Source organism: Ischnura elegans, chromosome 4 (assembly GCF_921293095.1).
Source record: "Ischnura elegans chromosome 4, ioIscEleg1.1, whole genome shotgun sequence".
Classification (NCBI taxonomy): domain Eukaryota; kingdom Metazoa; phylum Arthropoda; class Insecta; order Odonata; family Coenagrionidae; genus Ischnura; species Ischnura elegans.
The window spans coordinates 74,896,524-76,049,956 of NC_060249.1; the positions used below are offsets into that span (position 1 = coordinate 74,896,524).

The following is a 1,153,433-nucleotide window of genomic DNA, read 5'->3' on the forward strand; positions in this document are numbered from 1 at the left end:
ATCAAGATGGGTTCATAAGGGTAATCTTGTATAAAATATACACCTAACCATACTACTTATAAAATAACTATCATTTTAAAAATTATTTGATCCTTCGGTTTTCGTTTGCACTAAGTTTTTGCCGCAATAAATTTAAATTCTCGGTTTGTCAGGGGGGAAAATTTTTGAAAAACAAATGCGACTAAGCAATGCGTTTTAAACTAATTTTAGCGCTTATTATAATAGAAAAACTTCAATTGTTAAAGTGTACTTTAAATCCAATAAAAACCACGGGAAATCTCAGAAAGAAAATAACCTCTTTAATTATGGCTTTTTATTCGCACCCACAGCGTACCAAATGCTATGTAGGATTTAAGAATTTTAAAACCTAAACAGGCGATGCATTTTATATCGCGAGTTAGGTACATTCATGTGTTAAAATAACTGCACTTTTTTAAATTTAAAAGTTTAGTCATCAGTACCATGGCTGCGTCAACTGTGAAATTCAACTGTGATAGAAATTCCATAATTTGAAGGAAATTTTCTCATGAAAAGAAAAAAAAACGTGCTTTTGGAGAAATAGTAATTTGAATTTTTCTTCATTCATTCGTGATAATAAACTTAGGTGCATAATTATGTATAGGAATGCTCTAGCTATTGGTTTCAAAATAATGGTGACAGTGGTGTAGCCAGAATTTCGTTCGGGGGAGGGTGGGGGGTCCAAAACCCAAAATCGAAAATTAAAAAAAACAGGGTACTAAGTAATGCGTTTTAAACTAATTTAAACACTTTTTATAATAGAAAAACGTCAATTGTTAAAGAAATATTTTGTTAACTCATGATTTTTCAATATTTTGTTTTCTTTTATGAAGGAAAATAATTAATCGTGTTTTTATATTTCGGGTGGTGGGGAGGGTCTTCCCCCATGGCTACGCCACTGAACGGTGATGTTGTTGTTTTAAATTTTTGGTTTCAACTCTTTCAAAAGAGTCGGTGTTTATGCCTCCTTTGAGTTTTCTATGGGAATTCACCATTTTCACCATACCCTCCAATATAAATGACGGTTCCTTCATTAGAGAATGTTTTTTATTTGCATATTTTTCATCAACTTTAAATTTTAATAATTGGACCTTTATTCCAATAAGAATAAATATAAATATGAGCGATTTTCCACTTTTCCACGAGGGACCAAGATTAAAATGCCAAAATCCGGTATTACGTTTTGGGTCTGAATGGCTGCACCCCTCGAAAACGTTTGTTTTCAAGTTATTCATGTCAATTTGAAATTTTCTTTCCTTCAAATTCATTATGCGGGGCAGGATGAGGCAGCTGCCCCCTCCTACCCCGCCCATAATCGGAAGTATTTCATTCCCGAACTTGATACGTTTCCCACAATTATATTGGGGTTAGGGTTTCAATGGTGGCAACTGCTTTTGGGTATTGTAAGGCTCTCCGATTTTCGCATTCGTGGTTGCGTATTTTTTTCATATGTTTTCCACGATTTATACTATTCTTGGCGCTATTTGCGATAGATTTTCCACGGTTTTGGAAAGTGTTTGGATCACCGCCGCATTCAGAGACTGCGAGCTTCAATGATATTGCGAGAATCGGTATTGCTCAGCCACCTTGAGTGCTCTTGTGCATGACGCGGTAATGTTGGAAGGCGATGGTGTACTGGGAAAGCAGTGCCACTCCGCCAAACGAAAACGTAGCTCCCCTCAAATCCCCCCCCCCCCCCCCACGGCCTCGCTAGGACAATGCCCCGATTGCTCTGGCGCGCGGCAGTCAACTGCCCCATTCAACTGCCGTACTCTCCATTGCCTTCCTGTACCGGTACGGCGCGACCTATTAGACTCTCAACAACGGCCAGCCAGGCGCTACATGACACTCGGAAGGCTAGGCTGCCGCTGCATTTACCGATTATTCTGCAACTGCCTGGCGTGGACGAAGGACGCGACGTTTCCTGCCGTCTTACCAAGCAACTGGAGAGTGTTCTCGCCGCTGTCAGCGATTTCATCGAGTAGGAGTCGGACCGAGGAGAGTGTTGGTGCTCGGAAGATTCCGGTGAGTTGACAACTATTTTCTTTTCGGTGTATGTCGAAGGGGAGAGGCAACTCGTAGAAGACTTCATAGTTAAACTTAAATAGAATTCTGCCCCCTTTGCTGCATTTTTCATCTCTGAGTGATGAGTCGTGGTGATTTTCAGGCCCTACTGGCGTACTTACTTCCTTTTCGCTGGTGCTCATTTCCCTGCGTCAATGACTATGGGGATATAAACCCGGTTGTTGAGGATGTGAAGCCAAACTATAGGCGTTCTGAGCGATTTATATAGTCGGCATTATGTATATACAGAAAATAATCAAAAACATACCGTGTTTTAAACTTTATCGCTAGTCGGTTCGGAGGCTTCACGGTGATTAAGTGGATAAATGTTTTCCGGGTTAATGCCGCACTGACTTATTTTTGCGGATCAAGTCAGGCGCGCGCTGAATTGATCGTTTTGAACCAGATTGTTGGAAGAGCCGTTTGAAAGAAGCAGTAGAATAGCCGTCCTCCCTGTTGAAATTCTCCACTTGATTTTCTATTTCTATTGTCTCCCTTACCAGCCGAGGGAAATATTTATTTTCTCTGGCGATGATTTTTGATTCTTGGAATTTTATTACGAGTCCAGGGGCCGTATTCTGTAACTCCAAACCGATCGGTGCGGTACCGATTCGTCGGGTGCGACGTCACACCGACTCCCGGTAAGAAGTCGTGCGATTCTGTACGAACCCGGTCGGTGCGGCACCGACGAGAGGACGGGAGATCGTCGGTAGCCGTACCGACAGCAAAGAGGTGTCGGTACGGCCACCGACTAGTGGGTTTCATGAATTCCCCGGTGCGCATTGTACGTTTTATTTTGTTTTTACCTCATCACCGAGTAAATAATGAGGTTTTCTCCAATGTTATCTTTTTCTGCCCCTTCGAATACGCCTCTATAATTCACTGTGTCATCATCTATATTAATTACCTTGACAGAAATATAAGATAATGGTTAATAAAAATGAGGTTTGCTAACATATAATGACTTTCTCTCATTTATGTTACCGCACTTTCACTCGCTTGTAATAGGCTTTATTTCTCTCTATCATCATTTATTTGCTCCTTTGGCATAAAAAAGATATTTTTGATTAAATATGATTTTTGCCGCAATGTTATCACTTTATATACTCTGAATAGGCGACTGTATTTTCACTCGATCATCAATTTGGCGTTTCTCTCGGCATAGAAATAAGATCTTTTTATTTAAGTATGAAGTTTGCCACAACGGTATCAGTTTCTTTCATTTGTAACGGGCAACTATATTTCATTTCATCGTCAGCCATTGATTCCCTTGACGATAAAAGAAGATATTTGTTAATAAGTATGAGGTTTACCGCAATATTATAATTTTCTCTCACTTGGAATGCGCAACTTATATATATGTATTTCACCCAGTCACAATTTATTTACTTCCTCGTCATTACACTTCTTTTAATTGCACCCAGCTCCATATTTTTATAACAATTTCCTAACTTGTTCCTCTAATATTACATTTGCATTTGAATCCTACGTTCACGTTCCATGGTATGCTATTTTCGTCTGCTACGGTGCCAATGGCATAACCTTCCGTTGATAACATTTATACGGAACTTACTTAATGACAACTATATTACCAAATCATGAATAAATAGCATTATACGGAACCAATATTTAAAAAAAGAAACTACGATCTCAAGGATAGTTTCAATAATTCATTCCAGCAACAACAATCTCCATCACATACAAACTTTATTGTGATGTTGTAATATTGTTTCCTTCGATTCTGTAGGTACTGCATTACTACCACACATTATATAAGCATTATTAACAACTTATCTAATATCGTTTATCTTAATCTAGCAATAAGTCGTAATTTCCGCAAATAAAAAGATTGAGAATGACGACAACAAACTGTGCCAATGAGTCTTCTCTTGTTTTTACCCTTCTTTCATTGGTGGAGACACGTGAAACTTCGGATATAGTCGGATTTTCCCTGTTTGGGAAGGAGAGGGAATCGTACCGACTGGTTTGAAACCGACGACCTTACAGAATCGCTGAAAGTGTCGTCGTCGGTGCGGAATCCGTTGTCGGTACGGTTTGATGTCCAGTCGGTGGGCTTGAAAGGGAAACCGACCGGTGCGGCACCGACGAAATACAGAATACGGCCCCAGGTTCTGGCCATTAATGCTTCGTAACCGTGGAAAGGCGAGCATTTTTCTTTTCGACTGCCTTCACGATGTTCTTCTTTTTTGCATTCACGGGATCGCCCGATGTTCGTCCGATGTCAGATTGACCACAGGTGCACGAAATTTTATACCCTCCTTCGTACACGTCAGATTGGTGACGATCCTTTTCCCTTCGAGGGAGTTAAGAGGTTTTCTTTACGCTTTAGAATCTCGTCAAGATGTCGTGTTTGGCGAGAACTCTTGCGATCCTCTCCGCATCTTGCGAAGTTCCTGCGAAGTACGGCAAGAGAACCTGTGCCTTTACGTTCTGCTGGTCTTCTCTTTTGTAGTGTTCAAGGCCACATCACGTTTCTCTTCTTCCTTGCGCGGATTTTCCGAATCAATTCCTGGTCAGGGGCCGTATTCTGTATTTCGTCGGTACCGCACCGGTCGGTTTCCCTTCCCAGCCCACCGACGGCACATCAACCCGTACCGACGACGGTTTCCTTACCGACGACGGTAAATTCAGCGATTCAGTATGGTCGTCGGTATCAAACCAGTCGGTACGGTTCCCCCTCCTTCCCAAAAAGGGAAAAGCCGAATACACCCGAAGTTAGAAGTTATTTGACGTGTCTCCACCAATGAAAGGTAAGTGTGGAAAAAAGTGAAGACTGAAAATGTTCAATTCCCGCTAAAACTACAAAAAATGGAGGGAGTCGGTACGTACTTTTTCGTCATTTTATTAATCTTTTTATTTGTGGAAGGTGTTACTTAGATGAAGATAATTGATATTGTATAACTTGTTAAATATCTTGTATAATATGTGGCAGTAGTGCTCAGCCTACAAAAGCGAAGGAAACAATATTACAACATCGGATATAGTTCGCATATGATGGAGATTGTTGTTGTTGGAATGAATTAATTCAATTATCCTTTATGACGTATTGTCATGTATACATATTGGTACCGGATGCTGCTATACCATAATACCTATGTAATGTAGTTGTCATTAAGAAAGTTCCTTCTGAATTATATCAATGAACGCAAGAACGGATTCAGAATTTTTTCTGGAGGGTCACAAGGGTCTGACAGACAAACGGTCTCCTCATATTGGAGATTAAAAAAAACATGCAGCAATTACTGCGAAAATTATTATCTGTATTTTAATTTGAAAGTTATTTGTGAGGAATTAAATATTTAATTGAGGCTCCGTCCCAGACAGCACAACATTTTGTGTTGCATCAATAATACACGAAAAACACATGACCAAAAACATATGTATAAGATGGAATACGATCGTATTGCCTCTGTTTATGTCATGTAAAAGTGCTTCAAAATTCCCTCAGGATGTATGTATATGCGCATATCACAAATTAGAAATCTGAATACCCATACGTGAAATATACATTTATATCTACAGGCCCTCGTACATGAATTACAAATATTGATTTTCTGGACCACGAATCCACTTAATATACTATTCATAATAAGGTGCGCCTATGCAAAATGTAAAAGTTACACAAGTTATTTTTTTAAATTCAGAGGGAATTTTATTCTGTTCAAAAGTGCTGAGAAAAGTAAGCTCAATGAACATTTATAGAAATTAGGTACTTAATAGCATTAATATAGGATGAATAAATTTAAGGAAACCACAACATATACATAGCAATATGTTTATTCAAAGAGACAAAATACAATAATTCACACAAAGAACAAGTGTGGCCATGAAAATTGCTTACAAGCATTAAGGGCCAGCAAACAGGAGATGAGAATATAGCACAAAGATACATCAAGTACAAACAATTGTTTGAGTTGGGAATTAGCAAAAATGTTAACATGGAACAAGCGTTGCAACCCAGTGTACAAGATGAAACCTGAATTCAGGAAACCAAGTCTGCATCATCAGCCACTTCCTGACAGGAGAAAAGAAGAGTTCAAATTTAAAAGTCATGCAAAAATATATCCTTTTGTAAGAGCTGAATAGAGCTCCCAGCCTTTCAATTTGAACATGATTTATATAGGTAGTCAGTCTTCTGTGAAATCTGTAGTTTTAATACAAATTCTAGTAAGTAATACAAATGAACGTCGAGGACAGAAGGGCAAAAGGATAATTCCTTTCATAGCCATTCTACTCCAGCCTACTTTACTTTCATACATATCCTATTCGTAGAACATAGATTAGGAATTATATTGTACTCAAGGGCTTTGTGAGGATTGGTGACTCCTTAAGGTTAGCACAAACTCCTTATTTCTAAGTTTCTACCCATTTAATTTCTTCCACTTGATGCGTTTTTCAGGTGCTGAGAAGATATCACTCAATCAGAGGGAGTTAATGCTCCCAATTTATGCTGGCGCATTTAGACCTGGCTCGTGGCCGAATCAGTGGGCCGCAGGCAGGATTGAGGAGGTCTGAGTTGTGGAGGGAGCTCACAGATCTCCTCAATTCCTGCCCCACTGGAGGGAGCAAAACCCCGGAAAAGTGGTCAAGGGTTAACTTCAACACTGCATTAATCGAACTGTGGTTCTATCACCACGTAAAGGTATTTAAATGGTATTTCCCGTTTTATCATAGTCATGGATGGACTGGAGATCAGACACTAAGCAGAAGGCCATGAAAATCAGGAGGTCGGCCCAGCAGACAGGGGGAGGGCCATCTACTGTCGTGCCACTGACTGCCCTCGAAGAAAAGCTAATTGCTTTTATCGGGGAAACGGCAGTCAGTGGCATTCCGGGAATTGTAGACCCCCTAGAGGTGAGGCACCATGTCATTTATCGTAGCAGTGAAGGACAGTGGCGGTTTGCCCATAAGGACTCTCGGACGCCGCCCCTCCCAAATATTTGAAAAAGTAAAAATAATAAAAATCTATTAATTTATAATTATACATCTGATTAATCAAAGTGTTTTTTCAGTCCCATACATCGAAAGTGTTGGAAAAACACGAAAAGAAATAGCGCGAGAAGTTCGTATTTGTAGCCGTGGGGCGCTGGCCAGAACGTCCCAATCCATCCCCATGCAGTCATATGGAGAGTGGTAGTGGTGGGGGCCGCTGGTGCTATGACGCGTCTAACGTTGTGTCTTATGGAAGTCTTGGGACGTTGTCCGAAAATGCGCAGAGCGACGTGTGAGTTGACATCGCTGCGCAGGCCGGCGGGCGTATAATCTGGCGTCTACTTGGTGCTGCCACAGAAAAGGGACGTACGGAATCAGAATGATCACTGTACTGGGTGTAGTTATACGATTTTAATTTTTAATTACTGGTAGGTATTGCTACAGAAAATAAATTATCCCATTATGCTTGCGTTTTTTGGTGTTTGAATTCCGGAACACATAAAATCCAACCAGTTAAAGGCCGTATTGATGTTGGAAAACCATTCTCGAGTATTTGCCACAGTTCTATTATGATTACGGATTTCAAGAACCTTGGGGAAACTAATATTATAATGTTTAGGCCTGAACAATGTATTCATATCTTCCCGATGTTTAGAAATGCGGTACCTATTTTTCAGATAAATTTATCAAAAGACCTGCAGTATTAGAAAAAATCAGTTAACATTCCCCACTGATTTATAATTTAAGAAATAGGCGCGTGCGTGATAGGGTGAAGGATTAAACATGATTTAACCCGTAAAACGTGACTTTAAATAGTCATTCAATGACTGTCAAGAAGTGCCGCGTACAACGCACCCTTTGTGTGTAGGTTCATCATTTTTCTAGCCGTCCTTGTTTTTTTAGTTCATGTTCACCTAATTCCTCAGCGGCAGAGCGGTAGCTATCTGACGGAAAATGTCCACTTCGGTCTGATTTAAATGGCTTCGAAGAGTTCATATCAGTGCGGAGATCCTTACAACTCCTATCTGTGGCTCAGAGTCGTCGTCTTTTACGATCTAGAATTTATATTCTATTATATCATGGCAATGATTTCGAAGACATGGTTATTCCAAATGCGACCCGTTGGCGTCTCGTGTGTTTGCCACATATGAATCTTAGACTCAAGGAGATGGTCCGTGACGTCCTTGTTTGTTTAAATGCCTTTGCTGACCTTAAATTCGTTCGTCAGCTGAATCAGCATTAGTTGACCACGACTTCTATCTCCCTTGAGTCGTCCTTATAGTAACGGCAAGACTCTCGGAAGGAACGGAGTGAAATGAGTTCAGACATCATTTTCGAGGAGTTAACTGTGCGTAATTGCCGATTAAGAAGTTTCTTAGCGCTGTGTGTACATTCAAGAAGACAATTTTGAATTAATCAACAGTGCTCGTTTTTTTTAGGGAAATATAGGGAAAAATTGTCACAATTCTGTGTCCAGGCACCTTGTTCTTTTTGGTCGTATTTTTCGTCGGCCTATTTTGTGTCGTCCCTTGTTTATTTATAGACTAGTGCCCTTGCCATGCGTTCAATGGGAAAGAAATTGTTGTCCGGCGCTGATTTCAACGAACTTGTAATTGATCACTTTGCTGGACAAAAGGAAAGAAGGATGGACTTCTGCAATATAACTAAAGGCATGTGAGTATTTCAGATTATGTTAAAAATGTGTGAGAAATGTTTAATTGTTGATTTTAAATCATACTGTATTCAAGAAACAACGCGAACACCGCCATCAAAGTGTACATCTGCAATAGCAAAGCGCGCGCATTCTAGTAGTGTTTTTTGCCTAGTGGAAGTCTGTGACACTCCCCTCCCTCCTCAGGTGTTATAAGTGTCATTATTACCTAAATCATTGCAAATGTTGTATAGATTTGACAAATAACGCATTATGATTGCAAAGCGAACAACAGAAGTGTATTGCGGGCATATCCGCACGAAGAATGTAGGCGCTAAAACGTATTTTCGTTTGTATTTGCATAATATCGCAGCAAATATATTTTTATTCTTCAAGATCATTGATCAGTATAATCGAGAGTCCGGACTAAGCCGATCCGTATGACCGAGAGTCTTCTGCATTTAGTATTAATTAATCAAGCCTTATTAGGAGAACTAGGTATTTTTGTTGAAAAAAACGGAACATATGGCATCACAAAATTTAATTCCTAGATTGCCGTAAAAACTTAATAAAATACACGAAATATTAAAAAATTATGACCCCCCGGTGGAGTGCGCCCCCCCTAGCATTTGACTCATGAGCCGCCACTGATGAAGCTAATATCCAATTGATAAATTATGGTGTAAGTTTGCTTACTTTATCGCATTTCAGATTGTGACAGTTATGCCCGATGGGAGCTTGCCCTTTTTCATTGAGGAGGGAGAGGCATCATCATCAGCTTCCACCGTAGATGGTTCTACCCCTTCCACCTCGGGAATGCCTCCTCCTGCAAAAAAGAGGAGGATTTGTGGTGAGTGATGGTTCAATCGTCAGTATAAAGACTTCTAAAATTTATGTCATGTACCATAATATTGATACCCATTGATTAGAGTCAATATTTGGGCAAATTACCTGACAGCAGCTTCAGTGATAAGGTTGCTCATGTGAGAATTTTATTTTCCTTCTCTTTAGACGCGGATCTCGATGAAAAGGAGGAGAGGGCCCTGGCTGCAAGCGAGGCTATGGCAGATGCTATTCAAAGAATAGCATCTGCTGTAGAGGTTGTAGCCAGGAACTCTGAGGAGACGAGGAGAACATTGGAGATCCTCACAGCATCTGTGACAGAGATGAAGGAAATGTAAGTAGTGCAGTTAGACTGCTAAACAACCTTTCATAGAAACAAAACTTACCTAATATTGAAGGCGTCTGATAATGTCTCCCCTCACCGCTCTTGCTTCTAGAAGCAGGGCCCTAGCCCCTTGTTCCACTGGCGGTGGTCTATCAATTTCATCCTCCATATGGAATTCATCATCTCCATATGGAACTCCACCCAGCATACACATGTTGTGCAGGACGCTGCAGGCATTGACAAATTGGCATACTTTGCTAGGGTCATACTCCATTTTCCTGGCTTGGAGAAGGCATCTAAACCTTCCCTTCAACAATCCAATGCATCGTTCCACTGCTGAATGTGCCTTCACATGAAGGCGAGTGAAACGTGCCTCGGGTGTGCCCTCTGCTGCATCCAAAATTGGGGTATGGAGCCATGGCTCATGTGGATAACCAGAATCACCTATGGAATTATTTAACACAGAAATTAGAGATTCATTTTTGAAGAAATTTTCATGACAAACTTAATTTAAGAAATACTAACCTAGCAACCAACATCTCTCACCTGTAGCCCAAAATTCTGCCAGCTTCTGGCGAATGGCGGAATTAGCCCACACAAAAGAGTCATGGCTGCTACCCGGGTATCTCGCCAAAATATTATAAATTTTGAGATCTGAGTTGCTAACCTGAAAGTGGAGGATGTTCCACATATGACATAAGTCAGCCAACCATGCACGATAACATGTTCATTTGTCTATTGCAAAATGATGTAACTTACTATTTGCACATTAATTGAATGGAATAGCTTTCTGTTCACATATAAGTGCTCTTCCTCCCTTGGAGCTTTTATGGCTATATGGGTGCCATCAACATACCCCAAAACACCAGGCATCCCTGCATTTTGGTAGTTCCTGGAAATGTGGAAACCCTTTTTATTAATGAATGCTCTTTTATCTTTTCAGGTTAAAACAACATCTTAGGAAGTAGGTTTTTTTAATTGTATCATTTGCTGAAGTAAGCACATTTTTTTAAAACGTATCATTTGCTGAGGTAAGCACACATTTTTTTTAAACGTATCATTTGCTGAAGTAAGCACACATTATTTATTTTAACGTATCATTTGCTGAGGGAAGCAAGCATTATTTATTTTAACTTATCATTTGCTAAAGTAAGCTAGTCATTCTTTGTTTTAAAGTAATATATGCCAAAGTAAGCTAGTTATTCCTTGTTTTAAAGTAATATATGCCAAAGTAAGCTAGTCATTCTTTGTTTCAAAGTAATATATGCCAAAGTAAGCTACTCATTCTTTGTTTTAAAGTAATATTTGCGAAGTAAGCTACTCATTCTTTGTTTTAAAGTAATATTTGCCAAATTAAGCTAGTCATTCTTTGTTTTAAAGTAATATTTGCCAAAGTAAGCTAGTCATTCTTTGTTTTAAAGTAATACTTGCTAAAATAAGCTAATGAAATGAAATCAAGGAGATGACTGTGGGTGTCAATATCCTGGAAAAAAAATCAGTGTGCTGCTATTTGCTGATGGCATAGCACTCATAGACGAGACTGAGAAGGATTTGAAGAAGACTTTGACAAATATGGAAAGGACAATGACCAGATATCAGCTGAAAATCAAAAAAAAAATAAGACTAAGGTATTAGTACGCAGTAAAAGAGAGGAGGTTAAGGCAAAAATTAACCTGGAGAAGCATAAGCTTGAAAAGGTGAGAGAGTTTTCTTAACTGGGAAGCCAAATTACCTTCGATGGATGAAGTAAGAAGGAAATACTCAGTAGAATAGTGCAGGAAAAGAGAGCTTCTATGAAAAGAAGAATCTTCTTACAGATAAAAATAAAAGCATAGAAGCAAGGGAACAATTCATCAGATGCTATACATGGAGCATGTTTCTCAATGGAAGCGAGGCTTGGACGATGACAGCAGCAGAGAAGTCAAGAGTGGAAGCATTTGAAATGTGGTGCTACCGAAGAATGATGAATATAAAATGTATAGACTGCAAGTAACAAGGAACTGCTAAGAAGAGTGGGATAAAATAGAAGTCTTCTAAAATCCTTAAGCAGAGGACGGAACAACTTAGTTGACCACATTCTGAGACATGATGGCCTGATGAAAACAATCCTAAAATGGCAGGTGGAAACCAGAAAATTTGTGGATGAAATCATACAACAAATGTTTTCTACACCACTCCATGTGCTTCAAATTTTGTAGGCCAGTATTTGAAGATCTGAAATTACTGTCTCATCCGTGAGTGTACATAGTGTGTATACTTTTCCTCATTTGGGAAAAATGGATAAATTGTATGAAAATTTTCATTTCCATGAATAAAATTATAGAACTTTAAATGATATTTATCTTTATTACATTTGCAAAGGGACAGCAGAAGGGCCTAACCAAATTGGTGTTAGGCTTTTTAACCATCTCCCACAAAATTTAAAGTTATTTCTGTACTTCTTTTAAAAATATGATTAATGAATTTCTATGGGGTGAACTGTGATATTCAATTGAGGAATTTCTGAGAAAATCAGTTGATGATTGTTGTAAATCAAACAATCAAAGTTACTTTAATGGAGACAACTCCATATTTGTTAATTAAAATTGTGTATAAGTATTAATTATGACACACTAATCAACTTCCTTGGCATAACTATCACTTCCAGTGGAACGCTGGTAGCTGCCTTGCCCATAAAAATGTAGGGCACACAGGACCTATAAAGGTAATCTGGCATTAATATGGTATATTTCCAACTTCAATAATTATATTACCTCGTGTAAAATGATATTACCTTGGTTTCCAATGGGATATGGGTCACACGTTGACCAGCAGGAAGGACTGGTCGCAATTCTTCAATGAGGACTCTTGCCATGTCCTGAGTTAGGCGGTATAATTTGCGAAAAAGTTCCTCGCTTGTTTGAAAAGGGTCAGAGGTATCCCGCAGGTGCCTAAGGTTGGTGCGGACATCCCTCAGAAGCCTAAGGCGCCTTTCTCTCCTCCATCTGCGGAGATGCCGCAAAGCGCCCACAGGGTCCATCAGGCTAAAGTTTTGGTTGTCAAAAACGTACAATGTTGAAAAAATTTCACTTATAATTCTCAGAAAGTACCACATTCTCATAATTATTAAGATGCAAGATCCAAGTTGATATATATGGGATATTCAATGAGTGACATTATCTGATCAACCAAATAGTTGAACCTTTCAGTGTAAGACATCGATTCTTCCCAAATTTATTGATGAATACATTCTTAAAATGAAATTTTCACTTTGAAAATGATGAATTTACTGATTTTCACTCACCAGAAGTCAATGAAGGTAGAGGTGGTCAAGATGTCAATTCCCGGAGAGAATTCAAGAAGGGCGAGAGGTCAATGCAGGGTACGTGGTGGTTTTCCAGGGAGTGCGTAGGTCGATGATATATAGTTGCGGGTAGTCCAGGAGGTGCAGATGTCAAAATGTCAAAATCAAGTACATATATGTAGAATGGAAGACACACGTAGCTCGCCAACACTCAACTAGTGAATGACGTGATGCGTTAAGTGTTGACAAGTGGTGTTGAGTGGAAAACAAAAAAACACGTACAATGCGCACGGTGGAATTCATGAAACCCACAAGTCGGTAGCCTTACCGACACCTTTTTGCTGTCGGTACGGCTACCGACGATCTCCCGTCCTCTCGTCGGTGCCGCACCGACCGGGTTCGTACAGAATCGCACGACTTCTTACCGGTAGTCGGTGTGACGTCGCACCCGACGAATCGGTGCCGCACCGATCGGTTTGGAGTTACAGAATACGGCCCCAGAGCCGTCCCCTTGGAGTGTGGCGAGGAGGTGTTGTTTTCTCTAAGGAGCGAATCGGCATTTGAGGTGGCATATGCCCAATAATGTAGGGTTTTAACGATTGATGCTTTTTGTCTAGAATGATGGCGGCATTTGGCATTTACATAGTATGATCAGTATTCTTGCTTTAATTATTTACAAAGCTGGGTCAATATGAGTTTTATTACCATAAACTCAATATCCTAACATCCCATCAGCTTTCTTTGTGAGGAGAACGTCCAAGAAGGGAAGTCTGTTATTATTATTTTATTTCCATCATGAATGTAATTGAAGTATTTTGGCTGTTAAGGTGTGCTAGGATTTATTCAGTTCAGGGGCGTAGCCAGGAATTTCGTTCGGGGGGGTCCAAAACCAGGGCGGAAAATTTTTGAAAAACAGGTTACTATGGAATGGGTTCTAAACTAATTTAACTAATTTTAACACTTTTAATAATAGAAAAAACTTCATTTGCTAAGTAAATATTTTTAAATTCACGATTTTTCAATATTTCGTTTTCTTTTATGAAGGAAAATAATTGTGTTTTTATATTTTTGAGGGGGGGAGGTCCAGACCCCCCCCTCTGATTCAGTTCATCAATGATGAAGGTACCGTTGAAAATTTCCTTACGTAGGTGGCAGTTATGTCTGAAGGCCGTTTTACACGGTACACGCAATTGCGCATTCTGACGTACGTGCGAAGGTGCAATCAAAATTGCGCCGTGTAAAGCGGTGAATTGCTAGAACACATGCGAGAATGCGTGGATGCAAGACGGAAAAATAGCCCCTGTTCTAATTTCGTTCATGCATTCGCGCAATTCCACGCCATTTTAGTAATTAATGCAGCTCCAACCTGCGCAATTCCGTGCCCCGTGTAAAACAGCCTTGAGAATGGCTGCAGGCTATAGGCTAGATACTTTGCGAGCTTGTGTTTTGGTGAATCAATTGCACAATTTCAATGGGCCGGAGTGGTATCCCATCCGTATGAATTTTAGGCAGGCCATAAAGTCATGAATGTTTGGGAGCGGCTGGAGTAGTGGTCATCTCTCTTCTTGAGGTATTGACGAATGTTTCAGTAGTTCGTTGATGTTCCTATAGATTTTTGCAGTTGGATCTGACTTCAGTTCTCTATAGGTTGGGTCGTCTAGCAAACTGCAAACCTTGTTTTGGCAGTCTTCCTTTGAGACGATTACAGCTGCATTCCCAACGTCGCGCTTCCTAACCCAACCCAACCTCCTGTACCACAAAACATGAGAAATATCACCCTTTCTAATTGCAAATGCAGTATCAACCGATGAAGGCTGTCGAACATCTAATTTAAATACACCTTCAGACAAAGTACCAAAATAATCAGCTTTACCCTCAATTTTACAGCTTCCATGGTCGTATTTTTTTACAGCCATCATGACCAAATACCACTATAAAACCTTTCCTCATCAACTACGAAACTGATAAGTAATTGGTAGCTAACCCTGGCACTAATGTAACCTCTTTGAGTGGTTAAATACCTTGGTTAGGGAATTTCGCTAGCACATTGCCTTTCCCTGTGGTCATCAGATTGGTATCATTAGCGCATCGAACACTGCCCTTTGCTCTGCAGCTTAAAATCATGCATCAGAACTTTGTGCGCGGTCATGTAAGCTGATGCGCCTGAACCTATGATCCAGTCATCTTTAGTGAATGGGACACAACAAGAGTACACAATGAAGAGGAATCCTTTTTCACCTCATTTATGGGACATTCAGACTTATAATGGCCCACCTGCCAGCACTTAAAGCAGTTTACCTTCCTTTAATCTGGCCTCCTGAAATTTTATGGCTTTGATATTGATTTCCTCTCCTTCGGCAGCTTACCTGAAGACTGTTGACCCTTCAGGTTCCTAGTGAATAGAATGGAATCCTCCTCCACATTCTCCAACTTGAGGTAGTCATCCAGGCCAGTGGCGCTACAAGGGGGGGTTTTGGGGGATAAAACCCCCCCCAGAGCTCAGAGAAATTTTTAAGTTTAATCCATTTTACTTATTTGGATCAGTATTACTTATAGAATAGTGTTAGGATTTATCAAATATCCCCAGAAAGCCGTAAAAATTACCATTTTGAACCATCATTCTTCAAATTTTTCTGGAGGAGGGTCCCAGCAACTTCTGCTTACCCTAGTGGGTATGCAATACCCCCACACCCGTAAGTATTAGTTGCGCCGAAAACTCCCCCTAGCCTTAATTCCTAGCTGCGTCCCTGATCCAGGCTGCCATTGAGAATCTTCTCTATGATTTTGCAGGTGGTGAAATCCTTGTCAGGAGTTATCACCTCCGTTCCTACGGGATATGGCAAGCACCCTTCAGGCACACTCCTGAGCATGATTAATAATAATAATAATAGATTTATTGGTCGTTAAGTAAATAATTTACACTTGACCTCGTCAGTTCAGTGTTAATACATATAATTACAGTTTGCATACTTCAATAAAGAACAGGATTATTCAGAAAACCATATCTGCTTCCTGAGTAAAAAACTCATTTACGGAGTACAGTGCTTTAGATGCTAGCCAGGAGTGTACAACAGATTTAAATTTAGTACTGTTGCTTCGTCTTGCAGACGCAGGTAAGTGATTGAAGAGCTTAATACCCATGTTTGAGAAGGATTTTTGTGTTATATTTAGTCTCATTTGACCTGCAAATAGGTGATTAGAGCAACCATGCCATCATCTGCAGGCTTCCCCATGCTTGTCAACTTATTTGATTATAAGAGTCTTTAAATTTCTAATTATTACCTGTTAAACTTAGAGAACATATGTCTTATGATATATTGAACACCTTTTGCTCCCAACCTCTGAGTACATGAGTTCCCTAATAAGTAGCCGATTGGCATCTTAACTCCTTCCATTCATTCAGATTTTGATATCACTGTCACCCACTTGAGTCTTAGTATCACCTGAGATATCAAATACCTCCAAGATTGAAATCCTTCTCAACCATCTCACCTTCTCCATCCATGTCTATTCCCATACAATCAGAAAGAGGGGACTGTTTGCAGCCATCTTTCAATGAAAGATGAATGAAAGATTCTTTCATAGTACATTTTATGGTATTGTACAATGTCTCAATCAGTATCAATTCTCCAATATCTATTCTACTCTCCTATGCATTGGTTACTTAATGCAAGTACCTGCACAAATAAAATTTTACCTGCTTTTTTTTGATGTTGTTACATGAAGGACCTTGAAGGTATATGTGTGCACTGTGCATGGAGTCACCTTTGAAATTGTGTTATGTGAATACCTCAATGTCCGCATAAAACCCCTTTTATAGATTACAAGCTTTCTTTCTGCTATTCATTCATCTAGTAGTGTAACTAGGAATATGATTTGGGGGGCCAAGAAATTGCGACTTCCCCCATGCAACGAGGGATCCGGGGGCGTAGTCACCATTCGGTCACCATGTCTCACTACCATGATATTATTAAATGATCTTTAACTTTAAGCAGATGCAGTTGGTATATGTCAATGCCCTAGAAAATATTTTTAAATATTTTTTAATCTCTTTGAGGCTTTCGGGGGGAAATGTCCCCCTCATTTCCCCCCATAGTTACCACACTGCATTCATCCATCTATCCAACCGGTTCATTCAGCATGCAACCAGCTTTTCTTAATGTGTATGTAGGGGATCTTGTTGTTTTGGTAGCTAGTGTTGACTTCCCTCTTCCTGGGTCTGGGATCAAGTCCTAGTAGTTTCAGAGACTATCTCTCTGCTCTCTCAGAGATTATCTCTGCTTTGGTGCTTTTTGGTGGGTGGATCAAGTGCAGCACATCGTCTGTTAGATGGGGCTTTAAGCCATAGTCTCCTTTATGCCTACATCACAAGAGCAAGCTGCAGCCAATGTCAAGTCTTGTTTTACACTTTCTCCTCTACCATTCATTATTGTGCAAATGAACTAAGCTTTCAGTTGCATCCTCCCAATACTTACTCCACATTTTTGTGATTAACTTTTGCTACTTGTTCCTTTTCATCCAATTTCAGTATTTACTGAAGTGACCATTTCCCTCCAATCGATTCATATAGTAAATCAATTGTTCTACTGAGTCAACTTTGTTACTTCTAGCCTTCAAACTTTGATTTGGTTTCTTTGCTTAGAAATTGTATGCATACTAGAATCTCAGTGAGAATTTCATGAGGAATTAGTTTTAATATTTGAAGGTGTATTTCCAGGGAGGGATCCAGGATTTTTTTCTGGGGGGGGGGGGGGGGGGGGGGGGGAGGACTCAAGGGTCTGACAAGTCTTCTCATATTTGAGATTAAAAACAAAATACAGCAATTACTGTAGAATTTATTCTATTTATTTTGATATGAAAGTTACCAATATTAAATTAAATGATTGAGGCTCCATAATGCACAAAATTAAATGAACCTAATGATTAAAAATCTTGTCTATTTTTTTTAAGCACCTGGGGAGGCACGTGCCCCCATGCCCCCCCTAAATCCGCTTATCTGTATTCCAGTTGTCTGCCGAGCCAAGAGTACCTTTCCTGTCCTTTACCTCAACTGGCTGGCAATCTTTCACTTGATATCACAGGAATTTTAATATGAACTATGGAAGTTGGAAAGATTGTGTTTAACCTTTAATTTATGTGCATGTCCCCATGGACTCTGGGACTCAAAAGCCTATATGAGCCCAAAATATTTAAGAGATGTAATTAAATCCAGAAATAAGTGGTATCCATCAGGCATTTATATCAGGTGACCAAAAGTTAATAAATATAAGAACAAGTTATTAATACAAAATTTATTTTTTATTTTATATAATGCGTGGACACATACATAATACCAATTTCATCTCTTCAAAGTTGAGTAAAATTCAGTCTGAACCCTTAATGAAAAAGTAATGAATATAAACCAATTTTTCATTTCATCATAAGTATTTTAAAGACTAAAATTTTTAATAAATTTCATGTTATTAAGTCACCAATTAATAGTATCACAGTAGAGCTTCAATTATCCATAGTTTGACTAAGGGGTATACAGCAATCCCCTTCCCATCCAGTTCCTGCATACAATCCAGTTTCCTTCTTCTCCTTCCAACCCTCCTTTATTCTTCCTTTCCTGTTCTCCTGATCCTCAAAATAACTATTTTTCAAGTCAGTGGGAGCAAAGTAAGTATGGAAAGGATAAATTGGAAGCCAAAGTTAACTCAGAAGAGAAAATTATCATCAATTGATAATTTTTTTATTTTTTCCATCTGTTTTGGCTTTTACCTCTAATAGGATGGATAATCGAAGCTCTACAGAACAAACTAATGCACTTTCATCACAACTTTCAAGAGTTAAAATTCTACAATTAAATAAATTTGACAGTTACATAATTTTCTTAACCTGTTGGCAATCCTCGAACACATAGTTATCACTTGATGTTATACCATCTCCAGAGACTAGGCTTTTTAAAATTTCTACATAATGCCAGTAAATTCATGAACATTATCATTGATTTATGAAAACATTGAACAGACTTGATTATAGACCCTGGAAAGGTTTACTAAAGTTTCAATATTTGATGATATTAAATGATGTTAATAGCTGGCGCACACATATTGAAGCATTTCTATACAAAAGCAATAATGCTTAGTGCAAACACAATAGGTAATCCTCAGGTTTTTTGATGTTGTGCCCTGGGGCACTAGCACCACAAAATAGACAATTTCCATGCCTGAAACAAGTAGGTACCTAGATAATCTTAAGGGTGAAAATAGAGTTAGAACTAGCATTTTTGGTTCACATTTATATACACACACACAAGTCAACTGAAATACATTAGTTTTCATCTAACCTGAACAAACATTCTCATGCATATTATCTGCACATCAGGAACCTCCCTTGTAGAGATTCCTTGGAAAATTATATTGCTATGTGGTGGAGACAAAAAAGCAATATGTAAATGCACTATTTCAAATTAGCATTTTCAGTTCAATGTACAGAGCTGTTATGATGTAATTGATGACGCAGCACAAATATTGACTTGTGCATGCGTTACTTATCATGTTTGTTGGAAAAATATCTTAATCCTGCAGTTTCACTCACTCATATAGACACAACAATTCACACTTATGCACAAAATATGTAGTTTCTTAATGGGTTCGGTGGATCATTCCCATTGAGTATTCAGTTCACCTTCCAGCGAGCACTATTTTGTTTTTGAAAGCATAGTGCTCCTCCTTTGGTATTCTCATTGAAAACATGAGATTGCACACTGCACTCCTTGCTAGCCTCAGGCCAATGCAAAAAATCAGCAAAATAAAGGCTGGAATGGCTTGCACAAAATTTGCATGAGATAATCCAGGGTAATCAATCATTTTCAATCACCTTTCTGCCAATTCATTACCCTTCCGCGATTCCTCAACTTTTCTTCATCAAATTTTTATCATTCCTCTAGAGAGATAGCCTTACATTAAGCATTAAAATTGGGTTTGTGTTACAGGAAAGTTTTTCAGACTGGAGAAATTGATGGTAATAATTAATAAGGTACATTTTTTCTAGAGCAAACCAAAAATTAGTTTCATACTCCTAATTATTCTCTTTACTTGGCTGTAAGAAATACAATTCAAACCATTTTCATGGAAAATCTTAAGCCAAAGAGAGTCAATAACTGCAGATAAGAATGGCTTGTCCACTTGACTTTATAGTTATTCAGTTTTCAATGACAAATATGTTTTTAAGGTAAAGATAGAAGCATTAAGAAAGGAATGACAATTTTATCGCAGCTTCCTATGATGTAAAATTAATACAGGAAGGTCATGAACTACCTCTGGAGTTAAAAATGATAAACATAATGATTTGATGGCAGCATGATTTTTTTACATGCTCATTATTTTATTTATACTCATCCATTGTGTATCGCTGCCAAGCAGCAAATTTCTCTCGCTTCCTTGGGCAACGTCCTGCTCTCCTTATGTAGGAGCCAAATTCACATGTAGGAGGAAGGCATTCCTCACTCTGTATACAGCTGTTTGAAAATGAAAAAAATCAATAAGCTAGTGAAAAACATAACAGAAAAAGAGAGTAAGAAAATGTACAACTCGAAGATGGAAGTAAATATGTAGGTACAAATATAACTCTGTTCTATATAATATAGATTCCACTTAAGTATATATTTTTATTCATTGCTCTTAGAATCTACTATTTTCTATGATGTCAAAAGATATAATGATGCTTGGAATATGGTAGATGGAAGATGAAAAGAGACGTGCAATTTCATGTTTAGAGGTAGACCATGTTATAATAGGCAACAATTGGCATTTGGATGTTACTTTAAAAGTTCAATCATATAAATACCTAACTTTAGCAAAAATGTTGAAAGAACTTAATAGCTTTAAAAGTACTTATGATTCATTCTCTTTGCAGACATCAGGGCAAGGCTGCAGGAAGAGGGGTGATCGAGGGGATCAATACGCTTTAGTAATTTTGGAAGGATACCTTTCGGATAGTATTTGGTGTGAACTCTCTCTTTGAACTCCCCCAAAATACATTTCCGCCTCTAAATCCCCCAAAAATCAGTTCTGGCTATAAAAAATCGAAATTGGAAGCTATGACATGGCAGAAGAGCTCCATAATAGCATTCGAGAGACTTGTGACTTCAACATTTTATTTAACATAGAACGAACGGTTTCGGCTGTCAAGGCATTTTCAAGTGCAATTAACAAAGTCTCTTGATTGCTATTCTATGTATGGTATTGCTACAGTTCTATGAGGAATCCAGGTCATTCCATTAGGCCACTTATGGCGTGAAATGGCAAGCATTACTGGAACATTGGACATTACCACAAAATATAATGAGAGCTCATATACTCCCAAAAACCAACAAGGGTCACAACAACCAAGCAAAAGTTACTGTGCAATTTATCCTGCCTTGGTGGAAAGGGAAAATAATATTTGTCAGATATTGATACTTGTATACTTACAGCCTATCGGGCAAGGAGAAATACTCCTTTCCCCTTTTAGCTCTTATACACTCTCGTTGTTTGTCAAAACAGTCACAAGAGCAGGATCCACTACTGCCACTTGGTGGGTATCTCACAGAATATAGACTGGGACATCGGCAACTGAAAAAAAATCATTCAAACATCTCAATCCGGTTACCTAGTCATTTATTCACTAATTCCTATTCATTTAGACAATTGGCCATTAAAGATTTCCCGAAACAAATTTAGTAGGAAATGATAACTTTAACGATTACATAGTGTGATGCAGGGGCAGATTTTAGGATAAAATTTTTGGGGGGGAGGAATCATGACCTGAGTCCGAGGAGTATGGAATATCCCATGGGAAAGAGTAAAGTTATTCGGGGTAAATTTTATGAGAATATCAATTTTTTACACATTTTGGAGCCTAAAATTTCATTTGCATTCCTAACAACAGATGTACCTAATTGAACAATTTCAGACATTTAAGGATACAAAAACAATTAAAATAATAAAACTTAAAACTTTAATGTAAAATTTGGGTGAGGGGGGCATGTCCCCTGTGACCCCCCCTTTACATTCGTCCCTGGTGTGACAAAGACGAAACCCAGGTTTCAAAAATTTATTGTCATCATCAGGCTCTGTCATGGTAGTGCAAATCTCTTGTCTACGATACATTTGCAGAATCTTGGAGAGTTTTGTGAAATAGAAACCTCTAAATAACACATGACAGAGTTTCTTTGAATTCTCAAAAATCAAAAAGAAGATAGCAAGGAAAGGGAAAGGCTGCAGGGAGCAGATTAGCAGCAAGTAACTTTAAGAAATTTCTGCCTTTGCCCATGAATTTCTACTCATTGTCATAATTTTTCCTCCCTTCCCTGTAAAGAACCTTGACCAGCAAAGTTTCACAATTTTAATACCTTGAAAAATAAATCAATTCACTTTATTATCATGCTCTATCAGACTTAGTAATGAAAATGTATTTCTGAACTCTATCAAGAACTGTTTGTAACTGAGCTATCATGCACTGTTCATTGGTATATGTAGGTAACACATTGTTAACTATTTTGACATCTATCATGATTATCAAACATTGCTCATCTTTAAGAATATTACAGTTCATATAAGAGATTTCTGGCTACATACTTCCATGCAGGTGGTTGCTCAGGTGTCCTGTCAGGCCTGTAACTGGTGAGGGGGGTCCATCGCCGAGTGTTTTCTGATCGTAGCCCTCCGCTAGAATGCCTGAAGTGCCTCACCATCACATCAGTAGCTTTCCCAGTGTCCCTCGGCATCATTTCCTCCATTTTGTCCTGGCATTCACATTCAGTGTGGTTGTAGAAAACAAGTTTCTCCACCACACTTCTGTGGGAACTGCCTAGTGTTGTAGTCTGGAATGGTATAAAAATGGCAATTAAGAAATAGAACATTTCAATGTGGTCATTTGGGAAAGAACTAAAATAAATCACAGCTCACCACCAAATGATAATTGGGCATAAAAAAGTGAATTAATTGCAAGATAGAGAGGTATAAATCCAAGGGCCCACACCAATAATAAATATAATTATTGTAAAATTAATACACATATAACTATACCCAGTTCATTAAGTGATAGGCAGCAGAGCCGGCCTTAGGGCGGGGCGCTCGGGGCGACTGCCCCGAGCCCCGCGCTTTGGGGGGCCCCGCGTTCGTGAAAAAAATTCAAATATACGATAGTTTGAAAACGCAATTTCAACTATTACTGTATTGTTAAGTCCGTGCTAGCCAAAAAATAATATTATGAAATAGGAATAATAATGCAGTAATTTAAAGTAAAAAGTGCGCTTTTTATGTTTATTTTACGTTATAATTTTATGAATAAATATAATTATAAATTTAATTTGTATTATACTATTTTGAACTCAAATGCGTGATGGTATCATAACGGCGTAATTACGAAATCTGAATTTGGGAGGGGAACACATACTTAGCCAGAGAGTGGTAGGGATTCAAAATGCTCGAGTTTGTAGATGGGGTATAGAGTTTAATATTTTAAGTGAAGGGCCCCGCACTGAAGGTTCGCCCCTAGCCCCACACCTGCTAGCGCCGTCACTGATAGGCAGTACACACTATGGAAGATGGTCAATTTTTTTCATTTCCACACTTTTCACATAAAACGGAGTAGCACTATTTTTTCTGTTTTTAATTGCGTTAATGATTTAGGAAGTTTCTTTTTTTTACAAAAGCTAGACCTTAACCCTTTCAGTGCCAGCCTCCTTTTTGAAGTGCACTCTTAGAAAGTCAGGCTATGTAATTTTGCCAATTTGTAGGATTTTTCATAGAATTTTCTGAAATCCCAACATTATTGCATGGATCCTTTTTTCATTTACAGTTCAAATACTTACATTATTGATAAATAACTTCACCTGTCATAATCTGCTCAGTAAAACTCGTGAAAAATATTTGATTTATAATTAATTAATAACACATAGCCTATGGATTGTCCTGTGGGGTCTTTGCACTTACTCTTTGAGCTAATAGATCAGTCGGCTCGCTCCAAGTGAACCCCCCAAAATACATTCCTCCAGAACATGATAGGTGAGTGACTTAGCCATGAGTGCAATGATCATTATATTCCTCATATTTAAGCTTTTTATGAGTTACCAGGTGGATTTTTCTAAATTTTGTTCAACAATGCCAATTGGAACTTGTGTCAATGATTTTTTATTTTCACTCAATGTGAGCAAATATTTGGTTGTGACATGTGTAAATCCTTGTTGATTCTTCCAAATTTTTACAAATAAACTTTCATTGCTAGAAGGAAAATTTGAAATGTGATTTGAAGCAAAAATTCAGAAATTGCACTTTTTAGGGACACCCTAATGGTTGCTGCATGCTTTGACACCTCATTGAACACTAAAAATATATTTAATAATGGGATTTCCTTATTTGAAATGAGTTAACCTAACTGTACATTAATCTAGGCCCCCACGTTTATCGATCTATCATTTTAAATCACTTCTAAGCACTGTTAGTACGTGCAAGAGATAAAGAGAGCCAATCTTAATGGGGTGAAATTGCATAACTTTTATTTGATGAATATTTCTGAAGAGCCTTGACCCGGTGCGTTCACTTCTCGTTGTTAAGGTTATACTCTGCAGTGAAGTAAACTAATTTCTGGTGTTGTTAACACCAATGAGAACCCAAGGGTTCTTTCAGGGTTCTTTCTTCAAGGGTTCTTTCAGGGCCACAATGCACCGGGACCAGGAACCGAGTCAGAGACTTATACGCCCGCGCTCCCGGGGAGGGGTTTGGAAAGGAAGGAAAAAGGCGCCGCCGCGATAGGAGCCCGATGACGACTCTGGGGTTTTCCTATAAATAAAAAAAATCCATCCATCAAATCGTAGGATGGTGTTGCTAACAGTCATCTCCTTTGGGGCGATTATAAGGGAGCATTAAGATACCTCTGCCTTATTGAGGGGGGGGGTTCTAGGGTCTATGTACGCCACAGCCTCAAATAGTCAGATATTTGCTCGATTACCTATCAGTTAACTTCAGAATCCGTTCGAATACGTAAAAATGATCTGAATATTTGATTACCTGCAATAAAGTACATTTTGCACCGAGCAATATCAAGGGTGATTAGGGGAAGGAGATTTTACGCTGAGGGGAAAGGGGTGCGTCTCTCATTCCTCTTCCCGTCTCCTGGATGGATTAGCCCCTGCGATGGACATGATCATTGGAAAGTGTAATATTTAAATCTTGCCGCGTGATCAGCGGTGAAATTTACATAAATTGCCAGGAGTAAAATGACCTTAGACCAGGAATCGAACCATGGGTATGGACAGCGAATTGGTTTGCGCAGTGGCCCTGAAAGCCAAGGGTCTATGAATGATTGTTGTAACCAATACCACTTATGACGTGAATTTTTCAATGAGATGACAGCGTCGGTACTCTTTGATCGCGTCAAATGGGACTTATGAATCGAATGTTTCATTCATTGAAAGGGCAACCAGTTCCATTACTCCATCCCTCGGTTGACTGATGGAATGGCTGTGTGCCAAAGATAACGACATGTCCCGAGTCTCATGCCTTTCGCTTGGGTGACCAACCAATTATCTGAGCTGCCCCGGGAGCATGTTTTCGTCGGTCCTCTTGAATTAAGGCGGGGTCGGATATGAATCACGAGTTAACGTGTGCCATTGGGGAAGCAGATGGGTCATTCGCTGGATATTGACCCAGGCCACCGAGGATAACCAAAACGATTGAGAAGACAGTCGCAAAAAGGGCGACTCCACAACCATCGTCCGATTCTCAAATCATGCATCGTTGGTGGTCAATCCCGTATAGCCTCCCCCTCTGGACCGAAGCCCTCATTCAAAAATAAATTAGTTATAATGCGAAATATTTCCATGCATTTTAGTTTTTTGTATCCATCCTATATTTTATGTGGATTAAATTAATCTTCTGTACATGCAAGAAATAAAATCTTCACTGATTGATACTGAGGGGCTAGATTTACCATAATTCTAATTTTGAGGAGACATACTTACCTACATTGAACCAATTTTTTCCCGGATTTATATTATGCCTGATCGTAAGGATAAATGATTAAGCTCTTCAGATATTGAAAATTAAGATTTTTTGTGGAAATCATTGATCCATAAAATTGTATAAAATATTTTATATTTCTTTGAACGATATTTCTCATCAAAGAAATTCGCTAAGTTCGCTTTCATTTCCTGCTGTATAAAAATATAATACATTGTTTTTAGCACGAATTAAAGGCGTAAGTAGCGGATACGAATTACATAAATAGGTGTAATAAAAAAAAGACGTACCTACTTTTGCAAATGTTTTGGGCTAGTGACGGGCCCGTATTTTAGGCGTAGCACTATAGGAATTCCCAAAATATAGTTATAAGTTTATTCACTGTATCGTTAAAAACAGTACTCATTTCACGCACGGTTTGTCAACATACGCTGATGGAGCCCGAAAATACTGGATTCAACGCCGCGGAAATGTGCGAATCAACAGCACTACTCTTTGCCTTTGGGTCCTGTGGGAAGGAAGGAAGTCCCCCACCCCTAAACCCATTCCTTTGGATGAGGTATCACCAAATTCCCTTAATATGATTTTCGGATGCTATTCGGATTTATAAATTTGTCTCATATAGTATCGTCACTGCTTAGTAATTGATTATAGTATTTTATGTTTCAGGAGAAGATCAACGATTTCTTGAATAGCATTTTATTTTTGAAAAATATCTTCGTCCGTAAGCAATCAAACATTTGTTCTTCGAGGGTGCCCGATTTGATTTGGCATGGTAACTATGCATAACGCATATGAGTAGCATGAACACCATTTAGAATTAATTTTATTTTTGATTGACCCCATACTAGCCTCGATTGACTTTATCCGATGTGGAAATTGGTGAACATAGTGTCAAACGACAAGATCAGGGGTTCAACGTGGACATTACGATGGGTAGCTTAAACAGATGTGCTAGTGGTTCATTTAATAACCATATAGTCAGCGCTTCGGTCCGAAGGTTAGTTTGGATCGATGAGGGCAGAGCACACCCCAAGATTGGCCACCGGGGTGCGATTTGTGGAGCCTACGGATATTTTTACTGGTGGCGACTAAAAGCTTCCATATAAACCAGAGGCTTTTTGATGAAAGACCATACGCTTTACGCGCCAGCATCACGCTCCTCCTCCAATAAATTGCGTTTTTAGAGTCTTATTGCAAGTTTCTATAGCTGCTAGAGAGCTGTTAGGGGAACTTCGCCGTTCCTTGTCCTCAATACGGAAAAGACGGAAAGGAGACAGGAATTTCGGAAAATGAAGGAATTTTAAAGGTGCGAGAAAATGAGTAGCGTTCTAAAACGAAGGATATTTGATTTTATTCGGAACGTCAGAGGTGATCCAAAAAAAGTTGATGCACGCTTGTTGATGAAGTTTTTTTTCCGTAATAATTAGTGAATTCAAGTTACCCATCAGCTATCATAGAGCACCACAATCGAAGATCCGTGTGCATGGGTTCTAGATAAATTCAGAGGAGTTGTCTACTTGTACTCTAGTGAGATGATATTTGACATTCAGACTGAAAAAAATAAACCCGTGTATGCATTTAGTTGAGCCATTGCATGTATCCAAAAATTGTTAAATGTAGTTACCCACTTGTTTCATTGCTAAAATATATCAAATTAAAAATAATCCTGGTCTAACTCATATTTAATTGTTTTGAAAAGGTAGTTGAGCAGAAATCAATGACGCATTTTCGAATGATTGCCTTGGAGTGGAATTAGTTGAAGTTTTAAAATAATAATGGCAGTTATGAAAAAAATTTGGATACGAATCCAAAGCCGTAATTTCTTGATTGCGGATTTTACTATGAGATAAATCATAAACAATTCGCGATCTTTCATTCTTTCGAAAAAAAAATCGTATGTTTGTGATGGCAGAACCGGTGGTCAACTTTCGATTTCACTGGAAAATGATGAACTCCGGCTTCTCCCGTAACGAACTTGTCGGCTGCTCTCGCGCCAAAGACGAACGAAGGAACGCAGATAGGTAGCTGAGGGACGGAACGGATTCGAAATCGCGTGCGCTTGGATGAGATGTGGGTTTGGGCGGGAGAGATTGCGTCCGACGGCCACCCACGGCGCTGGGGTGGAGGGTTGAAGGCGGGCAGCGCGTAATTGGATGGCGGAGCGGGAAGGAGGGGCTCCCCGCGGGCCTTAACCTCATTACGGCACCGGTGCCCTTCGGGAACATAAACACAGGGAAGGGAGGGGCGGACGCTGATTAAGGTGATGCGAGCAATAAGACTTTTCGGAAACGAGACGGAGAGTTTTTTTGCGCGCGATTTCGGTAGCGGAAAATTTACCGTGACTCATTCTGATCATAAATTAATAGAGACTGCAGTCAATTTTTTGCTGACGGAATCATGGCAGGAGGAGGAAAATGTTCTTCCATGACTGAATTTTTCATAATTTCATGTATTCGGTGCCCAGATTATTGCCTGGGTAGTAGATGCCTTTATTTGTTAATTAGTGCCTGGTGTGGGATCCTGGTTAGAAATCAGGTCAAGGAAAATTACGTATTTACGCTGTTGTTTCCTATAAAATTATCATGAAGTACATCTTACTAAAAAATGATGTCAAATCCTCTCTAGGTGTGAGGTATTTCACTATCGTTTGGCTAAGCGCCAATGTAAACTAATGCTGATGGCCCGGTGCACGGGCAGTCAGTGAGACTAAGGCTAAGATATTTAAAGATATCTCACTAACTAAAGGAAAAGGTAACCTATAGTTAGACTATCTAAAGCTATATCGCAGCATGTTAAACCATAGAATCTAGTAAGGTCATTTTAGTAAGAATCAATGCTTTAATAATATGTTGATGTGCTTCTTATTTATTGACGGTAATGACATGCTCTCCGTGGTCTGGTTAGTGGCATTTGTGCGATACGTCCTCTGACGAAAAAAACACAAAACTATTTGGTGATGTCTTATTTTAATCTCGAGTTGAAAAGTCGTGTCTTCACTTGGGTGACAATTACCACATTCCATTATTTTTTGTGATGTTCGATGTAAATATAGACTAAGTTATAATTTGCTTAAAGGAGCAATGGCGTAGCTCGCAAAATTGTCACATTTTATTGTAAGATGCAGGGAAGTTTTGAAAATGGCGCGCGCCATGAAGCCCGAAAATTCCAAAATGATAGCTATTGTTTTAAATAAGCAATACGTGACGAAATTAATAAAGGCCTATTGAGCGAGTGCTATTTCAATCCCGCCGCGTGAACGGCGGTAAAAATTCTCACGAATTCTCATGGAAATTCTACAAATTCGCATTCTTATTCTCATGGCAATTTCACAAAGCGTGATTGATGATTCCTCTTAACCTCGCCGCTACCTAGACCTGTGGTTGTTATTCCCGCCATTAGATTAATCTCTTCACGAAGCATATAAAGCACGAATTCCTAGTTAGTTTTCTTATCCCCTCTTCCTTAATCTTCTGCATGCGATTTGATGAGAGATTTGTGATTCCTTCTCAGTTATGCTTACAGCTCTCGTGCAAGTCGAAAACGAAAAGAAGACGGATGGAGACTTCAATGAAGAATGCTCTGCTGTAGCTGCACATCAGCCACATGCTATGCAGTGTAACAGGTACTCTATATTTTCTCTTGCTCATGAAATATACACATGCAGGGATCTCCATCCTGGTGGCATCCCTTCTCGTAGCACTTAGAAGATACAGCGTTCAGTCCTAGCGAAAGGTCGTTGTAGCGTTGCCTAGTATAACATTGTGAGACTGAAAAAGGCGATTCTCCACAAACCGGATGTCGTGGGTGGAAGGAAAGCTCTGGTGGTTCCTTTAAGATTTAGATTATATGTACACCAAATCAACTCAACCTATTAAGTATAATTAAACGTTTGAACTCTAATTGACATTCATCAAATACATGAGCGTACCCAGCGAGGGGCAGGAGGGGGCAGCTGCCCCCCTAGAAGCAAAAACGCAAATGTCTTTAAGGAAAATAATATTTTTTTCAAGCAAATAATTTTAAAAACTAATTAAGAACTGTTACAGTTTCCTTAAAATGTTGATTTCATTCACCTTTTCCATTCTTAAATCTTACCCATAACTTGAACAACCATGGCTTGCCCCCCCCCACCCCCAGTTTTGATACTGGGTACGCCCTTGCCTTGAAAATAGAGTAGAGATTTAATGTTCCCGAACTGTTCAATTCCCATGGCTCAACCACTCGCCGTCTTAAATGGCAGGATTGTAATGCAATTTTTATATTTATCCTTGTGCCCCGAGAGCGACTAGTAACTAAAATCATCAAGTACAGGCGAAGTATAAGTATTTTTTAAAAGACATTTACGGATATTTCTCAGAGTTTAATGAGGAACTTAAAGTTGGACGGATAAACACCTTGGTACTCCAAGCGCTCGAGTTCAGAAAAACGAAAGGCAATACTATCATCTTCACTTTTTCTCTTTTTTCCCAAATTCTCTTCAGAGTTGTCTGAAATAGAGGGCCATCTCCACCTGTCAAAACAGCGGACGAAAGTGAACGCGTGACTGTATTGACGAGAGACGGCTTGGTGGGAGTTCCTGGGTCATCATCGTCAGCGCTGTCGTTTTTTTTTTAATTCTTCTTTTACCTCGTGCGGCTATGTGGGCTTCTTTGACGCAGGGGGAAAGGGATTCACTTTCATCAACCCTTTTCACGCCTGACCCTCAAGTGGCTGCGTGACGATTGGAGGTGAGAAAACATCCCACGGAGTCATTATGTGGCGGAATCATATTCAACCATTCAGTGTGTTATTGTATGTATCCTGTCGTATACAGCCGCAGGGGTAGTTGTGTGGGAGGGAAGCATTTGGTCACGCGAGAAAAAACAAATGGTGTTTAAAAATCAGATACACTTTTTCAAGGGTTTCAGAATGTTTTATTTACTCATGTATTCGGACTCATACTTCATAGTACCTCTCGCATTTTAAAGTTTTTATTTGAAACTCTTTTAAAAGTCCGTTTGAACTGCGACGGAGCACCAACTGCTTCCTTGAAATATGCTTAACATGTGCTTAATCATCCATATCCAAATGATTTAGCGGGTTACTACGTTGAACTTGAAGCCTGCTTTGAACTCATCAAATTTGCTTAGTTAATTAGAACTTCATCGCTTCAATCGGTGCCTCAACTGCTTTGATATCCATTGAAACTTACTTTTGGAACAGTTCGATATTTCTTTTAACCACAAATTTTAAAGGAATTTCATTTTAGATCTAATTATAATTGCATTTCAATTTAAACCTGCCAGGTAATTTGAGTTTGAACATATTCATTCTGAAATGATCACTAAAGCAAAAAGTGTCACCCATATTTTAGAAAGAATCCAGTGCAACGCAGCTAGATAGCGTTCCAAGGTTTTCATAAATATTCTTTTGCTTTCATAAATGAATATTTTTATAAGCGTAGGACTAAAAATCATGGCAAGTTATTCCTACTGCAACTTCTAGGGAATTTTGTGGAACTCTATGGAAACTGTCAAAGAAATCTGCAGAGCTTCCACAGACAGTGGCGCAACGAGAGGGGGTTTTGGGGGATAAACCCCCCTCCCCAGAGCTCAGAGAAACTTTTAAGTTTCATCCATTTTACTTAATTTGATGAATGTACTTATAGAAAAGTGTAAGGATTAGTAAAATATTCCTCAGAAAGCCATAAAACTCACAATTTTGAACCATTTATTTTAAAAAATTTCTGGGGGAGGGCCCCTGCACCTCCCGCTTATCCTGGCGTGTATACCACACAACCCAGGACTAGTTGCGCCTGAAACTCCCACTAGTCTTAATTCCTAGCTGCGCCCCTGTCTACAGAAACTATAAAATAACGTAGAAGTTCGTTAAAAAGTAAGCCAATATTTTTGAAGACTATGTAACTGCCTAGGGAATTCTCAATTTATCTTCATCACCCAGAAAAAAGCAAAACCACTACACATATTTGGGATGAAAGTTGAAAGGAAGGATAAATAGAAAAAATGGATGATTCTCTGTTGAATTGGTAAAAATTATTCAAATTATAGCAATAAACTTAATTAATGCCACTGAAATAAAATTTGTTTCGACCAGGTTCCATGCATCGGAAGGTAGGTTTATAACATGTAACTATGGACGAACACTAAAATCCATGCCCTGCATGGGGACAACCTACCTAGGTGGCCTTCGGGTGGGCAGGCAATGGTTTTACCCCGCCGCCGCTAAGAAACATTTGAAGGCTTCCTCAAGAATTTTCGGACAGGGATTTGTGATTTGACCGTAATGACACGCTTTTTAAATCTGTGGATAGCTGTATGTAATTGATCAAGTTTACTGATTTTTCAGAAGAATGAGTTGAAAGACGAACGCATGAGGGAAATGTTAACGCCGTAATACAAGGGGCACGTAATTGCACAATCTGACGTGTGTACGAGGGTGCACTCAAAATTGTGTCATGTAAAGCGGTGAATCGCTAGAACGCATGCGAAAATGCATGGACTTGAGATGGAAAAAAGCCCCTATTCGAATTTCGTTCGTTCATTCGCGCAATTGCACACCATAGTGAGAAATTAATGCAGTTATAACCTGCGCAATTATATGCCCCGTGTAAAACGGCCTTTATGCAAGATTTTGACCCACCTCTGCCTGCCTAGGCTCCATATGAAGTCCTTGTGAGTTTTTTTTATCCTCCTCCTTCGAGAAGGTTGTAACTTGAAGGTTTTGACAAGGTGTAGCACGTGGGAGAAAGAGAATGGGTGGTCCGGAGAGGAGGAAAAAAGGTTGTTACGAGCATAATTTCGAGATACCTCCACGGGCATGTTCAAATTATTTGGTGATTCTCTTGGCGCCGTCCTGAGCTCACAGGTCGGTGGAGCGGAATGGAGCAAGGCATTATGCCACTCCGTCGGTTGATTCAGCCAGTATTCAAATTTTCCTTGACGGTCGCCATAAACCTTAAAGGTATTCTCGTCGCCCTCCTAGGAGAGTGCGGAGAGGAGGTCGGGAAAAGCAGACAGTCGAAGGAGCCCGGTTGATTTTATTTACGTCGCCAGGTTTGCCATAAAAATGGACGTGATGGGACTGACAAAAAAATTCGTCTTTTCAAGAATACGCAATATTAAATACGCAGATGGCAGAGGTCCGACTCATGAATAAGGATGAGTAGACAGTAGCCGGTCATGGCATAAAAGCGGAAGAATAGGCCATCGCGTAACAATGATACCTTTTGGAGCACAGGTTTCCGATTTCTTTGAATGCGGAGAAGAAATCGATTTCTCATCGCGGGAAAAGACCGCCACGATAGGGGGACAATGCAATCAATGGCTAAAGGCTATGAAAACAAAGTACGTAAAGATCTTTATCTCTTCGGACTTCATAAAAAAACATTGCATCATTCGCTTTTCAGATGTAAATCTCTTTATAGTAAACTTAAGATTAGGTATAAGGGCCCATAAAGTTTGTCAACAGATAAAGGAAATCGGCCATTAACGGTACTAAAGAGTCGATTTGCAGCGCTCGCGCTTCAGAAATGTTTACATTCTCATTTTGAGTTCTGAACGCACGAACGGAAATAACAAAAGCTCAGTTTTTAATGCATCGAACTCAAAGTTTATACTCGCCGTTACAAGGGGTCGTAATCAACCGAAGTGGTAACTTTTACTCTCGTCGTAAATTGGAGACGAAGAAAAATTGAACGCGGGTTGATATTGGGGTTTTAAGCTTTCTTCTCTTAGCTCCGTGATTTGCTTCCGGCTGGACTCGATGGTATCGTACTCTAACTTAGGGCAGAATGGTATCCTCCTAATTTTCAGCTGGGCTCTTGTACGGGTTAAACAAAAAACCAAATCGTAAAGTTGTTATATGAGTGAATTAGCAACTATGATATTCCCCTAAACTTATTTACTCAAACGTTTAAGGGCTCATTACTACCGCGCGACTGATGATTTTTTGTCAAAAATTTATCAGTTAAAACTTCGGCTATCATCTGTAAATTTTGAGTAGGGTACGTAGATTAGACTCAAGTCTTTATTTGGCAATATCCCAAATTTGAATATTTTACCTCTATATTGAGTCTGAATATCTTGAGACAGCCCAACCTTCCCAGTGTAAGTTGGTGCTGGGAAAGGAATTAACCTGAATGCGTGGAATTCGTACAGTTGTGGTTTAATTATGGTCGAAATCAACCCTAATCTATCTTAAACACACTTTGGAATGAAACACAGTCTGTGAAGGTGATGATTTACGCGTTAGCACCAGTTCCAGCACCAGAGTATATTCCACCGGAAGATAATGCTAATTGTCCCTTAAACGTTATTGGTATATAAATATAGGTTCAGGGATGCAGCCAATATACTCTACTTAATTCCGATCATTAAAGAATGAAAAGAAACAACTCAGCCACCGTGATAACATCACAAGCTCCACTGTTGATTTTCATTCCGTGACATGACCTGTAAATTCCACAACGTGCAAAAGCTCGCGAAATATTGAAGACATGTTAGAAATTCCCAGCATGCGCCTGGAACAATAAGAGGAAGGGCCCGCTGCGAATTACGGCTCATGACGACATTGCCTCGCTAAAGGAGACGTTCCATTGTGGACCCTGAATTATTTCTCCCAAAAAAAAAGAACCCGCATTAAATCCACGGCAATAACTTTCAACCCTCGGGGTGAGGTTGAAAAAAAAAAAACAAGAGAGTTACGAAGTTGCGGCGGCGCACGTGCTTGCTTTCATGGCAGTCCGTGGCGCCCTCCCTCGAGAGAGTAAAAAAAGATGCTGCTTAATCGTCTTCCTCAATCATAGGAGGCGTTGACCCGGCGGTATAGCGTCTCTCGGCCGACAAGTTTGGGAGTGGAGCCGCATCTAGGAATGACTCTGGTGGAAAAGCTCGCCTACGCGATTGTAGAGTGCAACCTAGGCGCAGACAACACCTCCGTCCGCCTCGGAAGAGCGTCACGGAATCCAGCGTACGAATCATTTTTCTTTTCGGCGCACTAACCCTTTGCTATGGTATCTCTCGTGCGCATCTTGGTTTGTTTTTTTTCTCACGGCGCATTCTGAATGAAAACCCCACCTACCTGCTCAGTGAGTTTTTTTTTTCTGTTTTTATTAGTTTAGAGCACTGAACTTTATTCTCTTTTTCACAAGTGGCGTAGCTATAGCGGGGGTGTGGTTCTTAAGAAGACTCATCACTCAAGAGGTCAAATTTTGTATTGATTTGTCAAAGTACTACTTCTTTAAAACCATTCCGGCCTCGATAGAGGTGAGGTGTTCAGTGTACGGGTTATATTTACTTGAGCAGAATACACTTGGCTGCCAAACCGAAGGTCGCGGCGTCAAGTCTCGCATGGAAGTGGGCATTTTTAAATTTGTTGTCCAAATATGTTACAATGACCTTAACTGTGGGGAACTGTGATAGTTAAAAAACATTTTTGTTATTATTTATATTAATTAGATTTTTCATTATTCATAGCGGCAGCCCATGTCAATTATTATGATCTGAAGTATGAAAATTTTACGTCTGTTATAGTAATTCGGTTAAACTGTCATGATAAAGACAAAGGTGATTCCTAATAAAAGTTTCCAGTAGGTGTACACTTGAGATGAAACCGCAATTTTTTTACTACGCGATAGTCGAGTGCGACCATTGCGGAGGACGACACCTCAGAGAAGCGTCAAGGAATCGAGCGTACGAATATTTTTTTTTCGGCCCCACCCCTTTGCTGCATGGTATCTCTCGTGCGCATCTTCCTTTCTTACTTTCACGGCGCGTTCTGAATGGAAACCCCACCTTCCTGTTCACTGAGTTTTTATTTCTGTTTTTAGCAGTTGAGAGCATTGAGCTTTATCTTTTATTTCAAAAGTGGCGTAGTTAGGCCGGGGGCGTGGTTATTAAGAGGACGCATCAGAGGAGCTTAAGAGCTCGCGCTCGAAAGGTTACGTTCTATCTCGATTTGATGAAGTATTTATTACTTAAAACTCAAGAAATCTCCCAGAATTTTTTAGTGGAAATAGGGGTTGATCAATCATTAATCGTCTGACGTCAAACATTAAGAGTTTGTCTCATTACAAGTACGACGGAGAATTTTCTTATCAAAAGTCGGTTTTGCTTGACCATAGTGGACTATATTTTATTACCCCTGAAGATTTCTATATTATGGCGCAATTTCATTAAATTGTTTCGTCAAGGAATGAAAGAATAAAGATGAAATACGGCTGGTCAAGGGGAAGTGATATTAATTCTGATTACGGAATGCAATATACATGAAAGAAGGATATTCATGTTTTCAAGAAAACCTTATCTTTAAATTATTTATCTTGTAGCCAAATATTTGTTAAGCGTGACGTATTGTTTTATAGTTTGTTTCATCTTTGCTCCATCCATTCGGTTTCTTTCATCATTCACACGTTGCCTTTACACTGTACGATAATCTGGAAGAGCCATTAATAAACCCTTTTTCTTCAGACAAAAATATAGTGTTTCCTAAATATAGTATTTATTGCCGATACCTCTTACGCTGAGGCTAGATCGAGGAGTATATTAAGATTATTAAATTTTTAAGAATATAATGAAACAAACGTTAAAATAACTATATTCAAGTTATGTAATAGTACGCCTGATATTTTTGGTATACACAATCTTATTTTTATGAATAAACTTCAACTGGTGTGATGTAAACAAGACAAAATGATCTCTTTCGAAATGCCCCTAAACGCAGTGGCGGATACAGATGGGGGGCGCAGGGGGCGCGCGCCCCCCCCTTGCGGGTCCGCCTTTATTGCCGAACATTGCAAAACCACAATTGTAACTTTTTATATCATAAGATGGCATTGTGTTTTACATGTTTATAATCACTTTAAATAAAATTTTCATATACTTTGCCTGTGACTTGATCATCTTTTATTACGATAAAAGTAAAGACAACTCAAGATATGTTGCGCCCCCCCCTTGAGTTTTTTCTGTATCCGCCCCTGCCTAAACGTCAGAGTCGTTTCCTGGTTATGCCACTGCTTTACTACAAGAATGCTGTTTTTTATGATTTCCCGTGTAGTTGACGTTCCCTATGGGTATACTTATATTTTTATATAAAGAGGTCTTTAATGTCACTATTAACGTGAATAGCCCGGCTGGTATAAAAAACGCCTATCTGTGAAAAGGAGACGATGACTTTCAAACGTAATGAGGGACAACTTTACTTTGAATAAGCTATTTAGTTATATTTTATGATAAAACCGTGGAATTAAATAAGACATGTATGCAGTTGCGGTAGGGTGTGGACTATATTTATACAATGTTTTATTTTTAAATGAACGTTCAAGTAAATACAATTAATATATCCATTGTATAAGTGACCGGCCAGAAAATATTTTCCAGCTGATTCCTAAAATGTCTAGCAGATTTGAATAAATCATGGAGTAAATGTTCGGAATGTCGGTAAATGTTGAGTTTAAAATGTTCAGCGATAACCGATAAGTATCGTGTAAAATGAATGCATAACAGAAAGGATACAGAGTTTGCTACTTAGAGTAGGTACGTATGGTTTCTTTCAGAATATCTAAATCTACTTACATGCTACCCCACAAGCCGCATAAATACTCGTTTGCCAAGGGGTGTTAGGACACCAACCGTCCACATATAAAAGCAAATGCCCAAACAAGATTACGACTAGCATTTATTGAAACCTTTGCCGACCTTTTTGGTTCGTTAGGTTTGGTTCGTTTTGCAGAGGATGTTATGTTAAAAAATGAGTCTCATGGACGTATCAAGAGGAGGGTTTGAAGGTTGTCACTTACCCATAGTTAGTAACATTTAGAACGTTTTGAGAACTTGGACATGGAAAAAGCAATATCCAAGGGAATTTTAAGACTAAGAAAACCTTCCAAAGGTCATTTTATGATATTTAATTTTCAAAATCTCCAGACCCTCTGGTTTTCAATGGGGGTAAAGACACTTCAGACGCCTTCAGACGCTTGTGGGGCACGCCTAGACGCCTAGGGTATCCATTGTAATTTCCTACGTTATAAACGCACTAATTCACTTCGTGTTTCAGCATTTAATCCTCCTCATCTGTAGGAGATTCAGTCTCTTCAGATGTGTGAATCAATTCCGTGGAGAATTGAGATAGACAATGGAAATCGTCGTTAGGCCGTCGTCAACGAAGCCGACGAGGAAGTGCAAGGGCACCTTTTTTCGTTGGTAAATAAAATGCATCATTTGACGCTCAGGCGAATCCACAGCTTGAGAATCCTCAGCCCCTCCCCTCTGTCACTTCGGGATCCTTTCGGCGCGCCGAGAGGCCTATTCTTAGAGGGAATTTCACCCGTCATCGAGGCAGACACATCTTCCGCGAGGAATACCTAATTGATGGCGCCACGCCTCACGTCGCGGGCCAAAGACGCCTCTCCAGGCCACTCCCACCACCGAAAAAACTCCCTTCACGCCCCCACTCCCGTTTTCTACCCTGCACCGGGCCTTGCAGAAACAGTGTATCTTTCAAATTAATCTAAAGTCTAATATTCCTTAGAGCATCTGGCTGTATAAAGGTTTTTCATAGTACTCCTATCCAGTGGCGGATCCAGGATAGGGACAAGGGGGGCTAAGTGATGGTCGGAAAAATTACTATTCTATCTAGTGTAAATTGGACACCCGGGGGGGGGGGGGGGGGGGGGCTTTAGTCCCCTTAGCCCCCCCATCGATCCACCACTGCTCCTATCCAAAGTTTAGCATACTGCAGCCTTTGATATCTCCCTTTTCTCAGGCGGTGTCTTCATGCTTAAGGGCAGTAAGCCAAATTACGTTGAAGAATGAATTTCACATTCATAAAGAAATTATGAGCAATGATAACTTCCCTCTTCTCCTTGTTGGGAAATTACCATTAATATGCATTTCATTGAGGACAAGTTCCCTCAGTTCGTCTATGTTATTTTTCCATGTGCTCTCTTTTATTATTCCTATCACTAAAAAAATGAAATAGCTAAACAGCTCAGCTGGAGGTTTGAGGATGGACCTTATTAAGATTCTGCTGTCGACGCCAATGGGTGGAGTTAATTCTAGAGCTCGGATTGCCATTGTAGTCTGTACGGCAGATCCGACAATGTCATTGATATTACACGGAGGCACTTAGGAACAGTTTTGACAACGGGCATTAACGTGCTGGAGAGATGGAATTCGAAGCAATATACATGCGGAAGGCGCAAGTTTCTCCCCCTTAAAGCATTCTTCGGTCAAGTAAGCTATACATACGCTGCCAGAGTTAGAAATTAAACTTTTACTAAGATGTGGAGGATGTCGTCAGAGCGTATTTTAAATTTGATGAACGCTTAGCGTGACATGTTGGGCATCATATCACCAAGTGACATTTAAAGTCCTCGGTCATCTATTTTAAAACACATTAGAAAACCACATCCGACACGTTCAAATATCTTTAGATATATCATTAATTATTTTCTAGTTGTCTCTATATCGTTGAGAAAGAAGCCATTGTCTTCGAAAGCTCCGAATATTTAAAAATATTTCTTGTGCAAGTGTTTTATTTAATAAGTAGTGAGAGACTTAAGTGCTAGTGACTTGGTGTTTTATTATTATGTGCTACACGCATCATGGATATGCACAGTGCATAAATATTTCACTTAGTTTACGTGACAAATGGGATATTCGCTCTGCTCGAAAAATTTTGCCTTAATGAAATTTTTGAAATGATCGTGACCATGATGACATGGCAACTCCAAAAATTATTTTCGAAAACTCTAACTTATGATAATGATTTTTGAAAGAAGTGAATCAATAACATATGAGGGCGTGAGAAGCCAAGGGGTACAAGTGATGTTTTTCGTAACAGAGCTAGGTCAAGTTCATTGTTAGAAGATGTACGCAAAAGCTTGGTTGCCAAGGGATACAAGTGAGTCTCAGTTCTGTGCTGACATCGAGTGGAAAATGAAATGCACTACCAAATATCTAATTGATCTCGTTTGTTTTCTTTACCTAATTTCTGTACCTAGCTCTGTTCGGAAAAAAGAAATCACTTGTACCCCTTAGCTTCCAACCTACTCAAATATTTTCCGCAAAAAGTCTTACACCCCGGTTTTTCGCATCAATGTGAGAGGTTGGCACGCAGAAACATCGTTAGAGCTAGTAAGCTATTAAGTGATAGAGCTTTCAAAGGAGCTAGGAGTGTAGTAAGGAGCTAGTAAGTGATAGAGCTTTCAAATATCACCATTTTACAATCACCGGAACACCTAGGTTCACAGATTGATCAGGATACTGAGGACGATTAGCCAGTTGGATAGCCGAAGTCCACGTGTGCTCGCTAACCGCTTGTCCTCTTACCGCAGGGACGTGACCAAGATCAGATCGCACGAAACACACTTCTCTGATCGTCAGAAGGCCAGGCGATGCGCTTTTATGCGAAGGAAGGCTATGTTTTGTTTCTGAATGAATCGCCAACGAAATGCCAAAAGGTCAAGGGCAGTGTGGCAAGGTGATGGAATGCTGGAGAAAGAAATGCTAAGAAAAGAATGCAAGAGATCAGGCACAGATGCTACTGCTGCACTTTGATCAATGAAAGAGGCATCGTTGGAAACGCTCGGAAAATACATAAAATCAACCTAAATCAGTGGTTCGCAACCCGTAGAAAACTTATAATTTTTTAAGAACTATATTAATTTAATTTAGAATTAAATTTCTGCGATCTCAATCACTGAACATCGATTCCATCCGATTTTATGGTAATCTTTTTTATTTATCGTGTAGGCCATTGTCTAGGGTCTGCTAACTGACCACGGACCATCGGTTAACAACCACTGCTCTAAAATGATGCATTTTTCATAAATAAATATTCCCTTTTTGAATGTAGAATTTACCAAGTGATCGAATATATTATTAGATTGCATAGTCATTCTAAGCTGTGCCGAATTTTAAAAAGATGCTGAAATTTTATATTCATTGCATTTTTTATAAATGAGGTTATCTTTGATCAGATGGTTGAGATCAAGTCATTAAATTTAGATAGGTGAGAGGGTGAGATTTATAGTTGGCAGGTATCAACATTTTCAGCTGTTATTGGACTTAAATGCGAAGGGAAAAGAAAAATGGCGTTGGTATTAACGAAGGATTTATTTCATATCGTATGAAAGTTATCACGCGTCCCATGAAATTTAATCCCACTGTTAGGATCAAGAATGTTTGGCATGCTATGCAAACGAAAGTTTCACTGGATTTGAGGCCGCAAATTGCGTCTCTGAATCAATCTACCAAATCATTAGCTGGTATCACTTTGTTGAAAGCCACAGAAAACCACAAATAAGATGCTAACGAAAGGTTGCTCATTCACTTATGTAAGAATAAAATATTGAGTAGCAAATTAGATCGGCATTATAAACAGTTACTCACTCCACAAATTCCAAAAACTTAGCAAAGTGTCATTAATAGTTTCAAATCACCAAAACGTGTATCAGACATGCGACGTGTGGGAATCGAAGCTCTTAGTGGGTTTGTACTTGCTCTTCTCCCGATTGATAATAACCTCCACAATCAGAAAATGAGTTCGGAGATATTTCTCCTTACAAATTAAAATTGAACTTGGATATTCTTTCTATGGGCACATTCACCTGAAGTCAGGGATGCCGACTTACAAAAAATATTGGGGGGGGGGGGGGGCAAACTGGTAATTTGCCCCTGGAAATTTTATAAGTCGTGAGTTTTAAGTTTTTTAAGCATTTTAGAATAGTCATATGATCAACATTAGAACCCTGATAACTCGAATCTCGATATCTGGACACACCGGAGAAAATCCACAAGCCTGACACATTTTTTCCCCACACCCATAACGAATATTTGAGGGGGCTCGGGCCCCCTCAGGCCCCATGGAGTCGGCGCCACTTCCTGAAGTAGCGATTCAGATATTTAAAATTGCTGCACAAAAGTGTACATGCCGCAAATTATATTTACGTTAAATACTTGCTTGGTTAAATAGCTCCGTCCAACTTAGCAATAATAAGTTTGCATACACTTTTCTTAATATATTCTCATTTCAGCTGGCAACTACAATATATTCTTTCGCAAGAGTTGATTTTCAACAAAGTAATTAGCGTTATTTAATTTTAGGTTATTTTATTGGAAGATTTTTAGCTTTTATTTGGTTATAATAATATTTTCTCGCAGAAATGCTCATCGTAGATGCAATGAGCCTTGTTATTGTTGCCAACTTTAGAGAGGCATAAGAATTATCATTGTCGCGTCCGAGTGATATATCGCGATCTTCAAGGATAACAGCAGAATTACGAGATTTCATTTAAGCATTTGTATCCGAGTGATATCTGGCTAGCGTAGGTGTGGAAAGAATTTGCTCCTCAGTAGTGCCTGCAATCTTAGTCGGAGATGACGTCAGCCCTGCGTTTACCTAAAGTTATACCCACAATCCTGGAAAAAATAAAGGTATTTCGAACCCTGAGCTAGATCATTTTTCATAGAAACTGATTTGAACTAATTCTCGTTGGAGAAGCAGTTTCACACTTCTACGCATGTATAGACTTATTTATGTTGATAATTTTTTGAGGTGGTTATGTTCAGGTGATTCATTTAACAGCGAGGAATTTTAAATAGATGACAGATTTTCTCAAGGGAGAAAAATAAAAAAAAATCGTTCAAAAATGGCATGTAACCTCTAAAAATCACCTCTCAAGCTCTCAAACGGCTTTGCTTTACACCAACACATTTTTAGGGTTTTCATTTACGATTGATGTCGATATAATTTGGGTATGATTTCTTAACTAGTATTTGACTAATAGTAAAGGAACAGTCCATCATTGGTATCATATATGCTTCTTGAGATTAATAAAATTTCATCTTCTCTGCAGGCACATTTACGGACTGCATTAGTTGAATGGGTTAGTAGCTTTTAATACGCGGTAATGGTACCGGTCCCAATTCATTCAAATTAACCGTAATGCGCAGCTCATGCTTACAATGTATTTTATCCTCTCGGAAAGCCTTCGGTTGGAAATATGCAGACCCAACTGCTCACCCAAGTCATGGAGATACGATAGAGGAGAAAGATTTCGATCCCGTCTGCTCCCATTCCGCCCCCTCCTCATCACGAGGGGATTACGAGGGGTAAAGTGGACGGCTGGGAGGCACCCTCATCAACCTCCCCTGATGCTCCTTCCAAGCGAGAGGAGACGATGGGTCAGAAGAACCCCTTGGCCGCAAAGGAGGATAGGGTGAGGGGCAAGGAAACCGTCGCAGGGTAGGCTTACTGAAGGAAAGGGTTGGGTGCGGTTGAAGGGAGGCAGTCAACATCTTTTCGCCGAGAAGAAAAGTGTCTGTGTGGCGACCGTTTTACACGGGGCACGCACTTGCACAATCTGATGTGTGTACGAAGGCGCAATCAAAATTGCGTCGTGTGAAGCAGTGAATTGCTAGAACACATGCGAGAATTCGTCGACGTGAGATGGCAAAATTGCCCCTGTTCTATTTTCGTTCATGCATTCGCGCAATAGGGTAGTTTCCTTCATCAAAGAAAACGAAATGCATTGATTGCTATTCGTTACCCATCATTAGGGTTTTCATAATATACAAATTATTTGGTTTTAGAAATCCCAGTTTAAACGAATGGCAATGGTCAATTTTAACCTCATTTGAAAAAGGTCAGATTGGCGCCCATGCGATTCCACTCCACGTGATGTCACAGGGACCTAGTTTATACACGAGAGGATAGGAGTTTTACATCGTCTGAGACTACCAATGCATGCATGAGTTTCAGAGCTCAGGGAAACATCTCTTAATAATCACTTATTAAAATTTTCTAAGGTCGGAAAGTTTCCTTGGTTTGATAAGGTAGTAATAATCCATATTTAAGCAAAGCGCTACCTGCTATCAGGGTACTCTGCTACCAGTTAGCAGCCTGCGTCGTATCAGCGCTAAAGGCTTGCCTCAAGGTCACCTCACAGGGCGGCAGCGGGAACCAGAACGACGTCACATGGACTTTTTCCATCATTCCTTCTTAGCCGTCGCGTTTTCGCGCGCTTGAAAATTTTCACTTTTCGTTTAGTCGCGAAAAATATATATCGTCATTTGAAAATCTAAAAGCGTGAAATACATACTCCTTGAGTAGTAATATTTCGATTCAGGCAATAAAAAAATAATAGTAAACTACCGTATTCAACGCCACAAAGAGAAATTGACGCAATTCTAACCTGCGCGATTCCGTTCCCCGTGTCAAACGGGCTTGAGGAAACGGGAAGGCCATTTAAAATGGATTGTAAAAGTTCAATTCAACAACTTGTTATTCCAAAGGCAGCAACAGATATGCAAAAAATGAAAATAGCAACACCTAAAGAGCCCGTTTAGGCTTACCCCTCTTCGAATAATACTGGAGATTCAGAGTGGCACGGGAGTGCTATCGTCCCGGCATTCACCTGAGGGCAACGGGAATAGGGTAGTTTCCTTCATCGAAGAAAACGAAAGGCGAATAGCGAATCATTACCTGCCATTAGTGTATTCATATTATACAAATTATTTGGTTTTAGAAATCCCAGTTTATACGAATGTTAATGGTCAATTTTAACCTCATTTGAAAAAGGCCAGATTGGCGCCCATGCGATGCCACTCCACGTGACGTCACAGGGACCTAGTTTCTATACGAGAAGATAGGAGTTATACATCGTCTGAGGTTACCAATGCATGCATGAGGCACAGAGCTCAGGGAAACATCTCTTAATAATCACCTATTAAAATTGCCTATGGTCGGAAAGTTTCCTTCGTTTGATAGGGTATTAATAATCCTTATTTAAGGCAAGCGCTGCCTGCTTTAAGCCTGCATCGTAGTGGCGCTATTAGCCACGCACCAAGGTGGCCTCACACGGCGGCAGTCGGAACCAGAATGACGTCACACGGGTTTTTCCCAGCATTCATACTTAGCCGTTGAGTTTTCGCGCGCTTTAAAATTTCATTTAATCACGAAAAATAGATATCGTCATTTAAAAACCTAAAAACGTGAAATACGTACTCCAGGAGTAATTATCGTTCGATCTAGGAAACAAAAAAATAGGAAACCACCCTATTTCTTAAAACCGCTTCTAGGCCTCCACAGAAACAATATTTAAATTGAAAGTATACGAAACCTCAGGTGCCTAACATCACTAACTTACTGCGGAAGTTTGTTTTAAATAGAACACGAAGGCCTTCATGGTCTTTGCTGTTTGCAACGAAGATGAAATTCATCATAAAAAACTTATTTGCTTAAGCGGGTCTTGCACCCCAATCTCCCGGCGAACTACCAGTTCCACAAACAAGCTATCTAATAATTGGAGAATTTCAGATTAAGTATTCCGGCAAGTTGTCTCAAACTCAAGCTAGGGTATGAAATTTCATACTTGACTAACACCTATTGAAACCTTAAAACCATATAAGTATTACGAATATTGTTGGGAGCCCTGCGAAACTATTGCGATACTACGATCAACAAAAAATAATAAGCGATTAGAGCATTGCTCCAAGGAGGCTTACCACACAATGCTGTATTAAGAAATTATATTATAATTTATTCAATTTAACACCAGCTGTTAAGGATGGGTTTCTGCGATGTAAAGCGTGGGATTTTTTTTTCTCGTGAGCTTCGTACTATGCATAGAGTGAGAATGAGCTGCAATCACGTTTATAAACGGAATTCCATGCTAACAGTGATACGAGAGAAATTTTGGGACGAGGTTGATGGAACAAGAGGAAGTTGGTAAGGCGAACCATCTCGTAAAATAGGAAAATTGTGACCGCGGAACTTAATCTCGCAATTAAATCTTCACCTTGTACGCCGTGGTATAAATAATTGTTGACCCCGGACCTGCGGTTTCTATTACGAAACATTAAACGTTACGTCTAGATGAATGTATCCAAATGGGCCGACATGCATGTAAGTTACAGTTATGGGGGGGGGGGGTTAATTGACGACATGATGGACGTAAGGGAGGTTCAAGCTCACGAATACTTCGTGTGTGGTATTTTAGCCCCCTTTATTTAGATTTCATCGGCCAATTGATATCATTAGCGTCGAGAATGACGTATGAAAATTCGTTCAAAAGGAATGGCAATGCACCTAAATTTGAGGGGAAACTATGTACAGGTATGTTGTTCTATAGACTTGGGAAAATATAGCTCACCCTTATAATCGATTCACAACGGTTTGCATGTAAATGCTCTCTATCAATAGTATGTATGGATTTTAAGCCGTTAATCGTGAATCTGAAAACAGCACAAGCGCTTTTGTATCCATGAAAAAATCGTTTCATTTTTCCATTTCCTGAAGTTCCCATAGTAATTTGGGCCGGGTAAATACCTAAGGTGAAGGGTAGTTATTAACAAGTATTTTTTTATGGACTTGACAATTAAGCGTATTTGGATATTTGTCGTAACAAGCTATTTGCATGGAGTTGAAGAAGACGCATCCCTCCTAATCGACCGTCTCTTGTCGAAAGTATTTAAAGCAAGTAAGCTCTTTTAGCATGGATGGCATCATGTTGAAATTTGTCAAAGGATATATATATTGTCAATATTGGACTCTCGTCAGTATTTAATTGCGTCTCAAATTCGATAGTTTCACTTCAGTACTTTCACTATTGTGAAAATTTCATATTTGACATAAGTACAGTAAAATGTAGTAAAAGGTATATTTAGATGATTTCACGATGATAACGCAAGTTTTGAATAAATAATTCATCACGAAAAGAGGCAAAATAAGACCATTTTAGAGGAAGTGATACACTCCTTTACATATTATGATTATATTCATAAGATATAGATGAATAGACGAAACAGATAGATTAGACAGATTTTTGTTTTCCTCCTATGGGATTCTTTCTTACTCTATGTTTGAAGTGAAAATCATCGATCATCACTTCCCGTAAGCTGTTTAAATAACCGGGTATTTTACCAAACTAATGCCATTCCTAGACGTAGATATAGACGTGTAGATTAAAGTGGTAATCGAAAAAGGGAAGAGAGAGGTCATAGATATTGAAGATAGAAGGAAAGGGGTGGAGAGTCTCCCAGATCGATAAGTATTGGCGTGGCGTAACCACGCGCCATCCCACGGATCTAATCTCAAATGCGCACGCCAGGGATCGCTTTATTGCCTCAGTCGGCGTATGCGCTCACCAACTCCAGCCACAACACACCACGGACGCCTCAAAGAATCAACAATGAGCGTTGGCAATTGCACGGGGAGCGTAGTGCCTGTCGAAGGATTGACGGGGTTTCTATAGTCACCCGGGGTACCTCCCTGTTGCGTGCTATGCCGTAACCGCTCGTAGGAAGCGTCGACGAGATAAGGAGGATCTTTAAGGTAGCCGGAAGCTGTAACGGACTGCTGACTCACCGCCGACCGGTGCCAATATTGCCTGTGCACAGGATTCCTTTCTCGAATGACTTAGGGAGATGTGCGTGAATTTGTTATAATGTTTAATTGAATTGACACCAAAGTAGTAAGGAAACAATCCATCAAATGCTACATATGGAGCATGTTTCTCAATGGAAGCGAGGATTGGATGTTGACTGCAGCAGAGAAGTCAAGAGCGGAATCATTTGAAATGTGGTGATACCCAAGAATGATGAAGATAAAATGAATCCACCAAATAAGTAATGAGGAAGTGCTAAGAAGAGTGGGAGAAAAGAGTCGAATCTTTTAAAAATCTTAAAAAGAAGACGGGACAACTTAGTTGTCCACATTATGAGTCATGATGGCCTGATTAAAACAGTCATAGAAGGACAAGTGGATAAGAAGAAAGGCTAGGGACGGCCCCGAATGAGTTACATAGGACAGGTAATAAAAGATGCAAAAGAGAAGAAATACGTCGCTATGAAAAGGCTGGCGAATAGGAAAAAGGAATGGAGAGCAACGTCAAACAAATCTTAGGATTGTTGACTAAAGATGATGATCAAAAATCTATGAGGTCATTCACGCTGTTTTATTTGCAGTTAGATTGACGGAGAATTTTATTTGTGAAAGCATTTAAAAGTATTCTACTGCAAAGGCAAGCTAACGTGTAGCATTTTGCGAGCTGTCCTTGCTTGTAACCCCTCGCATACTGGACTTCCCTATTCAATTCCCAGACCATTCCATTTAATTCTATCTAGAATGCTACTCTCCCGCCGCTTACCTACCATTCTTCCCTTTGAACTCAGTTTTTAGTATCTCCTCCCCGCTCTGCACATGTTCCATCCAAACCCTCTACATCCTCAGTGTTCCCTCGAGAAGTTTTCTCTCCTCGCTCATCATGCCTAGTCTTACATCTTTCATTTTCCATAATTTGAGAAATTGAGAAGGGGATTCTCGTCCCATAAAGTGATAAAACACACAATTTATATCTATTTGTAGTATTAATTCTAAAAAATACTGAAGATAAACTTCTTTTAATACTGTGTAACCATATCATGTTCTAAAATACTTACCAAGGAAAATGAAATGCACAGATAGAATAGCATATTACTATACCAGCTGATCTATTTAAGAATTTGCAGAAACACTATCAGTAAATGGAATTCATGCCTAATTGAGTTTTCTTTGGAAAAAATATTTCCAGTGTAGAGGAAATTAAAAAGAGGCATTCCAGTCTACAGATGTTAATTAGTTTGAAAACAGTTAAGCTTGCTGTTCGAAATTTCGTCTCTCAGCTATATCATTGAGCATGAAAATATGTACTTTTCATGGTTGGAAAGGGAAATATTTCATTGAAAAATATTCTCAACCAAGACAGTGCAACTATGTTGAAGTCGCATGACATACCACATGAAGGTCATAGAAGTAACATTAATTCATCAACTTGATTAGAGGTTATTACTTAACTCCACATTGGAGTTAAGCGAGGCATAAGAGTAACTGACCGCATATATTATGGTCGTATCGTAAATGATTAATTTTATATCGATGAGAGTTCAGTGGACCAGATTGAAAAAGAATCATTTCCACTAGAGATAGATACACAAATTAGATGGTGAGGGATTATAAAAAAATAATGGCAAAAGAGACCGCTAATGGGCTCTAAATTAAATTGGGCTTTAAGTTTTTTGTCAATGTATCGCTTGTAAGTAATATTTTGAAAATTAGCACTGAGGAATTGTCATTGTATTTTATAAAAACAGTAAAAGAAAAGAACGAGAATCATCGCAGACTATGATGATTATTTTGCGAAAAAATCTTCTCGATAAATACGTATACCGACTGTATAGATAATTTGGGCAGCGGGAACTTTATGAGGAATGTGATACTAAGGGCTAAGCGCGATAACTATTAACCATAAGCATTGTTTCGTAAATATGGAGGAAAGGTCTTGCCATTGAGAGACGTAATCGGCTTCTGATACTAGAGTTGTTTTTTGTGTACTTCGGAAATGCTCACATGAAAGATAATTACCGTCTATCATTACGGTAAATCGTTCATCGCCGCAGGTAATGATGGGATACACGAGGTATATCTATAGGCTGCATCAAATCGAAACTGTAGAAAGTGAAAGTAGGCACTCCTGATGACTGGGCTTTCTTCTCATGGCGACCAATTAGTCTATCTTTCCTCTGACATGTAGTAATCGAGAATCCATTGATGTGTCTTCATGTTAAAATTTATTTTTTTGTATCAGTGCTGCTTCAGAGCGGGTATAACAGGCAATCGATAAGGCCTCATAATTGATGAGGAGAGCAGTTAAATGGATTCATTATCTTGAGATAACTAAAGAAGAAAGCCAAGTTATGAAAGATGATTCCAGAAAGCATAAGGAAATATGATGAAAATTAGGAAATTGTGACTTGTTGGATAAAAATGTAACCTGGGTAAATCACTCTTATGACGGCTTTGATCAAGGAAAATTCATAATAAGGAATTTTCCTGTACGAGAAAATGCTGCCAAACAGTTAAATAATATTTAAAATTTTTTGGAATAGAGGAATAAAATGAGTATTTTTTCAAATTAATCTCTTATACTTCCTTTTAGTTGTGCTATGAAATCTCCTGGTAGGTACTTAATAGGTACGCATAAATTTTACAGATTCTACGCATGTAAGACATGTATATTTCGCTTTCATATGCCCCTTGAATGAACATGTTACGCATGTACGATAAATAAATTCCTTTTACACCGTAAAAAGCAATTCTTCACAAACGTGTGCCTCTGTGAAGTTCCGTAGGTCATCCAATGCAGCTGGAAGCATAGGCAGATTTAGGGGGGGAGGCACGGGGTCACGTGCCTCCTCCAGGCGCATAAAAATAGACAAGATTTTTAGCACGGTAATAATTAAGTTCGTTTTATTTAGTGTGCTACGGAGCCTCAGTAATGTAATTTAATATTAATAACTTTCATAACGAAACAAATAATATTTTCTGCACTGATTGTTGTATTTTGTTTTTAATCTAAAATATGAGAAGACCGGTCAAGGCCTTGTGCTCCACCCAGAAAAAAATTCTGGACCCACCCCTGGCTGGAAGGGTACCTAATGAGACAAAAAATAAACTCTTTCGAACGGTACATTGCGGTTACCGAGGAGTATATATTGAGTAATAATTTGTATATTTTAAAATTCAGTTAATTATCTTTTTGGATCACCTATGGTTTGTCTATTACATGTGTTATTTCCTATTAGACTATGTTTATCGTTCGTAGACCAAATTTCTTCCTTAAGATATAATAGGAAGTGGATGGGCCAAATATTGGAGTGGTTCGTTATAATACGTCCTAATACGCCGGTAAAATATGCGTGGATTTAAAGGATACAACTCTGACTGGCATTTTCCGTGAATTGACAGTGGTGGGAACCTTCCTCAGGTATTCTTGTGCACCTTTCGAAGGAATAAGAATCGACGCCCTTTCAATCGCCTGTGCCTGACTCGGCATATTAAGCAATGGCCGAGAATCAAAATTCTACCTTATATCTTTTTCCTGTCGCACCTATGCCCACTACGGGTTGTATCTCCATTGGGAAACGAAGGGAAGCTCAGCGTCTGGCCTAAAAAGGTCTTCAAAGATTTGAATATTCTTCGGATAAATGGATGGAATGCATTAGGGGAGCATGAAGTTCAATTCTTTAGGAAAGCGTATGGAAACGCAAGGGAAAAAAATTGGTCGAATCCCCAGAGAGATAAAAAATGTAAATATCGAAACCAGGTTGAATTGGGAGGCGGATTGTGATTTCGAAGAATGATTAATGGATTGCATGCCTCGAATTTTCTCAATCGTTGGAATAAAAGCAGTTTTTTGCGTTGATCATGCAGTATTTACCCAGTGTCAATCACTCATTAAGCACACCTACAAAGCATTGATTGATCTCTTCACGTTGTCGAATTCCGAGGCAATGAATAATTCTGGCTGCTCACCGTGACACGTTAAATTACATTGGAGGTGACTCCTCCTATTTGTGTAGGATATTCAAGGATTTGAAATGGAGAGTGCGGTTTAAGGAAAATAAAGTGTGGCCAAATAATGCGCGATAGCTAATTTTAAAGAATTTCGTGCCAATCGTAATTTTTACAGTTCGGATTGCTTGATTGCGCTTGTTCTAATTAGCTTTTTGTTGGCGACTGCTCAGTCTCGTGAAAATTCATAGGTAGTGCAATGTGAGCTACATGATGTCCATAAATTGTATAAGAAAACAGGGTTATCAAGTGCTCAATTGATATTCCTCCTCTAAATAGTGAATTGTGGAAGCTCGTGATTTTATTTAGCTGTCAGTAGTCGAGAAATTGAAATAGCACTAAAATGGAATCTAAACCACGTATCTTAAAATTTTTGAAAACGCAACTAGCAAATCTGCGTCGCTTTATCGTTTTACGCACGAAAGAACCTCATTTATCTGTAAATAATGTTCATAACACATGTATCGAAAGAAACATTTATTATTCACGGATATATACATGTCACATAGGGTAGCATAGTAGATATATTTCAGTCCATAAAACCGTTTGGATATGAGATAGTCTTATGACGTTGTTGAAATGATTCAGTATGGTAGAAATAGTGGAAAATATGGAGTATTTAGGTTCTCCATTTGCATCGAAACAAGATTGAAGCCACGCGCTAATTAGTAACGGAAAGTGATTTCCATCCAAGGGCTATTGAGGATGGTGTCAAAAACTGGTGTTTACATCCAAGCGTACATACCCCAAATGAACTAGTTTTTATGAATTACATGATAATAGTAAACTCCACCCGTAAGAGCTACGAGGAGGGATAAAAATGTTTGTGATTGTATTCAAAGGAACCTTCAAAAGGGAGGACACTCATACTTGTCATTACTTTTTATTTCAAAACGCAATTAGCGAATTTTTTTTTTTTAAGATAATGGACGTTATACTGAAAGCCCTTACGAGATAAATACTGTATTTATGTGGAGGTACATTTGAAAAATCTAATTGTTAGTGCCTAAGGTAATAGAATCGTAAATACCCTCATTTCGTGAATTTAAACAGACCGTAAGAGGGAACAATTTATAAATATACCATTGAGAGGTAATTTACCAAGTCTACATCACAAAAATTAATAAAAATATGTAACAAAGATCAGCGCGCGTATTTTCGGCAGGCTAGCTCAGAATATCAAACATGTCTCCGGCGATTTATAACTTGTTACTTTCGCTAATTGTAATGCGATCTCACTTCAGGCAATCCGCGTGACTGATGGTTATGACATGACGCCATCGCTGCCGCCGATAATTGATGATCACGCGTCATAACCCCTCCGCACATGAATTACGATAAATGGGTGACAAGATAGATTAGGATATATGATGCCTTCCGTGCGGGCGAGAAGCAACAAGTCCTCCAAATGCCTAGATTTGCCTGGGAATCCCATATGAGCAGAAAAATGGGGAATAAACGAGATTGCAGGCTGAATCTGACGCTGAGAGATTTATAATAGAGGATGAAAAATGATGTTTAGAGAAAAAAAGAATGGAGCAAAACAAATGAATATGTAGAGGAAAGAAGAGGAATGGAATTCAAAAAATGCAAGTACCATAAACTGGGGTATCTTTAGTACTGGTGGGGTAAAATTGGAACAGCGACACTACCATGTGGTTTTTAATGTCCTGCGGTCACCACTTGTGAGACAGCGTGCTTCTTATGAGATCTATCGATACTTTGTTCTTTGCTGCCATCTGGAGGCTATATCCAGGATCTCTGTGAATAACCTGGTAAACAACAGCCATTTTTACTTTGGTGTCAGTTTTAATAAGTTCCAAGTGTGCTGCAAACTTTCACGAACTACATTTGGACCACGACAGATAAGTAACTACAGAAAATTGCATATGCTTCTGCTATCATTTCTGTGAATGTAGAACCAAATAACCTAAAATTACTAACTAGTTTGCTTATGTCTGTCAATAATGAGACTCACGTGGGGAAGCCTTGGGACAGTCCCAAAGTTACTCCGCAAAAACATTTTCACTAATTATTATCTTTCTTATTTTAGGAACCCTGAAAGTATAATACGGGAATATATACGAGCCCTAGGGTCGAGAAAATAATATCAACGAGAAATATAAAAATTATATCAACGAGAGTTTGGAACAGGCTATTAACGTGATTAAGACTAAAGCCCTAACAGGGGCGCCGACATAAAAAAATATTGGGGGGGGCCATATCGGATGTCTTGCCCCGGGAAGAGCTTAAATTCAAAGTGTGTCGCAGCACCGAAACACTACCATGATTTACACCACTTGATTCAGTTAATCTGCTTAACCATATAATTATTTGTTTCAACACACATTGTTGAATTTATTTTAAAAGGTAACTATCGTCAAACATGGGAAATAAAAATAATAAATATATTTATGTGATTTCACAAAGCATAATATAACTTAATTATTTTCTTGAATTATTGAGGGGGCTCCGCCCCCCCAAACGAATCTTTGAGGGGGCTCGGGCCCCCTCAGGCCCCATGGAGTCGGCGCCACTGAGCCCTAACGTACTGGCAGACGCACGAAGATGAACTTTATCTGGCTCAGAACACTAAAGCAGCAATGAAGGGATTCATGATTTCCTCCACGGCAAATTCTAGAAATAAGTGGAGGGGCCCCGGAAAGAAGACCTTTTAGAATATCCTTCTGAGGATGTCGTCCAAATAATCAGCCTACCCGAGCAATTTGGTCGTCGAGGTGTTTTTTCATGTTAAGGAACTTAGGCAGTGTGCGCATGACTGAATTTTATCCATCATCCTTTATTTTGCTGATTTTCAGGATTTTTTACTATTCATATATGAAGTCTTTATTGAGAAAACTCGCCGGTCAATTCTTTAATGTTTTTAATATTTTAAATTTTCCATAGCTTTTATGCTATTATTCACAATTTCAACACGGCAGTGGAGGAAATACTGGTTTGTATCACGTTTTACCAATCAAAAATTGGTACAATTATTTTTTTCCGTTGATTTTAGTCGCAAAACTGATTTGTCTCAAAGTTACCCCAACCGATGGGGTAAAGTTGGGACGAAGTCAGGTGGGAGGATAACTCGACAAGGAACGGTCCTAGGACAAGATGCGCTTCTTATTTATGAATAGGAAGGTTAAATCTATCAAAATCACTTGAATTTGTTCATTTAATACGCTAAGATTTTTCAGAAATCCAGAAAAACTATGAACTCTGTCCGAAAGTTACCCTTGTTTACGGTAGCTCCTCAGATGACATTTGGTGACCAGTGGCCGGTTATCGCTAATTATTTCGCATTTTTCATAGATGTTTGGAAAAGTTTTGTTGAGAATATTTGTAATCCTTAAAGCTGTACCACACAATAACTGACATTGTATTGAAAGTCTGCGCTTCATGGGTTGAGGATTTCCCTTCTACGGACCGAACCTAAAATGCTAAAAACTGTCTTAGGAGCTATTACTGGTTGCTCAAACTTCTGCAAGGTTCGTATCATATGGTATTCTCTACTTATAATGAATTCTGTTTATGCTTTTGTGGATAAAGTGCTGCGGCTCAGACTATTTCTTATGAAGTAAGTTTAACTTTAATTTTAATGTCTTTTATTTTTATACGGAAGAACTGAAATAAAATTGGCTTTTTTTGGGGGTAAATTGCAAAGAAAAACATTGAAGGGTTGTGGGCATTCGGAAGAATTAATATGCTCGTACATCATTAAGGTAATCGTTCAGTTTCAAAACTAAGTCTTTTAAACTGAGACAAGCGAAAATAATGTTTCTAAGAAATATGGAGTTTGCTGGTTGGGATGATTATTAAAACTAATTATGTTTTACGCTCAGTTGTTCGCGAAATAATTTTGAAAATGCTGTGGAAATTTGCGTTGAGGAAGAATCGTTTAAAAAAACACGAGAAAATAGATATACGTACTCGCATGGCTTGAAGGGAATGTGCGAGAATGCATCAACTCCATGCCGAGACTTCGGAAAATTCCGCGAAAAAAAGGTCGCCAGCTGGGAATACCATATCGGCTTCGTCGGCGGCCTAAAGTCGACTTCTGGCAATCGATTTGAGAAACGTCGATAAGTGGACTCATTGTTCGTATCCATCTAAGCACGTGGACGCCGTCGTGGGAAGGGAAAGGAAGACGAGATAAAAGTCTTTGATGGGAAATAAAACAATGGCAAATTCTCACGCTGTTTAATAAGCATATTTTAAAATTCTTTGGAGAAACCTGATTTCATCTTGAACGAAAATCGTAAAAATCGGGATGTGCGATATTATTACGATTTGCGTAGTATCGTAAGGTGTGAAGAGATCTAAGAAGATGGTTGAGTAAGATTTTCGTAGCCGCATAAGATTTCCGTAGACGATTTCTGTGAATTTTTTATGAAAAAGGCGGTATGGCGGCCCAGCCCTTTAGGGGATATATATATATAAATAAGAGCGTTCATGGAGGCGGCGGCATAACCAAAAGCCGAAGCCAACATTGAACCCTCAAAGTATAATCTTCGATGCTATTTGCGAAATTCCAGAGAGCAAAATTCATTCGTCTTGACCGGGATTTGAACCGATTTCCTAGCCGAGTGGTCTAGCTTGTTGAGCAACCGAGGCGTCAATCTTCTCCGTGGAAATTTGTAAAATTTCCTGAAATTAGAATTAAATTGAAACTAGAAGCTTGCATGCGGTGGAAGGGTTCCAGATTAGTAATGAAAAACACTTCGCTATTTCCGCAATGACGAAGTAGCGATGAGATTTTAGTTGCTAATACGAAAGTTGGAATAAAAACTTAAACAAAGAAAATTCTTATTCATCAATTTCTATTAATCCTAATACATATTCTTGAGTATTAAATTTAATGGATGAAAAAATTTACAGTCGAAATAAGCATCGTGTAAAAAAAGCTACGTTGGACCATGAGGCCCATCATGTGATCTTGAGTTTTGCCATTTCCATCTTGTCGGCATAGAACTATAAGCTGACAATAGATCTTTTTCATTGGTATCTTTAGTTGCTACCAATCGGTGCACGGCAACTGTTTTTTTAGAAAATAGACTTCCAGTACCAAAATCGTGTACTAAGAAACGCCGCGCCGTAAGCTTTAGACCGGAATGTAAATTAGGGCGGATCGGAAAAAAATCGATTTTTTTCAAATCCATCTGGCCCAATGAAAAAGAGCTGTGGGAATGATCAAATATAAAGCCAAAAAAATTGAGGCCTCTGGGTGAACCCCTAAACCTCTTCCAACGGCCATGGGGGATCACAGATACGCCAAAATGCGCGAAAGTTTTGTCTCAAGACCGTAACCGGCGAGTAAGTCGGCAAAATATATTTAGAATGGCCATAAAATATTAAAATTTTCTATTTTTGACCCTCCCCTCCATAAATTGCCGTTGAGCGATGGTCAAGTTTTCACCTATTATTATTTAAGTATTTTACCGATTGTGGTAGGTTTCCATGGAGTGCTTAAGGAGAATTCCGTGAACCTTCCCTTCCATCATGCACTTCCCTCTTCATTGCACAATAAGACTATTCATGCTATCTATAAAATCCCATTCTTTTCCTTCCTTTCCCTCGTTTGCCAGTCATTCTACCCCCTAACACTGTTTTCAACATCCCCACCTAGAAGTCTCAAAATTTCTGGTCTTACATTTGATTAGTCCTACAACATTTTTTATTGGGCCAGATGAATTTGAAAAAATTGAATTTTCCGATCCACCCTATTGTACATCTGCACTCGGGGGCATGCATTGGCACTGACGCTGTACCCATTTTTCATCGGGATGGGAATTTTTTTTCGCGCTGGCACGGATGCAAGTATGCAAGCAAGAAGGGTCGCGAGCCGCGAGACTCTTTCGCATCCACCGCTCGGCCTGAGGTCGCCAATGCGCAATCCTGCCCGCGTCCACACGTCGTGCATATTTGCTGGATACCTTTTGTTCTCGAGGCATTTTTGATCCTTCCGTCGTTTGAGAAATAGACGCAGAAGGAAGGTGGGCGTGAGAAATCTCGTGACTCTCAGGGTGAGAGCATTATCGAGTCTCTTTTCCGTGGCCGCGTCTTGGAGATTAGAGATCGATTTCTCAGAAAACCTTACATGTGCACTTTTGCCAGATTGATCAAAAGATTTCCTTGAGGGAGGGCGCCAGGATAATAAAGAAATCAATGGCTCCAGGACAGAATTTTCGTATTTTTTCGGCGGAATAACGTGATTTCGGTCAATTTCCTCCTCCATGATTTAAAGTAGCCAAAGATGGAGACTGTGTCAAAAGATTGCGCCGCAATTTTGCAAATAAAATTACATCTTTGTACGATCTCAAAGAAATTAAATTCTAAGAATTCTATAATCTCAAACAACCTCTGATGGAACGATTTTCTGGCGTTTTACTGTAAGAGGTGTTTCAGATGGAATCTACATCACTCTTGATTTTAATGAGGCATTTTGTTCCAGAGGTATGTTTTCGGATAAATTATGTATTATGTGAAGTTAAATTAGCCTTTAAAACCAATTATTTAGGTGGTAAATTCCTATGCAAGCGCGCAAAAATTCACAGTAAAAATGCCATTTACATTACCTAACCTAGAATCGAGATGCCCCTTATTGAGAGTAATTTAGACATCTGGACGTCGCTGAAAAATTTCTCTATCCCCCAGGATACGAACAAAAACGATTTGAATGAGACACTACGACAAATCAGACCTCGAAATTTGCTGTTTGATCTCCGAAGACTTTCTTGTAGCTTATGTTTTACTAATTTTGGACATTGTATCGAGAAATCTACGTAAAATAATAAAAAAAATAGTGTGAAATCAGCTTACAAGTCATCATCTCCATTATGAGTGTGATTTTAGTGTAAATATTTACTTCTTTCACTACGGAGAAATCCATTTTAGACTTTAACTTGATTTGAAACAGCAGCACAATGATAAGCGTTCTAGCCTCTTCCAACTAGGCCAACACCACGTCCACAGCTCGCCCTTGATCAACAGGGGAGTTTTAGTCAGTGGTGGCTCTACTAGGAATCGACTCCTACAGAACTCTATCATTATTTTGTTAATGAAAATACCAGGACAGCATCGCCGCTTTCCACACTTGCCCTCAAGATCTTTGGAAATTTAATGTCCCCACCTTTGTCGAACTCACGCGTCGCTCCCTTTCACTCTGGAGATAAACTCCCCTCCACGAACCAGTCCTTAAAACTCGCCGACATCCTCGTAGAGGCAGAGATGTGGAGGTATAAAAAGGCTGACTAATTATCCGCCTGAATGGAGGAGACCATGGATAAGTTTATCTAGAGGACTGGAGGAATGAGGCTCGTTTTTACCTCGTCGCTGATTGATAGCCTGGAACCACGGGAAGAGCGACCGCGTGGCCAAAAGGCGAACTCACAAAGCGGTGGTTGGGCAATCCTCGCGTGGTTGTTAAATGAAATGGAGAACCGGGACGGTGAAAGAGGGAGTAGGATAGAGGAAGAGAAGACGTTGAAATGATCAAAGTGTCCTCTAAATCAAACTAGACGCACTGCAATGGCAGAGCAGTAGTTAATTTTATTTATTAGCCTGTGCTTGTTAGTTATTTAGGCAAGGGAGTGTGATTTTTAATCGGCATTAACCACATACTACCTGACAAGTCTGATTGATACGATTCGCTTAATTTATTTGATACGATTATTCGCTGTTATTTTACTTAGTTGTTCTTTTGCCTTCAATTATCACTAAAAAAGCTAAAAATAGGCAGTTATCTAAATCTGTTGAAAACTCGAAAAAATTCTTCATAGTCAATTTTTTGCTAATAAATTCAACAAATTGTCTTCAAAACCGTGTTCATGATCTGTGGTTATTCTGAAAAGGAATAGTAAGAAGAAATATACAATTTTTAATTCACCATGAGGCTGAACATTTGCCTCATTTCATAATTAGTGTGCATTTATTTACTCTCTATTTAATGATTCGGTATCGTCAGAAATAGTTTTGAAAATCATTTAAATATCAATACCGTTGTATCAATATCTGTATAGCATTAGAGCAAACAAAGTCGTGAGAAACCTCTTAAAGCCTATCATGACGTGATTAAAAATACACAAAGAAATCGAAACTGTTTCACAAGGAACAAACATATGCAAATGGTAGACTTTCCTTAAAAGCTTTTTGTGGTTCGAAGACAGCTGCAAAATAGTAGTTATATTACTGCGAACGAGAGATTGACGCGATCAAAGCGACAGGGTTGAGGCCAGACATGTGAGGGAAAGTTCGACAGCGGGAAATGTCATCGTTGGTGATTCGATAGATGGAATCCTACGGACGATACCGGCTGGACTGGAAGGGTGTGTTTCGACAAGATGAATTGACTTTCTCTTCAAAATGCTTGACTCTTCTCCAAGCGGGACGTATTTCGCACGTGCTCGGTAATTCAAATTATTTTCAAAGAACAGCGACTGAGCGGAAATGGAGAATAAAACAATCATATGTAGGGAACACTGATAGGTTATAGCACTGTGCAGAGTTGCGGATTGAATAACTGGAGGGTATTTTCGGGGAACCACTAAATTATTGCGGAGATGTCCTGCCGATTAGGATAGGTTGACGTTGACGTTGAAGTCGACTCAGCGGTGCCTGTATTCATAACTGACAGCTAAGCTGGTATTTCTCTTCTCTTAACGATAAAATTCATATTACCCGTAAACACTTGTGTCACTAAAAAATGACTTCATGGGAGAGATAAAAGTTCTTCAGCAATGATCACCGCGCATCAAACAATTGTAATGAGAAATGTTGCAAACTAAATGATATTAGGTAGATAATAACTTTAAAATAAACTATCTTTGATATTAAATATCACTTTTTAAAAGTATCTCTTTACCTTGGTCTAACTTCTCTACTATTTGGATCGAAATAACTATTTTCTGAAAATTCGTTTAACACCCTGTCCACCATAAGTACACAGCGTAAGCAGTGGCTCAGCGAGGGGGGAGTTTGGGGGATACACCCCCCCCCCAGAACTCAGAGAAATTTCAGAATCGAATCCATTTTAATTAATTGGATAACTATTACATATAGAATGGTGGAAGGATTAATGAAATATTCCCCAGAAAGCCGTAAAACTCACCATTTTTCTTAAACATTTTCGTTGGGAGAGCTCCTGCAACTACCGTATTCCATACCCCCAGTATTAGTTGCTCCTTAAACCCTCCAAGCCTTAATTATTAACTGCGCGACTGATAAGTGTATTACACCTTTAGCTACCTCGATTTAGTGAGCCTCGATGGGTCTACCTACCTAGTGAGTCTTCCTTCCACTGCCGTGGTTGTTTTGACAAGTTGTCAATTTGTTGGAATAATAGATTGAAATTGATGCTTACGAAACTAAATCGTGAAATTTTAAGCGGTCCCATTCGTGAAATGAACTTTGATTAATATAACCAAACATACTAGTGATACTGTAAAAGACTTAAGCGTAATTTTTCATGGGAAAGTGTCTTCTGAGACTACCCTTCTTTTCCGCTGATATCCATCCACTCGTACCATGGACATCGTCGCTTGCTCTAACCGTAAAAATTTTCGCTGCTTCTACGGTACCCCAAACTCTTAAGACATTGACAGTTCGACGCACGACTCATAGTGATGCTATCGTCCGCTTTTTTTTAAGTGCTCGCCGTGACCAATAAGTCTTTTAACCCTTCTTTTCGTGATTCGCACTCAAACGCACGCCCACGTAAGACTCCACTTGAGTGCGTCACGTCACGACGCCCGACGCACAGTAAGATGAAATCAAAATGCCGGATCAATTTTTCATCATTCTAAATTTCTTTTGAAACTTATGGTCACAAATGATCGAAAAAAATTATGTACACATTTACACGAGTAATTACCGTTGTAGAGATACAGGGTCTCAAACATGACACAAATTCCGATGATAGCCCTTTGTTGATAGTTGCCAGTTTTCATTGGAAGTCTGAAAAAATAAATAATTGGGAATACCATGGAAATGATTTTATGGCATTTAAACTGCATCATATATTGAGATGATACTTTTTCTTTAATGAAAATTTGTTTCAGAAATTTAATACCACTTTTTTGTGCCCTAAGATGGCGAAAATATTAATCCTAAGAAAAATAAAGTTTTGCTTTTGTTTGTTTGCGACGTCGAAACCTAAGTCAATGCCGACCTGTGGCGACGGCGTGAAGTCCTCGCCCGCCAAACAAGACGTCGCGGGTTCGAGTCCCGCCTGGGTAGTTCGTGCATGTGTAATTGTTAAATCTGTTGAGCATTCCGATGTAAAATGGCCAATATGTGTTGAATGTATGGGAATAAATAAATATTTCGAACGCGCGTCCCGGGGTCGCCGATGTGCGCTGCGCCGGGAAGCTTCGGAGTTGACGGCGACGTCAGCGGAAGTTGTGTGACATGGGCAAGCGAAAAGACAGAAGACACGTACCACCTTCTGCCCGTATCCACACCCACGGCTCAGTTTAGGGAGGTCCATCCGCAAATCGCTTATCCCTACATCTGTAGTCAGGGTATGTCTCAGCAGTAGAGAGAAATCAATCGCCTCGGAGCGGGACATATAGCACTCCTTCCCCATAAAAAAAACCGTTCATGATTCTCATCAGGGACCGAAATATATTCTGGCGAGTCCCTCGGATGGCATGTATAGTTGGAAGTATTGCATCACTGCTGGGCTTGGCTGTAATACTTAAGTAGGCAGATCAAACATGCTCATAAAATGGGATAACTTACCAAGTAATTCAATGTTTGCCTTCTCAAGGAGGTTATACTGTGGCTATGTTGTCGAAGCAAATAATTATTTCCGAATTTTATTTACAGAGTGCGTTACTTCCTCTCGACTGGTCGCATTTTTCTTTTCCTGGTGACGTATTGTCCGTTCGAAATTCAAATTACCATCTTGTTAGTATATAGAATTGATCTGGTCAAAAATTGCCTGTTCCTCAAATATAATTTATAATTCTCTATGCCGGAGAAAGTACCGAGGTTAAAATTAGCAAATTCGGCACAAGGGCAAATTTTGAAAAGAATGTACTTAATGATGTGCTCATAAGAGGCTATTGAAAATTGATGATATATAATAGGTTGAATTATTGGAAAAAACATAATATTCACCACGAATTTATTGCATTGCAGCACGGATAGTTAAATTTTCAATTTTTACGACGTTGAAGTTTCCTTCATTTGCGGATGAATACTCCTTGAGCGCTCTTTTTCAAAGATTTAGGTACGCTCCTACGATAAACTCCATTTAAATATCGGAGTCGATCTCTTTTGATTTTGGCCCTTAATCTTATTCTATGTCAGGGTTAGTTTGGCGGATAAAATATTGGCTTCTTGTCTCGGGGGCATGGGTTCATATCCATGCAACGGAGAAATATTTTCAGGGAAAATCTGAACCTTATGTGGTTGCTCTGTGGTAGGCTCTCGATTACAGCGCTGCGTCCGTCAGATGGGACGTTAAATGATCAACTTGGCGCTTTTCGCTTCGAGGAGTTGAACGCTGACGCCAGGTTTCTCTCCATCCATCTCTCCCGTGATATGGACTGAGCGAAGTTACACATCTCTTCTACTTTTCCAATTTTCATAAGCACTTCCTCACCTCACCGACATGCTTCAGTTTTATGCAAATCAGGGCGATTGTGCCAAGGGAAAGTGGCAATGCAGGAATCCACCTCGGAACGTATCCAACATATCTCACGTCACTCGCTAAGAATGAAACTTGAGAAACTTCCAAATTGGGAACCAATCAAAGAAGTAATACCCGCTCCGGTCACGACTTGGTACGTGGTGGTGATGCGTGGGGGAAACCCTTTTGTTCGAGACAATGAGAAAATGTCCAGCGGAAAGGAAATGGGGAATAAAGATTCGTCTTAATAAGATGTCTATTTCGCGCTCATTGGATTGAGGGAAGAGGAAGCAATTGATTGAAGCCGCCTCCGACTATGGGAGACCAGCCGACGAGACGGTAGACGTATTTGGAATGAGCGATTCCGCGAATCTGACCGATTCAGAGATAAGACCACGTTCACTTGAAGGAGGGGAACTAAGTAATAAAGCATGCAATGAAGGCAATACGACGGAGATGTATGTGGTCGAGACTGATTGATATGCATCGTCGGACGCTGAAATAAACGTTAAGGGTAAATGGTTAGACATTAGATTTATCACTGAATGGAATAATAATTCTCCCAACTTAATTAAGACAAGGAAATATCTCGTGCTTCGCCGGTGAAAAATTAACTGGTATTATTATTGATTTTCTGGTATCGCTTCGTGTGTCGGTGCCAATGGTAGATAAAGTTCGAATTGAAAACGCCTCCTTGAACAGAAGAGAAAACCATGGCCATGGTGTCGGAGGACCATGGAGACCCATGAGACAAACACACGTAACAGCACTGTTAAATCAAGAAGAATGCTCAGAGACCACGGCGGAAACTTTCGTTGAAAAATTGCATGGCATTGTCTCGGAATTTAAGCCATGGGAGCCAGTATATAATACCCGAAATTTCAGGAACCGATGTTTCTCGTCATAAGTTCGACTATGGATGTATTTTGGCTGGGCTGTTTTTCTACCTGTTATGGTTTCTTACTTGGTACGTACCCAGGATGTATGGTTATACTTATTCTGTATTTGTACTCCTGCTGAATGACTTAAATATTAAGCGAATCACCACGGAATGAGGGAATATATGTATATTATCTATTTCCTCTTTCAATTTTGGACCTCGAAATGTCACATCGGATACCATGAATCAACTCAATCGGTTGACAATTCATTTCATCAAGTAGAATTTTATAAATAAGTTTCAATTCATCCTCGTTTGTTACAACAATGCACTATTGTCTATTCAGCCTTATAATTTTGACCAGAGGCACTAGAAAAGAAAATCTGGAGTCAGGAAATGATCCTCTTACGCATTATCTTTCTGGAAAAACGGCGGGAAAATGAGTATTTATTTTGAGTAATGAATATTTAATTAGCCCAGTACATTAGCTTTTAGGACTAGCTCTTCGAAAAGAAACGATGAAAAATGAGAAATGGAAAAAACAATGGGCTTTTGGTGGAGAACTTTAAAGACGAACTAAATGGCCAAAATTTTTTACAATAAAAATTATTAGCTTTCTGCGAATTTAATTCCGTAACTTCTTTTAGCCTAGGTTTCGTGATTAACCACGAATAAAGATGAAACAGAAAATATTTTCCTCTATTTCATTTTGATTGATTTAAAGGCTCAATAATGAAATTCATTATAAGTGTAAGTAGAGCATAAGTATATAAATGTACATCCCAGGTCTACGAAAAGTTGATCGCAATGGCTGACAGGGGCGGAGGAATGTCATAGTTTTTCGTAAGGGGATCATAATTTATGGTGACACCTCTCATACAGAATGCTTCTCAGGACTAATGCATAGTCCAGTGGCTTTTAAATGCTCAACAATTTTTAAAAATTGCTTGTCAATCTGAAAAAGGTCAAAAACCCCCTTTCCTTTGTAAACATGCAAGGGAAATGATATTCATCGGGGCTCGGAATAAGAGATAGGAATACCAAATGAGTATGAAAGGGAAAGGTTAAAGAAAAACTTTCATAGGTGAGCCACCTTAAATTTTACCATCTTTTAAAATATTTCCCGGAAGTACTGGAAGGGGTAGGTATAAAAAACAGCATATCTAATGTAATTATTTTAAATTGATTAAAGAACGTTCCCGACTAAAAATAAATGATGATTTTGCTCAAACCTATTGGGTAGCTCACATGTTAATATGCAAGTAACTGCAGGAGTATAAAAGGAGGGACGATAATGTGGAAGAAAAATTTCATTGTCAATTATTGAAATAAATGAATTGGTATCTATACATTGGATTCAAGTTTTTACTAGATGTAGCAATAAGCAGTAATTTACTTAGGCTTGTATGATAAGGTGAAGGAAAAAAATGTGAATATATCATTTATTTTCTTTATAAATACTTATTTCTTTTCTGTGATTGAATTTACGTAAAATTTATTGAGCCAAAAATAGTCGGATATTTTAAATAGATGTGTAACCCTTGACGTATAAGCTCGTGAGCGACATTTGCCGTCGTTGGATATTCAGTCTGACATTATTCATTCGTGGCATTAGCTTCGGGTCGTTTCGAACGAGATATCCGTTAAACCAATAACCTCCCCTGTAGCCGTAAGCAAGAAGGGCTTCACAGCGAAAGTACTTTGAGCTGAACCCCTGCTTTATCCATTCATACCCCGTTCGGGACTTGTACGGACCACCCCTCCAGGATAATATGCCGTATACTCACTATGCTACGTCATTCTCCCTCCTTCCCTCTCGCACTTTTTAGTCATTCCTCGCAACGCTTCTCTCTCAATCACGATTATGACGTGAGGACATGCACTTGTCACGCGGGGATCGAGAAATCTCGCCAGCGGAGCCAGAAATAAAACGGTGACTCAAAACTGAATCGAACATCAAACTTACCGGCCATCATAAATATTAAGATAGCGAATTCCTACTCACTGTGTTTGTAAACGTCGTTCAATTACTTAATGGTATTCCTATCTTTTATTGTAAGCCGCCGTGAATGCCCATTTCTCCGAGTATGTGTGCAAAAGAAGCGGGGTTGTCGACCTAGCCGGAATAGTGGTTCTCCATTTTCTTAGCCATAAAATGACCGTAAGTGTTAACTTTCTTGTAAAAAATAAAGTGAAGGCGGTTGCTAACTGTCTAATAATCATTATTATAAATGAAAATATACATCTACATAGTACCCTGCGAGCAACTGTAGGGTGTTTGGCAGGGGATGATCAATCACCTTGGTTCGCGAATGATCGTAATAATATGGTGGCTGGGGCTAGTGTACTGGCTCTCTATTTTTGAGATCTGGGTTGAAATTCAATGGTAGGAGCCATCTCCGCTTGAAAGCTCTGTGGAGGACATCTCAAGAGCAGCACTCCGTCCGTCGAAAAGGACGTTAAGTTACACATCCTTTGGCACCTTTTGTTACGGGGAGGCAGTCACTCTTGCCGGCTTTCTCTCCAATCTTCCATCAATCGAAGAAATAGCCACATGGTACTCACCTCTTAATGCTATTTAGTAAAGAAATATAGTATATCAAGGCAAACAAGCCCTACAATTTTGGTGTACATGGGCGAAGGTTAAGCTCCACCATGACTATAGGCCTGGTAATACTTTACTTGAACGAGTTCATGTGCGTTTGCATGAACGGTTTTGACGTAAGTGCAGTGGAACCGTGAATTCTTGCGTTCAATTTTTGAGATCATGCATTCACACATAAACTCAAACAGTCCCCGTGAATGTTAAAAGCATTGCTCAGTGGACGATTGTGGAGTCGGAAGAGGGTATTCTATAAAACCTAGTGGACGTGGGCGGGTTGGTAGCAACGGTGGGGTAACTTTGACTATTTGCGTTGCCAATTATGAAATATGTTTTAAATGGTCACAACAACTAGCTTCTGCAAATTATGGAATTATTATATCTCTCATCTCTCCTACATATTACACGCATAGATCCGCGAATCAAGAGAATGAAATTTTTCACGAGGACTGTATAAGTGTATACACTATACATAATCAGGTATCGTTCTGATAGGACTTAAGTCATAGACCTCAAAGGATCGTCATTACTCCACAAATTTAGTGATTTAACCCGGAGGTTGGTTTTGATAGTTTATTTAAGTTTTTAACCTCTCCACACGTATGTCAAACGTAATGGGTCGAGACAATTCCCTCTTATCCCTCTCCACTCAACTTTTGGTATCGAGACTTAACTATTAGCAGCGGAGTTTCGTTTAATTTAGTTTCATTCTCGGGAGTAAAGTTTCGTCCTGTGTCGAAACTAAATGTCCTTGGTGATTTTAATTTCGTGCGGGAACGAAACTAAACCTAAGCCTCGTATTTTCGTTTTCCTCCGGGTCGGAACGAAACATTTTCGTTTCCCATTACAAATAAACATTCTCCCCGAAAGTTTTGGCGGCCATGCCGTCTCGGAGCCAGATGGAGGTGAATGGGCCGAACGTCTTAAGCGCGAATATTGCAAAAGAGGATCCTCAAGTCGGCCTCCAAATGCGTTCTCACCCTCCGCGTATTTTAATGGGTTTACAAAATTCGCCACTCGCGTCGCTGACGGACAAATTGATCCGAGTTTCGAGAGGAAATGTGGTAAAATTAGGGGTGTTTGCCGAAATTTATGCACACAATGATTTTGATCTATCAACTTCATAACTTTTCTACTACATAACTATTCCTCGCAATTACAAACACTGCACTGCAAAATATTGGGATAAATTGGATCGCATTGCACACATCACCGCGTCGCGGACATTTTTGTGAAAACCGATTAAAATGCGACTGAAGTGGCAACAGAAATCATCCTTTTACGGGATGGAATTTGGCCTCCTCTATACAGATCCCTTTAGCTTCACTGTGGATTTGAGTCAGCGACCCTTAGGTCTAATTTAAGCGATCATTCTCGCGTTCATGCATCCTCACATTAACTTGAATATTCCCCTCGCAGGCTATAGCGACTATGCCGCCTCGGAGCCAAAATGAGTTGAATGGGCCGAAGATCTTACGTCGATCTTATGCCCCATTCATTTATTACCTCGCGCCCTCACTCGACCGTTGCATGATGGGAACGGAGGGACGATCCTGAAAGAGACATGCCCACGCCCGGCCATTCTTCCCAGAAGAGGATTTTTATGCGACTATGGGCTGGGCTCAGCCGTGTCCCATTAACATGGACATGCCGAGGGGATGGGCATCTCCCATCCCACATAACTGCCTATCTCTCCTCCCCCTCCTCGTCCTCCCTAGACCTCCCATTCCCTTTCCCACACCTGCCCACGCTCAAAGGTGACCACCTCACGTCGGCTACCTCACAGCCCGCTCGCTCTTCGTCCGCTTAGGACGAGGCCAACTGTTTGTGTCACTAATGTGTGAATTTTAAACATTATAAAAGAACTAAACTCTCTCCTTAGATGATAAATGAAATCTTAAAATAAGGTTGTGGAATTATAAGCGTCAAATTTTAAGCATTTTTACGGTTCTTAATACGAAAGATACCGTACTAACTTGTTTAAGGTAAAAAATTAATTTTGTTATAAACTGATTCTTTAATGGTGTTCAATGACTGGTAGTTGTAATTTAAGGCAAATTTCCTAGAAGATTCAAACAGTAGTTTTAAAAGGAAATAGAAGATTTTCTGTCTTGGATTTAATAATTTCAGGGGGATTCTTTGGTAACTTTGTGTGGTGGTGGGGAACTTTGAATATTAAAATATCAATTTAGGACATGTAAATTAATTTTTCCCAAATTCTTGTTGAATTTTTAGCAGTTAGATGCAGCAAAACATCCTTCAATCTCAAACCATGCTCCGTAAAAGCGTTTTTATTATTTTTGTTTTCATTATTTTCGCTCTTTTTTATTTGGTGATAATCATACAGCACTGTATGAGGAAGTATCCAGTATCTACTAAATGAGTGAGCTATTTATACATCATGTTAAATATAATAACTGCCTCTGTTTTAGTTCACATACAGTGTTAGCTAATTGCTTAATGTTAGTATTTGTAATGTCAAGTGAGTAAAATACTGTGAAGTAATTAGTATATTTTCTCTCAATGTTTTTGTTATTTGGGATAGTTTTGACGGAATTATTTTATAGTAAGTATATACCTATGTTTTCTAATTTTGAGTAAGGCATGAAATATTTTCTATTCATAATTTCAATATCCTATTTTCTAGCTGTAAACACGAACTGAATGCTTTCCCAGAGCAAAAATACCTATCCGGTGCAATATTCATCCATCAAAGTTACTTTTCTTCTACTACTACTACTACTACTACTTTTCTGCTACTTTCGTGGTAGAAGTCGTCCAACGGTGGTAACGCACCGGCGCGACGGAGAAAGAAAATTTAACGGAGAAGCTTTTATTTTCATAATTTGTAAGTAAAGAGAAAACAAAAGACCTCTGTTATTATGTGCTTAACTTAAGGAGGTCTTAATGATGTGAATGTTAGGGGAGCTAATTTTTTGGCATTTAGCTGCGGCCGAAGAAAATTTGATGAGATATTAGTAGTTACAAATTCAGCAAATAAGATGCATTAGGCTAAGAATAAATTATGGTCACCACATAATTGGGAACATATTTTTAGTGGAATAAAATATATCTTATATCCGTTAAGTTTCGTAAAAAAATAACAAGATAGATATTTTCATCCGTTGGTTCGGAAAAGCACCGATCAAGTCTGTATCAAAGCCATAAATTCGGCCTGAAATGAATACGCTTCATTAAGGGATCCATGCTGGGTAACTCGCATTATTTATGCCAAAGGTATTAAAATTCTCATTCGCGTAAGTAGGACCTCACAAAGCGAGGGCGATATTTTCATCATTTCAGCTTGGTAAGTGGACAACTTCTTTTAAGTATCCAGGTCCATTGCCCTAAATCAAACTCGTAAGATGATGAAGGAGACATTATATACGACTTGCTTTGCAAATTATCCTCCTCTTTTTTATACCTGCTTAGCGTGAAGATAAGGTCTGAAAATTTTCTCCCAATCCAGTTGGCCCTCCAGCCCAACAGATAGGCACGATGTTCTGCTATCTGATTTGTCCCAACCATAACTTTCTCTGCTTTCCCCGATGTAGACTTGTTTGATAGCTTGATAAATGGTATAGATCGTCGATGAATTCGGGCCTAAAACTTATTTGTTCTCATGGTATTTATGCATAATAATATGTTATTATAAGTCTTATTGGTGAAACGATACTCAATTTTGCAAGCAAGGACATGCCTCCCTAGTTTACTTTTGGTTGCACGGCATCGATGCATTGGCGATGGCCAAGATATAAATAAAAAAAAAACGATTACCGTCTATCCATTATACACTCCACATATCAAACTTTGACGTCCGTTGGCAAATGACGGCCATAGGAAATTAAAACCATAAAATGTTATCGATTGACTACCTACCAACTCGCGTTATGATTAAAAAAATTAAGAAGGATCACATGCATTAACTTATGCCAATTCCGGTGTACCTAAGCCAATCATCGCACATAGAATGACGTCTATCATTCGTTTTAATTAATTTAAAGTATGTTTCGAAATTTACGGTGGCCATGAATGTAAAGTGAAAGCGAATTGAGGAAATCAGTGATTCTCGACAATTAATAGTCCTCGTGCAACTACAATTGACTATCATTGAAGATAAAAAAATCGCTTACCATGAATTGAGTAAGTACATCCTCATTTAAAATCCTAATTAAGTGGCTTTCAAATTAATAGAGTAGAATGACGATACCTCCTCTCCGATTGAAGAAATAGCCCATTCGGCCATCTGTGGAAGGATCTTCGAGAATTGAACTCTACATGATTGCATGGAACTTTGAATTTTATTCAGCCCATATTATTGAGATTTAGATGATAGATTACTGAGATCCCAAGTTACAGCTTTACCGCTTCAAATAGCGTTATACTAACATTCAAATTTTGCCAACTTTTCCTTAAAAACTACACTTGACGTTGAAAATGTTGAGACACACTGTTCTAGCTTCAGCTTATCTACATGCTGTTCCTCAAGCCGCATCAATGCATATGTAGCGGCGAATGTTAGGACATCAGCCTAAAAGAATGAGAAGGTGCGCGCGCTAAGAAATTTGGCTGCTTGAGCCTGATTTAGTATTTATTGAGGACCTTATTTGCTCGGGGGAGAAAGAAAGTATCACACTTATCCGGTAATCAAATTATCTCTAATTTCATCGTTTCTGTCGGGCCTTGAAATATAGTGTACTTCTAAGATGATGTCCAATGTGTTTCTCTGAAAGATTGCTTAATTAATCTAAGCCCAGCGTTTAGCGTCCAAACATCTAGCGGCTCCCATCCTAATCCCGGGCGCGATCATCGGCGATCGGTCATTATTCAAATTGTATGAGTTCAGTATTCAGAGGTCACACTCAATATCGGAAGCCACCGCCTAATTATAGTAAAAAATCGATGAGTGACGATAATTGAGAACCATTAATTTGTTGTGTGTTAGATTTTTCGATGTCCAATGACGATATTGAGATGCATCTATCAATTTTCCCTCTTAAAGGTTTGTTAAAAAATCCAATATATCGTCCATCGAACAATTCTACCTTTAAGAATAACTTGTGTATCGCTCCATCCCTCCCTTATCCATGTATGACTCCACTCAAATTGACTTCCCTATATTGCTCCAGTCATACCACGCGCCGCGTACGAAGGCAGCTTTCTTTCCTCGGGACGGCAGTTAAAAAAATTGAAACCACGGGTCTGGCTCGCTACGCTCATGCCGGTGCCCCGTAAAAAATAAAGTTTCGCATGAGACGCCGTAAAAAATACCGCGCCGACTTTTATAGCAAAGAGGGTGGTTGGTTGGGAGTGGCAGAGGGACATCGTGGGATACAGGCGTCGGGTGCCGTGTTAACAGGCGTCTGCGGCTTCGGAGTCCAGACTTCGTTACGAACTCAATGGGTGGTGTGGGAGAAGGTCGTTTTCGGGGACTTCCCTCAGGTCCCCGCTTAAGTTTCAAGTCGACTTCTTTTTTTATTCCAGCCGGCGAATGAACGGTAATTTCCAGACCCACAGAAGGAATTCGGTCATAATCGGTACTCTTTTTACACATTCCTATCGTCAAGGGCAACTTTTAAGAGGACACGCACAAAATTCATGTGGAGATATGTCTCGTGAAAAATCCTCGAAGGGTTTTTAAATGTGCATGCTACTCCATAAGGAATAAGCTGACTGTCGTAATTTATCTTGATCCGCAAGGCATGAATATCATCATGAATGTAATAAAGTAAAACGTACTCGGTAACTACATGGTCGAGAGCTCAGAGTAAATATGTAAAGGGGAAGGGCAATTAACAAGAGCAGAGACCAGCATCGATCCCCCAACCTCAGCAGTACCATGAGAATTTGGAATAAGCTACCAAAATGAAATACCTATATTTTATCAAAAATACCGATATTTCTCCTTTTTTTCACGATCATTCATGTAAGTAAATTTGCCAATCGAAATAAGGAAAAGCGATCGCTATTAGTCAATTTTTCAGCCAGTCAAGAAACCCAACAGACCCTTCATCTGATGCTGGATTTTTCCATTTAAATCTTTGTCCGCTGCGCATGAGCTGAAAATCGCTATCGTACATATTTACTTTGAGGTAGAGACCTTGAATTTTAAAGCTTGAGGTACTAGTAACAGAGCATAAAATTAAGATTTTCTCGGAGAGTTTTAAGCGCGTTCAGATTTACTTTCCCTGTATTATACAGCAGTAACAAACATCAAAACATCAGCCGCTATAATTAGAAACAGATATTAGTTTCGAATCACGAGAGAAAGCTTACTTTAAAAGAATATTATTTATTACCTTTGATTAAAGATTCATGGCATGAATTAGCTTTTGTAGGAAGCTCTGAGAATTGATCATGCTTAAGCTTTGTGAGTGAATAGGAATAGCGAAATATTTGTCAATTGTTATCTTAAAATAATTATTGTAGGCTAACGTATGAGCATATAAAATTCAGTATGAAATGCGGAGATGGAAGGAGAATGATACACAGTATAACAATAAAAGAGATAAAAGTTAGACTCCCTTCGCAAATTTTGAGGTCGATGTCTTCATGGCAAAACAGTGTAGGAAAGGATTACAACGGTGGCTCGAAATTTCGCGAAAGCGTGTTTTTATTATTTTTCCTGTTAACCCGCTTCTTATGCCTCCACGTTTGCGCTTGTTACCGAATAATCGCGTCGTCCAAGTGAACAAAATTACATGCAAATGTACTCCTCTAAATTAGGTCATGAGCTTGTAAAGCTTGTTGGTACGTTTTATGGGCATCTTTAAAGATATTAAACTACTCTCACGACCAGCCATTTACCCTTGCCAAAGACCATTTTGAAAAGGTCACGCGCTGATCGGCGAAACTTCCGCTCTCTCCTTACTTGGCATATCAAATCAATTAGGATTGGAAGAATAATGATTCTCATTAACATGAATTGTTGATCAATAGGAGGAGAAAATCATTCTGTTAAACAGTTACATGAATAAAATTAAATTAAGAGAAGCATTTAGCTCATAAATATTTGTCAATTAAGGTCAAATGTCAAATATTCCAACAAGTATATTAAAGAAATGAAACGATTAAATTAAAAATTTAAGGTAAAATTTCCCGAGGTCAATTGACATAACAAGTCAATGTTGGTGCTCCTTCGCGGAATAACCAAGCGTGAGTATGACCTTAAGATTAAGTACATGCGAGAGACTCCCGGTGAATGCGTAGTATTCCAAAGAGACTAATTTTTAAAATCCAACGCATCATACGGGAAATGGAAAAAATAGCAAAAGTAATTACGCGCTGATATCTTTTATTGAAATACTAATACTATTTTATCTTTATGAGTATTAAAATTAATGAGAATAAAATTCGTAATCGCAATGAGGAGCATGAACACAAACGATGTTCCTGTAGTTAGCCGCTTAGATCCATCACACGATCTCGGATTTTGACAATCGTGGTCCGATGCGCAAATGATGACAATTGATCTTTTTAATATTTATTCGGAGGCCTTAGTCAAGGCCGTTATCACTCACAGCTGCAAAACAGGTACCACTGCTTGCAGCGGATGCAATGTACACAGTCGGTGCTGGCACTGAGGCCGTCAACGGCAGCGGCTTTGCTGTGTGGGCGTGAAAACGGTCTAAACGATTTTCTCAGTGGAGTGGACGGAGGGGCTGAGTGAGCTTCACATGAGCGTAAGGGAGTGTAGGGAGTGTAGCGAGTGGAGCGCCGAGTGATCATTTTACATCTCGGGAACGGTACTGGAATAGGATACGCCTAGCCTTCCTTGTCAACGCGATTATCTCCATAAAATCATGAAAATAATCGGCACTTCAAAGAATTTGGGCGTAAAATAAAATCATTTAATTCCACAAAATCAAGGTAGAAGAATTTACGATAGATATCACATATTATATCATATAGATATCATATGACATAGAATAATTCCTAAGTATTAGTTGCCTGGTCTTTCCTTTGCAAGCAAGGCATGAGGTTTATAAGCTCTTATAAAGCTATAATTCTAAAACAGAAAAATGGAAAAGTGTGATAGCATTGAAAGAATGTTCACGCAAATGCGACATGAACTTTGTAAAAGACGCTGAGAAAAGATATTTCAATTTTCTTGAGTTTTGGTCACATATAGGTGATTCACCTTTTCGTACATTTTTTTCACCCAGATTCATACATAGCACTACGACAAATTCTTTCTTAAATTAGCGACATGTATGAGCAAAATATATTAAATGCATTTATATTCCTGAAAATATTTAAATTCAGATGAAGCATTTTTTTTAAAAAGACATTGAAAAAATCTCGGCGTTAATTAATTATATTGATATGAAATCATTTTTTACACCAAATGATGAATTTCGCCATGAAAAAATATTTGACTTATCCGGGATTCGAACTTGGATCTCCCGATTTCATCCTTTGGTGTATTTAACTTTGCACCCGTGCGCGTGACTGCGTACAAAGTCACTTGTTTCTGCAGTGTTATGAAATTATTAATTAAGGCACTAGATAAAGACATAAAAATGAACGACCCTTGTGGAAAATTTAAGACTCAATAGAACTCTCTCGTTAAAAAAAAACGAAATTGGAGGTCTCGATCGAACAATTACGATGCATTCGTAGGTTTTGCAAATATTTTTTCTCCTATAAGACAGTTTTTTACGGGAGGGAGACATTAAAAAGGTTCCATAGTTGGTGCAAAAATGTGAATATTCGCACTAGTCAAAACTCATTCGACGATTGTCTTCTCTTTCGCTGTATAATATTTTCTCAGCTGTTTGCTGCATATTTGGAAACACATCGCGAAATAGCTTTGGGATATTTCACCAAATATTTTGGTACAATCTGGGCCGTACAAAAATATTTGGTGAAATAAAAATATAAATGGCCGGAGTATAAATGCCTCAAAGAAGTTACACTCCGGCCACATAGCGCTCAACATATTGGCTCATCTCGCTTCCCGGTAAAAGTGAAGCAATCTTTCTTTATGAGCAAAAAATCTTCTTCCTCTCACCAATTTCGGCTGCAATCCGAAACGACACTGACATCAAGGGACTGCGGGCTCTTGTTAAGCCTTCCTATTCCTTCTCAATCAAGGGTGAGAATCCTCGCTTTGTAGCTCGCCTCTCTCTAGAAAGGGGGTGTTATAAATGTGTCGCCGAATGCAAATGACCGCGCCAAGGGTTCTCGGGCGCCTCACGGTCGTGCCGGCAGAGGGCAGGGACGTCGAGGTATCTGCGCGCCGAATCTCACGAGCGCCACCTTCATTAACTGCAACACGTCCTCCCTCAAACCCTCCTCCAATTTCCTCGCTTTCGCCCTCGACGCGATCTTACCTGGAAGAGTGCTCTGAACCCAAACCATCCTTCGACCCAGCAATGCGCCTCCATCACGTGTAATTTTTCAACGTCCATTCAGGGCGAAAATATGCCCTGGAATTGCTAACCAGCTGCTGATGTTTTCGTTGCATCAATCTTAAAAAAAAGGAATAGGGTTTAACCACAATTCTTATTTTTTCACAAGTATTTATCTTTTATAATCTGGGGTTAGTTTCACCGTTAAGGGAAATTTAAAATCCAGCATCATTACGATCATGAATAGATAGTACACCGCATCAGAAAATGATAGGTAATGGTGTAAGAAGGCGCGGGTAGGTTTGGGAGAGTGCGAGACGCTGAGAGGGTCTGGGTTCGAGTCTAAGTCAGGCAACGTTTTGACCTACTGATTTCCGAATTCCCCCATTTGCCACTTCTCTGGTGCACTCGTCTATTTTATGCTAGGCGTTCCTATCCTTTTCTTCACCCTTATTTCAATTTGCATTTATTATTTTTTTGCCGTTATGGCGTCATGTAAATGGATTTTTGTATTACATATGAAATACGTGCATATAGATACAATGCAATTGATAGATGCTGGTTGGTATGAAATCAGATTGAATTAAAACTCTACTTACTCTTATGAATGAATAACTATTTATCTAGAGTTGGTTGAAAATAAATCCTCATCGAGTCTATTGAATGCGACTACTCTCTTAAGAACCATTGGGTCGAGGATCTCCTTGTTAATTTCACGATACTATGGTGAAGGAAACCAATGAAGTCATGAAACTATTGCATCTCCGTCGATTTTAATGATGTGGTACGAATGAAAAGCAATCCTAAGATTTATAGAGGTAGGTGCTCCACATATTCTGCAGCCGCAAACTCAAAAGACATGGCTAAATCCTAAATTGCATTGCAATTTCCCAGCCAATGAGTAATTACTCGCAGTAAACATCTCAGAGAGAGATCGTGAGTGGAAGTAATCCGCGTAAACGTTTGAACGCAATCAGTAGTACCAAGCCGGTCAGAACAAAGTTGCTTCCATGTATTTTGCCTCCGCACTGCTGATACATTTATCCTTGCATTTTGCACTCACGAGTAAACAAACAACCCCGGTATGAATAAAGCTGGAATTGAGCAATTACAAGCAGCGCGATTGGGTTCGCTTCGAGGAGCTACAATTAAAATTTTGATGCTCAGCTGTCCGCATTGAGGAAATTGTCCGAGAACATGAATTGATAGTCACTGGGCGGACGTTTATGTCTTCTGGATTGAAAATGATGGACGCTATAAAGAGGTCGCGGAAGACAACCAGAAAATGAGGAAGGGGAGTGTTTATGAGTTACCAGAGACCAGAAAAAAATCCATCGTTTCGGAGGGTAGACCAGGCCTATTACCAACAGGTGGCCGTGGTACTCCATGTCTCGGAAGATTTTCACTGTATCGGGGAAGTGGAAAATAACTGGGTAGAATTAGGTAGTCTTCTCATTCGAAGCGTATTACCTTTATATTGGATAAGCTGTTGTGCAAATCCATGTCGAATCAAATATAATCGAGTGCTGGAAATGGTAGTGCAGAACCAGAAAGTGAAGTTTAGTGAGCCAAGACATTTAGCCCTGAAGATGGAGTATGACTCGTACCTAGAAACGTCGGCAGCCATGGAGTAGATTACGCGATGTAGCACCCGCGCAGCTTTCATCACCAGTTTTCATACCACTTGGCACTGTCCCTCAGCCGCCGGTGGAAAGGACAGAGGACTCGGAGCGGAGGACGCCGATTGCACTGAATTAATTCCCAGTTGCGAATGCGGAATGTGAGGGCGCCAAGAGATAACTAACGATCATTGGTCGCTCCGTATGTGGCCCTTATCCCATGTAGCCAGACGCCGGCGTTTTGGCCAGCAAGGAGCCTCTGAAATTTACGGGCTCTGAGTAAGAACAGGGCAGTCGTCTTGAAAAATTGTGTAGGCGTTCAAGCAGGCGGCCGAATCAGTCGCCTCTAGAAGTAGCCCTCTTTCTTTTTTTATCACTTTGAACCATGTGCAACTGGTGTCAAAGAATCCTTTGAAATCCGCCGAGCGCCTCGTAAAGGAAGTAGAAGTTCGCTCATTTGACCACACGGCCCAATTTGGTGGGCATGCAAAATGTCAACCCTGTTGAGAGTTGTGCGATTTTTTACGAGCGGTTTTACGCCATCAGCGCCTCTGATTTGTAGGACGATATTCGGTTAAGCGCGGGCACTTCCACCGATTTGGCGCCGAAAGGGCCCCAATTGGTTAAATTTCTTGCATGAGACCAAGATCTGTTTTTAAACACCGATATGGCAGTTTTTAATCAATTTAGATGGACTCTTGAGTGTCGAACGATCCTTAAAAAGGTTTGAGAAGGTCCACACGGACGTTTGATGCTTATAGAGATGAATAAATGGTTGGTTAACTATGTTATTTCATCTCGTCGTCCATAATTTACAATTAAATATTCAAGATTAACAAAGTGGACGTCTTCATCGATATGATATTTATTTCTCTGAAATTTTTATCAATAAAATAAAACGAAGAATCGCGGACATAATTTTCACGTCGATTATATAATGATAACATGGAAGGAAGTAATTGCAATGCAAAATAAGACTTTCCGGTACATTTTTTTAGTTTTTCATGCAAAATTAACTTGTATGAACTTAGCTGTTCTTCTGGAGAGCATGAATTCAATGCCGATTAGGAAACTAAATCAAATTTCTGAAACATGCTTCAGGAAATTAAGCAAAATGGAAAGAAAATTTCGAACTTGCTTCTTTACACAATAATTTACGTAAATTCCAAAATTTAGGTTTCCAGATCATTAACTGTAATTAGTACTTGGAGGGCTCAATTTATTACCCATTACTCTCTCATAAGCAGTAAATAAATAAAAAAGGGGCAGTTTGAAATATGAATTACAAAGAAGGGTGTAAAGAGGTGGTCAGGAGAGGAATTAGGGTTCAAAGCCATGCGGAAAATAAGCTGTTTACTGTTGCGAGAATTGAATATGGAGGTATACTTAACTAAATAGTGAATGGTCTTGAAAACTATTAAAGCCTAATATTTACTCTTAGAAAATAATTTATTGGAGGATTTATTATAGTTTTTTCTAGAGGAACTCCGCTTTTCCTTAAGTAAAAAATATATTCAGCGCCTTGTCGTGAGCGGAATGGCGTACTTCTCTGCGATATTCATGCATGAGATATATCTTTGAGCAAAGCGATTGCATAAATTGCATGCCTGAGCCAATCCGCAAATTAGAATCTAGCAAAGACAAGAGAGAGTAATAAAGGCTGTCTGTTTCCTCTAATTGTTTTCTGACTTGTGACTGAAGCATGACCTTGGCATAACTTCCTTGAACTTCTTGACATTACGCCGGTGCTAATAGAAATTAAGAGTGAATTTATCACCCTCCCGGTCTTCTCAACAAAGTGCTGAGAAAATTATCCCTCTTGGCGTGCACACTTAATTTTCCTTCCTTTGAACCCGTATTTACCGTAGCTGGTACCTATTTTACGCAAACTTGCTGCTCTCACAAACTCGGTGATGAAGGAGAAACAGCTTTCAGCGAGAGGATAAACTTGAATTATCGTATATAAATTTGGCGCTCTCAAATTTCCTGTGCTTAATCATGACCTTATAAGTCTAATGAAATGGATGGGTATGTAACACTTTCAAAATAGTTGAAAAAAGCTTGGTTATATTTCCATGTCCTAAAGTAACGGTAGAAATGAATGTGATGGATTTATGAATTCAAAAAGGAATTGGAACACCATTTGAAGGGGTAAGTATTCACCTATTTTAACGTGGCCCTTGTAATATGTAGGTGAAATTTTGTAGACCATTTCCTCCTTCAATGACAAACGCGTGGAAGTTAGCCATCATCAAAATCCCTCGAAGAAGAATATTTTTGACATATTTTACTCTCTAAAAACACCTGATATTATGCTAATGTTTTTATTTTACGATCAAATCCGGCCAAGATAATCATTTGCCATCAACGAAAAGGTGGCAGTTTGTCAAGGGAAAAAATACAAGGAAGAAAATTGGTCCAAAGAGGGGACAATTGTCTTTAAAAATAAAATATTTGAATTCTTATCACATGGTCGTTCAATCAAATCATCATTTTTCTACGAAGGATGGACAATAAGATTGATTATTTATGTTGACGCACCTGTATGGGAATTAACAAAAAGGCAGCCGGTCCGTTCACCCGTCAACGCTTAGTACCAACTGCAAGTGATAAAAATGAAAAGAAATTGATAACACGTTCTTTTTAAATCACCAATGTTGACCTTCAATCCCTAAAGAAATGTATGAAATGTCGCGCAAATGTTCATTAAATTTAATTATTATGATGGATTTCATTCATAATATTGCATATATTTATTCCCAGGTTACTTGAAGAATGAACTGGGATTCAAGTTCAATTGATTTCCTTTTGAAATATGATTTTGTTAAAAAATAGCACTTTTGCACTTAAATCTACGATGATTTTATCTTTTCTCTTTGACAATAGAATGTTTTGAGCATTAAAGTGGAGAATTTTCATGGTTGGCGCAAATTAGGGTTGCGTAGCCTTGTTACGGTGTAAAAATAAACCTCGTTTTTGAACTAACTACTGAGTATTTAACCAATAATTTGTAAATGAATCGTCAAGAATTACATGCCTTCCCAGACCCGATTTTTTTACGTCCCCCTTAAAAGTGTCTATTGAAAATCGATGGCCATCAAAATTTAAGTCTATTGTTAAATCCATCGATGGCAATTTTTGACCAGCCAAAATCCATGGTCACATTTTAAGTGATGAATTTAATTTATCAAGCAAATAAAACCTTGAAGTTGCGTAAACGTTTTCGTACATCCACCACATGCTTAGCAAAGAATCGACTGAAGTGATGCGTTGAAAATTAGCTTTGAAATCCTATATCGATATTAATGCCCATTGTTAATTTTTAGCCGTGCTATCTTGATTTCTAATATTGTTTATAGAATGAAAATAACCAAGAAGGTGTAAACTGGTCCGAGTTCACAGTTCATCGTCATTGTTTGCAGAGGACGATAGAAAATCGGTGGGGTCAGCGAGGTCAAATTGACCACCGATAGCGAGGGCCAAACTTGGTAATGAATGGTCCAGACGGGCCATTTGGTTCCCTTCACTCTTTTCACCCCCTCGAGAGTCGAGGGCCAACGGCTGACCGAGTATATTAATTTAAAGGGACGAGAAGTCGAGAGATATTCGGTGATTCCAGGAATTTCGTGAGTGGCTTTAGTGCCGAAAGGCTGACCGCACACCGTGAGCGTGAATATCTATGGGCGGGTGGAATGCTTCGCGGAAAGCTTATGGAGACCGGGTAAGTGATTTTTCATGTGCGGGTATTCGGGCGGTTGTGAGGTCGAAAGTGTGGACATCCGATAAGGGGGCGTGCCCCGTTTGGCGATTTAGGTTGAATTTTCCATCAAATGCGTGACCAATGCAACAAGACTTCCCTGATATGCAATCACTCTTGATACCCTGGTAAATTGGCTCTCGAAAATTTGGAAACGATACGATTATGGGTCTAGAATTTGACCCAGAGGATACTGACCTCAAGTGACCGCGGTTGAAATTGATTCCATTTCAGAAGAAATGACTTTCATTCTTCCCATGCGATGAAACACTTCAGAACACTGTTTATAATACCTTACTTTTATTTTAGTGTATTTCAAAAATGACTATGTCTTCCTCGTTAGCAAAAAATGTTTTTCTACCCTTGTAGTGAGAGTGGTGAAGTATTAAAATTATCTATGCAAAATGGAAATAAATGAGCAAAAATTTTGAAAATACCTAAAAATGTAACTTTACATTTAAGGTTGGATGTGGTACAAAAATAGGTACATATTACGGATTAATTTCATTGGCAACTGTCGCCCATTGTTATTACTACGGCTTTCTCCTAACCTACGAATAAAAGGTAAGAAAAACCCAGTTCACCGAAAATCAAATATAAAACATAATTAAACCCTTGTCATACAGCGGTTACCTTTTTCGCTCAGAGTTACGAATCGAGAATAATCCTCATTGAGGCTATGGAGGGTATTTATTTTCTCGCTGTCACGGAGGTTAGTTTCTTTGTTTAAAATATCTGCCCAACATACTAACTTATGGATATATATCCATGTAAACAGATTTTTTTCTCAAAACGGGTAATAAAGCAAGTCCTGTAGTTGGGCGCAGCAAAAATGAAATACCACATGGAGGAAGCTGAAGATTATTTCGCCAACTTATGAGGCAAACTTCGTAAATTAAAATATTTATAGGTTTCAATTTAATAAAATCCAAGTCACTAGCGCCAGAATTATTGAAAACCTTCTATAGTCTTTTCCAAACTATTAGGAGAAGGGTTATATAAAGATAAATCTACCATTTTGAAAATTTTGAGAGTTCTGATTAGGTTCATTTTCTTACCATGTCATGTTCAAATAATGGCATATATATGGCTACGAATAGCGAGAGTAACTCCAGCAAGATTAATTTTATCCAAGATAATATTAGTGGAGAGATAAATTATTAAAATACGTGCATATCATTCCGCATTATGCAATAGTGAATACAATTGTGACTGTCGTATCACCTATAAAGAAAAGTCAATCAAGGCATGAGAAAGCAATCGATTACTGCCGTGATCGAATGAACGCATCGTTGATCAAATTTACGTAGTCGTCAAACCTGATAGACATGTGTCCCTTGCAAGGGAGATATTCGTTGTTGTTTTGGAAAACGTGTTTTAAAAGTAAGGCATCCCTTTCGCTCCCTGATGATGGGATACCTCAATATGTCTCTCCTATCTCCTACCTGAAATCACTTAAACAGTGCATTTTACCATGACGTACACTTTTCAAAAATAAAGCGCAGTGTTGAAACCAGGGTGAAAACTCTATAATGACGGATTATTATCAACACCATTCCTCCTATTTTTGCATCCTTACTCAGCATAATATCCCGACAAGAGTGTTTTTGGTCCATCGTAATCGTTGCTATCAATTTTAATGGACACCTGGGAAGCCATCGCCTTGAATGAATACAAGCGATGCGTTTTTCCGAGAAATGCGATCAGTTCGTATTCAATTCTCACCTAATACTCACGTGCACTGTTATGGATACGCCCCGCAATCACTGCAACAGCTGATCATGGTAAGCGGTTTGCCCATAAATGGGAACAGCGGATGATGGCAACAGCTGTTATTATGAATTTTCCGGTGGATCCTTCGCATGAGAATGCACAAGGAATACTAAAAATTAGCTTAAAATACCACAGAATGGAAAAATTTCATTAAATATTACGTATATTTGACAATAGGTTCGTTTTTGTGGTTAAGAATTCAAGATGTAATGAGTAAAAATTGAGTTTCTCTCTTACGTGAGCAGAATTAATTTATTTTGGACTCTAAACCGAAAGTAGACTTGTTTTTCACCATGAAATACCATAAAATATTAGGAATATTAATTGCAATTATTTTTTTTACTTCACTGATGCTATTCTGGCATGAAATAAATTGTTTGAAAATATTAGACATTAAATACTAAACAATGGCTTATTTTTTAGTTTATATTCATATCTCGTTATGTAGCCTTTGAAGATGAACTAGTAAAACTGGTGCCTTTTTTGTTCAATTATGATGACTAAGGTGAATACTTTGTTTTTTTGCTGATATTCAACACCTTGGCCAGGGTTGTCGCGTATTGAAAACTGGGTTGGTGAGGTTATGCAATTTTATAGATTAACACGAAAATGGATGTCTTCTGTCTCATTTTTAGACCCAACATAGGTCTTAAATTCGAATGTATGGTTTAATTCTGTATGAATCAGCTGATTAAAACGGAACCACCACAAGTCCAATGCATTAGTACAAAAGCCGACGGCCTGGAGACGGCTGTTCCGGTGCACCTTGTCACTTTTCACCAAAGACCGTCTTATTGTTGAAGAATAAAAAAAGCACTATCACTGACAAAGTGGAATGGATTCCACTCGCAGCTTAAAGAATCCTCCTAGGTTTCCTGAGCTGCCATTCGGCGAGAGTTGAAATCTCCGCACGGCTTGCACTACGACTACTCCACGCTAGCCTTCCATCGCAATCACGACACGAGTATGCATCCGAGGGTACGGGGCGGGGGAGGGCATGAGAAATACGTTCCATCCCTTGGTTTTCTTCCTTGCTGACGGAGACTTAATAGCGGCTCTTCCGTCTCCGATGGAAAAAGCCAATCCCACCCTTTCCCTCGCTATTCCTTCACTAATCTCTTTCTATCTCCTCGTGCCGCGCCTCGGATTGTTTCTCGGTTCGACGACAACATCACGAAGGGGAATATGATATTTTTTTACCATTGTCAAGTATTGCAACCCTCGCGTAAATTTTCTCCGAAGGCCAAGTTGTATTACCTACGGGTAGGTGCTTAATCACTGTCGTTGACGCGCTTTTCGCAAGACCACAAATGGAATTACGAGTCTTAGTTTCAGCGCCATCTTGTGCTTTAGAAAATCCCGTTTTGCCAATAATTTCTGGAAGAATATTCTCACTCATTCAAAAGTCACCATTTCTCGTTAGTATTACTTGTTAGTTTAACATTTTTTCTAAAGCATTTCAATATTTAAAAAAAAATATTTGTTTTAATGTTTCCCTGAAGACAACAAAAATACCACTCGATCACTCCGGTCGAAAAAAAACAAACAATACTAATGTTATTGGAAAAAATACGAAACTTCGAGTACAATATTTTTCAGAATATATTTATCAATTGAATTGCGATGCATTCTTGTAATATCAGTTCAGTTGTTCAATTATGATGACTAAGGTGAATACTTTGTTTTTTTGCTGATATTCAACACCTTGGCCAGGGTTGTCGCGTATTGAAAACTGGGTTGGTGAGGTTATGCAATTTTATAGATTAACACGAAAATGGATGTCTTCTGTCTCATTTTTAGACCCAACATAGGTCTTAAATTTAATTTAAACGGTAAGTATTACTAACTCCGTGAAAAATATCACGAGTCAAAACATGAGTTATCCTTTTGTAAACGTGTTCATTCCTACGCAATGTCTGCAAACTCGACGATTCATTAACCCTAATTGGAGTTGAAGAAAAGGATTTCGTAGTTCTTAGACAAAGAATCAACTTCTTTCGTGTTTCAACATATATTCGTCATCTCGTTACGGTTGTCCTGCATTTCAGCAGGGATTATCAGGTGTAGATCGTGTTTATGCCGTTATTACTTAAAAGACCTATCACCCCAGATGGATTGGTTGAGAACTTCAATTTTGTACACCAATTAGGAGTGAGATGTTATCAAAACGTCTCCTATCGGTAAAGTGAAGTTAATAGCTCCTTCTCCGATCGAAGTTACTAGATCATTGCTAATTGCCATTGCCCTTCGAAAAAGTCTTAGCCTTGTGTTGAAAAGATGAAAAGTATTTATTGAATAGGCAAGCACGTAATAAGCACGTCACAAAACAACGTTACGAATTCTCAGTGTGTAGGAATACAACTATAAAATTATACCAAGTCAAGGGGACCAAATGTATGTGGGGGTCAAATATTTCACGAAAAGTATCGATAATCATCTATTAGAGATAAATGCGCATGAATGCCAAGAATTAGTGGGCAGTGTTATCCCTCACATAATTATTAGTCTGGCTTGGAAAAGTTTAGTCTTTCGTATTGATTAGCTAACAAAGTTCAAGCCATTGAGGGGAAATATTTTAAAAGCATTGCAAAAGAAGCAAAACATGATATCGGGGAAATATTAACAATTCACTTCAGATTCCCACGCTCGGCCGTGTCGTGAGCCTTACTTCCCCGGTTTGACGACATCCAGCCGTATAATGTACCATTTCAAAATGATCGTATGGGCACACCGTCTCCGCAAATTGCTAAGAATACCCTATAGAGTATATCCCATTCAATCTCTACCCTTCCCGCGCAATTTATCTTTGCGCACGGAAACGCTTCGCATGACCCTTGATTATTTTGGTCTTCCCATGAGCTATTGCGTTTTCCCATTGATTCTAAGAAATTCTGTCCCAATCATCAAAAATATTTTATTCTCTCGTAGTTTCCGTGCGCGAAAAGTACTTGCGAAAGATTTCGAGTCAGGATGCATTCTGGTTTATCAAGAAAGATATATCCGGATGTATCCGGAAGTCACAAAACAGGCAACGTAGGTGTGCAATACTTAATCAAAATCCATTGAAAAATAGGAAATCCATATTTTATGATTAACTAATGTTAAAGAAATATTCTTCGGTGAAGTTAATCAATATTAATTACTTTCTGTATAGCTATTTTGGTAGTTAGGTAATTTTTTTACAAGTAATCCATAAATTTGAATCCGATTGAAAATCTGTACACCTTCACCCCAAGGAATTTAGGATTTACCTCCACATTCATGTACCTATAAACTATCTCAACTAACTTTCAGCAGAAGCAAGCTAGGGCCGAGAAATAGAAAGGAGACACACAGTTGCGTAACTAATCATCATTGAGTGCATAGGCTGCCCTCTCAATAATCTCTCAGTAAATTTTCAGAGACTGTAATCAACATAAACTATGACGCAATTTCGAACTTCCTCGTTTCTATGAGTATCACAAAAACTAGGCGTGATTATTGTGATTTTGCTGTCTCAAAATTGAGCTAAATGATCGCGACGAGCAGATATTACCTAACGTATGCAATAGCAAATCGCTGTGACATTTACTTTCATCGCTGTTGATTGCAATCGAGAATGACAGGGATAGAAGATTTAAGTTCCTTTAAAACTCCCTTGAGAGTCGGACTACTATTTTTCAGCTCTTCTAACCATTTTCCCACTCGCCTGAGCCCATTACTCGCTCATTTCGACTCATCAACCGCTCGAAATCAACGCGTTTTATTGAAACGGCGTAAAAAGAAACAAAATGAAGGATCGAAAGTTTTCTTCCCTTTTTCATCCCTCGCTACACTGGAAGCCAAGGACGATGGGGTAGTGTCCTTGGGAGATGACGTCATAGCCTTGCTTTATATTATGACGGGCCCCGCGGTTTTTTCACCTCGGTCATTTTATTACCGCTGTTGGCTTTAATATCGGAGAGTGAAATGAGGGCGGATATGGAATGAGTAAAGTGACTGTCAGGTGGGGTTTGGTGGAAAATGGCGGGAAATGCACGCGAGTTCAAGTATTCAGATATCCAGCGGGCACTCGAGTACTGAGACAAGTAATAGAGTTCTAAGACGAATACTTTGATACTTAGAAGGGTGCAAAATATATCCCGACCAGAGGAGTCAACTTGAATTTCCCCTAGACCACTTGGTGAAGTAGGTACCTCGGCACATGCAAAATGGGTGCCTGAGTTACTTCGGCCACTTGATAATAAGCAATATGATTTTCGGAGGAACCGGGCGAATGGATAGTTATATGAGTGTCTGCGTGGATATCCGGTTACCTATATGGGTAATTAAGAACTTATCTGAGCCTAAAAAGAATTCGAAGACCAATTCATGAACACCAAAGTACATGTCTTATTATCCTTGAACGCATGTAGACATGCGATATCCTACAGCTTTATCTTTTCTCCTCGAGTAAGCATCACGAAAGCCTCCGCTTGAAATATCCTCTCGATGCATCATACGGACTTGTTCGGATAACCTTTTCTTCCCAGCATTCCCTAAATTCGTCTTAAACTCAGATAGGAAACTGTCCGCGAGTAATTTTATTTTACTCCTGATTCTTCTCCTGCTACATGAGCATTTAATTTACTGCAAATAAAATTTGTAATCGAAGCGAAAAACACGTACACAAACGCAATCGTCGTAATCAGCCAATCAGGACCATCAGATCCATCATGTGATCTCGGATTTTGCCATCATATCTTTGTCACATTTGCAGTAGCAGATAATCGATGTGAAGTATTTTTATCTTCTGTGGAGGAAAAAGGGAAGGAAAGTTTACACGATGGCAATTGGAAAACTGCCGTTATTTCATTTTGTTGTCTTCATCTTCAAACTTCATTTTTTGCCTTCTGTTCCTGCACTTCTACAAATATGAATGGAGTCAATGTCGCAGGAAATTTTGCTAAGGTTTCAAATTTTTCGATTACCCTTTCCATAACTTAAACCAAATAATATTGTGCATGAAAAGTGCAAAAAATATTAAATTTGGGATTAAAAATAAACGTGCTATAAATTTTATTTGGAAACCTCCAATTCGTATTTATAAGCAAAAAATACCCGTGGCTATTGAAAGTCATCTCTCCAACACAATTTCAGAGCTTGATGCAGGAATTATTCTCGGATTTTCCACCGGGTCAGGTTTCCTTGACCGACGATTCAATGCTTGACTCTTGTAACGTCACAAGAGTAGATGAGTTTCATCACTAATCTGCCCTGCATCACAGATTTATCACCTATCCGCCCTGAAAACAATGCCTGAGTCGAAACGTCGAGACGTGGGCCAGGGAAAAACCTGACCCTGTGGAGAACTAAAAAAGAAATCCTGTAACTTCTTTGCAGGGATAGGCTATGCTCCTGTTTCATTCAGATCTAATTCATTTTTATTTGTAATCCTTTTTTAAACTCTTTTTACAACTTCCTTACTTTGTCTCTCTGTCGTTTTGTGGACTCAAATCTTAGAATCGATTTTTCGCTCTCTTCTGCACGTGCTACAGCTTTGAATGTTGGCATGATAACAGAGTTAAGATCACATGACAAAATTGAAAAAAAATTAATCTAGATCTTTCCAAAACCGAATAAATTAATATCAAAATGTCTTCCTTATGAAATGGATATACGAGACTATACTATGTAATGTATATTATTGTAACCCTGGTTGCTTGGTCTATAGTCTATAGCTGATGATAAGGGCAGAAAAGAGGGTGGTTCTGGGACACCCATTCGTCTTTATTCGCCCGACCTCTTCGCCTTAGCCACAGCCGTTACATATATTCCCCGCAGCGGCCCACCTGTGGCTCCGGAGACGGCTCTATACAGCCGTGGCCTCCGGCACCTTCTTCTCCCCTACGAGCGTCCGACACCCATACCACCGATCAAACCGCCTCAATCCCCCTCACCCGACTCCCCCATCTACTGGGATTCCCCGCCCTTCCATTGTTGCAGGCTTGAATCTGGTGAACAGGAAATGCTTCTGCCTTTCTTTTACTTTTTAATATCAGCGGATTCATTCGGACAATGCATTGAGCTCCGTTATTTTTACGCTTTGCATTTTAGTGTATAACACCATCGGATACGTAAATTTTACCACTTACATCGAGTGTGTGAATGATTTGATATATGATACTAAAATCATCTTCAAATACAAAAAAGTTGCGTCAAGACACTTTCTATGTTTATAAACAAACCATAATGATATTGTGAGTTTTAACCAATAAATCTTGAGGGAAATTAGTGTGCCTTAACTGACTGAGTATGGAAGAAAATTTTTGGTAGCAGCTTACGCGAAAAGTAGGGATTTGCTTGAATTATGGAGACAGGAGAAAGCCTACTAAATATTCCAGAAAATCACAATAATTTTCTTTGAGTAGTAAAAATCAGGAGTCATTGTCAGCATATGGGGTCGCCTATAAATGATTCATATAGATCGCTTCTATAAAGGACGCATCAATTCCTCTCGACTGATCGTATTTTGTAATTTTTCGTGACGAAAAACTCGCTCAAAACTTGAAATATTCTCTTGGAAATATTAGTAACATGTAGAGTGGATTAAAAAAACATCTCATATAAAAATGTGTAAATTAAACTGCTGATATTTTACCATGGCTGCATTTTCAAGTTATACGTACAGGCAAATTTTAACAAGCGTTTATTCGGCTCAGCCGTACTCCGCACATTTTACCTGCCTCGGTACATAAGGACGTCCGTTTGCCGCACAGTGCCCAAAACTGCCTTGATCGCAAGTTTTCATATTCCACACATTACCCCTTACCTCACCCTTACCCAACTTTCCTGACTCGAGCGTCCAAACTTTGCATATTGCTGCTATGCCAACGGCATTGGGTCGTATCCCGGATCTTAAGTAGGTATGCAGTTATATATATTTTAGGTACTTATAGACAGAAAACAACTTTAGCTAACATCATCTAATCTGTTAACTGATCAAGATATGTATATTAGAAATAGCTGACCAAACCGAAAACCAACTGCACACGCTCCAGCTCGATGATTAAACCAATCTTATTAGGATCCCAGAAATCGGCAGCGCACTCGGAGGTGTCCCAAATGAAAAGTAGCCCGTCTCTCTTTCTTAGCCTTAGCTTTTCCCGAGAATTCTATTAACAAAACGAACAACCAACTACTGGTTATCTGCGGACACACGGATTAGTGGACCTTTTTTCGACCCTTTTTGACGGTCATAAAATGTGCGGAATACGGATGCGGTCGGTCTATTCTATATACCATAACCTGTCAAGATAAATGGTTAAGTTTTAAATGAGTAATACGAATAAAAAAGAAAAATGGTTGAGTGGAAATGAAGCATCCTCTTAATTTTGCTCTGCCAATGTGCGTGGTACCTCCAAGCCTGTCTGTTTTCATATAAGCTTTACTTTCCCTCATCCTACCCATTCCACCGGCTTCTTCCACGAAGACTCCCGTGATCGTCCTCAAAAACACCGCCTTGGCCATCTGCCTTTCCGCCCTGCTCCTAATTCGCCATTCCTCCTCACGCAAAACTCGAGCGGCGAGAGTGAAAAATCCCTTGTTTGTTTTCGGACCTTCTGGAGCCTCTGTCATTCCTTTGGGGGGTGAATCCCTTGCCCCTCCCCATCCCTTACGCCCGACGACCTACACAATTTAGTTCCTCTTCACGTTTCCCACCTCCTGTCCTAGATCCACCGAAAGAAGAACTAACACAACTTAAGGGCACTGTGGTTGTGTTGTGTACTATTAATCGTATTAGGCTTTTGTTAATGAGATGATTTAATCTCTGCGTGCTTGCGGTTTTTATTTGCCGTACGTTACCACAAATAACATATTCGGTGACAGAGAGTACTCATTATCGCAAACATCTTATCAACAGCGCCACGGACAACTTCACGATCAAGGTCATTAGGCACCTTGAGCTCTTATATGTTGGGTGAAATTTGGTCATTCGAAGATTTTGAATTTTCATTCACGTAACTTATATATTGATCACCTCCATCCATGTTTATGCCGACACTGGGGATCAAACTGTTGTAAGGTGCCATACGATGAGGTATATTCATAGTGTGCAATCACAATCATTGAATTCTGAAGGGAGTACGTTCCGGAAAACCACGTGAATCACTGCATGGATAACTTTAATCAATTGTTAAATGCAATATTTTTCCAAATAATTTTTTAAGGGAAAAAACTCGATGTTTTTCATTCGAAAACTCAGGTGAATGGGAACTAAGCTAAACATTCATATGGTCTCGGAGGAATAACTTTCAAACCCCACCTCCTTCATTTCGCCACTGATGTTCTGACGCGTTATTTTTCGGAATACCCAAGTTTCACGAAGCACCTATGCAAATGAATTTCATTTCCAATTCCTTCTCTACTTCAGTGAAGATCTTAAAAAGTCAGATCTCTTTAATTACATAGATCTCCTAAAAAAAACCATAATATGGACATGGCTACCCTGTAATTGAGAAAATTTTAACTTGTAGAATGAGGCTGTGTATGTTTTCACCGATATATCTATTTTATAGGTATTTCTATGCCTGAATGATATAAGTGCACTCACTGAAAAAAACGGTCAAAACGTTGAAAAATTGGTGGAAAACAGTCTGAAATACTGAAATAAAGGTTAATCTTAAACAATCTTAAAGATGTAAATTTTAAATTATTATTTTTAAGGTTAACCTTTCTTTCAGTGGGATTGTATCGATCATTATTCAATTTTACACCTGAATCTCTTTTACGGCACTATCTGATTCATGGTGGTATGGTGCGATATCAGAAAGCACGAAACAGCTTTTTTGGCGAAGCGCAGTGTAATAATTCGTATTTAGGAAGTTTTTTTAGCCTGGAAATAAAATGCTCTGAATGTGTAAGGGAAGGAATAGGTGACGAATACCGTACTTGTAATTATCTCTAATTTATTTATTTGGACCATGAATAAGGCCTAAATCCCCTTGGTATAGAAAAAAAGTCTCACCATTCTTGGAAAAAATTTAAAAAGGGTAAAATTAAAATTACACGGATTTGGTAGCCATAAATTTAAATCACTTTTTGTCATGTAGTTCTTTTACAGCCCTAAATCAAGGTGATTTTTTCATTTTCTAGCAAATGGCGGAGAGAAAATTTTCTGGGCAGAGAATTTGCCTTAATGCGTGCATAAGAGCCAAGGTAACAGTTCAAAGAGGCAGTGGTAGTGGGATTCACATGGTTGAATGGCGCAAAATTCGGATTAGTTCCTCAAATAAGTCGTTAATAGTTGGACTTGTCGTTAGTCAATTTAATGGACTGAAGAGAGATTAATTTTGGTCTGCACTACTCTATTTCATACTAAATGGAATATTGAGATAAAGTGGTTCCAGTTAAAATAAAGGCCCTTGGAAATGCGTGAATAAAATGTTAGAAATGAAATGGTCGAAGAAAATATCACCTGAAGCTCAAGATTGATGAGATATTAGAATTATATGTCCACTATTACCTTGCTACTAACGCGCCCCTCGGTTTTTTCCTTAACCTCAAAGTGAACACAAATCTGCAAGGAATTTTATACTGGCGTTACATGAGATAAATGAGAAAGACTTCAGGACAGTAATCAATTTATTGGCCTTTGAATTATTTCAATTAGAATATAAATTGAACTGCTGTAAAAGTCTTGGCAATAGAATATTCTTAATTCTGCTGAATGGGTTGGCGATCAATCGTAGTGACCTTAGGAAGCCGCAGCGTTAAAGACGCGGTAAAAATATTGGCAAAAAAATGAGGAGTGGTGAATAAAATATGCAATGAGTTCGCGATTATACCGAGGTCAAGTGCCTGCTGAGGCGTGGCTATGTTCCGATTAGCGAAAACCAGAGTGGATGAGGTGGGATAGCCTTTGGAGAACTGCGAATCCAACACCGGAGAGGAAACGTCCGACTTCTCGGCGGGGAGAAGAATAGGGAATTAGGCTTCGAGGGATAAGAGTGAGGAGGGGGCGAAAAAATCCGTAGTGTTTGTTGTCTGATGGGCACTTCACAGGTGGCTTCCCCAGGAAGATGGTTTGAGGGAAAGAATGCCAGGTGGGCTTTTGCGGTCAGGCAAACCCGTTGACGGGGGCGTTAAAGGAAAAAAACCTCTGTATCTTTTTCTCTTTTTGCCCCCCCCATCCATCCTCTGCGGGACTGTTTTATTCATTTCTCATTCCGCACTTGCCGAGGGGGGATTGAGGGGCACTTGAGGATTGAAGGCAATCATTTTTCTCTTCCTCCTGCTTGAAAGTCACGTTGGTGAACGGCTGCCAAAAATTTCACAAGTAGGTGAAAATATTAATTTTTAAAATAGATAATCAATACACAATATTCATTTTAGTGATTTTTTATTCGGGAGAGACGTTTGATTGGAGCTTGAAGAGCTTAAGGTTTCTCATACTTTTGGTTTCTGATTCATGCCGTTTCCATTATCCCTTAGTAGTGCATATTCTTGGGTAGGCAAAGGAGGATAAAATGAAGTCTTTAGCATGTAATGGCCTTCATAGGCGGATCCAGGATTGGGACAAGGAGGGGGCTAAGTCGCGGGCCACCTCCCAGCAGTAGTGGGGGTCCGAACGAAATACCATTATATCGTATGTAAATTGCATATCCAAGGGGGGGCTATAACCCCCTTGCCCCCCCCCGATAGATAGATCCGCCACTGATGACCTTCCGATCAAGATCCACTCATGATTAATTAGCAACTGCCATCTTTAATCAATAGCAGAAGTAGTGCATTATTTAAATCATTAAGCTTTCCAACACTTAACCACAAGAAAATTAAAAGTATTTTTAATGCGATGAGTATGACCTAAAACACTAATGGCACTATTATGCGTACGATTTGAAATATCTGTGGCACTTAAATGGTTTCTCACACATTATGGCAAGTGGACAAAAAATCTCCACGACCCCCAGATCCTAACTCGAGCTCTCATGAAGAGGAGGCAGTACCAAGTGCCAAGGCGAGCGATATTCCAGTTCCATTTCAGCTGCTATATCTCTCCTTATCGTTACTCCTTGCCGGTAAACGAGAGAGATATGCGTGAGCATTGGAGACCTTGCCACTCTTCCTCCATCCTCTGACATACAAAAAATAAAAAAAAAATGAAATAAAACCACCGGGTCCCCCGTACCTCTCTGCTTAGCCACATCTTGGGAAATATCCCCCGGGGGGACAATGTCTCCAGGGAAGCCACTGGAAGAAAAAAAAAGAATGCGGGAACGCGTTACAGCGTCCGAGGAAAGCGAGACCGAGCGCTCTATATACCTACAACGTTCCAGGGTTACATCCTCCGTGGACCAGACCGGCCGAAAAACATTCAGAGTCGTGGAATGAGTCGGCGAGGTTGAAGGAGGCCCTCATCCTCATCACTCCCAGTTCTCTCACGGGGAGGGAGAGAAAAAAAAAAGAAAATGGTATTTTTTTTGGTCGAAAATAGTTTTTTGTTCTTCCACTCGTCGTGTATCCGAGTGGAATCGGAGCTCCACTTTTGATTTCATGCGAGGAATGTTGTAGCTCTTCGAGAGGAGGAATCGGAATGGACGCTATCAATTTAGACGCTATTCAATTTGAATGCGTGCCTCAACGGCTCAAGACGATAATCTGATCCCAATCGCTAAAAAAATTACTCAATTTCATACTCGCAATAGATATTGGCTTCCAATTACCACTTCGGTGGTTACTATATTTTTGAACCATGCGGCTATTAATGCAAAATGTCCATGCGTAATTCCCAGAAAAATCGACTTAATTCGTCTTATAAAGGCAATAGAAGGTAATTTGAAGGTAAAGTTGAATTTTCCACAGTACATCAAATCAGCTGACGCGGGTTTTGGCTCATTACACCTATTTTCTTACTGCTACGCAGGAAATGCAAGCCAATAGAGCAAAAAGCAAAGCCGTAAAAAGAAAAAAATAACTTAAGGTTTTCATGTGTCGAGGAAAACCTACGTTAAGGTATAGAAATGATACCGCCATATTTATAAATATGGATAAGGAACCTAATTTTGGTTATTAATCGGTATTATACTTGTAAAGCCGTAGATACATAAAGGCTTTACAATCTTCCAGCAGGACATAATTGCTTTGAATCGATTGAATTTTACGATGAAATTTTGAAGACTAGAATATTCAATAATTTAAGTATAGTTAGATTAATTAAAGGAAGTATTTATATAGTTATCATAAAAAATTGAAGATTCAAAGGATAAATTTACGAAAATATAAGTATTTTTGATAAAAACTGAGCACGCAACTGTGAAGTATAGAACATAAGTAACATTAATAATTTTTTCATAGAAAAAAATTAATCCAATTGGAAGATAAACACGCTAAATATATTACTTACATAAGTGCTGAAAGTATTAATTTTTATTGACGGCTGGTGTGCTAACACGCCTTACAACCATTGAGGGTGCTTGAAAGCGCTCTTTATTTTGCATCTACAAGTGGATGTTGGCGTGCTCAAAAGAGTAACCTGAGCTCTTATTAAATACACTAACAAGTGAAAAAGGAAAAATTCAGGCACAAAAATATTCAAGGATAATCAAGGCGACAGTTTAAGGATAAGTGTATGATCAACGCTTTGGAAAATGAGTATCATTTGTGAGAAAATAATTTTTTTCAAGTATGCTTTTCATTCTGTAATCCAGGAGCGAAAAATGGGTTAGCCCGGCTGCTGGCGGAAATGCCGAGCGGAGAACTGATTCAGTTACCAGGTGGGAGGAACACCAGACATGGCCGCAGGGAGGCGAATAGTTGTAATGAGCCGAGGCTAACCTCATAAATACCAACTAATTCCGTCATTTCTGTGAATATTTCTCCCCATTTCCAAGGCGATTTTGGATGACTAGCTGCGAGTCTAAAGGGCCCACGTGAGTTGCTTTACTGAGACCATATGGAAACATAAAAAAAGGATCACTGAAGACTATCAAATCACTTACATACTCATCAAAATATTCCAGAAGCAATAAGCTAACCAGGATAATATTATGTTAGGAGTCCTAGAATCTTCATACGGCAAAACAAAATGAATTTTTTAAAATATTCTGATGCTGAAAACGACGTAATATTGAGTATAATTTCTGATAATTGGTAAAGCGGAATTTTGGAAAGAAATTGGAAAATGAAAGTTAAATCTGTTATGAAGCGTATTAAAATACTAAACAAAAATTTTTCCAAACAACACTTTTTCAAATATCCGGTGAGAGCTTTACAATGATAATCATTTAAAGAAACGGAGATACGATTAATTCGTACAGCTTTTAGAATTAATGAGAAATGTTTTCACAAAATTTCCATTTAATAATCAATAGGATTGTATGGCTATTGAAATTAATGCTATTATATTATTAAATATAAAATTAACATTTAAATCGTTTTCAGTAGTTCAACACATATGCACCGTCCAGGGCATGGATGCATATGTGATTGTCAAACAAGTTAATTGTAAGAGAGGACTTTGTAGTCCTTAATTCATATGTGAAATAAAGACAACATTATTATTGAGATGTGTGACATATTCTCACATTATGGTTTCAATTTGATCAAATTTTATTTATAATTTTATTTATAAAATTTGAGAAAATTATTTTAATACATGTTTTAATTATTAAGATAGAGCATTACGATAAACATCCCACCTTCTTGAATAAGGTTTCAGATTTTTTTTACAATTACGGTGTTTCTTCCATGCAAATGAAACAAATATCATGGAAAATATATAGGTTATTTATAGAATAAAATCAAAATCATTCAAAAATGAAAAAAATCCTGAGTCCCTAAGTTCAAGCATTAATCAAAATTGTTTGCGAAGTTAATGATTTATTTTACCGTTTTGAAACTGGATTCAGCTTACCCTTACCTTTATAACTCAATCGGAAACTAATTTGGTTAAGTGTCTAGCCCCCTTAACTCATTTAAAAAGCTATCTTTTCATCGAAGCTATCAATGCAGATCAATTAATCAGCATTCTAAATAAGGAGAAACCTAATTTTCGATCAATTTTTTCCTTATCATTGGGGAGTCATTTGATGGATCGCTAACCTGTTTTTTTTGTGGCCCTCAGAATAGAAATTAGGTGAACCGTTCACTAAAATTTTGCATAGGGTGGAAATGATTGATAATCTATGAATACCACTGGTTCCATACTTACGCTTTGATTAGGAAAAATGAGATCTGGAAGGCATATGGAGCTGTAAATAAGGTAAATATATAGGAGTAACCCAAAGATAATTATAACGAATATCATCCTAATTTCGCAAAGTGGCAGAAACCTAAGGCAATCAAGATCGACATTTAATCGAGGAAGATCAGAGGAGAGTTAATGCCTGCCAGGAGATTGAAATAATCGATGCTACCTAAATGGTCACCGTAGTAATACCTAGAGAAAATTTATCAGTTACTGCTTCACCGTTAGGTTGCTATGGAATCTGGTGGAAACTTGAAATTAATTATTAAAACCTGAAAATATTCACAATCATTATTGAAACATGAAAACCGGTGGCGTTCTTGAAATTTGCAGTGAAATAAAAAATATGTGTACCACAAGCTAGACCCTGAATAAGAAACTCGTACGTCAAGATTAGGAAAGAATTGCGATACGTTCAAATAAGGGTTCATTTTCTACTTATGTACCCAGCTCAAAGAGCAATTGGGTCATGCTAATTAAATTAATTCGGCAGTTGAAATATAATGAGTAGTAATTTCAACATATTGGCGCTTTCGTCTTCGACTTATTGTGTCATATTTTAGAAAAGTTGAACCAAAGATCTAAAACTGCACCTCCCGCCTGGCTGTGCATTATTCAAATCTAATGATTAATTTCATTATTGGTATTTATAGTATTGTTTAAATTTTCATCAGTGCACACATCAATAAAATTGATGAGGCTCTTCATTAAATTAGGATAACCCAATTAGCTGGAATAAAATGTTAAATATATTTCCTATTCGCAAAGACATCGCATTTTTTCAAAATAATATCGAGATAATTCTTCGTTCTACAGATTTTGTAAACATATATTATTAAAATTGTGATTCACCATTTCCTAAACATGGTAGGAAATCACAATAATTTCATGTAAAGAAACTAAACTTTATGCAGTAAATTTATAGGACCAGGAGTACATTACATAGGAGCGAATACTTTTCCTTATATTCACCACGGAAATTTTTGACAAAGAATAAAAAATATAAAAGATTAGCCATTGCTTCGTCAAAAAAGAAACGTTCAACTATAGGATTGAGGAATTAGTGCCAAAATACGAAAATATATTGTCATAAAATCAAGTGTAATAAACCAGTGAAAATACGACAAAAATTATTTTTCTCGATATAACGCATTAGAAATACTGTACCTAAACTCATCTCACAGGAATGAAGGCTGTGATGGATGAATGAGGAAAATTATTATTTATTTAAATTCAATAGTTTAAAGGACGTGTGAAAGCTTCAGAGGATAGCTGCGTCAAGTGCGAGGCTAATTTTTCACCGAGTCGTGAGCTAAGATCATGGCGGGCGAGACGTGGGCTCACGGGACAGCATCCACGAGATGTACCGAAATGTTTGCAACTTAAGTCACCCGTGAGAACGTGTCACGCTGCAGTCAAGAGCATCAGTGAGTGATCATCAATCTCCATCTTCAGACCAAGGCCATCCTTTGCTCCTCCAGCTTTCTCCACCACCGTGTATCGTAAAAACTAAACTCGCAAGCTAGCGCTTCCGGCAATGTTCCTTTATACAATCGGCTCCAAGGACGCATTTCATCGCCCCCAAGTTAACATTAAGTATTTTCTCGGCAATGAGGGCTTCATATTTCCCATCAGAATCTCATCGTCCGAAATCAGAGTGAATATAGACGAGAACATTACGCAAGTTACCAAAAGCGGAGGCAAGCCTTGAAACCCGAACATGGTGCAAAAAGGAGTTTACATACATACGTGGAAGTGGATGCAAATAAAATATGATACTCTTCCTTTTTGGGAGTGTAATTTTTAATTCCAAACTTTCCGTTGTTTTTTCAATCAGATAATTCTAGGTGGAATGACGTGTCTATTGTTATAAATAATACTTCTCTGTTAGATTTTCACCGGATAGGGAGCATAAAGACAGCCAAGCTCATGGTTTTACGTTACATATGCGAAATTTTGATTCATGGTGACAGATATTGCAGCAAATGTATCGAGTATAATGACTTTCGTTGATTCCAAACAGTTAATTCATGATAAGTGTACCCGCTGATATCTCTCGAAAACTGTTTACTTGGAATATTCTTTCCTTTCCTTCGCAATCTTGGTGACCATCTCATCGGGACTACCTTTCTCCCATGTGACCCAAAGTCTTCCACGGTAAAGATTACCGCTGCTGGGTGATATCAGATATCCGGTTATTAGTTCAACATGGTGAATACCCAAAATTAATCATGAAAAGTGTATTAACGCTTATTAGCTCGTGATAACCCTCATAACCCTTACAGTAATAACGGAACAAACTCATAGAGATAGCGCTGAGAGCTATATTGACGGCGCTTGCGTTCAAAGGGTTTTCCGAGGACTGTTATTGTAAAAATGGCAAGCTTTCATGTAAGAATAGCCAGAAAATAGTCCTGTTGAAGACAAAATCATTTTAGTCTCTTTCTGATTAATCTACCAGTAAAACAGTAAATAAGTACAGATTAAAGCCAAAGCTTGTAAAATTTATAAATAATCTCACTATAAATAATTACCCAGGATTTGGGTATATACCCTTGCATAGATACCCTACTACCCGAGTATCTTCCCAGCCCAAATAGGTTTACCGCCACATGTGTTGTGAACTGATTCTGGAGCTGAAAGTCAAAATCCAATAAGAAATAGGTATCAGTCGTCATGTATTTACTCCAGTGCTTAAGTGTTCTCAAATCCGTAAAAGGAAAATGTCATAAAAATAAAATACCCGAAAATCAGATCTATTGATGTCAACCAGAAAAAAATTAACAATTTTTTTCCAACCCCCGTAAAAATAAAATATAGTTTTTCCTGGAAAGTAAGCGCATTGTGGCACCTGGCTATAGAGGGAAAATGCCTCCCTGCGGATAGGAGATATCCGCAGAACTCGCACGTTTTGTGCTGGAAAGTCGTAATTTCTACGTTTGCACCGCTCATCCGGAAAGGTAACGACGCGCGAGGTATCGCGGAAAATGCCCGTCTCTATGGGTGTAGGCGTTCGCAAACTCCGGCCGCAAACACAATGGGGCGAGGAAAAGGCGTATAGCGTACACAGATATTCAGTAAAAATTATTGGGAGTCGTAAGGAGAGATGGAATTGACGGCTTGGTAAAAAAGGAGGATGAAACGCTTGGGGAGAGAAAGGTGGTTTGTTCGGTATGCGTCGAGCTCGAGGTGGCTTCCAATTGGCAGCCTTCATTGCTGCGGGTGAGTATTACGCGGGGAGACAAGCGTGCAAGGAGGAGAGATATATATGGGGAAGCATGCTTTTCCTTATTCTCCACGGTCTTCAATAGGTGGATTGATTTGTAGCTTCTCTTCACATGCATCGTTGTTTTTCCGCTTCGTTTCTAAATAGGGCTGACAATGGAGTCATATATTTTCTGTTTTATAAATGCAGTCTTGGTTTTCCTCTGCGACTTCTTCTCTAGATTTAGCTTTTTGGTTTAGTGTTCACAACTTCTTAATTCATTCCTTCACAGTACTGCAATTATTAGATTAAAATTCTACAGCCCCCAATCATCCTTTTACCAATCTATCTGTATCAGTTTTCTGATGTTCTTTTTCCTTGTGCCCTTCTTTTGCTGCTCAAAGGGAACTTTTGGTTCAAAATTTCCCTCCATTATATTTTTTATGTACTAGGGCTTATGACATGGTCAATCTCATCATGGCCTATATATCTCCGGAATATCAGGGATCTGAAGGAACCATCTTGGAAAAGGGATAAACGATGGCTGCAAAATACTAATCTTAATATTTCAGTACTATAATGAATGAATGAATGAAGAATTTGCTAAAAGTACACTAGAAAGCTATATATTGGATTTCTCCTCTGGCATATGATGCTACGCAATTTCCTGCCTCCTCGTTGCACTGTATCTCGTTGCACTTCCCCGTTTCTTACCCCATTCGTCCATTTGATCTTTCATGTAAATATCGTTCTACAGTTCCTTAATGGCGCAGAATGTGAGCGATAAGCTTGCATTTTATTTTCACGAAGTATTACCATATTTTCCTTGTTTATTCGTTTCTTTTGAGAACCTCTTGAACCTTTGAATCTGATAGGTCTTCGATATTTTCAGCATTTTCTTGAAACCACATTTCTATCGAATCGAGCCTTGCTTGTCTTACCATTTCGAGCCTTGTTTGTTATGGTCCATGTTTCGCATATGTAAATTATTAATTAGCTAATCCTAATTTTCTGGTCAATTACTTTGAAAAACAGCAACTTTAATTTATCGTTGAGAGAGGAGAAATGAACGGGAAGCATGCATTTACGACGGTATCCTCTAGACAGAGAGGAGTCGGCCAGTGGACGGGAGAGCCCTGCGGCTGAACTTTCTATTCAGACTCGCCACACGCGCTGGCGGTATATTCTTTCCCTTTATTCGTTTCGCCGCACGGAATGGACCCCAATAGACGTTCCACGATATGACTATCTCGATGGAGAATATTATCGAATTAGAGCGGAAACTCATCTCGAGAAAAAAAAATTGAAAAATCGATGGACGAAGATCCAATTCACTCCAGGCCACGCATTTTGTTTTTTTTTCTTCTGTTTATCCAGTTTTTTTTTTCGTTCTATTGAGAAACATAGATTTTTTCACGGTTGTTCACCAGTGTGATTTCAGTAAGAGTTTTTATAATTTTATTTTGAATTCAGCACCTTATGAAATCCGTGCTAGTCAGTTGCACTTTATTGGAATCTAGAAGCAGTTGTAGCCTTGAATAGACTTTTGACAACGATCGGATTCTTAGGCAGGTGCATGATACGTAAAAAAATATTGCTCACTAACTAAAAAAATATTACTATTTTTATTAAAGTATAAAAATATTAATTTTTTTCGTAAATCAAATTCTGAAAGGATATCAATAATGAAGTTAGTCCTGTTAATTTTTTTGTTTTCAATTGTTGCGGGCAAATTTCAAAATAAACTTCTCTATGGCGTAAAAAGAAGCAAGGGATTAGCTCTTGCTGACTTATCATGGTAATTATTTCCATTTAATGCGTTTTTAGTATATAACTTAATTATACATTTTGTGCAATTTCCTAGGAAAGTTAATGAAAAAACTTTAGCCCCCCCTTTCCGTCGGATAGATCCGCCACTGATTCCCCGCAAAAACAAGTCGTATAACTTTGCTTCTCGAATATATTATACAATGACTATCACTTTTTTTCTTAGTTCACACATTCACGGCTCACAGAAAATATTCGCCGCCTACCATCGGAAACGGGAAGGTACCATAAATCACTATTCAGTTTTTATCACATCACAGCACTTCAGACGATGATTGATAAAATCAGCAGGATCAACAGCATATCATTGGAAGTACGAAAATGCGCAAATGGAGATAACATGGGAGCCAACCATTTTGGCCAATGTAATTTCGCTTAAGTCCCAATAATTTTACATTCGGGTGCACACTACCTTTTCTGCCGCTTCCAAAACCGCGTCACTAGAGACCACTTCAATCATCGATCAACGGCGTTCGTGAAATTTTTGCTTTCGTGACCAAAAGGAAGAGCAAAAGTAAGGTTGTGATTGAGCGGGTGTACGCCGCTCCCACCTTGACCTTCTACCTTGACTCTGCTCACCGGCAAAGACGTCCACCTTCACTTTCATTGTTCCGACTTCGGGTGTTACGTTGGCCCAAGTGCCCGAGGGTCCTCTTCAGAGAACAGCGTGCAATTCTCGTTAGACCTTCCATCTCCTGATTTTGTATGCCACGTCCACATCAAAACGAAAAATCTTTTTCAATCTGATTGTTTATCTATAGTGATTTAAAATACACCGGATATACGTATAAAGGTTCACGAAGAGGCAAATATTCATCTCACATTAATCTCTAACTGCAAAGCCTTGAAAGCCATAAATATTGTGGCTAGTGCAGCGCAATACTTCTGAGGATACTTCAAGAAATGAATATTCTTCATCAAAGGATTTTCTACCCCATAAATTAGGAGATAAAAATAGTTTTAAACACCACGAGGGAGATTTTTAGGTAATTTTGTGAGTATTATAATATAAGTTAGATTAAATTCCATAAACTCTTAGTTTGGTTATCCTCATCATAATTGTCACATCTAAAATGTCAAAGCATATTTTAGACAATCTTAAGCATGTCTCATCTTGAATGAAAGATATTTTACAAACTTAACTTATAAGTTTACATTTCTAAATCTCATGTATTGATGATAGAGCGTTTTCGCAATATCCCACCCATAACAACCAATTTTGAATCACTTTTCAAGCCAGTAGAAAACTTCAATGTTAGGGAAATTCATTCTGTAGTAAAATCACACGTGAAAGTGCTGATATTTTTGCCAAAAAGTCATACCTTTTCCTTATCCAATTAAAATAAGCTATTTTCCTTCGAGAATCTCCATCCCTCATTCACTACTTCACAGGAAAATATTACAAATACAACAAAAGAACAATCTATTTATTAATTTCATGCTACTCTTAAAGGACTGATATAATCACTAAACAATCACCATTTCTCTTTATTATTTTGTTTCTTGCTATTTTTCTGCTTCTTCTTCTCAATCACTCTCGCAATCTTAAAACCTCACAACATATTCTAGATTTTTTAAACGGTTTTCATCAGCGTTAAAGCCAGTAATTGATACTTTTTCTGGAATTTGTTTGATAGGCTAATAGCTGGTATTTTGGCCAAAACCATGTTTTTGATCCTATGAATACTGCTATTTTCCTTCGCAATTCTCTATCACCCTCTCCCTCAATTCAACTTTTCGTGCCCTCGTTATGATCCAACCCCTTATCTCCATCCGAAGGCGGATCCTTTAATCATGGGAAAGAGCCCGTCCAAGGAGGCGAGGGTGGCCATTTCCCGTTTTGGCAATAAATAATTACCTCGCCCTCGAAAGGGGGATGAACGCGCAAGAGGCATCGGCCCAGACCTTGAGAGTTTCTTTCCCTCACCCCCTTTCCTCCCTCTCCATCATTCAGACGGAGAAAAGAGCCGTGCCGAGGTTCAACACTTTTCGAGAGTATCAGCATGGGCGGAAAACTTAAGCGAGGCGCTTTGTAAAAGGACGTCCGCCGACGAGCGGTGTGCAAATCGTTTTCAATCGCCGCGTTACATTTCGCAGTGCGCGGGGGAAACATAGCAAAAAAAAAGAACAAAATCAATTCAGGTGCGTCCGTGAGAAATTATTGGTGGAGAGAACCAATTCTTTCTCGTTTCTCGTGACTCCATTTCTCAAAACCACAAGACTACCGCTTACAATTCGTTCTCCGTTCGAAAAAACAATACGTTGTCTGCTCTGGTTTGATGTTATTTTCTTGCACATGAAGTCAATCGCGAAGAAATTGCGTACCTACTTGTTATATTTCTCGGACTGAGGACAGGCTTCACTGACTTGCATAGCCACATCCACCAAATGATTCCTGGAATGAGCCGACTTCTCTTTCCACCTTTTTTAATAAAAGATCTAAGAAATGGTAGGAATGCACTAACCGTGAAACTTACTCGTATTACACTCTCGTAGCTATTTTAGAAGATAAACGGAAAAAGTGGGAAGTAAGTTCAGGAATGGGCTATTAGGAGACAGCGTCACTGTCTTTTGGCCCAGCTGTGATAACAGCGGAAGTTTTATTTTCTAAGGTAAGGAGAATTATCCGTTCCCAAGCAGGCACTCGACCTAAGATTGCTGATTATAGTGTCCATATGAACTAAGCATCGACGACAAAACTTGGAAGTCAAAATTTTTGAGCCTGAATGAACTAAGTTAGCTATGGGAAAATAAAAATAAGAGATACAATTGAATTTTCTATATCGAAAATTGTTGTCTATTATTATAACTTGTCTAAAAATATATTTCTGTCATGAAATATCTAGTAGAGATTGTATCCATCGTATAAAGTAACAGCGGCTATAATGACAGGAGTCACGAAAAATCGCAGGTTTTAAACATGGTTAGAATTTAAAAATAGTTTAAATAGGGAAGTAACTAATTACTTACGTTTTTTAGTTAATATTATGAAGATGACGCAGTGAATCCGTTGTCGAAAGCTATTTTATGTTTTGATCCTGATTTCCACGGATACGGGAATCAAACAGCAGGTAATAAGTTCTCTATCACTATTCACATTCTGTGGCCTGTGGCCTTTCTTTTTGAGAAATAGGGGAATGACAGTTTATGAATATTGAAATAAGCGATGTGCATTTATAAATAATTTTAGAAAACATTTTTCATTAATTCCACGCGTATCGGATACTTTTCGTGCTCTAGGAATTGCTTATAACTATTTTTTTGTGATTCGGAATCACGGCCTGGTTTAGGCTAAATAGGGCTGTGAGCATTTAGAAAAACACTTTTTAAGTCCAACTATTTTATATCAGGGCCTAATTTAATTTTCGGGTACCTTATGGGTTGAGCTGAAATACATTTAATAAGTACCTACCTTTATAGTGAAGTAATAAATCTTTAAATTAAAATCAGTATCGGACGTGCGGCATTCGGACGATTAATGCTGGAGCGTAATTTTGTGCAGAAGACAATTGCTCTTCCGAGTATTATCTTTGGCGAGGGGTGGGGGAAGAAAGTGAGGGCCCTCAGCTATAGCTTCCGTAGCTTATTCTTAATTCTTGTACTTTCGATAAGTAACGTGTTTGCAAAGCTCACTCATCCGAAAGTAGCGATACAGGCCGAGATATCGCCACACTCGCTACTAGATTTGTGCAAAGTGACTTTACAGCCGATCATTCCTCAACGTCGATGCTACATGAGCTGTTCCTTTCCCGATGGCAATTAGCGATGGAATTCTCTGGATGCATATCGCTGCGGAGGATTCACTTTCCTTCGTGAGTGCTTGCAGCCGATCCGTCTCACTTACTCCATTCACTAGACCTTATCGCAAGACCCCAACACGCAATTCTCTCTCATTGGGCAGGAAAAAAGAGACTAACCTCAAATTCCAGTTATCCATGCAACGCGCGAGGCAGAAATGACAGATAATCCGTCTACCACGTCATTTTGCCATATCTGTGCTTAGTGACACTCGCGACAGCTGCTATCGTAGGTTTCTGTTAATGATCTAGGAATTACATTTCCTGAATGAAGATATTTATTTCCCGCAATTTTGACAAGGAAATACGTTAATTTTAATCTAAACAGTCCATAACCACAGCTCTCTACAATAAATGTTTACTTAGAACCATTCACCCCTTCTGACCCTGGACGATAATAGCACAATATTTGTATGCTCCTGGAGACTGTTCCATCAAATACTTTCTGACAAATATTATTAAAATTGGTTATAAGTGACATCTGAATATACATAATTTATTTTTAAAAATTACTCTGATATTTTATTCGAATTGATAAGAGAAGAGATAGCAATGCGAACTTTTTTTCTCTCCCTGAACAATAAACCTTTGTTTTCCATAGTTAATGCTGTATCAGGCTGTATATGCGACGTAATAATTTTTAAATATCGAATGCATGCCGATTAAAACATTTTCCATGAATCATCTTCCGTAAATATCATAACTACGCAAGTATGGATCAGTTAGAAATGTATTCTTGTTTACACGAATTTCCCCGAAATTTAAGGTGCACAAAGATAGAATATGTTTAGTGTGGAGGAAGCATTTAACCAATAATACGTAGGTAGTGATTTTTCCGGGTTTCCTTCCGCGTTCATCAATTTTTATGAATATTTCTACATCGGCACATCGGAGGACCTGTGAAAGCTAACTTTAACGTTGACGAAATATTGTCGAGAAATGGATCAACGCGGAAAGAAACCCGGAAAAATCGCTACGTATTGTCAAAATCTCCGCAGAAGCCTACATGAAAACCTACAACTTAAAAATGTAGATATGCGTCTAAGTAGTTGTAGAATATAAATAAAAATAGATGAAGTTTCGAAAACATCAATAAAACAAATATAAAATTAAAAGAATTAATTTATAAAAATGTCTACACTATTCGTGAGCGGTATTAAAATTGCATTTTATTTTCATGATATGGAAAATGCCTGATCGGTAATGAAAGGTTTGTCTATGAATAATATATAAAGTGCAGCAACAATTCAAGAGGAAACTCATAATAATGTTTATTGACAGCTGCTTGTTTGTTTAATTAACTTTGAAAGCTACTTATATGAATTAGCACTTGTCACAATCATGAGTTTTCTGGTGTAAAAACTGAAGGCCAATCCCCTCTAGTAGTCCAATTAAGGCTATAATAGTATTCACCACGACTAGATAGAAGTTCAGACGCTCGACATAAATTCTATGCGAAGGCTAGCACTGGACCGGCGGAATAAAATCATTTCTTATTCCAAGTGACGTGAATGCAGCTTTCCCCGCATTAAAATACTATTTCAATAAAAGAATAGCATCTTCCTCGGTTCTCCGAGGCATGGGGATGCAATCAACGGCAATTAAAGTCAAGGAATGCTTCCTCGGAGCAAAAAATGCACGACCGGGAGTATTTCTGAGAGGAGAGAGTGTTTTTTTTCCCCTCCAACACATTCAAGGGCGATGAGGAGTCAAGCGAGCGCAGTGAAAGACCACCAGACGGAATATCTTCTTGCTTCCTCATCCTCACGATTCACAGAGAGGGAAAGTGAGGACGGGTAAGGGAGTTAGTCAGGTAAAAGGCTTTCCTCGAGATGATTTTCCTTTCATTGCCCTCTCAAAATTCTTAAGGATAGCGGAAACATCTTTGATGAGATGGGGTTGTAAAATTATAGCATAGAGTGGCATTAAAATTGACAAGGACTTTGTGATTGGATTAGGAATATTTTTTAGCCTTCTTTGTGCCGCGAGCTTTTTCTTCTCATGTTAGCCGAAAAGTGCGACGAGTCGAAATATCGGCTTTGAGATAGTTAATTGTTCAAATTTATAAGTATGGAGCAACTAAAATCTTATATATAATATCGGTGTTAATTATACAATTAAAATTTAATATAATGAGGTGAACATAAAAACAATGATATAACGTAAATTTTTCTAAATGTGTCAACGTCTTTAAATATTCAATATTAGCAGAGTGACCTTTGATGATATATCAGATATTTTCAGGCCAAAAAAACTTGGATAGGTAAAAGTTTATCTCAGGTCATATTAAAGAGTAAAGTTTACGACAGTAAAATAGTCGGCGTAATTTTTCTTTTGCAATTTATTCGATTTGAAACTTGCTTTGTAACATGGCAAAAAATTGATGAATTCCTTAATTGATGGATTAATTTAGTTATTGAATGAAAAAATATAACGCAGCTTTTCTGAGGCAAAATGTAACTCAGCCATCCTCCGTTAATTAAGCCAGAATGTGATTCGTTTGGGATTAATGTCATTTCAGACTCGTCTCGCAAGTATATGCGCAGGAGAGGCAGTTAAATTAGCTCTGCTAAGAGGAAATGCGTCGCTAAGGTAACAATCAAGGTATTTGAAAGAACTAAAAGGGAGTAGCTTCGTCGGATCACATGAGAAACGGAGGCTCGTTGCAATCAAGAGGAGATAAATAAAGGTCAAAATGATTGAAGATTTAAACGCAGAAGCTTCCAGAGGTGATTTTTTATTCACTATATACTCAACTATAATCTCCCGTGGACATTTTCGCTTTGCCTTCATATTTTTCCGTCGTAATCGATAACTGCGAGGGGAAAGAGCAAGGCTACTGGCATTTCAGTCATGAAATCTGGTTGACGGGTGCGAAAATATGTGGATGATCGGACAGTCGGAACAGAGCAAGAGAAAGGTATATATGGGTTTAAGTTGAGAGTGAATTGCCTCATTGGATAACTCTAGAATCTTGACATCAGTCATTGGTTTCTACGGACAATGAGTTCGGATATTTTTTGACCGCGGTTCAATAAATAGTACTATAAGGTGACCGGTAATATTCGCATATAATTTTCACTCGTTCCATTATTTGTATCTATAATGTATTTGGTGGGAAAGCAGTATGTTTAGGATTGCTCAAAATAAAATGGAAGCGTTATTTAACGTGAAATGTGCCCGTGATGGATCAAGCAACCGTGTGACTACGTTCTCGAAAAATCTATGAATTACATCAGAGTAATACTCTCCCCTTATATCATGTGCACAAAGATATTTATTACATCGAATGACTGTAGTGTAACTGTAAAAATGGTATTTAGTGCGCGAAAAATTAAAAAGATTATCCAGAAAAAGAAAAAAAATATATCCTGGGGCAAAAGACGGTGTAAATAATTGCAATATCGTATGATAATCTGCATTAAAATTGCATAAAATCATTTTCAAATAGCAATGAAATGACTTAGGCTGGGGTTCACATCCGTTAGATAAAATACGGCTGCCGAGATCTTTACTCTACCAGGAGAGATTTCATGCATTTTTATTGCGTTTTTTACGCTTATTTTACGTACGATTCTTTCCAGATCCAAGAACATACTAACGAGTAAGTCACATTAGCATATCACCGACAAATTTCGCACAAGCTGGCGAATCATGCCAAATGTTTGAGTAAATCGCTGAAATGTGTGTACTCAACGCATACACGCGAGTTGAAGGTACTTAGAAGTCATAAAAGTGAGAAAGGAGCATTTCTCTGTTACCGCAGGAAAGGAAATGGCGTACAGGTTAGCGGGAAAATCCATAATTTTTCTGCGAAACGAAATGATGACAAAAAATGAAAGTTAAATTGGATACTCATTTTATAAAGGTAGAAATGTAATAGAATTTTTAAGTAATACTGAGTTGATAGCTATGAATTGAATATACTTACAGACAAGTACTTTGCAAATGGAAACGGGAGCATGCTTCTCGCTATGAATACTGGCTCCAGAAAATGACTAAAAAACAATAATAACTAACTCTATGGTGTCTAGCTAACATTATTTACTGGATTTTCTTGTCACTAGGCACCCAATACTGTGAAGAAGGTGGAGTATCTTGCGACAGCGACAAGGACATATTCAGTAGTATGTTTAAAAAGAGTAGGTGTCTGATGATGACAATTTTGCATTAGAACTATTCTCTTCAGTCAAAATTCTTATTGTTTTTATAGCTGATGGCTTCACTCTATAAAAAGGAGTAGAATAATTAGCTCCAGTATTTTAGACTTTAGTTCCAATGACGATTCATGAATTAAATAGTCTGATATCCAAACATTTTTCTGGAATGATAAAAAACATAAGGAATGAAAAGTTAATACACTTACTCTATCAAGGTTTTATTGACGAATTGACCGATACTGCAATTCTCTTAAACCCAAGACAAACGATTTTTGGCTTATTATTAACTTGCCAGTTCTAGATTTGGTGTCCTGTATTTTAAATAGGCGTAGGTGAGGAGTGATTCGTGAAAGAGTTGAAAAATTGTATGCACTAGTACCTGTATTCGGATAAATTAGCGCCACAGAGGTTGGCCGTAGATGGATGGGGTAGGTAAATGTTTGAGAAAATTTGAATAAATCTTCAGAATCGTATCGTAAAAAGGCATTTTGAGGAAAGGAAATTGTTGGATGGTATTGGGTGGAGATAAATTCTATGCAAGGGTTATTTTTTTAATCAAAAGATTTGTCTAAGTTTTCCGCAAAAAAAGAGCAAATTAGTTAACCCTCTACAACGTGAGACCACCCTGGGTAGACGTTTATTACCCTCTCAATTACACCCTTGGACAATTGCCGCGTCATGCCGCCCGGATCACTCAACGTTTGCAAGGGAACGCGACGGGCGTCTTCTGTCAGAAATTTAATAGCTCACGAAGGATTTGCTCACATCCTCCCACCCCAACGCAGCGTGGGCAGGCAATTTCTGCGCATTATTAACGCCCATCATTCGACACCCGACTAGAATCGGAGGAAAAGCAGACCCTCGGATATTTTCTCTTGAGGTTGTGAAATAGGAGAAAGATATTTGCGTGCCTGCAATGAACCGATGAAAGCGATTCCCTGAGAGAATTCTAGGGTTGTTTACGTTGATATTATCATCGCTGAATGAGAAGTTTTGACGTATACTTCGTACATCGATACCTCCACTTCACAAACGCTTGAAAATCACCCACCGAAATCCGCTCATGTAGTATCCCAACAGTACGAATCCGCTCAGCTGGCAGAAGTCGGAGCATAAGCAATTCAAGCTTCAGAGGTGAGCGTTTGAGCTCCGGCTACTGCTAGCTGAGCGGATACGTATTGTTGGGCTACTACATGAGCGGATTTGATTTGGTGGGCAATTTTTGAGAGTTTTTGCACTGGAGGTGTCGATATATTATAAATATTTGCGTTTATTTGACCACTACGTAAGAAATGTGATCATCATCACAGGTAAACAATCCTAAGATTGGTTCACTCATCACTCAATTCTTGTATCAGCTAATCTGTTCACCGCGAAGCATCTCTTTTAAATTCTTATTTACCTGTTCCATATATTTCATTCGCGGTTTTCCTTTTCCCTTCTTGCTGTCTACTTGTCCCTTGTCAATTGTCTTCATCACGTAAAGTAATGTGGGGACGATAAATAAGAGAGATAATTTGCCAGAAGAATGAGTATAAGATTTTTCTTCGAATAGTGCATCGCAAGTAAATGCTGGGTCGAGCATCTGCAATAAAAATTTCCGTCCAAACGCACCTTAAATTTTTAGGGTTCTCTTTCAGTTTTAACGGCCGGTAACCTTACACCAATTGTCGCCCGCTTATTGCCACACACTTGCTAAGTAGTGCATTGAATTAAAAGAAGATAGATAAATACTCTGATATGCTATTCAAGGTGAACAAAATCGGAAAATGTGAAAGAGATATTGAAAATATAATTGCCAATGATTTTTGTATCGAAGCAATAAGGGGTTGACGTAAACAAAAATTTTGCGAGTTTATTATTGGATTAATTCGACCAAAATCATTTGCAATTATAATTGTATTTTAAAACTTTTTTGTGTATGATGTAATTCTCTACCGAAAATATTTTTCGTGAAGTCTTTTCGGGATTTACATAGGTTTAAATCATTTTGCAGTACGGAGAAAAATTGTCACGAAATTTCAACCCTGGATAGAAGATATCAGTAGGACACGAAATTTCTCATAATGCTTCGGTCGAAAACGTACCATTTTTAAACTACAGAAATCTCAGCCAAGCGCTCCCATTGGCTGCGAGTTTGTCCTGTTGCCGAAAGCTCTGGACAGCTCATGACTTCGAATGGTTTTCCTGCATTTGCCTTAGCCCTTGTCCAAAGAATCCGGCAACAGAGCAAACTAGCGACCAACCGAAGGCCTTGGCTCAAAGTTTCTGTAGTCTAGAATGGTGCGTTTTCCACCTGAACATCATTAGTTATTTTGGTTTCTACTGAAATCATCTATCCAGAGTTAAAATATTTAGACACGATTTTTCTCCACGATCTATATCACCAAAATTTTAACAATAAACTCGTCCATCGTCGTGAGAATCAGTGAATTTGTTTGAGTGTTTCATCCATCAGTCACTAATTCACTCATGTCAGCCTGATGACAATGGACGAGTCGTTAATGAAAACCTCGGTAATGTGTAATGATTTAAACCTGTGAAAATCCCGAGAAGTCCTCACGAAAAACTCTGATATATCCTTCAATTAACCCATATGGGCGATACCCTAGTATTCCTATTCATGGCCATTCAGTTACCGAATATTGACATTCCTCTGTATCGTTTGAGAGTCAGTATAGGACTGCAATTTCCCGCCACGGGGTGTTGAACTGCCGATTCGGTCGCACTTTGAGAGAGATTTGCAATCCTCCGTCAGCGGATCGTGGGAGCGTGGGACCCTCGGAGCCACACACCGCAAATCACGAATCCTTGAGCAGGTCACGGCTCTCTGCACTGCCTGCACCCACTTCCCCTTCCGCGCACCTCCCCTCGCATTACCGCGCCTCTTGCCGTCTACGCCGCGTCTGCTGCGCCTTCCCCCTCCCACACCCTCCCCTTCCCCGCTCCCCCCTCGCGTCTATTTGCGTAGGCCCTCCTCCCCTCACAGCTGTCCCGCGTCGCGTGGTCACTGCCCCTTGATTCTCCGTACGAGATTTAATTCGCACGTTCTGGCGGAAATTGACGTGGATAGTTGTAGCGGACGGGGATGCGAGGTAAATATCGGTATATCGTCTCATTCGGTGGCGGCGCGGCGGGGTAAAGTCCTCGCCTGCCAAAGCAAAGGTTCGAGTCCCACCTGGGTAAGTTACCCTTACCCAGGGAATAGATGTTTGTGCACGCTTGATTGTTAAATGTTATCAACCCCGATGTAAAAGGCCGAACAGTGATGTTTTCTGTGGTGTGTGAAATAAATAAATTCGGTCTATTTTTCCTACACTCTATATACATCGTTACATTTTTTGGTCAATGCACTCACTCAAATACGTTGCCTTTTTAACACCTGTTCTTTGTATTGTTGGAGGAAACGCCTGCTGTTTCACCTTTCAAATTCTTCCTCAAACTGTTTTCTTTGATTGTTTTGAGTCGAAGACAATGAATGCACTGAGTTAGTAATTACTCGTAGCAGAGGACTAATAATTTTGTTAAAACCAATCACTGAAATCTCTTCTTACCCCCCCCCCCACCTGTAGCTTATGCTTGATAATCACTAGTCACTTCATTATTTGTTTAAAAAATCTGCATTACAGCGTAAAATATCTCGGAAACAATGCATAAATGGAAAAAATTATATTACCAGTATTTAAGTATTTGGTCTTGCCAATCCGCTTTGGCTGGTTTTCAGGATCCGTCAAATTTGCCTTGGCCCAAAATCCTAAAGGAGTATTAATCGCTGTATTGTTCATGCACTTTAAGACGATTTCATGGGATCCAAGAGACCCCATCCTGAGTGGCGGACGATTTTGGTATGCTTGAAATAGATGAGCTGGTAATCGCATTGATTTGTTGTTCGTTCGTGCGTGACAAGCTCGCATACTTTCTTCGTTGGTACAAATCATGGACATGGTGGTTGGACTGCTCAAATCGTTTTTAGAACATAACGCAGACTAGGAAATGGATGTAAGTAGGCCTTCGAGATTAAACTGCAGACAATAAGTTAGTTGACTCTTGCAGAATTTCGAAAACAACTCTAGGTTAGGTATTCTACCGTAGACCTTGTTGGCTATCTTATCTGTTAGTTATTCCTCGCGGCTCCATTAAGGTAATCGGCTTTGAAAATAGTGGAATAGTTCTAGACTGATTTAGTGAATCAACGATGGTATGACCTAATTATGCACCATTGGCCTTTCGGAATTATTCCGTACTGGAATCGGTTTCGATTACCCTCCTGGAAGAGTGATTGTATGAATCCTGGTTACGCCGCGCCCTAGGGAAAGTCTGAATTCGAAGCTTTGGTATAGTAAGAATCGTATTTTCTATTTTGGAATTTTGGAGAGTTCTCTATTTTGCTAGCTGTGCAAGAGAAGTATATATTATTCAAATATTTAATTTTTTACGTCGATCCTAATTTTTTAAGCAGCCAAAAAATAGAAATAGCATTTATGAGTACCATTATGGAAGATGACTTAAAGATGTTTGCATCTTATACAACTTTTATCTCTAATTCTAATACCTTTTATTCAGAAATGTGAAAATGTTTTCCTGCGTCCTATGCAAACTGTTGTGATTCTTTTTCAACTTTTAGAAATTTATCTTTGATCATGTGGAGCAATTATTTTGAAGAGGTCGAACAAAGCCATTGAGAGGATGGAATACATTAAGTTGTCACTGGGCACTCCTGCAGTCTAAAAGTTGAAAGAGGATCACAACAGTTTGCTCAGTATGAAAGAGAGCATTTTGACATTTCTGAATATAAAGGTTTCAAATTTAAGTTTAATCGATGGAGTTTACCAGAAAAATTTCTCCAAACAAGGAAGAGAAGAAGAAGAGGAGAAGAGGAATGATTGGAATGAGTGTTTACCCCTTGCGTCAAAGGAAATGATTCTCTTTCATGACGCAACTTGGGTATAAAGGAAGAGAAATGTTTTTATCAAAGCCCATTAGGTAACATATGGTAAAAAGATGTTTAAGAATCTCTGATGTATTTGAAGAGCAATTTGCAAAAGGAATTTTTAAGAAAGGAGATGTTTTCTTTATTTTTAATCTTCTTTGAAAATTTAACGAGGAAGGCCGATGGAGCCATCTAACTATCATATATACAAAGGCTTAGTAATTACATTTTACTTACATTTTTTTGGGTATTTTCGTTGTGTTTAATAATTTGTAGGTCGAATGACCACAATTTTTCCCAAGTAGTCAATTTAGAGATCTTCACGACTATTTTTTCTTGTGGTTATTACTGAAATGTCAATACGAAAAGCAGTAGTTCAAATTTTGCAAAAATTAACTTTGTAAGCTTTTCCAACAACATAAAATTTTATCTTTGCTGAAAACTAAATTAAAATTCGTATACTTTTCCCTAGATTTGCAAGCAAATCCGAGTGATCGAATGGAATGACGTGACAGGTGACCTAGCTCGTTTATTTGACTTCTGACCTGTTCATTACTTCTTACAATTTTGGGGATCAACTTTATAAAGACGCGTACATTGATGACACGTAGTTTCAATATTATCAACGACTTTCGATCACTAAGAAGCCAAACCAAATTCTGTTGCTTTAATACTGACTTGAGTCACATTAATTTTCACAAGGATAAAAAGATGCCAAATGAGATCACATTAGATGATTGATTAGGTAGAATCAAAGGTTATAAAGGCAAAATAGCCGCATAAATGCATCTTAAATGTTTATTATACCAAGCCCTCGCCTGTGAAAACTTTAGCGAGTCATTCTTGTTGATGCAAGAGTGAATAATCTTGCTGAGAAATTGAGGAGGCTGCCTTAAGAGGCACTTGGCTCGCAAGAGTTTCAAAATAGTAGTCGAGGGACTTGAGCTTTGGAACATTATCCGTTTATTTTGTGCCTCGACAAGAATTGGGCTCGAGGAGGCTGGGATAAATATTCGGAGAGACCACAAAGTCGGATACAGCTACGGGAGTGGAAAAAGTACAAATGCAAGCTAATGTGGCGACGGACAGGCGGGCAGAAAACTTGACTTCTCTCCTCAAACGCTGTCGCCGAGTTGAAACCAACAACCGTTCCGGCCGTAGTGTGAACGACCGTACCTGTTTCTACATCTCCCGAGAGAAACATGGCAGCGTCAAAACATTTTTCAGCTCAGCGCTCAGCTTTTTGACTTCTCCGCTTCTTTGGTGCCAAGAGATGGTGGCTGGCGCCTGGTCGCCGTATCACGTTCTCACTCTGTGCAGTATCGTCTTCATCCCAGCCACCTATGCAACCGTCAAACATTCATTTTATGTATTTATAAAGAAGGAGCTCTTAAAGAGTGTCTCCTAACTTGCTGGGAATGGAGTGACTTCTCGGGAAAAACTCCCGAAGGAAAAGTTGGCTAGGAAAGTCACTCCCTCACTTCTGGTTGAAAAACGAGGAAGAAACTTCCTTCCGTTTCACGATTTGGACGTTTCCTTAAGTTCAAAGAGAATCTATTATTATCTTAATCATCGGTGGCCCCAACTTTGCGGGAATCTGAGAGTTAAAGAACCGCCGTTTAGTAACCGAGTGATCGTGATCCTATATTTAGGCCATCATTTTTCCCATTCTCCTCCACCCCACTCATGCCATACTCAACTTACTGATGTGGAAAATATGATGATTGCTTCAATGGATGGTGAACATTGTTTCACCTCTGAAAATTTTTCGCCTCGATCTATTTAATAAATTTAAAAAAATCGATCCGGGCTCAAAAATTGATAAAAATGAACGATGGGAAACACGAGATCGAGCAATTTGGTAAGAATTAATACAACCCGCCGTTTTTTGCTGCATCTAACGATAGTTCGACCCGTCTGATACTGCCTTCATCTTTCTTAACGCGAGTAATTTAGACGATCGCACTTTTTATCTTCGAGATGGCCACTGGACACGCGCACGGAAATTTCTCTTTCGGGAAATAACTTTTTTTTGTTACATTTATAGAGGTCTTTTGAGGTTTCAGTCGTTTTTTGCCGGAGTTAACCATAAAATGGCCTTGAAATTACTGGAGACGCAGTTTAACGAAATAATTCCAAATACCTAACCAATTTACCGTAAATTGAACAGATACCGCGGGAAAAATACATGATCATAAAAAATATAACCCTACCAAGTTAGGTCAGAGTTTTTTGTGGCAGCAAATTGCGCATTTTAATACATAGCAAAAAAATTTCTTAAGTAATATGGGAGACAGTTGCAGTGGCGTCCATAATATATGTCTTCGGGGAAGGAGGCAAGATAGTTGTTGAGGTGGATAATTTTTAACCAGCATTCATCATGGCATTTTATAATAAATATGAAATTAAAAATACGTTTCGGAGGAGCAGTGAAAATATGTTGGCTCTTAGTTTTCCGCAGCGTACTGGATTCATGAATCTCTCCATCTTACGGGTTTTTGCTTTTTTGTTTGTTACAGGTTGACGACTGTTTCGCCGGGATTAAACCTAAGCCAGGCCTCTTCAGGTCGAAGTGAAGACGCCTGGTGTAATCCCGACGAAACTGTCGTCAACCTGTGACAATCAACGCGAAGAAAACCCGGAAGATGGCGAGATACACTAAAGCAAGAAAATAGTAAATTAATAGCAATTACTGTGGTCACTTTAAGCGGCGGGCAGTAGGTAGTTTAAACGCTGAAATATTCCCTCGTTCGGGGGGACTGGGCCCCCATTTTTTCTACGCCCCTGAGAGGTCCATTTGCGTTATTATCGGAAAATATTATACAGAAGACCAATATCATGTAGGGCTGTGGAAGCGGTAGCTCACTAAAAATCTCAACGCCATTGATCCCGGAATTGATTTTCTCAACAAGTCTACGCAATATTTCTTCGGTGATTCTTATTTATCCCCGCATGACCGCTCATTAAAGGTGCAACAGGATGTGGGTGAATGGCGATGGTTTACGACTCCAGGGGGCTGTTGATGTGGCCTTCTCGTCGGCTATCATAAATTCGGCAACATCTGAGGGAAGGAGCAACCGATCACGTACGGGCGATGCGCTCATCCTAGGAAATACGAGGCGCAAGTGAGAAAGGGGAGACACTACTTGAAATTGCCGGTTCGAGTTCGCAGATTATCTCGCCCGCTCTTAGTATATCCCCTCTTTTCACGGATAATTTGGAGTCTGGAAGATATTCTTGTGCCTCTCCCAACTCTCCTCGGTAACCGGTCGTTATCACTTCTTCCAACGAAGGTAATCTTGTGGGTGGCAAATGCTCGCCCGCTTTCAATCGAGACATGCTTGACCGCTTGGGCGAACCCATACATCCTTCTATAATGGTAATGTTTCGTGGCGGATAACGCACTTAAATAATACTATATGCTATCAACTTTATGTTTCGAGTATTTAAAATAAAAATACCGTTTTTCAATATTTTCCTGCAACTCTAATGTGATCTTATCTTTCTTACCTTAAGATTTTAATATTAATACTACCTTTTAATTATTTTTCTTGGATGCATTTTGTTCAAATTTTAAATACAGAAAAATGTTGAAAACGGCCTACTCTCCTCTGCAGAGGAAGCATTGTGTCCCTTTGACAGGTGGATTCCTTTTTTCCTTGGAATCCTGACGCATTGTTTGCTTAAAGTTTATGATTTCATCTTGAAAATTTCAAGGTGCATGGAGGGAACCCTCAGAATAATTATAAAAATGATCATTTTAAGCTACTGCTCATGCTTCCAATGTTAAAGTAGTGAAATTCAGATCATGTGAAATAGCCAATTACACCCCTGATCGGTATTAATGACTTTTTCTGACGATGGCATATGCTTTCATATGGTTCGTAACATTAGAAATTTTTATAAATGTGTTTCAAATTAATTTAATTCTCATCGAGAAAGAGAAGTAATATACTTTTAATAACATTCATTTTATGTAAGAATAAAACACAATATTGGGAAACTTTGTGGTACTCCATCACAAACTTTATTAGGTGAGGAAGCTTTTACTAAACCACATAAATAAAAACTAGAACACGACCCGGGTTTCAACGTCTTAGCGTCATTATCAGGTGGTTGATCTAGTTTTTATTTATGTGGTTTAGTAAAACTTTCCTCACCTAATAAAGTTCGTTTTATGTGTTGGATTTTCTGAATTTTCCAAAAATAAAGTTAAAGTTGAGGGATTTCAATTAGCCCTGAGCTTTTTGCTCATTTGAAGCTGTATTTAGAGCGTTGTTTTTATACACACCGTAAATTTATTGTAATTTCGACAATTGGCAAAAACTGCCTGTGTCTCAAGTGGGAACGTTTTGTAGAAAATTGTGAGGTAAAATTGTTTTATTCGAGATAAATAAACTATTAACAACGTTGGTATGATATCGTAAGGCATGATAGCCTAGGGAAGGAAATCTTCGTGGGGGAAGTGGACGGAAAGACGTTAAAGAAAAGCCTCGAATAAGTTTCCGTGGACAAGATATTGAGAATTTTAAATAAGACTCAAATCCTTAGTTGAAAATATTCTCAAAATGTGTCCCTCCACCTTCTCTCACATTTATTTCCATTATGGACAGTCTTGTGCGAGATTAATATCCCGGAATGAATGTGAGCAAGTGTATTCTTCCAATTTCATGGCCAGAATAACGGCCAATCCTCTCTGGCACCGGGAAATAGCCAAGGTTGAAAATGTGAGTGACGTCGATCTGACACCGTAACAATAGTGTAGGTCATTCAGGCGTCCACACGGAGGGAGGGATGATGGGCTTTTGGATTTCATTTGGGGCATGTGTGAAGGACAGGGGATTATACGGAGTCAGATGGTCTGAGGGGATTATTGTGTGAAAGGGAAAGTGAAGGCATGAAAGTGGCGCGAGGAATTTTGCACGAAGGGCAAGGTGAGAGCCTTGCAAGGTAGGTGACGGGTAAATATCACAAGGAACAGCCCTGGGTCAAAATCTCATTAGAACTGATGAACCTTCAAGCATTCATCTTACCCGGAAACAATTAATATTTCACGAAACGTATTGAAAACGTGTTCTTTTTCTTGTATATTTGTTTTAAAGATTTTGGTTTAAGTTTTATGATTAAACAGCCAAACATTAATGAGTTTTTATTACAAAAAGCTGCGTAATTTATCATGTGATCACTAGTTGAGACAATAGGCTTACTTTGATAAGAATTAACAATTAAAGAAAAATTGGCGAAAGCAGTTTTTTAAAGAATTTTTCGACGAAGCCTCGTTAGAAATTGACGAAAGTTTATTCGACTTCTAATTTTCCAATCGGGCTAACAGTCTATATCAATGAAAAAATCTCACATTATTACCGTGGCTGTATAAAAAAGCTGAAAAAATAAGGTACACGTGTTGATAAACTGCGATTTGTAATTCCAAGGATGAAACCTGCAAATGCGTTACAAAACTAACTCGAGTAGGTACTAGGTTTGAGTGTGTTGGTTCATTCATCCCTTTCCACGTTTCCCTGATGCAAGAGTAATGCATTATATTTTCCTTGCATTCCCCGTCGAACCTTCAATTGCCACCTTTGCTTGGTCCATTACTTGTTCGGCTTCCACGTTCTGCGCCATCCATCATGAAGGGCAAACTGCGGCTCGACGACTGGTCATTACTTCCTCCGGTTTGGCGAGGGCTTGCAAGGTGGCTTCCGACCGAAGCCCACTACTCTCTCTACCATTTCAAAATAATGGTTTTCCAGCAACAGCGTTGCCATCTTTTTTCAATCCGTCCTCACAAATTGAGGGGCGAACGTAGAAAGCGGTAGTCAGAGGCGTACCCAGGTATACATTTTGGGAGGGTAAATTTTTATACTCCTAGACGTCAAAACAAAGTTAGGTGGTACTGTGTAGTTTAAGCTCTTCAAACGACAAATTTCTTATTTTTCAATAGCTTTTGCATTTGTTTCCCAATAGAGACTATTTGGGAATATATGGCGCGTCATATGGCTCGTGCTGGAGTTCAAACTCTTGATGTATCAGCAATCGGAAAAGAAAACGTTTTCTCTTAAATAAGAGGGAAGTGAAGACGAAAATTCCTCCTACCCCCATGAAGTCACCTCTGTATACACTGGATAAGCTTACGTATCTTCACGAATGAGCTAATTTTTCAAAGCAAAATGTATTTTTTATGACTCTGTACAGCATACTCCAAGTTTCCAGTTAATTTTTGGAGTAAGGGAGATTAGGTTGTTCTCGTTTTGAGAAGAAGCGATTGATTTTACGTCATGTAATTCTCACTTTAATCTTATCATTACGGATCAAATGATGACGATAGTTCCGTGAAAAAGACAAATTTCCAACTACAGTTGTTGGCCTACAAAATAAAAAGCGAACGTCTCACCGTTACGTGACTGAATACGAGAAAAATTGACCTTCTGGCAACTAGCTGCCGTGGAGGCGATTGGCTAATTAAGCTGTCCAAGGAATCTTATGGAAAGGTAGCTGCGTGGTCATTTCAGTGTCCGAGCGGCAAAGATAATCAATCACCATCACTGTCGCTGGAGACAATCAAAACGATCGCCTAGATAGAAAAGCTGAAATTTACTCAGAAATTGAGTATTTATGCTAAAGTTTGCGCAAAACAATCAAATAATCGGGACATTTAGCAAGCTTAATTTTCCCAACCCTCATGAATGATGAAATATACAGGGTGTTTCAAAAAGGACTTTACAACTTTGAAAATTCATATAAATTTTATTAAACAAGGTACTGAGCTGGTTTTGGTGTTATTTTAAAGAAAAAAACTTCAATTTGTTTTTACTATAAACTAAAGATGTTCTATGTGGCTTCCGTTGGTTATTCTGCAGACACCCCATTGGTTGTAGATTTCTTCCCAGACTCTCACTAGCATTTCAGGCGTAACTTGCTCAGCAGCAGCGTAAATTCTTGCTCTAAGTTCAGCTAGAGTGGCCGGCAAAGGAGGTACGTACACCATATCTTTTATGAAACCCCAGAAGAAAAAATCGAGTGGTGTCAGGTCTGGGGAATGGGGGGGGGGCATGCAATTGGCGCATCACGGCCAATCCATTGACCTGGGAAGCGGTCATTTAGAAAATCCCGGACATCAGTCAGATAGTGTGGTGGTGCGCCCATCTTGCATAAAGAAAACATTTCGTTCTCGGTCATCCTCATCAATCTGTGGTATTAAAAATTGTGGTTGTAAAGTCCTTTTTGAAACACCCTGTATAATTCGTAGTAGTTAATCATAAGAAGAGTGATCATAAGAATTGCAATAGGTATTGCTCCTGTGAATTTCCTTGATGAAAATTTCCTGAGTAATCCGCTAACGTATATTTGGGTAATAAAATTATCCTGCTTAAGTATTTTATTTGAGAAATAGTTTCTAAACATGTCTGAATTTCCATTCCTATCGGCCGAAGTAACAAGATAACATTCGATTTTATCGAATAGAGAACACGATAGTTGCTCAACGGTATGCTAAGGAAAAACTCAGTATTTACGCCGCAATACTTAATGTCTTCATTATCCACCTTTATGTCGTGGAGTACCGCATAAAGAGGAACTCGATTTTCTCGTTTGGATAAAATTTTCTCATTTTTACGCCGTAGATAGACCGCAAATGCAACTAATGAGGATAATGAATGATTACGTATTCTAAAAAATGGACAGAAGTAAATACAATTTTCCTTTCATTATCGATTTGGCATTGCGGAACACCACGTATAATGTCTTGCCATAAATTTCACTCTCCTTAATTGGAGAATGAGGTAGACGAGAAGTTCCTTCATGTCCTTGTAAATGATCACGCGTTACAGCTGAGCAATTGGCGTTCATTTTTCTCATGGCCTCAATGTCTTAACTTAACACTTTCTCCATCTCTCTCCCATCAACTTTATACGCGATTGAAGCAATTTAAATATTCTCGTGGTGCCAACTCATTCTCTGTTTACTCTTTGTTTGCAACATTATCTGCTATTTTTCTCAATCATAGCTTCGGAATAATACACTATAATATAGCTCGTTAATTTAATGAATTTTCAAATTGGACATTCGGTACTGCTCACATTCATGGTAAAATACAAAATAAGGCGAAGGATAAATTACAGTATTTGATCTGATTTTGTTTTCTTCAGCGAATGACATGGGATATATTTTCGCGTTTTTTTGAGCGCGTCATAAGATGGTTCTCGTGAATCCAGGCTCACGATCAGTTGTGGAGTCTTCCGTGAAATTTATTTTCTCCGTCATTCTCATGACATTGAATTATGATTTTATATGTTGGTGTGAGTGGAAGGAAAACATGACATTACTTGTGCTTCTCTTTTATGATATTATATGCCTGCCTATTCATTCGCACAAAAGACAGAATCGCAAAAATTCCCATCTTTAATGAAATTTTTATTAGAATCATCGAAAAATAAGGAGCACACAGTCTAAATCTATGGGCAAACCTGGAATGCAACGAAATATTTCTTTGAACATGCGATACAGGGAATCGATTAGTTATTGTAAAACTGCAGCAAAAATCAACGTCACGATTTCATTTCACCGAGGATTTACGTACAAACAAATTTTGCCAAATAAATGGTCTCTTGGTGGCCAAATAATTTTCCTCCAGCTGGTAAAAGTGGCTGTATTGCGTACTAAAATGCCAGGGAGTTAGTCATCATGTAAAACCCGTGGCTAGTGAACTTAGTGCGTATAATTTATGAATAAATATCGATTTAGGATGACGTTGTTTGAAATTTTCTATTAAACATCTGCTATTAGACACCTTCACCATACTTCTGGTTATAAGGATTGAGTCAAAATTTTTTGATAAGCAATTTATTCCATTTATCGTAGAATCTGAACTAAAAATCAAAGGACTTCCAAACAGGCAAAAACGAAGGAGCTACGGTATGAAATTATGAATGAGAAGGATAGATAATTTTGTTGGCATTGTGTCTTCTTTGTCCTCTTTCACTTTTCTCCATCTCATCGAATCACTATCGCGTTCACTCTCTTTCATACCTCTCAACGCAGGCGCAAGTCTCACTATAAGGAATATGTTATCGTTATTCTTGGAGCAAATATGGTATATACAAGTGAATAATCATTGCTTTCCCCACCGTTTAGCTTCAGAGCAGCGCCGGCCTCTCACTGGGATCATTTCAAAACGCATTAAATGCAAATTGATCCCTCCATGGTGCGCCGATTACCTTGTTTCCCTCTGCCTAAGGTCAAGAGCCATAATATTCACCATATGAAATCTATTTCGACACGGCACGAGTAAGGCAAAAGTAGAAGCCGCAGCATATCTGACTCCCTAAATGAGATCCTGGTTTGGTGATTTGAGACGAGCAATGTTTCCTTGACGCTTAAACAGCTTGGTAGCACGTTCAAAATCGGCTACTGAACGGCCTAAGGTATCTATCTCCTTCCGAAGAAGATGACCGGAGGCACCTTTTGGAATGGCAAATGGAGGCATTTAGGGAAATCTGCGGAATTCATTACCTCCGTACGGGCGAAACAAGCGATATCTGAATAATGGTAGTAAAGGTTGCTCGGGTGCCTTCTTCACCGAAACCACTTACGCCTGGACGGCCACCTCTTAATTTATTGGTACTCACCCACTGGCAATGCAAATTTCTCCCGGTTTCTGTGATAATTATTGACTTGAAATCATTTGATCCAGGATTAGAACTTCAAAGTGAATGTATTTTTATGTTTCATCAAGCGTCCCAGTAAAGAAGGCTGGTTAACGTAGCTGAGTCTTATACTAAGCTTAAACACGTAAATACGACGACCGTTCAATACATGATCAAGGGATACGGAGGAAAGTTTATCATTGCTCTTTGTGACAATTTTTATACATGGACACTAGTGTCGTTAATTGACTATTTCCTCGAATTATTTTATCTTGCAAAAAAAATTAAGACTTGTTCCTAGTGATGAAAAAATTAACGAACCAAATATTTGCTGACAGTGGAAAAGAACAGAGAGGATAATTTCTAATAACGAATTTTTCCGAACTAACATAATGCTTTTGTATCTTTACTGTATCGTATCTTTCTCGCCTGGTAATGAAAGCAATATCAGCAAGAAAAAATGTCATTTCAACTTTTTTGCCAACATTGATGAGGCATAGGACGCAATATAGGCTGAGTTCCATGAAGATTAATATATAATATAGAATAGATAGAAGAGTAGTTTTATATATTAGAGCATGTCGCTAGGTTTTCCCTGTCACACCATAACATGAAATATGGATTTATCACTTGTTGTCGAAATGTTATCATCGTTACCATAACATGAAATATGGAGTTATCACTCGTTGTCAAAATGTTATCATCTTTCCTCATGCTTATACGTAAAAAACCTACGGCAGAGTCACTTCCACGCCATAATAACCAAATAAAATCTATTCGAAATGCATCCGAGGATTTAGTAATAAGCGTAGCCTAAGGAACGACATATTTTGTTTCAGGAAAACGTGGGCATTTGTGATTTTAGTGACATTCTTTTTTCTTTCTAAATTGCCTGAAATCTAAAGATGGCTAAAAAACAAACGCGCCACAGTTTCCACAATATTGCAACGATGGCATATCTAACGAAAAATTTAGCACTAACACATAATGCACTCAACCTCTTTTATTAGACAAAAACTGCTGAGTATTTCTTTGGTCTCCTGAGTATCTCTTGAGCTTTTCTTGAAGAAACAATAGTTGGAAATAATATTCCTCTGAAGACTCAATTACAAGCAAATATTATTGAAGTGAAATACAACTACAGTTGGCGGCATACGCAAAGCCAATATCGTAATAAATTTTCTTTCTGGAGCCCTTGCAAACTTGCGATTTCAGTGTGATGTGGCATTTCCTCATGAAATCACCTGAGGTCTCGTGATAATTGCGAAAAAGACAAATTTTATTGGAAAGCAACCGCGTGATAAGCAATAAATGAGTTAAATGCAGAGAGTAGAGTTGTGGGCACTCACGTAGAAGTAGAGCTCAATCCTTTTGGTCTTGCGGGGAACACAGGAGAGGGTCTCATGTCGGCAGCATCCGGTGTCGTCTCCGCACTGGTGCAGGATGGTGCAGTGAGGCAGGTAAGTCTTGGCCGGGTGCGGGTACACGTCCTTCACCTGCACCACTTTGGGGTGCGGCACCTTGCACAGTCCCTCGCGCGAAACTTTGAGGTTATGCTGAACCGCCTCCTGAACCTCATTATCTGCGGAAAAATAAAAAAATAAAGAAATGGCAAATTAAAATTTTGCATCTCTGGTGAATCATGAGTTTCAAACATCTTTTTTTGAAAAACTGAAGAGTAATTGGGGATTGATATGCAAATGGGGAGCTACGATAAAAAAAACTCTTTCCCGAGCAAATACGTTGCACAGTTTTTTAATAAAGCATAAATTAATTAAAAGTTTCTATCAATTAACTACATAATGTTTTACAGCCAATAACTTAGTCGGAATTTTATTCAACCTATTCTTAATCACGCTATACTATTTTGGCTCTATTGTTAATAGTAATTACAAAATTTATGAATGATATTTACAGATTTTTCCTCTGTAATATTTTTTCTTATCAATAATGAACGAGGGAAAAGTTAGTTGGCATTAAATGAGAAATTGAATATCCTATTGGCAGAAGGCCTCGGGTACGATACGAGCGGCGAGCGGCGGGCGGCGAGCGGCAAGCGGGGTGAGCGGCGCCGCTCTGACATCGAGCCTCATTTAGTTGCGAGTAAATCTGTTGAGGGTGGCTACAATGTGTTTGAGCGGCGAGCGACAGTGAGCGGCGCCGCCCAGTGCCGCTCATGGTTCCAAGTCCCGACCGATTTCTTTTCCACTGCCGCTCGCCGCTCTGTAGATTCATCCTTCAGTGTAGTTCAAAAAGTAAGCGGAGAAACATCAAAGTAGTGAGAATACGGCCAAACAAAGGGAGACTGAAGTTAGAAAAGGTGAGCGGCAGCGGTGACTACAATACGAGCGGCACCGCTCAGGTTGCCGCTCGCCGCTTGCCACTCGTCGCCTGCCGCTCGTATCGTACCCGAGGCCGAAGAGTTTCTCATTACAATGTCGTTTCAACGAACTCGGGAAAGAAAGCAATCACACCAACGGACTTTTTTGAGAATAAAGAGTCTTGCCTATTTCCTCTGTGGCCATTGTAGCTCATAAAAGTAATAGTACATATCTTGACATGACATACGGCTCTTAAAAGAAATGCTGAAAAATAAAAAATAAAATATTCTGTCACTGTGCGTGTGAGACTGCATGGCAACATGGCATGGTTTACAATTTCCTTTTAACAGGGAATGTTAAAAGAAAACAAATTTTTTTAGCAGTATAATTTCACGAATTAATAATGATGAGAACACCAGTAATGATATTGCTTGCTTATTTCTTGAATTCATGTAAAACTAAAATTATGAATTGTTTTTTAATTAAAAATGAAAGGACTTAATTCGTATACACTTAAACTTGGCTTGTGGTAGCATCTATTTATAGAATAAAACGCGTTAAGGTCAATGACCGAAGCTGGAAGCATTTCTTTTTTTTAACACGCAAGAACCCACTCTAAAAGAGCATTTGATTTTGGTCAGCTTTGGATATCTACCTGTCAAAATGGAAAAACTTTTGAAAGGTTCTAGTGGGTTTTATCGGAAGCCTCTCCGCAGCAGCGTGAATAATTTACAAATAGAAAAGTGGAGATCTCTTCTACTCGTCTCTGGAGGGTCTCCGTCAATTTCCCAGCCACTCCTCAGCCGAGAAGAAGCGATTCGGAAGAGGCAGAAAAATGCATTCGAACGACGAAATAAGATTAGATCCGCTACTTTCATGTGCAAAAGATGAAGCGCAGGAGAGGAGCTCCCACCAAATCTCTTCTTCCCTTGCTGCAGCTATTTAAAACATTTTTCAGAGTGCGAGAAAGCATATTCACAGAATTGGACGAGAGATTACAGTAAAAGATATTCAGAAATCATAAATACATGGCTAAAACGCATGGCGATAATTATAACTCAATAATACGGTATATTGAAACTTTATTTCAAGAGATAAACAATTAATTTCGTCTGAGTTGGCAAAAGTTATTAATAATGAACTGCACCCATAAATAAGCTATTTAATGCTGCAAACCAAGTTGATGTTGCTAATTCATTTTTTATATTTTACCCTGCCCTCTATTTGGAAAATTTATGATGCTGAACCATCCCTGATAGTAATTGGTGTATTTGAAGTTAGGTATTATTTATGTTCATAATAAAACTTTGTAAATGTGTTGTGGGCCACGTTTTTCTATTCTTGGCGCGGAAAAATAATAGGATTGCTAGCTACTCAAAAGACATTTGTGTCAATCAATGAGTTATCCCAAAAAGTTTTGGGATAACTCATTGATTTACTTAGCTCTTAATTTTTTCTATAAGCATGTAATTTCCGTGTGAACTATGGAATGCATTTGTCCTCTAGCCGTACAAAAACATAAGAAGCGCAATTAGACAAAAATGAACCAATTACCTACTCACAATCAGAAATATCTGGTTCAGCAAATTCCAATTAGCTACGAGTATTGGATTGCATTTGAGAGAACGATAAAAAATTTAATTCTTTATTGATGGAAAGTTTCGGAATAAGGTTTTATTAAAACTTAAAAATAAACTAAGGGTATTCGTGAGTGTCAGAATTTTCATCGAGCGTAATATTTTGATGCGGTAGTATTTTTGTATCGAAGAAAATTACACCTTATCATTTTTTTAATCGATATTTTATGTTTTTAAATTATTTTCAGGGTGAACTAACTGCGTTCCTGCAGATGCTAGGCTTGGTCCATGAGTCTTCTCTCTACAGAAATTTTCCACTGCAGCATATTCAACCTTGAGGATCTGGGCATCTAATTTGATGTGGTAAGTTCAAATTCACGTTATTTTCGACTTGATTATATACAAAGGTCAAAATTGAAGGTCAAAATCGTAAAATTTTGCTTACGCTCAACAAAACTTAGGATCTTACCCCATAAGTATGCGAATTTTCATGAATATTGCTCGATGCAAAGTTACTAACATTAGAGGTTAAAAATGACACACGACCTGTGGGACAGTCGGTATTTCCCAATATGCATTTCTGTTGAAATGCGGAAAAACCGAATGATTTGAGTTTTTGTGAGATAACATACATGGCCATACACACGGATTAGTGTAACCTAAAAAAACTTGCTAGACTCATTAGTTTTCACCCGATTTTTAAGTTTAAGCCGCGTTTTTAAAGGGTTTTTTTCGATGTAAGGAACACCGTAATCCATCATGTAGACTGCAGGTAGACTTCAAAAAGCTATTGTTTGTAAAAAAAATCTTATTCACGAATGGGATCTGTACCATCAAGTAACCACATTGCATGCGACACGTTAAAGGCCTAAGTCAATAACTGGCTATTATTCGTTAATGCCTTAGTTTATATGAGTTTAGGGTGTAATTTACATACTAGTTAAAACTCTAGGGAATTCACCATAAGTAGTAAATATGCTAATATAATCGTACTACAATATACCTAAAATATTTTTTATCACATGATTATCATCTCATCGTTTAAAGCCCTTTTCATGAAAGGTTTTTTTTTCTATTTCAATGCCGACGCAAGCGATGCGCGGTAAGCCGCAATGTGATGATCAGTCAAATCCGGGGCCCCTGAGAGAATGTGCGTTAGGATAGGCGTTCCCGTCACGGTCGTTCCAGCCTTGTCACGTCTCTTCGCCGTAGAGGAGTTCTTCTCAAAGCTCACCCTGTGGATTCCGCCGAAGGTATTACCCATCCTATCGCCAATGAGCATATCCCTAATAAGGACTGACTCTGGTCGGTGATGTCATACATTTCGAATACCGTCCATTACCGCTCACTCGGAAAATCCGCAGTGATTTATGCTTTGCGTGAGATAAACCCGGTCGACGGGTCGCTTTGAGATTGGAAAAAGGAAAAAAAATGATGGAATGCGAAAAAGAGGCGGGCCTAAACCGCGGTCCTTGCAAGGATTAAGTTCGACACGCTGCCGTATTCTCGGCACCTTTCATGAAATTTTCGTGCTCTGCCTCACATTGGCTTGGTTGACTTGCTCACTTGAGAAGCGACCTTGAGCATGGCGCTCTTTGGAAAAACTTTGAGATTTGGCTATTCCATGAAACTTACGAGAACCTGGGACCTGTAAAAAATGTGGAGCCTAATCTCTTATATACAGGGATGGCAATCAAAACGAAACCAAAGTCAAAACCAGAAAAATTTCAATAGTTTCGTTCCCGGGAGCGAAATTTAGAAACGAAACGAAAAAGAATTAAACGCGGGGAGCTAAACTCAGGCTCGAAACGAAATAGAAGTCAAAACTACTTCGGGTCGAAACTAAACTAAACCTCTGGGACGAAACGAACATTGATTACATTTCGCACCGGAGGGACGTGCTTCACCTTCGAACAGTTAGTTTCGACCCACACACCGAGTACGGAGTATGGTTGAATGGAGTAGAGGTTCACCCTACCGCCTCTAGATGCATGGGTCAATTTTCAATTCATATTCGCAACGCAGTATTCAGTCGCAATGAGCCGTCTACTGAGGCTCCGATCCGAGAACAACCCATTGTAAGCAGTGGGAGTACGACCTCACCGCGGGGCGTAGGCCGAGTTTTCGGACTAGCCCTAGCCGGTCGACTCCCAGTCCGTCGCTGCGGAAGGAATCTAATTGCGGGCTCCCTATATATTTGGGAGAGCAAGAAGATCCGGGCCTTTTTTTGGGATTCGCCCGTTGTGGCATGTCGTGCCCTCTCACCTCATCGCCGCTCCGGGGCTGCCTCGCCGCCGGATTCGCCAAACTACGTAAGCTTGGGAGCCCTTTCTTTTCCATTTTCCAAATTATTCCCTTCACCACTTCTCCTTTGTTCCGTGTGCCGTGGTCGACTTTTTGGCAGGGTTTGTGGTTTGCCTTAAGTTCATTTTGTGACAATAAATTGCATTTTTTTTAAATGTATTACTGCCTGCTTACTGCCACCCACCTTCACCAATAGTTCAGCAATATGACGAAACTAAATGTTTACCCTCTCTACATTCTGTCATGAAATAGGTCGAAACTATTCCCTTATTTCCCTTTCACTCAACATCTGGGATCGAAAAATGAGCAGCGGAGTTTCGTTTAATTTAGTTCCGTTCCTGGGAATAAAGATTCATCCCGGTTCGAAACCTAACTCCTTGATGATTTTAACATCGGGCGGGAACGAAACTTAACCCAGGCTTCGTATTTCCGTTTCCCGTCGGCTCGAAACAAAACATTGTCGTTTCATTTCACTCGCCAACTCTGCTTGTATATTTGCACAACGGCACTAAGACTGAATTACTAATTAATAATAAATCCATGCAATGTTTCTTGGAATCATTCTCTCATCATTATACAATATCAGCAAAGTATATCATCAGTACATCAAAGTATAACATTCTAATTCTGTCAAATTGTAGCTTTGTTCGGAAATCAACTTGGGGGTGAATGGCGATATTTGGTGGAAACGCGTAACATCAAAATAATCGCAGATACACTAATATTCTATAAACTATGCCAATCTTAGAGGTCTCAAAGGTTCTTTGAAACCTCTAAGAGAATGACAAAGTAAAGTGTTGGAACCTCGATCAGACTAATAATCACCTTTTTTTTTGGACTCCGAATTTGAGGTTATTGAATAAAAAGTCGTGTTGCAAAATTGCGGAAGCGGCAAAAAAGTTATTTTTTTTTTTACCTTTTTCGGCTCTTTTTATTGTGATTCGGAAGTTGTAAACTGCCCGAAACTCATATTCCTACTCACAAGAAACATTGGTGAACACTTTACAGCGATATTTTTTGCATTGAGATGAATATCAGAAACAATTAACCAGGAGCCCTCATCATTGCACGCAGGTAGTAAGTGCCGATAAGATGAAAAATAACGCTCTTTAAAACTGATAATCCGTAATCACTGAGAGACAGGTCTGGGAGTCTTCGTCACTAACGAGAACGAACCCTGGCCTTCGGAAGCTTGTTCTTCAGGGAAAACGAACCGGATTTCCACCTTGCAGTACTTATCTAGCCTCCTCCTACATTTCCTGTCCCTTATTTTTTTTCCTCGTAGAGTTAGCGTCCTCTGCATCCCTTAGCAGTCCGCTTGCTCCGCGAGCATCGTAAAAGGAGCGCTCGCAGTTCCTCAATGAATGTGCTGGCTCCGAGTAAGAAGGCACGACCGCTCCTCCCAGCATCGCTTTTACGCCAATTCTCACCTTCGTGTTCTCCTCTCTTTTATTGCGTCTCTTGAATCGAGAATATAGGAGAAGGAAAGGCCGCCACTTAGCTCTCGGTGCATAATACTGGAGACGGTAAGAGTAAGACGTTAAGAGCCAATTCTGCTTTCGTGCTGAAAATGCTACATAACAGTCTTTAGGGAATTCAAAAATTTGGCAAAAATTGCAATAAAAACTATTAACAGAAATCGGTGATGAAAACTACAATCGGGCAAAGATGATACGTTTATGCATTAGGTAAAGTGATCAGAATATATCCGTTTAGAATGTGCGAACGAGGGGACCTTTTGGAAGTGAAAAAGTTAGACAAAAGGTCAGGGCAGAGAATTGGGACGCGACAATATACTGTTTGAAGGCCTGGTGTTGGAAGATGGTACTTATTGAAGATTAAATTATGGCTTTATATTAGTAAGAAGGAAGATTACAAAGTAAGGAAAGACAGTTACCTAACTGTGGAACACCATAATCTTAAGAAGAACACGTCGAGTTGGCTAAGATGTGAGATCAATCAATTACGAGTGAAGCATAATAAAAGGAAAACTGAGGTAATAGTAAAATACGGGAAAAATGGCCAGTTCCTGGGTGTTCATTCGTGTACTTTCGTCGCAAAGGGTTAGATACAGCTAGCATCATGTAGTCATAAGGAGATAAAACTAAAAGCATGGCGATATCAAATAATTTCTTCGCTATCTTGAGTTCACAATCCCCAATTATAACCAAAGTAAACGCCCTAGAGTCGGCCGTCTGTGAACGCCAGGATAACATCTTGAGGCAATTAGCAATACCAGTAATTTCAAATTTTTTGTTTACTAACTGCTCAAGGAAATATGGTAGAACTTAAATTTAGTAAATTTTTATAAATTAATATGGTATTTAACACCACATACAAATGCAGCCTTTTAGGCCGAACATATCTATGCCCAATCGAAAGACGACCTCTATAAGAAAACCAAGAGACAAGTGTCATGCATGATGTTAGGCACGATGTGATGGAATTTATTGATATAAGTAAAATTGGACATTGCAATATTTCCATTGAGTTTTATTTTGTCACTACGCGTTTCGTTGCTACAAACAACATTGCGTGTGTCAACAATTTATATCAAGTGTGTTAACTCAGTGGAAATATTGCCATGTCCAATTTTCCTTATAACATATATATAAGAGACAAGTACTTGAGAAAGTCACGAAGGACTCGAATAAGATGAACCATGAAAAATGAAAGGAACTGGAATGGGATAGGGGTAGTAGGAGGATTACAATCCTACAATTATATAATTCTAAGGTGCAATATTTAGCCTCTTCTAAAGGCCCCAATCAATGCCTTTCGCCAGCCTTCTTCGCTTCTTCCGTCCGCAACTCCCAGCTGACTGTCCGTGACGGGGAAGAGAAGGAAGAAACAAAAAGACAAGCCCGATTTCTCTCTCTCTCTCGTGGGCCGCGGCGAAACATCCCGGCGACCCTCTTGCTCTTATCTCGGGAGAATATCAAATGGGAGAAGATTTACGGCCAGACTGGTTACTCTGGTTCGCCCCACTCCCCCACCTGAAGCCCACACCCCACCCACTCTTCCATACGCTCCCTCCGAGCCTCCCTCCTCTTCTGCACGTTGCCCTTCCCCACAAACCCTCATCACGATGGCTGATTGACGCTGGGGTCCTCTCACTGGAAGGAAATCGGCCAGGGACACTAGGGTCAACGAAGTCCCAAGTTGCGGACGTTCGAAAAATCCCGCGCATGCCCTATTTTTTAAATTCGTTTCTGGCGTCCGGTAGGAATTTGTGAGAATAATTATAAATTTCCTTCTTTTTAAGGAATAGAAACATTTTATGGCAATGGTACGTTGAAATAAAAAAATGATCATAATTTGGCGTGAATTTTTTGCTTAAATTATAAAACGAGGCTAAAATATAGGGTGATAGGTCGGCTACAGTCCACCATACACTCGCTTCATTTAAATTTTTCTTTCTGCGTTTAATTTAAATAAATGCAGAAAGCTTACACATGATCTCATGTATTTCGTGTTCTCCTTTCATACCTTTTTATACTTACGGTATGCGATATAATTTTGGCTCATGCGCGACGGGAATGTGGGAGATGAGGAAGAATGATGAGAAATGGCTGATAAAGAATAATGGATATGAAATTTTCTTTGGGAACGGCAGATAAAATGATTACTAGCTTGAACTGCAAAACCATACCAAAATCCATCAGTTTCATGACATCACAATGTATATAGCTGACACATGATCACGTAATATTGAGAATATATCGGGTTTGGCTTTTCTACCTTTTCATACTGACGAGTGCGACTCAATATTGGCTCATGCACTGCGGAAATGTGTTAGATGAGGAAGGATGATGAGAGATCACTGATAAAGAATAATGGATGTTAAATTTTCTTTAGGAAAGATAGACCCAAGGATTACCAGTTTGAACAGATATGCCCTATCAAAATCCACCAGTTACTCGGAATTACAATCTCAATAGCTGACTGTGATAAGCATCCGGGTATAAGAATACGAAGCTCAACTGATTGGCTACAGTCCACCATAATTTGCTTTATTCAGATTTTAATTTATGCGTTTGATTTAGGCAATGTAGAAATATTACACATGATGGTGGAATATTGAATGTATTTCGGGTTCTCCTTTCATACCTTTTCATACGTATGTGATATAATTTTGGCTCTTGGAACCCGGAAATGTGGAATTTAGGACGGATGATGAGAGATGACTGATAACGAAAAATGGATATTTATTTCAACTCCCCGTAAAAAAGCACATAACGGCCTTTTACAACGAGGGCACCTAACATTAACAAAGCCATCAAATATCCATGCGCTGGGTAGGGATCGACCCAGGCGGGATTCGAACCCAGGACCTACGGTTTGGTAGGCGAGGACTTTAAACCACCGCCACTGAGGCCGGCCGGATATGAAATTTTCTTTAGAAAAGAAAGATCCTATGGTTACTAGCTTCAATAATCAATGCCATATTAAAATTTACCAGTTACTCGTGTTATAATCTCTGTAGCTGACTGTGCTCCAGCCTTCGGGCACGTGAATGCGAAACTCGAGTCTCTCTCACTGTCTCCACACTGTCTGACGGGGTTTACGAATTCCGCGGATCGCAATGGGAACGGCTGATGCACTTCGTCTCTCTTCCGTCACCAACCCATCCCCAAACGATCCGTAGGTATGCAGTCACAGTCTCAGAAACTTCCCTCCTTCCATGCTGTTTTAATTGGCTTCCGAGAGAGGCGCTGATTGAAGGGAATCCCGCAAGAGTCCGTCTTAGACTTGCGAGGGATCCCTTTGGAGTGGATTAGCGAGGAGGAAGTCGATGCGCGGTGAGTGTTGTTTTGCTTCCATTTGTCGGATTGGCACTGGATGGTACACGCATTCGAAATGCTGCCTACGCCTTCACTAACTCTGATGCTTGCTACTAATTACCTCGGAGTGTTTTTGCGGTCCCGGGAAAACGCGCAGCATGATGTTTGCGAAGTGTTATCCTCCACCCGAGTCCGCTTATTGCTAAAAAATAATCTCTCGATCATGTGCAGCGCAGCACAGTCCTGTGATCACTGGTGTGGATTGACGGAAAGTACGAAAGGCTACGCTTATGAATCCTAGACGATGATTCTTCCTCAACTGCTAACCTACAGAATTAACCCAGAGATAGAAACCTACAAACTAAAGCTATACATATTAATAGTAAAAAACTTAGATATCACGAGAAAGCTAGAGACGTGCATGCAAGATGCCACAATTAAACTCAAAAGTGGAAAATAAAAGAATTATTAGATTTTGACAGCATTCGGAAAAGGTAGACTGTATGAAAAGAATAATGCGTATAAGAAAGTTGTGTATAGGCATGTGATATGGCAATGGATCAAAATGTTTTCTGGCATCTTATATAAACCTTTTCTTCAACCTGAGAGATGAGAACATAGTATCCGTTGGCATGAAATATCATTTTCAAAGAGATTTCAGCATCGTGATCGTACCCACATCTTATTCATTAATCACATGTTTTCCTATGCCGTACTAAATCGCACTATTGGTCAGGAAGGTGTAAATTAACTTTGTTTAAAAATAGTAAATAAAGTAACTTTTGAAGTTTGGAAGCATTGATTATATTCAATGGTTCTTAAGGGGAGAATCGCAATAATTTTCAAGATAAATACTTCGTTTTTAATTTTAGAAACCATCTTGGTTAACTATACATATTTTAAAAATATCAAGATAACTTTTGTCTTCCTTTATTATACGAATAAAATTTGTCAATAGTGATCTAACATTAAGATTTCATGCTGGGACAAGAAAATAAGAGAATAGGACGGTAATTGTACATATTTAACCAATTAATGCCTGATATTATCAAAATTTCATATCTATAATGTAAAATGAATGAATTTTAATTCTTAACTCAAACTATATTTGTTGAAGTCATGATTTGCATTAACTGATCATTACATACACCATTGTATTCAATTTGCGCACACTTTCTGCTAAAATAGGAATACTATGGGTCAAAATCAGGGATTTGATACCAAGATACCAGATAGGGGCAAAAACCGTTTATTGATATACAACCACGTATTAGGATGTGAAAAGAGTTTTAGTGCATCCAAAAAAAAATGAGAACTTCAAAGCACTTTGAGAGAGAGACTTTGCTGTCATTATTATGCATGGTGAACTCAACGAAAAGGGGTTGGTCAATCAGAAAGCACTCAGAAGCCCTTAGAAAAAACTAAAGCTTAATAGTAGCGTTACAACCTTAGAGCATCGTAATATCTGCGGGAGAGCTATTTTTTTCATCCTGGATATATCATCTCAAGCGTCTTCCGGTATCCGAGGCATTTCCGGGACTTTCCGTAGATTATGCATGCAGATGGATGTTCACCCCTCAAAGGAAATTCGGATGATCGTTTCAATGCAAAATAATAACCATTCCGAATTCAAATGAGCCATTGTGAGCATTGTTACCTTGCTGAACTAAGGTTTTGTATCCATGGTTAGCATATATCACGAGATTTAGAGTAGGAGGAATAGCTTAGAATACAGGGCAGAGGTAGTCCTGTAGGGTCGTATGAAATTTGAAACATGTTATTCAGAAAAAAATGGAGAAGTAAAGTTAACATTTCAAGGATACAGGTAATTTCAATAGCATCATCCTAATTATATAATACATTTTAATTATCTGGCAAAATAATTTAATTGATTTTTACTTGCGTAGTAGAAATCTAAAAATTTAAATGAAACAAGCCTTTTCATGCAATGATAAAACCTAAAGTGGATTTAAAATCCTTATTCTACAGTAATTTGCGATAGGGAACGATTTTTACTAACGAACGAAAATTTAGCTTGTTTATTTTTTGGTACCTTAAAACAACAACTGGGGGTTGAAACATGGATAAAAATATCTCATATTAAAGATAGCGTAAATACTCCCGAAAATGTAAATCCTGTCAAATTTACTGTTTTTTTTACTGCGGCTCAATTTGCCTGCCGTCCTTGTACTCATTTGGCCAATGAAATTATAGCGTGGTAAAGTTGATGTAGACTTCTCACATTGATAAACATTTAGAGTACTAAAGTTGAATCAAAGAGCTCATAAATATTTTAGTTCTACATCAGTAACATGTTTTTAATATATCAGATGACTAACAAGTTACTATTTGCCCACGAGGAAGAGACCAATGGATGGCATTCAGAACAGAGGTTTATCTCAGAGGGTCATCTTTTGGCATCGCTTCCGCAGTTGGGAAGATGATTCGGCCGAGAGCTGTTGATTCATTTCCCCCATCGATCTCCTGTTAACCATGAAACGGGGGTTTGAAAAAGGGGGAGACAAGTTGATTTCTTGAAATATTACGGCGTTCAGTAGACGCAAAAGAATATAATTTTTGAAGATATGAATATCATGACACTGATATATACAATAGGATCAGGGAAAGGGATTCTTAAGTGCAAAAAATCGGCAATAACTATAATTAGTCCTGATTGGTGTTACTTAACTTATAAACAACACTAATCTGGACGAGATATAGTTATTGCCGCTTGCGCAGTACCTTTTTTCGCACTTAAAAAAATCGCTTACCCCGTTCCACACCGCCACCTCGTTCCGCCCCGAGTTCTCCTATATGTAAATAAAACATTAAAAATATTTTCTGCGCAAAATTAAGTGTTCCGTTTGGTTAAAAAAATTTCAAGTGCTGTAAACAGAATAAAACGTGCTGTGTGTGAATAATAAACTCGTCGAAAAACGTTTGCTGTGTCTTGAACATAAACAGCGTTTGTAACCTCCATCCCATCACGCCATAAAAAGCCAGTGACAAATAACAGTCAAAAATAGTGTGCAATCGTTACCTTCCAGTTAATTATCTGTAATCTCTCGAATTAAAAAAATTAAAATTATGTGAGTGCACTTCGTAAATGATGTGTAGGGAAGGAATAGCAGCAAATTGAGTTCCCAAAATTTTATTGAAATCTAATACACGACATGTATTTATATTGCAATCAAGTGCAGGGAAAAGTAATTAAAAAGTCGTACGCTTAAATCGCCTCCGAGGTCGTACATTCGATTAACAGAAAACTTTTGCTATTATCCGCTCGTATAGCATACGTTTTCTCGGGCTTGCTGCTAAATCAAAAAAGTCACTTACCTCTACGTTCCTCATCTAATGCTAAGTATATCTATGTTAATCTTGGCAAAAATCCTTGTGTCATATGCTTGGATTTCTCAAAGACATTGCACAAATAAATTTTTGATGAATAAAATGTAACATATTGATACATATTGCACTGTTTTTTATTTCTGGTAGAGATGTTTATTATCTCTGATGAACTGTATTATTGGATTAATGCTGGTATCGGGTTATGCATGAGATTACTTTGTGGAAACCACATCTTAAATAGCACTGAATATTCCAAAACACTTTGGAGTTATCAAAAAACAAAAAATAGGATGCAGAAGGATAATTCTATCAACGGAATTCAACTAAAAGATAAGAATATGTACTTAAAAGTTATATTTGAGATGAGTACAATGTTGTACATCGGCATTCAATTCAATTACACTGCACCCGCGATTAAATGTTGCATAAAATTTATAGATTTAAATGCTGCATTGTGTGTACTTTGTTCAATGACAGTTATGCAAAATAACATATATTTGATATCCATTCAAATGATAGAAAATGCTCAATATCTTGTTTTCTAGCAAGAGATAAGAATGTCTCATCACAATACACTGATGACAGGATATTCTAATGCAGAAAAGAAAGTAAATGTTTGCTTTTGGAAATGAGTAAATGTTTACTTTTGGAAAAAATATATTGGGTTCGATGACTAGTGGATATAATTAATGGGATCTAACACAATCTTGACTTTTACCGCTATTTTCGAACCCTTCCCATAACTCATCGGGGGTATTTATATTTCTTCCGAGGAGTCAAGAAACCCATGACGCATATTTTAACGGGGCAATAAAAGTCCCGGATCGTTTTTGGAGTTTGCTCTCACGGCGGAAAGCATCCGGGAAGTGATTTTTCCCGTTGAGAGAAAAAAACCCTGGCCAATATCTCTATCAAAAAACCATCTCCTCTTTGGATGGGAGGAAAAAAAGACGACACCCCGACACCTACCACATGGCCGAAAGATATCGCAACCCAATACTCTCTCGATCCTAGTCGAAAAAAAAGATGCGGCCGTGAATTCCACATCAAGTCCCCCTCTCTACTTCCACCATCCTTCTTGCAAGCGTTCGCCCAAAAATAAGGGAGGGAAAAGGCATGCTTAGGGGAAAAAATATCCGTTCCTTGAGGAACACTTTTGTCCGAAACTAGTTCCATAAGTCAACTGTAGGCGGCTGACTCTTCCCTAAAAATCCCAGACGCGCAGACTATCCCACACCGTTTCCGCGAACGTTTCCGAGTTCTCATTCCCTAAAAAAGGAGGTGGGGAATAGGAAGGGAAGTGAGAGGAAGGGGGCGGCGTGATACTCTATGAGGAGCCTGTGATAGTAGGACAGAGACGAAGGGTATATGGCAGGGGTTTCCAAACCTTTCAGTTCAATGGTGATCTTAACTATCATCTACCTACGCATATATATAAAAGAATATGTCTGTTTGTCTGTTCGCTATGGGTTTATATACGGCTGCATGGATTGCGGCCAAAGTAAGTACATAGATGCATCTTATGCTCCCGAAGCCAGTACTGCTACTTTCGTCTTTTCGCCCTTGCGTCTACTTACAAATTCTAGAGTTTTAGCGTATTTTAAAAAGTTCCTGAATAAAGGTAATTGCAAAATTGATACACACGAATGATGTTTTCGTTGGAGTAGCCGGAAAAATATGCGCTTGTAAAACGCAGTGGTAATCTAATGCTATTGCCAATGAAGGGGTTGTGAGAGGTATACCATTGAAGCATATCATTACGTTTATCACCAACAAACTGTGAAATTAATAACTTTAAAACTAATTTTAAACTAATTAATAATTGTTGAATGAACTGTGGTTAAAGTGTGAAATAATGGCTCGTTAATCGGTCGTTCGTCAATGGTTCGTTCGTAATCGCTAGTTGTACGAAAATGTGTAAATATTTTCCAGTTGATAAATATATCTTTGAAGTTTTTTATTACAAACTACATGTTAAACCTTTTTTCCCATTTCATTTAATAATGGAAAAGTATCGAAACTCTTCCCTGCCAACGTTACTCAAGCGCTACACGCCTCAGATTATTTTCTCCTTAAGTTATGGAGTCATTCGTTTTTTTTGGAGACGCACCCTTTGCCCGAATTCCCTCCCGTTCCAGCGCCAAATTGTCTTGTCTCCCTCACGCCCGAAATTCCACCTCCATCTGCACGCGAGTAAATTTCATTTCCATCCCCACTACATCGACTTCACTACTCCCTCCATGCCTCTTTAATTCTGCCTTTCCCTCGGGGAAACAAGACTCGGCAGGTCTGATAAACGAGAAGAGAGGAGACTTGATAGCCCAAAAAAATCTCCAATACAAGTGAAACATGTCTGGCGCTGTCAAATGTTAGACCCTGTAGAATCCGAACCCATTCAGAAATCAGAACGTAAGGAGAGGAGACTACTTTGGCGAGATATTCGCAAAAGATAATCATCTCAAAGAAATATGGCATTAGAGTCATGTATGGGAACTTATGGACTCAGTGCTTTTGGTATTTGCTACAGTTTCTTATGATGTCAATATACAAGCAATGATGATAGATTTTGATCAAAATAAAATTATTTCGTAGATCTCATAGAAGTGCTTGACCAGAATCTTAATTCATGTGCCGAGATACGTTCTTTGAAACCTTTCTATTGTTCGTCTTTTTTTGAAAAGATAGAATAGGTTCGTTTACAAAATATTTATACAGCTTTTTATCAGTGTTTTAAAAGCAAAATGGTCCATCTTTTTGATTTTTTCTATGTTTTGAGTCATCGGCGGTAAAGGTGGAAGTCGATATTCCTTTTACGGGAAGGAAGAACGAAATTTCTCGCGTCACTCATTGTTTTGTTTGTATCAGCATAAATTATACTCAAAATTTCACCTAACCCGCTTTACACTGATCACTGATTGGGTACTGGAATGAATTTTTATTGGTCTCTTCGCCTTTCTGTGAGGTATGAGTTTTACCTTTTTTGATGACTATTTTTTTTTTAAAGTACTTAAAAAATAAGGGAATTACTTAATCAGAGGTTATGTTTTCCGACAAAAAATATTTATTCCAGTCAATCTTCTGAATCGATGCATGAGGTTTGCTGCTTCAAGTAAGAGAAAATGAACGTATCACAGAATAATGGCTTTAATGTAGCCAATGTATTGCTATTTAGCCAAATACGTAAAATTCCATGGTGTTCTCGATTGAAAATGTAGAGGGTCATTTTTAATATTGAGACTACTCAATTTCAATGATTCTGTGACAGCATACATATTCACTGCCAATTTCTGCAAGAATGTAAACCAGATTTTAGTGGGATTTCAGTGATCTAAGTAAAATTCTTCTTTAGGTAATTTCCCAATCGAGAATTGCTTGTAAAAAATGGACAAATGATTACAATTCTATTATTTTGATTGATAATGAATTATTTCCGGACCGTGGATTTTTTCCCAATCCAGGAGAGATAGTTATGAGCAGTACTTGAAGGGCTAAATTGATGTCAGCAAAAAACTTCCACATATATAAAACTCAAAGTGAGTCAAGCCAAGGTTATAGTGAGCTGGGAGTAGGTTTAAGTTGAAACCCACCAGAAATAATTTGTGGCAGACTTTTAGTCAACTCATCAAAATTTTTGCTGTCTTAGTTCTTTCTCAACTCAACGCCTTATTTCAGTTCCAAAGAGATTTTTTTTACTCTGGCATGAGGGGATGACTTCAGTTCCCTTCGCAAATGAACCTCCTCCGTGTTCTAGCAAAATTTTCTTGCTACGACCTTAAGCATCCCATCGCACGGTCTCTTTCTGTTGGATCGCTCGCTTAAGTTAAGTGAAGTACTGTGGAGGCAAGGGGCAGGAGGAGGTGGAGATAACTTTGGTGTTTGGGACCTATCAGTGGGCAGAAAACCAGTTGATGATGACTCCCTTGCAGATTATTATTTTAACTTGGAATTTAAAAGGTGCATAAAATATATCTTATTTACCTGTGTCTTAACTTTGAAAATTTGACCCCCATATTTTCTCAGATTTTTTTGTGCTCGAAAAACAACCAAATGTTAAAAAGGTGTGATTAGAATGACAATGGAAATTAGTGGATCGGGTTGATTTGGTGGCTAGAGTGATGGCTTCCCAACCAGTCGATCGGGGTTTCCAATCCCGGCGGTAGCGGAGATTTTTCAGAGGCTACCCGATCCCTGATTGATTTCCTTGTGAGGAGCACTTATAGTGCAGCACTCCGTCCGTCGGATGGGACGTTAATCTGTGGTCCCGATGGCGCATTTCATTAGGAGTAAGCTAATACCGACGCCAGGTTTCTCTTCTCCCTTCCTTCTCTTTCCTTTCCTCGTGGCGCAAATCGCCCAAGGTGTCGGTCGCCTCCTCCAAATACCATACTGTTGTGTTCAAGTAATGATCATGAGTTTTAAAGAATTAAAACCTCATCAAAAAAGCGCAAAATACAAGCGGTCGAGGGGGAGGTCATTGTGAAGCTGGTCAGCTGAATCTCCTGGGCCCAAGGCAACCCGCTCTTCTTCTACGCATGGATGAGGGAGCGGGTTGGCTGCCAAAGGAGAAGGGAATCTCCGCTGTGATTGCGAGGCTATTTCACGACAGTTGACTCTAGCTCCGTGCTACTGTATCCCAAAGGAATGCATTGAGTAAGGGTAAATTAAAGCATCAAGGAGGAAGAATCAGAGGCTCTTGGCTAGAAAGACAGAATAAACAAATAATTTTGTGTGCTAGTTTTTAATTTGACAAATTGTATGGTTCCTATGGTTATAGTTTTCGTGAGCACGATCACGTCTTTTTAGGTTTTTCATACTCTGGACGTAGTTATGTCCTCATTAATAATGGACTGAATCAGGGAAAGGAGCACTTATCATTCAACTCCTTCTTGAGGACATATCTATTAATTTTTGCGTCAGAACATAAAAATAGATTATATTTACTACACTTTAGAAAAAAAACTAAGAAAAAAATCTTCGATGGAAAATTACCAAGTTAGTTGAAGCCATTATTTCAAAAGAAGAATAAAAATACAAACCAAATAAAATGATATACTATTCAAGAACAAAATTTTTGATTATTATAATAAAAAAAGAGGTACAGTAGGAAATAAATTGATTAGAGTAATTGTTTTTTTTATATTTTTGTGACGACTTTTTATTGTTTCAGATCAAAAAAACAATTTAAATCACATTTAATGGCAAATAATTGTCTTTTGCTGAAACTTGTAAATGAATGAAGCTAAAGTATTTTGTTTTGCTTTTAAAGAGTAATGCTTGAAATACCATGATCAGTTGAAATAGCAAATTCAAGCAGACTACGACGGCAAGTGGACAATGGTATATACTTTTAGTTTTATGAATAATTTGAAAATAATGAAGAATAGTATCTAAGGAGCTATAATTTTTCTGGATGATGGCGGCCATAATACGTTTATTTTTACAAAACTTCGTCTATGTTGCCTCTAATTTTTGAAAAATCCTATGAAATGCCCTGCAAATGCATTTTTTTGTATGGAGGATATGGAGGTGCATATTATGCGGAGTTTGCTCATTATTAAGGGTTTCTCCAAACCTATTTTAAAATAACCCAAGAGTTTTGGCAAGACTTTATATTTTCCCAAGTACGTATTTAACTCGAGGAGGACTCCGGTGAAAATATTTCCACTCTACCTCAAGTGGCCAGTTTGGGGAGTGAGCTCAAACGATGTCTAGGAAATTGCCCAGCGTGGAGAGCCGGGAGCAGATAAAGTGGCTACACGTAAGTGTGCCCCGCTGCTTTATGCAAGGCGAAGAGTGGTCTCCTCGGCCAGGACAGAGTTCAAGTAGGAAGTGTGTTAGGGAACTCGGGAGATAAGGAGCTAGGTATATACAAGGATAAGGAGAGGGCAGATAAGGGCACGAGAGACAGTCCAGGGAGGAGAGAGAATGGAGGCAGATGCTGAGATTCGAGAAGTGAAGGAGCTTCTTCGTGGAAGGCTTGTAAGGAATTCTTGTGCGGAGAAAAACAGGTGGAGATAGAGAGTAGGATGGGAAGGAAATGTACTTATAGTATTTTGTGGTATGCTGTATAATCACGCAACGTGTCTACCTGTATTACCAAATATTTTTTTGACAATTATTTTATTATTTAATTTTACAATTACAATTTTACTATAGTTTTCAAAAATTTCCAAAAAAAAACAGTTTAATCCCTTGCGCTGAAATGATGGGTCTAGCTCGTCATGAACTTCTGATGCCAACTCTCGCAATGACGAGTGTAGCTCGTCATCAGATTTTGATGATTGGCTCTATTTAGGGGAACGATATAAATATTATGAAAGTTTAACAATTTTGAAACATCCATAATTTACATAAAGAATTCATATTTATTGAAGTATGATACATTGGAAGGAATAAAATGATTTTATACGAGTAGCGACAGCTGTTTTCTCGATGCTTAAAATTTTTTTTATTTCACTGTTATACGTTGATTACAAACTATAAAATATCATTTCATCACCTACCATTACATTGAAACAGAACCAGAGAAAAAATAAATAGAGAACAGGAGCTAATAAATTGAAGTTAAGTAATTAGCGCTTACCTATGTCGCAATGTATAGGTAATAAATGATTGGTTCTTCTTATCGGCAATCTTTTTCAATTGTAAATGAAACCAAGTAAATTTAAAAAGATTACATTGCTAAGTTTTAAAACGGAACCAAGGAAATTGGTCCAAATTTTCAGATATAGATAATTTTGAGCCATTAAAAAAATTGGGTTGTGAATGTGAGAAAAGAGTAACCGCAAAAATATATGCGGAATAAATCTCTTGAATTGTTGCGAAAATAATGTGCGATGCTTACGCATTTACCCTGATGAATAAAATTTTATGTTGGGAGTAAAATTTTACGAACAGAAAATAACCTATTGCCTTTGTTTTAATAAATGTGTACATTTATATAGAAGTTTAGATTTTTTGAGCCAGGTAGAGAATCCTATGGTCGTTTGGTCCCGCGTGTTTCCACAAACTTAATCCGAACAAGAGGAACATATTGCTTGAATCGCATTCGGAGCCGCTACAACTTGACCACGTCTTGGGAAACATCGACAGGCTTCGCGGAAAGATACAACGTGATGTGTCTGTTAAACTACTCCGCGCGTCCATAAACTTAATCGAGTGTCGGTGAGATATTTAAAGAGCACTTGGGTGCGTGGGATTTCCGGTCTTCACTGAGTGCGAGCAAGATGGGTGGAGGGTATATCAGGGCGAATAAAATTAACTCGTGCGAAGCAATTAAGATTACGTTTCGAGAACCGCTTTCTGTCGTCTCGATTTTGAGCGTGGGCGAACCCCGAGAAGCAGTCTCCTTGCCGGATTTGAACGTTCAAATGAACTCAGCAGGATGTCAGAGAAAGGGACAAGAAGGGGAAAGTGTGTGGAGATGAATTAAGAAGCGGCGGGACTAGAGATGGGAATAAAGCGGAGGTTTTCCCGGAATCCAGTGTCCAGCTTAAATATGAATCACACGATCATTTTGTCCATCCCATTTGAAGGGGAAGTTCCAGCGATCGCTCCATTAAGATATTTCCTTTTCATGCAACCTATTGAGAGAGAAGACACCTTTACATGTCGTTTGTCGTTTGAGAATAGTTTTTGTGGTTGGAGTTTTGTGGAGGTTTGTGTGAAGTTGATATATTTCAGAATTATTTTGTTTGAACAACACCGCGATGCGTTATTTTCGAGTTGGAGGTTAAAAATATTAAGAATTCTTAGCGCTTCCAATATGTGAAGCTACACGCATGGAAAAATGATATTGACCGATTGTACAGGAACAATTTATGAAATTCAGAATATTTACGGTTTAAATTAGCTGACACATTTTCTGTACATTATATCTGTTACATAGAATGACGGAATATGTAGTCCAGTCACCATGGCAGCTTCTGGATTTGACACGAGGTTATTTTAAAATCTTTCTTTTCAGTTCTTATTTTGGCAGGAATCGTTTCTTGTGTATTTTACTCGTTAATGTCACAATTTAGATGCCAATAATTTTGGGAAATATAATTTATTATATCATTTTAAAGTAGTATCCTTGCTTATCTATTTTTAAGATCTCGAGTACTAGAAATTATTATAGAAAGTAAAAGAATGAAACCCAGTCAGGTTCACTTATATATTTAAAAAGGTACGACCAGGGTTTCATAGCATGGAAGAAAAACGTTGAAAGAATTTGAATCGCTCAGTAAGGATTATATTGGCCTCCTTATATGGTGGAATTATAAAAATACGCCAAAAGCAGTTATTTATATCTTCGGATACCTAAATATATGATGAAGTAACAATTTTATGAAACCCAGGTCGTGTCTTTTTAAATGTATTAGTGAAACTAACAGAGTTTCATTATTTCAGTGTCAATAATGAAAAGGTTTTACACAGTTAAGCCTGAAGTTATATAATAATTTCTAAATATATTTCCTTAATATTTCTAAAAATGACCAGAAGCGTTTGCAATTTGGTACACGCGTTGAAACATACCGATAAATCCTTTGCGGCAGATTTGTACCCAAACCCCGTCCACGTCAACTCATGCGGAAACTTCCGCGCGTAAAGAATTTCTCGCCGGGAAATCGGAAAGGATGAAGAGGAAATATTCATGGGCGAGACTTCCGATGAACGAGGAAGGTTTTTAAGAGAGACCAAGTGGAAGAGGGGAGGGGGATTGGGGGGAGGGGATGCAGTGAGATCCGTTACTTTATGAACCCTCTTCGGCCGAGCACCCGTCGCCGATGGGTACTAGAGGTTCATGCAAATAATGACGTGGCCTTTCTCTCGATCGACGCGCCCATCCAAGATAGTGGCTGTGCGATTCGAGTGTTATTTCTGGAATCCCCTCCTCGCCTCTGGAGATGGTAGCATAGATTCATGCTCGCAGGATCTAGACCGAGGGGAGTCGCTTCTCACTTGGTGAATGGGGTTCTTCCCCCCAGAGATGTCTTCATACCGGGCGACGGACGTACCGACTTTGGAAACGGGTTATATTGCGGGTTCTTAAGCTGTTGAGTTGAGTGTACGAAAAAGCTCATTTAAATGCACTTCATCCATCGTCGAACCCAATATTATGCATTTTACGGCGCTACGTTCAAAATTCGATCGTGAGCCTTAAACTGCTGAACATGGGGAATTATGGGAAAATCCAGCATGAGTCGGATAGATACACCTCCCTGAAGAAGTGTATTTGACTGTGGCTTGCATTATTTAGATTGATTGCCATAACGCGCGCTTGATTCCGAGTGGTAGTTAACACGATAGGAATTTTGTTTGTGAGACATATTTAATGTAGGTGACTATTTGCATTTAACAAAAACTTATCTGGTAGTGGGAATGTCGAATTTTACCCTCTTGCGTGGATACAGCAGAAGCATAGGTCGAGTTCTAGTCATTTTTAGAGTAATTACGAAACGTTTTCATTTTTCACCTTGTCTTAGGATGGAATGCCACTAAGTGAACCTTGCAAAAGTGGTGATCCCTTTTTACGACCCGAACACGACTCTACTCGCATGTGGGATCAAAGATGGAGCGCCCTGGAAAGGAAAGGTCAAATCATCCGCCCCCTTTACTTAGTTCGTATCCTGTCTGGTTAAAATATTGCTGCACGAACGAACTAAGGAAACGAGCCGGATCGCGGACCTATCGATAGCAACTACACTAGCGTCCCCACCGTGAGCCCGCGCTTGAGCGTGACAGTTAAGGTTACCGTGTACTTAGTCAATCTATCAGAGTAAATGCAAAGAAGAGCGCCCAAGTTGCTGTATAGTAAGTGAAAGCTGAGGCCAACATTAGAATCCCAATTCCAGTTTGACCAAAGGAAAAAAGAAAAATTGAGCAAAGCAAACAGTTATAAATATATTTTATTAAAATCATAATGCTTCTCCATCCCTGACTGCATTAAATTAAATTTCCAATCAAAATAAATTGCATCAATAGGAACTATTGTTGTATTCAGGCCTTCACAGCCATCTGATCAATCTCAAGATCTAGTTATTTGCCATTTTTATCTTGTTCGCATAAGCAGACGCTCATAAACCCTCTTGTTTGTATTTACTCATTGGCAGGAATAGACTGAGGTCGAACCCTCCGCTTCCAGCACTTAGTACGTCCTCTGCCTGATGTAAAAACAAATATTTCAATTGAGTGTTCTCCAGTTTTCACTAGATGTGTGTTCATCCAGCGCGCAAAGTAGGTTTACAAATTTAGCCATTCGCGTCGCAAAGTCTAACGCTCTGCACTATAAAGCAATACTGCACTACGGACATATTTGAAAACAGATCCAATCCAAGCGATAGCATAAATGATGCATAAATCGATTGGGGATTCTTTTTTGCAGTTCACACGGATATCATTACATAGCATCATCCATTCAGCTACTAAATGTGTTGTCCACTGCGAATTTAAATTGGCTAAATATAGTTCTCATTCGCGACGCTGAAAAAAATCAATCCGAATTTCCGGGAGAAATTAGATATAATTTGCGCTATTTGCCTGAATTTATATTTGAGGCGGAGTGATTCATCGAATCCATAACTTTTCAGTTCTGTTCATTGTGAGTGCAAGTACTCTATCGTAAATACTGGAAAAAAATGGGTTGCTTTGCACAAATCGCTGCAGAACCGATATGCTTTAAAATTGTTAAAATGGATGATTAAAATATTATTACAATTGTTATTATTAAATTGTTAAAAGTAGGCCATTGGACTGATGATGACATCAGCATAGGAACAAAACAATTGAAAAAATATAACAAACCCTTGAAACCTAGTTATATAACCGATTGTAAAAAATAAGTAACTTTTTCGGGTTGAGCTCAACTATTTTTGCTGGTAGGATGGTAGGTACATATTGAAAAAATAAAGTGGCAAAACAAATCAAGTCGGACAGGGTCCTACTCTAAGTAGTCTCATTGGTAGTCCCCATGGGTAAAAATATGTCCGCACGAACGGACTGAAGAACTCCGCGGATGTCCTATCGAGCCTCGACCCGTAAGAGCCTTCCACCTCGTAGGGGTGCTCTTGAACGTGACAGTTGAGGGCAGCCGAGCACTAAGTCACTCACACTGAGCCACCCAAGGGGTCGGCTCTGCACGAGGGACGGGCAAAAGTGGTGGCAGGAGATGTAGAACGGTTTCGAAGCACGAGTTCACTTGCTCACCCGCATCTCTGATGGGAGGCACACGAGGAGATGCCGAGAACTGCCCTTTACCAGACACCGCCGCCGCGAAGTAAATAGATATGAGATCGATTTTCGGCTTCTGCGCACATGACCAAGATTGAGAGGCTATTGAAAATTTAAAATAATGGGCACGCCCTGAAAATCTGTGATCATGTGATGGGGTTGATGAGCCTGATTGGCTGAATCCGACGATAGTGTTTGTTTTCATGTCGTTAATTTCAATTAGAATTTTATTACCAGAAATATTAATAATTAATAGGTGAAGTTTAATAATAATAGATTTATTTACTTTTTTACGTATTAATGTGAATTTATTATTATTTAAATCAGATCATTAATAAAATAATGACCTCCTTTCTGCGCTTCGATAATTTATGTATATATGTATGCCCTGATAGTTAAAATCAAATGGATTATTACACCAAATTAATACTGACGAACAAGGAGAAGTATCTGGTTTTAATAAATGGAGAGATAACGAAAACGCCGGCAAATGTTAACAGAGATCAAGGCTACCACCTGCATAATGCATGGAAAAGGATTCTCCAATCACCAACCAATGGGAGGCCAGCAATGATAGATGGACAACCACCGACCAATGAGAGAGCAGCAACCGGATGAAAAGGCCTATATATGGCGGAAAATTTCCGAGTTACTTCACCTTCGACCTGAAGACACTTTCTGCAATGTCATCGAAACTGTTGTCGCTAAAAGCCAACGGAAGCGATGAAAACCCGAAGAGAATACATAGATCACTAATAAGCACTATTTCAGTTGCTAGCTACTTACATCAGGTTCTCATAATAATTTTGTACTCGGGGATTTAAATGTTGGCCTTGGATTTTGGCTACTGCTTAGAAACACCCTACTTCCATAGGGTTACAATCAAAGGAACACACGCAGTCAATGGTGGGGTCTGGCAAAAACATATGAAAAGCTTCAGCGAAAACCTCGCAACGTAGGATGATGACCCGTCGGAGAGAATTAGCCTTTCTTGATATGTAAAATTTTGACACCTGTGGCATAGTCTAGAGTGGGCTCAAACCATAATATTTTTGGGGACTTTACATTTTTTCAAAGGTCACTTGAAGGACTTAAACTGTAACCCACGCCATTGATATGGAATCTACACTCAAGCTTGATTTCTATCCAGGGGCGCCGACTTATAAAAAATATTGGGGGGCCCATATCCGAGGTCTTGCCCCGGGAAGAGGTTAAATTCAAAGTGTGTAGCAGCACCGAAACACTATCATGATTCACACCACCTGATTCAGTCAACCTGCTTCATCTTATAATTATTTGTTTTAACACATTGTTGAATTTATTTTAAAAGGTAGCTATCGTCAAACATGGGAAAATAAAAATTACCAATATATTTTTGTGATTTCAAAATGCATAATATAACTTCATTATTTTCTTGAAATATTGAGGGGGCTCCGCCCCCCCAAACGAATCTTTGAGGGGGCTCGGGCCCCCTCAGGCCCCATGGAGTCGGCGCCACTGTTTCTATCTATGACCTTTTAGTAGGAGAGAAGTTAACCCTGCTTTTAGAGAACCCAATGTATGCTGCTTTCAAAATTGGTTACCAATCTGAAGCTAAACGATCCTGAATGTGAATATGAGAAGTGGTGCCATGGCTCAATAAGAATATCTTTGGACCCTGGGGCCTAAGTTTAAATTATGAAAAGGCTGAGGTCACCTCAACCAACAATTTTTTCGTGGATAATTCCAAATTATATGAGAGAATTTTAATTTTCCAACACCCAGTGCAAACTCAGTGATAAAATTCCAGATAATAGTAATTCGATAGAAAAACTAGTAACGGAAAAATACGATAAAAGTGCTCCTAAAAAATAAAGAAAATATAGGAGCACTTAGGGCTTCCGGTATTTAGGAGAATTTATTCTAATAAACCGTTAAAATGCTGTTGGACTGTAAGCCTCATATTCAATTCTGCTGTTTTGATCACTCGGTGCTTTAATTCTAAGACTGGTTTCCATTGGTTTGGATAGTTCTCACTCCGAAAATAGCAAATTGCGTGTGAGTTTCTCTCTTTCAGGGCCTTTCTCTGTGCCGCGTCATCTAGTGAAGTCTTTTTTTGCAAATACCACTGAAATAATTAACTGGGACTTGAGCACGGGATACTACGGAAAGATTACGAACATTTCAACAGTTAGGTCTCTGCGGTTATAGATGGATGAAGCTTTTTTTTGCCGTGTAACTTCTTATCCGCTTATTTTCCAGGAAAAAACGGTAAACGATTTTCAGAGAAACTTTTTAGTTGGAAGCTACTTATTCGTAAATGATATTTTCTTTACTGTATTCCCTAGTGCAGAATTCGCCTGAAGTTCCGCCCCTACGCCTAAAAATCGACTCGATGTGAGTTTGCAATTCCACTGAATGCAGTAAATTTATTCCATATTTGCTGGAGAGGTTAAGTTAGTGCCAGTCTTTTAGTTTAAGATGATGAAAGAAATTTTCTCGCATATGAAGACCCTAAGCTTTAGGTAAATTATCAGCCATAAGCTGAGAATGCGTGAAAAAAATTTACGATCGAAGATACGGCTGAAAACATTTTGGCACGTTTTTAACTCTTCGGTACATTCAATATCCTCTTCCGGGGGTGAAAGAAGAAACTCTCTTTGTTAGTGAAGAAAAAAAGTCATACGGGCGCACCCCTGTGTGAATGAAGACCCAAAAAACCGTTAAGGGTTCAATTGGCAGTGCAAACTCTCCCGCAATTTTACCGTCGGCGCGTTTTCGCACTTTGCGAGCGGGCTTTCGAATCATTCACCCGTGCCGAACGTGTTCACCGTTCACTTCGTTAGTTAGTTGTCCGAGTGAACGGTGACGACTGTGGTGGGCATCCACCAGAAAAATCCGATGAAATTCAGCATGCTGTGGTGGACTATAAAATACCTAGCGAATGCACGTCAGCAAAGAGGAATAACAGACTGTAAAATTACGCATAAAATTATAGTAAAACCTGATGAATCTAGTTAGATGAAATGAAATTTGTCCGTATTGGAATAACAAGTAGCAATTCTCCATAAAAAATATATAAATCGACCAGGGTTTCAATGCTACCACACGATTTCAGAGTACAAATAATGTTAAAGCAGCCAATTTATACATATTTTGTGCAAACTTCATATGTTCCAGAGGGTACTATCCTACGACAATCAACTTAATATTATTATTTGAACAATGTTAGGTGTAGTAAATTTATACATATTTTGTGTAAATGCATACTTCATATGTTCTATAGGATACTATCCTACGACAATAAACTTATTATCATTATTTAAATTATGTTAGGTGCAGCAAATTTATACATATTTTGTGTAAATGCTTACTCCATATGTTCTAGAGGATATTATCCTACGAAAATAAACATATTATTATTAATTTAGAGGATGAAGTGGAGAAAAGAGAGATGGGATGATGTGTAGGTGATGGGAAAGACGGAATAATACAGGGATGGGGATAAGTGAAGAGCGATTAATGCGGGCTCTGAAGTTGGTTGAGGGTAGAGGGGGAATTGTGATGTTAGAAAAAACCGAGGGAGGTGACAAGGACGAATAAAAGGAGAGGAAATGGTATAATTTGACATGTATTGGACGGCTTAACATGATGCATCAGTATTTCTACCTGTGATATTTTGTCTGTTTTGACTAATTACTCCCTTAAAATTTATGTCATCATCTTGAAATTCGCGGAGTGTGTAGAAGAGACATTTGTTTAACATTTATCAAAACATTTTACTCAAAATATTCTCTTCTGGGATTTTATATATGCAAAATTGACAACTCTGAGGTACGGAAAAGAGGTTACACAGGTCTAATCTATATACCTTGAACGTATAAAGTTGATAGCTCAAGTTTTAAATGAATTTTAAGTCAAGGAAACAGGTGGACCGAGCCAGAATCATACCTTCTTCTGAAAGTTATTCTCAAGGTAATTGCATTTATATGGAATTCACATTTGCTAAGGGGGATTTGGTTAAATTTGGTGGGTCGGGGAAAAAACTGGACTGAATTTGGCATTAAAAAATAAACAATATCTGCAAAGTTGCGCGTATCATTTGATGTGAATCGTTGAGTGATTGATGAAACTAATTACCTGTTTTATATGTAGCATTGGGGGCCACGATGTTTGAATTACCCCAGATCCAACAATGGATTATCGATTCAGGTCACAAAATTTAGGTTTGAGCAAGTAAAAATTGAGGAAAAATTACAATTGGGGACTCTGTAGCGGCGGAATTGATGACTACGTCTTCTGTTCCATAGGTCACGAGTTCCACACCCGCCTGAGTCTTTGTTCATCAATTATGAAGTTAGAGTTGAATTTCTGTTCTTTTCTGTCCCTAAGAGAGCTGGGAACGTAAAAAGTGTGATTGCAATGGGCAGAAAATGACCTGTGATAACTTAAATTATATATATAGACCAACGTCGCTTTAGGCCAATTTGTTTTGATATTACCACGTGAAATAAGTCACATCTTTAAAATCGGCCTACTTAGAAGTAAAATTGTATTGTAGAAATCATAGATTTATAATTCTCATGACTCTGATTTCATCTATCTGTTTATGATAATGTTAAGGATAAATATATTAGCTGAAAGTAGTGACAGGAAGTTAAATCAAACGTTCCAATATGTCACAGTTTCAATATAATCCCTATTTAAAGTTCTTAGACACCCAGTTCTATTCATTGATTCCACGTCTATCTTAGTGTCATCTGCAATATAACACTCGTACCCACATTTATCCTTCCTTCTTACTGTTTCTTCCTGTTCCATGTTACCTAAGCATCCTTCGCTCTATCACAAGCATAATTCTCCCCTTGTTCCTTCAATATAACGTCATATACTCCCTCTTTATCCCTCTTTTAACGGTTTTGTCTTATCAACTCTCTAGCACGTCTTTCTTTCCATACTGCATGAATGGAGTGATAGAGTAGAAGGTAACTGGAATATGGTCGGAAACGAATATAGAATTCGATGACGGCTGGCATGAATTGCTGTACAAGTCAGGATAATTCTGACAACTTCGTAATTTTGTGCACCATTGTGCATATTATTTCTCATTAGAAATTCAGTGTTTGATTGAGTTTCTTAACAGTTGCGGGAGACTCGGATAAAGTTTCTCCGAGCCTTGGAATTTCCTTCGGAGACAATCACTGCTCAGCTCGTGTGAAGGGCTTAATCAGGACATCTAATTTCGTAAACGCTAACACCTTTTTCTTATCTCCCGCTAATGAATTTCTGCATCGAGGGCATGGGGGCAAAAGACAATCTTTATGAAAAAGAAAGAGCGGGGTCTGGGCGACTAATTGGAACCAAAATTTGAATTCATAAGTCACACTGCTTGGAAGTGGAGGCTAGGTCAAAATTAGAAGGTGAACAAAACTTATGGCAAACTTTATACTTAGCTGGCATTCAATCTGTAAAGAACTGGACTATCTACAATGCTCAGTTTAATTTCTAAAGTCAATTTGTCAAGTCTGTCGAGAGGAAGAAAAATTTAATGAGAACATGATTATCCTGAGAAAACTTAATTTGGAAAATGTCGTTATTTTACCTTTTTTTTTTTAATATCCTATTATGATCAAAATTACTCTTTGATGGCTTAAAGTAACATATTTTGAAATAAAACTAATATTTTAAGGTTTCTTTGGCACACTTACGCTTTTGCGCAAATATTTTTACGAAACTAAAATAAACGCATACCTTGATCTCTACTACCTGTTAAATTTCCATTGCTTATAAGATTCATTCAGCAAAATAGTAAACAAATTTCATTTGCCAAAAATAGTGAACAAGAGTGTTCATTGGAATATAATAATACTATTTTCAACTTTCTTGGTTTCCCTCACCTACCGCTATACTGAACGAGCTTCTAAAGCAGTAAAAACACGGACTCAAGAGCGAGATGAAATACTTTTTTCCGGCGAAGAAATGTGGGACCTACTACTTCCTTGAAGACATAGACTTCGCAATGCAAAGCCAATAAATAATATCCATCTTAGATATAAATTTATGATACCGTCTCAATTTCAACGGCTGAATGTGGTCTTCAGTAGAGACTATAAAGGGTTCACATTTGTTGAGCAAGATTATGTGCTGAGGTATCCTGAAACATAAAGTAACATTAATGGCAATATCTATTTTGCGCGGAATAAAATTGGTACAGCTTTCAAGCCGATTTCTCCATCATTCACATAAATCTGCAGCCACTCGAGATCAGTTCGAAAGTATTGAAAGGGTCAGCCAAAGGCCATTGTCCTAGTCTCTACATAGAGGCCAATTTTACCCATCCAGCCTTAACGATGAGAAAGAGACAATGCTATATCCTCATCCTTTCTCATAGTGATACGAACCTTGTGCTTCATACCTGATGCATAAAGAGTATATGAGAATTATTCGGAGCTTAGAACAAGGAGTCATAATGGGTCAGGGAAATAACATAGACTTAAGATTTAACGTATTATGTAAATGTATTATTTGAATAATGGTAATAACTGGTGTACTATAATCCTCACCTTAAAAATCTCAAAAAAAGTCTATCGCAGTTCCAAAAAAGTGAACACATAGTGGCTAGATCATATGCTAAATATGGCGCTTTTCATCACGTTGTAATGAGACATTCATTGAGGTTATTCTTCCTGTAATCGAAGGATTGAATGGAAAAATACAGTGGAAGGTGAACAAAGAGAAGTGGGAACTTAAATTGGGAAAAGTCTCCCAATAATCCTAGTGAAGATTAAATGTCGGTCAGAAAAGACGGAGGTGAAAATATAATTGCTTAATAGAATAATGGAGGTAGTAAAACCTATCTGCAGAACAATTTGAACCATTGCCTTTTTTATCAAGTAAATGTGTAAAAATATGAGCCAGTATTCATTCATGAAATTTGTATATCCAAATTTTATTCTTCCAAACAATTAGATTGCAATAACTGTGTGGTATGAGACATTATTTCCCGCTAGTTTTAGGCGTTAAATTTTAGATAGTAGAGCTACTTGTAAAATATTTTTTCTGAAGACGAAATAAGCTAGAGGCACCTTCTTCGCTGAATAGAATACCTTATGGATTCACCCTCTATACTTCGGACATTTATATGCAATTTTTTCTCTAACCCCTGTGTCTAGTATTACATCCACCGTCATCACTTGCAAACACGATGATGTCTTATTGAAAGACAACCAGCAACAACAAACAGAAATTAACATTCTTTTTTATTTAAGGGAAGCTGAGGACAATTTATTGCGGCGTATACAGCGATTTTATCGGAAAATTCGGGTGTTTCAAAGAGTATATACGCATTTCAAAGTATTATTTCGTTGCGCCTCGGTTGTTTCCGATGCTGCGCGAAGGCAACTTCATTTTTGAACAAGACGGGGCATCCCCTCACTGGAGTCACCAAGAGGGTGAATATCTGAATGAAACTCTACTGAACCGATAGAATGGTCGTCAAGGAGCTAGTCAAGGTGCTAGGTTGTCAAGCATGCACCAGCTGGGCTCCCTGGTCACCGAATTTGACACCCTGAGATTTCTTCCTGTGGGGTTTCGTTAAAGACATCGCGTTTCATCGCGACTCGAACATAGGTCCTCCTCGGCTAAATTGAAATGCTAGGTGCCTCTAAGCAATCGGATGACGACGAGGTGCTTGATGACGATAGACGTTACTCGATTGTAGTAATTCCGCGTCACATTTTTGCATGCATTTTTCTCTGGAATCCGGGTCTATGTAAAAGAATGACACGACACTTTTTCTACATTTAATGTGTAGTTTCTGAAAATAACGTGGGCATTCCGATCCCGTACATCACTTTCGCGATATTTCCTTTTTAGGATGCGTATGCCGCAGATGCTATATTTCGGACAAACAAGTAAAATTAATTATTTTCAGCAATATTTGTTTAATTATCATTCCCCAAAATAGTTATGTACCACCACTTCCACGGAACCCGGTAGAATCGAAGAGCCGGATCCGTAGTGCGATAACATCATTGACGAAGGATATGGTTGCCAGAGTATGTGAGGAATTTGAGTACCGATGTGATTTTGATCATGTCTCTGATGGAGGATGTATTGAACATCTCTAATCTAAACTTGAAGGGCACGTAAGTATGTGTGTAAAATTTCACATTTGTATGTCTTAAAGTTTAATTAAATATATGCATTCGAAATACGTATATTCTATTTCAAACACCCCGTAAAATCAAAAAGTGAGGATTATTTTCTAAAAAAGTTCTTGTACATGTTATGATTAAAGTGACCTTAAAGATTTATAAATTCACAGCTTGGTGGGTGTGGATAAAGTATTGAGGTATTGTACGAGTGGTCAGGGGTTCTAAGGTAGCCTTCTAACATACTTGGTAAGAATCCTCACGGAGACGGGCGGTAGGAACTGGTCTCTGTACACTGTACAGTGTACAGCGAATGTGCGAAATTCACACTCCCGTTACATTGTCTCATTGATCTCGTTCCTTTTTTGAGCCCTACCCTCATTTTTTTGGAACTGCTGACGACCTGAGATCAGAATTATGCAATAAAAATGATGAAATTGTAATAATCTTACGATAAATTAAAAACGTTAGTAACTTCGAAAGCTATTTTGCGACACGGCACTGTTCCGTAAGCGTCGACATAAATAATGCAGCGCGGAGGGAGTCATACTTATTGAAGCATTCATAAAGTGTCGGAGCGGAGAATTTCTCTCGCCTTTGATCTCGACGGATGGAATGCCGATTGATGCCAAAGATATCTCTCCACGTCGCGACGCCCCGCGGCTCTGGATTCGACTCCCGTCCTGTCCCTTCGAATGCATGACCGGCATTCGAGGCGGCGAGAGAAAGAGAGAAGCTCGGCATGTGACAGAGAGGAGCAGGAAGGTAACGGATCAATCGAAGCCGTGTGCTCACAATCATATCTGCCACGCCAATTAGCACGTGAGGGCGTGCCAAAAACGACGCGCCCGAGGGCGAGCCTCAGTTGACTCTGGCCTCCGTGGGAAGGAGGGGCATTGACAAGGGGGCTGCATGGAGAAGGCCCAATTCAATTCCATAGAAGGCTGGTTTCTTTTGCCGCTTCGAGCTCATTTTAATTGGTCAAAAATGTCCGCGGCGCGGCGATGAGTGCAATGCAATCCAATTTTATCCAATATTTTTTAGTATAATTTTTGTCATTGAGAGGAATAGCATTGGATAAATCTCGTGCGAAAAATCCACAGAGGAAAAACCATTCGCCTTGACCGGGATTCGAAGCCGGATCCCTCGATATCCGGCCGAGTGTTTTAGCCAGTTAAGCTACCTAGGCGTCATTCTCCCATGGATAAGCACTCGGCCGGAAATCGAGGGATCCGTGTTCGAATCCCGGTCAAGGCGAATGATTTTTCCTCTGTGAATTTTTAGCACGATTTGTGCATTGCGGGTGACTCAGTAAAAGTTATCACCGTGGTAAGTCCCGGTATATTTAAACTTGATAAATCTCATCATCATGTGTATAAATTTTGGTCAATACTCTGAATTGTGCCTTAAATGCGCGATGGGTGACAACATATTCAAAGGCCAACTTGAGGCTCTTCTTTTGTAAAACCGTTTTACACGGGGGGGGGGGGGGGGGGTATTACGTACTTGCACAATCTGACGTGTGTATGAAGGCGCAGCCAAAATTGCGTCTTGTAAGGCGGTGAATTAATTGAACACGTGAGAGAATGTGTGGAAGTGAGATAGCAAAATAGCCCCTGTTCTAATTTCGTTCATGTATTCGTGCAATTCCACGCATTTTAGAAATTACCTAATGCAGTCCTAACCTGCGCAATTCCGTACCCCGTGTAAAACGGCCTTAATATTTGTGGGCATAGAGATGGAAAAGTGTCGGTCGAAATCGATTTTGAGGGCAATTGATTTTAATCGATTTTTATTCGAAATGAAAACCTCAGTTTTTCAAGAAAAACCGAAATTTAAACCAAAACATTAATCAATCGAAAAAATGACGTTAAGTCTGTGAAATCTAGTTGTAGATTAATTGTTAAAAAATAGCTGTTACCTATAAATACATTTATTATCATTTATAAATATATTTTTTTACGGAATCGAAAAAAAAAAAAAACGATTTGACTCTTGGTCCTAAACTTCAGAAAATATGAGAGCATTAATCCTGTGGACAATTCGAATAGCCTTCATTGTTGATGGTGGTTCCTTCTTTAAAGGAAGTAAACTCGTGTTGATAATGGGTGCAAGGAGCGGAGTGGAAGGCTAGCGTCTATTTGTCCCTCCGCAGATCAATCACTTCCAATGAAATAAGAATGGTTATGCATACATGAATTTGAAACGTAAAGCAGAAATCCTCAGATTACGGTGAAAAAGAATCTACAGGCAATTTTTAATATAATACTTAAATTGAAAGTGGGTTTTGTACACCGTACATATATAGATCAATTTTGACTACGGGTATTGTAAATCCATTTAATATCTCATAATTCCACGGTACTCAATGTTAAATAAGTGGTGCATTTCGATGGACTTATGAGAATGCTGGGAAAGGAATCGGGGATTCCGTTTGTATTCCAGAAGATGTGGGATAGTCTTTCGCTCCGGCAAGAACGCTTAAATGTGAATTGTTCACACAAGTATTCCTTATGGTGATTAGTAGTTAATTAAGTTAGAGTACTAGGCCGGAAAATAGGGTTGCCTAATTCGATTACAGGTTAAGAAGGATATTTTTTCCCCTCAGTGATATTTTAGCACTCATAGATGATGCTGTTTTAATCTAAGCAATGCGACTGGTTTAAAAATTTGTTTCAAAGCTATTTCTAATTTTAGCTTAGCCGACAAAGGAGTACCTTTTTATAAGAATTACATTTGGTTTGGAGATATTACCCAGAGACAATTCATCCCTTCCGGGGTAGATAGCAATAAGTACCTACGAGCCATCAGCTTTTGTTGGCAAAGATTCCTCGGAGAGTGCACTGCCACGGAAAAGTATATCGGGGCAAAACTTCCCCAGTCAAAAGCGTAGAATAAACAAGCGAGAGGCAAAATCGAGGTTCAAGCATTTCCACTGAAAGAATTCCGCCGCTGGCGTCGCTCCGTAATTTATGCAACGGTGCTCTTAGAAATACACCCGAGAAGAAGAAGTCGGACGATAGGGGAATAATGGAAGGAAGACGATAGCCGTATTGAGTGAGGACTCTGATCTTTGCTTTGGAGAGACGAAAGGAATTTCTCCTCTCATCTCACAGGTGGCGGATTTGCCGTCTGTCCACATTCTACGATTGTACTCCAAGCGTTGACCCACCTCCCCGCTTTCCTGCGACCTCACGAGGAAAAGCTCGCGAAGGAAGCTTAAAAAGGTCAAGTGGCATGTACGTTCCTGGCGTGTCTGAAACCTTTTTTTTCGTCTTTGACGCTTCCTCTATGGTAGAGTAATTGATTCTGCTCTAAATCTGTCCTCGGCTGTCTTTCTCCCCTATCGGTATTTCTACTGTCCCCGGCCTTCTGAGATGAAAGAGCGGGATGTGTTGGTAAAAGAGCGGCTAGGAATGGCTGTAATGGCATTAAGGAATTTCCAGAAAGGAGCTAACGCTCTATCGAGAGACAATAATGGATATATCGACTGTCTGTGGGAGCCAAAACTAATTTAACCCCCAGTCGCGATGGAATTATTCCTCCCGATTACTTCCGGTCAATGGGGTAGTCATGGAGAAGTTTTAATCCCAACCCTAATTTTTATTTTTGAAGCATCGGAATTTTTTTTTAATCCTGGTGGAAATAATTTTGTTAGACCTAAGTGTATTTAAACTCTCCGGAAAAAAATGGTCGTGATATAGCCAGTCTAGTGACCTCAAGAAAGAGTTGTCGTAGTGCATACTCTCAAGGGTAACTGATTAAGTTCTATCGATTTACAATTAAAATCTCTACTGCTTGTCTTGGACGTTCGTTATATCGTTCAGGGCCAAGTTATTATTGCATGCACGGTAATCAGATAAATTTCCTAATTGACAAAGTCTCGTTCTCAAATAATATTACGATATGAAAAAATGTGGCGATTGATTTGTAATGAGTCTCTTGGTACCTATGCATGGTGTGTAATTATTTCTCACTGTGTCGAATACCTCGGCATTCCGCGACGCAAGTAATCTAGTTGATGTAAGAATAAAGAATGGAACTTAAGGTTGAAAATTTATGGCTCCATTTATAAAGATGAATAAATTTAGATAAGAGAATAAACAGCTTTTCTTAACATGAAACTGAGGCGAGGCGACGTTAGCTCGTATGAATGAGTCTGAGCGCATGGAACAGATTTTTTATTCACATTTTTAATTATTTACAAGTAGGGGTGCAAGAAATGAACGGAATTGGCCGTTAAAATTGCTTCTTTGTTTGTCATTACTACTTGAAAGAAATAGGGAACGTGAATGAACAATTCAGCTACATGACGAGAATGGTAAAGGATCAGAGATAAGTCATAAATTCCTTATGCGTGATGTGAAAGTGTGGTAGTATTCTTTGTCCTTCCTCCAATGTCTTTAATAAATGTCAAGCAAAAATTCTTCTGTCGGAGGACAAGACAAAGAGGTAATAAAACCTGTAATTTTGCAAATAAATCACCTGTGAGAATATATCAGTTGCTGCTGCAACAATTAAATGTCATCAGTTGCGGGAAGGACAAAAGATACTTTCAAAAGCCAAAGAGTAGCAAATTTTCCGGTTTCAGGCGTGAAAAAAATCCACATACAGGAGTAATTTTTGATAAAAATCACCAGATTTTATCTTAAAGTCAAGGATGATTGGTGGAACACTTCACTCCATCTCCTTTCGAGTTCCTAAGAAGGTAAGTACTTGTAGAAAAGAAAATAATGAAATCTCTGAGCAAATCTGGTGAAACAGCGTGAAAAAAACACTTATTAGATCTAGAATGCCAACAAATGCATGTTTAGCACGCACAAAAATAATAAATTTTCTTCGCAGGCATCGATTTTAAATTTTGCGTAGAAGGCATTATGCTTAAAACGAAAGCTTCCGGCATCCTTCGCGAGAAATTTTGAATTTCTTAGAATTATTATAAAATGGAATCAAGGCCCGGAAAAAATAGGGAAGGAAGATATGATGCACCCTTTCATTCTAGAAGAGCAACATTTAATTTGTTTCGCATTTTCCTCCACTCTTCAAGGAATGATTATTTTAATTCGTATTTATTTCAATGCGCGTACGTGTAGAAAACTCATTCCTTTAGACTTCAATCAGAATCTTCTATATTATTTCTACTGTATAGATACCTTTTTCTCAACTTATACGCAGCAAAACTCTACAAATGAGGTACTAAAATCCACAGAATTTATCAGAGAACATGCGACGGCATATATTACTTCCTAAATATTGCTATTGTCTCCTAAAATTGGTTTTTAAATAATAAAAAAAAACAAAAAAAACAAAAACCGGTAAATATTCCTGACGTTAACGGCGCACAAACTGATACATTTGTTCATTTGCAACAATATCTCGCATTCTTTAAATAATTTTTATTAAAATGCGGCTGATTCCACATTCAAGTCTCCTGTTGATACGTAAGTATGAGTCTTCATGTGCGTTTAACAGAGGATAGTGTAATTATTTCCAATGTTGTGTTTAAAGAGGTCCTCTGACCTCAATTGGTACGTGAACATTCCAACTAAATTTGTACATAAGACCCTGCCTTTTTTTTCCTCCTACATTTTAAAATTAGAAACGCGCCCATCCCTCTATGGACCTACATTGAAAAGAGCGGGGGAAGCGCAGCGCGCTCGTACTATAAAATACCAAAGGACAACGAAACGTTTTGCTTTGTGGAGGTTATATGGGTAAATTTGATAATATATTATCGGCAAGAAATAGTTTTTTAGAATTACTAGTTTTTATTTATGCTCCTCCTCTATTTCGAAGTACAGACATGTGGTATAAAAAAGGGTTGACAGAAAACGATTCAAGGGGAAGTTGAATGAGATACTCTATGATGCTCATTCATTCCAAATAAACTCTTAAAGGCTCAGTGGTATAATTTGATATAAAAAATAAATGAGAGCTCTAAAATAAATTTAAACACTAATTTATATGTGAACCACTGTATTTACCTCAATAGGGTAGTTTCCTTCATCAAAGAAAACGGAAGGCATTGATTGCGATTCGTTACCCACCATTAGTGTATTCATAATACAATAATTATTTGCTTTTTGAAATACCGGTTTAGACGAATGGTAAGGGTCAAATTTTATCCTCATTTGAAAAAGGCCAGATTGGCGACCATGCGATTCCACTCCGCATGACGTCACAGGGACCTAGTTTCTACACGAGAGGATAGGAGTTATACATCGTCTGAGGTTACCAATGCATGCATGATGCACAGAGCTCAGGGAAACATGTCTTAATAATCACCTATTAAAACTGGCTAAGTTCGGAAAGTTTTCTTCGTTTGATAAGGTATTAATAAACCTTTTTTAAGCCAAGCGCTACAATCCAGCAAGGTACTCAGCTATCCGCTAGCATCCTGCGACGTATCAGCGCTAAGCCTCGCCTCAAGGTCCCCTCACCGGGCGGGAGGGGGAACCAGAAATACGACGTACGGAGATATTTCCCGGCATTCATACTTAAGCGTCGCGTTTTCGCGCGCTTGAAAATTTTCACTTTTCATTTAATCGCGAAAAATAGATGTTGTCATTTAAAAATCTAAAAGCGTGAAATACGTACTCCAGGAGTAATAATCTTTCGATCAAAGCAATAAAAAAATAATAGGAAACCACCTATTGGACGTCAAAGTCACCCGAACTTTTCAAACACTCATGTTCGCTCTGGTAGGATTTTGGCATAGAAATCCTCGATTACTACGCCATTGACTTACACACAAATCTGCATATTTTATTCTTTATCGTTTGGAAATATGTATAATGTGAAATATGTAATAACATTTTTTACAAATTACAGAATGTCCAAAAATTATTGTTCGTGGAAGAACACCTGAGGGTAAAATATTATGAAAATTAAAATCCTCGAGTTGAATGACGCTTGGAAGTTTAATTGCCTTATGTGTTCAGAATTAAACTATGGAACCCAACCCGTGTGAGATCATGTTGACGCGCATAATTTTTTCGGATAAGTTTCTGAAATAATTGCGGATATGTTGCAAAAGTAATTAATTTTAAGCTCTGGGAAGTTTTCTGTTTAAAAAAAATGTGATTCATATAATAATTGAAAGCAAAAATTACTTAACTGAATACCGGCAGTTATCAATCAAAAAATAAATAAATTAGATTCGTACCTTCGAAATTCCATAGCGAATGTCTATAAGTATAAATAATAATATAATATATTTTCCAAAATGTACAATTCCAAGAAATATTTAACGAAAATTTACAATGTATATGCACAATAATCAAGTATGTAATAATTACTTGATCTTACTATTCATTTTGACATTCATAGCAATTATGCTGAAAATGCAAGAAAAAAATTGTTCTGTTCCAGAGGAAGCATCGCATTTAACACTTCCACTTCCATCGGTATTGTACAAAGTTTCCTGTCGGCTTAATGTGGATTATAGGTTCCACAAAGTCACGCCGGATACAATGCTACTTTTAATGAAAAGATATTTTCAACATGAAAATTGAGGACCCTTGAAGCTAAGGGGGATAAGTGCATTTTTTTATTTTTAAAGATAAGTGTACAAAATGGTTGGTGGGATACATGATATTATTGCGTAAAAGGATGCAATGGAATAACTGATAAGCATATACATATAGATTTATTGATTTACATGTCTATTTTTTCCAACAATATTGTTGTCTCTCACTAAACACATACTGCAATTATCGAAAAAATTGCACTTATCCCCCTAGGCTTCCAAGGTCCTCAATTATCAGAAAAAAATTTTTCTTTAATATAGTACAGTGAGGCACGTAAACTTACCAGACGCCATTTATTCAGGCCCAATGTGAAGTAAATGCTCAGTTGAATGGCATCCGAACGAGCTTCTTTTTCTCCCATCAATCACTCGCTCATAGGGATCGAGCGTGTACGTTAGACATCGTCTCGGAGCCGTATTTCACAATCCACCGGTAAAGGCTGGAAAATCAGTTCGCTTACGATGCCGAAAGGAAACTGAGATGGCTTTAGAATAACAAGCGATACATCTGATACAGTGTTCCATTGTTCTACCACCGACGGACTCCTAAGGATGAAAAATACCCCACATTGCAGCAATGAAATGCTGCTTCACGTAAACTCCTCGCTGAATATTCAAATGGAAGACATCAGTTCCGGTGGGAAGCAGAATTGTATGTGCTTCACGATTAATGGAATTCCTGAGTATGCGTTGAAAATTGCACTTAATTTGGATACATTAAGTTATTTTTTGCTCCTTTGGAATGAAAGAATTTCTCTTTCCCCTAGCAGGTTTCTGCATTAAGTACGGCTCATTACATCTCCATTCAACAAACTTTTCAACCCAAAGATTCCAGATTTTGATCAATATTTCTGTACAGACGTATCAATGTTTCTGTATGGATCTCAAACTATATCGCGCAAGACCAATCACGGAAAGTGAGGACAATTAATGTATATTTTAATTTATTCAAGTTTTTTTCCGAAATAAAAAAAACTCGTGAATAACATTAATACTCTTATATATGCTCATAATCGTCAGAGAGCCATAACTTTTGGCTACTTTAAAAAATTTGTGGCCTTCTCCGTAAAAAATTAAAACAATACTCGCACTAGAATTTTATAATATCATGCCGATACTCACAATTCTTGCCATAACGACAGAGATTCAATGAAGTGGCAATAATATTTCCTCGGAGTCTACATTTTGACCAACACCCTTTTGACATTACTTTCTTCCCTTTGGTTCATGGGCGGACTTTTATGTTGGGGGAGCCAGCAATCATGCCGAAGGTTTAAATATTATGGAACTATGGATGCCATTTCTAAAGGTTTCGTAATTTTCCCGGACAAATTACAATTTTACGTTGGTAAAGGGGCAGGCTTCCCCTTAACCCCACCAAAACTCCGCCCATGCTTTGACTATTGCAAAAGAGGAGGATTTATATATTGTAGGAGTGGGAAGTAGTAGAGAAACGTTTGCTATTTCTAAGGCGTAGGATCGAACTGCATGGAATTACACAAAGGCCGATGGCACGAGAGGGAGTCGAAGGATGACACGGGCTTACTCTGTGAACTTCAAAGAGCCAAGCAGAGACGCGGAGAGTGATCAGAAATGGAAATGACAGTGTAGCGCACTCAGCAGTGCGTGTCAGCGTTGAAGCCAAGGAGCTGGAGGAAATGAAAAGAAGCTATATCGTGTGTTCCTGTTCATCGAAGAATCAAAAAGGCCTGGAAAATGAGGGCAGTTATTTTGACGCGTGCAAATTTTGTGCATGCATAAAGGGATGCAATTCCAATGTGCAGTATTTGTTTCCTCGTCATACGCTCTATTAGGCTTCATAGGGAACAGGTCTCATGGAAATGCATCCAGGAAAAATAGACATTTGCATTTCATCTAGTTGGATTCCCATATGAATGCTTACTCGTTGAAGACAAATATTTTTCGAGATGACATGAATTGAATAGCCAATACCAAGATTGTGATTCGAAAAAAAGTACTTTAGGCACACGCATTGTATATTTTTATAAACGGCGTGCCGCGGCGTTGCTTAATGATCAGTTTTATGTGTAATAACTAATGTAAAAGCTCTGAAGAACGGGGTTGGCAAAGAACTAAACAGTGCATATACAGCTGATAACTCGTAAAGTAAGCAATTGATCAGAGTATGGAAAAATACAAGCCTGCTCCATATTTTACTTTTGCACGAAATAATACTTGGATAGCTTGAGCATATTCTCACCCTTCTCCTTTGCCATAAAAAGAATAGACTGGATTTACGTATCAAATTACTTGAATTTAATATGATCGATATTATTGCAGTTATGGCTCATTTATAAACGAAGTTAACTGACTAAGGGCGAGATAAAGATGGTGAGAAGGAAATGCGTATCAAGTAAAATCTAGTTATAAAAAGGCCTAGAAGTCTCAATTATTCTTTTTCCGAAAACAGAATTTTTGTCCTTAATTGTTCCTCTTCCCGTCAAACATGGATATCCTCAGAACAAATCAAGGTAAAACTCAAAGCGAAAAAAATTTAACCTCAGCTCAGCGAGATATAATCCTTCAGAATGAAGAGATAATTTCCCTCATGGGTGATAACCATGAAATGAGAGAAAGCTCCCGACTCATTTCCCGGAAAAATAAATTGCGAGATTCCCCACCTCCTTCGCGAAACGTTTTTTCTTTCTCCCGCTACATTCTTAGTTAGCAGCGGCGTCGGTCCAGTGGACGGGGGAATCTGCAACAGGCGCGCAAAAACAGCGAACTCGTTGAGGAATTACGCTCGGCTCAGAATAAGTCATAACTCAAGTCAATCTTCTTCTCGGAGCTTAAGGGAAGAAGTGGTGGTTGGCAATTAGTCAAATGGTGAATAGAGTGGAATACAGTGTTTGCCCATCCGTGGCCGACTCGTCACTCCTCGCCTTAAATTGGGTGTGGCAATGGACTGATATGGAAGGGAGTGTTCGGGAAGGAGTTGGGGGGAGAATGGCGGGGTCGAATGGGGGAGGTTTGTCTCGTTGAATGGGGTGGAAGAGAAAAAAACAGCAGAAGTATGTTTCCTTCTTGCCTGAGGGAAGGAAGCAGCAAGTGAGACACGACGACTTTCATTGGGATAGGAGCGAAGAATCCTCAAGCCGCGGCGCGACACATTTGTCAAACGAAGATCCTGATGAGCTCGTGTACAGAGGAAATGTGCTAAAAAGGCAAGAATTTCGCACACCGAAAACAAGAGCTGCTCTGTCTTTATTTCGCACATTGCGTTTGAGTTCCACCGCTGCTCATTTGCAGGAAACGAAAAAAAAAATAATGGAGATAATTTTTGGGGAGAATTCTTGAGGAAGAGTAATTTAGCCGACATCAACTAACCAGCTGGAACACAACGAGCTGAAATTATTATATTGCTGCTTCCCCCAAAGATCGTTTTAATGAATTTAGAAGTTTAATGACGATTCTTATTTTTACAAAAATTTAAATAATTAAGAGAAATCCCTCGTTGAAATCCATATTCCAACTGTACACTGATTTATACAATTAATTTGAATTCGGAATAGTTACTGGTTCATTTTTAGCTAGCACTATAACAAACTAATGAATACGAATCTCTCCGGAATAAAATTTGATTAACAGTTTTATTGGGTAGAATATCACTAAACGAGGGAGAAGACAAGAATTAGATTTACCTACCTTCCTTCCCTTTACATACCTTCAAAAGTGCTTTTAGTGTAGTATGGCACAAAACTTAAAAGTGAAATTCAGGTCTTACACGCTTAAAATGGAAATTATGGTGGAGTTTGCTGAATAATCCATATTAACTCGTCAAATATTTTTTTGTTATCCAGAAAGTGGAATTTATATCCAGGAATAAGAGATTAGCTCAAAGTTTAAATAATATTTTTCTAATGCGCCGTTCTCATTTCAGTTCTACATCTTGGAATGGAATTACCTTTGCCTTAACCCTTCGCGGTCCATTTTTTATTAAAGAAGTCCGGTTAAATTTAACTTTTAGGAAAAAAATAAATAATTTATTGGACCTTTTGATTTTTTACTTTTTAATTTTTGACCTTTAAAATGTTGTAATATAATTTTTTACAGTTAAACCCACATGTTTAAATATTGAGCGTGTTTCAAAGAGTTTATTATTTGAAAATTTCCATTCGGGGTATTTCTTGAAATATTGCCACACTGGGCCTGTCAAAACGGCCTCGACGTTGGACCGCAAAGTGTTGGCGACCGAAATTTAAAGCTGTGCTGGCCCGCGTCAGTCACTTGACGTAGCGCCAGATCTTCATTATCCATGGGCTTGAATCTGTTTCCAGGCAAGGTCAATAATTAGCCTGAGGAATGTATACTCGTGCGATTTAGATCCAGCCTTGATATTTGGGTTGTATAAAGAAGAGGAAACCGCTTCTCTTTAACCTTTTGGCTGTCCTCGAGAAATGAATTTTTCAATAGCGTCATGAGAAGGGATACGCACAGAGAGGAATATCCCTTCGCTTCTCGCTATTCATATCCTTTCCGGTCCATAATCTAGGGCGCTTGCATGTTTTGCCTTCGGGGAGGCTGTGGCTGTACTTTAATATAGTCCATTCCTACTCCTTGTTTCTTCACGCCCCAGCCATTCGACCTTCACCTCTCTGAGCGAGCGTGCCGAATAGAGTATCTTGTTTAAAGGAAACCGTCACGAAACCGAGTCCCTTTACACTCCTCAAGGCTATTCAACTATTACAGCGGACCAGGCAGACAACAGCGTCGACCCTGCCGTGCATAATAGTGTGGCATTGGGCCTATGCCAACGTTATATCTCAGGGACGTTTCAACTGATAGAAAATCATTATTATTTTTTCTGTCCTTATGAAGACTGACTACCCTACAAGAGGGATTCCCTACCTAAAACTTAATAAATGATAATTACATAGTATACTCGATAAATGTGTGTATAGTTAATTAAAAAATTATTTTTAAGATAAAATCATTTTTTTTCTCTATCGCTCTTCAAGCTAATAACTTCAAGGTAAAAACTTTTGGTGTAGGATTAGCGCCATCGATATCATCGAAGTCCTTTGGAGTGAGGTGATTGCTCGCGTGTTGAAAAAGCGTATATGAGATGTTCTTGATTAAGTCCCTCCTTACCTGTTCAATTCAAAGCAAAGGCTTGTTCTATCTGTCAGCACATTGACCTGAGGTTCAGTTTGGATAAGCGAGGGTATATCTTACTCTAAAGGTAAATCGCGCCGCGCCGTAAGGATACCAGGAGACGTTCGGGGTAGAGAGGAAGTCTTCCCAGACTAAAGCCGCATTCGCGACAACTTAAGCTGGCGTAACTCGTCTTATTGAGAACCGAACTAGTGAATGACATATTCCCACTAATACAGTACATAGCGCTCATCAATCGTAGAAACAATTTTAGAGAACTCATGATTAAAATATATTATGTATTTAGAGGGACAAAACGATATTCCTTGCTATAGGTAAATTTCAGGAGATATTAGAGCTTTCCTCATCTAATGGCTACCGAATTCGAGATAGTGAACCAAAAGCCACTCTTAGATATGCATGCCAAATTCGGTGTTTGTGAAAGTTTTTTTTCTTATTTATTTTTTCCCCCAAATCCAACCATAAATACATCAATAACCTCTTTTACAGGAAAAAAAATGCCATACTACCATCCACATTGAAATGTATTTAAAACAAAGGAGCGAAAATTAACAAAAAATCGTTAAAAAAGAACTTTACTAACTAACCACACATTACACGGCCTTATCTCGCAAAATTTCTTAGAAAAGGGGAATTAACGATGACGATGCGATATCATACCACCATGTTCAGCGTGCGATCCGACCAGAGGGAGCGTTTATTTTCTCCACGCGAGGACCAAGCTGTGTATTGCGCCTCGCAGATGGAGAAGGGCAAGAAAGAGAAAAAGAGAGACATCTAGGGTCACGAGGGGAAACCGGAGAGCAAAAGAGACAAGAAGAAGAAGAGAAGAGACGTTTATATTGAAGAGAGGAAGGGCTCTTTGGGAAGAAATGGTCGGGAGAAGGAAGAAGGGTTAAGTATGACGAGCAAAAGGGGACTCCTCGTTATAAGGGCACAAATGAAGACGGGGAGAATATATACACAAGATGCGGGGGAGGGGAATAAGTGGCTGTAGAGGTCGAGGATAGGGGGTGGAGTCTCTTCCCCGCCCTTTCATGCGAAACGAGTGTTTACTCTATGGGAAATGCTAGCGGCAAGGGCTCATGGGAAGGAGGAGGAGGAGATTCGCTGAAAAGGAAGGAGAAAAGAGCGAATATATACTATTATATGAGAGTTTGTGATGAAAGGGTAGGTGGATGGAGAAAAAGAGAGAAGGGCATTGGGGGTTTAAGGTTTCTTCCACAATTGTTTTCATTCACAAAAGATTATTCATAATAAACAATTTAAAATTTTCCTGGTGAATTATACTGAGGATTACTTCTCGGGTTCTCAACCTGGTTTATTCAGTTGTATCGACTGACGTTTCGGAAAACGATTTGTCTTCCATTTTTAAGGTGTGTTACTCAATGAATATCCAATTTCACACACTTCAAATTGGAAATGCAGTGAGTAATGCGCCTTGAAAGGGGAAGACAAGCCGTTTTCTGAAACGTCAGCCAATACGACTTAATTAACCCGGTTGAGACCCCGAAAAGAATTCCTCAAGATTATCCATATATTGCAAAATAATACATTTGCGAAGGGAAACAAATAATACGGAGCTACGGTCGCTCAGTGAAATACACGTGTATCAAGGACGTATATCGTATTTTATCACATCAACAGTAGTAATTAAGGTGTCGTAATACGATTAGCCAAAAAAATAATGATATACTGTTAGTATCACATCGCACACTTTCTTTGCAACAAGATATGCTTGGAATTCATAATATTGTATAATTAAGGTGCTGCAACATTTTACCGCTACGGAAATATATAGAACTTATTTATTAATCGGAACAAATCGGACAAATTTGGAATGTTTTACTGAAACAATTAATATTTATGCTTTAGTAACGGCAAGAATTTGGCGGCCAATTCTCTTGGCTTACATGGCGGTGTACAAAAAGCGAAGATTGCGACGGAAAGCTTCTCATTTTCACTCTTTTTTCACTGAAAAGAAAGGAGAGAGAGTAGAGCGAATATAAATATGAGCGTTGATGATGAAAGGGTACAAGGAGACAGAGAAGGGAATTGGGGTTTCAGGTTTCTTCCATTACTGTTTTCATTCCCAACAGATTATTCATACATTGTGAAGTTATACATGTGCGAAGTTAAAAAAAAAAGAATTCGGAGCCACGGTCATCCATGCCCTGATTCACATTTAGAATGAAGTTGGCCGGGTACATATCGTACCGTCCGCTTCAGAGCCGGAGAGTACGGCGGGATATTATTTGCGGGTCAGCGGAATTATTGAGCTCCGTTCACGATCCAGTATCTCGAGAAGGCGGTAAATTAGTGCAAGCCTCACATCATATGGTTGAAATATCGGTTAATTGCAGTAGCGGAGTGTTCGGAATACAATGGTGAGAGAGGTCCCGTTGCAGTAAAATAGGAATTCAAATCGTCCGATGAAATATTTTCCTTTAAGGATACATTTACATTTTGCTTAAAAAAAGAGAAAATTCTTTAAATACCAAAATTTAGGTTTCGTTGTCAATTCATCACAAGGTAAAAATGAATGCACGAGTACTCTTTTCTAAGATTATGAAAACGAGAGAAGGGATGAGATTTCTTCCTACCCTTTTATTCTGAATGCAATGATTCTGAAATCTTGTTCAGAGTACTTTCCGTAGACGGTATTGTACACTTTTATTTTCATTTACAGTTGTCAGTTTTATGATTTTTACTTACACGAATCGTCTCCATATCACATGAATTATGTATACTTCTTGTCAATATATGTTGCATAATTAACACCCAATGATTTTATAAGTAACAACTATGGGAATAGAAAATTGAGTAGGAGTTTATCACTTTCAGCGGTAAACTGAATGATTATTTAATTCATATTTTTTGGATTGCATGAGAACTTTATCAATTCTAGAGGTAAACTGAGTAGTGCTTTAATTCTTCATTAGTGGCTCGAATGAAATATCATTCTATAAAATACAGATGTAACAAGGAAGTGCATCTTATTTCTCTTTACAGTAACAATACTAGTAACAACATACAGTACTTTGAGTACCGTACACCGTATACGAGGTTTTCATACATTACTTTTGGTACCGTAATAAGGCGTATCAATCCTTTTGCAAATAAATTGTGGTATACTGTTAACATCACACTTGGTTTACGGCACGACATGCTAGAAATTCTTAATATTGCATACGTAAGGCGTGGAAAAAATTTTCTGCAGCATAAAGATTTCTTACTAATTAAATTATTAAACAGTTTTGCTAATTTTCATTGAAACAGTTCACTTCTATGATTTGGTAACGGAATGAAATCGGGGACCAATTCTCTTTACTCATGTGACGGTGTATAAAAAATTAAAATTACGAAAGATAGCCATTCATTTTCCATTTTTTATTTCCTTTTTGCAAAATAGAGCGTCTCATTCTTTAAAATAATTTGAACAATATATTCGTTTGTATGCATACTCATGCTGGATGTTTATGACTCTTGTTTGGTATTTAATCGTATCCTTCATCGCCCTCCACAAGCAAATCCTTGCAAACCTGTTTTGATAGTTGATGAAAAAAGAAGACATTACGGAAGCACCTTTGAAGCTTGAGGAGTCACAATGAGAAACTAAGTGTGAAGCCAAGGGGAAACAAAGGCGTCGAGAAGATAAAAGACCTTCCTTTAATCCTTTCCTACTTCACAATGTGTTTAGTCTCGTATTTCCTTCTACGTCTGAAAGCTAGTTGGCTACCCCGAACGTCTGCTCAGCCTAAATTAAAAAGAGAAGTGGTCCATTACCCTATTTTATGATTCCTTTATTTTTATTTACAAAGGTATCTTGTCCAATACGCCTATATTACTCTGAAATATTTGAATTCCAGGTCATATTTTGAAAACAGAACTACAGCTGCCAGGTTTTATCACCGTTCCTAAAACAAAGGATCCCTTGGTGATTCACGCCATTGGGGACCCTGCTAAAATACATGAAAATAAAAAAGGTAAATATTTTTATCTTTGGAAAACAAAGAGCGGCATGTTATCCTGAATTTCACACTTGAACACATTATTCTAGATATTGCAGACTAAGCGACTATTTCCAGAACTCCCTTGGGAATAAAGATAAATGTTCTTATTATGGTGATCAGCGAAATAAAATTATTCGGACTATTTTTCAGCCGTAAGAACGTGGTTTATCAACTGAGTAATCAGGTGTAAATATATGGATTCATTCACATCTCCTTAAATGGAAACTCCTCCAACAGAATATGAACGATTACAACTCATGGTATTAAAAAAAAGTACTATTTCTGGGCTATTTGTGTGAAATGTCTCCTCAATTAGGTAGAATCTGACGATAACAAAGTGTCGTAATCGTTAAGTCATCAAAAAATTAGTAAATGGTGAAATTCTCAAAATTCCTCGAATGCGGATGGATGTTATAGTTCGCTTCTCCGTGGAACATCTTTGAATCGCATTCGAAACAGCAAACGTTAGAGGATGAAGATAGATCGCTACCGTTACGTGGCGTGGTCTACCTTCTCTACGATAACGTTTCAGTTTTAGCGTGACTTGGTCGTGATGGAATATCGTGCGATGTATCTCCCGTATCATGAGCCGGCCACCCACGCGATGGACAGCATTTGATGGCGTGGCCTCTTCATTTTGCGTCGCGGATGCCAGGAAAGGCAAGGGCGGGACCCTTCCCTTATTTAATACCCCTAGACGAGAATTTACGGCGTGCAGTGGCGGATAGTGGCGCCGTTGAGGGCAGAAGGAAAGAAGCCTTCGTGAATAAGGGCAATCAGATGTACAAGGCTAAAAAGAAGTAGATGCGAAAGATGATGAAATGGGTAGTTAAGAGGATTCATCACTCTCGCTCGAACGATCGTCTCTTGTCCTTAGTATATGGCGTATATCTTGTTAATAATACACGGTATCATCTAGAAATATTCAGACTATACAGAATGGACCACTTTCGGTTGTCAACTATGTCTCGAATTTGAACATCTTACCTCAGAGAAAAAAGCGGAGTAAGCTATGTGTTTTACACAGTTATTAATTTATTCTCAGCAACTATTTCAAAATTAAGAACAAATTTAGATACAGCATTATTTAAAATTTTGATGTAATTTCATTTTTAATAGCGATGAAAAGGCAGAAACCCTAGCGTAAAAATAGCTGAAAAAACTCTGACAGCCGCAATGAGCCAGTCGTCTGTATTGTCAAATCTGTCTAGTATTAAACCATTTCCATGGATAGTTAATTCAGAGGTAGGCTAAAAGTCAGGGTAGAGAGTCATTTTCAAAAGCTGGTTAGTCATTCAACGGCTTGGGCATCCTGTATTGGATTACTCGCATCAACTAACGGCGAGTTTTAGCAGATGTGCAGGAACTAACAGTGAGTTTTAGCTGTCTGAAACAATAAATCTCAAAATGAGTGAGATTGTGCAATCGTATGGTTGATGCACGCGCTAAGCTCGTGTTTGATTGACCTCAAAGATTAATTATTTCAGACAATTATTATCACACCTTTTCGTCCAACCTTAATTACTTAATCACGTTAAAAATCCAAAGGATTAAAAAAAAATGTCGAAAAGGCTGGCTAGGCACCAACCCAAGAAAAACCGTTTTCATGGAAACTGCAAAATCCACGGAAAATGTTTGCGTTACCATGGATCAATAACTACGGAGTTTGATCCCCGTGTTTATGGACAAGAAATGCTTTAAATTGTCTCCCCTACCACCTCTTTACGTATTTCGGTTCCTCCGGAAACACCCTGTATAATAAAATGGGCCGTCCTTCTGCAGGCCGCAGTTCGCTTACCGGAATGTGAGAGCCGTCCAAGTCGCCTCCTCCGCATCTCATCCATGGCGGTCCTGTTGCCCAGTACGTCCCATTTGAACTCGCTGAAGGAAGAGCCCGTGCCCGTGGCCCTATGTCCACCCACGTCGCCGAGGCCGCCGCCAGCCGTCCCTAGGCCTCCGATGCCCGTCGACGGCTGCTGGCGCTGGTAGTTGGCGTCCTCGCTCAGTTTCAAATCCTAATATGAGAAGGAAAATAATTTATTAATATTATTACACATATATATTTTCACTAACAATAATTAGAGATACGGAAATAATTCAATAAAATTGAGGGTTTTCCTAGAGGCGGAATAAATATTTGGCCAAAACGTGGCGTCAAATTCATGTTGCTTTCGCCGAAAGGATTACATCATTCATTAACTAATACAGAAAACCTTGATATTAGTCAACGTAGTAGTGACTTCAGTTAACTTTGCGCTGATTCACTTCTAAGCTTGCGAAAGACATTTCACAAAATAAACCTTTTACAGCATGTCTTATGTGTAAAAACGCGATTGCGAGTTTTCATTACGGAGTGGTAGGACGTCGAAATGGATGAGTTTCATTATATCAGGGAATGTTTATATAGTTTAAAGGCCCTGGGATACTCATATTTCTAAAATAGCTCATGTCAGTTCAAAAAAATTTACATCTTCCATCCATCAAAAATCTTTTGTCATAGGAATTGCCGATGTACTTTGATGGGAGCGGATAACAATCATGTGAGCCGGATAAGTGGAACTTTCACTAGCAAGTGGTTTCAAAACTTTCCTTCTCACTTCCCCTTTGATCCATATCTCTCGCCTCAATAGCCTTATTAGACAATTAACGATGAGATTACTGCGGAAATTTTTGTGGCGCCAAGTCAAGAAACGGGTGGGGCCGCGGTGAATCTTTCCGCAATATATGTCGAACTTGAAAATTTGTTGCCTTTATGTGCAGAGTGAGTATTTAGCTCTGAATTCTCAGAAGATAAATTTAATGAATAAAACGAAAACAATAAACGTATCAAGCATTCTTAGTGACCTGCTTAGTTTTAAGTACCTACACTCTTTCTTGTGTTTCTATTTCTCATGTTTAATTCGAAATACATCGTCCTAATTCCTCTTAGAGTATCAATTTACGCATAACGTCACCATATTTAATTAAAAAAACTTTTGTAGTGTTTGATATCTCAGGGCATTATTGTCTCCTAATATCCTGACTCTAGCGTGCGTTCCTGAAGGATTTTTTTTTTAAATCTTACAACTCATTACTTGGGAAAGATATCATTTCCATTCTTGAAAAAAGCAGCGAAATTTGAGCGTTTCTACGCGTCACTGACTGACCGTTACACCCAGTTTTTGTTCATATATTTCCTCTTTGACTTAATACAAATCAATTTAGGAACTTTCTGGAGGATTCCACCAAAAACAAGTTAGTGGAAGCATACACTGGATTTGGTACCACCCTGTGACCCCAGTAGAACCGGAGATTTTAAACTTCAAAGTCGTCGTCACTGACTGACAAAAATGAAACTCCATTTTGTGACGTTGTCACATTTCTTCGCATTGCTCTGAAATTATGCAAGACAAAGAAAATCCACGAAATACGTAAAATAGTTCTAAGTGTTGTCCAAACGTGTGCAAAATCGTGACTTTGTGTAAGTAATGGTTTCCTCTCTTTGGCCATAAAAATGGAGCGTCACTGACTGACGGGAATTGTCACTGACTGACACATGTGATTTGAAGCGTGTTAGCTTTTGTTTTTCATGGAATGAGCATTGCAAAATATATCTATATTGAACACAGAAATTTATATAAAAGAAACATTACAGTTGCATAGCCAGGGGGTATGTCCAGGGTGTCCGGACCCCGCCCCGAAATATAAAAACATAATTATTTTCCTTCAGAAAAAAGTGTTAAAATTAGTTTAGAACCCTCTACCTAGTACCCTGTTTTTAAAACATTTTCCCCCTGTGTTAGACCCCCCTGAACGAAATTCCTGGCTACCCCACTGAAAACATAAGCACATAGTATGTATTTTATCCAGTAATTTTGCTTCGATTTTTATATTCTCGCTTAAAATTGTGAGTACTCCTAGCACTATGATCTATTGCGCAAGGAGACATCTTAATTATATTTATAGCAACTAACTCCATATGGTGAAGAAAGAGTCTGTTCCGTATGGGTGAAATGCCATGCCACTGTTAGTCTAGCATTTCATTGGAGGCAGAAATGCCGTGTACAGGGCTCTCTGCAAATTTTATTTTCATGCTGTTTTAATTACACACTCACACTGCATTTATTACAGGAGAACCCGACTTTAAAGCTTCCCAGATCATGTTTCTGCCTTTGCCTCCAACTACATCATTACCACCCTTGCCATGATCTGTTACGACTTCATTGCCGCTCTCTATTCTTCCTGTTTAATTCCTCGCATTCACCTCTTTGCCTTTTCCTCTCACGATGCTCGCGCTGTCTCTCTGTTCCCGTCTTTGCCATCTTAATAAATCCTAACATATGTTACAATTTAGGATTTCAGATCTCAACAATCATTCTGCTCCTATGTCCCGCTTTCACAACAAACGTACCGAAGCGACGCGACGACAATGAAGGTGACGGCGATACGCGGCATGCCGAAGTCAACAATTGGCAAAAAAATAAAATACTCCGCTGCATAAGCAAACAATTTACCAAGAACAATGAAACTGATATAACATTATTACTCGAGGAACATATTATGCCACGAATTTAGTATACCAGTCGGGGCCAATGAAGCGCACGCACCAAAATTTGAAACTTGAGCAATACCAAAGGTTAAAATGTCAGTCAGTGACGGCCCTCAGGAACAAAAACGGTGAATGCTGGGGAATTTTTTAATTCTGATATTTCATCCTTGGGATGGACTTGATTTGGATACGAAACGATTTATCTCCCGCATCCCTCGATTTTGGTCAGCGGGAAAAATGTATGTCAATCGTCACTGACTGACGCCAAAACGACGCACTGTTGCGTTACATTCCTCTGCGTGAACATGTGACTTTCCAGTATTGATGAAATGGATTGGTAAGACACAGTCATGATTGAGGAGAATGGTTAACTGGAAATTTTCATAGAAAAATCTTATCTTAGTTGCGAAATCTTCAGTAATAGAATGGCTCTGTAAACGGAATCATTTGCTCATATGATACGAGAGCTCAATTCCGCGGCGTTTTCGTAAAAAATGGTTGGATTATGGGGAGAAACAGGTACGGATTATTAAAATTTGGAATATTTACACCATGTCAGGACTTTGAACGGTCCATTTACCTCAAATTGAATTTTTGAACCCTAGTATGACAGTTACGTAGAAACGCTCATTTCTACTGGTAACTTATAATTTATGCCTTAAATAGCGTGTCTTCACTTTCTAAACCCAATAGAGGCTGTATTTCTACTGTTGATAAAATGAAAATCCGTTCCATCTCTCTACATGATAATGTGTCGAGATCCAAATTCTTTTGGTTTTTCGTGGATATAACAGAAGGGATTATGAACTGCTAGAGAAAAATATGAGAACTTTGAAACGAGAAAAGAGTTGAATGCCTATGTTAAATCAAGTTTGATGACATCAATAAAAAATGTAGGTGAATCAGGCTGAAAGAGAAAAGATGGCGTTCTAAGCACGGGGGATATTAAAGGTTCTTGGGCTTCGTACGGCATCCGGGAGATGAAATGATTGTATGAATATAAGGGGCCTGTTGTGGTCACATTGAGGCGTAAATCATCGAGTTGATTCAAAATGACAAATGCGTTATGCCTGTCCCATTTTCGGGACCCATATTTAGAACCGGGCCATGCACACATCGTTAAATATTGGTATCCACATAAAAATATAACGCCTAACCTACCCGCCACAGTATTTTTGTTGTTCGCTACAAAGTTTCCATTTTATTGAACGATTTTAACGGTTTTACCGCAGGAGTAAATTACTTTCAGTGTTCTAGACGTGAGTTTTAGACAAGGCTTCATAAGCGGCTCAGAAATCGACGTTAAAATATCAATATATGGCTTTAATGATGAATAAAATGGGAGGAAAATGCAGTCATTAGTCTGTAATAATATATTTTTATTTAGAAACTGTTCTGGGTATCGGGGGAATTGATTTTTCTTGACCCTTAGCACGGAAATCATTTCTCATCCGCGCACCTTTGAGGTCCAAAGGAAAATAAGGAGGGAGAAGCGCTTTGGTAAGTGGGCCGTAAATAATAACCGGCGTGCTTTCTAAAGGCCGTTGCATCTCAGGGGGGGGGGGGGGGCTGGGAGGGATTTTAAAGACCTTATAAAAAGGGGCCCTTGGGGGAGGGGATAAGGAAGGGGGCGTGGTCCATCTTGGCACAGGGAGCGAACCATTCCTGCCGGAATGCGTGTTCTCAGGTATAGGCAACGCGCGTGCCTTTGGTAGTGTGTATATTGTAGAATAAGCTGTTCCTAACCACAAAAGCCGAACTTAAGCCTCGTTCAATACTAGGTGTGACTTCGGATGAAGACTTGATAATGAGGTCTGCTGATTCGCATAAACTTACATTGGCGTGACTCGACTAGGCATATCCATAGCTTAAGTGAATCTTAACTTTCTCTAACTTATATAGCAACTAAGATAGTAAGGAAAATGTTTATCGATAACCATAAGACAATCGAAAGTTCAAATAAAAAACATTTAATAGCAGGCGCGCGTTAAATGGTATGAATTATGAATTACTTCATTGCAGCTGTTCTGAGTCATTGAGTCAGTGTGCCAAATTGACTAGTAAAGAACAAGACTGTCCTATCTTTCAGCTAAATATATGTTGGTTCATGGAAAAATTTGCCGAGTAATTGATGCTGAAGGGTAATTGATGACAATCATTCCGTAGAGTGAAAGAGAATTTACTGATACCGCTGAATTTTATTTTAACTTCCGCCTGCGGTTCGACGCAGATTCACGTAATCATAATGTAGATTAAATGAGAATAGCAAGTCTTTCATGCAAAGGCAATACGCTAGTTTACGTGGAGCTTTCTTTAATGTACAAGCAAGCTTCCTAAATTTAAAGATATAATATAAAGATGGTATAAATTAATATCAAAATCCAGGTCGGATTCAAATTAAATCAAAAACGCCTTTGATGCAAATGTAACAGGTGATGATGTCCTACGTCGACACTATGTCATACAGTAATAAATGTATGTGGAATTACAAATTTTTCTGCACTTCATTATGATAAGTCGATTCCATGAAGTCACGCCTGAGACAATGAATTATAACTATCGCAAAAATTGTCATTTTCGTCATCCAATGATGGCATATCACCTAAGCGAAATCAAAAGAGTCTATGGCTTAACCTGAAGTGAACCTCACCAAGACCCTCACCCAACCAAACCAACCTTCGAGTAGAAGCACTAAATGAGTGGGCAATATTAAGGCTTATCTATCCCTTTTAAATCGTCCCGTGTATCCACCGTCGATTATGAGACGACTTACAAATAAATGGCTGAACGAAGTGGTGTTAGTATGTTGTGGCCTCGTAGCTTAGATACGACCCGGCCAATCAAGAAATGAAACCCCGGAGGCTTAAATGGAAGAATGCAGCCGACTCAAGAGGTGTTTCCCATCCCCGCATACGAAACCTTTTTCACGCCTAGACCTAGTTGAAGATTCGGCCTCCTCTCGACCGAAATGAGCTCTACCTATGACGCTCTTGAGCACCTTGTCTTTACACCTTGTTCAAACGAAATACACGCGTGACTCCGGGTTGATTCACGCCTTCGGGCATAAATCAACACGAAGCAGCCGGAGCTGGAGGAGGAAGGCAGCCGTCGGGATTTGTTTGCTCTTGGCTCTAGACGAATTCCACCGCCGAGAGAGAATACCTTCCGGGGTCTCAGAAAGTAGGTTCTCCCTCGACAAGGCTACTTCGTCGGCAAATGCCAGTGGCTCAGATTAGACTGCTTCATTAATTAAATGCGTCGTTGGTCTTCATCATCCTAGATTCTTACATGTGGTTATTGTTTTAGTGAGTGTTGGATCCTTAAAGGGTCATCACTTCGGCTGAATGAGTAAATTTCATGGCATATTTCTCGTTTAAAAATTATTCAATGATCTTGAAATAACAGAGTATTTTAATTATAGTTTATACTAAATACATAATTATCCTTGGAAGACTGTTCCTATTTTGAAACTTTAGCCTTATTATTTTAATTTGGGAAATTTAATGTCCTTATGACATACCAGTAGTTCTTTATGTCTTAATAGTTGATAAAAATGACTGCATTTAAGCATTTAGAAATTTTTAATCAAGAAGCACAAACTACGACTCGTCAAGCATCATTGGCCCAGCCCTAAAAGTATGTGAAAAATTACTCGCAAACAGTGCTCAGCGACTTAATTCTAAGGATGAGCGTATAAATATGGAAACTATTATCCCTTTGGTAATAGAGGTAGGCCACCGAGCAAAATTTCCATGATTTAGTATGGTGAAAGAATTGTCATTTTATATAGTCAAATCTCCGAAGTGGTTACAGTTAATTAGGCTGGCTTGAAATTGGCCTTAAATTCTCCGTTGTAAGTTGCACAAGTATCTCTTACTTTTTGACAGATTTTTACTCATATTAACGTAATAAAACCGATGATAATAGTTCAATGGCAAAATTCATTGGTCATGGTGAAATGGTGAAACAAAACCCAGTACTATTCCACAAACTTTTATCTTGAGTCATAGGCGGATCCAGGGGGGGGGGGGGCACGGGGGCACGGGGGCACGTGCCCCCCCCAGACCCTCAAAAATATGCAAGATTTTTAATACGGTTCCATTATCATTGCATTCGTTTTGTATTACGAGGTATCCTTGTGCCCCTCCCAGAACAAAATCCTGGATACGGCCTTGCTTGTGCCCCCCCCAGAATGAAATCCTGGATCCGCCCCTGTCTTGAGGAATAGTAATGGGTTTTACCATGAACATTTCATCGTTCGACCAAGTAACGCCAAATCAGTTGAAATTCATTGGCTTTATGTGGTCTGTTTGCTGCTGAGTAGTCTTTGGTATCTGCGTATTTTTTAAATGTTGGAGCATTTTTTGAAACATGAAAGTTTGTAAAAGGATTGTTAGTATCGTTTTCGAGTTATAAATCTTCGTCAAAACTTAATGAATTTAGCAGGAGGTTTGAGTAATTACCAGTTACTACATCATCGCTTTCTGATATTAAAATGTACTAAATGAAGTACTCAAGGTAAGAATAGCTTCACATATTTAAAACAGGTATGAAAAAAAACGTGGTTTCTAATGGCCTTTATATTTCCAATCAGAACAGAATATTATACGGAAGTATCACTTCATCATATGCGCAATCACCAATCGTAGCCCGTTAAGCGACAGAAACTAATATAAGGCGTTTAGGTCAATATTTAATCAATCATAATTTCGGTTCCACTAAAATTATTTAATTGAACCAGTGAGAATTGCTGTTTATGTGAGACTTCAATTAAATGAACCATCCCACGGCCGTCTAATACGATTAATTCCTCAGGGTCCTGGCAACACCTACTATCATCCATACTAGGCACCGTAAAAAATTAATTCCATATTTATTCACGCCTGGGCGTGAATGGAAATTTTAATTTTTTTCCAATCTTAAACGAAATCACAGGTAACGCAGCTGTGCAATCACTAGTCTATTTACCCAGATCTTAACCCTTTTCGAGAAAGATGATGGAAAAAAACGACTTTGACGTCGGTTCATAAAAAAATAGGCGTGGAACTCAAAACTCCATAGCTTGTAAGTCGTTAGTGGACCAAAATCACGCTCCCCACACGCCTCTAGGGTGTGAGCCGCAATAAATCAGTGAGATAACAGCTTCATCCCGGTTCGGATCCTTGGTAAACAAGGGACCACCGACGCGTTTTCAATACGGGCGAGCCTTGGTCTGAGCCGCGGGTTCACAAAAACTCGAGTCGCGGTAGACGCCGCCGCCGCAGAGCGGTATGGGGGCGAGGAAGGCCTGGGGGAATGGCTCTCCAGATTCCCTCCACTTCTCTCCTCTTAGGTTGGTCAAGGCAGGACGAATTAAACTCTGGTAAAGCGATGTCCTGGCTAATAGAAACCCTTAAACGCATTGCCAGTGGAATCGTGGACTAGTCGGAGGAATGTGAAATGGCATAAAAATGTAGATTCGGCCCATTGCAAGATACGTTTAAGGATTAAATACCAAAAAAGTATAACAAGTGGCTTTTTTTACTGCTACTCTTAGAAGTTGTAACTACTTAAAAGTGAAAATTATAGTTCTTACGCAATTTTTTTAGCGTAAAAAGTAGACTAATATCACAACCTTAATGGTAATTTTCTGAGATTTCAAGTTGGAGGCATCAATTAAATGGGAATTTTCTTTTTAACTAGTATTTAAACTCAATTCATTCAACACACCCAGAAAACTGAACGAATTTAAAAAAGAGCTTACTGTTCTACCTGTAATTTTTTTTCACTGTAGATAGAATTCGAAAACAAGAAGATTCAGAGGAGAATCTTCCAAAAGTTTTTGTGATATATCTTGAAGGATGCTGATTACTTACAGCCACAAATAGATAGCTATGACAGATAATACTTTTTGAAATGTAATGATTACAGATAAAATGCAACAACAAATGAGGAAGGTCTCCGTAGCATGATAGATCCCTTCGAGGCCTATAATTGCAGTGGTCTACTAAATATCTAATGGACACACTGAATGAGAAAAGAAGGATGTACAAAATATGGTAATAAGGGAAATTTAAGAATGTAGTCTTTACCTCGGAAAAACTCAATGAATTGACCAAATCATCATAGCCATTGCGGGAAATCGTTGAAAAAGAACTCGAACTTGGTCCTGAAGATCAAGAGACTAGTTAATAGCCGTAGTAAATAAAAATATGGGGGAAACCACAGAAAATGAAAGAAATTGTGCGGTATGAGGAGTAATAGGAAGCTGCAGTTTGCTAATTTTAGGTTTATGACACATGCATTTTTCGGCAAATAAAACGTAGTATTCATAATGCAGTGGTTCGTGCAATGGTGGCGTGAGCGGCGTTCTTATCTGAAGGAAAGTGAAGGATGCTGGACGAAGTCGTTTCCTTTCTCCCGAGATACTTTTGATGGGTCCCGACTCACTCAACACATTTGCCCCCGAGGGTGAACTTCACGCCTCGGCAACATAATTTGGTGGTCCGCTTAAGCGGTCGCATTAAAAGGGTTGTTCCCAACCGTCTAGCCGTGCGGAGGGGGTAGAATTTTTAAGCCCCTCACCCCTTGCTCTAGATATATAAAAAACCCTTCCTCGACCTCCTCCTTGTGGGACCGTCTTCACTTATCTGCTAACGCGCAGACAGGCATCCATCCATCATCGTCTTTTTCCCAAAACTAAGACAGTAAGAATCCTATACGAGTATCACATTGTGGACCACAATTATTAGCCTTCTATGTGTTACTTTCTGTTTGCGGTAACAGCGAGTAATTAAATACAATTCACCACCACATAAGTTGCATTGAAATGCTGTTACTAGGAGTCACTGGAAAATAAAATAGAATATTTCTTCAGCATTAAATAAATATTTGAGATATTAGGCACTTGGTTTTTAAAAATAGAAAAATATTTCATCCATAAGTATTTTTACTAATTCAAAAATGCATCTACTACGGTTTACTTGACTTTCAAACAATCTCGTATCAGTAACAACAATTTTCTGTGCCGTTCGCTATTTTTTAGCTGGGGCACCTCAGAGAAAATATATCATCGGTGCGTGCATTCATTTTTTATCTATCAGATCTATTTTATCGACCAGCCCTAAGGAGTGGGCAGTTATATTACGGTATCATATATGTACACGGAATGGCAGCGCCACAATTTTTTTATGCAAAGCCCATCAATACTTATAGGTACCGATTAAGATAACATGCTGCAGTGTTTAAAGCAATAAAGCCATAAAATGTCCTATTACACTTCAGCACAAGATGGATTAAGAGGACGAAGTTGGAAGGTGATAAGTATGCAATTTGATGCTCATGAAGCTAGAATTAAAAATGGATCATAAACTCACTGCAAGTTGCTGTTCCTAATTTGTGCAAAAAGTAACCGAAAGCTACCATTGTCGGTGAATGATTTTTATGTTGATATTTCAGGTATTTTTATTATCAGTTTTCTGACAATCATTTTCATTACCATTTGCTGACGATCGCCAAAGTGACACTTTTCTGGGTGGCACGTGAAATGAAAAAAAATTCTATGAATAAGGTAAAGGTTTCACTTGGGAACTGCCTGGTAAAGGAAGGTAATGAATTTTTTTTGAATCTTTAAAAATGGAGGCTTTAAGATAACAATCCTTCCTATCACATCTATGGTTGATTCATTATGCATTACTTCCTTAAAGTTATTGTGCAGTAGAACAATTCTTACCCCAAAAAAATCTGCTTATGCGTATCCAGCTTTTACAGCCATTAATATTATATTTCTTTCTTTGTGTGTTCCAAGGACAAAGCACATCTGCATGGCATTTAGGAGAGCGCGACGCAATATAGAGCTGCGGAAGCCGTATTTGGATTTAGGAAGGAGGAAATAATATTTAACAGCACATGAATCACTAGATAACCAAGGAAATATATGTAAGGTAGAGTATACCTCGGCGAGATACTATGAGATCGAATAGAGATAGAAATAGACAGCCGAGACCTTGACTATGCATTCCTTTGAGCTGACCTACATCCGGCATAACTATCTGAACGAGGTAGTGATTTACCGTCAAAAAAATCTCGATAATAGGAAGGACTACCGTAGCCTTTAACCAAAAGATAGAACGCAGATTCAGGCCTCTTCGTGACTTGATTTTATCCGCAAACTTGAAAGATATCATGTTTACTTATGCATTATACGTGTATGACATTTCGCATTCATCCCAGATTTCAAAAGTCTCGAGAAAGGAATAATGTCAAACAGGAAATAATCACTTATGGTACAGTTCTAAATGTGGAGAATAACAAAGTTTTAGCCTTATAAAATAATATTGATGATATACCAAGACTCCCTAATTATCAAAATACTTTATAATTTATTAAAGGATTGGAATTAGTTTAAAATGCACCTATTGCGACTATCTATACGACCGCAAAAATTCGTACTAATTGATACTGAAATTGAAATATACTCATTTGCCTACTTAGAGAAACGATAAACCAAATTATATTTTTTGTTTTATCGCTTTTATGATTCGGTAAGCAAAGTCTTTGCTTACCGAATACCATAAAAGCGTACGCGATCTAAAAGAGATTTGGAAATAATATTTTTTTTACATATAAAAAGTGCATTTCTCCATCTAAACTAAATACGTATATTAAAATGTGAATTATTTCGCATCAATGGTCTGAGATGCAGTTTTTTTTAAAAACAAGGATGAACTTTATTTTGTAGAAAAATTATATTTCTTCAACAATTATTGTACTTTAGCCACACCCATTTAACCCCACCCCACCCAATGGGCATAAAACATCATAAAATAAAAGAACTCTATGAATGTAGTGTATGCGTTTGGAAGCGTAAGCGTTTTCATTGAAAAGAAAGTGACAAAATCAAAGGGATGTGTCTTCAGAAATAGCCTCTCTTACACAAATTGAGGTAATACTAACAACCAATAAAACGAGAAAGATGAACTCTTCAACCCATTCGATAAATCTCTTCCATAAATTCAATCAGTAAAAGCTTCCTAGTAATGCTTATACAGTTGGGCATAGTAAAAAAATTGAAATATCTACTTTGGAGATCTTAATTGCCACTGATCAATTTCTAATGTTATTTTGTGTGGTGAAAGTTATTGATAATTGTAAATGAGCCGTACAGGACTTCGGAGAACATATTTAATGAAACAGAACGATTGAAACTAGGTGAGAAGCTAAACATTTTTAATATAAAAAGCGAGCAAAATGGCAGGACGCATCCATCGATTGATTGTTGTTCTTTCCCGTTAGCATCGGTCATTCAATAACGGAGCTGTCTTCTATTGATTAATGACGGCGAAAGACCCTTAAATAAATGCTAAGCCGTGAATGAAAGCACCAACAAGCACCACTTCCAACAAGGGACGCTATTATTTTGATGAGGAGCATTATCCCCGCGGGGTGTTGTTGGGCGATTTCCTTCGAGAAAGCATCACCCTTTGGATTGGTGTTCACTCAGTGGTAGTGGAGCCTAGGACCGCCTAAGCAGAGGGCGACAAGTGTTAACCCGACTCGTTGAGCGTCTTCGAAATATCGTTAATGGGAGCCTTATATTTCTTTGAGCCTCCCGACGTACGCATCTCCGGGTTAGAATCGCTCCAAACTGACGAGGTGTGATTGATTGAACTGCCTGGGCGAGAACATTCAATTTATTAATGATGAGCCCTACTTCTGACTTACTAGTTTGGCCTATTAAAGCCTTACATTATATCTACTCCACCTTCATTGTGATTTATCAAATTTTTGAGAGCAGCGAAGTAACCTAACGAATCAAAGGAAAAAATTCACCTAGTCACCACCTGGTAAATCCGTTGAATCCATCGAAACTTCTTCCGTAATTTTATCTTTTAGCCATGGAAGGACATATTTTTTCTCAAATGATAAAGTTTGACTTTCAGTTATTAATGGATTTATGACATCTATAATCACTTTATTCAGTGAATTATTTCCTTCCGCCAGAAATTATGTCATCTATAAACTGCATTCTTCAAAATTATTTGGCCACGGGTACTCTTAATAGAACCTAATGATAAATACAAAGACGGCATTGGCTTGCTCTGATGACTTGGTCATAGTCATCCATATAAGCTTCCATCGGAATTAATGAAAAAAGAAATCCTGTGTGCTAAAAGAACAACGAGAAAAGGTTCTCAAGTCATTCACAGAGATATTGCATTAATTGATAATTTTCAGTCATGATTTGTTGTGGTAAGTCACATTTCTTTCTCATTATCAAAATCAATTGCGTACTGTTCACACGGAAAAATAGCCCGTAAAATTAGCCCGTACGAGTTAATGCCTAAATGTTTCAACTAGTGAATGAACTCGAAAATGCAACGAGTAACTACCCAACTTGTGCGAATGCATGCACAGATAATAGAACGTGTTCTAATTTGGTTCGTGCATTCGTACATGTTCCGTTCCACAAAATCGTTCATAAAAAATACATTAACTCGCACGTGTTAATGCTCTGTGTAAGCAGGCCTATAGAGTTAACAATATCAATCGTGGCCAGGGACATCCCAACGGTAATTGGATTTAAATCATCTTGTAAATATAGACACCCCTACGCAAAACGCCGTCCGCAACATATAAGACGCATTCAGCGGATAGGTTTACGGGACTTACACGTCTGTCCATCTGTGTAGAAGACAGTTTCGCCCGCATTGCAGCTGGCTTCTTCAGAGACTTAGATTTCAGTAACGTGGAGAAACCAGCTGGATATTCGGCGAATCTGTCGTCTACCCAGAAGGACACACGCGGTATTAATCCCTTTAACCTCTCCGTTGAATCTTCGCTACACCGCGAAAGCATTGTCGTAACTATTGGGGGGGGGGGGGGAGAGGGGACATATCCCCCCCAAAGCCTCAGTGAAATAAAAAAAAATATTTAAAACTATTGTCTAGTTTTGATAGATAATAACTTTTAACCTAACCTAATAATGAAACTCAAATTTTTAGTGTCAAAATGATTTAAAATGTATTTCCAGACATCATTTTTCAAAAATATTCCTGGACCCCCGTTGCCAGGGATGGTCGCCCCCCAAGGCTCCTTATCCCCCCCGAAAGCATATCCCTAGCTGCGCCTGTGCGCGAAAGCCTACCCAAGGAATATTAGACACATGCCTGCTGCAGCCCTGTGATAACGGTGGACTCTTTCTGACAGCCGGAAATATCCGGGAATAATTGTTAACAAAAAAATAAAATAATTCTTCCGCCACATCCATCTTGAGGAGAGCGAGTGGATCCGTCGAATCATTGCGTAAACACGAGGGCAAAAGCGTCGCCGCCCTAGCGGAAAGAGCGAGCATTACGGCTCATCACGGTCCCCTGCTTTCGGCCCGCGCTCCTGCGATTTATGGCCCACACGGAGCGACTGATTCACGGCTATTGTCATTCCCACGCTCTGCTCTGGTCTACCACCCAATTCCAACTGGGGGTTTTCCTCCCTTGAGGACTCATGAATCCACACACCCGCTATGTAAACAAAGCGAAAGGAGATATTAGACTGGAGGAGAAGAGGTTATAGGATTAGGAGCGCATAAATAACACAAAACGAGCCGAGGAATGGTCTCGGAAATCTGGAATTATTGATTATTATTTGGTGTGCGTCTTGAGGAACAGGCGAGGATATTGAGGACGTCAGCCTGGGTTGGCGTGGGGAGAAAATTGGTAATTGTTTTACCGGTGATGATTGAAAAAAAGACTTATAGCCTCGTAAACCATCAAATCCTCCCACATGTGGCTGTTCACTAAGAATGAGAATGGCACCTTGTTTGAGATCCTTTTCTAATCTCAGGCAATGATATTTATGAAAATAAGCTAGGCGATGATATGTTCTCATGTCGGCGCATGCTATCATCAATTTTCTAGGCCTCTTCCAGCTACTTTCCTCCATTCATTCATAGTCTAGCTGCTTTTGAATGCCCATTCTTTCAGGCTATTCAAACACAAGACTATTCCATCGGGATTTCCAATGCCGTAGACGTAATCCCAATGTTGAAAGCGCTTCATTTTGATCACAGCCCCATCCTAATTTCATCTGAAAGGGGATTTTATCGACACTCGGTTCGAAGCATCTTTTTTTTTCTACCTTGAGGAAGATTGTAGAGTTAAATAGGTCACAAGTTTGGTTCCCACAATCATGAGAATAAATTCGACGGTTGTTGTGGCACATTATTTAGAACAAGAAAGAGGGATACTGGTTTAGATATGCTGGAACGAATAATTGATTCCTGTTTCGACTGTATCATATCAAACGAAAGGATAAATATGACTTAATGACTAAGAAGTAATAAAGAAGTGCAACTGGGCACTGGTTCGTCTCCCTTGATTGCTCAGAAGAATATTTTCTTTTGGATTTTATCTAATGGAAGAATCATTACGGAGATGAAGTTTCGTAGAGCCAAAGCAAATACGACCTTGATGGCAAAAAAAGCCGCTACTCTCCTCCAGGAACATAAAACTGGAGACAAATAAAAAGGAAACAAAAATATTTGGGTTGGAAGTGGCTGTTTTCGGACCAGAGACATGGATAATTAGAAAAGCTGATGATAAAAGAAGAGACGTTTTATAGATTTTGTTCTGGCAACGGATGCTGATGATCAAATGGATAGATAGGGAGAGATATGAGGTTTACCGAAGAAGAGGTGATGATTGGGAACCTTGAAGGAACGCCATACGCCATAGTAGGACCCAGCGATTTTGCCATACCAAATGAAACTGTGATTGCGCAAGAAGAAAAGTTTACCAGATGAATAGGCCAAGAGAAAAGTACTTGGGGCCGATCAACAAGATCACGAGGAAGAAGAACATCACAGAAGTGAAGAAATTGGGAAAGGGAGAAATGTTGGACTTGAGTATACCAAAGAATATTATGACTGTAATGCCACGAGAATGGTATGGTATTTGGAAGAGGCGAACGACAGATGATGCCATCTCTTCCTCATCGCAAAGGATGCTGTGGGTGAGAGAAAGGATACCCAGCGTCGGCTTTAGCCTAATCTAAACAGTCAAGGCACCAAAAGAACGGCGGATATAAGCCAAAACATGAGGAAAGAGTACTGAATTTGAATTTCTTGGTACACGTAGCCCAAGTACGAATTGTCGTTTCTTTAATAAGTCACGGATACCACTGGGGCTTTGATCTGGGAAACAAACAGCAACAATACTAATCCCATATCGGTATGTAAGGGGAAAGAGAGATGTTTGACCTTGCTGTCATATCCGGATAGTAAATTTCCTAGGTTCTACGTCAACAACACGTGACATGGAATAACTATTACATTATTATATTCATTGCATAGTTAAATAAAACGTGCTGATTAAGACGCGATACCATAGCTTGATAGGTGACTTTCGCATAAGGTAGCGCGGACGAAAATAAATGGGCTAATCATTGAGAGAGACAATCTTGGTGCAATATGCATAGAGCTATAAAATCTATTCTCAAATATCCTTGGATAACAATTGCTTCGTGAAATATCGGATGGTGATCGGACACTAGCTTTCACTTGTGTACCTATTTGGGCGTTCGTTAGACGTACATTGGTGATAAAGTGTGTTTTTAGCGCATAAATAAGGCGTAAAATATATCTCGTATTTAATCGTTAAATCTCCGTTTCTGGGAAGTTGTGAATGTAAATTTAAGCACGCACAGAGTTTCTTGTAAATCCGACCTAACGAACGAATAGATCTAATGAATTGTAAAATGATATAATAACTTGTCATAGGTTATTTCACCGTATGAAAACCGAAGTGTGTTGTAGATAAAACGTAGCCATACTTATCGATAATATATGCATAAAATCCTGATTACTTGAAAATCGACTTAATATTCAACTTGTTAGTCACCAAAAATTTATCTATGTTGTAGATCTCCTCTTAATTGAACTCTCATCTTGGCCTCTCCCATTTTTATAATATTTGAATGAGATGACGGAGAGCTGAAGTGTTGTAATTTTTGCCGAGATGGAGGGGAAGAAAAAAAAGGGTGGAGAAAGACTAGTATCGGCATTAGCCTTCTTTGATGAAAGAAATCAATTCACAAAGCAAGGACTACTTACAGAGTATTCACGAAGTGCAAATTCCGATTTAGTAGAAAATTTCTTACGGTAAGTTCAAGATGTACACTATAAATTTTGTATCTACACAATACGTACATATCCTTTATCTTATAGCGTCCAAATTAAGATATCGCTTATATTTCCTAAAATCTGAAGAGGAATATTTTTAATTGATCACTTTTTTCGATTATATGTGGAGTGTCAAGAATTAAATGTTGTATCCCAGGAACATGACAACTTATTTTTTTGAAATGTTATGCTTGAAATGAACAATGTACCACGAAATAAGATTGGTAGAGCGGAAGTGATGCTTCCTTTTAGAAGGTCCTAAACAGGTAACCAGATTGGGAATCGGACTTCCTCTGAAAAATTTCTGCCTCTACTAAGGTATAAATCTGGACCAGTAGGATGGAATGTCAACACTCTGGCCAGAAGACTACACGTATAATCTCAGCGATCGCTAAATTACTCGCGGATGAATGAATCAGATTCTATAGATGACGATGACACACACGACGGAGAATGAAATTGACAAAGGAGTAATCAAATGTCCCTTCATCTCATTTTACCGTTATCTCCACCTTTGATAAATAAGGAAATCCTTTGAATCATACCCGAACTTTAATTACTTTTTTTTCTTTATACCACCGCGTAGTCATGGTTCTGATCAGCAGTCCTTGAAATTGGAATGTCAAACGGCGCAAGGAAGGGAACGGTTGCCAGAGCAATTAAAGTCCCATTGTGATGGGAGATTAATTACCCTTTGCGCACTTCGGATCTCAATTGACCATCACTGCCACTTTGTCAACCTTTCCAATCTGTTCAAAGATATTTCACTCGCGGTGTCCAAATGAAGGCTTCCGTCCAACATCACCAATTGCCCAGAGATCCAACAACTGTTCTTCTTTTGCAACCAAGCCAGTAAAGGGAAACTACACTACCCTTAGGAACCCAAAACAAATGATCGTGACGATTTTGGCAGTTAAGTGGATGCATCGCTTTCCCTCTCCCCATTGTACCTTGTTCCCTTACATACTACTAGTAAAAACCTTACACCCTAATCTAGAAATTGTCAGCTTGCATACAGTTGACCCTTATCAAATAAACACTGGTCTAATTTTGTTTCTTTAATGATACATTACTACTTTCAGAGTTATGTTATCATAATTTTAATTATTAGGAAATGATGAAGTAAAGTGTTCCTATTTATAGTACAGGAACGTTTTAATGAGGGTCTATCTAATATTAACTGGAAATTTCAACGTAATGACGTAGGCTTCAGTGAGTACCCAAGACTTGGTTTCTAAAGGTTTGCTTATAACTGTCCATAAACACGTTCGAGTAAATGTGTGAATGAATTTTTGTGGATCGGAATGGAATATATACAAATACATGAACCCATTTAGAATAGGCTCTTTTTTCTGGTAATTCTTACGCCCAAGTTGGGTGGTTGGGTGATGTATGTTCGTGATAATTATCACGTTCATGCATTAACTTGTATTAATTAATTAATTAATCGCGAAGCATTTGGTGCAGGGGAATCGAGAATTTCGAATAAAGTTGCAATAATGGAAAATTCGTAAGCGTGTAGGAAGGAAACATCTACACCTGATGAGCTGGTCCTTATTCAACCACGAGGTATATGAAACCCTATTTAAAAGCAATACTCTCGATACATTAAGGAGCTCGCTTAAGTTCTCCCCTTATGTACACAAGACAACGAAGAATATTGCCTTTCCAAAACTTAGCCTAATAGTAAAATGGCCCCTCTTGTGGAGCTGACTTTTAACATATATACAAGTATTAATGTCACAGCTTCACTCTTTAAAATTATAGGAGCAAATACGCAGTTCCTCTAATTACATGGATGAAGTTTGGTTAAAAAATAATCGCTTTGCAAAAGTGATTAATTAGTGATTTACGTCCTCATAAACACGTATTGGCTTTTAATGGCACATAAAGGAACGCAAGTTACTGTTTACGATACGCCCTCTCACTACTCGACCTCGGGATCATTTTCTTCTTACCGCAAAAATCGTGCCAATCGTCTCCTTGGTTATTATGATGACAATAATTCACCTTCGGTGCCGGAATTTATGAAACACAATGGTCTCCAGTGAGTGCGAATGTTTCACCTCGCCACGAACTGGCTGCGAGCCAAATGGGTGAGGTAGGCCTCCGTGAGCTGTGATTGATAAGAAAATGCTGTTCATGATCGGTAGCGATAGGTTTTTACTTTTCGAAAATAATGTATGGAACATAGCTGATTTACTTCAAACCTTGAGGACATATTCAGCGTTGGATAGACTGGGAAATTTGCATTTCAATGGCGTTCTTGATACAAATAATATATCGTTAAAGGCAAGCAATTATGAGGCTCAAATTAAAAATTTGCTCTTTTGCAGGAAAGAAAACGAGAATAGCCAAATGCGTGGAAGAAGTCAAGGTCTGCCCTTTTTGAGAGTTGAAACACTCATTTTCCTATTTAGAGATTATTTTCCTGTACGATTCCCAAGATTCAAAGATAGGAGAGTAATGAATTCTCACAGGAATCTTACTTAAAAGAGGCTTTTGCTACAGAGCCCTAAACTACCGATGAAGTACTGGCGTTCAGATGGGATGACCGACTGAATTAATAAGTCATTGGGGATAGGAAGGAAGGCTGGCGATAAATCCGGAGTCCTGTCGATGTAAGCCTGCTTCTAATATTCTGTGGACTCTGCTACGCTGGATAGCTGTACTTAGAGTGCCCTTAACTCACAGCAGCATTTTACCGGGAATCAAGCTACTCCTAAAGGATATTTAGATTAATCCAACCCTTCGCATTTCCTGGGGGCCTGCTGACTAATTCATTATTTTTTATATGATCAACTACAAGATAAACACCTTGTACCATGAGCCTCGGTACAATTGCCATGGAAATTAAAGAACCTGGATAGCATAGTGATCTGCGCAGTGGCCCGGAAAGCCAAATGTCCGTTGTACGATTCCCGGTCCAGGGGAATTTTTTCTCATGGCAATTCTTGTATACGAGATCAATATTTCGTATCGTCAAAATTATCCCGTTATAAACGTGATAATTCTGATTCCTTATTCTACCGCAGTGAAAATTAAATAACTTTCATATAAGTATGTTTGAAAGTGTAAGCCGACAAGAATATTTAGGTCAGTAATGGTTCAGTTTTCAAATCTGTTAAACTAATGAGGAATAATTAGGTGGGAAGTGTTAACGATTTATTTTTGGAATCACTAGGTAGGACGTACCAGCAGATGCCGTGCGACGGTAATGATGCTTGTTACCCGGACAAGAAAGTGTGGAAAAGTACAATTGGTTCTTTTCAAAATGGATATAAGTTACTTGCACGAAGTGAAGGCTTAAAGCATCGATCGTAATCCTATTCAAGGTAGGTAATTTTTACGGTGTGCATTAATGTCATTGGAGAGCACTTAGTTACGTTCAGCGTAATTTAATTTTGCACTCGAGGGTGGGTCCGTGAAGATTCTTCGCTGGCCACGCTTGTTTTGGTTTAAAAAAAAAGAAATCAGTCTCGGATGTCGTGTTGTGCCGCAGTATTTTTCACCTGAGCATCGCGCTAACGGTACACCAAGACGTGCGCTTTTCGAAGCACCTCTCCGGAACTCGAAAAAGCAATTAATACAAACACCGAACTGACACCGCCTTTCGCAGTCCGTGCGACGGGGATCCTTGGTTTGACTCGCCACCGCTTGCAGGTCGGGGAAAACGAATTGGTCGGGGGACTGCACGGTCCAGGATTACGTCACGTCTCAGCCGCAGTGAAATACATTCCTGCACGCACGCGGCGTAGGAGAGGCAGGACAGGGGGAGGGATTTTCTCACATATCCCCAGAGGCTACCCGTCCCATCCATCGGCGGAGCTGACTGCAATGTGTCACACTGCGAGGGGAAGGGTTACTTTGCACCGGCTATTGGTTCAGGGGACACCGCAGAGGGCAACTCAGTGTAACAAACACCGATTGAAGACACCCTGTATGTGCAGGATATCCTGATTAACATTTCTTTGTCTTTACTGGGACCGCTTTAATGGTACCTAAATCAAACTTTTAGATAGAAACTTGGAGACCATGTAAATATAATACTCTAATACTGCTAAAGGGTCCTGAGTTTAAATACAGGGCGAATCATTTTGGCACTCTCAGGAATCCCACAGACATGTCCCACAAGGAAGCGTAATCGACCCACTTTTCTTCATCATATACATTAATGACTTCTGCTCCCGAATTAGCGGTAAAATTCGTTATTTATTGACGACGCTATCATTTATCGGGAAATTGATGATCAACCTTACTTTGAAATTCTATCATCGGATTTAAACTACGCTCATGTGTTGAGACGAGGGTGGTGATTATAACTTGATGTGAGCAAATCAACTGCGGTGCATTTCTGGCGAAGGTGGTCCAACTATCCCCATATATATGTTGTGGATAGAGTCTTCATTATGACGACAAATGAAGTATGTGAGAGTCACGATAAATGTGAACCTACCGCGGGGAACACATAGAAGAAATATTTTTGGTACTGAAAAAGCTAGGATTCGTCGTGCGTGTTGTAGGAAGATTTTCGGATTCAAAAGTAATTACTTGAATGTGTGAACTCACACGCCTGAGGCTCAGTTTGTGACGAGTCCGGGGCTAGCTCTAACCTTACTTACCCAAACTAACCTACTGGCCAGACTAAAACCATAACATTCCTCGCGTAAATGACGTTTATTTTCTCTATTGACTGCGATATTTGACGACTCTTTTCATATGTTATCACAATAGCGTGCAGTAGGAAGATTTTTGGATGTAAAAATAATTGCCTGAGTGTGTGAACTCGCATCCTGTGTCTCAGTTTCTGGCATGTCTAGAGCGAGCTCTAACCCCATCTATCCAAACCTACCTTCGGATGAGAGTGAAACCATAACTTCCTTCGCATAAATGACGTTTATTTAATGATATCTGACGACTCTATACGCATTTTATCGCAATAAAATCTTGCACTTCGACGCAATGGGCCTGTATGAATATCACAGCCGGCACACATGACTACAGCACAGGGCAGGCGGGGGAGAAGAAGGTGGGGTGGGTGGGAATAAATTCAGCTCGCAGTGGGGTGGGGGTACAGGGAGGGTGGGGTGGCTTTTTCAACCGGTCGCTCCTTCCGCTCGTCTGAATGCATCCAGAGAAATGCCGCCGCGGGGAAAGAATGAAAGATTTTCTTTTTTTTCTTAGACGCGGCTGCAATATTTCCTTGCCAACTCAAAGGGGGGAAGGGAACTAGGCACTGCTGTTCATTTTTTCAGGGTGTGGTGGCTAGGGAGGCAACGTCAGTGTGACTTCGCTTGGAAAAAAATCGGGAACGGCGAGGGTTCACCAACCTGTCCTCTTAAACATTATGACCCAACCAACCGACATGCCTGAATTCCTATTGCATTGTGACACTGCAGTTTATACTGCGATTCTTGAGAAAAAAGTTGTGAGGGGACTAAATTTACCTGTATCACTATGAATGCCGCGTACAATTTCTTTGTCACACAATTTCTAGTTCGAGAGAAAGCGTTCCGTGATATCGTTGGGGAAATAACATTTGCTACTGCACAAGAAATCCGAATGTATTATTATTTTTGTCCAAGGTTTTTAAATTTATGATAAAACTTTAGCTCTGTCGCAACCATAATATACAGTAACCATGGCAATAATACTGTTTAACAACGAATGCCATCGTGAATACACTGAATGTCGTAATAATCTTTTACTTGTTACCTGATTTTAATGAACTGTATTGGGGATAACCAACATTAAAACGTATCAAAAAGATAAGTATTTTGATTATTCTTATGCAACTCAGCCATCTGAATAAAGTATCAGCATTTCTGGAAAAAAATTATCAATATTTTCACAAATACCAGAATTAGGTATAAAAGTTAATTTTCCCAAAGAATCTCGCAATGATGTGGTTAAGCTGTTTCGATGAGGTATTTTTCCAAATATACGTTTTACATAACTTAATAATATGACCCTATGATAATTTAAATAGAATAAACCCTGAAAACTTTAATTATTGGTGACACATCAACTGAAAAAAAATGCTATTAGAGCAGTTATTATTCCTGCTGTTAGCCATGACAACATTTTTGAAGGGCAGAACCCAATAAATTAAAATCTATCACGTATTTGTAGCCAGATAAATACTTTCTATATTAAAACACGCCGATTCAATCACTGCCAATGTTACTATTACACACCATTCTAAAATCGTTTTGGGAGTAAAAAAAAACACGTATAAAAAACGTTACAATTCACAAAATATATTTGGACCGGGGGTAATAATACTGGAGTGCACTGGCACGTACTTCCGTGAATTCTGGAATGGGATCCCATTGGCTAAGAAGGATTTCGGGTCGAGGAGAGTTCTCGAATGCGGAACAGCTTCCATCACCTAAGTCTTATGTCTCGGAGCCGAGTGCGATGAAAGCCGTGACTGTGGTCGAGCACGCGCGGTTTTAGCACCGGAGCCAAATAGCGAGAGAATGGAGCGAAAGACTGCTGCGGCTGCGAAGAGAATAAGCCCCGTCATAATCCGTCGATATTCTTGACTCGCTCCCTTAAAAATAGGGAGCCTTGGACGACCCTGATCTCATTCGCAGGCTCGGATGCAAGTTGTCCTTCGGGGGATAAATACGCTTTAATATAGATGCTTAATTTTTGGGATTGGGTTGGTGTAGTGGCTAGAGTATTGGCTTCCCGCCCTGCGGGTCTGGGTTGAAATCCTGGCGACAGTAGCACCGGATCTTCAGGATTTTCAGAGGGCGCCGAATCCCTACGTGAGTGCTTCAGAGAGTGAACTTCTGAGTTAAAGTTTGCAACATTCAATGAGGAAAACCGAAATTTTATTGTAAAAATATAACTATTGCAATAAAACGGATTAAATAATGGGTTCTCACCCATTCTCCATCGAAATCTAAATTTCGCTAATTGTACCCGCTGTACCATTTTCTTTAAACATACTGAAGACAGCACAGAAGCCATCGGATGGTACGTTAAACCGTGGTCCCTTTAGCATCTTCCACGAAGAGCAGGGAAACGCCGATACAGGGTTTCCCTCCACTTTTCCCTCCCTACTCTTGAAGTTGATGGTTTGAGGCGTAACTTTATGGAATTTATTCATATTGAATGAAAATTAAACTGTTTTTTTCCACATAAAATAATTATTAGATCACTACCATTGTTTCAACGCACTGCGTCATCCTCAGGCGAGGAGTACATTGATTGATCATCTTAAATACCTGCATGTATAAGGAGTGGGGGGGGAGACTGTAGAGATAGGGGGAGGTTGGGAGGGTGGAAGGGGAGGGTGGAAGGGGAGGGGTTGGGTCTTCCCCTGGTTGTAAAAGCCAAGGGGATGTGAGAGGATGGGGAGGTAGGACTCCCTATTTTTCCCTCATGTTACAAATGAACTCAGCTGATGGTTACCAAATTTTTATCATTCGGATGGTTTTTGCGGCTAGAATCAGGGTTCAAGGACCGGTATTCAATAAATACTTGATATGGTGGAATCCAGAAAATGTTGAGTGCTTTACGTATCGGCTTGTCATTTTTACAGAAAGCACAACTCTCGCCCGATCGGTATTTTTTCATGACGTAAAACTTGTTTAAATTTTATGCTTTCATCTTGAAATATTTTGGTTGAAGACAGTAGGTAAATACCATTTTTATGTCTAACAAAGTTGAAAATTTATGTCGACATTTCCTCAGATGCATCATTCTTACATTTGAGATAAAGGAAAATGTGGACATAGTAAGCCACTTGTTTATTCAAAATGCCACAATAATAATGCTTGTTTTCAGCGAGTGTTTCGAAGCAAACAAGGCAAAAAAATGAGTTAATTACAGATGTCTGCCATCTATACATGTATAAAAGTATATATTTAGTATAGTCAGGTATATAGAGTTCCTTAGATATTCTAGTGTAATGCTAGGAATTCATTGAATTGTCTATTGCATGGAATTTTTTTACTTTCGGTATTAATTTTCATTGCTGTTTAAGTAGCTTAATGTAAAGAAAATGTAAGTCTGGAAACAAGCCATAAACTGAGATTGAATAATTCATAACTGAAGCTTGGAACAAAAATTCTCCAAATGACATATAGGATGCTTCATTTAATTTTAAAATTTGCTAGTTTGGAATTTTGCAAGAAACAAAAAGTGCGAGAACAGATGCTGGATACTCAGTTTACACGCTCGTTTATTTTTACAACGCTCACATATTTGACTGTCGGGTATAAGCTTTCAGAAATTTAAAGAATATAAAAACACATGTGAATTAATGTCTAAGGGGATATGAAAACTACAATCAATTTTCCGAAATCTTTTTGTGCCTTTTTCATCATTTCCGCATTAAGGAAAGTCATATAAGATGGGACTGTTATAAATATTACGCATATACTCACAATACTATGGTTAGACTGAAATCATTCAACACAGGTAATGCTCAACCATATACATGTATTGTTTTTTCTCAAATTCGTTTCCATTTCTCGAAATCTTTCCTCTAGTTATCGGTGGCATCATAATATATTTTTCTCTAGAACATCTGCGAAATTAATTACCGGGTAATGTGCTCCGACGTTTCACCGACTTGCATGTCATTCCACTAATAGAAATCGGAGCAGTTAAGATATGAGGTCATGAAGCAGTTTTATTTTTAATTAGTCTACTGACATTTCTTTTCTTGGATTCGCACCAAATTATCATTTATGGCTGTGACACACCTTTGAGCAAATGGGACTGCCTTAAATATTTGTTGGAAAGCGCGTTTGAAGTGTCTTTTTGGTCCCCATCGCTGCGTCATCCCCGCAAGTGGTTAATCTCTATCAGCCAACCAAGTGTTTTCCCGCTCATAAATCCCGGGAGACCCTCTGCCGCCCCACCCCCTCCCTAGCCGTCACTCCTCCGTGCGGAAGCTGAAGCTCCTGACGCCGGGACCCCGCGTCGAATCGCCCTCCCGGCCCCACGTCAAGTTCGGAAGCAGTGCTGTTCCATCACCTCTCCTTCCTCCCCTGCTCCAACCTCCAATCCTACCAACTAACCATTCAACCCTTTACATTTCAATGCAGTAGCGTAGCCAGTATTTTGAAATTGGGGGGGGGGGGGGGGGGGGAGGTTACCGGAGATTTCGTATAAAATTATCCTTTTTTATATGCATAAATAATCAGGTCGCATTTTTACCCTCTGATCTCTGCCTTTTTTCCATTTACCACAGCACCGTTGTTCTCGTCCTTTTTCTATTATATGTTCCTATTCCTTTATTTCCTTGCCTGTGAATTTATTTGTATGTTTGCGCTTAAGGCGTCGTGTGAATGAATGAAGTGGTTTATATAAATTATAGTATATGGACTCTTTTACATTCTCTATGAGGGACTGTAACCCGGAAAACTCCCTCCGTGGCTACGTCACTGTTTTGCTGTACCCTAGATATATTGAATCTGGATTAACCATAAAATGCAGAGGTTTCCAAAATATTTTACATCTTTGGATCCTAAATTATATTGCCCATTGCCCTCGTATTCAAGAACTCTACAGGGCAAGTGAATTTATACGCAGTCACGCACAGGGGTGCAATGTTGTACAAGTATTTTTCTGTGAATGAGATAAAATATTTTCACCAGGTTAAGTCGCAGGCTAAATTGCGAGTCCACAATTAATAAATTGACAGAGCTCAGGAAGTGGGGAGTGGAAAATCACGCGGGAAGAGATCACTTATTACTAGGATGGATTAAAAACAGTTTCTATTTCGAAATCGCGCTCAAACTTTGTGAGTAAAAGTTTATTTAATGTTGTATTATTATTATAATATTATTATAATAGAATAATATGATTATATCCTTAAGCTGCACTTTTAGTCAAGAATTTGAAATTCATACGAAAGTTAAGCTAAAATATAAAAGATTACAGTATAAAATCCATTAACAAGTAAAAAACCTTTTCATTTCTTGGAGAGTATTGTGTATGTGGGTGATGAATAGACAAAGTAGATGTGAGTGAAGAAGACTGATGGGTGAATAAGGACTGGCTCGAATTTTTAGTATGTAAACCTAATGAGTACCCACGCTTTGTTCTCCATGTAATAAGAGGCTTATTTTTTTATTAAAGCATATTATACTCTTTCGAAAGAAGCGTATTTTTAAAATTCTTTTTATATGATTTTAATTTTCTACTCTTTAGTGGTGAATCATATAATCGATTAAACTAGAACTTGGAAGAATTTTATGCCAAAAAGTTTATAATAACGCCAACTATTGAGAAAATTTAAAACTATTTTTCCATATTAGAAATAGTATATTAATTATTGCACAATGCAACAAAATTTCATATGTCTGATTATTGAATATTGTATTGCCCTAATCAAGTGTGCCAAAATTCAAGCCCAGCCGACGACGAGAAGTGAGCTGAAGTCAATTACAAGATTCCATCGATGAAACACTAAGAAACAAAGCAAGTTAAGAAGAAAGCGGGTAATATAAAAACTCGAATTCTTCTGATGGTTTGAGATGTACCAAGAGCGATGTTGCATAATATAACATTATTTCCTGATTCACAAACCTCAAATTCAAATATGAGTAATTTTTCACCATAGGTTGTTTTAAGTACTTTGCTATAAAATCAACATCGGAACATCTCTAAAAAATCAGGAAAAATTGCGATTTTTAACTTTAAAATTTAATTTTTTACTAAAAATATTTTTAACTTGAAAAATTACATTTTTTTTACTTAAAAGCGCAGCTGGAACATATAATCCGATCGCGTTGAAATTTTTCTGACCACCAACCACAAACTGTGAGACCTAGCAGCAGCAGATTGATAAAAAAATAAACACCGCCACCTTGCTTCCATCCACCATGCTTCCATCCACCTTGCTTATTACCCTCTTGGCTTGTGTGAGTCACGCTGAGATCGCCACTTGGCGTCGTCGGAAAAGTAAGTCCCTAGCGCGACGCCCCCACCCCCTCAAACGCTGAGAGAGGTAAACGGGTACACTTTTAGACCGCGTCCACCTCATTCCCACCAGAACCTCATCCGCCTCCTCTCCTCCGCTCTTAAAGCATCTCTAAATTCGGTCGAGGCAAAACTGCAGCGGAACACATTTTGGTTATTTCGGTGTTGTCCGTGCTTCATTGCACGGAAGCCAATATTTCTTTCCCTCACCTCCTTCCTCGTGAAAAGTGCTACACACCCGAAGCTGTGGGCGCTGGAATAAGCATGCAGTATTTTCACCCGTTCCCTTTCACTGGCTGCCGTAGCCAAGGAACGAAAATTAGAATGCCGAGAATATTGTGGTTTTTCAATTGTGACACTCGTCGACTGCAAGGTGCCAACGGTGTCAATATCTGGCATTTGGAGCAAAAACAAATCTCCGAAAGACATGAGTAACATTTCAGTTCACTTTGATACATGCTCATTTAGACTTTCGTAAGTAATGTGAAATGCGATAACAGATGCTGGATACTCATCTTACATGAGCGTTTATTAGTACAATGCTCGGGTCTTTGACTGTCGGGTATGTCAAGGTACTTTTAAAAATCTAATAAAAGAGAAAAATTAACCTAAATCAACGCATAACTAAGTATAGAAATTATGATTTAATTTCGGATTGTTTTGATTTTTTATCATTTATTTATAAAACACTTCAACGAGAAGGAAACGCTTTTAATATTGCGCACATACATGACTAAGGTCAGGCTGAAAACATTCTACGCAGGTAATGTTAAACCGTACACATGTATTATTCCGCTTCAATTTCGTTGTTCGTTACTTTAGATTTTTCTATCGTTATCAGTGTATTTTCATTTTTTAGAACATCTACGAAACGAATAAGCGATTAATGTTCTTCCGGAACTATTACGCGTTTCACCGACTAGGATGTCATTTTAGGATAGGAATTAGAGCAGTTTCGATATGATGTCATTTTATTATTAAAATTTCATTATGGGATTTAAGAATTTTATCCTATTTTTCGTGAAAAGTGCAACAGCATACTTGAACTGCTGACGCTGGAATTTGCCTGCAGTAATTTCATTCGTTCTCATCCCAGAGGAGTTTTCTCGGCGATTGGTATCACTTATTGTGTACGTAAATTGTTTGGGATTTTCGTATACAAGAAAGCAAGAGTATCCTTGTCGGGAGGGACATAATGAACAAAGAATTTTGATGGTTAAATTTAAAATGTGTACTCAGTGCACTAAAAATCTAATACCGAAAAGATGGCAACTTTTACTTAACTTTTAGTATTTGTCGATTGCCTATGGACATCTGCTGTCTATGTTTCTGGAGTCTTTTTTTTTTTTGCTTTTTGCAATCATTTTTCTCCTATAAATTGAAAAAATTCGCGGAGACGCATCTAAATGTGTCTTCTGAGTATAATATGGCGGTCATCACATTCGGAAAATGAATATCCGCCAAATAAAACTTTTGAAAAATATTCATATTTAAATAATGATGTGGAAGTGTTCTGATACTTTCCATTCATTTAGTAATTTCATAAAAGGAATCGAATTATTTTAAATTTTTGTTTAAAATTATTAAAATAAATTTTGTAGATATTATAAATTGTTGTTTTTTCACTAGCGAATTAAAATATCGGAACTTGGCCTGTCGCCTCTTCTGCACGCTCAGCATGCTCTCTAACCTGGCTCCAAGAGAATGGTTGAGGAAAAACAGCAGCGGAACACATTTCTGTTAACTTGAACCAGTCCGTACTTTTATTATTATTAGTTATTATGTTATTTACGACAGCGCTGTGTGTAACAACCTTGACTGAATATTGTTATTACTTATTAGCATCACTTAAGGAAAAGTATGAAGAATAATAAAATATAATCTCATATATCTACAAATATAATTTATGTGTAAAATCATGAATGGAGTTTCTAAGGACAATTACTATTCAGTTATACTTATAAAACATTGATTAGTTGGCATTGCATTGTGTGTTCAACCTTCACACATTATCTTCGTGTGTGCATCTCTCCAACTTTATCTCCGTAGAGCTAGTTCATCATAACCATTCATTCTCAAGAAATCAGATATACATCACATATTCTTTATACAGAACTTCTGTTGCGTAGGAAACATTCCTGCGATCATAATATTTTATTCCGAATGAATTTCAACTTTCATGCCTAAAATTATTACGATGTTTTTCGTTTCTTGTTAGAAAATATTTTTTTTTAATCCAAGACTGAGTTTTTGGCTGGACAAATTCTATTCAAATGCTTCAATGCAGTCCAAGGCTGAAGGGTGCCATTAATTCCAGAGTTTATCTTTTAATAAAGTAAAGAAATTAAGCATACGTTTTAAGGAACTTTTGTCCCCGGCGATTTCCTTGGTACCAAATATTTTTTAATTTAAAGTGCTTTCGCGCGACCCGCCTTAAAAGGCACTGGTTCATTTATTTGGCTTCTAACGAATTGCCAAAACATTCGTAGAAAATGTGCCTACAATTTACACATGATAAGGTAAGATATAAGTTGCTGTGCGCCGCTTAACCACGGACTGGTAAGGGCGAGCAATGAGGCTGTAGTTTGAATTTATAGCTCGGTAAGGAGGGTAACTAATTAGAAGGAAATTAGTAATCAATTTTATAATCGTGGAAAATTGCGAGCATTTATTTCAACATGGAAAAATTCCACTTCATCATGCTTGAATCTTCGGATTTTATTAGAAGGAAATGCTTAAAGATTTTGAAGCAGTATGGGATGAAAGAACAATATTCGCTTCCTATTTCATATTATGCCTCCATATTCCAAGCATGTATTTTGGTCCCAGTAACGTAATATATCCGCTGATTTTGAAACACATTGATGCATATTGTAAAATTTTGGTTCCGGCAAACTCCTTTTGCACGAGGCATGTTCAGAAAGTAAGAGTACTGTTGAGATCTCGCGCCGTGGGAATGTTGTTTCAACAATTGTTTTCACTGTCAGATTTTCATCTAATCAACTTCCTGAAGACACACATGGGTTGAAAAAATATTTCAACCAATATATCCGCTGCGGTGAAACAAGTTTGTAAGTTGACGGAGGGGATGGCGGAGGAGTTCCATGAGGAGGGTAAAAAAAAACTTAAGGAACTTATGTCTCGGCTTAAAACCTGCGTGGTACAGGCAGGCAAATACGTGGAAAAATATGCAACAGATGTACCTTCAATATCGTTTCATTTTTTTAATGAATTATTTTTTATAAAATATAAAAATAATTGGTATTCTAACTTTATTGATATCACTCATAGTTTACGCCGGCCATTCAGGAGAATTCAAGTTGTAGGAACTCTTGGTGGGTAAGGGTAAGAGGGAATCAAAAAACTTATGTCACGGCTTATAAATTGCATAGAATGGGTTGGCAACAATGAGGAAAATATTTATTATCTTCAGTACCATGTATTTTTTAATTAATCATTTCTTATGAAAAAAAATAGTAATACCCTTACTTCCCTCGTAGTTTACGTCGGCCATTCAGGGGGATCCAAACTGTAGACGCTTTTGGTAGGGAAGTATAAGAAGCAAAGAGTTCCATGTCGTGTCGAGAGATTTATCCTTGGCAATCCCTTCTCCCTGCCACCGATGTCACTCAACGGACGTTCTGATCCCCCCCCCTTTTTGGCCTTCCCTCTCCGTAGCGAGAGATTCGACCTGGATGACCCCTTGATTGCGACCTCGACCTCGGAGGGAGAGGAGCTTTCACCGTCTGGATACCCTCCTCGTCTCTTTCACATTACGTTTCGTCTCCCCGCTGCCAAGCCCTCTCTCAGGCCAGTTAGGTTTCTTGTTTTTTCAACACGGAGTCATCCGGTCTAGAAGAAGTGAATCTCTCTCATTGACTAGCTATGCACCGTTTGCTACTGCTTTAGTCTATGAGTCTCGGTTTAACCCAATATGACCCCATGTTGTTTCCATGTAACATCAAAAGAGTATAGATTTTCACCTCTATTCAGGGAAAATTTAAAATACGCGTTCTCTAATGCTGTAAAGTGTAATAGCGAAATATGTAGCTTCCTCAATAATTATGAATAAGCAGAAGCAGCTCTGGTAGAAATTAAATTTTAAGACTTCTTATTTTAAAAATTTGAATATTTTTTGCTCAATCATAGTTAATGTGGCAGCTTTATGTTTCGCCATTAAACTTTACAGCACAAGATAAAATGTAGCTTAAATCTTTCTCGAACATAGCTGAAAATGTATAAATTTACGTAAGCAAACGAGAAAAGATATAGAGAAAAATTAGGCTAAAATAAAATTTGTGTATTGCGGGTGACTCCCATAAAGGTATCCCCGTGGCTCGTCCCAGTGTGCTAAAATTAGCTTATAATATTCCAAACTTTAAAATGTTATGTGATTTTTGACTTCAATGATCATTTTCAAGTTATTTCATTTAGTTTTTTAAAGGATTTAAGTTGAAAAGTTGAAAAGAAAGGGTTTAAGTTCTTGAAAATTATTGCAAATTTAGTGAAAACTTCGGTCGGAATTGGAATTTTTAAGAGTGGAATATACAAAGTTAATATTTCGTCACATCTGTGACTGCACGTCACTAAGTTATGCCTTCACCCATCAATTTTCATCGCGGAGCGGAGGGTTGATGATTCCGTTTTGTAGGTGTTTTTTGAGAATTCCTTGTAATTCATTAACGTTTTTTTCAACATATTACCTGTATATCTTCAAGTTAATTTAAGTATTGCGTTTAGAGGTTGTCTTTTATTGAAATATAGTTTTTTACGAAGGAAATCTATTAAACCCGTCTCTCACTACACAGACATTTCGTAGCTTCCGTTACTCTGCAACTTAGCAGTAACTACCTACTGTATTAAATAAGAAGAGAAAATTAGACCGAGATTACAAGTTGAGCTGTATTTACTTTTCTTAGTTAATAGGGACAAGTGTTGAATTACACTCTATTATTGTCATCTCAAATACGATTGTCCGTGTGACTTTGAGGTTTAGTATTGCCAAGCTCCAAAAACGATTTTTGAAGTGTGACAGGTTGAACTTTTTCTGTCTCAAAAATTTAATTTTGATTCAAAATTAATTCTCTGCAACTTGAAAGGCAATTTGTAGGAAAATGATTTCACTCAGGTATTATCCGCCAAAAGTAACTTAACATAACAGATAATATCTAAAATACTATGTTTCCAAAGCAGCAACTGAAAACTATATTTATGCTTTAGCTATAATTAAACAAGTTCTTAAGCCATATTTCGGAATGCGACCGTAAAAACATGGAGATTTTAAGATGATCAGAATCAAAAGCAGTGACACAAGTCTGACGAGTAAACGTGTTGAAATTAGACGTTTTGAAAATCAATTTCATTTTTTAAAGTTAAAATATTATAAAGAGGATTGATAGAGTTATGTTGATTTACTAAAATGAGTGGGGGAGATCGAGTCTTCTGAAAACCCTGAGGGGAAGACAGGATAATATAATTTGTCAAGTTATGAGATTCTTTGGTTTAATGAAAGCAGTGATAGAAAGACGAGTGGTTGGGAAGAATAGCGAAGGAAGGTCTAGTATGGGATACGTTGAGCCAGCATTAACGAATAAAATAAAAGATATTCGCTAGTGTGAAATAATTGGCTGATGGATTGATTGGCTCTTTGGTATCGTTTATGGGGATATTTTTAACCATAAAACCAACATTAATTCATTAGAACTTTTTTTATTCCACGCAACTTGGGCGTTTTAAATCATTGACGAAGTAGAACCGTTTTATTCATTGCTGCAGTTCCTGCATGTCCACAAAATTCATGAACTTCTAGTTGACGATGAGATTTTATGAATTTTGATACCACCATCATGTTTGAAGCCGTTTGTTTTCCACGATGCCCAAATTTTACTACATTCTACAAGACAAATAGAGGGGGATTGATGACCACTCGTTGTTTTTACACCTGAGGATCATTATGCCTGTATTTTTTATGTAAAAATACAGAGTTGTGAATGACCCAATTCGGAGTGAGGTTGACGACCTATTGACGCAATCCGCGTGGAAAATTTGAGTCTTATTTCAAGTGGAGTGGGAGTGCGGTGACTTCACGTGAACGTAATACCCGCGCCACGGGCAGGTGTCGTCGAAAGGGTTGGTGTACACCGAGGGAATGTCGTTGGATTGGATGGCTAAGTAGAGTGAAGGGGATGGTGGAGATCTTTACGAGAGCAGGGGGAATTCCGGAAGGGGGATGAATCTTCGCCAGGCAGACGGAGTAGAAGTGGGAGAAAAAAGGTGGATGGGAGGAGTAATCCATGCGTAGAGTTAAGGATCTGCAAGCCTTGAACAGTCGAAAATAAATCTGTGAAACTTTTGCTAGAGGAATGGTTTATTTTATTAGCGATGCAATTCGTAAATAGCAATAAAGATCATGTGAATAAAGGTACACAATCTTTGTAAATTTTCACAGATTTTTAAATTTCATCGATATAAATTAATCGGATCGGATAATAAAACCTATGAAAATTTCCAAAAGTTGCGTAATTTTATCCAGCATGAATTTTCACCGTGTGAAAGCCGAATTAATCGATTTCAAAGCCCATGTGAGTAATTCCACCTCACAAATCAACAAACAGATTTGTCACTTTGATGTTATATTTACATTTAAATTTCTGCATGGGCTCATCACCTTAATATGACTGCCCCGAGACCTATTGGTGAAAAACAGCGTTGCAAAATGATTGTTTTTACATTTTTGCAATAAAAATGTGCTCTGAATATAAATCTTGAATTTTCTCTTCAAAATTGTCGAAAAGCCATGGTCTATGGCTTATTCAAAAGCTAAGTATTTGCGTAAGGCATTAAATCAGTGAAAAAAGGTGATAAAATTCCCTTTCCAAATTGTGTAATTTTATGACGTACAAGACGTGCCTCTCTACGGCATATTCACCCTCGCCACAGCAGTAAGAAAAATATTGAGGAAGGTGTGTGGAGGGAGTGGATTGCGGGCTGGGGAGTCACGTAGTGCAGGAGACGGGTTGGTTGGGTGCCACCGGAGTAGGTGCAGCGCGGAGGCATCAGCGCCCATTCATCTAACCCTCCTTACCTCCCTCCATCCCTTGCATCTCTCCTCGAAATACAACCCCAATGCTGCACATCAATCACCCTGGGGATCCACCTGGGGACGAAGCCAGCGCTCAGATTGTCTCCCGCCGCTGCTTGCCAAACTGCGCTTGGAATATTATTGAATTTAAGCATGGGTGGCTGGGTGGTATCATGGGGTGTGAGAAATAGGAAGATAATTACGTCCATCGCCAAGTGTGTTCGGTAATTGGCAAGAACCTTCAGCTGACGCAAGTAATTACTTTGATCAGCCGAGCAAACTGTCAGAATTACACGTAAGTAATGAAAATCCATAAAGCTGCAGAGCAAACTTTTTAGCAGGAGATAAGGTAATTAATAAATAAATGCAGGTATACTCATTTGATTAACAATTAATACGGAAGTTTTACTCATAGTTTTATCACGTGGAAGTTTTTCCCTCAATTTCAATGGAGTCCTTGTTATTTTAGCTCTAAACTGCTAAAAAGAGCTTATTTGTGTGTAAAATAGCATATGTGTGAGTCATTATTTATTTTCAAACTCCGTTACAACGAGCCTCATCAGCAAAGCCGATTACATACCCCGCGGATCTTAAGCCATCTCGCATTATCCTTTTTACAGCATGCAGCGATCTCATGACCGCGACTGCAATGAATAAAATCAAAGAGTAAGTATACTTACTCTATGATAAAATACTAGGCTCTGCCAAAAGAATTGTGACTTAGTCACGGTAACTTTTCTACGCACAGCGAACGAGTATCCCTGCATCCATCAACCTATTAATAAAGATATTGTAAAAAAAGTTAAAACCACTAGAAGCATAAATTGTCCGTCGAATTTTAGTCGATTTTCAAAGATATAACTCAGATTACAACATTTAAAGTTATTTCCAGTCACCATCTTTCTATTATTTAGATAATACACGTACACTCGAATAATCTCCCATTTATGAAATTACTGAATCATGCATAGGATTAATGAAAATCAAACGCATAAATGTCAAATAATATGACCATATTCACACAAACTAGTTGATAACAATAAATCTCTATATTTTAACTCGTCATTATCAAGGGAAAGCTTCCATGAACTGCGGTGCAAGGATTTGGGCCGAAAAATAATACACCAGGCGATCAACCCCAATGTTTTAACTCGTCATTTCAAATCCAAACTTCCGTGAACTCCGTACGCGAGAGTTCAAGCTATCAAAACAATTCCAAGGGTTAAAGGTTATGCACACCCCATGCTGAGAGAGGAAATGCGTATGGAGATATGGGTGCAATGCCAATATTGAAGCCCCCTGCCAATCACCGTTTCCGTTGCTCAGGCCTTTGATTGAAAAATCCCCTTCCTTTTCCACACGCCTCGCACGCCCAATCCAATACAAACCCCGCGACTCCAAAACCGTTTTGCGCCACGCTGTTTATTGACTGCAGCGATCGTTCAACTGCATTTTGCTTCCGGGAGAACGTCAACAAGTGAATGGAGACAATGCACCCTCGGTCGCGGCGGTGCGCGTTGCAATAGGCGACGTACGACCAAACAGCCACTTCAACCTCCCCTCCATAGATCCAAAGATTCGTTTAACCAAAGGGGAGGGTAATTGTTTCCTCTGCTACTCTCTTCGACAGATCGTTGGCACATTGACGCGAGCAAGCACGTGTCAGAACTTAAATCTTAATGCCATTCGGTTCTCTAAATTGTAGTTTTATTTAATGAATTTTTATTAAGAGTGTTATTGCGGTTGAATATTCAAGACCATCTATGCAATATCCATTCTTAGGAAAAAAAGAAGTGACAACACTCATATCCTCCAAGGTGAGCATAAATTACAGAGGTGAGGATAAAAACAGTGCATCTAAAATAATAGCCAAGTGGAAGTTAAATCTTAATTCCATTCGGTTCCCCAGATTATATTATTATTTAATATATTTTTATGAAGAGTGTGAAGTGCTAACCCACATACCCTCCCAGGTTTGCATAAAAACTGAACATCCAATATATACGTCAAGTGGACTTACGCTGTTTTGGGATTCACGACTGTAATACCTAATTTCTCTTGGGCTTGAAGCAAATAAGATCCTCCTTCTTCCATGAAAATACAGGCAGGTCTCTTGCCACTAGATTTTACGACACATTTAAATAATATAGTGGGAGTTTGGATAGATTTATAGGAGCTCGGGAAACGGAAATAAAGCGAAAAAGTATCCAATTGGGCTGCTACTAAAAAAAGTCGACGCACTAATTGCTCATAGGGACGGAACAAACTATGATGTCTGTAATAACTCTTTTTTAGCCAGATAAGACTTCATTTTCTTCGCACTGGTAAAATCCTTTGCCTTTGAATATGAGATCTCGTATTCCAGAGTGGCACTAGTCTATGCTACATCGTGGTTAACCGCGTCATGATAGACGATTATTAATCTTCAGGAAACTCCGAAGTTGTTAGCGTATTGCGTAAAGCCATCATTTCTTCGAAGTCAGACCAAATAGGAATGATTTCTTATGAAGGCTTATGCTTCTTAAAATTCGAAGGTATTTATAAAAACAATATTGAAGGAAAAACACCTAATGAAAGAAACCCACATAATAGCAAAATTTCATTATTCACTTAGGAAATCTTTCCCCTGTAAAAATGGAATTTCAAATGTCCTAGTATAACGTCATGATTTTAAAATACAATGCTTATCGTGCATATTATTCTCGGGCAAAGAATGCTACTTGTGTTACTTGTCTTTAACGGCTTCAAAATATATTTGCTGCATGTTGGTTTGTTGGTTTAAAGGAGACATTTTGCTTTTGAAAATTTGATCTATACATCTCATTAACAGAAGTATATTTCATGAAAAAAATGTCTTAAAAACTAATTGCCTGTTCAAAAGCATGGGCTTTTTCGAAAGATAAGCTGACTTAAATTTGTACTCCCAATATAGGAGCATCAGCAAAATGCTGATAGTTGCCAAGGAAGAGAAATGGAATAAATAATTCTTGATGGATGAACGTGGGATGATGCACTCATAACAAAACCGCGTTTGAATTGGACATGTTTTCTGTAATGAAATCGCTCATCAGCTGATCATTGTTGAAAAACCTCATTATGATTCCACGGATAAAACTTATTGGACGATTACATAACGAGGCACATATATACTTTCTTTATACTATGATGAGCTAAGATAAGATGAACTGGTAACGAGAAAAATTACACTGGTAACGAGAAGAATTACAACTGGTAACAAGACGAATTACGGAGTAGAAATTATTCTTCTCGTTACCAGTTCATCTTATGTAAAGAAAGTAGATATGTTCCTCGTTATGTAATCATCCAATAAATTTTATCCATAGAATCCTAATTGGGTTTTTGACGTAGGACTACATGCATGGCGGAGATATATTTGTCATTGATTAACCGATTTTCAGATGAAAGCAAATTCCGAGAATGCTATTTTTTCAAGGGGGTTCTCTGATGAATCAACAGCTTAGCAGACAAAAAAAATAGCTGTATACCGGCGGTAGACCTTAATCTCCTTCCTCAGCATTTAAGAGCCATTTCGATACCCTCACAAAGAGATTTTTAAAACCAATTTCAAGCCTGCATTCGTGACCAGTGAGCATTAACTTTTTGACTTTTACTCTTCCACTCTCTTTTACCCCCTCTAGCAGCCAAATTAAATTCTAACCCTTCACCCTCACCGAGAGAGAAGAAGAGGAAGAGCCAGGCCTCTTCAATTTAACCCCACATCCCCGCACATTAATTAATTGGCTCTCGCAAAACCCCTCCGCCCGTTTATGACGTAATTACCCTCGCCAAAAACCGCAATTGGCATCGGACCAACTATACATATCCCATCTCCTTACCCCCCTTTCATCTAATCCTTTTCTCCCTCCCTTTGAGTCCTCACATGAAGCACTGCACTCGTCGGGATACAAGACACTTGTGACCTCTCTCTTTCTCTTTATCCCTTTTACTCTGGCGAGCGGGTAACTTAGAGTGGGGAGGGGGCGGAAGAAGTTGGTTGGAAGGGGTAGGCTCTGGGGTAAAAGCGGAGAGCGCACAAACTTGTCCAACGCGTGTCCCAGACCACTCGACTGTTTATACACGGCGGCTGTGACTCACCCACAGGGGGGTACCTAATACACACACTCTCTGTCTTCCCTTCTTCTCAAAACCGGCCCCTCTCCAACTTTTCCTCTTCTACTCCCTCCACTGGTCGCTGTACCCCTTATTTCTTGCACCCAGAACCTCAACTACAACTAGGAATAAAAACCCTATGTTTATACCCGGTTAAATACCCTTTCGTAATACATTGCCTGAGAAGTAAGGATTAACTTCCCAATAAACATAATCCGTAATGTGTTTTTGTCGTAATTGTCGGAGCGAGAGATGAAATCCCATGGGTAATGCGGGTAATTTTTTTTAAGGAATGGGGGGTTATCATTAATGAATGACTGTTTATCTGAGAAATGGAGGAGAAATTTGGAAAAGGATAGTGATAAGGAATAACTTTCGGGTTTTCCACTAGGTGTGGTTTGGGTAACTAATACAAACGTTTCAAAAACTGAGTCTGCTCAAAACTACACCCGGCAGAAAGGCCGAGAACTATTTCTTCAGGCTATACGCCCGGGAAAACTCATATTCTACAGGGATATTAATGTTATATTTAAAATCAATTTTTTATCAATGATTAAAATGAACCTTGAAAAAACTTATTCAGCAATAATATACTCATAAAACCTGACGAAAATAACCTCCATTTACGAATTTCCAAGCTGTGATTTAATACCCAATGATGAATACGATGCCCACTTGTTACCACTATGGTATGAACATTTATTATCATATTTTGTATGCGTCAGGTCTATGCGTCGTATGGTCTATATGTCGTATGGTTTATGCGTCAGGCGAAAGTAGCGCCCAGTGATCTATAGGGGTGAACTGCCTTCTTCCCCTTCCCGATTTCCAGAGCAGCACTTCCCACTTTTCCTCCCATTCCCTGTCGCTGTACCCCGCCCGCCAAGACCTCATTTCCAACGGGGGCCAATTCTATCTGAAACGTTCCAAGCTCGTTTAAGACTTCGCTTCAGCCGTCTCCCTACTGGGTGGTGGAAAGGCGGCCTTTTGAAACACTCAATCCACCTACCTACGTTTCCTACATGCTACTCTGATCAAATTTTCAAACACGTTTTACCAACCACCAATTCCTTAGTCAGATTTTTGCCCAGCAACGGCAACATATCATGCTACTGTTCTCTATGTTTTGTAAAAATTAATGCACAACTGATTTATTTGGAGAATTCAGTAAGTAACTATGATAAATATATTGTGGCTGGCCTTATTAACTATTTTACCTAACAGTTTTTTTTCTGGCTCATCTAAAATTTAAAATAAAAAATAAGCGCGCAAATTTTTCTATATTGTTTAGAACTTTTCCTTTTACCAACGGCGAGACATTTGAAATTTACTTGAAATTTCCCCGATAGGGTAGTGTTGAATAGTTTATGTCATTCTTTCCTGCCCTTAAATAACCTAGTGCACAGGTCCCCATTTTTAAACACTACGGATTGCTTTTGAACTTCAGTTTACACTGCTGACTTTCCGAAAAAACCGGCATCTTTCGATTTCCATTTTTTTCTAAGTGCGTGAATAGTTAGATTTTTGTTAATGCTCTTTTTTAACCAAAAATGTGTTCTAGTGAAAAGAAAAAAATTATGTTACTAATCGTGTTACTAATTCATGATTTAAATTGCGGATACAAGCCAGAATGAATGATCTTCTTAGTTTATTTACGACCCAAACTGTTTTGTTTCTAACCAAAGAAGTTAATTAATCGAAACAAACCCTGAATTCAAATCTATTTGATCATCGGGGAAGCGTGGTAGTCTAGCTGGTAGAACGCTGGGATTCTAATCGGAAGGTCTCGAATTTAAGTCCAGGATGAAGCCTTCTGAATATAAGTGGCCTAAGGAAAAATCAACCTCCCAACCTGAATATGTTACCTCGATCACCAGAGGTTTAGTCCGGTTAGAGCTCCACCCTGGCATGTACGAAGCAACCCTCTGGTTGAATCTCTTGTTGAATGAAATTATATTATATTACCAGGACAATGCTCGTTTTCCCCCTGTTTACTGAAGAAAGTGCCTACTTCTGTTGAAAAATTATTCTATGCTTAACATCGTACAATCTTTTTACTAATTAAACTTGAAACTCAACAATTTACACCCACAAAATCACCTGTTATTTCTCTAAGAGGACGTAACACTCTCGATCAACCGTTCTTTTCTCGTGGTGTATTACTTGTCCCAAACTTCACACACACACACAAGAAAATGTTTGAATACAGCGTACGTGATTGTTAACATTTGATTGTATTTCAAATTTTAAATTTTGTAAGTTTTTTGTCTTATTGAGCATCTTATTATTTTAGATACAGCCAAATATTGACCGGGGTTTACCCTCTCTAAGCTGAAATTTCAGGTTGAAAGTTTACGTTTAAAACTTTCAGACCCGACGTATAATATGTTGGTCACGTATTTTCAGCCTTCATGTGGGTCTCCATGATTTTTAATGAATGATCTTTAAATCACACTTCTGCCAGTGACAAATGTCAAAATAATGTTTTCCTCTTTCAAAATTGAGTCAGGTATGGAAAGGTTAATGCGTTACGAATGAAGAAAATGGCCAAATAAAGCGGGAATCATACGTAATATTAATTTATTCAGTGGATGATTGCCGCAAAACGGGCCACTACAGGGAATTTTGGTTTTACGAGGCGGAGACGAATTTCATTTTTTTCTCCCCGCATGGACCACACACAATTTACTCAACAGAGGACGAGACGAGTATGGAGGGACTGAGGTTGGATGTAGCAGAGGGCGGTAATAACCTCGAGGGACGGAGCTCATATGGTACACAACCCTTTATGACTGGGGTGAAAGGAGCGGCCGCAGGTGCGTTTGAGAACTGCGGTGTACTTTTCTCTAGGAGATGTTGTCGAGACAAAGGGTAAGGAGATACCTACCCTGGAGTCAAAGTCCGCAGGCGAGGACTCCGAAAAGGTGGTGCATGAGATAGGGATATAAAACGGGCAGGTGTTTTTTTATTTCTACGATATTTGATCTGCAGCATAATGCTGCCCAGGTTTCGGGGATAATATAAATATCATTTTTCCACAACCCTAATGATGTTATCGGAAAAATGATAAGGAAAAAATGGAATTTTTTTCGTCATGATTCCAGCTTCGGTATCGATCTTTTTGTAGATTAGGGAGTCGTTAGATGTGAAACCCTTAGGCTTTATAATACCCTTGAATGCAACATCTAGGGTTTATATATCCTGCAATTGATCTGACGAAGTGCCACTGAAACATTTACCCTCTCAGGCTGTTTTGGTAAAACTCCACTTCTTCTTCAATTGCAATTTAGCCTGTGGCCGTATTAATAAAAATGCATACTCTACCCTTTCGATAGAAAGCAACCTTTGGGATGGTACACTGAGTGAGTGAGAAATAATTTCAGCATTAAAAATGCTTTGCTCATTGTCTTTCCAGATTCACCACCATGCGTTGGTTTTATCTCAGGTAGAAATAATATACCTCGGCTAAAGCAATTTTAATCCGCGGTCAACAGAGAGTAAATAAGGATAACGTATATTCCTTAGAAGGTTTCAATTTTATAAAAAAGAGATTGGCCAAGTTTAGCATTATAAATGAAGCGATGAAAAATTCACTAGACATGAAATATACGGGAGAGGCTTTGTATAGGCACACCCAAAGTAATAAAAATGGAGAAACGACGTGAAAGAATGAAGCTAAACATAGCGCACAACTTCCGATGACTTCATTCCCTCCTAGGGAGACTGTTGATTACGCACAATGGCTATTTTTCATGCACCGCGTCCTTCGTTGAATTTTATCGCTCTGGCGTCTCATATCTTTCCCTTTCACCAGTAGTCGAAGGTATATGCGTTGTCTTATTGGCATTTTGCTGTCGCATCAGAGGGTGTCGGCTTTGATATCTTCATATCTCATTCGCGCCAAAATTATAAATGTTCAATATACGTCGTAAAGAAGAGAAAAACGAAATTCGCATCTGGGAATTTGATACATATAATGTGCTTTGTAAAATACATACAGTATTAAAAGCCGGAGTAGTATAGTAGAAAAAAGTAGCATTCACATATCTACCTATAGTTTTTTTAGTAAAATTAATAGGAATATACGAGAGATAGTATGTTGTTGTATTGTATTGTATATACGTTGTATTGTGATATCTTCAAAACTGCTAATTATAAATATACTGCTCGCGCATTATTCAGCGTTTTCGTGCAATAAAGTCATTTTGATGGAATCGTTCAATTTAACGATTGCTTATTTAATTTTTCCTTCCACTAAATAGATTAAAATTTTTGTTATGCAGCTAAATTGAGCCTCTACAATCGTTTCATTTTACTTAAGTCAGTCGATTCAATAAGAGTCTTACCCATGAATATGAAAAATAACTATATTTTTAGTTTATCCTAGCGGAAAATATAAATATGATAGTTTTTTTTGCATTTTCGATTGATATCTTGCGAACGTCTTGATAGCGAAGTACCTCGACAGATTGAGGCGGCTTTCATCGAAATGTTGCACACGCCTTAGCACCCTAAGAATCGGAGATGCCCTTTTCCTGCTTCCATGAAACGGCTGAGTTTCAATACATATTTCCCGCATTTTTTACAATCGGTATGGGGAAAGTCTCTTCGATGTTTTCAAAATTAGGTCCGAGGAAGAAAGGTATCAATCACGGTGCGAATTTAAAAAAACAATATCGCATCCATCGTTTTTCTCATTCACTGCCATAATTTGCCGATTGGACCTTTCTATTAAGAGTTGCTCGTTAAGTACTCTTCATCACGACGTCCAATTAAATTCATCCGCCATTTAAAAATAATTACATCAACATCACCTTTAGCAGTAAGGGGAACGCTGCACAACTGGTGCGCTAAGTGTTGCTCATATCAGGATGCATTCCGTTGTACTGGAAGTTAATTTTTGCGCCATAAGTATCTGGAAGTGCATAGTGGTATTTTAGATTGAACGACTTCTTATAAAACTTTTAGAACTCGTATTTGCTAAGTTTGAGGTTGTTTTATAAGAAATGTAGAAAATGAAATGGAAACATTGAGAATGGAGAAATTTCCTTATCCACGTAAACACACCTAAACATCTATGGTTAAAATATTCATTCAACAGTGGTTGGTCTATTTAATGCAACTCAGCTATTAATTTAATTTTAATTTTAAATTCATCACACCGATACCAGCACCATAGGGCCTTTACATGGAGGGGGGGGGTGATCAAAAAATGTCAATGGACTATCACAAATATCCGTTCCCAGGATTGGTGCAAGCAAACAAGGTGGGACTCGAACGCGCGAGATTTGGTTTGGTTTGGAAACATTTAAGGTAATAAAACACCTATTCAAGGATTCGAACCTGTAATTTTCTGTTCCCTAAGCAGACGCGTGAACCTTTTGTGCCTGATGACACATAGAATAGGCTTGGTTGCTAAAAACTTCTTAATTATTTGAGCAAGAACTGCATCCTAGATAATGAAGGAAAAAAGTCCGAAGCCAAAACCGCCCGATACCCAGATAGCTCCCGGATGTGGCCCAAAAATATGCTTCAGTGTTTTCCATCATCCAGTCTAATTACGATGGGGAAAACCCTTTCCAAAATTTTCAAAATCAAGTCCAGCGAAGAGATAGAGAAAAGGGTTTCTCAATCGCGGCGTTCAAAAATCACCCTAGCATCACATGGATACCCCCGCTCGCTTCCACATCTTCACCACCGGACCGTACTGTTAGGAGTTACTCACGCATTAATCTTCATCACCTTCGCTCTCCACTTATTTCCTATTCATTCTTTTTCTAATCCGTCCGCTGAAGGGAAGTGAGAGGGACTCTCGCATCATTTGAAACTTTCCGAGCGAATCCGTCGTGTGAGGTCTGCGTGATGTGTTGTCTGCGAGCTACAGAGAAGTCTCGTCTCGGAGGGAAGAGTGGTAAAGGCACATCTCTTCGTTCTCGCACGCAGCTGCCCGCTGGACCTCTTTTCCTTCGCCTATCCCTCCCCACACCAACACCATCTCCCGCGCGGCATAACACCCGGAGATGAATAGCCAGCGAAGAAAATTAGAACGAGGAAGTCTTTCTAGAAAAGACCTAGCGAGTGCGTGTATCAGTAGCAGGCAGAAATCCCTGGAGAGTAGTGTTCCGGACGCGTGTATGCACCATCTTTCCCGAGCAAGCGGGGATTAGCTCTTGTGTGTATACTTTGGGTATTTCGCGAAGTATTAAAAACCCATTATACGTAAGTATCCTGGAAATTGTGGCTTTGGCAGTAAAAATAATCTGCCATGGACTGACCTCTCCCACCCGTTGATCATAAACCTCTTGTGTTCGTCCTCCAGAACGTTGTTTATAACAACAAATAAAAATAAAATCTGAGGATTCAAGCATGATGGAGTGAAATTTCTCCATATTGAAAAATAGTTGGAAATTTTCACGATTATATAATTTATTAAGGCTCAGGTTTCAATGTTACTACACCTGAGAATTTCAATAAACCCTGAGTATTTTTATGGAAATTTACACAAATAATTAATATCATTAAAAAAATTCATTAATAAAAAGATAAGGTGGACTGAAAATTAGACGTACGTAGTGATGAACTAAACTATCCCTACCATTGACACTGCACCACTGGGATGCAGCTCATGGGGTGGTTCACTCATTGCCTCAATTTTCGTCCTTCGTTCCGTGCCTGAAGTTTTAACGCATGTTGCACGTTGAAATACTGATGCGAGACACAAACCTTTTGTTTTAAAATGTCTTACTTAACAAGCACTCGAGTAAAATATTTCTTTCCCAATAATTTACAGGGAAGTAATCCACTTCATTAGACCCTTGTATATATTTTAGAAAACTTATCATTTATTTTCGGAGGGTGAATATTAGACCCAATTGCTTCACCCTAAAAAATTCTTTTGCCTGTTTTTTTTTCAGGGAGTAAAAAGAATGCCGGGTTTTTCTCGTATTAGAGTATATTCATGTAGATTATGTAATCATGTAAGTGAATTCATCGCCGTTAAGTCAAATAGAACTGAAAAAGAGAACCAAAACTTTCTTGAAACATGTTCCCATTTAAACAAATCAACAAGAGAAAAACCCAAATAAAGAAAAAATGTCAATATCAGGATTTTGCACCATCAATGATTATGATTTCCAGTGATTGTTGCAAAAATTACGAAAACTCTGGAAATTCATTTCCCAGCTTCTTCAAAGGCCATCTCTCCGCATACCGTCTCAACCGCCTTGCGATCTAACACCCGGAGATGAGTCGCCACAGAAGAAAATTAGAACGAGGAAGTCTTCGAGAGAAGAAGGTCTAGCGAGTGCGTGTGTCAGTAACATACAGGAGTCCGGGGAGAGCAGTGGTCCAGACGCGTATATATGTACGATCACTCCCGCACGATGATGAGTGGGGAGGGTTCGCTGGTAGCCTCCACGTCCGTCGCTCGTCTTGCGCGCGTGGGGTGTCAGGCAATCGTGGGATACAGTAGCCACCATTCATCTTGGCGCCAGCTCAATAATCTCCATCTTCGATTCACAGAGAAAGATTCTCCCTATCTGCATCTCGAGAGAGATGATCCGTGCGCAGTTAACAGTGTGTGTGTGACGGGATCGGACTAAGGAATAACATTTTAAAGGATTCAACCGGATGGAAATGCACATGTAAACAAGCCGTGAAGCTTGTATAGATTTTTGAATAATTTTTATTTATATTCGGAGGGTTTTTCTCATAATTTACCACACATCCATGTATTTTGCAGTGGAATGTGTCCATCCAGAAATAGCTTCATTCACTAACAATAGTTAAATTAATTATTTTAGTTTACAATACTTTATTATTCTTCCTAGTTTTAACGCAAGAGACTCTTTGGAATTATTGAAACATCTGAACATAAATATTTTAACGCTCTCCATGCTGAATATTTTCGTTCCAGTTAATAATTTATAAGCAGCAAACATAAATGGAAACAAAAATGAAACTAGATTAAAGCTTTTTTGGTTTCTTTGCTAACCTTATTAGTATCATGAAACCCTTTACCATCCAGGTAAAGGATATTGACCGCTTCCCTTAATTGGCGATCTATTTGACAGAATATTTTGGGATAGGCAACGTATACAAAGTAATTATCAAATTAGGAAAAAATATCACGGATTGCAGAAACATTAACTCTATCCGAATCCGCTGAGTGTAAGGAAAAAAGATAATTACAAATTGTACACAACTTCCGTCCTCAGTAACTTTCTCACGAAATGTGATTGGCATTTGAGTGGGGTTAAAATATTTTCGGATTCATATAAGCGTCACCTGAGTTCTTATCAGGTTTCATTTTCGAGAAAAAGATTTGCTTTCGGATCTTCAGAAAGAATACTTATATGACCCTTGGAATTACTTCTAACAGCTGCCTTCTGTCATTTAACGGATTTCGTTGAGTGCCCTCTTGCTACGGAACGACTGGGTGGAAAATGTCCCGATTATCTCAAGTTCTCCATAGTCCAAAAGGCTTCCGGGTACACAGTAAATTGCAGATGGAGCACTCGACGAGTTTCTTCGAAATAACACTCAAATAAAGGCCCATAAGTGGGGTTAGCTCTTGAGAATATATCTTAAAGGCTTACAGGGGAAGTTGTGTGAGGGGGAATAACCATTTCTCGAGTCAAAAAATATGATCAACAATCATTACGTATCTCTAAATAAAAATCATCGGATTTGAGTAACTTTATCATAAAAATATATTTGGCGTGTATTTGCGGAGATGCACCATATTCATAGCCAAGGAATGAAATCCAACACAAAATTAAGCAATCAATACTATTTAGAAATTGCCATGTTATTTGTTATGCCAACAATGACTGAGGAAGTAATAGGAAAAACAACTGAGAGCCTAGGTTAATTTATAGTTTTTATAGATTTTGTGTTTTTCCAATAAAAAAACTAAACTTAATTTCATATAAATATATTTTTAACTTCTCGATCAAAGAAAAATACCTTCGTTAACAGCTCCAGAATTTTTATTCTCACTTTTAAATCTTGCGTTAAGTCTGGAAATTTTTGCGCTGATTTCTACAAACTGCTTCAACACTTTTTATTTCATATTTGTTGGTTAGAAGTATCGTCCTTTCCAATTACCTTATTTTATTCCCACCAGAGCGTTCTCTGTAAAGTTATTGTTTATTTTTGTGATGCGGATTACGGATATGAATCAATGTAGGCTTAAAATGAATGGAATTAAAATGGAAATAATGTATTTTACATGGGTCTCCTCTTTATATGTAATCTCAACCGATGCCTAAAGACTTGTACCTTGAGGGAAGGATGAGCGTTACAGTAAAAATTCTTCAAATAAATTTGGTATCTTTATAAATGCCAGGATGATGTTCTATCATATAGCCTTCTCTACGTGACGATTCCCAGATTTAATCTCAGATTATTTTTTTTTTACTTTCGTAAACCTATTATTGACTTCCTCTAAGATTAATACTTAAGTTTCTGCCCATTTCCAACAGCTGAGTTCGAATTCACTTCTTTCTATCGGCAGTCATCATCATTTACGTCGAACAAATATTATTTTTTTCGTTCCGTATGTCAACCATTGGTGCTCTTCTCACCATTATTATTTTAAGTAGAGTGCCTTCTGAACCCTCAAATCATTATTTGCATGTGGTAATAGAACAGCGTCACTCAGTCTGATTCTGAACTATCCTTGTATTCCTCAGCTACGCAGTCGGAAAACATTTCCAGGTTCTCACGCCTTACTGACGAGTCAAAAGAATCCGGCTGCGAAAAAGATGAGGATCGAGGTGACTCGTCTTTTCTGCGAATTGGAACTAATCTCTGGAGAGGGAGTATTGGGGTTCTGTCTGGATGCGGGTCGTCCTAGCGAAAAGTTTTTCGAGCTCTCCGGAGATCAAAAGATTTCCCCATTGATATAAAAGCAGACTGACAATGAGGCGAAGGGTTCGTGAGGATTTGGATGAGAGGTTGACTTTTCGCTGTGTCGGGAGGTCAACGGATTATAGAAGTGAGATGAACGTCTCAATGCCGAATTTTCGCAGCTCTTTTGGCCTTGCGATCACACATCCTTTCTATCTTCCCGTCGCTCCTCCAGAATATCTCAGTCAAATTCCGGATTTGCATAATGGATGCATGGGAAGATAGATGATTTATCAGTCCATCAAGGTAAGATCACAATTCAACAAGAGGGTTTCTCTAGAGAGATCGTCGTAATATACTATTTCCGACTTCTATATTCATAATTTGATCATATTTTCATTTGAATATTGATTTACTTTAAGTATTTATTAAAAATCTCCGTGACTTTATGCTCAAACCCACCATCGAGGATTTGAAATTATTTCGAATGTGTAATTTGAACCTTTAATTAATTTTGGGCATATAGCTGTAGCTTTAAAAGAACATTGTACCATTTCATAGATTATTTATTTGTGTACTTGCTTTTCTACTTACATTGAATTCTTCTTCACTCGATTTTTGCCAATTATTTTGTACATCATTAACCAAAAATGAAAATATTTTTGATTGCATATTGCTCACAGAGTGATGGAAACTCAACTAGGTTAGACTGCATTCATGGTACGAACTGTCTCAAATTAGGACACTAAACCAAAAACTTACCAGAACATGTATTCAAGTTAAAATATAAGGGCTCATTCACACAAATTTTATTCTGATATTTTTAAAACAGTCTAACAAATATTTTGGAGAAAACGTTCTATAGTTTATAAAGTATTATACAGTACATGTACTTAGGAAAATAAGCTTGTAAGCCTTATGCTATCTGAGAAAGACAATTTTTATGTATTCATAATTTAACGTCCTTTCATAACACTTCACAAATTAAATATTTTTTTCCAACATCTATAAGATAGAATGTATCTTCATATATTTTTTTCTGAGAATCGATTTTCAAATATTTGCAGTCGAAATGAATGAATTCGTAGTTTAAAAGGAAAGCCAATATTTAATCCCGAAAAGAATTTCCACCGGGATGTTTGAGCTCCTGCGATCTTAATTATTCCTTGGATTGCAGGTCCATTTCAAGGAAAAGGTTGCTCTCTAGCTTAAATAGAACACCATCCTTTTCTGTAATGAATAACCTTGCGTGACCCAATTAAGAACTTGTGTTCCGAAATGGTCTAAGTGATTAAAGTGCACCTAAACCTACCTTCATAATAGTCGTAGTATTTTTCCTTTCTACCTTTTATTGCTTCATTCAGTGTTTTTGCCGTGCTTCGAACGAAATAATATTTTTTAAGAAGTCCGCAAAAATAATTATTAATTCGATAGTATAATCAAGAATTGGAATGGAAACATAAAAATTAGCGTTGAAAAATTATTTGAAGCATACTTTTTGACCTTCCCTGCAGTTTTTTCAAAATCAATAAAATAATTTTTACACAATTGCACACAGAAATTATGACAATCTTAACCAACCAGTTTACACAAACTTTTATGTAACTTTTACCATGTAACAATTAAGGTGAATTGTGCATGATGATTACCAAAAAAGTCATAAAAATCGAAGAAGAAGAGAGAGAGATATTATCCAAATAAAGGTTATCACTTATTTATTTTCGATGATCCAGAGACGACGTGTTTCTTGAAATACTAACCTTACACCATCATTGACGTGATTGCATTCCTTGATTTATTTTTCTCGGCTGGGCAAACACTGAGGAGTTGAAGCGGAATACAAAAGTGATTTCGGGAAGGTGCTGAGAATCCGGCTTTCAACATTAAAGGACTAAAGGAAACGGGCCCGGAGGAATCCAATCCAACTGATGGACTCACGGCGAAGTGGATTTATTCAAATGAATCCGGGTAGAAAATTCAAGTTGATATAAAAAAAATAAATTAAAAATTCACTTCACCATTGTGAATGGTAGATGGGCGGAGAGTTCTTTTGAGTGAGGGGAGGAATAACCGGTATGGACGCCTTTTCAACTCGAACGCAGTCCAAAAAGGACGGAGCAGAGAGTGGTCGAGCGGAGGAGATAGCCGAGGAAAGAATGACGGAAAAGGATAAGATTAAAGTCGGAAGATTTAGGGAAGGAGACGGAATTTGTGACGCTGATTGAGAATTATGACTTTTGCTACCGTGTGGCGCCTTGAATGATCTCCTTGAAGCGAAACAGAGACGACTGAATTTTTTTTTTATCAATCTACCACCCGCCCCTCCATCAATAGCTCCTTTTTACCGCCTTCGACTTTACAAATGGTATCTAATTCTTCCGACAGCTCTCCAATTCGTGACTTAATAGACAGATAGATCCTCTTACATTAGAACACCGTTTACACGACTATGAGCCTCGCTGATCCACCTCTGCATAATTTATTCGCACTTATCCTTATTTTATCTCTAAAATAGTCTCAAATCCGAGTGCCTACATATGCTTGACATTTTATTTGTAAGGCGTGTGTCTAGATTCGATTTTTGTGGAGAGGAAAATGCGTAAATAGGAGAAATTTATACCTAATGTCATTTATTGAAACCAGAACTTCCATCGTATATATCGGATAAAATAGTTTGTATAGTAGAGTAACGGTACCTGGTAATATCAGTTTTTCCATCAGTTCGAAGAAATTTTTTTGTCGCCATTCGCATGTAATGATAGTCTTAGTCATTATTCTGCCTGAACATGAATTCAACATTTTATGGTTCGCTATTTTACTATTAATCTCAATCTCACTGTTAAACGGAAAACGCCAAAGGGAGTCATTGAATCATAGGCTGGCATACTTATATGGATATGTTTGTAACCTACAGCTCACACACATCATTCCGAAAATTTGAGAGCCTGATCAGGTTTTCACGAGCTCTAACTTGGTACTATTAAATCCCCACTAGCTCTAAAATGGAATGCAGAATAACATAAAAGTCATCAGTTCTCGGAATGAAATTGCAAAAGGGCCTAGAATGACGTCAAAAATACTGAACCAAACGAACTACTTGAGTTGAGCTGAAACTTTTCACCACTGCCTTTAAACGAGAGGATAAGTGCGGGGGATTTCAGTTGAGGAGATAGGGTGGGTAAATAAAGGATGAAGTAGACCTACCATGAAATTGAAGAGGAGAGAGAAACTGTGTCTGAGTACCTTCGGGGTACAGGCGGAAGGGAAACGATATGGTAATTCATAGAATCTGTTGAAGTTAAATTGAGTAGCACGTAGAGAGAATGAAATGAATAGAGTAATTTAATTCCCCTGTCGTGGGCATTGGCGGAAGCGATCACCGAACCTAAAAATGTAGGTACTGACTAGTAATTGATCTTCATACGGCTGTTGTAGTTTCATTCTTATTTTACTTGTAACTCTACTCGAAATTTTGACCTAGAACCCCAAAATCGTGTTGCATACTCAAAGTACCGTGTAACTGGAGTAAAGCAGCACCTAGTTAATGGATTTTCGTGCGATGACCTTTCTACGATACGTGGTTAGTATTATCAAGGAACATATGAAATACACCTCTCTGAATGTAGCGTGGTCTGGGAATGAGGATATACCCTGAGGGTACTAATCTCATCAAGCTTATTCATCTTTGTATTTTGATAGGATTATCAAAAAGTTATTAGGGGTATTTGAGAGCATACGAAGATCTGTTTCATTGGATTAACTTCCCATTACCTGTGTTGCACTAATGAATAAATCACAGTGACTTATGTCAGAAGGGTCTTCCATTTCTGTTTCTCACGAATTTAATTATTTTCTTTCATCATACACGTAATGCCGTTAATTTGATGAAAATTAATACTACATGGATACTTTAAGTGCATGTATGCTACCATTGTGATAGTTATACGGTCTTATTAATTGTATTTTGTATACAACCTTATTGAGGAGAAGATATAAGGAAGAATGCCATTAAATACATTGCTACAATTTATACGATGTTTACGAAATCTTTGCTTTTAAATTATTAAAGCAAGGAAATCGCCCTTGATAATCTCCGTAAGCAAACCAACTCTAGTGAGCTCATGATATTCATTTGATAGCCCGTTTTTTTTATCGAGCCTTCGGTTCACTTTTCACTCAAGCATATGGTAGTGTATTACAATTACTCGCAACTTCGGTCGATTTGTTTCTCGCAAGAGAACGATGGTGCCAATAGGGTGGCTTCCTTCATCGAAGAAAACGAAAGGCATTGATTGTGATTCGTTACTCAACATTAGCGTATTCATAACATAGGTACAAATTATTTCGTTTTAGAAATCCGAGTTTTACGAATGTTAATGGTTAATTTTAACCTCATTTGAAAATGTCCAGATTTCCGGCCATACGATGCCACTCCACGTGACGTCACAGGGGCCCAGATGCTATACGAGTAGTCAGGAGTTTTACATCGTCTGAGAAAATCAATGCATGCATGCGGCACAGAGCTCAGGGAAACATTTCTTAATAATCACCCATTAAAATTGCCTATGGTGGGAAAGTTTCCTTCGTTTGATAGGGTATTAATAATCATTTAAGTCAAGCGCTTCCTGCTAGCAGCCTGCATCGTATCGGTGCTCATAGCCTCGCACCAAGGTGGCCTCACGCGGCGGCTACTGGAACCGAATGACGTCACACGGAATTTTCCGAGCATTCATATTTGGCCGTCGCGTTTTCGCGCGCTCTAATAGGATACCACTCTATTGGAAATGAGTTGTTACCTAACTGTACAATTCGTTTAGAGATAGTGATCAGGATTATTCATAATCAGTGATCCCGAATTTCTGTCTTAGGTATTTTCAAGAAGAAATTTCTGCTCTTGTATATACCTAGAGGGGAAGAAACTTAAGATTCCATCATGGAAGAAAATTTTATCTGAAGAATTTCTTCCTAAAATTCACCTTCAACAAAGTCAGAGAACTTAAACTCTTCTACGAGAAAAATGGCCAGAAAAACGATCATCATTTGGCTAAAAAAGCTAAAGCCGATGTCGTGCTCATGAAATGTCCGTGGAGGTCAGTGTGAAAAACAAATAGCTAAATGGGAATATATTTTTTTTAGCTAGCAAGCCCATAAATATCGTAGATAAGGACGAGGAAATCGTTTGGATTCCCCAAATGTTTCTACTCTCACGAGGGAAAGTAGCTCTGACATTTTTGTAAAATAGCCACGTCTCGTTGAGATAAACGATTTGGCCGAATTCTCAGTCGACGATCTGCTCATTTGCAGGCGAGATTTCCCAGGGTCACGTAAGATTCGATGCTATCTCGAAATATCCCAATAGAGGTTCGTGAAGCTTTTTTATCCTTTTGGATTTATCATAGTCCCAAGCAATCATTTTATCTTGTCGCCTTGAGTTTCCGTGTCGTATTTGATTTCATCTTGCACGGAATGTATGTACCTACCTAATAACCTCCTCTGGAGTCTTATCGGGCCCGCATTGATTGATTTTTTTCTGGTTCAAGATCTAGAGAGACTTATTTTTTTCAACTGTAATTTGTTGAACTGTAGTAGAACACAAAAGTTAAGCCAGTGACAAGAAATCAAACTCTAATAAAATAATCAATAATTGAGTGCCACCATGCTTTGAATAATTTTTGTGTTGTCAATTTTCATTACAATAAGTTGTCAATTTATCGCTTCAAATTTATTTATTCCCAGAACAATAAACACAATGTTTACAGCCATGTATTGATCGTTTATCTGGCACAGAAAGCTCAAGTACATTATTCTATTGATTATTGGGTAAAAATAGGAATTTCATTAAATGTGGAATGCATTGACGATTCATTGTCATGCTTAATCCCCCCTTTCGCAGGAACGGAAAAATGAAAAGATTCTTTCCTTGATACTCATATCTACAGTACGACAGTATGGTTATAAAGCAGGTTTACATTCACTTAGTGAGCAATTAATTGATAATAATTTGGTTTTTGATTATGATTACGATAAATTGATTATAGCTCATTAATTTTAAGTTAAAAATGAGAAAATGATCGCATTTTCTGAAATGGTTTTTGGGAACAAATCTTGACAAACGTTTAAATTATTATTGACCAATAAAAAAATCCTTGGCAATGAAAATCTTCCTTCGAACATACATTCATTTTTGGATGGGAGTGAAAGGATTGCTACAAGTAATGGCTTTCAAAAGCTCCAAAATTTAAGGACTCCATCAGTCCACAGGATTACCGAGGTAGCGCAATAAATCATGTGTATGATTAAAACGAAAAATGATGCATCATGCGATTCATTTCAATTCCACGCAAGAAAATTGTTCTTCAACTCACGTGGCAGAACGTAACCTTTGAAGCAGATTGCATTAACGGAATAAAGAAAGTCAATTGAACCTTGCCTGCATGAAGACCTCAATAAACACGAAAGCAATAAATCTATTTTCTCTGTACTTAACGATGCGCAGTGGGCATCCTTGCTGAATGAAGGAGATGAGTACTGGCGGTTTCCTACGTAAGTATAAAGGACGTAAAAAGGTGCCATATTTTTGTGGTAGCATGATAGATATATTTTAGAACATCAATGTGTTGATTTCCATATTATCCATAAAAGCAAGGAAATGTGAATGCTTCTTTAATGTGATTTTTTTCACGTAAAAGTTTTCCAAGAAAACAGAAAACTGCCGACGTTCCCAAGGTAGTTTTGTCATATTTGCATTCCTGTATCTAGACATCGGTTAGTGTGCAATGGCAACAGGCATGCCATTCATTGGCAACGAAACATTTTGAAATATTTTTGCGAGGTTTCTAGTTCCTATCTCGTCACTGTCTAACCTTGTCCAGATTTGTTTTGCATTTCAGCCCACGATGGGACGTTAATCACTGATAAGTTGTGGTAAATAATTCTTAAATAATTTTGCGGCATCCGAACACAGTCACGAGAAAAGAAAGCTTCCTTAATGATTCGAACTCTCCTTCGCTCGTCCAAACGCAGTTGGGGCACGCCTTAACATGACCTATCTTGACCTCTCCTCAGACCTCTCTACCTCCGTCCCGGAATGTCTTGGGCACGATCCATTGCCAGTCGAGGCAGTGGTCAGAGGGTTCTTCAACTTGCTTCTCCTCTCCATTACTTTCATTTCGAATCTCACGCTTGACTGTGCATTCGCTCAAGGGATCAACTACGGATTATAATCCCTTCGCAAATCTCACAACCTGCTTGGGTGTCAGGCAAGGATTCTGTGAGCGTCGGAAGAACGCTCTTTGAGTGCGCCGTCAGCACCCTTTTGAGCCTAAGCCTCATGCTGATGGCCACGGTTGGTACATCGTTGGCATTCAAAGTCGGAAGAGAGGGATTAATACGCGAAAAGTCAAATTGAAATGGAAAATCATAATCATTTCATTAAGATCACATGAAGCGCAAGCGCTGGAAAAGCCAGTCTTAAGCGTTGTAGAATCTGAAGAACAGCATTGTCCATACCACAGTAAAGCACTATAAATGGCCAATTACCACCAACTATGAACTCAGCGACTAACTACTTATCCCGTGTGCAATGTGAAGTGTACATTACGTACGCTGCGCTGTGGAAAACAAATGGGTTTGACTTAAGTAGAATATGTTCAAAAAAATATTTCATTCGCATGGTTAAGTATATAATTGGGCAATATGTTCAATTCAGTATTAAAACATCCCACATGTGCATACATGTATAACATATTGATAGAATATACATTTCTCATTCAGATTTATGTAGAATAAATAATGAACATGATAAAAACAATGAAAACTATCGAAAAATAGGGTAAATAAATTTTATGATCCGGTTGAAGTACAGTGTTGCATTTTGCAAGTACAATACCATTGCCCTCAGCTCCATGCAATCTTGCAATCGTATAACATATTAATATGCAATTTGATTAGTATTGACCTATGAAGGACCAAATTTAAACTTAAAGCGGCAAAACAGCTACATACTTCCTCTTTTCTCATAAAGTCGGCGTAAAGGAAGTTCTGTCATTTTGGTTGTTACCAGTAATAGTAAGTTAGAGATATCTGAAAATATTTTTGTGCTCATATCAGAAATGAGAAACTAATTTTAGAAATATGGAAAATATAAGCAATTTAATGAGACCTTAGCCCCTTTAGAATACACGGAGGTAATTACATACTCTAAGCATGAATAAACACTCTTTAGTGTACAATCGGGACAGTACAGCGCCCAAAGTGATCCTATAATAAAAAACTATAAGCTCTTTTGAAGGCAAAAAGGGTTATGATTATGTTGTGATGAAGCCTACGATGAAAACAAGGTATGGGTTACTTATAACAATATACTCAAAGTAGAAGTATGGAAATGTATAATGTCGCCATTATTAAGAATCCTTGATTTAACCTCCATCCTAACATTTAGATAAACAGCAAGCCTAAACAATGGATGATAGGTATGAAAAGAGAAATTACTATTGTTCATTTTATTTGCACAGTAACGTTAATTGATGAAACGGATCCATGTTCCCCATGTTAAGTGATTCGTTTGAATAACTGTGATTTTTGTTTCATTGAATTCATTCCATTTCAGTGAAAACCTGGCCAACTAGGATGCATCGATCAAATGAACGTAGAGAACTACTCCTTAGTTATTGCCAGAATCTGACTCTCCTCTATGCAAACAAGACATCTCATTTGGTGACGTAGATGCATTAAAAGTATGCCAACTCATTGTTGACCCACATCAAGGAGAACAACGCCCCAAAAATACTCGAGACATCAGAGGTTTAGGTCTATTTTTATTTTTCAAATTTCACGGATCGTCAATGGCCGTAATTACCATTTTAAAACTACCTCATTCTCCATACGATGGCAGTTTTTAATGACCCTAAGAATGCTTGATTAGTGTCACTGAACCCAACGTACAAAGGCATCGAGATAAAAGATGCCAAGAGGCGAAGCTGAAGAGGAGAAAGAATGAAGGGTGATCCTCTTCTGGCCAAAGGAGATGGATGACTGGAATTTACAATGAGCACCTGGTTGAAGAGCTATTGGGAGCAGGCCATGCTTACGAAAAAAATATAAATATCTAATTATTTTAGACTTTTATTTTAGAATGCTCTATTCTTATACAATAGAGATGATGCGAGACTTCTTTAAGCACAGATTCAATATGTTTTATTTCAAGAAAGAAATTGTTTCATAAATAGGAAAAAAAGCTTCATTTGAGTTACAATTCCGTTTTTTTATTGTAATATGACGAAATTACTCGATCGCAAGGGACATATTCTTAAAAAAATAGTTAAACAAAACTGCCGTAGGAGGCAAATGTGAACCCCCCACTATTTTTTTTTTGGAATTCCAATTATTTAATTGTTAAAACTTCATTCTCGTGTCGATGGAGAGTGTAACACGGACGAACAGAGCATTATCATGATCTCAAACATATCATGTGATAAATGTCTGAAAATCCCGTCTCTTCCAAACTTCTTTATTAAAACACAATGAGGAACATCGTTTTCGGAGATAAATCGAAAGATCCATGACGATCAATTCAAGACAAAGCTAACATTCCTCCCTAACCCTAATATTTTGAGCCTGATCTCTCTGACTCCATGCCCACTTCCTCTATGATGAATACTTCACCTGGATTGGTGGAAAACAATTGTGGCTGATTTCACTATTTAGCGCTTAATTGAATTATTAAAAAAATCTTCCAAGTGCGAGGTGGCACAGGGAATGGAACCAATCCCTTTGTCCAGTTTGGGTGAAATTCACACACTCTTGGCTTAGTTCGGGGAGAGTTCTACCTTATATAAATCAACCATCTGGTTGAATACCGATTGAGGTCCCTTTTTTGAGGGAAATTCGCAGGTTATCCTTGGAGTATTCGTTTCAAGGTCACGGAGTTTCCCTAAACATTAACCAAGAATTATTGCCGAGTGTTACCAAAACGTAAATCAAAATTTCTACTATTTATCGAGATAATTTGGAGCTACATGATAATTCAATTAGAATAAAACATTTTACTATTATCCACTTTTCAATAGCGATTTTTTATTCTCCACGCAATTCTAAGAATAAAGTCAACATCAGGTCAATGGAATAATGGCAAAGATATTGGTACAAATCTTTTCCATACCTAAAGTTTAGTGAGCGGGAGATGAGGAGAATTGGACGGAAATGCACTCTTTCTCGTGTTTTCGTGTTGGTGCATTTCACGCTTGGTCGTTTCATATGCACGCCCACTGGTTGCCACGCGCTGACAGGAGAAAGAAACTCACTCATTCACAAGTGAAAGAGTGGAGAGCAGCGGTGAAAACTTAACGATTCTTGACGCTTCAATACGCCCATTGATTTGCATACGACAAGGGAAGTATAAACAGTGACGTACCTATGCAAAGGAGGGACCACTGTGTATCGCATAGAATCGTTGCTGCGAACGGAACTGACTTTCACAATGATAGGCACACATTGCGGACAAATGCATGCTTGATCTTTGAAGCAGGAGGACAAATTAACTCTACCTCCAATTTTTTCCAAGTATGGTACCATGTAACATTCCTATAAGGAGTACAATGTAACATACTACTACATATTAACTAGGTAGAGTTAATTTGTCCTCCTGCTTCAAAGATCAGAAAATACAAGAGATGGCTCATGTAACATTGTTACATGAGCCATCTCTTGTATTAATAAAAATAGTGTCTATTTCCTAATTCAGATTAATTGTTTTTAATAAATTAACTTTTCAAATTTTAAATAGTAGTTGTATTCAAAGCCATCTAACAGGCATTTATGGAAGACCCACCATCGGTTAACCTCCTACTACTGTTGAATTTCTCTGGAGAAAATTATCCTTCTAGTTTGGGTATATTCAAATAGACTGTGTAATAAATCAAATAGAAATAAAAGCCTCCCATAAAATCGTTTTTATTTTACAATTAAATAAGGGAAAACATTCTTTTAATGTTGATGAGAAAATGAAGGAAGGAAATGAAATATAAATTAAAAGACATGAGAATCATTGATATTCAAATTGTATTCAAATTTGAAAATATGAATGAATCTTCCTCATATAATTATCATAAAGTAAACATTTTTCAAAGCAGCTGACACGAATCTAAGAGGCCAACTCCCGAAAGTTAGAATCTCATTACCATACTTTTGGATGCATCATTCCCATTATGTTAGAAAATGTGTCATTACCAAAACTGACATACCAGTTGACAGGCATTTGAGAAGTAAATTTATTAATAAACATTACTTCTGATGGAAGGAATTGACACTATAGAAAATAAAAAAATGCAAGAAAAAATTATATGCAGCAAAAGCTGGACCAGGAATAGCTCTTTGTGCTGGCGTACTTTTTTGTTTTCTAAATTTATGTGAGGAAAAACAAAAGCATCGTAAACTTAACTCGGTGCAGATTTTCCTCGCTCTCCCCTGCGTAACTACGTATTAGCAATCTGGCAATTCATTAAACGTGCCACGTGACATATTTCATATGCTTCGATAAATTTACGACAATGGCAATGTTTCGACCGTTTTATTTTTCACCGTGGGAGGCGGATGGGTGCGTGCACTCGATACTATGCGATGGTGTGTTTTACGGCCGTGGAATCTTCGTCGCTTGGACCGTGCGAGGCAGACAGAGCACGTGTGGAGGACACCCACGCACCACCGCGTGGGTGTCGATACGGCCGAAGATGCAGGGAAGCGGAGTGGCACGGGGAGATGCAGTAAAAGAGAGAAGGATAGGAGGTGGGGGACCATGAGGTTGGACTTCCCGTTGCGGGCGGACTCGTAGAAGTGAAGGAAGATGGGAATACACAAGAAAAATGCGAAAAAATCGAAGAATCGAAGTATTCGGTTTTCAGAAAAGCAGCAGGAACACAAAAAACAGAATCGTTCGACCCTCGCACCAGAAGCACACCAAATGTGTAAGTGCATTTCATTAGAAAAAAGAGAATATGCCTACGAAAATATCAGCAAAAAACCACTCGCGTGTGCCTAGTCTGTAGACCTTTAAATAGGCTTGGGAGGCTGAGAAGTGGAGGCCATGGAACATGGATAGCTTTTGCTTTGAAAGATAATTTGTTTGCTAATACAAGAGTCCGTTTCCCTACGTTAAGCACACGATGTAAGTCCATTCTTTGTAGTAGTTATGGAATTCCCTCTAAGAAAGAAGCCTTTCAGTGCACTTCTTGCAGTGCCCAGCGATTGCATTATAAGTGTCATTCGTAGCAATATTTATTAATTTTTCTTTCTGGTGATTATTATCTATCACTATTTTATCAATTATCCGGATATTAAAGTGAGTGTGACCATATCGCAAACACACGCTTGCCGCATCGCTCAAAAAAATCGTTTTTGAGGTTGTGGCCAGCTGTTTTCGATTCTTGCCCACTGGTCGTCGTTTTAAATTTGTTCAACTTTGAGGCCATGTAATTTGTTTGAAAAAGTAACCAATGAAAAACGGTTTGTGTCAAAACATGCCCTTATGTATTTACAAAAGCTTTGGAAAGTTTCGAATTCCGCACTCAAATAACCCATTTTTGAGCTTATGTCCAGCTTTTTTTTTCGATTTTAGCCCACTGTGCGGCGTCAACCCCAATAGTTTCTCAAAAGAAAATTGGTCATATGAGATAAAAATGGAGTTCCAAGGATTATTATTAAAGTATGCGACTAGTTAAGGTGGGTTCACATGGAGTATTTTACGAATGAACCCGACCGTTCTATACTCCAAGATTGGACAACGTCCGATGGACATCCCTTTGCAATCCACCCTCAGGTCAATTATTCCCTATAATTCTGTCTATAAGTCCCATTATCTTCGGTTCACTTCCTGGTTTTCGTTAAATTTTCCGTAACCAGAAACAAATCTCAGCATAATTTTGTTTTTGCGCATCAAAATCTATTTTTTAAGATCAAGATTTTGTATACACTTAAGTAATATTTGTTTCATATGCATTTATCATTTGTGAGAATTATTCTATTTATATGTAATAGTAATGTAAAATTTTATTCGCCGCCCTCGATGGGGAACAACTGACAATCTCACAAGCAATTCCATGGCCATAGGTTCGCGTCCCATCATGGTCTTTCTGTCCTCAGTGTTTTTACCGACAATAATCACTCTGGTTGAAGCCCCGATTTACTTTATTTCTGAGTAAAATTACGCAAAAGAATCATAACAGGCTTGACGCATTTTTAGCAACATTTTTCTGAGGAAATTCAAGCAACTTTGTTTCAAGTATAATACCGCCATATAGGTGCGTGAAAAATGGAGATACTATTCACAGGACTTTATTTACAATAGAAACATCAAATAAATAATAGAAACTGTTTTAAAATAGTTTATGAAAACTGAATCCAATGAAAAATGAATGCATCATACACTTGGGAGTAATTTTATCCTTCTGACGACAGAAAACGCTTAACTAGTACGAATAGGTTGAACTTTTCCTGATAAAAATCTGTGGATTCTCCCGCAGCTTACTGAGGAGTAAATACCTCGGTAGATGCTCACTTAGCTTCTTGACCCATCTTCGTGTAGACTAATTAAATGAAGTCATCCAAACTTCGAGCATTGCTGACGAGCATTGTATCTTTTTTGTTCCAAAAATAGACGCTTTTCACGAATTCAATTGGAAAATTGATGGTTTCGGATTAGAGTAAGGTTTCCTGGGGTTACTCCGAGGATGTGAAACGGCAACGGGAGGGAAGACAAACCGTTTTCGCTCTGTATGGAAGAGTGATGCAATGGTTAAAAGCGTGGTGCCAAGTGCGGAAGCAGTTGGAGTCTCGTCCTTCGTCAATTACAATTGTAGAGGGGCGTGTTGACTGCTTGAAGAGATGCGAAGAAATATATATGGAAGGCGCCGGGATACGTTGACGCAAAAAATGAAGACAAAAAAAAAGGGAAAGGGAAAGTGAATGAAACCTCAAGCTTTTAAATTCCGAGTGGACACGAAAATATTTTTTAAAAATTGTATTCAGCATTTAAACCCATAATTTTCGAACTCCTTACGTCAACTAATATTTAATAACATTAATCTATGGAGAGCGTGGTAGCTTAGTGCTCTGAGATTAAGGGTGATGATCGCAGGGTACCAGGTGTAGGGAGGGAGAGTGTTTGGCAAGGGGTGTCTAAATCACCATACGATAATTCCCAGCTTATTTTGTAGCCAGCGGGAACTCCAGACGCCATGTATGCATTTTTCTCGATGAATCAGACGAATTTGATGGCGATGGAATTTTCAGTATCCATTTAACAGGCAATCCCTGCTTATAATTTCGCTTGATGTACGCCAATCCCGACGTCTGTCCGCTCATTTCTAACACTCAGTGCAAAAGCACCAGCAGGAGGGAATCTATTAAATTTAGGGCAAATGATACAGCTTACGGGTGTGAATAACATACAATCCAAGATATTTTCCCGAATTGCGCACAGTCTAAATTCAGAGTGTCTAAAAGATAAGCCACAAGAAAAAAATACGGAAGGGTAAGGGGCGATGTGGTCGAAAAAAATAATCTGAAAATGGGAGAAAAAAATTCTAGGAAGAAAAAATATGGAGGGCGAAGAAAAGTTTGTCAGCAGCTTTCGGAGGGTTTGGTTGTAGCGGATGTCAGGCATTGTATCCGTGAGATGGGCGAAGAGGAAAAATAGGGGAAGGCATGACATATTACGGGGTCCAAAATGTCTCAATACGAAAACAATCGCAGGGACTGAATCGAAAACGTGGTGCGGAGAGAGGCGGGGTGTGCTGGGCCCCTCCTCAGAAGGCGAGCGCCGTAATTCATTTGTCATCCACATGGCAACCGCCCTCAAGATCTCTTTTGTGCCGACCGAGGGATGGATATGGGTGTCGAGTTCCTTAAGAGTGAATTGAATGCAACGAGTAATATAGAGGAAGATATTTTGGATCCAAAGAACTTCATTATGCGCGCCTCACGACGATTCACGATACAAATTAGTGCTGTCCTTTCAACGATTCGACCCGAAGGTCGATTTGGATAGGTGAGGGTAGAGCTGAAACTAGAGTAATCCTAATATGTGTGAATTATACTGTATGGACGGCAGTGCTTGTCACCGGGACCACTTTAATCTGCCAGTTTATTTTAGTTTTTCTTTTGCTTTTGGGGGCATTAATTATTATTTAAACTGTCTCTATTTCATGGAGCAATTAGATAACATGGATTCATTATCTGTGTTTCAAAGCCAAAGGAGGGGCGATTGCGGTTTACTTATCCGTCGCCGCCAGCAAATAAACGTATTTTACTGCTAATTCGTTAGTTAAGAAGACGAATTACTTCCGATCGACTGGTCGTGTCACCTTCTTTGTCACTTACGGCTTGTTAGATTTACGCTACCATCTTGTAATTTTTAGGGTTAATACTTAAGTCCCTATCAATTCTCACCTGTATTTCCAACGCAAATGGTTTACATTTCAAGAAATACTAGTGAAGTAGTTGGATGATTTAGATAAATATGTTGGAAGGGGTTTAATGTACACATATAAAATTTAAATGATAATAGCGTAAGTTATTTAAAAAATCCACCCAATGAAATTATAATCTATAGAGTGGGAATGTTACGTTCCCTTAAAACCCGTTCTCTTGAAATAATAAAAAAATCTCATTCTAAGAAAGCATAGACGGCCTTGGATGGTTTCAGTATCAAATTGGGGCATAGAGATCGGCATGCAATAACTCCTCCAGATAATCCGTTAACGCCTAGCAGCACCATATGCTATCGGCTGGTAGAGTTTTAAACTGATAGGCATAGGTAGGTTATTATAATAACGTTTTCAGAAAAATTTGCCTTTTTAAGCAAGATTTGGCATTTTTGAATAATTTTAGATGAAAATGAATCTTTTTTTTTGCGAAAAATAGAAAATATTTAACGATTTTTGCATTAAAATGCGAAATTTTATATGTTTATTTATTTTCTATTTTTTGACGCCTTAAGGTATTAAAAGTATTAAATTAGCACCTAATTAATCAGAATTTAATTGATTTTAAAATTGAATATTGAGAAAAAGTTCGGATGAAATTTTTAATTCTGGTGTTACCGGGTTAATAGACATTTCTGAAAATTTCGGTAGGCCGGTCTAAAAAATCCATCTTCTGTATTTGTTTCCGTGCTGGTATCTTTGTCAACTCGAGGCAACTACACTGAAATTCCTGCAGTTAGGAGAGACCATTTCTTCCTATCACAACATGTGACGTAGAAATCGTAGAAATAACCGTGTACCTTCTATTCAATCTACAGTAGTCATTTGCCACTATTTTCTTTCCAAACTTCCAGAAATCTATTTGTTAAATAGTTACAATAATGAATCACTGAAAACCGTCCTGCAAAATATGCCTTTCCTTGAAATGATTTAAAGAAATATATTTCGAGGGCACTCATTCACCTTGAGCAAAGCAGCGCAAGAAACACAAAGACGAAGCATTTATGGTATATATTTAGAGAATAAAGCAGTATCTATCAGAAGGACTTGCGGAAGAATGTAGACCTGTAGCATTCCCCTCTCGGTGCAACCCCTGCAACAGAATTAGAAAATACGTATTTGAAAATTTAGGGTGGAAGTCAGCATGCTCTATTTTATTCAAGCATCAACTTTTACGACAGAAAAAACGTCAGTCCGGTGTACATGGGAAACATTTTTCTGCAAAGGGAAATGAGATCTCATTTACCGAAAATAATTAATTTAAGGCAAGGAATAGCGGTTAACACCATTAAAATGGGAGCGTGGTAGCCTCGTGGACCTCGTGGACGTACTTGGTGGAGTCCAGAGATTAAGTCCCGGTTGAAACCTATGGGCACCTAATAAAATCCTCGAAGTACCTACTAGGTCGGCCAGGGAAAAGAACTGACTCCCCTTGCGTGAAATTGTTATATCATACGCCTTTAGTTTAGTCTGGGTTGAGCTTTACTCTCACCTATCCGAGTCAACCGGTTTCCTAACGAATCACTGAGTGAGTGATCATTTTAAATGCGATAGGTTAGGTTTGTACCATTTGCGGTAGCAATGGAGTCTGACGGTGATAACGACCCCTATCCGAGAAAAGAGGGCCAGGATATCAGCTTTCCTCGTAATTATTTCTTGACTGAAGCTCATTATAATTACTAAACTCCGAGGAGATAAAATAAACAAATCAATTTCCGCGTTGCGTTTTTATCGACGTTATCTAAAAAGTTATAGAAAATTACTCGGTTATTATGCCGTCGAGGATAAACATTTCGAAGTAATTAGGACGATGAGACCGAAGGAGCATACTTTATCGGCGAATCAAATTCCTGCCTCGGCTTCTCTTCACAATACCGCGAATATTGTTATGCAGGACCATAACGCACTTGGCCCAAGGCACATTCTCGGAAACATGTTGAAGTACGCGCATATCGCATCCCTCTTCTTTGAAATACTCCTCTCTTTCCCCTCCATTTACCGCTGAAAACATCCACCGTCTCGGAAGAGTTACATCATCCCTAAAAAGACTCTTTAGCTAACCTCCCTCCCCCCGTCCCCAAACAACAACGCTCATCCCGCCCTGCAATCGTGTTGCAAGCAAAAAACGTGGACGTGTAATCGCCGAAACGCAAAACCTCATCAAGAAGTGCGGAAAGAAAAATTCCAACCCTCCCCTCTCCGTCAAAGAATGGGGCTGGAATTGGCGCCACAATGCTCGGGAGGGTGTGGGGGTCGCAGCGCCCCCTTCCTCTTGTTGTTCCTCCCTCTTGGCATCCCTGCTCCTTCCACAACCCCTCCTCTCAAACTCTGCAACAATAGTCCACCCCCCCAACCATCCTTATCCTTACAACCCATCCTACTATTCTTCATGAGGGAACCATTTTTGAACCGTCCACCGCAGCTATTCAAAATTTTGAAAAGGTTTCCCATTCAGATTATTCTTGAGAGAGGCTAATATTTATTCAAAGCGAGGTAAAAATGGTGAAAATAACGTTGAGTGCTTCCGCTAAGTCCATGGTAGTTGGGAGACAGCGCCCTTTCAATTCCATAAGACACCGGAGAAGCAAGACAAAATTAGTTTAGAACTAAAATTTGCGTAGATAGTTACCTTTTGTATGTCACCTGGTTTTTTTTTCGTTTCGTAAATACGTCACCATAACCGTAACGGCTGTAATACAAATGAAAATAGAGTATATACGCAAAGAACAGTGCGATGATATCTTGACAGTCGTACCAATTAATATTCAAAGGGCGAAGTAAATTCGGTTTAACTCTGTTTATGCTCACATGTAAATTAAAAATGACACGAAAACATTTCTTTATTTTTTTGTTACGTCAATTTCATAAATTTCCTTTTTTGTCAATAACCTTTGGAACAAAATGGTACTGAATCAAACTTAAGATGTCTTCTGGAGCTGGGGAATTTCAGCAATTCTTGCTTGTACGCAAGACTATGAGATTTTATGATGGATATATCAAATTATGACACCAGGCTACGATTTAAATCGACATGCAAAGAGGGCGTGGCACCCAGAAATGCAAAAATTGAGATTATAAAATCACAACCTTGTGGGCGGACACCAAGAAACACGGGATTTCTTGAGCACGCGAACCGCTGATAAATCCGAATGGGAGAGGAAGAAAAAGTAGCGACCTCGGGCGGAAGACAAACGACGATTTAACTTTCACACGTGGAGTCACGTTCCTTCCACTCATCTCAGCCCAATATCTACCGAAGGCATGCCGCTGCTCCCTTCGGCGTGCGCTGTGCCAGCCCAACCCCGAAAAGGGTCGCGAATAAACCACCCTACCGATTGTGTTGATCTTTTATTTACGTTTCCCTCCTGCATTTGTTGACAATCGAAGTATTTTTTCCAGCACGTTCCCCTTTCGACTGGTTGCGTGGTGTTTACAAATACGACTTCCGATTCAAAACTCTTCTCCCTATTTTATGACCATTGAAAATCGTAACTTCCTACTTATCAGGTTTAGTTTTGCGTGAGTTAAAAAGATTCAAGATTCCAATAATTGTGAAATATTTTTTCCCAAGTAATTTGTAGATTTTTCTACAAGTCGAGTGAGTTTAAGACAACTTAATTTTGAGCGAAGGATATTTTAAGTAGTTTTACTGATATGTAGAAATTTGACAAGTTTTGGTAGTAAACTTTGACATGAACGTTAACTAATAAACTCATATTACTCATATAAGAACCATAATAATAACCATCAATTGTAAAATAAAATCCGCTAGTAACTTACGGCATAATATTTTGGGCTATTAGTGAGAAATTTGGAGCAATTTCTTATTTCCAAGTGTTGGACCAAATATGAGGGAAAATTAACTTCGAATAGCATTTGCTTGCTACTCAGTTTTTCATCAATTCCCTCCCTCAACCTCGTTAAATGTCATCGATGCTTTTGGCGCCCTTCACCTTATCAATGAACTTCTCTGGTACTTTTTTTAAACATTCGAATCTAATGAATTTCTTTTTTTTTAGTTTTAGGACTACGCTTTAAATGTAAGTGTCCACTGCCCACATTCCTACTTATCCAAATATGAAGTTCTCAAGTGTATTCCAGAGAGTATTCTTTAACCCTGTGGAATGGAATTTGTTACCGCCCTAAGGATATCCTTTGAAGTGGTGTCTTGCGTGCAAGGCTACAATATTTTTATCGAATCACTAGTAAAAGAATTCATAGATTTAATAGTTTTTCCAGTGAAATACGTCTCGGAATAATCCTCGGAAAATATGTCTCGGTTGTTGAGTAGATGTTCATTCATGAAAGTCGTTTGGAATTACTTAAAATATATCATGCAATCCTTAGCTTTTTTACAATATAATTTAGCAGGAAATCATATCATTCCCTGGTCCACGGGTCAACTATCATTTGAATGTATGACTATTTTTTTACGAAGGATATTATTTAAGCTTAATTTAATAGAGTTGTCGCACTGCAAAGATGGCTGATTGCAGCGTAGAAGTAAATGACTACTCAGTTTTATTGTTTAAACTGGCTGGGGGTGAGGCGCAACAGACAAGTTGGTAAGAGTTGGTCACAAAAGGAAGAATAGGGGAGAGAGGGGGGCGTTTCGGTGTCTTAAACCGCGCGGGAGTTCCACCCTTTGTTTCTGAGAGGGAGGCCTGGAGATCCTCGGAGTCTCCTCCGTGTTTTATGGTCCCTCTGTCTTGCGATTCCACCCTAGCCACACTCGGCGGCCTCTCCCCCAACTAGCGTTCTAATCCTTTCGAGCCGCGACGCTGTAGGGTAAAGGTGTGCAAGAAATAATACCTAATTATTATTCGAGTACCTTAAAGATTACTATGAATCTCAAAAAATTACTCTAGTACTTGAACAAATGCATAATAACGAAAGTAATTATGATTATCAAAATGCTGTTATACCCTAACTTAGGCTACGAATTTGCATTAGAAATCGTAATTGAATTCGGATTTTGATTTCCCCGTGACGGTTTGTTTCCGAGGCAACCGCTATGTACCCTCGGATCAGATCCATCCGAAGTCCTGAAAAAAGCAGGTTTCGTATTTTTTTGGATGTGATGTTTTCGGACATTTTTGCAAAGAAAAATTCATGTGTTCGTCTATTACATACCCTACTTGCCTTCTCAAGGGAGTGTGGCTGCGGGTGTGTATCCTACAAACATTAACTAGGCTAAATGTTACTGCTACTGCAGTTACACATGGACATGCAATATGCAGGGGCTAGCATTCATTCTGTTACAGCATCACTCAGGCTTAGAGCAGCGCGCAGGGCAAACCGAGGACATGCAAAACAACCTACGCATATATCTAACCATCAGCACCACTTAGCACACGCTACGGCGATATATAGAGGGAGCACAACTAATTGATTTTCCAAGGCTGACGAAAGATCGGTATTTAAGTAGTGCTAACTTATTATTTATTTTGATACATGAATAACAATGACTGGTTACTTTTGGCACACCCTTTGACTCCAGAAAAGTAAGGACACAGTTCCAAACCCTTACAGCACAATCCCCTATCGTTCATAATCACTCCCCTCCACTTTCCCTGCGAAGAATCGGGGGGGGGGGGGGGGAGGGGAGAGTGAAGGGTGAAGTATCTCCACGTGGATCGGCCTGAAACTCTAAAACTCCCTTCCCTAGATGGGGAACAGGGAAATAAATATCGGACGAGTATCTTTGTAAGGGAAATAGGAGGCTTCAGGGGGGTGGTGAGCTATAGGTTCGAATAGGGGAGGGGCTTGCAAAAAAAAAACCCTTCGGCACGTGTAAGGAAATCTCTTTTCCTGCTTCCCTTGCACTGGGTCCTGGGAGAAATGGCTATTATAATGATTTTAGGCTGTAGTACACTCACAGAAGTAAATAGCCATAGTAGCTTGTTACAAGTTAAAATTTTGATGATGCATTTATACTTTTTTCAATTATCGTAACTCTCAATCAAACTCTTTTGAGAAGCGAGATTAGGATTGTTAGTACGAGTTCTATCGGTGAAAATTTTCAAGGAATCAGTCTTTTATTCCACTTTTGTTTTATAAATTCAAGGAAAAGTTATTTTAAATACAAATACTGTCATATAGAAGTTTTTTGTCAATTAATTTTCTCTCTTAAATTAAGAAAGAAGAACTTTGTACTTTCACATTAATATTTAATCACGACCATGGTTTCAACGTTAGACGTCATCGACGTCTAACGTTGAAACCATGGTCGTGATTAAATATTAATGTGAAAGTACAAAGTTCTTCTTTCTTAATTTAATTATGAATCGCTTTCACCAAGTTACGCCTCAAACAATTAATTTTCTCTCTTTTAAAAATGGTGGAGTTTATAAAATCATTAATATGTATTATCATTTTGGGTATATGGAATTGTACTTACTCGGGAATATTCGTTAAAAATTTCGAAGTTGCAACGAAAATCTAACATATTAGAAAATTGAAATACGATTTTCAATAATTTTTCGGTAATCGAATGTCAAAGAACGAAAGCGCCACGACATGTTAAGCGAATTGGGCTGGGAGCCGCTGGAGACTCGGAGGCTGCGCGCAAGGGTTAGATTGCTTGAACAATTGAGAATGGATACATTTAAGAGCAAAACGGAGGGCATAATATTAGGTATATTTCCAGGTCCGACATATGCGATGAATTAAGAGAGATATTTTACCGAACGGATAGATATGGGAATCCGTTTGTCCCTCGAACTATAAGGACTTTAGTAAATGATATTCGTAATTTCCTTAGAGCGCTTCCTTTTTATTTGTAAACGGCTGGTGTCCTGAAACTCCTGCCACACGCCTTTTAGGCGGCTTGTGGGGTATTATGTAGAATTCGTCAGCAGGTCCAAAAAATCATTAAAACCACGGCAACAGCATTTTAGGAAATATGTACCATCTTCCAGTCCCAAGATAGCAACACCATAAGCTTTTGCGAGGACTGACTATCTCACTCTGCTCATTGACTGGTCGTTTGTCCAGATAATAAGTCTACTTGAAATTTATGCAACAATAATCTCTCCCTAATCTAAACTAATAAACTCCCCCTAATCTGAACTTTATAATGCCGTAACAAAAGAATATATTTACGTATTCAGCGATACGGATCGTATTTGCACCGGTAACTGGGGGAAACTCGCTTTTTTATAATTTGGTTCAAATGCGCATTGGGTAACAGATTTAACCTAATACGAGCATTGTTTAGAAGCGCAATCGGTGATCATCTTCGCTGTGCCAGTGACTGCACACTAAAAGGGCTCATTTACGCGGGAACTGTTCATTTCCACCAAGTCATTGCTGTTACCTAGAGCAATGAATGGCTCACTGAACGGATCAAATTTAGATGAAGACAGCTCTCGAAATGTGTTCATTTTCAACCGAAGTTACCTATGAACCCTTTTAGAAACTTTACTCCGGCAGCCACCCTTGCGGGGCGAAGTTCGAAGATGTAATTTTTCCGCATCAGCATCCCGGCAACAAACTACCTCCCAGGAGTGAGCGATATCCCACCGGGGACATAAAAAATATTCTTGACGGTCTTCCAAGCGGCGGTTAGCGGTCCGGAGGAGTGGTCGTGTTTTGCCGCGTGGCTCTTTCATGCAATGCCAGATAAATCGGTCGGCGACACCCATTCTAGCGCTCGCTAGAGAACGGGATTCCCCATCAAAGGGGGAGATAGTGGCGATGAGTGTCCACGCTCACATACACACACAAAACCGAAAGCCCTCTCTCGTCGAGGAACTTGAGCCAAAAAAGTTTTTACGGCTCGGGAGAGGTTAAAAGCCGCCACTCACGGAATGGGAAGCTAAGCGCCAAACCTGATCCTCTCTCGGAGGGGAAGGAGCGATTACTAACTCAGATAGCACATGAGCAATATTGATGATCGGCTTCAGCGCATGTGACTGAGATGGGTATGGCCAAATCCTAATGTCATTTACGGACGATTATTACGATCACGAATATTGCAGAAGAGGTTACTCGAGTCGTCCTCGAAATATTTTGTCACCCACCGCGCATTGAAATGGGTTTACAGAAGTCGCCACTTAACGGGCAAATTGATCCGATTTCAACAATAAATAAGGTTTAATTAGGAGTTTTAATCTAAATTTATAAAAAAAACCATGATGATATATATTAGATTTATAATTTTTTTATGCTATTCCTCGCATTTACAAAAAATACTGTGCAAAATATCGGAAAGAATCAGATCGCATTGCACTCATCACCGCGCCGCGGGCATTTTTGAAAAACCGATTAAAAGGCGACCGAAATGGCAACAGAAATCAACCTGATATGTGACGGAATTGTGCTTCATTGAGAGAGAAGCTTAGGAGAGAAAAGAGCGATGGCTAACTCACAGAGTATATGAGCAATATTGACGGTCGAGTTCTGCGCGTGTGACTGAGATAATAATGTCATCTTTATTTCAAGCAAATTTTGGACTGTTTAGTCCTTTCTTAAAATTTAATTGCTTAACAATAACATATATCAATGCCCTAGATGGTGGTTATCCCACCCAGGCGGGATTCGAACCGGCGACCTCTAGGTGGGCAGTCGAGAATATTACCCCGGCGCCACCTAGGTCGGCTATGGCCGAGATGGGTATGGTCAAATCCTAATGTCATTTACGGATGATTATTACGAACATTGCCTGCTAATGGGGCTTCATATTTCTTTATTTGCATTTATTTACGTAGTGGACATAATATTTATTACGGTTCAGATAAATATACGTTTTCGGAGCTTCAAATTAACTTTTGCTAAAAACACATCATTTGTAATTTTATTTCCACGGGTGTGTTGAAAATTGAGCATTGTCACACAAAAATTTATTTCTAAAAAATAGTATTTCTCAAAAACTTTTTAATAAATGTCAATTATCTATCTATCAATATTCTATATCAATTATATATCAAAAATGTAATAATTTTCAAATAAGTATTTCTCAAAAACTGAACGGTTCGAGGTGTGGGTTGAGGGGTGGGAAGAGAAATTGCCTGTGGCTGGGTTAGGCCAAGGAGGTGGGGAATAGGTTTAAGAACATAGAGACAAGGAGGAAGAAAGAATTACGAAATTTTGTTCTCACATTGGCCTGAAGAAAGGGAAGGTAACGGTGGTTTAGTTTCTCATTTGATTTCTGACGGCTCAAATTTTTTATCCATTGTCAGGTGCTGTCATCATACGCAGTATGAAAAGCTAGTTCAGAGGATACGTTTTACGGTTGGACGTTCGATACTACAATAGGGCTTCCTATGCCAAATTAAAATTATTTAGGAATAGATTAATAATTAGGTCTCTGAAAATGAAACTTTACACTTAAACGACCAGTGGCCATTGCTCAGAGACCTGGACAATGACAGCGTTGGATAAAGAAAGACTCAGAACCGTCGAAAGACATATCATTCGTAGAATATATGGCCCAGTATACGACTGGGGGATTGGAGGATTAGATATAATGAGGAAACAGAACAGCTGATCGAAGGAAAGCACATAGTAAAGTTCATCAAGGCACAGAGGATACGATAGATGGGACATGCTGAGAGAATGTCAGGAGATGAGATACCAAAACGGATAGTTAAAGAGAGGCTATTTAAATAAGATAGGGAAGACCCAAGAGCAGATGGATGGACCAAGTACAGATGGATGGACCAATTACAGTGTGACCTGGGCAAGATGCGAGTGAGAGGTTGGCGGGAGAAAACTGCCAATGGGACAGAATGGGGAGCAGTATTGCAGCAGGGGAAGGCTCACACTGGGCTCTAGTGTCACGAAGAAGTTCGATACTGCAGATGGCATTCCCTTTTGACCCTCAAATGGATGCCTTGCTGTACTTTCCGAATTTACAACATTTCCACGCTCCGATTAGACTAACCGTTGAGTGAAGAACTCGTTTTCCCGTCGTGATTCCTTCTCCAAACATAGCACAGCATTTAACGGCCTGTGCAAACGACCTCGGATAGTGTGTCAACAAGGCGAAAGGTGGCGACTGAAATGCTTGGCTTGTGAAAAAGTCAATCTAAAGTGATTACGATAGGGTCGAAGAAGCAACTCCCTCTACCGAAAACGGTGGAGGAAGCTTGAGATTATTCATAGCAGGGTTTAAACGATTTTGTTTGTTGACAAGCGTTGACAATGATGATGCTAATAAGTGGTGTTTATGGTCCTTCATCTTGAAATTAGACGGCTTTAAACGTTCCAGTGAATAAAATCAAGCCCTAGAAACTATGCTCAGCTCCAAAAGGATTATTTTCAAAATTGCTTTAATCAGCTGAAGCCTTCCGTACTCGCGAAGGACGTCAATTATGCCATACATAATAGATGCTATACATTAGAAATATTCTCCCAACTTCAGTAATAGATTTTATACGTGGAACTGAACTAAATCTTGTGAACACTAAAAAGAAATAATGTATTTATGTAGAAGAAAAACCCTCTTATATTTATTAATCCATTGAAGTGTGGTCTTATCTTGCCACAGACAGGAAGATTACGGATTAAAATGCGGCCAAAGCTTCCGAGCACCTTCCAAAAAACCCTAGAGATGCGATTTTTTACTTCTAAAAAAAGAGCCTCCCCTCTGAAAAATTGCCGACTGCATAGGGGTAGGCTTCCCTAAAACTACTGTTTGAAATATATAAGCCAAGAGTTTATATTGGGGCGAGTCCTACCCTCATCTTTTGGACAGGATCACGTATTGAGTGATCACAGTGAAGAATTTAATGGAAAGGAAAGCAATTGATAAATACATTGAAAGGTGTAATTTCTCCTAATGTCACTATAATAGCGTGGAAGGTAAATAACAAAAAAATCTAATTATCAGGTTAATTTCGAGTAAAAATTTCCATCATATCAACTCCATGAAAAAAAACGCACTTTTAGAGACAGGAATCGCGTTCACACCGCTTATTTCATTTCAAAGATTTCGGGAATAACACATTGGGTTTACAACAATCGAATGATGCAAAGATGCAATTACATCCAAAAACATTATTTCAATGCAACTCGAATAATCCAACTATTCTAATAGTTAATCTACTAAAAATTGCCTGATTACATTTATCTAATTATCAAGAGTTATATAGTTCCCTTATTTACGTACCATGAATGCAGTATTTGCAATTTTATTATTATTCTATAATGCAATATCTTATTAGGAATATCATTCAATCATTTAATGTACATTACCCATATACATATTATCTAAAACAGTCTATGTAATAGCTTATCAGCAGCCTGGAGTGTACAATAGCATCCCTAAGATGTTATTAAATTATTTACAAATTTTATATTCATATCTGAACGCTCGACAATGAATTGAACTGATTGAAAACAGATAGAACAGTTTGGAGATATCACATTATTCCCAGGCCAAACCGTCAGTACGAAGTCTCCGGGGGTCGAATGACTCAAAACTCGCTTTCCGCTATCCCGTAAGTTTTGATAATCGCGTAAATCAAAACTTTCCACAACGTTTCGTCAGTAGTTACTAACGATGTCATTAACCTTGGCAATAAGTTAAATCAACGATCAGACTTCCGTCAACCTTACTAATGTGACTATAATGAACTATGGTTCCAACGGCTTGAATTATTACTCAGAGTAGACAGCGACAGGCTATTTTTCCAGTGCAAATTAGACGGGCTCGTTTGGGATCCCATTTTGGCCGTGATTCAAAGTGGGGCATTAGTTCTGGGGACTCAGACGAGACAGTCGAAAACTGGATACTCATGAAAGACTACACCAAAACAGGAAATTGTTGAGCGCCTAAGTTGAGAGAGTCCTTATTCAGAGCATGCAATAATTAGTTAATTATTAATGGTGTGGGGGTGAGAGAATCAAGGGATGAATTAAATTTAATTACAATCTAAAACCTTAGTTCTTTGCATTATAAATGTATTGAAGAAAATGAAGGTATTCATACAGAAGTCAATACAACTTCGCTACTAAATTTGATGAAGTTGGTAGGGCACCAATCTAGACAAGTAACTCTGCCTCATTTTCCGCGATAGGTCCATCCATGCTAAAATACAAACTTCACAAACACACCTACGCCTCCAACTTTATATTCAAACGGAATCTAATTCGCTCACGACTAAATTCCACTTGAGGTCTATTGAAAATAATTATTAAGAGTGTTATAACCAAACTAAGTTATTGCATTGAAACGGTTTTTACTTGTTGGAAAATTTCTTCACATTATAGCTTTGTACAGAAAGAGAAATAAAATCCTCTACAGAAACTAAATTACCTTATTCCACGGTTAAAGAGTACGGCATATTGCAGCCATATTTGTCATCAAATACGCATTCATACATATCCTTGCAACGTCATTACTATACCTAAGGATAGCGTGAGATTTACCCGTGGGATTAATGCATGGTTAATTTTATTGAATTACGCTATAGAGGGTGAAAAATATTACATCAGATTTTTCTTCTTCATTGGACATGAAATGTTTTCTAATTATACTTCTCACTCGAGAAGCATATTTCTTTTGCCTGTTCTTTGATCGCATAACGAGATATTTGTTACGCTGGATTCGGTATCCCATGAAGGATGACGATGTTAAATGGAACATCTTGATTGCGAGGGCGTTAATTACCTGACAGCAGCTTAGTCACAAAGTCGCGGGTAGCATTGCATCCATGTCACGCTAAGGTGAAATAGAATGCTCAATCAACCTCAGTCAAGATTTAAAAAATAAAGATGCTTATATACGTCGAACTAATGACTAGAAATAAATAAAAGACATGAATGTCCCTCCCTGTATACGGAGCCCTCACTGGAGATTCTATCTAGAGGTATCTCGCCTGCCTTATATACTATGCTACCTAAATAATGGCAAGAGCTTTATAAAAATGATTCGAGAGCATATATTCATTTCTAATTTATTAATCTATTGCACATGCACCTGTAAATAATTCTGGAAAAATTTTATCCTGGACGAGTTTTAATAAGGTATTCACACTGCAAACTTTAATACTGTACATTTTAACATGATGCATGGACGTGACTAGGGAATTATCCAATTTTTATCTTGATTGATAAGACTTGCTACACTCAGGTAATGAGAGACTTGCTGTTATTTGATTGATATCCACCCTTTACAAAAAGTATTTATTTTCGACGTAAAAACATCTATTATTGACATTGTGTGCAAGGAGTACGTTGAAAACATCCGTAACATCCGTGAAATTATTTTGATTTTTATGGAATAATAACAAGTAAATTTTTACATATATATAACATATTACAAGTAGAAGCAGTACGATTTTGGATATGCCTCTCACACAAAAATAATTCATCACGAATTATGTTCACAATCCAAGAGTTATGCATTACTTAATGACAGCCTGTATTTTTTAAGCCTTTGATCTCAAATCTGGGACCAGGGCTGTATTCGAGTCCGACAAAAGGCCAGATTTGAAGATATTTTATATTAATAGATTTTTTTTTGTGAAAGATATTTGTTAAAGTTCACTTGACTGTAAACTGTTTATCTGACGTATATCCTTCGACGGTAGACTCGATTTTAGGTGGCCATTAACTTCAGTTTTCCCACAGGTTGATATTAATTGCTACCTTAGGAACAGGGACACAATCTTTACGCCTAAAATTATTCAGTATTGCTTAATACCTTTTGATTTTAGGTTTAAATCCGTGTGTTTTTCATCAGAATAAATGCATTTGTGTTGCTAAATCATCATTTTTTAGTGGAACTTGGATTAATTTGGTAGTGAGTACTGAAAAATGACACTTACCACCACCAAAGAGCTTTGATTAGTGAAGGAAGTCCTTTAAACAGCACTCACCTGAAAGAAAATACACGAATTATTAATGTATGCATTACATCGTAAAAATGGTGTGAATATTATTACAAAGACACGCTTTTGTTAATTTCAAAAATCTATTCCTGTCATTCACAGCATCCACATGAGAAGAGTATTTTTTGGAAATAGATGTTTTACGATCTTTGAAATCAATGGTAATCTATGTTAGCTGTCAAGGTGATGGGAAAGAACGAATTACTTTAAAAAATTCTTTTGTTGCACACTATCAGCTCAAATAAATTTGTGAGATAACTGCACAAAAGCGGCAAACTCTATGTCGGAAAACAAAAACGGAAATTTTTCCACTGTAATACTTTTAGTATGTTGTGGATACAGAGGTCAGAATAAATTCTCATAAAATTTTTCTCTCCTATAAAATAAGAACATGCGCACGATGATAAGACATCGGTATGGATACTGAGGATGAGGCATTCATTGATGTATGTGTGTTATTAACATTTTTGCATCAACTTCTCATTAGTCTTCGGTTCTTTAATGGCATATACTTCATTAACTTTCAAAGACGCTTCATTCCCTACAGAATAGGCATGTAATGGCTCATTCCTAACCCAATGAAATTAGCTATTAATAGAGGTCAGGGCTATGGCAGGGAAATCCTATGCTGTGCATAGGATTTCACAATCAAGGTTTACGTCATACACCATCACAAGCCGTTGATTAAAAAAATATTTTTCAATGATATGTAACTCAAATAAATAAATGTTTTTATGGTCTTATTAATTAAAATATTTATTCGCAAAATGATCATTCCATGAGAGCACAGAAATCATAAGAAATTTTTTTTATTCTATCATAAAAGTTAACTGTAATCAACAAATACACCTGAGTGGGAAAGCAAGCCCAAAGTATAGTGGTCCTTAACCCTAAAATCATACTAGAAAAAAGTCATTCATGCCATTCAATAATAAAGTGACAAAAGGAAGTTACTGGTACCCAACCTCTCCTTACCTACTACACTTGGCACTTTCACGTTCATTTTCTTCTAAAGATAGCAAATACTTCCAATATTCTACGCACTCAATCCCACCCCCACAACTCCATGAACCCTTCCTCTTTCTATAGAGCTCATTTCTCTGCACCATTTAACGCTTCAATTAACTTCAAACTCAAATATGTGTTCTTACTGTAAGGTGATGATATGATCTCATCATATAAAAGATTGAATCGCGAAAATACTAATCGGTAAGAAGCGATTGTTCCGTACTCCGAGTGGCCAGTCAAATATTCATGTGTAATTCTCTGAATTCTTCGAAATACATTAAATAATTTTATTAATATTAAGAATTTTTCTATAATATACATTTAGCGAAATATATTCTTGACTGGTGATAAAATCACGGTAAAGTGGTGTCGAGCAAAAAACCTTAAAACATAATTGGTAAAAAAACGCTTCAATGTTTCAAATTTACAAATATCAATCACACAAAGAACCCCAAACTAACCCGTGGAGCCCAACATCCATGACTTACATTTCTTCACACTTTTTAATTCTGTATAAATACATATATTTTCGTAAATCAATAATTTACTGTAAATAATTTCATAAAACTTAACATTCATATGTATTGAATGTGTTATAATGGAAGTTTTATTTAAACATTCTCATGCATTCTTAATTATCTATAACATTTCACGACTTGACTGGCTTTTCAAAAGTGTGACTACCCTATATGCTAGAGAAATGTATGAAAACGCTGGCGCAATGTTTTATACACATCTTTAGAAAGGAAAAAATCTCCGCAGCTACCAGAAGATCATTGGAGATGGGTAGCCTAGTGGGTAGAGCACTGGTAAACTGACCGCAGGGTCCCGATTTCAAATCCCGGTGGAAGCCTTTGAATACCGGAAAACAAATATGCTCCAAGTCTGAGGCTGCTCAGGCAGAGAAACTGCCTGTGATATATTGCTGTTGTGTTCAAATAAATTTGTAAGTTAACTGAAGAGAAGAGTCTAATTTTATGTTGGAAAAAGGAAAATATAAATATTATAATCTAACGTACATACACTTTTTCAGAAACTTCAACTGTGGAGAAGTGTAATTACGTTTATATTCAAATGCTTTCATCATTACCTCTGACATTTCATGACTTAACTGGCTTTTCAGAAGTGTGACCACCCTACATGATAGATATATTAATGAAAACACGTACACAAAGTCTCATAGAACATAAGAAGCCTTTGTAAAAAGAATAAAATCCCCCCCTTCCACCTTGATTGTGTGAAATACACTCGCCGAGGTTAATCTACTCAACAAATATCCTCCAAGTGTGAGGTTGCTCAGGCAGAGAAAATGCCTCTGATATATTGCTGTATATAGCATATTATCAACTTAAAATAAATAAATGAAACAAAATTAGAACAGAAAAGTAAAATTGGTTGGAAACTTTCCAGTGATGTGACCACCTTACATGCTAGATATATGAGATATGAAGTGAAACAATTTGCACTTTCCACATAAAAAGCAACAATGTTTTTATGTGGAAAGTGCAAAGTGTTTCACTTCAAATTTCATAATGGATCTCCACAAAGTATCTGCCTCATCCATCCAATTCATGCTAGATGCATGATTGAAAACGTATACGCAAAGTCTCATACAAATATTTGTAAAGTGAAAATAAAATCAAAGCAGCTTCCTCCCCCCACTCCCTCCTCGAATGCGCAAAATTCACTCGCCAGGGCATAAGTCAACCATCACCTATCCAGATCGAAATAGGTGTTTCAACCTTCGCGATAAGAAACCTAGTGAGTGTTCTAAAAGGAAACAAAAAAATTTGAGCTTTTTCTAAGGCGAAATGCACGTGGATCAAATCAACCCCTACTCCGACCCCTTGGCTTCTCCATTCTCCGCTCGTCAACTAGCGTCGCAGGCAGTCAGTCAACCCTTCACCGGACGCGGTATGAGCGACGCTGATACTATCTCTGGGGCATCCTGGCCTCGGACAGTGAATCGAGCTCATTATTTGAGGGGCCGGGATAAGACAGCGCATTGCGGAGGAAGGAAGGACGGATGAGACAGCAGACTTTTCCCCGTCTGGCGTGCGAGTGCTTGACAAAAAGAGTCACATTCTCTCTCTCTCTCTCGGGAGCTGCGCTGACATAAGGCTCAATGTAAATGAGGCACGTGAGGTTGATTCATGGAAAAACGCTGGAGAAAAGGTATGCTACGTGAATCCGTGGTTTCGAGGAATAATCGACCTGCATAGTGCTACTGCGAGGAGGGAAAAAAATAAGATGAAAGGGAAAAATACATTCAATCCCTCGATATTCGAAACTATGTGAAGGATTCCGGGAAGGTTTTTTTCCAACCACCAGAGGCCTCGGTACCTATCTTAATTTCACGCAACAGCAGTATTGAAATGCGTACTTATGCGCGGACAGTATGGACGGCATCTAGGAGGAAAAAGTAGTGCGACCTCAAGAGCTTCTTGTAATTCCCAATGCTTAAAATGAATCGTCGAAGGGGAAGCAATATGGAATGACGTCACACACAATGAAAAATTAAATTAGTATATACCATGCTTTAACAATTCATTTGTGACATAATTTTTGACAGTTTATCAATCATTTTCGAGTTTGGCACATTTACTGTACTTATGTTAGTATAACGTTTATGTATATTTACCAATGCATAATTTCATCATAACATTCATCTTACGTACATTAATTATTACCCCACATTATCTCGCGCAAATGGTAAATGCACTATGAAAATAATTGTTTTAACAAGTTAACCGATATCGGATATACGCTTTTTAAGTGCATAACATACTTAGTGAAATTATCATTATCCCTACTTACTCTACTGAGATTGTATGGCAAGCTCTTTCTATGCGGATTAAGTTTAAAAAGAAACTGCGAAGTAACGTATCCAGGGTATTCTTGTATGGATTGTCACAGAATAGAGAATTTTATCTACTCGTATAATTGCTCAGGCTCATGGCGAAGTTTTACAGCTTAGAGGGTCCACCTAAAAGATACCTCTAAACATAAGTTAGATATTTTAAGCATCTTATAATTGAAAAAGTTGCAATAAAATAATGCGAGAGAAAATCTCCACATCAGATAATCCCTTAAGGGCCCCTTCCACAAGAGACTTCCGCAAAACAACTAAATAGTTACTTTGTAAAAGTTGCCAGTGCGCGGGGGCCCCTATTCTAACCCAAAAATTACTGCAGCCCGGGCAACATGCATTTTTTCCACCACACATGCCAACCAGGTTTCTTTGTACATTTTATGGGCATACACTTTTTCGCGGAATCAATGGCATAAATAAGAAACGGCGAACGTCACATGTTTCCGCGAAATGGATTCTTTTCCTGAATTTACAGCCTGGTGACGCTCCTTTTGACTAATGGAGCCGTGATAAATATTAATAAGGCCTGATAGACAACCTGCGCACATTTATATAAGGCACTAGAGTGGGGAAACTTGGCAGTGAAGGAGAATAAGTTACTCGCTCCATTGAGAAGCCAAGAGGCTAGCTCGAGTCTCCGCATCATAGGCGGTGAGTAACAATTGACTGGCACGGCATGGGATCGAGGAGGTCGAGGTTGGCCTAGGAATGGTTAATGGGAAAGAGACGCTATGAGGAGAGCATGGCTGTAGAACCCTGACTGGGAGACTAAGTAGCCTTAAGAAATCAAAGTTGGCAAGAGTAAACAATTCACTCATTATGACTGCGCTAGGTACAGCCGGAAACGTTATACCACCTTGAAGCAGTGGCGTAGCTAGGGGGGAGGGATCCGGGGGGTCCGGATCCCCCTCCCGAAATGTAAAAACGCAATTATTTTCCTTCATAATAGGAAAAGAAATATTGAAAAATTATTGGATTTACAAATGAAGTTTTTTTGATTATGAGAAGTATTAAAGTTAGTTTAAAACCCTCTACTTTGTGCCCTGTTTTTCAAAAATTTCCCCTCTCCCCGGTTTTGAATCCTCCCCCCCTCGAACGAAATTACTGGATACCCCACTACCATTGAAGCATGTAGATTCACGCGAGAGTTTCAAGTCATCAAATCATTGTATGCAGCATGAATGCCAGCCTAAACTTCATTTAGTGAATGGCAGGAAGATATGCGTGAGTTCAGTGAGAATTTTTTTTTCTGAATGGAGAAAAAAAATTAAAATAATTTAGATATGGGATGGCAGCAAACAATAGAATTCCAGGTTATGGCCCAATTGTCGAGGAAAATGCTAGAATATCAAACGAGATCCATGAAAGAGCCTTTAGACTAATTTTTCATTGCGACAAAATCTCTGATTTCATATGAAAGAGAGCTTTATGGACAGTTTATAAGGGTCAAGGGCGAACTTAAATCGTTCTGGATTCAAGGAAAACATGGTAGGTAGTAAATATTCAAGTGTATTTAATCCAAAAAATCCCTGTTACACAAACTATGTATATGTTTACATACAAGTAAAATATGATCCATGAGTCTTCATGCCCTAGCAAAATAATCTATTATACCAAGGAAAATCTTTCTTTGACTAATGATAACAGTCACAGAGGTATAAATTTCTTATGAGGAAAATAAAAACCTCGGTAAAAAGTTGAGATGAATAAATTATCACGTAACGGCAACAATAATCCTAAATTAAGGCATGCTAGTATGCATTTCAACAGCAGAAAATCTCTATAAATGTACAACTTATCAGGCACCTACGATTTCAAATTATGTAAAAGTCAAATTTATATGATTGCGGTCGCGTTCACTTATTAAATATACGAAACACCTTACATTTATCTCGTAATATTTTTGCTCAAACAGTCCGGTATATTAAGCGCAACACATGAAATGCTCTTGCAGCTATAGTTTTTAAGCCTATATGGGTGACCATAAGTTTATATTTTCGTTTAGCAAATATTTCGGCACTCCTTTTTCGTACATATTTGACCGCGCATCTTCATTTGAAAATTGACGTGGGCACTCGTGATAATTTATCGCAAAAATAGCACTATATATCATGGATGTAGTAGAATGAAAGGATAAAGGGACTTTTTATGCTCCACGAACAGGGAAAAAGGTTAATTTTCTAATTATATTCACAAAGGACTACGCTAGTGAATTACTTTCACGAGGAATAAACCCGAACTTTTTATCAAAGATTCCTCGAGTAAAATACAATCATTAGCGTCGCAACTTCACAGCACTTTGTCCATCGGTCAACACTTTAGTGGCCCACTTAATCCCTGAGAGATCGTTCCAGCGTCACCATTATTTATAGACGCCGCCTAATTTCAAAGGGGTCGAAACCTTCGATTTGAGAGACCCTGAGTTCGTCCCTGGAGGCTCGGTCGAGCACGGACACTCTGCGGGTGAAATATGAGCGTTGGTGACAGCAGACTCGGAGGTGGGTGGACGGAGGTAATAAATGTATTCTCTGCAAAGTGCTGAACTCCCTAAGGGTGGGTCGCGAAGTTGCGGTATTCCGGGAAGCAGGACGCTCCATCGCAACATCTAAAGACAGCCGAAGCCGAGGGGGTTAGAGGTACAAGCCGCCAGGGTAAAGCGAAATGGGAAATTAATGGTACTAAGCAACGAGGGATGGAGAGGAAGTATCCATCATCGGAGAAAATACGGCTTAATTGTTTATTGTTTCTTTTGGCACCCCGGAAATCGTAGGGGATGCCGAATGTTATTGGTACTTTCAAATGGCGCGGCGTCCCTTCCACGGAGAAAGAAAGTTGAAGAGGTCACGGACTTTAACCATAAAGCAAAAATAAATTTCCTCATCCCTCACTCGTGGCTGGAGCAATATGGATGATAGATACTTTTATTGAAATAGGTGGTTGACCTTTGAATTAAGAAATATTTTCTGCGTGAAAAATATCGAAAAAAACTGACGAATATTATCAATAAAAATAAGAAATAAAAATGCCTTACCAAGAAAAGGAGAGATAATAGGGTTGGTGCAAATTATTGTTTCCACAGAATACACTACATTTGTTCTTTGCTGTTCGTGAGGAGAGAAAAAATTTCACTCTGTCATCTACCAAGTCACTTATCACTTCGATTCGACGATGGGAAATTTGTTTTCCGCAAAGATTTTGGGTTCTATCCAACCTTACACTTTGCTCACTCAGTTTTTGCAAAGCTGAGGATGCATTGAATAGATGAGGGTTCAGCCATTGACGGATCTAAGGGGGGGATAAGGGAACTATAGATTTTTATTATCATTGCTTATAGATTGTTGCTATTATGGATTATTGCTTATAGATTATTATATTATTTTCCTAGGTAATGAGGACTCAATGATCATATTTAAAGTGTATGCAAACATATACACAATTCGTGTAACAGGGATTTTGAGGAACAAATACACTTTAATATTTACTACCTACCATGTTTTTCTTGCCCCCCCTTGGGTATCTAATTTACACTACATAGAATTATAATTTTGCTCTGGCCCCACTACTGCTGGGAGATTACTCCCACTTAGCCCCCTCCCCCTTGTTGCTATCCTGGATCCGCCACTGGGTACAGCGAACCCCGAAAGGCGTTTGGGTTTCACTCATCTAAGGCATGGAGTTAGTTCCTTTACCTGAGTCACCTCTTACCGCGAGGTTTTTTCGGGTTCTCAAAGGCTTCTTCCAGGATATGGATCCCGAAACTTTGATCAGCAGCCAAATATGAGCCAGCACTTTGTCCTACTTACTTGGGGGCAATGCTTCCCTCATCACTCCATGTCGTCAATATACTTCAACCTTTCTCGCATGCAAGGGCGCAACAACCACCCAAATCGTGAGGGATTGTTGCACCTCTTCAACTCTCGTAGTTTGAGGAGGGGGGAATGCACTCCTTCCCCCCGATCTTGTGCCCCATTGGGAAAATATACTTTTTTCTTGAACTTCGTTCTATAAAGGCGGGAGTTTCATCGTCTCCGTTTAAATTATTGCTTCGGCGCGGTATTCAAAGTCAGAGCTCACAGTCGCTGAGGATGAAGATGCAAATAATTTGGAAAGTCGGGCAGTGTCCATTAAAAAAAGTCAGCTGCAGCATCTATTTTTCGGGGACTTACTCTCCCCCTCAATAATATATACCAAATATGACGACCAAAAATATTTGCGGCCTATGGAATAAAATGACTTCGAGAAGTTGTTGAGATAAGAGGGCAATGGCCCACCCCCGCGTGATTCATGTGTGGTCGTGTGGTTCCCTCCTTAGTAGCTTCTCGCCCACAAAATGGGACTTCACAGAAGAGATGTGGAGGGTGAATCCGGTGAAAAAAACGCGGAAATTGGCGCGGGGGAGATGCCGGAGGGGGAAAAATTGGTGGGAGGTCTCCGCCACCCGAATGGGGGAATGAAGGGGATAGATGAGTCGCGTAGCAAACGATCCGTGACAGCGGCGACAACGGCGGAGTGCATAAAACGCAGAGGCGGTGACACCGAACATGGCGATGGGAAGAAACCGAGGTGCGGGGGAATGCGGGAGGAGTGACTTGGTAGTATTTTTTTTAAAGAGCTACTGCGCGCTAGACTCGGGAGCTACTGCTATACGATGGAGTTAGTACCGGAGAAAGTGAAAGGGGCAAGTTTTAGAATCTATTTATTGACAAATCGAGTATTAGGCCGGTGATGAATGCAAGTTTTCTTTGTAGTATGATTCTTTTAGGGTAGCGAACGTTATCTCAGTTTCTTGTCAAAATCACATAACAATGGGAACATGGCGATGGGAATAAATTGTGGTGCGGGGGAATGTGGGAGGAGTGATTTAGTAGTATCCATTTTTTTTAGAAAATTAGGACATGTCTTAGAATGTATTTATTGATAAATCTAGAATTAGGCATGCGATGGATGTAGGTTTTTTTGTATCATGAGTTTTTTAGCGTAGCGAACGTTTTTTAGTTTGTTGTCAAAATCACATTAAATTCTCTTGCAATAAAAAGTTACTAAATTAGAAATGAGATGTATTAATCTAGATTAAAAATTGTAGTATGTAACTTTATGTGTTTTGGGTTATTCAAGAATAGAGGCAAGTTAGCTCCTTTCAATTAAGTTTTATCCGGCAAGACAATGAGAGAAGCGGACGAGAATGTCGCGGAGTACAAGTGCAGGAGATGAGTGGGCTAGTTAGAGGACAGTACAAGAGAGGCGGATACAGAAAAAACTCAAGGGGGGGGCGCAACATATCTTGAATTGTCTTTAATTTTATCGTAATAAAAGATGATCAAGTCACAGGCAGAGTATATGAAAATTTTATTTAAAGTGATTATAAACATGTAAAATACAATGCCATCTTATGATATAAAAAAGTTACAATTGTGGTTTTGCAATGTTCGGCAATACATGCGGACCCGCAAGGGGGGGGGCGCGCGCCCCCTGCGCCCCCCATCTGTATCCGCCACTGCAGTACAAGAGAGAGAGAGGGAGAGAGCGAACGAGCGCTCAGCGAGGTAACTTGACAGGTGTGCTAACAAGTTGCGTATTTGAGGGAATTTCCCTAGCGGCAAGTGCTGCGACTAAAATTTACGCAAGGTGCACATTTTAACCAAAAATTCGCAACATAATGCACATGTAACGTTATGTGGTTTTTGCTTTGGATTTCGAAGAAGTAACTCGTTGGCTATCATCTACCACTCTTCTAGTTAGCAAGGTAAAAAGATTGTATGGATAAAAGAATTTTACAGTTTAAATTACAGTTGATTTGTACATTCTCTATTTCATCTTCAATGAATTTGATTTTCGACTTCTATATTTTTATTATTATTAGTACTTTCACCCGAAAAGCATATATCTCCCTGTTTTCTTGTGGTGAATTTTTATATAACGCTTTGTGTTGATAATGACGCTCTATTTTGATTGCACTCGCAAAAATGGGAATAAGATAGGAAGGAGGTGAAGGATTGCAATTTGAACACGTGTGTCCGTTTATGAGAGTAGCGTGGAAAATATAAGACCAATGTTCATCTCGCTGATTTAAATTTCAAATACAAATTCAAATGTTACTATCAAATCCTCACATTGTTTTGCTAAATTTTGTAGCCGACTTAAGTCTCTAAAAAAACTGGCTTTCAGAACACCCAGAAGTTCCTATTGGGCAATCACAACAGATGACGCTTCATCATCCTGTCCTTCCCAAAACTCAGCCACTTGACGTGAATCGGGTAAACATATTATGGTGGATGATGATTTATCGTGATTTTTTATTATTTGAGATAAAAATATATAATTAACCAAGATACATAAGACAGTATTTTTTTCTTTTTTTGCGCGCTGTACCAAATTATAAAAGTATAAAACTTCAATGAAGCTCTTTAATAACTACGTATAATGTTCCGCTATTAGAAAATATAGAAAAACCCTTAAGCTGTTCCTACAAATATTAATTTTGATGATATGTAGTCATGAAATGTTGATTTATTAATAATAAAATTGTGAAACTTCATTCAACTCACGTTCTCTGCAAGATAATGGCGCTGCGTTGTTCTTAAAAAGCTGGCTGGACAAAAAGCTGACTGGGCAAAAAGCTAAATTCTAACTGAAAATATGAGGATCGAACTACCCACATTTTCTGAATTAGTGGCGTAACTACGGCGGGGGGGGGGGGGAGGGGGTGAGGGGATAGATCCCTCCAAAGCCTCACAGAAATTAAAAAAAAAAATAAATAAAAATATTGACTAGTTTCGACGCATAATAACAGCATCTGCCTAAAGTTAAATTTTAAGTAAAAAATGATGTAAAATGTATTTTCAGCAATGTCATTTTTCAATAATTTTCCCAGAACCCCCGTTGCCTGGGGGAGGGGGTCCCCACTCCAGGCCCTTTCATCCCTCCCCAAAATCATATTCCTAGTTACGTCACTGTTCTGAACAGTTATTTTAGATTTAAACCTCCATGGATGTCTTTAATTATGGGAAATCTTTCTAAACTCAACTTTTTTAAACAAAAAGTATCCTTTTGGAAGTCAGCAGTAGCGAACCTACCTCCTTAACGCACGTTCGTTCCCTGAAGTGAAGCGAGCATTCCTGTGTGGGTTTAGGTGAATAGGACCTTTAAGGCTCACGGGAATGAGCGTATGGAGTCGAGGGGCTGATATCTACCGATATTGAAGCACTCTTTCTTTTGTTCCCAATGTTTTTTTCATTTCAGTCTTTTTTCTCTTCTTCCCGCGTGCTGCATGCGTGTGTGGGTGGACATTGATGGAGGTCGATCCCTGTTATCGCGGACCTCCCCTGGCCAGCGTCGAACGCCAATGTAATTCTTCACCCCCTCCCATTCTTTCATAAGCAATCTCCTCCCACGCACCTTTACATACCTTACCTCTTTCTCCTTTCACATCTCAAGCTTGATTATGTGGTCGAACCACAGCACACAAAAACATTCCCCAGTACCAATGTAAAATATTCTTATGAAGTGGATGATTAGCCTTATAAAGTTAAGATTCTGAGTTTTATATAATTACTTCAGGTTCAAAGGTATGAAGGTGGTCTCGTCATACGATCCACCTTCTATTGATACTAAATAAAGCAAGAGATAGTATTGCGAAGGATTTGGTTTATGTGACGAGAAAACTCAGTCATTCATGTTCCCTCTTGGTCATATTTTATGCCACATATTTACTAACCCCTGAGCCTGATCTCAAATATCTATGGAACTTTATTGCCTAGCATATATAGAGGACCTTATAATAGGGATAATATTGCTAAGTTGAAAACTTATCCAAAATTGATTATCATTTAACTTTTTAGACTATTATATGCCAGCAGAAGGAATGTTTCTTCTTGTTCTATATTTCGTCCTCAACATCAAGTATAAATTACGATACCAACAGGTGCACGAATATATTAATGCAGCAGACCCAAAAAGTACTGAGAAATAGACTGTACACTGCTTTCAAAAAATTAAAACCATCCACGAACTCATGAAAAAGAAAATTACGAATGCTTGATAAGACGAAAAGTTGCATACATCCGGATGTCCGGATCGACAATGGTAATAGTTAAAGCTGTTATAATGAATATAAAAAAAGGCACTATGGAAACGTCCAGATCTTATTAAAACCAGGGATGGCAAGTGAAACGAAACGAAAATGTTTCGTTTCGACGCGGAGGGAAACGAAAATACGAGCTCTGGGTTTAGTTTCCTTCCCGCACGAAATTAAAATCACCAAGGAGTTTAGTTTCGACTTGGGACGAAACTACTCCTGGGAACGAAACTAAATGAATCTGAACTCCGCTGTCCATAGTTCAGTTTCGATCCCAGTAGTTGAGTGGAGGGGAAAAAGAGGGAATAGTTTCGACCCATCACGTTTGACATGCGTGTAGAAAGGTTAAAACGTCGAGCTTAAAATCGAATGGTCAGTTTTCCTTCACCGTTCTCCTGTTAGTGGCAAAGATAAGAGTGCCCCACGCATCTAATGTGGGTAGGCCGAACCTCTACTTCATTCAACCATACTTCGTACTCGTCGTGTGGGTCGAAACTAAACTGTTCGAAGGTGAAGCACGTGGTCCCTCCGGTGCGAAACGTTATCTAAGTTTCGTTTCGTCCCAGAGTTTTAGTTTAGTTTCGACCCGAAGTAGTTTTGCCTCCGATTTAGTTTTGACCCTGAGTTTAGCTCCCCGGGTTTAAATCCATTCCGTTTCGTTTCTACATTTCACTGCCGGGAACAAAACTATTTAAATTTTTCTGGTTTTGACTTTCATTTCGTTTTACATGCCATCCCTTACTAACACCCTACCGGAGGCATAGATACGTAAGGAATTATACAACCAAGAAAGTATGAAATCAATCACTGAAAGTACGAGGAAATGGGGTAATAGTTTAATAATATATACAGCAGTTTACAGAACATGTATTGGTGGAGAAAAAGTCTCTGATCATGCAGTAGCGGACATCATATTTCCGTTGTGAAAAATGTATGGGGCCAGCATCAGTTGAGTGAGGGTTGGAGTCTCCTCCGTTCGTGATATTGAGGCCATTCCTTTTGGGAAGGATCGTTAACTGACGTCACTCTCTTAGGGATGCTAAACTGCCTCTTAATAAATGACGGCCATCGGGAAGCCGCAAAAGGGGATGATGATATTGCCCACTGAATGCCACTCGCCACGTGCTCCATCACAATGGGGAGGCGCCCGCCACTGTTGCTCTTTTAACAGCGATCCTGACGCCGGCGGCGCGAAGCGGGCTGCTGTTAATCAGTGGGGATCACTTTAAAAGGAAACCGCCGACCCCGATGATACGTATACGTCCGAGCGAGTTACATATTCGATTTTTATGATAGGCTCCGAGGCAGCAGCGAAGTCAGGATTTTGAAATGGAGGGGAGTTTACAGGAGATTTCGGGGCCCTTCCAAGGTGTATGGAAAACATCCCAGGACAAAGTGGGATCCGGGGATTTTTGATGTTGAAACAGTGATTTTAATACACAAAAACGGTATTTTATAATAGTATTTATTAAAAAAGTATTTTTTTCATTCATTGAGGCTATCTCACTAGTTTTTGGCGCCTCTTATAAAGGCTCAAGGGGTTGGAAATAAACGAGTAAAAATTTGTCAGGTTCACTATTATATACTATAGTTATCCTGACCTGACAAAGTTTTACTAATTTATTTCCAATATGGAGAGGTTTCACAAAGTCAAACCTGAAGTTATCAGTTGTATCAAGTGGTTAGGGTTGTATCTTTTTTCATGGTTGTATCTCGGAAAATCCCACCGGTGCTATGCCACTTCCCCGAGGGCATCAAGTTATTTTTGCCTGATCAAATTGATATTCATCCATTTGCAGCCTGATTTTATGAAAAAGAGAGATGCAAATCTTCCAATAATGTTTGCGCGGAGAGGAAAGGCCGAAGACTGGCTTAAGAAATTGGAAATTGTGCAAGAAGGGGGTATTTATTTGATGAATTCGTGGGCCACTCTCACTCCTTACCATCCCATTCCCCAAGTACACTCCACCACTACCCAATGACACATCCCACTCACCTTCCTCATCCCACTCATCCGAACTACATAAATGCAGCTCGTGATTTTAACAATGTCACATTTTACTTGAAAACGACCTTACGGTCGAGACGCGTCGTATATTTCTAGTAATTTTGTGGAAAATTTTCCAGCTTTTTGTCATTATTTGTCAGAATTTGAGGTTCCTAACGCACAGAAGGCTGCCAGTTCGGAATCTCAAACGCGTTATTCAGCGAAATAGGTCCGCTCACAGAAGTGTTTTCATTTTAATCAGATTTTCTGCTGATTTATTCGCTACCATCATCTTTTTTCCGTGTAATTTCACTATGATGAGTTTTTCCTGGTAATTTCAAAACGACTAAAGCTATATCATAGGAAAAAAAATCTCCGAGGAAAACTTACACGTACTACGTGACATACCTATCGAAGAATTAATAAGTAAACATAAGTCTGCGCACCAGTTATATATCACCATATATATACCATTCATATCTTAAATAAAATCACGTCGGGCCTTAACCTGTTGGTAACCCCTCCGCAAGGTCTTAACCATGATCAAATCCGTAGTTTAATTGGCGAAAGGATGTTTAAAAATCGTTAGGAATTGCACAAGACTTGTTTTATAACACCTAAGATATTGCTTTCAAGATTTATATTTAAAATTGGTCGCTTTATTTTTATTTAAGACCTTTCCTGAGGCTTTTATGGGCCAGCGTGAGCGGTTAGGAACCAAAAGCCATTTGTGTTATTAGTAAAGATTGGAGAGAAATCCAGCTTCGGCAAGCCTGCTCATTACTGAAAACCGGGATCGAACCTCTGTACTTGAAATGGGAACGTGAACTTATTGTGTAAACCAAGTGATTCGATTTGAGTTTTGGAAAAAATATTGTTTGTACCTATATTAAAATCGATTTCCATGGTGCGATTTCAATTTTATCGATTCAAAAGCCCCGCGCACTCAATATACAAAGTCGGAAGCCATCTTTAAACCATTTTTAACCGTCTATTATGCTAGATGAAGTTCACACAATCAAGATTGGAGTAAGTTATATACTGCGGAATCCACCTGTGATCCTCCCTGAAGTTCTATGTTTTGTAAAATGGCCTGGAAGTAAGTACCTTTCGTTACACATGGAGACGTTTATCAGTTTCATTCGGGTTTGAATCCGAGCCCCATTAGTACATTATATATTTAACAATAACAATGAATTCAGAAGATAGGATGGTGGTATTTATAATTTCAGCAATGAAAAAAAAACGTTATAAATATCTTCTTTGGGTAACCAAGTTGGTTAATCTTGCTAATTGATATGTGTTCATTGCCTTACTTTGAGTTGGATATTTTTACGAAGGTAACGAAACTGTATTTATTTCGGATAGTTATTATAGATATATTCTATCACAGTAGTAGATTCATTTTAATCAGGTTTACGCTGTTTGCTTCGCTAGCATCACTTTTTTTTCAGAATGTCAGTTTGTGATGGTATTTTTCTTAGCAATTTCAAAAAAAATATAGCTACTTCATAGGAGAATAAAGATCCGATGGAAACCTATTTATCACAGTGAAGAATCATCAAGTATGTACTCCAAAAGATGTATTTGAGCAGGTAAATGTTATCATGATTACATGAATTGAAGCATTGAAGTTTACGTATCAACTCCATGTAATTACTTCGCAGGCACCATGAATAAATCAATGCGTATGCCTAGACCACTTTTTGTAAGACGACTTATACCAGCTTTGACATCATTCCAACCCTGTATGTGTATGTATCCAAAGGTTCATTGTCTTACCAGTAAGTTAAATAATCATAATCCTACGGTGAAAAGTTTGATATTTATTTAAATTTATGAAAGCATCTGAAATCTTGAATATTTCAACTGATTATATCCAGTTTCAATTTTTTATAAGTTTGTTCTGTTATCGGCGAAAAGCATGCTTGAAAGTATTGAACTTATGTCAAACCATGTTGTTGAAATACATGGTGACAGAAATTTTACATTGAATATTTAAATGGTTGAAACATTGCCATTCAACCAATCCTGAATTTATGTGGCAGTGAAATGAGCTTCTTAAATGTTATTTTTAATGAAAAAAATGTGAAATTCCCGCTTTGGCATTGAATTGATTGAACAGGAGAATTTTAAATACGAACTGGTGTGATGTTTACAACTTCATACATGTCCTATCGTAAAAAATCGTAATAAAAATGGGTAGAGAAACAGATCACAATTATATTTACAATCTGAAGAGATGGGCCCATTAGCTTAGTTTGTTATGTTTTCATTTAAATAACTGCAAGATTATGTGGTATAGCTTAAAATGAGTTTGAAAAGAAGAGTTTTACACTCAGCTATAAAACTCGGCAGTGAATATAAATATCTCTAAAACTTATTCTAATGATAGTTTGTATATATAAGAAGAGACACTCAGGATACCCACTCACGAGGCTCCAGTGGGTCGACAGCAGACAGTTAAAATGCGTAAAATATGAGAGAGAGAATGACTTCCTGCATAAATTTGTGGAGTGGTACGAATTCAGCGATCGGTCCGATTTGGCAAAGGTTGCCGGACATTTCCCGTCTCCCACAAAGTTCATCGTCGTAACTTAGGGGAATGTATCGCTTTTTAAAACTTCCCAAAACATTAAAAACATGAAGTAGAGACGGGTACAAAAATTACGAGATTTGCCGATTCCTAAAAATAATCAGAATAAAATCAAGGTCTCTGAGAAAGACAAACATTCGGACTATATAACTTAATACATGATTACTTATTTAAAACGCTTAGCGAGGTGTTACAAGTAATTACAAGTTTAATTGGAAGACTAATCACTGTAATATTTGCATACTTTTTCAAACGCTAAGTGCTTAACAGTATTCGAGAAAATTACGCCTTTGATCCCAAGGCATTCAAGCAGGTTGATGTTTCTAGTTAAACTTAATATTTGCCATCGTTGATTGAACAATAAACTTTTTCCCATTCTAATATAATTATTATAATCATATAATCGAAAAAATATAATTATTCTTAAATTATATTTTGGTCCCCATGAAAAAGTACTCCTATCAGTTTGCTCCTCTTGGTAGTGATGACGTGTTCATCTAACGGAATCTACCTCACCCTTGAAAATGAAAAAGAAATTTCACCCCTTAGTTGTATTAGAAAGAGATATTGAGTTCCCTGTCACTGAAGCTTAGGCGGATGAGTGGTGTAGACATTTCAACTTGACGCGCGACATGGTTAAGACCAGTCTTTGAGAATAGCCGATTTCAAACCCATCATCACTCCGCTTTTACCCATTAAACTCCGTCATTAAGGTGAAACAAGTTATTACTGGTCACAGTGAAAAAATATGTATTTAAATGTGTACATATTTTAAAACGGTAATTATTATATTGAGATAAGTAGGAGGCGGAGCTTTTGGATGGAATTAGTTCTGAGTCAGTACAGGATGCGAAAAATTGAGGAAAAGGAGGAATATTAGGTAATGGGGGAGGAAGGGAAAAGGATTCATAGATGGAATGAAAGGAAAAGAGCATACTGTACTTGAAAGGGCAACTCCAATTTTGGATGGACGACCGAAAGTTGCAATTCGTAAAATTCTACGTTTACACTTACCTACCTTAAGTGGTGGAATACTTTCATAATGAAGTATTACACACTCCTGAGAAAACCATCCGCCTCTGGTATTACATCACTGCAGCAGGCCGATATTTAAGATAAGCTAAGATTAGTATTCGTTGATGAAACTTTGCTCTGCCTTGCTCATGCAGAAAATAGTTCTTTTACGTTACTGATATCAAAGCCATTGTAGCAATTTACTCTCCAAGATGACAATTCAGAGTTCAGTAAACGAACACTTATTTACACTGTGAGAATTAAAAATAAACTTCACCCCCAAGTCATATGGAAAGAGATAATGAGCCCCAGCCCTTTGAAGCTTAGTCGGATGAGAAGCATGGACTTCTATACTTGACACAGACATGCTTAAACCCTCGTCTCTGAGAATTTGGAAGTCCCAGGCCCGGATGAACCTAGTTGACGCCGACCGTTAAGGAGATTCTTGATAGTCACCACATAAAAATTTGGGTTCTCATCTTTGACACGTATTCTTTAGGGTTTTAATTATATACGGAGGAACTATGTCTCGTAAACGAGGGAGTTAAAAAGGAAAAAAATAGAGCCAGTCAAATGCAAGAAGGAGACGGGTCTTCCGTTCATGAGAGACACTCGATGACTCGGCACAAGTCCACTTAGGTGCTGGGATCATTTCATAACGGTTGCCCATGACCTCTGCGTTGCCGGGTACAACGCCGTGGCGTCGATAGGCGCCTATGGTTGCGTGAACGTCAACACGTGTGAGTGGTTTTCAATTGAACCATCGACAATGTCACCAAGTTATCGTCGAAACTGTACGGATTTGATCTAAGTTGCATTTTGTGTTGTATATTGCTAAATTTCAAGATAAGAGTTTCAATGCTCAATCAGTGAGAATATCGCATAGTTGCTTGTTCACAGTTAAAAATGTGTTCTGAATCATTCTTTCAAACCAAGCTTCTAAGAGCTGAGAATTAGGTTAGCGGTAGTAGTTAAGTGGTAAGCGAGAATACAGGATCGAATCGATTTCGCTTCATATAACGTACTAGAGATAAAATATCTGAAACTGGTCACGATAAAATGTTTTATAAAATCATTGGTAGAAACTATAAATTTAATGAAAATAAACTTGATAACGATATATAGCCGACGTATAAAACAAATTTCGATAGCAAAGTTTTACACTATGGTGTTATCATGTCATATTTTTTCCGTGATTGATAGATTTTACTATGGGAAGATCTTGGGTAAATATATTGTTTACCCGGAAACCAAAATCCTATGCGTGCGAGATGACTCACGGAGGGGAATCGGCCCCCCACCCTGTACGGCTGATTTTCACACGCTCATGGCTTAGTCTGGGGTGAGCTTTACCCTCGACTCTGTAAACCAAGCTTAGGGTTGAATCGCTGAGTGAGTGAAATGAAATCACACTTTGTGGATTATTATAGCTATTCAAACCATCGAAGTTTGACATGATTTGGGAGAGTGATAAGAGACAACATATGCAACGATAGCTAGTACAGTATTCATTTTGAACTCTTTTGGTCCCTAAAAATTCGTAAAAAAATTTCCATAAATTTTACATTACGAAGGTCTCATTCCCCGATGTAAATTTGACGAGCATGTACATTGTGTACAATAATCAAAAGGCATCAGAGAAATGATCCATTAAGATTAATACAGAAAAATTTCCTCTACGATTTTACTCTTGAATACCCATCTGGTAAAGGTTTATCCATCTTCTTGGTTTCCAGAAAATAGAGCGTTACTTGCCAATTTTACAGGCATAATGGCATGAAGAGATATGATGACTTGATGAAGACAATCGTAATAAGACAGATGGAATGGAAGGAGGGTAAGGTACTTCCCCGAATTGTTTACAGGAGACAGATTATAAAGGATGTAAAAGAGAAGAAATTCTTTGCTTAAGAAAAGGCTAATGTTTAGAATAGCGTAATTGAAAGCAACATCAAACCAATCTTAGGAATGTTGTAAATCAATCTTAGGATTGTTGATGGTCAGTTGCCACTTTGTTATGCATAGGTGGAGGATAACAAATAAGGAGAGTAATGTGAAAATTTCCATAACACATCGCTTTTAGACATTCACAACGTTTGCTGGTAGAGCCAAGATCGCACCCACTATCTTCCTTCCTTCCACAGCGAGAAGAGGGGTAGTGGTGGGGGAGGGGGGAGCCCTTCCACCTCCCCTCCCCCTCTTTATTAACACGGAGGAGAGCAACCGGTATAATTCCCGCCTTTCGGAGCGTGTCCCGTGCAGAAAAAAAACTTGGCGTCATAATTTGCCGCTGCCGTGAGCGGAGGACGTGTCTCCGTGCCGCGCCTTGTCCCGTCCATGCTTTGAGCGCCCGCGAACACGCACGCAAACAAAAACGATACGGGCTTCTTTATCTCCGGCGGTGGATCGCCATCACGTGAATCGCCGCCGACACCCAAACATCTCATCTCCGCTCATCCTGTCTCCGCATCATTCAATACTCTGCCTATCCATCCCCCTGTGGTTCTTTCAATGCGAAAGATACCGTTGAGCCGCTAACATGTTGTGAGCAAATATCAGGTTCTATAATTTTTTTCCTCGGTTAACAATTGCAGTAAAGTTTTCTAGGGTTTTGCTCAGGGTCAGATTCTCCATATCTCCTTCCGACGTTTCGAAGAACAACTCGCCCATCGTCATCAGGGATTCTAATGTTCATCGAAACGTTGGAAGGAGATGTGGAGAACATGACCCGGGTGAGACCGGAGAAAACTTTACTGCTACCAGGGTCTAAGTTGATTTTTTTTATTTGAATAAACCTAATCGTCTCTTAATTTTTCATGGAAAATACGAACCTAAATCCCATTTTTTTTTCTTAAATTTCTCATTGAAATATTATTTTATACAATACGAAATTTTATGACATGATACATATATTTATATGTAATAGGATAATATTAGTCTTTTTGGTACGTACCTAATATTTAAATTTAATATGATATTTTTTCATTATTTAAAAACAATGCTAAAGTGCAACAATGGCAATAACACTTGTTTCGCTGGCTCTTTACCCTAAGGAAGATAGATACAGGCCGGCGAATCGCCGGCTATTTACACGACAGAGTTAAATTAACCTCTTCCCCCCCAGCTCTAAAATTGAAAATTTTGCCAAAGTGCTGGCAGAATTTTGTGGCGAAGGAAAGTTAACGGAGATATAGCCATTTTAAATTCTGAAATTTCAGCAAGTAGTAGTAATTAAGGATGGCAATTACGCTATGCGAAAAATCATTTTTCTGTCGGGATTAAATTTGACGAAGCAGAAAAGATGTGGCTTGACAACGCGGTGTTGAGAGATGTATCTTCACATTCGGGTAATTTTAATCAATGCCTCGAAAGTCACACAATGAAAAAAATTCGACAATGCAGGAGGAATTTGGAAACAAATGCCGCGGCGCGCCGATGGAGACAAACCATTTTAACTACTACGAAATCAGTATTAATCAAAGGTAAATTATCACCTCTTGCATTTTTACTAGCGAAATTCAAAAGACCATTTAATAAAGTCTAGCGTTTTACCATGCGTACGTAATAAAAAAATGTTTAGTTGATGTATTCCACCCACAAAATGCCCACAATATCTGCAGACATGTGAACTCTCCTCACACCTTGCCTTCGGAATCCGAATATACCACGATATGAATATTTTATCGAAAGATATTCCTTCAAATATGCTTCACAATAAAATGCACCCCAAGAAATTGATCCCGATAACGAAGCCTTAAAATCGTAGATTTTGGTGTAGAAACATACTTGATGATTTATTTCGATAAAATAAATATTTTGTTCATCCAGATAGCTCATGAGTGTAGCCTGAAAAACTCACTAATGAATTTACATCACTTCAACCGCCGGGTTGTTGGTGGTCCGGCAGCGCACTTTCTCCGTGGTTTGTAATCTAAGTGGATTGGTGTGTTGTGTCATCATCACCTAATGATGCATATATAATAAAAGCTGGGGAGTGTTGATTGTCTATTACATAAAAATTGATTACTTGTACATTGAAAATCCATTAGGCCAAATTATATCGTTTTTTTTTTACGGAAGGGAGTGAATAAAATTACCGCGATGCAAAAATATATGATTGGGAAACATAGTAGATAATTGCTTGGCAACCTTAGGTTGGGTATAAATGTGTAGATTTGATAATTTAGGGAACACCAATGCCATAAAATTGAAGGAAAATATTTAAAATGAATTTTAAAAGGTTGAAATATAATATGACGCTATTTTAGGTAAAATTTGTAATTAACTGAACTACTCGTTGTTCAAACTTACTTGATAATAAATGAGTTCAAAATGAAATGAATGGTAAAGTTGTACTAGAGAAGGTTTAAATTTAACGCCACTTATATTTTCATCAGTAATAATCATGTGATAACCATGAGCAGTAATAACAATTCGAAGTTTCCGTGCTTCACTGTGATATGAAATATAGTCATGAATACCCTTGAAAAGTTTATTACGACCGAATTAAAGGCCTCGATATGTTCAAAGGACATTTCTCATGGGTATTATGGCAAAAGTAGATCCTATGAAGCATATGACCGTTTCTCCAACGGGTGAAATCGTGCTTACTTTCACGGCGGGCTCCACGAAAAGAAATAAATATCGTAGAAAACCAGCATGGCTTTCTAAAGTATCAATTCATCCGTTAGTAAGAAACTAACTCAAGAAAAACCAAAATGATAAACTTATATTCCTAATTCATTTGAGACAGTCAAATTTGGCATTAAATAAAGCTAAAAGCTCATTTAATATTCAAACTCGCAAATTGAATAAGCCTTAAATGAAAAGTTATGGATTACATGGTTAATAAAATGGCCACGTCTCAAATTTACGACATCTTGTCCATTGGTGTTTCTTATGAAACATATCTCTAATAATTATGCCAAAATGCCATGATAATTCATAAAAACTGCATGAGATAACGCGGGATGAATGATAAATATCAGGGAAACTGTGCTGGAAACATAGCATTTGGTTAAGACTTAAGAGCTCGAACTGTTTGAAGAACACGGTTCACAGAGCAAATGGCAAAAAGGAGATCTCACTAAGCCTTGGATTATGTTTCCAGCTAGAGTATAGTAACTACCTACTCCTCGGAATCGGCTTCCCTCAAGCAATTATGAATGGATATAAATTTCTCGGAAAACGGGCATGTGACTCTTCTACGTCCCGGCAGGGGGGCAAAAATCGCCGTGTCGTGAGGGGCGTTGCTCATTTGCTTAGCGGAAGATAACATTTTATCTCCCACCGCTGGATGAGGACCGCAGTAATAATATACGAATAGGGCGGGGAAGATCTCAGAACGTTCCCTACTATGCCTGGCTCCGTGTGAACGACTCCTCGCGTACGAATACTTTCTGCCTTCGGATTATTAGCCATTCGAATCACACCCACTCATTTATATTCTGTGGGCAGAGGTCACGTACGCTACCGCAGTGGATAGTAGCTTACTCCCACTATATCCCCTTTGCCTCATAATCACTTCGTGTCAATGAGTCATTAAGCAGAGAGCCAAATAATGAAGGAGAATCAAAAGTGGTATAAAATGTATAATTACTTAGTTCCCGTCTTTATTTTACTAATAGTCATTACATCTAAATTCGACCAAATGATTGCACTAACCGATTACCGGGTAACCGATTTCGTTCCAACTTTGTCATTTGATCACTGGACGGAAACCCCTGTCCCATTTGAAATATCTATCTGCGATTGATGATACATAAAAATTAATAAAATAAACAAAATATAACGGCTCCGGAACAGTTATGTTGGTTTAACTAATCTTGTGAATGCTGACATATTGTAGTTGTTCGCAGCCATTTGAGATTATTTATTTTACATTGCAACTATGTCAATTTTACGTAAAGAATTGACATTATTACATTTAGAGATAATTATTATAAATTATATATTAATTTTGTTCTCCTTAATTATTCGGCTTTTTGCTTAATGAGTCATTACTTAATTGCCTTCTTTATTTAAGTAAGTGCCATGACAACTACATTCGCCCAATTGGTTTCCCTTTGGGTAACCGATTTCTACCCGATTTCGCTAATTTTCTAACTTAATTACAAAATGGAAACCCAAAAATCTTTTGGTAATTTTTTTTCGATGCTCCAGATACTAATAAAAATAAAATATACAAAATATAACGGCTACACTACAATGACATGCGAGTTTATCTATAGCTTGTGAATGCTGATATTGCTATTGAAGTTGCCCTCGGCCATTTTAGATTACTTATTTCACATATTTTGCATTGAAAGGACATAATTTTGCGCAAATAATTGACAATATTGCATTTGAAGATATACATTACCAATATCACTATGTTACGAATTGCGAGGCCACAAAAATATTTTTCTATAATATAAGTAGTTGTATTGTATTTTGACCTCCAAAGTTTTTACACAAAAAGCACACAATTCCATTTAGGGGCAATACAGTAATTGAAGTGTCCTTTTTAAATTCTAATTTTGGAACGGGATGTTATCGATATTGGCGGAGTATATTATTATTTCCATACTTGCGGGTGATATGATCCTTTGAGAATCGTTTTCTAATTCAAGAGACGGATATACACGACGATCACCGACCTTAGTGAAATACATTTTTTCACTGTTGCAGAGGTAATTAATCAGTAATTGTAATACTTGATAACTGAAAAGCAGATGGCCTCGATTGTATGCTATATGTATGAAAACTATAACGACTCGCATGTGAGAAAATAATTTCCCAATGCTTTAGTAAACGTATCAACCAATACATTTGTTGTGAGGAACATAAATGGAGAATATATAGGCGCATTTGTAAGCATCGGTATTTATGTGACGGATTACACCCGAAAATCTGGGCTTTATAATCATCCTGTGCTAAATTTAGATCTTGAAGCAACCTACGTTAATTTTAGGGTCAAAATCTCAAATTATCTCTTTTGCCTTTATTTGCCTGAAACAACGCATCTCGGTTGAATCCAGGAGATGAATGGAAATTGATCGTGGGTAAATAAATCTATGTTGATCAATGCTTGAGTACCGGTCTCCTCATAAGCATAACGCACATTTTTGAACATATTATGTGGTCTTCTTTAACATTTTAATTTTCTGAGACTTTTCACTAAACTGCGGCATCGTTAGGATATTAAATGTATCTTTTTTTTCAAATATACAATGTAATACCCTGATGATGGCGCAAGTTTGGAGAAGCACGACGGGAATAAAAAATTGAAGAAGACTGCATGATATTTCTATAGATGATCTTTGTCAATCCTTACGAAATTATCTCTAAGGCTGTTGTGCATAAATCGAATGCAGCTACAGCAATTATAGTTTTCCCGAGAAAATATGAGTGAAACGTCTTGAGTTTACTGAAGGATAAAATGAATTCGGCGGAGAATTATTTGTTGCATTTTTATGCTCGACAATGTAAGGAAATGATATTGATATTTTCAGTAGCTATTATAGATATTAATGATAAAATAATTCTTGGAGTGTATGACCAATACTCCAAGAATTATATTATCATTAATTAAATGAGGTCAAGATTAGAGGAAGAAAAAAATCTTATTACAAATATTATCAGCATTTCGGTGGTAAAATTTATCAGCAAATCGGGGGTTTTCCAGGTTACAAGCCCCTTTAGCATTTAAAAAAGGCACCAAATACGAGTGAGGCCTCAATAAATAACTTTATAGTAAATAATCGTACAAAATTACTGTTTTTGAGTCCTAAAATTGTCGTTTTTATCTTCAAATATGCAAAAAATTTCCAAAAGAGGACCCCATTTGCCCAGAGGTGTTTTCTATACTCCCCGGGAGGGCCCCAAATTTCTGGTGAACCCCCCCTCTCCATTTCAAAATCCTGGCTACGCCACTGTCCGCGAGTGTGGAATACCTTTCAAAGGGCAAAAATATCACGTTATCATTCGAAGAATATTACATATGGTGTTTTTAATACATCAAACTCACTCAATAACTTTAATTTCATTTTATTTGTAAATTAGAAGTTCAACCGTATAATCACAAATAATTGCATTAAATGTCTTAGAAAAAAATCTCCCGATGGACGATATTGAAGACGGTTAAGTGGTAAGGATGAAATATATTTTCTAATATAACGAGCAAGGAATTGCATCCAAGTTTGAAGTTTATGAAACCGTAAACTATTAAAAGTGAAACCGGTTCCATTTGAATTTATGTTTCCAATAAGCCTGGTAAAATAAAGTCTACAAACAGGCGGTATTTAAGGTTCAAGTGAATGAGAGAATACATATATTTATTGAATGATTCATAAAAGCACTGTTAAACTTCAGGACTAAAGTCGCCACTATAAATAACCTCCTCATAACCGTTGGGGAGGTGTAAGACTTTCAAAAATAATACGATGACATGCACTCGAGTGTTTCGAAATGGGGGGAATAGTTCTGAGGCCATTAATTCAAGAATCCGAGAATAAAATGCATACTTGCATGATGTAGGTAGCTTTCACTCCGAACGTTAATACCTAATTTTAATAATCCCCATTACACTCTGGGTTGCTGTTGAAAAGTTGATTTAACTGCTTCGAAAACTCTCCCAATGGCTTGTGAGGCATTTTAAAGCAGTAGCAAATATCAAGTTATTATAACCCGACGTATAATAAAGAGGGGACAACCACTTTAGCATATCTTGGGAACTCTGGCGGCACCCGTGATACTGGGGGTCATACATCGTGAACAACGCACCTTTCCTGTGCTACGTCGGCTACCGTAGCAGAAGCAAGAACATTCTAAAATCATGGATTGCAGATGAAGGGAATCAGTAGGCAACTAATCCCTAGAACTTATATTTTGATCATCAACATGAAATCGAAATAATAATGGCATAGGAAAAAAAATGCATGACCAAAATCGAGTTCGAAAATTTAAATTAATTATAGATCCCCTCTAATGGTTTTTAAAGATGATTATTTATTCACCGAAATTCATTCCATATCTGTTGCCATGGTGAAAGTGAAGCAAAGTGTTTAAAATGGAATGAATCAGTACGGCTTAGAAAGAACGTTTTAAGAATCACTATGGTCAGACCCCATTCATACACTTAGGGTTGCGTTCTTTCTTCAGTTCGATAGAACACTTATTTCACTCTTCATTCTATTCATGAAACCATTATTTTTACTCTTACTTTCTTGGTTACAAATACCCTCTCTATGTCACTGCATATTCTATACCCTAAACCCTTACTACTCTATCCAAGCCTTCCACCTATTCCTAATATCCTCTAATAGGTTCTCTTCTCGCCCGCCATACCTATAAATTTCTCCTAAATTTGTTCTTTCTGTCAAGTTCTCCCTCTATATTCTCTTCCACGCCCATATCTCTAACAATTTCAAACTTTTCTCACTCGTTTCCTCAGCGTCCACGTTTCAGACCTAACGCTCAATATCAGACTCCTTACCGGCATTTTCTGAATACACTTACAAAATGGAATTTCCTTTCTTAAAAGTCTCCCCTGCTAGCATTATACTGATTCAAGTCATATCGGTACTTATTAGATAAATACCAACCCAAAATAAATGTTGAATTAATGATAGGCTCCTCTGTAACTCAAAGTTAGAGAAATTTTATCTTGAAAAAAAGATTCATAAGTATTTCACAAGCAGTTCACACAACAAAATACACGAGAGGATCTGAAGATTTATGTTTAAGTAGGCTTTGGGAAAGCTGTGGCGAAGAGGGAGGTTCCGTGAGTTAAACCATGTATCCAATCAAGATATTTGTTACATAATGTTCTGTTAAGGAAAAAATCGTGTTGAATTGTAATTGAATATGTTAATAAATATGGTTTTAAAACTATTCATCTTCAGCATATTCCACAGATTTTAAATATTATCTTTCTTTGAACCAATAAAAGTGTTATAAATAATAGTGATGTAAATAATTGAAGCGATAAAAGACATCTGCAACAATCTTCACCCCACCCAGGGTCAAATTGACTGAGATAGGCGAGATGTAGTGGAAACGATATGTATCGGTTGAAGAAAACAAGAGAGCATCATCAGGATATGTGCCTGATGATGACTTAACCAGTTGAAAGACGCAGTGCCAAAGTAAAACATGCGAAAAAAGTGCTGTCTTGTTTTCTTCAACCACTTCCAGGGTCGTTCCATCGCTGTTTGTTCTAGTGTGAATCACCATAAATTAGGATGACTGAAGTTACTAAGTCCATTGGCGTGACCACGAATATTTAAATAGAGTATTAAAGTCGAGTAAAAGCAGGGAATGTATGGATCGCACTCCCCTTATCGCCGCGTTGTGGATATTTTTGAAAACATTAACATGAGCGCTTAGTAGCAATCACGGACTTCGAATAATCAGGTAGCAATGTATGGGCTAGCTTCAACGGGAAGGACTGGGACGTCCTCTACGCAGTCCCATCGGCCACCTCTATGGAAAAATACCAATCCTCGGTGAATTTAGGTTCAAACCGTGATTCGCGAAGTCAGAAGGGAGAAAAACTATGCGCAGTTCCGCGCTAACAGCCTCATAAAGCACTCAAGGCGGTCAGGAATGACCCCCATGATGGCTCCCTGCGAAAGAGACGTAGTAGAACTCGCTCGTGATGGATGGGGGGAATGTCTAGAGAGCTGAGCATCTCGTCGTGTAAAGGAAAATAAAAAGAGATCGTGCACGGGTTGATCGCACACACAAACAGGCTCTCGGTGGATATACATCGGGAGTTAACGAGTGCCAGCGAGGGGTCCGCCACCATCTCCACAGCGAGGGGGCCTTCGCAAATCTTTCCGTGAAGCAGTGGGGTCAAAGGTGCTCCTCTGAAATATCTCCATTGACCACAATCCCAGTCTCCCGTCTCCTCGTTCTTAGAACACCCTCCTAGCCTTTTCCCCCTACTCCCTCGGGACTCATTTGGGCTCTCGTGTGTAACACTTCGACCGCGGTTTTACACGCGGCAGAAAATCCCAGCAATAAGATTTTTTACAACGTAATTAGGATGTGTCCACCACATTGTGTATATTGAAACATTTTCACGAGAAAAACGTTGTTTTTTTATTGAAACATATTTTTATACTATGATATGATTGTTATTTCTTTCTAAGTTGCTCAAATATTTCGTTTATAAGTGCCAAAATATAAAATGTATAAATGTTTGCAAATACAGATTTTTATAAACTTTCTTTGTAGATTTGTTGTCTCCTCGGATTCAAACTATGCAACTCCATTTTACCCGATTTTCCGATTACCTATCAAGCTGAAATATTCAGACTCAGAGCCAGATGACAAAGTAATATTTTTACAATTTTATTATTATTGGAACTGCATATTGATTGTTATCCAGAATTTAACATTAAATATGGAGATTAGTTAAAAATCGTCACTAGTTTGTTGCTATAAATTGTCACTTTTCAGAATTTCTAGCCTAAAATCAGAAATTGAGGAGTGATTGACGGATATTTTGCGAGACAAAAAAATCACAATTGAAATCACTGCAGAAAAATAAATTGCGTTGATTAGAATCGAATGAGGAAGTACAATCTTTTCACGAGGTATTCTGCAAGTAAGACTGAGTAAGATTTAAAGTCATACTTTTTCTAAGGTTATTTTGTAAGGCGTTCACCCTTTTCGGGAATTTTGTAAACTGGTTTGGTATCTCGGTGATGAAAATAATATAGGTAATCTTCGTGAATTTCACCCTTTCCGTATGAATTCAAAAACACCTCTATGTTTAAAACTAAGCCATTGGGTGAAAAGGTAGAAAAAATATTAGCAGCTATATAAAAATGTTGGTGCCATTATTAAAACAAGATTGACCATGGAAGTAGCAAAGCGTACAAATAGTCGTTTGTTTTTTGCTAAGCTATAAAAATTGCAGGCGAAAACTTTGGGCTTCATTTTTCACAAGCCCGATAGGAAATCAATCTTAAAACGCTTCACATGTAGAGGTGCACTGGAAATCACCGAGAAAGCCGAGAATATCGCAGATATTAAGACCAGGATCATAAAGCCAGCTACATACCACGATGACTGACGGCGGATTATTAACAGAAGATTATCTCGGATATTAAGCATCTCAAGGCGTAAGAATATCCGTTGAATTCCACACATTTCTACCAGCAGATTAAAGTTGTGGCGAACAATTTGACTCAGAATGTATCATTCAGGTCGGTATATGGAGCTAGTAAGCCTTTAACGCGCAGAAATTCTCCTTCACTCTTTCATTTCCTTTCCTGCACAAGGCTATTAAGAGCCAGCAAGTGTTCAGGCTTTCTCCTGATACTAGAATCTTCTTTTTCGAGTGGCACTAGCGTGCTAACTGCCATTCCATCAAACCAGCGGTTATAAAATGACGAGAAAAAATATGGGAATTGCCTCTGATGATAAAACGTTAGTAGTACCTAACACGTCATTTTTCCCAGCCGGGAGTAAAACGGTCGTTATAACTTACAATTCTTTGCATTATTATGGGCAGTAAACAATTTTGGAATTATATTTATTGCTAGTGAACTTTTTATTAGCGAAACTGCGAAAGGCTAAGTCAGAAACAAATTAATGGTATTAACTCGAATATCGTATAATTATAGGAAAGCAAAGGATACTTACTACCTACCTAAAGTGGTACCTTATCGGTAAAGCGCTTGGTTGCTGATGGAAGTGACCCGGGCTCAAATCCCAGGTGAAGTCTTGGGAAATTCCTAATCAATATTCTCAATGGCTAAGTGGTCCCGGGAAAGGATATGGCCCCCTTACCCTTAATGTGTGAACTTCATACGCCTTTAACCAAGTCCAGAGTGAGCTCTACCCTCACCTAACCAAACTAACCTTCACGTTGAATCAGTGAGTGGGTTTACAGTGATGGTAGCTACGTTGAACATTCATGAGATGAAGTTACTTCAAGCATTCGAATTATTTTTTCTCAAAATGCACCAAATACACATACGACTGAGCTCAAACCGAACATTGTTCCAAGTCGGGGAGAGGCTGTACGTCTGAAACAGGATAGGACAGACAGGAAACGACCAGACAACCCAAAACAAAAAGGAAATGTCCCCTCTTCTCAGAATGCATGCAATTTTCACACCCCTCGAGCACTCTCCAACATTCAAACCTACATTTGGGATATCTCAGGGTGATCGTGTAAAGAAGTTTACGAGTTATTATAACTAGAGTGCCACCAGAAAGTACCTTACGATAGAGTTTAATCGAAAAAAAAACAGATTAAATATTTCCATCATTTTCCTTCCAAAATGGACGATATTTTACCTCCTTATGGAAGTGACTTCTTCGCCTACTTTTCCTATCTTCTTCTTTTTCTCCTCATTATCCTCTCGTCTGCGTCCCATTCTTCTTCCATTTTCTCTCTTTCACCTTGCCATATAAACTTTCCCACGTCCCATTCATGCGAGCGGAGCCTCCCTTTTGTTCCTCGCCGACTTTTCTGCTCGGCGCGATCTTGACCTCCGGTCAAAGGAGACCTTGCTCCCTTCGCCCTACCAGCCATACCATCCTTCTTCTTCTTTCACCCACCCCCCACCTTTCTCTTGTCCTCCTCCCATGTTGACCCGATCTCCGTCTAAAGCGTGACCGGAATCTAACCGGCCCACCAGGTCTCACTCCTCCGAAAAGAAGAAGGAAAAAAAGGCGAGAAAGAGAAGGAAAATGTATGCATGGGCACGAGGCGTCGAGTCTCTCGCTGAATAACCTTCCCTTCCATATTATACCTCCTCTCCCTTCGTACCTTTCACCTTGCATGGCCAGGAGTTCTACGAAGTGAATGTCATTTTCATGAGAATTTCGAAGTATGCTCCAGCACAGGGTATATTCTTTGTAGGATGTCTGACTATTCTTGCAAATTTTCTGATGCTAAAAATATCGGAATGTTTCTGCGTCTTTAGCGCTTTGGTTGTGAAATATTAGGGAAAATTATGGTACAAATAAAACCATTTTAATTCGAGACCAACCTATCCACTAAAGGTGCACACTGAACAATAATTTATCATCATACAATGTCGCCAGATGCATTTGTAGCACCGAAGGGACTACTGTCCTGGCTATTAGTAGAAAAAGTTATTTTCGCTGCGCTATGAATTGAGAATTTTTTAAATATATATTTTCAATTCATTTCCGGAAGTGATGTTAACACCATCCTTCTTCTTATCATTCCTAAGTTTGCTTTTCACTTTGTAAGTATATTGTGCCGTTGAAAGGAGAAACATATCTGTTACATCGGCACCATGATTTTGCGAACAGCCTTCGGTGAGACACGCGATATTTTTTGTGCTCATGCGGTGGTGACAGCGAAAAAATGGCAAATGGCATCAAACGGTCCCTAAACCAAGAATGATTATAAACGATACTTCTCTCCCTTTGGTGAGATGAAAATTTAGACGAGGTTGATGAAATCTTGATAAAAATCACTATGCAAATTTCATTTCGCCAAGCGAGGGTAGTAATTCAGAAACTGGATACGTCCTTAATTTCTCGAAATAAATGCAAAAGAAGGGGTCAAGGAGCAAGCTTGGTTTTTCCTTGGTTCCCTTGTAAGAATTGCTAACAGAAGGTAGAAGTATTCTCCCGCTACACTGGTCCTAACTTGTCATTTTTCGTGATGTAGTAATAGTTTTAAACGTAAGCCATCATCCTGGAATTTCCAAGTTATATTGACTAAACCCCGACGAGAGTAACCTGAGCAGTCATAGCCTAAAAGTTAAGCTATCATCCTGGAGTTTCCAGGGGTATTGAGTAGACCCCCAACAGTATTAAACTATGTACTACTGGTCTAAAACTTAACCCTAGAGTGGTGATGCCCGGTACCTCAGGCTGTCAGCTTGATCTTCCTGATAATGCGGAGAATGAGATGCTCCAGCCTGCATTCTTTAGTAGCTTCCTATTTCGAAGGACTCCGCTGTATGAGCTGAAAGTTTATCCTGCGTAAGCATTTTCATTCACAGAAAAACTTCCGGTCATAGACCAAGCGTACCATCTCCCATCTTTAATTTATCTGTGATTGGTAAAAATTGCAGCAATCAATGTTGGTGATAACAGGTCAAGCCAGTGCAAGTTAGGTTATTGTGAACGGCACTTCAGGATTGTTGACCGGCGATGATGTTCAATTTTCAATATGCAGCTTCAGTTTTTGTTTGAAGTTGACAATAAAAAAGAATTATACTAGCTGTGGAAAGAGGTAATCGTTAAGAAAACACTGAATTATTTATATCGTGATCACTATGCACCAACTCCGCTCAGAGTATCATGGAAACCATGCTAAACCATGAATAGAAATAAAGGAAGTAATGTAGAAGAAAAACCATATTGTAGTTAAAATGAATGCGTCCATTCTCAAAAAAGGCTAGAGAGCACATGAAACCAATTACGAATAAAATTAATTTCCATGCTCGTTTAAACATATTGTAGTTAAAATGGAAAGATCAATTCTTTAAAACTGATGCAAATGTCATGGAAAAGGAGAAGGCGATAAGAAACCATGGATTCGTTGGAGAACAAAATATCCCAAATCCGCGTGGATAACGATGGGAACTATACGATATACCTACTATTGAAATGTATCTCCTCACTCTCCTCTGCCACTCCTGTGAGACAGCATCGATTAATCAGGGACTCCGCCCATGTGGATCGCTGCGAGTTCGGACGACGCAGATCCGAACTCTTTTCCAGGAAAAACAAAAAAGAGACGAACTTTAAAACCACCTCTCGTCGAAGAGGTCGGGGGAAGCACTTGGCCTCACTGATGAGAGGCGTTGCACCCGAGCGGTTTGCAGCTGGGATAAAGTGCTTTTGAGGGCGAAAGGATCAGCAGTCCTAATTATAATCAGTACCCTTGATTTCATAATACGCAGTGAAACAATGGCTTCAATGTTTTTCACAACCAAGAGCAAAATATTCTATAAATGAGTGGAAAAGATGAGCGGTTATCCAAGTATGTAATACCAAGAACGACTCCCCCTTCTCAGCTCTGAATGGTCAAGTACACTATTTTATGAAAACATTTTGGGCAAATACGTGAGGTATGAAAGGAAATAAATTTTTTGCTATCCCTATTGAAATATGTAATACGTCTACGTCCCGTTATACACTACACAGGTAGCATTAGCACCTGATGATAACAAAAAGGATTGCGGAACCCTAGTTTTACGCATCAAATTGAAGCAGGGAGATAACCAATTTATTTTTAATCAGGTGAATACATATTGTTTCGCGAACGCATAAACATTGCTATCATAAACATTTATGTAAATACGTGTCTGGAAGTATTCGGATAGTCTGGAAATATTATGATTGCTTGCATGATGGTTTTCAGTTTCTTGAAGTAGGCAAACAATCTATAAATTGAAAATGCTACAATTTTACGTATAGCATAGCAACTATTGACAAGAATACAAGGGATACTCACACGCGGGTGAGCATATATACCTAAGAGGTTTCTCTAAAGATACGTAATACTTAGAGGTAGAGAAAACTTAAAAACTTTGAACGAAACCTCATTTTGGTTTAAAATGAGTGTACATAAGTATGCGACCGAAATTCTTCGCGTGAAAGTATTGGCTCACAACAAAAGATTGTGAAGAATTCCTTGGGGCGAAATAACTCACGCAAGTGAAATCATTGGAATAAGCATAAATCACATTCCGATTTGAATAGCAATTGTTTGGGATGGCATCGCTTTTACTTACCATTTGGGTGTGTTTTGACGTGTGCAATTGTATGAGAGAGAGAAACACACCGGTTCTCGGAGACTATCGAAGACGAAGCGAAACATTTTAAAGTTTCGATAAAGATATTTTCTCTCTCTCTATGTGAAAAATTGTGATGTGCCCACGCCTTTGTCGTGGAAACTCCGGGCATTTGTCAGGATTACGCTGTCACGATAGTCTTACTCGCGCGAAGCACTGTCAAAGCAATGTACTCATCTTACGCGCGAGTCTTAGGCTGTTTATTTCCCTGCAGCTGGATATAAATGAGAAAGTGAGGAAGTCGGAAGGGTAGCTATGAGAGACAGAGAAGATGGCTTTCTTCCCACTGACTGCGCCCTATCTGGCTGTTGCATCGGAAGTACATAAAATTTACTGCAGTCCTTTTCCATTTATTCTAGCAACGCTGCGTTTGGCTGTCGAAAATATGACTTCAGCTAAGTTAACATAAATTTGCAGTGACATTGAAATTGCGTCTAATGTTCCAAAACGACTAGAATAAACGTAACTTAGTTAGGCGAATCCTTGATTCATTTACCGAGGTTTGAATTATTGTGTGATTGAAATTATGCGAATGCGAATTATTCCATTTAAGAGCAATAATTAATCTGATCGTTATTGTGATCTGTCATGTTTTAGTGCTAATAAAACTATTTTCAAAATTGGGTTACGGCTGCGTAATGTTACGGTTATCAATGCAATAAAAATTATAAGTGTTACATGGTTTACCAAAATGACCCATTTTCAAATAAAAGGAAATCTCAAGCCGGTGCATATTTATTGGGCATGATATAAAAATGCATTCTCCGATGGTTAGCGTCCAATTTTGCGAGTCGTTCCCACATCCATGACTCAGCCCCGTTGCATCTCCGTAAAATGGTTCAAGCCTTATAATCCTCAGATTGATTATTGGTTTGTGAAGAATTAAATGCAGGTTGACTGTGTAAAATTGGAAAATGATGCAATGGTTTAGCATGTAACCTCTGCAAAACGGTAGTGGAATGGGGAGACAAGAGGAACCCAAAACGAGCTGGCTAGCATATTGAATTCTAAAATTTCTATAGGCGGATCCGCAACTTTTGTCATCCCGAAATACAGTATTGGCTCATTATCACAGCCGATCAGGCAAACGATTCGTTAAATCAATCAAGTACGCTATAAATCTGCAAAATACCTAAATGAATTGGGTAGAATATTTTGAAGTGAAAGCTATTTTACAGTTGATGATAGTTAAAAGCGTTAAAAGTTTGCATAAAAAAACTCTCTCTGGATTCTCAGGACTTGTGATGTGATTATAATTGCACTTTGACCTCAATTACTGCAAGGGTGGCTAGTGGGTTTAGCGCGACGAATCTGGATTAGGGGTCGTGTGTTCAAATCCTGGGTTAAGCGCTCTGAAACTCCTATGAAATTTGAATGAAAATTAAACTGTTTTTCCACATAAAATATTTATTAGAGCACTACCTTGGTTTCAACGCACTGCGTCATCCTCAGGCCTGAATGCGTCTACCTTACCTGAATGTGTGAATATCACGCACCTGTGACTTAGCGCGAAGTGATTTCTAGCCTCACGTATCTGATATAACCCTTTGGTTGAATCGCTGAGCGAGTACTACACTTAATATTTTTCAGTGAACATTTTTCCGAAAATATGCCATCCATTTCAGTAGTATTTTTGCCAAGGTTTGAACCACACTTGCATTTGACACAATTTAGAATCAATTCCAAATAAATTACAGGAGAGATACCAGGAAATGCAATCCTTTGTTTCAACATTGTATGGAAGATAGATAGTTTTCATAGTCCTCCCATGCATGTGGATTGTAACGTTTATTTTTTTGTCATTATTTTCAAATTTAAACGACGCCGAGCAATGCTGCTACGGACGTGGAAGGGGTTTTTATTCCTCGGATGTGACTCGGTAGAGGAACGATGCAGGGAGAATCTCATATGCTTTTGGTGGTCCTGTCTCGGCCGACGCGTTGTATACACAAACAAACATACCTACTTAAACACCTACTCGTACCGGATCCCTCTTGCGTTTGCTATCGAGTTACATCTGTCCTTAAGCCTGTTATTTTCTTCCGGCGTCGAATAAATTCGTTTCCTTCACGCCCCGCTGGGCGGGCCGCCTACCGCTTCAAGTGTTTCTGGAAGTGGGCCATCTAAGAGCGAGCATTGATGTTTTTCGAGGGTGTAAAATTGGAAATGCCGTGGATAGGCCACTTTAGTGTGTCATAAATTGGTGAGATATTTTCAGAGTGCAGTAGTAGGTACACATCTCTTTATTTGTCGATGCGGATAAAATATTCTCACTGATCGTTTTTAATTTTTTTCAGTGTGTATTTTTTCTCTTGGTGCCCGTTTCTGTCTCGATAGCTTTGGATATCATGTGCTATATTTACACGTACATATCTACGTTATTCTGAGTGTATTTTTTCAAATCGTTGCTGGGGTTGGTGCACAATTTACATATTTGGACCATGTAAGAGTCAGAGCTAGGGGAATAAATAAAAGAACAAAAATAGTTATTGAATATGAGTTTAAGTGGTATATTTTTTTAGCATCTGAGAAAGTTTTTATTTAATCCTTCTCTAAAAACGGTTTTAGCATAACTGCACGCATTGGTTTTTTTTTACATTATATGCAGCATTTTAGCTAGGTCGAAAATTATTTTTTCTACCATTTAAAAGTTATCTAGGAGTTTTTGCCTCGTTTTTGCGCTTTAAAATTCATACGGATAAAAGTTAAATTTTCTTCTTCCGATATGTCATTACAGGAAGCACTACATTACAAATTACAGGCCTTGATTATCTGGCGTAGCACTTGTTGTAACTGCCAGCAGCCTTAATATATTTCAGTATTGTCTTGCCAAAATTAAAATACCATATTCCCAGCTAGAATGATAATTTTAAAGAATAAAAAACAATTCAATCATTATTATGACATAATATAAACTATAGGACTTGCTGGCATGCACACAAAGGGGTAAGATTACTATCTCCAAGTTAAGCTTACTCTCAATAATTTATAAGTAGACTGTACTATTTAGCTAATAATTAGTTATTATTATCTACTGAATGCAAATAAATTAACGTTGCACTGGCCATTAATCACAGTGGTTGAGTGAATATGACTTTAATTTCCAAGACCAGCTGCTTTGTGAATACCAAATCCAACGGCGACCTGTCACTAGCAATGGGCACTGTGCTAAATAGCTCAAAAGAGGAAGTAATAATCTAAATACTTGCATATTCTAAACGAACTACTCCACTAATTAGTCACCTTAGAATATATTGATAATATGAAACGGATGACTGATCTGCAGTGTTTTGTTTGGATTTTATGCAAAAAATTGTTATTTTTGTGCCTTAAAATGCTCTAGCAAGTTTATCCTATGCTCATTTTCATTTTTACAGCCGTTATGTTGCCATGGATGTGTTCCTAAGAGAATTCTCTTAAATTCCCAAGCTATACTAACTCGGAGGAAGGCGGTTGTCTTGAAATGTGGAAGCAGGAAAATTTTAACCAGGTAAGTCTATTTATACTATCTTAAGTACAGAATGTTATTCACGAAATCACTTTTTACGCGCAAGTTCAGAATTAATGAAAATGGCTCTCCAGCGCCGTCATTCTGGCAATGACAGGCATATCTGCCACCTACTATCGTTTGCGCCGTGGCGTCGCATACTAATCCTAATACACAGAGTACTCTAATCAGTGCCTGGCAGGCAATGTGTAGCGGTTTGTTGTAATGTTTAGCAATGGCGAGAAATGGATAACGATTGCTTAAAAGCTGTCTTTATCCCTATCATCGAAATGTATACTTAATCCATTCCATCAATTCTGGGTGAAAATATTTCTAATATTTAGGATTAAAATATAAAAATCAGAAATGGAAATCGTAAATTCCTCCTGTGTTGGTACTCAAAGTAGGCTATTAAGTTTCGAGTACAGGCACTGACAATCAACTAGCACGTGATTTTCGGCGGAAAAAACGGAGAGCGAAATTTGTACACAAGTTACAAGATGTTCCTCCGAAATTCACGAGTCATATTTGAAAAAATTGCCTCCTTGAATGCCATAAAAATTTAAACATACATAATTGAAACATCTTAGACCGTAAGCCGTACCGCGGACGGTGTGAACCATATATTGTCTGTCCCGCTAGTCCTGGGTGAGCAGAAAGGACATATTAGTGGTTGAATATTAGCATAAAGCACTCACAAGGTGAAAAAGTAGTAAGGGAGCTAGCGATTTTTAACTTTTTACTCCCCCCGTGAATATACTTTGTGTAGGTAAAAAAATTCATGTTTCGCCGACGCGTTGACGCACAGGTGTTAAACAATTCACAGATAAAAAAAACTTTTAACGCCACTGTGAATCACATCGGATTAAGATTAACCGTTCTTGTAAAAATTACGCTCTTTTATCTCTTGCGTGCCCAGAAAATTGATATTTCCAAGTGAAATTTGTAACATTTGGTCTTTTCAAATAATTTTATTCTTACCGTGACAGAAAGTTAGGACTCCACCAATTTTGATGCGGAAACTACAACGTTATAATTAGTGCTATAGATTAATTAGCTATGTAATATTAACTCCTGTCCTATCCGAGCGTCGCGATATATTAATTACATGAATTTCTATTGCAGTAAATAAGTCTTACATTTTTACTCTCTCTTGTACATGTCTCATTACCGTTAAAATCCGTATATTACCACGAATTTCTTGCTACCAGCAATACTTTCATCTCTTTTCTTGTTATGGTCATGTTCATGACGAATTGTAGATCTGCCGACTTCACTAAATCGGTTTTGTATATTTTATTGAATAAAATATTGTGAATATATTTGTACGAGAAAAATGAAATAATTCCGCCTAAATCCATCATCCTGGTAAATTGTTGCAATGTTTGCTTCATTTATTATTCTCTATGGAACATTTATGACGAAATTAATTGAGCTCGCCTCATTTAAACCTCTCTCGAGTCGTTTTTCTTTCTTCAAGAATTGGGCTTATAAATATGGCAATTAATGGATGACAAAGTAAGCGTTGATAGTGCACAGTGTTAAGTTCCCGCGGCTCCATAAAGCCATAGTCGACCGGAAGATGGCAATATTTCACTCCGGGTCCCACGTGCTCAGGTCTCCTCCTTCGCATAGGCGGTGCCAAACGCCTTGGCAACCGGAGGCAAGGAAAACACACCCAATCTCGTCCGAACCAGCAATTCCAAGAAGGGAGGCAAACTACTGGAAACTGCAATTCAAATTAAGGGTCCAGTTGCGAGAGATGCAGGCCCCTTTTTATATTGCAAATGCTATCTCTGATACTTGCAAATTCGCAAATTGACACTGATGCCGTGAAGCAAGGTGGTCTATAGGATAATGTCCCGGATAAAGTCTTCGGTCACCCAAAACAATAATATAATTGAAGGAGGCCCAGAGAAAGGAACTGACCCGTCTACCCTAATTAATTGAAATTTCACACGGTTGAGGATAAGTCCGGAGTGAGCTCTACCCTCACCCATTCAAACTAACCTTAAGGTTGAATCACTGAGTGGCTCAAATATTCTCTTGCATTGCGTCATAGATAGTAGCGTTATATCATAGTAGTCGGTAGATGAGAATGGCCATTTCCAATTTTTTTCTGTATTCATAGGTAACATATCAAAGGATACTTTGAAGACAAGCAAAAGTTGTTATCAGCTTGATCTTGGCACTATGAGAGGGTCTGCAGGTACATGATGAAATACCATACGTTGCTTCTTGAATTAATTGTACTTCAATCGCATTGGTACAGGGGTGAAATTTTGGACTCATTTTTCAATGTAACTTTAAAATCAGATTCGGAACAAATGTAACTATACATAAACCACAGTCTCACTTGTTAACCTCACCCCTATCACTCAGTGGCTAAAACTGAAGGTTGGTTTGCATAAGTGAGGGTATAGCTCACGTAGGGCTTAGCTACTCTTGAGCGTATATCACCCTTTCAGTATACGGGGTTAGTTCATTTACCTCGACCACTTGGTAACACGATGATTTTATTTTGAGGTGTGCGAAGGTATCAACCGGAGTTTGACCCAAGGACCCTATGGTCTGTAGTCATGTGCTCCACTTGTAAGACAACCACTTTTAGTATTTCAATTTAATTATGTATTTTCTATCAAATATTTGAAATAAAACTCAATGTCATCTATTCTAATCAAATCGTAGCTATTCCCATATCTGTAAGTGTCAATATTGGTGGAAATAGCTCCTACCAGTAGCAGATTAATCAGAATTCCGAATACAGAAATGGCTGTTTGAGTAACTACACCTACATAATACCCCGCAAGCCGCCTAAAAGGCGTGTGGCAGGGGGTGTTAGGACACCAGCCGTTTACAGCAAAAAAAATGAAGTCCTCTAACGAGGTTGGGACTAGCGTTTATTAAAGTCCTTTATGGTTCGGGGGAAAAACGAATTCCCATATCTATCTATCCGTTCGGCAAAACATCTCTCTTAATTTATCGCTTCTATCGGACCTGGAAATGTAGTGTCCCACTAAATGCATAATGAGTTAGGGTGGTGTGGAACGCGAAAAATTTTCTTCTATCCTAGACAAAACATTTAAAGTCATCACACAATTTGAGTTGGCGGATGAAACAATTAAAATCGTGTCTCATGTGGCTAGAGGATATGACGAGCGCTTGTATCAATCTATGACGTGTGAGACGTTTTCACGAGTGACTGGAGGGAAATGAACTTCCTCTTCATGACGTAGGTGACGAAAAAGGCAGAATCATTGCCCACAAAAAAGTCACACTACGGATAAATGTGTATCTCTCGTTCTTCGAGGATTTCGCGGCAACAAAAATGTATCTGGATTTCAAAGTTTTTTTTGAGCGCTTGTCAGCTGATTGAATGTTTGTGGGTGAAGTCTTCAATTGAGAAAAATAACCTTACGGAGTAAGGAAGCCCACAGAAATGAAATGCCTCTACGGGGAATGAATGACCTTAACACGTCTGTGGCTAAGTCCGGGGTGACCTCTACCTTTACCTTACAAATTATCTTTAAATGACGGAGTTAAAGAGATTGAAATAGAACGGCTGGAAAGTAAATTTGAGAAACTAAACTCGATAAGTAGGACGGGAGCAATTTTTTAAGCATCTGTAAGTTGAATTTACAATTTTTTCTGAAGTCTTACCTCAGTATTTCCATTGAAGTAAAATTTTCGTGTTGAGGTACAGGAAAATTATGAAAAGAGCCTATTTCATACTTGAAATTTTTGATTTCATTTTATTATTGATAATTTGCATAAAGTGGTGTGAAGTAAAATAGTAAATGAGGAAAAAGAAGGCAAAATATTACCAGTTGACTGGGAATGTTGAACTTCCACGGAGAAAAGAATATCTAAATGCAAAAATATATGAATACTTGTTTCATAGGTAATCTTTTAGCCATATTTAAAGTATTTTTATCATTTTAATCCTTCTTAATACTGTTTTATGATAAATAATTGCCTATCTCCGCTCATCATTCTCTTCAAGTAAAAATCAATGATCAGCTATCTCCAGCTAGGGTAACATCCTCAATGAATTGATATTTTTATTGAATGTAACAATATGTGCATAAGGAGCAATTATCACCAATGATCTATAGTTTGATAGCATTTGATTTAGCCACGTAGGCGAACTTCCATTACGTAAATTATGACCAACTCCACGTAAAATATGAAAATTTACCTGCACTGGTTTAAGTTCGCACGCAAGTTGGCACGCAATTAAGTTCATTTTTTTACTTTTTAAGCAGTTAGATTGATGGAATGAGTTATGACGGTAATTAGTAATTATTATTAAATAAATTAGTTACAATAAGTAAGTTGTGAACATTCGAAAACATTTTATCACAATAGGGTAGTTTCCTTCATCAAAGAAAACGAAATGCATTGATTTCGATTCGTTACCCACCATTGCACTTCAAGTGTACATTTTTTATTTTTCAAAACATCGGGGGGCACTTTTCACCATCTTAACCGGCTAGACCCTTTACCATATTATTTGTATTACTACTACATAATTAGTGCAACATTCACTTAATGACAGAACGCATTGTTTTTTCAAATCGGAAACTCCAGAAGCTTCCCTCGTGTCACGTCCGATTGGGTTGGAATAGGCTCGAGGCTGCATTTTTTTTAAATCCAACTTGTTTTCATGTTCCGACTATAGGGTCGAATTCGAGTGCAGAGTCTCAGTCCCGCTTGTCATTACCTCAGTGGTTACACATTTGGCCTAGCCGGCGGAGATGACACAAGCTCGGAAAGTGGGTGGGGGAAATGGAAGGGGATGCAGGAGGTTTAAATATAAAGACAGCCGACTGGCTCGGAGCCCAGAACGCTCTCTTTCAGTTAGGGTGACAGGGGGGAGTGAAGGGGCGAGGGGGCTAACTTAGTGGACAAGCCGGTAAATGAAGGGCGTCGACGAAGTTCATGATTAGGTGGGACGGGCAGACGAGCGGGAGATAGCATGTGTCTCCGTACCCTGGGAGTTTATTAGACCGCACGTAAGCGTTGGGATTTAAAATAGAGGCAGTAGGGAAGGAAATAGAGTGTATCAGGAAAAGGGTAAATAAAAAATATAAGGATAGAAAGATGAAAATAGTAAGAAATACCATTTGCGCCAAGCATTTGGGGTAAAAAAAGCTGAAAACGATGAATAATGATTCATGTATAAAGTGGAAATACCTTTGCTAAGGGTTAATGTTATAGAGTGTCGCAAATATATCTCCAGCCGGTCTACTACGTCAAACGGAATTTTTTCCTTCTCAGATTTCCTCCTCAAGGTAGAAAGGAGGTAGAATGATATGATGCGTAAACATATCTTCATAAATATATCTTGCTGTAAATTTTTAATTAATTTGATCACCACCTTTATCATAAAAGTTTCCTTACACTTAGGACTATATTTCATTTAGCCATAAGCTATCGGTTTGCAAAATAAATCCTTGATTGGCAGCTACAACCCTCGCAGTATATTTTGGATTTTAGGATGCGCCACTTATGGTCTTCAGTACTGTTACATTTATTTTTTGTTCATAATTCCATGAAATACTCGCATAGTTAATAAAACACTGTTGTCAATTCGTAAGATCTGCTCTGATTTTAAGAATTTATTTTTTTGAATGGGTTTGAAGTCATGTATCAAAACGATTTTGATGTTTCAGCAACGAATATTTCAACGCTATTTACGAAATCTTACGGTAAACTTGAAGCCAAGAAACGAGGAACCGGATAACAGCTTGTATGGACATATGTTTTAGACACTCACATGGCAGACATAATTGGCGATGCGAGATATCGAGGTAGGAGTGGCAAATGTCAAAGTGCTGCCGCCATTGCCAGACACCAAAGATCATTCCCAAATGCCTACGGCACCAAACAAGGCCATTTTGCTAACAGCCTTGAGACCACCCAGATTACCATACCGGTGAGATTCCCTACACTTAGTGGATTCTTTTAGTACATTTGGTATCATTTAATGATCCGGATCTCTTTCCTCTTCTTATGGTTTCTACCGGGAATGAGATAAATTTCTCGAATTGACGAAATTGGAAGCGGTGATCTCATTTCCTGAAACTCTTCTCAGCGTCTAAAAGGTTATGGAGCCAACTTGAAAACACGAGGTAGAGTCTTACTTCTTGAAAGATAAGCATGTAAAAAAATAGTAAATATGCAGGATTTGGTACATTTTTACTTGGATGTTCTAAGTGGCACTTTAAGCGTCGTAAGATTTCGCGTAGGTCCGAAGGTGAAAATTCTGGATAGGTAGTTTTACTTGTGAGATGTGGAAGAATAATGTGTTTATATCAAATCACATTGCTCGATGAACTTTTATGGAAGTGGGATTTGGAAGCAGCAATTCATTACAGTCTTTTTGAATAGAGAGTAATCAATTAATATATTCAATGCTGGAAGTCTAATATATGTCCAATTCCTTACCTGCTCTTTTCTTTTCAAAACGAAGCTCCAGTGTTGTGTGCAAATCAAAAATTATTAAAATACCTCTCATTTTACGTGAATTATTCACGTTTTAATATCTCTTGCAGCAATGATTTACATGGAAAGGGAATGGAAAATATATTTTTGTAGATGGCACATTTTTGAAGATGGCATCTCAAAATATTTCCTCTATATCTCCATTTTTTAGCGATGTTTCTGTGACAGGTTAACAGTAATTGGAGAAAATTTTTATATGATTCTATATTGGTTAGAGGCTATCGCTAGCTGATAACGTGGATTAGGACTGGCTGTATTGATGATCTGCGTCATATAATGACCCGAACTCTTCAATGATGTGATTTCATATATATTCATTCATGAATTCATTACAGTCAATTGAAATAGAGGTCAACTAATTAATTCAAATGCATCATGTCATAGATGGAAATGGCGCTGAGAAGACTTAGTGATACGAGCAGGATGATTAAAAGCTTTCTTAAACTTAAGAGAGAAATGTCTCCATGAAACTAAGCAGATGTGGCGATCATTAATCGCCCCTGAAACGGATTTGCATTTCCAGACAAAGGCCATGAGCGGCTAATCTTTCAGGAAATGACTTAAGGCCGCCTTTGAATCAATTAAAACGGAGTGCGTATTAATCATAAAAATGGACTTGTCATTGCCGAAGTAATAAATTGATTTGCGGACGATATGACCGTTACCACCAGAGATATTCATTGGCATTGCACAAATTGATTAATGGTGATCTCATAACGTCAATCTCGCATATGAATTCAAATGTAGGAGGTATCTAAGCGTAATACGAGAGAATATAAAGGAGACGATCATTATCCTCAAATAATCTTGTGCATTTGAGTACATTTTACTATATTACCATTTAAAATAAGTAAGTTTAAGACGAGAGAATACGAATAAGGTGGTCGCTGTCCTCATATAATGTTGCAAAATTGAGTATATTTCATTATATAGGCATTTAGGATGTGGGAGTATCTCCCAACTGGTACATCATGGTTGTACATTTTTCTCGCGAGTCATGAATGACCATCTTTGATAAGAACGCCACGCTAAATATTAAAATTTATCAGGCAACTATATAATTTCAAAATAATTAGTTCTAGCTCAGTTATTTTATACGTATTTGAATGAATTAATAATTATATTCCCTGTAAAGAAACTTTTATGCCATATCCTTCTTCGGAAAACATACCTGTTTCTTAAGTATTTTTCCTTACGTCTTCGCAATCATGTGCGTAACTTGAAAAAATGTTATTTGTGAGACTTCATCAATGCTTAGGAAATAGTATCATTGAGTGGGTAAGTTTTTTAACTTCAAACATAATGGTTAGGATATTGCTGTGACTGAAAACAACATTAAAATTCCTCGTCTAATACTCTCATTGACCTATTTCGCACCTACTCGGCAGAATATAATGAGTCCATTTAATTTCTCTCAGACTGGCCCCACCCACTTCCTAGAACTTCATCCTCAGTCTATCTATCACACATTATAGGCCTAAATGGGGAACTAAAATAACCCAGCAAGAGGCTATAAGAGAGATGCATTCTTCCACGTGCCTCCCGTCCAATTCATCAACGGTTAATTGCTAACACACTAATTGCAAGAAAGTTGTGCCAGGGATACAATCCCGTAGAAGGTATGACCTTTTCATTCCACTCGAAAAGGGAAGAGTTGGATGCTATGTGCATCGTGACCAGATAAGGAACAAACGCAGTAAAATTCTGGATGCGTAGATATTACTACTCGTCTCGCTATGACGATGCTACCACCACCAGCAATTACCACGCAGTTCTTTAGATGCTCTTTGCCGCGTTAATCATTACTCAGGTACGGCATTTAGGGTTTAGCAAGGAGAATAGCGGAAAGTGAACATCAAAACGGGGAGGAATTATAAGGGTTTCTCCTCTTTGCAAAGAGAAACTCTCGAAATTGAGTATCAGTCAAGTAACACTAATGCATTATACCTGGAATCGTTCATCATGAAGAATCTACGCCCGGATATAAAATGTAAATCGAAAATGTAATTAATGTAATCGTCGGTTCAGTATAAACTAATTTTTATACTTTTTGTAGGACATTCACATGAAAGTAAATTAAAATGCCAATTTTCTGAAAATATTTCTACAAACTTGCTACTTGCAAAAACCCTTTTGATTACAAATGTGTCCATAGCACCCGGAAATATTTGCGATTAATAAAATGTTACAATTATCGTATTTAAAATTTGTAATGATTGTGAAACAAATAATGGAAAATATGCCTGGTAAAAATGGTACTTAAAAAGACAACAGCAAATCGAATGCATCAAATCAACTCCATCGATTGGTGACCTGAGATGAATATGATGGTAATAAAGGCATAGCAAATGGTTTTGGTTTTCTCGAGCACGCCTTTCCCCTTTTAGGAGCCAAGTAGTAATAACATATTTTATATTATGCGCAGTCTCTTTCTTCTATTCTTTCTACAATACATCTAGTTCGTCTTTGTGCTCGCCAAATTTGAATAGAACCCGCCCCACCCCGCGTTCCAGTTTTTCGAGAGCACAGAGCTGGAAAGGCGACGGAGAGCATCAGAGAGAGAAAACGGGGCGTGGAGCAATGGAACACCTGGGTGCCGAAACGTGAGACGATTCCCTGGGAACGAAATCTGTCAAAGGCGCAAAAGATGCGGCACTCTATAAGAACTTCCGCTTCCGATTTGGGTGACCTGCTTTTCGGGTCCTCGCACGACTATCATCGTGAGGTTTGCGTACCTAGGCACTTTGGTGGTTGTCAATATTTCGCAGACTCCATTTCGCTGTCACCTGCAAAGCAATTCCGCGAGCATTAGTTTTGTGATTCAGTCAGGATATATTGTGGATAAAATATGTAGGCAAATGGAGGTGATTTGGGAGAGGCACTAGAAGTTTTAGGTCATCTGCGTAAGATTTTATCCACATGTCATCCTAGTAGTGCATAATATATCATATCTCTTGATTTACGATATGTTGTTGCACTAGTAAGGAGTGGAATCTATAAAGTCTGCATATTATTAAGCTCTATTTGAATTATTTGGTAATATACCCAAGTAAAGCTAAGTACCTTAGTCATAACGAGAGATCAATTATCCTGTCATGTTGGTCAGCAATATTAGCTAAATACCCTACAATCCCTAGCTGACGGCAAGAGCAGGAAATGAGCGGTGGAGAGAAACCCAGCGCCGCGGCGCCAGCGGGGTGAACTTGCTCTTCACGGCAAGCGCATGGGGATTACACGTTACCCTCTAATGGACGCAGTGCTGTACATGAAGTTTTCTCCACAGAGCGCTCAAGCAGAAATCGGGCTGTCTCGAAAAAATGTTCGCCGTTGCCGAGATTTCAACCGGAGTTCATGGGGTAAAAATCCAATACCCTAGCCACTGCATCAGCCCGATCACCATTGAGACAAATTCATTAATATCATGAAAAAGTCTAGTGATATAATGTGTTTTTTCCCGGCGTGCAATGACAGTGAATACTTGTCAAGTTTCAAACCGGGAAACGTTGTAAAGAGATATGTAAAACCTCACCCGTTGCGAAACCAGATAATAATATTCAACGGTTTTGGAAAATTCATTTTTTGTCTGCTTTGCCCATCTTTACGAATGTCACGCTGTACAATAATCCTGTCAAAGGTCGTTGTGTGTTGTTGGCTGGAATTCGAAGCACTGTGATACTGGGTGTTATTTCTAATTCGGATGAAGCCTTGGGGCAACCCCAAAATAAAGTTCCCGAAAAGTCTGATGGCATAGGGAGAGTCACTTGCGCCGCGGCAATGAATGTGTAATATAGGCCAGTGTCGTGGGAGAGTTCGTTTCTCAAATATCCTAAATACTATTTAGGTTGATTCATGTAGTGAGTAAGTGACCATTGACCACCAAAACGATTCTGGCTCTGAATAAACATTCTGCCATCAGCTTCTTGCCAGAAATGGTTACACATCTTAATTTCATTTTTATTTCGAACAGAAGGGTGTCATAAGAGCATAGCCAATTTCACTTGAGGTACTTCAAAAGCAAGGACTTATTAATTATATCAATTGTAGCGTATAATTAGAATTTCAGCGGACTTTCAGGTATAACTGGTAGGGTTATAAACAGTTCGTTATATCTCATTTATTTTGGCTCTTAGTAAATGGCAGGGTAGATTTATGTATGACAAAAACAATATCTTCCACGTGCGGATACCATAGAACAAGAAAGACATTAAGAAATAAACGTGCATGGGAGATTAAAGCGTAAAATCACCATAAATAACTAACGAGTCACGATAAATAATAACCATTAGGGAAACGCTAAGATTTTATCTGCACGTCATCATACTTGTGCATTATATATCTCTCTTGATTACAAATACGTTGTTGCACTACCACTGAATGGATTATATAAAATTTGCATATTATTAAGCTCTATTTGAATAATTTGATAACAAAACTGCTAAGTGAAAATATCGGTATGCATGATGTTTGCTTTTGTGCTGCGGTGTTTCTTATTCGTAAACAGTGAACAATTAATGCTAAGTAACTTAATCATACTGAGAGATGAATTTATCACGTCATGTTGATCAGCCATTTAAGCTAAATGCTCTCTAATCTCTAGCTCACAGCAAAACATTAGGAAGATGCAACGGCCTCGATTTTTTCCTTTTATTTCTCCAAGGATTTCACAACAGGGCAAATAACGCTACTTGCAAAACGAATGTATTCACTTCCTGAACATTAGACTTCCGTTAAAGGCCATTGGGAAGGTAACTAATAGAGTAACTGTTATATTTGGATAAATAGTTCCAAAGGAGTTCCAATAGTTGATAAATAGTTCCACAGTAATTACCCTGCCTAATAAATCTTCCTCATGCGTTAGCATGAATTCTTTTCACATTCAGAAGGCCATTTTATTAATTAAATTTTCCATTACAGCAGTAGGTGGCATTATCTAGAGTAACTGCTCAAATAGGAAACAAAAAAATTAGAAACTAATGCATCATTAATGTAGAATTCGTCCTATTGAATGAGGAAAAATAAAATTTTGATTTAATTTTAAAGGAAAGGATGTGTGCCCTACTTCTGCCAGGAAATATTCAAATCTGTCCCGAAGAAGAATAGAAGGATAAACGATTCTCCTGAGCGAGCCAGGAAATGACCACTTTCTGTATTTAAAACTTAGATTAGCATGGTCTACTTCCATCACTCGCTTTGAACTTCTCTTACCTTCCTAATTATCAATTTAATACTCAGGCATTGCTAATTTAATTACTAACATTTATGTATCAGAGATATTCAAATATGTTACGTTCGTATTTTGAGGCATTTTTAAGAATAGCCATGAGTCCCAAGAATTCCTTTGTTTAATACTTACCGAGAGAAAATTTAAATTATACGTCGTCAGTAACAGTTCAAATTATTTATCTATTACTATACTGGAGGTAAAATTCCGAAGGCTGGCAAGGGTGTGAATGTTGAGTATCCCGATTATGGAACATCATAAAGATGAAAATATTTTATTTATTTATTTCAATCACCCGCGAATACAGCGAAATATGGTCTTTGAATCGGGAGTTTAAACAATCAACAATAGACGATCACACCCATGTCCTGGAAGGGGTAACAACCTATCCAGGCGAGACTTGAACCCGCGGCCTTCAGTATGGTAGGGGAGGACCTATCCCCGTCGCCACCGAGGCCAACCATAAAAAGTATATTGTACGAGGTAAAAATGCAAGTTATGAATTTTGAAAAATGTTCAGTATATGCTGACAATGGGAAGACATATATCGAAACCTCGGCGCTACCAATTTGCATTGAAATTAGCTTCAAGTTGCAAATCCTCATTAAAGACAATATCCTTTCAGTAGTACGAGAGTCAACACCTCCAATATATTCTATGCTAGAAGCTGTATTAGACAAATGTGGGAACTGCAATTACATTTTAGGTGATGCTTTTCGTTCTTCTTTTAAAAATCATAGATCAAGAAAAAGATATATGACAGCATTTTCATTTTCCCCAATATCTATCTGGAGATTGGTTCAGTTATTTGTTTGCAGTGTTAGTGTGAGTGAAGAAATAGGTTGATACTTCACAAACCAGTGACGGTTCAGATCCACGTTTATGATATAAAGGTTATTAGTGCAGTGCGGCATTATAAAAGCTGTTTGTCAAGGTAATTACGCATAAATTTTCATGACAAATACACTACTAATGATAAGTTTTTCTGGGAAGAAATAGGTCAAATTTCAAATATATGTTTCGTATCTTATCATGTTCCACTACTTTAGGCTAAACACGGGAGCCTACAACAAAAGTCAATATGTATCTAGGTCCATTGTTTCAGGAAAATGCTTGGTTCAATACAGGAATCACAGAGTACAATGACTCCTCTGGGTCGTCGGGCCAAGCAATAAAATTTATCAACACCAGACCGCCGATGGAATTCGGCGGTAACATCACTAGCTAAGATAAGCCTTGTAATTCACAATCTGTTATTAAGGATTTTGGGAGTTGGCAATCACTATATGGATGCCAAGTTGATATTCATATTTTAGTAAGACAAATTTTCAAACAATTTTCCGCAGATATATTTAAGGATTAGCGTCTCGCTAAATGTAATGTCTTTTATCCATTCGGGTATTTTTTTATGATTTGCATTTTTATGTGTTTCTCTCAATTGCGTTCGAGATATCATGGTAAGTATTATCATATTCACTGTAATTGAAAAAATATGAAAGACCTTGTAAAAAAGAAGCCTACAAAATGTGGGTGGGAAAAATTATGCATTGTCCAAAATAAAGAATTAATTACTTAAACGTTTTTCAATAATTTTCACAATATTGTTATAAGTATTTTTATACTTAAGATATTGAAAGGAGTAAATCACTATAAAAACCACGTTTTCCTGAAATAAATATTGTCAAACAGATGGGTAACGCTCTGAGGCTGTTTCACGTGCTAACGAGTAATTACGGTGGATTTATGGGTACACTACTATTGTTTTTTTTGTTGAAACATTCTTGTGGCCTCACTCTATTATACAGTTTCCTAAAATAGTTAATGAAAAAGGAGATGCTTTAAAAATTTGGAAAACGATTGCATAAATTTAATTGTTAAGCTGTCGCTCATAAGGTAACCCGCACTAACATTAATCACGGCAAAAAAAGTATCAATGCCATGGGCATATCTGTCGGAATTTTCCAGAGATAAATATTATCCTAGCAAAAACTTCTCTGAACGTCGATATTTTAAGGCCAAAACGGGTTGATGAACTATTAAATGGATTTAATGCTTATTCATCCCGTCCTTTCATTGAGTTTCAGTCATGGAGAGGCTACCAATCTTATTATTACGTTTTGTTGGGATTTCTAGCATAGAGACATAGAATTTACTAACATGATCATTAGCTCAATGTATGTCAGGAAACATTTGTTCCAGTTTTTTCCCGCTCTCATTAAAACCTTGGTAACGCATCGATATGAATAACATGTAATCCATTAATGTATAAAACCCACTTCCGACCATTCACTGATTTATACAAATTTTTGGGGTGAATGAGACGAGATACGACAAGAAGTCATATAGTCAACCCCGGCTGAAATCGTCCGAAAACCTATGGAACATTTTCTAAGCATTAAATTTTTATCTATTGCAATGTTGCCAACTACCTCAATGCCTTTACTTTTTGGAGGGGTAAAACATTCGACGATCATAAGGGATTTGAACATTATGCAGAAGGTTTTTGATGGCACCAAAGTCATTGTGGCAGCCATTAGTCCACACCTTGCAACGGCCAAAAGGCCTGTAAGCCAAGAACTGTATGGCATTCGTTGTATTAAATTGAAGTAGGATGGATATCGAAAAAAAAAGATCCGTGAGGAACAAACAGCTGCCAAAAATTGTAAGGACTGGCAGAGTGATCAGAAAAGGTAACTGGCCTATCCAACGAGTGAGAGTGAGTCCAGTAATATTTTACTCCACTCGTCCCATATTTTGCGAAAAAATGAAAATCAAGAATCGAATATTGTATATGGAATACCATTACGAGATAGGTGAATTTAAATGCTGAAAATAAGGTTTTAGATGGTCCCTAAGCAAAACAAGTCAATTTTCTTACCAAAATTATAGTTAATATGTGTAGGGGAAACCGGGGCGGAACGGTGTAAGCGATTTTTTTAAGTGCAAAAAAAGGTGCTAAGCAATCCGCAACAGCTATATATACTCCAGATTGGTGTTGCTTATAATTTAAGCAACACCAATCTGAACTAGTTAGAGTTATTGCCGTTTTTTTCGCACTTAAAAATCGCTTACCCCGTTTCGCCCCGGGTTCCCCTATAATAGTTTTTGCAAAGTCAATATGAGATAGAAATTGCTTAATCAATCGTAAAAATAATAGCAAAATTAATATGAAAACCTATTATTTATGAAAGTACTGCATAAAATTACATGAAAACAATCACAACATACAGAATTCTATTAAATAACGAGGGTAAGGTGGGAGTTAGCGCAGTGGCGGATCCAGGATAGGAACAAGGGGGCCATATTGGGAAGTAATCTCCCAGCAGTACTGTGGGTCCGAAAAAAATTACCATTCTATTTAGTACAAATTTGATACCCAAGGGGGAGCTAACCTCCCAGCTCTTCTCTGGATCCGCCGCTGGATTGTAATAAACCAAAAGCATGTAATATAGGCTCTAAATTTAGAGCTAATTAGTATTTCAATTCGTTTAAGTTGGCAAATATAACTGAATACTTGTGTGCAAAGTGGCTACCCCCAATAATTTCGATTTTATCTAGTGTGTGCTTCGACCCAATGGAAGAAGGGCTGTAGCTCCCAAAGCCCTCCCTTATGGATCTGCCACTGAGGTAGCGCGATTTCAGCTTATTTTGGATGGCTTTTAAAGAAGTTATATTAAAAAACGCAGCTTTAAAATATGGTTATTGATATATACATTGTAACTTGACTAGTAAAAATGAATGTGTATCTATTAAGCAGAAAGTAATAGCAGCCTTTCCCTCGTAGACCCTACTAGTTTGCTGAATTCATGTAATCCCTCTGTAATTCATGATAGAGTTATTTTATTCCTTTACAATTACTACTAAAAGATTTTTTCTCAAAATATCAAGGCTGTTACCAAAAGTTAAATTGAGTGTTTCCAATAATGTCCTTATTTAAATAAGCTATTGTTATCTCATAAGTCTGTGCTTAACGTAAAGAGAGCATCATGACTTTTTTCCCATAAACCTATTTTTAACTGTTACGATTTGTTTTGCGAATGCGAGTAAGATACCAATATCGTTGGTTGTTTAGGAAGTGTATTCACAACCCTTGTGAAGGTCAGAGTTCAATCACATACGAGGAGATAACGATTTGATGACTTAAATCTATATTGGATCAATGATGACAGCAGTAGGATTTGCTGAGAGATGTAAAATTTCCAGTCTTCTCGTAATAAAACTAAGTTTTCAAAAATGCATATTTCGAACATCCATTGTTGTGTAGCAGCTTTTAAACTTTTAACAATATTCAGAAATGCAAATATCAATTCAATTACAAATAAAACATTTCGTAGTGACCTTTGGTAATGAAGCAGTCCTCGTTTATTTCCAAGAAACTTGATTTTTAATAGCTATAGCATTAAGTATTTAAAATTGTATTACTGGCAGTAGAACGTAAAGACGGTCGAAGCCATCTCTGTGCACTTCATAAACCTGAAAAATCGAACTTCCATGGATGCAAAAGTGTCGTCTACGAAGATGAATACACACAAGGTATATCCCGAAAACCTCTCCAGTCCCCACTGAATCTAAACCACTCCGCTAAATCTTACTTAATGAACTTTCATGTTTATTGAATACTTTGCAGACATCAGATTTGGAAGTTTAGCACAATGAGTGGATACTGGTATTCAATATCATGATTTAAATTAAACATCACAAATTTAATAAACATTAGTACTATCGACCTCTGTCATTCACGCTTCAGAATCTTAAGGGGACAATGCTGAAGCCGATGCCTACTTAAGGCATGAATTCCACCGAGAAATAACCATTTTGGCACGTAATCTCTGTTTGAAGTTCACATTCCGTGGGGCAGTATCTAAACGGGAAGTTATTAAGTTTGACAAGAAGCATATATCGCTCAAGCTAAATTGTTTCAAATGGCGGTAATAAATTCAAACTTGTTCCAGAAACTGCATAAATTGCGGGTGATATAGAGAGAGATACGTATTGTATATCTAGGCCACCCGTGAGATGGAGGCGGTTTTGCCCTTTGTGGTCTCATCTGCGTCTTTGACACGAGCGCCCTCTTAAATCACCGATGTTATCGCCTTTCCTCGGGCTTCCTTTGTCACGACGCGGGAATTTGAGCGCGGCGTCGATATGGCGATGAGCGAAGTGGTGTCTTGAAATGTCCAGTCGACCGACACCAGTGTTGACAAGAGTACGTGAAGCGAGTGAAAAGGACTCATGCAAAATTCTATTCGCTGAGCCGTTAAGTCCCGTCAGCTGCTACCCGAACATGCCCGAACGATGACCTGAAGAAATATGGCCATCAGCTGGATCGTTCAAATTTTATTTTCTCTCGACGCCTCAGTCATTAGCCATATTCGCTATATATACTCACTTGACTGTAGCCTTTGCATGCATTATACACATCACGGATTATAATCATCGACAGAGATCTTTTCAATTCAGGAGGGAGCCGATTCGGAGCAGGAGATTAAATTTAGTGATGGGCAGGATGCTCTACTAGCAATATATTCAAAAGCGACTTCTGTGCAGCAGGAGCGCAGCCAGGAATTAAGAATAGGGGGGTGTTTAGGCGCAAATATTACTGTGGTCTGAGGGGTATGGGCTACCCGCCAGGTAAGCGCGAGGTGCGGGGGTCCTCCCCCAGAAAAATTTAAGATTTATGGCTCAATATGGTGAGTTTTACGGATTTATAAGGGATATTTTAATAATAATTTGACTACTTTATAACTACTTACACTACTTTATTCCAATTAAGTAAAATGGTTTAAAATTAAAAAGTTATCTGAGACCTGGGGGGTTTATCCCCCAAAACCCCCCCTCGCTGCGCCGCTGATGTGCAGTGATCTAAATTCTACAGAAATTTTCCCAGTGCATTAAATTTCCTAGGATTAAATCATTTCATCATCAGTATATTACCATAGTAGCTGTACCAACTTTTTCGGCCAAAGTATTATTTGAACTCCATCGTAAATTTGGTTATAAGAGTCTACGACAAAAAATTACCATCGTGATTTGATTCTGTGAAGTGCACGGTCCTTATCAATGATATCGGATGGTTTCAGAATACGAAGAAAGGGAATTGCTGACCTCTCGTGAGTTTTTTCTGAGAAATTGACTATTAGTGTCCTATGATAAAGCATTACCTTACTATTTTCTTCTAACTTTGAGAAAGTATACTTTGTAACAGTAATATTATCTTGTATCTCACTCCACATACCGTATAGTCATGCATAAGTAAATTCCACAGCATTTTTTATTATTATCATTAAATTGTTACAAGTAGGCCATTGGCAAGGTGGTAACATGAGCATACGATGCAAAACAATTGGAAACCTCATAAGAAACCATTGGCCCCTACTTCTTTAACCGCTTTTTAAAACTATGTGCTTGGGGAAAATGGTTGTGGCTCTACATCTATGTTGTGATGTTCTTCCTACGCATGCATTTACTGTGTTCACGCAGAGTACCACGGGCGTAGGCCGTACATGATAAGGAAGAATAAGCCTTTTTAATACTCACTTAGCAGTCCTTTGAAATTTTATGCCACCCCGAGTTGATTGTGGTGTTACATTGGTGATACGTGGATGTAGGAACCTCCACTAAAAATTTTACGGGACGCGATTGCGAACGAGGTATTAATTTTAATAGACCCTCTCCGCGGTCCTTATCAGGGACTCCAGAAGATTTCTGTGCGCTACTAGCACGCTCATCTAGGGCCTAATGTCCTCATTCGCGGTATACATCTCCTCCACTCGCCCGCTATCATAGCAGAGATCCATAATAAAAGTAGACAGAGTTTCATTTCGTGGGAGGAGGAAGAAAAAAAAACTTTACTGTGGATTTGGGGCATCAACTCCCGGGGAAGTGGTCCCTGTCCTTTGGAAGTGGGATCTCATTTAAGTTTATGACCTGGCTCTTTCCTCTCTTTCATCTTCACGTTTGACTCCGCAGGCTCAAGGCAGAGAGTATTTACAGGGAAGCAAAAAGCCAACCGAATGAATCGTGTGGAGTGAATATGTTTGTGAGAACGAGGGTATTTCACGCGGGCGATATTAGCCTAGAGAGCCTAGCATTTCTCCTATTAAAGATGCAGGTAGGAAGCCCCACGGTATAATTTAATTACTCTTGGACACATTATGTTTTGCTCTCGCCCAAAATGGCTGTGCTTACTTCTGGCCGCTAGCGCAGGGAACTACGGGGCTAACTGGCTCTATGGCTCACTAGAACGATGGAATGAGCCATTTTGGCTATGGCATGCCATCGTTTCTAGGAAAATATAATTTATTTTCTAAAAAAAATTTGCACGGCAGATACCTGACTGCAAAACCCTAAAGATCTTTAAAGTGGATTAATAGTCACATAAGGTTAAATTAAAAGAAATTGGTGAACAGGGTGGAGGTACAAATTTCTAAAGAAGGTAAAATTGGCTCGTTCTAGTGTTGGAGTACGAATGATGAAAACCACTACTATTACTGAAATCAATTTAAGCAAATATTAATAAGTCGCTACATTTGAGCGACCATCAACAATTTTTTTGGAATTTTTCTGCTATTATCAGTTTATAGCCATAAGAGTTTAGAGGACCTAAGGAGCTAAGTTGGAGTTAATGCTCATTTTAACGTAGGAAATGAGACTAAACTTGTCAATATGATGTGAGAATTATCATAAATACATAATTATAAAATTTAGCAATTAACTTCTGGTTCTTGGCATGAAAATGTTTCAAGGAAAGTAGCCTTGAAAGTATTGCAGCATTCGCCAAGGGAAGTTTGACGCCTCACATCGCTTTAATTCTCTCCTCACCTCGGAGTTGAAATAATTTACGTAGAGGGTTCACTCCGAATGATATAAGGGTAAGTACTCATCTAATATAGTAATCTGCAACAAAAAATAACGCTCGGAACTACGGATTTTCCAAGACACACGAAATACTGCAAAAACTAGACGTGTTTCACCTGTTTCCGAAGGATGTTTATAAAAGACAGTCGAAACGGAAAATCTCTTTGCACATCATTGACCTGAACAAGCCACTTGCAATGCAGGCGAAACAGTCGTCTACGAAGATGGATACATGCAGTGCATATCCCGTAAATTTCTCAGCTGGCTGGAAGTTCATTGATTTAAATTCAGTTACTAAAATTGAAATTTTTAAAATGTCATGATCTGGTGAGAAATTTAGATATTTAGTAATACAAGGATGTAATAATGAAATCCGGAGAAATGGCGGAATGAGGAATTCTAATTAATATTCATAGAAGCAGACGAGACAATTTTACGGCCTCATCATTGTTCAAGGCGATGTGATGAAGGCAATTATCGATGGATTAGATGATGGGAGGGACGCCAAACGATGCCTCATAAATAGTGGCATAGGGTGAGTTGCCAAGGCAGCGAAAATATAAGACTCACGTAAATATGAACAGGTAAGCCGACAGTTGAATTACGCAGGGATCTACGTCAAATGACTCCCAGGATGGTTGACTAATTATGATAAAGAAAATTCTTTTAAGGGATGATTTTATTGAAAACAATGGGAGATCATGTGACATTATGATTCATTTTGTGTTTTTCTCTAGAAAAAAAAAATAACTTGCTGAATTTTTAAGGGTAATATGTGACAGTAAATGGGAATATATGCTTCAATCACGAAGAAGAAAAGACTACTGGAAGGAGAATACGTTTAGCTTTCCCCATACTCATGCAATTTATTATATTCTCTGATATAATAAATTATCGATGTGAACATTCTTCTAACAATGTGAAAATTCAAGGTGAAGAATAGTAAAATTATGTAATCCAGCACGTAGGTATAGATAAATTGGAGTGGCTGAAAATAATTACGCATGGTCCTTAACATGCGTGAATGCGCATGTAATTTCAGCGATAGTTTCACTAGTACGCAAATAATGCAAATTTTGTGTGGACAAGTTTTCGACAGCTTTTTTGACACTTATACTGACTTATAAAGGATGGGCAGATGCATTGGGTACGAATGGTATCCGCAATTTCCATTACTTCTTTAATATTATGCTAGCATGCAATTCCATCTCAGCCTTGTGTTTTTCAACAGTATCCTTTGAAATCGTGACAAATGACTGCACTGAAATGAAGTGACGGAGAATCGAAAATTTGAAAATTCCACGAGAGAGACTTTATTTCTGGCCTTTTGATGCGAACATATTCCCAAATTCCAAACTCGGCGTGCCTATTCCCTTTGACTAGAATCCCAGTCGCCGCTCCACGCGCGTCTCTCAGACATTCCTGAAATAAAAAGTCTCTCCTTCGATAGATCGAATGCCTCTTGTCGCAGGAATCTCGCGGCATGCAAAAAAAAACCGGGAGTGTAAGTATCCCCGTGTGCTCGTGGGGTGACGGGAAAGAAAGGGATGGGTGCGTCACAAAGGCAGAATGATGAGGGGTTGGGGATCCCGAAGGGAGAAACGGTTTTCCTATAGAGGAAGCAAAGTACATGAAGGAGACCTAATGAACGTTTGAAGGGAAGAGAACAAAATAAATATAATGAAAGTAAAAAAACACGCTTTTCTCAAAAACATTCATAAAATGCACTTAAAAATAAAAATACCTGGAGGCTCCCAGTCCTCGGAGAATAAAGCTTGTGTGCTGATTAGGTGTATTAAAAATAAGAGCAGAGGATCCAGATAATTGAGTGAGGATTGACACGCAATGTTAATATATAACCCACGACTTATTCCCCCATAGATGAAAAGATTAATTTTTGCTTTTTAGTGCATTTTGTATTTTGTATGGAAAAAGCGTATTTGTTATGTCCTTTTATTAAAATTTTATTTTCTACTTTTTAGAGGTGTATCTTCTAAACGATTAAATAACAGGTATTAAAGTAACTTCTGTCAAAAAATATACTCGTCCTCTATACGTCACGTCTATTGAGAAAATGAAAAAGTATTTTTCCTTGTGGAAATTAATTGAGAGTTTAACTTCAAGGAGATGAGTCATTTTATTGGAGCAAAATGGGAATAAATTTCAGATGTCTGGTTATTAAATATTGTGTTTTCATCAGAGATATGCAAGTGTCCAGAATTTCAAACCGATCCGACTATGAGAAGTGGATCGAAAATGAATTACGAGATTCCATTGATGAAACAGACAAACCGACGAAGCAAGTTAAGAAAAAGCGTGTTAAAAAAGAGACGGTGCGATCAAACACGAAACTTACCTTTCCATCATCTTTTTATAGGGAATTAAATTTCCAAAAACTTTACGGAATTTCGGTGGATAAATACTTTTTCCAATTTTTCTTGAGTAGGCATAAATACCGAAAGAACAGATTACTTTTGAGGCACTATAGATTGTGTGCTTGATGTTATAGGCAATCAACGCATCATGAAATTATTTCAAAATACGGGTTATCCATCACTTTCTTGAATTTATTTGTTTTATAATATTTTCCTTTTCCTTAAATAATTCCTATAATAAATAGCTCTTATCTTCATGCTTCATCGACTGTCGAAAAAAATATTGGGACTTCAATGCTAAATTTTTTGGAAATTGCATTTGGAAATAGGACAACTTGTGAATATCTTTGTGTTCGTAGGCCTTACTAAAGCGTGGAGAAGTATTGATTTGAACGCGATTAAGACGTCGTTTTTTCGGAAAATTGACTAGGATATGTTGCACTGTTGCATAAAAAGCACATTGGCTATAATATTTTGATACTCTAACATTATTCATTCAAAAAAGCAAAGCTTAAAAAAATGGCAATAACTTCTTGTTATGAACTGCGAAGTTAAAGAGGACTCTCCCAAAAAATTGCATGCAAATCTCTCAAAGGAGAATCAATTGACTCAAGACGATTCTTGATGAGAAAAAGATAATTAAAAGAGATATCGTGCACGATGCTTACTTTTTCCTTCATTCTCTGGTAAGCAATTAAATCGTCAAAAGGTATGGAAGTCGTGCGTTGAGACGAAAATTAAGAGCTTTTTTGATTCCATCACTCGATGATTTACGGGTGAAGCCGGTCTCTTAATTTCTAATGACCGCTCCACATTCACATAATCTGGGAGACTATTTAAGGCCTGTTATTTCTAAAAGCAAGTACCAGCACAGATTTTACATGGTCATAATCCACTGCATTATCGTAAATGTAATCGTTTATATTCTAGTTCTCCGTTTTGTTTTTCCAATTTCTGAAATACTTTGTGGTAACATTTACTTAAAAATTTTATGGGCATCAATATTAGTTATAATTAATCCCATATAACGAACTGATGCGTACACAGAACTGAGTCTAATTTAGTAAGCATAACAAGAACGTTATTTTTCGTAAAAAGTCAGGATGATGCTGTATTATTACAAGTACAAGCTAACGAACATGACAACTCCCACCAAAAATAATATCAGCGGAAGTTTCACATTATAAAGGGCTTATAAAGTGTATTTTTTCCATTCCTTCAAAGTAATAACTTTTTTCATAGATTGCCCGGACCCTGCTTGAGGCCCTTGTGGAAGTGGAAGGCACTTCGAGTGTAGCACTCCGTCCGTCGGATGGGACGTTATGCCGTGGACCCCTTGGCGCCGTTCGATAAGGGGCTAATGCTGACGCCGGGTTTTTCTCCACCCTTTCCTCACTACCTCCCCTTATGGCGCAGAAGACCTTAGCTGCTGTCGCCTCCTACAAAAATTTGTATGTCAATCTCATGAGCCTGAAGTCATATTAATACTTCTTGGCCATCGTCAATTAGGGTTTAATTATTCTCCGATAGTTGAGCCATTCAATTGTGCCCTTACTCGGACTATTTAAAAAACGTTTTGTTCAAATCGTATGGAGGAATCAAATCCGGTTATTTCTTTTTTACTCACACGTACCCATCATTTCACGCTCTTGTGCACAACGTTCCTTATGTGTGTGAGGTTGACCGAAAAGAATGTTCGTGAATCATGACGCTGGGACTAGGGGTAGACATGAAAATGAACTCATTAGGGAAAAATATTCCCGGAATGTATATCCCCGACACGCTACAGATTCTTATCATTCTCGAAAGCCTCACTGGCGTTATTTTTGAAACACCCTATAGTTCCACCGCAGCATAACCTGCGCCGTGGACAGAAATGGTCTATTTCAGACATGTTGGCCTTCGGCCCGCTTTGGGCTAGGGTTTCATGGTTCAATTGATGTTCGTAACATTCCTTGCCACCGGAAGGATTCCTAATACGCAAGGGTGATTAATTTTGAAACAAATTCCCCCTATTATTCAATTTATTAAGACTACGAGAATTTCATCACCCAGAAAGCCTAAAAAACGAACAATTAGTTCCAGTTGAAATCCATCACAAAACCTATTTCTGAAGGAGCATTCCATTTTAAACAATAGAGATTTACGTATATGCTCAAATTCAAGAAGTAGCTATTGCAAGTAAATCAAGTACATCCTACACGAAATTCGACGATAAGCAGAACATCAGTCCTGCTTATTATCGAATTAATAACTTTATTTTTCACATGCGTTAAACTAGCTACCCCTCTGGCCAAATATGTCAACTCTCCGATAAAAGTGATCATATCCACCAATGTACTAAATGAATTTATGATACTTATTTTCCCTCACTCAAAACTTGAGTAGCCAGAAGCTTAGCCTGAGAAACCTCTACACAAAGGTCATAGTTTTCACATAAAAATTTTCTTTAGGCTTTTTTATTGCACTTGCAAGACTTATTTTCACAAATTTTCTGCATCTTAAAGAGTTTTTTTTCCAAATTGCACAAGTTAATTTTTATTTCAAAACTAAGCTGCATTAGGTATATAGTGTTTTTAGTCGTTTAGAACCTTTCTTGGCGAGTTAAATGAAAAATAGATTCCCTCGGGAAATAATTTTGAGCGGAAATCTGAGAATTTAAAGCGGCTATTCCGTAGACAATCTTTGGTTTTCCGATTAATTGTAAATTCTAATTGCACCACATATTTGAAGTCAGTGAAAAACAACTATTTGTCCTTAAACGAGCATCTAGGAGATCGTCGTTCCGGTTCCAAGTGGAGAGATTGATTGGCGCTCAAAGTGAAGCAAACAACTAGTTTTTCCTTCATAAGTCTCCAACTGTCATTATCTGATATCTACCGATTTGATCGATAGATTTTTCTTCCTCATAGGAAAATCTACTAAAATTGGTAGCATATTAATTGCGTATTGCTTGGCTTCGCTGATGGTAGGACCTGCCCGCCTTTGTGACGGTGCAGGATTCCTCGTCCCCTCCCCTTCTTCCCCGTCCTACCCCTGGAGGCGTCGTCGGGCTCTCATCGCGGCGGCGCCTCCTTTCCTTGTTCCTTCCCGTCCTTCCCCTCCTGGTGGCAGAGGAGAAAAGCTGATCGCTTATAGTCCCTGCTCCAGGAGTGTATCCTGCGAACCCGACCCAAGGGTTTCGTTCCTATTGTCATTATCTGATCTTATTTCCGGTTCTACAACTGCACTTGAATCACTTGCTACTCTCATCACTCTCAAGTATGTCCTTTCAATCTGTCTATCAATTCAGTGCAACCCGCAGGAAGATGGCCAGCAGAACAGAAAATTTATATGCCGTTGGAATTAACACGGAAGAGGTATGGTCTTATACTCTACGGAGGATATAATTTTTTTCAACCCCTTTTTATGCATCATTCGCAATGAGCTAAAATGCTATTAGCATTTTGGGTACCGGGCAGTTATGCTTATGTAATTCTAATATTTATCCTATTAATGAAGTTAATCGAAGAGTAAGGTTTCGAAACATAGGCCAACAGTAATCTTCTCAGGTGGAGATCACGAAATGACCTCATCCATATTATATTTCCTGGAATCTTTTATTAAATTATGTTTATTCATTTAGTTAATAGTTCACAAGCTCACTTTTTCATTCAGAATTCATAAACGTAATTTTCATTTCATGAAAATAACCATCCCGTGAAAGGAGGAAAGGCTGAATAAAAGAAGAAAAGCTCGTAGACCTGAAATTTATAGCATAGCAGCTACTGATTAATTTTGTGCATTCAATTAAATTATATAAAAAATACTGACATGTTCCAGTAAATACAGAAAATAGGTATTTGCTTAGAAACGGAACGGTACATTTATTAATATCCGTCGTGGTTAAACTTTTATTAATTTTATTGAATCTAATATATTTTCAACGTCCAGCTAGGGATAATCGCGCACTGTAGTCCGGCCTATAAAACTGCCTTCTATCGCGTTACAGCCAATTGACCCGCGGTCTAATGGCCATCCATGGGCATTGTGGGGAATTATACGGCGTGCACATCCGTAATAGTGAGGGTTAATCATCCGCAATAAAAATTAAATGCTCATTCGACCCAAGGAATGCAAATAAAACTGCTCAATTGTGTGATCAACACTTGGATGTATCTGTAATGTTTTAAAGATTCGAAAAAGATGTTCCGCGTCGCTTAAATGTTTCCGTTTACCTCAAGTGGTATTCAAAACTTATACTTCCTTAGTTAGAATAGAAAATTTCTCGGGTTGCCACGGATTACCAATCAAGTGAAAGACGTTAATATTAGATATCGTACCACTGACGATTCCAAGGCTAATAATTTCCAGCTATTCGTAAGAGTAAAAGGCAGAGAGTGGATAATTGTAAATGATGTGGGAAAATTTATTTGATCTTTGCTTGGAATTATACTCTACTCTTAAGCTTCAATAAAAATCTGTGTTATATTGAATGACATCACAGTAGCCTGCGTTTGAAAAATATAAATAGAATTAATTGATAATGGGGCATATGGCAAGAGGTAAAACCGCTTAGTGTATATCCTGTATTTTACAAGGCACGTAATTGCAAAACCTGATGCACAACGTACGTGGGTGACAAAATAAATTTAGTAAAGCAATATCTTGAAAGGATACTTGCGCTAATTTATAAACTCAAGGTGGCATAATAAAATGGCTCGTATACTAAAATAGTTGAGGTCTGAAGGTTTGAAGATGTTAGATGATATTTCGTTCCCTGTGCTAAAAGGCTATAACAGATGTGCTTGTGATTAAAACAAAAGTAGTCCAAGAAAATGTGTCGTACATACCTTTGCAATGCTCATTCAAATATCTCTACTTTGAATAAATTAGTTTGTTACAAACTGCAGTATTTCATAGCCATTTCAAGATTCGGTAAGTGTATTTCAAAAGTTCGAGTAGTTATTATAATAATTCTTTGTTACCTTTTGCTAAAAAGGAATAAGGAAAAATGAATTTTGATCCCAAGTTTTTCCTGCTGGAGAAATCCAAGCGCATGACTCCGTCCTCCGGGAATAATTCCAATAGGAGCATAGCATGGAACAGGCACGTTAATGCCCCTCACTTTCATCATGGATCAAAGGAAATGGATGCTGGACGGGAAAAATCTTGTTTCCCTCAAACCAAGTGATGTCCAATATTTTGAAGGATAGAGGTTAGGCTCCTTTATGTTATGTGTTCAAGTGGGATCGTCCACTTTCCGTTTTCCATGCATGATACATTTACGAGGAGATTGGGAGTAGAGTGTATATTTTCTCCTACCATGAGTTTCATCCCCAAAAAATTCTAAATTGAAAGGTGATCTTAGATGAGCTTTTTCAGCCACAGGGTCTCTATAGCGTTTGTTCTGACGGTGACCCAAATTTAAAAGAAAAAAATTATTTCAAAGAATGTTAGGGGGGCTCAGTCTTTGATAGCGGTATCACTGAGAATCGATCGGGGGTATAGAGCCACCGCCAACAAAAAAATACGTTTTCCTTTATTCGTGTTTTTTCGTATTTTTGTCTCAATATACAAAGATGCGGTTCATTTTAAATACAACGTAACCGTTCATACCAAACAAAATGGTAATATGATGACGGAAATCATCGAAGCATATGATGCTGATAGGAACAACAAAGAATTATCTCCAGTGAGATGTATATATTAGGTCATGAAGGGTGTTAAAGAGAAGAAATACGTAAAAATGAATAGTTAAAAGTTGAGAAAGTTGAGCAGAGATATGCGTCAAACGGATAACTAGATATTCGGTCAATGATGACGTACAAATGCAACCGCAGTATTCTGCATCATCTAGAGATAAAAAGTAAATGTGTATCATTATTGGGAATCGGGGTAGATTAGGGTACATGAGCAAAAGTTAGAGCCAGTGACCCTATTTCCCTTCATAAGCCTGTTTCGCTTTACGGGAATGCAACCATTTATAAATTTACGTAATCGCGTGACCTTTCCTTCAGCTTTGCAGTGCTTACTAACCCACTTCAAACAGAGAAAAATAAAGCGTTTATAGTTTTGCTGGAGAGCCAGATTTATCCTCCGTCGTGTTTCTCATAGATGACATGCGCCACTCGCAGATGACGTTGAGGTCCTGACATTAGTAAGTGAGGCTGACAGTTAAATTACTACAATCGTTTCCATTTCAACTACGCGAATTATCGTGGGAAACGTCAATATCTGCGAGAAGGGACAGTAATAAGCGAAATACACACCAATAAGAAACGCGTTGATCACTAAACTGATTCTCATTTCGCTCTTAATGAGTGACGTTCAATAAAATTTTATGACTGAAAAAACTGCAGTCAGTTCAAGCAGCCTATTCAATAGGAATATGCACTGAATAACCTAGTCAAGTCATATTGAAGCCATTTACTTCAGAAATGTTTTTCAGGCATTCGTTTTGTAAAGTGGCGTCCTATCGTTTAAATTGTTACGTGTACTACAGCAAGAGCACAGAATAAATAACTTATGTGAGACTCTGAAAAGCGTCTCTTAAATGAACCAAAAGGCTGACATGCTTGACCCGACGTCGGACACCTATCACTCATGTGAACCGATATGAACAGCTTTCAAAGCAAGAACTAGATTAAATAAAATAGACTTAGTGGACTATTAATCTTAAAGCGGAGTGATTCAGTGAGATCAATCACTAAACGCAGTCCATAATCTTGATTTTGACGCCATTGTAGAAGTATGCCATATGTTCTGTTTATCTAAAACGCTTTCTTATTTGAATGCAGTTGCCACAGAATGAAAAATAATTATGCTGATTTTAAAATATTATCCTAAGCATCCCGATGATTTTATCTTATTCCAAGTACGATAAGTAATTTATAGCAATTTAGATACTCATTGTGATAACTCACCATTACTCCCTTGTTTACCTTTCATGGTAACAAAGAAATACGTAAGTAAACTATGTTACGTACTATAACGTGGAAATTTTCCTCTTAAACCACCGGTATATTTACCATTTTCAACTGAGTGGAAATTTACCACCATAGTTTCTTAGTATCCCAAAATAGTGTCATTAAATATCCTCCAAGAGAAGCAAGCCTGAACGTCTTAATACCTTACTATGGCTTTGAAAAATGAGACTCTGAGCAGACCCCAATAGCGTGGCCGTATAAATTTGATGAACGGCGTTAACTCCTAAACTCTGATGTCAGATGAGAGAAGAGGTATTAAAAAAAATCTGGCGATGGAGCGTCGTAAAATGAGTCATAACTGATATATGCTATGCGTGTGCATCAGCTGCATCGCGCTAAGCCTTCTTCCTTCGGATAGAAAAACCTAGACTTCCGCATTGCCAAAATTCCTGCTCACGATTTTCCCCGCGTCTCCTCCGCTTAGCATGCCCATACATCATCGCTCCTTTAATCATCCTGTTCCCATTCATCCTCTAGCGTGCTTTCTCCGGCCTCCATCTTTTCTAGTCTCCGGTACTCTCGCGTAGCCGATGCCCCAGGTCATTTCTCCTCAACTTCAATGTCTAGCCTCACCAGTCTCCGATGGGCGATTGCTCCCTACGTGATTGAAGTGTATCTTATTCCGTTATCCGACTTTCTATCTCCACCCCTGACCTGTTCTATGGAAGGCATTGAAGTAGCGAGGGTGCTACTATGGTTCTTTGTGATGCAAATAATAATAGACAGGTGATAGTAGCTAATCTTTCTACCATCATCAGCCAGCACGAAGAGGTTGGTTTGACACAGCTCATCGTACTACTCCTCCATCGGCTTATGTTTTCATATTCAAGAAATAATTCTCTTTTATGCCTCTCATTGACTGCTCTCAGCATCAATATTCAAATTTGAGGCCTCCTTCAAACGTTTAATACTTGTCCACTAGTTGTCCTTCGACGAATCTTTTTTTCAGACCACCATGACCACCCAAGTACTATGCGGTTTAGTGAACAACTTTAAGAGTGTAAATTGATTTGGATTTTTCTTGACTTCAACACAAAAAATGCAATGACGAAAAATTTTGAAGCGGTTTATCGGAACTGATTGCTCCGTAGAAAAAGCTAAAATATAGTAAATAGGGTTTCTTCCGTATTGGTTGTTTTTATCACGACAATTTCGCTAGCTGTCCAACTGAAATATATCCTTATTCTGATGATGCGTGCAAAATAACTTAAGAAACTTTCTGCGCCAACTCAGGACACATGAATCCAAAATGCTAAATTCTTCTGTCAATGCCGCAAATGTCCTCATTAGCAGAGGAATATGAGATACAAGTCTTCATGAGAAAAGTGAGTGCCTGAACGCACTTAAGACACTGGGACACAACGAATCCACCAAAACGTGTCAAAATGAAGGTCAGCGTAGAACAAGGAGAATTTCGACCATCGAGGAGTATCGTAGATTTTATTTTAGATCAACCACTAAAAATAATGACACATACAATTCAGTCTTCTTTTAGTGTACGTCGCCAATAACTTAAATAGAAGTGAACTTCGTACTTAGCAATTTTAAGTTCAAAACTGTTAAATGATACCATAAGGATACCATAAGTACTAAGTGATACGTGTTATATCGAAAATTGGGAATTTATATGATGATGAATTAGATAAATGAGAACATTTTTAATCTTGTTACTCCCAACCTCCCACCTTGATAAGGCTGTTCATTTTATGGACCTACTTCTCACGAAATAAAAAGGCGCCAAGCAACGAAGAAGATTAACATACACTTTTTTTCGTTCCAAATGACAGCCGGGACTAAACTTGACAATCTAGGCGAGGATGATCTGGCGCCTTCACGCCTTGTCAATCGCCAACTTTGGAGACTGTAACCAATGCATTTCACGGCAACATGGACTTCTGCCATTCGCCTCGCAGGCGCCTAATCAAGTGAATTCAGAAGGTTCCACAGGTGGTCCCAGACCCATAAACTTTGATGCAGGTTCGCCGTGCCATATTCGGTTAATGAGAAACTCGTATTTTGGGTTGATGGATCAAAAAAAATCTTTAAATCATCCAAATTCTACTTGCATATGAAACCACGACTCTTTTCAAAATTTTACAACGGTTTTAACATAATTTATTATGATAGCCGGTAAAATATGCACCATCTACTTAATGGTAACGGAAGGTTTTCATCAAAGCACCACAAAAGGGCAGGTATTTTAAAATCTGAATATATTTTAGGAGAAAGGCATTTTAAGAAAATTCGATCCTAGTGTAATTTTTCCCGCGATTCCACGCGTGGCGAACGACTCGAAATTTTCAAGTGTTTTTTTTTCTCTCACCCGAGGCAGACCATCAAGCGCAGAGAAGAGCTGGACCATCCTCCCGGAGCACAATGGCATGATAGAGATATTAGCGGCATCACGGTCGATTTTCTGGTCACGAGTCGAACGGCGGCAAAAGGGATGGTAAGTTAGTCGACGGCATCTCAAGTTTATACCCGCGGCCTTACAGCTGCAACACTTTCACAATGAAGGAGATTTTTTTTCGGCTCGCCGCCCCCACCTTCCATTGTTACGGGAGTCTCGGGGAAATATATATTAGGGGCCCGAGGAGAGAGAGACCCACGTGCTGCACCGACCATTATTCCGCCGCGCCGCCCTCTTAAGACCTCCAGACATCGAACGAATGCGATGCTAAGCGAGGGAGCTACACTAACCACGTGTCCGTAATTCTCCCTATGGTGCATTGTTGACCTTTGTACTATTATGCTAAGCTATACGCACCGAAGCGAACTTTCAAGCTCTCGTTATTCCACGACACTTTATGACCTCCAACACAGACCAAAAGCGATGTTAATCGAGGGAGCTAACCTGGCTTTGAGTATTGAAAATTACCAAATGCACTGGGGTCGCAATAAATGAGAGCTACGATACGAACTTTCAAGGGCGTACTCAGGATCTAAATTAGAGGGGGGCAAGCCGTAATCGTTCAAGTTGTAAGAGTGAAAAGGTTATGAAACGAAAATTTCAAGAAAATTATGACCGCGCTTTAAAGGTTTTTTTAAATTTATTTGCTCTGAAAAATATTTGTATTTAATTACATGTTTAATACTAATATCACTTTTCTAGGACTAAAGAAAATTTGTTCAAAAATTTTGTTTTGAAATAAATTTACTATAAGTTCTAGGGGATAGGGGGCAGCCGCCCCCATCTGCCCCCGCTGGGTACTTTCATGCGAACTTTCTTATTCCACCACTTTTAAAGACCTTCAGCCCAGAACGAAAGCGATTGTAATTGAGGAGGATATTGTAGCTATTCATCTTGATATCTTCCAAACGCACGCCGTCTGACAATTGCAAACGCGAGCTATGCGAATTGATACGAACTTCCTGATTTCTATTCCCTAATGCTCGGCTAGAAATCTCTTACCCCTTATTACTTGACGGAGCATGCATCTTGCCACTTCTATAGAGACGCTTAAATTAAACGTGGCTGAATGAAGACTTAGGAGAAAGAATTAAATTGCTCTAAGTCTCAAAATTGCATATCAAATTAACGTTAAAAAGTTCCTGGAGTTTAGGCCAAGTGATGCAAAAGTGCTTTGCCGACGTTTCGGTTTATTTGTAAACCATCCTCAGGGCTTATTTTTGCAAACAACCCTTTGCAAAAATAATCCGTGATGATGGTTTACGGATAAACCGAAACGTCGTCAAAACACTTCAGCATCATTTGGCCTAAACTCCGGGAACTTTTGATCATTAATAAATAGAGGTCGAGACAAGAAAAAAATATCAAATTAACTCTCAACAGTCATAAAACGGTCTTATTAACTCGGTAATTATCATACACATGTCCTTATTAAGCATTAACATTATTTTAGGAGCCAAAAGGCTTACGTATTTGGACTACTTTACCTTCGCCACTGCTGCTGCGAGAATAGTTACCATGCATAGCATCTTATACGCTTTGCGCCGAAGCCTTCATTCTCTACCCATCCTCTCTCTCACTTCCTCTCACTTCCGTAAGGGGCGCTGCTGGGTGCGGGATGAGTGGCTATGGCAACCTCGGCCGGTGGTCCAGGGATTAAATGGGAAGGCCCTATAGCGGGCGGGCGTCGTCGTAAAAACTCGCACAAAATCGAGAGTTCTCCCAATCCCTTTCTCCGCCCTTAAGCCCGTCTTTCATAATCCTTACTTTCCTCCAAAGCAAGGACGCACCTGCTTCGCACATGCAGCCGGTATAAGCTTCTCCACATGGAAAATCGTACCACCAAAGTTATGGAGGAGAGGTAGACGTGTGTATACATGGACGTAGTAAGACGAAAACCTCAGACTGAGATGCATTTATTTGGCAAGGCCGTAGTCATCTGAGGGTAATGGTATTTTAAACACACCCACGAGCAAAATGGGTGTACGATTGAAGTATTATAAAGTTAATCAACAGCCGTGAGTAATTCGAGGTTCAAAATATCATCAAATGGTAAGTTCATAAAAGGTATTCATAGTTTAAAAACAATAGTTGTTGCAAAAAGAATGATTTCACTGCTTCACAAGCTCAAAAAAATCTCCCTTTGCTGCAGATCGTTTGCCATTGAGACTTTATGATTACTTAATTTTGACCAAACATGCCCAATTTTATGCACGATTCATAAAGTATACTACTTTTTTATGAAATTGTTTATTGGATTTTTATATGTGAACAAGAAGCCTAATTGGAAGCGACCCTTCTCCATTCATTAAAAAAAAATTAAAAGCAGCATTATACTCTAGCTGAAAAAATCCATTAATATCATCAAGAGTGGTAAACAATGTGTACCCCTTCGGTGAGTCATGAAATAGGGCGTGTTAGTATTTTCGGGTATATACGTGTGCAGGAGGCTATTAAGAAAAGAATAAAAACTTAAGCACTTTTCGCGCATATCCTCAAGATGTAAAAATAAAGCGGGGGGCACTTTTGAGACAATGAGGGTCTTTGGGAGGATCCGTCGGAGGAGTTAATGAATTTTTACTGCCAGTTAAAAAGTCCTCTCTCAATTTTTATGACTCTGCGGCCGCACTTCCTCCCTTCCTGCAACAGTTTCACAGCTCGCTCGCTCGAATATACTCGGCAGTATGCAGAGTCAAGTACGTCATATCGCTTAACTAAATGCGCTTTTGTTATGATGAGTTGGATACAAATTTGCTTGAATAGCTAGAAACAAGTAGGAAGAGCAGAGAAGGAAGGTCTCAGTTCAGATTTAAGAACTAGATAATGAAGGATGTAAAAGATAAGAAGTCGGTAAGTGTGAAAAATTGGTTAATAACGAAACTACATTGAAAGCTTTGAATCAACCCCAAGAATTATGACTTTAGGACGGTCAACTAATGCAATGAAGAAGGCATTTTCGTAGGAGATATCAATTTGATGAAGTTGTGACTCAAAATGAGTCGAAGAAAATGCCATAATCAGCGATGATAGGTGTATGCAAGGAAGTTGTCTTTTGGTGAAGTAACGTTACCGAAACTTAGAGCAAAAATTATGCTCGAAATTTTAAGTTAACTTAAAATATTGTTTATAGCTTCATTTTTTACAGTTTAAATATAATTAATTAATTTATTGATGGGAAGTATATTACATCATCATCCAGCCCTTCGAAATTCATAAGAGTTTCACAGTGATCTATTTCTTATAATATCTTTAGTAGCGTCTTGTGTTGAATGTGAACGGCATAGCAAAGCGATATGGCATATTTTATCATCTATGCATTTAGTAATTATGAAAAGGTGGTTTAACGAATATTCGCATTCTATACTAAGCACAGCCAATTAAAAACCGTACAGCACAGAAAATTAAGCACAGCTAATTCCATTTCTCACCGGAATAGTTTCAGTACAAGATATTACATCAGGTACTTGATTTCGGTAATTGATGAAGAGTTCTGGCACAGATTCTAGTGAGCTTTCTGTCAAAATTGAAGGCTTTACACCATAGCGATCATGTGTTCCGTGAAAACGGTGGGATTGTTCTCCATTCACGGCTGATTTGGGAGAGTTGTACATTAAATGACGTCTGTGAAAGGTAACATGATTAATTGATAGCTACTCAGCCCTACTTGGAGCTTTTTTCCCTTGGTTTAGTGCTTTATCAATTATGAATCCAAGTATCTCAGTTATGGTAACAATGATTACGGTCGCCAGTTACCACGTGTTTATATTTTCCATCTAGATGAATTAAACTTTCTTATGTGGTTCAAAATTGGAAATATATTATTCCATTATATTCTCGATCTTTTGCATGACCTGGTGTCGATTGAAATTAGTCTAATTACAGTCAGATAGTCTTGCCTCAAATCACCCGCTAGACTCACTTGCCAGAGTGGAGATAGACTGTTACGCCGATACCTGGATTTTGAGAAAAAAATATATGCCCGCCTCTGATATTGGGCGTATTTTTGGTCTGGAATTCGAACGCACAAATTTGTTAGCAGGCAAAGCTGGCTTCCTGAGGGGACAGCACTGTGATGTACCGTTAGGATGCAATCGAAAATTGGCCAACTCACTGCGTCCATTTTTTACTCGTTCCCCTACGGCGTGAAAGCATATGTTTACGTTCCGTCGATTTGCTTATTTATTTAGCTCTAACGGGAAGGAACGTGGTCGTTATAAGTGTTTAGATTGACGAAGGGGACGCGGATCAGCGCGACATATATAACATATAGGAGAGGCTTAAAAATAGCCTCATCATCCGCTTTCTTTCGCTATGATTTTCTACGACCTAGACTCCCGAGTATATGCTCGCAGCTATCACGCTTCAGCACTATATTCGGTCACCATGATGCGTGAACGTTTCGTACATTGAGATACGTGAATTTTTCCTGTGAAACCCGAGAGACTTAACTTTTGTTCACTCATTTTGCTTGCTAGGAATGGAAGAAAAAAGACAAAAATTATGATATTTTTTAGTTAGAAATATTTCAATTTCCCAGAATATTCCTGATTCCTGAGTCAAATTTGCCTCAAAAATGCCCTTAACTCTCAAATTACGGCGTTAATTACTTTGATATATTTTTACACTGATAAAAGCGTAATAGGTATCTATATTTGATGTTGACTAACTAACAGATTTTAGGGGGCCAAGGGTTCGGAGGATTAAAGGAAATTGGCCAAAAAATGGAAAGGAGAAAAACTTACTTCAGATCTTTTGCGTTACGTAGGTACTAGGAGGATATATTCTTCAATACAGGAACGCCAGCTTTTATAGAACTAAACTCATTCCATATCAATATAAATATGTTATATTCCTGATATATCAAATTGCGTTCACATAAAGCTGCTTAGATCACTATCAAAACAAAAATTCGAGGAAAAAAATACAATTCTCCACATTCATTAGACTTCACTATAATGGACAGCTGCCGAAATATCGTAGATGTGTATAGCGACTTTGGTCGTCGTCATTTCAAGAGAAAACTGTTTCATGTTCGTTAATGAAATCCAATAAGTGCTACTATTATGCATATGTACTAGCATACATAAAATCAAATTCGGATCATTATCCATCTTTAGGAGAAAACAAAAACATATTTCAGTCTCCAGCTTATTTTGGTTGAAAATATCTCCGACCCAGTAAATGCGAAAAACCCTGAGAGAAATTAGAAAGGATTAAATATCATCGAGCGTGGAGCTAAAGAGAGGCAGGACGCCAAATGTCACGCAAAAAGAGTTTTATAAAAGTGTCTCTTATTTTAGACCGTTTTCTGGGTTGTCTTGGAAACAAAATAAAATACCGATGGGAATTTCCAAGATGAAATCACTTCTTACTTTATCAGTTGTCCCTAAAATTCTATTTCAATGGCCACCTTTAATAGCTCCAACAATTCACTGCCTTATTTTAATTAGAACCCTACTTAACTGTATCGATACTGAAGGATATTATAAAAAAGATTTAATTCTTCTCAACCCTTGCTGTGGAGCTTCATTCAAGTACATGTCATGTAGTGAAAATGTTCAATTTCCTTTTTTAAGGCCACTTTGGTGCATCCTGGGTCGTTCTTTTTTCAAATATATTAGTAGCATCAAATATATTAGACAGCGTAGCGATCTTCATCGGTCAGTTATACATCATATTGATTGAACTATGCAACAGCTAACATAGTTACATCTTCAGTTGAACTATGCTACAGCTTACATAGTTACATCTTCTGGTGAACTATACTACAACTAACATAGTTACATCTTCAGGTAAACAACGTTATGAATCCCGGGTCGTGCTTTTTCAAATATATTAGTGAACCTAACACAGTTTTATTCTTTCATTTTCAATAATGGAAAAGTTTCATACAGTTGAGCCTGATGTTATCAGTTACATTTACTTGACGATCTTAAGGACTTAGGATAAGGGAATTATTCACCCCTATCGGCAGCGTAGCAATCTTCATCGTTCAGTTATGCGTCATATGTTTGCGTAATATTTCGGCGGTGACGAAAGTCCAGTGTTGATATTCGTGAACCACAAGATGGAACCGGGAGGGGCATTGCTCTCGTCCGCTAGCATGGCTCACGCATTTCCGCATCTATCGGGCGTTGGTTGGGATGTTGAAGAAGTGGGGGAGGCGGAGTGGGAGTGAATAGGTTTGACCACCTCTACGCAAGGACACGACAATCCAGAAAGCGTTTTGTGGAGGCACGGCGTGGAGAGAGAGAGAGTCGTGATGGCCTTTGAGCATGGAAGGATGGAGCTGGTAGGGGTCTAGTGGTGAGGATGATGAACTGACTTCTCTCCCTCGCTCACACACACAAGAGAGTATAGATTCGGTTGGTTCCAACCCCACTCACAACTGCCACCATCAAAATGCGGGCATCAAGGGTGAAATACTCACTTCCTTACTATCAGCTGTCAGTGTAGCGTTTCTGATGAGGAAAAATAGTCTAGTGTTGTGCCTTGTAATGCTGATATACATTCTCTGTAGTCGCATTCTATCCGAGAGAGAAGTTTGAGTCACGAATTTCATTCCGTAACTATTTGAGTCTATTCAAAATTACATCTGAAAAGTATAAACCCTGAAAGATTATTTAAAGCTTTTGTGGAATTAAATTCGGTAAGCTTGTCTGCGAAATCTCCTCTTCTACTGAAGAGTACAAAAATGGAAAAAATGAAATCATCGGAGAATCATAACATTTCTCGGTGACACTTGGTGGTATATTCAAGCTATTCCTAAATGTATTCAATTAATGTTTCGAATGAAATACTGCTTTTATGTATTCAATTACTAAAATAAAGAGTTATTTTAAACAAAATTTTATTTGCGCAAGTTTTCTATACGACCGATTACTAATAAGAATCATTTTAGCTATTATAATATTATGTTTTAATAAATTGTAAACAATGGTAAAGGATTGAAAGGTAGTTACTCAGCAGGCGCAAGAGAATTGGAATTCGAAATCTAATTCATTCGAGTCAAATCAAGAATGTATTTCTAGATTTAACTCGTCAGGGAATCAAAGGGCTCATGAAAAAACAGGAATTTATGAGTCTGCAAGATTCGTATTTGACTTCCAACTTCTCATTAAAATATAAAACAAATTTTATCAATGACATATCAGGAGCTGCAACGGGATCCAGGAATTTATACATACATGCATGTATTGCATTCTCTCATGTCAACTAATGAGATACGTACAAACTACCCAATGAACGGAGGAGAAGCAATATTTATCGTACGTAAATTTCCATTAAAGCCATATCTATGGCTGTAAAGCATTCAGCTCATACCGAGTACAAGAATTGCCCACTTCCGAATACCTCATAGACAGACAGATTGGCTGGCTCCCAAACACTGAGGTACATTCGAACATAAAACTCATCAGTATCTCAATCTCTGCAGCTACACGAAAAAAGGACACCGTGACTTTACCAAACGGTATTCAAGTGGGAATTGGTGGAAGTGAGAGGACAAGAAAGGGTCACACTACGGTCAACTGAACTAGGAGTGTTTTGTTTGTGTTGGTATCAAATCCGGCTTTGTGCATAGCTCCATTTGCCGTTTTTTACTTAGGTTTAATTTGCTATGTTTTTTTTTGTGATGAAATGAAAAAAAAATAATCGTTGAAATTAAAAAAAAAAATTATCTATATTTTGAATATCTATTTTGTAATCAATGTGTCAAAAGACGTACCCAGGATCAAAAAGGGTGGGAAAAGCTATGGCCGTTCAAGTTGTAATATTTTAGCATGGATGAGGTGAATGAAACCAACATTTTAAGAAAATTATAACAGGGCTTTACTTGTTTTTAAAATTATTTCCTTGAAAAAGAAATATTTTTATTTTAGTTACATGCATTATATTGATATCATTTTTTATGGGTTTAATTAAAATTTGTTGAAGTCTTTCGTTTCAATCCAGTCATGATTTTTCTGTAAGACTTCTGCGATTTTTCCTTTAAGGGTGCCCCCTCCTGCCCCTCGCTGGGTACGCCCATGAATGTGCCTGCAAACCGTGCTGTATTATTTTTTCTCATGGATATTTTTTCCTGAACAATAAATATTTTTCTATCATGCTATCTATCTCTCTCTCTCTCTTGGTTCAGAGATAGGAAAATATTACTTCCCACTCCTCCTCCAGCATCCTCTGCACATCCTCAGAATTCCACTCGCATATGGCCTTGGGGAGGGGAAGATGAACGAAATGATGCATCCATGAAGAAACCTAATCGCCCGCAACTGATAGACCCCGTGTTGTTAGCTTGCTTCCCTAAATAGCACCGCGGGGGAGTTGAGGAAAAAAAGGATCCCATAAAAACTTAATCCTTTTTTTTACATTGACTGACTCGGTTCAACGCTCTCTATCTCCTTCTCTAGAGGTTAACATTGCCTAGGCAAAATAGCAACGCTGATGGCCCTCTTGAATGGCTGAAAAGAACTTCCTTTTATAGGAGGCAGAATGGGAAGGACTTAGGAAAAAAATGCTAGGAAAACGTTGGCATAGCTATTTGGATGGCTCTGGGCGAAAGTATCCCGGTGACTTTCATGATCCTTTAAATTCTCAGCCTTCCGACATCTTCTTTTTGGGGCAACCTTCGACTTCCAGTTTGGTACATTTGCTCAAGCCTCTCCGTGGAATGATCAAAACTATTAATCGAACGTCGTAATATGCTTAGAAGTATATATTTTGCTCTTTAGTTCACCAGAAGTAAATTATATGCAATTGAATTTTTGATCATTCGAATCTTTGCTATGAATTCAACCTTGTACGAAAGCATGAAAGGGTCACCACGATTAAAATGTCAAAAAATATTATTAAAAAATGGTTGACTTACGCTCTGATGAAAAATAATTTTCTTTCTTTTTCTAAAATTTTCATCTAGCATCACTTACGAGAACTTATTTATGTCACATAAAAATTTCGATTACAACTTAAAACTTTGCATTTACTTTTAGTACGTAACTATAAATAGAAAATATGGAATAATTTGAAACTATTAAATTCTTGAATTCAAAAGCAAGAGAAAGGAGTTAAATCGTTTCATTTGACAGTTTGATTTTCATTTTGTGAAACTCCTTAAAAGCAGAATTTGGTAAGTTATCGTGTACTGTTCATGAATGAAGAAAACTAAGTTGTAATCCATACCAACTAGTTAAAGCCACCTAGGATCACCAAATCACCTGTCATTTCTATCTCAAAGACTGCACATATTAGAGAAATGTTTAACCGCTTAATGAAGATTTAAACTAGGTTTAACCTTGAATATCAATAAATAACATAAAGGCAGCCTCCGACATTACTGAGGTCAGTGTAGTCGATTCCTCACCGAAAACTTTTACGGGACTTATGCGGTACATGAACCAGATCCGAGGAGGTACGATGACACCGAGAAGTAATACGACGCCACAAATTGTGACCCACCGTCCCCTTTTCACCGAAAATGTGCAGCCGACCACCAAATCACCGAGAGAGCCTGTTCTCCGGCTAATAACATGGCAGCGATACAACTCCACAAAACCCACAAAAGCAATTACGACCGACTAACTACAGAACGGTGGTGGGGAGCGAACAAGGTTTCGGCCACCGACAGGATAATATAACAGGACCGAGGACTGCACCTTGTGGGACACCACCCCCGATCTCTCTCTGCGTCACTCGCTCCCTTCCCTTGAACCCTTCGCTGTCCATCCTACGTGGCAGATGGACTGGTGTACCGGACAACTCATCCTCTGTGGGGCAGACTGACCGCAGGGAGAGATGGAAAGGGTCACAAGGAGAAGCGGCAGTGGTCAGCAAAAGCAAAAGAGTTGACACAATAAAGGGAGAATGGAATGAAGGCCCCTCTGAGGGTTTTTGGAAGCGGTAAGATCGATTGCCAATAAGGGAACCTGACCCCGCTTTCCTTTCCCTGCTTTGTTTCCCCCGGGACCTTTCCTTTCTGGCCGCGGGGAAATAGCAGCGTGGCCGTCACTCCGTTTTCGCCGATGGAGACTGGAGAAGGGTCTCTTGATGGTCCATCGTTGGAGCCCTCTGCGTTAATGAACGTCCCATCAGGAGGGCGATTCAGAAGTGCGCGGTGAATCGGGAGAAATAAGGATTCTGCACGGGATTGATGCAAGGGTAACGGACCCTCATGAGTACCGGGAACATGAATGTATTCAGACGAAGAAGAAAAGAGACTGGCCATTGGTTAGTGCCGTAAACTCCTCTTACAAAATAGCCATCTCTCATTTCACGGTCATCACGTTACCAAACTTTGGATTTTGCACCAACCAGGCTTGTTTTGTTCCTGCAATGTATGTGAGCGTTGCGAATAAAACTTTTTGGGTTTAGCTAGTTAAAGATACAGGTTAGAATATTCTGAATGATTGAAGGAATGTTTTGATAGCGGTTAAAATATTCTGAATGAGTGAGTTTTTTTGATAGAAAAAAGCTTTCCTCGCACTCGCACGCACGTAAGTGGGCGAAAGTAATAGCTTGAAGGGCTCGTAAATGTATTCATGGGATGCAAAGAAGAGACTGACCATTAGTCTCTGGTCTGTTATAATTTCACGGCTACCATTTTATCATATTTTTGGAAATGTCAGAACCTGGCTTATTTTGCTTCTGTCAAGCCAGCGAATGTTTTTAATACAGCCTTATTGTGCTCGCTCGTCGAATACAGTGCATAAAATAACCTCATTCGGTCCATTCCTCCTCTAATTTTATCTCATCGCTCTTCTTGTATATTTTTATTTGTTTCTATTGTTCAATATCTACTCAGGAACGCGAGTGATTTCGAGACTACATGAGATTTCGGTCAAATTCCTCCTTATTTATCTATAATGTATTCCATTCTTCTATGCTCTTGAACGTTATATAAAAAATAACTTGTAATGGATTCGTTTACCAACAGAATAACGGAAAGGGGACATCAAGTATACTACAAAGCGACAGTAGCGACCAAGAGAAAAACATTTTCTCACAACTATGTGTGTGTCGTAATGCCACGAAAACAATTACATAAATCCAGAAAAGTAGCCTACATTACGAAATTATAAGGACTACACAGTTTGTTTCATTGTTTTTTGTGTAAAGAGAACATGAGCTGCGTTGAAGAGCAGAGAATATTTGCCGAGTTATCAAATGGTGTTTTCGTTATGGCTGCCTGACAGAAGCATAAAATATGGAAACAAAACACGGTCCATTTAACTTTAAGATAAAAACGAGCTCATTTTCGAAATTTATAGGTTTTTTTAGCTTCATTCATTGTAGTCAAAAGCTCGTGTTTTGGCTACAGCGTTACATTATTCCAGGTAGTTAATTACCTGATCGCAGCTTCATGATAAGAGAGTTATAGGAGAGTAGTGTGTATAGCTGAGATAACTCCAGTAAAATATCGCTCTCTAGAGGATACTGAAGAAATAGATGGTCTTGGTGGTTTAATTGTGGAATATGTTACGAAAATACATTTGAACTCCAATGAGTAGTAATTGCTTAGCAAACAAGTCCACTTTATGAAATAGTTCAAGCCACTGTTACGTTTTAAACTAATCAATTTGCCCCATAAAAAAGGAAAATTAATTAATTATTGACCAAAATTGGTGATATTTTCCCAATAGATCGTCTTCATTCTTCACTACCTACATATGGTGTCAAAATAATTCAATAAAAGAACCGCTCTGAATACGGTAAGACATGATGTAGAGACAAGGCTAGACAAGGCATTTCTAACATTTCGCCTAATAATAAATAGAGGCTTTGACCAATGTTTCCAGTACTATCTAATCACGGGAAATCTTGGACCACTTAAAAATGATACGTATCAAAAGCAAACGTTCACACGTTAATCATTATGTAACCCTAATTTGCTGTCCTGGAGTAACATTTCATGAATTTGAAGCGCAAAATAGAATCCCTATAGATGAGACTTACCGGTTCAATTGTCTTCGCGATGAATTTATCGTCATTTTTTTCAGTAGTCGCGTAGATAATAAAGATTTAATTATTTATTTTTACATAAGATCAGTGTGACCTGTGTGGATGTAGAGTATATCGCAATCAGAAGGCCGATAATCGCACACATTCGTACACAGCCCGATACTCATTCAAGAAAATCAGTAGGATTCAATGATAATCCTTTACATTGTACTTTACAATATTTGTAGTACATGATATTGTTGATGGCGGAATAGAGGATAATGGACTTCGCAATGATTAGAATCTGCTCATGAAAATGTTATTTAGTGATTTCTCGAGATTTTTTTCCTAAAACATCTTAATCAGATCACGTAGAGTTGATTTTGATGAATATATTTCCTTCTTAACGAAACTGATGAGACTATTTTACATGTATGTGTAGATAATATCGCAATGCCTTATAGAAGGTCGTATCACGTGCATAGCCCTACCCAGCCCATCGCAAAGACGGCCAGCCGCCAGCCCTCCGCCCACGTCCGCACAAATCGAGGGAAGCTGGAGTGTACCGAAGGGACCATGGGATTGTGTGCAGCGCAGATGTGCACAGATAAGAATCACGCCGCGTGTACTTACAAGAGGGCGAGGGTATTACCCACGGGGTTGGGGTGGGGAAGGATGCTATAGGGGTGTGGGGATTGAGAACAATAAGTGGATATCCGGCTGCATGAGCAACCGAGGTAGTAAGGTCATCCCAGCGCCCGCCCAAACTGCGCTAATGCACGTCAAATTCTTTCTCTTTACGCATTTCGCCTCTTTGTTGTCTCGGACAGGAAAGCTTCCGCAAAAAAGGCGGCTTTAGATTATATCCATCCTCCTAACTCATGGAGAATTCGTTTTGCGAGGCTTTTGAGGAGAAAAGGACTCGCTTGGATTATGTCTACCTTTAAAGGTATCCTGTTAATCTCTAACGAGATCCACTCATTGGAGCAACGCAAATGTTAGATGATAGAATAAAAAAAGATTTCTCTTCTTTTATTCAGTAGCCTTCTCTCGAATTACAGCCGCTCTCTGCTTAAAAAAATATTTTATTTACAATCGTGCGTCTGCGTACAACCCTTATCTCCAGTAATAGATTTAGTCCAGCAACGAGTCAGAGATAAAAAACGATAAAAAGCTGGAAAAAACTTTTAGAAGAGAAATAGGTTAAAAAAATTTCAGAGTATTCATTTTTTATAATCATGATCTAATGGATAGGTAGCTTTACTTACGAGCATGTTCTCTCACGCATCATACAAATTTAATCCAATTTCGGAAAAGTTCGAAATTAGAGGAAGAAATCGTTAGCTCCAAATTCGTTCTAATTCACAAATAAATATTTTACCTATCCCATGTGATTTAGTTAATAGTACCTATTATATAGTTCAAATAATCAACAAAAGTGAAACTTTAAAGTGACGAAATAAAAGTAAAACATTGTTACTGTCCTATTTCCGCTACTTATAGAGCTACAAAAATATTTTTAAGCAACGTAAGCACCTTTAACTTCAAAGCTTAGGGGAAAAGTTATAATAAATCTTGCTGCTATATATCTCTAATTCGTCAGACAATCCCTGAAGAACCTCCTTGACATGCGATATAGCTTCAAAGAAGTAACCTTCCATCCTGAAAATGTGATTTTCACACGGCTATGTTTTTTTCTGACCTGAGCACTACCCTCACCTTTCTGCTATAACTTTCGTTGATATGTGCAAGGATCTCGTTGATGGTTCACATGAATTGCCTTGGGAAAAAATTGTCCTGAATCAGAAATGGAACTACAGGCTTCGGGTTACACCCAGCTCTCTAAACCTCGGTAAAATATTCATAGATATCATGATAACTGGATAATCTAGTGGTCTGCACAGTGCCCCGGAGAGTCAAAGGTCCATTGTAAGTTTTTGCACTGCAATTAGTATGAATTTTATTGCCGTTTGTGGGACAGTTTTCACCCTAATATTTCTCATACTGTTTGTTTTGATTCTCAACTGACTTCTTTAAAAACCGTTACGACTGATATTATGGAAAAACACACTCGATCCACCAGGTGGAAAATCTAAAACGGTATTGGAAGATTCTAAACGATCTCAGTGTGTCCTCTTTTTTTATCTCTCTTCGCTTTAGCAATATTTTTTTCTCCAGCAGTCGCCGCGCCGGCTCCGTCGTCCATGAATTTCCATCTCCGGCCGTGTCGCGAGAATCGCACCCAATCAGCGAGGGCGTCCGGCGGGAGGAAGCTGGAGTTGGCAAGGCCGGAGGCAAAGGGGTGCAAAGTGGTGTCCCGTTTTCGAAGGCAGGGAAAGAGGAGAGAAATTGGAGAGGAAATTAAGGGACTCGGAAAGGGGAGCGTTCGGAAGCGGACTCGCTGGCTACGAATGCACGAGCGAAGTGGAGTTTGGAAATTTTTGAAGAGTTAATCGCTGTGAAAGATCATCCAACAATGGGGAACATGCATGGAATTTGTTCATCATCCTAGTTAGTCTCATTGAATAGAAATTTTTCTCGCGAGTCCAAATATATAAGCCAAAACTCTCCTAGTATTCCACAAACGTCAATAAATGCTAATTAAAAATGCTCGAATATCGCTTGAAGTCACGTGACCTGAAACGCCTTCTGACGTCATCGCACGGAACTTCATTCACTTCGCTAAGAGAGTAGAGTGTTAGAGGCTTGAATGCAAGATATTTAAAGTAAAAATTGCAATTATTATCGCCAAATTTGCATTTGAGCCCTCGTAGATCGATTTTCTATCCACTTCCTCAGTCTGTCATCAGTGGATGCCGTTCCGTGACGTCATGCTCCGATGACGTCGTGTTTTCAATCAGCCGATGAAGATCAATTTTTAAAGGCTCATAACTCAGCTAAAAAGCACTATTCATACGCGAAATTTTCGACGAGTACATTTGAGGTAGAGGCCTTCTTATTCCAGTACTTTAGAAAAATTGTGCATGTTCCCCACTGCGATTAATGGCGAATGTCACGCTGAACGAGATACCGCTGTTTAGTGGCGCCGCCGAATGAAATGCGAGCAGAACGGCAACACAAACGCTTAAACGCCATTTTCTTGGACATCCCTAAATCGAGTCCACTGGATATATTCTAATCATCCTTCAATTAGAGGTCTCACAACTTACACAAGAAACTTTCAAGCGGAGCAAGCAATGTGATAAATAAAATAGATCATTAGGTCTACTTTACATCCAAAAATTAGTAATCTCAGAGGAATATTTAAAATGGGGGTCAACAATGTGAGGAATAAAATGGATCATTAGGTCGAAATCGCACGTTAGGGAGAGAACGGTTTCATGACATTCACCAAATTTTTTTATTTAGAAACCAGATAAAGGTCGCTATATATTCCACTTTTTCAAGTCCAATCGTAGCATGTAGCAATGATTATTAAGCAAACGTAATGATAGTTTTGGATTAATACGCGCTTGTATTTTAATATGCTAACGTTTCCTCTCCATTGCCGGGTGGGCTTCATCAGGGCTGATTTGACCAAATTTCCTTTATCCTGTGACATTTTATGCCGCCAAGGCGCGCTGGTGCAAGCTACTTTTTCTGGTCCATTTCTACTAGAAGGTACTGCAAGAAGAGAGACTGGAAATTGTTATGCGTTTCTTACTTCTGGATCAAACTTTCACGTATTTTTTATGGTTCCCTTAAAGTTCACTTCGAGGAATGTGACGCGATGGAATCAAAAATATAACGGTAGTAATAAGTTTATTTTGGGATGAATTGAAATAAACACAATGTGGAATATATCAAAGTTTATTTTTGATTCTATCTTTTTTGGAAGAGGAATATTTTTCATCGAACTATCGAGTAAGCTTGTAGAGTACTTGCAGATAGCTATTTTGGCCACGTAAATTCCCAGTTAGTAGCGTAATTGCGAATTTCTATTTGCCTTAGTATAACTAATTGATTATAAAAATACCTAATGCGAGAGTAATTATGGTTGTATGAACTAATTAAGATCTTTGTGGTTGGTATGAAATTGTAGCGAACCGTAGATTGCATCTTTTCATTTCGTTATGTTTGTATAAAATTAAAAGATTACCAAAATTCACCAAATTTTATGGATTTTTGTTATTACCGTAGGAAATGTCCAGGGTATGAATTGCTAATTATAAACACCCGTATTTTTTATCCCTGCTTGCAGACAAGGAGGGATGACGGGCGAAATTGAGAGTCAGGGCATGAGCAGGTGAGATCGATCATGAAGGACGTCCTTTAATCGCTCGTGAATCGCACCGAAGCGCTACCAAGGTCGCGGGCAAGGTAACAATTATTACACAGGCTCGCAACCGTTCAGCCAGGAATGGAGCCATCCACTCAGACGCAAAGAGTGATCTATAATTAAGATGCCTACCGCTTGAGTCATTAGAAATGGCCAATCAAGGTCTGCGCAAAAAGTCGAAAAAATGATGGGTGCTTATTTAGCGCAAGTTTTTACATGCTCCCAGTTCGATGAGCAAACAATAACCCTCAAGATCAATAGATGCGGTAAATTCTTCCTCCTGCAAAAAGTCACGCCTATTAAAATCGGGTCGAAGTCTCTTTCGATGCGTTACCCCCTGTGTTCCGGAAAGGAAATGCCTTTCCCTATCTCAATCGAAAAACGCATGAATTCTAATGAAAATAAAAAGGAAAGTCGTACATCTCTGTGCAACAAGTAAAGGCACGGAGGAGAGAGCTATCCTCATGCACAGTGCCATTGCTGTAGGTTTAAAAAGGGTAGGGACAGATTCGCCTTTGTTTTTCGGGTGCACAATTTTTTCCGAGATAGGAGAAATGCTGAATGACAATTCAGGAGATAAAAAGTTTTTAACAGAGCAAATAATTGTTCGATGTGGTATTGCAAATTTCTTTTGACAGTTCTAAATGGTCAGGTACAAATCATCCATCCCTTTTAGTAAGATTTTCTTTTACGGCTTTCTTGTTAATTTTATATTTGAGAAAAAATGAGGCTGATGACGATAGATACAAGCAAATCAAAAATTTTTGTACACATACAGTCTGACAGCATATTTAACAGTAAGATACTTACTACGATTTTCTATTGTGTAGAAATATGCAGAAGAGTGAATGAATCGAAGCAATATTACACCGGTGAGGAAAAGATGAGTAGCTGTCTCAATGTAAGAACACAAGAAATGTCCAGTAAACAAACTAACACAAAAACTTCGTCTTTGATTCATTGAAATCCACTTAAATATACTCCTCGTGGGCAAAAACATGGAATATTTTTTCTCATCCTGCCCGTTTACAGATGGTGAGGGTACCTGTTCCTATAACATAGTGCCCGAGCTGGTACGGTGCTCAGTTGGACTTCAAGGAACGTATGATGGAAGAGAGAGAGAGAGAGAGAGAGAGGGGGGAGAGAATCTGTGGGTAGGGGTAAGAGCAGCAACTGAGAAGAGTTGAGAGAATCTCTCAACCAGTTTCTCCAATCTTGCCTTCCTCCCTCGTGACTCGGACCAATTTGAACATCCGGAGATCCTCCAGGTGAATTCTTCTCGCACGGTAAGATTTTCAAGCGAAATGAGGTTAAAAGGGAGGAAAAGTACCTACAAGGAAAATCTTTTGCCTAGGTTTTTGTGTTCGAGTTAACGAGAAGACCGCGAAGAGGGCAAAAAATCACTTACGTTAAAGGGAAGGAGGAGTGAGACAGACGGAGGCGAAGAATGCTGGGACAAATGAGAATCCTTTAAACTTTCAGGAGACACGGAGGAAGTTAGCGAGGGAACAAAAAATAAAACTTAGTGTTCAAACTCGACGGGAGTGCAACCGCAGCAGAAAGCGGGCGAAAAGGGGCATATGGGATGTTCAACTCAGACATGGAACTGCTTCGGGTCGAAGGATAGATGAAAGAGCTCAACTGTTTGTTTTGCATGCAACGAAGCTCTTTTGCGAGAAATAGTAGGGTGAGGGTTAGAGGAGTTCCTAAATTTCAGGAAGCACTCGATGTTTACAAAGATATGTGCATGACTAACTAAACGAAGAATCGAATACATTTTGAGAATTTGAAAGAAATACTTGCAATTTCCCACGATTATAAAATTTATTACGACCTAAATTTCATAGCCACTAAATCATCTTCGATGTAGTAGCGGTAATCAGCAGTAACGTTGAAACTTAAGTAGTAATTAATTTCATCATCAAGGAAAATTGCAAGTATTTATTTCAATATAGAAATAATCCACTCCATTACGCTTGTATCTTTGGATTTTAGGTATTTGAGAATTTGTTAGAAGCTACAAAAAATCCTAAAATAATTCTATTGGCACATCTGAATACAGATACAGAAAGTATATGATAACTAAATATAAATCATTTTACATATTTTCCGTCGATTTCTAAATTATTACTTCTTCCTTGAATCATTTAAAGCTGTAGCCAGAAAAAAATTTCTGGTGTCCTTCGTAGAACTTTTGGAGGATTGGGGGAAAATGTCCACTTACGGTGTACTTCCCAGGAATTTCGGGTGGGGGGTTTGAACCCCAAGATCTCAAATCCCTGACTATGGTATCGAAATCGTTTAAAGTTATAAAATATTTAGAACGGAATTGCTTTTAATCTATTATCGAGCTCGAGTTACGATGCTCCAATAGCAAAATCCTGATTTTTAGTGGTTCTATTTTTATCGTGTTATAAAAAATAAATAGTAACAGCGTTGTCCACAATTATATATTTTCTATATATAGGAAAGTATCTTCTGCAATATTACATCGGGGAACCTAAATTTCACATAATTCACTAATTACTCAGGTGTTCGGCTCTCTGCTTAGCTACCAAATGTAAGCAGTTTGTATGAGCTCCACATTTAGATTATGAGATTTGAAAAAAGGTTTTAGCTGTATAAGTAATAATGATAAAATAGTGCAAATTAATTTTTATTGAAGAGAGTTAATGGTATTTCTTCACGAACTTTAAAGATGAATAAATACTGGTATTTTAAGTGAGACAATTTTCTTTTCTGGGGGATTGGGATCGATCAAACGATAACGTGGTGCAGTGAAAGCCCTACGGGTGTATAAGAGTAATTTTACCCTAGACCTGGCTTATATTCCTTATTTTTTATCTCTATCACTATATCGCGCGATAAAATTTAAATGACAATTCAATTTAGCTCCTCACACATCAGTGACCAAAGTTTTGTAAAAAATACGTTACTGAAATACTTATGCCGTTATCATGTTTCAAAGTGCTGTAGATTGGCTGAATATTCACTGTAAAGAGGAAGATTGCTCTTTAACAAAAAAACTAAAACGTTTATCGTAATTAGAGATGTACTCAATCCGTATTTAAAACCATGATTTTCTAGAGCCAAGCAAAAGCTGAGGTGTTTCCAATGCATATTTTTGTGGCGCAAAATTAAATGAATATAGCTATTGCGGCCTACAGATAAGGAAGAACCTTGAAATCTAAATATAGGTAATAAATAATAACGCCACAACCTTTTTAAATTGCAGAAAATATTTAGGGAAAACTGAGTAAAATGGCTAGAGCATGAATGAATCGATAAATAAACACGGTATCACTTACGCTAATCATAAGTGTTACTCTAATATGTTTCTAAGCTGATTGAAATGGTTATACTCGTTTCATAAGAAAAATGTTTTCGTCGAGTGACTATAAGAGAGAAATTTTTAACTTTATATCATCTCGTGAATACTCGGGTATTAATTTCAAACGGCGTTTTACGCAAGTGGTTGAAAACATGAATATCGAGTTATTAGAAATCATCTTAATCGAGATAGAGCGAAATTCTAACTAGATGTCTTTGCGTGCAAACCATCATACTAGCTCCACCTTAATAGCTCCCGGCGACCGTCGGAATTGACGCCTGGCACTTAAAGCAAACGACTTTTCAGTATTCCTCCATCTCAAAGCCGAGGTGCGGCTGAGCCCATGCTGAGCTCAATTCGCAACGCCATTCAGGAAGCGAAAAAAATAACAGTGGCCGGACTTCTGCAATCCCAGTCTCTTATATGTAAATGCCTTAAAACGGGCGGGGTTAGGTATTATGCCGTGCGCATGTCTTATAGCAAAGGAACTTAACTGCATGCTTTTACAGGTCGAGTGGTAAGGGCCGAAGAAGGATTTCTGTCGCACGGCAAAGTAAACAAAAACTCTCCCTTGAAGAATGTTAGTGATTAAGAATTCATGAGAGAAGACTCTTTATGTACCAATGTGCTTCAGTTCGTCCGTAGATCTTTTAATGTGGCGACCAGAGGTGCATTTTTTCTTGCTAGATTCAAACCTGGATGGTATGCGGTCTGCATGCCTTTTACTCTATAATAAGTGTTATCTAAAAAGGATTATGTGCAAAGCACAAAAAATATGCAGATATTATGCCATTTGCATTCGTACCTCATTTTATCAGAATAATTAAAAGTGCCCAGCTGATGCGCAATGATAAATTCGTGGTGAAGCGAATAAAGTTTGACGATATTTTATCGAATATCATGGTAGTTACGCTAGTTCTACGTTTTTGTCACGGACAAAACATAAAGCATTCCAAAGTTATGTCTCTAGTCAGCTGAACTCCCTTTTATAGGTGCAAATCTCGGATTCCATTCTAAGCACAATAAAAATTGCCTAACGGATGCGCAATGATTAATTCGTTGTGTAACAAAAAAAGTATGATGATATTATACCGAATAGTATGGGGGTCACGCTAGTTCTACAACGTTTTTGCCACGGACAAAACGTAAATTATTCCAAAGCTATGCCTCTAGTAAGCGGAATACCGATTTATAACTGCAAATCGATGTTATTACGAGGAGGAAGGAGGGGCATAAATTTAGATATTATCAAATCATATGACGTGATTTGTGTTTGCCTTATCGCTCCCTCGCTACCTCTCAATTTAATGGTGCATCCTCGTCATGAATTTCAATTGCTGGGTGGGAAGCCACACAAGTTGAGTATTAAACCCTTAACCAGTGACGTGCAATTCTTGTTACACTACCAGTGACGTGCGGTCTGGGAGACCGTAATAAATCAAAAATTCATAAAATATTGCTACGCCATTTTTATTGTTTTGTTTAATTTTTCTTTGAATGCTTAACTATTTTAAAACTTATATCAAAATTGTTACACTCCCAATACGAACCAATTTGTCATAAAAAATTGTGATTTGATGCAGGATCAAAAAACTGATGCCAAAAACACTTGAGTTGTAATTATTATATTTATGTATCAATATTTCGCCAGATTCAAAAAAGGCCTTAAATGTTAAAGTTTGAAGGCTAAGTAGAAAGTAGCCATGAAATTTATCCCGCTTATTTCTTTTCTTGATGCATTCTTAGTAAGTGACGTGCGGTCTCACAGACCGCTAATCGAGTTCAATTGCAAATTTACAGAAATCAATAAAAGGAACGTTAAATTTTAAGATTGGGATGTCCTTGTTATGCAAAAATATGAAGCTAACGAGAATTATAGATATTTTGAGATCTTAATTTTGAAAATATTCATAATTTTAGAAACGCAGCGGCCTCTAAGACCGCACGTCACCGGTTAAGGGCTAATTCTCACTTGCACGTCTGGAAAGTATAAATCCACTTCTTTCCACAGATATGAATTATTTAGGTTCATGTAACCAGGAAGAATACCTCATAAAACAGAGAGACACTGCAAGAAAAACGGTGAAGTCGACGTTTTCATTCGGGCCATTTCTCGCCAAAAAAGCGGCCCATTTTGGCCCTGAATCTCCAAGGTTTTGTTGAAAATGGGTAAATATGGTGTTTATATATTGCATACTACGTAAGTTCCTCTTGTTAATTATCGATTTTTTCAATTTGGTCATTTGGTTTTTGGGCATATTTAAAAAAATTTTCGCTTGAAATATTTGAAAATAATGCTTTTAATTCAGTTTTGACGTATGCTATAGTACAAATATAGTTTGCATAAATTCTTAAAATTTTCAGTCCATTTTTCAAAAACACCGTCTCTAATTCGATAATTTTTAAATAAAAAAATTATTTCCGACGATAAATTATGAAATGAAACTGACATCCAAGTAATAAAGTAATGATGTAAAAACCGATAAAAGAGGTTGTAGTGAATCAAGTGGTCGTTAGCTAAAACATGCAGGATTCAAAAGTCCAAAGTTGCCTCTTATCAACGTGAAGACATGATCCTATGCAAATATACGCGTAAAGGACTACTTATGATAAGGTTATTAGTAATATTTCGTTGATCTCTTCTGACATTCAGATAATGAAGTTACAAAGCTACCAAACTTTGATGAAGTATTTATGCATTTATGTAAATATTGCGCCGAACTATATAGTTACATTAATTCCGATGATCATATGTTTTAAAAATTAATTGCAAGTTCCTCATCGTACTGGGACTTGGCACTGGTATGATATTTCAATTTTTTGGAACCTCGTGCTATGTAAAGCCAATTTCGCACTTACCTGTCAGCATTATAGAACTACGGTGAATGCCTTACTCCAGCTGAATAATAGGAAAAGTGGACTCACCTGAAATAAATAAGACGTATGAATTAAAAGATATTAACATTTAGGATCAAATTACCTACATAAAGTTAAAAAATGTCGGTAATATTAAATGCATGATGATGAAATGCATATCCTTCCATCAATGAAAGTTTAATAATAAAAGAAATTTTAAAGATTCACACATACAAAATGCACAATTTAAGCTGCACTTTTTATCATAAATTGTCCACTTTCGTAAGTCGGCTGGCAAGATCTAACTATAAGAAGCCTTTGCCGAAGAAGAGAACGGAAGCCACGAAATCAACCTCTGAATTGAAATTTTAAGAATTATTATTTGTTAACTTAGTACATAAGTGAAATGAGGAAAAACAATGAAGCTCATCTACGTATTTAGTCATAAATCATGAAAAGTAAAATTTTTAACATGCATAGGATATAATAATATTAACATATTTAAATAGAGGATTATTATCCGTGTGTAATTCTATTACTATGCGCATTTCAGAATCGAGAGGCATAATATGTAGAATTGCGTAAAAGCCATCCCGTGTGATTTTGAAGGTAATTTAAACAGACTTCCAGGATAACTCGGAAATCAGGGTTAACGTGCTTTCATGTTGATGAATTCGTACTTATAGGGTACTACTTGACAAACAATGCCCCTCCTACGTAGGGGTAGCCAATTTCATGACCTTAGTGGGTGACAGATTAACAAGGGAGGAGAGCGCGACTATATAATGCAGCGGGGATACGTCCTGAGGAGACCAATTTATGGACCCATCCGAAAGGAACTACTCCTGTCTCTGGCTGAAAGACTCAGGGCGTGATATACTATACCATGAGGACCATAGCTCAAGAGTGAACCGTGCTGCCGTGTGTTGAATGAAGTGCTTCCTAAATGGCTTCCCACGCTGACTGTCGTTGTTCGAATCTCTGCAGTGTTGATGCGGATACATTAATCTGGGGAATCCCATCCCCCCACCCATAAGATTTATGAGGATCACTTTAAGTTCAGTACTCCGTCTGTCGGATGATGTGCTAGATTTAGGATATGTTAGAACTTTAGATAAGATTTGGCCCATGATATAGCTAATTGTTCGGTCTCTTTTCTTTACCCCTTCAGGTATACGTCTTGTTCATGTATTCTCTACTTTTGTTAATATAAACACAGGAGCGTGAGAAAACCTAAATGTAGCATAGCTGAGCGGTGACTTAAGAATGATAATTAGAAAATAATAATTGATTTAATAAAAGGTATAAGCAAGGAAAAGGTTAAGCTATTTGTGCAGGAAAAAATGTATTCTATTCCTTAAACATATTTATTTTTCCCTTCTATGCGAACTTTATTTTTAAATCTTCAAAATATGGTAACAATAATGTTGTGCGCTTAATATAAATTTGGAACGATTGACCTTTTAGCAGCGTATTTTGCTTTGCGTCCTACATTCAGAAATAATCTAAAAAATATTACAATTTAAATTGATCTTAAAAAGACACTATGGATTACATGTAGAATGAGAGTTACACTATTGGAGACACAGAGACGATACACGATATTTTTCAGATACAATGAAAGTGGGCATAATTATCAGCCCGTGTACCACAAGTACAAGAGACTTCTTATTACTAGCCATTATTAACGAAGCTCATACTGATATTACAAAAGCCAGTACGTAGGCTAGAGTAGTCTTCATATCTCAAAATAAGTAAAACAGTGCACGTGACAGTGAATTTATGATCCTATATTAAATAAATGCAACGACGAGTATTTAAAAAAACTCTTAATTCCATAATTCCCTTTCAAATGCAACAAAAATTAAGTAATTTGTATTATCGTAGTGGAGTGAAAAGTCGTCCATATTTGTTTTTTTTCTTAAAAGAATTATGAATAGGCAACCGTGTCATATTTGAATCGCTTTCAACATATTTTGATTGAATACCAAAGTGCGATACTGGCATCGGATAGCATAGTAGAATTCTAACGTATCACTTTCATCTGCATAGGCTTCGCTTAGATTAATTTTTTGGGTGGTGCTTGAAAATCGACTTCGTCTATACGGCGCTAAGCGTATAATCACTTTGGTCTACGGCGTGAGCGTTATGTAGAAAAAATGAAGTTTTTTTATTCGCTAATTACTAAAGCGGAGGAATGATAATTACGCCATAATAGACGTGAGATGAAGCTAGAGTGAAATGCATACGTAAGGTGAAAAAGGCGCGTAAGAAGCGAAGAATAGTCTCGAGAAGGTCGTAAAAGAAAGCGAAAGGCATTTGAACGCGAGTCAAACGGGGGAGGACGGGTTCATTCCGCTGCGATAGCAGACGAGCACGGAAAAAAAAAGACTGCGGGTAGGTGAGACTGTCTAGGAGGAGAAAGAACTCGTGTAGCATCATCCAAGAGATGGAGGGAAAGAGAGTAACACAAAGAAAAAACAAAAAAAAGGGATTCGAAGCGCATGTGCGAAGGTATCTCGAAGGAATGAATATGCCTGCGACGCCGGACATGAGGCCGTAAAGGATCGGCTGACTTGCATGCTACCCTTCGCTGTCTCTCCGAGGGAAGAAGAGCGCGAGTTCCTCATAGCCACTCCTCCACAACCACGAACATCATTTGTTGACTCTCCGGACATTCTTGAGAGCTTCACAAAGTGAATCATGAGCCCTACCAAGGCATGATAAGGGTGCCCAATGAAATCAACGACCTGGATATATGGTTGACGTCATCGTGAGAGAGACCACGGTGGTATCTCAAGAGAAAATAAAAGTGAAACGGGTCAAGGTGCCTGGGCAGTGTGTAGCAGCCAATCTCCGAGGCCAGCATTGAAACCCTAACTTCTTAATTATTAGGTGAATTGGGCAAAGTTAAGCGAGATCGATACTTATAAATACATTTTAGTAATATTCTTATCCTTTTCAGTCTTCATGAGTCAAAACTTAGTTAAATAAAATTTGCAACCGAAACATACGACATCAAAACAATATATATCGTCATGTTCAGCATTAAACCAATTGGATGCATCGCGTGATATTGGATGTTGTCATTTCAATCTGGGTCCCATTCGGAGAATCAGTAAATCTATCTAGTTATTATTCACTTCGAGGCAAAATCGATGACCTTTCTATCAGATGGCGTGGAGTTGAACTCGGTGGTAGAAAACAGCTGTGACCAACAAAGAATCGCAAAAATTCTCATAAATCTTAGCCGCTCAAAAATTATACGTATTATTTACAGAACATTATGGCGTTTCTGTTGTCTTCCTGTACTTCAAAATAGCATGGCCTGTTTTAGTATTTTATAGCGATCAAACCAATATTAATTCCCGCAGCAGAGACTTATATATCCAAGTACTAAAACCCACGACTTTGGGGCTGGCAGAGATGGGCTTTCCCGCGAAGATCATAAGATTAAATATAATTTTGAGCATAAAACATTTGATTGCAGTGTTAAATTCTTTGGAAATATCATGAAGTTCATCATATAACGGACAAAACAAATCGAGGCTTACCTCGTAATAGGGGGCTGATAAAACTGTCGTCGCCTTTGGACAACACTACGCGGAGGAACGCCCAAAAGCCGTTACTAATTATTTTTGCATAATTTGACTGCTGGATGTCGCTTTTGGCTGATTTCTCATCCACAATCCTTGTTGAAATTCTGATCGCATTACCTTATCTCAGACGCTTCGCGTATTAGCCGGGGAATGAAATTTGTCGGTCATTTATTTCTTAAACAGCAAATTATATCTTGCAATCACGATTTATTTAAAAAGTAACTGGGCTATTTATTCTAGGAGAGGCTAGCTTATTCTGGACGAGAAGAGCTTATATGTTGACTAGTAAAGCAATTTATTCGATTAATATTTTTTCCAAAGGCTGAAAATGTATATTTTAATTAATATTGCCTCCACGCTAATTCATTTGCATTTAGTTCTTGGAAAAGGATTATTTCATTGCTACTTCGAAAGCTATGCATGAAGATGCTAGATTATTGGGAAAGCTTTACGCAGAAATGCTTCTATAAGAGACGGTGAAGGGCTTAATCAATATACATTAATGCATCTAACAGAGTTTTCGAAGAAAAAGTAGACTTTGATATTGATTTAAGAGCGTAAGTGTTTTCGTAAATTTTTAACATCGCCATCGCCGTCTTTCTTTTCACTATTCATATTGTGCAATAGCTGTTATTTAATAAAGAAACTGTGCCAACTTATCTCCTGAACCTTGAATAAAATTCTGTTTCATATATCTCTCTTATTTCTACGCAATAGGCAAGTTATTCCAATCCTGATATACTTTAAGCTTGGTGATGTACTCACTCAAAGGAAATTGTCCACTTTTCTGCAGGTGTTATTATTTCCTGCTGATGTCATTTCTAGATTTCGCCAATGCTCAATGCCACGCTTACTCATCTGATGCTATGTGACTCTATTACATGGAAGTATCGTACTTGGAGTCCTGGGCAAGTTTTTCTTTGATTCTAATCCAATGTTCATGAATTATGGTTTGATCCGCATCGATTCTAGATTGAATCCATTTTAACAGTAATTATTGGCCGCATTGGAATTCCTTCTTCTTTCATACAGTGAACAAGGTGGAAAAGTGTACACAATGACAATAACTCACTAGCTTTCAGGGTCATGTATCCATACTTTCTCTCTATTAACACGCCAGAACACTCGTGTAACGCTTCCTATAATGCTATACAGATGAATTGCGAGACGAAAAGGCATTAATGGTACCGCCCTTAGGGAAAATATTGTCTCAGGGTGATAGTGATTTGCGCCTGAAATTTGGTACGCCTGAAAAACATTCAGTGTTAAGGAAGAGAGAAGGTAACCCGTGAAAATATGTGATACGCATTGGAATATTCTAAAACATTAATGTAGTTGTGCGGCAGATAGTGCCATTTACCCTTTGAATATAGCGTAAGGAAAGACACTAAGCGGCTTCGGCCCATACTTTGGCCCCACTCGCCGCTATTTTTTTTTCATTTAAACAGAATTTGAAAGCATAAATCCAAATCGCCCATTATCCATGTGTATTCAGTATTCAATAATGCCGCAATATCCAAGATGTAAAGGTCTTTCTTGGTTGAAGGGAGTCTGAATGCGAGACCTTTGAGAATTACGACTCAACGGAACGCTTATAGTTGATCTGAACTAGAATTCACCGCAATGTTTTTATTATACAGAGATGCAAATGAAAGAGGGTCGTTCCTTATGCACTTATAATATCATGTATAATTTTTATATGATGCTCCACATCAAATTTAATTTAACTCATTCCATGAGGTTTGCAATGCATAGCTATTTATCATTTTAATTAGGTCATCTTCTTACACGCATGGTCATGGTGTTGTTACCATGACCAGGATTGGTTATAAAATGTAAAACAGCTTATATCTTGAGATGAATAATGTATCATATGATTTTAATCGTAGCTAAAGGTTTCATTCTGATGACTTTTAAAAATTTGCAGTTAATTTACATTTCAAAAGGTGATGAGTAAATTAATTTCCACGTGAATGCTATTTTACGTAGCACAAAGTTTTCTTTTGGTAAATTGTCTATTTACTCTATTCCATTGTGACATTGCATTCTACTGGATACGTGAATGTGTATAAAAATTATGAACCCAACTCTCTAAAAATTTTCAAGTGATATTTTTCATTTGAAAACATTTTCTACGTTCTAAAACTGAGTTTTGGATAATTACCTATTAATAAATTTTATCTAAATTCGGAATTTTCAGTTTTTACGCATAAGATTTTGATGGGATAACGTTCAACGTACATAATTACAATTGACAAGTCCAATTTAGTCTTTTCGACAGCATACCCAGTAAGTGCATCGTAAACTACATATATGTAACATAAGACGGACAATTTCGATGCATCGATACTTCAAACCTGAATACGCCAGTAGGATGGCTGGGGAAACTTGAGGGAAGTCCGAAAGCCGTTACAAATATACAAATACACCGCGGACACCTCAAATCCAACTATGCAATAATAAAATGACAACTCCTTTACCCCTCCCTTTTCGAATTCCTTCCCTCCATAAACCCATATAAATATACTCCGCAGACTACGATCCTTATTACCTAAGAAAAGGTGACCAGCAACGGCCTCGAAACGTTGGGCAGCAAACCGAATTAATACGAGAGGCACACCCGTAAAAACATCACCAACAGCTGTGATAGTAAATTCTCTAGAGAGAAAGTTAGCAGCAAAAAGTAGAAAAAAGTTACTTATGAAGTTCATACGAATGAGGCTGCTCCTAAATAATACTTTGAAAGCCACCGCAAGAATCTCTGCGAAGAACAGGCTTCAACCAACGACGTATTCAATTGGGGCGAAGGCTTCCGCGGAGTGCTGTTAATGTAGGCTGAATTTTCGGGGTTTCACCGCGTCGCCACTGCGATAGAGACAACAGTTTCTTCTGCATTCCAGCAGGCGTCTTCAGGTCGTAGCGCTTATGCCGTGTTTTGGCCGCCGTTATATAGGCAGCCCAATGGTGTATACTCTCCTTGAATGGTCGCCTTGCTGCCAGTAGGATGCGGGTATGGGGCGAAGAGTCTCTTCCACGTACTGTGGAGATGGTAGGTATCATCTCGATTGAAATTATGAGAAACTGTTGTCTCCAACACAACCACGACGCGGTGAAACCCGGAAATGCAGCCGACATTGACGTATTCAATTCTATGCTGTTGTAGAAAATATCATACGTACACGAATGTTCCGCTAGATATATCTCCCACGAAGCATACACTACGCATACATACTACATACCTCTTGGAATAGTACGACCACGTATATTGCAAAAGGGGATCCTGAAGTCGGCCTCCAAATGTGTTGTCACCCACCGCGCTTTAAAATGGATTTACAAAAGTCGCCACTTGCGTCGCTGACAGAGTGATCAGAGTTTCATTGGAAAATTTTAGGGGTGACAACATAAATTTACATACACGATTATGTGATCTGTGAAATTGATAACTTTTCACTGTTATTTAGCTCGCAATTAAAAACATTTTATCGCAATATATTGGAAACCGAGCGGATCGCATTGCACTCATCACAGAGCCGCGGACATTTTTCAAAACCGATTTAAATGTGACCGAGGAGGCAATAGAAATCAGCCTTGTATGAGATAGAATTGGGCCGCCTCTATGCAGTACCCTTGAGTAAGAAGAGAAACAGTCAGAATGCACTAGGCGATGCAAGAAATACTATTTGGACTATTTAAGTTTGTCAAACAGGCCAGGAATGCTTAGGTCGAGAAGTATAGCAATTTTACGCATGCATGACCTTAAGGCAAGAATTGACTACTTCTCCAAGGGAAGATGAGATGATTGGAGGGAAGAATGTGAAGATTATGATATTTACGGCACTTAAAAGAGCCGCACATCTAAAAGAGCCTATAGGGCATGGTACTCATCCGAAGCGCGAAGAGGGTAATTATGAGAGGCGCATAAGAAAAGCTGCACTCTGAGACTGTTATACAAGCCGCGAAGTCAACGAATGGATTCCAAAAAATGAATGGATTCGGATAGGAAAGTTATGGTCAATATAATTGATGATGATAGCTTAGTATGTGTGAAAAATGGAGATTCATTCATTTTTTTTCTTTCGCGGCTGAGGAAGTGAATGATGGCATTTGACTTCCTCCAGAGGGAAATGACTAAGGTGCTAGTTCAAAGGTGCGAAAAATAGAGCCCGTGAATGTATCATTTTATTAGGCTACATTAGTGAATCATTATTATTCGCTGACCCCACTTCTCTAAGAGAACGAGAAATTCCACTGAAATGAGAACATTCTGGTGATCTGCTGGGAATTAGTTCGTATACTGACAACATATTCATGACACTAACACATTGTTACAAGTCAGCTCGAAAAAATAATGGAGTGAGATTTTTTTGTAGCGATCATTCTCCAACCTTATATATGATGCACAGCTTATTGAAGGATTTCACGAATTTAATGAGTTGCCAAATTTGCATATATTTGGTAAGTCACACTTTCCCCTCATTTTAGCCGACCATATCCCTGATTTTCATTTTTTTACCAGAAACGCTTGGGGATTTTAAATGTTTCTCTAAGAATCACTTACTAATATATCCTACTTCAACCTTAATATTTTAAGTCGAATCCCATCTGATAGACCTCTTAGTCGAGAAAAACGTGACATTGTTACGATATTTTAAGAAAATATCTCTATTGAGAGCCATGTGGTGAAATAACCATTGCATCAACCACGGAATTGGTGGAATCTTCCAGAAAATCATTCTATAAAATGTACCGAATAGATAAAAATAAGGAGTAGCTCGGCCTGTGTTTCTAAGCATAATAACTTTCTAATACTCCATGATGTAATTACAACGGCTTCGGCTGCAATTACTTTAATAGTCGCGGCTTACCACTACAAGCACCTCAATATCTTGATTACAAATAAAATGATCGATATACTTTGATATCTCTCGTGTGTCTCATTTGATTTATACAGGTATATTTAATGCTGTACTTATTTTTAGGATTATATGAACCTTATCAAATATAATAGCAGCAATCTAGACTGAAAATCGGCTTCCTTGATCTTACCCTAAGGGAAATTTCTCAATAAGTGCGGCGCATTTTCAGCAACCACCGTGATCTTGCTGAATTTGCCTAGAGTGGCGGTAGACTGGTCGTCGGGATGAAGGCCAGTATAAGTTCCCGATTTCACGCCTAAGCAATAAATCACAGGGGTCACTGGAGCGTTCAATAGAACTGTATCAACTCGAATAATAACTTGGCTATCAACCCTCTACCGTTAAAACTGTCGGCTCAAGTAACGAAAAAGTTGAGCTTTTGACAAAGTACATGACGAAACGGTAGATTTGCTTTGAGCGGTAAGTCCCACGGAAAATTATATACATGGAAATCAACCACTTGGCTAGTATATCTCGCGAAAATATGTCGTTTGAAGTACTAAAAAATATCTCAGAAATCTAGGAATGGGTCACAAAGAAAGTACCAGCTTCAATACGGTCACACGAATCGGGCGATAGTATTGCTACAGTAGGAAGATTTGCATACAAATATACATGGGAAAAATTACAAATCACGGTACAGAACGATAAAAAATTGCTCACCTATTGAACACATGGGTAACACTTATACAGACATTTCTAATGAATGAAATATGCATCGGAGTATGCAGCGAGTACTAAGAATCATGAAATGACCCTCACTATGATGCTAAGAGCACTCAGCATTGTTGAGAAGAGCCATCACATGAAACGAGATGTGTCGTTTGGAATACTGCGGCGCTGGAATTCTAGTTCTGGGACTAAATAACTCTTACGTTTAAGGTAAGAAAATAACAGGGACGTGATAGCACATAGTAATAAGCAAGGGGACTGCATGGAAGAGGAAGAAGTTCATCCCATTGGATACCGATATATGTTGCCACTTCGGTCGCATTTTAATCGGCTTTTTTAATGTCTGCGGCGCGGTGACGAGTGCAATGCGATCCACTCTTTTTCCTACATTTTGCTGTATAATATTTTAATTGCGATTAATAAAATTGCAAAGGTATGAATTTGAACTGTGAACTCGGCACAAATAATTTCAGCACAACCAAAATTCGGTCATAAAAATATCGCATAGTGAAAATATAAGGCTAATTGAAACAAGTCATCCGAAATTTATAAGTTGAGCGCATAGCGATGGTCTAACTCAACGGACGGTCGTGTTGAAATTAGGAACATTATTCCTGGAAACCTTCTCGACTGTATGTCATTCCAGTGAGAACGGGGACATTTTCAAAAGCAAATTTGTAAATGAGTAGGGTTCCAATGGTACAAATCAAAAGGTCATCTGCATGAGACAAGCCTTTCATTCCCTCCCCTCCGACTCACTCAGAGACTAATCTTCCAACCCACTCCGAGTGTTCTGTTGTGCGGGGCAGAGAGGTTGGCCGCCGGTCGACCACCCACCCGCCTCCCCCTCCCACGGGGGACGACTCCCCCCTCTCCGGTGTGACATTTCTATGTTTACATGCTGGAGCCGTCGTCGGCTGCCGCGCCGATTGTTCAAACTGGGAATATGCGACGCAAGGGGAAGGAAGAAGGGTTTGGTTTGTCGCCGCGTTTTTAGCCACGGAACAGAGACAGAAGAGGAAATGGTTTGGAAGGTTCAGAGATGGTAGGGTGAGGAGTGACTCAATCTACGAGACGGATTTAGAGAGACAGACCGTGTGTCAACTGGCTTAAATCGCACCAACAGTGGTTCAAAGGTTTTTGGAAAACAAAAAAAAATGGCTCAGTTGAACGAGATAATTTAAAGGATTGATTTGGCTATCACTGCATTTTTCTCTAATTATACGCATTTAAAATGGTGTTCCCTCAAACATAATAAATCTCACAGTTGTGAAAACAGAGATTTCATCCGTTTAATCAATTAGTATTTGATTAAAATATAAGCTTTAAATTTCCTTTAACTTTGCATGATGCTTCATAGCATTCAATGGGTTCTCAAAGAGATGTAGATATCAAATTTAAGTATCGTGATTATTTGCTAATTACAGAGTGTAATTAAAAAATTATTATAATCTTGTTGATGGAGAGCTGGCCGCCTGTTGCCTGTAATTTTAAATTCTTGTGACTGTAAACAAACCAAATTCAATTGGGGCTATGATACTTCTGCTTCGGTGAAAGGTATGGCACTTTTTGTCACTAAAACCCTATAAATCACTAGGAAATCAATAAATTCCATGTTAAATAAGCTGCTTCACCTCTATCAATTTCCATTATTAAGCTTCAAGTAGTTAATAGCAAATTGCAAGCGAATACCTCGTAGAAGTAATGCCCGAAAACTCCACATAAAAATAGGATGCATGTTACCTGTGAAGCCATTATTGCGCAGAATCGCTCGGAAACTTTTCATACATTTCTATTAACTTGATGCGTAGTTTTCCGCGGCGTTGTCTAGATGATGTCTCCATGTTTCTATGAACTGACTAATTTAAATTATATCTGTTCTGTTTCTAAGGAGATTATGGCTATACCCATTCTCTCTTGTAACAACCCCAAGGAGTTATTAAAAGGGAGAAAGAAGAGGGGAACATTTCACCCCTCAAGTGGTGCTCAAGCCATTTTATTTGCTTCCGGCCTCTTTTTCGCTTCGACCGTGAAGTTCAAGGGGAAAAGGACGGATGAAAGTGAGTGAAGTACTGCACGTGGGTTTTGCGAGCGGTGAGAAGCGATAAAAGCAAGCTTCACGAGAATACGAGCGTGCCATACCTCTAGGAAACTTCAATACGGACCAATAGTAAACGTCACTCTCATAAATGTTTCAGTGTTACCCCCCGCTTTATCCTCCACCGAATGTCGTTCCATAGAATTTGACTTTCCACCCCAAAGTTTTCTTAGAATTGCATTTAAAATTCCGTTAATTCCTACGGAAGCTTACCAAGATGCTTATCGACGGGTAGAACATATTTTGACTAGGTACATGGGGTATGTGAATATAATTACGACGATTTAGCTATCTTCAAAATTTTATTGGCGTTTATGAAGTGCTTCTCGGTGAGACGAATAATTTAGATAACACTGATTAAATTAATTCAACATGACGATAAACTGATATTAGATGCGGAATTTGAATATTGATATTATGTTATTAAAATAAATAAGTATGTACAAAGTTGAGCCCTGAGGATGGTTTAAAATAGCCAGAAACGTTGGCTAAAACTTTTTTTGCATAGCATACATTGACCTACACTGCAAGAAATATTTTATCATGAATTAAACGAGGTCAAGATAAGGAAAAAAAATATATATTATGGCGATAAACAGATTATAAAAACGGCATATGTATATGCTTAAATCTCTGGAGGGACATCTTGTAGAAAAATGCAGATTTCAATTAGAATGAAATGTTGTTGTGACGATAAAACGACATTAGCGCGTCACAGTATTAGAGGTGTGATATAATGAAAAATGACCGCAGAATATTTTATGTGCTGTTGGAAAATCAATGCTGTAGCTGAATTAAAAATACGTTATTCAAATGAAAGTAGGGCTTTATTCATGAAATGATCTCAGTACGCTGTAATCGTACATTTCCTTTTCACATATAATAATTGTGTTTGAAAGCAAAATTTAAAATCGTTTACAAATTTATGAAATCGAGGCAATACATTCGTGAATCTCAGTATGGTTTCGTCCCATTCCATTCATTACGGTGATGCAAGAGATTTCGATCTTCAGACTCACAACGGCAAATTCCGCTCCTACAGGAATTCTCTGTTTCAAACTGCTGATGTGGATTAGTAAAACGAGAGGAAATGCCCAAGCAGAGCCTTAAGCATGACTCACTCGAAGGTTTTTGCTGATTGAAGGGCGGAGACCAGTGACGCAACGAATGGAAGTAAAAAAATGACTCACTAATTTGTGCTGTTTTATGGGGAAGCACCCAAGTTGGTGATTATCTCACTGGTGAAATGCTAAGTAAAATTTTAAATTTTCCCATAATATTGACAGTGTTATCGGAGTTAGGAAGAGTTTCCATTAATGTGCATTTATTTTGTTAGGTAAGCGATTACGCAAAGTATATATTTTTCAGAAAAGTAAATATTTGATTTTATAGGCGATATTGTGAAGTAGTCTTTTGATCAAATTTTGATGACAAAGCGATAAAAAAAGATCGAAAATGGATATTTTAATTCTTTAAAAAATTATCTTATTTACTTTGTTTTAGCAAAAACCAAAATTCCTGCATCACACCCTCCTCTTATGCTTACCTCTCGCGCCTTCGTGTTTAGACCGTTGTGTGCTCTCAATATCGTTTTTATCATAAGTACCCGTGTATTTACATAAGCAGTCTTAATGAATCTTTATTAATTCAATCTTAGTGATAAATATCTATAAATGGAGTATCAATAAACCTGTATACTTATGAGTATTTTTTTTCGGGGTTTGCTAGCCCAGAGCAATAAGTGCTGAAATTGAAATAAAGTAATTCTCGGATTCAGAACTGAGTGATACCAGAAACATTTGATGAAAATACGACAGGATCGTAATGTAATTATTGTAAATCATCAGTGGATTCACTACGGAAAATTGTGATTTCCGTGTACCCATGGCTTTACCTGTGCCACGAATATTACATTCAGGTTACCCACTGATTGGAGAATTTCAAGAACTATCGGGCTCTTGAAGATACTATATTAAAATATAATTCCCTATTCCACTATTCACTAATCACCCTATTCCAATATATCTTTTAGGTGAGAATGGAGTTTTCTACCAGGCGCCAGAAATGTCTCACTGTTATTATCATAAGGATGACTCTGTGTTTGTGATGGATCACATTCGTCACCAGAGAAATAGATAAGTCGGATTCCTCCTCGATTTCATGACTTGTACTGAATAGAACAGGTAGTTGAAACATGCATTCCATAGAAGTGTGATGGGAATACATATATGAAATTGCTTCCGCGCAAGCACAAAGACAAGTAAATCAAGGAGCAACAACCTGAGGTGAATTCGTATTTTATGCACCCTTCCTTGAAAATTAATAATAAAACGGGAAAACTTTCCTTCCCCGAAAGCTCATTATGTATTGAAATAAATGTGTAAAAAAACAATCCCCAGTCATTTTTGTGAAATAAAAGTACATTTGTGCACTTTAAATCCATGTAGGCAAAAGATCAGATTGCTAACAGTCTTATTCACCCAATTCATTTTGATTGAAATTGGAAATCTTCCTACCATTAAATCTCACATGTTGGTGTGGGCATCCTCTTGTATACTGCATGCTACTGATTGATCACCTCCTTCCAAATAGCCTAGAAGTGGCTCGCGAGGTATTATGTTGATGTTATTTTTTGGATAATCTTCAAAAGCCTTCAGCAATGCTAAAAATATTGCATGTTCTATTTTTAGACATCCGACTTCAAGTTAAACTTCGTGTAGAATTTAGCAACCAGAGGACTTGATAATAGATTTCGATTCTTTTGAATTTCTTTTATATTCTAGGTGACAATGACATTTCCCAAATAAAGCGTCATGTGATAGTATTTGTGAATTGAAAGTAAGGTATGCACTTTGAAACTACAGAGGAAAAATATGAGAATATTATCAGTATTTTTCACCCACTTCATTTTGATTGCAATTGAAAATCCACCTACCATTTATTATGTCTCAAAATTTTTCTCTATTTCTTGCTTCGTCAGTTTAATGATCGGAGAATGATGCAATATAGGTTAACTGTCAAGTGGTATCCGTTGGCAAATGGTCGTTGATTTGATTTTCGAAAAATATGCAGCAAGCTCCAACAAAAAATGAGTTTCTTGGTCTCAAGTTTGTGAGAAAAATTAACCAAGCGAATTCTTATATTATAAGGGGATCAAAACATTCTACAGGCTAAGGTGCCTTTAGATCAAATGTATATCATAGACCTACTCATAAAATATACTGATTTCGTCCGCAAAAAAATTCGAGTTATCTTACTTAACATAAGGGGGATGGAATAATATTCCCCAGGTACATTTTTGTCTCTGACATTGCCTGTTGACCTTATCCTCAACCTTTAGCGTGACCTTTTGCTCAACGACAGCTAATAAAATGCTACCTTATGAAACACTGGACATAGCCTGGAAGTCGCAATCATTTTTTCCTTTTTATCAGTTCGTATATACAAATGTGATTTGAACCTCAGGACAAGTAACAAGCTTTACTTTCTGAATAATAAGGGAAACGTGATATATTTGCGATTGGATTCATCTTTCAATGCGACCACGTTATCGCCAGTTTATTACCCAACACATGAACAGTAAGACTATTTGTGAAACTCATCCAAATATTAATTTTCAATCAAGTCACAACAGAAATTAAAGAAAAACTTAACTCCTCTTTATTTATTCGAAAATATAACGTGATCCATGTCCGATTTAAGTGATAAAATTGTTGCTGTATGAATTGTGACAGCAAATATTTTAGTCAACTGTACCAGAGTCGGTTTAATACGCAGGTATGAGCTTCATATTTTTTTAATAACAGATTAACAGATGCATAACCCATAGTTACCCTCTAATTTGAATCAAATACAGTTTTAATTACATTCATTTCAGAACCAGGGACGTAATTAGACGTGTTGGCAGTTGCCTAAAGTATCTGTGTACCCAATATAAAAAGTTAAATAACTATTGAATCTAGAACAGCGAGCAAAAAGATTTGAAGTACTAACATTGTAATGATAGGTATTTCATTTGAACCTAAGATTTAAAATTTCAGAGGAGAAAGATTTAAACGTCTTTTAGAAATATAGAAATTCTAAATTATGCATTTAAGTAAAAAAATACAATTGGTTCTAATATGTTTTTCTCCCTCCCCCAAAATATTTTCCGGGTGCGCTACTGGCTGGAATGGGCCGAGTAAGCGTCTATGTAGAATTGCAAAGATAATGATTCCGGAATGGAATGATAGTGGAATGCAAACAATCAGTCAATTCTTTGGTGAGCAGGACAATGACGTCATTGTACTCGGAATTTTATCGTGAATTTCCTCTCACCCCTGTTCACACCCTCAAATAGGTGACGGAGGCTTCTCACGGATTTTTCCACAAATGGTCATGCAAACGAGATTTAGTCTCAGTTGCTGTGTTGGGCTTTCATGAAAGTTTATTTATGTATTGCCTTAGTGAATGGCCATAATGGAGGGCACTAATGATCAGCTTCATTCAAAATAAACTACTTGTAAGATCTCGTGTTCAATTGAAAAGTGGAAGATACTTAAAAGTGGAAGATAATTAAAACAGATAATTTAGAAAAAGTGCCGGTCGGTCGGTCGACTAAATTTACCAGAGATTGATCTTTACTTTGCCGTTTTTTTTAGGCAAAATATTTAATCTTAAATAGTGCAGCATGCCGTGATATTCGCGTTCGCTTTGTTCAGTACATTTTTTAGGATTATGTTGTACACAGTGATCTAGTTTTGTGATATAATAACCTTAAATGATGGCCACACATTGCTTTTAAAACGACTGAAATTGCCATCTTGGAAAAATAACATTGGTTCACTTCATTTGCTACATTTATGGGGTCCCCTTACTGGTCACGATTATCGTGCAATTCAAATAGCTTAAAAAACCTGAAGTACTTACGAATTTTATCTACATACCATGAAAAGTATCACGAATTTTTACTTGAAGCAATAATAAACGGATAATTTAATGTAAGCCATATCACAAAGGTATTTTTTACGCCACGGGTTTAAATTTTTCTCAACTGTCTTCGTAGAAGTCGGGAAATGAAGAGGAATGCGGGAGGGATTGAACTGTCGTGTGTTATCTCCCAATGAGATCTCATCACTTTCCTCCACACGTGGAGGAGAAAGGGAGAGGGTGTGGAGGGCAAAGGAGAACGTCTGCTCCAATCTGAGGGGTGACAAATAGGCGTCAAGCCCTTAGGGGGCGTGGAGGAAAAATTGCTTTTTTCCGAGGCGCAGGAGTTGAAAAGAAAGGAAGGTGGGTACTGCAGAAGTGGAGGTCAAAATACTGTACATTACAATGAGGAGGTAAATGAACTTCATCCCGTGATTCCCATAAATTAAGCTCTAAAAGTGACCGATTGAATGAATAAATACATCTCAGTCAATCACGCATGGTTCTCATTCTGTTGTTGCCTTGATCTGCGTATCTTCATATCTATACTTTAAAGGAATGAGGGACTCTGAGGAATACATTTTCTTGAATTCTTCAGGGTGTCTCATTGTCTCAGGGTTGCCATTCAACTCTGCAAAGTTAAGAGTGTGTTATAACACAAAGTTTAAATCTATCACTTTTAAAGGAAAGTTTTGCCTAGAAGGCCACGGTAATCAAAAATATTTGTCGATATGTTCGACAAATAATACGAGTTAAGTTGAATATTAAATCTAACATCTATCTTTAGCTTCTACCGACCCTTAAATGTTTTCATTCGAATGTCGTACTATATAATATCCGTCCATAGATACGTATGTGAAAAATATTATCAACCAAACGTAATTTATAACATTTATGGTAATTGAAGTGATAAATCAGTAATTATTATTGGGGGTGCATGCCAGACAAACGGCTATTAATGAAATTAGGAAGAGTATACGTATTTGTTTTAACATAATAGAATGTGAAATTTTAATGAAAATAATCACTAAAATATCACTAAAAACGTGCATATTTAGAGCCTCCTTCATCTCTCTGTAACGAAGGCGCTTACCTTTCTTTTTGAATAGAATCCAAGAAAGTTAATAAAAGGCATAAATGGCTAATCATTTGAACTACCACTCCGAGTCTCAGTATTTTCACAATTTCATGAGGCATAACAATGTCATTCCCATTAACAATGTGCCCCGAATAGATTTCAACTCGGAGTGCTTTTCTTTGTCTGGATCGGTATTATAACTAGATTTTGTGCCCTTTTTGTAGGCATTCCTCCTCGTATAAATGTGGCCATTTGAGTGAAAGCTGATCAATCAGACTTTTTTGTTCGAGATCAGCTAGAATGCACTCTATTTACTCTTCACAAAATGCTATTGAGGGATTACAACACTATTCACTCGGTGTCATTTTTGGAGGGGTTTTGCGTTGTTTAGTTCAACTACGAGATCTCATGCACTCCTTTCCAATATTCACCGAGATTTTAAGCTCTCGAACGTGTTCCAAGGCTTCATTTAGGGCAACAACCTAGCACGCTTCGTTAAAGAGAACATAGTGTTACGCACAAGGCTACCGCGAATCCAATCTATAAAAAAATTCCAAAAAAAGCTTTTAGAATCAAAAAATCTTGTATATATAACATAAATAATTTTAAAACCGACCAGTTTCATCAGTTGCAATGTCATCCGGTCGAACGTCTTAAAGTAACGAAACTGGTCTATATTAACCTTTTATACGTGAAATCTACCAGGTTTTTTGATTCGACATGAAGAAATTTCATTAAGTCATGTCTCGAACTATCCGAAAAATTGTTATATTTTTTTCGGGACTCAATTGCAGTTAATTTGCAAACCCTTCTATAAGAAGAACGGCCCTTAGGTATTTGCAAGCATGGTATTCAAGGGTTTAGCTTAGCGGAAAACAGTAATTTGTATACGTATCCATCGGAGGATCCAACGCACATGAAAGGATTGAGGAAAATCATGGGCACTATCACGTACCCCGTGGGACGAATGCTGACGTTCCGCATGTGAATTGAAAGCATTAAGTGAGTGACCAGAACACGACTTTTGCATACCTCGCCAAATACGTGAATCGAATCCAGGCCCTCGCCGTGCGAGTCCATCACTTCTGCACTCCGATGGTCGTTCCGTCCCCATTGTGATTCCCTTGTCCAGGCGGAGCTCCGTGATGCGACTGAGGAAGGAGGTTGACCGCGGTGCCGAAAGAACTGAAAAACGGCGTGTTCCACCACCCACGACGCACGCCCACTGCTACAAGGAGAGTGGGAGCGGAAGCGATTTCGCCCAAACTCATGTCTCGAATTAATTATGAGCAAAAAAATCATAAAAATGACATCGAGTTAAAAATAGGCCTTTTAAAAATCTCAAAAAAGAGAAATTTTAAAATGACCGATTGTGATTGAGTTCGAAAAGTAAAAAGTTCCGTATTTTTCCGTTTTTCGATACGTCAACAACTTCTCGAGCTGTTCACAGCGCCAAAACAACGAAATTAACTCCATCTCCGATAATTTCATGACGTCACGAACTTGGCCTTGCGCTTGAGGCTCACATGGTTCGTTGTCGTTTAAACTTTTGTGAGCTATTACCTCTCTGAGGGTTCCCCAAAAGATGTGTATGAAAGGAGCTCTAATGACGTCAACAACTCATTGAAAGTGGTCAGTAATTTTTTGTTTTCTTATTTGAAAATTACGGGAAAATGCACAGTGAGGAACACATTTTACTTTTCGAGATATTCACGGCAATAAAACGACGGCATCATCTCTTTCTCCCATAAGTTCATGACGTCACGAACTCTTGACGAGCGGGTCACCACTAATTCGCTATGAATTGTCCTTGAGCATGAGTCTCGCGTGGTTCGTTGTTGTTTACACTCTTGTGAACGATTGCTCCTCTGATTGTACGGTCCTCCCTGAATAATTAAACGGATTGGTGATCTAGTGCCGTCACCAACTGATTCCTAGTGACCAGCTACTTTTTTGTTTACTTATTTCAAATTGACAGTAGAATGACTGATTAGGAATAGTTTTAATTCTCGAGCTATTCGCTGCAATAGAACGACGGAATTAACTCTTCCTACGGTAAGTCTATGACGTCTTGAACTCTTGCTGAGCGGGTCACCACTTATTCACTATTTCCTGCCTTGAGCTTGATGCTCGCATGATTCGCGGTTGTTTGCACTATTGTGAGGGACTTCTTATCTGATTTAAAGGTTTTATTTGAAGAAATAAATGAAACGGAGATCTTATGACGTCACAAACTCATTTAAAGTGACCAGAATATTTTTTTGTTTACTGAATTCAAACCTCCTGGAGAATGACTAATGAGGAACAGTTTTTGCTTCTCGAGCAATTCAAGGCGATGAAACATTGGCATTAACTATTTCTCCGGTTATTTCATGGCGTCACGAACTTTTGCCAAGCGGATTACCGCTTATTTGCTAATACTTGGCTAACAGTATGAGGCTCGCACTGTTTACACTTTTTGTTAACACTTTTGTGAGCGATTACTTCTCTAATGGTTCTCCCTGAAGAAGTGAATGAATCGGAGCTCTAATGACGTCAACAACTCATTAAAAGTGACCAGCAACCTTCTTCTTGCCTCAAACTTTCGGGAGAATTACAAATGAGTAAAAGTTTTTTTTCGCCGTAACTTATATTTCTCTTCCGTCTACCCTCTCTCATTGAACTGCGATTTCGGGTCAGAGTGAACGACCACATTGCTGAATGCATAGGCCATTTGGCGAATAAATATTTCTCCTCATGCCATACAACCCAGATGCCTTACTGAGTTTGTTCTCGTCTAACCTTGACGTCATCAGTTTAGGGATCTAATTTATGGCTGTGGACAACCTAAATATTGGGCAATTAATTTGATTGATCATCCATTTTTTTAGTAATCCAGAGAGCATCTATCATCAACTGCGACGCTCAGATTTGTAATGGGATCTCAAATACAGTGGCCTAACTATTTACAGGTTGACTGGCCTGTCGTCTCGTGAGCGCGAAAGGCATAATTATTTAGTGATTTATACGGAATAGTCCAAAGATTATCTATCATAAACTACCAGGCACACATTAGCAAGCTTTTGGACTCTGGTGTGGCTGCAGGGTACAAGATTCATCAGCTATGGAGTGAAAAATATTGTAAATTAGAGATTAATCTGATTAATTATCATTTTTTTGTAATTTGCTATACCAAAGTTGATCAAAATATGTCTATACTGCTCTACTCTGTTTGGTGTCTTCAACTTTTAAACAGGTGTTCTAATTGAGCGGCCTATTCTACCCGGCGTAGAATGTAGCTCTTCGCACCCTATTAGATACTAATTTGATAAGTTGTCTCTTTGACGATCTTAGAATAAGCTGCAAGTGAAATAGACTATAGAGTTCATCAGCTTACAGACAGCAATTTTTAGATTTTCCTCACAAACGTTCCTCCCTCGTGGACGTTCCAGCACACCACAAACCTATGATAATGTGGAAAAGTGAAAGAAATTATTATGAGCATATGGTCTAATGAATACTTAATATGGACTATTATTATTATTACGAAAACATCAAAGAAGACGAATAAATAATTTTTTTCAAAAAATTAAAATTCCCGTTTTTTTTTCTCAACACACATCGTGCGCATTTAACTCGATCGCTATAATACAAATTAAAATAGCTATACATTTCTATGGTGAAATTAAGTTACTGATACTGGTTTTATTAAATACTTTCGTTGCGTAGGTAACACAAGTTATTTTACAGTTACTTTTCAACAGGACTATTAGCATGCGTATCTACGGTTTCACCTCGACCAACATGGTCTCTTGCATGCAAAACAGGAGTTATCGGATTGCAATCAGATATGGATATCTTTTCATCATAATAAGAAGTGTGTTAAAGGATGCCGCTATAGTTGCGAGCATAGTGTAAACAACAGAAGTACATATGGAGATGGGAACGTTGAGAGAGATCGCTTTCATAGCATTTCATTTTTATATCGAAGAAAGAAAAACATAAATACGGGAGGCAGAACACAGGCTTCTTTTTCTCTCCTTGAAATGACATGAAATCTATCTCATGCATTGCAATCATCGCCTCGGAATTGCATCGCGCCTCATAAAACAGAGCACGCCTAAGAGTTGGCAGAGAAGGTATAGCAAACTCATTAACAATTCAAGAAAGATATTCAAGCCTATTTTTTCAAATATGTGGCATTCATTTCCACCTTACCTGTTGAAAAAATGATGAGTATATTACGTTTCCTTGCTAAATCGATGCATACGTCATGAACGAGAAAAAGAAAAGCCGTTAGGAACACCAAATTACGTATAAAAAGGTTATAATTATATTTGTTTATAGATATTTTACCAAATAAATATTCTCGGTCTTTGGGCTCTGAGGCTCTAGGACGGTATGAGGTGTTAGAGATTCAACGCACACTATATTTCCCGAGAAGGCACCGGCCTCAGTTTTTTTTACCTTTATTTGGCGAATCACTGTTTCTTAAAATACTAAAATAAATTCCTTGCATGTAACTTAATGCTTAGTAAAATTAATCTCTAGCTTCTCTGCATTTTTTTTTTAGAAAATGAGCGTTGAAAATAGGCTTCTGTAATGTGATTCGCTATGTCTACATTATCCTCGCGAAGACTTAGTACCTCACCATTGTCTTTGTATTTCTATTTTGGGCTCTCCCATGTCATTGGGAATTGTAAGTATTCAGCGGCGTTCAACCTCGGAGGACACATTTTGATGTGAACACATTATAGAGTTTAAGATGCTGAGAACAAAGGAATAAGGCTAGATTTAGATTCCAGTCACGCTAGCCCAGTAGGAAGAGTTTCGCGTAAGCAGAGCAATGGTGATGCAGCTGACTGCTTCTATTACTACACGCAAGTTTCAAATGGGCTAATTTTTTTCCAGCATTCAGAATCATTCTCCCTACGATTTCATCACTGTCAGCTAGACAATTGTCTCCAAAATCATCGCTATTTTACTTATTGTTAGATCCTCCAGCATACCATGACAAAGCGACAGTGTCGGGGTCAGGGAGTTTACTTCAAAGGAATTTTAAACATGAGAAACTCATTTATTAGCTTTATATCCTTATTTGGGGATTAATTGGGCTCTCATGAATTTTTTAAATTTTCGCCAAGGAAAAAACTTTCCTTTCCAGTTTTATAATCTTAGTGTTGAGCGTTTTGATGCACCTGTCTAAATTTCTAATTGAAACATAGTATCTAAATTAAATTCCATTTTTTCAGGCCATGTGCACCGGCTGGGGCCGAGCAAAATTTAGATGCTGTCAAGCATGGGTAAGTTTTATCTTTACTCTACTAAGATAGTAGTTTAGCACCAAAAATACTCCACTAACCTATACAACCTCCAATATAATTTCGCCGCCATATTTGAAAAGAGTAAACCTTATAAAAATGTTTACAGTATATTCCAGTTTATTAGGCCTGCGAATATTAGGGGTAACCTCCTATTTTGGAATATTCTATAAGATCAAAAATCAATGGAAAATTACGTAAAGTTTTCTTCGGTTGACTGGGGCATAAAGGTGTTTAAACGGGCCAAAGATTGGTTGAAAAAAATCGATTTTATTGAATCTCAAATTTCCCCAAAAATTATACGCATAAAGGCCGTTTGCAACACTGTGATAGATAGAAAATTTAGTGTTTCGGCAATATTTTTCTAAGCTTTTAGAGGAGATCGATTCTAATATCTTTGGCCGTATCTCAACCTCGTTTACTCCAAATATTTGTATGAGTGAGTGAGTGGCCCGAAGTGGGTTTAATAGTGCATATAGATTACCTAGAGGAGCACACATTTAAGTAAATATCTACAATAATGAACTCCGAGATATTGGAGGAAAACTGCTTCCATTTTCTTGGGGTTAATTTACTGTCTCTCCAAATGGTAGAATGGACTTCACAGTCACTTAACATCCGGAAAAAGGAGTGTCAAGGAAACGGTATGTGAGAAGTAATGCCACGCCGCTCAGAGACCAGCGGCAGCAATGAGATGCGTACTGGATCGCTCAGTGAGAGCAAGATTTTTATGGGTGTCGTTTTTCATGCCTCGAGGGTATGCCAAGAAATTGATGACGCAAGGAGTAGGCCTTAACTTTTAACATGCGGTTTTCTTTAAGATTTTTATGGGGTTCATGCACCAGAGTTGGCTGCTAAAATCTTACACGTGCCATCAATCATGTTTCTTTAATGGCAAGCAATAAAAGTGAGGGTTCAATCATCACAACCGAAATAAAAGCGTGCGAAAATTCCAAAGGAACAATTACTTTTTTCCTCTAGAGTTTTCACGCGTAATGTACACTTGTGGGTAGCTACTTCTGATTATTCTGGGTTGATATTTGTAATTAAAAAAAAACACGTTTTACGGTAATTTAAAAAAAGCACGTTATTCTACCCTTTTCAAAATAAAGCGTACTCGTTTAGAGTTTTTGCATGGTCTATCAAACCTCGATAATTAAATCAAATTTTAAAATTACTTTTATGCTAGCTCTCGGAACAGTAACTCTAACTCAATGATTCAAACCGAAGATTGATTTTGCTAGGTGAGGGTAGAGTTCACTCCGAGCTAGATCACAGGCATATAATTTTTTAACATTAAAGATTGCATTTCTTGAAGTTATATGGCTATGATGAGAATTGCGGGCAAAGAATTTGACGTTTAGCATTTGTAAATCGTCTGATTAAGGCAATATAATTTAAAAATACTGAATTTTAACTTAAAGTTAGAGGGGCATTAACTAAATAAGGAGGAAAGTTTCAACTTGTCTAGCAGCACATTCGAGGAAATCGGTCACAGGAGAAGAATGGAGGCTAAGAGAACGAAGAAGAAGAGGAGCAACGAAGTGCCAGTCATGGTGGGTGATGAAAGGAAACTTCATCAGAGGAAACTAAAGGGAAGGCTGTTTTGATGGAGAGAATAATAAATGAGCAGGGTTTGTTCAAAAACGGGGTAGAAGGGAAAGAACATGATAGATAGATAGATTTATAGGTATAATGAAAAGGAATAGATCTTACTTGTAATTGCAGAAGGAAGTTCAATTTAGAGATGAAAGATAGGCATGGTGATTCGTAACTGTTTATGTAAACCAACTATTAATATCCCGTTTAGGAAATTAAAAAAAAACAAGATATAAAAAAGAACACCTTGGTCTCAAGGACAAGAGCGTGAGCTCACGGGAAGTAGAATCGGCTTCTCCTAATTGTACCAACGATTTCTTCAACACGACCAAGAATTACTCCCCCGAATGGAATTTCCGGAATATGCAGATGTATTTTAATAGGTAACTCCACTAGTGCTCATGATCTCATCTGAGAATTCAGCTAGGGATGGGCAGCGCTTTGGGTTTTTTGCGCGAACATGGAGTCATCAGAGGAGGCCTGCTTCCAGTCATTGAGTGAGGGACCGCAGGGGTGATCCGAGTCCTCCATTTAATGAGGACGGCGAGATAGGACGCTTAAATGATTTGCGGTCTCCATGTTCGGAAGTCTGAGAGAAGATTGGAGCGAAATCTTTCGTTGAGGACTACATAGCGAGTTACAGTCTAAAGCTCCAGTAATACTGTAATAATTTAGAAGCTGCTCTAGTTATTAACATAGGTCTACTCCCTTAGGAGAACCTTGAAACCCCAACTTCTTCGTTATAACAGAAAAATAAAAAGTTCGTAAATAGAATACAAACAGGTATAAAAGGACAATATTAAAGTTATGATACTTCTCCTTCTTCATGTAATTAATAATTAACAAAAATTTACAATTCTTAGTCACCTTAGTCACATGTGCAAAAGTCGAAACTCGTTTTCGCTCGAATTAACTTGAATCCCCAAAAGGAATGTCACATAGAAGAATAGATAATGACACTATTAAGAAATATTAATTTAAGTTACCTCCCTGATCCCAATGACTGGTCCGGTCTGTGCCCTCATGCACCTTGAAAAAGAAACGAAAGAGGTAATTGGACATGATCCATATAGGTTCGCCTTTGAAATGTGAGGATAGAATCATTTACCTTCATCCGTATTCAAAACTGTATCCACTAATTCGTTGCGAGTTCTTTAAACAATTAAAACAGCCAATACTCCTCTTAAAGTTATGAAGGTTTGGAAGGATAAATCTGTATATTTCAGCAAAATTTGATTTCATTACGTGTTTCAAGGAACAAAATGCATCGTTTCCATCAGCAGTGTTCTCTCAAAAGAAGAAATCTTACAAATATGGACACTGTTATCTTCCCAGGTTTGGCCTTCCACTAACTGAACGATTTTTATCAAATAGCCAGCCTCTATGAAAGGAATTAATTAAGTTATTCACAATCTATATTTCCAATTAGGCACATATGGTGTTAACTCAGATTTTAATTCCATGATACTGCGAGCAAACGCAAGAAACATGATTTCACATTAATAAACTTCATGCTATATTTAATTCTGAGGCATGCAGTTGGATTTGATATGGGATGGGATGATTGTATAGTACAACACTGCCGTGCCATACTTCGAAATAGAAATTGAATCCAATCTCGGTTGTCAGTCATAATAGAATCTGCCTCGGTACTTTTAAAGAATTAAAGCCCTTATTTCCGACGTTTTCTGAGCTCTACTTCCTCGTACAGCATATTTTGATTGTGTTATCAGTCGGTAAATCAGTTCCAGAGTGACGTTTTCATTTTCAGCTGTTATAAGCGGAACTCCTTGGAAGTATGCGTTGTATATTTTTGCCCATGGCTAACACAGATGAGGAGCAGGATTGTATAAATAGAAACAGGCTCTAATGTCCCTCAAAGCCCTTGAAAAGATTTAATTTGTGCATTTTTAGAAGGAACTTCCTGGTTGACACGCTCTGAATAATTCGTAGACCTTTTTTTTTGCTCCTTTTCACTGGATGGCCACCAAGCTATTCGACGAATTCTTTTTGGAAGAAGCTGGACGACTTTTTTTTTCTTATTCTTCATTGTGAGTCAAGTGTATTTCCGCGACTTTAACATGCCTCCACTTTCTCGCTATTCAATGTTGGATATATATTTTGTCTCTAAATGGGCTTGTACACCAAATCTTATGTACAGGATGTTCGAGGAGAAATCAATAATACTTCAAGAGGTGGTAGGAGACACAGATTTGTTTGTCCGTTAACAGGGAATTGCTTTATTTTAAAGGACATTAAATCATTAAGGTTGAACGAAAATGTGAGATTACAATTGACTGAAACAACTAATCTCAGAATGGGTGAGATAGTGCAATCGTATTGTTGGCACTCACTCAAAGCTCTCGTTTAATGAAACTCAAATTCGTTGTTGAGAATTGTTCCAGACAATTATGATCGCACATTGCCGTCCAACCTTAAGTATATAATATACATAAAAACCCAGCATTAAATAAAATATCGAAAAGGCTGGATACACAAGAAAAACCGTTTTCATGGTAACTGCAAAGTGCATCAAAAATATGTTTGCGTTGCCATAGCTCAGTAACTAAGGAGTTGCGACCCCATATTTATGGAAAAAAACAATGCTTAAAATTGTTTCCCATACAACCTCCTGAAATATTGCAGCTTCCTCCTAAAGCACCGTGTATTGTCGATTATGACAGAGATTAAAAATAATGTATTCTTATTTTTACGTTTTCTCTCTCCGCTGTCGAGTTCTCGTGCAACTAGCGGCGAGGAATTATTGGCCCTTACCATTTCATAGTTGATTTAATGACGTCACGAGATGATGCCGAGAAGGTCACCACTTCTCGCCTACGCATCATATTCGCATGGTTCGTTGTAGTTTATGCTTTAGTGAGGGACTCTTCATCTCAGTGAGCGGTTCTCCGTAAAAGAGTTGATGAAACAATTCTGTAACGAAGTCACCAAAGAGGGCTGCAACTTACGCGTTTTATTCATTTCAAACTCCAAATAGAATGACTGAATAAAAACGTCATTTTTGCTATCCAAACCCATCTGTTCTTTCCATCCTACGAATTATTTCTATGAATTGCCTCATCGGGTCTATGAGAATGACCCAATGCCTAAACTTCTTTTATCTCCTCTTAACAGGAGGGCAAGGAAAATATTCGACAGTTTTTGAAGAGGCTTGAACGACTATTTTTTCTTTTCCTTCCTTGAGATTCATGTGTATTTCCATCGACCACGTGCTTACCCTCGCTATTTAATTCCGGCTCTGTTTCTTAATGTTTCTGGATTCTAACGAATGCTTTTCCGTCCGGCCCTTTTCACCACGCCCAGTCGACACGCCCTAAAAAATACTCTTCCTTTTCCATCCCATGCGGCATTTTCATTGCTTTTAATTTCCAAATGCGCGCAAGCCTACGGCATCTCGTAAATCGTGCTGAATCATTCCATCATTTTGGCTCTCGCCTTTCGTTGGTGGGGGACTTAAGGGCAAAGACTGACCGTGTCTACTCGCGGCACTTGCCAGGTTCCCGAGAGCGTGATGCATCGAGAATGACTCATTATCCGGGTGCTTTCTGGTTACCAAAAGGGCTTTAAGATGAAAAAGGGTAAATTTTTAAACTTCTGCCATTACGGATTTTAGAGTGGGCATCGTAACTCAATGACACATTCACGAATATTACAAAGGAGGATCCTCAATTCGGCGGTCTTTTGTTGTCACACACCGCGTATTTAAATGGGTTTACAAAAGCCGCCACTCGTGTCGCTGACGGACAAAGTGATCCGAGTTTCACGGGGAAATAAGGTATGATTAAGGGTTCCAACCGAAATTTATTTACGTGATGATGTGATCTATCAAATGCATCGCTTTCCGATGCTATTCCTCGTGATTGAAAACATTATATTGAAAAATATTGGATAAAGGAGGATCGCATTTCACTCATCTACGCGCCAAGGAAATTTTTGAAAACCGATCAAAATGCAACCTAAATGGCAACAGAAATCAGACACCTACGAGGTGGAATTGGCCTCCTCTATGCAGTCATCTTAGGCACATAATTCCTGATGAAGGACTACTACTTTAAACGCAACTTGTTATAGGCTAGAAATATTAATTCTCCTCGGCTGATTCTGAGAATTCGTAATTCTGGGTTGCAACGTCCGACAACATGTTATTTTATGTTGATACATTTGATGGAGGCGTATAAGTAGTAGTATTTGAAGACATGTAACTGATGTAAGTTGTATATTTTGTCGAGAGAACCCAGTAAATACAGCATAACTAAAAATTAATGCATGGTAATCTTTCCTTATGAAGAAAAAGTATCTCATACCACTGTGAGGTACTGTTCCAGGATTTAAAAAATTGTAATCCCAAGCACGGCAGTAGGATTTCGATGTCAGTTTTAAATTAAGATGGCACATCGATGCGTAAAAACGTATACTTTCACGATTATAATTTTTTTAATACTTTTTTGTTGCTTGGCGTCGATTTTTTCACCATTTATGATCTTCACAAGTAATACCCTCATTTGGAATACGGATATAATTATAGAAATAGCCTTGTTCACAAAAAAACTGACTTGACCCGCTATGAATTAGACTAATAAATTTCTTTCATCATGCTGCAAATCTAGCATTAATCGCGAAATCAATTATTGAGGCTTCACAATTCTTCTTAGGACCCCTGACTGACATAACTACCTTCCTTTAGAAGGGAAAATTTCAAGAAAAATTTGAGAATTTTTACTAGCTCCCATGGTGATTTCCGGCGTTTCAAGTTGTGAGCCAACTGACGCTGTGTTTGAATTTGCAACTCCAGAGCTATGCCAAGTTAACTTGAGGTAAATAACATTTTAATTGATGTCTTTGTAATACAAACTCGATTGAAGCTGTCCCGGTGAGTCCAATAACCAACCCCAACCATCCAGTTTACAATTGATTCGAATTTTTTGCGCAAATGTTCCCATGTTATAATACGGCTTCTTAAGGTCAAAATGTAAAGTGATGCCACAAAAAGGGAGGCATTTCGGCTGGAATACAGGAGGCTTCAAATCAAAATTTGTTGACCATTTTCACCAATAGCAAAACCAAATAAGAATTCAGACTTTTCTCTGTATGTATAATGCTTTCAGTTATAATCTCCATCATTTATTCTGGTTACAGTTGCTGTAAATTTCTTCTTCATAGATTTTTGTCTCCAAAATCAGCCTGAATTTTCGTAAAATTATAAAATTTACGGTTAGGGCGGCAGGGATTAATATTATCCGATATTTGGAAAAAAAATTGAGATATAAGTAAACAACTTTACGACTTAGGGAAAATTCGATCCGGAAAATAATTTTTCGGGTATAGTTTAATAAATTCTTCGGGTCACACCGAATTCCATGTTGTGTGCTGTCTAAGTTATTCCAATGAAATAGTTTATTTCTCAAATATGATGAGCCTGTCTTCAAAATTTCAGGAAATGTCTCGTTCCTCCAGCAATTTCATTGTTAGTCATGGATTTGAGGATGAGGCAGGTAACGTGCAAGGGTTCGTCAAGGCACCACACCTTACCCAGGAGTTCGACGACACTGCGGGTCCTAACCCATGCCGTTTGATCTTCCTCCGTGTCTCATTTCCCGTGATTTCCATCCGGCTCCCATTTCTCGCAAAAGCACGACTTGAGCGCAGTAAAACGGGAGAACCGCAGATGCGGGCGTCCTTGCTTCCCAAATCCGGGTATTCCCTCGCATCTCACGTCCCGGCCGAGGAAGTCATTGCTTGCCCATGATGCAAGCGCGCGAATATATATATATATTTGCCCGATTCCCTCATTTCATTCATTCCGTATTCCCCAGCGAAGCGGGATGAGGGAGAGAGAGCTTCCGCTTGCGAACCAGTAAAGGCGTGCGAGCGGCACGAAATGAAAATACGTGGTATCAGTCTAGAGGAGAAACAAGAATGATGCCAGATAGACTGAATGACAGGTTGTTCACCTACCGCAGATACGTACACCGGAGACGGTCTCTATCCTTCTATATACGGAAATAGGTATTCGCCTTGACTACTAGTCAGTGGCGGATACATATGGGGGCGCACCCCCCCTTGCGGGGCCGCTTTCATTGTCGAACATTGCAGAGCCACAATTGTAACTTTTTAATGTTTTAGGATAGCATTGTCTTGTATGTGTGTATAATTAGTTTAAATATAACTATCTTAAGATTTGTATGAAATATTTCCACTCAGTTTTATTTTGACACTACGCGTTTCGTTGTCACAAACAACATTATCAAGTGTGTGTGTTTGTCACAACGAAACGCGCAGAGTCAAAATAAAACTCAATGGAAATAATGCAAAGTCAAATTTTACTATTGTTAAGAACTTCCACCACATCGCGCCTCGCATCATACAAGATATTTGCATTTAACATCATTATTTTTCATTACGATAAAAGTATAGGTAGATCAAATTTTCTTTTGCGCGACCCCCTTGAGTGTTTTCTGTATAATAGTTTGAGGGAAGTGAGGGCATACGGAGAAGCCTATAGCTGCAGGAATCGAATTTTCCATGTTATCGGAGATAAGTTTTTCTGTTGTATTTGATAATAGTTATCGGAGATAAGTTTTTCTGTTGTATTTGATAATAATCAAGTGTTTCAACATGCATAACATATGTATATATTTTGCTACATACTGGTCATAGGTTTTCTCAGTTTTTCAACTTCTCGGTTCTAGGCCAAAAATTGAATTTAGAGTCTAGTATCACATTAACATTTGGAGAAATGAATCCCATTCCATTCATAATTGAAACTATGACCAGTGTTTCCATTGACAATTAATATTTTATGCCGCATATACGTTAGAAAAATCACCATTGTATACCCGTTAATGCTGATAGGTACATGATCTATGTACTAATTTTCTACATAAAAGCAAATATTTGTCCTGGAAATATTACTTTTTTGTCTAACTTACTCATTCTAGTTGAAAATACCTTGTTTTGGAACTAAGTACGTGTTATTTGCCAATAATAATCAATGCTATCAAATCTCGTAAAGAGTGATATATCAATAGCAATCCGGAACCATGTACAATTATAATTCTATATCATAACCAAGGGTACTTACTTGCTCTTTAAGCATCACAGTTACAAAATTATGTAAAAGATAAAAGCATTGATCGACATTGTAAGGTAGTGGCAGTCATATCAGTAGCATAAAACCAAATATATAATAAGAAAGCGAACCGAAGATATGATAATTTCTAATTTTTAGATGTTTTCCCAATACTATCAATACGGCTATAACAATTGAATAAATGATGTTTAAATTATGCATGGGAAACTTTAGAGGTAATTCGTTACAGTTAACCTGGCTCTATTTCTCTGACGTCACATGAAAATATTTCTTAGACAAGAAGGCCTTCATTAAATGGGGCCGGTGGAAATTGCGTGATCCAATTTGGCACCAATTCTTGACCAATATCAATAACGGTGGCGATGTTGTTGGAAGGAATGACATGAAACCGAAGAGAAACATCTCCATTAAAGCGAACCAGTTTGTAAATCGGAAACTAGTAAAGGATATTTACCCGCCCCCTCGTCGCCAACTTTCCCACATCAAGAAGATGATGATGGATGTATGGTCTGGACTCGTTTCACGAATAACCGATAACTATCCAATGGGAGGTGCTTTCTAAGCTGTAATTTCATTGAACATACTATAATTTTTTTCATTGAGAAATTATTTTTATAAATAACATGGATGTAACGATTTTCAGTACGATAATATACATGTGCGATAATTGAAATGAAATTCGATATCGGTCGGTTTTGTTGGCTATAAACTATCTAATCTTCATACTCATAAGTTGCAATGTCATTCATAACATAGTTCAATAAGATATTTTGGTTCATTGGATAATATTTAAATATATCTTCGTTCTTAGAACACTCGTATTGAAGAAAATCACTTAAATGTCGTTTCGACCGACTTTTTAAGCTAAAACCACTACTGAAAAATGCACGTACGTTGGTGAAAATCCATCATCATTTTGGTAATCATTAAAGAATAGAAAACATAAAAAACGTTACAAACCGTGCACGGTGGGTTAGCCGTATATGATCATTTTCTCAGATCGATTTAGAGCACTTATGTCCACCACGATGCCTAAACGGAAAATTGAAGTTACGAGGGATTATTTACAACCTGAAATATTTGTAATTGGCGCTTGTGAACAGTTTCAACCATTCATTCCCCACTGAAAGTTTATGACAAATTCCTCTCGGTGGCATAAAAAATCAATGGTAGCGCTTCTAACATAAACAGCTAGTAGCTTTCCGGATTTCGATATCTTTCTGTTCCCTGTGCCGCGACCAGCGGATTGAACTAATTGAACCATCCCCCATGTACGGTCTAATCCGGGCCTTGTCATGCCCGACGTGAAAGCAGGACGTTGTTACGGCAGATTTTTGCAATAAATCCTATTTGGACGCGTTGTCCATTTCCACATGAACCACTCTGGTTCTCCATCACTTAATTAGGGCGTCTAGGATCGACTAGGGACGAGTAGGGGGATCGTACATTCAACGAGGGGCTCCAATGAAAGTGCATCAAGTAGGAAAAATTTATTGGTAGAAATAATGGGATGTTTAAATAGTACATGCAATAGCTCTTTTGATTTAAATGGAGAAAGAGATTTAACCGCTACAGTGAATATATGATGTTATCTGTTGTTTCAGGCGTGACTTAATGGAATCGACTTAATATATTGAAATGTAAAAGCTTTTCAATTCCTCATAATTTTATTTGGAATTACAGAGTTTCCTTCACATTAATTGGCATTAATTTATGCGAATTTTCTATCTATATCTTTTATTATTATTTATTAAATTTCTGTAAATAAGTATTTCATATTTAGTTCCATAAATATACGTGGTACTGCAGAGCTATTTACGTTATGAACAGATGATGCCAAAATAATCCTTTAAAATACCGCAGGCATTATGAAATTTCACTCAGTTTAACTATAACTCATTCAGTGTCCAAACTCGAAGACAGCATTGTTAGATAAGGGTAGAACTCCATTATTATTCCATTATTCTGCTATTATTGGACCATGTTATTCCGATTACGGATACTCTAAAAGGATTTGTCATATTTCGTCATATTCAGGGTAATAAGGTTTTACTAACAAAGTAATTCAGTGCGATGGTTGGTTTCATCAGGTGAGGGTAGTACTCACCCCGGACTAAGCCACTGGCGTGTGATTATTCACATGAGCAGGGTAGGGTTTTAAGTTCCTTTCCCTAAGCCACCTCGTACTACGAGAATTTCTGTGGGGTTCCGAAGACTTCTCGCGGGATTCGAATTTAGGACCATTCGGTCGACAGGCAAGACCCACTAAAACAACAAGTATCTTTTACAAGCACGAGTAACAAGTACAAGTAACAAAGTATACGTAGGTATGCATTATAAAATGTATATAAATAACTAATAATATTGTCCATAAAAGATCCTTTGAATTCCTTTATTTAAAAAAAAAGTATAGAATTTCAATAAAACTGATCGAGAAAAACCCTATAGTTTTATGATTTTACGATATAGAAATTCTCACTAAGCGGTTTTGTTTTTCTTTCATGAAAAAGACGTGTCCTACACATCTCGACGAAACCTGTTGGATTACTCTTTTAAGAGCACGACAAGACACGAATATATTCGTTGTTTTCCGGCAATTAACCCATCGTCAAGATGGCAACAGGGAGAAGCAGATACCTACTTAAATTGATGTGTTTATTTTTCCATCGCAAGCATCATTGTTCTTATTTTTTTCTTTTCTTATCCGTCTCTCGCTTTATAGCTGGAGTTGGGGTGTGTAATTCGTTCCAATTCCCCTCTCAATTCATCTCCCATTTGCAAACGACTTTTTAACGCGATCGAGTTAACGTTCCAAGAAAAGAGAGCGAGAGAGATATATAAAGAGGATGCTCGTTTCATTTTGCGAATCACCATTTGTACCGGCAAACGAAAGACAGGCCGGGCCAGCTGATTTGCATTCGCGGAAATTGAAGCGGCGGCGCCCAAGTTATTTTGCTGGCGGAAGACTTCTCTGTCTTTATTCGCGCGACTCTCAAGTAATTTCTGGATCAGCGCTGATGGCTAAGGGAAACAAGTACCTACCTTTTTGCCTAGTTCTACGTATCTTTGTGGAGCGTAGGCGTAATTATTGAGCTGAGGACATGAGTATGGCTTATGCTAGGTCACAATAAATATATCCGTCCACTTGGAAGAGCTCAACAATCTTTTTAATGTAGATATTAGCACAGAAGATAGCGATGTTGCGATAGTATTAACTTTATCGTGAGTCCTCAAAATTTTATGATTGAAATTCTGGATGAATGGTCGTTATTTGAATACTTCAAACACCTATGGGCCATTATATGCCAGGTTACGCCAAGTCGAATCGTAAATGGGACCCCGAGTATTAAAATGGAATTCTGCAGTAATAAGATGCACGTTGTTGAGGCAATTACATCCGGATTATAAGGTTAAATTAGCCCCTGACTGAAAAACGTCTGTCTTATCAACTGACCCGAGACGCATATTCCTCAACTTCTTATAAATGTAACGAACTAGATGGAAATCAACACTCAAATCCATTATGAACGAGTAAAAATTCATGCTTCCTTAGCCGTTTAATGTAATTTTATTAATGAGATCTTAAAAAAATGCTTGTTTAGCACATTCAATTTCAGCAATGAGCGCATTTTTTCAACTACTATGTATTAATACTCAGCTTCTCACTTTAGATAGATAAATGGATAGAAAAATATTTGTTGTTCAGGAAAAATTCCGTTAGAACAAAAGTAACATTAAATTACATAAATAAATTACATTTTTCAGGCACATTACATTAAATACAATAAAATGACTAAAATGACAAATGATTAAAATTATATTCCATTTCATGACGTCACCGATGATAGAAAATGCATGAAATATAGTAAAAACGGCAGAATGAGCTGTTTTCCAAGCCGGATTTTATACAAACACAAACAAAAAGTCACATATTCTAAACTAAACAAAAACTTTAGGCGCAAAAGAAGAGTACTCAACACCTATTATCTCCCACTTTCCATATTTTATTCAACAGTACTTTCTGGTTGAAAGTTCTGACTCAACGCACAAGTGGAAAGGTTCTTTAACTGCTATCAATAGATGACGGAGTCTGTGAGGGTTCCGCCATGAAATGTCCCGCGCACCCCTTAGACGAAACGATGCATTTCGAGGGTTGGGTCCAAGTAGTTGGACATGCATTTGGGGGTAAACGGAGGGTGAAGCAGCCCTCTCTCCCCACACCATCTCAATAACCTACGGTGACCTTACAGAAATGGTCCAGCTCGTATTTCTCAATTTTTGTTGTCACCTCCGATTAACTGAAGAGATCTACTGACCGATGGGAAGCCTTTCAAGTAGGGTTCCAGGAGAAGCTAGTGAATATGAGGAGATTACTTACAGGGAAAGAGAGCGGTAGTTACGGCTGGGAAGGCTTTTACACGAATTACCCTGAGAGCTGCTACTGACTCGTAGGCTGCGTGATAGGCTTCGATTACTAGAGCAATTCAGAACAGATATCTTCCAGAGTGACATAGAGAACATCATCTTCAACCGCAGTATTTTCCAGATCTGTCAAAAACGATCAAATGAGAGAGAGATATTTTGCCAACCGGATAGTTCTGGGAATTCGTCTTTTCCTGGAAAACAAGGGGGTTAAATAAAGTTCAAACTCAAGCAATCAAGACCCCAGCCACTTAAACCTATATTTTTTTTGTATTCTCGCAGAGGCTTATAACTTACCTCCAATCATGCGCCCATTTAGGCAGCGTGGGGGGTAGTTGGTATATTAATGAATATTTAGTACAAAAATTGATGATTATCATTGAAAACGCACTCGTATTACTAATTGTAAGACAAAAAATCACTAAACCAAGTAACAATGCTTGGTGTATTTCTGAGGTGATCATTTGACTATTGAACATCCCAAATTTAAAAGCTTTCATGGGATTTTTACGAGGAATCGTAGAATTAAATATTATGACTCATCTTAGTCTCAACTATCGCTTCAAATGAACTCCTTGGAATAACTTGTAATTGCAGGGAATTCAAGGTAATGATTTCATTCCCATACTGGCCTGCAATTGAAGTTATTATTTTCTTACATATGCATTAATTTAATGACCACAACTATAGTTCTAAGGTACCTACCATTCGTATTCGTATTTATCTGTTACTCCTGAATGAACTAAAAGTGTACACTAAAATCTTAATTATTGAATAAAATATTGGAGTTATTGAATTAATCGGAATATTTTTGGTATCATCACTCTTTTTATACATGATAATTTAGGTTGTATGCAATTTTGATTTTTCCGTGGAAATGAATTCATTTCCAAGGAACTCCTTTCCCGTGCATAGCAAACTGACGATAAGTACATCTGTGCGATAATATGAACGAAATGGTACCGAGAATGACACTGCAATTTTACAAATCAAATTATCACTTTTTTCAGCAGGAAAGGTGTATATTTGCGTAATATGGAAGATGAAATGTTCTGTCTAATTAAGATCCCCGATGGATTGACCATGAATATACTGCTTCGAAGAAATAATATATCATTATCGAAGGAGCACTTCGCGCACTCAACCTTTCCGAGATTGAGAAAGCAGACGACGAGGAAACGAGGCCTAAGAAGATTTAAGATCTCCCGTGTATCGGACAATGTAAGGGAAAAGCAAGGCGCTGGCGAGATGATTGGTGGCATAGAGAAGGGAAAGGAATACATTCTACGGTTGGCGATGGCATGAAACGACCCCCTGGGGAAGAAAATCCACGTCGGAAATTGACAGCGAGGTGACAAATGAGATCACGAGTATGTTCGGTTTCATGTTTGACGTACGTACTACATGCCTCGTGCCGGGTGCTGCTCGAGACAGAAAGAATAAGTTATATCTTCCGACGCCTAAGGCGACCGTTACCGTTGGACTACCACGGCAGTTAGAGGATGAATGATGGACGTGCTCTAAAAAAGATCTCGAGCAATTCGCATGCATGCGATGAGATTTCCTCCTCGCGTTCTTTTACTTGGGCGCAAGCCGGAAGATCTTCAGTTTCTTAAGTTTCTTTAAGGAAGGTCGATACCTCATTTTGATGGTTATAATAAAAACGACCCAGAGTACTCGATCAACCAGCCGTATTTTATCTTCTTTGGAAATGAATCGTTTTTTTTTTTTAATTTAAGGCATTAACTTTCAAATTATGGTTTTGTAATATTTCGGTGAACACCATCATAAATCACGAAATAGTTCGAAAAAAAATGGTGAGTTCTGATTCCGCTTACAATATTTTGATACATAACTTTTTTAGAGCTTCGAGTACCAAGTATTTTTTCCATCCATCAGCAAACAAATAGTTGTAAAAGAGCTATTAAAGTCACAATTGGAATGGTATAATTCAAATTAATTTAACTGTAATCGTGGAGGCAATCAAAACAATGAGGAATTATGAAACAGCTAACGATCGATCTCATTGCGATGACAAGCTCATTAGTCGCATCGCTCCTTCCATGAAGACATATGAGATTTTCAACTTTTTAATTGGAATATTTATCCGATATTTATTTTAAAAAGGATAAATGTTTCAATGGATATATGGTCAATCCTACTGGAACGGTCATTTTTCATCATGCAACACTATTATGCGACTTGTGTATTCATTTTTACATTTTTATTTATTTTAGGTAGACCTTTTGGTAGACCCAGCATTTTCCTACATTTCAAATATGAAAATTTAACCTCGGAGAATGTTCTCAGTTAAAACTTTAAGCCTTATTAGCGACCATTTGAATAGTTTTCAACTATTTGAGGAATGTGGAAAGATTGAAGGAAATTTCTGTGTAAGCAATTCTGAATCATCTCCTTTAAGCATGTTGTTCCATTACTTGGAAAAGGTTCTGATGTTCCAGTCGTATATGAGCCACAACCCTTCTATATATACAGCTCGAAACTGATATTAGTAAAATTCACTTTACGTGAATTCTTGAGGAAAATATAAGGAATATGTAGTACCTTATTAACACAAAATCTGTGGTCATGATGCCATAAATAGTGCTGATTTATTTCATTTTTGGTGGTGTTGGCGATTCGCCCTTACACCCTTTGTATGAAATTACTCTTTTTTTATGTTTTACTTATTTCGTAATTATTGTATATTGAGCAGAATTTTATCCTCACTTATGTTGTTTGCTCATATTGATTTCCCAGAGAATAAATAAAACCATTCATTCATTCATTAATAAATCTAAAGTGAGGGTTCAAACACCGTTTGCTCAAGATTAATGCTTCATAGTTAGAACCTTGTCGAGGCAATGGAGCGATGGCACACCTAAGAAAGGATGCTGACTCCTCACTGCGCCTCGGTTAATCCGTCATCTCCCCACACAGTCTCCTCCTATCCAGACGACTCGACTCTTTTTCTATTTCTTTACACTGCGCTCCGTATCTCGCCCTCACTTCCGCCGGGACCTCCGCTGCCCGGTTACGCTAAACAAACAACCATAAACTCCGCGTCATCCCTTGCACGAACGATACTCCCATTCATTGCACCCTCCGCCTCGCATGTGCACACACATGCACGCCGAGGATGAAGCCCGGTGCACGGAGTGAGGGCGTCTGGCCAACACCACCAACTGCTTGCTCTCTATGCACGTGCGTCCCCTCTGGGGAGAAATACCACCGCAATGGTCCCTTTGGTCGATGTGCGATTTTCGTTTTCGAATGCTAATTAATTAATACTAAAATTAATCGGTATCGTTACCAATCTCATCGATATTAAAAATGTCTTCTTAGAGAAAATGTGAAAGACGGCCGAATCGATTGTCCCGGTGGTCATTGGGAAAATTTCATGACTATAATTAATCTGGGCTTTCCGATGTCGAATAACGGAGGACAATAATCGGATGCTGAATCAGTCATTGAAAGGCATCGATTTTTCCGCCATCGGAAGTAATTTACTGCGACACGGAGTATGGATGACGGGATGAGTCTCGTAGGGCGCCGTCAAAGTTGAAAATTTTGAAATCAAACAAATTCCGATTAAGTAGCAACCAGTCGCAATTTACCGCTCTTAATTGAGGTCGATTAGAAGAAAGATCCACGTGGTTGAAGGCAGATTTTTGTTATCGAATTCCCATAGCTAAAATTGCATTCTCTCAAGCGCATCCTAATAATAAAGAAGTTTAGACATTAATCGAAGACCACATAATCGATTCGAAATCGATTGTCAGTCATCATCAATTTTTCTCATAAATTACATATCGAACCACAATACTTCTTTTCTTAAGTTAACAGTTCCAACTTTTTTCAAGCTTCATTTTATGAAGGAAATAACATTATTTAATTGTCCATTTGATACTTTACATTTTAGTTTAGGTGGAATATTTGGTATAGTTCTTTAAAAGTAAATGCTGTAAAGCCACACCCGAAACCTAAACAAGTGCCAGAAGACTCGTCAAGCTTCGGTCAGTCTCTTCACCATAGGATAATTCCCATGGAGTCTTCCCGTAAGCCCTCAAGGGAGGAAAGAGGCAACTCAAGAGGACCAGACACGCGCCATCCCCGCTCCATGATTCCTCTAGGAAGAAGACTAACGGGAGCCCAGGGGCACGAAGGAGGTGAAGTGTTTGAAGGATTTCGAGGAAGGAGTGGAAGGGATATAGAGCGAAAGGAAATACTAGGCTACCAACATTGTCATATGTCCAGGATCTTAGAGAGGACACAACGAAGCCTCTTTCATAGCAACTACAAATCCATGAGGTCTTCATAGCCGCCTGGTCGTTTCGGAATGATAGGACGCAAGCCCGTTGCATGAAAAGGATTATATATTATTGAAATTATTGGTAGCATTCGTACAGAGTTTTATGAATGTTGCGTATAGGTGGGGCGGGGTAAAGTCCTCGCCTGCCAAGCAGGAGGTCAAGGGTTCGAGGTTCACCTGGGTAGGGTTTCTCTATCGTAGGAAAGGTTGTTAGTTAACGTTGAATTGCAAACTTTGTGAAAAAAGATGCCAAAGGCCAATAAGTACTGTTTTCGTAGGTAAAGGAACTAAAAAACTCCTTGACCACACCCTCAAAAAACGCACTTAAAAAACTCTTAGATTCCGATCGACTATTTTTCGTTTGTACCTGGCTTGGAAACATGGTATCCTTTAAGTCACATTTAAAGTTGCCTGGTCAATAGTGGTTATCATGGTTAGCAATATATCCGAATATATTGACGAGATGAGATGAGATACTCCCGAGCAGAAAATTACCCATAAAAGGGAGCATTTCAAAATTTTAAAAAATCTCTAAAATTAAAAAAGGCCACCCAACAATGTAAATAATTTATCATAGCATTTCAATATGACTTTCGCATTGCTTGCTGTTCGTGGAAGCCCTCCTGCCAAAATATTAGTATGGATCCGCCTCTGTTACCAAGAAAACCACGTGAAACTTCATTTTTTACTATTTCACTTCGTGTAATTTTTAAGTAATTGCTAAATAACTGAATTGTTATGGCCAGCTCTGCTATGTATGATAATGAGAAAGTGTGTTAAAAGGGTATGATATAGCCGCATTCTTAACTTGAGAATATTTGTAAGCTATTATTAGCAAAGTAATTGGGAATAGCATTTAGTCAAACACGTGACCTTAAACGTGAAAATTCTTCAGCTGCGGTTTTCACACTTTACAAAACTGTTAGTCCAATTTAATTTTGATACTATAAACCTTTTGATACTAGAACCCTTGACCTCCTTACTGTAATAATATTTAAGAGTATTAATAAAATCTACGCTTGAAATATCAAGACTCATTTATTAACAATAAATCCCGTGTGTCACTCGACGCCGGGGGTGGAAAGAAGTTTGTCTAGTTATACGACGTATTAATTTGTTGCGCTTTAGAATACAAGGAAGGGTTGTGAGGGGTATTTGCTTGTAATGGTGTGTGAGGGTGAAACAGGAGGAATTCCTCACGGTTCTCTCTGCTGGAGGGCTGCTGTTAGTACGGGGGAAGCAGTTGCGGCGATAATGGCCGCTTAAGAGCTACCGAAAGGAGGGAGGTTGGGGAGAAGATGCATTTGGGGATGGAAGGGGGATGACTGGGGTTAAGGGTGGGGTGAAATGAGAAAGGGCAGAGGGCCCCGAAACACATGGGTGGCCAAAGATTTTCCCTCGGTCAAACCCAAGCGGCTGAAATAGTGTGGAAAAAAAACCTTCAACCATGACGGCCGGCTACTGTATATGACTCAATCAAGGGACAGCCTCTCTCACGAAAATTAGGCTCTTGTTAAGAATAAAAATTGAGCGCTCATGTTCAGATGGGAAAAAAAAATAAGGGAAAATAATTTCCATGATGAGGAGATGATTACGATTCGTTTATCTACGGACATATTAAGCCTAGGAAAATATTTGATTGGAATTAGGGAATATGAGAATAGTTTTTTCCTCAAAAAGTCTCATTATACCTCTCATCCTCACATCCTAGTAAGGATGTGAGGATGAGAGGTATAATGAGACTTCCAATAGGCCTAAAATGTCTTATCCCCAATTTGTCCCCTGCTGCATTTTAGTAAATTACAGTTGTCTGCTCTTACTATTCATTGTGACTTGATATCCGATTACAAGAACTCACAGCGTTTACATACTTTATAGCAATCAAGACATTATTTTCAGAGTGACGAAGAATGTAGCATTTCGAATGGGAGAGCCGTTAATTTTGGGAAATATTTTTTTATGGAATAGGAAAATTGCCCTAACTTATTGAACATATTTTCTGATGATTACATTTTATTAACCTGCGTCGTACTATAGTCGTACGAAATATAGGGAAATTTATGAACCTGATAGACAGAAAAAACCCAGCAGTCTTTAAAATAACACATGGAGGGGGTTAGCACCACATAAAAAGAATAACTAATTAAATGTGAAACACATGCATAACGTCATTCTGGAGACAGGAGCTATAATTCAATGTATTTTCAACTTTTACCAAACCTAAAGGCAGTTTCACTCTGGGTTGATATTGAAAAAAACTGAAATCCATAAATTATTCTCGCAGTCAGGCTCATCAGAGAAACATTAGAGAACGGGCTATTATTTCGTTAGGTGTTCATGCAACTATGTATTTGTTGTCAAAATTTGTGTGAAACTGCTGATTCATTTTTATTGTCCTTAAGGACGTTCATCAGATAGTGTATCAACTTGATTCAATGAAAAAAGAGAGATCATATTTCCGCAAATTTATTTTAAAAAGTAGGACGCGTTACGACGGTAACAACAATGGTTTGACTATGAAATTGTACACAAGACATTGTTCATATGAGGGGTTGAGAAGCCAAGGGGTACAAGTGATTTTCTTTTCTAAGCAGAGTTAGGTGCAGAAAGTAGGTAAAGAAAACAAAAGAGATCAGCTAGATATTAAGTATTGCATTTGATTTTCCACTCGATGTCTTCGCCAAACAGAGACTCATTTGTATTCCTTGGCCACCAAGTTTTTGTGTATATCTTTTATCAATTTCTGTATCCAACTGCGTTAGTAAAAAATCACTTGTACCTGGCTTCTCAATCTCTCATATAACATTGTACTTGAGAATGATCTGACGGTTGAAACGTCTCGTACTTTGTTAAATAAATTTGTGGAAAATTTCCACTTCTTTTTCGTTGAATTATAATTTCATTCCACTATATCTCGCCTACCTTAATTACGTTCACTATTATTCCTCCTATAAAACGGCCTTTGCCACGTAGAGGGGCTAACGTAGAGAAATCAACACCAACGGTTGAAAGGGCATGGATCGGCGTTTATTGGATGAAAGAATGGATACTGGGAAATCGTGGGGCCGGAAAACTGTTCGATGGAAGAACAAGGGGAGACATGGGGAGTGGAGGGCCGTTGATTGACGGCTGTTTCCAGATACGGGGACAAGCGTTTACGGGGCGTGGAGGCAAGCGACAGGAGCCAACGCGTGGAAGCAGAGCTCTCCACGTTTCTTTCCACCGGCTACAGACACTGGGAGTACGTTTCCACGCGTGGAAGGACCTCTTAATTGAAAGGCTTTTAGCGATTAATCCACCTCGTATTTTCGAGTTTTACCGAAATGAAATCATGGGTTGAAAATGACTGTATTTTGCCAGATGACATGCCGTGATAAAATTAAGACCCGATTCAAGATAATTTTAAGAATCTTTGATTTGGTGCTTCGCTAATATAAACCCACCATTGATGTGCGTGTTTTAAAATGCTTTTAACGCAATATTTATGCATGCACTTGGCCAAATTAGGATTCACTTCAGGGAAGAATTTTGTCTCAATAGATAAACTTTGTATTTCTCTAAAACATAACTTCAATATATATTGGGATAAATTATCAACTATAAATAATGGAATTCGCTCCATATCCATACTAATGAGTGAGGCGATGCCAAATGCTGCCCATAAATATTTTGTATTGATATTGTGAAAATTTTCCGGGCGAAATAAGATATAATGTATAGTTCTGAGAATAGAAAAGCAGTGACTCTTAAGGAGTGTCTGTATCGAAAAATCGATACTATTGAGTCACGATGGGGTTCTTTAACGCTCTCTCCAATCCTTAATGTAGGCTATTTCTTGTATTTTGATCACAGATAAAACTTCACTCTCATTCGTGGCAAAGTTAGTGGTAATGCAGGGAAATTATTTAATGAGGAGATTGTGGAAGCAGCAAGACATGAAGGGAAATAATTAAAAAATAAAACGTGCCGCGACAGTGTTGGCGAGTTATATCGACGGTTTTGCAACTAGAAAAGGAGGTATCAAATAAAAATAGGGAAAGACAGGTCACCCAAAGTGGCCCAGCTATTACAATTAAAATTACAAAATATATTACTTGTCCTACAGAGAAATTAGATATCAGTAGAGAGATGTGTTACCCCTCATTCAGGCCCTTTTTTTGTCATTTTAACCTTTCATAAAATTGGACTCACTCAATCATTGAAAAAATAATATTGGTTCGAAATTTTGATTGATAAAGACACTGTAGCGATTCGGAGGGAAGGGTTTAGCAGTAATATGGTGAGAAAGGAAAAGAGATATCTGCGAAATCGGTGAAGTACTTCAGGCAGGATACGTGACGTTCATTGTAATTTCATTCTAAACTGACTGAAGCGACGTAATGAATTCCTAAAGGTGGCTTTCTTCATTTGAAGAAAACGATAGTAAGGGGAAAAGCAATAAACAGATCGCAAGTATTTTATTCCTTCTTGTACTACCCTCTACCCACGGGAGCGGTACCTTTCTCGAACAATCGTCGCGAAGAAAAAGGAGGTCGTTCAGCGTGTACCCTTGGTATTCCTGAAGGGTGAACATTGAGCTTTGTCATGCCCCAGAAAAACCTAATTCGCTCCGATTAGCCTATTTAAGGGGTCATTTTTCACTGTCATTTTAATGTGACAGTTTGTATGTGAGTCTTGTTGCATGTTAGAGGAGTGATGGATGGTCAAATTCCCATGCCATTGGAATTATTCTATTATATGCATTTGGAAAGACTCTGGGGTGTACACGGGCAAGTGCCTAGATACAACTGCATTCCTGGAAAACACCCGCAAGGTACCTCGCGGTTCGCACGTAATTTCGAATATATAAGTAATATATTTATGTATTATTCTTGTAAATGGAATTTGAATAATTTTGAACAGCATTGATAAGTAAATCCTCGATCCAAAGTTAAGGCAACCAGGAACGGAATTTCATCATTTCCACTACGGTATAATAGAGTCTCAATGGGCAACTAACTATGAATATTTCGTGATTTTCATTATAATACGTGAGGTATAATGTTGCATCGCATCGGATTTAAATTATTCCACCGTAAAATACATAATATTCCTATTTCAAGCGTTGGAAATCCCACATAAACTTGGATGCTAACTCAATCATCCTTTTTGTCGTCATATTCGCGAAGGAGAAACAATAAACTCATTGAGTATTTTTCTGGAGAAATCTATATGAAAAATGCGAGCTCTTTGGAGAAAATACTGACAAAGAAACAAATAGGTTCCTCAAAGTTTAATTAGGATATATGCCCATTCAAAGAATAAAAGAGCAGTTAAATTAAAACAATAAGATTTAATATTCCACAAACATTCCCTTCGATACTTCCAATGAATTTCATTACCTTCATCGAAAATCACTCCTTCAGGCCAGGAATCGCCTCGCAAAAATTAATCACAAAGCTTTCGGTCCCTGGACTGCTTTTAATCATATTTTATCTTTTAATACCGTCTGTTGTTGTATTTTTATCCTTTTTGTATTTATATGCGTTAACTATTTAGACTATATATAGGCTACTATAACTCCGCCTCAACATTAAGAAAGTAAAGAAGGATAATCGAGCAGCTGAAATTTTGAAATCAACTCGAGGCTGAACTTTGAGAGGTTTACGCATGAGATAAGTTATAATATAATAAGTTATACCTTGTAATATTCCTTACAATATTTTTTACTTCCAAACCGGTTTCAACTTTGGTTCGCCATAATCAAGGATCTCAAAATACTTTAAAGCTAACATTTTTCTCACCTCACATGCTATCAACTTCGGTTTAAACACATGCGACACATTCTCCGATAACATTGGAAGGTAGAAACAGAATCTAAGATAAAGGGACGGTAGATATTTCATGGCTAAATCCTGTCAGCTGACTAATGAGAGAGAAAGCCATCAGAAAGCGAAAAATATGCTCTACTGGGGCACTGGTCTCGTTCTGCTTCTGTAATCTCAGCCGGGAGAAGCGTAGAGTTTCCACTTCCCTCTCCTCCTTTTGTACATCTATTCAAGTTCAGAATGAATCGGGAGACACTCGCTGAGAGGGAAAAGGTAGTCAGTCTACTGCTTATCTACGAGAACAATCTACTCCACCTCCAATTCCATTTCTCTCCACCTTCTTTTTCCGCCTTGAGTACCAAGTGCTCCTGTATTCTTCCTTTTTCCCGACATACACCGGGAGGCAGGGGCAAGAAGCTGTAACCCGCTGGCTGGCGGAGTGGGAGGAGGATAGAGAGGAAAGCATGTAGGGCGACGCATGACCTTGTGTAACACGTTCTCGTGGAGGAATTGTACGACGAAGGATGCTCTTGAGAGAGTCAGAAATACGGTCATCTAAGGGAACTAATGTGTTCTCCCGCGGCGCTTGTCAGGAGTGCCCGCTGGACGTTAAAATTTTTGTCTCATCTCTTAGCTGCTCACGAGAGAGGTAAATGTTCCGTAGCTGCAAGGCATTTCGAAATTGACTCTTGTCACTCTGACATCTTTCCCCGTTTTCCCCCGAGCCACAAAGGACTTCAATAAATGTTAGTCATAATTTCCTTGGAGCACTTCGTATTTATGTGTTAATGGCTGGTGTCCTAACACCCCCTGCCACACGCCTTTTAGGCGGCGTGCAGGGTATAATGTAGATGTAGACATATAAAAATGTTCAAAATGCTTTCCAGTTTCATAATATTATATCTTTATATACTATAAGGATCTTTGTCTTGTTAAAAAGTGAATAGAACTATTCAAGTTAGCTTCCTATGGCATTCTTGACTCGGTTAAACCCCATTTCGTTAGAAACTTTATTTTCAAATTGAAAAGTCTTAATATAATTATTATTTCATAATCCGTTGTTTTAATGATATTTTTGCGCAATAAAATATCTTTTCGCAAACCTTCTCCATTTAAGCTTGTGACTTTTTCTGTGATTTCCCTATAAACAGATAAGATTTCTATTGCGTTTTCTACCGTTGTCAACGGAAGATAAATTTTTCGCAATTTAGGTTATTCGGAGTATTCAAGTGTATTTTTTCCCTCCTCCTTCCATCCGTTACATTTCCTCTCCCGTGTTTTATTATTTTTTTTCGAGCCAAATTTCTGAACCTGTTTTTTTGACCGTATCACTCCAGCATGTAATCGTACCTCCGACCCCAGTTTCTCGGATTCCTAAGTCCCTCGGCATAACATGGAGTCGACCTTTCAAAGACTGCCTCCTAGAAACACGGACCATCCCAAAAATATGCCATGGTTAATATTTTTTAATGGATCGAGGAATTTATTTTCAAGCCAGTAAATTTACAGTGTAAAATGCCGAGAGTTTGAGAGCCCATCTGAAAAAGATATTGGCCAGAGATGCTGTCCGTGTACCTTCATTAACACAGCTGATATTCCGAAAAACCAAGAACACACGTATACTTTGCCTTCATTCGCGAGCTAAAATTTCCATTCTCGTGAGAAAAATACATAACTACGGATATAAAATTGTACACGAAACACCATTGGATTTTCTCAAAGTAAAACTAAAACGCACTTTTCTACGGGACGAACACAAAGCATTTATTTTTCCAGGTAAAACTCCTGACAAACATTGGGCCTTGAGTTGTTCGACCTTGATTGTATATACCTTGATTCAAGATTGTTTCAAGAGCCGCGTTGTACTAGTCTGCACGAGAGGGATTAGATACCTTAGCAAGATAATTTTGCCGTGAAATAAACTGAGCTGATAAGTTATATGTATATCTGATATCCTACATTTATTACGGCCATTAGATACTATTTGTTTAGGGATAAAATACAAATAACTGAACTGATTTCTCTGGCAATCAGAAAAATTAATTGCCTCATTTTAAAGTGAATGAAAATGAAATAAATAGTGTTTTACTTTCGCAGTCCCGCAAAAGCAAACTTTATTGACGCCTTACGAATTATTTCGGATAGTTTTTTTTACTTATTCCCACCAGAGGATGGAAAAATGTATGTAGAAGTAGTTTTCATTTACGATTACTTGAACTTGTTTCAATTTTACCTCCCACAATCAGTCAAAATTTCCTCAACATCTCCACTGCAGGAAAAAATGCATTGCTTCTCCTAGTTCGCCACTTACGCTCGTCTCAACGAGAGTTTCTCCATGGTTTCTCGTATTTTTGCCATCCCGTCGTGAGGGAACCATTAGTGCAGGAAGTGACGTCAGCTTGACGGTGGCTGTGGTCTCGATCGGGAAGTTGGCGCCGTACTATTTCGACATTCCTTTCTTTCGTCACTCTCGCAGCCAACTACTGTACTAGTCCTTTGCCCCCCCCCAGTCCATAAACACTGCTTACTCCACCTATTTAACCCAGTTGTACTCGAATTCACTTCATTCAACAGCAAGGCCTAGGAGCTCGCGTGAAGTCTTTAAGCTAAATTCCCCAAGCGGGAAGCCATGATGGATGAGAGAGAACTCGTGGTCGAGCCTTCAATTGTAAGAAACCATGAACTTACTATGAAGCTGAAAATGATGGGGTTTTATACATCGTATAATGATGTAGTGTACCGAAATCATGATCTCGCGCTTTCCCGGCATATCAAATCGTGGAAGGTTACTCGGGAATTCCACCGGGTCAGGTTCTCCAACACCATCTCGGCCGGCGTTTCGATGAAAGAGTTATCCATCGTCAAACTTCCATGTAGGTATCGAAATCGATAAAGTAAAAATTTGATTCGGAAAAATTGTTTACATCTAAATTTTAGGAATTCTCACTACATAACATTTTTGTCAAGCCTTTTGATTTATAAATGATTTTTTCTACTGCCGTTAGGGAAATTGTAACTGAGGATCCAATTACGAGGAGGCGAAAACCCTATCCAACTGATTAATGAACACTTAATGATGATTTTCTTACTCATCACCTTATTCACTCTTCAATTAGATCACTTTTTTCAAATACCACCATATTTCCAACCTTGTAGCTATAAACGTTTACTCATTTAAACTTGATGAGCCCTTTTGCGTTCGTACGAAAAGTCAACGATGGATGGGACGTAAAAATTTCACGAATTTATTGGCGGCGGGAAAATTGATCAATAAGTTTTATTGCTCATGTATCATCAGACTGTCTGTCATAAACTCTAGTCTTCCAACAATGAGGGTAAAATTCATCGCTAGTTTCTTATCATTTTTAACGATACTATCCGTATCTCCACAGGAATACAAATCTGAGAGCCTGAGGTTATCTTGGGAATCATGCACACGAAACAAGAAAGCTTTCCTTCTTGAACATCATTTACCCCGATCCTGTGGCTATATTCCATAATTAAAACATATAATTTATAATCATGAATTAGGAGAGATCTAATATTTTGGAATGTGTTTATTTGTGTTGCACTCTTAACTTTTAGGATGCCTAAATAATAATACCGATAAATTCCAGCTATATATTCGTTCTCGGGTGATATATTTTTTAAGTCTACTCCCTAGTATCTCTTAGAATATATATTATTTGGAAGTTTATGATGCTGGATTTTATATTGTTCCTTGTATAAATTCGTTGCTAGATTGGTTGGTCAAGTATTTTGTTCATACATTAATTAATAAAAATACGCGGTAGAACGAATTGATTCATTATTCTATTCGAAACTAGTTCAAATCAGCTTTTTCTCTGGTGTTATCAACTCCTGCATTTTAACGGTTTGTTTGAGCCCACCTCACGTTAGTATTCTTTTAAATCTCCAATGGACTTGCTTAAAAATTTCTATTAATACGAGGAGGTACCATTAACTTCGTTATAAAACGATAAACGGCGAAGTACCGACCTATCATTTTTAAAAGTTCTTTGCTTCTCATGTTTACCTGCGTGTCGAACTATTCATTTCAGAAAAATGAAAACCCATTTTATCACTGCGTGAGTCACTGACTCTTATGTGCATCATCTAAGGATTGAGTTTAGAATTAACTCATAAAAAAAGTAGCCTGCTGATACCAATTTACTGCGAGATTCGGTAAAATGACTAGCTTAATGTACACCTGATTTTTTTGGTCTAAATTCTTTGATTAAGAGATAGCAGCTCACGAAAAAAAATAATGCATTAAAGTCAACACACAGAGCCACTAAGAGCCTGGTGATAGACTGGAGCCAGTTTCCCATCATAGCTGTGAAAAATTCCCATGAAATCGGAACTGATGCTTGCTTTTGTGACCGAAGCGAGATTAAAATAGGTCAAGAGTCTTCAAAAGTTTTGAAATCCTTCTTGGTAAGCGTGGGAAAGGAGGCAGGTCGGGAATAAAGTGTGCTTGATTTTGCACAGTATCCGACACCTACTTCCGCGTCGTTTTAATGTTGGGGTGGGTGGTGGTGGGAGCTAGGAAGGGGACAGAGGGCTGCGTTAGAAAACATTGTGTTAAACAATAGAAGAATAGAATAGTCCGCAAAATAAATAAACCGAGTGTCGTTATTATCCCAGATTTAAATTGTATTTAGTCACAAATGTCAACAAATTACCAACTGCGATTTTAAGAGAAATTAGTTTGCGGCACAACAAAATAATAATTCGTACTTAAAGGTCAGAGATTACAAGGTGTTTTTGACGGAGTTCTATTTTAAAATATTTTATTGGCGTTTCTTGGCATTTTTACTTATTTTAATATTATTCACAAAATTATTTTATTTGAAATTTTTAGATAAATTGAGTAGCAAATATTTCGATATTCTAATGCAAGAAATGATGGATAGAATTCTAAAAAGGCGATGAGATTCAATTATTTATTTCTATTTAAATCTAACCGCTCCCAGCTGTTAGATTACTTTTATAAAAATAATCCACTACAAGAGGATTGCAGGCAAATTGCTATGAATAAGCATATGAAAATATTCCCTAATATTTCACCAGGTAACGTATTAAAAAGGTGAAGTGGATCTATTAGCTATAAGTAGGCATGAACTCTAAAAGGAGTACTTTCAGTGGATGAAATGACTAAATCTCGGCAGAATGTAAAAAGAAGTCCATATACTCGTCAATTATTTGTAAACATTAGATAAGTCATTCGTATGCTCTATCGTTGCGTTAACGATAATGAAGTGAATACTCGAAGAGGCTGAAAATTTATTATTGGTAAAAAAAACTTCCTCAAAAATTGATAGTTGCATGCGATAAAAACACCTAACTAATTTCCAATGCGTAGGCAACTTTTATGCTATGTTATTTGGAGGAAGCAACCTGCAGCTATGGTCATTTTGGAAGGGTTGTTAAGGAAGGGTGGAGAGGAACCCGGCGTCAGGGCAAGCCTGCTCTCAACGAAAAAGCGTCAAGATGAACACAGCTTAACTTCCCATCCGACGGGCGCTGTGCAGTACTTGAATTATACTCCACTGAGGCAGACGGTACCAGTGGCATAACTATGGGAGGGGATGAGGGGATATATCACGCCCAAAGCCTCAGAGAAATAAATTTTTTTTAAACTATTGTCTAGATAAGATATAAAATAACTGCATCTGCTTTAAGTTGAATTTTAAGTGTCAAAATGAAGTGGATAAAATGTCTTTAATTTCCAGGCATATCATTTTTGAACAATTTTTGCCGGACTCCCCGTTCCCTTGGGGGAAGACCCCCTAGATCCCCACATCACCCCCAAAGCATATTCCTAGTTATGCCATTTGCCGGTACCACTGATTAATAATCCGAAACTGGAAGCAAGGAGTAAAAGATATAAGGGTTGGTGCGGCACTCTAGCCACGACATAAACCCGATCCTCGTTCTATCCTTTTACTACTTTTAGTCAGTTTCGGATTGAGTAGGTTGTACCGACTGTCTTGCGGGGAGAAGAACAGAGTTCCTCCCAGGGTGGACGCTGGCGGAAACTTACAAGGCCAGATAGGGGAAAAGGAAAATAAGACGAGGGGTCAGAAGGGGGTGGCTATAGATTTTCCGCTCAATGTCCCGCTTTAGTGTGCCGTGAAAATCTCTTCGCCCCCCCCCCCCTCAACCCTCCCTCCCCTTCACCCTCCTCGCTTTAAACACTCTTGCGCCATTGCACAAGCTTAGAAGCAAAAAAGTGCGCGTGGCGGAGCTGAGCAATTTAAGGAGAAAGGAAGAGGGTTGCCGTACCTCTGTTCCGGCCTTTCCTCATATAGTGAGGAAGCTGCGACCAGGAATGAAGTGTATGCCATTTTTATGAAAGTTTCAAAGTATTTTCTTCTAATTACGGTTCATCTGCTGACGGCAAAAAATTGGATTTCCATACTATACTTGAGGAAAATGTACGTTAGAATTTGCATTTTCACTCGTTATTTTATGGTGGTAGTTATCTAAGAGTAAGCAAAATTTTGATCGATCTTAGTACATGCGTGTAATTTGGACAAAAACATATTAAGTTTCTTATGCCGTTATAATTATTATAAACTTTGTAATAAGCCTCGTCACCGTACCACTTTTTGAGTAATTAGAGAATGAATGCTGTAATTAAAGTCTGATCACTTTTGCTTCATGAAAATGGCCCTACCGCTAGTAGTTTAAACGAATTTGAATCTAAAATATCATGATTGATTTCTATTCATTCTATTAAATCTTTACGTATTAAATATCAACGGCAATCATTCATGGTGGAAAACATTTTTACACATTTTACACAATAATTTTCTGCAAAAATTATCCTAAATTGTTTTAAATCGCACAGTCACGACCCCTTAAACACACTTACCTCACTCCACAAGGTTGGAAGCAGGAACGGGAGAAGCAGGAGGGGCCAAGTTCAGCAAGTTGTGGAGAAAGTGGGGGGAGGGTTGTCGGATGACTGCAACATACATCCCCCCCTCCCATATATTAACCGCACGAGCATCATGAGTACCCTTTTTCTGGAAAGGATCCCTTTACACTACCCCCACCGCAGACCTTGCACTTCCCTTTCAAGCCAGCCAATCTCTCTCTCTCTTTCTTTCTTCCACCGAGCACATAATACTTTTTTTCACCGCCTCTCGGTCAACCCTCCTTTTCAAGGAAGAAAGTTAAAGCTACCATCGCTGCCGTGAGTCACACACGGAGAGCGTCTCGCCCTTGGTTGAAGGTTCAGAGAGGAGGCTGGGGGCCCGAGGCATTACGCTGGGGAAAGAATGGGGTGATATTTGCTTAGCCCCAAACTCAACATCCTCGTCTAAAAAAGTCCCCTTCCCACATGTATATGCTATATCTCTTCCTGAATATGTAAGAAAAGTAGAAAAACTGCTGCCGACTATTGTTAGAAAGAAGAATATGTTCGACAAAGATTTATTAATTGCCTTTGGCAATCATGAACGGGGGGGACAACTGGTGCTAAGCGGTCGAGGGCTAGGTTAAGAGCGACTAAAGGCCGTTTTACACGGGGAACGTAATTGTGCAGGTTAGAACTGCATTTTTTCTCATTATGGCTAGAATTGCGCGAATGCACGCATTAAATTAGAATTTACTTAAATTGGGGCTATTTTGCCATCACCCTCACATCACATACTCGCATGCGTTGTAGCAATTCACCGTTTTACACGACGCAATTGTGACTGCGCCTTCCCACACTGGTCAGATTTTACAAGTACGTGCCCCGTGTAAAACAGCCTTAAGACTTTCGAAAAACCTATTTTTGAAATATTTTTTTCTTCTTGCTTTAATTTGAATTAAGATTTTGTTTTCCAACATATTCACTTATGCCAAATAGTGACTCGAATCAATTATTATCCATCTTTTATGCATCTATTTTTTTCATACACGTGATGCTAAAATTTTGCTACGTGAAGTTAACACTTTGCGTGCCATGGACGTAATATTACGTCCTGTTAATCCTTCTGAGAATAGCCATGGACGTAATATTACGCCTTTCTATTTAATTGGCTTTGCATGCGTGAAGCCGTAATATTTCGCCCGTGGTACTTTACCAGCTTACTGCTTAGTGGTTCTGTTATTTCAAAAATCACTGCTCAATGGAAAAAATAAAGAGTTCACTTTATGCCTTGAGGACGAAAAGTACTTTGTAGCTACCGGCATCCTTATCTTAGGCCACTTTGTGTGAAAATTCTTTGGGCCAATGAACCGTTCGTGACAGTGTGCAGTGACCCTTTTTGTCATCCAGGATTTATAATGCTTTGCTTGGAACAATGCTTTTTTACGATTTCCATGCTTTAAATAGTTCAAATTGAGCGTAATAAAAAAATATTATGCGTGTTATGGCGGTACATCATATGCTGCAACTTTTTTTATTTTTCAAAAACAGTAGGTTTTCATTGTTTAATTATATATATAAATTATTTAAAAATTAGCAGTAAATGTTATTCAACTCATTCATAAAGAAGAGCAAAGTCCATTTTTATTGAAATACACATCGATTTAAATATATTTTTGTTGCTAATGTTTTAAAAAATGTACGAATTTAGTAAAAATGGCTGGATTTTTCAGTAGGGCTTTACAATTAGCAGCCGGCACTCAAAGTGTTACATTGCGTGTGATTGGCAATGCGACACGAATTTTCGGTGCGGAGTCGTGGATAGAGAGGAAGGAGAGGGAGAAAAGGGCGGTAGCGTGCGAGACGTGGGTGTGTAGAAGAATCGAGAAGGTGAAGTAGACGGTAAGGGAGAGGAACGATCAAGTGCTGGAGCTGGTGGGCGAGGACAGGAAACTACCAGGTGAGATAAGGAGGTTTGGATGGAGGAAGTTCTTAGAGGGAATGCTAAATAATCGCCTTAGAGGGAAGAATGTTAGTTAAGCAGGAAAAAGAGAGAAAGACAATGGGATTTATTGTTAGAATGAAACTGAGTAGGTCTAATTAAGAATTGAAAAGGCCAGTTCAATTTGGGAGTGAAAACAGACCGGAGTGATTCGTAAAATCCCTGACACCTACTATCACTGATGAAATACTTTTAATGGAAACATTTATGAAAACGCGTTATTGGGTTAAAATCTGCTTCTATTTATCCTGTTGCATATCGTATGTCAAGTAGTAATACTCCACCTTCAGCCAGACATCCTTGGGGTGTCTTACTTGGTTTAGAAGCACCTCCAAGTCACTCCAGTGTTTTTAGCAAGAATGACCATTTCTATCTAAAACGCACTTCTACATTTTATATATCTTTATATTTTGCTACAATGAGAAGTATAACGTGTACTTATGTGCCTGATATACATTTTTGCTTAGCATTTAGCTTCAAGTATCTCACTAAACTGGGAAAACCCGTAAACAGCAACTGAATGCAGGTAAAAAAATAATTTCTTTCAAAGTATTATGGTTACCGGGCTTCTCATTAGGTAATAATTGATGAAGAAATCAACTGAGAAAAAACTCCATCTGGATAAATGAAGAGCTTTGAAAGCAAGGAGAATTCTTCATCAAATCATCATTAAAAAATAAATGGTGGTATTCTGCTATGTTTTTCAAATTTGTGACCATTTTCAAGTCAGCTATAAGGTTATCAAATCGTCGGGCGCATTGAGATCAATAGCTTAAATAGAGCTTGACTTTAGCAACCATTGACTGCCATGCGTGAAATGTACTCCGTCGGCCAATTTTTTTAAGTTCTTTTGATCTTCTCAGGTTGAAAGCCAAATGAACGTATTTTTTTTAGCAGCGACTGGTCCGCCGTACGCTACGCTGCATATATTATTTATACTAATCTTTTTTTGGTGAAACCTAAAGTGTTTAATCATTTTTAGAGTAATTGTGTATACAATAATTCAGCATGAGATAATTCCAACAGATGTTCATGTTCATATTGCCACAACGAAAAAATCGCTATTCTGACATAAAAATTTTAAGTTAGAAAGCCTGAAACTCCTGAACAGAATATTCTTCCGTAAAAAATGATTATGTTTAACCCATTCTATACTATTTATTCCAAAAACTTCAAATGAGAAAATAACGAAGCAGTTATTTGACTATTTTTAATTAAAAATGCGAAGAATAGAAGAAATCTGTATTCACTTTCTATAAATTCTATGCAATGTCACAGACTGATCTCTTCGAATTAAAATTATCCCTCTTTGCTAAATCTAATCTTCATAAAATTAACCCTATTGAATGGACAAAGAATATATAGAAGTGCTAAGAATTTTTTTCATGCATCCGTGGCTTCATAGTTTTATTAGTACAATTACGGACTGATATTCAAGTTAAATATTGTATACTTTATTGTGATTTGAATTGCACGGTTTCTTTTACTATGTCAAAGACACATATGTAAGTCTTTTATATAGAAACCGTTCCATCATATGAAGACTCATTTATTATGTTTCATTTTTTTTTACGCAAACCCTTGCGCGAGAGTCTAAACCTCCACTTTTCTATACCCTGGTTCCCCTTATTTTTCCCATGGGATATTAGTCATTCTCTTTCCACCCTTATCGGATTTCATAGTTAAGAATCCATGTCTCCCACCACTATGTCGAGTTATACATGGGTGCCGATCCATTAAAGATGCCATCCTCGGCAGTTTTTCCATGCAAATGGGGCCTTGATGGGAACTATTGGGGGTTGGATTGAGCGTCTAACCTCTTTCCCTATTGAAAAGGACTAAGATGCATGCTAATAGCACTCTAGGCTATGTGCTCTTGATGACTAAGTACCCCTATCATGGCCGAATCAAAGGGGGGATAACCGCTAGTTCCTCTACTATAGAGCCTTGGAAATACTTAATAGGGTTTTTTGAACTAGTGATTCATGTTCTCAATGAACTAGTGAGCTAGTTCATTGAGTACTAACATTCTTATATTTTTTATGATTTAAAATTTCAAAACTAATTTCGCGTTCATGTAGAAAAATTTAATTGAAATAAATTAGTTGCATTTATTCAGCTCTGTCACGCTATATGAAGGAGGTTGCCAGCAGCATTGTGGGCCATGATTAATGCATGGATACTTTTTTATAAACTCGCTTTGGTATTTGTCATCTTGCCCGGGTCAAATGTTGCAACTTAATTTTAACCCATTTTCCGATTAGCTATCCATCTGACATTTCCAGGATAACCCATAACCGGATCACAATGTAATATTTAAACATTTTTACTATGATATTAACTGTATCTCGATTGTTATTCATAATTATAAGATGAGATTAGTTCCAAATTCGATTACCTCCACAATCCGATTGCAGCACTGCTACCATTTAAAGGAATGAGAATGATCGAGAGCCATAATAACAAATTTGTTTATATCGAAGATGGTTCCAATAAAAACGTTGTTTTTATGAACATTTATCTCCATTTTGTATTATTTGAAATTACCCTTGAATTATACAGCTATCACTGAATTTTTTCATATGTAAGATCCCGTCCACTGATTCGAATTTTAATTTACGCCCCCCGCATTACCTCCCTCGCCACCTTGAATACAACAAGTATAAATTCCGTATTAAGTCCTAAGAGAGGTGAGGATCGAGTTTGGGTAGTGGCTAGAGTGTTGACTCCCCTCTCCGTGGGCTCGGGTTCTAATCCCGGCGGTGGTAGAGAATTTTCAGAGACTGACCGATCCCTACTTGAGTGTTATGCGGAGGGCATTTCAAGCGCAGCACTCTGTCCGTCGGATGGGACGTCAAGCTTTGGTCCCCTTGGCGCCTTTCTTTAAGATCAGGTAATGCCGATGCCGGGTTTCTGTTCCCCCTACCTTCCCCTACCCGTATCTCGTGGCTTAAATGGCCTTAGCTGTCGGTCACCTCCTCTAAATACCACCTAAGAGAGGTGGTGGGATGAAGCAATTTATGTAAAAAAACAGGCACTACATCGTCCATCAAAATAGAACTTAATTCTTAGAATGAGAGGTTCGCATGTAAGAATTTAAAGAAAAGGTAAGTGAAGAGTCTGATCTGGAGTGATGAGAGCGCTTTACGATGAAGAAACGTGGACATTTAGGAAGGAGGAAGATAGAAGACTGGAGGCAATCGAGATGTGAGTGTGGCGAAGAATGGAGAATGTGAAGTGGACGGAGAGGAGGAGGAACGACGAAGTGCTGGACATGGCGGGTGAGGAGAGGCAGATTTTAGATGAGATACAGAGGAGGCAGAAGGTATGGATGGAGCGAGTACTTAGCGGGGAGGGGATATTGAAAACAGTGTTAGAGGGTAGAATGTTAGGTAAACGAGGGAGAGGAAGGAAAAGGATAGGATTTTTAGAGAGAATGTAGGGGTAGGTCTTATTGTGAATTAAAGAGCGAAGTGGTTGATGGGGAGGGAGGATCCCAGGATTCTTCTCAAGTACTCCATGGAAACCTACCTTAATCGGTAGAATACTTTAATAATAATTCTTAGAATAGGCACGATTTTTTGTCACTAGGCATAATGTATAATCTGAAATTAATCGGTCACAATTTAAATCGACGGTTAAATACAGTATCACTATATCCTCCAAAAGGGAAAGAGATGTCTCTAATAAATCGGAAATCCTTCCCATTTATTTAAGTGCAACGATCTCCATTCTGGAGATATTAATGCGGAAAATCATGGTCCCGTAGATACTTTCTCCCGGTTGGATGAGCCAGCAAGCCTCACTTATGAGAAATAAGAAAGCGATTTGACTTTATTGGGGAATGTATATTGCTACCGTCATTCGAGTCGATATTTCTATCGGGTCAAGAGCCTTAAGTTGAGATTTTTTAATATCCACCAAAAGCCGGAGTGAAGGGAAAGGAGCAAAAACCTCTCAAGACGATGAATCTTGAAGCGCTCGAAACCCAGGAGGTTTTCTCCAAAAGCACGTCGTCCGAATCACCCAGGAGGACTGTAATTACAGGCTACGGTAGGGTGTGCTTGTAGCAGATGGAGAGAGAGAGACCCTATATACGAGAAGCCTTTTACAGGTCTGCCTCATTCCAAGAGTCCTCTAGGAAATATCCTGTCCGGCAAGTGCACTCAATTTGATGGGCTAGAGACGGGAATTTTAATCCCCAATTCCGTAGACTACCTTCTAAATGACGCTCCACCCCAGCAACCCTTTCCCAGTGGTCTCTCCAAGATTAGCATCAAGATGAGAGGAAGAGAATTTCTCAGCCGTGATTCTCAGATAGGCTGGAACGCTGAGTGGATGAAACAAATGGATATCGGCTTTAAATAGCATTAATTTTAGTTGACTAATATTTTAAATTAAATTTACTTATTTATCATCCATCTTGTACCCTTACACTTCTTATCCTTCTATCTTCAGGGATTAACCATGTATTTTCTTCAGAGTTATTTTTTTTATTTCGATAATTCTAGTCAAGTAATAATAATAATAATAATAGATAAAAATTATCATTCTGGCGTGTAGTTTGTCAGGAAAAAGTGACTAAAGCATCTTTGAAAAAAATCGTAAAATGATATTTAAGAGAATTTTTAAGCAAGAGCCACGTTTGGACGAGTGAAGGATAACATCAGTTAATATAATCGTTTTGTATTAGGTGGTGTTAGAATACGTTTGTTATGTGGACAATCAAATCAAAGCTTTTTCATTATAAATTTTGTACCTATCACAGCAATGAAAGGAAAATATTCAGCTCAGAAAATTGTGAGAAGACGGACGTATTGCGTAGTGACAGTAAAAACACTCTTTAGAATGGCATATCTTCCGAGACTCGTTAATAGTTTGAATTTCTTGTGCGAATTTATTTTCTCTCTCACGGTATGGTCCTATTTTTCTCTTCCTAATCCCGTACATGGTTTCTTTAGGATCGCTCAAGTTAATTGTCCACTCCTTTGTGAGCATTTGGAAAATACGCACTCATTGAAGCGGGATAATTACGCAAGCAATGGCCTTCCCTCTCAAATAACCCGGGGTATCAAAACTCAAACCTCGTTCAGCGGAGAGGAGTGCGAACATTTCACGACGCGTGTACTTGGCCTCGAAGGTCGTTTTTTTGTTCGTGTTCTTGGTCGAGGCATTTTTAGCCAGTTTAATTACGTCTGAGGTCTTACTTCTCCACGTTTACTTTGGCAGGTCAAAAGGAAACGGAAACTAAACCGAGGGAGTGATTGCAATGAGTGCGTGCAGCGGCGTAAACGGCCTGGTGGTATTTTTGACATTTCTTTCAGAGAGCAGTTCTTCAGAAGAATATTTTAATAGCCTACATTAGGCATCTCAAGGATAATGACTAGCATTTTCATGTCTTTCATTTTTCGAGAACTTGGGGGACAAACTTAAACTTTCATTAAAAATATTTTACTCGCCAATACTAAATTCTCATTCTTTGAGAAACTTCATATATTGAATGATGAAATGAAGTGCTGAATTTTCTCATGATAGTGAACTGAATGCTGAAGCCTGGCTTGGGAGTGTAAAATCTAAATACCTTTACAGGCCTCGAAAACATATGAATATATTCCATGGACAGATTGCAGTTGCTAACTTGATTGAAGATTCTCATATGACTTGAAGAATTTCAGCTTTTATGGCTTCAGTGAAAAACTTGATTATAACCTTAGTGCCTAGCAGAAATGGTACTTCAAGTGGAAATACATAGAAGAATTGATTGATCCTCTTTAACTTGATTCATTTACTCCCATTTAAATATTCGGTGATGAAACATACTGCTTTTATTTGTAAATAAATGCGTGTTGTGACTTGATTCCATTATTTCGAGGAAACTAAATCAGTAGAAAAGTAAAAATGAGCAAAAATACGATTGTTTTCATGCATGAAATATATGAAAATTCCTTTTCTTTGAATAGTAGTATATTTCTGAACTTATTGCTACAAAATTGATTTAAAAAAATAACTGTGTTAAAGGTTATTACCAAGATTACTAAAATTTGAAATCTTCATATTACAAAGTAAAGAAGAAGAAAAGTATGATCGTATGAAAATCGAAGGAAAAGGGACTTGCATATTGGAGAGGCAAGGTGGAGTGGCGTGCCGCGTTAACCGCAAGTCGTACTTATTGCAAAGTGAGCTGAATCAACCTCTAGTCACACGCTTTTAGCCTCAAGATATACAAAGCTTGCCCCCATAAAATTTACTCAGCGAAAAAGAAACTGGCGTCGATCTTAACGGAGACTACTTTCCACGCAATTTACCGCAATGCATACACATTTCACATCAATGAATTTCGAATTTTTCTCAATTCCCATGAATTTTTCCCATCCTCTCCATTGTGCATCCTGCCCTCGGAAACATTTGCATATCATTTTCTCCTCCCCAAATCTCCAATTTCACGTCCTTCTCTCTCACAGAAAGAGTTTGTTTGCTCCCCTCACAGACGTTTTTGGCTCCCGGCACAGTTATCTGTCATAATGTGGAAGAAGGCCCAGCGTAGCGGCGTTAAACCCTTCTCTACCCTGCCCCCATCCGGCCCATGAAACGAAACAAAAAGGAGTTGCAGGACTTTTTATTCGTGTGCGTACGCGGCGACCACTGTCAGATCTGCTCGCGTGCCAAGATACTCACTCGGCCCGACTCCAGGCAGTTATCTACCAACCCGGGAAATCCCGAATTAACCGGGAAAATACACAGAAAGTGGAAACAACCGAGGAAAATATAGAAAATTCCTAGCAATTGCTAATAATACACCAATTTAATTTTACTGTTGATAAAGTTTGAAAGATATGAATGCTCGTGGTTCCTCGATACTTTGATTTAGTAATTTATTACATTAAAAAAAATCAGAATGGCCATATTTTTGGTTAAAAGATGTCCGGTTGGTAATACATGAAGTGAAGTGATAATTGACGAGGAATAGTGAGTGCAAGTGACGCGTGTATCACGAAGCGACGTGTTTTTAAAACCTGTGTAGTTCTCATGAAATAAATACATAGAAAAACAATTCCAGCATATAATTCAACAAATGGGACATAATTAATGGTGAACGATGTCATCGCGCACTATGTTTGCAAGTCGTATGCCCCTTATAATGCTTGCTGTACTCAAAACGGTGCATTAGAAGTCATCATCACATTAATTTGGAAGTCCGCAACACGGATTTGAGTGATCTATTTCTATTTTAAATAATTCAATAAAAGCGTGCACTCCTGCCGAGGCCATCGAAGTCACGACAGCAAATTGTTGAAATTAGTTATAACTTGGCTTGACATCTTAGGTTACACGTGGAAACATTATGTAAGTAGCAAGTCCACTAATCGGAAAAATCAAATGTTTGCGTTAACAACGCAATTTGGGGAATTTGCATTAGCTCATCTACCTCATTAAATGTATATGAAAGAACTACATCCAATAAACAACACCATTGCTTAAAAATGAAGAGACGGACAGGATTATTTCGGGTAGTCCACCAGTTTGCCTCTTTTTGATTTCTTGGAATGAATTTGATCGGACATTTAACTTATACATTAAAGATTTTAATGAAAATATTCAGCATGGATTATGCTTCTCCATTCAAAAATATGGTCAATCGAAAAAATAAATGGCAATTTTATACTTTTTCCGAAATGTCTAAAGCTTGAGTTAAAATTTCAAACCAACAATTAGGAAAAAATATCATCCGTAAGATCGATAATAATTGGTAAGATTTTCCGGTTTTTATAACTCGCTTCGAGAAAGCAAAAAGAGGCACTCTGGAGGACACCTAAAATGACTCTTATCTCTCATTTTAAATTGGTTATGTTTTTATTGGATTTAGTTTTACCCGACGAACTAATGAGATACATGGGCTAAAACGAATACACCAAATTGTGTTGTTTATCAAGCAATTTTTAAATTTCAGGTCGATTCTTATCAGTTTTAAGGTTAAATTAGATGAAAAATTAGCCAAGAGTATGTTTTTAGGGCTTCACTTAGTAGTTATCTCCATAATGTGTAGCAAAGAATACGCAATACACACTTGGAAAAATGTTTGGAAAAAACTGAAAAAGTATATTCTCTGGTTACCGGGGAAATACTCGTGAATTATTTCTGTAACCGAGTGGCTACCCTGCATCTCGTAGCTACTGCGAATCTCCCACGCGCCCCCTCCGCCACTGTCTTTCTCTCCATGAAGTCTGCCAAATCGCGGCGCGCACTCCTTTCCCCTTCCCCCGGGAGTCTCCCTGCTCCACGTAGGATTCTCCCCACGCAGGGCAATTCCCCCAATCCATCTAGCTCTCGGCGACACGCACTTAGCCACCTCAGCTTCCCTTACGCATTCAAGCGGATGCAACTTGTCAGGGGCGTTGAAATTGAGAGGCACAGTGCATTGTAAGGTAAGTATGTCTGCACTCCACCACATACAGCAATAAATATCAACGTAAATAAGCCCTCATTTTTACAACATTTTTAAGTTATTTGTATTTATTACATGATTTATACTATATATTGGATTCATCCGCTATGTTCATACTTTCTTTCCTCCCTGCTGGAGGTTTCGTAAGAGCCACATGTGAGTTAGTGGATGAATCCGATGTAATCCCGGTGCGGGAGAGGAAATAAAGTTTTTAGGACGAGAAAACATTAACGCAACATTATATTCCCGATCCGATTTTCGCTTCATGTTGACTCCCTGACTAAATGTAAGCTTCAATATCTATTAATTGAAAGTTGGATGTTCATATGGATGAATAAAAAACTTAATAAAGGAAATAGTTATTCTTAGGAAAAATTATTTATCTAGCGTAACATGTGACTTGAAAATTGACACATTTCGAGTATTTTTGTATATATATAAATACTTATGAAATGTCATTATAATCTCACTAAAAATCAGTTTAAACTTATTTTTATCGAAAAAAAGCGAATTCTATATGAATAAAATTCAATTGAAATTTTTTTTTTTTGCATTTCTCAATAATGTTGCGTTTTCGCAACTTGTAAATTTGTACGATACTAGGGCCTTAAAGCTTCAGCCGGTTAGTAAATGGCCTCATGGGTCCATTACCGTCCGAGTGAACGATGTTAATGGAGTAACCAAGCTCGTGAAAATTTCTTAAAACTAATAACCTGTTTGCTTAGTGAATTTCCAATAGCTCACACCACCTGCCTGAATGCTCGCGTGTTTTACTTTTTTTGTAGCTACAATGTGCACAAGTAGCTCATTGCATGCTGGTGCATGCTCACTCCCTGCCAAAAACCTTTGAGGAGAACCACAGGACGTATCAATTGGTGCCATGATGATTTACATATTAAACGGAAAATAAGAAAAAAATTAATAAAAAATGGACGATGATGGCAATATTTCAAACGACTATGGTTTCGTCACGTTGAATCATCTTCCAACTAAATACAATATTTGAATGTCAGTCATGATAAAAGTAAAGTAACGGAAGGAAAGGAATAAAAGAATGGGTGGGGGAGAGGTCACTCTATAAGTATGTGCTGCTAAAGGAGTGGTGATAGAACGGGGTGACTTAGGTAGGGAGGTTAGTCATGAGGCGTGGGTTTTCGGAAATTCACGGCTGCTGAGGCCACCGCGAGAAGCAGGGCTTGGCTCAGCTAAGGTTGGCCGGAAGGGAGACGTTAAGGGAGTAGCGAGAGAACACTCATACTTTAGCACGATAGATGTATGCTACACTCAGCCAACTATGTTTCAATCTTATTTTGAGAAAATTGTGAGCTCAGAGTCGTTAGATATATTACTTTCTATATATATAGTCTTTGTATATAATTTTCCAGTCATAATATTTAACACAACAGTATCAAAGAAATCAACTGAAAGTGTTTTCTAGCTTGGCTCATTTTGGTCGAAATCTGAGTTCCATAGCTTTAGACGTTCAAATGAAAATTTTCATTGAAGGACAGGAGGAAGTCAAGAACGGTAGAGGTATACTACAGATGAGATGCATGAAGCGGGTGATGCAGGATATAAAGCAGTAGAATTATGCCGGCGTTAAAAGATTATCCGATACGAAAATTGAGTGGAAAGCTGTGCCAAACCAATTTTAGTACTGAAAACTGTTGACGATAAAGATGACGATAGCTTTTACTGTTGGAATCAGTGGTAAGAATGTCCGCACGAAGCTGTAATTTAATTCAATACCTACTGTCTTAGACATCTTCAAACGTTACATTATTATTTTAAAAAACACTCAAAGCGAGCTAGGTTGTTCATTATATATGGTTGATACACCATGTTCACTACTCGTTATAGAAAATCACACAAAAATCGTTGATTATTATTCCGCCAATTTAACGTCAACGTCAACTGATCTTAGAAGTATAATTCCTCAAATTCTCCCTGGTCATTTAAATTCCTCATATTAATTTCATTCTCTCCGTAAGAATTTAGCATTACGTTTGCAGCCAATGAGTAATGCCCTTCCGTTTATATTTTTACTTATTACATAAAAAATAGAAAAATAAACTGCTATTAACAAACTCGCATGCCATAATTACATAAGGGAACAGGGTAAGCGCTTTTTTAAAGTGCAAAAAAGGTGCTGCGCAAGCGGCAATAGCTATATCTGCTTTGTCTAAATTATGGTTTCTTATAATTTAAGCAACACCAATCTGGACTAGTTACAGTTATTGCAGCTTTTTTTCGCGCTTAAAAATCGCTTCACCCGTTCCGCCCTGCCATCCCGTTCCGCCCCGGGTTCCCCCATAGATTTTGTGGTATTTATTACATATTAATATACTATTAAACATACGCTCACCTGGTTTGTCTACATTTTAAACAGCATATCATTCCAAAACAGGGCGCGGAGGAGCCGCCTTTCGAGATTATAAACGCAATATTGAAGACGGAGTTGGACGCGGGGGCACAGAAGGGAAGCGTAGCCAACCGTTGGGGTTTCCCTCTTGGCACCTTTAATTCCAGGCATGAACTCATCGGCTAACTACATCGCAGACACACTGCCGTTTTTCTGGCAAGGTATGCTCGGGTTTGGAACTAGTAACATACTACCAAAAAACCAAGGTGAGAAGAAGAGTGTCTCTCTTAAGGGAACTCCGTCTAAACCAATGCTAAGGGAATGCATCACTCCTCAGTCCGTCTTTCTCGTCCTAACCCAAAACTTAGACCGTCATCAAGATATTTTCAGGCCATGTAGAGTAAACCATTGCGATGTGCCATTACCTCAAATTCATAAATTTTTCCTAAGCATTTTTCCGGGTGTAAATCTATCGCTCAGATGCAGTAAAATATTGTAAAGGGTTTATTCTGCCAACTATTATTTGTGAAAAATTACTTTTCAAAAATTTATCGGGCATCTTGAAATATTATGTGGAGAAGGTCCTTTTTTTATTTATATAAATTTATCCTTACCTCAAATTCAAAGTAACGTTTTTTGTTAGATGTACTATTTTTTATTTGAGATGAAATAAAAGGTTAAGAAAGTTCTATAGGATATGAAAATTTCAAGATCATTGCGTAAGTTTTTAAGTAGTATTAAGCCATGAAAACAGGCTATACGACCGGTCGTGTGGGGGTGATGCATCCTCTTATACCATTTCCGCTTACTGCTATTAGGCATCACCAAAAAGATTCCCTGACGGCACTACCCCTGACCCGTAGCCTCGGAAGTAGTGATGAGAATGCGCAGTGCCCAAGTGAAGGAGGAAGTAGCCTATTTTACACATTCCTGAGATATCGAGGACTGCCGCTCATTTCTCACCGCGGCGGTCCATTAGTCACGCCCCGAGCGTCATGAGTACCTCTCCCTTTTCTCCTGACGAGCCAAAGCTCTGAGGGAGGCGGGATGAAGATTCACTACTTGAAGTCGGCGGCGGACACTCACAAAAACCTTTCTCGCGTCCGCCGCGCGGGAATCTATCTTTAGTCAAACAAAACCGAATGTGACATGGGTGACACGGGGAGGGGTGGGATCGTGGAATTAACTAGGGTACTTGAGGAGGTTCCACCGACACTATTCGATTCAAAACAAATACGGACTGAGGAGGGTGCATATCTACTCCTTCGGTCTTTTTGATGATAAATTACCCGCGTAAAAATTGCTGTACCTAGGGTTGGCCCAAATACTTTAATAATGACTTTTTTGAAAACGATTTTTTTTCGAAATCAAATTAGCCCTGTTCGGTAAAGTTTTCTATTTATATCAAGGTTTAAATCTGATTTTTTTTTCAAAATTGGATAATACTAACCACGGCCCCTCGAGCCATTGAGTTAAAAATCTTGCAAAAATTCAGGTTGAATCTGGAGGCAAACACCTTTAGATAAGAAATCACTGCATGCTTTTCGGAGAAAAGTTTTTTAGCACTTATTTTTAACTAATTTCTTGAGCTTTCTTTGTTACATGATGTCGTGATATGGTGCATGTGAGGTCAAGAAGAAAATTACGACTAACTAGCGAGCTGTGCTTATTTTGAGGGCACCATTTCACAATTAATACTTTCTGCAGCTTTTTTAGCCACCAGACCTAGTTTTATCTAGACCAAGCTCAAAGATTTATTATTATTTTAATTCTTATTCCAATATCCAGGATTGCAGCATGAGAATTTATTGTTGGGGAAATTAAAATACACGGAATTATACAATAAATGAATAAATGGACGCGTCTATATGCATATTGTTCTCACTGATAATCTTACTGTGTCGACCGATATTTTTTATAGACCAAGGTGACTCACAAATACTATTATTGAAGTTCATCCAGATATCGTGTATGGAGGAGAAAACTAAGAAAAAATTGTTGTCAGGAATTTCCCGGCACGACGCAATACTTAGGAAAGTAAATGTATGAGTCACCTCACCCATGATGAGTAATACCCACTCTGGAGTTTTCTCTTGGCCTGGAGACTGTATGCTTACTATGCAAATATTTTATCTACGACACCGCAATCGGAAACTAAGCTCATTTTGTAGATGAAATTCAACACCACCGTTTTTACGTCGTCTGTCAGTGAGTTGATCGCGCGCTCAGTGAATATTCCAACGGTTACCGGAGGGCACACCCAATTTGGACCGGATTCAAAACAGCCATGAGTCAGCGAAGACAAGCATTTAACGCCCTTCCACAACTAAGTAATTCAGAAGTCAATCTAGGCAAAGAAGACTGCGACCATATGTTTGCCAGTTTTTCCTTTTCAAGATTCTCATTACTGGGGAACACTTTTGATTTCAGTATTCATTCCTTTCTTGATATTATATGCAAGTGCTAGGAAGTAATCAAGGGATATCATCGGGCTGGTAGGCATTTTATGTTTCTCACTTTTTGTGGGATAGATAACGATTTTTCCAGCGATGAAATTTGAATGACCACAATTTCTGAGCTCTGACATTGTGGCAAATGAATTTGATTTCATGTCAGCCTGATGATAATTTACTACCTTTAATTCTGCATATAGAGCAAACAATAAAAACTGGTACTTCTACTCGTCCATTTGGCAGTAAAACAGCATACAGGGCACGAGCTAACAAGTGTTCAATGGCATCTGGTTCAATCATGTGGAAGTTGACATTCACAAATAAAAAGTTGAGCCTGATACTATTGAACAAATTAGGCACGCAAGTATAGCGAGAAAGGCCAAACTGTACCGGACTACTTGAAAATGACCTCTATGCATCGAAACATGTCGTGCCAAAGAAATAAATCAGTGGAAGTCAGCGAAGTCTTCTTTTCATTTGTGACCTAACATGTGGCAGACAAAGGACTTGAAGTTCACAATATGCAGAGGAACTTGGTTATAACGTCATCAAAGGGACCAGAAGATTTTTAACGTTATATCCGAGTGACGTTATAAGAAAAGCAGCCTTAAATCTGAGTGAAAGGAAAAAGTAAAAACGCAAATGTTCTTCTTTATACAACACTATTTGTTGAAATCTACTCGTACATTGGTTATGTATATTAAAAAAACGTTAATAAAAAAATGATATTCACAATGAAATATTTTTTAGCCTAATAAAATCTTAATTTACTGTCGAAAAAAATCTGGGATCTTCTTTTGAACGGTCCTTTCAGAAATTGGTTGCTTTTGATGTTTCTACACATGGTTTCTATGAACTTTGGGACATAATGCATTCACACTACCACTTTTGCCTAAGAATCGCAAAATTTTTGACGCTATACCCGAGCGTCGCAATATTTGTTGACGATATAAACGGGTTTTCGTGCAACATAAAATGTTCAATTTTGGCTGGTCTGTATAAAATGTGACGTTAAACCCGAGTTGACGTTACAGCCGATGCCGTAATAACCAAGTTCCACTGTATACTGTTGTTTTGAGAAATGTTTTTAGGAAATTGGGACTAATTTATATATTCATCGAATAATGGAAAATGTGGGCCACGAGTCAGCAAAGATAAGTTGAAATTGTAATGATTGTTAAAGAAAATTAATGGGGATAGTAATAGTTTCAGAAACTTTTTGAAGGAGAAATTACACGAAGCCAAGGCTAGCATTAAAGGCTTGAGGGTTAAAATTTTAGCAGCAGTTACGCTAGGTCGCTAACAATAACCTTCTCATGTCAACCTCATTAGAATGAATTGGCAGTTGAGTATGGAAACCATGGTATGAGAGGAAAAGTCCCGAGTTGGTGCATCACCTTTATCCTGAAAAGTATTGGTGACAGATATGGCTCCATGATATTCAATTAAAATTATAACGGCTGCTTGCAAATTGCTTTGCGTCTGACAATATTTGTCAAAAAAAAATAAATGTAGCCCTTGCTATTTTTAAGTTGAACGAGAGGAATCCAAAAATGATTTCGAAAAAAATTGCTTTTATTGGGAAAAATTATTCCTGACATACTTTTCCGGCATTTTGGCGTTCGTTTTGTACATACCCAGCATAAACGCTGCTAAAATACAATACTCACACCCCAAATATTTTGTCCAACTCCAATCTATATATATTTTTTTAACGACCATGCAAGGAAACATTCCACTGCTGATATTGGTGGTGTCACCTCCAAAGTAGGCACCTACACTCTAAATGCTACAGCTGGAATCGATGAGTCGCCTTATATGGGAAAGTGATGGAAGGACTGGGAGGGTAGAGCCGGATTATGCCTGAAAGAAGAGACCATGGATATTGGGAAAAGTGTTGGTCGGCCCCTGAGCTGCCGATAAGAGGGAACCTTCCCTGGAGGCTTGGATGGGGCGGAAATATTAAAAGAGCGCTACGCGGACGAAAGGGACGCGACGATAGCGGCAGAAGAAGGAAGAAGTCAAGGATAAAGACGACTCAAGTGGATGCGTGAAGGTTGCCGAGGTCATAGTCGTATCCAAGGGGCGGTGTTCGAGAATTTAAATCCTCCATTGATAAAATAATCTTAAAATGATGTATTTACCACATTCATATCATATGATTTACACACCATGGAGTTACTTATGGAATTTCAAAGCTCCGAATGTCTTCAGTGCATTATTTAAAGATATATCGTACGCTATTCAATATTCCAGATACGTCATTTAGCGACTGGGTTGGTTCGGTGGCTAGGATATTGGGTTCCCACTCCGTAGGCGCGGGTTTCAAAAATCGGCGGAGATTTTTTTTTTAGACTCCCAGATTCCTGCTTGAGAGTTATGTTGAGGATGCTTCAACTACAGTACTCCGTCCGTCCGATGGGACTTTACGCCGTGGTGTCTTTCGATAGGTGCACGCCAATGATGGTGCCAGGTTTCTCTCCACCCTTTCTTCTCTACCCTCCTCTCATAGCCTTAGGTATCGGCCGTCTCCTCCGAATACCATATCAGAGCCGTTTTTTATATTGGTATTCAATACCCCATGGTGGTTACCTATTCACCTCAGCTCTGGTAGGTGAACCACCCTTTCTAACGCTTCTATACATTCCAATGGCTGAGATTAAATAAAATATCTATCAATCAAGAAGGGAGCATATGCCTGATAATGTGTGGTTCTCTTCTGGATTGATATATGCTGCCTAAGGGATCACATATGGATTTGTTTTCGTACACGCAAGAATTTCAGGCAATAAATCAGCTCGTTTAAGGAATTCCTTTAGAAAAGTAAATTGAACGTTATTTCCTTATTCTTGGCTGGGATAATGTGGTCTTAGTAGTCGTTGATGCATTAAGAGAGAGGCCAGGGGATGGCTGGGTTATATCTATGTAAAGTTTTTGTACACTCTCAAAGAAAATCATCTCTATTTAGTTTTATCCCCGTTAAGACTTAACCTTGAATTCTTGGTGGCCCATAGAAAAGATCTGACAGGTTCATAAATTAATCCACGAAATGCATATATGTTGGCCATAATTATTCCTCACATGCGGTATTGCCTGTTGTGGATTACACCACATCGATAGTTATACACTAATTACATTATATCATATTGCACAAATCCCAACACCCTTTAAAATGTGGTTATTAAAGAAATATTAGAGGTTGAGGAGATTCTTGTAACAACACTTACGTACCTAAGTGAGTTACTAGCAGCAAAAAATCAATTGAGATGTTGATTGAAGTGAACATCAGTTACAGCGTTTTACGATCAAAGATTGATAGCCTGAGCAAATGACGCTTAGGGAGCAACTTGAAAAATTATTCTCTCAATGCCCTCATTTGCTTTTTCAGCCATTTATCCTGAGGACGCGTTGACGTTGAGAAAAACACTGGCCTTGATATTTGCATAGAAGGAGTCGTTTGACGGTTGAATTTCAAGAGTTATGTTGCCTTTTTTTTGTTTGAGCGAAGAGAAATCGGCGATGGGCGAAATTGCACCTCGATAATCTTTCACCGATTGACATAACGAGCGTGTAAGGGAAGTTATTACGCTTACTGCCACAGTAGATGAGGTGAAAATGACTGAATTATCCTTCGAAGCGTCAGAGTGGAACATAGTGTGAGTTTAAATTGGACGAGATGTTCTCAGCCACGCGTAGCTAAGCTGGAGAGATAAAAAAATAACTTGTTTGCTGCCCAGTTTCGCCTGGAGGAAATAATTTGCCTTTTGATTGTACAGTATGATTGAGCTATTCGGAAAAATACCAATTTTCAGCTACAAAATAATCAAGTTAGTTCCCTGAGGGTACATTTGATATTATTTTTGGCCGATAGTATGAGCCAATTGATTCAATTTAGTATTTAGTTAACAGATCTCATAGATGGCCTTATTATTTCGGCAGTAAAAGGCATTTTTACCAACAGGTATATCAAATTGTCATTCCTGAGGCTCTTTAGCAATTGAGAATTGTTTTTTATTCGACTATTTACGTAGGAAAACAGCAAAATGTCTCATGATAATCGTAATTGGAATTCACAACTATTTCCAAATATCATATTTAATACTATTTTTGCCATTAAAAAATTCGTAAAGCGTTTTTGTAAATGCCGATTCATTGAGATAGTATCCAGAAGTTATTTTTAACCTAGAAACCTAAGTCCCATATAAAGAAGTTTATAATTATGATATAAATTCTTAAAATTCAAAACTCGATTGAAATATTTTTTAATTTAAGTAAACACGTAAGGTTTGCAAAAAAAATAGTGATCATATACTTGAAATGCAAAAAATAAACTTTTACCAATATGAGTGCGTATCTGTGGGAAAATTTACTCTATCATTACATTTAATTACAAGGGTAACGAAATATGAAAATATTGCTATAATAACACGCACTTACACATTCAACCTTGCTGGATGACGAATTCCTGTGGTCGGAATTGGTTTAAGTACAATAAATGGCTTCCGGGAAGAGGATTTAAAAGCTTGTTATCAAATCCTGTTGACCTATGTAATGCTTCAGCTTTACAGATTAGAGGAAACGGTTTTGGCAGCAGGAACATGGGTGGTATCCACTCCGCGAAAAAGATGGAAAGGATCGACAGAGGCATTTCAGATCCCACTGCGGCTATCTGTCCCGGGAGATGTTCGTTTGACCAGGGCACGAAGCGCCCAATCACCGGTTACGTTTCTAAATGTCACCCACCCGCTGTCTGGTTCGATTGCACTAGGATCCTGGAAGCTTTCCCATTTTCCGGAAAGGCCATCTCTGAGCTATAGGATTGCTTCATCTCCATTTGAGTAAAAGGGGAGGTAGTTAGCGGCTGCGTTGATGTTCCCGAAGCTCGTGATATGGAACCGATTGGTAGGGTTATTGGGCGTCAAGATAGACATCTGAAGGGGTAGAACTTCGTATAAAATTTAAAACGCGATACCTATAGCATTTAAAAGGCTTAATGTCTTAGGGGGAAGAAAAGGTTATGCCTCTGAAGATTACGCATTTGGACTCGTGAATACAATAATAAACATAACACTTTGAATAGGGGAAAATGTTGATCAGAGATTAGAGAAGACTTGTGTTTTAACAGGTATTTTGTGAATGATGGATGAATATATTTCTTAAAGAACTTTCAATTCTAGGATGGGACGTGTGATACTCTTCATTCCTATGGTAATAGAATATAATTAATATTTACAAAGGGATTCGAAAAAAATTACGGTGTTTTGAATAGATGAGCTTGGCTATCAACACAATCTTCAATAAATGAAACTTAATTATGTTTCCTACTATCGCCATTAAAATTTAGTTGTATTAGTGAATAATATGTAATTATCGATTTATCACATGGTGCTTGAGGATCATAAAAATTCAGGATCGTTGATTTATAGCTTTTAAAACGGCAAAAGTATGCTCACCGTAGCCCTTTGAAAATGTCCTGGTAAATTTAATTATTATTATAGTTAAAAATTACAAAGAATAATTACAAATTACACTTGTTAATTAATTTTTTATCGCGGCATCCAATAGCAAGGTATACTTAAGCAATGAGATATTTTCTCTTTTGCAAATGAAGCCGTCTATTAAAACTGACCATTGGTGAAACCTTGAAAGAATCTCTTTAATATTTGTTACATTCTTACACAGGCAATATCGTAGTTTTTATCCCCATTCAAACGATTACCTCGAATCTCATTGATCCGATTTAAAAGTGTATGCACGGTTCCTAGGGAATATAATCCACAGTGTAAGGCGATTGGTGGAAATGTTTTATATCCATGAAAATAAAATAAAATGGTAAACTTCCACACAATTTTATTTACAAAGTACCGACCCGGTTTCGACACGTAGTGTCATTATCAAGGTGTCATTTTCGAAACCGGGTCGGTACTTTGTACACTACGTGTCATTATCAAGGTGTCATTATCGAAACCGGGTCGGTACTTTGTAAATAAAATTGTGTGGAAGTTTAGCATTTTATTTTATTCTCATGGATATCCTAGGGAATAAATTTACATCAAGGTTCAATTTTTATTTTTTCCAATTTCCCCGTAAAGAGCACATAACTGCGTTTACAACGGGGTCCCAACATTAACAGTGCCCAACACTAGGCTCCTTTTTAGTCTATGAATCGGCGAGCACGCATCAATTAGACGATATTATTTAATTTTATGATGCTAACAAGTGGGGGTAGAAAGTCTACTATCAAAATTGATGAAAGCGATATTAAAATCGACAATCAAACTAAGGCATGGCATTTAAAGTTTAAAATGTTTCCATCATGCAGGGCAGTCGGATACCCGTTTCAGGAGCAGCAGCTCCTATTTAAATTAGGACATTCGTCCCTTTCGCCGTGGACCAGACAGTCAGGTATCATCAGTACAAACCGCCGGCATTGGGCCCGATTTCGTTTTCCCTTAACGGGAATCGTCTCGGCAGGAAGGCCGACCAATTAGTCCCCTCTGACAAAGGGACGGCGATGGAAATCGACGGCACTTAATAGCACCAATCAAAAACTCCCCCTCGTTACCCCCACCATTCTCCTTCGTAAGGCTACCTCTTCCTTTCCGCCACCCCCACTGACAAGCTCCGCCTAAAAAGGGCATCGAGAGACTAACTTGTCCCACACTACTCATCCCCCAAGCTTCCGAATTCCTATGGCATTTCCGATGGGAGAAAACATATCCGCGAGCTCAAAGAGTACTTATACTATTCCATAACTGTGATACCTTCTAATGAGAAATTGATGGCAAACAAAGGATTTCCTTATAGCTGACAACCTTTTGAAGGATACATGAGGGGAAATTATTTGTTTTTTCCAGGTTTTCTCTAATTCTCAACGACTTTATCGTAAGAACAGAGGTATATTATACCCAGTTAGGAGAGTTAATGCAAGAGTGAAAATAATTTTCGTGCCGGGAGAAAATTATAATGATAAGTAGAATAACAAAAATTCTAAGACTTATATTTTTGTGTTTTTAATGCTTATATCCGAAGGATAATTTACGATATGCAAAAACTGAACTCTTAATATACAGAATGAATGAAAAACCCCACATTGTATGAAATTATGCAATTGTGCAAACTCCTTTGATTAAACAGAATGTTAAACTAGCGTTACTTAAAATCCATTGCCAAACACATCAGTATTTTATTTGATAAAAATTATTGCTCAATATTTTTTGCTATACTCTTTATCCAGTGTCATTTGATATGATTGATTTATTATTCTGCATGTGCCGATTAATGTTTACTCATTAAAACCATATTTTAATAGGTTGGTATAAGGTTTTTGATGGAGGCTTAATAAATTTACCAAAAGAAAGCCATGAGATTATTCAATTAACTAATGAACATATTAAATTGTCTACTAGACAACTGTGCATTTAATCTAACGGAACCTTAGGACATTTAGCTAACATAACTTATGATCCAAATAATCGTTAAGACACAAAGTAAGTCTTTCAGTGTAGCCAGTATTTGACGGTATTGGAACCAGTTCAAAACGATGGAAGCCGAACAGAGACGAGATAGAAACAGACCTAAGAATCTAACTTTAAATTCTTTGTTTACTTTAAATATAGCTCCTGGAATGAGGAAGTAAAAATATGGATGCTTTCGAGAGCATTGAAATTTGCCTTTTTAAATGGGAGATGGCTCCACTTCGTCTGTCGAGGCTTTTTTTTATGACGGACGCACACTAGGATTGATCGTATATACATGCATACAAACAGGCTCCTTGTGAAATTCAATATGCTTCTGGAGAAGAGGAAAGAATGGCATGGAATGTATAAATGGAGAGGACTATTAGTAGGGCAAAGGAAAGTAGACAAGAGAACTGATCGCTGGTGACGCTGAAGATATATAGGTAGGATTGAGAGGGAAAATATACGTTTTAACTATCAACGGTGTTTACCTATCTCCCTTCGAACGTGCCAGCTGCTAATGTATGGTAGATCATCAGCCAATTATGGTGTCGCTCGAAGCTGAACCAAGCAATTATCAGGACATAACTTGGCGCTAAAACAGACGAAGTTTCGCCTCCACTCTGTGGGTGGCCATCGTAGATTTCTATTTTTACGGTCAGTGGCATAGACATTAAGTTTGGCACATCGGTTCTGTTGTGATCAAAGACCTGACGCACCCCATTACAGAGAAATGGTGGTATTTTTAAGGGTAAAATAATACTAATTCGTCTTTTCTAGTTGTCATATTAATTTAAAATGCAATGTTGTGACTGCAATATGCAATGAAGATAATATTTTATCGCAATTTAACAAAACATCTATGCAATAAAATTGAGCTGGTAGGTTCGCAGCCACGCTAATCAAATCAATTGCTTCATGTACATTTATTTATAAAAATGCCATAATATACCATATCCATCGATGATGCAAGCAAAAAAAGAGAAAAAAGAATGTGGATGATTTAGTACTTAATTTTTTCTGCGAAAACTTTTTCCGGCCGTGCTGATAATTCTGGCATTTTAATGGAACTACCGCGATTTAACTTCAGCTTTAATGTTCATTATCAAATAACTAAATAAGCTGTTTGGTGAAAAGCCTACGTTTTACATTTTTACGAATCTTTAAGTGTAGCGCGCTTTATAACAGTTAATTGAAAAATAAGTCACATATAATACAGCACTTTACAAAATTTTACATTTTTTTATTCTTATACCAATATCTCCATTAGAATCCGTGAAGAAGTGTGAAAACGCGAAATACCAAATGTAATTTCCTGAAAAATAACAGTTAGGAGTGCCTATTTTTTTGTGGCCATCAGTCAAAAAGTACAATTACTAGCCCGTGTTACGAAGTGCTCTTGAAAATTACATAATGTTCGTTTCTTAGACATTCCTCCATAAATATATCATTGCAACCTATTCTATATATTCTTCTCCAAGTAAAGTGAAACCATACAGTTACGCATCAAATTTGTATTAGACCCAAAGTAAACGATATCATTTTTGTAACAATTTTACCTAACATTTCTCCAGAATCAGCTTCTAACCAGCAAGCCAGGTTTAATACTTTAGGCTTCCTGGGACGAGTCAATCCCGTTGAACCGGTCCTTTTTCCATAATGTATTGCTTGTTTGAAAATTAATCTATCATAATTTGTACTCCGGGACTAGCCACAGTGATAACTTTACGGAGTCATCCGCAATGCACGCTATATCATCTTGAAATTCTATAGTGTATTAAATGCTTGCTAACGTTTGCCTGAGCATACAATTTGAAAATTTAACGCCGCCATTTTCTCAGATGGAATATTTTTGTATAATACGCACCGAAAATTTAAAAAAAAGATCTATTTTATGTAACCTGAAAATATATGCTAGGTTTAGATTCAAACGACTATTACGTCACAAAACAGTAAGTGTATAACACAGAGGAAGAGGTATTTAGAAATGTATATAAGCCAATAGCTATCTCTAACAATGGTTTCGAATACAAAACGTTTTCACACGACGCGGTAGCTTAGCGTCGGTAGCAAGAAATATTCACGCGCACTACAATTTTCTCCGTTGTAAGAGGAACTTGGCAATTCAACCCTTCGTGATGTTTCATTCAGCGCAGAGATCGACAAAAAAAGGTGTATACAGGCATCTTCTTTGTTGCTGTGTTCGACGGCATAGCAACGCTATGGACCACACACACAAACAGGGCCATGCGTATATAACACACCCCGTCACTCAAAAGAAGAAAAAAAGAAGAGTTCTTGAATGAAACCAATGGGCCACCCTGTCCACGTGAAAAAAAGTTCTATTCACTTGGAAATTAGAGCCTTCGCTCTCCCTTCGCCGAAATACCCTCACTTAAGACATGGCACCTGATTGGGGTGGTCCTACTTTTGAACTCCTTTTCTTCTCATTTCAGTGCAGGAGGGAGATTTAAGAACGTAAGAGTGTTGGCTTGTACGTCCTAAGAAACCCACCTGATGAAATGCTTAGTAGGTATATCCTCATAGCACCGGTAGCACTGCTGCCAGCGAAACTGTTGTCATCAAGAAACAATCAGACGCGGCAGCACCGGAATAATGGAGATTTTGGAACCTCGACACCGCGGAAACCTACGGAAACTAGTAGGAATACTTATGTGAGCCAACTTATCAGTATGTTGAAGGTATTACCCTTGCATAACGTAATGCAAAGTCTGAATGCGAAGGTACTCAGAGGATTTTATTTGTATATTTATATTCATCACTCGATATAGACTATTTGGCCTTCATAAAGGGGAGCCACAACAGGTAACAATGAACGGCCGCATAAAATCATGCCCTGGTAAGGGATTTCCCACATAGGCGAGACACGAACCCGCGACCTTCAGTTTAGCAGGTGAAGACTGCTCCCCGCCTCCACCGAGGTCGGTTGGTTACCTTATAAATACCTATATCAATAATGTAATAGTGCTAATCATGTGAGCCAACTTGCATAAATATGACGAAGGAATTACCTGGCACAATAACCCGTACGAGTTACTGTTTAAATGCATGAACGCGTAAATGAACACGATAATGCATCGTATAACCACTCAATTTGTGCAAATGCATGTACATAAAATAGAGTCTGTTCAAATGTGATCCATGCATTCTTCTACATTATCCGTTCCTATCCACAAAAATCGTTCATTCAAACATACATTACCTCCTGCGTGTTAACTGTATCGTGTGAACAGGCCATATGCAAAGCTTACATACGAAGCTATTCACAGGAGTTTGAAGCGGGCTCAATCCCTGAACCTTCTGAAACCCACGAGTACACTCTTGACCCTCATTTTTTTCCGCACTTAAACAAGCGCAAGACATGAGTGCAGCATAAACCAGTCCGCACCCATTCATTTCCGCGCCCAAGTCTGCGTTGCTCCCAATTCTTAACGTCTCAGTCTCTTCGTCATCTTCCCCGAAAAAGAATGAAAGTGTTTCTGGAAGGGGGAGGTAGAAAGAGGGAATACAAGAAAAAAACGGGGGCGAGGCCCGAAGACCTCGCGAGGAAGAATAAAAGAGACGGGAAAAGGGATGAAAGGGGTATTTTTCGTCCTCCCTAAAATACACGGCCCCCCATGTTATTATGCAGTAAAAAGGATCAGTTTTCTTGCCTGAGGCCTGTGTATACTTTTATAATAAGGTAGCCTTACAGTGGGATGACCGACCATCTTCAGTTCGGAAAGAAAGCAGAAAAGGGCTGAGGCTGGATTTTGGTAAGGGTGGGAGGATTGTGGAGGTCTGAAAGTGGTGGGATTGCCCGGTGTATGGAACGATGCGGCCCAATGCGTGTTGATGTTCTTTTTCACTGTTATGGTATGGTATTTGGAGGAGGCGGCCGACAGCTGAGGTCATTTGCGCCATGAAGGAAGGTTAAGTGTAGAAAATGAAGGGAAGGATGGAGAGAAACCCGGCGTCGGTGATAGCCCGCTCTCAATGTAAGGCGCCAAGGGGAACTCGGCTTAACGTCATCCGACGGACGGGCTACTGTACTCCTCCATAAGGCACTAAGGTAGGGATGGGACAGTTTCTGAAAGATCTCAGTCACCAGCGGGATTTGAATTAATCCTCACGGTGGAAAACCAATATTTTAGCCCCCTAACCGACTTTTTCCCTTCAAGCCCGAAAGGATATTTAAGTTAAGTAGCGCATTTTTTTTGGGTAACGTGAATGATATGCATTTCATTTCATTTTAATGAGTGGATGCGTGGATGAATTACAACCTACTGTCTTGGTAGAAAACCTCAATTCTATCCTAAATTGTATAAATAACTTTTAATTGTTGAAAACTCCTTAAAAAGGATGGCCGAGTTGGCTACCTGCCGGTCTCAATCCTTAGCCTTGGGATTTAGGTAACCAGCTAGGTATGTAAGGTATTGTGATTTTTTTTCCATACGGTTAGTGGTTACGGTGTCAATTGGAACCTTTGGAAAATTTCAGGGCGTGCCATGCAAAAGTTTAGACTTGTCCAAGTTGAGCTGATATACTCGCGAAATTTTCAATGCTCTTCAGAATACTATAGCCTTGATCTCACATTATAAACCTCAGGAATACATGTGATCCTTGTAGAAGAAATTGCCAGATCATAAACGTAGTAGATAGTAATACCAAATTATAATGAAACCTCAGGTTGCTGTTTCATACTGTTCCAGATTTCACTTCGAATTACAACTCATTTGGATTCCAGAGTGGGTTTTCTCCTTGAGAGAAAAAAAAACGTTTTCAGCCAAGGTTGGTTTGATGCATGGGGCTGGGGCCAGTGATCAAAAAGGTGTGAATATCACACTTTCAAGAGGGAGGGTGCCGTTCCATTTCCAAGACCTCTATCTATTTCTTATGAAGGTAGGGCAGAATACTGCGCCACTATTATTCCAATGTGAGGGGGTTTCGAAATATTTACCCATTTAAACACCCGGGAATAAGTATTTAAAAAATCAGAATATTTTATGGAGCTTGAAAACAAGAAAAATTAAAAACAATTCATTTATTCACAAGTGCAATAATGTATGCGTAAATGAGTAAAGGTAAGGCTATAGCTATGGTGCAGAAACCAGCCTTTTTGAAGTGAGTCGGTAATAAATTAAAGTGGCGGTGTTTTCAATCCAAAGTGGATTTCCACTAAGTTCCAGCCTAATTCTATTGTCCTCAAAATATTATATCCTTAGCACAAGAACGTTTGTATAAAGCCGATTTTATATGATGCTAGCAAGTTAGATTATAAAAAAGGAGCTTCAAACTAAAGCTATAAAAACCAGTAGAACCTTCATTAGCTCTATAATTATAGGGGTACTAAACTTTTTTATGGTTATTACTTACAAAATTACGATGGACTTCCGGTTATGAAATCAGCATTAGAGAAAAACGCATATACGAATACTCCAAGTTGCGAATGAGGCAAAGTTATACCGGAGATCGCAATTACAAGAGAAGACACGTCAAGACAATAAGAAATTATTGCATAAAATGGAAAAAATGGATATGTTCCATAGAATCTGAAATAAACTCCTCTTATATAAATAAAATATGGCAAACACTACTTTTAAAGCCATTGTCTGTTCGAGGTGAATGTGATTGAGAGTGCCAAATACGTTTAAATGATGATTACTTCACTTTATAAATATCGCTGTATGTTTTCCAATATCTTGCGGCCTAAAAAATTCAAAAATGCCACACATATAAAAAACTGTACATATGGTTATGTGTCATCATATCTGAGTAAATAGGTCAGTATTATCTGGTCGTGTGCGCTGTAATGATGTTTGTCACCTTTTCTGCTGCTAAACAAATACTGTCATTTATTAAAAACTCACTATGGCGCCAGTTATAGGGGGGCTCCTGGGTAGGCCATGAATGATCGTATTTTCTGCTAATGAGGCTTCGCATGGTATACTCTCGAAGAAGCATTTTGCGTGTTTCGCGCCAAGACTTACGCCCATGAAAAAGAAAATCGCCGAAGGTAACGCCCTTGGCACGAAAAAGGCGGGCGAAAAGCGAGAATGAGACAATCGTAATTACAATATTCAATGGAACATTTTGGGAGGTAGCTCATAATAGCTGGTGCCCATTGTATGACACGTATGTTTTGTACAGCTGAATCATCCAGTCTTTAGGTGATTTCGATGTGGAAAAAAGAAGGTGCTTTAGAACGCGGCGATCACCACAGAACTATTAGAGATATACAACAGTTCTCAAGGTGACTGCTCAAAAACTTAAAAATAAGGCGGTCTTCTTAATTATTTCAGAAATAAAAAAACGATTGCAAATTAAATGCTTAAAAATAGATTATATAGAACTATAAAATAGATTATAAAGATAAATGTTTGCAAATTAAATACTTAGTGATAGAATTTATTGAAATCATGATCCTTCGTTTTGAATATGGGATAAAATTTTTCGCCGAAATAAGCAGCATGAAAAAACGCTGTTGTCGTAGTCAGCCGATCAGACCCATCACGTGATCTCAGATTTTGCCAATTCAACCTTGATCCCATCTGCACAAGCCAAATATCGTTCTTGTTTTTATTTGAACACTACATCGGCATATATCGGACCGATGTAAGGAGTCTCGAGCGATGGAAGAGTAAATATTCAGTTACCATTTCAGAAGCCAGATAAGAACGCAGAACGTACCGTAGTCAAGTGAATTCCCACGAATTTCTCTTTCTTCGTTATCACCCTTAATTCTGATATATGTTAAAGTCGGAAGACGACCAATGCCAAAGAACATTTACGGAGACGTACAGATATGTAGATATGAAGAAAGACCTGAGGCTTTCCTGGCGTATGATGATGTTGAAGTTGTTTCGGGTTTACCACCGAGTGGAGCTCTCCATCTCTATCGACGTTTCGATAGCCGTGTCGACCATCGTCACGAGGGCTCTGGCCCTGGGCATCTGGGGGCATCAAGCCCTGATGACGATGGACGACACGGCCATCGAAACGTCGGCAGAGATGGAGATCCTCATCCGGTGGGAAACCCGAAAAAACTTCAACATATGTAGATATGTATATTGGGTCAAACTTTTTGTAAGAGAGACATCTATTTGCCTATGCCATGTTTGGTTTGTGACAGAATCCTGGTCATTATTTTCAGTTTTTTCATAATTTTCCGGCGTAAAGCTTGGACTGCTCTCTGTTTTTAAAAGGTATTTTATAATTCTCTGTATGAGTCTTCTACTGATGGTGAGCACAACTTGCATGGTGGCAAAGAGGAAAGTACACGATGTGGGTATATTAAAATAAACTGGATCAGTTTATTAGTTATAATATTAAATACAATCTTAACATGATGAAAAATCGTCGCTGAAACTGATGTAAGGAGAGAGAAAAGTTTGGAGTGGGACTGTAATAAAATATTTTCAATCAACTAAGATAGCAAAACACTTCGATTTTCACTTACCACTCTACTTCGACTACATTCGGCAGGATAGAGATTTATTTCCTTATTAATTGAACGTCTTCTTAACTGATCGTATTTTTACACTGATATCCTGAGATAATGTCGTAAACCTCTTAAACTGAATTTCATTTGCAACACACGGCGTATTCCGGGAACTTGAGGACCATTTTGTAGATAAATAAATTCGGAAAGACGGGAGTAACGATGCTCCGGTAGATTGATTCTCTCCCGCCCAGTAATTACGTCAGCAATTCTGCGAGCACTGAAAAACATTGTCCTCCTGCGACCTTACACATGTTTTTACGATATTTTTGTAGCCTGAGAGCCCTCTCATTATTTTCAAGGCCTGTACTGTTGCTATTGGATATTCACCAATTACCTGTCTCTCATTAGTCAAAAAGATTGCCTGAGGTCCACAGTGGCCAGAGAGTGATCTTTTCCAGCATTGGATTTGGGTCAAAAATTAATATTTAGTCTTATGAATTAATAACGCTCGTACGTATTTTGAAAATAGTTCCAATGAAATTGCAGCATATGCTAATGGGCATTCTTCCTCATCGAATTTGAGATGAAAATAAAAATAATTTAAATTCAAATCAAAATATTTTAATTGACTATCAGTAAGCAAGCAGTGCTTTAAGTTCTTCCTTAGCTATTTACTCAGCTCTACATATTCAGCCTAGAACCAATTCCATCACGTTTCAAATGGTAAGCTATGTAATGCATAATACAATCTTTCTTCGAAAGTAAAATTATGTGAGACATGCGAAGGATTGAATTGAATCTTCTTATTAAAAATTAATCTTTATATCCTTTCATCTATATATCTTGTTTATTTGTAGAGTCGTAGTAATTGAGCACTGATACCTTTGACACACCATTTGGTTTCAAATGCTGAATTTTTGGTTTTTGCCACCAGTAAAATTTTTGTGCTAGGACTTCATTTTTTGCTTTCCTGGAAGACATCTCTATTGATATTGATAGATTGAATATCCTATTGATGCCTGAAATTGAAAATTATTTTAAGCTTAAACCTCGTTTGGGAAGGTCGATAAATCAATCGCCAAACTCCTCGGGAGTTAAAACCAAAATCTGGTTGACTAGAAGAATAAAACAATTCTACTTACGATGTCCTCGAAAAAAGAGTCATTCTTGCTGATTTATAAAAGCTTAAGTCCAGGCACGTATTGCCAATAATGCTCCAATTGAAGAATGTAGTTAGACGGAAGACAATCTTTGCCACACTTAAGTCAAGCAGAGACAGCTGTTGAAGGATGTGTTCTAATCGGCAGTTAGACTCACCTGAAAATAAAATAAAATCATCATCAGTATTTTTAGTGGCAATAATTGTGAATTAAATTTGTCCACATATATCCATTTTAATTAATGTTGCAATTAGCTAGCCCTGTATTATAATGGGCAGTTAGAAATACTTGCATGGCTCCTTATGAAGGCCATGAGTCCGAGTGTAAAAATAAGCGTAGATGTTTCTCTTGTTCCATCATTGATACTGAATTTTAAGCTGCTATGCATTTACCCAAGAACAGGAATGACTTATATTGCTATGAAAGACTACTTTTTAACTTTATAAAATTACACAAGTTAGCGTGAATCGTTCATATAAAGTGTTTATCACTGATCAAGTTTTGGCATATTTTTCCACATCATGGAAACCATTTCCTCCACTTCGCTGGCAGACATTCCATGCGGTCATCAGCTAAAACTGCTTTATTAGCGCATGGAAGAGTCGAAATCCTTCCTAGCATTTACGCAAGGAGTTTAATGATAGTACTTCTAATTATCATCTGACATTTATCTTGTGGGAAAAATAAAATGAGCAAGTTGACAGATAACTTCCTTATCTGCAATACCCACTCCAGCGTAATGTGATTCAATACAGACTTCTGCCTCGATAAGGGAAGTTGGTGGAATTATATTTTTAAAGTTTATTAGCGTGGGGATTGCGCAATCCAAGACTCCAGTCATCCTTACTATTATTAGCGGTTAATTCATTCCATTTGGCCATTTGAACCCTCTCCTCTTTTTATTTTCCACTCCGATCGACTGAGACAAAGTCTCTTTGAAGAGGGTCTTTTTTGCCTCCCTTCCGTAAGATAGAAGCAGTCTTTGTGCAGTGCAGGGGCCAAATGGCTCGACGCCTTTTCGTGGTTTTTGCCGGCGCCGCGATACATAACCCATGACGACTGTTCAGTCCGGCGCCGCTCACGTAATTGGCGAGATTAGTTAAGGAGTGACCGTGTGACTCCTTGAAAGATGCCCCACCACCTGCTTGCTCTCAAGGGATTCCCTCTATGTATCCACTTCTATTCCGAGTCACTTCCAAACGGCTCGGTCGACGCTGACCTCATCATCAGAAAGTGAATCCGAAATAAATGCTCGCCGGTAGGTACGATATAGGGAGAGATCAGGGATTATTTGAAGGGAAGGTTTTGCTTACATTCCCCAATATATATTATAACCAGATAGTTATCAAAGGAATTTGAACTATATACTCTAAGATTATAACTTCATCCAACTGACAATGAGTTTACGTTAATGGTGGTTCAAACTAAAAAGAAGTCAAGTCAAAAAGGCCTATTCAAATATTGCAGTATTAAAAAATTGTTTTTCAAATGGCAATATAATTTATAGGTAGGTAATTGTTTCATTTATTTACAAATTGTGCATAGCAGAAGCTTTACTGGAAATATTTGGTAACTAAGTTACACTTTCTCTATTATCGGTAAGTCGCGCCTAGTAACCTTAACCTTAAGCCGCCTTAAAAATTCCAAATTTTTCGTAACAATATTTCACTTTGTTTTTTGAAGGAAGAAAGAAATCATTTATCCCTTTTATATTTTTGCTAATTACGTGGTAGAGACGTAGGCAAAAAGAGGAACAATTAGAAAATAGTTTCAAATGTGCGATTCACATAGAAAAAATTAAAATCTAACATTTTAATAATCCAAATTATACAAATAATTAATGAAATACTATTATCGAATAATCTGTTATGTTTATTGGGAAAAGGGCATTTTCTCACCGTTCCCCATTTCCCACTTTCCTGGAACCTCCCGATAAAAATCGAAATAAATATCTAAATTATCAATCCCCTACATATTAGATTTCGCAAACAATCTAACAATATAAAGCAGGATGTTTCGCTTGAAGTATGACGAAAGAAAACTAGCCGAAGTCAAATCTACATTATGGTTGTGTCGGTGGCATTTACACTCGTTTGTTTGCATTCAAATGATGGAAAGCACGATTAATATACGCATTTTTAAGTGATCCAATTCTTTTGTTTTAGCTTTGATGGATGCGCTGACTTGATAAAATAAAACAATTGATTAGGTTTCATAAGCTAAAAACTTGCTAAATAAATATCTGCAAACGTGGAACGCTACAAAACGCTTATTTTTTAAATGGAAGGTAAAGCAATTATTCATTTTTGTACAGCCAAGGAAACACAGGGGACAAAAATTGGCTAAAATTTTTACAGTGGTAGAAACTAAATTTTTTTAAATAAAATTACTTAGACTAATTATTTAGGTACCTTCTCTACGGTTTAAAGTATGCATGGACATCGCTCATCAATTTACCATGAAGCCTATTCTCTCTCTTTCTATCTATATCTCCCCTTCTCCTCTCCCCATTGTCCCGCCTAACAAATATTATTCGCTCTATAGCAGCTTTCAACAATCCCTTCCTCCCATTTCTCTATCCATCCAAACCCTCTATCTCCTCTGTATCTTATCTATAAGATTTCTCTCGCCGCCCACCACTACAAGGACTTCGTCATTCCTCTTCTTCTTCGTCCACTTAACTTCTCCCTCCTCCACCACACCCACATTACGAACGCTTCTGGTTTCTTCTCTCCGTCTTTCCTCAATTTCCACGTTTCCGCACTTTAAACAGCTATTTTCAGGATCAGACGTTTCTCTAGGCTTATTCTTAAAACTCTTACATATCATTTCCCTCATTACCTCTTTCCTGTTCATGAACGCCTTCATTGACCATGTGATTTTCCTCCTTGAATCCTTATTGCTGTATTTGTTTATGACTTGGAATAGACTCAGAAAACCCTTAGAAAAATTAATATTTCCCTTAATTTAGTCTAAGTGCAAAACAAATATTTCTTAACGCTGTTAACTGTATTTAATTTGATTTTCATCGTGCCACACAAAAACGTAGATTTTAGAGATAATTATTAGGCTTAAGTATTTGGAAGTCACGAATATTAATGAAGAATTGATTACGTAAACCTAATGCTAATTATTTCCTCATTCATTATAATAACTATGCTGAGCAACATATTAGCGGCCAAAGTCTAGAGAAATATTATTGCATCGATAGTTTCTATGTGGACCTACATTTTGTGTTGCTATGCAAACTTAAGCATCGTCCATTTTATGGTGAGGTAAATATGGTGGTAATGTTACAGTAAACACTTGATGGTTTGATATTTTCTTAAAATAACTTTATTGAAGAATCTACATTTTACACTTTTGTTTCATTTGGAAAAATAATATTTTCAGCAACAGAGATGTTGCCAAATAGCCTCTAAAAGAAAAGAACCTATTGACATGAACGGGAAAACAAATTTCAGTACAGTCAAAGCTATTTAAGTAAAACTCTTGTACCTATCAGGCATTTCCTCCGATCGATTCCATTTAGAAAACTAATTTCGTTTGATTTAAGTCTGTAATCACGGCATTAGAAAAGCCTAATGCGTAAATTTCTACCGTTCAGCTTATGACTTCAATTGAATTTTAAACATCTAAATCGTTTTAATGTTATAATTTGGCTCAATCATTTCAAATTATAGTAAAATTGCTTTACTGGCAACTACCAGTAATAAGTGGGTCATTCAGCACATCAAACGACTTCAGACGATCAATGATAAATATTCTGGCAAAAGAAATATAAGTGGACAGTAATTCGCAAAATTTATTATCCACCGCACCATCTGACTCTGTTACCCCTATCTCGTTTTGAATCCAATTTAATAATAAATGTATTTTTTCCTGGGTGTGTTTTCTTAATTGCAAAACGCCTAACGTCAGCGCACATGTGCTTCTACAATACTTTTATTAGGAAATTACCGGTGACTTTTAAGGCTCTTAATTATGTCTTTCCTGTTCTGGTTAAGATTCAATAAATTCCAACAACCACTTAAAACATTAAGCCTCAATAAAAATAACGATCACCAGTCATAAAAAGTGCTATAGTTACGCTCACTCGTGTCTTGTTAAAAGCGTGATATCGACTTCTTCCTGAGGAGCCCTGAATTTAAAAGGTAATCACGGAAATAAAATCGATTCTTGATTTGCAAGTTAACTCTGTACCGATAACCTATATTTTGTTGCCATTACGTTTTCGAACATTTGTTATTTTTAAGTATGCAAAATATAAATCAGTATCTACAGTTTTAAACACGGGATTTCTGACAAAGTAATTTTTTTAATGGCAAAACATTCCCTCGAAGAAGAAAAGTCCAAACACATGACGTGATCAAAATAAAATTGGTGCTTTCGAGTAAGAACATCATAATCTACCGAGATGAAAGCTGTCTCTATCGTAGGTCTAATACTTCATCACGAGAAATCTCAGGCTGCAGTTAAAAACGCGGCAGGATCAATGTACATCGCAAATACAGAAATATAAAACAAACAACTAATTTTCAACGCTTTCATGTACAATTCTGGATCGTGATATTTACTCAGAGTAGGTATAATTTTTATTTTGAGATGTAATTTCATCTTTCTGTTCTCGGAATATTTTAGGCGATGGATCAGAGACTACTGAGCAGCAATACATATTACAGCAACAGCAAGCATAAAATTAATATGCCTTTTGCTGAATCGAGCCCATTTTTAATGGCGTAAACAATTTCTAATATGAAACGACAAGCTTAACAACTAATATGGGTAGGTTTAAGACATTGTGAGTTGCGGACAGGGCTACATAAATAGCGTAGGATGAGATTTCGGCAGGTTCAAATGGATTCAAAGGATAAGGATTTGACAAATTCAAAAATGATAATTAGCCTCTTATTGAGGTACAGCCACAATCACCTCACACGATCTGCACCTCAACCTCGGGCCATACCGTGAATATATGACGTTTAAATCTTTGCCGTTCAGTCCAGTGACGGTTTCTTAGACAGCTAACATTCCACTTCCGGTGCCGAAGTCAAATTGGTTGTACAACTTTTAAACTGCTCGGATGTGAATGGCCTCAACTATAACGATGTTTCTTAACTGAAGCCATTCGGGGAACAATGAATTGAGAGTCTCATTATTTGGGTCGGGAATTAGAATTCATGCGTGCTTTGATTTCCTCACATAAAAATTGCACGACCAATGAACATTCCTGCTAAATGAATACAACCAACAGCATGGGGATTCACTTCGTAGAAGTCACCAAAATTCATTATAGAAACTTTTCAATGACTTAGCAAATGATTCAAGTATCCGATGATGCCACAAAGGAGCAAAACGCTTTGGACAAATAATAAAAATATTGTTGGAGAATACTATGTTTAATCTAAAATAAATGAAAACTAAATTGTTGTTTACTTCAATTAAACAAATCTAAGCCCGACATCGACCTAAAGACGCCGTTTGGAATACCGAAGAAACTGTCGTCGCAAAGAAAATCCACGCGGTGAAACCTAGAAGCATGAGACATCATCAAGACAACGCCGCGGAAAACTACGTATCAAAATCGAAGCAAATCTTGTGACGGGAAAATACCGTTAGTCTAGACTTTAGGCAACTAGAGAACCTGTAGTTGCATATCTACCCATCTATAACGTCTTGAGTACGTTTGCCGAAGCGTTAAATACTAAGCAAAGAATGCCGAACTGCATTTCTGGAAATAAGAATTGTCCTCTGTAGCATGCGTGCCTCCGAATAGTTTTATCGTCTTTAAGAATGCTCGGGAAGCGCATTTTCCCCCTCAATATTTTTCCATGCGACTTCCATTTTTCACTTACTTCCACGGGCAGGCCATGACCTATGCCAACAAACGCTGAGTAGGCGACCATGTGGAATTCTTACGCCGCAGAAAAAGAATATCCAGAGATTACTTCCGTGGATGTCTGCAAATTCCTGGTCTGTAAAACAGAAGCAGTGTCCACCTCGTATCCCCAGTGCGGTACAAGAGCTTAGTCATGTGCTTCGAAAGAAAAACATGAATTATACATCAAGTATGCAGAGCATGTTGCGAGAGCAGTAATAAAATCCTCACTAAGCCGAAGTACTACCCCAAGAACAATTTTTCTGTCATTCTATGATGTCTTCAAAGATCTATTTAAAAATATTAATACGTATTCAGAAGAAATGGTCTCGTTGGAAATGAAAATGAGCGCATTTCAATTCGAGACCAATGTATTTAAAACAGAATGTGAAGTGACAAAATATTTACCATTCCCATTTGAAGATAGCAATTTCCACAGTTTTCTTTCAATCCTACTTATTTTAACTGTGAACCGCTTTAAACGTGCTTGTTAAATCAATTATATAAATTTAATCGATAGTAAGTAAACTATTTGTAAGTTAACGGCCAGAATGTATAAGACTTTCGACTTTTTTATCGGAGAGAAAAATAATACGCTGCTTTTATGCGCCTAACTAACCTATCTTTATTAAAACAAATTATTAGGTACCATCTGGCTCATAGCTAATTCCAGGAAAATATTATTGGTCCTGTTTAAAGTAATATTGGAATGTTCCTCTAATATGACAGGGAATGTAATGGAAAAGGGAAGGTTTCTAGGTAAATGGGAACAAGCAAGGAATAATGAACTTTTTGAGGACGTACGTTTAGGTAGAGGAGATCAAGAATGAGAGTACAATTGCGTATGAAATGCTGAAGCTAGAAAAGACTCTTGCTATCAGAGCCTACAGCAGCACGTGGACTAATTATAAGAATAGTCCTCATTCATTACAATTTTTTGACTAATGGTTCAGCATTGCGACTCACATCTTGCTTATCCTCGCTCAATCCAGCCATGGTGGCATTTTATTATAATTTTTTCAATGAACGGTGGGCCGTGATTGAAATGTAGTCACCGTAAGTTTTATAGACAGCCTTAACGCTCTAAGTTTTCCTCCGATTTGAAAAACCTTACAAATTTGTAAACTTCCACGTAACGTTCATGAAACTTGATTAAAAATTCAAATTAAAATTAAATGATATTAAAGCAGTTCCAAGAAATGTTACGCGCAGCGATACAAAGTGTTTTAAACATGCTGAATACATTAACGTTCCGTAAAATAACGATTGAATCCTCAAACTTGATTTTTCATTATTTCGACACTCCAACCCCTATGAACGTCCCTGTTTATAATCTATTACCAATGAGAATGAAAGCCATTTTGCTGGATGCCCTAATTTCGAAATCGTCCCAGTGAAAATGGGGTGATAGGGCGAACTGAATCCACCCCGCTCAATGCAGACAGGATATGTCTCCGCTACGCACGCGACTGCACCCGGGTCCTCGTGTGTTTGCTTTCGCAAGCAGACAGACTCCTCGTGAGTCCCGTCAATGCGGCATCACCGATAACGGGGGCGCCTTTTGTAAACGATACGCGGCACGGGTGGGGGCGCAGATGCAATTCACACTGCGGGGGAGGCGTGGGTATACGGCGGCGGCGTGCGCGCGTGTCGACCCGCTCGTATAATGGATCGGTCGGGGAGGAGACTGACGAAGGATTAAGAGTACCGTGTCTAGGGAAAACGTCTAGGGCGTTCCTCAATCCTTTTCGCAGTCTATTGCATGGATAGGTCGCAGAGAAAATGCATACAATAGTAATAATAACTCCAAATTTCTGAAATTTACGACTTGGTGACAAAAATGAAGGAGCTTTAGTGGTTAAAACACCAACTCTAGTCACACCAAAACTTCGTTTATTCGCATTATAACAATTTTTTATTACATGCTTGTTTTAGGAACTGACAAATAAACTAAAGTATCACTCTTACACATTGAGATAACTTTTTTCTTTCTTTATAAAAGATCGCAGTACCATTGGGCCAGCAATTAAACGTCAACTTCTAGGAGAAATAAGTAGAGCAGGAAATAGAATGAGATATGTAATGGACAAAAAATAAAATATTTGATTAATATCCTGATATTTTCAGTCATCATGGGTGTTATACCGTCTAGCGCGTTCCTCAATTCTTGTCGCAGTCTGTTGCATTTATGGAGCGGAGAGTTTACTTGCATGCAAGAGCGCTGAAGGTGACTGAGCAGTTGGTATCCTACAATTGTTCGTGATCGATAAAAATAATTGACTACCCAGAATAAATAAATGGATCATCATCATCACTGGTCAACATCCTTGGATTGTTTTGACGCAACTCTCCACTCAGTTCTCCTATCAGCTAATCTTTTCACACCTACGTATTTCTTCTCTTTCACATCTCTCTTTACTTGTTCCATATATTTTGTTCGGGGTCTTCCTTTTCCATTCTTGCCTTCCACTTGTCCTTCGACGATTGTCTTCATCAGGCCATCATGTCTCAAGATGTGGCCTATAAGGTTGTTCCGTCTTCTTATTAAGGTTTTCATGAGGCTTCTCTTCTCTCCTACCCTTCTTAGGACTTCCTCGTTACTAACTCTGTCGATCCATTTGATTTTCATTATTCTTCTGTAGCACCACATTTCAAAGGCCTCTATCCTTGCTTTCTCCGCTGCGGTCATTGTCCATGCCTCACTTCCGTATAGGAGCATACTCCAGATGTAGGTTCTTATAAATTGTTTCTTTACTTCCATATTTAAGTTTCCCGCTGTAACCAGGTCTCTCTTTTGGTGGAATGCTCTCTTCGCCTGGGCTATTCTGCTGATAATTTTTTTCTTGCTTCTCCCGTCACTAGTTATCTTGCTTCCCAAATAACAGAATTGATCCACCTCTATCAGTTTTTGCCTCCCTATTTTAATGTTGGTCTTGACTTCTTCTCTTCTGCTGCATACTAAGATCTTGGTTTTCTTCGTGCTTATTTTCAGTTGATATCTACTCATTACCCTACCCATATTAACCAGAATATTTTTCAAATCCTTCTCTGTTTCTGCTACAACGGCTATGTCATCGGCAAATCTTAGCATGAAATAAATGCAAAAATAAGATTAATTATCAAATGCGCATTCTATTAAGAATTATATTCTGGGTGATTCACGAAAGTATTTCCAGCAGCCACTATCTCGGCGCCGAGGCGTGGCCTGGTTTGCAATGGCGGTACACACAACAGCATTAATTTTAGCCTACAGCATATGTGTACATTAGGGTGGGTCAAAAAACCTCATTTTCTCATTTTGAAATTATAATCGCGCGGAAAAGTTGCGAATTGTATGTTTAAAAAAAATAAATAAATAAAAATCGGTTGACTTCTTCCAGTCGCCCATTGGCCCTAATGTTTGACATAATCTGAAAAAAACTGTAATTTTGCGATTATTTTGTTAATTTTTGAATTGGATGATTCCGTAATGTAATAGTTTGTGACGCCTTAAAATGAAGCCTTAAAACAGAGTCCTTTAGATCAGTTGATATATTTCAGTCACGCATAGGCCCTAAAATTAGCCAAAATGTTGATAATTTCACATTTTTACAAGTTGTTTTGTATATCATTACACTGTAGATTGCATCAACCAGATTCTCCGACCTTGCCCTCGACAAGCAGCAAAGGGCGATGTAAATAAACCTTTTAAATTTAGGCACGACCATTTGAGTGGACTGCCTTTTCCTTTCTGGTGCATCCATTGTGTGCACCCGTCACTCCGACACCCTTTTACGGAAATACTATACGCAGCTAAAAGGGAAAAAAGCGAATAACCCGTAAATCCCATGAATAAATGGGCTGACGAAATCCCTATTATTTACCTTAAAACTTTTTTACTGGTGTGGCATCAAAGTGATCCCTGTTCTCTCTTATTATTTTTTTCTGGTTCATCTCAGGCGATAAAACTCGCCCGGAACGTGCGTGGAATATTTACACTTTTCCCTTCAAGTTCTTCCGCCGCATTCCTCCGCACAGAGAAAACGGGAGAGTGGACTCTCGGAGCCGATTGTTTCCGATGATTGGTGAACGTGGGGTTGGAGTGGACAATCGGCGCCTCATAAACAAGCCCCCAGGTAAATAAATACATGCATGTATAGCATGAATAGCATCAACCTGCCCACCTTTATACATATATTCCCCTGAGTCTCGGGAACCGGTGGGACTAGAAAATAAGAAAAAAAAGGGCGATAATTTCTCGTCGTTTCGCTCTTATTTTTTGACGACTGGTTCCCTTTTTTTTCGGTGCAATTACCGTTCGATTGTTATCCGTTTCTGGTTGACTCTAGGTTATTCGAATCCTTTTCAGCCGAAAGGAGCCGTCATCTCTAAGGGAACTCCCCAGCCTACTCCCTCTGACGCATTCGTGGATGTGCGGTGGCTTTTCACGATTACAATTCAGGACATCAAAGTTTCTAATCCTTAATTCTCCGTGTGCAGTTGGGGAAAGATCAGTGGCGTAGCCAGGAGGGGGAATGTCGGGGGGTCCGGACCCCCCCCCAAAACATAAAAACACAATTATTTTCCTTCATAAAAGACATCAAAAGATTTATAAATCATGTATTTACAAAATATTTCTTTGACAAATTAAGTTTTTTCGATTATGAAAAGTATTAAAATTTGTTGAAAACCCTCTTCTTAGTACCTTATTTTTCAAAAACTTTCCCCCCTGGTTTTGGACCCTCCCCCGAGCGGAATTCCTGGCTACGCCAATGGGGAAGATGGTCAGTGATAATGGAAGAAATATTAGTTGCACTTGGTGATTGAATTCTCATGTCAAACTTAATTCTTGCCATTCTCCAACTGCTCGTGTCAGCGGAAAATTTTCACCACATTACTAGTTTTGATTTAATATTTCACCTATAACTTAAAGCTTTTACTGAGATGAGGAGACTTTGGTAAATTCAGCACGATTTGGCGCAGCTATGAGGACTCTTTGGGCGCTATTCATCTTATTTACACTTAAGTCAAAGGTGATGTTCCATAGGCCTCATGGAAGGGAGTTTCGATGTGAAAAAGGCGCGATTTTCTTTAAATTTATTAAAATATAACAATGCCTATAAAGTCCACCTTATTTTTTATTTTGCCTTGCATTTTTTCTATAGAAATGATTCTCCTAGACAGCATTGATAATGACTCTCAGAATGATTGAAGAAACCTCCACTGAGTCATTTTGTGGAGTCGTTCTACTCTCCATGTTCTTCTTGGCCTTTTTCAATGCGTTTTTGTAGCCACTTGGAAGGTAACTACCTCATTACGGGAATTTATGACCCTCGTTAAAAATCGATGACGATGAAATTGCGAATGGTAATTAAGGAAAGAGATAAATAGGGGCGGTAAGGTAATTTTTGAGACCTTTTATTGACTGCCAGGTGCACAGGTGAAATTTTTATTTCAATTTTAGATAACGTGGACCAGACGAAAGTTTTCAATTCAGTTTCCCACATCTTGAGCTATTTTCCACAAGATAAGTGTAATTGCTATCGGCGATTGAAATTTATCTAACGACATGAATTTAAAGATAATCTGTGGATATATTTAGCAACATCAAGTCTGGGGTCAGTTAAAAGCAGGAATCGTGAAAATTGTAGCTTGAAGACTGTATCCGGAGATGAGTAAAGACTTCTCAAAATGATGACTCAAGTTGACGATGTAGAGAATGACGATCCGAGCGTTGACTGATGCGAATTATTGTGTTTCGTCGCCTGATTAGACGCGTCAATAGGTGAGAAAATGCATGCTGGTAGATGAGACGTTTGCGCAGTTTCATGGAGTAATTATTTGAGAGTAGTATCAGCGGTTGATTGGGACATTTTAAATTTTGATTTTTGAGTTGTCTTGTCAGTTTTTCTGCTATTAAAAAGGTGAATCAAAATAAATCATTAGAAAAAATAAATGTAGCAGTCGATTATTTGGAAATGAATAAAGATTTAAATTTCAGAATTACACTAATCATGCGAATTAGCTAAACTTTGCGTATAATTGGATGCGTTTCTAACGTTACCCCTAGTATTTTATCATATATGTTTCCGTTGCGTAAAAACATTGTAACCAATGCTTGGTGCAACAAAATTCGGCAAAACGATGAGTGTCCTTTAATAACCCTTGTTCTTTCGGGCGTGAGGAGTTCTCGTATGAATTGGGCACCACTTAAAGGTGAGATGGATGTAAAAGTCTCTCAAAATAACATGCAAATGAGACTGTGAGGGTCCATGATAAATATTGCGAGCGGCCAAGTATTCTTTTTATAGGGCGTGGAGGGAGAATCACGCCTATGCTGTTGCCTTAAGTAGGAGTGGTCTTGTAGTCATCGCGGGAGGGCTGGCGAGCCTCTACTGCTTAAATGGAAGAAGGACGGACATAATATGCCTTTGGTATGAGCGAGGGACACTCATGGACCGACAAAAAATTTCCAATCAAAGAACATATTTGGTCGGTAAGATAGGGAGAACCACGCCTGATATGAACTGGTGACAAATTAATATTGCCAATTTTTCTCACTGATCCGTCAATGGGCATTAACTTTGCAGCACATGAATATGACTGCGTTTATATGAAAAGGTTCACGGGTCCCTACTTCTTTCTTAATTGGAAAAATTCATAAGGAAAGAAATTATTTGTTCTTGCTGAAGTTTAGCTGGGATTAAAACTCAGATTAGTATTTTTCTTTTCATTTCTATATGATTCAGTTATTTTTAATGAAAATGACAAGTAATAAAAAAGTCTGTGAGTGAATTGGTTTGAAAAGCCACTTTTCGTAACTCAGAATACAAGAAAGACACAGTCACTAATCCTACATCATTGTCAACTCTCGTTTTTAATGTTCAGTTATCAACCAAATTGTTGTTAACCTTCTTGACGTATCACATACAAAAATAATAATCAAAGAAGCCTGGGCATCTGGTGAACTGAGGGTTAGTAATCTTTAGCCGTTTTCCAAACCTAGCGAAAATTTAGCACCTGGCCTTAAGTTCGTGAATAAAAAGTGTAATAAGGTCATGAAATTGAAAGTTTTTATTGAATAATTTTCTCTCAAAAATACTTCATCTCTGCCACTACTTTTTAACCCATATCTCTGTCACTATTCTCTACACCAAGCAAAACAATCTATCAACACAGAGGACGAAATGTAATATGAAAGACCAAGCGTATGGTGAACCAAAGCCAAAACGAAAGCCTTCGGACACCATACACATAATCCTCAAAGTACGAGGTGGCCCACGGATAAGAACTTGCTACGGTGAATATTTTAAACTACCACATCTGTGATTAATTCTGGGTTGAGCTCTGAAATCTCCTCTCTCCAATCCAACTTTCGAATAAAAAAAAACTGATTGAGTGATGGTAAATCAAGCAGACCATTGACTACTCATGTTTACATGTTGAAAAGGGCAAACTAACTGGTTTCAATGGTAAACGTTGATATTGTGATCAGATGTTGCAAGATTGATGACCACGTCAACGGGCAAACCGACTCGAATCAACTTCAGAGTCCGACAAAACAGGATTTCAAATCTTTAATCAAGAGAGGCAGAGAACACTGGTATTCCCGTTAGAATTATCATCGTTATCATGAAAACATAACATTCGCCATTGTTCTTCACTCCTTTGCCCCATCCTCTCCTTCTTCAATTTCTCCTATAAAATTCATTATTCAACTTTTCTCCACCATTTTAACTGCACATGAAACCTATGTTGTCCCCTTCTTTGAGAAATCTAAGGTGGTAAAACGTGGATAATGAATGGTAATGCTCGAAGGAAAGGAAGACTTTTATGATGATGGGAAAAACGGAAAATAATGTAGAGCAAATTAATTCATGGAATGATTCAGCCTAATTTTGGGACGCTTAGCAGAACATGGTATGGTAATTAAGCATAAGTGGTTTTGCTGGCAACAATTTCCTGTTTAATTGCAACGTCATTATTCCCTTAATTTGACGATGGCTACGTATTTGAAGCGCGTTATGACTAGATGTCAAACTTTTGAAAGATTAAGATGACTCTTTGGCGCTCAAATTCATTGTTTTTGTTATTGAAATAAGAATACCGACCTTTGTAGTTAAAAAAATGCTACACAAAAATTTAACGGATAAAATTTTTTCTTTGAGGAAAAGCAGAAGAAAAATACTTTGAAATTTGCGGATTGCAGGCCATATAGCATATCTCATTATCATTTAGGTAGTCAAAGACATCGTTTCCGATACTAAGAAGTGGAAGTACCGATGGAGCTAGTCCAAAATGTGTGCTAATACGAGTACGTAATATTCTAGAATGCAACTTATTGCTAATAAGAAGATTAAGCAAGAATAAAATTTTGAACCATTGTGTGATCGTATGATTGGCTCAACAAGCAATGGGTTGCCAGATGAAGCTATGAAGAGAATAGCTATGGGCCCTCCTTTTAGAAGCCGTCAAAGGGCTTCTATCTATATATAATAAAATCCCCTAACGACCACTCATTCATTCACTCACCTATACAAATGTTTGGGGTGAACGAGACGAGATACGGCAAAAAGTCTAATGAAGACCCCCTCTAAAATTGTCTGAAAGCCCAGGAAAAATTATGAAAACTCTAAATTTCCAATTATTTATCTGTCTATTCATATAAAATTGAGTTGAGAATTTAGTTCAAAAAATGGCCACCAAATTCCAATGGCGGCGCGGCAGTCATACAAACGAACGATCATAGCAACATATTTGTTTATGCAAACAAGAGGAGCTAAATTGGGAAAGAAGATACAGGAAATGAAACGAAAAACTGATAAATATAAGGTAGGAAATAAAGAAAGTAATAATTGAAGTGTCTATTTCTTTGCGTCTTCTTTCCGCAAGAACAAACATCTGTTTAAATCAAAGCGCATTCAAATCAAAAGCGGAGAAATGTAAGGTAAGAAATTAGTTGTTGTTTTTGGTATATTACATCGAGAGTGTGGTGGTTATTAATTTCAAAGTTAACTAGTGCTGTAAATGCCATATTAGAAATGTGATTCGTGCTGTTGACTATAGTTCGTATCTTGTTGGCGATACACGATTGTAGTAGAAAGACTTTTAAACAAGTCTTACATAATATAAGTTGGTAAAAATGATTTTATTATCGTGTTTTGTGATGGTGATAACTTTTTATTTTTGTTTACGTTCTTTTTTCCGTTAATTTCCTTTTTGATGTACAATGTTATCCGTGAGCTGCAGGAGTGAATAGCCAGTGAATAATACAATATGGAAGATAAGTGCAAATAAAGGTATTTCTTATTCAATTATTTGTCTTGCGAAAATCACGTTTCCTTGAGTGACTAAGTTATTCAACTGTGAAAATTATCGAAATCTTGACATTCACAATGTCTTGTACACCAAAGGCTGTGATCCGTTACTCACCAGATTTATTGCGCATTGCGTTGGATATTAAAGCTGAGATATTTGTGTATCCCGATTCATTAAAACTTTAAATAGATAACATTCTGAAGTGAAATCATTCGCGATCACGATCAATAATATTTCGATAAAATTCGTCATACTAGCCCCAATTCATGCTAAGGCGCATTTGTTTCTAGATATTGATATTCAGTCCCTACGTAATTCGCTTACGAAGCGGGGAACAGCTGTTACATCTTATTCGTATACGATATAAGAATTTGGTTGAGTTTTGTGGAAAATAATTAATAAACGTGTTTTTCATTGTAATACGTAAAGTCGTTATGTTATGATATTACGTATGCATTGGGTGTTACAGTGGAACGTGGTCTCAACGCTTTTTGTATTTGAATTGAATAAGTTAAAGAAACTCATAGAAATTTATTTTACTTTTTCAGCCCCTCAGAAAAACGTTTCTCTTTATAAATATTTACATTCATATTGTAGCCTACGTACCATGCGCTCGTTTTACGTGAAAGTGGAAATATTGCTTATACCTAAGCTAGCCAGCTTAAAAGTAAACGATCCTTTAGTAACAAGTAGCAAATTAAACGTGTAAGACCTCCCATGGTGAGCATAACAGGCCGCAGGCCTTTTTCGGGGGGGCCTAGGGGGGGCAGAGCCCCCCCAGCGAGCAAAGCGAGTAGAAGTCATAAAAACGTCCCTACGTGCAAAGTAGAAATGTTCATTACTAGTAGTTACAAAGGAGGATTGGGGTTTCACGCTCGGATAGGATTCGAATGCAAGTCTTCGCTCACTTCACTCTCTTCGTAATTTCACAATAACGTCGAAAAGGAAACAATGGAATAGAAAGCTCCGTTCGGGGACACCTGGCCATCGAATTGCTAACTCCCTTCATTAAAAAAATTCACTGCTCCCTCCTTATCCTCGTTGTCTTTCTCGCATAATTTTCTTACTGCGGAGAAATACTTCTCGGGGACAATGAAGAAATACATCTCGTATCGAATTAAGGACGCAAGTATTGTATTCGGTGATTATTGATGTGGGCGGGAAACTACCTTATTGCTCGTAGAAGGATTAAAAAAAAATATGTAATTGAAATAGGCTCGGGAAAATACTTTAAAAGAGGATATTAATGATTTCGTGAGATTTAAAATTAATACTGATAGCAGAATTTCTTAATTGTTTGATATTTTTCAATTAAAATCAGAAGAATTACGCGTGATGGAGTAAAAAAGGAAATTTTTCCATAAGAAAATGAACACTTGCAATTTTCCACGGTTATAAACTTTTATTCCGACTTAGGTTTCGATGTTACTACATCATACTCAAGATACAAAATGGTTCAAAATAGTGTGCTGTGTTTTCAATTTATACATTTTTGTTCAGTTCTTCTCTCCCACAATAGTAAAAAGAATGAAGAGATTGAATAAACTCCTGGCCATCGAATTGCTAACGCATTCATTAAAAAAATTCACAAATTCTTAAACAAGCCGCATCTTTTTAATTCTCACCGCTATATTTAAGTGAGCAGTCGATTACGGAGTAAGATTGAGTTGAAAGTCACAAGAGTATTTAATGTTTATGGTTTACGTACTCAAGAGTTATAAATCTCAACATACTTTTATGACTCTCCCACGTGAGCCTTCTCGATCAGTGAATTTAAAAAAATGAGTTGCCGTGACTGAAAAAATTATTGGCGGGAATTTCTATTTTGGTTACAAATTCTCATTTATTTGCGGATTTTGGGAACTTGACCTGTTTTTTAAGCCGACAGGTATTTTAAATAGCCTAAAATAAGCCTTTACAGAAGGATGCCTTGTTGGCTTCGACGCAAGAAAATGGGATTGAGAGTGGCCTTCGCCCTCATTCGATTTTTAATAGCCTTATGTATGCAAATCCAGTGAACAAGGGTCTTTATTCGAGTAACCAAATACGCCAAGTGAGAAAACCTCGACACTCACTCATGATCCCTAATTTGGACCAGAATGTGAAATGCATTACACCTGTGAAATTAAGTCCCGGCACCAATTTTCACCCGAATAACCTCACCTCAGTCGTTCGGCCAAACTGATGATTATCCTCGCTTGAGGGTGAGGCCAATAAATCAAAGATTATGCATACTCGCAAAAATGATCCATTCTCTTTACAGAATAATTCGATAGCCGAACGCTTTATTGAATCTATAATGAGGGGAATAATATTGAAGACCGAAATGGCTAGGTAACTTCCATACAGAGGGATGTTGTGGTCTAGCAATGAGTTTCAGCATGTTATTACTAATTAAATCTAGATTAAAAATAGTATCTTAGTGATTATATTTAATACTCGAGTTCAAAACTATCAAATCAAGTTTTATAACTCAACATTTGTTTATTAGTCACCCATTACATAGAATAAATCAGCCTTTGGCTTCTGACAAATACGATATTAAAGGACAAAAATAAATTTACAGAATTTTAAATAGATGCTTGAAAGGGGGATGCATCTTGGCGTGAGGAAATGGATTTAGAAATCGTTAAAAGTTATCACGCTCCATCAGAAATCCATTATTGCGCATGCCAAGAACACCTTAGGTGTTGTATTCCATCCGTAGCATTAGACTTTAAGCAATGTTCCTTGACGCGTTCGTCTTTGTAAGCTGATTCCTACTCGAATAATGCTTGCACCGTCCCTCATTCCATTGATGAGTTACTATCTAAATCATCATCATAAGTTAACAATTCTAATATTGGTTTGACTCAGCTCTCCATTTCTCTCCTCTATCCGCCAACCTTTTCATAGCTACATATTTCTTCTTTTTTATATCCTTTATCACCTGTCCTATGTAACTCATTCGGGGCCGTCCCTTGCCCTTTTTTCCTTCCACTTGTCCTTCAACGATTGTCTTCATCAGGCCATCGTGCCTCAAAATTTGGCCAACTAAGTTGTCCCGTCTTCTGCTTAAGGTTTTTAGGATCTTTTCTCCCACCCTTCTTAGCACTCCCTCGTTACTTACATGGTCAATCCATTTAATCTTCATCATTCTTCGGTGGCACCAAATTTCGAATGCTTACACTCTTGACTTCTGTGCTGCTGTCAACGTCGAAGCCTCGCTTGTTATATATTTATCTGCTTGTTATATATTTACTAGCTATATACTTATCTCAAATTAATGATAAAATTTTGTCTTTTGTATTTCTTTTAATATCATATAGATACGAAATTTGGGATCAGAGTGACTCTTGCCGACGAATAAATAGATGTAAGACTTCAGTAGGTGTAGATTCTGTTTCATCGCACAACATATATACATTAAAAAAGAGGCGTTACGTTTACCAAAAATTTACGCAGAAAGATATGCAGCAAAGAAGACGTAGGAAGGCATGTGTGGATCGTTACTATATGCGTTTTATGCCTTATCAATCAGCTTATTTTTTACATGATCAGTAGACTGCTCTATGTATTGAAAATATCATTCGTATCAATTCATTTGAATCCGGAATGGATTTCGGAAATTATATGTTTTGTTAGCTAATTGTTTGAATGAAAAAGAAAGGCATATCAATTTTTTCTACATGTGAGCATGCATTTTACGGAGAGATAACGTAAATCAAAGCAGAATAGCGGTGCCAGTCGATGAATACACTATCATTGGTTCAGAATATTAAAGAAATATTACAGTGGCAGCCTAAATATTAGGTATAATATAATTGTCCGGCACAAAAGCGATTTATGGTCTTTTCAAAGCTAACCATCCAATGAAGTTGCTCCAATAAGGTACCTACCTTTTGAACGACACCGGACAAAAAGTGAGAAAAAATCTCTACGCGATTATTATCCCGCAGAGACAAAGGTGCTAAATGGATTTATTCACTCTCGTATTTTTTCATGAATGGGTTGTTCATTCAATTTGGTGGATTAAATGCATGCCTTGTAAGATGATAAATCAAAACAGGGATAAAAATGAATCACTTAATACTTTCCGGGCAAATGAGATTAATTCATCCGGCCTGCATAAGGAGTGAGGATCAAGGGAACCTCTTTGGGTAGCGCTTTAATGTGACAGAGCTATCGATCACTGCCCACGCGGCAGAAAGCGGGTACCGTACAACCCTGGCTACCCACTCATATCCTCCGTTTTACACTCCCTGAAAAATTGGTCTGATTTTCCATTCACATCTTGCACAGCCGATTGCTATGGATCGCGGCCTGTGTTTGGATCTTGCTGGACCTATGCTAACCGTAAACACAATATAATTGCCATTTTATTTTATAAATTTTATTTTTTCAAAATAACCTGTCAATTTAGTTATTTGCGGAGTTTAATTAAAGGGCAGTTAAAGAGCTCTCTAGATATTTGACCAGCAAACATTTTCGCTAATACGCATTTTAATTTAAAAATTGGTTGCCTTCCACACCACCGATTTTTAAATGAACGAATAGATATCAGGGATTTGTGCATACTAATTGATATCTGGGATGTGTCGTCACGCTGATTTCGCACTTTTATGCCTGCATAGTTTCGGATTCCTGGCAGCCTATAATGCCTAAAAATAATAATAATATTAACCATCATAATCATCTCACTCCGGTATTGCCGTACATTAATAATTCTTTCCAGTTGTATCTACCGATGGTTGAGAATGTTTTCATGATCTATGCTTTATTATCGTTACTGATTCTAAGATATGTTCGTTGTTGAGGGATATCGTGCGCTTAGAGTACAACGGACTTTTATGAAAAATGCCATTGGATCATTTTTAGCACCAATATTTCATTCAACTAGTAGTTACCAGTTCAAAAACTTTCACCTTCACAGCGTTCATGGCCGAGAAAAGAAGTTATAATGAACGGAACATAATATACGGATAAGATACCTTTATGAAGATACGTCGGCACACAAAAACTCATTCATAACGAGATATATCTGCGGGAGATGTAGCAGGAACTCACGTATTCTTATCGTGGTTTATTTTTTTTTTTTAAGTAGAAAGACTCCTTGTTTCCGTGAACTGTGCCCTTGAGACATGGCCGAATGAAAGAGAAAGCCCTGCGATATAAAAGACATGCACCACAGGTCTTCGAGACGTCAAAACTTGTCTCTGCCAGCCATTGCGTAATATTATTCTCTCTTGAAAGAACTGTCGAGGAAATGAACGGTTTCGTTTTTCGCCGAACGGGTGCATCACCAGTCCAACACAGCGTTTGAAACGTCAAACTGTCCCTTTTACGATGCATACAAGGGGAAAGCGATTGCCACCATATGAACTTGGGTTGAATATCAATATGCCATCTCTTTAACGCCATATTTTTACTTTGTTTCCTTGGAAGAAGTTGATATGATGATGAGAACGAGTACTTTTGTTTTTCAGAATATTTGCCTTGCTTGAAAACTATTCCGTCACTCTTTCAAACCTATGCATACTTAAATAAGTAATTAACTTAACCAATTCTTGAATATAGATAATCGCATTGTGCTGCCAAAGCTAGCGTGAGTTTTTCTTTTAGTGACAGTAATAGAAGTTGTCCATTCATGCACAAACAGTAACTTCATTAGGTGCAGCTGAAGGTCCAACACCTGGACGTAATAGATGTAATAATATGCATGTACTTTTAGTATTGATAGTATCGAGAAAAATCTATTAAATAAAACCAAAACAATTATGAAAAGCCAGTGATAAATAATCATACGCAACAGGAAACAATTGGACGGTATTCCAAAGCACATTTTCTTCCGACACCATATTTTTTATTTGGAATTATGAAAGGCTTTTTATTTGTAACTCTTCTTTGGCGCAATGGTCGGACGATATGAAAAAATCCCCTCTTATCGACAATGATGCGCAAACCAATGCTTCGATGATCACAGATTTATCACGGAAATTTTGCCTTTAATAACGATGAACATTTATATGCAGCTCCCGCTGCTGGAGATATTGATCAGTTAAAATAAAAATTGTAAGAGGATCATAATCAGGCTACTTTACAAATCCCAACTCTAAGAGAGTATATAAAGAGAGATCAAATAGATATTTTTGATATTCAAGCGATACGAAATAAGAAAAATGAGTCCTCATATATGAAAAAACGCGCTAAAAGTTAAGCTTAATGGCATTAAGAAACCGGCTGGCGCTTTCTCCAAGGGAAATAACGAACATACATTTATGACGTCACAACATTCTATCAACATACAAAAAGAATGTACTCGGGCTATACTGTTATTCATTCTTAATATCTTCGTCAACATATTGAAAACAAAATTAAAATAAAATTTTCAACCGATTGTGAACGAATTCCCTCATTCATTTCACGAGGTCAGTTTTTTCACTACGCGCAATGCTACGAAGGTGGACTATGCGGAATTTCACGGAAAATATGCGCTGGACAACGATGTATGGCCAACCACTTCTCGATTCGATCAGGTACTACACCTACATCCAAGGACTAGCGAGATATATGCGAACCGCTTTTCAGCCACCTTGTATCGGGGTCCATGCGTAGGAGGCCTGAATTTTAATCACTGCATACCGTTTCTGGCCGAGGCAAAAGCTTGAAAGACACCGGTGTAATTTGCCATGGCCATATGAGACGTGGATGCATAAGATATTACTCAATGGACAAGGTTACATACTTTTTTCTCCGATTGCGAGAAGTGTGAAAGGTATGAGCCAAATTTCAGCCCTTACGCTTGTCAAATTTTTTAAAGTCCTACTGAATATGCATTGCTAAATTAACATTTCAAAATAATTAAGATTTTGTAAAGATATATTTTTTTCAGTTACATATTTATGACGAATTAATCATTTGAAATAAGCTGACCTTCTCATGATAATGTAATTTCGACCACAACGTAGAAATTTGGATATTGTAACTTGTTTATTCAGCACCTTTATAGTTGAATTGGTGAGGGTAGAACTCTCTCCGCACTAGTCCTGTGGTATGTAATTTACTAATCGAAAGTAGAGGGGCGCGCCTGTTCTTTTCCCTGTACCTCCTCATACTTCGGCGATTCTTGTTTAAAAGGTGTCAAAAAGTTTCACCAGGTTAAAATATTGACGTTCTTGTTATGTCGCAAAGCATTTAAGTGTTCAGTCTCTAAGCTGAAATGGAATAAATACTGCTTTAGCTTGAGAGTTTTTGAGAAATTAAGAGAGCCATTAGATTGGAAATACAGGACCCCGTCACCATTTCTTCAAGAGTCCAAAAAATTAGCTCAGGATAAACTTTTTCAGCACCTCATGTCTTAATCTATCAGCCAGAATCAAGAGGATAAGCACAATGTAGTTGGGTAAACAAGAGAAATTATATTTCGCGTGTGGAATACTTATGTGTACGTAATGGTATCTCTATGCCAAGGTGGTACTTAAATATATCGCTGCTGCATCTCGCGAAAGAGTTTGATTCAGAAGAGGTAACAGAGGAATTAGATAAAATAAAAATCATAGAGTTACTTTGGTTTGCTAAGGCTCTAGCAGCAAACTTGTAGTTTTGATAAAGTCTTTTGTTCTAGTTAAATGTATTATTTATGGCATAAAAATCAAATGCTGTTATTACTACATGCTTATTCATATTTAACTCCCATGGAATGAAGAAACTTGGATTTTTCAAGCAAATTATATTAACCCAATTTAGATTTAATTCATATATTTCACTTATTATTTACCTTGAATTTTAGAATTGAAAACAAAAACATAATTAGTTGTGACTCATTCTCTCACTGGCAACTACAGCACTATACGATTTATGAATTAACATTGTACCATATTTTTTTATTCATTAATTTGAATCTGATATTAAGTTTCTCTTCATCCGCTCACCTTTTCCCGCATTAGTTCCCTTTCCTTGCCGAACTTAGCCTTTTATCGGCGAGGGAATTTATCAAGTGTCAGATTTCCCCAAGATTGACGGACTAAATCAATGTAAGAGGCAGATTAGACCAATACATTCTTTTTGGACAGTGGATTAGTGAGACGGAAACACTGCCAATGCTTGTGATTACACTCAGGAAAATTATCGATTGAAAGGGAAGAATTGAGATCCGAAATTCAAGCCAAAATATAAAAATCATCAAAAGCCCCCCCGAGAAGAAAATTCTTAATTCCGTTTTCAATCGCATAAGGTCGATTTACTAACTTACAGATTCATTGTAACGAAGAAAAGGTTAAGTAAATCGATAGGTATCCACTTTATGTTTAATAGTGGGACCTCTAAAATATCTCATCCAAGTGAATAGCAGGAATAGAGTACAATGTTTACCACGAAAATCGTAAACGCTACACTGCCAATTCCTCCCTTTCGTCTGCGATAGTCAGTTCAAGATCTCCTAAATTCTTCTAGTCCCAGAATTGTTTGCTGAGCAGGGCTCTAATCTTTTTCTGGTAATATGCGACTCTAACCCATAGTTCCTTAAGATTTCCCAAATTCCTGACATTGCAATCGCTAACCTTCACCCCTTCCTCTCACCGCCAGTTTTTTTAAATCAGGATATAATGAACGGAATTAACTGTTTTTTCCGGTTTATGTGGATTACAGACGACCACGGTAAGTAGGCACATTATTCTGCCTTTGATTTCCTCAATGTTGTCTGCCTTTAATTATGATTGAAATTTTTAAATTAATACGAAACAGCTACCAAAGCACATGGTATCCACACAGAACTACCACGTATGCCTTTTTTATACCATTGAGTTGAATATCTCTTCAATAGAGCCGATAACTCTGGAGTCGGTCAGTTGTAAGGAAGGCAGCACGATAGAAAAATAGTAATAATAACCATAGAATTCACTTGAAATTAGTATAAAACAAACGCAAAGCGTAATTCAGTGTGCTAGCATGTTTTGAGGAGAAAAAATATTTATTCCATTCATAAAGAGATTGGTAAACGCTACTGACTTCCATTTAATATTGAGACGATATAAAACATGGCTTTATATTATAAGTGGTTCGACTTAGAATCTCGGAATTGAGATATTATACTCAACCTTGGAGGAAACAAACAAATAAAACGATTGGTTGAATTCCTTAGTCATTTGAAATGTGATGTCGGCCGGGCGCAACGAATTACTCAATTGGATAAATCCCAAATACAGTCAAAAACTTATTTCCCAGGAATTTCCTGTCAAGTTAACTGACCTTTAGTCCCTGTAGTTAATTTTTTTGCAGACTTTCTTCTATTTTTAGAAACAGCGCGTTTATTATCCATTATATTTCAAAAAAGTCCTAAAAAGTTCTTAAATACCTGTAATAGCCCAATCTAATAATTTAAGATTGTGAATAAAAAAAAGATATTTAGGCTGAATAAAAGTGATGTTCTGCAATTACCCTGAGATTTATGACTCGACTTTGAGGCGTGAATATTCGAAAAATTGCAAACGAATCAAATAATTACAGTAAAAACGGCTGTGATCAATTTTTCATCAGTTCGCCTCGTCCCATGGTTGCTTTTAAGATAAATTTGATGCCAATTAAATAATGCCTGAAGGTCGAAATCAGCCAATCAATGAAATGTATTCTAGATGAGCATAGATTGATCGTAAACTAACACAAAATTGAACACGGTAATCATTTACATAGGTGAGGTGATCACCTTCCTGCGATCACGTGGAGCTACAACCCCAAAGAAAGACTGAATTAGTGAGTAGTTGTAATTTTATATGATCACGTTTCGTCCATCTCGTTTCGACATGATCACATTGGTATTTCCTCGTTTCATTTGGGCTGTTAACATCCATGTAAAAGTTGGTTTTGATTGCTGATATTTTGTTGAAAATCTTTTTGGGACGCAATAAGATAATTTTGCGGCTTAAAAAATCAAATTATTTAAAAATAAAATAATCCACGGTGGAAATTAAATAAGTGACATGAAACCGTCAGTGAAAAATAAAATAAAATTATTATGCAATGTTGTTCGCTAAGTGAACTGGGAATTATTCAATAGTTAAACACTCAAAACGTAGATACTATTCTCAACTTGCTCTCAAGCTATATCTACATCTACATAATACCCAGCAAGCCGCCTAAAAGGCGTGTGGCAGGGGGTGTTAGGACACAAACTGTTTACAGCTAGAAAAAAAATGAAGTGCTCTAACGAGGTTGGGACTAGCGTTTGTTTAAGTCCTTTATAGCTCGGGGGAAAAATGAAGGGAGGGTTTGCCGAAGATACATATGAAATAATATGTTACATGAAATGAAAATAAGAACAAAATTTCCGCGTTTGAAACATGAATCACGTTAGATGAGAAACAGAAAAACTGGCCCTCTACTTCAAGGTTCATTCCGAATTAAGTAATAGCCGAGGAATGGCATTTGGAGAGCGGATAGATGAAACCATGAAAGTGAGGGAAGTGGAAGGGGTTAGTTTCCGGGGATTACGATGAGAGAAAAAGACAACGGAGGAAGTTTAAAACGGATGTCGGAGAGGCGAAGTGATAGAATTCTCAGGGCATAAGCGCATGATGGAAGTAAGAAGAAATGTTACCTTTGGCGGGAAAAGAACCTAAAAACATTTTTTGAGCTAAAAAATATTACACCATATGATCCAGCAATTATGCAATGACTCAAGAAGTCGAAATGATGGTCACGATAAGCTGTGCAAATAATTCAAGTTAAGCTGGAATTGTTGAAAGTGATTAACTGACAACAGGCTAGGAAAAAAACACGCACAATAGCCTTTACCCACTAGTTGAAAACCTACCTGTTGATTTTCACAAAATTCTCTGCCCAAAATAGGTACAAGTTGACAAGTGGAAACAGGTTTTAATCACAGTTCACAAAATATTAACTTTGCGTATCGTTGCTTATTGTGGCCCACTCACCCCATTAAATATTTCTCCACTCATTGGTCAGAAATTGTATAAATCATTGCATCTATTTTAGAAAACATTGAATAGTTCTAAGAGCTCTGGAAATACACTGCTATAAAACTTGTCACTCCTCTCTGCATTTTTTTAGCAATAATTGAAAGAAAGTTTAGCTTTTCTCAGAAACTAAAAACGCAAGGTTGAATTACACATTTTAAAGTTGTGCTGATCTGTTTAAATATTTTCCATTGGAATAACTATACAAGAAAAATTATGTCATATTATGTTAATATTGTTATTAAGCAGTAATATTATGTTCCGGTAAACCTTGAAAAGGAAATATCTTGAAAAATTCTCGTTCCGTAACGTTACCAACCTAAGATATACAGCTCACTTAGTTCCAAGCATTGTCCTGTATGGCACAGAACCAGTAAACACTCGTTTAAAAAATCCTCAAATCCCAATTCACACCGAAATAAACCAAAAGCCTTGAGAAGCAATCATACACTTTCGAGAAACCGAATTAATCGCTAATAGTTATCTGACTGATCGTCTTAGTAACTAATCCTGATCCATCCGTGTTACTCCACTTCAAGTTGCCGTTTTCAAGTAAACAATCTTATAAAATATTTTCGAAACTCCGAAGTTACGGCGAGTTAAGTTATGTTGTTAAGAACGAGGTTTTAACCATTATACAAGGCAAACTAACACATTAAAAGGACGCATCACTCCTGAAGGACTGGCTGATCTTGCCTAACTACCTTACGTTTTACTTGTTTAGATCTAACGCTATCCCGTTAAAATAGAAATAAGGGTGTATTTTGCATGATGAACAAGGAATTTTGGACCGACGTTTCGTCACCCGTTACTGGTCACTTAATCGTAATTTTTGGAAAAGTCCACTTCTTAAGGGAACTTGTAATATATTGCATAATGCGATAATCTGATAATTTAATTGTACAGATAGTAGTCCCTGCATATAAAAATATGTGGTTCTGCATGAGAGAAAGTTATACCTGACATAAAATATGGAGGCAAAACTATTATGCTTCGAAAACAGGTGGATGCAGAAAAGGGCCGGCTAAAACTAGTCTGGAATGTTACAACTCGGAACATAATATTGAGCCCGTAATACGTCTGAAAAGCGGGTAGGAGACTTGGGTAAAGGATGATAAAGAAAATTATTCAGAGATTGGACGCGGCTACGGAGCCCCTGATAAAATCCTCTGCACATCTGCTCCACACTCAGTCCTCTCTATTCGCACCCAATGCCACATGAAACACTCTCTCCACACCCATCCCGTCTGCATTACGCATCAACGATGTGAGTGAAAAAGAGGGCTTACACCCCCTCGGCATTGCCGCAACCTGGAGAGGAGGGTGTCTACCAGGGTGTAGAGATAGAAGAGCAGAGAGAGGGAGGGTAGGGTACTCATCAACAATTTGAGCACGAATATTGTAGTACAGGGACGCAGCTAGGAATCAAGGCTAGGGGGGGTTTCAGGCGTAACTAATACTGTGGGGTCTGGGGATGTGGTATACCCGCCAGGGTAAGCGGGAGGTGTGGAGGCCCTCCGCCAGAAAATAAAATTTACGATAAATAGTTCAAAATGTTGAGTTTTACGACCTTCTGAGAGATATTTTGTTAATCCTCACACATTTATATAAGTAATATTAATCCAATTAAGTAAAATAGATTTATCCTAAACATTTCTCTGAGTTCTGGGGGGGGGGTTTATCCCCCAAACCCCCCCTCGCTGCGCCACTGTTGTAATAGATGATTTCCCAGTCGGCCAAAAGATATGTTACCACCCACGGCGCATGTAAATGGATTTACTGAAGTCACTGGCGGTACCACCAATCTATACGATACAGAACCAGCAGACGCTCGGATCAAATTCTCAAGTCCCAGTTCACACCGATATTAACCAAGAAACGGTGTTGAAAAGCTTTCATAAGCTTTCAGAAAACCTATCCAATCGCTCTATATATTCTGACTCATGTAAGTAACTAGTACTGATCCGTCTGTGTTACTCCTCATAGCTAAACTACTGGCAACGCTGACGGTGAAGCGATCCGAAGCTCACAAGGAAATAAACTGTAGCTAGAACCTTAATAACGAAGCTTCACGCTGTTTACTGAATTTTATACTCGTGATGATACGAGCTATCGAATTCAGAACTTTCCAATGCTATTAGTTAAATGTTACATTGCAATATTTCCATAGGATTAATTTTAACACAACTCGTTTGGTCGCCACAAAACAGTGGCGTAACTAGGAATAGGCTTTGGGGGAGGTGGGGGGGGGGGGGGAAGGGCCTAGAGAGAGGACAGGCAACGGGTTTGCGGGAAAAGAATTTGAAAAATGTCATGCCTGGAGATACATTTTACAGCATTTTGGCACTTAAAATTTAACTCTGTGCAGATTCAGCTGCTACATGTCAAAACTAGACTATAGTTTTAATTTTTTTTCTATGAGACTGTTGGGGAGGGGGATCTATCCCCTCATCCCCCCCCCCACAGTTACGCCACTGTCACAAACAATATTATCAAGTGCACTTTTTTGTAAGTGCAAGTGTATAACAATATTATCAATATCAACACTGTAATTAAGTGCCAATAACGAAACGCGCCACGATAAAATACTAAATACTGTGGAAATATTGCAATGTCTCATTTAACTACTATTAAGAACTCCCAACGCATCGTGCCACATATCATAAAAGTTTTCCAAGTGCAAATTACAAATGCCTAATTTACAGAAAATATTAAGGATGAATGGATCGCTCTGCATTCATCGCCACGCTATGGATGTTTACGAAAACCTATTGAATGAAAAGTAAACTATGTTTTTCCACATAAAATAATTATTAGATCACTGCTATGGTTTCAACGCATTGCGTCATCCTCAGGCTTTTTGTGGAAATGTATATTTTATGTGGAAATGCATAGTTTAATTTTGAAGATACGTCTCTTTCGGGTAATACACCGCGTAGGTCCATTGTTCTCGGACAATGGACCCACGCGGTGTATTACCCGAAAGAGACGTATCTTCATACTCATCGACCCGCGGAAGCCTGCATAAGGAATAGTTTAATTTTCATTCAATATGAATAAATTCCATAAAGTATTGCCTCAAACCATCAACTTTATAAAAACCTATTAAAAATCGCAAAAAGGTGGTATAATTGAAGTTTTCACGGGACGGACTGGGGCCTCCTCAATGTAGCCCACTCGGATATGAGAAGTGGAGTTTGTGCACCCCTTGGGATAGCCGCAACGCAGAGAGGAGGGTGTGGACGAGACCATAGTGATAGAAGGACAGAGGAGGGGGAGTTGACCGGACGGCGGCATCCGCGAAGCTTTAAGAAGAGGGCGCGCGAAAGGGAATGGGAAATGTCGGTCGTAAATAAAGTCCTCCTTCGCCCCAGCCGTAGGGGAGAAAGGGTGGCCGGTATGGGTGCATGGGGAGCGTGGAACGTGAGCGGGCAAGAGTTGCGCGGATGGTATGGTCAAGCGAGGGGCGCTCTGTTGTTGGACGGGGGGCGGACGGTTTTGGCGTGGGAGGCTCGCGCTCACCACGGGGGAGAAGTGTGCAGGGTCGGAAACGCACAGAGATACGCCACAGTCGCACATTTGTTGGTGAAGGTTCACCCCCTGCGAAACCCCTCTTTAGGTGGCTTGGAGGGTAATATGTAGTTGCAGATGTTATTCATGTCTTTGCGATGGTTAACCCCCTGCAAAACACCTCTGTAACGCACAGAGCCACATTACAGCCACACATTTGCCATGTAACCACACGTCATTTGTTGGTGATGGTTAACCCTCTTCCAAACATTTCTGTAGGTGGTGGCTTGGAGGAAAATATGTAGATTTAATTCATGTCTTTGCGATATTCAGTGTTCAGGACCTCTATTACGGCACAAATAATGCCAATAATACCAGTAAAGAGTGCATTTAAAGGAGGGTAATCAGGTATTTTCGTCCTGATTTTGTCTGATAATGATAATCTTCTAGAGGATTTTGCTGAATTTCCATTCTCTTCCGTACTTGCGAGGGGCGCTATTAACCCTAGAAGTGCACACTTCTTTTTTCAATCATAAAGTGCACACTGGGGTCCAGCGGACCCCATAACTTTTAAATTTTTTAATTTCAACCCCCTGATATTTTTTTACTATTAATATAGTAAATATCAATAATAGAAGTGTTTCTTGCACAAATATGTAAATATAAGTTATTTAAACATAATAAAATGAAAGTAAAACAATATTTTTCATTCTAAAGACATAAAAATTCTTTAAGAAAGTCACCAATCCAACTTTAATTTACTCTTATGAACGTTATAGATGTACAGACAAATAGTTTTAGCAGCTTAAGTATTACATTGTGTAGTTCATGTAAAAAAATGTTTCATATTTTATCTTTCCATAAAACGTATTAATTTTAGCAATTGAAAACAACAAAATTTTCCTGTGTATTTTTTTTAAAATTTTTTTCACAAATTTCATTAGGACTTCCTATTGCTCCAAAATGTACGTTACTATTATTTATTTTGCACGTATAATATACATTTTTAGAAAAAAATGATTTGTTGTTAATTTCTCACTCCAGTACAGGTAGTACACAGATAACTTCGGTGATCGTCACACATCGGAGCGCGGCACGATGAGCATATAATTCTTGTTTTTCTGTCTCTATTCCTTGGGCATAAGCTACATCGTATTTTGCTTTGAAGGATTTCAGATTTATCAATTGCTGATATTTCAATTTTTAACATTTCCGGAATGGGATTCCTGATTGAAGAACGGAGGTTTTTTTTCAAAATCCGTTGATGCAAATGAGGTTTGATGAGTGACAAAGCATGTTTTTCAAAAATGTTATCCGGTTTATTTTTTCATTACTATCAATATGAGAGTAGAGAACCATTGCGTTTATACCAGCTTGGTCTAGCATGCCATAGAAAATCTGCATTGGCCATCGAAGGGTTTTTCTGGCTGTTGTACATTCATGACACAGTTGATCAAATGTGTCTGTTCCTCCTTTAGTGGCATTATACATGCAAATAATCTCGGGCTTTCCATTGTCTTCATTTATAGCTCCATCCAAATGAAAAGATGACAACAAAAGCACTATTTTATTTCTCTTCGGTGTGAAAGACACCAGGGTCATGTCAGGGTCAAAGGCAAATCGTGAAGACCGAACAACAGTACTTCTTGTAAAATCCACTGGAATTTGACGCTTTTTTTTAACGAATTTTCACCATCGTTATTGAATAATCTTTTAGCATCTTCTTTACAAGCTCAACAGAAGCAAACCAATTGTCGCACGTAATATTTCTATTCGAGTCATGAATTGGTATTGACAATGTCCGTACATAATATGTCGGAACAGTTTCATCTGGATTGGTAACTACTTTTCCTATGTAAGGACAGGCATTTACCATGTAAAACGTTTTTGTATCATTCATCATTACAATTTTTATGCCATACTTATCTGGCTTTCCTTTCATATATATCCGAAAGGGGCAACGGCCACGAAAACCGAGAAGTTGTTCATCTACAGTACAATACTCATGAGGAGTGTAATATATTTTGCAATTATGTACAAACCCTTCCCAAATTTCACGCAATGTCGCAAATTTATCGATCGTTCTGCGCAGCATTCTCGTGTCTTTATCATCAAAACGCAAGGTTGACAGCAAAAACAGGATCGGTGAAGAGAGATGGTGCATTGATACAACGTAGACCCAAACTCAGTTGACCACAGTTCATACAAATTTGTGTTGCACGTCTTCTGCACCCCAGAAAAACATAGAAGTTCAAAAAAAGCCTCAATCTCCTCAACATCTACATCACCGTGGTACGACTGAGGAATTGTGACATTTTGACGCTGCCGTTGTATTTCCTCATTTGTGTGCGTCATTATTTTATTTCGTAAAGTGCTATCCAACAGTAATTTCCAAGCTTGCCGGGGAGTTTTGACGTCGCGCACTGCTCCTTTTGGTCCAGGCAGATCCTAAACCAAATTTCGCTCTCTCTTTCGATCTCCAAATGATTTCAAACGTCAATGTTTGATGAATAGTTTACTATTATGAGTAATATATGTTCAAAACTATTGTTCTACAATCCATTCCATTGAAGTTTGTTCGTACGTGTTTCACTCCGAAATTCCTATATTATTTGCATAAGAGGAAACCAAGATATGTCACAAAAAAGTTGATGTCCTCAAATATCCCAAAGTGATAAAAAATGATAAATGGCATTTTAATTACTTTAAACGTATAAATACGATTATAACAAATGTATTTGCAACAAAAAATGCAATAAACAAATGTGTTAAATTTTTTTCGCAATTTCAAAAAAATTTCATGAAGTGCACACTGGGGTCCAATGGACCCCAGACCATTTTCAATATTAAATTATAAAGCAATAAGTGCGTTGAAAAAATCAACACACACTAGAAACTTTTACTAAGATGTAAAAGGAAATTTACATTGGTATGAGCTTTCAATATTTTGTGCATCACAAAAGTTACAGCAAATAAAAAAACTGCTGGGGTCCACCGGACCCCAGTGTGCCCTTCTAGGGTTAAGGGTAAACTCTGTAATGAAATAAAAAACCAGCATTTCATGTAGGTACCTTGCAACTAGTAGTTACACTCGCTAGTAATCAAAGACGCCCACCTCGGCATATTGCAAGTTTATATAAGGAGAATTACACAGAATGATGCGATTGTATAGATTGTAAGTGGAGGAAATATACCAATAAGGTCAGACATCCACCACCACTTGTACTTATTCCCGTCTTTAATCCAACAAAGTATTTGCAAAGATATTATGTCAACGCGTAACCGAGGTAACATATCGTGCAGAATCCCTCGATTCCCTCTCCTCTCATATTCTTCGGCACATCTTGTTTTTTAACTCTATCCGTCAATTTTATGCTCATGACCTACTACCAGCACCAGATCTATGAAGGCTTCAAGTTTTTCCTGGTCAGCTTTTCAAATGCTCAATGTTTTACCGGTAGAGAAGATTGAGACACGAATTTAAAATTGTGTCTCTGCATAAAATTCAGTTTTTCAAATCTCTCTCAGAATAAAAGAACCTCTATAAATTCAAAATTATAGACGCATAATAAGTGGAATCGGTAAAGTGGTAAGTACATGAATTACCAATTTCGATAATATGCCTTACAATTAACCGGGATATCTTACTAAAAAATATGCTAACTTCAAACCCAACCCAGATACGAGTATTTCATATATTGATCCGGTAAAAAACTTACAGACTTCCTTTAAAAAAATCCTACCACCCGGCACTTATGAGGCGAGCATCAGAATATTACCGAAGATACGTTCTTTTTTATTACGTTTCACAAACAACGCCCCTATCACACATTAAACCAAGTTACTGGCACCTCTTTCCAAGCTGTGAGATGCGCTGGAGTTTTTGCAGTCGTAAAGTTAGGCATGAGCAATCAATTCGAGTAAGCTTTTAAAGAGATTCGTCGGAGAGGAGCAGTCACTAAATTTCGCGCCATGTCAGTGGCCCATCGGCGATCAAATTTATATGATCTAGATGCCGCCATATATTACCAATATTCGTCGTCTTCCGCAATGAAATTCAACCCACGAAGTTATTGGCTTTATTCCGACCATTGAGAAATATTTTTTTTTTTCACTTTCTCTTCTTTTCGAAAATTGTTCCACAGCTTTCTCAGTGTCATTTGCTGATATAAATTTTTCCAAACATGACGACATAGCCTTTAATACAATTTTTACAAGGCTTGAAGACATTCATATGCTGCATTTGACAAAAACTTTAATGACAAGATTACAAGAGTAACTGAGTTATTGCAATTCATTGGCTCACCTATTTAGGGAAAATTTGTGAGAATTTATAACCTTATGGTTAATATGGTTTGCGATATGCAATAAACTCGCATTCTAATTGATATCAAAATATTATATAATCGTTGCACTACTTTGGTAATACTGGAATTTTACGCTACACCTCCAATTTTATTCAAATGATCGAACGAAACGAACGAAAGCATGACGAACCTTGTTTGATAGATCTATAAATACAGAGTCCAACTTTTTAAGCCCATTTTTATAATTATTTGCCAAGCACAGTGTGACTTCCCGTATAAGAATCATTTTTTAATACGTTAGAGATGAGTTTCAAATAAAAGTGCGGGTGCATCATTTCCTGCTCACCCATGGAACACTTCCTTAAAACAGCCGCGTATAATTTACTTCTAAAAAATGAGAATGTGGAAGAAAAAGCGTACCAGGAACCAAAAAGTTCAAACTATTACTTTAAAGTGTAAATTAAACTGCATAGGCTAATTGAAAGTCTTAATAAAACAGATTAAGGCAGTTTTTGACTAAGGTTTAATTAATATTCGTTTCGATTCTTTAGTATTGAAACATACAATTTTATCAAAGCCATTAGTAGTTAGTTATTGAACTTTATTTTGCAAAAAAATTGCCATTACATTTTCTTTGTTAGTTACCTTCCTCCAAATCAAGTCTATAAACACATTTAATATGCATTCAAAGTATAAAAATTACGGAATAAATTACAGCTAATTTTATCATTTTTCTTATTAAGTATCCTTATCTAAATCTATCCATATTAAACTTCATAAGGTTTTACAGAACCGTCATTAAGCCGAAAAAAGACCCGGTTCCCCAGTTATTCCTTTTCAGCAGTCAATTTTCACCTACTAACTTCACTCTTAGACGACGTATCTGTTGCGCAATTCTAGCTATATAAATATCTGGAATATCCATGCTATTCTTCATGCATACTTCAATAGTTTTTTTACGAAATAAAGAAATACCTCTCCCGCTATGTCTTAAATGCATTCCTTCATTCCTTTATCCCCTCCCACAACCTTAAGCCCTGAATCCCAGACACACGACGCCAGGCAGTGAGAGTAAGAAAGTTTTACGCTACTAATCAGCTATAGCCTTAAATGGGGCGTGTATCTGCAATCCTTTCCTCCTCTGAGTCCTCGCGCCGTGTCCCCAGCCGCACCTATGACGTAAATTGCTGCCTCGTCCCTTAGCAATACAACACCTGACGATAATCCTCCATCCTATCTCTTCCCCGCCTCCCTTCATTGCAGCCTATCCCACCCTGGGCCATCCCCTCCACTCCCGCTACTGCCACCCACCCTCCTACCGCCCTCTCCGTACTTCTTCTCACCTACACGCACTTATCGCAGCATCCCCGTTTCACAGCGTTGCCAATTTGCAATATTCCTGCTTTAGTATATCTTTCTGCATCAAAGCACTGCTCTGTACAAACTCGAGGTGTGAGCTGCCGACACGGAGAATTAGTTCACGCCGGGGCGCAGGCGCCTTGTCTACTGGGAATAAGATCGTCGATCTTCCAGAGTATTATCAGTGACAGGATGCATACTATCCATTACTAAATCATAGGTTTGCATATCGATGGCCAAGTGCTAACAACACGTATCTCAAATTCGGCCTGTTTGATACAGGTATCGTATAAAAAGCTTAATAACAGTAAAAAAATTAAATACAAGCAAAAAACAGCTATCTATTTGCAAATGAATGCTTCTTTTTCAATTTTATAAACTTTTGGTTTTTAATTTCAGTGTGCAAGTAACAAATATTAATCGTTTTTTTGCTCTCCTGAAAATCTGCTATTATTGAGATAGGTGTTGTTAGAACTTAGCCATCGATATATTTATTAGTGGAGTTCAATTTTTTTCATCACTTGAGACCAATCCGCGCCGTAGAGAAAATCGAGGCATACCGCACGACGGAAAAAATACTCTCGGATGTCGCCGCCGTAGAATTTTTACCGCCGGCGTGCATCAAATATCGACTAATAATAGAAATTACACTTCAGTCTTGATTGTACAACCTACGGGAGGGGCAAAGGTCGGCCCCACCCTAAGTCACAAAAAAAGCGAAATTAAAATCAAATTGAAAAGTTACGATCGCATCGTTGTAACAATTAGAAAAATAGGAAAACCTTATGGAATCATTTTTCCCTGGTATGACTGGGCCAAATATTAAGCAAGCATTTCTCCATATGTGCTGTGATACATAACCAACTTGATGTGCCCTTGGTTAGAGTGTAGAGCATTTTGTGTAGGGTTTAGAGCAGTTCAATTATAATTTCTGCCGAAATACGCTCATAATTTCTACGCTCAAAATCACCTCAATGACGATCAATGCGTTTAGAAACATGAGGTAGGAAATTTTAAGAGTAATCGCAAACTTGAGGGAGTTATCGCTGCCTTACCTCTATCCGAGTTTCTCATTTGGCAATTACGGATGAGAAACACGTTATTACTTGAACAATGGCTAATGTCGAAATGCACTTCGATATCATACTCTTGGCAGCGAAGGCGTGGACACGCGCAGTTGAGGAAACAATGTAATGTACTTCTGTTGGAGTCATTGGTAATATGATCCTCAGTTATATTATCTTAGCGGCAACGAGGAAGAAACTTACGAAATCAAAAATATAAAAAACAGTTTTAAAGATTTAATACTTTTCACAATCATAAGGCATTGTTACTACAGCAGTATCACAATCAAATATGCGTTAAAAATAAAAAGTCAAACTCGTGAGCAAGAAAATTTACGGTAACCGGCTGTAAAATGTGCAAAAAGGTTACGTATAAATGAATTTAGAAATTATACGAAACACATTCCCCACTGGCTGCATTTTCGTATGGTTTCTTTAAGGGTGGCAATTTTCATGTTCATGCTCTCTCTAATTATATTCCACTAATTGTAATTGGAAACAGGTTTGATACATCTACGTGCGGTTGTGTTCAATTCCATTTCCAATTTATGCAATCACTTCACTTGGTCACGAGTAATACTCGCATTCAATTCAAATCTTGATAAGCAAGGAAGCTACTCCGATGGTGCACATGAATAATGACATCAATCGTTGAATAATGGCTGTAGCTATCTGAGTTTTGAAATGAGAAAACCTCACTTTTTAATTTAAAATTATGAAATATTGAGAGATAATCATCCACCTGAATACATACCTTTTTTCTCGATAGGTACCTCAATAAAAAATTTGCCGCGAACACTTTTTGTACAACAAGCCGACACTCACTAAAACGTATTTAATACATAAGTAATAGTAAAAGTTGATTATTGACTTTATGAGACGAATATTGCTTGGATTAGTTTAATTTGAATATAATGTAATTTTCTAATAGTAAATATCAAGAATTTCCAAAATTATTGGAATATTCAGCGGGAGTGATGCATAATTACAGTTTTTTTAAGTTGTGCTAAGTTAAATTTTGGTCTGCTGGTGTCAACCCCATTTCATGAAATCATATACTCTCAAAGGGTGTTTCGTACGTGTCGTTGCAGCGATGCTGAATAATCTCACTCGAAAAATGTTACGGCATCTTAGACTGCCGCTTCGAGATCCAGACGATTCAAATTCGCACCTCTTTCGACCGCCTTTAATGTCCCCTGAAACCACCTGAGGAAGCTCCGCGAGAATATTTGTGAGCGGACCTACCCGGCAAGAATATGAGTGGAGATGTGGCAACGCTGCCCACCAATGATCTCCCTTTACTATCTTCACCCACCCACTTTTGCACAAAACCCGTTGATATATGCGCGCGTATTCGCACATGGCACTCTACTACGACCAACCCTTTCGATTAAGAGCCTCATCACACCCCATCCCCCGCTCAAAACCTCTCCAATCCTTAGATTATAGGAATAGGTTCAGTCTTAAGACGGAGACATGGTGCTCCGAGTCACACGATAGCATATGAAATTAGCGGAGTCGTTATAGTTCGTAATAGTCGATGATAGAATGTCAGACTATGCTCTTCGGCCTCGAAGTACCTATATAACTCGCGGGTACATCATAGAGCTATTTAAGAAGCTACCTACGTGATTTGAGATGAAATTACGACTTCAAAGGGCAATCACAGTCTAAGAAATAGTAATTAAGATAATCCAGCTTGGTGAAAACTATTTACTGGCGGTGATGCATCTGAAAGCAAGAAAAAATGGTACCACTTCTTCTGTTGTATAATATGCCTAAATGCCTTTAATGGTAACAGATAATGACTCGAAAGTAGTGTCGGTTTTTATTGAGTTTTTCAAAAAAAATGCGCGTTTTTTATTATAAAAAATATATAATTTCCAGGTAAACAGCTAAAATCATGACTTAGAAATACTCTTCATTAAGAAGCAAAAATGTTTATTTACCTGTGTGCAATGAAGAATGAAGTAAGGGCAGCACAGTTGTGAATAGCATTTGAGAACTTTACAGCCAGCTCAGGATGTTACAATAGTACTTACTTATTTTCATGATCCATTATTTAGCTAAGTGCTTTCTATGTTTGGCCCTATACCCATCCTTTTTTTAATTTATGGGAGGCCTATGCAGCAAAAAATATCGCAAGACATTCAAAAATCGATGGAGTATACATCAGTATTTTTTGCCTTGATTTCATTGTACAGTACTTGAAAGGACCGCATTTTTACGTCAAGAATAGCATACACGCCAGAAAAAAGACTCAATTGCGTTAACAATACTCCTACTATTAACATTTCTAATCGACTCCTTGGACATGAGGCAGCTAGCCCAAAGGATGCGAAATGACCCTCAGAAAGACTCCACTTCTCCACTCTCTTAAGAGCAAAGGAAGGATGAGACCACACCCACGGTTTTAAAAACCTTTCCACTGTCGGTCGGTCGTACGGAATGTAAAAAGGCAGGTCTATATTGCGGAGTAAAGGCGCGGGAGGTGTTCCAAAAAGCAAAGTTTGAATAAGAGGAGGGAAATAAAGAGGAGAATGAAATGCCTGTAATGGCCGACGGCCGAAATAGGACATAAATCATTTGCAATCTTCAAAGAAGGTGGATGGGCTAACTTGAGAAAGAAATATGGAGAGGAAAGGAAAAGAAGACTAAAGAGACTTTTAAATTACATATTCTCAAGCGTCATTTATTGTAACTGGTATATAATTTGACAAAATGAAGATGAGATTTAGTATAGTCTATAGATACGGTGCTCATTTTGTTGCCGGCCCTGGCGTGGGCTCCCCTGAAGTCGATGACGCCTTACAAGTGTTATAAATCCAAATCGGTGTTGAAGAGCATAAGAAAAGAAAAAAGTTAGTAAAATAACTTTTGCTTCGAGAAATTTATACTTTATTTTTAATTTGTTTGTATAGGATATATCTATATATACATGGAATTTCGTTGTAAAGTGTCGAAGACAACGGCTACCCTATACTCTGAATGTGAGTATCTCGCACCCTACTCTGGCTTAGTCTGGGTTGAAGTGTAACTTCACCTATAAAAATGAACGTCGGGCTTAAGTCACCGAATGAGTTATTGATACAACGGCTGATGTACTAGGTTATCCTGAGGGTCTTCAGATCAATATTCACCCCTCTCTCCAGAGTATTTCTATATTTATTAAAATAACAACAAATCTTCATACGCTCTCATGCAGCCTTAATGAAGGATAAGTATTACTAGAGGAATATACGTAATTTCGTTTTGAAAAACAAGAAGATATTATATGCGGTAATCATTATATAAGAGTTCTGATATGAGTAGGTCTTAAATACCTCACATATTTCAAGCAACATTTCGACAATTTGTTGAATTGAAGAATTAGAGAAATATACAATGAATAAAGCCAGATTCAACTAAATTAGCTCGCGGTAACGTTAACCTCAAGCAGGAGTGCAATTTGAAAATGTATGCACCATTTACTCTGAATGCCATACACCCTTTGCTCTTCCTCAGCTTCGAAGCATATCATCTATACAAGTCCAGACTTAAGTTTTAAATGTAAATTTTTTATTGAGAAATGATTTTTGGGACCTTTTTATACACAGACTGGAGAGATTGATTTTTAGAAGTTCATTTTATTTTTTTCCGAAAAAATAATTGAATAGCCGATGGAGAATATTTCCTTTAAATTTCAAATATGCAACTAATATTTCCGTTGTTCCAGCCAAAGTATGCATTGAAAAATGTATGAAGAAATTAAAGTTTTCGATGTTTTCTAGAAAAATTGTTATCCAATCAAATCATTCGTTGGAATACTTTATATTTAAGTTCATTATCCAGTAATACATATGGAAACCAAGTGATCTCTACATCAAGCTTCACATGTAGAACCTTCTTTTGTTATTGGTTGCTGAGGATACAATAAAGAATATTTTCCACGAAGCATATAAAAATTTGGAATCACTTATATTTTGAATCTCACTGCGGCAGCAAAGCGTCTATATCGGCAAGGAGGCATGGTTACTCCCTTCCGATCCAAGACAACTCTGGCGCCAATAGCGAGGCAAGGTGACTTGAGTTGACTGACCTTAAGTGGCTGCATTCATTCGAGAACAAGAAACGATATTGTCGTGGATTTCGTGGAGCGACACGTGTTTTTTTAACGAGTCGTTCTCTAAGTCACAGTTCTTACACAACCCTACCCTTGAATTACACTTGAAGCTAGCCCTGCAAAGATTCCACGGGAATCCCTCTGGTCGGAATGTAATAACGCTGAGACCACACTCTCTTGGTTTTTTCCTAATGTCTAACCGTCTTGCATTTTGCCATCGTTAGTCTTTCTCCAAGGCAAACGTACGAGCTATTTATTTGCGTTACAATAAAAGGAAGCTTCTGACTTACACTATGAGGATGCCGTTCATTTATCCGAGTGTCCCGGACTTCATACATGTAAAACATTAAAATGCCTGATTTTGTCGCATGTTTCCTTGTATGAAATCTTTGACAATCACAGCTTAATTTCATTTTAAGTAAATGACCTGGTTATGTTATATACTAATGGTGTTTGCTTAATCTCGCTAATAGAAATTATTATTTTTCGGTTTCGATTCATAGAAACCTGTTTGACCATCTTTAACAAAATTATCTGGGTAAGAAAAAAATCTGGGCTTCGACCATTCATCCTCCAGCACCAATGCACAGCAAATTTGTACGGTGTACTAGAAGAATGCACAGCAAATTAGTACACCGTACAAATTTGCTGTGCATTCTTTAATAATTCCTGCTTACTGTTTCTATATAAGGCAGACATCTACATGGAGCTAAAGTATGACAGTATTGGTATCAAAAGAATTTACGGAGATTAAATGACTCTACTGCTATTCCTCTATTTCGTCATTTTCCAGTGCAGGAAAATGATAGAATGGCCATGAATAACATTTGATAAAAGCTAATTATTATTGTTTCCGCTACATTATTATTATTATAACTCTTATTTTCAAAAGCGATTAATAACTTCATCAGAAAAGCCTGCATAAGAAAGTGAAACTAACGCTAATCATCCATAAGTGATTAGAAATACCCCAAACAAATGGATAATTCAGCTTTTTTTCCCGAACTAAGCTGAATTCAGGTGTAAAACGAGTGTATTATTGTAGACCTATAATGAAAGGGATAATTTCCCGATTATATTTTCCAAAAAATGTTAGTATTTTACTGAAATAACTTTATAAAACCATTATACATAACCGCGTAGTGACCTCTACGGGAGATGAAGAATAAAACCTTCATCAATATTTCGAAGCCAGTGAAGTACGAGAACTTATGCCCATTCCAAACCAATGAGCGTCGATGCCAAGCGTAAATCAAAGAAGGAATTAATCTTGCCTCGTGCCCGCTGCTCGTCATCTTCGACGACAAATACGGACCGCCCATCGAGAAGCTGAGCGCGGGAATTAAACTCTCGGAGATCCTTGGCGGGGTAATAAGCACCACTCGCCCCGAGGAAACGGGCCGCAAACCTAGAGACGGCCGAGAAATTTGCCTTTGTTCTACCCTTTTCTATTCCCCATTTTCTATTACTCCCTCCATTGAAATAAAGGCCGCAGACTGCCGCCAACGATGAATCGGTCAAGGGTAGCCCTCGCCATGGACACCAACGCTCTTATCGCTCGATTCTTTCGTCTCGGAAAAATATGCTCCCGCCAAAGTAGCTCATACTGTCTGGCGTAAATGAAAGGAAGGTTGGTTTTCTTTAATCAATAACTTTAAGCTTCATATCAAATATCACAGCTATTAATATAGGTTTTGCTAAGCCACTATTTACACGATCGCTTTTCCTTTCCATTTATGACGCGTGCTGATGGCGTCAAGAAATCAAGTGTAGCTAATCATTGCTTTCTAGTCAGATTCAAAATTTAAATCAATCCTATTTCGTTCCAGTTTTTTTTCCATTCCATTGTTCTTTACCATTCTGGTCAAACTGTTTCACAGAATAAAGAAGGAGTAATAGCATAGAGTAAGTATATTATATATAGAGTATATACTTACTCTATGGTAATAGCGAGTGAATAGTGGTTAAGGTGGCTATTCGATGCCCCTTTACATGGGAGGTTTTGGGTGGAACTGGGGAAAGGAATTATCTTCCTTTCGTAACACGGAGGGAGGGTGCCAAGAATAAAGTAACATAATTGGATAATATTGTTGTAAATCAACAAAAATACTTTATCATCACTTGTGTTTATTTTGGCTAAATTTGATTTTTAAATCCCATATCCATAAGCGACAAAAAATTCTTTTATTATCTAATCATTATTCAATTATTGAATTTATATGCCTTTTTCAGATTCAGTATATACAAAAATGGATTTCTTTCAATTCATTACAAGCAAATCACTATAACTGATGCAAAAATTCACATAAATTATCACATTTACTTTCGTCTGAGTAGCTTAAAAACTTATAACCATTCATCATCTCTTTGTGATGAGTTGATAGTATTTTGCACTGCTTACAATCGTATATCATACGTCATTTTTCGAGTATTTATTGGCGTCCTTTCTTTCCGATTTGCAATCGTATCGTTCAATTGGAGAACACTCATGCGAATAAGCACATATCAGAGGGCGTTTAAAGAGATATGATTCGACCAACTGCAATCCTTGGGCCCCTAGGGGTAGGGCAGTTCCAATACCAATCCCCAGCTCGCATAGTTATTATTATATATAAGCGGACGCGTGATAAATACTTATCCATAATCCGTTGGGTGGGATGCAAATCAGGGACTTTGGGAGCACGACGCTCCCCCTTCCTTAATATCCCGAGGAAGAATTCTCGTTAGCGCGAAATCCGGCCAATCTCACCCGCCATCTCTCCTGGCACGAATCCGCTCTGAGTGTAAAACGCTTTGGACGCGCGCGGGGCGTGACTGTTTTGTTTGCGAGCTTAGGACGACTCGCTACGAGAGGGCGTGCCGGCCTTCTTTCCCCCATCCTCAAGGTGATGGTTGGTACTTCATCAGTCTATTGAGAGGTCAACCATCCATGATAACAGAGGGGCACAGTTAGGGGATAAATTTCGAGGCCATAGCCAAAGCTGGTCCTGGAAAAAAAGAGATTCTCGCTGAAAAGAATTACTATGGAACAGTGTCGTAGCCTAGTCTTTTGTACTATAAGTCCTGATAATGCGATTTAATTGATGAAATCTAGTCGTAGTCAGTGGCGCAGCGAGGGGGGGGGTTTGGAGGATAATACCCCCCCAGAGCTTAGAAAAATTTTAAAATTTAATAATATAATCCATTTCACTTAATTTGATTAACATTACTTATAGAATAGTTTAAGGATCATAAATATAAAGCCTCAGAAAGCCGTAAAACTCATCATTTTGTGCTATTTATCTGAAAACTTTTCTAGGGGAGGGCCCTCCCATCTTCTGCTTACCCTAGCGGGTATTCCATCACCCTCAGACCCCCCAGTGTTAGTTGCGCCTAAATCCCCCCTAGCCCTGATTCCTGGCTGCACCCCTGGTCGTAGTCTATAATATAAGTCATGAGATATGTTCTTAACAGCGTTCAGCCATTCAACTTACCCTAAACTTGGTTGAATTTTATTTTTCATGCGGAGCATAGTATCTTTGTGGGTACAGCGACGGGCTTCTAATCGGTGCATCTCAAGTGAAGACTTCGGGTACCCTGAGGTAAAAATCCTCTAATTGCGATGTGACTCAGGGGAGATAACTTGCCCCCTACTATGCATATGTGTTTTTCACTCGCCTGCGGCGTAGACTGGGGAGAACTATTCAGTCGTCTATAAAAGCCTACCTTCGGATTGAATGATTGAGTAAGTGAATGACAGGTATGAAAATATTGCGGTTGAAGGGCATTGATCATTGCAGAAATCTAATTTGCGAATCTATCGACTAATTTGCGAACTCCCTGAAGTCACCTCTTAGTTTATCTCCTCAATTAGTCTCCATAGAGAATTGACATTTTTATCATAGCCCGTGAGAGCGTCATTGTTTTCCTGTTTTCTTCTAATCTAATTGTGGTGCGATTTTTTTAAATCTAGAAAGTCCCCATCTAATTTTGATAATATTATCTTTTAAAAAAATAATCTTCCCTAATAAGCGATTACGAATAATCTCTGAAAATTTTGACTTTTATACTGAACATACATTAAAACTATTCTACTATTGTATTCAAAAGAAAATAAATTCAGTTTCTTCTACTTCACTAAGAAAATATTTTGAGATAAGTTTCGTTTTAAAACTTTATTAGTGAATCGAAATTAATCGTTTCCATTAGAAATGGCAATATCTCTTTCGCAACGGATTAGCCATTTTCAGCGAATCCTTACACCCATTTATTTACGTTTCGCACCTACGATGCTTCTTCTCAGTAATTTTCATGTATCACAAAAAATGTGTGCTATAAATCCACCGTTACGATCACACCCATCCCAGCGCATTGACATCGGAACCCGAATTTCTGACTTAATTTTTTTACCAAAAAAAATATGGTCTCGAGCGCATTAAGGGTAAAGAGATGAAGGATAAAGGAACAGCGATAGGGCGAGCGAATAAAATACTTCAAAACGCTAAGGCTTCGAACACGAGAGCGTTGTGCAAAGGAGACCGTGGAGGCGGTATCACGAGGAAAGTCAAAGGAAACGCCAAAAGGAAGAAGCTGAACAAGGTATGGCCGGAAAGGAGGGAGAAAAAAAGATGTATGATTAACGCAAGGGGTCGGCAATACTTAGGCAAATGAAAGAAGAAAAAAATCGTGAAATGCTTTGAGCCAAGTTGGTAGGAAGAAAAAAGGTGCTAAAGGTGGAAGGCTCGGCTTGAAGTGGAAGGCATACACTATAGGCCAGCTTGGGGAAAAGCATGAAAAAATATATGTAGAAGAATAAAAGAGATAAAAAGAATCCATGCTGGCATCACGTCCTTTTGGCGATGCATAAAAGAGGAGTAGTAGGCGCTGTACTGCTAAAGAGGAATAGGGATATATTGCGAAAGGAAAAAACACGTTTTGGAGTGAAATTTATTTTTCTTTACCCCTACCCAATTTCCCTTCATTCTGGGAGAGGAGTCTTCGAAATAAACCTGAAAAATTACAATAAAAAATACCTCATGAAATATGGGAGGAGCCGCGTTTTTTCCCTGTGAGTAAAGTATTCGGAATATTTTAAGTTCAGATTCGGAAGAACACTTGTGCATCTCCATGGAACAAATCCGGCATTGAATGCTCTATTTAGTTTTTTTCCCTCTGCATAGATCCTCAATAACAAGTCCATGAATTGCTTTCAAATATGATTTTTTATATTCTTATGTCAGTGGGGTAGCTTAACATGGAGTGAACTCTACTTTCACCTATGTAAACCAAAGATAGTGCGAGCAAAATTTACTTCCATAATAAGACGCATCTCTCCCGCTTGATCAGTCACTTTTCGCAAATAATTACTTCTTTAACACATGCACTGTCATGACAGTTGCAACGCGTATACAGAAGACTCTAGTTAATATATACCTATACCTGAAACTTAAGAATTTTACCTCAGGCTTAAAACTTCATAATTACAGATACTGCTATAATTTTACCTTCGTATTACAATAAATTCAACATTTTTCCGGATAGATATCGTGGAACAATATATCAAATGATAAACAAAGGTGAAAAGGTAATCCAAACGCATATTGTGAGCTGTTGGGCTAGTGGGCAGAACGATATCTTTGTGTATCATTTTTTATTTGTCATAACTTATACCGAATTACCAACGGTGGACGAAACAAGAAAGAAATAGTCAGTAGAATAGCGCTGGCGAAGAGGGCTTTCTACGAAAAGAAGAATCTTCTTTCAGCTGAGAATACAAGCATAGAAGTAAGGAAACATTTCATCAAATGCTTCATGTTGAGCATGTTACTCTATAGAGCAAGGCATGGCCGTCTACAGCAGCAAAGAAATAAAACAAAATTTGGACTAGGCTCCACTCCATATTCCCCGAAAATACCAATATGATAGATGACAGTTTTTTAAATGCGCCAGGTCGAGAAGAGGTGATGCATCCTCTTAATTCATACCCTCTCGAGATCAAAGGCATTCTATAGAATAAGTGACACCGTAGATCGATGCACAGAAAGCGATCTCCTATTACCGCCACCGAGTAGATAAAAAAATAAAAAGATTGGCGGCAGTATTGTTGGGATGGGTATGGGAGATAAGAGAAGGTGGCGCTACGAGATGGAGACATCTATTGTTCCCAGTGTCCCCTTTTAATCCTTCCCTTCCTTCCTCCTCTAAGCCTTTCCACAATCCCCTTCTTCTCGACCTCAACCAGCCTTCCGAACCAAAGTCCTCCGCCCTCTTTCGATCCCTCCCTCTTGAAATCACCCTCGAAGCCCGGGCCTTAGAGAAGAGTTTTAAAAAAATCGAAAATAAAATTGGTGGCGGATTTATAAAAAAAGTCACCTCGTTTTTCGCCTACTAATGAGCAGGTTTAAGGGTAAAAGGAGACAGGGAGGAGTTGAGGCTTTCCCCCACTATCCACCGCAGAGTGTCTTGGGGCCTTTTTTTATTTCTTCCTTCTTTTTCTCTCTTCCAGCTCCACTTCATTCAGTTAATGACCTTGGGTCTAACCGACTGAAAAATCTCGCGCCGGCGAAACAGGTGATCTTTCGCTTGGGATGTATTGCCTTTCAGCGCGGCGACAAATCAGCGCCCAGACGTCGAAGCCCTTCAACCGTGAACCAGAGGACTCATGCCGATGGTCGTTAAAGACACGAGGGCAAGGAAAAATCGCTCGTTTCGGTTCAAATTATTTTTCAACCATATATATTTTTATAGAAATAAATAGTTAACTTCATATATTTGATATAAATATGGTCTAAAATCTCAAAATTTCAATGAACATATGCAAGCGATTGTAGGAGTTTTTTAAATAGACATAATTTTAACTTTATTAAGCGTTATTATGATTGTTTTGGGTATACATGTGCTAATAGTCATAGTCACTGAGACCTTGAAGATTAATTTTTGACCAAGATTAAGTATTGGGTGTTTTCTGAATTAGCGGATACACTCCTCATTAAAACTGCTCCGTAACTCGACCGATACTTTAAATATTAATATCAACACATGCTTAGAAATTCAAAGGCAATTTGAATCGTTTTCAGTCTGGAAACATATCTCTACATATTTTATTGCTTTAAATCTAATTAGTGATCATAATGCCAAATATTTTGCGATGCTTAAACTAATGTATTATTCACGTGCCTTGAAAGCTATTAGTGTAATTATGCTAATCCTAAAGGAAATTGAAGTTCTCGTATACCACCCATGAATAATTCTCTTGTAATTCCCAAAGTAGAGTATTCATCTAATTGGTAAAACTTAAAATATTACCACCGCATCATAAGTGGAAATTAGTGTATTAGAAAAATTACACCAATAGCCATGAAACGAGAAGTGAATAATGAAATTTGAAAAAAAAAATTCTGTGGTTTTAGTACATCGTTGTGTTTGTTTGCCTAGTTCCCGTCTCTGTAGAGAATTGATGCACTGCCATAATGCTCCGTTAGCTCCTTTCAAACAGCGTCCTCGCGACGCTGAATCGAGCTGTTTACGACAACGCGACCTTTGCCAACACCTATTGTCCTTGAAAAGTTTGCATCCAGCATCATACTCCTCACCGAGACTTCTTTAACTATTAACTCAATTAACGCCACGGCGTACTACAACCGCGTCAGCCGCTGAAATACAAATATTATCCAGGAAAATGCACGCCGCATACTCAATTCTTCCCTATTGTACTCTTCTTGTGATGCATGACGCAGCTATGACTTCTTCGCTAGCATGTGAAAATATCAAAAGCTTATGTAGACAAGAGCGATTTTAAGCGTCTTCAGATGGTAATGATGAAATCAAAGATTACATGATGGTCACATTTTTTTGGACTCACCAAGATATCCTCTGTTTTCAAGTTATAATTTTCAAGTGAAAATTATACTTCCATTTAATGTTAATGCCTACAAAAAAGGATAATCAATAAGATTTCAATGCATCTATTTAATATAACTATAATTGTTGATTATAACTAACAATTACTTGAATATAAGAATAAAATAACTATTTCAGTAATTCATTTGATAAATGTTTCCACTTCCAATATTAATATTAAAGTTGGAATTTGATTGTGGTCTCAGGTTTCGGTTACTTCCCATTCACCTCGAGTGATCCTGAGCATAAATATTCTGAGGCTAAAACTATGTTGTATAAAACAAACAAAACGCGTGTTTTCAACTGCCCTCGTCATATTCCCTTCTCTGTAAGCATCCCCTTATTCACATTCACGTCCTGCTCGGAGCGCAGTATTAATCTTCTTCCATTTCTCCTTCAACGGTCAGCGTCTGCGGATTACGTACTAGACGTATTTGCCTTCACTGCAAGATATTCCCATGCAAGTCCACTTTTGTGTGCACATCTCGTTTCGCCTCGGCTCAAATAAATAAACAAATGAACTGCGAGTCAGCTAGGTTTGTATTCAAGATGACGCTGGCCACGGTGGTGAATCACGGTAATGAATTCAGTTTCGCCCGTCGATTCTTGGATTTCAAGTTCCGATGTTCGCAATGCTGAGCTCTACCGATCGTTCGTTTGAGTGAATTTTAAGGTGAACTATCACTGTGCAGAAAATCCATAACTAGGAGACAAAAATTTCAATAAGTACAGTTATCACCACTAATCCCCTGAGCAGTAGCACACAGTTGTTACTTAAATATACTGCCGAAAAAATTACAGCTTCTAAAAAACTGCTCTAAAATAACTAATTTAAAGAAAATAACTATCAGTTATGCCTTTTATTCCCCTAGACAAATTTTCTTCTATCACATTATCCTGTTCTTAACACCCATAAACGTGAAAGCAATAACTTTTCACATTTATTTCTGCAAGTAGTCTCATTTTTCTTCCTAAGCACTAAATTTTTAATTCAGTTTATTTAGCTCTTCCGCAACAGAGATATTAACCCTCTGGTATTTATTTTTGTCAGATTATTCTTTTTAGATATATATATATGTGCAAGCAAATACTGCGCTAGAATAGATTACGATTCAAGATTCGACCAGCGACGGAGCATGAAATTAATAAATCATGGTTTTTTTTAGCCCAATGAATAATGTTTCTTTCCTTATACTACAATTACAGTGTCACTCATTGAATTTTATTTTCCGAAAATATCGTTTTACAATGCAGTTAAAGTAAACTATTAACTTAATTTACTTTTGAGTTTAAGTTGCCACTTGTAGGCAAATTTGATATCTAATGAAAATACCGAATTTTTTACTTACTTAGAGTTTGTATACTCTAACGTCCAAGTAATTTAAAGAGTCAAATTGTTTTGATCTGAGAAATTTTATTTGTTTAAAAAAAAATATAAACGGGTGACAGCTCAGGAAGTATGAATCATATATGAAAGAAAACTAAATGTATGTACTTAATGAGTTGGCATCGATTCAAAATCCATTCAAACTGAACGTCTATTTTCAATCTCAAATTTTATAGCATGGGAAAAACCGTATCTCTTACAGTGACGCTTCCGTGCCTGGAAATAGCCTTCAATGAAAGTAGTTAGCTTGACCTTGGCTTACTGGTGACTTTGCAGTCGTAGAAATAAAATGACAGAATGAGCCAAATGTTTGGTCAATTGAAAAGATCAAAGGCTGAGTGACTTGATCTACATGAACCGCCCTCTTTCAAATGGTCTATACTGTATCCTCAATGCACAAGCGGTTATGGAGCTTACCATTGCTCGTAGCCTTGTGCTTATTATTCGCTTTCAATGACGGTTGATTTTTGCACATTAAGATAAATTTTCAGCATCCATGTTTATTGCAAGATCAAATGGAGGTATGTTTTGGGATTTTTCCCACAGTCATTTTCCTCTTTGTGCATATTGTTGGTCTTAAAAGAGAGGGCAAACATTATTTCGTTACACCACTGTCTTCTCCTTTGGGTGCGATGATTGAGGAATATAATTCAGAGCAAACCCATATACGTAATTCAAGATGAAAACCATGGTGGTTTAGTGTCCAATCTTATACTATAATCCCTTTAAAATTTTATCGGGACATAGAGATCTGCGTTCAAGTGGTAAGTTAAAACTTTCAACTTATTGACGGGAACTCTTCGATACACTGTCCTTGAGGTGTCTATGGACACCAGAAAACTTGAATTCCATTCCTTTCAAAATTGAATTCCATTCCTTTCAAAATTGAATTCCATCAAAAAATTCCAAAATGGAGATATCATCCTCGTTTTGCGGACCAATAATATGCTTGATAGATGGGTGATTATTCGTTAGTTTTGATGCTCTCTGACAATAGAAATCAAGGCTTACATTGAGCCGTTGGCAACGTATATCATTAATCATTCACTCCATTAATTCAATCTTAATAAAGCTTTTTATAATGTGTTAATGACACTTTTTAACAAAATCTACGTTTTCTTGCGACAGAAATAAAATTATGTAATTTTTAATTTTCAAAATTGATTGCAAAATATCATTTGAGGATATGTGCCAGCCTCAGTGTATTAAGTAAACAAGAAAACATATCAATAACGTAAAAAAGACAAAAATAGGGCTGAAAACAATGCTAAAAGATAGATACAATCAAGGTATAATCATAAAATATTAAGTGAGCGAAGAAGGTGTTCATGAACAAGGAAAAGTTGATGAGGGGATCGTTGTGTAGGAGTTGAGAACACGTGTAGGTACGTTGAAAAAATTATTAACGAGAAGAATAACGGTTGAGCGTTGGAGGTTTAAGTAAATATTATTTTATAGGATAAATAAGCGGCTTTGCTGTTTTGTTTTTGAAGTTATAGTTTTGTGTAGGCAAACCTTTTTCTCTCGTTAGTCATCCAAGAGCCAAATTTCTACCCGTTCATTAGCAATTCAACTCGTAACCTTTGAGTAATGAGTCACTACTTGGCACTTAGTATTGAATTTTTCCAAATACACAGACGTGCATGTGTGGAAAAGATATAGCAGTTGTTTTGGAAGATATACCTCCATAACTATCTCACATACCACTCTATTCCTGTGGGAAGGGCTAGCGTACTTCACTTTTAATTGGAATTTTAATGCGTCTGAACTTTCATTGTAGGTGAAGTTTTGAATTTGTATTTTGAGTTTGAGTAAAATAACTATATAGGGTCATTGAGGATCAATTGTTAGTATTTAATCACTTCTAAGTGCTTTAAGGGTTCAGGGAGGGAGGGCAGCTCCCGAAGAGTGCGAATTAAGACGAGAGCGAGCGAGAAGGGTCAAATGTGGGTCTTCCTTGGACTACCTGGATCCATCCGCCATGATGGCTGAGACGGCATTAACTCTTTGTGATACTAATTTTTTTCTAATTGAAGTAAGACGTTAAAAGACGCGTCGAGTTATTAGACGCAAGTTGATTTGATGCCATGATTCGATCACTTTGACGCGGTAGAGTTACGTAAAGCTCAAAAGGGACTTTAAATCCTATCATATTCTTCCGAATACTAATCATTCATTCGTAATTCATATCATAATTCAGTAGCGTATATAATATTCAATAACGTATATATTCAATAATTAAATAACGTGTTATTATTCAGACGGATCGTATGTTTTGGTAAACTTTTAGATCATGGTAAGAAAATTAGGGCTAAAGTCGTGGTTCTTATGGCTGATTTATTGAACTCAAGATTTTTTTGCGTTGATTTGAAGAGTTTCCTCATACGTTTGAATTCATACGTCTGGTATAGAGAATTATGATATGAATCCCATGGTAACATTTTTTGCTTGCTACAGACATTCCCAAATAGAGTATTAAGTTGCTAAATTTTTGCATTGCATAAATTATTTAGCAATATTTGTTTCACTTTACATTTTCTCTTCTTTCTTGGAAAAATCACCCTGATTGTCAATTATTGACAGCCAAAAGGTTAAAAAAAGGTCATTAATTAAGTGCAGGAATTCATGAGTCTCCTGGGTATAAGGTTTGGCTACTCATAAAAGACCTACAACCTGGCTGCAATTACAAATCTATGAGCTATAATACGTCACTATCCTACTCAACAATCCGTAGAAGGATGTCAAGAACTGGAAATAAACGTACCAGATCAATCAGTAAATTATAAAAAGAAAATATATTATTGTGCATACTCATTGCAATATCGGCTAGATACGATCTGTCATGTTTCATTCATGCTCATTAGGCCGGCCTAGTTAGCATGGGCATTAGGCCGGCCCTTATTTTTCAGAATTGAGAAAAGGTATGTTTTCCTAGTCTCAAAATGATCCAAATGAGGTTCATATTCACGTGTTAAAATTTGGTTACTTTAAAATAATGGCAACCCGTGCCCCAAGGGCCCTAAGCACTGTGGACCCTCAATCGAAAATTTTGGGGCCGAAAAAGTGCTATTTTTATGTAAAACGTAAAAGTAAAGTCCTTTTGAGCCGATTTTTTGTTTGTTTTGACCTATCTCTAAGCGTTTACGATATATCGTCCGACGTAATGCAATCAACCCCCCAGGGCGCTACCCCGCACCGCGGCGCCGCTGAGGTACGGCCCGCACCACTTACTAGAGACTTCCCCTCCACCCCCTCCCCTCCCTCGGCAAAGACATTGCTCCTGATAGCAAGATGTAGTCTTTGAAGAAATGTGCTTACGTTAAAAAGAATTTAATTGCCATGACAATGCTTCCAATCAAAGTGATCAATTTACTCGTATTTTCACTTGTTCGTGAATTTCAGTGCATATTAGCCAAAACAAAATACATTTTCGTATTTCTAATCTTTCACTGACACCCCATATTTGGCATTTAAAGTGTATTTGCGCACGTTAGGGGCTGTGCTACGATGAAAATTCACATTTTTTTGTTAGTAATTAATTTTGAAAACTCTCTTTCTTCTACGTGACTGACTTAAAATCTTGAATTAGTTTCACCCCTCTCTCTGCACAAACATCTACCGCTTGAAGTCCCCGAATATTTTGCAAATCGTTATTGTAATCGGGATGTTCATACCATTCTTGCGTGGGCATATCAAAGAATGCAGTTCATTTTTGAAATTCTGAAAAATAAGGGCCGGCCTAATGCCCATGCTAACTAGGTGTGAAAAGCGAGAAGAGTTTTCCTGTCTCTCGAATGTCAGTCACTCTGTCAACTCGGTGAATTTCTCCGTTTTCGCAATACAACATATAATGCATTATTTCCGACACTAAGAATGGGATAATTAATCAGATAATCACATAGTCATTGCAATCGTAATACCCTTCCGATAAATATCAGGTAGAACCAAACGTTTATCAGAATAAATATTACGTTAACTATGATGATAAACTAACACGAAGACAAAAACTGAAACACTATCGTCACATGAAAGAAATGAGTTTACCATAGAATTTCACAGAGTCTAAAGAATTGAGACCGATTGACTGCATCACTGGATTTCCGATTAGTGGATTACCAATGGATTGAAAAACTCAGAATAGGGTTTTTAAATTTTGAAAAATCTAGTCGTTGGTATCATAGTTTCTAATTTTATTGCTACGTTAAGTTTTAACTTTCTTGGCACCTTTTTTTCTTTTAATACACAACGCTCACTTTGGAATAAAAATCCAAAAAGTAAGCAAGTACAAACTTACGTTTTGGTTAAATTCGTTACTTTTGCGTTAATTTCGATTTAGTTTTAAGTTAACTTCGTTTCGGTTTGTTTTTTTTTTTAACTACAGCCCAAGCAATCTAATTTTTAAATGAGAATAGATTACTTTGGGGGATAGATTTTTCTATATATTCATAATCATTTATTAATGGTTTACTACTCGGGGCATAATTAACGGGAGATAACCCTTTGCGGTATTATCAATATGCGTGGCTCAGAGAGTAAAGTCGATCCCCTACAAGTATAGCCAATGACATCTGGTAAACGTATATTAACCCCTTGACGAAAGCCACAGCAGACGTAACGCGAGTATGAATAGTAACATCCGTATTGAGTTGCAACCAGGGATTACGGCGACTTCTGGTGAAGTAATCTGACTCCCCTCCAGCTCTTAAGTTAAAAAAATAAACAAACAAAAGTAGAGCGGACGTTGAAGTCTCCAGAGCACGCAACAATAATTACTGTTGCCACGAACCAGAGACGAGGATTACATTTTTTCGTATTCCCTCGTAATCAGGTTTTGTGAGTGGTTGGTTAGTAAAAAATTATGACGCATATGAGAGTGAAGATCGTCTCATGAACTTACAATGATTGTAGAGCCAAAGGAGAGAGGGACTTCAGAGTGAGCTAACTTATGGTATAGAGCAGGGGTCGGCAACCTTTTGAGTCGGAAGAGCCAAAAATTACAATTTACAAAATTTCAAAGTTTTAAAGAGCCACAAAAATTTTTCTTGCCAACAATAAATAGCACTCGCATAAATATTTTTTTTATTAAAAAAACGAATCTATTTATTCATAAGAAAAATATCTAATTATTCTTATATCAGTAGTGTTTTTTACAACAAATTAGGTAATATATCAGGTGTGGGTAAAAGTCTTTACCGGATTTTTCGCAAAATAAAACACGTTATTTCAAGTATTTACTTAAAATTTATTTAATCAAAGTATTGACCATTTGATTCTATACATCTTACCATCTCTGAAGTAATTTATGGATAACATATTCTAAAAGAATTGTAACTCCTGTGAGTTAAACCATTAATTAACCCATTTTTTAACTTCTTTGAAATTGGCAAAGTGTTGCTCTGCAAGCACATGTCCTATCGATGTGAAAATAAAAACAAGCAATAACATACATTTCAAATATTTTAACTTTATTAAACAATGTAACTTGTACTTAAAAATAAAAACAAACAAATTCAATGGGAGCGTTGGCTTTGCATGGTTTTAGAAAGTTCGGATAAATTTGGCTCATAACTTGTTGTTTTAAGTTTCATAAACGACTCCAAATTTTCATTTGTTAGTTGGCTTTTTACTTTACTTTTAATTATATTCATGCAAGAGAACGCTTGCTCGCACGAATATGTCGATCCGAAGATTGTCAGTACTCCAAATGCCAACTTCTTCACCTCACTGTAGCAATCTGGAAGACTATTCCATGCGTCGAATATAAGTGCCTCAACTCGCGGCAATTCTTTTAAAGCTGTCCATTTTTGTTGCGTTACGTACATATACTTCTGGACCTCCAACTCTTCCAACTTGCTTTTCAACTCTGTAAATTTTCCACTCCACAAAGCTTTACTTTTTAAATCGATCAATTGCATTTCTAAAGATCCAGTATCAGCTCCAAATGGCTCAATGTGGATTTCGTCACTATTTGTGTTGAGAGGATTTACTATGAATGCTAGAGTGGTTTTGTTGGTTTTAAATTGCCGAAATCTGTCAGCAAATTCATCTTTAATTTTTTTATAACTGTGCTGGAGTAAATCGTGTCAACAGTTGCACTGGTTTTATTGCGATATTGCTTTAGAAATTGAAAATGAAGCAATTCACCGCTCTGAATATCTTATTCAAAAATAGTTAATTTTTCTTCGAAACAAACCAATTCTTCTACCAAAACATAGACTGGGTTTCCCTTTCCTTGCAGTTTTAGATTCAGCTCGTTTAATTTTGCCGTGAAATCTACCATGAAATAAAATTTTTGCAACCATTTGCCGTTCTCTAATTCAGGGTGATTAATGCCTTTTTCATTGAGGAATGTATTTATTTCATTTAAGCACAAAGCAAAACGCTTCAACACCTCACCTTTGGAAAGCCATCGCACTTTATTGTGAAGAAGGAGGTCGGAATACTGAGTCTCCATTTCATTTAAGAATTCTTTAAACTGACGATGGTAGAGTGGTTTTGACAAGATGCTGTTAACAATCTCGATTACCAAATTCATGACCTCAACTATTTCGGCCGGAAATGTTTGGACACAAAGCGCTTCTTTGTGTATTATGCAGTGAAACGTAAGAATTTCGTGATTTATTTTGCTCTGAAGAATCGTTGTTGTCCCTTTATTTTTCCTGTCATTCTTTTGGCTCCATCAGTTGCTATTGAAACGATTTTATTTAAATCAATCTTATTATCTTCGAGGCATTTTTGCACGGCATTTGCTATATATTCCCCTCTAGATTGTCCCGAGAGCAGTAGCAATCCTAGAAGTTCTTCTTTTGGTCCTTGGGAAGACATATACCTGACAAAAAGGGCAACTTGTGCCATGTCTTTTATGTCGCAAGACTCATCTATAGCAAGTGATAAGGCAGACGCCAGTTGAATGTCTTCCACCTGCAAATATGTCGCATTTGAAGACATTTTAGCTATTCTATCTTGGACTGTTTTAGCAGATAGTGGCAAATATTTGATTTTTTTCAGTCTTTGACATACTGACCATCTGTGAATGGTTTGCCTTTTTTGCAATTTCTAGTGATACCACGAAGCTTGCAAGATTAACATTACTTGTAGATTGCGTCCACTTACTTAACATGGAACTTGATTGCTTTGTTTTTTTTTGGAGCTCGTCGACAGCTTCTTTTCGTTCTTCGCCGGCTGGATATTTACTAGCAAACTCAGTATGTTTTGTAGTAAAGTGTCTCTCTAAATTTGATTTTTTATTGTGTGCGAGTTTTTCGTGGCAAATGAGACAAGCTGGAAGGCCAGCTGAGTTGCATATGAAAGTGAAAGACGCCGTCCAATCCCACTTCTTTCGCACATCCACAGCACAGCGGCGATGGCGTCATTCGAGAGCTTGCTTCTACCATACTGACGACAGTGACAACGCGTGTCACGGGGGAGAGTTGGAGTGAAAAGGGAGTACAATGGGCTGAGAGAGAGAAATGGTGCCCAATCCTCGTTAGTCGATTCAAAATCGTTTTTAAATTTTTTTTAAAATAAGTAATATTTGCGTATGGAACTAAAGAGCCGCAGTTTCATATCCAAAGAGCCGCATGTGGCTCGCGAGCCGCAGGTTGCCGACCCCTGGTATAGAGGATAGTGGATAGTAGAGAGGGAAGAAAATGAAAAGTTAAAGGATCAAAGGAAGAGCAATGAACACTAACTTTGGTGGGAGGTCTGCTGTTATCTATAGCACATGGCAAAGAGCCAGTCTGCGAGTATGTCTTAGAATAAAAGTACGGGGCCACTTCGGAGGTGATGTCATTGGTGATTGTGCCCACAACAAATAATTTTTAAATTCTGCACCACCTTCGGGGAAAGAGATTCGTAGAAGTTTAGCCAACCCTTCTTTAAAACAGAGCAATTGAATTTTCCCTGCGTTGCAACCATAGGTAGATCTAGGGGGGGGGGGCACAGGGGCAGGTGCCCCTCCCAGACCCTTAAAAAATATGCAACATTTTTTATACGGTCCAATTATCATTGCGTTCATTTTGTATCACCAGGTATCCTTGTGCCCCCCAGAACAAAATCCTGGATACGGCCTTGCTTGTGCCACCCCAGAAAGAAATCCTGTATCCGCCCCTGGTTGCAACACACGAAAGCAGTTACTGAAACTATATCTGCGCGGGGTTTCAATTATAAATTGGCTGAAATTAAATTGTTAAAATCAATTGTTTAATCGGTGATTCGTCGCATTGAAATGAATTATTGAGATACAAAATCATCGACTTATATGGATGCTAAAAGTTTTGATACCTCGCATTTAGAATTTCTTCATACATTAATTGCTATAACTGAACATAAGGAGTATAAAGGAAGTAAAGTATGTAAAAAGAGATCATTCTTGTGTGAAATTGTTTTCTTCCAATTCAAATCTCCAAGCAATGTATCACCCGGTATATAATTTCAAATATTTGCTATATTCAACATTTCATTGGAGTGTTGCAGGATTTGGGTGCAGAAAGAAATATATAATCAATCAATCCATTTTTTTCCTGCTATGAAGGTCATGTTAATATGCCGAGTGCCGTATAAATCAGGTCAAAAACATTTTTAAAAAGGAATAATTGGAAAACTCATTTAATTGGGTAAAAAATTTATCAAAGGAACCATGTCGCCAATGTAGGGAAAAAATATCCAATTTACTGTTTTTACCCCGCACGCCTTCACTGTTTCCGATGTGAGGCCGAAAAAAAATAGGAGATCTCGCACAGTTTTGCCGCGCTATTCATTCTTTTTGCGGCGGTCGGGAATAAGCGTCTATGCTGCCTGGAGCAGGCGACCCATTGGCGTGGCACAAGGGATTACGCCTTCTCCACCCACAGCAGCCCTTTGAAGAGCGTGCTTCTGTTTCGTGTTCCCCCGCCTCCGCCCGGATGAAAGCCCACTTCCCCGTTTCCAGAGCACCCGACCACTGCTGCAGGCATCTCTCGTCCTTGGCTGACTGGGAACACACGATCCCTAAATTGCGGCTATGTGCGCTTAATGTGAACTCGATATTGAATGTTTAGTGTAAGTAAGGAGCCAAAGCATGCACACAATGCATTGCGATACAATTTAGCATCCGATTCCGGATGAGTGCTAGAATACTTTCAATTTCATATATTGATATTTAAAAGATGGCTAATCCCGGACTATGCACAAGTAAATGTTGGAAAATTTAAATAAAATATATGGTTTATTTAATATTTGTCTTCGTTAAAATTAGCCATAAATAATGAAATGTAGTGGGGGAAAGTAAAATAATGTGGCTTTGTATGGTACTTTCTATAGAGGCTCATTCATGAATTACTTGTTTTACTTAAGAAAAGTAATAGTAGCCCTCATGAAAGCATTCAATGGCCTTTAAAATTTCTTTTTAGATTTATGCCTTTGAAAAAGTACCACCAATGATCAATACCCGAATGGTACCCTAATGCTCTGAATGGCAAATGCATGTTTAAAAGCTAACAACGCAATATCGGCCGGGCATTAATGACTTCATGTGTGCGAAAATCCAGAGAAAAATCATTCGCCTTGACCAGGATTCGAACCCGGATATCCCGACTTCTGGTGGAGTGCTTTAGCCAGGTAAGCTACCGAGGATCGAATCCTGGTCAAGGCGAATGATTTTTTTCTCTGTGGAGTTTTCGCAAAATCTGTGCTTTACGGGTCTGTCCCGTAAAAGTTATCACCGTGGCTAGTCCCGGTATACTAAAATTAGACATCTTGTGTATTTTCCTATCCCGCATTCTACTAACGCTTTAGAAGTAGCCGCAAGAGGTGAAATAAAGCAGGTTGCATAAGTTATAATAATATGGTAATAAATAAAATGGTAATAAATATAAAGTGGGTGTCATTCACGAATAACATCCTTGATTTCATATTTACGAAAAATTTGGTAAGATTTTCTTACAAGTGTATCTTGATTTACGTCAACCTGACCATTTGTGCTCCACCCTACTGCCATGTAACCGGCCCGCCTCTTTAATTGTCTGTAGACTCCAGCACGCTCAACCCGTCCCAAGAGAGTCCGCTGTTGCTCCCCGTGGTGGGAAGAGGGGCAGAGAATTCTTGAAAGAAAGAGCAACAGACTGGAGCCCTGAAAACCATCCATCAATGGATTGAAGGATGTTAAGGAAAGGAACGTGACCTCCGTGCGAGACAGAAGATGGGGATCGCTTTTTTGGAATTCACTGACAAACCTGCAGCGTGCCAACTTCGCCAGACCTCGTCCGTCTACGCCCGGCCGAAGGACTTGCGCTGTCTCGAGGTTTATTTATCGGTCAACCACAGCAACCCATCAGTCTCAGCATTTTGTTATGGCAACGCCAGAGGTAAGAAGTCCCCGTACTGTTCATTTTGGTTATTTCTTAATTTAGGGTTCGCTGTAGATAAGCTTAGACAGACATAAGAAGATAGAATGACAATCGTAATGAAGTCGCTAATTTCTAAGCTATTCTTTACTCCATCACTCCCGACCTTTTATTTTTGCATTTAATCATTTGTGAATACTATTGACGAACTCTTCTCGGGTTCTCAGCTAGGTTAATTCTGTCGTATAAGCCGACGTTTCGAGAGACGACTTATCTCCCATCTTCAAGGCTGTGTTACTCTTTGAAAGTCTAATTTCACACTGAAACCTTAACCTTAAATCTTAATCTGGCTGAGAACCCGAGAAGAATTAATCAATAGTATTCACCAGGAGAAATTAAAATCGTTTATTTTTGAATGCATTCCACAAAGACGATAGCGCCAACGATAAAAAATTCATGACGAAGATGTCGACGGCGTCTCGGCGCATGTTTTGCTGAGTCCACCCCAATAGTCAATACGGCGCGAATAGGTGCTAGGCAATTAAAAATTGTTTTTCATGAAATAAAACGCGCCAAACTAAGGTTAAATAACGAGTAAACATCCTCGAAATAACTATATTTTGGGAGATTCACGACCTTTATCAGCAGACTCGGCGGCGTCACCCGCAACATGACTATAGGCACAGCTATAGGTATAGGTACCAGATCTTTGATATACATCGTATATCAAAGATCTGGTAATCTGATATACAAAAGTAAATATTATTTATCTTCCACAAACAAGGCTGAGTAATAATGGAGTCCATAAATGAATGCAATTATTCCCAAGATAAATCACTAGAGACACTACGTCGTGTCAGTTTGACCATATTTTTGCCATCAGGAAAGAAAATTTAACGGTAGATGTTGGGTAAAACCATCGTCATCCGACAAAAATCCTGAAACAGGGCGGAAACAGTACTTTTTTCTCTTTTACTATCAGAAATTCTTATCATGAATATATATATGTATACTCTGTTTCAAATCGTGGATCAGATTTTCTATATTCTTGTAAGAGGCCTTCCTTTGCTTTTATTCTAGTCTCCCTTATAATCAGAATAAAACTAAAGTTAGATTTAGGAAGTGATTGAGTACAAGTTTATTCGAAATATAGAGTACGCTTGTAAGCGGTAAAAGCTTACCGTTCTGCTTCTCAGAATTTTTACGTAATTTTTTAGCAAACACATTAATCGATATCAATAACAATCGGGTTTAAATCTGGAACACACGAATGAACTATGTGCATGATGTGTATGATTTGCATAATATTAAAACTACCTGCGTCACTGATAGAGGTAAAATAAACTAATCACTAGCAACATCCAGTAGTTTCCCAGATCTTGGAGACTATTCCTGTAGGGTGCGATGATGCCCATGGTTTTTAACTTTTATCTCGCGGTGTTTCTTTGCTTCTTCCTAGAACATCCGCAAGGACTCCATACACTCATGGGATAATCTGTTACTAATGTGCTACGTGCTCTCCACCCTATAAAATTCGCAATCCCCTTGCTAGCAGTCTTCCGTTGTCGTGCAGTATGAATGTCAAGAAATATTTATCAGGAAATCATTTATAAACACCAGAGGTATTTTGTGCCTCTTATAAATACACGGAAGGATGACATTTGAACGAGCGCATAAAATTTGAATACGGTAATCGATTCTGATACATGATCCTTCAAATAAATGCGTCGCAGCAAACGCGTTCGTTATGATGTAGCGTAATTTGAATAGATGGTCGCCATTCTTGATCTTCCACAGTCAAAGCACATACACCATGGTACGATTTAAGAGCAATTTTGATGGGACATGTTAAATTCACTGACAGCCAGACATCTGAAAATATTACGCTCCAATAAAGCATATCTTTAATCAGTGCTTTTCTTAGAATGTCAACTTTTGAGCATGAAGAAATTTCTCAACGTCAATTAAAGCTGGAAGGAAAGGGGATTTTTCGCGAGAATAAATAATCGGTGTCAATCTTGGGCAATAAACATGGCTCGTGTGGCTTCAATATGGAAATCTGACTTCGATTCAAGTAAAAATACGGCTCAGCATGGTTATTAACTTTAACTGTTAACTCATTCCAAGAAATATGAAATTTTCTGCTCGTAATGGCAAGTTCTCTGCTTCAGGCTTAATCTGGTCGAACCAGATCATTGAGGACGTTAAGTGAGATCGTATAGTAGCAGTTTAATGAAATGCCATTGACTACTTATTATCAAGTTATTGCTTTGCCTGTTGACTGTTATAATGTTGATACATCGTACAAAACACCTAAAACCTTTTAGTTGTTATTTTTCCTAACCCAACCGACTAACTTAATATGCCTATCTAATTCTATTTATTTAAGGAAATTAACATTGACTAGGCAGCAGCGTACCTTTACAGAGTCACGTGAAAGTATTCACAAAGAGAAAAATAAACAGAAGAAAAAATTAAATTTGAATACGGTAATCGATTCTAATACCAGATCCTTCAAATAAATGCGTCGGAACGTGCAAGTTGGTTACGCAGTAGCGTAATTTGAATAGATTGTCCCCATTCCTGATCTTCCACAGCCAAGCACATTCCCATACCCAGGATTCGAATCTAAATCCCCCTGAACCCCCAATTCCTCAATTTCCTGAGGTAATGTTGGGGAACCAGTCCAAGAAAATGATCTTTCACTTTTGTTATTTTTGTAGAATTTAAAATTCAATGACTTTTGCCAGCATTTATCCTTATTTGCTACCCCGATGTGTTTTCTTAAGCTTAACATTAGAAGGTCGAGATGGGTCATTTAGACCCATAAGTATGCCATATTCAAAATCAAATTTTACTCTCATTTTCCCTCCTATCCCTCTGAAAATTCGCGTCTTAGTGTATAATTACTGATACTATGCTACCTTAAAAACAAAACTCCATTACTCGTACAAACATTTACGGTGGATATTATACGTGGAAGAACGTCTGTGGGTGCTATCGACCCCTAACCGGTTCTCCCCCATTAACTCTGATTGCAGCCCAGATATCCCTCAATTTCTTTCTTTACAACGGGAGTATTTATTTACGGATAAAATAACTCCACAAAATACGAAAAGAACAATATCTGAAACATTTTTATTTAATTGCAATGTTATTCTCCGATGATTAGGATAATATTGCTTTGCGGGTTGCTTAAATATCAGTAGTTACCGCATATCCTTGGTTCAACTAAAAATTCTCTCAGGAATTTTATTGATAACACGTTATTTCCTCTCTATCATTGGCTAATTTTCTCCGACTTACAAAGATATGCCGAAGATTTAGACTCATTGATAACAGAAATTTGCTTAATGTGCAAGAAAACTTTATGTGTGAAAATGACCAATGCCCGTCCTTATTGGTGGTAAAATGGATGGTTTGAGGCGTGACTTGGTGTAGGTAATTGCTTAATTTTGATTCTAAAAACCTTGTAAATTTCACATAAATAATTTTAATCTCTACCAGTTTCGTTTCTATGAGACATCGCCATGTGTAAATACTAGGAAGCATGACCTTATATACAAGGTCATGTATACGTACGTATATCAGGTGATGCTTTCCAGTATTTGCGCCTGACGGTTCGTACAGCGACGAAACTTGTAGATGTTAATATTATTTACTTACATGAAATCTCAAAGGTTTTTCGATTCGACTTCTAGGTAGGGGCAAACTCCCATCCTCGTAGTGTTGAACTCAGGATAGATCTCCCGCCTCAGCCACATTGACGGATGGACTCAAAACGCTCACGATATGACCACAGACACCCACTCTCCGATTTTTGACTCCCATACAAATTCCTCGTGGCTGCAAGAAAATCGGCGCTTTTAATCATCTCACGGGTCACATTAAAAGGTACGAAAAGGACGCGAGTTGCAACACGAGAAAATGGGATTGGCTCTCGCCACCTGAGAATATCCTTATGTTTGATACGTGGGAAGTTATAACCCGTTAAGACGCGTGTTCTGGGTGTGTTATCGTCGGAGAGCGCAACGCGACGAGCATTTGTTTCCTCTCAGTCCGCGCTCTTTTCCACGTGGGCGGCGCTAAAATCGCACTTACGAGAAAATGAAGACCCGCTCTTAGTGGGTGGCATAGAAAAAGAACGGCGACAGCGATTAATTTTTCACGTGGTAGTTTTAAAACAGATATGGCATGTGATTCGTGATAAAAGTTAACGGTATTTTCTTTATTTATCTAAGGCGAATTTTTAACTCCCCCGAACTTGAAGGGAGAATCAGAAAACATTTGTTGTTTTACTTAACATTAGAAGCTGGACGAATCAAATGAACCGCGAACTATATAGCAGCACATGTCGATTCAGTTATTGGTAAGCTTTAAAAATATCCAGTTATTCTTAACTTCTGAAAAGTAGGATTCTTATCATATCCATTGTCGACGCGTTTAATTTACTACACTTGTTAATTTATTTTTATAAGATAGAAACAGCGGAAGTAATTATTCGCAGTAATTTATTAGCTCAACCGGTTTGAGCGTTTACACGTCATTTTTAAGAGCTGTTTGTTATTGCGGTTGGCATTAATAAACAGAAAATAAAGCGATTAATTACTACGGTTACTTCTATCATACTGAGTTTTTATCAATTCAACTTTTAGCTATGCATTCATATATTAAACTATTTAATATCTATAAATGGAAGAGAATCGAAGCAACGGCTATGATGGCCCCAAATAAAAAAACTAATCATCCCAAATTACAAACGAGCACACTTGTACCGTTTTGGAAATCATGGCTTCAAATGCGCGCGTTAAAATTTTAGCTACGCCATGGTGGGAAGCATTTTTTGCGTTATAAATTTCAGGCTACAGGAGATCGTGGGAGAAATATTGCCGTACAAATTTTGTTTGCACGAAAAAAGACATCTTCTATACTATTGAATTTTAGTTACGCTATGATGGGAAAGACATTTGTCACATTATAAAAATCTCATCAATAGAAAGTCATGGGGAAAAATATTGCCATACATATTTTTCTTTCACGAAAAAAGGATACCTTCCATACTATAGAATTTTTTTTTTAATGTCTTCACTTTCACAAGGCTAGGTGCGGGTCATGGAAAGAAGTGGGAAAATGAAGTAACGAGGGCAGACAGTGAGCTGGGTTACGCTTAATAAAATCCTTGGTAACCTGCGCACCTGAGACGGGATCGCCCACATAACATTGGCGAAAGTGCGTAAGGCCGCACACGTGTTATTCTTCAAGGCAAGAGGAAGGTACGATACCCCTTTCCACTCGAATTCGATCGAGCGATGAGTTTAAGAAGAGAAATGTGTCAATGTGGGAGGTCCACTATGCGATCGCGCACACCTGTTCATTTTCACGCGGGACTTATTCGCGATGAAACCGGAGGGTATTGCGTATTTGCGGAACCATAAAATGACTCCAAACGATGAATGAATAGAGCCGGATGCATTGCACCTCGGATGATAGAAGTGACACAATCTAATCCTTTACTCCAGTGTGTCCCAAACATTTTGAACCTGAGGGTTCATCGTGTTAACTCGTCTGCGTCTGAGGTACTGGAGTCACAGGTCAGCTTAATATTACATTCGCAGATATATATGCAGAGTAAATTCTATGCAGTAGTTTTGTAAAGTCCACAAAATTAAAAGAGCAAAGAGTATGAATTTCACCGATGTTTGGTAGTTTTTATGTGTTGAAAAACTTTATGTACGGAACAAAAATTATAAGTTTTACTTATTGATAATGCCATTTCACAAATTTCAACTGATTCGATTGATTTCGAGGAAAAAAAGATTTTTTATCATCATGGCTATTTCAATATCTATTATTAATACCATAATACACACCTAATGACTGAGTGGTACGAATTTTAACTTCCTTATTGATGCATAATGTTTTAGCAATATCTTTTTACGCATCAGATTTTCTAAATCCAGGTGAATTCTGTTTATCATCACATTACTTCAAAAAATCAGAACAATTTAATAATACTCTGACCTTTGCGTAGAGTATTAATGCGTAGGATTTTACATAAAAATTCGTGATAAATTTATAATTACTAAGTTGACACAATGAATACTGTAATAAAGTCAAGGTATCTTCATGAAATCATTGTATTTGCGAACTCAAAATATTTTATTTCGAACATTTTCTTTGCGTTAGGCAATTTTAATTAGACCGTGTTCTTCACTAATTTTGCTTAAAACAGGTGATCGAATCCAATATTTTCAATAAATAAAATTACTCAATGACGCTCCTTCATTAACATCCTAAATAATTCACTAGGTTTCATGTGTATTTCTCTTGATACTTGCAATCCATTTCCGTGAAATTCTGGTGCGACATTTCTCTTCATCATAATTCTAAAGTAGTTGGCGGTCTCGTCTAAACAAGAATAAATCGTTTTCGCCTTCAAGCCTAAATCTTGGTAATCAACAATCACTAAGCGCCTTATGTGACAAAAATCGGATTGACTCTACTGGCTAATTATGTACTCGTCCTTTGGACATTAATTCCGGGATAATAAAAAATTAAATAGCATAAAAAGCTCAGGTTATGTAAGAAGCAATAAAAGAACACTTATAATCTATTTCGGGAATTTAATTTTAGATTTAAGCTGTCCTCAATATTTGGCTTTCCGTTTCTCTTTCAACCCTTAGCATGAAACCCGTCCTAGATTCTCCCTCAAAGAGTGTCACGTTCTCACTAATATGTCTGGAGGAAAAGATTTTGTAGTTGATCGGCTGACACTACACAAAGCTAAGAATTAGGAATCTCTCATAATATATTGCATATTCTCTGAATTAATATCTATTCTGTGTATAGTACACGCACTATACCAATAATAAATACTTCCTAAAGCGTTCAAAAAATTCTTCCTATAAACAAATCAAGTCTACTACACCATACACACACAGAAAATATCGAGTAAAAAATTAATGTAGCAATACATTTACAGCAAATGCTTAATTCCAAGATGTGTGGAAATGGAGGGGCATTTATTCCTATTCGCAAAAATATAATATTTCATTAAAATTATGAAAAAGGATAAATACTGAATGCGGTTTATCACACAGGTCATCTGTAATTAGAAAAACGATTTAAAACAGAATTATGACGACTAACCAGTGACGCAAGAACGGGGAGATAACATCACAGAACTTGGAGATCACGAGGTTCAAAGCTTCATATATCGTGAATACTATAATTTATTTACAACTTCCAACACGATTTGCCGATTTCCTGGATTTTGTAGAATATTTATCCCACTACCCGCAGTATTTGGGGTGATACATACAAGCTAATGAAATATATGTCTAACGATGAAACAAATGAGAATGGGCAATAGAGCTAGAGACTTAAACCCAATCTCTCATATTTTCAGCGTTCAAAATAAATGTTGGGCATTTACAGCGCGTAAATTTTAAATTACTTGAGTGATTGATTATTCCTACGTCGTTGAAATCCATTATCCTTAAAAAATTGAGTAATTTTTTCAAATCAAGGTTTATGAATTTTTTTATTAGTAAGGAAAATGTGTCAATTTTATTTAGAACCCATATGCGCATATTCTAAATTATAAATAAATGAATAAAAAGTTAAATTTAAATGAAAGTTGAACAAAAACACTTCCCCTTAAATTAATGTTTTCTGTAGATAATAATGGTCGCGAAATTCCTCTGTGAATAGGAAACCGTCAGCTGAATTGGAGATCCAATAAACTATGGAATTGCGAGCATCTAATTTATTGGTGTTTGGAATTGATATCTCATCCCTTAATCCATTGCTACCCATGCGAGGTCAAAGCAAACTTTATCTTCATTGCGGCACTTACTGATAACAATCCCAACGTTTCTTCGTGAATGAATTTTGAGTCATATGTATATAGCATCAGCTTTCCTTCCAGGCTCCATTAAATTTTTATTAACTCAATGCTTTAAGGCAATAAACTATTCACCCCGCTTAAATCTCTTTATGTCGCATATAAAATATAATTTCAATGCATTTAGACGCATGGAAGATAAAAACATTTTAAAGAATTGCTCCGAGACTACACGCACACGGACTGGAAATCAAGCCATCGATTTTGAGCTACTTGTCACGCATATTCAGGTCACAAAAACTTATGTACTCTTTACGGTCTTGTCATGAATTTAAGCAGCATTTTTCTTCCACCAACATTTCATTCAGCACCACTGTTCTCCTACCTGATAATAACTCGGAACGCGATTTGTAGCAAGTAAAATTCCATGGAAATTACTGAACGCGTTGGGCGAAATCAATCAAATACCTAATGAAAATGCAAGAGAAACCAATCTAATTATATTATGCGCAATCACGAGTGGAAAAGGAGGGTAATGGAAGCCTTCAAAGGTAAAATCGGGTCAAGCGAATGCCATAGCAGAGATGAGCTTAAACTTTAAGTCGTAAATGATTTGAATTATTAGCCGTGACGATTTCGAACCTGCACTTAAATCGCAATACATTTGCCATCAAAATTGATAAATTGGAGTAAAGCTGGGGCCCACTCAGTGATTCGGAAAGGCCAAGAGCAGAATCATTCCTTGGTCTGCGTGAATTTTTGCGAGAAAGAACCTGAAACGAGTAGTAGTCTGATTAACAGAAAATAGTCTGGATATACAGATACTGTTGTTTCTTTTTTTGGTCCGCGCGGAAATTTTAATTTTAGAGTCATAGGAAACATACTGGTCTGCATTGTGACAAATCTAATCCCAGGAAACGATTTTATATTTTCGGGAGAAGTGAATTTATTTACCTTGGAAAATTTATGCGAAAGCTAATTTACTTCGTTTCTGATTGTACTAACCGATTTCAAAGAAAAATGCCAATTTTGCATCTGTGTTGAAATTCAGCATCCATTACTAATTGAGCTATGCGAAGTTGAAGCATTAATCATTCCAGAGTATTTTCCTTCAATTTTGTTTTTCACTGTAAACAACTTGCTACAACGCATTTACATAAACCAATTAATTCTCGCAGCATCTTTACGGCTTGCATCATCATTTTAAAGCTAGTCCTGCACCTTATCATGGCTCTATGAGTCGTGATATTCACCATATACTATCCTCATTCGTAGAGCGTGAACCGTAGATGACTTAGTAGAGGGAGCTGGGCGTGAAGAGCCGCAATTTCAAGGAAAAAAATCGTATTCTGCGGACGGCGCAAGGTCATTTTTATCGCGAATGAATTCCTCATTTCTCCGGAGTGAATATCGGGCGCGATGAGTCCCGCGAAATTTATGTGCTGACGGCAGCGTAGTGGATCTCCTTCACGCGGCGTGACGTCACCGTTGGCTTGCCTTAGTATGCGAAGGGACCGATAATGTTCTGAGCGGAGCACATGCAACATTCCCCTTCGAGGCTCCCAACGCCCGTGCTTACTATGACCGTCAATCTCTCTCGTGCCATATCCCAAGACCACCGCAACGCATTGCCCCTGGGGCACGAAGATAAAAACCCGACGCGCATTATCGGGTCTCATCAAGCGGTCAGCCGGGGTTCGTCGAGATTGACTTCCCTCAATGGAAAATGCGAGCATGAAAATCTCGACCGAGGAAAATACGAGGAGTGATTTTTTCGTAAGTGCTGGGGTTGAAATTTAGACCGAAGGGTCACGTTGAGTGCATTCGAAGAAAAAATAGTGCGATAGAGTTAAGAAAACATAATATTCTGGCTCATCTGGTGGTATGTTGCCTCATTTCCTCATATTTATTTGTTTGTGAGGCTCGCCATGATCTTACATTTTCCATATACATTGAGTAGACATTTTCAGCATTTGCCTGTTCCCAGAACATGAGAATTTCACATCAGTGAAGGTACTCTTAAAATACTTCCAAATTTAGATACAGGTAGATATTGACAATGGTCTACTATATTTATATCCTGAAAATTTTTAGCTGATGGGGCAGTTTTTAAACTAGAAACATTGCCTTAAAAAAGACAGGTCTTGCAGGAGTGACCCACTCTCTATAGGTGGTTTCTACGAGGCAAACTAGCGGGCGCGATTTTTTTTCCAGTCAGTGCATTCAGAAGTATGTACTGAGGTGCAGTTTAAATCGCGTCCTGTTAACTTGCAATTAAAAAAATGCATTTTAAAAATCTATGCATGTGAACCGGGGGAGTAATCGCTCTTCTAAAATATCTTTGAGAAGATTCCATGAAGAATGACAGCGTGCACTAGTTGTGCACGTTTGTTTAACCGCAACTTGAAAAAGAACCATTTAAATACGAAGATGGTCATAAGATAATGTTTTGTCTATCCCAGCACTAGATGATACACATATTTGGGGTAAAATAAATTATTGAGGTAATTTTTTTGCATCATAGTTATGGTATAGTGTTACTTTTTATATTCCTTATACCCGTTCTTCCAAAGTTTCCCGGACTTATAGCCTTATTGTTCTAAATTTTCCATCACAATTTACTCATCATTACTGGAGAGTAAAAAATACTTTGAATAGTGATAACCATAAGAGTTAACCATAAGTGTCCTTAAACAAATTTAGACGATAAAAATTCTGCAGGCAATGATGAACAAAATTCTAATATGAAGAAGAATCATTTCTGAGTATTTTCTCCAATTTTTTTCATTTTATGCAACGAACAGCTAATTTCATGCGAACGAGAAAAATTACCACGACGTACAGGTGCCTATTTATATAGCTGAGTGTATTCATTCTTCCTTGGTCTTACGTTAATCCTTATAGGTGCAAATGATATCAGCATTAGCTCTTTTCCCCGAAAACCTAAAAAAAAATTCATGGAGCCCTTGGAGCACGTACTTATACCCAGTATTAACTTGATTAGACGCGCAAACGGCTGACGTAATGCGTGAGCGAGGAAAAAAAATGTCCAAAAATCACAAGCGTCCAAGACCAGTCACTAAGTTCTCGTGTCCAGCAAACTTTCTTTAGGGCCTGGTGGCCGCGATTTTTATTGCCCGGAAGATAATAAAGAAGTAACAGAGATTTTTACGTCTCTCCGCTGGAGCTCCGGACCGACATTCTCCCATCCATATCTGCGAGGCTTGCGGGAAGTGAAGGCAGGGCTGTGGACGCAATCAAATTTTCCTCCCTTTTAAGTGGTGTCAGCAGTATCGTTCGCTTTTTCTCTCTCTCTCTTTCTTCCGCGCACGCTCAATCCTTTTTTACGATGCCCACGGCTTCTTATCCGTTTCTCTAACACCGGCGAAAAAAATGTGTATGTGAAAATAAATCTCTGCCTATCTTTCGGATGGTGCCAACTTTGGCCGGATATTGGAGTCGAGCAACAAGTTACCGTTTGTTTGATATACATACACGCGTTGCTATGTGGAAGCGATGAGCAAGGATACCGGGAATGATTCCTTTGGGAATAAATGCAGTTTCTTGTGGGAGTTTTTCTTACATTTGACTGAATGAGTAGCAGTGGCGTTGCGAGGGGGGTCCGGACCCTCCTCCCGTGAAATATAAAAAAACAATTTATTTTATTCACAAAAGAAAACAAAATATTAAAAAATCATGAATTTACGAAAGTTTTCTTTGAAAAATAAATTATTTTTGATAGTGAAAATTGTGAAAATTAGTTCAAAACCCTCTGTTTCTAAAAAAATTTCCACCATGGTTTTGGACACCCGCCCCCCGAACGAAAGTCCTTGCTACGCCGCTGATGAGTAGCGTATTTTTATTCAGAAATCAACGTGAGCAATGTAGGAAAGTCGTAATAGAGTTCTAGGCATGAATTATATGGCGATTGAAAACTTTATTGGTTTCCTTGATATTTGGAAGGATTCAAATGAATGGGTAGGTAAATATTTCTATACTTAGGAACGCATTCTTCATTGTTTGTGTACGAGATATGTTAAACAAGAATTTAAAAACTTAGATACCTACTTATGATGCGGATATACATAAAAAGTCGCAAATGACAAGAACAAATGATAAATATTGCTTCTTTTATGCATGAATTGTACACATTTCTATAAATTAAGTCTAAATAGAATACTCACGCACGAAGAGAAAGTTAAAACCATCAAATTTTAACAAAAATGTAATAAGAAGTAGAAAATATATGGATAAGCCCAATCATTAAATAGTCAAAGGGGAAAGAATATAAATATTTCCAAATAAACCATTCAATATATTTGAATTTCAAAAGTCTGTTTGAAGGAAAAATAAACATTTAACATACGGTGAGAAAACGTGAGTTGTCTGTCGTATTTTGTTATTTATTTCAGAGTTATGATAAAATATAACTATTGAAAGATACTTATGCTGATAATTTTCCGAATTTTAAATAAGATTTCTGGAAAAAAGTCATAGAGAATTTACCATTTTAACCGGTATTCAAATAATTAAGAAACATAGGTTATAGGTATAATTATCCATCGATTAACTGTGGAAATGATAGTTACTTATTTTCGAGATAATCGCAAAATATCTAATGGGAAATCATGAAACGTTTTTGGATCCTGCAATTATTTTATATTGGAAAGATTCACAGTTTAACATAACTCTATAGCAGAATTTCTCAGGACCCCCAGAGTCAGCCCGATAAATTTTGTGAAACTATTGCGCCAGTAGAAAATGAAAAACAACTCAAAGACATTTCAACATGATATGACTATTAATAGAAACTCATGCAGATAATTTTCCGAATTTTAAATAAGATTTCAGGAAATATTCATGGAACATTTACCATTTTAACCGGTATTCAAATAATTAACAAACATAGATAGCTATTTTTAATATTCAGTAAATTCCTCCATAAACCTTCGTTTATGATGAATTTACTGAATACTAAAAATAGTCTGAATTAAAATTAAGGTCCCCCTCGCTATTAGTAATGGTTTCCTCCCCTAATATTTCTCAAAGCCACCGATTTGTCAGTCAGCCATTTGAAAGGAGTGATCCCGCATGCCATTAGTGTGACACAGTCCACCCCACCCCTTCCTCCATTTGGTATCTGTGCTTATGGCATCTCGGTCAACTGCAGCAGAAGGCCAGTATCAAGTTCCGATGTGACGACATGAATTGCTCGCGTATCATTCCTTGAGACATATTCCTGAAAGAATTAGAAGTGTAATTACAGCCGTTGCTTAGAAATGATCCCTCTCCTAGTATTCTGTCACATAAAGAATGAAAAATTAATTATATTAGGACCATTTATCATCCATATATCGTAGAAAAATGTGATTAATCACCAACATCTTGTTAAAATCGTGCGCAAGACGAAATAACTTCAAAACTTACGGGTTTATATTATAACTGAAGCTCGTACTAAGTAAAATGCGAAAATTTTAGCTTTGAACTTGGTACTTCACTTAAGCTGATCTTAATTTTGACGCAACGCATATAATCCACGGAACGCTGAATGGCCCGGGGATATTAAAAGCTCCTTCTGTTCCCTTAATGTATGAACTTCACATACCTGAGGCTTAGTGTGGGGTGAACTATACCCTGAGCCAGCCAAACCAGCCATCGCGTCGCATCAAAGTTTAGTGAGTATGAAATATAAATTTATTTAGAAAAATTACAGTTTTCTTGCCGAAATTTCAATAACATATACCTACACGTATGTGTTTGGCTCAACCTCAAACCTACCTAACAATAAATACAAATTATGCGAAACGCTCTCTATCCATTATTTTTTATTGGCAAAGGCAACTTGGAACGCGTTTTGAGGGATATCGTCAGCATCAGGGAAATTTTGATTTGTTTTCGGTGCGGCTAGCCTTTATATATCCGATACATACCCTTTACAGCCTTATATAGCCTTATAAACTTATACAGTATATACATCCTAAATATATAGGTAGCCTTTATCTATCCCAGTAGAGGGGTACTGAGAAAAAATGAGTACTTACTGCAACAGAATTTATTCTAAAGTTGACCTGATGATGACGCTATTCGTGAAAACGTAATATGAGCCGCCTTTGACCATGATTAAGAACGGAAAATATATTTTAAAATTGTTTTATTTCGATTTTATGTGTTAATCTGCCATAGTTCGCAAAAAAAACACTTGAGCTCGGCTACATTGAATCGGAGTTACCGCATGAAAAATTCTTATGACACGGAAAGGGTGAGGAGGCGTTAAGTTGATTTACGAGTGGTGGGGGGTGGGAGGCAAAAAGTGTGCCAGAGGGTCTCTCTTTGAATGTTCCCTCCGAGTGACGGACGCCGCGAATCAATCGCGTGTAATGCGTCGCCGAGTGAGCTAAGTGGATGATGAGAGCGCGGATGGAAGAGTGGGATCTCGGTTACGCACTTCATGCACTCGAGCGAACGCCCACTTGCACACCACCCACGCACTTACTACTGTTTGCATTCAAGCGTCAATTTTTTTCAAATCTCCCGGAAAACCTCAATCTTGGTATTAGCAATTGTAACACTTCGTGACGTTCAGATTGTATTTTAAATACTAATTTTTGAAATAAATTGTGGAGGATTTTTGAGACCCTCCACCACTTTCAAGCTTCTAGTTTCAATTAAAACTAAAACTCAATGATTCATTTTTTTCTGATAGGCAAATTATATCGTTCGTCGAATTGAATGTCAAATCAAGACAGTGGCGAATATATATTGATTTTTTGCATTAAATCGTCAATCAAAAAAATCTGGAATCCTCAATCTTCAACGATTTTTTTAAATTGTCAAATTGTCGTTTATTGAATTCAATGTCAAATCAAGACAGTGGCGAATATTGATTTATTTTTTTGCATTCGACCATCAATTCTTGTTTTTCAAAAAAATCTGGAATCCTCAATCTTCAACGAATCTTTTTTTATTGGAAAATTGTCGTTATGTCAAATGAAAACAGTGGCCAATATCGATTAAATTTTGTTTGCATTCAAGCTTCAATTTATTTTTTAAAAATCTGGAAAACTCAACCTTTAATGAATATTTCTTTTCTGATGGAAAAATTACGTCGTATTTCTAATCAATGCAGTGGCATATATGTATTGAATATCTTTTGTATTCATGCGTCAATTTTTTTAAAATCACTCTGGAAACCTCAATTTTCAATGATTCTATTTTTCTGATACAAAATCTCGGTGATCGAATTCAATTTCAACCAAGACAGTAGAGAATATAGATAGAATGTTTTTGTATTAAAGCGTCAATCGTTTTTCAAGTCGCTCCGAAAACCTCAATCTTCAATGAATATTTTTTTCGTATAGAAAAATTATGTCATTGATCGATTTCAATTTCAAATTAAGACATTGGTGATAATAGATTGAATGTTTTTTTGGTAACTTAAGATGAATAAAAGGCTAAGGTAAATAATTTAAAAAGGTGACGTCATGCTAATACGTATTTGCTATAAGTGTAACATTTAAAAATTTACATGCACTCAAAAATTCAGTCCCCCATTATAACAATTAAAATGCTGGTAATTTTTTTATTTTTATTTACTCATTTAAAGGGATAAACCCAGTGACCCACTTACTTTCTCCAATGACTTAGGAAAGCCGATATTTTGATCTAGTCCTTGTTTACTTCCTGGTTATTCATGCAGGAAAACAATTTTTTTCTTCTTGAATAACGATTTTAAAAAATTTCCTCTCAGTATGAACACGGTTAAGGACATACATTGATTTATTTTAATTTTCGTAATATTTAACTTAGAAGAGGTATTGAAGTACAGATTTAAATATTTCCATAATTGTATTTTACTCCTATTGAACCCCAAATATCCACTACCAGGGATAGTTTATGAAAAAATCTGAGTTTAGATATTCAATTTCATAGCAATTAATATAGTCTAGGAGTATAGGTCACACAGACCTATTTCCTCTACCTACTCAGAAAGACCAAAACTCCAAGACTATATTAATTACTATATAAATTGAGTTCATCAAAAATAAATCGATTTATTAAATTTTATAAATCCATATGCCAACTGTGAATGAAATGGAACTCTCTCCAGTGCAGGGACCAGTTGTAGAAATAAGCCTGTTATCAACCTCGTGTATCGATGTATGGAAGAAAAAATTAAGCGTTTTAAACCCGCAGCAAGCGGGAAATAATGGGAGACCCGGTAGCGGTTGTGGCGGCCCAAAGGATTTCGAGATGCGGGCTGTTCTTGTCGCTCCTTTTGATGTGCGGTCTAGATAAAAGAGTGCTCCTCATCTTCCAAAGGGAAGAATCGTGACGAGGACGAGCTCTTTCTGTTGTGCCGATTTAAATGCGGGACCACGTGTGGAATAGCAATATATCTCAAGATTGTGTCCTTTGACAGTTACAAGAATCATTTTAAAGCTGAAATCGTGACTTCCTCGTCGTAGGACCCCTTTACCATCTCCTTTAGACAAACTTAATATATATGTATTGCCGAAGAAAGAAGTTTCAAGCCCATTCCTGTGTAATTTTTATGATGATATGCATAAAAATCTTCAAGCTTATTTTCAGGGGTAAACTTCATGTTTTCGTGGCATTTGAAGCAAGAAAATTGAAATTTTCAGAAACAACTAATTTTTATCCTCCATCCTAGCCCCCATTTTTACTACGGTTTCGAGTTTTACTAGTTTTCAGGCTTCCAATGTTAATCATATGACTCTTCTAAAATACTTTAGAACTCACTTTTTATAAAATTTACCGGGGCAAGACCCCCAGTATGGCCCCAATATTTTTTAACTCGGCACCTCTGAACTTGAATGCAGTATTTTTTTCAGAAAATTAAATAAAAGGTTAATCCACGAATATTTCCTCGGATATTTCTTGTATTTCCACAAAAGTATGTCGCAAAGCGGTGAAACTCATCTAGTTTTAAACTATTAGTCATTCTCAAAAAGTGCATTCCTTATTTTATTCTACCTAAAGTAGCCACAAACAATTTTGGGTTGAAATTAGTGACTGAGTGAAATCTTGATTGAATTTTTATACGTGAATTATCCGATTCCATTAACTCGTCGTGCCGAGAGGGATAGGCATGGACAGATGTGAAGGCCTAGGTGTTTGGCCTCACCCCTCAATTCCATGGCATTGAGCCATGACAGATCGAGACTGAGGCATGGAGCAGATGTACAATCCACATACTAGCAGGGCCACCTGAGACCCAAACACCGGCAACGAACAGGGAGGGATTCCGACGATTGTTGGCAGCGATGGACGAACATTCCCATTTGGCCAAGCCCTTCGCCAAGGGAGCTCACCGGCTCCGGAGTCGCATATTGCATCCGACTCCCTCTTCAACTTGACCTCACGCCTCGAATGGGCGAAGACAAATCACACATGCACTATGCCACTGAGATGCCTAATGAACTTGGATCTCCCTCAGGTCACGGGTGAACGTCGAAAAGAATAAGACTTGTTCGTGGCATTGGGGGTGTATGAATTATACATGGCTGTTTTCGGTGAATTTTTAACCCGCAGATTAAATAATTAGAAGCAGTCTTCAACAAAAATAAATTTTATTTTGGTCCGTGCTAAATCATTATCACAATACAAATGGTGTTGACTTCAGCCAATGGAGACAGTGAGGGAAATCAGAGGAGAAAAGAGAGGAAATCCCCTTGCATCTGCAAAAATTTTTATAATGCTTATACGCAGCATCTTTTTTCATAATTTTAACCCCTTACCGCTTTCTTTGATAACAGCAATATGTACACGAACTTAAAATCTTGTGCCCCTGCATGCATTTTTAACTAATCACCCTTCCAACTGAAGCCACTAAAACTTTGCAGAACACAACGCTCATTCATGGGCTGATTTTATGGCTCTAGGTCTATAAAATTATTTTGTCGAATTTTTAAAACCGTTAGCGAAAACGTTTCGATATTCCCTTAATTTTTACCCAGCATTAACGTAATTTTTGTTGTGTTCGTTTAACGATTCTATGCCTTCAATTTAATATTTAATACGATACAATTCTAAATTCGGTTGCACTTCTTGGAAACTTCAAGATAAATAAGAAAATCAAGAATGTGTCCTAATTACAATTAGTCCAGCGCGTTGGTAAACAACCTAATTAAGTCTTACTTCGACATGAATATTCGAAATTGTTTAAACTTACTTTCCGAGTGCATCCTAGTGCTAGAGAATAACCCCGGCCGTTAAAGACTTTAAGTAGTGAGATCATTTATCCTTGTAAGCGGAAACAGCCTTGCAATGTTTGCACTTCTGCAGCTGGACGCGAACACCATTAGAACTAGCCTACATTGATGAAACCGCTGAGGGATGCTGAGAGAAAACAACCTTAACGAAGACTATGCAGCGTGTTTACTCTCCCCGAGCTACACACACCACTGCTGAGTAACATCCACAGATGAACCACGCAGACAGACGTCTTCAAAGGCAGTAAAATAATATGTGCATATGTTCCACCTTGATGCGTATGCCGATGCATCACAAAAATCCATAATGAGGACTTAAGGCAGTTTGTCTTCGGATATGAACGTACCAGCAGACTTTATCTTAGTTTGCGACAGTGAATCATTATTAAATAGTGTTGTTAAAGCTGGATTATTTAAATAAGGATTAAAAAGTCTTAGGAATTTTTCAATGGATTTAATAGTTAGCCGTCAGTCAATCGTTTACTCAGCATAACTTTGCTAAAGTGAAAGTTATACTTTGAAGTAGTGCTTTTCATTTGGATAGTGACCCTCATTGGTTGGATAATCAGCCGCTTAGTTAAGGTACTTCCATATCAGATACCGCAATGAGGCTCGTGCAACAGAGGATTGTAAATTTGAGTATAAAATGTTTACGGTGGATATGTCATCTATAGATAGGCGATATGTCATTATGACACAAATATCAAGGATAAGCAAAAACAAATTTAATCGAAAAAAGTCATTAAGTCGAAATTACACCGAATATTGAAGATATTACGAGAGAGAGAGGGGATCACTAATGAGGAATATATTGTGACTGTAACTACTCATACTACCAACAGTGTATAGCTAGAGTAATACACTATTCTCTTGATTGAGTGGAATGAAATCATGCAGGACAATGAATGCCTTTTTCAGATATCGCACAATTAAATTAATTGTTCTGGCGTATAAAAATTTATTGAATCAATGCTATGTTCAGGTGTAGGCTTCCGCCGAGTGTTCTTGAAGCGAGCATCAATTTTGGACCAACCTAATTTTGGATCAACCTAATTTTGGAACTGATTGACTTTGAAGATCTACAAAACTCGACTTTACTTCCTAAATTTTTGTGAATCTACCGAAATACCACCTGAAAGCACTTCACTCCCAATGAAAGTCATGTAAAAGTTTTCAAATACGATGAATGTAAAGTATTGAAATATTTTTTTCTACATTTGGATGAGTCATTTCCAGTGGCGCCGACTCAGAGGGTACAGAGGGGTCCCGAGCCCCCTCGAAAATTCGTTATGGGGGTGAGGAAAAAATGTGTCAGACTTGTCGATTTTCCCCGTAGTGTCCAGTTATCGCGAGTCGAGATTTCAGGATTCTAATTTTGGTCATATGACTCTTCTAAAATGCTTTAAAAACTTTAAAACTATTTATAAAATTTATCTGGGCAAGACCCCCGGTATGGACCCCCCAATATTTTTTATAACTCGGCACCCCTGGTCATTTGCAAGTATAAAAATGAAATGGGCGTGCCTAATTATTCTTCCGCTGCCTAAACGTTCACATACACTTCAAAAAATGGGGTCACGTTTCATTCGAGGTGAGTTGAGTGCATAATCCCTCTTTCTGAGCACAATTGAATATGGGAAGGGAACGTTTTTTAATCTTTTAAGTCCCTTGAGAGAAGTGCGGTGCCAGCATGAGATGCTCCACCGATTGCATACAAAGGCTATAAATTCTTATCGGAGCGAGATTGAGGTGACGAGTCAGAGCTAGCATTTCGACGTTCGTGACGAACAACATGTCGACAACCCGTCTTGGGGACGCCCACACGGAGTTTCCTGAGATGAGGGACCGGCCTCACGCCCCCTCCCGGAGCACGTTAGGACGAAATCGGAAAAACCTGGCTAAAATTTAAATATCCAATCGCTTCACTTCAGATTCTGAATTGATAATTTCACTCAACATTAGCAAATCATTGGAAATAAATGATTTTGGTTTCAATGTTCCAGTTGAATAAAATTTCTAAAAGTATCACGTTTTCATCATATGCCTTTTTTTCCCTGGGAAAACTAAAATGATAACTTGGAAGTTTAAAAATGAATATAAGCGCTAAATATTAACCATAAAATATATAAAAAAAGAATCAAGGACTCTGATTGGCTGATGGCCCGTATGACGTAGAACCTTTTGATAATATCTTCCACATCATGTCATGTAAGCTGTCAACAAAGTCATGTAAGCCCACCGCGGGCTGGATACAGGAACTTCAATATTATAAACATTCCAAAGGAATGCCTGAAAATAGTTTTCTTCAAAAATCTTCAAATTGACTGGTATCTCTATTACTGTGGCGAATATAAGAGGACCAGAAGCACCCTTTATGGGAATACAAAGGTCCAGGGTCTGCCTCAAAATGAGGATAATAAAGACGAATTCAAACACTATATGTAAACACTATATTAGCCACTCGCTCAGAGCTACCGTGTTACTTTTAATTCTTCTAATTGTACTATCATCATCATATATACGATAGTTAGTTAGCATCATATATACGATATCATTTTTCGGTATAAAAGTGTCCTTATTAAACATTAAAGCTAAAAATATACATTAATGTTGTCCCCCTGCCTAAAAGGCATACCTAATCTATATTCGCTACTTCTCGATTATAATATATATGGATTAAAGGGCCATAATCGATTATTATGCTGCTTTTTCGTTACTTGAAATATTTTTCATAAGTTTTCAACGGAAATAATTTCTTATAACTGAAAAAAATAGTCGCCGTTCATTTCAATGAATTTTATAGCATTAAACGGCATAAAACTAGGTTTTCTCAAAAACAATCCGAAGATTAAAGCGAGATGGAGTGGATTTGTCCATATTGAAATAAGTAATTGCAACTTTCCGCGATTATAAATGTATAATGACGACGATTTCATCGTTAACATAGGTCTTAATAAATTCAAACTTTATACTTCACGACCCCTTATTATATATATATGGTCTTAATAAATTTTATAATAGTGGAAAATTGTAAGAATTTGTTTCAATATTTCTCAAATACGTCATTCAATGATTTCCGATCAATTTTGGGTACTCATGTTAAGTTTTGAGTTCCTATCTCAAAGGTTTTTTTTATAACAGCCAGCCTTTTTCGATACCAGCTCACAGCATGCGACGAATTCCCCCAGGACCTACCGTCCGGGGACCGAGGGCGTCGTCCTCTGCAGCCGCCGACGACAGCGCCGACAGACAGATACCCGAAACGGTTTCACGCACCGTCGACTATGTGGAGAACTCGGCACTTAAGATGCACCGCAGATTATGGACAGTATTTGGACTAGTGCCGACGCCCATGGGTGGAGATGGTGACGAAAGAAACACGAGAATCAAAAGTTAGACGGGGTAAAATAATAGAGGAAAGAAATTAGCCCTGTATAGCACTAGATTTTTAATCCATAGTTTGCAATGCACTGGTATTTCTTCTTAATTTCAGCCTCGATAAGTCTCATTCTCCAACTAGCAATTTTAAGCACAAAAGTAATTTCAATGTAATGAGGTGTTTTTTCGCAAAGAATTGGAGTCGAATTTTTTTTTATTAGTAAATTTTATTCAAGCAGGATATAGATGCTTTCCTCAATACGTAGGGTAGTGTGTTATTTCGGTAAGGCCTGACAGAATAACTCTGTAATCGCATTGCTACTATTATCAATAGAGATTTAAAGTCAGCCTCATACCCTCGGCATGATCCACAAGACCGAGTGAAATCTAAAATTGTAATAATAACAGAGAGTAAGCTAGAAATTTAAGATATATATAGGAAAACATTGAAAACTTTGTACTACAAATACATGGTCAAAATAAAGAAAATCCATTTGTGAAAGAGTGTCATCTGAAAGATTGAGCAACTTATGAATGTACCCTTTCAACCTTTTATTAAAACTGGAAAAACATCGAGGATGAAACTTACCACTCCCTAAGGAACCAGAGAATCTGGACAAAAAGACTTATTATTACGGTACAATCACTCCTTGAAGTCGAATTTTCAGCTCAACAAAGGTGAAATCTCAAATTAGCGTACATCATGATGAGGAGACTCAGCAATTATATTCCTATTAGCACTAATTACGATCCATATGAGCACTTTGTAGATACAAAAAGTTTCTCTTTGTCACGACAAAGAGTCTTTTCTCCCATTATGTACATGTGCATGATTTAGTAAAGCAATAGAAAAGTTAGCAAAGGTTTTCTGTGTTTAAGATGCTAATTTTATTGACATCAGAGGCAAATACTAAGGAATTTTGCTGAAGAAACTAATGAGTTGGTCCACAGAAATTCATATCGTATTTGGAAAGGTAGAATTTAAAAGGAACACGGTGAACTGAAAGCGATAGAGAGAGGACTCAAAGATCCAACTCGTAGGTTTTGTTGATAAAAGAGATCAAATCTCAGTCCGAACATGCATTTTAAAATCTCCATGCCTTTATGTCGAATTTTGAAAGTGACCTCGAGCAGGAGTTTCAAAACAGAGGAAAAATGGTCTTCTCAGAATTCGATAAAATGACGGAGAGGATATTATCCGCGGCACAAAGAGCTATTCAAAGCCCAAACTCGACCACGGACGAAGCATATATTGTCTTATTTGGAGTCTGGCGAGACAAATAAGGGTCCAGAGAATTGGTGATTAAAACCCTACGGGACTTTCTCACTCTGCGCTCTCTCGCAAAAGGAATCTTGAGGACAATGAGGGCCTATAATTGCTCGCGACGGCGGCAAGCCAGGGTAAGCAGTGGTGAAATGGGAAAAAATGGACGCGATAATTAGAGGCTGGGCGGAGAGGCTGGGTGAGACGATGGTTGAGAAGGAAAAAATTTAAAAACTTGGAATTAAAAAAAGAAGGATTTTCTCAATATCTCAGAAAAGAGAGAAGCGTTATTTGAAATAAATTTATATAAGTCGCGTATTCATAACCTTAACGAGAACTTGATGGAGTTTCTTTTCGTAACTAAGACATCCGATTGGTCGAAAATTAAGGGCTTTGGCATTTGAAACTTTGCAAACGATAAGACCAAAAGCCCTCCTCTTTATTTCCGCAAAAACATATATCAGCATAAACATTATTTTAAGATTCATAGAATATTTATGCAATTATAACCAAAATAAAAATGACGAATAGCAAGAATGCTACTCGCTTCCGAGATTCAGCTTGAAAGAGGAGTAAATGGGATTTTCGTGTAATTTCTTAAGTATGTAACTTGTAAAGTAAATTATCTCCTACCCCACCGGCTGTTTCTGTGCAAATTAGGCTATTTAAATTACTTCTTTGGATGATACGTTCCTTAATAAATACGTAATCTTCCATAGGCCCGTTTCTCAACTGTTTCCGATGCGCTGAGAAATATCAGCTGCAGTATATTGTTGAATGTTGTTAGCCTGACACGTTCCCGAAAATAGCTTCATAATGTCATGAAATTTATTTTTTTCCAAGCCATCGACAATGTGAACCTAATCTTGATAAAACAAAATGTACTTTCAATGAATTACAGGAATGACCTTAAACTAAAACTAAACGGCAGTAATGGTACTTACTCGAAAGTAAGATGTTTGCCAAAATATTTTCATCATCCCAGAGAAATAAACCTTAAATAAATCAGGAAAAGTTTCCCGTCCACGTCTGAGAAATCAAGGTGTCTGAGGGAAATATTAATATATTTGAAGTAAAATTACTATGGTAAGGAATCCAAATTATACCTCACCAAGCTGACTCAGTGTCGCCTGCTCCTAGCATAATCACTTAAGTACATCAATATAATTTCTAAGTTATGATCGATTTTGAATTAGTGCAAAAGGTTTGAAAGGATAGCTTGCTCTACTTGTCAATATCTCTGGTAGTAATTTCACCAGCATTGGTCCCAATTGCGAATATATTAAGATTCTATCATTTTTTAATTAGTTCTGTAGGTGGAGGCAAAAATCTTTGCGATCAAGGCCATGAGTTCTTCACTTCTAACTTGATTGCGCCTGACTCTACCCCTTTAATTGGTGAGTCCCAAGAAAAACCGACAGATGTTCTTCCTCCCGAAAAAATCCGAGATGCTATTGTGTCAGTGCGTGATAATACGCAGAGTTAGATATAACATCTCTTTTTCGTAAAAATTATATGCGACTTAAAAAAATTCCTGGACTCGACGAAGAGAAAGCGAAAAAAAATTCATAAAATATTTTGGGAATCCGAACGCAAAAAAAATGAGTAAAACAAGGCGAGACAAGGGCAATGGATTTGGGACCTTTTTCAGGTATAGCACATGGGGAAGTGGGGCTGGAGGTTTGGGAGGTGAAGTCGGAGATCCTTCTGATGGTGGCCGGAGGGAGGGCTAACTGGAGACATTTTGAAGAAGGCGGAGGGGCAGGGAGGGTGGAAGTGGTCCGCAAAAGTTGCCAGACGCGTCGGGGGACACGTGGGAGAGAGGAGGAGAAGAAGTGGCGTGGACCGTCTCTACCGCCCCTGGTGCAAATGCCAAATTATTTGCCTCTTGTCCCCAACAAAAGGTTGAAATAAATAATTTTTTCCACGGTTATAAATTTTTAATACGACCTAGGTTAAAATGTTTCTACATCATATTCACCTTGACGATGATTCAGCACCATTTAAATCTAGGTCGTAATAAATTTTATAATCGTGGAAAATCGCAAGTATTTATTTTTTTATTTTCTTTTGAAAAGTCCACTCTATCACGCTTGAATTTTCGCATTTTATTTCCAGCAAAATGCAAGGATAATAATACGATGATATCATAAGGAAACCAAGGAGATTTTCCATTTTAAATTTTAAATCATTGAAAAATGACGCCTAATATTTCAGAATTTTTGTCGTAAATTAATGAATATAAAATAAATGATACCCTTGTGTAGGCTTTCGCGGTGTGGTGAGGATTCAGCGTGGAGGTTTTCGGGGTTACTACCGCGTGGATTCATCTCTGCAGACGACAGTTTCGCCGGCATTGCAGCAGGCATCTTCAGCTCAATGAAGTGGAGATGGTATAGCCCGTCTCTTATACACTCTGTCGGAGGCCGGTGTCTTCTCATTGGCTGGTTCAGGACGCCCGGGTGGCTTCTCATTGCATGGCACGGATCTCCACTTCATTGACCTGAAGAAGCCCGCTGCAGTGCCGGCAAAACTGTCGCCTGCAGAGATGAATCTACGCGGTAGTAACCCCGAAAATCTGCACGCTGAATAAAATAAATATTTAATATTTGATAAAAACAGAATTACCAAACCAAATTTTGGTTTATATTGAAAAACATAATTGATACCATGAAAGAACTGGTGATGGCGACAGCTCCATAATTTTTTCATGCAAAGAAATTATCTGTTGCATTATTTTTCAGGATAAAAGTAAAATATAAAACGGAATTTTGGTAGCGACCCCTATACAACTTCCTCTAATTACGCTAACAAGGAACGTTTGAATCTACAATGTACGGATTAATGAACCAGAGTACAGTCATCAAGCTGCTTGAGCCAAATTTGACACCTTTTCATTTACTTGACAATAACTTTAGTTACACAATAAATGTGCTAATTGCTCAAAATTAGCTTAATGAGCTTTGCATAATTTTACCGTGATCTTTATATTAGTCGGCATATCAATTATAATTTAATTCTATGACAATGATATTCTATGTTTCATCTTCGCATTGGAATTAAAAACCATAAAAGGCTATTAGTACCCACTCCCTCAGCTGCACCACAGATAAGGAGCCCCATGAGTAAGGAGAAGAATCAGAAAACAGGAAAATCAAAGCCTCGAATGTGGATGGAATCGACATTTGTGGAGCAGGTAAAGGAGCGATGACGAATGTGAAGATGAATCTCGAAGGATGCGTGGAAAATTTTAATTCCTCCCCACCTTCTCAAGTCTTTCCGTCCAAATAATCGCGTCGAGACAACATCTCGGGCGCATGAATGGGGTTTGGAGACCAAGATGGCAACGCGCCGAAACAAGACGACGAGGAAATCGAAAACAAAGGGGCTCCACGATTGTGTATACACAGTCGTAACGGACCGAATTCAATTTCGGAACCATGTCTCGTTTGGACTGTGGATCAACCTTGATTGACTCTCGCTCTCCCATTTTTGTTGTTCGGTAGGCCTCCTTAAATCCATACATAATGAAGTGACTCCTCTGTTTTCATTTACTGCGTAGTAAATTTTCGGGATCTGATTTTAAATGAGACAGCAATCCATCGGCGTAAAATATAACTGAAGCTTTTCATGGTTAAATAAAAAAAACACAGTACTATTCCACAACCTTATATTTTTGCAGTCTACTAGTTTCAAGACTAACTGAGAAAAGCATACAACATCCAGCCTTATTTATCCAACAATAGTGTGAGGGAAGGAGGAGGGGGGGGGGGAACTAAATGAGGAGGAGCATTGAGCAATGTTGGTTGAGCATTGTTGGTTGGATAGGAGGTTGCCCAACCAACAATGCCCAACCAACTTTGCTCAATGCTCCTCCTCATTTAGTTCCCCCCCCCTCCTCCTTCCCTCACACTATTGTTAGATAAATAAGGCTGGATGTTGTATGCTTTTCTCAGTTAGTCTGGATAATGACGTTGTAAACGTTGAAACTAGTAGACTGCAAAAATATAAGGTTGTGGAATAGTACTGTATTTTTATTTAACCATGAATATCTCATCGTTCCACCAAGTAACGCCTAAATCTGTTGATTTTATAACTGAAGCTGTTTTGAGTCCCATCTCTATCGTTTAAATACTCATTCGCTCATGGTACTACAATGCTGAAATCGGTACATTCTTCAACCCCTCTTTTCAAAGCTAGAACCTTTCGTTCCTTGATGTTCTTGTGCCTTTTTTGCGTCCTTCTTTTTGTGCCCAAAGAAATTATTTCTTGGCCCTACTGGTAAAAACTATCACGTGGCCGAGAGCTATTAAAGCTTTTCATTATAATAATATCTACTAATACTTTCTCATGCTCTCGTTTACAGTTTGTATGTTATAGTTTGCGGCAGACATTCATTGAAGGACATCCGATTTATTGAAATCAAATTATTATGATAATATATAAACAAGTTATGTGAGAAACGAGGTGTCTTGCCGAAGAATTGGAGTAGAAAGGATGTTCTATAGCACCATGTATTCTTGTAAAATCCAGTGGATAAGCCGTATTGTGGAGAGAAAAATCACGTTTGCATGAGAAAGTATAAAGCTCCTAGTAACAATGCCATATTCACTGAAATGACTGAATAGTCGAGAAAAATCGTCTGTTTAATGAACAAAAGAACGTTTTGTTTACCAAATAAAAGCATTAATTGTCCTGATATCTAAGAAATCTTCAATAAAAGCAATAATTTTCCTCTCTCAGTCACATGATCGTTTTTTATTTCGTAAAATATAGTAACTTTGCCATTCAAAATACTTACACTAAATTGACCTTGAACCAATGTAATGGCAAGAACTGTATCGAAAGCTATTAGGACCGAATACTTTTCTTCGGTGGGAGATTGGACGCACTTAGATCCATTACAGTCAATATAGTAAAAAGCAGCCCTCTTAAAATTAAATTTATTATAATTCCGAATCGATTCCCCATGCACAAACTGGGTGGTATGCTATGGGCAGGCTTTTATTAAGGAAAATAAATCAACAGAATTAAAAAAAACATGAATATAAATGATCGGAAAATTAGAAGAGATCAAAGTAAATAAGTAATGTGCACATGCGAGAAAAATATAACAGATTCTTGAAGGAGATAAAAAAGGGTGGTCGCGAGTATCGAGGCTTTAAGAGGGAGTAAATGTATCCAATGATGGAAAAGAATATTTGCATACCTAAGTGCCTGTACGGCATGGACGTCTGATGCGTTATCGCTTGATTTGTTTGCCAAGAAATAACTTGAATAGCCTCCAGTAGAGTTACGTATTTTCTTCAAGGAAACCTCGCTGTATAGAAAATTATTTGCTCCACCATTCCTTTCATCCGCTAGCACCAATCCATTGAGTGTGAAATACTTTCACGTTGAATCGCATTTATATCGCGTAAATACTATTTTATAATTGAATACTTTTATCAACTTGGATATCCGACCGTGTCGATATTAATTTTACTATTACTATTTTATTACTGCTCTTTAAAAATATTTAGAAAATCATCATTTATCGATTATAAATTTAAAGAATATGTTAGTAGCAGATAAATAGAAACAGAGTTTAACAAGAGCTACAAAATAGTAAAGGCAAGATATTAACACGTTGCTTAGCTCTCCTAAAAATGTAAGATAAGGAATCGAGGATGTGATTGACACCAGTAAGGGCAGTTGAGCAGAGAGTTGAGGAGTAGGTAACGAAAGACAAGAAGTGGAAAGGGCTTTCGGTGAGGGAAGGAAAGGTGAGACACGAGACGTGAACGAAAACGGCGAGGGGTCGTGTAGTGGGCGGTTCACGCCAGTCGGAGACCTCATTCTAGAAATCTCCTCTGGCAAGAGCCGAGAGGGTCGGCAGAAAACTTGAGCTGCCTCTCTGCCTCCCCAAGGAAGCCGGGCCACTGAATTCAGGTGTTGTGACAAAGGACGGAAAGATCGCTGCGGTGCCGGGAGTCGAACAAAACGAGAGCGTCTTGCTAGCTATCCCCTAAGACCCGATCGCCTTACGGCGAGTGAAACGAGGTTTGTCCGATGAGTAATGATCGACTTATTATGAGTGACTATGGATTTTCGATGATTAGTAATCGCTAAGAACCAGTGCCAGCAATCGGAAGAAAAAATTCGCCCGTTCTCGATATTTGTCAATGATTGCCAATATTCTATTCCGCTCCGATTGTTGCAAGTTAATATCCGTTGGCCGAAAAAAACCAGTGATCGAAAGTAGTAGCCGATTATCGCTGTTTTGCTGTCTTCAACCATCCATTTTTGATATCAGTAGTTTTTGTTAGATTATAAACATGGACTATTGATTGAACATCGAAAACTTCGATTCTCTAATGTCGTCAAGACCACAAAAAAGAATCCAATGCCTAAGATAGGTAAAGTAAGTCGTCGTTAAATAAGATATTCATAATATAAGACATTCAAATCTTGCACGGCAATTTACACTTTTTTCAGTCGGCTTCAATTCTTGTACAAGTGTATTGGGAAGTAAATAGGTTTATTACCTGGTGTTATGGGAGCAGTTCCCACTTTCAGCATACACCTGCTAAGTTTAATTTTTCCTACTTTATTGATCGTACAAATGTAAATATGTCATTAGTCCCATATTAGGTAGCGGTCATAACTCTCAACAATATAGGTGGTCGAAGTAGCCTGCAAAGGTAAAAGTAAAAAAGAAATACTTCGCACAAATCTCAATAATATTGAGAATTATCACATAACGCTAGTAAATATGTTTCAATGCATCACGAGGGCAGTTTTGGTGATGCTGCAGTTAAGTTTAACATTTTGACTCGTTAATTTAAATTTAAATTTAGTGAAGACGAAAGGTATTTCAAGTAAAGAGAATATTGACTGCAAGTGGTGATATTGTTTTATCCAACGCCACTGCCGTGAAAGCTAACTTTCGTACGTGCATATTCGCCTTCGGAGAAAATGCTGTCAATGGCAACGAATTGACACCACAATTGGAAGTAGGGACGAAAGAGAAGAAGGAGGCCAGACTCTAAAGATTGGGGAAGTGTGTTCGGAGCGGGAAGAAATCGCTTATCTGTGCTCTCGACTCTCTCCATCAAACCTATTGTGTCCCTCCCAGGCAGCGAAGCAGTGTGCGTCTTGGCTAAGTCAATGGGGTGAGAGGATACAATTGCGCCAAAAGAATTGAAAAAAATAGAGAAACGTGATGAATGGGTCGACCAAAATCCAAGCAAGCAAGGACGGATTGCGCACCCCCGTGTAGCACGCGTGCCTTGCCGAAAAAAAATGCGAGCGCGTGTCAAGATGATTATCGTCTCCGGGCGAGAGGAATTGTGGGGGCGCCTTCGTGAATAGACGGGCGGGATTCGAAGTGGTGGTAACGGTTCTCCTCCTTCCTTTTGCTTTCTCTGATTTCATTCTCTCGCGAAAACAGTGAATGGATTTCCGTCGTCACTTCTTCGCTGGCATGAGAGGAAACTTCCGAACCAGGGGTAGGACGGAGGCGCGTATAGAGCCTCACGGTGGACCACCGAGGATTTTGTAGACGCCCGAATTATAGACCATTCATTCATGCACAAAATATAATCATTCATCTCAAAAGATATTATGCAATGATAATTAAAACTTTGTAATTCTTCGTAAATTAAATAATTGACGACCTAGATTTTGAAGTCATCATCTGGTTACCATGATGACGTGCCGCACTTTTACTAGTTGTAAGTTAAGTTACTTTTCACTGTAGCCCACCGAAAAATTTGTGGGCACCAAAATTACAGACTATTCACATCGAAAGATATTATGCTATGATGAGTAAAACCATAGAGTTAGTACAGGCTTACTCCATGGTAAAACTATGCAATTATACATAAAGTTAAAATGGACGAATGAATGAATGAATAGTGACCCGCTGATGGCGTGCCACGTCAAAAGCTAGGTCTTCCATTGGTAAATTTACGTAAAACTATAAGTTTTACTTTTCATTATGCTAATAGGCACGTTCGAGGCAACGAGTTATATCAATAGAGATAGTGCCTCTCCAACCTTGCATCGAATTTTTCTGGTTGTTATCACCTATTTAGGGCGAGTTTTAGAAATAAAAATCCGAGGATATAATGGAAGGATCTCCATGATCCTCTGAGTAATTTTGCATGAGTACATTAAAATTATCGACGAAGTCACAAACGAAAACGAAGCCGAAAAAGCTAACCGTAAATATTGTGTACCCTTTACAACACTACAATACCCAGGAATGCTGGTATAGTATTTTATGGAGTATATCGGTTTGAATTGAGGATTTTAGGACTATAAGCAGAATTAAAAATAGGTATGTTTTGTCGAATCTATGAATTAAGTTAAAATTTAAACGCTCAGGGGATCAGCAGGAATAATTTTTGCTATTTATTTTTTTATCCTGAGGCTAAACTACAGACTATTCATCTCAAAAGACATTGATGCATCTCCAACCTGGGACTGGAATTTTTTGTAAACACCAACAAAGGGATAAATTTAGAAATAAAAATCAAGAGAAATACTGGAATGATCTCAGTAAATTATTAAGTAAATCGTTAGATACTGTAAATCAAAGCAGTATTATTTGGTGGTCTTTTAAGTAGAAATATATCTTGAAGCGATGATCCGTTGCAGTGGTGAAGAATATGCGAAAGATTCAAGAAAATACTATAGAATGCACCTTAAAACGTTATAAGACATACTTAAAAGTTCATATTGTAATGATAAACACAACAGATGCTTATCACGCTGTATAAACACTTAAACATATTACTGATGTCCCTTGTAAAACTTTGGTGCCTATTATTCCAACATCCTGAGGCATTGTCAAGGGTTTGATAGAATCTTCAAACTTGGCATATGTATTTTATCTATTGAATCTACGGGGAAAGTTTCCATCAGCGTAGATATGTTAATTTTTACTACACGGCTGTGAAAAGTGAATGAATATCCGTCACCCACTTCATCGATAAGTAGGGAACTCCTACCAAGTGGCTTCTGACGTGACGAAGGGAAAGAGTTGCTCTGAATGACCCACTGAGACATTTTGTGGAACCAACACTAATATTCCGCTGAAGAAGGAAGTCCATATACATTCAATCTATGGACCTAGTAGCAAGTGTGGGAAGAGAGTGAATGCAAGCCTTGTTAAAAGCACGTGGGAAGTTAGAATTCATTTTGCAAGGCTGTGGTCCTCGACAATACCCTTTCAATGTTCTGAAGCCGTGTGGAACAATTAGCATGGTTTTTTAGGTTATATAATGAGGTTACTTTTTTCCATGAAGGATTTTTTTACGTCATACACCCTTTAAATATTTTAATTCTCCTCCTTGGTAAGATTTTATTTGTTTTTTTTTCATTTTATCGTATTCGGACAAATATGTTTTACCTTTAAAACGATATCTTACTTACAACTTACGAAAACGACAACTTTAAAATTATGTCATTTCTTAAGTATGTATTTCATTATGAAATCTATTCTATAGGCTAACGACATAAATGTCCGCTACAAATCTCCCAAACATTCTGACTGAACACTCAGCCTGGGATGATGAGTATTGCATGTAATATTCTGCTCCTAAAAATACAATATCTACAGTATGATCGAAATCTATTATTTGATAAAGGAGGTTACATCCAACTAGTTTTGGTAAGTCAACTTTTCATTCAATTTTTTAACGGCCCACCTCGGTTTTTCATCCAATGGCAGGTAATCGATTGAATTCGCATTGGAATCAAAGCCCATATTTACATTACGGCTATGGAGATAACAGAATGAGGGTGGAAGAGAACAAAACGATCGCAAATTTATTAAATCAAAGTGATCACTGGGTATAAATACGGTGCTTTACCATGGTCTCTGATCATTCACATAATTGATAAAAAGTGACCCAGCAGTGACCTGCTTAAAAGAGTTACAATTAATGAATTCGGAAAACCCGGACGTTCGGGTCACATAAATTCAATCGGGTTGAACCAGAAAATCGTTCAATCAAATCCAATTAAGCCCCAGATTAGCGTTTTCGTTTACTCAATTAGTAGAACAGAGTTGGAAAGTCAATCGAATGAAAAGAAAAAACAATCGAATCGGCTTCTCTCGCAAATGAACATACAATCACGCTCAAAAACTAGGAGCGGGAATGGAGTAATCATGCAGAACTGTTTCCTCTACAAAAACATAAAGTAGACAATCGAATGAATAGTTCCTTTCGGTCGTTTAATGATAGAGCTTTTTGCTTTAGTCGGGGAGGGAGGATATTTGGACAACCCGTGGGTGATACTTTGACCCAGTTGCAACGAGGCAACCGTACGATTTAATTAGTGGGTAATCAATCTATTTTTTCTAGATTTTAAACTATAGGTATCATATTTAGATGCATCTTGACAGAGTATTCTTATAGTAGAAACAAAATGCAGCCGTTGCGTCCAGCGTTGATTGATTCTCACTGCGAAATGAAATGCTCTGAGAATGTTGTTCAACTTGTATCCAGTACCAATCGGTTTTGATTCTCCTCTCTTAATACGTGATTATTTATATTAAGCAAAAAGGTCAATCTACTGCGAAATAACAGCTATATGTATATCGTTGGGTTACCTACAAGCAGGGCCGGATTTAGAATGTGGGTAGCCCTCGGCTCATTTTGGTAGGAGGCCCACTTTTTGAAGGTGCTGCAGTTTGTCACGTAATTTTATGCCATCCTTTACCGAAAAATGTAATACTATTTTCAGAAAAATTATTAAAAATATATATAAACATATCTAACGGATACAGTTTTTTTGTAAGCAGCGTTAACCATTTATTTACGCCAATGTTGAGGACTACATGTTAACAAAAAATCAACCCAGCTTCACTTTGAATCCCCTCCTACATGATGGTTTAGTCTGTTTTTTCGATTTTTAAGATTTACCTAGATATATTAAGCGGAAGGCTCATGCTTAGTGGGTGGCCCTGAATGGTGAATGGTCAAAGGCCTGGGCCCCTTTAGACCCCTTAATCCGGCCTTGCCTACGAGAGGGTTCCAGGTTCGCGTCTAAATCAAGCATTTCGATAAATCCACCTAATAATATTCATTGAAACTTTCTTCCCTTGACAAACCGCCGATAGCCGCGGAGAATCAACCAATTTCGTTTAAGAAAGTACCAAATGCTCTTCATCACGTCAAAATCGCAGTATCGGTAGCAACTTCAGTGTTTTGGGTGTTACTGGTGACATTACTTTGAGAAAAATCACGACATCGACCAAAGAAATTGTTAAGATGTTATTTTCGATGATGTGATTTTGACATAATGTAAATTCCGCATTCGTAGTATGGAGGGCACCAGAATGTCACTGGCATTTTTAGAAATGGCCCAACTTTTCAATTAGATATATATGTATGTATTAAATTCACTCGATACTAGTTCGTACTGGTTGGGTGATGGAGAGATACCAAACGATTGGAATGAAATAGAATACCATAATATTGCATTTAAGGCATGGAACATATCAATAGAAAAATAGTCATGTAGGTTGTAAATTTAAGTTTTAGCCGATACATTTTTCAGTGCAAGTTTCCTCAACCCGAAATCATCACGTATCGATATCGTAACCTGCTCTCCTGCCAAGCCTGCTTTACTGCGCCATGCAACTATTTAATCTGGCGCACAAAACGACTCCCTTCACTGCGCCCTTTCTAGTTCAAGGCAGTGTGAATGGCCATGTCTGATTTTCATGCGTCTACTTGTTTCCTTTCCGCGTAGAGGGAGACAAAGGTGTCTCGCGGCCGTTCGCCTTCCGCAGCCGCGCAGTCAATGGACGGGGTCGTCCGCCTCTTGGCTTTGAGGGAAAAAAAGAGCTCAATGGACTTTTCATTATCGCCTCACTTAGCGAGTGAGAGCAAGAGAGACGCCAAAGTCGTTCCGGGAGTGGGAGGTGGCGAAAACAGGCGCGAGCGACAGAAACGATACGAAATGCGTGCCATCAAAGGCCAGAGAATACTGTGCCATGGTGCGAGTCTGGTTTCGCTCAAATCTCTTCCGATGCTTCCTTTCCAGAGTTGCCATGGTTTTATTTGTAAACGAATAAGGAAGGATGGCTACCGAGAAAAACTTAAATAAATTGATTAAAAGCCTCATGCTAGAGCGAGAATTCCCGGCTAATTATGTGGGTAAACTTTTCTCGGGATTCCCACCGGGTTAATTTTTCCATAATGGCCAACATTTCAAACTCCGACTCGGGGCTCATCCTCAGGACTGAATGTTGTTTTATTTGTTTGGGGTTGCTAAGTCTCATTGTTACAATAAATTTAGTTAAAATTAGTTAACTAAATTAGTTAATACATTTAGTAAACTAAATTTATTGTAACAATGAGGCTTAGAAACCACAAGCAAATGAAACAACATTCAGTCCTGTGGATGAGCCCCGAGTCGGAGCTTGAAACGCTGGTCATTATGGAAAAATTAACCCGGTGGGAATCCCGAGAAGAGTTTACTCACATCCGTACATTATGTTACTCTCAACCTCCTACTATGATGATATGTGAATCTCTGTATTGTATACTGGTGACCAAAATAAATTGCATATACTTCACGGTCGACGTTCATGAAAAATTATTGCCTTTCTCTGGGCAAGCATTGAAAACACAATTACAACTTATGGTATTGGTAAACCACTATGATTGATTTTTTTTATTCCTCGAATGTTTTTTTCAACGTCTAAAAAACATTGCACTAATTTTTTTGTGACTCGGTACTAAGCAAAATTTCAGTAACAGAAATGAGTGTCATATTTTACTTATTCTTAAACGTAACGATACATAATATTTTTTCCTTGATTGAATATTTAAGTGTAGGTCAAGCGATAAAAGGAATGATAAAACATGGTTTTGTTCCATTTTCCATAAATTCGGTGCGCTAAAAATCTTGATTCGAATTCATTGAATCCGGAGACAATGGGAACGGTGCCAGATTGTAAAAGACGTTGAGAGCAGGGAAGCCTTAGGAATCGCTGCAAGTTGTTTGAAAATAAAACTACCAAAATTCTATGGAAAGAGAAATACCTACTCCGAAAGCTATCATCACGTAGTCACGCTCACAATATTGGATTAAGACGAACCACCAATCTATAAGACTGCGTTCCTTTGGTTGGCTTCTTCGGAGCCATCGGTCGTTTCCGAGAGTCGGAAAAAATAGAAAAATCCGCGGATAACCTTAAGGGGGGGAGAAATTGTTCGCTAACAGCTGAGAGTCGCCAGCCGCTCTTGTTTCTCTCAAGCGAGTCACGGCGTACTCCTCGAGACCACAACAGACAATAGGGTCCTTGGAAGTTGTTCGGGTCACTCTGTCTCCTTTCAAGCGAGTGGCAAATAATTGGCCATCTCCATTTTTGGCAAACGAGTTGGCCATTCGGAGAACTTCCTTTCGTACTGGGTACCGTAAACCGTCGACTGAAAACATTGATTGTTATGAACGAATTGTGAAAAGCATTGATTTCTCCGTGACGTGAAAATTTTTATAATTAGTTCGTGAATGAAAAAATATTTTAAAAATCTGGAGACCCTAAGGAAGGAGATGTTTTTTTTGTAGAAATATGCTAGTGATAGCGGTTTCCATGTGCATAACTCTCTTACTCATTGATCAGCATAAACTTTTGAGTGAAAAAATTGCTAAGCATCAACAAAGTCTTCATTAAATTTACCTTTCATTTTCTTGAATCTCTCGCATTATTTATTACTTAAAAATATTTTTAAATATTAGAGAGCATCCGGGCATGAGTAAAATGTAAACAGTTGCTATAGATACGTGGCAGGGAAATCTGAACCACATTGGATCACATTGAAACAGATTTTTTCCATATGTTTCTTACTTACATCTGCCTTACCGAGACAACCTTGTGATTTATATTTCCCAATTATTTCCCAATATTTTTTTTCAAGGAGTAATGAAGAAGCACGACAGAGTTTGCTGCGAGGTTGAAGTAGGTAGCAGGAAAGAACAGATTACCATCGCATCATAAATATCGTTTAGGAAGGGAACAATCTTATCTTTCAAACGAGATATCTAGTAATCTTTCGTTAAATACGGTAGTGGATTTGAAAAACGTATCACTTTAACAAATAAATTTTGGGTGTTTATTTCGTAAGAAATAATCTTTAGCAAGTTAGGAATTTAAAATCATTTTACATACGAACATAGTCCTTCCACTTTGAAGAATCTACTTTCAAGTACTTAGGAGAGGCTGCCAGAAGCATATTCATCCCTGAGTATTTCTTTCAAGCAACAATTTACCATGTTAATCAGCAATAACATCGTTAATTGCTGACGGGCAAAGGATTCCGAAAAAAGTACTGGAAGATAGGATACTTATATAGAAAGTAAAAATAAATCAAATAATTTTAAAAGGTATCTGATCAATGATTAATATCCTTTGATCCTTCTTCTACGTAAATACAACAATGGGTAAATACCACCTTCTCATGTGATCTTTTGTGAAAAGGTAAAATTTAAAAGGGAAACCGCATTAACTTAGTCTATGAGCATTACAACTTAAATAATCAAAATTGGACGTAAAAACTTGAGGTATTTTCAATAGCGTCAATTAGATGCCGAAAACGTCACAGACGCCGAAGACGTCAAAACAGAGATGATATCGACAATCGGAAATCACGAATGTTTGAAGCGAGCACTTGTTAAGCCATAATTAGTGGGTATTACTCACGACTCTCAACCAGCCCACGATTTCATCGCTAAGTGAGGGTGCTTAAGCGTTTTTCCTCGATAAGAAAACAGAATTTCCATGAAAAAAAATTGGTTGACTAGACCGAAATTATCAGAGAAAAGGAATCTCAAGAGTTATTTTGTATAAAACTATCGTCACGATGCAAAAGAAAACTCACTGGATATTTCAATCTTGATCGTCATGTGACCTTTACAAAAGCAGCTATAGAAATCCATGTTAGAATCATTTATTCGTTTTGTTTGAAACTCCTAGATGTATCCTTACTTATTCAAGGAACAGATTTTTTTAATACTGCTTTGTTTGGACTTTAATTTGGCCACTATTAATGCCTACCTTATTGAAATATTATTTTTATCCATGCTGGGAAATTAAATTTTAAACCAATGGCAAATTTAGCTCTAGTGTAAAGGAAATAACGATAAAAATTAGGCTCAGACTCAAGAGCTAGAAGTGAGTCGTGAGGCAAAGTTAGGAAAAATATAAGAATCCAAAATAAATGGCTTTTTATGCCTAATATGTATAAATCAGCTCTCATGAGTTAATATACTGCTACAAATTCCAGCATATCAACTCTAGATTTTTTTACCTATTCCCGGAAAACTAGTAAATAATTAACTGAAAAAGACAGAAATGCAATTCGTCATAACATGCCATGCATATCAGCCGCCTATTTTTATATTGAAAATTACTTTTTTTCATAAACGTAAAATATTTTCTCTTACTTTAGTAGAAATAAATAATTTTATGATGTAACTAATGATTAATAAAACTTCTTCTACGTATATACCACATTGCATAAATACAACACTCTCATGTGATCTTGTATGAAAGGGTAAAATTTAAATTAGTCTCACAAATCTTGAGACTTAAAAAATAACAGTTAATTCTGATAAAATTATTTTCCCTCTCCGTGGAAGCAAAAAGAGGTTCAATAGAATTTACGAGGTGATATTTCAAGTGACGCACGGGAAAATTCAAGTCATTTGACGTCATGTACCCTGACTCATGATATAGGCGCCCTAATGTACTAATGAGAACCATCAAACATCGACTACTTGGCAACAACGGAAACTTCAGGACAGAGCGCAGCCTATTGTCCACCTCATGGGTGTGCACTACTATTACTTATCACTCGTGACCTCAGAATCAAGAAGTCAAAATCCTCGAATAATGAAGGGCCTGAGACAGTGTTAGGCAAATGCATGCTCCATAAGGCGATGGGGAGGGAGGGGGCTAACCACACCCATATATCCTTCCGCTGCACTTAGCCCCACCGAACGAGTAATCCTCTAGTCATCAGATGAAAACAGAGCGCCGCCTCTCCATAAATCCTTTCAGTACACATGCGGGCCCTTGATTGGGGCCTATTCTTCTCTCATTGCGGGGATAATCGCTTTAAGAAGCGAGAAAACGTCGCCAAGTTCCGTGTTCAAAATGGATGATGGGAGTAGAATTATTTGTCTCAACCATAAGTACCGTGTGCATCAAGTACTGTCATATAGAACTTAACGAGAGAAATTTTCTTTCAGATTATGACTCCACGGCATTCTCAATCGTAGTACCAAACATTACACAACATTCAGCCACCCAAGAGAACATTTGCATTTTAAATTACGACGAGAAATCTCTTTTTAAATCCAGGCGAATTTTAAATCTCTGTCGTTCCCAATTAAAATAGATAATTCTTTAGTTCAATTAAAGAGAAATAATGGTTCTAATTACATTAATATTCAATTTTGAATAATTAAGAGAACACATGCCTTAATTTTCATCTACTTCGTGCATAGCGGTATTTTTATGCAATTTAAATTGAATTGAAATTGATCCTCTATCCGATGGATAGGGTACTGCAATTATCCACAGGCCTCATACCTTAGTAGAAAGGTTTGGCTAAAATCTGAAAAACTAATATCTCTTCCGGCTTCCAAATTCGGTCTTCCAGCGTAGTAAGGAGGTATCCGTAACCCACCAAAATAAAAATTCCACACGGTGCTATATCCGAGGATATGAAGTTTTTGGTTGAAAAAAGAGAGCGTATCTTTCCGTTCTGATTACGAGCAATGTGAGGAATGGAAGGATATTTTTAATTTCCCTTTCCGTGGAATATATTTAACAACATGAAAATGTTACTCAAAATATTTTCACATTTATTTCCACTGAGCTAAATAACCATCAAAATTTTGCTTATGATAATATGATCCCAAGAATTGTACGACCTACATCGTTTGGAAAAACCGACATGACAAGCATTTTCATGCGTTACCTCTATTTCTATTAAAGATAAGTGTGCAGTTTTTTTAAAGCCTTTACATTAAAAGCATAAAATTAGGTATTTTTCCACGTATGAGTTGCAAAAATTGCATACGTATATACCTAATTCTTGACAGCTACATTATTCTCACAATATTACAGGATAATAAAAATATAATTTTCCCTTGTACTTTATGTTTTTACTATGGTTTTTACTCATTTTCTCTCCCCACTGTGGTAGAGTATCGCTCCAATGCTTCTGGATATTGACTGAAGTGTTTTTCTCTATTTTTTATACGCAACTTTCTGAAGATAGAGCATGAAAAATTATTTTCGATACTGAGTCAATTCATCGTTATGTTATCTATTCTACTTCTGCAGAAAATGACTCGAACTGACTACCGGCTACCCAGGTTGTTAACAATCTTTGAATATTTGGGCATTTTCTTAGTAAAATAAATAGAGATGGTCTCGCTAAATTACGAATATCATGCTCTTTAAAAACAGTATTAATAAAGTCATACATTCATTCATCAACATATTCCTCTTCGAAATTGTGGCGTTTAACGTTTAAGGGACTTCACTACTAAACAACCCCATGCTGTATCCTGTGTGCTAGAACTCGAGGGTCCATTAAAGCAATGTAGGTCAATGGCGCAGGTCAAATAATCCATCCAAATGCTATGTGCGCTGGAAGCTATGGCCGAATAAAGGTGATTATCCCATGGGTGTAAAATTGCATTCTCTGGCCCTCTCCGTATAATTTTATAGCTCCACAGTTGGCAGTTTTATGTACCAGTAAAACGTGCTAGCGTTTGACTCCTAAAAAGAAGAAATTTTAAAAGGGAAGGAATTAGCAGGAAAAAGTTAATGCTAAGAGACGCGATGTGTGGCCGGAGGGAAAATGCGGAAGAGTTAATGGTCAAAGACAGTTGAGTAATTCCTTAGGTGGGAAAGTTCCGCGATGCCGGATGAAACAAACTTCAAGGCATCAAAGCTTGGAAATGATAAGCAGATAAATTTCGGCGGTGGGTCAAGTTGTAAGTATACAGAAATAAAATCAATCAAGTATCAAAATACAATCCCATATAGCTACTTTATTCAAATAAATTGTTTTATCCAAACTACTAGAGAATCTAGCGCTAAAGTGAACACATGGGAATAACCTACAATGAAAAAGCTTGTGGTGAGATAAGAAAACCAAAATATGAACTGTTTTGAAATATGTAGACCAATTTAATTTAGATAAGTTGAAAAATCCTTCTCAACAGAAATATCATTAAATAATGTTCTCAGTGCCTGTGGCGTACGTAGAGTATATCTATGGGGTAAAGGTTAGGTATGATATTAGATTACGTTATAAATATGGCAATTGATTTTAAATAAACATATCCTGGATTTGTTATGCGTAAAATAATTGAATATTTAAAAAATAAGGAAGGAAAATAGTTAAAATATATCGATGGGAAGTGCCTATTGTAAACGTAACGAAAGCTGTAAGCGTCACGCAATAGAGAGCTTTAACACTAAAAAAATATCTTTATTTTACGGTTCAGCGGGCCCTTTTTGCTGCTATGAAAACCGGATCTTTTCAGAATGATATTTCCGACTGGGCGGCCGAACTCTGCTCAGAAAATGGTGAGAGTAATTTTCCTCCAAAGAGAGGGAGCAGTTCCGGAATGCGTCCCGCGAAATCAAGAGAGGAATTCCACGAAGGAAACATCTTCCCTTCATCGGCTTCCCTTAATAAAAACCCTCCCCGTCTTTTCGGAAGCGTTTAACAAACTCAGAGCGCCGTCGACGAGGTATATAGGCGTCTATATAAAACCCTCACCTCTTCCAACACTCTCTTCTCTCGCATCTCATCCGAATAAACTTAATTCTCGCCCCCATTACGCACCCCTTTCACCTCCCCGTCCCAAACCTTCTCCTCACCCCCATTGTTGGGCATAATCAACGACCATTCTTTCGGAGCAAGCCTCTCCGATCTCGGAGACTGGTGGAATGGGACGGAGAAACTGAACCTACCTCCCTTGCGTCTTGGTGGGGTTTCTTCTTTGTAACCCTTAGGAGTGCGTTGGCTTTGGCTGTCGGTGGGTTTTTTAAAAGGTTGTGAGGGCATTGGAGAAGTCAGATGGGAGGAAAACTAGCCGGTTTCGGTCGTTGAGACTTGTGGGGTCGTTCTTTGGGAAGACTGGGGTAAGATCGTACTGTGCCCCTATAAGTGAGAGAGGGTCATGGGAATGACGGAGAGGGTTGGACTGTGGCTCGAAGGGAGGTGATTTTATTCATTAAGTCAAAATGAACGTGTGCAATCAAGCATATGTTCCGGAGAATCACAAGGAAAGTTCTTATAAGTAATAAGAGCACATTTAGATTGATTAAAGGACTAATTCGTCTTCAACTAAAGCCACATGTGGCCCACGAAACAATTTCATGCGACCCGCATTACTATAAGCTATAAATTATTTCATCACTTAAATAAAAGATCGTAGGCATTTCCGGCGAACAATATTGATAACACCCTCTCGGGTTTGGCACCGCGTAAGGCTGTTTAAGATCGCTTTAGTTTAAGGTACTTATGGTAGGGGTGGATAGCTTGCATATTCTAGAGTTATTATTTATTCGTATAACTTATTCGTGCACGCTGTTTGATATTCGCGCCTTTTGTGGATTTTCTTTTTATGGCCAAAAGAGGGCAGTGAGGGATTTGCTCCTTAGCCTGACACCTGTCGGTAAATTTTTTTGTTATCTAATGTTTTCCTGGGTTAATGGGGCTACGAACCCGGCCTCACTCGATGACATACCGTGCTACGGGTAGCATCGTAATCTTCCAGACGCCTGACGCATGCTGAAGGTAAGTACAAGTAATACGAGCACTTGTAGATTGATTGAAGGACTAATTCGTCTCCGACTTAACCGTCATGTGGTTCACGAAACAACTTCATACGACCCGCATTATTATAGCCTGTAAATTATTTCATCCCTTTAATAAAAGATCGTAAGATTTACCGTATTTGCGATGCATTAAGATTTTAATGGATAAAGAGTGGCAGTATGGAAAACCAAAGATAAAGAGCCTATAGCCTAGGGTAAGTCCCTCAGTGCTCTCGGCCAATTATCTTTTTCAATACAGTCCACTTCTTGTTTTAATCATGAAATGTCCGGCATATCTATAGCTCTTTCGAGTTCCAGCCAAGTGCGGACGGAACGAGAGACATAACCAGTGGTATCGGCGGCCCATGTACAGCAATTAAATATGAGTATCATAAGGTTAAGGGTGAATGTAAATTTCAGTACATACATTGCCCTTAACCCTTAGTAATAGCTAGGACTTCTAGTATGCCATGGAAATACGGACCGATGTAATTGTCCGAGAAGCAAAAATTGTAGATATATCGCACTTCAAAAGACGAAAACCATAAAGTCAATTAAAACGTAAGAAGGGACTGGTAATTTAAGAGGTATAGCAGGATAAAAAGAAATTCCTGGGTAATGTACGTAAACACACTGGCGGTTGTCCACAAAATCACATAAATAGGAGGCTTAAATAGGTCTGCATTCTTATACCCACAAATATATTACTTTGCCTTTCCTAGTATTTTGCAGGAGAAACTGTGCACCTGCTATTGCAAATGCTTTGGCATTAGGATAGTGAGAAGGCAAAAAGATATAGCAATTTTTTTATTTGTACTAACCATTACCACTTCAATTGTGTGAAAAAATAATTTTGTAAGCAGATTCTACTCCTTATTTCCTTGAATTTGATAGTTATTCATCAATCTTTTTATTTTGAGGTTTCTGAGGCTGGAAAGCAATCGAGGAGGTAAAAAATGAAAATTAATGCATGTTTTGATAAACCAGTTTCTTATAATGTTTCCCTTCAAACACATACGGAACACATTCATGAATTTTGTATTTTAGTATCAAATTCTCCATTTTTTCTGCTGCTGCACTATCAGTTTTAATAAAATTAAATCATTATCAATGTTTTAAATTTCATGATGTTTGAATTATTATTATCAAATTGTTAAAACTAGGCCATTGGCCGGGTAAACCTACTCGCCAATGTAATATTCGAATCTACTTTCATCAAAAAAACAAGTCATGGTAACGTTGTCATATTTTAAATGTCCATAATACTGTTACTGCAGAATTCGTGCATTTTTTCGTATTTTATAAACTCAAATGGATTACATTTTCCTTCGCCAGTTCTAAGGAATGTTTGTGGTGAGCTGAATACGTGGTCTGACCACTGGGAGGACAAGCGTATATCAAATGAAGCGTCAAGAGTCGTGAAGCATGGGATCAGCGGGGGAGAGCGGGGACCGTAATGAAGAGATGTTCGGAGTGACATGGGGTGAGTACATTTTTTTCCTCCTTGGGTGTTCCTTTGGAAGATACTTACATATAGGAGTAGACACTACAACTCTTCCCCTTACCGAATCCGGAATCCACCGCAACGGTAGGTATGGACAATCAAAGGAAATTCATTCGTGTTAGGAATCGATTAGAATGCTGCTGGGTAATTAGGACTTCAGGGGTCTATCTCAGGAGGGTGTCTTATTCTAGGATAGTCGAGAACTATTGGTCTCTAGGACACAACCGTGAAATTGAATTCGTATTGATGATAAATCTTTGATTTTAACCGTTATACATTCTATCGCATGTTTTATAACCTATTTATCAAATGACCGGGACGTGAATATCTCCACAGCTAATGATCTTTGAGTGATTGACTGGTGACCGCAGCGAACCAATAGGGAAAGGTAATATTCAAGTGAGAAAGATAATAAAATCTCTTATGACAAGAACAGACAGTTATAAATGGATGGATTACCATCCTTTCTTAGTAGAGAAAAGCCTCACAAGTTGTCCTTGTTGATTGACCAATCACTAAGTACGTACATAAAGGATTAACTTCATTTGCTCTGAATCCGTTATACTTTTTACCATTTTAAGGCACAGAGCACATATTTTCCTTAGGCGTTATAGAAATATTATGTAACAACCTAAAATAATTAGCCATGAGAAAGAAATTGTGAAAAATAAATTATTAATTTAGTATCCTTTACTTCCTATTGATATTGTAACCCGCAATAATTATATATACACAACAAACCGCCGATCGTTATAACCCTCTACATTCGTACGGTAATATGAAGTAAGTCATACAGAATAATTAGAGTCAGATTTCTAGCCAAATTCTAAATTAAGTTGGATCTCAATTATTTCCAAGGTTTTTCTAGCACATATCTTCAAAATATTACGTAAATCAATTTTTTCTAGGCGTAGCTATTTGCGGTGCATTAAGATTTTATTGGATAACGAGTGACAGTATGTAAAACCAAAACAGTAGGCAACCTAATAAAGGATCTAGCCACAAATACATTGATATTTTTTATAATTCGTTATAACTACCCTAGTGAGTATGATCCACTCAACTGTTGAAACATATATGTCTTTCAAGCATATTATTCCGATTTCTTTGCATATTCTACTGGATATTTGATAATACGAAGCGAAAGTTTGCATGAAAGAAGAAACAGAGGAGCACATTTGCACTAAATAAATGAATTGCTATATCAAAAATTTGCGTCAATGCCCAGTGACAGGACGCCAATGAGATTGACTACCTTGCACCTGCACTGGTTGGATTATCAACCCGACCCATTCCAAAGAAGAGAAGCATAAAAAAGGACGAAATTTATTGCGAATAATTTATGCAACGTGACGCGAGATGCGAAAATACCTGAGCACGAAAGGCAAGCATGAGTACCTCCCTATCGGTCAAAGAGATTGCTCCGCTTTATCATCACGAGGCCACGGGTATAATTTAAAGGGGGTTTGTTTATCTTAAGAGGAATGAGAAGTGGTCAAGGGAAGTGGGAAAGCAAGCTTAGCCGCTAGCCGTGAGATTTCGATGGAGGCAGGGAGAAAGATGAGCGGGAATAACCAGGGAGGGGAACGGTCGGGCGTTGGGAGCCTTTTATCTTTGGATTGGAGCCAATGTCACCGCAGAGTTTCCCGACGCTAGCGATGCTTTAAGTGGCTAAAAACATCGAAAGGTCGATGTTTCGATCCATATAAAAGTACTCACCTCTCAAGCATTATATTTATCGACAGTGAAACATTAGTTTTTCGATTAATCTAATGCTTTATCCCTTCATGGAAAATCTCTGGTGAATCGCCTCTAATGTCTAATGATTAGAACTGTATGAAGAAGATCGTAAGTATTGGAGTATTAAAAGAAGAAAACATTATTGTGTTTTACATTAATTTATTATGCATGATTTAACACTTTCCCGGCGAAAAGAATGAATAAAGGTTCCTAGAATTTCCACGCGGTTAAGAAAATCTAAGGAGTCCGACGTTTTGGTTTCCGTCTCATTCCCCTTATGGGTGATATTTATTTTAATTACTATAAAATATTAATTTCCGTTGGTAAGCTTTCATTGGGTCAACTTCATATTTAAAAAATAGTACTTTCCTGATGACGGTTTAAAATCCGGAAACGGTAGTATTTTAAAATAATAAATACTTGAAAACATGTAGTTGCGTTCTTGTTTTAAATAGTTACCCCCGTCATGACGATTCTTTCCTCACTCTTTCTATCCCTTTCCTCGTACCGTTATACCCTTTGGAAGTCCTCTTCCACAATTTTCCTCCAGCTTTACTTATCTTTTGCTCTTCTCCTGTATCCTCCGATGATCATTAGCTGCTGGTTTTCAGGAACGCCATCAATCCATCTGTGTCTCGGTCTGGCTTTCTTCCCGAGAGTCAGACCTTTCCCATTTTTATTCTTCTAGGAAATATTTCCTCCAAATGGTCTAGTCACTTTCACATGCCTGACAATGTCTTCACCTTCAAATGCTAGATCCAATTCCGATTAAATGATTGTGCTAGTAAGTATTAAATTTGTTTTCGGTTTTAAATTCCTAAGAAACTTTATCCTATAACCTCGGGTGTTCACTTTTCTTAAATCAGATACCGCAGATAGAAATGTTTTCGTCATAGATTCATTTACTATTAGAATGATTTGAAAATTTTCTAATCATGGCATGCCAATACGTACCTTCGAGTCCGCGGATGCAAATATTCAGGACCGAGGCACAGAGTAAAAATATGCTCTTCGCCGTGTGCTGTTAACACGGTTTTCACAACTGGCAGAGAACAATTTGAATGAAGCACAGGAAAAAACGCATAAAATCGTTTCAGGCTTGACTTGGTTGAAATGCGAGATATCCATAATAAGAACTACAAATGGTAATTTCCCTAATTTAATACAAAACTCTAATACCGACCATAGTTTCGAAATTCTATGTCATTTTCAAGGTCGATAAAATAAATAAAAATGAAGGAAAAACCTTGAAAATGACAAAGAATGCCTAAACTATGGCCGCTATTAGAGTTTTATGACAAAGTGCGAGAATTACCATTTGTATTTTTTTTATCGCGGACACGAAGGAAAACTAGGAAGGACCTGTATTTCTATGAATGTACCAACAGAAAAACATCGATGTGAGACGGCATCTCTACCCCACACTCCCCCTACCACCTTTTCCCCTCGCGCCTCCATCCCTTACCAAATTCCCCCTCCAGCCGCTATCCCCTCCGGGCATCACTGAGGCGGGCCAGGCAACCGTCCGCCGCGATCTTTTATATGAGCCGCGTCGGACCCAAAAACGTTTCGTTTTGGAAGAGAGCGAGAAGAAAAAGATCAACGAAAACAAACTAACACGAACGGGAGAGATTTCGGAGGGAATATTTCTCTGAGAAGAGAAAAAAAAGAGACAAAGTGCCCACATACAGTCCGGGGAAAAAATGAAGAATTAAATAAAATCACAAGTGAGGCTTAAAATGATCCGCAGTGGGACGAATTTATGACGAGAGAAGACACTTTAGTTTTTCGTCAAAACATTTCGCCCTTGTGAAGGAAAATAAAAATTGCCGCCTCTTCTCCCACCTAGACATATTTTCCTGTTTGGCTTATAGTGAAGGTGTGAAAAGAAAACACAATTACAATATCTTCATATGTATTCACAACATCGACCCAAATTCCGGAGATTAGAAAAGGCCTTTATGACGGCATTATCACCGAATTTCAAATAATAGATAAAAAGTGAAAAATAATCTATATTTATTTTAGACCATAACATAAAATCATAACTACCAACTCAAATACATCCTCTTTAATCAGAGGGATCAATGAGGGTGGTAAATATAGAAAAAGAAAAAAAACAGAACTGAATTGAATGCAGGAATATATTCTTGACATTAAAAATTTTGTTTTCGACTGAAGAATCCCAAAAATGCTACGCCGCAATTATAATTGTAATTTTAGCCATGTTCTCACCAGAATGGACCTTCGGCTGTAAGGTCCTTTCTGTGAATGGTGATTGAAATTCTCATGGTATCCCTTCCCCGTAAATTATTTAATGAAAGCCTTGATTTTTCATACATGAGGTCGAGTTTTGCTCTAGAATTTAGAACTGGTAAAAACCAATAGTTTCATTTCTTCATTAATTCATTTGGGAAAAATTTTGCCATTACTGCAATAGGGCCAAAGAAAATATAGCACCCGTGTTCGCGACATTTTCTTAAGAAAATTTGGGTTCAGAGAGCTTTTAATTCACTTAATTTCTAAACCTATTAAAGTTAACATAAGACACGGTCTCCGGCATTACTGTGGAACTGCTTCATCATAAAATAAAATAAAAATATGTCGTACTATTTAAAATAAACTGTGGAATAGAACAAAGTATTGTTATTTTATTTTACTATTCAAGTTACCTTGACGCCATTAGCATTAATTACGATTACAACCGCATTAGTTCATTTATATGATAAACGACGGATTTACATGACGAAAAACTAGGATTTGTAATCATTATGGCTGTTGAACTCATTCGTTAGAGCAAAACTCTTTGAAACGATGCTTTAAAAATGCCCAAATTTATGTATGCCAAAACTTTTATAATAACTAGGGGATATAATTAAAATTATGAGCTGGAAGTATCGATTAAAAAATGCATAGACTTGTAAAAACAGGTCAATTAATTCAACCGAATAAATAAATCTGTTGAGCACGGAATTTTAAAAGCCTGCAAAATCACTCGGTTTAAAATAGTTTTTTAATAGACTGGGTATGATTGGGTATTTGTACTTTTAATGCTAATTACCGTGTGATACTAGACGAAATTTTTTTATGCATGAGAATTTAATCCGTCTGGAAGTCCTAATAAGGCGTTAAAATAGTTTTCTGAATGTAGAAAGTTTAAAATTATGAAGATGAAAAGATAGAGTTAGAAATTCTGAATACCGAAAATAGCCTTATACATACGTCATTCTAATCTATATTTGGGAATTAATATTTCAAGGAACTTTAATCATCGCTTTGGAAAAATTAGATAAAAATCATCCGTTTGTACTTTTTTCGGTGTTCTCAGGAATCGTATAGCTTCAATATAGAACCGTGTGTGGTCGGACTCTGACTTCCACAATTTTGAATATCTGGAAAAAATTAGCATTCAAACTCTCCATCCGGTCGGCCAGGAGATTATTCTTTTTATTTTCTCCATTACTATTCCCTGGCATCCGGCCAAATTCATCTCGCGACTCCCCACACGAACAAAGACAGCCGCATTTCGACCATAAAATATGCCCACGAGGCTGCGGGATGGAAATGAGATAGATAAAAGGAGAAAAGGATTCAAATCCTTTGTGTGTGTAACGGTAGCTGCAATCCCTTAGGGTCTGAACCTTTATTTGAACTAGCCGGAGATGCGTCCAGGTATGTTGGGCAACTAATGAGTATTTATACATGGGAATTTCCAACATATTCACTTATTAAGTTTTTAAATATCCAAAACTATTTTCTTTACTATTGAATGAAATTAATGAATACGCAACTGTGGCGTTAGTCACATTGACATAGGGCTCCCGGTTAGATCACAGAAGTAGGACATGCTGGGCAGTGTGGTTGGATGGGTAGCCATTAATACATAAGTTATAGGCAAAATGGCATACGATTGGCATAGGGTGGGAACAGTGAACCAAGAAAGGTCGAAGTGCCAGGGCATCAGACGAAGGTGTCCACGACCAAGGAATCCGCCAAACAATCCAAGGTCATTTCCATGAAAATGTCAACTTTTTCTCTCAAATTAAAATTTAGGCTGGAAATGCTTTATCTTGATAAATCAATGGCTACATCATCGAATTTTATGAAATCGGTATGTATTTGAAAAATTATTCAGAGCCTTATTAAAAGTTTTCAAATTATACTTCGTTCCACAGAGTTTTGAAGATGTTAGAAATCATTACACTTAGCAGGTTGACCTGGCAGTAATTTCGTCGCATGTCAATTTTGGGCAAATTCAGAAGGTATTTCGATAATTAATTCTGTTTCTGTTTATGAACATCACCTTTATAAATGTTCTTTGATCATGTACAGTTAGAAGTTTCGCATTTTTTTTTTGTATTTTACAATTTTATCGAAATGCCCTATGGCATGCGCCGGCCTCGGTGGCGGTGGGGTAATGTCCTCGCCTGCCAAACCGTAGGTCGTGGGTTCGAATCCCGCCTGGGTAGGTGATCCCTATCCAGGGCATGGATGTTTGTGCTGTACTTTGTTAATGTCGGAAACCCTCGTTGTAAAAGGCCATCATGTGATGTTTACGGGGAAGTTGATAATAAATAAATAAATAGTTTTCTCTAAAGGTAATTCCGTCACTGATGGAATTGCCCCTAAGCAAAGCCCTGATTATTTTAGGCATTGTCGATACATCAATCACAAAAAGATTTTGAATAGACCACATTATGTCTTAAAAACTCCTTTTTATTACCAATTACGAAATAAAAAGACAGCGAAATATCCTTAAATGGAAACTTATATCCAGCGGTCACATTCGGAAGCGGTTTTGTTCATGGTGAAATTCACGTTTTTTCCCATTTAAGTCAATGGAAATATTCCTATATTTCAAGAGAAGAGTTTTAAAGAGCGGCACGTATGGTTTGACCACCGGGGTTACCGCACAATAAATTATTTGCTGAGTAGGTATGCCCACCATTCTGACATTATCCACTTTGTAAATCCGTATGGCTATTTCTTTCGGCGCTCTTATTTATCGGTAAGGGTAGGCAACTCGAGAACCGCATACGTTCCGGAAGCTATTTCTTGTTGTCCTTACAACTGTTAGCCATCAATAACTTTATGCCAAAAATAAAGAAAATACGAGCGTGGAGGCCTTGTATATTAAGCGTTGGGCTACTGAACGGAGGGTTCTGGGAACAATCCCCATGTGACACCTTCGGACACCCTTAAACTAAAATATTTGATGCGCGAGGTGACCAAAGGAAATATCTGTTGTAATATTCCTGGTTTTGGGTCAGCGTACCCTCGTACAGTGGATTCACGCTAACTAGGATATATTTAGGATTCTCAAGTCGGCCACTGCATTTGATATCGCCCATTTGAATGATTAAACAAATGTCGTCATTCTATATGCTGACGGTGGAGCGATCCGAAACTAGCGAGGAAATAAGCTATAATTAGGGCAGTTAATCCTAGGATATGCCTGGCTTACTATCGCAAAATTTACTACTGATGGTTGGCTCCTTGGTCATGATGCTTCTAAATCTAAACCAACCAAAACGATATAATGGAATAGCGATAAGAAAATAATAAAAATTAGCGATAAGAAAAATGATGGGCAATGTGATTTACGCTATTATACTCAAAGGAAAATTCAACTATGAGGAAGCTCTTATTCCGAGGAATTCATATGATCCCAACCGACATGCCATTTGAGTTTAAGCGAATTCAATTTCCAATCCGTGTTGCATTCGCAATGACGATTAACAAAGCACAAGTGTTTGTGATCTGAATCTAGAAAACCCATGCTTTTTCTCACGGTTAATAATATGTGGCATATCCACGTGTGGGTAAACCATCCGCTTTATATGTTCTTGCACCGAATAAAAAAAACGTATATCAGAAGATGCTTGACACAAGAGAATAAAACCGAAAAAATGCCTTTCTGACAAGCCATCGGAATACTAACTTTTGTAGTTATTGATTTTTTTTCCTTATATCATTATAACATTTCGAATATTATTAAAATCGGCACAGTCATTCTCGATTTATGAATGGTGCAACTAAACTTTTCAATGATTGTTCGGCGGTACGAAGTTCGCAGAGTCAGCTAGTTGCATATAAATACCAGTGCCGAGCATATTCGGGGAGATGCATATCTTATTTTCAACTGAGTCGGCGGTGGCGCCCACCCCTTGCCCAGATGAATGCCAGGGCTGCTGGGCTCTTCCCACACCGCAAAGCCACACGCTTCATCTCGGTCAGCCGACAGTTTAGCCAAGCGGTCCGCCGCAACGCAGCGGCGCGTGCTGCGCGGGATTTTGTCGATCGGTCGTGTGGGGGAGCTTCGGTCGGCGGACCGCCTTTGCCCCGCGCGCCGTCCCGTCCCTTCAAGTGGAGTCAGGCAGCCTCTCGGGAGTGCTCTTGAAATGTGACGGCGATGCAGCCTTCCTGTTTCCCCTCACCGAAAGCCAATGACGCGTCCCGAAGCACACGCCCCCGTTCGGAACAAATAACTCTAATTTCTTCCTTCTGTCCGGGAGACATTTAAACAGGTTGATTAAGGGGATGTGATCATTCTTGTAACAACTCGTGCATAGCCAAGTGGCGCCACGATTTTTTCCCATTGTTTTAGGCCTAAAATTTACGTTTATCGATGAGTTTACCTTGAATCGTTTCCTGTGGAAATGAATAAAGAGTGTCGCTAATTTGGATCTTGTATTTTTCGCAGAAAATCACCGGACCATGTATGGCCAAATCAGTGAAGTTAGTGATGCATATTTCATGGACAATATTACTCTCTGCTCAATCCAAGCTTAACCAAGCGCTCAAATGAGACGAATCCGAATTTCTCAGTCGAAAATAATTGTACAAAATCTCTAGGCTGACCTTGTGCCTAAAGTCTATCAAAGGACTTAGTAGTAGCATCAATCGCAGCTATCCTCGGACTTTGGTTGCAATTATTCTCTCATCCTTCATTAAGAATCAATCAAGTACGCATGAACAAGCCACGTTCTGAAGTGAACCATTTTTTTTCTACCTGGTGCCTCTGTGGTTTCGAGAATCGATTTACACGAAAAATTGTACCCCATTTTTTAGTCAGATAAGCCCTCGCTTGACACCGTATGAATATGAGGAGAACCACTCTTTGGTTGAACCTAATTTCAAAATCTTTCTGACGAGACTACTGCTGGATCGATATTAGAATTTTTTCATCACCCTCACTGCCTTAATTCCTAATAATATTGGTATAATACTCACCCATGTGATTTATTTCGAACCTTGTGCGTGGACAGGGACGAAGTTAACATTTATTTCCATGAGAAAGACTTCACTGAGACGGGAATATAATGGTGACCCTTTGGCTCTCCGGGTCAATATGCAAAGCAACTGTTTCGCGAAGTGATCTGCACAGTGCGTAGTTTAATTTTCGGTCCCTGGGGAATTTTTTCTAATGCAAATGGCATGTCAACGCATGAAACAAGTAACTTTGTACAATATCACGCACACGAGTGCAAATTCACATACGCCAAAAATAAAATTCACCACGAAAAAATCATTTGGCTCAGACGAGATTCGAACCCATATGTCCCAATTGTAGATCAGGTATTAACCTAAAGACGCTAGGTGGAATCCCAACGAAACTGTTGTCAACTTCTCATAATCAACGTGGCGAAAAACCCGGAAAATGGAGAGCAAGGGCGTACCCAGATCAAAACTAGAGGGGGGCAAGTCGTGGTTGCTGGAGTTGTAGCACAGAAATGGTTAATGAAACCTAATTCTAAAAAAAATTATGACAGGGCTTTATTGATTTTAAAATAATTTTCACAAAATGTATATTTTAATTTTTATGACGTTTTATACTAATATTATTTTTTTGGATTGAAAGACTTTTTTTACAAAACTTCCGTTTTGAACTAAATTTACTTTGCTTCTGGATGGGCATCTGCCCCTCCCCCCCCCCCCCCCGCCCCTCCCCCGCTGGATACGCCCATGATGGAGACATCCACGAATCCAGAACGTCACGGAAAACAACGAGCCAATAGTGAAGGCCAGTTATTATATATCCCTGTCGACTCTTTCCGGTCTACGCTGCTCGAGTTTTTATTGGGAATTCCCACTTCCATTTTTGGCCGGATGTCTTTAGGATACCCGAGTTGCTTCGTCTTCCTGGAACCTGAGCCGCAAAAGAGCAGGTTTCAAATGAAGGAGGAAATATTCTCCCCTCCACCATGATTTCTAGCTAGGCATTATTTGAGGCCTATGCTTGTCACCTATGACTAATTCTAGGATTTTAAGGCTCTATTACCTGCTTTATCCCCCTTTTTTAGATTAGGTCATTAATTTTGTTTTTAAATCCGTCTTTGATCTAGTAAGTAGTCAATACGTTAGAAGTATTTTTGCAGATGATATCCATGAGTAAAATAATATATTACGCAATGTATTGGGCGGATCCAGGACAGGATCTGGGGGGGGGCTCAAGGGTCGTACAGGTGAACGATCTTCTCATACTTGAGATAAAATAAAGATGCAATAATTATTATACGAAATATTGTCTTTATTTTAATATGAAATTAAATTAAAGTTATTAGCATGAAACTAAATGATTGAGACTACGTAATACACAAAACAAAACGAACGTAATGATAACCGTATTAAAAATGTTGTCTATTTTTAAGCGTCTGTGGGGGGGAGGGCACGAGGACCCCCTAAATCCGCCTATGAGAGGAAGCATTGACCACACTCACAATTAGCGTGAATCAAAAACTTACTCTTGTACAGTGAATGCGTTGTTAGGGCAAAATACCAATTAGTCCCAGCGTCTTCATGAGGAGCTTCGCTGGACCACTATCGCCACGCACCTCGCGCTCCGCATGCACAACCAAAAATAACTATATCAATACCATGTCATGAATGGACTTCTCAGATGAAAATATAAACGGTATGACCTCGGTGGCCCGGGTGGTTGTGGAGATCGACTTTCCCAATGGAAAATGATATATAAATAAAAGGATATATATATTTCTGTGTATAATTGAGGAAATCCCCTAGAAAACCTTAAATATCTGCGGAATACAGTAAGGAACTACAGGCAGAACTCACCTTCAGCGGACACCAGCGCGGAAAAAATCCACGTCTCCGTTGGCAATTTGCTTGCAATCACTCTTCAAAGAGAAAGGCGAGGCTGACAAGTGAAAGGGAAGGGCGATTATGCCGGCGTGAGGACATAAAAGTGCCAACCGGTGAAGCGATGCTAGCAGGCTCACACCGAAGTGAACGCTTTTATGCATTAAGTAGACAGCGGTGTATTAGGTGATGGTAACGGTGGACGTTTTTCCACGGACGTAGGTACATTAGATGATTATTCGAATGCACACTTGCGGGAGGAGTAACGAGACTAATTTCCTTCATTCAAAAGTGCTCTAGCCATGCTCTTGAAAACGAGACAAAAAGTCCTGGATGAAATGTAGAAGGCAATCTAAGCGAGAGGTGAATGATAGGTAGGGAACAGTAATACTGGAAGTCGGTGGGGAAAAAATCATAAAATATATGATTCATCACCTCTCAAGGTTTTACCCGGAAGATCTTACGCTAATAAGGAGCTATTTTCAGAGAACGTCTAAAAAATGCACGTTTCCTGCTGCTCTTACATGTCCCAAGCAAAAACCACGTACCGAACAGGGAATTTCTATCAGAAATATTCTCTTAGACATTTTTGCGTTGTCGTGGATTACGGTGGGTATCCTTTATAACGACTTCGTGCTCTTGTCATGGCCCCTATGTACTCTGATATATTCCGTAGGAGCAATCATGAATTTGCATAGTTTACCGATTAAATATTTAATTCTCTAGCCTACGTTAATTCAATTTCATAGTTATCTTCATTGCTTAGTGGTATACCCTCCTGCGAAGAGGTAAATTATTCAATGACTTTCTTTTGGTTCTATCGTCGAGATCCTATTTACAAATTGTCTTCCATCATAACAAAAACGCAAATGAATTAAAGCTTAGAAAAAATCGTCATGATTTGGTAATTTTGTATAGTACTACCGGTATACATATACGGAAATGATTTATACGAGTAGCATCTGCCAAGTCATCATGAGTAGATAATTGAGTGCTCATTACGAGTGTAATTATTTTAACGGAGCAAAACATTAGAGTGTACTTCCATCACTGTAAATCATCCGGTTTCAATAAAAATAAAAGGCATGAAGCTCCCTTCCAGGCTTCGATTTCTTGAGCAATCTTGTTTAGATACCTTCCATACTCACACGGAGAGCATCGCCTAAAGGCCGCTATCCACGGTGAATGATAAGGCGAATGATCATGGCGAATGACCACGTGATCATTCACGGGATCATGCGGGCAAAATAGAACATGTTCTAATTTTTACTGAATGATCCTGCACATGACGGTAAATTCGCGAATTTTTCCGTTATACACGGCGAATGATTTCATTCGCGTGATCACTAAGCACGATCATTCGCATCATCATTCACCGTGAATGACAAGAGGACTTCATAAATGTACAGTTTGAACTCAGGTAGTCAAATTTCACATAAAAAGCACCTAATTTTAGTATTTACGCACAAATTAACGGATATTGTCCTAACACCGCCCATTGAGGCAGCTTGGGAGATGGTTTTCATATTTAGATTGCTTAAAATTAAAATGATTTGCGTAGTGACTGAATTGATGTAATGATAAATCTGTAATGCATTAATTACTCGGTTTCGCGTTAAATGGAACCCGAGGGTTGGTAAAAATTACTTTCAATTCATCTCTCTGGATGACAAATAGGGTAGCTTTCCACTAGAGTTTTGAGCCACCGAGCATATAGAAATATCCTGAAAAAGTTTCCAACCCGGATAAATATTACATAGACCTTTTTCTGTCCAAATTGATTAAGGCATTATGTCAGAATTTTTGCCTAGAGTTTCAAAATGTCGTTAACAAGCACCTAAATTATCTGTGTGAATCGAATGTTTCAAAAATAGTTTGATTTTTCTAACTAAAAACTTGCATTAAGAAAGTTAAACCATGCAGTCAACACAGGATCCTCCTCTCTCATTTCTTTTTGGTATACTAAATATTTATCTTATATGGTAACTATCTTATTTCATAAGGGCGTAAAGATCATATTTTTAAGTAAATAGGCGTCGGTTATTATGAGATTCAGGTACAAGTTATATAAAGGCACTTAGAATACGTTTCGTATCGGCGTAAAATTCTACGCTTACGAGGAAATCAAGGCCGTTGATATTTTTCCAGGAAATAGATATAAATTAAATGCCCAGGAAGCGAGTGTCTTAGAACCAGCCTTCAGGCGCACTTAGTAAGCTTCTTCACAAGTAATGTTGTCTCTCACTAAGGGCGCCCGCTGCGTTTCATGGCTAAAGAAACAGGGCGCAACCTCAATGAAAGTTCTCAGTTCATTGACTTCTGTTCTTTTGGTTATTTTATCATTCCGCCTGTATCGGCGAAAAAATAAACAAACGAGAGCGAAAGAATTTAACGCCCGGGCGAAATGTAAAACAACAAAAAGGAGATGGAGGAGCGGAATGAAATAAAAGAATGAAATGAGTGTCGCGCACGATGAAAGGAAATGCTCGTGCAGATTTTGTCTCCGGTCCAGCTGTCGTAAAGTGAAAATCGGCGCTCGTGATAATGACGAAACTTGCGGAAGACACGATCACACTCATGTTCTACGGGAATTCCTTAAGGAACTCGCGGAGCAGTAAAGAGAGCAATAGCACAAGGAAATAAATGAAAGATAAAGTCTGAAAACGAGCCACGTTCACGTCTCAAGGAGATTTCGCACTGTCATGGCTATTTAAACAAATTATTGTTTTGGTATTCTACATTTTTAGGTAGATTTACATGTTCACTCTTTGAATTACCCGAGGATGTCTCCCCGACCAATGTTGACTTTTCTTTTCAATTAATGAAATGGCCACCACCCTTTCATTCCATCTAAAACTCGTATTCTCTCCTCCATGGTTACCTAAAAATGTTCCTCTCCTCTCTTCCTTGCTTACCTAAAATTCCTCCCATGAAATGAGGTAATTGGTGTCTTAAGAAAGTTTCGAAGAATCAAAAATTATTCGGGGCTGTTTCCCCTCCAAATTAGGACTTCCCTTTTCATATCATGGTCGCTTACTCCCTTTCTTTCCATCTATAAGTGATTTTAATTTTTTTCCTTTATCTCCCCCGCTTACTAAAAATTCCTACCTCTAACATGGATCGTAATATCCCCTCCCCTCTCAGTACTCGCTCCATTTAAACCGTCTGTTTGCTCTTTATGTCGCCTAAGTGTCCTTGCCCACCTTCCAATTACTTCTTCCTCTCGGTCGATTACACTTTTTCTATTTTCAATCAAATCTCAATTTTTTTAGATGCGCAACAAAAATTTACAGAGATATTTTATTCGATATTGCCTTAAAATCTCGCTTTCTTCGACATTTAAAATCAAACCTTGGCTGAAAAGAATTCAGTTCAGTTAATAAAATTCTTTCCTAGTAATAATTGTCCCAGAAGTTCGAGTCAGCCTTTGACCATTTTTATCTGACTTACGTCTTTTGACAGATTTTGAAACATTACTTTGTTTTTTACCTCAGAAAGTACCATTTTCAGATGCAACAATTCATTGTTCCGTAATGCTTTCAGTACTCGCAGCTGTTGCAAAAGCGATGTATACATACGTTTTTCTAGTTATCTACACATTTTTCGTACAGGTAAACGTCGTGTACTCGAGGGCGGTTTTTTAGTCTAAATTTTCCTAAATCATTTTTACGCATTCAATATATTTTCTTGTAGTCACGTTAAGATAGCTCCGGCATCTTAGGTGTACAGGAGAAAATTGGGTATCCATATCAAGCCACGAATACAAAGTCCGTTGTCTGCTTTTGATTTGCGAGAAACATTACTTTCTTCCGTTTCCTATTGTCCATTCCAACGTAAGGCTGATTAAATTTATTTATTTCCTAGTACTGAGAAGATGTGCACCCTCATTTCACAATCGAGTCACTTTTGCCGTCGATTTTTACCAATACAAAATTTCTGAGGAGGGCATGGTCTCACGGTTGCCTCAATATTTTACATTGGTAGTGAAAAATTGAAGAAGTTCTAAAGAAGCTTCAATTTAAAATTAAATTTGAAAATTAAAATTGAAAATCTGGACATGGCATCAACTCACGTCGCAAATTAATGTCCATAAATAAAAGTTCCTCGCATCAATCTCATCCTGAAAGTAATTTAAAAAAGCTAAAGGAAAATAACCTAATTTCTTACACTAATTGCTTTAATCTTTACTGGTGTACGGGGTTCTCAAATACTGAACATTTTTCTTAAAAATTAAACAACTTAAAAACTAATACGTATCAGCATCATAGTCAGGCATGGCATTAATACACGTTGCAAATCGAGGTCTATAAATAAAACTTCCTCACGTCAATCTCGTCCTGAAGGTAATTTCAAAAAGCTAAAGGAAAATAACCTACTTTCTTCCACTAATTGCTTTAATCTTTACTGGTATACGGGTTTCTCAAATACTGAATATTTTTCTTAAAAATTAATCAACTTAAAAACTAATACGTATCAGCATCATAGTCAGGCATGGCATCAATTTGCACTACACTTTGCAAATTAATGTCTGTAAGTTAAAGTTTACCACATCAATCTCATCCTTGAAGTAATTTAAAAGAGCTAAGGGAAACTCATTACCGAAATCGAAGCAAGAAAGATATCCCTTGGTGTATTCCTTGAAAATATCTTTCATGTTAGAGTAGGAGTAGCTTCTTCACGTAAGTGAACTCGTAACTCAGTACGTGCAAGCATTCCAATTGCGTGATTTCAAGGTCGCACCGATTTAATAGCTCTCCCTCAACCCGACCAAGTGGCAAGAACTCGTTCCTCGTGAGCAGAATCCTGCCGAAACGCAACACCTGACGGGCCAATTAGTGGTGATGAATTGGAGTGCGAATAAATATGAAGCGAAAAAAAAGGAAGGGTGTGTCGTGTCGCTCCGGAGGGAAATCGCGATATTATTTCGCCACGGTCCTCGTGCTATTTTATTACACTAATTTATCTTGCGCGAAATCCGTAGTCTTAAGGAGGTACTATCGCGAATGCTTTATTCAAAACAAATAGACTTCGCAAAAATTATGCTGAAAAATATTTTTTCATCGTAGACCTCATTCATTGAGAATTTAGGTCAGTTAAGGGTACAAAAAATGTGAATAATTCAATTTTTATATTTGTTATTTGCCAATTTCACCAATTATTATTTCCAACCGCATCGTCATTATCATACGTGATTTGACTTCAAATGCAAAATTCATTTTCTATTAACTGATAAACTTGTCAGAAGGCGGGATTAAATTGTATTACTTCATGGTTATTAAGGTAAAATTTAATATATTTTGCCTTAACTGCACCCAAATATTAATCAGCATGCTTCAAGTGCTAGGACATACGTCGTCAAAAAACCTGTATTTGAATGGAGTTTTCAAATGTAATTACCGAAAACATCAGCGCGCAGCCCCATTTTCCTTGGCCATCAGCCAATGAGGTAGAACAAGAAGTAAATTTTATAAGAAGAATATTTCGAAATATTTATGAAAATGGAACGGATTTCCTTACTCAGACCGGCCTCCTTCACAGATCGAAAAGTTCGTCCAATCTGACGAGCACACATTTAACGCCGTGCGAGGTTCGATAAACGGGTGCATATTCATTTGCGGATCCGCCGATTCATCTAATAAGGGTGACACTTTCTCTCCCGAGTTTCAACTTCCAGCATCTCCTCTGGTTCTTGACGTTCGTCGAGATGGATCGCTCACGGGGAAGAAGATGAAAGTCGTGGAGTCATCCCCGAACAGCGACCCCTCTCAAAGTCTCTCTCGCGTCTCGAGTTATGAAAATAACAACTTTTAATTGGCATCTCGAGATCCACGGGAGCAAGGAGAAGGGGCGGAAGGTCTCAAGTCAGGTGGTTACGAGTTGGGTGGATGAAACGAAGCGTTTTCGCGCGTCCAAAAACTTCTGAACAACGGGAGACTTTGTGCCCTCGGCCGAAAACTAATTCATCCCTATCAATATTGATACACACCACTGATTTTCTCACAAAATGTTTTTTTAAGTCTTCTCGAAGGAAAATTTCCGAATGATGGTAAATATTTGCGTTAATGAGTGACAGGGTCTTGCAGACAGCGTTACCCAGATGTTAAGCGGATTACGCTGGGTGCTGCTAGAGTCTCGGAGGCTGCGCGCAAGGCTTAGATTTCTTGAACAATAGGGTAGTTTCCTTCATCAAAGATAACGAAATGCATTGATTGATATTCGTTACCCACCATTAGAGTTTTCATAATTAAGAAATTATTTGGTTTTAGAAATACCAGTTTAAACGAATGGTAAGGGTCAATTTTAACCTCATTTGAAAAAGGTCAGATTGGCGCCCATGCGATACCACTCCACGTGACGTCACAGGGACGTAGTTTCTACACGAGAGGATAGGAGTTTTACATCGTCTGAGGTTACCAATGCATGCATGAGGCACAGAGCTCAGGGAAACATCTCTTAATATTCACTTATTAAAATTGTCTAAGGTCGGAAAGTTTCCTTCGTTTGATAAGGTAGTAATAATCCATATTTAAGCCAATCGCTACCTGCTGGCAGGGTACTCAGCTACCTGCTAGCAGCCAGCGTCGTATCGGCGCTCAATCCTCGCCTCAAGGTCACCTCACCGGGCGGCAGCGGGAACCGGAAATACGTCACACGGACTTTTCCCCATCATTCCTACTTAGCCGTCGCGTTTTCGCGCGCTTGAAAATTTTCACTTTTCGTTTAATCGTGAAAAATCGATATCGTCTTTCGAAAATCTAAGATCGTGAAATGCGTACTCCAGGAGTTATAATCTTTCGATTTAGGCAATAAAAAATAATAGGAAACCACCCTATTGAGAAAAGATATATTTAGGAGGAACACGGAGAACATCATCTTAGAGCCCCACTATATTTCCATGTCTGACAGAAGTGATAAATAAAGAGTGATATTTCTCCGAACAGATAGATATGGGGATTCGATTTTCCCCCGAACTATGATGGACTTTAATGAATGCAAGTAATATTCTTGTTTGAGCATTTTTTATATGTAGACGGTAGGTGCCCTAACACCTTCTGCCACACGCCATTTTAGGCGGCTTGCGGGGTATTATGTAGATGTAGATGATTTCACAAGGAACCACGAGATTTTTTTACCAATTCCAGAGAAGGAGACAAAATATTCACCATCACCGGTATTAATAGTTGCATTTTCATTTTTTTAAACCAACTTGATTGAATATATTGATTTCCCGTGACGTGAGAATTGTTTTGCTTAATAAATACATGATATTAAATATATTAATTATTATGAACATATATGCACAATTTAACAACATATATTATGAATCAGGGCTGGTGGGGAAATTTTAATCAATTTTTAATGTATCTACATGCTCGTATTCATAGGTGCATCACGAGTGCCTCTCTGATGAAACCGGAGCAACTAAATGACCTTGACCCACTTCTTGGTTTTTTTATTAACATAGTATATTAATGAGAAATTAAAATAACCGCTACACCACAATCCCAAAAATTCATCAAAAATTCAATCCCAAGTGAATCATTCTCAAAACCTATTTTTTAATATGATAATTAAGCCTTTATAATGAGCGCAAAGATATTATTGAGTCTCTCGACACATTGCGTAATGCTTTATTTAAACTATTTATAAATTTAAAATTTTAATTTCAACATTTATATTCAAAATCATTCCTAAAAATATTATAGAGCGATACTCTGCTTCAGCTGCTCATGAATAAACCAGCATGAAATAAATTTACGAAAAGAGAATAAAATAGCAAAATATATGTAAATGGGTCAGCCACAATACGAGTATAAATGCGATATTTTAATTACCTATTTTAAAAATTGGAGCAGCGTATTTTGGGTTTACTAATTCGTGCATAGCATGTATCTCTCATGATATTTATTTCCAAATAAATGAGCTTCCATGATTTTTTTCTGACGAAATATGAAGGATTTTAGTTTCTGCATATAATTATTCTAAAGAAATTTAAAAAACTGAAATGCTATAATTAGCTTATGCATTTAGAGAATTTTTCCCCCTGATAATCCTTAAAACTTTATTAAAATATCACGATTCCTTGGCAAGGAATGACAAGATATTTTTTACGCATAGGTTTTTCTACTGTAAAATCCATTTGTCGAATACATCAAATTAACGTGAATAATGGCTGCATCTTCATAGCTGCGCTGTTACGGCAGGGATGAGTTAAGTACATGATCAAAGTAGGAATTCCAATTCTGATGGTGAAATAGCAATGTATCCTTCTTCGTCAATTAAATCTATTTAGCGTGCGATGTTGACGCCAGCAATAAAAAATATCTCTTTTAGTTTTAAAGTTCTTCCACTCTTCGACCAATAAGCTAAATATGAAACAAATACCAGCGGACCTGTATTATATCACCAAATTACACCACCGCGGGTACAGAAAGTATTCCACTGGACTCACTATTTCATAAGCTTTGGCACACTTTGCAAAAACTAAACAACCTCAGCAAAAGAAATTTCGCGATGATAAGGCTTGTGAATCAAACATGTTTACCTATCAGGAGAGCAAAAAACGTGTCTACAAACAGTACCACACCATATCGAACTGAAATACTACCATCCATCGTTTATCTCGGTTTTCATAAGGCTTCCAGATACTTCATCAACAGTTCAACACCTTCTCTTACTCCACCAATAATTTTTTAAACAATTTAAATCACTCGTTTGATTAAGACTTTTCTTGAGGACTATTCAATCCGGACGAAGACGAAAACTAATATGATGGTAAAAGGAAGTTGTGGGGCCCTGAAACTTCATTCCGGAAATATGGGTCTAGAAATTAGGCCAATAATAAGTAGGTCATTAATTATTCATTATCTTCTGAGAATAAACCTCTATCATTAATTAGTATCCAGTACACAAAATCATAAAACAATAACCTCAAACTGAAGCAAATTTACCTCCATATTTTCCAGAAATAAACTTTATCCACCCTTCCCCATCGACTGATGAGATGAGAGCCAAAATTTCATTGAAATAAGTGAAGGATTAATTTTACATTATAAATTGTATGAATTCTGCCGCAAAATTTTTGACAAAATTATTTCGGTATCATATGACATTCGTAAAACTATCTTAGATAACCAAGCATCTTTATCTTACAACATATTTTCGTGCCGCCGAGATATTTTGTGTCATTCCGTCGCAAAATTTATTTCGGATCGTATAAACTTTCGTAATTTTTTTTCAGAAAACCACTCATAAATCCCAAAATAAGAACAAATTTTCGTTGGAAATAAAGAAATAAAAATTTGTAAGGTTTACCATTATTTTAATATGGGCACGACCCGGGTTTCGTAACGTGGTTACATCGTCAGGTCTGACGACGTAACTACGATGTAACCACATTACGAAACCCGGGTCGTGCCCGTACTAAAATAATAGTTAACCTTACAAACTTTTATTTATTTATTTCCAATATAGAGAGGTTTAGCAAAGTAAAGCCTGAAGTTATCACTTATAAACTAATTTTCGTATTTACGAAGTATTCCTTTTTATACCATCGCAAAATTTATTTTGGATCACATAATTTCCGTAAAATCTCCTTCGATAACCACGCAACATCCCGATGTTTTTCGATTTAATTTTCATGCCAAAGAGATATTTCGCGGAGTTCTATCGCAGATTCCGGATTGCGTCTAGAGGTCAGGAGGTCAGTGGAGTTGAATTCACTCACCCAAGCGACCTTGGAGTCCCGCTGTCCGCCGTGGCGTCCCCTCCCGTGATCCTCCTCGTCGTCCTCGTCTTCTTCCTCGTCCTCGTAATCCTCGTAGTCCTCTTGGTGCCGGTGGCGATGCGGCGGAGGAGCGGTCGAGTGAACCGAGGGCCTAGCGGTGGCGACGTAGGCCGCAGACGGGGCCCCGGTGGGCCTCATGAATGCAGGGAGAAGGTGCGAGGAGGAGTCCCTTCCGCGGGGCGGTGGCGGTAAGGGAGGCGGCAGAGGTGGCGAAGGCGTGGTTGGGCCCCCGCCGTAAGGGTCCTGTTGCTTGCCACCTTCCGGATCGAGCTTGTGCAGAAACTTGTCCAGGTTGGGGAAGCGTGAAGATGATTGGGATTGGTAAGGGGACGGTGCGGGAGCAAAGGACCGCACTGAGGCGGACGACGCGGGCATGAAGTGTGACTGGGACGGGTTGCGGTGGTTCAGCTGGTGGTGCCGGTGGGACGAAAGGTGTCGCTGTTGGTGCTGGTAGTGGTGCCCTTGATAGTAGGCCTCGGCTTCACCGCGCAGAACCAGTAGGATCACCGCGAGCAACACCACATTCAACCTGTCCACGTTGATTACTCCGCGAAATTCTGCCATCTTTCCCCGGTGATGATTATGACCGCTTCCAGTAATGCCGGGTCGGTTCGGAGAAATTCTCCCACGCGGATACACGGGGGAAGAGAAGTACTTTTCAAGATGGGGCTCAGAAGGGAATAAAAACACTTTTTTGTCTTCCCAGAAAAACACACTTCAGAGAGATCTGTGGTATTCCGAACTCCTTTTCCTTGCGTGCAAGACAAGTCCCTTCAACGCCCGACTCGATTTATTCGCTGCGGGTCGGGAAAAGCGATTACCGATCTGTCGCACCCGGTCGCCGGGCGACGAAAACAAGGCCTTTTCACTCCGACGACTGCCGGGTGGGCGGCCGGAGTCGGAGGCTGGAAGGACCGAGTGTGTCTCTTCTGTTAGCGACAAGCGGGACAACCGCGTCGCGATTCTTCCTTTTTTTCTTCTCTACCCCTTCCGAAAGGGTATTGTCTTCGGCGACTTTTCCAAAATCACGCTTTCGAAGAGTACGCTGAAAGAAGTTAGGAAATGGGAAAAGAGTGAAAAAACAAATTTCTCGTAGTTGAAACTTAATAAGACGATCTCAATATTTAAACACGCATGATAGCGATCGTAATAGATCGCAAGAATTTCAGATAGACTTGCCACTTTTTCAAACTTAGGCTAGAGGACACAGTCGCGGAAACTTGCAGAGTATGCAGTGTAGCAAAAATGCAGAGTAAAACAGAACTACTTTAATTTTGATAAACGCACACGATATTTTAGTTAGTAAACACGCCAGATAAAATCAATTCGTTTTCCGAATGGCTACGATGTGATGGAAAATCTTAACGGAATGGAACACTTCACAGTCACCGGCTTCCGAACGCACTGTCTCCCGGGAGCCTCAAACTTGACGCTCGAGAAAAATCGCGTCAATCCAATGATGCTTTCCCAGTGGACGGTCGCAGTAGGCGGGTATCTCCGAGATGAAATGCCCGCCACACCGGGCGGACCCCTTGAGATGATGAGCGGCCGACGATCGAAGGGAGTAATCCAGAGGAAAAACGACCGAAGACTCCGTTGTCGAACACCGATAACTTCCACCAATTTTTTTCCCGCAAGTTTGAGAATAGCGATCCGAGGGTGGGCTAAAACCCTTCTCCAAGTTCCACTGATGATAAATCCGCGAATTTCAAAAGAGAAAATGATGAGATATTTTTATCGCGCCGAATTGCGCCTTCTTATTTATGTTTTTTTTCCTTTACCAAAAGGGGAAAATGATTTTGTCTTCAGGAGAAGTTTTAAGGTTCCTCAGCTTGTCTTTTTCGCTGTGCACTCCTTGCACAAATAAGTAGAGCGAGCGATGTTACTGTCAGGGAGGCTGACGAGATAATTTCTACGGGCGGGAACGCGAGAGTGTGCCGTTGCGGCTGCCTCCTCTTCGCCGGCGTCCGACGAAGCGTCTGCAGGTAACGAGGAGCGACGGAGAACTGCCAGTCCGGAGCTGAGTCACTGGTTTAATCGGTAGAGGGAGCTGGGAGCGCTTATAGAGACCGCGCGCGCCCTCTTAACCCGCGGAGAAGTCTCGTGCGACTCTTTCGGAAACGGGGAAGAGTCCCTCCAGTGTGTTCGTGTGTGTGGTGCCTCACACCCCCACGACCTTCCCCTCCCTCCCCCACCCACCCAAGCCCCCTTCCCCTTGCACCCCACACCATTCTCCACACGTTGTTTTGGGGGATGGAGTAGACTGCGTTCGGCCAGGCACAAGTTTCTCCCTCACACCACCCTTCCCTCACCTTATGCCGCTCTCCCCCCCCCTCTCCTCTCTCTCATTCCGTTCCCGGCTTGCATCGGTAGAGGGGGTGGGGGAAGGAGGTTCCCCATTCATGCAGCGGCGGTGAAACAAAAAAAAAGAGATGTTTTGCGTAACGGAGCGGCGAAGGCGGTTATAGTTGTGGGGTGGTGCATCGTGCGTGGGTGCCGTAATCAAAATGATAGTTCCGAGGGGGATGGGAGGTTGAGAGGGGGTGAATTCATTATCTCCCGCGTGATAGTTGACGAGTCAACCTCCCGGAGAGATAAATACGTTCAGGAACTACATCGGAAGAAAGGGGGGCGGACATTTCTACTGCTTTCTTCTTTTGTTAGATCCGCAAGACTTATCGACGAAGTTTGTATCGTTCTTGTAAATTGATGCACAAGGAATAAATCTACATTTGGTAGTTTTGTTAGTGGCAGCTAGTTAATTTTCTACAACAGGGAGTTTAAATGGGACGAGGTTGAGGGTGTTACCGCCAGACTGTCGAAAGGGTTACTGAAAAAAGACCTGCCTGAATGTAAAACCATCACTGTCCCATTTTCAGTCATTAACTATATTCATATGAAAATATTTGATATCTTTTATTGTGACTCAAAAAATTGCATGAGATGAAATTTTTTTGAACTCTCATACTCTTCTACGCTCAACAGGAAAAGTATCTGTTACCGAAGAATACTGCTCCACGGAAAAAAAACTAAAAATCAGCAACTCATTAAGTACTCAGCAAGTACAATTTTGCAAGTTAATGGAGGATAAAATGATAAAAATAATATAGGCTAATAAAATGGTCGGTAATTTAACAGATACATTTGAGTCTCAAAGCGCACATACTGACCGAGAAATGAGGCACAATTATCAGTTCTCCCAAACGATTATTGTTTGTTCATGTATTTCCTCACCTTGACCATCCATTACGTTCCAAAAAATACTTAAGGTCCACTTCCCAGTAATGGTCCGTTCCATGAGTTCGATCCTAGAGTGAGTTGATAGCATTCATATAATTTTATTTTACAGGTTTTACGCGGTGTTTCCATCCGTCAGCCTGCCAATGTGCAAACATGCCACGAAAAATGCTATAAAAATCAGCAACAGATTAAACCGAAATGGTGCGAAACCTAAAAGTTTCATGCGACTCGTAGGTTCCGCAACACCCTCTGCCAATTCATTGCAACTATTCGAAATGATGATGATTATATGTCGTTTTGCCCAATACTATCGATTTCTTAATACTATTGTCGCTTTGGTAATGCCAGTGCATCACAGTCACGAAACATTTTTTTTCTGTTGCTCTTTTAAACATTTACCCTAGCCATCTGAAAAAATCAACTGCGAATCTTCTTATCGAATGTATGAAAACTAGTAAATAGCGAAATGAAATCGCTCAAATATACATACTATTCCATGAAAATTATATGATTTTGAGGATGTGATGAAGCACGAATAGGAAGTAGAAACATGGAGCACCACAAAATTAACGCAAAACGGTAAATTTATCTGATAAAAGTAATTATTTCTTTATTTTTGTGTAAATAAGATTAGAATAGGTATATTTTGTGCCGTTCTTGACGTTTACCATTCCGACGAGAATCCTTTTGGTAATACCACAATGGTAAATATACCGCCCCGCTTGCTACGGTGTAAAACGGGCATTCATTGCAACTATTCGAAATGATGAAGAGCCAGGAAACTATTTTTACGAGTAATAAAGGTATGTTCTTCGCAAGCTCACCCCTTCTAAAAATTTGTCATTTCTATACCCAAGTTACCACATACTCTCTCGTACTCACCTTTTCCTTTACCTCCCAAATTGTTCCTCTTACCAATATTTTCATTTAATATCGAAACCTTAATCTAACAACATCCCCACAAAGGCATTTTAGGTTTCAGCTAAGACATGTTGGAGCATAAGTCTTCCTGAAAAATAGATGGGATGTCATAACAAGCTCTTAATCTCTCAAGGATCTCAAAGCTCACTTTCCTTACTAGAATAATAACGAATTTTTCGATATTTTCTGCAAGATTTTCATCTCAAAATTTTCCGAATTACCTCGCTATTGTTTTGTCGTAACGTGTTTCCATTTTAGTGATCTCGTTAAATTCATATACTTGAACTTATGTTTCCACATTCAATTTTTGTTACTCCGTATACTGAATATCATTCAGATGGATTTCGTAAAAGTAAAGGCCTCCGTTTTCTGTCACATCACTTCGGACTCCTTATTACGTCATCTAAATAGCGTAACATCAAATTATTTAAATCTCACTCCTTGGCCAATATTTGTTTCGTCAATCGCTTATGTGATTCGCGCAATATCGGATTTTTTTGACATTTTCAAGGATTATGACTTGCTCGATGTTTTTCTTTCCATAGCAATCATTCAGACGGGAAAGCAATGCTATTTTCAGATTTAATTCGCTGTCACGCTCATGACTTCATTTAAGTACAGTGTGTATACTCGGCCCCATTGTTCTCTCGCGTTGAGAGTTCTCGCTTTCGTGTCGCAGTCATTGAGCACTGACCGCAGGCGATGACCCACGCAGTGCTCCGAGTCTGGATCGAGAGGTCTTCCACGGGTGACACCGGAACGTCATCCACCACCAGCTGTTGTCATCCCCCATCAAGAGACTCAATAATAAGTACCGTCTGGCGCATGTGGACAAAACAATGACTTCATGGATAAATTCACGGAAAGCGGACGTAAGAAGCGCATCCAGAGCAATGAATTCAGCCTTCTTCTTAAGTGAAGGGAAGTCATAAGACGCTAATTAAGATGGAGGATTAGTTGAAAAAGCTTATTCAAAGAAGTCTAAAACAAGTTTATATTACCGTTCCATGGTGAAGAACACAAATGGTAATTTTCACTCTTTTTAATTCAACACTTGACAATCGATCATGGTTTCAACACATTGTGTCATTTTCAAGGTGTGTCATTAAAATACTTAAAAAAATTAATGTTGAATTAAAAAGTGTGGAAATCACCATTTGTGTTCTACATCATGGATATAGCGAACTTCCACAAAATCAAGCCTGAAACGATATTATATATAATCGTTTGTTTCTTTTCCAGTGTAACCGATAGGTGTAAAGATAAATTAGACTTGGTGAAACTCGTGAAACTCATCAAACTCGCGAAACTCGTCAAAAGTTATACATATTTATGTGTCGTTTTTTAGGTATGTATCCGGACCTTTGTACCCCAATCACTGCACATTTATTTTGTTGTTAGGAGTCCATGTAGTGGCATAGTTAGGGCGATTCATGAGTTTAAAATCACTGCAACGATAATGTGAGTAATTTTTTTCTCTGAATAAACCCACCGCTAAAAGTCAATCAATGCCACCGACCGCTAATTAGCGGAACGGTGGTCTCATAGGACACGGGATGAATGGAGTGGGGTCGATGGAGAGGTTTTAGATTTTTATGAATTGGTAATTAGAAAAATGGCACGTTTGAATTCAGTGATTTAAATCTGCTGCAAGAATTTTAACTAAAAGATGTGGCCTGCATGGAAACCACGTAACTTTAGACTGATGTATGTATGGAAACTGGAATAAGCTATTAAATTGAAGCTTTAAAAACAGGTTTAATTTAATTCCACTTGGGTACTGTTTATCCCAAGCTCAAATTTGAAGTGAATTGAAGTTTCATTTGGAACATGCAAATTAATCGCAAATCTCCTGAGCTGCCAGGGAAATCGGAAAATGAACAGTATTTCTTGTTACGTTAAGGGCAGGGTTTTCCACGTAACTTTAGATTTTTCAATCTTGGCTCCAAACTCATAGTCTATAATAAGGTAGCTGATACAATGTCCACATTTGTCATCGCCACACCTCCAACTATGCCTTCGGCAATTTATTATCAAGAGGATGCCCTAGTAATGATGGTAAAATGGCATGTGGAATTTTTTAGAGCTTTGCGCACAATTTTCCAAGATAAGCGTACAAAATCGTTAGGTTGAGTTTTTATTTTCTTTCTCTATGGTTAACGCTGATTAGTGCCTTGCAATGCAGATCTCGAAGAATTTAAATGCAAATTTTTGCTAACGTTTCGATACATTTGGACACCTTCATCAGGGCCATGAATGAATATGAATACATAAATTTGATACAAAAAGGCATAAAAGGTTATTAAAATGTTTTTTACAATGATAATAAAGCATTGTAATAACTTTTTCATGACTTTATATATTCAAAAATTTATATTTATATTCATTCATAGTCCTGATGAAGGCATACAAATATACCAAAACGTTGGCAAAAATTTGCATTTAAGTTCTTCAAGACCTACGTTCCAAGACACTAATGAACGAAACTCGTTAGGTTTTGATACAATGGCGCCAACTCCATGGGGCCTTAGGGGGCCCGAGCCCCCTCAAAAATTCGATATGGGGGGGAGGAAAGATGTGGCAGACTTGTCGATTTTCCCCGAAATGTCAAGTTATCGGGAGTTGAGTTTTCAGGGTTCTAATGTTGATCATGTGACTCTTCTAAAATACTTTTTAGAAAGTTTAAAACTCACTATCTATAAAATTTACCGGGGCAAGACCCACGGTATGGGCCCTCCAATATTTTTTTAACTCGGCACCCCTGAATGGTTGGCATCAAAAGTACAATGAGGTAGACGAGCATCTTCCACAAAATACGCAGATAGTTCACATGGACGATGTAAAGACTGATGGGGTAACTGATTTTCCGAGAAACTTCACGAAGTTGTTTTGAAACAAGAAGGTTTTCAGTTACGGGTCATATGAAGGGGCTTGCTGACACGTGCAAGATTGTCTAACAGAAAATCCACCCTCCATTTCACGTGGCCGACCGGCCGCATCGATATGAGAAATGTGAAAACGATCGACTTTATCGCCTCCCATTGATGAATTGATTCCGGGGAGAGAGAGGAGAATGTACAAGACGCTTCGGATTTTTCATTTCGCCGCAATTTCCGGGTTATAAAGAGTGGATAGGCCGATAGTCGTTTGTTTCCTTCGACTTGACTCTCGCAAACCCGGAGTCATCGCGATGACCTCCGCCATGCATCAAACACATGTGTCGGGACTGCCCCAATCGACGTTTTTCGGTGACGCGGGATGAGAAGAGTTGATTATACCGTCCAATATCTCGAAAAAAATAAGTAGGTCGCTGTGGAGGACCCGCGGAAAGAGGAAATTATCTCTTGAATCGAAAAAAAAATTATTTTGCTGAATTTAGTAGTTTAGCTCTATAAACCAAGTGTAATTGATAGTAAAATCCTATGATGCAAGCTTGATGGAGTGGAATTTTTTCATTTTAAAATATCTGCTTGCAGTTTACCGCGATTATAAAATTTATAACAACCAAGGTATCAATTTGACTACATCATCTTCAAGGTATCAACTACATTTGGTTTTATAGAGCTTAAGTACAAAATTCAACAAAATAACTTTTCATTTCGATTTAGGACAGAATCTCCTCTTTCCACGGGTCCTCCGTAGCGACCATCTAATTTTTTTTATTATCTACCATGGGTCCTCACAACGGCCTAGGTTTTATTGTAACTACATCATCTTTAAGGTGATGAAGTAACATTGAAACCAAGGTCGTAATAAATTTTATAACCGTGGAAAATTTCAAGTGTTCATTTCAATGTGTAATTCATATATTAAGCCCCATATGGTTGCCTTCTATCAGGAAACAAGTATAAATTGCCAAAAATGGCAAAATATATCAACCAGAGTGCCCAAAAATTTTCATTTGGCAATAAAAATTAATAATATAAATGAAGCATATGCAATATGTATTGCCTCCACTTCTTTGAAGTTCCCTTTCCAAAAATTTATCTGGATCCGCCTAGTTGACATTTAGCAGGGTTTTTTTATGAGCAATAAATACCACAGGGGAAACATCCATATTTGGCTAGAATTTATTTTCCGTTAAACAGTAATGTAATTAATGTTTTTTTAAATCAAATTTCCATGGGTAGAAAGTAAAATTTAAGGAATGATCGGAATTCCTTCCCCCCACACGCAAAAAAAAACAAGACGAAGAGTGTTGCAATTGTTTCTATATTAAAATTATTATATGCATACACTTGAGAACTTTTAGTTAAGGCAAAATCACGTTTAGGATGATCACTAGGAATATAAATTTTACTTACGCGTTGAAATTTCATCTTTGGTCTTGTGATCATGAAAAAATTAAAATATTAAATTTTTCTAGTATATTAGGTGAAGAGACCAAATGGATTTGGTTTAGATTTTCTGAAATGTGTGAGAGCAATGAATATATCTATCTAACTAAAATAAGAGCTTCTTCTAGTAATTAGGCCACGGCGGGGGTTCAGATCTACTAAATGAGATGGGATACTAAGCAGCCACACATCGCACCGTTATTAGAGATAATATTCAAGAAGCCATTGTACGAAGGAAAGCTACCAATAGGCTGGAAAATTGCAAGCTTTTCACCGATATTCAAATAGGGAAATATATATGACCCATCGCACTATCGACCGTTAGACATGTTGAACGAATTAGACTGGGAGCCACTAAAGACTCGGAGGCTACTGACTAGGCTTAGATAGCTTGAGAAATTGAGAATAATGAAGGATTTGGTGATTTCCCGGCGAATCTTGCTGATAAACTCTTCTCGGGAAATCATCCGGGTCAGGATGGACATTAGATGGACATGAAATTAGGCTGGGAGCCGCTGCAGACTCGGAGGCTGCGCGTTAGGCTTAGATTGCTTGAACAATTGAGAATGGATATCTTGAAGAGCGACACGGAGAACATAATATTAGAGCCGCACTATACTTCCAGGTCCGATAGAAGCGATAAATTAACAGAGGTATTTTGCCCAACGGACAGATATGGGAATTCGTTTTTTCCCCGAACCACAAAGGACTTCAATGAATGCTAGTTCTAACTTCGTTAGAGCACTTCATTTTTATGAGTAAACGGCTGGTGTCCTAACAACCCCTGCCACACGTCTTTTAGGCGGCTTGCGGGGTATTATGTAGATGTTATTTAGATGTAAACGCAATTGCTACCAACGTTTCTATATCCCTCCCTGGCATCGGAATCAGGGCAAATGATGGAATGATGGAGGTCCATCATTCGTCCTGATGATGATAGCAGAAAAGGCCATCGAAACGTTGGCAGCAATGTCCATCCTGGCCCGGCTGATTTCCCGAGAAGACTTCAGTAGCAATTGAGAATTATCAAGAGAGATACCTTTGAGCGGTACGCAGAATATCACATAAGAGCCCCACTTTATTTCCAGGTCCAACAGGAACGATAAATTAAGAAAGATATTTTGCCGAAGGAATAGGTACAAGAATTCTTTTTACCCCGAGAAATAAAGGACTTTAATAAATGCTAAGTGGATCTTCGTTAGAGCTTTTTCTCTGTATTATTTTACGGCTGGTTTCCTAACACCCCCCGCCACGTGCCTATTGATGTGGCTTTCGGAGTAGAATGCAAATATAGATGTACTAGCCGCGAGAGCAAGATTTTCCGTTGTGTAACGCCAATGTCTTTCATCAAATATTATATATTTCATTAGTTCAATGAACAAACTGCAAAATGCGGTACGATATAATATGTGACCCAGGATTTTTTCTCAAAATAGCACTTATCTCTTTGTACGAAGATGGTTTTCTTGGAGATTTTAAATAAAAATATGGCCATGGTTTACAGCTACTCGTAAGAACTTACCTGGTGTTAAGAAAAGTATCCTTCATTGATTGGTAAAAATAAAACTACCCTCTAGCTTAACAAAAATTTATGATAAATTTTATCACTCAAAATGATACCATCTATAATTGCATTGCAAGCTATCGAAACTATGCATTTCTTGCCGTATTTCAAATACATTGGTTCGAATTAATTCGCCTGAAATTATGCATTTGCATTCAGCGGAGGTAACGATACCATTTCCATCGTTCTTACCGTTTTCTTACGTTTTTGAAGAAATATTATAAAATTTTGATCTATTTAAAAATATAGTAGGTAGCTATGAAGCCTTGCAAATGCATGAAACCAGGATTGTGGCCATTAAAACTCATTAAGTGAGCCTTAAAACCTGTCACTGATTTATTTTCAAAATACATCTACAATGCAATCCATGCAGATCATTTTTTGGTGTAATTTTATACCCTTGCGGTTAAAGAGGACTTAACTTTCACTACGCATAAGCAACAAGGCGGTTCCGGTGAAGATCAGATGATTTACTGTCTAGATGTAGTTCGAATACAACCCTTCGGTACATGGCGCTAGAAACATGCACATCATAGAAAGGAAAACCATGACGAGATTACTTCCAACAATATTCATGCAATCCATAGTAATTGAAATGAGTTAGTGGTTTTTGTTATCTTCATTCACTTCACAATGAATCCTATACGCTTATGATTTTGCACCCTACCGCAGTCACTTCGTTTTGTCGGGGTAAACTCACGACGGACGAGTCGTGGTGAAACCACGGGAGAGCGTAGGGCGGGGCGACTTCGTATTGAATGAGCAATTTCTCGGAATCACGTTTGATTAGTCGTCTGATCATTCGTTGAGCAATACTGGATGGACTACTCCGACTGGAAGTCGTTCTGAACGCTGAGACGTCGACTTGTTGTGATCCCCATACCCTCATCAAATGCAAATCTAATACTGAACTCGCTCGGTTTTTTGAAGAAATTTTCTTCCTATTTTCTTAAATATTAGTTTCTTCCAAAATGATTGAGTATTGCATGGCGCTGTTATGAATTCTCCAATTTCCTAATCCAAACTCTTGACGCCGTTTTACACGGGGCACGTAATTGCGCAGGTTAAAACTGCATTGATTCCTCTTTATGACGTGGAATTGCGCGAATACACAAACGAAATAGAACAGGGGCTACTTTGCCATCTCAATCCCCTGCATTCTCGCATACGTTCTAGCAATTGGCCGCTTTACACGACACAACTTTGACCGCACTTTCGCACACACGTCTGATTGTGCAATTACGTGCCACTTATAAAACGGCCTTTATAAAGTATTTCATTCGTACAGTTTACCTTTCGTTTTAGAGATTCGATACTCATAAAAAACGTCAGTTTGAATATATCGTCTCAATAATTATTACGTATAAGCAGAAAATCTGGAAATTAAAACTTGGAAACAAGTGTTGGAAAGGCAAATATCGAATCAATAAGTCAAGGCAAGACAATCATCGAAGTAGGTTTAACGCATGGTTATATGGACTATATGGGGTTATTACGGGCAACAACCGTGCATTATGGAAACAGACTCATTGTGATGCAATTCTGGTGAGTTCATGCGCCTAACGAATAAATTGAAAACAGTATAAGAGGAAACAGATTTTTCAACAAAGGTAAAAATTCTGTAACTGAATTGGTAACATGATGAGGTGAACTGAAGGTTGTTTGAATTAATTATTTGAAAAGTTTCAATTATTAACCTCGTTAGAGGCAAAGAAATAATCTGCAATAACTTATAAAGGAAATTAATGGGAAACAATTAAATTTAGATTTCGCAAACAAGTTATAAGCTGTTTTGTCTTCATTAAATAATAGTTTTTCATTGGATCTTTCTGTAGATAAATCAATGCCCGTAAAATTATCCTATATATTTTCGTTATTTCTTGTACTTTTCACCAAAAATTCAAAACTTCGTTGTATCTGAGAATCTTATAAATGATTAATAGGTATTTAGTTCTCATTTAGGAGAGAATAAGCTTTACAAATGGTCCCATGTGCGCATTGACAGCCCCTGGAGCAAGGCGAGTGCTAATGATTTCTCTTTTTCCGTTTTATCCTCTCTCCTTTTCCCTGTTCTCTTTTAGCCCGCCCCTTGACGGAAGTGAAGAAATGAAAAAATAATACTTTCTCTTTGAAGAGAGACTCTGTCAAGGAGTTGAGAGGCGTCCAAATGGGTCGTCTGCTACTCCAGTCCCGTCTAAAGATAATCTATTTAATTAAAAACGGCAAAGCGATTTGGAATCTGAAGAGCTTCACTCGAGCTCACCTTGGACCCTCGTAAAACACCGCGCCTTATCGGGATCAATTAGAGACGCTCGGTAATCCTTAAGAATAAACCTAATTCACAATTAATGAATGGAACGTCTTTCGGGTACACCTTGTTGCCAGGTAATTGGTTTCCGTCTAAACTTTGTACCAATTTCCATTGATTAAATAGTTCAATTAAAGGTTCATTATAGTCTCTTAAAAAGGTTATTTTCGCTTGACTCAATACTCTTGAATCTCTCGATTCAATTCTCACTTGACTCGATACAATCAAAGATTCTGAGCTCGAGCGTTCTTTGCCAGGATCTTTGAGGGCTCCAGAAACCTTAGACAAATTTTTTATAACAAATTTAATTAGCGATTAATGAACTGCCAATTAGACAACTGGCGATGAAATGCTAAGAGCTCTTAGCATTTATTTATCCGTGAATCTATTTTCTCACTTTTATATGCCAAATAATGTGAATTATATATTAAACGGGTTCGGTAAATAGGTAACAAGGTTCACAGCTACGTCTTCTTTTACAGAAATCGCTCCATATAGGTTCTAATCTTCCTTAATCGACAAGCTTATATATTAAGAGGTAGATGGATTTCACTCATCTCCTTCGGTCTTGTATAATTTTTACGCAAAATTCGCTTAAAATAGTGTGTATTAACAATAATTTTTTTCTTGTGGGTTGTCTTGTCACCCGACATCAATCAACTGCAACCTGTATGAAAAATATGTATTTGGTTAATGCGTTGCGGTGACATGTCTGTGTGTGACTTATTAATTCAAGGTTAAAAGGATACAGTAATTCCATATTCATTCCGAGGAAAGGCTTTCTCTAGTCAGTAATGACAGCCAAAACCCAAATATTTCGTGGTTCGGAAAAAGACGCTCCCGATCCCCAAGCACTTCACACTTAGTACATATTATTAAACTATGCCAATAGATAACTACGAGCGCGCCGTTATATATTCCTACTAAATGAGAAAAATAGGTGCCCTGTTCTTGAAACGTCATTTGTCACGAGGCACCGAAAGATCTTGACGATGCCGTATTCTAATCGACCGCTGTTACCATCTTATCGTAAGCGACGAATGCTAAGCTCGCATGCGCAGCCATCTAGCGACAGTAACATAAAACTCTTCAGCTGTAGCACTCACTTCACCAGCGGGAAACATGAAACGTAAAGTTTCGGGTACAGACCACTGAAACGGATAAAAGAAGTGTTATTTTGTCTATTATGAAAGAAATATATAACATTTTCTCAATTTTAGTTGTTGATATACAGCATAGCTTTCTTTTTGTCCATGGTTTCTCAATGTCTTTCATAAGAAATCAGTTTGTTGCATTAGTCGCCATTCGAATGTTTACTTATATACTGCAAGTGGCTGTTGCAACATATTTTTCTCCCAGAATTTTGTTACCTCTCTGTTATTAATCTTTCGAATTCATGAAAATATTTGCTGGTCAATGTGAAAGAAACTTGTGAAAAAAATAATATAAAGAGCTACGGTTAACCTTATGGCTCAGAGATGTTTGTGGATCGGTTTTCAATGTAGGACAATATTTTTTTTTAGTGTTCTAAAAAATCAATATTTTTAATTAAAATGAGCATAGGGAGTCCTAAATAGGTATGTATTACATTTGAAAAATAGGTTTAATGATTGCGTAAATTTTTATCGTGAACAAGCGACAACAATTGTGTAAGTAATTTTGTAATATTTCCCGGTGATATTTTTATAAAAATTTTTGAGGAAATATTTTACCGCGTGCACCTATTATTAGAAAAGTATTAGATCAACTCCTATATAATTAAAACACACATGAAATTTTTTTAAACTAGTTATGACCTCTGGTAAAAATAATTTTGATTTTATCTACCCCATTGTAGTTTGTAAATGCATAATAGAAATATCCGAATAAAAAATACCAAAGTCTTTATTCTCCCAGTTTTAAATTTCTGACAGGTATAGAGCTAAGGCTAGCTGTCCATCGAACAAGCAATTGTTGTACATGCCAACTTTCCCAACCCACCTTCAAAGAGATTCACCCACGCGCCAGACTTACGCAGACCGCATTCTCAATGCGTAGCAGGAAGATAAGAACTCTTCTCATCCCTTTCTTGAATCACGATACGCATCGTATTGTGATGCAAACACGCACATATTCACTGCATCCAACATAGTTATCGGGAGGACTATAGGAGGGAATCTGTTCGCACCTGCTCACTGCCTGAATACGCAATCCATTCATTTCCATGTCTCTTTATACGTCGAGGAAGTTTTTACACGACGCATGATTAAAACGACGGCAATTTCACGCCAAAATTCTCTTAGAAACGAGGTAAAAAAGCATAAACACGGTTCTCGTCGGGCACGTTTTCCGAGTACGCAATACCAAAGACAATTTTTTATTTTTTATTGGTAAGAGCAAAACACTATAATGCAGCAAATGTCAACAGGCTTGGACAAAAAAAGTAAGCGAGGAAGATAAAAATATTGAAGAAGTGAAAGAGTTTTGTTACGAATAAAACCGAATTACCAACGATGGACGAAGTAAGAAAGAAATTGTCAGTAGAATAACGCTCTTGAAGAGGGCTTTCTACAAAAAGAATAATCTTCTTGCTTTTGAGAATACAAGCACAGAAGCAAGGAAACAATTCATTAGATGCTACATATTGAGCATGTTTCTCTATAGAAGCGAAGCTAGCCGTCGACATCAATTCAATTTATTTTTCAATATTCAACATAATTCAATATTCAACAGCAGCAGAGAGGTCAAGAGTGGAAGCATTCGAAATGTGGCGCTACCGAAGAATGTAAAAGATACAATGGACTGAACGAGTAAGTGAAAAGGACGTGCTAAGAAGAGTGGGAAAAAAGAGAAGTATTTTGAAAACCTTATGGAGAAGACGGGTCAACTTAGCTGGCCACATTTAGTATGAGGTATGATGGCGTGATGAAAACAATTGCCTCGCAAACGAAAAACAGGCTAGTGGATAGGAGAGCTGTGCCAAACTAACCCTAGGATTGTTGACTAACGATGATGGTGATGTAAATATTAGGTTCTTCTTTCATTCATAAAATATTCATCGTGTATGTGCAAGTTCACATATTATCATTCATGCGATTATTCGATTTAAAAAAAATTATTAACGAACCTAATTTTTACTATTCTCATGATTCTTGCTGTATATCGATAACTGCATCGGTTATTTTGGCAAAACGACTTATTAATCATTGTTTCTTATGTTTTAACAAGTGAGGCCATAAGAGTTTGTGGAAAATTGCTGTTTGTCGATGCGGCACGTAAAAAATCATTTCATACCCATTCTTTATATTGACCTGCAATCTTGAATGTCTTAAGAGGAGAAATACGTTTCAAGCGCATATTTATGTAACCTATTTGTCACGATGTAATATGCAACCAAAACTTGTTCGGAAAAAGCATAATTTTGAACGCTGAGAATATTTTGCGAGACTTTCATGTTTTTTATAATCTTAATTTTTCCGTTAACAACATATAACTATAATTGGTAGTTGAAATAACTTGTTGTAACTTTCTTTGTTGAAAATCGCCATTTTTGCATGGATAAATGTTTTTCTTAATTATTTTTTATTGCATTTATATATTTGATGTTTATGTGAAATCGCATTTGTGTACTGGTTTTGTGTATGTAAAAGTATTTTCTAATCAATTCGAGTTGACACTCAATACACGCCATTTCTATGCGTATAGCTTAAAAACATCAACCTTGGATTCAGCACCACGTGTTATCGCCAGATCAATACCGAATCGATCTTTAGAGGTAACTGACACATCTATCGCCTAGTTAACTGCTCATAAATTTTGGGAATAATGCTGTTTTTTAAACTTTCTTAGTATTCCTTATTTGAAAAGCAGCAGCATAGTGGTATCTTGGACAGAAATATTATGGAGAACGTGAATACGATAAGACAGCAGGGTAGGGTGTCGTCTTAGCCCCAAGAGAAGAGTTTGGCAAACCGGTCTCCAAGAGGATAAATAAACTAATTTTAGAAGGCCGCATTTAGAGTTAATGATGTGTTAAAAGGTTCAAATTAAGAAGAACAATAAACATATGTTAGAAGGGTACATTCAACTTCGCCGAATGAATGGGGCGAGTCTATTTTTAGCCTCATCGGAAATCTTCTGAGACAGACGCATTGATGACACGAAACAAGAACTGTGAATGGAATGATACATCTGCGATGAGCCGAATTGGTTCTCATAGCTTCTTAAAAACGCCATGTATTCAGAAAAGAAACTCATTTTCATCAATCTGTAGCATTACTCGCAGCGAAACCCTCAAATCCAAATATGTAGAAATGACGCTATGAAGAGTGCGTTCGATTTAAAACTAGCCCCCTTGAGAAATACTCCGAATGAATGAAAAAAATATTTAAAAAATAATTTTCACTGCATAAACTGGTGTTATGATCGATGAAATTAATTATAAATAAGGTAACAATGTCGTTTAAGATTCATTCAGTAAATTCCGCAAATCATCATTTTGTATACTAATGATGTAATTAAATAATTTTTGTCGCTTGAGTACTGCTCCTTTTCTCGTCGTATTTATTCTATTCCCATAGCATTGCCGTTGCTGTCTCTTTAAGTTTAACTGGAAGGTATTTTCTAGGTACTAGGTATTTTCTAGGTGGTTACTTATTTTATCATTCGCTAATCCCATACAAAAAAATCTGTGCTGCGACTGCACTAAATCTGCACTGTAACTGGACTAAACTCTGTGTTTAGCACAGTCACAGTACACTTTTCTGTACTAGACTGTACTATGGCAGCTAGAATTTGAGAAGAACTGTACTTTAACAGTGCTGGATCACTGTGCTTGAACTGTGCTAGAGCTCAGACTGCACTTTGACTGGGCTGGGTAACATGACTGGAGCTGTACTATGGCTCAAACTGGACTGTGACTGGGTTGGGTAACTGGACTGGAACTGTACTATAGCTCAAACTGGACTGTGACTGGGCTAGAAAACATGACTGGAAGTGTACTGTGGCTAAAAGTGGACTGTGACTGGGCTGGGTAACATGACTGGATCTGTACTATGGCTCAAACCACTGCGACAGGCATAAAACTCTATGGCGACAGGGCTGCCCTATCCTCTGAGCGGGGCTGGACTTAAACTAGTCATTGACAGGAGAAAGTATTTCCTATATTATTTCATATTACGATCAACTATCATTTCCATGAGAATATGAATGCGTAAATTATATAAAAATTTATGTTGACATTACAGCGGCAATGCATAGCTCCAGCTTGCTTATTAGTTTGGTAAAGTATGGTCAAAAGAACAACTTCCGCCGATACTCAGCCATCTTTGTTAGAGCATTGGTTGGCATTGGTGTTGAACCGGTTGTAACATTACTTGTTTACGTGATCTGAATTCTACGCTGTACGATGGATACGTCGATGTAAGATCGACGCTAAGAACATAAAGAAGTGAACTTTACTTCAATTACATCAAAATTAGCTACTTAGCCGGGAATTGTTCTTGCGGGTGAAGTGATATCGTCGATTTTGCTAAAATCCGTGTGGTTCGCGATGAATCAACTTTCCACGATTGATTTCGACGACTCGCAATCTACTCCTTGCGAAGCACGAGAGAGTTGAAAAAAGACATATCTTTATTTATACTCTGCTGCTGGAGGTAAGTACTCAACTTCTCTAAAATTAAATTCAGACAAACTTAAACAGTCAAATTTTGAAGTAACACTTTATTAGATATCAGTATGTAATGTTTTTTCCTTTTAATTTCAGGAAGGAAGCCAAAGAGGCAAATGAATTGAGCGGCCATGCCTTAACAAGACTTTCATTTTTATGTTTATAATCATGAGTATATTTGTATTTAATAAATTTCTTTTATTTTCATATCTCATTGTCATTTATTGTGCTCCACGGCGTTAATACTGAAACTTCATCAACAAAAACTATCGAGGTGGGCATATTTGTGGCAACTAGACAAATAGCACTGAAGTAAATTTAGGTGGTTTTTATGTTGAGTGCCCGTTGATGTGCAGAATAGGATTTGTCAATTTTTCTCATAGAACCTAAGTGCTTCGATAGCAATATTTTTAGTACCATAAACTTTGTTCGTATTAAGGAAGTGGAACGTAACAAATTCAGTGAGTGTCTGTTAGGAATATGGTTTATCTTTCCTTAGACTAGTTAACATTCGAATGAGTGTAGTCGTTTTGGCCACTGTTATCTCTTTGCGGTTTTCTGATTGGATCAGGCAACCAATCTTCAAACACCCAAAAAGGGAACTATATATCTCTGCTAATTGGCCTATCTTGATTTAATTCTGCTTCTTGTTTTCAATAAGATATATGTACAGGGAATGCAATAGCCACATCAAGACTCAATTATTGATTCATGGAAAGAGTATTACAGTAAAAACTGCTATGGCAGCTGCACTGTGGCTGTGCTATGGCAACTGCACTATGACTGTGCTAAGGCAACTGTACTCTGACTGTGCTATGACAACTCCACTGTGACTGTGCTATGGCAACTCCACTGTGACTGTGCTATGACAACTCCACTGTGACTGTACTATGGCAACTGCACTCTGACCGTGCTATATCTGTACTGTGATGTTTCAATTCAAGTGCAGTTTAAGTAGAGTCACAGTACAGCCCTTTTAGCACAGTTAAGCCGATGTCCCACGGTCAAATTTGCGTCAAAATATTTTGATCAAAATTTTTGTCCAAAAATTTTGATGCAAATATTTTGATACAACTGGACTGGGGGTGTCCCACGATGCATCTCATTTTGATCAAAAACAAACGAAAGACGATATTTATGTAAACAACTAGGAAACTTGTGGAGGTGGAGGATTCTTTCTTTTTAAGCAGGCGAAATTGTTTGAACAGGCCTCTTGAACATTAAAGATGCGAAAAAAAGAAAACAGAAGGAATGCTGAACTTGGCCTTGGCTGGAAAAGGGGTATGAAAGCGTTGGAATAAGCATGCTAAACATGTTGGAGAAGGAGTTGGTCGCCGATGTTCCCGTTTATTATCGATAATAATTGACGACAAGTCAGGATATTTTCATGTCCCTTATCAGCAAGGTTGAGGGCAGAATAAAACGCCAGGATACAAACGTGAGGCAGTTTATTCCCGCGAGGAAAATGTTATTAATAAATGATGGACATTGTGGTTGAGGAGATGTTATGAATAGTGCTGTAAGCGTGCATTTAAATCACATTTTTCTCTCCTAATCTAGCAGTTTCTAAAATAAAGTCCTTATATCCTATAATCATAGTAATAGAAACGGGCAGCTGTAGTGTTTCACAGGTGTACAATCGTCAGTTCATACTAGTCATTTCTCCAGCTGCTCGCTCGCATTGTATGCCTTCCATAAAGCGTAAAATTCGGCCTGGATACCTTAAGTAAATCTTTTATTATTTCCAAAACATCCCTCCTGGTATTGCGATTCTAAAGATCGCTTTCTTTCTATTTAAGATCAACTGATTATTACGGATTTCCTATTTGAGAGCTTCCATCGCCTATCACTAAGACAAATTTTTGCTCATAGTTACCTTTAAGGCCACACCAGGCATTGAAATAGACGATCACGAACGTATATATATATTTGAAATAATGTTTTGTGAATTCACTTCGTGGTATGGTGATATTATAAATTTAAAACTAAACCTTTTAGTATTCCATACAATACTAATGAAAAAACTCAACCGGTTTCGATCTTTTCAGGTCCTTATCTAGAGGTTTACGATTAAGATAACGACCTGAAAAGGTGGAAACCGGTTGGGTTTTTAATGCATACTGTGTGGAATACAACAAAGTTTATTTTTGTGTCCATAAATATACATAATTATTAATTAAAATACTCATGCAGACGATAAATAAGTTTAACGTATTTGGCCTGTGTGTCAGCGCTTGGCGATGCTTTTTTGTCAAAGGCCCTGTGATTGGTTGGTTTCATCCAATTGGATGAAAATTTAGAACCTGTCCTATCCATTTGTACAAATCGGTGATTTGTACAAACGATAGGACCAAAAGCCAGTTGGACAAAATTTTGACCGTGGGACAGGGTGCGCGTCAGTTGCATCAAATTTTGATCAAAATATTTTGACGCAAATTTGACCGTGGGACATCGGCTTTACAGTGCAGCTTTAGTACAGCCACAGCACAGATTTTTTTGTATGGGATGTTTTAAAGATGATTCATTGGAACTTCCATCATAAATTTCAGGACAGGTAATTTGTAAACGACAACGAAAGGGAAATATTTTATTTAACTTCACTAAGGCGTTCTCTTTTCTATACTAACTACACATATAATTAAAAAAATACACAAACGCTCAAATAATTGTGGAGCATGGGTAAACATAAAGCATGTTGCAGAAAATCACTCATATCCATGGCAAGAAATGACTTTTAAGCCAGAAGAAATACCAACGGTACTAAGAGGAGGAATTTTAATGTCAAATTGCGTAGCGAACTCCTATAATTAACTTCCGAGAAGGAAATTCCACGGACAATTACGATTGCACAACACAAATACTACTAAAATAAGAATCTAGCTACTGTATAGGTAGTAACAAAAATTAAATAAAAATATCTACCAAGAAAAATATAGGTTGGTCAAAAAATACTGATTTTTCAAGATTATCCAATAATTATTTTCCATTGTATTTCATTATTCGTTCAATTTCATTTTTCGTGAGCCATATGCATGTGGCACACTTTTTTGACCTCTGGAAGACAACTAAATAGCAATTTAACTCCGAATAATCTAAATATTATGGACGCAAAGTGACGATCTTATCTATAAAAAATCTATTGATTAACTTGTCAAAATCAAACCCAAGCATCCTTTTCCACATGGATGTCTAATTAGTTCATCACTACAGAACTTCGAGGCTCCCATAATATTTTTACCCCTTAGAAATTGCGACGCAATCTTTGGCTCCTAGGTAGAGCTATTATGCAAATCTCTTGTGCTCCTACGGTCGTAGGAAGGAGTTGAAAGAGTTATGGCAGGTAATTACAATTACATTACACAATCACAAGTCCGTTTGAAAATGAAAATGGGGAAACTAAACATCCGATGCATTGAAATTTGTTGATGACTGATTTGTTTACGCCGTTTACTTTTCATTGATGCAAAATAATAATTGATTATAATTAATTTATATAGTAATAATAATCATCGCAAAAATCATCAATTTATAACCTGATACCCTGTGCATTCAGTTGCAATGCATTTGAGACTTTCACAGATGTATTAAAGAATTTCCATCAATACAATTGCAGGGAATATATATCGTCACATCATTTTTGTATTTATATGCATATATACTATGACGGATGTATCTCAATACGGTGAGTGTAACGTAATCGACACTATAAAAAGCCTAACTTGGTCTGAAATTTAAAGGAATGATATGAAGATGTTAAATGACATATTGCACACAAAAATTTTATAATGGCTGGACAGAAAAGTTATGGATATCTAATGGTAATTTCCAGGTTCAATTCCACTTGAGTTATTATTTTTATCATCTCTAAAATGTTTGGCTCAGATTAATTGCTGGCCATTACTGCTTTTATACCGTTATTTCAGTTGAAAATTTAGAGTTTTTATGCGATATTTTTTACAGCAATTCCTCATGAGAAAGGAGAGATTTCTTTGAACTCAAGACTTCAAACATAAGCTTCGCTCAATCACAGAAACAAAATAATAATAAATTTACGTCACCGTTGTAAATCCATAAATCTGCATGGCTGAAGTCAAGATAGATAAAATATATGCACAATTCTATGCATAAATGTGTGAGGTAAAGTTACATCAAGGCTCACAATTTTAATAATATGTATTTAAAATATATAAAATTAAGCTGGCTTCATATGCAGCAGCCAATACGAACTTAGATTAAAACGTTTCCTATAGATATTCTAAAATACTAACAAAGCATTTTGTGGTCTGAAATAGTTTGATTTTTTTGAATGGAAAATGAGGTGCTATTTTTATTTCTTCGAAAATTTTGTTGCATAGGATAGAGGCAGTGAGAGCTAGAGTACCTGCTGATTAGAGAGGACATTTTTTCTTGAACGGGTGAGGTGATGCTGGTAGGAAGAATTGGGATGAGATTGGCAAAAGGTTGATTTAACGAAGCAGACACACGTATGGAGATATATATAGAAAGGAAGAGTGAGGATTTTGGATTAAGCTAAGAAGGTTTTGCCTATGGTGCGAATTGGGACATGATGCATGGCCTTGATCATTTGTTTTTGAGCTGAAAAATCTTTTAGCAGTTCCCTCAAAACAGGATACCATCGAAATATGGGGATGGGTTTTTGCATAAGTGACCCTTTTCAGAGTATCAAATGACACTTTAAGACACAACTTCCTGAATGTGCCCACAGAAATTTTGTTGATAGCTACTTGTATGTGAGGTGCCCAATCGAGGTCGTTAGAGATTAAGAGCCCTAGGAACTATGTTGTAGTCACTTCAATGAGGCGATTAATGTTATTTATGTGAGGGATTAGGTCATGCTTTTGTTAGATTTTGTGAAGAAATTGGAGAGTTTTCTCATCATTAACTATAAGATTGTTCATATTGTACCAGTGATGTATTATTCCCATTAAAATCAGATTGATTGAGTAACTATTTTTGCTTGCACTTTATACTGTAGGTAATTATGGTCAGTGTCGTAACTTTGGGGGGAGATGAGGGGAATAGATCCCCCCCCCCCAAGCCTCAGAGAAAAAAATTATTTTTTAAAAATATTGCCTAGTTTTGATATATAATAACTGCATCTCCTTTAAGTTAAATTTTAAGTACCAAAATGATGTAAAATGCATTTCCAGGCATATCATTTTTCAAAAATTTTCTCGGACCCCGATTGCTTGGGGGGGGGGGGGGTCGCCCACTAGGCTCCTCACCCCCCCTCAAAGCATATTCCTAGTTACGCCACTGATGATGGTGAAGGTGCCTTTGGCATAAATAATGGTTTTACAGTTAGACAGAAGATCATTTTTGCCTCCAACATCGCGGTGCTATCAGAATCTTATTTCAGCTTCAATTTAGAAAGATAACTATGGTATCACCACTTCTTCAGCAGAAAAAATTGCACCTTCACCCTTGCTTTCTCGGACATATTTAAGATCTTCAAAAGATATTTTCATCGGAAGAAAACTTCTGGTTAAAAGGAATTGTATCTAGATAAGAGTAAAACCTATTATTGTTCAGACATTTTTTCGGATTAAAGGGAGGAGATAAACCTAAAGAGAAGGCATAAAAGCAGCTTGATGGGCAAAAACAATTTTGACCCGAAACATGTCATCAGATTTGCTGTATTTTTCTTTTGGTGTTTGATAGTATGTGTACATGTGACTACGTAGGTTTCCGCGGTGTCGAGGTCCCAATGTCTCCATTCTTCCGGTGCTACAGGGTCGGCTGTTGGTTTAAGACAACAGTTTCTTCTGGCAATGCTGCCAGCATTGCCAGAAGACCGAGGTAGCAACGGAAATATGGAGACATTGGAGTAAGAATTAATGAATGAACGAATGAACGAATTTGAACGAACGAAAACGAACGACTGATGAAGAATGAACGAATAAATTTAAAACAGAATAAGAGGATGCAGATTTATCATCAAAAGGCAATACTTCTGATACTGAATTGGACCGTATATAATGCTCTCACAGCTGCAGCGTAAAATTATAGTGACGGATAAATGCATGAACCTAAAACGCGATGAACACCCTCTGAGCACTGCCTACCATACTCAAAGACTTTCCTTTTCGATTTTCCCTCGTTGTGGTGGTTTCATTTCGGGGAAAGACTGTGGGAGAGGCAACCTTTCTCAAAGTTGACGTTTTGTTGGTGTCGTGCCCTGCTCCGATATTTGGGAACCCACCTGGGGACGGTCCTATCGTGCTTGTTATCTCTGTCGATTCGTGAGAGACAGGGGTCCCCATACGTAATCGTCAACTCAATCGGCCTCCGGCTCCAATCTCGTGATCTTCCCGGCTTCTTGTTGTCTCTTTCTCGACCCCGGACACACGTCAGGAATTCTTTCTTCACACGGCTGAACATCTCCATTCCCCAAAACAGTGAGCTGGGGTTACGAGCTACTAAGATGAGGTACCACCGCCACTCAGTGGGTAAAAGCAAAGCATTAACTCCACTTATTCTTTTAAATGGTTGAAAAATACTAATTAATCAAGATAAATGTTTTTTTTTATAAATAAGTGAATTTGGAAAATAATCGGATATGTTTGCCAATGCACACATCATTGAATACTTATCGTTGAATTGGTGCTTCTATTGCACCATTTATGTAGAATTATTTTTAAATCATTGCATATTTGCATTAAAAATAACCTAGTTTGAGGCTAAAATTTGTAGATGCAAAATATCATCGTGTTGGACTTAATCGCTTTTGGCTAAAATTGTTGCCTAAAACTTCTCCAGTATTTATCTAGTGACTCAGACGATTCTAAATCATTATTTACTATTATGATTAGCATAATTTATATACACAACAACGTTATTTTTTTCGCTCTTTGGTGGAATGGAGCGCATGATTCTCGGAATATGTTGCAATACAAATACGTATATCTTCGGAGGAAATAGCGATAAGATCAATATAAGATTACATAAAGTTCTATTAAATAAGGAAATCCCATAAACACTTTTAAAATGAAACAAATGTGAAATTAAATAATAAGGAATTGCAATAATACTAATAGATGGATATGAAGTACTACGATAGGTCTAAGAGCCATACATGGCTTAAACGTTAAACCTCTCCCTCATTTCGGGGAAAGGTGGATAGTCTCTCTCCCTATATCCTCCACTGATAATTGCTTCAAAGATATAGTAATTGTTGAATGAAGAGAATGCACTTCAAGCCAAAAGAGTTACATCATCTTATAAATGGCCCATAATGTTCTTGTAAAATATTTTGATGAACATTATACACCATTCGTAGAATAATAAACAATTAGATTTTTTCTCCTCTTATCTTGGCTTCATTTAATTAAAGACAAAATAAATCTTGGAGTATGGGTAATTAAAGCACTTTCATTCATCAAAGCACAAAAAATGCCTTGCAAATGGCATTATGTGCCGATTATAGAAATAAGGAAGTGTGGAAATAGACAAGTGCTTTCATTATGTTAAATATTGAAGCATATGTTCCCAAACAAAAGATAAACTTTGTAAATTTCCGCTTCGTATAAAAATACAGACCATGGTTTCTACTAATTTCAGTCATAATCAAGTTGTTGTTACCATGGTCGGAATTTAATAAACAAAGTAAAAATTAACAAAGCTCATCTTTTATTTGCGTCATCGTGTATTATTACAAACTGATGATTTAAGTTTAACCTATAATCCAAGAATTATTTTTTCAAGAATAATAAACAAGAGAGAACCAGAGAGTACAGACAGGGGCAAATCCTTCCACTTGAGTGATACGTCGGCCACCGGAGGAAAAAAATCACGACAGATAGGAGAGGAACAAAAGGGGAAACACAAACTCTGGAGGAAAAGGGAACACTAAAATTAGCCCACTTCAAAGGGGGATGGAAGCACTGGGTCACAGAAACGGTCTGGATGGTGCGGTTAGGAATAGCAAGTTGGAGACAGGGCTTTGGGTCCCCTTTGCGATCGCTCAAGGTGGCGGGACACATGACGAATAGGTGGTGATTGAAAGAATCGGACTGTGGGTCGAACATGCTGAACTTCAGAGAATCCAAGGGGTAGGTAGCGGTACAGGCTGAGAGGGGTGGCGAGGGTGAGACAGGGAAGGGGGAGGGAAGAGGGCTCGGGGGTGGAAGGAATGGAAAACAGAATGGGGATAATGAGGTGAAGAAAGTGTCTCTACTCGGGTGGCACAAGAATTTGCGCCCACCACGTCGCACATTCTCTCCTTCGTCTGGTCTTTTTTACCGCCTCATTCCAATTATAGAACCCTTTCCTTCATTTCATTCGAAGATCCTGTCTACTTTACGTGGGTAGCCGTCCCCTCAAGGAGGTTGATGCTGGAAACGAAACAAATGTTTAAAAGATACAGATTCCGGCGTAATTCGGTGGAAATCTTTGATATCTAGCATAATGAGTGCGCTTTCGACTAAGGTTACGGCACATTATGTTTTCGAGATGGCATTTTGCGCCGAAACCTGGGTCGGTAGAAATTAAGTTTGGAAACAGGAAAGTACATTCATTATGTTTCAAATTAAATATTGAATACAATGTTCTTAAACAACAGATAAATTTCGCAAAATTCCGCTTCGTTTATAAATACAGGTACGATTCGTTTATAAATACAGGTGGTCACTATTGATTTCAGTCATCGTCAAGGTCTTGTTACTTGTAACCATGGTCGGTATTCAATATACATAGTTAAAATTAACAAAGCTTATCTTTCATTTGCGTCATCATGTCAATCACCGAATCAAATCTGCTCATATAGTAGCCCTAGTAGTACTAGATGAGCGGATTTGATTCGGTGGGTGATTGTTGAGCGTTTGTGCAGTGGAGGTTTCGATGCATTTCAACAAAGTAGTGATTGAATTTCATTTTTTAGAATTGTATGTACTTTTAATTAAGTTTTTCAGAATATAACTTTCTAACCATACTTGATAAACTGACCAACATAAAAAATAGACTTGCCGTGCCATAAATTATTAGAAATAATATTTTTTAAATCCACATTTTTATTCAGTCTCTCGGGACAGTTCGTGTTTCAGAATAGGAAAATTTTTGGCTGTTTACTATGTCCTTTTGACGAAAATCGACACAATAAGAACTGTGGAAAAAATAAAGCTGAGACTCTACACCGAATTTTTTGTCATCAGCAAATGAATGTTGTAATCAAAGTCAAACTAGGTTAGTTATTTGAAAATGGCACTTATGTCGGCCCGAATGACCGGTAAAAAAAGGATAGCATAAATCACATTCTATGTCCAAAATATGGTCTTAAACCTCGATGAATGTTATTTACGATGACGAAATTATTTCACCCCACCGTTGGAAAGTTTTCATTTTATGTCGCGAATTTGCTACGCTACATGACGGTATTTAATAAACAGAGTTTAAATTAACAAAACTTATCTTTTATTTTTGTTTCATCATCTTTGTCGATGTTTGAAGTTTTATGTTTTAGAAATAAAAATTTCATAATATAATCTTTTAACCGTGCATCGCTGTTTTGTAACAAAATGAGTAAGAGCACGGAGGAATCACTTAAATTATTAAACGTACTAATCGTTTAAGAGGGACCAATTTGTCACAGATAACCCGATTTTTAAAAAATCCAGCTTTTTACGTAGTGATTTAAATTCGCGCCAGTCAAGATCGTGTTATGAGGTATATTTTACTTGCCGTGGGATCCCTTCAATTGCATGGAACGAAGTGGAATGCAATGATCGACTAGCTCTTCAAATCAGATAACGACGGAGACCTCAACAACCGCAACGTTTAGAGCAGATTCACAGTTGATGGATGACCTGCCTTTAGATGAGGCACTGCTTCTCAAATACAGGGCCTTTAGGACGCGGTCGGCTTAATAAGACTACTTCACCACATCCTCATATTTTTTCCTCATCCGTGCGACTGCAATAATGTTATGTTAACTAGTCAAAAAGAAAAACGTATTCATTAATGATGAGAGTCGATGTGCTTATGAATAACAATCAAAATACCATAAGGCCGTTTTGACGTTCTACGGGAATTATTCTTATATTTACCATCAACTATGTTTTCCATTCCTATCAATGTTCATTGCCCATCACGGTATTCCATGTAAATTGTCCGAACCATTTTTGGGAAATCATTCGCTCCAACCTCTTTCATTTTGACTTGATGACAAATTATCTACTGGTTGCTCCTCAGAGCATCTATGGCGAACCTTAATGTGCGCATTTAAGAAGTTTTAGGATGAAAATTTATGTGTTTGAATTTGAGAAACACCCTATAAAAATTGGCAGAGTTTAGAAGACGATGGAGAAAATGTTTTTTTTAAGGAATATTTTTTTAAAGTTCGTTAAGAGTTTTAACTTAATTATTTCCCAAGGAATCGTTTAAAAAAATCAAATAGTCAGTCTTTTAAATGATATTCGAAGCAGGTGGTCTCTTGAGAGCGAGCAATTATATTTCGATACATCTATTCACTATATCGATTGATTGAAATCAATAAATCTCAACAACGGCAAGCAATAGACAGAAGTAGATGAAGACGAAAATATTGTGACTTACCTCAAAACTGTTTAATTGAATGCAGTTTTAGGAAGTTTATTATATTAGCCCTATGGTTTATATACCTATGTCATTCACGATAATGGAAGACGTCGGTTCCTACTTTTTCCAGCTGTGGAGTCGCGTTAAAGGTGTTACCGGAGTTACCAGGCGTAGGGGCGTACCCAGGATCAAAACTAGGGGAGGCGCAAGCCATGGTTGTTCAAGTTGTAACATTTAAGCATGGAAAACGTGAATAAATATAACATTTTAAGAAAACCATATCAGCGATTTATTGTTTTTTTTTTTAATTATTCGCTTGAAAAAAAAATATTTTAGTTATATGCCTCATACTAGCAGGGGCGGTCTGGGGTGATTGGGGGACCTCGACTGGGCTGTGGGGTAGGGCGGATCGCAAAAATCGATTTTTTTCAAATCCATCTGGCCCAATGAAAAAAAAGTTGTGGGACCGATCAAAAATAAGGCCTGAAAAATTTGAGACCTGTACGTGAACCCCTGACCCTCGCTCAAATGCAATTTAGGGGGGGAGGGTCAAAATTCGAAAAATATAATATTTTATGGTCATTCCCTATAGATTTTGCCGAGTTACTGTCCTTCTAGGACTAAAATTTCGTGCATTTTGACGTATCTGCCACCGTTTAGCCACAAAATGCCTAATTTGAGTCCGCGTCCGCGAAGAAAATATTCCAACGCCCACGCAGCGTCGCGGATACCAGAGCCGCAGGCCGATCCCTTCCCCTCCACGCTCGCTTCTCCCCCTCCCACGCCTCTAACACAGCAAACTTCATCCCGCGCATGCTGCTAGGAGGTCGTTTATCTTTCATAATATAAATCAGAAGATGGTAGACGGTAAAAAACGATGCGTAGTGAGACGACTTATCCCTTCTTTGGCGCCTCGTCGGCGTTAAACAAATCGATGTTACCAACTTTTACAGAAGTGATGAAATAATTTTAGACCTGCGCGCGCAGGAAAGGAGACTACGGTCTTGAAGACGCCTCTCGAGTGGCTATGAAGGTGTGCGAACTATGGTGACGCGCTTCTATTCCATTATGAATGTGACTAAATAGATTTAGCGGTACCACAGGAAGTACTAAAACTTACGGAAAATCTAATACTACTAATAGGCCCAAAGTAGGGTTTTATTGAAGTATAAGACTCAAACAATTTTAAAGGAACATTTTAAATTTTGCGATATTTTTGCGTTTAAGTGCATGGAGGAGCATAAGGTTCCCCCAATGAGAAGTATTTTGAGAGACAATCTGACGAAAAGAAAGATGATAGCTGCTGGATTGAACCCTAAAGAAACTCGAAAACTTAGGAAAAAAGGGAATCGTAGGCGAGCGTTGAGTCATCATCGTCAATTCTTGCACGGGAAAATAGTATCAAAAGTTTTCTTCATCAATTCATCCGAAGAAAATTAAAATGGCGAGAAATTAGCCGATTTGTATCTCTACTTTCCTCATGAAATAAACATTGAGGACTATAACCTCAAATTGGAACTTCTTCGGGGAAAATGCGTCTGCCAACTGTGAAAGAGGTATATGCAAGAACCAAGCAACAGCAATGATCGTTCCCGCAACTTTAGCTGACGCAAAAGTCATAACTTCGTAAGATATATCAAAGCTAGTGTACCGGAATTACTTACGTAGACAGAAAAAGATGCTAATTACTGTGAATAAGAAAAGAGAGGTGTCATCAAAGGGTCTCATTTTATTGGAATGAAAGACTTTACTCTTGTCTGATGAAAAAAGGGAAGAGGACTTATCAATACAAGTTTATAGGGGAATGTGTGGTGTTAGTTGAAGAAACAGGGTCCCACTTTTGGAGGTTTGCCTCCTCCGTCGGAGGATTAGTAAAAGTTATAAAATCTGCGATTATCGATTCCTTTCCGGGTGAAAATTAGATACACAGAATTAAAAAGGATTTGATTATGATGGTACCAAGCGAGTACCGCCCAAAAAGGAGGCATCATCCCTTTGCTATAAGCATAATTCCAACATCCCTTGCAGTGTGGGTAGACTCTTCTCGGGATTCCCACCGGGTTAATTTTTCCATAATGGCCAAAATTTCAAGCTCTGACTGGGGGCTCATCCTAAAAGATAAATTTTGTTGAACCCCAAAAAGAGTTTACCAACATCATTCGCCGGGAAAGCATCAAATCGTATTTCATCCCTTACAGTGGTCTATTTGCTAATTGCACTATGTTGACTTGGATTTGCGACATAAACCTTGGGAGGGTAATCTAGGGACCCAATATGCGTTTCCGCAAGGATGCGTTTGGCGACCAATCCGAGATATTTTTTAATTGCTGGATTTTAATATCGACGTAAAGTACTACCCACTGATGATATATTGGAGAGAGACTCCAGTTCCTTCGGCTGTATCTGAGCTTAGCGCTGTGGAATTTAAAAATCTATTGATGAAAGTTCAAATTTCAATTTCAATATTCCTTTTATTATACATACGGACGAGAGATTCGCGAAAGAATTTATCAAAACTTTGTTGACAGCAGCAAAAGACAAGGAATGACAATAACATAAGAAATACAGACTGGAAAGCAGGTAATTGAATAATTCCTTCGTGATTGTTCCTCACTGGACGATGCTGATAAGTTAAATATTAGTAAGACTAACGAAGAAAAACGCACTTGGTGTGAATTTTGCTGCATCTGGGGCGTTTGAGTGGGGAGCGGGGAGGGTACGCCGGCGGCCTTCACCCTTATTCATCCATTTAGTCACAGCTGTCGGACAATACCGGAATAGAAGTGCATAACCTAAGTTCCCAAACCTTCATAGCCACTCGAGAGGCGTCTTCAAGACCGTAGTCTCCTTTCCTGCGCGCGCAGGTCTAAAATTATTTCATCACTTCTGTAAAAGTTGGTAACATCGATTTGTTTAACGCCGACGAGGCGCCAAAGAAGGGATAAGTCGTCTCACTACGCATCGTTTTTTACCGTCTACCATCTTCTGATTTATATTATGAAAGATAAACGACCTCCTAGCAGCATGCGCGGGATGAAGTTTGCTGTGTTAGAGGCGTGGGAGGGGGAGAAGCGAGCGTGGAGGGGAAGGGATCGGCCTGCGGCTCTGGTATCCGCGACGCTGCGTGGGCGTTGGAATATTTTCTTCGCGGACGCGGACTCAAATTAGGCATTTTGTGGCTAAACGGTGGCAGATACGTCAAAATGCACGAAATTTTAGTCCTAGAAGGACAGTAACTCGGCAAAATCTATAGGGAATGACCATAAAATATTATATTTTTCGAATTTTGACCCTCCCCCCCTAAATTGCATTTGAGCGAGGGTCAGGGGTTCACGTACAGGTCTCAAATTTTTCAGGCCTTATTTTTGATCGGTCCCACAACTTTTTTTCATTGGGCCAGATGGATTTGAAAAAAATCGATTTTTGCGATCCACCCTACTGTGGGGCCCTCCTCACCGGGGGAATCGGGGGCCTCTCTCGGAAAAGTTTAGGATATTGTATCCTCGGCTATTCTGGCTCTTAAATACCGGATAGAAGTTAAGAAAAAATAGCGATTTCGTTGGAAAAACGCTATGAAAAGTGAGAATTTGTAAGCTTATAAAACTTAATAATTTACCATGGTTCCATTATCTATTTAGTGAATTTGTTCCTTGAAACTGCAGTGAGACCTAAAAAGCCTCTAAAATATCCTTTACCTACGAATAACCCTTTCGAAAAACATCACATTCTCTTTTATCTTCTGACACCTTAATTTTATGGACTTTATGCTATCTTTTTACTCCGAGTATGTTGTAAATAAAGCAACTATGAAAGCGTAGATTTTTTAAATTTAAAAAAATCCTTGGTTCAAGTAATCTGAGTCTTTTTTTAATACGCCTTTAATATACGCTTCACGATAGATGCGAGCGTAGTGGGGCCCCCAAAGCTTGAGGCCCTCGACCATTGCCAACTAACCAACCTAACTAGACCGCCCTTGTTAGCTAATATCATTTTTTCATGGGTTTAAAGAAAATATGTTGAAATCATTCGTTTTAATCCAGTCTTGATTTTCCTTGGACACTTTCGCGATTTTTGCTTCTAGGGGGGAGGCAGCTGCCCCTCGCTGGGTACGCCCATGACCTGATGTTACCATTCCTCACATTAGTTTGTAATTATCTTGTTTTTGATCTCAATTATGAGAAGATTGCTTGCCTGTCAGGCCCTTGTGACCCCCAGAAAAATTCCTGGATCCACTCCTGTTTATATGTTTCATTTTTTTACCGTAATTCATTTAATAAAAACGGATATTTATTACCGCACCAATCACAAATTGTTTGGATTCACATTCCTGTACTTAAGGTTGCTGAGCTGGACCCTAGGGTAAAGTTCTATGATCTTGGTACTCTGTAGATGTAGAAATCAATGGATCGGGATTGGTCCTGGTCACAGGGATTTTTACATACAGTCAGCTTCTTTCTCAATCAGGCACCACCAGTGAAATGGAAGTAAGCAATTGGCCAATCTTCAGTTTTCATGGCTTCTTCAAAGGCCTCAAACTTCCAATGGAATTACTTATCATAGTTTCAATGCAGAAACTTGATTTCGTAAAATGTTCTTGGGATCGCCACAGGGTCAGGAACTGAAGCTATGCAGTTCCTGATTGGGGAAAGCTCTAAATCTTTCTTTGTTAAAAAAACTTGATCTTCTCTAATACAGGCAAGCCCAAATTTTAATGAAAAAGTGGCAAACTAGAATAATGGCTTACCAAGCTGAAGGCTCAGTTTTAACTCTGGATTGGTGCAGAAAGTTTTCTGTGGTTTCCTGATTGATACCTCCACTGCAAAACCGCTCAATAACTGCCCACCAAATCAAATCCGCTCATCTAGGAGCCTGACAAAACGAATGCACTTAGCTGACAATAGGGAGAGCATAAACGCTCACCTCCAATTCTCTAACTTCAGAGGTCAGCAATTATGCTCTGGTTATTGGCAGCTGAGGGCATTCTTACTGTCAGGCTTCTAGATGAGCAGATTTGATTTGCTTGGCAATTGTTGAGTGGTTATACAGTGGAGGTATTGTGATGCCTCTTTTGGTCCTGTGCAGAAGAAAATTGAAGTTCAACTACATCCATAAAGTGGGTTTATTTCAAACTTGTCACAGGAACAACAGTGAATTCACATTAATTGCCATTAGAAAAAATTCCTCTGGAACAGGAATCAAACCATAGATGGAACAACAACTTTCCGGGTCACTGCGCAGACCACTATGCTATCCAGGTTTTTGATTCCAATGGCAATTTTACCATGGTTCTACAGTGCTAGGTGTTTGGCACTAACAGTTCATCAAGGATGGCAACGCGAGAGGATCTACAAAGAAGCAACTACTAAAAGATGAAGTCCATACCAGCACTTAACACCAAGCTTGGCGGTAAATGTGGTTTATTTCAAACCTGCTACATGAACAGCATTGAAATTCATATTAATGTCGTGAGAATAAATTTAATCTGACATCAAAAATCCATTCAAAAAAGAATGAATTGATTCTTTTATCATAACTGACCGTACTTAATTGGTCTGTGTTTCTTAACTGCTAAGATAAGAAAGAAGTGGAACTCCAAGGGAAATGAAAGTGTACTTCACTCTCTCCAATTGAGATTAACTTTGGAACATGTCTTTCAAATACTTCTATGCACTAATTTCTTTTGCATCAAGACAATTGGCAATGACCTATAGTCCTAAACAAATATGAGGAATGGATGAAGATTCTTTGATAAATCAGAAATTTACTTCTATTAGGAACCCACTGAAATGGGAGCAATGATCTCATTTTTACAGATAGTAATTTGGTGATGTCACACAAATTCTCTGCTGCTATGCTTGTGATTTGCAACGCATTTACTTGATGATGAGGTGAAGGTGCAATTTAAGTCAAATAGCCACTCAATTAAAACAAAACAGTATATTTTTGTGTAGTAAATGGTTACAGAAATTCACAGAGTAAATGCTGGTTGGCTTGGCCACAGTAGTGTGCGCTCAGCTCCGTGGTTCTGGTCAGACTCTCTGTCATGGCAGTGCCCAGTCAGCTGCGTGGGTTGACCATCGCGACCTCTGGCGGCAGCATCGGTAAACTCTCCCGACAATTGCCGGTTACCCGGTGCACCAACGGCTGGCGCGCGGATTTGAAATTGTGCCGCCACAATGATGCAAATGTAATGGGCCTTCCTTTATTTCCTCTAAATCCTCCTGCATCCTCATCCATCCTTCCTTATTGGATCTACAAACTATTGTCTTTGTTTGCTGTTGTTTTTCACTGGGCCATTTTACATCTGCATGTAACTCTAGTACATATTGTCTACAGGAAACCCTTATGTCTCATTATATGCCCTGTAAGTTTGACTTTTCTGTTAATAACCGAAAGATTCCTTTCTCTTTCAATTCTTTTTAGTAGGTATTTCATCACATAATATTCCTTTTAAGCATGTGTCTAAAACATCATAGTTCAAATGAGCTTATTATTTTTTCCTAGACTCCATATTTCTCTGTCATATAATGCCATACTGTGTATATTAGCTTTGAGAAACATATCCCCAGTTTCAAGGCTTTTACTTTTGGTTAATACTTAAAATTTTACTCATTTTTCACAGCTTTTGTGTTTCAATCCTGACTACATATGTCCATCTTATTTCTTCAATATTGAGTGATCCTACTGCCTAGGTTGATGTTGTCATTCCTTGTTCAATTTATTTTCTTCTATTACATATGTATGTATTTCTATTCAAAGTCCTTTTTCTGTATCGGTGTAACATTTTATATGAAACAAGTTACTCATTTATGTTACACAGTGTAAATGCACCTTTACTTCTTCTCCTCATGGAATGTCAAGGAAAAATACTTCTTTCTTTATGGACTGATGAATGAAAGAGTTATACGCCAGAAATTTTGTTGCACCAAAAGTAATTATTAGAAAAAGTGTAGTGGTAAAGATAAAATGGGAAATTCAATTTTAACCCCTCCAAACTCGCGCTGAGCTTGCTAAGCTCATATTGTTAATATTTTCATAATAGTTCTGACCAATTTTCAACAATGCTCTTAAATTTTCTCTACCTTTTCCTTACTCCTTTGGCAAAGTTTTACATGTGCACTATATCCCAATCAATCTATCATCAGGTTGGAATGGGATACTTTTGCTTCATATGCATACAGTCTGAGCCTGTCAAGCTCTATGTGACCGATTGCATTACATTTTTGATTCTCAATCTTAGTCTTTTGTTTTTCACTTATTGCATGTAGATAGCAAATGTAATCTTTTATTGCTAACTTCAAGCACTCTTATTCTCATACTATCGAAATAAATAATTCATCAGACGTAGAAGGAATCATCAGTGTTTTGACTCATTTGAGCTAGAGTCATCCGATGCGGAGTTATAAGATGAAGAGGACAACATTGCTTACAGCAATTGCAAAAAATGCAAATATCCAAATTCAATCCATTGGAGATTGTAAAACTTGAGATCAAGACGACAAGGAGGCAGATGTTATTGAAATCAGGACATTATTTGGCCTTCTTTATTTAGCTAGTGTCCTTAAAATGAATTGCATAAACTCTGCTGACATTTGGGGTTCTGATAAGACTGGAATTGAGATATTTCCAGTGGTTATGTCAAGAGAATGTTTTCAGTTTTTGCTGCAATGTTTGCATTTTGATGGAAAGAACGCCAGTGAAGACAGAAAAAAATTGATGCCTAGGCTAGTTCCGATTCGTGAGATATTTGAAAAATTTGTCATCAATAGTAAGAGGGCTTACACTTTTGGTAAATATATGTACACAATTATTGATGAGAAAGTTGAGGGTTATCGAGGTCATGGTGGATTCCGGCAATATATCCCAAGTAAGCCTAACAAATACAGGGTAAAAATTATTGTTTTGGTAAATGATAGAGTTTTTTATACATACTTATAACTTAGAAATTTATGCTGGTAAATAACTAGATGGACTATATTCAGTCAGCAACAGTCCTTCTGATGTTGTGAAGAGGAAATGCTCTCCTATCAGCAGTAATGCAGTGCTGCATTACTGCTGATAGGAGAGCATAACCTGATGGTCGCCAGTACTGCTGATTAGGGAGTCAGTATAATGATTGAAAATTGGCTCACTAGTGTTGGTTTAGCAAATAATCTTTTGAAATGCGGGCTTACCGTGGGTGGAATAATTAGCTAAAATGAGTGGGAATTGCCTCCTGGTTTCATTGAAACAAAAAAGTCACCCTGAAAAATCCAGTTTATTTGCTTTTTACAAGGATTGTACTTTGGGGTCATACATTCCAAGAAAGGATAAGAATATGATTATGATATGATGGGATACAAAATTAGAAGCCATGTATTTTGTTTCCCAACCAAAATGAAGTAATAATTAAAGATTTTATCAGACATAAATAGGCTTGATTTCAATGAAATGGACTATTAAGTATTAAAAATTTGATTTAAACAAACAAAAGAAGAAAAATAATTGACTTTCATAGGTTGAGACCTCAAAAAGGAAATAGAGCCTGACAAGCTCAGCAGAACTCACGTTCCAAAACCTGGCACGAGTCCTGCAGGGTTAAGAACTGAATTTAACACCTCATTTATGGACCTATGAATGGATAATGCATCTGGAATTAATTCTATTCCCGCCAAGCTTATTAAAAATGCAAGGGTGAAACAAATACAGCTACATGAAACCATCTGCAGGAAATGTGTGCGGAAAAAAATACTGTGGGTCTTCAAGGACATCATCATCTTATTTCCAAAAAGAAAATAGTGGAGGAGTGTTAAGATTTTGGGACCATAATCCTAATGCCAAATGCTGAAAAAATATTCATGAGGATCATCCAGAGAAGCATAAAAGAAAAAGCAGTGGAGTTTCTGGATTAAGATGAGATAGGATTTGATACTGGCTCTCCAGCTGCTTATGGGGAAGAGAATGGAGGAGAACACCCAGAAATTCTTAGCAGTTGTGAGCTTTGAGAAGGCATTTGATAACATGAATAGGAATGAAATGCCTGTCATCTTGAGAGAAATTGGAGTGCTTTACAATGGCAGGAGAATTATCCACATTTCTTGTAAAAAAGTTACTGTGATTTAATCATTAATGAGGTTCTATTTTATATTATTAAGGTGAAGCTTTCATACATTGCGGTGTCTGTATTCTAAGAAATTTCATTGCACTTACCTGCACAATTATAGCATTTTACCTAATTTTTTTATCTTGACTCTGTCTTTTAAAGCAACAAATGCCCAAAAAGTACATACTGTTTGTACTTTGCTGCTGTAGTTTCTTCACCCTGACGCTAAAAAATCATTCCAGTTCATTTCTCTTGCCTCCGGTGCTTCCTGTTGGAACACATAATTCAATTAATGGTGTAAAATGTTTGGAGCACATTTCGTCAGTAAGTCAACTAGAGCAACCAGGGGCGCAGCTAGGAATTAAGGCTGGGGGGTTTAGGCTGGGGCTTAGGTGCAACTAATACCAGGATATGTGAAGGCATGGAATACCCACCAGGATAATTGGTAGGTACAAGATTAATATATTGCGGAATTTTAAGATAAACGGTTCAAAATGGTGAGTTTTGCAGCTTTCTGAGGGATATTTTATCAATCCTTACACTATTGTATTAGTAATATCAATCCTATTCAGTAAAATGGATTAAACTGAAAAATTTCTCTGAGCTCTGGGGGGGTTTAACCCCCAAAATCCCCCCTCACTGCGCCACTGAGAACAACAACTTTATTACGGTCAACAATAGATACTTTATACCAGTTTCTTCTTTGACCCACTCCTGGAATAAACTGAGTAATTCCCCAATTAATAAACTGAGAAAATTTGACCACAGTATATGTATATGAAAACGTTTTTGCTAGGAATTCTGGGTCTTGGGACGACTAAGAGCAAATAAATAAAACGTGACCTCTGAATCCACACTACCAGTCGATTCAACTTTTTCCTCTTAAATTTATGAAGTCTTTTATTCTATAATCAAAAAACTACCTCCAGCCTTGCTGAGTAATGTTGAATATTGCCTTGTATGTCGTCAACAACACTCTCTAATGTTTTTGACTCCATAGTTAGAAGTGTAAACTGGACATGTATGTTGGCGAAAAGGATCAGTGCTTTCAAATTTCATGTAAATATGATTTTATTTAAATCTTTAAATGTAAAAATTATCAAATGAGAAAAATATTAAAATTCTACCAGATTAAAATCTAAAAAATCCTTCTGAAAAATTTTCACATGATTACCAATGATGCTGATTATTTACCCTCATACCCTTGATTAATTGCACAAATACAGACTCATATTTCAGCCAAACCCCATTGCAGTTGCAATGCTCTTTGACCTGCCCTCTAAGGGAGTTTTAATGATGGCAATGACCTTTCATTCTATGCACTGTTTTGAACATTGGAAGTAATGGAATTTTCTCTCAGATGCAGGCCTCCCCACCTGTCCTCTTAAAGGTATGTCAATAGCTTTAATTATCAGAACTATTACCCTTTCGTGCGAAATGTGGGGTCCTTGGCAATTAAGCCCGACCCTCCCACTCATTTATGATCATCCTCACTGCAGGAATCCTTTGTGAAGAATTTATATTGTCGATGATTTTTGCAATGATATATTTTAATGTTGCATACTATAATTTTTTATACTTTGAAATGAATACTTCATTTTATTCTGTGCATAATTAATTTTTGAACAAACTTATAGTGTTAAAAATAACGGACTTCTGAACCTATAGTCTTAGTACCTTGTATTCACTAACTTTGTGTTTATAAATGCTAAAAATCCATTTAAAATTCCACAATGCTTAAAAAAATGTTAGTAATACTTTAAGAAGAATAAATTATTGAAAAAATGCAATATTTGGTTGAAAAAAACACTGCTAATGCAATAAATTGACCTTGAATTTGTGCTATGATGGGAAATATTTTGGATGCGATGAACTTAACCCATACTATTGCGCTGCAGGATGGACAGGGACATATTTATGACATCAGACACCCATACATGCCCATAAGGTAATTTTCTATACCTTTGAGTAATGAAAAAATGTATCCATATTTTTGTCATGATACAGCAACTGTATGGTATATTTAGCCCTTTCCTGCTGGCGCCTACTGTAGGAAAATGTTTTCTGTGCTATAAGATGCATAAGAATATTTGAAACCTCACTGTGCGGAACTCTTTATTGGGGTGGAGCTACTCTGCTATTTTTGTCCCTCAGATCAGTGGCAGATACAGATGGGGGGGCGCAGAGGCCACGCACCCCCCTTTGTGGGGCCACCGGTATTGCCAAACATAGCATAACTACAATTGTAACTTATTTATATCATAGGATGGCATTGTCTTGAATATGTGTATAATCACTTTAATGAAAAATTTCTGTAGCTCTGCATATGGCCTGACTACTTTTTATTACGATAAAAGTAAAGGTAACTCAAGATATTTTTTGTGCCCTCCCTTGAGTTTTCTCTGTATCCCCTGCTTCCTCAGATTTGAGGCCCAACTCAACAGAGATTTCCTTTACTCTGGCCACTGAACTACAACCTCTAACCCTCTCATAGCATGAATCCATCGTCAACTTATTGAGTTACTATACCATTTTTCTGAACTGACGGTGGCTGACCTTGAGCGTGCACAAAACCCACCCACTCTTATAGCCAATCACAGAAGAGCGACAGGAGAAAGTGTGGAAGAGCCCGCAGTCTCTCTCCGAACTCCGTGCAGTGCAGATCGCTCTCCAGCTAGCAGTGTTGCCAAATCGAATCGCTCAGCATTCGTCCAAGAATCTTTCGCCGTCCCCGAAAGTACCGTTATTCCCAAGGCTGGCAATGCCAGTCGGCCGGATGGAGGGGAGCGGAGGAGAAAAGGGAAGGGGCAGTGCTTCTGATTGGCTACTTGCTATTTTCCACCCAGCCGCCATCAGTTCGGTAAAATGGTATAGTGGTTTTTTTCAACCAAACATAGTATTTGATTTTCAATAATTTATTCTTCTGAAAGAATTTCTAATATTTTTTAAATATTGTGAAATTTTAAACAGATTTCTAGTGTTAATAACAAAAAAGTTAGTAAATAAAAGGTAATAAGGCTACAAGTCCAGAAATCTGTTATTTTTAACGCCAAAATTTCAATTAAAAATCATTTATGGACAGAAGAAAACGAGGAATTCATTTCAAAGTATTAAAAATTGTAGTACGCAACGTGGTAAACTGTGCGACAGCTATACCAGACGTCAGGTGTTATGCGTTTGAAAATTTCCGTCGCCTCCACCTGACGTCCGGCACGAAAGGGTTAAGATTGCCAAATTAGCTATAATTAAGTTATAGTAGTTAGTTATAGTTAGCTATAATTAATCTTTGATGGTTTTTCTTCCTTTCACAAATGCAGTTGTTGATTGCTCTCAAATACTTTATTTTTCAATTTCCTGAGTTTACCGAATGCATGAAATTGTCAACATGAAAGAGACTGGACATCTTACCCCCTACATCAGTCAACCCCAAATCAACTCTCTCTGTCCTGTTCCAACAGGCATGTATACCTCGGCAGACCAAGCTGTATCCTCTCCCACTTTTGATCTTACTCTAATGGGGAAAAAATATTTTTATTTGAAAAATAAAAGATTATTAATTTTCAAAACATTTATTGGCATTTAAGGCACATGTTTTTGATTGAAAGTGCTTTTGTTGAGAAGAGAATGCAAATACTTGGATATGTTAAATACCTATGTGTAGAGAAGTCTTCCCTAAGTTTCTGTCATATGATTTACCACTTTGCATAATAAAAATTACAGTCGGTGTTAGGTACAATTAAATACATGTGTGAATTTTAGATTCTCAAATTTTATCCAACTCTTTGGCAACTCTTTCATCAATATTTTATAACTAACATCTTTGGAATTATGAAATCATCAATAGCAAGATGAAATATTCATTTTTCAATAAATAAATATATCAGTCAATATATTCTAATAAATACAAAATATTTCTTGTACACTGAAATCATCTCAATGTTTTAAATTTGGATGTGGTTTTGGTGCATGTTGAACAAAATAAGACAATACCATTGTATCTGACAAAGATGAATATACAATATGGAATATATAGGTTATTGTAGTGTACTAAATGAAATAAATGTATGTATAAAACAAAACAAGCTGTCCACAGTATATTTCCTTCCACGCAGCTTTGCTAATAGTTTGGTCATGTCCATTTTTAGTCTACAACATAATCCATACACATCAAATATCTCACAAAAAATAACATTTTTTCCCATCATAAAATTCAAGGATCTATCACAGTACCAAACATAATGGTACTTTAAGTGTAATTAAGGTCTTTTTGTGCATCCACAACTTGTAATTATATTTATACACACATACCTTTTTAATAGTTCTATGTTCATGATAAGGAGAGGAATAAAATTGCCCTTAAACATGGCTGTAGTTTTTAAGATAAGTATTTTTATATCAACATTTATTAAGAAAAGCTTCTGAAGAATTAGAGGCCAAGTCATTACATGCATGAATTCTCTGCAGATTTTGGAGGTTGAACTATTTATGTTGTGATTGTATGGTAATATTATAGTATATTGGCCATATAAAGCTGGTATGGACCAAGTATCAGCTACCCCATGATGAAAGTATTGCTTATGCTCAGTGGCGTAGCGAGGGGGGAGGTCTTGGGGGTCCGGACCCCCCCTCACCCTACCAAAAATATAAAAACACAATTACTTTAATTCAAAAAAGAAAAAAAAATACTGAAAAGTCATGAATATGTGTACAAAAGATTTATTTGAAAAATAAATTTTTTGATTATGAAAAGTGTTATAATTAGTTTAAAACCCTCTACTTATTGCCCTATTTTTAAAAAATTTTACCCCCTGGTGTTGGACCCCTCCCCTAAAAATAAATCTGGCTATGCCACTGACTACCCCACATTCTTCCACTAAAATAGTGGTTTTAGTCCAATACTGGCTGCCCTAGCTAGCAAAGGGATTTGATAAGTTCTTAGAATTATTTGGGATAGCCCATTTTGCTCCAACATTGGTAGCTCACGGCAGGTCCGGAACCTGGTCAGAGCAGAGGTGGCACATGCCCACGGTCCCAGGTTTCAGGGGGCAGAAAAATTTCAAAAGTTTATTGAAAAAAAGTTATTTAATTTTTCTATTTAAATTATTTAACAATAATTATTAATTTATGAATTATATAAGGATTAAATAATACTAATAAAACTTTTTAAACAAACATATCTTTCATAATGCCAATTACCGCTTATCAAAAAATAGCCTACAGATGTGTTACTTTGTAGAGGTAGAGGAGAGAGATGAAGAGGGAGAGGGGGGATCAGGAGAGGGGGGTGGCAAACTGATTTTTGCCCCCCTGAAAGAATTCCTACTTCTAGGCCTGGCTCATGGGATAGTTAATATTGTTGGATCTCCTTTCAAAAATTTGAATTTTGAAAGGAGATCCAGATTGGCTGGTCAGCCAATTTGTGATTCTAATGAAATCCAAATACATATACTATCATGTATTTCCAATGCCAATATTTTTTGTCCATTGGAGTAAAGGCGACATTTTAAGAAGTAGCTCCCTATCCTTCTAATATCATATATTCTCATCTATAATGTGCCTTCGTGTAAGATGTGCACCTTGTGGTTTTGGGGAATGAATTTGGATAAAAACAAACAGAAATAATACACAAAAGATAATACATACATACTGTTAAATGGAAAGACAGCATGTATGTTATTATTAAAGAGATTTAGTCTTCAGTTTTCCCTTGAAATAAGCAGGAAAATTATGATTTGAAAATTAAATAGTTATTTGGCATCATACTTTCATAATGAGTGACCTCTGACCTCTAGGTCTGACTTGATTGGGCATGGTGCACTCAAGGTTAATAGTCGCACTAATGGTGGTGGTGTTGTGGCAGTGGTAGGTGGGCCCCACGGAGCACCACAACTGGCAGCGGATAGATTTTATAAGAAAACAACAAGAGGCTCACATCTTAAAAAAACTACCACTTACTCAAGAGTAGATCTTACTCAATGCTAGTAATTTTTAACTTCACTGCCAGTTGTCACTCAGAACCAGTCAGCATTTATATATGTATTATACATCACTATAGGAGAATGCTAATGAAGTGCTTAACTTGAAAAAAATCTCAGTTGATCAAAAATCACTTCAAGTACCCAAGGCTAATGTCTTAATTACATGAGACATCCCATACCATTTTGAATGAGGTTGTCTCTTCAGATATTTATTTTACTAGAGGTGATATTTAATCAACTTGAAATGAGATAATTTTGATAACCACACATTTTTTCTTTGGTTCACCATAACTCTCATGTGAAGGTTTTCACTCTTGTGAAGGTTACTAGTTTACTCTGTTAGAAAATCTCCATACTGATTACAACATTATTCCCTATACATCATGATTCACGTTTCACCCAAAACTCCTTTCATTATAAAAGGCATGGATGAGAAAGTCACGTGCCAACTTTGGAAGGTGTGCATTGGTGTTTCCCTCGGTTGATTGCTCCTCATTGAGCATTACGGAAACCTAAGGACTCTGCTTTTCGATAGGTTCTACCATAGAGTAAGTATAAAATACTTACTCTATCGTTGTACCATGGGCATACCCAGCAAGGGGCAGAAGGGGGCAGCAGCCCCTCCTAGAATAAAAAATCGCAAAAGTCTTTAAAGAAAATCAGGACTGGATTAAAGGAAAAGTTTTCAACAATTTTTCTTTAAACCCACGAAAAATGATATCAGTATAAGACATGTAATTAAATTTGTTTTTCAAGCAAATAATTTTAAAAACTTATAAAGCACCATTATAGTTTTCTTACAATGTTGGTTTCATTCATCTTTTCCATACTTAAATACTACAACTTGAACAACCATGGCTCATCCCCCCTATTTTTGATCCTGGGTATGTCCTCGGGATCTACCACACAGCCAGTTCGTCTACATGCCTGCTGTACAGATATTTTGTGACACAGTGAGTGACAACTTGGCAAAAAAATTATGTGAGCTGCAGAGGCATATTCAGGGGTATTTACTATCAAGTAGAGGGAACATCCTGGGCATACAGGCAATATTCAATACAAAGCAACATTTTAGGTTTGTTGGATGAAAAGTTTTGTGTTTTTTGATAATTTTTTATTTATATCTTAATGATTGGCATGTACCTCAGTCTGAATTCTGTTCTTAATCTGCAGATGACGCTCTCAATTTCACTGTATAATTATGAGCCTGAGCCATGGGCGTACCCAGGATCAAAACTAAGGGAGAGGGGGGGCAAACTGTGGTCGTTCAAGTTGTAGCATTTTAGCCCAGAAGAGGTTAATGAAACCAAAATTTTAAGGAAATTGTGCAGCCCTTTATTATATTATGAAATTATTTGCTCTAAAATAATAATTATTTTTATTTTAGTTCCATGTAACTTTCATTTTGAGCGAAATTTATTTTTGCTTTTAGGGGGGGGGTCTTCCCCTGGAGGCTTTGGGTGCCTCTTCCATATGAAATATAGTTAATTCACTAGTTATCTCACCATGAAAAGACAATGGAAACTAACAAAAACGTACAGGTTTAGTGCACGGACAAATCCTGTTGAACTCCTCCTTGAGTATCTCTATGGGTTTAACTTAATTTACCCTGCGACAAGATCTTTGTTCCAAGTAATGTATATTATTCTATACACCTGCCTGTACAGTATCTTACATCTTTCATGTGAAACTACAAATTGTGACGAATTTCATATTTTTAGAAACAGTCAAAACCACCAAAAATTGGTGGTGGAAGGAAAGGGAGGACAAAGGAGCAGTGTGCCCCATGTTTCCACTTCCAAGAAGCCCACAGAGGGATGAGTTGGGTAATTGAATGTGGTGGAAGGGCTGGGGGAATAACCTCCTTGGAGAAATACTCTTTACTCCGAATATTCTTGGCGGCCTTTTTGGAATGAAAGAGATGAAAAATACAGAGAACATGGTGGAAAATGTTACGACTTGACCCTCTTTATCTAATCTACCTTTTCGAGTTTGCACTAATTTCCTTGGGTGCCTTAATTACTTAACGCCTTATCATTATCTCAAATATGCATTCTTGTTTACCCATCGTATAATCACCTTGTTAATGGTAATTTAATTCTTCTGTTGCATATGATGTAAAAGGCAGACAATAGGTAGACATAAACCACTAATGTTGGGCATTTATTCTCCTTACTTACCCAGCAATTTTGAAGTCATCCTCTGCTTTTGTCATATTGACTTGAGGCGAAATAAAACTTCTTACAACTTAAGAATACTCTGGATTATTAAAAAAAACGTAAATACTCTTTAGTGGTAGGTGTATGGAATAAAGCTATGATACGAATATGGATGGGTCATAAAGGCTACACATTGTTACAGGAACAACGTAATCACTTTCAGGCCTAGAAGTATTCATATTGCAGTATTTCTTTAAATTCACAATTAAGACTCACAAGAATGTCTTGGCAATAGTAACCATGGACCGCACAAAACACTTGCAGCAATATTCACCATAGCATTCTCAAATGTCTCGAGCCACTGTACACACAAATCGAGGAAAACTAGTGGAAGGATCACCAACTTCCTCAAACTTAGGCAACACCAGCATCCCTCAGCGGAGCTTGAGCAGGAGGGATAGGGATGCGAAAATCAGCCCAAGGGCCAGGGGAGCCGGGTGGAAAATGGAACCGACTCCTCCGGTGAGCTGTCTCTCCAATGGCTCAGGCACATCCACGTAGATCCTCTTCCTGCCGATTCTATCCATGAGGGACTTGAGGGCTGGGACGTTGACGGGGTCATCCTTGGCACTCCATATCGTCAGGGTGTTTCCGTTGCTCTCCGAACCGATCAGTTCGATCATGGGGTCGGGTGAGTTGGCGGCGAGGCCGGCCCTGACTGGGAAGGTGACGGGTTGGGAGACCGAGTTCATCCTGAGGGCATCGAGCATGTCTAGGACGTGTCTCTGGGAGTATGCTGGGGGGGAGTTCTTGGGTGGGACGTAGTCTGCATCGGAGCCGTAGAGGGTCGTCCATCCGACGGAGAGCGTCACCTGCGGGAAGATGGTGCGGCAGGCGTAGAGGAAGGCATCAGCGTCCACTGGCGTCTTCTCGCTTTCCACGGGTCCTTGCAGAATGTCTGCGTTGAGCCAGACTGGGAAAGTCATCTGTAGAACAATGAGGAAACAAAGCAGTTAATCGTCAGCGTATACCCATGATAACAATATATTATGGTAATGGTCAGATAATGTCATGGTAAAATTAGCAGTACTGGAATGCACTTTCCTTAACTTTCATTAGAAGTGAAATATTATATGAGTTATTTTATTACAAGCCATTCTTGACATTTTATTACTTAATTCTTTGTTTTGGTTATGAGTGTATAAATTAGGAATTTTGAGGTTACAAAATTGATAAAAGTGTTATTTGAGTATTATGCCTTTTGTTAACCAGTGCCAAAATGGCATTCCGGCTCCATGACACCATTTGTAATGGTAAATTCTTGAAAATGATATTGAAAAACTATTTCAAACGTCAGCATACAGCACATGTCATACAAAAAGTCTTCTCGGGTTTTCCACCAAAGTTGACATTTCATGTAATCCATTGAATGACTATCAAACTAGATCCAAGAGGGCTCTCTGTTAATTACTTATGACATTCTCATCAGCCACGCAGACAAGTTCCCATATATTTTCGAGTGTAGCCACTCATTATTTTATTTATATTCTGTGGTTTTTGTTTCCCTAGTTTTCTTTTCCTGATTTTGGTAAATAATTTTGCTGAAACAATAGCTTCACGCAAAATTGAACTTCATCCATGAACAAAAACTTCATAAACATACATAATTATTATTTCTGGATATTAATCACCCAGGAATAAACAAAATCTTATTAAACATCAACATAAATTAAATTTTTCTAAGAGACTTCATGGCCTAATGCGTAAAATCCATCAGTGAAGCACAATTGAAAATTACTTCTAACCCATACAATAAAACAACTGATGGATTTTACGCATTAGGCCATGAAGTCTCTTAGAAAAATTTAATTTATGTTGATGTTTAATAAGATTTTGTTTATAGTCAGTGAGATGTATGCAATCTCTTGAGACAAATAAGTTAGTGGGGCAGCCAGGAATTTCTTTCACGGTCCAAAACCAGCAGGGATTTTTTGTAAATGGGTACTAAAAATAGGGTTTTTAACAAATTTTAACAATTTTCAGAACCAAAAAATATTTAATTTGTCAAAGAAATCCATTATAAATTCATGATTTTTCAATATATTTTTTCTTTTATGAAGGAGATTAATTGTTTTGCTATACTTTGGAGGGGTCCGGACCCTCCGAACCTTCCCTCCCTCGCTACGCCACTGACAAAGTGTAGGAGAGAAACTGTATGATGAGCATGATCACTTGTGGGCCGTGGGAAATTTTTTAGGACACAAATGGTCAAATATACAATTATGTACCACATTACCGCACTATAGTGAGCCTCTTTGTTCAGTTTTCAGTAAGAAATTTCACCGATACTCACAAAAAAAAGATAACACTTTGCATCAGGTGCGGTTCTAGAAACTTCTCATTACGGGAGGTAGAGATGAAGTTATCGATGCGGATGGGGAAGATCCAGGTAATGTTGACTGCACTATCAACTGTTTATTTCATAGGTGAATCACTGAAGAGACTCTGTATCATATTATTGGGACCAAAGAAGGATCATTGTTACATCGCAAATAAAATAAAGCAACTCGAGTCTTCATTTCGCCCAGTGGTGTAGCCAGGAATTTCGTTCCGGGGGGAGAGGGGAAAGGGTCCAAAACCAAGGGTGAAAATTTAAAAAAAGTAATGGGTTTTAAACAAATTTGAACACTTTTCATAATCGAAAAAACTTCATTTGTTAAAAAAATATTTTGCAAATTCATAATTTTTCAATATTTTGTTTTCTTTTATGAAGGAAATAATTGTGTTTTAATATTTCGGGGGAGGAGGGGCCCGAACCTCCCTGACCTCCGTCATATTGAAATTTTCAGTTCCTTGCTTGCTGTTGAATAGCTGGATCTAAAGGCCGTTTTACACATGGCACGGAAGTACACAGTTTAGAGCTGCATTAATTTCTCATTGTGGCGAGCAATCACGCGGATGCACGAACGAAATTAGAACAGGGGATATTTAGCCTTCTCACGCCCACGAATTTCCACTTGCGTTCTAGCAATTCACCGCTTAACACGACGCAATTTTGACTGTGCCTTCGTACACACGTCAGATTGTGCAATTATGTGCCCAGTGTCCGACGGCCTTAAAAGGTTTTTTTTTAAGAAATTAAGAAAAAAATAAGTTGCAATGCTGCGACTTGTAAGTTTCACCCATGCAGTAATAACCTTTTCATGTTCGTAAAGAGTCCATCTGTTTTGCGTTACAGTATTTTTTTAACTTCCGTGACGAGCAAAAGGCCTTCCCAAAAAGGGAGAGGTGGAAATGACCCACCTTGTCCTTGAATTTCCCGAGGACCGGGAGGGATGCCTTGAAAGCTTCCGTCGTTTTGAAGTCCAGTTTTATGCCCTTCGACCTCTTCTCGACGATGTGGTCGAGGAACTGCTCTAGGGAGATGTCGGACGTGTTGGCCGGCGGATGGCCCATTATGGGCAGGATGTCCTCGGGAGAATCGACCAGCGTGCCCAGGACAACGTCCGCTTCAAGCATCATCACGTTACCTGTTACGGAAACATTAAAGTTATTAAAAATTATCTACATACTAAATAACCCACTTTCGACCAGGGGCGCAGCTAAGAATTACGCTAAAAAACTAGGGGGGGGTTTTAGGCGAAAATAATACTTAAGGGTGTGGGGTATTGCATACTTTCCAGTGTAAGCGGGAGTTGCGGGAGCCATCCTTCAGAAAATTTTATGATTAATGGTTCAAAATGGCGAGTTTTAAGGCTTTAAGAGGGATATTTGATTAATCCTAACACTATTCTATAAGTAATACCTATCCAATTAAGTAAAACGGATTAAACTTAAAAATTTCTCTGAGCTCTGGGGGGGGGGGGTTTATCCCCCAAAACCCCCCCTCGCTGCGCCACTGCTTCCGACCACTGAATAACAAGGTAAATCCAGCAAGTGTCAACACCAGATGCCGTTCACATTTTGCCAGGTGATAGAAAATGGATTCCCATGAAGTGTACTTTTTGTTTCAGCCGACAACATTTAATACTTTTCGAGATATTACCTATGGAAAATATAAGGAAAACGCCAAATTTTGTGCAGCCCACAGCGCACATAAGACCCTTATACTTCTAGGCGTAGCTAGGTTGCTAAGACGAAGAGCACTGACAGTGTACTGTCATCATACAAGCAGGGCCGGATTTACCGTTAGGCAAAATAGGCACGTGCCTAGGGGCGTCGCAGTCCAAGGGGAGCCTTCTGTCACCTCATGCGAGTGGCTGTGCTTTATCATAAAAATCGTGGAGGGGGGGCTCAAGAGAGGAGGGGCTCTCAATGGAGAGGTGCCTATAGCGTAACTTTGGGTAAATCCGGCCCTACATGCAAGATGTTTCGGGTGAACGAGACGAAATACATCAAATAGTAATAGAATTGAACCCCTCTAAAATAGGCTGAAACCCTAGAAAAAATTGAAGAAACACTATATTTTTTATTCATTACATTGTTGCCAACTGCCTCTACTTTTTGAGGCATTCGGGGGTCAAAAAAACGATTTTTCCAAAAATGTCATTTCGTCGAATTTAGACCTCATGATACGTCGAAAACCAATTTTTAGATCAATCAGAGTACTTTTAATTTTGGCCAAATCACTATTATTACTCACTATTTTTTTATATTATAACTCACTATTATTTTTTTATTATTACTTTTTGTTATTACTCAATGTTATTTTTATTCTGATTTGTGAATGAAAAACTTTGCTGTTTCTACAATTATGTACCACATTACCGCACTATAGTGAGCCTCTTTGTTCAGTTTTCAATAAGAAATTTCACCAATACTCACAAAAAAAGATAACGCTTTGCATCAGAAACAGCAAAGTTTTTCATTCACAAATCAGTAAGATGGATTTCTACAACGTGAAGGCCTCTACTATTCAGTGCATTATTTTTTATTATTCATAATTATATTATTATTACCTTAAATACTAATCACTATTATTTTCACTATTTCGTGAATTATTATCTCAACAACGGAGAGAGATACGGTGTTGCGTCACAGGGTTACAACAAACATTGTGAGAACAGGCAGAGTGACCAGAAAAGGCCTCAGCCGAGGGGAAGAGAGTGATATTTCATAAAAACGCTCTATTTCTACATCGTCATAACATCCTGCTAGTCACCTGTAGGCTGTTTGGCAGGGGCCGACCAATCACCTGCATCCAGCCTGCAATGGGTTCCCCACTCAGAGTAAATACATGCTATCCCTATCCTTACTCTTGAGGTTCCCCACATGCCTACTTCAGTAGCGCGTATAGAACGTATGTTCGGAAGATGGGGCAAGAGCAGTATAAGGATGGGATAAGTGGTTGTAAATAAGCGTACTACATGATATTTTATGACTAAAATAAATGTGAAATCAAAGAAGCAAAGAAAATACGATATTGCTCGTTGATGGACACGAAAGTATAACGACAGCTCTAAGTGTCGCGTCGGATGGTAGACAGCTCAAACACTGACATATTTCCTCATTTCGGGGGGAATTAAATACGCCTCTGTAAACAAGTATTTTTAGCTAGGTAAAGATCTCTCGGCTTTCACTCCGGGTTATGTTCTCGATGTCTTCTTCTGACGTTCCTTTTTGATTCCAGGATGCCTTATGAAGATGGACCAGTCGCTCATCGAAACGTTGGTGGATAGATGGATATCCTAGCCCGGTGTGGAACCCGATGGATTTTCACCTATATTGTCCTTCGAGGCAGCGCCAGGCATTACTGAGCTGCAATAAAAGTAACAATTTGACGAACACAGGTTAGTGCTGTACACAGTACCCGACGTTTCGACTACCCAATCGAAAGTCGTCCCAGGGCGCTGAGTTAGGCCTCATGTGCTGTAGTACTCGTTGTCCTTCCCGCAAAAGACCATAGTCACCAGATAATCGAGAAAACGTTGAATTTCAATAGCGATTTGAATTTGGATTAAATTGGTATGGGAAAACATTGTGTATTATTTTGTAAGTTTTAGGAAGCGAACCATTGCCTAACATTACACACATCAAGAAGCGAAATTGGTTGAGATTCGTGAATGGTATGCCAAGCATGATTTTTAAAATTACATTGGTTCAACTATCTTTATTCTGCTCGACCGATTAAGACATATCCTGGATTTATTTTAGTAAATATAATAGCTCCGTTGAGAGGATATCGCTTAAATTCAGTACATTTATAATTTTTATCAACATATCTCGATAATATGCATTTCTCTGGCTCTGAAAATTAGACTTCAGCACACGTTTTCTCGGTAGAATACGAGCAAGCAGAATATTTGAGGTTATCTGTTGGGACAAGGAAGGTGCTAAGACTCAAACCTATATATTATTAGATTGTCCATTAACACTGTACTGCTTTAAAACGAGGAATTGGTTACGGTATAAAAAACACCCGAGATGCGGTGAATGCTAGTCACTCAAGAAAATTAGATCACTGCCTTATGTAAATTAAAGAATAAGGTTTAGGAATAAATTATCACTAATAAATAAGCGTCGGAATTTTTCAACCGTATTTTATTATTCTCCGTCCGGTTTCGACGAATAAACGAATTTACTCTTAGGTTTATCAACTGCCATTAGTGCCTGTCATACATAACTTGCTTAAGAGGAGGTGGGAGGGAGGTAAGGAGAATTACGACTACCTGAATCGGATCAAGGTATGATTCTGGGGGAAGGAATGGAATTAAGCTGTTGCCAAAAGATGGAGTGAGTTGTTAGGAAACACTCGATTCTGATTTTCTTTACGCAGCTGTGAAAAAGGCCTGATTTTAAATTTGGGTTTCACGGCATACTGTATAATAGTTACAATAAAATCGCATCTCTAATGATACTATAAAATCGACCTATAATATACCTTGCTGACCTTCGCTACACGCTCTAACCTTAGCTCATTGATATTACAACCACAGGTACCGTAATATAAAAGTGGTGTTACGATCGAAAATAATCTTATTTTTCTTTGACTCCTTGGTATCCTTTTTTAAAGTCGATTCGCTTGACCAGTAACTTCACGTTTATTATTGCCCTATGAGCGATCATGATTTTCATTAACCAATTAAGGTATTCAGCAGATTACACTCTTGTCAATGCTTTCTATACAAATGATTTGGCATGATGAAGTGATTTTTTCTGATAAAAGATGTATCGCTTCGTATTGCATAATTTTATTCGAGTCGTGTGCTATTTCTCGAATCACTCAAGGTCTTGAAAGCTTGGTTGTTTTAATACCAGCGAATATCTCCATTATCTAACATTTTCTTTGCGAATATATTGTGGTTTCCTACTGCAACGATTTCAATGGAATCTATAGTATATAATAGGAACAGTAATGGGCTAATACTTCTTTATAGGATTACAGATACCACAAGGACTTCATAAAGCATTGCCCATCCAATACTACCCTTGTAGGTAAAGTTGGTATGAAAACTGTCTCACGCTTATTTATCCTGCTGTTCAATCTCGATGGATGTTGGCTATAATGAGCATTTTTATAAACATAAAACTATAAAGAGTATTTGTTTTCAATAGTGCAGTCACGAACCTACCTAATGAAATAATTCATCTCCACAAAAAAGGGGGTATCGATGACCATTTGAGTTCAAATGTGTTTGGCGAGGCATACGGGAACAACGTTCGATGATACTTTATTTTACTCCCCACTTGTTATAGGTGAAGATACGATAGTTACTACGCGCTTATCCGCGTAGCGTCATCATCAGGTTAATTAAAAATATTTAATAATAAGAATATATATAATTGACATGAAATGTGGAATCCGGAGACACGATACTGGAGCCATAGAGAAAATAATACAATAATAATGGCGGGGTCTTACTGGGCATCGTCACTCTGAGGGGGGGGCACATGCGCGGAGGGATGGGGTCCAAGGTTGCGGTAACCAGCCCCTTCGGCGGACCTCCCCTGTGCGCGGCCCTTCCCCTCGGAGAGTGGAAAGGTGATGGAAGAGACGTTAAACGGAAAAATTAATGAATGAAAACGGAAGAAAACGGAAGAAAAATGATGAATAAAACAAGGTGGTGATGAAAAACTTTTAAACCTTTTAAAAAAACCGCCCATATAATAATAATAATAATGATAATAAATACTTAGAGGCAAGAGAAATCTATTGATAGCATACATAGACTACCAAAAGGCATACGATTCGGTTCCCCATTATTGGCTAAAAGAAATCTTAAAAATTTACAAAATAGATATTTCAGTTGTAGAGTTTTTAAACACAGTAATGAATAAGTGGGAAACCCAGTTGGTATTGAATACCTCTCGAGGTCAAATTCAAAGTAGTAATATCCGAATAAAAAAAGGAATATTTCAAGGGGATTCACTGAGCCCATTTTGGTTCTGCCTAGCTGTCAACCCTTCATCAAATATATTAAATTCAACAAAATATGGATTCAAATTAAAAATTGATAGAAATCAGACACATATGATTAATCATCTTTTCTACATGGATGATCTAAAGATGTATGCCCACAATCAGAAGGAGTTAAATTATATGTTGAAAATAACGGAAAGCTTTAGTAATGACATTTGTATGAAGTTTGGAATAGATAAATGCAGAAAACTAGAAATTGATAAAGGGAGATACGTTAAAGGGCAAGATATTCTTTTAGATAGCGGAAAAATCGAAAACATGGAAGAACATGAAAAATATAAATATCTTGGCATACTGCAGAGCACTCAAATCCCACAGAAAGAAATTAAGGAAAAAGTCACAAGAGAATATAAAAATAGGCTTCAACTTATACTTAAAACACAGTTAAATAGCAGGAATACAACAAAATCCATAAATAAATTTGCTGTTCCAACTTTAATGTATACATTTGGTGTTATTCATGGGACCAGTACAGATTTAGAAGACCTAGATAGAATGACAAGGAAAGCATTAGCAGATTATAAAGCACATCATCCAAATGCTGCTATCGAAAGGTTATACATTAAAAGAAAAAATGGTGGTAGAGGTTTAAAACCCATTAAAAACCTACATTACAGAATTATAGATAAATTTAGAAATTACTTCTTCCAAAAAAGCGAGACGAGTAACCTCTATAAGTCAGTCATAAAAAATGATGATAAAGCAACACCACTCCAGCTTAATGTCAGAGACAAATCAATAGATGAAGAAAAAATAGAGGAGCTAGAAGACACATAGCGAACCAAGCAGTTACATGGGATACATCACAAATTCCTTCATCAGGAATGCGTAGACACCTCACTATCAAATGCCTGGTTAAAAAGAGGTGAGCTATATGAGGAAACGGAGGGGACAATGGTAGCTATTCAGGACAGAGTAATTGGTACGAAGAATTATAGGAAATATATAATCAAAGACGGAAGCATATTAAATGACCTATGCCGTAAATGTAATGCAAAGAGTGAGACGATAGAACACATAATTAGCGAATGTTCGAATTTAGTTGGTAATGAATACACCAAAAGACACAATAATATATGCAAAATTATTTATTTAGAAATAGCGTATGTTACCGGATTAAAAATAGATCATGAACCATATTACCTGTGCACCCCTGCTACAGTGCTGGAAAATGAAAATTACAAATTATACTGGGACAACACAATTTACACAGACAAACCTGTTCAGCATAACAGACCGGACATAATCTGGATTAAAAAAAAAGAAAAGCAGACCTTTATAATTGAAATAGCAGTTCCGGCTGACCACAACCTTAAGAAGAAATACGAGGAAAAGAAACAAAAATATCAAGACCTCGCAAGGCAAATAAAAACTATCTGGAAACAGGACGTGATCACCATCATCCCCATAGTAATATCATCAACAGGAATAATACATTCATCACTTAATTTTGGAATTGAACAATTAAAAATTAAAAGAAAGACAATATATAACATTCAAAAATCTGTAATACTGGATACATGTAGAACAGTTAATACTATTTTTAAATGAATTGTAACTTGAGGCAGCGTCTTGGCAAGGCCCGACACTGGCAGACCTCCAAGTAAATCTTGTGGAAAAATAAATATTAATAATAATAATAATAATATAATTGACATATAATACAGATGTATTTAATATTTAAAAAATATATTTTATCGACCTAATAAAAATATATGATGATGATTGACCGTATGATAATGTTATGCGCCTACACATGCCGTAACTAATAAATTTTCGCTATTAAAAAATTAGATTATGAAGAAGTTATATTGAATTCAGTCTACAACCATGTTTTCCATTCCATTCTCATAAAGTTCTCGCAGTTTTTTCCTCGGCGAGTGTTCTTGTGCTTCGATGTGTGTTAGGGGATGGGTGAGCAGCTGCTGGACGCTCTCAGCTCTACCTTTGTCTCTTCCGGTGCTTTCTCCACGTTAGTTCACTCGGTGTCCTTTTCATTCGGAAGTCATACGTGTTATTTTAAGCCGTGCGTAAATAAGAATTTCTGTTGGGAACTTCTAGACTCATTTTCGTAGTACAAACCAAAATAACCACATATAGCAGATCTAGGGAACAACCACGTGAGGGGTCATAGCTAACGAGGGTCAAACCCAAATTCAAAATCAGGCCTTTTTCACAGCTGCGCAAAGAAAATCTGAAAAAGTGTTTCCTAAAAACTCACTCCATCTTTTGGCAACAGCTTAATTCCATTCCTTCCCCCAGAATCATACCTTGATCCGATTCAGGTAGTCGTAATTCTCCTTACCTTCCTCCCACCTCCTCTTAAGCAAGTTATATACGACAGGCACTAATGGCAGTTGATAAACCTAAGAGTAAATTCGTTTATTCGTCGAAACCGGACGGGGAATAATAAAATACGGTTGAAAAATTCCGACGCTTAATCATTAGCGATAATTTATTCCTAAACCTAATTCTTTAATTTACATAAGGCAGTGATCTAATTTTCTTGAGTGACTAGCATTCACCGCATCTCGGGTGTTTTTTATACCGTAACCAATTCCTCGTTTTAAAGCAGTACAGTGTTAATGGACAATCTAATAATATAGGTATGAGACTTAGCACCTTTCTTGTCCCAACACATAACCTCAAACATTCTGCTTGCTCGTATTCTACCGAGAAAACGTGTGCTGAAGTATAATTTTCAGAGCCAGAGAAATGCATATTATCGAGATATGTTGATAAAAATTATAAATGTACTGAATTTAAGCGATATCCTCTCAACGGAGCTATCATATTTACTAAGCCAGAGAAATGCATATTATCGAAATGATATTGTGGAGATGCGGTCTTAGGCATTAATGAGGCATACCTTCCCGCCCCCCCACCCCAAATATTAACCGAATTAGCTCTGATGTAGTAGAAGTTACATCAGATGTTCCACAAGGAAGCGTAATCTGCCCCCTTTCGTTCGTTGTATACATTAGCGATCTCTGCTCCCGCATTAGCAGTAAAATACGTTTATTTGCTGACGACGCTGTCATCTATCGCGAAATTACTGATCACTCTGACTATGAAATTCCATCATTGGACTTAAACAACGTTCATTTGTGGAGCCAAGAGTGGGGACTCGAACTTACAATTAGTCTGACTAAATGCGTATCGGTACATTTCTTGCGGGATTCGTCCAACTGTAACCATGTTTATGCTGTGGATGGTATTAACATAAAGGTAACTGAAGAAGAGGACGCTGTCATCTATCGCGAAATTACTGATCACTCTGACTATAAAATTCTATCATCGGACTTAAACAACGTTCATTTGTGGAGCCAAGAGTGGGGACTCGAAGTTAATCTGAGTAAATACATATCGGTACCACAAATACAAGGATCAAGAACTTTGCTATTTTCACATAATATTATGTGGAAATTATGTGGATATTATGTGGAAATAGCAAAGTTCTTGATCCTTGTATTTGTGCTATCATGGATTTCCACCAAGTTACGCCCTCTACGATTAATTACATATCGGTACATTTCTTGCGGAATTCGTCCAACTATAACCATGTTTATGCTGCGGATGGTATTAACATAAAGGCAACTGAAGAAGGAGGATTGGCTGAACGCCCAATACGTCGTAATGACTTCTTACTTCCTCTCATGTTTTCGTAGTTTTTTTAAATTCACCCACGCCAGTAAATGAGCAAATTTATGACTAGTGTAAGGTCTCTCCAATCAAACACTACACCTTTGCAACAAAAGCAGTCGAACACTAACGTGTCTTTCACGACGACACACGTTAACAGCGCTCATTTATTGTTACTGCACGTATGTGCTAGTAATACATGGATCAGCTTTATAAATGTAAGGATTTAGATAGGTACATCCGGTACAAAGGCAGGCTACAAACCAACATGAATTATCAAATTGTGGTATGCCATCACTTGTGGGGATGTAGATTGTTGAAAATTCCCCCCTCAAGAATGTATTTTCCTAGAATTTTAATCATCTGAAAGTGTACTGAAGCAGATCGGGTCTTTAAGTTTTAATTTAGCTCTCTCCTACAGATACCTTGTGGAAATTGTAGCTCAAACTGGTTTAATTCCAGTGGATTAAATATAGGCTTAACTTCCGCCCTATAGCGGATGGAACACATTAATTAGCATTCGGGGCCGATCTGCCATTGTTTACGTTTGGCCACCTGGACTTGGACACCCATCCCAACTTGCTGAGCCCTACACTTGCATGCATCCGTTATAAGCGACCTCGTCGCAACCCTATCGCATTTCGGCGTTCGTGACCCCGATTGCCAGCGGCCCGCAACGTAAACAAAACTCTTCTCAAGGACAATTTTTAATCAGCAGACCCAGATGAAGAATGTGGGGTGGCAAAAAAGACGTGCAGTGCTGAGACAGAATTGTGGGATGCAATAATCCATAGAGTGATATGCATAAATAGTGTTAAAATTGAGAGGGTGAGGAGCCAAGTGATTATTTTTCTAAGCAGAGTTAGGTACAGAAATTGATAGAAGAAATAGATTAAATTTTTGGTGGCCAAGGGATACGAGTGAGTCCAGTGGCGCCGACTCCATGGGGCCTGAGGGGGCCCGAGCCCCTTCAAAGATTCGTTTGGGGGGGCGGAGCCCCCTCAATATTTCAAGAAAATAATTAAGTTATATTATGCTTTGTGAAATCACAAAAATATATTGGTAATTTTTATTTCCCATGTTTGACGATAGTTACCTTTAAAAATAAATTCAACAATGTGTTAAAACAAATAATTATAAGGTGAAGCAGGTTGACTGAATCAGGTGGTGTGAATCATGATAGTGTTTCAGTGCTGCGACACACTTTGAATTTAACCTCTTCCCGGGGCAAGACCTCGGATATGGGCCCCCCAATATTTTTTTATAAGTCGGCGCCCCTGAGTGAGTCTCTGTTCTGTGCCGACATCGAGTGGAAAATCAAATGCATTACTAAATATCTAGTTGATCTCGTTTGCTTTCTTTTACTAATTTCTCTACCCAACTCTGTTTAGAAAGACAATCACTTGTACCCCTTGGCTTCTAACCCCCTTAATTGTAGTATTTATTATTGATATACTTCCACCCACCATTTATCCCACGACCATATTATTGAAATGCAATCAGTCTTTTCTTTTACTTTTACAACATAACCAGATATTTAAGCCGACTGCAGCGTTATTTGAATATAACGGACGTGATCTGACTACCATGACACCATTTATTTTCTACTTACTCAAAGTAACCCTCTCACGTGACAAAGATTTTACCATGACTCTTAAGGTAAAAAGAACATTCATCGGTTTTTTGTCCATGCGACGTATATAATATTCTATCATTCAACAACGTTTTTCGTATGCTTAGACAAACCATGACATAAGATTCCGTATAAAAATATGAATTTCCAGTGCAATTTCATGAAAATGAAGCACAGAGAGCCTATTGTTTTGTGGCCCATCATTCGATGTTGTACAATAAAGTAACGTATTTGGAAATATCCGTGAAAATTGCATATGCTTCGCATCTCGGGCCAAACTTCCTTCTTCTTTCCCGAACTAGGTACCTTTTGGTTTTCTGGTCGTAAAAAATCACTCCAGTATGATTCCCACGTTTTTGTCTTGCCTTATTACGTAGCCAAATTACTTTTTGACGTATGACTTTTAAGGAGCCATTTTTTCGCATGTGGTCCTATATACATCTTCATTTCCCACTTATTGCGTCCATTTTGTCTTCTAAAGCCTCTTCTAGCACCGGGTCTGAAAGGCTGGTATCCTTTTCTGATCATTTTTAATAACTTGATAATACATAGGCCTAATTATTCCAATATTAGGCACTTATTTAAGAGAAAACTATTGTATTAGTAGAAAGAATAAGCATAAAGTTAGAACTGTTTTCCCCAGAAACTACAGAAAATATCCGTTGCACCAGTAAGATAAAACGCTTGAGGTCTACTATGCTGGGCAAGCAGTACGAGACGTTATCAGTTAGGCCAAAGGTTATGAACCATTCGCTGTATTCCAGGAAACTATAAGTTCCTTATCCATCATCGTAAAGTGTTGAAGTAAGGTCTACGTAAGGGAAGGTCATATTTGAAGCTACCAAATATAAATATCATCCGATGTTCAAGTGAAAACTTACTAGCAAATTTCCACGCAATTTTTCGGCGGCAACATCGAGTTAATGACGCATAAATATTCTAATAATACAAAATCCATGGAATAAAGTTAAAGTAGGATGGAGAAAGGGAAGAATTTTAATGACGTGTAGGCAGGCTACCCTGCTCCGAATTGACAACCTACTTCCAAGTTCCAACTGCACAGCAGTTTCCTCCTCTATGTCTAGTAGGTGAAGGGATATCTATGTCCTATTGCTAATGTTTGTCATCCTCTAATAATGAGCATCAAATAAAGTATATGCTTTGAAGAGGAATACGAATGGGATACTGTTAATTTGGTAAATCATATTATCACTACGTTAGTTTCAGTTGCTGTATGTAAAATTTGCTTTGTTTTTATAATTAATCTTTAATGCGAACTGTGTTTGCATCAATATTGAAGGCGCGTAGTTGCAAGTCACGCTGATTTGTCACTTATTCGGCGTCACCAGCAAATGCTTATAATAATAGCTAGGCAAAAATGTGTTCATTATTAATGTATTAATAATATACATGCATTAAGCTGCATATTATAACCACGTATTAGAAGATAGGACGCGCGTATGATGGCATTACGTGCGTCGTAATCAATGTTGTGTGAACGAGGTTTTAGGGTACGGGTGGTTAGAAGCTGCAAACACAATGGAGCGCGAAAAGAATGCTGGGCTAGGAGAGTCTAGCACATGTGGCAACGTCGCAACGTGAATGTATTTCTCTCTCTCTCTCTTTCTCCCTATTTCTCGGCTAGAGAGAGTGAGAGTCCCACACGTTCACACACAAGCTAGTCACCTTCGTCCTTGGGCTCTTTCACTACGGGAAACTAGGGATAGCCCTCTGCGGGAGGAGTGGGATGGAGGTCGTGAAAGATCTTCCGCAATCGTAAGCTCCGATGTTTTGATCCTCTTCAAGTGAGGTTACCAGAGATTCAGTCTCTCCCGAGACCTAGAGAATCTAGATCTAAAGAAATGTCGAGTTTCCCACTTTATTTTATAGCAGGCCTCTCGTTAAGAGGTGCTCGTATCATTTTTTTTCATTGAAGAAGAGATAAATCTAAGATGGGAGTTTCAAGAAAATATTCGTAAATGAAGAATATGATCTCTCCATTTAAGTGTCCCCTAACCTTAAATTAAGAAAACTCTCGGGGGAGAGAAGTATTAATTCTGACAAGAATGAGGAAGAGAAAGTATCGAATGAGTAAGTAACGAGAAAGTACCGAGAAGAGCGGGAGAAAAGAAACTATAAAAGGCCTCTAAAAACTTAAATTGTAAGAGGAAGTTGGGATAGCCTTGTTGGCCATACCATCAGGCATGAGGGCCTGATGAAAATAGTCGTAGAAGGAGAGGTGGAGGGGAAAAAGAGCAGGGAAACGCCCCGAATGAGTGACATAGGACCAGTGGCGGATAGATATGGGGGGCGAAGAAGGGGCGCGCGCCTCCCTTTTCGGGCCCGTCCGCATTGCCTAACATTGCAGAACCACAATAATTACCTTTTCATATCATATGATGTCATTGTCTTGTATATGTGTATTATCAGTTAAAATAAAACTTTGGTAAATTTTGCATGTGTCTTAATTATTTGTAATTACGGCAAAAGTGAAAGTAGATCAAGATTCCTTTTGCGCCCCCCTTGAGTTTTTTCTGTATCAGCTACTGCATAGGACTGTACGTAAAAGAGAAGAAATACGTCATCATGAAAAGGCTAGAAGATAGGAGCACGGAATAGAGAGTGATGACGATGATTATGAATAATATTTTCTTAACCCTTTGAGTGCCACGCAACGATATATCGTCGTTTGCAGAATATGCCAGAAGTGCCAACGACGATATATCGTTGTTGACAATGAACCCTGTTAAAACAATGTTTTTTTCATTCAATTGATACTTTTTATAGCATATAACACCAGAACAGTTTATTTTTTACCATGTTTCATTATAATTTGAATTTTTAATTGCAATTATCACCATATTTGTAAATTTTTGTGACCATATGACAGATGGAAATTTCTGAGCGCCATTTTTGGTTCTTACGAAACAGCTTCCTGGTATTACACTTCATAAGCCGCATTGTTTGTCGCCTAAAATCAACTGGCTTTCATTTAATATACCTTGTACTTTGTATATCTATCAGTGGTGTTATTTTTGGCTAGTTCCTATTTCCTTTTAACTTATTTGAAACATTTTATCCACTGCGAAGCGCGTCTTATTTTTTTCAGAGCGCGAGCGATATATGATCGTTACTGGAAGACATGAGGTTTTTATCTATGCTCTATTACTTCGAAAGATATAATTTGTTGCTGAATGTACCATTTCAATCATGTTTTTTATATTTAGCACCGAAAGAGAGAAGGTAAGGTACTAAGTATGTAATTGATACCGTGCAATCAATCACAGCTTGTGTACCGGTCAACTGGGGCACCGCGGAGGTTGGAAATCGGAGTCACATTGTCGACCCGGTGCACCGGGTCGTCAATTTGACTCCGATTTCCAACCTCGTTTTCATGGTATCAAAGGCAGTAGTAATTGAAATATGATGACGGTGAACATAAAAGAATTCGTTGTGTGCCGTCTTTAGCTGTCATTTACTCAATGAAATTACCCCACATATGTAAAGCTCTAAAGAATTCGTTGTGTGCCGTCTTTTGCTGTCATTTACTCAATGAAATTACCCCACATGTGTAAAGCTCAAAAGAATTCGTTAAGTGCCGTCTTTTTCTGTCATTTACTCAATGAAATTACCCCACATATGTAAAGCTCACAGTTTTGTTTGCGTGGCCAGTTTCATCCTGCGACGAGCGGGATTGTAGTCGCAATTTACCTCTTCGAAATTGAAGTAGCCTTATGATTTAGTAAATAGCGTCAACGTCGAGAACTGAGTTAGCGTCTGGTGTTGACGATGACAGATTAGTTGAATATATAAATTAGCTAAGTGATCATGACAACGGTTCTGTGCGAAGTGGGGACAGCGCCCATTCTCGTCGAAACAAGAGTGAAGGGGAATGTTATCAGACCCAGATGAAAGTGTGATACTCTTTGCTAAGAAGACACCGGTAATAATTGACTTTAGTGATGATAGTAATAGTTCTAATGAACTTTACAGTGGAAGTGGAAGCTGTGAACACACTCCAGAATTCGTTGAAATTCAGGGCAATTGTGATTTACCCCAGACTCCAAATTTTGAATTCTTGAAAAACCGGGGCCCAAACGTCTACCGCCACCAAACTCTCCTCCAATTGTGTAATTCAACCTCTTCTTTGCCATCACATTCTGGAACATGGTTGTAAAGGAGGCCAACAGGTACTCTTTTAGGTCTAAACAGGTTTAGGCTTCACATAATAGACTCTCACCGAATTCGAGAATGCAAAAATTGTGTCCAGTTAGAGTGGAGGTAATGAGGTCTTTTATTACGGTGTTTATGGAAATCAAATCACTAGAAGACATACATTTTTTTCGGGCTGGTCCGCTAATTCTCGCTCAATCCCTTGGTTTGGAAAGATGTTTTCAAGAAATACGATTCAATTACCCCTGAATTTTATGCAACTATCATTGGAAAAATAAAAAAGATATTTACTGAAAATTTGAGCAATTTTCTTTGCGATTATGTGACTATTTTATAGAAAAACAATGGTATTTCATATTTATTTTTGTTTGGTTCATATTAAAAGGATTTTGTTTGTCCATTTTTGGGTCAAAAGTGAAAAATTTAATAATTCAATCTCGTTAAATTTAAAATTTAACAACAACAATTGAGCATTACGAAACAAAACTGCCAATTTTTTTTTATTTTGATTTAGATGAATGAATTGTCTGCCAAATACAAAAAGAATTGTGCAAAAACAGTAATAAATAAGCAAATTATTAAGTTTTTAATAAAGGTCTACAAAATTAGCAAAATACCCATGGCACTTCTGGGAGTACCCATCAAAAAACCCATGGCACTCAAAGGGTTAAACCCAGCGAGTTTCAGGCCGTGAACGCATGATGAGGAGATCCCCTAAAATCCAGAATCGTTTCATAGATGCCAGCGTTAATAATATTCCTCTCTTGAATCGAGAGAACGTTATATTATTGGTGCACGTATGAGTGCCCGAAATTGTTTGAAATTTGTTTTCTTAGAGGTTGTTGTTTCTAAGCGAATATTAATGCTGAAATGTGTTTGCATAAACTTGAAGTATTCAACACGTGATTGAATACGAAACCGTACAGAACAGATGAATCTTGTGGATGCATTTTTATGTGTTCCTCTCGAATTTTGTGTTCAAAATAACATGGAATTGGATTTAATTAACAAAATGTGTGCCCATCATTCAAACTCGGTTGGTTGGTTCGTTTTTATATATGCATAATGGTAGAGATCCCTCCAGGCTAAGCTATATGTATATGAATTTTACAAATAAGGGTAGGGATGTCCCATCTGGTCTATCTCTTCACAAACCAACCTCTCATCCCTGGACTGTGTCAGCAATTTCTTTGCCAATATAGTAAAAAATAGAATACCGCATTTACGCAACATGTCCACTAATGCTATTCTCTCCTCCCTCTTCATCCCTAATCTCACTACCCATAGGCTCACAGCTGATTTAAAACTTATTTATAAGATTCTCAATTCCACCATCGACTGCCCAGCATTGCTCTCTTTTATCAATTTTAAAGTTCCACCCCGCCCTACCCGTTCTCATCCCCTAATCCACATGCCCATTCCTAGACTTTCACTCACTAAACGTTCGTTTTTCTACCGCATTACTTCTGTGTTGAACTCACTCCCTCCACACATCGACCCCTTTGCACTTCCATTGAAATCCTTCATAAGCCTTTCCCTATCCTATCTGTCACCGAAGTAGTCTGTCACTGCAGTTTCTTGTTGCCCTTTTGTTTTTGTAAATGTAATTATTGTTTTCTACATGTTATATTGCGTCTTCGTCCTCTAATTTATGTATTGTTACCTGGCCACTATAAAATGGCATATGCTGTATGTGGTTATATTTCTTTAAAATAAAAATAAAATAAAAAATAAAAAACTACTCTCTGGACAACCTCGTACCTCGAGGATTTTAGTTTTGGGAGTATCGTAAGGCTTCACCAAAATTGGTGAAGTGGTAGTGTAATTTGTTAGTATGCGTGACGTTTTTTTGGACCGTGTGGTGGTGTGGTGTGCATGTGGGAATCCAATAGCATGCTGCATGCTGGTGATTGGTCACCCCCCGCCAAACACCCTGGAGCAGGCTCGCAGGGTATGATGTAGTTGAAGATGTAGAAATTGGGCCCTATAGTCAGGAGCTAAAAGCAGTGGTAGTAGGTGCTGATTAGAAATTTTTTAGGCTGAAGATGAGTAGAAATAAAGAATCTACCTCGTCCACCTATGCACTCAATGATGTAAGAATTATATATTGTTTTTTTATCTGACGGCTTCCCCTCCGTCCAGTGTCTCAGACCATTTCGATGTCGGTGGCATCCAAGGTTGTCTCAAATTGTCAGATTAAATTCATGCGCTCAAGGTGGCTGCACTCTAGCCAATAGCTGACATTGTCATTGAAAACCCTAACACCACTACTATAAGGGAAAATTAAATTGGAATGGAAAATGAAGAAAAATTTAGGAAATTAAATAATAATCGATGGATGTAATTCAAATCCAGATAAGTTTACTTCTTTGCGAGGATTAATTTCAATGTAAATAATTTTTATAATCGCGATATACGGGCGAATTCTTTCGTCGGAATGAGATCAATCAGGGTTAACTTGGAGCTTGCCATTTGAGTCTTGGGCGTATGCGAAGAAGTGGAAAATCTCTCGTGTTTATATTTATTCTTGATGGCTGACCTCGGTTTCGCTTCGTTCACGCTTCATCCCCTCTCTCAGGGACTTTCTCCAATCGAGGCCACTCACTATGCGATCGCTTGTATTTCCTCCTTTTTCTCTACAGCTGAAATGTTGGTCTTTATCTATTACGTTGCATCTATCATACACTATATCACACGTACATCAGTAGAAGGGAATGCGAGAAGAAGATAACGCATGAATCACTTCCTAAGTTAGCTTTTCGTTTCCCCATGTCTAACTGATAGTTTTATTTGTATGGTAGCATTTTTGCGCCCATAGCACTCCTATTTTCTGGTCTGGTCGTGTGTCGTTGTCCTGTGTCCAGCAAGAGAGTGCGTTTCTGATTTAGACAAGGATGAGTTTTGCATCTCTGGTGTGGAATCACCCCATGCCATTCACCCTGGTGGTGGCTTGCGTGGTAGATTTAGATGAAGATATTATGCTACCTCACAGGTTATATTTACATTTTATACCAAACGTATTTTTATGCAGAAAATGTCTCGGGTTTTCCACCTGTTAATGTTTTTCTATGCCTCCCGGTCATCAACCGGTGGAAAACCCGAGTGGCTTTTCCGCACCTGATACGCCGGGAAAACCTAACATCATGCAACGTATTTTAACATTATATTTTTTGATATAGAGTGCATAGCGTAATACATATTAGTGGAATCTCACCCCCTCACGTGTAACACACTTGCGGTGTGTTTTTTGTTTTTTAGTAGTATTCTCAGACACATATACTCTCCTGTCTGAGGTTAAACCAATCCTAAGGTGCACTAATGTAGAAATTTTAATTTTATCGAAAAGCTATACCAGAAGAATGTGGCCGTTGTTTTTCACGCTCAAATATATGATTGGTATGTGGACATGAACTTACATGGCGCAGTTGGAATGATGTCTTTACTTTTGAGATGAGTGTATAGTGGAGGCGCAAGGGTTAGGATGTGAGGAATGACAATGAAGAGGGCTCATGCATAATTTATGGCGGTTCCAGTTAACAGCGGGTGGGAGATGGCTTTATCCATCCGAACCACAACATGCAAAGTTTCCCTATACACACGAGTAAAGTTGTCATGTCCATAGCTGAGTAATTCTCTGCACATAGAAAACATTATGAATCGTTTCCGCATTTGCTTATGAAGGAATGCAGTGGATAACTTTTGCATGATTTTCATTCCTAATTAGTCTGCGACAATCGTTCAAATCCTTCTTTACCGCTGCATGTAACCTTGATACTGACACGGGGCTAGAAATTCAGGTTTGATCCTTGAGATTAAGGTGATAAGAATACTATCTCGCACTAAAGCCCGGTTCGCAACAACTTCAATTGGCGTTAATGGACACACTATGATCCTCACCTATAGATGAAATATCCCATCACTATCATCTCAGGCCACTATCAATCGTCTATTCGATTCTAGCGGACTGTCAAGAGCTTATGTGACTCTGTATTGACAGTCTTTCTTGTTAATGGCTACCTTCAAGAGAACTTCGGGCTTTCCCCTACCATCACATTTGCCAATTCCATTTACGTTACAATTTCTATTTAAGTTTGCATGAACTATGAAACACTTTCAGTTTCCAACGCTGTGCGAAAGATCCACAGAGAAAAAATCATTCGCCTTGACCGGGATTCGAACCCGGACCCCCCGATTTCCGGTCGAGTGCTTTAGTCAGTTAAGCTACCGAGGCGTCATTCTTCCCTGAGGATATTTGCGGACACTACCGGACAAGGTCGAGTGCTTTAGTCAGTTAAGCTACCGAGGCGTCATTCTTCCCTGAGGATATTTGCGGACACTACCGGACAAGGTGTTGCTGGACTGCGGGGCATATGATGCCACTAGCAGTCCAAGTCGTGCGCACAGCGCCACAGCCGGAGAGCAGGCCCGGACATAGAACACATAGAGGTGTTCGCTCTTGACTAGTTTTTAAAGTATACCGGGACTAGCCACGGTGATAACTTATACGGGAGTCACCCGCAATGCACAATCGTACGAAAGATCCACAGAGAAAAAATCATTCGCCTTGACCGGGATTCGAACCCGGATCCCTCGATTTCCGGTCGAGTGCTTTAGCCAGTTAAGCTACCGAGGCGTCATTCTTCCCTGAGGATATTTGCGGACACTACCGGACAAGGTGTTGCTGGACTGCGGGGCATATGATGCCACTAGCAGTCCAAGTCGTGCGCACAGCGCCACAGCCGGGGAGCAGGCCCGGACATAGAACACATAGAGGTGTTCGCTCTTGACTAGTTTTTAAAGTATACCGGGACTAGCCACGGTGATAACTTATACGGGAGTCACCCGCAATGCACAATCGTGCGAAAGATCCACAGAGAAAAAATCCAACGCTGTAGTTACACCTAGTTAAGCGAAGTTAAGGTATTGTGAATGAGGCATCAATTAACGATATTAATTAAAAATATTATTAAAAACTAGAAATGCCATAGCAGCAATACTTTGTTTTCTCCCTTATTTCCTTCAATTCCTTACTAATGTTACTTGGTTATGCTTGCTTCTATGAGGTAAACTGTATGTCACACCTCATTTTCGGATTTGTTAATTTAAAAAAAATCCAAGCGGTATTTATGCATTCTTCGTGATGCTCCTTTTTTAGCGATGCCAACTGAGATGAGTTTTGTGACCTCGTCGCGCTATAGCGGTCCTGCTACCATCACCTTCGGTTCCACTTCTCGTTTAGGGCTGCACCCAGTGTTTCTCTTCCTCCTACTAACTGAGGAACAAGATCGCTTGAAGAGGCTGGTCTGAAGAAGCCATGAAATGAAGCGTGCGCCTCATGGACTGCGTTGTTTCTCTATTCCATTCCTTCGACCTCGCTTAGGTCCCATCTTATTCACTTCCGTCGCCTTGGCTCATCCTTGGCAACGCCCACACTATCCGTCGAGGATAATGACCTGGATCCCGGAGCGCTCAAAAACAATTCCGATACAATTGACTACTTCGGAGGCGCCGTGTCGCAACCAGAATCGCTGCCGCGTAAAAATACATCCTTCTGGAGAGACTGCAGTTTTATCCTCAGGGTGTTTTCTGCTGATGAATACAAGCACGTGGCTGGATTCGTAGTTTCTCACTGGGCTGTTTATTGTTACTTGCCTCTTTCTTCGCGAGTAACTGTTAACTAGAGCGCTGATCGTGGCTGAGCTGAGGCCAAAAACTTGGAGCAGCATTGAAACCTTGTGAAATCTTAAAAATGCCGATGTAATCACTGAAAATGAAAAAAATGTTCTTAAATTAAAGCCTTAAAACATTTTCAATTCAAATTCCGATACCTATCAGAGGCAGATCCAGGTATTAATATGGGGGCGGAACAAATTCTGCTGGAGCGTTGGTAATTTGAAATTAGGCAATATGCAATATATAGTAATAATTTTTAGGCCTATTGTGTGATAACTTTATAATTAATTACGTAAAGGATTTTAAGAAGACAATTCCATCCTGTAACTCAATACAGATTCTAACCTTCAGAGGTCATTTTCATGGGAACTCATCATATCCATTCCATATTATGAGTCTTCATCAAATAATTTTAGAAAGTCAAAAGCGGCAGTGAGTTATATTAAACAAAAGTATGGAATTTAAATAAATTTTATTTAAATTAATGTATCGTGCGATAGTTGTTACGCACATACTATCTTATTTTGATTGCTTGGCTCTGTAAATAATACTCGCTTTCGCATGGACTGCGGCCTTTTCTGGTCACTCTGGCAGTTCCAACAATATTTTTCTGCCGTTTCCCTTCTTTCATCTACATGTTCCTCACAGGACGTTAATTAATGGTTTCCCCCTAAACGTTACCAAATTTTGGGTATCAATATCTCAGCGATCCCCTTTCCACTGTCTCCTTGAAGCCATCAACTCTATTTCCTCACAATCGTCATCTCTAATCCTTGTCTACGCGCTCCCATCGACTTTAAACCCTCCCTCCACGGCCTTGTCCGCAGAATATTACTCCTGCTTGCTTACCTACTCGTACACCTACGAGGTACCGTGCAAATCACCACCAGGGTGTGTGGTACGGGGTGATTTCACACCAAACATGCAGCACTCATCCTAGCCTTAATCAGACAAATGTCTCATATGTTATACTGAATACCAATTAATATATCCTCTATTTTACGCAAATATACCTCATTTTAATTTTTTTCTCGTCAATTCTAGTAATTTTTGTTTTTTGTGATGAAACTAATGTAAAAAGTCTATTTGCCGTTTTTTGGATTTTTTAAATAAATTTATTATACGGTAGTAGGTATACACGCATATACTCTCTTATTTTGATTGCTTGACTCTGTAAATAATACTCGCTTTCGTACGGACTAGGGCCTTTTCTGGTCTCTATGGCAGTTCTAAAAATAGTTTTCAGTCGTTTTTTCTTAATGATTGCTTTTTTTACCTACTTAAATTGAACCTTAGAGTCCAACAAAAGGCTCCTTTGCTTCCAGGCTTTCTGACTGTTAAATGGTGTGAACTAATGACTGCCACAATGACTTTCTACAATTTTTCCTAGGGTTTCAAATGATTTTAGAGAGGGCGAATTCTACCACTTGTTGTCGTATCTCGACTCGTTCACTACAAGCATTTGTTTTGATGAGTGATTGAGTCAGCCAGTGAGTGGTCGGAAGTGGGTTTTATTGCCTGTATATACAACATTGTCATCTTCCAAATTGGGGAAAACATAACAACCTCAATATTGTGCAAAATAAATACTCAGTGCAAGCGAGTAGAGCGCTCGGCTACCGGCTGCAGGACCTCGGTTTCCTGTCTACCATTCCATCATGCAAAGTTCATACCGTCTTATATTTTCCTAATTGATATTCCTCCTACCAATCATCTCGCACTCCCATACAGCTACTGAATACAGTCACGTCTCGTACCTTACTTCCGCTTCCGCAAATGTCCAAACCCTCCTCACTGCCAAACCTATTAGACGAGACTCATCCTAGTCTCTTCCATCATTCCGACTCGTATATACTCTCCTCTGCACTTGTTTCTTCCGAGGATGCTCTTCTCTCTTCCCATGGCGAAATGACAATGCACAGGGCTGAGAGAACGCCCACTCGTCCTCGTGATGTCGAGGCCGACCGTGAGACGAAAGTCCTGCGCGGTAGATTTCCGCCACGGTAAGCACTCTCATCGCGTCCACTGCGCAATTGTTGCGCACAACAAAGCCTCAACGTTGAACCTCGTCCGCAGACACCAAGTCGCTTCACCGACGTAGTGTCTCTCACGGTCGCTAACATTGCAATAGAGAATTGTCCAGTCTGCCGCTGAATTCTTCTAAACTAAAATAAACTAAACTTCAACGAGACAAAGTATAAGTAAACTTTTTAATTATCTGCTGGAGGACTATAATTTTAAGGCAATATGAGTTATTTATATTTTATTGTTTTAGGTGTTTTAACTAATTGCAAATAAATTATAGAGTACCCGCTAATGAGTCTTTTGTGGCTCAGAGGGACTGCTAATTGTAAAAATATTTTAAAAATCCAAAAATACTGTAATTTCAGGGTTTTCTTTCTTCTTGCACTATAAATTAAAAGTTGTATTTGTTATACAGGGAAAATCGTATTAAGTCTTTGTTAAGGGAATGTTTTTAATATATTATAATGTATTTTAATATATGAGCTATGCTTATTGCATGTATATACAACATTGTCATCCTTCAAATTGGGGAAAACATAACAACCTCAATATTGCGCAAAATAAATACTCAGTGCTAGCGAGTTCAATATGAATTCATGAAATAATTTATTATTGTTATCATTATTATTATAAAATTGAAAAATAAATAAATAAAAATTGTAATAATAATAATTATTATTTTATTTTTTTAATGTTTTTTTCTTTAATGCGCTGTGACCCATCGCGCATTTGAATGGATTTACAAAAGTCGCCAATTGCGACCATGACGGTATAGTGACATGATTTTCTCGAGGAAATGAACAACAACTATGCCAGATTATCGAAAATAATCTCTTTCGAGTCTAATTTTTTTAAATGCTCTGTTACAAAACAGGAATACCTGGATCGCTCTGTGCTAATCTCCACGCTGCGGGAGCTTTTGAAAATAGACTAAAATGCGAGTGAAGTGCTTTAATCTAGTGCTAGTGCATTAATCAAGCTTCAACGAGACAGACTGCGAACCCAAATGGGTAATATTCGTGCGGAAAAGTCATGGAAATTGTACAAATTATACAAGACATTGAGCTTTCAAATTACTTGCTAATTGAAAAGAAACTTTCCTGATTATGAAGGCATTTCTGGATACTTTTTAATTCATTCGTTTTAGCGAAGTAAATCAATGTTTCTTTTGGCAAATGCGGGATATAATATAAACACTAAATTTTCCACCCGATAGTTCGGTGATGAATTATTAATAGACCGCTGTGGGGCGATGTAAGGGATTCTGTTATATTCGTAATGGTTGCACTATTCAGCTCCCAGTCGCAGTGCCTGATCCGCAGGCGCAGTGCTTATTTTTTTAATTGTGGTCGATTATTAAGAAATTACAGATGCTATCACTGAATGATTTTTTACAAAAATTTCTCCCGTTCATGCTGCACTCATTACCTCCTCCGAAGCTGTTGGAAAAACTCGAGTTCACGTATCTTGAGTATAGCATTTTATATTTATTTTCTTATCAATTTTCATCTTTCTTTTTTTATCCTCCCACTTACGCTGACTAGTGATGTTGATGGTGTAGATTAAGCATGGATTCTTTTATCGTGTGAGCAAATCTTACCCTCGCTATTCTTCCACATCTCTTTATCCTCCCATACCTGTTTTCTGATTTACCATGGCATTCTCTCCTCCCACTACATTCCCTTCGTCTTCGAAGCAACCATTCAGAGTCCTCAAAAAAAAGCACACCACTACAGACCCCCCCATAACCTCTCCTTCCCCCCGAACAGTTTAGCAGGCAATGGAGAGGCACTCGTGGAAGAGGTTGCAGGAGGGGCGGAGAGAGTTGAAGGGGCGAGGTCGCGGGTGGGGCGGACAGGAAGACGAGCTCCCAGTGTTCTCTCGAGGGTGTCTGCGTACCTACCCGAGGGGAGATGTCGGGGGATGTCCCCTCTTCGCTCGGACCCCTCCCTCGTGAACCTTGGCTTTCCTTCTCTTCGCCACTTTTTCTTTCGTCTGAATCTCATAACCCTGTCTTCGACAAGCTCATATTAACCCTTTTAGTACTAGCCTATCTTGCCCGGTATGCTGAAGAATGCCAGGGCTTTTTATAGCGAATTTGTAGGTTTGCGCTTAAAAATTTACATAAAACCTAATATGCATTTTTAGAAACTATTTTTTGTTGTTAATATGCTCCTAAAACTTACGGTATTGTTAAAGCATGACAGATACTAAAAATAGTTACCAAAGCTACATGAAACTCAAAAAATAAAAGACGTGAGTGTAAAAAAACCCGGCCGATAGATCGGCCTTTGGCACTTTTCGCACACACCCCCCAGGCCGATGGATCGGCCCGCTGGCACTATAAGGTTAAGGCCGTTTTACACGGGTCACGTCATTGCGCAGGCTAGCACAGGTAACATTTGGCCCAGCTTGGCTTCCGGGTTGTCCTCCGCGTCGATTCATCTTCTTACGACAGTTTCGCCGTCGTTGCAGAGAGAGAATGAGTTCCCAAGGGGGGTTCTTTGAAGGTCACAACGCACCGGGGCCGGGACCCAGTTATTCAACTGATACGCCCGCGCACCCGGGGTAAGGATTGGAATGGGAAGGAAAAAGGCTGGAGGCGCCGCCGCGATAACGAACCCGCCTCCAAGGTAGGGATAGGAATGGAAGTGTGGGATAGGGAATGGAAGCGCCTCGCCGCTATGGAAGCGACCAGGGCCCACTAATAGCGAAACAATAATTTATTGTGCCAACGATTTTGAAAGATGTTTCTGTAAAAGAGAAAAATCCAAAAATCAAATCGTTGGATGGTAAGACGTGTCGGTAACTCAACTGGCTAATGCACGCCGGTGTTGCAGTAAGGGTCTTAAGGAATCGACGTGGAGGACTACCCGGAAGACAAGTTGCGCCCACAGCACCATTCCGCATCAACTACAAAACATTTGTTGAAATTGCAAGAATGCGAGTTCGGAATTAGAGAAGGGGGATATTTTGCCATCACGTATACAAGCATTCTCGCATGCATTCTAGCGTTTCACCGCTTAACACGACCTACACCGCTTTACGACGAGCGTCCGCTATTTTGACTGCGACTTTGTACATATGTCATATGGCGCAACGACTATCCCCGTGTAAAACGGCCTTCACACATACTAGATTACTTTCTATTGTTATTGATCTTTAGGCCGTTTTACACGGGGGAAATCATTGCACAGGTTTGAATATGATTAATTTCTCACTATGGCGTGGAATTGCGTTTGCACGGAGGAAATTAGAAAAGGAGCTATTTTACCATCTCACGTTCATACACTCTTGCATACGATCCAACAATTCAACGCTTTACACGGCGCAATTTTGACTTCGCCTTCGTACGCACGCCAGATTCTAAATTTACGTGCCTTGTTTAAAGCGGCCTTTTACGCGTGTTTGTGCCGAATATGGTTAAATTTAATAGCGGAAACTCAGGTGTAAATATACAGAAATTGACATAAATTTATTGATATTTTTATCTCTTTAGCTTTTAAACTTGGGCTTTTTTGACAAAATAATAATAATGTTTATTGTTCCACACAAATATAAATTTTAAGAATTACATGGCTACAGGAACATAGGTACCCCTTTGGAGTTAATACTCCGCTTTGGGGTATGGACTAATGTTGGCTGTAACTTAAGAAAAGTTTTTATGCTTCGCTGAGTGCAAAAGGAATTTTACAACTTTGACCTTTTGTCCCCATTATATGGGTTTTACCGCAAAATCAAAATTTGCTCACTCTTACATGCCTGCAGTGTTAAAAAAATCAAGACAAAATTAAACCTGAAAACTTAGGTGAAAATGTCATTTCATGGGTTTTATTGGCTCGTAAAAAGCAATGACATTCGCGAAAAATCCAACCGTGACTCCTGTAAAGTTAAAGAGGTAGTCACCACCTAGTCAAAGAGGTGGGAAAGAGAATAATAGCCACCGAGGTGTCGATCTATAGGTTCTCAGGGGAGCCCAAGTCAATGGAAGAGTCCATATTAGGTAATTTGAGTTCAATTTCTCAGTCAGTGCGGCATTATTCATTTTTGGTAGAAGAAACCAACCGAGATATGAAGGTTTCCTAACCATTCATATACTTGCATGTAAATTAACTAATAATTATTTTTATTAAGATTGCAGCATAGTATAATAATATAGCTTTTCCGTTTCTTTAACTGATCTCAAGAATTTATTTTCGAGAGATTCTAGATATCAGTTTCAAAACAATGTTCCAAAGTATTTGTATCTACATTGAAAAAAATACTTGCAATTTTCCACAATTACAAACTCTATTACCTATGTTTCAATGTTACTACATTATCTTCAACGTACCAAGATACCTTGAATATGTATCTTGGTACCTTGAAGATGATGTCATTTAGTTGGTTAAAGTCCTTGACCTTTAACAGTAGCTATTGGAACAATAGCAAGAGTACCATGACAAGTTCAATAATTCCATACATATAGAACACAATTAATATTAATTGATACCGTATTATTTATTTTTACTATTTATCAAAGATGACGTGATATTTCACGAAAAGGAACAATGCATGATTACATAATTATCCAGTATTAATTGGACTACTAAGAGGAGTAATTTTATTTATTACATCAGAAGTATTATTTTGCTCAGCTCTATTCTACGGAAGAGATCTCTTCTCACCTTCCAGGGCTTCCATCAGTAAGGCCATGCTGTTCACTGCATGAGCCCACGTCACCTTGGTGAGGTCACCGTGGATCTGGGGAAAGAAGTCGGGCACGGCCGGGATGTCCGCTTGAGCCTGACCTGTGGCGAAGAAGAAATTTCAATAAGTTTCGGACGTTGGAATAGCATTGCCACTAATTCTTTATTTCAGTCCGAAGGTTGATTGGCATACGCATCACCCGAGGTTAACCTAAAATCTTCCTACATTCTAGTTAGAAGGGCTCCTAGATGTGACGTATATTTTCTCAGATTTTCGATTTCGGCCGAATAAAATAGAGTTTCTGAGGGGATGAAAATCAATGAGCACCTTCGGTTGCTCTGTAGGAAGATAGGTCGAAAATGGAAGAAAAATGTCCAAAATTCATAGATTACTGGTTCAAATACTGCCAGAAGAAAATTTTCTCGCGAACCCTAAATAACGACACGGAGAGCATTAAATATATATCTCCAGGTCATACAAAAACTATGAAATAAGAGAGATATTTTGTCGAACGGATGGATGGGTTTAGGAATTATCTTTTCGCCATAATAGCTAAAGACTTAATAAATGATAGGCTGAGCTCAGGTAGTCAACTCACACACAACACTCACATTTTCTTTTTACTCTTTTCTCCTAACTCTTGAGATGAATTTGTGTGCTGCCTTAACCAGCAAGGTGGAACCGCATATAAACTTGCGAAACCAAGGCTTAAAACTAAGGCCAAAGCAGTTGTTCTAAGCAAAGTCTTCTCATTAGTAATTTTTTTCGAAAAGTTAACCAAGAAATATTGACTTTAAATCGTTTAGTCATTTTCCCTCAGCACGTCAGCTTATTAAATAACATGTACAGTAGTTTATTCGGATTCTGGTTTAAACCATTTCCATTTATTTCAAATTGTCCAAAGATGCGGCAATTTTTAAACACGCACTTAATTCTATAGAAAAACTGTGTTGTTCTTACATTTAATTCCATTTTATTTTTAACATTTCATAATATATTCGGCGGCTATCACATATCCCCCCCAGTATTAGGAAGACTGCGCGGTTCGTCAAAAACAGCTTCGGGGGTGCAGACAGTGTTACCAAGAAGTTAAGCGAATTAGGCTGGGAGCCGCTGGAGACTCGGAGACTGCGCGCTAGGCTTAGATTGCTTGAACAATTGAGGATGGATATCTTTAAGAGCGACACGGAGAACATAATATTAGAGCCGCACTATATTTCTAGGTCCAACAGAAGCGATAAATTAAGAGAGATTTTTTTCCGAAAGGATAGATATGGGAATTCGTTTTTCCCCCGAACCATAAAGGATTTTAATAAATGCTAGCCGTAATTTCCTTAGAGAAATTCATTTTTATGCAAGAACGGCTGGCGTCCTAACACCTCCTGCCACACTCCTTTTTGGCCGCTTGCGGGGTATTATGTAGATGTAGATGTATTAGTTGCACCTAATACCCCCATAGCCTTAATTCCTAGCTACGCACCTGGCCTGTAGACCTAAATATAGCCACCTTTAAATGCTAGTAGGTATGGAAGGATTTCGACGTACTCAAATTCTTTAACTCAGCCTCTGGTCACCCATTTCCATTCCGAAGAGGGTGAGCGGTGCAGTGGTATGCAGCAGCCCGGTCGCTCGACCCTCATTGTGCAGTACGAGGTATGCACCAGAGTGAAGTGCAATAAAGCCCATTGAGGCCACCCGATTGGAGCATTAGCCCTCTGGAGTGCACAATTGGAGGCATTTTGAGCAGTCCCCTCCTTCAACGGTGCTCGAAGAGAGAGAGGCTAACGGAGGGGAGGATTACGCTTGACATCGCTCAATGTCATCTCGTGAGGTGGGAAGAGCGCTATCCGAGGCCTTGAGGATGCACGCCTCTTCTCAAGTGATGAATGAAAACGCTGACTGCACAGAATTCATCGCAAGCTAAACTCACATCTTCAGCGTACCTACCTAATGTTGTGCTATGATCGCGTTCTCTGTAATATTGGCCCGTTCTGGGAACGAATTCTGGCGAGCCACCTTCAGCGAAGCTACCTTAGGGCCAGGGGGTTATCCACGGGGAGAGGAAGGAGGGACTTAGTACAGAGTTGAAATTTGAGGGATTTGAAGGGCTAATGTTTTCAACGTCCTTAACAGTGGTGTTTAGAAATAAAAATAATACATTGAAAATTTTCAATAGAGGTCAACATTCTTTTGTGTAAAAACAAAATCAGACTGCTATCTTTAAAGCATTCTACCGGTTATGTTAGGTTTAAATGGCATATGCCGTATTAAAACGGGCTGTCTCCCTGCCAGTTTCATCTACCGTTTTTAATTTACTATAAGCCTACCCTAAAAAACTTTTCCTTTTACTCCATATAAAAACAGCTTTAGTGGCAATAATATGTAATCGTTTTAACATGTGAAAATTCTCCTTAATGGAGAAAAACTTATAGGATTTCACAGAACTGCATTACAAAACAAATATATGGACTAACGAATGAATGAGGAAAATTAAGAGGAAACACGACCAAAAAGCAGGTATCTCGACAAAAAGGTTGATGTAAAAGATAAAATGAAGAAGAATGAGGTGATCAAGGCAATAAGTAAGAGATATGAAAAAGGAGGAAGAAAATTGGTATTGGTTTGAAGATGGTATTGTATGCAAATACGGACGCAGTATATGCAATGGCATTTGATTATTTAGTGAGTTAAGATCCCTATCGACGGTATGTGCAAACAGCCGCCAAGTTTCAGGTTCAAAAATTTTTACTCGTCAAGCCAAGTTGTGTCATTTCTCGAAAAGTTTCTTTCTTTTGTACGACATTTGATTGGTGGACATTTTGTCATAATTTTGCCTCCTTCCGTACTGTGGCGTTGTTTGAGAACTTTACTTCTAAGAATGAGCTATAGCGTGTGAAATATTTTTTATGTCCAATTATTGCAGAGTATATTTTACGATAAAAATCGATGCTATAATTTTAATGAATTCGTGAGTCAACCAATCGGGTGAGGGGGTTATTTCACGAATTTGGAATTTAATAGAACTAAGGTCATATTTTTTAATCATATTTTGTAGATATGAATTTCTTACGGATAATTTTCCTCGAAAATAGCATTTATATCCCCCAAAGATACATATGTTCTCCTATTTTATGCACATTCTAACATTTAAACACATTTATTCCGGTCAATTGAGAGAATAATTGAGTGAAAAAGTATGACGTCGTTATCTAAAGTCAACACTTTCGCTTCCGCAAGCGTAAGTAAAAGTCCAATAATGTATTTTGCGGCGGAATGTGCTTGATGTTACGTCGGGGCAGAGTGAAAAGTTTTTTTTTATTAATGACCTCTATGTATCGTCACCCAAGGACATAAGTTCTCCAAAATAAACAGGGGCAATGAAGCGTATCTAGTGCGTGAGATTGCTGACGAAAGTCTGAACCGCTTAGGCAGTAGTGTGACAGGGGTCACGCGGAGGATAATATATCTAGTGACTAACATAGTGACACCCACGTTCGTGTCATTAATTGCGCGTGACCGCTGAGAGAGTGTCGTTGAGAAGGCGCTTTGAGAGGGATATTAAATGGTTAACACCGTTCTTAGAAAATCGTGCCGGGGTGGTCATCCTTAACCCTTGTCCAATCCCCTTAGCCTTAAAATAATTATTTTTTTTTAATTTTTTCAAGTAGATGATTAGATTTTCATAATTGCGGTGGTGTCATCCAGAAATCTTTTAAAACCGGGTGCAGCTTCTACGCCTCTTATTTTCTTCATCTTACAAAATTTATTAATAACTACAAAATTAATGGTTTTTAAACGCTACTTTTGCTAAATATAGTCGACAAGATATATCCAATCTAAATTACTTTCCCAATTTTTGCCGTATTTTAGAACTACGTTAACATATAATTTTGGGACTAAGTTTTAGCCCAAAGTGAAGATGAAGACGTTAAAAATGGACGACTAGATTCAGAATCCTAGCCAATTCCTTGTCATACATTTCTTATTAGTGAATACGCTTATTTCCATATCTTTGCTCTCTGAAAGAGGACATAAGATTTCGTTAATGCTATCTGTGCTTTTTATTGACACTAAAATCATTATTACTTACTTCTATACATCAAGTTCTTATTAGCGATGACATTTTTATGGTGTTCAAAGTTTAATTACGTCAATTGGCAGTTTTCGGGACTCTGATGATGTACCATTTCCAGGAATAAAATAATTTGAGGGAGGAGCTCGATCTAAAAAAAAAACATGCTGAACATGCAAAACCCTAATGATCATATAACTGAAATAAATTTCTGTGGAGGAATCATACAGGTAACTCGGCTGTTCATCGGGGATATCAGAAAGTAGAAGAAGTGGTACAAATACGTTTAGTATCCGGCCGGTAGAGTCGTCATAAAAATAAATTTCGTGAAAAAATCGCTGGATAGCTCACGAAAAAGAAAGATTTTTACACAGGATGACTCTCCTCGTCTCAAAGAAAAAATAAACTAGATTCCAGCTAGAGTTCGTCTGAACGTGCAGAATGAGTTTCTTCCTTGGTGAGACGTGAGTTCTGGACTTTTCGATGGGGTATTATGTAACGTTTTGAAATCGGAAGTACCAGCATGATTGAGAATGAATGTTGATAGAGGGTTTGTTACTTCAAGCATATGGTGAACATCATAGGCGTGTTTTGCCACGTAACAATGTGTTCCTTTATTCTCATGTTTTCTTTTGTAATATTGGTTTTTTGTCGTCAGAAGCCCATATATGTGTCCGAAGTAGTGGGACGTAAAACTCAAATGCATGCTTTGCAATATTAATAATGAAATATGCGGAAACATTATTCCTTGAACGTATTTGTTTAGCTTCGAAACCAGCTGTCTGCCGAAGATGGAATGCACCAAAGTAGCATAATAAAGATTATAGCAAGCGGTTATATTATAAGATATTAATAATATAATTAGGTTTTACTAGCAGTTCTCAGTAATAACGCTATCATTTTTTAAAAAGTGTCCTCTCCCTCTCTGTTGTTAAAATAGCGGGACGATGAATTTGGATAACAATGTGGACATGGTAATATACCACGGTCCGTGCTGGTATCACTTTCTCACTCATATGCTCAATGGAGACTCCACCGATATTCCTTTTCAATAGAATAAATGAGGATGTCGAACATTAAGTGGATCGATCGAACAATGAGGTGGTGAGAAGACTGGGTTCCACGTGCATCCTGAGGAAAAATATAATAGGATATGGGTTTTGTCCTTCGATGAGTTTATTTAATATGGTTGCCTTTCTTAAAATCTATTTACAATAGTTACATAGCCGATACAAATTTCTATTCTACCACTTTCTTTGGAATTTTTGGTTTGTACCAATCGAGTGTTAATTTAGAGGAGTTATCGTCCCTGGAACGCAATGGACGATAAAAACTGGAATGGACGAGTACGCTATGTATTAATTGCATTTCCTATAGGGAGAATTTTTTTGTCTATAATCTCCACTCCTAAGGGTTGTAAATGGAAATTAGCATCTTAGGAATAAACATTTAGATTGTTTATCGAGTGCCTTATAGTTGGTAGGTATATTTAAGACAGGGCTCCAAATAATACTTGAAATCCATTATCATGATAGCATGGTTTTCGAAAATTTTAATTGCAATTTGAAAACTAGAATGTATCACGTATAATTTTTTGAATTTATGATGGCAATATATTAACAAGATCCAGATCCGGAACTTTAAGATATAAACAAGACCCATCTGAAGAAGAATAGAGCGGAAATCATAGGAGTACATGAATGGAGACCAATTCGGATTCAGGTAGTGCAATCATACAACGGACGTCATATTGGCACTTATGCCCTTAGGCCATTCAACGCGTTTGTGGGGTTAGACTAGGATTTTGATGACGTGGATGGGAATTTAATGCTGAAAGACGTGGGAATGTTTTATCATGACGGGAGAATAGTCCACAATTTACATTAAAACCAAGTAGGTAGCAGTAATTAAATTTGGATCCAACTGCGAATAAGCAAGAGTAAGGAGAGGAGTGAAACTACGGTGTGCTCTGTTCCCCGTAATTTCCAACGAGTTCATTTTATGAAAATTCTCTACGAAATAAAAGAGAAAGCACAATAAGCAAAATCCATGGCCAAAACTTAACATACAGCAATTTGCCGATGATATATCAGTCATAGCAAAGTCAGAGTGCGGCCTGAAGAAAATTCAATAAACTATGGAAAACATAATGGCTAGATATAAGTTGAAAATCAACGCCAGTAAACGAAAATATTGGTCTGCAGTAGAAGAGAACAGGCGAGGACCAACCTGAATTGCCAGTGTGCGTATCATTTTTATGACCGTGTGGTACAACATGTGGCAATTATCTTGCATGCTGGTGATTAATCACCCCCTGACAAACTCCCTAGAAGTGGCTCGCAGGGTATAATGTAGATGTAGATGAATCTTTGAAATTAGAAATTTGGGGAGGTGAAGGAGTCTGCTAGAGGTCTGCTACTTGGATAGCCTAGTGATAACGAAGGGCGAAGAAAGACGGAAATGGTATAATACGCAAGCGGAAAGGGCATTCCAAAAAAGAGGATTCTACTTAGAGCTGAAAAAATAATCGTTGAAGTTATAAAGCCATTTATTTGTACTTAAATTTGGAGCATGCTTCTATATGGTGGTGAGTCATGGACCATGACAGCAGCGGAGAAAGGAAGGCTGGAAGCTTTCGAAATGTGGTTTTATAGAATAATAGTGATGATCAATAGTATGTGGGAGTAATGCAGAAGAAGTTCTGAGGAGAGTTGGAGAGAAGTCTTTTGAAAACCTTGAGTAGAAGACAGAGCAATTTAATCGGCCGGAGCAGAAGGTACGATGGTATAATGAAATTTATTGTTGAAGAAAAGGAGGAAGGGAAGTACGGCAGTGGTAAGCAATGGAAGAGGTAGGTACTACACAGAACAGGTGATTGAGGACGTAAAGCAGAGAACTTTTGTAGGTGTTAAAAGATTATCCGATAGGAGCATTGAGTGGAGGGCTACGTCAAACCAATCTTTGGATGGATAACTATTGATATTTGTTATTGATGAATTTCTAAAAATAATAGTTTATCCTGTCCGTAATGCTTTTTACACTTCGTATTTCATAACTTGATAGATTTTCAATGATTGAGTTGTCAATATTACTCTTATAATTTTTTTTCGTCACGAAAAGTGATCACTCGAGCGATCGTTTTTCTGGACCGGAAAAGTGATCGCTCTAGTGATCATTTTTCTGAATCACACGGCCCCTCCCGCCGTCGCTCTGCGCATAATTTCCGGTATCACAGCTCGTTGTCATAGCACCCGCATCACGAAAATATATAGCGTGTTTATGTTTACTTACGTCGTTCCCACGATTGTCAAACGTTGCGCTGCAATCGCTCCATACGGTTATGGGTTCTGGTTGGCTGATATCGGGTTTCAGTGACGGTTTGAGCGATGGATAAAGCGACCAGACGAGTGATGTAAAAAGTGATGGAAATCCTCATCATTGGAGAGATCGCAAAAAACAATTGCCGGCGACGATAATTTGCGAGTGATCACTAGAGTGATCGCTGGACTGATCAATCAGAAATTACGAAAAAATGATCGTGCGATTCAGGCTTAAGCTAACCTCCCTCTTATGTTAGCTTAAATTACTTTGAACATGTAAACGGCAGGGAATTAGTCAATAGGAAAGTAATTACGGACCCCTTAAACAAATTTCAGCTATGATCTAATCCCTACAACTGGATGATGTAATGCGCCAAGTTATTCAACCTTCCTCCCCGCGGACACTGCTTTATGAAAGGAGAGCTGAGGCTGCTGTTTGTTCTTTGTGTTTGGAGATCTTTTTCGAGTGTTCCGCGGAGCTGGTGGACACCTGCCATTATGCCTCCGGGGGGAGAACGCTGGTCGGTTGCAAGCTGCGCTGTTGAAGTCCTTGCGGTGTGGATCTCATTATGAGCGAGCTCCGATGATGTTTGTTTACACGACCGCTCCAAAACGGCGACATTTTGGAGTGTTGCAAGCGGTAGTTGGGCATTCAGGAAGTAAATTATTTTTCTCTTGTAACTGTGAGGGAAGAGGTTAAACTCTTAAAGTGAGTATCTAGAGCTGGAAGTCCAGTTCATTCTTGGCACTACGTGCGTGGTTCCCATTCAGTCGCTCCAACGGCACGTGTTGGCGCGAATCTTTTCCCAAATCTGGACACATTCAAAATTGACGAGTCTGGTGAATTTTGACGAAAATTTCATTTGAAAATAACGCGGATAAAATAATTTATGCGATGAAAGAATTTCTGATCTCCCTGCTGAGCAGATTATATTGAACAACATAAAAAGTTTTTGTGAGATATGAAGGTTTTTCTCGTAAAAAATACGCGGTGTATATTTGCTTGTGAAAAAGTAATCAGCGTTTGTTGCACACATTAGTGATTTCAAAATTCCATGTCTCTAGGCGATCACGTCTTCAAAGGAATGGTTATTTTTTCCTTATACATCTTTTTACAAGAGTGAAAATTGTAGTACACCAATATGCGTACGTCCTAACTTATTATGGGGGTATCTTGTTGATGTATGTTCTATATCAGTGCTATATCTATATCATTGCATCGTGAATTAAGTTTCTGCTAAACTTCTTATACTATGACGTAGTTTAAACATAGGAACGTATTGCAGGATTTTTTAGATGCATAGGGAATATCTTGGCGATGCTTGCAGTTTTATGCTTGTCAACTTCTTAGCGTCACGCTGACAATATTATTAAAAATGTTACCATTTGTCTGATTCGTTATTAATTTTCGCTTACCTGAAAATTTTATGCAGTGAATTTCGGTATATATTGCTTCGAAATTCATTCAAATCGTTTTAATGCAGTGGATTGCCGAATCTTTATTTGACTCGAAATTTTAATATCCTCATTTTTAATGTTATATTACCACCCCCCCGCCCCCCACTATCGCCTGATGTGTCGTCGATAGTAAGAACAGAAATGTACTAGAATATGAAATTCAAGCCTCATGCGGATAACGATTGCAGTTTCTGTGTTTCTCTTCTCTATTTCTAAGTTTCGTTTTCTCTATTAAGTTATTCGGAATTAACGACCGTTGGCATGACTTACGGCGTACCCTCGCCTTACTGGGTTTATTCCATCATAAATAGCGACTGATCCTATTTAGCCTGATCACGTATGTGGACGTAAAATGCACGACGTCTTGAAGGATACCGAGTGTATTTATTGAAAATCCTTTCTCGTGAAATTTTATCATATCCCACCATTACTCGCAGATTGAACGGAAAATTGTCTCGTCACGTAAATTAATAACTTATTAACGTAGATTCCTTAACTCCTGTTGTGCAGTACTAGTTCGCGTATCTTACGTTGTTGTAGAAAATTTATCCATGGAAAACTTACGGAACGAATAAATTAATGAATAGATACTTGATATCAGAGCTTAATATTGTTTATATTATTGATTTATCCACGAAACATTTGCAGCTCCATAACAACTGTAAAGTTTTGCTTAAAAAAATCATAATATTTCCCACTTAATCTCTCACTACGGCGATTTTAATATGCATTGTTCCAATTTCAAGAGACACAAAAATGAAACATATAGCTCGCAAGAGGTTGCGTTTATAAGTGCACATTATCTACTTCAAATAATCGAAACTGACTTTTCAATATTTTTTGTGTTCAATTATGATTGATTGGCCTATCAAATCTTCTTAAATTTAATTAAACGGTTTGGACTCGAAGAAAACATTTTCTGCGCATAGTCTGTCAATTGAAGTACCTGCGAATCCTCGGAATAATAACTACGGAGAAGACAGGCTTTAAGAGAAAACTTAGGGACGATTTAGTTGGCTATATCATGAAGCATGATGGCCAGATGAAAACAATCGTTGAAGGACTAGAGGAAGAGAAGAAGGACAAGGGATGCCCCGAAAGAGTTACATAGAACAGGTTATTGAAGATATAATAGAGAAGAAATACCTCGCTATTGCTAGCGGATAGAAGAGAAGAATGGAGATCCGCGTCAAACCAATATGAGGATTGTTGACTAGTAATGGTAAGTATGTTAGTAATTTCACTATTATGGCAATACTCGCATTCAGCTTTAACCCAGTCACTGATTCCATGCCAGAATTATGGCTCATGTAGTCAGCTTGGGAGAAACTCTTAAGTGGTAACCCATAACCCCGACAACTTGAGTCGTTGGCGAACCTCATCCGGGTCACGGTAACCCATGCTTTGGAATTGAATCACGCTATTATCAGTCTTGACTCATAAATGAGAAGTTTTCTTTCAATCTGAATGAAATGACCGAGAGCCGGCGAAAACATTTAGGCTGGGCTGGGTAACCAAATACTTTTAGGTACACTGTGGGAGATATGGATAAATAAATAGCGATATTAGGTCACTAGTATTGATACTGAGCCAGGATAACGATAGTGGTTGTGGCCTTTGAACCACCGTATCCTATTCGAATCTGAAAGGCAAAATAAGAGTAGGTCCTGAATTTTTAATTGGATAATTAAATCCTTATACTTTTCATTTAACAATTTTCCAGTTGTTTGAGCCGAGCGTAGCGCTACTTTCACGTTAATTGAATGACTCGACTACCGTTTCAGAATTCATTTGCAAAAAAACAAAAAGAGTAGCTCGGTTGCTTGCAAAAGATTTAATTTTAACATAATTACTTAAACAGAGGGCAAATTATATTAGTATTTCGTCAAAACTACAAATACATTCCAGCCTAAATAGACACTAATCCAATGCAATAAGTATTCCCAAGAGAGCATGAATAAAAATTGGGGATTTTCAATTTCCAGAAACATGGCACGGTAAGCCTATTTTAGTGGGTGTCAGTCGATGAGGTACAACTGGAATAGCATATTTTGAAATTTTAGTGGCAATGACCTGTAATTAGACTATCGAACAAATCACCGTATGACATTACTTGCCATAGCAAAGTTTGAAGATGCTCTGAGTTTTAATTTCATACACTGCTTTATAGCGCAAAGTAGATTCGCTTGCTTAATAAATCTCCTAGTTTATTCCACTAAAATGTACTAGAGTTAAGTTATTTGGAGAAAAAAATATTTTATAAGCGATTATTCATAATGATAACCACCACTTTCGGCTAATGAAAAGCAAAATTAAAAAATGAAACGCTTTTCAATATTCTTGAATTAGAACAAGTGTAACAAGGAGTATAAATGGATTTTTATTCAATGAAATGGTAACAATTGTGTTAAGTAAGTCCTCTTATTGGCTAATATTATGTTCGGTTTTGTATTCACATATACTTTTATAAAATAGGCACTACTATGATTAATGGAAAAACTCTTCTTACACCAATTTAACGAAATGCAGCCTACAGAATTATGTTAACTCTTTCTGCCGCTTGTAGTTAGTTATCACGGGTGATTGTGAATGGATTTTCTGTTAATTTTTCGTAAAGCCAACGGTTGTTGTCTTCAAATGGGACTGCGTTGTCTAACGAAATGGATCTTCCATCGTGACTAAAGTTTTATAGTCGGTATATTTTTCAGGCGAATACGAATGAATGAAAAATTTACGTTGAATATACCTCGTAAAATAATATTATATTACTTCATAAGAAACGCAAAAGGTTGATTTATGTCGATTTTTTAGAGTTATCGTTACCATCGTAATCGTGCAAATATATTTCAGCAATAACGTAATTAATTAACTTCCTAGAATTCCTTCCATAGTAGGAATAATCTATGCAGATATTGTATATTTCCGTTCAGTGTCAAGGCAATTTCCTAATCGGGAAAGTTCGATTTTCGCGGAGGAGAGATGGCGATTGGTTACGTGAAGTTCGAGGTCACACGGTGGCGCAACAACTCTCAAGCTGAGATTGAAATTGCTGTACGTAGTTGATAGAATTTCCTACCTCTTTAAAGTTCAACATACATGATGAAAATCGGTTTTATCGATGGACTTTCGCAATGAAGTTTCAACATTTTTGGTAACAGTGCCATCCAAATTAAATGTGTCTATTTTAGCGGCGAATAAAACTTAGAATTTCAAATTTTAAGTGTGTTTCGAGTGATAATGTTACTTGATGATGATGTAACATCTGGTACATGAATTAATGAAAAAAAATTATTGTTGGCGTTAAAAATTAGGATGCTGGGTGCACAAATAATTATTTGAATTCGAAAATTCCATTGATGATTGCAACAATGATGAGGGAATTACTTGAACAAAATGGTGTGTATCTATCACATTGTTTTAGAGGACAACAAATTCTTAAATGAGGAATGTGATGATATTCCTAGACCATTGATTCTGATCGAACACGCGGTAAAATAAATGTTACATACATAACGTGAAAGCGAAATCGGCATACATCATGCATATATGTGTAACATTATACGCCGATACATGTAGTATGATAAAATCGATATTGGTCAGTGTTCAATAGGAAGATTTTTACCGAGGGTATAAATTATTATTGCGAATTTTAAAATGTTTTATACTAAATTCGAGATTAGTGATGATAAATGGTGCAAATTAAGTTTTTTTCTCAAAGTATTTTGACCTTTACCCTGCACCTTCCCTGCAATGGGTTCATTACAGCACACCTGCGAACGAACTGAGTAGAATTGTTTTTCAGTAAGTGAGCTCTAAAGATTATAAATTGAGATATATAAACGAAATCGTTTTCTACTCTCTGCGATATTCGAAGGTAGCAGTTTTTTTAACGAATTTTGAAAAAAATCTAACCAATTTAAAAGAAAAACCTGTTCAAAGCTCGAATGTCATCAATGATACATTTTCCTAAGACTCAAGACGGAATATAACACTTAACGACTCTTTTACTTTAGGATTGAGGAATTTTTCCCCGGGCGTATACATTACGACCCTACCCGCACCCAACAGAATGTCACGGTGGGGGAGGTAATTGAATTACGTAAGCGATAGCGGTTTGGGAAATGGCTTCGATACGGAGTGAGCCGACGTCTGGTTGCCAGTGAGAAAGCGATGCCTTATGAGAGAGAGAGAGATGGGTTGCGGAGTCGGATGGCGGCCGACCTCTGAGTAGAGGCGTGCCGGATTACGAGGCTCCTTCATTCAACTTTCCATCCGCTCCGACCCGAGGAGAGGGTCTGGCGGCAAGCAGTCAACCCAGTTACGTCAGACGTGAGAGTTATTACGAGTAAGGCGGTGGACACGGCTCATCGCGAAAAAAATGAGAATTCGAGTTCAAGACTCCAGGGAAAAGCTTTAAAGTTGTTCTTGGAATACTGTGGCGATGGCAAGGAAAACCTGGAAGGTCTATAGGCAGTGGCGTAGCCAGGGGGACTCCGGACCCCCCCCCCCCCCGAAATATAAAAACACAATTATTTTTCACCATAAAAGATAACAAAATATTGAAAAATCATGAATTTATAATTATATTTTTTAACAAATGAAGTTTTTTCGATTACGAAAAGCATTAAAATTAGTTTAAAACCCTCTACTTAGTATCCTGTTTTTCAAAAGTTTTCCCCCCTGATTTTCGACCCCCTCCCGCACCCCAAATGAGATTCCTGGCTACGCCATTGCCTATAGGAAGATAGAGCTTCCCTCCTTCCCGCTACGTTCTTGTGACGAATATTAGAAAAGAAGATCCTCAATACGGCCTCTTCATCCATTAGAACCCAATGTTGCTTCTAAGCAACGTCAAAAATTTATAACTTTTCTGCTATATTTAGGAAATATCTAAAGTACGCATTAATTTGTGGTGTAAATTGTATTAACGAAATATTTAGCTCCCATGATAATTATGATTGAGTGCAAAATTTTTAAGTTTTCAAAATGAAAAATCTTGAAATTTGATATCTCCCAGAAGCAGCTCTGGGTTAGAAAGGGTTAATGTGTTCCCACCAACGAGGTTGTAAATATCTGGAGGCGCTGTTTCCAAGTTTTTAGCGTGGTCAAAGTTCCGCCATCTTAGTTTTACAATTTTTGGACTCGGTTTCCGACTGACATTTTGAGGTGGCTAGCTTTTGTTCTGAAAATGAACGAAATTAAGTGAAAAATGCTACCGTAATCATTAGTATTTCGTCGGTGATTATCACAGAATTTTTCCCATCATTCGCGATACTTCTATTAATGTATAAACTCTGTGTCTGCTAGCCACTTTACTGGTGGGAATATCCTTGATAATATACTTTATCACTGTAATTGTAAATTTCCGTTGGCTATAATGAAATTCAATACCAGTATATGTGCAGGTAAATGACTAGTTTACTCTCTTACAATTTTATTTTAAGCTGAGCTGGTTGTAGAACGTAACCGTAGTGATTGGTATTTATTTTTCCCTGGGAAAAGATGTTTGAGTCATAACTTCGCGAAGCATACCAATGAAGTAAGAAAAAAGGTTTAAATCGTGCGTTCCATAGGTTATTTTGATGTATTACCGAGTTATGACCAAAAATGTCACCAAATAGTAAGCATTGATCCTTATGGGATTGTCAATGTTTTGGTCAAAGTGGGCGTGGCTTTTCCTACCCAAGCACCGCCATTTCGGCCCCACTTTGCTCCACGCTCGAAACCAGTGGTGCCTCCTCCAGGTATTTCCAAACTCCATGGTTGCCACCCACCGCGCATTTCAATGGGTTTACAAAAGTCGTCACTCGTGTCTCTGACGGACAAAGTGATTCGATTTCATGGGGAATTACCGAAATATATTAGGGGTGCTAACCGAAATTTATATACATGGCGATGTGATCTAACAAATTCACAACTTTTCAATGCCCTCCCTCGCAATAACGAGCATTTTACTGCAAAATATTGGAAAAGAGTGGATGGCATTTCACTCATCACCGCGCCGAGGACATTTTTGAAAATTGACTAAAATGCGACCGAAGTGGTAAAAGAAATCAGCCTTCTGTGGAATGGAATGGGCCACCTCTATACAGTCCCCTTAGGTCTAATTTTGAGCCTGAAAATAAGGCTTTCGAATTAAATTAATACTCTTGACAGAGTTTTAAACTTTATGGTGTATTTACTAAAACTTTAAACTAGAAGTATCCGTTATGGAATGTATTAAGGCTCTTTGTAATTATCCGTAAGCTTAAATTACTCTCATGAAAATTGAATTGACTTTGATTTTTTCTCTACAGAGCAGAAATTTTTTCACCATCTACTCTCCAAATGATCTATTCGTTGATATTATCACACCTGTGAATAAGCTGAATGAATACATTCCACAGAAAAAATATCGAAAAACAAAGGAACGAAATTTCCGATGAATGAATATGTCGCACGTGGACCAGGATTGTCACGGACTTGAGTTTTATTTTACTGGTATAAAAATTATGTGAATTTTAGCTATAACTTACCTGAAATCATCAGGTTTTTTTATTCCGATTCTAAGCAATTTTACGAAGTCTTACAGGAAACTATTTGCTTCTTGGAGAATATTACTTTCTCAGTGTAACCTTGAATCACTGTTCCGTACAAAATATTTCCATATTTAGTTCCAAGTTTTAGGTTTTTTGGTTTTAGCGGTTTCCTCCTGAATCCTCGGATGGAATGTTTTTTCGATTGAACATAATACAATATGAATCTTGGCGTTCATTTTCAGTGTCTTTCCAGGAAAAAAATTACGAAATGAGCATAGGACTATGTCTATTCATTCTCGTGACTAATTTGTCACATTACGTATTTCTCCCTTGTGTAAGCTCTGTAAATGTTTCATTTCAGTTATGCTAAGTGGTCGGGTCTGGGAATAGAAATTTTATAAAGCTTTAAATTAGAAATTATTCTTTTCCTTTTAATCCGATCGAATAGAATGGTGGGTCATTAAACCTTCTGGACCTAGATTTCCTGCCCTAATTTCAGAAGCCATAATAACCCATTATTACGTTGTCACAGATTGGGAAGAAAAGGAAAAAAATGTTTCCTCTTGGATTTCAGTGATAAAAGAAGCATTTTACGGAGATCTTTTGCGAACGTGCGAATGGTAACTTATGTACTGGACGACGGATTTTTGGCGAAATAATATTAACATCTAGCTAGAACGTTTTGAAAAATTGTATTGGAACTGATTGTTGGTACATAATTCGGTGAAGATGATGATTTCGTTTGGATGGTGGCACGTTCTTCCCCTGAGACCGCCTGTTGTAATCTCCAAGCAACAATGTAAACCCCAGTAACAATTATTTTGTAAGTTTTCGGTAGTTATGGACATCTTGTATTCTTTTTTATCGAAAAAACTTAAATATTTTTAAAGTAAAAAAGTTACTTTAATATTCATTGAAACTTGGTTCAGATAGATAACCGTTGTCATAGCTTTTTCTATCTGGAATATTTTCTTTAGCGTTTACTCATTGAAAGATAGGCACGAATCGGAGAATAACTATGTGTTCGCATTATTTTCTCGTGAGCTAACGTCTTTTGACGGACTTCTTCCTGCTATGAGGCATGCCGTAAGGAGATCATCTGACACATAAGCGCTTTCCGACTTAGTTGAATGTAGAAGGAAGAGATACCACCGGAATGTATCGAACTTGGTCTATATCCACCATGGGGCCGAAAAAAACTAAAAAAACCTTTATAATCCTTTGCACGTCTTATCTCTAATCTTTATGGCACCCTAAGTCATTCATCGCTGCAGTTACGAGATGAAATTATTCTAGTTCATAGTTGTAGTGAACTTTCTTTACCCTATCAATGAGCCATTCCGAGTAAACGAAAAGAAGTATTGTTATTTTTCTACGGAATACCACAATGTGTTGATATCATCTAACCATAAGAAACTAAATAGAATTGAACGGAGAAGGCATTACTTATGGCATTAAATTTTATGCTAATGGATAAAAAAATACTGAAGGAATCCCTCAAGGCTGAGTTATAGCACCACCAGCATTTCGATTAAGTAAGTATGTATTTCAATTACGTTAAATTTTGATGATGATGATGCTTGTCAAAACTCAAATTGGTTCCATAGTAATGTTATACTGAATGAAGAATAATATCAAAAAGTAAAAAGATATTCTCATATTTCTAAATACAAGTGGCATTTACATCTGAAATCATGGCTACTTCCTACCCCAATGTAGCCCGTTACTTAGGTATCTCTCCTAAATTCCTAATATGCAACGGTTACTCCCGAAGTCATCCAAAGACCTAGTTACCAGCAGGAGAAAGTTCGGCGTGATTGCCAAGACTATCTCGGCTTTCAAATAGATGGTGATTATAGGACCGCTAGCCGTGAATCAACGAACATAACGGTCCACGACTGATCGCCCCCGCTGCTTCCGAGATTCAAGGGTAGGAGGAGGCTGCGGAAGACTATCTTGGTGACTCACCCCGCGAGTACGGCATCAAGAGGAGAAGAAGAAAGCACCACCGGAGAACCTCCGACATCCCTCGGACCTCCATATCGTCCTTCAAAGCAAAAACACACGTCAAAAAATCCTCGGCCCACTCTGGGTCAACGGAACACGCTCACTCACGTAAGACACGGGGAAAACGGTGGGCGAAACCGACTGGGTATACAACAAGGGCGGAGGGGATTATGAGGAGGGCGGACGCTATAAAACTCTCCGTGCTTCCCGGCGCGTCAAAACTGGCGGGCCGGAGGGGTGTGCGCGGCTGTCGACACCGTTCAAAATTCACTGCTCCCACCGTGCGCGCGGAGGCAGCGCTCCTGGCGGAGGGGAAGGTGACGAAGAGCCGGGATGAAGAGAGAGAGAGAGGGAGGATTGGACTTATATCACATATATAGGGGAGGATTGTTGTTGAAGAGGGTTGATGGTGGGAGGAGGAGGATTGGGAATTCAGTGGGAGGGGAGAGCGGGCACGAAGATCGTCGGGTGGGATGGGAAAAGAGAGAGAGAAAAAGATAGGGAGAAAGATCGTCGTCATTTGTTGGGGGAGGGGGATTAGAGGGGTCGCTGTGAATTCACGGGGGTGGAGTGGTTTGAGGTTTTGGGGACATGCTCTCTTGAAGGAGACACGAGTGTTGAAGGGAGGGTGGGTATATATGTATGTGTGTATGTGTATACGAGAGGGTGGGATGGTTGAGAGGTTTTGGTGGAGATGAAAAGGAAAGGGGGTGAGGAGAGTTTAGGAAGGGCATTGAGAAGAGTGGACGAGTCTGAATGGGAGGACGGAGAGGTCACATACGCGGACGCACACTTTAGTGAGGAAGCACACTACATTTTGTCGCCCACGGGTAATATACGGGGCGGCGACTGACTGCGGCGGTCTTCCGTTATACTTGCACCCACCGTTTCATTTACGCTGGGCAGGGAATGGTGACATGCTGTTTGTAGGAATAAGGCTGCGCATCACATTTCGGTATGATGGGATGAATTCAACGTTTTTTCTCCATAGTTATATCCAATATTTATGGGTACATCGCTTACTTCTTGCGTCGAGCAAATAATAGCAATGTGTCGTTCAAAAAATTACGATTTCTCTGCGTGAGTAAAGCACTAAATTCTTGCCCGCGATCCCGGATTCAAATAATGCCTGAGTATTTAAATAAATACTTGCAATTTTCCACGGGTATAAAATTTATTACGACCTATGTTTATATGTTACCACATCATCTTCAAGGTTCACTGCTATGTAAGCATCGATGCATGCATCGATCATTTCTGGTAAATCGTTTAAAGTACACTGTTATAACTGCCTAGAGTGTTTTTAATGATTCAATACCATTTACACAGTTTAATTCTCTTCACCTTGAAGATGATGCAGTAATATTGAAACCTAGGTCGTATAAATTTTATAATCGTGGAAAATTTCATGTATTCTTTTTAATATAGAAAATTTCCACTCCATCACGATCGAATCTTCGGATTTTTTACTGCCTCAGTAGTTAGCTCATATCTTATTGCTATATATATCTCATTGCTATGCTTGAAATGCATTATTATGGTTATTATTCTAATCTTCGTCCAAAATATTTTAATAATCCGAACTGAGATGTTTAAGCATGCATCGATCATTTCAGATATACCGTTTAAAGTACACTGTTATAACTGCCAAGGGTGTTTTTAATGATTCAATACCATTAACACAGTTTAATGCTCTCCGCCACTGGCCATGTCGTTATTTGGCTCACGCGATGTTGCTCATTTTCGTAGAAAAATTACGCATACAGAACGATGGTAACAGTTTGCCAAACGTATTGACGTGCTATTATAGTTGCACCTTAAGCAATACCACAAATAGCGTAGAGTTTTTTGGATGACGTAGGCTCACACCCTCTCTAATACATATCTAGGAATTGGGTTTCAGTATAACTATTGGCTATTTAATTATATAAAAATTGTAGTTTTCTTCCTGTTGAAGCATTATTCAGCACAATTACTGTGTTCAATTGATAAATGCATTTTTTGGCCACAAATTTTTATAGTAACGTTTTTATTATTCTTGAGGCTTTGTCAATAATAATTTATTTTTCATTCTCACCAACATTTCGACAGATATATTGCCCTCCTCAGAGCTGGAGTTTAATTTAATAAATTGGGAAGAAGGAGTCAAATTTTAGTATTTTCAGAACATTCTGAATTTTATGTAGATGTTGAATAATTTATATTCATATTTTAAATAATTAATATTTAATTCCTAATTTCTCAAATAATTAATATTTATCCCTAAGGCTAACAATATGATGAATTGAAATAGAATAAAATTTTATTGACCGCATCTCAAGAAGAATTAAAACCTTCCCATATTGCAATGCTCGCTCGTAAATTTTTTTCGACGAATCATGTTATTTTCCATTTTTTTCGCTGCTCATTTCTTCCTCCAAACCTTCCCGCGCGTGGTACGAAAATCTCGCGAACACTCGAAAAGTGGCCAACATCTCTTCCTCTCTCTTCCTTCCCTTACATTTTTTCACCCCGGGACATTCCCAGCCACTCGCTCCACGATTCCCATTCTTATTTGACGGGGTTCACGAAAGGCAATGAAACCCGGGACGTGATTCTGTACATAGTGAAGAGGAGGAGACATTTTCGACGAAGAGAGTCTCTCTCTCTCTCTCTTGAGGGCTTGGATGTAAATTCCCCCGGCTGCCGATCGTGCTGCTCGACGCGGTTGAGAGGCAAAGAGAGAGAGAGAGAGCCGTGGCTCATGAGCCACCGCCAACCACCTCAGACGATACTCCTCTCCCTCCCGTCTTGTCATGGCCCTCGGGGGACGTCGCCTCCAACAGCTAGTTACGCCACGGCTGCACCGCGACACCCCCAACCGCCTTGCGTACATCCTCCACCCAGCGCCACCCTTCAAACATTTCGCGTGAGGCGGTGCGTGTCTGTGAGCTCTTCTTGAATGAAACCACGGCTGATTGCGAGGGATAGAGGCACGAAGCGTAAAACTAATCGATAAATTGAAATATTAACCACGATAAATATTGTTTACAAAATTAGCGCATTGAATTAACAATGTGAAATACAAATGGTAAAAATTAACGAATTTATGGGGAATGCGTGTCTGTGAGCTCTTCTTGAATAAAACCACGGGTGAATGCGAGTGATAGACGTGCGACGCATAGAAGCAACCGATAAAATGAAATATTAAGTTAAAAAAATAGCGCATTACTGAACAAAAAAAATTAAAAAACAATTGGTAAAACTTTAAAGGTGTGTCGTCTTCATTATAAATCACATTAATCGAAAGATCATTTCCTTCAGTTGGTACAAATAACTATTTTACATGCCTCTGGGATTGTCAATCCTTCTATAATCCTCTCAAATACTAGAGAGTTGAGAAAGAGTGATGCATCCAATGAAAAATAATTAGCAAATTAGAGCATATGATGCTTTTAGTTAAAGAAAATAAGATGCTTTCAATGATTACATCAAATTCCATCTGTACAATAAATTTTAGGAGCCATTTATTTAATCACACGCATTTCTCTACCTCGACTGGCATTACTTCACGACAAATTAATATTTTAATACTTGCCTTGAAATTTTCATGATACATATAAAGGACTTTCAAAATTGTGCTGTATCTCGTATTTGAAAATTCTCCTGTTTTTTTCAGATGAAAAAATGTTGTATTCGAGGTAAAAGCAGATATTTTGGTAAATACCACTCATTACCTCGTGAGAGTTTCAAGCTTATAACATTAGTTCTTAATGAGTAATTATTTGCGAGAAAAGGTAGAGTACTACCGGTAGAGAGGGTTAAAGATAAAATAACTTCAATATTCCGCCACGGATAACTCAAAAAATGGGGTAGCAAACTACGAGACGAAAAATTTTTATTCAATTTTTTTAACTATCTCATCTCAGAAAATTAGAGACACTTACGGCACACGTGCACTGTATGTAATATAAAAGATTAAAAAATCTAACAAAGAAAGTGGAGAAAATAATGGAATATAATTTGAAAATCCGCATTTATGATTTGAAAAGAACGTAATAATTAAATCAAAACTTGAAGCTTGTACGTGGTGGAAGGGCTCCATGTTATCAATAACAGACCCTTTATTACTTCCACAGTATATTTTTTTAAATATCGACCGGTTTAGGCTGTTACACTATTATCAAGTACAGAAAATATCTGCTTTTTATAATTTAATTTTTAGTGCTTTCATTTTAATTTTAGTTTAATTAGTATTTTCTGTACGTGATAATGGTGTTACAGCCGAAATCGGTCGAAATTAAAAAAAAATATATATTGTGAAAGTAACAAAGTGTCTGTTATTAATATAACGTAATCATCATTGGAGTCACATATCCTACATCCTCTCATTCGCCATTGATATCATTTCCCCAAACACATCACACATCTGAGAGTGCCCCAAACTCCTATGAGGACACAGTTCACGGTATTATTCCCAATTAACCTTATCCGCCTACGCTGCTCGTTGGCGTGCGTTTGCCGATACGGTTCCGCTGTCGGATGAAGTTCTCTGTGACATGACGCGGAAGTCCGTCCAGACATTCAGGCCCCATCTCGCATCGCTGATCATTGCCCTACTGAGATAATTGAAGGGGGGGGGGACTTTCATTCATCCGATGGACATACGGGCGCTGGAGGCAGTCAGCTGACGACAGCTCTCTTAACTTACCCTTTCTGGGATAGATTTATTACGATCATTTGAAATATTCACGGAAAGTTGCGGGTTTGCAATCGGGCCACTCAGAGCCTTAATTACTATAGGGTGGTTTACTATTATTTTTTTATTGCCTAAATCGAAAGATTATTACTCCTGGAGTACGTATTTCACGCTTTTAGATTTTTGAATGACGATATCTATTTTTCGCGATTAAATGAAAAGTGAAATTTTTCAAGCGCGCGAAAACGCGAAGGGTGAGTATGAATGCTGGGAAATCTCCGTGTGACGTCGTTCTGGTTCCCGCTGCCGCAAGTGAGGTGACCTTGGGGCGAGGCTTTGAGCGCTGATACGACGCAGGCTGCTAGCAGATAGCTGAGTACCCTGCTAGCTGGTAGCGCTTGGCTTAAATAAGGATTATTAATACCCTATCAAACTGTTTTTCCGAACCGAAAGTTTCCTACCATAGGCAGTTTTAATACGTGATTATTAAAAGATGTTTCCCGGAGCTCTGTGCCTCATGCAAGCATTGGTATTCTCAGACGATGTAAAACTCCTATCTACTCGTATAGAAAATAGGCCCCTGTGACGTCACGTGAAGTGGCATCGCATGGGCGCCAATCTGGCCTTTTTCAAATGAGGATAAAATTGACCATTTCCATTCGTCTAAACCGGTATTTCTAAAACCAAATAATTTGTATATTATGAATACACTAATGGTGAGTAACGAATCGCAATCAATGCCTTTCGTTTTCTTTGATTAAGGAAACTACCCTATTCCTGCTTGGAACTACTCCTTGGTAAATACTGCAGTAAATTTGCGATTTCCGTTCATATAAAAAGAAAAATGGTCTAGAGGGGGGTAAGCCATATTCTGGGGGGGGGGGGGGGTGCAAGTGAAGCTGTGACATTGTAGCATGGAAAAGGTGAATGAAACCAACATTTTAAGAAAATTATAACAGCGCTTTATTAGTTGATGAGATTATTTCTTGAAAAAATAGTTTTATTTTAGTAACATATCTTGTACTAATACAAATCAGTTTTCATGGGTTTAAAGAAAATTTGTCGAATACTTTCGTTTCAATTCAGTACTGATTTTGCCTAAAGACTTTTGCAGTTTTTGCTCCTGGGGGGGGGGGAAGACGAAGCCCCCCCCCTCTTCCCCTCGCTGGGTGCACCCATGAGTCGGATATTTTATGCTTATCATTTCCCGTGGGTACATAACACACATTGGAGGGCACATACCTCCCGCTCGATTATCGAAATATTGTCCATTCTTTGTCACACTCTTTAGTAGTTAAAGCTATCATATTGAAAATTTCAAGGCATGAATGAAGCACCATTTTCAAAAATTGACTGTATCTAAATTATTAAAATGCATATGAATTGACATTTTCATATTTGTGATTAAAATAATTGGGAAAGGGCAACCTTAAATTACCTAAAATTTCAAAATAGTGCTCCTGCAAAACAAGCATGCGTAGCAAATAATTTACCCTTCTAGCGGTAGTGAATACCCCTCTTAAGCATTAACTGTTTTTCGGATATGTGCATTTTGAACCCTTACGTGCATTTGTTGCTCAGATTCTACTTGTGAAATTTCGAATCGTTTTCGACATGGTGAGGTCACCGCGTCTCCCATTCTTCCGAATCTTCCCCCAGTCCTCGAACCAAAGCGGCGGTATAGCCATTGTACGAGTAATTTCCTGCTACGGGTGGGCGCGTGATAGTGAGTTGGCCCGTCGCGTTGTAGGGCTGATAAACGCGACAGGACCGGTGATTGTCTCCGTCCGTAATAGCTCTCGTAAAAGCTGGTTGTGGACGGTTGGTACGTTGAGCGCTAAACAAACTTTTTCGTATTTCTGGTCGGGGAATCAGCTCCCCCTACCAATATTCCAATTATCAGATGACTTTTTCAGATTTGGCAAAGTGTACGAGAGAAAGGAGTCGTAAGTAGCAATAAGTCGTGAGTAGGAGTCGTAAGTACAAGAGTTGTATCGAGTATGTACGCAATTTCAGTGGGTGAATCTACTTCAGTGGGCTGCTGATTCGTAAACCCTTCCCGTTTTTTATAATTGATATTAAAGGTGGCAACAGTCGGGTTTCTGACCCTGAAAAGAAGAGCAAGAGAGTATAATTTCTTTTGTCTACAAATTTGTTACAGGTGCTATTGATACCTACATATTTAGGTGTTAATAATTGATGCTTTTGAGTAATTGCTAGTTCAGTAAAAATTCGCAAAAAATGTAAATGTAGACAATATTTATATTAATGATACATTTATGAAAAAATGGATAAATAAAAACGGGAGGTAGTGAAGACTTTTTAACGCGAGTAATACACTGCATTCTTTTTCCTTAAACTAGATATTTCTATGCAAGAAATAGTTGCTTTCCTCATCGACGATATTTAAATAATTAAATTCCATAGTAACTGGGAAATACGGAGTCTTGGCTTAGAGGCGTAACTATTAATTATTAAGGCCGTTTTACACGGGGCACGGAATTGCGCAGGTTAGAGCTGCATTAATTTCTAAAATGGCGTGGAATTGCGCGAATGCATGAATGAAATTAGAACAGGGGCTATTTTTCCGTCTCGCATCCACGCATTCTCGCATGTGTTCTAGCAATTCACCGCTTTACACGACGCAATTTTGATTGCGCCTTCGCACGTACGTCAGATTGCGCAATTCCGCGTACCTTGTAAAACGGCCTTTAGTAAAATGAAAGAAGACAGCTTATATTCAGAAAGTATTTAACAATCGGCTCAAATAAATGTATAATTAACGCTTATAATTAAGAATAGATATGTTATTCATATTAGCAGCAAGTAAAATGATTTCTCTCCCCTTGATGTCAAAGTAAAAATCGTCATTGGTGCACACGTGACTGAAACAATTGCCATTTATATAATATTAAACAGCATACGGAATATCGCACTGTAAAAAACCGTGTTGCCTTAGTTGCGCACCTGATAAATAAATAATTTATTATTTCAGTCATTAATCAGTCATTGAGTTAATATGCTGCTGAGTTTTGAAATGTGCACATTATCTTTCCGACGAAATTGACGATGCTAACTAAAAATCGAAGCGCGTTTGCCACGGACTCATAGGGAGGCTGTGACCATGGCAACACATCCGACCTTCGACTCTGGGGCTCATCGCCGAATCTTTGCTCGCCCCATTGAAGATCTCCTCCTTTGGGGCCGTGAATGCAGACGCCAGTGCCCGGTATGTGGCAAGGACGGAGGTGAGGGAGGCCGACGACACGGCATTTGGAGGACGGAGTAGCTCCCCTCTTCGCCGCACGCATCGCGAAAACTTGCGTGGGCTGAATCCAACGCGAGAGGAAGAGCTTGTGCGCGTACGGAATATGGACGACCATAAAGCCCGTATGACACTACCCTACGTATCCAATCCATTGGATATTGGATTGTGGTCCAACCAGGGGCGCAGCTAGGAATTAAGGCTAGGGGGGTTTCAGGAGCAAATAATACTGGGGGGTCTGAGGGTATGGCATATCTGCTATGGTAAGCGGGAGGTGCGAGGGCCCTCCGCCAGAAATTTTTTTTAAGATAAATGGTTCAAAATGGTGAGTTTTACGGCCTTCTGAGAGATATTTTATTAATCCTTACATTATTCTATACGTAATATTAATTCAATTATATAAAATAGATTAAACTTAAAAAAATATCTGAGCTCTGGGGATCCACTGCGCCACTGGGTCCAACTGACACACACCAATTTCTAGTCCAATATCCTTTCCAGAATATTGAACACAATTTCTCGCCCAATTTGGAATTTAGAACAGGTTCTATTTTCTCGCGGCCAGGTTCCAACCAGAAGCCAGTTTTGTTGACTCCTAGCGGCCAAAATAAGAAGCTCTTTGCAAGACATCCGATTTGGCTGGTTGGTAAAACCATGGTTAAAACACTGGTTGTGTTCCAAGATTTTGCTTGAAATTTCTAAAATGTGGACGAAAGAAGTTGTTTCAATATTAATTGAGGCGTACAAATAACACGAATGCTTATGCAACGTAAAAAATATCGAAATACAGTGGCGTTCTCTAGCAAGACATTAGAACACTATTAAGGCCAAGATTAGTATAAATATTCATGTGTCATACGGTACGTAACACCCAATATTTTAATAAATATTGCGCGCCGATTTATTTGCCAATAAATTGGGAAGTGTCACACGGATCTGTCTAAGATTGCCCCTGTTTTTCAAGCACCTCTTTTAATTCTTGTGTTTGGATGGTGTATCACAAGCGCATTGTCAAACACGCCGTTCTGCTGAGGACGAGGGAATCGCGGCTGAGAACATTAATCTAAAAATCCTATTCCCTATCAACCTCTCCCTCACTTACCTAATATTCTATCCTCCAACACTTTTCAACATCCTCTCCCCGTGAAGTAAGCCCTCCATCCGTACCTTCTGTCTCCTCCGTATCTCGTCTAAAAGCTGGATCTCCTCACCCACCATGTCCAGCACTTCGTCGTTCCTCCTCCTTACCGTCCACTTCACCTTCTCATCCTCCACACCCATTTCTCATACGCACCCAGTCCTCTCTCGTCCTCCTTCCTAATCATCCACATTTCCACACTATAAAGCGCTACACTCAACACTCTTTTTCTTTAAACTCATACATAACGATCCCCTCATAGGTTCCTTCCTGTTCATAAACGCATCCTTTGCTGACGCAATTTTCTTCCTGATGTCTTTAAGGCTGTATCATAGCGCGACTATTGAGAATAAATTAATCGCTCGGCACTCGTCGGTACGTTTCGGACATCTTTGAAAACCTGTTAAAATGCACTCCATATGGCAGCAGGAATTAATTTTATCCGGGACGGGCTAGGATCTCCTCTATGCAGTCCCCTTTCGCCTGGCTCAGAACGAAATTTTTGGGCACCAGTAGCGGATACAGAAAAAAACTCTAGGGTGTGGCGTAAAAGATATCTTGAGCCACCTTTTATAATCAAGCCTCATGCAACGCTTAAGAAAGTTTTATTCAAAGTGATTTTACACGCATACAAGGCAATGCCATCTTATGATATAAAAAAAGTTGCAATTGTGGTTCGGCAATGCGGGCGCCCCCTTCGAACCCCCCGTACGTATCCGCTACTGTTGGGCACATACAGTCTAATGACTCTATGATCGCCCTCCATGCTCACATTTTCGTGGCCCGACTCCAAGAGGAGGGGATGGAGCTGAGAGTACTTAACTCGTAGCCGCACCCAGCCGCTCCCTTCCCACGCGGTGTGTGCGGTTGGAGGCGGGGAATCGTTGGCACCGCTCCCTCTCTTGAGGTCTCCCTTGAGGAGAAGGACCGCAATTCCCCAATCAGAGTCAACGAACTGTCTCTTATTGAGGGGATACCGCCGGACCATGGTCAGAAGAAGCTGAATGTGACAGTGAGCAATTGGTTGGAGTGGTGGCTACTATCGGAGTTTTCACGCGACATTTCTCAGGCCCAGGCCAGTGAAGTTTTTGCTATTTACATTAAAGTATTGGATTTGCCTTCTTCTCGGCGTTTTTAAGGGTTTTATTTTTTACCGAATTAATTTTCATTTTCATAGACATTTAAAAATATTATCTTCTTAATTTACTTACGGCCACAAAAATAGGATTTCCCATGCCATAATTTTTAGAAATTACATTTTAAAATCCGCTATTTTACACAGACTCTTAAGGCCTGTTTAAACGATACATTTACATGTACGAATTAATATCTGATTGTATGAACGATTTTCGTGGACCGGAACGGAGTATGCACGAACGAAATTAGAACAGGTTCTATTTTCCGTTCATACATTCGCACAAGTTGGGTGGCTACACACCGTGTAGCCATCGTGTAGTACACGGTGCATTTTCGTTTTCATTCTCGCGTTCATACATTTTGACGTTAACTCGTACGGGTTGATGTACCGTGTAAACAGGCCTTTATGGCAGTACATGTCTGCGAAAAAAATGCTCATTACTACTAAAATTCAACTGTCGTTTTAATAAGAAACTGTCGATTCTCTTTTTTTTAATCCCTTAAGAATTATTATGAAAGAAAACCTATACTCGTCATCGGGTTTCTTTTAATACCATGTTATCATCCAATGAATGCTTTAATTAAGGGGAAATAAAAAAGTTACGTTACTTATATCAAATAAGCGCATGGATTGGCTCAAAATGGGTAGGCGAAGTAATTACTTAAAAAGTATTGAACTATCCACAATATGTGTAACCTACTTATGTTTTTTCATCCGCGCAGGATGTCGTCTCAGGAGGCAAAAAACTGTGTTAATAACATTCATGAAAAGTAATTCTGTTGGATTGGGCAGACGAGAACCTACCTCCTTTAGATATTCTACCAATTGAGGTATTTTTGCATGCAGTAATTTGCGAATACCCGTCTTTTCCTCCTTCCCAAATTGAACTCCCCTCTTCCATTTTCATCTGCGGCCTACGCGCTTTCATTATAACTGTGAAAACCTTTTTTTTCTCTTTCTCCCCCTCCCCCTTACCTAAATTTCCTCACTCTAGCGGGGCCAAAATATAGTGGGGCACGTTTGTGAAGCATTGGATGGCTCTTATAGTCCATTTGCATTGATAATTGTTTGAAAAAATCTATTTGTTTCGGCAATTTTATTTTGCCAACCACGCCTAATAATTAATATCTTACGACCCTCCCTCCCTCAATGTTAACTATGCACTTCACTCCCTGTGACGGGGTTTTATACCCACGTGAGTAAATTTTTACTGGATATCACGCCGTGTTACCTTGGAAACACCGAGCTATTGTACCCGAAACCCAATCTATCCGCTGGGAAATACTCAAAATCTTCAAATGTTTACGAGCTTCCCTCCTCCAATTTTAACGGCTTACTCTGCTCCATAAAACCCAGGAATATTTGTCTGTGACCAGCTCTTCTACGGATCAAATCTGCGTTAAAATTTTTAAAGTAGTTTGCTTGGACAGCAAGGCGGATTTTTCCACCAGCCTATTGTGATCTGGTTGCTGCGGATCTAGATTATTGGCATTGATGTACCCAGGAAAGATTTCAGTGGTGAAGGGAGTGGAGGTTGGAGGAGATCTTGACCATCTCGTTGTGATTCGATTCGCAACCTCCGCCGCGGTGACTTTCTGACCTCGCCATTCCCTTTCTTCTTCGTCGGCGAATTTGGCGAGCGAGCCAAGTTGATGGGAGTGAGGGATCTCGAGCGATTGGTACCCATCGAAAAGCGACATCAACGGAGCGACCGGTTGGACAGTGTCCAGCGCAGCGGACACGCACCGCCATATCTGTCCGTTTACCATTCTCCCTCCCGTTCCTTCGATTGTCTCCTTTGCTACGATGGGGCGAATTGAAGAGGAATCGGAATATGGTATCATTTACCCTTACCTGGGCACCTCAAATCTCTAACGCAACTGGGAGGTCTGGGACCATCGGACCCTCCTTGTTCATTTTTTGTTTCTGCTCAAGTGCCTACCAGAGAGCATAAATATCTTTGGGTGCTGTCAAATGATGCCAATTGATACAAATCAATCTTTCAAACATAAATTTTAATGGTCACAAATGAAAAAATTACATGTCAAGTAGTTACAGGGTCATCTCAAAGGTATATAAGACACGGTCTCATGCGTTATTTTGTGGAATTGCTTCATTACGGAATAAAATAAAATAACTTTGTTTTATTCCACACCTTATTTTACATAGCACGACCCGGGTTTCAGCATCTAATGCTATCATCAAGAACTTGATGATAGGATTGGATGCTGAAACCTGATAGATATGATAGATTGCCTGATGATAGCATTAGATGCTGAAACCCGGGTCGTGCTATGTAAAATAAACTGTGGAATAAAACAAAGTTATTTTATTTTATTCTATTATCATAAAGGAATGGTACGGTTTTGAACGTGATAAAAATGAAAAGAGAATTCCTTAGAACTTATGATTTTTTTATTTTTCGATATTTCCGTCTCAAACATTTTTTTCACATAATTAATAAATTTAAATACGTGCGCCCTTAGTCACTCGAAGGAAAAGAGGAACCTGGCGTCGAAATTAGCCTACATTTTATGAAAGGCGCCTTGGGGACCATGGCTTAACGTCCCATCCGGCGGACGGAGTGCCGTGGAGAGATTTTTCAGAGGCCCGTTCCTGCACGAGTGCCTTAGATAAGGCACTTCAAGTTTGCGGAAACTTTCTTGAGAAATTTCTGGGATACTTAATACTGGGTCAATTTAAAATTAAGTCATACATTGAAGTTGTATTAAAAGTAAATAGCAGGTAAATTTACGGCCAAGTCACATAATTGAAGCAGACTCAATTGTACATATATCTCTCAAGTGGCTTGAATGCTGCAAACGGAAGTGAGAGAAATTCAGTGAAGTAAATACCAAGAAAACATTTGTCTTATCGCCACAGCTTCTTCCGTTTGACCCCTTTCTGAATGACTATTTTGTTATCGCTTTTGGATTTGTGGGAATCTTGTTTTTAAAAATTTATTTCCCTTGTGTTAATTGTGAGAGGATGCATATCAGTGTCTCGAATTGAGACCGTTACTCCATTTAATTTAGTGATTTTTTAATCATTATAAATAATAACGGTCTGAGTATTTTCCGGGTCATAGAATTAATTTTTATTTACAACGGGTTTCAATTTACATTTCAGGAGACGCGCCGCGTAGTGACCGTCGACGACGAAGTTTTCCTACCAGTTGAAATGTTATATTTGAATTCATCACCTGGTGGCAATTTTATTTGTTTTTCTTTGGTATTTCAACGAAATATTTTCATGAAATAGTCGTGAAAAATTATTTTGATGGTGAACTGAGGGAGTACTGTATTCTGTACTGACTTCCTAATTACTTAATCAGTGCCCTAAATGGAATTCTCCATGCCAAACACTTTATTTTAGCATATTAGGCAAAGTGAAACTTCGGTTTCTTTACCCTGACGTGGAACAAAATCAATATTTGCCGATAAAGACTACCTTTAACTATCTGGCATGGGTGGCCCTACTGGGAGTAATGTAGAATAAATCCCGTCATTGCAGCTCAGAGTGTCGTGGGATCACGTAAGCCTTTCCTCCACGACAAGGTTGTAGCTCTAGGGAAAGGATTTTTAATAATTAAAAATAAATAAAACTGAAAAAAATTATTTTTTCTTCTGTATTAAAAACACTTAGACCTATTATGGTCTCAATCGGGCAATAATTCATATTAATTCCATACCTCTGTTGTTAAACCTACAAGGATATTTTTCTATATGGCATAATCCAAGTTTATCGCTTCCAGAAATAAAATTCAACGTTCCCAGATTGATAAATTAGTATTATCATAAGAAAAAAGTTGAGAAACCAATACTTAGGCGCATATTATACGTACGATGAGTCGGTGGTAGGATTGGCATTCATTTCTTATTTCTCCTTTCGTTTCTTACAATCTATGGAGCTTTCAATTTGAAAATGACCGTGTGAATCACCATGTGAAATTTTCACGCACCATTGTTGCTTCTCTTCATCTTTGCCCCTCTTATTTTTTGTTGACATTTCTAAGTTATTCGTAATTTCTCGTTTGATTACGCTGGAAATCAGTCGGGATGGTGAAGATCGAAGTTCTTCCAATAATGAGTTTCCCAGAAATATTTATTTATAAGTATTCGAGCGACGAGTTTGGATCTAGGGGGCCTTATGTAAATGGTTAGCCAGTTAATTTCTTGAGTCCTTCAGTGTCACGTACGATGTATCTGATAGGTGGTCGAGAGAAAAATATTTATTTCTTTCGTCTTTGATTTCTGAAAATATTCCACTCACATACACACCGTGAAAAGTGAGAATCTATAGTTGAACTCGTCCTTCAAAATCCTACGGCCGCGAGGATATCACTGGACTATTAATATATGCCTGTCCGGAAATGCTTTTCAAGGTCAACAAGCCTCAAGAGTCCTTTTAGCGCGAATGAGATTGTGTTCATTGGGCGCTGACCGAAGCAAAGATACTGCACATAAGCGTGCATTTCGCAATAGAAACGGTGTAAGCATACTCAATTGCCGGGTATAAACAACCATAATTTTCGTCAGGGTGAAATACTGTCGTAAAGCGTTGAGGATTCTATTGACCTTCGACAACGAATTTTGGATTGACACCGTTGTAGCGTGACTTTGGATACGTCATGTTTGATAATTGTAAACATTTAAAGCATCCAACGCTGAGTGATGCACATTGAAATGGCTCAGAAAACATGGGTACGTACTCATTTCCATGTTCTGTCGTCCTCACCAACTGGCGCCACACCTTCGCTTTGTAGATGAACCAGCTATTTTTTTCCACCGCCACTTATATCACATGAAATAAAACATCTCTCTGACACGTAGAAATTCTCGACCTAATTGTGTCAAGAGTGAGCCAGCTGATTTTTTCGCTGTCGACAAAGGGGTTGAGTATCGATTCCCGCAACGATAGTGTTTCCTTGGGAAGCCGCCAGAGGGCTACGTAGGCGCGCAAGGCATTTCCACAAGGGCGGTTGATTTTGAACGGGTGACGGGACGCCTTATTTTTAAAACATTCGATTTATGGTTGCATTTTAAAGAGAAAAATCCATTAAAGACGTTGTATAAATCGAAATTACATGGCTGCATCCTAAAAGATGAATTTCAATCCACTATAATTAATTAATAATTCGATAAAGATATTAAGTATCGAGTTTTCATATGAAATTATTTAGTTAACCCTTTGCTACATGCCCCCAAGAGGATAGCGCCAGTGCACGCTTGCGTGTTTTTTGCCGCACTTCAATATTTTTGGTTTTTCTAAATGTAGATTCATTTTTTTGGGTATTTTAACGCATTGGATGACTTCTAATAATTTAAAGCACTTTAAATATTTTACTCTCTCATTTATAAATATAAAAATAAAGTAAGTATATCAATATGCAAATTTCTTAATAAATACTTTGAATAATTTTTCTTGAGGAATTGCAAGCAGTAATGTTCTTGGTCGAGGAAAAAGTACAGAAATAGAATACGAAGGTATGCCGCCAGTGCTCTATACGCAGTAAACGCGCTATTTAGAATTTTCGAAAAATGCTGCAAAATCCCCGCTTAGCGTGTGACTAAGAGTTAAAAAATATATCTTTTTGTCGCTACACAAGTATTATACTATTCCAAGCACCTTAATTACAAAGCTGGTGCAAATGACCTTAGTTGTCGAGGCACCCTAAACACAAATACTACTTAATTACAAAGCAAGGTTTTACTATACATCTCACTATTTTAGAGAATAGATGTTGAAAGCCGTACCTACCATTTATTTATCAAAGAGGCTCCGCTTTACAGTTGTAATTTTTTTGAAAATGTTCAGGATATCGAAGATAAAAATATTAAAAACTGTCACTTTCAACTTTAATGATTGAGTCTTTGAATAGAAAGGCATCAATGTTCGAGGATTTTTTTCAAGACTCTTGCACGAAAACACCGTGTGCGTTTTAGATGCCGTGTATTCATAGGATTGGCAAATGTTGAGGGCAAAGCCTCGATTATTTTATTGTATTGATAAGGTTTGAAGTATCTATACTCCTTCAATGCTACGCATGTTTACTTTGTGAGACTCATGGAGTTCAAGGTTAAATAAATGCAATCAACGTTTCTATTTCCACACTTTCCTATTTTTTATTTTGCTTAATAATAACAATCGAATTTACAAATAAAGATTATTTGTAATTTAATAATTTTACTTGCTTATATTCCACTAAGTAACCATTTGCTGTAAGCTGGCTGAAAGGAAGTTTTTCAAGTTGTTTACTCATCAATGTTTCAGGTGTTCCGAAAACCGAAATTTCTCTGTTACCTCGGAATCGTAAGTTATGGAAATTATTAAGGGACAAAGGATCGTACAGAAAAGAAGTCCTCAAAATGTGTGCAAAATGGGTGTTAAAGTAAAATCGTTCGTGCTAAAGCCGATTAATACCAAGTAAGACTCATCATTAGTATTTTTAGTAGTTAACCTGATTTTAAACCGAATGGGTTCGAGATTAATGAGGTTCTAATCCAAAATGTTCGAGGAGCTTGTAACAAAATTCAAATCTACCATGCTCTGGTTGGATGAAAGTGATAGGTATGAAGCAGTGCAATTTGAAATCATGTCGGCAGGGGAGGAATTCCTAATGGAAGTTTCGTGGTAGGTGCAGAAAGTGTGCAACTTCATCCGTCAAGAGTTACACTTGGTTGAGGCCATGGATCCTATCTCAAATATTTCTAAAAATTTGATTTAGGTGAGTGTGAAAAAAATTCACTTGGTTGATTTTATTTTGAATATCCACATAATTACAGATAAGCCACAACAGTGATCCTCTGCTATGAGGTATTTTTCGAAGGCTAATCAGATATCTGCTATTATGAAGCACTTTCTATGGCCCTTGATGCTATTTTTAGGAAACTTTCAAGGGAATTAGTTGGAAACTGTAATTTTGTTCTTGGTTCTAGGGTTATTTGCTTGTCTACTGTTGACACTAGTGCTATTGTTTTCAAGGGAAACTTTTTTGGACACGCACGTAACAGTGACATTGGGTTGTAAGAGAAAAATTGTTGATGGTAGACTTGGTGAAATCTTATAATTTCTTCTGTAGTATTATAGCCACCGGCGTTGGTTGGCGTTTAACCTTACCGATGAGCTCTGACGATGACATAAAGTGAGGTATTTGTACTTGATGATAGATAACTGTGAGTCGATTCAGGGGCGTACCCAGCGAGCAGGGCAGGAGGTGGCACATGCTCCCTCCCTCAGATGCAAAAATCGCAAAATGCTTTATGGAAAATTAGGAATGGATTGAAACAAAAGTTTTTAATAATTTTTCTTCAACCCTACGAAAAAATTAAATTAGTATAAGACATACAACTAAATTTTTTTCAAGCAAATAATTTTAAAAACTAATATGGCGCTTTAATAATTCTCCCCACATGCTAGTTTCCTTCACCTTTCCCATGCTAAAATGTTACAACTTGAACGACCATGCCCCCTCCCCTAGTTTTTATCCTTGGTAAGCTTTTGAGACGATCTTCGAGTAAATCACCGAAAGTTTTTGTGAATTTTGGAACTATGGCATAATTATGGCATTCATGGTCCTTGACTAAAGTCACCTCGTCGGCGATCCCAACGAGTTTGTAAAATGATACAATACGATTGATACGATAATCTTAAATTTGCATTTATTCCTTTAAACGAGGTAGAATACAATGAAAACAAATAACACAAAACACAAGGGATAAGATTTTGAACCAATACAAACACTTCATAAATCTTCATTACACTTACAATCGAGGATATAATTATCCCTCATCTTGGACTTGAGGTAGTCATGCGTATTTCCTCAAAGACTAACTCTTTTTATTCTTAAAAAAAATGGCCAGGGTGGAATTCTCACATATGAATAAACTCAAAATGATTCCAACACACTCCACACCTTTGCGCAACACTTCATAACAACTATGAAAACTAGAGAATAACTAAGAAATTGCAATCATGATTGATTGCTGGAGAATACATTTCATATAATTCTTTATACAAAAAATATGAGAAGAGCCCTCGTCTCTGTCATTTAAAAAAATGGAATTCCTTTCGCATCACAGCGAATATATATTTATATTTATTCATCACAGACATCAATGAAGCATTTGCCGAAGCCTTCCCTCAAAATAAGGGACTGTCATCGGCAAGTTACGTGCAAACAATTTTTTTCCTCGCTGATTCTATCTTGCACGGCACTGACGAGTTTATTCCGCCACGGATATCGAGTGGGAAAAATAACTCGAGGATACACCGGGCGAAATAGTACCCATATAATTTCCATTTGGCATCTCTCGAACTTTTTTTCTTCCTAAATTAAATGCCTAAACGAACCAAGTCGTATTGGTAAAAGTATTCAGTGATCACAGCCACCCACGAATCTGCTCACACACGACTCTTTGCGTTCTCTGAGCCCTCCATTCAAGTTGCTCGCGCGTGCTTCGTATTTTCGAAGCGGAGGGAAACGTAAAAAAAACACCACTGTTTTTTATATCTAGCCGAACTATTAGTCCTTTCCTCGCGTGTCTATGGGATGGTCATGGGCGGGACATGAGTAGTACTATGGCACTTGAGGGAGAGGTGGGCGACTTGGCGGCTTAGTCACAGCCCGCTGAGCATTCTTCCCGCTGCTGTAGAGGAGCAGCACCCGTTTTTCTTTGGTGCTCCGTTGCTTCCAAGTCTCACTTGGGACCGCCGTTGGTGTACCGGTAGCCGCCTTCAGTCGTTGGTTCGAGATCCGTCCACGGCTTGTTACCGTGAGGAATGGACGATGTTCCCATCAAGGGGACGGCGACTCCAGAAGCCTCTCCAGGCGGTCGCTTTATCCTAGAATTAAAAAAATTAACATTAGTACTATTTGCAATCAAATATATATTTCCAATTGTTTGCGAGCTTGCTTCGTGAAACCTGCTCATGGTTAAATAAATATAATGGTAATTTTGCCTGTTCCTCACATCTTCATTTGGTAGGTGCATCACGTATTTGAAAAGGAGGCGGGAGAGTTGAAACCGACCGAGGCTATACCAAATAAATTTGTGTGGAATATACAAAGTTATCATTATATTTACTTATGACAGAACTTTGTCAAAAATATGGCATAAATGCTATGTTCATTATTTCTGTACATATTTTTCTTATAGCAGGGAATAAAAGCATAGAAGTAAAGAAACAATTCATCAAACCTACATCTGAATCTTGCCACTCTACAACTTTTCTTTCGCTCTGAGAACGTAGCCTGACGATCGAGTATATCCCTCAAAAATATTCTTACGAATTGCCTGACGATCAATCGCCTAATACCCTCATACCTCACCCCCCCTCCCGTCTCCAATTTCTACCCTCCTATCATCCCCTACCCCCATCTGTTTGCACCCGCAGTCATCAGCAGCTTTCATGTTAACAATTGCAACACATTTTGTCCACTTAGGTTTTCTTGGAGCACGATATTTAACTGCACTTATGGCTCCATATTGATACGGATATGTGGATTGAAAGTAATAGGAATTGAAGCCATTACTCGAAAACACTATAAGTCCATTCAGAAAAGTTTTGAGACAAACATTTTTTCTGAAGATTTTTAAAGCAATCTGATGGGTTCATTTCGACACTCTTCGTGAAAAGATACAATACCGTACGTAACAAATATTCACGAAAAATGAAGCATCAGCCCTCAAAATAGCCCCTAACATGCATGAAAATCATATTCTCAAGTGGCTGCTATGTAGATATGTGGTATTTTCAATTCATGACTTAGATTTGTAGAGTGAATTCATCGTGCTTATGAGTAACGAACTTAAGAGTTGATGGCTGTATTTTGTAGAACCTTATATAAGGTAACATAATGGAGAAAACGTCAGAATGGTGCACAGATTTTTTTAATTATTGACCGACTAAGGTTCTGAACAAAAATTGAAACCTTAAAAATGACATAGTTTGTCGAACCAAAGTTGGTTAGCAGCAATAAAAATATATGGACCACACATGGAAGTTTTTATGCCGTTGTATGACGTGATTTTGAATATTTCGGGGAAGTCTTTAAATGAGAAATAAAGAAACTGGGAATATTTTGAAAAAAAAATTAAATTTGAAAGCATTTGGAATCATATATTGTAAAGCTGTTGATATTTTTCGGGTGAGCCTCGTGTATTTATCGCGTTTGTTTTCCCACGTTTCGTGGCCGTTGCTGATAACTTTTTAACATGGGAATTAAGACATTTGTTTCGTGGAGGGTATTTATCATGGTTCATGGAGGGAAAGAGGTTGAAAGGGGAAGGGGTGTTTATATAAAAATAAAATTACAACTCCTTTTCCTCCTCTCCTTAAAATCTCATTCCCTCCTTGAACCTTTGTTAAATATCCTCTACGAAAAACTATTTTCATTCACTTATTATAAAATGACTAGTAAAGGCCACGTAACGGGGGACAACACACCGAATTAGCACGCGGGGCTCACCCCAAAAACATCATCAACAGCTGCAATGACCTGCGAAATCTTCAGTGAAGAAATGCGTATTTTGTACCTTCCCAGCGTATGCTACTGGAGAAATGCTCTCGTGTTTTCAACCGGATGAGTTGATTGCCAGCATATAAGCACTGCAACGGTGGGAAACCAGAGAATATTTCAACAGAAACATGTATTATTAAGCAGGCATTGCAAGTAAAACGAAACGAAAATGCTTCGTTTCGACCCGGAGGGAAACGAAAATACGAGGTACAGGTTTAGTTTCGTTCCCGCACGAAATTTAAATCTCCAAGGAGTTCAGTTTCGACCCGGTACGAAGTTTTACTCCCGGGAATGAAACTAAATTAATCGAAACTCCGCTGCTCATAGCTAAGTTCCGATCCCAGAAGTTGAGTGAAGGGGGATTAGAGATAATAGTTTCGACCCATTACGTTTGACATTCGTGTAGAGAGGTTAAAACATTGAGCTTAAAATTCGAATGGCCAGTTTGCGTTCACCGTTCACCTGTTAGAGGTAAAAATATGAGTCTAATCATCTAATGCCAGTTGGCCGGACCTCTTATTCATTCAACCATACTTCTTACTCGGTGTGTGGGTCAAAACTAAACCATTGGAAGGTGACGCACGTGGTCCCTCCGGTGCGAAACATTATCTACGCTTCGTTTCGTTCCAGAGTTTTAGTTAAATTTCGACCCGAAGTAGTTTTGATTCCTATTTCGTTTCGACCATGAGTTTAGATCCCCCGGTTTAAATCCATTTCGTTTCGTTTATACATTTCGCTCCCGGGAACGAAACTACTGAAATTTTATTGGTTTTGATTTTCATTTAGTTTCTGTTGCAACCCTTTTATTAGGTCTAAGACACCTTAATGAAATTCCCCGACTATTTCCTGACTTTTCTAGTATGTATGTGAGTGGGTGTGAATGGCCACTACTCACTCGGCGCTGTCCCTCCGCGAAGACATCCAGTAGAGGACTCCGGAGACTAGGATGAGGACGACGCCGACGGCGAGCACGGAGGCACACGCCATCATGCCATACGTCTCGCCCGCCAGCATCTTGTGCGTCAGGGCAAGCAGCTTCGGCGTCATCACCGCCCTGCCCTCCGTCCACATGATGGGGAAGATCACCTCACGCACTTCGCTCAGCAAACTGCAACAATGAAGAAGGTAAACATTTTATCATTTAAATACTATTTTAAAGATAGATAACCACTGTAAGCAATATTGCGAGGAGAAACAAAAATCAAAATTTACAAAATCACAACGCAAATGGGCAAGAAAAAGCTAGCTAGATGACAGATAGGAGAGGGAAAATCTTATTAAGGATTTTATTGGATGAGCAAAAGGGTCAATGTGTGGAGGGAGCTAGTTCATTAGAGAAGGAATTCGAAATAAAAACAAGCGTTTAGTATGTGATAGTCTGGGCACAGCATGTAGATTAAGGGATGAGGACGGGTGAGGCAGGGTGGGACTTTGAATTCGATATTAGTAAATCTAAGCAATCCTAGGTTGCATAAGGAAATCACGGCAGGTGACTTGATAAGTAATTCTAGGAATTCTATCGTGAGTTTGAAATTTTCCTTCACCAAGGGTCCTAAAAACCTTAGTGTTGCCACAAAATATGAAAACATGAACTTGGAAGCGCATTGAGGGCTGATTGAATCCACCCTGACGATTCTACTACTTTATGTGACTTTTAATCATTCGCCAATTCTTTCGGAAAGTAAAAAGACAAAAAAGGATTAATATTTTGATCGATTCTATAACAGCCAACTTGTTGGAAAGAGTGGATTTTATTTACTTTCTCTTATTATTCCAAATAACAACTAATTGCTGTACAAGTAAAATTCCTGATAGCTACTGTTTTTTCTGATATGAAATAGTATTCGTGAAAATATGACAACACGTTAGATTACTTAACAATCGAGGCATGCCATCATTCTTTCAGAATAATCCATTATCCTATCAGAGTAAAAATGTGAGGGCCCTCTCCATTTTCATCCTAGATACTACCTAGAAGATGTACCACAGAAAAAATTTCTTTTTCCTGCTTTGCGAAAGTTCTTCTAGTAACACCTAACCAATCTCATAAATTTATCAAAAACAGTCTTAACTAGGGCTTCTCAATAAGTTTCAGAAATAATATAGTTAACGTTGTAGTAAATCTCTCATTCAACAGCAACTTTCTCGTGATAATTAAATTAATAACTAATTTTTTCCATTACATTTCCACTGAGACGTGAAATTATCTCTAGTGCAAATTATTTTTTTAAATTTATTGATTCGTGGGATATTTTCATAAAATACCCAGTGCTAAAGCTTTACCGATAATAGAGGCATGCACTTACGAAATGTGACTGCTCGGCTTCAAGTAAACGTTCAGCTGGGTCCTCGCCCTCACATCAATCGGGTAACCAGCGGTCTGAAAATAAGAAAAGAAATAAATAAAAAAGAAAATGAATTTCATCCAAAAAGTAGAATTCTATGGACTCTATAATTTAAAATAACAAGTGATATTAGCAATTAATTCCCACGATTCGGTGGGGTAATATGCACTGTAGTCACTAGAAACTAAAGGGACACTCATTTGATCACAATTCTTGCAGTTGGATCAGAGGATTTATATTAGTGTTGAGATAAAATACTATTTACATTCAAAATATTTTTTTACTAAATGATGACGTGTCCTGAATGAACTTCAGTAACCTCCAGTAGTACTTGCTCGGTATATTCCATAAATCATGGACAGGAAAAGCATGTAATGATGATAATAACCTATGGAAACAATTGCCATTGGCGCCAATTGCTTATTGTGCGTCGCATCATGAGTGGTACCGTAACAAGATTTATTACGATTTTTTTCACTGTTGCGATTTTAGGTAAAGACCAAAATTTATAATCATTTAATAATTTTATTTTTAATAACCTGATATTTTTGTACGTAACAAAAAATATATATCAAGATTGATAGTAATCCATTTAAATGTTTTGTCTCATATAAATTATGCTACGCATATATATTTCCCGATCAGTGCTAAAGACGAAACGATCTGCTTAAATAATATCTACATCATCAGACTCTATCGCTATTTTCTTGATTGCAGCCTTGCTAGCAATGGGCGAGTGTTGCTCCGCGTTGAACTGTGCGCATAAACATATTCACTTGTTCTGTCTTGAGACGCCGGCAGCGATGGCCTTTGGTGACCCGGGAGACGCGATTTCCGCGGGAGACAGTCGAATATAGATAACAACTGCGCTGCCCTCTTTGAGAGTAGCTAACCCCGTCTGACCCTATGCATCCCCAGAATGCAGACTCCTTCCGCCCCTCACTTGCGCACTGGTCATCTGATTTGAACCCCACTCGGCCATTGCGCACTGGTCATTAGCTACTGGTTACAATTTTAACCCCTTATCACAAAACCTTCGTAATTTTAACGACGCGCCAAATTAAAATTCCAAACTTTTGGAAAATTGATTTTGTAATTTAAAAATTACGTATTTTATAGTATTTTAAATATTTTCCCCAGCACCTTACATGAAAATTTTTGTTTTACTTCATGGTAAAAATTATTATTAAAATAACATATTGAATGAAAGACACACGACTTAAACTTTAAAATATGCATTAACAATAATAAAAATTTTATTTAAGTAATTTTAAGGGCAAAAATAGCCTCATTGGAAGGTTAAAAAATGGCGTCGTCAAAATGACGTAGGTTTAGTCACCACGTGACTCTGAGCCAGGGTTAGTAATCTAGGGTTAAGGGTGTTAGCTTGTAATTTACTTTCTTCGGGCAGCGCTTCAAAAATTAGATGAGTATGCCAGCTTTATTCTAAAGTAAGAACATATTACAAATCGCAATACAAGTTTTACCGATCGCAAATTTAATTTCCCTAACTTTATATACGAAGAGAGAGTTTCCCGACGTATGTGAGTGATGAATTTTTCCGCTTGAGTTGAAACTCCATTGTGGCCAACGTTTCCAAAAGCGCGCTGCTCATCGTCTTCAGGATAGCTTTTAGAAGAACATTACTCATGATGGTGAACCGCTCAAACCGTTACGTTCCTAAAGCTCAAAACCTTCCCAATAATGCAACTCACCTCGATCTTGCTTGAATAATCTAAATCCAGATAAATAACTTGAGAATGGCTGCATTTTTTAAATTTCTTTATTCTACACCACAAAAACAGCACAAATTTGCCTTTTACATCGGGATTTTTCAACAAATTGGTCAATAATACGTGCAAGACCAACCATGCCCTGGATAGGGGCAATCTACACAGGCGGGACTCGAACCCACGACCTCTTGCGTGGCAGATAAGGACTTCGCCGCCACCGAGACCGGCTGGTTGTATGCGTGATGTAAGCTCAAGTAACGCTCACGGGCCCAAACCAATAGTCATAGTGTTTTGAGAGCTTGTTCCATAGGCATGACCTCAGCACAAAGATGGAAGACAATGGCCAGTTCTGTTTCACGTTGACATATGACTCCTCCGCATAAATGTTGGAGTGCATGTGCACCCAATTACTCACAATCGAAGAATACCTTCGAAGCGTCAGCAATGACCTGGAGCGAACGCATTTTGGGATGAGTGGAAGGACTACGTGAGTCACGAGAGATAAGGCCGAAAGAGAAAATGAGGCTAAGTAGGAATTCCACCCGATAAATGCTAGCGAGAAAATACCTTCTAAGAAGTGCGTTTCTTAAGTGGACGCATCACTATAGCTCAATCGGGCTTTTTTTGTAACAAATTACTTGTTTCAAATATAAGAACGTAACCTGGAAATTTTAAGATGGCATCTAAAAATTTCCAGGGTGTGGTGTACGGCGTTTTCCACATTTGTCTGTTTTTAAAATTTGAAAGTTTCTCCACTATATTCCGCCACGCGGAATATTTTTATGCATGAGATGTAGGAAAATACTGTCAATACTACTTACCGTAGAAATTTCAAGTTTTAAAAATGTAATATACAAGTAAAAAAGATTTTGTGGGACTGTTATGGTGGGAGAAATCTAGGGTAGAATATGTCGAAGTCTGGAAAATAAGATACTCACACGCCCAGACTTCGTCCATTAGAATATGATTTATCGCTTAAAATTTGGGTCATAGGTATTCACTGGCTATCTCCCTGAATTATGTGAATTTGAAAAGTAGCGGGAATTGTTACGTCGAAGAAAAACGCATCCAATTTTCTCGGATAACCCTTAACAGGATAATTATCAGTAATCACGCGATTTCTGTGAAAAAACAGCATGAGTTAGGTTTCTGTATTTTTCCCGAAAAAAATCCGTGGTTGCTCATTGAAAATCACAAGAATGGAAAGCATGTCTTATTTATACTTAAATGACGAAATATTATGATGAATTAAAAAAATAATTTATTACTCATTTTTTATTTGAAAAATAAAGAAGAAACTGAGCTGCCCATGGTGGATTGGGTCAGTTTCTTCCTAGGCTTTGCTAGACCCCACGTTTAAATCTTACAGGATAATAGACTACATGTTCGAAACGAAAAACATGGTATTAACACACCAATTTCAACATCTTAAATAAAATTATTTCTCAGCATACATTTATTGAAATTCAATAGCTAAAATCTCAAAAATCATGAATTTATATCACTCCAGTATCAAATGTAAAGCGAAAACGACTACATGTTCAACACCAAATTTTTGGTGCAATTTGGCACCAAAAATTTGGTATAATTTTGGTAGTAATTAAACTGTAAAATTTGATCATGGGACCTGGGGCCAAGGCTGGTTGATTTACATTACTACTTTTTCTTCGAAATAAAACGTGTGTTTTATAGTATGTTTTTAATTTATTGTAATATTTTAAATAGCCAATAGAAGGAAATCGAAAAGAATGAAAGGCACGTGTATAGCCAAATCATTCTACGCCAATAATAATTCTGTTATAAGGTAAAAAAACACTCATCAGTGCAGTGGAACATCCTTGATAATGACAAAAATAAAAGACATTGCAGCTACAACTTGGGCTAAAATGGTAGGAAAAATGCCACTTCTGAGCTTCCTAGTACACCACTTCTCCCCACGATTCACGACCATAAAATTCCTTTGAAAAATTAATCCCCTCCGATTGTGCGAGTACTCGTCCTCGCACAAGGCTAACCACTCTGTAACTCAAGAGAGATCCCGTCCGCATGAAAAACGCCGTGGCATTAAATTCCAACGCACATAATCATAACCGCTTATCCAATCAAACACAAAATAGCTCCCACTAAAAGATTACTAGCGCAAAAACTGCACGAAGGGAAATAAATGGGTTAACCATCAAATACTGTCGGAAATTAGGTCACTTAGGGCCGTCGCCGCTTCAAACTGCAGCCCGCAGCGAATACTTGATACTACCCGGAAGAATAAGATGCCCTCGTCCTTGCTTGCTGATGACTGCCTCGGGGATTCATATTCCACGCGAATGGATTTCAAGAGCACCGTGGGATCGCGCGCAACGAGCAACTGCATGCAATAGGGTGGTTTCCTATTATTTTTTAACTGCCGAAATCGAAAGATTATTACTCCCGAAGTGCGCATTTCACGCTCTTAGATTTACAAATGACGCTATGTATTTTTCGCGATCAAACAAAAAGTGAAAAATTTCAAGCGCACGAAAACGCGACGGCTAAGTAGGAATGATGGGAAAAGTCCGTGTGGCGTACTTCTGGTTCCAGCTGTCGGCGTGTGAGGTGACCTTGGGGCGAGGCTTGAGCGCTGATACGACGCAGGCTGCTAGCAGGTAGCGCTTGGCTTAAATAAGGATTATTTCTACCCTATCAAACTCTTTTTCCGAACCGAAAGTTTCCGACCATAGGCAGTTTTAATATGTGATTATTAAGAGACGTTTCCCTGAGCTCTGTACCTCATGGATGCATTGGTAATCTCAGACGATGTAAAACTCCTATCTACTCGAATAGAAACTTGGTCCCTGTGACGTCACGTGGAGTGGAATCGCATTGGCGCCAATCTGGCCTTTTTCAAATGAGGTTAAAATTGACCGTTGCCATTCGTCTAAACTGGGATTTCTAAAACCGAATAATTTGTATATTATAAATGCACCAATGGTGGGTAACGAATCGCAATCAATGCATTTCGTTTTCTTTGATGAAGGAAACTACCCTATTGTTGGTTGGGGGTGTTTGAATCGTTGGCGACTTATCAGGGTATTTAACCATTGACTCACCCAAGAATAGAGTTAGGCATTATTCCCCAGAGCAATTATAACCCAGACGCTCAAGGTGGCTGCATTGCAACCAAAAGTTGAAGATAGCATTGAAACCTCCGATTTCATAAAACGGAAAAAGTATAGCGAATGAAATAATTACGCTTCGATTTAATTTGAACCCCTATACTTCTATTGCGTGAATATTAAATGTAATAAGTACTGAATTCCCAATTGAAATAAACAACGTGGCAATAAATTCTATTATATTACTTCAGTGGAAAGCGTTAATCTCTGAAAGTAAGAGCAGCAATCGGCCCTTTGTCAATGTAGGATAACAATTATCAGTACGGCATGAATGAAATACCAGTAAATCTATACCTATAGTATACAAATAGCCATTTCCTAGTTTTTTTACTCCGAGGTAAAGTCGTTGAAAAAATCCAAACCAACACTTTATGTTCCGAACTCTAATTTTATATTGAAAAAATATAATCCAAATATATCCAAAATACAATCGAAGTGATTAGCGATATTAAAACTTTTGGTGATTAAAAATCTTGAGAAGCCTACCTTTTCCTATTAGACACTTCGCTTGAGAAAATGCCGGAGTGATTTGAATTTGAGGTACGGGTAAACTAAGACCAGTTTCTTCCTAATGTGAACTGTATATATGTACATGAAAAAAATATTTGAATGCTTATGATGTATCAAACGAACTGAGATTTCAGCTGAAAATTTATTTGCGTCGCGTTTTACTACTTTCAAATGCAATTTCAGTGGAAATTGCTAAGCTTGATTATTCAACCATGAACAAATAAAAATGTTTGTTGAGTTGAAATATTAAAGGTGTATTGAGTTTTTCTCTCTTAACCTCCATATTAAATATTTAATCAGCCTCTTGTAGTGTAGGACTTCATAAATTCAAGGTGTATAAAGCATAACTTAGTCTACATTTGCCTGCGCATCAAATTTAAATATTTTACCTCAACATTTGCTCGGATATATCTTTTTTAACTACGAGATACAGCTGAATGTTGACAAAAGCTTACTCATTATACCTTACACAGTTTTCGATTATGGTAAGTTTTGATTCAATAAAACGTCAGAATGAAGACAAAATAAGACAGATCGAGAGGGGGTAATGCGTCCTTATGGTTGCAATTACTTTAAAGTGATCACTGCTTGCAGAAAATCTCCCATTCATTGCCATAAATTTACTTTACATTAGGTCAACTTAATTATTCGAAAGCACGTGATCTATCTTCTCCATGCTCCATTTCAATTAAACTCGCAAGTGAACTCTAACCCTTTGGTCGATAGAAACGAAGCCAGTGATTGCTCATGGCTGGTGAATAATGGTGTTTATCCATTTCTTGAACTGACGAAGCTCGCAACGATCAGCAAGACTGCGTCAGCGGCGGTGCCTCGGACTGAGTCATTCACCATTATATGTATAGCTAGTGCGGGCACACCCGGGCAGAAACGGATTGTTCACACGTTCCGCTGAGGCCCAAGGCCTTAGGTTATTATTTTTTCACTCTCTCGTGTCATCATCTCTCCTGATAGTTTCCATCGCGATCCTCCGGCGGAAACGAGGTGCCGTCATCGTGGAACTTTGGTCCCCAAAGTGCATTTGCACCCAAGGCACACTCACAAATTGTCTTCGCTTCGGTAGTGGAATGGGGGAATCTTCGGCCTAACCTACTTCTAATGGCATAGATAACATCTCATTGGACGGGAAAGGAGTTTACGAGCGAGATATAGTCATCGCTTCGTGTTTTTTTGTCTCCGCGGTCGAGCAGTGTCATCCATTGGTCTCACGCACTGCGTCAGCCGATAGTGGCGGTATCGAACGCATTCAGTTTTCACGGCGATTACGCACGCGGTCGGAAGTGCCTCCCCCAGTCGTTGAAGTCTCGGGTGGGTACGATGAGTGCTGTTGAGGGAGAATGCCTTAATTAACATATATTGCCTGACCTATATTTTATTTAGAACTACAGGATAAAAGCAGCCCTTAAATTTGAATTATTAGATAGCTGAGCCTGCGAAGGAAACAGCGAAGTTTCGTTGATATTTTATAATAATTTTATAATTAATTTTCTTGAGGAAAAACATGATATTCCAATTGATCAGCGCGTCATAACCATGGAGAGTAACGAATCAGTAGAGTAAATTTAAATTTCAGTACTAAAGGTTCTCATTTTATCGTTAAATATCAAGTACAATACGATATTAACGAAAAATGAAAAATAAAAAAGCAGGAGCAATTTCCACAATTTTATTATTTTTTTAAATTGTGGAAATTGCTCCTGCTTTTTCATTTTTCATTATGTCATGTTTCCACTACATCTCGCCTGAAACCTCAGACTATATACGATATTAACGCGTTGTTCAACATAAAATTTAAAAAAAATAGATTTTTTTATTACTTCTGTTTATATTTTAAAGAACGAGTCAAAGTAGTGATGACATTGCCTTCAGAAGAGGAGGCTTATTCAGTCGTGTATTGGGAATAATTCGGTAGTCTTGGGTATGCTCTCGTTCGTACTGTCCTGTCCCGACTAGTAAATTCGCATGCACCTGTTACTACCACTAATAGAGGCAGCAGGGATTTTCCTAGAACCCCAAATCAGACAAATTGTTCGCAGAGACAGTTCATTTTTGGTTTATGACGGATTTTCGAGGTATTTTGACCTCTTTACGAACCCACAATCTACCTAAGCACCATGGCGCGCCATAAGGATGAGTGAGAAATACGTGAACCGTCAGGCCTCATTAATATCAATATGACAGACAGCCGTGGCACCAAAAATATTCCGGTAATTGGATAATAGTATGAGAATCGCAATACATGGAAAATAAAGAGGTTACGTTTTAACTTTTCTCTCCTAGCATCAGTCATTATTATAGCGAAGATATGTGTGAGGGACCTTTTCCAAAAAGACACTCCAAAATAAACACTATACGTTGCCGCTGCTCACGTTACAATTGGGTGTCGTCGGTATTTTAACGCAACTTAGTACTGAAAATTACGTAGCACACGTTCGAAATCGGTTGAGGTTATTGCACTTAAGTTGTAGAAAATTACAATTATTTTAAATTTCTTGACCACAGTGAACATCAGTGTCCACGGCGTGAAGTCGTCGATATTTGATCTTTAAATATGGCTCCGTTCACCACAACATCACCGCTAGTGACGAGTCTGATACTTTCGAGGCGCCATAGTCCTTGCCCGTTTCTGATTCATGCAATACGATCGCTTCGACCAGGCACACTGCGAGCGAAAGAAAAATCACCATGACGTCTCAGAGGATTGCTTGAGTTATGACATGTGGAAACTCGAAGGGTACATCGATTTAATTGCTTCTTCTGCGATATGACACGCGCATGGAAGAAAAGTGCTTGTTTCTGAGGCACGTTCTGCTTGCGATATACGCACATACAGGTACAGTATGAATCAAATATATTCCAGGAACCAATGAAGTTTTTGATCAATTTGGTTTTTAACACGTTTTGTTTAGATAATACAAAAGTATCTCAGGAATTCAACCATGTACATTCACCTTCAGTTTTATTCACGCTTAGTGCCCAAGCATCTTCCTACCCATTCAGATTATCAAAATAATTTCTTAAGAATGCCTGCCGACAGAAGTAGGTACTAAATAATCTGCCGACAGAAGTAGGTACTAAATATTCTGATTATTAGTTTTCTATGCCCTTCTCGATATCATTGCGTATTTTCTGTAACCTTATGTATTTGTGTAGGACAGTAACTCATACTTCTATACCAATGTTTTGATTTTTGCAAAAGAAGCTTGTCTCTCATTTGGAAAGTTGTATAGTGAACACCAAAAGAAAATTAAAACGTTTTCGTCGAACGAGTAGCATGTTGTATTTCCTTCACTGCAAAATACCAGCACTTAAGAATCTCCGAAAGAAGCAAAAAGTAAGTGCCATACTTTTCCAAGTAGACAGGTAAATGAATTCGTGATTTTTTTGAAAAATATAGGGCTTGAATAGATGCTAGGTCGAACTCAGGCTGTCAAATATTTCGCAATGATTACCTAAATTATTTTAGTACCTATTGTAACAGTAATAGTAACTAACAGTGACCGGTGTCATGAATCCTCTTACCAAACACCTATTGGAGCGGCTTTCGGGGTATTACGTAGATTTATATTTAGATGAATCATGAAGAACGCATCATCTTTCGTCTTCATTAAAAGACGTAACTTCCCAAGAATTACCTTAGAACGACCGAGCACAATTCACCTACTGATGTTAGAAAAAGTGATCGCGTCACGCTAGGGCGACTCCTTGAAAGGCATTACGCATACATTGGATATCTTCCAAAATACGATGAATACTGCTCATGAAAAAGGTACATACCTATCAGTAATAGTTGAAGCATTGCTGTTTATGTCGGGCACCACTCGAAAGAATGAAATCACATAAACGTCATTGCATTCTTTCGAGTGGTTAAAAATGAATGGTATATGGTAAATTCACATGCTCAGTTAGGCATCAAACAAACAAACAAGAATACGACTATATGGCCCCTAATTATTGAAATATTCAAATGAATATAAAATTAATTTTTTATCAGAAAAAGCGACCGTTTTTGCCGTAGTCTTTCGCCATCACTTCAGTAACAACGTTTGGAGTAGATTTTCATAAACCAATCCGTGACGAATTTACATTTTACCTGCGTTTGAATCCCGTGATTCTAATTATGTCCATCTATATCGGAGTCTTTCACTGCCGCGTAAACATTTATTCACTCAAACTTGCTTATTAAATATTACAGTGATTTAACAATGGAACCCTTTTAAGTTACGAAGGCATCATGCAATACGTTCAATTTCATAATTATTTTTGAGTGTTCGTTACCGATATTTTCATATTTCTCTTTGGATGAGGTCACGAAATAATACTCTCAAAATTAAACAGTCCACCGCCTCACCAACTTAATTATTCACTAATGACATTACTTTGAATAATTACTAATCTTTTCACCAAGAAATATCGGATCGATTCAATACCCAGTCTGTGTGTGTAGCCTTACGTATGCAACGTAAGTAGAAGAAGTATGCAACGTGGTTGAGATAAGATTGAAGTTTGAGGACGATTGAATTACACTCTAGTGGAGTTGAAGGCCAACAAAGGATCGAAAGTCGTACGAGAACTCGAATAAATATGCATGATTAATGAAAGCGGCGAACTAAAAATGCTCGTCAGCCACTGAAGGCCTTGGTGTTCTCATCCATTGAAGCGTCTTATTGCCTCGCTACTCGGAAGGGAATATGCGCGACGTTATCGGCAAGCAATGAATCAGAGAGAGAAGACCAGAAAAAATATGAATAAAGAAGTCGACGGAAACGGAATCGCTCAACTGATGGAATAATTTTGTAGGACACGTTCGTCATGTGCATGTCTAATTATCATAGCCACGTAGAATGTACCTTATAATTAAAATATTTCTTTTGAGAATTCGGTCTTTTCCGTCCGATAGAATATTTTCAGTTTTTTCTAGTAGTATCATTTAGAGATGGTGATAAACCTGAAGGCTTGGAGATTAAAAATAATGATAGCACCCATTTCGCTTATAGATATTGGATCGTAATCTACAATTTCTCCTAATAATAATTATTATTTTTCTTCTCCTGAGTCAGTGGCGTGGCCAGGGGGAGTCCGGGGTGTTCTGATCCCCCCCCCCCCCCCGAAATATAAAAATACAATTATTTTCCTTCATAAAATAAAAAAATAATGTAAAATCATGAATTTACAAAATATTTCTTCAACAAATGTAGTTTTTTCGATTATTAAAAGTGATAAAATTAGTTTTAAACCATCTGCTAAGTACCTTGTTTGTCAAAAATTTTCTCCCCTGGTTTTGGATCCCCCCCCAGAACGGAATTCCTGGCTACGCCACTGTGCTGAGTATTCGGCTAGGAAAAAATTCCATCTTCTCAGTTTTATGTTCCTGGTCCCTACTCAAACGTATTTCTTCTCCAACTCTATCTTCTATACGTTCTTAATTCATGCTTGATTATGAATACCTTAAAACCAATCTCTCTTCAATCAAGTTTCCTTGAACAAAGAGCATTTAAAACGAAATACTGAACGTCAAACCGGGACGCAAACGATGATCAAATGTCAGGATGCGGGCGATCAAACAGACCTTAATCAGTAATGACGGAATATAACATAGAAATGGAAACACATAAGCCAGTTTACAATAATGTTAGAGAGGTAATATCCGTAGAAAGGAATACGAGAAGAAGATAAAGCATGAATAACATACTAAGCTAACATTTCGTTTTTCTATCACTATTTTATTAGCATGGTAGCATGTTCTTGTCCTTAGCATTCTCCTAGTTTCTGGTCTTACCGCGTGTCGTTGTCAAGTGAGCTTGGAAAGTGTCCGGCAAGTGAGCGCGTGTCTGATTAAGGCTAGGATAAGTCCTGCATTCCTGGTGTGGAATCACCCCGTCCCACGTACCCTGATTGTGGCTTTCACGGTAGGTGAGGGGAAAAAAGGACGAATCTACTTACCGGTTCGAGTGACATGTAGAAGGAATGTTTTTCGGGGTCCGGTTGCATGCCCGTGATGTTCTGCGTGTACCACGGGTCGGCCAAGTAGAAGTGCGGATAGGAGATGACGATCGGGGTGTCCCTGTGGCAAACGGACATGTTGAGTCCTCCGACAGGGAGGCAGTCCTGGCCGTCTTCGCCGCAGTAACAGGCCGAGGATGGGTCCAGGGTGCCGTTGTCCATCATCTTAACGTCGCCTGTGAACTTGTACGCCGGAATTCCCTGCACCACCGTCTCTCCGCTGTACGGTAGCGTGACGGACCTGCAGAGAAAATCGATGAGCTATTTAAAGGCAGTCTAAGTAGGCATTGCAAATGGGTAGTCAACTACAGTGACTTATTACCCTATGTAACAACTTCCCAAAAAAATATCTTGTTTCCTTGCAAAGGATACTTTGTATGTGAAGTGAGCATGAGGGAACGATTCATAAAGCGTTACACCTTAACCAGTGGAATGTGCATTATATTTATGCAGGTATCTGTCAAGAGAGAAATATGTCCGGGCATGCCATAAAATAATAACTTAATATGAAATATGACTTGGGTAAAAATTTGGCTACATCTGAGAGATTGGGCTTGAGGTTTTCTAATATTTGTTCCACTGAGAGGAAGTGATAGGAAGAGGTTATTGATTTTTAAGATCCCGTCATCGAAGGTACTGACATCGCGGTGAAACGATAATGTTGGATAGTAAATTATATTGGGTGGGAGTATAAGATTTGGAAGAAAAAGCTTCGATATTTCCTTTTACAATTTCCGTGGTGTTTATTCGGACGTCTTATTGGTCGGAGATCGTTTCCAGCTCCTCTCGTCGTGATAATGAAATTAGCGAGGAATACAATCGTTTGTCATTCAAATCACTATCAAAGGCATAAATTCAATGGGAGGAAAAAGTCTTTGTTGTGATAATTTCATAAAGCTCTCCGTTAAAATACCCCCCTTGGCCTTCTTTTTATCATCGTGAATGCTTTCTTTTGAATGACTAACCGCCCACCGTAGCCAATTTCCCCTCAACGTAGCCATATGGCTACATCCTACCAGTCTGAGCATATGAGGTTCTTGAAGAAAACCCGCACGTCTTTTTGCTGTCGAATTGCCACACATATGTCGTTCAAGCTTGCAATAACTTCCATCCATAATTTAATCCATTCATTTGTTTCTTTATAAAGTCGGTCTAAATAAGCCCACTGATGGAGGGTGACGGGTACGAAACGCTAATTCAATATGGAGGCTTACTGTCTGTGAATTACGTGTTAAGGCCTGGTTACACGGTACATTAGCACGCACAAGTTAATGTACGTTTGCGTGAACGATTTTTGTGGACCGGAACGGAACATGTATGAATGCATGAACCAAATTAGAACAGGTTCTATTTTCCGTTCATGCATTCGTCCAAGTTGGGTGTTTACACGGTGCATTTTCGTGTTCATTCACGCGTTCATACATTTAGACATTAACCCGTACGTGTGTAATGTATCGTGTAACCAGGCCTTAAGTACCATAAAAGTTAACAGGAAATGGCATTTTTTAGATTATTTTAACTTTTCCTCAGCCAAGAAATATGCTTCCCATGAAGATTCATCCTTTCATCACCTTTCTATCAAGGTCACCCGTAGAAATTGAACGAATTAGAGTCTGACCTCGTTACCACCTAGTGTAGCTATATGGTTACGGGTAATTCTGAAGAAACAAGTCGGTGCATCACCAAAATATTTCACTGGATTATTAAAGACGATCATGTTAGTAACGTGGCTAAATATCTTCACAATCGCATACAGAAAGTTTTCTGGGCGAAAATGGGTTAAGCTATGGCCCATATACTAGAACATTGATAGAAACGTATAGAATAAAATTATCTATGCTTTAGAGCAAGTTGTGAAATAAACCAATCATACACCAGACGCCAAAAAAATATTTACTGAGAAACATAATGACAATGAACTATTTGTGGAAAAATCCACCATGTTTTTGACATTCTGCCAACGATGAAAATCATGACCCCAAACCCTATAAATGGGATTTGCAGTAGAAATATTTGAAATACAAAGAAAGCTTTAATAAATAAGGATATGCAATATTTTTTACTGTCCGATTTAAACGACAATTAAAGGTATATCGCTGAATATAAGAATCCTTATTTCTACTTACAATTAAGGAACATGAAATAGTAGGCTCTAATTAAATACCCCTCCACGCAAACCTCGTTCAAGTATAAGTATAAACACATTAGATTCACAACATAAATGGGAATTATGATAAAAAATTTAATACGTAGTGGGTAATTCGAGAGAAAAAAATTGAATTCCTGCTCTATGCAAATAGCAGCGAAGATAAATTAGCTATTGTATTATGAGGCAATGAAACGAATGACCACGATATATATTATATCCACAAAAACCGTGTTAAAAAAACTATTCATTCAGTAGCGATGATTCTACTATCATTTGAGCACAAGAAAAAAGCACGCAGCGACTCATCCGCAGACTCCGCATCGCACGTACGCCACCACCTTCGCACCTTGAGACTCTGTCTTCGTGCCGTCGTGAGCCGACGCCCAGAGCGATCCACTGCGAATCACCGCGAATCAACCTTCGCCTCTCACAACAGCCTTCTGCCTAACTGCCGTTCCAAGATGTATTTCGACGAGTAAGCCAAACCTAAGTTTAATATGTATCTGTACTAATTGTCATTAAATGGACTTTACTTTATGTCACTAAAGAAGGGGTGTGTATTCTTTTATGATGACTGCCTCTGCGAAATAAGATCCCTGCCCGTCTGAGCTACGTATTGAATGCCCTCCAGTATCGTGCCCTCTTGGGAACACGACAAATGGTCTCCAGCAAAGGTCTCTATAGAAGTATAATGGTGAAATGGGCTCGATCTGAAAAACTCGCCAGTGGAAGCACCATAATGTAAAGTTTCTTACCACTCACTCTCTCTTCACTGCCAACGCATAATCTTAACCACAATCTTGGTCGACTTTTCGAACGATCCTATCACCTCGCATTACTTCAAAGCCGTGGTGGATCCATATAGGGAGTAGGGGGGCTATAGACCCCCCTGGGGTATCCAATTCACTAGATAAAAATAGTTATTTTGTTCATTTGTCAAATTTATACAGGAGATTAGAGCCCCGAAAACCCAAATTACTAAAAATGTACTCAAATTTTTGTTTTAAAACTTAATTATTTGGAAAATTAGTAATGATACAACCTTTAAGTATTGTTGCAAGCCTCGAAATTCTCAACATTTTCGTAACCTCTCAGACCCCCATCACTGCTGGGAGTTTACCCGCAGACCCCCCTTGTCAATATCATGGACCCGCCACTGCCTCAAGGGGAAATATTAGCGGTTTAGAGCTCTACAATGATGCCATTTGCAAATTTAATTATGCATTATAACCGTAAGGGTAACGAAATATACCTGCCACTCTAGAATTTTCCATCTTTCAAATTATACCATCATCCTCATTATATCTTTACCGCTCCGAAGGCGCGTTTCCGCGGTCCCGGAAAACCATAACCTGCCCGTTAACAGTTTAAAATTTTTTTGATCTTGAGAGGGTAGTGTTATGCTTGCGTTGCCAGAAACTTAAATTCTAAACAATTGAGGATTTTTTAATGGAACATATATTTATACAAGATGAAAATAACTGGAAAGATTTTTCAAATATTCCACATATAATATATATGTGTTTTTGTAAAAAGCAATGAACTTATTTCTTTTCAATATTATTATTTTTCATAAATTTTGATTTGTTTGCTTATATTATATGTTATTTTTTCTTTTTGATCCAAATAATATCTTTACATGACCTTTATTTGTAATTTATAGTGCCTACTATAAACTCGCTCTTAATAAAGAGGCAGTCACGGCAACAGCTGACTGACGCGGGAATATAAGAACTTGTCCACAATGAGTACGGCCAAGGGCGTACCCAGGATCATAACTAGAGGGGGAAAGCCATGGTTTAGGGGGGGCAAGTCATGGTTTAGGGGGGCAAGCAATGGTCAGGGGGGGGGCAAGCAATGGGATTTATGAGATGATTTCCTTGAAAAAATAGTTTTATTTTAGTTACATATCTTATACTAATATATATAATTTTTCGTGGGTTTAAAGAAAATTTCTTGAATACTTTCGTTTTAATTCAGTACTGATTTTGCTTAAAGACTTTAGCGAATTTTGCTTCTAGGGGGGGCAACTACCTGTCCCCCCCCTGTCCCTCGCTGGGTACGCCCATGAGCACGGCACTTTAACGTAAGTGCCTACGTAAATTTTGTGCCACTTATCACCGCAAGTTACATGAAGCTAAATCATATCTCATCGTTCGGAAATTTTCTGGTTATTTTCATTGGAAAATCACGAATTTTACGGGAGGATATATGGCGAAATACGACGCCTTCGAAGACTTTTCATAATACCGAAATAAGATAAGAGTTCAAAAAATTTGATAGCGGCCACCTTTTCGATCAAATATCTAAATTACTCCGAATGTACAAAAAAAAAACCGCCCGGAGCATATGGTCATGGTCACATTCTCGAGCTTAGTGGAAAAGAACATGGATCATCTTTTTTTCATCACAAGTGTCATTCTCAGTTGCGGGTGTGATTGCAAAACTCCTCAGAGCATCCTTGGTGTGTGGAGAATCATATCCTTGACGACAAGAGCCGTATATCAATTGGCAGTAGAGAGGGAGCACGTGTAGATGTCAGATTTGTATAATTATCAGTGACATTGTATAGTATTGCAACTTTGAAACACAATGTAATCTTTTTATCTAGTTAAAGTCGATAAGGAGGGCATTAACTCTGGTGCTCCTAAACTTGACGTGATTTCGTTCCTCCTCCTCTCTCGCATCCAAGTGCAATGAAACCAAAATTATCTTTAAATGGAGATAAGTGCTCGGTTCAGGTCATACGTCAACCCAGTACGAATAATACTCTGCAATATTGACGCTCGCTTTTATCTCCACGGTGATAACTTGAATTCATCTTCACGTTTTCCCGGATTTATTATTGTGGTCGATTTACAAAACGGTACAAAGCAATATTTATACGCCTTCTTCCTAATTTCCTCCATTTTCACCCTCGTTGTTTCTTCGCTGACGCAGGATCACAGGTTTGTTGACGGGGTTCACGGGTTCAGCGAGAAGTTCGCTGTGTGCCAGCATGCCTTCGGCAACCATCGTGCGCTTTCGGAGCGTTTGTGCAGTTTCTCGCATTCCATACTTTTCGCTTAGCCTTTTTAGGATGAAATTTTTGAACTGAAAAGCAGTGAAACCGCCACAGGTATCCCCTCGATGTGTACGTACTTTCTTTTAAGATAGTAAAAAAACTCGTGAACAACCCTGTTGCCCAATGATATCACATATTCAAAGCTCTCAAAATAATTTTGGTGGTTTTGGCGTAAAAAAAGCTGTGATTTAAGCTCACTGCACTTAAATCGTTTGATTTCATCATCTTGAGGAAATGGTGGCGAGTATTTTGCCTCTGAATCAGGGTAAGTTACGGGAGAAATTAGCTTAGGGTTCAGTGGCGAGTCCAGGATAGGGTCAAGGGGGAGGCTAACCCCCCAGCAGTGGTGGGGTCCGAACATAATTACCATTCTATCATTAGTTAACTGGATACCCCTCTCTGGATCTGCGTCTGTACTAAAAGTGAGTCAAATAGGCCCTAAGTTTACAGCTAATATTCGTCAAAGTAGGTCAATATATATCGCAAAATACAACTAAATATTTTGTACAAAGTGGCGACTTCCAAAAATTTCGATTTTATCTAGCGTGTGTTTCGACCCAATGGGTGGGGGGTTTATACCTCCCTAAGCCCCCCCATAGATCCGGCACTGGTTGGATTCACCATATTTTGGAGTAGCGACAAATTTTTTGAATGCTCATAGTAGCAGCTATTTGGATTCCCCCTTTATTAAATTTTTTTATTTTACATTGTTTTGTAAAAAAAGCATTGTGGGAAGAAAAATTTATAGAAGAGGAAATAAGTCCAGGACAAAAAATTAAAAAGGCGAAGAAGCTAATGAATTCGTACCAGATTTAAAATAGTGGGTGCGGAGGTTTTCCTGCTTATTTGCTATTGCCTCTTGCAATAGGCATGCATTGCATCAATTCAATCAATCCCCAAACGAAGGTACGAAAACAACTGATGTGAAAAATGGAACTGTTAAGGCATTATTCAAACAGAATTAATGACTAAAAGTCGGAGTGATCGTATTTTTGTGTAAAGAGACATTAGTCATGATTGATATTGGCAGTACCACCCGAATATGGCAGTTGTACGCCGATATTTTATCATTTACATGCTGTCTCACAGGTCAACTCTGTAAGAATTAGGAAATCCGCAACACGTTACATATTTCTCTACGTCTGTAGTAAATGACTCGGTGAGGGCATATTTTTTGGTCAAACTGTAGAAGCCTTCCCAGAAATTGAAGAGGAAAGCTACTATGATGGAGATTTGATGATGGTTTTTTTTTAATTTCATCGAAAATTGGCCAATTTTAATCGATTTCACACATATATTAAGATGCCAGGACCTGTCAGAAACAGCGTGGTAAGCGCCGTAAACGGTTGAGTTAGTAAAATTTAGTGGAGTAGAGCAAGAGTTTAATAACTACTACCGCGACAATTTTGTCTTAAAATCGGTAAACTTGATGTAAAACTTTTTTATTTTATGATATTTCTTGGAGTTTAGGTCAATGTCAACTTTTTCTTACACTTAATGGAAGATATTAACCAATTCGGATTAAAAAATGCATTCGTAACAAGGATGCAGGTTGACGACTTCGGCGTGCCTTAAAATTCGCTTCGAGGAAAGATATACTAAACAAGGTATTTTACACCATCCTACACCAAGGGCCATGAGCTTTCTCTCAACCAATGACGTTTAGGGGGTCTCCCGACAGTTTTTACTGCCATCAAATTGACAGAGTAGTTTACGTTAACAATTCTCAAAAAAAGCTTGCAAGAAAGGAAAAAAATCACTAAAAATATTGCCGACCACGAAAAATTGAACCCGTAATTGTCAGGAAGGGATAAAAGGAAATCATTAAATATTGTGAGGCGTAACTAAGGTGAAGATTCGACATGAAATGAAGAAAGAAAGGGAAAAGATTAACAGTTTCTTTTATGATTATTTCATAAGCAATCCATGTAAAACAACTTAACTAAGCGTAGCTTGCCTTATTATGAACCAGATCAATTAATGGCATTTTCCTTCAATTAAGCACAAACCTCGCATTAATCTTGAAATCGATTTTATTGGAGGTACGATAGTTTTTCTGTCCTTGGATGAACAAAATTATCTCCCAAGGTAATCGTGAATTTAAAAGAGAAATTTGAGCTCAATCAAATAATGACTGCCATTATAGCTATATCATTCTACAATTTTTGCGAACTAACACATGCTCTTTCTGAGCTTTTATATAGCTCCATAAATGCGCCAAGTTAAAGTGAAGTTTTAGTGAACAAGGCTTTAATTCGACCCGAGTTGTTGGACTAAGCGTGACCCTGAGAGAAGTACCCTTGATCAATCTTTAAGCCGATAACTCCTTTCGAAGAGGACATTGGGTTGAGTGCTCTGCCATCTTGTTGAGATGGGGCTTGAACTAAAAGTGGACCTGTCCATCAAAGGAAATGGCGATTTTCGCTCTGGAGCACTTTCGGGCAATAACAAAGAAGACCTCCCAATCATGGATGAGTGAGCAAGTGCTTTTGTCAGTCAAGTGACTCACTGCCATTTGATGAATATCAAATTAATTCGTTCGTCCAATTCTCCAATTGATGACCGGAGATGTCCCCGCTAATTTTGGGCTTTTATTCTCCAATCAGTGAAGAATGGCGCGGTAACATGGGATGGAATAACTTTACGGATCATCCCGATGAAAGCATGAGAAATATCGGTCGCTTGTCTAAGATCACGCGTGGATAAGAAAGTAGAGGCATCAAGACGAATATAGAGGCAGCTTGGTCTCATGACTTCGGTATTAATAAAATACCTTTAACGATATTCGGGACTATTATGTCATGTCTTTATCTTTCTTGCGAGAGGGGAAAGTTCTTTAACCAATGGTATTATGAACAGGTATATGATAAATACTTAATAAAATATGGCATTTAAAAAAGAATTTGTGCAATAAAGACAAATCCATATTACTTTTTTCTATCGACCTTCTACTTCTCAGCAATTGGCTGTTTTCAATTACCGATTTATTTTTTAAATAGTGACAATACCTTAGATTTTCCACATAAATGTATTAGAAAACGACCATGGATTCAATGAGGATCGTCATCATTTGGCGCCCCATGCATTATTGAGTAAGTATTTATCGCACGTTAATCGCTGGGAAAGCTTCCGACCTTTCATTAAGAATTTGTTAGTTAGTCATCCAACCAGGTTTATTGGCAAATTGGTAGCACTTTTTATACTGATAGGCAATTTTTAGGCACCGTTCGCGTCGTTTAGATTGCGTTTATGTTGCTAATTCATCCAATAAGACCTAAATATCTATAATTCATTGACCGCAGCTGGCTTCTCAATAAAATAATGCATAACCTGGAATGAGGGCTTTCCTTTTCAGTTTAGCCCGCCAATTACTAGATCGTATTACCGCCAATTACTTGATCGTATGCGATCAATAAGCCATTGAAATCCGCGGGGTGGGTGTATCCCGCGTGTCGTAATGGAGATTGCCCCGACGTTTCGCGACCGACTACTGGTCACTTCTTCAAGGGAGTAATGATGGTCACTTCATCATTCCCCTGAAGAAGTGACCAGCAGTCGGTCGCGAAACGTCGGGGCAATCTTCATTACGACACGCGGCGTACACCAGTATGTCACTCTTTTTTTAATCACCATGAGCCGCGGAAGCTTCAATCAAGAAACTTTACAAATTTTGATTTTAAGGGTCATTAAATTTCAAGCAGAGTCATCACTCTTGGTTTTAGCTTTCAAACAATGGAAGAATTTCAATTTTAACTAGAGATGTCATTATATTCTTTTCCATACAAAACATATCCCCAGACTTGTTGCTTGGAGGGTACGAAATGGTCGACATGCTACCATTCCTCAAACGTCCTTCGCCATTGCCCAGCCCTTACAATTCCCAGCGACCCTCCCAGCCGTCATCTCTCCAGTTCGTATTCCGATCACGCGCAAATCCACCTCAATGAGTGGATCATCTGCGGGTCCATTATCAAATCTGTCGCCGAATTGGGTCGGAGTCATTCGGATCCATTCCGTTTAGTCCGATGGGGTCACTTAAGTTGCTCGGGTGCTCTTCAGCTGGCCCAAATCCGAACGAATTCGCCGTGTATGTTCATTCAATCACGTTCGTACTCAGCTCTCCAGGTCAGATTTCGGTACCAAAGCAAAATAAATCACTTTGGTTGACGACATTCTTAGTTTACACTCTAAATAATTTACCATAATGTGCATTTTTATCGAATTATCTCCATGATGAACTCTACTTACGATGAAAGGACTCGTTTTTTTATTTTCTACCTCATTAACACCATCTAAGCATCGAAGTACTAAACCGTTTTTCAGAGAAAGACGTCATGATTTATATCGGTCAGTTTTTCCCTACCGGCGAACGAATTGGGTGCTTCAGTTACCTGATGGCGTCAATAATTTTTCAAGCGGGCTGCAATTAAGCGATTTTGTTCTCTTAAATTTTTTTAAAGTTTAAATTGGCATTGTACGGCTGAATGCCGAGCCGTTATTTTGCTGAAATTTATTTCGCATTCTGTTTACAGAATTCTTAAAAATAATAAGAGATTACTTTTCACTTTAAGGACACAGTTTACATTTCTTTACGTTAACGTTACACCCTGATGCAGCGGCAAATAGTAAATTTCGATTTTTTTCTCATCAAATTGAGAAACATATTCGCGTAGCGAAGCAGAAAGATAACCAATCGCCTCTTTTATTCTCTTCTCGGGTTATGCGGAGAAAGACAGGTGTGATAAAAATTCCGATAGACGTTAATCTCAAGCCTTTTGCGCAGAACCTTAGAAATTTGGAACGTCAATGATGCGATGGGGAAGTCTCATCCTTGGAAATACTTGATAATGTCAACTTTGTATTTTAGATTTGCCCATAGCCAGCCCACAGCTGCTTAGATATGCCCATAAATATATACCTTAAGTTGGTTGCTTGTGACCAAGAAGGTAAGGAGCGGGGTAGATAGAGGTCTAAGCCCCTTCCCCGAAATTTTTGAGAGATACCGCAGGGCACACCTTCAAAAAATCAACCTCTTCAGATAAATCTCCCACAACCAGATTTTTTGGCTACAGCCATTCTTGAGATCATGATGCAATACGATTGAGTCTATCCTTTTATTCTTAAATCCATTCTTTTATTTACAATCAATATTTCCAGATTATTACTATAAATTCCAAAAATAAAGGTTTTAGTCGCAAAATCGTATTCCAATCTTTCCAGATTACTTAATTTGATTTTGTGCGATCATTAACTGTTTGCATTGCGGACGACTCCGTTAAGTTGTCACCGTGGCTAGCCCCGGTATTATTAAAGTTTATTATAAGGTTTAGTTACAAAATGGGATTCTTAACAATGAGCTTCATTATCCCAATTGATTTGAATTCCTTCTGTCTTCTTACATATGAATAGAAGTGAAGTGATTAAGTTTTACTCCTTCCCATTTATACCAAATTAAATTTTCATGGCGTAAGTCTCTTCGAGTCCATCAATCAAAAACGGTTTTCCCTCTTATCTATTTCTGCTGACGGTTCCTTTATTCCTATCTATCATAATCGATCCAAAGCACGTGAATGATCTAGGCCGTTATAGAAAAGACCAGCTTGAACCCCTCAACAAGGTGTACACGTGCAGAGAACAATGTATGTACCGATAATAATAATCGGATTACTTATGGGCAAATCTGACCTTATTCAATATCAACTAATTGAATCTATACTTATAAGCCTAGTTGACGTTCCCTGCTGCCAATAATTTGATACCACGACCCGAAAATTTCCCCTTTCATATATAACTAGCTGCTTCATCTGAGATGAGGTGAAACCGTTCCATCATAAACGAAAGAGATTTCGTAGGTTACACTTGAAATGTTTATTCTTTACACTATACGAAGCGTTTAGATGTTCTGAACAATTTTATGTCGCTACATCCACTTATGTGAAAGTTCTCAAGTTTTTAAGAGATTCCCTTAAATCAATTCTTTTCTCAAAATAAAAACTTTCATCTAGAAGAATTTGGTACGATTATTTAAGTGTAACCAAAAAGATGGTGAAGATTACCAACCGTACCTACATGTAAAATTAATCGTAATAATCTAACCGTAAATATTCCAAAGAGGAAATATCATTTTTACTGGTTAGGATTCGAACCCGAATCTCCCGAATTCGCGCTTGATGCTTCACGAGAGGAAAAAGATGAATGGGTATCTCTGGCCGGGCCAATGATTTTTCCTCTGCGGAACTTTATTACGCTTCACGAGTACAGGCAGGAGATTCTACACCCGCATACCGCTCGGTTAGTCCTTCAAACAATGTAAAAATCTAAATTGATTAATGATTAGCTTCGACATTTATATGAAAGAAATTCAGATTAATCTATCAAGTGTGAATTCTTCCTGTATTGCGAGAGACCCTGGCCCCTCTAAGATGATTACCTTAAGCTTTCAGATGTGAAAGTGATGAACTGGCAACTAATGCTAATCATAATCACTAATGCTTATGTTGAAGTCGAGTTTCAGTCCCACACAACGTGAGATTTAATGATGAGTTACGCTCAATGACATATGGAATCTTTAAATCGCCAGCTGTGAGGTTTATCTTAGGCATTACTTGGCCTTGAAAGAACAGCAGGTAAACACGAGGCAGGTGTAACGGACGATAAGCGGATGTGGAAAACTTAAACATAAGCAATGCCTCCCTTTATATAAAATCCTAACATGTTACAAATCATTCACTTTCACAACATGAGGCTTCGAAAAAGAAATTTTATTGAGGTAAAAGAATTATGGACTTCGAAAAATATAATTTTATGAAATACAATTCCGACCCATAGTCAGACAGGAAATCTAAAATGAAGACAGAAGTCGGTAAAAGGAAGGGAAAGATAAGGAACGACGCCGAAGATCTTCCTCCTTTTGCCTTTTTCTCGTAATTAACAGTAAAAAAAACGCGAAATTTTCCACCCAATTTTCATGAGTCGGTGACGTCATCAGAATTCTGGTTGAAGTACTCGTTCAGGGTGAGCTATCCATTGAGAGGAGTAATCTTCAACAGCAGACCATGTGAGGTCCATGCAAAAGGCCGAGGAGTAGCTAAGAATTCGTGACTCGCACGCATGAGTTCTGAACGTTCATCAGCCTAGTTGCAAAGGCGATAAGGTCGTCGATTTAATGTTGAACATATTGAATATGAATGAACATGGTGGTATAGGCTATACAGATAACCACTCTTCTGTAAAACCTGGTAAGTCAGGGAATCTCACTGAGTCGAAAGTCTAGAAATGACATGGAGACGGATAAAGAATTTTGAAAAAATAAATTTTGATTCAAATTCAATTGACGATTTTTCTTCGCTTTCTCATTTATTGGCATATCTTCAATATTCGAACAACCTGTTCCCAACATGTCATATAGAAGAATCTTTGTACGCATTAAAATCTATTTAAACATCACGAAATTACTTGTTTGAGGTCAATATTCCACCTTAATTAACCACATTTTATCACCGATAAAGATACATAAATGGTGAGATGAATTCTTATAAACTGTTTGGTAAATTTCGAATGTATAGTCGCAGGCAAGAAGATATTCGGGTAGTTGAAGTGTTTAAACTCCTCATCGATCCAAGTATAGTAATTAAATAAATTAATAACGCAAATAAAAATGTAAATCTTCGTCAAGGGCTTCAACTCCTCTTGAATCAAAAAGTATTTACTCATTTTTTCCCGAACGATGCGAGCAGGATGTCATTGCAATGCAAATGGGATAATATGTTCAATAATTACACATTCGCTAATGAAATATTCGTGAAGGTTTTAAGGGCTTTGTTAAATGATTAAAGACACTTGTCTGGCTAGCGTTTTACATAAAAAGCTCACAATAGCATAGGTTATTTTTTAAATTCGCTAATTTTATTCTTTGCACGTCATGGTGATCAAAAATGCCTATCACTTGTGAAGAGCCACTGAGACAGCATTTTTTTCTCTAGAAGGATATAAAAAGCACAAACCTTTTGTCTTGCTTAAGCTACGATTTGCAACGTGCAGTAAGATTATGCACGCAACAAACCATTTTTTCATGTGCGTGACAATGTGAAACATATTGTGGAATCGTAAAATTGGATAATGCGAAGTCGTGATTTTTCACGATTGTTAAAGCAGTTGAAAGCCTAATGAGGTAGTCTTAACTATCAAGTGCATCGTTAAGAGGCATTTATGGTATCATCAAAAAAATAAACAACATTTGAGCGCCCTGAGGTCGTACTTGGTTGAATCGCATGAAGCCACTCGCTAATAAATGTGCTTCTCGTGTGATTTTTTCGGAGCGCTACGGTTGTAATTGCACCCTACTCCCGCTTATGATTCTTATCAAAGGAGCGTATCTGCAGGTAGGTTTGCACAGGTGTGCGGAGATTTACGCCCGCTATTTAATGAGGTTAGATAACGTATTTATCTGAAAATCTTGGGGTGTTACATTCAACATACGAGATAACTTGTGCAACCTCAAATTCGTAATCAGCATTCATGGTCAACCTTCCTTTCCGTAAATTAAAGACAGCACTGGTTGGGAGATTGCCATCTAACTCAATGATTTGTGAACGATAAATTTTGTAATTTTTTCTCCATTGAATGGAACTTTCATCCTTCCGGTCATCTTATTCTCGGCCATGAAGTAAACATGCAACTTGCCGATAGCTTTATTATTTGCATGCTTTAGTTTTTGTATTTTTGTAGTCCAACATTTTTTCCATATTCCTTTCGTAATTCTCATGTTTGTTTGGCCAGATGATGAATGTTGGCAAGTAATCGAGTAAAAGTAATGTTTACTTTTAACGATTAATTTTTACGAAATGTACCTAATTTGTATTTGTAGTTTTCATCTAATGGGGAAAGAGGAATCCTTACTTTCGCTGTAATCGTTACTTGCTCGTAATCCACGATTACTTTACTGGTTTTACTGATTATTCAATCACCACGAACCTTTGACTTTTCCGGTCATAGCACAGATCACTAGCTGGATTCAAAAAACCTAGAGGTCTGCGCAGTGCCCACGGAAGTCAAAGATCTGATACTTGATTACTAATCATGAGGAGTTTGTCTCGTATAAGTTTATATATTTTTGCGTAGGGTAAAGGAATCAACACTTCTTTCGGAGCTGTGTCTTTATTTACGTTATTAAGGCATTACTATGGCAAGGAGGAGAGAGAGACTGAGATTTCCACACTGAATATGCAGTAAATATTAAAGAAAATAGCATGGTAATGAATAAAACACTGGGAAATTACCGTCAGAGGAGAGAAATGAATATATTAGATATTGTATGTCCGTGTAATTGATTTTTTTGTCCATACTTTGGAGGATTTTGACTTTAAATAACGCGTGTATGAGTGAAGCCACAGTGAGTACGAAGTAAATATTCATAAAAAGAGGAAATGATATACTGGGTACTTACCGGCAGAGAGATTCGATGAACATGGTGATGCTGGTCTTCTTGATGTTCGGCGCCCACATGTGTCCGAGAGAGCCGCGGACTTTACCGCATTCGCCCTCGAAATATCCTGTCTCCTCCTCGCCGTCGAACTTCCAGAGTCGTCCAATGTTCTTAATATCCCTCTCGCCCGTTCCCATGGTGAACGTTTGCTCTTTGTTCGTGCCGTTGAACTGCAGAGAGAAATATAGTACAGTGTGTTAGCAAAAAGAACAATAAGCGAGAGTTTTGTTTACACCGTATCCTATTATGCGAGAAAAATGAGGAAAGAAGTGAGCCATTAAATTTTATTGTAGTTAGTAGAGCAATCAGGCACCGTGCGCCGATTTAATTCGAAGGATTACCTTTATTTTGTGACGTTAACCTTGTCTTAAAGCGTTTTTATCGGATTGCTCTTTATAAACAAAGGCGCAGGTGATTAGCATGAGTGCCTGTCGGCCAGTTTTTCGCGAATGAAATGTAAATAGCTTAAGGATTCTAGAAAATATGAAAATATTTTGTGCTTTCCGCTATGTTTTAACCTTCCATGGATAGTTTTTGGGTAATGTTGATCTTAAACTGACCGTTCACAAGCAGTGACCAAATGGAGATTGATAAAAAAACAGCCCTGTTATTTCAACATTCAATCGGGGTTAATCCGGAATTGAGCATATACAGCCATTTTTTCCGACGTAGCTCAAATTAGCCACATCATAGACGTACGCATAGGCGGAATTAGGGTGTGGGCGCGGGGGCATGTGCCCCTCCCCCCCAGAAGCTTAGGAAATAGACAAAATTTTTAATACGATTATCATTGCGTTCATTTTATTTTGTGTATTACGGAGCCTCAATCATTTAATTTAATATTAATAACTTTCATAGCAAAATAAAGAGAAATTTTTCTAGAGTATTTCTTGTATTTTGTTTTTAATCTCAAATACTAGAAGACCTGTCTGACCATCGTGCCCCCCCATCTCCAGAAAAACATCCTAGATCCGCCCCTGGACGTACGCACTGATAATCGTGTTGAATGGTATAGCTACTTAGACCAAGCGAAAGAAGAATGGGAAAGAAGGCCTGGCGTTTTTAAGCGAGCAAGTAGAAAAATAGAGTCGCCAAAAATAATATGTGAAGGGATAAGGAAAAATTAGGTGGCAGGAGTAGTTCGCATTAGAAGAAAGAGTATTGGGCAGGCGGGAAGTAGAAGGAGGAGGATACAATTTTTTGATGATTTGGAGAGATGTGGCAGGTATACCTAATGAAATGAATACGCTTAATTACTTTTCACACCTTAAAGTAATATTGATACCGTGGATAGTCATCAGTGCCGTTGTCAGAATTTTTTTCGAGGGGCGAGGGCTTAAGATGAGACCTTGTCCAGCATAGCCCTCAAATGTCCATGGAGGAAAATGATGCCGCGGTAGCTTAACTGTTTGAAGTTCTTGAACCGGTATCGGGAGATCCGGGCTCGAATCCCGATCAAGGTAAATGATATTTTCTCTGAGGATTTTCTGCACAATTTGTGCATTGTGGGTGACTCCGTAAAGTAATACCGTGGCTAGTACCGGTATACTTGAATTAAGATGAGACAATGCCGCTACGGAAAGGTAAACGCTAAAAAAATAATGGCAGCCACCCATCTCTTAATTGTAATGCTATGAATTGCTGATATTATAACTTCAATAAAGCAGCGTGGAAAATATAAACGCATATTTTGAGCTGCTTTACCAACGCTGACGAAATTTTAGGTTGAAAAACTCGAATCATTCCTTCAAATGTTCCATACATAAACTTTGATTTCAAAGACGCACCAACGTGCTGCTGCGTCTATCTTTGCTGCCTTTACGAGATAACTTTCTTTCCGGGGTCAAAGATCTCGTAAAGTATGCCAAAAGACAAAAAAGGTCACCTTTAGTATGGTTTTGTTCTTCTTTCGTTGTTAAAAATCAATTATATCAAATTATGAATCAACAGAAACATTCATTTATAAGATCTTATATAAAAAATATGTGTTCCAGCGCAAACGTTTAGAGGATGCAGGCATCCCTCTCGTCCTGTCTTTTTTGGTTAAGGATGTTTATTCGCGTAAAACGTATGCTATCATGTTGAAATGTTCAGGGCATGAAGAGTAGACCGGGTTCAAAATTTTCCTATAAGTATATCTATATGCATTAAGTTTGTAGCGTGTCAGTATGTCTATATTTTGCATAGTCACAGCCAAGCTCTCGTGTTCCTTAATGATGCTGTCCTAAACGATTAATACTGAAATATTTTTTGCAGAAATCACACTTATTACTCATAGTTATCTTGTCAAGCGTTATCCTCGATAATTAGGTGTGTTTTTCTAAAACACATCAATTTCTATTACTGTTCACATTCGTATAATTCAGAGAGATAGCAAGTGTATTCGTTTGATCCACATGTCAAGCAATAAATCATCCTCTTATGGACAAGGTCTGGACGTGCGCGTAGCTTCTTCCAGACTTCGACATAGTTTACTCAAGTTCTCTTCCCCTCAAACAGATCCAAAAAAATCATGTTTACTGGCGTATAAGGTTTTTATATTATCTTGAAATTTCCAGGGTACGTAGATTTGGCAGTCTTAGCCCGCGTCTAATATGTAAAAATATTCCATGGGACGAAACACAGAGCTAAAACTTTCAAATTTTAAACAGAGGCAAATGCGGAAAACTCCGTACACTGCGTACCCCGAAAATGTCCAGATTTTATCTGTATATATTAAGTTTGTGTTGTGTCAGAGTGTCTGTATTTTGTGTTGACAAACTTTAGGGTCTATCTCAGTCTTACCAAATGCTACAGAGATAGGGTTTCATGCGTTTGACGCAAAATCTCTGCACCTGCATTTTAAACTAGGTCCCAGCGCTGTAGCTCGCCATTGCGTACAGTTGCGGGCAAAAACAATCATGCAAAAACGGTCCAAAAATAGCTTGCCAACAAAATGGGAGATAAGCAGTGTCAAGCCAAAATTAATTCCTGTCTCCCCACTACGATACTTCTCCTTTTCAAACCTAGCAAACGAGAGCCAGGTACTGTCATGCTACAATTTGCTGGCCGAAGTGGCAGCGGGGTAAAGTCCTCGCCTGCCAAACAAGAGGTCGTGGGCTCGAGTCCCGCCAGGGTAGATTTTCCCCATCCAAGGTATGGTTGTTTTTGTAAGTGCATTGTTAAATTTGTTGAATACCCCAACATAAAATGGCCGATATGAGCTGTATTCGGAGGTTTGGGAATAAAATAAAAACAAAATAAAATACAATGAATTCCATGCCCCCAATCCTCAAATGACAATTTCTCCCAATGGGCCCATGAATTTCTCATGTGGGACATGATTCTCATAATTGGGCCATGATGAACAACAAGGTAACAACCGGTAGTCCAGCAAGGTCAACCTGGGTGCAGAGCACGCATTTGGGCACTGCTAGTCACAGTCATAAAAATTTGCAATTCAGAAAATAATTGAAAGATTAAAGCAAAAAATTATCAAATTTAACACGCATGAAATTGTTGGCAGCGCTCTAATTTTTACAACCCGTAAATATCAAAGTTATAGGATGATAATTAAGAGGGTAATCCGTCACCAAAAAGATCGGTCGGGGAAGATGTTTGCGTCCTTTTAAAGCAGCGACTAAGCAAAACCTTTTAAGCAAAATTAGCAGGGCCGGAACACACTTTCCTTAACTGTTTTTAGAAATGAAATATTTATCTGTCTGTTTTTAGTACAAGTTATTATTTACATTTTATTACAACACATTTTGGTTTGGATACGAATGTCTATATTAAAAATTCCGGCGCAGTAAAATCGATAAAAGGGTTATTTGACTATTTTGTCTTCTGTTAACCAGTGCCGGAACGGCACGGCGTTAGGCCTTTTTGATGCATGCCTGTCTTATCAACCAATTAGTAGGCTAAACTCTTTCATCAGAAAAAACTTTTATGGCAGCGTTATTGCAGGGACATACACGTGGCGATGACCGTGTGGCGTGTATGTTGACTTGGATGTAATGAATATTCACGCGGTTAGTCATCTCAGCTCAGATGTCTCCGTCATGATATGCATCTCATGCGGACTTGGAGGTGTAGCTCTTGCCACAAAGTTTTCTTTTTCCGATCACCTTTTGCGACCTCGACTTTGCCACGAGGGAGCCGCGATCTCACCAAGGAAGGCCATTTGACTTTGCCGACCGTCAGCGCGCGCACGGTCATTGGGATCAACCTGTGAGATTTGAAACCGCGCCAAGAAATACATTGCCGACTGAGACGCTGGGAAGACATTGTATTTTCACGGCGCGAAATCGAGGAGGACACGTGGCAAGAGTGTTTCTATTTTGTGCTCGGGCGTCGGCGATATGTTTACTATTTCTCGCACGAGAAGGCGTGTCAATCTGCGACGCAGAAGCGGGCGAAGCTAAGAATTGCATGCAGCCGCCTCATGGTGACGATCCTGCGACATGTTGAGCAACGCGATGTGAAACGACAGCCCAGGAACTGAAGAAGTCAGAGGCAAGTCGAGATGCATAAATTCAGTGCGTAATCAAATTGAAGCCTATTGCTCCTTCGAAAGTGCATTGACATGTGCAGCCCCTTCATTGGGTGATGCCTGGAATTGTGTAGGAGCGTGAAAACCAAGTGGTTAAATATCACAAAATCTGGTGCCTGCAATAGATGTGTATTGGAATGTGAAACAGTCATTTAAAGGTTGCCGAAGCATGAAAAGTGATTTTACCTGCAACTTAATGAATTTATTAACAAAATATTGACTAAATCTTCTCGTTGCATCAATAACTAAATAAAAAAATATCGATGTTGACCCAATTACCTCATCTAAACAAAAGCCGTCATATTCGACAGTATAATTTGTTATTATGCTTAACATTTTTATGACCGTGTAGTGTGCACGTAGGAATCCTCTAGCATGCTGGTGATTGATCACCCCCGGCTAAACACCATAGGGATGACTCGCAAGGTATTATATAGATGTAGATTTGCTTTCGTCTCCTCATAGCCTCCGATACCTCACCCCACTTTATCCAACCGACATTAATGGCCTTCACCGATTGACAGACTTGTTTTCGGTCAAATGATCCAACTCCTTGGTTTCATTATAGTAAAATATCAGCCTTATTTTGATGCATTTTGACATTTCACATGGTCCGGGTCTTTCAAGGACATCATTCGCGAAAAAAAGTAATAAAAAACAAGATATTGTCGGCGGACGATTTCAAACAAAGAAACTGAAGAACGAGGAAAGTCAGTGAAATTGAAATGGTGTCTAAGGTTTATCGATGTTACCATAGTTCTTGGTAATTAATTCCAGCATGCGAAGTCTTACTATTGAGGAACCTGAACTACGTTGCACTTTTGTGTGGGTCTCACTCTGATAAACCTCTTTTTGTGACTGCCGGACTTGTTATGAGTTGTGCACCGCGCCATAAGAAAAGGAAACGCTGCTAATAATTAACCTCCGTCGGAAGACACATGATGGAATTCAATCATCATGATTTATAAACGAAAAAATAGTGAAGTTCGACATTTTTTTCTATTTGTCCGTGCTCAGTATCAATCGTACCGACCTAGTGCTTTTCATTCGTGTACCAAAAATAATTCTCTCATAATTCAAAAAGGTATCGCTTCTGCGACGAAAATATCTAGCTCATTATATTCCTTGCCCAACCTGTCTCCAAAAAGGGATTCTCGACGGATATCTCCTCATTTGAAATCACTAATTGCAGCCAAAAATCTACAGCTCCCTGAAAGCCTCGGCGACCTCGTGGTCAGTATTTTTTATTGCTCTTTGCTCGATACGCGCCATATTCAGCCGCGGAAGAGGAGAGTAATCAAAAGAAAACTCGTTTTGCAAACAAGCATTGAAAAAGTTGTCTTTTCCATTACCATAAAACCATTGAGCTGCTGAAACGCACAACATATTTTTTTTTAATCGTCGCGATTTAATGTATCATCATCGCCCGTTGCAACATACGCAGGTCAGTTGGAGTCGGGAGAAGCTAGCAACTCGTGACTTACAGGATATCGCCGACATGAGGGAGACCTTCACAAGTGGTAACATGACATATGTTGCGATTCGAAAACATGAAGTATCCTCCACATTACTTGAACGCACGTCGGGTTGATTAGCACTCTCTAAAATGAGGCGGATTAAGACAAACGCTTTGGGAGCGGAGAAATCTGGTAGGTAGCGAAAGAAATGAGGAATACATTCCCTAAAGCCAGGAGTTAACTGAAAAGTTTAACGTTCTGTGAAAGCGGTAGGCGACAACACATTTAGTGGCCCACTAGGATCCTCTTTTGTAATATTCGTGGCTGAACCACTCTTCCTACGAAGGTATCACCCCGCCAACACACGTGAAAACTTACGTGGTCATGCTGAAATTTTCAGATAATATACAGTAGGCAATTATCAGTACTTGCCTTTATCTCAAGTTTGAAAATCTTGTCAAAGAATTTATTAAGCCAGCAGTATTTTTTTATTCTTGAGGTAAAAGTTAAGGTTGGCAAGCATTTTCTTTTTATATCCTGTAACATTCAAGGTAGCAGCATAAATTTCAAATTCATAATACGTCAAAAATATGAAAAAAGTATAAATGCTAACGATCCAGCGCTAGTGATACGTCCCCTTGATGATTGGTGCCCTAAAATCTTCCGCCACACGGCAGCCTAAAGGAGTAGTAACTCGTGTAGAACTGATAACTCAGAGGTGGCTTTTTATTCACTCTCACTTATGTACTCGAGGACTCACATTCTCATGTTTTTGTCTGACATAAACTCGTGCTGATTTCCCAAGGCTCCAAACCATACGTCAATATCGCCCACCCAATAATTTACATTCTTAATTCACTTTTTTAGCAAAAAAAAGAGACAGTACTAACTTTCGAAAGTACAAAACGCTCGATAATTACGCGACATTAATGCATAATTATATTTTCAGATTCACTTGTCGATGACGCATATTTTCAGGGTCGAGTTAAAACCCTCTTCGCGAATTTTGAGACAATTACTCCCCCATTCAATTTCAAATCGGAGGCCATAAAATGCAAATAAGACCATAGTTAATAGCAGTACATTCTGAATCTTGCAATAATGAATAGTCTGTGAAACGTACAATATTGTGAAAAATTAATTAAGTTTTGAAGTGGAACAAATTGCAAATTTACAGTAAGTGCTGGCGTTGGGGAAGGAGAGATGAATAGAGAGGAAAAGGAGCGATAAAGTGCTAAACAAGGTGGAAGTGGAGAGAAAACCTCTTCAGGAGGTACGGAGGAGGCAAGAGGATTGGGATGGAGTGAGTATTAAGTGGGGATGGGCTGTTAAAAGCCGTCTTCAGAAGAAAGAATATTAAGTTAGCCGGGAAGGGAGAGCAAGAGATTGGGTTTATGGATATAATAAAAGTGGACATTCATTGCGAATTGAAGATGGAAGTTTAATTTGGGCTGGGGGAACTAGTGATGGAAACATGTCGGTCGAACATTTTGGATGAAAAAATTAAACTCTGGTCTCGTAGGTACCAATAGATGGCGTAAAGCGTGTAAACCATTGTTTTAATAAAAATTCTGTGGAAAAATAGTTTAATTTTTTTCACCAAAATGTTCCGCAAATTTCACAAAGTATCACCCGAAACCACCAACTTTATGTCGGTTGAAATCGATTTTTTGTGCACTCGATGAAATCGATTTTTAATGAAAAGTAGAACTTTTCATTAAAAATCGATTTAATGAATGAAAGCATACAACATAAGCTGTGTCCCAACGCATTAGGGATTAGGGAGCATGGATTTGGGTGCCTTTCGGGGGGGGGGGGGGGGGATTCCATACTCCCCGGACCCAGGTCATGAAACCCCCCTCTACCTCAAATTTGATGCACCTTTTGTCCGACCGGGTTGTGTCATACGCTTTGAAAAGCGAGGAGTGATGATCGAGCAGTTGCTTGTCAAGGTGTTGCTCTATGAAGTAATAATGCGCCTGAATGGGTGCTGGAAAAGGGGGAATTGGAGCTCACCTCAAAGAACCATCCGAATCTCTCGGGAACCGGTTCGTCGGCTGGGAAGGTATTAGCCAGCGTGAAGAGCGACTCCTCGTGTCCCTCGAACATGAGCTCCCGGGCGGTGTGCGTCGACGTGATCGTTGACGTCTGACCAAGGGTCAGCGAGAGGGCCTTCTTGTTCCAAAAATTCCAATCCCGCGACTTGTGCGCTGCCATCTTCCAATGGAAATTTGTGATTGAAAAAAGAAATAAATCAAAATTAGTTCCAAAAGCCAAAAGCAGCCCAGCCAGCACAGATTTGAACTTATCCTTGGAGAAATCAGATATTGTGGGGATAAGCTTATCCTCCATGTGTAATATCCCTTTTTTCCACGATTTCAAGCGTTTGGGGTGGGGATGTCATGGTACCATATTGCCAAAATTGGCCGCATAGTAGCGCTGAAGTCCTCCATTACCGTTAAAGCCATTATAGTGGCTTCGTGTTTACATTTTTGGTGTTGTGTATAGTGGTGTTTGTGAGTAAAAATCGTTGATTATTTTGTGTATACAATGATAGTTAAAGTGATAATGCGACCTAAGCATCGTTTTTGTGTGCCTGAGTTCGATGTGGGCTACGCCGGTACGTACAGTTGTGGCGACACATCAAAACATCCCGGATTGTCGTGGATATTAATGAAGGAATCATCGACAGTGCTGTGATTTGTTAACAAATGCGAGGTATTAGTGATTGCAATTGCCAAATTCTAGGGTATAACTGTAATGGATTTTGAATTTGTGCGTTTAGAAACCATACGTAAGGTAATTCACCAGTCTCCTCTATAATTTGATGTAAGGAATTGAACAGTAAGATTTATGGTTTACCGATGAAGGTATAAAGACTGCTCCGTGTTCTAGTGTATTGTATATCGTTTCAAGATGAATCATTCATTAAATATATCGTTTTTAGAGCAATAATTTTGTTTATTTTCCACCTTCTTCTAACGGATTTTTTGGGATGTTCCTAAACTTGCGTGAATGTGTAACATAGTGAAAAAAAACCTCATTGTGGAGACTAGTGCGGTATTGGCTTTCGATGGTGAATGATTCAGTGCATTATATTTCATCATGTATGTTATTATACAGTATTGTATTGCAGTATCCCATGTAGCATCAAATATCTCAGAGGCATCTCACGAGATATGATCTCATAGACATACAGACCTCATAGACAGAGTGGTCATATATGCCTCGTGAGATGTCTCTGGCATATTTGATGCTATATGGGATACCATAATATAATAAAATACAATGATGAAAAATAATGCATTGAATCTTTCCTCATCGAAAGGCAATTTATGTTATTACGGTTATTACATTATTTTCACGTAGTTCTCATGAATCTCGCGTGGCAGCGCAGCGATCGTACGCGAAACAGCTGCCACCTAGCGGCAATTATACGGCGTAAGGATAGGCATATCTCAAAAAATGCGGAAGTGCATCTCCGATTTATCCCAAAAAACGGCGTGGATTATTCATACTTTATCTCTGCTTTCAGATAGGTTTCGTCACGGCATATATGTATAATATCCTCGTATTTAGGGATAAGGCAGAATCTGTGCTAGTTGGGAGATAACTATTACATATTCACTAGCACTATCAATATTGTGTTAAATATTATTTCAACCATATACGTCCCTTCACCTATTTCACCACAAAGGCCACGCTTAATTTTCCATCGTAGATTTAAAATCTTCTACTTTCTGGTCTGACCGCGAGCCGTTGCTTGACCTGTGCCCGGCATTGCTCTATTGAATTAACTGCAACGTATTCTCACCAATGCTCTAGCTAGCGACAAATCATGTTTGTAACTCGTAAACTATACAAGTTAAATAAAACGTTCAATTAGCAAATGGAAAATAAATGAACAAGTTTTGTACTACCTAGTGGTGTAATATATGAATCATGCCCATTATTTCAACATATGCAGCAGATTAAATGGTACCTGAAAATAAAAATTCTGTGCGTCCGTTGCGAAAACTTTCGGGATATCTGTCATATTGTTCGACTTTACCTAAATGAATTGAAAAACTGAGGAATTTTGATCATTTGGTCATAGAAGTTACCAGGATTTTAACAAAATCACTATGGCAGTCATGCCTAGAACCTTCCACCTCTCGCTACTACAAAAGACAATTTAATTCGTAATTCTTAACGTGAAATATGTTAACAATATGGGATAAATATGTTAAAAAAGCGTAATGGTAAAACACAATAAATGGCTTGTCCCCTGATCTATCAAGAACTGCCGAATTCTACCTACCGGATCTTTCATTCATATTAACATTTTGCTCCGCCACAACCAGTACCTGGAATTCTTTTATCAATAAGTTAACGTGCGATTGTACAAGTTGATGATAAAAGAATAATTTCATTTTATATAATTAATTCCTTCACTCGGTCCCTAAAAATATTTCTCCATCCAACTGCGGACGAAAAAATGTGGAGATGCCGGGGATCGAACCCGGGACCTTTCACATGCAAAGCGAACGCTCTACCACTGAGCTACATCCCCAACGTATCAATGGTTATCCAGAATTAGGTTCAGATACAAACTGTTTGGTGAAAGTAGCGGTAAGTGAGGCAACTTTCGAATACGGATTTTGCCGACGTCATGGCAAAAGGTGGGGTAGGCGCCTATACACAGCTCCACCACTCAGATTGTCTGCCTATTCTTCCACATTAGATGGACCCATTCATACTCTATTCTATTCGACTGCTAAGTATGTCGAAATTCCTCGATATCGGTGGAATAAAATATAAAAATCTTCAGGATTCTAATTTGCAATCGCAACATCGGGAATTCGCTCTTTTTACCCAAGTGCATTTAGGTCTTAAATAATGCAACCGAAAGAACACAATGCAGGTATCGCTAACCGGTGAGATGCATTACGCTAAAAACAACTTAACACAATCCAGCACAATTTGACGGACCGAAGTCAATGCCATAGTGAATACTATGGTAGTTTCTCTTATTCTACACTGATGCCTGCTATGTAATTTTTCATGAAATTTTGCGAACTTTCAAAAGTTTATGGATTATGGTCAGTAGAGACTTATTAATTTTCTATTCGATTCACTAATACCCTGTTTGGTTTTTTCAAATAAACGAATCCACAAAAACAGGATTCATTGTAATAACTGAAAATGATGTCGATTGAGGCTCCTCAACGGATGGATCTACTACAATTTCCTCCATCTCCACTATTTTCATGCTATTACATTATGACGAAAAATTGAAGCCGAAGTACAGAAGGGTTATGATATGTTTTTATCAAATTCCACCATTTTTACCCTTATAATTACGTACAATTAGTCATAGACATGATCGGCGGTAGAAATATAAAAGGAAAGTGATTTGAAAAACTACCTTGGTGATTTTCCTAGTGCGCAATATTATTTACATTGCCAGTATCGGGCGGTTTTTTATTGCGTGATCAAATTTAGGTTACACACCGTATTCCCAAAAGCGATGCAAGGTAGTGACAAAGATGAGAGCTAATTTTTTACCCAGCAAGGTAAAATCGCGCAAAGGTCTTTTAATATTTGAACTTATTTCGAAACTGAAGTGTAAAATCATATCATAATGTCTAAAATGTCTCCAAAATAACTATCAAATCCAAGTAGTTTATTGAATTTTAGGTAAAAAGTTACCTGTAATCACAATTAGCTAAATAAAATTGTTCCAGCCTACGGGTAGGTCTGAGAAAAATTATAATTGACAGAATAAATGATTATTTTTTCAATTATTAAAAGGCGGAAGGCGAAATTTGGGTGAATGTATGAAAACACAGTCAACATTGCGTCATCGATACTTTTATCGATAACTGACTTTATCCAAATCCTGGAGATTCCAACCGGTGAGATAGTTTGGTTCGTTCGTTTGGTTTTCGTTCATAATGGGCTATATACCGGTAAATTAATGCTGTTTTTTTGTTTTTCTCAGGTGATGTTGTGGAAACGGAGGGTAAATTTTATTATTCATAGAAAATTTTATTAACAGAGGTGAATTACCAATCAAATTAGGTTAATTTAAAATTAGATGTGAGGTCTAAAATTAATCCTATAGGAGGAGGTACAATAATTCACCAACGCTCACCAACGATAGAGGGAGTGGATTTGGGTCCTTTTTGTGAATGTGAGATTAGCTTCCAGCTTAAATTTTTACATTTGATTTAAAAACTAGGCCCTAAAATCGAATCTTGGTAAGACACGTAAGATTCTTCGTGTCAAAAAGCAAAGAATGGCTGCTGCATGGCGCCCAGTCGACCGAACGGAGTTTTTAGATTTCTCCCCACTCATCCAAAAAGCAAGTTTCCCAGAGAGTATTTCAATATTTTTATTATTATTAGTATTCTACCGATTAAGGTAGGTTTTCATGGAGTATTCAAGAAGGGAGCTGGGAGCCTCCCTTTCCTTCCAGCACTACCTTCTTTAATTCACTGTAAGGCCTACTCTCTTTCAATCTATCTAAAAATCCTATTCTTTTCCTTCCCCTTCCTCGTTTCCCTAACATTCTACCCTCTAACACCATTTTCAACATCCCCTCACCGCTAAGCACTAACTCCATCCATACCTTCTGTCACCTCCGTATCTCTTCTAAAAGCTGCCTCTCCTCGCCAACCATATCCAGCACTTTATTTCAATATGTGTGACAAAAATAATACTACAAACTACTTCAATGCACCGAACCATTCCAAATTGATCTGCTGGCCAATGGCGATTCGAATGAAATATTTCACCCTTTTTCGTATTCTTTACTTGATCAAACATATACCTACTTGCACGTAATTTAAACATGAAAAAGTTCGAAGTACAATCTTTTCAGGTATTAAGATAATAATAGAAAATATATTTCCGAACGAAAACGTCCTAGGTATTTTGTCAGCTGAACTTTCAATCACAAAATTCCTACGCAATTGACATCGTTATAAAAATGTAATGTCAAAATATTAATGGAAATGTATTCATATTACCCCAAAAATAAAATAAGGCGGATTCCAAGTGAATGTTTTGAAAACATTTCATTTGGATTAACAAAATACATAATTACAGAAACTTATTTGTTGAAATTTTACATTGCAGGATAAGAGTTAACGCTTTTATGATGTTTTGTGCATGCAGTTTGTATTGTGAATAAGTTTGTTAGCTTTTATACGCGATAAACATCGTAATTAAATAAATTATGTAATAAATTGTTAATTTTTCCTAGTATAATTGCGAAATGTTTTAAAAATCGAATGAAGAATATCTAATTTTTGGGTTCTTAATATATAAAAACAAGAACACAACTTTGTGTTTTCCGCTTTTTTTTAAATACCACCGTTTTCTGCTGTTACCAGATGATGATGTGGCAACCAAAACCGATAGCATTTTATAAGTCACTGGAAAACACCAAGTTTTTTTCTTTTGTTTAACTAAAAAAAACTTGCAATTTCATCCAACACTCTCATGCTTTCATCAGAAGTTTCTAAAGTTTCCACTCCGATACGTTATTTTCATTCCTTGCCTGCTTTCTCACTGGGAAGTGAGAATGTAGTATATCTTGAAAGGAAGTCCCTACCCATTGCACACTGTGACTGGCGTCAATGGCATTCCCTCCCGAGTGCAAAGATAAGGCGAAATATAGTAGATACGTGAAGCGAGACCCGTCACTCGCATATTTCACGCGCTGGTAATGCAATTAATTATTCCACTAAAGCTCAATGCTTCCATAAGCAGGTCATCTTGATTGCTAAAGATGTGAGTAAATTAGTACCCTTGCACGCCAAAATGCGACTTAATTCATTACTTACGTCGCAATAGGTGTGCCCTTTCGGTATCCTCTCTTATGATCAAGTTCGCGCTTTGAATTTTTACCCGAGTTTATAACTAATCAAAATTTGCAAAATTTGCGATGCACAGTTGGACTAGACTAATTATTATAGGAATAATTACGTCATCATATTCATATTTGGTGTTTTCACTTTCGATAACAATTAAACTGTGGGTAGTTGTATCGGGTGAGATCGTTGAGGACCCAAGATCGACAAAAATCGGCACTATCATCTTCAGGACTGTATCCCTTTATTTGCAAAAAAAAGGCACTTTAAAGGCATACTCTCTCGAGTGCCAGTTGCATATCATGCTCATCTCGCAAACGCACGATTAACTTGATGTAAAAAAGATGTGCTTGCTAAAAACTAACCGTGTAGATAATAATTGTCCGCATAGCATTAAAACTCTCATTAACTTTGATTTAACTGGCTGACAAATATCGAGATGATGAGATGAGTGATCAGTCCAGTACTTTACCCATTCACTATGCGAGAGTCGATTTGTTGTTTTAAAAGAGTATCACGGGCATTTTTCACACAACAATTAGCCAACGTGCCGCATGAAAACATCGAGTCGACCGTTTCACTTTATGTTGTCATAATTAGCGGAAGCACTGTTCATGCTTTCAAAACAAACCGATGTTGCATTTCCCGGTGTTTTCTTTCCAATGTCTATCTGATTTTCGCGACTGGAAAAGTTTTTGAAACGTTCTCGAAATAAGTAATCTTAAAGTATCAAATTTGACCTAGCTTGAATACTATCCACATATCTAGGACTCAAGAACTTACATAACCTGCCTAAGAATATATTTTTAGAGGAACCAACGATATAAAACCGGATAATAGTCGCTTCAGTCTTCAGACATCAAACCGGTTGAGAGCACTCGCTATGGACTTAACGACACGCAGCATGGAGTGGAAATCACAATTTTTTGGCCGTCTGTCGATTACGTACAATGATAGAATATATACTGAAGCTAGTGATGAGCGGAACTGTGATTTTCGGATCACTTCGTTACCTGTGACTGCTACTCATCAGTAACGGTGATTCTTAACTGTGATTGCGATCACCGAGGTGAATCACTCTTTAAAGTCATCGGTGATTTGTGGCGCTGCTATTCCTGCTACTTTGTCCAATTCCAAGGAATGAGCTCTTCTCAATAGGAACAAATAAACTTATAGAAAGTTGTAAAATTAGACAAAATATTTTTTTGAGGGAATAGTTCTGATTCCGAGTATATATTACAACAATAAAGTAAATTTGATGTGGTAGAAGAATTGATAAGGGGCAATCATTTTTTGTACGTATTTATAATCAAACCATCATAATTCAAAGCTTCAGCTGTATATTTCGCACAGAATGTCTTATTTATCATTAAATATGAATAAGACGTCGTTATTTTACTGTTGGTAGCATCATGGTAGCTGCCGAAGCTAACTTCACCGTATTCACAGTCGCAGTGATTTCGAGTATTTGGTGATTTAGTCACCGGCAGTGATTTCGAGCATTCGGTGATTCAATCACCGGCAGTGACGGGCAGTGATTTCGAGCATTCGGTGATTTTGTCACCGGCAGTGATCGGCTACTTCTATTCAATCACAGGTGGCGATATATCGCATATCACTTGTTAGTAGCCAGCGCTATCATCACCGAATCCAGTGATTGAATCACCGATCACGGTGATTTCGAATATTGAATCACCGACAGTGACTGCTACTTTTCAGTAACGGTGATTCAATCACAGTTAGCGATATATCGCTCATCACTAACTGAAGCTACAACCCTTAGTTTCTCGGTGTAACAGAGTTAACGGGACGCATCACGACCGGCCTTATTTCGTGACGTATTTCGTAGCTACATACGTACGTTATCAACTTCAATTTTTCTTTGTATTTATCGCGCAGTAAATTAACTCTTTCCTGTACTAAAAATTTGAAGATTTAACACTGCGTTTTCTCCTACATTAAACATTTTTTTTTAATACAAATATAAACGTTAAAAGGGGTTCATCCTATACGGTCTCATAATTTTAATATAATCGCGCAAGTTTTTGAACGAGTAACACGTTGCGAACATGCACAATTACGACCTATTCAGCTTAAGTAATGTGCTCTATTAGAAACATAATAAAAGATACAATTTTGTATGCTCCACTGAAGTTTACTTAACCAACCCATGTTTTGACATTACAATATGTCATTTTCAAAGGACATAGTGTAATGTCGAAATCTGGGTCAGTTAATTAACTTCTGTGGAACATACAACATTGTATCTTTTATTATTTTTCCTGTCACCAAGTTCCACCAACTATCGCCATCCATCCTTTAGGTGATGTGCTCTATTAATGGTCTTCTTAACAAAGGAATAATTTTCAATAAATTCGACAAAAACTTCGATGAGCATATTTTAAAAATTTTCATAGGAATAAAGTTTCATTTTTCTGTGTCACTTCGTCGAGAATTCTTATTTTATGCAAATGACTCAATACAGTAAAACTTCGATAAGGGAGACCTAGATCAGTAAGAAACCTCTATGAGTGAGACTTATTGCCTGGTCCCATCATATTTACTTTTGAAAGCCTCTATAAGATAGAATCAAGGAACCTCTATAAGGAGAGTTGAGAGGTTTTTTGGCCGATTTAAGGCGGAGAAATGAGTGCACTCAATGTCACACTCACACTTAAGATTTGTATAAATTTTATTTTAATTTGACTTGAAGGGAACACGTTCTTCATTAAATTAACTCACCTACCAATTCCTAACACACACCTTGATGGAAGTTAAGAGAGAGAGGTAGACAGGGATATTTTTTCGAAGAAAATTTCAGAAGTTTACACTGTTGCGTCTTCCAATTCCAGCGAATCCAGACATTCTGTTGTAGAGTCGTTTAAAAAAATTAGCAAATATATTTTTGATAGAATTTATGGGATCGAAAATCATATTAACCCTTTAAGCTACATTCGCCCGCGAGGATAGCGCCAGTGCAATCTTGCGGCTTTTTGCCGCATTTTAATACTTTTGGTTTTCCTGAATACACATTAAAATGTTAGGGTATTTTAACACATTTGGATAACTTCTAAAGCTAAAAGCACTTTAAATATTTTCTCTTTCGTTTATAAAAAAGAATAAAGCATATCAATATGCAAATTTCTTCATAAATACTTTGAATAATTTTTCGTAAGGAATTGCAGACGATAATGTTCTCGGTGGAGGAGAAAGTACAGAAACCGAATCCCAAAGTAATCTACCAGTGATCTATTCGCAGTAAACGCGCTATGTCGAATTTTCGAAAAATGCGGCAAAATCCCCACTTAACTTGTAACTACGGGTTAATAATACCATAAGAGCAATTAAAATTAACAGATTTCATTGAATAAACATTGTAAATAATTTTAAGTTTAGAAATTGTATGCATAATAAATTGATAATTGTGGATTCCGTGCACTATCTTCCCGCGACCTCATAATTTGTACCTCTATAATTGAGAGAAGTATTTCCGTAGCCTTTGTACGTGAGAAATAAGTGAGAAACCCCTGTAAGCGAGAAAGAATGCCAGTTCCTTGAACTCTCACTTATCAAAGTTCGACTGTATTATAAAGAATATTTTTTAGTCAGCCACTGGATGTCCGGATATGTTATCACCTCACACCAACCGTGCTTTTGACTCGGTTTACAGATTTCACCACTCGCTAAAAACTGACGGCAACGCGTTCCGAACTACTGTCATTCGCGATTCGCATGCGCATAACGCTCCGCTTGCTCAAAACGCTTCTACGACCGAATAGTTTGGGAGAGCTGCCAACATGCGACTTATCATCCTTGATGCGTCGCCTCACCACCACATTAGCAAAGGTCAGAGACGCATGGCCTAATTTGAGAGTCTCTCCAACAACCTGCCCCAACACCTGCCCCATAAGCTCCGTTATGTGAGCGTCTGGAGTGTTAACCACACCGGACACTAAACCAGTCTTAACACAAAACTTGATCAATAAAGATCCATAGATTGGTTACCATTGGACCTGGTATTTTTCCACCAAGACCTCAAATGTTAACTCTTCGAAATGAATATTCTTTTTCCACCCACTTTAACTTTACACCGGCGGTTATTTTCCTTTCGATACTATAAGATTGATCTATCACCACCGAGTAAAAACCTACAAAGGGTCTCATTATCAGTCAGTTTTTTTCATATGTAATATATAATTATATAAATAAACTTAAGAAATTATAGCACTGAAGCAATGTGAAGAATTCTTTTATCACTAAATAAAATAAAAGTATAATATCTCAAGACATGAAGGCGACATGTGAGTTTGCTCATGATGGTGACAATCTGAGTTGAAGTTAGCTCCTAGTTGAATCAGAAGAGGGGTAAGCCAGAATCCATATAAAATTGTAATACGACATGTTAGACGAACAATCGATCAAAGCATTAAAAAAAATCTATTAGTAGAAATTTCCATACATTTTGGTGAGTTCCGCGTAGTCGCAATTTTACTCTGACTATTCGTCACCAATGCAGACCACGTTTTCATATAGCACGCGAAATCATCATCTGGTCACATCTCCGAAAAGGATGATTCGGGCGAAACGTATTATTTGAAATGCGACGACGAAAAAATGCCCGGAAGACATGGAAAAATTTACAGATCATTACAACAGCACTGCAAAAGCCTAGAAAAGACCCATACTTAAAGAGGATAATGTAGGAATGAGATACTTACAACGGCGGGTATGCTGAGAGAAGTTATTTCATCGTCCAATGAGCCCTTGGACATCTCAGGATCGAAGTAATACCAGTCTCTCTGAGTGAAGGTGACCGTGCTGTTCTCACTATCCCACGTCACGTTTTCCTTCTCGATCCTCTGCCTGGAAAGGAAGTAAACATTTCGTTTAGATCGAACGACATCATGAGCTTGAATTTTCCTAATCATCATTAATTTTACTGAAGGTCGAATGAAAACAGAGAAACTTGAATAACCTTATGCAATCCGTATTTTTATGACCTACCCACGGTTCAACTTGTAGAATTAATTCATTCGCTCTATATGAGTCTTATACTGATTTTACCTTTTGAATATATTGAAGACTATAGAAAATTTTTCATAATCCTCTGAAATTTTATTCTATAAATAGTCTTTTCAGGCTTAATCTAGTGTAGGTTATATGAGGATAGTAAAAAATGTATTGAAACTGGTAGTGAGCTGATACTGATAGAAGAAAACTGTCAGTATAATTAATAGTTATACCATAAATTATGGCGCATATCTTCGCATCTGTTCATGTAATCAGGGATGAGCGAGTTTTAATTCGCCATTTATCCTAATAAAGCCCTATAGGACAAGAGCATCTGGGCTCAACATTTAATGTGACCGTGGCGATTTTGAACCAGTGAAAGTAGTCAAATTCTCATGAGTTGCTGTAGAAAAAATTTCAGTCGTTTAAACAGTTGTCAGCTCAGTGTGTTTTCAACTGCAGCAATAAATATTAAAAGTAACTCTCGAAAATTATTCAATCCGTATGTAAGGTCATTCGAGTTAAAAATTACTGTTTCAAATTGACTGGGTATGGAACGCAACAATTTAAACGTAATTTAAAAAATATGTAGTAAGGAACGCGCTTTAAATGCTGAAATTTTGAAGTAGAGACAGTGTATTAGGCCCAAAGATTTCTAAAAGTGATAGCGATAGTGGATATTATCGGACTGAAACCTATTCAAACTTTCCCAGCAGACACACAAATATGTGTCTCTTTTTTGCCACTCGGTTTCCTCGCGTATTGCCGTAAATAATTTCAAGCAAGCAAATAGATGGTCGTTTTTTTCAATAAATCATCATTTGATCGATGAGAATCTAAATACTAGTGTCGGATCACAAGCGTTCGCTGAAAAGGAGAATTTAGATGAAGAAAACCAGTAAAACATTAAATCCACTCTAAATTATTAAAATCCGTACTCCCTTGGAATCCGAAAGCCAGCGTAGCGGTGGACAGACCTTTAAGGCACGAAACTTGGTTGAGATAGGAACTATCCAGACTGGGGAAAAATAACTCCCTGATAGCGACGGGTCATTTTTATCATTCGCTCAAGAAATTTTCACGCTGTTCCTAAACGCCTCGACCTTGGTCACTGAGGGATGAGGTCCCAGCCCAGGTTACTCTACCTCTGTCGCTTGCAGCATTCGTGAGGTCCGACGAAAGCTCAAGGATTCCTCGGCTGTTTGAGGAAGGCTACTGCTGAGGGGGAAGGGCCAACCCACTGTTATCAAACAAAGGCTGTCAGCTATGCACGCATAAAACCTCGTCATCGTGGGTTCGTGCCTTTGGCATCTTCCAAGGACTAAATGCCTGTTCCTGGACAGCTGACATTGGTGTGACAAAGAATTCTATAGAGAAGAAATACGATAGCTCACTGGCAGTCTATCCAGCCAAGGCCAACTAGATACTTAGATATTTAGGTGGCGTTGCCCGAGCTCCCCAACTGAAAAATAAAAGAAGGCTTCGCTCGGGATGTCGTATTCCAACCATCTACAGCAATAGCTCTCAACTATTAGCCTCGGGAGAGGTCTGCGGGCCGAAATAAAGGCTCGTTGCCAATAAATGAGGAGCTAGGACAAGACTGGGAACCAATTAGCCCCGTAATGTAATGTACGATTCTAGATCGTCATGAACTTCTGATGCTAAATTGCGCAATGACGAGTGTAGCTCGTCATCGTATTTTCATTATTTTAGCACTATTTAGGGGAACAATATAAATATTTTGAAATTTTAACTGTGTTAAAACATCCATAATGTACATAAAGAACTCTTAATTCATTAAATATGATGCATTGGAAGGAGCAAAATGGTTTTAGTAGCGATAGCCGTGTATTAGATGTTCAATAATAACTTACTTCACCGTTCTACGTTACTTACAAACAGCAAAATATCATTTCATTACCTACCATTCCTGATTTGTGAATGAAAAACTTTGCTGTTTCTACAATTTGGAACTTTATTTTCCTGACTAGTTTCGATACACTGTATCATATTCATAGGACTAGCTAGAATATGATACAGTGTATCGAAACTAGTCAGGAAAATAAAGTTCCAAATTGTAGAAACAGCAAAGTTTTTCATTCACAAATCAGTAAGATGGATTTCTACAACGTGAAGGCCTCTACTATTCAGTGCATCACCTACCATTCCATTTAAAAAGAACCGCATAAAAAATAAATAGAGGATATGAGCACGATATTTAGAAAATAAATTGCGATGGAAGTGGCAAGGTGTGATCAATTTCTCACTTAATCACCTTTTGATTGGTCTTACAATTAGCGTAAAGACGTGGTAGGGCTACAAATGCAAAGGGGTAGGTCTGTTTGCCGACAATGAAACTTCGATGACGTCAGCGCGGCGTCCGGGAGTATTGTTTTCGGTGTTAGCCTGCCTCGTTGAAGATATCAATTCCATTAACCGCGTTTACTGTGGTTTACTTTTACAATAGTTGGTGCTCAAACTCTCTCTTTTTGTTTCGTAACCATGTCCTTCGAAATCGTTCAATGTCATTCTCATTAGTAAATGAATGGATCGAAGTTTGCACAAGTTCAATTGGCCATTCATGCATATTGCGTACGACGATTTTTATCTTTATTTCGACCTCCATTCCCTCTAGGTATGTTCAGTAGTTTTTGGAAACCTCTTTATTTCCCTCTCCAAATTGGATGTGAAATCAGTCATATTTATCTGTTCCCCGTTGAATACTCCTTTTCATAATGTTTCAGTCAAAAAGGCCTTTTCACACAGCACATTTACCCGTACAAGTTAATGTCTAAGTGCATGAATGAACACGAAAATGCACCGTGAAAATCACCCTACTTGTGCGATGCATGTACAGAAAATATAATCTTTTCTCATTTTGGTTCATGCATTCGTACATGTTCCGATCTGGTCCGAAAAATCGTTCTTCTCGTACGAGTTAATTTAACAGGCCTTTAGAGTAAATAACGTCATTCAAATTCGGAAAAAGGAACCACCGTGTTTGAGTTCATCGACAGGGACGAACACCAGCCATATTCAAAGCTTGGTAGTAACTTAGCTGGCTCTTTCAGTAACGAAATGGGATTACGGCGAGCCGCTGGAACTGAACGAGGATAAGATTAAGATGATACGATACATCTTATCCAAAAATTTCGTCATATGTGGGCTATTTTGAAATAGCCAAAATATTAACAGATACTAAAACAATATCCTCTGTTTGGTTAACTTAAGACTTGGTGCCACCCTGGTTTACCTTTAAATGGCACCGCTAATTTTCCTTGACAATGTTATTATTTAACTAAATGCTGGTCGTACTCAATGAATCTTTGACTCGACCGTGGAACTCTTTTTTTCTAAATTCCAATAAGGTGAGATTCCAAACAACCCAGCTTAATTTTTAAAATTTAATTATTACATTGAGCTTCCACTATACTCGGGAACAGTTAGGTTTCCAATGAATATTTTAACAGGTACCGAGCCCCTCTGCTGTCATTTTTTAAGCCAAAGAGATCTGCGTTCAGGTGAACATGGGGATTTCGACATTTGAAAACACTCGAATGTTTGAAATTATATTCCAGGATTTTCAGGCTGTTTTTGCTCACTTTAGGGTCAAATGATATACACTTAAAATATGAAAAATAATGGATAAATTGTCGTAGTTTCAAAAAAAATTAACGAAGATTTAATTTTTTTACTTTTACTTGAATTTTCCTGGAAACAAGTGGAAGAATACTTCCTAATATCATGCACAATTGAATGGAAATTGACATTTAGACTGAGATAATGGTAAGAGACACCCTTTTCATTAATTTTTATGTGTAGAAGAGCTAAACAAAATGTTCTGATTTTTCAAGTGATAAATAAATATAAAATACCGATATATTTTGTATATGCCGACATGAGTAGTTCAAATAATACCTCCTAAAATTACATTCAACATGGTGAGTGATAGATTGCGTAATTCCCGGAAAAATTATTAAAATTGTGGGTTGCGTAAGTCTTCGACATGGACGAGAAAGAGAAATTAAAACGTTTTTCTGAACATAAGGGTCGGGATTTCCTGCTCAGTCGACATAATTAGAAACTGATCTCAAGACATAAATCAGAATATTTTTCCTTATAATGGATAAAACTTCAATGACCAAATAAAGGATTAATGACACAATGGCACGTGGGTGTACGTGGCTTGAGTGAGAATCAGTAATACAAGATTCTCTCTTGTTAATGCGCCTTTCTCCTTACACACCTAAGCAAATAAAATCTATTGCCAATTACATTTGTTTTCAATGCCCTCGGAGGAGGATAAAAACGTATATTAAATGGGAGAAAACACGTGAGAAAAATGTGAATTCAATGCAGTCCGTTGAGAAATCTATAAGCACGAATGAGAACTTTCTGTCACTAAGTTAAGATAGATGACCTTGATGAAGAAATATCCAGGCCCTCCAAAACTATCTCATCCTTCAGACGCAATATTGGCGTTTCCATATGGAATGTTCTTTTCAGTAGGGAGAGCGTTATCTAGAAAGAGATTGCCCCATCCAGAGGTGAAGGGTCAAAGAAATATTTGGGGAGACCACAAAATGGAGCGTTACGATGATTCATGCATCCATTCAGCTGGCCTCTCGGGAAAAGGCCAGCCTTTTTCGTCATTTAAGATGATGTGAATAGTCACATTGGTGACGAGGCTTACTATACTTACTTGGAGATTTCTTACTATGGAGATGTGTTAATATGAGGTATAAACACTCCCCTTCGATGATGAGAAAGTAAGAAGCTTTGAAGGAGGCTACAATTAAGCCATATAAATCAATAATTAGAAGTACTTTATCTTAATATCATCTACGGTTTGCGGTTCGTTATAAATTATTCTCGACGGAAATTTATAGTTTTTTTTTTATCGGTAAGGCATAGAAAAATGTATCCACTGAATTCTTAGTAAGTATAGATCTTTTCTGACCGAATCCAGAGAAAAAAATGAGACATGAAGTTCGCCAATTATAAAATGGGTTGGAGGTATTACTGGCTAACACGCTTGGCCGGCAATAGGGGGAAATCCGGGTTCGAATTCCGGCTAAGTTTAATATTATTTCATGGTAAACTTCATCCTCGGTGCTTATAAATTGAGACAAGACTCATTCAGGCAAATAAAGAATTTCCACAGTATCTCCCCGCTAACCATTTTTTGTCTCCCGTCAACGCCGACTTTTTTCGAAGCATGGATTGAGATATTAACGAACCTTGAGAAGTTTTGATGTTCTCGTCAGAAATTCCAATTTTGAAACCTCTATCTTACCGTTAAAAAATGCTACCAAGCTTACCATGAATAAAAAATATCGTTCAGCAGTAATCAGCCATCAAAGAGCGTATTTGAAGGAATTAGATACAATTTTGACCGCGAATTATCAAAAATAAAATTAAAGCTTATTTTCCGTGAAATATTTGTGATGAATCATTTCCCTCCGACCAATTTTTGATTAATAATTAACGATTTTGTGATTTTGAATGTACGGGATCCAGTTCCTTGAAAATAATTCAAACACGTTCCTCATGATCGATTTTCAGGGTGAAACTTTTCTTGAAGAAGTAATATTTTTATTTATAAAAAAGATTTTAACATGCATGAAATGAATGGAACAGGAATCATTGCACAATAGAAACCAAATAAAACATAGCTGCATGACTAGAATTATTCAAAATGTAATAGGTTTTTATACATGCGACTTACCTTATGATAATGTCCCTAAAAATGTTACACTGTGTAGTAAATAGTAAAATTTCTGAGATGTTAAACATTGACTCAAAAGAGCGCTCCATGAATTTCAGTAAAGTATTAGTACATGGAAATCGCAGCAGAAAGTTAATGGTGGCATATTACAGAACTTTACGACGAGGAGATTTACTTAGGGAAATGAACATGGCAGGTACTGTAAATATAATAAGCTCTTATAAAAAAAAATTTTTTTTAAACCAGCCTTTATATTTAGATTACAGGGGATGAGCAACGTTTATATATGACACAAAGCAAAAAAACTCAGTGACCCCGAAAAACCAAAAGTGACGTATTAAAAAAGTCACTATATTTATTAAATTTTCAGTGAATGGTAAGCCCCCTATGTTTCAAAATGCCACCCCTATGCTTTTAAATGCCTACTATGTGGATATGCCTAAAGTGGATAAATTTTACTGTGGTCGCAAAACACGAAAATCGACCATTTGGAACTTCTTAGATCAAAAACATGTTTTGGGGGGCTATAGGTTGACTGGGGGGTGGTTAAAGGGGGGTTGAAGAGAAAAAGTTATATTTTCATGTATTGTCATCGGAAATGAAGAAGTGTGCAAAATTTCAGCGTTTTTGCTTCACAGGAAGTGAGTCAAATTTGAGTTACAAGATTTGTACCAGACAAACAGACAAACAAACAGACAGGTTGGTGAGTTGATATAAAGGCTGGAAAAAAGTGAGCATTTTCAATAAAGTAATATGAAAGGAAATATTTGTTAAAAAAAGGACATGTAACAGCGTGCTTAAAAAATAAAACCACTACGCGTTACAGTGTTGAACTAAGGTATTTCAAAAGAGAGCACTTGAAAAAATTCATACGTTATGGACTTCGATATGGGGATCAACAAAAACACATATCTTGTTCCAGGACGTTATTTCTTTTAAAATGCAAATACTGACATATTTTCAGTTGGATAGTTGCGATTCCTTTCTTAGGCCTATTAGATTATAATGAATAGCATACATATAATGAATTCATAAATGAAGATAAATAAATAAGTAGGAAATATTTTAGTACAGGAATACAAAAATGATAGGATAACATTTCTGGCGTGCCTAAATTTTGCCTCAAGCAATCAAATCAATGGCATCGTCAAACGAAATGGAGAGATATAAATAGACGGAATGGAAAAATAGCGAGCAAATACTAAACTCTGAGCCCGATGGAGGAAAACATGTCTGGGACATACGATGAAGCAATACATTTGACTGAAGTGTGAAACGGCAATGGGATATTTTTGCCAGTATAAGCGGGAAAAAATTAGGGGAATTAAGAAAAAATAATTAAAATTAGCATAAAAAGTTGATGCAATTGATTATTTCGTGTATTTTTAATTTGCAGCGAAGTTTTCACCCCGTAAATTGCAGGTTATACTCTGAAAAAGAAATGAAATCAAGGCCATTATATAGAAAACTGAATATTTTTCATTTTGTAAATTATTGCTCTCCCTCGAAGAGCCGTAGTTTTCAATTTTTTTTTCGAAAAAATCTAAAAAATGTTCTTCAAAGAACTCTAAACGATAAAAGGTGTATCCTCCTATAGAAAAAATAACTGTAAATTAATTGTGTGTTTCATCTGTTCTACCGTTCCTGGGGCCGTATTCTGTAACTCCAAACCGATCGGTGCGGCACCGATTCGTCGGGTGCGACGTCACACCGACTCCCGGTAAGAAGTCGTGCGATACTGTACGAACCCGATCGGTGCGGCACCGACGAGAGGACGGGAGATCGTCGGTAGCCGTACCGACAGCAAAAAGGTGTCGATACGGCCACCGACTAGTGGGTTTCATGAATTGCGCATGTACGTTTTATTTTGTTTTTACCTCATCACCGAGTAAATAATGAGGTTTTCTGCAATGTTATCTTTTTCTGTCCCTTCGAATACGCCTCTATAATTCACTGTGTCATCATCTATATTAATTACCTTGACAGAAATATAAAATAATGGTTAATAAACATGAGGCTTGCTAACATATAATGACTTTCTCTCATTTATGTCACCACTTAAGTGAAATTTCACTCGCCTGTAATAGGCTTTATTTCTCTCTATCATCATTTATTTGCTCCTTTGACATAAAAAAGATATTTTTGATTAAATATGAGTTTTGCCGCAATGTTATCACATTATCTCACTCTGAATAGGAGACTGTTATTTCACTCAATCATCAATTTGGCGTTTCTCTCGGCATAGAAATAAGATCTTTTTATTTAAGTATGAAGTTTGTCACAACGGTATCAGTTTCTTTCATTTGTAACGGGCAACTATATTTCATTTCATCGTCAGCCATTGATTCCCTTGACGATAAAAGAAGATATTTGTTAATAAGTATGAGGTTTACCGCAATATTATCATTTTCTCTCACTTGGAATGCGCCACTTATACATATGTATTTCACCCAATCACAATTTATTTACTTCCTCGTCATTACACTTCTTTTAATTACACCCAGCTCCATATTTTTATAACAATTTCCTAACTTGTTCCTCTAATACGACATTTACATTTGCATTTGAATCCTACGTTCACGTTCCATGGTATGCTATTTTCGTCTGCTACGGTGCCAATGGTATAACCTTCCGTTGATAAAATTTATGCGGAACTTACTTAATGACAACTATATTACCAAATCATGAATAAATAGCATTATACGGAACCAATATTTAAAAAAAGAAACTACGATCTCAAGGATAGTTTCCACAATTCATTCCAGCAACAACAATCTCCATCACATACAAACTTTATTGTGATGTTGTAATATTGTTTCCTTCGATTCTGTAGGTACAGCATTACTACCACACATTATATAAGCATTGTTAACAACTTATCCAATATCGTTTATCTTAATCTAGCAATAAGTCGTAATTTCCGCAAATAAAAAGATTGAGAATGACGACAACAAACTGTGCCAATGAGTATTCTCTTGTTTTTACCCTTCTTTCATTGGTGGAGACACGTGAAACTTCGGATATATTTGGATTTTCCCTGTTTGGGAAGGAGAGGGAACCGTACCGACTGGTTTGAAACCGACGACCTTACAGAATCGCTGAAAGTGTCGTCGTCGGTGCGGAATCCATTGTAGGTGCGGTTTGATGTCCAGTCGGTGGGCTTGAAAGGGAAACCGACCGGGGCGGCACCGACGAAATACAGAATACGGCCCCTGGTTCTCACGGTCTCATCGCTAGGGTAAGAACAGACTTTAAGGATGAGTCACTGGGAAGTTAATATGTGCGCCGAACGGGACAATGAAATTTCGGCAGAATACGAGTGCTTGCATAATAACTTAAAATGAATCTATGTATCTTACAAGAAAAATATGAAGAAACATACAATAATGAGTTCTTTACTATGAAGCTTTACACCTTGTCGCTACCATTTACATTACAATTGCGCCTATTTATATTTCTCTAGACCCTACAATGGCAGAGCAAAGACTTAAGAAGAAAAGTATTTTTTACATCCCAAATATGAGTGAATTCAATATAATTGATCAAGATCTACTTAAAAGTGGCTATGCAGTTGCCCAAAATATACTTGATAAATAAATAAGTATTTTTTGCACCTTATCCCTTTAAGGAATGGAGAGCCTCTTTTATTATCCATAATACGCTTAAGATTCTGTACTCACTCTGAGTATTTATTTTATGTAAATTCGAGTCTATTTTATTGACAAATATCGGAATAGTATAGATATGTTTATTTAATTCAAGGGCATTGGGCAAAATAACTGGAAGATTTTAGGTTAGTAGATGCACAAAAAATACTTATTTCCTTATTAAGTACATTTTGTCACCCTACTAACCTACAATATTCCGGTTATTTTTCCCAATATCCTTGAATTAAATATACATGTCTGTACTGTTCTGATATTTGTCAATCAGATAGACTCAAATTTACATAAAATAAATACTCAGAGTGAGTATAAGATCTTAAACTTATTATCGATGATAAGAGTGGCTCTCCATTCCTTAAAGAGATAAGGCCATTAGAATACAGAGTCCATTATGGAGTACACGGGTACCCGTTACTTCCTCCTGCCCCTTTGCGCGACTGAGTACTTCCAGAATCTCTCCCCCTCATAATCATCCTGGTTATCTGTGCACAGGTTAATCCACTTGACTACATTTCTCGCGATAACAGCATTGGTTTTTCATCAACCAAGATATTATTCACGTTAAGATAATTTATTCGATAAGTCAAAGTTTTTGATTTCGAGAAAAATGCTTAAAAAAACTGTTTCTGTTGACTCGTAAGCAATGCTTCGATTGCCTCTTTGTTCAAGTTTGCAGTCCAAGCTGCCCATTCACAAGTAAACGCAGCCAAAAAGCTATGAATTCTAAGAGCATTATTTAGTGAACACTAGAAATGGAATACTCTTACATCAGAGACCCGCAACCCGCGGTTCACACGCGGAATAATTTTATGCTGCTTACGCAACCGATAATTTAAAATTATTATTTTTATGCTCAGAAAAGGATGGCTATATATATGCGGCTCACAAAGTTTTCAAAATTTTAGTAGGCACGTCATTTTTATGTGAAAAACGTGGGACATACATCCTCACTACACCTGGAGGACGATTCTCGATTAGAGACTGAAACAGCGGCCACTTCGATGTTTGGCCTGAGTTTTTCCAGGTAAAATATTTGAATCAATTCTTCTCGGGTTTCCAATCGGCTTAGGGTCTGCATGTTGAAGACTGACGTTTCCGTGGGAGTCTTTCCCAACGAAATGTCGGCCTACAATAAGCAGACCCTTACCCGGTTGGAATCCCGAGACGAATTCATTGAAGTCGGCCACTATGTGGTACAGTACTGGGCGTTCTATCTGTAAAATCGCTACTTCACTGAAACACCATGGAAGCTATCGAGTGTACAAAAGAAAAAAAGCAATTTATCACCGAGGATACCAATATTATCATTCCGCATTCCAACTTATGCAAGCGGACCTCAGTAACGAAGAGGTTAACGACCCCTGCCCAATTCAATTCGCACCAATATAATAATGACAAACAAAACCTATTCAGAAATTGAGAGCTAAACTCAATCTACTCCGTTCAACGCTTAATTTCGACTTTCCTTGAGCAAGAACTAGCGTGTGGTCTCTCCCAATTTTCCTCATTCTTGCGGTAAACAGAGAAGTGAGAAAATTGCAAAACAAATGAAAAAATTAGAAAAATATACCAAAGACGAAAATAAACAAAAAAGTAAAATGTCTTAGAACGCAAAAAAGTGATAGAAACGAAATTAATTCAAAGAAAAATATATAATTGAATGATCTAATTGTTTTTAGTCTCATCGGACCATTCCCGATGTCAGTTGTCGGCTAGGTTTAGTTCTTCCAGATTTAGTATGCACCGCACACGATCACGAATGATTGTAAAATAATTAAAATAATTGTTAGTTATATAATGACACGTCTTTAATATTCCCCTTCATTTACACTGGAAAGGTAACACTGGCCCCTTTCACTTGTTGCGCTATATGTCCCTTCGTGCTTTTAGAGGTGGTCAGAGTCGTCACCTGAAGAGGTGGATTAACCACACGCTAGAAGCTGAATCTGTGTTCGGTGTAAATACCGGGAAGAAATTTGGAGGTCATCGATGATATTCTTGCGGTACTCAGCCGTGTGTATTCTAATCGAATATCCGAGAAATGATTCCCCGTCGGCACGCCCGCGCCGCGCCGTGGTTCACAGTTGTGACATGACGTAGTGCTGAGCCAAGGTAAGTTCGCATCTCTGACTCGAAAGCACGACTGAGGTTGTGTCTGAATGTCATGGACGGAAGATGCATTCATTAATATCTCAAGGATAGCAGGAGTATAAAAGCGCGATGAGAATTTTCAATTGGTATTTTGCATGTAAATTATCAACAAGTCGCTTTGCCTGGGAATAACATTGGAAAAACTCCAACGTAATGATAATGCTCTTTATAAAACAGAGCAAAACATGGTAAATGGAGAAAACTGCTGAAAGTCTTTTCCTAGGTGCTATTTAATATCAATGGTTTCCACTCCTAATGTCATTCTCGAAAATTCACGTTGAAGCCTCAATCTTTAGGAAAAGAAGAGATCCAGGTGTATAGGTGAAAACTTCTTTAGGTCCAATAAACGGATACAATGCATACGATCGTAGTTTCGTTGCACCGTATTACGCTAAGGTAGTTCTGATTATGTATTATTAAACTGAAAATATTACAATGCAATTTTATGAGATTTAGCAGAACGTAAGAAATTACAAAATAATTTTTATAGTATATTGGAAATACTTATATTTTACAATTTTGAGATAATCCTACAAATGACGCCTGTAATCAAATTTTTATTATCAAATATAGTCCTGTAGTCATCGAGGAGTGTGGAAAGTCGTAAGAACATAATATAAGGATATTCGATGTGAAATATCAGCTGCCTTGATCTGAATTCTAACCCTGATATTCGACAGTGAAGAACGCGATCAATAACACCGGTGTTACTTATTGTCTAGTCACAAGCCTTTTTCGCCTTGAATTTCGCAAAGGAAGATCGTCTGAACTACTCCAGCGGAAGAAAAATAGTTTAACAGCCATGTATCATCATTGAAAAATAAATAAACGGGTTTCCATGACACTCATTCGTATTACGGAACATTTTTTTTCTTAGCTACAGCTGATGAAGACGGGAAAATAAGAGAGAGTAAAAGATACATTTCTTATGTTAAAATTCCGTGTTTCCCATTGGTTGACATTCCAACGAAGGGTTATCTTCCTTAAAAGCAGCTTATTGATTTCTAAGTGGATTAAGAATAAAATAAAACTTCATCACATCGCTTTATACAACTGTGTAACTCTCGCCAATTTGCTATACAACCATACACTTCAAACGAAATACTCACGTGAACGCATATGGTCCCATCTCCACGAAGTTCAATTGCTTCTCGGGATTCGTTATATCTTCAGGGTTGGTCAAATTAAAAAAGTAATACAACATTGTAAGCTGCATCGGTGCCTCCATCCATAATTTGTGGCTCTCAGCTCCTTCAGACAAAACGACGTGCTGAAATAAAAAAATAGCGTTTTCTCGTAACTGATGGTAAATAACTTATCTAGTTGTAATGAAATAAAATAAAATTTTACATTATGTTTTGCATATATATCCCAACTATGGAGTTAATAATGACGTATGATCATAAGTATTTATTATTCATTTGCTATTGATTATAGAGTTAGGGACTTAAAATGTTCTCCGTTAAGCCATTGAGACGTTTCTGTTACAGTTTTGAATAAGTTAATGAAAACATAATTTGTTTGACGACGTTGCTACATACTGGACCCGAAACGAGAAAATTTACGGCATTCACAAAAACTTAAGATTTATATCGTTGGCCAAACACAAAACAGCCGTGGAGAAATGGGCGACCTTACTGCTTAAAGCTCTAATAAGGCTTTCTTACGTTAAGTTCATACTCCACTAGTACTGACCGATTTTATGATAGCTGCATTCATAAATTATATCTATGTAAGCCAATGACTCTCACTAAAGAATATATTAAGTATACGATCCTCAATACTAGAGAAATTCTATCTCATAAAGAGCCCAACATGCGATGAAAGTTAATGTATTTATGAGTCTAAAATGGAAAATAGTACATTTTCAAGGTTTTACGAATCAAGATTTCATTTTAAACTGAAATTTTAGTAGGTTACAGTGAGTTTACTCATTATGAATGCAGGTAGAGAAAGCCAGTATTCACATTGCACACGCCCCTTGCGATTTTGACGCCTTTATTATTTTAAATACGAAGACAGAATAAGTACTATACTAAGTACACTAAATCTATACTATACCTATACTAAGCACTGCTCAAGGCCAATCTGTCATTTCCCTATACAGACAGATATTTAGGTATGTAAGGCTGAAGACTGTTGGGTATCAATGCGTCAAAAAAGAGTGCGAAAAGCTATAAATGGAACAGTTAACAAAAGAACCAACGAAAGGGGAACAAAAAAAGTGATGAAGAAACAAGAATAGACATTTTTTTACAAATCCAATGGTAAATTTCCCTTCCCTTAATAATATATGTATTCCTCACCTTGGTAATTCATTATCCTTTCTATAAACACGAAATTAATTTTGCTCTTGAGCAATCTTTGAGAAATAAAGGCTATTTCTTGGCGCATTAATCAGAACGTCATTATGTATTTATAAGATAGCCGAATCACAAAAAAGGTTGAAAGAAGACGAAAGAGACAAATTATAGCCAACTATTATAAGTTTCTCAGGGTTACGTATCGACACGGACAAAGCCTCACCAATAATAGATAAAATATCTCGAGTTATTGAATGCGTCTCATCTGCGTTTTAAAGTTATACACTTGGGTCTCAGAATTTGCTAACTGACTCAAAAAATAAATTACTAGAAAAAATAAACGCTCCCATGGAAGTAGGCATTGAATTCACAAATTAAGTTAATTTTGGTTGATAGAAAAAGGTCCTAGCGCATGGGTTTGGGTCCAAATTTTAGTGATAGCGAGGATTATTGGATAAGAAAATTCTGCAATTGATTGTCGAGAAGAACTTAACAATGGCATTACTACCTCAATCGTATGGTAGTATTTATTGAATTTTATATATTCTTGAGCACATTAATTCATTAGAGAAACATTACAATAGCTCTTTTTAACTGCAGATGCTAGTCTTTTTCTTTTCTAGGTTCTCTCAGTTTGTTAACTCTCTTAGTAACATACATAACTACAAAATCGGCGTCGCAGCGCCATCTCTGCATCAAACAATAAACTTACATTCAACATGATTTTAACATAATAACTTCAACAGTTTTTACTTTGGACCCATTTTAAATGTTAGTGCCACAACTCGACTGTACCTATCTGAGACCTTTCTTTCCTGTAAGAAAGTCTGCGTCATAGCCCTCGTACACACTTATTTAATGACAACTGCAATTATTCTCCACAACATTTATCGCTTTTCCAAACAATTAGCCGGGTTCAATTTACATTTTATCGTGAATAGGGTATTATATGTAGTTTAGAGAAATTTCAATAATCTTTTCGTGGCTCCGTGGTCAGTGGGTACATTACGATTGAATGTCTCGAAATAGATTTTGCTAATGGTATAACAATTTGCAAAAACATGTTTGGTTGAATGGATTTCATTATTGTGTGATATACATGATCTTCATTCTTTGTAACGCTTCACAAATAATTTCATTGCTTCACAAATCATCTGCATCAAATAAGATTTTCTCTGCATCCTTGGCAAGACAATACCTAAATGCATCTGCTAGCCTACTTCTGACTCGTGGAAGTCCAATTGTGGGACTTTGGCAGTTTTTATTGACGAAGGCTGGAGTACCGTGATACATCTACACCGCATATGTAGTTGTCAATGGCAACGACCTCATCTCGACAAACGTCTTTTGCCTTGAGCTGTGGCCATTAAGCTGCAAACCCGGAGTTGCGATAAGGAATGATGCAGACTTTGTTCTCGCCTCTAATCTGTAAAGCAATTGTACGTCTTATCTAACAATTAAGAGCCGAAAAAGACAAAAAAAATCATTCCAAAGTTTTCAGAATTCGCAACAGCACGAAATGATGTTGTTTTTCGGAAGTTGAAGGGAGAACTAAAAAACGGTAAAATAAAAAAATAGAGAAGGCATCAAAATGACATCTCACTATTTTGATAACATCTAACGCTCAGTTTTTTTTTTAGAAAGATTATGACCTACGCCTATTCAAGCCAGCGTGTTTACGAAAATAATCGAGATTTATTGCCCAAGCCTTAGGGATCAATAAAAATGGCATCATTTTCATTTTTAACGAATTAGTTTAGCCACAGAATGATTACAGGAAAATGAAGGAAAACGGTAAACATAATTAAAACTGTATCGATGATTGCCTTGGATATATATTTCAAAAGAAGGATACGTTTGGGACTCACTGGTAATTTTAGCTCAGGCTGGGACTAATAGAAAAAATAATAAAGACAGATCACGGATTTTTTGTCGTGTATCATTTTACACAATACCAGGTGACAAAGAAGTAACAATAAATAAGATTCTGATTATGTAACCGTGTAATCATAGTTTAGGGCTTGTTCTAATGGATTCAACAATGATGCTAACTTGCGGACCTAAGGAGAAGTAATTTTTTTCAATGCTGATGTTGAAATAATCAGAATTGGATACAATTTAATGAAAGAGCTCTTTCATCAATTATGATCCCCATGTCTAAAAGCACCGTTTGACAAAAAAAAACTAAAATTAATCATTCGCCTCATTTACGTATCCTGACTACATAATCTTTCCGTTCAGTTAAACAAGCTTCCCTCTGAGATATTCGTTGATCTTCGAAATTGAGAGAAGTTTTTTTCCTATCCCAAAACCTAAGGCTCTTGGAGAGTGAAGCGCACGTTAAAGGAGCTGAGTAGTTGCTTTTCATTGTGCGTCATAATTAATTTTCACAACTCATTCATTTCGAAAGATTCGGTCTGACTCGATAGGCTGTTCTCTTTTGTGAATACGGAAGTGGATTAAGAGCGATTGGGGACAAGGTTGAATGAGATTGGGAAAGGGATGAGGAGTTAAAAATGGAAGCATTTCACTCTTTCTTCCAAACTGAGACTTTCAAGACTGCCCAGAGAGGAGTCTTAGAAAGAAATTTTACCTGTGTTTAAATTGCTAAATAAATTAGCTGTAATTTTATCATAAAATAAAACATCGTTACTTGAGTTATTTTGAATTAGCACAACCAGATAGAAACACCGATGAATCGTTCTTGTTCACTTTCTACATTAAAGACTAAAAACAACATTAAGTTGGCAAAACATATATTTTTAATCATGAAAAGGAATTTTCCATTTATATGATCATGGCATACCTACGTTAAATAAATATTTCCTGGGAATAAATTTGAACGTTAACTCCTATTTTTGCTTAGAATGAAACTAAAGAGGGCTGAAATAGCTAAAAACGAGTTTTATTGTCTCGTATTCGGCTTTGAACGTCAATTAATGTAAAATTTTCTTTCCGCTCCTCTGTATTGTGGTGCTTATCACCCCCAAAAACCTTGTAGAGGATACTAAGGGTGTCCTTGTATTCCCACTTATGAAATCTGAAGATGATTTGATAGCTCGCCAAGTTATTGTAACTTCCCCATGTCATTGAAACCGAGGTTGATGTAAATTATATACAGTAGCACATACCTCTTAATTTCGGTATCGACGGAAAAATTCCACTCGAGGTTGCGAGAAACATGTTGTACTATGCATAAATACTCAAATTTATTGCGATATTCCGAAGTGAATGCTGGGTATACTAATAGAAAAAATATTACTTTCTAACCGGGGGGTTTGAATTATTTGAGGTGGAGACCACAGCAATGTAGCGTTAACAGCAAAATATAAACTTCAAGGAAAACTATAAAGAAGACTACTTAAATCTTCCACTTGTGGAAGGGAGGTCATTTTCGCCGACTTCTCGACTGGGAAAATCACTTTTCATTCTCAGGGCCGTTGAATCCCACGTCTCTAATTTTGGGTACTATATATACCCTGGGGCATTCCAATGATACAACCGGATAAAAAAAATCATTCGGCTCAATATTGGTTACAGGTGGGAGTTTTGGATGAACATTAGAGAATGATGATAACATATTAGGACCTCTTTCGTTACTCATTAAAATAAAAATCAATTCGTTATCAATGCACAATGGCTGAAATGCTTGATGTCATTCGTGTACGGACTACTTCCTTTATCCGGTAGAGGTTGTTATAAATGGTAAATCGCAATAGATTCTCCTTGTGGCATATTTTATTCTAAGTTATGATAATCTTGAATTATTTTCATGAATTTCGTGTAATTCAGATATTACTTTAAGTGATTATTTATAAAAGTGAGACAATACGGTAATCGGGGGATAAAAATGCTCTAAAATTTATTTTTGCTATCTACTACTTAGGATATAAGAGTTTCAAATTTATTTAGCCACATGGATCAGTGCGCAACATCTGTCCTTTACAGAAGCATGCAAGGAGATACATGCGTAATAGTACTAGCAGATATATAACTTGCCCACTCACTTGTCAGATATAAAGAAAATGAATAATTTGTTCGGCAGAGAATTGCAAATCGCTCCTTTTTGTTCACTTGCTGACCATGTGAGATGATCTAGCAGCAAAAATGTAATATTTTTTCATGATAATATTTATAACTACGGTAAATAAACGTTTCTCAATTTATAGCTAACCACGCCGATAATTTTTGTGAAGTTAATTGATTGTTTTGCTGTTACCATTCCTGAAAATAAAAGATTATTTAGGTACGGAATGACGTTAATAGTGGTATTTTTTGTGTGTTCCACGTCTAAAGGTGACCGATCCACTAGTACTACAAATAATTAGCGGGAAAAAATTTACAGTGGAATAGGAAGGCTACACATTAAATAGAAGTTTGTATATTATTCTTTAATCACGCTCTCCCCGGCTATCCGCCGATATTCTTGGAAGCAAACACCGAAGAGGAAGTTGAAGTTTCATTCTCGAAGATGTTCGATGAGAAGACCGTGGTTTACTTGCGAACCAAACAGTTTAACTGTTTGTAGAAGTGTTTTTGCGAAATGCGGAAGTATTTCATCAACACATGAATTGAGCCCGCCCCTTTACGGCAATAAGCTTGGCAAGAAAAACAAACATCCCGGAGATCATGTAGGACAAAGATGGTTGGAAAACATCAGAATGAATTAAATAAATATGATGATACAATAGACCTAGAGAATCACCTATGAAGAATTTCTACCAAGGTTATGAGATAGCGAAGCGTTAAGGAAATGTTACATCGCTTCAAACAAAAGCTCTTTTCATTCTTTTTAAGATGCAAAGATCTTTAAATTGGAAAGATAGGTATCAGCTAAAGAGTGGTTTTATTTTTAAAAAATACGAGAGACAGGTGAGGATAGAATAAAGGTTGAATAAATAGGGAAGCTTAGACGGACCCAAATGAAGGAAGATGGTTGGTTGACTGAGAGGAGAAAGTTGAGGTACATAAATTAAACGCGGTACATCAGTATTGAACTCGAGTTTTTTTTCATCGCATGAATTATCTCGAGAAGAATTCGCCCAACCTAGATTCAAATTTTCCCTTTATCCTTCGTCTTTGTTTTCATTTTGGGTTACATAAAAACCTATTTTCACCCACTGTTTTCGGGACTCCCTAGGTACTCAATCAGTCTATCCATTTGATTTTCTCCATTATTTTTTGTCAACACAGTCAGAATAATGTATTTTCATGCGGAGTTAAAATAAGAATGCTCGCACAGCAGAGCAAATATTTCCACTGCCACCTTTACTAAACCCACGTACGAGCATTTTAAGTCCTCGTCGCCATCATCCCCGGGATGAGTGAGTAGGGATGGCAGAGACTTTGCTGAATTTCCCGGGGTCATTACTCCATCCGCATAAAGATTCCTTGAGCAGGAGGTTAGGAATGTTGAACAAGAAAAAAAAACAAGCCAACGAGGTCGCTGAGCACATGCATGCTGAGCGTAAAACTCAGCTAGCAAAAAAAAAATTCCGTCGGCGCCTCATTGGCATCGCGTCTGGCACTGATCCCAAGTCAACCTTCTCGGGAGACGCTCTTGAAAGAGAAAAAACAAAAGGCGATCGGAGGCCATTTCGTGTGAGGGAGTATTTCCCTAATAGAAGATAGGAAACTTGAGGCAGCGCTTGATTTTAGCTCCGTCATAGATGACTCAAAAATCTTTCCGGGGCTAATTGCTTCGCTCACGCTACACAGAAGGCCGTATTAATCCAGCGCAGATTTTTATTACTATTTAGGGGAGTATTCACGGCTTTTATTATTTTTTCCGGGTATTTAACCGGGTGATATTCTCCATCATTGCCGACATTTCGTTACCCGTATCGGAAATAATCTTCAAGGTCATTACGAATATTCGCCTTTAAGTTGAGGAACGATCCTATCCTCGAAACACTGGAATTATGGAATAACTCACCCGGATGAAGCCCAAGAGAAATACGCACAGTTAATAAATCGGTAATAAACCAGATATTTTATCCATTAGGTATTTGTCATCGGTTGAGTGTTAGCCGACAAGACTGAGGCGTAAGCCATATTTTTTTGTGAGGAGCAACATTACACTCATACATGTGGTTGACATTTGCTTCAGAGCAGTGATGTAACTAGGAATATGATTTGGGGGGGGATGAAGGGGCCTGGGGAGGGAACCCCCCAGGCAACGAGATTTCCGGGGAAAAAAATGACATGCCTGGAAATATATTTTTCGTAATTTTGGTACCTAAAATTTAACTTTAAGCACATGCCGTAATCATGTTTGTCAAATCAAGCCATGTGTACATTGTCATAACAAGACAATAGTTTTAACCTTTTTATTCTCTGAGGTTTTTGGGGAAAATCTATCCCCTCATCCCCCCATAATTACGCCACTGCTTCTGAGAATACTCATATAACTCCTGTACAAAAGTATTAAAATGTGATACTTTAATTCATTTCCCAACCATTTAAACGCCGATAGAATACTAACAATAAGAAGAAAAATCGGCGAACTCGGGTCTTTTACATCTTTAAAGAACCAAATTCTTCTCTAAGTCATTTGAAAGTGGTTGAGTTTGACCAATCATGCACGCCGTAGTGTTTTTACGTACCTCATGCATGTATATATGCATGCATATATGCACGTATGTGGCTGAGGATTAGACCCACGTATTTTACACAAATTCAAGTGGCACCTACCCACATTTCGGGGGATGCGCGTAAATCTACATTGTGACGTTCGTTATAGTAAAGTAAGGCTCAATTTAGACTATAGTATTTGTTATCTACTATTTTATTGCACTGCATTCAAGATAAGAATTTTATCACCAGAAATACATGCACACCTAACTGAGGACCGGTAAAACTCTAATTTCTACATCTACTTACGGTTATATCCTGGCCACATCTAGGGTGTTTACCAGAGAGAGAATTTCATTCTACACTCACTTTGCATTTTGAAAACTAGTTTTTGACGTTATGTTGACAACTTCAGCCGTCAATTTGTGCCAAGTTGTACTTCGAAAAATTACCTTCGCACTTTTCCAAAGTCCTTTTGCTACCCAGTCGGTTTCAACACCACTGTTCCTTCATCAAGGGACATGAATCCATTGAAGCGAGTCTCTTGAAAATGGCACAGAAATTCCGAAACCGATTGGGTATTAAAATCATTGAGGAGAAGTATAAAATCTATTTTTACTAGTAGTTTTTTATACCTCCGCTATAGCAAAACGATACATGAACCTGGATACAGATATACACGACCCAAGATACAGTTGCATGTTGCGCTTAGATTTCACTAAATTCTATTTATAAATAGAAGGTATTCTAGTCACCATTGATAACAAGCACAAGAGGTAAGTTTTAGCTTAGATGCACGAATCTATATTGGAGGTAAGTATCTTTTTAAGGCTACCGAACGAATAACTATATTCATGCGGCTGGATTTAGCTTTCCTTTATCAACATCTTATGATCACTCTGAAACAAAAGTAGGCAAACATATCGATAAGCAGATTTTTTTGCATCTCCGCATGAATACTACAAAACATTCGACACTGTAAGCAGTAGTTTACAAGTGTTGGTAGGTACTAAAAATAAGCCTAACTTGCGTAACACTAGGTTCTACATAATGGCTACATGTATCACTGATACTGTTCGAGATTTGAGGAAAAAGTATTGCCGTTCCACTGTATTTCCGCTAATTAATTCTTAAATAAGTCTACCTAACCCAATCTTATATTGTTCGTCTGTCAAATCATATTTTTCACGTATTATAAAAAATCTCATCTTTAAAGCTACTGATTGTGAGATTGTTTCATGAGATTATTGACAAATAAATTCCGGAAAAGCACGTTGAAATCGTAGGAGTCGATCTTTATTTAATCAGTTATTTCTCTTCACAGTACTAGGTATTACCGAGGGAAGAAATGAATCTTCTCTCGGATGCGCTTCCTTTTCTCTGTCAGGTATGAACTTTATTAATGTTCTGTCCATGAGAGTGATAGGTGGTACCTAGTTTAATTACAGCTGAGTAGGAAACAGCCTCTACGACCATCTTTCATCGCCAGAATGAAATGTGATTGTCATGCCAATGCTATTTTCGCGAAGTACTGTTCCGGATCATTAGGAGAAGGGGGAGGAACAGGGCCCCTTAACCTAAATATGCGTAATTCAAACCTTTGAGGCATAGGTCGTATTAGCGACCAGCATCAGTAGGGAAACACTGTGGTGACCCAAACAGCGACGTGGCGACACATCTCGAAAACTTTCAGTTGCCATTTATCATGACGTCTCTTTAAGACCAACGATGTTTTGTTGTAAGTTAAAGAAAGTGCAGTTTATTACTAAATGGAATATGTTTTGCCACCAGTCTCCGTCTATCCCACCAATCACAATTTTAAATCTTCTCTCCATGCAAAAGTTAGGGTTACTTTTTGTAGTCCTCTTATGAAAAAAAATAGATAAGGGAACTCGACTCCTTGTAATGACGATCTTCAACGTCAATTGAAAATTAAAACTTTTACGCACTCTTTCCTTGGGAAGCCGTGGGAAGGGAGCTTTTTTAAGATGCACGATGCGGTTTTTGTGCGGTTTTAATGAGGCCATATCTTCGCCAATGTTTAATACTAATAGGAAACTATAATATTGCGTTCCATATACAAGAAGTGCCTTCAGCCCAAGAGTGGATAGAAATTCAAATAAATAGCTAGAACCATGAATAATTTCAATTAATTTTTTTCATGAAGAACATTAGCAATAGTATTCTGCACAGAGAGACCGAAGACTGAGAGAGGTCGAAGAAACTTATTATCTGTTCATGAAAAGTGAGCAGTATATGGACTTTTTTGTTGTTACTAATACTAAAAGGCTTATCATTTACTTCTTCTTATGCCAGTTCGTAGTCATTTAAAGGTATCTTGTAGCCTAGACAGGTCGGTTACAAGATAATTAAGTCATTTTGGAGATGATTGGTGAGGAGAATTTTGATTTTTATAGCCTATAATAAATCATGAAGATGATATAGTTATATCTGGGGAGACAAATAGTTAGCAACTAATAGATTAGCTCAAACTTTTAATGGGTACCCTATGACTTTAGCAACCATATTCAATAACCTACTTAATAAAAAACTGTGTACTTCTTCGTATCACGAAATATTCAGGAGGGTAAATTTGGCGTTTTACATCTTTGCTATTTACTCATCAGTCATCACGAAGTGACATTAGATACTCTTCCATGCGCCACGGCGTTCAGGACAATGACACAATTCATACTGATATGTTTGCATTATCTGCACCCGGCTGTTAATCACAGGAAAACAGCCCATGAATTCACCCACTATTTGATAAGCGCCGGAAAAACGTGGGCTAATATCCATATTACTCGTCCAAGCTCTGTAGCATTTTTACTTTTTTCTGCTAGAAAGACCTATATACTCATATCAATCTAGGAATTTATAAGATTTTGTGTAAAATATTTATCGAAATATTTCAATTTATTAATTGCTCTATTTTCCCTTCAAACATTCTTACTGATTCCCTTTAATCATTTTAAAATGTCGTACATAAAATAGCTAACGCTAGAAACCGTAAAAGTTACCGTAAGGAATAGTATTTTAAAACATATGACCTTCATATGTTTTGGTATTAAGTCTTGGAACAAAACTTCGGTTCTCCATAAAAATCAATCGCCCATTTGCCCATGGCATATAGGATATAATATATAATAATTTTCAAGATGAGAGCAATAGTTTGGGATATTTTAATGAAGCGAAATTACTTTTTAATACCATTCGCATATTCTGCTCAGTATGCACAAACCCCTCAAGTGTCGGCTCTCTTATAAAAATTGTGAAACATCTATTGTCATCGGAAACATCATTCAAAGAAGGTACATCACTGCCTCTCGAATGTCTTTATTCGTGGCGTCTTTATTCTTGGCGCATTATATACATTTAAAAATTACGTTGCCATAAATTTTTTAGCGCATATAGTTTCACCCCTTGTCATCATTTCCCCATATCCAGTGACGTCATGACAAAATAAGCAGTGCTGGAACGCACTTTCCTAAACTCTTTTTAGAACTGAGATATTATTCCGCGTTTTTTTAATCTCAAATTTTTATTTACATTTTTTTAATACGAATGTATATCTTTAAAATTTTGAGACATCAAAATTGCTAAAAGTGTTATTTGACATAGTTTGATATTTTATGTCTGTAGTTAACCAGTGCCAGGCAGCATGACACCACTGTCCACATTTCAAACTTAAAAAATTTCCTCCTTATTTCCTCGGATGTAAAACTTTAGTTTGAGATGCTGGGAAAATTGACAAGGAACTACTCTCAACTTTTTAAAATGATAACGTCAGTTTTTTAATATAAGAAATGTACCGAAGAACTTATAGGCCACATCTTGATACATGAGGCATGGTGAAGAAAATGGTCGAAGGACAAGGGGATGGCAATAACGGAAAACGAAGACCAAGAATAAAATATATGGAACAGGTAAAGAAAGATGTGAAAGAGAAGAAATACATAGGTTTCAAAAGATTAGCTGATAGGAGGACTGAGTGGAAAGCTGCGTCAAACCAATCTTCTAGGATTATTGACCAGTGATGATAATGACGATCACGAAAAAAGACAAAATGCGACCGATCGAGAAGGAGAGAAGCGCCCTCTTAAATAAATAAGTTTTACTATTAAGCCATCAAATATGGCACATAGTCTCACGGTAAACGAGGCAGTTACGCATGCTTACCACACGCACGCTTGAGAGAATAGTAAAATGCCGGAACTAAACGAAAACGAGCCGCTCGTCGCTTTGCTTAGCGGCACGCGATCACAAAAACCGCTAAGAATACCGTTTGTGGCAGATGAGAGGTGTTTTCACTTTCGGCGCGGTAAACTGTTGGAAACAAAACAAAAAGAGATTCCGACTCCAATGCCTTGACTAGGCACGGCATATTTGGAGGTTCTGTGGAGAATAAAATAATAACATGTCATGAATCTTTCGATTTATTCCTAAGCAATTTTGCACCGCATCTCATCGAAAAAATTGGATGTAGATGATTTAAAAAAATCATATTTGATATTCAGAATGTCTAGTCTCTTGCTTTGAAGGATTTTTTATATGTTATAAAATTATTGCCGCTCTTTCAAAGAATTTGGCTTGCAGTTCTTTATTTTAAATTAAAATATATCATTGGCGTGAGGCCTTACATTGGTTTATAGTCCAAGTTGCAGTATTTTTCAATCAAAATTGAAGTATTTTTTTCAGTTTTCACAGTGGACCCCTCTTAGGAAGGTTATATCGTCTAACGCCTCTGGAATTTATTGTCGATTAAATGTTTTAGATGATTCATTTAGCCTATGCATTTTTAAATCTGCCCTTGATCCAGGAGTCAAGAGTCGATTTTGGGGCCATGATGATACAACTACAGCAACAGCGTTAATTAGGCAAATAATTCTGAAAGAGCTCAGTGATGCGACTCCGTTCATTTTTCCATGTGATTCTTACGTTACAACACACTTCATAAGCATATGTTTATTGGCCAAACAACATTTATATTTTAGTTTTAACCCACATACTTTCGCCACATAAAATAGAATCGCTGTTGAATCAACTAGAAATTAACAGATTTTGTGAATGGTATTGCCTATAGTTTAGCGTAGGGGAATCAATATTTGGTTACATAGTCAGTGATGGAACTGGACAAAGTTCTACCCTCAATAACCCTGAAATTCTAAATATTGTTTCCTAAGTCATCCACGAGTGATTCGTGGCGAAAAAGCATTTAACTTCTGAATTAATAATGCTTCACGAAAAAAAGACTGCTCATATTTGCTCTTATATGAAAGTAACGCAAATATTGCATTTTCGCAGCGACGTATGAGCAAATATACAAAGATCAATTCCATACACCTTGAATATTTCAAAATGATGCCATACATTTGAAACAAGTATTGCGTAACAAAAATATGCGAAAATTTGAGCGGGAGCGAGGCGTCGTATTCTTAGAGAACTTTTCAATGGAAGAGAATTTCCGAGGAGCGTAAGAAAATACAAGGAATGACGAGAGAGAAATTTGAGCCATCGACGAGTAGCTACGCCACTCGTGAGACATCCTCACTTTCTTCCCGCTAAACAATTCCACACACAAGGAATACATGCAAAGAAGATGATTGGGTACTCAGATTCGGTTTCAGCAAAATAATCGTCTCGTGGGCAGTGGTTTTGAACTTCTCAAAAGAAGATATTTGCTTTTCTTCATTGAAGCTTTAACGGGTCATTTATAGCTGTTGATGATGTTTTTTTTCGGGTGTGCCTGCGTACTTGCAATAGGATAGTTTCCTTCATCAAAGAAACCGAAAGGCATTGATTGCGATTTGTTACCCACAATTACTGTATTCATAATATACAAATTATTTCGTTTTAGAAATACCGGTTTAGACGAATGGCAATGGTCCATTTTTATCCTCATTTGAAAAGGGCCAGATTGGCGCCCATGCGATGCCACTCCACGTGACGTCACAGGGACCTAGTTTCTATAGGAGAAGATAGGAGTTATACATCGTCTGAGATTACCAATGCATGCATGAGGCGCAGAGCTCAGGGAAACATGTCTTAATAATCACCTATTAAAACTGGCTAAGGTCGGAAAGTTTTCTTCGTTTGATAAGGTATTAATAAACCTTTTTTAAGCCAAGCGCTACCAGACAGCAAGGTACTCAGCTACCCTCTAGCATCCTGCGTCCTATCAGCGCTCAGAGCCTCGATCAAGGTCACCTCACATGGCGGGAGGGGGAACCAGAAATACGTCACACGGAGAGATTTCCTTACCCGTCGCATTTTCGCGCGCTTGAAAATTTTCACTTTTCATTTAATCGCGAAAAATAGATATCGTCATTTAAAAATCCAAAAGTGTGAAATACGTACTCCAGGAGTAATAATATTCCGATATAGGCAATAAAAAAATAATAGGAAACCACCCTATTAGAGGGCTCGTTGCACACCCGAAAAAACATCATCAACATCTAAGACAGTAGTTTCCTTTGAAAATTTAAGGTAGGTAGGTACTACGGGGGAAAAACTTATCCCAATAGAGGTTGAGCGCGTTATTATTTGGCTAAATTCACGACAAGCTAACTTAACCATTGCACAATTCGAAGTCAGAATGCTTTTGGGGAATGATATAATGCTTATTTGGTGCTTTTGGAACATTTTACTCAACTTTCATGCAAACAATTTATCCCATTTTTTCCTCTTTCCTCTCTCTACTATTTATACGTAGCCAAGGGCGTACCCAGGATCATAATTAGGGGGGGGGGGGCAAGCCATGGTCTGGGAGGGGGGGCAAACAAGTTGTGACATCAGTTTATGAGATTGTTTCCATGAAAAATAGTTTTATTTTAGTTACATATCGTATACTAATACATATAATTTTCGTGGATTTAAAGAAAATTTGTTGAAAGCTTTCGTTTCAATTCAGGACTGATTTTGCTTAAAGACTTTTCGATTTTTCCTACCCCTCGCTGGGTACGCCCAAGTACGAAGCACCATCTATTGTTCTAGGCCTACGGTCTACGACTCACTCGCTGTCAGCCTTACAGCGGCAAAATCTGTAACTTTAAAGATAAAGCTTTTCAAAGGCATCTAATAAGCATTATCCCATGCGCCACCAGTGAATTTCGATTTCAGTCAGGCAAGGTATTCCTTCACCGACTTGCGTGCTGAAAAAAGGAAGACAATGAGAAGTGTTTGAATTTTCCTCACCGTGAATCATGCCTCAAGGCCGCTATACACGGTTAATGATCATGCGAATGATCATGCTGAATGATCACACGAATGAAATAATTCGCCGTGAGTAACGGAAAAATTCGCGAATGAACTGTCATGCACATGATCATTCAGTGAAAATTAGAAAATGTGAATCCTGAATGTATGACCCCTTGAATGATCACGTGATCATTCAGCATGATCATTCAGCATGATCATTCACCGTGTATAGCGGCCTTAAGAACAAAATGTCATCAGAAAAGAAACTCCTTTTTCACGATGACCGATAGTAGCGTCACAAATTTGGCTGGATACTTTCCCCCCATATAGCCTTAAGTGAAGGGGGATTAGACATTCGATGATTATCACTTTAAACGCCACTCTTGAGGTGTTATCACTTTTTTTCCGCCAAACAATTCGACACTGAAGGCTGGCGGAAGCAAAGAAGGAGAGAGTGAAAAGCGCAGAAGAACACGCAATCGACCAAACATATCCCCGGGGCTCTGAGAAGCTGACTGACGCTTCCTGAGAGGCGGCGCCAGCGTCGCGTCGGGGCGAGAACAGCTGTTCGGGAGACGCGCCTGGAAACTGGGCGAAGCCAAAGCCTTCATTTGGATTGGGTTGCTCGGTCATTTCCCCCTTCCCTAGTTACTACAACTCCCTCTCTCCCCAAACCACTCCCTTATCGGGCCACCAAAACATTCGGCAGAAGCGCTCACAGCGGAGAGAGAGGGAAAGCTCCACAACAATTTAGTAGGAAGGCTTTCCGTCACCATGGCAACGGCGGCAGGAGCAGGTTTTCGAGCCCCAGTGCCCGAGACAGCGTGGTGTTACGGATATGGGAGAAAGCTTATAGAGACCCTTGTATACCCCCGCGTAGTAAAAAAAAATCGTGTCCCTAGGGTAGGCGTTTTTTTTCTTTGAATGCTTTCGTCCTTTTTGAAGGTCCTTTGCTACCTTGCACCAGTGCATCAAGGAATGAATATTGTAAACCGAGACCTCCGTTCTTTCGCTTTATTTTTGAAGTTTCCGAATAAGTTGGGCGAATTTGTGGTTGGTTTAATGGACAACATGATCCCACAACTGGCCTCTAAAATACTTGACCACTCAACAAGGGCAAGTTTACATGGGTTTATGAGATTAATGTTCGAAGAAGATAATGCAAACTTCACACGTACATTAACATTTTCTGTAATACCTATTGCTTTGACTTCAGTCGAAAATATTTTAAAGCCTGTAGAAAATCTACTAGAACTTCCCTGGCATAAGGATCTTTTGTAATCTGGCCTAATTCAAATTTGTTTTAAAAGCTCATTTCAAAGATTGCAATTCAGAGTTTCATTTCCGAAGTCAGAGCTTCATTGAACACTGATGACAGTTTTTAAGCAAGAAAAATAATCGCTCTCAGACCGTTTTGCCATAAGACGCGTAATGTCTGATATCTGAAGTCAACGTTTTCGAGGTAATTCTGTTATATTTATCCAAAATGTACATATAGAAGGGATGCATTTACTTTGAGAATATTACAAAAAGAGAGAATAAATCTTTTGGGTTCACTAGTACATTTGAAAAAGCACGAGCCGGGTTTTATAGCACTGTTACATCTTCAGGTCTACTACGTTATGAAACCCCGGTCGTGCTTTTTCAAATATATCAGGGAACATAACAAAGTTTATTCTTTTATTTTCCTTAACGATAAGGTTTCACAAAGTTAAGCCTGAAATCATAAGTTATACTATTAATAAGAGATCAGACGATACAATGGTATGTAAAGTACTTTTCAAGAATGATTCTAGGCTTTCCCGGCGTATCGTGGAAGGTTACTCGGGATTTCCACCGGGTCAGGTTCTCCAACACGGCCGACGTTTCGATGAACGATCGTCATCAGGGCATCGCCGTCGTGCCCTGATGACGACGACAACCCATACACCGAAACGTCGGCCGTGATGGAGAACCTGGCCCGCTTGAAATCGCGAGTAGCCTTCCACGATAATATACTTTCCCTTTTTCCCGGTTAATTATCGCGTTTTTCTCCTATCACTTCTAAATCCGTGAAACCTACCAAGAAATACCCGAACCGCATTCCAAGTAAATGCTATCTTCCTTCCACAGCAAACAATGAGACACTTGAATGTCGGGAGGTGAACAACCCTTGGCCCTTGAATGTTTACCCAGTTTGTCCCGCGCTGTTCGCGTCGGAAGCTGGTGATCCCATCCGATCCCACATGGAACAAGTGAATGATACGCTGACTGAAGGCAAAGACTGGGGGGTATTTAAAACGACAAACAATTTAATCTCATTTGACGTCTTGCGGAGATATGGAAGCGAATGATAAGGACATGACTGATCCTCGTAACACATAAGCGCGGCGAGACGCAAACTTTCGTATCAGTCACATTTAAACCAGCTCTAGCTGTTCCGAAATTGTCCTGCCTAAATTCCGAAATGTCTAAGGCCCAAATTTACGACAGAGAGCTCAATATTAATTTTTTTCCGCTACATTCTTATTTGGATTTCGCCCTTCGTATTTTAATGCATTCTCCGAGTTCAAATGTATTTAGTTGTTTACATAATATGTATCAAACGCTTTTTTATTAATTACTTCAAAAGTTCTTCGTTTTTTAGGATTTTAGGACTTGTGTGAAATAATTTTCCCCGGGGATTAATGGTAAAAAGCATGTGGGGACAGGGGCGCAGCTAGGAATTAAGGCTGGAGGGGTTTAAGGCGCAAAACACTGGGGTGTTTGAGGGCGTGGAATACCCGCCAGGGTAAGTAGTAGGTGCGGGGGCCATCCCCTCGAAAATTTTCCAGATAAATGGTTGAAAATGGTGAGGTTTTACGGCCTTCTGAGGGATATTTTATTAATATTTACACTTTTCTATAAGAAGTAGACAATGATCTATATGACTATCTATAAGTAATAGACTATGAGCTCTGGTGGGAGTTTTATCCCCCAAAATCCCCTCCCTCGCTGCGTTACTGTGTGGAGAAGGCTTGTTCAAAATTTGAGGAGTGGTTAATGGACAAGATCGCATGTTTCTCTACCTGTTGAAGTCTGCGCACTATCACACTGCGTCCTACCCAACCCGCCTCCACCCCCTTTGTATCACCTCCTATGCGCTTGCCAATTACCAAATTAAAACTTAATTAAGGGGAAACATGTTTAGATCACATTCCGAAATGCTTGAGACTTATTTTCCCAAAACTCGTAGATTTCTCATCAGTCTTAAGATTCCCATATCCTGGTAACTTTTTTTATTTTCCCAGTAGACCATTCTCTAGACTCTGTAAGTTAGATTAACACTGAAAACTTTTTGCGAAAGTATCCTCCAGCAAGAGAATACCGATGTAAACTTGGAAGAAAGTATTCACAACTCCTGCAAGACGCTTGCGGAACCTTATTGCTGCTAGCGTTGATAGTGAACAGCAACCTATCTTTGTTTACCTCCGGAACATTTTCCGTCAACGTAAATTCTTTTGCTAGGTCATGTATAAGAAAGTTGCACCAAAATATTGCCAGGGCAAAAATAGCCTTATGGATTCCCCGTGGTCCTAAAACCACCGTGGTTCAACGGCTGGAAACCACTAGGAAAGTGTGATCAACCACTGGGAAGGATAGACGACAAGATTTATTCATTTCTCGGGGCAGAAAGAGCACTTTGCTCACCTTCTCGACGAGGCTGGAAAATGTGGAGGGCCAGTAGTAAATAGCCAGTCCTCCTCCGAAGCAGAGCACCACTCCGATGACCAGGAGGCTGCGCCAAAGGATCGTCCGGCACTTCATTTTCTCTCGTGTCTAATCTCCTCGTTGGGGAAGGAGCCAAAGTATTCGGGACAGGTCGAAAAACGTAAAAATATAAACGGAGGCGGCGACGGCCTGCCGCAGCCCGTAACAACTTTCGGGCTTCCTTTTTGCGTTATTTTTTCTCGCCTCCACGCACTGATCTCGTGGCTACCGAGGGCAGGGATCCAAGCAGGAGAGGAACAGAGAGAAACCAGTAGCTCGCTATTACACACACGCGTTGCTTGTGTCCACCAAAACACGAAAAACTCACCGAGGAAACTGACAGAGCGAAGCACGACTAGTGGAAAACACTGGGTGGAGAGGGAACGTGGAAGCCGGAAGGGAAGGGGAGTCTCCCAATATAAATGGTGCGTAAAAAATCTTGGGTCCCTGCTGAGGTGTCGTTTCCCCTCTGCACTGGACACTGGTCAGGTCTGCACGTCCCTTTCCGAAAGGCTTTCGTGAACCTAAAATAATAAAAGTCTCAACACTCCGCGGAGTTGTGGTAAGATAGAGCCCGCTCCACAATCTAGTCGACCACGTGCTTCGGGGGAAGCGCGGCGGCTGTTGTCAACTCGGCTCACTCTCGGGCGCAGACTCGTCCGAAATATCCCGCGCTCCGCAACCACGGCGGTCCACGACTCGACTTGAGACTTCACACGCGTAAAGAAGTCGCTCGCGTCCCGTGCTGCTTCCCCGAAGAAGGTGTGGGTCCTCCTTCACGCACCTCGCGGCTGTCTGTCTCTTTCCGAGGGGCACGCGAGAGCTTATAGTAGTATACCTCCAAGACGATTCCTCCTCCACCACGCTTCTCCTCCGGGGAAGGCTATAAGGAGGAGTGGATAAATTGAAGGAGGGGTCACTGCGGAGGATTGTGTTCGGTATAAGAACGTTCAGAGGGGAAAGAGTGGGTAGGAACTGTAGGGAGGAGTGGTGCGTGGAGAATATGCATGCGTTCAGAAGAGGCTGGCGCCCTCGCCCCCTTCGGCCGTTTGCTGAACCTCGAAACGAAGGGGAGAGGTGTTGGGATGAGGAGGGGCGGTATAGGGGAACGCGAGATAGTGAGGACCGAGGTGACTTGCGTGCCCACGCATTGGCTTGCTCACGCATGTTGTGGATGCCACGGTTCGCGGCGATGGAGGAGCCTTGTTGGGGGGGCAGGAATTTAGAAGGGGGTCATTGACTAATCCATCGGATGGGTATTAAGTGGTAGAGGTTGGAGGGTAGGGGGATAAAGACCAAAAGGCCTTCCAAGGTCGCCGTCAGTGGTGATACTTTCATTACTTAGGTTGTTGTGATTATTTTCGAATCGGTCGCGTCGGCGGCGTTGGAATGCACTTCTGGTAATCCTAAACAAGCTATACGTGTCGCTTTGATAAAGCTGTAAAACTTCGGCTGTAGGCAGTGTCCCCACGGGAAGTGTTTGGCAGTAACGGATACAGAAAAAACTCACGGGGGGGGGGGGGGGGGGGGGGAGGGGCGCAATAGATATTTTAGCTATCTATAATTTCATCGCAATGAAAAATAATCAAGTTACATTCAAATTTGAAAATAGTTTTATTTAAACTGATTATACGCATAAACAAGACAATGACATCTTCTGATATAAAAAAGTTACAATTGTGGTTCTGCAATGTTCGGAAATTTTTGCGGGTAAGGAAGGTTTAATGGAATAGAATGATCCATTTCTGGGTTAAATTTGGAGATGTTTCACCGAAGAATATCTCCCGAGCATTTCGGGGGTTTTTATCCCTAGACCCACTCCCGTTCGCTACGATATTGGTTCATCTTTTTTACAAGAAATAACCCTTTTCATGAGTGATCTAGGGCTCCAAAGTGATTCGAGAAAAGGGTATAGGCGTTCGAGATATAGGTAGGAAGGAGAATAGATGGCATTGCCTACGTAAGTAGTGATGGGAAAATGTGGCTATCAATCGATCAATCGATTTTTTTACGGAAAAGAAAAGCTCGATTTTTCAACAGAAATCGAAATTTTAATAAAATATCGATCAATTAAAAAATCAACGGTTCTTTAAAAAAAAATACAGTATGTACAAAAACATATTTATAATGCATTCGAAACACACTCAAAATACGCATTTGAGTTGTAGGGAAAAAAAAAACCTGCTTGGATATGCTTGAACTTAAAGTAGTAAATATTTACACATGCATGCACATAAAAGTTTGGGGATTACCGCTTGAAAAAATTATGTTTCATTGAATTGCTTGAGGAAGATGAACTGTTGGAGATGCTTTCTTGAATATCGAGGGTGTGCCTTTTCAGTTTTACCGGCGTTAGAAAAATTCTCTCACATGAAACGGATGAAGTTATAATTTTTTCCGAGCAAATAAAACATCGTATACAAAACGATATTCATCGTTTAACGTGTAGGTATTCATCGCTATTTCCCTGGAAGTGCTAAATCACACATGCATCATTTCCTGAATCATGCAGGAAAATAGGGTATGGTTATGGTGTGTGAGGATGATACCTTATCTGGATTACGATTACTAAAGTAGAAACTCCTAATAGTTACTCTTGACAGAAGGCAAAGATTTCATAAAAAACCAAGTAAAATTATGTATAAAAATATGAAAAGAGTAATTTAATCAGAGGTTCGCCTCGTAATGGTAACAAATGTCTTTTCGCCATCCATACAGAGTTACTAAGGCATTCCAGGCACACCAATATTCGAAGGCAGTCTTGAAGCAACTTCTGCTCTGATGGCCAGATACTTAAACCCGCCAGCCATCGAACTGGGCAGTAGGAAATACTAGAAAGTGCAAATCTATTTCCCAATTCAATTTAGAACCGTGTATTCGGGCCTTCTTTCTTGCATGAGCAATCTTAAACTAATTTTACCCTTTAAATAATAAATCTCTTTTTCAAAGTATGGTCAAGAGTGACCTTGGCTAGTGTGCTTCTGAAAACGCGTATCTTAGAAATCGCTAGATTTTGCACTATCTCCTCTTGAAATTTAAAATGGAAGTCTCCCTAGAATTTTTTTCAAGTTACCATACAGCATTTCTGAAGCATTTCAGTGGCGGGAAATGAAGAAGCGACTCTCGGACTAGACTTCTAAAATTTGAACCCGCTGTCCTTGAATAATTTTTTTCCAAAATCTCTCCTCGATTCCCTCTGTTGCTACTGAGTGAGATGAGGTGGTTGGACTTCTCTAACACTCTAGCATATGATACTCGCTTCTACGTTTAATAGGGTGGTTTCCTATTATTTTTCGGCTTGGCTTAAATAAGGATTATTAATACCTTTTCAAACGAAGGATCCTTTCCGACCATAGGCAGTTTTAATAGGTGATTATTAAGAGACGTTTCCCTGAGCTCTGTACCTCATGGATGCATTGGTAATCTCAGACGATGTAAAACTCCTATCTACTCGAATAGAAACTTGGTCCCTGTGACGTCACGTGAAGTGGCATCGGATGGGCGCCAATCTGGCCTTTTTCAAATGAGGATATAATTGACCATTGCCATTCGTCTAAATTGGGATTTCTAAAACCAAATAATTTGTATGTTATGAATACAGTAATGGTGGGTAACGAATCGCAATCGATGCCTTTCGTTGTCTTTGATGAAGGAAACTACCCTATTCTAAACGGCTCGGCACAGAACGCGCGATGCGCTGCGGAATTTACGTATCCTCGGAGTTGTATCTTTAGTTTTACAAAATTTTAATTCCTATTAGAATCCCACTTTCAACTGGGATGCAATTTAATGTCCAGGAAAGTTTGCATTCCCATTAAAATGTATTTCACTGGCCAGGTTTTTCATAAGATCGAAAGCACAATATAGTCTTCTTTTTTGAAGATTTCTATCTCCTCGAAACCCTATTCGTTCAATAAATTTTTCTTCAGTGAAATACTATTTATGGAAATATAATTCAAATGAGAAGCAGTTGCAGAAGTGTTAAAATTAGTTTTGCATGCATTATGCGTGTACATCACTATTACTACCGTAATGCTGTTTTTGCGTCATTTCTCCGTATCCACTGAACAAACGAATACTGAAACTAATGGGGAAGCAATGGAGGCTTACGAATGGAACTCGTAATTCGTAAAAAGCGTCGGTAAAAAGTAAAAAAAACGAGTGTTTCTAACCACGCATATGATCGAAGTAAACAGTTAGCAGTTTCATAATAGCTCGCCTTAGTTGGTTGCTCCTGACCAAGGTCAAATTGTTAATACTAAAATTACCATCTCAATGGTAAGGATTTGTTTCTTTGTACAAAATATTTTCCGTTTTTCAAAAATGCTATGAGTAAAGGGCGTAGACTGTTCAAAAAAATACTTTTCGCGTATGTTATTGAAACTTCTTTTTTCTGTCGTAGAAGATAGTATCCACCGCGATTATAAATTAAAATCAGGGTGCAGAGTACGAGGATGATTCAATTTTTATATTTTTAAATAGGTCTTGTTCTTGCTATTGGAGCCGACCATAGTTTCGTTTATACCTAACTTGATTTGAATTCATTTTTTACGATTTTTATAGCTGTAAACGTAGGTCAGTAACGAGCCAAATTGCATTATGATTGTTAGATAATACATACCTCCAAATTGACCGGTCTTTTTGTGACGGACTACTGTCAGAAAACTTGTGCCATTATCCGGGAAATTTCAGTGTACCTATACTAATTCAAAATTTGACTGTATCTCAAATATGAAAATTTTTCATTTTTTTCATTTCCTCTCATTTAGGATTTATATTTGAGTAACAGGGAAAATATTTATTGGCAAAGGTCTATCTACTCTGAAAATTTAAAGATGAAAATATAAATTTTAAAGACGCCACGGTTCGAAAGGCATGGATGCGTCCTGGTAAGGTATAGCGAATTTTACAACAGTGTTTCGTCAAAACTACGAATAAACCTGCTTCTAAGTATTGATGTACTTTTTTTCTGTGGTCGGTCAATTTTTGCTACAAGTGCCTGAATTAAAATGCGAATTTTCACGAATAATAAGTCCGAAATCTTTTTTTTTTCGTTGGTGTCACTCGATTAAGGAGCAATTTTACGATCAGAGGATCAATTCACGATCAGAGAAGCAATTTTAGAAAATATAATGAAAAAGACCTGTATTTATTTTCTTACCTCAACTTCCTTAATTAATACCCTGCAAATTTCTGACATTCGCACGGCATTCTGAGGGTGGAATGTCCCATGCCGGACTCCCAGCCCCACTCGCCCCAACTCCAAATCCTCAGGTTACGTGTGCGACAAACGTGGGACATCCTTCTAAGTGCAGCCCTTCCGCTTGAAAATAGCATTTCAGGGGGTTTGGAACCTTTCCCTTTCGTAATGAAATGAATTTATTTGTCCCGTGCGATCCTGGCGTCTAGGAAAAATAAGTTTCCAAAACTGAGTTTTTGCGCAGCAAATCAGATATGCTTACCGTTGACTGCTCCTTCGTTGAGGCATTCACGGATCGTAATTGAATAAAAGTAACTTCCTTTTAAGCAATAACACGAGTGCATACTGTCGTGACGTTTCGTGATCCGTGCTGGTATAATCTTAAAGCTGGTGGCTTTGGTGTGGTAGAAGGAAGAGGGATCGAGGAAAGTTGATGTAACACTGGCATCCACGTTTTATTTCTTTGGAGCAAGGAGGTTGTAAATATCATAAGTATATTTACAACCTCCTTGATTCGGAGGGATTCGGCTAACCTTCGGCTATTTGTGCAGTCTGGGTCATAGACAGATAAAGAATGAGTCACATGTCCCTCAAATCTATTTTCATGAGAATGCCCATCGGCTTTTCCATGTTTACTCATAAAATTCTCTTTCAAAATCCAAGCATGACAGTCCTGGTGATAACCCAGGTTCATCTCAAGTAGGGTCCTTATTACCGCTATCGTATAATGTGTTGACTTCCCTGAACTGATTCATATTCGATTGCACTCACCACTATTTATTCGTCTATTTATACACCTCATTGTCAGTGTTGCTTCTGCGGCGTATGAAATTAGGCTAACTCACACGGTTTAAAACCCGATAAAAATTTATCCGATGGGTACCCCTTTCTGACCTGGCGGTTGGGGAGGAAACAAACCCTTCCCTGCGGCGTAATATACGGAAAACGCAGCGCTTGCGCTCTTTACACCCCCTGCCAATCACCCCTTCTCCACTCTGCATCAATGAATTCAGAGACCTGTGTGTGGGGGTGGTGGTTTCTCTTGGCACAGCCGTGGGATGGGGTTGAGTTTCACCACCCCGAACACTCTGTTGCCATGGGGGTATTTTTCCGCATCCCAAGCGACGATCACCTAAAGACCGTTTTATAATATTAATACTAATATAATTTATTGCTCACAGATTATTACATCCGATTTGAACATTGGTTATAAACAGCTTACAGCTCATCGATCAGTATAATGTCTTAGTATAGTAATAAATTGAGATCGTTAACAAGTGAAAATATAAAATAAAGAGATTAACGTATATCTTCCATTTAAGAATAAAATTCATGGCACTTGCATTTTTATCATGTATCTTCTTTGGAGTTCAATACTACAATAATTACAGTTTAAAATCAAAGGGTGGAAACAGGTTGAAAATCGTTAAAAAATGAAAATATACAAGGGAAAATATGCAACACTATTCAGAGCATTGGTATATGAATGAATATACAGTATTGAAAATGTCAATTAGTTTGGGCTAGTTAAGAAAAGGCATGATTGTACAGGTGAGATACCAAAGGATTTCGAGAGGAACATTATAATCCCTATTCCTAAGAAGAAAAGAGCGGAGAATTGCGAAGATTTTAGGACCATAAGCCTTACTACACATGCGTCAAAGATACTGACAAGGATCATCTATAGAAGAATAGAACGAAAAGCAGAAGAGTACTTGGATGAGGACCAATTTGGATTCAGAAAAAACAAAGGCACAAGGGAAGCAATATTGGCCCTAAGACTGCTCGTAGAAAAGAGAATGGAAAAGAACAAGCCAACATTCGTTGCGTTTGTGGACTTAGAGAAAGCATTTGACAACGTGGATTGGAGCACAATGCTTGGAATCCTAAAGGAAATTGGGGTTCTTTGTAATGACAGAAGAATCATCCACAGTTTATACAAAAACCAAGTAGCCGTGATAAAATCAGGGCCCAGTTGTGAAGAAGCAAGAATTAAGAAAGGAGTGCGACAAGGCTGTACATTGTCACCCGTAATTTTCAACGTTTACATTGAAAAAGCCATTAATGAAATCAAAGAAAAGGAATTGGGAGTGAATATCCATGGAGAAAAAATTAGCATGCTAAGATTTGCCGATGACATAGCCGTTATAGCAGAAACAGAGAAGGATTTGAAAAATATTCTGGTTAATATGGGTAGGGTAATGAGTAGATATCAACTGAAAATAAGCACGAAGAAAACCAAGATCTTAGTATGCAGCAGAAGAGAAGAAGTCAAGACCAACATTAAAATAGGGAGGCAAAAACTGATAGAGGTGGATGAATTCTGTTATTTGGGAAGCAAGATAACTAGTGACGGGAGAAGCAAGAAAGAAATTATCAGCAGAATAGCCCAGGCGAAGAGAGCATTCCACCAGAAGAGAGACCTGCTTACAGCGGGAAACTTAAATATGGAAGGAAAGAAACAATTTATAAGAACCTACATCTGGAGTATGCTCCTATACGGAAGTGAGGCATGGACAATGACCGCAGCGGAGAAAGCAAGGATAGAGGCCTTCGAAATGTGGTGCTACAGAAGAATGATGAAAATCAAATGGATCGACCGAGTTAGTAACGAGGAAGTCCTAAGAAGGGTAGGAGAGAAGAGAAGCCTCATGAAAACCTTAATAAGAAGACGGAACAACCTTATAGGCCACATCTTGAGACATGATGGCCTGATGAAGACAATCGTCGAAGGACAAGTGGAAGGCAAGAATGGAAAAGGAAGACCTCGAACAAAATATATGGAACAAGTAAAGAGAGATGTGAAAGAGAAGAAATACGTAGGTGTGAAAAGATTAGCTGATAGGAGAACAGAGTGGAGAGCTGCGTCAAACCAATCCTAGGATTGATGACCAGTGATGATGATGATGATTGTATTATGAAATTTTGCTGGGATGAATAGTCTTTGATTAGTTTGGGAAGGTTGTTCAATCTGTAAGAGGAGGAGAGGGTAAATGACTTATGAAAAGTTGTGGACCTATGATCAAAGGATACATAAAGATAGTTAGGTTCAGCTCTTATTTTCAATTGAGCTATTGGTTTCGAAGTTAGTAGAGATTTGCGCAGTTCACAACAAATCAATCAATTTTAGTGTTGTATAAACTATTTGTTTTCTGCAAACTGTTATTACTAGATCTGGCTTTCTTATATCAAAATTGCAAGTTACTGGAACGAAAACTACGGGAATACCGAGCGCTACAAGCTGGGCACCTTGACGCGCAAAAAGCGGGTACTTCTTTGAGAAAAAACTTAGTATAGGAAATACAATGGAGCCGATTTAAAAAAAAAGTATATTATCCAACGAAGGATTAAATTCTTTTTGTATGCTTTTTGTTGCATTGAAGTTGATTGTTTCATTTAGACGCTAGGCAAATTGCACCCAGTTATGCGCTTTGCAACCTTGTTGTGCTAGTTCTGACCGTTAACAGTGGAAGAAGACGCACGGGCACGTATACGGAAATACGTTCTTCTTCATACAATATTAATTAGTTGAAACACATAGCAATTCACCAAAGAGTTTTCAAAGAAGGGATAAAGAATGAACTACTAAGCTTATTATTTTATGGCTCTTCTTTTATCGAAAACAAAATTTTTAATCACAATATTCTATTCCTGCATCAAATTCTGTTCTAATTTTAAAAATATATTTCTACATTTGCTACCTTTACTGATCTCCCTCCTTGAGCAGGTTGTATTTTAGTCTAGAGTCACAATTTTACTTTATGGCCCGAAATAAATGTAGATTATTTTCCCCTTTTTAATCTAAACTTTGAAATACTTTGCTGGAATTTGGATCGATGCATTTAATTAATATGAGAAATTTACTCGAGTACTAGCGTAGTACCCATATATTACACTATTATATTATATACTACATTCTTCCGGTACTACTGGCTAATGGAGAATTTGTCCGGTGTTAATGAAGATTTTGTAACCTCGATACCGCGGAAACCTACGCAGTCACATTACATTATATACCCATATATTATGCACTATAGTATTCATATATTCGAGTACTAGTGCAGTATAGATGAAAAAAGTACTACCAAGTACTCATATATTCCATCTATGTTTCCAGATGTTCAGTCAATTCTATGGCAATACATTAACTCTGAATAGGGTGGTTTCCTTCATCAAAGAAAACGAAAGGCATTGATTGCGATTCGTTACCCACCATTAGTGTATTCATAATATACAAATTATTTTGTTTTAGAAATACCGGGTTAGACGAATGGCAATGGTCCATTTTATTCTCATTTGAAAAGGGCCAGTTTGGCGCCCATGCGATGCCACTCCACGTGACGTCACAGGGACCTAGTTTCTATACGAGAAGATAGGAGTTATACATCGTCTGAGGTTACCACTGCATGCATGAGGCGCAGAGCTCAGGGAAACATGTCTTAACAATCACTTATTAAAACTGGCTAAGGTCGGAAAGTTTTCCTCGTTTGATAAGTTATTAATAATCCTTATTTAAGCCAAGCGCTACCAGCCAGCAGGGTACTAGGCTACCCGCTAGCAGCCTGCGTCGTATCAGCGCTAAGCCTCGCCTCAAGGTCACCTCGCAGGGCGGCAACGGGAACCAGAAATTCGTCACGCGGAGAGATTTCCCGACATTCATACTTAAGCGTCGCGTTTTCGCGCGCTTGAAAATTTTCACTTTTCATTTAATGGCGAAAAATAGATATCGTCATTTAAAAATCTAAAAGCGTGAAATACGTACTCCAGGAGTAATAATCTTTCGATTTAGGCAATAAAAAAATAATAGGAAACCACCCTATTGGGGTGCCGAAAGACTTCTGAATTGGCGATCGACAGAGTGGCAGTCATATTATGAAAGTGTTCGAGATAATATTTCTTACCATGGCTCATTGACACCCAGAAAGCGAGCACAGGAACTTTTTCAATCTTTCGTCTCACCCTTTCTCCTCCACAAAAATTCTGCGAACTTTGGAGTCTACTTCTTTTTCTAATTTGTTTTCCAAGAGTTGATTGGCTAAACATTTTACCCTCCTCTGGCTTATTTCACAATTTTCATTTTCTTTTGATCGCCATCATTCTCCAATAACGGCATATTCTAATTGCAAGTCGGAAGAACAATAGAGGTTCAGGCTTCTCTGCTCATATTATCCATAATGATTCAATCTCATGGGCTTAAATTTGGGATTAGTATCGGGATAGAATTTAAGAATCAATTTATTTCTTTAACTTTCCCTTCGTTTTCTCAATGATTAAAAATTACAATTGTGAGGGCTTTATTTTTCAATTTTTTCTTGTTCCTTCTCTCCCGTTTTTATCTCATTAAATATTCGTTCTGCAATGCTAGGATTTCAGTAACATGAACTTGAGATTTATATTTGTTTGTCAATAAAGGAATTATTGTTTTTATTTACCTGAATATTATGTATAAATTATTAAATTCTGTTATAAAAACTCGTTTCATGATGGGAAATAAAAGCTGTAAAGGTATACATTCCAAACTATTAATCTCATAAAGGAAGAATCCACGTGGATCCGAGACATTTGTGAAATAAATATTTGGTGGATTTGAAGCCGATAAATCAATCCAGATTGACTCTTGACCATTTTTTTTATAATTATCAGATTTTTATCTTCAGCTTCTGCATAGTTTACACTTACAAGTTTCGTATCAAAAGAGCCAGATTATGTATTGATACAGACGTATTTAAATCCCTAACAGCCATGGTCAGAAGTAGACAACCCTCATTTACACCCTAAATTGTTCATTGATTTTATTATTTTGTCCTCGTCAATGATAATTATGAAACGTTTATTTTCTCATTTTTACCAATTTTGAATCCAATGAATTAGATAATTCTTACCTCTATTTGAGAATGTTATTTTAATAATTTTTTTGGGGTATCAATGCAGTAAGATTTTACGAAAGTCATCCTCCTCATTACTTAGAGTAACGAGGCTTCTGTGTCACCCCTCTTTCATCATGGAAAGGAAAATATTAATCTAGTTAAGTGTCAAGCGATTAATAGAGCATATGATTTCCTGGAATTCTCCTCTAGAATACGTAATCCTACTACAATGGTAGTGAAATAGATTGGATGAAAGAGGAGACCTGCAATTTTATGAAGGAGATGTCCACTCAGTGTTTCGAGGTAAATGTTAGCTCTTACATGCCGGGAAAACCACTAGCTTCTACATCGGCGGTCAAGGTTTTTTCTGGACATTTTCCTGTCTGTTTCTTTCATCAATACCCCTTTTAGTCTGATTTGATGCAAATTTAATACTTTGAGAAAATGTATCGATACGAATTAGGTGAATAGATTTGTATCATTAAGCTATCTTCTCTTCAATCTCACGGCCAACGACGGGAAATGAATTATGAAAAATGGCCTCTTTTGTTTGACTTCTTTATCAATTCAAAGAGTGGTTTAGTTTGCAAACAAGATATCTTTCCAGATTATTGCAACTTGCCATTTTCTGATCCATCCTTTTTTGTTTCTAGCCCGTCTGTGTGATGGATTAGCTGTTGGCTTAATTCTATAATGTTTCGTGGAATCTGTAGCTCTGTTAAGCCAGCGTGCGATTTAAAAGCCTACGAAACACGTGTATGGCGAGAAATCGAGGCCTTCAAAGACAAAAGAGAGGCGAATTAGGTCACGTGCTTGTTCTCTAAAATAATTTTTTACCTGGGAGTCTCTCAGGTATATTTCATCATTGCGTTTAATGAAATAAGTTGAGAACATAGAATAAATAGCTTAGCTAGAGAGCTTGAGAGCTTGAATACATAAATATTAATATGTTTTATCTTAATGCGTATTTTTATTGTTCGTGATGGGCAATCCGGTATTTAACATTCCCTTAAAAGCCTTAAGTTTTCCGAAATTTTAATTTTTTTAATCATTACAAAAATATTGAATACGGTTTAACTCCATTCTAGAGGAACAATATTTTTTCCCTGCATGCTGCAGTTAAAATTTATATTTAAGCAAAGTTGGCGTACGCCATGAATTGATGCGTGTTCGAATGGGATTTGTTTGCTTTCGGACCCATAAGTAAAAGGCTGATTTGCCACAACTTTCACAATTCTTAAAATCACAACCCCTCAAAACACAATTTCAGGTATGTTACTAAATCAATGCAAAATATTTTTGGAAGATACTTTATGTTCTATCCCTACACACATCAATTACATTTACACTACTACACCCATGCATTGCATTTTATCCAGTGATATTTGGTAACAGCTAGTAAAACTCAGCTAGCAGGTCAACCAAGCCTTGCGATGAGACACTGTATGACCACACCTTAAAATTGTATCCTTCTGAATGTTGAGGGGTGATCAATGTTCACTCATGAGCATAATAATATCATATAAATTAGTATCACTTTGCATCAGGATTGGAGAGGATCAGATTTTCTATAAGGTTTTTCATTGTCTGATGATGCCCTCGCGCATTGTTCTTGAAACTAAAAAATTGCGCCCTTAAAATTACGACCTTCGCAGATAATATTGGGGGGATATTTGAAACCTTAAGAAATAGGCATGCCGCTACTTTTAACTCATGACTTTTGTGTATTGACTTTGATTCCTCCCCGTGGTTATTCCCGGAATTAGGACAAGAAATATCGTGTAAGCACCCCTTATTGCAATAGCGGAGAAGAGAAAAATGTTCACTTCTCGAGAATTCTGAATTAAAAAATAATAACATTTGTGCTATTAATTGCATTTATATAATGTAAATTAATATTCTATTGCATCAGATAGGATTGGAAGGGACCAGATGAGCGTAAGAGAAATTTTATCATCTCATGATGTCCTCGCAAATGATCCATAAAACTAAATCAGACTACGAACTTAAGTTTTTCTTTAGTTTTCCCATTCCCAGCCGATAGGAGATGGGGTGCTGGCTCCATTCCTTCACCCCCTTTCATCAAGTTGATATGATTTTACCTTCCCTTTTTCCAGTAATTACCCTTCAGTAAATGTCTCAAAACGAGAACATCTTATTAGTTGGATTGTTAAACAAAGTTATCATAGACGCCAATACCCCAGAATCCAAGTACAGTGGAACCTGGATAATTCAAACTTCTTTAATTCGAAATATTCTTTATTTCGAATATTTATCTTGATCCCTGGGATTTTGTATTCAAACGATGGAAAAAAAATCGTGGATAATTCGAATTTTATTTTGGATAATACGAATTTTTAGTGTGTTAAATTAAGGTATAAATTATAATCTGAAACTCAAAATAATTGTGAATACATCGGAAAATATGCTCTATTTCCAGAGGCGCAGCGAGGGGGGGGGGAGTTTTGGGGGTTAAACCCCCCCCCCCCCCCAGAGCTCAGAGAAATGCTTAAGTTTAATCCATTTTACTTAATTGGAATGATAGTACCTACTAATATAATAGCGTAAGGATTTAAAAAACCAATACCGGGGTGTGTGGGGGTATTCCGAACCCCCCCCCCCCAAGCCTTATTTCCTGGCTGCGCCCCTGCTACTTATGCTACTGTCAAAAATAACATCTTGTCTAAACGTATACGATTAGGAGTTAAGTTGGTAATACACAGCACTTCAGATGTTGCTGAGGGCATTTTAGGGTTAGAATAAAAATGTTACCATTCTTTACTTCGTAGTTCACTGAAAAAATATACATGTTTTAAGGTTACTTTAATCTTGTTAATAGGCGTTAATCAAAGTATTTATATTTCAGGAGTGTCAATTTATTCAGAGTTTTGATTGGAAATATGAATTTTATTGTTTTTGGCCTATTTATTAAGTACTTCTCTGATTCGAATTTTTGGATGATTCGAAGTTTTTAACCGGTCCCTTGACGTTCGAATTTTCTAAGTTCCACTGTACTGTAATTCCCGCCTCCGACCATTGACTGACTGGTCCATACGAAACTTTGGGTTGAGCGAGACAAGACTTGACAAAAAGGTCATAGAATCGATCTCCTCAAAAATCGTCTGAAACCCTAAGAAAATTTTTCAATAAACTTAATTTTCTATCAATAACAGTGTTGCCAACTGCCTCTATGCCTCCTCTTTTTGTGTCCATTTGGGGGAAAAAACATCGATCTCTCAAAACTGTAATTTTTCGTATCTAGACCACGTTATACGTCGAAAAACCAATTTTATGGCCAATCGGAGCACTTTTAATTTTTGCCAGATCGTGCAATTTCACTATTTCGTGAATTATTATCTCAACAACAAAAGGAGATTCAGGGTTGCGTCATAGGGTTGAAAGAAAAGTTGTAAGAAATGGCCGAGCAACCAGAAGAGGCCGCAGGCCTCTAGATCATGGAGGGGAAGCTCCTACCTAGGGGGCTCCTACAGTGAACGGAAGTGGGTCTCCTCATTAAAGCCAAGCGTTTAACCACCCGTGCTCGTACGTGATTTTGCCCCTGATATGAAATTGTATCAGAGGTATGACGGTAATGATGTGTACCGACCCTTAAGGATCGTTTTCGTCTTTAAACCGTTGACGCTAGAGTTTGTCTTGTGTCCTCGGTCATTTTTGTGGAATTAAGATAGCTTATCTAAGGTATTATGTGGCTAAAGTTCGGTAGTCCAGTGGCATTTGATTAAGGTGAGCAAAACCCGGCCAGCTGTACAACTAAGTCGTGCGATGAGAAATTGTATGACCATCCCTTAACATTCATCCTTCTGAATGTGAAAGGGTGGTCATTGACCACTGGCCAATGGTCATGCATGGGCAAAGCCATAGGGGTGATAAGTGGTTGCTGACCTTTTAAAATCTGATATTTATGAAGCCGCGTATCATTCCGAATCTACTTTACTGGCTCAGGAAGTCTTCATTATCTTCCCTAATGGGGGGAATTATTATTTTTATTAGAATTATTAATATTAGAATTATTAATGGATTAATCTCTGCTGAACCTATCAAAGTAGTAATGCCATGGCTTAGACCAGGATCTCTCCTCCAACTTTCTGAGTCAAATAATGGGGTTATAAAGAAGCGCATATTCCATGTATGATTCTCATCCATCTTTTACTGAAGTACTCATACCTAGTATTGGTCTATACGTAAGTGCGAAGGGAAGAGTAACTTCAAGTCGGAACTGTAAATTGGGTGGTCCGCAAAATGGCTTTTTTTGGAATCAAACCTGACTTCTCTAGAATAGTTGTGAATTGATATCAGGGACACAGATAAGATTTTTTTCTTTTCATAATAGGATAAAATTAACTCCGGCTGCTAGAGCCTTTAAGCTTAAAATTTTGCTAAAATTCAGGCTCATTTTGAAAACACATGACTTGTGGTTTAATATTTTGAAATTAGGCACATCGCATTTCTTCATCAGGTGCATCATCAGGTGCAGGGGCGGATCCAGGACTTCTTTCTGGGGGGCATAAGCAAAGCCGTTTCCCGGATTTTGTTCTGGGGGGCACAAGGATACCTCGTAATACAAAACGAACGCAATGATAATGGGACCGTATTAAAAATCTTGCTTATATTCAAGGGCCTGAGGGGGGGAACAGATTGATAAAATGTAATAGCATGATACTTATACATTTAAAGGTTACATAATGGAAATGTATATGAAAATCAAGAATTATAGTAAAATGATAAATGAAAATAATCACAATATTTTGAACATATGCTTAAAAAATTACAAACACAAGTCAATGTGTGGTGATGTGTAGACTAGGGTGGTGCGAAAAAACTCAAGTTCCAAATTTCGTGTCGTAATAGTGCGGAAAAGTTGCGATACGTTAGTGCAAGAAAAACAAAAAAAGAATTATTAAAATCGGACGTCATCTTCCGATCCCGCAAAGCACCTGAAAAAATGACAAAAATGAAAAAAATGAAAAAAACGAAAAAAAAAACAATTTTTTTCATTTTTGTCATTTTTTAGGTGCTTTGCGGGATCGGAAGATGACGTCCGATTTTAATAATTCTTTTTTTGTTTTTCTTGTACTAACGTATCGCAACTTTTCCGCACTATTACGAAACGAAATTTGGAACTTGAGTTTTTTCGCACCACCCTAGTGTAGACAGCTTTTTAGGAATAATTTTTTCAAAATCTGGGGGGAGTTATGTGTATACCACGTTAATTTGGAGCATTCCTGACAATTTCTATCTGTTCCAATAAACCTCTGAGAAATAAATGTAGAATTTCAGAGGTTAAGTCACTGGTATAATTGCAATCTATAAGGGTCTTTAGCGAAATCTATATTTGGAGGCGTGTTATTTTATTCGAGTTTTTAAAATTTCGACAGGTTACGCCAACATAAGAAATATTGCACCTATGTTAATTAATTTTGTATCTGCGGGGATGTAGAAGTTTATCACGTTTCTATTTTCCGTTAACTACAATTTTGGAAATTAATATACTTAGTGTGTGAAAAGCGGCTTTCAAAGAGCTTGGTTGGCGGTTCGAAATAATAATATTAATTAAATACTAAAATTTATGACGTGTAGATATAATGTAATATTCGAATAATTTAGAGTAATAATTTCATTTATTGAAATATCTCCCAAGAAAGGAAGAGAGTACTCATTATAATTTTTCACCTTGATTGATTTCGTGGGGGAATTCTTTTTTAAAGCCAAAAGTTTTAGTTTTAAACGAAGTTATTAGTTGACTAAATCCGGTGTTTAGCCATCTTGGGCGGGTATAGAAATTATAATATCCTGTTCAGCTGTATATTTTGTTGGGGTAAGCCCAAAATTAAATTGACAATGAATCATAACATTTAGAGCAGCATTTTTTTGGTGGGAAAAATGATGAAACGAATCACTGGGGATGATGTGGTCTGTGTATGAAAGTTTTCCGTCGATGGAAATTCATGCCTCTTTATGACTACTGAAATCGATAAATCAAGGAAATTTGATGTACCTCCGACATCATTTTCCATGGTTATGGAAATTTTAGGATAAAAGGAGATCATTTTTACTATTAATCTTTTGAATACAAAGTTTATTGCATGTATTACATTCGATTATTGGGGTAACTAAAATTTTAATTTAATCCCTATGCTTTTATGACATATATGGCATTTATCAGTTGAATCATGAGCATATGACGACAAGAAGTCGAATTGAATGACGGAAAGAACTTTCTACAGCTGGAATAATGGTGATAATGTGACTTTGGTCATTTAATTGTTTCACAGAGTTCTACATTTTTTTGATCAAATCGACCTTTGGGTCGAAGGTTGATTTTTTTACTCGAAGATATAGAAAGCAGATGTGTCTTGGAGCATGGGATAAATGGAATGTAATTTGAAAAAACGACGAGACTCCGTATGAATGAATGCTAAGTCGTTATGATTGGCTCAGTGCAAATCAAGAGGATAGGAATAGGTTGGTGACTGTACACTGTACAGTGTACACTCATATACTGCGGCACCGAGGGTAACCTCCGTCTGGAAACATTCCTATCATTCATATTTAAAGGAATATGCCCTCACGAGAGGAAATATGTCTTCATTCAGATGAAAACGTACTCTTTTGTGAAGATGTATTTTCTGGAATTACCTGAGGGTGGAAATAAATCCAATTACCCCTGATGTATTGCTTAAACGAGGTGAATTCACTTTTTATCCACACTAGGAAAAATAAACGTTGTACTATTCCACAATTCTTTTATTACCCAACCGGTAATAAAAGAGTAGGGTATTTCCTTCATCAAAGAAAACGAAAGACATTGATTGCGATTCGTTACCCGCCATTAGTGTATTCATAATATACAAATTATTCTGTTTTACAAATCCCAGATCAGACGAATGGCAGTGAACAATTTTAACCGCATTTGAAAAAGGCCAGATTGGAGCCCATACGGTGCCACTCCACGTCACGTCACAGGGACCTAGTTTCTACACGAGTGGATAGGAGTTTTACATCGTCTGAGATTACCAATGCATGCATGAGGCACAGAGCTCCGGGAAACATGTGTTAATAATCACCTATTAAAACTGCCTATGGTCGGAAAGGATCCTTCGTTTGATAAGGTATTAACCCATTAATGCCCAGACGTATCTTAAGATACGTCATACTTTAAAAATTCCTAAATACTCTTTAGTTTGTTTTTTATGCAATTTCTTTATGTAGTATGACAGAAGAAAGTCCTCAAATGGTATACAAGTGATTTAGATGATTTAACTCTATATTTGCAATTGTTATGCTTAATTTCACATGGCTGGTCATGAACTACTCGGAAATGGCTACGCTTTGGTCATGTGAAAATTTAATTTTTGCATAAAGTATTGAGTTATCTGAATCCAGTTTTTACCTGTTTTATTTTAAATGTATAAGGAATATTATCATTTTAAAGAAATTCATTTTTCTTTCAAGCTCATGACAAAACTAATCAGTAAAGTTTTGACGTATCTAAAGATACGTCTGGGCACTTGTGGTGCTAAAAATTCAAGTTTTGACTTATAGGTATGCTTCACTATATTTATTGATTAAGTAAGTAAATAATTATTATATAAACATGTGATACCTCAAAGACAATTTTATATTTCTGCCATTTCATGAAGTATAATATTGAACAATTAGGTAAATACAGCAAAAAAAGGTCTTCTCTCAGAATTGTGGTGTGTGGTATCCACATTTGAATTGTGATAAATTACCTTCATTGGAAGCATAAAATGAATCAGTATTGAATTTCTGGAGGCACAAATGCTCGCGATATCAAGTTGCCTATCCTGGCACAGTAGCGGAAACAGAATAAATTCAAGAGGGGCGCAAAAGATATCTTGAGCTACCTTTACTTGTATCGTAACGAAAGATAATCAAGTCACATTCAAAGTTTAGGAAAGTTTTATTTAAAATGATTATACCCATATATACAAGGCAATGCCATCTTATGATGTGAAGGAGTTACAATTGTAGTTCTGCAATATTAGGCAATGCGGGCGGCACCGTAAGAGGGGGGCGCGCACCCCTTAGGCCCCCCATGTGTATCAGCCACTATCCTGGCATCACTTGTATTCTGTAATGCCGACGGTGGAATGCATTGATTACTTTGTTTCTCGTTAAACTTTCAGCAGGCAATGAAATCCAGATTGCAAGCCGGAAATCAGTGTAGGAAATAAGTAACTTTAGTGAACATTGGTAAAGAAATTATGTATCACGCTATGTCACCCAAATTTTGTTTGAGATTTTGAACAAGACTTTCAAAATTGTAAGCGCTGGAGGATATTGTATGGTGGATGAATAAATCAACCCCTGCTATGGTAGATACGGCTGCAAGCGATGTATTAGAGGGAAATCAGTTAGATTTGGGTTATAATTATGGTGTATTTCTGAATCAAGTCAACCTTTATCAGCTGGTGCCAATCTTGAGAGAACAGATCTTGGTCAAGGAGGAGATGTAGTTTTAGGACTCATGGATGAGTGTAAATTACCACCAAGTACAAACATATTTGTTGGCAACTTATTCACACCAGAAAAGCTGCTTAGAAAGTTGACTGGAAGGAGCTTCTGTGGCACTGGAACACTTCGTGACAATAGAATCAATTATGTATATAACCTTCCAGAAAAAGCTGCATTTCAAAAAACAAATAAGGGACTGCTGAAGTTAAATCGAAAAGTTTCTAGCGATGAATAATACATAGTTACCATGATTACTGATAGCATGCATAATAACTTAGCTGATAGGAGAACTGAGTGGAGAGCTGCATCAAACCAATCCTAGGATTGTTGACCAGTGATGATGATGATGATGCATAATAAAATGAAAACTCCTGTTTGTTTTTCTGTTTCCGAAAAGAAAAAAAATAATATTCCAATGCCATTGGCGATCGCAGAATACAATTCATTCTCACATGGGTGGAGTGACCTGTGCGATCAATTCTTGGCAAGTTACCGGACAACAGTCAGGAATAAAAATGGTGGTTCACTTATTGTAGATGAGTCTTGATGTATCAGTTGTACAGGGATGGCTACGGTAGAGAAAACTGGGATACAGGGTCACACCGCTGTAAAATTTCGAAATGCAAATGTAAATTGTTCACGTAATAATACAATAATAATACTCAACAAAATATTATTTGATGCATAAATATTAAAATTCAAGTACAAAAACCACTGATGAAGGCATCAGTAATGAATTATATAGCAAAAACGTGCATCAACACAATTAAATGATAATGTACATTTTTTTGACCCCTTAAGTGCCCAGACGTATCTTAAGATACGTATAGGATTAAGTACTATGCAAATGTTAGAGATTTTTTAAAACATTTTTTCCTACATCAGGGGTGATGTCTAATCATAATTTAAGCAAAAAAAGTAAATTATTTTGAAAAAAATCTTCTGGGCATTAATGGGTTAATAATCCTTATTTAAGCCAAGCGCTACCTGCTAGCAGGGTACTCTGCTACCTGCTAGCAGCCGGCATTGTAGCGGTGCTCATAGCCTCGCATCAAAGTGGCCTCGCTCGACGGCAGCCAGGACCAGAATGATGTCACACGGGCTTTTCCCAGCATTCATACTTGGCCATCGCGTTTCGCGCGCTTGAAAATTTTCACTTTTCATTTAATCGCGAAAAAAAGGTATCGTCATGTTAAACTCTAAAAGCGTGAAATATGTACTCCAGGAGTAATAATATTTCGATTTAGGCAATAAAAAAATAATAGGAAACCACCCTATTGTGACAATAAATGTAACTAATAAAAGAATAACATCATTGCCGGCACTTGCAAGTGTAGCCGGCGATGAACCCTATCGGCAAGTCAGAAGTGCAATCAGTAGCCGGCGCCGTCACCGGTTGTCGATTGCAATGTTTCTTTACGTACACTTGCCCATTTTCTCGGTACCGGAGAGGGTTTTCAGTCGTGTCGTTGCTCACGTGGTTAGTAGTTCTGAAATCACTCTCTCATTTGTGGCTCTGTTTTATTCCCGAAAAAGGGCAATTTTCAATATGATAGAGCAACCCTAATCAAACAAGTGGACAGAAGGCTTTGTTCGTGGGGCAAGGCTGCAGATTTCTTTAAAGACAAGGTGGAAAAACAAAAAGCATGGAGAGAGGTCTTCCGATTTTTAGGCGATGATTTTTTTAAATAGTTAAAGAAGAACAGTGCAAAAGAGGAAAGTCATTACTTTATTATATAGATGATATTCATGCATTAGATATTATAATTTATTAATTTGCCATGACAAAGCCCCCTCGGGGCTAACTAAGTAGCATGATAATAACGATCCCTAATGTTTATTGCTTTACTCGTCGGTCAACAACATTTAAATCGGTTTACTTCATGCAATATTTGGGTCATATATATTTAAACAGATCTGCACTCATCAAATTTTCTGATAGCGAAAGCGCTTTTCGTCTCCCAGAATTACACGAGGTAAATCTTCATTACTAGTGGCATGTAAGGGACAGGGGGGTGGAATATTTAATTTTTTGCTGACCATCAACTTTAAAAAAAAAAAAAAAAAAAAAAAAAAAAAAAGTGGTTGATTGAAAAACGAATGAATCGCAGTCTTTCCCATAGGCCCCTACATAATTATGTATGTGTAAAAATGGAGTCTGAATCAGCAGCTGAAGAGTAGCCCTTGTAGTTAAGGTTCATTCAGCCTCTATAAGGAAACCTCATTACTCCTACATGCTTCCCATCGACTGCATCCACGCAGTTAGGGAAGTAAGCGGCCCATTTAAATCCATTAGCTATTTCTCTTCTGTTGGTTGAGGAAAAAAGTATAGATTGTGTTTTATAGATATGTAGAACGTAATAGATTAAAATTGAAATATAATAAAATATTGCCACACATTCCTTAAAACTGAGTTTCCAAATTCCCGCCAAAAGTTTCAGTATTGACCGTTGGCGCTGAAAAAAGATAATTGCAGGGACAATTGATGCGCGGATGCGCACTCAGAATTTTCCCGCGGCGGGGTGGCAACATGGCAACATCAACATGGGCATCATGTGGCAGCCGTGGCAACGGCAGAGCGTTAGGAAAGGAGCAAAGTGGTCATTAGAGAAATGTATGAAAATATTTTTTTCTTCAGAGCTACTGGATAGAAATTTGTTACTGCTGTGTTCGACGTACTTGTGGTAATAATTTAGCCAACCTCGACCTGGCGTTATGGTGCTTATTGCGCCATAGATCTTGAGGCTTCGGATATTGCGGCATGGAGCCGAAGGTATGTTCTCAGTACAGTGGAATATTTATGTAGAAATCCTATTAGTTACTAGTAATTCGGATTAAGGCCTAACGATTGCTCCGAGGAGTGACCGAGAGGTTACCGGGCAATATTTTTGTAGGGGGTAATTGAGAACGTGATTCTCATCTATTGATCATTCCTTCTTGGTGTAAACCTTTCGTGTAATACATTGTGTGTGTGCTCTATCTTTACTTAGTATTTAAATTAACGTACGTTTGGAGCTTTTATTTGAGCCGTAAATGTATCTCAACCTTCACAAATCTGTAATTTGATGATAAAAAGTGGGCTTTCGTTTGAAGTTGTTTCTTGTCGGTATTTGTTCGAGACATTTCAAGCCGTGAATTCACTCGCGTGTGGTACCGAAAAGTGTAGCTACATTTCAACCTCAACCTTAATGATGATTCGACTATGTTACCATGATCAATCACCTAGTAGGTATCAACTAATGAAAGTATCTTGTGTGATGTGAGGCACGATATGGTGGAAGATCTTAATATTAGTAAAATTAGAGTTTCCAAACTCAGTTGAAATATTACAGTGTCTAATTTTACGAACAATTAAAAGGCACGCCTTACATCTCGCCATCTTTATTGTGCATCGCACTTACACTCTCATTCTCAACTTCCGACCATGCCATCTTGGCTGCCAGCCTACAGGACTGTACACAGCCTAGGAAACTACACCCCTTTTATCCTTTCGGAGACATTATTACCCGTACATGAGCATAAGGCCTTTAACAAAAACAAACACAAATCCATGTATGTACATATTGCACCAATGCACTTATAAACCAAAATAAATTTCTTCAATCCCGATAGATCAAAAATCTTTTACAAGCATGGTACCTATATGTTAAATAATGAATGCATGCTAAATATTGAATACATGTTCAGTGATCTACACTATATAATCCTGTAAATAACTGGTTTTATTAGATTCTCTCATTGACCTCCTCAACTCTCCTTGAGGGACTCTCCCTTCATTGTTTTCTGCCTTCACTGGGCCAGGTTGTAAATCCTTTCCTCCACCTACTATATCCTCCCTTGGTGTTAGCTCATTGTAGTTACTCTTCCTTGTTCCCATTCCCTTGATCCCTCTGAAGATATGGTTTAACATGAGAAGTAATCCTTCTATAAGCTTTCCTTTGATTATCTGAAATCAACACCGAATTTCCCTGACGTTCTGTTATGGTCTGAGGATCTTGTCTAAAGGGAGTGGATAGTTTGTTTTCCCTAGCTTGTTTCATCAACACCACATTCCCTGGTTCCACAAGACTAGGCTTTGCATGACGGTTTAATCAGCATACAATTTACCTTTATCCTTCAAAATTAACTCCCTGTCTCTTAATTTATTCATCTAATATCAGGTTCCCCTGCGTACATAACTGTAAATCTGGACTTTTTGTCCTAATTTTGCTTCCAAAAAACAACTCTGCTGGTTGGCAACCTGATACCGAGTGGGAGTGGTTCGATACGAGGATAGGTATGTCAGAAGTTCATCTTTTTAACTTTTCTTTGACGTACCCACAATCCTTAACACCTTCACGCCGGCGTGACCTACTGGTGGGTCACATTAGTTTTCGCCATCGGGCGGCGTGACCCACAGATGGGTCACACTCTCCATAGATCTGTAGAATATATTTCAGTGCAGCCATCACATTGTATTATAACCTGAATTGTCCCCCGCCAGATAGATCCTTTAAAGAGTTGTTTACATTTCTTAATTTATGAATTTTCGCAGTAATTAACTCAACACCATGAATTGTAATATTTAATTTAGCTCTGCGTACCTGTGTACTTACTCCACACATCAGCTCAGCACTTATTCGTCTTTCTTCTGGTAAGTAATTATAAAAAAAGAGGAAAATTATAAGAGTTAAATTTTATTTATGTTACATTTTTAACAGAATAAGAAGAATTTTAAAAAATATTACAGTATTTTGAATTTTATTAAAGCATTGTAAGCACAATGCTGGTTGATTCTCACAGTCTGGGCAATAGGTTACAACCTTTTTGGTATTTTTCGTTGATGCTTCTCTTCCATCTTTTTTGCTAACTGTGTTATAGCACTCTTTGCATCTTATTCGCATTACCCTGGTCGCACCTTTGTACTTCTTAAGATAGCGTTCCTATTTCTTAGACGACTGTGGTGTTACAGCAATCATTGGTTGAACAAGTAATGCGGATATAATGTTTTTGTGAAATTTTAAAATACTCCGCTTTTTCTGGCTATCTAATTTCTTGTGAATGCATCATGCATTTACCAACTTGGTGTCACATATAAGCTCAGTTATTATCTTTTTAAACTACTTTATCGCCTTCCTCAAAGATGTATGGTATGAAGACATTTGGTTAGATAAATCGACACCTTTTGCAGTATTGTAACTAATGACGGTATCTGGTTTTCTAAGCGACTCACTGATGTCGACTGAAGTACATTTATGAGTTTTTCAATTGGTCAATATGAGTACAGGCCTTTTGTCTGTCCAGGTCACAAATTTGATTTCATCTGAATTTTGTAGACTTACTATCTCACCCTTTTTTGTTTGATTTTTGCGGTCTTAGGTAAATGTTTGCTATTGGAACGTACTGTACCACACAGGTATTTATTTTTCTCTACTAGCCCTTTAGCTTGAAGGACACTTCTATAGAAACTGTCCGTGTATAATATGCGTCCTTATGCAGGAGTCCATTCATAAGCTTCATTACAATGTCGTGTGCATGTCCCTTTTCAGATGAATATTCTCTTTTAGCAGAGTATACAATCGCATTATAAGTGTAGCCTTTTAAAGTTTGATGCCGTATTTATGTTATTTACCTGGTATATATTGGCGAAATACCAGACACCCATACCAAGGGACCATGCTTTCATAAATCACTACATCTTTACCAGGTTTCACATGTTTTTGGAAATCCATATTTATTTTATAGAGAATAGAGCTAATCTTATGTAAATGATCTTCACATCTTGCTTGATTATTATTGCAAAAGTGCCAATGCCTTTGTAATGGCTAGGAAGCAATACCTAGGCATAATACTTCCTCTTAGTCTGCTCATGTACATTAGATCATTCGACTAATACAGACGAATTTCCGGGATGTGAACAGCACCCATGATTAGTCAACCACATATGACTTAATTCATTTCTGCAAGGGTAACCAGTACCTAAATTTGCTTATGTTTTCGGTAAGTGCCTTATTTTACTTATTTTTGGTATGCAAGTTTGTAAATTCTTCGGGATATTTGTTAGTTTCTCTCACAATATACTCCAGCGTATCATGCATAAGGAAACAACTTATACAGATCAAGAGGAAGATCTTGGTAGTCTAAAACTAGTGGAAGTATTAGTTGTTACTGGGCCCCACTCTGTCAGGCACTTTTTGAGTTTTATCACTATGCGACCCTGTTGTCTCTGAACTGAAATTACTCGATTCTGATTCAGAAGAATGGAGTATTCTTTTGCGGGGCCCCTGCCTACGCGAACAACGTGGTTGGTTCAGATCGTCTTCAGAGTCGCCATCAATAAGCTTACTAATGCAAGGCGGATCCAACCTCCTCTTTATAATCACAGTCAGAAGTGAAACAAAATAGACGATTTAGACCTAAAATTATAATCTCCTCTCAGGTTTTTCCCTCTTCATGTGTTATTTTTACGGCCTATCTCGTAAACCTGTTCGATATAAAGGTGGTATATTTCCGAAAACTCAACTTTTTCCCCAAAAAAACATTTCAGCTCAGTTATACAATGTCGTGAATTGTGTTGCTTGTACTATCTTACCTTCTGGGTTGAAGTATCCTACAACTGAGATGTCCTTCCAGTCATTCTAATCAGTTCCTATCAGGTCCTACATTCTTCTTGCGTTCTTATAATTAATAGTCCTGACAAACCTGTTCAGCATAAAATAATGGTGGTATATTTCAGTGAACTAATATTTCAGTTTAGTTATACAATGCCGCGAATTCCATTACAAGTACATACTATCTTACCTTTTGGGTTGAATTATCTTTTAACTAAGATGAGATATAACCTGATGCTGAATCTGCAAAAAGACTCCCTGTGAGGAATATGTTGACTGATCTGATGCAAAGAGAACCAGCGGAGAGGAATGAACAGGACCAAAAATATTTGATGCTGGACTTTGAAGCGTTGTAATTTCTTTATTATCAGAATGCAATAAAAAGTCTCTAAGTAATGATTCGCCGTTTTATCTTCACATCAATGTAACAGTACCTCAGGACGATCAATTTATATTCCTTCCGATTTGAGGAATGTACTGAAATAGCATTGGATGATGTAGTCTTGTGGATCTGTACACAGTATTCATCTGAAAGCTATGAAGTTTAAAAATTATCATTGTTATACAGTCTAAGAGGATATTGGAGTTTTAGAGCCGCTTGAGCCCACTCAAAATACCTTTGACTGAGAAAAAATGTCAATGCTCGATGTGCTTGGGGAGGTCATGCCGCTTGGCTCTGAAGTTTTGATAGAAGTGATTTGTGTCTTCACTGTGGATATGTGATCAATAACATTTAAAACTGTATGTAAACAGTAAATTAGAAGATAATACTGTAAAATATAATGGAAAATGCAAAACTTTTCCTTACTAATCTGCCACTAGATACACCCCAACTGGTCGCAGTGCCGCCTACAGGGCCTGCATAGAATATCTTATGCCGGGTTGCACGTGTTAATCTTTTCATAATATTCCTGTTTTGGCATTCTAGCACTCCATTTGCCCGGAGCCAATATGGTGTAGAAAAATGATGGGTAATATTTATATCTTTCAGAAACTTATGAAATCTTGCATCTTTATATGATGGTCCATTATCTGATGAAACATATTTTGCCAAACCATACTGTGTGGATAAAACCTTTAACTTAGACACTAGTTTTTCAGCCGTGACGGACTTCATTATTTCCACCTTCAAATAAAGATTGTTCTAATCAAACATGACCAACAAATTGTCTCCTGATGGTAAGGGGCCAAGAAAATCCAAACTAATATGTATCTTCCCATGGTTGACATGGCAATTCAGATCGTACCATTGGTTCTGGTGGGTCACTCCTAGCCACTAACTGACATTCATGGAATGATCTACACCACTTTTCGACATCTTTTTGCATACTTTTCTGCCAAACCTGGTTCTTAAAATTTGCTTCATACTGACAGCCCCAGATGAACTTTGTGAGCTAATACTATTGCATGCTCCTGGAGAGCTTTTGGCAATACTTTTCTGGTACCTCTAATCAGCAATTGATTAATTTCATATAATTCATGTTTGATAAACTCATGAAATCTTAACCCTTGTGGCCAAGTGCCACTTAGAAGACAATTTTTTATCAGTTTTAGTTCACTGTCCTGCTCAGAAGCCTTTTGAATTTGTTGTAGTTGTTGGTCATAGCGTTTGGGATTGATGCCATTACCAAGCACATCGCTACCTTTTCGTCAGTATCCACTCAAGACTTGACTCATTCCGTGTATGTAATAACCTTGACAAGCAGTGTCCTATATTACTTTTTCCCGGCCTATATTTCACTTTGTAATTTTAAGCCTTTAAATGCAAATCCAAAGTTTCTATTCTGACATTCGGCCCTGACTTAGGCCCATAGATAACTTCCAATGGTTGATGATCCGTTATTCGATCAAACTCCCTACCATACAGATGGAAGTGAAGCTTTTCACATGCACACACAATCGCAATTGAGCTTCTTTCTCTGTTTGAGAGTACCTTTTCTCCACCTCTGTTATGGCCTCACTTGTATATTTTAACACTCTTCCCTTCTGGTGTCAATTGCACCATTACTGCCCCCTAACCCACTGGGCTAGCATCAACAATTACCTGTAGAGGTGCTCTCATATCATAAAAGTATAACACAAGATTACTATTGATAAATTCTTTTAATTTTCCAAAAGCTGCAGCTTGTTCTCTCCCTCCCCCCTTGAAAAAAAAACTTTTCTAGTGAGATACCGGAGAGGTTCTGTCACTGAAGAATAATTATTGATAAATTTTGACACAAAATTTGTTAGTCCTAAAAAAACTTCTTACCTGCGATACATTATCAGGGCAAAGTTAAATACACCAAAGGATGAAGTTCGCCATGAAAAAATATTTGACTTAGCCGGGATTCGAACCCGGATCTCCCGATTGCCGGTCAGGCGTGCTACCAGTTGCACCACCAAGCCATCTTCGCTCTAAATTCCTTGATAGCGTGAATGTTACTCTCTGTGGGTCCAAACCCCTCCGCAGATATTTTATGTCCCAAAAATTATATTTCCTTAGCATTGAACTTGCATTTTCTTTTATTCAATGTCAATCCCTTCTCCTGAAAAGTTTGTAAAACCCTTTCTAGTGTGTAATCATGTTCAGCCTGAGATTTCCCAAGTACTACCATATTTTAAAAAAAATTACATAACCCGTCACATTTTTGCAACACTTGTGACATAGTTTTGTGGTACGATTCTGGAGCACAATTCAGGCCAAACATCAATCTTTTATATCTAAACAGACCAATGATGGTACAAAATGTAGTGATTACCAGAGTGCTTTCATCCATAATAATTTGGTGGTACCCCCAAGTGAGGTCTAACTTTGAAAAGACTACTCTTTCTCTTAACTCATGTCAGTAAGAAGTCCCTCAGTTGTGAGCTTTGGCTGCTATTCTCTGGTAATTGCCTCATTCACCCAGTGCATATCTACCACCAGGTGCCATTCATTCGATTCTTTCGGCACAATTTGGATTGAAAATACCCAAGGTGTATCTTCCTCTTCTATAATGTCCTTGTCTAACCAATCTTGTATTAATTTCCTTTCAACCTCTCTCGGGTGATGCGGCATTCTCCTCATAGGCTACCCTGCTTGGGTAATTTTAGCATTTATTGGAATCTTATTGCTATAATCTTTCAATTTCCCAGTGGCGGTTAAGACGCTTTCGTACCTTTTTTCCAAAAACGACCTCACTGGCCTGACTTGAGCGTCTATCCCCACCTTCATAAGTCCTAGATCAATAGAAGTATTTTTACTCTAGATTAAAATTGCTTTACCATCCATTACCAGGAATTCAACCTTAGGCACTATTCCATCAAGCACTGATACATCTGCCATAATAGTACCCAACACAGTCACAGGTTTATCAGAACCATAAACATACAGTTTTTGATTATTGAAGTGTGAGATACACTTAACTTTCTCAGATTTGTCTTTACCATTTCTATTTGTCAATCATATTAATAGTAGCCCCTGAATCAATTAGGACGACAGTTGGCACTGACCCAATATTAACTTTTAATAAATCATGATTAATTTTAAAAATACCTTTAGCCCTAAACGTATAACCATCCTTTAGTCACTACCAGAGCTTTCAGAATCACTTTTGCTGTCACAACTTATATTACTCACTTTTCTCTTTGACAAGGAACTCTCTGCCCTAGACTGAACTGTACTTGCTTTTGTTTCGCAACACATTGAAAAACATCCCATAAGACCACATTTACTACAGCTCTTTTCCTTTGCAGGACACTCCTTATCATTTGCATAATGTCCCAACAAACCACAATGATAACACTTGCCTTTCTTTGGCGTTTTACGTTCACCTGAGTTACGTGTCCTCATGTGTTTTTCGCTGTGTGCAGGAGAAAGGGCTTTTATTGGTGGCTCAGGCTTGTTACAGTGCTTCATATGCATGTGACAATGTTATGTGACTAGGCGAGGGTGTGAAGTGCGTTTGGGGAACAGCGATTGGCTGCAAACCGTGCTGGCGGAGGGTACTCCGCCCCTCTTTTTGAACTGTCATTGGACAACTCTCGCCGGCTGGACTGTATGCAGGTACATCATCATTGCTGCTTAAAATCAAGCCTTGATGTAAAATCAAAGTTTAACTTTAATAATTCTATTTTAATTTCATAAGTTTTTGTTTTGTTAATTATTTATCTGTATGTTCATTTTAAATTGAGTGTGGGGATTAGTTAAAAAAATGGCCACCAAAATGTAATGGCTGAGCGGCAGTCATTGGAAGGAAGATACGAACAAATAATCATAGCAACATATTTGTTTATGCAAACAAAATGAGCAAAATTGGAAAATAAGATAAAGGCATTTAAGCGAAAAGATAAGGTAGGAAATTTACAAAGTAATTTTTGAAAGGTCGATTTCTTAATGGCTTCTTTCCATTTGAACAAAAATTTGTTTTCATCAAAGTGTATTCAAACAAAAAAGAGGGGATATATAAGGTAGGAAGTTACTTATTATTTTTGATAATTACATTCTGTGTATGAAATTTCGGTGTTATCAAAATCGAAAGTGTGGTTGTTATTAATTCCATAGTTAACATGTGCACAAAATGCCATTTGTGAAAGATGATTCGCGCTGTTGACTGTAGTTCCTGTCTTGTTACTGATACACAATTACAGTAGAATGATTTCTAAACAAACCTTCCATAAAAGATAGGTAGGTAAAAATGATTTTACTTCATTGTTTGTGATGGTGATAATGTTTTATTTTTATGTTCTTTTTCCTGTTAATGCCCTTTTTAATGTGCAATGTTATCCATGAGCTGGTGCATCTAAGGCAGTGAATAATAGGATATGGAGGACAAGTGCAAGTAACATTATTTTTTATTCAATTATTTGTCTTACAAAAAATCACGTTTCATTTAGTGACTAAGTTATTTGGCTGTAAACATTAACGAAATCATGACATTTATAATGTCTTGTTCTTCAAAAGCAGTTATCTGCTACTCACCAGATGATTTTACTGTGCATTATATTGGATATTAAAGCTGTTTCGAGATGTTTGTGTATCCTGTCTCATTAAATCTTTAAAAAGAGATATTCCTGAAGTTGTATCATTCGCAATCATGTGAAAAATAATAAATAAACGTGTTTTTAATGTTAATAATGGCAACTAGTTAGCCTGTTTGATAGTCTGTTATTACGCATGGGAGGTCTGTGTTCAATACCCTATGCAGGCACATTTCTTCTCCTATTTTTTGTATTTATTTTGAGGAAACCTACGTTGAACTCCTAATTTTATGATTTTCAATCAGAACGATGGTTTTTTGGTGGAAAATCTTTCATGGGCTCAAGCTACGTCGGTTTTATTTTGCGTTTGACTTTGTTGTTTTATCGAACTAATGGGTGCCATGTTGATAGTATTTATCGAACTGCATTTATCAAACTTGTTTGGTAAAAGTAATAGAAATATGCAATTCTCCATATGAATCCATGATGAGTTCGATCGATGAGTTCGATCAGAAACTGATATTTCTAACTATGCTTTTTGCAGTGTTTACTTGCTTTATGTAATGCTCTATCAATGCAAATGTAGTTAACTGTAATTCACTGTATTTAAAAAGTCGTTATGTTATGATATTAAGTATGAATTGAGTGTTTCAGTGGAACATGCTCTCAATGTCTTTGCATTTGAATTGAATAATTTGGAGAGACTGTCAGACTCATAGAGATTTTTATATTTTTTTTGTACCTCAGAAAAATCTCTCTCTTCTATAAAAATTTATTTTCATATTGTAATATACGTACCGTGTGCTCGTTTTATTTTACTTGAAAGTGGAAATATTGCTTATATATCTAATCTAGCCAACTGAAAAGTAAATGATCCTTAAGTAACAAATGGCAGACAAAAAGTGTAAGACCCTCCATAGTGACCATAACAGGCCGCATTGCTGTTGTTGGTATATTCATTGTTGCTGTTATAGAGGTTCTTTGCTTTATTTTATTGTCTGTATTGTGAAGTTCATGATTTGGAGTGTTGGTTTCTGGTCGAATTCATGAATTTAGGTTATACATGGGTATATATGTCTTTGTTTTGAGAGTTGAATTGCTAGGCCATTAATTAAGTAGTGTGTGCACTATAAAAGAATCTGTACTTTTTTTGCGCTAGCATTCTGTTTTTTCCATGTATTAGTATGCAATTTTTTTTCTCAATTTACACATCATGTTAGTTAACTACCCAAGTATGTTTTCAATTCAGTGTAAAAATAACTTGTGAAGGAGTAGGGACACTTGCAGATTTTACCATTTTTTTCTCTCTCTTACAGTGTCAACTCCCGTGGAAGACCTCTCCAGCATGCTTGGTTCCAGTTGACTAGCTGCTTGAATGCTTGCTGTCACTATTGGTATATTTTGTTTCAACTTTACCAAGAAATATAGTTGTCTAATTAGGGAAGACCACTTGCTATGTGTTTTTAATACTATAATTTTTATGACATTCAGAATGCCATATGCTTCTTGGTATGGGTAGTGGTTTCATTGAATAGGCCATAGCTTGTCCTTCTAGTTCCGCCAACTCGCCACTGGCGATACCCTCCGATGGGTCATGTTTTTATCATTATTATTATTTTTCGATTTAATATTTCACACCTGCATATATCTTGGTTTTAAAAGTCGCGTTAGACTAGTTACTTGGCTGGAATTCCTAGTTTGTGCAAACCTCTCTTCTGTATCTGTGATCACACAGCCACGAGTGAGTGGTTTTTGAAACCAGGCCTTACATAGAGCATTAATAATATGAGTACAACCATGTTATCACCGCTAAAAAGATCGCCAACTGGCAAAGAAAGCTCTCAATGAGCCCGAGAAGCACTCTTAAATAACGGAATAACAGCATAAATAATAATATATTGTTTGTTTTACTTAAATTATGAACATTGCAAGACATTTAAATGTAAGTTTGGGTTATCCGTGTTTTCCGATTATTCGTGCCCTCTCTCCCCATCATTAGCCTGGACAATCAGGAGTGTACTGTACTTACAATTTCCAATTTATGTCAATTTAGATAAGCTGGAAAGAAAAAAGCAGTGACTGTTATATATGAGTGAAGGTTTCAAGTCGATAGCAGCGTACTCATCACTCCAATTAGGAAAATCATTTAACGGGGCAATCACCTTTAGTCTTAAGAGTATCGCATGAAAAAAGGTTAATTACATCCAAGCTATGCCCCAAGTAATAAAACCACTACCCTTCATGAGAAGCGTTTGACATTCCAAATGTCATAAAAATTATGGTATTGAAAAAGGCTTGGCAAAGTATGTGGTCTCCCCTTGTTAGTCATCAAGGATTTCATATCTCTAAATTATGTATTTTTTTATTTACTGAATTCATACATTCCTATTTTGTGTAAAAGCTTTCTATTAGTCGTTATTTTTCAGTTACCCTTGATGTATTTATTTTTTGCTGTTGTTGGTTTATTCATTGTTGCCGTGAGAGTTGTGCATTTTTTGTCCTGAGTATGTACTTCTTGTATTTGGATATAGGGTGATTAAATCAGTACAGAGGAAATGAATGTTCTTTTAACCCTTGCCCATTTTTCGTTGTCTTGTGGACCTCTTCCGATAATGATGGTCTTAGTCTTGTTAACCTTCATACTTTGAAGTTATCTTGGCAGAGGCTTTGGGAGCAGCATGCTGGTACAGAGAAGTACCTAGGAGTCTGGAAAGGAGCAACAGACATTATTTGATTACATTTGTAGCACCCATGGTACTATCAACTGGCTCTAGTCTGAAAATTGGTTTTCCAGTGACTGTTTTAGAAAATAATGTGACATTGGTGATTAAACTGTGGTGATTCCATTTTTAAAAAAGCCAGATATTTTACAGATAATCAGTTATTTGGATAAATATGTAAGTTTCAGAAGTTATAAAGCTGAATTTTGCCATTATTTGTCTAGTGCCCTATATTTTTTTCCATCTTTCCCAGCATTATCAGTTTCCATACCGGTCAAGGACATGTAATGGAAGTACAATGGAGAGAGAGGAAATAATGGAATTGTCGGAAAAAAACTCGAGTGATGCAGCTTAAGGGAGATAGTCATGGCTGAACATGTGGAGTGCAGTTGTGTTTGAGTGGCAAGCTTGCATCCTGTTGTCAACCTTGCTTCTTGGCATGGGGTAATGCCAACTTTGTGCTACTTCACTTTTTTGCTATTTAGATTACTTAGCTGTATTACTACTACTAGACTTTATTTGACAGTTTACCAAGCTGCATTTATCTGTATGATCCTTTAACATGACTGCTTTGCTATTGATATCAAGTCAGGGATATTTGGGCTGGAAACAAGGGAAAATGATAATGTTGGTATGAAACCGAAATATGAGCAGTATCTGGTAAGGTTAGCCCTGTGGGTAGGGGCGGTCAGAATACACCCACAGCATCCCTGCTTGTCGTAAAAGGCGACTAAAAGGGTCGAGGCTTTCTGTGCTTCTTTACATTGTCCTGAGAGACAATTAATTATTATGAGAGTCAAGGCCAGAAGTTATGAGTTTACTTCCCCTTTAATTGGCTGAACACTATTACCAACTAGTTACCAGGCAGATCTACTGCAAATGGTGCGTGAAAATCTTGCGCATCAGCAATTACATTGAGTAATTCTTTGTTAAAACTTTCGCGGGTAGTCGTCATTATGAATAAAAAATTTTGGGCTATGTCGCCGCGTCAATTCGTGGTTGGCCCCAATGTTTCCCGGCTGATGCAGGTCACTTTCTCAAGCTAAGGCTTTATAATTTGGACGCACAGCAAGGAAAAGCTTCAAGAATTTTATACTTATTTGAACGGGATTAACGACAACATAAAGTTTACAATGGAGGTGGAGGAAGACGGAAAACTTCCATTCTTGGACGTTCTCGTGGAAAAGAAGGCGGATGGAACATTGGGGCATACAGTGTATCGAAAACCAACAGCAACAAATCGGTACCTGCACGCTTTTTATCTCACCATCACCCAGCCCAAATAAATGGAGTGGTCAACACCTTGATTCACCGCTCCTATGTCATTATTTTTCTGCTGAATCAATACCCTCCAATGGCCCTGCACTGGCTATTAACTACAGGGTAAATAGGATGCGAACTAATACTTCATTATGTGAGAACAACCACTCGACTCTTTTTATTCTACCAAAGGTGACAGCACAAATCGTGGAAATCGCGAGAAACATACATTCAGTTCAGCACGATAATAATTTCCGCACAGCACAAGAATAAAAGGTTGGGAATAAGGCATTATTAAAAGAAATATAGAAACTAAATTTATAAAGTATTTTAATGGCGAAACATCACAAACAATCCCTTAGCAAAAGCAAAGAAACAAGACAAATTTTAATTGTCTCGACCTGATGTTGAAGGTTGGGATTCAGGGAAATTAGCTGCACTCCTGTAGTAGTGATCAGTAATGATTTTCTGGGTGGCGGCCTTCTTTTTATCTCGGTATAATTCTCTACAGCAAGCCATACCACTCTCAATTGCCAGACACTTTCGCACTCCTTTCCAGGTCAGGATTGCGATCTCTGAATATATTTGTAGCAGGTATCGGGGTTGTCTGCTAGCAATGAGAAGTCAATGTAGCAGTTTGGGACGATGTTTATTGATCCGTTCTGAATACAAGGCTAACTTGCTGGCCGAAAGGCCGCAGTATTTATTCTGTTGGATCACTTCCAGAATATTCCATGTTACCGTTCTCGAACATGAAAGAAAATTCTAGAAGGCAAGAAAAATAATTTCACTCTCCGGCATTGGGAATCGAACCCGGGCCGCCCGCTTGGGAGGCGACCGCGCTAGCACTGGGCTAGCCGGCCTGTTGAGGGGAAGTGATGAGAGAGCGCGGTTTATGTTGCCTCCGGGCGAGAGGTGTGGCGGTGAGGCAGGAGGTGCGGCTGCCACATATTCATAGCACATTCAATGTGTTTCATAGCCTCAATGTCTTTCGCAGTGAGTTATTTCACTACTACGACTTCGTCGGCATCTTCACCTTCCAGACTTTGATGTTCCAGCTGGAGGAGATCCTCCATTGAGAGTTCCTCTTCTTGGGATGCCAACAGCTCCTCCACATCAGCCCAAGGTCTCTCCCAATCTTGTCGTTGATGGCTTCAGTAGTATCCTCAAAAACAACAATTTGTTCTGGAAGAACCTTCCTCCAAGCTTTGTGCAAAGTTGATACTCTTACTCCAGTCCAGGCATGCGCAATATTTTCTATTGCATTTTTAATATTGTATGCCTTCCAAAACTCACGAAGAGTGATGGTGACAGCGTGTCCTCGTCCCGGCGAGGATGGCCCTGTCAGCTGTGGGAGATGACGACCCATCGGTCAGTCTCCTACGCCTCCTCCTTCCCCCTCCCTCCTTGTGCTGGGGCGAAACCACGTCCACTTTTCCTTCCATCCCAGCAAACAGGGCATGCTGATAAGAACCCACCATGCTCATTGCCGTCTCCCTTCTCGTCGACTCACTCTCTCGTGCATAATTGAACTCTTTTCCCATTCAATATTGACACTCCCCGAGCGAGATCAAACTGGGGTCTTGAATCATTCTCTATAATATCATCACAGTGATCCTTGAAAGTTGCTTTGCTTTTGCCTCAGGGAGCGAAATATCAATGAATTCATTTTACCATTTGAATTCTCCATTTTTAACAAGGTGCTTGACATGTTTATGCTTTTTTATTAACCCTTTCAATGCTGAGGCTATTTTTTGTATGGCTTTTCCCTGACTGAATCCATTTTTTTTGGGTTTTTCAGTAATACTGTACCTAAGAAACAATTGTTCTTCAGTAATTAAAAGAAAATTTTAATGCTAAAAATTTAAATTTTTTCTACGGACGTGAAGTCACGTCCTCAGCCATACGCTTGAGGCCACTTAGAGTTATGCGGGGTAGTATCAACGCTCCTTTACGACCGTATATCTCTTGAAAGTTTTTAGCTACCCCTAGTGCTGGGAAAAAATGCAAAGCCTTTCAAATATAGTAATGCAATATGAAGTCCTATTTTTATTTTGATTTAAAATTCCATAGAGTCATACTTTATCAACTTTGTAATTATTCTGCATATGTTGACATTTTTCTGCTAAAAACGTGATCTGCTAAAACTATAACGGCTAAATAGCTATTTCCCGTACTCGTTCTAATGTTCTGTGAAATAATAGAATGAAATATGTTGTATCCTATTTTGACATTTGAATCTTATATTTAAAAAAATTTTGTTGCGACATTTTGCAGAAAGAACCAACACAGTTTCTAGCAGGATTTATAAATGAAAAAAAAACTTTGGAAACAAGTATAATTTATTTTTACATAGCACTAAACATATAAATAATATATCCTGCAATCACACAAACTCCAAATAAACACAAAATCCTTTTACAATACTATTTACAAATTGAAAAACTTAAAAATAGAACAGAAATAACAACTTCATCAGACTGCAGAGCAAGAAAACATATTAATTATACACAAATAAAAAAATACAGTTTCCATCATTGAAATTATTATGTACTAATATTTACAATCGCATATTTTCAAGGAAGGCCATGAAACATGTGTCGACGCAGAGGGGAGGGTGTCCCTCGCAAGCAGGGCAAAAGAACGTTGTGTCTTTTCTTATCCCCTTCTTCTGGCATTCCCGGCACCTTCTTTGCACCGTTCTGTTCCTCTTGCTTCTTTCGTCAATTGGAAGGGTGTGAGGGAAATGCCTTGATATGCCTATGCCTCTGGAAGGGACTGAAGGGGAAGGGCCTGAAGGGCGAGTGAAAGCAGGTGAAAGTAAAGATTTGATTACCGAAAGCTGAAAGTCATAAAATGAATATCTGGGATGTAATTTCTTAAACAAATAATAGCTATTGAGGAGGAGAAGGTGGAAGATGTGAATACCCAACTTCTTGTACCACTTAAGAGTTTTCTGCTCAATTGGATAATAGGGCATCATCTGATCAGTGTGATCAATGCCCCCCATTGCCTCGTTGTATCTTGCAATTGCCTCAGGTTTGGGTATGGTTCCCCCTCCCCTTCGGCGGGGGACATCGATCATTTCGCCGCTATACTGCGAACTGATCATCAGTACTTCTCTCTTGTCTTTCCACTTCATGACGCAGACACCATCATCAGCGTAGGCATTCACAACTTCCCCCTTCTTTAATTTTTTTGAATTAATTTGGGGAGGATTACCCTTCCGGTTAGTTCTCAAAGTTCTGGTACAATAGGTCTTCCGCTCTAGTAGTTGGTGGGCCAAATTGACACTGTTGTAATAATTATCCATAAATAATGAATCGCCAGCATCAAGGTGACCCTCCATTAGCTTATTCACAACAGTGTCAACGTGGCCTTGGCCTCCTACATCAGCGTCACTAGATCCTGTGTAAACGATAAAATCTGAGAACTAAACCGGAAGGTTCCGTTAGCATATAAATTTTGATTCTGTATTTATGTTTCTTCCCCTTCAAAAACATTCGGTAAACAAGTCGCCCCCTCCAGAGAAGCATAGACTCATCAACGCAGAGTTTTTGCGTCGGAGTCACGGCATTACTTACTTAGTCATGAAAGGTCTATTAGGAGGCGAATTTTATATAGTCAGTCATTTGGCTGAGGCTGACCAGGTTCTGGGTTTTTCGCAAAGTGCAAACATTGCAAAATACCCGAGAACCTGTCACGGCTCATGCATCCCCGAAAGTAAGGAAAGTTGAATAGGGAGTCCTTGCTCCAGAAGTCCGATATCCTATTTAATCGGATTGTTGCCATGTGGTACAGGACGCCTAAAAATATAAGGAACTCCTCTTTCGTCAAGGATTTCCATTTAACAATCCTTTCTTTCGGGGCTACATTCTGCGCCTTCAGCTCGTCGGCAAATCTATTTGTCTCTCTCACAGTCAATTCGAGGATACTGTCAGTCAGTAAAAGATTAAAAAAGTTGGTCTCCTTGAGGTGAAGCAGTCATACTAGGGGTCTGCGTAAATGGAATGGGGTATATTGTCAGTCTGTCAGAAGTCCAGGTGTAGGTGGTCTTAGTCTGGCAGTGGTGGCTTGCGAAGAGGTGCTCGGGAGGCGTGAATCTGGGGATAGTAAGTCATTACCCTGCGAGGGATCCTCTTCCTCCTCCGAATCATCGTCATCACTCCTGCTGTAATCCGTTTCACCGGAGAAGGTACTATCGTCTTCGTCACTATCATCTTCCTCTTCTAGCAGCCTCCGGAGTTCCTCCGTGGAGGTTATTACTCCCGAAGCTGCCATTCTCCTCGACTTCGGTGGAGGAATGTCCTCCGTAATATCCTGAGGATCAGGAGTGCGCAGGGGACTGACTTGAGAAGTCGAGGGTTGAGGACTCTCCCTAAGGGTGGATTGCTCCACACCTCTTTTTTTTCCTCCCCGAGTTTTAACCATTCTGAAACATGATAAATGAAAGCATAGTATGATGGCATACTTTTATGGACTAAAAAAACATTTTGGATAATATATAATTTTCCACTATTTATAAGATCTCGATTAAAAAAAAGAAAGACCTGATCTTAGTAACATATTGGTTCAATGATGAATGAATAAATTAGCGAATATAGCAAAATGATCTTTGTTTATTTTTAAAAAACTATGGCGAGTTTGGTGTCGTTTTCCATCATTTTAAAAAAACTTTCTAAATATGGTATGTATAGCATTCATTAGAAAACATTTAGCTTGTATCGCTATGCTATTAAATGCCGAAGAATAACTCAGATCTACTCCACTCCCATTGTCATAGGCCGGGGTAGGGTGTTTGCCTGCGGAGGATTATAAGGGTCGGACCTGTAGGTACTCGGAGACCAGCGGCCGTCCCGTTTTACACAGAGCATGGGCAGAGCTATTTACCGCCGGGAGATGACATGCATTCCGAAATATTCTCAGAGGGAATCCCCGAGCCAGGCGGTAGACCATTGAACTCTGCTTCATAATAAGAAAATATCCTCTGACGCTGTCCTGCTTGAGGGTTCTTCCGCCCCAACACCCTCATCCCTAATGCTTTTCACGTGGCAATAAACCCTCTTTGTGTCTGCGAAACTTCCGAAAGCAGGGCGAAGAAGGTCACGCGGCACCCCGGCAATTGATCAAACAAAAGAATATACGGAGAGAGTGAAAGGTATCTGAAAAGAGTGAAATGTCGAAGACTACTAAAGATATTGCTAGCGACCACTTCAACTCCAACTTTCAAAACATCCTTTCCTGAACAGCCAAATCTCTAACGGGAATGACAACACTTCCACGGATAATTCCTTTTCTTGATTTCCTGATTATGCAGATACCAAGAACACAAAGTTATTTTCTTTCGCAATGAACAAAGATATTTTGTTACGCAGCAAGCGAGTACCACAAAATTTTAACAAGAATACCAAAATGTTCTTAGATATCGTGTCTTATTTTTTATGTTTCCAGCATTATAATAGTGGTAATTAATCACAAATAACAGCAACAGCACTTTCAACCTTCAGTAATGCATTATATGCTAATTCTAACTAGTAATAGGTACGAATTTACAAAGAAAAATTAACAATTAATCCATGAATTTGTAATGCACTGGTCCGAGGATTAAATATAAACATTTAGGAGCGCATAACTGTCATTTGAAAAATAAAATAAATGAAAATGTTACTTGAGCAAAAATAGGAAATAGCTACGTTTCGCAAAAAAATATTTTAAAGCAAAAAGAGTATAACATAATGATTCATTTACTCACCCAAATTGAAGGGAGACAAAAGAAACAAAGAAGATCAAAACACAGGATCAGGATATTTACAGCTCCTGAATTCTGCAATCGATTCTTTGCTGCTGGAGTATCTTGTGTAGGGAGTAATTAGAAGAAATAATGAATACACGGTACATGGGTGTTTTAAATAAAAATAGGATCTATGTACAATAAATGATAAAAAATGCATTCAATACTTCATCGCTAGTTAGTGAAGAGTATTCAAAGAATATTTTGGATAACGACAATTTATCGCCGTATAAGTCGAAAAAAAATTAACTGAAAATTTTCATTTTCTTTTAACTTGAAAAACATAAACCTAATTATCAAAATACATATCTATAACACATGTCAACACACAATTAGGTAAATAAAAGGCAAATCACGCATATTTACAACAGAAAATGAAATAGTACAAGGAAAAAAAAATGTTTACGTACCTCGAAGTGAAAGCGTCTTCGACCGTTATATTCACTCCAGCAAGAAGAACTGACCTTCCCCAAGCGATGGTAGGAGTGTAACTGATGGCTGTGAGCCCGCAAGAACCCCTCCGAACGACTTGGACGCAGTGGTGCTGCTATTAAAGCCGCTGGGTATGGGATGTGAAATCACGTCGGGCCGCCATTAGCTAGTGAATTCACGTCCAGCCACGCGGAAAGGGTTAAGAAAAGAATTTTCTCCCTGATCTTATATACATAATAAGGGAATATAGCTAGGAGCCCAAGAATTACTAACAAACAATGAGTAATCCAGGAGAGCCACATATCAAGGCTAATTGTCTCTTGATTTATATCATTGTAATTCACTTTTTAACCACATTTAAGTGTTTCAAAGTGCTCAGGAAAATCAATAAAAACTTAACCAATCAAATGCACATGGAAGGAATGTTGCGTGAAAGATACCACCTCACTGGGAAGGGTGAAGCTCAAATGAGATTTTCAAAAATTATCAATACTCATAAGACACCATTCAACTACACATTTATGCAAAACTTACTGATAAAGAGATGAAAACTAGATGAATAAAAAGATATAGTCCCACAAAATAGGTGGGAATAATCAGGCATTGTAAAATTGCAAATGAGAAGCCCATGGATTAATCATGAGGTAACCTCCAGCAACAAAGTGAGACAAATTAATTTTTTTCATTAAGTATCTAAAATTATGAAACTTACCATTAGACCACTGATCAGGTTTGCCAGGTGTCCTGAAAAAGGGTGGGCTAGTGCAGGTGAAAAAGACCTGGCCGGCAGAATTGGACAAATATTAACAGTACTATTAGGATCCCAACCCAGTGTTGCAGCTTGCTGGAATTTCACCTCAGTAATATCCATGCACACGAAAAGGAACGGAGGAACTGCAATGGGAAGCCCTTGGACCAGTATGTACTCTCAAATAGCAAAGTGAGACATTGCATTATTCTTAGCATCTAAAACTATGAAGCATATTACAAGACTGCTGAAGGGCTAATCGGAGTTCCAAAATAGGGAACATAATTGCAAGTGTTCATTATCGTCTTTCACATGCTCGAAGATGATGTATTTTGTGGTGTGTTTACATTTAAATTTTTTTACTTAATGCCCTACAGGATGCCCACCACATCACTTAAAATGTGAAGTTATCAGTTTCTCATTTTTCATTAGCTCACACCAATCCAAATAGTCCAACATAATGGAGCAGCATCCACCTTTGTTTAGAGCTATGAAAGGGTTACACTTTTTTCATATCAAGACCGATTGTCACTTGATTTGTATCACTGTAATTCACTTTATAACCACATTTTAAGTATTCCAAGGTGTCCAGACCGTCGAGCCAATGGCAACAAGGTCCCCCGCATGGCTTTTTCCGCCTCTTCAATCTTTGGTAGGATAAGTGTGTGCTGTTTCAGGTGGATTCACAATACATAGAAGATGAACTTCTGGTAAAGGGGACTGGTCTTCTTTCTGAGGTCAAAAGTAATTTTCAGAATGTCCACGAGGGTGCATGAATTTGATATCATAATCTCCTTGAACTTCATTGAGTAGTTGGACCATTGTTTCTACTTTCAGCCCTTGGGACACATCTACTGTAGATGCCGAGGTACTACCACCTGTGTACGCTGTGGTGAGGGAAAGTACAACAATAAAACTGCTCCTCCTAAGCACATTGCATGAACTGCGACAGTGATCATCCAGTTTACTCCTATGACTGCCTGAAACTAAAGGATGAAAAGAAAATCATGGAAATAAAAACGCTAGAAAAGGTCTCCTGTTTCGAAGCTAGGAAGAAATATATTGCCCAAAAGGCTCTTGAGTTTTCTCCTGTTCTTTTTCTTTGGTGGCTTCTGTTTCCGTCCGTTGCGTTTCAACGCCAGCCGATGTTAAAGAGAATATTCCTGCTGAGGAACACGACCAGCTAGCCTCTGGCCAGAACAACACAGTGCTAATAAACAAACTGGCATTGTATAAAAAAATCACAGAGTGACTCATGGGAAAATCATTCCTTCACAAAAATGAATAACATCCTGGAAAGTTCTCTGGAGAGAGGACATAAGAAATCAAAGAGTGTCTTACCTAAAAGAAGTGACAAAACTATTGTCCCTTGGCCTCACGCCAACAGCAACGTCTAGTGTCAGTTGGAGGAGATGGAATGCAACGGCTGTCTCACTGAAGCTGAGGTTTTAGTGGACGGGTTGACGTCGTTTATTCATCATCAGACGACGATATCGTATAAATTTCCTCCTCCTCGCAAATATTCTCCGACTCCTCAATCTTGACCGCCGGTAATAAACGCACCTTTTCTTCAAAATAGGTGCCATTGCACTGTACAACCTCTAACCTACGCAAAAGAGCATCATCATATATTTTAAAATCATTACTTACAAATATTACTGGCTGTCGCCATGTCACAACCTGACCAGAAGTGAATTTTTGTGGAGCACGAAATGGCAATCCTTCCAAAAGTCGTTTTAACATACTAATACAATAATATTGAATATCAAATTCTTGAAATATAATAACTTTATGGAAATTTACATCAAGATCACCAAAAGCAAATTTACCAACGTCGGGGTAATAAGCAAACTTCATATTTTCGCGCCCGACTAAACGACTTACAAAGCTACTTTTACCGCAATTCTTTTCTCCATACAAATATAAATTTTTTTGTTTGTGGTACCAACCTTTTATTTTGAAGTTCCACCAAAGCGCACACCTATCTGCCCACTCGCAATGTGATAAACTATATTCCTTAAAGTATTTAAAATCAGGAACCTCCTCCTTCTTGGACGATTTATAAAAATTTTCAAAAAACTTATAATTATTACGGTGCTGGAAAATAAAAGGATCAGAATACTTAAAACTACTAACTCTTGAACACCAAACATGACTTTGGTAAAATAAATTTAACTTTGATACACTCACATTTGTCAATAAATGTTTATCTTCTTTAGAGCAGTATTTCAAAGTATTTATTTATTTATTTATCAAATTGTCCACATACAGCATAGTTTGCCATTTTATAGTGGCACAGTATAACAAACATAAAAGCACAAACACAATCAAACATAATTAATTTAAATAAATAACAATACATTGAAGTAAGAAGCTCTTTGACCTTAAGAGCTTACATTAAGGTAGGAAAGAGCGCGGTTTGTAAAGGAGTGGTTTGGAATGGAGAACGGGTCAATGTGATCTGGAAGGGAATTTATGAGGGAAGAGAGGCGGGAGAGGATGGAACGTTTGGTTAGTGACAATCTGGGAATGGGCACATGGAGGAGCGAATGCGTTCGAGTGGGTCTGCATGGAACTTTAAAGTTTAGATTGGAGACGAGATCGGGACAGTCAATGGAAGAGTTTAGAATGCTATGTATTAGTTTTAAATCAGATTTTAAGATTAAATTTGGAATATTAGATATAGAGAGAGTGTGCAAAACAGAATCAGCGGACATATTACGAAGATGAGGGGCTCTGCACTTAACTATATTAGTGAAAAAATTTGTCACACTTTTAAGAGCCAAAACATTGGATGGGGCTGAGATTGTCCAAATGGGGGAGCAATACATTATAACGGGAATGACAATAGTTGAAAAATATGCGCGTAATGCTATTGGGTTTGCAATTTCTGAGAAGCGGTAGAGGAGGCCAAGGAGAGACATAGCTTTGTTTTTAATTTTTGTAATATGCTCACAGTAATTTAATTTTTGATCCATTAAGACACCTAAGTCTTTGATGGTGGAGACTCGTCTGAGGGGAAGGGAGTTTAAACTGTACCTGAAATCATAAGGGGACTTTTTTAGCGAAATGGAAATTATGTTGCATTTATTAGCGTTTAGGCGGATCAGAGCGACACTTCTGAACATCCAAAGGATACTTTTTGTCAAATACACAGTAAGAGTAGTTCACTAAATCACTAAGTAGCCACTTGTCAATTGTTTTTAAGAATACATGTAAGTGAGACAACACACCAGTCATCCGTCACTTTCTAAGCAGACCAACCAACTGACACAAGGAGGCAAACTATCACGCACATCCTCGCGAATACCATCATGCACTTCTGGAGGGGTCAATCTGATTAAAAATAAATTGCTAGCTCTTACACGGCACCGACGCCGACCGCTCTCCAACCCACCTCCCACGTTGGCACGTGCGGCGTCGTCAGACATGTCGCAGCATGTCTGAGCTATTTTTAGAAATTAGGGGACTTGGAGATTTTCCTGCAGCAAAGGGATGTGCCTAACCCGTATGCGCTAGGAAGGTGTTCTAGTTCCTTTAGCGCGTACGGCTTTAGCGGGTCCACGGTCCGCTCAAACGGTCAACGTTCAAACGCCACACGAGGTTATGGTTGCGCTCTAAATCTTGGCGCAACTGTTCCACAACCTCGCTGGTGGCGCCCGTTTTGCGTAAAATTCGCAATAGGTCCAGTGTCCCCCCTGAAACGAGTAGATTTCCTCTCTACACCATTAAAATAAAAACTTTTCCCTAATATTATATCATAATAATAATACATGTTCCTCCCACAATTACTTAAATCGGTAAACCATCTATGTAATGCAATAACTTTAGTAATATCAAATGGATACTTTGATAAACGAATTAAAAATACTAAAGTCAACGGCAAAGACAAACCATTGCCAACAAAAAATGCAACAACTAACATTCTTTGGTAATAATTCATATTTCTGCAAAATATAATGTTTTTAATATACTGAGGCCAGAATCGCGAAGGGAAAAAAAAATTTTCTATTTTATTTTCCGTGACGTACTACTGGTGAGATACCTTAACAAATCTAAACAACGCTGCATCTCTTCAGGAGTTAATTGATGTACAGCCATAGGTGAATAACGTAGTAACGTAAAAAACTATTAATGAAGTAGAGCACCATCAATAGCTTCAACATACCTAAATACATTTAAAATTACAGACTCGTCGTTAATCTGGTGGGCTGTTCCCCTGGGAAATATTCGATTTCCTCGGTGGCATCCTGCCAGTCTATCTCATGCTTCTTCGTAATGCGTGCACTCGAAAAGTCTGTGCATCACAGTGTCCATTTTCCTGGCACATGCATATATCCGTTGTCCTTACCTATTTTATTAAGGCATTCTGAAAATCCCCCATGGCCTGATAAAATAAGAAAGAGAGGACTAGTGCTTTTTCTTTAGTGAAGATTCTTCCCCAACACCGCTACCTTCCTTAGCTCTTGTCTTCTCACCCAATTTAACCCCGCCCTCCCCTCGCTGGTCAGATGTACTCACCATGAAAATTGAAAAATTTCACATCTGCTGTTTTTATTATTGTTAAAAAGTCTTATGTTGGGTGTACAAGCCCACCCAATGACACCATCCCTATCCAGTCATTTCCAGGGACTACATTTTTCGTCATGTCATGCAACCATGGATATTTAACTTTAAAGCGTGAGGTAATATACCTAGCTATATACCGTAAGGCGTCCTCATCCACATAACTACAGGATACAATGACACTGTTCAACTCCTTCTGCTCTTCATCAACACCCTGATCCATAAGATCACCTTCTGGAATGAGCCCTTTCAAGATATCTACGGTAATGCAGACCTCATCCTGCAGTTGTGATAAGCCCTCTTTCTCCTCTGTTAAAGTAATGAGGCATTGCTCCAAAGAGGAATCAGTGGAATTTGTGTCTACTGTAAATATAGCCTCAAAATGTTTCCCCACAACATAAGCGCGAGTCCTTTGCTTGAATGCAATAGCATTAGGGTGGCCATGAGCACTACCCAAACCCCTAATGTATGAGAAAAAGCACTCCATGGCATCCTGGTTCAACTTAGTAGTTAGGATGTATTTAACACCATGGTTTTCACTGACATAACTGAACATATTCTCCCGGGATTTAGTGATAATAATGATCCCTTGCTGAAAGGGCTGCAAGCCTTTGGATCCTACAGCCCTTCAAGTTAGGTTGCATTTCTCAACATTGCCCAGAATTCTGTCCTGGTGTTGCAAATCTGTCCCATATGCATGATGTGGTCCATGCTTATCAAAAAACCCAGAGGAAATAAATGCATCAATAAAGTCATTGATACCCTTAATGAAGCATGATGCATCACTTATATCACTTAGAATACCATTGTCCTCCATATGAAGCAAAGCAGAGGCAACCATGTTCGACAGAAGCTGGATAGCCAACTTCACCTTTTGTCTCCTAAATGGTGAGGGGTTCAAATGCTCTGCAGTTATTTTTGGCATTAGATTAAGTTCCCACTGTAGTGAGAGAAGTTTCTCCAACACACTAACTGTAATAATTTTTCCATTGCTCAAAATAAAACCCATGTCAACCAAATTTTTCCTGAGCAATTAAATCAAGTGAGGAACTTTGGAAAATACAAACACCTCTCTGTTAGGATCATGGGGTTTTTTGTCAGAAGTGCTGGACATACTTACACCCAACTCTTTTCACAGACCACGATTAGATGGACCCAAATCACTCACTTGGGCTACAACTTGGTAGCCATTGTGTTCCAGTGCCAATACAATAGAAAACAGTACCCATTTTGTCATTGGCTGGTTAAAGTTGTAATAAATGGGTTGTTTCCATTTACTGAACAGGCTTCTCACGACCACAACTTGAGCCTGATCACAGGGGCCTACAACCTGCTCTGACTTCCTATCAAAACAAATGTCAGAGCTTATTTTCTTTTCATCAAATGATATGACAATAAGTCTCTCAAGGTCACTTGAGTGCCTACTCTTTATGTTCATTATTGCTAGCACACTCTTCTGGAGTCCACAATTGAAGTCATATCTCGCAACCCATGATTTCAGGGTAATGATGCAGGGCAAGGGAAATTTTAGGTTGTTTCTCAAATACCGATGTGCCTTAGCACTGACTTATCTCAAAGAAATGGCAGCAGAGACATCTGCTTCACTCCTGACTATTCTTTTACCTGGGTTAAGAATTCCCTTCACTTGCCCAGGTGAAAACAAGCTTGACAGTAACCTGTGCATTTTTTTCTTCTTTTTTAATCTCTGCCTCCTGCCTATTTTTTCTAGGAGCTCAGAATTTTTTCTTTCTAGTTTCACAATTTTTTTTACAAGTTCTTTCTTTTTGGACTCTAATTCAACAATCTTTAGCTGCAACTGCTGGAGTTCATTCTGCTCTTGCTGCTTGGCACATCCTCCTTCATTATCCTCCAAGCATATTGTTTGAGAGTCTGAAATGATGAGTTTCGAAGATTAAAAACAATTTGGAAATAGACCACTCTGTTCTCAATTGAATACAGAACCATAGAGATAATATGAGAACAAAACAACATGACACCACATTATTTTAATTTGATTAATCCCTAGATAAAGAAGATGTATGAAAAAACAAGTAACTGTTGTTTATTCACAAAGAACGTGTTGTTTATTCCCAAAGAACAAGTTATTTATTCACAAAGAACAAGAGCACATGTGCGGGTAAGAAAAAAACAACTACAGACACTAACTACCAGAGGGCACCACCATACGGGTTCATACCAAAAAACAAGAGAATGGTGAGGGGTATTTTGCCCTCAGCGGTCACTTCAAACATCACAATAGTAACAATGTAAATGGGTGCACCATACTAACAAGTCAGGTTGCTCCTGTGGGATGTCTGCAAACAACAAAGGGTCCACCAGCTTTCTTTTGGCCCTGTTGGAATGCCTTTCCCTTATTGATGTAGACATACCTTTTTCCTTAGATGAGATAGGTAACATCAGGGTCGGTATAGCATCATCCCTCAGCCTTCTACTATTCTTTGGCGAATAGCCTGGCAGAGTTTGCTGAAGGCTTTTGAAGAATGAAGTCTTGTGAATGAAGTCTCAAAATGAACCGAGCAAGATCGAGCTGAAAAAGTAATTTTTTTTAAATAAAACAATATGAATACAATTTACTTAAAAAAGTAAACAAGTATGTTCAAAAGAAATGCTTTCCATCCCAGTCATCAGAAGTTAATTTTATTAACGTCAGATGACTGCAATATTATTTACTGGGGTGGTTCACCATTTAAGGCTTCCTATCATCATATTACAAAATGAGAAGTCTACATCTATTTTGGAATACAATTAACTCTCATGATTTTAACGAAAGAACTTCGTTACTAAATGTTGCTTTAGTAAAACAATAATTTCGTGGCAAAAGTTTTCAGGCTCTGGCATTCACACATGAAAAACTTTGAAGGGCTTATAAATGATATATTTTCATTTGTGTCCAAATTTCCAACTGTCAACAACGTCCATCCACAATGTTACACTTCAAATTGTATTTAACAACCAACTCCTGCCTGTCTATTTTTATAATAATATATACGTAATAAATAGGTCGTAGAAGAGAGAGCAACTAAAAACACATACCACCCAATTTTTGCGTGAATAGTAATTGGCAGTTGTCGGCTAAGGAGGTCATTTTTCAATTAATACCCGTGCTTTTCAAAAACAATTTTCGACCTCATACATGTCCGTTTCAGCGGTAAAAATTGAGGATATCAACCAAATACTCAAAACTAAAAAAATACATTTAAAAGGACTCTCGCTCATTCTTACCCGTATTTAAATTAAAGCTGTCCGTTCACTGGCATGCATTCACCCACTTCATCGTCTTGTTGCTATCTCTAGGAAAACGAAAAAACTTGAATTTTCCATTTCTGAGGCTATTGTTGCATCCAAAAACAGAACAGAAAGACATTTGGATACAAGAATCACTGTTTTCACTACTATAAATCTCATACTGTTAACGCAGTTATCTACTCTCAAGTGCTCTCAACATGGCCACTTTGCTCTCCACACTATGTCACACAATTGAAACCCACGAGTATCGATAGGTGACCGAGATGCGCAACAACCTACCTGATATATATTAGTACCATGAGAACCATACCAATTTCAGCCATTCAACTACCATTTCACTCGTCATCCACCCTTTCTCTTTTGCTGTTACAATCACTCCTGAAGGAAAATCCTCACCTTTGGGCACATTCTTACGTTTGAGAACTATGTATGGTGGCAGTTTAAACCCATCAGTGGTACTGCACAACATCACTGTTAGTCTTTGTTATTCAGCACCGGCAGAAAGTATCTTCATATCCTTATCCCTGTCTTTGTCACTGTTATGCTCTGGGCATATCAAAGTAAACCGGCAATAGGTCAGCATTACCTATTTGGCTCAGAAGATATCCTTTTTCTTGTCATTTTCTTATCACAAATTGCTGGAATTCCTACCATTACTCTATTCGAGAATCCAGACCAGGGAGACGCCAACTATTGGCCGAATTCTAATGTAGAGCTTAGAGGGAACCAGCGGAGGCTAGGCATTTACCGCAGGTTGATCAAGCATTGGTATTGTTCAGTATTTTGTGATTTCCTTAATTTTTTGTGGATATTAAACCATTAATGCCCAGAGAAATTTTTTTTTGCAATTTTCACTAAATTTTAGTCTGTCTCTCTCCATAAGTACCTTGTTTAGGGAAAAATAATTTAAAAAATCATATGCTTGTGGAACACTGTTTTTTTTTGCTGGCAACTAAAGTTGCCACTGGGCAGTGGCCGTGTATTTTCGTTTACCCTGATACATCATGCTATAATTTATAAATGGAAAATTATAGGTGAAAAGTTTTAAAATAGGGTGTTTAATAGATATTTAATGAAAATGAGACAGTACTGACTTTCATACAAAGTATTTTATTTTTACTTTAAGTCACAGGAATTATTACATTGTTTTTATTGGCCAATGTCATCAATGAAATGCCTCAAAACACTCGGGATGGAGGGCACTCTGGCATTTTTTACATATGTATATTGTACGGTTACCACACAACTTGCACCTTCTATACTTTGTTCCACCTCGAACAAAGATGTGGTCAGTTTGGTCACTGGGAAGGTCTTCCATTGGACCACGTGAATGCGACTGTCTTTCCTTGCCGCCATAATGCCCCAATATGTATGTAACTATTTCCCTTCGAAACTGTAGAAGGGGTATATTATGCCCCAATTTTCTGTATAGCAGCCATCCCTGAGTGCACCATGCATCAAGTCCCCAAGCAAAAAATGTCCACCACCACTTTTTGGTCATTATATTTGTGCAATACTTCGCAACAAATTGATCGTGCAAGTCCACGCCACCCATATTCTCATTATACTCTGAGATAATGGTTTGCATTGGAAGAGATATTCTCTTCTTTTCAATGGAAGAATATCTTTTCACCTGCTTTGTCCTTATTTCAGAAATGCTGTTAGTTATTGCAGTGACCACAGCATTGCCATTCCACCTTGCTATTAGCATTGTACCATTCGATGTTTATTCAAAATCACCCCTCTCTTTACTGAAAAGATTTTTTTCAGTCAGTTGATATATTTTTTTCACTCTATTTTCTCGAAGAGTTCCTGTTCCTCCTAAGCCTTTTTCTGATTAGCATGTAAGGAGCTTTTTGGAAGTGAAAAAATTATCAAAATACAGTTTTGTTCCCTGCCGTAAAGCAATTTTTTGCACAAGCCCAGGACAACATCCGCTCCCTGACCTAGGTTCGTTTTCGGAAGGCGTGTATGAGATCCAGCATAAGGCTCTGCATGAAAAACATATCCAGAGGGATCAGCTATAGTCCATAATTTGAATCCGAACCGAATAGGTTTTCCACGGATGAACTAATGAACAACCGGGACAAGGAAAGAAAATCGCACTTCTGTAAAGGCATGAGTCAGAATCACAATAATTCCGGGGGATTGGAGCATTCGCCGAGGTTAATCGCAAACAAATAAAATACACAAACAGGAAATTTCACTCCCATATGCTATGAGCATACTTACATATGAAGCGCAAGTGCTGAACTGGGGCTAACGCTCAGTAGCGACCGCAGGCAGTTAAATAGAAAATCCTCACTTTGAGGTTCCTGCACATCGGCGTTGACGTGGCAGAATTCCCATATTTTTCTTGCCGAGTACATTGCCTGCTTCTGTCCTTTGCTTTTCTCCCACAGACATTTCACCTCTGTGAAAGAGAGCTCCTCTAGGCCGTAAATATCGTTCCTGACGAAGAGAATTAAAAAATTGCTTGGTGAATAAATAGGTGACTGAATTACAATGCATTAGTACATCAAGCTTTCAAAAGAAAACCATACGACACGCGTCAATCATCAAGCTCCAATAAATAAATCTACACTTACCGGTGTAAATACCACAATACAGCGGCCACATGTTTGCCATTTTCCTATTGGCCTGCTTTGCATGTGCAATTGAATTTTATTACCGTCACCTCTTCTGCAATGGGAACGACTCCTTCCGCCTTTAAAGGCTCCTTCATCAGGCCACTCGTTTGGAGCACCAAAGCCAATACTTTTAGTTCACCGCCTTGCTGGCTAAGGCAACCGACGGACATAACAAGTCCCGCATTTAAAATACACTCTCCCTCCGTGGCACAGCGGCTATTTGTTGTAGCGCCCAGGTATCTAAATACCTCCTCGTAACCAAGGAAAATCTTTCTTGACATATTTAGATTGATGTAGTGGGATGCCTCGACGATGCTTCCTACCACAGAGTTGTGTTCCTACTATGCCTATGCTATCGTCAGAACACTAACCTCGCTGCGTCGGCCATATTGTGAGTGCCTTCAGCGCCGCCATCGGTGATTTGAGTCTCGAATACACTCCTTACTCTTTGGTTTCTCAGGCGCATCACTTTTGCCGGGCCGAGAAATATCCACCAATGTTGTTATCACCAGATGAACTAGCATCCTCTTTCCTTGATTTTTCCTCAGACATTCCATTAGGTGACTCCTACTACAGCTAAGGTGCAGGATTTGCCCTCTCCAGTAATCGTCGTTGTCCGTATTGGATGCATCACTGGGCTTCGCGTCACATTGATCATATTTTCGCCACCTAATCTGATACTCCCTCGCCTTATCGAAATCAGTTTGATGTGCGTATGAGGAACCACTTTATACTTTTTGTCGAGTTTAAAATAGCCCAAAATTCTTTAGTATCTTCCATCTAGTAGAAATTAGAAATTGTGCCTTAACCATTCTCCACCAAGACAAATTCAGTAATGTGTTTTCTATCACTCAAGCACTTTGGCTGGCATTTTAAATAATGAGGCACACGTATTGAGGTAGTACGACTGTCAATAGTAGTCAAGCTGCTGGTTGAGCCAACATAATATGCCCTTTCATTGTGGGTCAAGAAATTCTCAGTGCATCTTTTCACAACTCCAAGCAAAATCTGATGCATATAATCAGGAACAAAACCCCACACCATATCAAAGGAAGATAAATTTAAAAGTGGAGAGATCGCCTGAATACCCATAATTTTTTCCCCAGAATGAATAACTTGCACATAGCAAAGGCTTAATCCTTCCTCAGTACGGGGCTCAGGGTTGGCATCACTCACATCCAATGTGATAAATGTGTGACATACCTGTAGCCTTAAGTGAAGTTAAAAAATTCACAATTTATACAAGTTTCCAAATTTTCATCACCACTTTTACCCAAATAATGGCCACAAAATTCACAAGTGAAATGCATGGTCATTGAAAAATGATCATATTCAGCATTTTCACTGAATCACAAGAAGCTATCAGTGATAAACTATGCTTATTAACAAGAGATAGAACCAAAAGGATAATTTCAGAAACTGCGACGGCTATTTGCCATAATATTCTTCATGCTTAGATACGTATTCAGACATGTACATCAGTTAACACATTTAGCTGATAGTGTATGAAAGTGGGGGGCCTTATGGTCCCACATTGCTTTTCCCTTTTGAGTCTGAGATAGGTAATCTAAAAAGGATATTGAAGGCTACCAAAGGAATCCCTCACCAAGTAGTTACGCATATAGATATTAATGGAGCCTGTCATATCATTACTGAGGATGCAGATGGAATCTCGAATGAAGTGGCTGCCTTTTGTAACTTGAATGACAAAGTGGTGGTAATAATAATAATAAGGTTAATTATAAGGGCAAAATACATTTGCATGGAGTCATCAAAAAGTACAATTACATAAAAATGATGAAGTCAGTTACATCACAAAACAAAATATACAACTTGTTGTAATGAGTTACAATTACAAAAAACAAAAGTACAACAAAAAGGTCATTTTGGTTAAGAACAGTATACAAAGATAAATCTTAAAAGACACAGTTCATATATTCTTTTACATCATTGAACAAATGTTTTCTCAGGATATTTTTTGCGGATAATTTGAATTTCTGATATTCTAGATCTTTTATTGCAGATGGCAGTTTGTTATAAATGTTGAATCCTTGGTGATTTAAACTTTTCAGTCTTTTAGCTGTTCTATGGCTTTTTAGATGGATGAGTTCATTTGATCTGGTGTTATAGTTATGAAAATGAGAGTTTTTTTCAAAAGGCATGTGGTTCTTGTGAATGAAGGACACTGTTTCTAATATGTAAATGCATGGTACTGGTAAAATGTTGAGTTCTGCATATATTGGTTTGGTGGATGTTCTTAAAGGAACCTGTTTCATTATTTTTAAAATTCTTTTCTGCATTTGAAATATTTTTTTCATGTAGTGCGAGGATCCCCATAGGATAATTCCCTGTGTTATTCTTGAGTAAATATGCCCATAAAAAACTACCTGAAGAACATCGAGGGTTGTGGATTTAGCTAATATGCGCATCAAATAGCACAGTGAGTTTAATTTTCCTACTAATTTATTTATATGTTCATCCCAAGATAAGTCGCGGTCAATTCAAACTCTTAGAAATTTTGTATGATGCTCTTCCTTGATCGTAAAGTTGTCTAGAATTAAATTTATTGGAGCAGATTTTTGTTTTGTGGGATTAAAATCAACAAAGATTGTTTTGTCAACATTAAGGGATAACTCATTAAATTTTAACAATTTTTGTAAATTGCACTCCATTTCGTTAACTTTTCGCTGTAATACTTCACAACTGCTGCTTTTCAATATGATGTTCGTGTCATCTGCAAATATAACTGGGGTAGTTTGCGAGAGAGATTCAGGCAGGTCATTGATAAAGGCTAGAAACAGGATAGGTCCTATAACTGAGCCTTGGGGAATCCCACATTTTAGAGGTAGGGGATCTGAGATAACACTATTAATTTATACCACTTGTTTTCTATTGTGTAAGTATGATTGAAACCATTGGTTAACCTGCCCTCTTACTCCTATTTTATTCAATTTATTGAGGAGAATAAGATGATTTACTGAGTCAAAAGCTTTTTTGAGGTCAAGAAATAAGCCACGGGCAAATTATTTATCAACTTTGGCCTCCAAGACACAGTCATAAAAGCTTAATAATGCATCAGTGATAGATTTGGTATGTGTCAGTGGGAGAAGGTGCCATGGAGGTGAAGTTGTCATTGGCCCTAGCACTGATTGTTTAATTATGTAACATTGTATTTTTGATTTTATAATCATGCATAACGATTTGAATGTTTATGCACCAAAATATAATGCTCTTCTTTGGTTTAATTTTGTAGCACCATTTGTTAACTATCTATTTATGATAGATAATTAGTTGCAATGTCATAGCCTCATAATGAAGAACATAGAAGCTGCATCATGGTATTGTTTGTTATGAACTTAATGTGTCATTTAATATGAAGCCAATCAGTAACTGTGCAGTTTGTTTCTATGTTAAAAATCAATACTGTATCCTGCCATCTGATGAGCCTTGTCCTTTCCACTAACTTTGTCCCAAGGAGGTGGGATATACTATTGAAATGACTACAAGTTGGAATCTCCAGTGGATGTTGGAGGCTCACCCACCAGGGATATATGCATAAGACTGCAATTAGTGGATAACAGATAGCCACGGTACTGTATAACAAATCAATTTATTGTACCAATGAGTTAAGTCAATTGTGTTGGATAAAACAAAAATGCACTGGACGTGAGAAACAAATTCATGAATAAACCTGCCCCCAAAACTATATGGCAATGATCCGCAGTCACAACTCTTAAAACCGGACAGAGAAAGGTATAACAACCCAATAATCCCCTTCCCTATCTCCTTTGCACTACCTTTCTCAACCTTGTTGTCCTTTTTTTCCCTCTTGCATCTTCCTTTTTCTTGTTTCTCTTCACTCACACGCTGGTCCTTTGCATACCCTCCTTAGGGTTTGATGGCGTGCAAAACTCAGAATTCAATTCAAATTTTGAATCATTGAAATTTGATGATGCCCTTGAGTTTTCAAAAGCATATTTCTTATTCTTTCTAACTGTCCCCACTAAAGTTAATTCATTTGATAGGAATGTCTTGGCCAGTTCTAGGTCAGTGAAATAGTTGTCACAATATTTCTATAATATTTCGATGACTCCCTTTGAAATTTTCGGTCAAGGATAGAACTACAGATAAGGCTAAATTACAAGCTCTTTTATCACCTTTACTCTAGTACAGAATGCCTTGTAATGTGTAATGAATTTTGGAATCACAAATCCACCAAATTTTCATACCGTATTTGTCAGGCTTTGATGGTATATACTGTCAGAAAGAACACCTCCCTTGAAATGGTACTAATTGCTCATAGACTAAGATTTTTGCCTGGGACATAATGCTTTTTTGGGTTGTCATTTATCTCAACCATAAATGAATATGTCTGTAAACCAATTATCAGCAGTTATGTTATATCCTGTCTCAAAAGGAGGCTCAGCAAGTCATTTTACTTCTTCACTTGGCTTGTTACTGATTGGAAATGGCCCTTCAGGCTGCTTTCCTACATAAATTTATATATTGTAGGTGTATATCATTCTAGCATCCACAAAGGCAAATTGGTCCCACCTCTGGAAATTAATGCCGGGACATCTGAGGGAATTGAAGGCTTTGACTGGTTTGAAATTTGGAAAATGCTCAGGAATTGATCGAGAAATGGAATGCCACAATAGTGTTATTGTGTATCAGTTCCTGATTTAGAAGTATTGGTGATACGATTTTCAATTTGTGTAACGACGATTGTGCTGATCGTAAAGGATAGAACCTCTATTGAGGTAACCACAGAGTCCTTTGAATCTTGAAATAGGCTCTCTCAATGAGAAATGTTTTTGATAAATGAAAGGTACTGTCATATAGATACATAAGATTAATGTATAATCTCAAAATTGCAACTGTCAGCAGCATGAATGTGTATCACAGGTGTTATAACAAAATCTATGCATTAAATACTTATCAATACCTTAATTTAAAATAATCTATAAATTTTAAAAGTGCATTTGTCACATCATATAACGCATAAATGGATGCACAGCGTAGAATATAGAAGCAATTTTTAAAAATCAAGGAACATTTTTATCAATCAATTAATACATACCAGGCCCATGACACTCTCATTAGACTATGAAGAATAAATTAGAGGCATATATACCTTACAAAAAATAACCAAGAATTAGTTTGATTAGCGTCCACATTATCACAAAAATACATGCATAATTGCATGAAAATTGGCATCATAACTGCTATCATGTGATACATACACCACATTTAAAAAAATTTTACAGCAAATATTACAGAAACATACACATGAATATTTAGAAATAAAGTTCTCAAAAGATTCTCTCTCTCTCTTCATTGCATGCAGCCTCTGTTGGACTGCCCTGTAAATAGTTTTATAGGCTGTCTCACTTTGGAAGCCTTGCCCTGTAAATCTGGGATCAATAAGGGTACTTCCTTCCAATAATGTCTTAGTATCAATACCTATTAATCTGACAGAGCTGGTGAATCATGACTCCAGTCATTTTAGATATACTGTCTGCCAGATTCGTTTGCTGGGCAATTTTTTCACACGATTGAGCTGTGCATTACTTGCGAGGAGTACTTTTGAAATGGTAACACTTTTTTTCACAGTTCAATTCCGCAGTTTAATCATTGAAGATACTGAGCACTTGCATGCTTTTTCCAGAGTTATCCCTTCTGTTAAGTTATTGGCTCCAATCCTAAGTTGAAAAGAGCTGATGTGGATAGTATTGGTTCTTTTAATTTTGTCACTCGAGAAAACATTTTAAAGGTAGAATTCGACCTTGTGGGAACTTCTTGCTTCAATTTTAATTATTTTCAGTTTGTAATTGTTGAGCTTTCAACTTGGTTGCAGCATCAGGCCTACGTTTAAAGATTTCAACAATATTTTTCACTTTCAATTGAACCTCACCAATTTCCTGAATTCCTGCCTTTACTACTAGATAATTGTATGGGAAAAACAAGGAATATGCCCCCACTGGCATTCCTTTATGGCAGCCTTAACATAAGTAGCATTATTGCTCACAGCGGCAACTATTTTATCTCTCAGTTCCCACTCAGCAACAACAACTCTTGAAATTTCTGTTGCCTATGCATCATCAGTATGCTTCCCACTGAACTAAAAACAATCCAGAAAATATGACTTGAGTTCACTCTCCCGGATGACAGGAGCAGTAACTGCAGGGAAACTTTCATTCTTACTTGTTGTCCATGTATCAGTTGTGATTGAAACTGCTTTGGCTTTTTTCAAGGCTTTCTTCAACTATTCATTGCAATCTCGAGAGATGGTTTGACAATGAATTGTACTTTTCGTACAAATATCTCTAGTCAATTTTCACTAAAATAATATGTAATCAACATTGTGATACAAGGAACATACATCTTAACAAAAATTTATTGTAAACACATAAGAACTGGAATAAAAGTATGAAAGAAGTAAGATCATCAAATGACTAGAAACAGTATGGCATGAAATGATAATTTTAATATTTCATTCAACCTCATACAAGTTAGGCATAGTTGCAACATATAAGTAATTCTTTTGTTCGATTACAATGCATTTAAAGTAAATTTGATAAATAGAAACGCCTAAGATGGATCCTTTCCTCAAATAGGGTTTCATGTACTCTCAATTAGTCTGTGGACCTACTTCATTTTCTGTCTTATTAAACAATTCAATTATCATTGCACATTGTTTAGTATCTTCATCACAGAATATATTGATAATTTCTCCAATCCCTTCATGACACAGTTTGACCACTCTATCATTTCTCTTGCAGGGTTTTTTGTATTCGACACTATGAAACACTATCGACCCAAGCATCAACCTAGAATGAGAGTGATGAATGAATGACTCTTTAAGAGAATGCATTTTTAATTCTATCTCTTCAATCACACAGTTTTTGAATTTAAATTCTCAATTTGCCAACCACACCCTAAGAAATTAATTTCCCACTCTCCACCAGCCATCAGCAATGGTGACATTCCCAATAGTCTATTATTATACGTCAATACCTCTGCTGAAATTTTTTCCATGGAGCTTGGTAAGTGATTGTTGCCGTAAAAAACGTTTCTCAATCAGGAATGACTCACCCCTTGATCCTCAAACGAACTTGAGTAGCTGGCCATTTGCATTTTCAAAGGGGGATGCAGAATGGGCCCACAACGGACTTCAATCCCATACACTAGGTGCCAAGTGCAGTAGCTGGTGAACATTAAAAGTCATCTTTGGTTTGGCATAAAGAGATTGAACTATAGACTCTTAAGTTGTTGGGATTAGGCTGGATAATTAATTTATTAACTCATGGCGCTATATGTGTGTGAATTCTTCATTAGAAAAACCGGAAGCAGGTGACTTTTACTGACAAACAAAATAAGCACACAAATCAAAAGAAACAGCTAAAACACTATGCAAAAAGGACTTAGCACGAGTTTAAATCTAGACTACCATTTCCAACTCGCCATCTTAATCTAGATGAACTTAAGACTGAGCTGAACCTGGCTGAGAACCCGAGAAATATTCATCAGAAGTATTCACCAGGAAAATTAAAATCGTTTTGATGAACGTAGCATTAAAAAATCAAGCCTTCTCAATCAAACAAAAACCAGTTATTTGGACAACTTGGCACTACTCAATGCTTTTGTTAGACAACCAGCTACCATCTCCTTAGTAGGTAAATATTTCAAAATAATGTCCTTGCGTTGCACTGCATGACGCACAAAATGATGTTTAATGTCAATATGCTTTGTCCGAGGATGATTCATTGCATCATTAGCTGACTGGTTGTCACTGTACAATATCACACTCAAATAATTCACAAATTAAATTTCTAAAATATATGCCTTCCCTTGAAGCTTGAGTCATCGCCATGTACTCAGCTTCTGTGCTTGATGGAGTGACACATTGTTGTTTCCTACTCTCCCACGAAACAACACAACCGTCAAGCTTGAATGCAAAACCTGTGTAGGATTATCTGTCCACCGTATCACTTCCCCAATCCGTATCACAGAATCCCACCAAACCTTCACGAGGAGATGCAAATACCAAACGCAAATCTTTGGTGCCCTTTAACTATCGCAACACCCTCTTTGCACCGGTCCAGTATTCTTAATTATGAAAATTGTTGAATTGACTCAACATACTCACTGCATGAGCTATGCCAGGCCTACAGGTCGCAGCCAAATACATGAGACAGCCGATCAAGTTTTGGTAAGGGAACGGATCACTACTCTGATCACACTTGGAAAGCTTTACAATACCCAAATACGATATCCAATGGAGTGGAGACTGGCTTACAACCAACCATAGAAAATTTATTAAGAATTTCCTCAATGTACCGTTTTTGGTCAACAAAAATTACATTTCCTTCCCTTCTTACTCTCATACCAAGAACACAACTAACCTCTCCAAGATCCTTCATGCTGAATCTTTTCACGAGGCCTTTCCTCCGCCTTTGTTTTTCAACTTCAACATTATAAATGAAAAAATGTCATCAACATACAGAGCAAGAACAGCCCTAAAAGATTCTCTTGTTTTAGAATGCACACATGGTTCAATTTCTGAGCGCTTAAGATAATACAACATGTATTTCCTCATACCATGTCCTTGATGCCTGTTTGAGTCCATGGTGTTTTAAGTTAGTAAATGGATAAATACAAATTTATTTCTCAACATAATGATTTATTTCAGTACATAAACAAAAGAAGTTACATAACTGTAGGTAAACAAATTGAATAGGTAGACAATTACCGTATTTAGCAAGATTAAATTATGATTAATAAATTGTGTAATCAGACAGGTCATCCTAGAAAAATATCATTCCTTTTAATTGCGCACTTGAGCACAATGCTGGGGAGGATAGTTTTAGGATGACGTCGTTTCTGGAGACGAGAGATTGTTCTTCAGTTATGGTTAACTTGTTAGTTTGTTGAATTCTTTTCGCAAATGTTCCAACGAAAACAACGTCTTCAAGGTTAGCAACCTTGCATATATGTAGCATCTAAAAGTTGCTTTTGTTTTACCATAAACTTAATATAAACATAAACTACTAATAATGTAGGGTTCTTGAATTTGATGCACAGTTGAGGTTTTCGCCCGAAAACCAGTCTGCTAGGGGGAGATGACTTTTTCTTCGGTAGGAAGATGGTTGCGTTGGGGGTTTTTGGGTTTTGGGAGCATGATGATTTTTGCGTGTTTCGAAGATGTTGGAAAGTACGAAATGGATAGGAGGAAATTATAAAAACGGTTGAGAATGGGAATAAGTGGTTTGGGCAGATTTTTAAGCAATCTAATGGAAATGCCATTAGGGCCTGCTGCGGATTTCTGAGTTGTCCGCGATTGATTTACGTCGGCGTAATGCGCAGTGGAGGATGCTTGAAAAGAATCATTCCCGTCTTCTGCGTCGTCATTGACATACTGGAGGACTCCAAAACGGTTGCTTGTCTCTATAGGTGACGGATATGCAGGAGGGATAGTTATTCTGCGGCGTTTTCTATTTTCTGTAAAATCGTTTTCATCAGCCGGAGGGGCAGGGGCGTCAGGTTGCTTAGTAGGCATGCCTATGAGGATGGCGCGCACGTTTTGATCATTGAGTCTATCTTCACGAATATTCACTAGAACGTATGAACTCTCTAGTGGGACTTGGGAGGGAGAGGGGTTTATGCCACGACTCACCGATTCCAACTCAGGAACGGGGATGGCTGACTCGATGTCGCTCGATGAGTAATCCTCGGGAGTCCCATTGCTGAGACGCCGGTGTGCTGGGCGATGTTTTGTCGTCCATGGCGCCGGACGGCGCCTTCGCAGTATTGCCTTCACTCAATGAAAGTGAATTGACGAAGCACTTAGAAAAATAAAACTACCCACGCGTAGGAAATCTCGTCGGAAAAATCGCAAATTGGCTGAATAGAACACCAAGATCAGTATCTGGTGGGCTTTATCCTTAGGAACAGTTGCTTCCGCTCTTCCTGGGCTTTTTCCACTTCCACAACATCTGTCGTCATGTTGATTTCAGTGGCCGAAAAAATGCCACGTCCAGAGGTTGTGTCAGGAAGGTGGAGTTAGCTGGGAGAAAAATAAAACTGATATCATTGTCTTTACACAACTTCACAGATTCCACTGATAAATGGAAAGACAAATAGTCCCCAATCAGAAATGTTCGACCTGTTCGTTTTTTCATGTATGGCAGAGCAACTTTCAGTACCCAATATTCAAAGCATAAGTAATCAAACCAGCCAGATTTTGTTCGATTGTACCTGGCGTTTTTTGGCCCACCCTTGTCCAGCTTTGGTACACGTGCATTGCCTTGGACGCAACGTGGGCTGCAAACATCATAGACGTAGATGCATTTGATGAGTTTATGATTCTTTCTGGATATTTTGTCCCTCTACGTGTAATGGCCTTTAGTTTACCAGGGTCATCACTTAGATTCGTCTCGTCGTAGTTAACAATATTAGATAAAGGCATATCCTTTAATTTATTTGTCACCTCATCAAAATAGTTGTTGTTTCTGGTGTCACACCAGCTCTCGGTCGTTTAATATTCTGACTCATTCTCACCGCCAGTTGATCCTTAAAACGTTTTAAAAATGATCCAACAAAGTCACGGCCAGGGAGGTTATCTTTAAACCTCTGAACTTTTTTCCCTCTTCGGTCTAAAAAGTCTTTTATAAGGAGTTGTAGAGTTGTAGTGCCAATAGGATCGGCCATTCGCCACATATGTTCAGCCTTTCAACAAACCGTTGTTCTTTGAGGGATAAAGCAGTCTGACCACAATGTTTCTTCATATTGTCCTCTTTACAAGTGTCGATATAGGGTAACCTGCCCAGTAATGGACACCCTTAAGGAAATTTTAACGTTAATAATTTTTTGCAGGTCCCCTTTTATCATTAGAAGAAAATTGATAATCGATATTGGTAACTAATGACTTCTTTCGTTAAGTCTGCATATTTTGTTTTTTTTATGCAGATTCGTAGTTTCACTGTATTTGCATTATACTGCATGTGTGAAATCATCCTCAATTCCTCGGAAGTAGTGCTGCCCTCTAACAGTCTGATATGTTGACATAATTTGTAAAATTTGACTAAACTATATACGTTGAACATCTTCAACGTTTGGAAAAATGTAAAAATTGTCAACCTTGATGGACTCTCAAAAATTTTGCTGTCATTGGACCTGCTTTTTTATCCATCACCTCTCCAGTGAACACTTTCTTGGTTTCTCTTTTTGTTTTTTCATTGTAAAAAATTCAGCAACACCTCACTGCTAAACTTTTTTCCATGGAACTTGGTAAGTGATTGTTGCAGTAAAAAACGTTTCACAATCTGAAATGACGCACCCCTTGGTCCTTCAACGGACTTTAATAGCTGGCCATTTGCGTTTTTAAAGGGGAATGCAGAATGGGCCCACAACGGACCTCAATTCCATACACCAGCAGGGTTCCCACACAGCACACGATCATCTTTAGGACGTCCGGTGACTGTCCGCCAAGTGGCCTACGGACGTACGTAGGCCGTCCTCATTTATGCCAAAGAATATCCGCTGCACGTCCGCATGTCAGTAAAAAAAGGCAGCCTACGGACGTCCTGAAAGTGTCAGCTCTGGACACCTTTAGGACACTCAAAGGACACATTTAGGTTAGGACTGAATTTTGTTCATTACCAATAAATACTAGGTCCGGACAAGAATTGAAATTAATAAGGCATCAATTTCATGTACAATATTTATTAGACTTCTTTGGTACAAGAATCTAGCACAAGAAATTAAATGTTACTTAATTTTCTTCTTCCCCTGCAAGCACATCCTCTAGTTTCTCAGTTACTTCTACATATTTTCCAGGGGCAGGCATGATCTCCTGCACTGCTCCTGTAAAGATGAATGCTATTATTATGGCATTGTTGTCTCTGAATGGTGCCCACTGAATGGAATTAAAGAATAACGGAAACTTCACTATTCACAGAAACTCTAATTTTCACCAACTTAACCACAAAAATTCATGAATTGTGGTGAGACGTTAACGTCAATAACTTGATCTCCAACGGCAGCCGGCCGGCACCGCAGCCGTCACTTGCGATCCTTCCGCGGGCCTTCTTTCTAGGTGTCTATGGCATCATCCGAGAAAGAAAATAGTCCCACACCGGATAAGAATCTTAGTATCCAGATACGAACTGGATACTACTGTGTCATGTTAATTCACGAGTTTTTAGGTAATTTGGGCGATAGTGATACAATTTAATCGCTGTATATGAATTTGCCAGTGTAATGTTCAAAACCGTACAAATGGGACATTAGTTGGACGTCCGCTGGACGTCCGAGATGGGACAGTGCGGACGGATGGCAAGGACGGCAGCCGGTCGTCGTGTGGCTGTCCTGATAATCCGCTGACAGTGAGAGGACGCGCCGGACGCGCAGCGGACATCCTTTGGCAACGATGTGCTGCGTGAGTTCCTACTCAACCGTGAAAACTTTAAAACCGTGAATAAGCCGTGAATTTCGTGCCTTACCTAATTTCTCAGTGAATTTCGTCCACCGTGAAAAAACCTGGAGAAAGCCGCGAATTTCTTAATGAAACCTTAAAAATCTCTCTAACTTGTATGTAGAACTACGTTTGGCAGATAGAAGAAAAATCGATGATTCGATCATGTTTCAAGGCCGAGTCACGTACAGATACTGTCCACTCATTTATCTGCACGCGTCCCCGCACGGGGGGAGGAGAGTTATCTCTTCCTTTGGGGAGTCGCGCCCCCACGGACCCGAGCCCACCGAGGAGACAAGCTCGTAAAAAAACCCCGTCGCTCGCTCGGATAGTGTCCAGACAGCATGTGACTCTGCTGCTCTGAGTAGCCGTAAGATCTGGCGTCCAGAATCACCCACGTGTTTGCCGTGCGTGGAGACCCGTACGTGGGGGAGAAGGGGATCCTGGTGGGTGAGCTCTCCGGCACCCAGCTGGGCGTCGGATACCCGGTATGGGCCGGAGTTCAACACCCCACTTCGGCCCTGGATTCCCCGCAAAACGGGCGGCCGAGAAGAGCCCAGCTCGGTCAATCGGCTCCTGGCGGCTGGGGAGCTTGGCGACTCCTTCCGAGCGTACGCCAGGACGGGTTAGTGCTGGAGATATGGGGGTCTCCGTAGGGCGGCTGAAGGCGTGTGGGTTCGGAGGGCCCCCGCGCTGGAGGTTCTAACCCGAAAGAGACCCCCTTTCGAAGGTTCCTATGTCCCTTGGGTAGCCCTGGCGACCACACCGAAATTCGGTGTGGCGTCCCGAATGTGTGGCTCCGTGGTGGGTGGGGAGCCCAGGGGATGAAATATAACGTAGTATGGAGTCTGAAATTCTTCCTCCACCAAAAAGATCCCGCCCGGACACGGGCGGAGGAGAACAGTTATTCGAAAGAGCAAAACGGTTTCTGTCATTGAAATGCTCCAAGGACGGCGAAAATTTGAAAAAGGTTTCTCCCTTCTTCATTAAAAAAGCACTTCAAGCCATCATTCCAGGAGAGCCAAACTCAGTAAAGAAACTTAGAGATGGTTCCCTATTAATCGAAACAGCCAATAACGTACAAGCCGAAAAATTGTTAAAAGTAGAAAAGTTGCACGATATACCAATCAATGTCGAGATCCACCGTACTCTAAATACATCTAGGGGTGTGATCAGCCACTACGACCTACTATATGTCGAACCAGACGAAATTAAGAAGGAGATGGCTTCCCAGGGTGTCATTGATTGTCGACGACTTACAACGAAGCGTAACGGTGAAGTGATTAATACTACCTCGGTAATCCTCACGTTCGGTTTGGATAAAATCCCGAGCAAAGTCTACCTAGGCTATGAATCGGTACCTGTGAGACCTTTCTTTCCCAACCCGATGCGTTGCTTTCAATGCCAAAAATTCGGCCACATCGCACCGCGATGTGAGGGCAAGAACACCTGCCCGCGCTGTGGCAAGGACAAGCATGACGGTGAGAAATGTTCATCGGAGCCTTTCTGCGTCAACTGCGAGGGCACGCATCCATCGTACTCCCGAGATTGTCCCGTCATGAAAGATGAAAGGAGGATAATGGAAATAAAGACCCTGGAAAGAATCCCCTATTCCGAGGCACGAATGAAATACCGGTCACAGATGGCCCCAACATTTTCAAAATCGTATTCGCAAATAGTCGCAACCACCACTAAAAAAACTACATGTACCATCTCTACTCAGACTTATAATGATTTTCGCATTGAGAGCACGAAGATGCCCATACGAGAACAAAAAAAAACAGAAAAGCAAATTAATAAAGTCACAGACAGGAAAAGTCATTCTAAGGCGGTTTCCCCTAAGAAAAACCCAAAATCTACTTCTGAGGATGCTGGGAATAAGCGGGATAAAACACCCCCACCCACATCCTCTAAAGATGCACAATATGATGCCATGGAAGAAGACCTCTGTGTCTCGGACACAGAAGTGTTCCAGGCCAGGATAAAGCAGAGGAAACAGCGGTTAAAACGTTGATCCTCCGCTCACTGTGTACATATGTACATTTCCAGTTTTTAACCTATTTATTTATTTATTTTAACAATTTAAACCATGTATTTTATTCTACAATGGAATATGAATGGTTTTTATAGGCACAAGGAGGAGCTGGTTGTTTTAATTAGAGACTATAACCCCGTCTGCATATGCCTGCAAGAAACGCATTTTAAGCTGACAGACAAGACCGTTTTAAAAGGTTTTAAATTTTTTAGACTTGACGACACCAGTGGTCAGCGAGCCCAGGGTGGAGTGGCAATTGCTATTCGGGAGGCCCTATACACCTCACGAGTGCAATTGGACACTCCGCTGCAGGCAATTGCAGTGACAGTACACGCACCCGAGGCAATTACTCTCTGCAACGTATATCTGCCGGAAGGTGCACCTGTGAGTCGAGTTAATTTAGAATCCCTCGTTCGTCAATTACCTCGGCCCTATGTTTTAATGGGTGACTTCAACGCACACGACACCCTATGGGGTAGCACAAGAACTCAGTGCAATCAAAGGGGACACATAGTCACAAATTTTATCAATGACCTTAACTTGTTTTTACTAAACACCGGTGAAAAAACTCGATTCAACAGCTTCAACGGTACCTTCTCGTGTATCGACTTAAGTATTTCGACAGGTGGCCTAATGCGTAGGCTTGAGTGGTCCGTACATATAGATTTATGCGGTAGCGACCACTACCCTATTTTAATTACTAAAGGTGGCGGTTTTATCCACCGTCCGACTCAACCAAGCAATTGGGTTGTCCGCAAGGCCAATTGGTCTCTTTTTAAAAGAAATTTTATTTTAACCACGACGACAATGTGAATGGTGTGGGGAACATAAAAGTACTCACAGATAACATTCTAGAAGCCGCAAATTCCACCGTACCCCGTTCTAAATGCAAATCTCACAGGCCCACAGTTCCTTGGTGGAACGAGGAGTGCGCAAAAGCTATACAGGTGCGAAAGAGGGCACTCCGAATCTTTAGCAAATATCCTACGGCGACAAATCTCACCGCCTTCCGGCGCCTCAGAGCGAAAGCTCGGCAAGTGGTTAAGGAGGCCAAGAAAGCTTCATGGGAGGAGTTTGTGTGTTCTATAAACCACAGGACTCCCATATCCAACATCTGGAGGAAGATTAAAAGCATCTCTGGCTCTAACCACAACCCTGCAATTTCATCCCTGAAGGAGACTGACCGAGTTCTGACGACACCTCCCGAAATAAGCGAGTGCTTAGGACGTCGACTTGCGGAGACGAGTTGTAACGGCAGCTACGACGAACCATTTAGAAACCTGAAAGAGCAGAATGAGACGATACCTCTTACCTTCAACCCGAGAGACTCTGGCGAGGTTTACAACGACCCCTTTTCTCTGTGGGAGTTGACCTCCGCCATCCTCGAATGCCGTGACGGCTCACCAGGAATAGATAAGGTGCATAACGCTTTTCTAAGAAATCTTCCCAAAGAGGCACTCCCCCATATGCTGCGATCCCTTAACCAAATTTGGTTAGAGGGTAGTTTTCCAGACCCTTGGAGGGAGTCCATAATCGTACCCATCCTTAAACAAGGAAAAGATGGATCGGACCCAAACAACTATAGACCGATATCTCTCACCAGCTGCGTATGCAAGGTGATGGAAAGAATGGTCAACCGTCGTCTCGTTTGGTGGTTGGAGCGGCGGAACCTTCTTTCGGATATCCAGTGCGGCTTTCGACGGGGTAGGTCAACCTCCGACCATCTCGTCAGGACTGACAGTTTCATTCAGGAAGCATTTCTTTTGCGGCAAAACGTAATTGGCGTGTTCTTCGACTTAGAGAAAGCGTATGACCGTGTTTGGCGGTACAAAATTCTGAAGACACTTGATAAATGGGGGTTTAAAGGAAATCTACCTATTTTCATTAAAAATTTTCTGTATGCCCGAGTTTTTAAAGTTAGAATAGGTGAATATCTATCTACCTTATATCCACAAGAAAATGGAGTACCCCAGGGGTCCGTACTGAGCGTGACCCTATTTGCCATTGCGATAAACGATGTGACCGAGTGTATCCGCTCCCCAGTTATGGGCTCGTTGTTTGTTGATGACCTCGCTATTTTCTGCAGGTCATCAAAATTAACGAATGCCTCTAGGCTGATCCAGCTGACTCTAAATAAGCTCTCCGTTTGGTCTCAGAGGAATGGATTCCGTTTCTCTACTGAGAAAACGAAATGCATTCACTTTTACCGAGGACGGGGTGTACAAGCCCCACCGTCCCTATATCTCAATGGTAATGAGCTTCCTTACGTTGAGAACGCCCGATTTCTGGGTATGACATTGGACCGGCGCCTGAATTGGCGCGAACATTTCCGAGCTCTAAGAGACAAATGCTTCAAAGTTCTGAACATTTTACGGTTTCTGTCGCATTCGACATGGGGCGCGGATCGTACCTCAATGCTTATGCTGTATCGAGCATTAGTACGTTCAAGGCTAGACTACGGGTCGATTGTGTACTCATCCGCCCGTGAGACCTACATGAAACCGCTCTCGACGGTTCATAATACGGGACTGCGTTTAGCAACGGGTGCCTTCAGGACCTCCCCTGTCTTGAGCATTTACGCCGATACAGGAGAGCCTCCCCTAGTCAATCGCAGAGAGACGTTGATGTGCAATTATGCCACAAAAATTTTATCCGCGCCGAACCACCCCTGTTTTAACATTATTTCTCACCCACTGCTTTTAGACCTTTTTAACCGAAAGACAAGATCCACTAAACCTCTAAGTGTTCGCTTCAGAAACCTAATCGCAGAACGCAATTTTACCTTGCCCGCCACGTACCCCACTGGGTACAGCAACGTGCCGCCGTGGTTAATTCCCCGGCCAGCTTTGAGACTTGATCTTACTCGCTGCTCTAAATCTACTACTATGCCGGGAGAATACCAACAACTTTTCAAGGAATTCCGCGCCGAAAACTCCGAATCTACGTTCGTATACACTGACGGTTCGAAATCGGATACCGCCTGTGGGTGCGCTGTGGTATCCCCATATCATGGAGTCCTTAAGGCAAAATTGCATCCGTACTGTTCCATTTTTACGGCTGAGCTCACTGCCATTAGGATTGCTCTCCGATCCATTAAAAACAGTGTTGCGTCATTTATGATCTGTACAGATTCTTACAGTGCTCTCCAATCCATATCTCTTTATTCTCCTTGTCACCCCATTGTTCAGGACATACAAAGCACTCTGTTATCCCTGAGTAAAAAAGGGACCACTATAAGCTTCGCTTGGGTCCCTGGACATGTGGGCATACCAGGGAATGTGAAAGCAGACTCTGCGGCCAAAGATGCGCTCAGGTCTCCGGATACAGATTTTCAGTTAATGCCGGCGGAAGATTTAGGGAATGCCATGAGGGGTATGATTAGACAAAATTGGAAGACGCAATGGCTCGAAATCCAAAATAACAAACTTCGGGAAATTAAGCCCGTAATAACGGCGTGGCAGACCTCTATAAGAAATGTCCGCAGGGAGGAAGTGGTTTTAACACGCTTAAGAATTGGTCACTGCTTATTAACCCATTCATACCTCTTCACCGAAGAGAGAATACAGCCCCAATGCTTAAATTGCGATTGTCCACTAACAGTGCGACATATCCTGACGGAGTGTGCAAGATATCGTACTGCACGGGTGAATCACAACCTCGGAGTCAACCTAGCTGAGGTACTAGGAGACACTCCCGAAAACATTTCCCGACTGATAGCATTCCTACACTCAACTCGACTTTTCAATAAAATATAAATGATACCTCTTGTAAATTATTGACACGTTAATTTCAGAACGGACCTAATCCCCTTTATCAATACCAGTCAGTGAGTGGTGCAAAATGGCCTTAGCCGCCGACGCACCCTATAAATTAAACACTACTACTACTTGTGGGCAACAGGCGCTTTGTCTTGTATAAGTAATAAAGCGTTTTATGGCTTCTACTCTTAACATTTATGCAATGCGCATTCCAATTTAAATTGCGGTCCATAATTACCCCCAGATTTTTTACTTGCTCTTCATAGGGGAGAGGTCGATGTTTAACCATGATTTCTGGGATGTGGTTAAGATTTATCTTGAGGGAAAGGTTTCTACTGCTAAATATAATGGCTTTTGATTTATTTTCATTTAGTTTCAGACCATTAGTCTCAGCCCACGTGCTAATATGTTCAATATCAGTATTCAGCTTATCTATAGCTTGTATGAGGTTTTCAGGAGTTGCATGAAGGTATATTTGAAAGTCATCGGAATAGAGAAAATATTGTGAGTGAATTAAGCATTTCGGTAGGTCGTTGATAAAAATGGAGAATAGTAATGGGCTAAGAACAGAACCTTGAACCATTCCTGTGTCCACATTTTGCCAAGTAGATGTTACTCCGTCCTTCCCTATTACAGCCTGCATTCGTTCGGAAAGATATGATCGGAACCATTTAACAACACTATTTGAGAAATTGTATGCTTTTAACTTCTGCAATAGGAGAGTGTGGTTAACGGAATCGAATGCTTGTGAAAAATCGAACAAAACAAGCACAGTTAACTGTCTATTATCCATTGCTTTTAATATGTCTTCGGTTAGGCGCAGAAGTATAGTTTGTGTGCTGTGTCCCTTCCTGAAACCAGATTGTCTTGGGTCGAGTATGTTACGGTCGGTGATATACGCACTTATTTGATCAAATACGATTCTCTCAAGTATTTTAGCTGTGGCACATAGTAATCCTATTGGTCTATAGTCACTCGGATTGGAAGGTTTGGGACATTTAGGAATTGGCCATAAAAAGGTTCTTTTCCATACATCTGGGTATATACCTAGTTGTAGAGAGGAGTCAAAGATATTTAAGAGAACAGGTAGTAACATAGGTAATACCTTTTTAATAAAATCTATAGGAATTTCATCATAGCCTCTAGCGTTTGTGGTGATGTTTTTACATGCTTTAGTGACCTCTGTAAGTTTCACGTGTGAAAAGAAGAACTGGTTATCAAGATCAACAGCCTCATTGCTGATGGAGGTTTGGGGAAGAATTGCCTTCTTTCTGAGAGAGAAGTAATTGTTTATGATGTCTGGATGTATGTTTAACTTATCGTCTTTATGTTTTGTAGCGATTCCGAGATTTCGCAAATGCTTCCATGTATTTTTTGCACTCTGGAATTCTGAGAAAAGCGCGTGATAGTATTTATTTTTTTCTTCACGAATCTTTTTCTTCGTAAACTTTATCAGGGCTTTGTACGATGCAAAGGCATCAGGGTCACCATACCTTCTATATAATGCTCGGGCATAGTTCCTTCGCTTAATTTCCGTCTTTATTTCGGGTGTTATCCATGGAGTTGGTGGGTGGGTCACACGAATAGTGCGAATAGGAGCGTTCAAATCAAATGTATCTATAACGTTGGAATTGAATATTTCTACTTTATCATTTGGGGATATTGCATTCGCTATTGCATCCCAGTCTTTATTACTCAGTAGGGGCTTTCTCTAACTCGTTAACGTTTTGTTGTTAACGGGTTGTTAACGAAAGTCCTCTCTTGCAACGACACCCTCTTATCGAAAGTGTGTTTCTGTATCTCACCTTAACGAAAGCTCGTCGTTGCAAAACAAGACCACGGCTCGTCGATAGCAAACAATACACCGTCGGCGCCTGCGAGTGAGGCTAGAATTTTCAACCAATCACATGCCTAGATTTATTCGTTCGGTAGCATTAAGAAGCAGTGCCTCACTACGGTATCTAATAAACGATAAATAGTCACCATAAATAAACAAGAAGCTACTAAAGAACGCACCGTTCGATTTGGAAAAGAATAATAAATGATGGAGAAAACTGATGAGTATCATTTTAGTAGTGGATTCATTTACTGTTTTTATAATGTGTCGTAATATATTTCCATGAAGAACAAAATAAAATAAGGGGGAAATTAGTGTAAGTAAGCGTGTATATTCAAGGATTCAACAGTCGTCGATGGAAGAATATTGGCAACTTTTGGTGCATTACGTATCGTAATTTTCAAGTATAATTATCTTGAAGAGGACTTTGTCTGCTACTTACTCGTTCACCTACGCCTATAATAATTTTACTCTCGTAGTCATAGTAGTGACAAAATTATTTTTATTAGTATTATAACGATGTAAATTTCGGAGTGCATCTTCAGCCACGGCTTGTTTACATCGTTTGCCTTATTTCCGCTATAAGTGCACAACTTCCACAGTGGTAGTTATTCAATTAGAAAAACTTAATGACGCTTTCATCATATTTTGGGATGTTTGAAATCAATTCGTTGATAAAAAAATACCGAGATTACGCGGATGTCATGGAAGGAATCATCGCGAGTGTTGTGATTGTGAACTCGTGTCACAAACTTAACGTTTTTTAGTGTCAATTTCTTGAGTAAAGATTACGGAAGTGTTAATGCTGTTGGTGTTGTTGTTGCTTATAATTTTATTCCACGCAAAGCGAAGATAAACACAATAAAGTAAACATAGAAAAAAATGCGCATTTATAAGGAAGTAATATAATATTTTCATAGTCACTCACCATGTTGAGGCATCGAATTACTGATTAAACTCACACAAAAGCAAAACGTAGCATAGGTTAATCGTTGGTAGCCACAATTAGGCATAGAAAATCACTGCAAACAGCAACTGCAAATGATATTAAAATAAATGTATGCATGTATCCATCAAAACACAGGCATATTATTCGTTGGGACTTAGTTTAACAGCATTGCAAAAGTTAAAAGTGACGACTAATGAGTTCTGAGTACATGAGGGAAACCGTAATTATTTTCGTGAACGGTGGCTTTAGCCAGCCAAAAAAAGGCGTCAAAATACCCGTCAGTGTTACGGCCACATCGGGGGCTATTCAAAAGGTTGTTTTGAATTAAAAATTCGGCGAAAATTAGGATTCTGAACATTCCTAAGTCGTCTTCTCTGCACTAGATGCTTAATTACATTTGCTCTCTCCTCAAGATGTGATTAAGATCCCTACTTAAAAAGTTAAGACCGATCAATCGAGCCTAAATAAACTATCGACTGAAAATAATCGGAGCACTATAATTGGAATGTGTAAATGTTATTTTCACAAGGTAAATAACTTTCTTAAATCTACTTCAAACAACATGTTTACTCCCCCGCAAAAACTAATGTCTCTGTTGCCACTTTTTATAATCATTGATTGCTGCAAAACGTTTTAATGCTTTCCATCTCCTTTGCAAAAGTGTATCTATAATTTTTCAAGTAAAAATACCTTTATCCCTTTGTGGTAGCAGAATCATAACTTTACCACGCACTGAGCAACCGATACCTAAAAAAATTATAGCGGGCGTCGATAAGCTTAAGACGGGCTCCCAAGTCCCCCGATAAGCTATCGGCATTTTTCGTTAGTGCTATCGAGAAAATATCGTTAAACGAGCGTAGAGAAAACCAATTGTCGTTGGTTAAGATTTTCGATAAGCTAACGACGCAGCAACGTCGATAAGACTTGCTATCGAGTTAGAGAAAGCCCCTACTGGTCGGAGAGGAATTTGGAGTGGTCAAAATTTCTGAAGTCCCTGTAGGTTATGTGCTTCACTAATGGGTCTGGTGATTTAATGTCATACACTAAAGTCATTTGATTGTGGCAAGACATGTCGGGTTCATCGACTAATTCAATTTTAACCACCTTATTGAGATTATCGACACAGAATAAGTCTAAAACAGACTGGGCGTTGTGCGTATGGCAAGTTGGCCCGGTAGCTACAACGCTGAGATTAAATCCCTGTAACATTTCCAACAGCCTATCTTTTTCTGAAGAGGGTTTAAGTAAGTTAATATTAAAGTCTCCCATCACAAGTACATTTTCATACATAGAAATGTGATACCCAAGGAAGTTTTCAAATTCTTCTAAATTTTGAGATTTTGGAGGTTTATACATAATTAAAATTAAAATTTTTGTTGGTGGTCGACATACCTCTAAGCATAAATACTCTGGCCGGTTCGAATATTCACTAGGGGACGAACCGATCAGTTCAGCTTGTAAGGATTCATGGACGTATATACCCACTCCTCCCCCTCTCTTTCCTTCACGGTCATTTCGGAAAAGAGTATAATTGTTCAATGCAACAAAATCATCTCCAATATTTGATTTCAACCATGTTTCAGTAACACCAATTATATGGATCTTTCTAGAATCATAGTACATTTTAAATTCATCAAAATGTGCGACAAGTGATTGAGCGTTAATTAATGAAATATTGATATTTTTATCAGTGCTAGCATACAGATTTGTCTCAGACAAGCACTTATCGCTATTTATAAAAAAAGATCCAGATCTCTCTGAGATTCGATGACAACAACAGGGCCGGTTTCAGATTGCCTCACAAGGATTTTACCGTTTTTCACCCAAACAAATTTTAATTTGCCATCCTTCTTAAGACCTCTAGCGAGGGCAACTATTTTTGTATTATATTTGGTGAGGGCTTCATCGATATATATTGTTTGATTGATCCGGGAGAGAGAAGTTGAATCGGAGAAGCAACCCGCGTCTTTAGAGCTGAAATTTTTCTTGGCACGACGCTTCACAATGACCTCATTTTTTTTGCTCTGCCTCACAAAACTGACAATAATCGGGGGGGCGTGTGTGCCTGAATCACTGTTGTGGCGAGGCCTGGGTCTAAAAACTCCGTCTATATCCTCGGCTGACACATGCACACCAAGAAAGGAGCAAATTTTTATGACCACACTTTGAATGTCATCATCTTGGAACAGCGGCACACCTCTTATCTCGACTGAGTTTTTCAGTGTGCTTTGTTCAGCTTTATTTAACTTAAGATCAAGGTCATTTGCTTTTTCTTGGAGCACGTTTACTGCACCTTTAACTTTTGACAGTTCTTCCTCAAAGAGATCAAATTTTGATGAAAGTCCAGTCAACAGTTCACTGTTTTCACTTACTTTCTGTGTTAGCTTCTTCTGGTCCTCTTTTAGGGTGTCCAGTTTCCCATTTACTTGTTCCAGAAGTGCGGTTTGGTCGTTGAAGGTATCTTGCCACGTGATGAAGGTCTTCTTCAGATCTCCATGATCCTCCTGCAGCTGCTTTATACGATGAAGCAACTCTGCGAGGGGGTCGTCGGCATTCTCGGGCGATGTTCTACTTGGAGCTGAATGACCTGTGGCTCGAACTGGGGTGTTGTCACCGCGTAAATTCCGGGATTCACCGATGCAAACAGCACAGGACCACGTCTTCTGGAGTTCTACCAGTGTTTGCCAGTCAGTATCTGAGAATGAAACACAGTGAGGGTGATACAGTCTCTTACATGTATCACAAGTAAGCTGCTTCTGGTTTCGCTTTATACTGGAACCGCACTTGACGCACTCGCTAGGCATTGTGGACTGCATTCACCCCTGTGAATCCCTCTCCGATGTAGAAGAATTCCGAGAAATTTCACTCGTAGGTATAACTGACACAGCACTAATTTCACACGGGATCGATTTACTCTTCACCCCACGCCGGCTACCGCGAAACTAAAGACGATCGCAGCTGCGCGGGAGCGAACAGTCACGTCAGTGAAGGACGTTTATGACGTCACGAGAAAGCAAGTCCAATTTATTGTCGTATAAACATTGTCTTTTTCCTTGGATTTGGAGGCACTTAACTCCTTCGACGAGAATGAAGCCAAATCCTAAGATCCGAGAATCGTTTGATATATTACTCCTCTTCTGTTACTCTCATGGTAACACAGCAATCTACACAATGTCACACAATCACCACGAGATGCTTCCGTGCATACACCATCGAACACACTAAACAATTTCCGTGCACAGACCCAGGAAATTTCAAATTCAGATTTCCTCCTCACTCTACACACGCCAATGCACTTCTTCACAATGCGCAGCAAACAATTCACACGTTTTATTGGCACAAAACACTTCCTTCATTTCATTGGAAAACGGGAATGATTACTTCACAAGAAAGAAAAGGCACGCAAGGCAAATAAAATCCAACCTTCTCATCACATGGTTATCCATCGACTGAATAGGCAGATTAACAGATCTAACAATCTTGTGCGCGCATTAGGAAGTACATCAAGTCACTTGGCCACCGACAAAGAGTTAAAATAGCACGAAAGACCACGCTCACGGAGTTTCGGATGCTTACCTTCCTTGATCGCTGCTTCGATATTGCCTCAAGCGACGTACATGCAGCTGCTTCCTCAGAAGAGGTACCTGGAGGGTCATCCTCCCTTGGGCAATGCCTGGGACATGTCGCCGGCCAACTAATTCTTTTGCTGCTGCTCAGAGCTTCCATATTCTCTGAAAAAAAAATGGGAAATTGATATTGATTCACAAGAATTGAATATATTCACCGCTATTCATATCCCTATATCTGTGATTGTCTCAGGTGGACGCATATTTTGAAGGAGCTATGGGTGATTATTGAATTCTTTCGTGTTAACCAATATTTAAACAAGTAATGTTGACACACGGGGCTATATATAATAGAGAAATGGACACTCAAGAATACCTATATCGTCACAACGAATGAATGCAAAACAGAATTTTGCTATAATTTCAATTATCTTTAAGGGAAATTCTAGAATATAAACACACAAATAACCCAAGAACTCAATAATTAGTTCGTATTCAAAATCAACACATATAATGCCAATCTATTCAACCACTTACTGTGCTGTAATTATCACATAATCATAAAAAATATCCTAGGCAATATAACGACCGATACAGTTCAACTGCAGAAGTAATGGGTCATCTCCATCAATACTGACTCAATATTTTCGTAGGGAACAGCTATATATCACGTGTCTGGTGTTTTTTTAAACGCGCCTGTCTGCAGGGTGTTCTCCCAAAAAAATAATTCCTATTACTATCCGTAACCCAAATATCTTCATACTTCACCTTCAATAACAGCCGGTACGGCCATATTTATTCATCCTCTAAGGACACTTTAGCCCTAATGTGAGCTCCGGTGGGGCACTTCACGGTTAAGTGACGATTCGGCCATTTTTCCTCTAAAGTGGCGTTTATGAAACGGAAAAAGCAGACTTAAGCCCGGCTAAAGTATAATTCAGCCGGAAGTGCCGTCTATGAATCCCACCCCGAGGTTCGAAGTAAATATTTAAGTAATCGCTGAAAATATTATCTTGGACTATGTTTAGGATATTGAGTGTACATTTCAGCGAGCGATTTCTCGATTATTCCCATTTTAGTTCAACTAGGTTGAAGTACCTTTGGCGACAAAGGATTAATCGTAAAATACCACATAGGAAAAACTTAGTCTTCCAATTCTATTTCAAACTATAGTGCAAACCATTGCATATGTCAAACTTCCAATTAGCATTTGGTAAGGTACACGTGGATTATTTTCTTTATCACCTTTCTGTAAATTGTTTAATTTACCTCTACAGGTGTCGAAATGGGTCACATTCTAACATTTTGAACGGAGTCAACATGCCCTTCCCCCGCACGGGGGGAAGAGAGTAATCTCTTCCTTTGGGGAGTCGCGCCCCCACGGACCCGAGCCCACCGGAGAGACAAGCTCGTCAAAAAACCCTTCGTACGCTAGGATAGCGTCCAGACAGCATGTGACTCTGCTGTGCTGAGTAGCCGAAACATCTGGCGTCCAGATTCACCCACGTGTTTGCCGTGCGTGGAGACCCGTACAAGGGGGAGAAGGGGATCCTGGTGGGTGAGTTCTCCGGCACCCAGCTGGGCGTCGGAAACCCGGTATGGGCCGGAGTTCAACACCCCACTTCGGCCCTGGATTCCCCGAAAAACGGGCGGCCGAGAAGAGCCCAGCTCGGTCAATCGGCTCCTGGCGGCTGGGGAGCTTGGCGGCTCCTTCCGAGCGTACGCCAGGACGGGTTAGTGCTGGAGATATGGGGGTCTCCGTAGGGCGGCCGAAGGCGTGTGGGTTCGGAGGGCCCCCGCGCTGGAGGTTCTAACCCGAAAGAGACCTCCTATCGAAGGTTCCTATATCCCTTGGGTAGCCCTGGCGACCACACCGGATCTCGGTGTGGCGTCCCGAATGTGTGGCTCCGTGGTGGGTGGGGAGCCCAGGGGATGAATAAAGGGTTAGTCTATGGATCACAATTTATCTCCACCTCCAAAAAGATCCCGTCCGGAAACGGGCGGGGGAGAAATGAAAAACAACAAGTTCTTGGTAATGAAAAGCCAGAAGGAAGGGGAAACGCTGAAAAAAGTGTCCCCCTTCTTAATCCGTAAAGTGTTATCTGCAGCAGTACCGGGAGACATAAAATCTGCAAAGAAGTTACGCGACGGGACCCTATTAATTGAAACATCGAACAAGGCGCAAAGCGAGAAGATCCTTAAAATGAAGCTGTTAAATGATATCCCAGTGACAGTGGAGGTCCACCGAACCCTAAACACTTGTCGGGGCGTAATTAGTCACTACGATCTTTTGTATGTGGAAGTCGACGAAATAAAGCATGAGATGGTATCTCAGGGAGTGAGCGATGTTCGTCGACTAACCACAAAACGGAACGGAGAAGTAACAAATACCACATCCGTAGTGCTTACGTTTTCGTGCGATCGGCTCCCCGACAAGGTGTTCATAGGGTATGAATCAGTTCCCGTGCGACCATTCATTCCAGCCCCGATGCGCTGCTTCCAGTGCCAGCGCTTCGGTCACATCGCAACGCGATGCGAAGGCAAGGCCACCTGCCCACGCTGCGGCCAGGACTCACACGGTGACTCCAGCTGCCCCAAGGGTCCGCAATGTGTGAACTGCGAGGGCACACACCCCGCTTATTCCCGCAAATGCCCAAAAATGTTAGAAGAGCGTAAAATAATGGAGATTAAAACAACAGAGAAAATTACATATTTCGACGCAAGGAAGAAGTATAGATCAATAACTGCCCCGACCTTCTCGAAATCCTTTGCTAAGGTTGTCGAATCAACGGTCACTAAGGCCTCAATTGGCACACAAACCGACTCTATCCCCAAGAATGATAATAGCACTGTAGAACCTGCCAAACCGGATAAGGCATCTAAACCGGCTGCTAAAAATAATTCCACCGCTGTGGGTTCCCCTAAAAGGAACCCAACCAACCAATCAACCCACTGGCGTAACGCAAAAGAAGCGTGAGGTTACGCCACCCCCAACTACCTCCGGCGTCACAAAAGGTAAACTGAACCAACCAGAGTCAATGGAGGAAGACGAAAGTCTCTCGGAGACAGAGATCCTCCAAGCCAAGAAAAAGACAAAGAAGAATAGACTTAAGCGCTGAACATACCTCACGCAGTTCAAGTTTTTTATTTATCTTTAATCATGGCTTTTATTTTACAATGGAATTGTAATGGTTTTTATCGGCACAAGGAGGAGCTGGCCATTTTACTGCGTGATTTCAATCCAATGTGCATTTGCCTGCAAGAAACACATTTTAAAGCAACGGACAAGGGTATTTTAAGTGGTTTTAACGTTTTTAGATATGACGACATAAGTGGCCAACGGGCACACGGTGGTGTTATGATCGCCACTAGGGAGACCCTTCATGTCTCCCGGGTGGCGCTTAACACGCCTTTTCAGGCGGTAGCGGTAACGCTGCACGGCCCCCAGTCGGTGACTCTATGTAACGTATACCTTCCAGAGGGGGCACCGGTGACCCTTTTTTATTTAGACTCCCTTATCTGCCAACTGTCAAAACCCTTTATTATAGTAGGTGATTTTAATGCCCATGATACACTATGGGGTAGCTCCAGGGCACAGTGCAATCAGAGAGGACGCATTTTATCGCAGTTTTTAACAGTCTCTAACCTGGTTTTATTAAACGACGGAAAGAAAACTAGGTTCAATAGTTTTAACGGCAATTATTCGACTATTGACCTTTGTTTTACTTCGAGCACATTAATGGACAAATTTCAAATGAATGTTCACGACGATCTATGTGGGAGTGATCACTTCCCCATTACTATTAATAGAGAGGAATATTTTAACCCCAATATTTTACGTCCTAGCAATTGGAGTATCCGGAGAGCCGACTGGGCTCTTTTTAAAGAATCATTCAATTTTACATTTAACGAAGGCCGCTGTGGTATCCAGAATATTGAATTTTTGACAAACAGTATCGGCGAATGTGCAAATAGTAGTGTGCCAAGGTCAGGACACGCCCGTATGAAGCCTTCCGTTCCATGGTGGAACGACGATTGCGCCAAGGCTATTCAGGCACGCAAGAGAGCGCTAAGAATTTTTAATAAACACCCAACAGCCATAAATTTGGCTTCCTTTCGCCGTCTCCGAGCCAAAGCCCGAAAGGTGGTCAAAGAGGCGAAGAAAGACTCCTGGATGTCATTTGTATCCGGGATAAACTGCCGGACACCAGTGTCGCAGGTGTGGAAAAAGGTGAGGAGTATCTGTGGTGACCACCGTCAGCATGGAGTCACATACATTAAAAACAATGACAACATCGTAACCTCATCGGCCGCCATCAGCGAGATATTCGGACGGCTGTTAGCTAACATAAGCGGCAACTCCAATTATGAGGACTCCTTCCTATCCTTGAAGAGACGCTGCGAATTGCACACACTTTCTTTCGCTGATAGGGGGACACTGGCGGACTACAATGTCCCATTTTCCCTTTGGGAACTAAAATCAGCAATCGCAGCTTCCCGCGACACGTCCCCGGGGATGGATGAGATCCATAATGCCTTTCTCCGGAATCTTCCAGGGAGAGCTTTATTGGAAGTTCTTTTATGTTTCAATCAACTTTGGGCAGAGAGAAGCTTCCCACCGTCCTGGCGCGAATCTATAGTTATTCCAATTTTAAAACAGGGCAAGGATAAATCTGATCCAAACAACTATCGTCCAATATCCCTCACCAGCTGTCTGTGTAAGGTAATGGAAAGAATGGTGAACCGACGACTTGTTTGGTGGCTGGAGCGTCGAAACCTTCTTTCCACTGTCCAATGTGGCTTCCGACGCGGCCGATCGACAGTTGACCACCTTGTCAGGACAGAGAACTACATCCAGGAGGCCTTTGTCCTTCGTCAGCACGTTGTTGGTATTTTCTTTGATCTAGAGAAGGCTTACGACCGGGTCTGGCGCCGGAAAATACTCTTGACGCTCCACAAATGGGGATTTAGAGGCCATCTGCCAATATTCATTGAAAATTTTTTAAAGAACCGCACTTTTAAGGTCAGAATAGGCCGAGACTTATCGCAATCTTATTCCCTGGAAAATGGGGTACCACAGGGCTCCGTATTGAGCGTGACACTTTTCGCGATAGCCGTAAATGACGTGGCGGATTGTGTCAAAGCCCCAACGATGAGCTCGCTGTTCGTGGATGACCTGGCAATCTTTTTCCGGTCGTCCAAACTTGTATCGGTAGCCAGACAACTACAGTTAGCTTTAAATAACCTAGGCAACTGGTCACGGAAAAATGGTTTTAAATTTTCAGCGGAAAAGACCAAATGCGTGCATTTTCACCGGAAGAGAGGTTACTTTGCCCCTCCAGTTTTAAAACTGGATGGCAGACCCCTTCCGTACGTGGAGTCGGCTCGGTTCCTAGGTATGACCCTAGACCACCGATTAAATTGGCGGGAACATATTCAGTTTTTAAGAAATAATTGTCTTAGGACCCTAAATATTTTAAAGTTTTTAACCCACTCCTCATGGGGCGCCGACCGCAGCATGATGCTTTTACTATATCGCGCACTTGTTCGATCCAAGCTGGACTATGGGAGTTTTATTTACTCGTCTGGCCGCGAGTCAATTTTAAGAACCTTGACGACGCTGCACAACACAGGGTTGCGGCTCTCAACTGGTGCCTTCCGCACCAGCCCGGTGCTCAGCATTTATGCAGACGCTGGAGAGCCGCCTTTGCAGAGCCGAAGGAACATCCTGATGTTAAACTACGCGGCGAAAATCCTAGCCTCAAGAGGTCACCCGTGTTTTAATATTGTTTTTAATCCAAAGTTTTTAAGAATTTTTATTATAAGAACGAGAGCCACTAAGCCACTAAGCCACTATGTGTACGATTGAAAGAGTTCATCGAAGCATCCGGAATTCAACTCCCGGATGTAGCTCCAATCGTTTACCCCGATATCCCGCCATGGATAATTCCACATCCCAAAATTTATGATGCTTTTAAAGGACTCCAGAAAGAATACTCCACTGCCTCAGAGTATCAGTGTCATTTTAATGAATTCGTCAGTCGCCATAAGGGCAGTCGACTCATGTATACAGACGGATCCAAGTCGGAAGCCGCCTGTGCCTGCGCAGTGTCCTCGGCATACCACGGCATCAAGCAGACGAGACTCAGCCCGTTGTGTAGCATATACACAGCGGAGCTTATCGCCATTAAGATGGCGTTGGGGATGGTCGCCGACGATTGCAACCCTTCCACCATAGTATGCACCGACTCAAAGAGCTCGCTGCAATCTATCGCCGCTATTTTCCCGACGCACCCTATTGTGCAAGATATCCAAATCGCTCTATATTATATCTGTAAACGTGGACGCCAAGTGTCGTTCCTATGGGTTCCCGGGCACATGGGAATAACAGGAAACGAAAAAGCAGATGCAGCTGCAAAGGCGGCGCTCACGCTGCCGGCACAGGCTTCGACTTCTGTAACCTATCAAGACCTGCAGATGGCCATGCGCGGAATAGTTCTACGGCAGTGGAGTGAGGTATGGACGAACGTAACGAATAACAAACTGAGAATTATCAAACCGGTTACGTCAATGTGGCCCTCTTCTGTTGGGAGGAATCGTAGGGAGGAGGTCATTATTACTAGACTGAGAATCGGTCATTGCGCCCTGACACATTCCTATCTCTTCACCCAAGACAAGATCCCACCTCGATGTGGCTATTGTGACTGTCCCCTGACTGTGAGACACCTCTTGACGGAGTGTGATGAGCATCATATTACGCGAAGCCGGACAGGCGTCAGGGGCAACCTAGAATTTATTCTGGGCGATGACCCTGGCCGCCTATGCCGCGTCATAGAATTCGTTAAGAAAACTGGTCTTGTGAATTCGATTTGATAGGCTCGAAGTTTACATCAATATTGTCAACAGTGCCGCACCAAACTGAAATTATAGTATATGCTTATGTCGCAATTTGATTGCGCGTGGTGCTAATGACCTTAGCTGTCGATGCACCCTTAACCCCAAACCTACTACTACTACAACATGCCCTTCACATACTCCTGATAAATCGAAATTTCATCGCCATTTCTTTTGATTCTCATGCAAGTACATTTTTGGCTTTGGCATTTGAAGAAAGGTCTCTTAATTCAGTGTTTTTTCAGTGCATTCAGCAAATTTATTGCAACGTTACTGTGACCGAAAACCAAAAAACCTTCAGCATATACGGCAAGGATACACAGAGAATCATTATTACCATTTACATGTACACAAGGTTTAGTTAAAAAATTAATTAAATCCTATATCAATTAATACCCTTTAACTCTATCGTACCATGATTTTGAAGCCTGTTTTAGTCCATAGATTGCTCTTTTAAGGAGACACACTTTGTTCTCTGCCCCTAGTTTGACAAAACCCTCAGCCTGTTTTTATGACTTAATAATAGTTTATTAATAACAATATATACATATTCCATCATGTCTTTTAACATATAACAATCTAGGCCCCGTTAAGTCTCAATGACTTGTCAGCGGGTTCCAATACATCACAAAAATATATGACAGCATTTGTATAATACAGATACATTTTCCCAACTAATGCAAGCATACATACACATGCGAACTAGCCTTCAATTGATATTCATATACATTAGTATACCAGTATCTAATACATTTATATACATTTTTTTTATTTATATATTGCTTTCAAGGATAATAACATACATTAGAAAAACGGTCACTCGATTTCATTTACCTTCTTTTTCATTTTCCAACAACCAATTAACAGATATTTCAACAACATATTAACAATAATTTTTAACCATTGATCAACAAACATACACTTAATCCTTATTACATACATAAAATACACACATGACTTATCATATGTTAATTTTTGTGCCAATCTTTGTAAAATAATGCTAACTTCATCCCAGTTTTTTTTCATTGATCTAATGTTTAGATGAAAAACACTGAGATCATATTTAGCTTTAACAATGTATTCAATATTAAAATAAGAATAACACTTTATCTCCTCAATTTTGCTGACAACATCAATAACATCCATTATGATTATAATCAATGACCACTATGATTTGCTATAATATATGAATTAGTTTATTTTATTAAGGTCTTTCTCATCAGTAATTCTGATAGTTAATGCATTGGGATCTTTCTTTACCAAAATTTTCTCAAATTTGACCCATACATATCTGAATTGTTTTTCTTGACATTTCATTTTTGCCTTCCAGAATAATTCATTAAAGTATCCCGTAAGGGTTTCGTTTACATATATACCATTATAATTGCTGCTATTTTTTAATACTTTTCTTTTAACAATCCATTCTTCCCACATGATTCTTGAAGTAAACTTAACAAAAAGCTTACTTTTTCCATCTTCTTTTTTTCTTGGAACTAGATAAGTCTCGTCAATGTCCTTAATGTGAAAGTTCTCTATACCCATGTCCTTAGCTAAATCGGTTATCACTTCGTAACAACTCTTTCTTTGTTATGTCAGCTCCAACAATTTCTAAACTTTTACAGTTTTGTTTTTGTTCCATGTTTCTAACTTTAATTTGGAGGTTGTCAATTATTTTGTTCTTTTCTGGCAATTCCAATTTTAGCTCGGTTATTATTTGTCTAAGGTCTTTTACGACACTTATTTGTTCACATATAACGTCATACTTCTCACATAAGAAGGATAAAATCTTTTTAATATCAGTGATGTCTTGATTTATATTAATGTCACTATTTTTACCTGCATCAGAAGAAGGTGAAAGTGAAGCCGGTGATGAGGTCTTTTTAGAATTCCTGCAGGTAGGTCACCTCCAAGATTCCTTATTTTTCTTCGACATTGCCCGATACGAACTGTCACGTAAACCGGCACAATGATAGTGTAAATTGGAACTGCACCCGTGACATTTCACATGATCACCATCACCGGGTAACTGATCTTCACAACGTGTACAAGAAGTCATTTTGGCACAAAAAAAGACAAAAACTTTGATGCACCAAAGAAAAATCACTCCGAGTCGATTGTCAATTTTTTGTAAATGTAAACAATGATCAGAATTTTGAGAAAATAAATATCTTAGAGGCTATTATATCACCAACAATAGATGATACAAAAAATGGTCTCTTAAATCGAAAATATATCACTTGGTATACTAGTTAACCAAATTAAATGAAAAGAGAAACTTTTTCTGCAACTCACAACAAATCCTACGAGCAAGCATAACCAGTGCTGCCCCCTCTCCTCCTTATGTAAATTGTTTCCTAAAGCCCCACCCGGGAGAAGAGGGTGATCTCTTCCTTTGTGGAGCAGCGCCCCACGGACCCGAGCCCTACGGGGAGACAACCTCGTCAAAAAACCCTTCGTAAGCTAGGATAGCGTCCAGACAGCATGTGACACTGCTGTTCTTAGTAGCCGAAACATCTGGAATCGTGATTTACCCACGTGTTTGCCGTGCGTGGAAACCCGTTTGTGGGGGATAAGGGGATCCTGGTGGGTGAGTTCTCCGGCATCCAGCTGGGCGTCGGATACCCGGTATGGGCCGGAATTCGATACCCCACTTCGGCCCTGGATTCCCCAGAAAAAGGGAGGCCGAGAAGAGCCCAGCTCGGTCAATCGGCTCCTGGCGGCTGGGGAGCTTGGCTGCTCCTTTCGAGCGCACGCCAGGAAGGGCTAGTACTGGAGATATGGGGGTCTCCTTAGGGCGGCCGAAATCGTGTGGGTCAGGAGGGCCCTTGCGTCGGAGGTTCTAACCCGAAGGAGACCCCCAATCGAAGGTTCCTATGTCCCTTTGGTAGCCCTGGCGACCACAACGGATCTCGGTGTGGCGTCCCGAATGTGTGGCTCAGTAGTGGGTTGGGAGCCTGGGGGATGGAGAGATTTCGATGTTTAATGTAGACTATTACCCTTCCTCCGTCGAAAAGATCCCGTCCGAAAACGCGCGGGTGAGAATTTAGAGAATGCATGTGAGAGATTTTTGATAATGAAATGTTCCAAGGATGGTGACTCTCACGAAGATTTCTCCTTTCCTCATCGGGCGAGTGCTGTCAGCGGTTTAATGGCTGTAGCGCAAGGTGAAATCAATTTCAGCTTCAGGACATCTCAGCAGTGTGCCCTACTTGAGAATTGACGGCAATCTCTTAACAACAGCGCCCGCCATTTCTGAAGCTTTTGGTCAGGTCGTTAGTCAGATCATCTGCCAGGGGTGGCGGAGAGAGGAGATTGTCATTACACGGTTGAGAGTAGGACACTGCGCCATGGCTCACTCTTATCTATTCACGGAAGATAAAATCCCGCCTCAGAGTAATGAATGTGACTGTTATCAGTGTAAGACATTTCTTGACAGAGTGTTATCTATACCGGGTATGGCGAAATTGAATGGACCTTGTCGGAGGATTAAAAGACATGCTCCGTCACGACCCTGAGCAACTTAGCCAGGTAATAAATTTTTTAAAAGTAACTGGCCTTTTACACAAAGTTTGGCATAACTTCACCAACTTTTTAACATGAGATATGGTGTGGTGCAAAATGACCTCATGTCGACGCACCCTTAAAACTACATTACTACTACTACTGCTACTACCCTGCTACACCAATCTTTTCATTATTTGCTACAGTGATTTGCATGTCAGTACCAGCATTAGAATCTAAGTCAGACAGCCAATCTCTGCGCCTCGTCATGTGAGCAGACAAACAAGAGTCTATATACCATTTTTCAGGCCGTACTTGACTTGACATCGCCTTGAGTCAGGCAACATTTTCTCTCTACACTCAGAATTTAAAGAATTCGAATAGCCTATAGGATTTACATTAATACCCGCACTTTTATCTAGGCAATCACGGGGAAAATGTCCATACTCGTGCCATTTATAACATCTGACATCTTGTTTATGTCGAATCCCGTTTTCTTTCGATAACCTGTATCAGACTTCTTCCCACCAGATGACGGAAAGGTGCACTTGTTGCTCTTGTACATCGTGGTAAAAGCAACTGCTGACGCCTTCATGTCAGTTGGCACCCTGTTACCCTCTTGGAGCAGCTTCTGATTTACTGTCTCCATCTTGAGCTTGTCCGTCGCTGTGTTCTCCACAGCAATCCGGAACGGCCGGTAGTCCTCCGTTAGCCCTCTCAGCATCAGGACTGCGAGGGACTCGTCGTCTACCTGCTTCCCCATGCTCTTTAATTTAGCGTCAATCTCCGTGAACTTATTCACATTTTCTTCTATGTCGGAATAATTCACTAATTTCACATCGAAAAACTGAACAATGAGAGCAATATGTCGATTTACACTTCTGTTCTCATACGTGGCCTTCAGATGTAACCATGACATACCATAGGTCTGTCTGCTTACCCGTCACCTCCATTTTAGGGCCATACTCAAGGAGCATGTAGATTTTAGGTCTCGCTTTTTGAGCTAGCTTCTTCTGTATCGCCGAGGTACTAGCAGACAACTCTTCACTCACGAAGTCCGTCATATTCTCATGGATGAGATACATTTCCATATCCATGGCCCAAGTCTCGTAATTCGCTGCTCCCCGAAACTTCTCCATCTGCGGCAACGAACTCGCTCCGTAGTGAATGTTCGTGATGCATGTTGCAATTTCTTCGCCCATTTTTGACGCACAAACTAGAAACACTTAGTTCGCCACAACGTGGTCTCGCGACACAGGCTAAAAAAATTAATTTTTATAAAAACGCACGCGAATTACTGGGAATAAACGTACCCATAGACTAGTGCGAAAAATCCACAGAGGAAAAATCATTCGCCTTGACCGGGATTCGAACCCGGATCCCTCGATTTCCGGCCGAGTGCGTTAGCCGATTAAGCTACCGAGGCGTCATTCTCCCCTGTGGAAATTTCTTCCCCTTTTGCGGGGTTGAAGTGTTACAATCTGATGAAGCACGTAACCTGATGTCGACAGGGTACAGAAAAGTTCAAAAACTGGTTGCAATGAATTTAGGATTAATGGAAAGAATCATACACACAGTATTTCATGTTGCTTATACTTAACTATTTATTGTATTGCTGGAACATTTTTAACAACTTGATACAGTCCAAAAAATGTTGTAAACTCACTCCAAAAAATGTTGTCATTAAACAAGTGGTGGGCCAATCTGTCCCTTTTTCGAGCTCCCTCCACATTGCTGCCCTCTCGCACAGCGACATTAGGCTGCTCGAAGTTAAGGGCACCTTCATTCAGAGCAGGTACCCACTCCGGATAAAAGTACTCCTTCTGCTGTTCACAAATATTATGAAGTGCCACACAAGCCTTCCCCACATGCTGAACATTATTAACTCCGAGATCCATCATCTACAACAGCACGCGCAGTTTGTACACATGGCCTCGGGAGAGAGGGAGACAAAGGGAAGCCTCCATCCCCAATTATATGCAGTTTTGAGTCGCACTCTCTACGCTCGAGCTCTACTTTCAGGCCACCAAAATTATACACAGTGGCATCTTTGACTCTTCCTGGCCTGCCTATATTAGTATACAGGAACTTATATTCATGGTCTACCAGGGCCATCAACACCATTAAGTGATACCCCTTGTAATTCCAATAGTCCATTGGATCTTCCGACGGCTTTATGATTCGGATGTGGGTGCCGGCAATGGCACCAAAAGTATTGAGGAATTGCCAGAGACTCCAAACCACCTGGCAGTTTCCTCTTTGCGAGCATTGTCCCTGGAAAATTGCACTATCAAAGGGAGCACTTCTTTGTTTCAGGCGTCACAAAGCTCGTACAAAATTGAGGGTACAGTGCTCGCACCAACCCAGAACATGTCCCCAACAGCCCAGAAATCAGAGTAGCCCTTAAGGCAAAATATGGCTATCGCCACCCTCTTCTCCACCTTAATACAATTCCTCATCTCGCGTGTTCTGCCTCTCTATAGAGGCAGACAAAACACCCAGCAGGGTGAAAAATGTCTCTCGCCCCATTCGGAATTTCTTACGGAACCTTTCCTCCGTTTAGAAGGGCACCACTTTCTCCCAATACCCTTCCTCCGAACTGAGGAAGTGCAACTCCGGCTGTAGCCACCTCCGTCGCTCTCTTCCTCGACCTCTCAAAAATTGAAGAGCCAACCTCCTCAAGCGTAGCCGCCGCATTAACGTTCGGGTCACCATCTATCCGGCGTTTTCTTTCGGAGGCTTTCTTTGACAGACCTTTAATAAACTGAAACACAAGTAACATTTGGTTGACTGGGTTGTAAAACGCAAATTACATTTCAACAAATAATTAAACTTTTCACACCACAAACCTCTGGAATTAATACATTTTCATCCTCGAATGAAAATTCATCTGGAAATCCTTCAATTTCACCGCCTTCCATTTCTTAATGTCTTCAATTGAAACTGTTAGCGATATCACGCCACACAGGAAAATGGCTACGTTCACCCGCTTTCAGTTTTTTTAGAAGTTGAAATCATTGCCTTCAGATGGCGAGGTGTCGACTTAAGCCTCTCATTAAGAACGGGTTCGCGCTGAGAGATTTGGCTGAGCTAAGCCGGACGAGCTGATCCTAGCGTGTAGAACAGGCACTAAGCACCTTCTGTCACATGACAGTTTTTTTAATCAGGCGCAAGATAAAGTGGACGAATCGAAATAATATATAGCGAAGCGAAGAAAGAGATTAAGCGGATAGTTTACCTACTCTTGAACATACTACATCTGAAATCTTGGGTTTTTCATGAACATATGAGCACAAACACAGAAAGATTGTTCTTGTGATTTGTTAATCATCATCATGAATGCAACACGAACTGGAATTCGTTTAATGTCAAAAGGGCATATAAGTTTGGATCATGGAATCTTCGGAATGAGAACTTCCTCAATTTTGAATTTTTCTTTGAGTATAGTCGCTTGAATCACATTCACTGTCAGTTTTTTTTAATCACCAAACGCGTTTTGTTAGATAGTTTTGGTAGCTTTAGGTTTCGAAAGATCATGAACATAGACCAAACCTTTAGCTGTAAATCGTTCCGTGGTAAGCCAGGTACGTCTAAGGACTTTAAAATGAAGACAGATAGTTGGTGACTTCGTCTTCATTTTTACACAAGTGATAGACTTGAATTCATGCAGAGTATCAACTATTTGATCCTGATTTACCTAGTTTGAGTTATAAATATCTTCGTTCTAGGCCGTCAAAATTGCACGCTCAATAAACCATTTGTGATTTTTGTGGTGATCAATCATATTCGGGAACGCTTTGTTGATGAGCTCACCTTCCCATGAAACTAATTTGCAAAATTTCCGAGGAAGTGAAATCAAACTGCTCGATTCGTCGACAGAAGCACGGACCTTACCGATTGTCAACAATTGTTTGAAGATGTTTACAAACACGGTAGTGAAGTACAACTCGAGCTGGGCCATGGCCTCATTTAATACAGGCCGGAACATGGAAATTTGGCAAATGTGTGGGGGTCCTTTCGTGTTTGTTTAAGATCATGGCGACGTATGCGTGAAGCGTATCCGTGTGACCAAAGAAGCATTAAATCTCTTGTAAAAAAAGCAGAACTGGACCCCGAACGGGGGGAAGAGAGTAATCTCTTCCTTTGGGGAGTCGCGCCCCCACGGACCCGAGCCCACCGGGGAGACAACCTCGTCAGAAAACCCTCCGTACGCTAGGATAGCGTCCACACAGCATGTGACTCTGCTGTGCTGAGTAGCCAAAACATCTGGCGTCCAGATTCACCCACGCGTTTGCCGTGCGTGGAGACCAAGGAGTACAAGGGGGCGAAGGGGATCCTGGTGGGTGAGTTCTCCGGCACCCAGCTGGGCGTCGGAAACCCGGTATGGGCTGGAGTTCAATACCCCACTTCGACCCTGTATTCCCCGCAAAACGGGCGGCCGAGAAGGGCCAAACTCGGTCAATCGGCTCCTGGCGGCTGTGGAGCTTGGCGGCTCCTTCCGAGCGTACGCCAGGACGGGTTAGTGCTGGAGATATGGGGGTCTCCGTAGGGCGGCCGAAGGCGTGTGGGTTAGGAGGGCCCTTGCGCCGGAGGTTGTAACCCGAAGGAGACCCCCAATCGAAGGTTCCTATGTCCCTAGGGTAGACCTGACGACCACACCGGGTTGCGTTGTGGCGTCCCAAATGTGTGGCTCCGTGGTGGGTGGGGAGCCCAGTGGATGAAAAAGTTAAGTTTTATGGAAACCAATAATCTTCCTCCGACGAAAAGATCCCGTCCTAACCAGGCCGGGGGAGAAAAGCTTTTCTGCGCGTCCAAGCGCCACCTAATTATGAAGTGTTCTAGGGATAACGAGACTTTCACTAAGGTGTTTCCATTCGTTATATAGCGCTTTTTCTCGTGCTATCTGAAGGGCGACTTGAAATCAGCCAAAAAATCACGGGGTGGTACCTTGCTATTAGAGACAGCTATTGACATACAGAGCGAGAAACTCTTAGGCATTAAGATGTTTAATGAGTTGCCGGTGACAGTGGAGCCACACCGTACACTTAACAGTTAGAAGGGGGTCGTATCTCATTTCGATTTCCTGCACTTGGACGCCAAAACTATTGCTGAAGAGATGGCGTCGCAGGGCGTTACAGGATGCCGAAAGGTCACAAGCCGTTGAAACGGTGAGATAAAAAGCACCACCTCCGTGATCCTCACGTTCGCTATGGAAACCCTCCCCAGCAGGGTATTTATTGGGTACGAATCGGTTCCCGTGAGACTGTTCATCCCCAGCCCCATGCGTTCTTTATAGTGCCAGCGCTTCGGCAACATCGCTGCGCGATGTGATGGCAAGGCCACCTGCCCGCGCTGCGGCGAGGACAAGCACGATGGGGACAAGTGCGCTGAAGAGGCCTGCTGCGTGAATTGCGAGGGTACCCATGCGGCTTACTCTCACGATTGCCCGAAAATGATAGAGGAACGGAAGATCATGGAAATTAAAACTCTGGAAAAAATCTCTCTACCTAGAGGCAAGGAAAAAGTTTAAAGCCCTTAGTGCCCCCACTTTCTCGCGTTCCTTTAACGCAATCGCCTCCGCTCCAGCTAAGAAGTGCACCATATCCACACAGAATCTGAAAAGCAGAAAGAAGTACTTCATAAAGCAAATGCGAATAATAGTAGCTATACTAAAAAAACACCTCTAATACTACCGTAGTGTCTCCCAAAAGAGTCACCAAGAAAACCAATGAAAAACCTGTTCAGCCCCCCACAAGGGGGGAAGAGGGTGATCTCTTCCTTTGGGGAGCCGCGCCCCCACGGACCGGAGCCCACCGAGGAGACAACCTCGTTAAAAAAACCCCGGTACGACTAGGGTAGCGTCCGGACAGTCATGTGGGCCCGACTGTCCATGTAAGGCGATACCATCCTGCCTTAGCCCACCCACGTGTTTGCCGTGCGTGGCGACCCGTGTCGCAGGGAACTGGGATCCTGGTGGCTGAGGGGGCCTCCTCTGTGGGAGGGGAGAATCCCCAACACTCCACTTTGGCCCCTGACTCTCCTAGACGGGCGGCCGGGAACTAACCCATTCCCGGTCAATCGGCTCCTGGCGGCTGGGGAGCTTGGCGGCTCCTTTCGAGCGTACGCCAGGAAGGGTGAGCGTGATCCAAAGGGACACTGCCAAGAGCATTCTCGGAGGGGCACGTCTATATCTTCGGGGGAACCTGGCGCTCTGCACCGGCCCGCGGTGCATCGTCCCCTTGTCGGACTCCATGGTGGGTGGGGCCCCGGAGATGAATATAATCAATGTCTATGGATATCCAAAACCCAACACCCATTGCCTCTAGGGAGGCTAATCCCAGCAAAAGGCTATGTACGGAAAATGTACTACAGAATGATTACCCTTCTTACGTAGTAATGAGCAGCATAGAAGAAGGAGCTTTGAAAAAAGTGTCTCCGTTCGTAATCGCGAAAGTGATCCAGGGGTTGGTTGGCGATGTAAAAACAGCGAAGAGACTGCGGTCAGGTTCTCTCCTCATACAGGTCAACAATTCAAGACAAGCAAAGAGACTGCTTGAGGTGAAAGAGTTCTTCCAAGTCCCAGTGAAAGTTGATCCCCACCGATCACTTAACACTTGTGACGGCGTCGTAACATCTTGGGATCTTTCAGACTGCACCGAGGAGGAAATCAAAGAAGGTCTGAAAGACCAAAAGGTGATATCGGTCCGCCGCTTGAAAACGAGGCGAAGCGGCACTCTAAAGGACACGAACAGCTTTGTCCTCACCTTCGCCCTTCCGAAGCTTCCCGCGTCCATCTATGTATGCTACAGCGCTATCCAAGTTCGACCGTATATTCCTAAGCCTATCCGATGCTTCCGTTGTCAAAGGTATGGACACACATCAGGCAACTGTAAAGGAGAGGAACTCTGTGGTAGATGCTCTCTGAAGAAGCACGAAGGAGACTGTAGTGAAAAGGAAAAATGTGTGAACTGCCATAGAGACCATTCAGCGTGGTCAGCATCCTGCCCAATATTTGCAGAAGAAAAGAAAATACAAGAAATAAAAACCTCAAAGAAAATAACTTACGGAGAAGCCAAGAAAGAATTCAGAGCTCTGAACCCTGTTTTCTCTGGAAAATCCTATAGCCAGGTGACGGCCAAAAAATATGTGGACGCTGCCGTGCAGACACACACGCCTTCTGTATGCGCGCCATGCAAAGGCGTGTTCCTGCCCGCCAAGCCTAAGAACTTAACAAGTATCAGCATCACGAAGGATAAAGCTAAGGCTACTGCGGAGAGTGACTCTTCGGGCGAAAACTCGCCTTCATCAAAGAAGGCCAAAACACTCTTACGAAAAACTCATTTAAAAAAATCAGACCTCGAGGAGGATGCAGTATCAGACGATATGATGGACGCCGATCCCTCCGAGGTAGCTAAACAATTTAAATGCTTGACAAATCCTCCAGGAAAGGGGAAGACGAGACTACGACGATCGTAGTCGACCGTATAAGTTTTTAATACCTTTATCTCTTTTTATTAATCATGAATTTTATGTTTAAAACCTTACAGTGGAACTGTAACGGTATTTACAGACACAAGGAGGAACTGTATGCTCTAGTTAAGAATTCCAACACATCCTGCGTATGTCTGCAGGAAACCCATCTGAAACCATCCGACAGAATGTCACTACAGGGCTATTGCGTTTACCGGGCCGATGATATTAGTGGCAATAGAGCCCAGGGAGGGGTTGCAATAGCTGTCCGGGAGAGCATTTACTCCTCACAGATCATTTTAAGAACCCCCCTCAGGCAATTGCAGTTTCTGTAGCCACCCCAGAGTTAGTTACCTTTTGTAACGTTTACTTGCCCCAGTGGGCACCTGTAAACAAGAATGCCCTAGAGTCGCTAGTCGCTCAGCTTCCAAAACCACACGTGCTGTTGGGGGATTTTAATGCTCATGACTCCCTTTGGGGAAGCAACAGAGCACAAGCTAATATGTAGTAGAGGAAAGCTAATAGCTAATTTTATTAATGATTTTAATTTTATTTTACTCAACAACGGCGAACACACTCGTTTCAATAGTCATAATGGAGAGTTTTCGGTTATTGACTTGTGTTTTTATAGTTGTAGTTTAGGAGCTAGATTACAGCTGTCAGTACATAACGACCTCTGCGGGAGCGACCATTTCCCGATTTTTATTTCAAAACCGAGTAGACGAACTTGCGATTTTAACGGACCCCGTACTTGGACGATTAAAAAAGGGGACTGGCCGCTTTTTAGAAATCTTTTCAATTTTACATTTACTGACGACCGAAATGGAGCTGAAAATGTTTTAACCCTTACGAAAGCTATATTGGATGCTGCCGAAGCTAGCGTCCCTAGGACATCGATAGCTGCAAGGCGTCCACCCGTCCCATGGTGGAACAACGAGTGCGCAGAAGCTATTGCCGCAAGGAAAAGAGCACTTAAGAACTTTCAAAAATACCCAACTACAATGAACGTGGCAGCTTTCCGACGACTCCGGGCCAAAGCTAGGCGGATAATCAAGGAAAATAAAAAGGCTTCGTGGATTTCCTATGCGTCCCAAATAAACTTTCGGACTCCTATATCTAAGGTATGGGAAAAGGTGAATAAAATCACAGGAAACCGAACGTCCACTGCTATCGCTGGCCTAAAAGCGGGACCCAAAATTGCAACTTCCAGACAGGAAGTCGCGGAAGCATTTGTGGAGCACTTCGCTGAAGTAAGCTCTTCCAAAAATTATGATCAGGCATTCATATCAATGAGACGGATAGCTGAGGCAGCCCCTATGAATTTTGACAATAAAGCGGACTTTCCATATAATGAGCCCTTTAGTCTATGGGAACTCGAAGCCGCAATCGCATGCTCAAAGAATACAGCTCCAGGTGGCGATAACATCCACTATGCCTTTATACGGAATCTCCCCGTTAAGGCTTTTGCTGATATATTGTCAACGTTCAACCAGATCTGGTATGATGGATCTTTCCCGGATGCATGGCGGGAATCTGTAGTCATCCTTGTCCTTAAACAGGGTAAGGATCGCAGCGATCCTGGGAGCTGCCGCCCCATATCACTAACAAGTAGCCTCTGTAAAATAATGGAGAGAATGGTTAACCGACGCCCGGTTTGGTATCTTGAAAGCCGAGACCTTCTCTCCAAAATTCAATGTGGCTTTCGCCGCAACCGATCGACAACGGATCATCTCGTCAGAAGCACCAACTTCATACACGAAGCCTTTTTGCTCCGACAGCACGTCATAGCAGTATTTTTCGATATAGAAAAAGCCTATGACCGATTATGGCGACACAAAGTTTTAAAAACTGCATGAATGGGGTTTTAGGGGCAACCTTTTAACTTTTATCAGGAATTTCCTAGAAGAACGGGTCTTTAGAGTTAGAATCCACAACATCCTGTCAAGTTCCCGCACCCAAGAAAACGGGGTCCCTCAAGGTTGTATTTTAAGCGTCACGCTGTTTGCTATCGCAATTAACAGCATTTAGGAATGCATAATACCTCCGGTAATTGGATCCTTATTCGTTGATGACTTGGCGGTTTTTTGCCGGGCATCCACGCTCCATTCCGCTACGAGGCAAATTCAGATGACCCTCAATCGGATCGAGTAGTGGTCCAACTACAATGGTCTTCGATTCTCGCCTGAGAAGACAAAATGCATGCACTTTTACCGATTACGTGGAATATTCCCTATACCATCCCTGTTCCTCGGCAGAAAGAAGCTACCTTTTGTGCAGACGACTCGTTTTTTAGGGCTGATATTCGACTTTCGGTTGAATTGGCGCGACCACACCTCTATTGTTCGGGACAAATGTTTTAAAAATTTGAACGTAATGAGAGTTTTAGCAAGTACGACTTGGGGTGCTGACCGAACCACGATGCTCATGTTCTATAGAGCTTTGGTGAGGTCTAAACTTGAGTATGGTTCGGTTGCCTACTCTTCGACCCGAGAGTCCTATTTAAGACCTTTGACGACAGTACACAATGCTGGCCTCCGGTTGGCCACTGGTGCGTTCAGGACCAGCCCGATTACTAGTATCTACGCTGACTGTGGGGAACCACCGTTATCCATCCGGAGAAATATTTTAATGTGCAATTATGCTGCCAAAATTTTATCATTAAAAGATCACCCTTGTTTTAATGCAATTTTTAAACCTAGATTTGTGGATGTTTTTAACCGTAGGACAAGATCTACGAAGCCTTTAGGCGTGCGATTTCGTAATTTCATGAATGAAGCTGAGTTTCGGCTACCCGACATCATCCACCAAGGATGCTCAGCTAACCCGCCGTGGGTCATTCCACGACCAGACGTTATTTTTTCTTTAGCGCGGGGAGCTAAGTCCTTCACTTTGGATTTGGAGTACAAGCTCCTTTTTAAAGAAGTCCTCGAACGCAAACCGCGGCTTGTACCCATTTATACTGACGGCTCAAAATCCGAATCAGCTGGTGCCTGCGCCGTCATTCCTTATTATGGCGGCACGATCCAAGCTAAACTCAACCCGCTCTGCAGTATATACAACGCAGAACTTCTTGCCATAAAATATGCTCTGGAAAATATATCTTTACGCAAGTCCTATTTAATCTGCTCAGACTCCTTAAGTGCACTCCGTGCCATTTCAGATTACTACCCCTCTCATCCCTTGGTGCAGTCCATACAAGATACCCTTTACTCTTTGAGCAGGAAGGGCATTACAATTTCTTTCATGTGGATCCCGGGGCATGTCGGAATTCGAGGCAATGAGATAGCGGATGCAGCAGCGAAGAAGGCACTTAGTAAAACCGACATCGATTTCGATAGGATCTCCTCGGACGATCGAAGAGCCGCACTGAAGAGAATATGCATGGAGCAATGGCAAGAGGTGTGGAATAATATCGCTGGCAATAAACTAAGAAACATCAAAGTAGAGACGACCGCTTGGTCCACCTCAGCCAGGAATAGTCGTAGGGAAGAGGTCGCCCTCACTAGGCTTAGAATTGGTCATACTGCGCTCACACATGCATACCTCTTCACCGAAGAGAAACAACCTCCCCGCTGTGATAGTTGTGATTGCATCCTTACTGTGAGACACGTTCTGGAGGAATGTACAAAATACTCTCTTGAACGCAGGGAACTAGTTGGAAACCAAGATATACGAACCATTCTGGGTAATAATTTGGATAATATTAATAATGTAATGCAATATATCGTCAACACCGGAATAATTAAACTCTTGTGACCTCATACAATGGGATACCCTATTTTTGTTGAAAGCGCTTAATAGAACCCAATAAGCTTCCTTAAGGTTAGCGAACTATGAGAGGTGCAAATGACCTTGCTGTCGACGCACCCCAAAAAACGCATCTCTACTACTACCTGTTCAGCGGGAGAAAACTCCCTCTCCTGGTCCCTCCGGCAAAGGTTTGGAACCGATGCAGGAGGATATGGACGAAGATCTCTGCATTTCTGACACAGAGATCGAAAAAGTAAGAAATAAAGTAAAAAGAAAATGAGGAAGAGTCGCTAAAAGCGACGATCCTACAGATTTCGGTGCTAATGCTGCTCCAAATTTATAATATTTACTTGTGTATTTTGTTTTTTTTTCTTTAACCCCTCTTAAACTTTTTTATGACTGTTACATTACAATCCCCATACGGGGGGAAGAGAGTAATCTCTTCCTTTGGGGAATCGCACCCCAACGGACCCGAGCCCTCCGGGGAGACAACCTCGTCAAAAAACCCTTCGTACGCTAGGATAGCGTCCAGACAGCATGTGACTGCTGTGCTGAGTAGCCGAAACATCTGGCGTCCTGATCACCCGCGTGCTTGCCGTGCGTGGACACCCATACGTGGGGGAGAAGGGGATCCTGGTGGGTGAGTTCTCCGGCACCCAGCTGGGCGTCGGATACCCAGTATGGGCCGGAGTTCAATACCCCACTTCGGCCCTCGGCCCGGCAAGCTCATGGAGAGAATGGTTAATCGGAGGCTCATTTGGTGGTTGGAACGCCGAAACCTTCTCTGCAATATTCAATGTGGATTTAGAAGGTGCCACTCCACATTGGACCACTTGGTGAGGATCGAAAATTATATCCAAGAAGCCTTCATCCTCCGCCAACACGTGGTTGGGGTATTCTTCGACATAGAGAAGGCCTACGATCGGGTTTGCATCTACGGCAAAGAAGAAATTATAAAAAAAAGAAACGACACGACCGTGTGTGCTTGTTGCAAACTAACTTTCAGATATAAGAGTTGAAGTGTATTTCTGTGAACATATTTGAAGGGAAGAAATGAATGCAGTACCGCCATTGAATCCTGTACAAATGGAATGGAGGTTTAACGCCTTATTTGGCCTTGTTTTACTAAGAAGACGGCGATATGCAAGAAAAAGGTGGTGGGTTCGCCCAATATTTGAGGAACGCAGAAGGCAGGGAGACTACCATCATCTCCTCCAAGAGATGAGGCTGAACGACCGCGAGTCATTTTTTAATTACTTAAGAATGTCCCCAGAAATGTTCGATGCGTTGCTGGCAATAGTGGGACCTTCGATAACGAAAGCTTCTTTGGCTCGAGATGTGATCTCACCCGGAGAACGGCTAAGCATCACTTTAAGGTGAGTTTAAATTGAATTGAATACCGCTGAGGTATTTTACTGCTGATGCTAGTTCTAAATTTGCTACAGCAGTAGTGAATTAATTCTCTGAGCAGTTGTAACATTTGATTTCTGCGTTCTCTGTACTTAGGTTCTTAGCAGCTGGGGATAGCTTGGGTAGCTTATCTTACCAATACCGTGTGGGAAAAACCACCATTTCTAATGTGGTAAGCGAAACCTGCGAAGCTCTTTGGACTTGTTTTAGAGGTAGAGCATTTTTAGTGCCTTCCGTTACCAATTGGAGACGTGTAAGCCACTTTCTGGCAGAAGTGGAATTTTCCGAACTGCATTGGGGCGATTGATGAGAAGCACATTGTAATTCAGGTAGGTCAAAAAACTTCTTTCCTTCTCTATTTTCAATGCATCCATGTCCATAAGTGATTCATAATTTCTCTCTTTGTGTATTTCAGGCTCCATCTAACTCTGGATCAGTTTTTCATTTACAAGGGCACGCATAGTTTGGTCCTGCTGGCTGTGTGCGATGCCAACTACACATTCACAGTAGTTGACATTGGTGCTGCTGGAAGGCAGAGTGATGGAGGCGTTTAAAAAAAATCTTTATTGGGCCAGTACCTAAATGAAGATAACTAAAGTGTTCCACCTCCTGCTGCCTTGCCTGGGTCACAGGCATTGTTACCTCACGTATTGGTCGGAGATGAGGCGTTTCCATTAAAAACATATTTAATGAGACCCTACCCTGGGAAAAATCTGACGCAGAGGAAGAGAATTTTTAATTACCGCCTTAGTCGAGCCAGGAGAGTAGTTGAAAATGCCTTTGGCATTATGGTGGCCCGATTTAGGCTACTTCGGAAGCCAGTTATTGCAAAGTTGGAGAATACTCAGAAGTACATAAAAGCAATTGTTTGTCTGCATAATTGGATAATGAAGAATGAGGTTAGTATTACCATTACTGTTTAAGAAATCAATTGTTAATTTCGGGATTCTCTTGGGCTTATAGTACCCATTACCGATGGAGTTGCCTTCGAAGGATACCAAAGAAAACATTATTGCAGTCTGTTTAGCTACCTGTCAATTATACCTACTTCTGCCTTTTACCTTATCTTCTTCCAGGGACCTCGGAATCGGTGTTACTGCCCAGTGGGATATGTGGATGGCGAAAATGTTGAAGGGGAATTGGTGCCAGGTCGTTGGAGGGGAGATGCAGGAGAAGATGGTTGTCTAAGGGCCTTAGGTCGGGTGGGAGCGAATAACTCTAACAGAGATGTATACAAGAATCGAGAAGATTTTGCTACATACTTCATGGAAGCTAGGGAGGTTCCTTGGCAATGGACTCTTTAAGATCATAACATCATGGCTGATGATTGAAATTAAGAAATAATTTAACCATTCAACTTTTATTTCTTATTTTTAGAATAATTATAAAAAATTTCTTCAATTTTAAACCTCACTTCGTACATATCTCTGCGTGGCATATCTCGGAGTCGGGCTGCCAGGGATGCACAATACAAATCAAATTCGTCCATCTCCCTTGGCTGATTTCTCTCTAGCGCAGCAAGAAGATCATCGTCTTTCCGTCTATTTTCACTCCCTGAAAAGAATAATTTTAGTTTCAACCGAATTATTTCGTTTAATTTCAGCCACTAATTTAACAATTGCAAGAAGTAGTATAATATGTCAGTAGATAATGAGTATAGAATATACAGAAATAAGTCTACAAAAATTAGTTGAACAGAAATACTCTACAAAAACTACAGGCCAGTATCTATACTACTGCAATTTGGAAAAAATTATTTGAGCATGTGCATTGAGCAAGAGGCTCCAAGACTATCTTGATGGACAATACATTATATCATAAAATCACTTCACCAATACAGTTTTCAGCATGAAAAGCAATTGAATTGGCTCTATTTAATGAAATTGACAATGTTATACGGGAGATAAATTATAAAAATAAGGTAATGGGAATATTTTTTGATTTAAGCAAAGCCTTTGATGCTATGGATCATGTCATATCACTTGTGAAATGTGAATCAGTAGGTATGAGGGGTATTCCATTCATAGTTTCCTCACTGAATAAGTTTTGGCTTAAAGCCTTGGCATAAAGAGTAACCTACCAGAAAGATGGGACTATGTACTTATCCTCTATGTTAGAAGTTAAGAAAGGTGTACCACAGGGATCTGTGTTGGGTCCTTTTTTTACATTCATCATTGATTTACCCAATAAAATTGTAACTTCCAACTATAAGTGTCTTATGTATGCAGATGATGTAACCATTTTATCAAAAAGTAAAAATCAGAACATGTAAATTGATGCCAGTAAACGTATAATGAAATGGATGCAAGCATGGTGTGATGGAATTGAACTAATGTTAAATGATGATAAAACCCAAGAGACATTGTTATCTGTTAAGCAGAGCCTCAGGGAGAACGATATGTTGCTGTGCAAAAATAATAATTTCAATATTGTGGGATGTACCTACTAAATTTCTTGGCATTTTTGTTGATGTTAATTTGAAGAGGGATAGTACACATATAGCACATATAGTACATGTGTGTAAAAACCTGGATTCAGCATTTTACATAATTTTAATACTAAAGCACAGTGTAAGCTAGTATGTTATGAAAGCCCTATAGTGTGGCTTATTCTACCCTAGAATGTCATGTAGTAATGTGATCTTCCTCAGTACTAAATGATGTGTTCATCATACAAAAGAAGTTAGTGAGAAGGATGTGCATATAAAAGTATCATGTTCATTACTATTGTCCCCCTTTCTTCAAAAGTCTTGAAATTTACATATATAAATGCATATAAATATCAGTGTGTCATGTATGCAAAAAATCGTACGGTTATTTTCATTGGAAATAATAGCTTCCATTCATATGACACCAGGAGATTTAATGAAATTCATTTCAAATTTTAAAAATTAACACTTGCATCTAGAGGGCCTGAGTTCATGTGTGCAAAATTGTACAACAAATTACCTGCATCCGTAAAAAATATAGATAGCCTTTTTCAAAAGACAGTTTCAGCATATTTACTGGAGAAAATGTAAAAGAATATATCTATACATGAATAGTAACATTTCCTCTATGAATATGTTTTGTTTTGACATGCCTTAGACACAGTAGTAGCTTGATGTATTGTGTCCTCTGGCTGTCCCCCACCTATTAATACCGTAAGCAAAAAAGTCATTTAACTAACGTTAATCTTACCCATCCAAATGCCCATGTGGTGGTTTGCTGGGTAATAATAGGTATTAGCTGAACATAGTCGGGAATTTAACCATGTTAATGCCCTCAGAAATCCTAAAATCCACTAATCTTTTACAGTCGTTAGTATAATGGCGTTGAAATTTTGGAAGAGACTTCAAAAATGTAATCAGTATTCGTATTCCTTAGAAAGGTGTGAGAATTGATAATGAGAGATCAACAACAAGAATAACTCATTCATCCTCAGTAGAATAAGCTAAAAAATAATCAGGCTTAAACGGCAAGATCTGATGCCATGATCTAATAAAATGAGAATTTTAGTAACAACATTATCAACCCCGCACGGGGGGAAGAGGGTGATCTCTTCCTTTGGGGAGCCGCGCCCCCACGGACCCGAGCCCACCGAGGAGACAAGCTCGTTAAAAAACCTCGTCGCTCGCTCGGATAGTGTCCAGACAGCATGTGACTCTGCTGTTCTGATTAGCTGTAACATCTGGCGTCCAGAATCACCCACGTGTTTGCCGTGCGTGGAGACCCGTACAAGGGGGAGAAGGGGATCCTGGTGGGTGAGTTCTCCGGCACCCAGCTGGGCGTCGGAAACCCGGTATGGGCCGGAGTTCAATACCCCACTTCGGCCCTGGATTCCCCGATAAACGGGCGGCCGAGAAGAGCCCAGCTCGGTCAATCGGCTCCTGGCGGCTGGGGAGCTTGGCGGCTCCTTCCGAGTGTACGCCAGGACGGGTTAGTGCTGGAGATATGGGGGTCTCCGTAGGGCGGCCGAAGGCGTGTGGGTTCGGAGGGCCCCCGCGCTGGAGGTCCTAACCCGAAAGAGACCTCCTATCGAAGGTTCCTATATCCCTTGGGTAGCCCTGGCGACCACACCGGATCTCGGTGTGGCGTCCCGAATGTGTGGCTCCGTGGTGGGTGGGGAGCCCAGGGGACGAATTTTGTATATGTGTATGGATAATAACTTCTTACCTCCAACGAAAAGATCCCGTCCGGAAACGAATGGGGGAGAAATGAGAAACAATAAATTTCTTATAATGAAATATCAGAAGGAAGGGGAAACACTAAAAAAAAGTGTCCCCTTCCTTAATTAGTAAAGTCCTTTCTGCTACGGTCCCAGGTGATATAAAATGGGCCAAAAAGTTACGGGATGGATCCCTTTTGATCGAAACGGCAAACCAGGCGCAAAGTGAGAAGGTTCTCAACATGAAACTGATGCACGACATCCCAGTGACAGTGGAGGTTCACCGAACCCTGAACACTTGTCGGGGAGTTATAAGCCATTTCGACCTACTTTACGTGGACGTTGACGAAATCAAACAAGAGATGGCATCCCAGGGAGTGTGCGACGATCGTCGGCTGACAACGAAACGGAATGGAGAAATAGTAAACACCACCTCTGTTGTGCTTACATTTACGTGTGACCGGCTCCCTGACAAAGTGTTCATAGGGTATGAATCAGTGCCCGTGCGACCAGTCATACCAGCCCCGATGCGCTGTTTCCAGTGCCAAAAATTCGGCCACATCGCACCGCGATGTGAGGGCAAGGCCACCTGCCCGCGCTGCGGCAAGGACAAGCACGATGGGGACAAATGTGCTGAAGCGACCTGCTGCGTGAATTGCGAGGGTACGCACGCGGTTTATTCTCGCGATTGCCCGAAAATGAAAGAGGAACGGAAGATTATGGAAATTAAAACTGTGGATAAAATATCTTACCTAGAGGCAAGGAAAAAGTTCAAAGCCCTTAGTGCCCCCTCTTTCTCGCGTTCCTTTGCCGCAATCGCCGCCGCTCCAGTTAAGAAGTGCACCATTTCTACACAGACGGAACCTGAAAAGCAGATAGATGTATAAAAAAAACAAATGCGAGTAACAGTAGCAACAATAAAAAACACCCCTTACACCTCCGTAGTGTCTCCCAAAAATACAAAACCTGACCAGCGAGAGAAAACTCCCTCTCCTGGTCCCTCCGGCAAAGGTATGGAACCGATGCAGGAGGACATAGACGAAGATCTCTGTATTTCGGACACAGAGATCGAAAAAGTCAGGAATAAGGGAAGGAAAAGTCGCTTAAAGCGATGATTCCACAGATTTCCGGGCTAATGCTGCTCCAAGTTTCAATATTTACATCAATTTATTTTCTGTTTTTATCTTTCACCCTTTTTAAACCTTTTTATGACTTTTATATTACAATGGAATTGTAATGGATTTTATCGGCATAAGGAGGAGCTGGCTGTTTTAATAAATGATTTTAACCCTTTATATATATGTCTACAAGAAACGCATTTTAAATCGACAGACAAGGGAATTTTAAAGGGATATAGTGTGACTAGGTTGGATGACTTGAGTGGGCGAAGAGCCCAAGGTGGTGTAGCATTAGCGGTCCGGGATATCCTACACACCACCCGTGTGCGGCTAACTACCCCATTCCAGGCTGTGGCCGTCACCGTCCATGCACCCATGGAGGTAACGCTGTGCAACGTGTACCTCCCCGAAGATGCTCCGGTAAATGACAATAACCTTCAAGCCCTCATACGTCAATTGCCGCGACCCTATATTTTATTGGGTGACTTTTACGCTCATGATCCTCTGTGGGGCGGCCCTTCTGCCCAACGCAACAGAAGGGGACGGATTTTAAGCAGCTTTTTCCGAGATTTTAACCTCTTTTTATTGAACAATGGCGAGAGGACACGCTTTAACTCCTTTACCGGAGAATATTCCTCCATTGATTTGTGCTTATGCACGAGCAGCATTTTCACAAGACTGAAACTGTCTGTCCATACGGATCTCTGTGGTAGTGACCACTTCCCGATTTTAATCAAATCTGACGAGATTAACAATACGAATTTTATCCGCGAGGGCAACTGGATTGTCCACCAAGCCGACTGGTCTGTTTTTAAAAATTCTTTTAATTTCACGTACGATGCTCTTCGGGGCGGAACAAAGAACGTTGAGGTGCTAACAGCTAGCATAGTGGACGCAGCGAAACGTAGTGTTCCCTTATCTAAGGGCGCAATCCGTCGACCAGCGGTACCATGGTGGAATGAGGAATGCGCCGAAGCTATTAATAAACGGAAACGTGCCCTCCGTATTTTTAATAAGTTTCCAACTGCCTTTAATCTTGCCTCATTTCGACGACTCAGAGCAAAACCTCGACTAATTATAAAGGAGTCAAAGAAGGCCTCCTGGATAAATTATGTATCCTCCATCAACAACAGGACTCCACTAACTCAGGCCTGGAACAAGGTGAGGGCTATCTCGGGAGCACGGCATGTTCACGGAGTTTCGTGCCTTGTATTTCAAAGTATGAAATTTCACACACCGGATGAGATATGCGACGTTTTCGGGGAAGCGTTTGCCAAGACCAGCAGCGACGAGAACTACTCAGCAGCCTTCCTATCCATTAGGGAACGCTCCCCACACTTGAACTTCACCGAATCGCACGCAGCAGCCGGATACAATGATCTTTTTTCCTTATAGGAACTGAAGTCCGCCATAACGGATTCCAAAGACACCGCGCCAGGAGTGGACGGTGTCCGAAACATATTTCTTCGGAATATACCGGAGAACGCGTTGATGGATATTCTCCATACCCTCAACCAAATTTGGGTTGAGGGAAGCTTCCCTACAGCGTGGCGGGAATCAGTAGTTGTCCCTATCCCCAAACAAGGAAAGGATAAAACAGACCCAAATAATTATAGGCCAATATCCTTGACCAGTTGTCTATGCAAGACCATGGAAAGAATGGTGAACCGTCGGCTCGTTTGGTGGTTGGAGCGTCGGAACCTTCTTTCCAATATCCAGTGCGGTTTCAGGCGAGGTAGATCCACCACAGACCACCTCGTGAGAACCGAAAATTTTATCCAGGAGGCTTTCCTTCTGAGCCAGCATGTCATAGCCGTGTTCTTCGATCTGGAGAAGGCGTATGACCGAGTCTGGCGCCAGAAGATTCTGAATACATAAGCCCCTAAGTATTACTTTTAATAATTTTATCCTGGACAGTGAGTTTATACTCCCAGAAGTGTACCCCATTGGGAATTCGGAAAATGCACCTTGGCAGGTACCTTTTCCACAAGTCAGCTTTGTCCTCCACAAAAATCAAAAATCTTTGACAACTGCCGCGGAATACCAGGATAGCTTCAAGGAAGTAATGCACCGCTACCCCGACTTCATTCCTGTTTACACGGACGGATCGAAGTCGGAGCGTGCGTGCGGGTGTGAAGTGATCTCGTCTCACCATGGAACCCTCAAGGCCAAGCTCAGTCCGCTGTGTAGCGGCTATACGGCAGAACTGTTCGCCATAAAGATGGCTCTGGATGGTATTAAGTGTAGCAACGCGTCCTTTATGGTCTGCAGCGACTCCATGAGCGCCCTGCAGTCCATTTCCAGTTTTTCTCCCAGTCACCCAATCGTCCAGGAAATTCAAAAGAGACTACTTTCCCTTGCTCGGAAAAAAAGTGAAAATCCGTTTTCTGTGGGTTCCTGGACATGTAGGTATTGCTGGAAATGAGAAGGCCGACTCGGCCGCGAAGGCAGCCAGCGACGACGACGTTGCTGATTATGTGCTGGTACCACATGAAGATTTGAAGGCGACCACAAAAAAGATAGCCTCAGAAAAGTGGAAAGAGACTTGGCGCTCTCTTATCGGAAATAAACTGCGCGCAATCAAGCCGGTAATTTCAGCGTGGCCCACGTCTGTCAGGAGGAATCGCAGGGAGGAGGTCGCAATCGCACAATTGAGAATTGGGCACTGCGCTCTGACCCACTCGTACCTCTTCACCGAGGAGAGAATTCCACCCCTATGTGATGTTTGCGACTCTCCCATTACTGTGAGACATCTCCTGACTGAATGTGAGAAATACCGCTCTGTGCGTCATCGGCTGAACATCGGAGGAGACCTAGGGCACATCCTAGGAGACGACCCTGATAGTGTCAGCCGAGTAATAAAGTTTTTAATAGAGACCGGGCTAATTAACAGTGTTTAAATTCCAACCTTTTTATAAATTGACAACCCCTTTTATTTCAAAACTTTTATGAATGTTTAAATGTTTTTTTTAATGCATCTTTTAAAATTTTTGTTTTTATAGATTGCCTGTGGTGCTAATGACCTTAGTGGTCGAGGCACCCTAAACACAAATACTACTACTACCAACATTATCAACAAGGTTATTTCGTCATCTACAAAAGGAAGCACCACTTATTGATAGATTTTTTTTTACTAAAGGAGGATGAAGTTATTGCTGTTTTTTATCAGTGTTTTAACTTGACATGACCTAGCCCACACAGCACAAAGTGAATAATATGCACATAATATTCAAATTGTATGCGAATATTATGCCATCACAATGGTATAAATTGTGCATAAAATGTGCATAATATGTGCATATAAATGGTATAATGTCCTCATAAATTGCGATATATGCGAATAATATGCGGAATATATGCACTGATGGAATGGCATTATGTTTGCATATATACGGAATATATGTGGACGTTATACCATTTATATGCTCCTTTTGTGTACATATTATGCACAATTTATACCATGGATGTGGCCTAAAATATATGCGCATATTATGCCCATATATACCATTTATATGCACCTTTTATGTACATATTATGCACAATTTATACCATGGATGTGGCCTAAAATATATGCGCATATTATGCCCATATATACCATTTATATGCTCCTTTTATGTACATTTTATGCATGATTTAAACCATTGATGTGGCTAAATATACGCACATATTATACCCATATATACCATTTATATGCACCTTTTAAATACATATTATGCACATTTTATACCATTGATGTGGGCTGCCATATAGTTGCATATTATATCATATATACCGTATCTACGTACCTTTTATGCACATTTTATACCGTTGATGTGTGATAATATGCACCCAAGCAGAGCCAAAGCACATTTAATGTGCCTTTAATGTGCATTCATAACAACATTAAATGCACATTGGAAATGTGCATTGAAAGCACATTTTTGTCCTACTTTTTATGTGCATTTAATGCGCATTAGGAATGCACATTAATCCAGCATTTAAAGCACATTTTTAGACTGGTCCACTAGATGATTATATTATATGAAATTACATAATAGCAAATTTTTCTCTTTGAGAGTAAAGGTAAAATTATGCAAATAATTATTCCAATTCTTTATCATTGCCAACACTTATTTATGGTACAACAAGGGCTCCAATAGAATTAAGTTTATTGTTGTTGTTGTTGACAAAGATCTAGCATCGCCCTGGCCATGCACCATTGAAATAAAACATGTTGGCAATGAGAAACAAATGACATAATTACTCATTCAATTTTTCCTAATCTCCCGAAGGAAAAAGAAAATAGTACATGCTTTTGACCACCATGGAATAAGAGTAATCTTCACCCAAAAAAGTTATGACCAATAAAAGAACAAGTTCCATTGCCTTGCAGATCAATTAAACTTTAATCGTCACTCACTGATGTACATTAGATTTCCATTTTTTTGGAATTATTATTATTACAGTTATTTCTTAGCCAACAGCTCACAATCTTGGCTGCCATTTTGGAGTCCGTAGCTGGATATTTAAACATTACAGCATCTGTAAAATAAATTACAGTCAATAGAGGCGTTGCAAATTAATATAACTATTCTGGGGAGGGGGGGGGTGTTTGCATCGCTCAAAATATATCTCAACCATGTAACTAAGGGGTCATGTGGTACATCATATAAGGCTAGGAAATGTTGGGATTAGGATATCTGATACATACCACTGATAACTGAGGCTGTTTTCGTTCCATGTAGGCCCTTTTTATTCTCAGTGCCCCTCCAGTTTAGCTTCAATTTCAATTCCTTTGATATAATGAAGCGGCAAATATTTCTCAGCATTTCCTCAAAACCTTTGGAGCTGTAGCTCTTCAATGATATCTACTTCGCCTGTGAGGAGACAAACATTTAGGTGTCAAGTAAAATAATAAATACATAAACTTGGTTTATAAAATAAGAATCTAACCTGTAATTAAATCAGGTGTTACTTACAGCAAAATTATAATTATCTCTCTTCTCCAGAAATAACTCAGTTATTGAAAGCCTCATATTGAGATAGAGGCATCTCAGAGGGCCACCCTTGAGGCTTACTAAATGCATCTGGAGACGACTCGGTTCCAATATGTGCACATATATTCTCTAATATTACACTATGTGCTTTCAATGTCATTTTTATCTCCTCTTGGTTCTTTAAAATTTGCTTTAAGCATCTTTTCACTCCTGCAGGCATCAAAAAGCAAAAATATACAGTTAAGTAAATTAGGGGCAGTTTTGTATGCGGTAGAACATTTCATTAAGTTGCCATTGCTAACCTTCAGATGTTCTTGAACATTCCATCGTACTCCTTTCTGGAGATTTATGCATACCTTCGTGGTTTCTCTTATGAAAAGCATCTAGTGAGGATAAAAATAAAAACATCAATACACAATGATATTGAAAAAAGGGGACTTGCTTAATAATGATGAATATTACCTTGATTATTGCTCACTATGAGCCGAGAAATTTCAGATGACTCTCTTCTTTTAGGTAATTCACATTCAAGATGCTTATCCCCGGAAGAGGAACCACTAGCCTCTAAAACGGGGACAGTCTGCTTCCTGAAGCTCATTTCATTATCTGTAAAGAAGGGGAAATGGATGCATGACAGATTATATCGTAGAAAAAACATCATGCAAGAGAGTATTTCCAGCAGTTAATAAGTCAAATAATTGATAACAACTGAATTGCCCTTTACCTTGACTGTTGAAAGTGATCACGCTAGAGTCTAGACTCCTGCTGGTTATTTTTGGGGGAGAAGGCAATTCTTCCACGCTGTCTTGGTCCGATGATTCACTGCTATACCGTTTTGGCTTCCTTCTTTTTCTCTTAGTTTTTCCTCCTTTCTCGAAGCCAGATTCAAAGTTATCGGTTTCACAAGCTTTCGCTAGCTTCAGTCTTGCCTTAGGGTAGGAATCTGCAAGAGAAAAGGGATGTAACATGGGGAGTAACTAGAGAAAGATAAAGAAATGGACCCCGCACGGGGGGAAGAGAGTAATCTCTTCCTTTGGGGAGTCGCGCCCCCACGGACCCGAGCCCACCGGGGAGACAACCTCGTCAAAAAACCCTTCGTACGCTAGGATAGCGTCCAGACAGCATGTGACTCTGCTGTGCTGAGTAGCCGAAACATCTGGCGTCCAGATTCACCCACGTGTTTGCCGTGCGTGGAGACCCGTACAAGGGGGAGAAGGGGATCCTGGTGGGTGAGTTCTCCGGCACCCAGCTGGGCGTCGGAAACCCGGTATGGGCCGGAGTCCAACACCCCACTTCGGCCCTGGATTCCCCGAAAAACGGGCGGCCGAGAAGAGCCCAGCTCGGTCAATCGGCTCCTGGCGGCTGGGGAGCTTGGCGGCTCCTTCCGAGCGTACGCCAGGACGGGTTAGTGCTGGAGATATGGGGGTCTCCGTAGGGCGGCCGAAGGCGTGTGGGTTCGGAGGGCCCCCGCGCTGGAGGTTCTAACCCGAAAGAGACCTCCTATCGAAGGTTCCTATATCCCTTGGGTAGCCCTGGCGACCACACCGGATCTCGGTGTGGCGTCCCGAATGTGTGGCTCCGTGGTGGGTGGGGAGCCCAGGGGATGAATAAAGGGTTAGTCTATGGATCACAATTTATCTCCACCTCCAAAAAGATCCCGTCCGGAAACGGGCGGGGGAGAAATGAAAAACAACAAGTTCTTGGTAATGAAAAGCCAGAAGGAAGGGGAAACGCTGAAAAAAGTGTCCCCCTTCTTAATCCGTAAAGTGTTATCTGCAGCAGTACCGGGAGACATAAAATCTGCAAAGAAGTTACGCGACGGGACCCTATTAATTGAAACATCGAACAAGGCGCAAAGCGAGAAGATCCTTAAAATGAAGCTGTTAAATGATATCCCAGTGACAGTGGAGGTCCACCGAACCCTAAACACTTGTCGGGGCGTAATTAGTCACTACGATCTTTTGTATGTGGAAGTCGACGAAATAAAGCATGAGATGGCATCTCAGGGAGTGAGCGATGTTCGTCGACTAACCACAAAACGGAACGGAGAAGTAACAAATACCACATCCGTAGTGCTTACGTTTTCGTGCGATCGGCTCCCCGACAAGGTGTTCATAGGGTATGAATCAGTTCCCGTGCGACCATTCATACCAGCCCCGATGCGCTGCTTCCAGTGCCAGCGCTTCGGTCACATCGCAACGCGTTGCGAAGGCAAGGCCACCTGCCCACGCTGCGGCCAGGACTCACACGGTGACTCCAGCTGCCCCAAGGGTCCGCAATGTGTGAACTGCGAGGGCACACACCCCGCTTATTCCCGCAAATGCCCAAAAATGTTAGAAGAGCGTAAAATAATGGAGATTAAAACAACAGAGAAAATTACATATTTCGACGCAAGGAAGAAGTATAGATCAATAACTGCCCCGACCTTCTCGAAATCCTTTGCTAAGGTTGTCGAATCAACGGTCACTAAGGCCTCAATTGGCACACAAACCGACTCTATCCCCAAGAATGATAATAGCACTGTAGAACCTGCCAAACCGGATAAGGCATCTAAACCGGCTGCTAAAAATAATTCCACCGCTGTGGGTTCCCCTAAAAGGAACCCAACCAACCAATCAACCCACTGGCGTAACGCAAAAGAAGCGTGAGGTTACGCCACCCCCAACTACCTCCGGCGTCACAAAAGGTAAACTGAACCAACCAGAGTCAATGGAGGAAGACGAAAGTCTCTCGGAGACAGAGATCCTCCAAGCCAAGGAAAAGACAAAGAAGAATAGACTTAAGCGCTGAACATACCTCACGCAGTTCAAGTTTTTTTTTTATCTTTAATCATGGCTTTTATTTTACAATGGAATTGTAATGGTTTTTATCGGCACAAGGAGGAGCTGGCCATTTTACTGCGTGATTTCAATCCAATGTGCATTTGCCTGCAAGAAACACATTTTAAAGCAACGGACAAGGGTATTTTAAGTGGTTTTAACGTTTTTAGATATGACGACATAAGTAGCCAACGGGCACACGGTGGTGTTATGATCGCCACTAGGGAGACCCTTCATGTCTCCCGGGTGGCGCTTAACACGCCTTTTCAGGCGGTAGCGGTAACGCTGCACGGCCCCCAGTCGGTGACTCTATGTAACGTATACCTTCCAGAGGGGGCACCGGTGACCCTTTTTTATTTAGACTCCCTTATCTGCCAACTGTCAAAACCCTTTATTATAGTAGGTGATTTTAATGCCCATGATACACTATGGGGTAGCTCCAGGGCACAGTGCAATCAGAGAGGACGCATTTTATCGCAGTTTTTAACTGTCTCTAACCTGGTTTTATTAAACGACGGAAAGAAAACTAGGTTCAATAGTTTTAACGGCAATTATTCGACTATTGACCTTTGTTTTACTTCGAGCACATTAACGGACAAATTTCAAATGAATGTTCACGACGATCTATGTGGGAGTGATCACTTCCCCATTACTATTAATAGAGAGGAATATTTTAACCCCAATATTTTACGTCCTAGCAATTGGAGTATCCGGAGAGCCGACTGGGCTCTTTTTAAAGAATCATTCAATTTTACATTTAACGAAGGCCGCTGTGGTATCCAGAATATTGAATTTTTGACAAACAGTATCGGCGAATGTGCAAATAGTAGTGTGCCAAGGTCAGGACACGCCCGTATGAAGCCTTCCGTTCCATGGTGGAACGACGATTGCGCCAAGGCTATTCAGGCACGCAAGAGAGCGCTAAGAATTTTTAATAAACACCCAACAGCCATAAATTTGGCTTCCTTTCGCCGTCTCCGAGCCAAAGCCCGAAAGGTGGTCAAAGAGGCGAAGAAAGACTCCTGGATGTCATTTGTATCCGGGATAAACTGCCGGACACCAGTGTCGCAGGTGTGGAAAAAGGTGAGGAGTATCTGTGGTGACCACCGTCAGCATGGAGTCACATACATTAAAAACAATGACAACATCGTAACCTCATCGGCCGCCATCAGCGAGATATTCGGACGGCTGTTAGCTAACATAAGCGGCAACTCCAATTATGAGGACTCCTTCCTATCCTTGAAGAGACGCTGCGAATTGCACACACTTTCTTTCGCTGATAGGGGGACACTGGCGGACTACAATGTCCCATTTTCCCTTTGGGAACTAAAATCAGCAATCGCAGCTTCCCGCGACACGTCCCCGGGGATGGATGAGATCCATAATGCCTTTCTCCGGAATCTTCCAGAGAGAGCTTTATTGGAAGTTCTTTTATGTTTCAATCAACTTTGGGCAGAGAGAAGCTTCCCACCGTCCTGGCGCGAATCTATAGTTATTCCAATTTTAAAACAGGGCAAGGATAAATCTGATCCGAACAACTATCGTCCAATATCCCTCACCAGCTGTCTGTGTAAGGTAATGGAAAGAATGGTGAACCGACGACTTGTTTGGTGGCTGGAGCGTCGAAACCTTCTTTCCACTGTCCAATGTGGCTTCCGACGCGGCCGATCGACAGTTGACCACCTTGTCAGGACAGAGAACTACATCCAGGAGGCCTTTGTCCTTCGTCAGCACGTTGTTGGTATTTTCTTTGATCTAGAGAAGGCTTACGACCGGGTCTGGCGCCGGAAAATACTCTTGACGCTCCACAAATGGGGATTTAGAGGCCATCTGCCAATATTCATTGAAAATTTTTTAAAGAACCGCACTTTTAAGGTCAGAATAGGCCGAGACTTATCGCAATCTTATTCCCTGGAAAATGGGGTACCACAGGGCTCCGTATTGAGCGTGACACTTTTCGCGATAGCCGTAAATGACGTGGCGGATTGTGTCAAAGCCCCAACGATGAGCTCGCTGTTCGTGGATGACCTGGCAATCTTTTGCCGGTCGTCCAAACTTGTATCGGTAGCCAGACAACTACAGTTAGCTTTAAATAACCTAGGCAACTGGTCACGGAAAAATGGTTTTAAATTTTCAGCGGAAAAGACCAAATGCGTGCATTTTCACCGGAAGAGAGGTTACTTTGCCCCTCCAGTTTTAAAACTGGATGGCAGACCCCTTCCGTACGTGGAGTCGGCTCGGTTCCTAGGTATGACCCTAGACCACCGATTAAATTGGCGGGAACATATTCAGTTTTTAAGAAATAATTGTCTTAGGACCCTAAATATTTTAAAGTTTTTAACCCACTCCTCATGGGGCGCCGACCGCAGCATGATGCTTTTACTATATCGCGCACTTGTTCGATCCAAGCTGGACTATGGGAGTTTTATTTACTCGTCTGGCCGCGAGTCAATTTTAAGAACCTTGACGACGCTGCACAACACAGGGTTGCGGCTCTCAACTGGTGCCTTCCGCACCAGCCCGGTGCTCAGCATTTATGCAGACGCTGGAGAGCCGCCTTTGCAGAGCCGAAGGAACATCCTGATGTTAAACTACGCGGCGAAAATCCTAGCCTCAAGAGGTCACCCGTGTTTTAATATTGTTTTTAATCCAAAGTTTTTAAGAATTTTTATTATAAGAACGAGAGCCACTAAGCCACTATGTGTACGATTGAAAGAGTTCATCGAAGCATCCGGAATTCAACTCCCGGATGTAGCTCCAATCGTTTACCCCGATATCCCGCCATGGATAATTCCACATCCCAAAATTTATGATGCTTTTAAAGGACTCCAGAAAGAATACTCCACTGCCTCAGAGTATCAGTGTCATTTTAATGAATTCGTCAGTCGCCATAAGGGCAGTCGACTCATGTATACAGACGGATCCAAGTCGGAAGCCGCCTGTGCCTGCGCAGTGTCCTCGGCATACCACGGCATCAAGCAGACGAGACTCAGCCCGTTGTGTAGCATATACACAGCGGAGCTTATCGCCATTAAGATGGCGTTGGGGATGGTCGCCGACGATTGCAACCCTTCCACCATAGTATGCACCGACTCAAAGAGCTCGCTGCAATCTATCGCCGCTATTTTCCCGACGCACCCTATTGTGCAAGATATCCAAATCGCTCTATATTATATCTGTAAACGTGGACGCCAAGTGTCGTTCCTATGGGTTCCCGGGCACATGGGAATAACAGGAAACGAAAAAGCAGATGCAGCTGCAAAGGCGGCGCTCACGCTGCCGGCACAGGCTTCGACTTCTGTAACCTATCAAGACCTGCAGATGGCCATGCGCGGAATAGTTCTACGGCAGTGGAGTGAGGTATGGACGAACGTAACGAATAACAAACTGAGAATTATCAAACCGGTTACGTCAATGTGGCCCTCTTCTGTTGGGAGGAATCGTAGGGAGGAGGTCATTATTACTAGACTGAGAATCGGTCATTGCGCCCTGACACATTCCTATCTCTTCACCCAAGACAAGATCCCACCTCGATGTGGCTATTGTGACTGTCCCCTGACTGTGAGACACTCTTGACGGAGTGTGATGAGCATCATATTACGCGAAGCCGGACAGGCGTCAGGGGCAACCTAGAATTTATTCTGGGCGATGACCCTGGCCGCGTATGCCGCGTCATAGAATTCGTTAAGAAAACTGGCCTTGTGAATTCGATTTGATAGGCTCGAAGTTTACATCAATATTGTCAACAGTGCCGCACCAAACTGAAATTATAGTATATGCTTATGTCGCAATTTGATTGCGCGTGGTGCTAATGACCTTAGCTGTCGACGCACCATTAACCCCAAACCTACTACTACTACTACTATAAAGAAATGGAGAATTACTCTGCCTTACCATATGTGCCCCTCACTTCTACTGAATATATAGGCCATGTTGTATCCACAGGTAATTTCAACATCCTCTCCTTAAAATCAGTAGGCCAGAAACACTTCTTCTTATTCGGCAGTAGCCACCGCTCCGGCACCACTGCTGTCTCCCTCATTGGCTCCACATTTTTCTCTTCATCATCCTCATCGAACCACATTAGGAAATCCACAACACAGAACTTGCTCTATTAAGAAGAAAAAATATTAAGCAGCAGCAGCTTAAAATTAATTGTGTAGCTCTAAATAAAATAAATCATCATAACATATGCTTAGAAATAAAATAGAATGCAAAAAAGATTATGACTACAGTTCATTTGCATAGCATATATAAATTGCTTTCACAAATTACTATTCTCACCTATAATGAATGAAGAAAGGGGAACACAATATGTTTTTCCCCTTGAACTAAAAGTATAGCCTTGTACTGAATGTCTTTTAAATCATAAATCTTCAGTTCACTTGAAAGATTCCATTACATATGAATTCCCAGTTTACCAGATGAAATTGGATAAGAATATAAGTCAGTGAATGAAGTGAATTCTCGAGTCACAAATTTAACTGCACTTGAGTTACCATCATGACTACTCAAAATATTCAATATCAATCCATAGCACCCATTCCTCATTAGTACACAATTGTCAGGATACCTATCACGTAAAATGTACTTATTCCCTCCATAGGAATGAAACTGCCCAGTAACATTAATCCCATCAGGCAAAGGGCCTTCACTATGTTCACCAAATGCTCCTCGCATTTCAGACTCCTCCTTGCTCCTCTGAAAGTTTCGCTTCTCACAAAGCCTTTTAAAAATCTGCTGCAGAGGCAAGTTAGACGACTTCACAAGTGATTTCATCCATCCAAGCTCACTCTCAAATGGGTAAGCACTAAAACTCTGTAGAGGTCCATGATGACTGACGTCACTGACCAAATGCATTAGGCTGTGGACATTATAGGATAAGAATTTTTCCCCAAAAATCTGAGCACTATACGACACAAATATTTTCAAAAACTGGTCTGCATCATCCAAAAATGTACTAATCATTTTCTCACTGCTCAAGATGAAAATTGCAGCATGGAACAACAGGAAGCATTTAAATACATTAGTTTTTAGGACATCACTCAAAACAACTGGACCAACGTACAACAAGAACTGTCTGCACTCAGAGGCTTTCCATCTTGAAAAGAAGTTCAAAGACCTAACTTTTCTAGTGAATTCAGTGGGCAAGGATGGTGATACTTCCTCAATATTGGCATTTAAAGTACGCCTACTGGCAGCCGATAGGCGAGCAATAACATTCCCTTCGAATAGGATATATTTTAAGAATCTCCGCATTACCCCAAGGTCCACTAAATGCATTGGCTCAAGAGGTATGTCAGATATAAAATTAGTCTCTATTTCTTCCAATGGAGATTCTCCTTTGTGGTGATACTCATCTCCTCTACTTCTAAATGATTCATCAGTTCTTAATGGACCACATAAATTCTGGTATATGGTGTAATGACCCACACTTTCTCCCTCCTGCTCACATCTCTCACATCCATGCACTGAGGCATGTCCCATCACACACTTGATATAAGCACGGGCAGGTGCATCGCAGATGAATCTAAATCTGAAATTACACTTTCTTCCAAATAAACTGGAGCCGTCCTTCTTTAAAACCTTTACTTCTTGTAAAAACTCTGAGAGGTTCTCATCAAGTGGTTTCGGTTTTCCTTCCCCATAAAATATCCCAACAGGGAATGGTCTACAGATGCCAATCTGAATACATCTCGCCATTATTGGCCAGCATTCAGTAGAAGTGCTTTTATAGATAGGGAAGCCATCGACGTTGATATCAATGAGAATTTCTCCATCTAATAATTCAGAGGTCTTCTTGTACTGCTTTATGCCACTAAGAAGCCCTAAATGAGCGTAGGTGCCATTATCAAGCTTCTTAACAGCAACTTTCCGCTTCTTCGTCATTCGAAGGGCTTCAGCTGTTTTCGGCAAGTTGGGGTGATGAGGCCTCAGAATCCTTAGCAGAGCTGAAGTTGCCTTCAAAGTTATTCCGTAGTTAACACTCCACTGTGCAATTTGATTTCTGAGGGATATTCCTCCATCACTCACTGATTCACAACGAACCTCTCCCTGTTCTTCAGTATCACTGCCAGGATCAGAGGTGAAAGTAAAGGTTTCATCTAACTCGCAATTCATGTCTTCATCCAGTCTAGAAGAGCTTGATGGTGTAGCATTGCTGAGCAAAGAGATATTTTCCCCTTCCTCCATAGATGTCTGTAGGGTTTCCTCCTCCGAGAATTGATCGTGATCAATTCGATCAACATTTTTACTATTACCACTAGTTGATGCACTACCCTGACTTTGTAGGACACTGGCTCCATGGAGGTCATTAAAAAAAATATTTATATACCTTGTAGCCACTCTGTAAGCACGCTTCTTCATTGACTGCTTAACGCACATGTTTTTGGAAGACATGGCTACTAAATATTTGCACCAACGCACGATCGTCTCCCTTTGAGATAGCTCTATTCACCAAAGATTATATAGCTATTCACTCTAAAACAATGACCCTTGTCCAAAATGCTGACTACGTTGTAATCCCCCCGCACGGGGGGAAGAGAGTAATCTCTTCCTTTGGGGAGCCGCGCCCAAGGCGAAAGTGCAGCTCACAACCTGGATCAGTACCTAAGTGCCAAAACTTCGTCTTTCCTTGGAATAGCCTTCCTTCACTTTTCAAGCTGGGACTCTGACTGAAAAAGTAGCGTCATAATATATTCATTTAGGTAATTAAAAAAATTAATTAAAATACTGGGAATAACGCTCAAAATTAGGAGCGTAATAATTTCAGATTTGCTTGCAAACCCTATGACAAACGACAACGACTCACGTGTACTTACTTTGATTTTAAATAAAGTCTTGTTCTTCATACCATGAAGTTTATTATTCCTTATCGTATATGCGTTACCAGAATAGTACTGTGACATAAAATAGTTCCTTAAACCCATCTTTTCCTCGTTAATCTTAGATTTTTCAATAGACGTTCAATTCACCCAACTACGGCAATATGGCTACGGCAACGGCTACGTGCTAAGCGAATTATTAGAAGCCATTAGAAACTCCGTACATAATTAATCGGTGATTCTAACGTCGAATAACAAAATTGGGCCTAGAAAAGCTCGGTTGGCTAGTTTAATATAAGTTTATTTGCCTAATAACAACATTAGTTATAATTACAATATTCTAAATGCAATAATATTGTTATTATTTCAATTTTCCGAAATTATGTTAATAAACTGCAAGTCCACGCTATTCATTGAAGTTAGGGTTGTGAATCGCTGACTGCTTAGCACAGCATGTATTTCACATTGGTGAAATCACGAATTGAACGAATTAACCTGAAATAAAGCATACAGTGTATTAAAGACGAAACAGAGATGCTAACATAGAGACAGAAACGGCCATAAATGGGTAATTTAAATAGATCGAAGAAGAAAACAAAGGAAATGCGATTGGCGCTATTTATTCTGGCAACGACTGTAGAACGGACGAAAGTACAAGGACAATTTAACCGCAAAGAAACTTTGCACTTAGAAAAGTAATGGCCTGGCAATACGTAGAGAATGATATAGATACCTGAGAACTTATGACAGGAAACTCGCAGGAATAGTGATTACTGCCTGGATGCTTTGGATGACGAGGGGGCGTCCTCAGCTAGGTTTTCGGATGCATTTAATCTGGAACGTCCAGCCAGGTCTGGTCCAGCTTTTTTGAAGAAAGCATCCAAGGAAAGTTGCTTGGCTTTGCAGCTATTTTCCTTGTAAATCTGCCTGTAACACCCATTGCAGCATTTACTTCGCGATTTACTTTTGAACTGCGGATTTCATCTGGGTCACCATCTTCGAAAATTTGAAGTGCTTCTTCTATAAGGCAGAATGCCCTTGCTATTTCCTTGTTTTTTAAAGTTCGAACAGCTGCCTCTGGCTCTTCAGACATTTCGTCGCTGCAAGACCCTACTTGAGTTTCTTCCTCCCGGTCGTGAATTAACTCTTCATCGCTTAACTCGTGTTGTGCATTTAGCAGATCTTCAGCCTCTTCTTCGTTCACTTCCTCGAAGCCAACTTTCCTGGAGAAAGTAAGGATATCGGATTTCAAGAGGGAAACATTTTCACCGACATCAAATCCCTTGAAATGTACACAATCTGGCCATACATTTTTCCTCACGCCATTCATACAGGTTGATGATACAGCTGCCCAAGCCTCGGCGACAATGTCAATAGCATGCTTTATATTGATTTTACGCCAAAAATCTTTCACTAATCGTCTATCACCACCATCGGTTTCTTCGATCAATTTTGAAAAGGTTCTTCGGACATAGTGTGCCTTAAATGTGGCGATTACGTCTTGGTCCATGGGTTGGATAATGGACGTAGTGTTAGGGGGTAAGAACACAACTTTGATGTGCTCAGATAAATCAACAATATGAGGTGGGTGCCCAGGAGCATTATCAAGAACCAATAACATTTTGAACTCCAAATTGTTTCTTGCGCAGTAAGCCTTAGTTTCCTTGTGCAGATGGTTTTTAAAATACTCTAGAAATAAACCACTTGTAACCCAGGCTTTTGTATTGGAGCGCCAGATCACTGGTAGAAGCTCTTTCGGATATTTTCGCAAAGCTCTGGGGTTTTCAGAGTGATACACTAATAATGGTTTTAACTTCAAGTCACAATCTGCATTTCCGCCTAGCACAAGAGTGCAACGGTCTTTGGCAGCTGTAAACCCAGAAGCAACTTTTCCTCCTGAGAGATAAACGTTCTGGATGGCATTCTTTTCCAAAATAAACCTGTTTAATCGATGTTTATCCCCGCACGGGGGGAAGAGGGTGATCTCTTCTTTTGGGGAGCCGCGCCCCCACGGACCCGAGCCCACCGAGGAGACAACCTCGTTAAAAAACCCCCGGTACGACTAGGGTAGCGTCCGGACAGTCATGTGGGCCCGACTGTCCGTGTAAGGCGATACCATCCTGCCTTAGCCCACCCACGTGTTTGCCGTGCGTGGCGACCCGTGTCGCAGGGAACGGGGATCCTGGTGGCTGAGGGGACCTCTGTGGGAGGGGAGAATCCCCAACACTCCACTTTGGCCCTTGACTCTCCTAGACGGGCAGCCGGGAACTAACCCATTCCCGGTCAATCGGCTCCTGGCGGCTCCTTTCGAGCGTACGCCAGGAAGGGTGAGCGTGATCCAAAGGGACACTGCCAAGAGCATTCTCGGAGGGGCACGTCTATATCTTCGGGGGAACCTGGCGCTCTGCACCGGCCCGCGGTGCATCGTCCCCTTGTCGGACTCCATGGTGGGTGGGGCCCCGGAGATGAATATAATCAATGTCTATGGATATCCAAAACCCAACACCCATTGCCTCTAGGGAGGCTAATCCCAGCAAAAGGCTATGTACGGAAAATGTACTACAGAATGATTACCCTTCTTACGTAGTAATGAGCAGCATAGAAGAAGGAGCTTTGAAAAAAGTGTCTCCGTTCGTAATCGCGAAAGTGATCCAGGGGTTGGTTGGCGATGTAAAAACAGCGAAGAGACTGCGGTCAGGTTCTCTCCTCATACAGGTCAACAATTCAAGACAAGCAAAGAGACTGCTTGAGGTGAAAGAGTTCTTCCAAGTCCCAGTGAAAGTTGATCCCCACCGATCACTTAACACTTGTGACGGCGTCGTAACATCTTGGGATCTTTCAGACTGCACCGAGGAGGAAATCAAAGAAGGTCTGAAAGACCAAAAGGTGATATCGGTCCGCCGCTTGAAAACGAGGCGAAGCGGCACTCTAAAGGACACGAACAGCTTTGTCCTCACCTTCGCCCTTCCGAAGCTTCCCGCGTCCATCTATGTATGCTACAGCGCTATCCAAGTTCGACCGTATATTCCTAAGCCTATCCGATGCTTCCGTTGTCAAAGGTATGGACACACATCAGGCAACTGTAAAGGAGAGGAACTCTGTGGTAGATGCTCTCTGAAGAAGCACGAAGGAGACTGTAGTGAAAAGGAAAAATGTGTGAACTGCCATAGAGACCATCCAGCGTGGTCAGCATCCTGCCCAATATTTGCAGAAGAAAAGAAAATACAAGAAATAAAAACCTCAAAGAAAATAACTTACGGAGAAGCCAAGAAAGAATTCAGAGCTCTGAACCCTGTTTTCTCTGGAAAATCCTATAGCCAGGTGACGGCCAAAAAATATGTGGACGCTGCCGTGCAGACACACACGCCCTCTGTATGCGCGCCATGCAAAGGCGTGTTCCTGCCCGCCAAGCCTAAGAACTTAACAAGTATCAGCATCACGAAGGATAAAGCTAAGGCTACTTCGGAGAGTGACTCTTCGGGCGAAAACTCGCCTTCATCAAAGAAGGCCAAAACACTCTTACGAAAAACTCATTTTAAAAAATCAGACCTCGAGGAGGATGCAGTATCAGACGATATGATGGACGCCGATCCCTCCGAGGTAGCTAAACAATTTATATGCTTGACAAATCCTCCAGGAAAGGGGAAGACGAGACTACGACGATCGTAGTCGACCGTATAAGTTTTTAATACCTTTATCTCTTTTTATTAATCATGAATTTTATGTTTAAAACCTTACAGTGGAACTGTAACGGTATTTACAGACACAAGGAGGAACTGTATGCTCTAGTTAAGAATTCCAACACATCCTGCGTATGTCTGCAGGAAACCCATCTGAAACCATCCGACAGAATGTCACTACAGGGCTATTGCGTTTACCGGGCCGATGATATTAGTGGCAATAGAGCCCAGGGAGGGGTTGCAATAGCTGTCCGGGAGAGCATTTACTCCTCACAGATCATTTTAAGAACCCCCCTACAGGCAATTGCAGTTTCTGTAGCCACCCCAGAGTTAGTTACTTTTTGTAACGTTTACTTGCCCCAGTGGGCACCTGTAAACAAGAATGCCCTAGAGTCGCTAGTCGCTCAGCTTCCAAAACCACACGTGCTGTTGGGGGATTTTAATGCTCATGACTCCCTTTGGGGAAGCAACAGAGCACAAGCTAATAGTATAGGAAAGCTAATAGTAGAGGAAAGCTAATAGCTAATTTTATTAATGATTTTAATTTTATTTCGGAGTTGAATCGACCGTTTGGTCAACTCTTACCTTTCATTCCATACCGGCCTCACCGGAATCAAACTATCCGATTTTAGAATTTAAAAAATACTTGCTTTCAGAAAGGGAGGAGAAACGGAGGGAGAAAGAGGAGAGGGAGGAAGAGTGACGGAGGGAGAAAGAGGAGAGACGGAGTGAGGAAGAGGAGAAGGAGGGAAAGAGACGGAGGGAGGAAGAGGAAAAGGAGGAAAAGAGGCGGAGGGAGAAAGAGGAGGAGGAGGAAAAGAAACGGAGGGAGAAAGAGGAGAAGGAGGAAGAGAAACGGAGGGAGAAAGAGGAGAGACGGAGGGAAGAAGAGTAAAAGGAGGCTTTGGCGATAATATGGGCATTACAAAAGTTAAGGGCATTAGTCTTTGGCCAATATTTAATTATCATTTCCGATCATAAGGCTCTTACATTTTTAACCAAATGCAAACTGAACAACAGCCGTTTGACGCGATGGATACTCGCTCTCCAAGAGTTTAATTTTAAAATTGAACACAGGCCTGGTAAGAGAAATTTAGTGCCTGATTGGATAAGTCGACAGTCGGTAGAGGACAATAATTCTGAGGATGAGAAGAAAGGAAATTTTTTGACGGCGACAATTGAATTAAATATAAGTGAGTTTCCCGCGCAGGATATCGGGAGGATTGCTGAACTTCAAGAGCAAGATCCCACTTTGGGGAAAATAAGAAAAGTTCTCAGGGGAGAATTGCAACCCGGTGACCCGTTTTTTAAGAGGGCTACCAGTCTTGCAAAGACGGGTGAGTTGTTCGAAGGCATTTTAGCAAAAAAGATGTCAGCAGCTTAAGGAAATGACAGATATAGGTTGTGGGTTCCAGGAGAAATAACAGACGCCCTGATCTGTTTTGCGCACACCCGTTATGGGCATTGTGGTGCAAGAAAAGTGGAAAATTGGCTTCGAGAGAAATATTATTGGACTAGTATGGGTCGCGAGGTACGAGCAAAAATACGTAGGTGCGATCTTTGTCAAAAAACGAAACATCCAAATCAAAGTTATGAGGGGCCACTTCAAAATATTATTCCATTAGCTCCTAGGCAGCTAGTCGCCATTGATTTGTACGGGCCACTTCCCAGGGCAATATTTAAAAATAAATACGTGTTTGTTGTGTTAGACGTATTTTCTAAATTTGTCCAAATTTACCCAATCAACAAACCAACAACGAGAAATTGTCTACGTGTTCTAATAAATAAGTATTTTCCCTTATGTGGCAAACCACAAAGTATATTATCTGATCACGGAACTCAATTTACGAGTAATTAGTGTAAACGAAACTGCAAAGTTTGGGAGTTCGTATCATTTATTCATCTATTAGAAGGCCCCAAACCAATCCGAGTGAAAGAGTGATGAGAGAACTGTCTAGAGTGTTTCGGGCATATTGTTCAAATGAGCACTCGAAATGGCTGGAAATGATACCACACATAAATAGTTGGTTCAATGAGGTAACTCATGAAAGTACGAAAATGACTCCGACGGAGATTCATTTTGGTCATAAACCTCGGCGTGAGGATGAAATCGTTACGTTGCCGGTAGAGCCGCAAAAATCACAAAATGAAATTCAGCAGTTTGCTAGGATTCATTTGGAATTGGCAGGTAGGAAAAGAAAGGATCAACAGAGGGCAAAAGGACATCAGTTCAGGGTGGGAGAAAAAGTCCTCTTGAAGACGCCTCGGTCATCCGATTCTAAACAAAATTTATTTCACAAATTCTTTCATTTGCATACCGGTCCCTTCAGCATTACCAGACATGCGGGGCCAAACTCGTGTCACTTATCTGATCAAGAGGGAAAAGAAATTGGGATATATAATTTTGGAAATTTAAAAGTTTACCATGAGCCTATTTAAGAAATAGAGATGATTTTTTTTGTTTCACATGGGCAAAATTTAATTTCAATCCAATCCAAGGCGGATGGAGTTGTTTTTTTTTGTTTGTCATTAAACTGCGGATCCGTCTCCTCAAGAACGGTATCCACAGTTTAGGGAGGGGGCTATGTAATGGTTCAAGCCCCATTACAGTGCATTTTTACTCGGCGCATTTTCTTCCCTACCAGTTTACCCGCTCGTTCCACGACCTTTCCCAAGACCCCACCCCCAAACCATGGCCCGTGGAGGAAGGCGTGGATGAGTAAGAGGGGATGAATGTGTTTTCGCCGATTTTTGTTTGGTTGTGTGTGAGTGTGTGTGTGTGGGAGGAGGGGAGCTCGGGTTTTCCCTGAGTGAGTGGCGTATTACTCCTCCCTCTCTTCATTGTGCATTACCCCCACCCCTAGTTGAGGTATGATAAAAGGTGGTGCGCGTAAGAGAACCGAAAGAATTCCTAAGTGACTGTCGGGCGGAGCCTATGCCCAAAATCAATGCGACGCACGGCAGGAGGAGACAAGGGGCCCAAGTGTTTCCAGAAAGATTGATCTGGAAGAAGAATTCCCCCCCGTCCGAAGGAGCAAAGGACCAGCTGAAGAGGACGCATTATCTCCGTTCCGGATGCAGCTTCCTCCAACAAGGGAGAAAGGAGTGCAGTAAATGGAACGAGAGAGTGTTGGATCCAACCTGGTCGAGACTCGGACTACGATAAAGTAAGATTGCAGCTATCCCCCCCCAAATCCCCCTTGTGTCTCCTGCCAAGCCAAGTTAAGACAAACAGTCACGGAACGCACCCGTTACATTAGTGAAAGTGAAATCAGTCACCAAGTACAATTAACGTTCGCACCCCAAATTTACATTTGACGGGATGGACTATCATTTACCTCCCCAGTCAAGAAATCATTGAATTTGTATCATATTTACGTGTTCACCACCGAACTTTACTTTGTTATCATCATTTTCTATATTGATTTTCATCTAGAAACCAAGTTATATTGTTGTTTTTTTATTTATCATCGATGTTTCATAAGTGGCTTTCACCAATTCATATTTCATTAGCGTATAAGAGGGTTCCTTTTGTTTTTTTTGTCATATGCAACCTTATTTGTTTGAATTATATTTTGTTTAATTGAAAGTGTTTTGAGAGAGTGTTTTTGTTCTGATTCCTCCACGGGTCACCCCATTGAAAATATCCTTCGTCCTTCCTTTCGCCCCGTCTGATTTCCTTCCCGTAAATGCGTGTTGGGCGAGTGCATCAGCGCCCGAACGTCACCCATCAGTTTGAATCGGGAACCCCCCACCCGCAATCATCCTCACAGAAGGGGAATATTTTCTTTATTTTATGTGAATTACGAGAAGTGAGTGGCATAGTTTTGTCCCGTAGGTCCCATGCGGGAGGGATCTTCGCGGATTTGCATTTTTTTTATTTTGTGCGACGTCTCCCTCCGGTTCTATTGTGGTATCCGGGCGAGTCGGGGGTGGGATGCCACAATAAGGAAACATTCAGCTAGGTGTTCCAACCAAAGATACCCTAAACACTACTCAGGATTAATAGGAAATTCCAAGCAACATTCCTTCCATCACTCACTGCAATGAATATTTGAGGGAGTTATCACTATAAACATAACTCTGGTAAACAGCCAGTATCTTATTACTTATCTTCATTGTTTTAAGTTGATAAAGAGAAAGCAATTGTAAAAGTGAATAATGACATACTCGAACACTAGGAGAATTGACTTGAATTTCACCAGTTTAACGGCAGTCGGAATTAATGTCAATAAAACAATAAACATGAAAAGACCGCGCGTATGCACCGTATTACACTTACATTCGCACACTTCCGCTGCCGCTCGTCTCACCATCGCTGTCTGCATCTGCATCACTGCGAGGGCTCTGAGGACTCGAGGAGGCGCCTGGCGTATGCTCTACACGAAATTAATGCTTGAGGTGAATATGGGAACAGCAATGGCACGAATACGGTGATGGTACTTTTATTCTCAACACAATTTGGTAGGGGTGTAACTAGTAGAAGATACACAAACACATTTACGTACCAGCTTGGATCGAGTCATCGGCCCTGGCTTCGCAAAAAGCAAGCCTTGTCCCGAAAGCCTCCATCATTTCCCCAAAATGCGGCCATTGGGAAGGGGAAGATACTGTGGAAAGAAATTAGGTAACTAAATGGTAACCTAGACAAAACTCTTAGCAACGGAACGCCATTCTTACTTCATGTCCACAAGCCTCACTTTAGTCATCACATTCACATGCATACAAAATATAACTTAGGGGGACTTAGCAGGTTCCTGGACATATTGGTATTGCCGGAAATGAGAGGGCCGACTCGGCCGCGAAGGGAGCCATCGAGGTCTACGTTGCTGCCTCAGTGCTGGTACCATACGAGGATTTGAAGGCGACCATGAAAAAGATAGACTTAGAAAAGTGGAAAGAGACCTGGAAAGTGGAAGACCTCTGACCGGGAATAAACTACGCGCAATGAAGCCGGTTATCTCAGCGTTGCCCACGTCTGTCAGGAGGAATCGGAAGGAGGAGATCGCAATCGCACGACTGAGAATTGGGCACTGCGCTCTCACCCACTTGTACCTCTTCACACAAACAAACTGGATTGTTTACCCACGCGTGAACATGTCACGTATAACTGTCCGTATGAAGAACAGGGTGTGCCTCAAAGCCACAAAAAGACATCTTTTGGCCTTGAGACTTGTCATTGCGAATGCCAATCTAATTGATAATTGAACCCGTTTGGATTCTATTGGCACATCTGTCGGAATAATAGGGATTCGTGGTAGTAATACATCCCGTTGGAACATGACATTCATAATTTATGGTGATAGAAAGAGATTTCGAACGACATAAACAATACTGACGGTCGTCAAGGAGACTGCCAAAAATGCTAAAATTTAAGCTTTTTTTGGATGTAAATTCACTGTAAATCACGTGGAAAACGAAATTCGATTGCAAGAATAAGAATTTGCATTTATTTTTCTTTCCAATGGTATATGTCTCAAATTAATAATGTGATCATTATCACTAATTTAAATATGCAAAAGGAAAAAGATCTGCAGTCTCTAAAAGCGAACTTTACACGTATTTATCATAGAAATAACTCAGTGCCTCATGCGCCCTGGAGAAGAATGAAAAATAGTTTACAACATATTCTCAGTCCCACTGAACACACACCAAATTTCATAGGAATGGGCCCAGCCGTTACGGAGGAATTTGGAAACAAAAAAGCGCGACACGAGAATTATATATATAAAATGAAGGGGTGTTGTCGGTTTTCTGGGAAATTACACTATTACTTATTGCACTATTACACTATTAAAAAGAAGTGGTATAAGTATAAGTGTAATTTCCAAGAAAACTTATAATGGAATACCACATAGTTATAAATGAGTTAGTGAATTTTAGGTTGTTGTCGTTCAGTACATTGAGATTTAAAACGTAAGCCCTTATTTTTTCAGTTATGGTACGTTAGATATGACGTTCCTTGATTTTATCGCTCCAGTTGATTATCAACGAGGCATTTCCGCTAGTTATTAATGGCTAATTAATCATATATGGTGAATTAAAAAAAGTTTGGATGCAAATGCTTCGAGTGCAATTAACGAAAACGGTGACGCGCGGATACGGATCAATATAGGGGGGAACCATGAATAGCCTATGGTAGACCACCCTACTAAGTTACTTACTACCATTTTTGTTCTTAAGGAAATAAGTCTTTTTGATAAAATTTTATGCAGTTAAAGTGTACAGTACTTACCTTATTATTCTATTTCTACTTTGTTATTTAAATTAAACGATTGGGTAGTGGTGCAAAATGGCCTAGCCGTCGACGCATCCCAATTATCAATTATACCACTACTTGTAGATTCACTGTTTATTAATATTACCTGTGGGTTACGTGACACGTGTCGTAGCTCATCATTGAATATGAATGATGTCTGCATCCTCCAAACGTGTGTGTGTGAATTGACTGGGGAGTTGATATCACCCGGAGGTGAGGAGTTGAGCTAAAGTGTGCGCGGATGGTACGTACATCTCACATCAAGATTTGGCGCTGCCGTTATCTCACATAAATAATTGCCCATATCGGCTAGGTTGCATATGGGAATCCGCTACATAGATGGCCGTCGAGGAAGAACACACTCCCATCAACATCTGGACGGATATGAGAACCGAATCTTGCATGAAGGGCGCGGTTCCTGGTTCTTGCGACGGGAACTCCTAATTACCCCACAGCTGCTCGTGCGAGCAATATCCGATCGGGGTCTGCTTTGTTCGCATCCACCATTTAAGCTAATGGAGATGTGATCCGATAGATGAAAGCGGCAAGTATTTCCGGGAAATTCTGTGGGTTCATCCAGAAAGGATTAGGAGTGGTGTGGGTAGGGAAAATACCCAATTCAATTGGGTGTTTCCCCTGCATACATTTTCTCTTTATAATTGGGTAAGTTCCCCAAATGAGGATATTAATGATTTTGTGAGCATAAGCATAGGAATTGTTTTAAGCTCACAAAGATACTGCAAAAAGACCTTGGCTGGTCTCGAAAGGAAATTTTTCTTACTTTCTAAGAATAAGAAAATATCATTCATGGTTAAAGTCACCCTCTGAAAATCCCAATTCAATGTATCTCTCATATATTTTGCCCCAACGTTTAAGTGGATACTACGGTGAATCCACTTAATGTGGCGAATGTAGGGGCACGTCTCCCCACCCAGACGCTTAAAGCAAGATTTTTAATACGGTTATCATTACTTTCGTTTTGTTTTGTGTATTAAGGAGCCTCAGTCATTTCATTTCATAGTGGAATTTTCATGCCAAAGTAATAGCCCGGTCAAATTAGCCCAAAAAATAGGGGTACCCTGAAATAAATTCCCAAAAAGCTGAAAATTTGCAAGAACGTTAGGAATACTACTCTAATGAAATCCTGAAAAGTCCTAGTTCCCGTATGTGCACAAAATGTTTTTCAAGGTCAAAGGTCACAAATTAGGTTTTCTTCATTTTTTAGGCAAACTGTTATTTTTATGATGAAAAAAATCAGAACAAAAATTTTAGATCAGATAATTACCCACAGCATTGTCACCATACTTTTTTCTCTTAGAATTACCATTTCTGAGAAAAAAAGCCATTTGAAAGTTAAGTGGACGTGAATTCTCCGTAATATGCAAGACAATATCGTTGCGCTCTCTGAACATTATTGGACAGCTCCTGCTAACTTTCGAATGGCTTTTTCTCAGAAATGGTGAATCATCTTAGAGAAAAAAGTATGATGATAATTTGTAGATAATTTCTTGATCTAAAGCAGGTCTCAGCAATTTTTATCGTAAAAGTTACCGTTTGGCAAATAAATGCAAAAAAACCCATTTTGTGACCTTTGACCTTGAAAAAATTTTTTTCTGTTCAAACGGGATCGATGGGGATTTTTCAGGATTTCTTGAGGTATTACTAGCGTTCCTGTAAAATTTCAGCTTGTTGGGAATTTATGCAAGGGTCAATATCTATTTTGACCTGGCTATACAGAGAATATTTCGTACAGTAATTGTTGTATGTTGTTTTTAATCTCAAATATGAGGAGAGCGTTTGCCTGTCAGACCCTTGTGTCCCCTGACCTTCCGGAAAATTACTGAATCCGCCCTTGACGGTGTAGTTTAATCGTACAAGTAATACATTCCTGTGTAATTATGAACTTTGTCGTCAATGCCAACGGTGTTAATCGTGAGCGATGAATTTGCGAACATTTTACCACACTAGGGGTGCGATGCTAAAATCCTTGTTCAAAGTTTTTATGGATAGTGCTATATTTGTGCCTGAAATTTGGAGTGAGGCATTATTTGTTTATTTTTTAAAAACACTTTCTTCGCGAGTTCAAACTTTATGTCAATCGAATTTATCCCGTCCAAATGTAATTCTGTATTCACTATCGTGGGTTTTATCAGAATTATTTTCGTTCAAGAAATCGCGTCATAAATGGGCACACCGAAGCGTCAAGTTGCTCTGAACCCACGTAGAGAAAAAAATCATAGTTTTAACCCACACGAAGAGCAGCGAAGGCATAGTATCAGTTCCATATGAACTGATAGGAGTTACTACATAAATAGTTTCTCTATCAAAACCACTCGCAATGGGGACTTATTGCGTTGAATCCTGTGTGTGAGGAAATTTACAATTTATAAATTTCTCTAATAAATCGGAAAAACAGGCTGGAAAGTTTCATTTCCAGGCCAAATCTCTATTATACATGGAGAAATTTAACTATCCCCAATGTGTTGGTGCAAAAATTCAGGCGACAAATTTATGACAAAATTGTGTCAAAATGATTTCTTATATCAGCCCACCTCCCTAATACGCCACTCAATACCCTCACTATATTCTCTTCAGGCGGTGAAAGAGTCCCTGACGCATGTTTATTCTGTAAATTATTGATCAAAGATTAAATGGAAACTGTCGATTTTTATGATATCTTCTAGAGATTAATTTAACGAGAAGAAGAGCTACAAACAAAGCATTTATAACTAATTTGAGCTTCTCGTGGAAAATTCCGTGAAAATATCTATTCAGACGGGATTATCGAGGAAGCATTCGGATGAATAATGCCCCTCGTATCAATGGAGGAGTTCTAGCAGGAAGACGTTGGCGGAAGTGCGAATATCATCCAGGGCATCCTACCGCTCCGTGACGTTCCCTCTTTTCCTCCTACCTTGACCTTTTTTATATTGTGGAAAATGGCAGAAAGGCCCGATTCTTACCTTCTAATCTAAAAGAGAGAGAGATATCGCTATTTTTGGAACCGAATAGGAGGAACTCTCGTCGCAAGTTTATCTAGAAGCGTCTGATATGAAAAGGGCGATGTCGGAGTTATGAATCCGAAAGCGCGGAAATGTGAAAGGTTCCGAGCCGACACCTTTCCTTGCAACAACTGTCTGCAATAGACGTCCTGTAATATCTAAGGTTTCCGCGGCGTTTCTCCATGTGAGTCTCGGCTTTCGGGCGTCCCTCCGGGTCGAGTTGTCCATAATTGACGACAGTCTCTCCGGCCCTGTCTCCAGGTCACTTCTGACCTGAAGACGCCAACAGGATGGCTGGAGAAACTGTTGTTACCTATGGGCAACTCGACGCGGAAGAACGCCCGAATGCCGAGACTCACATAGACGTCCTGTAGGTGAGAACTTAAAACCTGGCGGGGGGAAACGCGTAAGAAATATTTGTGGTAGAGCCCTGTAGGCGATGGGATTCGTCAAGCATGTTGTGGGAAGATTTTCGATGTGAAATTGAAATAGAGGTGCTATTTCTCACGCATCATGCCGCACCTAGAGAAGGCGAAAAACCGTATGGGCAAAAAAATTAACCCGTGAAAAAAGTAAAATTAAAAAGAAAAGCTGCGCGATATGTAAAAAACTGCCGCGAGCGAGCAAAGAACTTAACGCATTTTTTTCAATGAATTAGGCTAGGAGCCGCTAGAGACTCGAACTACTACGTGCCAGGCTTAGATTGGGAAAACAACATCTAAGAACCTCAGTATACTTCCTGGTCTGACAGAAACGATAAAATAAGATATTTAACGGAATTGAAAGACATGGGAATAGTTTTACCCCGAACGATGAGGACTTACGATGAATCCTACGTGGAACTCCGTTGCCAAATAACTTCAACTCTCACTTTTTTGGTAAAGAGCCAGTGGATTAGTACCCCCTGCCTCACTTCAATTTAGGCGGTTTGGGGAGTAGAACACATATTTAGGTAGTGTGTGGAGTTTTACTTCTAGCTTCAAAGAATAATTATATCACTCAATTTACGTATCTGAATGGGAGAAACTCCTGTCGTGAGTAAATGTCAAAGCTTAGGACATGTAATGGGAGATGTCGGGGTTGAGGTAATGTATCCGAAATCGTGGCCAAGTGAAAGGTTTCAACCTAGCGCCTCTCTCCTTCCCTGCAGTAATCTCCAAATATAATAGGGCCGGAATCAAGAGGAGGCGCGAGTGGAGACTGCAGACGCAAGCAGTTAATTCATCAAGCTGGCACCCGGAGATGGTCCACGACCCAACTACGAACCTTAGTCGTTTCCACTTCGTCATGGGTCCCCCCGGAGCGCATCTGTCCTCATCTGTCATTCTCGCTCCCTCTGCGACGCAGAGCGTCTTTATTATTCAAGCAGCTCCGCAGGTTCACCTGCAGGTTAACTGCTACAAGGTAAGGGATTCATCCCACAGATTCAAGGAGGGGAAGCGGAGGGGTGGGTGAATTTAAATACCGTAGATGGACGAAAAAAATATTTGATTATTATAGAAGCCCATTACCGAAAAATGGTAGTGCTCAAATTCAAGTACTTAATTTACGGGTGTCAGCCATTGGATTTCTTGATAGTTGAAAATGAAAAACTTTGTGTATGTCCACAGTATTTAGTAGTTTTTAATTTTCAATTGCCATTTTAATATGCTCCACAACATCTCGCCGAACACCTTTGAATACATTGGATTTCTTGTTTGGATAACTATTACTTAACCTTTTTTTTTAATAAAGCATCCAGGGTTTCGGTGAATAATCATCATCATCATCAATCTTAAATTATTATCATGAGAAACTCTTAGTGATCATAAAAGTAACTATAAGTAATGGTTATCCAACCAAGTAACCTTAAAATGGAATACCTTACCGTTAAAAATGAGTTTTGCGATTGTTTTCAGCCATTAGCACTAATAGGTCACATCTTCAGTGCGATAATAATTACTAACCGTGTGATTCAAAGGTAATATAGGCATGAATAGGTGAGAGTAGACCTCTTCCTCCTCACCTCACTGATTTTCCCCGTTTAAGTCAAGTGCGCGTGAATTTCGCACGTTCAGGGAAGGGATGGGGACATATCCCTGGATCACCTTGCCATTAAAGGATTTTTATCGTGGGCGTCGAGTGATTCACCCCAATTTTGAACTCGAAAAGTTAGTAGCCCTTGGTTCTACCCACCAAGCTACCTTGCTCCATAGCAATAGTATTAAGGCTTCAGTGAGAATGCACTGTATACTTGGCGAATAAGTCACACAGGGTTAAAGATTTCATTGCTTGTTCTTCAAATGGAAGTTTTAGTAGTTTGATGCTTATAACTGTATTTCATAAATGAAAAGCCTTGTGGATGAGCAGTTTTGTGCGTTAACGTCTGTATACCTGTACTAATTATTGGTACCACTCCCAATACTAACAAGGTACATCTCTGCCATCGAACGCTAGGAACAGCAGGAAATCGCGCTCGGAACAACGAGCAGTCGTAAATAAAACAGTGGTGTAAGTAATTTCTATGTAAAACTGAGCATTCTACCTCAAGTACCATTTTCATAGGGAGACAAAGTAACAAAATATCAGTACCATAGGAAGGATATTATATCTAATTACATGTATAAGATTAATTCTCTTCATGATATCACAGCACTGTACACAGTTTAAACAGTAGCTCGCTTTCGAATACTCCAAGAGACAAATACTTATTGTAGCTTGTAACAATCTCTCTGTGACGATGGGAGTAGAACAATGGAGTCGAGCAATAATGGACGACAATTCTTGCTTACGGCGCGGAACAAAGAATACGGGAGTATTGAAATGAAAGTAGTGACGCTTGGGTGTACGCGTCATCGCTCCCGATTTTTTCACCGGAACAACTCATGAAAAGTGTTTGCAATTTGTATTCACTAGACTTGTGAAGTTACGGAGTAAAGCGAACGTTATATTGAGCCATACCAATCACTCAAGTGGAGCACTGGTTAGTGCAGCTACACTACGCCACCGTCCAATGGCGCTAGCAGACAAGTGCGGAGTTTTGCATGGAGTTCGAGGTCAGAGGTGTCCCTTGTAAGTGGAGAAGGCACTCACACCCTTGAAAGTAGTTTATAATGTTTTCTTATATTCCCTACTCTACTTTTTGTTTACGAAGGATGGCGCTATATTGGCTGTTTTCTATTAATGCGACTCACGCGTCGACTATTGTCGGCTCACGGAAACTGGTTATAACTCTCAAATTCCTGCACGTATTCGTTTGTTGACTTGTGTCACAACAATCGGCGACACACACAGAATGGAGCACGAAAACCGCGACACAAGTCGACTTGTGTCAACGTGTTTCGATGAATGGAAAACACCCATTGAGTGTCATTAAAGACTGTGCGTAAATATAACCGATAGGCCAAAATTTTGGGAAATAAAATATCTAGAATAACTTACTGTTCATATTGACTATGACAGTTTTTCGTACGGTTTTTATTGACGATATTAGGTTATATATAAATATACTTATTGGTTTTACATGAGGTCCCTTTTGTGGGTGAGTAATGAAGTATTTTGTAGGGCACACTGAAGAAAAACATAAATTAGTGTAAAAAAACTGCGAGAGTAATTTTTTCCCTCGATTTTTCACGAGAGTGAGATTCAAAAATGTCGTAGCGTTGTAGTTTTTTCATGCTAAAGGTCTCTATGCCCTTAAAATACCCTGCCTTAAAATTACGTGAAGTCACTGCATAGGATTACATATTTTCCGGCACATCCCAGGACGGAAATTCCCTCGATACACTCTATTGTGGTGCTTCGATAAAGTCAACTGTTCGAATGTTTGCTTGAAGTTAAGAGTTGGTAGAGTTTGTTTTGCGTCTCAACTTCAAATTTCTCACGGCACACGGTTCGTTCTTGAACTTGGATTTAAACTCAAACTTTGGGAATCCTTATCACAAACATCGTCGTGAAAGGGGATCGAGTACCTACTTCTCAACTTTAGTGGCTAGTTTTGGGTTGTCCTAGGCGTTATATTGCGCTTGCGAGGATAAACCGTTTAGGAGCTTCTACGCGGGAAAACAACGCAACTTCCCACCCTTTATTCGCAGTCTTTATAACAGGAAATATTATTGATCAAGTGTCTTTGAGTATAGGTTTTGCATTTGATACCGTCAATGAAAAGAGTTATGTTTTATGTTATGTTAAGAGACTGTTTTAGTTAACATCAGCGAGGAGAGATGAAGTCTGATATTCTGAGTATGTAAATTCAAAATCTCCGATAGTTATTTCAAGTTTGTAAAAGCAGGGAATCAACTGAAAGTTTGAAAAATAGGGAATCCATGATGGATGATTTGCAAGCAAGATAGAAGAATATAGCATAACGTATAATATAAAAAGGACCGATACTAGTTTGTCCATATAAGCAGAGAATCAGCTGGAGGTTTGAAAAATAGGGAATCCATAATAGACGATTTGATGATTAATATAAGAAAGCCGTATAGTCCAAGCCACTGATTCAAATTTTATAAAGAGGTCAAGGAATGGAATGATTTCCACTATACCACAAAGAAGAGGAGAGAAACTCAATTTACCAGAAATATTGCTGAAAGATCCATGAAAATAATATCATTTTCACATAGATCGTAACACAGACTTTAATAAATTTCATAAGGGTTGTAGAAGTATTGAATAAATTGAGAGAGGGCAGACACACTTCTTCCCCGTCAGTCTTTTCGGCACTTCATATCGGCAAAGTTCTCTCTTGGAGTGCCCGCTGTCACAGTTTGCCATCTCATCAGCTGCGTGACCTAGTTTGTCCATATCTTCGGGAGAATCTCTTGGGAAATTCTTGCGAGCGGTCATAATGAGGTATAATTACTTAATCCGTGGCGTGCATTAATGAGGCTTCTACGAAAGCGATGAAGTGTCATCTATGCGCATTAGGCCGGCCCTTATTTTTCAGAATTGAGAAAAGTTATGTTTTCCTAGTCTCAAAATGGTCCAAATGAGGTTCATATTCACGTGTTAAAATTTGGTTACTTTAAAATAACGGCAACCCGTGCCCCAAGGGCCCTAAGTACTGAGGACCCTCAATTGAAATTTTTGGGGCCAAAGAAGTGCTATTTCTATGTAAAACGTAAAAGTAAAGCCCTTTAGGGCCGTTTTTCTGTTTGTTTTGACCTATCTCTAAGCGTTTACGAGATATCGTCCGTCGTAATGCAATCCACCCCCCAGGGCGCTACCCCGCACCGCGGCGCCGCTGAGGTACAGCCCGCACCACTTACTAGAGACTTCCCCTCCCCTCCCTCCCCTCCATCTGCAAAGACTTTGCTCCTGATGGCAAGATTTACATGCTAGTGGTATTGAGGAATTGAAAAGGTTGTTCCTCTTGTGTCATGATTAATGTTTTTTAAGCCTACAATGTCAATCTTAACCCTTCAACGCCGTCCTATGTACTGTGCACCGACCCCTTAAATCTTAGTTTGTTGCCACCATACGACCGCGCACCATTACCGCATGATTTGTTCAAAACTGCTCTTTATGTGCAAAATGTTATAAGTATTTCATACAATTGTGTTTGCATGAAGGAATGAAAATAATGAGCAGGGCTTCCAGGGCCATAACAGTTGATAGAAATATTCAAGGAATAAGAAATGAGGCAGTCAGTTCACATTTGTGGATCAATGTGGAGAGATAGTTATTTCTTATGTACAGTGCGCAAAGGATAGGAATTGCTAAGGTTTTTTAGGATTTAAGGAGAAAAGTGGCGAAAAAACTAGTTTATCATGAATACACGTGACGTTCATTTTATGAATAGGCTAACAAGAAAAAGTATGAAATCAAGACTAAATTCAGGCAGTGAACTGGTTGGAAAGGAAAGTGAAGAAATATTTGACTTAAAGTTACTTACAGTGAGAGAAGTACTGTGTGTTTATCTATAACCTAATGGGTTTGAAATGTATAAACTTAGTGCGAGAAAATCAGTAAGAAATGCGTTTCATCCATGGACCAAAACGAGAATTCCTGTTATTACGGAAAATAAGGCGATTGAAAAGTTAAAAAATTACACAACGAAGGGATAAACTTGCGAAGACATAAAGAGGGAATGGAATCTACCGTGGAGATTTAAGGAAGAGAATCTTTCACAACAAAACTTGATGAATTGTTTGACATTGCAAGGGGTGGTGCCATTGAATTTTTGATGCACGCAGTTAATCTCTCGGATAAATTTGCGTGGGATGAAGAAGTAAAATTCTTATGCAATCGAATAGGAGCACGAAATGCAGTTAATAGTGGAATAGATTTCAATATGCTCAAGAAGAAAGAAAAAGTTGTGGTTCTCCGCTCCTTGTGCTGCATCTGCTCCCAACAGTGACTTTCAGATCCTAAAATTACGAAAGTGTTAACCTGGACATAGCGAAAGGAGTACAAAAGAGGTTTTCAAACCACTTGTGGTACCTGAATGAGGAGTTGGTAGGCTTTTCATTCTTTGACGATTCCTTTTCTGGGTGTGAATGGGAAAACATGATACGCCATATGAGGACACGTGAGGGAAAATATGATCCACCAAAGATAAGATCCACCATTCTATAAACCTAGAGACCTGACCACAGTATCTATATCAAATTTTGTCACTACTAATTCGAGAAAGCTATGTAATGCATTGGAAATATGAACTGCATTCTTTGATGTGCCCACGCAAGAATGGTATAAACATCCTGATCACAAGAAGGATTTGCAAATTATTCGGGGTCTTCAAGCAGTAGATGATTGTGGAGAGAGAGGTGTGAAAACAATTTAAGATTTTATGTCAACCACGTAGAGGGAAGAGAGCTTTCAAAATTAATTACTAACAATAAGTGTGAATTTTCATCGTAGCACAACCCCTAACGTCCGCAAATACACTTTAAATGCCAAATATGGGGTGAAAGTCAGTGAAAGATTAGAAATATGAAAATGTATTTTGTTTTGGTCAATATGTACTGAAATTCATAGACAGGTGAAATTACGAGTAAATTGATCACTTTGATTGGAAGTATTGTCATGGCAATTAAACTATTTCTAACGTCAGCACATTTCTTTAAAGACTACATCTTGTCATCAGGAGCAAGGTCTTTGCCGAGGGAGGGTAGAGGGTGGAGGGGAAGTCTCTAATAAGTGGTGCGGGCCGTACCTCAGCGGCGCCGCGGTGCGGGGTAGCGCCCTGGGGGGTGGATTGCATTACGACGGACGATATCTCGTAAACGCTTAGAGATAGGTCAAAACAAACAGAAAAACGGCCCTAAAGGGCTTTACTTTTACGTTTTACATAGAAATAGCACTTCTTTGGCCCCAAAAATTTCAATTGAGGGTCCTCAGTACTTAGGGCCCTTGGGGCACGGGTTGCCGTTATTTTAAAGTAACCAAATTTTAACACGTGAATATGAACCTCATTTGGACCATTTTGAGACTAGGAAAACATAACTTTTCTCAATTCTGAAATATAAGGGCCGGCCTAATGCGCATCATTTAACGCAGGGTGATGGAGACATTGAAACTTGGGGAAACGGCTGAAGTTAGTTCGTGCATTCATGAAAACATTGCCCCATTGTTACTGCACCAGGGTCCTGGAGTAAATTTGCTTTCCTCATTGCATTGCTAATGCATTATATAGGGAGAAAATGGAGTGGGAAGAAAATAAAAAAAGTAAAAAACAGGCTTTTTCAAAAACAGTATACATTGTCTTATGAAGTTGTGGCGCATTATCTGCCACTACATGGAATCTAGAACACCTATCCACCGATCTAATTATGCCGGTCTCGGTTGCGGCGGGATGAGTCTTCGCCTGCCAAACAAAATGTCGCGGATTCGAGTCCCGCCTGGGTAAGTTACCCTTATCCAGGACATGGATGTTTGTGAACGCCTAATTGTTAAATGTTATAAACCTCAAAGTAAAGGCCGAACAGTGCTATTTTCGGTGGTATGTGAAAAAAATAAAAATTAAGAGTGTTCACCTCCAATATTCAAGCCAGCCTATCTTCTTGAGGAGGACTCACCGCCTGCTCCATCGGCGCCATCACCCGATATTACCACTCGCTCCGGCCGCGCCGTAGAGGTTCTTTCTGGGCCGCACCGTCCGTCCTCCGGTCCGTTTTGTAGCCGACGCTCTCTCTTTCAAGGGGGGGAGTAGTGTGGGGCATTATCTGCCCCAAAGTAAAAAAATATAGATATAGAGATAGGGATATAGAGGGTTTTCCCGGAGGAATGCTTCAGGAGGTGGTAGGGAAGACGATTTTAAGCATTTTTTGTCCTGCAAACATTGGGTCACAACTCCTTGGTTACCGAGCTATGGCAACGCAAACATTTTTTGGATGCACTTGGCAGTTTCCATGAAAACGATATTTCTTGGGTATCCTTTGCGACATTTCATTTAATGCTATGGATTTTAAATGACATAAAATTATGAACTTTGGACAAAAATGTCGTATAACAACTGTCTGAAAAAATAAATCTCAAAATGGGTTAGATTGCGATATCGTATCGTTGATACTCGCTTAACACTCTCGTTTAATGAAGCTCAAGGATTAATTGTTTCAGACAATTGAAATCGCACATTTTTGTCCAACCTTAATTATTTTTGTACTTGAAATTCCATAGGATGATATAAAATTCCGAAAAGGTTGAATGAAAAAAGTTTTCATGGTAACGGCAAAGAGCACCCGAAAAATTTTGGCGTTGCCATAGCTTAGCAGCTAAGGACTTGCGACCCCTTGTGTATAGGACAAAAAATGCTTAATAATGTTTCCCCTACCACCTCCTGAAGTATTGCAGATTCTTCCTGAAACACCCTGTACATGCCCTTTTCTCATTTTTTTCACAGAAATATGAGGTGGACGTGGGGTATGAAGAGGGGAAGGGATACGGGAAAACCGAAAGTGCTGAAAGCGCTGAATAAAAAAAGGCAACGCCGACGAAATTTTCTCGTTCGATTGGCCGGCGATTCGGGTCGATTATTATCCCCCCAGTAGGGGCTTTCTCTAACTCGATAGCAAGTCTTATCGACGTTGCTACGTCGTTAGCTTATCTAAAATCTTAACTAACGACAATTGGTTTTCTCTACGCTTGCTTAACGATATTTTCTCGGTAGCACTAACGAAAATTGTCGATACCTTATCCGGGTGCTTGAGAGCACGTCTTAAGCTTATCGACGCCCGCTATAATGTTTTTCGGTATCGGTTTTAAAGTTTTAATTCTGCTACAACAAAGCAATAAAGGTATATTCACTTGAAAAATTGTAGGAACACTTTTGCGAAGGAGATGGAAAGCTTTAAAACGTTTTGCTGTAATCAATTAGTATAAATAGTGGCAACAGAGACATTAGTTTTTGCGGGGGCGTAAACGTGCTGTTTGAAGTAGATTTGAGAAAGTTTGTAAAACCTTGTAAAAATTGGTGTGAAAATAATATTTACACATCCCAATTTTGGTGCTTAGATTATTTTTAGTCGGTAGTTTCTTTCGGCTCGATTGATGGGACTTCACTTTTTAGGTAGGGAGCTAATCACTCTTGAGGATAGAGCAAATATAATCAAGCATCTAGTGCAGAGAGAACGACTTAGGAATACTCAGAATCCTAATTTTCGAAGGACTTTTAATTCGGAACAACCGTTTGAATAACCCCCGATATGGCCCTAACACTGACAGATCTTTGATACCTTTTTTGGCTGGCTAAAGCCACCGTTCGCAAAAAAAATAACGGTTTCCCTCTTTTACTCAGAACTCATTAGTCGTCACTTTTAACTTTTGCAATGCTGTTAAACTAAGTCCCAACGAATAATATGCCTGTGTTTTGATGGGTACATGCTTACACTTATTTTAATATCATTTGCAGTTGCTGATTGCAGTGATTTTCTATGCCTAATTGTGGCTACCAACGATTAACTTATGCTACGTTTTGCTTTTGTGTGAGTTTAATTAATAATTCGATGCCTCAACATGGTGAGTGACTATGAAAATATTATATTACTTCCTTAAATGCACATTTTTTTCTATGTTTACTTTATTGTGTTTATCTTCGCTTTGCGTAGAATATAATTATAAGTAACAACAACACCAACAACATTAACACTTCCGTAATCTTTATTCAAGAAATTGACACTAAAAAACGTTAAGTTTGTGACACGAGTTCACAATCACAACACTCGCGATGATTCCTTCCATGACATCCGCGTAATCTCGGTATTTTTTATCAACGAATTGATTTCAAACATCCCAAAATATGATGAACGCGTCAATAAGTTTTTCTGATTGAATAACTACCACTGTGGAAGTTGTGGACTTATAGCGGAAATAAGGCAAACGATGTAAACAAGCCGTGGCTGAAGATGCACTCCGAAATTTACATCGTTATAATACTAATAAAAATAATTTTGTCACTACTATAACCACGAGAGTAAAATTATTATAGGCGTAGGTGAACGAGTAAGTAGCAGACAAAGTCCTCTTCAAGATAATTATACTTGAAAATTACGATACATAATGCACCAAAAGTTGCCGATATTCTTCCATCGACGACTGTTGAATACTTGAATATACACGCTTACTTACACTAATTTCCCCCTTACTTTATTTTGTTCTTCATGGAAATATATTACGACACATTATAAAAACAGTAAATGAATCCACTACTAAAATGATACTCATCAGTTTTCTCCATCATTTATTATTCTTTTCCAAATCGACCGGTGCGTTCTTTAGCAGCTTCTTGTTTATTTATGGTGACTATTTATCGTTTATTAGTTACCGTAGTTAGGCACTGCTTCTTAATGCTACCGAACGAATAAATCTAGGCATGTGATTGGTTGAAAATTCTAGCCTCACTCGCAGGCGCCGACGGTGTATTGTTTGCTATCGACGAGCCGTGGTCTTGTTTTGCAACGACGAGCTGTCGTTAAGGTGAGATACAGAAATACACTTTCGATAAGAGGGTGTCGTTGCAAGAGAGGACTTTCGTTAACAACCCGTTAACAACAAAACGTTAACGAGTTAGAGAAAGCCCCTACTGGGCAGGATCCATGGAGGAAGTGAGAAGGGCGTGTGTGGGGGGAAAAAGAGGAAGAAATAGGCCGTAATTCCGAAATATAGAAGTCGGGTTATTGGCGTGGCAGGTTCCACGGCCCTGGGGGCTTGAAACGCTGCGAAAAATTCGAACGGTAACCGTGACAAGCCCACCCCGGATCGCTTTAACGATTCCCGGGTGATTTCTTTTTAAGGGCGATACCTACGAGACCCAGCGCACCGCGACCAGGTCTCAGACACCCATTTTCTCAGACAATCGAAAAAAATACCTCTCCAGATATTGCATCGAATTGAAAAAAAGCGTATGAATTTTTTTTTCGCTCCATCTCTCTTGAGAATGAGGTGACATTCCCAACGTTCGAAATTTTGTTAAAGTAGGCGTGGAGAAAGAGTAGATACGGGGTTTCGACATGCGCTACGTAGGTATTTGAGAAGTTCACAGCTCAATGGTTGAAAATAATGGGGAAGATTTATATATTTTAGTTTGGAAAGGGGGTCTTGGAGTGTACTCTATGCCACAGCTGAGAGATAAACCAAGGGAACTCAGCATTGATACCGTGTACATTTTAGTTTTAAATAAGAAATTACGGGCCAGCTTCAGTTTCTGAGTAGTTTGGAAATAAAAATTATAAAAAGATGCATTTCATTAAAATTTCACTTTAATTGATTCCAACGTAATCCTATTTTGGAAATAATCCTATTTGCGATAGATTTCCTAGAATAACAACAAAAACCAGCGACCCTCAATGTTTGTATATTTTACGCTAAATCACCATCACTTCCATCAAAATTCATCTCATTTCCATTACTCCTCCAATGTTTACTCAATTTTTGCACTCGGGAGGTAAGTATTTGTATTAATAATATTTTTTATAACGTGTGCTCATTGAGCTCGAACATAATTCTCTCTGCGTGTAAACAGCAGATGAGGTAATCCATTTTAAAGTTGTAGGTAGGAAATTATTATGCGCGAAATAAAACTTCAAAGTATATTTCCAGAGTAATAGCAAGCATTCACCTCGCGTTAATAAATATGCAGTCTTCGAAAAAAGTAAAGTACCGCGATTGAAAATCACAGAAGAATTTTCTGTAGACTAGTCATATGCAAAAAGACTACTCTACAATCTACTGAATAATGAGGAAAGAAGCCTAGAAGAAGGATAATTTTGTTTAAGGAAAGAAATAAAGGCATGGTTGCGGTGCAAAGAATGGAGACTGACTAAAATTGCAAATATGGAATGTTGGAAATCAAGAGTTGACCGAGCAACCTCTAAGATGGGATCTAAAAATGAAATATATTGTATCCCATACGATCTGTAAGTTATTTTATACTTAATGACATTCGTAAGTAATTATCAAGAAAATACAGGTGCAGCTTATTACATGGTCGAGAAAATAATTCAATGGTAATGATCCGGTAAATAGTTAAGGAATAAAGTGGGATGATTTCCACTATATTAGATGTTTTTTATTAAAGATGATCTTTGTTTACTCCGGGGCAGTTGTATTCCATGGAGAATGCGAACAAATGTACATACGTTGAATCAATGCAGCATAGTCTTTCACAGGTTGTTTACTGAAAATTTTTTCGGGAAATGTTGGAGTTTTTATTAAGTTTTGATTACAAAAATCGCATAGAATATGGACTGCTCCACATTTATTTCTGATTTTAAACAATTCGTCGAATAGTTCCCTAATTAGAATTATGAGATGGTGAATGAATTTTCAAATCAATTCGTCCAAAAAGCCGAGACGTACAAGCATTGTCTTGTCTTATCTTTCAAGCAATGCGTTGTCGATGCCAACATTCAGTATTAATTTAAATTATCAGGCACATGGTGGCGTGAGTTTTCATCATTTTTGGCATGGAAGTTACGTTCGTTGTATCTCATATGTGCATCTTTGCAGGCTTATTCTTTATTTATAATATGCGTGATGTAAAATTCCCTCCATAATTTGCAATAGATAAAAATGGAATGCAGGCATTTTGTAGTCGTTTTAATTTATGTTATAATACATAGGAATATGCTATTGAAGAGTAATCAAAGTGCCGAAACATAAGATCAGGTACAGTTTTCTGTTTCAATCTAATAGGAATGAGAAGCTTCGAGTCCATTAATGGGAGTAATTTAGCAAGTTCGTTTCGTATAGATGTAAGGTATTCATCTTAGGAACGGAATCCGAATTTATTTAGGTATTTAAGTCGTACGTCTCTCTTGAGAATCACTCAATACTCTCTACCCGCCGTGTTTCTGACCTTCAAATTCCTCAAGCCCGCACCAATATATGTTTAAAATCTTTTACCCAACTGCGTCTAGATTCTGGAACTCTCTTCCGCCAAATAGAAAGACGTCACAATCACTATAGTCGTTTAAAAGAAGGCTGTACTCCTATTTGAAGTCTGGGGCTTAATTCAGTCTCCTCAACTCATTAGAGTTATTATCCTAAAGTTGTGATGTTATCAAAACTTTCTACATAAATGTGTATATGTATGTGTGTGTTCATTACTGTCTAGGTTAAAACATATATTTTTGTGTTATTAGTATTGAGTATTTTACATTTTTTGTATAAACATCTACTACTTGTTAGCCTAGCAATAATTTCCATAATGCCTTATTTTTGTCAAAATGCCTTTTATTAAGAGTAGAACATTTCCTGTACTTTATATTTTTTGCTCTCATAGGTTTTAGATAGATAAAAATATTCAATTCAATTCAATACCTTTAATGCGAACGAACCATTCAATCAGGATGTTGGAGGGCATGTATCAACCGTAAGTTTTACGGACAACCTTGGGAGTGGAGGGAGGAAAACCATAAGGTTAAGGCCCTTTTGATACTGATCAATAGTGGGCCTTGCCTTTGCATCGAGTGCCAAGTTTCCTCATAGCCCTTCATGGCCTCTACAATTAGGAGCACTGTGAGGGTTTCAATCATTTTTGAAGGCATTCCGTTGATTTATCTCTTGCATCTGACGTAATTGGCTCAATCAACGATCTCTTCCGGGAAAAGATTGAGCATGGCAGAATTTCAGGAAGTGGTTTTGTAATCAAAATTCAATATTTCGATTGGCGCTTTGGAATTTCATGAAAACCAGTAAATTCTGAATGCAGATCGTTGATCGAGAGTAGAAGCTCAAAAATTATAATTATTTAAATTACCTTTTTTTGGAAATTACAGTTTGTTTACATGCAGTTATGCACGTCACTGAGGGAATGATCTGAGTCATAGTAGTATTTTTGAACTATCCATTAATTAAAGGGAAAAGACGGTCACCAGTTTCAAGTTTTACGTGATTAATATTTTCATGCTTGGGTATTTCTTAAGAGAGTCGAATTAAGTACATCACATTGTTGAGGGATGCAGTATACTGCGTGATTTGGATGTGATAAATGTGATCCCGAAATGTATGAGAGATAGGTATGAAAGGAATAGAACATTTTATAATGGACAGTTGTAGGCCATAGTGAAAGAATGCGAGAAAATAGTAAAGTTTATGTTTAGTTATGAGATTGAGAGATAAAAACCCACCTCCTTCAGCAAAATGAAAAGGAGTACGGTTCGTTTCAGCTAGACATGAGCTAGCAAATCAATTAATAATTAAAGTGAAAAATCTAATATAAACTAAAATAATACTGATAAATATAGAAACAAATAAAGAGTATCCTTCACATAAAAAAATAAATAAACAGCTTATATAATTGTATTATTATTTATCATCAAGAGTATGCAATGTGATTTGTTTCCCATTCATAAAAAAAATCTGATCTCCTTAGATTCATAAAAAAGCATCTGATCCCTTCAAGGTAGCCAGCTTATGACCATCTACAGTCGAGATAGTGTCAAGTGAAGAAAATACAGATGTCAAAAAATAAACGAGAAACCGCGAAAAATAATTTTTGGAAATATATATGATGCTCTTGGTTTTTCCATATGCTCAGGCAAAAAAATTGACCCAAAAAAGCAGTGCACTTATTGCTAAAAAAAAAAGACTTTATGGACTCTTTCACACTTGACGGAGGGACTAAATCATGTGTTCTACCAGAGTATTTTTGAGATCATTTTTGATATCTTAATGGTAATTCATAAAATTTGACGTAAGTAATAATTTTTTAAGAGAATTTCTCATAAATACTCTATATAAACTCTCTATAAAAACCAAAATAAAAGTAATAAATAGTGTCATCTACCTTAAATACGAGATAGTTAATTTTATCAGTTGGGGACTCGTTTATAAGGTGATTTTGCAAGTGCATTCCGAATTCAGAGATTTGCTCGGAACTTGATCGGAGGAGAATAATCGGCTGTTGGATTTGACTCCGCGCTCCTCAATCGAGGCCCAGCATACCACCCTGAAGAATCAAAAGGAATTTGGAATTAACTGAGATCTGGATGAAGCACGCGTGCGGATGATGTAAATCACGGAGACGCGACAGGCATTTTTTTATTTCTTCGCTGCTCCGTCATATTTATTGATTTGCGAATGAGAGCGGTATGAGGGAAATAGCGGATAAAGGAGAGGAGAAGGCATGGTAAATGGAATTCAGGAGAAAGTAAGGGCCTGATTGAGACGTACTGGTGATCAAGAGTCGATTATAGAGAAGGTGAACGATGTGGCCTAGTGGTACTGCGATGTATCGACAGAGACGCGATACGTTGCAATACATCCTAAAAGCAATAATAGTTTAACATTTCAAAATAAGGAGTAAAAATAAATATAATAATTATTAAGAATATCACCCCTTAATTAGTAAATATATTGCCCCATTCGTCAGCTTGACTCATTATAAAAGATTTTATTTCCTCATATGTACTGAAGTAAAGCAATTATAAATTGTATTTTCTACTTTAAAAAATACATCATACAGCCTTAGAATATTAATAGAAATTATGTTACGTATCAACGCGCTGAGATCTTTGGATTTTACTTACAAAAAGAATTAACGATTTATTCAATCAATTGATGGGTTATTCCTTAATCTTTATAAAAGGTCTTCGTGAATCATTTAGACCGGTCTATGTTAGATAGGTTAATGGATATGGATATTAATGGTGTGATTCCTGACAGATATTACTAGAAAATTGTAGTATGTTTACTCAGGCGAATCAAGCTAATTGAATGCGTGGATTACGAGCGTGTAACATTTTGCGCACGAATGTTGTGAGGAAATACTATCCGAATTTCTACCATAATAGGTTGATTCAAGTGCCAGGGAATCGAAAGTCATGTATGGCATATTCATAACTTGCTATGTGTTATCATTGTAACTGATTTCCGAAATGTTTTGAGACTAGTAAAATTATTTTTACTACCTCAAGCCTCGAAATACTTTTGAATCCTTATTTTCGGTCGCTTCTTCAAAATAACCAACATCAGTGAGTAACAACAATACTGACGAAAATGATAAATTCAATTTGATAAGTATGGAATATATGGAATAATAGCACAGCATTAAAATCACATACAATCGAATTTATGACATTGTAGCTTTGAAGCATCCCTTTAGGGCGACATGTTGCATAAATAATTGCGAAAAGGAAAATATAAATATGAAGAGTACGCATCCCTCTATCGGTCGTATTTTTATTTTTTAGGGCCAATTACTTAACTGTTTTGAAAAATTATGTTGTCATATGAAATTTTCAGAGTAGGTCTTTGAAAACATTTGCCTGTATCTTAAAAAAATCGATCAGAAAAACACCGAGGTCAAATTTTCACCCCACCCTGGAGAAAAGTTTTGTTAGAAATAACAGCTTCTGATGAAAATCATCGAACTTTTGGTTTCATATGGAACGTTGAATATTTCGGTGACATTTACCAAAACAGTTTGGAAAATGCGGTTTGAAAAATACTACCAAAATGGCGGCAGAAATTCGATAAAAACTACTAAGATCAAAAGGATTATTGACCCGACGTTGCGTGCCATTATGAAAAGATTTCCCAAGTATTTCGTACAATTAACCAAATTAAGAAATGTCGAAATTTTCGATAAAATTTAGCGTGAACGCTTGACAAAGTAAAAGCAAGTGCTTCATTATTTGCTTCGACGTTTAACTATGTTAAACAAAAATCGTTCGGTAGTTATTAACAAATTCTTTTTCCGTGCGGGAAAAATATGAAAATGGCTCTATTTCATGTATCCTTATAATTTCAAGATCATCGCGCAAGATTGATTTGGGTAAAAAGTAGCGCATAGAGGCCGGTCCAAGAGGAGTGCCGCCTCTTCTTAACGGCGTGTGAGGAATCGAATATTTTGCGATACACAATGGAAGTGGCAATGGTAAATGGAAATCTGCATATCGCTCAGCCCTCGAAACAGCCAGCCAATCGAGCATAGAAGGTTGAAAAGCAGCGGAGTTGTGGAAAAATGGGCCACTACTCGCCGCGGACCGGAAACCACTCTTTCCTTGGAAGAGTTTGGACCTTCCATATGAACCACTGGAACGTTGAAAAGGAGATAGCGGAAAGGAGAGAGAGAGGTTGAAGAGATGAGGGTCCAGAGGTGGAGAAAGGTTGAAAGGCACTGAAAGAGGAGTAATTCTCGTCGAGAAAAGGCTTTTCTGCGAAGGGGAGAATGGTTGCTTCCCATCGAAGAGGAGGGTGTCACTGAACCAACCGCTTCGGATGAGTCTACAGAGCACGTAAGGATGGGAACTTCTCGAAGGAAAAAGTTGTTTCCATAGCGACTCAACACTCACGTGACACAAATGCTAGAAAATACCTATAGCCGAAAAAGTTAGGAAGGGTGAGCCAAAAGTTTACCCCTTGCTACCAACATGTACCTTTTTCGTCCAGTAGATTTCTGTTAACGTTTTGTACAAAGTTTTTCGTCCAAGTTTTGACTGTCTGATCAGCAAAACATATTCAGCATTCCTAAACTCTTCAATGGTAAATTTCGTATGAAAGATTCCTCATGGACCCGTCCTGTGATATTAACTGCCTCCGAGAGATGAATATCCAACGGCAGTTTCGCCTTGAGAATGCTGTTTAGAACTAAACCAGTAAAATAATGATCCGATAATCGGATCGGATAATACAAAAATTATAATTTTTCTTTGAACAAATAACGAAGTAAAGTTATATGGCTCATTGGAGAGTAAAAATAATGGATAACTATTGACTGTTACTTATTTTTCAGCACTTGAAAGTTCAAGTTCAAATTCTGTAATAGTGTTTATAAATTATGTTTCTTCGTTGCAATGATCGATCAATAGATTACAATAAATAACATATTTCCGTTTTATGCTTCAATAAATTCTAGCTATAGGTATCCTAACAATACGAGATAAATATTTTTTTGGGCACTAAAGCCATCTTTGGTAAAACCTAACGTGACTTTACTCGGAGTTCAAAACTCAAGTTGTGTGTCTGACGGTTCAGAACCAAGTATATGTCTTAACTCGGCTTAGGAGGATCATTAGTTGAGAAGGGATCTAATTAATTTTGAAATTAACCATTCGAAACAAAAAAAACTGCCTATCAAGAGTCACTAGAACTTTCCTAGGCCCTTAAAATTGATTCCACGGTTAGATATACCATTGAAACAATATGTGATATAGTTTTTTTCATAATTTGTCAAATAAGGCCTAGTAGTTGTGAACGGATCTTACGGCTGTGCAAATTCAGTCACCTGATGCGGGGAAAAGAAAGAAATCCATTTTATACCGATTTACCATTCAAAAATAACCTACGCCGATATGTAGTAAAAGAAAGTCCGCCATTTCATCAACATTACTAATCGCCGAAAGGAATATGTAGGGTCAGTTACGAAGTCCGCTAGGACTCCCAGCTGATCCTGTCTTTTGGCATAGCAATCCGTTCTTTTACTATTCATTATGTAAGCCATTGAGAGAAAAGCGTGCAGCCTCCAAACTTTTAGTGTGCGAATGATCGGAGGAGCGACGGAAAAAAGAGCTGATGGCGGAAAGAACGGAGGTCCGTGGGTAGACGGGGGAGAGAGTGAGGTCCTTTTGAGAGCCATTGACTTTTTCACCGGGGTTCAGTGGATACATATGAGTCCATTGGCTCCCAACCGTATGTAAGAGACCTTTCAGATTTTATTTCAGTTTTCTGATGCGTTAATGGCATTCCGATAGGGACAGGGTTTCTGGTTCCGCCCCGCTTGCGATAACAGAGGGAGCTTTATGAACGCTTGTCCTTCCTCACTTCAATAGTCGCTGCGGTTAAGACTTTGACTTATGGTACGCATAGAATTTTAAGAGAATCTTCACTGTAATGGTTGGAAGATTGACCTCAGCGGGAAAATAAATACCCAAAAAATTTATCGGATAGAGGTAAACGTTTTCCTCCCTTTTCCCATTCTCTTTGATTTGCATGATTGGACGTTTAAAAGCACACATTGCAAAATATTTGCACGATTCTCGCTTTGAAAATAGTGCAATTATGTCCATCCTCGGAAGCTGGGATTATCGGTTGGAAAATTTATTTAATTCGCAAAAATTACTTCCGTGCTTCGATTCATTTAAACAGTTTGGCCATGCTCTCGCTGCTGTAATGAGAGGGAAATTTACATTGATATACCTCGAGTTTTAGTTGTTTAACTTATTGTTAGTATCAACATCGAGAAAACTTATTTATCGGGTGGGGGGGGGGGGGTGGGGGGGAGGAGGAATAAGAGTGAAAGTAAAAAGAGTTTAGGAGAAGAAAGAATGGATGAAGTAATGGAATCCTGCTCCTTGAGTTGTGCGTCAAAGGGAAGGAACAGCTGAATCTAAAAAGAGGAATATCTGTAACAAAGATAGCTGTCAAAATATGAAAAAGGTCTCCTGGTTAAATGTTAGTACTAAGACAGGAATGTGGTATAGCTCTAACGATGAAAGGAAGAGAATGGCCAAAGATAGGAGGGGTTGCGGTCATTGTGACCAGGTTCTGTAACTTAATAGCATGAATGAATTACTTTAATTTGCATCGTAACAATAAAGTAAAGGTGATAATTTCAAAATCTTATTTTTATATTAACATTCTTGGATTGGTATGCATCATCCTGAGAATCGCACTAGGTAAAGTTCTCTCAGAACTGAGAATGGAGGGAGACCACCCGGCTGGAAGCCCGAATAGCCTTTTTTGAACATATTCGCCGGGAAAGCATCAGATTTTACTTCTCTCAGAGATGTTTACAATGTATACTTTACTGTTAGACTGCTCTCGCTAGAGCAAATCTAGCTAAAACTTTACAATGTACACTTACCTTTAGAGTCAACCGGATTGATTCGCCTGTGTCACCGTTACTCAGCGCAGACCGACGACCGACCGGTAAAACCAAGTAGTGTCCCCTCAGGATCGGCTCGCTCGTATCACCGCTACCCAGTGCAGACCGACGGCCGACCTGAGAGACCCAGCCCTCAGCATTGTAAATGTGCCGGAATCCTCAGTAAGATTTCTCTGTACTAATCATTATTGTGATATTATAGTCTGTATATTAACCCATTAATGCCCAGAAGATTTTTTTCTAAAAATTTTACTTTTTTTGCTTAAATTATGATCAGGCATCATACCTGATGCGGGAAAAAATATTTTAAAAAATCTCTAACATTTGCATAGTACTTAATCCTACACGTATCTTAAGATACATCTGGGCACTTAAGGGGTCAAAAATGCACATTTAATTGTGTTTATGCACGTTTTTGCTATATATTTCATTACCCATGCCTTCATCAGTAGTTTTTAATACTTGAATTTGAATTATTATGCATCAGATAATATAATTTTGAGTATTATTATAGTATTATAACGTGAACAATTTACATTTGCATTTTGAAATTTTACAGCAGTGTGATACTGTATCCGAGTTTTTTTTATACCGTATCCATCCCTGTACAATGATACATCCAAGTCTCATCTGAAATATTTGAACCACCATTTTTATTCCTAATTGTTGTCCGGTAATTTGCCAGGAATTGATCACACATATCCACTCCACCCATGTGAGAATTGTAGTCCGCGATCGCCACTGGCATTTCGGAAACAGAATAACAAACAGGAGTTTTCATTTTTTTATGTATGCTAATAGTAATCAATTCTGATATGAATAAGTTGTCAGCAAATATGTTTGTACCTGGTGGTAATTTTCACTCATCCACTAGTCCTAAAAGTACATCTCCTTGACCAAGATCTGAAGGTTGGCTACAGCATGATAAAGGTTGACTTGATTCGAAAATACACCATAATTTTAACCATAATCTTACTCGTTTCCCTCTAATACATTGCTTGCAGCCATATCCACCATAGTAGAGGTTGGATGATTCATCCACCAAACAGTATTCTCCAGCGCTTACAAATTTGAAAGTCTAGTTCAAAACCTCAAACTAAGGTTGAACTTTATAAAGCCATCCTTGCCATCATTCTTCCCATTATAATAATTATCTGCCAGATGCAGAAACCTTAACATTTCTTCAAACCTGTTCCTTCGCATTAACTGAGAAACTATTAGTTTCGATGCTGCAGTCTGGAGATGACCTCCGATAAAGCCATCAACTAAGTAGACGGTGACCTGAGAGAAGCAATATTCCAAACAGTTCATAAATCACTTTGATTTGTACGTACTAAGAATGTACTAACATTTTTTAACAATTGTTCATAAAATTTGTCTTGAATTTTATCTGCTGACTGCACTGATGTTAGAGCTATTTCAGATTTGTTTCACCTCTGCTCAATCACTAAGGTACGTCTTCTCTTCTCAGCGGTAAATGGGAGCCCCTATGCTGTTTTCTTGACTTATATAGCAAGCGGTGTGCAACAAAAGTAACAAAAAAGTATTTACAGAAGAGACGGTTGAAAAGTCTTTAAAGCGCAGATTCCTCCTTATGTCAGGTATATCTTTCGGAGACTCGAATTTGAATACAAAGTACAGAGTTTTTGGTGATGGAGCGTAGTACAAAGTTTCTTTATCAATGTTCACCAAAGTTGCTTATTTCGTACACTGATTTCCGGCTTGCAAATTGGATATTATTGCCTGGGGAAAGGTGAACGAGAAACGAAGTAATCAATCCATTCCACTGTCGGCGATACAGAATACAAGTAATGCCATGACAGTGGCAGATACATATGGGGGGCGAAGGGGGAGCGCGCCCCCCTCTTACGTGGCCGCCCACATTGCCTAACAGGGCAGAACTACAATTGTAACTCTTTCATATCATAAGATGACATATATAATAATAATGCCTTGTTTATAATCATTTTAAATAAAACTTTCCTAAACTTTGCACGTGACTTGATTATTTTTCATTACGATACAAGTAAAGATAGCTCAAGATATCTTTTGTGCCCCCCTTGAATTCTTTTCTGTATACGCTACTGTGCCAGGATAGGCAACTTGATATTGCGAGTTTTTGCATTTCCAGAAATCCAATACTGACTCATTTTCTGCTTCCAATGAAGGTACTTTATCACAATTCAAATGAGGTTGCACAACAATTCTGAGAAAATTCCTGTTTTGCTGTATTTACCTAATTGTTCAATATTATACTTCATGAAATGGCAGGAATATAAAACTGTCTTCGATCTATCACATAATTAGGATTATAAAATTATTACTTATTCATCTAATCAATAAATAGAATGAAACATACCTATAAGTCAAAACTTGAATTTTTAGTACCACAAGTGCCCAGACGTATCTTTAGATACGTCAAAACATTACTGATTAGTTTTGTGATGAGCTTGAAAGAAAAATGAATATCTTTAACAAGATAATATTCCTTATACATTTAAAATAAAACAGGTAAAAACTGGATTCAGATAACTCAATGGTTTATGTGAAAATTTTATTTTCACATGACCATAGCGTAGCGATTTCTGAGTAGTTCATGACCAGCCATGTGTAAGTAAGCATAAAAATTGCAAATATTGGCCTAAATAATCTAAATCACTTGTATACCATTTCAAGACTTTATTCTGTCATATTACGTAAAGAAATCGCATTAACAACAAACCACAGAGTATTTAGAAATTTTTAAAGTGTGACGTATCTAAAGATACGTCTGGGCATTAATGGGTCACAAGGAAACTAAGGTTATGCGGTTTTGTAAAGTATCGCGAGCGAGGAATGTGAGACGCAAGATAAAAGTAGGTGGGGAAAAACTTGAACAGGTAGAGCAGTTTAACTATTTGGGCAGCACATTAGAGGAAAACGGACACCGTAGCAAGGACAACAGGAAGCGAATTGCACTAGCAAAGGAGGCGTTCATGAATAGGAAGGAGCTTCTGAGAGGATCGTTATGTAAGAGTTAAAAGAAAAGGTTAGTGAAGCGTTTGATTTGGAGTGTAGCTCTCTACGGCGCGGAAAGGCGGACACTGAGGAAAGAAGGCGACAGAAGATTGGAGGCATTCGAGATGTGAGTATGGAGAAGAATGGAGAGGGTAAAATGGACGGAGAGGTAAAGGAACGACGAAGTGCTGGACATGGTGGGTGAGGAGAGGCAGCTTTTAGATGAGATACGGAGGAGACAGAAGGTATGGATGGAGTTAATGCTTAGCGGGGAGGGGATGTTGAAAATGGTGTTAGAGGGTAGAATGTTAGGGAAACGAGGGAGGGGAAGGAAAAGAATAGGATTTTTAGATAGATTGAAAGGGATTAGGCCTTACAGTGAATTAAAGAAGGCAGTGCTGGGAGGAAAGAAAGGCTCACAGATCACTTCTTGAACACTCCATGGAAACCTACCTTAATCGGTAGATAACTATAATAATAATAGTCTGTATACCGTAGGGTTTCACACGGGCCCGCCGGCTACCTGAGTCGGTCCCGTAGTTTTTATGGTCGGTCCTTTCCTCCCCCGGCGCTCGAGGCTCGTGGTCCTACTCAGATAGCTGGCGGGCCCGTGCGCCACCGTACGATATACAAACTATAAATCAACCAAAAATAACACCCACAGTTTCCTGCTCATTGAACCTTACGATGTCCCTTGCGACATTTTCCTTATTAGTCCCTACACTTCTTTATAGATTTTCTTCCCGGTATCTCTTAATTTGCCCTTAGCCTTCATCTATTTGCCTTCCTCCTGGAACTTTCTCATAAACTTTTGCCTCCAATTTTGAACATAAGTGAGAATAAATCCATATTATTAGTAGAAAGTTATTAATATCATTTCCTTTAAAATGAGTTGGATAAAATGGGTTCTCATTGATGAGGCACTTTGATGGGCAGGTCAAGGGAGGCATTTGGTGGAAGGAATTTAGAGAAGGGAAGTAATGTGCGAAATCCATCAAAATAAGTAAAAATAATAAAATTTTCTTTTTATTAACAACAGAAATTTAATTAACTTCTTTGCCTTCCTTATATCCAATTCCTTAGCTTGCTCGCCAAAGCGTACGCCATTTGAGAATTAATTTTATTCGACCTCTGTACGTCCGTATAATATTCATCAATTGACATGCAGAAAGATGCGTTAAATGAGTTGAACTTGTAACATAATTCAATACAGAACCTACTACGCAATTTTATCATTTAAACATCCTACTTCTTAATGAACAAACATTATTTGTGTCAATATATCAATAACTGACTTGGAGCGCTAGTTGACTGTGTACCTTCTCTTAATACACATACTCAACACATCAAACCTAAAGGCAAAGGGATTAAAAATAAACCAGACAAACAGGCTAGAAGACCGATACGAAGATCCCATGGAAATAAAATGGAGAGGGATAACTAAACATCCTATGCTAGAACAACCCAGCAAACTTGCCGTGATCAGAAGAACAAGGTGTCATGTACAAGTGGAAAGGTGAAGTCCTGAATGCGCAGAAATCCCTAATAAAGGCTGCTCCGGCAGGTGCGGGGCAGGAATCGGGGCCGCGTCGGAATAAGGGAAAGGACTAAAGGGATATTCAGCACTCGGGGCTGGAAATGGGGGATGAGTAGGGATAAAGTGGGATATGGTAGGTATTGGAGAGGTAAGGGAGAGGGATAGATGAGTTGGGAAGGGGCTGAAATGGATAGGAAAGGTTTTGAGGAGATTACAAGGGAAGACACTGGATAGCGTAAAAGCGTTGGAGAGAAATAATTTAGTAATATTGATCGATAGGAAATAAGTTGTAGCGTAGAAGCAATAAATATTGTTAAAATAAGGGATGACATAAAAAGAAATACATGAAGAAGAAATGAAAAATTTAGAAGGAAAAGAAGGATGGAGAGAAAATGAAGTGAAGGATGGGAGGCGGATAGAAATAGAGTTAGCTTAGGAAGAGAAGATGGATCTGGAGAGGATAACGGCGGACAATAATAATAAATTTGGTCGACTGTACATTTAAGGTATTTATTTATAGGGAAATTTAGACCTCACGTGTAGTAAAATACTTCGATTAACCTTGTTAAACGACAGGTTGGTTGGTTATTGCTTCCAGGGCTTAAGTATGGCTCAGTGTCGTGAATTTCCGCTAACATGATGCGATAACACGTAAGAGTCAATGCGTGAATGTGCACAAATTTGGTGGACTGAAAGGGAAACGTGGACGAGGGTAAAAGTGAAACCCGTTGTAATTAAAAAAAAATTCCTACGGGTTTATATCCATGCATTTGTGCAGAGTTGAATATTATAATATGCATCTTCGCGTCCTTTTTCCCGAGTAATTATACGCGTCATTGTATAGTGCAACCTGGAATTATGAACAATTATGCCCGTACTACGGACCTAAAGATAATGAACAAGGACCAATGTATATTTATTTAAGTATCGTCATCACCTGAATCTCACCTCATCCAGTTAGAAGGCAGAGGTACCAAAAGGTGAGTCCGTGCGCACGTGTGCAGTTGTCGTCTGTAGTGTTGTTTGTGTGAAGATGAAACTTAAATACTAAATAAAATTGGAGGAGTTTGAACTCATTTAGAGACATTAAAGAAAATATTTTCTTTTTCATTGCTATTATTATTGTTCTTTTTGCACAATTTTTCATTATTAACAATTGATTATTAAAAATATATTTCATTATACAAATTTTTATCTTTTTGTGCTTTTTTGTTATTTTTAAATTTTGTTTTATTAGTTTTATGACAAGATCGCAAAAGCGAATTCAAATATTTGAAAATGAAAAGCAATTTTGATAGACCTGTGATTAGGAGGTTGAGACATCGAAAACGTATCATTTTTAAACTACAGTGGCTTTTAGTCAAGCGCTCCGATTGGCTGTGAGTTTTCCCAGTTGCCGGATGCTCTGGACAACTCATGACTTCGAATTCTTTGCCTGCCGGAGATTGTGATTTATCCAAGGCATCCGGCAACAGTGTTAGCTCGCGGCCAATAGGAGCGCTTGGCTCAAATATTCTATTGTTCAAAAATGTTTCGTTTTCAGCCTAAACATCATTTGCGTGATCATAAGTAATATTTAGGTTCCTGCTGGAATCAGCTATCCTAAGTTAAAATTTCGTGACTCAATTTATCTCAACCCTGCATATCTCGAAGAAAAGTTTTTTTTCGCTCGAATACAAATTTTTTAAATGTTTCTTTGAGGCAAGCGCTCCGATTGGCCGCGAGCTTTCTCTGTTGCCGGATGCTCTTTACAACTCTTAGCTCTGAGTGCAATGTCTGCCGGAGATGGCGATGCATCCGGCAACAGGATAAACTCACTGCCAATAAGAGCGCTTGGCTCGAATTTCTGTAGTTTAAAAATGGTGCGTTTTTGACCTAAAATTTACTAATGATCAATAATTTTTCGGTTACTGTTGGCAACAGCTATCCAGGGTTAAATTTTCGTGACATGATTTTCTCCACCCTGTATGTAAGGGGAGATAAAGCGAACAAAGGGGAGGGGTGACTTTCTAGCCCGATAGATAAAGTAGGAGATGCGGAAGGAAAAGATAGGAAAATAAAGGAACAAGGGTGAGCAAGGGTTAAGAGGAGAAGAGTGAGTGGGGAAATAGGGCCTTGGTCGCACATTTGTGTTCGAGCACAGGGAAGGGGAGGGGGAGGGATATATAAAGGGTTGCTGAGGGCTAAATGAAATTGGAGTCTGAAGGTTGGCGAAAGGAAAATCGGGAATGGAGAAAGGGCGGATAAGGGAGAGGGGAGGTGGATTTCAGAGGAAGAACAAGAGTTTGAGGGCAGGAGAGATCGAATACAGTGTTTCCGAGGAAAAGGTTTTTTTTTAAATTTTCAATCCCTTCAGAACAAAGGCGAGGGGAGTTCTATTAAAAACAAAACCCAAACATGATTGTAATTACGTTAAATGAGACACTCGAGAGTTTCCTGCTTAATGTCGAAGCGCGGTGCTCACCCGTCGACGCAAATGACGTAAATGCTAATGGACCAAGAGGCGTTCCCGTTGGGAATTTCCCTCAGGAAAGAATTTTCCCTCGGGTTAATGCACGTGAAAGCCTATCGTTCCTTTTTGTAAGCAAGTAGTCGTGATAGGTTTTATGCTCTGGCTGCTAACCTAACCCTATGGTATTGCACCGTGAGGTAACTGCAAGAAAATGATGTACTAACTAGAATAGAATCAAAGAGGACACATAGATATAAGATGAAGGGATTTATTAGTCTGGCTGCTCATAGAAAAAAAAACCTCCACTACTTTTTCTCATGGCTTCATGGACATTGAGCTACGAAAACTTTGCAGTCAATGAACATAATGGATGCAAATTTTCAAAAACTTGCGCATAAAACTTACAATAATTCGAAAAAATACTGATTACGACAGGTAATGTTATTTCTGGGACAGGTAACCTTTTAGGTCACTTCATATTCAGGTAATATTTATCTAATAGAAATTCAAAGATTATAAAAAGATTAAAGTTGTTTAATGAATGTATACGGGAAAGATTATACAAATACCGTACTTTCCGTCAAAAAAAGTTATTTTTTCACATGCTTTGAAATTTCTTAGATTTTTCCACTAATGGTTTTCAATTTAAAACTTAATATTCCACGAACTGCATCACGATATGATGATTCCGGTTTTGATTGAAGAAATTACATGCATGCAATAAGCGACACCTGTACATTGAATGGATCCATTTAATTTTTAGCATCAAAAAGGTAGAGCCGTGATTACCACACTAAAATTAAATTTATTATAGTTAAATTTTATGCTTTAAGCATTTGAAAAAGGCACTAAAAATTTTATAAACTAAATCCGGCCAAAGTAATTTTTGTCATTGCAAAATTTCTACCACTCTCAATCATCATGGTGAAAAAAAGCAAAATTATAATAACCATAAATTAAATGCGATGGTGGTTGGCGTAACATGGTGAAACTCCTTCATGATGCACAAAGGTTAAGAAAAGACTTAGCTGTTTCACAAAATAAAATATATTTGCGACCGGTTTCGATACAGCGTATCATCATGCCAGATGATGATACGCTGTATCGAAGCCGGTCGCAAATATATTTTATTTTGTGAAACAGCTAAGTCTTTTCTTAACCTTTGTGAACCGTAAATTAGTTGGTTGGAAATTTTTGCTGTGAAATATAAATCCATGAAGTATGTAAATATGTTTTTTGTTACAACTGAAGGTCACTTCAGAAATTTATCCAGGCGAAGAAATCACCGAACGGCATTAATTTATAATGTCACCTGTAAAATTGTACATGTGCCTAAACGTAAAGGACTAATCTAATAAAATTTAAAATCGAGAACTATGGGCTCAGCACAAGGATAATCGGAATTTTCTTGAGAGTGTAAATTATTGCAGCAAGCACTAATGATTCCTATTGACTATAAAATATTTAAGATACGCATGAACATAATGTTAGCCACGTCACCGTGTTACAAAAAATGCTGGCAGAAAATGATATCGTATACTAGACAGTTCCGTATTCGTCCCATCCATTGTGACGACCTTTCTGCTACCACCTACTCAAGTCTGCTCTGAAATGCCGAAGTCAAAGAAAACTTTTCTCTAGCCCCTTTCAACTGAATTGCTGGCTCAATATCCGTCTCTCATTCTTCTCTCCTAATCAAATCTTCCTACTTAAAATTCTCTTCGCCATCGGTATCTTTCTCTTTCCTTGTCCTCAGATTTTTTTCTACTTCCCGTATCACTTACTCCATTTCAAACTCTTGGGTAGCAAATTGGAAGTTCATACAGAGAAATTAACTTCCAAAGATTAATTGATTTTTTTTGAATTTTCACTGTATCGCCAAATCTACATTTTTTTCATTTACGCTACACGGCTATGTTTGAAGCATAATTCAGTGCCTCGCTTAAAGTTAAACATTATGACTGGCCAACGAAAGGACATTTATATTATTTTGATGATTAACATTATTATCAAAACCTTTAACATTATTATTTCAAATTAATGAAAATTCGAAAGTTACCTTTAACAGGACAAACTGACAAGTTCTAGCCAATCAACAACACGGACATTGCGGAGTAATTCAGCTGGCTTGGGATGGCTGTAATTCCTGTAATCAGGTTGCTTTTTAGGACGCTTTATATTCAGATAATATTTTTCCAAAAAGAGATAGAAGAGAAACGTTGTTTTATATATGTACCTAAAAGAGAAAGTTAATGCAAATGCTGTACTTTATGTCAAAAAAGGTTACTTCTTCACATACTTTGAAATTTCTCGGAAATGTCAACTAATGACTTTTAAAATGGAATCGTTATATTCCACGAACTGCATCAACGCATGGTGATTCTGGTCAACCTTTTTTAACCCCTTCACTGACGGATATTTCTCAACAAATATCACAAAAAATGTCATATTATTTTATTACATTTTTTAATTATTTACAGGTAGATATTAAATAGAAAACATTCATTTAAGTGTTTAACGAAGTCATTTATTTTAAAATTTACTCTTATTATATCACTTTAAAAAAATTAATGTATTTTTGCATAAAAATCAAGTAAAATATTCCACAATAAATATAGTCACAAACATTACTCACTATAAAAACAGAGGATGGTGTTAGAAAAATATTAATATAAACTCCAAATTTGAAACACAGTAAAATATTATATGAACTAAAAGTCTATTTTTGTGTGGTACACTTTAAAACAAGGGGCAACGCAAAGACCCACATTACAGTCAGGACAAAAATGGCGACTCTCCCTCCTCACCATTTTTCCACGCGCATCTCGCTTTCGGGAGCATTTTATGGTTCCATTTATTTTTAGCAACTAATTAGTTAAGACTAGGGCAACATTTTGAAACATAACGCCGATAAATACGATGGAATAACTGATGACATCTCAGACACTACTTAGGATCATTCCAACCCTCTTTTATTCCAACCCTCTTTTATTCCAAACCTCTCAAATTTTAATTCTTTCGGTACTAATGGACTCATGACTCATGTCAAAGCGGGATATTCACCTGTCGACCCAATTCCTCAGACGGCAGGCACTTAAGTTCGCTTCGACTTGCCCTAAATATGCCTAAAAAAGGTCATAGAATAGAGAAAACAATAATGACAAAAGCTAAAGTAATCCGGGAGTAAAGTCTTTGTGCTGATGTGAGAAAAAACGAGGAGATAGGGCAGCACGGAGCAATTTGGAAGTGGGGCATGACGAAGAAAAAAGAAAAACATTTTTCGGTGTTCGGTGTGCTCGACTTATGGTCTCCGTTTTCTGATTTCATTGAGCGAAATGAGCTGGGGGTCGAAGGCGAAACACTACGGGCAGGCACGTAGTGATTCCTATCCCTCAAGAAGAAATAATGACTGCCCCTTGCCCCGCCGAGAGAACGCCTCGCGCCATTCCTTTTTTTATTTTAAATTAGAGACGTGCCTGGCCCAAATTGAAGCTCTACGAGACGGTAAGGCCCACAACAAGGAAAGGAGGGGAGGAGGGGTTGGGTGGACTTCGGCCCCGCGCCGAATTTCGCCTTTGATTCCGACCCCGTGTATGAATAAATGAGCACCGAGGCAAACGCGGGCGAGATCGCCTTCATTTTTTTCTGGGGAAGAACATAATCTCTGACGTCACATCAACGAAAGGAGTTCCCATTTGAAAGAAGCGAGCGTCTTGGAGATGAATGTTGGATTAAATTTTTTCTCGTCGACAAATATGAACATATTTTATTTTTTCCTCTCCAGCACAAAAAAGGCTAGAATAGCGGTACATAAAATTATGAGAATCATTTTTCATAATGAAAATTCATTATGAAAACGATCAAAGCCTCGAGCGTGAGATTAATTGACTAAAAATTTCAAATAATTTCAATTCTTACATTAGCTTGGTAGGCCTTTGTAGTTCCATTGTTTTAGTAGCATTTTTTTCGAGATGAAATTTATTAAAATACCAAATTATATGGAAACAGGTTTTTATTAAATGAAACATGAGGAATTAACTGGGATATTTATTGAGCAAGTATTTGAAGCACTTGATATAATTGATTGTTGCCTTTTGTTTTCGAAATTTAATTAAAAGAATAACGCTAAAATCAGGTAAAATGACAAAATAGAAATTCCTTTGTTTTTAAATTGTTTGTAATTAAAAATTTATCTTGGAGTTTTTGCAAAGATCTCGTTTTCCCCATGGAAGGCAGTAAAACATTTTTGTTTCTGTATATTGTACCACCAAATTAGGGATAATAAAGCTTACTGCATTATTTCATGACTATTTGTATTACGATATGAATTTACTCGCCTACCACAAGTGCTAATACTATGCACATTTATAATTATAAACCAGCACTTATATTTCATTTCTCCCAATATTTGGGCAAATAATGATTTTATAAATGAGTAACACTTGATTGGAAGACATGAGCTATTATTCGTTGGTTTTCACTAACTGTAAAATACGCTTGAAATGGCTACAATATTTGCTAACTTTATTAATTTTACACTACTACGACCAATGGAAATTTATTGGTAAAATGTAGGAAAAGACAGAAGAATGTTTGAACTCGATCAACCTTCATCATGACCGATACGATTTGGACTGAAAATATGTTACGAAGCTCTTTTAGCTAAGAACAAACTTCAATCTATCCGCTGCCATTACTATAAAGTCGTTGATGAGCCCAGCGTTTCATACGTTTAAGGAAAATTTTGTGTGTTTTTGTGTAAAAATAACAAATACCATGTAAAATAGAATTTTATTTCTTGCAAAGACAAGTTCTCTCAGATTTTAGGCTTTCGCATGGTGAAGTTAAATACTAAAATCAATCTGATATTAGAGACAGTAATTTTCGCTATAAATCACTGTGTTTTAGGATTTCAGAAGGGTTTAGAGTAATGAATTCCAAGGTCGATAATTGCGTCCTCATTCTCTGTAAAACTGTGGACTAGGTTTGCACTTATTACTATATACTTTATAATATTTCTGGTGACAGGCTAGGACGAACGTTAAAATGCTTCATGGAGAGCGACCTTAACAAGAAGATGATATGAGAAAATGAATCTGCGTTCATACAACAGCTTCCTTCAGATCATAGAATGTTTGCGGGTAAATTGAAAATGATTCTGGGCTAATTAAGCTCTGTAACAAATTTTCAGTCGAAACCGTATCGGTCATGATGAACGTTGATTATTTTTTCTTCTTTTTAAGAGTTTTGCGTATAAATTTCCATTGGTCGCAGGAATATAAAATTAATCTTGCAAATGTTCTTGCAATTTCGTATTGTGTAGTTAGTAAAACCAATGAATAATAGCTCATGTCTTTCAAAAAGTGTTACCAAGGCGGCACAGAATCCTCCGTATCTAATTCGTATGCAGATAGTATCCATTGACAAAAAGCGACGGAGCGGTAGTCAATGGATACTATCTGCATACGAATTAGATACGGAGGATTCTGTGCCGTCTGGGTAATCACTTATAAAACCGTTATTTGCCCCAATGTGGGGAGGAATGAAATATAAATCCTGGTTTATAACTATAAATTTGCATTGTACTAGCACTTGGTGTAGGCGTGTAAATGTTAATTGTTGCGCAAATAATTGCTAATGAATGCAATATAAATAAAATAACAGATTTCAGAGCCAAGATCAGCATAGCACAATATAGATGATGATACTATTTTCGTTAATAGAAACCTATTAACATTCACAACAAAAACCAACTTGATTGTGACCCAGTGAAATAACTGAAAGGGGGATCGTGTCGGTGTGGTGGCTAGGTGGCTAGCATCCACCCCGTGGGCTCGGGCTCAAATACCGGCGGTGGCAAAACATTTTCAGAGACTGGTTGAACGATATGTGGAGGACATCTCAAACGCAACATTCCGTCCGTCAGATGGGACGGTAAGCCATATGCCCCCTTGGCGTCTTTCATTAACCCTTTTAGTGCGGCGGGCCGATATATCGGCTCTCATGTAGTAAATTATTTAAACGCAAAAATATTTTGTCAATATTAACCAGTTTAACCTAAACAATTATAAAAAAAACTGCTTGTGGATATGTGATAAAATAGCTTTGTATTGTTCCTCTTTCCTAGTTGCTACATTTTATTAAAATACCGTCCGCATTTCTCGCCAGATCCCCAGGAAGAAGGGTTGCACTAAGAGGATTAAGATCAGGGTAATACTAACGCCTGGTTTCTCTCCACCCTTCCCTTCCAACCCTTCCTGAGGTCATTTGCATCTTCTTACTTTATCCCCGAGTCAGTGTTTGAGTGGGATGTATTAAAGGAGTATGTAAGAAATTATTGACTATCAAATACTAACTATTTCTTTCTTAAAATCCTTTTATTTTATCAAGAAAATATTTCATTGCATACGTTCAGTGAAAGCTTTGCGTAAATTAAGTAAATAGTTTTCTTTAATTAGGGGTGTTCAATGAACTTTGATATTGCTCGAGCAATCAAGAATAGATTTCCTTCGGAACAAAACGGAGCACATCATCATGGGGTAGTAATATGTTTCCAGTCCCGCTAGATTGGTAAAGATAGAGAATTTAAGGTAGAAGAGATTTGAAAATATTTTGCCGAGTGGAGAGTATAGGAAATATTTTTCTTCCGATCCTAAGACCTAAAATATATAACCTCTTCAGACCTGAGATCAAAGTATCGCCTAAAAAATATTATTTACTTAAATATGGCCATGCAAGGAGTACTGAAAACCAAATTTACAAAAAAAAAAATTTTCACCAGCCTATTTCGACATAATGGTAGGTCATCATTTGTGGACCTCAGGGCTCCAGTAACGCAAAGAATGGTCATAGCAAAATCATGCATTTTATTTTTTGCGTCACTTCTTTATGGTTCATTGTGCGGGGTTTTCAAATAATTACTATTTTTTAACTGGCGTTAGATAACAATTTATTTTTTGTGATATTTTTCAAAACAATTATTTTTAACTATACACAAATACAATTGGCATTTTTTGCACATCGTCCTGGTTTTAGAAGTACAGCCTGGCATTCTACATTTAGAGGCATTTTTCGCTTCTATATAAATGGGTATATGCCCAATATTGTCCATCCGAACTTCTGGAATGGGATGCGATACAATCTTTCTCGGTAGCTTAGCCATTGGCTCTTCTATTTCGCCGGTAGCCTCCACATTGGGTGATGGCGAGTTTGATCGTGGTCGTCCTCGACGTCGCTGGGTGTCTTCAGTTCTGTCATACAGGGTCAGTGCTCTTCCTAAATGCATTTTGTAATCTAATAACGATGTTGTTTCCTTTTTTGGAGTGCCTTCCTTTTTGTAGTGCCTTTGGTTCATGATCCAACAGTTTACAGTCACCAAATCAACAAAATGGTTGAAAAGTCTCACGGGCCACTTTCTAGTGCGCACATTGCATCTATAGTACGATATGTACCTATCGCATAAATCTAAACGTCCCATTTTTTCATTGTAAATTTTTACAACGCATGGCTGGGGTACCTCAATCTTTTTCTTATCCTCCTTACTCCACCTTTTACAAGTAGAGAGTGGTTGACTACCAGCACAGGATGACAGCATTAAAACACATTTATTATCTTTCCACTTCACGAGGCAAGTGCTATCACTCTCCTCTACTAATTCGTCCCATTCTCCTCTTTTGAGGTTTTTGTCACTGTTTAACTTGTTTATCACTGGTCCGATTCTGTTCCTCATTACTGTTCCTACTTGAAAGATATTATTTTTCCTGAGGTATTTGATGGATTTTATGCTGGTAAAAAATCTATCGGTGTAAACACAGTGCCTTCCATCTTGCGGTACACTTTGGGTAAGTAGCTTTACCACGGAAGATCCCAGACCCATTTCTTTCAAGTCATTTTCGGGAACAATACCTTTGCCAGTATACATATGGAAATCCAACACTAACCCATCTGAGGCTGAGAAGTACAAAACATTTCAATCCGAGTGGATTTGGTTTAGAAGGGACATACTGTCGGAACAAACATCTGCCAGAAAATGGTACCATTTGTTCATCCAATGACATGTGAGCTGGCCTGGGTAAAGTTATACATTTACTTCTTACAAAATAAAAAAATGGACGCACTTTCCACATTCTATCATTGTGGTCGTGCTCACCTTGACTGTCCACAAAATGCAAATAATGTCTCAATTCAAAAAACCGGTCTCTTGACATACAATTAGATATCACTGGAACTTCGGTGCCTCGCTGCCAATACATTTTTACCTGAGGATATCCAAGACATCCCATTATTAAATGTATCCCAACAAAATGCATCAACTCCTCTGCAGTAGTCTTCACAGATCGTAGTTCTCTTTCCTGCACAGAATAGAGAACGTATTTTTTGCTGTATCTTCCCAAAACTCTAACGGCAAATACTCCAGAAAAGACGACAATACTCCTTTCTTTTCATCATGTTCTGTGAGAAGACTTTCGTCCCCGGGAGGCCCTTTCATTTGCATTCTAGGAATAAAGAAAATTTTGCAATAAGCTAAGGAGTATTGATCTGTGGAATAAGTTGAGAGAATATAGGGAAAAAATATTTAGTTAATTTGTACATCCGTTACTCAATTAATAAGTGATAAATGAAGCCAGAGCGTTATTCAAATTTGATTTCAACTGGCAATCATTCCCATAGAACAGTTTTTGTACAAAAAAGTAGTCATGAAGCCAGAGCGTTATTCAAATTTGATTTCAACTGGCAATCATTCCCATAGAACAGTTTTTGTACAAACAAAGTAGTTGTCAAATACAACTCCTGGGATTAATATTGGAAAATAAGTCTGTCAAAGGAGAGGTCATGAAGCCATAACCAAAGTAAGGGTGGAGAGGAGGACATTGGAGCAAAGAAAATGAAGGAGGAGTAAAAGGGAGAGGAAGAGTAATGTTCAATTGTTACTTGGATTACCGCACCCCAAGTGAAAATAATATCTAATAAAAATCAATATAATATTATCAGATATTTAAATCCAACCAAATTATTGCATATCATAGATATCCTAATTGCGAATTGTTCTCAACTTTCAAAATTGACAGACAAATTTGTTACTGGAAATAATAGTTAAAAATCATCTCCAATAAGTGAAAATGTGTTTAGATCTTCACGGTGGTTATTTCAAAATCTCACTCACCTTGCTATTTTCCATAAAAGTGGTCTCTCACGCCCAGGAGGTAATGAAGGTATCTCAATTTGGACTTCCTCATGTCCTAAAAAATTGTCTTCGTCTCCATTTTCTTCCCCACTGGTACTGTTATTCATGCTATTATATTCCATCTCATCGCCACCAGACAGATCAGCATCACTGTCGTCCAAAAATGAACGTATTTCCTCGTCAGTATGTAACTTTCGACCTGAAACAAATCCGCTTCAAAAATTAGGGATATCTCAGTTGAGACCCGAGGTCCACACATGAGGACCATTCTTTAAACAACTAGTATGATCGTGAAAATAATTTAAACAATAAATAAGCGGTGAATATATATTGAACATGATTTAGTTTTTAATTATAAAAATCATAAGCACCAAGACTGAATTACTTTGCTAAGTAATAAGCACTTACCACGACGAAGTCCGGAAGATGAAGCCATTTTGCACGTTGACCAGGACAAGACTGAGAGAACACGTTGTACCTTGAAAACGGTGAGCTGAATGGCACTGCGGTCTCTATTACATTGACAAACAAGGTTGGTCGAAGCGTAACACGCGTCGAAATTGCTACTTTGTAGCACCATGCTCGGAAGAAAAAATAGTGAAATGAGGTCCTCAAATGTGGACCTCCGGACTGAAGAGGATAAGGCAAGACCAAACTTAGACAGTAAAATGTCTCGCAACGCGAATTCAAATTTTATTAAATTTAAAAAATGTTGTATTCTCATACAGATAAATAAAAGACGAGTAACTTAGCACCTTTCACCTCTCGCCTTTCGAGGCGGGGTGTTATATAGATATCTACATAACCCTGCATATATAGTAAGATCTGTAAAGACAGTAGTCGGTAGGAGGAAAGCTACCAAACAGTGTCACTGCTGATTGTATCTGAAACATTAATAAAAAGAGAGAGCGGTAATGTCGTGCTTCATACACCCATAGAAACCAAACGAATGTATTATATTTACGTCTCATGTTTGCTGATTACGAATTTCTTTTCAAGCGTGCATTAATTAGATTAGACACACTGCTAATTAACTTGGTTTTGAAATCCTCGTCCCAGAAACTGGTTCGGATTTCTGCGGCAAAATCCCGCGTGGGAAACTTAGTTTTACAAAGTCTTCGCGCTATCTATGCAGTCTACAACCATCCAATACGATGTGATGGCATAATTAGCCATGCGCACTAAACTCGCTAGCGAAGAACAAACTTACCCGTTTCAAACGTTTCAACACAAAGGATGGTACAGGGATATATATTATTACTAACTGACCCGGCAAACGTTTTTTTGCCGTATGAATTATTTATAGTAAATACTTTGGTGGTCAGCTAAAAATTGCATAAATAAGAATATGTATTTCTTTTCTTTCCAATTGTATATGTCTCAACTTAATGCGATCATTATCACTAATTTAAATATGCAAAATAAAAAAGGTCTTCAGCCATTAAAAACGAACTTTACATGTATTTCTTATGGAAATGACTCAGGGCCCATTCCAGGGCCTCATTGGCCCTGGGGAAGAATGAAAAATATTTACAACATATTTTAAGTCCTACTGAACATACACACCAAATTTCATAGGAATCGGTCCAGCCGTTCCGTAGGATTTTGGAAACAAAAAAACCGTGACACGAGAAATGTATATATTAGATTAGATTGGATATTTAAAAAGAATAACTTACCGATTCAAAGGATATTTTTTCCGAAGGAAATCAATGCCCTATTTTCCAGAGTCATAACATTCCTTGTAAAAATAAAGAGCTTGATATTGCAATTCGTGACGGCTGAAGAAACTTCACGGAATTCAATGAACTTTTCTTCGCTGCATGTAGCTTGTTCGTGGGAAAATCGCCGAGTCATCTCATGCAGGTGTGCGCTGTTTCTTAGAGCGCTTATAAACTCATTGACCGACGAAAGGAACCATTTGCCATCGCAAAGGAACCGATTCGGCGTACGCCGACTGATTCTAGATTAACCTCCACGAAGAGTAAAACTAGAAATTGGCAAAGAAAATCATGGCCTTACGTTTGAAGGATACAATAGGGCTATGCCGAAAACCTCCACAAGCAGTGAGGCACTTTTCATGAACAGTGGATCAATGTATTTTCGGCCAGGTGGGGAAGCAGAAATGCCGATGGCGTTACTTTTGAAGGGTGGGTAGACTATGGTTTTCGACGAAATTTCCTTTCACGATGTTCATCTTTCTTTCAATCTGGACCAGTAAGCTCAGATCCACCAACACATGCTTAGTCAACAGACAGTAGTGGCACAGTAGCTGATTAATCATTTGAAATTTTCGGAGACATGAGGAAAATCATCTCTTATTTAAGACTTTTATTTGTGTTGTCAAGGAAATGATAAATATATGACACACATAAAAGTAACTTGATAATTGAAAAATGTAAATTTTATATTATCAAATTTGCTTCATTTTATGCAATTCCGATAGGCATATGGCAAACCAAACTTCTTTAGGGTCAGCCGAGCTTTTACAATAATTTTTATCCATTAAATTGAAGAATGAGTGATTAAGAAGAAGAAATGACGGCATAAATATTCTTGAATAACCTTGAATAGTCTCTATCAAATTAAGAAGTTTGAAAGATCAATTTTAGGAGAGAAATTTTCAAAGGGAATATTTTTAAATACCGTTTTCAATTTATTTATCTGGAAAGTATAAAATATGCTGGTTATTTATGAACTATTAGCTAGACCAATAAGCTCAGATTCAACTAATTTTGATCACTCTGCAATGATATCTTAAACAGTGCTAACCTCTTTAAGTACATGCTGACAATTCAACAACACCATGGCTATCATTAAAGTTACCAATGTTTAAAGCTTAATACATACTGGAAATAGTTATTGAATCTATGTCTAAACAATTTTTATCACCCTCCATAAAAACTCTGGGAAATGCTTTTTCTGTGGAAGCCCCAAATACATGCGCGCAGCATTCCAAATGAGATTTTGAAGGTAAAATAAGATTTCTTGGTTTTTCCATGATAGGAGGCTAGGGAACTTTTGGATGGGCACGGTGTGTGTCATTACACCTTAAGCGTTCTCCAGCCTCATTCTACGAGGCCCATTTTATGGTATCCATTTTTTATGGCCCTTCCACTCCATATAAGTAAATACGATGTTATCAATTTATTTCTATGAAGAGTATAAGATAGTGGTTGGTCATTCTTGGACTATAAGCTGGACCAAATAAGCTAAAATATGTCAACATATGTGTTGGGATACGGGATTGTATGTTAAATAATTATAACTCAAACCCGATGTAAGTTAATATATTGGATAGTCATGGATACAACTGCGGGGTATGCTGGCTACCGGATGAGTGAACGTGAGCACGTATCCCAGGAACAGTTGTGCACTCCAAGCCACCTAGTGACAGACCCGTGAACTAGTATCCCGGGTAAGGCGCTCATTATGAACCTAACAATATGCATAGTCAAAGGGCAGTAGTGGCGCAGCAGCTGATAAGTAATCTGAAGTGATTGGAGACATGAAAAAAATTATCTCAATTTTTGAGCCTCATTGAGGTCAGTCTAGAAAAAAATTGATAAAAATAGGAGGGATTATTTCATCGTTTTACTAATTACCAGTGCAGCCATAATAATTTGCACGATACTTCTTGGATCGTCGACGCTGAGAGAAATGCGCTTGTGGGAAATTATTATATTACCGAGTTTTTGTCGACTCCGTCTATCTACGTAGGCGTGTTTTTATACTTCCAGGTGTTAGATTTCCTTATGATTTTCCCTTCTAAATAGGTGTACAAATATTTGAATAACTTTCATTTCAGCAAGACCTTTCCATTTATACAATTTTTGGAATGCATAACCGCTTTCATTTTGCTAATTCCCTCGGATTTGAATACAACGGCTTAATTTCCCGACGGAAATGATGCGAAGAGCGTGGATTGAAAGCAAGTCAATTCCGACTCTCACCAAAGAGATGATTATGCAATTAAATATGTTCATGAGATCACGTGAGTGCGAGCGGGGAAATTGCAGAATTTCGTACAGTAAATTTACATTCACCTCTAATTTCGTCGCGAATCACCTCTCTTTACAGCGAATTGATTGTCCGGAGAATCACCAATTATTTTAAGGATAATAAATATTGGAAATACATCTTGAATCCATGTTTATACAATTACTGTCACCTTCCATAAAGTCTCTGGCAAAGGATTTTACCGTGAAAGCCCCAATTACATGCACGAAGCATTCCGCATGCAAAAAACTTTAGATTTGTATGCAATGACACCTTAATATATACCAATATACCCTCCTAGAGTATTGCTGGCAATTCATTTCGAGTATGGAGTATGATATTCCGATAAAATCTTCATAAGATCACGAATTGCTATTATTTCTTTATATACATGACAAATCACTAGTCCACGAACAAAAATACCTTGAAATTTAGGTATCTATGCATAATGTTAATGGACGTGGTAATCGATTAGCCTACAAATATTTGTGAGTATCGTGAACGGATCGTCGAACTTCAATAATCCCCCGGAAAATCACTTGAATTTTTCAGGAATCCTCTGAGATGCATAAAAAGTTCGCGCCTGGTAAAATCACCCGTGCAAAACCGGGAGTTTGTGGGGGAGGAGGGTCGCATTAATTTGAGAATAGCGCCACAGTGTTTTAATTCCCGCAATGAAATTCATTGGGTCGTAATGACTATTTCCAATCCCTCTGGGAGGGGGAAAAAGGTAGGACCATTAACAGAAGCTTTATCCGTGAGGGAAAACAAAAGCATTTCGACTTCGCCCCAAATAATCATTTCGGGGCACAAATAGAATGGCGAGAACTATGGAGGATCATTAAACACGTATGTGCATGTTTGCGACCGATTTATTTTTTTCCCGGGCCACAACAACAAGCACCGAGTGATTCCATTTCGGCAGTATCTCCATTAGGAAACTCTGGATCGGATTTGAGCCGCTTGACGCCTCGATGCCTCTGTCCAAGAATGATAGTCCCGCATTATAAATGGGTGACTGCGAAATACAAAGTAGTTAAGCTTTTATTAATCTTTATGCATACATTTTGTATTTCCCACAAGGGTTCAGCGAGTCACAGGGTACATTTTGGGTGTCGAAAAGCACCGTTATTGGTTTATAAAGAAATATATAGGTATTGGATCATTAGCATGTTGTTATTGACCATTAATATGTTTTTGCATGTTATATTTTTATGACTCTTCCAAATGCGATCTAACGAGCGGCAAGGTTGATTAAGCGTTGATAAAAATCGTTAAACCCTGATATGAAAATAATTTTATTGCATTGTCTCAAAAAGCTTTAATTTCAATGGCAATTAAAAGCAAAGAATGAGAATCAGAAAAAAAAATCAAAATAGGAAACAGTTATAAATACGAATTAAAATTCTAATACCCTAGTACGAAACATCGCAGGTATCTCTATTGAATTGCTGGGCGCGCCTTATAAAATAGTAAAGTGGAATGAGATTTAAGTTTAATATTAATATAATGTGTAAGACGTGTAATTTAATATAATACGCAGTAATATATAGAGCATTGATATTGCAAACATTTGGTACATTATGAACTAATTACGGAGAAAGTATTAGTGAGAGTAAGGTATGTTTGGGCATAAAAAGTGTTTCCTATTGAAAATATGACCCTATCTTTATGAGAATTGTAAGAATGAGGTTCGAAACCTTTTTTTGGAAACCTTTTAAATTTTAATCTCAACTGCTGTGAACGACATCAATATTAAAGTTTTAAGTTACAAGATTTGACCTTTAAACCCACTACAAATTCGGCTATGGGCTTACGAATTTACACTTTCTGCGCTATTATCAGTTGTGTACAGTGCATTAACTCTGCAGTAAATTTCAGCTTTCCCAAAGGAAAGACTAGGTAGCCGTACACATAAATGTTATGTATATTTAATCTTGTACAATGTGCCTTCATGGGCAGTTATTTGTGAATGCAAAATAAAGGCATTACTGAATGACAAGAAAACAATGAACGGAACGATATACCAAGAGAATTTTCCTCACTCTGAAGCTCGTATCATTAGGGCTAGGGATCATAAGGTGATCCTTTATATAGTTATACAACAAGCAACCAATAGTGGAATTTAGGGTATAAAGCGTTTACCAATAATAAAAATCATACCATTCATTAAAAATGAGGTTAATATTTACACCTTATCGGTAACTTCTCTGGTCAATTTTCCGCAAAACTTAGAAAGTTTTCAATTTTCAAAACTCATAGACCATAGTTGTATTATTCCGGTTGAGAAATTTATCCTTGTTTTACTATATCATGTGGGTCATCTAGGCCTTTAAATCGCAACGTTTCATCGATATCTTCGGTTAGTGCCTTCGGTTTTGAAGAAAGTTGGTGTATGGCCACTAAATCATCTCATAATATTATCCCACAGAATCTCCTACTCGTATAGAAATGAAACAAAAAATTTAACAGATACCCTATAATTTCCTATTTTCGAGCACGAGTAATTATTTAAGAACATGGAACCATTTTCTTCAATTACCTCATCCAAAAAACAGCTCAAACTTTACGCAGAAATCTGAACGTAACGCCTAAACATACGCCTCATGTCATGCGGAAACCTGGCCGTGAAATATATAATATAATTTTGATGAACTTATTGAATAAAGTTTCTGGCACTAAGGGTATTCATCGACAAACGTTGGTTCAAATGGAGAAGGGTATCAACGTACGTCATCGTATATACAGAAGAAAAACCACTGAGCTAACCGAAACTCATGGAGGAAGATAACTTGATGCGTGAAGAAATAAAATACTTGTTTTGTAGAATGTACCCTAACCATATCTTCTATCAGCTGGAACTGGTTATCGATTAGACTGGGTCGTATAGATGACCTTGGCTACCAGGAAAGTGGAAAATCTAGTCGCATTCTGTTAGTGAAACTTCGCCAGAGTATGTATTCCAGGTAGCTATCCAAAGCATAGCTCATATTAGTTTAGGAATAGCTAAATAAAGGTAAGTAGCATATTATTTTTCTTAAAAGTTCATGAATAATGTCGGAGGAGAAAATGTAATCGTTAATTTTCGTCAGTGAGCCCTCTACTGAAAGCGTTGAGAGCTTCACTTTGATTACCCGCAACAAATAGGAAGGCTAATTGCATCATTGTAACAAATAGGAAGTTAATTACATCGTTTCAAGTCCAGAAAAAAGTAAATTCAATGAAGTATTTTCAACTCATTTTTATTGATATTTAATTAAAACATAAAATGACGGAGTTTGCAGATAGTGGCCGTAAATTCAGTAGAAATATTAATGATCGAATTAGATTCTATTTTGTCCAATTAACTAATCCATTAAAATTACGGATGCATTTGAGAAAGTCATGCATTCATAATTATCGACTCCAAATGGAATTACTGCCTGGTATACTCCCATAATTCTCGGTAATCATTACTAAATGTTTAGGATTTTAATGCAATTTACCGGATATTGAAATGATGGGGGATGAACTGTTGCTAATACCTACTATGTGTCATGGTGAAGATATTGTCGAATTCATTCGCTCGTTTCATTTTCCAACCGATTTGAACATAGTTAAAGCCAAAAATACAGCAGTGAATTCAGCATGTATTCTGCAAGAAAATCTATCAGAACTTTGGTTAAAAGTAGAGAAAGATGTGATTAATACGATGATTTCCGCGTAATTGTTAATGTATCCTCTGCATTTTAAGGCCTTGCGCCCGCTCATTTTATCTCGGGAGGACAAAAATTTGGACCTCAAGAAGCAGGACGGCTTGCGAAACTGTTGTCATTCCAAGCTACCATGCGTGTACACAGTACCTGAAAAATATAGAGGGCAACAGAGAAAGATAGAATCCGGGATTTAATCCTTAGTGAAATTCGGAAACCATGAACCAACTAAAAAATTGATTCATGTATTACTACTTATTATATTTTAGTACCTTAGAAGCCAAGGAGGATAAGTGCATTTTTTATGGACATAATTGCAGACAATGTTTGCTGGGGTATACAATATTGTTGTAACAAAGAGGTACATGTATATAACTGAATCTTTATGCATATACTTATCAGTGATGCACTAGTATCCCTTTGCTGCAATAGTAGTGTGTACCCCACTAACCAATATCTGTGCTTATCTACAAAAATAAAAAAATCCTTTTATCCCCCTTGGCTTCTAATGCCCTCACTTTTTAAGTTAGCAGTGATATTTAAGGACCTTTTTTTTAGGTTTTTTGGCTAACGCGGATGACTGCATGTAATATGTACTTAGAGTGTGTGTTCAGCGAAAGTGGATAAGAAACTGGATGATCAAGATGCACACCTGGGCGAGATTTTTTCGTGTACACCACGAGGCGAGTTGATTAGGTATGATTGACGCTTGTATGGTACCAGGTTGAAGATGACCAGCACCCAACGTCCCGAGGAAGATGACGGCCTTAGTCATCGAAACGTTGAAGCGGCAAGCCTAATCACCTGACTACTATAGAAGGTGTACTCGAGGAAACTTGACCCATTTCGTACTTCAGGGAAGCTTAAAGTCGTACATACTATCCTCAAGTTTATAGATGTCGTTTCGGTCTCTAATTCACAGAACGAATAATAGTGGAAATAGTTTCTAATAATAATCTGTCCGTACGTCCGTTCTCATTGCCATTTGTTACGTCACGTCATACAACTTCCTTGGCTGTACATCCTGTCGGTTAGGCACACCTCTTTACACGTTCAAAGGGAAAACATAACTCAAAGGATCCTACACTTAATTATTAATCGTCTTGGTGCAAACCTTTTCTTGGGCTAGCGTTCACACGACGATTTAGGACTTCGTACGTGCGGACACGAATAGTGATAAATGATGCGGAGCGAGGTATACCGATTACCGTACCGTTTACCGATAGAAAAATAAACTATTTCCGCTGCGGAATCAGGGAGTGCATAAGACATAGATGAAGCCACTCGCATGAAGCATGCAGCAAATCTGATCCACCAAAGGATTCAACGTAGCTTGTTACTTGCGTTTCCGGCCGCTTTTCTGAAAAAGACGCCCTACTTCAAAGTATTGCATAATTAAAGGTGTCCCTTTCACCACATCTGAGTAATTGCACGTTTACGAGTGTAAAAATGAAACAGTTTAGAGCAGTTAATTAATAGAAGCGCACCGTTTAACCTCCACAATTGCCAGCACGTGGCACGCAGAATCCCCATAGCGCATTTGGTAGTCCCAAATGACCTGCAGCCACTATTTACTGGGTAATTAGACTTTTGATTATTGACACAGTGTAAACAAACGAAAGGAACAAATTGCGCCCTTGCCAATTAATTTATGATGTGGTTTTCAAAAGAGGGACACTTTATTCGTTTTCAGCACGAGGAAAGGTGTTTTGGATCCCCGGAGTGATCATTATGAAGGTTGTTTGATGAATTTTTGCCAACATCAATTTTCGTCCATTGCCGGTTTCAAATATAAAACTTCGCACTTACTTCGAGCTTCCATTTCATTCAACAGACGAAAGAGAATGATGATAATAATAATAATAATAATGTCGTCTTTATTTCACAAGCGAATTTAGGACTAGATCATCATCATCCTCATCAGTGATTACTGTCCTTAGACAGGTTTCCACTGGACTTCTCTCCATCTTTCTCTATCCTGAGCATCCTCCTTTAGGTCTTTGTATTTTCTTCCTCTTCTTATATCATCCAACATTCCCATCCTCCTTCTTCCTCTTCCTCTCTTTCCTTCTATCTTCCCTTCTATTATTCTCCGTTCCAAACAATTCCTTCTTAATATATGCCCTAACCAACTTGCCTTCCTCTTATGAATCATATGTATTAATTTTCTTTCCTCGCCTATTCTTCTTAGAACTTCCTCATTCTTCACTCTGTCAGTCCACTTCACTTTCAACATTCGTCTCTTTCAACGTCTAATGCCAAAGAATGTAAAGACTATAGGACAATTAGTCTTATATGCCATGTTACCAAAGTAATTACAAGGATTATATTAAAAAGAATCGAAGGAAGAATTAAAGAAAATATGGGAGAAGATCAATTTGGATTTAGAAAGGGTAAAGGGACTCGTGATGCAATAGGATGCTTGAGGATGATAGGAGAAAGAATGATGGAAGTGAATAGAGATTTGTACATTTGCTTTATTGATTGGGAAAAGGCATTTGATAAGGTTAATTGGAATGTGTTATTGAAAATTTTGAATGACATTGGCATTGATTGGAAAGATAGGAGATTAATAAAGGAGATGTATTGTAGGCAGGTAGTAGTTATAAAAATTGGAGATGATGAAACAGAAGAAATTGGCATAGGAAGAGGAGTGAGGCAAGGGTGCTGCCTTTCTCCAGAGCTCTTCAATGTTTATGCAGAAAAAATGATGGAGAAAGCTTTAGAAAAAGCTAGAGGAGTTGTAATAGGAGGAGAAAGAATAAAAACAATTAAATATGCAGATGATCAGGCAGTGCTGGCAGAAAGTGAAGAAGATTTACAACAAGTGATGGATGATATAATGGATGTGGGGAGGGAATTTGGAATGAACTTAAACATAAATAAAACCAAGGTGATGAGAATCAGCAGAAAAGAAGGTTGTGTTTGTATATCCTTAGAAGGAAATATCATACAGCAAGTACAGACTTTCCAATATTTGGGAAGTCTGGTAAGATGGAATGGAAGTTGTACTGAGGAAATAAGAAGAAGGATATCAATAGGTAAAGGAGCGTATGGAAAGGTAAAAGCATTGTTAACAGCAAAAAGAATTCCAATAGAGATGAGGAAGAGGTTTATGAAATGTTTTGTGTGGAGTGTAGTGTTGTACGGATGTGAATCATGGACTGTTAAAAAGAAGGAGGAGAGATATTTAGAAAGTTTTGAAATGTGGGTATGGAGACGAATGTTGAAAGGACTAGATAGTCCTCTCTTACAATTAACTTGTTTGACAATCACATACACCCATGCCCTGGATGGTGGTCAAACCACCCAGGCGGAATTCGAACACGCGACCTCTAGGTTAGCAGTCAGGGACTTTACCCCGGCGCCACCGAGGCCGGCAATGATAAGAAGCGCAGTGCATGACCTTTCAGTTTACCCTCGGAAAACATAGATATCTAAAGAGTAACCACAGTCACTCTCGTTAGTACTACTCAATTACTCTAACACCACAATCATTGAACATTACGCGTCCAATAATGAGTGGTTATATTTTTTTTCAAATCAGGTGATCACTTTGGACACACTAAAGGAAAACATGTGAACTCAGTCAATTAGTCTGTGTTAATTTTACCTCGGAGTGCTTAATGGGACCAATTGATACACGTAGTTATTCATACATCACGGTGCTCAATCTTGAGCCGCAAGGCAAATATCCACGAGTGACTCACATTTTTACAACACCACAGCAAAATTTTCATCTCTACATCCCCACATCTACCGAATATTGCGAGTCCAATAATGAGTAGAAGTATTATTTTTTTTCAAATCGGGTGATTATCTTTTGAACATAATAACCTGTGAACGTAGTCAATTAGTCACTGGTAATTTACCCCAGGAGTGCTTAATGGGACCAATTAAATTCGCGGCATGTTTTCAACATCCACTGTCCACTCGCGCAGCGCTGTTTCCGGTCATCCCTCGCAACAAATTGGACGAAAAAGCGAGTGCCTTCCGCTTGAACCCCCATTGTTGAAAGGAGCCCCCTTGACGAGAGAGGGTAGGTCCCTTCGGTTGAAGTAAAGCCCGTGCCGCCCTGGCTGCTCCGAGGGATCCTTTGGAGAGACCGACACTAGTACGTTCAGCTCTCCTTTACACTCCTCCCGTGAATCAGTCGCTAATGGCCACTGGACTCGGGGACGGCTGCAGTTGCGTCCATGCCGCCCTTATCTCGTGACGGCTCTCAACCGGTCGCTTTAATACCTTACAAGGGGCTTCCGCTCACACCTTACGCTGTCTTGCGAGCCGTTTGCGAACTAAGAGATCGGCCGCTGTTGCAGGCGGCAGCTGGGTGAGACTGCATTATACTTGTCGTGACTTAATTGCCCGGGAACTCTCCAATAGTTACGGTATTTTTTTGGCAACTCGCTAACCTCATCAAGTTATGGTCTTTAATTCTGATATGAGCTAATGAGAAGCGTCGCAATATGTGTTCCTTGATAATTTTTTTCAATTTCCTTTTTAATCTGTCAATAATTTGAAAGGTAATGGCAATTTTCGACAAATGCTTTAATTTTACTTAACGACCGGTTTTAATACACCTTATGTTTTCTTCATGTAAACAATAGATGTAAAAGTAAATTTCTAGTAACGTTTAATTTACTAATACGTTAAAATTCCACCAAGTAAAGCCTGGCAAAACTCTCTACATCCCCTCTTAATTTCTCGGTGTACAAAAGTTCCTTAAGGTAAATTGGCTTTTATTTAGACTCAAACCGCGAACCCTCGAATTAGTGTAGAGCTCTTCAAATTAATTAACCCGCACCTACACGTAGTTATGAATGTTGGTGGCTTTGCTGTATCCCTGTCGGGCACGCACTGTGGCTGCCTTGAAAGTGAATAATGGGGAAAAAGTTCCCTAGCGCTGATATTCTTGAATATTTGATGATTGCTCTACTTCTAATTCAACGATTTTTGGGAAAAAAGGTATTTATGACGATTTTTATCATTTATATCATGTATAAAAACTTTTTTCGACGAATTACAGTTTGTAAACAGGAGCAGGAATAATTGAATTATAGTGTAGCTCATTAACTTACGTATACCTTAGTGCATGTTTCTGAAATTACCTACTATTTCTAATAGCATTTTTAGCATGATCTAGCTTCATTTACAGATTACTGTCACAGCTAGGATATAGATTAATCCCATATCTTATGTGCCCTATGTAGCGTACATATTACATAGTGCATGTTCGTGGAAGTAAATTTAAATTATCTTGTTAATGTTGGTGATGGTTCACCAGCAATGTTCTACTAAACACCTTTGTGTATGGCATGCAGGATAATACGTAGGTACCTATAGATGAAAAGCCTCCATGAATAATTCGCTTTAAATCGAAATTCAGACCTTAGTTTTATCATATTCTCTGATTTCAAGTGGTGCTATTCAGCGTTTATTTGTGACTAGCTGACCCGGTGAACTTCGTACCGACTAACAATCAATGAACTTACAGCTTACTTACACCATTTATAAATCAAGAGCGGCTGTATCGTTTTTAATCATGTTTAATTTATTATAATAAAATAAGGATACAAATTATATAAAAATACGTAAATGAGTACCAAAATTGCTTGTCAGAAAGACATTTTCTTTATTGAATCTACATAGGGTGAATCGGAGCACGTTTACGCGGATTTTTTTCAACAAATTTTCTTACGTTTTAGCTTAAGAAATTTTGGGCATTGTGGTTTAATAAAGCAGTTCATGAAATAAAAATTATACGCATTCAGTTGTTGGCTATTTGCGTTATTAGCTGTAAAAAAATGTTTTTAGGTCCAAGTCTGTTGCATGCACTTGGCCCATTCAGTGGGCAGGTTGACACGACCCCAGACCGACGCTTGACTGATGCTCAAAATCATGCAAGAAAAGCCCCTATGAAGCAGCATTCGCATTAAATGACTTAAGGCGCGCCAGTTTTAGTATCTCTGTTTGGAAAAAATGCACTGCGTAAACGTACTGCATGCGTAAACGCACCACGGTGAGCCCTACACATTCGGGTTTAATGTCTTGCGTCAAGCACCTTCTGAGAAACAACAGTTTTTGTTTTGTTATCAGGCGCAAGATGAAGCGGATGAAGCTAAATAAATATAGCGAAGCAAAGCAGTGACGCAGCGAGGGGAGGTTTTGGGGGATAAACCCCCCCCCCCAAGAGCTTAGAGAATTTTTTTTATGAAATATTTTGTTATTAATATTAGGGGGACGGATGACTAACAAACAAAGCATATTTAACTATTCACACAGCCACAAAACCCACTATTTGGAACCATTTATCTTAAAAAATGTCTGGGGGAAGTGCCCCCACACTTCCCGCTTACCTTAGCGAGTTTTCTATACCCTACAGACCCGTGGTATTAGCTGCACCCAAAACCCCCTATCCTAGCTACGCACTTGAAGCGAAGGAAGAAATACAGAGGATGGTTTATCGACTCGTGAACATAGCACGCTAAATTGACCATGAGATAATCATGGGTTTTCATTAGCACATGAGCACAAACAACACAAAAACTGAAAGAATGACCATGCGATTTTTTAATCGTTATCATGAATGCAAAACGAATTGTAAATTGAATACGTTTAAGCTCAAAAGGGCATATGAGTTGAGATCATGGAATCTACGGAATGAGGACTTCCTAATCTTTGAATTTTCCTTTGAGTAAAGTTGCGTGAATCACATTCATCACCAATTTTTTTAATGATCAAACACGTTCCGTTGGATAGTTATGGTTGGTTTAGGCTTCGAAAGATCATGAGCACAGAAACTACATTTTTCTGTAAATCGTGCCTTGGTAAGCCAGGTACGTCCAAGGACTTAAAATATTCAGATAGATAGTTGGTGATTTCGTCTTCGTTTGTTACACATTTAAAAGATTCGAATCCATGCAGAGTACGAACTATTTGAATTTATAGAAAAATCTTCTCGGGATTGCGCGCGGGTTAGATTATTTAACGAATCTAACCCGCGCGCAATCCCGAGAAGATTATTCTATAGTTATTCGCCGGGAAAGTGTAAAATCATACATTTTGAATTTACCTCGTTTTAGTCATCCACATCTTCGTTCTTGCTCGCTAAATCAACCATCTTTGATTCTTTTGGTGATCAATCATATTCTGGAACTCTTTGTTGATGAGCTCACTGAAACTAATTTGCAATCATTCCAAGGAAAAGAGTGAAAACTACTCGATTCCTCGACAGGAACACGGACATTACCGTTTGTCAACAATTGCTTGGAGATTTGTTTACAAACACGGTAGTGAAGTGTCAACTCGAGCTGGGCCACGGCTGGGCTTACAATCAGAACGAATTAAATTAAAAAAATGTAATTTCCATTTAATTAATATTTTGAATATATTTAGTAATTAAAATGTTATATTGTTACTAAATTCAGTTATTAAAGTGGTAAAAACAAAACAAATTATTTAATTTGTAGTTTTGACCGACTTATCAATTGTTGTGTTACTATAACTCCTAAAAGCATGTCCATAGGAAAGAGATGAATTTTTTTGTGAAATTATCCTTTTTTAATGGCCTATATGTTAACCCCGCCTGAGACGAATCCAAAGAACCAAATCTCATTAAAATCGGTGCAGCCGTTCTCAAGTTATAAGTGTTCTAACTAACACGATTTTCGACTTTCTTTTATATACATAGAAGATTACTTCAATTCCACCAGTATTAATAATTGATGTTTCATTTGAAAATTCTTCATTGAGGAAATTAGATGACCAGGAGATAGAAGAATTCTTTTGACCTGGTCGTTTATCATATCTTTCGTAGAAAAGAAAAATTAAACTGAATATGCTATTATTTACGTACTAAAGGATCCAGAGTATTATTAGTGTTATTAATATTAGAATGAGATTATATTGCTCTAGTCGATTTTTGACTGTGTCCTGTTTCCTCGATTTATTTCTTGTGGCAAGTTCCGTAAGGGATTTCGTACACTCCTTCAATTTGAAGCGGTGTCCTATCCTTGACATTTCCCAAGAGGTGTCGTACTTGGATGTGGGATTTGTCAATGGCCTTTATATCAAACTTCCGAAGGCTGTTGCCGATATTATCTGTCGTCCACGGAACTCGACTAGAGGAGAAAAAATGGGCCACTCGCCTGGGGTAGTCAACGAAGTCGGCCGTAGCGGAACGCGATCGATTTTGAAAACTCTAGAGTGAATGCGAAGGTGATACATTTCAAACCTAGACTCATCCGTGAATCCATCGAGATAAAGAAGAGAAAAATAAATTTCAACAGAGACACCGGATTAAAAACCAACGATACGTGGAACCTAGTCATCCACAACATTTCTCCGTCTTTCCCATCCTGTCTCCTCACCCCTTAAGGCGATGTGCCACTTCGGTAAAAAGTCCTTTGGTGTTCGCCCTTAAATATACTTTTAAACAAATTTTAATTAATTAATTTACTTTTAAACAAGTTTTTTTATATCGAAGATTGAATGATTTACTATTACTTTGGCTATCAAAAGCTTTTTTGCGAGTTCTCTAAGGTTCAACGAACCTATAAGTTCATTGCCTTTTCAGCGTGCTTAAAAATAGAGCTACACGTGAGTGAGGAGGGGATTAAAATTCCGTACATGCCGTTGAATTTTATGCGGGCGTTTTAAGGCGGGCTTGTGGAGAATGGTGCACCGCATTTTGAACAGGACTGAGTCACGTGCAATAAATTTTTATCAAACTATATTTTGGGTGCTTCAAGGAAAAAAAATATTAGATTAAATCCATGGGTGATTGATTGATTAATATTAGTGATAGGAAAGACAGGTTAAAAATTACACTTTGTGTATCCTGAAATTTTAAGCACTGAAAAAATTGTAGCAGTTCCACAAAAACCTCGCTAAATAGTGATTTAAAAAAATGTTTATAATCTCAAAAAAATGTTTAAACTATTCCCCTGAGAATATGCGATGTTACTAACAATTTTAATTTTTGAAAATCAAAGGAAACGGTTGAATAGGGAAAATGGCGAAACTCTCATTACAATTTCTAGTGTTGCATGCACTTTATTTCATGCATATTCAAACGCCATACTCAAATACCATACTTTTTAAATGAACTGCTTCCCATCTGGGATGCACTACACTGCGTTTGCCTACTATTACCGCCATGGTCAATGAATCTATTCGAATATTAAGTATAAGTATTGGTTTTCATGGAAGAAAGTCTTACTACTGCCATCTACTATCTACTTTCAAATCACCGAATGGTGCCATAAAAGTTATGATTGCATGGAAATAACTCGTTCATTTTTTTTAAATTGATGCCAGCAGAAAAATATCCCCAAGACGTATTTCAAAATGGGTAAAAATTAATCTGTAGCAATAGTTTTACCTTTTTCCCAGTTATATCACTCTAAATTCATTGATTTTATTTGATTCCTATCACTATTTATATCCCATCCCCATCGATCCCGTTTTTAAAGAGATCGTATGTGCCGACTCCCGATAATAATCAAGACTTGATAGAATATAGAATACAGTCTTCAATTAGATTTTTTTATACGACAGAGAATCTTATTATGTAGCACGAGTTAGTTTCTCTATGTTCGACATTTTTGTCTTCCACTTCCACGCCTTCCACTTGCTCGGATAAAATAACCATGGAAACTTACCAGTTTCACTGGCTTAGACTCTTCTCCTTACGTGAAAATTAGTATTTCAGGATAATTAATTTGAGGCATAAAAACAATCTTATAATAATCTATAAATTTATCCTTCAAGTCGCAATCCCATTCAAATTATACAAACTGAGGAAATAAGTTTCTTAGTTGCGTGAATTTCCATTAATTCAATTGTTTCTAGCGGAATTCTTGAGGTCCTTCTCAATCTGATGCGATATTTCTTGTTTGCAATCGGGGAGAGGGTATCGACACTCTATTACGTAGAGTTTGGTGATTTAATTCCAGTGTTTTCTTAGCATTTGGCCCATAGGAAAGGGGTCAACGTACTTACGTCCACACGTTCATTACACAAGTATATTTGACGCAGGAATGAAAAAGAGAACTGAGCATGATAAAATCTTTCTATACCTCTTAAAGGGAGAGGGGAGTGAACTTTTTTAAATAAATAGTCGTACATTAGGCTTTTACTGAATGTAAGGTTTCATTTCCTTTGTGTCAGCTCCAGAGAAGTATAGTACGATACATTGTAGACAGGTCCACACTTTGGTGCCGTGTGTTCCGGACTGTGCAGTCCAATTTACCCTTATCTCGTACCTTCCCATTCACATCTCTATCTTCGGTTCATTGACCGCACCCAGTCCCTCTCTCACTGCACGGCCTCACCACATTGAGGCATTGCGTACCAGCCCTTACCCTTCCATGCAATCCTCACCGTCTTCCGTTCTCTACTCCCCTATCTTCCATCGCCCGAAGGAAAAATTCCCCGCTCAGATCGCTTTTAATGAGTACCGAAAAAAGTTAAGACCATATTCTCCTTTTGTGCAATAGGCAATGAGTGAGGCATGCGTGCTATTGTAGACGTGATGCCTAGCTTTGGAAGAAGACTTTCTATCGCAAGAAAGACGAAGGAGGTTAAAAGAGACCGAGCGAAGAAAGAGATGCCAATCTTGTGGCTCGATGCTAAAAAGTTGTTCACCATCGTTTCACTCCGTTTAAAAAAGTATGTTTTACATCCTGAAACTAAACTTACCTTTGAATTCTCCCTTTGAATGTAAAAATCAAATGTAATAAAGGCTTTTGTGTTCCCTTGATATTTTTATTGAATTTAATTGATAGCCCGAGAGTTAACCAGGTGAATACTATAGAACAGGTAAGGTGAGCTAGGCAACCTTAATAGTTAAACAGAAAGGTAGTGTCCAATGGCCGTAATGCTGGGGATCACGTCATAGGTACCACATTATTAGCCACCACATTTTTCCAGAGAATTCTCGTTTGTGAAATGATAATGATTAAAGTTTATGGCCTGAAATGAAAGAAAGTTAACTCGAAGATAGTTTTCTCGCCAAGAAAACTGGCTTTGAGTTTAAATGATCATGCTCAATATTCATCAATTCTGACGAAATATAGGTGCTTCAAATATAGCATAGTTTTAGTATTTCACTGTTTATAAAAATGCTCAAGAATTAAATCGGAAAAATAATAATTTGAATTATCGAAATAAAGTTAAAAATCATAGCTGCGATTGCACAGTATTATTATTATCATACTCATTTACTGTTTTAAGCATACGGAATAATTTTGCTCAGCTTAATGGAAAATGTAAATTTAATTTGGTTTGAACAAAATTCCAGAGGGATTATTCACCTAATTATAAAAATTATGATTCAGTCAAGTTTTCAACATTTTTTGTAACTAGGCAGCGAGGAATTATACATTTTAGTTAGCTTCGAAAATTGTTCACTTACCAGCTCATCCCTAAAGCAGCAAACGTGGGCTTGAAAGATCATGATCGAGTATTTTGCATTTTCGTTGTTCACCAAGTTTTCTATGGCAGCACCTCAACTTTCTCGCATAGCCCGTATAATGCAATGCAATGCACGAAATCTTGCGCTGAAAAGGATGAGAAGTGGACTTGAGGGCTTTCAATCAAATTGGCTTCTATTAACGCGTATTATGCAAGATTATCCCATTCAACCACAAGAGGAAGTTAGTTGGAGAGCCAGAATACAATATGGATTCAGCAAAGAAAGGATCCCGAAAATAATGGAATGCTTCGGTTAACTTTAAGAGGGTGGCAAAATGGCTAGTTATGGGCGAGGAAGCCAGGATTTTAGGTGAATGAATGCTAATGAGAATTTAAAATAGTACGATAAGTCATTTGCTTAATTGGGGTGCCATTGAAAATTGGACGAACAATGACAAAGCATAATACGAAATCAATTTTTTTTTCTTCTGCCAAGGTACATTACTTAATCGCTTCATATCTATTGATCACCAATTAATTTTTATCACTAATTTACTTTAAAGTTCACAGCTAATATGAAACAGTGGAAAATATACTTCACCCTTTACCAGCTCCATTGCAAGGTAATATGTTGTGGGTAATACTACAAAATTATTTGTTGAACATTGGCTGTCAGTTTTCTTAATATGTTTGACTTCCAGCAGAAATATCTCAAAACACTCTCCACTGGCAAGTTATCTTGTTCTTGCCAGTATATAGTAGCAGAATATTCCTTTATTGTTTGGAGCCCGATAAATCTCGGCATATTTAAAATTTTAAAATATCCATAATTTTTTAAGTATAATCCGAAACTGCTGTAATTTTTTTGTCGTAAATAATTCTATCTTGTAACTCGCTATCAGGATTATTTAAGGGCACAAATGTAAAGCTAAATGTATTCACGGGAACACAATTAAGAATCATCGCTGTGCGCGCCTTGATATCAGCGAAAATAGGTATAGTTATGCGAACTTCGTGAACTTACGGTGCATATCCGTGATAAATAATTGCAATGATACATTAAAACATGCGGTATGGTTAATTTGAAATTACCTCAGAAATGCAAAGGAGAGCAAGTGAATATCCAAATACACGGCACTTATTACGACGGTGTTTGTGACTCGAAGGAGTTTTTTTAATGCTTATCGTTTGAAGATGAAAAATAATTTTTTAGATTCAAATTACTTGAGACTTTAACTACGCAAGTTAGTTTGATAAAAACAGAATTTTTTACAACGAAAATGATGACTGGAAAATTCTAGATTTTCAAACCTTTTTGAGCGCTGTGTTATTTTCAATGGTGTTTGCGTTCTGTAGATAATGCAAGGGAAGTGGGTATTGGGATAAGATAAAACTGGAAAATTGAAAGGAGATTATATCAAGGATGAATTGATTATTCACGATCACTTATTATAAAAATTCTTGCAGAAATTACAGAATGGGTAATTACGCTTGCTCTTATAAGGTCAACATTTTATAAAAGGTTGCTTGCAAAATAATATCGTGGTAGTCAAATTAAAAAATCAAGTTTTAAAAGAATATTTCTTTTGCAAGCATATAAATGGAATACTTCTTTGGTTGTTATTAAATAAAAATCGCTCTTCTCTCCATAGTTTCCAGGTTAGCTGCGTCTAAGTTGATTTCCGATGACGTTTCATAGCCTATGCTGGCCACATTTTCAGATCAGCTCAGACCTGCATAGGCTACGAAACGTCATTGGAAACGTCATTGGATTTAACTTGGGGCGCAGCGAACTCTGAGAGAAATGCAATCCAGCGCTGCGATAGCCTTAAGCATAAAAAAATCGCACTCTGCAGTACCTATATTTCTTATTCCTTTTATATAAATTATTAGTTCATTACTAATGAAGTGATCTAAAAATCGAGCGATAAAATGAGATAGACAGCATGCGTTGTTGAAACAGTTCATTTGACCATAGCATTTATTGTTGATGATTAATTACGTTTTTGTTTGGTTTAATTACGCCATTTTTCCTTGGCATACCGAATAATTAACTTTAATTATATTTCAAACTTTATACTTCACGACCCCTTATTATATATATATATTTTTTTTTTAATATCACGAGATGTGGGTCAAATGTAAATATTCATAACCAACAAAGAAAGAAATCCAAGCAACCAAATTGTAAATAAATAAAAACAACATCAGACTTAAAGGTAAATTTTGAATATGTATTTCCATGTATTTTAATGTATAACAACTGTAAAATTGCCTGTATTTAACTAATTTTGTATCATACATTATCATTTTTATAGCCCTGAGGATGGACAAATGTAATGTCCGAAACGTAGGCAAAGTTTGAAAAAATAAATAATATTTACATTTGACCCACATCTCGTGATATAAAAAAAATATATATATATATTTAATTATATTGAGATTTCAACTTATAAGTAACTACTTTGACATTCGGTTAATGAATAAAAATCAAACCCAATAACTTATTACGTCACCATCTAAAATTCTATGGCCTCGTGCAGCAAAAGCAAAACTCAGTTCATGGCAACGGAATGCTGATAATACCATCCCCCGCACATTGTAAAAGTTAAACACGGGAGATGACTTGCAGTAAAAAAATTTGATAAAAGTTTACAATTATGGCTCAAAATTAAAAAAAATAATCCGCTCTAAATATGTGACTTTCATGGTTGATAAATTTTTAATTATGATTAACCAAAGAATTATATAAGAAAAAAATATTGCTCATACCTAAATGTGATTCGTTTCAAACAAGCAATTTTAACTTCACGGGCTTGAAGTCAAATTTTTCCCAGTCGAAAAAAAGAAAACAGTATTTCCGGAAGACGTACAAAATATTTCGCCACGGATTGGAATTATTCAAACTTTGCACGAAAAGCTCCCTTGATTTCACAGCGGAAGTTTTGTTTACAGGCATAGCATTCTTTACGCCCATTCAGTAACTCAACTGATCTCTGAATGTCAAACTCGATGCGTCAACGAAAACTGAACACTTCCGTGGGATTTTGCGCAAACACATTTGTTTCCCGATTTATCGTTAAATAGCCTCATCGGTAACGGAGACGGCAGGCATTGGAAAGCCATTGAATCAACACGAAAACCGATCATTGTAGATGCTTGCGAATCTTCGCATGAATTGCTAGGCATGTGTCGTTTTCAGTGATGAAGTTCACTATCTCGTTATCTGAGTACTGGCAATCAATTTGGTCGCCTAACACTGCAGTAGCCTATATCAACATTAGTTAAGCCAATTTCATAAAGACATAAACTCAGTCTTACCCGCAATCAAATTTCTCCATCCTTTTCGTAGTAAGTTTAATGAAGTTGACCTACACATTATGAAAGATTATTATTGAACCATTGTATTTCGATGGGTGAAATAAAGCAACTTATGTAATACACAGTTATTTTAGGAAACTTATTCATCTCGATTCAAAAATGTTACCCATAAATTTCTCACTAGTGAAAGGCAAATTGAAGGAATGCAATAAACGGTTGCCCACGACGATGTACAGCTTACTATAATTCAAAAATACTGATCCCGACGCTTAATGTAAAATTTATCACAAAATTTTACTGAAATGAAATGCTATTAAGTCATTACTGCATCAACTATTTTATTTTACTCCTTATTATCAAATTTAAAGAATAAGAATTGAATATACAACAAAATATTACGTTCGAAGCTCTGTAATGCGTCGTTTTCGCTACAAACACTGAAAATTTCAAATATTGAGAAAAAAGAGCGATTTCAATACAGTTTTGGAGTGTGTCATAGCTGTGGAAAAATTTAACAGGAAATTCCCATTATTAAATTTTAAACTCACTGCATCATTATCGTATAAATTCACGAGTTCCCTTCTTCGTTTGGGGTTATTTTTTCCCAAAGGTTTCAATAAGCAAAACTCATTGGAGTGCTAAATATTGATAATAGATATTCTGTATGTTCTCTATTATAAAAAAGCCAGGATATAATTTAACGCTAAAAATGCTAAAACGGCTCTAGAATTGCGATAATTGGTCAAAAATAATTAATTTAGGCATGAAGGCAATACATTTAAATTGCCAAAGTATGACTAAGCATTTCTAAAACAAAGTGATCATTAAATTCGTTTAATATTTTTGAGTTTTCAGAAAACTTTGTAATCGGTTATAATTTTATCTCAGTATAAAATCTTTTTATTTGTAGCGTAAATAACGAGCATAAAATTGCGGTGCAGCGCTCGGTGGTGAAGGCAAGGTTTCATGTTATACACGTATTTTCATATGTTATATTTCGGCTGATCATTGTTTCATCCATTCCAAATCGTTTTGGTCTCCTCCATCTTCGATATTCACGAGCGAATCCATTCCATTAATCTATCCAAGCCTTCACGTCTCTGTTTGTTCAACTAACTACAATCCACTCTATTAGCCGGCCCAAACAGGCCAAGAACTCCACCATGCCTACCCAACACTCGACTATTCAATAGGAGACAAATAATTGCCCCATATTCCCAATTTTATTTACCATTTTGTTTTAACAACGATTCCAAATGGCTGGATGCACATTACGTTGAGAGTGTCGGTTAAGCGAAATGTAATAATGTGGTGTGATAATAAGTGTCTACAAGTGTTATCCATGGAAATAAATGGCTGTTTGGAGAATAAAGTATCATTTAAGCAGATTTCAACAAACTCTTCCTACTACTTATCCATCCTTATTTGGCTCAATATGAAAAAAATAACCTCACGAAGAGGGAAAAAATCATCCAAATATTTTATTCTTACAGTATGCCAGCATCACATATAACGCATTTATTTTATAAAACTTATTCATCTCAATTTAAAAATGATAACCATAAATTTTTCACGAATAGAGGGATATTTGATGGAAAACAATAAGGTTACCTTTAAGGTTAAAGCAATGCGGGCTACAATAAATGGAAACTGAAATTAAAGCATCTCACTACCATAAAACTCTTGATTATCAATCTCTACAAACTCTAATAGGTCTGTTCCATGAAAAATTTAAACCTGGAAGCATGATGATAAAAAATATCGATTCGATTTGAACCTATCCTTTCCTTCATCAGAGAATGGAAATTTTCTACACGACTTCCGTTGAAATGAGGATTCAAAATGCGAAGAAAAAGCCATGGTTACCATGAGTATAAGTCTGCTTCCTGCACAAACAGTAATTATTCATGCTTCATTATTGACTAGGTCCTGAAAAGGAAAAGCAACTGTTCGAACATCTTGTCTCCATTTCGTCGTTCACATGTTGTTGTCTCTGGACATCCTAAATCAATCCCAGTGTGATTTTCCGGCAGAATGATTTGGCTGGCGATCACAAGCATCGAGTTAAAGCGAAGAGAAAGCTCTCTCTATTCTATAATCGAGACACAAAAGCTTCTAGGCACTTTCAGAGTGGACTCAGTCTCGATTTCCCACGACCCACCTTCCCATTTCTAAGAGCAGCTAGCTGACTGAGGGACGTCTCCATCAACTTTCCGTGCGGAACAATGAGCGAAATTGATATGTGATGAGCGACCACCCCGAGTCGAGTTAAATGATTTAAGGGGCGGGAAAGGATGTGGATATGAACCAAGGCATTGCTGGAGAGAATTTTCTCTTATATCCATCATTTTGAGATGTAATAACCACAGAATCCAATAATTCGAAAGGTTTGCGTGCGAATGAAAGGTAAAATGGGAGTGATAGAAAATAACTGGCAGAGTTAAAGCCCCATTGCTGCAAAATACTATTATTAAATTGTACCTGTATATAAAGGGTTTAAAAGGTCGTATCACTCCATTTATTTACGTTCCGGGCGCATTATATCTAAACGTTATGAAACAGTCGGAAAATATTTATTAAAGCTCATCCTAAGTCATCCAATCATTAGATTTTCTCAGAAATACTGTTGGGACCCACAATTGTTTAATAATTTACTACTGAATTTTCATAAATATGGAGAAAATATGTGATTAAAAGTATGGATGGAGTACTATCTGATCCAGGCTCTAATCTTGGGCCAAAATTTCAAAATTTTACGATCACTAAAAAATGTCAGAAAAGGTTTCAGGCTTTACTAGCTGGAAATCCGATATACCCATGAAACCATGGGCGAATTCCGGGGGGGGGGGGGGGGGGGACGTGCACCCACCTGACGATTAAAAAATAGACAAGATATTTAATACGGTTATTATTACGTTCGTTTTATTTAGTGTATTATGGCGCCTCAATAATTTGATTTTATATTAATAACTTTCATATCAAAATAAAGAGAATATTGTCCACAGTAATTGCTGTATTTTGTTTATATCTCAAATATGAGAAGACCAGTCAGACCCCTGTGACCCCCATAAAAATATCCTGGATCAGCCCCTGCACGAACCTGCACATAAAATACAAATGGCTATCGTGATAAAGTATAAACTACAAGTGGAAATTGCCATTTGCAGTTTATAGATATTTAATCCCGAAATAAATTCAATTAAGACAATACTATGCTCAAACTGAGCTTATAAACTTTAAGAAAAACATGCAATAAAAGTTTAAAAAGGGAACACCTTTTCACAACATAAGTACCCAAGTCCGGTAGAGGAAGCCTCCATTGGATTTAAATTGATTCTAACGAGAGCCTATAGAGCCGCTACAGTTGTAGAGCAGCGGTTTTAAGCGATGCAACCGAAAGACGCAAGTGTCGCAGCTGCGTCCAAAACCACGCGAACGAGAGTGCCCGCATCAGTAGTAGTCGCCTCCCAGCAAAGTGCGACGGTCCATTGCCACCCAGCTCCTCCCCTCTCAAAACGCATCAGTACTTTTCTTCTAGAAATGAATGTAATTACACTCCGACACCCTTATACATTCCCCCATTCAACTCACCTACATTCAAGATTAACGGACTCACCCTCTAGCCACGCAAAAGGCACAAGGGGACGACCTAAAAAGCATCGTGTTTTCACGAATGTATACGTACGTATTTACGTGTACCAGTACGAACTATCCGGGCTTTCTATTCTCTTCAGCGCGGCGTGGCGAAAATGAAGGGCACCGTCAAGGCTGAAATATATTCGCTCTTAATTAGATCGGGAGCAAAGGCAGGCGAGCTTGGCCGCAAACAGTGTTGGGCGGGGAAGAGAGGACAGAGAGAAGTAGGGTAGTAGAAATGTGGAGGGAGGTCGTCCGTGGAGGTGGGGAGGAGATAGCACCGTTTTTCGGAGCCGCTCGAAGAGGATTCCCGAAGACCTCATTTTTTTACATCGGCGAGGGGAAAGAAAAAAAAGAGGAGATATTTTTTTTCTTCGCTTCTTTCGAAGGCTTGAATTATTCCGTGAACGATCCTCCTCCCTATTCCACCGCAACTTCACTCAAACCCGTCTGGGATACTTTTTAAGTGCCATTCGAATCGTTCCATGAAAAATGTACACTTGGAAGGATGATGATGATGATAAAAAAATATCGATTCGATTTGAACCTACCCATTCTTTCATTAGATTTTTTTAAACAGATATTTTTTCCGATCGCCTTTTTTATTTACCCATCCCTTCTCTTTTCTCCACAATCTCTCTTAATTTTTCTCCTCATTTGATTTTAAAGCGAATGGGAATCAAGGCCTCGCTCGTTTTTGTATACCGTACTTATTTTTTTGAGGATACCTATACGCGCAACCATTATCATCATTATTGTGATTATTTTCCGCTTCATCCCAGTTCGCCAATTTGTTAGCGAGCGTCCTTAGTTTCTAGGTGACTGGAATTCCAGCGTGGACGTGGATTCTCGCTGTCTCGAATTATTCGAACGAAAATTTGTGTAAAAAAAACAAGTTTTGTTCGATCTCAAAAAAAAAATGAAATTTTTCTAAGCCGCATAATTAAATTTTAGACGTATAATCGAGCAAAGCCACAAGTTTTTAATGAATGCCTCCCGAGCTTTTCGCTCTGCTCATGAAATTAAGATCTGATTGCGGGAGCGATCCCTGCGTCCCAAATCCCGTCTAGCGAGCGAAATGCGTCAGTTTCCATTCAAGGAAAAGAGGAGAAAAGTTTTGAGTTTCTACTGGCCTCAGAGTTGGACTAAAAATTTCTGCCAAACGCGAGAATCGCGTAACCATATCTTTAATGTGACCTATCTAATATATGCCGGCCAATGAAAATATCGATATAGTGCTGCTACTTAAATAATGACAATTCATGGCTTCTGCCTACTGAAATGCGTGGAGAGTGCCTAAATGTTGAATGTTTGAGAAATTTATGATGAATTCATGAGAAAGCTTGTAAATGTGTTTTAAAGATTAATTTTCATCTGCCATCCTCCTAGAATTAAGGGAACGTGTAAACAAGTAAATGCACACAATAATTAGGCATAATCCATAGTCTACCTCTCATTTTTGAAGCGAAAAGGGGACAGAGTTATGCCAAATCTCCCTGATTTAACGAAAAAGTGTTATGATGTTTCCTATTTTCGTAGTAGAAAATATAATTAGAATATGAAATAATAAAATTCAATAAAGTGTATAGTAAGAATTGGAAATTCAGCATCAAAGTATCATTGCCGCACAATAAGTTGAGTCTCGGATTTTAGGAGAAAAGCTGGTGTATTAGAGTCCATCCGTCTTTCAAATGGACGAGCTTATTATTTAAGCACATCCTTTACTTCCGAGTGCTGATTATTCGTAAAACTTACGATTTGGTGAGTACGCACTATTTAATTTAGGAGGAAGCAAGACAATTTTCGCAAAAATAATCTCATGTGACATAATTTTACTCTTCCATAAGGATGCACACGGGGTATAAATTATGTAAGCACTAGGGAAGATGATAGCAATCTCTGCATTAATTTGAGCATGGGATATCGTTTATCATATCCTGGAGAAAATATTTTATCTACTTCCCTCCCGCCGGGAATAATTGCTGGCTGGGCTCTTCATAGAAATGAATTATGGAACACGAGCCTCCCAACACTAATGGGGATGCATTTTTCACACGCCTAGCTCGGTACTTATAGTTCAAAGGAATTTCTCACTCGCGATCGGGATTCATTTCGCACCCTCTCGCTGTCCTAATACTTGCCCGGCGAAAAGGCTGGAAATATATTGGGTGGAATTTTTCACGATTACGGATTAGGGTAGTAAAGAAACAACTAGACCAAGAGGGTCTCTCAAAGTTAAAAATTTATCCCGCAGTCGGTTGAGATCGTTGGAAACCAAAAATGCGAACTAAACCCATTCAAAAATGAAATTCTTCTTCCGGGTACCACCCTTAACCGTTCTTAATGGAATTCAGAGCACTATCCGAATTTAATACTCTTTCAACATAGCGGAGTTTAGTCGAGCCATATGAGAATTTTTCAGGACTTAAATTTGATTTTTATATGAAGATTTCCTTTGGACAATCTAATTAAGTATTAATATGATTAATGTCTGCAAGAAATCTGTGGTATTTAAAAGGTAAGGTTCAAAAAAATTAAATTCAGCCATCAGAAAAATTAATGCATGGGGTACCTGCATAAATGCTTGAATTTTCATGTTCACATCAAAATTTCGCGTTTTGGGCATAGATATTAGAACGTAATGAAGAGAACTCAAATTAAATGGTTCCAGGCGTTTATTTATACACACTTTTGATCGAATTTTGGCCTCAAATTTTCCTTACTCATAACACCAGTAATTTGCCTACATGAAATAAATTTAGTATTGAGCGACTCCAAAGTCTCCATGGAAGAGAGAAAAAACGTACACGTACATGGTTGAAAAATTTGCAAATTTTCCTGTGCTCAAAATTCTCCTCATTGAATAGGTCGTTGCGTTTTTTAAATTGTGATCCAAGGATATTTATGATCAGTTCACCAGCAGGGGTGACAGATTCGCCAGGCCTTATGGCAAAAACAGCTACGCAGAATAAGGGCTAATGATGAGAAAAAATTTATTTAGAGCCTGCAGTATAGTTTGTCTTGAGGAAAGGCTTAGGAAAATTTAAGGTCAAAAAACATGCTTAATATTAAGTGACTCAGCTATCACCTATAAAAATACCTCGAGTGAACATAAAAGATAAGACACCTAGATAAATATGAGGAAACTAGGTGGATGAATTTTTATTCCGTGTGGTACACCATAAATACAGGGAGGGAATCCGTAACAATGCTTTGTTATTGGCAAAGGTGGAGGCAATGAACTAATCGTTAAAAAACTGTGACCATGTTTAAGGGAACCTTCTTATGTGTTGACAGCTATGTGGTTGGCAGCTAAAACTTATTTTACAGCAAAAAGAGTAGAATTGAGGACAGCGTCTCTGCTACTCATAGCAAATGAGTAGTTTCATAGCGTGCTGTACTCCTATCTTTTGCCGGTATAATGAGACCTTAAAGACCGCAATATCTTGTCACGAACGCTTGGCCTCTGAATCACTGCGATAAAAGACGAAATGTTTTATCTTAAGAATACGTTATTTCCTCTGCGAAATAAATATTTCCATTCTGAGTTCAAATAATTGAATACGTAATCTATAGTAAAATAATGTACAATATTCGAGTTGGGCAGGAGATTTTTATCCCATATTAGCGACGAAAAAAGCAAAATGATTACTTATTTATTATATTTGAGCATAAAATGACTTAATCCAAGAAAATTCCGGGATGAGCGCGTAATTAAATAAAACTAACCCTTGCGAGAAATTGGAAAAGAGTCAGCATACAGTTCAACCTAAGGCTTTTTCAGAAAAAAAGAAAACTAGTACAAGCTAGTAGAAACTAAGCTAAAACTAGTACAAAACTAGTACTTTTGTTCTAAGAAAACTAGTACAGCAATATGAAAGCTATGTTTACTTTAAACGAATGAATACGCTAGAAAAAAAATCGGATAAAACATAATTATATGCTCAGACAACGGTTGAACAATTTCAGAGCTGAAGGGAAATATCTGTTGTAGATATTTGAAGGGTCTCTAGGATGCGGTTTCTATGGAAATAAAATGGTAATTCGCTGGTCGTCCCTCTACGCATATTAACAAGGACGCAGATTAAGCCTAGCCACTCGGGCATTAAAGAAGAGCTTTAAACCACTTGCGCTGCGGGATAAAGCCACTTAATTCCTGGGATAGTATCTCCTTTGGTTCGAAATTTCGATCCAATCAAGATGTATGCAATAACAGCAGTTGTCTCTTTCATTTCATTCTGGCCATACATTTAAGAAATAGAACGGAAATAGCATACTTCTATAGGAATTTCGTACAATATTTCTAAAACACAAAATGCGCAATATATTCAATAATGCCCCACAGTTCTTCCCGTGTATTACCAGATGTAAATATGGTAATTGTGATTGAAGATAGAAGAATAAGCTTGAGTTTTGCATGCAACCCTACACGCTCGTTTAATTTCAGGATTACTTTAACGATGTGTGCGTTACATTTTTATTATGTCGAAGGAAGCTGTCTACAAGAAGAACAATCTTACTCTTTGGCTTTTAGACTTTATTTCACTTTGGGTCTCACAGACATGAGTTACGAATGACTGCGACCTCTCTCAACTCGTCAACCGCCCGAACAGCACTCTGCCCGGACGTAACACTCAGCAGCGCGCAGGCTGCCCACATGACTCACAGCGCGCAGGCTGCCAACATAACACTACTCACAGCACGCAGGCTGCCAACATAACACTACTCTCCCCTCTTAGTTGATAAATAATAAAACAATAGCAAAATGACAATCGACATGATAACTGTCGACCTGACAAAAGATACAATAAAACAAATGACAAGATTGGTTTATATTTTAACAGACTGACTAGATAAGAAATGACTTAACACCGAATACTTAACAAAAGACATTACTACAATAATAATGGGCATATCCCAGATTCAAGCTAATACAAATTTAAGCAAAGTTCGAGTCGGAATACCTATTCGGTTTCCTTATGACTCGTCCAGACCTCCGCAATTCGTTTTGTGTCTCCTTATAATCATTCACCTCACATTGCTCACTCTCACCACCACTAGTTTGCAAATTGCGAACTTTGGCCGCCAGAGAATTGCGTAGCTGGGCATTATCATAAAATTCTCTGAGCTGATTTACATGTACTTTAACCACAACATCATTGGACAATTTTACTATATAAACAAAATTGCTAACCTTCTCTATAACCTTTCCCAATTCGAATTTGACACCAAATTCTTGCTTTTTATTAGGGTTAACCCATACTACTTGGCCTACCTCAAATATTTTGAATGATTTCCTGTGTTCTGTGACCTTTTCATCAATTAAACCACTCTTAAATGTAACTTTTTTTTTGAGACCCGACAAAGGAACATTTGGCTCATATGTTAACAACATCGACATCGGTGATTTTCCCGTCACCGAGGACGGTGTAGACCTATAAGCAAATAGACAGTCAAGTAACAGTTCTTCAGTGATAACATTTTCGTTTCTGTGTCTCTTTTGTAAATGAAATTTTGATAACAAATTTTTGAAGGTCTGGACACTACGCTCAGCCAGCCCATTTGATTGCGGAGAATATGGAGGAGTTAAAATCAGTTTAATCCCCTTATTGTAGCAAAAATTCTTCATGCAATGAGAACTGAATGGTGGTCCATTATCACATACAATAGTCTTTGGAAAGGAAAATCTTGAAAAAACTTCAGCCAACTTGGACAATACCGCATTGAAATCACACCTATACCTCAAAATAAAGCATTCGATCCATTTCGAATATGCATCACACACTATCAAATATTTATTTCCACAAAAATCAAATAGATCCACATGAACCCTTTCCCAAGGAAAATGAGCCAATGGCCACGATTGACGGTACTTGTTATTTGCTCTATTCCTCGTTGACTGACAAATGTCACAGGTTGCTATTTTGTTATAAATATCATTATCTAATCCAGGCCACCACACATATGAACGTGCCAATAATTTGGATCGTACAACACCCGCATGATTAAAATGCATTATCTCTAATACTTTCTGTCTTAAACTCTTAGGCACAATAATTCGGTCACCAAAAAATAAACAATTGTTACTTACAGATAAGGCGCACTTATTTCGTTCATAAACCTTCAATTCATCTGCACAAGAATTTGGAAAACCTTTTAAAACATACTCCAAGACTCTGCTCATCAACTTATCATTGCGAGTGTGCTCACTCACTTCATCTAAATCTAACATGGGAGTGGACAAGTATGTAAACAACACTTCCTTATCATTTATGCTATCTGAAGATGGTAAACGCGACAATACATCTGCATGAGGAATCAAAGTTCCTTTTTTATGTACCAGAGAGTAGTTATAAGCCGATAAAGTGGTAGCCCATCTTATTAATCGAGAAGAAGCCATAACTGGAATTTTTTTTTGTTCCCCAAAAATTGTTTTCAGTGGCAAGTGATCACTGAAAATTGTAAATTTCCTCCCCCACAAATACTTATGAAACTTTTTTACACCAAAAATTATCGCCAATACTTCCTTATCTAACTGAGAATAGTTCCTCTGGGACTGATTTAAGGTAGCTGATTCAAAAGCAATAGGCCGCTCCTCACCATTTTCAATTTGACTTAGGATGGCACCAACCCCAAAGGAGCTGGAATCCACCGACAAAATTAACTCTTTGCTTGGATCATACAGAACAAGCATAGAAGCTTCAGATAAAGCTGTTTTACATTTGGAAAAGGCAATCATACACTCCGAAGACCATACCCATGGTTCATCTTTCCTTATAAGTTTATGGAATGGTTCCAAAATGTCAGGACACATGTGAACAAAATTTCTGTAGTAATTGAACATAGAAACAAAGGCTTTTAACTGTGTCAAATTCTCAGGTGGTGGCATTGACAAAATTTTCTCAATCTTGGTGGCAGAAGGAACTTTACCCTTACCTGACAGCTCAAAACCCAAAAACAATAGAGAGTTGACAAAAAATTCAGATTTCTGTACGTTCAGTTTGACATTATATTCCTCTAATCTTATCATGACCTTATTCAAAACTTCCTTACAAGTAGCCAGATCTTTACCACCAATTAAAATATCATCTAAGTATGGTGCCACATGATCAATTCCTACTAAAATGGAGTCAATAACAGACTGAAAAATTGCACATGCAGGAGACAGACCAAAACACAAACGATTAAATCTGTACAAACCTCGTATTGTGTTAACAACTAGAAAATCCTTACTAGCTTCATGCACTTCTAATTGCAAGTAAGCCTCAGTTAAGTCTAGCCTACAAAACACCGTACAGCCAGTAAACTGATTAAAAATATCCTCAGGTATAGGCATAGGGTGTTGATCCACCTTCAAAAACTTATTCAAAGTTGCCTTGAAATCGGCACACAATCTTATCTTTCCATTACCTTTAGGAACAAGAACCAAAGGGCTTGCCCAATCAGACGTTTTCACCTTAGTAATTATGCCTTTAGACTCTAATCTATCTAACTCAAGGCCTACTTCATTTCTCAATGCATAAGGAACCGTATATGCTTTATGAAAAACAGGAGGAACATTTTCTTTCAAATTTAGATTAACCTTAATATTTTCAATTGGTTTATCATTACTCTGTTTAGAAAATACTTTAGGAAATTTCACTGACAAGGACTGAACGTACTCTTCTATGCTAGACCGCACGGACATACAAGTTTCCTGTCTACTTATTAGACCAACCTCACCCTCATTATACAAATGAGGTAATAACGTAATACCCCAATTTGGTGCTAATACTGACAGCCAATCGCGACCCAGTATAGCAGGACATGATACATTTCTTATAATTACAGCGGAAAATATTGTACTCAACTTGCCGTAACAAATACTAACCTCACACTTTCCAATCACATCTAATAAGTGATTCCCAACACCTTTTATAGTACCATAGTAGGGCAAAATTTTCGACAATAACTGCAATTCCTTTGCAACATCATAACTCAAAATCGAAATAGAGCTCCCAGTATCAACAAGGAACCGCACCGATTTACCGTTAATAACAATATTCACAAATAATGAATCAGACTGAGACTTTAACACATTCACAGATACATTGACTCCAGTAACAACAAAATTCACTTGTTGCTTGCCACAGAATTCAGCTGTATGACCTTGACATTCACAATTGTAACACAACCACTTATTAGCTGGACACTTATCTGGAGTATGTCTGGAATAGCAATACCGGCACCTCTTCTTCTGACCTCCTTCCGAGCGTAGACTAGGTGATGGCGAACGCCCCCGGAATGGAGACCCTCGCCTCGGCGATGACCCCCTCCTCGACTGGTATGACGGCGACCTCACGGGAGAACGAAAACTCTTCCTCGCGGCAACACGTTCAAATGAAGGCGAACCCTCAGACTTGGAGGAAACCATAAAAGAGTCGGAACTCGAACCGGCCATCACCAATGTTGACTGCTCTACCGCTTCCATCTCGAAAATAATACTGCAAGCCTCGTCGAATGACATTGTGTCCTTCTCTGATAATAGACGACTCACCATAGACGTGTTCCGTAGACCCGACACCAGCCTGTCACGCAATGCTTGATCCAGGAACGAGCCATAGTTGCACTTCGTTGATAAACGCTTGATCTCAGAAACGTAGTCTTGTTAGGAGTTAGGTTAGGAAGGATTCTCCTGATTGTTGCTTACGAGAATTGAACTTGTAACGCTCAGGTATAACCTTACTTATCTTTTTATACCTCGTACTCAAAGCCTGCACACACTGATCATATGTAGCCTTAGCGAAATCTACTGGAGCTAATAAAATTTTTAACTCCGCATAAACGCCCGGATTCAGATTCACACAGAAATGACCTTTCTTGAGTCTGTCTTCGGTGCCATTTATGAGAAAGAATAACTCAAGTCTTTCCACGAAGGAATCAAAGTCCTCGATTCCGGGTTCAAATATAGGAGGTTTCGACATGACTAAAAAACCTCAATTACAATCCCGCTCTCTTAACATGGATATTACTGTTGAAAGATAGCACACGTTCGCCAGTTTTCCTCGTCGCCAGATATTATGTCGAAGGAAGCTGTCTACAAGAAGAACAATCTTACTCTTTGGCTTTTAGACTTTATTTCACTTTGGGTCTCACAGACATGAGTAACGAATGACTGCGACCTCTCTCAACTCGTCAACCGCCCGAACAGCACTCTGCCCGGACGTAACACTCACAGCGCGCAGGCTGCCAACATAACACTACTCACAGCACGCAGGCTGCCAACATAACAATTTTGATTATAAATAGTCGTGATATTCACGTGTTACCTAATATTAGTTTAAACTTCCAGGAAGATTTCCTGGCTTTATACCAAATCTATGAAGCTTTTTAAACGATAAAACTACGAAAAAACCTGCTATTGATGCAAAATATCTTCATTTTATTGAAATTAGAAAAGAAAGTACAAATCGTTGTCTGTAAACGTAGAAAGAGCACCGCATTTATAATGTTTTAAATTAAGTGCAAATATGGCTGTGCAATGTTCTTTATGTCACTTTGAGACCGAGCGTCATCTATAGATGACGCGCCGGACTCCGCCCAGATCCGAGCGTCATCAATAGAGGATGGCCGACTACGCTACTTAAAATTTTTCGGGTCTGGGCAAATATAAATTTTTACCTTTGGGCTGAAAGTTTTAAGGGTTGTCATGAAAGTTTACACAAGAGGAGTTTTGTAATACCAATTTCCCCTAAACCTTTACGCATAAATGTGGCAAAATTTTTGATAGCGTGGACGCGTTAAGACAAGAAATCTATGTATACAATATTTTCTCGTATGCTAACCTTTCTAAATCATATTCAACGTAGGAGGAAACAAAGATGATGAGAATTATTATAACCGGATTTTCATCATCCCTATTAAACTATCGGATATAGTATATACTTTTTGGTGACTTATACTGCGCCTCTTGTTTAACAATAATCTTTTAAGTCAACTTCCAATACGAATTAAGGGTTAAGATCGATGAATTATATATTCTTAAAGAGTCCTTTGGTTCAGATTGTGAACAGTTTAATTAGTATATAAGCACAGCACACCATACACCTTTTTATATTCACCACAAACTAATCTTTTTCCTAACAACAATCAACCATAAACAAACTATTTAATAAAACATAAATAAAACATATCATGGCAACCTATGCAACCTGGCATGTTGCTTACACATCATATTGCAAATTGCCATATTAACACCCCCCCTCAATTTGACAATTCTTGTACCACATTTACTTTTTCCCTTAAAATACAGAAACGTGTGGTGCCAAGTGGCTTAGTTAACATATCAGCCTTTTGATTGCTTGATTCCTAAGTAGAACTTTAAATTTCCAAGATCAGTCATCTTAAATTTTTCCATTAATTTTCTTTTCACATAACTCAATTCTGCATCACTACTACAGGCAATAAACAAATCATCAACATAAAGTAGAATATAAATCACAACAGCTTCCTTAATGTACACATACAGACACCTATCATGCTTTGACTGAACAAAACCAAGGCTTTGCACATACTTATCGAAACAACTATTCCATTCCTTGGGGGCTTGCTTTAGTCCATACAATGGTTTCTGGAGCTTGCAAACCAAGTTTCCTTTAACATTAACTCCTGGGGGTGGTAGCATGAATATTTCATCATTTAAATTACCTTGCAGGAATGCATTCTTTACATCCATTTGACCTGAAACTAATGATTTATGGTTAATGACAGACAATAATATACGAATTGTAGACATTCGAGCAACAGGGGCATATGTTTCTTCATAATCAAGTCCTCTTCTCTGAGCGCATCCCCTGATGACTAATCTTGCTTTGTATCTAGAAGTGTTTCCATTTTCATCTTTCTTCACTTTAAAGATCCATTTTGCATCAATAGCTTTTCTTCCTTCAGGCAGTTCACATAGTGCCCAAGTTTTATTTTCTTCCAATGATGATAATTCCTCCTTGATGGCCTCCTTCCACAGTGGTGCATCACTCCTCTGCTCCACTTCTTCAAATGTGGCTGGTACATCACTAACATAATCTTCAGCCATTAGAGCATATGCTACTAGGTCAGCTGTGTCTATATCTTCTACATAATCTTCCAAATATCGTGGTGTTGTCTTCTTCCTTTTTCCTCTTCCAAGTTCTTGTGAATCGTTGTTACGACTTCTTGGTAGTTGTATTGGCTCTAGAGTCTCTTGAATATCTGTACGTAGTTCTTTGTCTATTCCTTGAAAATTTTCACTTTGCATTTCAATATCTTCATTCTTTCCTTCTTCCTGATCAGTACTGGAATAGAAGTCTTCATTCTTCTTTAATGACTTAATTGTTCTTTTCTCATCAAATATAATATCTCTTCCACTGATTAATGTTGAAACCTGGCAACCTGGCATGTTGCTTACACATCATATTGCAAATTGCCATATTAACAAAGATTTGCGTAGCTTTTCAAGTAGATACAGATCGAGCATTGACGAGATTTAGTTGAGCCCTGCAGTCAAAAGTAACGTAATGCAATGAAAATATCTATTTATTTATTGAGTTCTTGGTATATGAGTTGATATTTTTATTTTGTTTTTTTTTTATGTTGGCAAAATAAATTTATTGTAATTAATGAAGGAAAATGGAGACATATATGCACACCAAGAAATAGTTTACAAGTTTAATAAAAGGTCGAAGTGATGACTCTTTGTACTACATAATTTAATAAAAGTTCGATGAAAACGTTCAATAAATAAGTGTGTACATGGGCCTCCATACCATTTCAGGTTTCATTTTTCACGTGCACAAACTCTTTTCCGGTCGGTCGGTCAAGTCGGTCTAGTTGGTTCCCCGCGTATTCCAGTCTCACCTTTAACTGAGTTAAGTACTTTCGTTGCTAATTTCGATCGATTGAAATTTAAACTAGACCGAATTGGGAAATTTTGCAACCGTTAGCTACGCAAGGGCAACCGTCGCGTAAGGTAAAGTAACTATCTAATCTCGTAATGCGATAACGAAATCTCCGCGTAAAACTATTCTATATACTATACTAGAACTATACTTCCTCTAAAAAAATTGAAAAATAATGTGTATCATCACGCTGGCAACTACAAAGTATTGCAATTTTTAGGAGAAATTTTATTCTAAAATGTTTTACTAGCTACCTATTTGACGACTTGATATAGTGTTATATTACTTTGATTCGTGGTTTCAGACTAATGTAATTAAATGTAAACTACGTGAACATTATATACAGTTTAATTGGGAGCTGAGCAGTCTTCATAGTTAGTATTACCTCCAGCGAGGACTTAATAGCCACAACCATAAAACACTAGTAGATTAAATGGATGTAATTTTTAGCTGCCTCCCAAAAATAAATTAATAAACGCAACCCCGAGTGTAGCTCCAGGCAATTGGCCATTGTTTCTCTTTTTTCTCCAAATCATCGGAGGATGTATTTTCTTCATTCGAAAAGTTGTATGTTCGAATTTAGTGCTCATCCTCCCAGATAAAAAAATCTTATTTAATAAGTTTTTTTTCTTTAAGAATTTTCATTTGTGAATGTCATAAAATGCGTCATTATGACATTTTACTTACAGCAACGTAAAATTAGTAAAAAAAATCCATCTTGTCCGATGCATGAACTTTCCCGTGATATAGTTTTTAAGAGCAATTATTGCAGACGGAAATGATGAACGAGAACGTTTCTGTTAGAGAATTAAATGATATTTGCTGAAGAAGAAGAAGAAAAGAAGCTGTGAGCAAACACATGAAAAATAAACGGCGGTAGTGGTCAAGTTATATGAGCGAGTGCCTGAAGGAGCATATATAGCGTTTTAAGCCACTGTGAGCAATTCACTCTCATTCCTCTGCCGAAACTGCTTATTTTATTCACCAATTTTCGAGTCCTTTTCAAATAACCTACCTAGTATTGAATCGTTTATTGGTATTATATCCTGCATTAACAACTTTCATTCGCTAGTTTAAAAATATTATTTAAAATAGCCATATTTAAGTCATCATATCAAATTGGAGCAACAGAATTATAACTAAACTCACGCATGGGATATTACGTTACACGAATAACAAATCTGAGAAAATGGCACGAAGGTTTCACTTATGAATATAGAATTGTGCAGAAACTTTATTATAGTATATTTTATCTTGCTCCTTGATTGCTCAACGCGCTCTTGACATTTTGGGACATATTACAGCATTCAGATTTAATTAAGTTTTTTTATCATAAATTTTTTGTATACTTTTATTCAATGATGACGGAGAAATGATGTTACGTGACTTAGGTCATGTATTATCTGTTATTCTTCATAAATAAATATTTACTGCCAGAAAATTTTAATTTAATCATTACTGATTTGATTTGGTCTGTACAGATTACATAAAATTGCTTACCTCGCCAGTTTACAAAGTTTTCATTCAAAGTTTTAAATTCATACGTAAATTTAAATTTTATTTGCGTAATTTATTTAATAATTCAGTGTAGAGGTATCAGGTAAGGCAAAACTGAAAAAGCTCGTAATTATGCTAGACATGAGGAAATGGAATAGTAATATAAGATTGTGCATGCGATTGTTCTCATAACATGAAAAGAATCGGAAAGAGTACAGAGAAAATATTAAAATATTTCACATCCAACAAATTATACAGATGTCCTTTAAACTACAAAAATAATGAAAATGATTAGTTTTCACCATTTTTAAACATGGAAAAAATGAAAATGATTTTAAGAGCCTTTCGGAGAACTCAGTTTTAAGCATGTAGTACTATCTTTTGTTGCTATTTCTATAATCTTGTAATATTCCCGGTGATGATTCTTACTAAGAAAACAAAATTTGATTTTGGCTACAAAAAATATGATATTAATTTAATCAATGCGTCAGTTGGCAAGACAAAATTGAGCGTCCCAAATGATAGAGTGTATATCCGCATAAATTGATCGCATTTGTACAGTCTGCACTAAAAACCAGTCTTTTTCAAATATTTGGGAAGAAAAAAGATCAGTTGGTTAAAATAATGGTTTTGTTGAAATAGCATAAGTAAAAATAAAAATATTATACTCCAATTGGTTTCCTTACAAATCATATTAAACATTTTTACGAGGTTAGAAAGAAGAAAATATTTAATTGCTTAGTAAATTTTTTATGATAAATGAATATAAAATGATTCATTAACGATTATTTTTTAGGACAGATTGAATAAAATGCATCCAATTATGTTTACATTTCCTTAGACAACAAGGATGGCACCTTGTAATTACAGTTACGTAAAGTCGAAGAAATTACAGTTGCGGGTAGATTTTTTTGGCTTAAAGAAAAATATCACCACCCATATGTACCATTATGTTACATGGCGACAAGTACCATTGTGAGTATTTCAAGCTACTAATTTTTAATCATTCAATACCCGAAAAACTTATACAATGCTTATGAACTGATTGTATGAACCTAACTGGGCTCTGATTAATATGAATGAAGTTTTCTACGGAAGCTTATCCATTTCCTCGTTACTTAATAGAAAAAAATAAAGGTGTCTAATCATGATGATGAAAATAATGTGTTAAACGAAACATTCATTTTTCATCAAAATTCTATTAGTTCCCATCTAATGCACTATCCATATTTTGGGAGCCAAACACACTAAAAATACCTCACTGAATTTTGTGCAAAGCTCAATATTATCCTAAAGGCAGTGTAAGAAGTAAAGGGATCCATATAGATATATTTAATATTTTTACTATGGAAACGCCGATTGTAAATAGATATATCCGCAATAGAGATATTGACTTGTAGAGGAAAAGTCACGACTCGACTCAAAGGGCCTAAATATATAAATATATATCCTAAAGGCCTACATAGCCTAAGCACGAGATAAACAGGAATGATTCGAGGTCATCCGCAGAAGGATGGGAACAGTCGTGGGACTATCTATATTTATCTCCACCTGGGGGTATCAGACCACTAAAAGACTGATTCCTACGTAGTAGTCGCCGTGGATCGTTTCCTTGTGCCCGTAATTAAAAGAATCGGCAGCACTGCACTTGAATGCGGGAATGGAAATTGACTCGAGAAGTCGCGGAATCTGGGGTATTTTCATAAAAAAAAAAGATTTTCTTATATTTTTAATTCCTCTTTTCGTTCCCACTCGTTAATTTTTCACCACCGCCGATTCCCTAACGCTACTTTGGAAATCGTTATCTCAAAAAGAATTACTAAGAAAACCAGTGTGGACTGTTATTTTTTATAGCGCAGTTCTCCCACAGGAATCATAGCCAGTCGTACGGCTACCGTGATTGCCTAAGTGCAAATCGAAATCCAACGAGGGCAGTTGGGTGTCACTTTGCTCCAGCGTTTTGTTGCCAGGGCTTCATGATTATTATCTGAGGGAAACAGAGAGCAAAAATCTAATCGTGATGTTGCATCACCTGATCTGATAAAACGTTCATACATATTTTTTCATCGCATGAATTCAGTTTTTCAGTAGTGGATAGTTCATATTTAGAATTATTCAAAGCACGATCTCAAATTTTGAATCCCATGACTTTAAATATATTGCTGACGAGGTTCTTGAATGACATCTGAAAATTGAGTGTACGTCACAATGGCTTAAGGAGGATATTTCCTAAAATGGGATGTCGGAAATTTGTTTACTAAAAGTCGGCTCATGGTGAGAGAATGAATCGAATAATTCACTGCATTGCTTTTTACGATGAAGAATAGTCTTTCGCATTTGGCGACCTGCTTAATTAAACCTTTCGCTTGCTTCTAATATCATTTGGGTTTTGATTAGTGGTGGTAAAGCTCTCTTACTAAGCCACGGGCGTATGTGTGAGTGACATATCCAGGCTAGGGGGACCAGCTCCTTTTCCCAGGCCACCTTTCTCGACGAGGATTTGTTTTTTTGAGGTGTCGAAAAGCTTCATTCAGGATTTTGGCCTGGAACTATTCGGCCTAATGCTCCCTCCATTAGCTTCATTTTTATGCTCCAATTAACTTTACCTTCATCTGAAAAATTTCTTAAAAAAATAAGAGACTGGTTATTGACAGGCTCTTTGATTGTTTTTTCATTCTACTTCCATTTGCACTTTATAAACCCAAAATCAAATTCACGATAGGAGATAGCTGTCCGCGATTGAAATGAACAGCGAGAGAGTTAAGACATACCAAATATATTCTCTGCGATTGACTTTAGGTTTTAACTCGGTAGTTATGCTTTCGAATTTTAATTCCGCATTTTTGAGCTAATCTGTTGATTAGCTTCAATCATATAATGCTACCTAGTTGATTGCTACCATGAAGTAGGGAAACGGTAAAATTAATTTTCTAGAAAGGGCGCAGAAAACGGCATAATCGGTGGTATAAGAAGCAAATTGGCGTAATTCAATATTTAGTTAATAAGTTATTAGTCTTCTACCATGAAATTACTTCTAATTTTCCTTATAAAATTACTTCAATTAATGCGAGATTCATATGATGCAAATCAACGAAATATATTTTAATAAGTCAATTAGTAGGAAAGGAAAATATTTTACTATATTGAACGTGGAAAAACTTTGCACGATGCCATTATTAAACAATCAGTAGACTTTTGTACATCAAGAGAGCTACATTTACGAAAAGGACAGCAGATTGACGTAGAACTAATCACACTAAACGAAAACTAACTTCATAAAATTCGAGTTCGCTCTTGAAACGAAGCTGACTATTGCTACCTCATTTTCCAGTTCAACCCCATCTATCCAATGTGATCTTTCATGATACTCAAAAGCTACCTTACCCTTTCATTCCCACCTTTTGTTCTTACATCCGAGGGAAGAGATGGACGAATGTAACTCTAAGAGGGGAGAGACAGATTTCTGCTCCGTGAAGAACCTGGAAGGACGTTGGAGGAACGGGTCGTTGGAGAGGAGGGTGGGAGAATAGGAAGACAAGGGGGAACATTTGGAAGGGGGACATGGGGTGAATCTGGCGAGAAGGATTGGAGCAAGATGGTGGTGAAAAGGGAGAATGAAGGAGATTGATGTCGGACGGGGAAGCAAGCGTAGATGAATCGAGGCTGGCGTGGTGAAAGAGGTAAAGAGAGGGAAGAGTAGGGCATAATGATCATGACGATAATCTGCTTTCATCGTGAATAATTACTATGAATTAATCGAATCATTCACTGCATTACTTTTGACGACGGACTACAGCCTTTCGCATTTGGTGACCTGCTAAATAAAGCATTTTGCTTGTTTCTAATATCATTTGGGTTTTAATTAGTGATGTTGGACCTCATCTCTGACTAAGTCACAGGCATGTGTGTGAGTGATATATTCAGATAAATCCCGATATGATGTAGTGGGTGTAATAAATATTAAAACTAGTATTATCAAAGCGAGAAATGACCTTCTTCCATCAAACCCCGTAAGGGCTTGGGAGGAATATGTTACACATCATCCAGTTTTCTATTAGGTTCCTTTAAGAAAATAAACCCAAAAAGATGTTGTGTCTTTCGAGAAGGCTACATTTCTTCCGCACTACTTGACTCATCAGAATATACTTCTTGCATTTAAATTGCATGCCCGTAAGGTAGAGGATAAGAGGTAGTTGATAATATTTTATACCCCATTCTTAGAGGATAGTTGGATTTCTTCGAGTAAGCAATTAATTTTCTTAAGTCTTATATTTTAATATTAATTAAAACAATTATCAAGGTTTCATTTTTTTAAATAAAGGCAATCGCTGGATTAAGTAGATTTACTTTAGCGCAAAATCCTTTGTGTCCCGAATATCATTTGAGGATTAAGAAAAGATAATTGTTAATACTGTTAAAAAGAGAAAAATATATAACCTATTAAGGACCTCATGCATGGCAGAAGACTGGGAAATAACTGGGAGATACTGCTTAGCTCCTAATTCCACGGAATCGATGCCGGTTTCAGTGCTTTTTATAGCACTGCGAGGGGTATAGAGAGACGAGAATGAATGGCGAAGTCATTGGCATGAATAGGGTGGGCCCTTATTACGAGATGGAGGGAGGAGCGCGAGGCAGGGTTTTGCCTAGAGATGGAAGACGAGAGTCCCAGGGTCGAAGGGATGACAGATTCACACCTTACCCCGGCCGGCACACCATTATTCTCGCGAACGGAAATCGATACGGAATATTCGTACGGCGACCTGTGTCTTCGCTGGGGATAATGTCGAAAGGGATTTTTTTTCCTCTCGCCTCCTCTAACGAATCTGGATCCGGGCACCGACCTCCTCCGTCTTTAAATGCGGCGTGAATGGGCGCCGAAATCTACTTTCCCCGTGACGCAAGACAAAGGTGGTATGTTTCAGGGAGAAGGTCTCGCGCAATATACGCATACCGATTCGAAAACCCTGTATCTCTAAGCTTTTGTTAATCATACCTAGCTAACCCGCGCGAAAATTTTGCACGACTATACTGTAACATATAAATTTAAGTTGTTTGTTGTGGATTTTGGTGTGACGTGAACCGGGGAAGGTAATAATAAGCAGCAGAGGTGGAGGGAGGTGATTGTTGTGGTTGTGGACGGCGCGGGAGGAGGTGTATGGAAAGAGGAGTTGCATTGTAAGAGTGATGGCCGACGGGTGTCTCTTCCGAGATTGATTTATTTAAAGTGTATTTGAAAGTGGAATAAACCAGAGAAAATAAAAAACGTTACATTTTGGCGCCCAACGTGAGGGGCCTGACTACTCGAGAGGTGAGACCACGAGAACCGGAGAGAAAGAGGACCATCCCGAAGAAGTGAAGAAAGAAAATGGCGGGCAAAACGAAGAAATTTCCGGAGCTGAAGTCGGCAGAGCTACGGCAAGTATTGCGAGAGAGGAACTTGTTAGTAGGGGGAACCAAGCCAGAATTGCAGCAGCGATTATTACACACGCTAGAAGAAGAGGGAATAGATATAAGTACGTATGAGTTTAGCGTCGATAGTGAGGAACCGATGGTAATTGAGATGCAAGCGCTATTTAGGCAATTTAGGGAAGAACAGGAGAAAAGAGATAGGGAAAGAGAAGAAAAAGAAGGGAGAAAGGAAAAAGAAGCAGAGGAAAGAAACAGGAAGCTTTTGGAAGAAATAGCAGGAGAGCTGAGGGAAGAGCAAGCTAGAAGAGATACAGAAATGTGGGAGCAATTTAGGGAAGAACAACAGAAAAGAGATAGGGAAAGAGAAGAAAAAGAAGGGAGAAAGGAAAAAGAAGCAGAGGAACGGAACAGGAAGTTTTTGGAAGAAATAGCAGGAGAGCTGCAGCGGATGCAGGAACGTTTTGCAACATTCGAACATCGCTATGATGAGAGGCTTGCCAAAATAGAAGGGGCGCTGGTAGAGATATACGAAGGTGTCGCGAATAAAATTAACGGGGTAGGAGCGAGGCTGGAGGTGAGCGAGGTCAAGGTCCGAAAGTTAGAAGCGAGTTACGTGAATTTACATGAGAACATGGAGGAAAGGCTCAAGAAGATAGAGGAGGAGCTAGGACAACAATCTGCCACAAAAGCAGCTGGGCTAGATAAAGAAGCAGCCCAATGCATCGTGCGTGAGAAAAGCACAAGACCCAGCGTCACAACGGCATCCGCGGGAATGATACAGTTAAAGGTCCCGACGTTCGACGGGAGGCATGCATCAAGGCCCATGAAATACCTACAGGAGCTGTGCGAATACCAGGAGGTATACCGGTTGCCCGACCAGATGATGCTCCAGGTCATCAGACAAGGAATGGTTAGGAGAGCGGAAGAGTGGTTCGCCGCGACGCGACACCTGTATGAGGATTTGAACGCTTTCAAAGCCATTTTTACGGAGCAGTTTTGGGGAGAGGAACGACAACTGCTAATAAAACGTAGTTTCGACACAGGAAGATATAAGGAGAACGGAGGGCTCACGCGAGTAGAATACGCGACGGCCAAAATTAGCATGGCGAGGGAGTTGACGCCGCCAATGGAGGACGAAATGATCCTTCTGATTCTCAAAAAACGCTTTGGCGTGGAAGTAGGCGTCGGCATGATCTCGCATAACATAAATACAATTCCGCAATTCTTGACGTTATTGGCCCGCTATGATAACATACCGAAAGAAGACAGATACTCCGAGGCGACCGGACACCGAAGGTGGGAAGGTCAACACCCAAGGCCCCATGAGGAACGTACGAGGAGGACATCGGAAAGCACATCCCAACACAACCAGCACCACGGATGGGACTGGAAGAGATCACAACCACGGGCGTGGCAAGCGTCGAGCCAGCAGACAGAGGGACGGCGTGACAATAACTTTCGCGGCGAGGGATACGTTCACCGGCCGGGAGAGAGATCAGCTGATCAACGACGGGAACAAAATAATATGGCGGAGGCGCGCCCTCTCAATTTCATGATGACGGAAGGAAGCAACGCCGCAGGGAAGCCAGATCAGGGAAACTATTAGCGGCAAGGCATGAAGAAGGTCCCATCATGCCGAAGCCGGAAGACGAAAATGGATTCTGGGACATACCCAAGGAGCAACGGGCGAAAACGCGGAAAATGAGAACAAAACGGACACCGCCACAGGAGGAGAAGATGGAATTCCACACGGAGGAGGGAACAATATGCAATGTTTTTGAGTCACCACGAGATTTCTTGACGGAGAGAGAAGCGAATGTGCCGGAAGTAATTAAATGCCCGGAGATTGGAGTTCGAATGGAAGGAAAGGCTGTGAATGCACTGGTAGACACGGGATCGGAGCTAACTTGCATTAGCGAGGAGTTTTATCGGGAGAATCAGAATGCACTACGGAACGCTTTGGAAGTACCAGTCAAAGGAATCCGGATAGCAGGAGCTATTGGAAGGAGGAGCGAACTTATAAGGAAACAGATCTGTCCTAGTGTAGAGATAGACGGATTCACCACAAATATGGCTTGCACGGTGGTGCCGGAACTGATTAAACCGTTCATAATCGGGACGGACACATTAGCTCAATTATCCGCAAAGATTGAGTACGATCGCAGGATTATAACCCTAAGTGAAGGAAAGAAAGATGTCACATGTGAGTTTAGGGAAATGTGCGTGGAACCACAATATGACAACATGCACATAGAAAACAGCGAGGAGTATGGGGAGACGGATGGCGATGAAGAGGCACGAGAACAAAGCTTAGAAGAACGGATCCGAGAAGCTGTCGCAGGAATAAATGAAATTTCAGAAGATTGCAAAGAAAAGTTGGCGGCGGTGATCAGGCGGTATAAGGATATCTTCAGCGATACACCCGGAGTAATAAGAGGGTTCGAATATAAGTTTCAAGTGAAAGAAGGAGAGTTCTGCCAGAGGGGATATGGAATTCCGCTGAACTTCCGAGGCCAGGCAAGACAGAGAATCCAAATAATGCGGCAGGAAGAAATAATTGAGGGAAGTACATCCCAATATATCTCGCCATTAGTATGCGTGGTTAAAAAGGACGGATCAATTCGGCTGTGTATCGATGCCCGATCTATAAATAAACTTATAAAGCCTGATTACGCGACATCCAGAACAACTGAGGAACTTTTTCAGCAATGTGCAGGAGCAAAGTTTATGACTTCCATCGACTTAACTCAGAGCTTCTACCAGAATCAGCTGCACAAGGATTCAAGACAATATTGCGCTTTCTCATTCGAGGGTAAGATCTACCAGTTCAAACGGGTTCCATTCGGATGCAGCATAAGTAGTAGCGCATTAGTAAGGGCACTTGACTATGTGTTGGACGACGGAGTGAAGGAATATTGCCTCAACTTTGTAGATGATTTGCTTATTGTTTCTGGATCATTCGCCGAGCATTTACAGAATTTAAACACTGTCTTGAAGAAGTTATATGAATCGGGTATTACAGTAAATTTGAAGAAATCTGAATTCTGCCGTCAAAAAATAAGATTCCTGGGCCATGAAATATCCACGAGAGGAATCACCATTTCGGAGGAGAAGTTGGCACCAATTAAGGAGTATCCTAGGCCTCGAAACAGGAAACAGATAAAGGCATTCTTAGGTTTAATTAATTATTATTCAAAGTTTCATCAAGCCCACGCAGAATTGACGGCAGTATTGAATGAGCTTACGAGGAAAGATCGGGAATGGCAGTGGACGGAGAGACACCAAGAAGCATTTGAGAAGATAAAGGACGAAATGTGTAAATCTGTAATGTTACACCACCCCGACCCGAGGAAACCCTACTACATTCAGACGGACGACAGCGGATACGCCATCGCAAGCCGTTTGTATCAGAAGGATGAAGATGGAGAAGAAAGGGTGGTTTATTTTGCCAGCCGTTGCCTGAGAGGCGCCGAGCTAACATATAGTACTACGTTGAAGGAGTTAATCGCGATAACGCATGCCCTGAATAAGTATAGAGGTTTTATACTTGGTGCAAAGACCTTCGTGATAACTGATCATAAATCGTTATCATTTCTTTTTCAATGTAGACTCCTGAACAACACTTTGGCACGTTGGATAATGAGCATTCAAGAATACAACATAGAGATAATTTATTGTAAGGGCAAGGACAACGTAGTTGCAGATGTCCTGAGCCGGCACCCGTACGAATTGAATGAAGAGGAAGGATTTCCAATTGAAGAACCGTTGATTGCCATCATCTTGGCGGAAGAGCCATCACATGAGTTGTGCATGGGGCTACGCGACTTATTAACACAACAAAGGCGGGATCCCAAACTAGAGAAAATAATTGCTGAATTAGAAGCGGGCGGACCCTGTAAAAGATATCAGCTGATCGAAGAAGGGTTAGTTCGCCTTGGAAAAAGAGGAAGGAAGTTTTGTATCCCTAACACCATGTTAAGTACCTTAATAGAAGAAACGCACAAGATGTACGGGCATGTGGGTGCATCTAAATTATATCGAGTATTGTCGGAATAATTCACGTACCCAAAGCTCCAAAGGGAAATCCGCAAAATGACGGCGGCATGTGACATGTGCCAAAGGTTTAAGACGCCCAACAGTCACACCCATGCTGAGATGCAAACAGTGGTACCGGTAGGAAGAAACGATCTCTTATGCATCGATATTGTAGGTCCGCTACCAAAGGGGCAGTACGGTTATCAATACATCTTATCAGCAATAGATGGATTCTCAAAATTCATAAAACTATATCCAATCAGGCGAGCTAATACGAATAATATAGTCAAGATTATCTTTGAGAGGCACCTACCAGAAGCGGGGAATTATAATAGGATATTGAGTGACCGAGGGACCCAGTTTACTAGCCCGGAATGGTTAAGGAGACTTGGGCAAGAAGGCATAAAATGCGTGTTATGCAGTATTCGACACCCGCAGGCAAACCAGGTGGAAAGATACCACCGCACTTTAAAAACAATGCTAAGGATATTCTGTCATAAAGCACACTCTACGTGGGTAAAATGGCTACCGATAGTAGAATCCTGCATGAACAACACACACAACGACACAACCGAGTTCACGCCAATGGAAGCTCATTTCGGGAGGAAATCGGAGCGAATATGGGATACATGGCTTAAATCAGTAGAAGAAAGTGACTCTGAGAAGATCGCAAATGACATATTGAAAATACGCGAAAATATCATTAAGAAGGGCGAAAAGCGGGCGGAGAGAAGAAGAAAGAAAGACAAGAGGAAGGGAGCAAAATTTAAAATAGGAGATAAGGTTTTAGTACGTACCAATCCGGTATCCGATAAGCAGAGGGGAATTTATCACGGCTTTTTGGCATTATACGAAGGTCCATATGAGATTTCAGCATTCCGAGGGCCAGCTACGTGTGTAGTATCTAATCCAAAAACGAAGGAAATACGAGGCACATTCCACTTCAACAATATAAAAATATATAAGGAATAATAGCACGGCACTGGGCAACTTTCACAAGACACATACACACGAGAAGAAGACCAGAGGCAAACTGACTTGAATCAAGAAGACCGCTGCCGCAACTTAATAATTTGATCCGTTTTAGCAGGAGAGGACTATTAGCCAATGTTATACATTGTATCAGGACCCGACGTAAGAGCGGAGCTTACGAACGAGAGAGAGAAGGGGTTATAGGAGGCCGATTGATTTGTATGGTTCGTTCTATTATTTTTTCAGTTGTGTGTATATTCAGTGTCATGTTGCCATTAGTTGATTCGTGTTTGTTTATGTGTGAATGGGCTGGTGACGTAAATTGAGCCGGAAGGAGGGAGATTAGATAGCATGAAGGAACTTTAAGTGTTGTGGAGTGAAAATGTGTATGGCCTGTTGATTATCCAGTGATTTAAAGGGTTAAAAGTGAGAATGAATGTTGAGAAGAGGACGGAGAGTTTCGTTATTTGCATTTTATATTCACGTTCAATGTATCACTTAATAACATCGTTTTATATAATGTGTTCTTGTTTTTATAATACGTGAATAAGATTTTCATTGGTTATGTGTTAATTTGCCTATCTAAACAAGGAAGAAATGGGAGAGACTCTTTTATGTGGTGTATCACTTATCATGAGTGAATGGAGGAGATGCTATATTTATGTATGTTGGTTAATATTGATGAATTCATGTTTAATTTCTGCTGTAACGCCATATATACTCTTGTATAGAATTTATTTAGAGGAAGGCTAAACTTTGAAGGCGTTGGGGCCACGACAGTACTCATTTTGAAGGCTTTAAAATAATTCCTTCCATGTAATTCCAACTCATTATTTTAATGGGGCAAATGTAACATATAAATTTAAGTTGTTTGTTGTGGATTTTGGTGTGACGTGAACCGGGGAAGGTAATAATAAGCAGCAGAGGTGGAGGGAGGTGATTGTTGTGGTTGTGGACGGCGCGGGAGGAGGTGTATGAAAAGGGGAGTTGCATTGTAAGAGTGATGGCCGACGGGTGTCTCTTCCGAGATTGATTTATTTAAAGTGTATTTGAAAGTGGAATAAACCAGAGAAAATAAAAAACGTTACAATACACTTATACTAACATATAAAGCCATTGTACTAGCTAATCCTTAAAACAATTGCATAGTAAACTCTCATTCTTTTTCATAACAATTTTATACCACTCACCCATGCACAATCACTGTGTACATTTCGTACTTATTTCATTTTTTGTTGTAATTTGCCGGTGATAATAATTGTTGAATACCTTCAACAGGAAATTTTTATTTATTCGTGATAAATGTTGTCTTTTTAAGTTACTTTTACACGATGTCTCTTTTAGGGAACTTTTAACATTTTTCATCCTTTATAGATTTTATTTATAATAATTTTGTCTGGTTATGTTACGTTTCTTTGTCTTTGTTATGGCTCACACGGGTATTTAAACCTTTTTTTGAAGTTTGGAATGAAAAAAAAGTGTGGAGTTGATATACCTCGAGCGAGTAATTGACAGAGAAAAATTTAAACTTATAAGTCTAATTAATGAGTAAATGGTTAAATTTGAGATTGAGATTGTATTTTTCGTCGGAAGTCGGTGATGTAACGTTTAAAATGTTCAATCATTTATCACTGTAGGTGCATTATTAACGGAGCATTTATTGAATACCAGAAAAAGACCTAACTGAAATAATATATATTATTGGTATCGTTTTGAATTTAAGTCTGGGAATGAAATGGAAAAATGTTTGCTCACGTTTCGATATATTTCTTAAATCTTCCTCAGGGCTATGAAAAATGGTTACAATATATATATTAATGCATGAAGGCATGAACGATTTTATAATTTTTTTACACTAATCAAATGAAAAATATAAAAGGATTAAATTATACATGAATTGAACAGACGAGACAAGAATTTTGACATTTCTTATTTGCACTTTGTTTACTGATCGTAACTAGGCTAGTAAAATATCATAACTACTATTAATTTGGATTTTAAAAAATTATCCTGTGATTGCCACCGTAAGATCTTTTATTTCTTTCATTAACGTTAAAAGTATCACCTCTTTAGAGAAAGATCTGACAGTGACTATCTTTGCGAGAAATATTATTTGAGACAGTTAAAATTATAGAGATTTTTCCATTCAGGAAGTCATTTTTAGCTAAAGAGGATTATGTCTCAAGCCGTATAAATGAGGAAATCTTTTGGTGCCATATGAACAAATTTATTCACATGCTTGAAAAAGTCCCCTAAAGTCTTTGATTACAAACAAGACAACGAAACATTTTATATTTGACAACGAAAGATTTCATATCCAACTATAGGAAATAAATCCAAGTGTAGTAACCGAGTGAAAAAACTATCATACTAGTTAGAAATACTCATTTATGATATTTAAATACTTAGTGGAGATAAAAAAATAATTGGGAGGTTAAAACAAAAAAATGAATGTAAAATAATAAAATACGGACGAAACAAAATATTATGGACCTTCTTACAGATGTTAGCTAATAGAATGTTATTATGACAGAATTACAATCTGATGGATGTGCAATCACGGATAATTCATTTCACTGATTAAAGTAATAAAAAAATCCGTCACATCCATTAAGCCAAATGCATTAAACTATTTTATAGTTTCATTGTACCTGCATGGAAATAATACCTTATATCATACGCACTTAAAAAATTACAACTTCACATTAAAGCTACATCCCGAACAGGGAGAGGGGATCATTCCGAGTTTATGAGCTTATGATAGAGGCTCAAAATTAAAATAATCTTAGGGGCCAAAGTTCTTTTTGTATGCCATAACACATCCACTAGTTTATAGCCCATTAAAAAGTTTCTGAAACAGCCGGGTGTCACTAGAGTGTCATTAGCACGTTTTTTTTTCCTAATAAAATTTTCCTCCATAAAGATTTACGAAGTGCAACACAATGGAGAAAACCTTGTCCCACTGGGTTCGCTTAGCTTATGGACGCGGAAGTAAAGCAACATTTCCAAGAAGTGAAAAGAGTGAAGGAATTAATACGACACTATCTTCGGGAAAATATTGTCCTGATTACAGGTTATGGTTATATATTAAACTCTAAGCTCTCTATTACTTCCAATGGCATAATGGTATGAATAAGTGTTACAGTAGTAGCCGGAGATTAAATTTGCTCCTGTGATAAACGGCATTATACATAGGAAAATATATAAGGCATAAAAATATCTGAATAAATTAAAATATAAGAAAATGTAAAAGAAATATCTGGAAAAGGAGGAAATAAGAGTCAATAAACGGGGAAACATTTATCCAGAAAGAGTGCCTTATATTGATCACTGACAGCGGTAATCAGGACAGGGATGAGAGCTATGAAAATTTTCATTATTTCAAACTCAAGCGAACCAAAAATCAAATATAGGTGGATACCGCTAAATTTCAGGCAAGTTTTCACCACATTTACATAATTGAATGTAGTTTGTGGTGCTATGAATTTCATCCTGATATCAACAGTTTTTCCCGAGATGAATTGGGAGATGGTAAATATAACCTTTTAAAAATCAAGTTTATAAAGAATAAAGCAGCTGCTATCACCTACTCTCACCGAGCTCTTCGATGCACAGAAATAGGTAGAGGAAATAGTAAAGTTGGGAATTAAAACTAGTGTGTAGGTATAAGAGTATTTGTGAAAGAGGAAGCATGGTCTTTCTTAAATAACAAGTGAGCAATTTTTTTTTTCAGAGATCACTAAAAATGGATGTAATGGGGTATTACATGGGTTCGTACATGGGCACATCTTGAAATCCCTTAATTATTTTGGTTTAACTCTGCGTAACTAGGCAAGATGACATTTCATTGAAAATATACCAAAGAAAAAAAATGCACACTTGAAATATGAACTCATTTTTTCTTATTCGCGCATATGTATTTACCATAACTCTAAAGCCCTTATTCCGTCAAAAGGCGTTATTTGCTGTTCATAACATTTAATAAGTATGTAAATGGGGATGACGTTTGCTCAAGTAGTATAAAATATTACCATGAGGAGACATACCGATGATAAATTAGATGGTTAGAAAACAGTGGAACTCGGAATATTTGCTTTGACATCTCATACGAATTACCTTAGAGCGCAATGAAATCCTAATTCTCGAAAGTTTACTCTTGACGAACCTTCATATTCCAACCCGGAAGGGGATCACATAAGCGTAGGAGGGCCAGTAACCGGAATGCATCAATGCAAGAGCTGCGAGCTTTTTGTCCACCGAACGAGAGCAAATGTATATATCTCCCCGGGACACAGGAAACTGCACGTTTCAACTTGTCAATTGGGGGCGACGAACAAGGTTCGTGACCCGAGGCTTTAATTCCGGCCACTGCGAGATTACGCGGCACTAAAACAGAACTCGATTTCGAGAGGAAGAAGGGTGTGGGCATATATACGCGCACCTCCGCGCCGCGCCGTGCAAAACGGCAAAAGGGGGTATTAGCAAGCCTTCCGCGCAATAGGCTCAGTTGTCTACGTGACCATCCGACAGACGGGGTTGGCGGAAAAAGAAACCTCGCAATGGACAGGGAGCGGAAGGGGACGTCTACTAGGTATTTCCAGGCGGACCCTCTCCGGAACGAATCCTGTCGCGAACACATATATATGTAAGGGGACAGGAGAAGACCAGAAGGCCGGATGGCGAGCGGGAGAACCAGCCAAAGATTCTGCTGCTCGTAGGATTTTGAGGAAGGCATGAGCGTGCAAACTGAATAGCCGCTGCCGGTGGGCATGTCGCAGACATTTCCCCACGGGAAACACTTTATTTCGGCCAATTGAAAACGTCGTCCTTTTAACCAAATCGTACTCGAAGCGTGTTCAGCTTAAATGTACAACCGGTTTGACATTCTACTGGGGACGTCGTTTTAGGCGGCGCCCCGGCTAGAGGGCGCATTCATGCTTTAAGCATCGTCGCTTTGGTCCTTTGTGGTGATGCAGACACGGATTAGTGTGTACTTAAGAAATAATTCCCCGCAAGTTGGCACCATAATGGGCTTGCGATTTCGCGGAAAAAATCAAGAGTGAACGCAGGGGATGAAGGGGTCGTTCACTTTCACCCTAATTCTTAATATAATTCATGCATTTTGCTTAGGAAGAGAAGGTACTAAATTTTTTAGCGAAATAAATCGCTTTTCTGTATTGAAAACCCTATCATGTAAACTGAAAAAAATGCGAAATTTTCTAACCACTTCAAAAATTTATGATGCAAGATACGAGGGTATGGAGAGATAAGGAGAATGCTGCTTAAGTCAGACAGTGAGTGTGCAAAAATCTGGGGACGCACAAAGTTTTCTTATCTACTTCCTTCATAGGCTTCAGAAAAATTGACTAGCCAACTAGTTAACTAGACAATAAGTCAGCCGTTGAAGAAAAATAAAAATACGATCTATTTCTTTTTCATACGCAAAAATAAAAAAATCAACAATAAAATTTTAGGAGAAATCACACGATAAGGAAGTGAGTTCATTCCTAGAGTGTGGAAAGCATGATGGAACTCAGTAAAAATTAGCATTTATCTTCTTGATTGGGAGGTATGCATTTGCAATCTGATATCGTTTTGATAGCGCACAGATATTCAAAACGTGATATGATTTTCGTACAGTATGCCTTTAATAACCCCGCCTCTGAATCTATCGTATCGGCTGAGCAGTTGGTTTCAACGTAACCACAGATTTTTTTCGAAAAATACGTGCGTTTGACGCCAAAGAAGGACGTCTGAGAAAAGGAGAACCATAAAAAAACAAAAGTGCGCCTAGTCCAGCAATGGCATATTTGTTTCACTCACCGAGTATTTTCTATCAACTTGATGATTGCTTCACTTGAAAGGAGGTAAAATGTGGCTGCATGTTATATAATTTTCGATAAGCAAAAGAAGAAACAGAATAGCCTCATTTTAACTGAAATAAGGAATAGTATTCATCCGTTTGTGGATGTTCCTCTCAGGAAAGTACAAATAAACTGAATTCGCCCAATAGAGTCTTCAGGAGAAGACGAGCGCATATCGTGTTTTCAATGATTGATAAATAAAATTTTAATTTTCCGCGAACATTTTTACAAGATGTCACAGGAGAAAAGCAATTTTTAGAGAAATGTCAGGGGTAGTCCCTCTTATGAATAAAAACACTGAAAATTGTATACATAGGGGTAAACTCTTTCGTATTTCTCGGGAATAAATTAAATTTTCTGCACATAACGCGTGAAAAACTTTCATAGTTTTTCTTATTGTATTCCCATTCCTAGAGGCATGATATTTTTCCCTGCAGATGTGAAAGAGAATGAAGAAAAGAGTTTAAAGAGAAATTAAATTCTCATTTTGATGCATAATGCATCTTTCTTCAAATTTAATGCTGCAAAGGCTTAAAATTTTACTAGCTCACAGATCCTATGGCCATTAAGTATCTCATTACCATTCCACTTTCTTAATTTATCCGTTCTTTCTTTGACTTTTCCACTGAAACCTTTCTCTCGTTTTAAAGCTCAACGTTGGACGTAATAGGTCAGAAATTTAACTGCGCAGTTGCACTAATGGTCGCATCAAGAGGCATGATGATCTATTGAAGGCAATCTTCGAAAAACAAGTCTGCGAAAAGAAAGGCAAAGGATGGCATTAAATGAGGAAAGTAGAACAGGTTATTGAGATACTAAAGAAAAATACGGGAATTAAAAAAGGTTATCAGAAAGAAGAGAAGAGCAGAGAGCTGAGAAAATCTTCGGTTTGCAGACATTTCATGGTAATGATCACCTTTATAGTTTTCCAAATTTGTAATGCAGAACTTTTGAGACAGAGTTCTTACTTCTATTTCTTATAATCAGAGGCAAATTTCTCGAACTCTCGGTTATGCAAATAAAACGCTTCTGCCACGTAAAGACTGCAAAATGAAAAGCGATACTTTATTGAAAATGGCTGCATAATCGTATCAAAAGCAAAAAGTTGCCGATAGCACTTTAATGCCAAGCCATAAAAATAAAATCTCATTGGAGAATAAGAAAAATCAACAGCATTCATGATCCATGTATCCTTCGTGTAAGTTTAATTCAGTTGTTGAGCATGGACTTTATTAATAAGCTAAAGAAAATTAATGAGTATAACAAATGGGTCGCTGAAATCATCAAACCAGGCAGAGAGTTAGAAAATTGAAGTTAAAAAAATTTCCATAACGCTTAGGAATATCTTCGGGAAATCACAATGGTCTCAATTTTCCCGCAAAACCTGGATTAAAATTAAATGATTGATATCGAGGAATATGTGAAGAGCCGAGTGCGTTTTAACGAACCGCAGTAGGAACTTTAATGCCCTTCCCAAAAACATTCCCACCCAAAGGCAATATTCCTTCTCAAGTGCGGATGACGGCGGCCCTCCTTATTCTCTATTCAAGGACATTTCGGGACTTGAGTCATGCCGGTCGCGCGCATTTCATTGCAATTTTACTGCCTCGCTCCTCCTTGCCACAACGGGAAATTCCCACCAGGGCTCGAGGCCAGTTGAAAAGCGCCACTCCCCTTTCCATTTCCAGCACCTTTCCTCTTTTAACTCGTCTCCGCTGCGGTTTATGCCTCCGTCTTCTTCTTCTTCTTCCCATCCGAGCTCCACCTGATCATTATCGCTCCCATTACAGGCGAAGTTTTTCACAAAAACCCTCTTTCCCTTTTCTTCGTGCGCACCTGCTCCTCTCTCTATCTCTCCACGTCTTCTTTCTCTCCGCTCCCGCTAACCAATTCCAGGAGCTCCTTAAAATCACGCCTCCTCTATGCGCAACCCTTTGTCCGCGCATTCCGAAGGAATAATAATCCGCTCTTTCTGTCATCATCCGTTATTCGGTGAGATTCGCGGCTCTCCTAGCACGCCCAATATCGTTTTCTATCTTACTATCATCATTAGATGGAGGGTATATCACGAAGGAGCATCGCTGAAACAAATTATAATGACTTGGAATGAAACCAATTAGCCATATCCACGACTATATGCATAAATAGGACTTTAATGCATAAATTTGGTGCTCACGTATGAATGAAAAAAGGAATTGCTCGGATAGAAATATGCACAATTTTATGATATGATAATAAATATTTCAATTCTGTAATAAATGGGTGTAGCAAATCTATCTTCTGGGGAAAAAATTCATTTCCAGATGATCTTTTAGTGATACATGCGTTTCCAATGCTTAATCTCTAGAGAATACTTCCGAAAACAAATTTTTGGGCAAAGTTTTATTTTTAAGTCAACTTTTTCGAATTTTGCCCTCTGATTTTTAAAAACTTAATTAAACTTTTCGTGCTTTCATTACAATGTGATTCGGATAAATGGCAAGATGGAGATGGCTAAGGGAGTGGAGGCACAAATAACTGATTCACACCTCGCCCTTCCACCCGAAAATCCTTTGCGTATCCTGCAGTAATAATAATCCACGCCCTTTAGCTCGCTTCTAGCCATTATCCGTTATTTGGTAAGATTCGCGGTTTTCCTAGCACGACCTCTACCATTTGTATCTTACTATATTCAATAGATGGAGAACTCGATCGCGAGGTAACCTGTAAATCTAGTAATTTAATTGAAGAAACTTAATGACTTAGATAGAAATATCCGTGAATTGTGGTAGCAAATATTTGAAGGACACTATGATAAATGGGTGTAGTATAACCATCTTCAGGGGAAATTATAATTTTTTCCTCATGTTATTTTACCGAGTCAGTCATTTCCAATGCTTTATCTCTACAGAAAACGTCTGTATTTGAAAACTTCTGCGTATAACGTATAGAAACAAATATTTAGAGGAATATTTGTTTTTAAACGTTTTCTGACCTACCTCTTTGTTTAAAAAAACTAAATTAAACCTTTCGTGCTTTTAAGATACACGGGTAAATAACCAGATGGAGCTAATGAAGAGAGTGGAGGGACAAATAACTGATTCATATCTCACCCCTTCCACACGAAAACGCTTTGCGCATCCTGAAGGAATAATAGACTCTGCCCTTAATCCAACCCCAGCTCTCGTCTACTCATCATCCAATGCTTGGTGAGATTTGCGGCTCTATGGACAAAGCCGCTACAAATTGTCAATCATATTATCCATAAAGGAACGCGGAATGCTCCAGAAACCAAATGATGAGTTGAAATCCATTTCCATTAGTTACAGCTCATCCATTAGTTAAGTTAACTGAAAAAAACGATGACGAATCATGAAAAGTTTTGCTCTTCAAAAAACTGATGGATTATTAAAGTAAGTGTCACTTGAATTAAAAGATGCCAGTAAGCCTGATGATGAACAAAATTGAAGCAGTCTCTGATATATGCGTTGTAAAAGCAATTCAATTTGGAGGCTGGGATAGTCTAATTTATTTCTGTGAGCAGAGAGACAAGTAAATGCTCCCAATCTCACCCTTTTACGACTCAAATCCTTTGTCTATGCGCCCTGAAGGAATAATAACCCCCGCCCTTAAGCCTCTGTCGTCATCCGTTATTTGGCGAGATTCACGTCCCGACTATGTACCGTTTTCCTGTCTGTTCTCCAGATCGCTTTAACCAATCGCCATGCCGGAATGAAACCAATCAATAATATCCTTTATAATCTCGGTTTTACTCCGTAAAGCACAAAAAAGTAGACATTGAATTAAAATACAGTGTATTTTCTTTGCCAAACTGGTGCATTAATGAAAGCAAGTATGGCGTAAGAATGTTCGCTCTAATATTTTATGACGACAAAAATTTGGAGAAGTATGCGAGCATAATTTTTAGTAAAAGCTAATTGGGGTATATTTATTATTTGTTTCACAATTCGATTGGATAAAAACGATTCTTTCGTCATTCAAAACCGAACAAAATGCTTTCGTCCTATCGACAATACTATTGGAAATTATATCTTGTGATGCAAACATTTGAAAGAGTATTTAATTTGTGTGTGGAATAAGCTTAATGGAGAATCGTCTAATTCATTTTCTAAATCCAAAAATAAATGTTTGGAGAAGTAATTTATTTGCACTCAACGTGTTTTCTTTTGCCACTACGTTGTAAAGTAATAAACCGCTCAATTTAACAATTCTCTGCATAATTGGAATGAGGCAAATGAAAGGATGTAAAAGGTGAAGTGAACGGAGAGATAAGCAAATGTCCCTTATCTCACTCTTCTAAGACGGAAACCTTTTGTCTTCGCGTCGTGAAGGAGTAATGATTAGCGCCCTTCAGCACAGCCTTAAGTTCTCTCCCACTCATCATCCGCCTTTTGGAAGGTTTGCGGCAGTTCTGTCAAAGCCACTACCGTTTTCCTATCTCATTATCCACAAATGGAATTGGAATATTGCATTCAGTTTGAAATTTTAGATTGAAATCTGGCATCCAATTCCTCGAAATTATCGGTTTTACTCAGTAAAACGCAATAAACCTACTGATAGAATGCAAAAAATTGTATTCTACGTAAAATTGGTGGGTTGTCAAAAGCAAGTATGGCGGAAATAAAAATAATGGTAACAATAGCCTATAGGTCAAACATGGTGTGGAAACTGGCATTTAATTTTTGAGTATATTTAGCTTAATTTAGAATTGTTTAATTCATTTTCTTAGTAATTGTCTTATCATCATCATCAGTCATCAGTTATACGATTGGTTTAACGCAGCTCTCCACTCAATTCTCTTATCGGCTAATATTTTAGCACCTAAATAATTGTTCCACTTAACATTCTTCACCATCTGCTATGTGTCTCGACCTGGCCATTGTTCCTTTTCACCTGTCATTCAGCAAAAATTTTCATTTTACCATCTCGTCTCATGATATGACCGATTTAAGTTTACCGCCTTCAACCAAAGGTAGATGTATTTGCTCAGCGAATCTAAAGTTACCGAAGCTTTACCGTAATCCCCAACATGAGAAAAAAATAGTAAAGTTAAATATTTACTCTCTCGGTGAATACGTTTTGCATTTAGTAAAACCTGACGTAGTGTACTCTATGATAAAAAGATCTTTAACTCTTTGAGTTATTCTTAAATGATAATCATATGAGGATGAAGTGAGTGGAGAGACATGCAAATGCGTAACATGAAATTCAAATATGATTGCGTGATGGAATGGATTTTTTTCCAAATTGAAATAAACACTTTTACTTTTCCACGATTATGAAGTTTATTTTGACGTAGGTTCCAATGTTACTACATAATCTTCAAAGTAACATAGGAAGCAAATATTACCTTAGCGTGTTTTTACCGTAGTTACTTTGAAAATGAAGTAGTAACTTTTAAACCTAGGTCGTAATAAATTTTATAATAGTAGAAATTTGCTAGTCTTTATTTCAAAAAATGCTAGATAAGCGAGGGTTACGATAAAGGTTGCAAGATGGCGGTAGCTGCAGTAACCCTATCCTCCTCTTCTTCCAAACCCACCTTCTCCTGTATTGACACGGCTTTCGCTAGATAAAATACAAACACCACAATCCCAATTTAATCCCACACAATGCAATTTGATATCCCCAACCGAAATGCACCAACTAGGTAGATATTTTCAAAGTACTTCAGCATAAATCTTCAGCTCCTCTCTCCCATCATTCAATACTGTGAGATTCACCGTTCTCCAGACGAATATTCCAATTCCCTCTAAAGTATCTATGGAGTAGGTGAAACTCGGGGCGGAGTATTGAATCGAATTGTGTGTAGTATGAGCTTTTTTTCCATTTTATTGAAGTAAGAATGCAGTTTCACTCAGCTACGCCTGAACCCATTCAGTTTATCCACACGTGTGTCCTCTTGAGGTCCGGTGACATTCTTTTCTTCCTATTCTGGCAGGCAACACTTCCGCCTGCGGGTTCTGGAGAATAGCCCGCGACTTTCATCATAGCCTTCTACACCTCTCTCCTATCATTCAATACGGTGAGATTCCTAGTTTTTCTGACACGCATGATTCCCAATATTGTTCTTGCTGTAGTTTTCTTAGGCAGAAAGGATATCGATAAAACCAATCGGCCAATAGAGATGAGACCCGGGGTGAATATATTAGAGCCTATCTGGTTGATAAAATGAATGCAAAAAATAAAAGGCTTAATATTACATTTTTTAAGTCTAGAGAAATTGCTCTACAATTTCGACTTAGTAAATCTATAAAAATCCTTTGATGACGACGGCAGGGAAAGCTGTCGTAATTTTTGTTTCAAAATGTGAAAGTGAAATTCTGTCATCCCGTGAGTACCTTATTAATTCCGTTCGCGAATAAATGGAGGTAAACAGCACCGTGTAGGTAACTTATGTTAGATAAATATTTGGATGTAGTGGTACAGCAACAAGGATATTTGAGGAAAATGAAGGAAGGATGTAAAAACCTTTTATAATTTCTGTATACTTTCACTCGGATATCAACTAGAAAGTTGGTAAGTATTCATGGCTTGGATAGATGGTAGATGAGTTTTGGATTGTTAAGTTCAAACTAAACTACATGCAAGTGAAATTTTCATATTCTGGTATGGGGGTAATTCAATTTTCCTTGGCTTCCTCTCCTTTCTAGGACTTCTGTCACGATTGCCCGAAGAAGATTGGCCAGTCCTTGGGTTGTCCGATGGCCTAGTCTTCCAGAAAGTCCGGGATGTAAACCCAGGACCATTCGATTAGTAGCCCAACGCTCTACTCACTGGGCCACAACGCACCCCATGAAAATATAAATGATGTGGTAATTTACAATGGGGTAAAAAATACGAATAGCCGCTTGTGTGGGTTGATTAACATATGATGGTATCAAACAGTTTTTCCAATGTTTTACTGTAATTACCAGACCCTAAGAATTGGATGACGGATATCAAAACACTACAATAACGCCTGAATATTTATAATTATCAATTCAATATTTATGCCAGAGTAGGTAATTGCAGACGTTCTTAAAGTAACACCTTATTCCTTGATGAATGGAAAATTATACGTACGTAGTTAAGTTGATTGATTGTGAAGTATGCAACTCGCTCTTCAAATATCCTTTTTACAGGGCCTTTATCCTAACTTCACTTGCTCGTTTCCCCCATTTTCTTCCACACTTTTCCCTCCACGCATAAGTACTTCACCTCCACCCTCTTCTTCTCATCTCCCGTACACTCCCTTCCTCCATCGTTTTCACCGAATAAACCCTTTCAAAACCCTCCCTTACTTATCCTCCCCACCCCTCAGACTTCTCTTTGAAAACCACCCCGGAAGATGTGCTTTAATGAGCTGCCGCCACGGGGATGAGGAAAAGGTGGGCGCGCGGGGTGTTCATTTCCTGCAGTTGAGTCCCCGGGGGCACTTATCACGAAGGGGTGGGGTTGGTTAGCGGGATTTAGGAGTAGTGGGGGGACAGTGGGGATAACCTGGGGAGTGGGATGAGGTGAGGTGTACGGCATGGGGTGTCTGCGAGTTCGAGGAAGGAAGGGGAGGAGGGGAAGGAAGGAGAGTTTTAACGCTTAACCCGGGTTTATGTGCGTGCGATTCAGTGTGCGTGACGGTAGCGCCGCCCAGGATGAGGTGGCGGTGAGGAGAGGCTTTGGTGCCTGAGGAAGAATTTCGCATCGTCCCTGTTCCCATCCCTTAAAAAGGTTTCACACCTCTCCGGCTCATCTTGACTCACTTCTTTACCTTCCCCCTTGGCGTACGGAAGTTAGCTGAGCATGCTTGGAAAAATACCGAATTTTTAGTTCCGACTTTAATTAGTTTTTAGATTAGATATCGGAAGCCGTAAAGGAGGACAGCCGTCCGGTGGTCAAGGCAGTGGTCAAAGTCAAGGGTTGAGATGGGAAGTGCCCTGGGATTTGGAATTAATGTAAAATAACATATATTTTTATGCTTAAAGCAACTACGCACTCGTAGAAAATTGAGTTAAAAATTTGAAACGAGCGAAAGATCCACAGAGAAAAAATCATTCACCTTGACCGGGATTCGAACCCGGATCCCCCGATTTCCGGTCGAGTGCTTTAGCCAGTTAAGATACCGAGGCGTCATTCTTCCCTGTGGATATTTTCGGAAGAATGACGCCTCGGTAGCTTAACTGGCTAAAGCACTCGACCGGAAATCGGGGGATCCGGGTTCGAATCCCGGTCAAGGCGAATGATTTTTTCTCTGTGGATCTTTCGCACGATTGTGCATTACGGGTGACTCCCGTAAAAGTTATCACCGCGGCTAGTCCCGGTATACTTTAAATTTGAAACGAACTTATTCGGGTCATTCAATGGTTTCCGGCTCAACTTAGTGGAAGTTGAAGTTCACAAATGACACAAACGACTTCGTTAAGTTAAGACTCCGACAATGTCCAGTGGTCATGTGCCCAGTGACGCTGTCTTCTCACTGTGTTTTTTCCATCTCTCACCGTAAGCTTACCCATAACCTCTCCCCGGTCCCCCCTCCTCCTAACACCCACAACCCCCCTCCAACCTTCTCAAGCCCCTACTGGGTATAAATTTACGCGACATGCTAAAACATTTTGTACTAAAAAATGACCTCTTCAGGTTGAAACATGTACAAAAAAAAAAATAGTCCATGGAAGAAAATGAAAATCGTTTTGCCATTTGTGTAGTTTGGGGCTTTTTTAATCTAGTCTGTTGAATCCTTTGGCCATTATTGCAATTGGACCAGGTCGTATTCACAAGCTGGTTGATGATGTTGTGGGCCATGTTCAAATATTGGTAGAGTCGGCAAATATTTTAGAGAAAATGAAAATATTCCTTCTGCCTTTGAATGATTCAACGATAGCTTGTTAGTATAGTATCTTTTCCGGCGAATTATTATTTTTTTATTACCTCGGCTATATTTATTTAAAACTCTAATGAAAATGTCGACGAGATTCCTTTTTATCTTCCTTCTCTATATACTAATAATTCGCTGATACATCACCGATTTTATGAGAATTCAAAAAGGGATACCCACGTTTTTAATGACAAGTAAAAAATAAATACCAGTAATAAATACGTTTAAGATATTTTACCTCCATTTTTAATGAGGAAGGTTTTTATAAACATTGCAAATATTTTTTTTTCATAGAAGATAAATAAATGATGCTTGAAAAAAGCCAACAGAGACCGAAGGAAAAAGGCGGATGAAAGTCTCTAAATTGAGGATCCAAAAGGCATTTTCTTCAAAAATAAAATAATATCTTTTCCAATTTTGACATTTTGGCTTCCCTACTCAACCCTTCCGTGACTGTGCCTAGATAACTTATACGAATGACAATGTGGGGTAATTCAGGTGCCCCATTTGTAATTCATAAAATATATGTTGTATTTTAGTCTTTCATATAATTAAACACTATTGCTCTTTTTTATTATATAATATCTTGTTTTTTATAATTTATGAATAAATTTTTGGCAACATTTAGTTTTAGTTTTGTGCGAAATGGCAGGAAAATTTCATATTTTACTGTTGCAACTGTACATTGACTAGCATTGCCATGGAAAAAAGCACAAAAGGTGCTATCATGTGGAGTATTGGCGTTATTGAAATCATAATATCATAAAATTTATCGCGTTTAACTTTTATCCCTGCACTCGTGTAACAAAAGTTTTTTTTCTTCTCGCCAACAGCTCAGTTACCCCACCAATAAATATTGTAGTTTTCACAAAATTATTTAAATGTAAAAAAATCATTCTTCGCCTAAATAAAGATGAAGTGGTTGAGCTAAAAAACAAAAAATACCAAAGGAACAAAAAAATTACACAACATTAACATAATGTGGGGTAACTGAGTTACCCCGCACAGTCACGGATGAGTTAAGGAAGGTGGCTAATATGGCTGTATAATAAGCAAATCATGAGGAATAAAGGCTTCAGAACGGAAGAAATGAGAATAATTTTTTATGCATTGTAGGATCATAGGCTGTAAATTTCACCCGTTTTTTTGCTTGTCGTTCCTATCCGTTACCTTTGTTTTCAATGAAGTCGGTTTCACTTTGATATATATGTAAGTTTAGAAAAGTAAGTGGGAAGGATACAATTTAAAGTTTAAACATTATTTCCCTCAAAAGCAAATTTTACCGACTATCTTTGCATTCTCTCTTATTTCAATATTTTTTTAAATGCCTTTACATATTAAAAAAATATTTCTTGAAAAACTGAAAGTGTAACTAGTGCATTATTATCTAATATATTATGGTACACAATCATAATGCATCTCATATTGGAAGTCGTACATGCAAAAAAATTCTCTGTGAGTGCTGTCTAAAATCAATGCTTGTATTACGTGAAATACTCCCACGGTGTTCTCGATAAATTTACTTACCACCCATCGACTTATTTACTCGTCCCACCGGTCTGCGTGAATAATTTTCTCTCCGATACTCCACCGGGTTTGCTACGGATGTTTGCAAAATCATAACCGAGCACTTCTCACACACATCAGCCGGAAAGGATGGTGTGCTTCCCAAACGTACGTCTCCGTATTCATCTAAAGGTGGCGTGGTTTCTGGTCCGGAGCGAGTTTCACTCTACTCAAGATCTTCTCAGCCGATTTGAATCCATTAATCTCACTTCCAAACTGCTCTCTCATCCCACAAGTGCACCCACATACGACTTTTGGTTCGGTGCATTAAGAAACTGTCCTCATTATTGAAGGAAATATGAATATTTAATGATGATGCGCAGGGAAGCAGGAGATATCTGTAAATATCTTCAGGGAAGTGAGAGCAAAAAGTTACTACAAACCCTTATTTCTTCAGAATTTCCTGAATATCTCACATTTCATGAAGGTGTAAATGTTCATGATACATAGCTAGAAGCCATTATAAATCCTCCGTAAAAAATAATCTTTCAAATGAAAAACATTTCGAAGGATATAGTTTTAAAAGACTCAATCAACGATATCAAACACGTTTCCAGCGATGAAGTCCTAAGGACAACTGTCTGCATTGCATAACCATAAATTATGATTTGCTACGTAGGGTAACAGGGTAAGTTTTAATGACATTTATTGAAGAGTGATGACTTTACTGATGACTTACGTACTCTGTTGACAAATGTTTTTCAAAGCAGGCAACGTTCTGAGGGGGTGCAAATTCGTGTGCACTGATTGTGAGACTCCAGAAGAAGTTAAGAGTACCTATCGATATTGTATTCGTTAAAGAAGACGCCATTGAATGTTTCATATTTAATTTTGATTTTGAACAGACTTGTATGCATCAAATTCCTCGTTAACGAAAAATTCAGCTGAGATAAGTTTATTTTTAGCTTTTTATATTCACCGCTCATGGATATTTACAATTAACTCGAGTTATTCTACAGTAATTATTACTTTTCTACTTGAATAACAACGTTACACTACCATTACCATTGATGCCTTCCTTAAAGTGATCCTTTTCAACCATTATGCTCATTTTAATGAGAAAATTTCCCCCACGTTATTTGTAATTTTGATAGATTTAATTAAACAGCTAAACGCCATTAACGCTTTTTCCATTGTTGTTTTAATTTTCCAACGACTTTATAATTGAATCATCACTGAGAATACTATAACGGTCTTCCGCCTAGCTTCCGTTCAACGGCAGAGTTGGAATATATTTCTCCGTGAATATATTTCATCCTACATTGAGCAAGATACCATAAAATCGCAAATTAAATTATGTCTCGAGCTTGGATTTACTAGTTAATCTAAAATTGCAATTCCTTGTAGGTACATACAATGTAGGATTCTTATTAGGAATGAATCTGCAAGAGGAAGCTTGAAGGATCGTTTTTTCCAATATAGCGGGTTCTAGAGTAAGGTGAATCTAAAGTTAAGTAGCTCTAGACCCCTTGAATGGGACTGGGTGACGCCATCAGCTCCGAGAAAACATCTTTTTGAATAAATATTTCGTTTGGGAGCATGCCTAAAAATATTGTTAATTGGCCTCAAAAACGGGATTAGGTATTCGAGAAAGTTGGCAGATGAGATTCATGGTAGATACCCATTATATACAAGCAATTTAGTAACTTCCGTATCTCATTTAAAAGGCCTCTCCTCTCCATCCATGTCCAGCTCTTCGTTAGATATTATAAATATTATATATATTTCGTCAATCAAAAAACGGCAAAACCAAATTATGTTTCGTAATACGTTTCATAAATTGCGCCAAGTACAACCATATAAAATAAGCATACCTCTAAGAAGATTAATTGAACGGCAAGCACTTCGCACGACGATCTTTAGAAAGGAAGGAAGCCGTAGTGTAGGACAAACACACAACTATGCAGAGGAGAAAGTATGGGAAATTAATTAATTAATTTAAATAAAAAAGAATGACCAGTTATTTAATAACTTATTGATTGACAAAGTTAAAATACTAATCATTAAAAGTTGTGAGAGCATATTTGTTAAGCAAAATGGTTAGGAAACATTCAACAGTATCCTGAAACTTCAAAGTAAGAAGAAATGCAGATCATTGATAAAAGTCGTATAATATTAATGCAGCGTGTATGCTGTTTATTGGCTCATGGAAAGTGAGAAATGGAATACAAGAAGTTAACAAATTAGATTCACGGTCTCATCACAATGAGGTGTATATATTGAAATGATTTGGTGAAACGGATGAGTCCTTCAAATTTCCAAAAATTAATACAAAGTATCACCTATTCAAGTAGTGTTTTAAGCACATTTCACCATGTACACCACCAACTCTTTCCTCACTTTCCTAATGGGAACGAAATCGTCACTTATTATCACACGTACTTACAATCGTCACAGAATATTTCCAGCCACGTTCGACCTTCTAAGATGTAAACTGCGATGCGATGCAGAAGACACTGAAAAGGATACGGAAACTTCCCGATCCTGCAGAACGCAGCGTAGGCGTTATTGAAGGAAAGAAACACGAAGCTGCATTCCGTAACATATCTTCTGCGAAGAGCTCGATGGAGACTTGAGATGTTTTTCACTCACTTCATTTTATTTTGGTATGAATATCCTTTGCCTACACCTACATTGGAGTCCAGGAGTTTCCGGACTGAAATTATTACGGTCTTTGACAGTTCAAAGCATACAAAATCATTTTCTGAACCAGATAGAGGCAAAAATAAAACACGAAAATTTGTATCGAGACTTATTGAAAGGAATTTCTCATGAGTGTCGAGAGGTAAGATGTAAGATATAAAATATATAGATGAAGCGATATAAATGAAAAATATATTTCAATGGAATAGAGTTATGATTAGACCAAATTTATGAATGGGTTATCCATCAGAGACATTCCTTTTCGAGTGTAGATGTGATAAGAACTGTAATGAGATCTTTCCGAAGGAAGTGAGGATTGCAAACGAGTGCAGACTAGATCAATGACCGTGTATACATATTTTATATTTACCTTAGGAAATTCTTCGTTGTAATTTGCCTGTATACGGCCGCATTTATGGTAATGAAGCTTCCTTGAGATACCTACTATCTCCGCGAGGCCATACTTGATAATGAGTTAGTTGTATCTAGGGCAATCCTTTCATTACTTTGAATTCCCCGTACTCACGGAAAATTTTAATGGAACCTATGGAGTCCTCATTGCCAAATATAAAAAAAAAAATATTTCAATGTGCTGCTTTAATAACTAGTCCTACTTCGAAGAAAGATTCTTAGGAAAACGAGAGATCTATCTGACGAGCCACCCCTTTAGATGCGAGTATGAAGATAGAATGATTACAAAAGTTGTTCGGTGACTTGCTTGTACGCTCAATGACTACCAAATTTCAATACCGTTAAAATTCATTTTCTCAAAATTAGAAACCATATTGATTGGGAAAAATAACTACATCTCTACGTTATTGGAATTAATAAGTCATCCAAAATTAAAGTCAACATTCGTCACTAAATATTTTAAAATATTATGAGATATAATTTTTGGTCATATCTTTTCGACTAGGAGATAAGTGAAGAAAATTTATGACAAACATGAGGTTTATGATGATTCATGAGGAAATGAACTGTTACTCCTGGCTGCTGCACTAGGGAATTTATTGAAGAGAGAATTCCTTGCACCAATAAAACTGAAAGGATGATTTCTTCCAAGAAATGTTCAACCAAAATACGATAAGAAAATGGATCAGAAGGAATCATTTACCTTTTTCATCTTCCACGCTGCTTTTTTTGTCTCAAATCGTTTAAACGCGTATATTTATACATTATGTATAAATACCTATACATAGAGGGAAATAGGGTCCCTCTAGAATTGTTAAGGCGAACTTTATGGAAATATTTCATTTTTCAGCTGACATCACTTTAGAAGAAAATTTGATCTATGAAATTGACAGTATGCTAATATTAGATTCTGCAAAAAAGGAAAATGAGGTACAAACTTTGTATCTTAAGTCAAAAATAGGCGGCATCAAGTATTTTATTTGTTAAACGAGAATCCCATCATCTCTTTCCATTCTTTACCTGCGCTGTTCACTACCTGGCTGTTCTGCAAAGATTAGCAATGAATCCAATAAGTGTTTAGTCATGTACCGCCTGTTTCAGCTTAACATTAGCTTACGTAGCGTGCAAAAGCTTAGCATAAGGATAAAGAAATAAACATGGGTTAGTGTGCATCATTATTTTTCATCATTCAAAAACATGAAAGAGGAGCTGACGACACCAGAAAGTAACCAAGTTAATAGCCGTGGTTAACAAAAAAACTTACACTTAGCGGTAGTAAAAAAGGCAGTAAAAGAATATTTCGATGATGTGAAAAAACCAGAGCACATGAGAATAGGCCATGTCTGGGGAAAAAAATTGCGGAAGATATGGAATTACTTATGCGCCGCTCTTTGTGTTCCCATGGTAAAAGGAGAAAAATTTTCGAAGCAAAATCTTGCGAAAATGAAAGGGAAAATGGCGCTTCGGCGGAAAAGGAGGGGGTAAACTCCCAAAAGGACCGAAAAAAAAATCGTAAATGGAATCCAAGGCTAAAGTTTTGGAAAGCATTAAAGAGGCGACAAAAGATGAAAATTTTAAAAATAAAATCAGATGCAAATGGGTTTTTGCATAGTATTAACGGCTGAGAAGAGGAGGAAATAATGTACATATATTGTCTCGAATTACATATTTTTCCTTCCTCTGTCGTTCGGACGCGAGACAAAAAGATCGCGAATCTTGTTGCGTCGCCTAAGAGAAGAGGGTTTTACCTACCGAAGCATGAACGCAAGATATCTTTTTTTATATTTCGTTTTTTTTCTTGAAAAGAAGTTATCGGTAAAAACGCACGTAGCAGATGGTGGCCCTAAAACCAAGCCGCTGCAAGTCTATTAAAAGATAAGCTCGTACCTCCCACTTCTCCTCCTCTATATCATCTCATCCCACCGCCTTCCCTAGTCTACGATGCAAATTCAGTTCTGCTCTCGCGGAGGGAAAATATCATGACGTTTGAAGAGCCGCCGTGTGCTCTCACGCTCATTAGGCGTACAAAAACCTATTCAATATTCCTCATCCCAGGCTCGGCGGCATCAACGCCCGAAGAGAATTCGGAGCGCAGCTGTCGCATCTTGTCTCCCATTATTAGTCATTATCATTGTGCCGACGCGTCCCATTTTTCTTTACTCTCTGATTTTATTTTTGAAGGGGGTTCTCTCATTTCCATACCGGATCGATAAATTAGCTCAGAGTCAACCGAAAATAAAACCACGAAGAAATGTAATGCGATTTTATTCCCGAGTGAAATCGAAAGAGAATGGTCAAAAGTTCGTGCGAATCAAATTATGAAGCAATAAATTAGCTCAATATCAGTGAAAGGAAAACCGTGAAGTAATGGAAAATAACTTTAGTCACAAGTAAGAGTGAAAGCGTGTGATCAAAAGTTTATACGACTTACTTAATTTTCTGATCGACACCTCATTGCGCTAATTTAATTAAATTGCGAACTACAATTCGGTGCAAGAAATGGAAGAAAACTACACCGGTACATATTTTAATTTACTGTGTGAAGAAAGAAATAATTTTGCATTTTTACCAGTAATTTGCCATTATAAAGGTTGATAACGTAGGAAAAAATGTGTAAATAGAATGTCTCGGGATACATACTTTTTCTTCCTTTGTCGGTCGGACGCGAGACAAACAGACGGCGAATCTGGTATTACGTATTGTTGTTGTACGTACTAGTGTTGTACGAGTATTCATACCTATTTCTACTTTAGACTTGAATAATTAGGGTAGGATAATGAAGTATGCAGTAAAAAAGTAGGTATTCGATGTGAGATAATTGCATTCAAGGTGAACCTTCAAGATGAGATAATCTCTGTCCCGCAACAATTTCCGTCCTCGACCCAGTATCATCATGACCTTAGCCCCTTAAAGACGAAGTTACCTACAACCGTAAATAAAGGCTTTAATAAAGTCGTTATTACTGCCTTAATTTTATTGAAGTCAAATAGAAATTAGACTATGTTTCCTTACTGATACAGTTTTTGAGACTGCTTCAGATGCCAAAGAAATAACTTGGAACCATACACCAAAGAAATAAGAATAACTTTCAGAATATTTCTTTCTTCGAATAATGAATTTTCGGGGAGAAATTCTTAGATGGAACAGTTAATAAACCATTAAGAAGAATCGAATGACGCTTAAAGCTGATGAGGAGAGAAATCTCTGTTGGAATATCTGTTGAAAAATTTTGTGGAGTATTATTTACCAATATGTATATTATGCTTGCATGGATCTTTAAATCATACTGTACCGAATTTTACTATCCCTATGAACAATGGTAGCCAAAATAAAGAAAATGGCTTTCCTATATCTTTTACATTCCATTTTAATATTATACAAGACATTAATTTAAATTACTGAAGGAAGAATTTTATATGTGAATTGATGGGGGTAATTGCCAGCTCACGTAAGTGGAATCAATGAATCGGCTAAAATAAAAAAAAACAATAATTTTCAAGAGCACAAAAGTTACAATGGTAAATTTCGATGTGCTTTCTGAAAAATTCCTAAATAAAATGTAAAATGAATTATTAAATTGAAGATGCGGTATATATGATCGAAACTATTTTAATTTCACTCAGGTCGAATTTGCTTTTTTATTCTCTAAAGCCAACAAGAGTAAAGGTATAATTTCTGTGAAAGTTAGCATTTTGTTACTCAGATAATAAGTCAACGGATTTTCCGCTTGATGATTTAGCACAGTATTTGATGGTAATTGGATAGACTTATGCTTGGCATAGAGCATCGAATAGGATATTCCTCGGTATTATGGGAATTATTTCATTCCCGTGATGACCTTTGACACATTTAATTGGGTGCACGGATTATCACTAATGCGTTATAGGGAATAATTAATCAATTATTACAGATATTAATCTCTCAGAAAACGTACTTGAATGGACAATTCAGGTCTATCATCGGCTTATTATGGGTAATGTAGACAAAAAATAACGCATACAGTTTAAGATTATCTCTAGTGGGTCTATCCAAGAAGTTCAACTTGTTACTTTTGATCATAATGAATGGTATTTCAGAGCGAAATATATTACTATCCTCTGCACCCTTTATAAGAAGAGCACATTAAGTGAAAATGAAGGCAATTTCATGCTACTGAAGAGGACATGAACGATTTTGATATAGATTTTTTGAAACAAGAAAATTAAAAACGCATAAGTGATTGTAAATTGTAATTGTCAATGTAAAAGTATATGTCCTACCTGGTCGCCACTGTAACGAAAATGGCATTTATTCCTTCAAATGACCACCTACAGCCTTGAAAACGCTAAAAACGAAGATGAACGTATGCTATCACGCAAAAGAGATACATAAAATACCAAAAAACACCGTCCTGATAATTCTATCATAAAAAATATTTGTCGAGGGCTTTGGGACGTACGTAGGCGAGAACTTTTCGAAAGAGCATAGGGGTATTAGAAATGAAGGATGAAAACACCCCGATTGATTAATGAATTTTATACCAATTATCAGTATTATTCCTTTGCATAGCATTCGTTTATATTGCGAAAATATTAGAAATAGAATTGCTTGAAGTATATGCCTTTAACTCTGGCAATAAAAGAATATTCAAGAAAAATAGATACCCTCCGCCATTCCTTAAATCTGATTATGAGATATATTTAGTTCTCAATCTTGGCCTTACGTAAACCTTATGATAATTAAGATATGCTTCTGAACCCTATAATAATTAGATTTGCTGCTGATCGCTAGTCTGCACGCAAATCGCTCGAATCACTGCACTTGACTGAGCCGAATTCCCGAGCCGCGCTTGTCCCACCAATACGGACGCCGCCCAAGATGGAGGCACGCGTATATATACATGGGAGGCACGGCCTTGGGGACCAGCGATCAGGTCGCGAAGCGTGCCTGAACTTCGCTTATTTAATAATGCCTTTTCTTACTATACATTTCAATGAGATCAGGATTAGTGCACAAATTACTCCACGCCCTTGTGCGGCAGTATTATCAGCGTTATGTATAAACATATTTACACAAACAGTGGTCCATCTGAATAGCTACAATAAATCAAACCTCAACCGTTGGCAATATGGGGACGCAATACACCCTGCCGCGATAGTTGAGGACAGCGGCAGTGTTGGAAATAACTGAGATCATTTCTAACTTTGGATCATTACACCTACTTGCGTGGCGATGGCGTCAACATACACTATGATATTTTATGAAGCACTGGGCATTGCACACTTCTGTTGAATATTTCACTCTCTTGTAAATTATTTCCACATGTCATATCTCTGGAGCTAGCGGTTTACCAAGAAGGTGGACAAGCGTAACACGTAGCACACCTACAGTTAAAAATCAGTTACCCGTAAGCGGTGAATAGGTGCGATCACTAGGTACAGTCTTGTTTTGATACACTGGTAAACGCACTGATAATTCACTGGTATCGATGAGGACACCAATCCAGTTGGTAGGTATCATAACTGATTTTTAGGTGTTCACTTGCATGTTAAAATCATCACAAAGGGATTACACAATGGGACACATGAAAAATTTATTTTTCGATTAAAAGAACAAATCGTTAAAGCATAAAATTATATTATCTTCTACGGTATCGAATGCGGTGACAAAACTTATGCCTTCACCAGTTTACTTAAGGGATATTTTCTCACTTCGGCAGTTTTTAACACTGAGTGGAAGACTTTGTACAATTTATTTATGAAAAATTTTATGCACTAGAAATCATTAATCCGAGACACTTAAGTATTCACTGCCTGATAATAGCCCTGGAGGCATTTCACTGTCACCGCCAGGATGGACGCCGTCGGCGGAGTCTGCGACTGGTACCCGGGTGATTGCCTCAGGATCTCGGCGGAAACTGTGGGAGAGTGGTGCAGTAATTTTTAGTTATTATTTAATTTCGATATTTCACTCGCCATTAATTTTGTACATATTCTGGAAAAATTGTAATTCTGCACCTTGATATTTTCTCTCGCATATTACATCATCTTTCCAATGATCAGCATATCCGAGTTTGATCTTAAGCAAGAGTCAAATATTAATCCATTTATTTTTAAGTATTTACCTTTTCCAAAAAATATTTCATTCGCTCTGTACGTGGATTTAAAAGGAAATATCGCAGCCAAGTTATGAATCAGAGATATTTTCCGTATATGTGTAGCGCATACGTTTCAAATAATGGAGTATTTTTTTGTTATTACTGCGAAGAGCATCCACTAATAATGAGACCTACCGTGCAATAAATCAGGGAAATGCGACGAGTATCTATTTTATAATAATACCTGATCCTTTAAATGCAATTAATGTAGAAATAAGCATGTGTGATAACCGAGTACGAGCAGATTGTCACCTCGGATGCAGTTGGAGTTGCAATTAAGTATTTTGCTGGTACTATAAAAAAATCGCTATCTCTTCGAAACTTTACACGTCGTGACTCGTCTTAAATTGCAGCAGTTTTCCTAGCAGCCTAGTAGTGTGGTGACATGAATACGGGAATGTCTCCTACTTCACGCATCCCCGAGTCAGCATTGTCGGCTCCAGTCCTTGAGACCCAATTATGAAAGGAATTACGACGGGGGCTCTCAGCAGGATTTTTCCGAGAGGGTGTTGAGCAAAAAATAGGAAAGAGCGAATCTCTCCATATTTATTCTCGAAAAATATTTAAATGTCTACATGCGACGGCTCTCTCAGAAAAGAGGAAATTAAATCCATATCTGGAGAAGATCTAAAAGTAGCGTTTGTTCTAGGATTAGACGGAAAATTAGAGCCTTTCAGATCATGCGACACGTGGAATTATGTGCTCCGTTTGAAACTGACCCTGAAGATTTAATTTTCTTCCATGAGGTTTATATGGCGTCCGTATACATATATTCGAAGGTATATAATATTAGATGTAGAAAATTAAAAAAATAACGCTTCACGTAAATATACCCTTTAAAAATTAAATTGGTAGACCTATATATTAAAAAAACATATTCTTAGACGATTATATTTTTGGCAACGGAAAGCAGAGGAATTTTTCTCATGCTCCCAATCGCAGCGCCATTTCGAAGGAAGTGATGTTAATGGGAAATTTAGCAATGAGGTGCATTCATGGAGAGGAATCAATAAACAGTGAGACGATGCTCGCATACGGTAGATCGGTGTCATGCGTTTTACTCCGAGGAAAACAAAAGAGGTTTAACGGGCGGCACGTGCTCAATCGAGGACATTTTAGAGGTCAAATAACCACAGTACGTTACCCAACACTCGCATCATAATGTTAAAAATTCCCCATGTTTGTTAACACTTCCACGTGGCAATGCGACTCTTACGAACAGCCTCCAGAGAAATTTAGTTGAAATTAAATGCAGTCAGAATAACGTCCATAAAGTGCACACTGCTGGAAAGAATATCGTATGAGTAAGGATTTGAATGTGTGGAAATTTATTACACTTTCTGTCAGAGACGTATCTATCCTTCTAAATGTACCGCTATTTAGGCATAAATTTAATGAGAAATTCAATTAAATGGATCCTTTTCTGGTGGTAAACCAAAGATATTTGTTCCCATATTGATTCGTAAAGATTACGATAGGAATCGGCGATTATCGAAACTAAACATTCAGAAAATACAAATTTTCTTCCTTGCCATATTCGATTGGAGTCAGTTACGGTGAATGAGTGGAGAACCTAAAATTTAAGCACCTACCTGGTGTAGGAATACGTTTTGAGCATAATTATATTCTTCTTCGAGCTCTATTTATTTTCTATTGTCGCTGGACACTTGGTACATAAGTTGCGTATAAATCATTCCTATACCGATCTCAATTTAATTTTACATTTGATACATTATTTTACTTGCTGCGATATTTTCTTAGAATTCGAGAAACCTAATTCACCCTTTTAAGTAATTCGTCTTTTAATGTTTGATGATCTATCTTCATTTATGATCTATCTTCATTTTATTCCCCGTGAATGCGAATAATTTTAGCTAATAGTTACACTTCAAAGCTCATGCTCCTGTGATTGGCTTTTCAGGTAGATGTATCATCATCAACACTCCGTGTACCCAGCAAGAGCCATAACTCCACACTCTTCGAGTTTATGACTAGTCGATTTTCACCCTGCAAAGAACGGTTGGAAGAGCGTTCAACCTTGAAATGCTACGAATATCGTATCCATGGAGATGAGTCAATAAACAGCGAGACGGCACATTCATGTAATAGATCAGTGTCATGCGTTTTGCACCGAGGAAAACAAAAGAAAAGCTACGAACGGAACATCCACAATTGAGCTTGCCGTGCATGCAGAAATATAGCTTGCATTAATGACTAGCATTAGATGGAAAAACGTACCAGGTCCAAGCGTACCTATTCCCAAAGAATAAAATGAAGATACATAACAAACAATAGAAGGCGAATAACTCAGGAAGAATGAATTAGAGTCCTCGAATTCTAAGAAAATACCCTACGTTAGTAAAATAATGTAGCTAATGATGTAAAATTTGAGTTTCGATGATATTGGAATGGTTTATAAGCAATTGATAGACCAATTGTTCGACAACGATAGAAAATAAAGTAAGCTCGAAGAACAATATAATTAATATTAAAAGTTTTCCGATGTAAAATTCGAAAATCAGATCCCAGATTAGGAAAGAGAAAGCTCATAAAATGAAATGCTACATAGCTTATGAGTTTTACCACACTCTCTCCTCTAAAGGATGTTGCGAATTTCACCATTTATTTAAAGCGGATTAACTTGATATACTCTTTTTCGCCGTATTTCCCAAATATAAAACTTGAAATTCGTAATTAATGCCTTCGAATGAAGATCAGCAGTCTTTGGACTAACTAAAGTATAGAATTATGCATATGGGTGCTAATCATAATATCGAGCAGAAGAGAGACTAAATAGATACTGAAGGGAATATAATAAAGTTAAAATATCGCCTATGTTTCATTGAAATTGAAAAAAGAGGTCGAGAAAAATATCTTCCAGGGCTCCTTGAATATCTATCAATTAAAAAAATTCTCGCAAGAAAATTTCTTAGCTGATTTAACAGAAGGCCCAGGAAAGGAAACTGCTTCCTCTGTTTAGAATGCAAGCGATTCTGATGTAATACGTCACTCTTGTAAAATATACACCTTAGCTTACTAAACTTATATTATAGATATTGATTATGTTGTTCATATTTTAATGAAGTGGAAATCGAGGAAAATAAAATTAGTTTTTAAAAATCCGACCACTCCATTTAGGTATAGTTGTTTCAAAGAAAATATTTAAATAATTAAAAAAATTTAATATTTTTAATGATTAAGTATAGCTAGAACAGTTCAATAAAATTATTTGATTGGTAAGAAGTTAGAATATGACAGGAAAGGCCTCCATTTTACCACGAAGAAAAGGAAAAAGTGCAAAAAAGAGATCTGGAAAAATCAATCGGAGAACAAGCGTGTAGACATTGAAACGAAAAAAATATCGAATAAAATGCATAGGAAATCAGAAGTATTGCCATTGGTGAAAAAATCACGAAATAAGAAATACTGAGAGGAAGAACTTAGAATCCTCGTATAGTATATATAAAAGTCAATAGGGAGATTCTTGGATTTACCGAACGCACTCTTTTTATCTTCTTCTCTCATTTTTATTTCTTTTGTCTTCTTTCATCATTTTCTCGTGCACGAGGTTGCTGAATAAGTCCTCAGATTTTTAAAGATATTGCACACTTAGTAGCAAAAGTGAATATTTCCCAGTAAGCAGCACTATTGACTTGTCAGCCGCTAGTTTCAGCTGTATCCATGACTTAGTTTCAACGTTGCTGCCGATTGTAATGAATGACTTTCATTTGTTTATAAAAATGGATGAAACTGAGTTTCTTGCGGTGATCTAATACTTCTTTTTAAAGGGTTAACGCCGAAAAAAAACAAAGCTGAGCTGCACGGAATTCATGTCACATCTGCTCTTGTGTTTGCAACTATTTACATATGTGCAAGTGAATTAAAACGTGGCCGTACATCCATAACAATGAGCATGGTTCCGGACGCCATTCGAAAATCTCTACCCTCAAAATGATTGACAAAATTAGCGATATGGGTCTAACTTATACATAAATCAAAGTGCGCGATATAGTTGAGGCCACAGGAATATCCTAATGCACAATCGCTTCGTTTGCACGAAAAATTGGGTGTGAAAAACATCTCGGCAATATTGCTGCCGCGTTTGCTCGCCATGGTCAACTCCGAGGCTTGTTTTGGCGCTTTTCCGCCGTAATGCTGAGTATTTTTCCCGTCAATACATAACTTTCTATGGAATATAGATTCATCACTACACCACAGAGATAAAAACAGTCAAAACAATGGAATTCCGAAGGAGAACAGACAGACGGACGAAGCAGGCGAAAATGATGAAGTGGGCCGGTCAGGTTATGGCAACGACAGTTTGGCACGGATGCTGGATAATATATACTTAAATTGCTCATGAAAGAAGAAAGCGATAACAGAAGAGTATTATGCGTCGTTGTTGGAACGGTTATTGGTAAATCAAGAAATGAGTCCTCATTTGAAAGAGAAAAAGTTCCTCCTTCAACAAGGCAATGCACGGTTGCACACCTATGCAGTTGTATCGGCCAAAATCACGGAGCTTAAGTTCCAATAGTTTCAAAATTCACCGTATCCACGAGATTAACCCCCATTTATCGTTTCTCAACTCGAAGAAATAGCTTTTCAGACAAAGATTTTAGTCTATGGAGGAGGTAATCACGCAAAATAATTTGAGTCTACCGGGACGAGCCATGGTGATATATTTTTGGAGACACCCGCAATGCACAAATTGTGTGAAAAATCCACAGTGAAAAAAATTATTCAAAGCGAATGAATTTCTCTTTTTGGAATTTTCGCAAAAAATAATGCCAGTTTTGAGGAGATCCCAAAATTCTACTTTTTGGACGGCATAAGTGCTTAAAAATTTACAGGGCTGAAAAGAGTCAAATTTGAAAAATATAAAAAAAAATAGCAAAAATCAATTTGTTTTTCTACTTTTTTCTGAAGACTTATTGAGCGACCATCGTGCGTCATTGGAAATGAGTTAAAATGGACGGGTTAGTTACAGCAGAAAAGATTGAAATGAGGGAAGCATAAGGAATGCGACAATTTGAATCAACCTAAGGTTGGCATTTGAGGGTTTTAGCCGATCTTGCGAGTAATATCGCGGTGCTAAATACTTCACAGGCATGTGGCAAAATACTTCGGTGCTAAATCATATGCAATTGGGAAGCAGAATAAAAAGGAGTATCCTACTTTGTAGTACTTGATCATACTATCAGAGGTGACATCAATTATAATTTTAGAAGTATTCTTTACTTCTGGGTTCTCAATTTGCATTTTTTAAATCTAGGGAATTGAATAAATTCTCCGACTGGTTAGAAAGGAAACTTTCGTCTTAACTAATTGACAAAATCAGATAGAAAAGCCGGAAATAACATCTCTGGATAAGGTCGCGTAAGCTGTCGTGTGAGGGCAAAAATATCCTCCACATACCCGCCACTTCATCCAATTTCGGCGTTCTGCTACATGTTAAATACGCTATCCACCTACACAAGTAACATAACCGTTAACTTAATCAGGAAAGACTGCACATAAAAATGAGGATATGACTTGCCGAAAAGACATGAAGGTTTCAAAGCTCAGTTGAGTAGGAGGAAAAAAAAACCCAATAAACTGCGGAGAGCTTTAACATCAAAATGCCATCACTGCAAATTTATTTATCCATCGGGGAATATTTATGGTCATGTTCGGAAAAAATCTTCAGCTTTAAATTAAGAGCGACTTTCATCCTCCGGAAGCGGCCGTTTTGTGAGCTAAATTTGCACTCATATTTGCGCGTGACCCGTAGCTGAACTTAACCATCAACCACCTCTGGCATGTCTCTTAGGGGGGAGTATAAAGGAGAAAAAATACGCAGTAATAATACTCGCCGGCCCGTTACGACTTTGAACTAAATCGTGTTAGACCCCGGCGGAATCTCACATTGGGAAACGATGGGGTCATGTTTTTTTCCTCCAACCCTCTCCTCTTAAAACTTCCTTCGTGTAGCACGATTCGAAGCCATGTGCCATTTCTGGACTTAATTGCTCCAATGAGTTTTGTGCCATCAACTGGCGAGGGCCACTAAAACCCCAATTAGTCCGGAAACTTATCCCCCTCTCGGCGGCGTTTCAACGCGACCCTCACCGTAAGCGTATCACGGTCTAATCACACCAAGACCATGCAGGGAAGCAGTAATTCACGAGAAATCTCGCCGACTGAAACAACCTGGTGAAACTTCCGGACGTCTACATAAAAAGTCAAGAGGTTTTTTTGATAGGCCATGATTAACGTAGCCAAGTAACTGGAGAATTTGAAAGTAATTATTTTAAGGGTAGTTTTCGCGTTTTTCATAAAGATATTTTTATAATTACGACATAATAAAATAAATCCTTTTTAAGTTCGGTGAATGAAAATCATTGTTGGAGAGGGAAGACATTTTAAAACAGTAGATACTTTTAGAAACTCATGTTTCTAATTATACTTATTTTTTCACAAAATGGAAAAATTATACTTCTAATGGAGTGATAAATATTTTTTATGGAAAGTTCTCAATTCAAGCAACCGGAAAAAAAGGAATACGTGCATTAATATTTAACACAAAAATGGAGAGAAATGTGCTTGAGGGTAAAACTTGACCAGTTAATTAATGTATCACTCACTCACCTAGACTGTACGTTTACTATCGTACGGTTTTGCGAAATCGGTGGCGCTCCGCAGACCTCACCGATAGTCTCTTAGTCGTGAATTGGCTACTGATGATTAAAAAATGGGAATTAGGAGATCAAAAAGTGCTAAAGAAAGTGTTAAATGTTTAGTACGTGCGCTAATGTTGAGTGAAAAGTTTTGAGTCACATTTTTGATTGAGAAGACTCGACATCGGAGTAAAGACAAGACGTCAGAGTCGGCGGCGCGTCAGATTCCATTCTCGGAACTGTGGGATTTCATAGAAACAGAAAATTATAGCATGCACTCCCTTAACATGTGAAAATTAATAAATCATGAAATTACGCAAGAGCTGGAAAGATTATTCCAAGAATAGGGTGAAGTTTTAGGGTACGATTAATAATATACCCAAGGTTAGATGAGGATATTAGTCTGCAGTAACTGAGTTATTTAATCTTTGGTCGTGTCCTGGTAACGATTGAGTTGATCCCTGGCTAATCAACAAGCGGTTGAAATTCTTACAATCAGAGTATATATTACTCCTTCCTTTTCCCTGTATGCTCGGCACTTTTAGGGTATTTGTTAGGAGTACACGATGGATTCATACGGGATTTGGACACAACATTTTTCGGCCAGTAGCCCGACATTCTACCAACTGGACAATCTTTAGGTATTCCATACACCCTGGTATTCCACTAGGCTTAACCCTCCTTCACTAGATTCCAGACTCGTCTGTGTGGGATTTTATAGAAAACGGAAAATTAGAGCGTAAATTTCATTAATAAAGAAAAGAAATGAATGAAGCTGGAAAGAATATTCCGAAAATAGGATGAGGTTACCGGGCGCGATTTATATTATACCCAGGATTCAGTGAGGAGAACGGTGCAGCTGGGTAAGTCAATTTCTCGCGGCCGTTTTACCCGAGGAATTTAAATGTGCACTCTGATGCATGCAATTCACGCAGTCCAGCGGGTCTGGAAACATTAGAGGGGCCGTTTAACGATGTGCATTCATGCATTCCTTATCCTAGTTTGCTTCAAAATAAGGAACAATTTTACTACACCGCGGCTTTCTCATTAAAACCAATACTAAAATATCTCGCATAAAAACGCTTGACGATTGGATTCCACAAGCAGCTCAAAGGAAACCATGGAAATCGTATAAGCATATTTACAAATTCACTATTAGTTTAAAAGCAGTGAATCATTACAAAGTATTTACTTGTATCTCTGCTGTTAAACTTTAATCGTGAATTAAAATATTTAGTTCGTTTTATTTTAAAAATATAAAAGGCCTGAATAATGCAAGATGGTATTAGAATAAAATAAGCCGATCTTTTGACAGCAATATTCTGAGTGGTGTAAGTGTCATATACATAATTCTCTGCGAATATTACGTATATTAGTTTAATGGGCAAATGTAGTATGTTATTCACATCTCAACTAATTTGACTTGATATTTTTCTCTCACTTGCTATTACGTAAAAATGAAATGGGATGAATATAAGGTAGAGATATAGAAAATAATTTGCCGTAAAGAATCAAGGATATTAAATTTCTTGAGGTATTCCTAATTGCAAGAATATGAGACATTATTTTCTACCGAAACTTTCTTAAAACATCTTCAACGTAATTTTTTCCTTCGGAAATAGAACATTTGAAAGAAACCGTATAAAGCGGAGTCTGTACAATTTTACGCTCTTAAATAACAATTAATATATTTAATTACAGCATAGAAGCATGAAAGCAGGTGATATCTGCTGAGGTACACTTGAATTTTAGAAATATGCTAGCATAATACCCGAACTCCGCAGATTTCATTGGGATATAATATTTTAATATGGAATTCTCGCATAATTAAGCGATGCTCTGAAATAATACAGGAATTGAAGAATTAAAACACGGAATTAATGGTGAAATCCGATGGAACGTTAATAACCTAAAAAAAAGCTTTGCATCAAAATATTTCCAGGTAAAGTGAGGCAGCAAAAAAAAACCCATTGCAAAGCTTAATGAACTTGATGAATCAAGGAGAAAATGAGTTGAGTCGAAAAAAATATTATTTCAGCATTATTTTAACAAATTAAAGCGGTTCCATTTTCAAAATCCCACATTCAGTGCTGATTTTGATTGTAGGTGTCCCTTTACAGCTAGTACTCAAGCAGTGCGTTTGGTGAATGCTTTATATACGTCTGTGGTGATGGTGAAGAGCGACTACCAAAACAAAATATTCAGTCTCTTAAACACAGATGTCTACCAGGAGTTGAAATCTGACACAACCTGTAGAATACAACGGGAAATTAAGCATAATCTTAGCGTCATGAATTCATGAGGAAGAAACTCCTTGAACCGGCTCCAAAACCACCCGGTTTGTACGGCCTACTCAAGATTCATAATGTCCTTCATCAGATTCACAGATTACTTCAGTGACCTGAAGAAGCTGTCTGTAACGCCGGCAAAACTGTCGTTCCGTAGAAATATTGACGGATGCTGAGTCCAGCCCGGATGATCTACATATTTAAAACTTCCTCCAAACTGTGAGAGTAAGTTTCTGGATTAAAGCTCAGTATGAAAGGTTTCAACAAAATAACTGCATGGAAGACTTAATTATGACGCGAATCCGTTACATGCATGTCAACGTGCAAAATGCCGAATGATTCATGAACTGGTACTAATTCATAGCACAAAGTAAGAATCCTAAGCATTGCTAGGAATCCAATTATTAATTTAATGGACTTTTATCTCCAACTTTATGAAATTCTGATTTTAATCGGGTGATTATAGGTACATAAATACCTTCGCGGTGCAGTTAATGCATAATACCAGCAAAATATCGCAATTGCATTTGAATTTTGCAGGAGTTTTAAACTCTCAAAGGAGCTTTAGAATTAAACACGGTGACGGTTATGAATTTGATATTGGCACGGGTCGACAACTTGAATGACCGACTCAATGCAAACAAGATTTCATTCGCATCCCAACTTGAGGGGGGCGACGACCTCAACGCCTTTGAAACTCACTTCGGACACGTCGAGTTATCTTCGTAATGAAATTTGTGCGGCTGTATTCGGAGGGAGGAGAAATTTTGAACTCCGAAGAGATATGCGTCCCCCCTGCCGGGCAACTGAGAGGACCATTGGATGGAGAGACTCGTAGTGTGTGAGGCGGGTCGGTAACCGCAGGTGCGGTCGGTCGCGTTGACCCCAATCCCACTGTGGGATAGGGGCACTCGCCCTTATGTACTACGTGTATTAGCAAGCGAGAGAAGCGGGCCTCATTTAAGTAAGTTTCCTGGCCCCGACAGGGGAATATATATCGGGAAGGCTCTCAAGCGTGTGACCCTGTTCACTTTATTCCGCCGGAAGTGACTGAAATCCGGTGGCAAAATTCTTAACCATTATGAAGTGGATAGCTCTCTTTGTTCAGACAGTTTATGGGGATATTTACATATGCTATCTACATATTACCCTGAGAGCCACCTACAGAGGTGATATTTATATATTTTTTAATACTGACGAACAATTGAAGTAAAGTTTTCTCGGGTTTCGCAGCGGGTTTGGCTCTAAATGTCTCCTTCCAAAGCTTCGATGGGGAAGTTGCTCGTGGAAACGTTGGAAAGAGACATGGAGGACCTGAACCGGTGCAAAACCTGAGAAAACTGTGCTTTACCTGCAGAGGTTTTTGGCAGCGGGTGAACTATCACCAACAAAAATAAGAGGACTTAAATTTAGTAATATGTTTCAGATAAGCTGCAGTAATTTTCCGCACTCTTATTCGCTCGAATATGATGATGAATCTTATTATAATGAATTCCCACCAAGTGAACTCGTCAACAATCAATCTGATTAAAATTTACTTAAAAAAACACGCTCTACACAACATGTACGCCACATATGCCTTATTAGCTATGGGAACAAGCTAAATCCTACTGATGAACGCAATCTGCCCATTAAGGTAGAGCATGCTAAAAATGCTCTTAGAAATACTAGAAAAATTACGAAACTTGAATCAATGAATGAATAATGTGACTACGTAGATTTCCGCGGTGTGGAGAAATTGGAAAATGAATGAATAAGTTAGTAAGTTACGTTGCCAGTGAACTGACATATTTCTAAGTTGTAACACTGTCGATATAGTCTCTTATTGATCGCGGAAAAAACGACAATGTAAATCTCCTTGTTTAACAGTGTCCGTATTTATATTATGTATTGGCTAAAGCAATATACGAATCATACTCACTGCTAGTACATCGTTTGTTTTTGATTGAATAGAGACGTATTTCCTTCAGCTACCTACCGTACGTGTAAATTTTAGGGGGCTCCCTACCTCGACAAACAGAGAGGCTGCGAACTACCACAAATGTTTTTTTAACGACTTAACTTTGACTACGCCGTGATCAAAAACTTCTGTAAATTATTAGAAAAAATATGCATTTTGCTTCCATTACGAGGTATTGCCAATTTCATGTTGACTTTGTGGAAAAACAGACTTTAAGTTAAAGCTTTGCTCCGGCGCTTCAACAAATTTACTTGACGTTTTGAACCAAAAAATGAAGATACTAAGCAAATATCTTCCAACGCGGCTTACCTGGATTGCGAAAGGAAGTCTCATAATTGAAATCTATTAACAAATATTACCAATAGTCGTAGTCAATGTATAGAAAAGCTTTGCCTGCCCCCAAAGGCCTCCTTATTCGTGAAATTCGAGAGGGAATTTTTTTATATCTAAAGCTTTATCCAGTAGTACATATTTGGAATCCCTATTCTTGTATTATCTAATATGCAATTCTTATAGGTCTATAAAGAAAGTCTCATAAATAATGTAAAATAAAAAATTTCATCCTTAATTTAGAAGTTCAATTTTTTCCCGATTTCTTGTCTTACGATTCCAGGGTTGAAGTTTGCATTTTATAGTAATTTTTTAGGTTTACAAGGCAACTTTTTTACCCCTTGAAGATCACGCGTAGCGTAGGTCCCGCGGAAACCGCATGGCACTACTGGTTAACTCCATATAGCAGTGATACCACAATTTTTTAAACACCACTCTACATAAGACTCCTGTGTTCACCATTTGGAAGGGTAGAGAGGAATCGAGTAGTGAGCATTCCTGATTGGCTCCCTGATATGACAGTGTATTTGTTTGTCTCGTCTCGTAGTGACCGCTTCCAATTAGGCCCCAGGGATTCGCTCGACGCGAAAGAAATGAGATTTGTACTCGTGAGTCAGGTGCGTGAGGGATCCGACAATATTGGAGGTTGCGCAGGAAGACTTTGGGAAGGAGAGTGAGGAAATCTAAATGTGAAATGAAGCGAGGTTCGGGGCTTAAGAAAAGGATGCATGGGGAATTGATGCGGGCAGCAAAAATTCAAGGGAAGGGCGGGTCAGTTGAAGCATAGGTTACACGGACAGAATTATTAAGGAGAGACGTCCCCTTGTAGGACGAGCATTCGCTTTCACCGGTGATGAGATATTGTCCTGTCTTCCATGAGCGATAATTAAACGCGGACTTGGGCTTCCGGTTGAATGGATCCGGGACCTTTTGGGATTGAAAAAGAGTTTAAGGGTTGCGGTGACGCGAATAAATCGGAAAATATGGGGAATAATGGCTTCAAATCAAGCCGATATTCATCAAATGAAGCCAAAAGGTTCATCAGGTGAATGCTATTGAAGTTCGCTTTTTTAACCTCCAAAAAGGCTATCCCACAATGAAAGCATCGAAAAAAATCCATAGGTTTTATAATTTTCTCTTTTAAATTACTTTCGATTGAGGTATTCGGAGGTATTTTTCAGATTTAGATGGATAAAAAATTGATTTCCTTATTAAAACAATTATCTTTTGTGTACGATGATAATTTTCTCAAATTTTTTTATGACATTTGTTTTTTATTTCAACAATAAAGCCTTTTAATTGGTTTCCGTGGAGTAAAGATTTTGAGTAGAGATTATTACCATTATTCATGGTAGTACCCTGGATACACAAAAAAAGCTGACTGGGACTTTATATTTTCCTAAAATAATTTGATAAGATTTTCATATGGTATGGAATTTCTTCATAAATGACACGAAAACGGAATATTTTACTAAATTTTTTACTAAAAATAAAATACGCGAAGAAATAACTGAGAATATATAATGCAGTAACTTGACGCAGCGTCGCTGTTACAGAACGGTTAAAATCAATTAATTCCTTGAGTCGAAGTCGGCAAGCAAGAATTATTTCTGGCTTCTACTTCTAACGGTACATAAAATATTCATGCCTTGTGGCCCTGAATCATGCCTACATACTAAGTCACTGCCAAAAATTAAATTATTAAGAAGAAAATGTGTACAACCCTTTGAAAATCAGCAGAAATATATACTCTATAATTGTATCAATTACAACTAAGACAGCGTGATTAGACGTCAAAATACAAAATATTAACTTTTAATTACAAAAAAGTGATCTACTCGTAATAGCCACGGATGACATCTAGTTAAAGTTAAGGTGCCTATCATGCGGTAAAGCAGTAGAATAACCTCATTTTTGAGCTCAGAATAAAAAGCATCGTAATAACCAAAGTATGATGGCCAATTACGCTCCAAAATTTGTTATTATTTTTTCGGGCAAGATTTAAACCAAAAGCCAGCCCAGAGGATGTCATAAGAAATAACTACATTTTGGAGATCAGAATAAAAATTGTGAAAAACGATACTATGATACCTAATAGCATACCTTTATTATTTAAACTTTTCACTTAAAATTTAAGCCAGCCCCGACAATGCCACTATCAAACTCAAAAAAACTACATGAGGTAGTTTAAACAATTTGACTGCAGTCAATTATACACACATTTTGAAATGATCAAATGCTGATCAGGGAGTTTCAAAATTTTCCACAATAAGTCACTCACTTTGACTTTGTATTTTACTCTGTTTGTCTATAGCTTAGTGCAAAGACTGAGTGTGAATTCTTCCGTTCTTTCATACAAATACATGTTATGAACCACGGACGAAATTTAAAATCCAAAATCGCAAAACAAATGCTTGATTTATTTTTAAAATTTCTTTTTGAGCAGAAAAACCATGAAAAATTCATAAAAACGGAAGTCAACCGGACGGCGGCGCATGAATATATAAGAGAAAAAGGCCATGAGCTACGGATCGAAGCTTAACGGCCTTTAAAAAAATTCTATCTTTACCATTAATACGTTTTAATATTAATTGACAGTTAATACTGATTGAATAGCAATTAATCAAGTTCATACTATAAGAAATGAGAATATTCCTCTGAATATCGGTATTATCTGAATAGTTTGCTTTAACTTTTGCTAACCAAATCAGAATGCCGACATCTGAATAGGTCATGCTATTTAAATATAAGTTTTACATTTTTAAGACCGAAGATTAATTCCGAAGATACCATAAAAATGAATATTGTAGTTACTATTGCATTTGTACTTTCAAAATATAATCCTTCCATTTATTAGCCAGAGAAAATATTAGAGAAAAATAGACCCATACAAGTCTCAAATGGGCTTAAAAAAGTAACACAAAAAACATTGTTATTTCGTGCTACTGAAGAAGTCTTTATCACCTAAAATAAACAACACAACGATTCAAAACATTCACTTAAAGAACAATGGCTGAATTTATGTGTATACTACGCGTTTTCATCGGAAAAACCAATTTAATTAGATATAAGTCATGAGGAAACTTGGCAACCAGGAATGAAATTCGACCACAACTTAATTATATCCCTTATAACTACCATGTAAAAAAATTCATTAATTTTCTCTGCTTCAAAAGACGTACGCTGAAAGCAATAAGAGTACGACGCTAGAATCCTCACTAGCATTACTTTTACGTTTTAAATTTCGGTTCACTTCAGAAATAAAACTGTAGCAGTTAGTCCAACGAGTTAACATTTTATATTCACTTATTCACACTCTTTTTACCCACAAGTCAATGAAACAAACAAAAGACATACAAAAATCATTCTATAGGGCGGGATTAACTCAAACAAATTAGGAACAACAATAAGCACCAAAATTTTCTTCTCAATGCAGTTACAGAGGGATATTGTACACAAAACGAGCCATTGAACGACGCAACATACAATCAATGGTTTATGGGTTTACTTTGTGGAATTTTGTTATCATTTTAACATAACGAGGAATAAATAAAGTGATGCATATTGTTAAACAAAAATGAAGAGCCAAAATATGAGGTTTTTATGGACGCGAATGAATCACTACTCTTAATATTTTAAGTTTTTTATAGATAATATTTTAACATTAATATAAAAAGAGGAAAGAAATGGTTACTCAGCGTAGACAATTTTTTGTTAATAGTAAAATTACTAAATGTATTTTTTGTTTGCATGACAAGTTTAGGCTAAACAAAAATTTGTTATCTTTGATGCATTTATTTAAGGTCCGTTTCACTCTCTCAATTTACTTATTTTTTTCAATTCATATTGTTATTTATTTTCAATAAAGGCTATAACTAAAAAGCATTCTTAATTTTTTTCCTTTCTATTGGAAACATAAAACTACTTGTGATGTTGGGGTACGGGTAAATAAATTTATTAATGTTATTCCGAGCCTTTTTAATCAAAAGAAAAGCATGCAAGAAATAGAAGCAGATAAGAGCAGGAAAGGAGGGAAATGCCTGTATGAAAAATACATTTCCTGAAAGTAACCCGAGGAAGAGGTCTAGATGTGGTTGAGTGGACATTGTCACAGCGAACGGCGATCCTTTAGGGGGTTTTCAAAGGTAAAACAAAATATATATAGTGGGGATATGAGGTTGGCTATCAAGAATGAGAATTTACCAACACTTAATTATATCCCTTATAAATAAAATAAATAAATTCATTTTATTGATACCTACAGACGTTCGCAGGAAACAGCAATTAGCCCCAAAATGTTCTCCTCTTTGCAGTAACAGAGACAAATTGTAAAAAAACGAGTCATCGATCGACGCAAAAAGTCAATAATGATTTATGGTTTTACCTTGTGGAATTCCATAATCATTTCAGAACAGAACTAAGAATATTTGAAATGACACATATGCTTTGACAAAAATGAAGAGGAGATATTTAGTGACACAAATGAATCACTTTATTTTAAATCTAAGTTTTGTATGGTTATTTCGAATCTTTTTGATCTAAAGAAAAGCATGCAGGCAATAGAGGCAGATGAGAGCAGGGAGTAGAAGAAATGCTTACATGGGAGGCACACTGCCGGAAAGTGACCCAAGGAAGGGGACCGGAGGCGGTTGAGAAGAGAGTGTGACAGGGAAAGGCGAACCCTTAGGGGGTTTTCAAGGGAAAAACGATATATATAGTGGGTATATGAGGGTTGACTGCGGAACAGAGCTGGACAAAGGGGAAGGGCAAGGATAAGAGGAGAAGAGAGGAGCTGGAGAATGCGTGGATAACGTTTTGGTGGGCGGGGAGGGACGCTAGGGGGGCGAGGGTATGGAAATGAGACAAAGCGAATCGTGGGGAAGGATGAGAAAAGCGACGGTCATCTTCTCGAAATTGTAAATATTCAGTCCAGAGAAACCAAAGTTTGCGTGTGGGCTGGAAGCTGAAGGAAATCGCCCGTAAATAAACATCAAGAGGAGACAAAAAGAGCCTCCATCAGTGAAGGGATGAGTTTATTTATAAAATAATGCCGTGGTTTGAAAATAGATAAAAAATATGTAAAATGTAAGGTTATAAAATGATTTTGTTTATGATTTCAAAGCAAAGGGGGAATTAGAGTTAATTAGCTTATGAGTTAAAAATACAGAAAAAACAATGCTGTAATTTTTAGAATTTAGAAATTTTTTTGCACTAAATGTGTGTGTGGCTAGCAAAAGGAAAACATTGTTCCGCCTCCAGTCTCCTTTAATGTTATGCAGGAACGGTATAAAAAATAATTTCCAAAAATTTTAACTTTTTGCATAAGAGTGATGATAGCAATATTTTCATGTATACAATTTTGTTAAAAGAAAATATAATGAGGACTTTTCTGCGTTTGCTGCTTATTCTTTGATTTTCTCTATATAACGCTGAAATGTAATGCCAGAAATATATAAATCAATTCACATGCCTGTTTTTAAATTTCGAGTCATACTAGATGTAAATCAATACAGTATTATTATAGTATTCTACCGATTAAGGTAGGTTTCCATGGAGTACTAAAGAGGTGATCTGGGAGCCTCCCTTTCCTTCCAGCACTGCCTTCTTTAATTCACTGTAAGGCCTACTCTCTTTCAATCCATCTAAAAATCCTATTCTTTTCCTTCCCCTCCCTCGTTTCCCCAACATTCTACCCTCCAACACCATTTTCAACATCCCCTCACCGCTAAGCACTAACTCCATCCAAACCTTCTGTCTCCTGCGTATCTCATCTAAAAGCTTTCTCTCCTCGCCAACCATATCCAGCACTTCGTCGTTCCTTTTCCTCTCCGTCCATTTCACCCTCTCCATTCTTCTCCATACCCACATCTCGAACGCCTCCAATCTTCTCTCGTCTTCTTTCCTCAGAGTCCACGTTTCCGCACCGTAGAGAGCTACACTCCAAACCAAACTCTTCACTAACCTTTTCTTTAAACTCTTACACAACGATCCTCTCAGAAGCTCCTTCCTGCTCATGAACGCCTCCTTCGCTAATGCTATTCTCTTCCTGATGCCCTTACTACTGTATCCGTTTTCCTCTAACGTACTGCCTAAATAGTTGAATTGCTCAACCTGCTCAAGTTTTTCACCACCCACCTTTATCTTGAGTCTCACATTCCTCGCTCGTGATGCATTACAAAACCGCATTACCTTAGTTTTCTTGTGATTAATCCTCATCCCAAACTCCTCGCAACGTTCGTATAACGCATCCACTAGGGCCTGAAGCCCCCTTGCTGAATGACTGATCAACGCCTGGTCATCCGCGAATCTCACTGATTTGAACATCCTTCCTCCCACTTTTATCCCAGCTTCTAACTCATCCCACGCTTCCCTTACCATCTCTTCAGCATACACGTTAAAGAGCAGTGGCGATAGAGGACAGCCTTGCCTCACACCTCGGCCAATGCTTGCCCACCCAGATTCTCCGTCCGCTATCCTCACTTGTGCAGTCTGGGCCATATACAGATTACAAATCAGTCGTCTATCCCTCCAGTCTACACCTATTCTCTTGAGAATATCCATTAACTTTACCCAGTTCACCCTATCAAACGCTTTTTCAAAATCCACGAAACACACATATACGTCCTGCTCATATTCTAGGTTCCTCTCCACGAGGGCCCTCATTATTGCTATTGCATCACGAGTTGACTTCCCTTTTCTGAAACCAAACTGATCTTCGCCCAAATACTCGTTTGCCCTCGCCTCCATTCGTCTGTTCAATATCCTCAGCACTACTTTAGCCGCATGGGATATTAGGCTGATAGTCCTATAATCTCCGCATTCCACAGCTTTCTTCTTTTTCGGAAGCGGAATTAAAACCGTCTTCACGAAATCCTCCGGCCAACATCCCTCCTCATAGATCTTGCGCACTAGTTCGAAAAACCTTTTCTTACCTTCCTTCCCTAGATTCTTCAGAAGCTCACACGGGATGTTGTCCACGCCTACTGCTTTCCTAGCCTTCATATCACGGAGTGCTCTCTCTTTTTCTGAGTCTAATATCTCCGGCCCAAGATTATCCTCCTCCACTGCACTTTCCTCCTCTAGAGTCAATCTATCTGGTCTGTTCGTTCCGTCATACAGGTCCTCCACGTATTCCTTCCACCTACCCTGTACCTCTTCTCGCTCGGTTAGCATCCTCCCATCTTTAGCCTTAATTTTAGACATGGCTTGTCCTCTTTTGCCGCCCGATAGTGACTTAATTTTGGCGTACAACGCGCCTACTTCTCCATCCTTCTGGAACTTTTCCATTTCCTCGCACTGTCTTTTCCACCAAGCCTCCCTTGCCCTCTTAGTTTCACGTCGTAATCGATTATTCAATTCCCTATACATTCTTTTGCCCTGTTCTGTGTCCACGTTCTTCCACTTCCTCCTCTCCTCCATTTCATTTACCATTGCCTCCGTTATCCACGGCTTCTTTATCCTTCTACTGTCAACGTAACCAATTGACTTCTCCGCCGCTTTGACTATTCCCGTTTTTATATTATCCCATCTTTCCTCTACCGTCTTGGTACTTTCAATCTCCCGTATACTAATGTCCACTAGCTCCTGATATTCTCTCCTCAAACTCCCCTTCAGGGCTTCTACGTTCCATTTCTTCCCCTTCCTAACTTTCATAAGTCTTTTGAATCTTACGTTGCATTTCATGAGCACTAGATTGTGGTCCGAATCCGCATCCGCTGCAGGGAAGCTGCGCGAGTTTTTTACACTGTTCCTAAACCTCTGTCTTACCATAATGTAGTCTATTTGATATCTCCCCGCATCCCCTGGACTTTTCCACGTGTACCTTCGCCCTTTATGATGATTGAACCACGTGTTTGTGATGAATAATTTGTTTCTCCTACAAAATTCTGCTGCTTTCTCTCCCCTGTCGTTCCGTATTCCTAGACCAAAATCTCCTATTTCGTTTCCATCCCTCCCTTCCCCGACTGAGGCGTTCCAGTCCCCCATCACTACCAGATTTTTCTTACCCGGTGTGTCTCTAATTATTTCCTCGAGCTGTTCATACACCTCGTCTACTTCTTCCTCCCTATGATTGCTAGTGGGCATGTAAACCTGGACCACCACAAGGTTGGTGGGCCGCGCCTCAATTTCTACCACCAGAATCCTATCGCTTACCTGGTCTATACCTACCACACGCTTACCCATCTTCCCGTTCAATACTAAAGCTACCCCTCGCTGGCTTTCTTCCCCTCCACTATATATAACCCTATACCCATCACTCCAATAGTCCCCCCCATCCCTCCACCTCACCTCGCATAATCCTAAGACGTCTATCCTCCCTTTGTCCATTTCCCTTTTGATATTTTCTAATTTCCCCGCCCTCATCATAGTCCTCACATTCCACGTCCCTACATTAATAGCCGACTTCTTCTTTTCCATCTTCTTGGTCTTCTTTTCTTCCTTCTTCATTGCTGCTGTTGATGATGATAAGTCTCTGCAAGGATTTCGCATGTTGACGACCCCGAGGACCTTGCCGACCTCGCTGCCGTGCCCGACACCCGCCCTTTGCGGACGGGTCCCGGGCGATGAGATTCCGAGGCTCATTTGGTTGTACTCCATGTGTTCAGGGAAGAGATAGTTGGTAGGGTTTCCCACTTCCATTCCAACAGTGTTTTTCACGTGACACCATCACGTGGACTACCTTTCGTCTGGCTCCTACCCTTCGACCTATCTGGCATGGGTGGCCCTACCGGGAATAATTTAGAATTAATCCCGCCAGTGCAGCTCTAGGGGTCATAGGAGCGCGCAAGCCTTTCCAATACAGTATTAAATGAAATTATTTTCTTCGATAAAAATCGACAGAAGAAATATCTTTAAGAAAAAAACCATTCGCCTTGACCTAGATTCGAACGAGAAACTTCAATTTATTCCGGTAATTTCACTCAATTAAGCACAGAGGACGTTGTTGGTGCTGGCCCAGGCTCTGGGCGAATATCAACGGGGATAACCAGCACGGAGCTTAGGTCAAGGTGACTTTGAGAAGGCTCCATTACGGTTCACCTCTGATCAGTCCCTAGTTACTTCTGAAGTCTATCTTCCTACTTCGAGATGATACAGGCTTCTCCAGGAATTAGGCTGGGAGCTGACGTAGAATCGAACGCTACGTGCTAGGTTGAAATTCATTGAGCAAATAAGAACGGATATATTTCAGAGCGGCATGTAGAGCATCATTTGCTTCACAATACATTTGCTCGACAGAAACGAGAAAATAAGAGAGAGATTTTGTCGAAAGGATGGAATTTCTTCCTCCCGTGAACACTTAGAGCCTTTAGTAATGAGCGAATGAAGCAAATAGTTTTTGGTACTTGTATATATATTTTATTAATATATTTACTGTCTTTAAAATAATTATGTGATATTGATAGCGGCCGCCCTCTTTCAAAAAAACGAATGGAAAAAGCGAAAGATCTACGCTAACTCAATTCATCAAAAATCAAGCAGACATTTGAAAAATCAAAAAATAATTTACTGTGGTTCATGAATACCTAGGGATATGTTAAGAAAAGCAATGAATGCCAAGTTATCGTTAAAACATAATAATAAGAAGTATTTAAAATTGATGATGGAGAAATTTATAGGTTAATTGAACAACGACTAAAGATAGTGGGAGATAATCCTAGGAAGAAGACGGGACTACTTTGTTGGCCATCAATTTCGGCAGAGGTCCACAAAGGCAAAGAAAGATAGGCTGCGGTTAAAAAAAAACATTCACTTCCTCTGTACTGATTTAATCACTCAATTTCCAAATAAAAGAAGTTCAATGGGCAATAAAATGTTATTCTTTTAAAGCAACAATGAATAAGAACCAATAAAAGTCAGCATGGTATACCAACAAGCAATGATGAATTGCTAAAAGCAAAAATAAATAAATGAAGGGTAACTTAAAAATAAAATCTTAGGAAAAAATATTACAAAAAAAAGCAATATATGGATACAATGAATGAAAAAATCCAAATTTTGAGACAGAAAACTCTCAATGACTCAGAGATTTGCATTTAAGTATTTTCAAAGTTGAAACAAAAGATACCAACAGGGACAGCAAGTATTCAAGCAGGTAGCCATCTTGGACGAATCGTCCTGATGAGTAGTGTATCTTGTAAGAGAAATAGTAAATTCTTTGAGTTATTTTTATTCCTTCATGAGTTATTTCTAGACACAATTGAAAACATACTTGGGTGGGTGTCTCCATCATGATGTGTAAAATGGGAAAAACAAACGTGCATACTATTAACATAAAAAAACAGAATGCTAGTACACACAAGCAGGATGGTATAATATAGGCGAATAGACCAAAATCAGTGCTGGATATCCACGTTGATTTTCGCTCCGTGCCTGAGACAGCACCAAAAATGCTTTCTATGCTGAATTGAGTGAAATTGGCGAAATAATTTGAAATTTCTTTTTCTAATATTGGTCAAGGTGAATAGCTTTTTCTTCCAGATATTTCTTTTGAGGATTTCGATTGAAGAAAATAATTCCATTTATAACTACATTGATCTACACATAGTACGACTCGCACTATAGATACCTCTCCCCTTTAATTGACCTCCGATTCAATAAAAAAAACTGATTCTGGATAAGTTTATTTCATTTACACTTTATCTTCTATTGGCATTCGCATCTTGTCCTCAGATGTTTTCACACGATGATTGTCATAAAAATCAGTTTTTCGGCTTCGGCTGTCCAGTTGACGACGCTGAGGCGCTGAAACGCGCCGCAATTAATATAAGATTGTGCAAAATATTAATAAAAATATCGAAATATGCACAATAATTGGAAAATTATCTTCGTGATAGGGAAAGTGGGAGGAATTTTCGGGACAATGGAACGGATATCAAAAATTTGTTAACCACCAGGAGTAGTTGACGAAAGATAAGGGGGTGGAAGTATTCAACCTTGATGCCTGAGGGGTAAGATTTCGGAATGGAAAAGGCCAACGCAGGCCATTCCTCTACAGAGGCGTTCGTGTCAGGACATGACCCCCTCTTAATGGGGCAAAAGGTAGGAGAGGACGGCGAAGCGGGTTAAAGAAAGGGGGAAAGGACGCCCGAGGAGAAGAGAAGGCGAAGAAAACGGAGTAAATTAGGATTAGCCGGAGGGGAGAGGGATATACTATGTGGGAGGGTGTCGGTGTGAAAAAGGGCGAATGTGAGAGGGATTTGCTGCATTGGTGGCGCTCCTTAGTGGCGGGGGGAGCGATGGAATTTGTGGACAGAATGGGGAAGCGAGAGGAGACGAGGTGAATGAGAAATGAAACGAGAGAGGCGAGCGAGAAATGGTGGTGAAGAGAAGGTTTAAAGAATGGAGGAGGGAGGGAAATATGTGAGGACCTGAAAAAAAGAGTGATAAATTTCTCTCAACGATAATGATAAAAATCAGTTTTTCGGCGTCGGCTGTTCATTTGACGACGCTGAGGCGTAGAAACGCGTCGCAATTAATATAAGATTGTGGAAAATACTAATAAAATTATCGAAATATGGACAATGGTTGGAAAATTATCTGCGTGATTGGGAAAGTGCGAGGAATTTTCGGGACAATGGAACGGGTACCGAAAATTTGTTAACCATCAGGGGTAGTGGAAGAAAGATAAAGAGGTGGAGGTATTCAGATTTGATGCCCATGGGGTAAGAATTCGGAATGGAAAGGGCCAACACAGACCTTAGATTCTTTTTATGATGAAGAATCTAAGGATTTTCAGATGAAAGGTTCGGGTGAAATTTTATCGGATTTCAACCGGATTGGAATCTACATGTGGATGCGGAATTTTTATGGGGACCTTAACAGTATCCTCGGGGCTGAAAGGACTGACTCTAACCTGGTGGGAAACCCGAGAATAAATAATCTATACAAAAAGCTAATGCATTGTCCACAATCTTCCTTGAGGCGTTTTGACGCCTCAACGCCATCACCAGGACAACTGATGTCGGACAACCGATTAATTCCCTCACAACAGGCCTTTTATATACCGACCGACATTCAACTCCACCATTGAATGAATCCCCATAAACTTCAGCGTTGAACACTCTCTATTCATTTCCAACTATAACAACTTTATAATATGTCCAACTTTGTGTGAATAAATCAGTTTATTGGCTGTCGCCGAGGCGTTGAAACACGCCGCAAGCAATTGCACTTGTGGACATTACAGTAGCTTTGTTATTTATTTTAAAAGCATCCCGCTCCACCTTATATCGCCTAATACTCTAAAATTGATTAGCTAAAAAAGGGCTCAGAAAACAAATTGAGAGTAAATGTTTGCAGTTTTATTTTTAAATAACGAGGAGTGCTTGTCTTACAACTAAGTCAAAACGCTTGATTATCAACTCTAGTATCACTTAATAGAGCAGGCATCAGCACTGCACACCACCCAACTTTTACAAACGATGATATATAGACAGGAAAATCAGTAGATTTATATAAAGAATCAAAGTCGTGTTGTAGTATTTTTCCGCGATGTAATTTATTCCGATATGGGGAATGAATTGCATCTTTTTGCATATTCTTCAAGGAGGACAAAGCACATGTTATGCTACATTTTGCTCATTGAATTACCTTACCGAGAACTACCGACCATTTATATGATGACAGGGAACATGCAAAACAAAGTTAAAGTCACTGCCACGGTGTGCTCTTCAGCGTAAGTATTTGTGATTTGAAGCACGAAAGGGAACACCAAGTGAAGGGGGCAAGCCTAACCTTCACAGTGTAAATGAAGTGGAAGTTGAAAATAATGGGGGAAGAGTTCTCTAGGATCTCACTAGGTCCAGGGGTAGACTGGCAACGACGCGACGTTTCGGAGTCGTCGTCTAGGCTGAATTTAGTAGATAGAGAATTCTGCGCTTTTTATGGTGAGGAGCAAGGTTCTGGGCTGGAGTAGCTGAAATCCTTTGAATTGGAAAAACTGCTGACCGCGTACATGGGACTCTATTCTAAAGTTAATACATGTTGGCACACGCGGCCAGTTTTAGCTTTGAAGCCACAATTGATATATTTATGACAAGTCAAAATTCGTCCTCTATTTAATAAAACTTTGGATACAAAATGATGGTAAAGGTCTGTTTTGTAATACCTGATGAACGCTAACTTTAAGTTGGTTCAGTCTACAACTTTGTCTAGAGATGGTTAAGAGTTCTTGTTAGCTTTTGTTTAAGATCAGACTGAAGCTAACCACAACTTTCAGCAACCACCACGTAAAGAAGAATGCTGTATCATCTTACGGTTATGGTTAACCAAACATTATAAAACCGGCTCTTGGAGAATGAAGAATTAAAGGAACAAAGCGAGCGAGAAATGGGGAGGTGAAGAGGGGAAGAGAAAGGTGTGGGTAGTAGGTGAGAAAAAGAAGAGGGAGAGAGGAGGGAAGACAGTGTGTAATGGATACCAAAAGAGGACATTGAAAATGAATGAGGAAGGTGGAGTGTGAGGGGGAGGTATGTGGTGTGAGAGAGGAGGGAATCCAATAAGGAATGAGACAAGAGGTGAGGAAGGAGCGCGAGAGAGATTGAAGAGCCCCCCAGGGGTAGAAGTGAAAAATGGGCGGACGGTGAAGAAGTATCGACGAAGGGGAAGAATATAAGAACTCTTTGCGAAAGAGAAGCTATAGCAAAAGGGAGGAATGAAAGGATTGGAAGAGAATTTAAAAGGACGCTTTACCACCAGTCGTATTTTTTTCTTTATAATTTTTAAGAATTACTTGTTTAAAATTTATGCTAATAGATAGGTCCAATTCGAACTTCGGTTTTCGGTATGTTAGGGTAGAGCTCACCTCGGGATAAGACAAGCGTGTTAATTTCACTTGATTCAACGTGGGTAGTTTTCTTTGTTTGAGGGTACACATCACCTCGGACTAAGATTCAAGCGTGACAATTTCACAAATTTAGAGCACGGGGGCCAGTTCCTTTCCCTTGGACACCTTGCGTCACCAATGGTATTTTTTATTTATTATGACGAATTATTTGTTAAAAGTGTATGCTCAATTACTCGCTAACTGATTGATTCAACCCGAAGGTTGGTTTTCGATATGTAAGGGTCTAGCTCACCTCGTACTAAGACAAGCGTGTTAATGTCACTTGATTCAACCTGAAATTTAGATATTATAAATAAGGTCAACACTTTCCAGAGAATATGTGGCACAATTAGAAGAACTCTACAAAACAAAACAAGAAAAGAAACACAAACAAAATTTTACAAAGTGATTGCAGTCCCAAATGTACTCTAGGGATCAGAATGTTCGGTACCAAAAAAGAATGAATTAAGATAGATAAAATCATCATAAATGAAATTTTTAAGATCAGTAAAAGGCTGCACAAGATTGGATAAAATAAGAAACACCCAAATAACAGATGAACTGGGTGTCCAGGCAGTCACTGAGAAAATACATGACTACAAACATAGATGGAAAGAACATTTACTTCGAATGCCAAAAGAATGAAATAATTCCAAAACAAGCAATGGAATATAAACCATTTGGCAAGAGAAGTATAGGAAGACCGAGGAAAAGATGATAATGTGGAGCCGGAACAGGCTTAGTAGCCTAATCCAGGAATGAAGAAGAAGAATAAGATTTCAAAGTGTAAGGGTAAAGTCCACTTCCTTGAACTAAGACGTAAGCGTGTAAATGTCACCTATTCGGGGTACAGGGGCCAGTTTCTTTCCCTTGGAGACCTTTCACTTCGACTATTACTACTATGGGTTGTCCGAGGACTCCCCCCGAGATTTAAACCCGCGATCCTTCGATCGAGCATCCAAGTGTTCCACCCACTACGCCAAAACACTCCCATAAACATCACCTATCATTTCGGCATAGTACAAGAGACCTTTGCTTACATGCGAACCCGCAAATATAAAAAAATTACCTCTGAGAAAATATAGGGATAAAAATTTCGTACTTGAGGCACAGGTTAAAATTGATGAGGGTCTATCGATTTCCACCTGTCAAACCGGCATTCCTTGTTTATATTCTCCTATATCGCAAATATAAAAAAATACGTCAGAGAGGATGTGGAGTTAAAATTTTCGTATTCGTGACAAAGGCAAAAAGTGATAAGGATCTACATTATTTCAACCGGTCCGACAGGATATCCTAACGTTATCATTTTTTAAATATTACGGTATCATCTTGAAATTTTTAGAATGCTTACTATGAGGTAACCCAAGTCAAATTTTAACTGTTTCACAAATATGAAAAAAATTCCTTATTTTCCCCGAGGTAAATTTTTCGCGTTCGAGGCTCAGGTAAATGTGGTCAAGAATCTACTATAAAGTCAACTTTTACCGGAGAGATATCATGGAACAGAATATCAAATAATGCACAAAGATATCGTTTTTAATTTTTCACAAACTCCACTACACCTGTTTCGATTGGCCTGCGAATAGAAGTAGTGGTATGTAGTACCTGATGATGAATGCAAGCCAATCGGCAATAAGATAACTTTTTTTATCACAAGAATCTATTATGTACAGCATGACTTGGTTATAACGTCTTTAAAGGGACCACAAAGTTAATGAGGCTAAATTAGAGTGACACTATAAGAGGATCATTTTACTAATTAATCAATGACATAGGAGAAATAAAAAGTTACGATAAAAAAATGCAAACTTTAATATGAGGCTATTGGTGCAAATACAACTAAATTCATGAGTAATAGTGTTGTGTTATTTAAATTTTATGCAAAAAGTCATCTAAACGTGGTGTTTTTATGCTACGAATACAGTATAATGTTCAAGTAAAGGCAAGGGTGGCGCGGGGGGCAGGCCGTATTCAAAAATAGACTTATGCGTGTCTGATGAATACGTCTGCGCCGCACTATGTCGCTAACGTCGCCTATTTTAGCCATTTTTACGAAGGTTACTTTTTTGCTCGGAGCCAGATTTTGTTAACTTTATATTCGAGGTTTTGATATCTAATGACGATAAATCCGAGCTTTTACTTATTTTACTATTTAAGTTTGGCGAGCTTAGGAATAAATGACGTTTTATCCATGTTGACATTACGGCCGAGACAGTAGTAACCAAGTTGCACTGTGTATCATTATGGATTCGAATTTGATGGTGCACATTCCAAGAAAGTTGTACGCCACGATAAAAAGATAAAATACAAGTTGAATGGGTGATGTAGGCGAACGAAAACAAAACGAACGCAAAGAAAACGAACGCAGGAGAAGACGGGCATGACCAAAGCTGGAGGGAAGACACAGCGAAACTGCACGTGCCGAGAATCCAACCAAAGTGGATAAAGCGTCGCCCTTTCGCGTGGGGAGAGGAGACCAGCGTTGGTCGGGAACCGAGTCCTTGCACACATGTGTTCGGGAGCTGGAGAATGGGAGTAGAGAAGTCAGCGTCCTCTTGCGGTCGTGCGGACGGAAATTAAACGTGGAAACGTTATGGGAGGATGGGAGTGAGACATTCACTTCTGCCTTCTCAAGATGCATATAATCGGGTTCTTGAGAATGGGTTGGGAAGCGAGTAAACCGAGCTAGAAATGGGCGTAGAGAAAGAGAGAGAGAGAGAGAGTCCTATGACCCCCTAGATCTCCACAGGGTGCAGTTTTGTACCCTTCTTTAGACTCTGCAGTCTGCCTAGTCTCTCGCACTTGAGTTACATTTAGCGGCGAAAGGCCTTTGTTGCCTCTGCTGTCGTCTGGGGCGGTCGCTTTTCCCTTAAGGAGACGCACTCTCTCTTAAGCAGTGGACGCAATATATATTGCCCCCATGCCTCTAATAATTCCACCTTATCTCCCTTTTGTCGGCCGTTGAAATTGCACCCGAATTGAAAACAGGAAGCATGCTTGAATATATTCATCGTTAATGGCCCTCAATAAGCGTTTTCCTCCCCAGGTTAACTGAGTGACGTAATCCTTCAAGTAGTTAACCTACTCGACAGCATTTCTCTCATGAATAACTCTCAACTGTCCTGTTTAATGCCTGGTTGTAATTGAATTCACGTTGAAGATTGGTAGGGAGACTCAATAAATCCTCGATGATTGTACCGTTGGGTGTTTTACGTCTGAAAGATTGCTTGTATGGAGCTTTCTCTTTATTCTCTATTCAAATTATTCTCTCCTTTGTCCACGGGACAATACTTGTTTAAACGTTATTCTCGGTTTCAATTACGAGAGTGTCGCGTGATAACTCCCGAGGAATGCTTTCAACTGTCGTCGCCCTCGCAATTCCCCTAACGAATTCATTGCTTGGTAGATAAGTGAACAGCACGTGATGGTATATCTTTCCCTGCCCTTAAATACCTATGCCTATTAATTTCAATCATTTGTGTGCATCATTCCTTTTTTCGTGATGAAATGTTGATGCGTAAACCCTAGAACTACCATTAAAAGCTCTAATATGTACTTAAAACAAAAAAACTGAACTATGTTTCAAGAAAATGAGAGAATTAAACTGTTTTTATCTTTCAAGTTTCCACCAAGTAACCTCGCCAAACATAGGTTTAAGAAAAATTGTATTTTTTATGGAGCAAAATCTAAAATTTGTCAATATTTTAACCTATATCCAACGGCAAAATAATTCTTTTCAAACAATGGATACACCTAATCATTTAGTGTTATAAATAGTTAGGGGTTAAAAACATTTTTCACGCGGTGTAGCTAAGAGCTCTGCTAACACTGCAAGAACTGTTATTTCATTTGCTTCAGCATTTTTCGTAGCAAGAAGCTGTTTAATTGGGTTATCTTCCATTTCAAGTGCCTGTGAAAATCGCCTTTTACACCGGTTTTTGTTCCTCGCGAGATCATTATCACGAATCCACTACAAGTCCTGGTCGAGCAAAAATTTCTTCGTCTTCCCAGGTCTTCTTTGTTTCCGTCTTAAATGGAGTGAGGCAAGATAATTCTGCAAATGAGGAATTTTTGTCAACTCCTTAACGTGCCAGATGAATAGCAATTTGTGCATTTTTTAAAGGCGAGAAAGGGGCAATTTCGTGTTGTCTCTCGAACGACTAGAAAGAAAAAAGGTAGGTAACAAGGAAAACTTCTTCCATAAATTTAACAGGCCGTCCTCCTTCTTTTAAAAGCGTGCTTTCAACTGAAAGTTAAGTACGCTGCAAGATGTGGCGCTAGGAGCCTAACTTTTATCCAAGAGGTCCACTGCATGATACATTTTTTTCTTCCGAATTTTTTTCTCGGCAGTCGAGTCCCTATTTGGATCTGAAGAGCATCATTAGGTTGTGATATCTCCGCATAAAGCCTATGTATCGAAATATAAAAATATAGAAATCATATATCCAGATGCTGCTACGTCTTATATCTTCTCTCAGAGTTGTATCACAATAAAATGACTAATTAATTTTTTGCTACTAACTACCACAGGAATCCCTACGGCGACGAAGAGATCATAATATATTTCAATCTGTTCGTTATTACTGTGAATATTTTCAATGACTTCATGGCAAAAAATGGGGCCATTGATACATGCTTCATAAAAATTTGTTATTTTCTACGCATGAGCATAACGTTAGTGTTATTAATGTCATTATCGCTGAAGTGGTTATTTTATGTTGCATTATCTGAAGTGTCATTTGATGAGTATGTAGGTTTCATGTCATTATTTTAATAATTTGTTTTTATTAGCCTTTTATGAGTCATTTATACATTTTTATTCCATTTATAACGAAGCTTTCGTTGAAAACAATTCACCGTGCACTAAGCACATATTTTGTATCACTCTTGGTCGCCAAAATTTATTTTATAATATTTCTTGGTTATGTGATCGTAAATTCGGTTGAATGAATTAATAAATAAAATAATTAATTGATTTTTACATCTCATAAGAGGTAAATCATTGGACCAATAAAGCAAACGCATTCACTGAGTCTTTAGGTTTACATGCATTTATTAAATTATATTTAATACCTACATGATGATGTGAGTATTCAAGCCATCAGCCTTTAATTAATAAAAATAGGAAGATTATTGTGAATTTCTCTTTCTTTTATGCAAATTGCGTCCCTAATTGATAATCAACACTCTTTTCTGCTCATTATCATCTAGATGTAAGGCTAAATCAAAATAAATAAAATAAGTTTGGAGCGAATGGCGGTTTACAAGACAAACAAGTTCGGTGAAACAACAGAAACTCAGCATCGGAGACGAATCTAGTTTCAAAAGAGTCAATGTAAATTTTGTAGACATGGATTCTATAGTAATGCATAGTTCACCCAGTATGCTATTGATAAGGTTATAAAATGAGCGAACAGGAGAAAAAACGCTGTGGTAATGGTTTTAAATGCATGAAAAATACAGCTTATTCTAATTTTCTGCTCTAATTTCTGCTTTTGCATTTATATGTGATTATGATTAACGAAGAGTTAAATATAAGTTCATTGGTTTCCATAAGCTCGAAGTAGTAAAATGGAAGGTTCAGATCAAGTGATACGGGACCAAATGAAATAGTATATAAAATAATGGACCTCGGGTTACAAGTGCAGATTTTTAAGAGAAAGGCAGAAGAAAGGAGATTTTCATGCAAGCAGGATAGAAAGTAACTTGTTTTCTAAAGTGCTGGAAACAAGAAACATATTAAAGTGAAACTTTTATGGCCTCAAATTGAAAGCGGATGACACATGAGGGGGAAGAAAGTTTTAAAAGGTTAAGACCTTTGACTCCATTGGGTGTTTTTTTTTCGTAGGAGAAATGTGAGACATTACGGAGATTTTCGCTTGAAGTGGAACTCGTGCTGAGATATTGGCACGACCTGTATGTAGGATGCTTGGATCAATAGTACGTAGGAACTCTACTCCGCTTAGAAAATCATCAGTATAGTGAAGGAAGTGAAGGGCCGTTTTTACGAAGTATATAACAAACAGTTCCTTGGTTCCCTCGTCCTCGAACCAGTGATGTCCATGTGCATAAATCTTTCCTGAAAACAAGTCACAACACTCTTCACTATTCAAGTTTGAATAGGAGATATGGGTGACATGATCGGTCAATCCAATACTCCACGTAATTTTGGGATCTAATGCCAAATACAAACACGTCGAAGGATGACTTCCCACGTGAGTTTGAAAAACAGTTAAATATAACTAAGACAAATAGTAATTAGAAGCTCACTTGATATAGCCGATGCTTAAGATGATTAGTTGTTTGAAATTACTGCAAAAGAGTAGCAAATCTTTCTATCTAAGAAATTTCTTGTAACAACAATTTAACCTTCAAATAAGCATTTAATGTTTATGAATTTTTAAATACCAGAATTGATTGAATACTATTATAGTTACTGAAAATTATAAACATTAAAAAAAAATAAAGGATGAAGTAAAGGGACTGCGTATTAATGCCTCAGTCATTATCACTGCAATATTTAGGGAAACACTGACGGAAAATATAAAGAAATAAAAGGCATTGGAAATTTAAAAAAATAATTTTTAGTTGTAATAAAAATATAATATATATATATATATATATATAATGATGAGTATATAAAGTTTCTATACGTTAAGTTCTCATTTGGAATAATCATTGGTTTGGTCTGAATTCCTTGGGCTATCAAGAATAACGACCCTTTTTCACCACATACCTGAAGGGTCATAGATAAAGTGGCATACCTTGAACGATGAATAGTCCACTTGTTTACTGATTCAACCTGGAGGTTTTTTTGGAAAGTTGTCTTAAGAACTTACTCGGACTATGAATCAGGGAAAGAACTAGCTGGGCCTACAGAGGGGCAGTTCCGTCATATTGACAGCCTCGCACTTCGAAAATTTAGGTTTGGGTGGTGTCCTAAGCCCTAATTAGGGAATTGCACCTGGAACTCTTCGGTCTTCAGCTCCACCCGCTAGAATATAGCACCCCCCCCCAGGGAATTATCCATACATGCATTATTCTAAAGACATATTCATCCAGACTGATAACTTTGCCTCGACATGTATTTCACAATTTGTACTTCGAAAATACTGGAATGACCCTAGAAACGTATTGTATGAGGCAGTTCGTGCTTGTCAATCACGTGCTTCTGCTCAAATAAAAATTTTAATGTCTACAAATAGTCGGGATGAGATTCCTTACCAATCAAAAATCATTCGAACTGAAAATTATCCCGAAAGAGATGGGGATGCTTACAGCAAGTTTAATAAGACGTGGAATTCTTACCTGGGAGATCATGTTGCCTCTTCGAATCGAGTGCTGCGTATGTGTGTGTGCATTCGTTGTTCGGCTTTTTATGCGACTCGTATTGCGTAGAAACAAATCACTTCCGTGCCTCCCGTGTCTGGTAGTCATAATTCATAGCTAAAATCTTTAAGTACATAAATGAACTTTAAACGCAATAGGAACACTATTTTGGTTATATATTCATATTTTATGAGCAAATTACCATTAAAATTATATCCCCCAGCGTAAAGCTCAAATGCTCAGAAATGATAGATATAGAAATAAATTGTGATTGATCTATTTAGTTTGATAAAACTGCAGAAACTGATATGGCGTCTGAGGTGACATGGCTTCCTTGCAGCCTCTCTCGATGAGCATGATGACATCTAAACACGTGTATGACCTGAGAGACCGTGTAATGACGTGGGACGCTACATGGCGGAGAATTTATATCTCTACATCCACGAGCTCTCACTCAGAGCTAAGGAAATCCGCGGAATTCTCTATAAGGCTGCAGATGCTTGCATTCCGCAATGAACCTCTAAGAAGTCGTCTAAATTGATGCGTGGATAAGCTATTTCTAGCATGGAGGAAAACATGCTTCTGCTGTGTGTCGCGACACTCGCTATCGTATCGTAGACACCCAGAGGTGACATGGTGACTAATTATTATAATATATAATTTTTGGTAAATGCTGCTTAAATATTTGATGCATAACTCGCGTGATATTAAATATATTTGGGGAAAAAGTATGCTTTGCCCACTTGGTTATTCTAGCCATAGCTGATCAAAATATGCAAGCCAAAGTTTGAGCATAATTATTCGTGTAGACTTAAACTTTACCTCTTCTTGGTCTTGAATTACAGCATAATTGTAATAGCTCGAGATTTTGGGGCAACAAAAGTTTGGGCTCTGAAAGGTATTCGCCCAAGTTTTGCTATTTAAGCCAGGTAGGCGAAAGAGCGGTAGGTCGTGGTGTATTTACAGTGCTAATGGATCAAGTGCAATCGCCACGCATGAAATGAAATTTTCTGGGTCACTATAATTCAGTTTAAGCCCGAAATTCAAAACCAAATGTTCAGTGAACCAAGTGAACTGGCATTAAACGTGTTCAGCACCTGCATTAAAAATTAGGCTCCCAAGATTAGCGAATACTATTAAATTGAAATCTGTTTCGCAAATATTAATTCTATTTTCGCAATTCTTAATTCTAATCATATTTCATTATACATGAAAAGTTTTAATTTAAGTTTAATAAAAACATTAAATCATGGTTTCGCTAGTTGTGAGCCTTGCAGGGCTATTCTGTATCTTGGGGGCGCTTTATTGCGCCGCCGCTATTTCCCTCTTTCAAATGGCATCGATTTTGATTCTGCAAATTGCATCGCGTTATATTACGCCGATTTTGGGGGGCGTAATATATCGCCCCCGTGAAATCTGTAGTCGGTATGAAAATTAGTGTAGGGCAAGTAATACAAGTCGAGTAACTCATTAAGTTATTTATAAATATCTAATTATTAGACATAATAATGATTAAAATATCTTTTTTTTAATTATTCCATCGTTATCTAGCGGTAAGCGAAAGCCAATTTTAGGTTTTATGATATTACCTGCAAATCCAAGATCTCCGAGAGCAAGATACAAATGACGGTCGAAAACAGTTCCGCGCATTGCAGACGACGAAAATTTCTTACAGTATTTATGATCAAGCTCATCAGCAGAGAATGGGATTTAACATGAAAATATCTCTCCTACCTTAATAAATGCCCTTGCGAGCATTCTATCACACAGCACAGACAGCACCGCTGCAATTGACAATGAATACTAATATATACTAATAAGTACGTACCGTGATTTCCAACGGAAGAAAGGGGCAAATAAACAGAATGATTGCTCGAAACGAGGAAACATTTAATGAAATATTCATCATAAAACTGCATATATTTCATTTCAACATCATTCGTCTTGCGGCATATCACAAATTTACACTGTACTAGTATATTTAGTCCGAGTCATATCAACGCTAATAGTTGTTTGAAGTAACATGGAAATGGTATCAAAATGCAAACATGATAACACTTCCATAATCATTACTCGAGGAATTGGTATTAGAAACCGTAAAGTATGTCACACGAGTTCACAATCACAACACTCGCGATGATTCCTTCCATGACATCCGCGTAATCTAGAAAACAGCTGTTTTCCTCAACGGATGTATTTTAAATGGCCTAAAATGTGATTTCAAGTGACAAATATGTTTTATAATTAAATAATTACCCTTGTGGACAACTGTGGATTAACTGTGGGCATCGTAGAATTACGGTGAGCAATGAGACAAACGATGTAAACAACCCGTGGCCGAAGATGAACGTACTAGTAAAAATAATTTCGTCACCACTAATCATAAGAGTATAATCATTATAGGCGTAGGTGAACGAATAGTGCGTAACGGACGATGTCCTCTTCAAGACAATTATACTTGTAAATTCCGATATATTAAGCTCAAAAATTGGCGATATTCTTCCGTCGTCGACTGTTGAACCCTTGAATGTAGACGCTTATTAGTTAGGTTATAAAATATCCGATAGAAAAAGAGCAAAATCTCCAAGCACAAGTCACATCGTATTTTTAACTTCTTCCCGGGCTGCCGAGTATCCTGCTGCGTTTTCGGAGTGTCTCATTTGTTTATTGCAAAGAATCGAGAAATATGATTGGACGTGTACAAAACTCCGCCCCTGGTAGGGGCCGCTATCGGAATAACGCGAGCCAAATGCTGGCGTTATTGTCGATGCTATAAAGCGACCCCTAATTCCGCTTAGGGGCCGCTATTTTGAGATAGTGAATCGGGGGGGCGTAATATTGCGCCAGAAATAGCATCTTCGTCGTGATAGCGGAGCCGCTATCTGTTACAGAATAGCCCTACTGGTCCTACTCATAGCGGCGAGGGTATTCCCTATCCGTCCTTCCCATCCATAAGGCCGTTTTACACGGTACACGAAATTGCGCAGGTTAGAGCTGCATTAATTTCTAAAATGGCGTGGAATTGCGCGAATGCATGAACGAAATTAGAACAGGGGCTATTTTGCCGTCTTGCATCCACGCATTCTCGCATGTGTTCTAGCAATTTACCGCTTTACACGACGCAATTTTGATTGCGCCTTCACACGTACGTCAGACTTCGCAATTCCATGTACCGTGTAAAACGGCCTTTATTCCTACCCTGGAGTCGTCTACGGGCTCCTATCGCGGCGGCGACTCCTTCCTTTTTCCTTCTCATTCCACTCCCCTCCCCGGAATCGCGGGCGTATCAGTTGTAGTACTGGGTCCCGGCTCCGGAGGTTGTAACCTTCAAAGAACCCCCCTTGGGCTCTCATTGGTGTCAATACCCACGCCAACTTCTGGAGGAGCGGTCTGAATTAGATAATCGTTCGGTCGACAGACTATCACTCCCGGTCCCATTTTTCAGCCTCCTGCGAACTTTTTCCGCACCATTTCGCCGCCGTAACTTCCCTCATTTCAATTCACGCAACACATCTCCACAAGGAAGAGAGACCCTCCCCTCTATTGGGCTACTGTGGTGGCAGGCCCCTATGCAGACACAAAAAGCCTCATCCCCAAGTAGGTAGGTATCCGTTGGGAGCCGTGGGTGCCGGCCAGCCCCCGGCGTCCGCGGCTCCACGTACGTTCCCTTACTGTCCGATTAGTTACCATACCGGCCGTCAAGCGCTAGCAGTACACTCGTCCGGTCGTTCCGGGCGTATTACATGGGTTGATATGGCTGTGAGGTAACTTGATGCACTATATTTATAAAAATTTTGTAAGCCGTGCTTCGCGCATGTACTCACTCTTACGCGCTTCAGTTTTAAAGAATATAAAATAGCTTTATTCGTGAAAACTGGTGCAGTAGCTTCCGTAAACGGTCATAACATAGTCTACGAAATCGGGTGTTTGAATGCTTAATCCCGCGGGGATAAATAATATAGGTGTGTTTTTTTGTAGATCCCATTTCCGCGAGCCATTTAAGACAAATAGGACGATGGTGTGAAGATAATATACCCACCTGAAAAGGACATCGGTCGAAATTACCTTGCAATGGAAGCAAAACTGCGAAGTGTTAACGGAGAATATCGGTAAAGTACTCAATAGCATGGACAGAAGTATTAGGCTGAAAACTTAGTAAATGAAGCGGCAATGAAGAAGCAATGGCAATCTCCCTTTACTATTCCTAGATAAAGGAACAAGTGACTTTGTACGCAGTCACGCGCACGGGTGCAAAGTTAAATACACCAAAGGATGAAGTTCGCCATGAAAAAATATTTGACTTAGCCGGGATTCGAACCCGGATCTCCCGATGGCTTGGTGGTGTAACTGGTAGCACGCCTGACCGGCAATCGGGAGATCCGGGTTCGAATCCCGGCTAAGTCAAATATTTTTTCATGGCGAACTTCATCCTTTGGTGTATTTAACTTTGCACCCGTGCGCGTGACTGCGTACAAAGTCACTTGTTCCTTCAGTGCTTTGAAAATCGTCGCCGCAGACCAGCGGAAAATAAGGGTTTTTCTCCCCGACAGTGGCTTAGTAAGCACGACCCTCGCCACCTGTGCCACAGTGTGGACTTGTGACGTCAACATCTTGTTCGGTAAAACCCATCCCGAAGTTCGCTCTGAGAAGATGGCTTGGTGGTGTAACTGGTAGCACGCCTGACCGGCAATCGGGAGATCCGGGTTCGAATCCCGGCTAAGTCAAATATTTTTTCATGGCGAACTTCATCCTTTGGTGTATTTATTCCTAGATAGTTGAGGAGAAACGAGTGCCGACCTAGCCAAAAAGCTTTCGCGTAACTTTGCCGCTACAGCTTTCACATTGATTATTTGTAACAAGCGTAACTGCTAAGTAAGTCCTCTCAACAGTAAAACTTAAGACCGAATATTTACCTCTCGAGTTCCATAGCTCAGACCAATTAATTTTCTTTTCCAATACCCACCGAAAATCATCTTTTTTTCTACTTTTCATTAATTTTTTTCCTATCTATCTCATCACGCCTCCCATTGTTTCGCCACTGCTGTATTAGCTGCTCCATTCCTTGGATAGATACCAATATGAATTCCTATAAACTGAAAATATTAATCCTTATGATAACTGTAATTGTAGATTCAGCATCTGGAAAGCAACACACGGCATACTTATACTTACAAGCACTACAAGCAAAGGAATGGTTAAACAATATAATGGTGTGAACGATCAAAAAAGATATTTCTACAAGGCTAAAATGAATAGCATTTATTTTTTCAAAAACTTTAAGTTTCTCCTTCTGGAGGCATACTCTCGGCCAACCTCGGCATTCTCCACCCGTGCAGCTTGCCTCATCCTTGAATTCAAAAACTGGACAATGATGGCAGCAAGCATCATTTCTCGATGCTCACTGCACGGGAAGGAAAGGTCGTTCCTTTCGAGGATATCACTAAGAATAAGTTCGCTGGCATTCCAGCATTTGCCATATTTTTTAAATCGCACTTGAAGCGGAATTGCCCTTGGTTGGACAAAATTGTTGATTTTCCTGATATTGCATTTCGCAACCTTCAAAGCACCTCAGGTTCGTATTTTCCTTGTATTCTAATGGTGATATGGGATATTGTCCTAGTAGTATTATTTTTTAATTGGTACCTACGAATTTAAAAAGAGAATGGGCCTTTTAGTTGATGTGCCGAAGCCAAAATATGGTACATCCAGTGATGAAAACTCAGCTAGGGGCTTTTTCAAAAATTCTCGCCTATCGGCTGAGCCTACTGGCGAGGGTCAATATTTTTGAATGCTTTCTTTTCATTGTTGCAATATAACATCTTTTTATTATTGCTTTATGCAGTATTTTTCACATGATATAACATAGTTAATTAATTTTCAGGAGAAGAGGAAGAGTTAATCTTTCACTTCTCAACAATTTTAAGGTCTTTGTCTTGCGGATTTTTGATTGATTCAGTAAAATTTAAAAAGTTCTGTATGGATACAGCGGAAAATTTTGTGAGACATTATGGTTGGTTTTACATGCCACCCACTGTGCAAAAAGTGGTGCAGATGACATCGAGTCGGCTCTTCTTCGTATTGGAGAACTGTCGGAGGAGGCCCAGGAATCTCGCAATAAAGACATTAGAATATATCGTGAGCATCACGCGATAAAAATATCTCGACTTCAAACTAATGAGGATATTTTCCGGAGACTGATCCTAATATCGGATCCTTTTATTAGCACATTAGGAACTGAACTAAACAAATGCCGGGGCCTTAAATACCTTCCGCAGGAAGTTCGTGATCTCTTGGTCTTGCAAGAGTCTCAAAATTCTTCGAGTGAATGAGAAGAGGAGGATGGGAGGGATTCAGAAGAATCTGATGCTGAACAATTGTAATACATAATTGTAAATTTATGAGGAATTAACCATGCTTTTATGAGAATAAAAGAGTCACTTTAATACTATTTTGACACTAATTTATTAATTACTTTTTAGTCCATGCAGAAGAATCTCTCGAAATCTGGAAATCGTACCTCTTTAACGTAAGTCAATGCACCAAAAAACCCTACTTTTAGCCGTTTTTTTTGTTTATTGACTAATTTGAAAGAATATTAACTCATTCTATACAACTAATTATCATTTATTTTCATATTTTATCATGATTACCGTTTATCTATGCAGTCAGCGTTACAATTAGCCAGTTAATAAGTTAAAGTTCCACGATATCGCATGAAATAATAGTTTTTTCGTAAAAATAACTGCAGAAATGAAAATAGCTCGCCAAATAACATGTAGGGAGCAATTTTTCAAAACATCCAACGAAAATCTGATTTTTGTCTGACTTTTTCGCGATCCGGACCACTGTGCGACGTTTCCCTCGTTGTCCGTGATAATCTTCTCACGAAGAATATCGGATTCAATAAAGTGTTACATCAAATCTTTCTTCAATAAAGTGTTTTTCACAAACAACTTGCGGATACTTGACGATAAAATTATCACCAGGAATGCACCTCTGCCACTCAGCTCGTAGTCTTTCTTCCCTTGACACCAAAAAGATATGCACCTTTTCTAAGTTAGAGTCATACCCAGAGGTACATACAACCTGGCACGATACATCTTTTGCCCACCATTTTCCTTTTAAACTGAAATAGAGAGTTTTTCCAACTCCTAAACACTCGATCAACGATATACCATAAGTAAAACTGGCCTCCGTTGCAGGAAAAGACTGTAAAAAAACGTGGTTTATCGCAATGAATCACCAAGACGCATTACTTCCCATGCAATCGCAAGGCTGACGTCGGACGAGTGCACAAGTAGCGCCAGCGGTGAAAATGACGAACTAATCGGACAATAAGGGTCGCATGAGCCAGCAGGGGAGAGGTAGGGAGAAGCCGGGGGCTGGTGCCGGCCAAAAGAAGGGGAAAAAATGAATAAATGGATTGACGTTGAAGCATGAAGTTGAAGTTATAAGGAAGGTGGCAGGGGGACTTTAAACAGGGGGCAGGAGAAGAATGGAGGAGGAAAGGGAGGTCTGGGGGGGGGGGGGAGACCGGCAGTGACAATCGCTATTGCCGAGGAAGGCCGAGGCGATATATTGAATTTTAAAAATACTGCGAAGGCGATATTGAATTTTGATGTTTGACACATCACAATTTTCTCGATTGCAAAAATTATCACGCACCATAAACTTTTGAGGCGTAACCTTTGATGATTATCACGAATACCGTGAATATCACGATGTTATTGCTCACATGCCATACTAACGTTTATATTTGAATTTTGAAAATTGAAGACAAATCACAACTTTCTCGATTGCATCGATAATAGCGTAAAATAAAATGTCGAGACAAATCCTTTGCTGATTATCACGATTATTGTGAGTACCGCGATATTTATATCGCAAATGCCAGTTTAACACTCTCATTCATCAATTGTCAACAATACTAGGATTTGTGTAACATTTCGATCCTTACGCGAGGACGGTGAAATATTCATGAGTTGCCACGAGAAAAAAATCCCCTGGCCATGAGCCTCAGTAAAATTGGCGTGGCAATGCAGGAACTAGTATAGCGCGGTGACCTGGAAAGCCATAGGTCCTTGGTTCGATTTCCAAACCCAGGGGATTTTTTTTTCTCTAGGAAAGTCATTAAAACTAGGATTTGTTTGAAAAATCCCGTCACAACCCAACAGATTTTCTTTTCAACAATATGTGTCCAATTTTCTCGTTTTTTCTCGTTGATGACTATTAGTGTTTAACAAATTCGAAGTAGTCCTTTACAGATCATCTTGTTTACTCTTGTTTTGACGATTTTTTCCATCAGACTATCTTGTCTCATGAAGGGGCCAATAAGGATGTCCCGTATCTTTGTAGCGTGTCCAGACACCTTTTATTTCCCACTGGTAGGTATCGAAGCAATGGAATACTGCTTGAATCAAGACCCTAACCAGACAGTCACGTCTCAGTATTAACTGGTGGCGTAGCCAATGGGGAGGTCGGGGGAGTCCGGACCTCCCCCCTGGCTACGCCACACATATATAAAAAACACAGTTATTTTCCTTTATAAAAGAAAACGAAATTTTGAAAAATCATGAATTTAAAAAAAACACAACTGTAAGAAATGAAGCTATTTCGAGTATTAAAAGTGTTAAAATTAGTTTAAAAACTATTACTCTGTACCCTGTTGTAAAAAATTTTCCCCCATGGTTTGAGCCCCCCTCCCCCCTGAACGAAATTCCTGGATACGCCACTGTTATTAATTACACAGGCCAACGATGAAAAAACTTTTTTATTGAAAATACATTATTCTTATGTATTTAGGTTGCTGAATCCAAATATAATGTTTCAAAAGTTGTATCACCCACAATGTATTCACATTTTATAGTCAAATTTATGAAATAAAGCAATATTTTTAGAATTCAACAGCTTTTTCATAGATAAAATCAAATATAAAATAGTTCTAATTAACGAAGATGATGTTGGTAGCACTGCTGAAACGCATGCTGAACAGCTGATGTTTTGTTTACTTTCAGCCTGACCGACCTTTCACGTTTCTTGTACAATATACATGTGCTTAGTGTCTTATCGCGGTTGTAAAAACTCTGCTGACAGTTTTTGTTTTATTTTTGGTGAGTTTTTTATTAAAAAAACACCAATGAAACATTACAGAGTTGGTGAAAAAAGTTTATCTAGCATACTTTGGATGTAAACTTGGAGATCAGGATAAATCTTGGGCGCCGCATAAGATATGTTATGTATGTGTTGAAGACCTTAGAACATGGTCAAAAAAAGATTAAAAAAAAACACTTAACCGGGAAGTTCAGCAAGCGATTCATTGCAGAATAAGCTACACAAGTAGCTTCAAGGAAAAACCGGAAAGAAAATATAGAACAATTGCGGCTGACAAGTGAACCCTGTATTATCACAATACAGTACTATTATAAGTAATTTAGCAGTAAATACAAACCATTTTATGGAGTAACACAGTGTTCCATTGATTTCCCTAGATAGATACCGTATAGGGGTACTAGACGGTATAATAAAGTACACATTGCTTGAAAATTATTAGTGATATAAAAAAAATAAGGTCAGGTTTGGATTTGGCACATGAAAATCCACAAAGAACAGCTATTAAAATAAATAAAAAGTTTTAAACAATTTTTTTATTGGCCTGTGTAATCTTAGTATTGCGATCTTCGATTCGAGGCATCGGACAAATGAAAAGCATCATATATCTGTTTTGAGATATCGTCCAGGCCGGCGTGCGGAGGCGGGTAAAGCCATAGGAGGAGAGAGAGCGGGGAATACCCTCAGACGAAAGGTCATGTGGCGACAAAAACGACGCTCTCAGGGGTACGAGAGAGAGAGAGAGGGAGGTGAAGGCACAGCCAGGGAGACGAACAAGGAGTAATAAGGACGTTTAAGGGCGGCCTTCAGAATTGAATTAATTAGAAGGGGGACTTTTCGGGGTGGGGGAAGAGTTAAGGAAAGGGCGTTGAGGACGAGAATGAAAGCTAATGAGAGGAAGGGAGGATGGAGGAAGAAAGGAAGAGACATGGAAAAGGAAGGAGATGGAATAGGTACAGAAGGCGAGAAAAGAAGAAATACGGTGGGAAAAGGAGACAGAAGTTGCGGGTTAGGATGAGTTGAAGGCAGGGTGATAGGCGAGAGGACATTCGGACTGCCACACAGTTCATACACAACCCGCACTTTGACGCGTCATACGTTGGGCGCTGAAATCGAATTGAAAGGTACTCAAAATTACTAAAAAGGCGGGTTTCGTGGTCGGCGCTTAAAATTTTGCGAAAGCGGTCAAATATGTTTGAGAGGAAATTGAGTGGGATATTAATTGAAATGTTCATTTGCCGTTGTCGAGATATAAGCATGACAAAGCTTCCTATAGAAGTGCGGTTTTCAGTTCTCATTGATAATCTCAAGGCTAAGAGCTCGCTGACGCAAATAGAATTTTTTAAAATACGATGATAGACGTTATCACATATCAGTATGATACTTTACTTTTCCCTTATTCTTAGTTTCAGGGATTTTTTCATTGAGTATAGTTCCCCTTGCGCAAAAAAATGATTGATGTCAAATAAATTCTATTTGAGCCTAAAATGAGCTAAAAATAATTGCACAATTCTGTCAATGTTTTTCGATGTCAGTCCATTGCACGTAGATATGCTCGTAAATACGAGTCGAAGCAATATGTACAACGCGTTGATAAAAAAGCAGTGCAAGGTCGTACCCAGGATCAAAAGTAGGAGGGGGGGGGCAAGCCATGGTTGTTCAAGTTGTAGGTAAGATTTAAGCATGGAAAAGGTGAATGAAATCAACATTTTAAGGAAACTGTAACAGCTCTCTATTATGTTGAATAAAAACTCTTGGACTACGTAGCCGCGTCAATTTCTGGGTGGCCCCAACGTTTCCCGACCGATGCTTTCTCAAGGGATGCTCCAGAGAATTTCTGAAAAATTCCTTGAGAAAGCGACCAGCATCGATCGGGAAACGTTGGGGCCACCCAGAAATTGACGCGGCTACAGAGTCCAAGAGTTTTCATTCATCATGACGAGTGCCCGCGAAAGTTTTAATGAAGAATTAGCTCTTTATTAGTTTTTAAAATTATTTGCTTGAAAAAATATTATTTTCCTTAAAGACATTTGCGATGTTTGCTTCTAGGGGGAGGGGGGCAGCTGTCCTCTTCCTGCCCCTCGCTGGGTACGCCCATGAAGCAGTGCGACAAGATAGGCAACTTGAACAAAATTCACCGCAGAATAATGCAATGAGTACGCTTGCAACGCCTGCGTGAACGAAAAGATCACGTTGAGGGTGCACCTCAATTTCAGATAGCAAAATAATCGGAAAATGTGTTTTTCTAACCTTTTTACGGTATAAATAACATATTTCACCTTAGTTGAAAACATATGAATCTAGTGCAGTTATAATATGTTATTCCCTATGACACATGCAATCTCAGCCCACTTGAAAAAACTATTGACTCCATCAGGTGACTTATGCACGCAATTCGTTCGCTGGTAGGGAAATTCTGATCGATATCAATAATGATGTCTTTCTCTGAAAAATAGTTTAATACTTCGATGATTAAATACAACTAATGAGGTAGCAAGTAAAACATGCGAGTCTTTTTACCGAAGGTAGAGTTGATCATGCAGATAATTCAGTGATAAGGCACATTATGGTAAATTATTTATAGTATCAACTAAGATTAGCGTCAGCTCAAGTGATTTATTTTGCTTTGGTACCGAAACCTGACCTGGAGAGCTGAGAACGAACGTCATTGAATGAAAAATCAAGGCAAAATCGTTCGGATTTGGGTTAGCTGAAGAGCACCCGAGCCTAGTCCCTAATTTCGGAGCAGGTGATTAATTCTAGCTTTATCGCACTCCGGGTAAGTACGTGCTCCGGAACACTACAAACTTTTCACTCTTGGCAAGTTAAAGGAAGTTTAGAATTTTCTTACGCATTTAATGCAGCTATCGGTAATAAATTTCTATCGATTGACCCAAATGGTCAGTGCTGATTAAATGCACGATCATATAAGCGTGAATGTGCATATTTTTTCACTTTTGATGCGAAGATCTTGCCACAATGTGCTTGACGAATCCTTGTATCTTCGGGGCAATGTTGTTTATTTCTAAATATCTATTCCCTAAGAATTGCAATATAGAAAATTACCAGATACTGGACATAAACTCAAAATTTGTTGTCTATAGCATTGGTGCATACTTTATTTGTTTACAAATTCCTGATGAGGGGACTCGAAGTTACCGTAACAGCCAGACTTTTTACTACTTAATAGATATCCCTCGAAGTTGACCCATGAATTCTTTATGAATTCTTTACCAAGCTCAGCTACGAATTGATGTTGAGGTTTCCTAAGATAATTCATCAATTGTTTTCTCGACATAAAGAATAGCCTTCGCGACGTAAAATAGTGCGATTTCTTGTTAGAAAAAGAGGAGAAAATTATGAGAGGAATTAGGGGGTGAGAAAAGAGAAAGTAGAGGAGAAAAACAGAAAAAAAGGAACAGTGGCTATTGACAGGAGAATAAATGAGGAGTGCGGAAGAAATGGATGAATTTGGGGGAAAGAAGAAAACGAAGGAAAGACCGCAGAAAAGTGGTTAGTAAGAAGATAAATCTCCGTTAATTAGCCGTTTTGTTTGGACAGACCACCGGCAACAGACCATTTGCCTCAAGAAGAGGAAACACCGTAGTGGGTATCGTTTTTTTACAATGAGCTGCGTGTAGACATTTAATACACAAAGGGGCAAAACCAAAACAAGCGGCTTTTCCAACCTTCATAGAATATTCACGTTTAAAGGTAGATGATTACGAGAAGTGTAGATGATTACAGTTTTACGCTTCCATTATCACGTTTATGGTAGGAAATTCACGCCACATTCTAATATATTGCTATGAAAATGAGCGTGAAGTATGGTTACGGCATGATACAACATTATACCGCAATGAAATTCATGATGGTTCCGCATTAATTTATATTCGTAGTAAAGTTTGATGAATGCTTCCATAAATGTTAAAATTATGAATATTTTGGAAAAAATTCTAAGGCTACCGCTGAAAAGTTTAACTACGAGCTCCCATAGTCTTACTGACGCTTGTAGAAAGGCGAACGTGAAGGAAAAATAGAAAACACTCCCTTTCAGCACTTAAATTAATGATCATGGTTTCGAAGTGGTGATATCTATATTTTTGAGAAAAAAATTAACGTCCATTCCTCATAAATATTGATGAACCGGTTTAAAAACACCTATAAAATACATTTAAAATCTGGTGAAAAATAATAACGATATTTAAGAGGGAAAATGGAAAGTCGGGAAGCAAGAAGATACACGATAGGAGAAAGAGAGAGAGAGGGAAGGAGAGAGAGAGAGAGGATGGAAAAAAATTATAAGAGGAGAAAGGAGTGGGAATGATCAAAGAGAAAAGTAATTAAGAGCGTGAAATGATGAAAGGACGGAGAATGAGGGAAGGTGGCTGGTGAAGACGAGAATATGACACAAGTGAAGGCGGAGCGAAAGAAGAGTAGGTGCTAGAGGGAAGGAGGGTGAGAATTAGGGGAAGCCTCGGGAAGTAAAGACTGAGTAGGAAAAGGGGCGAAGGAAGTTCTCCTGATGATGATGACGGTTCTTCATTTTGAGAACAAATTTTAGTGTTTACGTTAAGCGCAACGATTAATTGGAGCGTTTACATGGGAAAGTTTGTAAGTCAGAAAAATATCGAAATTTCGTTTATTCATGGAGAAGGTATTATATGCACATGCCAATTACTTTTGCCTGGTTGATCCTGCCAGTATTCATATCTTGTCACAAAGATTAAGCCATGCATGTCTCCGTACAAACCACTTCAAGGCGAAACCGCGAATGGCTCATTAAATCAGTTATGGTTCCTTGGATCTTACCCACGCTTACATAGATTACTGTAGTAATACAGTTGATACATGAACCTCGTGCCCCGGCTAGTGATGTAATGGGTGCTTTTATTCGAACAAAATCGATCGGCTCGTTCGTTGCCTTGGTGACTCTGAATTTTTGGTTGATCGCACGGTCCTGGCACTGGCGATGCATCTTTCAAATGTGTGCCTTATCAACTTTCGATGGTAGGTTCTGCGCAAATTGACATGACAAGGTAGAAAATCAATTGATGCATTACATCAGTTGCTACGATTGGCGAAGTTAATACACTAATATAAGCTTCACACTCTTGGAAAACCTCTTTCTTTCGTCTCCTTTAAAATTCACGTTTAGTGATTTGCTACCTTTCAGCCCTTTAATTATTATGAAGTACTTATTTGAAGCATGCACATTGATGCCGAGGCATTCCGGGGGTTCCATGGCCCGCCTGAAACGAATTACATTGCATCATATCTATCAGGCTACACCATTTTATGAAAAATATTTAACTGGTTTTGCAAAGTGGCATTTATCGTATTCCTACGTTAAGCTGAAAAGGGGCTCTTACATTTTTCTGATAATCATGCGTAAATATGGTTAATTGCAAGAGAAAAGCTGCCACTAAAGTGTAACCTTTGATAGAGTAAATGATAGTTATCATTGTATAATGATGTAACGACGGCGATGACCAAAATGTGACACAAATAGGGTGGTTTCTTATTTTTTTAAATTGCCTAAATCGAAAGATTATTACTCCTAGAGTACGTATCTACGCTTTTAGATTTTTAAATGACGATATCTATTTGTGAAAAATTTCAAGCGCGCGAAAACGCGACGGCTAAGTATGAATTCTGGGAAAAGCCCGTGTGACGTCATCCTGGTTCCGGCTGCCGCTGTGAGGCCACCTTGATGCGAGGCTATGATGCAGGCCTCTAGCAGGTAGCGCTTGGCTGAAATAAGGATTATTAATACCATATCAACAATAACTTCAATGCTTCTTTGGTCACACGGGTACGCTTCACGCATAAGTCGCCATGCTATTAAACAAACACGATAGGGCCCCAAAAAGCGTTGCCAAATTCCTATGTTCCGGCCTGTATTAAAGGAGGCCATATGTAAAAGTCCTGACTTCTCGTATAGCATCTAGGTCCCTGTGACGTCACGTGAAGTGGCATCTCATGGGCGCCAAATGGTCTTTTTTAAAATGAGGCTAAAATGGACCATTAGTATACGTCTAAACTGGGATTTCTAAAACCAAATATCGTGTATATTATGAATACACTAATGGTGGGTTCCGAATCGAAATCAATGCCTTTCCTTTTCTTTGATGAAGGAATCTACCCTATTAGGGTGGGATGAGAGAAAAAACGTACCACGAGGAAGGGGAGGAGAAAAGCGAAGTAATAGCGTGGTAACCAGAAAGTTAGAGAAACTTCGAGTGCAGAGGATAGTAAATGCTTTTCACTTTGATGACGATTCTTTCTTTTGGAGTAAAATTAGTTTCAAAGGCTTAAAAACTCACTTACCCCGTGAACGAATGCAGACCGCAATATATATCACTATGGTCTAACACCCAGTATTTTGCCAGGGTCTTTTGCTGTTCACACGATTCCAACCGTTCATAAATCACCTTAGACCAGAGCATCAATCAACCAAGACGAGAGCATCATTGAGAGCACAGGGTGGGCACTCCATTAAATCAAATATGTACATGTTTTTATCACTTAGTGATTCGACCCGAAAGTAAATTTTAATAGGTGAAGATTGAGCTCGCCTCCCAATAAGCCACAGTCCTTTAAATTTCATAGAAAGTAGAAGGCACTTCGCACCTTGAGAATTCCTGTTTAAGCGTACCCTAAAACAGAAATATGAACTTGGGATCCTCTATAATATCTGCAGGAATATTTCTCGGGTTTCCCACCGGGTGTCGTATCGGGTTGTAGTTCCCAACGTTTCCATGACTAAGTCCATCATCGTCATCAGGGGTTAATGATTACTTTAATTACTGATTACTGGTTACTATTATTAACCCCTGATGACGATGACGAACTTAGTCATGGAAACTTTGGGAACTACAACCCGATACGGCACCCGGTTGGAAACCCGAGAAATATTCCTGCAGAGCATACGCCGGGAAAAACTCAGATTCTACCTCTATAATATCTGCCAACTTGGCTTCCATGTTCCCCATACTTTGCCCATGCAGGTAAAATTTTTGTTGTTCCAATTAATTCGTATTTGAATTAAAAATTTACATGTTAACAATAGCATTGTATCCAATAATTATTACTAATGAGCGCCCAACTAATGAGTTGTATCTAATACCACACTAAATGTACTCAGATGTAGGTAAATTATTATATATTATATTATAAATTACACACTCTTGATGCGTATAGTTTTGAGCTAATATAACATCACTGTTGGTTTGAAGTGAATGTTCGGTAATAGTTGCTTCGTAATGATGGTACAAGTTTTATCCCCGTATTTATTCGTCGACCTATCGTGCAACGTACCGTACTTAAACGTAGGTGAATGATACTTATAAAAACTCCGCATTTACTTAAAAATCTTAACAAATAGTCCGATTGAAGCTTTTATCAAAATTGCATATTTAGGATGGTATCTCCAGAAAAAAAAGGTATAAAAAAACAGGTCATTCTATCAGCAGCTATGCAGGGGGCTCTTCCTGTCAGTTTCTCTAGGGTTGCCTATTTATTGACGGTGCGTGAACTTGTGAATACCTCATGATAATATTTATCAGCTAACATTAGAGAAAGATGAGAAAAAACCGCGCTTATATTGTTGTACGAGTGCTATTAGTGTCTGAAGGAAAGGGCTTGTTCAGTTCTTCTCTTATAAAGGCTAACATGTTTTATCGTTATTTTTCGACGACTTCCGGTCATAATGAGTGCCGCGAGTCACTTGCTTTAACAAGAAATAACGAAAAGGAAAGGTGAGGAAGGAGAGGGGGTGGTTAATTGCGAAAGAGGGACGGTTTGATGGGAAGATCATTAAATTAAGCAACTCAAATAGCGTGGCCTTCTCAGCTTCCGACTCAAATACTTCCCTAACGACGACGAACGAATAAAGCACGCCCTGTTTAGGCACGTGCCTCCTTATGCAAACCAACCCCTTCTCACTAACATAGCCTTTGTGGCCATAATGGTAAGCGAAAAATGGAAATAGTCCGCCATTGGTCGCTGTAACATTCGGAGCAAGCATATCAGTACAACAAAGTCTATTAAATTCCAGAAAAAATCGACCCTAGAAACTCTGACGCCATTACTTCGCATTGACTGGAAGCATAATTCAATTAGGATACCTTATTTCATTTTCCAAAGGTATCAGAATACTTACGAGGTGAAATGCGTAGGACTATTTTACAGGCAATTTTCTGTTCTCCTATATCAGATCTTTTTTGATTCAGTAATCATAAAATTTCATTGAATATTGCTCGCCTTTATAACAATGGCCTAAAAATTTCCTGTATTCCAAGTTATTTTCAATGTAGCTTCAGATTCGTTGGAAGCATTAATCTTTATCTTTTTTACGTATCCTAATCTTGCATGATTGACAAATAAAACTATAAACTTCTTAATAAAATATTTTCAGTTGTTTTGGCAATAATTTATTTAATTCGAACAAATGTTCCACACGTATGTGTCTGTATTCGATGCGAATGAGAATAACCGGCAGTTATTTCGACAATTCCCGTCATCAACGATCGCTAGAGTGCACTTAGCGCTACTTATCTTCGGAATTCAATATCTCTGCAAAGCTTTGCGAAGTTACGCCCTAAGTAAGTGACTTAAATTGCCTAAAACAAGGATATTTCTTTGCAAGGACAGCTTATTCCATCCTCGTGGATCCCTTATTATAAAAATGCTCGGAGCCATATGATTAAGTCTTCTCTTTTCATAAACTACATGACTCTATTATGCTAGGAAAGCGTAAAGACAGCTACTAAGTGGGCTCTTTCTGCCAGTCACACCATTCTCGCATTGGAGATGGCGCATTCCCTTGCTAAAGCAAAAACTCCTCCACCCGCCGGATTTAAGTATATCGATGGCTAAGTTCTAACAACACGTACCTCAAATTCGGCCGGTTTGTGACAGGTACCTTAAACAAAGTGTAATAACATCAATAAAACAAAACACAAGCAAAAAACAACTCTTTGTATGCAAAAGAATGCTTCTTTTTCAGTTTTATGAACTTTTGGTTTTTAATTTCAGTGTACAAGTAAAAAAAATAATACTTTTTTTGGGTTTACTGAAAAGTTGCTATTTTTGAGATACGTGTTGTTAGAACTTAGCCGTCGATATATTAAATAATTGTCAAATGTTTTAAAACCTCCAAAATATGTTATACGACATAAAACTTGAATCTTCAAAAATAAATCCTTCTACCTCCTCCTCAATCTCCCCCAACTTACTATCATGAACGATGTCCGCTCTGCTCACAAAATTCCATCAATCAAATTTCATTAATCATCTGGTTAAAAATTTTTAGTCCAAGCTCGGGGCAACCAAGAATATACTTATTACAGACAACTGGAACTATGATCCAACAATTCCAACTATATATATATATATATACTGCCTCACCAAATTACCCTCGTATGAGTGTTTCCTATGTATTTCTTTCTTCTAGATTAAGTAAAACTCATGAATGTACGTATTGTTTATTGTCCACGGCAAAAAAATGAAAAAAGGAGAAATAAGGAACAATATTTAATAAAACCAATAATAATAATAGTAAAATTAAAAAAAAAATGTGTGCGGCCCCTTTTATAGCCACCCTGAAGTCTTGACATAGATATCGAAATAGATAGAGTCGTCTAAATGGTACCCAGGCTAAAATTATAGGGGCGACTGCTAAGATCGTTTGCGCTCTTTGGGAATGTTAAGGAAGGAAGTGTTGAGAGAAATCTCGGCGTTAGGAATCAGCCTGCTCTAAACGAAAGGCGCCTAGGTTAAACCGGCTTAATGTCCCATCCGACGCTCGAAGTGTCCACCACCCAAGATTTAAGCAGAAATCGAGTCACCACTGGAAATTCTTTGCCGCCGCCAACGGCTGAGATCTGAACCCGGGCCCACGCTGTGAGAAGCCCATACAAACCACCACACCAACCCGTTCTCCTGCCACATCAAGATTTCATGCCTTTAAATAGTTCGCACGTTCGCTGAGAGGACACGTTCACGCACGCAGGATATCAGCGTTAGCTGAGAATGGGAACGGAAAAGGCGTATCAGGAAGGATTGGAAGATATCAATGGAGGAAAAGGGGATGTAAAAAAAGACGAGAGGAAATTAGAGGGAAGATATAACGTGAGAGGTGGTGTGTGGAAGAGGATGAAATTCCCATCGAGAATCCATTGACAAGAGAGAGAGAGAAGGAATCATGGATTGGAAAGGGAATTGGACTCCCCTAAAGAGGAATACTGCGAGAAAAGATCCACCAAATTGCCGTCTCGACAAAATGAAGAGGACATCGAAAGCAGGAGACCGATAAAGACCGCGGAGACGCGGAAAAAATCCGTCTTGATGGAAAAGGGAAAGCATGGGGGTGGCGAGATTGCGAGGGGAAAATACGTTACGAGGATTGGAAAGGAGAAGATGGAGGATGGTCTTATGAGTATTTGGACGGTGAGGGATGTCTCGGTCGACACGGTGAACCAGGGTGCCGAAAGTTAAAGGGAGCGGGGGACGGATGGCGCGTGTGACAGGGACTGATGGCTGTTCCGGGGACACGTTAAAGGAAAAAGCGTTCCCTCTACCCAAGAGACGGGCTCGGAGAGAAAGGGACACGAAAAGAGAACTCAAAGAAGAGAAAATTCAAACGGGAGGAAAGCGAATGGGTGACATATTATTTACTGAGCATGGAATAGGAGACAGAGCATAATTTTTAAGAAATTATAATCATAATACCTTAAAAATCATGATAATAAAAATCACGATTTTTTCTCTGTGGATTTTTCGCACAATTTTCACATTGCTGGTGACTCCTGCTAAGTTATCACAGTGGCTCATTCCGGTATACTTAAAACTAGTCGAGAGCGAACACCTCTATGTGTTCTATGTCAGGGCCTTGCTCTCCGGCTGTGGCGCTGTACGCACGATTTGGACTGCTTGTCGCATCGTATGCTCAGCAGTCCATACCACCTTGTCCGGTAGTGTCCACAGATTTCCAAAGGAATGTATAACGCAACGGTAGCTTAAATCTCTGAAGCACTCGATTGGTAATACGGGGATATGGGTTCGAATCCTATTCCGGCGAATGTATTTTCTTCGGTAATGTATTCTTTCTGAATGAATTTATCGCACAACAGAGTATAAACTATTATTCAGACTAGAGTTTTAATTATAATTTGTCAGATATCTCTCGTTTGTCCTCCTCGATCCCTGCGTATGGTTACAATACATGGATGTTTAATTTTTTTACCGTTGTGCTAATTGAAATGAGGGGTTGAGAAGCCAAGGGGTACAAGTGACTTTTTCTCCTAAAGAGAGTTAGGTACAGAAATTAGTTGAAGAAAAAAAACGAGATTAACTAGATATTTAGGTGTGCATTTCATTTACCACTCGATATCAGCACAGAACAGAGACTCACTCGCATCCTTTGGCCAACGAGTGTTTGTATATTTCTTCTTTCAATTTATTTACTAAATCGGTTTAAAAATCAGTTGTACCATTTGGATTCTCACCCCCTCAAATATTATTATTGCAATTATAATTTTTGCGGAGAGATGCCGAGGAACAACATATCTAATGATCAACGAAGATATCGTATTGGCCTACACGAGTTTAGATCGTTACTCAATCATCATAAGGTAGCTACAGCCAGATTTATCGAGGTTTCATAGCTATAATAACGGAATTGATTAAATTTTGTGTTCTAGCTTGTAGTTTCGTATCTCAAGTACCTTATGATGATTGTGTAGCAATAGAAACAAATGTAGTAAGCGGTCATAAAAATAATTATGGGCAATGTGATATCTTCGTTGATCATTGTCATTGCAACTTGTACAGTGCTTCCTGACAGATGTCAGCATCATACAGAAGCATTATTCACTTAAATTCCTTATGTTATTTTTAAACATCTTACAAACCAGAGAACCTGAAATTCAGACCAAAACTAGTGGCATATATCCCGGGGCTGAGGTTCTGACGGATTGGTTCCACTAAATCTCACCTGAAACTAAAAGCTGAATTCGTGATTTAGATCAGAAAATTTAATTAATCACAACATTAAATATTGTGAAACCTTGATGACTCCTGACCTTGGATTTAGATGACAATCGGTACATATATAATATTAATAAAATATTTTATAAATACCCGTATTTAAACTGCTTTTTTGATTTTCGTAAAAACGTTGAGTTAATCAATTACAATACCATTAAACAGTATATATTTTTTTGGGAATGCATTTTTAGGGTTTTTCATTTCCACATATTTAAATGTAAATTCTTAAATTTAATTTCTTATTAGATATCCTGGGAAGAATTTCTCCCGTAACAATGCTAAGGGTCACAACAAAAAAGCTGCTGTTTTTTGCGGTATTTTTTAAATCTGAGGAGGCTATTATTCGTACCGATATTCATAAAGAATCATTAAGTTAAAGGGTAAGTTCCAGTCCGAGTAGGCGTCGAATGACCCGTTTACGGGGCATTCATATGTTGCCATTTATCGCTTAAGAGGTTGCGGTCAGTTGAAATATTGGTATAACATGTGTGGTGGCGCAGCCCTGAACGGTGGAGTTAAATTTATCTTAACAATCACTAAAGGAGACTTTTGCGTCATGTGAAGTAGTATGAACTTGTTTACATTTTTGTATATCACACGTATATTTTATTCAAATATTGACCAGACCATTGTTTCAACGTCTGATAGTCATAATTATTCTTACGCTCATCTGAGCATGAGCTGTTAATGTAGATCGGAGGAATATTAAAAAATAAAGTAACCTCGACCTTAAAAAGAAAGTTTCATTTGATTAATCACTCTACAGCGAGTAATAGGAAAGACGACTATAATAAGAATATCCACTGGGAGAAGATGAAAATGAAACAGTCATTTTTGCCTTTCCTGTTACCGTTGGAAGGTTGAGCTCTCCGAATTAGAAAATTTGTAATTAGAGTGAGAAAATTTTCATAGATGATCACAGCATTGCATGACTCAGTAAAGTTAATTTCATTACTTCTGTGGTTTTAATCGTCATGACAAAAAATGTTTACATTAAAATTGAGAGCAAATACCTAGATAGGAATTTCCTCTGCACTGAGCATTATTTTTTATCAGACTTCATCAGACAAGTTGACTGAAGTGAAATAATCTCTCATTCTATGCTGGAATTGTTGGATTAATCAGTTCTGGCGCCAAGAATCTAAATATATATTTGTAACATTTGTTTATTGGGTACACATCAGTTGGGTTTTTATTTTCACATAATTAGAATTTAATTTCCCATGAGATTACCCGGGAGAAAAAATCTCCAGTGGCATGGCTGAGGTACCTACTCTCCAATAATTGCTGACTGTGAATACCAATGAAGATAAATGTACGAATGAATATATATAAAAAATATATTCACAAAAAAATATATAACTACTATGAGATGTAAAGTTAAAAGGAGAAGGGTAGGGAGGCAGAATTTAAGGTGGTTAGGTCGTAAAATTTTAGTTAAGCATGACCAATGATGGATTTGTTGTTTAAAATATTTAACCAAGTAGTAATGTTTTATTCAGAAAATGACCAAAAATATGTAAAATATATTAAATTACCTCCCTTGATCAATGACTTAAATTTGTAAGGTATTAAAGTAGTGATTATCAATTCCGAATAGTATGTAGCGGTCTCTATGAAAATAAATCAACATTTAACATACATCTCATAAATGCTTCCTAAGGAGATAGTTAACCAAATATTATTGGTAAAAAAATCGAAATATGGTTATTTTCTTATAATATTTAATGACTATCATGAAAATGAACTGCACTTTTTATTTAGTTTTCGGCACTCACAGTTAATACTTCATTGCTTCATATCTAATACATCTCTTTCTATCACTTCTCTCTCCTCCAGGAGCACGATCCCCCTTCGCTAACTGCGTTCCCTTCGGACTAAGCCGGGGGACGTGCTTGAGGCACGGCGGACATTCATAAAGCTTTGACCTGTTCGCGATAGTGATGCTATGTCAGCAGTGGGAATAATACCCTCTTCAAATTTGCATGCTATCTTAACAATAGTACCAGCAGGTACTATTTCTGATTGCGCCACCCAGCTCCTCGACAACGTATGCCATAAACCTTTATCTATTGATGTGTGCGATACAAAGGTGTTACACTGGGCCGAAGTGTATTCATGTTGGGTGGTGTCTGTGACGGTTAGAAAAATTCCTGAGATTTCAATGTTTTCCAGAATTATTAATAAAAACGAAAGATTCGGTTAAATATGCACATATGTATGCTGAGAAGTTCAAGGAGTGAAAAATTTGAAGTAAATACAAGAATAAAATTGAACCAAATCTAGGAAAGAGGTATATTCTCTTCTTTCTCGCAAATATCCTAAAATAGAATCTCAAAAGAAAGGCTTATACGGAGAAAATTTGTAGAACTAAGACTTAAAACTCACCTGGTGGTAATTATTAAAAAAGTTGAAAACTACGGCGTTTTTGGCATTCATTCGTAAAACCTCACCTTAGACTCTCATTTATTCCAGACGAATTAAATATACGGATACGAAACCAATAGACGGATCAGTGATAGTAACAGGATTGGAGGTCTTGTAGAATTTTTAATTTTTTGGTTGTTCACACTGCCAACTGGGTCCAATAAATAACGATTACTACTGCCCCAGTCAAAATAAAAAAATAGCCCATAAATAATATGAATGGCATATTATTACAACCATATAAAAAATAAGAAACTAGATTTTATCGTTTTTAAAGCCTAATTTTTTTTAAGGACTCAATCATAATTTGTGGGTATATGTAGAAGCCAAAACTTCCTATCGACTGCGCCGCTGACATAATTTTCTTTATTCTCGCCATATTTCGAGTACATATAATGGCGGTCGGTGGTGGCTTTTGCGGTTTCTTTTCCCACCGTTCAGAAATGCTCCAGTGGATTGGAGGCTGAATGTTTTGGGGATGATGGGGTGAGGAAAGGTAGGAGGCGAAAGAGAAAGGGAGAGAGAGGTTGGAGCAGGAGGAGGAGAGCAGTGTGGGACAACGGAATGCCATGAATTCCCGAGTCGAGCTTCCGGCCTTCCGCGCGTTAGGGGACAGTCGTATATGTATGTGTGTGCGGGGTTGGCGATGAAATGGACGGAAGAAGAGAGAGATGGAGGGAGGGTAAGAGGTGGCGGAAGATACTTGTGTAACCGTATACGGGAAGATGGGAAGCAAGGCAGGTTCTGCTTACGGCATAAATGGAGGCCCGGGATGGTGAAGGTTCCAAAATGAATTTCATGTGATATAAATTTTTAATAAGCATATCAAAACAATGAGAAATGTCTCTTTTGCGAAAATTTGTCGCCATGGTTTCCTTCCGCGTGCTCTGGTCTAAAATTTGGTTGTGGTATAACAATGATAAAATATGAACTTAAACTGGTCATTTCCAACCTTTAATATAAAATTCCATTTTAACCATGGGTTTGACATTCTTTGTCTGATAAGCTACAATTTCATACAATTTGTCGCTTATATTTTATCATGGATATGTAGCATTTCCGCAAAAGTCAAGCCTGAAACGATTTCATTTGCGGTATATCTTTTACTCAGGGTTATCATAAAAAATAGTCTGGTTTCAGTTATTCACAGGAAGATAGTAGGGAAATTTCGGTCTCATACCTTGTCATTTTTTCTTGTAGGGGGTAAATCATAAGCGTTGTTTATAGAAATAATTCGCGACCTAAGCCACTAAAGAAACATTATTAATGAAGTAATGACAGCCATTATTGAAGAAATTTTAACTGATGTTTGGAAATGTATTCGTTTTCACATTTCTGGAGCGACTAAGGGCGCTCTAATTGACATTTCTTAATTATGTAAAAAACTGATTAAAACGACAAACTCTGAAAATAAAAAAAATCTGTAAGTTATTCTGTTTTCACTAAAACCATGTTCAAACTCCACCATGTTTTAATGATAACCTTACGCTGCGCATTCATGCGGTACCATCCCAACCGACGTTTATCTTGATTAAATTTGAGATTAATACCATTTCTAATGAAGTTGAAAGCTCATAACTCATGTGGGCTAAATTTATAAGCTTCCTATAGCTTCAAAATTTGTACTGGTATATCACAGCTGCGTATATACGGCGCTCACATCCTCAAATTTTGTTAAAGGTGTAACTGCAAGTTACAGAAGAACAAAACACGCCCTAATCTTATTTTTAATCGTGTTTGGGAACGAAAATAGGGTGAAGTACGCATGAAACTAGCAGTTGGGTGCATTAAGCGGTGAAAGTTGAATGACTGAGAATTTTGACAAATATGATATACATCCTTAGACACATCGCTTTTGTGTGGTTAATCGATCTTTGTAAGAATCTTCAACGAGCCAAAATATTAATTTGTTTCGTGAGAGGAAGTTTTAAGTAGGCATAATGTTTATAATTCTTCATTCATCTGTTCTTCTCACCAGTTTAAAACATTTTTCATGTTACTGTATACATTCAGATACCATTGTCCTCATATGTCCTCCAATTTTACACCCTGCCCAATTAATAATAATCATATGTAGTTACACAGGAATGGAATTTTTCTTATACATCCACAATACGATGATATTACATAGTTTGACCAAGAGAGATGTCGAAAATCATATTTATTGGCCAGAAAAACTTCAAGGCGCACGGCAGGAGCAGATGACGTCAGCAACTTTTCTGAGAGAGGGTTTCTGAGAGGTAGCGGATTTTTTGCCGTGAATGGCTCGAAGTGTGCGACGGATCAAAAACACGAGATTATATACATATCTGTATTTTTAAAACTCTATCACATTCGGTAGTAAGAAAAAGTTGGTGAACGAGACTATTGTGCGGGTAAAGTATCTATATACACAATTTATCGACGATATTCCTGACCACATATTTGAGTTGGAGAATAAATGATATTATAGTAGCCCGTCAAGTAAATGGAACTCCATTATTTCTCCAAGCCGAGCAGTAATAATGTTAATCCTCGGATTACTGTAATTTGCCCTCTTTTGCTCTCTGAAGTCTGTGCCAATAAACGACTTCAATGCAAGACAAACTTTATGACCTCCATTTTAATCATATCCCGGCCTGATAGCTTATGATTGTTGTTCCTTATCGTAGGATTGTAAGTAATTATGAGGAGATAAGTACGTTTGATTTTATAAATCCACAGTTTCCAAATGAATTGCAATTTTAGGTGTGCGAAAATTTGTCATTTTTAGGACATCGTATTCTTAACGAAAACCATTACATTTTTCATGGCATACAGGCCAACTGAATTTTTTTTCAAAAATGGTTTATATAATAGTTAAATAGTGGGCCTTATGTGATTAGCAAAGGCAAATAAAAATGTTTGTGTGGTTGGAATTATCCTGGGATTGAAAAATAAAATCGAAATAAAATAAATATCAGTGTTAAGAAGAAAGGAAGCTACCGATTCCAAATTACAGAGTCAAAAAACTTGGCCTGGAGAAACAGTCAACGTATAGCGATCTCCGACATCAGGTTAATAGTATATATGTACACCACACTTTTTAAGCTTTGACTCATATTGAAACCTCCTCTTCAACATAACGATATAAATCTAGTGCTTGCGGGACTCCAGCCTCGACTCAAGCCAGCTCCTTGAGGTTGTGAAGGAATGAGACGAGGTGCTATAAAGAGTGAGAGCGGAGTTGATGTATTCCTTATATCCGGGCGTCTAAAATGATGAAAATGATTGACAGGTAAGTAATTTCAGCGTGTTATATCCGCGAGAAGCGCGGGCATCCAGTTTGACGGAAAGGCTTGAGTAAGAGTGGGAAAAAACATTAAAAAAAACGATAGGAGGATAAAAGTGAGAGAGATGAACGAAAATGTGGAATTGAAGGAAAAGGGAAGAAACTGTGCAGCGGAGAGAAAACGGCTTCGAAAGAGGACGAGGATAGGAACGCGGATCCGAGGGCGAGAATGAAATTTTGAAGAGCATTGCTAGGTGAGGCGAAATACGCGCGGTACGGTCGTTGGGCATGAGACATGGCGAATGTAACAGATAAAAGGAAGGATGGAAGAAAACTACGTTCTCGTGAATTAGTGAGGTGTGTAACGCTTAGAAAGGGAATGCATTCCTTCAGAAGGTGGCGGAAACGTGTGATATCCGCGAAATACTTAATTGTTCCATGAAAAATCGCGCGGGCGTGTCACCGTTGTGAAACGTCATGGGAGTGATATCCTGCTCACGTACATTTAGGGCTTTGAAAAAGAATTTTCTCGACGGTGAGGATGAAGGGCCTGAGTTGACTGTCAAGAAAAACTCGCGCGAAATAGGGCGCGGTAGGGATCAACGTCTTCTAGAATTAATTTTTATTCGGATAAAAGGTGTGCCATATTTTTGGCAATAAAATTTTAAACACCAGTTATTTTAGTTGGTACCTTATCAAGCTATTCAAGAAAAATTTGAAACCATGCTGTGGTATAAAATTGATCAGGCTCTGCAAACATTGCTGAGCATCGATGATTTCACTAAATGGGATCTGACGCGTTCAATTTTATTTGGATGATTTCACTTTCAAGAATTATTATTTCTCGAATAACTTTGATATAAAAACAAAAAAGGGTAGGCAGAAAAATCGGAGCGCTTTAAGTGTCTTTAAATCAATGTAGGTACTGAATTATGAAATTTGAATAACACACGAGGTGGGCACAATATTATAATTTCTTACGACAATAAGAGACTACAATTATATATCTATGAATCCGTTCAGGACACAAGATAGGAAGAATATTTTTGGAGTTGATAACTTTGAAAAATAATTCTATATAAGATTGGGTATTATTCGAAAGTAGGTAAGAGAGAAATTAAGTAACAACCTCAATAAAAAATTAGCCCACAAGCTTATGACTTGAATTTATTTGCTTCTTGCCTGAGTATATACCTTTTCCAGAGATCATTTCTTCATTTCGGTGTTAAAATTCATGTTGTTTCATACTCAGAGTTGTCATATTCCATTACTTGGGTTTTGAATCAACAAAACACGAAAGATAAGTCCATTAAACGAATGAATAAGATTCTGAGCTCTCGAGAAATTTCAGTAAAACTGCAAATGGAACAAGCATATTTCTCAGTTAATTTAGCTATTTTCCGTGCTATTTTTTTTATGAACTCTGTCATTGACCTCAGGACACTACAATGTCACGCTCAGGTCTCCCTTTGGTTATCATATGGATTATATTATCTTTAATCCGTCCTTTTCACGCACATTTTGAATGCACATTTTCAATTTAAGCTAAAGATAGTGCCAATATATTTAGCCTGCCTAATAGGTAAGATGAGGCAGAAAACCACGTCATTCGATTGAGGCTAAGAGAGGGTTGTAACGTTTGGAACACATACCGTCATCATATAAAAACGAACGTAAAATACAACCCGTGGAATCTTATCCCTCCAGGGAAGACTTTTTATTTCATGCTTGACATAAAATCGGCCAGCGCGTGCATTTGAAATATGAAACCAAGTTTGATAGCTAAATAATTTTTAAGGTAATTCAACCTCAAGTTTGGTTTAAACAGATGAAATAGAGCTCACCTCAAACCAAGATGCGGGCATGTGAACGACAAATATTCATGATAATGGAGATAGACTTTTCTCAGGGTCACCTTGCACTTTGAGAATTTTTTAGGGGTGCCAGAATATTTCACCCGGGAGATGTACCTGGACCCTACGGTCGAAAGTGGAACAAACCACCAAATTGGCTGCAATATTCCCCTCGATAGCTCCAAAAATTGAATTTCGCATAAAATAAAGGATTCTTAGCGGTACCCTAGACACACGTATGCCCACTTTTAGGAAACGATCAGAAGTCATGGGTAGTGCGTACGTATTCGTTATTCCCGATAATGAGATGATACTCCCACCACACGCTCATTGAGGCGGCTTGCTGGGTAATGTACATGCATAGGCCATGTAAAATACATACCTTCTTTTAATGAATAAACATTAATACTGTTACCGAGTACGCGAAAGACAATTTTGCTTGTTTATTTGATACTTAGTCCAAAATTAGCATAGGAGACGTTGATAGAATCTAAAAACATTATATCTATAATTATCTTTATAATAGCCAACTTCTGCGATTTTTTTTCTTCAATGGAAATATTTAAGATACTTATTTTTCAGTAACTCATGAATGCTGACTGAGTTAATTGATTTACTTGTTCATGGATATGTTTCATGTTTATTTAGTGGTAGAACAAGAAATTCAGTTAACATTTTATACTGTTGTAGGATTCCCTCGTTACCCTTACGTATATTGTCAACGCACACCTGAGTTGAATATTATGTTCTAAATGAGGTCAGACTCCGAGAACAATAAATGAATTAATCATTATTATTATATTTTCTGACAGAGAAGGAGGCCATAGTAGTAAAGTACATTTATTCTGCGAACTGAAATCATCGCTTCTGTCTCCACCACTTTCAGTCCTTCGTCCTTAAGCCTTCGAAGATACCATTTCAACTCTGACCCTTATCCCTTCACGTCCATCATCCAAAGAACCCATCTCTTTAATCCTCTCTCTCTCTTTCCTTCCTCTGCCCAAACTCCCTGAGTTGCCTCTTTCAAGGCTCGGGAATGAATTGATTGCATTAGAAGATCGATTCGGAGGGGCTTTTGCAGACAGTCGCATTTACATTCGATTCAAATTGAGAAACGGAGACATGTTCTGGAAGAAAGGTTGTCCATGGGAAATGACGGATATCACTCTGGAAATATATGAAGTTTGGAGAGTCAATGAAGCACAGAAAACCTTTTTCTGGACATTGCAACCTGAAATCCACATTAACGAGTTGAAATGAGCATCAGCACAGAGCAAGCACAAATAAATAGTGCGTACAAATAAAGTGTAGTGAACGTGCTTTTGTAAGAAAATGAAATAAAAGACTGCTTTCGAAAAGTAGCTCATAAAATGAAGATATTTTATATAGGAATGCCAATTTACTAGAATGCAATGTTTTATGAACAAAATAATAAAACTATTTACCTGATAAATTCATTTTCGAATGGAAGAGATTAGGTTGGTCGGAGATCCGCATAACCTCCATTTTTACCAGAATGAACCAGTCAAAATCCTTGAAAACACCTATTGTTGGTATGGCACCGCCATTTAAACTATGTTTCACTATATTCACTCATGAGAAACTTGTGTAGTATCGAACTTTAAAAAAAGGCTAAAAGGATGCTTAATTTTGCAAGCTTCCTAATTATTTATTTATTCCAATTACATGATTTAGAGGCGCCTAATTAAATATCCTCATTAGCAGTAACATTAATTAGATGATGAAATTGAACAATAAATATGCTCGAAAAGATATCGAATTTATTAAACCGAAAGTTAGCATTGAAATAGGATGAATATGATGTTGTGTGACGCTCCAAGTACCGTAATAACGTAAGCCGTTTTGCAAATTTTTCCACGCAGAAGCTCTTATTCTTCCTTTCCGTAAAGCAGAAATTAGGTTCTAATGAGGCCGTTTGTGGAGCAAACAAAGACCACTTTAACGGTAGATACGACCATCTGGTATTTTTTAAACGAACGCTTTATGCGCAAACGGACGAGTACTCCAGACTTTACCGCCGACCGACCGAGAAGAGAAGAACTCCCCTCAATTCGGCAAAATTTCGTCTGCGCCAGATTGCAAGGGACGATACTGAAAACTCGAGTGGGATGGGACGTGATTATGATTCGGCGTCTACGGAGTAAAGATCTTGATGCGTCGCCGAGGAGGAGACGTCTGCAGCGTAATAACCCAGTCCTAATTACGCTCAATTTTCAGATGGTGCTCTAGATTTTGACAGGAGGAGGGAGGGCCGAAATAAAAAGGACAAAAAATTGAAGAATTGAAGTGGGAATAGTTTATAGGGGATCCAAAGATAAAAAGAGGATCCGAAAAGCAAGATGAGAAGGAGGCAACGCCCTGTAACTTTTTTATTTTTCCTCGCAAACTTCACAAATATGGTTAATGCACTTTATAAAGACTTTTTATAAGTTAAAGGTAACGTACCTCTCAGCGGGAAATTCGGGAGCAAAGACACACCCGCACGCCACAACTTTTACAACCATACTCCCATATTCTCTCTCCTGCGCCGTCAACATCGATTGATCCAATCTATTATGCTATTCAATATCGCCTGCTTCATTGTCATTCTCCCATCAATCGTCACACTAACATTCAACCCAAAATAACTAAAAATTAAGTGTTACAGCCCTTTACGTACTCCATAGCAGGGGAGAATTTAGAAGGGGAAACCCGGCGTCATGATCCCACCCCCCGGAAACTTTATCAAACATTTGTAATTTTATTACAATAGCAGAAAAAATTACTAATTTAATTATTTAAATTCAAAACTAATAAAGAAATACATGCAAAATTTAAAGTTTCCTTCTAAATTCGAGAATGATAATGAAAAATGGCGCGAAATAAATTATTTCGTGTAAGTATTTTGGCCTTTACCTCGCAGCCTCCCTCAGAGCCGGGGTTACGGGTGGAGTCACAGTGGTCAAGACCCTCCCCAAATTTTATTCAAAATGTTTTGGTATTTTTTAAATTTAACAGTTTTTTTGTATCTTTGTAAAGGAGTATTTAATGTAGTGTACATTCAAATGTATGGCTACAAGTCCCAAACGTGAGAAGAGTTTCAGTTGTGTATTTATCGTAGAGCGTAGCACCTCCTGAAAAAAAGTAAACGGGAGAACTCCCCTCTCTCTCTCGAGGGGTATTCCATTCTCCCCGGACCCAGGTCATGACCCCCTCCCCAAATTTGATGTTGAATCCGCCCCTGTTCCAGCAATAGTGCAGCAGGCCACGGTTCCGGCACGGGCGGCTCTCGAGATTATCATTTAATGCAGCACCAAGGGGGAGAATGGGAAGAAACGCGCTCATTTAATAGTTTATCGGGCGGAGGCAGTTAAAAGATGGGGCCGAGTCGCGTGGGAGCACTTTGTCAGAGAGGGCTGAGGGGAGGGGTGGAAGGATCGGGGTAGGGGTTGGATGGAGTACGTACTGCTTTGGTGTGGGGAGGTTTAGGAGCAGAGACAAAGAAGTGAGCTTTATGGATGGGCGGATCTCTCGGAAGAAGGCGGTTATGGCCTCAGCGCCGAAAGATTTAACTTGTGAGCTCGACGGAATACAAAAATATGGCTGGAGCCATCGTTAAGAATTTATTCGGAAGAAGAGAAACTAGGTGAAACAGAACAAAAAGCGACGCGTGAAACATACACTACAACAGCAAAATCTTTATTCATGTTTCTGTGTCTTTGTTTCAATTTCTATTATATGTTATTATGATTTGTATATTCGCCTGTGGCGACTTGTGTGAATGTAAATTTGAAATGTTTATGACCTCGATGGTTCGTTTCCTCTTGTTGGGATCAGCGTTCCCCGAAACGCATGTGCTATATCTATCCTACTGTGTGTGTGATTGTGACCATCTTTAATTCCATTTCTTCTTCTGTCCGCGTTGAATTCTTCGTTCGTGGCGGGACCTACGCCCAGAGCCATCTCTTGGCCAAATCATAGGGCTAGACCTCGGGGGATTTGGTTATATAAACCCCCGCCGAAAAAACTGGAGATTAGATTAGCCTGGATAGCTCGGTGGTCTGAGCATCTGCCCGGAAAGCAGAAGGTCCGTGGTTCGATTCCCGGTTCAGGTGAACTTTTTTCTATGTGTTTTCGGCCTTCATTCCATCTGCACGCCACAGTGTGTCATCGTCCTGCATTAATGTTTCTGTCTCTTTGTTTCAACATGGTCCAGAAAACGCACGGAAAGCCCATATGCATGCCTGCTCCAAGTCCTTCAGCTCTAGGGGGGTGGTAGACGGGGGGAGGGAGGCCAATATTCCCACTTTATAGCATTGGTCAAACAGAGCTTTGTGGGAGGAAGCATGAACGGCGACTGGAAGGGAAGCAGAAACAGAAGAAACTATTGCACGAAGAACGATGCCCGTTCATTCGGGTGCAAAGGGGAGTGGTGGATAAGCCGATATAAAAAGCGGGACATTTCTGGCACAACAGTATATACACAATGTTTTTTGTTGTGCAGGAAATGTCCGACACTGAGGGGAGAGGGAAGGCAAGGAATTGATCGGGAAGGGGTTCGGTGATGAGGATGTGACAAGTTTTGCATCTTGCACGGTTGCAGGGCGAGGGCTATGGTTTAATATAGGTACTTTGTTTGGGCAGTGGTTTGGTTGTTTTTAAGATGCTGGCCAGATTTGGTGGTCTTTTAAAAAACGAGTGAAGGGCATCGCGGGAAAATATGGAAAATATCCTATGTGCCCACCCTAGGACAAGAATAAGTTCACTTTTATTATTTATAATGCTCGTGTGAGTTTATTTCAAACGTGTGTATATAACAGAATCTGTAATAACCCCGAAGACCTTCAAAAGTTCCTCTCCAAACTCCACACCTCTCTTCTTCACCGCGGCTAACCCGAAAAACTTTTGATGAACAAAATAAGAAAAAAACCGACTATTTACAATAAACCCCGCGCAGACACACATTGCTCTCCTTCTCTGCTCACAACCTACTTTCCTGGTGCTCATTTGCTACAAAACGTATTGAAGGACTTGTACCCCATCTTTTCCAAACACAAGTCCACCTCCCAGATTTTACCTTCCACTCCTCGGATAACATTTAAGAGACCACCGAATTTAAACACCATATTCAAAGCCACCCGCCCTCTCCAAAAGTCGCAGTCAGTCACTATCTCCACACCCTCACCTTGCAATCGTCCCAGGTGTAAAACCTGCAAGATATTATCTCCACCCCCTACCTCTTTTCTCCCCAAGCTTAAATGCCTACCGATTTTCCTCTCCACTACTTGTACTTCCACCAACATCATTTACATTCTTCATTGTAATTTCTGCCCCGCTTTTTATATCGGCCAATGTACTACCCCCCTCAATCTCAGAATCAACAATCATCGCGCCTTTTCAAACGGCGCTTTTGCGGTAGTCATTTTTTTAAGCTTCAGGTGCTTTTTACCAGCGTGTCCTTTACTCAAACAGAAAAACAACGAAGTTGACATCCTGAGATGAAAAATGACTAGGATTTGGCGAAATTATCGTTTCACTGAAGTGATCAAGGTGAGTGATTAAATTAATGTAAAATTGTAACATGAAATAACTTAGAATATCTGTGTAATTTCAACTCACAAATACATTGGTATCTTATTTACGATTCATTGTTATAGACGAATAAGCAATAAGTCGATACAAGACCCTGTGGAGATTCGGCAGAATTTCATGCAAATGCTTAAAGTTCAGCGGTCTACTTTTTTTTCGCGGCGATGGTAGTGTGTTTATTCCGTTTACTCCTAATTTGAGTGAGGGAGCAAATTTTCGTACGCACGAGCTCACTCCCCCGACTCGAGCAAACCAAATTCACTCGTAATTCGAGAAAAGGTCACATGACCCCTCAGTTTTCACTCACTTGCATGCGAGTGAAAACTCAGGCATAACTCAGGCCTGGAGACGTCGACGGGCTCCAATCACGGCGGCTCCTCCATCATTTTTCCTTCCCATTCCACTCTCTTCCCTGGGTGCGCGGGCGTATCAGTTGAAGTACAACGCACCGGGTCCCAGCCCCAGTGCGTTGTAACCTACTGAGGAACCCACTTGGATTCTCATTGTCTTTGGTTGATAATGGGTACTCCAACTCTGGCTGAATAAATATTATTCACTAACTCTTGATTTACTTTGTGGTATTCCATTATAAGTTTCCTGGATATCAGACAATTACTTATACCACTTATTTTTTTAAATTACATTAAATTAGATTAAAATCATAATTTGTGCCTGAAGATGTTGATGATTCATTGAAACCCCGGTCACGTTCTGATTAAAAATAAGTGGTATAAGTAATTATCTGATATCCAGGAAATGAATAAATATTTCTCGAGAAAATACTGGTGAGTGCGACTCACGAAGTCTTGTAAATTTAGAAAGTCAAACCGCAGGTGCATACTCTCTTCACTATGCGTCCCACGGACACGAGAAGATTACTGAAGTCGAATTAACCTCTGAATCAATTGTAATAACGCTAATTTTTTTGAAATTGGAGGTAAACACCCTAACCACTTTGCAAGAATAAACGCATACATAGAGGTCTCACTGAGGTAGAGCCAAAGTGGTGGCAGGAAGCTCGTTAATGGTGATTACATATGGAGGGTAGTTTATTAGGAGGCAAGGAGAAGAGTAGGTTAGGCGCAGTCAGGTGAACGTGGGGGGTGGTAAACGGGAAGGGTGGTGCAGGTTTAGAGGACGGGAGGAGAGGTGGGGGAAGGCGGGGGTAGAGGTCGCCGGGGGACAAGAGAAGCGGATGTGGGTAATGGATTATAGCAGTCAGTGGTGGAGAGATGAGGTTCCAACCGCAAGAGATGGAGGGGGCACGGTTCTTGGAGCACGGTTCCTGGGGTGATTAACGGAAGTCCACACAACTTAAGGTGCCCATCTAAAGGAGAAATTAAGACCGCGAACGGCCAATGTACTCGAGTTGAGCATCCACAAAATCTGCCCTTGAGAAGATGCCGAAAATATCTCCACGTGTCTCGCGGAAGCCGGAAAATCAATTTACCACGAGTTACGGAGAGTATGAAGGGGTAATTCATCCACTCTCATGGAGTCAAGGTCAGGAAGAACGGCTAGATATCGGCAATTTTAAAGTAATTGCGGCACTTTGAACTGCTCAAAGAACGAGGCGCGAGCAGCCAGTGAGCTAGGAAAGACTATATTATGAATATCAAGCCTCATTCAGCGAATTAGTAGCACTGAAAATTGGAAAAAAACGTCGTGTTGACGGTACGATATGCTGTGCCCAATAATGCAGTTTTACCAATGTCCTTACGAAAGAACCCTACATTAAAAAATAGAAAAGGCAACTTTAACTTGTCTGAGAAAATAATTATTTCAAAACCATGAGACGATATCTTAATTAAATTATGCATAACTGAATGAGAACTAGCAAAAACGGAGATGAAAAGACTCCTTTTTGTAAGAATGAAAACCGTAGAGCTTAAAAAAAGATGCAAGCGTCATAAATGTAAGTGTAATATTTCCTGGTGAGTAACTCATTTGTCTGCAGTATGTCATAGCTTTCTAATAGAAATTGGAAGTCCGTCGGTTTTGGTTTGTGTAAAGATCTAAGAGATTAATTTTTTATGCAAGGAATTGTCATCCTCTAGACAAAAAATATGGCAGCTAAATACCTGCTAAATTATAGCTTTTACTCTGTAGTGTAGAAATATACAGAAAGCTCTGAAAATAAATATTTTGGCACGGAACTGTCTGTTAATGCAAACGTGGAATCTAAATGAAGACAGTAGTTAACGAAGACAAGACGAGAATTTGTGTCTGACTGACACCTTGTGGTTAAAAAATAATGTGACCTGAAATTAATTCTTAGGTATATTTTCTACGATGATACATTGATGACGTGTGAGGGGGGAATCCAAGAAAACACAAAAGGTCAAGAAGGTAACAGAAAACCCGTGAGAAGAATATACTACGAACGATTGCGGTAACAATTCAAATGAGTAAAATCAATACCAACTCTTTTTTACTATTTACTTTTTGAAAATGTAAGGTGTGAAGTATTAAAAAGTAGACACTTGATAAAAATCGGGAAAGGAAAGCGCACAATGATATCAGGTGGATAACGAAAGTAGCCGAAAATAGGTCATCACTAGCTAAAAGGAGCGTAGGCTGCCAAAAAATAAGAATAAACTGCGATAGTATTAAAGGTAGAGTAACTAAGTAAAACAAAGGAATTTCCGGCTACAAATAATTAGAAGAAGAAGGAGGAATTCCTGCATGGCATGGTTATTGCCTTGATATTTTGCATATAATAATTGCATAAAAGTTCACCGCTGGTCCAACTATCTGTGTTCATTGCTTGATTATATACTTCCAAACGATGTACGAACAAATTGTTCAAGATAGAATGAATTTAATAGCTCCGTTAAATCAAACTCAGAATCATTGAAGATTTATCAATAGAACTAAAAACAATGCTGTTTTGATCAGGAAGAGAGTGTCGAATTGTAATAGGAGTTGACAGAAGTAAAAACGTTTTGAAAACAAAAATAAGCCTATGATTTCTTCTTCAATATCCTGGGCACTCGAGGGCAAGGATCGGCAACATATGGGCTGCTAACAGCCCTCGAAGCAATTTCATTCGCCTTGCACCTTTAATATATATATCAAGGATTTTAAATTTACAATAATAAATCAATCGCTGAGAATCAGCGTTATTAATGTTGGGTAATCCAACTCTGGTTTGAAAAATATACCTCGAGATCATGCTGGTTAATGTAGCTCACGTAGTCTCGTTAATTTAGAATGCAGGTACATACCAGTTTAAATGTGTCCTATTAAAAGGCCCTAAGGCATAAAAAGGTTTGCGATCCCTCTTTTAGGGGATTAGAAGGTCAGTGTTGACAATAATCTTCAAGCAAAGGAGATAGAGATTACCGAATACGAGACGATAAGGTGGACAAAAGGAAAGACAGAGGGACAAAGGTTAGCGAGGTTTGGGGCCAACCAGGAAATCACCAAGGGAAATCAAAAACGACAAAGAAGCAGCTTTCTGGCGTATCAAAGGAATGGATGCTTGCTAAGTGGGGGTGTGGATTAAAGGGAACTGGAGGGGCCTTAGGTTTGAAGATTGGCTCTAGCAGTCGAAGTTAAAAAATTCACTCGGGGACGCAAACAAGGAAATAAGAGGACGAAGGAAATCGAAGGGCGTGGGTACGAGGAAAAGACATCCCAACCATTATAATTAACTCTGAATTATTAAATTTTACATTTCCCGTGGGAAATATGCAGGGAATTAACATGGAAGACAGATTTAAGAAAAATAAAAGTTTGTAAACCATTCCAGGAAAAGTGTCGTCATCGATGGATCAGGGGTGAAATAGGAAAATTCACAGGAATATATTAATTATTATATCAGTGCCGACGATGACGCCAACGCACCGAATATTGTATCGTTTTATGAGGAATAACATAAAAAATAGGGTGAATATAACCTCGAAATTATTTTCTTGGTTCACTTGACAAATATTCAAGCATTATTTTTAACATGTTCAGCAACTTTTTAGGCCAAGTGCCTATTTTAACTTTTATATTTATTATCATCCTCTTATCACGAGTACTATTCTCTGACATTATTGATATTTTACTCTCTGCATTTGCCACCGCACAAAACTCTATGTAATTTTGATACCCCCTTATTTATGGTTTCCTTCTTCTCCTCTTCAGTAGCTTCAATGTCAAAACCACTCCACCCTCTTCAATCCCATACATTTCTAGCATTTTACCTTTCACTCTAGTCTTTGAAAACAGGGAATATGGTCATAGTTAACTTGCTATCGCCGCGCACAAGAAAAAATTCCCGTAATAAGTAAAATTAGATGAAATAGTAATGGAAAAGGGCTACAATATTTTATTTATTTAAATATGTCTATCTTCCACCAATTGAAGCCTGAGTCTGTTGAAATTATTTAAGTATAGTTTCTGCGGTCGCAGTATTAAGACGCCGATGAACTTGGCGATTTTTTCGGCGACAGTACATTGAAATGCTTCATTAAAATAAAAGGGAAGAAAACATTTACCTTTTCTCCCTTCACGTTGTACTCAGATTATTTTGAAAGTGGATATTTTTATCATCACGGTTGCAGTAGTCTTCATCCAATCAACATATATTTTATACACTTGTGGCAGAGCTAGTTTCTCTTTCAACTATGACCTTTATGAACATTTCTGGTCATTCCAAGAATCTCATGAACCACATCCCAAACGTATCTGTTAAATTTGACCGACGTTCCCCGTTCACTGTGAATGTACTGTGTACTTCACTGTGAAAAGTATTGTAAATGCTCATACAATTTCAGGAGAAAATAATCCTGTTCCGGCATCCTAATATTGAGGTTTAACATAACACTCAATATTGCAAGACTACCGAAATTTCCAAAAAAATCACTCATATCCGCGACATTGTCAATTGATACCGGACGAAATTTCTACGCAATCATTGCCCCCGAGCGGATTTCGTATCGTTTACCCGATGTTGAGCTGGAGGAATAACCTAACCCCAAATATTTCAGGCTACAAAATTTTCACGCTTTTTTCGAATTAAATTTTCAACAACTGAAATAAATGCATTCGTAGCCAACGGCACTTCGAAATTCATCATAGAAATTCGAGCGCAAAATCCCGTGCCAAGTCGAGCTAAGCCCAATAATTTGAAGTGATTCGCAGAGCTATTTATAGGTGGTGTCAATCGTCTTATGGAGAAGTATTCCCAAAAATGTACGGAGACGCTATTTTAAAGCAATAGCCATTCACTAATGCTTTGCAATCTCATTTGATACTAAATACTTTTGCTTGAACTTGTAGAAAAAAATGCGATGGGGCAGTTGAGGAATCATAAAACTTGCACGCTCGGAATTACACGGTAAGTTACTAAAAATAACCTTTTAACCTTTAAAGCAAGCTATGGTAGTGATAAGTCTAAAATTAACCAAAAATTCTTCCCCAAATATATTCAGGTTATGAAAATGTAGATAAAACTTTAAATTTTATCGTGACAATGAGGTAGCAACCATGATAAACATAAACATATATCTAAACAAAAACTCTCGCGTTCAAATTTTATTTCCTAAATCACTTGAAAAATAATGTCAAATAGGTATATCTAGCTATCAAATTGGTAAAAAAGGAACCTTAAGTTTAAATTAAGTAAATGAATTTGATTAAGCTGCAAAGAAGTGTTGCACAAACACATTCATAAAAATGTAAGCAATAAAGATTAGCCGATAAACACAGAGGGTATAGGTAATTTGAGTCATGATTTTCAAGGAATAAATCAATACATAATCTCCAAACCTTGTCAGAACAACTGAAAAAATAACAATAGTCCATTATATATGGTGGAAGTCGAGATTTGAGCAATGGAGATTTAAGCTGAGAAGTATGAATACTAAGGAGGGATTGCGGAAGTTTCAATGCCAATTCTATTCGCGTCTTTTTCGATTAGGTTTCAAAATTGCTAGTGGCAAGGTAAGAATTGACGCATGAACCGTTGACGTAAAGAGATAATAATCAAAAGAGTTCGCTCAGTATTCCTAGGCTGGCTAAAAAATAAACGAGCAACGTAATTTTGGAAGAAGAGATTTATTGCTCTGATTTGACTATGGGAATTCTTCATGACCTCGGTTGTTGATAGCGATGTTCGTTTAAACAAGTTATTACACTGTTTCCGAACGTTTGATTGGGAAATTTACGCAGCCATAGTGGGGAGCCGAAATATTTAATCTACGCTCCGTGAGGTTTACTAAGAATGTCATGCAAACAAAAAACGCAGAAATAAAATAATATTTTCGTTAGTCCATTGGTTTCACCCAGGTGTAAATACGAAACATTACGTTCCAGTACCCACATACCCCTATTATGTGTACATGTTCGTGGAAGTAAATTTTAATCCTTTTGTGCATGTTGGTGAAGGTTCACTCCCTGCCAAAGACCTCTGCAGGTTGCTTGCAGGGAAACATCTATATTTTAAATGAAATTTATTAAAAAGGTAATGGAACGCCAGTTATGTGTCACTCTAGCGTATATGATTCACATTTACTAACAGGTTTACATTGATTCAAGTACAAAAAAAAATATTTGTGCATATTGCCACAAAATTTTTCAACTTGCAGCTGAAGTTTTTTTCTAAAATTGGAATAACGCCTGCCACTTTCCCTTGCAATGCGTCCCCTACATTTGTGGGAACTGTATCACTATCTTTCTCTTTGGTAGCAAGCCTAACCATAATAAGTCATTATCATAATAATATGCCAACATTAAAATAGCACCACACCTATCCCGAGCTGAGGAATCAGTGGACGTCAGTGGACGTGATGTACAATATTGTATTATTTGATTGGAGTCGTTGCCAAATTCTGGCCTAACCATCACCCAAATATGATTATAGCCGAAGTAAAGCCCCGATATTGGAGTTAGTTTTTGTTGGTGTTTATGTGTATGCAATATCAATGCTTATTTCTCTGAGCTACGATCTGCATTGTTGTTTTTTGATTTTTTTAATGGCAGTTTCAGTTTGCGAATCTTACAGCGGAGAATACATGTGCTTTTAAGGTTTGGGTTACTAATTAATTTCCATCCAGCTTGAAAACCAACCCAAGGTAACAATTTTCACTAGGATGTCATTATTTTACCACGTACCTATGCGAGCTTGAAATAAAAAAAACTGAATGAAGACTTGCGGCACAGAGATTCCAAAAAGAATGTCAGAAAAATCAGAAACTGTCAAATGTGGGGAGTTGGGAAATAGAATGAAAACTTATGCGGAAAAAATATATATAATTTGGCCTCAGCATCGGTGGTGCTGAAATGCTGGCGCGTGCGTAATGGGCCCTTTCGAGGATAAGGATGGAGGACAAGGACAGAAGATAAACATCATTTGACCGGCAAAATGACGTCGGTGCGTGTTACCGCACATACTCGGGACTTTGAACCCACCCCAACGTGGGCATTGGCCGCCGGAATGAAGGTAAAACTTCCCTCCCCTCGTAGTTTCACCCAGGTCTGGAAGAGTCATGAGCAAGGGATAGGAGAAAGGACAACGGAAGAACCCCAACGCTGAATCACCTCAATAATAACAGTTACGATGAAAAAGTGCTTTTAATAAAAACGCGCACTCACGAGCTCTGAAGTGCTTCGGTACCAAACTGATCACCAGAGGTGACGCTATATAGATATATAAAAAAAGAAGCCTGATTTGCGTGCATGGAATTGCCTAGGCAGGCGGAAAATATGCGCGCCGAGCAGTAATTACAGTATCGTTAAAAAAATGGATTTATTTAAAAACCCGTGTACCCAACAATTTCGAAATAATTTCGATGTAACCGCAATAAAAAAAGCTTTCCCCGATGATTTTACTGCGTGCTTAACCATACGATGTGCAATATTTTCAAATATTATATAATTAACGAGGTCGTAAAATTTTATGCGCTGAACTTTTACCAAAGCTCTAATAAAATGGTATCCTTTTTTATATGGCATCGGCCACATTTTTACGAGCGTTAAATTTTATCGGTTTCAGAAGCACTTTAAAATATCCCATCGAGTTTAAATGTACCTCGATGAACACCACGTTATTTATAGTAAATATTAAAATCACTGCAAGCATAATTTAATGGATAAACATTTGAATGAAAATGTGCCAACACCTTTGGTACAGCTATAAAGTCTATATTTTAGTTTCCAATTCATTTCAATTTGAGAAACACAATTGAAATACTATCTTATTCTGGAAGACAGAAGAAACTGAACACAAAAGTGATTTCAAATCAAAATCCTTTAATTGATCTATTGATTTTATAACCCGAATAAATTAGCAAATGCTCGGGAAGATTTCTAACAGAAAATGTGAAAATTGTATCATCACATTTCATTGACTACAATCTTATATTATGAATCGCTTTATAATTTGCCACCTAAGTTTGAAACATACTCCTACCAAATGTACAAACAAGAGTGCTCAATCTGGTCTCGAAGTAAGCAGTAGCAATGGCCAAGCGCTTAAACATCTAGCTTCAGTGGTGGATCAAGGGGGGCGGGGGGCTACGGGGGCTATAGCCCCCCCACTTGGGTATGCAATTTACACTATATAGAATGTTAATTGTTTTACCATACCCCCACTGCTGCTGGAAATTTTAACCCCCATTTAGCGCCACTCCCCCTTGTCCCTATCCTGAATCCGCCACTGCCTAGCTTCAATATCATCATGGAAATGAAGAAAATGCTTTAAAATATATAACTAAGCTATATTCAGACGAACTCATGCGGTGAATTCTTCGCTGATTTTCATCCGGGTCTGGTGCTCTGCTGCCTAAAAAACGCAGCAAGGCAGAGGAGAAGGAATTTTAGGCTCACCATGATTTGATACGGAGCTACATGGAAATATTTGAAACAACATGGAGATATTTATTAGAATATACGCTCATAAAATAAAAAAAAGCATTAATTCAGATATATTTAAAAGGCAAATACCACCAACCACTCATTATTAATGCCCTGATAAACTCACCTTTCAGAACTAAGATTTCAGGTACTCATCAAAAGTGTCAATGACATATATTTCAGCAATTATCATTCTGAATTTTTGCAGTGGAAAATTACGTTGGTCCTTATTCCTGCTAGCATAAACTTTAATGTTACAAGGTACTATTCTTTATTATCGTAAGTAATGCATTGGGACCGAAATGTCGACTGTAGAGGATATTAGAACGGAGGCATATGAGAGGGAATTTCAAGTAGCCCTTTAAAGGATGAGAGATTGAAAACGGAGGCGACGTAGTGACAAAGCCGCACGGAGGGTAATAGCGTTATGTCAAGTGTTTGCTGAGCACTTGTGACGATAATGCAGTCGAGAGAAATCCTATTTCACACGCAAACATCTCGGAAAATTCGTGCGGAACGCAAAACCGGTATAAGAGGAAAGATGATAACCCTTATTCGTCAGTTACACAGCCTCGCGTAGGTAATAGAGCACACGAATCACCCTCTTTGGATTTTCAGCGATAATCATGGAGCCCATATTGTTGCCACGTACAATGTATTAACTCTTCATTGAGGTTTCACAACTCCTGCCGGTCGCTTCTTCAGAGGTGATTGGGCTGCTCTCGGTGTGGGTTGAAATATATACCCTTATAATACCCCGAGAGAAACCGAATCTCGTCAGAAGAAACGACTAGCAGGGGTCGCGAAACGTCGGGATTAAAGCTGAACCACCTGGTAAGACCAGAAAAAGTTTATTATTTATATTACTTTAATAAGTATTTGATGAAACTGATATCGGCAATCAAACATTGGGAATGCGCTAAGAAAATGGAAGAAGTCCCGTGAATTATATTGGTTTGTACTGCTGTGCTTTCTCCTCAGTAACATTGATCCATTTATTACGACCCTTTTATTACATATCACGTGATCTCCAATGGTACGTAGACTAAGATGAAGTGACGCCCTCCGTAGATTTTTTCCGTACTGGATCAAATTAAATTAATGCCTTCAAAAACTTCCTGGTGGAAGAGTCTTTAATTTTCATGAGAAACTGAGAATTCAGACATATCTTCCTATTCAAGGGAGAATTTGAATAATAAAGTTATATTAAACTCCATACGCATATACATATAGCAGCCATAAGTACAGTGGAAGTATTGGATTATAGAGGTATTCTTCAAGTAAAATGAAATATATTGCAAATCTCAAAACTCCTTTTGAGGAACATACATTTTTATTCTCGAACAAGAAGAAACTTGAAGGAGGGATAAGAAAGAAAATGAAGAAGAATGACCTTGTATTACTCCCTCAATATTGATGGCTGATGTTTATTGCTTGTTTTTTTATTATTTATGCCATTACTGCTCCTAGTCGATTTCCTAGAATTTTTCCCATCTCCTCCTATAACTCTTCTCCTAAAGTTTTGTGAATTAAAAAATACTGAATCTGCATCTCAGACGATCGCTAGATATGCGAGAAAAAACTCCTCCCTCCAAAAACCGTGGCACAATGGCTCAATCAATCACTTATGCGAGTAATTTATCATCTATTCTCCGTATTTCCAACTGGGAGGAAATGTGAACAATCCAGCATAATTTATGACACGAGAGAAAAAAACTCTTGAGACGTAACACATCGAAACCTGAGCTATATTGAAGATTGATTTAGGTATTCGGATGTGTACAAATATATATTTCAATCCAATTGCTGCCTTTGGTATCTCAATTATTACAAATGACCATGGGACCATTGGACCCCTCGGGAATATGTCGATAGTTTTTCTGCCAACGTTTCCAACAAAGGTACCTCAGGGCTGATTTTTGCTTGCTCAAGGACTGTAGTACACGCTAAACTTTTTCATACGTAACATATACGCGATATAAATTGGCAGATAGGGCCAAATCCTAAAAAAAAAGTTCGTCAAGTTGACGATGACGTATTGTAAAATATCTTAATAATAATTATGCATGCGTATAATACCTTATTGATGCGTTATATCTTCTGGAGCTTAAGGACATCTTTCGGCAGCAATTATTATGATATTTTATTTAATGCTCCATAATCATTTAATCACTTTGCTTTCACTGAGAAATTCAATATGAATAATTATGTTAGGATACAGATATCGCTCTTCATTTCTTCAAGGGATACATTTGCTCCGTACTATTAAAACGCTTGCAAATTTCAAACTGAAGGCCTACAATTGTAAATTTGCTGTGCTTTACATAAATATACCTGTGAATTTAAGCATTATAACTCATTTTATACAATTTTTATTTATTATTTTTGCCATTTTAAGAAGTACAAGAAATTTAAGTGACAACTAAGAACCATTGGTGCGATCATTTCCTATAATATAAACCTAGGAAATTGTCAAATCTCACAAAATCTGCATTTAACCTTCTTATTCTGGTAAAATTTATACTTAAATGCCATGCGGCAAGTATGTCTGCATGATCCATTGTCAGCCAGAATTTCCCTTCACCCAGACAGTTGAAAAAAATTGAATGGCCAACGGTATGAGTGCCGTCAATAGGATTTAAACAATGATGACTATTTCCCTTGTTTTTTAAGGAGACATATGGGTGTGTCTGATGAGTAAAAGTGAGGAAAATTCATTCCCGAGCATAGGGAATTTGAAAGCTAAAATTAGCCCTAGGCCATACCGCATGTAGTATGTGGTACATCCATTGCCGCTCATAGTTTCGATAGCTCAACTTAGTTTGGGAATCTCATCGCCTTGGAAACAACCTCAAACATCCACGAGATGAAAAAATTACGCCCTAATTCGACAGCTTAGACCTTTGTGGTTGCGGCTTTGAAGTGCTAGGACCACGAATATTACAAAAGAGGATCCTTATGTAAGCCTCTAACTGTGTTTTTCAACCACCGCTCATTTCAATGGGTTTACAAAAGTTACCACTAGTTTCGCGAGGAAATAAGGTATAATTAGCTGTTTTAAGCGAAATTTAAATACATGGCGATGTAATCTATTAAGTTTATAAGAGCTCAATTTCTTTCTCTAGAGCTTACTTGTAATTAAGGTTGTTCCAGAGAGTCTGCGATGCGTTGAAAACTCGCCTGCAGAAGTGTGTTTATACTAAAGGAGCACACTTTGAACACTACTAGAGCTTGCAATATTCAAAATAAATTGCTCAAAATCAATTAAAAACCCATCAAATATTTTTATACCGTGTATAGTAAGAATTAGGTCGTTCACCCAAGGCCCGAAATCACAATCTTTTGGAAGAAGTAGGTTTTCAGAAGGGAAAGATTACAGTGAAACAAAAAAATTCTCACTGAGCCACTTTCCAATAAGTTTGAAATAAAAAAAAACGCGAAATTTGCCACATTGCCTTAAAGTTGAATTGTTGGGGCAATAAAAGTTCTGATGTTTTTTCTCGTTCGTTTCATGGATGGAAAGAACTAATCACAAAAGAATCAATTACAATGTTGTATAATATTGATATGTATTTTTGCAAATTTTGTTAATGCAAAATTTTAAAACTCTTATGTAAACAATATTATACTAGGTTACTGAGGTTTCTATGGTGATAAAAATAATAATTTTTGTATGGGTTAATGCTGCGTCGACTCATTTTTGGTGGACGACTGTTTCGGGTGCATTCCAGCTCCCGCCTTTGGGTCCAAATGATCTGCAGAGCTTCTATTCTCTTAAGAAAATAAAGAATATTCTATTATTTGGACCCGAAGATGGGAGTTGGAATGCGCCCGGAACTGTCGTCCACCAAAAATTAGTCGACGCAGCATTAACCCATACAAAAGTTATTAATGCTATCACCACAGAAACCTCAGTACCTATTAAAATATTGTTTACATCAAAGTTTTAAAAATTTGCATTAGAATTTTCGTATATGCAAGTTTTTAATTTGATGAGAAACAGGAAAATACTGACAAAGGCGTAATCTGAGCTCCATGAATCTCAATATGACTGCAAAGGTTTTAAAGAAGTAATACGCATCGAAATAGATTATATTAATGTGACATATTATAACCTTAAGGCATTTAAATGTTTACAAAGTGTTAAAAAAATTACTTACGGAGAGTTAGCTTATGTAACACACTGCCTAGGCAGTATAAGTGGAGCCTCCGAATCATCATCACTGGTCAACAATCCTAAGATTGGTTTGACGCAGCTTTCCACTCAATTCTCATATCAGCTAATCTTTGCACATCTAACTGTTTCTTCCCTTTCACATCTTTCTTTACGTGTTCCATACATTTTGTTCGAGGTCTTCCTTTTTCCGTTCTTGCCATCCACGTTTCCCTCGACGATTGTCTTCATCTGGCCATCATGTCTCAAAATGTGGCCTATAAGGTTTTTCCGTCTTCTTATTAAGGTTTTCATGAGGCTATGAGGCTTCTTCTTCTCTCCTACTCTTCTTAGGACTTTCTCATTACTAACTCGGTCGATCCATTTGATCCTCATCATTCTTCTGTAGCACCACATTTCGAAGGCCTCCTTGCTTTCTCCGCTGCTCCTATTTGTCCATGCCTCTCTTCCATTCCATCAGCCTCCGGATAGCATCAGTTATTTTACCCCGAAGGCCTCATTTTACTATATTCCAGATATGTTTTCCGTATTTAAATCCAAAAATATTTAACCTACTTGCCGATGAACATGAAAAGGAAAAAAAGTTATTTTCAGAACAAACTCAAAAAATGGTTATTACAAAATGGTGATATTGAAATTTTATTTGAAAATGAACATGAAATTGTTTCACAACATGATTGCGTAAAGTAAATTTGTAAAAAATGTGTAAAATATGTCTGCTATATGGTTACTGCTGTAATAATCTGCACTGATATATTTAATTCTTTTTCTTAGAAATATTTGCGTGGTATTCGGTTACTCCCTCATGTTTCGCTCATAAGGGTAACCTGGAGTTTCCCTATTTATGTGCTGTTTTAATAATTGTACATGTTTGGTAGTATTAGAATTATTATTAATTACTATTTTTAATATTATAAAGACAAAATACGACCGGTTCATAAGAAGAAAGGCATGGGTCCTTTTGAAAAGGAAAGATTTAACGAAAGAAATAAAGTAAGAATCGCAGAGCTGAGATTCTTTGATTCAACATACTATCAATACATTCCCAAATCAGTATTAATATTTTCCCGTTCACATTCAGCTCCATCTTACGACAAGTGCACACGGATTACCCCCTTTTGTGAACCATCCTGACGTCTCTCACGGGTACAATTCAACGCTGTACATCTTTGGAGCATTGCAGATTAACGACGTGCCCGAACTCACACGGAATTCGGGAGTAACAGAAGATTAAGCCGTGTTTTGAATTTTACGCTCTCGTTTCGTATGCAACTCCCGCGGCGGCGTTGAAAATCTTTATCGCTTTAAACGCAGACGGGGACGTGAATGCAAGGCGACGCCTACTATTCCATACTTACACGCCTCTCTTCCTGCTTAAAAATCAATGCTTGCTCTCTTTTTGCTGTGGGAAAAAGGGCTCAAAATTTATTCAAAGCTTGATTTCGCTTTTTTTTTTACCTCTCGCCTTTTTACCTCGCGTTATCTCTTGACGCAGCGAACTGCTAATGTTTCCCAACCTTTGTATCTGTCACCGCTTTTGACTACTTGTAATAGGTTATCTTGATTTTTTTGCTGTTACTAATTATCGCAAAACGCGTTTTAAGGAGCAAAATTATTTTTTTTCTAGCAATCTTATTCATATCTCAAAACTCGGATTCATAGATAAGTACGCGTGATTTTTGGATTTAAATTCAGCTCATTAGAAGAAAAACAATAGGCCCCGAAAGGAATAGGAAAAAGTGTGAAAAGGATAACCGATCAACCGATAACCGATCCGGTAAAATTTAGTCTTTTTGGTAACAAATAGTTCTGGTATCCGAGTACCACGGGTATGAGTACCACATATGCTCTCGAATACCGGTACTTGAGTAATGTAACTGCTCAATCCTACAAAAAAGACCTAGGTAATGATTATTGGCTTAAAACTCCTGGTATGATATGGAAATTTCAAGAGATATTGTATGGCTACTTGTCAATATTTCCTAGCATATTAAATGAAAGAAAATATCTCAAAGGAACTATCGATTTAAAAATTTTCTATTTGATATATAGGGAAATGTATCCTAGGGTCTATTCCATCAATCCTGAAAATTACTCCCTCAACGTGAGTTTTAAATGGTAATGTGACGCAAGCGAAAAACCGTCCATTACAGAGTGGTGCGTCTTTTAGGAATATAGAACAAGTCACTTCATATTGCCATTGTACCAGCGCCCAACAGATTTTGACCAACCATTGCAACAGGAAACTCATGTGATTTAACACATAAAATAAAATATAGAAATCCTCATCGTCATCATCATCACCAGTGAACATTCCTAAGATTGATTTGATGAAACTCTCAACTCAATTCCCCTTTCAGATAATCTTTTCACAAAACCTAATTATTGCTTCTCTTTCACATCCTCTTTTACCTGTATCATGTACTGTGTTTGAGGTCTTAATTTTCCATTCCTCCCATTATAGGTTATGTTTATATTACACATTCTACCCTTGAGCTATTTAAATGTTTAAAAAATGTTTTAAAAAAGTTTCCTGCGGAGCGTTAACTTATGTCACACACTACCTGGGCAGTGCAAGTGACGCCTCCGCATCATTATCATCACTGGTCAACAATACTAAGATTGGTTGGACGCAGCTCTCCCCTCAATTATCCTATCAGCCAATCTTTTCACACCTACGCATTTTTTATCTGTCATATCCTTGTCTATCTGTTACAAATATTTCATTCGAGGTCTTCCTTTTTCGTTCTTACCATCCACTTGTCCCTCAACAATGTCTTCATCTGGCCATCGTGTCTCAATATGTTGCCTTTAAGGTTTCCCCGTCCCCTCATTACTGTTTTCATGAGGCTTTTCTCATACTCTTCATAGGATTCCTAATAGAAATAAATTAACGACGACACTGAAATGCGGGACGAGGGAAAGTGTTGTATTCTATAACCATTAATAACTTAATAAGTTCCTTTGGTGCAGGAGAGTATATCTCAACGACTAAGCGAATGGCTTGCTGAAGCCATTTATTGTGATAGTTGAAAAGATAACCCAGAATAAGTGCTAAGGGGATAGATCCGCATGTGTCTGAGAAATCAAAAATGATTTAGAAGTATGCGACTCAGACTTACAAATGAAAAATGGTGCCACCGATGAATTGCTTTACATTTGACGTTAAAATTAGTAGTAGAATTCGTGAAAAACTCTCAATTGTGAGAAAAGAAGAGACATTATTGTTGAGCATGACGGACTGTGAATGACTTATCGTCTGCGGCTCATCCCAACTATTTAGGATATATTAAAAGGGATAATTCTTGATTTCTTGAACTCAATGTTCTGTTTTAGGCAATGAATTATCACTAAAAGAATTTTCAGTCTCCCTTACAGTATTAGTAATGGAGGAAAGACAAATCTTGAACTGCAATATAACGAATATCATGAAATGATTTCATGCCCCGCAGTGAGTGCAGGAGATTTAAGGTAGTTAAACATAGATGAAAATGACTTTTAATAAAAAAAATTAACATTGAAAAAATGATTACTCTTTCTCGATGATGACCCTAAAAAATATTTATACTCATTATACTACATTTAGCAGACAAGAAGGTAGCTTTATTAGGCGGAATGGTCAAAATAAACTCCTAGTCATTGAATACTACCACCAGTGGATAGAAATGGGGTTTCAAAAATGAATATTTTGAAAAAATATTGAAAGAGACGCGTAATTTCTACTTTCTCAGCCACGATTTTATCTAGGAATAAGGCGTTGCGTTAGTGGGCTAGTTAAGACCAACCTGATCAATGTTGCATGTTGTAAATAATCGACACGCATATTACTCTACGTATTGCGTATGGAAAACAGTTTTCGCTAGATAAATCGCCTCTTCTAATGGATACTTTGTAATATCCACGGTAAACTGTAAATCCTCCACCTGAAGAACCTATTTAGCTGTTTTACGATCTGTGTAACCATTTTGCACAGGCGGTTTTGATAATCTACGCCCGTTATCTTTGATGTCAGTTGGCACAAATTGCGCAGCCTTTCGACTACGTTTTTATATTGGAATTCTCAATAATTTTATCAGATTAAGAAGTTGAGACAACATGCTCTAGGAAATGGATTGCAAGAAAGAGAAGACGAAGGTCTGTCGACAATATCTGAGACTCTGCGACCGCCCGACATGAAATACCTGCGACGTCAGTCCGTCTACCACATTCAGCTCGATCGCGCCCGCACGATAGACAGTGTTAACAGAATGCCCCACTAACGCGTGATCACCGCAATGGGTAGGAAGGAACTACAAGACTCTCGAGTCAGCGAACTTCTCACTTTGATCACGTGAGGAAAAAACCATGGGAATGACAAGTCGGAACCACCACCACAAACCACAGTCCATGAGTGACGAGAAGAAAGTAGGATAGACACAAAATGTTGGCATAGGCTCTTTCGAAATAAAATGCGTCAAATTGACAATGGTTCCACATCCGATCCAATTATCCTCAAGCAAAGATAACGCAAAATCAGGGTAGGTACAGGGTAGGAATTGACGATTTTTTATTTTAAGTATGGTATTCTTTTGCTAATAATTAAAAAAATTATGGAGACGTGCATATTTTTTTATCATGGTTTTAATGGGTTTAAATACAATACCAGTTTTTATTTGTCTAAACTGAAATACTTATCCTAGCACTAAGCCATTTACATCATATCATAGTACCTCTGCTTCTATTAGAGTCAGTCACTTCGTTTTTTTCAAATTTTCCTTAAAAAATATTTCTGAATTAATTTTAACTATGGTCATCAGTGGAATGCTATGAAAAAGCGCATGGTATTTCGAACTTTTCATGTGAATCTCACATATTTCGTTTCTTACGCCGATATTCATAAGATAAAAAAATAAGCAAAACCACAAACACGCCCTCTTGATTAACTTTTCCTTCCTTCTACCTAATCCTACTTGTCCACTGAAGACTGTTGCTTGGGGGTTTAATTTTATTCAATTACTAGATAGCCCCACAAGGTTCAGTCATTAAGCTCATGATGGTATAAAAAGTTACTCTTCTATCATTTTTATTTGAAAATTATTGCAATCACATTGATATTTGGGCAAAGGTCTTTAAAATTTCAACTTAAAAATTCGGCTTCGAATATAGCATGAATATTTTTAGAACCAACTCCATAGATTATCGTAGAGCCAAACTGAATACTCCATCAAGAATCAAATGTCATTTTTTTATTGTAGCGTAGAAAACGCATCCGAAAACATCAAATAATCTAAATGAAATGTGAATTGGATCGCAACTGCTATTCAAAAAGCTTTTTCTGCCAATGGCTCTGAAATATTGCGAAATATATTTTTTTCAATCGTTCAGTGAGCTCTCGGTTCTGTGCGAGTGAGACCAAAAATTTCATGAATACACAGGACGCTAAGGAGCTCGAGCCAAGCTTTGCAATGACATGAAAGAATATCAAATGACATAAAAACTCATGTGTCACATTGGGAGTAGCCTAAGGCCACGGAATGTTTAGCCTTGAAGTCTTTTCATCATGGAAATGACATTATTAAGCCATGAGCGTATTGCATGGATGAAATTTTTGGCTCAACTCAAAGACAGAAAAGTAATGAGAGGCATTTCTGAGGATAACCGAATAGAGTGATTGAAAGCAGGGATGGGAAGCAAAACGAAACGAAAATGCCACGTTTCGACCCGCAGGGAGAGGAAAATACGAGGCCTAGATCAAATGGGTCAACCGAATTAGTAACGAGGAAGTCCTAAGAAGAGTAGGAGAGAAGAGAAGCCTCATGAAAACCTTAACAAATAGACGGAAGAAACTTATAGGCCACATCTTGAGACATGATGGCCTGATGAAGACAATCGTCGAGGGACAAGTGGAAGGCAGGAACAGAAAAGGAAGGCCTCGAAAAAAATATATTGAACAAATAAAGAAGGATGCGAAAGAGAAGAATTACGTAGGAGTGAAAAGATCACCGAGGAGTTTAGTTTCGACCCGGGACAAAACTAAATTAATCGAAACTCCCTTAGTGGTTTAAAAATAGTTAAGTTTCGATCTTAGAAGCTGAGTGGAAGGAAATAAGAGGGGATAGTATCGACCCATTACGTTTGTCATACGTGTAGAGAGTTTAAAACATATAACTTAAAAATCGAATGGCCAGTTTGCGTTCACCATTCTCTATTTAGTGGTAAAAACATGAGTTTTCCATGCATCTTATGACGGTAGGCCGAACCTCTACTTCATTCAAACATACATCGCAGTCAATGTGTGTGCCGAAACTAAATCGTTCAAAGGTGAAGAACGTGGTCTATCCGGTTCGAAACATAATCTGTTTCGTTTCGTCCCGGATGTTTTGTTTAGTTTCGACCCGAAGTAGTTTTGACTTCGACATCGTTTCGACCCTGAGCTTAGCTCCCCGGGTTTAAATCCATTTCGTTTCGTTTCTACATTTTACTCCCGGGAACGAAGCTATTGAAATTTTACTTATTTTGAATTTTGTTTAGTTTCGATAGCCATACCTGATTGGAAATAAACACACTTTAACGGAAATCATCATAAAATATTAAAATGAAACTGAAACTTTGAATAGACTTCGAAATAAATTTCGTATATACGAATACACTCAAAACAACGAACATATTGGAAATGTGCACACACAGCAAATATTTTGGAAATATGCTGGCAAAGAGATTTAGTGAGGTTTTACCACCACGAAGACAGAAAACAGGCAAATGAGTGTTAACATAATAATGTGCGATGGTATACCCCAAAAAATAGTAAAGGCTTTTTATCGTAAAAATGAGAAATAGAATGAACCAAAACGAAGATCTTAATACAAGACTTTTTTGTTCGAGATTCCAATAGAAATATTATTAACACGGGAGGAATTATCTCTCATTATTATGTGGAAACACATTTCCAATAGATTTTCCTTTTGAATTAAGGTATTTTTGTGCACATATTTAGATCAAATTGAATTGAATTTTGTCAAAACTGGTACAAAAAATATTCCCGGCTTATACATTTTTTGCTTTAATTCCATGACTTTTGCCCTGGTGTATCTGATGAGACGTTATATTAAGCCAAAATATTAGATGAGGACAATCTATTAAAATAAAAAGTTAAAGACTGGGATGCATATTAAGAAAATATATTAAAAAAAAATTAATTTCTTCTTACTTTATAATAATACAAAAGAATGATTCTCGATATTCTTGTTTTTCTTTTCACATTTTTATTGGCGTATCTATTCAACATTTTTGCAATCGTAAAGAAAATTTTACGTCTATTTCTCCGCACAGTTTCCTCACTGTTGTTAGATAATATTCACAAGTTGATGGAATAAATGTTTCACGCGTGTGTGAAAATAATACTATGGTAAAAATGATTTAACAACCATGTATAAATATAGTGGAATGGAAATTGAATTAGTGACAATCTCCCCGAAAAGGAAATTTATTTGTGAAAATAAAATAGACCTAAATTATTAGAAAGAGAGGGAGAAAAAATGATTTGTTGATTGCTCTTCACTACACTGAAGCATAGCTACACAGTTTCCCGGTAAATCGCTTGAATTGATATTTTCCTACGAGTTCTTGTAGCTGATTGCGGGAATTCACAATGGCGGAAATATCACGAATGCCGTGCATCCGTTAGTACGGATTTCATGGAATTTAGGCAGTTGAGATATTTATTTTCCAATATTTCTGCATACTTTACTGACTGACGGTACTGCAGGCCAAATTTTTATGCGATTTGACGTTAAATTAGGTATATTTTTGAGAATCAATTTCGAGGCATCGAAAGCATTGTTCCCTATGTTTTTTATGAGATTATCGTAGGCTATGACCAAATTCCCAGCAAAAACATCCTTTTTATATTAAAATCTGAATTTATCCACATCAAATCGAGTTTTCTGCAAGCGTTAATTCTTGATGTATGAAAAATTTCATAACTTCCAAAATTAAACAAAACGACGGATACACACGTGTATTTTGATGGATAAATCATTGCAAATACAGCTCGAGAAAGTTAATTATCTTCTGACTTGTAGAATAAAAAAATTCCTTTTCGCCATTCATTCTTGCATGGAAAATTGATCGAATCGTGATTCGAATTCTTTAGTCCCTATTGTCCTTGTTTTGAGCATGTCAAGAAAATGAACAAATCAAAAGCAATGTATTGGAATTATTAGAGAAAAACAATAGTATAACCTAAGCAAATCATGTATCAAATGATTGATTTACCTAGTAAATGGTGCCAAAATAAAGAAAAAATTGAAAAATTGACGTCATGAGTGCAAGATCCAGGTACCTAATAATCAAGGGTGAAATTTTGAGAAAAATGATGTACAGAAAAATGATATTGGTTTATGGAGTCAGTGAGTAGACATTAAGTTTTAAACACGTCTGCACAACTAATTTGTAACTAATTTTGAAAATAACTATTTCAGCTGGTAATGAGGAGTAGGGGCTTCATGTGCTTGTGGAAATCTCATTTCAACAATACTTGGTCATCATAATATGGCTATAACATTCAGTTATTCAATTGCTTCTACCCATATTTACCTCCTAATTAAAAAAAATGAACTCTTTTCGTGTTCACATATTTAGGGTTGTTCTATTGTCCATCGAGTTGACATCGTGATGAGATATTTCTCCTTTTTTTGCTTCTGTTGAAGCTGAACTTCAACGCAGTTTAGCGTGACAACGAGCCTTACCCTGGAGGCATTCCGACCCCTGCCTTGCGGCTCCTTGACATAATATAATCTCTCACGGCTGGGACCATTGAACCCACGAGGGTCTTTTCCCTTAAACTCCCATCTTTGCACACCACAATCATTTTCCTGGAGTCTACGGACCTCGTTAAAAAAAAGTGAACCGAAAAGAAGGGCGCGCAAGTCTTAAAAAGCGAGACAGAATCAGCAAGAGTGTATACGAGGACAGGTTGAATGTTCTCTGAGGAAAAAAGTGAAGAAGCGTGGCTTTACTTAAGGTAAAAAAGCCCCCCAAAATGTTCAGTCGCTCTCCAGCTCCTTTTTCGGTAAATTAACTTAAAAATCTGCGCTCGAGTATACAAGAATTCAACCGCTCCACTACCAAAATAATATAAATAGGAATAATAATCAGTCGATATATTAGCATGAAGGGTAGTCAAGTAAAACGAATGTCAACTTAATCACATGTCCTCTGCTGGCGTAAGTCGCTTTTCATAAAGCTCCCTCCAACTTCTATGCAGCAAACTATCTCCCTTCATTTCATAGCACAATGCGAGCAAAAATGGATAAAACACTGAGCGTGCGCTCCGTCCATTTCCTTATCTTATCCTTAATGATTTTGATGAGTCGTAATTCTTTTTTTACAGTTGTCACATGATTACGATCAGAATATGAATATGATAAATTGTTATTCAAATCTATATCTATTTCTTTTTACTTTCATTTCATTTTGGAAGTCTTAATTTAAATTCTGGAAGTCTTAATTTCTCGAACTTAGTGTATGCAGTATCGAAATTATTGAGTAATAGGGATGCGATACACTTTTTCCTCAATTTGAGTACAGGTTGATGTTCTAAATAAAAAAATTCCAGCCTTCACAGCCTTGCGATAGGACTACAAGTAAATCATTTTCGCTGATACTGATTAACACTTTGGAAACTTTTTTCATTTCATTTACTTGCGCATGACGAATTTTGTTGTATTATTTGACATTATCAATTTGATTTGATACTATGGTAAAATGTAAGATGCAAAATACTACAAATTACACAGGAATCAATAAGGGGAAAATTATTAAATGCAATTTCTTTGGCGTAATTATTCAATGAATCTGATAAAAGAACATATTCTTCTTTGCCCTTTCGCAGAAAAATTGAGACAATTCTGTTTCCATCCTGGCGTTAGGAAAATCAGGATAAAATATACAAAACATTAGCTTCTTGATGCTAGACTTATTCCTTGATAAAATTGCGTGGGAAAAGAAGAAGTGGGTACGTGTCAAGTTAATCGGAAACCAAGGAAGGCTTTCGTCTTTTTTCACAAGGTAAAGAAATACTATATCGGAGCTAAGATAGACACAACAACGATGTTGTGAAAATAACACTAGCATGGGGTATAACAAAAAAGAGTGACCCAGACGGAGAGGTAAAAAGGCGCCTGAAAAAGTGTGAAACGAAATTAAAGATTCGCTCAGTCTGGATTTCGAAACATTGAGTGAACGATGAGCAGTGAGGCACAAAAGTAAAATTTTTGCCAACCCATGGAATTTCCAGTACGAGGCAATTTCCTAAAAAATTAATATAAATATATTAAAAGCGCCAGCATGCAGAGAGATTAATGAGAAAAACGACGATGGACAATTTTTGAATTTGTCAGTTGATTAAAGGATCCCTATCAAAAGACCACCTCATCCTGGATTTAATAATCAAATCAATAATAGGCTGTATACATACGAAAAAATTGAGTAGGAAGCTATTTGCTATCGATATTGAAAGATACGCGGGCCGTTTTTTTCAACCTCCGTTAGATCAGCAAAAACACCATACAAGGGACATGCGGGTACTTCACGGATAGGGCAACTGCACGTCCTCCGCTCCGCACGCTCAAGTCATTTCTGACCGTAAGTTGTTAGTTTAGGGTTAGAAGCAACCTCATTAACTAATCTGCCGCAACGGATTCTCCCGGCAAGGGTGCACTGCGGGGCGACAGCCAGAAAACTCGCCGAATAACTTCAGCATTGACATGTCTTGACCTTTATTGGGATGAAAGATAATTTTTTTAATGAACTGTTGTTAGCTGCTGAAATTGTGTGAAATATTACATCCATTCTCATTCAAAACAAAAGAAGAGACATGCTGCTGGAATGAAAGATAATTTTTTTAATGAACTGTTGGTAGCTGCTGAAATTGTGTGAAACATTACATTCATTCTCATTCAAAACAAAAGAAGAGACATGCTGACTTCTGAAAGTGCTCTGATCCATTACAACGACCGACATCTCAGCGCTGATGCGGCCCAACTGCTCCTTGAGTAGTTTAATGGGACATTTTTGATCACCCACCGTGCAATTCCGGCCTAGTGCCGTGTGACTTCCATCTTTACGCTGAAATGAAGAGGTGGCTTGGAGGGAAGCGTTTTCAAACAAAAGCGATGATCTTCTGGACAAATGCAAAAATCATTTGAGGTCATTGACGGCAACATCGTATGAAGAAGGCATGGTAAAGCTTGTCCACGGGCACGACCAATTCCTCAATCTCCGAAGCGATTTTGTCGAAGGGACACCACAAGTGATTATTTCGAAAGGACGACACAATATTTATGTATGAAATAATTTTTTATCAATCATTTCGCTTTCTGTTCATGGCCAATCGGAGCCTGAAAAAAAGGCCTTCGCAAATTTTAACCAGGTCGATTTTTGACGAGCACACTTGGTGGAAATTCATTCATTGCAATAAGATTCCACACCATCATATTCGAGCAAATAAAAGAGTGTGGAAAATTACTGCACCTATTTTTATTTTATTACTAAATTTTAGCTCATTCATTCATTACAATAAGATTCCACACCATCATATTCGAGCAAATAAAAGAGTGTGGAATATTACTGCACCTATTTTTATTTTATTACTAAATTTTAGCCCTTTGTGATTGTTGGTGATGGTCACCCCCTGCCAAAAAGCTCTGTAAGTGGCTCGCAGGGTAATGAGTATGTGTAAATATCCCCATAACCAGTGTGAACAAAGAGAGCTATCTTATATAGTCAAAATCATCGTGGTTTGCCATCAAAGCATACTTCTTCTTTGCTTGCCGTCAATATTGATACTTAAGGAATGGATCTAATTAAATGTATCAAAATTACTTAAGAGTTTTGGTGGGTGTGCTATTTCAGGATTTTTCATATCCATCATAATTGATGTCATTCCAAGTGGTGCAATGGATTCATGGAAAAGTTCTGTGAGGTGGCACTGAGCCATTATTATAAATGAATCGATTCTGGAGTTTATGTAACTCTCAGAAATTGTTACGACTTTTGGTATAATTCAGAAAGATTTTTCTGTTATTCAGAGTTGATAATTTCCGGCAATAATTTTTGGAATTCACTGAAAATAGTCAATGAATAAATAAACTACTCAGAATTTTCTTTATTAATATACGACCGTGGTTTTGACGGTTAAGGTTGCCAAGATATAACGTTAATCGTCGAAACCATGGTCGATTTTTTAATAAAAAATTCTTTGAAAAAAAACGGAGTTGTTCATTTTCAATCAACTTTACGTTCAATGTATTAATTCAAAAACGATTTCTTTAACTTTGTAAATATTGCATTAACTTATATGGACGTTAGCACGTGAATGTTGTTTATTCAAGGGAATTATTTTAGAAATTCACGCAAAATTCTGAAACCTTCATTCACGTTATTATTTTCCCGTGTATTCATAAATAAGCCACCGATACACGTAAAAAAATCTAATTAGGTTTCGAGGCTGGATAGTCTCATTAGTTTTTAGCGTATTTAAAAAATGATGCCGTCACACTTCTTTGCATTTTGAATTTATCCCTGTATTATTAAGGCCTCAGAAAATTATACCATTCGAGGGGAAAATAGTTTCTCTCGTAGCTCGAAAAATATCCGTAATAAGCCAATGCCTCACGAATTCGGATTAACCACTTGATATTCCCACAACACACGCAATCAGTGGTATCACCGTCTAACTGCGCGTACGCGATACGTGTGATCCTACGCTTTCAAACAGGTTTCCCGGAGATTGCAGTTTCCCGAAACAGTTGAGGCCTATCTCAATGTCTCTCGACGCTTGGTGATCGGAGCGGGTATAATTTGCACTTGCACCTAGAACATTAAAGTTCTTTTTTTACTATTCTCATTTTCCAGGATGAGCCACTTCGCATTGCAGTCCTTTCGAATGCATAATAACCGCTGCGAAGAAATAAAAATTAACAGGAGCGTCGGTTGAAATGTCATGAGAGATGACGTGCGCGATAATGAAAGGGACAAAGATTTGGCGGGGATAAAACAGAGGTGAAGCGAAAGGGCGAAGAGTGTAGTGAGGGAGAGATAGGGAGGGGGGAGGAGGAAGATGGCGCGAGGGCGATAAGGTCTCGAAACAAGAAAGAAACGAAATGCGAAATGACGGCGGACGGGTCGTGACATGAACGCTATGCATGGACATCTCTTTCTCTCGTACACGAGTGCGCGTGTTGCTGACTTGCTTTCGGTGTTCCGAATCGTATGTCACATCCCGCCATGCCGATTCATCTAACTCTTTTCTCTCCCGCTGCGTGCTCGTAATTACTTCAAAAAAACACTTCCACTCTTTACAGTGTAACTATAGCACTTCATTCACATTGCGGAAATGGCGAAATATGCTTTTTTATTTTCAGTTTCTAGCCCCTTTCTGATGTTTCCAGCTCGAAAGGCTCTAGTTTCAATTGTAAGCTCGCAAATGTTAAGGCCTAAATTTAGTAGAGTAGGGTTTTTCGAAACAGGATTTTAATTTCGGATCAGCTCGAATCGGTTATCCAAAAATATGATCCTTTTTTTGTTTTTTTCAATGTTAACCTTTTGTCAAGGATCCTTAAGGATAATTTTTGCCCTGAACCAAATTATTTGAGCCTGCAATGGTTTTGAAAAAATATACTGGCGAGGATTTGATTATTATTATTTATTTTGATGGATTTAAAAAATATACATGTTACCGTATTCAATGTAAAAAGGTCATTGAGAGTGGGACGAATTCAAGTTTCTGATTTTATTAATGATATGATCCAATGAATCAACTCTGGTCAATTCTTGTTTTTGCTATGCTTATTTACATTGGCTATTGGACGTAGTGTTGGAAAATGTGAATAATCTGCCAGTACGGCAAAATTATTCCAAGCTAAGAAGAAAAGTCCAGTCCGCAAATTTAGCAGCCGCTTGCTAAGATTCAGGTGGGCATTGTAAAATAATTTTAAGGGACACAAAGAAATGTGGAAAAAATCAAATTGAAAGTATGTATGCCCCTTGAGCTTATTCGCTAACTAAAGAGTATATCCTATGCTTGGAAACCAAAATGCCTTCCGATCGCCTATAGCATAAATTAAAGACTTCAGCTGGGACCTCAGTAATTATCAAGTATTTACGGAGTTTAGATTAAAATAAAACGCTTGATTTGAATGAATGAATGACCGCAAGGCATATGCATCCATTTTTATTGGACATCATAAATTTAGTACCGAATTCAAAGCCATGAAAAGTTTTGAAGAATTCAATTAATAATGCCCAAAGAATGAACCTGGAAAAAATTTCTACCTGAGCTGTAGAAAATAATTTCTACAAGAGCTTTGATAAAAAGTAAAAGTGGGGAATTTGGAGGTTAACTCACATCCCGTTGGATTAAATTCTAAATTCCCTCATCCTAGTGAGCTAGAGATTGGCAAAAAATTCGGTTCAAATGACACGCTTTCAGTAATAAGAGGATTTACATCACGTTTTTACCTGAATCCGGCGAGTTTATTTATGAATCTAAATTCTCGATCGAGTTTGACCACACATGCCACCAATGAATATTTGTACGTGAAAAAAAGAATAAAATATCGCTTTCAAAATGTATTCTCAGAAAAGGGATGCTGCTGGATGTTTGTGACTCAACTGTTTTTGGGGGAACATATTGCATTCATCTCTGTTTACAGCACTCATGCATCATTTCCAAGCTCATTTGTTTACTGTAACCCAGAGAGGTATTTGTTTGCATTTATTACTCGGCAGTCAATTCTTAGATAAATAAATACACTATATGACTATTCAATCATGGTGAATTTTTAAGGCCTACTCAACGCGGACTCCCTTCGTTGTTATTTTAAGGGACAATAATTTCGCGTGCCGTGCAATGGTTAGCCCCCGATCCTAAGGTTACTAATCGCTTTCTCCTGTGTCGACAGTTATCATTAATTCTTTATCCTCACTGACGCTCAGGTATTCTGAACTCTTAGCATGTTTTATTTTTTAAGCAAGCAAATTTAAAGGCCCTCATCCTTAAGTAATCCTGCTTACATCAGCTATTCAGGATTGAAATCTTTTGACACAATTTTGACACAATTTTGACACAATTTTTCTCCACCCTGCATAGCACTTATAAAACTTGCTACAATTGTAATTTTTCATTGTTCTCGAAATTTGTTGCGTAAACGAAGATTTTTACACTGATAATTAGTTGATTCTATTTCCGGTGTATATATCAATCGATTCTCAGAGTATTATCGGAAATAGAATGTACCAAAGGCAACCATTCAATTAAAGCTCGCGACCTTTTTATAGGATATCAAAATGGAATATCCCGGTGCGTAGGGATTGTAGAATGATTTACCTAATTGATCCGAGAGATATATTCCATTCACATCGTCATAATACCTAAGATCTGCATGGATTAATGTAACAAGATTCTACTTACCTTTACTTGAAAATAGATCCCCCTTCCAATAAATCCTACTTTCACTTAGGTTCCTTTGTTCTCATTTAATGAGTGGCAAATTATTTCCTTTTAAAGCCCCTTACTTGCCAAGCTCAGAATTTCCTTCTCACTCATTTGTCTGCTAGCTCTATCCCAACCCTATCTTTATCCCAACCGCTGTCTCTGGGATAATCCACTGTCCCCTCTCATTTTGGAATCCCACTTTTATCCTTCCACCTTCCCTTCCAATTTTCCCAAAACCCTATTTCCTAAGCAACCGCTCTTTGAGCCCAATGGGGCCCAACGTGAAGACGTTCGTCAGCTTTGCCTATCCTTATCTCTGGAAGTCTGGGATTTCTAGCTTTCAATTCAGTGTATGTGGCAGCATTTTGCCTAATATATTTTTACTTTAGAGGTGCTTCATTGGTGATAGACTTATTAGGTACTATGAGGCCACGCGGCGTTGCTCGGGAAGGATAGTACCCATTGAAGTGAAAAATTTCAAACTTGGAATTTATGGCCACAAAGCAGGATTTTTAGGCGCGTTGAACATCAAACAATAGAAAAAACGATTTCTATATAACGCGCACAGGATCGGCTTATACCCCGCTCCACAACATTGATCGCTATGTGCGTCCGTTCGTTGGTAGAGCAATAACGTCGTGTACTCCAGAAAAAAGGTTTGCGCAGACAGGACCATTAGTAAGTGCAGTATTCTTTACGTTTTCCCTTTGATCGTGTGAAGAGGCGTGCCTACCATGCAGGATGTCCAGCCACAGGATTTGAATGACGTGACGTAACAGACGGTAATGAGAAAACGACGCAAAAGACGCGTCGAACGCAACCGAATGTAGTACTATGGGGTCCAGGAGAATGAGATGCACCTCTGGTTGCAATCCATATAGCCATTTGGAAACGCATATATGACAGACAAACCTCCAACCAAAATCCTCTTTTACATATGTATATACTTATAGATACACTGCTTCATGCATTCAATCGACGCCTTAAGTGCAAACATACAAATAAAATTCACAGGTAAGGAAAGAAAGGAATATTTATTTTACTTATTTTCTTCATTAAATTGAATTGTTTAATTTTATTATTACGTTCAGCACGTTAATGTCATTGGTCAGCCTGTCTGTTAAGTGCATATGCTAAAAGGAACAAAACAAATTTCATAACAGGGCAGTAAGAGAATAGTCATCCCTAATTACAATTACATTGCCTAAGTAATATATTTTTATCCTTCTACCTAATCATAACCTGGTACATAATATAGTTATTTCCACTTTTTTTAAACTGTACTACAAGGCGAGGGCTGTTAGATGACTATTTGATGAAGAAGAGCTTTTCATGTGTAATATTTCTAAACCTGCCGCGTGAACGGCGGTGAAATATACAACAATCGCCATGAGAAAAATTCCCCTGGACCGGGAATCGAACCACGGACCTTTGGCTTTCCCGGCCACTGCGCAGACCACTACGCTATCCAGGTTCTTTAATTCCTATGGCAATTATACCGAGGCTCATGGCACTAGGTGTTAGGCCCTCGCGGTCCATCAAGGATGGCAACGCGAGGGAGAAAGGACTTCCAAGAAGCCACAACCGGTTGAGAGCCTCATACCTGCGCTAAAGCCGCGCAAAGCGGTATTTGTAATATTTCTAAACCTGCCGCGTGAACGGCGGTGAAATATACAACAATTGTCATGAGAAAAAATTCCCCTGGACCGGGAATCGAACCACGGACCTTTGGCTTTCCGGGCCAAAGCGGTATGTGTAATATTTCTAATAGCCTGACCGAAGCGCGAAATCTGTCTGGAGAGATTATAACTCCCAAGGTTGATTGATGATTACTTTTTCAGGCAATCTAAGGCAAATCATAGGTGAGTTAAAAATTAGAATGGGGGCAAAAAATAGAGAAGGTGTTCGCGATATTTTATTTATAATTCGCCAAAATACTAGGACGTTGGCAAAAGACTCACTAAAAGCGTCTTGCATAGTAAGAAAGCCGTTATATAAGTGTTTTACACTTTGCATCGCTGGTGAATATAATTGGCCACGGCTAAATAGTTACAAATATTTGCCATAACATACCGCAAGAGTATTTAGTTACCTAAAAAATGAAAAATTCGAAGATGAGTCTACACCATAAAAGCCAGAAATAATTATCCATTATCATGGGATTGATCATACCAGTATATCATTTATACCCGGTGTTAATTGTGGGGATATGCTCATAGGAGGCCATTAATGTTACCACATTTCCATTTCCCTTTTTTCCGCTAAAAATATTCCCTGTGATATAAAGGGAGCAAATGAATAAGGGAATGGCCTTGACGGGTAAATACTGTATGAGGATCATGAAAAATGGATCGTCAATGCATGCAGATAGAAAATATATACTTAATCCCTTAGAAAAGCGATCATAATCTGCTTATTCTCTTGATACTTCATTAAAAGTACAATGAAACATTGCTGCACACCGTGAAAATATGGGTGGCATTATATTGAAAATATCGAGAGATAATTACCATGTTGAGTGAGATAAACCTTACTCCGAATCTGACTGCCAGGATGATTACAGTTTTTCAATTAACAGGAGGGTGAAATATTTAATTAATATAGGGATAGTTACATATTCGATATTAAAAAAATACCAAGTCACTGTATTCAACGTTAAAAAGAATTAACTGCGAATAATCATCAAGGTGCAGAAAGGCTCAGCTAAAAATACCATTGGTTTTTTATGTAATGATTTTTCTCCTATGGGATTTCCATTGTATAGTTCATACTAATTTTATATCTTTAAGCGGATAAAATTATATATGAACCCATAATGTCGAAAGGAATGCAGCGAACAGTGCAAAATATTAATGGAATAAAATTAAATGTTTCCTTCAAAAGCAATCCAAAGAGCCGGTAAACAAAATTTTGCACAAATGATCACTTGCAAGCATAGGATATGCTTGTACTAACTAAGATGGGTAAGTCCCGGAGCTCATTACTTTCTTCCTGGTTCCGATATTAACATATAGTGTCATCCTCACACTTGAAATTCTTTCGAATGTAAATTAGACATAACAAGATAGTTGCAGTATTACTTCCTGCTATATTTTACGTAATGTAGTATCAATTTTATCTTTAAAAAAATTGGGACATGAATTGGTTGAGACCTTGAATGATATTTAAAATAATGAAATAAAAATGCACACATAATTATAATATAATTATGTATTTCTTGCAGTACAAATAAACCACATGTATAATAATACGCACATAAATTATAAATCATTACTTTTACAGATCATTAAAAAAGTTGCAAGCAGCCCGGCACTATTGAACATGATTTTTCAAATGAAATTTTAAAAGATTTATCCATGCAACGACAGATACTGAACAGTAATGCAGGCAGTACTTAATTTATGCACGCTAAAATACATTTTGCAATTTAATTACTTCCAATATGGCATCTTTACGAATTGTCATTAAATTGGTAATGAGCGTAAAACTATTAACGAGTATGAGCGTTCCGGGGAACACACTGCGAAATTGCATTCGATATTATCCTGTAGATCATCATGAGAATACGCAACTTCAAAAGGCGATTAGAATTAGCCATTAGAAAAGTCGATGCTCTACTTGACTCCATTGAAATTCCACCATTAGAACACAATCCATTTTATGATTTTTCTCTCATGGAATTTTAGTTTTGTAGTTATTACTGAGTTAATAGCTTTAAGTGTCTAAATTCTATATGCACCCATATTGTCAGGAAAAATGCTGTCAAAAGTATAACATATGTACGGAATATCATTAAATGTCATTCATCAAATCTATGGAATATATCTTTCGATGAACTTTAATCTTCCTTTGATGCAGGGCAATGATGAGTGACTCCGATACAGAGACGTCTTACTTGATAATTATGTTCTTACATTCCGTGGTAAAATAAATCATCATTTTTAATGACCTCAGTGGCATAATAAGAGTAAATGCATACTGTTAGAAAAATTGTTTTAAATCTAAGGATTATATGGAATTTCATTTTTATAGTTCATAATCCTAGACGAAATGCAGTAAACAGTGTAAAATATTAATGGGATTTCATAAAATATCATCCATGGGATGTAAGGAATATTGCTACTGAGAAATTGTAATAATTCTAGATGCAGGGTAATAATGAGCCTACCCGATAATTACGCACAATACTTGATACTTATGTTCTTCCATTCCTGTGAAATAAAAAAATATTATCCTTAACGACCTGAGTGGCGTATTAAGAATAAATTCCACCTGGTACGACAAATTTAAGCATTATGTAGCCACTTGATGAAGTTAAAATTCTGACAGGGAGATTAATTAACACGAGCTCTTATTCCTTCATATTTATGCCCCCTAACCCTGAGAAAAAACCTCACCCTCAGCGTACCTTTTAAGCGACCTCAGCGCCCGAAAGAGAAAAGGGTCCTTCTCCGCCTCAAACGGCATTATGTGCTCCCTCAACTCTTTCATCCAGCTCCTTGCTTTCCATCCTTTCATCAGATGTTGGCCCACCCACACGTCCCAAAAATCCCCACCTCCACACCAACCGCGACTGCCATTGTCTACGGCCAAGTCCACCACGCTATCCTTATGAAAAGAGCCCGACCGGGGGGAGAGAGAGGCGGTTGGAGAAGTTATTTTTGGTAAAGGGGCGAGGTTTCTGCTGTGTGTGTGGGGTTGGTACCAGGATGCATAAACAAAGGGAACCGATCTTTTACGACGACTCCGCGGGACTCAGTCCATCCATCAAGGATGCTGCTCACCGAGGTTTCGCCGTCTGCCTGCCCCAAGAGGGAGAGAAAAGAATGAGGATTGGGATTTCATGGTGGTGCGAGCACGACCCTTCCGGAAGGGAACAGAGGGGCTGGAGTAAGACTGTGGCGGGGATAGCGGGAGTGCGGCATGGACCTAAAGGAGTCCCGGTTGATAAGGATGGGAACGTTTTGCTCGCGGTTTCACTCCACGGTTCTTCATCCAGGATTCTCATAAAGAGGGGAAGGTAGGCTAAGATTTTTTTTCGGGGAAATACCCGTTGGATGTGCTTTTCCTTTTGCTGTAGAGTTGGAAAAATGATTGAGGTAAATAAAAATATTTTCTCCTTCTCTCGAGGAATGGGTCTTGACTTGTTCTTCAAAAAAATTTAAAATAAAAATTACATTCAGAGGCTTATAATCACCCACAATGACTAGCAGTTATAAATTGAAATACAATTATTTTTATTCTTATCATTCTTTAACTACTTATTCTAAAGGTTAAGGTACTAAGGTTTACATAAAATGTTGTGCGCATTATCCTTGGCTACCTCCCCACCCAAATTGGAATCACCTCTTCAATTCACAATAAGATTAACTCCCTTTCATTTTATCTATGTGACCTATTTAATTCCTTCGCCTCCCTTGCTTATCTAACATTTTCCGTCCAACATTTTAATCATTTTCTCCCCACTCCATACTCGCTCCAACCAAATCTTCTGTTCTTTTGACTTCTCCATATCTCATCTAGAAGCTAGCTCTCCTCACCCACCATGTCCAGGACTATACGTCTTTCCTCATCTTTTCCATTCACTTAACGGTCTCCATCCGTCTCCGAATAAAAACACTAAACTTACCACTAAATAAAGCTCAAAAATATTTGATGGTTGGAAGAAAGTAGAATGAAACAGCTTGGACGTAAAATAACTTAAGACCGTAAGGTAAGAAACTTACGGATTTTCCAACCACGTCGTACCACGGCTTATGATCAACGGCTCTGAAAAAAACAAGGAAGGCAGAGATTTTTATGCAGAAGAATAACCGGTTTGCATACGTGTACTCGCGGGCAGGTTTAGAAAAAACGTAAAATATAATTCTGAAAAACGTGTTTATCCTTTCCTTTGAGGAATGAATATTGACGCTTCTTTCCAAAAATCTAAATGAAAATAACTCTGTTCAGAGGTTTATATTATAAAATCCTTGAAGAACCGCTTTTACGCAACGCAATAAAAGAGTCTCACAAAATCTGTGATAAAATGACATAAATATAATTGCAAGAAGTGAAAAGTGATAGGAAGTGAGTTTCTCGATTTTGAACGTGTGACTATATGGACGATAAGAATAAAAGCGTTTTAAATTAGGTTAAACTTCACGCTTTACAATCACAATTCTCGATTAGGTAAAGGCGGAGATATAATTTTGGGTGTGATAACACATTTGAAGGTGCCAGAAATGAAAGAAAAGGCGATAAAGTAGTTGAAAGATGTTGTTTTCTGTATGAATCGCCACGTATCAATCCAAAAATATTTAAAAAATTAAATGTATTCAGGTGTTATAAATAAATATAGTAATAATCAAATCAAATTTAAATTCCTCTAGTCTCACATTTTATGAAAATATTTAGATCGCAGCGTCAATATCCTCGATCCGTTTCGTTCCAGTTTACAGGTAAGGTATAATGAGAAGTTGATCACCTGATCACAACACTTAAGGCATGCATACGAACGTTCTCATGATTCGTTTGAAAGCTATAAAAATCCATTAAAATATCGGACATGCTTCCGTCCATGCTTTCGATAGGCGTCTAAAGAGGGCGTTTAGTAGGAGCAAAGGAGTACTGAACGCGAAACTGCGCGCGGAAGCAATCACTTGCTCCATCAAATCATCTGGCCAACGTTTTCCGGCGGCTCTGCTCGCTCAATTCATCAATTTATTTAAAACTCGAGTGCCTCGAAAATCAAACGCAGAGGGCTCATTTTATGGCCACGGCTTTGAAAAGAAAAAAAGACAAAAATATGTTGGATGAAATAAATCAAGCCTTTTTATTATATTAAACTTCCTCTCTTGTGGAAATCGACCCGGCCCATTAGAGGGAAAAAAACCCCTCTCTTAAAAATAAATCCGACTATATGCCCATCGTTGTGGTTTTGGTAGATCTTTTTCTTTTGAGCTGAGCGAAAGGGCTAGGCTATGCACACGTTCGCGGGGTAGTTCAGAGATAGGCATTCCAGGGAGAGACGAGCCAATCGTCAAGAGAGTTCAAGGGGTTTATTCCACGGCCCAAAGGGTCAAGGATGGGTCAAAACTGGGAAAGGGCACGCGAAGGATAAAATTTTGTGGATATAGGGCATTTGAATCCATCCTCTTCACCTCGCTCGGTCGTGTGTGCCGAAATATGCGAGACCCACTCCTCTCGATGTGGGGCCTTGAAGAGGAAGGAGTGCAGCGCAGGTTTATTGCGAGGTGTAGACTGAGCGGAGGGCAACTCAGTTGCATTTTATGCAGCCATGGAAAAAGTGGGATGCCCCTGCCAAAGAGTTAAATATATAGGCGGATTTAAGGAGGAGTACGAGGGCACGCCCCCCACCCCTGACGCTTAAAGAATTGAGAAGATTTTTCATACGGCTATCATTAAATCCGTTTCGTTTTTGTATTACGGAGCACCAATCATTTATTTTCATATTAATAACTGTCATATTAAAATAAATATTTCGTACAGAACTTGCTGTATGTTTTTTGTAAGACTGTTTGCTTTTCAGACCCTTGTGCCCCCCAGAAAAAAAATTCTGGATCCACCCTTGGTGATAGCATTTCAGTAGTGTCCAAGTAAGTGCGGAGACTCCAGTATCTCGTAGAACTAGGCCGTAGGCTTTGCTATGAAGGCTATGCATTTTATTGTTCTACGCAGTTTGCACACGTTGACCGTGGTAAAGAGGATATACTCAAAGGCCCTATTTCCACATTTTTACCTTTTACGGTTAAAAGCTCTCATCTGCTGATCGAAAGGCCACGGGTTAATGCCTTTTGTCAGCCCCGAATAAAAAAATCCTCGAATTGCTGGGTATACCTAGGAAATTAATTGACTCCCCTATCAGAAAATGTGGTATTCACACCCCTGTGCAAACAAAATATTTAAAGCACAAAAGTCATTGCTTGTCTGGCGTGTGGCCTATTTCCGGGATCTCCTACCTTCATGAAATTTGAGCTACGTGGAAAAAATATTTTAAAAATGGTGAGGTCCCTCGCTATACCACATGTTTATGGGCAAAGATAAAAGTTAATAAAAATGCTCGGTCGAACGAGTCGGGCGGTTCCTGTTGATCAGTCCAACACGCCATATCAAGAAAATTACTAATCGGAAGGAACACGAAATATCCTCCGAAAGTACAGAAGAACAATCATTCCTATGAAAATTGCTCAATGTGAAGGATTTTAAATTCTGCTTGATCCAAAATGAATTGTGTTTACTGCAAGCAGTTCAGACAACATAGGTCATTATTTGTAAGAGCAAACGAATAATGAATGAACATAATAGCAGGATGATATAATATGCGCTTAAGGATAAATGCTTGATTGAGAGATACAGCGGAATTGACACTGATAGAGGAATAAACGCTAAATCTGTTGATGCGAGCTGATGCGTTGAACCGTAATTGTTTTTCAGGGTGATCGTGAGAAAGAGAACTGTGTAGCCCGAGCGCAATTGCATTAATGGCTATCTTACGATAAGCTGATAGAATTATTACTGCATAGCAGATATTATAACAAAGAAACCGGATGATTCGCCACTGGCTGAATATTTTGATAAATTATGTCAGTTTGAAACAGGCTAGCGGCATTTTTTTAGTAGCCATGGCGCGTATTATTAGTAGCATTATTAGACACTATGTCGTTATGTATCGCTCGCATCACGCAAGGAGAACAGATATGGGACCTGTACCAAAGCAGTGGAATGAGAAGGCACCTACGGTAGCTCCGGTAGAGGAGGAGTGCCTCATAAAATATTCCTGCGTAAATTTGCCCTTCTTGTTGAATACTGACGCGCCGCGGCAAGGGGGCACGAGGAGGGGTCGGTCGTGAGTTACGGCACGGCTTCGTCGGGTGGGGAGGGCAACTTGGCAGGGGGTGGCACACTAGAGTGATGAACGTTACGTGGGCTGTGGGAGGCCAGGGGCGGGCGAAGAAGGGGGTTGAGGCCTTTTGTCCCATGATTGCCCGAGCCTTCTTGTTCCCCCGGCATGCAGCAGTCAGCTAGAGCGCTTGCTCGCCGTGGATGGGGTTGGGTGGGGTGGAGGGAGGGTGGGTTTCTCATATGTGCGTAATTCGTTGCCTCTTATCCGAGTGCAGTCACAATAGGGCGGCGTCGCTTTGAAAAAAAGAACTGTTGGAGCTCGGAGTGTGTGTATATGTTTGGGACAATGAGTGATTTGTGCGTTCGTTGTAAGCCTAGAGTTTTCAAGGTCGGGTGAGCGGCGTGAACTGACAATTTAAAGAGGATGATTTCGGGTTTACTTGGATTAACCACGTAATTAAAAAACCCTCGTTGATCAGTTTAGAAGATCACGGCTAAGGGAATGAATGTATGTAGAGCAAATTTTTGACATGTAAGGTGTTATTATAATGCAATTAATGCATTATGATTACGCAGGTAAAGTACGAGGGGATAGGGATATTTCAATCATTTCCTCTGAGGTGATATATCAATCTATTGAAGAACACAATCCGGAAAAATAAAAATAAACTATGTACTTGTACAGCAATTTATTCTCGCGTAACCACTAGTTTCGACGCAGCGGCGTCATCAAAAAACTAGTTTTACTTGTTGTTGCGTCGAAACTAGTTGTACCGTGAGAGTAAATTAGTGGATAAGTACATAGTTTTCTTTTCATTTGTTAGAATGAACTTCCACAAAGTTGAGCCGAAGGCTATGGAGATTAGCACAATCCGGATTTTGCAGCCTCTCGTTTCGCCAGTAATATCACAAAGCACAATATAAAATCGGTAAAACATTACAGACATTGTATTAACCCACGTTTGCTAAGTTATTTCGATACATTTGGCATTTATACGAAGTTGAACGCCGGAAAGAATTCTTCATTCGTTGCACAATTGCGTGATTGGATTGTTGTGTTATCGTAAAGCACCCCAAAATTGTTAATTATGCATGACTTATGAGCTAAAGGGATAGTAAAGTGACACTGGTAACGAATAGCAAACTTTAATTCATGAAAGTAACCGCGCAAGTATGAAAGGAATCTTTACATAAATCATTAAAGACATCTATTGAGTCACAAAAGATCATTCCATGATGCTAATATGATTCTACTGAGCAGTTTTATTTGGAAAAATACGAATAATTAATTACACGAATAATTTGGAGCCATGGAACAATTATACCCAATGAAAAAGGGCAACTTCCATTATTCAAGTATGAGTTAAGAACCTGCATTTGAATTATGAGAATGCCTCGAAAAAATTCCATATAGTTATGGTTACCAAAAGTAATATTGATTTTCACATTTTGGACAAGGGAATTATGTTCTGTATTAACGATAACGCCATGCTTGTATTTCTGCTCACGGAATAGGTACCGTTAGTATTGGCTATGTTGATAGTTTCAATTTCAGAGATGAAATTGAATGCATTGGATTTGATTAAAAGGAAATGGAGCGGAAAAAGAATAAATTAACCTTGAATATTCGCCATCGCATAGAATTCAATAATAAAAAGCACGGTAAATTTTACTGAAAGGCTAATTAGGTGATTATGTGGCCAATTACTTTGTTTCCAAGCAATACACACCCAATGCATAATATGATTGAATAAAAAAATAATAGGCACATCTGGTTTCGATTAGCATTTCAAAAAGGCAAAGATAAAAATCAATCCGAATTTGATGTTATTAATTTATTCCCTACAAGGACAGTATGTGGAGCAATAACTAATTTTTATAAACTTATATTCATATCAATAAGCTGTTTTAACGACTAATTTCGAGTAAATTAAAATAATTTCTCCCAATGATTGATTGAAATTCGCTGTTATTTTTTTCCACCACCTTTATCAATTAAAAATTAGCCAATTTGAGCTTTGAGTCTTTTTTTGTAATTAACAACAAAATTTCCGTAAATTGTCGGAGACATAGTGAAACAACTGCAAAAAACTCCCAAAGGAATCGGTGCCGTCAATATAAATTGATACATAGAGACACCTGGATTTACGAGCTAAATACTTGTTCACTTATTTCACTTGTAATGACACATCATAAGGAACAAATGACGTTGCAAGGAAAAAGTAAGATTGAAAATGGCACAGCTTAAGAAATTGTAAAAGTGCGAATGTCTTTATTCGAGAAAAGTTTTAGTGATATCTAATCGTGGAGACACTCATCACTAACAAGAAAGTCAATGTCTTTTCATTTCACTGCTTGGCAAAATAATTATTTGAAAAACTATATCATATGCATACACTTTAGAGCACTAGTTTCCGGTCCCTCCAAGAAGTGAGCTTCTCGTTCATCTACTGTTAGTTATTTATTGATTAATTTTGTTATAAGCCATGCTTGATTCTTCCTTATTAACCCAAAAAAAGTACGGAATGTCCAAGCTTTACCAAACATGTTTTAAAAAAATGACTCCATATGTTCTAAGACTTAAAAAAAGTACAGAAATTTGGTTAATTTTACTATCAATTGAAAAGTGGAATGCCAAGAGAAAATTTATGCCCGTGCCCCCAGAAATTTTGATGTTATAAAAAGATGACAGTTTTCAAGCATCTCGTATGTCACCATACTGATGTTTATCCCTCCGTCTTTTTCTTAAAAATCTGGTTTCTTCATTTAATGACCGTGACAACAGGCTCAACTGAGGTATGAGATATAGCAACGTTCACACAACAGAGATTTTGATTACGAACAGAGACTTGACTTTAGTTTATTTAACCTTGGTTGGGTGAGGCCAGGTTGGCACTATCTTCCTCCAACATAGGGCTCTCTGTACAGAGTTTCAAAAAACATGTCATGACATAGGGGTGGCATGCAGGCCGGTAAAATGTCTGACTCTCAACAACAATTTAGGTTTCATTTCTGCATCGTCCGGCGGTTAGGAGTCAAGCCTTTCGGGCAGCGTGGTGCTGCCGTCGCCGGAACGCCCCAGTTTTAGCCATATGTAAATAGAAGGCATTAGTAAATAAATAAATTAATAAATATTTGATCATGTAAATATACAAATAAATAAATAATTCGTTTGGAAAAATTAAGAGAGTTATAAGAGAGGGATGAAACGTTGCATAAAACTTTGTAAAACTTTAGATAGCAAAAACAATTATGACAAAATAAGTATAGTATAAAATCAATCAATCAAGAGAGTGACAAAAGAGAGGTTCTGCGCTAGAATTTAATTGACGAGGAGCTCTACTGTGACTGCTATTTCACCTTGTAATCAGGGATGGCAATATAAACTAAACGAAAGTGAAAACCAGTAAAATTTCAATAGCTTCGTTCCCGGGAGCGAAATGTATAAACGAAACAAAATGGATTTAAAACCGGGGAGCTACACTCAGGGTCGAAACTAAACTAGAACTCTAGGACGGAACGAAAAACATTGAATAAAATCGTATCCGGCTCGATTTTGTGGAAGTTCTTTATATCCATGATAATGATGGTGATGGTGTATGAACCACCGGCTAATGAATATTCATATGACAGTCCACAACTTCAATAAAGAACTCCAAATTATAAAAACCATAGCAGGAAGAAATTTCTTCAATACCGTGTGTTTAGACAAGATGCTTAAACGCTATCGCTCTATAGGATCCACAAAGTTACTGCCATCACTGTGTATGGTCCCGACAAAAATAACCCGCTGGGTCAAACTACCGTTCATTAGAAACATTTCCTATAAACTCCAGAATGTCTTCCCTAAAAATAATTGCAATTTTCATTTTATAACCCTATGACACTTGACAAGATTTTATTTTGTTCTAAAGACAAATATAATCGAATGGACAAAAGTGGAGTACTTATATAAATTAAAATGTGACGATTGTGGAATTTGTTATGTTGGTCAGACTGGAAGAAGGTTCAAAGACAGAGTGAAGGAACATAGGAGAAGTTTTATATACAATGACGGGAAATCTTGTTTCGCTAATCATTTATGCCTCTTTAACCATTTTAGCAATTTTGACATACATATTTTACATTGTATTGACAAAGGGCTTAAACTATATTTTATGGAAAAATTCGAAATTGCCAATAGCCCGGATGGACTTTGTAATGATGTTTTATTTTGTACTGACTCTCCTTTGTTGAAATGCATCCCCATGACGTCAAAACCCTGATCTTCACTCCGATCCACTCGATGTATGTTTTCGTCCTTCACTCACTTGTTCACCAAAACAGTTTCCCCTCCCACTCCCCCACACCTAATTCCATATGCCCCCACCTCCTACCTTGGCCTGGGTATATATACCGAGAGAGTACTGGGTTTTGTTACCTTGAAAATGACACTTGCGTGTTGAAACCATGGTCGGTTGCTGAGTTGTGGCATTAAAAGTGTGGAAATTACCATTGTGTTCTTCTTTTTATCGTGGAAAAACATTGTGTTTTTCGTTCCGTCCGAGCAATGAAAAACACCGGAGAGACCACGTGATTTACATTCTAACAGTTTAGTTTCGGCCCAAGCACCGAGTACGAAGTATGGTCGAAATAAGTAGAGGTTCGGCCTATCGCCATTAGATGCATTGGGCACTCATAATTTACCACTAACAGGAAAACGGTGAGCGCAAAATGGCTATTATATTTTTAAGCTTAATTTTTTAATATCTCTACACGTATGTCGCAGGACCGTAACGAAATCGAAGTCAACACTACCTCGGGTCGAAACTAAACTAAGCCTCAGGGACGAAACGGAACACAGAAAATGTTTCGCACCGGAGGGACCACGTGCTTCACCTTGTAATAGTTTCGTTTTGACCCACACACTGAGTGCGAAGTATGGTTGAATGAAGTAGAGGTTCGGTCTACTGCCATTGGATGTATGAGTCTTTCATATTTTTACCACCTATAGGAGAACGGTGAATGCAAAATGGCCATTTTATTTCTAAGCTCAATGTTTTAACCTCTCTACACGTATGTCAAGTGATATGGGTCGAAACTATTCCTTTTTATCCCCTCCACTCAACTTTTGGGATCAAAACTAAACTATGAGCATCGGAATATCAATTGCTTTAGTTTCAATCCCGACAGTAAAGATTCGTCCCAGGTCGAAACTAAACTCCTTGGTGATTTTAATTTCGTGCGGGAACGAAGCTAAAACTAGGCCTCGTATTTTCGTTTCCCACCGTGTCGAAACGAAATGTTTTCGTTTTGTTTCACTTGCCATACCTGGTAACAATGCCACGGAAAGAAAACAAGAAACTGATATGTCAAACAAAAGAATTTTCCAACTCTTCCCTCGAGTCCATCTGCTACGATGTTCCCTCGCGGGCGAGAGAACTAACTGCAATTCTCGCACAATGGCATGTGTAGTCAATGCAATATCGCAGCTTCCTAAATACTCCAACAATGCAATATCGCAGCTCCACACAAAAAGGATAGACGAAAAAGGGTAAACGAACAAAATAACACTTACTCAATATCTTTATTATTCTTTGATGACTCATTCAACCAAATGTTTTCAAATACAAAAATACAAAATGAATATAATCATTATAAAAATGAATAATGGCTTATTATGAATATTAAATATTTTTATTATGATTTGATACTTTCATCTATGTTTGCATTTATTCACTACGCCAAGGCAAATCCGTAAAAAGGAATGGTCGATGCAATCCCAAAATGAAGGAATTCGCTTAATCCAAATTTTAGACAACAGAAAAATGTGTATTCATAGTGAATTGCATCTATATACAATGTACTTAAAAGTTGGTGTTCGGGCAGTCAAATTATTTAGGCAAAAATAAATTAATGAGGGGGTAAGCCCCTCTTCTCACTAAGCATTGGAAGACTTTCCAGATAGATAAAAGTACCGAATCAAGGTTGATCCAACGACAGAAGTACCTGCAATGAACTGAACACGATTGGGACTCCTATTCTGAATGCTCGTGCATTCGAATACTGCGTGGCTTACATCTGCGGCCCAACGATTCTCATCGTGTACGCAACAGGATTCCCATGGAATTTTCGCGTTTTCGACTAACAGCCGGTGCCAATTAAAGGGCTCGATTTCCTCGTCTCTCGGTCATGGAGACGTCGTTCGAGCCCTCCGGAAAATTGGAGTTAAAGCTTGTTCCGAATTACGGGCTCTTCAATCAAAGCACACCAACTTTTTCCACTTTAATATTTTGACAATCCCATGATTAACACCATTAAAAAAAACTCCTCTCAAATAATGTTAAGCAAAGAGAAGAAATTGTCCTGGTGAGCGACAGAGGACGCTATGAATATGGCTAACTGAGAGCCTAGTCGTGTCACTGCCAAAGCGAACGTAACGGTAAAAAACTACAGAGCCGTGAGAATGATGGGTGAAGAAAAATCTCGGCCATATTTATGTGCAAGAATACTTAAAAAAAAGATAACCAATACTTAGGGATTTTAAAATGTTTTTTCCAACCACAAAACTAAGAACGACAAAGCTTGTCAAAACGAAAATAATGCATAATTTATCAATTACAAATAATCAATAAATTATTACGGAGGCTTCCGCGGTGAGTTGATTGGTGATAGTTTTCCGGGTTTACACCGCGTTGATTCATGTTTTGCGGACGACAGTTTCGGGCGCGTTCCAGCTCCCGTCTTCGGGTCCAAAAACCCGAACCTTTTTGGACCCGAAGACGGCAGCTGGAACGCGCCCGAAACTGTCGTCCGCAAAACATGAATCAACGCGGTGTAAACCCGGAAAACTATCACTGATCAATAAATTATCAATTTAGATAACAAGCATCTGTGAAAAAAGTAGTGATGATTCACATAAAATATTACCCACACCATCTAAAAATTAAGCTTTTTTAAGGTATTCAATTGGATGCTATTTACGGTTGATGCGCAATACATCAAATGATAGTTATCATAATTATGATAGAGGGAGTTCCAAAAATCTTCATCAGACATATGTCAGGACAAAAAGTTCTGGACATTCCTCACAACATATGGGTCTCTTACTCTATTATAGACATCCTGTGGATGTTAATGGTGCATAAAAATTGCCTCAATTTAAATGAAAACTTCGTGTATTTTACTTGATAATTTATTCTATCATCTAAATGCATATCTTTTTAATTAATTAATGTTTAGTGTATTTACGACCTTTACATGGCGTATCACATATTTGCACCATGGATATCGCTGGACAAATAAATTTGTTATCATTATTATTCCCCTTCAGTATCAAAAACAAGAAAATATTCAAACAGTGCAGTTACTTGTATAGTAGTCATAACTTGATCCATGGATTTACCTTCGCAAACGACCTGCCAAAGATTAAGTTACATGTTTGCGCAAGGCGCTCTTTAATAACGGAGTAACCGTTGCTGTAATTATTCGTAAGAGCTCTCGGGAAAATTTATGGCAGCTCAGTTCATTGAGGCACGAAGTGACCGCGAAAAGGGGCAATTTCCACCGTCTGTTAGATGCATTCAATTGCGAAAATTTCGTCCATTATCATAGCATGAAATTGAGTGGACAATGGAATCGCTGAACGCGCGCCGCGTACGACCCAGGAAAACAGCCTGCAATGAAAGTCATTAAAGCGAGACGGAATGTGAACGGAGGTTTAAAAGGGCACCGTCGCCGCTATCCCATTACACGCTTACTTGCCTAACTCCAATGTCATCTTTGATTTTTTTTACGGCTGCCTTGGGGAATCATCGCTCTAATTTCAACTCGTAACTTCCACCTTTTGATCATTCAACGTCACATGTACGTCCGTACGATTTCTTTACCTCGATTTCTCAGAACATTTCTTTGACGTTGAGCAGATCTGTGTGAAACTTTGCATATGTTTTTAATTGATAACCTGAGATAAAATTAATGGAATAAGTCACCAACCACGCATAATTGATCTTCAGCACATTGTTAAAACAGGTCACATTCAGTCACTAAAATTACAGCTTAATTCAGTCATGAATGAGCTAATATCCCTACAAGGATAAAAAGATAAGAAGCTCGCTAAAATAAATAAGTATATCTTATGCATCGAAATGATAGAAAAATCATGTTCAAGGAAAATATATGCAGAATTCTTGGTCCATATGACAGATCATGTTTCGAGGAAGGAAAATTATAAATATAATATAATTTTACATCCTAATGCTGCGAAATTAGCGAGGGCCAACTTGTAAGAATCTGTCGCCCTGGGTAACATGGACTTAGTATCATATGGACTTACAACGTTAATTATGGTAGTGGGATGTCGGATTACAGCACCAAATATTTTAAAGCCACTGGTCCTTACATCAGCTATTATCCTTTTAATACGAACTTGCGACTAAAGGGCTCTCCTAAGATTTTTGGTAAAAAGGGAAAAATTTTCGGTGCGTGACATTAACTGATTCAATTAGAATACTTACATAACAGCGTTTGATTTGTGCATCCTAGTTGACTTTCGCCTAGAATGGGCTGGGATAGTCTTCTCTCTCCCAAAGAAATGAATTTGAGTGACACCAATCCATCGAAAAAATATTTTTAAAGCAGAATAGTAACACTAGAAAGCAGTGGCGCAGCGAGGGGAGGTTTTGGGGGATACACACCCCCAGAGCTCATAGAAACCTTTAAGTTTAATCCATTTTACTTCGTTTGATTAATATACTTATAGAAGAGTGTAAGGATTAAAAAATATCCCTAAGAAAGCCATAAAACTCACCATTTTGAACCATTTATCTTAAAATAATTCTGGGGGAGAGCCCTCGCACCTCCCGCTTATCCTGACGGGTATACCACACACTCCAGGGCTAATTCCATCTAAAACCCCCCTAGCCTAAATTCCTAGCCGCGCCCCCGTTAGAAAGCAATAGTAATCAACTTTCATCTAAAGGCTTGTGTATTCACCTGGGTTGAGGAGCAATCAAGAGTCTTCATTGAATTTTCCAGCGTAAAAAATGCGGAAATTGCTCATTTCAATTTGTAGCATAATCTGGCATATGCATTTCAAAAAGCATTTTTCAATGTGTTACTAATATTTAATAGAGATAAGGTCTATTTTATATCACATCGTTAGATATGGTGTGGAATATCGGGTTAGTACTGAGCTTCTCTGATTCTGGGACAAATGATTTTACATATTATTAATTATGGCATTGACATGAGGATCTTTTGCATTCAGAAATGCTTTACACTACGAAGTGTCATTCGGTGGAACTCAAAGGCGAGAGATATTAAGAAATTTTCAGCGCCGTTGTACTTACAGATGGCCATGGACTTTGGTTTGATGGGAATAAATTTTATTGTTAGGGGATCAACTGATTACAATCCTAAGTGAAAGGTGAATAAATTACGTCCATTTTGCGATCACTAGCTTCTTGTTTCGATTCTAAGGGTTAATCAGTAAAGAGACAGTAATTTAGTCTTAGAAGTACATGGACTTTTCTACTCATGGCGATAATACCTTTGCCACATTTGCATCCTTTTGATTCGAATATAATTTAAACGACCTTTCAAAATGCAGTTGATTCGCAAGAAGTCTGGAAAATATCATTAGAATTTTGAGTTAGAGGTCAATCTCCTAATACCCTAGACCATGTTATATATAAATAATACCATTTCATACGTATCAAAGAGCAAGACTACCTTTTTGACCCGCAACAAATGCTTGGACCATCATTTTAATACCTCGGATGTTTAACTAACGACCTGCAAGAGCGTACGGAATGAACATATAGAGCTCTATCTACGTGATAATGCTTCCTAATGTGAGTATTAATAAGACCATTATCACGGAAGCTCCATTATTCTGCATCAAGAGAAGTAACAAAATCGCATGCAAATGCTAGCCACGGGATGAGATCAGGCTATTCAAAGCTGAGGTGTTGGCACTCATTACAGTTCATTAGGGGCAGGACATCATCAACATGGAGCAAATTTCAGCTGGAAAAATCCAAAATGGAGTGGAGATCGCAGTGATATTAGAGAAGGAACATATGTAAGCTGAGAGAAGGCATTACGTGAGCTACAGAGCAGTTAATCGACATGATACGTGGGGACACTAAAACACTAAGTGAGTTATTCCGGAGTGCACATACCTGAAATGCACTGCAGAGCCAGATTAGCAATTCAATGGGTTTCAACGTTCACCCACTGCTCGCAGTCTATGCCACTTGGGTCATTTAAGGGACTAAGCCGTGAAGAGAATTAAGGGTGAAAGGCCCATGGTCTACGTCCGTCCGTTAGGCTCTTTTACGTACTACTGGGGGACTAACATTTAATCACCGGTTTGAAAGGGTTAAGTTCTAGTCGAATAATATGGATTTAGACCAACTAAGCACCTTCTTAACGGATCAAGTCCGTGTCTATTTGGCCTGATTCTCTAATTTGCATCTTTTTCATGTTATTCGTCCTTTTGAATTACTGGAGAATAGGGAGGAGAATGCATCATATCACGGCTCTTGGAACTTTGTACATTAAATGAAAACTATCACAGGTAAAAATATCAACTTAAACAAGAAGTTAGTTGTACTAACGCATTAAACCTTGACTGGATGGCGTGGAACACTTTATGGTCGTTTATATAATGCATTCTTGGTGTTGACCATAATATAATAGAGCCGTCAATTCACTCGAGATTTGAATAAATTTTAAGTTTAAAAGAATAAGAGAAGTAAGTTTGGAGTGAAGGCCAATTAGTTGTATATTCGTCATACTTCCTCACTGACTCCACCCACGGTTTTTCCAAGCACCTGTGATTGTATACCCTTCCCTTCCTTTCTTCTCCTTCCTCCGCCTTCCCTTCTTGCCACCCCCATCCTGCCTTTCCTGTTTAAGACGTTGCACACTTTGATATATTGTACCTGATGATGCTGAAAGCGACACCGGTAGCACCAATAAATTTAAAATTGTGGAAATTGCTCCTGCTTCTTCATTATGTTCCGTTTCCACTCCATCTCGCCTGAAACCTCAGATTATAATATCCGTTAGCAAAAATAATGTTAATAATGGGAGAATAAGTTAACTTCGATTACCACAGTTTATTAACTTTTAACTTGATAATACACAGGCGGCCGTTTAGGTTTCAAAACTTATCGAAAATTCCTTTCGTGTCTTGAATTTCAGTACGTTATACCGATATATTTTTAAAACTGATAGCATTGCTTCTGCATCGCTGAGTTCTCAAAATAATGGTTTTTACAGATTGAACTCTCATTAAAAAATTTCCTGTATAAGTAATTACATGACACCATAAATGCAACTGCTGGGCTCAAAAATGCAGGAAGAAATCAAGTTGAGCCCGCCCAAAAGGCTTAAATGGATTCACATTCACGTCTAAAGGGATTAATATAATTTCCTTTATCGCCCGCATAATTATGGCTACGGATTTAATAAAAAAGGACTGGCCGGTAAATATCCTGGCCATGTCTGATGAATTTTCGTTACAAAAAGGAAAGCAAAATACCAAATATTTACGTCCAAAATATATCTACCATTAACTGCAAATACCTTGGAACACATTATATATAATACCACAAGTTTATTCGTATATAACAGCTTAATAAATAAATTCCAGCTGTTCAACTAATTGTTTATCAACAAAAATGCATTTTTTTCCTTTCAAGTGGTAAAGATATGTCACGATATAACATACCAGAAAGGAGAAAGTTTTCGAGCCCCATCATCTCTAGCTCACAGCATGCCTTTTAACCTTCCAACCTCATCAGACTTTTCCCCTTCCACGGCGGTTAGGGCAGGTATCACGTTAAACCGACCCCAGATCCACCTCCGTGAACAAATTAACACGAAGTTCACACCTTCGCCCATCGTTATCTTCCGCGGGAAAAGACGATGGTGGTCTTAGGAGAGATACCAAATCACATCCCCGCCGGGGCGTAAGCTATTCGTTCACCCCAAGAGACTCTATCAGCCTTTTCAAAACAATTTCAATCATCAGACCCCGGAGAAAATCCTTGATTCACCCCTCCTCCCCATATTTCCACACCTTTGAAACTGCTTCTTTATACCCATTCTCCCGAAAAGCGAGAACTCTCTCTTTCGAGGTTCAATCACTCAGCCGCAGAACGATGGATAGGTATATTAATTTTGTTGAGAGTTATCGTCAAAACCATCCCATCCGAAACTCAAAGCTCTCCACCTTCCCTTCCCCGCCCGAATCAACCTCCCGGAAAACCTTCTCCGGGGCATCTGCCTCCATGTAATGGCCCGGGAAGGATCTTCGCCACCTCTCTTCCCACGAAAATAACGAAACTTCTGTTTCTAAAAAAACTCTTCTCTTCAGTTCCTCCTCCCCTTTCCCTCTCACTTTTCCCATATTCCACACTCCTTCAGAATGTCTCATCCTCCATCCCATCAACTTCCACCATCTCCGAGGAAATCCTCATTCATTAAACTTGCCCACAACTTTTGGGAGTTCTTATTGTAAAGATTTCGACTACCTTCTCGCTCTACCTCACTCAACGTCCTCATCATCACCTGGGCTTATAGATGGAAAATCTTCGGCGCAAACTTGAATAGTGAGTATTGGAAACTGAATGATTCAAGGTTCATTAAATTTGTTATAGCATTTTGCGTAGGTCTAATAAGATTTCATCCGCAGCATACAATTTAGCAGCGACAGGGGAAACTTGAGTCAATGCATAGATGTAATGACTATCGCATTATGGATTTCAAGTACCTCTACGTCAAAGAGGCACAACAGACCTTATGAATCTGTTTAATATCGATGAAAATGAAAATGTCGCTCTGCGTAATGTCAACATGATTGAGGTCAAAATTATAGAACGTGAAGTCTGCTCTAAATAACAGTTAATTTACGTATTTAAAAATTCTTGGAATGGGAAACATTCTCAAAACTCGGAAAAAAGTTTGTGAGTTCTTATTGTAAAGATTTTGACTACGCTCTCGCTCTCCCTCACTCAACGTCCTCATCATCACCTGGGCTTAGAAATGGAAAATCTTCGGCAAAAAGTTGAATATTTGGTATCGGAAACTGATGGATTCGAGGTTATTAAAATATTTTTTATAGTATTTGGCGTAGATGTAATAACGTTTTCTTCGTAGCTTACAATTTTGCGGCGACAGGACAAACTTGACGCAATTGTTAGCTGTAAAAAATATCCTTTTACATACGTGAAGGGGATAGGGTTGGTGTGGTGGCTAGAGTGTTGGCTTCCCACCCGGCGGACTCGGGTTCAAATCCCGGCGGTGGCAGAGAATTTTCAGAGACTGGAGGACATTTCAAGCGCAACTTTCCGTCCATCGGATGGGACGTTAAGCCGTGGTCCCCTTGGTGCCTTTCATTTGGAGCTGGTTAATGCCGACGCCGGGTTTCTCTCCTCCCGTCTTTACCTAACCCGTTCCTCATGGCGCAAATGACCTCAGCTGTCGGTCGCCTCCTCCAATACCATACCATACGTACGTGAAGTACCTTCACATCAACGAGGCACTTAAGGCATCATGTGTCTATTTAAGATTGGTGAAAACTATAGTCTTTCTGTACCTGACAAGGCCAAACGGAGTGTGAAAACTATTCTAAGGGCGGGCTCTGAAGGCTACTCTAAATTAGTTTTTTCGTTGCTTTCATAGTAATCCATAATCTCGAAAGGAAAAACATTCTCAAAACTGGAAAAAAAATTATTCGCAACACGGAGTCGCAATACATATGAAACTAATATTAAACGTCTTGGATAAACTAAGGGGTAAAAGCGACAAACGAAAACTATTACTGCCGAGCAGATGCACATTTTCTAAAGAATGAAGGAAAACCGTGGTTGAAGCTGTTATAAAGGTAATTTAAAAGAATGTAAAGTTCTCATGTGAAAATATTGTTAATAACTTTTTATAATATATGAGATTAAGCTAGATAGTAATTTATTTTTATTGAGATGTACGTGTTTAAATTTTTAGATGAAGGCATTCACACATCATGGGCTGTTTCAAATCTTTTTCTTATTTTTGAATCATAATATGTAATTCAAGGATAGCGTTAGTATCTCTGACCTCGTAAGAAACCCACCATGGTTACTTCTCGCCACTAAATTCCAGGGTTAATCCATTTTGGCTTTTATAGTTCATAAATTCCTAGGTATTTTCGAATTTCGAGTATTTAGAGCGACTTATAAATATGTGGGTATTTTTGGAGAGTATTTATTATAAAGAAATTGATATCAATAAATCGCATATAGAGCCCCTAGGCTTAGCGTAGATCTGAACGCAAGACCTTGACCCCGCAGTCCAGAATTCTCCCAAATACTCTCTCAATAATTTTGTAGAATGGATTACATTCCAATTATGTACAATTTCACTCTTCTTTAACACTTACTGTGTTATCTAATTGGCATTTGTAATGCGGCTGATAAGAATCTGACAGGATGAAAAGACGGTTTCAAAATTATTTCACCAATGTAGAGGAAATTGGATGTAAACATTAATATCTAAATGCCTGCTGGGATTGTTCTGCAACTTAGTAATGGTCATTAGCGTAATTATAGAAAGCAATAGGTAATATAAATTTTTAGTGCAACATCATGTTAGTGGTAAATTACACACTAAGCCACTAAAATACATTAAGAAGTGATTGTATGGGCCAGGAATATGGAAACATATCGCATGGAATCTATAAGTATAGGCATTACATTATCACAAGTGCTCTAATTAAGAAAATGCATATGCTACAATGGCATGCGAATACCCATTTTTCGGTATGAAGAACTGATTCAGATTAGAGGTTTAGGGTACTGAATAAAAGATAGACCTATTTGTTTCAAAGCCATATATGATACTAGTCTCTAAGGCAAATATTTTTTCTCAAAATATTAATACAAAAATACTGTTGCCAACCAGCTACAACATACCTTGTTATATAATGGAACAAAGCGATAATAGATAGATCTCTCTTTGACAAAAAGCGTCCTTGCAGAACATCATGATGTTTCAGGGTTTTTTTGTCCCTCACTAAGTCCCCGTTTGGTGGTTATATTGTACAAGATTTTTCCAGTATATTCTGAAGAAAGCATGAAATTGTGTGACCTTTACAAGGTATAGCTCATATGCGTCGTAGTTAAGGAAAAACAGATTTAAAATTAACGTTTTCTTCCTCAATTTAAGAACATGTATTTATGCAGTTCCGGCCTCAAAATTAAAGATATCACGAAATAAGAGTAAATACTTGTCCTATGCTATCAAATGTAAACAAATATAAACATTATAATATGGATATCTTCATTCATGAAGATGAGTCAACATTCCTTGTAATGTTTCTAGGTATTATGGGATTTATCGCAGTTTAGCTCGGCGATATCAGCGAAATTCGAAATTTGCGTAAGTTTATTCTATATTGTATCTGAAATTATATTATAATGGTAGTTTTGCATAGAGTTTTCATTGAAAAAATAGAGCACGACTTGCGGTGACTATTTTTCGAGCATTACTGTACCCGCTGAGTTAGTGAATCTTTTTGACCTAGTTGTTATTTATTAGGACACATATTTTATCAGGACACAACAAGTATGCCTTCATGTCAGCATCCTTCTCAGAACGAGGTTTGCTGGATGTGTGCAATGGATCGGCTACCGCAAATTACGATGTGCATTCGCAACGCTTAAACCGCCAATATCCTCCCGAGCGTGCACACACCATCCCTTCTGCAATTTCACAATGCCGCGTGGGCCGCCTGATGGAAGAAGGAAGATGCCGTGTTTATAAATCTCACACCGAATCAAGGCCCTGTGTACACCTACCCTACCGCGCTTTCTCCCCATAATTAATCCGGGAAACTCTTTCGCCATATTTCACGACTGCTTCTCCCCCTGGTGGAGTTTTCATTTATTCGATGAACGAAGAACATTCCGCCGTCCGTTCCACTTCGTACACATTGCTGGTTCTTCGCCTAAAATAAGCGGTAAATCTTTCCTTTACTCTTCTCTCGTCCCTATCCTCAATGATCTCTTTCGCTAGACCTTTAGTTTTAATTATTTTGCACTAATTTTTTCGGTAATTCTCCACATGATCAAAATTCAATTGAATTTTTGCCATTCAATGGAGAAACGAGTGCTTCAAGTCATTGCATGCATTCGAAATAAATTAAAATAGTTGTTTATTAGACCGCACAATCAGCATCCAGTCGTAAGTAATAGAGTATCTCGTTCCTCCAAAATTAATTTTAATGCAATATATTTAGTGTTGTTTAAAAACCATTGGGGAATAAAGAAACACGCCTTACCAAATGCTACCATTTTATTTTATTCTTAATTATCCTTAGGATTTTAAAGTCAACGAATTTTACTGAATGTTACGGATAACAGATCGGACGCTAAATAATCCATTGAGTGTCTTTTTTAATTTTGTTAAAAGTACGCCTCGCAAGGGTCTAGGTGTCATAATGCGTCATTATCATAACATTTATTTCGTTTTATACAAATGAAAACCTTTAAGAAGGCCAGTGTATAAGATTCATCATATTGAATTTGTTAAAATTAGGTACCCTAATTTTTTGGATTTGGCATAGTTACCATCATACACAAAATATAAGTATTCACGAAAAAAAGATCTGGTGACCTGTTTAAAGTTTACAAAGAGGTGAACAATAATAGGAAAATTCTTTAATATGAAAGAGCTTCCAAGAGGCATGCTAGTCATACGAAAAAATAGAAAGCATATCTAATTACTATCATCAACTCCAATTACAATGATTAAAACGTTTAATTATGTCTTCTGGCCATTTCTCAGCAAAAAATTTCGCTAAATCACAAGAAATGGCGTTGGTTCACTTGAAATTTGGGATGATAATTGCATATGCTTCATAAATTCTCCCTTGAAAGCAAATATTCTGCTACTGCTTCCGTCCTAATTTAAATAACGTCCCGACGACGTATACCTGAGTGCCAACTAGAGAGGATTCATGTGGTAATCTAATCGTTATGCGTGATGATTTTATCATGTAGTGCGTAATGCACGCAGTTAATTATATTCCAATAAGGTAGGGAGTTGACAAAAGAATCACTTTCCGGTATTAAATTCTTTATCAGTGGATTGTGTGGACAAATATCGTCAGTTTTGAAGGAGGAGGCAACTATGTTGGTTATTCGAGCACTTGCAGTCCATGTTCATGTCCTTAACTTTAACCTATCAATGAGATTTGCTTGAATTATATGCAATGATTTCATCATTAACATTCAATAATTCTAAATGCGCTTTGACGCAGTCCTCTTATCAATTATACACTAGGTTCACATTTTCATTATTGCATAATTCTTCTGCCTTACGGAGAATGGGTTGGTGTGGTAACTAGTTTGTTATTTTCCCACCCGTGAGCCCGGGTTCAAATCCTGGTGGTGATATAGAATTTTCAGAGACTGCCCAATCCCTGTTTGAATGTTGTGTGGAGGACATTTCATGGGCAACACTGCGTCCGTCGAATGGGACGTTAAGCCGTGGACCCCTTGGTGCCTTTCTTACTAATATCGACGCTAATATCAACGCCGGGTTTCTCTCCACTCTTCCTTACCAACCCTTCTCTCATGGCGCAAATGTCCTCACCTCCAGTTCCGGAATACCGAATCTTCTGCCTCGCATCCTTCATCATCTACTCTATGTATTTCATCCTAGGCCTACTCCCGCTGCTTTTCCTACCACCTGCCCTTCAACGATAATTTTCATTATTCCATCCTGTCTCAAGATGTAGCCGATTAAACTGCCCCATCTTCTACCCAAGGTTTCCAAAAGACTTCTCTTTATGACCGGGATATTTAACATGATTACCATCGTCAAATGTTATGCCAGCGACATCGATGTATCATTCGATACATCATTGCCAGCATTAATTCATGCCTGCACCGCAGTTCCCGCGAGACATCGCGCCAGGATTCAGGACGTCATGCATGTATGCCATAATGAACAGCTCCTCTCCTGTCAGATTTCAGGCCTGAAGGTAATATTGATCACCAATCAAACGAGCTGATTAGGTTACATACATTCGACCGGGTCAATTTGCCACCGGCTAACATGCTAAGGGCAATAGCAGCTATCTCGTTTGGGTCATAAACGATATTAAGGGATGGCGTCAGACAAACTTGTATGGAGAAATCGTTCCTCCCATACGTTAAAGGGATCAATTCGAGCTCACAAGAAGAAAATTTCTTTCTAACTTGAACTACAATAGTTTTACACACTATATATCCAATGAAACAAGTACATCTACCATTATATTGCTATTTCTATGTCCTTAGGAAATAATCGAAGGATATGGAAAAGTTTTAAGGTTAATTTAATCGTGCAGTTAATGCTAGAAATGAAAATGAGGAAATCTCATTGCTAGGCACTCAATTTTACTCATATTATACTGCTCCTCTCTTGACAGTCGATAGTAAAACATGTGATCCGTTGAAGAACGCTTTTGCGCCAGTCGCGATACTACTGCATACGTAGCGTAAGAGGCTATTATCATTAAATATGTTACTTTTTTCATCGAAGACTGTTACGCTAATATGTTTTTCCCGCGTAATGAATACGGAAAAAAATGTTATTTGTCCACTGTAGACAGGAGTTTGACCATCTCCTTTACACCTGATGATAAAATCCACTAAGATGGGGACTCTGCTTCCATGAAGCTGGATGAATTTACGGTAAAAAAAATTCGTATTCACACCACAATGTAATAAAATACCTTAAAGTAAGATTTAAATACTGAAATAGTCTGTTTTAAATAACGGTTGACATATAGTGAAAGCTTTTTCGATTTAAAGATTTTTTAAAGTGTAAATTTCGTAAATTATTTGAATGAGGAGTTATATTTCATGCTAAAAAGAAATTCGAGCACTAAACCAAGACTAAAACAAAATCTCAGTCCATGCTATATCTCTGCCAAGAACATTTATGCCAATGGGACTAAGAAGTTTACTACTTTACATTGAAATCATAACTTGATTATTGATAGTTTAAGGTAACCAATATAGAGATGTGCGTAAAGATTGATTGACCTCATTATTCCCCGCGACCTAGAACTCGTTTCCAACGCATATTTCATATTAAGCAGTACTCAGCCTATTGCCCGAGGTTTCTTTCATTCCACAGCTGGCGAGCCAATTTTCACCGGCATTCTCGAGCACGGCTGACACCAAGAACTCGTAGATAGGGCATTAATAGAGCGAATATCCAGCGAGCCCAATAATTACACAGTAAAACAGGCGAGTCAGAAACTAGCGATCGGTACCAACGTTGCTTCGCGAGAAGAACCACTTTTGCAAACATTACTGCTGCTCTACCTCTTACGTTATTTCACTAAACAATATTTAGAACAAAGAGGGCGAATATGATTATTGCCATTTTAACAAACTTTACCTCATAAGCAGAAGCATGTATATCCCTGGTTTTGAAACTATGAAAAAATTAAGAAATCTAATCGTTACATTAGTGTGTACTCAGTTATGCCAAAAAAAAAATGAAATCAATTCCGTCATCTTACGCTTGAAATTATTTTCAAATATTTCACTCGTAAGCACGAATTAGGTAAAATGAAATTGTCTGCAGAAACGGTTCCGCCATCCTTCGTATAGCGGCACACTTGGAGTAAATACTACCTATCTACTACCTACACGGAAAATAGGTAAAGGGAAAATAAACTCTACCTACACAATAAATTTGAGAATAATTGGGTAAAACAAGAAATACGTCACCTTAAAAATACTGGGAAACAGGAAGCATCGTACCCTCTCTACTGGCTGTATATTTTTTACATTATGTACTACCTGAGATTAAATTCTACCTTAGTGCTCCAAGTTACTGATCAGTAACAAAAAAACTGAGGTCAACATTGAAGACCCAACTTCAGCAGTACTTTGAAACATGAAAAAAAGCGAATTAAATGATTGTAAACCGATTTTATTGAAATCCTTTTAAATACTTCTCCGATACAAAATGAGATTCTCCAATGGGTGTAAAATTTGGCACCATCATCAAATTCTACATCTACATACTACGCTGCAAGCCGCCTAAAAGGCGTATGGCAGGGGGTGTTAGGACACCAGCCATTTACACATAGAAAGGAATATTCTCAAACGAAAATACGGCTAGCATTTATTAAAGTCCTTTATGGCACGGGGGAAAAATGATTTCCCATATCTATCCGTTCCGCAAAGCATCTATCTTAATTTATCGCTTTTATCGGACCTGGAAATTTAGTGGGGCTCTAATATTATCTTCTACGTGTCTCTCTTAAAGATATCCATTCTCAATTCTACAAGCAATTTAAGCCTAGCGCGCAGCCTCCGAGTCTGAAACAACTATTAAAGTCTAGTTTATTAAAAAAACTACTCTAACCGAATTATTAATTTATTACATTATAATTAAATAATAAATTAGCACGGTCTCTTTAGCTCTGCGAAGGATCGTAGGTTGTGGTGTGTTTGTGGTAATAACCCAGCATCCTTAGTGGGGTCCCATCAGCCCCACGAAGGCTCCCAGGTTACAACCCAAGGTTACCTTAGTGAGGTCTCCACAGCCTTGCAAAGGTTTCATTCGGGTGGTGTGTCTGCAGCTGTGTCAGTCCTTGACGAGGAAGCATTACTCCCCTTAACTACTACAGGAGGCAGTGGCGGCTGGTGAACTTTTATTTCGGGGGTTCAACCGGGAGGTGCGGGTAGTCTACCTTCCAAACATAGAGGGAGAATCCCAGGATTTTATATTTTTAGAGCTTAAAAAACTATTTGAAAGCTATTTTGATCCCAATTTGGTTGCTTTGAAAAATATTTAGTTATTTGAAAATAAGTATCTACAATTATATTTTTATGCAATTAATTTAGTTTACTATGGATTGTCGTTTTATAAAAGTTGTACAATGGAAAAGGAAAAATAAGGAATGATATTATTTTATTTAAGTTTTTGTGAATTCACTAGCAGCCTACAAATGCTTGCATATTGAAATATTTTATGCTTAGTTTTTAATGGTAATAGAACCCCAGCATATTTAATTTGATCTTCAGACGATTTAGGCAATTGCAAATTCACAAACACCTATATGAGGCAGGCTCAATGGCGTCTCCCCCCCGAGATTTTTCCTCGCAGGGACATCATGAAATAAAGAAGTTGCATGAAATTTGATATTTTTTAAACTCGAATCACCAACCTCTCAAAATGACACTTTCCCATCCTCACTCTCGAAAGCTGAGCCGAGAGTTGAGATTCTTGCAGTAATCAGAATATCAAGTTGCAATTAATACTTTGGCAATTTATTTACAATTGTATATTTTCACTAATAAAATCGTACAGCTACAGATATTCTACACAGTTAAGTTACATTCATTGTTAAAATGAGACTTAAACCACTCTAATTTTAATAAGGACCTTTAAGCGACTCCTGCAGTTGTTGTATGTTTAAACATGAAGTCCATTCTTCTATCCTTTTTTGCGGCAAAATGGCCAATCACCCTCTCATTAAAGTGCACTATTTTGCGGGCCATCTCTTTTTCAATAATATCATGGTAAGTGCTGTAAGCCGGTCTTCGTCCATTGTGCTTCTGAGGAAGGTTTTAATTCTTTTCAGACATGAAAAACAACGTTCTGCTTCTGCCGTTGTCATTGGTATTGTGATCAGTGCTTTTAGCAGTTTCACCGTTTCACTGAAACGTTCTTCTAAATTGTTTTCAAGAAGGAATGACAACAAATGAGTGGCCTTCTCAACTTCTTTAAAATCTTCCCTGCTGTAAATAAGCTGAAGCACGCATCTTAGTTTATTTTTGTCAAGAAAACCAAATGATTCTATTGTCGTGTTTAGGATATCATCAGGAAACCTTTTTCTATAGCCGGACATATTTTCGTTGTCAAACAAGTTTGCTGCAACTAGATGACCAGTGAATTCGAATCTGCATTCTGCCTCTGCTAATATAGCGTCACAAACTTCCTTGGCAGCTGCATTTCGCAATGTTTGCCAGTTTTCGACCTTATTTCTCTTTGGTCTAGGCTCTGCTGATTCATCTGCTGTGGCCAGGCTTTCCACACTCTCCCTTACTTTCTGTATTTCTCTTTTGAAAGAGGAAATTGCTTCCTTTGCCCAAACAAGGTTTATATTTTTCTTTTGCAGTGAGCTATACAAAATATCTACATGAGGCATAACCTTTGAAAAGAATTCGAGCCAGTATTTAAACTCTGGTTGCTGCAGTTTCAGTTTAAGTCCTTGAGCTTTATTCAAAGTAGAAGTCATTTTGCTTGTTTCTTAAATTTTTTCAAAGAATTCTATTAATTCTTGAATATTTTGGTGAACTACTAATACGGATCTTAAATTGTAGTTCCATCTTGTTGAAGAGCCAGAAGGAAGTCGTTTTCCAACTATTTCATCCAAAATGTCAGTTCTCTGTGAGAACTGGCTAAAAAAGGTACACACCTCTTGAAGATTTGCAAAAAATACCCTCACTTCTTTGTTTTGACTTGTTGCTTGAACCATGACCAAGTTGAGCTGGTGCGCGTAGAAATGTACAAAGTGTGCATTTGGATACTCCGCCTTGACACGTGTCTGAACACCATTGAATTGGCCACTCATTACATTTGTACCATCATAGCTTTGTGAGATAAGTTTGTTTTTGGCATCTCCTAGCACTTCCACGAGAACATGTTTTATGCAGGCGAATAATGTTTCAGCATCATGATGTTTAGGGTTTAGAAATGTCCAAAATCTCTCGATAGGCAACCCACTTTTGAGAACAGAGCGAAACACTACAACCATCTGAGCTTTAGCAGACACATCTGTAGTTTCATCAGCTATCACAGACAAAATCTGCTGAGCGAATTTCTTCAAGAATATGTAGTTTGCAGACGTGCAGCATACAATCTAACAGGTCATTTTTAATTTCCTTGGACGTACCTTTAAAAACAGTGGCAACTTCCAGGTGTGATTTCAAAATAGTGTCTAATGTAGCTGAGAAATTCACTAATCCTTTGAAAATACCGGGGTTATTGGAGCCATCTCTTTCATTATGTCCACGCAAAGCTAGTTCAAACTCTCCACAAAATCGAATATAATCAATTATTTTTGAAAGGACATACCGATTTTTCCTGACTTGGTCGTTATTTTTCTCAACATTAAGCCTAAAAGCTTCACTGAGTTGTTGCCTTATTTCAGTGCGATCTAAAATGGATAAATAAAAACAGGCATTCTTATGATACAAAGATGTATCATGTTTTTTATTTTCTGGGTAAGATGACTCAAGTCTGAAACTCCTGTAGTTGTCCATGTTGTGTCCTTTCCTTTATAAAATAGAAGACACTGGAAGCAAAAGAATCTATTGGTTACTTCACATCCACAAATCCACGAATTTCTATCATACAGATGGGACTTGAATATACGAGTGTAGTTTTTGCCTCGAGAACTTTGCTGTAGACGAATGTCTAAAGGCGGCGTCGGTCTGCCTAGTGCTTTGATTGCACATTTTTGTTCAAGAGTTAGGGCACAAAAGTTACTACTAAGTAATGATGCAACACTGTTCATCCTTGACACGTTTCGAAGCTCTAAGCTCACACTATACAGTCGCTCACAATCAACTGAAATAATTTACAATCCACGATGACACATTCAGTAGGGTGAAACACTATTCGTGATACTGACCAATACTGACTGACAGAGACGTAACTTAAAAATTGTAGTAAACAAATGAGTTGCAGCGATATCGTGCGCCAGCTGTTGACAGCGCTGTGTGCACTTATCCGCGCGCATTAAAATCAGCTTCAAATATCGCCACTTGCGACGCTAACGAGCAACGGTATCCAGAGTCCTCTATTTATGAAGTGAGGGAGTGGTGCTGAGAATCCAACACAGAGGACTCTGACGAAGAGTAATATAGAGAAAGAGCAGAGTCCTCTGGATGGCAGTTCTCTACACTACTACCTCATAGGGTCTTAGTGTTTGCTAAGTAGTGTATTTACATAACTTTGTAGTGTATTATCAACAATCCAGAGGACTCTGAATACCGTTGCTTGTCAGCGCCTCGAGTGGCGATTTTTGAAGCTGATTTTAATGCGCGCGGAGCGAAAACAACTCTAGCGGCGGACATGAGAAACCTCTTGTTGTGCAGTTTACGGGAATTGGCAGACTCGTGAACCTCGGGAACGATCGGCTATTCTCGGGGACCCGACACTCGGACACGTTCGGTTACTCTCGGGAGAAGTCGGTTGTCGCTGCACTGTCTTCGCAGCTCCGAGACCATAGAGTTTACATTACTAAGGAGGCCCCACTAGGTGGCGGTAGCAGTCATAATTTGAACACGGGTCCCGCGCATTAATTCAAGTTCCAACTTTTGCCACTTGTGGCGCGACCGACACTACTATTCCTTTCATTTGGCTTGTTGTCAGTGGCGGCTTATGAGTGAGCGGCTGTTATCATCCTCTGTGAGCCGAGAATTTCACCGATTTTGGTGTTTTTTTTAGTATTTCTCCACCAGTAAGATATTTACGAAATATCATGGGTAAATCTCGGTGTTTTGTGCCCGGATGCAGCTCAGGCTACGATTGGGAGCTGAGGGAAAATAAGCGGTTGGGGATACAGGAGCATAGCAAGAATTTTTATCATACAGACTGTCCCAAGGGTCGTGTGTTATTTTTGACCTGTAATTTTAGTAACTTTGCATGGAGCAATATTCATGAAAATTGTCACACTTATGGGGAAAGGTCCTAAGTTTTGTTGAGTGTAAGCAAAATTTTACAATTTTGACCTTTTGACCTCACAAAGTGGGTCCAAACCAAAAATTTGAATTTGCCTTATGGGGTTTCAATGTTTAAAAAATCGAGATAGACAAAAGTGTGAATTTCATTGACCAATATGTCAATTCTTAGGTTTTCGGACACGAGAGAACCGAAAATAACACTTTTATTTACGAATATTCAACCGTTGACCCAGTAATGCCACCGTCAAGGTCATAAGGGTGGCAAAAGGAATAGCATACCAACAAAGGTGTCGATCCATGGGTTTTGTAGGGTGCCCAAGTCATTGGTATTGTCCAAATACCCGTATTATTCACTAATTGACCTCCGAGGGTCACCACGGGGGTCAAAGGTCATAGAGTTAAAAGTGGGGCGATCATAAAAACCAAGGGGTCAAACCATAGGTTTTGAAGGGTGCCAAAGTCGGTTAGGCTGTTCGTAGAACCGTATTGTTGATATTTTGACCTCCGAAGGTCACAATTGAGGTCAAAGGTCATAGAGTCAAACGTCGAGCCATCATGACAACCAAGGTGTCAAACCATAGGTTTTGAAGGGTGCCAAAGTCGGTTAGGCTGTTCGTAGATCCGTATTGTTGATTTTTTGACCTCCGAAGGTCACAATTGGGGTCAAGGGTCATAGAGTTAAATCGGCCCACCATGACAGCAAAAGAGTGTAACAATGTGTTTTAAAGGGTGCCCAAGTCAGTTTTGCTGTTTTCAAATCCATATTGTCGACTTTATCTACGAACAGCCTAACCGACTTTGGCACCCTTCAAAACCTATGATTTGACCCCTTGGTTTTTATGATTGCCCGACTTTTTACTCTATGACCTTTGACCCCCGTGGTGACCCTCGGAGGTCAATTAGTGATTAATACGGGTATTTGGACAATACCAATGACTTGGGCACCCTACAAAACCCATGGATCGACACCTTTGTTGGTATGCTATTCCTTTTGCCACCCTTATGACCTTGACGGTGGCCTTACTGGGTCAACGGTTGAATATTCGTAAATAAAAGTGTTATTTTCGGTTCTCTCGTGTCCGAAAACCTAAGAATTGACATATTGGTCAATGAAATTCACACTTTTGTCTATCTCGATTTTTTAAACATTGAAACCCCATAAGGCAAATTCAAATTTTTGGTTTGGACCCACTTTGTGAGGTCAAAAGGTCAAAATTGTAAAATTTTGCTTACACTCAACAAAACTTAGGACCTTTCCCCATAAGTGTGACAATTTTCATGAATATTGCTCCATGCAAAGTTACTAAAATTACAGGTCAAAAATGACACACGACCGTTGGGACAGTCTGTATGATAAAAATTCTTGCTATGGTCCTAATACCGGATCTGACCCTTCCCCAAGTGTGCCTAGGTGGTCTGGTAATGATGTCAACGAGTGCTCTTCTTTATGAGCTGCGCAGGAATCATTCTTAATTCTCTAAAACATAGGTGTCGGAAGTTTAAAGACATGGTTGATATCTATGGGCCCTCAAACTTAATTCAGGCTAGGGAAAGTTAACAGCGTTTCCTTACCCACTTATTCTTCCCTTCTCTCAACGTGAATTAGCGTACCGATTTTGTGATTACGTACATTTTCACCACCAGGAAACTACATAAACTCACGGTGATAGTTATATTTTCGTGGACAGTTGACACGAACTTTATTTCTTAGCAATGAACGATTGAGACATGGATTCAAATTCGCCGCAAAGCGTGCCTCTCGCGGCCGTATTAGGGTGCCTTCACAGCTCCGCGTTGCGTCGACGCCACGAGAGCTCCCGCTCCGCCAGCAAATTTTGCCCTTCACAGCTCTGCGTTGCGAAACGTGGATTCAAATTCGCCGCGTAGCGTGCCTCTTGTGGGCGTGACAACCGGGGCTCGCTACATCAGCGCCGCTATTTGATGCGATCGGTGGGAATCACAGGAACCAAGGGAGTGGAGAATCCTGTGTAGAGTATTTATGTCCGAGACCATGCTATTCCGCCGCAAGCCCCCCTCCCTCCGCCAACCCCGTGCCTAAGTCAGGAGGTTCATCCTTCCTACTGAACTAAGCACAGCAGTCGACAATTGTAGAGCTCACGCGCGGTAACTTCAGCCCTGTTTCAACAATTTTGAAACGTATTTAATGAAAATTTCCAAGATAAATCTTACAATTCCGTTTCCGTGTAGGTAAATGTCAAAGCAGCAATTTATTTTGGGGGTTCACTGAACCAGTGAACCTATAGCACTAGCCACCACTGACAGGAGGGTTATTCGGAAAGAGTAGTAGTTTAATTTGACTAGTGGTGCGGCCATTGGAGACTCTTTTTGTAATGCTTAGAAGCAGTAGAGCTCAATTTCCCCTTATCTAGTTCTCTGAGATTCATCATTAAGAGTTATCAGTCCGAAGATTAGTTTGACACAGCTCTCCACTCTGCTGATCTCTCAGCCAACCTTTTTATATTTACGTATTTATTTTCTTTCGCATATTTAACCACCTGTCCAATGTCATTTATTCTTCTTATCCGTCCATTGATGGTTGCAGACCATCATGCATCATGTAGCCGATTATGTTGTTACTTAATTGACTTCCGTGTCAACATATTCTGCCACACCTTCCTAATCTATCATTTTTGTATTGAGATTTCTTCGGATGTATAATTCTTCCAGATATCCTATCCATTCTTTCCTTTGTCTTAATTTTTAATCAGAAGTTCCTCATCCTTGTGCCCCATAGTATTGGATCTTACACTTAGTTTCTTGAAATAGTTCCTCACAATTTTGTCGGCACCTTCCACTTTCCTAATGGAGAAAATTTTCTTTCCCGAATAAATAACATGATGAAGAACACGATCGTGACAGACATCTAATGAACCTAAGATGCGTGCGCGCAAGATTAAGTCCAAATTCTCTCTTTTTAACCATACTCTGAGGCGGTGCAGAGTCAACAGCGCACATGGCAAAGAGAAAAATATTGACTTTTTGCGATCAATTTTTAGGGACTTTTCAAATAAAAGTCGCTCTCGCTCGTTCAATTTGTTTCAATCAATTCTGATTCAATTTTAATACCTAAATTTTGGAAGAAACTCAATCAATTTTTCAACACGCTTTGATATAAACAATTTTTTGCTCACATAGAAACAAGGAATGAAGAGTTTGACTTTTCGAAATTTACACAGTAAATTTCCTACGTTATCTTTCTCATTTTTTTGCTTTAGCTCTTTCTTCTTCTTTTCCACTTTTCCTATTTCACTTCTGCTTCTTTTGCTAGCAAAATCAATTTTTTTGTCATCTTCCTTCTAATGATCGTAGCGCTGCCATTGAATTTTGGTGGACAAATTTGTAAACTAATCCTCAAATTTAATTTAATTGAATAGATTGATTAAAAAAAGGAAATTTAGTGTGTTGACAATTTTTCCTAGGGTATCTGGCGATTTTAGAGGGGTCGGTAATGAGGATTTTAGCCGTATCTCGTCTCTTTCACCCCAAAAATATATGTAAGTTTATGAGTGATTTAGTGAATTTTCGGAAGTGGGCTTTATTATATATAGATGACCGTCCAAATATTAAGTTCGTACCTATGAAAAATCTTCGCTCCTTTCGAACCCGTCCAAAGAGGAAAGAATACGCGAGGTCAACCTTCATAACTTCTTCAGAACTCGCGTCACCACAAGTCGAACCCAACCTTAATTCCGTTCACCACTGAGGACCACCCGCAATCCCCATGCCTCGCCAATCCTCCCTCCATCCCCTTTAATGTGCCTTCACGTCACAAAGGACACTCTTACATGAGTAACCTCCTCCTATTCCTCAAATCTCGCAGTCACACGCCGCAGCCCACCCACTTGACGCCGTACTTTCATGTTGTCACAGCCATGCACAGTACATCCTTCCTTCCTTATTTTTCCTCTCTCTCTGTCCTTGACGTTGCGCTCAAAGGAACTCTTGCCTCGAGGGGCAGGGAAATGGGGAGGACACTTGTTGTCGTGCCTTGCACCGGGGGTGACCCACACGCGGAAAGGAATGGAGAGAAAACGAGCGAGGAAATGACGAGAGGAGACACGACGACCACAAAGGGTGATAAGTGGATATATATATACACGTATGCAAGGAAGCAAAGGTTTTTTCGCCTCGCTGCAAAGGCTAGGGGTGAAAGTTCCCCAGTGGATAAAGAAGGAACGTGCAAGTGGACGCGATGATACCGATTCAAAGGTGTTCAGCGTCACGGAGAGTTACGAAAGAATTTTGTTTCAAGGGTGTCACGCGACGGCAAGAAATGTGTCCCTTTCGTAACGTCCGCGTTACTTCGCCTCGCGTGTTATTCAAATTATGGAGTCACCACGTCTTCTCGCCACAGAAATTTCCTTATGTTGCTTATAAGGGTCATATACGTATACCACAGCAAGTTGTATTTGTCACAGGCTCCTAATTTTAGATAGTATTCACAGAGCAATGGATGCACTAATTTTTTAATCCTTTATTTGGAATATATGCTAGAATTAAAGAAATTTAACCAGAATCTTTGAGTAACGTAAAAGAATTGAAGACAAAAATTGAATTTTTTCGATTTCCGTTGATAGCGGGTACTGAATATGTCTAATAATTAAACAGTCAATAACACCAGCAGCATGGTTAATTTTTCTTTTCAAAGAGCTTTATTTTATTTGAATGCTATCTTACCAAGCGTAAATTGACCTTCTTTTACAATATGACTACATAGTCAATCGAGTTGCAGCAGCCAATATGGGGAAATGTAGTACAGTTTGACTTGAAATTCAGATATGGATACTCAACCGAAGAAGAAATGAAATATGAGATTTTACTAAGGGACCGAATTAGATTATAATAAATTCAGCTTCAAAAATAAACGCAGTTAATTAATCCGGAGAGGCTACATCAAAGAATATACATACTGAATGAAAGAAAGAGGAGATTCCGTCATTAAGGCGATTGGAAGAAATTCTCATGAAACATTAAAATACGAAATTATGAACATTAAAAGAAATTATAGAAAATATATAAAATATCTCGCGGAGAATATTGACATAGGAAAATTCCGTCCGAAAAGAAACCTTAAATTCAAGGAACCAGAAACCAGAAGAAAAATAAAAATATTGATGTAAACCTAAATTTGAGCAAAGCCTTTTGAAACGTAATGACGCTCTGAACAAATTTTCCCTCATAAATGAGCACCTTCAAAATGCAATATATACTTAAAAAGTTATTGAAAACCTGGAAAATTAGTCTTTGTGTGATAAGTACTCAACATCGCTCCATTCGTCTCATATGGATTAAAATCTTAGCATTCACTTTTTATATTTGGAATTAGTCGCCAAAAATAATAGGAAAAATAGAAAAATGAGTAGTTAATTTTATTATTTACTATGAATATCACTGCGTTTACTTATTCAGAGGTAATTAAAACGTTGCAGTACGAAATTTCGATGTACTAAATATACACTAATTCTTACTCCAAAATATCTGAATCTGAGGGCGAAAACAAGTTGATACAGAAATTTAATGTGAAGAAAAAATATTGAGCTGAAGACAATATACTCAAACACAATTTTAGTTAAAAATTAAAATATCACCATTTTTTACATAATTAAAGTGACACCATTTATTATTTAATTTTCAGAATTCGCCTTAAAATGATTTTTAGCAACGGATAACAATTTTTCATAATGATTTCTTTTTAAATGACCACCTAGAAAGTCTTGCTGTCATAAATACCACCCTAACATCTCCGAGATCTAGCTAACGTCTCAACTCTCGATAGCGTATCTCCACCTTTTTCCCTGGGCAGTTCCGCTCACGTGAGTTGAGCCGCAGTGGAAGTGAGATGGAAAACAAGAGGGTACGTTGCCTGGCGTAAAGAAAACCCTTTCATCCCCGTGGAAACCTTTATACCTTTCCGTGCAGCTAAAAAAAAAGAGAGAGAGAGCTTCCAAGCAGACGGAGAGGTAGGGAGAGGATCAAGATAACCCAGCGGGAGAACTGGGAAGGATGGAGAGATAAGACGGTGGTTGGGTGAGGGAGGGTTGGTAGTAATGGAGAGGGTGGAGTCATGAAAGAGGGTGGAAAGAGGAAAGAGTTGAGGGGGGGGGTTAGGAGCTGTTAATGCGGGTAGAGGTTGTCAGAATGGGTCCCGGATGCTTGCGAAATGGTCTGCTGAAGTAATGGGGTTTGGTAAGGGAGGACGCATATCCGAAGAATGGCAGCGGACATATCGAACAAGGGTGCGAACAGATGTTTTGAGCTCAAGTGCTTTCAGAATTTCTTCATCTTCGTGGGATGGATGTAGGTCTACAAGATCAGTTTCCGGAGGCATAAAAATTGGGTATCATTGTCACTTCTGAAAAGTAAGGATTTGTACTCAAATAGATACTTTTTGCCCGGAGCAACCATCCAGAATCAATGTAAAAATTATTTTTATGCAATTAAGTTAGCTCATGCACGGAGTAAGTTTTGATTACCATAAAATTTGCTAATTTTTTCATTATGTTTAAGTCAAAACTTGTCGAGGATGTGAAACCATTTATTAAAAATGATCTGAATTATCGAAACTATCATTTTGTCATAAATTTGCAATTAACTCGTAGACAAAACGAGGTCTTGGAGGACCTTTAGGAAGTCACCCTGAAAAACATGTATAATGTGAAAAAATTCCTTCTGCCTTGTGGTATTGTTTGTTTGGTGGCATAAACAATATTTCCTTAATTAGCGTGCTTATTACACAGAGGAAGAAGATTCCTAATTAATTTAAGTGATAAAATACCCGGCACGAATTTAAAAGACCAGCTTTCGAATTTTAGTCAAGCAAAATGATTTTTACGCAGTGAAATTCCCATTTTTAGGTTGTGACTGCATTTACCTTCCAGATTTCCTATATGGCAAGATAAAATATAAACTCGCAAAAAAATGTTGACCAAAACACCTTAAAATAAAACTTTTGAATAAAACACTTTAAAACTATTGATACATTGGTGTAAATGTGGGATTACATATTATCTCCACTGTTAAAATAATAATCACCGTCCATTACGGTTCATGAATTCCAGAACATAAGATTCATATCATAGAACCGGGATTATTAAGGTAGGCCAACACTAGGTAGAACATATTGCTGCAGATAATTAGTTTCCACGAGTAATATCTGCTAATTCTTGCTATCCTAATTAACTGCACGACCTAATTTGGCCACAAAACCAACGAAAAGCTAGCTGAACGATCAAAATATGAAATTTGGATGCAAGCAACATGTCCTCGAAAACTGGGACTTGGGCATGTGGTCAATCAATTTGCTGCGATGGAAGCAACAAAGATCCTCACCGCATCTACGACTGTTGTTTAGCTACTACTATCGTTATGGAAAATGACAGTTACATTGGAGACCGGGCGAGGAGGGAATTGCGACCAAATTACGCATTTGAGCCTGTTGAGAGCGGTCCTAGCATCCCTTGGGATCATCTACGTTGCTAATTATGACGAGCGGGTCCCTGAATGACAGAGGAGAATGCGACATGAGCCAGCCAGCGAGGAATACCGAAACAGGAGAAATTACATTCAATGTAGGGCAGTTGTACCGCAACAACATCCATACACATGGAGTAACATTATTACTTGTCGTGATGCTCATGGTCGAAAACATCATCCCATTAGTGCTTAATTGGCGTCACCTAATCCAATATTTCCCGTCAATAAGAATTCATGGAATTAGTGCAGCCGTTATGAGTGGTTTTCTAAATTTTCTGTTTGTACTTGCAATGGGTACCATACCTACTGGTCTCATGTATGTAATACTCCAAAATTAGTTTGTTTTTACGTATGTCTTTGGAACGTCTGAAAGTACTTCCTCTTATGAATTATCATTAAATATTAATAAATAAAAATGCAACGATTCTCAAGACCAAAAGTACTTTCCGATTAATAGAAAATGTACTAGATTAACTTGTTACGTTTCCTCATAGGCAATTTATTTTCCCTTCATGGTTTCGACACTATCAATGTAAAAAAAATATTTTCATTAAGCAGGGAAGCTAATAAAACAAACTTTGTACATTTAACACAGCACATTTCATACCCCAATTGATTTCAGTGATTTAGAGTCATTTTCAAAGAGCATTAGAGAGATCATAGCGTTCACAATTTACACAAAGTGTCACCTTCATCAATTGATTGAATGTGTTTCCTTATTCCTTGATGAAGACATAGCCGTTCCGACATCATGGAATGTAAGGAAACGCCCTGTATAGCAAAGCAGCAAACGATAAACAGTATTCCAATTTCTGCAAAAGTGACGCCTAATCAAATAATTACTACCAATGAGAATTCATATACAAAATACATCCATAATGAGCAGTTTCCCAAGGTTGTCTTCCAAATATCTGATTACCAATCATTTAAAAAAATAACAAATGATAAGCTAAAAGTTAAGTAATTAAAATATAATTTGGACAAACCTTATTTCCTGGGTACAGAAAAATATTTTATGGGATGGTATGATAAATATATTTTATCGGTCAGATCTATAAATTATGAGATTATTACTATAACGGTTATCGGCCGATTCAATTTGTATTTTGGACCGAGATATGTATACAACCAAGACTTCGCAAATCCATTCATTTCAAGAATTGGAAGATTTTGCAGAAAATAATAGCTCTCTTTAAACCAGTGAAATGTTAAATTAATGGGATGGATTTATGAAACAATGATTAAACAATATTGACAAAAAATGGCAAAACAATGAATCAAAAACATAAGGAAATAACCATGTGCAACCAGCAAGCGGATACAATTCACATTCCTTCAGTGTAAAAAATTAGTAATTAAAAGTCCCTCCCGTTCCTTTTTCGTAATCTGTTCACAAAAGCGATTTCAATTACTTAGTTCGCACTTCACAGGGGACGCGAGGTATTCGTAACTTAATGCCTGTGCTTTTGACAAGAGAAGAGGGTTTTGAAATAAAAATTGAATTGTCGGGCGGAGACGACCTTACGCGACCGAAAAGAATGTAGCCTCGGCCAGGAGATATCGGTAATGCTGGCCTCCGACTTAAGACTCCACACAGAGTCAGAGTGGCGCGGCGTCTGGATGCCCTGCGTTCTCCTTCTGGCCCTAGCCCCTCAGGGGGAATGGTCCCTTGACATGGACCGCACTATGCGGCAACATTAACGGCCACGCAATGCGGGTAGCACACTTTGTCCTCCTGGAGTCTTCCTGTATGTCTGTCATTTAGTTAGCGAGTCTGCATCCCCACGGGCATGCTAAAGTCAAGTAGTTGCCTCCTATGTCGTTGCTGCCGCTAACCATTATATACCTGAAACTGACGAGATGTGGGGTTTTTTAGTCTTGGGGAAAATACACTATGGGACAGGGTTTTAATACATTAGTGTAACCCAGGGTCTTACTTCACTCTCTTGTTTGTTTCAATCACCCAATTGACCTTGATAATTGGCAGGGATGCTGACTTACAAAAATATTGGGGGGGGGGGGCAAACCGGGGATCCTGCCCCGGGAAATTTTATAAGTGGTGAGTTTTAAATTTTTAAGCATTTTAGAAGAGTCATATGATCAACATTAGAATCCTGATAACTCGAATCTGAACATTCAACATTTTTTCCTCACGCCCACAACGAATTTTTGAGGGTGCTCGGGCCCCCTCAGGCCTCATGGAGTCGGCGCCACTGATAGTTGCACATCTCCAGTAAGAGTGTCTCACTCATCTGGATGAGTTGGAAGAGGGCGGGATAGTGAAATAATCGGGCAAGGAAGGTTGAGGATGGACGGAAAGCCTGCGTGAAAAAGTACGAAAGTGTAAAGGGACACATCATTACATTACTATAGAGGCTATTTTTACGAAAATATACTTACCATGCATTCATCGTAATTATGCTCCATATAAAATCAGAAATGATAGGAATACGTGCAATGACCAACACGCGACGAGGTGTTGACACGCGCATTGGGGACGGAAGCATACATATCTTACAATTTAATCACTATGGGGTATCGTATTCTCTCGTCGTTAATATTTTGCTACGGCCGTTATTTGTATTCTTAATTTATTTTCCGAGATCACAAGCATACATTCTTGAACAGATATGTTTTTCTTGTTCTGCTTGGCTTACGCCGTTAACGTTACTTTACTGCTCTTTTGTCCAACCTCTACGAAAATTATTATGGCAGAGATCGATAAGAGTAAAATATTCAATGCTAGAAATTATTTCAGCTTACCTGAAGACTATAGCTAGGGGGTAGATAGATCCAATTTGGGAATACTTTTGCGACGGAACTTTTTTAAAAAGAATGAAAAATTACCGTCATTAATTCGAATTTAGGGCAACTTTGTCTGCGGAGTATATGCTATGGTGGTGTCAATTTGCCTTCCACAGAATAGACATCTGACCACCTCCGTGAACTTATTTCCACCCCAAGAAATCACAGTAGATACCGGGCATAGATAGACAATCACAGTCGTGGCTCCTCGTGATAATGCTGCCTAACACCAGTGGAGGTAAATTATCCCTGTAACTATTGATTCTCCAAATATTTCTAGAAAACCTCTTGTTTTTCATATTTTCCAAAATACCACGAGAATATGAACGTGACAGTTTATCTCTTCACTAAAATCACATAACTCACTTATGCCACAACAAGTAATATATGTATGCAAGCCCAATAAAAACATCTTAAAAATGCAACTCCGAAAATTGGGAAAATAATTCCCTAAACCACCTTTTTTAGATATTGAAATACATTTTTTGGCAAAAATATGTCGAATCAAAGTAACTAAGTTTTAAGAGCTTGGCAGCTTAACATTCACTCTTTGTAATACAAATTGGAAAGAAAATGCAAAGATAAGTAGAAGGGAAAATTAATCATGGCGATAATAAATTAGATGGAAAATATCAAATCATCGCTACGATGAAAAATTCATCATGCCTCGTAGCAAGAACGCTTGTTGGTAAAAATAATTTAATCCCAATTTAATGGCATAATGCTGAAGAAATGCGATTTTACAGTTTAAGAAACACAACTTATATTAATTATGAAATATATTCCCAAATTAATAAACCTCTTCAAAAGGTCCAAGACGATAACTACCATTCAAAAAGAACTCAAATGTGCAGGAATTGCACGAAATAGGTAGTTATCGGTGCCCCAGAAAGACGTCATTAAGCTCGTTTATACAAGGCCTTTAATTAAGGTGCCGCGAATAATTTACGAGGATATTTGCCGATAAATAAAAAAAGTCAAATAGGGGTCAAGTTAATACCTAAGCTTCCGTCAGTCATGCCTCATTATCTTTGACGGCGAAGCGGGAGAGATATCATTAGGGATATTCCAGTATACTTTTCCAAAAAAATTTCGAGAAAAAATTAGCGGCAATATTGAAACTGCCACGTTCATTGTTGATGGTTGGAAGCGGGGCTAATTCTTTTGCCACTGTGAACCCTAATTTGATGGGGCAAACGGAGGAAGGGGGGAGGTGAGACCCGGGAAATTGCCAAAATGCTACCGCACTTTTGTATCTCATTATCCGGAGAGTAACGATTCAATTACGAGGACCATTTCTGATCCCGCCCCTGGCCTCCCTCCTCCCTTGGCCCTTAACCCTTTGAGAAAGTTTGGCGGCGCAATTTAGTCTCATCTCAATGTTAAGGGTGGAAGATCTAAGTGGATGGAGAGGATCTGGGGGTAAGGAAAAGTGCGGATTTGTCCAGGGTTAAGGGAGAGGTGAGAGGAATATCAGAGCCAACCCGTGCGCGCCGCGCTGGAGGGCAGAGGCGTCTGGCGAGGGAAGGGCGAACTATAGGCACCTCGCTAGGATCTATGGGAGGGGACAAATAGATGGCTATCTCTTCACGAGATTAAAGGATTGGATGTTTGGCGTAAAAGCAGCATTAAATAGGGAGATTATACGACGAGGAATGTGGGGAAAGGAAGGCTATTAGTTAGTTTAAGTAATGGGGGGGTGACAATAAAATATACTTACGTATGAGATGGTAAGGACGTACTAAAAGTATTTACATAAATAAGAGATAAATGGAAAAAATCGGGTAAAGTCCATCAAGTGAGGTAGAGTCCTCACCTGCCAAACCTGAGGTTGCGGGTTCGAGTCCCGCCTAGGTAGATTGCCCCTATCCCGGGCATTGGTGTTTGGGATAGTTTATCGCTAGAATTCCCTGATATAAAGGACTTAAATAAGCCATTTCTTGAAGGTTAAGATAAAAAAAAACAAATCCGATAGGAGTTACTCTATTAATTAATGCAGTAATGATGTTACTAGTAGTAACAATACGCATTGGTACACGGATGGAGTTAGTTAAAAACTATGGGGAGATTAGCAAAACCTATGGATGAGCAGATGAATTAGGCTGAGGTTATGAACTTTGTCGATAGGTCTTGATTATTTGGAACACCCAATAGTGAAAATTAAAGTTGATGGTCTTGGTGCAAAATCAGTTGCTGAGTACAAAAATGAAAAGCAAACATTACGTTCCATGAAGTAAGATCTGATGATTTCCCGGCAAATATATTCGAAAGAGGCTATTCTCCTAGATCCTAGCACAGACACAGATCCAACTGAATGTCTACTATGTATGATTTTACACTTTCCTAGCGAGCAGAATAGTTAAACTTTTATCACGATTCCGCGCGGGTAAGATTTTCTGAGAGCGCCAAAGAAAAAAAAAACCTACCCGTGCGGAATACCGAGAAAAGTTGAATGTCTTTAAATTATATACGGTAAAGGAAACTCATTTATAAATGTTGAATTCCCATTTGTTATTATACCATTTTATCGATACTGAAATACGGTGAAATACATATTTTTTGTGTAAAAATATTGACTTTCATTAACCTATAAGTTTTTTTAACTTTAAATTTGCCTATACCAACTACATTTTCTGTTCCTCAATGCGTTAAAGGGCAGACGCTTCCTTTGGTTGGTGATGGCAGTTTCTCAAAAGGTCATCAGCTATTTACCTATTTAATTTTTGGTTGCTACTAAAACTAACTCCTGCAATGGATAACAAGGTCGTAGACTGCTTGCATTATAGGAAGGAGGGATGAAGTTAAAATAAACGTAGATAGATACAGTGAGATGAAGATGAAAACAACAATTCACGAAGGGAAGCGGAGAAAGGACTTGGGATCGAAGCGAAAATGAAATTTCCCGAGCGCAAGAGATTTTACGGGGAGAGAGGAGAAAATTTGACGCCTGAGCTAACGTGTTACGTAAGATGGTTGCCGTGTGATATCGTGCATGAGCCAATATGGAGTTTATAAGAGTGGGAGGACATGAAAATATTTGGCAACGCTTAGAGCAATGTTGACCGAACATGCCGCGAAGAAAGCATATACACCACAAGGGTAATATTCAGTCTAAATTGTTTTCACAGGGTGTGATTAAAGGAACCTTGCGTGCATTTGAGAGAAATGCAAAGCTTGCGAGGTGTTGATCACTCGTAATTTGTTGAGGTTATCACAGAGGCAGTTATGGAAGATGGTGCGAAGTATGAATTTTTCGTCGCGGTTTACGGAAAAGAGAAGATAACTTAGGTATTCTTCTTGATACTCTAAGTAAACACCCTGTCTATTATTGCACTTCAAGTGATATAAAGGCATAAAAATTTATCACATCGTCATATTGGAACAATCAAGATTCAATTCTCGCGCTAAGCGTTCATTTGCCTATGTTTTAAATACATCACGACAATGATGTACTCAATAAAATGTCCCTTCTCCGAATTATAAACTCAGAACTGTGGTTCCACTGTCGGTGCGTTCCCTCGGCAAATGCAGACATTGGGTAAACTTATCTCTTCCGCAATGCTATTTTATCCATAAATAAATATTTTCAGTTTCATTCAATTCTCGTCGTTATATTTACTAAATTTTACTCATTCAACAAGTTTGTAGCTTGAGTAAAGCTACAGCTTTGCTTTAGCTAAAGCTCGAGCTTTGTAGCACTCGATTCTTGCGTCTCAAATTCCGTTAGTTTTGGAATAGATAGAACTCAAAGTGGCATCTATCGGACTAAAGTATTGAAAACAGCAAAATTTGAAGAAAAGTCATCGAAACGCCCAGAAAAGTTGATCATAACCTGCCCCCTATGTAATCCCAGCTTCATGTATTCAAGTTGGGCAAGTGCTTCCGCACGTTAGCTCTATGGCATGTCATAGCGCTACCTGCAATCATTACAACGCAGAGATGCACAGGATGGTGAGTGGCAAGACTTTATTTCATTGGTGTAGGGCCGTTGCAGATATGCTGGCTGGCAATGCTATTCCCGTTACATTTCATTTAATATAAATTTTTAAGAATAGTTATTAAGAGAAAGTTCTAAATGAAATAAAACTCCACTATAAAATACCCGATAAACAGGAAACTGGTGAAATATTTGGGCTTATAGAAAACAGTATCAACAAAATAAGACGGCACAATGGATATATTTTACCTGAGTAAAACCTCAAAAACTCATTTCAATAGGTAAAAAAGTCGTGGTGATGCAACAGTGAACCAAGTGTTGTGGGGGATAAAAACATAATGATTGAAGAAATTTGAAATTAAATGTTACCCAATAATTATTTAAGGTAAAAATATAGTACAAATATTCCACGATATCGCTAAGTCAAGATTGAATCGAATAGGGATCGAATTCCTGTCTAGGCATATGATTTGTGTCTGGAATTTTCACTCTTCATGTTCACTTTTGTGTGGCTCCATACTAGCACGCCGTTGGCTGTCAAATCAGTTGGTTTTCATTGAATAATGTTATTATAATTAAAGTAGTCTACCGATAAAGTTAGGTATGCATGGAGTATTTATGAAGTATTCTGGCGGTATCGCATCTCCTAACTTATCAAATTCTTTCTCAAAATCAAAGAAGCAGGCGTACCTATCCTGATTATAGTACAGACTCCTCTTCTCTTGGGACCTCACTACCGCTATTGCATTTCAAGTTGACTTTCCTTTTCTAAAATAAAAATGATATTCGCCCAAATGCTCTTTTACCCTCGCCTTCATTGGTCTCTTTAAAATCCACAGTACTTCCTTCGCCGCGTGCGATATTAGGCTATTAGCCCAATAGACTCGACGTTTTGCAACTTTCTTCTTTTTCGGTCGCAGAATTAGACCTTTTTTCACGAGATCCTCCGGCCAAGACCCCTCCTCATAGATCCTGAATACTAGTTAGAAAATACATCCCACACCATTATTATCTAGATTCTTCAACAGCTCACACTGGACAATATCCAACCTTACCGCTTTCCTAGGCTTCATATTACGGAGGGTCCTCTCCATTTCCGCGTCCAAGAACCCCGGCCCAAGATGTTTCTCTATTTTCAATCTTTCCGGCCTGTTGCTCCAGTCATACAGATCTTCCAAATATACTTTTTACTTGTACTCTGATTCTCGTCTCGCTCGTTTAGCATCCTCCCATCTTTAGCCTTAATTTTTTACATGGCTTTCCTTCTTTTGCCAATCAGTAGCGTCTTTACCTTGGCGTGCAGCGCACCAAACTCAATTACATTCTGAAACTTTTCCATTTCCTCACACTGCCTTTTCCACCAAACCCTCCCTCGCCCTATTGGTTTCTCGCTGGAACAGCGTCTTCATTTCCCTATAAATCCTTATGCCCTGCTCTACGTCCACATTCTTCCACCTCCTCCTCTCCATCTCTTTAATCATTCCCTCCGTTATCCGCGGATTCTATACTCCTACTGTGAACACGGCCAACTGAAACCACGGCTATGTTTGAATATTTAAACCTTAATCTTAACCCAGTCTTTCTTAGTAGTCTGCCTCCTAAACCAATCTCTTCGGATACTATTCTACACTAGTCCCTGGCGTTCTCATGGTCCCCTTCAGAGTATCGATTATAAATTTACATTCAGAATCGACTTCCGATTTTAGTTTTCAAACCGAATTTCTGAAAAAGGCTGAAATAAGGATATGTTGCAGTAACAAAATGCCACATATTAAGGAGAAGATATGTAGAAGCAATAGGAATAAGTACTAAATACAGTTAAATTATTAATACAGTGTATTAATTTGAATATACAACCTGTAGTAGCACGCGTTTTTCATGTAATGCGATGGTACGTGGGGCGGGGAGAAGATTGACGAATGGTATACAGTTAAATAACCATAAAAAAACAACTCAACGGTCATTAATTTGATACTTTTGAAAAATAAAAATTTTAAAAAGATAAAGCTGATTTTACGGGCATGATACAACAATAAACTTTGGTGATGATGAAAATTTGTCAATTTTCTGTTCGACTGTGTTTTTACGACTCGGTCATTATCTTCATTTTGCCAACATGATATGGAATTAAGTACATATTGCTGCACTCATATTTTACGCTCAACGGTTTTTTACCATTATTGTATACATTTTCCCAACTTGCTCGATGAGCAATAAATCTACAATCCATCATCAGGAGGGATCGTTTTCGACGCTCTCAAAAATTCCTACCGAATAATTCGCTCTCAAGTAGTGACAGAAAATCGCAAATTTCGCTCTCTCTCCAATCATGTCATACAATTCCTGGCTGATTGCTTACTTATAACATGTGAACCATCTACCTGCTTTTAAGTTATGCTAGAGATAGCATTGAGTAGATTATTGATTGCGCCAATCGTGAATAGGGCGAAAAAGATGAATCATTCATCAGCAGAATTTCCGACAGAAGCAGAAAGTGGACTGCAAACGGATTGGATAATGTCAATGTCTTTCGTAAAGTAGTAAAATACATCAAAATATTTTTTACTCCTTTGATAATACAATCTATATTCTCGATTCACTGTTGATGAAATTAAGACAAATCTTGTGATAAGTGTACATCAATGCTATTTCTTTTTTCTGTAAACCAAAAGTATTATTTCCAACAACTCTCATCTTCACACTCATATACTGCTTACAGCGCAAGTACTGTGGAAACGAGACTCCGGGGCGGGCTCGCGGGATTACACTTCTGGGCCGGGGTCAGTAAAAATTTTTCAGAAAGGGAAGGGCAAGGTAGGAAAAGAGAAGGAGATGCCGCCGCGATAGGAGCCTGACGACGCCTCCTGGGAAATGATAGGAAAGGAAGGGCGGGAAAGAGGATACCCCCGTCGCTATGGAAATAATGGGGCTCACTACAAGCGAAACCATGACTAGCTGTTTCTACAGAAAGGAAAGATTTTGCTATGAGGAAGTATCACACAAGTACTGTGGGAACGAAACCCTTAGGACGGGCTCGCGGGATACACTCCTAGAGCAGGGATTATAAGCGATCAGCTTTTTTCCTCTGCCACCAGAAGGGGAAGGAACAAGGAAAGGAGGCGCCGCACAGTGGGCTGAAATCGAAAAAAGCTGGACAAAACCTCGAAATTGGTTTTTTTGAGTATGGAAGTTGAAACTTTGCACAGTTGTTGCCAACACATTAGTGCATTTTTTGACGCAAAATGTTTTTCATGGGTTAATTTTTTATATAAAATACATAGCCTCAAAGTTGAACAAATTTTGTGCAATTTGCCCGCTTTGAATTTTTTTCGAAATTCAGCATGTTTAAACTAATGTCACACCTTTAGTAGCTATTCAATAGCAACAAAAAATTATACAGTTGTTAAACGGTTTGTTATCATCGATTACCATCAACTTTCACAACTTAGTTGTCGTAATTGTGATCAAAACGATACAAAATGGCGGACCCTGTTTTTCGTCGAATTTTTGTGTTTATGTAGGATTTTAAAAAAAGGATCACCGAGTTACCTCGAGATATTTACACCACATATATTACAAAGTATTTAGATTATGATAATCGGAAGTGCAGCTGCGACCACCTGCGACGCCGAAATTAAGATCGATTTTTCGAACGTGCGGCACCGCCCGGAGCTGGCTGCTGGCCACGGGAATTGCCGTAGTACTCGACGGATGTTGGATAGTGAATCATTTTAAGCAAATTTATTGTATAAAAGCTATGATATATTATTACTACATTTATTTTCCTTTTAATTTAACCTGATTTCTTTACTGTCTTGTAACATTTATCGTCGATGCAGTACAAAATGGCGGACGCTAATTTCAGTAACGTTTTTGCCCGTGTGTGGCTGTATAAAAAGGACACCGAGTTGCTCTCAGATATTTACATCGTAAATGCATAAAGCCTTTTAGAGTCTCCATCCACAGAAATAATCTGCGACCGTTATCAAAAAACAAAATAAAGTCGATGTTTTTACCGTGCCGCGCAGTCCGTGGCTGCTATCTGGGCGCATGGAATGTCGTGACGCAGCGTACATTATAAAGTGCTATGAAGTCTTTGCTGTGGATATGTTTTATTTCAACATAATTATTACTATTTCATTTCAAGTTGGTTTGTTGTCACTTTAGGTAAATGAATTCGCTCCTCTATCCATTTCTACTGACTAGTGACTACTTACCAAATTCCCGAATGCAAACTAGCTGACTTGAAACTCTGACAATTCCGCACGTGCATTTTACCCCTTGGATGGGTAAAACGGCTCTATTAGCCTGCTTCTAACCTCAAAGACAAAATAGATTTTACAACCAGCCGACCAGCACGCAGCTGGTTGGTATTTCCCCGTCCACCCCATGCGGTAGTCGCGAAAAGGGTCTTTTTATGACTCCACGTTGCTCGTGTGCGGTCCCTTTTACCTTTTTCGGATATTCCGTTTCCAGAAAGAAATGCATATATGAATTTAGTTTTGAATTTACAGTGAAAGGGGTTAGTTGTGCAGTGGTGATTTTGGATGCACTCGGATACACGCGCTTTGGATATTGATAACTCCGGGGAATCTCATCGGTTTTCTGCTTTAACTGCATTGGCGGTGTCAATCACTCATTCACCAGGCATCTATCATCCAAACTGGTAAGAGATTTTCATTTGTAGTTCTTGATATTTGCTTCGTGCTATAAGCAATGTCCCTTTTTTATTTACCATTAACGCCTCAAGACTTGACCCTTTCTTTAATTTTAATGTATGTTACTTGTTATTGGTATCTCGTTCCCCTGAAATAGAACCAGTTTTGAATTAAACAACAAATTTGGAGCAATTTTAAAATGTCTGGTCTCGAGTTAACTCGTCTATTGCTTCATAAAAAAGTTGTCAAATCCGGATGTAAATCCTTTTCGGAGAGAAACGAATTTTTAATGTAATATCTGACGAAAGAATTTCATGCGCAAGGTAATATTGAAGCTACGAAGGGCCTTAGTGACTCTCTTAAACGATATTTTTTGATTCGCTACCAAAGCAAATGGGAAGCCTGCAGTAGAAACAATGAATGATTTTTAAGGAGAAATATTAAGTGGCTGAAAGCACCTATGTATGTACCAGAAAACGTTCCAGAATTGACAAGAGGGTTGACAGAATTGATTAATTCTTCGGGTAAGTATATGCGATTTATAAGTGACCTGAGTTGTTGCATTATCTCAACGGATTTAAGGGCGATTTTTTACTCATTTTGACATTTTGATCACATTATAATATGGTGGACGCCCGGAAAAATATTTTACGATATTAGCGAAAGAACTAAGAGGAAGAAGACTGAAAGTCTTAGATCTTCTCACTCGGCGGCAACTCTATCATTCGCAGCATCGATGACATTAAGAGAGGAAGGAGATGAGGCGGCATCCAAATTAGTGAAGGAAATTACAACGACCACTCCAACCAGAGCAAGGAGAGTCCTAGCTAAATGGAAGACACCCATCTCAGGTTCCTCCATGATGTCAGAAGACGAGGCTCTTTCTGTTATTATATCGATGCAACTAACAAAAAATCAGTACAAGGGTCTTCGGAAAATAGCTGAAAGCCATGGTCATAAATTATACCCGAACTTTGAAAGAATGAGGCTTGCTAAAAATGCTGCGTACCCGGATGGCATAGAGATTATAGAAATACCATGCAAAGTCAATCTACAAAGTCTCCTCTCGCACACTGCCTTACGGATTCTAGCTTGCGTGGCAACTGTTCCTGGTGCCAGAAGTGAATTGAAGTGCACTCTGATTTGTAAATATGGTTTCGACGGCAGTTATGGGCATTCACCGTACAAGCAAGTTTGGCAACAAGAGCCTAGGTCGGAGGAATATTTGTTTATGAGTTCTATGGTACCCCCGACCGTTCATAAGGTCCTAATACACGGAGATCTCTACGGCAATTATCTGAAGAAGCAATTGAAGCACGCAATAAAGATAGCAGAAAATATCGAGAAAGCTTTAGCAGGAAGCGCTAAAGAATATCTACCAACGATGACTTATTTCGCCGGCTCCTCCTGACCTCGGATACAGTAATATCCAATGCCGCACCTCTAGTTACGAAGAAATCCCGAAGAAGCCGATAGAAGTGAAGAATTTACTGTTACTAAATGACGATGACCCAGAAATCCTACAGCCTGGAAGTGAAAGCGACAGTTATTCAACCGACTCGGAGTAATGCTATTACATGTACATAGGGTAAGTTCAACAGTTATTTAGATATTCATTGATAACCTTTTATCGAAATGGAAGTACTGAGAAAGAAGCCAAAAAGCCTATACAGTTAATAATAACATTAAATATATCCTCAGCAAAGGCTATGCATTCATAGCACTTTATAATGTACGCTGCGTCACGACATTCCATGCGCCCAGGGAGCAGCCACGGACTGCGCGGCACGGTAAAAACATCGACTTTATTTTGTTTTTTGATAACGGTCGCAGATTATTTCTGTGGATGGAGATTCTAAAAGGCTTTATGCATTTACGATGTAAATATCTGAGAGCAACTCGGTGTCCTTTTTATACAGCCACACACGGGCAAAAACGTTACTGAAATTAGCGTCCGCCATTTTGTACTGCATCGACGATAAATGTTACAAGACAGTAAAGAAATCAGGTTAAATTAAAAGGAAAATAAATGTAGTAATAATATATCATAGCTTTTATACAATAAATTTGCTTAAAATGATTCACTATCCAACATCCGTCGAGTACTACGGCAATTCCCGTGGCCAGCAGCCAGCTCCGGGCGGTGCCGCACGTTCGAAAAATCGATCTTAATTTCGGCGTCGCAGGTGGTCGCAGCTGCACTTCCGATTATCATAATCTAAATACTTTGTAATATATGTGGTGTAAATATCTCGAGGTAACTCGGTGATCCTTTTTTTAAAATCCTACATAAACACAAAAATTCGACGAAAAACAGGGTCCGCCATTTTGTATCGTTTTGATCACAATTACGACAACTAAGTTGTGAAAGTTGATGGTAATCGATGATAACAAACCGTTTAACAACTGTATAATTTTTTGTTGCTATTGAATAGCTACTAAAGGTGTGACATTAGTTTAAACATGCTGAATTTCGAAAAAAATTCAAAGCGGGCAAATTGCGCAAAATTTGTTCAACTTTGAGGCTATGTATTTTATATAAAAAATTAACCCATGAAAAACATTTTGCGTCAAAAAATGCACTAATGTGTTGGCAACAACTGTGCAAAGTTTCAACTTCCATACTCAAAAAAACCAATTTCGAGGTTTTGTCCAGCTTTTTTCGATTTTAGCCCACTGTGCGCCGCCGCGATGAGAGCCCGACGACGCCTCCAGGGGAAGGACGGGGAAGGAAGGGAGGGGACGAGGCATCCTACACCGTCACAAGGCGGGCAGGTCCTACCATCAGCGAAATCAAGCTTACGCAATTAATATGCTACCAATTTTAGTAGATTTTCCTACGAGGAAGAAAAATCTATCGATCAAATCGGTAGAGTATCACACAAGTACTATCTTACCCTTAATTTTACTTGCTATTCCCATTACATCATTCTTCCCTAAAACCGTTTTCTTTACAAGCGGAATATCTTATGCAGCCGACATGAACCAGTGGTTACCAACTGACGTTACTCTGTGAGAAATAGATTCTTTAAAATTTTATTAGTATCTTCCACGAGTAGTTTCTCCACGGAGTCTAGCTGGTATTGCTATCATGAGTGCCATTATTTTTTATCAGCATGTGCACATTGCCCATAAATAAACATTTTTGGCTCATTAGCGATGCATTATTTTGATCCCAAACTTTATTTGCTAGGCGCGTCAATGAGGAATCCTTATCTACCACGGAAATCCGGCAACATCTCACACTGTAACCACTTTGCTCATACCGTTAGAGTTCCGACAATTATATGCTCAAAATGTATGCCCTTTTTTTGTTTTTGTACTACAGCAAAATGTGATTACTCCGAATATTCCTTCGGTTCACTTAGTGATTTTCTCCTTAAATCTTATCCCCACAGATAACTTGGCTTTTTACGCTAACCCATAGCGTGGACTACCATTTGCCTGACTCCTAACCTTCGACCTATCTAGCATGAGTGGCCCTTCCGGTAATAACAGAGTATTAATACTACCAGTGGAGCTCTATGAGTCATAGGAACGCGCAAGACGTTCCAATTTAATGATGTTAAAAAATGAAATTTAAAAACGTGGGTCTGAATATCAATTATTGAAAAAATAGGCGTTGTAATTAATTTTCGTAATGGAATGGAATTATGACTGAAACGCACTGTATCCAATCTCGGGATAGCCTATGTGCAAAGGGCCCCAACTTTGGCAGCGACTATTAAACCCTTACTTATTTAAACGTCCTTATATTTACCTAATCATGGTGTGTGACGTTACTCTGTTCATATCATCACTGTTGCTAAGTTTATACTTATGTGTTATTTAATCTTCCAACGTTTTACATAATATTAGATAAATATAAAATATTAGAATGCAATAAGCCGATTGATAAAATTAATATTCTTGAAGTGGAAACTTCTTATGTCGCGTTGAGCACTTTTGAAGATGAGTAAAAAACTTTGGTCTCGCGTCACCGTCACCGTCACCGCTAGTAATTTATAATTATGTATATTCTGTATATACACAGTATACTCGCTATATATACAGTACTTGTGGAGGGATACAAACCATTGGACTTGAATCACCGTCACCATTCCATACTCGTGCAGGAGAGTGTATTCGATACAAGAATAGCGAAAGTTAGTACAATACAACTCAATTTCTTTTATTTATGTAAAATAATTGTGTAAAATATCGTAATAAATAAATATATTCTCTATTATATACACGATTCTACTTTCTACTGATTAATAAAACACTTCATTGAAAATGATTCCTTGCATTCAAAAATGCTCACGTTATTTCAAGTTTTCACATCTGTCGGCACACCCGGAGTGCAACTTTTTTTTCTAATTGCTGATTTCGAATCAATGTCAGCAACGAGTGGAATAAATCTTATGATATTTTGGTAAATGCTAGCTTTTAAAATCTCCAAATAAATATAAATCCTTTGTCTCCTAAATTAAAATACCAAGGGTACTTACAATCTCATTAATGTCAAATAACAAATATCATTAACAATTCCACTAATTGAATCCGGAAATGATCGAAACATCATAATTGTTCCATAATTTTTATTTTAAACGTCAATTTTTGTGAATAGATGCAAAACCACCATTTTATAATTAGTATTTTCCGATGAATTATTTTTCTATGAAATGAATGAGAAAACGGAAAAAATCTACTTTAAATTTTTACCTATGATCTCATGAGGAAAAATATTTAACAAATATCATTAAAAATTCTATTCGATTTTAATTTAATGAGAGTCAAACAGAAATTTTATGGAAAAAATCCCATTTTTCAGATTTTTTAATAGGTTTTGTGAGAAACAAGAGTATGAATGTACCAAGTCTTAAAGATAAAACGTAAACTATCTTTGAGCAATGATCAACTGGCCAACCGACCAACAATAGATCATTTATACCTAAAACGCTAGCAAAAGTAGGGAATTTCTTAATAACTCTATGTATGACCTGTAACAATTGATAAATGTTGCGCATAGTGCCAAAAGGGCAAGAGCATTGTAAAGTAAAAATTTCATTAAGCGGTGAATTTTGTTTGATGAATGTCACTTTGAATTTTTTAGCTATTACTTCCGAGATGATAGACGACAAATTGATTGCAGAATTAATATTTTTTCCAGGAAGAAAACAATCAAACCAGTAAAATTTCTAAATTTGAACGCGACTTGGAAAATATATTGCTTGACTCTCAAAATTTGTATAATTTTTAAACTTAAGCCATACACTTGAAATTTGTAAAGAGCAGATGCTTATCAGCAGAAACGCGCATTTCCAATATTATTTTGCCATAGAAAATAGTTTTAAGTGCTAAAAGGCAAATTGGAAATCAAATCAAATTAAAGATAAAACGTTTGCTGGTATAAATAATGACGCGAGAAGCTCGAGAAAGCGTAGCTTCGAGGTGAATATGCCATGAAATTTCCACATTCTTTGTAACATTATTTTGGTTTATAGCATAGCTGGATTCGATCAATGAAATAAGGCATTAGCTTAGTCACATAAGCGAAAATCATGTGTTTTGCAATATTCAGTTACGAGAAACCTTTTTAGGGCGTGGAATGAAAGAATCTGGCAAGGTGAATGTGGAAAGCACAAAATGTGCTCGGTAATCAAGGTCATGGTGAATGAAACACGGAGACGCATGCTTGGATGGGAAAACATTGGCGAAGTGTTAGCAGTCAAACGGCTGAGTTGCTATCCGATGGCAGGGAGAGATTGCAATGTCATGGAATTGACAAGGTGTTTGTGGAAGAACCAGAACGAGGTGAAGGTCACGTGAGGCGCGGATGATTGGAATCACGAAACGAGAAGATAAAAAATAAAGAAGTGTCAGAACCGACGTCGTATTGAAACACAACACGCTGGGGTGACGAGATTCAGTGCATCCGGACAAAGGTAGAGAAAATGAAAGTGGGAAACATACATTGACTTGATCTTGGCCAGGAATCACGTCCCTATGTACGAAGGTTGCATGCAATCAATTGGAGGCAAAGCCAGTGTTGATGAAAAAAATTATTTACTGTTTTCCGTGAACTTGATGATATAAATCGAATTTAAATAGGTTTCTATTCGAGGAAAACACTTTTTCATTATATTTGAATAAATATTGTCTACAAAAGAAAAAAAAATCGTGTTAGTGACAGTTCCGTTCGCACATATCTTTTGTATCCAAGAGATAATTCCATCAAATGGAAGGGTACATAAATTTTATAAATATCATCCAGTATCTCATAAAAATAAATAAATAACATGTTTTTAGTCCTCATTGCTTCCTGATACACAATTTTATGCAAATCGGTTTAATGAAGTCACGCCGGAGAAATTCAATTATTCCGAAATGGATAAAATTAAACAAACAGTGTATGGAAATATCTTGGAATTAGATGAAACTAAGAATGCACAGTTTACTGACTCCTTTGTAACTTTGGTGTGCGATTTTTGTGTTCCAAAGGTTATCAGGTAATTTTATCTTTCAAAGTGACGCAAAAGCTTAAGGCATATTTGATCGAAATCGTAATTTTTTTTTTACGAATGAAGGGGGTATTTTTCATGATGCCGTAACTCAGTGGCGTAGCCGGGTCCTGGGGGTAAGGACCCCCTGGAAGTATAAAAGAAAACAAAATATTGAAACATCATGAATTTACAAAACATTTCTTTTAAAAATGAAGTTTTTTCGATTATTAAAATTGCTAAAATTAGTTAAAAACCCATTACTTAGTATCCTGTTTTTCAAAACTTTTCCCCCTTGTTTTTGGACCCCCCCCCGAACGAAATTCCTGGCTACGCCACTGCCGTAGCTTGACGATAATTTAGAATAAACTCGTGCACTAGTACTCTTGCATGTCATAATTTTTACACGTCAGCTGCATAAAGTCTTACATGTGGAAACAAGATAGAGAAAATCTCAGAAAAAGAAATATTATTTCTTCTGCGTATTCCGAGATATTCTCTATTTCGTTTCCTAATAATATTCCTCAAAAATATTTTTTCCTACTCGGAAAAAATACAGTTTCTATCAGTTTTTGCGTCACTCTTAAAGACAAATAATATAATTAATTGATATCATTTTAATTGTAATGGAAATAACTGTGTGAACAATGAGCGTTTATAAAATAAATTACGACCAAATGTTTTTTACTGCAAAATCTTCTATATACATAAAAGAAAGTCGAAAATCGTGTTAGTTAGAACACTTATAACTCGAGAACGGCTGCACCGATTTTAGTGACATTAGGCTCTTTGGATTCTTCTCAGCCCCGGATAACATATAGGGCATTAAAAAATAGGAAAAGTTCACAAAAAAAATTCAACTTTATCTTAGAGATATGTTTTTAGGAGTTGATAGCTAAAACGGACCCAGGAGACAGCTGCAAAGCTGGGAACTGCGGAAAACAACAACGAGAAATATACTTGGACTTGGCTAAAACGGTCAAAAAAATAGGATTTTATTTTCGTTTTTACTAATGTATTGACTGATCTTTTTAACAATATTAAAAAAATTAAAATGTTCAAACATGTTAAAAAAATAATATTAAAACAGTATTAAAATAATTGAATTATAGGTAAGCTCAGCTCGAATTGAGTTGTCAACAAACACATAACTACCGTGTGTGTAAACAAATCTCCAATCAATTGTTGATTGTCAGTAATGTCCGTGTACTCTGCATGAATTCAAATCTTTTAACTTTGTAATAAACGAAGACGAAGTCACCAACTATCTATCTGAATATTTAAAGTCCTTGGACGCACCTGGCTTACCACGGCACGATTTACAGCTAAAGTTAGGCTCTGTGTTCATGATCTTTCGAAACCTAAACCAACCAAAACTATCCAACGGAACGTGTTTGGTTATTTAAAAAACAAATAATGACAGTGATTCACGCCACTACACTCTAAGGAAAATTCAAAGATGATGTTGCATTTGTGATAACGATTAACAAATCGCATGGTCAGTCTTTCAGTTTTTGTGATGTTTGTTCTCATGTGTCAGTGAAAACCCATGATTTTCTCATGGTAAATAATATGTGGTATGTTTACGAGTCGGGAAACCATCCGCTGTATTTCTTCCTTCGCTTCGCAAGGGCGCAGCTAGGAATTAAGGATAGGCGCAGCTAATACTGGCGGTTCTGTAGAGAATAGAAAACTCGCTAAGGTAAGCGAGAGGTGTGGGAGCCCTCCCCAGACATTTTTTAGGATAAAAGGTTCAAAATGGTAGGTTTTGCGGCTGTGTGAACAGTTAAATATTTTGTGACTCATCCGTCCCCCTAATATTAATAACCAAATGTTTTATAAAAAGATTCTCTGAGCTTTTGGGGGGTGGGGGTTTAACCCCCAAAAACCCCACTCGCTGCATCCCTGCTCCTCTTTGCTATTTTTATTTAGCTTCATTCGCTATATCTTGCGCCTGAAAACAAAACCAAAACTGTTGTTTATCAGAAGGCGCTTGACGCAGGACATTAAACCCAAATGTGTAGGGCACACCGCATGCAGCACGTTTACGCAGTGCATTTTTTCCAAACAGAGATACTATAACTGGCGCGCCTTAAGTCATTTGATACGAATGCTGCTTTATAGGGGCTTTTCTTACACTATTTTGAGCATCAGTCAAGCGTCGGTCTAGCGTTGTGTTAACCTGCCCCGTGAACGAGTCAAGTTTACGCTACGGACTTAGACATAAAAACATTTTTTTACGGTTAGTAACACAAATAGCAACTGAATGCGTATAATTTTTATTTCATCAATATTTTCTCATTTAATTTATAATAAATCAAATATGATTAAAACGATACAGCCGCTCTTTATTTATAAATGGTGCAACTAAACTATAAGTTCATTGAGTGTTAGGTGGTACGAAGTTCGCCGGTTCAGCTAGTATCATATAAATGACAAAATAGACCTTCCTCTTCCACATAAAATATACTAGTTAAACTACCCAATTTCGATGTCTCACCTTCATCACCTTAGGAGACTTCGAAAACAGGGTCTTCAGCTAATTTTAAGACGGACATAAAAGTCTGCGTGTGTTAAATTGGTTCTATGAAGTCATTCCGGAGACATTAAATTATCTACAAATAGATAGAATTATACAAAAGGCGTAAGGAAAAATGTTGGAACTGGATGAAACCAAGATCGCATCATCTCATTTAACCACTTTATTTTCGCACGCTATCGAGTTGGCTGAAATCAATGTGACTTAGGCCCAGAAAAGATGTTCATTGGATGAATTAAATAGCATTGAAATTAAATATTAATCAAGGATAAAGTGACAAGGGAAAATTGTCGAAATCGAGCGCGATTTCAACAAATCACTTGCTAACTTAAAGCCTTTCAAGGACTGAAGAGGAGCAAGCAAGGGAAAAATAAGAAAACAGCTGTAAATTACTGGCAACTATTTTCCTTTTAAGTTGAAAACAAGGGTTGTGATCGAAGCTTGATTATAAATTTATTTATCATGTGCATTGCATTTTCCAATCACTTTAACTGCTAAACTCCGCTATTCAAGGTGAATATTTGTATGTATCTCACCATATTTCAAGTCTTTTAGAGTCAAGAATGACATCAGTTACTCAATCAAATGCAGTAGTTAGTTGGAGAGATGTTGAAATTGTCAGGTAGTAATAGTCAGAGGATTTTGATAGCGATTCACTTTCTGTAAAGTATTAAGAAATAAAATAAAGAAATTAACGATCCATAGTTGACTTATGTTAAAATAAATATCATACTTTCGGTCTTCAAGTGATCGTGACTACCTTTCAAAATTAATCGCATGAAATATCTTGATTTTATTTAAATTTACCCATGGCCTTGAAAACATTTAAATTTGTTTTCTACACATCTGGTACAGTTAAATTAAATATATAGGTACATTTACAGGGTACAGTCCTTAGGTATTTTCAACTAAATTTTGGTCATCTGCTGCCAGCACTTATTATAATGTAATAGCAACTATATATTTTTAAAGAACTACAGATAAACCTCAGCATCACTAAGAATATCAGCTCTCAGTTTAGCCAATTTAAGAGAGATATAAAGTGGAAGCTAGATATAATGAAATAAAAGTGCAATTGTCTTTTATTTCAATACGTTGGTTGGTGGATATGGATAGAGCTCCTCTCAGACCAAGCGAAGGTGAAAATCACATTTACTCAAAATTCACACGGTAGGTGAACCGCTTAGATTTCCCAGCCCATCAATGATTTAGCAACGATGTTTGGACACGTCTTCGTTTAAAGAGGCTCGAGTGGCTCGCAAGCATACCATCATATTGCTACATATTTATCATTTTCCTCTTTCTTCGTGGACGTCTTGGGTGAAAAGCAGAGTAATAGAGATTATAAATTGAAAGTGCTACATAAAATAGATGCCAGTATCTTCATTCATCGAAATAATTTATGGACCAGGGAAACTAAGTGGTCAAAATGAAAGTTTTGGTCAAAAATAGTTAAATGCTGTAATATATACCTAGTAAAAATACAATCTTACGGAGTGGAAAAGAGATCCCATCGTACATTTTGATGGTTGTCTTCATTTATCGGGATACCATCTTCACTAAATAGGTAGTTCAAGTCTTTTCAGAGCTTTCACTTCAATTACTCAGAAGCATCTTTGTCACCCCCAGAGTTCTCGGCTTCTGGGGACGACATAAATTATGAAGTAAATGTAATAGAGGTTGCTGACAGGAATACCCCGAACGCCAGTCTAGATAACCTTTCACTCGACGAATATGAATGAAATAGCAACCGCAGATGGTGTCAGTTTCATTGCAGGAATATAAGCTCATTCAAGAGTTAATAATGCATCATAGAGAACCATTATTTCACAACAGTTTGAAGTATACATCTTTACTACCGCTGGTATGGGAGAAGCGAGAGTCATAAAACAGGAGACGTGTCGGCAGGAGGCACATAAAAAGATGTGGAGAGGAAAGACAGCGTAGGTCACCAAGGATAAGATATTGAACTGCACGGTAGAAGAGGAATAATATAAAATATTTTATTTGACTTTCAAAGTTCCGAATGGAATTTTATATGCATGTAATAAGACACTGAGAAGATAAATAATCATTCAATATATTAATGAAAAGTGTAAAAATCGTCTCTCAACAGCTCATCATTTAATTTGGGAGAATAAGTTACCTTTAATAATCTCTAAAACTTCTTTTTGATGAAAGATTCAAACAATTAATATTTTTATTTATATGAGTATCTAATAATACCATTTTTATAACAATAAAACATCGTATACCTATGGAAATAATTTCATTGATTCAAACAGTGTTTATTTGTTTAATCACGAATAATTTTTCACAAAATGCGTGATTTTATGATATTGAGCCAAAAAAACTTAAATTCTATCATCCGGAATAAAGAGAGACTACACACAAATAAGAAATAAAAATTTGCACTCTTCGGAGCAAAGAAATGGAAGTATCACAAAAATCGAGAAAGTATAATATTTGGTCCAAATAAAGAATCATTAAATAATTTTTAATTATTATTAAATTGGAGAGAATAATGATGACGAATTCAGATTTTAAATCCAACAAAAAAAGATAATAAATAAGAATGGTGTTTTGGGTGATATCACTAGAAATCAGCGTTCACTAAAACTCATCATTATACGGTTGGTATTTATTTAAATAAAAATGCCTTACATGAAGTACCTACCAATCATTGTTGGAAAAAATTTAAATATCATCGTGTCATGTATATATTTGCGACGCATGGTATTCCATGGACCGAGAAAAGAGGAGAAGTTCGGAAAAGGAGGCCCATCGCGTTGGCCGCCAACTAATTCAAGGAAGGCGAGATATTCCCACGCAATAAAAAGATACTTCGCGAAAGGTCTCACGAGAATGTACTGGCTTGTCGACGCGGAGGGACTAGGATGATGGGAAAGGAAGGAAACGGATGAATGATGATGTGAGTAGGAGCGAACAACGCGCGACGTTTTATGGAGATAGGGCCCTATCGGTTAGCTTGGAGCTGAACGTACGCCCACCCTACTGTGAGGGTAGAGGTGGATAAAAATGGCAGGAGAGGTGGTGTAAATGCTTGGTCTCAACAACTTCAGTGGGCGGACCTAAATATGGAATTGAAAGCTCAAAAAGAGCGGCGTTTGGTTCAAAATAGCTTAAAACGGCGTAACTCGACTCATTAAATAGTGATTAAAGGAGAAATCTGAAACTTATGCTGAAATTAACCAGCGGCAATGAAGATAGTCTTATCTATCGAGACACGCAAAAAATATTCTTAGTCCTTTACAATCGATTTTATGATTTATGCTTAGACTGAGCTTTAATTGAAGGAATATGTCAATTGGACAACATAGAGGATTCCCCTGTCCGTGCCGTGAAAGCTTGATTTATGCTGCAACGTGCAGCGCATTTTGATCGGTTTTCATTTATGTCGACAGCGCGTCTATGAGTTCAGAACGATCCATTTGTACTCAATATTTTCAATATAGTATTTGCTCTCTCAAGGAATAGAAATGAAAAGAAAGGAATTTTATGGGTCGTATCATTATTAACATAATTTTCATTTGACGTAATGGATGTATTGGTCTATTTCCACACTTCTTTTATTCTACCGACCTA

At 38.5% G+C, this 1,153,433-nt stretch overlaps 9 protein-coding genes, 2 long non-coding RNA genes and 2 other non-coding genes across 14 annotated transcripts; 4 read left to right on the plus strand and 9 right to left on the minus strand.

Annotated features, from left to right (window-relative positions):
• Positions 1-5,864: 5,864 nt before the first annotated feature.
• LOC124156882 lies at positions 5,865-10,400 on the minus strand. Its single transcript, XR_006864418.1, has 5 exons — positions 10,380-10,400; positions 9,916-10,298; positions 9,638-9,841; positions 9,383-9,512; positions 5,865-6,118 (listed from the first exon to the last, which is right to left on the minus strand). It is a non-coding gene; the product is annotated as an uncharacterized LOC124156882 (long non-coding RNA).
• Positions 6,127-10,864, plus strand: LOC124156881. Its single transcript, XM_046531370.1, has 4 exons — positions 6,127-6,957; positions 9,398-9,536; positions 9,698-9,863; positions 10,798-10,864. Exons 1-4 carry the CDS (start codon positions 6,784-6,786, stop codon positions 10,820-10,822), a joined length of 504 nt encoding a protein of 167 aa, XP_046387326.1. The 5' UTR covers positions 6,127-6,783; the 3' UTR covers positions 10,823-10,864.
• A 1,627-nt stretch (positions 10,865-12,491) lies between these two features.
• LOC124156883 lies at positions 12,492-13,225 on the minus strand. The gene is made up of 3 exons (XR_006864419.1): positions 13,138-13,225; positions 12,628-12,877; positions 12,492-12,550 (listed from the first exon to the last, which is right to left on the minus strand). It is a non-coding gene; the product is annotated as an uncharacterized LOC124156883 (long non-coding RNA).
• Positions 13,226-18,413: 5,188 nt separating this feature from the next.
• Positions 18,414-557,681, minus strand: LOC124157680. The gene is made up of 6 exons (XM_046532618.1): positions 555,532-557,681; positions 177,059-177,275; positions 126,253-126,485; positions 22,740-22,984; positions 21,594-21,734; positions 18,414-20,638 (listed from the first exon to the last, which is right to left on the minus strand). The coding sequence occupies exons 1-6, from the start codon at positions 556,153-556,155 to the stop codon at positions 20,506-20,508; spliced, it is 1,593 nt and encodes a 530-aa protein (XP_046388574.1). The 5' UTR covers positions 556,156-557,681; the 3' UTR covers positions 18,414-20,505.
• A 42,978-nt stretch (positions 557,682-600,659) lies between these two features.
• On the minus strand, positions 600,660-664,151 carry LOC124157681 (protein FAM151B). 2 transcript variants are annotated; one of them, XM_046532620.1, is made up of 4 exons: positions 663,941-664,151; positions 631,614-631,736; positions 604,685-604,911; positions 600,660-602,367 (listed from the first exon to the last, which is right to left on the minus strand). In XM_046532620.1, the coding sequence occupies exons 1-4, from the start codon at positions 663,948-663,950 to the stop codon at positions 601,816-601,818; spliced, it is 912 nt and encodes a 303-aa protein (XP_046388576.1). In that variant the 5' UTR covers positions 663,951-664,151; the 3' UTR covers positions 600,660-601,815. The 2 variants fall into 2 exon arrangements, with proteins under 2 accessions (XP_046388576.1, XP_046388575.1); XM_046532619.1 differs by lacking the exon at positions 663,941-664,151 and adding an exon at positions 648,972-649,283.
• Positions 664,152-666,864: 2,713 nt separating this feature from the next.
• Positions 666,865-749,416, minus strand: LOC124157682 (protein croquemort-like). The gene is made up of 9 exons (XM_046532621.1): positions 748,350-749,416; positions 729,717-729,877; positions 716,772-716,916; positions 706,211-706,411; positions 698,168-698,376; positions 683,450-683,750; positions 672,058-672,131; positions 670,647-670,859; positions 666,865-668,073 (listed from the first exon to the last, which is right to left on the minus strand). Exons 1-9 carry the CDS (start codon positions 748,464-748,466, stop codon positions 667,929-667,931), a joined length of 1,566 nt encoding a protein of 521 aa, XP_046388577.1. The 5' UTR covers positions 748,467-749,416; the 3' UTR covers positions 666,865-667,928.
• On the minus strand, positions 708,675-708,746 carry Trnaa-ugc. Its single transcript has one exon. It is a non-coding gene; the product is annotated as a tRNA-Ala (tRNA).
• A 27,465-nt stretch (positions 749,417-776,881) lies between the features above and the next one.
• Positions 776,882-776,953, minus strand: Trnaa-ggc. Its single transcript has one exon. It is a non-coding gene; the product is annotated as a tRNA-Ala (tRNA).
• Positions 776,954-842,331: 65,378 nt separating this feature from the next.
• On the plus strand, positions 842,332-843,411 carry LOC124158168. Its single transcript, XM_046533353.1, has one exon. The coding sequence runs from the start codon at positions 842,332-842,334 to the stop codon at positions 843,409-843,411; it is 1,080 nt and encodes a 359-aa protein (XP_046389309.1).
• Positions 843,412-849,013: 5,602 nt separating this feature from the next.
• LOC124156884 lies at positions 849,014-849,877 on the plus strand. The gene is made up of 2 exons (XM_046531371.1): positions 849,014-849,464; positions 849,642-849,877. The coding sequence occupies exons 1-2, from the start codon at positions 849,255-849,257 to the stop codon at positions 849,867-849,869; spliced, it is 438 nt and encodes a 145-aa protein (XP_046387327.1). The 5' UTR covers positions 849,014-849,254; the 3' UTR covers positions 849,870-849,877.
• Positions 849,878-858,686: 8,809 nt separating this feature from the next.
• LOC124156885 lies at positions 858,687-866,017 on the minus strand. The gene is made up of 5 exons (XM_046531373.1): positions 865,519-866,017; positions 859,530-859,748; positions 859,268-859,411; positions 859,108-859,188; positions 858,687-859,015 (listed from the first exon to the last, which is right to left on the minus strand). Exons 1-5 carry the CDS (start codon positions 865,706-865,708, stop codon positions 858,825-858,827), a joined length of 825 nt encoding a protein of 274 aa, XP_046387329.1. The 5' UTR covers positions 865,709-866,017; the 3' UTR covers positions 858,687-858,824.
• Positions 866,018-869,277: 3,260 nt separating this feature from the next.
• Positions 869,278-870,069, minus strand: LOC124158169 (tigger transposable element-derived protein 1-like). The gene has a single exon (XM_046533354.1). It carries the CDS (start codon positions 870,067-870,069, stop codon positions 869,278-869,280), a length of 792 nt encoding a protein of 263 aa, XP_046389310.1.
• A 968-nt stretch (positions 870,070-871,037) lies between these two features.
• LOC124158170 lies at positions 871,038-872,117 on the plus strand. Its single transcript, XM_046533356.1, has one exon. The coding sequence runs from the start codon at positions 871,038-871,040 to the stop codon at positions 872,115-872,117; it is 1,080 nt and encodes a 359-aa protein (XP_046389312.1).
• Positions 872,118-1,153,433: the final 281,316 nt, after the last annotated feature.

Bases quoted from the DNA above. Each gene is read 5' to 3' on its own strand.
- LOC124156885 (XM_046531373.1), bottom strand. From the start codon at position 865,708: ATGTGGTTCGATGAGGATGATGAAGAGAAAAATGTGGAGCCAATGAGG. The intron at 859,749-865,518 runs GTAAGGCAGAGT...TTTCTCTTGCAG, and splicing joins AGAAGTGAGGGGCACATATG to ATTCCTACCCTAAGGCAAGA. The intron at 859,412-859,529 runs GTAAAGGGCAAT...CCTTCTTTACAG, and splicing joins GATCACTTTCAACAGTCAAG to ATAATGAAATGAGCTTCAGG.
- LOC124158169 (XM_046533354.1), bottom strand. From the start codon at position 870,069: ATGTTATTGGTTCTTGATAATGCTCCTGGGCACCCACCTCATATTGTT.
- LOC124157682 (XM_046532621.1), bottom strand. From the start codon at position 748,466: ATGAAGTGCCGGACGATCCTTTGGCGCAGCCTCCTGGTCATCGGAGTG. The intron at 716,917-729,716 runs GTGAGTATTTCG...CTTCCTTTCCAG, and splicing joins ATGGGACCATATGCGTTCAC to GCAGAGGATCGAGAAGGAAA. The intron at 706,412-716,771 runs GTAAGTATCTCA...TTCCATTGGAAG, and splicing joins CTCTCAGCATACCCGCCGTT to ATGGCAGCGCACAAGTCGCG.
- LOC124158168 (XM_046533353.1), top strand. From the start codon at position 842,332: ATGAGCAGCATAGAAGAAGGAGCTTTGAAAAAAGTGTCTCCGTTCGTA.
- LOC124157681 (XM_046532619.1), bottom strand. From the start codon at position 649,044: ATGGAGGTCCGAGGGATGTCGGAGGTTCTCCGGTGGTGCTTTCTTCTT. The intron at 631,737-648,971 runs GTGAGTCACCAA...TCTTCGCCACAG, and splicing joins CTTGATGCCGTACTCGCGGG to GTCAGGCTCAAGCGGACATC. The intron at 604,912-631,613 runs GTGAGAAGAGAT...TTTCCGTAACAG, and splicing joins ACTGATGGAAGCCCTGGAAG to GTAACGTGATGATGCTTGAA.
- LOC124156881 (XM_046531370.1), top strand. From the start codon at position 6,784: ATGGACTGGAGATCAGACACTAAGCAGAAGGCCATGAAAATCAGGAGG. The intron at 6,958-9,397 runs GTGAGGCACCAT...ATCGCATTTCAG, and splicing joins GAATTGTAGACCCCCTAGAG to ATTGTGACAGTTATGCCCGA. The intron at 9,537-9,697 runs GTGAGTGATGGT...CCTTCTCTTTAG, and splicing joins AAAAAAGAGGAGGATTTGTG to ACGCGGATCTCGATGAAAAG.
- LOC124158170 (XM_046533356.1), top strand. From the start codon at position 871,038: ATGAGCAGCATAGAAGAAGGAGCTTTGAAAAAAGTGTCTCCGTTCGTA.
- LOC124156884 (XM_046531371.1), top strand. From the start codon at position 849,255: ATGAGACCCTACCCTGGGAAAAATCTGACGCAGAGGAAGAGAATTTTT. The intron at 849,465-849,641 runs GTTAGTATTACC...ATCTTCTTCCAG, and splicing joins ATTGGATAATGAAGAATGAG to GGACCTCGGAATCGGTGTTA.
- LOC124157680 (XM_046532618.1), bottom strand. From the start codon at position 556,155: ATGGCAGAATTTCGCGGAGTAATCAACGTGGACAGGTTGAATGTGGTG. The intron at 22,985-126,252 runs GTGAGTGCCCAC...ATACCATTCCAG, and splicing joins GGATTGAGCTCTACTTCTAC to ACTACAACACTAGGCAGTTC. The intron at 20,639-21,593 runs GTAAGTATACAA...ATTTTCAAACAG, and splicing joins TTCTCCTTGCCCGATAGGCT to CTGTATACAGAGTGAGGAAT.